The following is a 1,153,433-nucleotide window of genomic DNA, read 5'->3' on the forward strand; positions in this document are numbered from 1 at the left end:
AGTGTGCAGTATAGCGCACATAGTGCATGGAGCACTTTTGGGTGCAGCATGGAATGTGATGTTCTAAATCCTACACACCAATATTCTTGGTCCAGGGCTTGATCAACAGACGTCAGTGGAAAGTAAGGCATGGCAAAATGATTGGGATGAAGAGCATATGTTTGTTAATGAGAGTAATACTGAGGATTTGATGGGACCTCTGGCATTTTAGAACACATTCATGCCATCTGTGTAATCACTCCATAAAGCTTGTGACAGCCTTTATAAGGGAAATAGAACAATTGGAGCACATGGAGGTAGGGCTTGACAGCCTGACTTCTGGTACCATGGTCAGAGAGTCATAACCTAATGCTTAGAGCCTCTCGTACGTGCAGCTGTGCCTGTGCTCTTCCTAGCTGTATCAGAGACTGACATGTGCATCCACAGTGCTTGCAGGCTTCCTGGGCCACATTTGTACACTTTCTGACCCACACTTGCAAATGAGGCTTTTGGTGTCAATTGCACATCCTCACCTCATTTGTTTCTCTACTGTCGGTGCCCACATTACTATAAGCTGTCAAGTTGCCATAATGACTGAGTCCTGTTTTTTCAGCTCACTTTCTGGTACCTGTATTCCTAAACCTATAATGTGATACATATAAATATCAGAAAGAAAAACAAAAATATCGATTGTATAACCTAGTCACTTGGAGACTACGAATTACACGTCATTATATGCTGCAGAAGGTACTGCTTCAAACCTCTTTAACGCTCCATTAGGCTTCTTGTCTAGGTGTACATACATAATGTATATGGTTTGCAGTTTACTTCTGTGGAACCATATGCTTTACTATGATATATTCTATCCTATACATTGGTACTGTTATTTTTTTGGAATGACCTAGTCACTCAGGTTAGCTGTTATGCCTGTCTCATGTTTTCCAAAAAAGTCAAACATAAAAATATTTAGAGAGGATTTCAGTTCAATGGCCTGTTGAATTGTCATTCACATTTTGATTCTGCGCACCACAGTATGCAACATAGGACAATGGCTCAGCCCGCCTCAGGCATTGGCTGTCTCGTATTATTAATGGCAGCACTTTTCCTGATCACATGTGGTCAGCAGCCTGAAACCGAGGCTGGTGTGTTTGTGTTCTTTAACAACTCCTTTACTTGTCAAATGTATAAGTGTATTGTACATGTCTGCAAAAAATAAATAAATAATGCTGCGCAAGGCCAAAATGACAAGCTTTTCTTGGACCCCCCTCTCCCTGGTTGGGTAGAAAAGAAACAACTGGAATACAAAGGGCCCCTCACACTACTTGGCTACAGTGCTGTTGTGCCTGTTGAACTACTTGCAGCTGCTAACGTCTCCCTCTCCACATCCAGTCTGTCCCCACTGATACCACCTCTGGGGCTCTGCTTGTGCTGCTGCAAACCCACACGGACATACGTGCCGCCTCGCTCTTCACCTCAGCAAACAGCGGCCCCAGCTCATGAGAGGCATTCTATGCAGTGTGAAAATGTATTTCTGAAAGGATATGGGTGCGCAGCTTCTGGAAAGGAGGGGCCGACATCGGCCCCGCCGCACTTATAGCGGGGCGCACCGGCCCCCACTCGCCCCCGGGTTCCCTGGTGACCCAAAAGTGATGGACTCACTTTCGGGCCACAAAGGGAACAAAGGCCAGGAGGGTTAGATCCGGCTTGGCCTGCAAGGGGTTAAAAGGCCGTGCAACGCGGGAGTCGCCTCTTTGACTCCTGCGCGCCACAGCCTGCCCCTTCCAGCCTCTAGGAGGCTGTAATTAATTTTCCCATCCACCATCCCCTAAAGCAGATGATTGTTATTGTGCGTTATGAAGGTTTTCATAATTTGGTTACAAGTGTTTATGTAGGACAAAGTGTCTGATTAATACGTTTTGTTCCTTAGAACTTTCTCCCGTTTTCAGGTCATCAATCGTCGTATTTATTATTATGCCTTGGTCAGGCGGTAAGGTCATGATTGGTGAGCAGTTAATTTAAGGTCCTTAGGGGGGCGGCGCCATTCTCGAATGGGGTCGCCCAAAGGGAGAGACAAGTGGTCTCTCATAGAACTCCTGGGGTAGGTACAGCCTGTTGGGTACATGGGTGCGGGGGAGACAGTCACGCTTTCTCTAGGCTCTTTGGCCACCACACAGGTGTACAATGACGCCAGTAAACGGCGCAGAGATGCAAGGGCCCCCTTTAATGGAGTTAATGGAGCGTATGTAAATGTAAATGTATTGGCATTTATATAGCGCACTACTTACCCGTAGGGTCCCAAGGCGCTTCGACCGCTGCGAAACCCTTCCTGGCTTCCCTGAGAGATGGTCCCTTAATGGGTATCTCCAGGGTGAGACCAGGCATCCCCGGTGGTCTGGTGGGGCCGTTAGTGAAGATGAGGCAAGCTAATGCCCAGAGTTGCCGAGTGTGATCGCTGATCAGAGTGGGCACCGAGGCGAGAGAATTATCGAGTCCGCTGACCCTGGTCCAGAAACCTGCCGCGCCGGGAATCGAACCCTGGTCCCGGGCCGTCCTCTGCTCTCGGGTCTGCCGCCTCTAACCAGTGAGCCACACTACTTCACTATGGGGTATGGGGTAACTGGGGGACCAAAGTACCCTCACGGTAAGCGGGCCCTCTGCGCATGCGCACTTCGACAGAAGGGCGTGGTTTAATAGGGCGTATGGGGCTAACCGGTGAGGGGATGTGCCCCCACAGTATAAACGGGCCCTCCTGTGCACGCGCACACTCCGACAGGAAGGCGTGGTTAGATAGGGCGTTCGGGGGTAACCGGGGAGGGGATGTGCCCCCACGGTAAACGGGCCCTCCTGCGCACGCGCACACTCTGACAGGAGGGCGTGGTTAAATAGGGCGTTCTGGGATAACCGGGGAGGGGATGTACCCCCACGGTAAACGGGCCATCCTGTGCACTCCTTCAGGAGGCGTGGTTTAGTGATAAGGATCTGACACCAGTTATTGACCTTGCCGTAGGCCCAAATAGGTACGCAGAAAATTAACTATTGTATAATATAAATTGATATGTTAGTTTTGGATAGGAAATACCTTGTACTAGAAATATGTCAAGGTTAGCCATCTGAAAACCTGTATATATCAATTGTAACATTTTCTGCGTAATTTTGTAAATATTGTTTATTTCAATTTTTTGATTTATTTTGTATATTTTAATGCCAATGCCTTTGCCGTGCAAATTAAAAAGCCAAGATGCCTTTGCCGTGCAAATTGAAAAGTCAAGAGTCATGGGGTGACATGTTGAAATGGTCAAATACAACAAAAATTGTAATTCATAGTAAGGCGTTGAAAATGAAATGAAGGAGAGAGCAAATAGTACGCTCGGGCGCACAAAGCAGGCTGCGGCCGACATTAAGAGCTCGGCATAGCTATTCAAAGATGCCTTCGGAACTCCTGTTGCTTAGGCCCCTGGAGGTCATCCATCCTGCGGCTGTACCGCTTACAGACCAGGAGCAGGCCCCTCCCCAGGGTGCGGCCGGGGCGGGAAGCCTCAGCTCAGCTTACTTTACTTTTATCAGCGCTTCAAGAGAAGCAGCATCCTCGCGGAGCTGTGTGTGGAGAACGAAGAGGCCGACCAGCTGTCCTGTTCGCCAGCCTCTGTGAGTACCTGTTGGTTAGGTGGGGTGAGGGACGTTCCGCGAATATTAGAGCAGTTTAGGTGTGGTCCGGGACTTCCAGGGTTTGTTACACAGCGGTTCGCAGGGACGACACACCCCCTCCCATCTTTTCTTCAGACCGTGCTGCGCTCTCGGTGGGCGTCGGGTTTGTGGTGGCGAGTTGACACTGTTTTTTTTAATATCAAACCCCTTCAAAGTTTAGATGGTTGGGTGTACAAGTAACGCACATTACTTTCTACTCTAATTGGAGTCTAACGAATATTACAAAAGTTTAAAAAAAAAAACAGAGGTTGACTTATTGTAATTTAGCAGCTGGTGATAGGCGACTGGGCAGTATGGACATCAAAGTTATGGTTACAGACAACTGGGTAGTTATAACCGTGAGCCGGTACGGAGTCAGGGAGAGACCGCACAAACGGGCTCCGGGGAGTTGTTGGCTGATGAAAAGCGATAGGAGTCGGCAGGCAAAGTACATTTGCTAGAGACGGCGGGGGAGTCCTCTGATGTAGTGAGGTCGGAGTCAATCTCGAGAACAGATTTTGGGAGCAGAGCTCACACTTTACCGGGGACCATGCCCGCGTAGCTAGCTGGTTCAGTCCAAGGTGTTTCTTTTCATTCTGGTTTATGAAGTACGCCTTTTATATCGGGCTCAACAGAGCGTCAAATCCAGATTGCACCCCTGCTTTGTATGAGCTACTCGCGCGTAGAACCTGGAATCTTGAGAGCTCTGTTTGAAACTGAATCATTCCGCGTTTGTGACCCTTATCCTTTTCTGTTCTCTCCTCCCCACAGCTCTCCTCTTCGCAGCTCTCCTCCTCCTCCCTCTGACCAGAAACCATCATGGCGTGTCTCAAGGTGAGTCTCTCGCCGACGCTGCGAGACGTGTTTCAACTCGCTTCCCTCTATACAAACCTGCAGGGCTTCTGTTTCAAACCGTTATTTTCACTAGATTGTTTCCGTTATGTTGTAACGCGAATTTTTTAACCTTACAAAATGGTCGCGCGTATAGACGCACTGACGTGGCTCGTTTTCTTCCAGGTTTTAGAATAACTTTCTTCGTGTTATGAATCAACCCAAGGAGCGAGGACTGGCTCTGATTCCTAGTCATGTGGACTAGTGTTTCCAACTTCCCGTTGTTTTTTGGCAGACTGCGAATATTTATTTTCATGTGGGTTGGGTGTCTTCCTTTTCCGCCTACCACAGTGAAGGTTTTCAGCAGACTTGGGCTGAGCTTTGTCCCGTGATCGCTCTCAAAGTGGCAGAGCGAGTTTCCTCCAGTCTCTGGCGCCTCTGTATTTCTAGGCATCGGTTATTAACGTACTTGGTTAAAAACGAAAACAACCGCATTGCATTAACCGTTGTTGCATTGAGTACGTTTGTTCACCCATGTTCATGACTTTGTTTCTTTAGCGTCATGAACATGTCATAATGTCAGAATATTCTAAAATTCCACCGACACAACAACGGTCTTAAGTGCTTTTAGCAGTTGCGTTAGAACGATTTTTGGAGTAGGGGTGCTGATAGCAATTTTAATCACTGATCAATATGGTTAGTGAAAAATGCACAAGTATAGTAAAGAAGCCACACCCATTCAACATAGAGCGTGGTAAGGGTGTATTGTGTGTCCAGTTGGGCATTGTAGAGCACGCTTTCGCAAAAATGAGTAAGCCATGGTATTGGTGAGGATTGTCATTTTAAAAATGCACTTTTTCCATTGAAATATTTGTACTGACACGAAGTTTTACTGATAAAACCTAAATGGCACACACATTATAATGCGATGAGATCATGTTTTACCAAAGATTTATAATTTGCTCATCATGTAAAGTGTGGTTTTCCTTTGATCCTATTAAATCTTAGTTTTCGTCACACTTCAGAGTTACATTTGTATTTTTCTAACTGCTGATAGGGCTTGAAATATTTGCTACATCATTTACAGGTATTTAATGTTTTTAAAAATACAAACTGCCATCATTTAGCCTTTCTTTTCATTCCCTGCTTCCCAGCAAGATTGTCAGTTTGCCTTACAAAATCCTTTATCTTTACATTCGGAGAAAGAAAAGTAAACTCCACACTGCACGTTAGAAGAACAAGTACAAATTTTCCAAAAAAAAGCCTGACATTTGACAATCTTTGAAAGCGTAGCAAATGTGACCAGATAAAAAACAAAATGTAAAAGCATTTTATTGCTCACTTACTTTCTGAATTCCAGCATGGTTATTTTCGGGCTATTGCATCACCCCTACTTCCAGCGTCTGTGGCTTTTAGTGATAAAACCTACTTTTTAACCTTACATTTTTTAAAGAGGGTGGTATTTAGTGGTTTTGGAGGCTGGTTAGCCCAACCTTCGGACTCATCTCAAACTTCTTTATACTACTCCTTCCAATGCACTATCCTATCTCTCATCCTATACATCTATCAATACATACTTACATCCATCAATACATACTTACATCCACTCTCTCATTTAACCCAAACCCATACCACTACTATGATCGCCAAAATAACCCTTTCTAGTCTTTCTCCTACTCTACCCCTCCTTGCATCTGACACCTCTTTTTACTATACCGATCCCCTAAAACCTTTCTGAACTCTTACCTCTGACTCCTCCCCTCAAACTCCTTTTTACTCATCCAAAAGCCTCCCCCTAAGACCTCTTTTATCCCTCCACTATCCTTTTCAATAAAAATGGGATCTCACTTGCGTGGGTGGGCCAAGTGCCCATGGCAGGGAATGGCCCAAAACGTATAACGTATTGTGGAGACATCAAAATAACCTGGTTTTGTGTGTGTGGGGGGGGGGGGTGGGGGGGAGGGGGGTTGGGGGTGCTTGGGTTGATACCTGGGGTTTTGGCCCCGTATTAGCGGCCATCTAGGGAAACTTACCAAACTCGCATATTTCGGAAAGCGTGACACCCTGGGGAGTTCAGTGAGGTATGGCTTGTGTGGATCACCCAACGTTTTCCTGCCCAGAATACCCTGCAAACCTCAAATTAATATGGCTGACAAAAATCACTTTTTCCACACATTTTTTTGTGGGCTCACTGTGTCTGCACAAATGTCCTACCATCCAGCGTTCCCCTTGGTCTCCCGAGTAAAATTAAACCTCACTTGTGTGGTACTTTGAGTGTGCCCTGGGCTTCTGCGAAACAGCTAACCTGGGCCAATGTTATTTCCCTAAAACTGCATTTAAACAAAACCCAGTTGGCACTCTTTGTCCACATGCCATGAACTGAAGAGTCGACATGGAAAACAGGGATGTGTGCCATGCCTACTACCCTGCAAAAACAACAGTTGAAGGACAGAATGCAGAACCATGTCATACATTCACCCCAGTATAGAGATCTGGGCCTAAATCCATCATTCTTTAGCTCACTCCCCCACCCCAGTTCAGACATGGCTATATGCAAAGCAGCCTTGACCCTGTGCCTCATGTGAACAGTCCAGCCTGAACTGCCAAGCCAGGTCTTCCCTGGACCGGAAACGAGCATCCTAGGACCGGTTTCTGGCTATCAGCCGTCTTCAGCCAGGATAGCTTTACTCCAGTGGAGTGGAGAGCACGGGACAAACATCTGAGCATACCCGTCCCACTCTGGGTGACAAATTCAAAAACAAGAGTTGATGGACAGAATGCAGAACAATATCATACATTCACCCCAGTACAGAGATCTTAGCACTCCGTCCATCATCCCCTTTGGTATCACTATGCCTACTACCCATGCATAGGTCAGCCACCCCTCCAGCTGGGTGCACTATACCAGTGGTGAGGGTACAGGAGCATGAGCCCAGTACCCCTACAGTGTCTACGCCAAATCTTAGACATTGTAAGTGCAGTACTGTTAGAGTATATGGTGTTAAGAGTTTGTCATTACGAACTCCACAGCACCATGAAGGCTTTACTGAAAACGGAGAAGTTTGGCACCAAACTTCTCGGCACATTAAATCCACACTAATGCCAGTGTGGGATTTAATGAAAAATGCACTCGGAGGCCAGCTTAGATATGGCCCCTAAAAAATGACCTACCACTAGTGTCCAGGCTGAGTGGCTGCTTTCTGCTGCCACCACCAGACATGTTTCTGGACCCCTGGGTTGAGAGCCTGCTGCTTTCGGGAATCTGAAACCATGCACATCCTGGGACGAGGTGCCAATCCTCCTGACCCAGGATGGACAGGGTCCACGAAGGGGAAGCTGCAAAGGCTTGCCGCCTTTGTGAGCCACCCCAGGCCTTTGCTGCTTCCAGCAACTGACCCCCACCAGTTCTGACCTAGATTTTGGACGGGAGAATCAACAGAAAAACCAAGTGAGGAAGAAAGGTATGCCCACTTTTGCCAACCCCACCTCTCAGGTGGGGGAGGCCAGGTGAAGTATAACTCACTTCCCGCCATCTTGCAGATGCAGGGGGATGCAGCCAACCAGAGTGAGGCATATGCTCCCCTCCCACTGGAGGATGTCATACTAGAGGGTGTACCCACCCCAAGGAAGGAACCTGTTGGTCCCGACCTTTACTTACCTCTAACAACCCTAAATCTAGTATTTAGGGCAACCCTTAATAGTCTCTCCTTAGAGAAGTATCAACAAGAAGGACTGAAGAAGCTGTGCTGAAACTAAGAGGAGTATGATGCCCACTAACTTGGCCCCAGCCCTACCGACCTGTCCCCACCTCCAATCTGCTCCAGCCAAATCCTAGTGTGTCCTGCAGCCAGCAGCCTGAAGGACCTGCCCTGCCTACTAAGCCAAGAACTTGGTCTCCTGTGAGCATCGGATTTGCTCACCCACAGACTCTGGGCCCCACCCACAACTGCAAGTCTGCACCACTCTGCACCCGACACCCACGGCCGAGTTTGAGTGGTCCAACAACACAAGGTGGTCTCCCCTGCAATCCTGATCTGTGATCTCTGACCTGCCTCAAATCTCCAAGCGGCCTTTCTGGAACACTTGTGCCACCCCTCCACCCCCAACCGTGTCCGTAGCTGGTAAGAAAAGCCTATGCCTAAAGAAACCCCTGCACCCGATGTCCCACGGCATCCCAACTTACCTCTCCATTGGTAATCACCTCCAGAAGATCTTTGTCGCCAAGCCCGCAGTCTTTGTTGCAAATGGAGAATTCCCATTAAAATCAACATGGCACCCAACGCCTAAACAGCACCCTACATCCAGTCGCCCCAGCGCTGCTGTGGATGCTAAGGGAATGCAATTGTCAACCACATGTTTGAAAATTTAGCGTGCTTAAAGGTAGAATGCAACATCCTGGGACATTCTGAAACTGGGTATAAGGTCAGCCACAAGTACCTGTTACCCTAAATTTCTCTTGTGCGCACTTGTGTGTTATCACAGGTGTTTTGCACATAAAATCGTGCGCTCATATGTCCCACACAACATCAATTTCTTTACATATACGTTATAAACTTATTTCACCCAAGTGTTATCACACAGGGCACACCTTGTCCACTGGTGATAAACTGTATATAATGTCCTACTCATCGGAACTCTTTCGAAGAACAAAATGAAAGTGCATTGGAATCCAAATATTTTCCCAACTCCTATCATACGAGAGCTGTATTTAAATTTATTTACCCAACACATGACAGGCCTCCCGAGTATACGGTCTGCATAGGTTCAGTTTAAAAATTGTATATTTATTAATTTATTTTTCAAATTTTTAAAGCGCGCTGTTACCCGGAGGTGTCCTGGCGCTGGGTGATCACTGGTGTGCGTATGCTGAGGAATTGGTGAGTAAAGAGCCACGTCTTGAGGGCTCTCCTGAATGCCAGCAGGTCAGCGATCTGTCTGAGGCTCTGCGGCAGTGCGTTCCAGGCCTTAGCCGCACCCAGAGAAAAGCTCCTGCCCCCCCAGCGAGCTTTCCTGACTCTTGGGACTATCACCAGCCCCTGCTCAGCTGACCTTAGGGATCTTGCAGGCTTGTACCAATGGAAGAGCTGCTTCATACATTGGGGGCCTAGGCCATGCAGTGCCTTGAAGATCACGCAGAGTGCTTTGAAAACTATTCTTTTACGAACTGGTAACCAGTGTAGCTTCACCAGGTCCTGTGCTACCGAGGCAAACTTGGGTGTGCCCGTGATCAGGCTGGCTGCTGCGTTCTGCAGGATCTGGAGTTTATTTAGCAGCCCCTGTTGGGCATTCAGCAGGAGGCTGTTGCAGTAATCCAGTCGGGACATCACCAATCCTGTTACCACTGTCTTCCTATGTTCATCCGCTAGAAACTGCAGAACTTTCTGAATGGTTTTTAGCACATAGTGGGTTGTTGAGGATAGTGCGTTAATTTGTGGTCTGAAGGACACAGAATCGTCCATTAGTACACCCAGGTTTTTAAACTTCGCCATCGGTGACGGGGGGGGGGGGGGGGTCCCCATTTCCTCTGGGCACCATCTTGGGGACCAGAAGTTGTCTTTGGACCCAAATATCAACACTACCGTCTTTGCTGAGTTGAGTTTAAGACAGTTTTGTGCCATCCAATTGCTAACCTCCCGCATGCAGCCTCTGAACCGGTCTGCTGTGCTTTCTGTTTCACCCGGGAGCAGCGACACCACAATCTGCGTGTCGTCTGCATACGATGTAAGGTTAAAACCAAAGGATCGAATCACTGGCGCCAGGGTGGAGACATACACATGAAAGAGTCGGACTCGGGGTGACCCCTAGGGAACACTGCATGGAAGCACAAATGGGTGGGATTCAAAGTCCCCCAGGGCCACCGTCTGAGTCCTGCTGGATAGGAAGGACTGCAAGTTCTTAAGTGCCTTTCCTTGAATTCCACAGGCACCCAACTAGTCCACCAATACTTGTGGTGGACCGCGTTGAAGGCCACGGACAAGTCCAGCAGGATCAGAGCGGCTCTGCCACCTCCATCCATCACTATTCTTATGTCTTCAGCAGACTTGATCAGTGCCGATTCCGTGCTGTGCCCCGCCCGGAATCCGTGCTGAGATGGATCTAGACGTTCTCCTGTCCTCAGGGACGGTGCTCAGCTGCGTGTTTAGTATGCCCTCCATGATTTTGGCTGGGAAGGGGTAATCTGGCGATGGGCCGATAGTTTTTAAGGTCGGTTACATCGAGGTTAGATTTTTTAAGAAGGGGCAAAATGGATGCTCGCTTCCATCGTGAGGGGAATTCCCCGCTATCAAGCATGTTGTTAAACAGGGGGGTAAGTCCTGCAGCAATGGTAGAGGGTGCTAATTTTGCAATTGTGGCTGGGCAAGGGTCATGAGGGGAGCCTGATTTTATCCTTTGTAGTCGGTTTGCTACCTCCTCCTCGCTAATTGGAGTGAACTTAAGTAGTTTTTCCATTTTGCTATCAATCTCTGGGCCTGCGTTGGGGGCAGGAGTCCTGACTAGGTTGTCTAGTGGGTAGAAAATCTTTTCCACCTTTCCCAAAAAGAACTTGGCCAGGTTTTCACATAGTTGGGGGCTAGGGGGTATCTCCACTGGTTTGGAGGCAGCTAGAGATGGCACAGTGAAAAATAGTTCCTTTGGGGAGTTGCTAGCCTCCTTGATCCGTTTCGTGAAGAACGCACGTTTAGCCAATCGAATCATCTCTTTATAAACTCTCAGCTCGGCATTGAGTAATCTTTTGTCCGCCTCCCTGTAGTTTGTCTGCCAGGATCTTCCCAGTTTTTTACAGAGAACTTATGGTCTCTGATCTGAAAACCAGGGGGCAGAAGGTTTTGAGCGCGTGGAATGATACATTTTAGGGGGAGCCAGATGCAATCATGCTGCCTCGAGCCAATTGGTGTAGGCTGAGGCCGCCTCCTCCACATTTCCTGAGGGGGGCGACATAGATGTTCTCAGTATGTCCTCAAGCGCTTCACATTTTATGCTTTTGCATTTCCTGATCTTTCTTGGTGGGATTTTAACTTTGCAGACTTTCGAAGGGGGAGCTAGAGTAATTTTAAAGTGGACTGCGGCGTGGTCAGACCAGAAGACCAGCTGCACTGTTGTGATTTCTAGGTTGGGATGGTTAGAAAAAATACCATCTAGGGTGTGTCCTGCCTTATATGTCGGACCACAGACCCTTTGCTTCAATTCCTCCCCGTGCAGCAGTTCAATCGGATCCTGAGTATCTGAGTCTGAACCGCACTCAAGATGAAAATTAAAATCTCCTAGTAATGTAAAGGACTGAGCGCATACCACTGCTTCGAGTAGACTGCTCAGAGCTGTAAAAAAAGGGGGCTTTAGTCCCCGGGGGCCTATAGAGTAGACAGCCTCTGAGGGTTTGGTGATCAGATAATGTAAAATTAAAAGCAAGTGCTTCGTCTAAGTCAGTTGCTACAGGCTGGAAGGACCCTCTAACTGATTTATGGTAAATAATAACCAGGCCTCCGCCTCTCTTCCTTTCTCTATTTTGCATAAAACAATCATAATCCGGGGGGGGGGGGGGGGGGGGGGGAGGGGTTGGGTGGCTTTAACGATGTCTGGGCCCGAGGCTGCGTCTGTCCAGGATTCTGTAATGAATGCTATCATCACTTTAGAATCCAGTATTAGATCAAATGGGTCAATATATAGCTATGTATCTGTGTAAAAAAGAAAATATTTATTTGTTGTATAAGATTAATTTACATGAACCTACATTGTCATCACCACCTCATACCATATATAAGCTAGCATGGTTTGTAATATCAGCTGTCAGACAAAATTTCAGTCTCCGAAAATAATCACATGATGATGTATAGTTTTCATCTTCTGTAATGAAGCCATAAGAGATTTAGTGAGCTATTTACGTTCACAATATTAGTTTCAAGATATATATTAGATATTTAGAATTCAAGGTCCAAGATATATATTAGATATTTAGAATTCAAGGTCCGTATTGCTAGTTTATTTCATCCCAAGCCAAATCTTTTACTAGTCTCACTTACTACATGGCTTTGTGCGCGACAAAGCAGCTAAATTGAAAAGTGTAATATTGCATGATGTTGAAACAAAAATGCACAGGTGCACCACAAACAATCATTCAAATTAGGACTCGTTTTAGTCTTCACAAAACAATAGCTAGTAAAAGTCAGATCTTCAATTTAAGTTTTTATTCCATTTTATTGTTGTGTGGAAAGAACAATACAGCCGACGCGTTTCGTCCTGCTATAGGACTTCTTCATGGCGAGGATTCCAATGTATATGCGATCTGTCGGGCGGTACCATCAATAAAAAAAGGAACTATATCTCCGAAGTGAATTATATTTCAAGAGACTATCCACGTGTTGAGTACAATAAATCAGAGATGAATATACGCTCTGAGTTGGGGGTCTGTCAATACCCTCTTCTAATGTTGATTGAATTCCGAAAGTTGAACTTGAAGACCATTAATGGCAGTAGTCAGTCTTTGAGTAATCATCAGTCTGACGGAGTAATCATTTATGTGCTGGATATGAAGGCTTATCCTTATTAGGGGACACATATAGTTAAACAGCAGACAAAGATGCCAGAGGTAGCCCAATTGAGTATGAGGGACAGGGTCGCAAAGTGATAAGAGCGATCCTACGGGACCCTAACAGGACGAAACGCGTCTGCTGTATTCGTTCCACACAAGAAAATGAAATAAAAGAACTTAAATTGAAGATCTGACTTTTGCTATCTATTTTGTGAACACTAAAACGAGTCCTACTTTGAATCGTTGTTTATGTGGTGCACCTGTGTATTTTTGTTTCAAATTGTTAAAATTCCTGAGGGAATAGGTACTGTGACAGTGGGGGTCATTCGGTGTGCACACTGACCCCCATAAGAATAGAAGGGGCAAGACTTTTTGGAGCAATATTAGGTTAGGTGCTGGCAGTGAGAAGGCTTCACTGTCCTCCCAATTTTTTTTTTATTGCATGATGTTGCTGGAACTCTACATGCAACTCGTTTGTCACTGTTTGTATTCCTTAATAGCTATTGTAATCAAAGTCCATCAAATAAGTATTGCAGGAACTTTTACATTAAATCTGTGTCATAACTGCAGTCACTAATGTGCAGCTCACACTCAAGTGCACCTAATGGGGGACTACTCGGTTTCGCACATACTAATTTAGCCAAACTCCAGTTTCCTGACCTATATTCTTACCCAGGGGAGAGTAGTCCCACCACTTTGTTGACTCGTCTAGATTGTCTGCGTTCCCAGTGGGTGCCATCTTGTAGTTTCTTATTATACTCAATAAAATTATGTGATTCGCGTGCTGACTAACTTCCTGTTCTCAAACTTTGGCTACCTAATCAATAAAAGAGCATCTATCTTGGAATGTTACGGCTGCGTCACTCATTTAATGCAAAACTAATTTGCATCTCATTATTGCTACAACTAAGGTGTTTATGGTGGCTAAAGAACCCCTAAAAATATAATCCTATATGGTATGAAGTATTCTGTTGGTCTAAGTGCATATGTATACTACTAATATATGATGGTGTATATAAATAGTCCGTACAACCGGTGATATTTAAGACAGACTAAAAGTCCACAAGTTGACAGAACCGAGGGGTGCAGCAAAAGTATAGCTCCAAAAAACAATGTTGAATAACACCTCATTCTATATTATCTTGAACGTAGACTAGTTGGTTGCTTTCAAACAGTAAGAAAGGAAGTGTAAATGATCATTTGTTTAGTAGAAGTGCTCTATCCAACCACGAGGTACTGTAGGTTCACTTCAAGTTTTCTAAAAAAAAAAAATAAATTGGTGGTTTATTCCATAAGGTGAATCAAAAAAACAGACCTACAGATGTTCCCACGTTTGCAGAGAGGAAGGGGAAACTGCAATATCTTAACATGTTCGATTGAAAACAGCAAAATATGTATTGTTTTGCTTGACATTCATAGTGCCCATATTAAATATTGATTAGTGATAGTTTCTGATAAAAATCCAACCTGTCTATTATTCAAATTCAGTACTTTAATACATCACTTCTCCCAATTTATTCACCTAGAAAATAATGCAGCTTATAATCGGACTTATTAATCACAACAACCCCCTCCATGCTTCCCCGATGACTAAAGTGTCATCCTCCTGTAATAGTTTCAATGCCATCTTTTCAGCTCACCCCTAATATTAACCAGAAATCATCCCTCCTTTTCTTTTTTGTGAACTTGTCTGACATCAAATCAAGATCCTTGCATACTTTTTTTTATAAACTGGTCCCATATATTATCTGCAGGGAGATTAGGGGGCCATTTTGATTTTGCTTTAAGCCCAGTTTTTTTGCAGTGGCCAGTATCTATCCCTAGTTTCATGGCAATGTCTCCAACGCGGAGGCTCCTTAATCTTCTGTTAAGGAGAGAATTGTGGTAGTATCGTTATATTGTGTAGATGGGTCACAAAATAGGGGGTGATAACTCCCAGGTGTGTGTTTTTTTTTTTTTTTTTTTTTTTTTCCAGGCATCTCATTGATAACATTTTTTAGTTTCAGTCTACGCAAAGTAGAGAGAGAATGGTGGGGGAGATTTTCAGGAATACAGGGAGTACTATATCTAATATAGCGAGGAATGAACGACTTAAGAGACGGTTAAGGGATTTGAAAAACTCTAAATGAATGAACAATCCAAATGGTGGGATGCTGCCACCCTAAAACAATATATTAAGCACAATATCTAGAGGACCGAGGTCCCAAATATTTTAATACCTATGATGACCCAGAGGAAGATATTCTTTTAAGCAGGGAAATGGAGCTGGTTAACAATCCAGTTAATTTCGATAGAGAATCTCATTTCTAATGCAGAGAGTAAGGTGGCTAAATTACAAGAGATGTGATTTGTAAATTTAAATCCAACAGATGACTCCGCGGGAACCTAAACAAAAAAACGATTAAATTCTCAATAGTGTATTATAGAAACACCAGGATGATATTAAAATACGCATGGCAGAAAACTAAAAAAAGGATGAGCGCGACTACCCGAGAGGAAAAGAGTTCACGTTTGTGAGAAAGTTTGATCATTTAGTTGGTAAGAAACTTACTGGGGAGACTAGTATTCCAACAGATACTAGCAATCGTTCCTCAAGTATACCATCCAGGGACAGAGTATCCCTGACCTGGAGAGGGATAATCGGATATTGGCAAAAGTAGTTTAGTAGAGGAACTCAAACATATAAAAATAAGCAATCTGAATTTGAATACCCGCCCTAGAAACAGACACGGAGAGGGAACAAACATTCGAGACCAATTCAGAGAGAGAACTGGGATGCAAACACTATCCTGGAACTGGAGGTAATAGATGTTTTTTAGAGAGAGAGGAGAACATCGGAGTTGAAAATTGCCCATGTATCGGATAAAATGCTCACGCCTGACATAAAAAAAAAGTACTTATGAAAGGTCTTGGTTTTTGTCCTGCTGTGAATCTAGAATTTGACCTGGCTAAAATTGACATCTAAAAAGTTTGTGTATAGACTGCCGCTCTCCCCAAAAAAGGAAAATATATATATTTCATTTGCCACCCATTATATGCTTATGAAAACTGGGAGTTTTGCGCCCCCCCCCCCCCTTTAATTTATGACTTATCTTTACAAGATGTAATCAATACTACCACACTAAGCTCCTTAACAGCAGAAGATGAAGGAGCCTCCACTGTTAGAGACTTGGTCATGGAACTAGGGATAGATATTCGCCACAGCAAAGAAACTGAGCTTAAACCAAATTCGAAAAGAACCCCTAATCTCCCTGCAGAAAACATGTGACCTGTTTTTAAAATGTATGCAAGGATCTTGATTTGATGTCAAACAAGTACACTAAAAAGAAAAGAGATGATTACTGATTAATATTATGTGAGCTGAAAAGATGACATTGAAACTATTCACTGTGATACGTGTTGGGCTATTTTTGAATCAATATCAAGCTTAATGTAGTAGTGCGCACCCGTTCTTCCCAGCCACCAGTCTGTTTGAAATCCCTGAGCTTGTCAGGGGTGCTTCATGCTCTGACTGTCGCTGTGGAATGTTGGCGCAGAGGCAGCATGATGCTGCATGCTTTGGCCTTTCCCATCTGCAGTTTTATGAGTAAAAATAAATGTAAATCCATATTTGTAAAGCGTGAACTACTCACCCTTACGGGTCGGCGCTGGAGGCCGTTGTGGAAATTCAGTGTGCTATAGCCCAGAGTCACATCGTGCAGAGCTGTGCTGCAGCCAAGGATCGAAAGGTGAACCCTGCGCTCCTTTTGCTAGGCCTGTGGTGCTTGCTATGCCATAGCACCCAGTGTTTTGGGTGGTAATCGTTGAGTCCTGTGCAGAGCCTGAGCGCATCCTGCTTGCCCAATCTTTTCATCAGTCCTATTAGTCGGTCAGTGGGGATTTATTGTTGCCCCATTCTGTCGCTACAGTTTCCATCTTGACCCCTCTATTTGGCATGTACTCTTTATTTTGGGTGTCTGGTTGTCCTTGGATCAAAACATGGTTGGTGGCCTTTAGACAACATTCACGGCCTCTAATGCTTGGGCTATATCATTTGGGGCAGTCTCTGCTTGATTCTTGGTGCTGGGTTTTTGCAACTCTAGCAAAAGTTTGCCAGAGGGGGGGGGTCGAAGGTGTTGTTTCCTGCTCCTGGTGGGGCTACCAGCTAGTTTCCTGGTTTGTCAGTGGCTATAATTTGCCACGGTCTGCTCTTCATGGCCAGATGATTCCACTGGTTCCAGACCTGGAATGTGTTCTTTCAGGATGGGATGGTCTGTCTCCTTGTCCTACAAGTCTTCTTCCAGCACATAGTCTATGCCTTAGAATTTCTTCAACGCTGGGAGAACCAGGGTTTCCCTTGTGGAGGCTACCTTTCCTGTTCTTTCTGTGTGGTGTGGTTTTGGCTCAGGATGGGTGTGGTGCTGGATGTCCACTCTTATTATATTGGTAGGCGGTGTCCCTACAAGGCACAGGAGCCTCATTATGTAATGGAAATAAGTGAAAATTGGACACTTAGTATTGCAATTCCTGGCAAGTAATGGAAACATTCGTGCTTATGTAGTAATTTGAATAAAAGATTAAATAATTTAATGATAGTGGCTCATGAACTGGTCTGTACCAGCGTGAGTGAACAAAATCACCCGCACTCTCCAAGTTATTAAACACAGTTGAAAAAGGCAGACTGAACAATAGCTTTTCTTAAAGCATACGTTTTCTTAATATGTTGGCCAGCAGAGTGCAGCTTGAGCAGAGAGCTGCAGTAGCCACAAATCATGGGTACCAGCTGCGAGAGGAGGGGAGAGCGGCAGCGGTTTGCTTCGGCGTTTTCCGAAGCCATAAACTGTGAGCCGAGAGCCGCAACCACAGCGAACCAGCGGATTAGCGGGTCAGCGGCCTGTGTCAGTGACCCGTGTTGTCGGGCCGAGGTTGCGGCCGAGGTCGTGGGCGTTGGCGCCACTGCTGGCGAGGTGCAGATGTAGAGCTGTAGCTGAAGCTGTGGAGTTGGAGGAAGGGACGAGGAAGTTTGCCTGGGAGTCTGCTTCAGTTGCAGCTGTTAGTACGGCTTCAGGAGTCAGCCCAGGTCCTAGCATCACCAAAACACCGGCGGCGCCCCTCGGAAGGTGCGAGCAGCGTGAGCGCGAGCTAGTAGCTGTGGACCCGAGGAAAAGCGAAGGGAGAGCTACGGGGTGCACTTTAGCCCGCGTCGTTGATTAAATCCAGGTGAACTGTTGTTGGTTTTTATGGAGTGCCCCTGGGGTGCCTGGAATGCCCCCTCTGCGCCGTTCGCTACGGGAGTGCGACTGCGGACTGCTGCGCTGCTTGTATGACCCTCGGCAGCAGTCGGCGGTAGCGGTTCGGCAAGCAGCAGGAGCCTAACCTGACATGACTTGACCTGAGCTGATCTGCCGGATCCTCCCGAGCTACTGAACAGTGATTCTAGGGCAGCTGCTGCAGGAATCCATAGAGTGGAGTAGCGCTTGGACTTGCAGAGGTGGAGGAGTGGGGCGAAGGCGCCACTGGTGAGCTGCTGCTGTGGTGGTCCTTACCTCGACCCCTGACGCGCGAGCAGAGCCAGTAGGGCTACCAAACTGCCGGATATCACTGGCAGAGCACATGTCCGAGGACCCCTCGCTGTTTCACTGCAGTTTTTGCCGCATCACAGCCTCCTGCTTGTTCAACAAGGCAATAGGTAGTGGTTGAATCGTCAAAGCAGCCACAAAAAGCTACCAGATGTCACATCAAACAGGCGGTCCAATCAGACAACCTTACTAGCGAACAAGCGAGTCGCAGACGTAGCGGATGCAGCTGGGCCAGCTTTGTGCAGCCAAGTGGGGAGCGGCGAAAAATTTTCTCTGTGAACGGTGCAGTGCATTTCTTATGCCCCCTCCAAAACCCATCCATCCATCTATCTAAACTCTTTGAAGCCACTCTTCCAACTTTTCTAACTGTCCTGATTAGAGCTGATTGGACCAACTTGGATCGGCGACCTTCAGAGACAGGGCCTGACGCCTGGGGGCTTGAAGACAGTGGAGAGTGGAGTCACCTAGAGATCAGCGCTGTGTGAGTCTGCATTCCTCTCCCTGCCCTTCGCTCTCGCGAGTCCAGCCTTTGAACTAGCTCCTTAGAGCAAAAGTCAGCACAGCCAAGTGCGCCTCTGAACTTATTGGCTTAAAACTACCGGCCAACTTCAGCATGAGGTCAGGCACAAAAAGGATTCAAATCAAGGAAAAGGCCAAGACCAAGCAGAATTGTGCAGCAATCGCCAACAAAAAGGACAACGGGAATGAAGTCGGTGGGAGCTGGGATCTATCCCTAGGAGAAAGCGAACCGGCTAGCGATCAAGCTCTTCAGGCCGTGAATCCTCGCCCCAACCTTCGACAACCAAAAATCACATCAATATTCAACGTTTTGAAAGATCCACTGTCCACTATCTTTTCGTCTAGTGGAAAAATCCTGGGTCTTCAGGACTCACTACTTCCGTTAGCCCCTTGTGAAGTGCAAAAAGACCAATCCCTGGGCCAAGGAAACGGTACTATGAACTGCTCCGCTACAGCAGATGGCCAACCCGTATCATGCTCATCTGTTGGAGGGAAATTAGGTCCGGCAGGTGAAGGCGAGCTTACAGTTATGGCCATCTGTAGCCCACCAGTCCCACGGTTGAGCGACAGGGGGGTCACGTCTGACCCACATTTATCTTCATCTCCTATGTACACAAACTCCCCACCGTCACCAACTACTTTACCTGTACTAGCAGGGCTCGACAAATCTGAAAAATTGTACTAGTCCTGCAGGCCTAGTAACTTGGAAAATCCCCTCGACCCAACTGCAACCTACTTGACCTCTGTCTTTGAAAACAGAGCAAAAGTGACAAGTTAACAAGATTTAAAGGCATCTTTATTGCTTAGTTCCTTTGTGAGCAATAAAAATGCCTTTAAATCTTGTTATCTTGTCACTTTTGCTCCGTTTTCAAAGGCAGAGGACAAAAGTTAGTTTGTTTCCTACTCGCCAGGAAGGGCGAGTAGGAGCTAAAAATAGCTCGTCCTCATCCATTCTCCCTCGCAAATGCGAGCGGGCGAGTGGATTTGTCGAGCCCTGACTAGTAACCGTTCAGAACCCAAAATACGTTTCGCACAACCTGTAGCGGCAAGGACTATTCTCCATGGCAAGAAGCCCTAAGCAGTGACAACCCACACAATCCAAACAACTCGCTGATCACCGACACAAGCTTTCTGGACCAACTGGACCGCTTAAAACATCTAATGCAAAAGGAAGGCACAGCAAAAGGTCAGATCTTCGATGACCATCTGAAGGAAGACTGGGGAAACACACCAAATCTTGGGAGCGACGGCCCCGCCAACCTAACCTACCTGGGCTCACAGGAGTGGGCTGAACTAGTTGCCTCATATATTCCGTCAATACTGGCTAAACCATCCTCGCCCAGAGAGAATCAATTAAAAAAAACGGGAAATAAAAAGGGGCCTCGAACGGGAGGGTGTCTTCACGGATTCAATCACCTTACCGAATTCCTCTGTCGTCAACCCCCAACAAAAGGCCAAGCCAAAAAAGTTCACTACCAAGGTCTCCAGTATCAGACGTGGCAAACACGTGGGACATTTTGCTAAATACCATGCAACGAACTGTAGACACTCTACATTTTCAATCAGACAAAATGGACTTACAACTGACCATACTTGACACCTTGGCTGCCTTTGTTGGGCGAATAGATGAGAAACGTGGCCAATTGAATTCGCTAATCAGCAGAACCCAGCAAGAGGCAAAGCTAGTGTGCAGCTGTGGGCCTATCATCGATAAACGGTCAGCTCTTCCTGAAATAGTATCCTCTCTAATAGAAGGGTTGCCAAAAGGGCACAACGCAAGGTCCCAGCATATCAATCCCAGTGAAACCGCCTTCCTCAGTCCATCAAATGGAGGGCCTACTACAGCCAGTTCTGCTGACAATGGGGCATTGACGCCGCCATCGGGTGATTGGGTGTAGCCAGCGGGCCACCTGACAACATCTTCTTCTCCATCTTCAAAGAGTAACACTCCACCCCTGAACGAGGGCGGCGGCAGCAAAGGAGGAAAGGCCACAAAAGACTGATAACAAAAAGTGGGTAAACTACTGGCACGCTTATAAAGCCAGGGAAAAGTCAGGAGCAGCAAGACCAAGGCCCAAGAACAGGAACTGACGACAGCAGAGAACTTATCTCTACGGTGCACAGAGCCTCCTCGAACGGAGCACACGTAGTAGCTCCCACAGGGGCATCTACACAGGAGGAGGGGTCGGCCCCGCCTGGTAGCGACACTGCAAACCAAAACACGCTGGAAAACCGCGGCAAGGACAATGAAAACTATGCCAACCCCATTAAACCACCTTCAATATTCGGAACAAGTGGGATACAGTCAAAGCAAAGTTTGGCCTTGGCACAAGAAGGGTCTATCGGCACCTACTGCGAAGGACCCCGAGCTCAAGAACAGAGGACAATAGGACTTCCGTGCCCCCAAACTCAGCTATATTCCACCGTAGCAAATGTCCCCACAGCTTCATCTGCTCCTGTTTTCAAGAATCTCTCCTTTGGGGGCACTCTACCAGGGAACTTACCTCAGCCCGACAATAGTGACTTAAGGACCCAAGTCTATACCCACCTGCCAACAGCTCAGTTGAATGATTCAAGTAGGACTTCTACCATTATCCTCTTCACTCCAGAGTACGAATCAACGGGCCATTCGATATTCTGAATAGAGGCAACTTACTACGACTACTAAGCACCATACCAGCGTTAAACAACATATCCTCAGCCGACCTTCTTTCTATAGAATTTATAAAACCTGACAGGCCACACAGCAACGAAGCGACAAAAGCCACATGGATTTCATCCGAAATCGCAAACAAAATCTTAGAAGAGCAAAATCTCCTCAAAGAATGGGGGATTAAATCTGCCCTTTACCACCACATAGGATACCCGCTCCCCCTGCTTGAGAGACCCAAGGTTGGAGTATTTACAACAACTTTGAAAACAAGGTCGGTGCTGAAGGGTGCATTGGGTCGCTCTCCGACAACCAACCAGGCGTCTGGGGTTAAAAATAGCTTAATGATTGCAAACTCTTATAGCTCGGTAGAAGATCGACTCTTCAGAATATGCAACACATCATGCAACTGCCAATGACCAGGAAACCTAACGGAGTCAGGCCTACGCTCAGCCCCCTCACGTTTGGAACTATGCTCGTGGAACCTAAACGGGCTCAACAACAAAGCAGCTGACAGACTTTCTACAATACGTGAAATCATTCTCCTCCAAGAAACATGGCTGGAGGAGCCGGTTCACTTAGAGGGTTATACCGGTCACCATTCCCCAGCCACAAGGAAAAGCAAGTTCGGTCGGTTGGCAGGTGGCCTAGCAACTTGCATCAAAATCTCAACTGTTAGCAATGTGCAGGTATTCACTACCAACACTCCGGCTATAAACACAGTTGGGATTGTATTAAACTTTGGGGGAAACAAAAAAGAGGTCCAGCTGATCAATGTCTACATTAATCCAAAAAACAAGAGGCAAAGCGCTTAACGGACCATCTACATCATGTTATGATCACGCAAACCTCACCCTGTTTAATTCTTTCTGGAGACTTCAATCAACGGATCCTAGGGTCATCCGCCCTCAGGAAATCTCACTTTATGCCCTTCCAGACCTAATTCTTTCAAACCCAACAGGACCACACGCCAGCCACACCATAATCTTTAAACTAATCAAAACCTCTGTCGCTAACACGCCGGAGGTACTACAAGCAGCAAAATTTCAACAAAAATGCTTAAACTATCCTTCAGGCAACCCAGTTGCAGGGTGGAAAAATTTACGGCCGATTTTGAAAATCAATATTAGACTATTGTACGGCATTGTCCATCTGCTGGCTCCAGTGTTCTAAGGAAGATCTCAAGCACCCAGAACAAAAAATCCACAAAAAGGAGATCAATAAATTGTTAAGGCTGCTGAGAAAAAGCCCTGGGGACAGGGCTCATCTTGCAAAGCTTCATAAGCATTGGGCGGACCTCAAAAAACTAAATTGGGCAGTTAAAAGATCCAACGAAGACGACTTCTGGGCGAAACTTCATCACGACTCCAAGGGGAACAGCGCCCAGTTTTGGTCCACAATAAACAATCTTAAATCCGAAGAACAGTGGAATAACGTCTCGTATAACCAAATCTTCTTGGGAATCTTTCTTAGACTCGCACTTCAACCAACAGGTCGCCATAGCAAGCAAGCCCCAGGTTGCCCCAGAGGGCCAACCGCCACAAATAATAACAACTGGGTAGAAGCTGAATTCGGAACCACCGCGGGTCTACTCAAGAATCTAATCTCAAAGGGAAGGAAAGATGGAGCTGCAGGGCCAAACTGCATTCCTCCGGCCCTTTTCAAACTTGAGTAAGAATACTGGGCAGAAACGTTGACCCCCCCCCACCCCCCCCCCCCCCCCCCCACCTCTACTTGTCCGTCAGCCGATCAGGGTGCCTTCCGGCCTCAAGCAGGGGCTCAATCATTTCACCAATTTATAAGGTGGGGGACAGAACACAGCTTAAAAACTACCGGCTGATCGCACTCCAGGACATTGAGGTTAAATATTTTGCGGGGCTCCTACTGACCCAACTGCGGTTTGTTGGCCATTCGCGCAACATCATTCCACCTAGTCAAACGGGATTCTGCAGAGAAACGGGAACAACCTCAAATCTGCTGGCAATTTCGCTGCTTATCGACAAAGCAAGGGTGACCAAACTGGACCTCCACCTTTGCTTTGTGGACTTCAAGGTGGTATTTGACAACGTTAACCGGGGCTACCTTTGGAGAAAACTGGCCTCTTGGGGCATGCCCGCGCCTCTATTAAACCTTCTCATTGAACTGCACACCAACACATGGGTTCAGGTAAAGCTCGGTAACGGCACACACCTTTCCAGGCGTATACTGACCACAAACTGCCTAAAGCAAAGGTGCGTTTTAGCGCCGACTCTTCAACTTATTCACAGCCGACCTACCACCTTCCCTAGAAGCTTGCAACGCGCATGCTCCACGTTTGGGGGGCAAAGCGCTGCCCAGCATATCCTACGCAAACAATGTGGTCCTGGTTAGCCACACGAAAGTAGGTCTTCAAAATCTCATCAACACGCTGCATGGATATGCCGAAGCAAACCTACTAGAAGTAAACATCGATAAGACTAAAGTTCTGTCCATAACTGGGAATAAAAAGCTGCACACTTGGTTCCTTGGAACAAAGGTTGTCGCAAATTGCTCAGAATATAAATATCTTGCAATCTTGGTCGACAAAGGAGGTCGCTTCTCAAAGCAACTAGAGGCAATTAAGAGGAAAGGGATGCTGATAGCTACTACACTTAAACAGCTAAAGTCTAACCTGAACGGTCCCACTGCTCCGCGTGGCGCAAGTCAAAATAGTCATCTATCACATACGGCAGCGAGGCTCTAAGAGGCTCAGATGCGAAATTGCTGGACATAACCATTGCAAGGGCCTATCGACTTCTTTTTAACCTGCCAACTTTCACCTCACAAGCCCAGATCCGGTTACAATTCGGACTGACCTGCCAAATGCTTGCAAGAAGGTCCTACATAAAGTGCTCGCAGAAAATAAAGAACTTACCAGAAAACACGTTGGACCATCAGCTATGGCAAGATTTAAGCAGCTCCTCCAAACTGCTGGAAAACATTTTTAGAGGAATCACTGACTGTCGCAGGTCTGAAAGAACTATGGGAAACTCCATTACCGCATATGCAATTCAAGCATGTTGTAAACAAGTGCATAAAAAGACAATCTCATGTGGAAGACAAAGGTACCTTTTCTCACAGGCAACATGCCTGGATGACTCTGTCCACATACAAATCGCCGGGGTTACAAGCATACTTTGGTCTGGGGTATGGCAGGAAATCCTTCTTAAAACATAGGCTAGGAATCCTACCATCCATTCCACATTTACAACCATGGTTGAGAAGGGACTGTGGGACAAAATACAGGCTGTGCGGTGCAGAGAATGAAGAATTTGAACAGCTATTATGCACCTGCCCGAGGCTGAAACAGGAAAGAGCAGCTCTGTTAAAAACTGCCTAAATCCGTACACGTAGACAAGCAGTTCTTGCTTGTTTCGACCCAGGACTTCCGGCATTAAATGGGAAGTTGGTCAAATTCCTGAAACTTTTGGAACTGAAATAAAAAAAATCATGACCTTGAGACTGACTAGATCAATTGAACACTGGCCAAGACATGACACTATGAATAGGCACCTATATCGTACTGTTTTTAGCACTACTACTTTTTTAACCAAAGTTTTCTTGTTTTGAAATTTTTTTCCTTAAATCTTTTATCTGATATGAGCTATTAATGTATTTTTTTTGTAATGGTTTTAATTAACCTATTACAATAAAATGTAATTACTTACTTACTAATATTTTAAACCAGATTAAGTTATATTAGAACATGAATGCTTAGTGTTCTGTTGATGACTTTGGAGTTAATTTGGGCTAACAACGAACAGTGTAGGTTTCGTGCTCCAACAATCCAATGTCTGTCTTTGTATTTCTAGTTTACCCTCGGTGGGAGAATTGTTCTAAAAGCCCTTCTGTCTTGCACTATACTGGTTGTTAAACACCCTCTCCCTCGTTCTAGGCCATTGCTAGCGCTTCTGCCCCATAACTCTAGTCCAGGGCCTTTAACACCTTAACTGCTGCCCTAATTCCCCAAAAGGACGGTTCTCTGAGGCCTATATTAGACCTCAGAGAATTAAACCTCTAGATTCAATCCGATCACTTCCATATGGTCACTCTCCAACAGGTACTTCCTCTGTTACAACAGGGCAACTTTATTACCACTCGAAGGACGCATACTTCCATATTCCAATACATCCCGCCCATCATATTTACCTCCGGTTTGTAATGGCGGGCAACATTATCAATTCAAGGTACTTCCATTCGGAGTAACTACTGCTCCCAGAGTACTCACCAAATGCCTGGCAGTAGTCGCCGCGCATCTGCGTAGACAACATGTTCACGTTTTCCCATATTTAGACGACTGGCTTATCAAAGCAAGCACTCTCTCAAAGTGCCTACAGCACACTCCAACAACAGTACGCTTACTGCACAACTTCGGATTTACAGTCAATTTGTCAAAATCCCATTTTCAGCCCTCCAATACACAGGCATATCTAGGGGCTACTCTAGATGCACAAACTCTAGTCTATCCCAATCCAAATAGATTTCACAATATTCAGGCTCTCATTCCCAAATTTCAATCCAGTCACTCCTTACCAGCTCGGGTATTCATGCAACTACTAGAAATGATGGCACATTGTTTCATGATAGTTCCTTATGCAAGACTACAAATGCGTCCCCTTCAAGAATGTTTAGCACGTCAGTGGAATACGTCTCTGGGTCTATTGACGGATCTGGTGTTGGACGGCCGTACTCCTCACTCTCTGCAGTGTTGGAATCCACACAACCATACAAAAGGGCGGCCTTTCATCGACCCGATTCCATAGACCGTGCTTACAGCAGACTCATCGCTCACTGGTTGGGGAGCTCATCTCCAAACTCGCACAATTCAAGGATTGTGGAGTCCAAAGGAAAAGCTTTGCCACATAAATCATCTGGAGCGCTTAGCACTATTCTTAGCGCTCAAAGACTTCCAAACTCACCTTCTAGGCAGAGCTGTCCTGATACGCTCAGACAACCTGACAGCTATGTATCATATACAGAAACAGGAAGGAACACACGCTCTCCAACTGTCGCACCTCGAATAAGACATTTGAAAAGTTTTGCCATTCATCACTAGTTCTATCCAAGTGGAACATCTCACAGGAGTGGACAATCTGATTGCAGATCTCCTCAGCAGACAGACCACAAATTCACAAATGGCAACTTCACCCTCAAGTTTTCTTCCCCTTCTTTCAGATCTGGGGCTTTCTAGTCATAGATATGTTCCCCACACACCAAAAGGCAAAATGCACAAACTTCGCCACCAGGTATCCATACATCCGTTTTCGAAGGGAAATGGTTCATGGAGGAACTGGTCAGGGATATTTGCTTACACTTTTCAGCCTCTCCCACTCATTCCGCTAGTGGTTCGGAAGCTCAGGCAAGCATCCCACACACTAATCCTAGTAGCTCGGCAACCTTGGTTCACTGCCCTCTTAGAACTATCAGTAATTCCTCATCAAAAGCTACATCTCACATCCAGTCTCTTCACGCAGAGCCATGGAGGGATGAGACATCCAGATCCTGAACCTCTCAATCTTGCAATCTGGCACCTAAAATCAGAGTTTGGTTGTCTAAAATCTTCCACCACACTATATGAATATTAGTAACGAGGCTAGAAGACCTACTACAAGAGCTTGTTATGCAGCTTGTTATGCAGCAAAATGGAAGTGGTTTGTTATTTATTGTTAAAACAACCATGTCAATCCACCTGATGTTTCTACTAAAAATATCATTTATCTGCTACATTTACAACGTTCAAATTTTGCGTACATGTCTATACTCTTACATATAGCTGCTTATCTTCAAAACAGACAGCACCTATCTCTTTTTTCGGGGTGCCTGCTATTAAAGCTTTATTCGAAGGACTCCACTAGTTATTTCTCCACGACTTCCACAGGCCCCAGCGTGGAATCTTAATATTGTCCTTACCAGGTCCACCCTTTGAGCCTTTACATAAATGTGAAATACAGTTTATCATTTGGAAACTAACCGTCCTCATTTCTATAACATCCCTCAGAAGAGTGGACGAGATTCAGGCACTAACCATAGAAGAACCATGTTTACAAGTTCACCTAAATAAAGTGGTTCTAAGAACTAATCCTAAATTAGTTTCTGCCTTCCACATCAACAGATCTGTTGAGTTGCCTGTTCTTTCCTCAACCAGATTCGGTGGCAGAAAATGCTCTACACATTTTAAATGTAAAAAGAGCATTGATGTACTATTGTTCGTGAATCTAGGACCCTAGTGTAATTTTCCCGATTCATACCCATATATAGGCATAATTCACCTAGTCCTTATATAGGCATAGGAATCATTACCTTATGTAGTCTTAGCCTGTGCAGCCCAAATACGGCATGGCTACTTCCACTAAACTCTGAGAATCCACAATGATTTCGTGGAAAAACCAGCCTTCAGCAGTCGGGGACACCCCCCGCGCTTGAATACGAATTTATCCAAGAACTCCTAGTGATGATATTATGTCCAATCTTAAGTCAAACTCGGCACCTTCAAAGTATAAATAAGCCTACATTTGCCCAGTCAAACACGCGGTGGTTTATGAGCAGATCGACTAACTACTTGCCCGACGCCCTGCTGCTGCAAGTGCCGAAGGAAGCCGACCCTCCAACTGATGCACTGAGAAGATGCTGTCTTTTCTCTTGCTGAGAAATCCAGCTCATGTGTTTCCAGGCTACTCTTGCAGGTTGCTGGGAGATCGACTCCTGAGAGAGAGATACAAGACCTCTATCATTCTAAAACCAAGGTATGGAGCTGATTAGACCCATAGAGAATTCTTAGAACAGATTCTTGGCAGAAAATTACTAGACTTAAGCTACACCACACTTACTCCTCCCTCGTACTAGACTTAGGTTAGGTACACCGGGGTAGGCGTATTTTAGAAGCACCAGTTGAGTACTTTTAGCCTCTATTTTATCACTAAATGTATTTTATACATTTTATGTATTGTATGTTTATGGCTTGGAAACCATATCATGCTCTTACAGTACTATTTTATAATACTATTCCTACTATATGCATTGTACTTCTTAACTAGCATTTCAATTGTAGCAGTGCAGTTCTTATGCTTAAGAAATAGGACTGTTCAATAAATACTTTTATTGAAAACACCTGTCTCACTATTTCTAAGCAACTCTGGTGAAACGAAGCATGCACTTCTGACTGAGTGAAATAGCTGTCTATTGTTGTCTATTGTTTCAGCGACTCTAGAGATAGAAGATTCATTCTGGGGAAACAAAGTTGTCATATTATATGGTTGTCGGAGACTAATCCCTTCTTGTATTTTCGAGGGAGTTTCTAGTGACCTCTGAGCTAGCCGGCACTCACAATGAAGTCTAAACTGGGGGCTTCTATGGCTTTCTCTGGAAATATTCCATAAAAGATATCTGTAAAGCTGCAACATGGTCTAAACTACAGACATTCGCAAAACACTATTGTGTCGGTGTGTTAACCAGACAACAATCTAATGTAGGATAGGCAGTTTTACGTACACTATTTGAAACCACTGCAACAGCTACATGTTATCCACCGCTTTGGGAGATTACTGCTTTATAGTCCATGCATAGCATGTGATCTACAGCTCACATGCACCGAACGGAAAATGCTTCTTACCCGGTATGCATCTGTTCTTGGCATGTAGAGCTGTAGACTCATGCGCCCACCAACCTCCCCGGTTTCCTGTATCTGTTCCAGTACTATCTTACTTTGATCATTACACATGGACATCTATATTCTACTCTTACTTACTCCAATCTCACTCTCTGCGGGAAAACCATCTAACAATGGAGTCAATGCCCATGCACACTATCACCAAAAGGAGGAGTCTCCTACTTTTTTGAACAAATGCAAAGTGCAAATGTCCGGGCCCAATACTAGATGGCGATCTTTGCATAGCATGTGACTCTACAGCTCTACATGCCGAGAACCGATGCATACTGGGTAGGTAGCATTTTTCTTTTTAACCTTTCAGGAACAGGCAGACCTTTGTTAGAAAACCAAAATCTTTTACGCAGTTTTGACATTTTAGTGGGATATAGCCTATTCTATCTATCTCTCTATATATATATATATATATATATATATATATATATATTTTGTACTTTCAACCTCCTTTCAGTTAGTGGTAGAAATTGATGTAAAACCAATAATGGATCCTAAAAAGCTCTACATTTCTGAAAAGTAAACAAAAATCTGAATTCAGCAAGGAGTTATTTATATAGACCCTTCAAGGTTTTCCTACAGAAAGTAACAGCTGTTTTTTTCAACTCATTTGTAATATGTTTTAATTTCAACTATTTGTGTCTGCATTTTCACCTGTAACTTCCAAGTATGGCAGATTTTTACAAGCAATATACTGTTATGTCCCCTGGAGCCTTATGGTTGCAGGTGTATATAGGACTTGTAGATTCACCAAGAATCTGTGCATAGAACCAATAACTGAAAAACCATAGCAAGTTGCAGCTCATTGTGCACCGGGTATATAGCGTAAAATATAAAGAGTGAAAAATGGCTATCAAGCAAAACTATGTATTTCTGAAATGTGAACAAAAAATTGAATTTAGAAGCAGTGGTAATTTGCACAACACCATATATGTGGGTACCTATACCAGCATGTGAAGAGGGCATTTTTGAAAATAATTCTTTTTTTACACAGTCTTATATTTGGAAGGGATAAATACATAGAAAGTCAATTGGCAAAAACACTTGTTCTACTATTGTGTTTCCCTAAGTCTTCCTGTAAAAATGGTACCTCACTTGTGTGGGTAGTTATATAGCTATTGGATAACCCGAAAGACCACTGGACTCTGGTAAAAAGTGGTACAAAAGTTAGTGTCACAGTGGAGAACAGTCAAGCCACATACAAATAAGGAAAGGATCTTTATTATCTAATCATAAATCAGATATCACCATTAAATTGTACCAAAAATGGTTGTGATTTTATTTCACCACAAAACCGGGGTTAATCAAATTATAAGGTACAACTTATTTCATGAGTAAACAACGTTTTGAAAAAACAGTTCACAAAGAGTGGGGGTGGCAATTGCATGGGAGGGATTTGTGATAGTGATGTAAAAGGGGAAGGTAGTGCTCCTATATACATCAGTAATTAATAGTTACAACCTATCCAGCCAGATGACTTTCCAGCACATATTTGACAAATCATAACATGAATTGATGCAGATCTCGAATCTGTCATCCCTGTTAGACAATACAACACAACAGTGTCAACGTTTCAACCCCTATAAAAAAACAGGAAACTTGCTCCTTGAGAGTGGATTCTTCATCAGGACTGAGGTGAGGGTAAATGAGAGGCACCAATAAAAGTCAGCAAGATCACTTCAGGCTGAAGATGTGGAAGTAGGGCCTCAGGCGCTCTCAGAATATTCACTGGTGTTCGTGGGTTAGATTGCAAAAGGGAGGCCAAGGTTAATTAGTAACCTGTGGCTGGAGGCTGTTGGCAATAACTGGTTTGGCAGCTAGTTGTGCACTTGCCACCCCACCCTTTGTGCACCTGTTTTTTCAAAAAATAGTTTAAACGTGAAATAGGTTGTACCTTATAATTTGATTAACTCCGGTTTTGTGATGAAATCAAATCCCAACCATTTTTGGTACAATTTAATGGTGATGTCTCTTTTGTGATTAGATAACGAGGATCCTTTCCTTATTTGTATGTGGTTTGAACGTTCTTCACTTGTGTGGGTAGGCATAGGACCCATGACAAGACATGGCCCAAAGCGCAACGTGGGCACATCAATTTTGCAGTGTGCTTACCTGTGGTTTTTGGACCCTAGCTCAGATGGCACCTAGGTAAACCAGCAAACCTGTACATTTCTGAAAACTAGACACCTAAGGGAATCCAGGAGGGGTGTCTTGTGTGGCTCTCACCAGGTTCTGTTACCAAGAATCCCTTGCACGCAAACTTTGTAAAAACAAAAAAACCTCGCAAAAAACACAATTTTCTCACATTTCTGTGCTGGAAAGTTCTGTAATCTGCATGGATCCATAAACTTACACCCACCCGCTTTTCCCAAAGTCTTCTTTTAAAAATGGTACCTCACTTGTGTGGGTAGGCCTAGTGCCCGAGACAAACGGCCCAAAATGCAACTTGGACACCACATTTTTACAGTGAAAACTGGCCCTTTTTAGGTCTAAGCCTGCGTTGCAGCGCATGCGCTGCTGCAGGCAAAGAGATATTGTGAGGAGGGGATTTCAGTATGGTGTGAAGCCACGCCCCTTTTTCCCATTGGCAGGCCTCTCGAAACTGAAGCCTGCCATTGGAAAAAGCTCCTGTTTAGCAGATTTGTCTGCTCTGGTGGATACCGCCTCTCGAGGACTCCATGACCTGCCTTACGGTAGCACGACAATATTTTTAGAAATATTGCCTTGGCAACCATGAGGCAGGTCAGGGAGTCCTGGAGGGGTGGAATTCAGTATCCTGTTTCCGCCCTGTTTCTTTTTTTGTTTTGTTTCATTTGTGCGGTATTTCCTGGGCGGTGGAGGAGGTAGGGGTGAGGCGGTGCTGGTTAGGTTTGTTGCAGGATGCCTTTAAACATTATGGTGTTCCTAAAAATACGTGGTGCAGCACACCATCTGTGAATGTTTTCCTTGCTGCATATAATGTGCAAAGAAATGCTTTTCCTTTTAACCCAACTCCCCCAATATTTAGTCCGCCGTTGTCAAGGGAAGTGACGTCCCAGAGTATGGCTGACAGTAGTCCGGGTAGAAAGAACTGATCGGGCGCAGGGGCAGCCAGCATTCGACTTAATCCGGGCTGTCTGAGGGCTCCTCAGTGCAAGCGGTGGCTGAGCAGGAGCCCCGGAGCCCGGGCAAGCCATACATCTGGCCATTAAGAGTCCACCGCTACCGGGTGCCGAGTGAGCTATGGGGACAGTGACGCCCGGGGTCTGACCGGGGGGGAGCCGGAGGAGGCGAGAGTTGAAACTAAGAAACAGGAGGCAGGCCATCCGGGAGAAGACCATCAGCTGTTGCTGGGTCCAAAAGGCGGAACCGGGGACTAAAAACCGCATATTCGGGGAGGTGCTAAAAGAATTAACTGTATTCGCAGTGACAAGGAGTCTCTGGACCGGGAGAGATCCAACAGGCCGGGGAGCCGCCCCAGGATCCCCGGGAGTCGAACAGAACGGTAGAGCCATGGAACTTCTGGTCAGGAACAGATACCGACTGGGTCGGAAGATCGGCAGCGGCTCTTTCGGGGACATTTATTTGGGTGAGGAAGTTAGGGCGAATGTAGAAATACAACAGTGGTGATATCGTATTGAAAGGGTACAAATTGGGGAGGTGGAAGCTGGGATTTATAGGCTTGTTGGTTCCGGGCGGTTGAAAAAGTGTGAGAAATACAGAGCTTAGGAGTGTCGGTGACTAAAACATAGAGCCATTGTTTTGGGGAACTTTCAGTGGTTGGTGCCTGCCACGGGGAGCAGAACAGATTGTGCAAGTTTACGTTTCTGTGTTTATGGGGGGAGTACATTGCGTGTACTGAAGGGTGTGGTGGGTATTACAGATCCTGTGAGTTACTTTGAGGGTCACACACCCCTGTATGTTGGGGTTCTGCAAATGTGAAGAGTACAGAGTTTGTACTCCAGGGAGCGTATTTGGGGTGTGGTGAGCAGTACATCTTTTTGGGAGGTTGAGGGGGGTCAGTGACTGGTATAGAGGTTACAATTGATCGTGTTCTTTTAGCGAGAGTCTGAATATGGTGAGGTAGAGTCTTATAGGTTGGGGGCGGAAGGGTTGAGCACCACTCTTCGTTTTAAGGGCCTCGAGCTAAGGAAACGTTGGGTTTTAATTAACAAGCATTTGCAATGCAATAGGTCTCGCATTTGCAAGAGTTTAACCTATTGTCATTGTAAATGACAATGCCTTTTATTTATGTTTTAAAATCTAACACGTAAATAAAAGGCATTGTCATTTACAATACCATTTACATTACCAATAGCTCCAAAACTCGCAGTTGCGAGACCTATTGCTTTGCAAATGCTTGTTTTGCAAAGTACCTAGCTGTAGATTTTGAACCCAAGTTCTGCTGGCACCTAGGTAAACCTAGCAAACTGTATACATTTCTGAAAACTAGACACCCAGGGGAATCCAGGGAGGCATGGCTTGTGTGGAGCCCCCAATGTTTTTCTACCCAGAACCCCTTGCAAACCTCCAATTTAGCGGAGTGGGAAAGTTGTGGATCACTGGGATGACACATATTTCCTCCTAAACAGTGTTCCCCCCGGTCTCCTGATAAAAATGGGACCTCACTTGTGTGGGTGGCCCAAGTACCCTTGACAGGCAAAGGCCAAAAAAGGAATTGTGGAGACTTCAAAATTAACTATCGTAAAACAACCTGGTTTTGCGCGGGGGTCACCTGGGTTTTTGGCCTTGGGCTCGCGGCCATCTAGGGAAACCTACCAAACCCACACATCTTTGAAAACTAGAGGTATGGCTTGCTAGCATCCCCAACGTTTCCCTACCCAGAATCCCCTGCAAACCTCATTTAGCATAAAAAAATAACTTTTTTGTGTGGGATCACCGTGCTGGCAACCAGGTCCTACCACCTAGCCTTCACCTTGGTCTCCCGAGTAAAATGATACTTCACTTGTGTGGCTGTCCATTGCAGACTCTGCTAAAAACTTGTTTTTTTTTCCATTATGATATATTGACGGTGGCGGCAGCATTGAAGAATAGGGAGGGGAGGATAGTTAAGGCAAAGCCATGCGCTGTTTTCTTCAAGTTGGCGACCTTAAAGAGAGCAAGAAAGGCTTTTCTCCATTGAGCTCTTCTTTTAGTGTAGAGTAGGATGTCGTTCTTAATGAGCCCTTAGTTCATTGATAAGTAAGGGTCCGATATAGGGGTTTCCGGATGCGATTTTTAATTAATTGTGTTTGATGCTTTTGGCTACTTTTTTGTGAGGTTAGGAGGGTATGTGATGGAGTAGGTGCATTTGCAGATGCGCTCCATAGTGTAGGTGTCACTAGATAGGCGGTGTATAGGCCTATGGGCAGAGGTCTAAGCAAGTTGGTGTCCTTAAGGGGCCAATTAATCAGGGTTGTGCGAGATACTGACCTTAAAAAGGGGGGATGGGAGACAGGGTAGTGGGGGGGTACTGCCCTAACCGGGAGGCAGGTGTTGAGGCTGAGAGAGAAGCTGCGCTCAGCAAGGAGGGGGTAATGGGGTGTAGTAGATGTAAAATAGTCCCAGAAGGCTATATATTTGACTGGCTAGAGTAGAGCTAGTCAAGTAGTCCCTTTTTTTAATTTCAATTTTCGAGTCTCTGAATGGCAGATCTTTTTCTAAATTACCATATAAAGTCCAGGAAGGCTATATAGTAACTGGCTAGCGAAGATCTAGTAATGTAGTTGTTTTTAGGTCTTAGAATAAGGAGTCTCAGGATGTAGGCCCTTTTCTATTTTAGTTAGAATGAGCTCCGGTTAGCAGCCCTTTTTCTATGTTCAGTTGTTGTGGCCATTTTGAGAGCTTTGTCTAGGATGTAGGGAGTCTCAGAATGAAGTCCTTTCTCTATTTTAGCTTAAATATTCATGTAGTGGCAGTTCATTGACTATGTTTGTTTGCAGTGGCCATTTTGAGAGTTCAATGTAGGATGCAGGGAGGTCTTCGTTCTACTTCCGGTAAAACAGCAAGCCAACTGCGGTCATTATAAAAACCCATATCTGGAGACGAAAGGAAAATTATTCTCCAGGCTTAAGACCAAGCCACAAGATCCCCAGAGAGAAAGCCAATCTGTGAAGTGCAGGGTCCCACGGAAGGCTCAGCAGTCTCTGCCCCCACCCTGAAACCGGCAACTAACCTCCGAAACCGGCAACTAACCTCCGATGCCTGGGGAGGGACGAAGCCAGTCTCTAATGTTGAGCGCAAGGGGGGGAGGGGTTGTCCAGAAATCGCTGTGCTGCACATAGACGGGGAGAAAGGGGGGAGGGGGGTGATCGGGCGCTGCCCCGTACCTTGATGTAGCTGGTGAGAGGGTCCGCAGTGTCAGTCGCTCTTGCTGCGCTCCATCTCACAGGGGAAGAGCAGCCGGAGCCAAAGAATGGTCCGCTCTGGCGTCTGCACCTCCAGGCCGCCCCACATTCAGCACTGATCACTGCACTGCTTCCGAACTCCTCTGCTTCCCTCAGGCAGCATTTCGACCTTCCAAGAGCTTCCAGATGACCTTAGCCAGACTGCGGAGAGGGGGGGGGAGGTGCCGCGCATTCCAGGGCGCTCAGGCTCCACTAAGGCTCCAGCCTAATTGGGAGGCTGTCACTCGACGAGGGATTAATCTCTGCTTGCTGTGTGCCCGACTCGGTGTCCATGTGCACAGTCGTCTTCTCCGCTCTGCAGTCTGCCCAGATATCTTCGGTAAGTCCTCGATCGGATTAGGAAAGTGTTCCAATTAATCTTTAAATGTATATTTAGCTTGTAATTAATGGGGAGGGGGTGTGGGATGGAGCTAAAACCGGGATATTTGGCAGAGAAATCCCGAAGCTAGAGGAGCTCTCCTAGTGAGCACTCTCTCCAACTGTCACACCTGGCTCAAGTCATTAGAAAGTGGTCTATTCACCACTAAATCGATCTCCTAGCCAAACACCTCCCAGGAGTTAACCATCAGATTGCTGACCTTCTCAGCAGACACAGGCAGCAAATCCACGAGTGGGAACTTCACCCAAACTTTCAAAGTTGGGGGTTCCTTCAAATAGATATTTTTGCCACACACAAACTCAAAATGCCCAAGCTTCGTCTCCAGGTATCCACACCTGCTCTCCAAAGGCAATGCACTATGGATGAAGTGGTCAGGGATGATTGCCTGTGCTTTTCTGCCTCTCCCACTCATTCCATCAGTGGTTTGGAAACTCTGGCAAACATCCCCCTCACTAATCCTAGTAGCTCACACATGGGCCCGTCAACCTTGGTCCACGACCCTGTTGGAACTATCACTAGTTACACATCAAAAGCTGCATCTCATATCCAGTTTCCTCACACACAGCATTAGAGAAATCAGACTCTCAGATTCCAAAGAACTCAACCAAGAGATCTGGCTCCTGAAATCATAGTTTCGTTATCCGAGTCTTCCACCAGACTGTTTGAGCATCATTAAAGAGGCCAAAAGGCCTACTACAAGAGCTTGTTATGCAGTTAAATGGAACCGTTTTATCTATTGTGATCATATCAATCCTCTTGATGCTTCCATACAAAATATCATTTATTTGTTACACTTGCAGTGGGCCTCAATAGCTGCATGTCTACAAAATAGGCAACTCTTGTCTCTCTTTAGAGTGCCAGTTATCAAAGCTTTTATGGAAGACTTAAGAGTTATACCACCAAGACTTCCACCTGCCCCAGTGTGGAATCTTCACTTACTCCAGTATTGGAGCTCTCAATTCACATGACTGAATCCTTCCCCGTCGAGACAGGGGTCTTTTTGCCGACTGAATGCGTCCTTTACATGGCACCAGGCAGAGGGATCCTTCGAAGACCAGGTGAAAATCACGCCGGCTATGGTGCAAGCAGTGGCATGGTGGACTAAAAAAAGGAACATCTTGGTGGGTCATTTTCTCACCGAACCAGCTCCATTGGTAATTACCACTGATGCATCTTTGGAAGGATGGGGAGCATTACTTCAGGACCTGCAGATCAGCGGTCTGTGGAAATTGCAAGAACAGCTTCACATCAACTTGCTGGCACTCAGAGCGGTAGGCTTGGCACTACCGGCTTTCCTACCAAGAATTCAGGGAACGTCTGTTCTGGTGAGGGCAGACAACACAACCGTGATGCACTATCTCAACATCCGGGATGTACAAGAGCACTCTCCCTGACGCGGGAAGCACAAAAGATATGGAAATGGGCTGTCCAACACAGAGTATCTCTAAAGGCGGACCATCATTCAGGAGATCAGAACGTCAAAGCGGACACTCAGCAGAATGAAATCCACCTGCCACGAGTGGTAAATCATCCAGGACCTACTGCAAAACATAATCTTCAAATGGAGAGTTCCAACAGTGGATCTGTTTGTAACTGCTCAGAACAAGAAATGCCGGCTCTTTGCAAGTTGGCATCACCAAAGGGTATCTTGGGGGAATGTGTTTTTGATGGCCTGGTCATGAGTCTTGTCCTGTGAAGGTCCCTCTTTATTTTCTGACACTACTGAAAATAGTTCATCTACCACACCATCTGCCCTCCCTGAGGAATTGGAGAAACTTAAGAAAAAATATGTCCGGCTGGAACTAATGACCCTAATGCTTAGACAATACTTAAAAGCAGAAATCATACCCATAGGTTTGATAGTAAGAAACGTCCCTGGCATTTTCACTGATAATCTTAAATATATTAAGGGATTCAGCCATATTGGTACAACCTGTTCTAGACACTGGCTTGTTCTGGGTATAGAGATAGCCACAGAGACACTAAGTACTTTACTAGTGGAGATCGAAGAAATTGAGAAAAAATTAAAGACGACAGTCTAGTCCCTGATTCCAAGAAACTTTTGGACCAAATTCAAAAAACTGTTGATGAGTTTCACAGAATTGAGCAGAATAAAGAAAACGAACAAAGTAAAAAAAGATATCAAGTCTTTTCACATTGAGTCAGCGTATCCATACCTTCAAAAAGATTTCTACCTTGATCGCGCTTACTCCAACCCCCGCAACTCAAGACCCTGGGGCAGATTTAACCAACGCCAAACACTGGTAGGGTTCTCTGATTCCTCTGCTGATTTATCTGAAAACTCAGACTCTAGTGACAACTCTGGTCCATCTAACCGAAACCCTCCCCAGAACAGGAATATTTTTTTAGACAGGGGCCAATCCAACACTCCGGCCAGGGGGAGAGGCAAACGGGTCCCTCGCTGGCACAACCCCCCGGGCGAATGTCAGACGAGACAGAAATTTTACAAATGGTAAAGTCTACAATGTATGACTCCCAATCCATCCCCATATTCAACTTGTCTACGCATAATCTTTCCATTGTAGAATCCTCATTGCTCAGTAAAGGCCTTTCTTTTGTACCGACAATTCGTACTGATTTTCTAGAGCTCCAAACAGAATTACTAAGATTTTATCGAAAGGTACGTTTGGATGCCTTTTTCCAACTGAACCCTTCTCCCTTAGTTGTGCCTAATACCCCTTTTAGACCACCTTCCACCTTTCTTCCTACAGCTGCAATGGTGCCCCCCAGAGGTAATTACCTTTGAGAAATTAGTTACCAATGATCTCAACACTCTAAAAACCAAAAAGAGATTTATTCCTTACAATCTACCATTGGAAGAAAAGAAAGCCATTAACTCTCTAAAAAACCTAGAAAATCTTGTCATCAAGAGTGCAGACAAGGGTGGGGGCATCGTCTTACAAAATAGGGATCAATATACCACCGAAATCCTTAGACAACTAGCCGATACTGACCACTATATGAAACTTCCATCTAACCCTACTAAGGAACTACAAACCACTATTCTCAGTGACCACCGAAGCACTAGATCTAGGGATTATCAGTCAGAAAGAGCACCAATTCCTCAATATTAAATCTCCTCGTATGCCAGTACTGTATACCTTACCAAAAATTCATAAGAATACCACAGCACCACCAGGCCGCCCAATCGTGTCTGGTTGTGGCTCGATCCTTGAGCCTCTAGGGAAATTTGTCAACTACTTTATCAAAGACTTTGTCCCAGATACTCAGTGTTATGTTAAGGATAGCATGGCCATGATCAATTTCATTGAGGATCTACCCTTCAATGCGGGCAACCAGTTACTTTGTACAATGGACGTCGAGTCCTTGTACACAAATATTCCCCAAACGGCTGCCCTTTTGGTCATACGAGATATCCTTGACACCAGACCTAGACCACACCGCATGCCCACTGTCTTTATATTACAACTATTGGAAATCTGTCTAACCAGGAACTTCTTTTCCTTTGACCAGCAATATTTCCAACAGGTTAAAGGAACTTCCATGGGGGCTGTTTTTGCCCCCAACTTGGCAATATTGTTTATGGATCAAATTGAGACCAATTCCATCCTAACAGCCTCCAATCCCTTTTCATCAAATATCTGCGTTTGGAAGCGTATATTGACGATATTTTTCTGATTTGGAATAGTGATGTAGGGAACCTGAACCAATTCATTCACTGGTTTAATAATAACTGTTGTGGGCTTACATTTACCAGCACCATTGAAATTGAGTCCATCCCCTTTCTGGACCTCAATATATACCATCTGGATGGCCACCTCTACACTAGACTACACCGTAAACCCACAGAAAGGAATACTTTGTTAGCCTACAACAGTAATCATCCCAGAGCCCTATGGGATTCACTACCCTACTCCCAATTCCTCCGTATTAGAAGGAATTGCTATGCAAAGGAGGACTACTTCAAAGAAGCTGCTGTCCTGTCATCCAAACTTAAAAATCGAGGGTACCCAAACAGACTAGTCAGAACAGCTGCCAAACGTGCCTGGTACTGTCCCAGGGAAGCACTTCTCTCTCCAAAAGATAAAGATTCCACTAACAGACTGGCTTGCGTAACCACCTTTTCCCCTGCTTCCAATGACCTTAAAAAAAGTATACTAAGACATTGGCCAACCTTGAATGCGGGCTCCTTGCAATTTGAACGTCCCCTGTTCGCATTTAAAAAGAGCTCCAACTTAAAAGATCATCTTGTTCGCGCTGCACTTCCCAGCCCTCCAAATTTAGGCACTATTAATTCTCTATGGACCCAAACTCCACTGGTAGGGCATGTAAAATGTGGCTCATGTAACGTCTGCGAATTCACCATTGAGGGCAAATCCTTTGTGTTTGACAAAGTCACTATTGAATGCAAAAGTTTCACAAACTGCAACAGTAATGATGTTATATACCTAATTCAATGTCCATGTAAACTTGTATACGTGGGCCAAACAAGGCAGAAAGTCAAGACAAGGATTGGCCAACACCGAAGCAGGATCCGATGTAAAACCCCAAATGCTCCTCTGGTGGACCACTTCTGTGCTAAAGGACACTCTGATAAGGATTTCAAATGGACTGTCCTGCGGAGTGTTAAACTACCACCGCGTGGAGGCGATATTGGACTTCTGCTTAACAAAGAACTGAAAATGATCCTCCTTTTTGACAGCATTCATAATGGTTTAAATCGCAATGAGGACTGGACCTCACTGCTATGAACTATTATTCACAGACAATTGGAAGTCCATAGAACTAATATTGCAATGCCCCCTTGCCTACATGACTGTTGACTTAATTTCTATGTAACTGCAGATTATAATGTAGGTTCCTTCCTGAATAATGTAAATAAGACCATGCGCACAATAAGAGAATGTGAATAGCAACCCACTTGCATGCCATATCCCATCCCAATGGATTAAGTTAATTCTCACGCCTCCTTCTATCAGCACCATCACCTTGGTTAAATTAATTTTTTTGCACGTCTTTGCCATCACTCTTCCAATTCTTATGGCAAGCTCCAAGCCATCCCCTGCACGGAGCCGGCGATTAGCCAGTTGCCTTCTCCAAGATGGCGGCCCGATTATGCCATTATCCTGTTCCAAAATGGCTGATACCACTATATCCGCCCTGCCCGCCCATTTCCGGATGCTCCACGGCGCGATCGTGCACCGGGACGTCTTCCGCCGTTCCACTGAGAACGAAGGTAAGCCGTATCCTTGCTTCCCCTAATCTGCACTTAAGGTAAGCCTTGGTTAGTGACGAGCCTTTCCCCGCCATTTCTTTCAGGACTGCATTCACCACAACAGCCCCCCTGACAGGTGACCCACTGGTAAGATCCCTTGCTACTCACGCCTACCGGCACCACCTCCCCCTTAGTTGGGTTAACCGTCCCCTTTCCCTTATCCCCAGGTCGCTTCATTTGGCGCAACCTTGGAGTCCCCTCCGGCCCCGTGTCTCACTATCTGAGATCGCGAACGCGCTTCAATCAGGAAGCGGCCGCAATCCTTGGTAAGTCTCCGTTGGTATAGCCTTATTCCACTCTGACTGCTCAAGGTACCAGAATCTTATCTATGTGCCTTTTCACGTCGGGTCCCTTGAAGACCCACAAATATACCGCGCTCCCAATTGGAGCCTACCCCTCTACCTCCGCATAATTCCAGGTAAGCACTGCAACCGATCCCTTTTGCTGCACCTCGGAATACCTCCGGCCAATTGCCCCCTTGCGCCTCCTCTGGTGGATGTACCTTAATCAATTAAATTATGCCTAACAGATCGCCGCCACCATGATGCACAATCTACCTTCTAATTGAACGGGCCTCCGACCGCATACCTTCAGTTCAGGGTGGTTGGTAAGCCCCGTCTCCATTGTGTTCCTTGGTCCAACCTTAATCCACCTATCCCTATTCTTATACATGGTTGTCCCTACATAGGTCTAACGCCTCAGCCAACTGTGACAGCTAGCTGTGAATCAGCACTCCCCGACCAACCGGACACAGCGCAGCAGACCTGCCGTTCTCGCGCTGATGTAATTAATCCCCCCTCAATTCCTCACCATAATACTCCCTTACCACTCACCTGAATTGCGATACACATGTAACAAGCCTATCACAGAACCACTCCCTTGTCACTCACCTGTTATGCGGTAGACACATGTAATAAACCTACCACGACCTCACAATTTTGTCTCATTCGCATGTAGTGAAAACACTGCGCCGTGGCTGCTCAACACAGGTTGCTTGACACTTCCCTCACAGGAATGATCTAGTAACACCTTAATAGCATGGAATGAGTCCGAACGTAGAATAATTCTAGTGTTACACAGAAGGTTAACTCTTTGTTATATGTTCCCCTTGTCCATGTTTTTACAGGCTTTATTTCAGGCAGACAATGGTTGTCCTGATGATGATCCACTACCTCTGACTGGATCGAAACGCCGTCGACATAATATGTGGGCTTAACACTAGTTCACTATTATGTGCCTTAATTTGTTTTGTTCCCCACATATGTGAAGCAAGTGCATTGTAGAGGTTCTCCTTCTTGCTCCACTTTTTACATGCCTGAAACACCCTATATGTTTGTACTGTTTTAATGTATGTATAGCATTGTGGATACAGGATTGTGTCCCACTGTTTTACTGTTTTCTTCATATTTAATATACTTAACTATTGAATAAATTATAAGTCCGGCTGGACTTTTCTGTGGTCATTATAGTGCACAGTGTTGCCTATAATTATTGTAACCGTCAATTTCTATGTCAAGGACCATTGTCTTCTTTGCAATAGATACCCCAGGTCCTTGCCTACCTAGTGGGTTCCCTTGTTTTTTATACTTGTCATGAGTCTTAGCATACCCCTTTCCTCCGATTCCCCCTCCTGCCACGCGTTCTCATAAAGTTAAAGAAGGAACTGTGCAAGATAATACTGATAGCTCCGTGGTGGCCCAGACAGCACTGGTTCACGGAGTTGCTCCTGCTGTTGCAAGATCATCCAATGCGTCTGCAACCAATACCATCACTCTTGACAATGTCCCGGGGACAAGTGCTTCATCCAGACCCTAAGTCGCTGAGCTTACTGGCCAGGCTCGTGACTACTCCGAATTTCACAACCTAGATATTTCGACAGAATGCAGAGATAGTCCAGAAAATGGCAGAACGGAAAGTACAAACTGAACTTATAGGATGAAATGGAAGAGATTCTGTTTGTTGTGCCAAGAATGTAATATCCATCCTCTAAACTCAGCAGCACATCAAATTATTCCATATATTCAGATGTTAGCATAATCTGGTTTGGCCCATGCTTCTATTAAAGTACATCTGGCGGCGATTTCTCGATCTAGAAGAACTTCCTCAGGTCCATCACTGTGGTCTGAATGAATTATCAAGCAGTTCATGAAAGGGTTGTTTTGGACAGATTCTCCCATAAGACCTCCTCCACCTCTCTGGCAGTTGAACATTGTTCTATCTCAATTGATGAAACAGCCCTTCGAAGCAATTCACAGGGCGGACCTCAAATTCTTATCCTGGAAACTAGCTCTTCTTATTGATCTCACTTAAGCCAGAAGAGTTGAATAAATACAGGCTCTCATGATACATGAACCATTTTTGCAGTTCAAAAAGGACAGGGTTGTCCTCAGGACTAATCCCAAATTCATTCCAAAAAGTGCCAACAGATTTCCATCTAAATTTAACCACTGATCCTGAAGAGGTTTTTCCGTCAACCACTGCTGTAAAAACTCTTCATTCATTAGATGTTCAACGCTGCTTGAAATTCTACTTGCAAAGATCAAGGTCTTTTCCACAAGTCTTCCCAACTATGTTACTTATAGTGCCCTCGGAAAGGGGTTTCCCTTGTCAAAGAGGGGAATTTCCCGATGGATTTAAAGTGCAATACAATATTGTCAACAGGCGGCGGGGAAGCGGTTGAATGCACAGGTTCGTGCTCTTTCTACAAGGGCAGTGTCCACCTCCCCTGCTTTATTTGCAGGAGTACATATCCAGGATATCTGCAGGGCTACTACCTGGAAGAATACTCGTAACTTCACCAGACATTACTGCCTTGATGCACCTGCAGAGAAGGATGTGGCAGTGGAAGAAGCAGTACTGAGTAACCTTTTCCAGTAATGGTGAGCCATCTTTACCATCTCTCCATCCTTTGTTGGTGATATATGCACATTTTGTTGTGGTATGTTATATGCCATTTGTGACGATTTCTCTATATGTATTTATATATAGACACTGCTATTATCAGATTACCTATGTTGCCTAGTTCGAGATCTTAGGTGACTAAAAATGTGCTATGATTTACTGCTCTCTCAGGCATGTGAATCTGTGAAAGCTCCAATACTGGAGTAAGAAAACGAGTTACTTACCTGTAACTGTAGTTCTCCAGTATTGGAAGCTTTCATAGATTCACATGCGACCCACCCTCCTCCCCAGAGAGGCTCACCTAGGATTTAGCGCAAAAGGTGTTCATGGCACAAGTGCACGAAAATCTGAGGGGCAAAAGTTTCTCTCATGAGTGGTCTAGAGGGTGAGGAGCTCTAATTGATTCAGGGACAAGTTTGATCTCTTTTACATAACGATGGTTACGTGTTGCAAAAGGGAAGTGGGCCTAGGCCTCTTTTCAGTTTGCTATACTAAGCATGTGATCTACAGCGCCCATGCCTCGAGCAGATAATGTTACTTTACCCAGCAAGCATATGTCTTGGCATGCAGATCTGTAGATTCACATGCACCTCCCCGGCTACCTATACCTGTTGCAGTTCCCTCTTACTTCATATACATACGCATGGACAGCTCTATTCTACACTTACAAACTCCATTCTCCCCCTCTGCGGGAAAACAATTCAACAAAGGAGTAGATGCCCAAGCGCACTATCACCGAAAGGATGAGTCGCTTACCTCGTGACTGGAAAGACTTTCTCGAAGAAAAACAACTTGCAAACATCTGGACCAAACACTAGATGGCAGCAGTGTGCAAAGCATGTGAATCTACAGCTCTACATGCCATGAACAGATGCTTGCTGGGTAAGTAACATTATCCTTGCTTTACCTTGCCACATACACATCTAATAACGCGACTATGCTTGTGGAAGACCTCCGAGCGGTATCTGAGCAGTGGGGAAAATGGAGCGCTAAGGCGCAAGTGAGGCTTGCAGAGGGTTGCGATCACATCGACCGACTGACCGACTGATCTGAGATCCCCGGTTTGCCGAGCGTATCTCCAGAGCGGCTGCATCCACTCTGAACCGAAGGTGAGCAGTGTCGAACGAGTGCTGAGGAGAGAGGATGTGCGTTGCGGGTTCCTCCGCTGCCTGAGGTCGACTTGAAAGCACTGGGTGGCCGACGAAGAGTCGGGGCTTTCACGGGAGGTGTTGGACGCAGCTTGCTCGGTCAAACTAACGACTGCTGAGGCCAAACCGGAGACCCCCACACATCGGTGGGACAGCTGCTGCTACTGGGTCCACTGCGCCCTATAATGAAACACTGAACACTACGCTGGTGGGGTGGGGGGGAGCGGAAGTACAAAGATGTGGGAAAGTCCCCGAAAATCGAGGCCTAGGCTTTGAGGCCTACTGACGTCTCCATTGCAAAATGGGTGACACCTGCCTCGGGGATTACATACTCATCGAACACCTGGACTTCCCTCCTGGACTATGGAGGTAATAGACTTTACTTTTGCACTCCCCACTGCTTCCCCGAACTTGCGCCACTGTGAGGGCCACACACCAGCAAAACACACAAGATGATGGACGGAATGTTGCACAATGGCAAAACATTCACCCCCAGTGTCAGATCTGGGTTTAATCCATCGTTATTCTGCTCACCAAGCCGCCCCAGTTCAGACATGGCCATATGCAAATCGTTCTTGACCCTGTGCCTCATGGGAACAGTCCAGCCCGAACTGCCAAGCCATGTCTTCCCTGGACCAGAATCCAGCATCCTAGGACCGGTTTCTGGCTATCAGCCGTCTTCAGCCAAGATAGCTTGACTCCAGTGGCCTAGTGAGCACGGGACCCATGTCTGGGCATTACCTCCTAGTCTGTCTTCCTCGCCACAGTAATTACTAATGCGCATTGTTTGTATCCCCCATAAGTGGAAGTACATGCTGTTTCGTGTGGAATAGTGTCAAAATATGGGTGGTGTAGAGTTGTTTGTCTTAGTTTGATGGGTTTTTTTTTCCGTCTCGTATAGTTTTGACTAGTTGTTGCAGATAGTTTTTGATACTGTAATGAGCCATGCAGGTGGGTTGACTGACATGGTAGATAAATTAAGGTGTTTGTGTGTTTCAGTCATTCACAAATCGGCCATTCCACTTGGATGGGATATTTCTTTCTTTGGCAGCAGAGACCTAGGGGGCCTACATTGAAACTGGGACTGTTGGTGATTGTCTCTTCGAGGCACATGACTGACTACTAACAAAGAGAAGTATAAAGTTCCCCGGTAGGACTAGGTAGAAGGCGTGTGTGTGCGTGGTGTAGACAGAAATATCCAAGAGGGAAGAAGGAAGGGTGGAATTTCCCTCTTTGGAACTAGAACCCTCACACACACCCAGCAAGCTAGGTGTCATGCTTCATCATATGGGTCCTGCTCCTCGTCAGACTGGCGCTGCAATGTCTGACGGGCACCCGCGAAGGGGCTCTTTAGCGGAGATCTTTTGTTCCAGCCATATGGTGCATGTGTGTGAGAGGGCAGGTGAATGTTTAGTCATGAAAAAGTGATAGTGAATTAAAAAAGATGGGTTAGTCCACAAAGAACTTTAATGGCGTGGCTAGCTCCCTTGGTTAAAATAGTGGGAGGGGAGATAGACGCCACGAGTATTTGTGGCGAAAATACCTGCAATCCTCTATTTAGGTCGACATGTTTCTTGCTAATCTAGCAATTCCTCAGGAACTCAGTGCTCAGTACTACACAGTGAATTAAAAACTTGTTAATACAACCTTGAATCTTAAGGTCTGTAATGGGGCAGGCCAACTGGTCCTGCCTTGAATGGTGCAACCTAGGGAGAGAAGGAGAACATATAAGGAGGATTGTCAGTGTAGCTCTCCTACAAAACCTAGGTTCATTCTTCTACACACAACAAAGACACACACAAAGATTGGTTAAAAAGGCCCAAAGGAGCCAAATCGAAAGAAGATGGTCAAAACGCTTACCCTAAACATATCCCTATGGTGCCCCGCAGACTGCTCCTGTGGGACCTGCACAGAAGAGTCAGGCACCTAAGAGAAGATGGGGGAAGGGGAAAGGACAATTTGTATCCTCAAACGTGAGTCGGTATCAGGTCGTGGTAAAAACCACTTACAACCGGGCTAATCCAGCCAAGTGCACTTACTGGCGTCTATTGCTCACTCTTTAGAACGATAACAGTTGCAGAATTGGGCAATCTGGGTTGATTCCGGAAGTGCAGCCATTACTATGTTAGTGGTGACTGACTGGGGAAAGCACCGGGCCTCATCAAGCCCCTCGAGTCTCCAGCGTCATCAGGGGCTGAAGGCGCGAGAGTTAGAGGGGAGACTATTCCCAGGCTTATCTGCCAGTGTGTCATACACTAAAAGTAAAGTTACTGGAACCCCGTCTCCCGCATATGCCAATATGCCCCAAGTTAAACGGTCACAGCATATGCAAAGATCCCAGCGTGTAATGGCGTAATTGGCCGTGACTGTCATGGTTTTAAACCAGTAATGATCCGACACGAATCTGGAGACACTTACCCAAGCGGTGTGCGGTCTCTGCCTGCAAACCTACCCCCACGCGTAATCCGTACGGGATCTGGAGCGACTGGTGAAAAAGTCGCGGTAAGTGAAGCGCTCTTGTACCCTGCACCTCTGTAATCCGACAAGTGCAGTGGGGGGCGTGGTCACGCGGTCAGTATCCGCGCATGCCCAAAGGTAGATGCATGAAGCTAGCGCCGGTCTGATTAGGTGGACGGCAAAGACGGTCCCATCCGTCGGCCATGTTGAAGGTGTGGGGTATATGGAAACAAACAGTGGATTATTAGTTAAGCATATGTATTCGTGAAGCTCAAACGGATTAATCTGTCTTCAAAATGGCCAACTTGCTCAGATACATATATCGTGTATCTTTTGCATACTCCTTAAGGTGGTAAGATTCAACGTTGTGAATGGGATGATAGCTCGTCGAAGGGGCGTTGAACTTCAATTGATCGTGCCACAGGTGAGGGAAGGGGGGGGGGAGGGGGGGGGGGGGGGAGAGAAGAGAGAGAGAATGCGAGAGAGAGAATGCGAGAGAGAGAATGAGAGAGAGAGAGAGAGAGAGAGAGAGACTCAATCGATGTACCCATCTCTGTTCAATCCTGAACAGGCCCTGTTTGGTGATTCCAGGATGGCATTCTAGAACCAACCAGCGGATGCGATCAGCTGTGTGTCGTCCCCTTTGTGTGTAGTGTTGGTACAGTTTTGTGTGTCTTAGGGCATCTTATATTGCTTTTGTGTTCTTGAATGCGCAATTTAACTTGTCTCCTCGTCATCCCACTATAGTGTTTATCACAGGGGAAGTGAGTAGGTAAATACATTTGGCGCTGTTGCAATTGGTATGCCTTCGCAGATGCCAGACAAAGGTATTTGATAGTTGGATCTCTTTGGTTACGCTAGTCTGGGGGCACACTGCACAACCCCCGCAAGGAAAATGACCCTCTACTGGCGGAAGATCCCATAATGTACTCTGGTTACTTGTGTTCAGTTTTTTGGGTCTTGTATGGATCAGCGCGTCCTTTGAATTGGAGGTGCGTTTAAACGCAAATCTTGGGCGTGGAAAATTTACTGCTCCAGGACTTCTGAGCTGTAGAGAAATATCCTGATCCGCTGTGTAGAAAAAGGTAGGGCTAGGACCTTTCTCAAGATTTGCCCGGCGCTAACCGCCCTTGTACCATTCAAGTTTACCAAGCAATGAGGCAGGCGCCGGAGACCAGAAGGCAGGAAACAGAAGTTTATTCCGACGGAGCAGAACACATCAGATCAGACAACAAGGTATCATGTCGAGGTGCTCTACCAGCCTCTCGGAGGCCTGGCCTCTTATACACTGGTTTATGGCATGTGACCTTCTTTCGATACAATCAGATCCTTGTGAGGCAAGAAAAAGACATCCCCGCAATCCTAGTGCCAATCCCACCCCCATATACCTTCACAATAGAGTTTCTCAACCTGCTGATAAGAGGGGGGGGGGCCATCACGCAGCTGAGTGTTCCGTCGAGTCTTAGGATGTGTGCGCCTGATCATATCACAGGGGGTGGGGAGGCCTGGATCAATAGAGGGCCCTTTGAAGGAGAGCGACCTCATACAATATAGGGCAGTAAATGATATCTTCCGGCTTAGGCAATGGCCTCGGACCTGTGTGGACAGTCGGACACGGGGTGAGGGGCCATCAATGGAGTGGTATTCATGCCGCGTGGACAATCCAGCGCAGGAGGGAGGTTTGTCAACAGAGGGGCATTCATGGGAGGAGAGGAGGTGTTGGTCAGGCGCTAGCGTGACTCCCAAGGACAGGGTCATGCAGAAGGGTCCTGCTCATAAGGAGGAGGAGGGAGGGGGAGCCGGGGTGCGCAGAGGATGCTTGCTGGGTCAGAGGGACGTGCTGGCGATCGATCGTGGACAGGGAGACCATGATACCTAAAATGGCTGCCATGCACGTAATACATAGGTGACCTAGAATAGCTGCCGTGCATGTAGTACATAGGTGACAAGCTGGCGCAGATGATGTTTAGATCGCAAGTCAAAATTCCACAGTCCTCCCTTTTAACATATCTCGCCAACTTGTCAGTTTGAATTTATCCCCATAAGGCCACGTATTTCTACTTCATAGAGGGGGCTCATGTGCTCATTTCGGAAGTCCAAAGTCTTTGGGCACATACAGTTAGAAACAAGGCCGCACAAGGGTGGCAGACATTGGATACCTAAACAACACCCACATAAGATCACAACAGGTATCAACACAAAGGAAAACAACTTCCAACCCCAATTCTTCAAAGTGTCCCAAAACCAGTTCCCAAGCGACCATCCTTCTTGTTCTTGGTGAACCTCTGAGGAAAGTCTGTGGAGGTGTTCAATGGCTTTGTAGACTGAAGGCGAGTTGTCAGGCACATATGTGCAGCAGCTGGATCCGATGATGCGGCATGCTCCTCCTCGGTCGGCTAGGACCACGTCTAGGACAAGTCTATTTTGGAGGGTCACGAGGCGGACCGCCTGAAGTTCTGCAGTGTTGTTGGCGAGGATACCGGCAGTGATGTTGATCGTTGTTTCTACTGCCTGGGTCAGGTGCCGGATAGCACGGCTGTTTGCCATTGGGCCCCACAGAGGAACAAGTCCCTTTGCTGCATCTAGGAACTGTGCTCCGGTGGAGTCGGCTTGCCCAAGGTCGTCTGCACGCCTCTGCCTGTGATGGTTGGCAGGGGCTACATATGTGGGTGGGAGAACGAAGGCAATGTAACAGGTACCCTTCCAACCCTTCGGGAGCCAGGTGTAAGCCTTGGTGCCACACACAAAGTACATGTTTGGAGAGGCAACAAAGGAAGGAGGGTCAGCTGAGTCCAATGTTCTGGTGGTCTGGCAGGCGCTGTGACCCACCAGCTGCGTTCCATGGCCTTCGAGACACACAAGTCCTGTGACATTGATGACAGACAGAGCCACAGTCAGTGTTGCGGTAGTTTGTTTTTGTAGATGAGAGAAGGTGGTCCTGGCTGGATTGTGGAGCACCTGTACTTCGACTCGTTCTTTGGCTGGAATGTTTTTGATGAAGGTGGCGCCTGTGAGCGCAGGACACAGGGCAGCAGGAGTCTTTCCGGTTCTGTTCAGCCAGAACCCAGAGTAGAAGTGTGACACTGTCCGGCCAGAGGTGGCGTTATCCTTGTGGCTCTCTTGCATGAGGATCAGCCAGGCGAGGCAAGAGCCGTGAACTGAGAAGGGTGAAGGGATGAAGGGAATAGAGTGTCCGGTGGCATGCGGGAGCAACCCGCAGATCCAACAGTTCGTAGCATTGGCAGCAAGGTTGTGTTGGTGCAACAGTTGCACAAAGGAATTGTTCCAGAATTCCCTGCGCCTTTCTCGGAGCTGAGGCGACAGAGAGATCAGGTGATGCTCTTTCAGGGGTGTTGGCTGTGCAGTAGGTAGCAATGTCTCATGAGCCGGTGTGCTTTCCTCCAGGATCCAGAAGGAGGTCATGAGGAGGAGGCAGAAGAGGAAGACAATGAAGAGTGCGATTGTCTTTGATTTGTGCAAGTTGTCAGTCTTTGGATTTCTATACTGGGTATTTCCTGTTGCTTCCATCATCTTCTTATCTGGCGCTTCCATCATCTTCTTATCTGGCGCTTCCATCACCTTCAAGGGAGCTCGGTAGCGGGCAGAACCACAGACTTCGTTTAGCTTCTCTCCCGGCAACCTTTGATTGTTTTTAGGTCACCGTTCTGAGATTTAACTTAGTCCGTGGCCTACTTAGCCGAAACTCCCCCCTTTCGACGCAGGAAATACCCTTCTCTGGACGGCACAGTGGGATCGGAGAATTTTGCAAGTTCGAGTGCCCCAGTATCGGGATAACAGTCCAATATCGGTCGGTCTTTGCTCAGGAGCTCTTCTTGGGTGCTGACGTTTTCTGTCGTGGCCAGGTTTGCAGAGACTTTTCGGCAATGATGCGCATGCAGCCAATGCCTCTTCCCCTCCACTCGGAGCGCCGTTCGGGTGGTGATCAGCACTTGCCAGGGGCCCGTCCACCGAGGTTCCAGACTCTTGGTTCGCTGGAAATTTCGTATCAGCACGAAATCTCCCGGTTGGATGTCATGGCCGGGGCCCCTGGAAGCATCGGGGATAGCCTGCTGCACCTGTTGATGGATGACAGACAACGTTTTAGTTAACTTGCACAAATAATCAGATAGTAGGACGTCCGGGACGTCATGAATGGAGGTCGGTTTGGGAGCAGTCCAGAGATTCATCGGACGCCCAAACTCGACCTCGTAGGGGGTCAAATGGTGCTTGGTGGGAGTGGAGCGCATTGATAACAAGGCCAGTGGGAGGGCATCCGGCCAGTTAAGTCCAGTGGTGGCCACTATTTTTGCCAGTTTCAGCTTCAGGGTGGCATTATGGCGTTCCACTAGACCAGCGGATTGAGGGTGGAAGACCGCATGAAATCGTTGCTTCACCCCCAACCCTTTTAGGATTAATTGGATAACCTCAGCTATGAAATGGGGGCCATTGTCGCTCCATAAAATCCGACAAAGGCCATAGCGAGGGAAGAATTCCTTCAGTAGTACTTTGGCAGTAGTCATGGCAGTGTTGTCACGGGTTGGATAGGCTTCCACCCATTTGCTGAAGGCACACACAATGACTAGTACATACTTCAGGTTTTGGCATCTCTCTAGTTGGATGTAATCCATCTGAAGGACCTCAAAGGGGTGATTGGGGGTCCCGAACCCTCCCCGGGGTACTACAGTCCCTTTCCCGGGGTTGTGTTGCAGACAGATGAGGCACTGCTGAACTAGGCGTCTGGCTGAGTCGGGGATTTTGTCGTTATGCCAGACTTTGGAAATGAGTTCGATCATGGGTGCAGATCCTATGTGTGCGGGGGAGTGAGCCATTGTCAGTATGGGAATCAGATATGAGTCGGGCAGCAACCATTTGTTTGCATCTTTTGTTCGCCAGCAACCCTCTTCGTCCTTCAAACCCACCCTTGCCCATTTAGTCAATTCGTGAAGGGTGCTGGCCGACTGTATGTCTCTGATCATTTCCCTTGTGTCACTCCATTTTTCTGCTTGTGACCTAGTCACATATATGCGTGTCACTGTCCTATTCTCAGCTGTGGTTCGTGCAGTGATGTCGGCTAATGCATTCCCTTGTCCGACTAAGTCTGTCACTCTTTTGTGTGCCTGACATTTGATCACCGCTAATCGTTTGGGGAGGAGAACTGCCTCAATCAGAGCGGACACTAAATCTCCGTGGAGGATTGGGGTGCCGTGGGACGTCAGGAATCCCCTCTCCCTCCACAGGAGCCCAAAATGGTGGACCACCCCGAAGGCATACTGGCTGTCCGTATACACGTTCGCGGTGGTCCCTGCGGCTATGATGCATGCTCGGGTGAGGGCTATCAGCTCCGCTGCCTGGGCAGATCGTTGTGTGATGCAGGCTGTCTCAACTACTGTTTGGGCTGTCGTCACTGCATAGGCAGCTGAAGTGGTGCCATCTGGGAGTTTGATGCATGAGCCGTCTACCCATAGCTCTCCATCGGGGTCAGGAAAAGCAGTGTCTCGGAGGTCAACCCTACTCCTAGTCTGTTCGTCTGTGAGGGTCACACAGTCGTGTATGGGAGGAACGTCGGGGTCGTTTTCAGGCAGGGGTAACAATGTGGCAGGATTCAAAGTCGTGCATCTCTTAAGTGTGATGTGGGGTGCAAGCAGAGTCAGCTCGTACCCTGTCAGTCGTGCGCTAGTCAGGTGTTGGGTCTTTGTCTGGTTCAAAAGGGTGTCAACTGCATGGGGCACTAATACAGTGAGGGAGTTGGAAAGTACGATTCCCTCGCTCTGACGGATGGAGACAGCAGCGGCAGCTACTGCTCGAAGGCAGGCAGGTAAGGCTCTGGCTACAGGATCAAGAGTGGCGGAGAAGTAGGCACAAGGGCGCTGCTTAGGGCCAATCGATTGGGTCAGGACAGACAATGCGCATCCCTCCCTTTCGTGGGTGAAGAGGGAGAAGGGTTTGGAGTAATCCGGCGTTCCGAGGACGGGTGCTGAGCAGAGTGCATCCCGTAATTCCTTAAAGGAGGCTTGACTCTCAGTGGTCCAAGGAAGCGGGGAGGGGACGTCTTTGGTCAGCAGGGCAAGTAATGGTTTCACAATGAGGCTGTAATTAGGCAACCACTGTCTGCAAAAAGAGGTTAGGCCAACCAAAGAGCGGACCTGCTTTTGCGTTTTTGGGATGGGGGTGTCTAGGATAGTTTGGATTCGGTCAGGGGTAAGTTTCCTCCCTTCCTTGGACAGAAGATGGCCTAGGTAAGTTACTTGTGGCTGGCAGAACTGTAGTTTCTTTTTGGAGACTTTATGGCCATTTTCTGCAAGGAAGTGTAGGAGTTGGACGGTGGCTGTCGTTGCCAGCGGGGTGGTGTCGGCCGCCAAAAGGATATCATCGACATATTGGATCAACACCACTCCCTCTGGTAGCTGGAAAGCATCCAGCTGTCTTTTGAGGGCCTGGCTGTAAATGCTGGGACTTTCAGTGTACCCCTGGGGAGCTCTACAGAATCGGTACGAGCGAGATTTTAAAGTGAAGCCGAAAAGATAACGGCTGTCTGGATGGATGGGGATAGAGAAAAATGCGTTTTTAAGGTCGATAACAGAGAAGGTGGTGGCAGTGGACGGGATGAGGGTCAGAATGGTGGTGATATCAGAGACCACAGGATATTGGGGTACAACTACTTTGTTAATCTCTCGTAAGTCGATGATGAAGCGGTACGCTTTCTCATCTCCTTCACCTTGTTTCTTAACAATAGGTAGGATTGGGCTGTTGCAGACGTTGCTAACCACTTCTTCAACCACTCCTGCATCTACCAGAGACTGAATGATCGCTACCAGTGCCTTCTCACCCTCTGGGGATATCCGATATTGCGGGAGTTTCGGGAGCATAGCGTCCTGTCGTACAGTTATGTGGATAGGGTCAATCATCATTCGCCCCACATCAGAGTCATTTTTGGCCCACAGGTACGGAGGCAGGGTGTCAAGCAAGGACATGTCAGCGTCAGTTATGCAGCACATGTGTCGTGGGGGACGGGATCTGGGCATGTCTGGGTTGTCGTACAGGATGACTCGTATTCCATCTGGGGAACACCTAATGGTAGCTCGAAAATGCTTCAGTAAGTCAATGCCCATAATGGCGTCAGGGGAGTTGGAGGAGAGTAGAAATGTCGCGTCAGCAGTGTTGCTTTCTAGGTCAAAGGTAATAGGTACGGACAGGGGGTTAGTGGAGGGCGTCCCATCGAAACCTATCGACGTTATGTGTGAGCCAGACAAGGGTGCCCTTGGAATCAGTCGTTTTGATAACACACTACGTGTCGCCCCAGTGTCTACCAAGAATGGAGACTCTGTACCCAAGACCTTAGCGGTGACATAAGGACCTTGCTGGTCAACACAGAGCTCGACTGGATCCCTCCCTTGCCCCTGGCAGTCCTATGCAAAATCGGGGGCATTTTCACCTTCGGATAGCTGACATTGATTCTGTCGGGGACGGTCAAATGTATTCAGTTTTCCTGATCTGTCATTATTAGTGTCGTTGGAGTTCCCTCGTCCCTGTACTCTATTCCTCGGACCACCTGCCACATCCCTGGAATCCCTATTTCTATTCATCTCTAGCAAAACCGGACACTGAGTTTTCCAATGGCCGAACCCTTTGCAGAAGGCGCATTGGTCATTGCTAATGTCTCTCCGTCCAGTGTGAGATGTCGGGGTGTGATCCTTAGGAGGTAGATCTCTGGGGGCGTTTGATTGGTAGTTCCCCCTTTGATGTTCCCGTCCTAGCGCTATACCCTGTATCTGGGCTATCATTACCCTTTCCTTCAAATCTTTCTTCTTTTTCTCGGACGCCCTATCATTCTCATTCTTTTGGTGCTCGTAATACTGAGCCATCTGAAGGATAGCTGCGGGTTTGGAGGCCCCCCAACTGCTCTCACTTGTCTGTAGTTTTTGGGAGACTTCTTGAGTTAGTCCTTTTACATAATTTTGCACAAACAGGTGCTGTCCGGTTGCGGTGGTCATGTCCTGGCCACTGTAGTCGGAGAACACTGTCTCGAATCGGGAAAAGTATTCTGACACATCTTCCTGGGGTTTCTGTCGACAGGCCGTGACTATCGACCAGTCTACTTTTCTTTCCGGGACCAGTGTTTTTAATTTCTGGACTATTTTATCTGGGAGTTCCAGTATGTCTTTCACTGGTTTGCTCCCCGGTTCTCGCTGTCTATCTAGTTTACCGAGTTGGTCCCAGGTATGTCCAAACAGATCCGTGTGGTCAGCCTTCCGGATTTGCTTCCACACGTCAGCCGGCAGACATAGCCCAAAGAACAAGTCAATATCTGCTAAGGTCATTATTGTCGAACCCAAGGCTGTGCCTAATTCGGTGTAAAATGCTGTCGGGTTCTTTCTTAAGTCGGGCAGGGTTTGCTTGAAGGTTAGGATATCTTGTCGGTCCCATGGTTGGTAAACCCAATTGTACACAACCCTCCCTTTTGCATTTTCATTATTAATATCATCGCTCGTTCCCTGGCCCCGTGGCGGGATCCAGTAAGGAGCCGCTTCTCTGATAGGCATCATAGTATTGGCTACTTCTGCCGAGGTTGTGTCAGGGACCGTAACCTTGGCTTCTGGTTTCTGTTCTGTGAGGTGGCGGAAGACCTCAAGCATTTGCATGAAGAGCTCCGTCGCCTCACGTTCAGTCCCATCTCCAACATCAATTTTCCTATACAGCGTTGTTAATTTAGCGGGACCCTTGCTCTGATACCTATCTTCATACGCGTTCAGGGTGTGGTAGCTGAATCGCAAAATAAAATGCCGTCTGTGGCTTTCGGCATGTGAATTATATATGTTCATTGTGTACTCTTCGCTCTCCCTTCGTTCTACCAAGGTCTTTGCTATTTTGTCGATCCCGTCCCGCTCATCTTTGCTTAATCTATTTAATCTGGCCGATGATTGTTTGCTAGACTCGGGGTCGTCTGATGAGGTTGTTAATGTGGCTGGTGCAAAGGCCGTGAGGGCTGGTGCACTAGCGCTGAGATCGCTTTCGCTCACACTCGGAGCGTGGAAGCTTTGCCGGCAGGGGGCATATGGAGGGGGCATGTAGATGGTTGGGGGACCTAGTAGTAGCTCGTCGTTCGCTCGTTGTTTGGAGGGCAATTCAGGGTAGAGCGCAGAGGGGGTCCTAACAGGACATTGGCCTGTCGACCCTGATTCTTGATTTTGCATAGTTTCCTTTCTTTCTTTTATTTCTTCTTCTAGTTGCTTTGCGGCTAGGTGGGCTGCCTTTCGTAATTCTTTCCCTATTTTTGCTTCTTCTCTTTTCTTTCGCTGTTCCGTTTCTTTGCGCCACATGCCGATACTGTCGAGCATAGTGGGCGTGGTCTTATTCTTCTGGAGCGCTATTTCTAATGTTTTTATTTTATTTTCGTCAAAGGAACCTATCAGTGGCCACTGACTTTCAAGGTTCTTTTTCGTATATTTATGCCATAGTTTAGTGTAAGCTATAGCGACTAGTCCATACTTAGTGAACATGTCCTTATTAGGGGTGCCCTCCAGTGGAGCTGGATGGTTCATCTCTAATAAGCGGTCCGGGCTAAACAGGCTACCAACCAGTGGGGAGAAGACAGGCATGACGGATTACAATGGGGACAAAAGTCTGCACTACCTATCTTATCACGGCGGACAAAGACTAGACAGAATATTTCTATTCTACGTTGTTTGGAGGCCGTGAATACCTCAAAAGAACCAATACCGAATAATCGGCCAATCAAACAATCCAGTGGGGAGAATAAGTGGGCACGAAAAATTATCGCTACCCACTCTTTCTCTACCTGCAAAGAGAGGCCTTGTTCTTCCCTGTTTGCAGACAAAGAATCTCCAGACAATAATCCACGAACGATAGTTCGGGAAACAGTGGGGGAGGAAGATAGGTACGACGGATTACAATGGGGACAAAAAGTCTGCGTTACCTATCCTTCACTGTTTGCAAAGAGAGAGCCTGTTTGCTTTTCCCCATTTGCAGACAGTGAATCTCCAGAGGGTTTCAACAAAGCGTAATACTAGTATTATCCAAAAACAATTTCCTCAATTCGTCGTGTTTACACGACCTTACCCGGACCGCATGGACGGTTTCCTGTCCTCTGGATCCAGCGCCCGATCGTCCTCTCTCCTTCGTGTTGTTCGCGGCACTCCTGATGGTTCCCAGTCAGGACCGTAGATCACTCGAGAGAGGTCTGTTCAGAACTAGTGAAGGTCGGATGATCGGCTGTCAGACGAGGGTCTATCGGACATGAGCTCTTCCCGATCGTTGCAGTCGTTCACTCTGTCATCGGGACCTCTCCCACTGGATCCACGTGTCGCTGATGGGCCCCACGCTTTGGGACGCCAATTTGTAGAGAAAGGTAGGGCTAGGACCTTTCTCAAGATTTGCCCGGCGCTAACCGCCCTTGTACCATTCAAGTTTACCAAGCAATGAGGCAGGCGCCGGAGACCAGAAGGCAGGAAACAGAAGTTTATTCCGACGGAGCAGAACACATCAGATCAGACAACAAGGTATCATGTCGAGGTGCTCTACCAGCCTCTCGGAGGCCTGGCCTCTTATACACTGGTTTATGGCATGTGACCTTCTTTCGATACAATCAGATCCTTGTGAGGCAAGAAAAAGACATCCCCGCAATCCTAGTGCCAATCCCACCCCCATATACCTTCACAATAGAGTTTCTCAACCTGCTGATAAGAGGGGGGGGGGCCATCACGCAGCTGAGTGTTCCGTCGAGTCTTAGGATGTGTGCGCCTGATCATATCACAGGGGGTGGGGAGGCCTGGATCAATAGAGGGCCCTTTGAAGGAGAGCGACCTCATACAATATAGGGCAGTAAATGATATCTTCCGGCTTAGGCAATGGCCTCGGACCTGTGTGGACAGTCGGACACGGGGTGAGGGGCCATCAATGGAGTGGTATTCATGCCGCGTGGACAATCCAGCGCAGGAGGGAGGTTTGTCAACAGAGGGGCATTCATGGGAGGAGAGGAGGTGTTGGTCAGGCGCTAGCGTGACTCCCAAGGACAGGGTCATGCAGAAGGGTCCTGCTCGTAAGGAGGAGGAGGGAGGGGGAGCCGGGGTGCGCAGAGGATGCTTGCTGGGTCAGAGGGACGTGCTGGCGATCGATCGTGGACAGGGAGACCATGATACCTAAAATGGCTGCCATGCACGTAATACATAGGTGACCTAGAATAGCTGCCGTGCATGTAGTACATAGGTGACAAGCTGGCGCAGATGATGTTTAGATCGCAAGTCAAAATTCCACAGTTGCTCCTCCAAGTTTGACAATCCCTCATGGGGCATTGCGAATGGTGGTTTTGGTTCTGGTTCATGTTTTTAACTCCTGTTTGTTCTAGGAGTCAATAGGCTGCACACTTTCAACCATGTTTCGAGCAGGATGCCAAGTTCCCCCGAGCAGCTAAGAGTAGAAACCGGTAGTGGGACACAGTTTCACTTCTAATGGGGAGGAAGGGCTCAAGGGAGAGTGCTATGCCTATTGTGTTGGTGAAAGCAGCATGATAAAAGTGGGCTGACCTGCAGGAAAGTCTTGCGTCTTTTAGCAGGTCGGGACCACTGAGTCAGATGAGGCAGAGTTGTCGTCTTGTCTGGCAGGATGTGTCTATCTCAGCCCTTCCAAGTCACTATCCTGTTTCTTCATTTCTAGAAGTTCGCTATAGATTTTAGCTTCATATTTAACAAAAGCTGCTTCTAGTCCTAGGCTTTCGCAGGAAAACCTATTTTGTCCACAGCACCTAACCATGCAATCATCCACTCACTCACCAGACCGGTCATGCACTTGTGCATGTATTCTTTTAACCATTTCTCATTCCTGCATTCATCTACTCGCCTGTCCAGTAAACCTGCTATTCACCAAGTCGTAAACTAGTAAACTTACACAAAAAAGAACTTCTTGCTTTCACCAGTGCTTTTCTTTCTTATACCCTGGTGCTTAGCTATAGAAAGCTGTGCACCTGATAGTTTGTGGGTGTGAGATCTATGTCTGGCCATCTATGAATGCGACGGCACTCCTTCCTTCGTGAACTGATGTTTATTCACTTGCAAGGTATGTCTCCTTACAGAATTTTGGAGCACCTAATTCCCATTAAAACTAATTTTGAAATGCTGTCAGCTGAGCAGTGCTAGCAGTCAATTTTAACAACTGATAAGAATTGGAAGAAACTTCTTCCAATAATACCAGCGCTTATTTTCCGACATTGCGCAGATTCAGATTCTCCGCCAAATCCAACTGCGGGCATAACCATTAGAGGGCACTTACACGAAGATCTGCAGCAAGTCTTTATTTCCATGGGCCTCCAATGACTCTGCTCAGAAGAGACACATTTCGGCAGGGAGCCTGCCTTTGACAATCTAAAGGTACACCATGTTTGAATTGCCTTTAAATATTACTAAGTGCTAAACAGATTAAATACTACGTTACTAATGCGCGGTGATTAAGTTCCTTTCACACTTCATACGATGCCTGCAGATGAAAAACATGCATATATGTTAAATGCATAATTTTGTCCCATATATTAGGCAACACTGGTAATGTGCAGGCACGATGTTATATATAATTTTTCCCCATTTGGGGTTACTTGGTTGAGTATGCAGTTGGGACTACGTCTTGTGTAGGTTTAGGTAAAGCTATCCTGGCCACAAAGACATATTTACCATTTAGCAGGATTTGTGCGGCACAGTTTCACTTGTATGATTTATGAACGTTCCTTGTCCTGCTTCTGTCCACATTAACGCAGAATTTTGATCTGCTGCTGTAAGGGAATAAAAACGTTGCAGATTTCCGCGGACCCCTGAGTGGACTGTGGCATGCCTGAATTGTAAACTTTTCCATATATATATGTATGTTAAAAACTATTTACGGAAAGCGTCTGGGATTAGTCTAGGATTTTCTCATTCCATTACCCACGGCGGCAGATGTAGTGTAGGAACTGAACTAAGCTCGTGCTAAATTGAATGAAGGATCCCTCATTAGGTCATTTCCAAAGATCTTTACCTTTCCGAAAGTAGACCTATACTTAAAGTGAGGTTTGGAAACTCCTCTTGGTCATGATTGGGTCGCATTGGCTTTCTGTCTTATTCTTGAGATGGTGTCAGCCAGTAGTGTTAAATATTCTGAATGGATGTATTTTACCTTTCTGCTGCATATGTGAGTTGACTTTTTTTCTCAAAATGAAGTGCTTGTGGTTTCCTTGCCCCCCCCCCCCATTCCCCCATCTTTTTCCACTTGCGTTTTTATTGGAGGGTTTGTGACTTTTAACACGGGCTGATTTAACTTTTGGAATCAGTTTTCTAGATTTGGGATGACGAAACATGTTGAAGTTCTGGAGGCCATCATACTTGATTTGATACACCGGTGCTAAAGTCCCCTTTGTTTAAAGTTGTTCGTCTTCAGGTTTTAGGATGTTTGTTTTATAGCAACAACTTCCTACAAAGTCATCTTTTGGCATGCATGCCACATTTATTTCAAATCCTGGCATAGTTTTGCTTTAACCAGGTTCAGAAAACTTTACAGAGTAAACCATCCTGTGAATATTGGCCGGGTTTTACAGTTTGTTACTGTAGGAGAACTATTTTCCAATTGTCGCCACATTTTCTTTAATTAAAACGGCACGAGTTTTAGGAACAAGGTGGGAATTTTTTTTTTTACCTCCAGTTCTTAGCTTTTGTAGCTCCGTAACATTGACATTTAAGTTCAAACTTGATTTCAGAGTAGTTTTTAAATTGTTTCACATTGGACTCCCAGGCACTTCATCATAAAGCACATCCTGACTTCGGTGTCCTAGGCGTTTTACAGTTTGATTTGTCCGGAGGTCCGAGTCATTAGTAATTAGTAATTAGTAATATTTATTTGTATATGATGGTCCGAGTCGCCTGACGTGCGTTGGGGTTGCACGGATCATCTCTAGCCAGTGCACTTGAAAAGGAATTTTCGTTTTACAAAATAAAATGTCTTTCCACTTGTCCACCTATTTTCTTTAACTGAAAAACCTATCAGTTCATGGAATCCACACGCTTTTTTGTGCACTACGTCCAGTCAATGTCTGCTGATAGTCTTCGAGTCATGCTTTATTATTCATTCGGCTCCTAGTTACTGTGCGACATTCACGGAAGCTTAATTATTTACATTTGGGTAACCCTCTGTTCCCACAGCTTTCAATACACGAGCTCGAATTTCGCAGAACAGGTGCACTTGCTGCTCCAAACTCCATCTTCTCTTTCGGTCCTTGACCGCACAGAAGTGGTTTCAGTTTTCTTAGCAGGAGTAGTAGCTCAGAAATAATCCTGGGTATAAGTAGCATAATTTTGCATTATTCTTGCATTGCGAGATTCCCTAAACTTTGCTATGGTTTTAAAAGTGGACGCCAGGGCATATTTCATGCTAAACTACAGCTCCAAATCCCAGTTTTGCACTGAACATAATTTTGGTGTAATTACGCAACAACTAATTCTGTACATTTCGCACCCCTATGCTCCAAGATAAGTTTTAACAGACCTTGAAGGAGGCCGGGCTGTTGCGCCATTCTGCTGCTGTGAGTCAAAGTAAAAAAACACAATCACTTATGCTTCTTTACCACGCGACTCCTAACTATAGTAAACCCGAAAAACATCTTAAATTTCCCTACTGGAACTGTTCTAGGGTTCTACGGGTAAGTGCAGCTGCTTCCTTGTTGTATGAGTTTTTCACGCAGAAATCTTGTGCAAAGGGCTTATTCCCTTCTCACTGACGAACCCTTGACCCGTGGCTTGAATACGAAAGCAACGTGGTGATGCATCTTTTGAGTAGGAGAGTAAAATAAATGAATACATGTTTATTCTGTGATCAATCATGCCGTTAAATACCTTTTATTAGAAAAAGAAACAATCGTGGTATATTGTTAAAATCGTAGAGTAGCATACATACAAGTATGTATAATCTTGAATATTTCCGCCCTCAAGCAAATCCAGTCATGGTTTTATTAAAAGCCATAGGATGAGTAAAAACCCGTTGTCGGTTAATTTATGCTCTCATTTTTAGCTAAGGCCAGATTTGCTTAGTGAAAACACTTAGCTGCACTACCTGTTTGGTATTGTGGTTAACCAAGAAAAAACATGCTTCTCAAGTTAAGCTTTACAAACATGGGGTTGTAACAGTCTGTTCCTCTACAATAAACAATTCTATATATATTCTCTGCTAAAACATGAATTAAAGATTCATGTTTTACATCACGGTCTGCATTTGCCAAGGTAAATTAAAGGATTTTCATCTCTGCCTAAGAACTTGTTCTGAAACTGAAAGTAAACTTGTAGTCAACATTTTCGGTCTAAGCCGATTCAAGGCTTATCTATATATATATATAAAAACGAATGTCTGTCCGTTTGTCCTTTATGCATTACTACACCATTCATCCGATCGCCATAAAACTTTGGGAAGCTGTTGATTACACTCCCGCGAAGGTTTCTGGCATAATTTTTTTTTAAAGATCGGCCCCCCAATCTTTTGAATACTGAGTTTGCAACCACGACTTAGCAATGGTACAAGAGGTCGCGGAAAGTGCCAGATTGGAGGCTCGGCGGGACATAGATCAAGAAGAAGGCAACAGTCTTCCCTTCCCACTGACCCGAGATTCCAGTGTAGTGGCCCCTCCTGTCGGTCCACGTGGCTTGGATTGTGAAAGGAAAGGAGTTTTTCACCAATAATCCTACCCCCCTAGAGCCTGTGGTAAACCCAGCATGCACCACCAACCCAATAGCCTGCCCTATGGAGAGCCATGCAGCGGTGACCCACGAGATGTCTCTTGCAATAATACTACATCAGGAGAATGCCTTCTCATCCACTGATTAACCATTCCTCTCTTGATCCGGTCCTCAAGGCCATTCACATTCCAACTCTGCACCTTTATCCCCAACCCCCCCTGCTAGGTGTCGACATTTAACCAACTTGATGTTTGTCCGACTGTGACCTTGCCCCTTCTATGCTGACATAAAATCCACAGTCAGTACATTCACAACGTTGTCACCTGATTCAAAAATCAAAAAATGTATGAAAATGAAACCAAGACTTAAAACATCCCTGATCTAACACCCACCCACCCTGCACCCTACACAGGCCCATCCCCAACTAGCAGAGTGCCTGTCACCCTAAACAAACAACTTCTAAGCTACTAAATGTAGTTAAGGAGGGGGAAATGGCATCCTGCACCCCCCCCCCCGTCCTCACAGTTCAATAAACACTATTGTCCATCAGAGTACCAAAAACCGATACAGTTCAGTGCTCCCCGGGGAGTTCCTATCAGGCCGCCTGCCGAGTCACGACCCAGTACCTTATTGTCTGTGGAGAGCTCACATGGCGAGGCTTGGACTCATTCCTGTTCTTCCGCCTCTTCCCTCCCATCTCGATCCCGGGACTCAGAGCCGTCGGGTCTTGTCAATCCAGTCGGATACCACGTCTGGGTTATCAAAGAACCATGCCCGACCATCAGCCTCCACCCGCAGACGCGCCAAGAACATCATGGCATATTTATACCCTCTGTCACACAGTTTTTTCTTGACAGAAAGTTGCGGCGCTGCTTCTGTACTAGTTGAGTAAAGTCTTGAAAGAAGGAGAGCGTGGCATTCTCGTAATGGAGGGGTTCTCCTTGATGCGCCGCCTGGAGGATGTCGTCTCTCTCCCTAAAGTTGAACACTCTGGCAATCATGGGGCGTGGGGATGCTCCAGGCCTCGGTCTCACACCCGGGACCCTATGGGCGCGTTCAATAGTGAAGAATTTCCCGATTTTCCCTTGGGCGTGAGATGTTGGAGGATTAACTCTTCCACAAACAGGTCGGGGGCCGGACCTTCAGCTTTCTCAGGCAATCCGAAGATACGGATTTTGTTGCGCCGGGTCCTCCCTTCCTATTAATCAAGCTTGCGCTTTACCTGGACATGGGACGATTTAAGGACACTCACTTCTTGCTGAAGCTGTGCAACATCGTCTACCAAGCTGGCGGTTTTGATGTCCAGTGATTTGGATCAAATTTATTTTATTGGCATCAAGACAAAACAATGCAATGGTAGGACAGTTACAGCTCGTGTTTCTCCTCATGCCCTCCCTCGCTGGACCCAACCTGAGACATCCGGTCTCCAGGGGCAGATGCAATGAGTCATGTATGCTGGTGAAGGCGGCCTCCATCGCTACGATGCACATTAGAACTCCCGTACCCACTCCGCCCCCCACCCCTCCTCTGCCCACCCTAACCCACACTAGCCCTCCTTTTGAACTACCCTCTTCTTCCCCTCCCCCCGGTGTGTTCCGTTATGTTAACTCTAGTGATTCACCTAGGTCTCTTCCGTATTTTCTTTTGTCACCTTGTGGTTTGTGAAACTCGTCCACCAATCTGAGGACTTTAAGGTACTTTGGGCATGTAAGTTCATGGAATTCGTGGGATAGCAGCGCCACCAAAGGCGACCATATCTCCCTGAAGGTGTCAGAGGTTTACGTAAGGAAGGCTTGGATGCGCTCCATCCCCATTATATACCATAGTTTGTGAAGCCATCCCGTGTGTGTGGTTTTTCGCGTGTTGCCCCAGAGTGAGAGGATGTGTTGCGTCGCTGCCCCCATTGCCAGCCCCATTTGTTTCCCCCGGAATGACTTCCGAGCCAATCACAGCACCGAGACCGCCCTCATCGCCGCCACCGATGACATCCGAGCCCTGATGGACAATGGAGAAACAGCGGCCCTCATCCTCCTAGACCTCTCCGCGGCATTCGACACTGTCTGCCACCGCACCCTAGTACAGCGCCTAAGCAACGTCGGAATCCAGGACAAGGCGCTGGAATGGATCATCTCCTTCCTCGACGGAAGAACACAGAGTCCGCCTACCACCGTACAAGTCAGAGGCCTCCGAAGTCATCTGCGGCGTCCCTCAAGGGTCATCTCTGAGCCCCACCCTCTTCAACGTCTACATGAGCCCCCTCGCGGCCATCGTACGCAAACACCTCAGCATAATCTCCTACGCCGACGACACCCAGCTGATCCTCTCCCTGACCAACGACCCCGCCTCCGCCAGAGCCAACCTGCACGAAGGGATGAAAGAGGTAGCCGAGTGGATGACGACCAGCCGCCTGAAACTGAACTCGGACAAGACGGAGGTCCTCATCCTGGGCTCTTCACCCTCCGCCTGGAACGACTCCTGGTGGCCTCCCGCCCTGGGCACCGCACCCAAACCGACAGACCATGCACGCAACCTGGGCTTCATCCTGGACTCCTCCCTCTCCATGACCAGGCAAGTCAACAACGTCTCCTCGGCGTGCTTCAACATCCTACGCATGCTACGAAAGATCTTCTGGTGGATCCCCTCCGAGACCAGGAAGACCGTCACCCAGGCCCTCGTCACCAGCCGAATGGACTACGGCAACGCCCTCTACGCCGGTACCACCGCCAAGCTCCAGAAGAGACTCCAGCGGATCCAGAACGCCTCAGCCAGACTCATCCTCGACATCCCACGAACCAGCCACATCACCGGACATCTGAGAGACCTCCACTGGCTCCCCGTCAACAAAAGAATCACCTTCCGCCTCCTCACCCACGCACACAAAGCCCTACACGACCAGGGCCCGAGCTACCTCAACAGCCGAATCAACTTCTACGCTCCCAATCGCCACCTCCGATCAGCCAACCACGCCCTCGCCGCCGTCCCCCGCATCCGAAGAGCGACTACGGGAGGAAGGTCCTTCTCCTACCTGGCCGCCAAGACCTGGATCTCCCTCCCGACCGACCTGCGCCTGACCCAAGACCACCTCTCCTTCAGGAAGAAGCTGAAGACCTGGCTGTTCGAGCAGTAGCGGCACCCCCCCGCCCCCCCCCCCAGCGCCTTGAGACCCTACGGGTAGTTAGCGTGCGATATAAGTGTCACTGATTGATTGATTGAATGACTTGAGCGGGAGCTCAGTTTGTTAGGCAGGTCCAGTATTGCATATGCGGGGAATCGGTGGATTTCCGTTTCGAAATATAGGTCTATGTCCCGGAGTACCACCTCCCAGTATTCTTGCACTTCCGGACATTCCCAGAGCAGGTGGATCATGGTCCCTGTGTGTCCGCAACCGCTCCAGCACTTGGGGTCCCGGCTGGGGTTACTCTGGTGTAGCCTCTCCGGGGTCAGATGCCAGTAACTGGCCACCTTAACCGTGGATTCCCTACTGGCCACGCTACGAGCCGTATGGTGTGCCGGATAAAAGATGTCCTGCCATTCCCTATCAGAGAGCGCACGGCCCAGTTCCCTCTCCCATCACCTCTGCCCTGCTGACCTAGTCCGTGGCACGGGTGGGGTCAGTAATTTATACAATTCTGTAATTGCCCATTTGTCCTCGGACTTGGTTAGGAGCCACTTCTCAAAGGGCGTGAAGAACCGGCTCACATGTGGGAGTGTCTTTGTGAGTAAGCCAGTGTCGCAGCTGATAGTATTGGAAATTATGTGGGTGATCTCTCGTATCCGTCTCTGATCGCGTCTAGTGTCATAAAGCCCTGCAGGTCAAATAAGTCTCCGGTCGCGCGGCACCTCGTTCGTTGCCACTGGGGGAAGGAGCCTAGGACCAATCCCGGTGGGAACGCTGGGTTGCCTAGTAGGGGTGTCATTGGCGACGGAAAGGACGTGAGATCCATTGCTACCGCCACCGCATCCCACACCTGTAGGAGTGTTATGGTGACTGGGGACTTTCTGATGTATGCCGGTCTGTCCCGGCGTGCCAGAAATGGGATTCTCCAAAGTGGCATTCCCGCCATCGCTCTGTCTGAAACCGCCACCTTTTCTCCGAGACCGGCCTGGACCACTCTAAAAGATATCGCAGCTTGGCTGCTTTAAAGTATCGTTGCAAGTCGGGGACACCCAGCCCTACCTCGGCGTGCACTCGTGTAAGAAGATTGCGCCGCATCCTGGGTCGTTAACCGGCCCAGACGTATTGCTGGATGACTTCCTGAAGTTTTTTAATCATACCTATCTGGGGTGACCAGAATGGTCTGGAACAGATAAAGTACCTTCGGTAGTAAAGACATTTTAACGGCCGCTACTCTGCCCAACCACTAACGCGGTTGTCGCCATCGGAGAGTATCCCCTCTGATTCGCATAAGAAGCTTAGTGTAGTTCAGGTCAACCGTCTGGGCCGCCGTTGGGATCAAGTCGATCCCCAGGTATGAAAGCACCAATTGCTCTGATAGCCCTCCTATCTGGAGCGAGCCCCTGCTGGCCTGGCATGCATTACTTCCTAGAGGGAGGATCACAGACTTTCTGACATTCATTTTGAAGCCCGATACCTTCCCGAACCACTCAGTTTCCTCAAAATGCCGGAATCTAGACCCTAGGATTGTCCACGGCGACTAAGATGTCGTCCGCGTATAAGCTGATGGTTTGTGTTTCGCCCCCGACGGTGATGCCCTTGATATCCTGATTGTCCCGTACCCGTTGGGCGAACGGTTCAATGTAAAGGGCGAATAGCAACGGCAAAAGCGGGCAGCCCTGCCTCGTACCCCGTCTAATATTAAGCGGTTTGGAGCTCGTCCCGTTTACTTTGATCTTTGCCTGGGGTGACGTGTAGCAGCTCGCCACCCAGGCCCTGAATCTCTCCCCTAGACCAAATCTCAACAGTTTCCTGTCTAGGTGGGTCCAATCCACTCTATCAAACGCTTTTTCAGTGTCGACTGATGGAAGGGCAGCGTCCGTAGCATTGTAGTGGGCTTTATCAATCACGTGCATCAGGCGCTTGGTGTTGTCTACGCATTGACGGGAGGGTATGAAACCTGCCTGATCGGGTTCAATTATGCCTGGGAGACATGGCCTCGGTCTCGCTGCCAGGATCCTTGTAAAAAGCTTCAGGTCGATGTTCAGTAGTGAGATTGGCCTATATGCAGCGCACTGAGACGTTTTTTTTTTATTTTTTATTAACTTTGTACTTTATTGCATATCCAAATTGCACACAGCTCTTATCGCCTACAACCCGGAGGCCGGCAGCAATCCACATTGTCACATCACTTCAGTGGAGACGTATCTTACACAGCCTGTGTGCCAACATCCCAGAGGCCTGGCGGCAAATCGGGCAAGGAAGGGTCAACTAGGAAATTGATGCATACAGTGAGGTCATAACAAGCACTTCCCGTTCCTCCATTGTGTGTGTCCGTGAAGGGAGATGTTCCCCCGCCCATGCTGCCGCTTGCCATGTAGTACATCCGGCCTCCCTGGCTGATAGGCTAGAAATAGGGCCGCTACAGAAACAGTTCAAACTACCCAACCCCCAAACTACCTTCCCCACCCCAACAGCCACCCCCCAACCCAACGTGTGCCTGCTGTCCTAGTGTGTGCTACCGTCCTGAGTAATGCCTGTGTCTCGAGGATGCAATCCCTGCAGTCCAATTTTCAACTATTGTCAGAGTTGGGACCGGGCCCCCGAGTCACATCCCCCCCTCCCTCTAAGTATAACTCGTGTCCCCACAAGGAGCCCCTCCCGCTGCGCACCACCAGGCAGCCTGTATCCAGAGCCTGCGCCACACATTCAGGGTGTCCCTAAACACCTGCCGAGTCTCACCCCAGATTGTCCACCTCCCCGTCCAGAGTCTCTACTGCCATTGCGTCCTCCAGGTCAGATCCCGAGTCTGCACCATCTCGAACGTCCTGATAGGCCCTTTACAGACCCCAGAAATTCTTCGGGCGACTCCTGGGAGGAAGTAGTTCGCTATATATCTCCGACTGTGTACAGCAGTATAGTAAGTCCGTCTCCCATCTTTTTTTGGTAGGTAATGGCCCCCTCATCCAACACATCGCTACCATACGTTTGGCAGTTAGTAGGGCTAACTCGGCCAGTCTCTAGTGGTTTGGAGTAACCCAGCAGTGCCATTGCCAGGTCAGGCAGGACTTCTGTCCCTAGAATCTGGCCCAATTCGGAGAAGACCTCCGTCCAGAATCTCTGGATTCCTGGGCAGGACCAGGCCATATGTAGGAAGTCTGCACACGGGAGATGACAGCGTTCGCACTCCGCGGATCCTCTCAGACCATACCGATGCAGTCTCTCCGGGGTGTAATATACACGATGTAAGTACTTGAAGTGAATGAGCCTGTGTCTGCTATTCAAAAATATTTTTTTGGTCCTGTTGCAACAATAACTCCACATCTCGTCAGTGATCTGCGTCTGGAGGTCCACCTGCCAAGCCACTCACCTTGGATTGTAGTCCGCACCTATGTCAGTACCCCAGCTTTTTAAGTCTGGACACCAGTTTACCCGTGGCCGGGTTCTTAATAACATAGGTGAGTTCCGGCACCTCCGGAGGTTCAGCCAGTTCCGGACCAAGCAGTTCCAGCAGGGCACTGCGTACCCTATGGTACTGAAAACTATGAAACAGCGACTTCCCTGATAGTGATTGCAAGACCTGGGGGAGAGTTTTCACAGTGCCGTCAAGGAACAGATCTCCCAGCTTGGAAATACCCAGCTCCAGAAGAGCCTTCACGACTCCTTTCTCTGCCCAAGGGGGTATCCACACGGCCCACTCCACACACATGAGGGGAGAGTATAGTCGAACACCGTCTTGCTTTCTAAGCAATTCGTGCCAGGCATGATTCGTGGCTTTGAAGTCGAGCACCCCAATTCTACGGTCCACCGGGTGACAAATCGTGGCCGGGAGTGGGAACGGCTCCGCAAACAGCCGTTCCAATTTTACGTGCGGTATATCGGGATTACCATGGATCCACGTGTGAAGATGAGACGCCTGGGCTATTCGATAATACTGTTCGAGGTCCGGCGCGCCCAGACCCCCCTGCTCATATGGAAGAGTCAAAATCTGCCACTGGACTCTGGGCTGTTTACCTCCCCACGCCAACCTAATTAAGACTTGCGTGAGGCGTCGGAAGAAGGACTTAGACAGGACCACTGGTATGTTATTAAAAAGAAACCGGAACCGAGGCAGCACCACCATTTTCATAATCTCGATCCGCCCCATCAGCGACAGAGGTAGTCTACACCAGACCTCAACATCATCCACCAGCTTACTGTAAGCTCTACCAAAGTTCTTGCGGACCAATAGCTCAGGGTCAGTGTGCAGACGGATCCCCAGGTATCGTATGGGGTCCGTTGTCCACTGCAGTGGGTATTCCGCAGCAAACGGGACAGTCACTGGCGTCAACGGAAGTGCCACTGATCTGTCCCAGTTCACGCGTAGCCCGGACAATGCCCCAAATCTCACCACCTCCCGCAGTACTGACGCAAGATTGGTTTCCGGTTCCCTGACATATAGCGGGGTGTCATCCGCATATGTGGATATACCGATTTTGTACGCAGGGAAGTTGATCCCTTCGTGTTTGTGGTATTCCCTAATCGCACAAGCCAGGGGTTCCGCCACTAGCGCGTACAGCAGAGGTGACAGAGGGCAACTCTGTCTCGTGCCTCTACTTATGGCAATGGGGTCGGTGACGATGTCACCTAGCTTCAGGCGAGCATAGGGCTTGTAATAGAGTGCACCCAGCATCTGAAGGAAAGGTTCTCCTAGCCCATACTTCCGCAGCACCCTCAGCATGAAGGGCCACTCCAGAGTCGAAGGCCTTCTCCATGTCCAGAAATATTGCGACCGCTTTGTTGTCTTGTTTCACGTGTTGCATAGTGCCCAGGACCGTGTGGAGGTTATATGTCAGGTTTCTTGCGGGAACAAAACCCGCCTGTTCCGGAGCTACCATCTCCGGGACGACCATGGCCAATCTCGCAGCTAGTACTTTCGCGTACAACTTGGCGTCCACATTTAGAAGGGAAAGCGGTCTGTATGAGCCGCATTCCCTGGGGGACTTCCCCGGCTTGGGGATAGTGATAAGGAGGGCTTCTCTCATAGATTTCGACATACTACCCTGTTGACATATTTCATCGGAAAGGGACATCAGATGGGGTACCAGGGTCTCTTTGAAAGCCTTGTAAAAGGCTACCGTGAGTCCATCCGCGCCAGGGCCGCTGCCTGATCTCATACCCTCTAGCGCCTCTAGGATCTCGTCTTGCTGTATTGGCATCATCAAGAATTCCCGTTGGAAATTCTCCAAAAAGGGCATTTTTATATAACTAAGGTAGTCTTCAATCTCCTCCATATGTTCAGATCGGGATCTATAAAGTTTAGAGTAATATTCCTTAAATTCTGCAATGATATCAGCCTCCTCCGTAACCACCTCTCCCGTGGATGTCACTAGTTCCTCCACAACAAGCCTGGGTCTACTACTGCGCATCAATCTGGCCAGCAATGATCCCGGGCGGTCCCTCTCCCCATATACTCGTGCAGTGGCATACTTTCCCATATGTTTAACCTCCCTGTCAGCTTCCTCATTGAAATCCGTGAGCAGTTGTTTAATCTGTTCTTCTGTTTCAATGTCCGATGTGTGCCTGTGGCGCCGCTCTAGGTCAGCCAATTGCGTCTCAAGACTTTTGAGTCTGTGTCTAACGGATTTGAGCACCCCAGAGTGTTTCGCCATAGTCATTCCCCTGATGTAAACCTTAAAGGTGTCCCACACCGTATGAAAGCTGTCCACCGACCCCAAGTTAGTGTCAAAGAATGTCTCGGTCTACCGCAATCTCCCCCCTAAAGGCCTCGTCTAGCATAGAATAGGGCGGGAACCTCCAAGTAAACGGGGGGATTTTCCTAGCGGGAGCAGCGAGGAGCAGAAGCAGTGGAGAGTGGTCCGACAACGTGCGTGGGAGAATAGTGCAATTTTTAACCGAAGTTAGTAGGGTGGAGGACACGAACCAGTAATCTGTTCTCGTATGTATGTTGTAGTAAGCTGAGTAATGTGTGAACCCTCCCCGGGTGCATGTGCCTCCATATGTCTACCATGTCTAACTTGATCAGTTCCGAATGCATAAGGACAGTGGCTGCCGCTGGGCTGCGAGTCGACCCAGCCGACCAACCCAGGTCCGGATGCAGCACAAAGTTAAAATCCCCACCCCATACCATTCTGGAATTAAAATATGTCCTGCAAGTGTCAGCAACGGATGTGTAGAACACGGGGTCATCGTAGTTGGGACCGTAGACATTCACCACAATTAAGTCCTGACCTCTACCTGTGCACCGTGATATGGTGTACTAACCCCCCCGGGTCCACATGCAAAGGTGTTAACATCCAATGCGAGCGGTGGTTCACCCATGTTACCACCCCCCTAGAGTGAGTGGTGAAACCGGCTGCTATACAATTGCCCTCCAGACCTCTCGCAGACAGCATCCTACTAGTAAGTGGGAGGGGTGTTTCTTGCAGGAGAGCCACATCTATACGGTGTCTGTTAAGGTAGCTCATCACTTTCCTAAGCTTGCGATAGTCATTGAGACCCCGTACATTCCAGGTCAACACCCTCAATTGATCGGGACGAGTGTCCCCAGACAAATCCTCATTGTCCGCCATCTAGTTTCAATGCAAGTGGGCAGTGCATTGCAGAATGTCTTGAACCTCCAGTATTTATAGGCAGGACCATAGTTGCAGAAACAAATAGCACAACACCAGGCATTGCAAACCCTTGTAACCGAACCCCCCAATGTTCCCAGGCAACACACCCGCACGTGAACAATTCAGTCACCCCCCCCACCCACAGCCGACCACCCCAACCTGGTCAGACAGGAACCCGAGCCCCCCGCCATCCCCCCTAGAAAAACAAACTCAATCGGACCCTTAACCGGCTCTCTTCAGAGCTCAAGTGCCGAAAGCGCTGGGGCAGACGTTGCCAGCCAAGAGCAGTTATCTACCAGTTCGAGACTGCAATGCTAAAGCGGTCCAACGCCCAGCCCCTGCCGTGCATTCAGTGCCAACATGAGTACCAAGTCCGAGAAATGCACCACTCCGACCCCCCCCTCCCAGTCGCAAGGCCCAGCATACTTCACAGGCCCACCTACAACCCACAGCATAAAACCAGACAAACCTATCCCCCCGGCAAGTGCCAACAGCCCATGTAAGAGAGCAACCCCTGGCATTCCATGACACAGAAAGAAATCAGAAAGATCTCACCCAGCGGGGAATCTTCAGGGTGCTGCCAGGGCCCCATCGCACAGGAGCGGACGCCGCCCGGCATCCACGCTGTTTACCACAAAGACTGAGTCCAAGCAAGCCAAGTGGGGGAATGACCCATTCAGTACAAGGGACTGTCCAATACAAACAGGCATTCAGTGTTCACTCCTGTTCGTCCAGTCGTGATGAGGCGGTGCCATCGTCTTGGTCGCTCCTCGGACTGTTCCTGCGCTCTCTGGACCATTCCTTCAGCGATTTCTGTAGCTCCCTGGGGTCAGTGAAGAAATGTGAGTGCTCTTGCCTGTTCCGGAGCTTCGCAGGGTACATCATGGCATAATCCAACCCAAGGTCTAGCAGTTGCTTTTTGTATGGAGCGAATTGCCTCCGTTCCTCCTGCACTTTTGCGGTGAAGTCGGGATAGAGGGAGATGTCCATTCCTTCATATTGTAGCTTGCCTTTGTCTCTGGCTAATCGTAAAGCATTGTCCCTATCACGATAATTGAGGAGCTTCGCTATTATGGGACGCGGATTTGCACCAGGCTTTGGCTTGGGCCCCAGTGTACGGTGGGCCCTCTCTACAATAAACATAGGGGAGAAAACCTCGTCTCTAAGCAGCTTTTTCAGTAGTGTCTCCACGAAGAGCTCCATCCTGCCAGTTTGCGTGGTCTCCGCTACACCCGTGATGTGTATGTTGGATCTCCGCGATCTCGCCTCCAAATCCTCCGACTTGTCTTGGATCACCTGCAGGAGTCTTCCGAATTGCTTGCGGTCTTTATCCCACTCCGACTGTGCCTCCTCCGCTTCAGTCAGTCGTCTCTCCGCCATGTCGAGGCGTTCAGCATGCTTGTCCACTCGTTCCGACATGCGGTCCATACGGTATGTCAGGGCATCAATTTTAGTACCAATGGACGCTATACTGTCTTGCAGTCCTTTTTCCATCAAGACCAGCATGTCTCGGATATCGGTTCCCATAGATCCGCCAGAGGTAGCGCCCCGCGGGGACACCTCCGTGGCAGGCCCCTCCGTCCCCTTGGTTCGTCGCTGCTCAAAGGAGAGTTTGTGCTGAGTTCTGTCGTTCTTGCCCATGGCGCTCCTGCTGGACATCAAAGCGCAGCGTTTCACGAGCTCCCGAGGCCAGGTGGAGTACGTCAGGAACGTCTCGCAGATTAGGGTGAGTCACAAGCTCCAAGCCCCAGATCCTGGCACCCACGTGTGTGCTCCCAAGTGCGTGGGCAGCCTTTCCTGCGACCCAGTGCGCCGCACACCACAATAGAACCAACTGGCAAACAACTGTGGACTCCTCCAGCCGGCCACGCAGCATCCGATCAGTGATTTTGCCCCACTGCGCCAACCTCCACCTACCAGGGTCTCCAGCCGTCCCAGTGGTAATGGGTATCCAGATAAACCACCGCGCTATACAGCGCAAGTTTCCAAGTGCCCTCTGCCAGGGCGCACCATCACCCTCTACGTCGCCGCCCGTGCAGAGCAGGATCTTCCCACTGCGTTTTTGGGGCACTAGTCACTATGCCAGGGTCCAGCAGCAGGCCTCGGGCAGTGCAGCAAATGGCCGCCACCAAGGCGGGCTTGGCTCCAAAATGGCGTCAATCAGAGAAATACACGCAAAGGTGTCCTCCGTGCAGTCCGTGCTGCGCACTCACCCTGTGTCACCCGTCTCCGCTAGGGCCTCGCAGCTTGGGTCCGATGCAAGTTCAAAAATGCCACCAAGTGTTCACGTAGCCCCCTGGACCGGACAGGCACTCGCCAACAACGTTCTGGTCCGCAGTTGGGGCCGCGTTAGTCCTCCGCAGCCCGATAGCCAGCCGCTATGTCAGTGTTCAGCCCGAACAGCGGGTCTCCCCTCCCCTCCACACCGCTGGGCTCTCCGCAGCTGGTCCAGCAAGCAGTGGCAGGTCCGGACAGGGACCGCCGTTGGGGCAAATCACCTGAAGCCATCCCGGACCCACAGCTCCGCAATCCCTCAAGGCGTCCTGCAGAGGCACGATGCACGGCCAAGCGCCTCACCCAGGACACCGCCTGACTCAGATGGGTGCACTAGTACCCCGGCTCCTGGACGCCCCAAGTCCGCCGTATATGGCGCTCCGCCGGTACCTCCGGCACTGCTCAGGCCGCACGTCAAGCGACGTCGCTCGGACTGCTCCGCAGGCCAGGCCGGGGATGCAGGCCTGGTCCGCTGCCGCCAAATCCACACAGCGAGGGCGACCCCGTATTGCAGTGGTCGGGCGCCGAGATTCCGTCGCAAACACCCGGGGGTAGCTAGGGGGTGAGCCGCAATCAGGAGAGTCTTTTTGGCACTCAGCAGAATAGGTTTACAGGATATTTACGGGGCAAAAAGCGAAGAGCTCCGCGCTCACGCGTCTATCATGGACGCCGGCAAGCTCCGCCCCCCACTGAGAGACGTCTTTACCTGGTTTCGGCAGGACTATTATGCCTGCCTCGCATCTCTTGTGGGATCGAACCCGGTCCCTGGAAGGAGTTGAAAAGTTTCGTCAACACTGGGGCGAGGAGGTGGCAAAAGAATTTATAAAAGCCCGCCGAGTACCCGTCCGGGCCTGGTGCCTTAAGTGGTTTAAGACGTGCGATGGCCGAGATTACCTCCTCTAGACGTATGGGAATGTCCAATGCCTCGACATTTGCGTCATTGAGCGCTGTCACATTAGCTTCGCGTAGATACTCCTTCCCCGCCTCGTCGTCTTGGGCAGGATCAGCATCATATAACCTGGCATAGAATGCCTGGAATGCCTCCGCAATGCGGTCGTCCTCGTAGAGTTCCCTCCCATTTACCTCGCGGATGACAGGGATCTTAGACAGGATCGTTTTCGCTTTGTTTACTGGCCAGTAGGCGTCCCGTCATGTCCAGTGATTTGACCTTCTAGTTGACTTTGGTAAGGTCCACCATTTATTGCACAAGAGATGACTTAATTCCCTCTCGCCGCCATGATATCCGTTAATGTCAGTTCTGTCCCTGGACCCCCAGAATCTCTGCCGCCCCCGCGCGGAGTCTAGTTTCAGATGGGGAGCCCTTTGGCATCGTATAGCGGTCGAGTTTGTTAGCCTGTACCTGTTTCAGCCCCTTTGACACCCTGGTAGAGTGCCGCCGTCCGTTTTAGTCACCATTTTAGGCAGCTCCCACTGCCGGATTTCCGCAATCAAAGAATCCCCCAGCCGACAACCATATATTGCAAACACACAAAAAGTCTGTGTGCACATCTGCTGGGTCCCCGGGGAGCAGCCCCACAAGAATCTAATGAGGATGGGGTGGGGGTCCACGAGTTGAGCTGCAGCCTCCCGGCCCACCTTGATACTTTTTACTCCAGAAGCGGAGATCCTCCAACCAGGGTCCCCTTTGCCCAATCCGCACTCCACTCAGGCCTAGGGAGCTGGCCAGTAGTTGAACCAGGAGTCTCTTTGCGGCAGCGTGGGCCAACTCCAATGTTAATCACTCCACGTAAATAGGCAGCGGGGGGAAAGCTCCTGTCTCAGCGGTCCGCGGCAACAGCAATGTGCAGTGGCCTAGGCTTTGTCAGGGTGTTGAAGTCCCACTGTAGTTCCCTGGTGCACACCCCGGTACCTCCGCTCACAATTTCCCTATATAGTGGCGGTGGTAGCAGGCTCAATCACTTCCCAAGCCAGCCGCTCGTACGGGAGCCCCCGAGGTGCCCCACAGCGCCCTCAGGAGTCCTGAATCAGCCGCTAGAGGGGAGGGGGGGGCGGCGGGGGAGGAGAAGGTTCCTCTTCCCAACATTTTGCCCCCTGTCTTCGTGATGGGCTGCGTCCCGGGCAATTACCGCCATGCCTGCGGTGTATCAAAACAGTCTCTTGGCTCGCCCGGAAGCCTCCACACTATAGCGCGGAGGGGGGGCGAGGGCCTTCTTCCAACGCAGCCCACACCACACACTCCCCAGCCGCTCACCTCTTCTGCCTTCCTCGCGGGCGGACCAACCGGCAACTTCCTGCCCGGGTGCCCGCTGTTAGACTTGTGGGCGGCCTCCAAACGAACTCTGTCCCCAGCTGCAGCCATGAAGCAGGACGCGAGCCCCCCCTCGTCTGGATCTCTAGAACGCAAGGGTCTGAAACATTTCACATCCTGGGACGAGGTGCTAAACCTCCTCCCCCAGTATGGGCAGGGTCCACAAAGGGGAACCTTCAAAGGCTTTCCGCCTTTGTGAACTTCACCAGGCCTTTTACTGCTTCCAGCATCTCTCCCCCCCCCCCCCCCCCCCCCCCCCCCCACCGGTTCCGACTCACACTTTGGGCGGGACAATTGGCAGGAAAACCAAGTGAGGAAGGGTGGTGTGCCCACCCCACCCCTCAGGTGGGGGAGGCGAGGTGAAGCACAACTCATACCCTGCCGTCTTGCAGCTGGGGAGGTAGTACCGAGCCAACCAGAGTTGGGCATATGCCCCCTCCCACTGGAGGGTGGCATAATGGGGGGTGTACCCACCCCAAGGAAGGGACCCATTGGTCTCGACCTTTTCTTACCTGTAACGCCCAAGTCTAGAACTTAGGGGCAATCCTGAACCTTGACTCCTCAGACAATCGATAAGGACCGAGGAACCCGTGCTGAACTAAGAGGATGCCGACTGGCATGGCCCCAGCCCTACTGGCATATCCCTACCTTGAACATGCTCAAGTGAAATCTGTGTGTCCTGCAGCCAGCAACCTTGAGCCCAGAGGACCTCCCCTGCCTTCCAACCCAAAGACTTAGTCTCCTGTGAGCACTGGATTTGCTCACCAACAGTTTCTGGCCCCTCCCAAAACAGTGAGTCTGCACCCAATGCCTACGGCCTGAGTTCAAGTAGCCCAACATCATGAGGAGGTCTCCCCAGTGATCCTGACCTGAGATCCGGTGATCTGACCTACATCGACACTCCAAACTACACTGGCATTCTCTTTCTGGAGGACGGCCATGACCGCAGCTGGTAAGATAACACAAGGCATAAAGACACCCCAGCACCTGAAGTCCCACAGCCTTGGGTGGCCCAACCAATGGTGTCCCAGCATCCCAACTTCCAACCTGTGGTCACCTCCAGAAGATCTTCGTCCTGAGCCTGCATTCTTTATCTGAAAGAAATACGTTAGATTCCTTACCATATCATAACCCCCAGGCTTCAGACTGGATCTGGAAAGTTTTCGTCCGTAGTACCCCTGCGCGTCGGTTGGAGTAGTCTGCGACACCGCGTCAATCGTCGGCGTCGTGATCGCCGGGATGACGTCGTCTGAGTACTTGGTCGCTGCCCTGACGTCAGTTCTTTATTCCGCACCAGCATGCGCAGATCCGGGAAGAGCGCACCCTTAGTGACTTTTTGACTAACTTTTGGCCTTTTTTGGTCCATCTTTTTCGAGTCAATGACTCCTGGTGCTGGTAGGGATGCCCAGTTTCAAGCCGTGTGACTCCTGTCCTGCCCGGCCTTGACATCGAAGGCTAGGCGGTCCCGCAAGCTGCGCGAGATCCGGCGCTCTGCTCGAGGAGGAGGTCGAGGGACTGGTCGCGGATCCGGAGTCATCACCGCTCGTCTGGATCGAAGTCCTCGCACTCAGGTAAGTGGAGGCATGGGAAGAAGTCTAAAACACCATTGTTCTTCAACCTCCCCTCGCCGGTTGTGCGACTCGGCCGAGGGTTCAGGTGGTGCTGCCCACACGGCTTTGGCGCAGCTGCATCCAGCCCCACACCCTCCAGTCCCTGGGCTCAATGCGACTCCGGGGCAGATTCGAGACTTCCTCGTGGCTATGAGGACTCTTTCAGCCGCCAGGCCCTGCCGGCGCGCCTTTGGGCTCCTTGGGTCAGACCGGGGGGGAGGGTCCTAGCCCTGTGTTGCCAGTGGCTTCGGCCTCTGCGCCGCTGGCGACTTCTGTCATGGCGCCGCAGGACCACTTGGGATCCAGGCCTGGATCCCAGTAGACGCCGGCCACTGAGCCACCTCCGTCGCCATCCTCGGGCAATGCCGGCCCTGGTTTTAGCCCCGGCTCGGCGTCGGAACAGCACCGTTCCAGACCAGTGAATTGTTCAGCTATGCCCCGGCTCCGTCATTTCTGCCTGTTTGTCAGGACACGGATATAGGGGAGGACTGGGAGGGGTCTGAGGACCCTCTGGCACAGCAGTGCTAGTTCAGTCAGAACTGGGCAGATAAGCTAGAGGAGGCCAGTGGTGTAGACACTTCACCTGACACTGGCTTTCCCTCTCTTTCTCCTCCTTCTGTGGCTACGGAGAGGAGGGAGCTACTTATGCTATTGTGCTGCGCAAGGCGGCCAAGGCCTTGGGCCTTGAGCTCCCTGTAGCGGCTGTGAGGACTAACCTCACTGAGGTGCTTCAACCGCCAGTAAGTTCTTCGCAGCCTCTGCTGCAGTTCAATGAGGCCCTCACTGACGTTCTGATGGGCAATTGGTCCAAGCCTACCAAAGACCCTCCTGTGGATCGGAACATGGCCCGGTGCCACTGCCCTGCTCCGGACGACCCCTGCTTTCTGTCCACCCATGCTTTCTGTCCACCCACCCCACCCCGAGAGTCTGGTTATACAGGCCTCTATGTTCCAGACCGCCTTCCCGACTGCACCACCGGACCGGGAATTCAAAAGGCTGGAACAGTTTGACAAGAAACTGTTTTCCTCTGTTAGTCTAGGGTTGGGATGCATTAATACCGCATGCCTTTTGGACAGTTACACACACTCTGTGGGATATGGTGGCGGACGTGCTGCCCCAGTGTCCAGAGGAGGCCAGGGCACGGCTCGCTCAAGCTCCTTGCTGAGGTGGCGTGATGCAGCACGGTATTCCATCGGGTTTTGACTTGACACCACAGACTCCCTGGGTAGAGCGATGGTAACAACGGTGGCGATTCGTTGTCACACCTGGCTGAGATCCACGAACTTCTCAGGGGATGTCCGGAGCACTCTCATGGACATGCCCTTTGATGGCCGTCTCCTCCTTGGGCACCCCCGCACGTTCGTCCAGCCACAGGCTGCAGAACCAACCTCAACGCCGTCGCGGAACATGGGGGACAGAGAGCCGGTCAGTCCACACCCTCTCGTGCAGCATCTGCCTCCAAACCTTCCTAGTCCGACTTTTCAGACCTATTCCACACCAGTGGGAGGCAGGGTTCGCCATCACCTGCTCCACTGGCGTACCATCACTTCGGACAGGTGGGTGCAGCAAATCGTCCGAAGGGGCTACTCCCTCCCCTTTGAGGCGACCCCTCTAGCCATGCCACCGCATGTCGGATCACTTCCAACTTCTACGGGAGGAAGTTACGGCCCTCTTGGCCAAGGGGGCCATCAAGCGTGCTCCTGGCCCAGAAGTGGGACGGGGATCTTGGACCTCAGGAGCGTCAACAGCTTCCTCTGGAAGGAGAAGTTAAAGATGCTGACATTAGCTACGGTTTTGGCTGCCCTGGACCCTGGAGACTGGATGGTAGCGTTGGACCTGCAGGACGCTTATTTCCACATTCCCGTCCTGCCGGCCCACCGTCGTTAACTGGGATTCACAGTGGGCCACGAGCACTTTTAGTTTATTGGGCTCCTCTTCGGCCTCACCGGTGCCCCTCGGGTGTTCACGAAAGTGATGGCGGTGGTTGCAGCTCATCTGCGCAGATCAGGGATTCCAGTTTTCCCCTATCTCGACGACTGGTTGTTGAAGGCAGGCTCGCCCCAAGCAGTCGTCTCCCACCTCCAGACGACCACCGACCTCCTGCATTTGCTGGGGTTCCTTATCAACGTGCCAAAGTCACACCTGAGTCCCTCCCAAAAGCTCCTCTTCATCAGAGCGGTTGTGGACTCGGCGCAGTTTCGGGTTTCTCCTGACGAGCTGAGAGTTCGGAATATTCAGCCTCTGATTCTGATCTTTCAGCCTTTATCCCAAGTTTCGGTTCGGTTGATCCTACTGACTCTGGGACTGATGGCCTCCTGCATCCTGTTGGTGCATCACACCAGGTGGCGGATGTGGGCTCTGCAGTGGGACTTGAAGTTCCAGTGGTCATCGCCTAAGGGCAAGTTGTCCGACCATGTCCTGATCTCGGAAGCACTGCAATAAATTTGCAGTGGTGACTCGAGGACCGCGATTGGGTCAGGGGCAGATCCCTCTCCCTTCCCCCACTGGAGCACACAGTGGTGACAGATGCATCCCTCCTGGGATGCTGGGGGGCCACATGGGAGAGGCGGAGATCAGAGGCCTCTGGCGGAGTCTTGGCTCCATATCAACCTTCTGGAGCTGCGGGCGATCCGACTTGCACTGAAAGCATTCCTTCCCTCTGTCCAGGGAAGTGTAGTGCAGGTGTTCACGGACAACACCACTGCCATGTGGTATTGCAACAAACCGGGCGGAGTGGGGTCGTGGACCCTTTGTCGGGCAGCTCTGCGCCTCTGGACATGGCTGGAACATCAGGGCATCTCCTTGGTGGTTCAACACCTGGCAGGTTCTCTGAACTCCAGGGCGGACTAACTCAGCCGTCTGTGCGTGATGGATCACGTGTGGCATCTGAACTCTGATGTGGCGCAAGGTCTCTTTCAGCAGTGAGGAGAGCCTTGGTTAGATCTATTCGCCACCGAAGAGAACTCACAATGTCATCAGTTCTGCGCAATGGAGTTTCCAAGGCGGTGCTCGCTCAGACTTTTTTTGTCCCAAGCGGAAATGCAGTCTGTTATATGCCTTTCCGCCTATACCACTTCTGCCCAGTGTGCTGAAGATCAGGCGCAACCGGGCCCAAGTCATCCTTGTGGCTCCGGATTGGGCACAAAGATACTAGTATCCCAAACTACTCCAGTCTGTCAATCGATCCCCCTCATTCGACTGCCTCTTCAGGAGGACCTTCTGTTGCAGCAGTAGGGGACGGTCCTCCACCCGAACCTGTCCAGCCTTCTCCTCCATGTGTGGAGATTGAGTGGTGGCAGTTAATGCCATTTGACTTGCCTCCTGAAGTCTGTGATGTCATTCTGGCAACCAGGTGTCCCTGCACAACAACTGTATACGCCTGCAGGTGGAACACATTTGGGGCATGGTGTACAGCAAAGGCTGTCGATACCCTTTCCGCTCCTCATTCTGTGGTTCTCCTCCTTTTCCTGGTCCAGCAGGGCTCTGCTCTGGGCACCATCAAGGGATTTCTTTCAGCTGTTTCAGCCTTTTTGAGGCTTCCTGATCAGCCTTCTCTCTAAGTCCCCTGTTGTAAATAGGTTCTTGAAAGGCATTACTCACATGTTTTCTCCTGTTCCTCTAGTAATTCCTCAGTGGGACTTGGATCTGGTATTAACTTATCATGGAGTGGCTCAAAAGGAGCACACATCAAACTGTCCTCTTCGTCGTCTGACTCCCAAAACTACTTTCCTGGTTGCCATCACCTCTGCCAGAAAAGTGAGTGAGTTTCAGGCTCTTTTCTCTAAGCCTCCTTTCCTCTCTGTCCATCGGGACAAAGTTGTTCTGAGGACTCGTCCTTCTTTTCTACCCAAGGTGGTTACTGCCTTTCACATCGGCCAGACTATTAACTTGCCCATCTTTTTTCTGCATCCTTCAAAGGAGGAAGAGAGGCTCCAGCGTCTGGACCTAAAACGTGCGCTTTCTTTTTTACCTGAACCGCACACAACCGTTGTGGGTGGACAACCAACTTTTTGTTGGCTACGAGGGCTCTAAGAAGGGCCAGGCGGTGCACAAAAGGACCATTTCTCGGTGGGTCGTTTTGTGCATCAAGGTCTGTTATTCCTTGGCTAAAAAGGATCCTCCTGAGGAGCTGCATGCCCATTCCATTCGGGCCACGGCGGCTACTACTGACCTGGGACGGGGAGTCCCTTTTCAGGACATTTGGCAGGCAGCTACGTGGGCCTCGCTGCACACGTTTGACAAGCACTACTGCCTCGACAGACCAGTCGGGAGGGTTGGTTTCTTTGGCCGTTCGGTTCTCCAGGACTTCCTGGTGTGATCATGGTTCGCAGAACCACCACCGGTGTTGGTATTGCTGGGGTATCTATTCTAAGATAAGGAATCTAACTAACGTGTTTCTTTCCAATGCACAAGTTACTTGTAAATGTAAATGTAAATGTAGGTGTACTTATAAAGCGCAACCTGTCACCCAAAGGGCATCCTGGCGCTTGCTTAGGGAACCCGTCCTGGTATTCCCCTGTGAGAGGCCCCGGCAGGGTATCCACAAGGTGAAAGCCAGGCATCCCGCCGCGAGGGGCCGTTGTGGAGATTAAGCAAGCTATTGCCCAGAGTCGCAGAGCGTGAACCCGTGAGTCGAGAAGGCACCGGAGCGAGAATTATCGAGACCGTGGAATTTTTAGCCCAAGACCCGCCGAGGCGGGGAATTGAACCCTGGTCCAGGGCCGATCTCCGCTTCCGGGTCTGCCGCCTCTAACCCCTGAGCCACACTTCGGTAACGATATATCTGTAACAAACATTAGTTAGTTAGATTCCTTACCACCCCACCCATCCTCCCCGTTCTGCCAACTGATATCCAGGGTTAAGGTCATCCCTTTCAGGGCCCTAGTTTCATGGCACCAGTGTCTGTTTCTTGCATGGCTCTGCGTTCCTGGCGCGGAAAGATATGTACAGAACTGACGTCTGCGCTCGAGGATGGCGTCGAAGTACTCAGACGTCATCCCGGCAATGCCGACGACTGACGCGGAGCCGCAGACTACGCCTACCGACGCGCAGGGGTACTTCTGACGAAAACTTTCCGGATCCAGTCTGACGCCTGGGAGTTATTCTAAGGTTAGGCATCTAATCAACTAATGTTTCTTACAGATGCATCGTTACTGAAGGTAAGTAACTTGTGCATTGCAACCATAGAATCTCCAGTGGAAACAGGGCACCAGACACCAAAATGGCACCAGCTGCTCCTCCGCTTCTGAGGGTATACTTTGGGTGCGAACTCAAATATTCCTTTGCCCTGAGCCTAAGACCAGGGGCTTTGCTCCCACAACCGTGTGGCCTGCTCGTGAGCAGCCACAAACCGGAGGCCCCGTATCACCTGTTGGATGACATTGGGCCCCAGCACTCTGCACCCGGCCGCCCTAGTGCCGCTGAGGACGCTTTGAGAATGCATCCTTGACCTTGGGGAAACCCTGGTTCTAACCCCAGCATGTACAAAAAGGGTATTATCCTTTGATCAATACTAATAGACCCACACCTTCTTCAAACACACCATTACTCATTCGGTTCTCATCTGCATGAATATCTTAAAAGTTTGGCCCAAACAATAAATCTATGGTGCATAGAAAGTAGAAATTAGTACAAAATGTATTAAAAAATCACTTTTACCAACCTAGGGTTGGGTATATCAACAATACATCCTGTGGTAAAGATAAAAAAATTAACCCCCCTCCCCTGTCTTGGTACTCTAACAGTACTCTAATAGAATAGGATACTCAACAAATAAAAGAAATACACTTCATTAAAGCAGAAAGTGAGACCTGATGAGACAGTATTTGTGATTCAAGTTTGCACATCTATAAGAAGAGAACACCAACAAATCCAACTGGCTCCCTGTTTTTCAATTTAAGTTGGTTTTAAGCTTAGGCCAGTCAGCAACACATAGATTGTGCAGAAGAAAGTGTGTTGACGCGTTTCAGTGGTATATAATCTCAATCTTTTTTCAAGACCAGAGTTTTGCTCTCTTTGGCAGTGCAATTTAATTTCAAAATAACTTGCTGCCACACTAAATTAAACAAAAGGTTGTTTCCAAAAGGGCAGTTCAAATACTCTAGCTCCTTTTTTTATTCGATTAAAACTCGCACCATTCAAACCTTCTGGTTTCGTTATCTTCTCACAATGTATTATCCTTGTCCCTTTTCTTTATAGCGGTTTCCAGTGGCTATCAACGTTCTATTGCCTTTCGACCTCTGTTAAATTTTTTTTAGCTAATGTGTATATCAAATCGGCAGCTCACTCTTAGTTTCTTAGAGTGTATCTTCCCTTTTAGTTATTCGTGGTATGTGCATGTTTATTTCTGGCCCTTCATCAATTGGGCTTATTCCCCTTCTGGTGTGGCGTGTAGTGAAAGTCTTAGTTCAGAATAACCCCAGCATACCAACTCCCACATTCAAGCACTTAACCTGTTAACTGATGACCACATTTTCTCCATAGGAATATATTGACTGTTTTTTCCTTGAAAATTGTTCCAGGTGTGTAGTTGGTTTTGTATGAGAACTCAAAAACTGCAAATAATTGAAAATGTAATTACTCACCATTTCTCTAGGAACTGACCCAGTGTTATATCTAGGCATATCACCCTGAGTATAATGAGTAATCCATGAAGTAAACAAAAGTAGTTGACCAGTAATTTCTGTATTGAAAATATTTACAAACCTGTAACCAAGACATTTTCATTTAACTTGCTTGTATTGCTCAACCTACCTTGAAAAGTACCATTTACAATTACCTGTACTAGGCTTGCTTGGTTCTAGAAAATAAGTATAACTGAATAATAATTTTTATACAAACAAATTGGTCTGAGTTCAGTCTTTGAGTGTGTGACATCATTTGCTGCCTGAGTGTGTACAACAAAAGCTTAACACTACCTTCTGATAAAGCCTTACTGCTCGCACTCACTGCCACAAATAAAGAGAAAGATGTGATCTACTTTTACCTCTGCCTACCTTTGGGGTTCCACTGACTCTGTATATATTATACTAAAATGAGGTATTGTGTGCACAGTCAGCTTCTTAAACCAACCAATGGAGTAAAGGTTCCCAAGGCTAACACTACCTATCTTAGGCATTTTCAAGATGGCTACTGTCTTGGTCACATTAAACATGGGCTTTGAGGTGTGGAGCTGCGAGTGGGGATACATAATTGATTTAGCATCATGTCCTTGCCCTTTGAAATGTGCCTCATGTGTTATATGTAAAACCCACGCAGACCTGTCAAGCAGGTTTTGACAGTGTACCAAGCAAAGCTGATATCCGAGCAATAACATATTATTTCTCAAGTAAATCACTATGATCTTCTAGGTTGAAAGCTAAAATAATTGTGGAGGGCAAATGTTCCTTTGCAAGACTGTCTCTGGTCTTTTGTAGATCCTGTAAAACATTGCAATGTTCATCTACGTCAAAGGCTTGAGCCACGCAGTCTAGACCGTCTAGGTCAGGGACATACATCTTGATACCAAAGAGCATTTCGTACGGGGTCCGCCCACCCAGATACCTTCTAGGGAGAATATTAAGAGCACGCTGCACGCCATTGAGATGGGCCAACAAGTTTCTGCCAGTGCCTAGAACTCCTGCTGTCAAAGATTGCTTTAAGTCACGGTTCATTCGTTCCACTACACTATTACCCTCAGGTCTGTATGGAGACGAAAACTTGACTTGGACCCCCAACAAAATCATAGCATCCTTATACCCCTTAAGAGGCGAAAGCCGGACCCTGATCCGAATGGAAGGTACCACAGGCAAAAATCCCTACAAAGGCATGTAGATCTCTTATGAAAGTCCGTGAATCAGCGCTGCAATTGGGCCAGACCCACACAAAGCGTGTGCATGAATCAACTGCTACTAAGATGTACTTATACGCAGTATCAGAAGTAAAAGGACCGCAGTGATCTAAATAAATGCAACCCAGTGGTTTATTAGATATGCACAACTGTGTCTGAGGCGGATGCGTAGCAGTCGAAGGCTTAATCTGCTGGCAAATGTCACATTGAAGGACATACTCGTGCGTCTGGTTGTACAGTCCCCGCCACCAGAACCATTGTTGTAGCTGAGTTACAGTGGCCGAGACGCCCGCATGCGCAGACGCCACACCTTCATGCGCCGCTGTAATCCATGTAGCCCTGCGATCCAAGTTGGGAATCAAACGTTCCCCAACTTCAGGTATTTTTACATAAGGAACCTTACCGGGACTTAAGTGGTATGTGTACTTCGAAGGGAACCCCGTAGGATATTTACCTTCCTTCTCAGTGGCAGCTACAGACGCCAAGATGCCATCTATTTTACTTTTGGACCGTGTAACTGCTGCAACTAAATATTTTGATACTGCAGATTTTGCCGCTTCATCAGCAAGCTAGTTACCGACAGCGTGAACTCCAACACGCTGATGGCCGAGAGTATGAATCACAAACACAAGTGGCAACTGCTCTTTAAGCTCGGCCACTCAGACCCAGATCATCTTATGTTTTATTGTGCTACCCTTGGAATCACGAAAGTCATTCTGAATCCAAAAGAACAAGTTCTCATTGTAAGACTGGACACAGTAGTAAGAATCACTTACGATAAGTGTTGTCACACTAGGATCAGCGTACTCCAATGCAAGCATCAGAGCACAAAGTTCTGCTAATTGTGCAGTGCAGTCCCCTAGTGTCTGCGTGCGCACGACACTGGACTTGAACTCATCGTTCACCATGGCACCGACCATAATGGCGCATGCGGAAACGTAGGCATGTTTAGAGCCATGCGCAACCTGCGCCGAACCATCATTGTAAATGATGCAATGGAAATCCTCCAAGGGTCGCATTGCTAAAGGAGCCAGATGAACTAATTCATACTGTAAGTACTCCTGCGACCGTAATGAGGCGTCAAAAATAAATGTGTCATCCAGGGACGTCAAGGATGCAGCCCATTGAATCCACCGAGAGTGCAAAGCTTTGGAATTTGGTTCACTGGCTTTCGTGACGCCTCCAAGGCAGGACACAGGGTAACAACCAACATGCGCTTTCCCTGGGACAGGGCACGTTCCTTACAGCCGTCAAAACCTTCTCCACAGTGGAAAAGCGCAATTCAGCCGGAGTGTACAAGTGTGACTTGTAAGCAATAGGCACTGTGTCTCCTTCATTAAAAGTCAGGTACGTGAAACACACCGTCCCAGGGATAATTCTTACCACCAGGTTGGTCTGGTTATCACGAGTCAGTAAGAATTTAGAAGCGAGCAGATCAGCTTGCAAAGACTGCAGAATAGCTGAATGCTCAGGCAGCCAGCATGATTTGGAAAAAGATGGTTGTATCAAAGCATACAAAGGCTTGATACACTGGGCATATTCCGGAATGTATGTTCTTCCGAAATTCAAGAAGCCCAGTAAAGATTGAAGTTTTTTCAGTGTCGTCGGAGCGCGCAACTGTGCGCATTTCTCCAGGAAGTGAGGAGCCGAACCTTTTCCTTCATTGTTGAGCTCGTAGCCCAGAAACACTGTGTACTCTGCAATGTGCAATTTTGCAAAGTTAAATTTGTAACCCAAGTTTGCAAAGGTACAAATAATTCCATTGACTCGACACCGATGCTCCCAAAGTTCGTCATCTGTGAGATATGTCATCCACATACGAACAAGCATCCGGGTCGATTCTCTCCAAAAGAGAGACAATGAGGGCAGTAAAAAACCCAGGACTATTCTTATAGCCCATAGGCAAACGCCGAAATTGTTTTTTGACACCGCCGCAAGTAAAGGAGGTCCATTGGGAACTTAGACCATCCAATCTATGGGCATAAAAACCATTGGAAATGTCAAGCGTGGTTTTAAACCGCTTACGCACAAGACTATTCACTAGGGCAGAGCCGTGAGTATTCTGTACTGCTGTTACGGCAATGCGAGTTTAAATGCCGGTAATCCAATACCAAACGATTCGAACAGTTTGGCTTGTTCACAGTAAAAAGAGGGTTATTCATCGGTGACACACATGTTTCAATTACACCTTGATATTCCAATTGTTCAAGGATAGCCGCGATGGAAGCCTTTGCTTCACGCCGTATGGGATATTGAGGTTGCGGCTGAGACCGTAAAGGAATCTCGTGGCACGGGGACAATTTATCCCAACCACATTGATTGCGGTACACAGCCGGCGCCAGAGCCCACTCCTCTGCAAAATGCAGCGCATCCTCTTTCGAGACTGTGTTTGCGAAACTGGGGAGGATTACCTCCTCCCCTCGCGGAGCTGCGAGAACAAAAGGTGGGTGCCAGTCTGCCTCCGAAAGCAAAATATCATACGTAGACAAAAGTTTTTCCCAAAATACCCCTTTAATGGTTCGCTGTATGTCACCTTCGATCAACAGGACAATTTCAAAAAGTCTATCCGGGGGAGCAACTCTTGTATCCGCCGTTTCGATCACAACATAAGTATCAGTCGTTGTCATCTTCAGTAGTGGATGCAGGGCCTCTCTCACTATGGTAATCTCCGCCGCGCTCTCCAGCAAGGTCAGAGCCCACGTCAGATTCCGAAGCCGCGTTCTCACGATCTGTGGCATATCGATGCGCTGTTAAGACCGCGACTTTCTTCTTTGCAAACTGCGGTCTCTTCGGTTTCGAGCCTTTCTGCACCGGTTTCGGGTGGGGCTGGTCACGTCCTTCTTGGCCACCCCGACCCCTGCCGCCCCCTCCACCACCGGGAGTCGGGCCGATGAGTCCTGAAAGGAACGAGGAGAGCGTTGTTCAGAAGCCTGAAATCGATCAGGAGATTTAAGCAGCGCGCGATCGCGCAAGTCATAAACACGTTCAGATTGCGCAGGTAACGGAGACGCAGGACGAGAAACCTGTGTTTGTTGTTGTTGTTGCTGTTGCTTTCCCTGTTTCTGTTTTTTAGGCCAATTCTGTTTCTTGGACTTGGGCTGAACTTCCGCTTCCGAAGCTTGTCCCTGGGGTTGCTTTTTCTCCTTAACAGAAAAAGGCTTAAGACCCTTACAATTGCGACCCACGGTTTTATAAGCCGCCACAATAATTTTCGCTATCTGTCAGGGTTTCTCAGCCTCAAGAAGCGCCGCCAACGCGTTTGCAACCTGAAAGTTCACTGCATCCCCCTTGACATTAGCAAGGATGAGATCGCAAACCACATCAAAGGTGCCACACAGGCGCATACCCATTCAACCGCAGACTCCAGTCCGTGATCATCTTGAACAAGTTTCAGGACCGTAGGCAGCACTGCCATAGACTGAGTGCCGTAGCACCTCGCATAGACCGCTGCAAAGTCTTTCCCCAGGTCTCAGTCAACGAGTTCAGGGGCCAAATCTTTCGGTAAACTAAGCGTTGGAATCCGGTGTTTTTCACCAGGAGTTGTATTAGGAAATACAGCTTCCAGCTGGTCAAATTTCTCGGCAAGCCAGAAAGGAAAATCATCCTTATCCTGGGGCTTCATGCCCATAACAGCATTGACCATGACGGGACTGAGTTTCAAACCACCCTGTCTGGCCGGAAGCGCCGCACCCCCCGGGGCACCACCCAGAAGATTACGGCCCATGTAATGCACTAAGGCCCTAATCACGGCAATCTCGACTACATGTAGTCTACGAAGTTCAGCCACGTTACAATTGCCGTGTAGAGGATGAGGAGTAAATCCAGCCAAAACAGGCCAACTTGCGCCTGGAATGGACAAAGGACCTAATCTCGGAGCGGTCTAAGAATGGGGTAGGGCGCCACCAAACCAAACTTGATGCTGCCAAACATCAATAGGAACTTCCTGTGCCCTGTACAGAGTATACTCATTAGGTACAGCTGTGGGAGTGTACGTGTGGGACACCAGAATTTGCGTCCACCTCCCGAAATGTCACCCACGAATAAAACAGTTTGTAAGGGTAAGCAGCATCCGCACTCACCACCATGATCACAGCCAAGCCTTCCAAAGGTACATTGTACATCCGCAAATGATCTTGCACCGCAATGCGACTATGCTGCGGAATGTCCACGGCAGCCATGACAGCACAGGAAATACGAAAAACAAAGTAAACTTTGTAGCACAACTGGGTAGTAACTCAAGGAAACTTTTTTAGTTGAGATTAAAGCTTGAAAAGACCTATTTTTAAAATAGGTAGGTTTGTTCCGACACCACAGTTTTCCAGAAACAGTGAAGGGGTTAAGGATTGAATGATATACTACTCGAGTGTCATGATATAAGGCCAACAACGTATGGGCGCCATGTAGCGGGAATTCCGTTCTCCTACAGAACTGTGCATAGAGACCTGGAACCTCGGTACCCAAAATCCCCTTACCGAGCTAGCTACAGTCTCATTGGTCATAACAAACTCCCAATGTTTAGACAAACCAGAACATGAACTTAGATTACCTCAGGTATCGTGGAACACATGAACACTCTTTCGCTATATAATCATTTCAAACCAGAACGTGGAGTAAATGAGGACACATGCATATTTGAAATATTTATTTACTAATGCAGGGTTCTCAAACGCAGTATCTTATATAATACAAGCAAACATATTATAAGCAACAAAGTTATCAGCATAGTTACTAGTCCATAAAAGGCGAATGGTGACAGCATACTAAGATGCTGAAATGAATAGGAATTAACAACACCTAATACTCACTCTCCCTATTTAGCATAGTATATTTATATCTATGAAGGTCTCATTTGGGTTTTAGCAGGGCGGGCCCATACCTCAAAATCTCAGTGGCAGAGGATCACATCATCTTCCACCAGCTCTCTGCATGCGAAGCACCATCAAGTGTTATGTGTGTTTTCAGCAAAGCAATATAAAACCCGCTTAGAGCCAGATTTTGGCGGCAGCATGTGTGTTATGTCTAGGAAGGTGCGAAGATCAGACCTCACAACAACACTGTGTCGAGTTATCCTTGGAGCCTTCAGCACTCACTGTGCAGACAGTGTACCAAGCAAAGCTGATATCAGAGCAATAACATATTATTTCTCAAGTAAATCACGACGCTCTTCTAGGTTGAAAGCTAAAATAAAAATTATGTGTTGTGTGCAAAATGAAGCAAAAGGAAAAATGGCGTTTAAACATTTAATAAGCTCATGCTAACTTAACACAGTATATAGAAACGAAGTAGCTATATGACAGTTTCATTAACAATTTATTGTCCATGATAAAACCCGGATTGCGGACCTGAGTAGAGGGCAAAGGTAGAGGCCCCATTTCATCGGGCCAATGTTGTGGGCCCCAAAGATCTGTATTTTTCCCAAGAATGAGGATTTCCGTTTTTTCCCCACTGAGCTTGAGCAAGTTGGATTGCATCCAAGATGCAATATTACTCAAGCCCAACTGCAGGGTAGAAGGACCAGATATCTTGTCCGTCGATAAAGAAAAAATGATCTGAGTATCATCGGCATAAGAAAAGAGCCACAGCCCTGCTTCTTCTGAAATCCGTGCCAAAGGTTGTACATAGATGTTGAAGAGAAGAGGACTTAAAATTGATTCTTGTGGCACCCCATACGGAGAGGATTAGACCTTTGAAGAGGCCCTAGAAGAAAAAACCTGGAATGTCCGCTTAGATAAAAAAAGAGGACAACCAACCAAGTGCTGATCCAGAAATGCCCAGAGAACGTAAAGACTTAATACGGTATGAGAAACCGTGTCAAATGCGGCACTTGGGTTTAGCAATAGAATGGCCACTGTGTTGCCTGCATCCAAGCGCTGGCGTAACATTTCGGTAACTCCAAGCAGGGTTGCCTTATGCCTCCTAGATGGCGAGCAGGTTTGTTTCAGTAGTCGGGGATGTATTAAATTGCCTTGCAGTTAAGGCACGCTGTTTTAAATTTAACACTGGCGTCTAGGTGTAGCCAGTGGCTTTTAAGGAAAGACTATTAATCCATGATTTTAAATTCTGTCATTCAGGCATTGGTCCCATCTCTTCTTTTTAAGAACCACTTATTAATTGAACTGAGCCACAAAACATATATCCAACTTGCGACTCCCTATGAAGCACAGGATTTCTTGTTACTTAGCATCTTTAAGACTGTTACAGAGTGAGAACTAATTCACAGGTGCCAATCATGGTTTAAAGTCAGAAAATATATCCTCTTTGGCCAAGTCAGACACCTCAATTACAAACACCTCACAGTATGGATATGTGAGGTATCGGAGCATAATCGCAGGGGTTGTCAAGCTCAAGGCATGGGGCTAACCTTACTGCAGTCTTGACTCGTGGCCTTTACTGATGTAGCAACGTAAGAGTAGGCCGTTCCTGAGGGGCGGGAAGGTAAAGGAGGCGAGGTTGGACAACACCCCTATTTTAAAGTAGAGTGTGGGTGTCTCTCAATATGGGAAGTGGGGCCCTCACACTTCCAGTTGGGTGTCATGCGTCATCATATGGCTTGAGCCTTGTCAGGCCAGCGCTGCAATCCCAGATGGGCATCCTATGAGGGCTCTCAGTTAGAGATCTTTTTCCCAAGCAGTATGGGTGAAGTGCGGGTGAGGGGCCTAGTGGTGTAGATGTGAGAAGAGGTGTGGGAGAATAAAATGAGGCGAGATAGTGCTCCAAAATGAGTTTAAACTGTGACCCACTCGTTTCAATTAAAAATAGAGTTGTCACCGCCGATTTATAATCAGGGGTGTCTAGCTATGCGTAGTTGTGGTCAACCTGTTTTTCCCCTTGTGTAAAACACTTGGTAATTCGTCAGGACCTATAGTAATGCACTAGAAACAGTGGTTGGTTATAAAAATGAACCAATCACTAAGTCGACCTATCGATGAGGTACCTTAGTTATTCAGAGTAAGACCGGCCAAATGAGAGTAAAAACAAGGACAGGAACATCAAAACATGAATAAAGTATTCACATACAGTAGTTAAGCCTCCAAAACAAAAGGTCAAGGCATGTCCCATACAAATGCACGAGTGGTTAGTGCAACACAAAGTGTATGGCCAGACCAGCCTAAAAAGCCAAGTTGTGGCAAACATGACCTATAGTAAACATTAACGTGTCATTGGTGGTAAGGAACCACTGTAGAAAATAGCGCAATGAAACTCGCCCAATTCGGGTTTTAGTCGCGCCTCATCGACTAGCAGGCAGAGCAGCGAATGTTACTAAAGAGTTAAAGTCTTGCTAGTTTGAGGAAAAAATGCTGAGTTAAGAAGACACGATGGGTCCGGTAGATAGCATTGAGCCGCCTGCATGGGGTGTCTTACCAAGGCCGAGTGACAAGGGCAGTTCATGCCGGTGGGTGAGGTAAGGTTCTGTTACTTAAAGTTCTCTTGGAAAACAGGTGCAGGGAACCTACCCCTCGCTCTGTCTGGTCAGGAGGAAGGAGGGTAAGTGAAGCCGGCAGGCTTAAGTAACCCGCTTGCAGTCAGCGGAGCGAATCCCCCGGAAGAGCTCAAGTAACGTGAGTGCGCTGGTAAGTGTCAAACAAATGGAAAGGGTGGTGGCCATCTTGGAAGGTGGATATTAACACTACCATCCTGTAAAAATACGCTCAAAGGCGTTAAAATGTTTGTGAATGATTGTAAATACAGTAAAAAGGTAATGACGTGGATGGTAAAAGGGAGTGCAGCCATGTCAGTATGGTTGCCCGTCGGCGGGCTATCCTTACAGGGCAAAGCGAAGAATTATGCCGAATGCAGGGAGATCATACATGTTGACAGGCAGAGTATCTGAAATGTTGATGGATCAGGGGTATTGGGTTACAGTCTCCAGTCGAGATGCCACACAGGAGTTGGATCAAAAAACAAGTCAGGGGACATTATGAGGGGGACTGAATATGTCCAGTGTGGAAATGGCACTGGTACAGGAACAGAGGTTCAACAGGCTACCGAAGACCATGGTATGTAGAGAATACATTGATTTCAAAAGGAATACTTTCTGACGGTGACAGAATACAATGGGAGTACTGAGGAGGAAACTGGGGGTGAAGGAGTCCCTAGTTATTAACCTCACCCCACTGAATATTCTCTGTCACAGTCACAGGACAGTCTAAAAATCCAGCGTTGCTCCTTCCTAAAGAGTCCTTGGTATTAATACTTAAGCGCGGTGCACAACCGTGGGATTTTCTCCACCCCCCTGCTCCCAAGGAGAGGTCTTCTGACACTCCCTTTTCCTGGGACTCTCATGCCTGTGAGCCTTCCTCTCATCTTCTATTTTACCCCCACACAATGGAAAACAGCCAAGCCTTAGCTTTGGGGACGACACGGTGGCAGAAATTCCCCGGACACCATCACTATTAGGAGCAGACAGTGGGGGTGCCTTGGGCACCCAGGCAGGTAACTGGTTGTCACTCACAGCTATGAAAAAAGAGTGTATTAAGATCACCCTTCACTGTGCCATTATGAGTACTTCAGAGCAAACATTGTCCCAAATGGTCTGCTAGTGAGTGACTTCCCCAGGCTGTTCCTAGAGGATGCTACATTCAAAAAGGAGTGGTCCCTGGTATCCTGGAAATGCACCAGGGACTGGTTCATTTTGATGATTAACACCGCCAAACGCCTGGCGGACGCCTTACTCATGAGGATCCGAATCTCGGAGGGAGCTTTAAAGACTAGCATTCAGACCACGGCATACAAAAAACGAACTGACCGAGATGAACAGTGACCTATCTGACCATAAGGAGTATCTTGTGAAACAGAAAATCACAAAATTACAAAAGGACATAGTTTGAGAAAGATCAAGTCTACCCCTACCTCAAGGATGATCACACACCTCGGGGGGGACCTCTCATCTGATGAGTCTGGTCTCTTACAGAAGTGGCTCCTCCAATAGTGGCTCCTGCACAGACAGCTGTTGGAGTGGTGGAATAGACACAACCCACAACTCTCATTCTTCGGTTACGAGGGACCCCGGTTCCATGTCCCCCCAATACTGGACATTCCCAATGTCCCCACATGGACCGCAGCGATTCTATCCTCAACTCCTGGTACTCCCTCCTTTTTTAGACCGAGGCTTGGGCAGAGGAAGAGAGGCGAAGAAGAGGAAACAAGTGGGTACAGTGCAGGTCCCACCCCAATAACCGGTGCAGACCCAGAACCAGACAGGCAAACTAAAGTTAAAGTGAACCTGTCCTCCAGACCTCTCACGACCATAGAAATGAATGTCTTTGCGAAAGGGCATTGGGTTAGTTCCCACTCCCAAGCAGGACAACTTTCGGGAGAACTGTGAACTACACCAGTTTTTCAGAAAGATCTGCTTGAAAGTATTCTTCCAGGGCCGACCAGAACAACCACTGGATGACTCTGGCTTAAAGTTCACCCCCCAGGCCGGTCAAGTCCCCCATGAGATTCTCACTTTGGAACAGGCAGTTCTGAAAGAGGCAGCCAAGGGGGAACAAAAAAACGTTTCTACAATCTCTCTTCAGATGAGACCAAGGCCGTTACCACCCAGGCAAATTATACTATCGCAATCAAACAAGCAGGCAAGGGTGGGGCCATTGTGATCTTATCCACTGACGACTATGACAATGAAAAGGAATGCCTATTGTGAGAAGGTGGCCTGATATGCAGTGCTCACTATTCTAGTGAACACTATGTATCAGTCCAGCAACCCTTATTGATGATTGGTTGTAAGTCAACCTTATAGACCAGCTATCCTAGTAGCATGGATACGAGCAGTCTAAGGCTAAAGGCTCGAGAGGGCGTGTTAAGCCAGCTGTTTACCACACATATACCCCTTGAACACCAAGTGAAAGGACACCACACAAGTGTTATGAAAATAAACAGTTATTTATTAAAGATCACAACAGCCCTGTACTCTTTATGAGGACAGGGTACTAAGCACAAACCAAAACTCTTACAAAAATACTTAAGTTAGCACAGTATACACAAATGCCCGAGGGGCACGGAAAACCATATACTCTGAAAGTGGAATGCGAAATTACTAGCAGGTAAGTACAGTACTAATAGCTTTTGGAATCGCTAGGACTTGACTAGGGAATCGTTAGATTACTTCTAGGAGGCCTAGGGGACTCGGGTGCAGTGTGTGCACTCTCACGCGAGATGCGGACAAAAGTCTATGGTAGCTAGGAATTAGAAAGTTAGTGTTCTCGGGCGAACCCGACCTGGTAGGGAGAAAACGAAAGTAGATTCTGACCCTTGGATAGTGAGGCTATGCTGGGGCACCGAAATGCCGAAGTTACCTAGCCCAGGGGCTGCAGCTGCATAGGTCTGAAAAGACGTCGGGAATCCTCGTAGACGGACCAGGAGCCGGAAGAAAAGATGCTGGCCGGTGACCAGTGAAGAAAGTTCAGTTGGATCCAAGCCTGGATCTCGAAGATAGATGACACCTGAAAGCAGAGGGGACCAAGTTCGGGACTACTAGCCAGTAGTCAGTGGGCACCAGGAGGGCACCGGATGGTAGCCACCTCGACAAGGTGAGTGGGTGACGCTTGAGCTCGAAGATCTCACGGACCAGGAGGCGTTGTCGGCGACCAGGATGGAGGATCGAGCTGTCCCACGAAGATAGAAGCTGTCGGCGTCGCTGGACCCAGGATTGGGCAACAAAGCCTTGGCAAATTCAAGCCCATGCGGTGGACTCAAAATGGCGTCTGGAGTGGACCAGGAGGGTCCGGGGTGCCTCTCTTCAAGAAGGAAGCAAGGGCCAGTCTGGAGCAACCAGACCAGCAGTCGTGAAGTCGTTGGGCGTCGTTCAGAAGGCCACAAGCCAGCCGGCTAGTAGCCAAACAACGCGGTGCACAGCAAACAGCAGAAGGGCCCCACGCAGATCGTGGAGATGCAGGGAGGCTGACCTTGGGTGCTGGAGCTGCGCAGGATCGGGGCTTCTCGGACCCCAAAGCACTCACCAGTGGAGGACACGGTGGGCTTGCAGTAAAGATGTCGTGCAGTCTTGGCGATCGTCGGTCCCTCGGTCTCGTCGCACTCACGGTTCTCAGCTTGGCTGTAGAGGTGAGTAGAGGTCAGAGGTGCCAGGGAAGCCGGGTCTCGTCGAGCTGGGTCGTCGGATTCGTGATGAAGGACTTGCAGCAGACCGCAGTGTTCTTTAGGATGGTGCCCGCTTGATGCAGGGTGACTACTCCTTAGCCACAAGGGAGAATCTTGAAGAAGAAATCGTGAAGTCCTTTCGTAGAAAGTGGTATCTTGATTCCAAAGATGATCTAATTTGAACAGGGGGCCCGCTCCTATCTTTATACTAAAAAAAGGGGGCTGACCCGGTGACTAGGTCCTGCCTATGGGTGGGACCAGGAGGGGGGTGGTTACACCCCTCTCCCCTGCCGGACTTCCCCAGGCCAGGGGCTGGTGTGCCCCTGGAACTGGTTCTGACTGGCCTATGCGTAGTGAGCACCGGGGTGCCACTCAGCAGTCACCTTCCTGAAAAGCCCTGCCTACCCAGGATACACAAAACCATGTCTGGGACGGTGCTAGCACCGCCCCGGACAGGAAACCCTTTGTCCAGGCCTCCCTCGCTGGAAGGACTCCCAGCAGCAGGAGGTCAGACTCGTGTCTGTGGTGGCAGCATCCATTTTGTGGAGCTGAGGCTTCAGTTAACTTTAACCGGGGTTCACAGTTACATACATGTCGTGTCCCTCTAGGAGGGTGGAATGCTAACCCCGTCGCCAGAATTGGCGAGGGGTTAGTATTCCAATTCGTATGACACCTTACTCGACATGTTTTGATAAAGCAATACCAAAGATAGCATTTAACCGCGAGGATTATAATGCACTTAAGAGTATATGGTATGCGATATCATGGAACAGCTATCAGGACTTGGTTCCGCAAGCTGCAGACAGGCTCAGCTCATGCCAGAGCACCATCTCACACGATTCCAAGCACTCTGCCTGCAGGATTGTCAAGGCCTGCCATAGGAGTGACTGATAGGAATCTGTGTGTCCATTTTAGGGTTAGGTATAGGTATACTACACCTACAGCAAAGGGTGATTACACGACTTTGCCCCAGCTGTCATGCAGCCAGTTGTGTCAAATTTAGGAGGCCAGCCAGGGGTGGCATAATGCATGCTGCAGCCCCTGGTAGCCCTGGGTACACCCATGCCCTGAGTTACAGGGTCTGATAGGGTGGCCCAGTACCAATTGGAAATGTACCTAGGGTACATGGAATCCATTTTAAAGAGAGAGCAGTAGGCCTGGGGTCCTGATTGGCGGGATCCCAGGTCGACTATGTCCAAAACCAGCTAAAACACAGGGCAAAAAGTTGGGGGCAACCATAGTCGGGATGTACCTTCCTACACCTATCTCAACTTGCAAACCGTCAGCACTACACCCCCATTGATCAGGACTTAACAGGGGTCTTAACTACACGTATCACCTCCATGGTGCATGCTGCTGGGACTGAGGGATGGACCAGCAAAAAAGAGGCAGACTTCCTGATAAAGAAGGATCCGAAGTTCCCTACTTCTACGTACTCCCCAAGATCCATAAAACTCTAACCCCTCCACCTGGACGTCCAATTGTCTCTGGGATAGATTCATTTCTTGAACCCCTCTCCACGGTTTATGACCACTTTCATCAACTAGTGGCCCAGAAGACACAATCATTTCTGTAGGACACCAGGGATGTCCTTGGCTCATCAACACTGAGACTGACAAAGAAATTGATTTATTAGTGACGCTCTATGTGGAGTCCCTATTCACCAATATCCCTCGGGCGACCTTGGAGGTTGTAGAAGCAGCTCTTCGGTAAGTAGATTAGGGGTCTCCTACACCGATCAGCTTCATAATTGAGTGTGCCACTCTTGCTCTAACTTGCAACTTCTTCCAGTTCAAAAAACAACTCTCACCAAACACAGGGTACATCAATAGGGGGTAGCTTTGTGCCTGGCCTGGCAGCTTATGAGGCAAGGTGCATCTTTTACATCATCAACCCATTCTCTAACAACATACTCCTATGGCGAAGGTACATAGATGACATCCTAGTGACATCCTAGTGTTCTGGAAAGGGGACAAAGTGACATGTAATGAGTTCCGCAGGTGGAGGAATACACTTAACCCATATTTGTGTTTCATGAGTACCATCTCCGACACTCATTCCATTTCTGGACTTGGAAACACCAGCAATTGTATTTACTCTATCACCTGCCAGTGAAACAGCGTTATGTAGGCATGACAACAAGGGCAGTTAAGATCCGGATTATGGAACATCGCAGCAATATCTGGTGCAATAGACTAACAACAAAACTCTGCTAACTGTTTCCTGAGAAGGGACACTCACCAGACAGTTTAAGGTGACTGTGATTGAGGCCCACCCCAACAAGCAAGGATTCTTTAGGAGGGAGCAACGCTGGCTTTTTAAACTGTCCTGTGACCGTGACGGATGCAATTAGAATATTCCGTGGGGTGAGGTTAATAACTAGAGTCCCCTCCATCCCCTGTTTCCTCAGTACTCCCATTGTATTCTGTCACCTTCAGCTGGTATCCCCTTTGACATTAATGTATTCTCTACATACCATGGTCTTAGCACTGATACATGAAGAGGTGTACTATTGGCTACCTATTTCCACACTGGACATGTACAGTCCCCGTTATTATGTCCGCTGACCTGTTTTTTGATTTAACTCCTGTGGCATCTCCACTTTACTCTGTAACCCAATACCCCTGATCCATCAACATTGCAGATACTCTGCCAGTCAACATGTATGATCTTTCTACATCTGTCATAATTCTTCCCTTTGCTACACTCCTTTTTATCGTCAACGTCATTACCTTATTACCTTATTACTGTATTTACAATCCTTCACAAACATTCTAACGCCTTTCAGCGTATTATTCCAGCATGGTTGTGTTAATCGCCACCTTCATAGATGGCCGCCACCCTTTCCATTTGTTTGACACGTACCAGTACGCATGCATACGTTACCTAAGCTCTTCAGGTGAATTGCTCTGCCGGCTGCGGCCAGACAGAGCGACTGTAAGTAACTGAACCCTGTTTAAACCCCCCCCCCCCGGCATTAACTAACCTTGATACTCTACCTTGGTAAGAAGCCCCATGCGGACGGCTCAGTGCTATCTCCAGACCTGTTGTGTGTTCTTTCCTCCCCTTTTCTCCTCAAACTAGCATGACATTAACTCTTTAACGTTCGCTGCTCTACCTGCTAGTCAATGAGGCGTGACAGAAACCCAAATTGGGAGAGTTTGATCGCACCATTTTATACAGTGGATGGTTCCTACTGATGACAAATGTTCATTGGCCAATTAAATGTTTATTGTACGTCAGGTTTGCCACAACTTAGCTTTTTGTCTGTCCGGCCATACACTTTTTGTTTTACACTAGCCACTCGTGTATGTGGCATGCCTTGACCTTTAGTTTTGGAGGCTTAATTACTGTACGTGAACACTTTATTCATGTTTCGATGTTCCTGTCCTTGTTTTTATCTCAGTAGGTTGGTCCTACTCTCTGATTAACTAAGGTACCTCATTGATAGGTGGACTGTGTGATTGGTTCATTTTTATAACCAACCACTGTGTAGATGGCGCATTACTATAGGTCCTGACAAATTGCCAAGTGATTATTTACACATAAGGCGAGAAACAAGTTGACCACATTTACGCATATCTAGACACCCCATATCATTATAATCTGCAGTGACAAGCCTGTTTTTAATTGAGACGAGTGGCCTATCGGAATACTCATTTTGGAGCACCATCTCGCCTAGTTTTATTCTCCCACACATCTTCTTACATCTACACCACTAGGCCCCTCACCCGCACTTTACCCATACGGCTTGGGAAAAAGATCTCCAGCTAAGAGCCCTTCATAGGGTGCCCGTCGGGCATTGCGGCGCCGGGCTGACTAGGAGCAAGCCCTGTGATAAAACATTATACCCAACTGGGTGTGTGAGGGCCCCACTTCCCATATTGGGGTATTCTGGCAATGTTATCCATGAATAGAATTACTTTGTGATAGAGCAGTTTGTCTGGAAAGATTCATGTGCCTCTACCACCTCTGTGTTAGGCCATGTTTTATATGTTTTAGAGTGAGATTGAGAGGGATGTTTATAGCCTCCTCATCGGTTTCATTAAAACCTGTATTAAAAGCTGTTACGACTGGGTCAGCCGCAGCTCCACCGGTTACGGTGTTAGTCTCGTCGTCTGACATGGTTTAATGAAAAATGCAGAGCAAGTTTCAAGGGAACAAAGATAGTGCACAATATTTTTGGAACACTGCATCCTTCAACGTTTAACAAACCAAACCGCTAATACATAGGATTTTCGTCCTACTCTGTGGCGGATATTATCCCTACCCACTCCAGACTTCATATGGAGTATTAGGAGTAGGGTTCTCTGAGAAAAGCACAACTGAGTTACTTCGGTTTCTAGCGTTTAATTGGTGCCTTGCCATACCATTGAGCCATGTAGTGTAGTTCCTATTTCCCTTATAGGCTCTATACATTTGGAATAATATACACTATAGTTTTTGCATAGGACTAAGGTCAGTATGCTCGTATCGAGTATATTAAACTTAATTACTTTATGTGCCAGCTAACTCGGAGGTCACTGAAACGTCTCTTATAAACAAGAAGGGATTAGTTTCTGACAACTGCATAAACATGACAACTTTGTTTCCCTTAGAATTGGAGCATTTCTCAGAATTGTGGAAACAATAGATACGTTTCACTCAGTCAATCGTGCATGCTTCGTTTCTTCAGAGTTACACAGAAATAGATAGACAGGCGTTTTCAATTAAAGGATTTATTGAACAGTCTTATTTCTCATGCAAGAGATATGAGCTGTTACAATCGCAAGACAGTATGCAAAATATAATAAGTACAGAGTGAGCAGTAAGAAGAAATAATACTGCAATAGCATGGTCTTTTAGCTATGACATATATTAATATAAACCTACATAAATAACCCAGGCTAAAACGTGAATACTCCTCTGATGCTTCTAATAGTTTACCCCAATGTACCTAACCTAAATGTAGTACAAGGTAAGAAGTAGGTGCTGTTCTCTATCTATAGTATAGTTTAGCTATCGGTTCTATCTGCTCCATACCTTAGAATGAGAGAGGTTGGAATCTCAATCCCTAACGCCCCGCAAAGGGAATCGGGACACTGGAAGCTGGATTCTCTGCGAGCAGGATGACCGCGACTGGTCAGTGCATCAGTCGGGGACTCTTAATTCCTTCCGAACTTGCCGTTGAGAGCCGTATCGAGCTGTGTAGCCGAGCCGTGATTTGCCATGGTAAGTGAAGGCATATTTACCTTTATATGAATGAACCCCTAAAGAATAATTGTTTAAGGCTTAATAAAAGTTTTTGGAGAAATCAATAATCCAAGCAGGGAATGTCCCACGGCTTAAGGGTCTGGTTTTGAAGAACTCATTGTGAAGTGGGATGGACGGATGTAGGTGAGTATGCCCGTATTTGGATAGCATGGCTGATGTCTAAATAAGGACTGGGATTCTATGCCTAAATAAGGACAATGTGAATTGTGCCTGTAAAAGGGCATGATTCGGAAAACCTATGTACGGGTATCTAAATCGAAACACAACAGTGTGTGACACTTGGAGTTCCACTTTATCAAAAGTAATTTTGAGCAGTGACTAGTGCCTCTCCATGAGTGGTTTGTTACTGCATCCACACAACAATTAAAATACTCTTAAAACAAGCCAGACCTTTTTATTTATTTTAATTTTATTTTACGGAGTTATATATAGCGCAAACTTGACCCGAAGGTATCTGGTATCCGAGTGCTTTACATAGCCACAGTTGCGTTACATGAGGACAGATCTTGGTTTTGCCAGTACTTGTTAGCATTATCCGATCCATGAGCAATAATAATGGTTTTATTATGACTCAATAGAATGGGACATTTTCAGTCTCAAACTAATATTCTATTCACATCCAAATATTCTATCTGTTGAAGGGAAAGTGGCCTAAAGTTCCTCAGTCGATTCTGTTCTCCCCTTAACCATTTTATTTGTCTAACTCAGATACTTTTCTCCCCACATCTAGGCAAATTCTTTATCTTCACATAGCAGTCTTCATTACCATCCTCTTCCCCAATTTTTTTTCGTGCTCTCTTCCTGCATGTACTTGCATTGCCCGTCACCGCTCTCACTTTCTCTACTTTCAATACGATACTTTTTCCCCGTTTGCTTTCAGTATTTTTTTTTTAAAACATATTTTATTGAAGATTGTACACAATATGCAGGTCTCTGCACTCCATAGATAACTACAGGACTTGTAAGCTTTAAGCAATGAAACACAATCCAATTTTAAAAGGAAATGGTTAAGCAACAATTACTGGAGCAGGAAATAGACATTACCCCCCACCCCCTCCCCCCGTTGCATGGTCAACCTTCTTTGTTTTCACTTCTGTACAGCACAACCAAACCCAAGACGGGGAACTGTCTGTAGTGTCTCAGCCTACATCAACCAGGGGATCTTGGTCCACAGGAAGCTCAAGCCATAGGCCCCTATATTCAGCCCACAGTTTCCAAATTTTGAAGTGTTTACGAGGGCAGCCCCAGGCAACAAACACCGGCTCCTCCAGACCCATGCAAAAGTCAAGCCCCCTCTTCCATGCTACGGCCATAGGGGCTCAAGTATCCTTCCAGGCTCTAGCCACATCCCGTTTAGCCAGGGTGAGGCTCAACAACAGCAGATGCCTTTTGTAGATGTTCCCTCCCACCCCTTCCAGTACATGAAGGAGGCCCAGCTGTGGTGTATGGGGGAGTTCCCACCCAAGCACTTCAGAGAGACAGTCCCAGACCCCTTTCCAAAACTTGGCCAACGCAGGACAGCTCCAAACCGTGTGTAGAAACGTCCCAGCCTCCCTCCCGCATCTCAGACAATCCGGAGAGCCTATCGGGCCCGCCTGCCACAGCCGTTGCCTAGTGAAGTACACCCTATGGAGTTAATTAAATTGTATAAGCCGGAGACGCATGGATATAGCTGCACCCCTGGGCCCGGCCAATGCCTCCTGCCAGTCCTCCTCTTCCAGGGTACCTATATCTGCCTCCCAGGAATCCTGTAGCTTCTGCAGCGTGACCAGGGATTGATATATATATGGGATATCTTTTTAGGCCCCAAATCCTCCATATATACCTTTGCTTCTAGGGGACTAAACTCTGGGAGCGACTCCAATCCCACCAAATAGGATGAAAGCACATGCCGGAATTGAAGGTATTTGAAAAACTGGGTTCGGGCATAGCAAATTCCCGGCTTAAATCCTGAAAGGACTTAAGTGTCACCCTCGCCAGTACGTTCCCCAGCGTGGAAATACCAATGCTATCCCACGCCCCAAAGCCCTGAAGCGCAGCCAAGCCAGGAAGTCTACCATTGCGCCAAAGGGGCGTCTCGCCCGTCAGAGTATTCCACCATCCCATACGCCGCAAGGCCTGCCTCCAAATTTGGAACACTGAGTGCCAGATGGTAGGGTCTGCAGTATCCGCGCCGCATGGAGGATAGTATGAAGCGAGTGAGCTCCCATCAACAGATGTTCCAGTGCATACGCCGGGTCCCTCCTATCCACGTACCACCAGTCATAGAAGACAAGGAGATGAGACTCCTGATAGTAGGAGAGGATATCCGATGTTGCCAGGCCCCCACAGTAGGTGGAGAGAGCATGTACGCACTGCAACCCGTACAGCCCCCCTGGCCCAGAGGAACTGTCCCAGTGCCGCATTGACCTGCTGAAACCATGAAGAGGGGATGGGATACGGATGGTTTTGTATCTGATAAAGTAATCTGGGGAGGGGCCACCATTTTAAAGATCGCGGACCTGCCATAAATGGTAAGCGGCATGCGGGACCACGTTTTGATATCTGCTCTGGCTCGCTCCCACACCGGCACAACATTCCGCTCCCACGTGAACGAGGGAACCTCAGTGATGAATACTCCCAGGTATTTAAGGCCCCCAGTCACCACTTGTAACGCAGAGGCCCAGGCTCCTGCCCGCGGTTGACCTCTCGGCTCCCATAAGGTGGATTTGCCCGGGTTCAAATAGAGCCCAGAGGTCTCGCCAAAAATTTGCATGATTTCGAGGATCCACGGCCCTGATCGATTAATGTCTGTTAGGAAAAAGAGGACATCGTCCGCATATAGCGCAATTCTGGCAGAGAGATTTCTGGCAGAGAGATTCTGAGTCCATTCGAATCCACGTAACTGTGAGTCCATGCGGACCTACGCGGCCAGCGGCTCCATGGCCTGGGCAAAAAGATAGGGCAAGAGAGGACACCCCTGTCGGGTGCCCCTCCCAATGTTGAATTTAGCAGAGGTAACCCCTGCCATCCGGACCGAAGCAGTCGGGTCAGTATAGAGCAGCCGCAGATACGACAAAAAGCGGGGACCCAGATTTAGACGGGCGAAAAGGTAGACCCAACTCGGGGAGTCGAATGCCCTGTCCATATCGGCCAACAGGAGCCCTGCAGGCCCTCCGGTGTTGCTGGAACGCCGCCACTGCAACATGCACCCGTGGAATGTTGTGCCTGGTCGCCCTCTGGGGCATAAAACCAGCCTGGTCTGGGTGGACCAGCTCGGTTATATGAGGTAGGAGGCGGACATTGGCCTGGCTAAAGCACTGGCCAACCACCGTTACAGGGGAGTGGTCCGACAATCCGCGGGGAAGAATGCCCACCGCCCCTACTCTATGAATCACCTCACCAGGGACAAACAGATAGTCCAACCTAGAGAAGGACTTGTGAACTGCGGAAATATAGGTGAAGCCGCTCGTACTGCCATGTAAGTGTCCATGTTTCAACCCAATTGAGACCACGTGCCATACCCTGAAGCTTAGTAGCAGGGCCCACCCCTCCCCCGGGGCGCTACCGGTTTATCTGGCCATCCATGACGTCGTTCCAGTCACCTCCTATGATCTGTAAGGTATCTGAAATAGCGGCCCATACACCAAACAGTTTCTCAACTAGGGACCCCTGCAGAGGGGGTGGGGCATAGACACTTCCAAACACTATCGGCTCCTCACCCAACGTGCCCTTAACAATAACATAGTGACCTTGTGTATCTGTCAACTGAGTGGAATGGACGTATGGGACCCTGCGATGTATAATAGCGACCCCCCCCCCCCCCCCCCCCACTAGAGCCTCTCGTAAAGCCAGCATGAAACACCTGATGGTAACTGTACCAATGTAAACAGGGCGCCTTTGTACCCAGCAGGTGCGTTTCTTGGAACAGCAGTACATCTTAACCAGCCCTCTTTGCCTGTCGTCGTAGCGCCCCCCTCTTAATCTTGTCTAGGCAGCCCCGGACATTCCAGCTCATGAAACGGAGAGAGCCCCCGGGCCTATGTGTCCTACCCTTGGTATCTGCTATCAGGGAACATCAAAGGGAACAGTCCCGCTATTGGGCCCAATCTGCACCCATACATTCATATTCCGAACACCCATGCGACCCCTGCCCCCTCCAACAACCTCCCCCCAACCCCATCAACTCCCTTCCCGCCCCACGCCATACCTAAAAGACAAAGTACCTGTCGCGGAATAGTGGCCGCCCGAACCCCAACGGAGACCGGAGGCCGTAGACCCCCCCTACCCCAATGATCCCTTATAAACTCTCCCAAACCTCTCAGTCCCCCGCAACTAACCCACTCCCCTGAGTACCTCCCGCCCAAGGATTCCCCCCCACACCCCACCCTGCATCTCAGTGCCCCTGCATTCCATGTGCATGGTGAAAATCTGCTCCTAGTGAGCTACCCACCAACCTGACTAAAGCAAAATCGAAGAACACAACAAGAGAACTAGATAGATTCTAACAGATAGCTGAGTGTTCAAAGTCGCTGTGGACTATACTCCCAAAAGTATCACCGGCATCAGTTCAAGTTCCATCGGTACGACTGTCCCGGGCTTCCTTCCCTCTCTCCGATGCGCTCTCTGACGCCGAGCGCCGCCGGGACCTGGACCTCCAATTGCCTTTACGACGAGTCCCCTGGGAGGCCTGCGGCTGCGGCCCCCCCTGAGAGGAGTCCGTATCCAACCCCGGGGGCGTGTGAACGCTGAGCGGTACTGTCTCATCAGTCCAGCGGAACACCTCCTCCGGAGTATCAAAAGTAAGTGTGGGACTGGTACACCACCCTCAGGCGGGCCGGAAACATCAGGGCATATGGAAGCTTTAGTTCGCGCAGGCGGGCCTTTGCCGCCGTGAATGATTTCCGATGCCGCTGCACCATGCGCGTATAGTGCGGGAATATCATGATTCAGTGGTTCTCATAAAGCAGCGGTTCCTTTTTCCTTGCAAGTTTAAGGATCGTGTCCCGATCCTGGTAATTCAAAAGTTTAGCAATCACTGGCCGTGGCCTTTCCACCTCCGGCGGTTTCTGCATAAGGGCCTTGTGCGCGCGTTCGATGACAAAAATGCGGGAGAGAGAGTTCGGGGGAGCCAGCCCTCCAGCCGCTGTGACAAGAATCCCTCCATATTGCCCTTTTCACAGCCCTCCGGTAGGCCCACAAAACGCAGGTTGTTCCGCCTAGCGCGCCCTTCCGCATCTTCCACTCTTAAGCGCTAAGCCTTTCTGAATGGATTCCATGCTCGCCACTCTGCACTTCAAAGTTTCAATATCGTCCTCAACTCCCAATATGCTCGTTTCGGCTTCAGTAATGCGGGACACAGCATTCCTCAGATCCTGGCGTAACAAATTCACATCGGACCCCACAGCCCCGAACTTTGCGTCTAGGATATCTCGGATGCCCCGGCACCGCAACTGAGGCCTGTAAATGTATAAATGGGGCCTTGTTTGGGGGCCCCCCTCCTCCACCCGAGTCATATCAACTCGTCGCTCGGAAAACACCCCCAAAGGCCTGGCGTTGATACCTACGCTAGGGTCTCTCTGCTACCACCACAGTCCCGGCTCCCGCCTGATCCGTGCCCTCACAGCAGTGCGAGGCTCCTTCTCCCTTCCGTCAAGCCCCCCGCTCCGGCCAGCAATAGCGTCTCTGGGATGAGGAGCAGGAACCGCCGAGCCTCCCACCGCGGCCCGACCAGACCGTCTAACAGGAACTGGTGAGGGGGAGGCCCTGAATGTCACGGCAGAGTTCCACAATGGCTGCGGCCCGATTTGACCGCCGAGAAGTCAGGCTATTAGTCCGGTCGTCCCACCTGGCTGCGCCGGCTCAACGATTGGCCCCTGGGGACAATGGTCGCGTCCCCGCCACTGCCGCTCTGCGACTGCCTCACCAGGAGGCCCACAGCCCCGCAAAGCGTGCTCCCTTGGACCACCCGAAATAGGCAGAAAGGGTCCAAGGCGACCGGATCGTCACTCTGTAGCCTCCTCACATCCACGGGCCACAGGACCTAAAATATGTCCAGGGGTGGCGCCCCCGTCGCCGCGGCTCGAACAGGCCGCCAAAATAGCTGCCCCCGGCTCCCCGAGCCGGCACACCTCCTTACCCTCTGCCCCGTCGGGCTAGCTGCGGCCAGGAATGATTGCTGCGCAGGCTCACGCTCTGGCTGGTTCCCCGGGGCACACCAAAAGCAAGTTCCAGGGCAGGCCAGGCCGCACCACCTCCTCTCCGCCCAGGGCTGATCACACGGCCGTCAACTGTGGTGACTCCCGGCTGCCCGCTGGTGTGGGAGGGCCAGTCCGTGCCGCTGGAGCGCCGATCGGGCCAAGCTGGAATCAGCGCCACTTGCCTCCTGCCTTCCGCGCTGGGGACGCAACCGCTGCCGGGACCCGCCAAACTTGAGGTCCTTGGCTTCTCAGCCCGACACAGGCCTCACTGCCATAGTCAGGATCTCCGGTCCCCGGTGCACTTCAGAAGCCGGGATTGCACACGGAGCCTGCCACTGGCGTCCGTAACAGGAGCTGATCCTCAGGGACACCGCAGGGTGGGGGTATCGGGATAAGTTTACGGATAAGCTATCGGCGGGACGGAGCTCTTCTAGGCTACGTCCGCCATGTTGGCTCTTGGCCACGCCCCCCTGCTTTCAGTATTTTTAACAGCAGTCTACTTTCTTGACACAAACTTTTGATAGTCACATGGCATCACTGGGCCACGATCCACTGGAGGTCACAGTTTAAGAACCGCTGGTCTAAAGAAATAGAAGATGCTGCTAGTACATATCATGAGTTTCCGATATCTGACCTCTGCAGTGTCTATTTTCCTTGCCTCCTCGTCTCTGAAGTGAGCAAACTGAGCTGGGGAAGGGTCGAGTGCCTTATTTACAGTGAGAGCTGTAGTCAATGGTTTTTCTAGAGGGGAACCAGACGGGGGTCAAGTGGCTCGTGTCCCAGCTGTATTCTGTAGTCCCCCTGCCCCCCCTCCCTGTCCCCCCTGTCCCCCTTGCCGGCTGCATGACCAAAACTGCTGACTGTACCACAAGGCGACCCAGGAAAAAACACTGCAACGAAAAGTAGCTAGACAAGTTATTCTCTACGCCAAGATGCAAAGTAGTGTTGCTCGAAATTTTAACCCCTTTTGGTGCTCATAACTGAATGGTTCCGTCATGAGCAACCGTGCTGTGCTCATGACGGAACCGTTCAATCATGTGCAAAGTCTGCACAGGGTTGTCCTTTTTTGAACTTTTGCATTAGGAGTTTGGGGATGCTCTTCCTCCCACCTCCAGTGCCTTTTTTCAATTAAACGGCGACCACACGCATGGTGCACCGGGTGTGGGGGGGGGGGTGCTGCCCCACTAGGCATGGCTTTGCTCCCCCCCCATACAAAAGTGACAAGCAGTTCTTCTGTGTGATTTCTCCCCCCCCCCCCCCCCCCCCCCAGCACCGTAGGCGCCAGGGTTTTTTGTTTGTTCAGGGGTGGGGGCTGCAAAAAATGGGCATGCCTATACTACCCCCCCCCCCCCCCCCCCCCCTTAAAAAATGCAGATGGCCCAATAGGCCTGTCAATGCTCCCAACCCCGTTAAAAATGCCAGTATTTCTGCCCGCAGCACATGGGAACAGTAGCCTGTGATCTGACCTCGAAAGGGAGGGGTGGGGGAGAGCAGAAAACCCACTAGATACACAGGGGTGGGGGCTGCCCAGAATGGGCATATGAGTAGCCCCACCCACCGGACGGAAAATAGCCTCAGGCTTTCTGCCCCCCTTGGAGGTATATCTGTGCAATAATCTCCCGATCTGCCCCTTCCTCCACGGCACCGGCAAATCCACTGGGCACTGACCTATTTTTCACAATGTGCATAGCTGTGGATTTTGGACCCTAGCTCAGACTGCACTTAAAGAAACCTAGCAAACTTTAACATTTTGTAAAACTAGGCAGTCTGGGGAATCCAGTATGGGATGATTTGTGTGGCTCTCACCAGTTTCTGTTACCCAGAATCCTTGCAAACCTCAAACTTTGGGGAAAAAACGAATTTTCCTTACTTTTCTGTGATGAGAATCTAAGGGGCTCCCACCAACCCAGCGTTCCTCACAAGTCTCCCAATAAAAATGGTACCTCACTTGTGCGGGTAGGCCTAGTGCCCGTGACAGGAAATGGCCCAAAATATACTGTGGAGACCTCCAAATTATCAATTACAAAAAGGCATTGTTTTGCGATGGAGTAACCTGCGTTTTTGATCTCTGGCTTGGCGGCCATCTAGGGAACCTAACCATCCCAGACATTTCTGAAAACTAGACACCTGCGGGAGTCCAGGGAGGTTTGACTTGCGTGGATTCCCCAACATTTTCCTATCCAGAATCCCCTGCAAACCTAATTTAGCTAAAAACATCCCATTTTCCATACATTTCTGCGTGGTATCACCGTGCTGGCAAAAATGTCCTACCAGCCAGCGTTTCCCTTTGTCTCCCGATAAGATACCTCACTTGTGTGGGTGTCCAATGAGAATTGCCTAAACGTTAAAAAATATATATATTTTTCAGAACCAGCGTTCGTCACAAGGTCATTAATCCAGTAAAAACATTGCATGCAACACGATCAGGATAATAGCCTTCCCATCTTTAATTGGTTGTCACGTTTAAAAGGATTGACCTTCTTCCTCAGAGGCTGGATGATTAGGTTTGTGCATGCCACACCTCCCAATATATGCAAATATCCACGCCCTCAGATGGGCAGGTCCTATGGCTCAGTGGGGCATTTTGGGAGATGTGGTTATTTACGTTTTTGATGCTCACACTTCGTTCTGTTCACAAAAATTATAAGCCTACAGATGGGCCTCGTGCGGCAGTGTCCGCATGAGGCCCATCTGTGGGTTTATAATTTTTATGGACAGAACTTAGTGCGAGCCCTCTTGATAACGTAATCTCATACAGTGGGATCAGGGGCAGGCTCTTGCAGATTATACCAGTGAGGTCTAGCAGCGGTACCGTTTCTATGTGTAGGTAAAGCGGAGGGCCATGGAAATGCAATACCTCCTACTTTTTCCATCGCGCTCTGGGTCCTCCACATTGGTAAATACCTTTTCTTTGATGCACCCGAATCTGCTTTGCAATGGCTCACAGAGGAGAGCCCATTGTGGGGGTGGTGCTCTGTTTTTTCTAATTTCTGTCAAATTCTTTCCTGTTTTTTGTCTAAAAGCTTATTACTTCGAAGTCTTTTTACTGTTGAAGTAGGTTCTTACTATTTTTGAGAGTTCAGCATGTTTATTCACCCAAAAATGCCCTCTTTTGGACTCTTGCCGTTCCTGTGGCAAAAAGTCTAAAACAGACTCATCCTGTCTGTATTCTTTGCCTTCTTAATGATCTTACTCCCAAGACTTGTCAGCACTGCCAGTCCTTGTAAAAGCGAACTCTGAAGGACAGGGAGAAGATTCGCCTCTATGGGCTGGCTGAGAGGGGAAAAACCCCCTTCAAGAGGCAGGTCTCTGGTGAAGAAGAGGAAGGAGAGAGCCATATCTTCATCCAGAAGTAAGGTTCCAATCTGCTCTCCATCAGCATCTGGCTCGGTGCCAAAAATACCTCCACCAGTAGCGAAAAAGTAGACTAAAAGACCATAGACTGTGGGCTCTCCTTCAAAAGAACACCGGTCGTCGAAGACTACAGGTACGTTGGATCCTCCGCTGTCAAACCGGCAACTATCTGTGTCGTTCTCTGTTGGTGGGGGCACAACGCGTCGAGAGAAATCTGTCTCCGCCTTCAGTATGGTTTTCGGCGTAGCAACCTGCTCCGCCGTCGCCAGTGGATCGGCGTCTACGCAGGTATCTCGGTTGCCGTCAACCAGGCGGCGTTCAACATCGAAGTCCCTTCTTGTCACCAGGGGCAAGACATTCGATGTCTAAACTAACACCCCCGTTGTAATCGGGTAGACTATGTACAATGTCGAGATATAGACCTGCATCGATGGCAAAGAAGGATTAGTCGTCTAAACCCAATGTGAAATATTCAAGGTGATGTTCGACGGCGGTCTCTATAGACGTCAAGAAGGGCTCCGATCTCCACTCTGTTGGGTTCCATTAGGCGCTCGGCATTGAGAGATCCGAGAGGTCGAGGGACACAATGTCAAAGGGCTTCTCCATCGTTTCCCACTTGTTGGGGTCTCCCAGACGCTCAACATCGAGGGTGAGGCCCAGGTGTTCGACGTCAGAACATTCCACTTCGAGGCACAAAGAAAGGTCGACGTCTAAAAGAAGATCCCTCTCAAAGTTCACCAGTACTGGTGACAGTCTGTCGACGTCTCGGCACTCCAATCGGAACATGGTTCCTCAAGACGCTGCTCAGCCTCCAAAGACGGCATAGGGTCCAATTGTTCCGTTATAAGCTCCCCCCCAAGTGTTCCCAACGTCGAAGCTTTTCTCAGTCTCCAGAGCAACAGACCAGAATCACCAAGAACCTCTCCACGAAGGCAAAAATCACCCTCTGTTCATCTTTCGCCAAGATGGCTTCTTCCCCTCCATTAATGGCAGAAAGAGCCTACCAGCCAAGCACGGTGCCTACGGATTATTCCAGTCCACTGCATAGATCTCCACTAGCACAACTGATGTAGGAGGTGGACAGATCACCTACTACTCATACCAAGGATTGCCGAGACAAATATCCAGAGCATAGACCATCTCATCTTCATCGTAAAAGAAAACCACCATCTTGGTCGTCTTCCTCGACTCACTCTTCAAAATGGGACTACTCTCCTACCCTTACAGATAGCCCTCCCTCAAGAGTGTCCCCTAACAATGACTTTCATTCCTTCCACAATGTCCTTGCTAGAGGGGCGCAGAAGCTGAATATAGATATGTCGGCACCTCAAACTTCTACGTCAGTCATATCTGAGACTCCATCAGCGGTCTGCGACTAGGCCATTACTTCCACTGGTCCTTGGTCTCCTTCAACAAGTATTGGACATTTTTCTCACCCCTTCTTCCATTAAAGCAGCTCCGGTGAGGATCCAGAAATAGTACAAGCCTGCGGAATCTGATTCTTTATTTCTAGAATCTGACCTCTCATTGGTGATCATCACAGCAGCAAAGAAAACTCATGCTGTTGCTTCTTCTTCCTCTGTTCCTCCAGACAAGGAGAGTAGAGCTCAGGATTCTTAAGGGAGAAATGCATGCAGTTCTGCAGCGTCTGCTTTGAAGGTGTCTAGCGCTGCTGCCCTGTTGGGCCGTTACGACAGATCCTTATGGGATTCCTTGGAACGTTTTAAAGAGAAGCTGCCGAAAGAAAATGGAAAAGAATTTGCAGAGATTCTCCTGGAACGGGGCGCTGGTAGCCAGTCAAATGATCAGAACAGCAGCGGATGGGGCTTCTCTGGCTGCACATTTGTATGCACACTGAGGTCTACCTGGCTGCGCCTAACTGCTTTGAAACTGGAAGCAACGTATTTTAAATATTCTGTTTTCCGGCAACTCTTTTTGGGTCACACACTGACTAGGAAATGGCCAGAATGAAAGCAGAGCTAGATACTCTGAAGGCCATAGGTTTGGAGAAGAAAGATTCAGGCATTGCTGCACGCCTTACAACCACAAAAACTGCCAGCAGAGGGTTCAAACCCCTCAATGGTTCCAAAGGCAACAATCCAAGTCACAATATCAAGGCAGTTGTTCCTCTGGAGGACTACATCCGCAGCAATCCTCCACCACATCTGAAACTCCAGGGAAACAATGAGTTTCCACTTCCCCTAGCACCGTTACTTCCTCCCATTGGAGTAAGCATCTCAAATCACATAAGAGGGGCGCAACATAAACAAAGATCATTGGGTGCTAAATATACTGCTCAATGGGTATGCACTACGTTTCCGCACACCTTCAAGAGTCGTTCCTCCAGTAAGATCATGTCCTCACGTCCTGGATTTGCTGCGTCAGGAAGTGTCGATCTGTCTACGAAAACTAGCCATCGAAGAGGTCCCTCCTGTTAAACGGGGAAAAGGAGTCTACTCAAGATATTTCCTTGTCCCGAAGAAAGACCAAGCGCGCACATTCGGGCCTATCCTGGATGTCCAGTCTCTGAACAAGGTCATCCGAAAGAAGTTTCATATTTTGGCGCTCCATCAAATATATCCACATCTACAGAAAGTGGATTGGAGGTGTTCGGTAGATCTCCAAGATGCGTATTTCCACATTCCAATTGCTCCATGTCATTGCAAGTTCCTGTGTTTCAAAGTAGGCGCAAAACATTGCCAGTTCAGAGTCTTACCATTTGGCCTCAAATCTGTGCCACAGGTTTTCACTAAATGCATGGCAGTGGTGGCTCCACCATTACATTGCCAAGGCCTGTTTGTGTATACTTACTTGGACGAATGGTTCATCTCCTCACATGGTGAAGAACAACTATCACACCTGCCTAAATCTTCTACATCACTTGGGCCTTCATGTGAACATGGAGAAATCGATTCATCAGCCCACACAAACTCTCAACTATGTGGGCGCCACTCTGGACTCCGGACTAGCAAAAGTGTTTCTTTCGGAGGAGAGACTGTTATCGATGAGAAACAAATGCAATACCCTTCTTCAAGCAAATCCACCATCAGTGCGGCAAGTGGCATCACTACTGGGGTGGATGGCCTATTGCATTTTTCTCATCCCAAACTCCAGGCTGAGACTGTTAAAGCAGGATCTGGAGGACTAATTAAACCTCTGGGCATTCGGAAGGCCGAATTCTCCTCTCTCAATCAGCGAGGAAGTCCATTGTCTGCTGGACTTCGCCAAAGAATCTCCTAGTGGGAGTTCCCTTCCATCAACTTCTCCTAAAACAATCCCTGAGCATTGATGTAGCTCTTCAGGGATGGGAGGGCGCACCTGGGTCACCTGCAGACTCTGGGCAGATGGTCGAGCAAAGAGCAAACCTATCATATAAACATGTTAGAACTGCGGGCGGTTCATCTATCCCTCAAGGCATTCCATTCATCAATTCAGTCCGAGTAGATACTGATAGAAACTGACAATACAACCAGCATGTATTATTTAGACAAACCAGGTGGAACACCTTCTCGCCCGCTGTCCCTGGAATCTCAAGCGATCTGACACTGGCTCCTGGCCAGGAATCTCTCAATCACAACGGTGCATCTGCCAGGAGAACAGAACGTGCGGGTATACACTCTGTTGGCACTTCGAATAACAAGAAGACTGGGTGCTCAACGAAGAGGTGATGGCAGACCTCTTTCATCAATGGGGTCGTTCTTCCATCGACCTCTTTGCAGAGGATCTAAACAAAGTGCCATGCCTTAGTGTCCAGATTTTACAGGCCAGGGACTAGAGGGAATGCTCTTTTGATAGACTGGTCCGGGACGTTTGCATACGCCTTTTCGCCCCTTCCTCATCTTGAAGGTGGTAACCAAGCTTATCCGATCCAGGATGAAGATGATCCTGATAGCACCGGACTGGTCTTGCCAATAGTGGTATCTGGACATGTTGCAGCTCTCGATCTGTCCGCAAAGGAAGTTTACATGCAGGCCAGACCTTCTAACCAAAATGGGCGGGAAGATTCTGCACCCCAGCCTTCCCTCACTGAGCTGGAGGTCCTGCAGTACGGACACTAGAATCTCCCTCAGGACTGTATGGGCATTTTGAGGGTGTCAAAGAGACTGTCCACAAGGAGTTCTTACTCTTTAAATGGAAGAGATTTTACTTGTTGTGTATGCGTAATGGTTGGAGCCCTACTAGCGGGCAACAGGAGGCAATCTTGCTGTATCTTCTTCATTTAGCCAAATCAGTCTTTGTACACATCTATAAAAGTTCATTTGGTGGCCATTACAGCCTATAGAAAGTCACCTGACCAACATTTCTTTCAGCTTCGGGTGTCAAGGATTTCCTTCAGGGGTTGAAGGTTTTTCCCCCTGTCTGACCTACTTCTCCTTGGGAGTTGAATATAGTCTTGTCCAAGTTGATGGGTCCTCCTATCGAACCCATTCGTAAGGCCATGTTACAGCACCTTAAATGGAAGGTGGCTATTCTGGTAGCTATTACATCCAGGCACTCTGCTCGAAGGATCCGTATACGGGTTTCCATCACAATAAGGTGGTTTTGAGGTCTCCTTTCCTACCAAAAGTGGTGTCTGACTTCCATGTCAACCAGACAATTTCTCTAGCCTCTTTATTTCCCCAATCCTGCTACACCAACTGAAAGGTCTCTTCACTCACTAGCTCTCAAGAGGGTTCTCAAATTCTGTTTGGCGGGAACAAAATCTATTAGAGTCTGACCAATTGTTTATACACTATGGTGCCGTTCAGACAGGTTGTCCAGCCTCAAACGATCCATTTCAAGGTGGATAGTGTCCTGCATTAAACTGGCTTATCAACTAGCAAACAAGCCTCTGTAGGTTTCCCCTAAAGCTCACTCCACTTGGGGAAAAGCGGCTACAATGGCTTTCTTACGCAATGTACCGATGGCTGAGATTTGCAAGGCAGCAACTTGGAAGTCGGTACACACGTTTACTAGACACTATTGTCTGGATTTTGACTCCAGAGTGGATACCAAAGTAGGCCAAGCCTCCTTGAGGAATCTGTTCCAAGGCTAGCTTGATTGAAGTCATGATGTTTCATCAATGTCTGTTATATTTTATGCTTATCGTTTGCCGCATGGTTGTGGTTGCTACTCGATTCATGTCCTTTGACTATTGATGAGGATCCCTTGGAAGAGAAGGATAAGTTACTGAACTGTAATCCTAGTTCTCTTCCAGGGGTATCCTCCTCAGTCATAAGCAAATCCACCCACATCCCCGGGCAAATGATCAAGGTAAATGTAATCTCTTTGTGCTCTGGCCATCGGGTCTCCGCAAAGAACTACTGACTTAATTGTCACCCCTGAGGCATGATGGGAGGCTAGGGGTCATGGCTTCCTTAAAGGTACGGTGCCAGTTCTATTCTATTTTTTCTGTGGGTTAGCTTTTCAGCTTTCTACACTGTTTTCTGCAAAGCCGCCTATGGACTGGAAATGATTTTCATTCCTGTTTGCTTTAATGCACAATACCCGCCCACTGGTAGTGCCGCATACCACGCGAGACCCGCAGGGTCGTTTACTCGTGCTGGATGGCCAATTTGAAGGTCAAATTGTACGTCTGATCTGCGTCTATATGCCAACCGCATCCTTGGCGACGGGGCTTCAAGAACTCTCATAGCTACTTAATAGTCTCCCACAGGGGCTCACAGTAATAGGGGGCGACTTTAATGCCGTCCCTAATCCCAAAATAGACTGCTCTGGTACCCCCATGACTTCTCGTAAGATTGGGGCCAACTGTCTGGTCAACTGGGTAACGACTTTGGGTCTCTGTGATACCTGTAGGCCCTTGACGACTGCAATTCACACATGCCTCCGCCCACCTCACCCATTCCTGGATCGACCTGATTTTCTTACCTGCCCTCGACTGCTTTAAACTGGCCCATATCCAGTTTCTTGCCCGGGGCATCTTGTATCACTTCCCTCTGCTGGTCTACCAATGGGAGTCCTAGGCAAAGCAATAACCTGATTGGTGTATGAATGCTTGGTACCTTCACAACAAACTTTACACGCAGCCTTTGGTCTGAACTTTAATCATTCTTTACGATCAATGAAGGTTCCGTGGCTAAGATAAGCACGCTATGGTCTGCCAGTAAAGCGATGCTAAGCAATTTAGCTAAACGACACATCTGGGGAAAAGAGCGTGACGGTCTGCCTTGATCACCCAGCTTGAGGCCCAGGCTCTCCATTTGGAACAGGCAATTGGCCCACAGGGGGATGTCAATTGTCACTGGGCCTCATCAGGGAAGATATCCAGCTACAGTCTTTCGAGACAGCCAAACACTTATGGCTGGCGGAATATATGGATGGGGGTTAGCCTCCCACCTGCAGGCCAACAGGATCGTCCTGGAGGTACTTCACATCCACGGCCAAGTTCAGCACTTCCTTGCAGAGATAGATAGCTCAGACATTTGCTTCCTACTACCAAACCCTATTTGCCAGAACCGCTTCTGAGGCTTTGGCGGCAGCCTGGGCCTTCCTTGATTAATTCCCACTCCCCAGCCTATCTGCCCTTGACATCCGTGCACTAAACGAACCCCTCACAGTGGAAGAAATTGGAGAGGCACTGTCCAGAATGGCGCCTGGCAAAACACTGGGCCCGACTGCTTTCCAATGGAATAGTATAGCACGTTCCTAGAGACTTTCATCCCATATCTCTTACAGTTCTTTCATGAGGCCGTGCAGGTGGGGGCATTCCCGGCTGAGGTGGATTCTGCTACCATAGTGGTGATACCCAAGATGCAACCCCCATCCACTTAGTGTGTGGACTACCGCCCAGTCTTACTCTTCAACTGGGAAGTTAAAATCTTTGCCATGATTCTGGCGAACCGAATCCAGCACGTTATCACGACCCTGGTGCACCCAGACCAGTGCAGCTTCAGCCCGCTCCTTCGCATGAGTCACTGTAACGGACAACTGCATGTGGACCCTTGACACTGCCTTATTTTTTTCTAGACTTCGAAAAGGCTTTTGATTCGGTGGATTGGGACTTACGCAGTTGTTGCTGATATGAGCCGGTATTGGACCTAAATTCCAGGGCATGGTGAAGGCTCTTTACAACAACCCCACGGCACGGGTTCAGGCAAATGGAGCTCTTTGGTCCCCCTTTCAATGAGGAAGATTGCTCGGACAGGTCTACCCCCTGCCCCCCATCTCTTCACCTTGGCGATAGAGCAGCTGGCTGCACTCATCCGCATGGACCCCCTTCTCTCTGGGTGGAAGTGGTGGATAGGACACTAAGACCGCATCGCGATGTACGCAGACTATGTCCTGCTGTTCTTGGCCCAAGCAGCTGGGAGTGGACCCCAATGTATCAGACTACTCGGGTGGTTCGAGGAGGCGTCCGGCTTACGACTGAACCCACAAAGTCTGACTTGTTTCCATTAGCGTTGTCCAGGGATTGCTTTGATTGGCAGGACCTGAGCCACCTATGTAGACTTGGCTTCAAACGTCTGGGCGTATGGGTCACTCTACTTCCTGAACTCATGTGGACCCTAATCCTCCAGCCTCTGGTTCGAAAAGGCCAAGTCTGATCTTGCAAAGTGGCGCTCCCTCCCCCTTCACCACTTAAGGCCCTATCGCCCTATATAAAATTATTCTGTCACGATTTCCATAGGCTTTTCAAAACCTGCTCCTTCAGTTGCCCTGGACCTGGTTCTCTGCCCCAGATAGGACTGCAACTGCATTCCTGTGGAAAGACTCCAGACCACGTATCCCCCTCATACATTGCCAGCGAGGAACATACGATGGGGGCATGGGTATGCCCAACCTTTACCTTTACTACCTCTCTGCCCAGCTGCTCGTCATCCACGACTGGTTCAACAGGGGTGGTCGGACCCCGCCTACATAGTAGAGCTCACGCTGCAGGTCTTCGCCCAGATTCAGAATATGCTTTATGGTGCGCCAATTCCCCTTTTCACTTCCTATGGTGACCCTGGCAGTATTTCTGGTGGGGAGACCGGCTATGCAGCACGCGCACTGGAAGACCAGATTTAAGCAGCAAACTCCACTTTGGCACGGCACCTGGTTAAAGGAAACCGTGTCCGATTGACTTTTGCTCCTGGGACAGTATTGGCATCACACGGTTGGGGGATATCTGGTCGGGGAGTCGTATACGCTTCTTTCATGAACTACAACCGACATATTGCCCCACACAATCAGTTTTACAAATGCATCCATCTCAGACACGCCCTTTTCACACCCTCCCTTCCATCGATTCCCTGCTGGAATTTAGCCCATTGGAAGCTAAGCTGTTTTTGGGTCACATGAGCAGAGGAGGGGTTTCACAGATCTACCGTACACACATTATTAACTCTCCCGGGACACTAGACCACTGCAGGAATCATTGGTAGTGCTGGATTGGACTTATGGTGGGTGAGGTCTGGAGGGACGCACTAATGGCTCCAATGGCCCTTTCGACCTCTGCCAAGGTGTGCCTCATTCAAATCCATTACCTCCATAGTTTTCATATCACCCACACTGCTTGCATAGGGCTGGCTTTTGGCCCAACTCCACTTGTCCACGATGTGACACTGACTGAGGATTTTTATCTCATGATTTGGGCAAGCAATGTCATACCTACTGGATGGAGGTGCTCCAAGAGCTGTCCGGGGTCTTGGGCTGGGAGATTCCCCTGTCACCCACAATGATTTTGCTTGGGGTATTTGAGGAGATGGGAGGAACAAGGGCGTAGCGGTCCTTCCTGGGGACGGCCTACTGGTGGCTAAGCGTGATATTGCTTCACATTGGTTGGCTGATAAGCCACCCACCCTGGCGAAATGGAAGAGGGGGGTGGATTGGAGCGCTCAACAGGAGCGGATGAGATACAAAGCACCAGAAACATGCCGGGTTTTGGGGAAATTGTTTGGGCAGATTGCCTCACTAGATGTGCCGCATCACCAATGCGTTTCACATTGCTTAGGTAATGTTTACTATGTATCTGAGTTGCCTCGACTGAACACCTGGTTTCTCATCTCTGTATGGTATGTGTCTTATTGTACTTTTTAAAAATCAATACATTTGTTCATAAAAAAAAAATCATGCCACTCGAAGCCATGGAGGACTACACCACTGTCGCACTAAGGATGGGGCCACAGGGGCTTGAAAAGGTGCACACCCACAAGTGGCAGAGCAGCTTTGAAAACTAAAGCATGCAGTTGTTTTACTGGGGCCCACTAGAGGACTGTAGATATGATTTTTATAAACTTAATCATGTAGAACCCACTGAAGGGGAAGAATGGAATTACAACAAACTACAACATTTTGCATGCTTTGGAAACCTACCCACCTGTGAGGCCCAGCGGAGGGCAATGAATTCATTAGCATGCTGCTTTAGTTATGTTTGGAGCGTCTGCAAGATTTCAGCAAGCCTGTGATTAGGGAGCTTGGTGCTGCGAAACCTGTCGGGCACAGAAAGAATCAGGAATTCAAATGCTGGTTTCCCTGTTATTCCAGAATTCAGAATAGTTACTGCTTTCGATTGCGTCTTCGTTTTTTCGACAGCAAGGAAGGCATTCATCATGAATTAGTAGAGCTTGGGCAGAAAGGTAATTTATAGCTCAACATAAGGTCATTCATGATACAATGTTCTTTATCTCCAGTCTACCTCCTTCCCAATTCTGTTATGTAGTGTTTATTAGTTGGGAATGCTTTGAGCACCCTGGCGCGAGTATTTGGTGTTTCAAAACTGGACATTTGATTAAGGAGTAAAGAAATAGTCAAGTCTGAATTAGGAGTTGTGGGCCCCAGACTAATGAGTAGCATTTACTTTCTGGTATTTGTTGATGCAAAAACAGGTGATGGACAGACTGCAGAATGTCATACATTCCCCCCAGTACAGAGATCTGGGTTTAATCCATCGTTGTTTTGCTCACCATGCCATTCCAGTTTGAACCCAACCATATGCAAATCAGTCTTGACCCTTTCCCCCATCGGAACAGTCCAGCTCGAACTGCCAAGCCATGTCCTCCCTAGACTGGAAACAAGCATCCTAGGACCGGTTTCGAGCTTTCAGCCCTCATCAGCCAGGATAGCTTGATTCCAGTGGCATGGAGGGCACGGGACTCCAGTCCGAGCACACCCGTCCAACTCGGGGTGACCAATGCAAAAGCAACAGTTAAAGGACAGAATGTAGAACAATGTCAAACATTCACCCTAGTACTGTTAAGTTCAACACTTCGTCCATCATCCCCTTTGGTGTTGCTTTGTTCGCCCTAAGTTGGCAGGGTATGCCCGGACGTGGGTCTCTTGCTCACTTTGCCACTGGATTCAAATTTGCCTGGCTGATGATGGCTGATTATCCAGAAACCAGTCCCAGGATGCTAGTTTCCGGTCTAGGGAAGACCTGGCTTGGCAGTTCGTGCTGGACTGTTCCCATGAGGTACAGGGTCAGACTGATTTGCATATGGCCAGGTTTGAACTGGGGTGGCGGAGTGAGCTAAAGAATTATGATGGATTAAACCCAGATCAGTTGACTGGGGGCGAGTGCTTGCAATGTTTAACACTCCGCCCATCATCCCCCTTTGGTTTTGCTTTGTTCATGCATCCCATTGGGCCTCCTGCCCCTCCAGCTTCATACGCACATTGTTAAGGGAATGTTGGTGGTTGAATTGGTCTTTGAGAGACATATTTGGGCTTTGGTAAAATGTGTGCCAACACGTTTCAGGGAAGTCTTCTGTAGACCTGTTAGCAAGTATACATTCTCCTTCAGGAGACTATTCTTCCCATTTCCCTAGCAAAACTACATGACTCTGTAGTATATACCTTCACGCAAAAGTGAAATGGGGGAAATATTTTCTGATCTCTATCTCAACCCCTCTAGAGCCTTTGGTACAGCCGGAGGGACATAGAATCCTCTATTTTTCCTCGCCCAATATATTGGCATTTATCCATAAGAGATGGTTTTCCAGGAGCATGTGTAGAGATGGCATCCTCTGTACTTGCCCAAGCCCTTGGATTTACAGACTGTGCAGGTAAGTGACAATACCATGTTAAGCTATAAAGGTACTCTCTTCCATTTGGGCCCCTAACTGGTATATGGGTTCTACAGTCTCCCTTTTTTCCTGCCACACACTAATTGTATCCCTGTCAGAAGAACACAATTTCCCCTTTGCCGTGCCTCCTCAAATCTACTGCATGTTTGAAACTGCCCATCTCCACCACGCTCAATGTGTCCTTACACCAAAAGTGAATTGCATAAACAAGAACAAGCAAGATTAGGAGAGTGTCTTGTTCTCTAGGCTGGAGGGAGCTGTGATTGGCGTACTTTGTGATTTCATTCTGTACCTACATCTCCAGCCCTTTATTAAGGTCCAGTCTGACATGCGATATTAAAGGTCATGTATCCCATTTCTGCGGGATATTAATTTGCTGAAACATCATACCTATCTTCGACTTCAACATTTGTGTAGTTTCAGGTTCATGTATGTCTTTCAATCTAGCGGTATCTTGTTATAATGGATTTAAATTCATCCATTCAGTCTTACCTTGCACGGTCAATCATGGTCTATTGCCCTGGATTCTGTTCTTCTCCCGGTCTGTCTCCACAGGTTATGAAGTCAGTTTATCTCCAGTCATCATATTTCCAGCGGTGTATTTGGTGTCCTTGTCCATAGAATTAAAGTGTGAGGTGCTTAAAATCTCACCCTTTCCATTTCCATTATTTTCTCCAGCCTCCCCCAAGTCTGCAATACTACTGGAATAATATTTGATCATCCTCAGGGCAACTGGGCACCACCCGCTCCTGCCTTTCTCCTCTTAACGAGAGTTGCGAAGTGCCCAAACATTTTGGTCTGCAATGATTTTCAGGCACGCAGGATATGGCGCCATATATTTTAGTCCTTTGCTTTTGTACAGCCAACATGAAGTCTTGGAAGATGAGAACTGAGGGCCTGATTCACAAATTGCCTCCGCTCTCATGGCTGAGGTCCCGCAGTTAGGGTGAAAATTTCCAGTAAGATTTCTCATTGCGGAGATTCTACCAAGAGTGTAGAGACTCCCTCACAACTGCGGGGCCTCTTCAGAGGCCCTTTTGTAAATCAGTTTCTGAGTTCTTTCACTTTTTTTCCTCCCAAACAAACTTTGGCATTTCCAGAGTAAAACATGTACACTGAGGGTCTGGCAGTATATATTCAATCAGGAAAATTAATACCCATGACGATAAGTTGGGGGAAAGTTCATACCATGTCCCCTCCAATGTGCTTAATGTATTTCTACTGACCTCTTTTACACCTTCCTCCAGTAGATCAGCACCCCCATCTCCCCCCTTTGTCCTGTACGTCTTGTCATGGCATTGTAACGTTTAGTTGCTCCGGGTCACTTATCTATGTTAACGCTTATGTTTTCTCAAAGTTTTTATGGGTTTGTCAAGGGAAATTAAGTGTGTCTAGTGTGTGTTCTAGTGGTCTCTTGTGACTCAAGATGGAGTTTTCATACGTTTGGCCCTTTTTTTCTTGGTCTGGAGATTGACACCCTGTCACTAAAATTGTAAAGTCTAGTAATTGGCAACTGTAGGAAAGCAGGATCTGCTTTTATGGTTACCCCCACTTGTTGCCATGTTACGCTGTTTCTGACTAGTCTGACTGGGATCCTGCTAATCCGAACACCAGGCTGTTCTTTCTCCCCTCAATTGGTTTTGGTGAGGACTTTGGTACATCCCAGATTGGCTAATCGTGCACCCTTATAAGTAAGTCTGTAGTATATGGTACTGACTGGTGTGGAATTTATTAAAATATCTACTTGTCCATGGGGCATATTTCTTCATAAATCTACTTGTCATGTAACGAAATCCACCTGTCCTTTTGATGCCATGTAGTCTGGTGACAGATTATGGCAGCAATCTCATTGCATAAAAACTCTTGTGTAGCCTCTATGCCAGGGCTCATACCATAGTGGTGTTTGAATATTTATGCCAGGGCTCATACCATAGTGGTGTTTGAATATTCCTTTATGTTGCCACGTTTTGGCAGATCTACATACTGGGACTGAAGGTAGTGGTAAGCAATAGTTCCAGGGTTGGAATGCCCTTTTGAGTCTGTGCAAATCTACTAACTTGCATGTTTTAAGAGTCTTCAACAACTGTTTTCCAATCTTTTCTATACTGAAAAATGTTGGAAATTTACTCTTGATAATGGCAGACGTAAACCTTCTTCCAGAGTCGGGGAAAAGTGGTTGGAGGGAAAATGAACTTGCAAAGACACAGGGTTTCGCATGAGCAAATCTGCATATGCAGATTTGCTCATGCTAAAATGCAGTTCACTAATATTTTCAAGGAGTACAATTTCTTGCCCTACTTCTGTAAATTCTTGTGAATTCACGAAAGCCATATAGCTGCACTTAATGCAAGGACATTTACCAAGGGTGCACTTTTCTCTTCCCTTCCCGTGAGTGACCGCATTCTGCTCTTTCACAAGAGGCGTATCGGCACACAAAGTAGTTTTGTTCAGTGCCAATAACTAATGTGGCAGTGTGTGCTTTATTGAGACCAAAAACAATCTTTGCTTTAGCCAATGTTTGTTATAATGGTGAAGGCCCGGCAGCTCTCACATCAATAAGCTTTTACAAAAACCATGCCAAAACAAGTCACGCATTGCCAAAACTAAAAAGCTGACCACCAATTCAGACCTATTGGCTTTGCCAAAGCTTGTTTATTTTTGTTTCCCATAGTCCTATTGAAACTGGTTACACTGATTTTTACAATATGAATATTTTAGGGAAATACTAGCATGCATCAACACATTTGATGCTGCAATGAAATGCTACCTGTAATTTTACGATAGTTTAGCAAAATGTTTTATTACCTTTCATTTTTTTAGGAACGTTTTATATTGAAAGCAAAGGATCATTATTCTTGCTTTCAAGCTTCTGCAGATATTTGCATCTAATCAGAGCATTATGCATAGCCTCATATTTGTAAACTTTGAAACCGTGTGTACATATTTTATATTGGCCCTCCTGTCATTAGTGCAGTCAGAATTTACATTTACTTGGAGTGCTCACCCTAATAATAAAGGCTTTAAATTAATGAACCATGAATACACATTTAAACGGCATTAACATATGCAGTTGTCAAGGCTTGTTGGTGCTCCTGACAGACACCGCCGCCCCCCCCCCCCCTCCTCAATTCCTGACATCCAACGTGGGACAGCTTGTGAACTGCTCATAGTCTTCCACAGGGTCTCCTGGTCCACACAGCTGCAGCTCCAATGTCCCCGCCAACTCTCCTGAAACACCAGACACTTTCACCTTCGCCAGCAGCGGCACCTTCCTGAAGTTCTTCATTGAGTTCGGTGGTTTCCAACACCACTTCACACTTGTGCGCCCGATTTTCCTGGTGTAGGTATCCTGGTTCCTAGGGTATCCTGACGTGGGGTGGCCCTCTAACCTTCTGTCTTCCACAAGGTGTCTTCAAAGAGTCCTGGGAAGGGTCCTTTTGTAAAATTGCAACTGCGACTTATCCATTGACTTAAACTGAGCCCGCGGCCGTGTTCCCACTCTGCAGATGGCCTCCGCGGGGTTATTGGTTACTTACCTCTAACTTCTGCATCTTCTTGGTATAGTCTTGACTTGAGTCGTGGTTCCCATACCTCTATTTTAGTATATGGTTTGGTTTCTCCCTGGCGACAATGGGTATTGGGGGTTCTTACATGATTTCTATGCAAAGTATTGTGTACATCTCTAGGTAGGAGATATGTGTAGGTGTTAGTGAGTGTCTTATAATAAACACCTATTTTTATAAATACCCTGTGTGGTCCTTTTTCCCCTATTCTAAATCCGTAAGATTATGTTCTGGTAAAAAAGCCAGCTTTACACTCCTTCTGCATTAAGCCTGAAGGCTGTTCACCAGAGCTACCACTTGGATAGCTTTCTAAGGTTGTCTAAGACCACCAAATTCACCACAAGGGTTGTCTGGATTAGTGCAGGGTGCCCATTTACATAAGTGTGCAACATATACTAAGCCAGCCTCCTGCAGCAACCTTGGAGGGGCCCACAGCCTTGGGGGTTGCGGAGCAGGGACTATTTGGAGTTTGTCTTGGGGGACGCAGACATCATGTGAGCCTCCTGCACTGAAGGTTTGAACAGGTCTTTAGGTTTGAGAATGTAGCATATCCTTTTTCTCACAAACCATTGCGTGTCCCCTTCTTTAGTCCACTGTGGTATCTCCATCAGCCTTAGATTTTTCTTCCTTGATCGAACCTCTGCTTTCTCCTGTCGGCACACGTTTGTTGACTTTTGGCTTGCAGTTTATTATTTGCTGAGCGCATTTTTTAACCTCTGCAGTTTTGGTCCTAGTGTTTCCTACCTGTGCACTTTTTTCTTCTCTACAGTTCGAGCTTGGGAGATTAATTTCAATATCCAGAGTCTACTTGAGCAGCGGTTATTAACCTTTTGACTTGTGAGGGCACTTGTATCATTACTGACATCCGGCAACCCCCCCCCACTGAGTCATTATTATAAGCCGGGAACATTTGCTTTGCCCGTCAAGTCAAGTCAAGTCATAGGATTTGTATAGCGCACTACATACCCAGAGGGTTTCAAGGCGCTTAGGAAGGGGAGGAGGATTACTTGTCAAATATCCACGTTTTAAGTTGCTTTCTGAACGCTAGGTGGTTCTGGGTAAGGCGAAGGTAAGCGGGGAGTGAGTTCCATGTTTTAGCAGCCAGGTATGAAAAGGATCTGCCTCCCATGGTGGTCTTGTTGATGCGAGGTACAGTGGCGAGGGCTTGGTTGGAAGAACGTAGTTGGCGGGAGGGGGTGTAGAAGGACAGTCGTGAGTTGAGGCAGTCTGGTCCGATGTCGTAGAGTGATTTGTGTGCGTGGGTAAGCAGTCGGAAAGTGATCCTCTTATTGACGGGTAGCCAGTGGAGGTCTTTAAGGTGACCAGAGATGTGTTCGTTGCGTGGGAGGTCTAATATGAGCCTGGCTGAGGCGTTTTGGATTCGTTGGAGTTTCTTCTGGAGTTTTGCGGTAGTACCCGCGTAGAGGGTGTTTCCGTAGTCCAGTCGGCTCGTGACCAGAGCGTGGGTGACTGTTTTCCTTGTATCGGAGGGGATCCAGCGAAATGTTTTTCTGAGCATGCGAAGAATGTTGAAACAGGAAGAGGATACGGCGCTGACTTGTCTGTTCATTGAGAGTGAAGAATCCAGGATGACGCCTAGGTTCCGTGCGTGGTCTGTCGGGATGGGTGCTTTTCCGAGGGCTTCCGGCCACCAGGAGTCGTCCCATGCAGAGGGGGATGTACCTAAGATGAGGACTTCTGTTTTGTCTGAGTTCAGTTTCAGACGGCTTTGTTTCATCCATTCGGCAACTTCTTTCATTCCTTCGTGTAGGTTAGTTTTGGCGGTGCTGGGGTCATTGGTGAGAGAGAGGATCAGTCGAGTGTCGTCCGCGTAAGAGATGATGTTGAGGTTGTGTTGGCGTGCGATGGCCGCGAGGGGGCTCATGTATACGTTGAAGAGGGTGGGACTGAGTGAGGATCCTTGTGGTACGCCGCAGATGACTTCAGAGGCCTCGGACTTGAATGGAGGAAGGCGGACTCTCTGGGTTCTTCCGGTGAGGAACGAGGTGATCCATTCAAGTGCTTTTCCTTGGATTCCGATGTTATAGAGGCGTTGTAGGAGGGTGCTGTGGCAGACTGTGTCAAAGGCTGCGGAGAGGTCGAGGAGGATGAGGGCGACTGTGTCTCCATTGTCTAGTAGCGTTCGAATGTCGTCTGTTGCTGCGATGAGGGCGGTCTCAGTGCTGTGTTTTGCTCGGAAGCCAGATTGTGAGGGGTCGAGGGATTTGTTGGCTTCGAGGAAGGTTGCGAGCTGGTTGTTGACAGCTTTCTCGATGACTTTGGCCGGGAATGGGAGAAGCGAGATGGGGCGGTAATTTTTGAGTTCGGTGGGGTCCGCTGTTGGTTTTTTCAGAAGGGCGGTGAGTTCAGCGTGTTTCCAGTCTTCCGGGAAGGTGGCGGAGTTGAAGGAGCAGTTGATGACGTCTCTGAGGTGCGGAGCTATGACGGAGTCTGCTTTGTTGAAGATGTGGTGAGGGCATGGGTCTGTGGGGGGATCCTGAGTGGATTGAATTCATCAGGCGGATGGTGTCCTCAGTGGAGATTGGGTTCCAGTCGTTGAGAATGTTCACGGGGGGAAGATGATCAGCAAATGGTAGGGTGGGTTGATTTCCGGGTTGGTTGTCAAAGCTGTTGTGGATGTCTGCAATCTTGTTGTGGAAAAATGATGCTAGGGAGTCGCAGAGGGTTTGAGAGGGGGTGATGTCGTTGGAGTTGGCCGAGGGATTGGAAAATTCCTTGACGATGTTGAAAAGTTCCTTGCTGTTGTGGGCGTTGTTGTCAAGTCGATCCTTGAATGCTGTTTTCTTGGCTTTTCGGATCAGTTGGTGGTGAGTGCGGGTGGCGTTTTTGAAGGCGTCCTTGGTGCTGGTGGTTGGGTCTTTTTTCCAGGCCTTTTCAAGGGAGCGTCAGAGTTTCTTGGACTTCTTGAGATCATCGTTGAACCATGAGGCCTTCTTGCTGCCAGGTTTGCTTTGCCGTTTTTTCAGTGGTGCTAAGGTGTCGGCGGTGTTGGATAACCATAGGGTGAGGTTAGCGGCGGCTTCGTTGGCGTTAGAGGGGGCTGGGGAGTTTTGAAGGAGCGATGCGGAGATTTGGTCCGTGGTGATTTTGTTCCAGTTTCTTTGCAGGGTAGGTTGGAGGTGGATGTTGTGTTTTGGTTTGTTGTAGGTGAAGTGAACGCAGCTGTGGTCAGTCCAGAGGAGGTCCGTGGTGTGGCCGAAGGAGACATGATTGCTGGATGTGAAGATGGGGTCGAGTGTGTGACCTGCGATGTGGGTGGGGGAAGTGACTAGTTGTTTAAGTCCGAGGTTGGCGAGGTTGTCCACGAGGGTGGCGGTGTTGCGGTCGTTGATATTTTCAAGGTGAAAGTTGAGGTCTCCCAGAAGGATGTATTCTTTGGAGGGGAGCGCGTGTGGAGTGATGAAGTCCGTGATGTCTTCACTGAATTTTGCGCGGGGTCCTGGTGGTCTGTAGAGGAGAGTGCCTCGGAGTGTGGTTTTGGGGTCGATGTGGATCTGGAAGTGAAGGTGTTCGGAGTTGGCGAGGTTGGCGTCAGAGCTGGTTGAGATGCGGATGGATTTCTTATGGACGATAGCGATTCCTCCTCCTGTGTGGCTGGTACGGTCTTTGCGAGTGATCTTATAGTCTTCAGGGATGGCAATGGTGATGTCTGGTGCGGAGGAAGCGTTCATCCATGTTTCCGTAAGGAAGGCGATGTCCGGAGAAATGGTGTCTAGTAGATTCCATAGGTCAATGGCGAGCCTGTGGACCAATCGGGTGTTGAGAAGGATGCATTGTAAGTGGTTGGGGTCGGGAGTCTGATGTGTGGTTGTAGCGGAGATGTTGTCGGTGCCACTGAATTTGCAGGAGTAGCATGAGAAAGGTCCATGGGTGCGTCCAGGAGTTTTCTGCAGTGACCTCTCCCTCTGCTGTCTTTTTTACCAGTTAGTTATATCTCGCTGTCAGCTTCCCACCGAGACATCACGTATTGTCAACATTTCTCTCTGATCCAAGGCCTTCTTCTCTTTGATCGATTGTTTTGTCTTTGCTCCTTTCTCTGGCTTTCCTATTCTGCTGCCCCCTTACTTTGTTAAGCTGATGTTCCACAGCTGTTCCCTGTGTCTTCCATGACCTTTTGGGAAGGAGAAAATGGGTCCTTTGTCAACAATCAGTGGCCACTTGGATGTGTCTATATACTTGGAGCGTTTTGTAGCATCCTGCTCACTAAAGTAAAAAGATGGTAAAGCCTTGAGTGTAGTAAGCCCCAGGAGTGGGGAAACAGGTCTTGGACGTCTGACCGGTATACTGAAAGGAGATTAGGCATTAAGTGTAGAGTCTCTGGATGGTGAGGTCGTCCAAGTGCCTGGGAGAAGAGGAATCTTTAAAGATTTTATTAATTTGCAATGATCCTGTTCCAATTTGAGGTGAATAGGCGAGGCATCTCATAGAGTTCCCTTGATTAAGAAGGGTTCGATTTCTACGTCGTTTCTATCCGAATTTGTATTGTAGGAGCCATTTTTGGCAGATCTGAGAATCGGGTGGAACAAAGATTGGCAGTGTATTTAGGAGTAAGTTTATTTATAGCCTTGTGGACAAGACCAAGAGATTTGTATTACCAGAGAGAGTGTGTGTACATACTAGCAATTGGGACCCTGAAGGAAGAAAACTGTGTCACCTTTTCATAGTAAATGAAAGCAGGGATTATCAACCAGCTGCAGATGTGTAGTTGTCAAGGTAGGGATGTAGGCGTGGACGTGAATGCTGATATGAGATGGATCAAATTAACAAACACGACCATTTTTGTGAGTAAACATGTCTTAATTTAAAAATGTGAAGCATTTTCACCTAAGCCTGAAGTAAGACACACCTACTGTAAGAAAAAGCTTTGTGATGTTAGCATTATGAACCATCAACTAGATAATTTATGTTCTTTCGTTTGAAAGAAGTTGATCCGGAGACGTTCTTTCCTCTGTTACACACCTCAAACTGTAGTGAGCTTTTCACTTCAGAGCATTTGAATACATAGTTTCCTAAATTCAATTACTTCCTAAATTACAGTATGAACTTGAAACAAACTGGTTTGTATTTGTTTAGCATACAAGCTTTTGATGATCGAACATAGATTGGATAATTTGTACCAGTTTTCCTCAAGAACACACTCCAGCACAGATACAATTTGCACCAAGTGCTTCCTCTTTTTACATCCAACGTACAAGTGGGAGCTAAAAATGACAGGTCTTGAAAGCAATATCTGACGTGTTTTCCGTGCCTTCTTACCTGTAAAGCACAGCTTTCAGAGGCAATGAGTACAGGGCTGTATTACCTCAAGTATATTTTGTACCCTGCGCGAGAGTGCGGTGCACTCCAGGACAGTGTGCCCGATTGCAGACAGAAATTCACTCTCCCAGCACAGATGTGAACACTGGCAGTTTGGAGAGAGTGCAGCATCGAAATGGAAAGAGGTGGGTTGAAACCACCATCCAACGTTTCATTGCAGAGGGTGCCTGTAACATTGTAGAATGTGCTGGGCACTCGGACCAGCATGGAAGGTCTATAAGTGGGAGGAGAATGGGAGGCGGAACAGGAGGAGTTAAGGGTCAGGAGTTAGTTCGGAGCAGGGAAGTAAAGAGATAAGCTGCATGCAAATACAGTTCTGCACCACATATGCGTGTCGGTGTCGTCCATTCATCCAAGGCGACGCTACATCTGACGACGAAGGTTGGCGTGGACCGTGACTACCTTCCTTGTGATCTGCTGAGCACTCTGCTGCCTCGGTGCTGCGGTGCCGTCCCGGGCACCGGGAGCTCACTCCGGTTGCTTTGTACCCCTGCTGTGTCTGCGGTCTGCTCTGCTGCCTCGGAGCTGTGGGCTGGGCTGTGACCCGGGAGCCCACTCTGGTCACGTGTGCCCCTGCGTTGCACTCTCGCTGACGCGACCCGGGAGCCCACCCAGGTCCTGTGTACCTGTGCCGTTCACTGCATCACCGGGAGCCCACTCCGGTCGTGCAGGATCAGGGCTGTGAATGCCCGTGCTGCTGCCTGGGAGTCTCCTCGGTACATAGGGTCTTGTCCTAGACCCGGGGACTGCATTAATTTCACCCAGAGGTACCAGTGCTTGCCTGTTTACTTCGCTGCCAATATCGCATGATTGTAGACCGTATTCTCGCGAGGTGCGAGATTTCACAGGCGGCCATCTTGGAGTCGGGCGCCTCATCCAATCCCTGCAGCTCTCCGGCCGAAGCATATTCACAGAATACCTGTTCGCCCTATTGAAGAACTGTAACTTTTGTTTTCTTTTATTGGTTAATCTATGTGCATAGATGCCTATGAGGTGTTTTCTTCAAGTTGCTTAAGAAGGGGGGAGGTGTAACATTGTAAGATGTGCTGGGCGCTAGGACCAGCACAGAAGGTCTAGAAGGGAGAGGAGAATGGGAGGCGGAACAGGGAGTTCAGGGTCAGGAGTTAGTTCAGAGCAGGGAAGTAAAGAGATCCGCTGCATGCAAATACAGCTCCTCACCACATATGCATGTCTGTGTCGTCCATTCTTCCAAGGCGACACTACAGGGCCATCAGCACTTGTAGAAGCAGGCAGTGATTCCCTCAGGTGGATGGTGGGTGTGATTGTCCTCCTCTGCAGAGGATATCTGTGTTTGGTCCCTGGGACTTCTTCGCCCTCGTAAGGACCCTCTTGCGATGAGGGGGTTTTACTGACTGTACACAACTTCTTATGTGTTTAACAATCCGTAAACCATATGACTCCTTGTTTGCACCTGTGCATGCAGCCGTATTGAGGCGCATAGATGTTCAAATTTACGCCGTGCCAATTTGCATACAGTCCTTGTCTTCTATGATTTATCTCTATTTGATTTTTGCTGCATTTGCTATTTTTGATAATGGTACACTTTCTTTAACTGTGTAAGCTAATATGTAATCGCAATCCTTAATAGGGCGCCAAAGGCACTGTGCAGGATGCCCCTGACTTCAATGACAACGAAGATGCAGAAACCCTTCGCCAAGCCATGAAGGGGCTGGGTGAGTGTGTGTGTGTTTGTGTGTGTGATGATGCACAGTAAATGCATGCATTGCTTTTTTGTCCACTTAATCTATTTCAGTTTATTTGCAAGGTGCAGTAGAATATTAATCGACCAAAATATGCAAGGTCTTTCCTCTATATGTGTCCCAAAATGTATGCTGTTTGATAGGTGACCATTTTCACACTAGCATGTGGGCCTAAATGACCTAAAAGCTTTTAATTATTATAAGATGGTGAAGGAGCTGGGTTCTGTACTGGTGTTTAGACTTTTTTTGCAAGCTAAACTATTTCTCTTCCTGGGGATCCTCATCGATAGTAATAAACACTGAATATTCACGCCCATGCGCCTGGACCCCGGAATCTATGAAAAAAAAATAATATATGAAAACATGTTCGAGGCATGTGAGCTGTAGATCCCATGCTTTGCATACTCTGCCATCTAGTGTTTGGTCCAGATGGTTGCAAGTTTTTGTTCGAAGAAGTCTTTCCAGCTACGAGGTAGGTGACTCCTCCTTTTGGCGATAGTGCACATGTGCATCCACTCCATTGTGAGATTGTTTTTATCTGCCATTGTTTTTGGATGAGTATTGCTGCGCTCCGCTTCGAAAATCGATCCTCTGGTTCCCCCTCTGTGCGTACTTCTCTCTACCTCTACGGTATTGTTTTTGAACAAGCTTTCTCCTTACGCGATTCGTATTTCAAGACTTAAACATTTTCTACCGGAAGATCTGCGGGCGACCTTCCGGCGTAACTGCAGCTGTTCGGCTCCTCGTTGATGGAACAGACTCAATTTAAATTCTGTCCCCTGTGCCACACGAAATATTCATGTACGGAATCTCATACGGTGTGTAATTTGTGTTTGTCCCTCGAGCACAGATAGCAAGACTGCGACGCATGCCAATCCTTCAGATGAAAGAACTCCGGGATCGTCTGGCTCGAAGTCGAGAGATGCAGCGGTTGGATGTCACACCGGAACGAAGAGGTATCTGCGGCAGATGAACAGCTGGATTTAGACTTACAGATGGACCTCGGACGAGGATGTGCCGCAGGGACAAAGGTACGTGAGTACCGAAGACACCTTCTCTCCGCTCACACCCCCTCTCCACCGTCTCTAAAAAAATCTAAGGCTTTGGTACCACCTCTGCCTCAAGGCCAAGTTTCTCACGCTCTGCCTCCTGGCACGGTACCGAAACACTCTGTGCTGAGCCGGACGGCTTTTCAGAGTCGACCAAAGCCCACTTCCGAGCTGAAATCTTCAAACTCTAAATCCAAGATTGGTTCCGAACCTTTAACCCCAAAACCCAAAAAACAACCCTCAAACTCGAAACACTCGAAAGGACATTCCAGCTCGACTCAGAAAACTGTGGTGCCGAAAACCAAAATCTTGTCTACAACATAACCGGATCCAAACATTGACACTGTATCACCTAAATTGGATCCCAAACAGATACAACTGTGTATTCGCTCTGAGACCAGTCGTATCCATCCTAAACCACCATCTTAAGTTCAAGCTTTCTGTTGAGGGCAACCCATGCAAAATTATGTTGAAGAAAAAAATTGTTGACACTAGTCCTTTCCATACACTTCCACCTCTTCCTCCTCCCTCTCCACCACAGCTTGATCCATTATATATTATACCTAATCAGTCTCATCCACCTCAATGTGCCACAGGTGACGATGAGGATGCACAATTACCATATCCTACACAACTGATCCTCCACAGGCTACAGACTCAGATTTTTATCATGCCAAGTCTCCACCTGATGCCAAACTGTTATACAACAGCTTATTTCTAGAGCCGCAAAATACCATGGGGTTGAGCTACATAAAGAGTTCTTGGAGGAAGATTTTCTATTTGACACTCTAAGATCACATAAATCCATTGAGACGCTGCCTACGCTCAAGGTTATGTTAATTTTGTTACATGCAACAATGTCTCAAAGGGCTGTCAGTAGGAGGACAATAAAAATAGTACAATTAGTTACTGAAGGATAAATCCAGAAGGGGGATATGTTAAGGTATACAGTAGATATTTTTAAAGATCCTGTCCATGCCAGAATCCTTACTCCTGTGGAAGATAAAAAATATAAATCTATCCACAGATCCTATTTTTATTAAGGGTCAATTACCACTTAGCTCTCTTTCTAGCATTTCATACTACTAAAGAGTCCATTCTCAAGCATCTGGGGATGCCCGTCTCCCATATAAAGAATTGAATCCTATCAATGCTTCTGGCAAGAATGTAGCTAATCAATGGCTTATTGCTAACACGCAGGGCTAATTGGCAAGATACGATAGAGCCCACTTGAACGAAGTGGAACATTACTTCAATTTCTCCCAGAAGAGCATAAGGCAAAGGCTCAGGATTTAGTCCAAGAAGGCAAACTAATTTTTAATGCCTCTATCAGATGCGATCTAGATGCAGCTGACACTGCAGCTAGGGAGGTAAATACTGGCATCTTACTACAACGACATGCATGGTTACGGATATCCGGATTCAAACTTGAAGTCCAACAAGCCATCCTGAATATACCTTTTTATAAAAAACCTCTTTTTGGCCCTGAAGTCGATCTAGCGCTCCAAAAAATGAAAAAGGACATAAATGTAGCAAAATCGATGGAAGCACTTCAATCTCCCTCAAATAGAGGTTCCTTTTGGTGCCCTTTTTATAGGGGAAGGTCCAAGTCTGCAGGCACTGACCAGAACACTTCCTCCTACAAAGGCAATTCACGATCACCTTTTAAAAGATGATTTTTCAGAGGAGGTTATACAGGAAATAGTCCCAGGGGCAGAGGTAAAAATACCACACCTCTCACTTCCCCTTCCTCAAACAGTGACTTCCCAATTCCTTCCTCTGACTATTCTGCACCTGTCAGAGAGACTTCAAGACTTTCTCCCCATTTGGAAATCAATAACAATTGACAAACAGGTGCTTGGAATTATCCAACATGGTTATTGCCTGAAGCTTATCAGCAATCCTCCAAACATTCCTCCTCGATCTCACAAAATGTCACCAGAACTTGCTCCAACAAGAAGTGCAATCTTTATTACTCAAACGGGCTGTAGAACCAGTCCCAATATCAAGGGTCAGATTTATTCCCTTCGCTCTCATTCTCAAAAAGGATGGGTCCTTGAGACCTATTTTAGATTTCAGAGTTAAACAAATACATATTTTCAGAGCAATTTCATAAGGTAACTCTCCAACAAGTACTTTTCCTCTCACTGCAGGGTGACTTTGTTTACTCCAGATCGAAAAGACACCTACTTTCACATTTCAATTTATCAAGCTCATCGAAAATACCTCAGGTTTTTGATAGCAGGCAAATATTACCAGTTCAAGGTACTTCTATTTGGCGTCACCACAGCCCCCAGAGTGCTAACCAAATGTCTTGCAGTGATAGCCGCTCATCTCAGAAGACCATGTATACATTATTTTCCCCTTACCTGGACGCCTGGCTTATCAAAGCAGGCACTAACCAGAAATGTATATTACCACTCAAAGAACAGTACACCTACTTCATCAGTTGGGTTTCACAATAAATGCACACAAATGTCACCTGTGTCCGGCACAAGTGCAGTCGTATCTGTGAGCTTCACTTAAACTCTCAAAGCTCTATCCACTCCCAATGTAGCCAGGATTCACAATATTCAGGCCACAATATGACAATTCCAACCCAATCAATCATTCCCAGCCAGAGTCTTCATGCAACTGCTGGGAATGATGGCATACTACATTGCAATCGCACCTCATGCAGGGCTTCACATGCGTCCTCATCCAGAATGTCTAGTGCGTCGGTGTAATCAGTTTATTAACCGATCTAGTGTTGGTAGATAGCCCCACCCATCGCTCTCAGCAGTGGTGGAACCCTCAAAACTTAGCAAAAGGGCAGCCTTTCATAGACAGGATTCCACAGACCATAGGGGCAGCAGAAGCATCGTTGACAGGTTGAGTTGCCTATCTTCAACATTACACAGTACAGGGGCTGTGGTCATACAATCACAAACGTCGCCACATCAACTACATGGAACTTCTAGCAGTGTTCCTAGCACTCCAAGCTTTGCTCACCCAACTTCTTGGTAACACTCTTAGTTCGTTCGGACAACATGACCGCAGTGTACTACCTACAGAAACGGGTAGGGACACACTTCAGCTGTTGCACCTTGTTCAAAGCATTTGAAATTGGGAGATTCACCACAAAATTGATCTTCTAGCAGAACACCTTCCAGGTGTAGACAATCAGATTGCAGACCTGCTCAGCAGACGCAGGCAGCAAGTACACAAGTTGGAACTTCATCCCCAAGTTCTACTTCCCTACTTTAAAAAATGGGGGTTTCCACGGTTGAATCTGTTTGCCGCAGTACACAACGCAAAATGCCTAAACTTTGCGCCCAGGTTCCCGCGCACAGCATCCAAAGGCAATGCACTATGAAGGAATTGGTCAGGGATATTTGCTCATGCTTATCAGCCTCTCCCACTAATTTCCTTACTGGTTTGGAAGCTCAGACAAACGTCTCTCACTAATCTTTGTAGCCCCCACATGGGCTTGTCAACCTTGGTACACCACCCGGTTATAATTCTCGGTGGTGCCACATTAAACTACATCTCACACCATGTATCCTCACTCAAAGCCATAGAGAAATCAGAAAATATGAAAATGACTATTAGATATAGATTCCTTACCTTCGAATTATCCCCAGGTGTGAGACTGGATCCAGAGAATTTTTTCGTAGCCATATCCCTGTGCGTTGGTCGACTCCGCGTTCGTCGGTGTCGTGATCGCTGGGAGGACATCGCTATAATCTACTTAGATGCTGCCCCTGCGTGCTGACGTCAGTTCTTTCTTTTATACCAGCCAGCGAAGATCTGGAGAGAGCAGTACCTCTAGTCACTTTTTTGCAAACTATTTTCCGACTTTTGTCGACTTCTTATCAAGTGGCTTTTACTCCTGGCGCACAGGGATGTCACATCAGTGGACCAACTTCAAGCCTTGTGGCTCCTGCCTCAAGCTGATGTCGGTAACGGACCCACATCTCGTGTGCCTCTGGTGTCTGGAGCGCAACCACGACGCAAAGTCATGCTCCTACTCTCGGGCCATGGCCCGAAGTCTTTGGGAGCGGTCCCGAAAGCTTCTGGAGAGCCGGCAGTCAGCTCCACGACACTCATGGTCCCGAACGAGTGGTAGTAATGAATCCGTGACCGTAGTCTGTCTTCGAGGAAGTCTAAGCACAAAAAGAAGTCTAAGCAGTCTTCTTCGCCTTCTCCACATCGGTCGAACGACTGCATGTGGATGGTAGTAGTCCTCCAGCTCCACCTGCAGAGCCTGTTTGGTAGGCTCCGGGCTTCCCTCCCTTCATGGGAGCCGGAGCGACCCCTGCCTGACTCCGCCAGCACGCCTTTGTGCCCCTCGGACTCGGCTGGGGGTTATAGGCCTTCGAAGCCGGCGACTTTTGCCCCAGCACCATAAGGCGCCCAGGGATCCAGGCCTAGATCCGGATCTGCGCTGGTCAATCGCATTATCCCTCCCCAAGCGCTGAATCCATGTACGACACCTCCAACGCCGTTTGTGTCCCCGGCCAGCATAGAGCTCGGTCTACCCCTCGACATAGACACGGAGCCGGACTGGCGGCAACCTACGCTGGTACCGGTGCCGGCTGGTACTTTTGTACCAATGTTCTATCTTGGCGTTCCTTATCGCCCTAAGTGGCAGCCAAAAAAGGGCCAGGCGGATTTGGAGGTGTCTGTTGTCACTCTAGAAGACCAGTGGGAAGAACCGGACTGGAGAGATGAACTGGGTGACTCCAATGGTCTGGATACTTCCTCAGACCTTGGCATCCTACCGTGGTTGCAGAGGAGGGATCCTCTTACGCAGTGGCCTTGAGCTTCCACCGGTGGCGGTCACGACCAACCTCCCAACATAGGTGCTTTAACCGTGAGTGGCCTCTACGGTGTCCCTGCTGCCGTTCAATGTTGCCCTCACGAACATCCTTCTGGGCACGTGGTCCAAGCCCAGGATAGGCTGACTCCACTTTGCACTCCCAACAGCCTACATCTGAGAACTTGGTAGTCCAAGCCTCAATGTCCAAAGGCGTGTTCCCTACTGCTCCACCAGATAGGGATTCCAAGAAGCTGGACCATCTTGGTAAGAAAATGTTTTCTTTCGCCAGCTTAGGGCTGCGGTCTGCCAACACTGCATGTCTCTTTGGCCGTTACACCCGCTCTGTTAAGGATGCGGTTGCAGAGGTGCTGCCAGTGTGTCCGGACGAGGCCCAGGCCCCACACCCTATGCTGTTTCGGAGGGGAGCGATTCAGCAAATGTTACCATACGTTGTGGGCTGGACACCGATGACTTTCTAGGCAGAATGATTTCAACATCTGTAGCCCTGAGACGCTACGCCTGGCTGAGGTTCACTGGCTTTTCAGATGATGTGCAATCAACCTTTTTGGACATGCCCTTTGATGGCCGTCGCCTGTGCGGCGACAAGGCAGGCAGCACACTCGAGCGCTTTAAGGTTTCTAGAGCTACGGCCAGATCCTTGAGCCTCACTACCTCCTTCCGTCCTGCGCAGTCTGCTTTTCACCTCTTTCGTGGCTACGGAAGGGGTGCCCCACCACGATCCGCCCAGAGCCACAGGCCTGCGCAAGCTGCCCGGTCTCTGAGCTGCCGGGGACATGGGTACCAACGCTGTGGGTCTGGGGGGGCCAAGACCAGGCCAGTCCACTAGCGCCCCCTCTGCAGCAGCCTCCAAACCTTCCTAGTCTGACCTTTCAGGCCCACCGGTTGCCAGTGGGCGGCAGGTTCCGCCATTGCCTCCCCCACTGCCACATCACGTCGGACAGGTGGGTTTTGCAGATAGTCCGAAGGGGCTACTCCCGCCCCTTCGAGACTACCCCTCCATCCATTCCACCTCCATTCCATTGCATGTTGTAGAATCACTTGGCCCTTCTCAGTCCGGAATGAACAGCTCTCTTGGCCAAGGGAGCTATCGAGCGAGTCCCTCCCCCAGAAGTAAGTCATGGTTGTTACTCCCACTACTCTCTGGTTCCCAAGAAGGACAAAGGCCTGCATCCTATCTTAGATCTCGGGGACGTCAACCGCTTCCTCCGGAAGGAGAAGTTCAAGATATTCAATTTGGCTCAGGTTCCGACTCCCCTCGACCCTGGAGATTAAATGGTAGCATTGGACTTACAGGACGCCTATTTCCACATCCCCGTCCTGCTAGCTCAAAGGCGTTGCCTACCGTTTACTGTAAGCCACTACCACTTTATGTTCGAGGCATATGGGCTGCAGATGGTACATTATGAATAGATCGCCATCTGGTGTTGGGCTCGGATGATTGCACTTTGTTTTTCTCTTGGAGAGTCTTTTGTATCTTGGTGACTCCTCCTCTGGTTGGTAGTGCGCATGGGCATCGGCTCCATCCTTAGATTGTTTTTTTTCCGCCATCGGGTTCGGATGAGGATTGAGACGCTCCAGATCGACTTCAAAAAGAAGTGACCTATCGGCGCGTATTCCCTTTCCAATTTGACGGTATTGTTATCGAACGCGTTTCATTTCCATTCCGGCGCGTTTCGACTTCAACATCGAAGAAAAAACTTTGATCTACGTCGACGAACAGGAGGCCTTTCTCGACGCAGTCAAGCCCGGAGTCCATGGAAAGGACTCCATTCAAGAAATGTCCAACGTGTGGTGCTAAGTTCCCACACAAGGACCTACACGAGGTGTGCAACCTCTGCCTATCGCCTGAACACTAATCCAGGGACTGGGAAGCCTGCGCAGCATTCTCCTCCAAGTCGACGATTCGAAATCGTCGAGCTCGAAGACACGAGGTTTCCAGAATGCAGCCGGAGCTGTTCGGAGACTAGCAACTTCAGGAAGAAGAGGATCATGAGGATCAGTCGGGGTCGGAAGGGGACGAGTCGGATGTCGAAGAACTCGACGTGCAACAAACCGTGAGTGACGACGTCCCCTTACCAAAAAACAGACCCCGTGTGGTAACGACCCCGCCTTCGAGCCCGGTCAAACCGCAGAAAAAAGTTTCCGACGCCCCGCCTTCGGGCCCGGCAACGAAACCGAAACTGAAACCGAAACACTCGGCCTCCCACCATGTCAGATCCGAGAAACGGTCGACATCGACTTCGACACCGAAGCTTCATGCAAGGGAAAGCTCGGCATCGAAACATTCCATGTCGAAACAGAAACATGATTCGACGTCGAAGACTCACTCGACACCGAGGAAGTCGGAATCGAGTAAACACTTGGTGCCGAAAACACCGAACATTGACGATCGAAAACATAAGCACCTTTCGGAACCAAGGCCTTCGGTACCGATTCAGGAGCAGCAGACAGATCCCAAACAAAAGATTTTGTTTATCGATCCGCAAACTGGCAAAGTAGTGACGAACAAGAGAAAGAATGAACAGATAGAAGACCAATCTCTTCCTTCAAAAAAGAGAACACTGGGGACAAATACAACTCCTCCTGCTTCTCCTCGACCTAAAGTCACACCCTCTTCTCCTATTCCTCACACTATGCCAAATTTTCCTGCACCTTCCACATCAAGACCATCTACACCTCAGTCTGATGTAGACAGTGATCCAGGGGAGGGAGAACCTCAAGGGGATGATGAAACCATCCCAGATGAGGATGACCCATGGGAAAATTATAACGTAGGGTCAGATGAGGACAACGACCCAGAGTTATATCCCTCAAAGCCTTCACCACCTGATGATAACACAGGGTTTGTACAGCTCATTAATAGGGCAGCAAAATATCATAAAGTAGATATACATACAGAACCTCAAATAGAGGACTTCCTATTAGAGACGCTACCTAATGCACAAAGAACATCAGGTACTCTTCCTATGCTGAAGGGTCTTCTCAGTCACACAGAAGAAATATTCAAAGACCCAGTGAGGGCTAGGGTGTTAAACCCAAGAATTGATAAAAAATATAAGGCGGCTCCAAAGGATCCAATATTTATCAAAGGGCAGGTACCTCTGGACTCGCTTGTAGTTTCAAACGCTCGTAAAAGAGCGAACTCATTATCTACAGGAGAGGCTCCTCCACCTGATAAAGAGTCAAAATTAATAGATGCATCAGGCAAGAGAGTAGCATCACAAGCGACAAATAGCTGGCGTATAGCCAATACACAGGCACTACTTGCACGTTATGACAGGGCACATTATGATGAATTAGAAAAACTCATCACACATCTCCCCAAAGAACATCAGAAAAAGGCAGATCAGTTAATACAGGAAGGAAAAATAATAACTAATACTTCCATTAAGTGCGCCCTAGACGCAGCAGACACTGCAGCAAGATCCATCAACACCAGTGTCATGTTAAGGAGACATGCATGGCTTAGAATCTCAGGATTCAAACAGGAAGTACAAACGTCCTTATTGAACCAACCCTTTGATCAAAAGACACTTTTTGGTTCAAGCACAGATGAGACCTTAGAAAAAATGAAAAAAGATACAGAAACGGCTAAGTCAATGGGAGCATTGCAACAGCCAACACAGAGGTTCCTTTCGTAGATCCACCTATAGAGGAGGCTCAAAAAATACAGGAACAAATCAGCAATCCACCTCTTTGACACCTACATCACCCAAAGGTAATTCAAGAGGTAGTTACAGGGGTAACAACAACAAGGGTAGAGGCCGTGGAAATAATAACAACCGCAACGCCTCAACCCCAAAACAGTGACTTCATAGAACTTCCCCCAGACCACATAACACCGGTCGGGGGACTTCTATCACAGTTCCTACCTGTCTGGGAAGACATCACATCAGACAAGTGGGTGAGACAGATTATCCAACATGGTTATTGCCTAGAACTCACAGCTACCCCACCAAACATCCCCCCCAAACAGCGTCCAATGAGTCAAGATCGGACATTGTTAAAGGAATAAGTACTAGCACTGCTACAAAAGCATGCAATAGAGAAGGTTCCAAAACATCAACAAGGGACAGGAGTATACTCTCTATACTTCCTAATCCCCCAAAAAGACGGGTCCCTAAGACCAATCTTGGACCGCAGACCTCTCAATGCATACATAAATTCGGAACATTTCCACATGGTCACGCTCCAACAGGTACTCTCTTTACTGAAGAAAGGGGACTTTCTTTCTACACTGGATCTAAAAGACGCTTACTTTCATATCCCAATTCACAAAGCCCACAGAAAATACCTAAGGTTTGTAGTGGAAGGACAACATTATCAATTCAAAGTCCTTCCGTTCGGGGTCACAACGGCACCAAGAGTGTTCACAAAATGCCTAGCTGTGGTGGCAGCACACCTAAGAAGACAACAAATACATGTCTTCCCCTACTTGGACGATTGGTTAATAAAGGCCAAGTCACAAGAAGAATGTCTTCACAACACACAGAAGACATTTCAATTGCTGCACCACCTAGGGTTTACTGTGAACTACAAAAAATCACACCTGCAACCAAACAAGATTCAGCAATACCTGGGGGCTACTATAGACACAGAAAAAGCAATAGCATACCCCAATCCGATCAGGATACAAACAATGGTCGGGTTAATACAAAGATTTCAACCACAACACTCACTACCAGCACGAGTGTTTATGCAACTGTTAGGCATGATGTCCTCCTGCATACTGCTAATACCACATGCCAGACTACAAATGCGTCCACTACAGGAGTGTCTAGCGACACAGTGGAATCGGGCTCAAGGTCAGATTACAGATCTGGTGTTGGTAGACGACCGTACGCATCGCTCTCTGAAGTGGTGGAACACAACAAACATTTCCAAAGGACGGTCGTTCCTAGAACCGATTCCACAAGTGATAATAACAGCGGACGCATCGCTCTCCGGATGGGGAGCGCATATGGACAAATACACAGTGCAGGGGAAGTGGAGTGTGCAGCAAAAGAAACTGCACATCAACTACCTGGAACTATTAGCGGTATTTCTAGCACTAAAAGCTTTCCAAATGCAAATAACAAACAAGGCAGTCCTGATCAGAACAGACAACATGACTGCAATGTATTATATTCAAAAACAGGGGGGGGGGGACACACTCTCTCCAACTATCCAAACTAGCACAGGACATTTGGAGATGGGCCATTCCTCAAAAGATCTATCTGTTAGCAGAACACCTACCAGGAGTTCAAAATCAGATAGCAGACATCCTAAGCAGACCGTCAGAACAAGTACACGAATGGGAGCTGCACGACCAAATACTGCAGCCATTCTTACAGAGATGGGGGCAATCGGAGCTAGATCTGTTTGCCAATCATCAGAACGCAAAATGCCAAAACTTCGCATCCAGGTACCCACACCAACGGTCCCAGGGCAATGCACTATGGATAAATTGGTCCAACAGATTTGCTTACGCTTTCCCCCCCTCTCCCACTAATTCAGTTAGTGGTTCGGAAACTGCATCAGCACTCAATGACAATGATACTAGTGGCACCCACGTGGGCAAGACAGCCGTGGTTCACCACGCTACTACAACTCTCACAGGTGCCACATCAAAAGCTAAGATTATTACCCATGCATCTTACACAGAACCATGGAGAAATAATGCACCCAGATCCCAAACAATTGAACCTAGCGATCTGGCTCCTGAGGTCCTAGAGTTTGGATATTTAGATTTACCACCAGAATGTATGGAAATCATTAAACAAGCAAGATGTCCTACCACCAGAGCATGCTATGCAGCAAAGTGGAAGAGGTTTGCTATACACTGTAACAGTAAGCACATCAACCCTCTGGACGCATCCACTAAACGGATCATTTGCTATTTACTACACTTGCAGCAATGTAAATTAGCATACACCTCTATCAGAGTTCATCTTGCAGCTATAGCGGCGTACCTACAAAACAGGCAACATCTTTCCCTGTTTAAAGTACCAGCAATTAAAGCTTTCATGGAGGGACTCAAAAGAGTCATTCCACCAAGACGACCACCTTCCCCAGTCTGGAATCTCATCATAGTACTTACCAGACTAATGGGGCCACCCTTTGAACCTATGCATAGGTGTGAAATACAATTCCTCACATGGAAGGTGGCCTTCCTCATAGCGATTACGTCACTTAGAGTAAGTGAGTTGCAGGCTTTTACGATTCAAGAACCATTCATGCAGTTACACCAAAATAAAGTGGTTCTTAGAACAAACCCAAAATTCCTACCAAAGGTAATTTCTGCATTCCACATCAATCAGTCAGTGGAATTACCGGTTTTCTTTCCAAAACCACAAACCGTAGCGGAAAGGGCCCTACATACATTGGATGTCAGAAGGGCAATATTGTACTATATAGAAAGAACACAAACTTTCAGAAAGACAAAACAGCTATTTGTTGCGTTTTCTCCTACACATAAGGGCAATCCCATCTCTAAAGCGGGCATTGCCAGATGGATTGTAAAATGTATTCAAATATGCTACTTAAAAGCAAAGAACATTAACTGTTCCTCCTAGAGCTCACTCTACACGTAAACTAGGAGCATCTATGGCATTTTTGGGAAACATTCCACTAGATGACATATGCAAAGCAGCTACCTGGGTTACACCGCACACCTTCACAAAGCACTATTGTGTAGATGTGCACACAACACAACAAGCTAGAGTGGGACAAGCTGTATTAAAGACTTTATTTCAGACAGTTGCAACAGACACGGGCAAAGACCGCTAGGGAGAGAACTGCTGTATAGTCTATTCATAATGTACCATCTGCAGCCCATATGCCTCGAACGGAATATGCTACTTACCAGTATGCATCTGTTCTTGGCATAGAGGGCTGCAGAGTGGTACATGCCCTCCCAGCCTCCCCGGAAACCTGTGTCTGTTCCAACACTATCTTATTTAGATACACTTACATGGGCATTCCTATCTGTATTCCATCATACTACTCCATCTAACCCTACTATGGCAAAACGATCTAAGGATGGAGCCGATGCCCATGCGCACTACCAACCAGAGGAGGAGTCACCAAGATACAAAAGACTCTCCAAGAGAAAAACAAAGTGCAATCATCCGAGCCCTACACCAGATGGCGATCTATTCATAATGTACCACTCTGCAGCCCTCTATGCCAAGAACAGATGCATACTGGTAAGCAGCATATTCCTTACCATGCTCCCCTTTGGCCTTACCAGCGCCCCTCGGGTGTTCAAGTGATAGGTGGTTGCAATTCATCTGCACAGATCAGGGGTTCCAGCCTTTCCCTATCTCGATGACTGGCTGTTGAAGGCAGGCTCGCCCCAGGCTGTTTTCTCCCACCTCCAGACTACGGTGGACCTCCTTCATTCGCTGGGGTTCAGTCAACGTGCCGAAGTCGCACTGAGTTCCCTCTTAGAAGCTCCTTTTCATTGGAGCAGTTCTGGATACCATGCAGTTTGGGGCTTATCCTCCTGAGCAGTGAGTCCGGGATATTCCTATGTGTCAGTCTCTATCCCGGGTTTTAGTGAGAATGACCCTGAGGCTATTGGGTCTCATGGCCTTCTGCATCTGCTGGATCATGCCAGGGGACTTATGTGGGCTCTGCAGTGGGACCTGAAGTTCCAGTGGGCACAACATCAGGGGAATCTCTCCGATTGAGTTCAGCTCTGAGTGAACTCTAAGTGCAGTGGTGGCCAACAAATCTGGATTGGGTCAACAGCAGATCCCTCTCCCTTCCCCAACCAGAAGTCAGTGGTGACAGGTGTCACTTCTCGGAATGGGCGGACGCATGGGAGGGGCGGACGCATGGGAGAGGCAGAGATCAGAGGCCTCTGGTCTCTACCAGAGTCCGAGCTCCACATCCACCTTCTGGAGCTTTGGGTGATTCGTCTTGCACTAAAAGCATTCCCCTCATCTGTCATGGTTAGAGTAATGCAGGTTTTCAGACAACACCACTGCCATGTGGTACTGCAACAAACCAGGCTGGGTGGGGTCGTGGACCCTATGTCAAGAGGCTCTTCGCCACTGGACATGGTTGGAACATCAGGGCATATCCCTGGTGGTTTAACACCTGGCAGGCTCCCTGAATGCCAGGGTGCACAAACGCAGCCGTCGTTGCATCTTCTCTCTGAGGTGGTGCAAGGTCTCTTTGAGCAGAGGGGAGAGACTTGGTTAGATCTGTTTGCCACTGAGGAGAACGTGCAATGTCCGCAATTCTGCACGTTGGAATTTCCAAGGAGGCACTCGCTCGGTGACGCTTTTCGTCGCGAGTGGAGTTGCGGGCTTCTATACCCTTTTATGTCTATACCACTTCTGCCTAGAGTGCTGAAGATCAAGCACGACCAGGCCCACGTTATTCTTGTGGCTCCTTCTTTCTTTGGCCTCGCAGGGCTCCCCTCTGGGCACACTTAAAGGCTATCTTTTGGCCATTTCAGCCATCCTTCACCTTCCTGATCAGCCTTCTCCTTTCAAGTCCCCTATTTTAAATAGATTTCTTAAGTGCATTACTCTCCTATTTCCACCTGTTCCGTTCGTAATGCCCCAGTGGGACTTGAATCTGGTCTTAACTTACCTTATGTGTGTGCCTTTCTGATTGCCATCACCTCTGCTCGCAGGGTGAGTGAGCTTCAGGCTCTTTCTTCTAAGCCTTCCTTCCTTGCTGTTCATCTGGACCAGGTTGTCCTCCGAAATCAACCTTGTTTTCTTCCCACAATGGTTACTTCTTTCCACATAGGACAGACCATCACATTGCCCACCTTCTTCCTGCCCCCGCATCCTTCCACGGAGGAGGAAAGGCTCTACCGTCTGGATACAAAGCATGCGTTATCCTTTTTATTTTGACCACACAAAAAACATTCTGGGTGCACGATCAACTCTTTTTGGCTATGTGGGTGGCAAGAGAGGTCGGGCCGTGTAAAAACAGACCATCTCTAGATGGTCCGTTATTCACATCAAGATCTGCTATGCCTTGGCGAAAAAGGAGCCTCCATTAGGACTGCAAATTTCTCCATGTCGACAGCAGCTACTACTGCTTTGGGACGTGGAGTTCCCCTTTCATGCCATCTGTCAGGCAGCTACGTGGGCATCTTTACACACTTTCACTAAATTACATTGCCTGGATTCTCAAGTCCAGAGAGACTGCTTCTTTGGTCGTTCAGTTGTTCAGGACTTTCTGGTGTGAACTAAGTTCACAGACCCACCTCCGGTGTTGGTATTGCTGGGGTATCTATTCTAATGTAAGTCATCTATAACCAATAGTCTTTCAGATGAACAAGTTACTTATCCACGGAAACAATATATCTGTAAGAGATGTATATTAGTTATAAATTTCTTACTACCCCACTTATCTTCCACGTTCTGCGAACTGACTTCTAGGTAAGGAACTCTCTTTCAGGGCCTTAGTTTTGTGCACCAGTGGTCTGTGTTTTGCATGGCTCTGTGCTTCTGGCCTTCAATGTAGTTTAAAAGAACTGACATCAGCGCTCGGCGGCGGCGTCTAAGTAGATGGGGCTATGTCATCCAGGGGATCATTACGCAGATGACTAACGCGGAGTCGACTGGTGCCGCCTACTGAAGCACAGGGGTACTGCTATGAAAAAGTTCTTTGAGCCGGTCTGACGCCTTGGGATGATTCTAAGGTAAGGAATCTAACTCGTATGTCTCTTACGTATATATTTTTGCAGAAGGTAAGTAACTTGTTTTCCAAATCCCACAAAAATCAATCTAGCGGTTTGGTTCCTGAAGTCAGTTTGAGAACATTCATACAGTTTGGTGGTTTGTTGTCTATTGAAACATCAATCCACTTGATGCTTTTGTATAGAACATCATGTGATCTGTTGCATTTACAGCAAGGTGGATTATTTTACACATCCATTCATTTACATCTTGCAGTGGTAGCTGCATACTTGCAAAATAGACAACACTTATCTCTATTCAGAGTACCAGTGATTAAAGCCTTCATGGAGGTATAAAAAGGGTAATACCACCAAGAATTCTCCTTGCTTTCGATTGGAATTTGAACATAGTCCTTTCAAGGCTTATGGGTCCAACATTTAAGCTAATGCACTGTCAGTTACATGGAAAGTTACTTTCCGCATAGTGATAACCTCATTAAGGAGAGTTGGTGAATTTCAGGCATTAACTATACAAGAGCCTTTCTTTCAACATCACAAAGATAGTGGTCTTTCTTACCAATCCTATATTTCCCCCTAAAGTAGTTTCTGCTTTTCATATCAATCAGTTGAGTTACCGGTGTACTTTCCACAACCCGATTCAGTAGGGGAAATACTTTTACATACACTTGATGTTAGGTGTGCTATACTTTATTACATAGACAGAACCAAATTTATCTCAACAAAAGCAACTATTTGTTGCTTTTTCTCCACCTCACAAGGGCAATCCTATATCTAAATCGGGTATTACAAGATGGATTGTAAAATGTATCCAAACATGTTATGTTAAAGGAAAATGAAGTTTGTCAGTACCCCCTAAAGCGCATTCTACTCGCAAAATAGGAGCTACTATGACCTTCTTGGGAAATATTTCCATAGCTGATATTTGTAAGGCAGCACCATGGTCTACACCGCACATATGCACCAAACCCTATTGTGTAGATGTGTTAGCAAGACAACAAGCAAATGTAAGCCAAGCAGTACTTAAAACACTGTTTCAAACAACTACAGGTTATCCACCGCTTTGGGAGTTTACTGCTGTATAGTCTATGCAAAGCATGTGATCTACAGCTCACATGCCTCGAGCGGATATTGTTACTTACCCAGTAAGCATCTGTTCTACGAATTTAGAGCTATAGATTCACATGCGCCCACCCATCTTTCCGGTCTCCTGTAGTTGTTGTAGTTAATTTTTTTTAAATTTCTTTTTATTAAACAAAAACAAATAAAATACATAAAATTCTCACGTGAATGCATTCGGTTGCAACTCTTAAGTCAATGCGGCCCAATACAGAATCAAATACACAACAATCAGTACAAGGGTCTAGTGTATTCCTGTGCATCCAGGTCTAAACCTGATGTGGGCGGCTCACAGATTTCCCCACGGTGGCTGTTCCACGCCCCCCAAATCGTACCCCACCTTTGCGGGCAACCCCTAGCCACATACACTGACCCCTCTCTGAACATACACCAATCAAGGTCTTCTGCCCATTTACTGATTCGGGGTGGCTGGCTGGCTCCCAAAAGTTGAGTGATATTACATTTGGCCACCATATATGTTCGCGTGACCCTCTGCTTCTGGTATACATTTAGATCGAATGGTTCCCATGCATTCATCCAACATCTCCGGGCTTCTGGCCGCATCGACACACCCAACACTTCCCTCAGCTCATCATGAATCTTTGCCCAGTATGCCTGTATCGCATCACAATGCCAGAGGGTATGCATCAAGGTGCCAGCTGCTCCGCGCACTCTCCTACAAACTCCACTCCAAGCACGGCCCATTTGTACCAGACTGAGCCCCTTTATGTAGGATCTATGCAATGTCTTTAGCTGCACCAATCTGAGCCGCATCTGGATATCGACTACCTTGGGGGAAGACACCGCCTCCACCCAATCCTCGTCATCAAGTTCTAGCCCATCCGCACTCCACTGAGCTCTAATCCTCACCAATGGGTTCTCGGAGTTGTTGACCAGTTTCCGATATATCAATTAAATGGTTTTCTCCGGAATATGCCCATCCAGTCCACGGTCCTCAAGAGCGGATGCCTCCGGGAGTTCCGTGCCTTTGGGGACATGAGTGCTGAGGGCGTGTCTCACCTGCAGATATCGGAAGTATTCATTCTGGTGTACACTATACCACTCTACAAGGGACTCCAACGTATGCACCGAGTCTCCCCCCCCACCAAATTGTTGTATCCGTGTAATTCCAATAAGGTCCCATCTATCTAATCCCTTGGTCTTCCACAGACTGCCCAACCTCTCAGAATTCAATATAGGGGTGGCTAGTGTCAACTTGCCCTCCCACCGAGACTTTTTCCCGAGGCGTTATTGGCCGCGTGCCACACCTGTGTCACATGTGCAGTCGGACCAGTCAAAGGAAATCTCCCAGGCCTAGAGTACAGAGCTCTATCAATCATCCCACTGGGGGCTTGACCCCGGTCCATGGCTTAGCCCGGGTCTCCTGGAAGTCCATAGACCATGTGATTCACTGCGGCCAGTTGCGAGGCCCAATAGTACTTCTGCAAATCTGGAAGTCCGATACCCTCCATCATACCACGGGAGAGTTAATTTATTTAAAGCAATGCGGGCCCTCCATCCCAGAGGAGCTGCCTTTGGAGAGCTTCTATATCTTTGGAGTATGCGGCCGGCACCGGGTCCATCGAATTCTGTAAAGCATACAAAAACCGGGACAGCGCCAACATCTTGAAGAGATCGGCTCTTCCAAGCAAAGGGAGGGGAAGGGTCTTCCAGCGCTCCACATCTTTCCTACACCTACTTAGCGGAGCAGCTAGGTTACTGTCATACTGCAGCTTTGGGTCAAGCGTCATGTATATGCCCAGATACTTAAATCCTGTTGTCTCAACACGAACAGGGAACGACTGCCCGATCGCCGGTGGATCGCCCACCACTACAAACTGCACCGATTTGGCCCAGTTAATGGCCAATCCAGAGTATCTGCTCAAAATAGCCAGCACATCCAGGAAGTTCTGGAAGGACTCCTTGGGGCTAGTGAGATAAAGCAGCATGTCCTCAGCATATAGCGAAATCTTATCTTCCCAGTCAGGAGTCCACCGCAAACCCCGGATCGACCTATCCCATCTAACCAATGCTGCCAATGGGTCCATCGCAAGTGCAAAGAGCAGCAGAGACAGTTGGCATCCCTGTCTGGTGCCTCTCCCCAAAGCAAAGTCGCAGGACTTGCAATTGTTGATGACCACTCTAGCCAGGGGTTTTGCGTATAACAGGCGCACCCAACTGATAAATTCACTTCCAAAGCCCAGCTTCACCAACACTGCAAATAAATACTGCCACTCCACTCTATCAAAGGCCATTGTGGCATCCAGGGAGACTAGCACACTCTGTTCATGGATTTTCGGGGCCCCTCGGAGGACTCCGTGTAGCCTGCGCAAATTTAGCGCCGTATTGCGGCGTGGCATGAACCCGGATTGATCCGGGTGAATCAAAGACGTAATCACCTTGACCAGTCTGGTAGCTAAAAGTTTCGCCAATGTTTTGGGCTCTGCGTTGAGTAATGATATGGGCCTACAGGAGGAGCACAGTGTCCTAGGCTTGCCTGCTTTATGAATAACCACTATGTTCGCCACACGCTGATCATAGGTAAGTTCCCCACTCTCCCTACTCTCCATAAACATGGCGCGAATATGAGGGGCTAGTTTATTCGCGTTTAACTTGTATAATTCAATAGGTATCCCATTGCTTTACCCGAATTTATCTGCCTGATCGCTTGAGCAACTTAGTCATCTGTCAGTGCGGAATCAAGATAGCTCTTGTCCTCCTCTGACGGACGAGGCATGACTATATCCCTAATCGTCTCACTATTCTCCACTTCCGTGTAGTCACTGCCGGCAGCATAGACCTTTTGATTATTCAGTATTCAGAGAACTCGTCTGCCACAGCCTGCGGAGCCTTGATCCTGCGCGACTCCGGCCCTTCCAATTCCGGTACCAGCCTGGACGCTCGCTCCCCGTGCTCAAGCTAAGCAATGAATTTGCCGGCTTTATCACCATGTTCGTATATTCGGCTCTTAGTATTGTGGTGGGTCACTGCTCTATTCCTGACTAATGCTCTATATTCCTCCTCTCGGAGACGCAGCAGATGGAGGTTCGCCGGCGTATGTGCCTTGGCTATCTTCAATGTGCATAGCTTCTGCCTCTTTCTGAGCTACCTCCGCCTGGCCTCTGCTTCTTCCCTGACACTAAGGATAACACTTCTCCTCTTGTTTCAGTCTTGTACGCTTCCCATAGGGTTTGGGCGGAGTCTACCGAGCCCTTGTTCTCCATGAAATAACGATCTGACATCCGGAGGACTTCTCTCTTAATGGCAGGGTCTTTTAACTGCCAGGCACCAATGGCAGCCACTCTGCCAACTCTTGGCAATTCTAGAGTGAGATTCAGCCACAGCAGGGAGTGGTCAGAAATGTCCTTTCCGTGATAGCGTACCTCATGGATCATAGGCGCCATCGCCGCTGGAAGCAGCACATAGTCCAGCCTAGACAGACTGCCATGGGCTGCCGAGACATGGGTGTAGTGTGTAGATGTCGATTATGTACTCTCCAACTGTCCACCAACCTCAGAGCGTCCAAAAATTCAGATCGCCATCTCTGCGTATGCCTAAGCGCACTGGGTGGGCTACGATCCATCTCACCATCCAACACAGAGTTAAAATCGCCACCCAAAACTAGATCCCCCAAGAGGTAATGAGAGTAAGATGGTGCTCAAATCTTAATAGGTCTCCGTCTGGAGGCAGGGCGGCACATAGACAAAAGAGTGACCGTCCGGCCCCCTACCTGCCCCGAGACACCTGCGTATCTGCCCCTCTGATCAATCCAGGTGGCCCTCACAGAACAAGGGAAGGAATTCTTAACCAGGATCCCGACTCCCCTGGAGCCAGTTGTAAATCCAGCGTGTACCACTAATTTATACCCTCCCTTATGGAGGGCTAAGCATCTGTTGCAGACCAGTGCGTCTCCTGCATTAGTATCACGTCTGGGGAATGCCGCCTAATGAGCTGTCTAACCATCCCTCTCTTGATCATGTCACCCAGGCCATTCACGTTCCAACTCAGCACTTTCATCCCTGACCCTCTGTTATTCTGCATCACCGTACCATGCAAAACCCGCATCGCTACATTTTTATCACCTGAAACTAAAAAACTAAAAGAAAAACAAAAAATAAACCACAATCCCACCACAACACATACAACACATACAACACACCTCCCCTTAGCACTCCTGCTCACAGCATTTGCCAACCCCGAACTCGCCGTGTGCCTGTCGCCCGATACTCTAACCCACTATCCAAATATAGATCTGAGGAGGAGTACAGCGCTTCCCTTCCCACCCCCAGAACAGTTACACCGGTATCGAGTCTCTATCTAGGAAAGCGTGCGCGCGAAAATGTCTCGTATACGCCCCCCCCCCCGGCAAGATCCCACACCACTGACAATAGCATTACTCATCATTCCTGTTCCTGTGGGACCCCTCCATCTTCGTCTCTTCGTCTGAGCTCCACCCATGAAAGGCCATCAACCCAGTCCGAGGCAATTTCGGGATTGTCAATGAACCAGACCTTCCCCTGAGCCTCGACTCGCAGCTTGGCAGGAAACATCAAGGCATGCTTAAATCCTTTATCTCTGAGCCGCTGCTTGACTCCAAGGAAGTTTTATCGCTGTTTCTGGACCCTCTGGGTGAAGTCTAGAAAGAAATTGAGGGTGGATTTTTCGTACCTCAAAGGGCCCCCCGACCTAGAGGCTTGCAGGATAGTGTCTCTATCTCTCAAGTTAAGGACCCTCTCAATCATTGGTCAAGGAGGGGCCCCTGGACGCGGCCTCCCTCCCGGTATTCTGTGCGCCCGTTCTATAGTGAAGAAGTTTCCCAGCCCCTTGGGTTTCAAATGATTGAGTATAATATCCTCCACAAATAGGTCAGGGGCCTGACCCTCAGCCTTCTCTGGGACACCTGTAATACGCACATTGTTCCTCCGGGCCCTCTCTTCATACTAGTCCAACCAGCGGCCCGCAATCTCGCTAGAGGCTCTGAGGTTCCGAACCTCCTGCAACTGCGCCACATCGTCCATCAGACTCGCCGTTTTGATATCTAACGACTTCACTTTCTCACTCGTTTTGGTGAGGTCGGCCCGGATCAGATTGACCTCTATGGTCACTGTGTCCAATTTGTGGTCGAGTGACTCCATCTTTTATCCGAGAGATGTTTTAACCCAGTCTATGGCTGCCATCACGTAGTGCAGCGTGAGCACAGATGCAGGACCGGAGGCCTCTGAACCTCTGTCCTGCGTTCGTCCAGACTCCGTAGGCGAGCCCCTGGGCTGCGTATACCGATCCAACTTGTTGGTTTGTACATAACGGGCCTCCCTGGTATACTTGGTTTGCTGCTTCTCCACCTCCGGCTTAGTCGCCATCGTGATACTGGGTTCAGGGCCGGTCATTCGGTCTTTCAAACTTGCTACAGGGGTGACGCAGACAGCCGGCAGCTCTCTCAACCTCCATCAAGGCCAACCGTTGTCATCCACCGCCAACATCGCAGCAAGAGGACTGGAGGACAGCTAGACCAACGTCAACGTTTTCGCCCGCTTACTGGCTCTCCGACACTCCCTCTGCACAATAATCGGCTCTCAGAGCATTTCGCCACACCCACCTCTCCGATCGCAATCCCTGTCAGTACACAGTTGTGCGAGCCCACCGGGACTGTGCCTCAACCAGCACCAATCTCCCTGCGCAACACGAAGCTGTCCTACTCCTCAGCAATATGGTCTGGACAAAGACGATGGCCATGCCCCCCAGAGTCCTCTTGGTTCGTGGGCACTCTCTCCACGGACAATTCTATTACGACCGTCTCTCAGTCTTTAAGGCTAGGGTACTTCCAACATTGCGTTTCCCCCTTCCAAGTCTCTGCCATCGCAGCTTTCACCTTTGTTGCGGGGACTGAAGAGCTCTCCTGGGCTCTGGCTGCTACGTACTTGGAGCAGATCTATGGGACCAGTACTGGCCCAGTCTCAAATTTCCACTTGGTTGCAGGGCTCAGCCACTCCGCCAATCATGCTGATGCGCCACATCAGAGTCCACCCAACAAATAAAGAAGGGGGGTCCCCGCCACTCAGAGCCAGCACCTAGCTGTAGCGCCGCCAACCAGTAGCACTCTGGCCAGACTCTCGACCCGTCAATCCAGGGGTCCCACACCATGGCCAGCCGTCTTTCTCCCTGCGAACTGCAGGGTGTGTCCGTTCACCTCGATCTGGATTCTCACCTCCCCTCATTGGTGACCTGTGAGGAAAGTGGGAGCCACATCGGGGCCGATTGTGACTTGCGGCAGAAGTGGGGCTGGACCGGCGACTTCCGGTTAACGGCACCGCTGTTGACAAACTTCAGCCGGGGTCAAATCCAACTCGAGACCCCGGCTTCCACACGACTAAGGCCACGAACTTGCTGACACTGTAGCTCAGCGGTATTGCGGCAGATTCGGCTGCGGAATGCTGCAATCGGCTCTGCTTCTCCTCAGCATCAGAATTCCGGGATACCGGTTCAGGATATCCCCGGTGGCGGCGGGGGTTTCGGGAGCCCCGAGCTCACGCGGCCATCTTCGTTGCACGTGAAGCTCCTCCCCAGTTGTTGTAGTTCTTAAATCACATTCATACGCATGGACCGCTCCATTCTACACATGCTAACTCAATACTCACCCTCTGCGGGAAAACAATCTAACAATGGAGTAGAAGCCCATGTGCACGGTCACTGAAAGGAGTCGCCGCCTACCTCCTGACTGGAAAGAATTCTTCGAACAAACTTGCAACCATCCTGACCCAACACTACATGGCAGGAGTATGCAAAGCATGCAACTCTACAGCTCTACACGCCAAGTACAGATGGTTACTGGTAAGTAACATTATCCACATACAGCTCTATATAAATACATATATAATTTTATCATATATCAATGCAGCCTCCTATGGGAAACAGCTAATCAATGCACTGAAAACTGCTTTTGCAACTATAGAATGTAGAATAAAACCAGGAGGGCAACCATCACTTGAACTCTATGTAATTAGTAGGAGAAACTGTAGGAAAGTGGCTCTGTATATACTGGACCAAAGTAAGGTACAGTGTGCACAGAGTCCACAGTCTCCAGAGGTATGGCAGAAGTTAAAGTTGGATATAACCTTACTCTCTAAAGTGGTAGCTTGGGCAAGCAGTAAGGCAGTATCCGAGGACAGTGTAAAGCATTTGTTGTACACACTCAGTCAGCAAATTCGTTATTCAGCTGATTATAAATGAGAATTTTAAAGTTTCAAAACTACACACTTAGAAGAATTTCCAAGTGAAACCAGTCAATTTTAACCTATGGAAGAAAAATGAGTGATCGGCTTTTATGTAAGTACTAGACTGGTAAAGTTAAGGCATAGACTCTGGTGTCTCCCAGGGTCGAATAGGTACAGTTGTTACACCCTCAGAGGCACAGGGGCAGACAGATGCATAGAGAGTAGGCCCAATGCAATACTATGGAGGGTAGGGGGCCTTCGGTTGGTGGCTGCAAGCCAGCAGGCCACACGGCTGTGGGAGCGGAGCTCCTGGTCACTTACACAGGACAAGTGGGGAAGTAAAGAAGAGTAGTTGTTGCACTTCCAGCGGCACTCGGGCGGCTGGGTGCAGGGTGCTTTTGAGCCGTCGGGCGCTCGGTGTTAATTAATGGGAAAGTGACCAAAGGCTGCTGACTTTGAGAGGTAAGTTAGGATTTGGCAAAGAGGTAGGTACCCCAAATGAAGGCACAGGGTGCCGGGTGCAGGGGTGTCTTTTGGTGTCGGGAAATCTTACCCTCAGCTGGTCGCGGTTGAAGAAGTCCCTGGTTCTCAGGCTGCAGGCGTCTTCTGGCTCGTCTGAGGGTCTTTAGGCACTGGACTCGGGTCATAGTCGCCGGGGGGGGGGGTGGGAAGTCCTCGTGGTCTTGCATCATTCAGGCTCAGGCCGGGCTCGGTGAGTGCAGAGTGGGCCTTGATTTGCGGTTCCTGGCTGGCATCAGGGGTATTGCTGTTTTGAGCAGAACCACTGCTCGTGGGAGTCCCAGTCTATTTAGAGGTTCAAGTCGGGCACGTCCTCCGGGGCTTTCGAGGTTGCTGTCCGCAGGAGACGCAGAGTTTCGCCGTAGCAGGTTCAAGGATCAACAGGCTTTTAGGGTTCTGGGGTAAAGTCAGTTGGTGTTGTCCTTGTTAGCAGCTGTACGGCAGGTCTTCTTGTTTCTTCTTCTTCTTCTTGTTGCAATCTGAATCTGAGGCAGGAAGGTTCAGGGTGCCCCTAAATACTAAATGGTGGGACGTTACAGGTAGGACAAGGGCAGGGACAAATGGGTTCTTCTCCTGGGGTGAGTACACCCCCTAGCCTGTTCTTCTCCTGTGGGAGGGGGCCAGGAGCCTGTCTCTAATTGAGCAGGTTTCCCCTTCCTCAAGATGGCCAGAGCCTGGAGTTGTGCTTCACCTCGCCTCTCCCACCTGAGGGTTGGAGTTGGCATAGGATAGCACACCCCCTTTCCTCACTTAAGGTTTCCCGCCAGAGTGGGGGTCAGAACCAGTGGGGGCCAGTTGCTGAGTACAGCAAGTGGCCTTGAGAAGCTCACAAGGCTGCAGGCCTTTGAAGCTTCCTCAGCCTATCCTGGGGGAGGAGGCTTGGCACTTCGTTCCAGGATGTGCATTGTTTCAGGCCCCGAGAGCAGCAGGCTCTCGACCCAGGGGTCCAGAAACATGTCTGTCGGTGACAGCCTCGGTAGCCACGCAGTCAGGACACTGGGAGTTGGTTAGTTTCAGGGGGCTTTTTACATTAATTCCCACACTGGCATCAGTGCGGGTTTAATGTGCTGAGAAGTTTTATATCAAACTTCTCCGTTTTCAGTGAAGACATCATTGTGCAGTGGAGTTCGTAATGACAATCTCCCAGCACCATATACTATTAATTGGAGCACTGCAATTACAGTTCCCAGGAATGGCCCTGGGTAGTGTAGGGGCACAGAGTTCATGCACCTGTTCCCACACCACTGGCATAGGGCACCCTGCTAGAGGGCTGACTGATGGATTTCAGGGCAGTGATCTTGTGGGCATGGCACACAGGGTTGTGTGCCATGTCGACTATTTGTTTAGTTCTGTGCCTAGTCACTTAGCCTGCAAAGGCAGTGTGTGGATGTCAGGGTGCAGGACCCCTAAGGGTGGTACAATAAGTGCTGCAGCCCTTAGGGGTCTTCTCTGGCCACCATGCCCTGGGTACCTAGGATACCATTTACCAGGGGCTGACAGGTGGCCAGGGATGCCAATTGGGTTTTAGTTTCACCAGTTTTTGGGAAGGAACACAGGCCCGGGACACCGGATTGGCAGGAGCCCAGGGCACACACAGTCAAAGCACATCAGCAATTCAGCAAAAAGTGGGGGCATGGCGAGGCTTGCCGATCAGAGATGGCATCGCAGCTTAGGCGAGCTCTGACCGCCCCACTAAATATCTGACGATTATCCTGCCCCTACCCAGATTTCAGGTGCCCCCATCCTGAGCACGGGTTCCGGGACCGAGTGGCGGCGCTCTGGTGTCTTCTGCGGAGCTCAGAGGGCCCGAGACGCTGTGCTGTGCGGAGTGCCCCGTTGAGGCTTAGACCAGGGGAACGTAGTTTCTTGTCCCCAGGCTCGGACACACTGACGGTGGCTTGGGGCCACAGAGAACGGCTGGCGACCGCTACATTCTACATGGCTCCTACACGTCCTGGTAGGGCGCCGGGACAGGTGCTGGCGGCGGAGACCTGGTAGAGGAGAGAAGCCGTCGGGGGCAGCAGCTGGGATCCATCGGGAGGTCTGAAAACGGGCGGTGAGACCGGCGCCTGGAGTTTCGTGCCCCCGTTAGGGGTGTGCAGCGGCCATCGAGGTGCGACGCCCTTGCAGCTGAGGGACCCTATTTGGAGCTGGGGCGAGCGGCCGCTGGACTGCCCTGCTAGAGAGCGACCGCCATAGCGGGAGGGGAGGTCCCCCCCCCCCTCCCCCACACACTTATTCCGATTGGGATAGCCGTGCACTGGGGCTGTGGCGGCCGCACAGACTCGGGGGGGGGGGGGGGGGCAGGTCTCCCCCCGGCGAGCGCGCTGAGGGGTGTCCTGCGAGACCGGAGGCTGCCGGAGGTCATAGGGCGGGGCAGCAGTTGCATACATTCCTCCCCCGGATCGCTCTGGGGCGTTACGGTTGCATACCCCCCCCCCCCCCCCCCATATGACTCTGGGGCCATCCAAAGGACCCTGTCGGACATCAAGGAGGCCGGGGGCCGTGTGCCGGGGAAGTGGACCCCCCCCCCCCCTGCTTTTTTCTTCATCGGAGTTCCAGCCCACGGGGTTTGGACGGCCGGGGCTTCTGCTGAGCGGTGGCTGATGCTCTGCAATTGGCTTCTCTGTTGGGCCCCGGAGTTAACAGCGACATTCTCAACTACAGTGAGAGAAGGCTCGTGGCTTGGGGGGTCCAGATTCGGAAGCCGATAGCCTTATTGCTCGACCGACCATGACCAGGGGTGGAGGGGGCAGTGGCCCCAGCAAAGCAGGGCCCATTAGATAAATACACGGGTTCGAGTGGGGGAGCCGAAGCAGCTGGTGGCCAGAACGCTCAAGGACCTGACAACGCGGTACTGATGGCGGCGATCACCCAGTCGCGAGACATGCTAGACGCAAAAATTGGAGCAGTGGGCGCCGATGTCACTCTTGCGCCAGGACCTAAAACACAGTGGTGCGCATCACGGAGGCCGAGACACGGATTTCGGGGGTAGAGGACGACATGGCGACATTCAAGCACAAGATGTCGGACATAGAAGGTATCCAGAAGGGGCTTGCCCTTAGAGTGGAGGACGCGGAAGGATGGGCCCGACGCAGCAACCTCAGGTTCGTTGGATTCCTGGAAGGCTGTGAGAAGGGCAACATGGAGCACTTCCTCACTATATGGCTAGAAAGTTGGCTTCTCCCCAAACCCAGAGTCCCTGTCGCGCTGCTTCGTGATAGAACGGACCCACCGAGCCCTGGTTCAGAAGCAGCTTGTTGGAGCCCACCCCAGACCGGTGATTGCCAAACTGCTTAATTACCACGATATGGACACTATCCTGAAGGAGGCGAGGGCGAAAGACTCTGACATGTGAGAACTAGAAAATCTTGATTTTCCCGGACTATACCAGGCTGGGGCAGCAACAGAGGCAATCCTTTATGGCGGCTACGGCACGGCTGTGCGCTCTTCACCTTCCCTACGCCCTACTCTACCCGGCCCTCCTGCGGGTGGTGTTTCAGTCCCCGACGCACTTCTTCGAAACTCCGGAGGAAATTTTTCTACTACTAGGCTGTATGGCATGGAGCGGGGCTTGGACTGGGTTGACACTTGGGGGCACCTACATGCCCGTGCCCGGGAGTATACGTATCTCTCAGTGGTTCATGGGTCCTTCTCTCGCTTAGACTGCGTTTCTCCCCAGTGCATCGCTGCCTAGGGTGAAATCGGCGGCCATTCTGCCCCGAGGGTTGTCTGATCATTCCCCAGTAGCGGTAGATGTCGTGTTGGATAAGGGAAGGCAGCCATTCCGGTGGTGCCTCTCCACGTGGCATCTCCAGCCCGAAGACTATAAGAAACACATGAGGGAAGCTATCACCCACTACTGGGCGGATCACGTGGGCACAGTGGCTAATGTAGTGGTGCTCTGGGAAACTATGAAACCGACGTTGCGCGGAATCGACATTGCGTGGTGTGCGGCGGCCCGTCGGCAGCGTAAAGATGACCTCGTGAGGGCAGCAGTGCGAGTTGAGGCCCTGGAGGCCCGTTGTAATAGGGCGGAGGAGACTGGTGGGCTAGGGCAGCTGCGACTGGCACAGCAATCATATGCGTCCCTGCTATTGGATGAGGCTCGACAGGTATGGCTGGCGACGCGTAGTAGGGTATACCAGTGGGGTGATAAGTCGAGCACTATTCTCCATAGACTTTGCCAGAACGCGTTGCAGGCACCGGTATTACCCAGACTCACGGATGAGGCTGGGTGTCACGATTACAGAACCGTATGAGTTGGCGAGTAGCTTTGCAGAGTACTATGTGTAGGAGAGTATGTCTGCAATCCTATGGTCACCCCAGATTTTTGCTTTTTGCTTCACTGGTTTACGACTTTCCCTGGCTGTGGGCCTGCTAATCCGACCCACAGCCTAGCTGTTGTCTCTCTAAATTGACATCCGTGTACGTTAGGTGCATTTACCAATTGGTGTTTGGTCACTCTTGTAAGTCCTTGTACAGTGTACCATAGGTACCCAGGGCATAAGTGAACCCAAGGCCTACCAGGGGCTGCAGCATGTATTATGCCACCCCTGGCTGGCCATCCAAATCTGACACAACTGGCTGATCAATCAGCTGGGGCAAGGTGGTGTAATCACCTTTTTCTATAGATATAGTATACCTATATCTAACCTAAAATGGACACATACTCCTATAAGTCACTCCTATGGCAGGCCTTAACAATCCTGGAGGCAGAGTGCTTGGAATTATGTGAGATAGTGTTTTGGCATGAGTTGAGCCTGTCTGCAGCTTTCGGAACAAAGTACTTTAGCTGTTTCCATGATAACGCTATACCATATACTCTTAATTGCATTATAACCTCGCGGTTATTGCTAACTTTGGCACAGCCTTATCAAAACATGTCGAGTAAGGTGTCCTACGAATTGGAATACTAACCCCTCGCCAATTCTGGCAACGGGGTTAGCATTCCACCCTTCTAGAGGGACACGACATGTATGTAACTGTGAACCCCGGTTAAAGTTAACTCGAGCCTCAGCATCACAAAATGGATGCTGCCACCACAGACACAAGTCTGATCTCCTGCTGCTGGGAGTCCTTCCAGCGAGGGAGGCTTGGACAAAGGGTTTCCTGCCTTGGGAGGTGCTAGCACCACCCCAGACAGGATTTTGTGTATTAGATAGGACAGGCCTGAAAGGAATGAGACATGCCTGGGGCACACAAGGTGCCCTGTGCATATACCGGTTCAAACCAGTTGCTGGGGCACTCCAGCCCCAGCTCTGGCGTGAAACTGGACAAAGGATAGGGGGTGTAACCACCACCCCTTCCTGGTCCCACCCATAGGAGGGACCTAGTCCTAGTACAGCCCCCTTTAGGAGAATAAAGGTAGGAGCTTGTCCCATTCCAAATTAGATTAATCCTGATTTGAAACTCTACAAGAAGAAACTCTGGACTTCGACGTTCTGCTCCACAGAAGACTGAAGAAATCTCCCTTGTGGCCAAGGAGTGACCACCCTGCACCAGCAGGCACCATCAACCGTTCCATCGGTTCACTTTGTCGTCTTCCCGAGTGGATCCAGACTTCAGAGCCCGACGAGACCCGGACTCCCAGACCTCTACCTACATCTGCAGCACAGCTGAGATCCGTGGGTGCGACGAGACACGTGGGACCGGCCATCTTGGAGAAACTGCACTTTGTTTCCAGCATGACTTCAGAGGCATCCTCGAGAAAGTGCTTTGGGGATTGAGAAGCCCCAGCCCCGAGCAGCTCCTGCACAGAAGATCATCCCTCCAGCATCCATGAGATCTGCGTGGGGCCCTTTTGCTTGATTGCTGCTCAATGCGTTGTCTGGTCACTTGCCGGCTGGCTAGTGGCCTCCTAGACGACGAACCAAGAAATCCACACCACTGGTCTGGTTGCTCCAGACTGGCCCCTGCTTCCCTGCAAAAGAGAAGCATCCCGGACCCTCCTGATCCGCACCAGACGCCATCTTCACTCACCGCATGGGTTGCCTTTGCCAAGGCCTGTTGACTCCGAATCCGGATCAGACACCGCCGACAGCGAGAGCCTGCGTGGGACAGCTTGTGCCTCCATCTGGTCGTCCAAGACACCTCCTGGTCCACGTGGCTGCAGAGTCAAGCGTCCACTTCACCTGATCGCGACGACAGCATCTGGTTCCTTCCTGGTTCCACTCCAGTCACTGGCTAGTGACTGTGAACATTGTCCCCTCTGCTTTCAGGTCTTCATCTTCCTCGATCCACCCTTGGGTCGCTCCGGGCATCGTCCTTCTGGCCGCCTGCAGCATCTTTTCTTCCAGGCTCCATAGACTTCAATGCGGAAACCCGACACACTTTGACACCTATGCTCCCGCATCCCGAGGGTGAGGTAACAAGAGCATTTCGGGGATCAAGGGTAGATTGGCTCTCCTGGTGTCCAGATTTCCAGTCGTTTTAGTCCTAGCTAGTCGGAACTGTCTAATACTTATCTTTTCGTAATTTGTACTGTCCGTTGACTTTGTTACGCATCTCGCGTGTGAGTTCACACTCGGCACACGCGTCCCGTGGGCCTCTTATTACTTACCTCAGGTCAGGATTGTGTAGTCCCAGCGATCCTACATCCTCTGGACAGCTTCATTCCGTCTACTGATTTCCTTATACCATTTACTTAGTATATGGTTTGTCGTGCCCCTAGGGCATCATTGTAATTTGTACAACTTAACATATTTTTCCTAAGAGTCTTGTCATGTGCTTAGACCCCTTTTCTCATAAAGAGTTCAGAGGTGTATGTTGGTTAATAAATATCTTGTTTATTTTCAGAACTACCTGTGTGGTGTCCTTTCATTTGGTATTCAAGGGGTTATGTTGTAAAACAGCTGGCTTCACATGCCAAAAGAGTTTAGCCTAAGACTGCTTTGTCCATGCTACCATTAGGATAGCTGGTCTATAAGGTTGACTTACAACCAATCACCATAAGGGTTGTTTGGACTGATACAAGGTGATCACTAGAATTAGTGAGCATCATATATCAGGCCAACTTCTCGCACTATGTTACACAATATGCTCCACGGGAGTGTCTTCCGGCGGACGCAATAGATACGTTTATAGCAGATTTACCGCCGCGGGCAGTATCGGACGAGACACGTGACTGTCTTTAACTCCCCTTAACTGCGGATGAGCTGGGTGAGGCTCTGGGTCTGCTTAATACAGGGAAGGCGCCGGGACCTGATGGATTCCCCTGCAAATTTTATCCTTGATGCCGAAACTAACAAAGACTGCTTCCGATCCTTCTAAGTCCACGAAACAGGCTTTGGCTCCAAAGACACCATCTCCGGTGCTGAAATCTACGCCAAAGGACTCCACATCGGCTCCTAAGGCTAAAGACCAGCAACAAACCGGTTTGAAACCGAAAAAAACGGCGCTGAGGGCTGTCCCTCAAGAAGAGGAGCTTTTCCAACCAGATGCTTTACAAAAAAGGATCTACATTCACCCAGAAACAGGACATGTTTCCACTAAACCACACAGGAAGATGAAGTCCTATACAGCACCTACACCTCCAGTGCCTGTCAGGATGGACTCTGCCACATCTCCTATGCACCCTTCTTCTCATGCATCTCCTTCCCCCTGCTCTTCCTTTAAACATTTCACCTCAATTCTCCTAATTCTCCACAACTTACACCTCCCTCAGGTTGATGATGATGATTAGTACAGCATAGGGGGAGGGAGAGACCCACATGACCCTTTCTCTACCCAACAGGTTCACCACACTGGGAGTATCCAAACCCACAGGACGTACCAGATATTCCTGACCCACATATATATCCATCTAAACCTTCTCCTCCAGAAGACAATATTGGGTTTGGACACTTAATTATTAGGGCTGCCATCTATTACAATGTCACCATGCATTCAAATGAGGCAGAGGAAGATTTTTTACTAGACACTTTTGAACACTCCCAAAAATCTGTGCAAATACTGCCAATGATTAAAGGAGTCATTAAACATGTACCTGAAGTGTTTAAAGATCCTGTAAGAGCTTGAATTATAAACCCAAGGATAGAGAAAGCACAGAGCAGCTCCTGGGGATCCTGCCTACATTAGAGGACAGCTACCCTCAGACTCGCTAGTAGTTTTAAACGCTAAGGAAAGAGCATATTCCCAGTGAAGCTCCACCTCCTGATAAAGAATCAAAGATGATAGATGCTTCGGGAAAAAGAATAGCTGCCCAAGCTAGCAATACAAGGCGTATAGCTAATACATAGGCCTTCCTCGCAAGATACGACGGGGCTCGCTATGATCAGCTAGAGAAGTTCTTTCAACATTTACCTGACCAATATAAGGCACAAGCAGATAACCGCATACAAGAGTAAGCTTGTATCAAATGCCTCCTTTAAATGCGCACTAGATGTAGCAGACACTGCATCCAGAGCAATAAACACCAGTGTCCTCCTTAGACGTTACGAGTTTCAGGATTTAAGCAAGAGGGGCAAACTACTATCTTAAATCAACCATTCAACCAACAACAATTGTTTGGTCCAGAGGTAGACACAGCACTTGAAAAAATAAAAAGACACTGACACAGCCAAGTCTATGGGAGCTCTGCAGTCCACCCAAGCAAGAGGCTCCTTTCGTCGCTCCTTTTACAGAGGAGGCTCCAAACAAGCTGGAGCAGACAATTCAGATTCCTTTAAAACAAATACAAACATCCTCTAATAAAGGATATTTTAGAGGAGGCTACCGAGGCAACAACAACAAGGGAAGAGGTCGAGGAAATAACAATTAAACCTCTCCCAACACAAAACAGTGACTTCCTTCTACTCTCCCAACAGCATTCCACTCCTGTAGGGGGCAGACTAACACAATTCCTACCTGTCTGGAATTCCATCACAAAAGACAAGTGGGTAAGACAAATTATTCAGTATGGTTACTGCATAGAGCTTACAGCTACCCCTCCACATATACCACCCAGACAGCATCCAATGTCCACAGAACATGTAACGCTGCTCCAAGAGGTTCTCTCATTGCTGCAAAAAGATGCACTAGAGCTAGTTACGTTAATACATCAAGGAACAGGGGTTTACTCGCTCTATTTTCTAATACCCCAAAAGGATGGAACACGAAGACCAATTCTAGACCTAATGCCTCTCAATCTGTATATACTCTCAGATCATTTTCACATGATCACTTTACAACAAGTGTTCCCATTGTTGCAACAAGGCGATTTCCTAACCACATTAAGACCTCAAGGACACCTACTTGCACATTCCCGTACATCCATCTCACAGGAAGTATCTCAGATTTGTACTAGAAGGACACTATCAGTTCAAAGTCCTTCCATTCGGGGGTCACAACTGCACCACAAGTGTTTACAAAGTGCCAAGCAGTAGTAGCAGCACATCTCAGAAGACAACATATCCATGTCTTTCCATACTTGAACGATTGGCTCATAAAAGCCGTGTCTTTCAATCAGTGTGTCCAACACACATCTCAAACGATTCAAACACTGCAAAACTTGGGGTTTACAATCAGTTACACAAAGTCAAATCTGCAGCCGTCTCATGTACATCAATACCTAGGGGCTACCATAAACACTAATACAGCTCTAGCTTATCCCAGTCCAGCCAGGATACAAAGTATTTAAGCCTGAGTTACAAGGTTTCAAAACCAACACTCTCTCCCAGCCAGAGTGTTCATGCAATTAATAGGCATCTTGCATTTTTATTGTACCATATGCAAGACTGCAAATACGCCCATTGCAGGAATGTCTAGCACATCAGTGGAATCGGGCACAAGGACAACTAACAGACCTGGTGTTGGTGGACAGCCGCACACCACTCTCTGCAGTGGTGGAACACCAAAAACTTCTCCAAAGGGCGGCCGTTCCCCGAGCCAGTTCCACAGATAGTACTGACAACGGATGGATCCCTGACAGGATGGGGAGCACATCTGCTCCACCACACAACTCTGGGAAGATGGGCCGCTCAACAAAAGGTGCTTCACATCAATCACCTGGAGTTGCTGGCAATTTTCCTAGCACTAAAGTCCTTCCAAGTGCACATACGGAACAAAGCTGTCTTAATCCGGACGGACAACATGACGGCCATGTACTACATACAAAAACAAGGAGACGCACATTCCATGCAGCTGTCTCAGCTTGCACAAAACATTTGGAGATGGGCCATTCCACAAAAGATATGTCTGCTTGCAGAACACCTTCCAGGAATTCACAATCCGATAGCCGATCTGTCAAGTCGACAGTCATAACAGATTCACGAATGGGAACTGCATCTGCAGGTTCTTCAACCATTCTTTCACAAGTGGGGTCCTCCAGATATAGACCTGTTAGCCACACATGAAAAAGCAAAATGCCCAACCTTCGCCGCCAGGTTTCCACACCCGTTGTTCAAGGGCAATACGATATGGTTGAACTGGTCAGGCAGATTTGCGTATGCTTTCCCCCAATCCCACTAATACCACTAATGGTACGCAAGCTCAGACAACAGTCTCTCAAACTCACCCTGGTAGCTCCCACATGGGCACGCCAACCGTGGTTCACCACACTGCTAACACTTTCTCTAGTTCCACACCAAAAACGGTCTGACACCATCCATGCTAACGCAGAACCATGGAGACATCAGGCATCCAGATCTAAGTCAACTGAATCATCCGCACCCTCACTACAGACATTAGTCTCATTCGAGACGACCACAGGAAAGTAGCCGACAAGGTGAAGGAGGGAGAGCAGTCCTTAGTCGATCTACAACCCACTGTTCGCGCACAGCAGAAATCACTCCGGACCGTCCAGGGTCGCCTGGCAATGGTGGAGGAGTGAATGGATGACTTGGACGGGTTCTAGCGGTGCTGCAACATAAGCGTGCTAGACCTTCCAGAGGGCGTTGAAGTGACGCACCCACTTACATACATAGAGGCTTGGGTCAAATCTTTCACCCCAACTGTGGACAGAACTCCTTTCTTTTCCATAAAATGGGTGCACTGAGTCCCGGCCCGTAGGCTGCCACCAGGAGCCACACCTTGTCAGAAGCTTGCTAAATTCCTGCATTTCCAGGACCGCGACGCAGTGCTCCGGGTCACCAGGAGCACAAACCCCCTACAGGTGGAAAACAAGCATATTCTGATCTTCCTTGATAATGCATGGGCGGTACAGAAACCAAGATCTACATTCCGGAGGTGAAAGTAGACTCTGGGCGAGCAATATTCAATACTCCCTGCTGTTCCCAGCCCACCTAAAGGTCATCCATGCTGGTGCTTCCCACTTCTTCAACGCCGATGATGCGTGCGAATGGGCAGACCACAACTGCACACAGGGCTCCCCAGAAGAGGCCGCACGGGAGTGGAAACAAAAAGCACCACGCAACAGGACACGCAGCCCGCGACAAACGCAGAGAGGAAGACCGCTTACGGAGCGCCATGCCATAGAATCACCGGACCTGGAGCTAATCATGTAGTAGCGGCGCAAAGCCTTGCAAGCCTTAACGGATCTAGGGTCCACCCCGCCCGAGGAAGACCTAGACAGTGCCCCCCACCTGTTCTCTTCGGAAGGTGAAGACGACAGTAAAGCGACTCGATCAAAGACTCACTCTGTCTCCTTACCCCAGCTCACTCCACAAACAGCCAACAACATGTACTCATCCCAGACGTGGATTGTAGGTTAGGTTTTCAGGGGGCATCTCAAAGATTCCCTCTGGTGCATTTTACATTAAATCTCACACTGGCATCAGTGCAGGTTTAATGTGCTGAGAACCTTGGTACCATACTTATCAGTCTTCAGTGTAGTTATTATGGTGCTGTGGAGTTCGTGATGACAACCTCCCAGCACCATATACTCTTATTGGCATCAGTGCACTTACGGTGCCCAGGAATGGCCCTGGGTACTGTAGGGGCACAGGGCTCATGCACCTGTGCCCACACCTCTGGCATAGGGCACCCAGCTAGAGGGGTGACTGAAGTTTACCAGGGCAGTGGGTTCTGTGGGCATGGCACACAGGGATGTGTGCCATGTCAGCTCTTTGTTTAATTCTATACTTACACACTGAGCCTGCAAAGGCAGTGTGTGGGTGTCGGGGTACAGGGCCCCTGAGGGTGGCACAAGAAGTGCTGCAGCCCTCAGGGGTCTTCTCTGGTCACCATGCCATGGGGACCTAGGGTACCATTTACTGGGGTCTGGCAGGTGGCCAGAGATGCCAATTGGGTTTAGTTCCAACAGTTTTAGGGAAGGAACACAGGCCCTGGGTACCTGGTTGGCAGCAGCCCAGGGCACACTCAGTCAAAGCACATCAGCAGTTGAGAAAAAAGTGGAGGCATTCCAATGCAAGAAAGATGGCACTTTCTCACATTAGATGTGCAAACTAAACAACAAGCTACTGTGGGCCAGGTTGTACTTAAAACACTGTTTCAGACTACTGCAACAGATACAGGTGGTCGCCGCTAACAGTAGGTACTGCTATATACTCTATGCACAGTCTGTAATCTGCAGCTCATACGTATAGAACGGAAAATGCTACTTGCCAGTATGCATCGGTTCTTGACATGTAGAGCTGCAGAGTTACACATGCCCACCCTCCTCCCCAGCTACATTTATCTGTTCCAGTATTATCTTAATTAGATACTTACATGAGCATCCTTCCTTTTTCTTACAAATCTCTATCATTTCCCTGCTGGCAAAAAACAATCTAAGGATGGGGCCGATGCCCATGCGCACTATGGTCCAAAGGAGGAGTCTCCTATCCCGTGACTTCCAAAGACTATTCAGGACAAAAACAAACTGCAAACATACGGGCCTAACACTAGGTGGCGATCTATGCAGTGTGCAGCTCTCCAGCTCTACATGCCAATAACAGATGCATACTGGTAAGTAGCATTTTCCTTCATCCGCACCATCACCTGCTCCAGCGCTTTCTCCACATCCTGTGGTGCAAAGTCAACATCCACCCCTTACTATGTCTCAAGTGCCTGTGCAGCAGCTGCCATCTACAGATGAAGACGAAGGACAACAAGAAGGGGAAATTCTAGATATAAAATCTCATCCAGAAAAATGGGATGATGACGTTAAACCCTAAACCAGCGTCTCCATCTCCGCCTCAAGTAGACTGTACTCCAGAGGATATTGGAGGATTTCATAATCTCCTGAGTGAGCAGCCAGACGTTACGACCTTCCAATGCCTTCTCACCAACAAGACTGTTTCCTTTACGATTTCAAGGAACCTTTTAAAAAATCAGTCCGGTCTATGCCCATTATCAATTTGATATTTGGGATCAGGGCATTAAGATAATGAAAAATTCAGCCACAGTTCCTCCAGTCTTACCAAGGGTTGACAAGAAATATAACGTCCCTGATGACGCGCCTGCCTGTCTCATAGGTCACCCCAGACCTGATTCAGTGATTGCTCAGGCGACTCAACGCAGGTCAAAGAATCCATCAGTTCCACTATCTTCACCTCCAGATAGGGTGGTTAGGAGGCTAGGCAACATCGGCAAACGTTTTTTTACCATGTTGGTGGTATCCGTTAAAGCATCCAATTCCTTAACCCTGCTGGGGGCGGTACAACAGACAGCTGTGGTCCGACATCGCTCCTTACCTCTACAATCATCTGCAAGACTTCAAGGAGGATGAGAGAAAAGCTTTCTGGAGGGGGAGCGCTCCGTTTCGGAGATAATTGATTGCACAATGGACATCTCTTCCACTGGTTTCTGTCAGTTGGCTAGAGCCGCAGTTCTAAGGTGCCAGGATGGCTGAAGGCTACAACATTCACGCCTGAAGTCCAGACCAAAATTCTAGATATGCCTTATGATGGACAAGAACTATTTGGTAAAGCAGATTGAAGCCCTTCAGGGAAACAAAATAACACTGACACGGCCAAAGCTTTGTGTACCTTCCAGTACAAAAGAACCCCTTTTCGTGGTGCACGGGGTAAAAGCCAGACCTCCTACAGAGGAGATTACCAGCAATATAGGTATCATTCCTATAACTCCTCTAGGCAGCAATACAGAACGCAGTTCGCTTAGAGCCCACAGCCTGCAACTGCCTACAATACATCTTCTTTTCGAGGTAAGACGGGACAACAATAGGAGTAGAGGAGTAGCCAGATGTCAATGACCTCTCACTGCCGGTGCAATTTCTTCACCTCCCCCCCCCCCCCCCCCCCCCCCCCCCCAAAGTAGGAGGTAAAATCTCCCATTATCTCTAAAACTGGAAGCAAATCACAACGGCTCGCTGGGTCTTACAACTAGTACAATTCAGCCATTCCCTAGAATTTATACAGCCACCCCCGCCAACACCTCCTCAACCTCTGGCTCACAAGCATTTGCGTCTGTTACAGTTGGAAATAACATCGATGATCCGAAAAGGAGCCACAGCAAATGTTCATTTTCATCTAAGGGGACAAGGTTTCTATTCCCGTTTATTTAACCCCTTCCATGCTCATGACGAGCTCAGCTCGTCATGAGGCACAGTTGAACTGTGCTGATGACGAGCGGAGCTCGTCATGAACAATGGATCTCAATAATATTCAGCACAGGGGAAAAATAACCACAGCAGCGATGTGGTTAAAGTGTGTAAAAAAAAATAAAAAAAAGTGGATGCCAATTTAAGAGTTACAAAATCTAAACAAATTCCTCAAACAATCCTTCCGCATGGTCACCATTCCGGAGGCCTTGCAGCTTCTAAGTAGGAACGACTACATGGTATCCCCAGATCTTCAAGACTCCTAGTTCCATAGACCCATATACAAAAAGCAGAAAAAATGTATCAGGTTCGCTGTATCCGGCAAGTATTATCAATTCTGAGTGTTATCCTTCGGACTCAAGTTTGCCCCTCTCATTCTCACGAAGTGCCTAGCACCAGTAGCGGCGTATCTCCAACATCACCAGGTTTTCCCGTATCAACAACTGGCTCGTCAAAGCTCCTTCTTTCAAATCCGCAAAGAAGTCTTCCGAAGCCGGTCTCTGGCTTTTCATCAAATTGGGTTTCACACTAAACCCAGAGAAATCAGTCCTAGAGCCTTCTCGACTACTTGCGTTCCTGGGAGCTATCCTAGATACGGTTCTGAAAAGAGCCTATCTAACAGCGAAAAGACCACAAAAGCTTCTGATGTTAGCAAGCCGCATACAAAGAAGTAAGTCCCTTTGGGTGCGCCTGTACAAATCTCTGCTGGGCATGATGTCTTCTTGTATCCTTTGATACCCCACTGCCTTCTACAAATGCATGCTCTTCAGGAAGCTTTAACCACTCAATGGGTTCAGATAAACTGAACCTTCGACATAATTCAAGTGACCCCACAAATTGTCACCTTGCTATCTTGGTGGACTCTTCCTCACCCTCTGCCTCAGGGGTTACCTTTCCTCCCACATGCCTCTCCTCTGGTGGCAACCGATGCTTCTCAGGAAGGTTGGAGAAGGGGGTGCCCTTCCTTCAGGAACTTCAGCTCAGTGGCAAGTAGCAACCTTCTCAGCGGAATCTACACCTATATCTCTTGGAACTAAGAGTAATCTTTCTAGTCCTTTAGGCTGTCCTTCCCAGGATACCAAATTATCTGGTGCTTGTCAGAACAGAGAATACTACAACAAAGCTCTATCGAAACAAATGAGGAAATCCATCGCTCTCCCAAGAATCTCAACGGAATTGGAAGTGGGCAATTCAACACGGAATTTTGAGTGGCCTACGTTCCAAGGAAGTACAATACAACAACGGATTCACTAAGCAGAGTGCCTGCCATGAATGGGAGTTGAACCGAGATACTCTTAACACTATAGTCTCCCAGTGGAGTGAACAGACTATAGACCGGTTTGCCACAAACGTCCACGCCAAATGCCACCGCAACAGTAATTTCTGTGGACTGCTTTTTCAATAGCATGGTATGGCATATTTGCCTATGATTTTCCGCCAATTCCTTTCTTTCCATTGTTCTAAAAAAGATTAAAACAGAACCTTGCAGACTAATTCTAATAGTTCCAGGGTGTAAAGATCACACCGGCCATGGTTCAAGCAGTAGCGTGGTTGACACAACCACAAAATGTCTGTCGGCCTTACCTTCCTTACCGAACCAGCTCTGCTGGTTATTACCACTGATGCACCCTGGAAGGTTGGGGAGCTTTTCTTCAAGACCTCTAGGTCAATGGTCGTTGGAAGTTAAAGGAACATCAACTTCACATCAATCTACTAGAGCTCAGGGCAATGGTATTAGCATTGCTGGCTTTTCTGCCGAGAATACAAGGATCAGCTGTACTAATCTGGACAGACCACACAACAGCAATGCATTATCTCAACAAACAGGGTGGTACGAGATTGCTCTCCCTGTCTCAGGAAGCCCACAAAATATGGAATGGGCCGTTCAAAAGGGGATATCCATCAAAGCGGGACATCTTTCGGGAGATCAGAATGTCAAGGCGGACACTCTGAGCAGGCTCAAACCAACCTGCCGCGAGTGGGAGATCAATCAGAAAATTCTAGAATAGTTCTTCAGGTGGGGAAAACCAACAGTGGATCTCTTTGCGACAGCTCACAAAAATAAATGGTTCTTCGCAAGCTGGCTTTACCAACTGGGTCTTGCGGGAATGCGTTTTTGATGGCATGGTCAGGCGCCTACTCCTTTCCTCCAATTCCCCTTCTGCCTCGCATTCTGATGATCAAGAGCGAACCATGCAGAATGATCCTCATAGTCCCATGGTGGCCCAGACAACACTGGTTCACAGAGCTTCTTCTGCTGTTGGAGGCTCAACAAATTCACCTTTAACCAGTACCTTTGCTCTTTTAACGATGTCCCAGGGACAAGTATTTCATCCAGGTCCGAAATCACTATGTTTAGCGCCTTGGCTCCTGAAGACTGAATTTCAGCCTTTAAATATTTCATCAGAATGCAGAGATATATTGTCGAAGTCCAGAGCAGAGAGTACAAACTAAACATACAGGATGAAATGGAAAAGGTTCTGTCTATGGGGCGTTCTCCCCCCCCCCCCCCCCCCCCCACTACCCCCTCCCCCCTCCCCCCTCCCCCCACCCGATAGCGAGTGTCAATACAATCTACATATGTTTTGAGACCGTATTTGCGGTAGGAAAAAACTCATAGTTTACCACCTACATCAAGTAGGTGGTAAGCCACTCTCAAATATATGGGGACCCCTTACCCTTTTTGAGTGTTTTCTTTTCCTTATTTTTGAGCAGGCAATGGTCCAGGGACCGCTGCCTGCCCTTAAAAAAAACTGAATAGTTTCCTTTTTTTTTTAAATGCATCCCGTTATCTATTAAGGAAAACGGGCTGCACACAGTGGAGAAGTGTGGCTCAATTATTAGAGCGGCAGACCATGATGCAGAGGTCTAGCCCGGGACCAGGGTTCAATTCCCCGCCTCGGCGGGTCTTGGGCTCAAAATTCCACGGACCTTATAATTCTTGCCTCTGTGCCTATTCCAATCATGGAGTCCCACTCTGCAACTCTGGGCAATAGCTTGCTTAATCTCCACAACGGCCCCCACAACGCTAAGGATCCCTGGCCTCCACCTTGGGGGTGCCCAGGAGTGGACGCCTCACAGGGAAAGCCAGGATGGGTTCCACAGCGGTATTCGTACAAGCGCCTTGAGACCCTTGCGGGTGAGTAGTGCGCTATACAAGTATCAATTTACAATTTACATTTAAAAAAATAAAAAAAAATAAAAAAAACGGCTTGATATAAAACACCTTCCCAGACATGGTCTACTGACCCCAGCAGGCCATCCTCCCTGGGAGTGCTAGCCATTCCCAATGGGGTCGCAAATTGCGCTTGCCTCCTGAATATTGATGAGGCATCCAATTTGCGACCCCATTGGTAGCTGCAAATATTAAAGCAACAAAAAGAGATATGCAGTTCCTAAGGAGGGGAAGAGTGACTAATGCGAAGGACTGGCTGATATACAATAGCCCAAAACGAGGAAGGGGAATGCCTCCTTTCGGATATAATGCCCTCACGCGCCCAGCCCGCTAGGTGTCATGCTTCATCATCGGGCGTGCTCCTCGTCGGGACGGCGGTGCTATTCCTGACGGGCACCCTCAGTGGGAGCTCTTTGGTGGAGATCTTTTAGCCTTGCCGTTTGGTGAGTGCGTGTGAGGGGTCCTAATAGGTGAAAGTGTAGTGAATGAACTTGTGAAAGGTGAAAACCGGGGAAGGTGGTCAGGGCCACTACTTTATTAATCCTGCCTCCTACCCTGGTTAAAAGAGTGATGGCAACTAACCTACTGTAATGTGCTGGGTAGTTGCATTTGTATGGTCTACATGTTTCTTGCCTAACGGTCCCAAGGAGTGGGATCCAGCGTCAATTCTTCAGGACCAAGAGAAAATAAAAACAAGGTGTTTTGAACTACACTGGTAACTGGTTGTCTGGTGTATTACGCTAAATATAACCAGTTGTGAGGTACCAAGAGCGGTCAACGTCCCTCGGTGCTGGAATAAATCTAAAGGTATATCACTATTGGCAGCATTGGTGAGCAGGCAACAAAAGCACGTTGAAGTAACGTGTTGTGTCAGTACTTCGCGCCTAGTAGGCGGAGGACCTATCCCGTGTTGACTCCGCATCACCCACCTGTGAGCAGTGTATCTTCGAGAGCCCACTGTCTCCATTGGTTAACAATGAGGTCCCTGTGTGAACTTTCTAATGAATTTGAGAACTCGCCTGCCCCACATATCAATAGTTTTCCGCCTTATATGCTTGGACTAATGGCAGTGGCGTCTCTGGGCCTCTGCCTCCGAGATGAATTCTCTGTCCTAAGCTGGACGTTCTCGCTGGTGAGCAAAGGGATGTTTCTTGTTTACTTTTTACTGCCCACCCCTTACTTTTCACTCTGTGGCTCCTCCCTCCCTTTTTTCTTTTCTCCTTCTTTTAGTTCGCATTGCCTACCCAATCGGCCAGCAGATGTAGATGGGAGTATGTTATTTTTGTATATAAATTTCAATATAACAGAGTTGAACAAAAACTACATCTATTCGTCATTTAGTTGTCCATTGTGCTAAAATTTTAATTCGTGGTCAAAATGGAAAAAAAGTTTCCCAGTTATTGTACCTGCTTGTGCCATACCAAATACTGTGTTCATGGTTGCCCTCTGGCCTGTAGCGGTTCCTGGGGGCAGCCGTGTTTGATAGGCAGGGGTTAAAAAAACTTAAATAAAAATAACTTAACCTTACCAGCAGCCGCCTCTCCTCTGTCCTTCTTGCCATGACGCAAGAAACTGGAAGCACACAGACTTGCAAGACTCCATTAGCCAATCACCACGCTGCTGATCAGCGTAAAGATTGGTCTGTGCGCCGTTGTTTGGCGCTCAGACAGGAACTGGGTTCCTCTGCATATTTTCCACCCAGGCTGTGCAATACTGCCCGTGAAGGACCTGCAAAGTGCGCATGACTGCTTGACTGGCCCAAGATGACCGGTTAAACCGTCATGCACACTTAGAGTGCCTACCACTTCTTCCCTGCTCTGTGGGCAGCCCAGTCCCACCCACACCTACAGAGCTACTATTGAAAAATAAAATGATTATAACATGGTGTTATTATCATTTTATTTTTCTTGTGGGGTGACACTCCTTAGCGGAGGAGGAGCTGCAGCTGATTTTGGCTCCTTATTTTGAAATGTGAAGTAATAGCAAACTAAGAGTTTCTAATGTTGCTGCATAGTATGAAGTGCTGCTCTCCCTCTTAAGTTCTTTAATATATATTCTAGGGACAGACGAAGACACCATTCTCAAGCTTCTCATTTCCCGGAGCAATAAGCAACGCCAGCAGATAGCTCTGGCCTATAAAACTCAATTTGGCAGGGTAAGACTGAAATCCATTATTTTCAAATATTGGTACTTAATGGGCCTTGGTTAGAGTTGTAATTCTTTGTTTATCTTGTCTGATTGCATATGTAAACTTTGAGTGGAACATAATTTTGTTACGGCTGTGTACATTTGTGTCTTGTTGCATACATGTACATCAGCAGAAAAATCCAAGACTGATCAAGTCTGGCGTTTCTCTACTTTAACCCCTTCCATGCTAATGACAAGGTCAGCTCGTCATGGGTGTTACCTTCGCTGTGCGTTTGACGAGCTGACCTTGTCATGAACAATGGAAAATGTCCATTTCCAGCGCACAGCGGGAAAACCCCATAGCAGCCAAGGTGTTAATCTCTATATTAAATAGCCTGAGCATTCTGGCCCCACACGAATAGCTGTGGGTAAAAGTGCACTGGGATGAACGGTTGCTGCCCCTTGTGCATCTCCTCTTGATGATTTTACTTTCCTGGTCAAAGTTTTGCAGGTCTGTAATGAGGGATGTTGTGCTGTTGCCCTAGTATTGGAACTTTCATAGATTCCCATGCTTTGTATCATTCCCCGTCGTCGGAATGGGAGTCTCTGTAATAAAAATACCATAGTAGTAGGTACAAAAGAGAAAGGAAAGGCCTAGGCCTCATTCCCTTTTGTAGCATATCAGCCTCTTTTTGTAAAAGAGACCAAACTTTAGGCATCAGCCAATCAGAAGAGCCTCACCCCTGGAACCTTCCTGAAGGAACCTCCGAGCCTCAGATTTTCTACCACACGTTGGGAGTCTCCATTGAGCTCTGCTCTAATTTCAACTCTTTCTAGTAGATTTCTACAGTTATTTCTTCAGGAATTTCTTCAGGTTACTTCAGAAAACTCCTTTTCTTCAGGATGTCTGAGGTTGAGAAAAAGAAAGCCCTTCTCAAGCCCTGTTCCACCTGTGGAAAGAAAAGGCTGCGGAGGACAAACACAAGGATTTCATTTACTGCCTTTATCCAGATCACAAGGCAGAGGACTGCAAGATTTGCTGCACTCTCTCCACCAAGACCTTGAGAGATCGTGCTGGAAGACTGCTTACATGGCTACAGAGGCAGAAGGAAAGGAAACATGGAGTTTCCAGTGATGAATAGGAATCTTCTTCATTTGCTTCCTCAAAAAGGTCCGTGAAAAGGGGTAGAGATTCCCCATCTTCCTCTGTTGGGCGCCCCTCGAAGGCTTCAAAAAAGACCCCCAGAGAGTCTGATGGCCAGGGTTCAGGAAGTTCCCCCCACCACAGTGGGAAAGATAAGGCAGAACTGGTTTCGCCTCCTAAGGGTGAGAAGACAGACCCAGCCTTCAAAAAACCCTCCTCACATTCTTTAGAGAAGAGTTCCAGGTCCTCTACGACGAAGACATCGTCGACGGTGGCTCCGTCGACGACGAAAATGAAGCCCAAAATCAAATTGGGCTCGTCGGCGGGAGGGTCGTCGACGAAAGCGTCGTCGTCGTCGTCTAAGAAGGGGTCGTCGACGGCAGCGTCGACGGAGAGTGTGCCAACGACATCGTCGACGAAGACGTCGACGAAGAAACAATCATCGTTGACGGCAGTGACGACGACTACGTCGACGGCGGTATCGACGACGGTGATGTCGTCGACGAGTGCTTCGACGACGACAGTATCTACATCGTCGACGGTGGCGTCGACGACGACATCTGTGATTCCAATATCGTCGACTAGGATTTCTCCGGCGTCGACGGAACCACCGACGATACTGGCTACGGAGAGACAAGTGACTGTTTCTTTGACGAGAATCACGCCTGAGATGACATCCCCGAGAAGGGTGACCTCTTTACCGCCAACTATGTTGTTGGACCAGGAAGACTCTGAGGGAGACGGACAGGATGCTTTTGAATATGCCAATAGCCCATCTCCGCTTCTAATCAAGAGTCAAGACACAGATTCAGAAGGGGCATATGACCAAGGGGAGGGTGAATATCATCAAATTGCCCACTCTAGGAGCTATGAGCCACAAGACATGGTTTCAGTTCCTACAACATTCCTGCATGACCTTCACAAGATGCTGCAGGACTATAAGTCAAGAGCAGAAAGACCAACACCACGTAGGTCTGCTCCTTCGACACCAGTGAGGAACCAATCATCTGTAGTCCCTCCGGTGCTTCCGATACAAACGCCACCTCGACCTCAGCGGCCAGTGCCTCAGGCTACGTCAGAGCCAGCCGATGATCCAGATGGGGATAATGATGATGATGTTTCATCCGATGGTAATCAGGACTCGGATCATGACGGGGATGAATATGACTACGTCATCCCAGACCAAGCTTCGCCTCATCAAGACTTAGGAGAATCACCTCCTGCTGACGGCAGTTTTCACCAGCTGATGGAACGTGCAGCTGGGAGATTTAAACTGGTAATGCCCGCTCAAACCACAGACTGTTTCTTATACGATTGTAAAGAAACTCACCGCAAAACAACACGGTTGATTCCCATTGTGGAGCATTTGTGGGAGGAAGGTTTGAAAGCTATGAAAAACCCAGCGACAGTGGTCCCTGTGCTACCGCGTCTGGATAAAAAGTATAAGGCACCAGATGATGGATCCGCAGCGCTAACGGGCCATCCAAAACCTGACTCTATCATCTCACAGGCAGCACAGGGGAAGTCACGGAACCCTTCTGCTCCCTTAACGGCCCCTCCTGACAAGGATGGACGACGACTTGACAACACGGGCAAGCGGTTTTCTTCGATAGCTAGCCTGCTGGTTCGTGCCGCCAATGCTTTGGCGATATTAGGACGATCTGATCGCCAGTTATGGTGCGATATAGCTCCATATCTAGAACAGCTTCCACCCGAGTCAGTGGCGGAAGCAAAGAAAACTTTGCAAGAGGGTGAGGCGGTCTCTATGGAAATTATAGACTGTGCAATGGACATTGCATCAACGTCCTTTCGGGCATTGGCAGGAGCGGCAGTGTTAAGACGCCAAGGGTGGCTAAAGGCAACTTGGTTTAGACCGGAGATTCAGAACAAGGTCCTTGATCTGCCCTTCGATGGCGAGGCCCTCTTCGGGAAATTGATCGATGATACTCTTCAGGAGATCAAAAAAGACACAGAACCGGCCAGGTCGCTAGGAACCCTCCAGTATCGCAAAACTCCTTTCAGAGGTGCGAGAGGCAGAGGAAGTGGTTATAGAGGCTCATACCAACCACAGCAGCAACGCTAATCTTCGAACAGCTCAGGATACCAACAAAACCGCCAGTCATACCAGCAAAGACAGGGCCAGTCTTCGGGCTACTCAAGACCTTACAACAAGGGCAAGCAGGCTGCCCGTGGACGGGACACGTCCAAGCGCCAATAGCGGCTTCCTGGCTCTGCCTACTGTTCCCTCCTCCAAGAGATCATCAGTTGGAGGCAGGGTGTCAAAATTCCTTCAGAACTGGTCCCAAATTACATCGGACCGTTGGGTGCTCAACATCATAAGACTAGGACATACTTTGGAATTTATGGAAGTCCCTCCACCCAGGCCCCCGGCAGCCATTCCATCGAAACATCTGCGTCTCCTAAGGCTTGAAGTACAACAAATGCTCCGCAAAGGAGCGATAGAGCCGGTCCCCTCCAAACAACGGGGCCAAGGTTTCTATTCCAGGTTCTTCCTGGTGAGAAAGACGCTGGAAAAATGGCGCCCCATCCTGGACCTCAGGGAGCTAAATGCCTATCTCGTCTCCCTATCCTTCCGGATGGTATCCCTACAGGACATATTGAAGATGATCAGCGTGGGGGATTTCATGGCCACGCTCTATCTGGAGGACGCGTACTTCCATGTCCCGATTAACCCAGCACACAGAAGGTTCCTACGCTTCACAGTAGCCAAGAGCCATTTTCAGTTCAGAGTTTTGCCATTCGGTCTTCGCTCTGCCCCAAGGATTTTCACGAAGGTGCTGGCACCGGTGGCAGCATTTCTGCGAAAGAACCACTTCCAGGTTTTCCCTTATCTGGACGATTGGTTACTGAAAGCCCCGTCCAGGAGGTTAGCACAGGACGCGGTGCAGGCTTGCACCAATCTGTTCCAGAATCTGGGGCTAACTTTGAACAGAGAAAAATCCACGATGATTCCCTCAAGAAGAGCACGGTTCCTGGGAGCAGTATTAGATTCGAGGCTCTCGAGGGCATTTCCTACTCAAGAGAGGATTGTGAAACTTCAACGGTTGGCAGGAAACCTTCGGGGAAGAAGGTGTCTTTCTGTACGCAGCTACAAGTCGCTGCTAGGAGTGATGTCATCATGTATTCCCTTAATTCCACACTGCAGACTGCGGATGCGTCCCTTGCAGGAACAACTGGACCTCCAATGGAAACAAGTGCACGGCTCTTTCGAGGACCAGGTGATTGTCACTCGAGAGATGAGAGAAGCAGTGATTTGGTGGTCGCATCAAGACAATTTATGCCAAGGTCTATCCTTTGCAAGCGTACCATCGCCTCAGATACTGACGACGGATGCGTCATTGGAGGGATGGGGAGCAGTGATGCAGGATCTGCAAGTCGGCGGCCATTGGTCTCCTCGCGAACGAAAACTGCATATCAATCTGTTGGAGCTGAGAGCGATCAGGCTAGCACTTCAGGCCTTTCTTTTGCGACTCCAGGGTTTACAAGTGCTCATTAGGACGGACAACACCACGGCTATGCATTATGTGAACAAAGAAGGAGGAACGAGATCACTCCTCCGGTCGCGAGAAGCTCAGCAGATATGGGAATGGTCCATTCTTCAGAGAATTTCGCTAAAGGCGGAACACTTACCAGGAGTGCTGAACGAAGGCGCCGACAGACTGAGCAGGTTATCCTCCGTCAGTCACGAGTGGGAACTAAAACAGCATGTTCTGTATCTGCTTTTTCAGACATGGGGCACACCGGAGGTGGACCTATTTGCAACGCCGACCAACAAAAAATGCCGATCATACGCCAGCAGGTTCCACCATCAAGGCTCATTGGGCATTGCCCTGTCGATAGCCTGGACGGGGAGGTTTCTTTATGCGTTTCCACCAATTCCCCTGATTCCACGCCTCATCAGGAAGATGAAGACTGAACCATGCAAACTCATCCTAATAGCTCCGGCATGGCCGAGACAATTTTGGTATACAGAACTACATCTGCTTTCGCTAGTTCCTCCATTACTACTGGAGGAGGTTCTGGATCTTCTGACCATGTCCAGGGGACAGGTTTGGCATCCAGACCAAAGATCATTGCACCTGACTGCATGGCTCCTGACCAGCGAGAATTCATGAATGTCCCTCTTTCCAAGGAGATCAAGGACATCCTTTCCCAGGCAAGAGCACCTTCAACGAACAAGACATACAGATTGAAATGGAAAAAATGTATTTGGTGTAAAAAGGAAAAGGTTGATCCTTTTACTTCGAAACCTCATCAAATCCTGCCTTATCTACTCTCGCTAGCAAAGTCTAATCTGACCCATTTCACGATCAAGGTCCATTTGGCAGCAATTTCAAGGTTCAGGAGATCTGGCTCTGGTCCTTCATTGTGGTCCTCGAGGATTGTCAAGCAATTCCTCAAAGGCCTGTTCAGGGTCTACCCACCAGTGAGACCCCCTCCTCCAACTTGGCATTTAAACTTGGTCCTAGCTCAACTGATGAAGCAACCATTTGAGCCGATTCACCACTCAGACTTGAAATACTTGTCATGGAAATTGGCTCTACTCTTAGCCCTGGGCTAGGCGAGTGGGGGAGTTTCAGGCCCTTACTATCCAAGAGCCGTTTTTACAATTCAAAAAGAACACGGTCATCTTGCGGACAAATCCAAGATTCATTCCTAAAGTTCCTACAGACTTTCACTTAAATGAATCCAGTAATTCTGAAGTCATTTTTTCCAAACCCAGTCAATCCAGCGAAGAAAACATTGCACACTCTGGATTTACAACGATGTCTAAAATTCTACTTGGACCGTACCAAGGAATTTAGAAAGACTTCGCAATTGTTCATTGCCTTTGGTGGTCCGAGCAAAGGTCTCCCTCTGTCCAAACAGGGGATCTCAAGATGGATTTAGAGTGCTATTCTGCATTGCCGCAAGATAGCAGGAAAACCTCTGGTGGGCATGATCCGTGCTCACTCAACGAGATCAGTGGCATCTTCAACAGCCCTCTTCGCAGGGGTACATATAAAGGACATCTGTAGGGCTGCTACCTGGAGCAGCGTGCACACGTTCACTAAGCATTACTGCTTAGAGTCATTGCAGCAGGATGAGGCGGCGGTGGGCCAGGCTGTCCTGAGGAACCTCTTCAAGTGATTGGTGAGCTTTCCTTTCTATCCTGCCTTCCATTGGTAACACATTTTGTACTTTCATTTCTAATGCTATAAGGTACTTATTTGCAAAATGTGTTTATGGTATTTACTGCTTGCTATTCTGATACAAAGCATGGGAATCTATGATGAAAGTTCCAATACTGGTGCAAGAAAACAAGTTACTTACCTGTAACTTTTGGTTCCCCAGTATTGGTAACTTTCATAGATTCCCATGCGCCCACCCACCTCCCCGGGGAAAGCTCGGCCTTCAGCAAGTATGGTGTCTAGTACACAACGGGTACGCAAATCTGAGGCTCTGAGGTACCTTCAGAAAGGTTCCAGGGGTGAGGCTCTTCTGATTGGCTGATGCCTACAGTTCGGTCTCTTTTACAAAAAGAGGCTGATATGCTACAAAAGGGAATGAGGCCTAGGCCTTTCCTTTCTCTTTTGTACCTACTACTATGGTATTTATATTACCGAGACTCCCATTCCGACGACGGGGAATGATACAAAGCATGGGAATCTATGAAAGTTACCAATACTGGGGAACTAAAGTTACAGGTAAGTAACTTGTTTTCTTCTGTCTTCAAGAACACCCCATGCTTTAGGAAAATCTTCCAACAGATGGCAAAGGGCTGATCAGGACACCTGGCATCCGGAGCAAAAATGAACACATCATTTTGAAACACTAACACCCCTTTGAGTAGATTACTCTCTTGAACACCAAGGCCACAGAGGCAGAACCAAGCTGCCTGCAATGGCATTGAAAAGTTCTCAGGGGTGAAATGAATGCAGCCAAGGGCCTTTAATCAGGATGAAGATCTACCTGGTGATATGCGCTGGCCAAAGGAAGTTTTGTAAATAACTTTGCTCCCCTGATGCTAACAAACAAGTCATTTATCTTGGGTAAGTGATGAGTCAACCCAAATGTACTTGTTAAATGACCTACGGTCCATACATATGTGGAGTTGACCACACCTCTTGAGGGCAACCACCTAGGGAGATGGCCATAAAGAAGATTCAGTTGGCTCAATTAATGCCTCTCAGACAAGCTCTTTAACTCTTTCTCCACATCCCCTCACACTAAAGGGAACCCTCTGAGTTTGTGCTTAATATGGACCGTGCCATCCTTTACTTTGATTAGCTGTTTAAAACTACAAATCTTGCCTAAATTGTCACTAAATGCAGATGGAAATTCCTTCTTTGACCAGCCCTTTCACAGTCAACCACCAAGATTTGTTCTCTGCTCTTGGAAGCATTCCGAATAAACCTTGGTGAAACCAACCCAAGATGTTGAGGCCCTCGACCGCTGCATATACCTTGCCCCTGATTTTCCTCCCCTTGAACTCCATTACATTAGCCAAATAACCTATCCTTTCAATCCTGCGGCTTTCGCAGGCGACAGAACGATCAGGAGGAAATAAAGATCTCTCACCCCATGTCTGTGTAAACAGCAGCTTTGGTATCTTGGTGATCCTAGCTCCAGAATCCACCAACAACTTGAGGACTTTACCATCCTCACATACTTCTGCTATTTATTCCACACAACCTGCAGGGTCACCCACAAAAGGTTAATTGTTGATACCTGCACCACTTTGAGCGCACACTGTGTTGTATAGCATTTTAGGACCCTAGTGTAATTTTCCCAAATCATGCTCTTCTATAGGTATAAATCACCATATCCTTATATAGGCATAGTAATCATAACCCTATTTAGACATAGCCATGCCGTATTTGGACTGCATGAGCTACTTACACTAGTTCTGAAAATCCACAACGATTTCTTGGAAAACTCTGCTTCAGCAGCTAGGGACTTCCCCTTGCTTGAATATGGATTTATCCAAGAACTCATGGAGTTTTCAAAGAACTAAGACTCTTTGACGTTATTATGTCCACCTTTACGTCAAACTCTGCACCTTCAAGGTATAAATATGCCCACACTTGCCCAAGCAAACACGCAGTGGTTTGGAGCAGTTCGACTATCTACTTGCCCGACTCATCCTGCTACAGCAAGTGCCGAAGGAAGCCGACCCTCCAGCAGACGCACTGAGAGAGAGGCTGTCTTTTCTCTTGACGAGAAATCCAGCTCCAGTGTTTACAAGCTACCCTTGCGGGTTGTTGGGAAATCGAGCCCCGAGACTGACCTACTTCATTCTAAACCAAGGTATGGAGTTGATTAGACCCCAAGAGAAATCTTGGATGGATTCTTGGCAAAGAAAACTAAATTTATGCTACACCTCACTTACTTCTTCCCTTGTACTAGACTTAGGTTAGGTACATCAGGGTAGGCGAATTTTATACGCACTAGTTGAGTATTTTTTAGCCTTTGTTAGTTATGTATGTATGTATTTATCTATGGTCTAAGAACCATACAATGCTTTTATAGTATTTTATAATACTCTTCTTACTGTACGCATTATACTTTGCAACCAGTAACACGATTGTGGCAGTTAATTTCTTCTGCTTGAGAACGATGACTTCAATAAATACTTTTATTAAAAACCCAGTCTCTATTTCTCTGCACCTCTGGTGAGACTAAGCATGCACAAATGACTGAGTAAAAAATCTATCTATTGTTTCAACGACTCTAAAGATCAGTTTTATCTTGAGGAAGCAAAGTTTTCATGTTTATGCGGTTGTTAGAAACAAAATCCCTTCTTGTGAACTCGAGGGTTTCTAGTGACCTGAGCTAGCTGGCACTCACAATTAAGTTTAATATATTCGATAGCGACCTAGTAGACATAAGTCCTACGTCACATCTATAGGATATATTATTACAATCCGCAGAGCCTTTTGGGAATATAGGAACTACACTACATGGCGCCCAACATTTGGTAAGGCACTAATTTAACACTAGATATTACAGTAACTCAGTCGTGCTTTTCACAGAGACCCCTTTTTCCCGTAAAATACTCCAATAGATGTCTGGAGTGGGTTAAAGGATACAATGTCCGCCAGAACGGAGTAGGGCAAAAAATCCTATGTATTAGTTTTTGGTTTATTAAATGTTGAAGGATACAGTGTTCCAAAAATATTGTGCACTGTATCTTGGTTTCCTTGAAACTTGCTCTGCAAGACTTTCAACAAAATGTCGGAAACCGACGACGAGACCGGTGGACCCGCAGGAAATAATACCAGACCGATTTAGACTTTACAGGTCTCCAACAAGATGACCTGGATGCTATAATCATCCCGGAAGACGTAAGGAAAACAATGGCTATAAAGCTCATAGAAAATGGCCTGTCACCGAGAGGTGGTAGGGTTATATTTGTCATAGAGGCACATGAATATTGGCCGACAGAGGTATTCTATTCATGGATTATCTTTCCACAAGCAAATTTAACACATGTGTTCCACTTCTATAAAATAGAGGAACATCCAACAGAATACGCTCCTTTCGAGGACATTGAAATTCCGCTAACTTACCAAGAGCATCAGCTCTGGTTTAAAGTCTCCCTACAACCTCAAAATCACATTACCAGGCTCAGTCCACTAGGTAGACCAGGAGCAACATGGCCGGTATTAGCCAGCTATACACCACATCCTGCCATAGAACAAATGAAAGGTCAAGAACTGTTAGCTCAGCTAAAACAATTAATTAAAATACAAAGACAATTGGTTCATTATGTCATGCGGACTCTAACCGTCCAACCGACTATCTGAATTCCACAACATGCCCTTCATCAAGGGAACACAAACAAAATTGCACCACAGACCATACATAAATTACCCACAAAAATGGAACAAATTCCATTCTAGTTAGCTCAAAAAATTGCTCGGATAGAGGCAGTATTTCCTGATAGTACACCTCATGAGAGAACCAGGATTCTAACAATCTGTTTACCAATGGGATCGCACCACACCTGGAGGACTGTGACACTTGGGGTACAGTCTTTGCTGCAATCTATACAAAAACACATGGTGTTCAGTCTATGGTGGTAATCCTCAAACCGATTCAAAATGAATACGGTGCAGAGTTTGCTTTAAATCTCGGTATGAAGTTACTGAAAGATTTCAAGCGGGTCTCACCTATAATATTAGCAAATATTAAAGGTGAAGCAGCATCGGTGTCAGTCTGCCAAAAACTAAAAGAACTTGATGTAATTGAGCAACCGTATGAACTGGCCAGAATAATAGAAAAATCCTATGAAGAACTAGGAAGAGATAGTTTGGGAGGGAAACCAGTAAAGCCCGAACTAACAGAAAATCCTGAAACTTTTTATTAAAAACACTCACTGCTCCTAAAAAGAAATGGGAAAATACTAGACAGACACTTCCTAAGGAGAAGCATTCTCAATCAAGAGGAAGGTATCCTCAAATGGAGCCCTCTGAAAAGAGGTATAACCTCCGAAACAGGGACAATTTGAGAAAACCTGATATATATCAAGATACTTATACATGTGCCTCTCGTACCTTTCAGACTTCCTCGCAGAAATCCGAAAGAAGAGGACGATCAGAACACAAGGAAGAACGAGTGAAGTCCAAAGACGATCAACACGTTCCAAAAAATAAAACTCAATTCAGCAAAAAGAAGGTAGCAAGTCTTAAAATCAGACATGCCGAGGATCTTGAGGACACAACTCAAGAACTGGGAGTGGACTGAGACCATGCTGGACAGCGCAGCAGAAGTTACCATAGCTCGCAAGATCCTGAAGGATCATGTGGAGACAGTGGACCTGAATGAATACATTCAGGTTGAAACTGCAGATACCAGGGTTAGTGTACCACATAAGTTATATGAAGTAACACTCCGAATAGAGGGGGACATAACTAGGAAAATAAAAGCACTCTTTTGGGAAAAACTATCTAAGGGTTATGACATTTTTCCGGCTGAAAGACTGGCCACCTGCATTTGTCAGGGAGTGGCCACATGGTGAAGAGATTATGCCAGCCTTCTCAAATCATATTCCTATTCATAAAAAATACACCAATGCTAGAAAATGGACTGTGGCCCAGGCTCCAGCATTATATAAAAATCATGTGGGATGGGATGAGTATTCTCCTCACTATAAGATCCAGTTAAAATGAACCAACTGCTCAGAAGCAGTATCCGGTTAAACAAGAATCTAAAAAACATGTCATGGAGATCCTAGATCAACATGAATACCAAGGGGAGATTGAAACATGCACCTCATCCATGAACAATCCTTTGTTTCCCGTCTCCAAACCAGACAATACATATCGTCTAGTTTTGGACTGCAGACATTTAAATTCTTGTTGCAAAACCTTTGCAGGTCAAAATGTACACAGTGCAGCACTGATGAATACCATTGTGCGCAAAAATGTATAAAACCACATTAGATATTTCGAGCGGTTTCATCTGTCAAAATATCGCAGCTGAAAGCAGGTACTTCAGCGCTTTTTCAATTATGGGGACAAGGTGTCACTTCTGTCGTCTCCCACAGGGATTCAAGAACAGTCTTGGGTTATTTTCAGCGAGAATAAGTTACTGCAAACATGTGATGAGGCATTATCTTATGTTGATGACCTCTATCTTACTGATGATGACTTGGACAGGCACTTGACCAGGGTGAACACCATAATTCTTGGATTCGCCTCTGAAGACTACGAATTCAACTTTAAAAAAATCAAGAATTGCCCACCTCAATTTCCTATTCTTGGGATACAAATCTTCAAGTGAAGGCAAAAGCCTGGCAGCAAACTTTTTAGAAAAATGTTCGCTGCTTAAACCTCAAAATGCTGAGAAACATAGTCCGTTCTAGGTTTCCTGAATTTCGGAAGAACTTATATTCTAAATTATGTACAAAGGATTAAACCCCTCTACGAATTAATCAAACCTCATTTCAAACAAACTAATTGGACTCGGACACACAGATTTTGCTTTCAGTGCAAACAGACATGTTAGCAACAACACATTTACAGACGCGCGTAAACAAACGCAACCTTGTAATCCTAATCAGCCCAGGGAGATGTGTATTCACGTACCTAACCTTTAATGAAGGTGAAAAGGTACCAATAGCTTACAAATCACACTTGTACACACAAGCTGAAATGAAATTCACTTCAACAGAAAAAATTCTGACAGCTGTTCAAACTGCAGTAGCAAAAGAGAGCCCTCCCACAGGGTAAACTCATAAGTCGTTACTCCTGTACCTGCCTTAGAGGCAGTGACAAAGGCAAGCATTCCAAATGCAAAAGCTCTACATCCAAGATTGATACAATGGGTTAATTCTCTTGCTTCAACAGACGTTGAATACGTTTTTGACCCCTACTTGAAAGCTCAAGAATTTCTCCAATACAGAGAAGAATGTCCTCTGCCCACTGAGATTCTGCCTCCAGAACATTACGGATGTATAATTTATACAGACGATCAGCACAGCACGCCATTGGGGGTAAACAAGCTTATAGTGCTGCCTGCGCGATTGTTAAAGGTTGCTGGCGCGATGGTAAATTCAGACCTATGGTCACAAACTCAAATCTCTCAGACTATATAGCTCAGCGAGCTGAACTCCAAGTTTTCAAGATGGCGCTTGAAAATAATTATCGCAAATTCCCCACACTCCTAGTGTTAAATTCATATTACTGCGTTCAATCTTACATGAATATTTGCAGAACTGGGTTCAAAATGGTTTTAAAGACTCAAAAGGTGGCACGATCAAGCATAAAATGCTTTGGGAACAAGTAGTTCTTTTACAGAAATAACTAGAAAAGACTTGCGTGATCCATGCACTGAGTTATCAGCGTGATGGCCTTCACGCTGAAGGGAATTCATTGGCTGATGAAGCAGCAAAGGCGGCTGTGCAAACTGCTTCCGTAGCTGCAATCACTTGTTCAAAAACAAAAATAGATGGCGAAACAATGCTAGCTGTCAATGCCACAAGCAAAGGCAGCGGAGCCACCTTACCTCTAAACTATCCACTCGAATATTCATACATAATTGATGCCTACTCCGTTCATTTTGCTTGAATCCATGGAGTGGGGGATTGGGTAATCCCAAACCGGAATCGGAGAGGTGCTTTGATTCAAGAAGCACATAAGGGAGAGGGTCTGATACATCAAGGCATCTCTAAATCTCAACTAGAATTACAAGAGATGTACTGGTGGCCAGGGATGAGCGACCACATTTACGAATTTGAAATTAATTGTGAATGTGTGCTACAGGGATCCCAGCTTGGAGCGCCACCAGATTCCTGAATATAGTGTAGCCAGCTCAGTACAGAAACCATTGTTAGATAGCATTAGACTATACACGCTCAGACGTCCCTATGGACAAAAGCAGTCCCACAAGTAGTAGGACCAGATTCATTTGGATGTGGCCTCAGCGCTCAGCTGACGCCAGAACTGTTATAAAAGATTTGCGAGTCTTTATCGGCACATACGCAATCTGCACGCTACATTTTGACCAGGGTCCTGCTTTTAGCTCTCGGGCTTACAAGGAGGCCATGTCCAGCTTGGGCGTTGCATTGCGGTACTCAAGTATATTCTATCCTGACGGAAATTCGGTTGTGAAAGAAAAAAAGTGACATGGCAATCTATAATAGCAAGGGTATTCGGTTCGGGGGACGGGTGGATCAAACATCTAATAAATGTCCAACGTAGTCTTAATAACTTGCCAAGAAATTCTCTGGGTGGAATCACTCCATATGAAATCCTTTTTGGTACTAGGATGATGGTCGAAGACCTTGATTGTCATAATTTAGTGGTAGAACAAAAACCATTTGATATCAAATACCGTTTGGCTGTTTTGCAGGACTTAAATGAAACGAGAAGTCTAAGCAACACAATACAAAAGCCAACGACCACTGAAGAAAAACCACCTGTTCCAGCAAGACCTGTCTGGATTCCAAAGATTGGGGATCTGGTCAGAGAGAAAATAGCGGATAAGAAGGAATTTGGGCTTTCTTACAGAAAACAGTACCTGTACTAGCAGTCCACGGATCGAGAACAGTGTTACTGCCGCCCTTTGATGGAAGAAAGGAGAACCGGTTCATATCGGTTGACCTGGTAAAACCACACCGTATGGCCGATAATAAGTAATAGGCCCAGTGGACTCCAAAGATGTAGCAGACGACCAAATCTTGCTACCATCCAAGAGGTTCTAATTGAAAGACTCCTCACCGTTGAAGAATTTGCAGTGAGAAAAGGACTATGCAACAAAGCCATGGAACTTTTGCCTCTTGAAACCCAAATAACAGTTTGTCAAACTCCCGTCTGCAATGATGTAGCATCTGACTATACAAACATGTCAGTCAGATTAGCGTTAATCGATTTTTAGTTTAAAAACCATAAAAGCACAACAATACATACATAAATATCTCAACATTTCATTACAAGGTTAATATCAATTATTAAAACAGGATTAAATCAATGTGACGAGTCAACTAATCAATGTTCGTGCATATTCAAAACTAATTAGAGGCTAGAGGGTTAAAGGCACAGGGTACACAGGATCCCCTTCTCCAGGAGTTATAGTTCATTGTCATTTGTCTTGGAAACGGAGTATGTTGGAAGCTCGGATAAAAATCATACAAGTCCCAAATGCAAATGGGGCCATCTCCTTCTTTGGGCTGGCAAGATCGTAGGTAGGGGACAATGTTCCTTTTCCTAAATTTGATTAAAATCAGGTCCCCCGAGATGTCTTTGGGCAACGTACCTAGCCACCCCACCCCCTGACACTCCGGATTCCACCATCTAGGTCAGGTGGCAAAGGTCTGTTGTGCTTTAGCCAGAAAATGACCTTATTAAGCGGGTCCTGGTGTGTTTCGAGTTTGCCCTGGCTAAGTGCAGGAACCCCAGGGAGGACAGTCACATATGGGGCGGCTTCGGGAGGTAGATTTATGCGGTGCCTTCTTTCTAGAGTGACCCTGGACGCTGTATGAGGTACGAACGCGGGATTAAAAATTTAACATTAGGGCCAGTTGGAATAGGTGTAGTAAAAGGCAAATCTAGAGTTTGTACTTTCCTGCGTGCAATGGGTTTTGGCTTTTCGTGGTAGATGGGAAGATTAGGGCAAATAGGTATAGCAGTTTTATTGGTTGGTAGAGGGTGCCTTTGAAGTGTTTTTTCAATGCTGGTCAGCCTGTCCCCTAAATCATTGATTTTTGTAACCAGAGGTGATATTGCAGATATTAATAATTGCTCAAACTGAGCCAGTAAGGTCAATTGGAGGGGTGATACAGGGTCGTCTATTCTATACACAGCCTTATCCGACAATAATGTAATTGGGTTAGAGGGGGATGGTGTAGGGCTGCAGCACGATTTATGAGCGTTAGGTTGGTTCTCATTGTCTTTTTCCTCATCGTCCTTCCGTTTACAATTTAGACCCTGGGGCAGTGCAGTGTGTTTACTTGAGGTTGGTCTTTATTGGAAGGTAGAGGTACAGGTACATTCTGTGGAGTGGCGTTTAGATAGTCCACGTCTCTACCCATTATAGGGGGGGTTGATGCGTCCGGGACATACCTGGTGCCACACAGGGCATTCAGCTCCTCCCAGATGGACATGGTTAATAGAAAATAAAAAAACTCCTAAAGCAACAATAGGCAGTACAGTGCGAGATAAATTAGAAATTAAAGCGTCTCTATACCTCCTCTTTGGAAAGAGTCAAGTGGGGTGGCCCGTCCCGTCCTCCTCTGGCCTTTGAGGCCCGGGCAGAGGGCCCGCCCTTTGCCCGGGCTTAGCCCGGCGCCCTCCCGCGCGCGTCCCGCGGGGCGGGAGGTGCTCCGCGTTCTTGAGGCGCCTCCAGGCGCAGCGGGAGCGTCACGAGTGCGCCAGGTCCCGGGGCTGCTGGGTAATGGAGTTCCTGATGCCCGATTTGGCCAGGAGCGTCCCTGGTTCAGCGTCGCGTTTGCCGTTTCCCTCGCGGCTGGATGAGTGAAGGGTTCACTTGGCCGTTCCCCTCACGGCTCCCCACCACTGCAGGTAGAATTAGAAAATGCCCCCAGGCACGCTCGGTGCTCCGCGTTCTTGAGGCGCCTCCAGGCGCAGCGGGAGCGTCACGAGCGCGCCAGGTCCCGGGGCTGCTGGGTAATGGAGTTCCTGATGCCCGATTTGGCCAGGAGCGTCCCTGGTTCAGCGTCGTGTTTGCCGTTTCCCTCACGGCTGGATGAGTGAAGGGTTCACTTGGCCGTTCCCCTCACGGCTCCCCACCACTGCAGGTAGAATTGGAAAGATGCATTGATGTAGCATCTGACTATACAAACATGTCAAGGAAACTAGCAGCTCCAGCAATTTCAAATAATCCGGATGCAATACCAACAATTGATTGAACTGCCTCTGGCTATTGCATCAACTTCGATACCTTTTCTGAGGATCCAAGTGAGTCTGAAACAACGCCAACAAACAAAACTTTCAAGGAACAAGTAACAGACTTTTTATCAGCCGCTTGCAAATATATATCTGATTTCACCACGGGTTGAATTTTGGATTGTGGTAGGTGTACTTTTTCTCCTACTATGGCTCATTCTTGTTTTAAGTTTGGGAAAACTGATAGATGGAAAATATGGTAAAATGCAAGTAAGAACATCAACTTGCTTCTGAAACCACACATCATCTCATCGTGAACAAAGAGACCTGTCATCAGTAAACATCACAGCCGTTCCTCTACCTGGTGGTATAGCATGGGATAGAACGGATTATGACATTTATGGCCCTGTCGAGCTACTGAAGATTCCACACCAATTTAAGGTTTCCTTGAGTGATTTTGTTCACATTTTCTGATGATTGGGACTTTGAAACTGTTAATAACATGATGGCAGACTTAGAAATGTCAGCAACATTTGCAAAACGTGAATACTTAGATGGTTCATCAAATTATGAAGAAATGTATTTTTAATCACTTTGGTCATTATTTGCACAAATCTGCAAACCCTAGAAATGTTTTAACTTATAAACAATGGGAACATTGCCCAATGCCACCAAAGGGTAGCTGAAACATTTTATGAAAAATGTCCATACTTTACAGGTTTTAATGTCATAAATCCAGAAACTTTTTACTTAAAATGTTAATAAGACAGGCATGAAAAGTATGTTCACTAATACTAAGCAAATTTATTCTACGGCCTTTTATGCTCAATTGTCCACTTTAGGTTTTGACTTTTGGAAAGACAACATTGAGACAAACTGTCTGGGCACAAAAGACTGGCAGGTACACGGTTTAGAAGCATTATTCAGAGCCTGCATCATCCTAGAACAAATAATATTCTTAAATGAAACTGTTCAACAGACATCTTGTCTTGGCCTGGCTAAGATAAAAGATTTAAACAAACCAGCAATACCTAAGCCCCCCCTGATGGTAATAGAACTACAGATGAGGAGGTAGACGTAAATTATTTTTTACAACAAAACTAATCCTGATTGGAAAAAATGGTTAATCTGGCCCACAGACACAAATAACTGTCAAGATAGATTCCTGAACAAGACACAGTGATTTAAAGTAACTAGGCCAGATCTAAGATATGTCCAGAGACAACATCCAGGGATAATAACTTAGTGTAGAAAAACTGTGCCTTGAGTTGCTACAAAAATCTGCACTTCCAGATATAAAACATTTCACTTTACTTAAAGTTGGCATTGACTTGAGAGAATTCTTACTTGGACCTTGCAAACGTCGTCATAAACATTTCATATAAGCCGCTATTTACGCTGCTTACAATGAAGCTTGGAAAGTCACGCAAATGGAAACTGCAGAACGAATATGAGAAATTGTTCGTATTAATTTAGCGAAAGCTCTCTGTAGTTGACAATGGGCTCACAACTTTGTCATCCAGAATTTATTCTTTGGACAGCATTGTATCCTCTGCCATAGACATAATGGAACAGAACTTGCTAATGTTACAACATGGCCAGTCTCAATTGTGTTCTATAATGCTGCTAGGCTGGACGTTACAAAACCTTCGTTCAGGCTATGTGCCTTGGCGTCTAATCAACACCATGTCATTGTTTACTGGATTTAACCTTACAGATAAACAAATCTCTTTGGCACAGAGGGGAGAAGACTATACAGTGCTGAGCATTGAAAAACTAGTAAGATTATCGTTAACCGTTTCTGAGAAACCAGCCGTTGAATGGATAATACAGGGCACCATCACGATACCAGTGACAATTTTTCCAGTTTCAGTGTTGCTTAAAACACATACCAGCAGGCCTGTATGAAAGGTTGGATAAAGAATACATAAAGTCGACCTGGGATTTGCCATACACACAAATGTTGGAGTGGGGAAAAGGAGGTATTTCTTAGTGGTAAAAATTGCAAAACCACATTGAGCGGTATACTTCTATGCCAAGAGATTAATTTACATGGACCCTGTGATGGTTCTTCAAACAACTTATGCCACCTGCAGGGTTCCCCGGCAACAGTGATCGATCCAATTTTTAGGCAGCTTTCCAGTGGGAACTACATAATGCTGAATGATCACGGCTGTTGTGGAATGATCTCGTTAGTGTGTCAGCCAGGGTCACTTGTATGCAAGTATTGTTTCCGAAAACTAAGACAGACAGGGAGTCTCCACTATGGCCTTCACTGAACATCTCTTCTATACGAATTGATACTTTAAGCAGAATGAAAGCCATTCTTTTACAAAAAACTGTGCCACAGACCTCGTCCAGAGACGTATGATCTGCAAGTTGCAAGGTCCTCTGCGGAGATACATGCCTTATCAACACACTGCCCCATACATTTCACAGAAATGTTAGGTCGCATCTTAAACATGTCTGATACCAGTGGTCTTATACATGTATTTAGACTATTTTATTGGGTCTTTGATCACCCTTTGAAGCAGTCCTAGGCATTTTTCCTAACTTTGTTCACTCTGTGTCGGCGGCCTGCCTCTCATCTTGGGACTCGTAGTAGGGATACTATTTTTATTCCTCCTGCTCCGTTATGGCAAGTCTGGTCACCAGCGATACCCAGATTACCATGGAGAACGCTCTTCTGGCAATGCAGTATCATGGACGCATAACACAGATTCTTGGCTTGACTCGTTTGAGCGATCTGAATACCTCGTGGTTTCTGTCATTCAGACCAATCTAGCAAGATTGCATCTTACCTGTTATACGATGCCTGCTTTGTGGAGAGGAATGGTTGTTGGATATTTTAACACTTCCATCCGCACTGCCAATCGATGTTGACGCTTTGCTGGGTCCGGTCATGCATTGTGTTGCCCCCAACGGCTACCAATCCGGACGACGGCATTCATTGAGATCTCACCGGCAATTCCAGCTGAGGGTGAGATACGCAGACCAACAGGCACACAGGTACCGTGTACTGCGAACATTGCTAACGCTGCTGACATGGATGGCGATGCTTATCTGTGTACGATTGATCTACTTAATGAAGTGGTTCAACTTTCATATACTGTAGTTGACTATTTTTTTGCCAGCCTAGACAATTTAATGTTTTGTCCTGACACCGAGCATAACTTTTGAAGTTGGCACACAGCGTTCTTTCAAATCTGAAATTTAACCTTCGTTTTTTCAAAACAAAAACTTCTAACTTTGGAACTCTATTTTTCTACAATTTGACTTTAAGAATAGTTCTACTTTAAGCAGATTGATTTGTGCCAACAAGATTTTTTTGAATACTTCCTAGAAACAATATTGACCTTATCAAGAAACCAAAACAGTTTATATATTCTGCTATGGGATGGTCTAGACCTTTGTTCCTGTATTTAGAGCAATTTCATAAATGTAATTTTTGATTCATTCAGTTAGCAATACTAATATACTACGTAATTTTTTTTGTTTTAGTTTATTTATATCATTTTGCAAACCGTAATAATAGTACAGATTCATACAGCGTGATGTAAAATCATTAAGTAGCATACATACTGGATTCGAGAAACAATCTATATCAAGTAATAAGTCCATCTTAGACAGTTGATTCCACTTAATCCCCATCTCTGAGGCCGCATTTCGACATTGAAGAGGGTGTCCCAGGAGGCAGGTCAGTAGGAGCACAAAGGTAGCAACAGATAGCAAAGCATTAATCTGATCGACCGTGTACGTTTCTCCCCCCCCCCCCCCCCCCCCAATTACACAACACAGCAATATAGCAATTATAAAATAAATCTGCAGTTTTCAGGTACAGGAACCTTGTCATAATTGTGGATATGGACTATAAGTTCAGGGCGGTTCATTTTAGATCTTCAGTCCCCATTGCGTTGCAGGCTCAGCAGTCTCCCCCTTCCCTATATAGCAAATAATTTTGCAAGGGCCACCAAATATCCTTCGGCCTAGAGGCCAGCTGTACCAACTCTGCATATCAGAAGCTTGCTCCTGGCAATAGACAATATCACGTATTCACTCTTTAAATTTCTCTCGCGTCCCCATCGGCAAGCCACTCTAGGTTTCGCCAATAATAGAGCAATATCCAAAAACCTTCTACTTTGTTTGGGTATATGTGCTGCATATCCCAGTAACATCATCACGGGGTCCCTTTCCATTACCTCATGTATCTGCGTCCAGAACTCCCAAATCGCCGAAAACTCCCACACCAGATGTATGAAGCCTGCCCTTTCTCTCTGACACCTTTCGCATCTATCATTATCCGAGAGATGAGATCAAAACTTTATGGCGGGTATGTAATACACATGTTTCAAAAATTTGTAATGTATTACCTTAAATCTACAGCTAGAGGACACATTTTCTGTAACACTACAATAGTACCTCCATTGATCATCCGATATATCTTGGCCCAAGTCTTCCGTCCAGTGGGTACGAGCTGAGCTACTTACCCCGAACATCATTGCCCGTACTGTGCGGTACTTGCCTGATACTAGGTGTTTCCAATCAGGGGAGCTAAGAATGAAATGCAGGGGATCAAAAGTATCCGGCTCACGTGGAAAGGTTGAAAGTAACGTCCTCATTCCCTGTCGCAATCTTACATATAAAAAAATTCTCCAATGGTGTGGGTTGGGTATCCTGGAAGAACTGTTCCAGTGTTCGAAACCTTCCATCACGAAACATATCCCTCCATGTTGTGACCCCCAACCCCTTACACATAGCGCGAAAGCCCGTTTCCTGTAGGAGTACCACTTCTGGGTGGTACGTAAGCAGAAGTCGTGGTGAATATAGGAGACTATCTCCCAACCGTCGTTCTATACGCCTCCAAGCGTAAACCGTGCAAGTAACTGTTGTAAAAGGCGTCTCCACAGTATTATGAGGCCCAAGTATAATGCCAATAAGGGGGATAGGTCGAGCCACCCAGTCTTCGACCGCTATCTGGGGCATGAATGGCGTAGGCGCCATACAGTGATGAGCGTAGTGAGCTTGTGCACGAAGATAATAAATCTCAAGATCAGGGACATCAAAGCCCCCCTTATCATATGGCTGCACAAGGACTGACCATTTAAGTCGAAGCTGTTTTCCACCTCACTCTAATCTCATCAACTCAGTGCGTAACGTCTTGAAGAAAAAGGCACCAGGGTAATATGGAATATTAAGAAATACATTTAAAAATTGGGAAGCACTACCATCTTCACAAGAGATGATTTTCCTGCCAGCGACAGCGGCAAAGATATCCACCGGGTAACCTTAGTCGCCAGTTTCGTTATTGCTACGCCATAATTCATTCTGAGTGTTTCCTCCCTATCCCTGGATATCTGTATACCTAAGTGTTCGAGGCATGTAGGCTGCTGAATTCATATCTGTGCATAGATCGCCGCCTAGTGTTGGGTCCGGATGATTGCACATTGTTGTCCTGGAAGTATCAAGAGATAGGTGGCTCCTCCCCTGGACTACAGTGCCAGTGCGCATGGGCATCGACTCCATCCCCAGATTGTTTTTTTCCGCCATTGGGTTCGGATGTGTTCGGTTCCCTCTGTTGGAATCGATAGTACTTTGATTGAGACCAAAAGGTCTTTAGGACTTGCGTCGGTATTGTCTTTCGTTCGGGTTCGTAACTTCCTCGGCTCCGAACCAACATTGTTCTTCCGCGTGCTTTCGGCGCGGAAGGGCCTACTCTACGCTCCCACCTCTTCGACCATCATGGAACGAAGTCCATTCAAACGATGCCCGGTGTGTGCCTCTAAGTACCCGCATATCGATGTACACCCGGTGTGCAACAAGTGCTTGTCTCCGGACCACGACGAGGCCAAATGTATGGCCTGTTCCAGGTTCCGGTCCAAAAAGACACTCCAGCTCCGCCGAGCTGCGCGCCTGGAGGCCCAGCAATCTGCACCACCCCCTACGGACATCTTTGATGCTGGGGATGTCGGGGACTAAGATATCCAGAAGATCACGGAATCTAACCCCGCGTCGGTGGTCGAGGACGGCTACGACGCAGAGGCCGAGGATTTCGATGAAGTTGTCGAGGAGGTAGGGGACGACGGGGCCCTTGCCACCGTAGAGGATAGCTCGGACGAGGAGCTTCCTCAGACTGGCTCCGGGGCCATCCAACATCATGAGGCCCAGGTCGAGGGGTCGCCTTCGGGCCTTACCCGAGACCTTGATGTACGTTCCACGGCTCCGCCTTCAGGCCCGGCCACGGACATTGATTCCGAATCACTCCCGGTACCTCAGAAACCGAAAGTGAAACCTACGGTCTCGACGCTGGAGATATCGAAACCAAAAGTGCGGATCGCGCTGGTCGGGTCGAAGACTTCGGAGGCCTCTGCGCCGAAGAAATCGAAGATGGCCGTCGAGCCGAAGAGCCACGCCAAAATGGCCGACCCGAAGGCTACTGCATCGAAGCCGAAGGTTAAGGGGACCGACGCAGCCGCATCGGCGCCGAAGACGGTCGACGCCAGCAAGGGTCGACTCGATCACAAAAAACCGGTCGACGACCCTAAGAAGTCCACTCTCGATCCGAAGAAGCGGCAGGACGACTCAGTCACTCTCTGCCTCGCTTCCACTCGACAAGACCAAGGGGGCAACGCCAAGTGTGTCGACTCCGAAGGGCGCATCGTCGGTCGCCGCTCCAAAACCAGCCGCAAAGGACTCTCTCGAGCCGGCCCGTCCCTCCGCCTCGTTCACAAAGAAGGCTACGGAGTCCCTGCAACGAGTTAGGGAGGGGGCCGCAGCAGTCGAGCCGAAGGACCCTGTGCCGCCCAAGCCTCTGGAGAAACCAGCGAAGGCTCCTACGCCGATATTTTTCACCTTGCCACCTAAGACGGCGCCGAAGGCTTTCGCAGCTAGACCGGGGGCCGGAGTGCCCGAGAAGGTGTCTTCGACGCCGAAGCAGTCGTTGGTGGTCCCGGGCCTACGTCAACAACTGGCAGAGGAGCGTCAGGAACTTTTTATCGACGCTGACACGGGCAGACTCTCCCTCCTAAAGAGAAAGATCACCCCTGACCCACAATTGGAGTCGTACAAGATTCCACTCAAAAGGAAGATGGACTCTGCTGGTACCTCTGCCTTGATGGAGCCCAGTTCGCCACAGGCTCACGAACTCTCACCCACTCATTCCAATGTAGAGGCAGGTGAAGGCGACGACGAGGATGAGTACAGCTATCCCGTCTACACAGACCCAGAGGATGTGACTGAACCATGGTCTGCAGGTGGCGATCCTGGGGACCCGCATTCAGGACAGGAGCCTCAGCTTTCCTCAGCCAAAACTTCCCCCACAGAGGACTCTGGCTGCTGCCCTCTCGATGAGGGCATTGAAAGCCGCAATCACAGCGTCGAGCTCCATGCTGACCCAGTGGACGTCGACTTCCTCTTTGACACCTTCTCGGTCTCTGAAAAGACTGTAAAGACTCTGCCATTGCTCAAGGGTGTGTTAAAGCATGCGGCTGAGGTGTTCAAAGAGCCCACCCGGGCGAGGGTCATCAACCCAAGAATCGACAAGAAGTACAAGGCGGCGCCCACTGATCCGACTTATATTAAGGAACAGTTGCCTCTGGATTCCCTGGTTGTCTCCAATGCCCGCAAAAGAGCCAACTCACAGACTACGGGTGATGCTCCTCCCCCAGACAGGGAATCAAAAGTCTTTGAGGCTTCAGGGAAGAGGGTGGCGGCGCAGGCAGCCAATATGTGGCGCATATCCAATACGCAGGCGCTACTAGCGCGTTATGACAGGGCACACTATGATACTCTAGAGACCCTTTTACAGCACTTACCCGATCAATATAAGGAAGCGGCTGAAATGTTGATACAAGAAGGTGAGCTAATCTCCAATGCTTCCATTAAGTGCGCTCTGGACGTGGCTGACAACGCCGCACGCGCAATTAACACTAGCGTTATGCTTCGTAGACATGCATGGCTGAGGATATCTGGGTTCAAGCCGGACATTCAAACTACCATCTTGAACCAGACGGTCAACCCAGATCACCTGTTTGGCCCTGAGGTTGAAACCACCCATGAGAAGATGAAAAAGGACACCGACACTGCAAAATCTATGGGTGCCTTGCAGTCCCAGCAGTTTCGGGGTGGGTCCTTTCATCGCTCCAATACTAGAGGCACCTCAGGGGGTCAACTTTCACAGTCAACGCCATTCTACAAAAGCAACACCCAAACTTCTTATACCAACAAAGGTCGGGGTGGATACCGTGGCAACAACGCCAAGGGCAGAGGACGTGGCAACAACAGCTCCAGGTCCTCCGCCGCCAACAAACAGTGACGCCTTGTCACTGCCCCCTGACCACGCAACACCGGTCGGGGGGAGACTCCAGCAGTTCCTGCCCATGTGGAAGTCCATCACCATGGACAGCTGGGTCAGGACACTTATCCAATACGGTTATTGTCTGGAGCTCACATCCACTCCACCCAACATACCCCCAAGACACCGTCCTATGTCCGGCGAGCACTTGCACTTATTGCAGCAGGAAGTCACAGTCATGCTGCAAAAAAGGGCAATAGAGCTCGTGCCCTTGCAGGAAAGAGGTGCAGGAGTTTACTCCCTGTACTTTCTTATTCCAAAGAAGGACGGATCCCTCAGGCCCATCCTAGATCTCAGGCCCCTCAACTTTTACATCCTATCAGAGCATTTCCACATGCTCACACTGCAGCAGGTTCTCCCACTGCTTCAACAGGGGGACTACCTGGCAACTCTGGACCTGAAGGATGCGTACTTCCACATTCCACTACATCCTTCACACAGAAAATACCTCAGGTTCACCATCCAAAACCAACACTACCAGTTCAAGGTTTTGCCTTTTGGGGTCACCACGGCACCCAGGGTTTTCACAAAGTGCCTAGCGACGGTGGCGGCGCATCTGAGACGTCAAAACATCCACGTCTACCCCTATCTGGACGACTGGCTCATTCAGGCGAAGTCGGCCCAGCAGTGCGCCGACCACGTGTCCCAAACCATTCACCTTCTGCACGATCTGGGGTTCTCACTGAATTACCCAAAGTCCCATCTCCAGCCCGCCCACATACGGCAGTATCTGGGTGCGACCATAAACACTCTGGCGGCCACGGCACAGCCGAATTCAGTGAGAATCGACAGCATTCAATCGCTGATCCAAAAATTCTGACCTCAACACTCGCTTCCAGCAAGAGTGTTCATGCAGTTGATAGGCATGATGGCCTCCTGCATCTCCATTGTCCCGCACACGAGACTACATATGGGTCCGCTTCAGGAGTGCTTGGCACGTCAGTGGACTCAGGCTCACAACCAGTTGAAAGACCTAGTGTTGGTAAGCGGTCGGGCATACAACTCTCTGCATTGGTGGAATCCACGAAACCTTTGCAAGGGCCGACCGTTTCAGGAGCCTGTGCTACAGATTATCCTGACGACGGACGCTTCTCTCCAGGGATGGGGAGCGCATGTACTCCAATACACTGTGCAGGGACTATGGACGCAGCAACAGGGGAAGATGCACATCAATGTTCTGGAACTGATGGCAATCTTCATGGCACTAAAGGCCTTCAAAGTACATCTATGCAACAAGGTCGTGTTGATTCGGACGGACAACATGACGGCGATGTACTACATTCAAAAGCAGGGAGGCGCACACTCTCCGCAGCTGTCTCATCTGGCTCAGAGCATGTGGAAGTGGGCCATTCAGAGGAACATCTTCCTCATGGCAGAGCATCTCCCGGGCAAGGACAATCAGATGGCGGACCTGCTCAGCAGGCACAGCCACCAGATGCACGAGTGGGAGATACACCCATCAGTACTCCAACCGTACTTCCAAAGGTGGGGTCATCCAGAGATAGACCTGTTCGCCACAAAGGAGAACGCAAAATGCCAAACCTTCGACGCCAGGTTCCCACACCCTCTGTCGCAGGGCAATGCGATATGGATGAACTAGTCAGGCAAATTTGCGTACGCTTTTCCCCCAGCACCTCTGATTCCGCTGGTGACACGCAAACTCAGGCAGGACTCGATGACTCTCATCCTGGTTGCTCCAACATGGGCTCGCCAACCATGGTACACCACGCTTCTGGAATTGTCCGTGGTACCGCATCAAAGGCTACATCTCAAACCCAGCCTTCTGACGCAGAGCCATGGCGACATTCAGCACCCAGATCCGCAACAGCTCAACCTGGCTCCTGAAGTCCTAGAGTTTGGCTACCTCAACCTACCTCCCAATTGCATGGACATCATTCGGGAGGCGAGAAAGCCCACTACTAGAGCCTGCTACGTGGCAAAATGGAAGCGGTTTGTCATCTATTGTGCGAACCACAACATTGATCCGCTGGATGCTTCTATTCAGAACATCATCTGTTACCTGTTCCATCTGTACAAGTGTAATCTTGCCTATACTTCCATTCGCATTCACCTGTCTGCAATGGCCGCGTATCTCCAAAATAGACAGCACCTTTCACTTTTCAAGGTACCTGCCATCAAAGCATTTCTGGAAGGACTCAGTCATTCCGCCACGGACTCCACCAGCTCCTAAGTGGAACCTCAATGTGGTTCTTACCAGACTGATGGGTCCTCCCTTTGAGCCACTGCATTCCTGCGAGATTCAGTTCTTGACATGGAAAGTGGCTTTCCTCGTAGCAATTACATCGCTACGGAGGGTTAGTGAACTGCAAGCCCTCACAATCCAAGAGCCTTTTTTCCAAATTCATTTCAACAGGGTGGTGCTCCGCATTAACCCTAAGTTTCTGCCCAAGGTTGTGTCTCAGTTCCACATCTACCAAACAATCGAATTATCTGTTTTCTTTTAAAATCCTGAGTCACTGGCGGAGCGGATGCTCCACACCCTTGACGTTAAACGGGTCCTAATGTATTACATTGATAGGACCAAGGATTTTAGAAAAACTAAGCAGCTTTTTGTCGCCTTTGCGCCACATCACAAAGGTAACCCTATTTCCAAGGCTGGTATTGCTAGGTGGATCGTTAAATGTATCCAGATCTGCTATGCAAAGGCAAAACGCACTCTTACCATTCCACCAAGAGCCCACTCCACCAGAAAGTTGGGGGCCTCTATGGCTTTCCTTGGAAACATTCCCTTAGGACATATGTAGAGCAGCCACATGGTCTACCACACACATTTACCAAGCATTACTGTGTAGATGTGCACTCCAAACAGCAGGCAGCTGTAGGGCAGGCTGTTCTCAAGACACTTTTCCAAACTGCTGCAGCTGGCACGGGCGGCCGCCGCTAATGGAGGGACTGGTATGTATTCTATGCACAGATATGAATTCAGCAGCCCACATGCCTCGAACTGAATATGCTACTTACTAGTATGCATCTGTTCTTGGCTTGTAGGGCTGCTGACATTCATATCGCCCGCCCTCCTCCCCGGCGCCTGTAGCAGCTGCAGTATTCACATATATACTCATAGCATGGTCATCATTCACTGAGTTTCAATCCATCTTGGCCACAATGGCTAAAAACAATCTGGGGATGGAGGCGATGCCCATGCGCACTGTAGTCCAGGGGAGGAGCCACCTATCTCGTGATACTTCGAAGACTCTTCCAGGACAACAATGTGCAATCATCCGGACCCAACACTAGGCGGCGATCTATGCACAGATATGAATGTCAGCAGCCCTACATGCCAAGAACAGATGCATACTAGTAAGTAGCATATTCAATCTAAGATCAGTCACACCATTATATAGGATAGTTTAAGGAAAATTTAGAGACAGCAGGCGTAAGCGGGAAAAACTGATTTTCCCCAATTAATGTTAACACATGAGAGCTGTCCTAACACCAAAAATTCCCTCAGGAGAAGATTAAGATTTTGCTCAGGGTCCTTAACATATAACGTAACGTCATCAGCTTAGAGCGATATCAAAATTTGTCTCTGAAAAACATTGAAATGCTCTATCTCGATCAACCTGACCTAATCTGGACGCTAATGGTTCAATCGTTATTGCAAAAAGCAATGGGATAGCAGGCATCCCTGACGTGTACCCCTTGATATATCTATGGCCGAGGACATATGTCCGTTGATTAATACCTTGGCAGTCGGTCGACAGTACAACAATTTGATCCTAGATACAAACATCGGCGGGAAGCCCATTTGCTGCAACACTTTAAACAAATAACTCCACTCCACAGAGTCAAATGCCTTAGAGGCATCTAAAAAAACACCTGCAACCGGGAAGTCTGGCGCCAACGTCTGTATCAAGGAGAACAATGTGCGTAAATTGTGAGTGGTGGCCCTGCCCTGGACAAATCCAGATTGATCAGGAAGGACTATCTTATCCATAAGTAACGTTAGGCGGGCATTCAGGACCTTTGCCAATATTGTGGTGTCGCAGTTAGAGACAAGGGCCTGTATTAATCGGGCTTCCTGGGAGGTTTATCAGGCTTTAACAAAGATGTAATGACCACTTCCCGCATCGAGGGGGGTAGAACCCCAATTTCCAAGGATTCCTCAAATACTTCTCGCAGGCAACCCATCCAATCCAGGTGCCTTCCCATTCTTCAGTGACATAATGGCCTCCCTGATCTCATAAATTTCTAATGGAGCACTTCGGAATTGTCTATGAACATCACTTAGCCAACATATTGCCACATCCCCTAAGAATCCATCTAGTTCCACTTCGTCTGTTCTCTGTGTAGTGTACAAAGCAGTGTAGCGTGCCTTGAATGTGTCTAGGATGCCATCCGTATCATGTCGGAGCGTTCCCCCCCCCCCCCCCCCCCCCCCCCCCCTGTGTTTCTATCTCCAAGACCGTGTTATTGAATCGCTGGCATCGGGTGATCCCCGCCAAAGCTTTCCCCGGGCGCTTCCCTTCTCCATACCTACGCGCCACCCAGTGTCGCCCTCTAAATTTGCCTTCCCTTGCAGCTTCTCCCTCCTATGCAGATAATTTAACCCTAAACTCCCTTTGCACCGTCCCATTCTCTCCCTCCACCATTTTGTCTTCTAGGCGCTTCATATCCTATTCCAGAGTCTTTAATGTATTTTGAACATCTCTCAGCACCCCAAAGCTTTTGGTTATGCAGTATCCACGTATTGTGACCTTGAAGGCCTCCCATATATTCTCTACACTATCCACAGATCCTTCATTCCTTATAAAGAAATCTTTTATTTCCTCCTCCAATTCCGTCCTGAACACTAGCAAGGCTTTTGGCTGCATCCTCCACGTCGGTCTCAGCCTATCACCACCAGGTATGGTGATAGTGATACTCACTGGGCAATGGTCTGAATAGGTTCTAGGGAGATGTGCAGCCTGCCTAAGACCCATGCCTAATCCTCTAGACAATAAACAATAGTCTATCCGTGCCCACGTCCCCCGTGAGTTACAGTGCGTCCCTTCCTTCATCCCCGGGTGTAGTCTCCGCCATCCATCCACCAAGTTCCCATCGTCCATTATGCCAGCTATCCTCTCCCGCGACTTATTATGATATAGCATTGTACCATCCGCCCTATCTAGTGCAGGGGCCAAGACAACATTAAAATCACCCCCCCATATGACAAGCATAGATCCTATGTTTACTATTTGTCCCCATAAGGTGACAAAAAAAATCAGGAGTATCCGTATTGGGAGCATAGCAGTTTGCGAATGTCATCGTGTCCCTACCCAGCCTCCCCCATAAAATAACATAGCATCCCTGAAGGTCCAATATGGAACCCACCAGCGCAAAAGGAACTTGTTTTTTGATTGATGGCAGTCCCCCTCGCATATGAGTAAGAAGAGCATGCCCGAACGGACGCCCATTTAGTGTCAAATGTGTTATGGGACTGTAGATGTATATGTTTCTCCTGCAGCATTGCTACCTGAGCCTGCTGTCTGTTCAAATACGCCAGTACTTGCCTACATTTCAGTGCATCATTTAAACCCCTGACATTCCAGGACAAAATCCTCAGGTCTGTGTAATTACCCTCCCCCATCATGCTGTCTGCAACCCCTATATCGATAATACAGCCTCTTGGTATGATCCATCACATATCGAATCCGTACATTCAATACCTTCACTACATAATAACCTATATTGACATCAACATTACAACCATCCATCCCCATCCTCCCCCCACCCACTGAAGCATCCCAATCATGCCAGCAACCCTCATTCCCCCCCCCCCCCCCAAACATTAATGAAAGGCCACTTAGTGGGAGCACAGCCATGTGGGGGAAACCCTCCAGGTGGCTCACGTGTTCCTCACCCCATTCAAGGAGACTGTTGGCATCCCTGCTGTCTCCTTTTAGGCAGCAAGGGTGTCCGGTTTGTCTCTTCCACAGTGTCCTGCTCAGCAACAGATCAGTTAGTTATCCACAGCAGGCACGGAACAATACATGGAGATACAGCGTCAGTCCCCTCGGTGCTACAGACGTTCTCTCTTAGTACATCAATCCAGCATTTTGAGGTACAGGGGGTATGTCATTCAACATCCGAGAGATGTGCTTCACAGGTGTCATGTTGCTCCGAAGCCTCTTCCTTCCGCCTTTTACATTTCTTTGGGAAATCTTCCACTTGTTGCGGTTTTGTATAGATTGTTTGTGTACCTTTGATATGTAATCCACAGGTTGCCCGAGAACAATAGGGCATAGTCCACTTCCGCTTGTCTAAATTTATGCTTCACTGCATTAAACCTGCGTCTTTCTTCCTGCACAAGAGGTGTGAAGTGAGGATAGATGGTAAAGGCCACTCCATCATAATGTAGTTGACGTTTCTCCCTGGCCACTCTCAGTACCGCATCCCTATCCCTATAGTTTAGGAGACATGCTATGATGGTCTAGGTGTGCTACCGGGCGCAGGCCTTAGGCCAAGGGATCTGTGTGCCCGTTCAACAACTAATTGTGGGGATAATGCATCCCTGCCAAGCACCACTGCCAGCATCTTCTCAACATATCCCTCCAACCTGCCAGTATTTGTACTCTCCACAACACCCAAAATTTGAATGTTATTTCTTCGGCTGCAGGCTTCTAAGTCCTCATTTTTAGCATTGATTATTTTCATCAGTTTGTCCATTTGGGATACTGCAGTTTAGTTGTGCAGTGACATCCTCCGTGTCCGAAATCCTTTGCTCCGCTTCTTTCAGACGCATGTCATGCCCTTCCAACTTGTGAGCAATGGCATCCATATGCGTGGTGAGGGTATCCATCTTGTCCGCCATTGTCGCGAACCCCTGGCGCATCTCAGAGAAGAGTGTGCACATGTGGCTGGACATGTCAGCATCCATCTCGGTTGGGGATTCTCCTACATTCTGTTCTGGTTCCGTAGGAGGTGGGCGCCCAGTCTTTTTAGTTTCAAATGTGAGCTGCGGTTGGCCCGCATCTGTCCTTCCCAACTTGCAGAGGTCACCTGCGACACCCTTTCTTATAGACCTTTTAGGCAATACCACCTGTTGCAGCAGCAACTGCAGCCACCTTCCTTTACAGTGTGCCCCAAGGCAATCACAACACACAGCTTCCAGTACTATTAATCACTGCGCCAGAGCAAACACCATGCCAGTGCAGGTGCTTAGTTCACTTTATGAATCCCGCAGCCAAGTAGTATCTATCTTCCTCAGTATCCAGTCATCTTTCCCTGAGCGCAGGGGTGTTACAGGCAGGGCACCTCCTCCAGTATCTTTGGCTTGACCATCCAGCAGTTGTTCACATGGAGATATCCGGTCTCAATACGTTACATTAAGTGTACCAGCGCTTGGCGCTATAGCCCTTTACGGGTGTCTCCGAAATTACTCCTAGAATTACTCCTCTGTAGGCTATGCACACTACTCCCAGGCCGTTACTAGTAGATCGATCATTACATCAGTGAGTACTACGCTTCCAGTTCACAGCACTGTCCTGCACCACCTTTCACTGCGCCCTGCCAATACTGATTTTTCACCAGGTAGTATAGATTGTTTTAGGTCTTTAGCCCTCCACCGCTATCACAGCTGCCGTCCCACTGCAGCCAGCAATATAGTGACGCTGCAGTATAGGCCTCTCCTGCCGCCCTTCAGCGCGCTGCAATTTTGTGTCCAACTGCGCTGTACATTATCTCATCCTAACCAAGTCCTCTTCATCTATTCTGAGGATGCCGCATTGGACAGGGCTGCCCTCCGATCACAGCCTGTGCCTCCGCCCGCCAGCCCGCAGTCAGCACACTCACTTGGTTTGTCCTCCCGGCGCCGATCAGAAGTCAGTCCCACTGCGCGGCCCAAGCATCTCGTGGCCGTCACGGCGCTCGCGTCAGTGCTCAGTCCCAGGAACCGTTCCAGGGCACAGCCGGGATCGCACCGCTCTATCTGTGGTGGCGGCCGGCAGTCAGAAGCCGCCTCGCTGCAGTCCGCGATGTCTACAGCGCCAGCACCACTACCGCTCCAGGAATCCGCTGCTGGTGTTTTAATGTCGCTGCTATGCAGGGTCACAGGATAAATGAAGAATAAAAGATGCCGGACGACGGGAGCCTCACAGAAGTGCGGCCATTCCGTACGTGCGGCACCTAGCGCCCCCAACATGCTACATGATTGAAATGAAATCAGTGCTTTTAAAATGCGTTCAGTATAAATGCGAAGTTATTCATGTACAACCATTTCAAATGCATTTTATGTATTTTTGGGTGGGATTGTGAACACATGCTTTAGATATGTTTTAGTACTGAGAGTTAGTAATGTTGAACATAGGACCCTAGTGTAATTTTCCCGATTCATGTCCTTCTATAGGTATAAATCACCCTATCCTTATATAGGCATAGAAATCATAACCATATTTAGACATAGCTCATGCAGTCCAAATACAGCATGGCTACTTCCACTAGTTCCGAAAATCCACAACGATTTCTTTGAAAACTCGGCTTCAGCAGCTAGGGACTTCTCCGTGCTTGAAAATTGATTTGTCCAAGAATTCAGAGTTTTCAAAGAACTAAGACTCTTTGATGACATAATTATGTCCACCTTTACGTCACTCTGCACCTTCAAGGTATAAATATGCCCACACTTGCCCAAGCAAACACACGGTGGTTTGGAGCAGTTTGACTATCTACTTGCCCGACGCATCGTGCTACAGAAAGTGCCGAAGGAAGCCGACCCTCCAGCAGGCGCACTGAGAGAGACGCTGTCTTTTCTCCTGCCGAGAAATCCAGCTCCAGTGTTTCCAAGCAACCCTTGCGGGTTGTTGGGAAATCGAGTCTTGAGACTGACCTCCTTCATTCTAAAGCAAGGTACAGAGCTGATTAGACCCTAAGAGAAATCTTGGATAGATTCTTGGCAAAGAATACTAAATTTAGGCTACACCTCACTTACTTCTTCCCTCGCACTAGACTTAGGTTAGGTACATCAGGGTAGGCTTATTTTAGAAGCACCAGTTGAGTAATTTTTAGCCTTAGTTATTTATGTATGTATTTATCTATGGTCTAGGAACCATAGAATGCTTTTACAGTATTTTATAATACTCTTCTTCCTGTACGCATTATACTTTGCAACCAGTATCACGATTGTAACAGTTAATTACTTCTGCTTGAGAAAGAGGACTGTTCAATAAATACTTTTATTGAAAACGCCTGTCTCTATTTCCCTGCGCCTCTGGTGAAAGGAAGCATGCACGAATGACTAAGTAAAATATCTATCTATTGTTTCCATGACTCTGAAGATAAGTTTTATCTTGGGGAAACAAAGTTGTCATGTTTATGCGGTTGTCAGAAACGAAATCCCTTCTTGTGAACTCGAGAGTTTCTAGTGACTTCTGAGCTAGCTGGCACTCCACAATTAAGTTTAATATATTCGATAGCGACCTAGTAGACTTAAGTCCTACGTTACACCTATAGGATATATTTTTCCAATGCACAGAGCCTATTGGGAATAAAGGAACTACACTACAACTGTTTTTTCCCAACTGCGGAAGCCATATCCGGATCACTCTTCTGATTCCAACACACAAACAAGTGTTTTGAAAGACCTCTTTTTTTGGCAAAATGGCCTACTTTTTGCAATAGTTGCACATTACATTGACCACTGGACATTTGTCCCATTTGGAGTATTACTACAACGGAAACACAAAATTCTGTTGCTTGAGCTAGTATTTTCTAATTTGGTGGATTTGGATGCCCCGGCAAGAACATTAGATCCCATCTTGTGACGTTTCTTATCACCCCGGCCACATTCACACGCTGAAGTGGCTTGTCGTCCAATTCCTTCAGTAAGACCGGAGATATCTCAATGCTCTTAGTGACTTTGATAGTCTTTACCATAGCCAACAATTTCTGGCTAATCTGCTTGCCCCTTCAGTGACAAACTGGTCTCTGATCAATTGAGCTTTGAAACCTTTGAATATACAGTCAGATGCCCACCGGCCTAACACCGCTATGTACAGAATGAAAAAATCTGTCTCAAACTTTCTCTAAAAAAAAAATGTATGTCTCAGACCATAAGACTAGGTTGTTTATTAAATCTGTGTTTAAGCTTTAACCAAGTGTCTCTTTACTCCTCCACATGATCTACTTTCTGCTGAGGTAATATGGTAAATATTTGTAAATGTACACCCCTCGAACCCCAATGAATGAAGGAGTAAACCTTTTTTTCTTTTCTGCACCAAACCTCCAGGCTCCTATAACCCCTCGGTAGGTTTCGAAAACATCGAACCATATTTCCCACATGACCGGAGGTTCAGCTGGGGTGTTCAAGAAGGCAGGAGGGAGTACAGCTTGCATAGTACACACATTACTCCAAATTTCTATACTGTTTGTACTTTAAACAGAGAGGAGACTAAAGATGAGCACATTATTGGTGGAATAACAGTGAAAGATGTTCAGGATAAGATACTAGAGTAATATGCAGTACTTAACCAACAGAATGGCACAGGAAGAGCAACTGTAAATGGAGTGCAATATATTGAAGTAGTAAGGGAACTAAACTACCACATTTGGTGTGCACCCTAAACCATAGGGTGTGTATCATTTATACACAATTGTCAAATAGGTGTGCGCATCACAGTAAGCACAGTAACAAAAAAACCAGAAAATGTGGCATACATCACCAGCCGTGACTTATTTCTTACTGTCAATGTGCCTAATATTGAAATTTGTGTCCGCATAGCTGTGGTTATTGAGGCATCGACTCCATTGTTTAATTGTTTTTTCCCGCCATCTGGTTCAGACGTGAATTGCTGCTCTCCTGTTCGATACAGTTTCTCAGGTTCCCCTCAGTGCGCAATCCACTACCCTCTACGATCTTGTTTCTCAATAGCGTTTCCCATTCTCTGCGGATCATATCAGTTTAAAGTCTTTGATTGCAATATTCGTGGAGGGCAGTTTGGCCTAACCGCGTTTGGTCCTCTCGCAGTCGATGGAACGGACTCCATTTGTATTCTGTTCAGTGTGACATGCGAAGTTCCCACACACGACTTGCACAACGTGTGCCACTTGTGTCTATCCCCGGGACGCAATGAGTAGGACTGCCTCGTGTGCCGATCTTTTCGATCCAACACACTCCATGACGTCTGACTCTACGTCACGAAATGCATCAACAAAGCGGCTCCGCACCAGATATCTTTGGAAAAGATTACGACTGTGAAGAATCCAATGCACAAGAATACGAGGAAGAGGAGGAACACATTTCCATGTTGTAAGAAAGTGGCTCTGTATATACTGCACCAAAGTAAGGTACAGAGTCCAGCAGTCCCCAGAGGTTTGGCAGAGGTTAAAGTTAGATGGAACCTTTCTCTCTAAAATGGTAGCTTGGTCGAGCAGTATGGCAGTATCAGAGGACAGTGTAAAGCATTTGTTGTACACACTCAGTCAGCGGAGAAGTGTGGCTTAATGGTTAGAGCGGCAGACCCTGATGTAGAGGTCTGGCCCGGGACCAGGGTTCAATTCCCCGCCTCGGCAGGTCTTGGGCTCAAAATTCCACGGACCTGATAATTCTCACCCCCGTGCCTATTCCAACCATGGAATCCCACTCTGCAACTCTGGGCAATAGCTTGCTTAATCTCCACAACGGCCCCCACAACGCTAAGGATGCCTGGCCTCCACCTTGGGGGTGCCCAGGAGTGGACACTTCACAGGGAAAGCCAGGATGGGTTCCACAGCGGTATTCGTACAAGCGCCTTGAGACCCTTGCGGGTGAGTAGTGCGCTATACAAGTATCAATTTACAAATGGTCTCACACACTCGAACTGAACTCTAGGCCAATTGCTTTGTATAAAAAAATATACTTGTTATTTTAGAACCACAGGTTGGCATAAAAATACCTTCTCACATTAGAAGCTGTTGCTGAATACTTTCAGTAAACAATAGGATTTGAATGTAGTAAGCTACAAGGGTTGCAATAGGCAACACAAAGTTAACACAATTATAACATTGAGCTCAATGTGAATTTTAAGCAAACGGCAACATCTGTTACTTTACAAACTTTTTTCTTTCTCTAGGCTGGATCCTGGATTCAGCCCTGGTGCATCTCCTGAAAACAGTTGAAGGAAATCGTTTTTATTATACAGGCGATTTTTAAGGAATATTTGTATGTTGCAAAAATCGACACTTAGAAGAATTTCTGGTTAAAAACCAGGCAATGTTATCCTATGGAGGAAAATCAAGTTATCTGAAAATCAGTATCACTTTTTCTGGTCAGTGCTGGGTACTAAGATCCAGCACTGGGATCTCTCCTGGTAACAGGTGAGTAATTTCATTTTTGTTAATTGGATGATTTTTAGTAAATATTTCAAAGTTTCATAACTCGACACTTGGAAGAATTTCCAAGTGAAAACCAGTCACTGTTACCCTATGGAGAAAATGGAAGTTATCGACTTTCAGGTAAGTACTCGACTGGCAGAGTTAAGGTCCTGGGTTAAGACTCTGGCCTTCCAGGTTCAGGTTGATACTGTAGTTACACCCTCAGCGGCACAGGGGCAGCCGGGTGCAGAGAGAGTAGGCCCAATGTTATCCTATGGCGGGTAGGGGGCCTTCGGTTGGTGGCTGCTAGCAGGCAGGCCACACGGCTGTGTGAGCGGAGCTCGTGGTCACTTGCTCAGGGCAAGTGGGGAAGTCTAACAGAACAGATGGTGCACTCCCAGCAACCCTGGGTACAGGGTCTTTGGCCTGTCGGGCCCCCAATGGATTTCAGTGGGAAAGCTGCTTGACGAACAAAGGCTGCAAGCTCGGGACGGTGATTCTTCAGGTGCGACCACCACTTCAAGGGGTAAGTTGGGGAGCTGTAGGTTGGGTAGACACCCAGGATTTGGGCACAGGGGGCCGTGGGGTGATGGTTACAGGGGTGTCTTCAGGCGTCGGGTAATCTTACCCTCTGCTGGTTGCGGTTGGGGGTCCCTGATGTTTTGGCTGCAGGTGTCTTCGGGAGAGCCGACAGGAGTCCTTGGGTGCTGGATTCTTGGTGAGTCGCCAGGGGGACATCCTTGTGGTCTATGTTCACTTTGCACAGGCCGTGCTCGGCGTGGGCAGAGTGTGCTGGATTCGCGGTTCTTGGTTGGCACCAGGAGCTGCAGATGTTTGAGCAGAACCACTGCTCGTGGGTGTTCCAGTCTTTAATTGAGCAAGTCAGTCAGGTCCTCCGAGGTCCTTTCGAGGTTGCTGACCATGGGAGACGCCGGGGTTTAGCAGGAGCAGGTTCGAGGAGTGACTGGCCGGTAGGGCTGGGGCCAAGTCAGAGTTGGTGTGGTCCTCTTGTTAGCAGCTGCACGGCAGGTCCTCTTCTTTTAGTTTTGGAATCTGGATCTGAGGAAGGAAGGTTCAGGGTGCGCCTAAATAATAAATTTAGGGGCTTAACAGGTAGATAAAGGCCAGGGACCAATGGGTCCCTTCCCTATGGCGGGTACACCCCCTATTCTTCCCCTCTCCAGTGAGGGGGGCAGGAGTCTGTCCCTGGTTGGCTGCCCCCCCCCATCCTCAATATGGCGGGGACTCGAGGTTGTGCTTCACCTCTCCTCCCCCACCCAAGGGGTGGAGTTTGCAGAGGTGGGCACACCTTTCTCCCTCACTTTGTTTTTCCCGCTGGTTCTCCCGCCCAAAGTGGGGGGGTAGAACCAGTGGGGACCAGTTTCTGAGTACAGAAAGTGGTCTGGAGAGGCTCACAAAGGTGGTATGCCTTTGAATCTTCTCCTTCGTGAACCTTGCCCATCCTGGGGGAGGAGGCTTGCACCTCCTCCCATGAAGTGCATTGTTTCAGGCCCCGAGAGAGGCTAGCTCTCGACCCAGGGGTCCAGAAACATGTCTGGGGGTGGCAGCCTTGGCAGCCACTCAGTCAGGTCACTGGGAGTTGGTCGAGTTTCAGGGGCATCTCTAAGATGCCCTCTGTCATGCAGTTTACATTAAATCCCACACTGGCATCAGTGTGGGATTTAATACCAAACTTCAGTGTAGCCATTATGGTGCTGTGGAGTTCATAATGACAACCTCCCAGCACCATATACTCGTAATGGCAGCACTGCACTTACAGTGCCCGGGAATGGACCTGGGTACGGTAGGGGTACAGGGCTTATGCACCTGTACCCTCACCACTGGCATAAGGCACCCAGCTAGAGGGGTGACTGATGTATGCCAGGGCAGTGTTTTGGGGGCATGACACACAAGCATGTGCGCCATGTTGACTCTTTGTTTTGTTCTGCACCAAGACACCCAGCCTGCCAAGGCAGCGTGTGTGTCAGGGCACAGGGTCTCTAAGGGTGGCACAATAGGTGCTGCAGACCTTAGGGGCCTTCTCTGGTCACAATGCTTGCTTAGTCTCCACAAAGGCCCCCTGATACACAAGGGATGCCTGGTTTCACCATGGGATGCCCAGGAGTGGACACCCCACAAGGAAAAGCCAGGAGGGGTTCCCTTGTGGTAGGAGTACAAGCGCCGGGATGCCTCCGGGTCACTGTTCGCGCTATACAAATACGCCACATTTACATTTACATTTACATTTACATGCCCTGGGTACCTTCGGTACAATTTACCAGGGGCTGACATGTGGCCAGAGATGCCAATTGGGTTTAGGCTTCAATGCAGTTTTAGGGAAGGAACACCGGTCCTAGGTACCTGATGGGCAGTAGCTCAGGGCACACTCAGTCAAAGTACATCAGCAATTCAGCAACACGTGGGGGCATACCATGCAAGAAAGATAGCACTTTCTCACCCTGGCGTATTGCAAACACAAGAGCTCTCTTCGCACACTTTGACAGAGCTCATTATGACAAGCTGGAAAAATTATTCCAATGTTTGCCAGACTAACATAAGAACAAGGCCAACAACTTAATTCAAGAAGGAAATTAATGTTCGAGGCATGTGGGCTGCTGAATTCATATCTGTGCATAGATCGCCGCCTAGTGTTGGGTCCGTATGATTGCACATTGTTGTCCTGGAAGAGTCTTCGAAGTATCACGAGATAGGTGGCTCCTCCCCTGGACTACAGTGCGCATGGGCATCGCCTCCATCCCCAGATTGTTTTTTTCCGCCATTGGGTTCGGATGTGTTTCGGTTCCCTCTGTCGGAACCGATAGTAGTTTTACTTTTCTACTTGAGACCAAAAGGTCTTTAGGCTGGGCGTCGGTATTGTTCAGTTCGGGTTATCTTATTCTCAGCTCCGAACACTCTCTGCCCCTCCGCGTGCTCTCGGCGTGGACGGGCCTACTCGGCGCTCCGAGTTCCTGAACATGGAACGGACTCCGTTCAAGAGGTGCCCGGTGTGCACCTCCAAGTATTCGCACCTCGACGTGCACCCTGTGTGCAACAAGTGCTTATCACCGAACCATGACGAGGCCAGGTGTATGGCCTGCTCAAAGTTCCGGTGCAAGAAGACCCTGAAGCATCGTCGGGCCGCTCGGCTCCAGGCCCAGTTGTCGGCGCCCCCTGCGCCCCCGCCGGACAACATCTTTGAAGCATTTGAAGACATCGAGAATGTCTTTCAAGTTTCGGACTCTAGCCCTGCGTCGGAGGGAGAGGACTACGACGCGGAGGATGAACGAGTTTGACGAAGCCGGCGACGAGGTAGGGGACGACGATAGGGCCATTGCCACCGTGGGGGATAGCTCGGAGGAAGAGCACCCCCAGACTGCCTCAGGGGATACTCCCCAACTTACGGCCCAGGTCGAGGGATCGCCTTCGGGCCTTACCCAAGACCTTGCTTATAGTCCAACTGCCCCGCCTCTCGGCCCGGCCGCGGACATTTCTGAGGAGCCACTCCCGTTGAAGAAAACGAAAGTGAAGCCATCGGGATCTACACCATCGGTTTCGAAACCGAAAGTGAAAGCTCCAATGGTGGGGCAGAAGGCTCCAGAGGCGTCAACAACTAAAAAAGTCAAAATGGCCGACTTGAAAGGCCACGCCAAAATGGCCGACCCCAAGACCTCGGGGTCGACGCCGAAGACGAAGGTGGCCGACGCGGCTGCGTCGGCGCCAAAGACGGTCGAGGTCGACGACCCAAAGAAGGCTCCAAAGAAGCACCAAAGCGATTCCAAGGCTCCGGCTGTGCCGGCTCCGACCGTCGGGGCCAAAGATGGCAAGGTGTCGACTCTGAAGACGCTGCCCCCGGCAGACTCGACTCCCGACTCAGGGAAATCGCTTGAGACAGCCAAGCCCTCTCCGGCCTTAACGAAGAAGGTCATTGAATCCCTCCAACGGATTCGAAACGCTGAGGTTCCCGAACCGGAGGGAGTGAAGCCGAAGCCCGCATCGAAGCCGGCGAAGGCGCAAACGCCTATTCGCTACACCCTGCCGCCGAAGTCGGCGCCGAAGGCCTTCGCTCCGAAGCAAGGGGCGGACGTGCCCTTGAAGGAGACGTCGACGTCCAAAGCAGCGTTGGTGGTGTCGAAGCTTCGGCTCCAGCCACTCGCGGTGGAAGAGCGCCGAGAGGTCATCATCGACGCCAATACTGGGAAATTGTCCCTCCTCAAACGGAAAATCACCACGGAGCCAGTGCTAGAACATTTTCGGATTCCTCTTAAGAACAAGAAGGACTCGACGGGCGCTTCGGCCCCTATGGAGCCTTCGTCTCCCAGACATGTTGAACGTTCTCCAACGCGTTCTAACGCGGAGGAAGGTGACGATGAAGAGGAGGTTGAGTACAACTATCCGGCGTACTCGGATCCGGAGGAGGAACATGAACCCTGGTCGGCCGGAGCCGACCCAGATGACCTGCAATCCGGTCAGGAACCGCAGCTCTTTGCGGCAAAGACCTCACCGACGGAGGACTCTGCAGCCTTCAACGCCTTGATTGAGAGGGCTGCAGCTAACCATGATGTCGAGCTCCACTCAGATCCTGTGGATGTAGACTTTTTGTTTGACACCTTCTCAGTGGCCGAGAAGTCGGTCAAGACATTGCCAATGCTCAAAGGAGTGCTAAAGCACGCGCCGGAGGTCTTCAAGGAGCCCACTCGGGCGCGTGTCATTAATCCTCGAATTGATAAAAAGTATAAGGCAGCGCCCTCGGATCCAACATACATCAAGGGACACTTGCCACTGGACTCTTTGGTTGTATCCAATGCTCGGAAGAGGGCAAATTCACAGACGACTGGTGACGCTCCTCCCCCAGACAAAGAGTCAAAAATATTCGAGGCCTCAGGGAAAATGATTGCTGCACAGGCAGCTAACATCTGGCGTATTTCGAACACGCAGGCCCTACTTGCACGCTACGATAGGGCTCATTATGACACCCTAGAGGCACTGTTGCAGCACTTACCTGACCAGTACAAGGAGGCTGGGGAGATGTTAATTCAGGAGGGCAAGCTGATCACTAACGCTTCCATCAAATGTGCGCTAGATGTTGCTGACACTGCCTCCAGGGCAATCCAACACTAGTGTGTTGCTGAGGAGACATGCATGGCTTCGCATATCAGGCTTTAAACCAGATATCCAAACGACCATACTCAACCAAACAGTTAATCCTGACCACCTGTTTGGCCCTGAGGTGGATGCGACACGGGAAAAAAGACACAGACACTGCTAAATCTATGGGGGCCCTCCAATCTCAGCAGTTTCGGGGTGGTTCCTTTCGCCGCTCCAATTCCAGAGGCACCTCCAGGGGGTCAAGCATCGCAATCCACCCAGTATTATAAAGGCAATACCCAGACCTCATACACAAACAAGGGTAGAGGTGGCTACAGAGGCAACAATGTCAAAGGCAGGGGACGTGGAAACAATAGCTCCAGGTCCGCCGCCGCCAACAAGCAGTGACGTCTTGTCACTGCCCCCGACCACTCAACACCGGTCGGGGGGAGACTCCAGCAGTTCCTGCCCGCGTGGAAATCCATCACCACGGACAGGTGGGTGAGATCTCTTATCCAGTACGGTTACTGTCTGGAACTTACTTCCACTCCACCAAACATTCCTCCAAGAAGCCGTCCTATGTCCGGCGAGCACTTGCACTTGTTGCAGCAGGAGGTCACAGTCATGCTGCAAAAAGGGGCAATCGAGCTCGTTCCACTGCAAGAAAGGGGAACAGGGGTTTACTCCCTGTATTTTTTGATCCCCAAAAAGGACGGATCCCTCAGGCACATCCTGGACCTCAGGCCCCTCAACTGGTATATTCTCTCGGAGCACTTCCATATGCTCACGTTACAGCAGGTTCTCCCTCTGCTTCAACAGGGACTTCCTGGCCACACTGGACCTAAAGGATGCATACTTTCATATCCCCCTGCATCCTTCCCACAGGAAGTATCTCAGATTCACAATCCTAGACCAGCACTACCAGTTCAGGGTTCTGCCGTTCGGGGTCACCACAGCGCCAAGAGTCTTTACGAAGTGCCTGGCGACTGTGGCGGCGCATCTGCGACGCCAGAACGTCCACGTATATCCTTATCTGGACGACTGGCTCATTCAGGCAAGGACAGAACAGCAGTGCGCGGACCACGTGTCCCGCACTATTCATCTCCTGCACGATCTGGGATTCTCGCTGAACTAACCAAAATCTCATCTCCAGCCCGCCCATGTACGGCAGTATCTGGGCGCGACGATAGACACGCTGGCAGCCACTGCGCAGCCAAATTCAGTGAGAATCGCCAGCATCCGGACTCTGATCCAACGATTCAGACCTCAGCACTCGCTTCCAGCGAAGGTGTTCATGCAGTTGATAGGCATGATGGCCTCCTGCATCTCGATCGTCCCGCACGCGAGACTACATATGCGTCCGCTTCAGGAGTGCTTGGCACGTCAGTGGACTCAGGCTCATGGGCAACTGACAGACCTAGTGTTGGTGAGCGGTCGGGCGTACAACTCTCTGCATTGGTGGAATCCACTAAACCTTTGCAAGGGCCGACCGTTCCAGGAGCCTGTGCCACAGATTATCCTGACGACGGACGCGTCTCTCCAGGGATGGGGAGCGCATGTACTCCATTACACGGTGCAGGGACTATGGACACTACAGCAGAGGAAGATGCACATCAACGTTCTGGAACTGATGGCAATCTTCATGGCCTTAAAGGCATTCAAAGTACATCTGTGCAACAAGGTCGTGTTGATCCGGACGGACAACATGACGGCCATGTACTACATCCAGAAGCAGGGAGGCACACACTCTCCGCAGCTGTCTCATCTGGCTCAGAGCATGTGGAAGTGGGCCATTCAGAGGAACATCTTCCTCATGGCGGAGCATCTCCCAGGCAAAGACAACCAGATGGCGGACCTGCTCAGCAGGCACAGCCATCAGATGCACGAGTGGGAGATACACCCATCAGTACTCCAACCGTACTTCCAAAGGTGGGGTCATCCAGAGATAGACCTGTTCGCCACAAAGGAGAACGCAAAATGCCAAAGCTTCGCCGCCAGGTTCCCACACCCGCAATCACAGGGCAATGCGATGTGGATGAACTGGTCAGGCAGATTTGCGTACGCTTTTCCCCCAGCACCTCTGATACCGCTGGTGGCACGCAAACTCAGGCAGCACTCGATGACTCTCATCCTGGTTGCTCCAACGTGGGCTCGCCAACCATGGTACACCACGTTTCTGGAACTCTCCGTGGTACCGCATCAAAGGCTTCATCTCACCCCCAGCCTTCTGACGCAGAGCCATGGCGACATTCAGCACCCAGATCCGCAACAGCTCAACCTGGCGATCTGGCCCCTGAAGTCCTAGAGTTTGGCTACCTCAATCTTCCCCCCGATTGTTTGGACATCATTCGGGAGGCAAGGAAGCCCACTACTCGAGCTTGTTACGCAGCTAAGTGGAAGCGTTTTGTCATGTACTGTGTAAACCACAATATTGACCCACTGGACGCTTCCATTCAAAACATTATTTGCTACCTGTTCCACCTGTACCAATGCAATTTGGCGTACTCTTCCATCCGCATTCATTTGTCTGCGATGGCAGCATACCTTCAGAATAGGCAACACCTGTCCCTTTTTAAGGTCCCTGCTATCAAGGCTTTTCTGGAAGGACTCAAAAGGGTCATTCCACCGCGGACACCACCAGCTCCAGAATGGAACCTCAATGTGGTTCTTACAAGGCTGATGGGTCCTCCCTTTGAGCCACTGCACTCTTGTGAGCTTCAGTTTCTAACTTGGAAGGTTGCTTTCTTAGTAGCAATTACATCGCTACGGAGGGTAAGCGAGTTGCAGGCGCTCACCATCCAAGAACCTTTCTTCCAAGTACACGCTAACAGGGTGGTGCTCCGCACTAACCCTAAATTCTTACCCAAGGTTGTATCTCAATTCCACATGAACCAAACAATTGAGTTGCCAGTATTCTTTCAAAACCCAGAGTCACTGGCGGAGCGGATGCTCCACACCCTTGATGTTAAAAGAGCCTTGATGTACTACGTCGACAAGACTAAATATTTTCGTAAGACCAAGCAACTCTTCGTTGCTTTTGCCTCACACCACAAGGGAAATGCTATCTCCAAAGCTGGGATCGCTAGGTGGATAGTGAAATGCATTCAGATCTGTTACGCTAAAGCTAAACGCACTCTCACAATTCCACCAAGAGCCCACTCCACCAGAAAGATGGGGGCCTCTATGGCTTTCCTAGGTAACATTCCCTTAGAAGATATTTGTAGAGCAGCTACATGGTCTACCACACATACTTTCACTAAGCATTACTGTGTAGATGTGCACTCTAAACAGCAGGCAGCTGTTGGCCAGGCTGTTCTCAAGACGCTTTTTCAAACGGCTGCAGCTGGCACGGGCGACCGCCGCTAATGGAGGGACTGCTATGTATTCTATGCACAGATATGAATTCAGCAGCCCACATGCCTCGAACTGCAAATGCTACTTACCAGTATGCATCTGTTCTTGGCATGTAGGGCTGCTGACATTCATATCGCCTGCCCTCCTCCCCGGCACCTGTAGCAGCTGCAGTATATTTTCTTTACACATATTTTCATACTCTTAGCATAGGGCATCACTTACATATGTCACTCCATCTCTGCCAATGGCTAAAAACAATCTGGGGATGGAGGCGATGCCCATGCGCACTGTAGTCCAGGGGAGGAGCCACCTATCTCGTGATACTTCGAAGACTCTTCCAGGACAACAATGTGCAATCATCCGGACCCAACACTAGGCGGCGATCTATGCACAGATATGAATGTCAGCAGCCCTACATGCCAAGAACAGATGCATACTGGTAAGTAGCATTTGCATTCCAACACATCCATTAGATGCGCTTTAGGCGCAGCTGATACCACAGCTCACACAGTCAATATTAGCATCCTTTTGTGAAGACACGCTTGGCTCAGAATTTCTGGGTTTAAATCCAAAGTCCAAGCCTCCGTCTTATATCTACCCTTCGATTAGGAGCACCTCTTCGGCCCGCCTGTAGATATTTCTTTAGACAAGATGAAGGATACAGAGGTTTCAAAATCCATGGTGGCTTTGCAGCTCCCTTCTAATCGGGGCTCCTTTTCCCGCTCCTTTTACAGGGAGAGGGGGGGGGGGGGGGGGGCTCAAAAAATGTCTCTTCAGAAAATACCACCTCCTCTTATAAGGGCAATAATCAGTCCCCCTCTTCCAGAGATTACTTAAGAGGAGGATTTAGAGGTAATAATGGTAAGGGTACTTCCCCTGCGAATAACAAACAGTGACTTCCTTCTTACACCCCGAACATTTCTCTCCCGTCAGGGGACGTCTCTCTCAATTTCTACCTGTCTGGAATACAATAACTTCAGACAAATTGGTTCTACAGATTATCCAACATGGTTATTACCTGGAGCTTACCCACAATCCCCCAAACATTCCTCCAAAATTGCACAAAATATCACAAGAGCATTTAACCCTTCTCAAACAATAAGTTCTCTCTATTGCAGAAAGGGGCTATAGAGGCAGTCCCATTGCTGTACCAACCAAGGGGCCTGCGTATACTCTATACTTTCTCATACCTAAAAAGGACCGCTCTGCAGCCTATTCTGGACTTCCGAGCACCGTTCCCTCTAGGGCGTGCGCGCACCGCTCCTGACCTCAGTGCGCACCACCTCGCGTGGAGCGCGCACACAGTCAGGACGTCGTGCCGCCGGCCACGTTGAAAGAAGCGAGCGGCGCGAATGCGGCGAGCGGTCGTGAGGAGTGCAAGTAAGGAGGAGGGGGAGGGCTTGTGGGGCTTGCGGCTATGTGGGGCTCCGATTAACAGCAATACTTAAACAAAAGGCGAGAGTCTGCCCCGCGCTTTACTAACAAAAGCGTAGACCGTTTCCAAACACAGCGTGTGCTAAAGTACACGCTGTGTTTTGATACTGTCTACGCTTTTGTTAAGAAAGCGTGGGATAGACTCTGGCCTTTTGTATAAGTATTGCTGTTATTTGGAGCCCCAGAAGGCAGAAGGGCACAAAAAAGATGGGGAAAACGAGTGAAACCGAGGGCCGAAGGGCAGAAAAAAAGGGGAAAACCATTGAAACAGGGCAGAAGGTCACAAAAAACGAGGGGAAAACGAGTGGAACAGCGGGCAGAACGGGCCAGTTTAACCAAATCATGTCATGGCATGCTTTTCCAATTTGCAAACTGCCCTTGAGACTCTTATTGCGGCCTGTATGTGTGAAAATGCACCATCTTTTCATTTTGTAAAGTAAACGTTTTTAGTGCCATTTGGCGCCGCAAACGCGCGCTGTTTTTGGTGCCTGGCGCACATAGCCATGGTTGCAGCGCACAGAGACCCTCCACTGCCGCACACAGAGGAAAAAAAATTAGAGGGAACATTGCTTCCGAGACTTAAATCTGTATATCCAATCAGACCATTTTCACATGGTAACACTCCAACAAGTCCTCCCATTCCTTCAGCAAGGCGACTTTGTCTACTCTAGACTTTAAGGACGTATACTTCATATTCCAATACATCTCTCACATCCCAAATACCTCCGTTTTGTGGTAGTGGGACAACATTATCACTTGAGAGTGCTTACTTTGGGAGTCCCCTCCGCGGCCAGAGTTTTCACCAAATGCATCGCAGTAGTCTCAGTTCCCCACGCGAAGACTACACATTCACGTCTTCCCATACTTGGACGACTGGCTCATCGACACCAGTTCACAAGCAAACTGTCTACAACACACTTACAAAACCGTACAGCTGCCCCACAGTCTCTGATCACAGTAACTCTCTCCAAATCCCATCTCCAACCCTCCAACATGCAAACCTACTTGGGAGCCACTCTCAATACACAAAAAGCTCGAGCCTATCTCAATCCAGCCAGCATATGCAACATTCTGGCTCTAATTTCCCAATTCCAACCCCACCACACATTGCCAGCTCGGGTAGTCATGCAACTACTGGGAATGATGGCATCTTGCATCTTAATAGTTCCCTATGCAAGGTTTAAATGAGTCCCCTTCATGAATGTTTAGCACCTCAGTGGAATCCGTCTCCGGGTCAGTTATTCGATCTAGTGTTGGTGGACGGCCGCGCTCATCGCTCTCTGCAGTGGTGGAATCTACAAAACCCTTCCAGAGATGGTGGCCCTTAATCGACCCAGTTCCACAGACCGTTTTAACAGCAGACACATAGCTCAGTGGTGGGGAGCTCCTCTCCAAACTCACGCAATTCAGGGCACATGGAATCGGCAGCAAAAGCAGAATCACACAATTCATCTAGAACTGCTGGCAGTATTTCTAGCGCTCAAAGCCTTTAAAGTTCACCTTGAGGGGAAAAGATGTCCTGATACATACAGACAACTTGACAGCCATGTAATATATACAGAAACAAGGAGGGACACACACACTCCAATTATTATACCTTGCACAGGGCATTTGAAGGTGGGCCATACGTCACAGAATTGATCTCCTCGCACCTTCTGGGACTAGACCATCAAATCGCATACCTGCTCAGCAGGCAGAGACAACAGATTCACAAGTGGGAACCCCACCCGCAAGTTCTCCTCCCATTCTTTCAAATGTGGGGCTTCCCAGACATAGATCTGTTTGCCACACACAAATTTAAAATGCCCAAGCTTCGCCTCCAGGTATCCACACCCATTATCCAAGGGCAATGCACTATCGATGAACTGGTCGGGATATTAGACTAAACTTTTCTGCCTCTCCCTCTCATTCCACTAGTGGTGCAGAAGCTCAGACAAATGTCCCTCACACTAATCCTAGTAGCTCCCACATGGACCCGTCAACCTTGGTTCACCACCCTGTTGGAGCTCTAAGCAGTTTCTCATCAAAAAGTACATCTCCCATCCAGTCTCCTTACACGCAGCCGCCCAGAGATAATGCATCCAGATCCCACACATCTCAACCTTGTGATCTGGCACCTGAAGTGATAGTTTGGCTACCACAATCTTCAACCAGAATGTATGAACCTTATTAAAGAGGCTAGACAACCTACTACATAAGCTTGCTATGCAGCAAAATGGGAGTGTTTTGTTATTTACTATAATAACCACATCAACCCACTTGATGCTTTAGTTCAAAATATAATTTTTTTACAGCCTTTACGTTTAAATCTAGCGTACACATCTATACGCTTACTGCATGTTGTAATAGCTGCATACCTTCAGAATAGGCAACACCTGCGTCTTTTCACAGTGCCTGTTATTAAGGCCTTTATGGAATGACTCGACTTCCATCTGCCGTAGTGTGGAATCTTAATATTATTTTCATCAGATTAATGGGTCCACCCTTCGAGCCATTGCATAAATGTGAACTGCAATTTTCACTTGGAAAGTTGCTTTCGTCATTGCGATCACATCGCTGAGTAGTGGTTGAGCTTCAGGCACTAACCATAGAAGAACCTTTTTAACAAGTACACCAAAACAAAGTGGTTCTTCATAATAATCCTAAATTTCTACCCAAAGTAATTTCTGCCTTCCACATCAACCAATCTGTTGAGTTGTCTTTATTCTTTACTCCACCAGATTCTGTGGCAGAACGTGCTTTACACACCTTAGATGTAAACGAGCATCACTCTTGCATAGAAAGGACAAAACCTTTCCATAAAACTAAACCACTTTGTTGCATTTTTCCACCGCACAATGGCAATCCCATTTCTAAATCGGGTATTGCTCGGTGGATACTCAAATGTATCCAAACATGCTAATGCAAAAGCAGAAAGGACTCCCGGGTATCTTTACCTGTTGCTGCAATATCTTATATGGGTATATACACATGGACATCTCTATTCTACTCTTACTAACTCCATTCTCACCATCTGCGGACAACAATCTTACAATGGAGTTGATGCCCATGCGCACTATCACCGAAAGGATTAGTAGCCTACTTTGTGACTTGAAGAGACTTCTTCGAAGACAAAACAAAGTGCAAACATCTGGACCAAACACTAGATGTCAGGCTTATACAAAGCATGTGAATCTACAGATCTACATGCCAAGTACAGATGCATACTGGGTAAGCAGCAATTTCCAATGCTAACACCGACCCTGGGCAACTGTCCAGTCCGAAACATCGAGGAGACTCCGTAGGCAGCCAGAATGGACACGCGAAAATGGGCCCAGCTGTGTGGTCAGTTCACCACAAAACCTGTAGGAAAGGTGCCGGATGCAGAGGTTTTCACAGGTAAGATTTCCTTGCAGCTTACTACACGTCTGTGCAGGGCCACAAACGTCCATTCCACCAGTGAAAAAGTACAGAGCAACTGTAAACTTTCCAACATGTACAGTCTCAAAACAGCTGAACAAAGTGCTAGAGTTCCTAAGATACTGATTGGGCTAGCAGAATGTTCAGCTTACCTACTACAATACATGCCCTACAGTACAAAGCATATGCAGCACTACTACATTATATGGGAGAGTACTACAGCTATGAACCCACCTTCAGGCTCTAACCTGAAGCTGCTTCCCCTCGGAAGGCAAAGTGCTCTCGTACCAGAAACCCTTATTAATTTCAAAGTGCCACAATCTCCTTTTCCTTCATAATTTACACTAAGAGAAGGTGGAACCTTGCTATTTAAGTATTTCAGCATTGAATCACTGTCCAGAAGCTGTCTGGCAAAGTTAATTCTGCTGTGGTAGGAGGAATATTATGCCCTGATGCAAGGAACACATTTTGTATGGCTACTCTGGTCACCCTTCTCCCGTCCTTTCATCACATGACTGACCTCGAGATAAAAACGTAATATAGTTTTTAGGAAATGCTTTTATAGTAATTGACTTATTGAATAGCCAGCAATCCGAATTAGCACTTCAGCGTTCTGATCAATATTGTACTCGCCCCGTTTTCTCCATTTTCAAATGTTTCAAACCTTTGTTGAATCCTCACCCACTCTTCTCTTGCTATCGCTTGAAGAGCGGAAGGCCATTAATGAGCAAGTGAAAACGCATCGCAACATTCTCATTCAAGGAGCATCTGTGTTGGACATTGCAATCCATTTGAAAATGTATTGCACAGTGAATATTAGTACTAATATTATAAACCATCAGGTGCAACAAAAGTGGCCCTTTTTGTTTCTCATTGCAAATGCGAAGTTGTCCCGTCATACCGTTTCTTTGTTATGTGTAATCTTATTTTATTTGATATAATTAAAGCTGAAACTCAAGGTTGCTTAATTCTAATGTTTGCACAGCGTCGCACAAATTTGCCAAAATGTGACAGGACACCTCCTGATGTAGAGGCTCTGTTTAAAATAACCTCAAATATTTAGTTGTGTGCTGTTTTTATTGTTTTATTTTTTATTAAATGCGGAGTGCAGTTGTTTGCAGATTGACCTTCCTGCTGCCTGTCTAGAAACGACATCACTATTTTAAACACAGACTAAAGATTTTTTTTCTCATGTGGCAGGATCTTATTGAAGACTTGAAATCTGAACTTTCTGGTAAATTTGAAACCCTTCTTGTAGCCCTGATGGTGCCAGCACATATCTACGATGCCTGTGAATTGAGGAATGCAATCAAGGTAAATTTTGTGAATGCAATTAGAGGAAGTCAAATGATTCCATGTGCATGATCACAAATGACTGTGGCGAGAATATAGTTATGCTTCCAGTGATACAGGGGTTGACTTTTGGGTCTCTCCTGAGAAGGCGCATGTACTGTCACTTACAAAACATTTTGTTTACTTAGATGGGCCTTGGAGCCCGCTCCTTGCTTACCATTGATTGACTTCGTCCTCATTCTCACTAATTTTCTTTTCCCTCAGTCTGTGTTTCTTTGCCCCACCCTCCTTTCTCTCTGTCCGTGGTGCTGTGCCCCACCCTCCCTTCCCTCTGTCTGTTCTGCTGTGCCCCACCCTCCTTTCCTTCCATTCCCTACCCTCCCTTACCTCATCTGTGGTTCTTTGCCCCACCCTCCCTTCGCTCCGTCTACGTTGCTGTGCTCCACCCTCCCTCCCTCCCCTCCGTCTGTGGTGCTGTGCCCCATCCTCGCTTCCCTCTTGTCTGTGGTGCCCTCCCCCGTCCCAGTCTGTGGTGCTGTGCCCCGCCTTCCCCCGTCCCTGTCTGTAGTGCTGTGGCCTTTGCAATGTATGTTTATGCCACAAAATGTGCTATCTGAAAGAAACACGTTAGTGTTAGATTCCTTACCTTAGAATATCCCCAGGCGTCAGTCTGGATCCGGAAACTTTTGCGTAGCAGTACCCCTGCGCGTCGGTAGGCGTCGTCTGCAGGCGTCCCCTGCGGCTCCGCGTCCGTCGTCGGCGTCGTGCGCCGGGATGACGTCGCTGGAGTATATAGACGCCGCCTCCGCGCGCTGACGTCAGTTCTTCTTTTTTCCGCGCCAGTGGACGCAGATCTGAAGAGCAGTACTCCGGTCTTTGACCGAGTTTTTCTATTGTTATTTACACTATTGTGCCTGTTAGGATGCCCGGGTTCAAGCACTGTGATGACTGTGAGCGCACGATGTCGGTCACGGATCACCACCGCCTCTGTCTCCGGTGTCTGGGCCCCGACCACGACGTGGACTCCTGCGTCGACTGCCGGGCCCTCACCAACAAGGCTAGGCGGGAGCGGTCCCGCAAGCTGCTGGAGCTCCGGGTGTCGGCCCCACGTCGGGACCGGGAGCGGTCCCGGTCCGGCCGGAGGTCGAGAGAGCGTTCGAGGGAGCGGTCGCGGAGCCGCGCCGAGCGTTCCGGAAGTCGACACCACTCGTCGGGCTCGTCCGGTAAGAAGCACAAGAAGTCGGGGCGTCGTCATCGTGCCCCCGACTCCCCCGCGATGCGGCCGGGGGCTCGGGTGACCCCAACCCCGCGGCTCCGCGAGAGTCGCCGGCGCGGCCTGCCTCATACCCTCCGGTCCCTGGGCACGGCGCGACGCCTGAGGAGATAGAGGCGTTCCTCATGGCCATGAGGGCGCTCGGTTCTCCGACGGGGCCTACGGTGCCTTCGGGCCCAGTGCTACCGTCTGGGGGCCCTGGCGGTTCGGGTGTCCCTGCCTCGGCGCCGCCGACGGCTCCGGCCCCGGCGCCGCAAGGGCCTTCGGGTTCGACGCCGGCTGACCTTCCGGCCTCTCCGGCGCCGTTACCATCGGGGTTACCCCCGGCGCCGTCCCCGCGCGGCGCAGGTTCTCCTGGGCCGGCTCCGGCCAGCAGCGGGGTTCCGACGCCGGCTCCGGGCGGCGCCGTCCCCTTACCTTCACCGACGCCGGACGCGGAGCCGGACGGGCGTCGCTCGACGCCGGTCCCGGCGCCGATGGGGCCCATGAACCCCGAGGAGCCGGTCTACATCGTTGACTCCGAATACGGAGAAGATGAAGAGTTCGGTGAAGGTTGGGAGGGGTCCGAGGACCCTCTGTCACGCGAGTGCCAGTATGACCCGGACTGGACAGGTGACTTGGGGGATGCCAGTGGTCTGGACGACTCTCCTAACCCTGGTTTGATCTCTCCTCCTTCTGTGGCATCGGTGGAGGGAGCTGCATATTCTGTGGTGCTGATGAGGGCTGCCAAGGCCTTACACCTTGAGCTCCCCGTCGCGGCCGTGAGGCCTAACATCCTCACCGAGGTCTTCAAACCGCATTCATGCCCACAGGAGCCACTGCTGCTGTTTAATGAGGCCTTGTCAGACGTTCTGTTGGGCACGTGGTCCAGGACCGCTTCAGGTGCCTGTTGATCGGAACGTGGCCAGGCGCCACCGTCCTTGTCCGGACGACCCCAAGTTCCTGTCTACCCACCCCACTCCTGAGAGTCTGGTGATCCAGGCCTCGACCTCCCAGTCCGCATTCCCGTCGGCCCCGCCCGACCGGGAATCCAAGAGGTATGACCAATTTGGCAAGAAGGTCTTCTCGTCCATTAGTTTGGGCCTGCGGTCTTGCAACACTGCTTGCCTCTTGGGCCGCTACACCCACTCTGTGTGGGATACGGTCGCGGAACTGCTGCCAGAATGCCCCATGGAGGTGCGGGCAAAACTCGGTCAGGCTGTGGCTGAGGGCCGAGATGCAGCGAAATATTCGATACGGTGTGGTCTTGATACGACCGACTCGCTGGGAAGAGCTATGTCAACGACGGTGGCGATTCGTCGCCACGCCTGGCTGAGATCCGCCAATTTTTCGGCAGATGTCCAGAATACCTTGATGGACATGCCGTTCGATGGCTGTCACCTGTTCGGTGACAAGGCGGACCACGCGCTGGAACGCTTCAAGGACTCCAGGGTCACGGCCAAGTCCTTGGGTCTCTCGACCCAGCGTCAGCAACCGGGTTCGTTTCGTCCCTTTCGTGGCCAAGGAAGGGGCGCCCCCACACGTGCTGCCAGCCACGCGCCGCAACAATCCTTTCAACGCGGTGGCGGCCGTGGAAACCGCCGTGGTGGCGGTCGGGGACAACGGCGGGGTCAGACCACACCTTCCCCAGCAGCATCTACCCCAAAATCCTCCTAGTCCGTGCTTTCGGCCCCATGTGACGCCAGTGGGTGGCAGGGTTCGCCATCACCACGCTCACTGGCGCACGATCACTTCGGACAGGTGGGTGCTGCAAATCGTCCGAAGGGGCTACTCCCTCCCCTTCGAGACCTCTCCTCCAGCCATGCCACCGCAGAACCACCGTGTGTCGGGGGACCACTTGACACTTCTGCAGGAGGAAGTTACGGCCCTCTTGGCCAAGGGGGCCATCGAGCGCGTTCCTGGGCCAGAAGTAGGGCGTGGTTGTTATTCCCACTACTTTCTGGTGCCCAAGAAGGACAAGGGGGGCCTACGTCCTATCTTGGATCTAAGGAACGTCAACGGCTTCCTCCGGAAGGAGAAGTTCAAGATGTTGACGTTAGCTCAGGTCTTGGCTGCTCTAGACCCACAAGACTGGATGGTAGCGTTGGACTTGCAGGACGCCTATTTTCACATCCCCGTCCTGCCGGCCCACCGGCGTTACCTGCGGTTCACGGTAGGCCTGGAGCACTTTCAGTTTATCGTGCTTTCCTTCGGCCTTACCAGCGCCCCACGGGTGTTCACAAAGGTGATGGCGGTGGTCGCAGCCCATCTGCGCAGGTTGGGGGTTTCAGTCTTCCCCTACCTAGACGACTGGTTGTTGAAGGCGGGCTCGCCCCAGACAGTCGTCCACCACCTTCAGATGACGGCAGACCTCTTGCACGACCTGGGGTTCTCCATCAATGTGCCGAAATCACACCTGTGTCCCTCTCAAAAGCTCCTTTTCATCGGAGCGGTTCTGGACTCGGCGCAGTTTCGGGTTTATCCTCCGGAACGGCGGGTTCGGGATATTCAGGCTTTGATTCCCATCTTTCAGCCGCTATCACGGGTTTCGGTCAGGTTGACGCTGCGGCTGCTGGGACTGATGGCTTCCTGCATCCTTCTGGTGCATCACGCCCGGTGGCGGATGCGGGCTCTGCAGTGGGACCTGAAGTTTCAGTGGGCCCAGCATCAGGGCAACTTGTCCGACCACGTCTTGATCTCGGAGGGCACTGCGAGAGAACTGCAGTGGTGGCTTACGGACCGCGATTGGGTCAGGGGCAAGTCCCTCTCCCTTCCCCAACCGGAGCACGTTGTCGTGACAGACGCGTCCCTCCAGGGCTGGGGTGGCCACTTGGGAGAGGCAGAGATCAGAGGCATCTGGTCTCCGGCGGAGTCCCGGCTCCATATCAATCTGTTGGAGCTGCGGGCGATTCGTCTGGCACTGAAGGCATTCCTCCCCTTTGTCAACGGGAGTGTAGTGCAGGTGTTCACCGACAACACCACCGCCATGTGGTACTGCAACAAACAGGGCGGAGTGGGGTCGTGGACCCTTTGCCAGGAGGCTCTGCGCCTCTGGCTATGGCTGGAACGTCAGGGCGTGACTCTGACGGTTCAACACGTGGCAGGTTCTCTGAACGCCAGGGCGGACGAACTCAGCCGTCGGTGCTCGATGGATCACGAATGGCGTCTGAACTCGGACGTGGCGCAAGGCATCTTTCTGCGATGGGGAGAGCCTTGGTTAGATCTATTCGCCACCGAAGAGAACGCGCAATGTCATCAGTTCTGCGCGTTGGAGTTTCCAAGACGGCACTCGCACGGCGACGCCTTTCGGCGCGAGTGGTTGCGGTCTGTTATACGCCTTTCCGCCTATACCACTTCTGCTTAGAGTGCTGAAGATCAGGCGCGACCGGGCCCAAGTTATCCTTGTGGCTCCGGACTGGGCTCGAAGATACTGGTATCCCGAGCTACTCAGCATGTCAGTCGGTCCCCCGATCCGCCTGCCCCTTCAGGAGGACCTTCTGTCGCAGCAGCAGGGGACGGTCCTCCACCCGAACCTGTCCAGTCTCCACCTCCATGCTTGGAGATTGAGCGGCGGCAGTTGAGGCCATTTGACTTGCCTCCTGAAGTCTGTGATGTTATTCTGGCAGCCAGGCGTCCCTCCACTAAGTCGGTATACGCCTGTCGGTGGAACAGATTTGTGGCATGGTGCACAGCAAAGGCTGTGGATCCTCTTTCTGCCCCTCTTTCGGAGGTTCTTCTGTTTCTTCTTTCTCTTGCCCAGCAGGGCTCTGCTCTGGGCACTATCAAGGGCTACCTTTCTGCCCTTTCAGCCTTTTTGAGGCTTCCTGATCAGCCTTCTTTGTTCAAATCCCCGATTGTAGTTCGATTCTTGAAAGGCATCACTCACATGTTTCCACCTGTTCCGTTTGTGATGCCTCAGTGGGATTTGAACCTGGTTCTAACTTTTCTGATGTGTGCTCCCTTTGAGCCCCTTCATTCTTGCCCTCTCCGTCTCCTGACTTTAAAGACGGCTTTCCTGGTTGCCATCACCTCTGCCAGGAGAGTGAGTGAGCTCCAGGCTCTTTCTGTCCAACCTCCTTTCCTGTCCATTCATCCTGACAAGGTGGTTCTGAGGACTAGACCTTCTTTCCTGCCCAAGGTTGTTTCGGCCTTTCACATCGGGCAGTCCATCACCCTCCCTTCCTTCTTCCCGCCTCCGCATCCTTCAAAGGATGAAGAGCGGCTCCATCGTCTGGACCCAAAACGTGCGCTTTCATTTTACATGGATCGCACACGGCAGTTCCGGGTGGATGACCAACTGTTTGTTGGCTACGTGGGTGCGAAGAAGGGACGGGCGGTCTGTAAACGGACCATCTCTCGATGGGTCGTTCTCTGCATCAAAGCGTGCTACTCTTTGGCTCGGAAGGAGCCTCCTGTTGGGCTGAGGGCCCATTCCACTCGGGCCACGGCGGCTACCACTGCCCTGGGCCGGGGAGTCCCCTTGCAGGACATTTGCCAAGCGGCTACGTGGGCCTCGCTGCACACCTTTGCGAGGCACTACTGCCTGGACAGTCAAGTCCGGAGGGATGGCTTCTTTGGCCGTTCTGTCCTCCAGGACTTTCTGGTGTAGTTTTGTATTGGTTCGCAGACCCACCACCGGGGTTGGTATTGCTGGGGTATGTATTCTAAGGTAAGGAATCTAACACGAACGTGTTTCTTTCAGATGAACAAGTTACTTACCTTCGGTAACGATATATCTGTAAGAAACATTAGTTAGTGTTAGATTCCTTACCGAACCCACCCATCCTCCCCGTTCTGCGAACTGATACCTAGGGTTAAGGACATCCCTTTCAGGGCCCTAGTTGTTACATGGCACCAGTGTTGGTTCTCTCATGGCTCTGCGTCTCCTGGCGCGGAAAAGCTGTGTACAAAGAACTGACGTCAGCGCGCGGAGGCGGCGTCTATATACTCCAGCGACGTCATCACGGCGCACGACGCCGACGACGGACGCGGAGCCGCAGGGGACGCCTGCAGACGACGCCTACCGACGCGCAGGGGTACTGCTACGCAAAAGTTTCCGGATCCAGACTGACGCCTGGGGATATTCTAAGGTAAGGAATCTAACACTAACTAATGTTTCTTACAGATATATCGTTACCGAAGGTAAGTAACTTGTTCGTATTGCTTACTGCTTGCTACTCTGATACAAAAGCATGGGAATCTATGAATGTTCCAATACTGGGGCAAGAAAATAAGTTACTTACCTGTAACTTTGGTTCCCCAGTATTGGTAACTTTCATAGATTCCCATGCGCCCAACCTCCTCGCCAAGGAAAGCTCAGCCTCCAGCGGATATGGTTACTGTTGCACAACGACAGCAAAAATCTGAGGCTCTGAGGTTCCTTCAGGAGGGATCTAAGGGGTGAGGCTCTTTTGATTGGCTGATGATTAGTTTGGCCTTTTACAAAAAGAGGCTGATATGCTACAAAAGGGAATGAGGCCTAGGCCTTTTCTTTCTTTTTTGTACCTACTGCTAAGTTATTTTTGGTTACCGAGACTCCCATTCCGACGATGGGGAATGATACAAAAGCATGGGAATCTATGAAAGTTACCTGTAACTTTGGTTCCCCAGTATTGGTAAGTAACTTGTTTTCTATCCCTCAACGGTCTCTCTTCATGGAAGCGCAGGAACCAAAGGCAGCTTGTCTGTTACATGCAGTCACTGTTAACTTCAGCGCTGAGTCATGGGCCCCACTGGAAAAGTGTATAGCACAAACACTGCTGTTGAAAAGTATTGAAGCCAGTACGGGGCACTGTACTATAAATAGTTCCTGGGATGCTCATCCTTGTTCCCAGTCAATTGTGCCAGAGCGTGATTTTTAAACTGGGAAACTGCTGGAGCAGGTCAATCGTCATGTGACCAAAGCGCTTATATGGTCTGACAGGGCACCAAGAACTATTCTGACACCTGATCTTTCCATCCATGCTTTTGGTGAACGCGGAAAAGATGGCACAAGGATATGTTTTATTTCTTTGAGGGGTGTTGGTATGTGTTCTTCACCAACTACTTTGTTCTGTAGGCCAATTTTAATTAAACCACCTAGTGACTTGTGCTTTTGAGCGCGTAGTTTGCTAGATACGGAGCTTCGAATGCACAGCATACACGGGGCACTTGCGTCGGATTTTTTCATTTTTTCAGTATTTGCTCTTTCATAGATTCAAATGATTGAATCATCCCCATTGTCACAGTGATAGTCCCACATACAAAAGCAGTAGATAACACTACTATAGGCTACCATGCAATGAAGAGGCACTGCAATAGCCTATACACTTTCTTTTGTAAAAAAAGAACCAAACTTAAGCAACAGCCAATCAGGCGATGGCACGCTCTAGAAAAATCCCAAGAGATTAGGTTCCTCAGATTTTCTACTGCATGTTTTGTGAAAGGGAGTCTCCTGAGCTCTGCTCATTTTTCTCTTATCTAGTTTTCTATCCACGTATGTCGGAATCTTCAACGAAAGGTCTCCTTAGGTTGTGTGGATCATGTGGTAAGAAAAGGCTGCATGCTGAGGATCCACATAAGAGCTGCATCGACTGCCTTTACCCTCAACATAAGGTAAAAGACTGCAAAATCTGTTGACCCGTCTCTTCAAAACCCTCAAGGATAGAGAGGGTAGATTATTGATTTGGTTACTGAAACTTAAATCTGACCTCGTCTCTGTGAATGAGGAGAGCTCTAGCTCACAGGCTTCTAAGGAAACACCTAAAAGGATAGATCTCTTGAATCTCCTGAGGTTTTGAAGAAGACTTCAAGAAGGTCTTGTCAGGAAGAGGCAGGCACCTCACAAAAAGAAAGCTTCCATTTCCTACTGAGGAAAAAAGCCATAAGCAGGAAAAACTTTTCTATTCATTCACTGTGAACATGTGACTCTAAAAAAAATTGTGCCACCGACTGAGTTAACTTCTGGATCACCGTTGAAGCAAAAATCCCCTTCTAAACTAGTTTCTCCTACCTAGTCATTGAAAAGATCTACTCCCTCTATGACAGACCTGACGATGGTCCTGTCGACACTTCAGTGACCATTGCTACACCGCTGACTACCTAATAGTCGACAGCAACCTCGACTAGGACTACAACCTTTTCGTCTGCGTCCTTGTTGATGACAGTGGTTTCGTCTACGATGCCAAGGGCGACTTCATCCTGTCATGTCCTCATCTATGAAGCAGACTCTGCTGCCATAGCCCAAGCTGACGCAATATCCAACGCTTGGTCGTAAGCGCCCACCTACCAGCTTACACCTATCAATCCATCGACTACCATAGTCGAGGCAATTTTTGCAAAATCCAGCAATAGTATCACCTTTAACTCATACAACCTCTTTAGAGGAATCTGATTGTGATGGGTTGTTTGGACGTGCTGATAGTCCTCAATTGCACGTAGACTATCAGGAGGAAGATGATGACTAATATGAGGGATACTACCAACACTAATATCACCGTCTTCATTCTAAAAATCAGTGCTCGAGGCATAGGAGCTGCAGATCACACACTGCATAGATCACCATCTGGTGTTGGGCCCGGATGTTTGAACTTTGTTGTTGTCCTGGAAAAGTCTTTGGAAGTCACAAGATGGGTGACTCCTCCTTTGGACCATAGTGCGCATAGGCATCGACTCCATCTTCAGATTTTTTTTTCTGCTTCGGGCTCGGATGTGTTTGCCGCTCTCCAACTCTGTATCGTTACCGATCCTACTTTCGACACACAATCCTTTACCCTTTCTACTATATTGTTTTGATCGCGATCCCACATCGTTGCGCATCTCAAAAACTTTGAAGTTGTCGATTCCGGTCGTCTGCGAAGGCCTTCGAGCCTACCTGGGCCTATACATCTGGATCATGGAAAGGACTTCATTTAAAAAGTGTTCTCAATGTGGGGTGAAATTCCCACACACAGATCTGCATGAGTTCTGTAACCTCTGCCTCTCACCGGAGCACGAGGACAGAGACTGTTCAGCTTGTGGCTCTTTCCACTCCAAGAAGACCATTTGAGATCGTCTAGCTCGATGAAAAATTACTCGCTCGTCAACCTCCATTCCTGATGACATCTTCCAGGAGTAACGCGGAAGTTGTTAGTGTTGCTTAGGCGTGAGCACTGCCGCGCATAAAAGCAGCGTTAAGGAATTCATATAGGTCTTGTCTAGTCGGCACATGATGGAAATTAGTTACTGTAACTGAGGCGATAAAGATGACGTCCTACCCTCCGAAGTAAATCGGAGTCGCCTTTTTCAATATAAAGAAGCACATATGAAGGGCCACTACCTAATATAGGTGTTTAATCGCTACTACTGACATATAACCGAGAACTTTACAATTGAATTGGTGCAGCACACTTTGTGTGTTAATGCTTAAGCCCTAGTCCTGATAAGGCCCAGAAATTAAGGGGCTGAAACACGTCGACAACCGTTTCAATGGACACCCTTTGAATTTGGATTTGGTGACAAATAATAATCAGCAGTACAAAGTAGAAGGATCATAATTACTGATTCCTTTAATACTGCAGTAATAAGGTGTACCTGTATTTTTGAGGAATGCTCTCTAGATAATGATATAGAGCATCCATACGAGCAAGAGGGGCTATTGTGAAACTATATGTGACTGTTGAAATTTTCCTTTTTTTTTTTACTCTGTAGATGTTTTTGTAAATGGTTTGTGTGATATATAAATAATATAACTAATATATATATATATATATATATCAACAAGCATCTCCCTCAAAGAGATAGTTGAGTCGCACACAGACTTGCCTTCAATGCTTTTATTGCGCGCAGAAACAAACTGGGCACGGCATCTGCACCAACATGTTTCGTTTCCACTAGAAACTTCTTCCCAGGTGTGCCCGCTCCATAAACCAATCGCTCGTGTCTCACAGGTGAGCTTTGCAATGTTTTTTCATTTGCCTCCTTCCGAAGGTTCCGCCCCAATTATGGAAGTCACTTTTACAATTGCCTTCTGGGACCTGTGGTTTACAAACGACTGTCACATTTTTATGTTTTTAAAGCCTCCAGTGGGTAATGTCTTTCTCCCGTTAAGGTCACATACCATTTTCTTCTGCTTTGTATCGCTGCAAGTATCCTCGGTATCTAACAATTTTGAGTGTTGATTTAAGGGCCAGATACCGGAGTCCAGTCACCGAGAGCACCGCAATCCCCTAAAATCCGCTACCACGGTTCCAACAGGATGGTTCAAAGCGGGGATGCCTGGCGCTTCTTTTCCGGCTGTGCGTGTTTCTCCTCGGCAGAACCAAGCCGACCAATATTTCAACATACATACATACATATATATATAATATATGGTCATGTGATCAAGGCTCCGTTGAGCCGAAACGTCTGTGACTCTTTCTGCCAAAATAAAGCTGTAAAGTACCTCGAGGTCCGTGTCCGGTGTCTGCTTGCTGGCTGTGCGAGCTGGGCGAGCTTGTGGAAAAACGGAGTGCAGGATATATATGTTCGAGGCATGTGGGCTGCTGAATTCATATCTGTGCATAGATCGCCACCTAGTGTTGGGTCCGGATGATTGCACATGGTTGTCCTGGAAGAGTCTTCGAAGTATCACGAGATAGGTGGCTCCTCCCCTGGACTACAGTGCGCATGGGCATCGCCTCCATCCCCAGATTGTTTTTTTCCGCCATTGGGTTCGGATGTGTTTCGGTTCCCTCTGTCGGAACCGACAGTTGTTCAACTTCTACTCTAGACCAAAAGGTCTTTAGGCTGGGCGTCGGTATAGTGCGTACGGGTTTCTTTCTGACTCTCAGCTCCGATCTCTTGCTGCCCTTCCACGTGCCTTCGGCGCGGACGGGCCTACACTACACCTCTTGCTATGGAGCGGACTCCATTTAAAAAGTGTCCGCTGTGTCACTCCAAATATTCACACCTCGACGTGCACCCTGTGTGCAATACCTGCTTGTCACCGGATCACCGCGAGGACACCTGCATGGCGTGTTCGAAATTCCGGAGCAAGAAGACTTTAAAGATTCGCCGGGCCAATTCGCTCCAAGCTCAGTTATCGGCTTCGGCGCCCCCACCAGATGACATTTTCCAGGAATCTGTTGAGGGAGAAGACGACGCGCGAGACTCGGACTCTGGTCCCGCGTGCGAGGAGGAGACCTACGACGCGGGTGATGAGGACTTTTATGAAGTCTCCGACGAGGTAGGGGACGACGATCAGGCTTGTGCCACAATGGGAGATAGCTCGGAGGAGGAGCATCCCCAACCAGACTCAGGGGTTATTCCCCTTCATACGGCCCAGGTCGAGGGATCGCCTTCGGGCCTTACCCAAGATCTAACTATTAGTCCTACGTCCCCGCCTCCGGGCCCGGTCACGGACATTTCTGATCCATCACTTAAGTTTAAGAAACCGAAAGTGAAGCCAACTGGTCACGCACCATCGGATGCGAAACCGAAACCGAAAGTTGCGCTGGTGAAGAAGGTTCTGGAGGCGTCAACTTCAAAGAAAACCAAAATGGCCGGCCTGAAGGCCTCTGGGTCGGCGCCGAAGGCAAAGTCCTCTGACGCGGATGCGTCGGCGCCGAAAGGGGTTGTGGACCCGAAGACGGCTCCGAAGAAGCGTCAGGGCGACGACGCAAATAGGCATGGGGCGCCGGCACCGAAGAAAGTGCCCGCAGTCGATGTGGATCTCGACGATGAGGAATCGCTCGAGCCGGTCCAGCCCTCTCCAGCCTTCACAAAGAAGGTGGCGGAATCCTTGCAGCGGATTCGAAAAGCCAGTGTGATTCCCGCTCAGGACACTGTAGCGCCTAAGCTCACGCCTAAGCCTACTACGGGCCACACGCCTATCCGTTTCACCCTACCACCCAAGTCGGCGCCGAAGGCCTTCGCGCCGAAGCTGGGCGAACCCTCTAAGGAGCCATTAACACCGAAAGCTGCCTTGGCGGTGCCAAAGCCTCGACTCCAGCCGCTTGCGGTAGAGGAACGTCGTGAGGTATTCATCGACGCCAACACCGGAAAACTGACGCTCCTCAAGAGGAAGATCACAACGGAGCCGGCGTTGGAACCCTTTAAGATCCCTCTTAAAAACAAGAAGGACTCTGCAGGATCTTCGGCTATGGTGGAACCTGTGTCCCCCCAGGCCCTGGGGCACTCGCCGACGCATTCAGTCGCAGCCGATGCGGACGAGGAAGATGCCGAGTACAACTATCCGGCGTACTCGGATCCGGAGGAGGAGCATGCACCTTGGGCCACCGGAGCCGACACCGAGGACCCACAGTCGGGTCAGGACCCTCAACTTTTCGCCGCCAAAACGTCCCCGACAGAAGACTCGGCGGCCTTCAATGCTCTGATGGAGAGAGCTGCGGCCAACCACGACGTCGAGCTACACTCAGACCCCGTGGATGTGGACTTCTTGTTCGACACCTTCTCGGTGGCTGAGAAGTCGGTCAAGACGCTGCCGATGCTTAAGGGGGTGCTTAAACATGCCGCAGAGGTTTTCAAGGAGCCCACACGGGCGCGTGTGGTCAACCCTCGAATCGACAGGAAGTATAAGGCAGCTCCCACAGATCCTACATATATCAAGGGACACTTGCCATTGGACTCCTTGGTTGTTTCCAACGCTCGGAAGAGGGCGAACTCTCAAACGACTGGTGACGCTCCTCCCCCAGATAAAGAGTCAAAAATCTTTGAAGCCTCAGGCAAACGGATTGCTGCACAGGCAGCTAACATCTGGAGAATATCTAACACCCAAGCCCTGCTTGCACGTTATGATAGGGCCCATTATGACACATTAGAGGCCATCCTACAACACTTGCCTGACCAATACAAGGAGGCAGGAGAGATGCTTATTCAGGAGGGTAAACTCATTACTAATGCATCCATCAAATGTGCACTGGATGTGGCAGACACAGCCTCCAGAGCTATCAATACAAGTGTGTTACTTAGACGCCATGCCTGGCTTCGAATTTCGGGGTTCAAACCCGATATCCAAACTACTATACTGAATCAAACAGTAAATCCTGACCATCTGTTTGGCCCTGAGGTGGATGCCTCCCTGGAAAAAATGAAAAAAGATACGGAAACTGCCAAGTCAATGGGGGCTTTACAAAGTCGGCAGTTTCGGAGTGGCTCCTTTCGCTGCTCAAATTCAAAAGGCACCTCAAGGGGACAGGCATCCCAGTCCACACAATATTACAAGAGTACCACCCAAGCCTCGTATAACAACAAAGGTAGAGGTGGTTACAGAGGCAATAATATCAAAGGCAGGGGACGTGGAAACAATGGCTCCAGGTCCACCACCACCAACAAGCAGTGACGTCTTGTCACTGCCCCCCGACCACACAACACCGGTCGGGGGGAGACTCCAGCAGTTCCTGCCAGCGTGGGAGTCCATCACCACGGACAGGTGGGTGAGGTCTCTTATCCAGTACGGGTACTGTCTAGAGCTTACGTCCATTCCACCGGACATGCCGCCAAGAAGCCGTCCTATGTCCGGCGAGCACTTGACCTTGTTGCAGCAAGAAGTTCTAGTCATGCTGCAAAAAGGGGCGATAGAGCTCGTTCCGTTGCAAGAGCGGGGAACAGGGGTTTACTCCCTGTATTTTCTGATTCCCGAGAAGGACGGATCCCTCAGGCCAATCTTGGACCTCAGGCCCCTAAACTGGTACATACTCTCGGAGCACTTCCATATGCTCACGTTGCAGCAAGTGCTTCCCCTACTTCAGCAGGGGGATTTCCTGGCTACGCTGGATCTGAAAGATGCCTATTTTCATATCCCCCTACATCCTTCCCACAGGAAGTATCTCAGATTCACGATCTTAGACCAGCATTACCAGTTCAAGGTCCTGCCGTTCGGGGTTACCACGGCACCAAGGGTATTTACAAAGTGCCTAGCGACTGTGGCGGCGCATCTCCGTCGCCAGCACGTCCACGTCTTTCCTTACCTGGACGACTGGCTCATTCAGGCAAGGACGGAACGTCAGTGCGTAGACCATGTGTCACGCACCATTCATCTCCTGCACGATCTGGGATTCTCTCTGAACTACCCCAAGTCCCATCTCCAGCCCGCCCACTTGCGACAGTATCTGGGCGCGACAATCAACACTCTGGCAGCCACTGCGCAGCCAAATTCAGTGAGAATCGCCAGTATCCAGGCGCTGATCCAACGATTCAGACCCCAGCACTCGCTTCCAGCGAAGGTGTTCATGCAGTTGATAGGCATGATGGCCTCCTGCATCTCCATTGTCCCGCACGCGAGACTACATATGCGTCCGCTTCAGGAGTGCCTTGCACGTCAGTGGACTCAGGCTCATGGGCAACTGACAGACCTAGTGTTGGTGAGTGGTCGGGCATACAACTCTCTGCATTGGTGGAATCCACAAAACCTTTGCAAGGGCCGACCATTCCAAGAGCCTGTCCCACAGATTATCCTGACAACGGACGCCTCTCTCCAGGGATGGGGAGCGCATGTACTCCATTACACTGTGCAGGGACTATGGACACTACAGCAGAGGAAGATGCACATCAATGTGTTGGAACTGATGGCAATCTTCATGGCCTTAAAGGCGTTCAAAGTACATCTGTGCAACAAAGTCGTGTTGATCCGGACTGACAACATGACAGCCATGTACTACATTCAGAAGCAGGGAGGCACACACTCCACAGCTGTCTCATCTGGCTCAAAGCATGTGGAAGTGGGCCATTCAGAGGAACATCTTCCTCATGGCAGAGCATCTCCCGGGCAAGGACAATCAAATGGCGGACCTGCTCAGCGGGCACAGCCATCAGATGCACGAGTGGGAGATACATCCATCAGTACTCCAACCGTACTTCCAAAGGTGGGGTCATCCAGAGATAGACCTATTCGCCACAAAGGAGAACGCAAAATGCCAAAGCTTCGCCGCCAGGTTCCCACACCCGCAATCACAGGGCAATGCGATGTGGATGAACTGGTCAGGCAGATTTGCGTACGCTTTTCCCCCAGCACCTCTGATACCGCTGGTGGCACGCAAGCTCAGGCAGCACTCGATGACGCTCATCCTGGTTGCTCCGACGTGGGCTCGCCAACCATGGTACACCACGTTTCTGGAACTCTCCGTGGTACCGCATCAAAGGCTTCATCTCACTCCCAGCCTTCTGACGCAGAGCCATGGCGACATTCAGCACCCAGATCCGCAACAGCTCAACCTGGCGATCTGGCTCCTGAAGTCCTAGAGTTTGGCTACCTCAATCTTCCTCCCAATTGCATGGACATCATTCGGGAGGCAAGGAAGCCCACTACTAGAGCTTGCTATGCGGCTAAATGGAAGAGGTTTGTCATCTACTGTGCTAACCACGATATTGACCCACTAGATGCTTCCATTCAAAACATCATCTGTTACCTTTTTCACCTGTATCGATGCAATCTAGCGTACTCTTCCATCCGCATTCACCTGTCTGCTATAGCAGCATACCTCCAGAATAGGCAGCACCTGTCACTCTTTAAGGTCCCTGCTATCAAGGCATTTCTGGAAGGACTCAAGAGGGTCATTCCGCCACGGACCCCACCAGCTCCTGAATGGAACCTCAATGTGGTTCTTACGAGGCTGATGGGTCCTCCCTTTGAGCCACTGCACTCTTGTGAGCTTCAGTTTCTAACTTGGAAGGTTGCGTTCTTAGTAGCAATTACATCGCTACGGAGGGTTAGCGAACTGCAGGCGCTCACCATCCAAGAACCTTTCTTCCAAGTACATGCTAACAGGGTGGTGCTCCGCACTAACCCTAAATTCCTACCCAAAGTGGTATCACAATTCCACATAAATCAAACAATTGAATTGCCGGTGTTTTTCCAAAACCCAGAGACGCTGGCGGAGCGCATGCTCCACACCCTTGATGTGAAAAGGGCTTTAATGTACTATGTAGACAGGACGAAAGATTTCCGCAAAACCAAACCACTTTTTGTTGCTTTTGCCACACACCACAAGGGAAACGCTATCTCTAAAGCGGGGATTGCTAGATGGATAGTAAAGTGCATTCAGATCTGTTACGCTAAAGCTAAGCGCACTCTCACTATCCCACCAAGGGCCCACTCCACCAGGAAGTTAGGGGCCTCTATGGCTTTCCTAGGTAACATTCCCTTAGAAGATATCTGTAGAGCAGCCACATGGTCTACCACACATACTTTCACTAAGCACTACTGTGTAGACGTGCATTCCAAACAGCAGGCAGCTGTTGGTCAGGCTGTTCTAAAAACGCTTTTTCAGACTGCTGCAGCTGGCACGGGCGGCCGCCGATAATGGAGGGACTGCTATGTATTCTATGCACAGATATGAATTCAGCAGCCCACATGCCTCGAACTGCAAATGCTACTTACCAGTATGCATCTGTTCTTGGCATGTAGGGCTGCTGACATTCATATCGCCCACCCTCCTCCCCGGCGCCTGTAGCAGCTGCAGTATTCATTTATATATACACATATGCTCATAGCATGGTCATCACTCACATTCTTCACTCCATCTCTGCCAATGGCTAAAAAGAATCTGGGGATGGAGGCGATGCCCATGCGCACTGTAGTCCAGGGGAGGAGCCACCTATCTCGTGATACTTCGAAGACTCTTCCAGGACAACAATGTGCAATCATCCGGACCCAACACTAGGTGGCGATCTATGCACAGATATGAATGTCAGCAGCCCTACATGCCAAGAACAGATGCATACTGGTAAGTAGCATTTGCAATATATTACGTTAATAAATATATAACAAAAAATTCTTTGGAATAAATAAAACACAACTTAAAAAGAGACCTACATATCCGTTAAATATAATTGATTTGTTGAGGTAAGGTAATGGGTGGTAAATGACAAACAAATTGTAAAGATTTAATCTAGATAAAGTTCTTAGGTTGGATGGGTAATTCATACACCTGTCCTGAACAATCATTGAAAATAATTGGTCCCATAACGTCACTTTTTGTGTTGATATATATTTTTCCCAGAGGCTTTTTGGGTTACAGAGGGAATACCCCTTATTATAGTAAGACATCTTCCAGGAGGGTGTCAATGTCCCTGAAAAAAGTACATCAAAGGCCTCTGCATTTCTCCCGAAAACAATGACTCCGGCATCGAAGACATCACTCCTCGACAGCGGGTTGTAAGTACGAACGTCGACCCTGACCCCACTCACCCAAAAAGGCTCCGGCCACACCTTCACCTTCGGGCCTAGGTGCACACCGAGAAAAAGCTCCTCACGCCTCGCCTTTGGGCCCGGCCAAGAAGCACTCAACAAAGTCTTCAGGCCACTCTGGCTCGAGTTAGCCTGCCTTCGGTGCTGAAACCCCTGCACCAAAGAAAAAACCACCAAGTACAGCCTCAGCGTCTACACACTCTGCACCCAAGCCCACCGGCACCAATCTTTCGGCTCCAAAGTAACCATCAGAGCCCGCACCCAAGCCTGTCAGCACCAACCTTTCCACTCCGAAAAAATCATCGGAACTGACCAAAAAGCTGTTGCCGAAAAATTCAGGCACTCCATATACAGTGCCGAAAAAACATTTGGAGCCAAACAGGTTCCACAGGCTTTACCAGATACCTCAAAAGCTCACGGGTGCAAGCCTTAGGAGCACAAAAACGCTCCGGAGTTGGTTCCACGTAAACATTCAGAACCAGAAAAATCGGCACCTAAAGACCTTCCTCCCACAAGAGCTTTTTAAACCGGATCCTACTCAAAAAACGCTCCAAAAAGGTCCGAAGACTGGTCTACTGACTCTCAGTTCTAAAAAGAGACAACTGGACTCACCTGCACCAGCTCCACCTCCTAAAAAGAGGGACATTGCGACATCCCCTCTCAGAATCCCTTCTCCACAACCTCCTCCACCACAACACTCTCCTACACCATCTCATCCATCAACAGATGATGGTGAAAGTTATGATGACACGGGGGGTGCACTCAATGAGCCACTAGGGGATGCTAGTCTGCTTCTTACTCCAGACCCATGGGGCGATTACAATACACCAGACGTCCCTAATGTGCACAGGAAGAAGTCTATCCTTCTAGACCTTCCCTTCCTGAGGATACCATGGGCTTCAACCAGCTAGTCCACAGAGCTGCACAATACCATAGGGTTAACTTACACACAGACCCAGTGGATGAGAATTTCCTGATGGATACTTCGAATATCTAACAAAAGACCACCTCCATCCTTCCCATGCTAAACGGGGTTATTAAACATCCACCTGAAGTGTTTAAAGACCCAGTTAGAGCTAGAGTCATCAACCCAAGTATAGAGGAATAAAATATAAGCCCGCCCCAACAAACACAACATACTCAAACTTTAACCTCTTACTGGCCTTTCTACCAACAGCAGCAATTCCACGCGCAACCATAGGCTGCCTTCTCAAGACAACCTAGGCGAAAGCAACAAGTTCAGCCCAGAGATTCGGGCCAGAAACAGTGACTACGCTTCGCTGCCTGCCGCTCTTCCCTAGTCTTTTTCACTGAAGAAAACCCCTCTCTCACTACCTACATCAATTGCAAAAATTATCAGACCAATGGGTCCTGGATATAATAAAGTGTGGCCACACCCTAGAGTTTACCACAACGCCACCTAATCATCCGCCTCAGAAATCAACACCACCCCATCTACAAATGATCAAGGAGGCTTTACTAATGCTTCACAAAGGAGCAAAAGAATGTGTTCCACGCTCTCAGAGAAGAAAAGGTTTCTACTCTTCTTTTCTTTCCTGATAAAAATGAAGACATTGGGGGAATGGCGTCCCATTCTAGACCTCAGGAAACTTAACAAATACCTGCTGAAGAAATCCTTTTGCATGGTTACTCTCCAGGAGATATTCAGCTTCTGAACCATTCGCATTTTTTAGCAAGCGTGGATTTAGAAGACGCTTATTCCCACATCCCTCTCCACCTCAAAGATCGAAAATGTCTACGTTTCTCTGTGGCAGGCGCGCATTATCAATTAGAGGTGCTTCCCTTAGGCCTTCGTTCAGTTTCACAGGTTTACAACAAGTGCCTTGCCCCCGTGGCAGCATTCTTGCAGTTGAAAGCCTTACAGATCTTCCCTTACCTTGACGATTGGTGATAGAAAGCCCCTTCTTTGTTAAGCTTCTTAAGACCTCTTTCTGCTTACAGCTCTTCCACTCTCTAGGGCTGGCGGCCAATCTTCGAAAATCCATTCTAGCTCCTTCTCATTGGTTAACAATTCTTGGAGCAACACTGTACACTCTCCTAAACAAGGCATTCTTATCAACAGAGACTGAATGCCATCCTATCTCTGGCTCACTGTCTCTGCAAAAGAAAGTGCGGTTCTGTCCGTCTCCTCAAATCCTCTCTGGATGTCTTCCGCCATTCTCATTGTATCTCACGCTAGTCTGATGAGACCATTTCTAGAGCAGTTGGCCACTCATTGGCTTAAAATAACAGGATCATTTGACGCCATAATTGGTGGCAATCTTCCAGCAATCTCTCTTAGGGACTGTCATTCCTTTCTCCTTTCCCAGAGGTCGTTCTGACCACAGATGCATCTTTGGAAGGCTGAGGAGCGCATCTGCAAGACCTCCAAATAAGCAGCAAATGGAGTCTCTTCCCCCCCACACACAAAAAAAGGCATATCAATTTTTGGCAACTACGGGCAATTTTTCTAGCCCTTAAGCCATTCCTCCCAGGTATAAGAGCATCCTCAGTACTTATACGCATGGGCAGCACAACCTGCATGCATTATCTAAACAAGCAGGGAAGAACAAGATCTCCGATCCTATCCTGGGAAGCTGAATGGATATGGGAATGGACACTATAGCATCAAATAACTGTCACTACCACCGCTTCCACCGCATGGGTCTCGGTCGGAGATACCTCCTGTTCCTCCGCAAAGGTCGGCGTCACTACCTCCTCTTCCTACACCACCTAAGGGACTCCTAGACCAAGGCCCCAGGATGGACCACGGAAGACACCCCCACGGAAACCTGCGTAGCATCCACGTACCGGGAGGTCACGCTCTCGCTCCAGGAGGAAGGAGCGATCGCGCAGCAGGTCGTCCACGTGGTCGAGACACCGCCATAGGAGGCACAGATCTCTCTCTCGCACGAGGTCCTCCGAGACCAGGGACTACTCTCCGACTTTGTCGGGATCGCCGGACACAAGGGTGTCTCCGGTTGATGACCTGGTGGCGTTTCATGATGTCCTACTGAGAGGCGCTGCCAAATTGGGCATATCCTTGACGGTGCCTACGCCTAAGACATCAGTCATTTTCGAGACACTGCACCAGAAACACCTGTCTCGTCCACTACTACCGGGCCTGGAGGAACCGGCCATGGACCTTTTCCTCACCCTTGCGGTGACGAAGGCGGCCCCATCGAGATTGCAGAAAAATACCGGGCTCCTGACTCGGACCCGGCTTTTCTGAGGATGGAACCTCCTCCGGATTCTGTGATTGTGACGGCGGCCCGCAAACAGCATGCCACCTACCCGTCATCCACAGTCCCCCCAGACAGTCGAGATGGATGGATTCAACTGGGAGGAAAGTATGTGGAACATCGGCGACCTCTATGAAGGCTGTGAGTGCCACAGCTTTGTTGGGACGCTACGACCGTGCCCTCTGGGACTCCCTTGAACAGTTTGCAGAACACTTGCCTCGCGAAAAGCGGGAACATTTCCAGGAAGTGCTAAACGAAGGGATGCTGGTAGGCAATCAAATTATCAGCGCTGCAGCAGATTCATCCCTCTTGGCGGCACATGGCTTTTGCCATGGGATTAACCAGCGACGACACGCCTGGCTCCGCCTAACGTCACTGAAACCAGATGCGCAGCAAAGGGTGGCCAATCTTCCATTCTCTGGCGGAACCCTATTTGGGAAACATGCGGATGACGAAATGGCCCGCATGAAGGCGGAGGCCGAAACACTCACGGCTGTGGGTCTAGAGAAGCCCAAAGAAGCGAAGAAATCGTACCGCTCGTTCCAACGGCTGTTCGGTGGGCAGGGCAGAGGACGTGGCCAAGCTTTGGGACAGTTGCAGCAACAACAGTTCCGTAAGCCGTTCCAGAAACGCCCGAAGAACAGAGGAGGCCAACAGTTTGCACCAGCGACCAAAGGCCCGGCCAGGTCTAGGCCCTGAGAGCTTACTTCCCCCGGATCTGTTAAGCACTCCGGTAGGGGGAAGCATTCAATTTTTTCTGGCAGAGTGGAGAAAAATTACTCGGGACAAGTGGGTGCCGAATATTGTTTGCAATGGATACAGTCTTCGGTTCACCAGCCCGCCTCCTGCAATTCCACCGGTCAGCTCGCAGTGTCAGCTGCGCGAGCTCCAGGCAGAGGCAGATATCCTGTTAAGGAAATCAATCAATCAATCAATCAATCAATCAACGCATTCATATAGCGCACTACTTACCCAGAGGGTCTCAAGGCGCTGGGGGAGGGGGTGGGGGGGATCTGCTACTGCTCGAACAACCAGGTCTTGAGTTGCTTCCTGAAGGCGAGGTGGTCCTGGGTCAGGCGGAGGTGGGTGGGGAGGGAGTTCTATGTCTTGGCGACGAGGTAGGAGAAGGACCGTCCCCCTGTGGTGGCTCTACGGATGCGGGGGATGGCAGCGAGGGCGTGGCTGGTGGAACGAAGCTGGCGTTTGGGAGCGTAGAAGTTGAGGCGGCTGTTGCGGTATCCTGGGCCTTGGCTGTGTAGGGCTTTGTGTGCGTGGGTGAGGAGACGGAAGGTGATTCTCTTGTTGACCGTAAGCCAATGCAGATCTCTCAGGTGTCCGGAGATGTGGCTGCGACGGGGGATGTCCAGGATGAGTCGTGCTGAGGCGTTCTGGATCCGCTGGAGTCTCTTCTGGAGTTTGGCGGTGGTTCCGGCGTAGAGGGTGTTGCCGTAGTCCAGTCGGCTGGTGACGAGGGCCTGGGTGACCGTCTTCCTGGTCTCGGTGGGGATCCACCGGAAGATCTTACGTAGCATGCGCAGGATGTTGAAGCACGACGAGGAGACGGCGTTGACTTGTCTGGTCATGGAGAGGGAGGAGTCCAGGATGAAGCCCAGGTTGCGTGCGTGGTCTGTTGGTTTGGGTGCGCTGCCTAGGGCGGGGGGCCACCAGGTGTCGTCCCAAGCGGCGGGTGAGGATCTCAGGATGAGGACTTCCGTCTTATCTGAGTTCAGTTTCAGGCGGCTGTTCTTCATCCATTCGGCTACCTCTTTCATCCCTTCGTGAAGATTGGCTCTGGCTGGGTCGTTGGTAAGGGAGAGGATCAGCTGTGTGTCGTCGGCGTAGGAGATGATGTTGAGGTTGTGCTGGCGTGCAATGTCTGCGAGGGGGCTCATGTAGATGTTGAAGAAGGTTGGACTGAGCGAGGAGCCTTGAGGGAAGCCGCAGATGACTTCGGTGGCTTCAGATCTGAACGGAGGGAGGCGGACTCTGTGTCCTTCCGGCGAGGAAGGAGATGATCCACTCCAGTGCCTTCTCCTGGACTCCGACGTTGCTGAGGCGTTGTACTAGGGTACGATGGCAGACAGTGTCGAAGGCCGCGGAGAGGTCCAGGAGGATGAGGGCCGCTGTTTCTCCGTTGTCGAGCAGCGCTCTGATGTCATCGGTGACTGCGATCAGGGCGGTCTCGGTGCTGTGGTTGGCCCGGAAGCCAGACTGCGAGGGGTCGAGGGATCCGTTCGTCTCGAGGAAGGCGGCCAGCTGCTTGTTGATGGTCTTCTCGATGACTTTTGCAGGAAACTGGAGCAGCGAGATGGGGCGGTAGTTCTTGAGGTCGGTGGGGTCGGCTGATGGCTTCTTTAGTAGAGCGCTGAGTTCGGCGTGCTTCCAGCTCTCCGGGAAGGTAGCGGTGTCGAAGGAGGTGTTGATGATGTCCCGCAGGTGGGGTGCGATGATAGCGTCGGCCTTGTTGAAGACGTGGTGAGGGCAGGGGTCGGTCGGCGATCCGGAGTGGATGGAGTTCATCGTGAGGACGGTGTCTTTGGTGCTGATCGGAGTCCAGGCGCGAAGGGTGGTTGTGGGGGGCGGTGATTCGGTCGTGGTGTTCGTCGGTTGAGTGCTGAAGCTGTTGTGTATGTCCGCGATCTTGTTGTGGAAGTAGGAGGCGAGGGAGTTGCAGAGGTCTTGCGAAGGGGTGATGTCGTTGTTTCCAGCGTTGGGGTTGGAGAGCTCTTTCATGATGTTGAAGAGTTCCTTGCTGTTGTGTGCGTTGGGCGTAGGGCGATAGAAGACGTACCTCTGTCTCAGAGAGGAAGAGGTCTGTACTCCCGGTTCTTCCTGGTTCGCAAGAAAGACAAGAACGAGTTCAGGCCCATTCTGGACTTGCGACAGGCAAACAGATGGATTTGCAGGGAAAAGTCTGTCCCGACTCCGGTCCAATGCATACAGTACTTGGGAGCCTCCATCAATACGCTGTCAGCAAGCGTGTCTCCTTCGGAAGAGCGACGATTATCACTCATTCGGAAAGCTCAGGCTCTAATGACCACTCCATCTACAACAGTGAGGACGGTGTCTTCTCTACTGGGGTCGATGGCCTCTTGTATCTTCCTGACGCCACACGCATGGCTGCACATGAGACCGCTGCAGGAGTGCTTGGAAGACCAGTGGGATCAGAGGAAAGGATCTTGGGACGACAAGATATGACGGTTTCTGCATGCTCTTCAGTCTCTGAAGTGGTGGTGTTCAGCGGAAAATCTCCTCAGAGGGGTTTCCTTCCACAAGGACATTCCCACGCAGACTGTCGTGACGGATGCTTCTCTCCATGGGTGGGGAGCGCACTCCGGAAACCTGCAGATTCAAGGAACGTGGTCCCCGATGGAGGCCACGTATCACATCAATTTCCTGGAACTCAAAGCTGTTCACTTGGCACTGAAGGCCTTTCTTCCGTCCTTTCAGACCAACTCTCTGCTTGTACAGACTGACAATACCACCACGATGTATTGCCTCAACAAGCAGGGGGGCTCGATCACGCAATCTTGTCGCAGGAGGTGCAGGCGATCTAGCACTGGCTTCTGGCCAGAAGACTGACGATAACGGCTACCCATCTGCCAGGTGTGCAGAATGTTCAGGCGGACGCACTGAGCAGACTGATTCTGGAAAACCACGAATGGGTCATAAACGACTAAGTACTAGGAGAAGTCTTCGCAAGGTGGGGGACTCCAGATGTAGATCTGTTCTCCACCCCCGAAAACAGCAAATGCTGAGACCTCGCCTCCAGGTACTACCAGCAGGGGACGCTGGGGAATGAGTTATAGATCATCTGGTCGAACAGCTTTCTGTACGCTTTTCCACCCATTCCCCTGATTCCGGCGGTGCTCATCAAGCTGGCCCGGTCCAGGGCTCGGATGATACTCATTGCCCCGGAATGGCCCAGACAGTGGTGGTTCACGGACCTGCTTCACCGGTCTCTCCTTCCTCACATTCGGCTGCCGTGCAGGCCGGACCTTCTCACCAAGTTCGGGGGCACCCCAATCTCTCGTCTTTGAGTTTGGTGGCATGGCTCCTGAGATATTGCAATATGGCCATCTAAATCTACCCGAGGATTGCATGGACATACTGAAGGAGTCTAAGAGACCTTCCTCTCGGACCTCCTATGCTTACAAGTGGAAGAGGTTCTGTATCTGGTGCCAGTCTAAAAACTATCACCCGACGACGTGCAAGGAAGACGTCATCCTTCCTTACCTTCTACATTTGGCGCAGTTTGGCCTTAATGTTCATTCCATTAAGGTTCATCTTGCTGCATTGACTGCCTACAGGAAATGCCCTTCACAGACTTCCTTCTTCCAGATCTGTGTGATCAAAGACTTTTTGGGAGGTTTGAAGAAAGTTTTCCCTCCTGTCAGGCTTCCTTCGCCTTCATGGGAATTGAATGTGGTGCGGTCCAGATTAATGAAGGAGCCTTTTGAACCTATTCATAAGGCTTCGTTGCAGCACCTGTCCTGGAAGGCGGCGTTCCTCGTGGCCATTACATCGGCCCACAGGTTGAGGGAAATTCAGGCGTTGTGTTGCCAAGAACCTTGTACTGTATTTCATGCTGCTAAGGTTGTTATGCGTACTCGCCCTAAATTTCTTCCCAAGGTTATTTCTGATTTTCATGTCAACCAGACCATAACGTTGCCTATGTTTTTTCAGAATCCTTCATCTCCAGTGGAAAGGTCCTTTCATTCCTTGGATGTTAGGAGGGTGTTGCCATTTTATCTGGATAAAACCAAAGATATTCGTAGGTCAGACCAATTATTTGTCAATTATGGATCGGTCAGGACAGGTCTTGCTACCTCTAAGCAGTCCATCTTTAGGTGGATTGTGTCCTGCATACAGTTGTGTTACCAAAAAGCTAATAAGACCTTGGGGGGGTAAACCTAAGGCTCATTCCACCAGGGGAAAAGCTGCCACGACAGCTTTACTCCGTAATGTTCCGATTGCAGAGATCTGCAAGGCGGCCACTTGGAAGTTGGTGTGAGAAGTTGGCCTGATATGTAGTGCTCACTATTCTATTGATCACTGTGTATCATTCCAAACAACCCTTATTGATGATTGGTTGTAAGTCAACCGTTAGACCAGCTATCCTAGTAGCATGGAAAAGAGCAGTCTTTAGGCTAAACTCTAGAGGGCGTGTTAAGCCAGCTGTTATACCATCACATATGCCCCTTGAACACCAAGTGAAAGGACACCACACAAGTTATGAAAATAAAGTATATTTATTTAGAACACAACAGCCCTGGACTCTTTATGAGGACAGGGCGCTAAGCACAATACAAAGCTCTTGAGAAAATACTGAAAGTCGCACAATTTACACAAATGTCCGAGGGCCACGAAAAACCATATACTCTAAAAGTGGAATGCGAAATTACTAGCAGGTAAGTACTACTCTAATAGGCTTTAGGATCGCTAGGACTTGACTACTGAACCTTCAGATTACTAGCAGGGGGCCTAGGGAGATCGGGTGCAGAGGGTGCACTCTCACGCGGGATGCGGAACAAAGTCTATGGATGCTAGATTTCGTAAAGTTAGTGTTATCGGACGAATCCGACTAGGTAGAGCTGAAACGAAAAAGGATCTGGACCTTTGGATAGTTAAGCTATGCTGGAGCACCGAAATGCTCAGGTTACCTAGCCCAGGGGCTGCGGATGCATAGGTCTGGAAAGACGTCGGGAATCCTTGTTGCAGTCTATGGAGCCTGAAAGAAGTTGCTGGCAGGCGACCAGTGATGAAGTTCGAAGTGATCCAAACCTGGATCGAAGATTGAAGACACCTGTAAGCAGAGGGGACCAAGTTCTGAATCACTAGTCAGTGATTAGATGGGCACCAGGATGGCACCGGACGAAGTCACCTCGACCAGGTGAGTGGGCGATGCTGGGCTCTGCAGTCTCACGGACCAGGAGGCGTTGTCGGCGACCAGGATGGAGGTGCGAGCTGTCCCACGATGGTATCTGCTGTCGACGTCGCTGGACCCAGGATTGGGGCAACAAGTCTTGGCAAATGCAAGCCCACGCGGTGGACTTAAAATGGCGTCTGGAATGGACCAGGAGGGGCCGGGGTGCTCCTCTGTTGGAGGGGCGCAAGGGCCAGTCTGGAGCAACCAGACCAGCGGTGTTGTCGTCGTGGTGCGTCGTCAAGAGGGCTTCAAGCCAGCAGGCAAGTGGCCGGACAACGCGGTGAGCAGCAAAGAGCAGAAGGGCCCCACGCAGATCTCGTGGATGCTGGGAGGCTGAACTTCGGTGCTGGAGCTGCTCAGGGTTGGGGCTTCTCACACCCCAAAGCACTCACTCGAGGATCCCTCGGCGGTCGTGCTGGGCAAGCCTCGTGCAGTCCTGAAGATGGCCGGTCCCTCGGTCTCGTCACACCCATGAATCTCAGCTGGGGTGATGATGCAGGTAGAGGTCAGAGGTGCCAGGGAAGCCGGTTCTCGTCGAGCTGGGCAGTCTTGATCCGGAGGAGAGACTTACAGCAGACCGGGATGCTTGGATGGTGCCTGCGGGTGCAGGGTGGCTACTCCTTAGCCACAAGGGAGAGTCTTCTGAAAGGTTCAAGAGTTCTTTCGTGGAAAGTCATCAAGATTCGGAATTATCGAATCCCACCTTTATACTAAAGAAAGGGCTGGTACGGGACTAGGTCCTGCCCATGGGTGGGACCAGGAAGGGGGGTGGTTACACCCCTCTCCCATGCCGGACTTTCCCCAGCTCAGGGGCTGGTGTGCCCCTGGAACCGGTTTAGACTGGCAGATGCATAGTGAGCACCGTGGTGCCACTTGCAGTCACCTTCCTATTCAGCCCTGCCTACCTAGGATACACAAAACCCTGTCTGGGTCGGTGCTAGCACCGCCCCTGACAGGAAACCCTTTGTCCAAGCTCTCCTCGCTGGAAGGACTCCCAGCAGCAGGAGGTCAGACTTGTGTCTGTGGTGGCCGCATCCATTTTGTGATGCTGAGGCTCGAGTTAACTTTAACCGGGGTTCACAGTTACATACATGTCGTGTCCCTCTAGAAGGGTGGAATGCTAACCCCGTTGCCAGAATTGGCGAGGGGTTAGTATTCCAATTCGTATGACACCTTACTCGACATGTTTTGATCAAGCGATACCAAAGATAGCAAATAACCGCGAGGATTATAATGCATTTAAGAGTATATGGTACGCCTTATCATAGAACAGCTATTAGGACTTTTTTCCGCAAGCTGCAGACGGGCTCAGCTCATGCCAGAGCACCATCTCACATAATTCCAAGCACTCTGCCTTCAGGATTGTTAAGGCCTGCCATAGGAGTGACTGATAGGAATACATGTGTCCATTTTAGGGTTAGATATAGGTATACTATATCTAAAGCAAAGGGTGATTACACCACCTTGCCCCAGCTGTCGTGCAGCCAGTTGTGTCAGATTTAGATGGCCAGCCAGGGGTGGCATAATACATGCTGCAGCCCCTGGTAGGCCCTGGGTACACCTATGCCCTGGGTACCTAAGGTACACTGTACAGGGACTGATAAGGTGACTCAGTATCCAATTAGATATGTACCTAAGGTACATGGAATCCATTTTACAGAGAGAGCAGTAGGCCTGGGGCCCTGAATAGCAGGGTCCCAGGTCAACTAAGTCGGAAAACCAGCAAAACACCAGGCAAAAAGTTGGGGGTAACCATAGTCAGGTATCCACCCTCCTACAGTCGGTTCATACCTTTGCTAAGCATTACTGTCTGGACACTGATGCCAGGGCAGATGCTCCGGTTGGGCAGGCTTCGCTGCGGAATAGTTTTTCACAATAGTGGTGTTAATTTCTTCTCTCCACCGCCGCTTTGGTGTGGGGATGGGCTTGCCATTCTATTCACTAGATTATGACTATACACAGAAATCCCCTACTACAGAAGGAGTAGTTTCTGTCCTGTAACTCCAGTTCTGTAGTAGGGGTATCTCTGTTATAGTCATAAGCGCCTGCCCTCCTCCCCGGTGGAGATAATTATTCATGCAAGGAATGCTGCAGGTCTGGTGTGCTACGCTTTCAAAAAGAACTGAAAGTAAAAGGGACCGGCTGTGCATTCTGGGATACTGGGAGAAAGTTCTGGAAAGTTCTCTTAAAGGCACAGTATCCTATTTAAGCCACATAATGGCAGCCTATGGGGCTTGTCTGTCCATGCCTTTCTCTCTATAATTCCAGAGTCTTTTACTGGTAGAACTAAGTTTCTCTATGGTAGAAACTGGGCAGGCTGTGTTGTGTGTGGTGTTTGGTGGAACTTCTAGTTGAAGTACTGGACAGTTTAGCCTGTGATTACAGTTTCTGCATGATTTGACAACTTAAGAGAATATTTTTGATTGCCGGGGTCCACGCACATGGGCGGGACTATTCACTAGATTATGACTATAACAGATACCCCTACTACAGAACTGGAGTTACAGGACAGAAACTACTCCTTACTGCCTATATCCCAGGCATGATGTGAGAGACTGTAAGATTTGTTGCGCCTTCTCTAACAAAACCCTCAAGGACAGAGGAAAGATTGCTATTGTGGCTCCAAACCACAAAACAACAATCTTGTTCTTCTGATGAGGAAGATGTGGCTTCAACATCCCACAAGATGGCAGACACAGGGTTTTGGAAATGTGTGGTAGGGAGTGGTGCCTGCAACAGGTGTACATGAGTTCGGTTATCGTGGGGTGGTGCCAACATGAGGTTAACCCTGAACCCCCTGTGTTAAAGACCAGAGGTCCTATGGATTGCTACAGGTCTGTGCACACGTCTTAATTTAGTTGTCTAGTGTACTCTGTCATACATTCACACACAAGAGAATTTAATTTACAAAACTTATATTTAATATCACAATCAACATCGTTGTTTTGTGTATTTCCTCTTTCTCTTCCAGGGGATCCTCATCAATAGTCATAAGCATTAGAATATTCCTGCCCATGCGCGGGACCCCGGAAACACTATTATATGTGCCCCACATATATATACACATATATATAAATAATATATATATAAAAACAAGCAATAGCAGCCAAATCACATTAGAGCTGAAATATGCTGTGAAGAATTTCCACCATACATATATAGTAAGCATTAGAAACATGAGAAACAACACCAAAGATTGTTTAAAAATTGTTTTAATGCTCAGAAAGAAGTAGAAATTCTCATAACTCACTGGAAGCATAAGAAGCTCCCAGGCTGCATTGCAAACACACAGTCTAAAAAGACTGAAAAGCTAACCTGTAGCTGAATAGCAAAAAACTGACACTGTGCCTTTAAGGCACTCCTGACCCCCTGTATCCCATCATGCCCCAGGGGTGACAGTTAGGTCAGTTGTTCTTTCCGGCTCCTTCAGTGAAGGACCCTGGTTACACAGCTCCACTATTTTTCTGGTTTTTGACAGAAAAATACTTCTTTTTTGTCAACTTTTGCTCTTACTTCGACGTCTTACATCTAGTCAAGTAAGATACTGCTTGTTTTCAGCAGTTTGGTGAGCATTTTCCTCTGAGAATGCCTTCACTCTTTGATAAATGCCCTTCTTGTGGCAACAAGAAGGCAAAATCAGACAGCCACGACGTCTGTATCCTTTGCCTACCTGAAGATCATGATCCAGGCACCTGTCCACATTGTGAGAACCTGTCAGGAAGAACTCTCAAGGACAGGGAAAGATTTCGAATTTATGGCCTGGCTCACAGAGCTTCAAGAGGGAGATCTCCAGTGAAGAAGGGCTCCAAGAAGACTCATACATCTTCAAGAAAGAAGTCTTCATACCCTTCAACTTCAGCGTCGAGCTCGGCGCTGAGAAAAGAACCACAGGTGGAGTTTTCCTCTTCGAAACTACCGTCGACGGCGGGTTCGCCGTTGAGAAGACCAGGTACGCCGACTACGTCGAAAGAACCAGCTCCGTCGTCGAAATCCCCTCCGCCGCCGTCAACCGGTCGGCGTCGAGATCCATTACCCCTCCGCCGTCGTCAACCAGGCGACGAACTGCGTCTCGGGAGGTCACTTCGCCGTCGTCAACCAGGCGACGACCGGCGTCTAGGTGTGACCCCTCCGCTGTCGTCCAAGAAGCGGCAATCTGCGTCGAGGACCAAGACCCCTCAGCCGTCGACAGTAGCTCGTCGATCGGCGTCGAGGACGCAGTCCCAGTCAGTGCAGCATCAGCGCTCGGCGTCGAGGGTGCCCAATACCCCTCCGCCGTCGTCGCACAGGCATTCGACGTCGAGGCAGAGATCTGTCGACGGCCGACCATCGCCGTTCGACGTCGAGGCAGAAAGCTCCGTCGACGACAGGACGAGGTCGTTCGACATCGAGAGAAAAGCTTCCGTCGGCGACAGGACATCGTCGGTCGACGTCGAGGCAGAGGTCTTCGTCGGCGGCCGGACACCGCCGCTCGACGTCGAAGCAGAGGGCTCCGTCGACGGCTACTCATCGCCGCTCGACGTTGAGACGACAGAACCTCTCATGGACATTCGGGGTCGAGATTGTTTGATCCTCCGACTCCCCAAAGGCGTTCGACGGCGAGAATAGAACACTCGACGTCGAGACATTCAGATACGATCATGGTGACGGAATCTGCTTCTCACCATTCATCTTATCGGTCCTCTGGCTCCTCAACTGAGCATTCAAGGTCCAGAAGCCCTAGACACAGAACTCCTGAGCGTCGTCCAGATCCATCGACAGGGCGCATCAGGCTGTCACCTAGATGGTACAGATCCTTGGACCATTGGCGACATGCTGGGCCTACCAAGCGTATGCAGGAATATGCCAGCCCAGACCACAGGTCTCCTCTCCAAGACCTGGTGGAGGAGATGGACAAGCGTAGCCCTCCCAGGCGCACATCCCCTGTGAAACTACCCACCAAAGCGCCAAGAAGATCCCGTTCTCCTAGAGGGGAACCTAGAATGGAAGGTCGGAAAAGGTCTCGATCTCCTCGGGGCAGATCTCCCGTGAGATCGCCAGCCAGATCTCCCAGGACATCCCGATCTCCTAGAAAGGAACATCGGACAAGAGATCGGATCAGATCTCGTTCCCCTAGACGGGAGGAGCATTCAAGGAGGTCACGGGAGCGAAGACTCAGTGCTCACCGAAGACATAGACGTACTCCGTCTACTTCTTCAACCTCTTCTACCAGATCGTCCAAGAGGGACTACTCCCCGACTTTGACGGACAGTCCAACGTCCAGGTCCTCCCCAGTGGATGATATTGGCACGTATCTGGATGTACTGCAAAGAGGTGCGCTTAAACTGAACATCGAGATGTCTGTCCCTCAAGTAACGACGACAGTCATTTTTGAAACCTTACACAAGAAGGCCATCTCTAGACCTCTGCTGCCTTTAGTTCCGGGGATTATGGACCCTGTCAAGGAGGTTTTCCTAACCCCAGCAGCAATCAGAGCAGTCCCGGTCCGCATTCAAAAGAAGTACAAACCGGCGGCCTCCGGTGTTTGTGAAATCTGACCCTCCAGCAGACTCTGTCATTGTGGCGGCGGCGAGGAAGACACATGCGGTTGCTGGTTCCTCTTCAATCCCGCCGGATAAGGACCGCAAAACTCAAGACTCCTGGGGTCGAAAGGTTTGCAACTCTGCTGCTTCCACTCTTAAGGTCGCTAGTGCAGCTGCGCTTCTGGGTCGGTATGACAGGGCCTTATGGGACTCGCTGGAAAGATTTAAAGCCAAGCTACCAAAAGAGGACCAGCAGGACTTTGAAGAAACTGTTACGGAGGGGTGTCTGGTGGCGAACCAGATGAGCACGGCCGCGGATGGGGCGGTGCTTTCGGCTCACTCCTATTCCCATGGAGTTTGTGCCAGAAGATCGGCCTGGTTGCACCTTACAGGTCTGAAACCGGATGCTCAGCATCGGATTCTGAATCTTCCCTTTTCGGGGTCCGCTCTCTTCGGCGAACATGCGGACGAAGAGATGACCCGAATGAAGACTGAGCTGGACACGGTGAAGGCAGTGGGCTTGGAGAAGAAAAAGGAATTCAAGTGCCGCTTCAAGACCAACAGGGGGAGAGGGGCTCAACAGAGGGTTCAAACCCCTCAGTGGTCCCAAACCAAAACTCAAGGAAAACCCCAGTTTCGTGACAAGCCCAGCAGAGGTACAGGAGGTCACCAACAGTCCTCCAACACCACGAGAGGAGGAAAGGCCTGAACAGTGGCTTCCTCTGACGCCGTTGCCCACTCCAGTGAGGGGGGGGGGGGGAAGTGCTTCACAACATCTGGCAGAGTGGGCCAGCATCACAAGAGATCAGTGGGTGCTGAATATACTGCGCAAAGGATACAGGATACGTTTTCGTGCTCTTCCAAAGAGCGTCCCTCCGAAGAGCTCTTGCCCTCACCAACTAAGCTTGCTCCGACGAGAGGTAAAAATCCTGTTGCAAAAAAGAGCGATAGAAAAAGTTCCTCTCGCTGTAAGAGGAAAAGGAGTTTACTCCAGATATTTCCTTGTCCCCAAAAAAGATCAGGAGGACAAGTTCAGACCAATACTCGACCTACGACTCCTAAACAAGGTTATCATCAAGGAAAAGTTCTGCATGTTAGCGCTTCACCAGATATGTCCTCATCTACAAGCCGGAGATTGGATGTGTTCGGTGGATCTGCAAGATGCGTACTTTCACATCCCGATTGCGCAACAACATCGCAAGTACCTAAGGTTTGTTGTGGGAAACAAACACTACCAGTACAAGGTGTTACCCTTCGGTCTCAAGTCCGCACCACGAGTCTTCACCAAATGCATGGCAGTGGTGGCGGCTTTTCTTCACAAGAAGGGTCTCTTCATTTACCCATACCTGGACGACTGGCTCCTAAAGGGTCCATCTCCGGTACGGGTAACGCAAGATCTGCAACTGTGCCTGCACCAACTTCACAGGCTCGGCCTCCATGTGAACCTGGAGAAGTCAGTCCAGCGGCCTACGCAATCCATCCACTACCTAGGCTCCGTTCTGGACACCAGCGTGGGAAAAGCGTTTCCTTCGGAGGAGAGACTTTCTTCCATGAAACAGAAATGTGGGATTCTGCTAGAGTCTCTGCTTCCAACAGCACGACAAGTAGCATCTCTACTGGGTTCCATGGCGTCCTGCATCTTTCTCATCCCAAACGCCAGGCTGAGAATGCGTCCTCTACAACAGGCTCTGGAGGATCAGTGGGACCAAGCGACAGGACGTTGGGAGGAGCGAATCCATCTCTCCCAGGCGACGAGTCCATCAGATGGTGGACTCGGAGAAACAATGTGATGGTGGGAGTGCCGTTTCACCAACCCATTCCGTCCCAATCTATAGTTACAGATGCCTCCCTGCAAGGCTGGGGAGCACACATGGGTCCGCTTCAGATTCAAGGCCAGTGGTCTGCGCAGGAGCAGACATACCACATCAACATGCTGGAACTCAGAGCGGTATTCCTGGCTCTCAAAGCTTTCCTGCCAGCGATCAACTCCAGCTCAGTCCTGGTTCAGACGGACAATACGACAACCATGTTCTATCTGAACAAACAAGGAGGCACAAAATCTCGCCCACTGTCTCGAGAGGCTCAGGCAATATGGCATTGGCTTCTCGCTCGAGGTCTCACAGTAGTGGCGGTGCACCTTCCGGGCGAGCTGAACGTCAAGGCAGACGCACTCAGCAGGCACTTCGAAGATCAGCCAGACTGGGTGCTAAGCGACTAAGTAGTAGAGCTTTTTCGTTGCTGGGGGCGTCCATCCATAGACTTGTTTGCAGACGACAAACACCAAATGCCGCGCCTTCGCGTCCAGGTTCCACAGGCCAGGGACGCAGGGGAACGCTCTGCTGTTGGATTGGGCAGGGATGTTCGCATACGCGTTTCCTCCCCTGGCACTGATTCCGAGAGTGGTTTCCAAGCTCCTCAGGACGAACATGGTAATGATCCTGATTGCTCCAGACTGGCCTCAGCAGTGGTGGTATCCGGACCTTCTACATCTGTCTGTGTGTCCACACAAACGACTCCCTTGCAGGCCGGAACTGTTGAGCAAAATGAATGGGAGTATAATGCATCCCAACCTCCCATCATTGAACCTAACAGCATGGCTCCTGAGGTCCTGCAATACGGACATTTGAACCTGCCTCCCGAATGCATGATCATTTTAAAGGAGGCTAAGAGACCGTCTGTAGGAAGGTACATCCTGACTATGGTTGCCCCCAACTTTTTGCCCTGTGTTTTAGCTGGTTTTGGACATAGTCGACCTGGGACCCTGCCAATCAGGACCCCAGGCCTACTGCTCTCTCTCTAAATTACCTCATGTACCCTAGGTGCATCTACCAATTGGTACTGGGCCACCTTATCAGACCCTGTAACTCAGGGCATAGGTGTACCCAGGGCTGCCAGGGGCTGCAGCATGTATTATGCCACCCCTGGCTGGCCTCCTACATTTGACACAACTGGCTGCATGACAGCTGGGGCAAAGTCGTGTAATCACCCTTTGCTGTAGGTGTAGTATACCTATACCTAACCCTAAAATGGACACACAGATTCCTATCAGTCACTCCTATGGCAGGCCTTGACAATCCTGAAGGCAGAGTGCTTGGAATCGTGTGAGATGGTGCTCTGGCATGAGCTGAGCCTGTCTGCAGCTTGCGGAATCAAGTCCTAATAGCTGTTCCATGATATCGCATACCATATACTCTTAAGTGCATTATAATCCTCGCGGTTAAATGCTATCTTTGGTATTGCTTTATCAAAACATGTCGAGTAAGGTGTCATACGAATTGGAATACTAACCCCTCGCCAATTCTGGCGACGGGGTTAGCATTCCACCCTTCTAGAGGGACACGACATGTATGTAACTGTGAACCCCGGTTAAAGTTAACTGAAGCCTCAGCTCCACAAAATGGATGCTGCCACCACAGACACGAGTCTGACCCCCTGCAGCTGGGAGTCCTCCCAGTGAGGGGAGCCTGGACAAAGGGTTTCCTGTCAGGGGCGGTGCTAGCACCGTCCCAGACATGGTTTTGTGTATCCTGGGTAGGCAGGGCTTTACAGGAAGGTGACTGCTGAGTGGCACCCCGGTGCTCACTACGCATAGGCCGGTCTGAACCAGTTCCAGGGGCACACCAGCCCCTGGCCTGGGGAAGTCCGGCATGGCTGAGGGGTGTAACCACCCCCCACCTAGTCCCACCCATAGGCAGGACCTAGTCACCGGGTCAGCCCCCTTTTTTAGTATAAAGATGGGAGCGGGCCCCCTGTTAAAATTAGATCATCTTTGGAATCAAGATACCACTTTCTTCGAAAGGACTTCACGATTTCTTCTTCAAGATTCTCCCTTGTGGCTAAGGAGTAGTCACCCTGCATCCGCAGGCACCATCCTAAAGAACACTGCGGTCTGCTGCAAGTCCTTCATCACGAATCCGACGACCCAGCTCGACGAGACCCGGCTTCCCTGGCACCTCTGACCTCTACTCACCTCTACAGCCCAGCTGAGAACCGTGAGTGCGACGAGACCTCAAGGGACCGACGATCGCCAAGACTGCACGACATCTTTACTGCAAGCCCACCGTGTCCTCCACTGGTGAGTGCTTTGGGGTCCGAGAAGCCCCGACCCTGCGCAGCTCCAGCACCCAAGATCAGCCCCCCTGCATCTCCACGATCTGCGTGGGGCCCTTCTGCTGTTTGCTGTGCACCGCGTTGTTTGGCTACTAGCCGGCTGGCTTGTGGCCCTCTGAACGACGCCCAACGACTTCACGACTGCTGGTCTGGTTGCTCCAGGCTGGCCTTTGCTTCCTTCTTCAAGAGAGGCACCCCGGACCCTCCTGGTCCACTCCAGACGCCATTTTAGGTCCACCGCGTGGGCTTGAATTTGCCAAGGCTTTGTTGCCCAATCCTGGGTCCAGCGACGCCGACAGCTTCCATCTTCGTGGGACAGCTCGATCCTCCATCCTGGTCGCCGACAACGCCTCCTGGTCCGTGAGATCTTCGAGTCAAGCGTCACCCACTCACCTAGTCGAGGTGGCTACCATCCGGTGCCCTCCTGGTGCCCACTGACTACTGGCTAGTAGTCTCGAACTTGGTCCCCTCTGCTTTCAGGTGTCATCTATCTTCAAGATCCAGGCTTGGATCCGACTGAACTTTCTTCACTGGTCACCGGCCAGCATCTTTTCTTCCGGCTCCTGGTCCGTCTACGAGGATTCCCGACGTCTTTTCAGACCTATGCAGCTGCAGCCCCTGGGCTAGGTAACTTCGGCATTTCGGTGCCCCAGCATAGCCTCACTATCCAAGGGTCAGAATCTACTTTCGTTTTCTCCCTACCAGGTCGGGTTCGCCCGAGAACACTAACTTTCTATTTCCTAGCTACCATAGACTTTTGTCCCGCATCTCGCGTGAGAGTGCACACACTGCACCCGAGTCCCCTAGGCCTCCTAGACGTAATCTAACGATTCCCTAGTCAAGTCCTAGCGATTCCAAAAGCTATTAGTATTGTACTTACCTGCTAGGAATTTCGCATTCCACTTTCAGAGTATATGGTTTTCCGTGCCCCTCGGGCATTTGTATATACTGTGCTAACTTAAGTATTTTTGTAAGAGTTTTGGTTTGTGCTTAGTACCCTGTCCTCATAAAGAGTACAGGGCTGTTGTGATCTTTAAATAAATAACTGTTTATTTTCATAACACTTGTGTGGTGTCCTTTCACTTGGTATTCAAGGGGTATATGTGTGGTAAACAGCTGGCTTAACGCGCCCTCTCGAGTCTTTAGCCTTAGACTGCTCGTATCCACGCTACTAGGATAGCTGGTCTATAAGGTTGACTTACAACCAATCATCAATAAGGGTTGCTGGACTGATACATAGTGTTCACTAGAATAGTGAGCACTGCATATCAGGCCACCTTCTCACATTGGTGAGCAGCGGTTGGGATTTGAGCTTGCTGTTGTTTTACCACACGTATCCTAAGAATATCTTGTTGAAAGATCACATAAGTACTGTTAGGTACATATAACTAAAGCTTAGAATACTCTGAGTTCTACTGAACCAGCTGTTGTAGCTCCTCAAGGCTTAGCACACCTTGGCTGCAACTCTAGCAAGGGATCAGTAGGTAACACATAGTGTAGGTAGGTGCATCACTTACACCACACTAGAATCAGCATGTCAGACAAAGGAGGAAACTCTGAGTATCCCCTTGTGTCAGTGGACCCTCCACAGGTCCTTACTTCAAAATATGCTGCTCTTAGCTTCCATGAGATGAGACAAGTGTGTACTCTCAGGAAACTAAAACAGGGGTCTAACCCCACCACTTCCTTTCTGATTGGTCTCTTAGAGGCTTATGATGCCAGTAGGGCTGGTAACCCAGACCCTTCTAATCCAGATGGAAGTTTGCCCTCCTTACAGGGTCCCTTTGATATCCATCCCCTCCATGAGGCAGATGATGCTGAGGAGGAGGATGAGTTGTCAGGGGATGAGGCAGATAAGGGACAGCTAGAGGTCAGTAGACTAAGCAGGTCCAACTTAAGCAGACATGAGCTTGGTACTAGGGGACCCCTGGGCCCACTCTCAGGTCAGCTTAACATTGGGAATGGACGAGTTAGGTCTCTATCAAGAGGCTCTAACAGATCCTTTCGAACCAATGGCTCTCTCAACTCTTCTCACAGAGGGATGTCTTCCCCTAAGAGGAGAGTGTATGAAGCTGAAGAAAGGGCAGTCAAACTGAGGATTGAAAGGGAAGAACTTGCCCTGGCCAAAGAGAGACTTGCCCTTGCTAGAGAGCAAGAATTATGTGGGCTAGTTCCCACTGGTGGCAGCAATAAACCTAGCAATAGGGAAAGGAGTTTTGATACAAAGCACCTGAATAAGATAGTGCCCCCCTTTAAAGAAGGGGATGACATCCACAAATGGATTACTGCTTTGGAGAGAGCCTGCACTGTGCAGGGTGTTCCCCAAAGTAAGTGGGCAGCTATCTTGTGGCTCTCCTTTGATGGTAAAGGTAGAGATAAGCTCCTCACCACAAGGGTGGAGGATGCTAACAATTACCAAGTCTTGAAAAATGTACTGGTTGATGGGTTTGGTTTAACCACTGAACAATACAGGATGCTGTTCAGAGACACCCAGAAAACTCAGTCTCAAGATTGGACTGACTTTGTTGATTGTGCCACTAAGGCTTTTGAAGGCTGGCTACTGGGTAGTAAGGTTACTGATTTTAAAGGATTGTATAATCTAATTATGAGGGAGCAAATCTTAAATAATTGTCAGAACCAGTTATTACATCAGCACCTGGTAGACTCTGATCTGACCTCTCCACAGGAATTGGGTAAGAGGGCAGACAAATGGGTCAGAACCAGGGTTAGGCCTAAAAACCAGGGTGGTGACCAGAAAAAGGAATCAACCAAGCCTCAAGAGAAGGGTGGGGATAAATCCTCAGAGAAGACTTCCCAAGGGCCCCAAAACTCCAACAAGGGTGGTGGGTCCCAGAACACTCCTTCAGAACAAAAGAAACCTTACTGCCATACCTGTAAACAGGTGGGTCATTACAAAAGTGATGTCAGTTGCCCTAAAAATGGTAATAAGGGAAACGTACCCCCAGGTAATACTCCTAAACCTCCTGTTACCACTAGTGGTAATCCCCCAGGTGGTGGGAGTGCCCCCAAGAATGTGGTGGGCATTACTTTGGGCAATCAGGAGGACTATGGCCTAGCCAGGTTCCCTGACCACACTCTTGTCTGTGAGACTGGCATGGGGTTTGCCAACTTCACTACTGGACCCCACATCTTGGGAAAGTATAGACAAGAAGTTTTAGTGAATGGTCAGAAAGTTGAGGCATTCAGAGACACAGGAGCCAGCCTCACCATGGTGAGTGACCATCTGGTCCCCTCTGCTCAACTGGCCCCTGGTTTTACTTATCAGGTGACAGACATTCATGGAATGAAGAGAAGGCATCCCATGGCAGTAGTCAAGCTCAGTTGGGGTAATGTCACAGGGCCCATGAGAGTGGCAGTGACAGATAACCTACCTGTAGATTGCTTACTGGGGAATGACCTGGAACTCTCAGCATGGGCTGAGGTGGAACAAGAAACTCATTCCAGAATGATAGGCCTATCCAGACAGGTTAGTGGGGCAGTAATAGCTACAGCCCCAGTCCAAGCACCATTCCTCCCTGAAAAGGTTGGAAGGGCAGTGGTAGCCACTGCCCAGGCTCAGACAGACTTTCCAGAACAGGATAGGAGGGCTGTGACAGTCACAGCCCAAACACAAACTGAGTGCCCTCCTAAAAAGGTTGGCAAGGCTGAAATGGTCTCAGCCTCTACTCAAACAGATAGTGAGGTTGTGAAGCCTGAAACAATGGATCACTCCACTCAAACAGAGAGCATTGAGGAGGAAGAAAAGTCTTCCCCCTCCCAGACACTAGGTGAGAGCCAGCCTCCTCAGGGAACTGACTCTACCCCTGTTGAAGGAACTGCCCCAGAGGTAGTCAGGCCTAGCCTGGCAGAGCCCCTGATGGCAGTGGAACCTTCCCAGGTGGGACCCAGTCTGGAGCAGGTAACCTGCACCTCTCTACCCTGCCTCAGTCAGCCCAGGGCTGAAGAGATCAGGGAGGCCAGTGGTGGACCCAAAAGGGCCCCCTGTCCAAAAGAACCCCTTAATCAACAGATTAGGATCACTGAAGCTGGTAAACCTAGCCAAGTGAAAATAGAACAGACTCCTGAGGGATCCCCCTTAAAAGTAGTTAGGGAACTCCCACAGCTGGACACTGTTGGGCACAGCCAAACATGGGGCCTAAAAACCCCAGACCTGACCTGTCCCTCCAGTAAGCCAAACAGAGGGACCCAGCCTCCAGCGTTAGGTAGCCAGAGGCTGACCCTGAGAGCTCAGTGCATCTCAGCTAAAGAAAGAAAGGCACACATGATGAATGGTGATTGGAGGAAGTTGAGCCCAAAGGTAGAGGAGCCTCACTTCAGTACTCCATCCCCACATCAGCCTTCTTCTTTCCCAAGACACACCAGAGACAGAGATTCCCTATGGTGGAGACCCTCAGATACCCTTAGGGTGAGGGGTTGCCTAGTGGACCATGACACAGGGGGAAACCAAGCCAGAGCTGGTCCTTCCTTATATGGCCACTTAGGTAATAGAGGCTTACCTGGACAAGGATAGCCTTATCTCCTTTCGTTTGGGGGGGGGTTGTGTAGGAAGGTACATCCTGACTATGGTTGCCCCCAACTTTTTGCCCTGTGTTTTAGCTGGTTTTGGACATAGTCGACCTGGGACCCTGCCAATCAGGACCCCAGGCCTACTGCTCTCTCTCTAAATTACCTCATGTACCCTAGGTGCATCTACCAATTGGTACTGGGCCACCTTATCAGACCCTGTAACTCAGGGCATAGGTGTACCCAGGGCTGCCAGGGGCTGCAGCATGTATTATGCCACCCCTGGCTGGCCTCCTACATTTGACACAACTGGCTGCATGACAGCTGGGGCAAAGTCGTGTAATCACCCTTTGCTGTAGGTGTAGTATACCTATACCTAACCCTAAAATGGACACACAGATTCCTATCAGTCACTCCTATGGCAGGCCTTGACAATCCTGAAGGCAGAGTGCTTGGAATCGTGTGAGATGGTGCTCTGGCATGAGCTGAGCCTGTCTGCAGCTTGCGGAATCAAGTCCTAATAGCTGTTCCATGATATCGCATACCATATACTCTTAAGTGCATTATAATCCTCGCGGTTAAATGCTATCTTTGGTATTGCTTTATCAAAACATGTCGAGTAAGGTGTCATACGAATTGGAATACTAACCCCTCGCCAATTCTGGCGACGGGGTTAGCATTCCACCCTTCTAGAGGGACACGACATGTATGTAACTGTGAACCCCGGTTAAAGTTAACTGAAGCCTCAGCTCCACAAAATGGATGCTGCCACCACAGACACGAGTCTGACCCCCTGCAGCTGGGAGTCCTCCCAGTGAGGGGAGCCTGGACAAAGGGTTTCCTGTCAGGGGCGGTGCTAGCACCGTCCCAGACATGGTTTTGTGTATCCTGGGTAGGCAGGGCTTTACAGGAAGGTGACTGCTGAGTGGCACCCCGGTGCTCACTACGCATAGGCCGGTCTGAACCAGTTCCAGGGGCACACCAGCCCCTGGCCTGGGGAAGTCCGGCATGGCTGAGGGGTGTAACCACCCCCCACCTAGTCCCACCCATAGGCAGGACCTAGTCACCGGGTCAGCCCCCTTTTTTAGTATAAAGATGGGAGCGGGCCCCCTGTTAAAATTAGATCATCTTTGGAATCAAGATACCACTTTCTTCGAAAGGACTTCACGATTTCTTCTTCAAGATTCTCCCTTGTGGCTAAGGAGTAGTCACCCTGCATCCGCAGGCACCATCCTAAAGAACACTGCGGTCTGCTGCAAGTCCTTCATCACGAATCCGACGACCCAGCTCGACGAGACCCGGCTTCCCTGGCACCTCTGACCTCTACTCACCTCTACAGCCCAGCTGAGAACCGTGAGTGCGACGAGACCTCAAGGGACCGACGATCGCCAAGACTGCACGACATCTTTACTGCAAGCCCACCGTGTCCTCCACTGGTGAGTGCTTTGGGGTCCGAGAAGCCCCGACCCTGCGCAGCTCCAGCACCCAAGATCAGCCCCCCTGCATCTCCACGATCTGCGTGGGGCCCTTCTGCTGTTTGCTGTGCACCGCGTTGTTTGGCTACTAGCCGGCTGGCTTGTGGCCCTCTGAACGACGCCCAACGACTTCACGACTGCTGGTCTGGTTGCTCCAGGCTGGCCTTTGCTTCCTTCTTCAAGAGAGGCACCCCGGACCCTCCTGGTCCACTCCAGACGCCATTTTAGGTCCACCGCGTGGGCTTGAATTTGCCAAGGCTTTGTTGCCCAATCCTGGGTCCAGCGACGCCGACAGCTTCCATCTTCGTGGGACAGCTCGATCCTCCATCCTGGTCGCCGACAACGCCTCCTGGTCCGTGAGATCTTCGAGTCAAGCGTCACCCACTCACCTAGTCGAGGTGGCTACCATCCGGTGCCCTCCTGGTGCCCACTGACTACTGGCTAGTAGTCTCGAACTTGGTCCCCTCTGCTTTCAGGTGTCATCTATCTTCAAGATCCAGGCTTGGATCCGACTGAACTTTCTTCACTGGTCACCGGCCAGCATCTTTTCTTCCGGCTCCTGGTCCGTCTACGAGGATTCCCGACGTCTTTTCAGACCTATGCAGCTGCAGCCCCTGGGCTAGGTAACTTCGGCATTTCGGTGCCCCAGCATAGCCTCACTATCCAAGGGTCAGAATCTACTTTCGTTTTCTCCCTACCAGGTCGGGTTCGCCCGAGAACACTAACTTTCTATTTCCTAGCTACCATAGACTTTTGTCCCGCATCTCGCGTGAGAGTGCACACACTGCACCCGAGTCCCCTAGGCCTCCTAGACGTAATCTAACGATTCCCTAGTCAAGTCCTAGCGATTCCAAAAGCTATTAGTATTGTACTTACCTGCTAGGAATTTCGCATTCCACTTTCAGAGTATATGGTTTTCCGTGCCCCTCGGGCATTTGTATATACTGTGCTAACTTAAGTATTTTTGTAAGAGTTTTGGTTTGTGCTTAGTACCCTGTCCTCATAAAGAGTACAGGGCTGTTGTGATCTTTAAATAAATAACTGTTTATTTTCATAACACTTGTGTGGTGTCCTTTCACTTGGTATTCAAGGGGTATATGTGTGGTAAACAGCTGGCTTAACGCGCCCTCTCGAGTCTTTAGCCTTAGACTGCTCGTATCCACGCTACTAGGATAGCTGGTCTATAAGGTTGACTTACAACCAATCATCAATAAGGGTTGCTGGACTGATACATAGTGTTCACTAGAATAGTGAGCACTGCATATCAGGCCACCTTCTCACACCGTCCACGAGAGCATCCTATGCCTTCAAGTGGAAACGGTTTTACTTGTGGTGTAGAGATCATCATTTGGATCCGACTAAGGGGCAGGAGGACGTCATCTTACCATACCTCCTTTCCCTCGCAACTGCTGGTTTAAAGTACGCTTCCATTAGAGTGCATTTGTCAGCTATTGTGGCTTACAGAAAGTCACCTGATCAGGTGTCTTTCTTTCAGGTTCCAGTGGTCCAGGATTTCCTCCAGGGATTGAAGAAAGTGTATCCCCCTGTGCGAAATACTTCTCCTCCGTGGGAATTAAACCTAGTTCTATCAAGGTTAATGTCTCCTCCTTTCGAGCCCATCCACAAAGCTTCCTTACAACATCTCTCTTGGAAGGCAGCTTTTTTGGTGGCGATTACCTCTGCGTGCAGAGTAAGAGAGATACAAGCGCTCTGTGCGAAGGAACCTTATACTGTATTCCACCATAACAGAGTAGTCCTAAGGGCTCACCCATCTTTCTTGCCTAAGGTCATCTCTGATTTTCATATAAATCAGTCTAGTTCCCTCCCTTCCTTTTTTCCAAATCCTACGACCCCGGCCGAGCGGTCACTTCACTCCTTAGATCTTAAAAGAGTGCTTAAGTTTTATATGGAAAAGACTAAAGGGATTAGGAAAACGGACCAACTGTTTGTGAAATATGGCTCAATGAGAACTGGCTTTCCAGCAGCAAAGAGGTCCATTTCCAGATGGATTGTCTCTTGCATTAAGTTGGCCTATCAACTAGCAGGCAAACCTTTGTTGATGTCTCCAAAAGCGCATTCCACTAGAGGGAAGGCGGCTACAGTGGCTTTCTTGCTTGACGTTCCCATGTCGGAAATATGCAAGGCTGCAACCTGAAAATCAGTGCATACCTTTACGAGGCATTACTGCCTCGAATCTGATTCCAGGACCGATACTCAAGTAGGGCAAGCCTCCTTGAGGAATCTGTTTGGGTAGTCTGTAGTCTACTCAGGCTTATTGATGAGATTTCTGTCTTATCATTCCTTTGCCCGCAGGGATGAGGAGAGGCTCGCTATTCTATTCTAATGCTTATGACTATTGATGAGGATCCCCTGGAAGAGAAGGATTAGTTACTTACCTGTAATCCTACTTCTCTTCCAGGGGTATCCTCATCAAAGTCATAAGCAACCCTCCCGCCTCCCCGGGCAAAGGATACTCTTTAATAAGGAGATATTGTTAACCTATTTGTTATTGGGTTTGTTTTTCAGTCTCCGAAAAGAACAACTGACCTAACTGTCACCCCTGGGGCATGATGGGATACAGGGGGTCATGAGTGCCTTAAAGGCACAGTGTCAGTTTTTTGCTATTCAGCTACAGGTTAGCTTTTCAGTCTTTTTAGACTGTGTGTTTGCAATGCAGCCTGGGAGCTTCTTATGCTTCCAATGAGTTATGAGAATTTCTACTGCTTTCTGAGCATTAAAACAATTTCCAAACAATCTTTGGTGTTGTTTTTCATGTTTCTAATGCTTACTATATATGTATGGTGGAAATTCTTCACAGCATATTTCAGCTCTAATGTGATTTGGCTGCTATTGCTTGTTTTTTTATATATATATATATATATATATATATATATATTATTTATATATATGTGTGTATATATACGTGGGGCACATATAATATAGTGTTTCCGGGGTCCCGCGCATGGGCGGGAATATTCTAATGCTTATGACTTTGATGAGGATACCCCTGGAAGAGAACTAGGATTACAGGTAAGTAACTAATCCTTATTCCTGAACGATTGCCCAGCCAACACATGTTTCGTCTGGGGAAGTACTCCGAGACTTCATTTGGGCTGAAAATATATGCAATGGGACAATGGCGGAGTCAACATGACTCGACCAACATCCTATGAAATTGTTGACTGCGACCAGTGTACGGAAGTGTGCACCTTGAGTGACAAATTACTTTGTGACATGGGAAAAGCTGCCACTTACTTTTTTCAACCTTATTAAGAAACTTTGCTCTTATCTTCAACTGGATTCTGTACTACTCTGGACTGTCTTCAAATACATTCTGTAGAGAATGTCTGGAAAGGAGAAGGGTTTATTTAGAGCCTGTGCTCCTGTTCCAAGAAGAGGCTCTACACTGATGACCCTCTTACTGACTGCATTTACTGTCTATACCCGGATCACCAGGCTAAAGACTGTAAGGTATGTCACACTTTCTCTAGTAAGACTGAGAGATCGTTATATGGCTTCAAAAACTTAGACAGAAAGGAGGTTATCTCCAGTGCCTCCTGAAGAAACCTGCATTGTCGACTGGATCATCGACAAACCTTCGTCAACGTAGAAGATCTAAGTAAAGCCAATATCAGACCCCATCATTACCTATTGCAGTGTCCTCTTTCGACCATGTCATCGTCGACTGTGGTGTTGACGCCATTTACATCGAGGACGGCATTGACGACCGCAACAGTGACAACGATAATGTCTACGACGGGATCGTCGTCGACGGTGACAATGACTGGGTCGTCGACTGGAACATCGATGACAGTGTCTGTCTGACTGATAGCTTTCTACACCTGGTGTCGACGACGGCATCAATGACAGTGGTGTCGACAACGATCTCGTCGACTGGCTTGTTGACGAGGGAAATTCCAGAAAAACTGAAAATTGTCAGAAAAAGGAGGATTACACCAGAGATCACCTCCCCAAGCAAGATTACTCCTCTGGTGCCATAACACCTACTAGAGGAGCAGGATTCAGAGGAAGAGGACGACGACCGACCATTTGGATACGCCAGTAGTCCCTCACAACTACATATGAAATGTCAGGATGAGGACTATGAGGAAGGATATGGAGAGTACCCGTATCCTCCGCAGCAACACTATCACCAAGGGTACCAGGAGGGGATGGTTGCCATGCCATCAACCATGATGCTGGATCTGCAGTATGCTGGCAGACTATAAAAGGAGGTTTCCGCCGACACCAGCTTCTCAGGAAATCCCTGTCTCGCATCCACATTCCATCCCTTCACCGCCAGTTAGAAACAGGGATTCACTACAAGAGGTTAGGCCTATAACTACTCACACTGCACACCACCAGGATCCTGTCACCATGAATGATGACCAGGAAGAGGGAGAAATTACAGATCCCAACAAGGAATGGGATGATTACTTGATTCCATGTCCGGTATCTCCCTCACTAGTACCTTTTGATTCTCCGCCGGTGGATATCGGCGGATTCCATAATTTAATGGAAGAAGCTGCGAAGAGGTTCCAGCTTCCAATGGCTACAACAAACTGAATGCTTCCTATACAATTTCAAGGAGCCATACCAAGTCAGTCCGGGCTATCCCAATTGTTAGCCTTGTGTGGGAAGGTTTAAAAGTGATGAAGACACCGGCGACAATTATACCTGTGCTCGCTAGATTGGAGAAAAAATATAAAGCTCTTTTAGACGCGCCAGCATGTTTGTGCCATCCAAAATCTGATTCTGTGATTTCGCAAGTGGCGCAGCAAAAATCTAAGAATCCATCTGTGCCTATATCGGCACCTCCTGACAAAGAGGGGAGATGCTTAGACAACGCAGGAAAGAGGTTCTCATCTATGTCTGCTCGCTTAGTTAAAGCAGCAAATGCCCTTGCCATTCTGGGCAGATACCACAGGCATATGTTGTGCGATATGGCACCATACATGGACCTCATCCCAGAGTACAACAGACAGGAGGCAAAAAAGATACTTCAGGAAGAAGAAAGAGTTTCGACTGAAGTAATTGACTGTGCGATGGATTTCGCAACCACAGCCTTCCAATCGCTTGGAGGAGCGGCGGTGCTAAGGCGTCAGGGGTGGTTAAGAGCAACTGCCTTTGGACCAGAGGTCCAAAATAAGATCTTGATCTCCCTTTCGATGGGGAAGATTTATTTGGGAAACAAGTGGATGAGACACTTCCAAGGTATCAAGAAAAATAGATACTGCAAAGGCCCTAGGTACACTACAATACCATAAAGTGCCCTTTCGGAGTGCCAGGTGGGAGGCCAGTCATCCTACAGAGTGTGTTACCAACAAGGAAGATACCCCTCTTATTCCTTATCACAACCATTCCGTCAACAATATGGTCAGAAACCATCAGGGAGCTATACAAAGCCTGCTCTTAGAGGACGAGGAGGTCGTCCAGGGAAGGACAATGGTAGAAGCAATGACCACCTCTGGAATCCAGCTACTTATATTCCTTCCCCTCCACAAGTTCCCCTGGGTGAAGAATTGCTTCCCATCTGCATCATTGGCAGAAAATAACGACGGACAGATGTGTCCTCAATGTAATGCAATTCGGGCATACTCTAAATTCCTTCAATTTCCCCCTTGGAATCAACCTGTAGGTCAAGGGATCAAACATCTTTCACAAAGGCGTTTGGGGATTCGGACAATGCTCTGAGAGGGAGCAATAGAACCGGTGCCGATCTCCCAAAGAGGAAAGGGATTTTATTCCCGTTGCTTCCCTGGTCTGGAAGAATGCTCTTCAATGGCGTCCTATTCTAGACCTGAGATCTCTGAATAGTTATCTCAAGAAGCTGTCTTTCCGGATGGTGACCCTACAAGACATTTTTCTGCTCTTAAACCCATATGACCACCCTAGATTTACAAGATGCATATTTTCACATCCCCATTCATCCATCCCACAGAAGGTATCTTCGGTTTGCAGTAGCCGGAGACCATTAGCATTTCAAAGTGCTACCAGTTGGCCTCAAATCCGCCTGGAAATTTTGTCAAAGTGAATGGCGCAGTGGCAGCTTTTCTCAGGAAGTGGAAACACCAGGTATTTCCATACCTGGATAACTGGTTGGTAAAAGCTCCATCAAAACTTCAACCCAGGCATCGACCAAGGCATGCATACAGTTGTTTGCAGAACTGGGACTGACTTTGAATATGGAAAAATCATCCCTTCATCCTTCAAGGAAGATCACGTTCCTAGGAGCGATTCAAAACACCAGTAAACAAGGCATTTCCCTCCATAGAGAGGCAACTGGGTCTCAGGTCTCTTGCCAAGAATTTCACAAGAAAAAAGTACCTTTATGTAGTCAAGTACAAGTTGCTGCTGGGGACAAGGTCCTCTTGCATACCTCTCATTCCTTTTTTGGCGACTAAAAAGGCTCTATTACAGGAAGAACTGGATCGGCAATTGCACCAGGCAGAGGGATCCTTCGAAGATAAGGAAGATCACGCCGACTATGGTGCAAGCAGTAGCATGGTGGACCCACAAAAGGAACCTCTCGGTGGGTCTTTCCTGACTGCACCGGCTCCATTGTGAATTGCCACTGAAGCGTCTCTGGTCGGTGAAAATCGCAGGAACAGCTGCTTCACATCAACCTGCTGGAGCTCAAAGTGGTAGGCTGGCATTGCTGGCTTTCCTACCAAGAATTCAGGGAGCGTCGGTTCTGTTAAGAACAGACAACACAACTGTGATGCACTATCTCAACAAGCAGGGAGGTACAAGATCTCTCCCTCTCGCAGGAGGAACAAAAGATATGGAAGTGCGCTGTCCAACATGGAGTATCTCTAAAAGCAGAACATCTTTCAGGGGACCAGAACGTCAAAGTGGACACACAGCAGACTGAAATCGACCTGCCACGAGTGGATGATCAACCAGGACATATTACAAAGCATCTTCTTCAAATGGGGAGTTCCAACAGTGGATCTGTTTGCAACAGCTCAGAACAAAAAATGCTGGTTCTTCGCAAGTTGGCATCACCAAAGGGGATCTTGGGGGAATGCGTTTTTGATGGCATGGTCAGGTGTCTTTGCCTACGCCTTTCCTCTGATTCCCCTTCTGCCACGCATTCTTACAAAGATGAAGAATGCACCTTGCAAAGTAATACTGATCACTCTGTAGTGGCCCAGGCAACACTGGTTCACACAGTTGCTCCTAGTGTCTGGAGGATCATCCGATTAGTCTGCAACCAATACCATCACTCTTGACAATGTCCCAGGAACAAGTGCTTCTTCCAGACCCGAAATCACTGCGCTTAACGGCATGGCTCCTGAATATTGCAAATTTCACAACCAAGATATTTCCGCAGAGCTATTCTAGCAAATGGCAGAACTGAAAGTACAAACAGAACATATAGGATGAAATGGAAGAGATTCTGTTTGTGGTGCCAAGAAAGTAATATCCATCCTCTAAACTCAGCAGCACATCAAAATATTTCATATATTCTGATGTTGGCAAAATCTGGTTTGGCCCATGGTTCTATTAACACCTTGGGTGCTATGGGTTTTCCCCTTCTGTGCTGTTACTCCAGCATTCCCATTATACATGACGAGCTCAGCTCGTCATAAGCACACGACCAGTGTGCTGCATGACGAGCTGAGCTCGTCATGAGCATGGAAGGGGTTAAAGTACATCTGGCGGCAATTTCACAATATAGAAGAACTTACTCGGGTCCATTATTGTGGTCTGAAAGAATTATCAAGCAGTTTATGAAAGGATTGTTTCAGACTTTTCCTCCCATAAGACCTCCACCTCTCTGGCAGTTGAAGATTGTTCTATCTCAATTGATGAAACAGCCCTTCGAACCAATTCACAGAGCAGACCTAAAAATCTTATCCTGGAAACTTGCTCTTCTTAGAGCTCTTACTTAAAAGAGTTGAAGAAATACAGGATCTCTCGATACAAGAACCGATTTTGCAGTTCAAGGTGGGCAGGGTTGTCCTCGGACTAATTCCAAAAGTGCCACCAGATTTCCATCTAAATGAACCACTGATCCGTAAGAGGTTTTTCCCACAACCGTCAACCGCAGCGTAAAAAGCTAATCATTCATTAGATGCTCAACGCTGCCTGAAGTTCTGCTTGCAAAGAACAAGGCCTTTCCGCCAGTCTTCCTAACTATTTGTTGCTTATAGTGCCCCCACGAAGGGGTTTCCCTTGTCAAAGAGGGGAATTAATGCATTTTAAGTGCAATACAGTATTGTCATCGGGCCGCGGGGAAGCAGTTGAATGCACTTGTTCACGCCCATTCTACAAGAGCAGTGTCCACCTCCACTGCTTTATTTGCGGGAGTACCTATCCAGGATATCAGCAGGGCTGCTACCTGGAAGAGTACTCAAACCTTCACCAGGCATTACTTGCTTGATGCACCTGTAGAAAAGGATGTGGCAGTGGGACAAGTAGTACTGAGGAACCTTTCCCAGTAACGATGAGCCCTCTTTACCATCCAGTCTTCCTTTTTGGTGAGAGTTGCACATTTTATTGTGGTATGTTGTGTTATATGCAATTTGTGAAGATTTCTCTGTATGTATTTATATATAGACACGGGTATTATCCAATTACATATGTTGCCTAGTTCGAGATCCTAGGTAGCAAAAAATGTACTATGATTTACTTTTCGCTATTCTGATTCAGGCATGTGAATCTATGAAGGCTCCAACACTGGAGTAAGAAAACAAGTTACTTACCTGTAACCGTAGTTCTCTAGTATTGGAAGCTTTCATTGATTCACATGCGACCCACCCTCCTCCCCAGAGAGTCTTTCATTATTCCTCGAGGTTTATAGTTTTGCAGCGTGAATCTTTCTGGATTCACTATGCTGTGCATCTTCCGCGGTCTTGTGGTTGGGTCCGGATTCGTAGTCTTTTCTTTGTTTTTTTTGTTTTTTTTGTAGCCCTTGTGGGCGTCGGCGTCACACCTCCTCGGGCGCATTTCCGGTGACGTCGGCATGCTTCCTGCGGAAGCTCCCACTCTTGGGCGCCATCTTCAGATTCTTTTTTCCTCGGTCGGGTCTGGATTGTTCCCGTTTGGGCTCCAGACATTTTTGGAGAAAGTACTGAAAAGAGTGGAAGTTGGAGAAGATATTGGAAGAAGACCAGAGAAGACTTCGCAGAACACTGACGAAGAGGAGAGCAGGTGAAAACCTCGAACTTCGCCGATCGTCGACGTCCACGCGCTCAGTGAGGCCTGAACGCACGAGGATAGACAACACGCCGTTCAAGTTCTGCCCGAACTGCAGACACAAGTACGCACAAAAAGACCAGCACCCGGTTTGCAACCTCTGCCTACCGGTAGAACACAGAAGCGAGGACTGCAACGCCTGCGCAGTCTTCGCCCAGAAGACCCTCCGAGTGAGGAAGAGACAGAGGGTAGCACACGCCGCCCTCGGAGGAAAATCCCCGACACCATCGCTGTACGAGCTGGGGATGTCCTCAGAGGAGGAGGACAACGCTGCCGCAGAAGACGACGGCTACACGGTCGTTGAGACCGATTACAAGAAGACACCTGATAAGGTAGGAGACTCGACGTCCCATAAGAACACCAGAGACCCTGAGTCTCGAAAGCTCGAGGCCAAGAGCCCGAAGGCGCCGACGCAGCGACATCTGCCGTCCGCGACCACAAGCAGGCCTGGCAGATCCTCAGAGAAGGAGTCCCTGGCGCCGAAGGCTGTTGACCAGCAGAAAGCGTCAAAGATCGTCGCCGAAAAGGACCGATCGACGTCGAGGGAGAATGACCCTAAAGCCTCGGCAACGTCCAAGGACCCGAAATCCAGTTCGACGTCCAAGCCGTTGACGTCGAAGATCTCGACGCCGAGCCAGGCGCCGAAGAGAGGAGCCGAACGTTCCGAAGCCGAGAACGCGGCCGAGGTAGAAAAGAAAAGACGCCGGCTGGAAGCCGAGATGGCGAGCCTCTTGCAGCGAAGGAAGGAGGTTGCCGCCGAGATGAGTGCGTTCACGATTCCACACAAGACCAAGCACGACGTGCTATATCTGGTCGAGGAGGAAGAGGAACATGTCGACGACCATGTGCCTAGCGACGAGATGGTCGACGACCGGGAAGCTGAAGAGAATCCCTACGAGGATTACAGCTACGAGGGCGAAGAGAGCAGTAGAGTGGACGACGAGTCGGTCACCTCTGATCCACGCGAGGAGGACTACCTAGACGTCGACACTGAGAGCCCGGAGGAGGCGGTCGACTCGTACCCCTCGAGACCCTCGCTGCCCGACGACATCGGGGCATACAACTCGGCGATACAATCTGCCGCGACTGCATTCAAGTTGAAACTCGACGAGGAAAAGCAGAAAGCAGACTTCCTGCTAGAGACTTTGCTCCCAACGCAAACAAGAAGCCAGTTCCTCCCAATGCTCGAGAGCGTCTTGGCGCAGGGAAAGGAAGCGTTCAAGGAGCCCGCTACATGCAAGGCAGTAACTCCCAGAACAGAAAAAAAATACAAGCACTCCTCGAAGGACCCGGCCTACATTCGAGGCGAGGTCTCCGCTGACTCAATTATCACGGCCACAGCTAGGAAGAGGGCGAGCGTATCTACTACCTCGGGCCCACCGCCGGATAAGGAGAGCAAGAGGATGAATCTGGTGGGGAGAAGGATCGAGCGAAATGCCGCGACCCACTGGCGCATGGCTAATTCCAACGCCCTGCTAAACAGGCACGTGTACCAAATCATGGAGGGACTGGGGCACTTGGTGAAGGACCTACCCCAAGAGGCCAGGCAGAAGGCCGAAAAATTGGTGGAAGAAGGGAAGAACGCGGCAAATTCGTGCCTTAAGACGGCCCTGGACAGAGCAGACACCGCCAGCAGGCTAATGATGATGGGTGTCACGGAGAGGAGACACGCCTGGCTCAGGATCTCAGGGTTCAAACCAGAGGTGCAACACAGTATCCTGAACACACCGTTCAACGGCGAAACACTATTCGGAGCAACGGTTGACGACAAACTATGCCAACTCAAAAAGGATAACGAGACTGCAAGATCCATGGGGGCTTTGCAGTTCAGAGGCAACAGAAGAGGCACCCCGGCACGGAGGCCCGGCGGAAGAGGTGGAAACCAGACAGGTACATCGCACCAGGCCTTCCAGCAGACACACCAGGCAGACTCGCAGGCTCAGCAAGGTCACCAGAAGCAGTCCTGGCAATACCAACCAAGGGGTCAGTTCTTTCGAGGGGGAAATGGACGTGGCCAGAATAGAAGAGGGGGCCAGCAGCCCACCTCGAAGTGACTTCACACTCCCCCGGGTGCCCGACCACAGAAAAGATCCCAGGGGGCACCGCGTACAAAGGGGTCTGGACAGTCTATTGACCTACGACCACATGACACCAGTGGGAGGAAGATTAAAGTTCTATCTCCAGGAATGGAGAGAAATAACATCAGACAAATGGATCCTAAACATCATTCAATTCGGATACTGCTTGGAGTTGGAGAAAAAACCAACAAACAGAAAACCAAGGGGGAAGCCACCAGCAAAAGAACAGCTGGCGAGATTTCAGGAAGAAGTGCAAGAACTTCTACAAAAAAAGGCCATAGAAAGAGTTCCCTTCAGGGAGAGGAACAAGGGAATATACTCAACGTACTTCCTAGTACCAAAGGTCGACGACAAAATGAGACCCATCCTAGACCTGAGGTTCCTCAACAAATTCATAAAAACACAAAAGTTCAAAATGACCTCCTTGCAGGAGGTGCTGCCGCAGTTGCAGGTCGGAGACTTCATGGTCACAATAGACCTCAAGGACGCCTACTTACACATACCGATGAACGACAAACACAAGCATATGCTCAGGTTCGCTATCGGAGAAGGCCACTACCAGTTCACAACGCTGGCCTTCGGACTAAAATCAGCACCGAGGGTATTCACAAAGTGCCTCGCCGCAGTCGCAGCGCACTTACGAAGACAGGGGATACACGTATACCCTTACCTCGACGACTGGCTAGTAAAAGCAAGCTCGTACCACAAGTGCAAGCAGCATGCGCATACAGTGACGAGAACACTCATACACTTGGGGTTCTCCGTGCATTGGAAGAAATCATCAATGGAGCCGGAGCAAGTGAAGATCTTCCTGGGGGCACAGATCAACACCGTACAGGGCAAAGTGTTCCCCAGCGAAAAGAGAGCAAGGGCACTGGTCAAGGAAACTCGCCTATACCGGAAGGGGCAAGCTCGGACAGTGAGGACTGCGAGCAAGATCATGGGAATGATGGCATCATGCATCCACCTAGTGCCGAATGTGCGGCTCCACATGAGACCCATGCAAGAATGGCTGCAGGAACAATGGTCACAGGCTTCGGGCAGTTGGGAGGATCTTGTGGTAGTGACGCACGCAGTGCAGAAGGAGATGGCATGGTGGACCCTGGAGAAAATAACAAGGGGGCAGCCACTTACACTCCCAACTCAGACAGTGACCATCACCACGGACGCATCCCTGAAGGGATGGGGCGCTCACATGGAGGAACTCAAAGTGAGGGGCCTGTGGACGCCAGCAGATGCAACAAAACACATAAATTACCTAGAATTAAAGACCATCTTCCTTGCACTGAAAGCCTTCCAGACAAGACTGTACAGGCAGAGGGTGTTGCTACAGACAGACAACACCACGGCGATGTTCTACATCAACAAACAGGGTGGAACACAGCTTTCGACGCTGGCACAGGAGATATGGAGGTGGGCCATCCCTCTCCAGATAGACCTGATAGCCATACACCTACCAGGCAAGGAGAACATTCAAGCAGACTGGCTGAGCAGACAGACCTCGGCATCCCACGAGTGGGAGCTCAATGCTCAGGAGACGAGGAGGCTGTTCAACAGGTGGGGGACACCATCAGTGGACCTGTTTGCAACACGCCAGAATGCGAAATGCCGAAACTTCGCATCCAGACAACACGAAGAAGGGTCCCTTGGGAATGCCCTATGGATAGATTGGTCCGGGAAATTTGCATACGCTTTTCCCCCGATACCGCTGATTCACAGAGTGCTGAGCAAGTGCAGGGCGAGCACCATGACCCTGATACTAGTCGCGCCGCAGTGGGCGAGGCAGACTTGGTACTCGCAGATCATGGAGATGGCGCAGTGTGCACCCCACAGATTCAGCAGGAGAAAGGACCTGCTCTCCGTGCAGAACGGAGAGGTGCTGCACCCAGAACCAGAGAGCATGAGCCTAGTAGCATGGCTCCTGAGGACATCGAATTTGCACACTTAAAACTGCCAGAGAGCACCCTCAGGGTTCTTCGGGAGGCACGAAGGCCCAGCACAAGGAGGTGCTATGTCGCAAAGTGGAAAAGGTTCACGATGTGGTGCAGGAGGGAGAGACTTCACAATAAAATGAAGAGGGACTCCACGGTACTGAAGTACCTGACACACTTGCTGGACAAAAAGCTCAGCTCGTCCTCCTTGAGAGTTCACCTGGCGGCTATAGTGGCATACACAAGGGGTGAGATGGGCAGAAGCTTCTTCACATCACAAGTGGTAAAGAGGTTCCTCGAAGGAGCAAAAAGAATTGCACCACCCAAGCGGGTGCCACCACCGGCATGGAACTTAAACGTGGTCCTGACGGAACTCATGAAGGAGCCCTTCGAGCCACTTCACAAGGCCTCTTTGAAGATGCTAACTATGAAAACTGCTTTCCTGGTTGCAATTACATCCTTACGCAGAGTGAGCGAACTGCAAGCGTTGACGCTACAGGAGCCCTACTTACAAATACACAATGACAGGGTGGTGATGAGGACCGACCCACATTTCATGCCGAAGGTGGTGTCCAGGTTCCACATGAACCAGTCCATTCAGATACCGAGTTTTTTCCAAAAACCAACCACTAGCGCAGAGCGAGCTCTGCATACCCTGGACGCCAGAAGGGCGGTCATGCATTACATCGAAAGGACAAAAGGACACAGGAAAACGAAACAGTTCTTTGTGTCGTTCGCCAACAGTCACATGGGCAAAGCAGTCACTAAGAACACTATTGCGCGATGGATCGCGCAAACAATCCAACTCTGCCACAAAAGGGCAGGAGAAGAACTGGCAGAGGGGGCACGCGCCCACTCCACTAGGAAGAAGGGGGCTACAATAGCCTTCCTGGCCAATACACCCATACAAGACATATGCCTGGCGGCAACATGGGCTTCGGTGCACACATTCACGAAGCACTATTGCGTGGATGTTCAGATGAACAAGGAAGCACAAGTCGGACAAAGGGTGCTCCAGCATATATTCAGAAACCAGAGCTCATCTTCCACCCAGCCACCACGGAAGTGAGAAACCGCTACGAAATCTATGCACAGCATAGTGAATCCAGAAAGATTCACGCTGCAAAACGAATAGTTTCTTACCTGTCGGTGTAGTTTTGCAGCTTGAAGATCTTTCTGGATTCACTAGCGAACCCACCCACCTCCGCCAGAAAGATGAGGCTGGAGAGAGAGGAGGTGGTCAAAAAAAAAAAAAAAAAAGGGTGATAGGAGGAGAAGTAACTGAATATAAGGACATGTGGTAAAAATGATCACCTTGAATAGAATATTGCCATTGCTTCGGAAAAGAAGGAAACACGGAAAAAAGAATCCGAAGATGGCGCCCAAGAGTGGGAGCTTCCGCAGGAAGCATGCCAACGTCACCGGAAATGCGCCCGAGGAGGTGTGACGCCGACGCCCACAAGGGCTACAAAAAAAAAAAAAAAAGAAGACTACGAATCCGGACCCACCCACAAGACCGCGGAAGATGCACAGCATAGTGAATCCAGAAAGATCTTCAAGCTGCAAAACTACACCGACAGGTAAACTATTCGTTTCACACTTGTGCATTAAAATCTGAGGAACCTAGCCTCTCTTGGTATTCTAGAGGGTGCTGTCGACTGATTGGCTATTGCTTAAGTTTGGTTCTCTTTTTCAAAAGAAAGTGTATAGGCTATTGCAGTGACACTTCATTTCATCGTAGCCTATAGTATTTTTATCTACTGCTGTTGTATGTGTACCTTGGGACACCCACTGCGACGACTGTGATTCAAGCATTTGAATCTATTAGTTACCAATACTAGAGAACCGTAGTTACAGGTAATTAACTCATTTTCTTCTGCTCCGACCAACGATTGTTGCAAATACAAACGAGTATACATATTACATACTTGGTTTTTGTTGTTCAAATTAAAGCTTTATCTGAAGTACCAGAGCTGGACGTGTAATCTTGAAGATATGCTTTAAAGGTGCACTTTTGAGTAAACAAGACAAAAGACATTGCTATATTTACTTTTTAATTACAATTGTCATAGAGTACAGTTGTGAAGCAGAATACTGTGTCCGTATACTTCACGGTATTGAAGGAAAGCGCTTTGGCCATCTAAGCAAACGCTATAAGGTAAAAAACAAATTGAAACCCCCATGAACAGAATGCTCACAATGGTGTTAATCGGAGGTACAAGAACGTACTAATGCAGTGAATACTGTCGCCAACGTCAGTGCAGCGGCTGGTAGCGACGTCCATTTATTCTGTTCGGAGAAAAGAAAGCCCAGTCTTACAATTCAAAACACAAGCTCTGAAACACACACAGAAATTAGTTTACATGGAAAGTGATGAGGAGCTTAATGTTTCATGATGTTTGGTGAAGTGCCAGGCGCTTGGGGTTGGCATCTACAGTGCAATGAGCTTTGATGCGTTCACCCCTCCCCCAAAGAACGCAAGGAATTCCCAGGAGCAAAATGCCATCTTTGCTCCTCGGAAAAAAAACATATGCCCGTGTAATATGGCCAAAATGTGACTTTTGAAGTACTTATATGGGCTGGGATGATTACAAAGTTGTGATCCACACTTTGACCCCGAGGACTTGATCCCTCATATTGTCATCATATAGTTCTCACCGTAAATGACGACCGGCTCAGACACAGCGCCACCTGCTGGGATTTTCAAAATTGATCATACCAACATGTTTGTTTTGCACCATTTACAATAACTTTGTTCTGTTATTCTTTGGAAATTCCCCAAATTATGTTGTACGTTCTCCAGTATTGTATATGTATAGAATCACATGCTTGAATCTTACCAGTCATGGTGTGAGTCCCATGGCAAGAGTAAAATATTAGTATGAAAATCTAACCATGAAAAGCCCATAGAGACTCCTATATTTTTGTAACCTATAGCCATTGTTATAAAACATCCAATCTCCAGCCAATCTTTGCTCAAACTATAGATTCTCCTTCCCCTGCAGGGCCACCATACCCTCGGATTTCTTACCACACGTTGTGTGCTAGGGAGTCTCCCTGAGCTCTGCTCAGTCAGTGTTTCTTCTACTGCCCTTTTGAACTCCAGTTAAAGATTTATCTAGGTGTTCTTCTCTCATCAGAGGCTCCTGTCAGGAGTGTGAGTACTCTATTTTGTTCATACAGTTTTATGTTAATCATGTCAGTCTATAAAAGGGTTGTTAAGGCACAGTCTTCGACCGCCCAGGGTCTATCCCGGTCGACGAGAGTTTAACCGACAACGCTTTGGCAGGTTACCTCGCCATCGACGGCTGACATTTCGAAAGTTGTTACGTCCACAATCCCATCCTTATTCTTGCCGAAGATACAGTCGAAAATACTTTCAACTACCTCGTCGACAAGGGTCAAGATTGGTCTGCTTCTAAAACCAGTGCCTTCACAGATGCTAGAGTTTTCTTAGGTTTCTCCTCTGCACCCTACCCACCTTCTAGACTTTCAAGAGTCCGACGATGAAGGATAGTTTGGTGCTGCCTACAGCCCTTTGCAACTCGGGGTTTAGTGCCAGGACTAAGAGGATGAAGAGATAATGGAGGATCCAGCTTTTTATATGCAAAGAAATTACTCCTACTCTGATGGGGAACATCTAGATTCTCATCGTATGGACGCTTTCCAGGAACACTATCCATATGAAGAGCAGGAAGAGCACACTCTGGCACCCTTCATTAATTTTCAAATTTCATTAGTATCCGACTAATGCTCAATGATTATTATAAAAGATTTCAAGAATCAAATTCTGCTCCTCCTCCGCCTCCCGCACAGGACGCCACCACTCCAGCACTGCGGGTGCTAACTCCTCTGCAGAAGAGCAGCGTAATTCCACTCCTGCTCAGGTTCAGACGCAAAGTCAAGATGATGATGACTAGCAGTTGGAGGAAGGGGAATTGCGTTTTTTTTTCAGAACAAAATTTTATTGTGTTGTTGAAAGATTGCAAGAAAAGCACAGCGCTCCGGTCACCGGAGAAGCTGTGAGCATTAGAGTAATATTCATATATAGGCAATTCAAGCAGCAGTTTGAAATAAGGTAACATTCCTATGTCCACCCCTCCCCCCTCCCTTCCACTCACCCTCCCCGGATCCCCCCCCCCACCCCCTGCACAGCGTCTAGTTAGTCTACAAACAAAAAGCATGTTAAACATTCTGTGTGTACCCCTCATCACCCGGGATCAGTGCCCAATTGTCTTGCTTCAGCTTCATCTTGCACTGGCGGTTCCAGCCACAGTCCTCTATAGTCCGCCCATCTCTTCCATATCTTATAATGCTTCCGAGGGCAGCCCCTGGCCTCAAAGATTGGGCGCTCCAGTCCTATATAAAAATCTAATCCCCTTTTCCACATTCCCACCAGGGAGGCCCTGGGGTCTTTCCAGGCTCGAGCTACATCCCTCTTGGCCACTGTAAGGCCCAAAAGCAGCAAATGTAGTTTGTAGATGTTTCCCCCTAATTGTTCCAGGACATAGAGAAGACCCAGCTGTGGCGAGCGGGGGAGCTCCCAGCCCAACACCTCAGACAGGCAGTCCCACACTCCCGACCAAAACCTCCTCAGCCAGTCACACGACCACACCGTATGTACAAAAGTACCAATCTCTCGACCACACCTCAAGCAATCAGGTGACTCAATCAAGCCAGCCTTCCACAGCCGTTCCCTAGTAAAATAGGCTCTATGCAGATATTTGAACTGAATGAATCGCAGGCGTACCGCAATGGCCGCTCCTCTTGGAGCCTGAAGCGCTTCTCTCCAGTCTTCCTTCTCTAGTGTACCTACGTCTCCCTCCCATTTAGTCCGCAGTTTGTCTAGGGGAAGAGGAGCAATGCGTAACCAACGTTTGGTAGATATTAGATATTTTTTTACTTTCCAATTCCCCCATAAACACCTTAGCTTCCAATGGGCTGAATTCGGGCAATGAGTCCAGGCCATTCAGGGTGGGTGTAATAGCGTGGCGGAACTGCAAGTACCTAAAAAACTGGGTTCGGGGCATGTTGTATTCCTCCCGTAACTCGTGGAACAATTTGAGGCTCATGCCCTTCATAACATGGCCTAAGGCTGATCTACCAATTGCGTCCCAGCCACGGAGCCCCTGCAGGGACGCCACCGCGCCGGCAATTGCCCATTCTGCCACAATGGAGTTTCCCTCGTCAGTCTGTTCCACCACCCCATACGGTGTAGTGCTCCGCGCCATATGTGAAACACTACTTGAGTAACCACTGGAGCCTCTTTCTCCTAGTCGCTGAGTAAAGTATAGTATTTAGCGTGTCAGGGTCCATTAGGTGTCTCTCCAGAGCATAGGTCGGGTCGCCCCGGTCCCCATACCACCATTCATTCAGTAACAATAGGTGAGAAGCTTGATAATAGGACAGAATGTCTGACGTTGCCAGGCCACCACAATACGTGGAGAGGAATCATGTGCGGAGTGCTACTCTCGCCGGCCCCCCCCAGCCCAAAAAATTGGCTTAGCGCTGAATCCACCTGTTTGAACCACTGCGGTGAAACAGGATACGGGTGATTTTGCAGTTGGTATAATAGACGCGGGAAGGCCACCATTTTAAATATGGCCGAGCGGCCGTACACGTTCAGGGGCATGCGGGACCATGTCATGTCCGATCGAGCTCGATCCCATACAGGCACAATGTTGCACGTCGTCCAGGAGACCCCACGCAAGTCTGTCAGGAATACACCCAGGTATTTAAGGCCTCCAGTCGCTTCCTGCAATGCCGTTGCCCAGGACCCCAGGCCTCCGCGCTCTCCCAGCACCCACAACCCAGACTTTCGTAAGTTCAAATGAAGGCCCGACACCTCCCGAATATTCGCATAATGTCAAGAACCCGCGGCCCAGATCTATTCAGGTCTGTGAGGAAAAATAGGACGTCATCAGCATAGAATGCGATTCTATCAGAAGGTCCCGCCTCCCACTCAGTGCCTCGCCTTTGTGCATCCACCCGTACCCACACCGCTAACGGCTCCATAGCCAGGGCAAATAAATATGGCGATAGGGGGCATCCCTGTCTGGTGCCCCGACCTATAGAGAAGGGATCGCACACTGCCCCAGCCACTCTCACCGATGCCGTCAGATCCGTGTAGAGCAGCTGCAAATACGATAGGAAGTGGGACTTGAGATTCAGGCGGGACAGAATTGCGCGGGGGTAGACCCAACTTAACGAGTCAAAGGCCCTATCTATGTCGGCCAATAGAAGTGCCGCCGGGCTCCCTGCCGCCCGGGCCGCCTCCACTGCCACCTGTGCGCGCCTAATATTGTCTTGTTGCTCTGTGGGGCATAAACCCGGCCTGATCTGGGTGGACAAGGTCAGTAATATATGGGAGGAGGCGATTGGCCAGCGCCTTCGCCAGTATTTTCGCTTCGATATTCAATAGCGATATTGGTCTATAAGACTCGTGTTGTTCAGGGGGCCTCCCTGGCTTACAGAAGACCACTATTTCGGCGTGTCACCAGTCCGTCAGGAGTCTGCCACACTCTCTGGCCGTCTCCAGTGCCCTTTCATAGTATGTCCCTAGTTGGAGGTGAAATTTCTTTAAAAATTCACATGGGAACCCATTAGGTCCGGGGGCTTTACCAACATTTAGTTCTCAGAGGGCTGTGCCTAGCTCTTCAGCCGAACGAGGGAGCTTGAGACGAGCATGCCCCTCATCCAAGATCGTTCGTGGCGGGAGGTCAGCAAGGAATTTGTTGATGTCTTCTGCCGGGAGGGACTCCCGGGGGGCATATTTGGCCGCATAGTACTGTGCAAAGCTGGCTTCTAGATCTGCCGGGGCCGTCATGGACGCCCCTACCCCATCTCGAAGACCCGGTAGGGACTGTGCATGGAAAGTGCTCTGGCAAAGCCTGTATAGCATAGTGCTGGATTTATCGCCCCACTGGTAAATTCTACTGAGTCGCCAGCCACAGCTGTCGAGCCTCATCTAATAGCAGGGAGGCATATGACTGCTGCGTCAGTAGCAACTGTCCAACATCTTCAGCATCCCCTCCGGTGTGACATCTTTCTTCCAGGTCTCGGACCCGACTCGCCGCTTTCACTATTTCTTCCCCACGTGTCTTACTGGCAGCTGCACACCAGGCAATGTCCACCCCGCGGAGCGTGGGCTTCAGAGCCTCCCAGAGGGTCATGTCGTCAGTATCAGACCTGTCATTATCGCTCCAGTAGTGAGCAATTGCCTCCCTCATGTGAGTCTGATAACTATCCTGTTGCAAATGCCATGTGGAAAGGTGCCACCTGAATGGCTACCGTCTTCTATCGAGAAGTAAGTATCGTTGTCGGGGAGTGATCAGACAGGCCGCGTGGCAATATGGAAGTGGAGTCCACCCTCCCAACCCAGGTGTGGGGAACAAACAAATAATCTATCCTGGAGAAGGACTTATGTACTGCCGAAATGTAAGTGTATTCACGGCTTTGGGTATGTTGGTGTCGCCATGCATCAACCCATCCCATCCCTCTCACCATGCCACTCAATTTAGTGGGTGTGTCCGCTGGCAGATCTCCCCCCAGCCTGTGATGATCCATCCGTCCATTCATTACATCATTCCAGTCACCGCCCACCACTGCCAACCACTGCCATAACATCTGGTATCTCGGCCCATACACCAAACAACTTTTCTACAAGGGCTCCTTGCAGTGGAGGTGGGGCATACACACTCCCGAAGACTACCGGCTCAGTGCCTATCCTGCCCTGGACAAACACATACCTGCCTTGCGCATCAACCCATTGAGTCTCATGAACATAGGACAACCTGCAGTGCACTAAGACCAGCTACTCCTCTGGATCCCCTCACAAAACCAGCATGAAATACCTGCTGATATCCGTAACGCTGTAAGCTAAGGGTCTTGGTGCCCAGGAGGTGAGTCTCCTGCAACAGTAATACATCTGCCTTTTCTTTCTTCCCTAGCCGCAGGATTGCACCTCTCTTTATTCTATCCAGCATCTCCCGTACATTCCAGCTCACAACACGCATCGATGCCCTCTGAAGGCCTGTCTCGGGGGTGTCAACTGCCATCTATGGGTAGAAAGAGCAATGGTCCGGGTGTCCGAGACCACACACACACACACATCATGCTTCAATAGGACCTGAGTGAACACTGTACAGATGAAAGCAACCCCCCCTCCCATCCCCCCTCAACTCACACCCAGCTACCCATCTCCACCCAGCTAGCCCCCCTGCCCCCCTGCCCCCCTGCCCCAAACCGCCCCTACAACTCCCCCCACCACCCCCTCCCCATACCTCAGAAACATTGAAGTACCTGTCGCGGTATAGATAATCTCCGGCCCCCAATGGATCCCCATAAACTACCCACTTAGTCCCAACTTGCCCCCCTCTTAACAAACTCCTCTAAACTGAGGGGTTATGACCGCCCTCCCTTTGCCATCCCCCAACCCACGTCCCGTAGCTATACAATTACTTGTTCGTCAAAAGTCTCAGGTGATGAATCCCAAGAGTTTTCTTCGCCCAACAGGTGAGCGCGACCCTCCAGCCACTCCCTAGGTCCCATGCCCGGAATCTGCCGAGTGACATAGGGACTCATGCTTCCGGATTCCGGAGTGTCAGTAGCTTTGGTTGCCTCCGCCGCCCTATCGTTGGGAGGAGGGTGGTTCTTAGAACGCGACCTCCAGTTGCTCCTGCTCCGCGATCGCCGGGTGGGGGTCCTCGGGGGTCCCGCCGTGGAGGATGAGTCAGAGTCACGGCCCAGAGGGGTATGTACTCTGATCCGGACTGTCTCGTCCGTCCAGGGGAAGACTTCTTCCGAAGTATTAAAGAATTGGGTCCGGGAATGGAAAACCACACGCAGGCGGGCCGGGTAGAGCAAGGCATATTGGATATTGAGGCCTCTCAACCGCGCCTTAGCTGCAGTAAAGGACTGTCGTTGTTGCTGCACTAGTCTAGTGTAGTCCGGGAATATTAGGATTTTGTGGTTTTCAAATAGGGGCTCCTTCATTCGCGCCTGTCGCAGGATAGTGTCTCGATCATGGTAATTGAGCAGCTTGGCTATCACCGGTCGTGGACGAGCCCCCACCGGCGGCTTTTGGACCAGTGCTCGGTGCGCTCCCTCAATTATAAAACAGCGCGAAAGGGACTCCGGAGGGAGCCACCCCTCTAACCATTGGGTCAGAAAGGCCTCCATGTCGCCCTTCTCACAGCCCTCCGGAAATCCCACAAACCGCAGGTTGTTTCGCCGAGCACGCCCTTACGCATCCTCAGCTCGCAGTGAAAGGCCCTTTTGAATCCCTTCCATGTTGGCTACTTTCTTCTTTAGGGTCGCCACGTCCTCCTCCACCCCAGTGATTCTGGTCTCCGTCTCAGTAATGCGGGCCACGGCTTTTCGCAAATCCTGGCGTAGCAAAGTAACATCCGTCCCAACTGCCCCAATTTTTGCATCCAGCGTGTCTCTAGATTGCGTTATAGCCGCCATGAGGGCTACATTGTCCGGTCCCGGCGCTTGATGGCCCCTCGAGGCCCCGGCTCCCCAGTCGGCCCTGTAAACTTGTCAATCGTTAATTGTTTCGAGGTACCGCCACTGTTGCCACCCCTCGTCATGGTGACCTACGGATATGGGCACAGAGTCCAGGTTACTGTGGGGGTGTAGGACAGCCGCACTCGCCTCCTCGGATGTGGATCTGTGTCAGTCTTCCCCGGGCATTGGGGAGGCTATCGTCCACTCCTAGGCCAATTTGGGTGACCGCCCGTATTATCTCGTCTCCTCACGCCAGCTTCCAATGCCAGAGATATAGAGGTCCCACCTCCATTCAGGAGCCACTCCGGGGGCACGACAACTGCTCCACCGAGGACCCCCCCCCCCTGCGAGCCCGGAGGCCTCTTTTGCGCGGTTAATCACAGGGTCCGCGTGGGGCGGCCTGCCTCCGCCTCTGCTCACCTCTGCGCCACCGGCAGCCCGTCGCCGCTCAGGGTCCTGTCCTTAACACCCGGGCCTCCCCTGCGGTCCGATCTGACCGCCGAGTAGGGGGTATGCCGTGGCGCGCTGCATGTGGTGCGTAATTATAATCAGACCTCAGCCGAGCCTGCCAAGAGACACCAGCCTCTTCAATGAATAGCGCAGCCACTGCCGTCAAAGACCCCTTGGAGGGCGGGGGGGGGGGGGGGGGGTGAAGGAGAAACTCCCCTCAGCGCTTGCAGCCCAACAGTCCCCCGCGGTCCGATACGACCGCCGAGTGGGGTCAGCTCAGCCTCCCCCGCGCTCTTTCTGTTTCCAGCTCACCCAGCCTCCAATGGTTCGATGCTGCAGCGATGTTACAGGTTGCGCTGTCCCCTCTGTGCCCCACAGTGTGATCGCCCCGGGCCACTGCTCACCGGAAGTGCGATCCAACCCACTGCTTCTCTCCGGCCCCGGCTTCACTGCACTTCCGCCCGGGTTCACCCAGACTCGAGGTCCCGGCTTCTGCGTTCGAGGGAGGCCTCGCCACCTCGGGGCCCGGATCGCCGTTGTTTAGGCGTCGATGCTGCTCAGGTCGCCGTCGGGGCTTTACAGTCGCCTCCGATAGCTGGGCACCCCTTTTCGGACGTCTCTGGGTCGGGAAGACGCAGGATAATCGACGGATATGTCGCCAGCGGGACGGAGCTCGCTTAGGCTACGTCCGTCATGCTTGCCGCCTTGGCCAAACCCCCCGGGAATTGCATTTTGACCTGGATATCCAGGATAAGTGGGATGATTATGCGATTCCCACTCCACCTTCCCCTACTCCTCCCTCAGCTGACTCTCCCCCCGCTGATATCGGCGGATTTGATCTGCTTGAATGCGCCTCCAGGGGTTTTGATCTTCCCATGCCTGTCAAACCGACTGAATGTTTTCTTTAGGACTTTAAACCCACTACACAACGCTCTTCTTGTTACATCCCTATTTTGGATTCCTTGTGGCAAGAAGGCTTGAAATTCATTAAAACACCAGCTTATATCCCTGCTGTAGTACCGAAGTAGGATAAAAAACACAAGGCACTCGAAGATTCTCCCACATGCTTAATCTGGCATCCCAGGCTTGATTCGGTCTTCATGCAGGCTGCTCAAAGGAGGTCAAAGAACCTTTCCTCTCCGTGCTCCGCTCCCCTCACAAGGGGGTACGTCGTTTAGACAATATTGGCAAATAGTTATCTGCTTTTGTCAGCCACGGCCATCAGAGCATCCAACGCTTTAGCTATTCTGGGGAGGTATGACAGCCAGATATGGTCCGACAACTCTACTTTCTTGGTATTCCTTCCAGAAGATAAGAAGGAAGAACTGGAGTTGCTGTTGGAAGGAGAAAAGTCTTCCTCTGAAATTATCGACGAGGTCATGGACATTTCATCAACATCCTTCTGGCAGATGTCAGCTGTGTTTTTGAGACTGCAAGGGTGGCTGAAGGCCATTGCTTTTCTTCCAGAAGTTCAAGCAAAAATTCTGGGTATGCCATTCGATGGCAAGTTACTTTTTGGAAAGCATGTGTAGAGGCTTTGAGAAAGTGCCATTTTTTTGCCTTGGTATGCCCCCACTTTTTTTCTGAACTGCTTGATTACTTTGACTGAGTGTGCCCTGGGTCCCTTCCATCCAGGTACCCAGGGCCTGTGTTCCTTCCCTACAAAGAAAAGCTATGCTGAAACAAAACACCCAATTGGCATCTCTGGCCACCTGTGAGCCCCTAGTAAATGGTACCCTAGGTACCCGGGGCATGGTGACCAGAGAAGACCTCTGAGGGCTGCAGCACTTATTGTGCTACCCTCAGGGACCCTGTTACCTTGGCACCCACACACTGCCTTTGCAGGCTGCGTGGCTAAGTACTGATCTAAAGCACGAGTTGATGTGGCACACATCCCTATGTGCCATGCCCACAGAACCCACTGCCCTGGCATACTTCAGTCACCCCTCTAGCTGGGTGCCCTATGCCCTATGCCAGAGGTGAGGGCCCAGGTGCATGAGCCCTGTGCCCCTACAGTACCCAGGGCCATTCCTGGCACTGTAATTGCAGTGTTGCCATTTAAGAGTATATGGTGCTGGGATGTTGTCATTTACGAACTCCACAGCACCATAATGGCTTCACTGCAGACTGACAAGTTTGGTACCAAACTTATCAGCACATTAAACCTGCACTGATGCCAGTGTGGGATTTCATGTAAAATGCACAAGAGGGCATCTTAGAGATGCACGAGAGGGCATCTTGGAGATGCCCTCCAAAAACCCGAACCAACAATCCACATCTGGGCTGAGTGGCTTCAGAGGCTGCCACACAGCAGACATGTTGCTGGACCCCTGGGTGGAGAGCCCCCTGCTCTCCTGGGTCTGCAACAAAGCACATCCTGTGCGAGGTGCTATGTCTCCTCCCCGAGGATGGACAGGGGGAAGCTTCAAAGGCATACCGCCTCTGAGAGCTTCTCCAGACCATTTGCTGTACCCAGCAACCAGCCCCCCACCAGGCCTACCCCCACTCTGGCGGGACTGGCAGGAAAAACCTACGTCAGGAAGGGGGGTGTGACAACTCCACCCCTCAGGTGGAGGTGGCGAAGTGAAGCATGACCCCGGACCCCGGCCATCTTGTAGCTGGGGAGTCCTGCCCAATCCGAGCTAGGCTCCTGCCCCCCTCCCACAGGAGAGGAGCAGGCTAGGAGGTGTACTCACCCCAGGACAGGGACCCATTGGCCCCTGCCCTTGCCCTACCTGTAACGCCCCTAAATTTTGTATTTAGGGGCTCCCTGAAGCTTCCTTCCTTAGCTCCCGATACCAACAAGAAGAAAGAAGATCAAGAAGACCCGCCGCGCAGCTGCTAACAGGACAACAACTGACTTTGCCCCAGCCCCTCCGGCCTGTTGATCCTGGAACCTGCTCCATCATAATCCTGGTGACCTCCGCGGACAGCAACCTTGGGACCCCCGGAGGACCTGCCTGCCTTGACCCTCTCGAAGATTGGGACTCCCATCAGCAGAGGCTCTGCTGCAACAACCCACCTGGTGTCCACCAGGAAGCTCCGGACCAGCCCACTCTGCACCAGCCGAGGCCGGGCCAACCCGAACCAAGACCACGAGGACGTCCCCCCGGAGACTGGGACCCAAAGTCCAGAGACCAAAGACCCTCCTCGACGAATCAGCCGACTCCTGGATACTCAGAACCAGGGGCCATCCCTACAGCGACCAGCCGAGGGTAAGCTTTTCCGACCCCCTGCACCCAGCGCCCCGCGGCCCCCTGAGCCTCTCTTTGGGGTACCTACCTGTGCTCCAAGATCCCAACTTACCTCTCGAAGTGCTGGTCGCCCCCGGAGAGTCACCGTCCCTGAGCCTGCAGCCTTTGTTCCTTTGTCAAGATGCTCATTGGATAACCCTGAGCGCCCGATGGCTCAAAAGTACCCTGCACCCAGCCACCCGAGTGCCGCTGGCTGTGACCTCTCTGTCCTAATCTGCTTCCCCCCCCCTTGCCCTAAGCAAGTGACCAGGAGCCCAGTCCCCACAGCCGCCAGCCGCCCCAACTGAAGGCCTCCTGACTCTCATTGATTAACATTGGGCCTAACTACCTCTGCACCCGGCCACCCCTGTGCCGCTGAGGGTGTACTAACTGTACCTACCTGATCCTGAGGGACCCCATAGTCTGTGCCCAGAACCTTACCTTTACCAACCAAGTACTCACCTGGAGGCCGGTAATTCACTTACCTGCCATTGGATAACATTGAGCCATTTTGACTCGAAAATTTTCCAAGTGTGAAGTTTTGAAAACTGAAAATATTCCTATAAAATCAGCCAAAGTCCGAATTCGAAAATACTCACCTGTGATCAGGAGAGAAGCCAGTACTATGAAATGAAATGAAAAATTACATTTATAAAGCGCACAGACTACCCATAGGCCTCGCAGTGCTTTTAACTGAAATCCAAGGCATCCGGCTAGGAAGATTAACAGGCGTTGCTGAAAAAGTGGGTCTTAAGAAGCTTCCTAAATGCCATCCAGTTGTTGTTTTCTCTGCGGGTAAGCGGAAGAGAATTCTATATTCTCGCAGCATTGTGCGAGAATGAGCGGCCGCCCCAGCGAGCCCTGTTTATCTTGGTCGTGGTGGCTAATTGCAGTGACCTTGAGCGCAAAGCTCTGAGGGGAAGGTAGAGGGTGGCTAAAGGATGTATTATGGCTGGACCAGTTCTGCGAATTGCTTTTTGAACAAGACACATCGCCTTAAATTGTACCCTTGCTGCCACAAGGAGCCAATGTAACTTTTTTTAAGGCATTTTTGGCCGACTGCCAGCGAGGAATTTGAAAAAGCAGCCGGGCTGCACAGTTTTGGGTGACCTGGAGTTTGTTGATCACTGCCACCAAGGCTCCCAGATAGAGAGCATTACCATAGTCCAGGCGTGAGAGTATCGGGGCCTGGACCATGACTCTCCTCGCCTGGAAGGGGAGCAGGGGGAGAACCTTCCGGAGCATTCTCATCAGCCCAAAACAGATGGATGCGGTTTTGGTGGCCTGACCGGTGAAATCAAGTGATTTATCGAGCCAAACTCCCAGGCTTTTTATCTGATTTGGGGAGAGGAGGGGGGCCTAAACATGTGGGCCAGAAAGAGGCCAGACTGGTAGGTGGAGAGTTGCCCAGTAACATGACTTCAGTCTTCTTTCCATTCAGTCTGAGGCAGGAGGATTTCATCCACTTGGCCACTGCTTCTAAAAATAAGCTCAGCGTGCTAGACGATCCCTCAGAGTGATCTAATGAGACCACCAACTGAGTGCCGTCTGCGTAGGTGACAATACGGACGCCAAATGGGTGAACTATCTCTGCTAGGGGCCTCATGTAGATGTTAAAAAGTGTGGGGCTCAGGGCAGAGCCCGGAGGGACCCCACACTTGAATGGCTGTTTGGTGGACCAGAAAGAGGCCAGACTGGTAGGAGAGGAGAGTCATGGTCCAGGCCCTGATACTCTCACGCCTTGTACCTTTCAGCCCAGTACTTAACCGCCAAAGTACTTCCTAGTGGGTTTACTAGTAACCTGTATTTTTCTCCATAGGAACCTATTGTCTGTTATCTATGAAATTCCTTCTAAGTGTCTACTTTTGAAAACTGCATATATTCTTCAGAAATCGTACGAAATACTGAAACGCTGTACCCACCTGTTTTAAGTTAAGCCCCCAATGCTGGCCCCAGGAGACTAGTGCTGGGTTACAAAAGGAACGCGAGCTTACTTTATCTGAAAGAGTCACTTTAGTGATAGATTCCTTACCGTAGAATATCCTCAGGCGTCAGATCGGATCCGGAAATTTTTAGAGTAGCAGTACCCATGCGTGTCGGTAGGCGTCGTCCGCGGCTCCGCGTCCGTCGTCGGCGTTGTGGGCGCCGTGATGACTTAGTCTGATTACTTAGACGCCGCCTCCGCGTGCTGACGCCAGTTCTTCTTTTTTCCACGCCAGCTAGCGCAGATCTGGAAAAAGTTGTACCCAAGTCACTTTTTGACTAACCTTTTGAGATCCTTTTTGATCCATTTTTCGAAATCTATCTACTCCGACGGTGCCGGTAGGGATGCCCGGGTTCAAGCCCTGCGCCGACTGCAACCGACTGATGTCTGTTACCGACCCCCCATCACAGGTGCCTGCACTGTTTGGGCCTGGACCACGACGGCAAGTCCTGCTCCAACTGCCAGGCCCTGACGTCTAAGGCTAGACTGGAGCGGTACCGTAAGCGACTCGAGCTTCGGCAGTCTGCCACCACAGTTCCGGGAGTTGTCATCTGTCTTCGGGCTCGAAGTCCTCGGGTAAGAGGCCCAAGAAGTCGAAGAGGCACCATCGCTCTTCTGACTGACCCTGAGGCTCGCACGACGAGGCCAGGGGTTCGGGCGACACCGCCCACGCGGCTCTGCTGGAGCCGCAGGTGTCGCAGCCTGCTCCACACCCGCCGGTCCATGTGCAGGACACGACGCCGGGGGATATTGCAGACTCTCTCATGGCCATGAGGTCGCTCGCTCCTCTGGGTTCCGCGGCGCCTTGGAGCCAAGTGGCTCCTACTGGGTCCCCACGCGGGCTGGGTGCTTCGGCGCCGTCGGGTGCTTCGGCGCCGGGGCCGTTGGCGACTTCGGTCCCGACGCCGCAGGGTCCCACTGGGTCAGGGTCTGGATCCGGGTCGCCGCCGGTCGACCGCACGACCTCGCCAGTGTCGGCCCCACAGGTGTCTCCCCCGGTGCCGTCCCAGGACGACGTCTTCCCTGGTCCTGCCCTCGATTCGGGTCCGGCGCCGGTGTGGCGTCGCTCTCCACGTCGCTGGGAGATTTTTATTTCTATGACCCGGCCCCATCTTTTGAGCCCGAGTACCAGTCCGTGGGTGATGAGGAAGATTGGGAGGGGTCTGAGGACCCTCTGGCACGTGAGTGTCAGTCTTCTGCGGATTGGACAGGAGAGCTAGGGGAGGCCAGTGGCCTGGACACTTCGCACGACACTGGTTTTGTCTCCCATCCTAGCGTGGCTACGGAGGAGGGCTGCTTATAGCGTGGTGCTGATGAGGGCGGCCAAGGCCCTGGGCCTTGAGCTCTCCATCGCAGCCGTGAGGACTAACCTCCTCACTGAGGTCCTTAAACCGCAGTCCAGCTCGGCCGAGCCTCTGCCGTTTAATGAGGCCTTGTCAGATGTTCTTTTGGGCACTTGGTCCAGGCCCGCCACAGGGCAGCCTGTGGATAGGAACATGGCCAGATGCCACTGCCCAGCCCTGGGTGACACTTGCTTTTGGTCTACCCACCCCACCCCTCAGAGCCTGGTGATCCAGGCCTCCAATTCCCAGACAGCATTCCCATTGGCTCCCCATGACCTGGAATCCAAGAGGTACGAGAATTTACGGAAGAAGGTATTCTCCTCCCTGAGTTTGGGATTGCGGTTAGTTAATACCGCATGCCTCTTGGGCCGCTACACCCACTCTCTGTGGGACACGGTCGCGGCCGTGCTGCCAGAATGCCCTTTGGAGGAACGGGCTAAACTTGGCCAGGCCCTTGTGGAGGGCCGAGATGCTGCATGGTATTCCATCCGCTGTGGGCTGGACACTACCAACTCTCTAGGCAGAGCGATGGCAACGACTGTGGCGATGTGTCGTCACGTCTGGATGAGGTCCGCCATTTTCTCGGCCGATGTCAAAAACACACTTATGGACGTACCGTTCGATGGCCGTCGCCTCTTTGGCGACACGGCAGACCATGCGCTTGAGAGCTTTAAGGACTTCAGGGCAACGGCCAAGTCCTTGGGCCTCTCGGCCCGCGCCAGCAAACGGCTGCCTTTCGTCCCTTTGTGGCCAAGGAGGGGGCGCCACCACACGTCCTGCCAGCCACGTGCCGCAGACTACCATCCAGCGCGGTGGCGGACGTGGAAACCGCTGTGGCGGTGGTCGGGGTCAATGGCAATGCCAGTCCACACCTACCCCTGCAGCATCCGCCTCTAAACCCTCCTAGTCCGTGCTTTCAGCCCATGTGACGCCAGTGGGGGGCCATCACCACCACCTGCGCACTGTCACATCGGACAGGTGGATGCTGCAAATCGTCCAAAGAGGCTACTCCCTTCCCTTCGAGGCGTCCCCTCCAGCCATGCCACCGGGTGTCGGATCACTTGATACTTTTACAGAAGGAAGTTACGGCCCTCTTGGCCAAGGGGGCCATTGAGCGCGTTCCTGGGCCAGAAGTCGTGTGTGGTTGTTACTCCCACTACTTTCTGGTACCCAAGAAGGGCAAAGGGGGCCTATGCCCTATCTTAGACCTACGGAACGTCAAAGGCTTCCTCCGGAAGGAGAAGTTCAAGATGCTGACATTATCTCAGGTCTTAGCTACCCTGGAGACTGGATGGTAGCGTTGGACTTGCAGGACGCTTATTTTCCCATCCCCGTCCTGCCGGCCCACTGGCGTTACCTGCGGTTCACGGTAGGCCACGAGCACTTTCAGTTTACCGTGCTCCCCTTCGGCCTTACCAGCGCCGCACGGGTGTTCACGAAAGTGAAGGCGGTGGTCGCAGCTCACCTGCGCAGGTTAGGGGTTTCAGTCCTCCCCTACCTCGACGACTGGTTGTTGAAAGCGGGCTCGCCCCAGACAGTCGTTAGCCACCTCCAGACTACGGCCGACCTGCTGGGGTTCTCCATCAATGTGCCGAAGTCACACCTGTGTCCCTCTCAGAAGCTCCTATTCATCTGAGCTGTTCTAGACTCTGCGTAGTTTCGGGTTTATCCTCCCTAACTGCGGGTTCAGGATATTCAGACTCTGATTCTGATCTTTCGGCCTTTATCCCGAGTCTCGGTCAGGGTGATGCTGCGGCTTCTGGGGCTGATGGCCTCCTGCATCCTTCTGGTGCATCACGCTGTAGGAAGGTGGATACCGGACTATGGTTGCCCCCAACTTTTTGGCTGGCGCGTGATAGTGCACACTCTGCACCCGATCTCCCTAGGCCTCCTGCTAGTTATCTGAAGGTTCAGTAGTCAAGTCCTAGCGATCCCAAAGCCTATTAGCGTAGTACTTACCTGCTAGTAATTTCGCATTCCACTTTTAGAGTATATGGTTTTTCGTGCCCCTCGGGCATTTGTGTAAATTGTGCGATTTGAGTATTTTCCTAAGAGCTTTGTATTGTGCTTAGCACCCTGTCCTCATAAAGAGTCCAGGGCTGTTGTGTTCTAATTAAATATACTTTATTTTCATAACAACTTGTGTGGTGTCCTTTCCCTTGGTGTTCAAGGGGTATATGTGATGGTATAACAGCTTGCTTAACACGCCCTCTAGAGTTTAGCCTAAAGACTGCTCTTGTCCATGCTACTAGGATAGCTGGTCTACAGGTTGACTTACAACCAATCATCAATAAGGGTTGTTTGGACTGATACATAGTGATCACTAGAATAGTGAGCACTGCATATCAGGCCAACTTCTCACACACGCCAGGTGGCGGATGCGGGCTCTGCAGTGGGACCTGAAGTTTCAGTGGGCCCAGCATCAGGCCAACTTGTCCGACCAGGTCTTGATCTCGGAGGGCACTGCAAGACAGTTGCAGTGGTGGCTCCCGGACTGCGAATGGGTCAGCGGCAGATCCCTCTCCCTACCCCAACCGGAGCACGTGGTTGTGACGGACGCGTCCCTCCAGGGCTGGGGGGGCCACATGGGAGAGGCGGAGATCAGAGGCCTCTGGTCTCCGGCGGAGTCCCAGCTCCACATCAACCTTCTGGAGCTGCGGGCGATCCGGCTTCACTGAAGGCATTCCTCCCCTCTGTCCGGGGGAGTGTAGTGCAGGTGTTCACGGACAACACCACCGCCATGTGGTACTGCAACAAACAGGGCGGGTGGGGTCGTGGATCCTATGCCAGGAGGCTCTGCGCCTCTGGCAATGGCTGGAACATCAGGGCGTGACCCTGGTGGTTCAACACCTGGCAGCCCAGGGTGGATGAACTCCGACATCTGTGCATGATGGATCACGAATGGCGTCTGAACATGGACGTGGCGCAAGGCCTATTTCAGCAGTGGGAAGAGCCTTGGTTAGATCTATTCACCACAGAAGAGAACGCGTAATGTCATCAGTTGTGCGCTTTTGAATTTCCAAGGCGGCACTCGCTCGGAGACGCTTTTCGTCGCGAGTGGAGTTGCGGTCTTTTGTACTCCTTTCCGTCTATACCACTTCTGCCCAGAGTGCTAAAGATCAGGCGCGACCGGGCCCAGGTTATCCTTGTGGCTCCGGACTGGGCACGAAGATATTGGTATCTTGAGCTACTCGGCATGTCTGTCGATCCCCCGATTCGTCTGCCTCTTCAGGGGGACCTTCTTTCGCAGCAACAGGGGACGGTCCTCCACCCGAACCTGTCCAGTCCCCACCTACAAGCTTGGAGATTGGGCAGCAGCAGTTGAGGCCATTTGACTTGCCTCCTGAAGTCTGTCATTCTGGCAGCCAGGCGTCCCTCCACGAAATTGGTATACGCCTGCAGGTGGAACAAATTTGTGGCATGTGTAGGAAGGTGGATATCTGACTATGGTTACCCCCGACTTTTTGCCTAGTGTTTTGCTGGTTTTTTACATAGTTGGCCTGGGAACCTGCCATCCAGGACCCCAGGCTTCCTGCTCTGTTAAAATGGACTCCATGTACCTTAGGTACAGATCTAATTGGTATTGGGTCACTCTTGTGAGTCCTTGTACAGTGTACCATAGGTACCCAGGGCATAAGTGCACCCAAGGCCTACCAGGGGCTGCAGCATGTATTATGCCACCCCTGACTGGCCATCAAAAACTGACACAACTGGCTGGTAACACAGCTGGGGCAAGGTGGTGTAATCACCCTTTGCTTTAGATAAAGTATACCTATATCTAACCCTAAAATGGACACATATACTCCTATAAGTCACTCCTATGGCAGGCCTTAACAATCCTGGAGGCAGAGTGCTTGGAATTATGTGAGATAGTGCTCTGGCATGAGCTGAGCCTGTCTGCAGCTTTCGGAAACCAAGTACTTTAGCTGTCTCCATGATAACGCTATACCATATACTCTTAAGTGCATTATAACCTCGCGGTTATTGCTAACTTTGGCATAGCATTATCAAAACATGTCGAGTAAGGTGTCATACGAATTGGAATGCTACCACCTTGCCAGTTCTGGCGACGGGGGTAGCATTCCACCCTTTTAGAGTGACACGACATGTATGTAACTGTGAACCCCGGTTAAAGTTAACTCAAGCCTCCGCATTACAAAATGGATGCTGCCACCACAGACACAAGTCTGACCTCCTGCTGCTGGGAATCCTTCCAGCGAGGGAGGCTTGGACAAAGGGTTTCCTGCCTTGGGAGGTGCTAGCACCACCTAAGACAGGATTTTGTGTATTACGTAGGACAGGCCTGAAAGGAATGAGACATGCCTGGGGCACACAAGGTGCCCTGTGCATACACCGGTTCAAACCAGTTGCTGGGGTACTCCAGCCCCAGCTCTGGCGCAAGACCGGACAAAGGATAGGGGGTGTAACCACCCCCCTTCCTGGTCTCACCCATAGGAGGGACCTAGTCATAGTACAGCCCCCTTTAGGAGAATAAAGGTAGGAGCAGGTCCCATTCCAAATTAGATTATCCTGATTTGAAACTCTACAAAGCAGAAACTCTGGACTTCGACGTTCTGCTCCACAGAAGACTGAAGAAATCTCCCTTGTGGCCAAGGAGTGACCACCCTGCATCTGCAGGCACCATCAAGCGTCCTAGCGGTTCACTTTGTCGTCTTCCCGAGTGGATCCAGACTTCAGAGCCCGACGAGACCCGGATTCCCAGACCTCTCCGACCTCTACCTACTTCTGCAGCACAGCTGAGATCCGTGGGTGCAACGAGACACGTGGGACCGGCCATCTTGGAGAAAGTGCACTTCGCTTCCAGCACGACTTCAGAGGCATCCTCTACGAAGTGCTTTGGGGATTGAGAAGCCCCAGCCCCGAGCAGCTCCTGCACAGAAGATCAGCCCTCCAGCATCCACGAGATCTGCGTGGGGCCCTTTTGCTTGATTGCTGCTCGACGCATTGTCTGGTCACTTGCCGGCTGACTAGTGGCCTCCCAGACGACGATCCTTGAAATCCACACCACTGGTCTGGTTGCTCCAGACTGCCCCCTGCTTCCCTGCAAAGGAGAAGCACCCCGGACCCTCCTGGTCCGCACCAGACGCCTTTTCCACTCGCCGCGTGTGTTGCCTTTGCCAAGGCCTGTTGACACCGAATCCAGATCCAACACCGCTGACAGCGAGTGCCTGCGTGGGCCAGCTCGTGCCTCATCCTGGTCGTCGAAGACACCACCTGGTTCACGTGGCTGCAGAGTCAAGCGTCTACTCTTCACCTGATCGCGACAACATCCTCTGGCTCCTTCCTGTCCCACTCCAGTCACTGGCTAGTGAATGTGAACATTGTCACCTCTGCTTTCAGGTCTTCATCTTCCCTGATCCACCCTTGGATCACTCCGGACATCTTCCTTCTGGCCGCCTGCAGCATCTTTTCTTCTAGGCTCCATAGACTTCAACGCGGAAACCCGACACACTTTGACACCTATGCACCTGCAGCCTGTGGGTGAGGTAACAAGAGCATTTCGGTGCTCAAGGTTAGATTGACTCTCCTAGTGTCCAGATTTCCAGTCGTTTTAGTCCTAGCTAGTCGGAACTGTCTAATACTTACCTTTTCGTAATTTGTACTGTCAATTGACTACGTTATACATCTCGTGTGTGAGTTCACTCTGCACCCGCGTCCCGTGGGCCTCCTATTACTTACCTCAGGTCAGGATAGTGTAGTCCCAGCAATCCTACAGCCTCTGGACAGCTCCATTCCTATCGATTTCCTTATACCATTTACTTAGTATATGGTTTGTCGTGCCCCTAGGGCACCATTGTAATTTGTGCAACTTATCGTATTGTTCTTAAGTCTTGTCATGTGCTTAGCCCTCTGACCTCATAAAGAGTTCAGAGGTGTTTGTTAGTTAATAAATATCTTGTTTATTTTCATAACTACCTGTGTGGTGTCCTTTCATTTGGTATTCAAGGGGTTATGTGTGGTAAAACAGCTGGCTTCACATCCCAAGAGTTTAGCCTAAGACTGCTTTGTCCATGCTACCATTAGGATAGCTGGTCTATAAGGTTGACTTACAACCAATCACCATCAGGGTTGTTTGGACTGATACAAGGTGATCACTAGAATTAGTGAGCATCCTATATCAGGCCAACTTCTCACAGCATGGTACATCAAAGGCTGTGGATCAACTCTCTGCCCTCCTTTCTGAGGTTCTCCTCTTCCTCCTTTCTCTTGCCCAGCAGGGCTCTGCTCTGGGCACTTTCAAGGGCTACCTTTCTGCCCTTTCCGCCTTCTTAAGGCTACCTGATCAACCGTCTTTGTTCAAATCCCCCATTGTAAATAGGTTTTTGAAGGGCATCAAACACATGTTCCCTCCTGTTCCATTTATGATGCCCCAGTGGGACTTGAACCTTGTACTAACTTACCTGATGTGCGCTCCCTTTGAGCTACTTCATAACTGTCCTCTCCGCCCTCTTACTCTGAAGACTGCTTTCCTGGTTGCCATCACCTCTGCCAGGAGAGTGAGTGAGCTCCAGGCTCTTTCTTCCAAACCTCCATTCCTTTTTGTCCATCCGGACAAGGTTGTGTTGTGGACAACACCCTCTTTCCTGCCCAAGGTAGTCACAGCCTTCCACATCGGTCAGTCCATCACCTTGCCAACCTTCTTTCCGCCTCCGCATCCCTTGAAAGAGGAAGAGCGGCTCCACCTTCTGGACCAAAACGTGCGCTCTCATTCTACTTGGATCGCACACGCCAGTTCCGGGTGGATGACCAACTCTTTGTTGGTTACGCGAGCGCTAAGAAGGGACGGGCGGTGCACAAACGGACCATCTCTCGGTGGATCGTGTTGTGTATCCAGGCATGCTACTGCTTGGCTAAAAAGGAACCCCCTGTTGTGCTGAGGGCCCATTCCACTTGGGCCGCGGCGACTACTACTGCCCTGGGCCGGAGAGTTCCCTTGCAGGACATTTGTCAGGCAGGTATGTGGGCCTCGCTGCACACGTTCGCTAGACACTACTGCCTGGACAGCCCGGAGGAATGGCTTCTTTTGCCGTTCCATCCTCCAGGACTTTCTGGTGTGATTATTGGTTTGCAGACCCACCACCGGGGTTGGTTTTGCTGGGGTATCTATTCTAATGTAAGGAATCTATCACAAACGTGCCTCTTTCTGATGCACAAGTTACTACTTGTGTAACGATATATCTGTAAGAGACATTAGTTAGTGATAGATTCCTTACCGACCCACCCATCCTCCCCGTTCTGCGAACCGTTATCTAGGTTTAAGGTCATCCCCTTCAGGGCCCTAGTTTCATGGCACCAGTGTTGGTTTTTATGATGGCTCTGCGCTTCTGGCGCGGAAAAGCTGTGTATAAGAACTGACGTCTGCACGCGGAGGCGGCGTTTAAGTACTCCGACGTCATCACGGCGCAGACAACGGACGCGTGCTGCGGACGACGCCTACCGATGCGCATGGGTACTGCTACGCAAAAATTTTCCAAATCCAGTCTGACGCCTGGGGATATTCTAAGGTAAGGAATCTATCACTAACTAATGTCTCTTACAGATATATCGTTACACAAGTAGTAACTTGAGCATCTGTAACCTGAATTTCCTCCCATTGGATAACATTGTCAGAATCATCTTGAAAAGTTTTAAGTGTGAACTTTTAAAATCGCTTTATATTCAGGAAAATCCAACACAGTAACTAAAACGTTTTCGCTAATCTGGTTTGTTTAGACCCCAGGACTGATTTAAGACCTGGAACTACCAAAGTAATTCCTAAAGTAATCAACTTTACTTTCCTATGAAAAACCCATTGAGCTCAATGCTAGTGTGTTTCAGAACTGTATTGCTTATCAGCTATCCTGTAATTGTTTGGTGTACAAACTTATTGCTCCTCTGCAAAGTATTTACGTGGGAGTACTCGTATCTCGAAGTATATTTTTATAACAGTCGGTTCTAAAAATAAAACCACTATATCTGAGGATAAAATAACAATTAGCCTGGAGTTCAGTTCTTGAGTGTGAAAACCCTTTTGCGGACTAGTGGGTACAACAAATGCTTTACACTGTCCTCTGGTACTTCCTTACTGCTCGTCCAGGCTACCACTTTGGAGAGTAAGGTCAGTTCTGACTTTAACCTCTGTTAATCCTTTGGGGTTTGTGGACTCTATACACACTGTACTGCCCTATTGTCCAGTATAGAGCCACCTTCTCACACTTTGCAATCGATAAAGGATACAGACACAGCCAAATACTTGGCAAATCTTGAGCAAAAGAGATTTTCTTCTTTCTGGTGCAGAGGCAGGGGTCAATATCTCTTCCCCAGCTTCAACAGCGTTTTCAACTCTATCATCAAGGTTTTCGCTCTCAGTACTCGTCTCAGCCCTTTCGGCAACCTCTTCATCAACCTATTCTAGACCAGCAGAACGTCAATGCCAACCTTCAGGAGGAAGAGCTAACAACTCTAACAGACAAAGAGATCCCTCAGGCCCCTGCTACTGCAGTCCCACTTCAGTTCGGCACCACTTACTCCAAATTCTTCGATCAATAGAAGCATATATCTTCTGACAAGTGACTGTTAGACGTATTTCTCCCCGGTCACACCGTAGAATTTGTTCAACGTCCTTCCAACATGCCACCACGAAGGAAGTTTCCTCGCCACCTCCAGGTACTCAGAGCTCCAAGCAAGCTATGGAAGAGGTACCCCGATCAACTCAATCGGGGGTTCTATTCCTACTTTTTTATAAAAAAGGTGGGTGTAAAAACCTGGCTCTATATATACTGCACCAAAGTGAGGTACAGTGTGTATAGAGTCCAAGGGTATCTAGAGGTTTGGCAGAGGCTAAAGTTGGATAGAACCATACGCTCTAAAGTGGTAGCTTGGTCGAGCAGCAAGGCAGTTTCAGAGGACAGTGTAAAGCATTTGATTAACCTTGTGCGTAGTAGGCGTAGTGGGGCTACGCGAAGTTACGTGAAGTGGGCGAGAAACTACGCCCACCTACACACTTCGCGTAGCCCCACTACGCGCCACCCGCCTCTCTAAATACTTAAATTACCTTTTGAAAATGAGTTAAAAACCACTTACCTTGTACGCTGCGTCCACGGGGCTCCCTCTCGTAATCGCGCCGCCGTCTTGGATACTAATGCGCATGCGTGGCCCCATGCATGCGCATTTCTCGCGGCGCAGATCCAGAAACTGAAGTAGATGGAGGCACAAGGGGCAACGAGGCAAAAGAAATGGTGCCACCGTCGACTGTCGTCGATGGTATCGTTGACGGTGCTGAAATGGCCGTCGAAGATGACTTTGATGAATCCAGCTTCAACGGTAGGCTCGTAGACTAAGCCGTCGTCAACGGTGCCTTCATTGACGGTGCTGTCGTCGACTGAACTTTTTTAGTTGACATAACCGCCGACTAATTCGTCGACGCAGTAGTCACTCCTGTAGACTGAGGTCTCGTCGACGCTGGTTTACTCGACGGAGTCTTTGTCGACAGTGTCTTCATTGACTTCTTGATGGATTTCGTCGACGGTGATGGTTTCTTCGTCGACGAGGTGATAGGAATCGTCAACGAGTCAGTCTGAAAAGCCAAAGAAAATAGTTGATGTAGAGGCAGTCGACGAGCTAAAAGCTGACGTCGTCGTCAGTGTCGTCGTCGACTATGTATAGACTGCAGATCTCGTCTGAACGCTCGTAGACGCTCCAGTCGACGACTAAGCATGTTTAGGTGTGAAAACATGCTGAGAGGCAGCAGAAGACGCCTGAGAGCCAGGTCTCGTGGGCGCAGCCGTAGTAGGTGCTGAAGTGGACACCACAGAGGCGAAAGGTAGGGCCAGTTTCTTCTTTTTAAGAAAAGGAGAAGGCATATCCTGCACACTACCACGCTTAGAGGCTGAAGATGAGTCTAGATTGAAAACTCTCAGCATCAGACAGAACAGAATCCTTGTCTTTAAGACGTTGGCGCCAAAGGAGGAGACAACCCTCTCTGTCCTTCAGAGTCTCATTTGAAAATGTTCTACAAAACTTGCAGCTGCCAACTTCATGCTCAGGATAGAGACAATAAATACATTTCTTGTGGGGGTTGATTTATTGTGCACATGGTTTGGAAAATATGACAAACACACCATTGAGGTTTTTTAACTGATGAGTCTTGTTGTTGTTTTTAAAGTAAAGAAACTGTTGCATAGAACTAATGTAGAGGGCTAAAACCTATATTTGCATTTACAGACGCCTCTGAAGAAGGGAATGCACTTCCCGAAATGCATTAGGCTGTTACAATAAACGTCGTGGTTTGAGAAACCTACTTTGGACTCCTGTGCTTTTGTGAAAAACCAGAGTCAAGATGAAGATTGAATAAAATGAATTAAGCAAAAGTTAAGAGTGGATTAAACTAAATAGTTAAACAAAGAAGAATAAATGAGAGTCAAGAATGAAACTGATTCATTGGATTCAATCCAAGTCAGGGCTGTGCAGCCTGGTGGAATCAGTAAAAGGGTTCCTTCGTGGATTTGGTCTTTAAAAGACGCAATTTCCCACAAGAAGAGCAAGGTCGGAATAAAGACTTCTTACTTGACATGTTGAAAGTTCTGGAAACCACAAGCAGTAGAGAAAAAACTGAGCAGAGCTCAGGGAGACTCCCTTCACACGACGTGCAGTAGAAAATCTGAGGGCTTGAGCTTCTGAGGAGAAGGTTCTAGAGGGTGCTGGCGCCGGATTGGCTGTAGTTTGGACTAACATAATAACAGTGATGTTACTAGTGTTTTCTTTCTCTACCATGCATTCCTATGGAGGAATTGTTTTAGAGGTTCAGTTGTGTATTTACTTCTAGTTTTTCTTATGTTATGTTCTCACATTTATATATATATTTTAGCATTTATTGCTATTTTATGTACCTTGGGACTCCCACTTCGACGACTGGGAATATTAAAGCTTGTGAATCTATGAAAGACACCAATACTGGAGAACCACCTGCTTACAGGTAAGTAACAATTGTTCTTCTTTTTATATAACTCTATTAGTACAAGTGGTCTTGATGATCAGTATAAATATAGAAGTAGTATCTTAACAGTGTTACATGTTAAGGAGCGCGTACAAAAATACAGATGGTAAAGTAGAAGAGCACAAGGTGGCAACAATGTACATCACATTAGGGGGTCAGCGGCTCTTCAAGGGAGGGGATCAGGGGGTTCACATAAGCAGCCACCAAATTCATTCCACTTCAACCAGATTGCAATCTATTTCCGAGGGCAACCCTGAGCAACCTAGGCCGTCTTCTCCTGCAGCATGCACCAGTCAATGTCCTTTTTCCATGTACCAAGCTTAGGGGTGGTACTGCTCCCCATAGGCGAGCTATGTTGCGTTTCGCTTTCATGAGGCCGAGTGTCGCCCATATCTTCCCTTTTGCTGTCGGATTAGTGGGCTTTCAGATGTTTAAGAGGCATCGCTTGATTTCGAGCTGCAGCTCCACCCCCCAGACATCTCGCATACAGTTGTGCACTTGCTTCCAGTCGGTCTGTATCAGGGGACATTCCCATAGTATGTGGATGAACGTCCCCACTTCCCCGCAGTGCCGTCTACAGAGCCCTCCCTCATTCCTGCCCATTAGTACCAGTCTGGTACCGGAGATGTAGCTGCGATGTAGGATTTTCAATATTATCCGCCTCACTTTAGCTGATATTGCCACCTCCTTAGGGAGAATAGCGCTTCCTTCCATTCCTCATCTTCTATCTCTAGACAGTCATTCTCCCATTTCCGCCTGAGTTCAAGTAGGGGGTCAGAGGTGTGGTGTATGTGTTTTTTGTAAAAAAGGTACGATTTTTAAAGAATATTATTGCATTTCAAAAGTTGACACTTAAAAACTTTTTCACATAGAATCACCAATGTTACCTGGTAAATGAATTTCCTCCCATAGGATAAGTTAGGTTATCACTACTTTTTCTTACTCAGTGCTGGATCCTGGATTCAACGTTGGAACATTTCCTGAAACCAGTTGAGAAAATGTGTTTTGGTTATTCGGCTGATATTTAAGGAAAATTTGTAGTTTTCAAAAGTCGACACTTTAAAACTTTTTTGGAGAAAGTGTCAATGTTATTGTACAAAGAAAAATTAGTTATCGGTTTCAAGGTAATTGATCAGTCTTTTGAGTTGGGGCTGTGGGGTTAGACTCTGGGGTCTCACAGGGTCAGTGATGCTCTGTTACATCCTTAGCGGCACTCGGGCGGCGGGTGCAGAGTGTTGAGACCCAAGGATGGGTGGGGGGGGCTCTGGTTGGTGGCAGCTGGCAAGCAGGCCACAGGGTTGCAGGAGCAAAGCTCCTGGGGATAAGCTCAGGGCAGGTTGGGGACCAAGTTAGCACAAAAAGTTCACCCTCCGTGGCGCTAGGGCAGCCGGGTGCATGGTGCTGTTTTGAGGTCGGGTGCTCTGTTGATTTCAATGGAGATTCTCCGGGGCAAAGAAACTCTGCAGGCTCAGGGAAGAGGACCTTCCTGGAGCAACCAACACTTCAAGTGGTAAGTAGGGATGTAGAGGGTGGGTTAGGCACCGCTGGGTTGGGCACACAAGGCAGTGGGTCGTCTGGTGCAGGGGTGCTTTGGGACGTCGGATTTTCTTACCTGCTCTGGTCGCCTGTAGGGGAGTCCTGGATTGAAGCCGCAGGTGTAATCTGGAGGCTTGAGGCAGGTCAGGGGTCGGCGGATCTCGGGTCAGGATCGGCGTGAGGAACTCCTCGTGGTTTGTTCACTCACACACGGGCCGGGCTTGGCGGGTGCAGAGTTTGCTGAATTCGCTGTTTCTAGGTGGCACCAGAAGCTGCAGTTTAAACACGTCTGGTGTTCACGGAAGTAACGGCTTGGAAAGTGAATGAAGGCAGGTCCTCGGGTGTTTTTGAGGTTGCTGGCTGCTGGACATGCCAGGGTTTCGCAGGATCCGGTTCGAGGGGAGACGAGCCTGTAGGGCTTGGGCCAAGTCAGTGGGCGTTGTCCTCTTGTTAGCTCTGCACAGCTTCTCGTCCTTTACTTGTGGTTGCTGGATCTGAGGAAGGACATTTAGGGGCATTACAGGTAGGTAAAGGCCGGGGACCAATGGGTCCCTTCCCTGGGGTGGGTACACCCCTCTGTTCTGACACTCTCCAGTGGGAGGGGGGAAGGAGCCTGCCCCTGGTTGGCTGGGTCCCCCATCCTCAAGATGGTGACTCTAGGTTGTGCTTCACCTCTCCTCCCCCACCTTAGGGGTGGAGTTTGCAGAGGTGGGCACACCTTTCTTCTCTCCCAGGGGATCCTCATCAATAGTCATAAGCCAAGAGATTCTGAGTAGCAGAATCTGGTGAAAGCCAGACAAGTCACCCCTTCCTTGATTCCCCTGGGTGTCTAGTTATCAAAAATGTATAGGTTTTCTAGATTTCCCAACGTGCTGTCAGAGGTAGGGTTCGAAATCTATAGCTAGGCACTTTGCTAAAAAAGGTTGTTTTCACTGTAATAATGTGGTATGTCCACGTTGCGTTTTGAGCAGTTTCCTGTTGCGGGCACTTGACCTACCCACACAAGTGAGGTAGCATTTTTATCGTGAGACTTGGGGAAATACAGAATTGTAGAGCAACTGTTATTATCTAGTGACTTTCGATGCATTTCTGCCTTACAAATGTAAGACAATCTGTAAAAGTCACTTTGAATAATGTCCTATAATTCACATGCTAGTAAGGGTACCCACAATTTCGGAGATGTGCAAATAGCTACTGTTTCTAAACTATTTTTTTTCCCCCATTTCAAAAATATAGATGTCTTTAAAACCGATTTTTCACTGTTCATATTTTTCCAAATGAATTGCTATATACACAGTACACAATAAAAGACCATTGCAAGACGTTTCTCAGTTATTGGCTCTGTGTTAGTCAGGTTCGTGGTGAACCTACAAATCCTATATATCCCCAGAGCCAGAAGGGTCCAGCGGATGTAACAGTATATTGCTTAAAAAAAAATGTTGTACTTGGAAGTTACTAATTTTCAATTTGACCTATTTTCAACTGTTAGTTTCTATAAAGAACCAAGAAGGATCTACTCAAATGACCCCTTGCTGATTTCATAATTTTGCCTAATTTCCTGAAATATACAGCTTTCCAGGATCCATAATTGCTTTCATACCCATTTCGTCCTTTAACTGGAAGGAGGTTGGAGAGCACAAAAAATAGCAGAAATAGGCTATGTCCCAGTATAATGCAACAACTCTAAACATTATTGGCTTTCTGACGAGTCTGTCTGTCCCAGAAAGCTGGGAAGATGGCGATTTCAGCACCACAAACCCTTTGATTCCATTTGCAGGGGGAAAAACAGAGGCTTTCGTATGCTGCATTTTTTTTCCCATTCCCCATCCTCCTCCCCCCAAAATATGTAGCTGTACTTAGGCTAATTTCTGGGTCCCCTCCAGGCAAATACAAACACCATTGGTACCTTTTAAAATCCCCATGAAGTTGGAAGAAAAGAACACAAATTTGCATGGATACCTTACTTGGTCAAATAGTTACAGGGGCCTAGGCACGAACTAAAAAAAAGTCATAGCATGGTAGGGGAATGGCCTAGCAGCGAAGGGGTGAACTTATTTGAATGAAGCCTTTATTTTTAAAGTAAAGGCAGGGTGATCGCAGGTAAATTAGGACAGAAGTCTGCATATGGAACACACATCAAAAAATGTGCGCCCTGCCCCTTCCTTTAAGACCTCCAGGCTCCTATCGGCCCCACAGGTTACAGTTAGGTCAGTTCTTTATTCCGGCTCCTTCTGTGAGGATCCTAGAGCATTGAGCTAGTCAGTTAATTTCTCTCACTAACTGGCTTTTCTGAAGTGAAATTTCTTTACTTTACTCAATGTTTTTTAGTACAAGTGATACTATTGCATAATTCTTGACTTTCCAGCAATTTTTTGTCAAATGCCAGCCTTTTATATGGCCTATATATAAGTGCCCTTCCTTTGGGAAGAAAACGACAAACTCTGATATGCACTCGGTCTGCATTGTGTGTTGACCATCATCACACAGACCGAACACGTGCTACTACTGCCAGCAGTTTTCAAGAAGAAGTCTTCGCGTAAGGGAGAAAATCACGCTACATAAAATGCAGAGTGGAAAGGGGTCTATAAGTGGCCTGGAAGAATATCCCTCTAAAGAGACCTCCTCTCAAGTAAGTTCAGAGCACAAGAAAAAGGGGGAAAAGAAGACATTGGTCAGATTCACTATCAAGAGAAATATCGACATTGACAGAACTTATCGCCGTCGGTCGACTCCAGGCATGGCAAGTAAGATTCAGAATGTTGGTGTTACACAAAATCATTCTACACCTCCATCATTGATGTGCTCCAAAGACCTTCAGGATGCTTAATTTCACATCCCAATTGCTCCAAAGCACCATAAGCTTTTACGATTAAGAATAGTTGGGCCACTTCCAGTCCAAAGTCCTGCCTTTTGGACTCAAATCGGCTCCTCCTACTTTTTTAAAATGCATGGCAATGGAAGCGGCTTTCCAGCGAAAACGAAAAATCTTTGTCTATCGTTAGCTAGACAACTGGCTGCTTGAGAGTGCCTCTCCTAGTCTCCTGAAGGAAAATCTGCAATACTGCATTCAACTCTTAAATTAGTTGGGTCTGGGCGTAAACCTCAAGTAGATCCTCAATCCAACTCAAAGGATACACTACTTGGGCACTACCCTAGATACTGCAAACGCAATAGAGTGTCCTTCAGAGGAGAGACTATCATCAATTCTTCACAAATGTTGTGCTCTCCTATGAACACCTCATCCCACGGTCAAATAGGTATCCTCTTTGCTGGGCTCGATGGCACCCTGCATATTCATTGTTCCAAATGCCAGTCTACAGATAAAACCGTTGCAACAAGCACTAGAGGTCCAACGATCTCAAGTCTCCAACCGCTGTGAGGAAACCATAACTCTTTCACACGCAGTCCAAGACACAATAAGATGGTGGATGAAACATCCTCATTTGATGAAACGAGTTCCCTCCCGCCGGGAACTCTCCAATCAAACATGTGTCCCAGATGCATCTCTTCAGAGCTGGGGTGCTCACATTGGTCCTCTTCAGGTTCAGGGGATGTGGTCCGAAAAGGAGAAAACCTACCACATCAACATGTTTGAACTAAGAGCTGTACATCTGGCACTCAAGGCGTTCTTTCCCTCCATGAAGTCACGTTCCCTGTTTGTTCAGATGGGCAATACCACAACAATGTACTACCTGAACAAACAGGGAGGGTCCAAACCCCTGTCTCTGGGTGCTCAAGCGATTTGGAAATGGCTACTGGCAAGGAACTTGTCCAGATCAGCAGTTCACCTCCCAGGCACCCACAATGGGCAAGCGGACGACCTAAGCCGCAACTTTGTTGAATCGCATGACTTGGTGCTAAGACTGGGTAACACATGTCAGATGTGGCAAAAGCAAAATGCTGCGCCTTCGCGTCCAGGTAATCTCAACCAGGTTCCAGAGGGAATGCACTTTACTCTACGCTTTTCCACCAGTCCCTCTCATACCACTGGTGATCAATACACTCTACAGACCCAGGATAGAGATGATTCTGATTACCCCAAAGTAGCCTCGCCAGTGGTGGTACCTGGATCTTCTACATCTTTTCAAGATGCCACACAGGAGGTTGCCATGCCATCGTGATCTGTTGACCAAGTTCGGAGGGAAGGTTTTTCACCGAACCTTCCATCACTGAGATTGACAGCATGTTCCTCTGATACGGTCAACTAGGCCTCTCGCAGTGCTGTATGCATATTTTAAAGGAAGCGAGAAGGCCTTCTAGGAGGAAATCATACGCTTTCAAATGGAAGCGTTTTTATCTGTGGTGTACAGCTAACTGACCTAATCCTATCTTGGGCCACGAACAGGTTGTTCTATCATATCTTTTGTACCTGGCTAAAGCAGGTGTTCCAGGCATATGAGCTGCAGATCTCACACTGAGCATTAGATCGCCATCTGGTGTTGGGCTCGGATGATTGCATGTTGTTGTCGTCTTGGAAGAAGTCTTTGTAGTAACAAGATAGGTGACTCCTCCCTTGGCCGATAGTGTGCATGGGCATCGGCTCCATCCTTAGTTCGGATACAACTTTTCTACTCCGGTTCGAAACCTACTTTCGAAGTAGTTCGAGCCAAAGTTACTTAAACTCTTCTAAACAACTTTCGACATACAGAACAATTGACTCGAGTTCATCAGCTCGATTCCGGTCGTTGACGCGGGCCGTTGGGTCTATCCACGCCGTGAGGCCTACAGCTCATGGAAAGGACGCAGTCAAAAAAATGCCCCAAATGTGGAGCAAAATTTCCGCACTGTGACCATCACAAGGTCTGTAACCTGTGCTTATCACCTGAACACGACGAGTCCAGCTGTAAAGCCTGTGCTTCCTTTCGATCCAAGAAAACCATTCGAGATCGAAGGGCCCGCCGACACATCATGCAGAGATCAGCTCCGGAACCAGAGGACATCTTCGAGGGTCCAGATGTTCCTGAAGAAGATTCCGAAGATCTCCAAATCGTATCTGGGGCAGATGACTCCAATGACTCCATACCTTCAGGTCAACGCGGAGTACTACTGCCCCTGCCCCAATCCCAGCACCAAAATCTAAGGCAAAGGTCAACGCTCCGCATCCAGGGCCCAGTCGAGACCAAAAAACGACTTCAGAAGCCCTGCCTTCGAGCCAGACTCCGCAGAAAATGCAAAAGCCTTCAGGTAGCTCAGGACCGAGCAAACCGCCTGTGCCGATACCACCAGCTCCCTCTGCACCGAAACCGATAGAAGTCGCGGTTCTGAAAACTGCTCCGAAACAGTCCACTTTGAGAGACAGACCTGCTCCGAACACTGTAAAGCCGGTTTTCGTTGCTTCCAAGCCCACGAAACCAGCTTCGGCTTCAAAATCAAGGTCTATTGAGCCAAAACAGACGCCAAAGGACTTTACAACTCCTTAGGCTAAGGACAAAGAAATGAGGCAACCACGCTCGGAACCGAAAAAATCTGCACCGAAAGCAGTTCCTGAAGAGCTTTTTCACCCTGATCCTACACAGAAAAAGCTATATATTGACCCAAAAACAGGACATGCCTCTACTGACAGGAAGAGTAAGTTGGATACAGCACCTCCACCTTCAGTGCCTGTAAAAAAGGACTGTGCAACATCACTTATACGCCCTTCTTCTATACATCCCTCTATTCCACCTGTTCTTCCTTCACCTTCTCAATTTTTCACCACAACATACACCTTCTCATAGCACCGATGATGATGACATTATAGGGAGAGGAGATGACCCTTTTATATACCCAACAGATCCACCTGACGGAGTATCCAATCCCACCAGATGTCGCAGCAGATGTGCCGGATATCCCTGATCCATACACATATCCATCCAAACCATCACCTCCAGAAGATAATATTGGGTTTGGACTCTTAATCAATAGAGCTCCCATCCATCATGGGGTCACAATGCACTCAGATGAAGCAGAGGAAGATTTCCTACTAGACACTTTTGAGCAATCCCAAAAGTCAGTTCAGATATTACCTATGATCAAAGGGGTTTTTAAGCATGCACCAGAAGTGTTTAAAGATCCTATGCGTGCTAGGATCATAAACCCCAGGATATAAATGAAATATAGGCCTGCTCCTGGAGCTCCTGCCTACATTAAGGGACAACTTCCTTTGGATTCCCTTGTTGTTTCAAACGCACGGAAAAGAGCAAACTCCCAAACCTCAATTATGATCAGCTAGAAACACTTTTACAGCATCTACCTGACCAAAATAAGGCGCAGGCTAATGACCTTATCCAAGAAGGAAAAATAATTTCGAATGTTTCTATCAAGTGCGCACTTGACGCAGCAGACACTGCTTCTAGAGCAATAAACACTAGTGTCCTCCTTAGACGCCATGCATGGCTACGCATCTCGGGATTTAAACAAGAGGTGCAAACCATCATATTAAATAAGCCCTTTAACCAACAGCAACTCTTTGGCCCAGCGGTAGACACAGCACTTGAAAAAATGAAAAAGGACACTGATACTGCCAAATCAATGGGAGCTTTGCAGTCACCACAAACAAGAGGCTCCTTTTGTCGCTCCTTCTATAGCTGAGGCTCCAAACAAGTTGTAACAGACAATTCAGCATCCTTTAAAAGCAATACATACACATCCTCCAATAGGGGATATTTTACAGGAGGCTACAGAGGCAATAACCACAACGGTAGAGGTCGAGGCAATAACAATCAAACCTCTCCCACCACAAAACAGCGACTTCCTTCCGCTCTCCCAACAGCATTCCACTCCTGTAGGGGGAGACTAACAGTTCCCACCTGTATGGAATTCCATCACCACAGATAAGTGGGTGAGACAGATTATCCAGTATGGCTACTGCCTAGAACTTACAGCTACCCCTGCACATATACCACCCAGACAGCGTCCAATGTCTACAGAACATCTTGCGCTGCTCAAACCCTGGTTCTATCATTGCTTCAAAAGGACGCAATAGAAATAGTCCCATTACAACATCAAGGAACAGGGGTTTACTTGCTGTACTTCCTAATACCCAAGAATGACGGGACACTAAGGCCAATTCTAGACCTCTGGCCCCTCAATTGGTATATACACTCAGATCATTTTCATATGATCACTTTACAAGTGCTCCCATTGTTGCAACAAGGTGATGTCCTTACTACACTAGATCTCAAGGACGCCTACTTCCACATTCCCATACATCCTTTTCACAGGAAGTATCTAAGGTTTGTACTAGAAGGAAAACACTATCAGTTCAAAGGCCTTCCATTCGGGGTCACAGCTGCACCAAGAGTGTTTACAAAGGGCCTAGCAGTAGTAGCAGCATATCTCGGGAGTCAACACTTCCATACCTTGACGATTGGCTCATAGAAGCCAAGTTATTCAACCAGTGTGTCCAACACACCTCAGACAATTCAAACATTGAACAACTTGGGGTTTACAATCAACTACACCAAGTCGCATCTCCAGCCCTCTCATGTACATCAATACCTAAGGGCTACAATAGACACGTCTACAGCTCTAGCCTATCCCAGTCCAGCCAGGATACAGAGCATTCAAGCCTTAATCACAAGGTTTCAAGACCAACACTCTACCAGCCAGAGTGATCATGCAACTAATAGGCATGATAGCATCTTGCATGTTTATTGTACCATATGCAACACTGCAAATGTGCCTATTGCAGGATGGTCTAGCACATCAGTGGAAGCAAGCTCAATCACAACTTAGAGACCTGGTGTTGGTGGACAGCCACACACATCTCTCTCTGCAGTGGTGGAACACCAAGAACTTATCCAGAGGGCAGCAGTTCCTCGACCCTGTTCCACAGATAGTACTTATAACAGACGCATCCTTGACAGGATGGGGAGCCCATCTCTTGCATCATACAACTCAGGGAAGATGGACCACTAAACAAAAAGTGTTCCACATCAATCACCTGGAGCTGCTAGCAATATTCCTAGCACTGAAGTCCTTTCAGGTACATGTACAGAACAAAGCTGTCTTGATCTAAACCGAAACCGTGACAGCCATGTACTACATTTAAAAACAAGGAGGCACACATTCTCTACAACTCTCCCAGCTAGCAAATAACTTTTGGAGGTGGGCCATTCCACAAAACCTATATCTGCTAGCAGAACGCCTTCCAAGGGTTTAGAATCAGATTGCAGATCTGTTAAGTCGGCAGACACAACAGATTCACGAATGGGAACTACATCCGCAAGTTCTTCTACCATTCTTTCACAAGTGGGGTCACCCAGACATAGATCTGTTCGCCACACATGAAAACGTAAAATGCCTAATCTTCGCCGCCAGGTTTCCACTCCCGCTGTCCAAGGACAATGCGATATGGATGAACTGGTCAGGCAGATTTGCGTATGCTTTTCCACCACTCCCACTATTACGTGCCGGGACACTCTTGAGTATCCGTGCGCGCTACAAGTGGACTTAACATAACATAACACATACCACTAGTAATGTGCAAGCTAAGACAACAGTCTCTCAAAATGATCGTAATGTCTCCCACATGGGCACGCCAACCGTGGTTCACCACGCTGCTAGAATTCTCTCTAGTTCCACACCAAAGACTGTGTCTGACACCATCCATGCTAACGCAGAACCATGGAGACATAAGACATCCAGTAAAAAGCCAATGGAATCTGGCGATCTGGCTCCTGAAGTCTTAGTTTTGTTACCTTAACATGCCACCAGACTGTATGAATATCATTAAAGAAGCCACAAGACCGACTACTAGAGCTTGTTATGCAGCAAAATGGCAAATCTTTTCCATTTACTGCACCAATAATAAAATTGATCCCCTGGATGCTTCCATCCAGAATATCTGCTACCTTCTACACTTACAAAGATGTAATCTAGCATACTAGTCTATATGGCTACACCTTGCAGCCATTGCTGCGTACCTACAAAATAGACCACATCTGTCATTATTTACAGTACCTGCAATTAAAGCATTTATGAAAGGATTAAAAAATCATTCCTCCTAGGTTACCACCCTCACCAGTGTGGAACCTGAACATTGTTCTTACCAAACTCATGGGACCCCCTTTTGAACCTTTACACAAATGTGAACTGCAATTCCTCACATGGAAAATTGCTTTCCTTATTGCTGTTACCTCCTTAGGAGAGTGAGTGAGATTCAAGCTTTCACTATACAAGAACCATTTTTACAATTACACCATAACAAAGTGGTCCTAAGAACAAATCCCAAATTCCTTCCTAAAGTCATTACTCCATTTTATCTAAACCAATCAGTAGAGTTGCCAGTGTTTCTTCAAACCCCTGACTCAGTAGCAGAAAGAACTCTACACACCCTAGACGTAAGAGCCCTTCTCTATTACATTGACAGGACTGAATCCTTTCGCACAACAAAACAATTGTTTGTAGCTTACTCGCCACCACATAAAGTCAACCCCATCTCTAAAGCTGGGATTGCAAGGTGGATTGTAAAATTCAAATATATTATCAAAAAGCAAAACTTACATTAACAATAAAGCGCACTCCACACACAAAGTATGAGCTTCTATGGCTTTCTTAGGGAACATTTCCCTAGAAGACATCTGCAAAGCAGCAACATGATCTACAACACACACCTTCACTAAACACTATTATGTTGATGTGCAAGCCAAGCAGCAAGCTGCAGTAGGCCAAACTACTGCAGCAGATAATGGTGACCACTGCTAAGGGAGACACTGCTGTATAATCGATGCTCAGTGTGAGATCTGCAGCTCATTTGCCTCGAACGGAAAATGCTACTTACCAGTATGCATCTGCTCTTGGCATGTAGAGCTGCAGAGTCTCACACGCCCACCCACCTCCCCGGGACCTGTATCTGTTCCAGTTCTATCTTACTTAGATATACGCACATAGACTTTCTTTCTTTCTACTAACTCCATCATTTTCCATCATGGCGAAAAACAATCTAAGGATGGTGTTTATGTCCATGCGCACTATCAGCCAAGGGAGGAGTCACCTATCTTGTGACTACAAAGTCTTCTTCCAAGACGACAACAACATGCAATCATCCGAGCCCAACACCAGGTGGCGATCTAATGCTAAGTGTGAGACTCTACATGCCAAGAACAGATGCATACTGGTAAGTAGCTCTGCTCAGTTTCTTCAGCTTTTACTTCTTTTGGGATCAACCGGGATCATCCTTCATTTCTCTGACCCTATTAAGGCAGTAATATGGCAGATAGGCAGACAACTAGGTAATAAGAGCACGAAATATGTCTAACCTTTTCCTCAATAACTCCCACGTTCTGAGAGATGAGGCTATTATTGGGACAACAGAGACTATCCTCTGCCAATTCTGATGAGGATAACTAGGATTCCTTCACCTCATAGAGGTCAAAGGGATAAGTCGCGCCAGGAGCCTCCAGAGGGCGCGCATAACTCCATAAAGACTCATCTCCAGTCTTTATAAGGCATTTCTCACAGAAAGAGGCAATTGGAAAAAACTTCCTCAGAGGCTGATCCTACAACTCATCAGGGAAATCCTATTAACTTGACATTAGGAGTCTAAAAACTCCATGTCTACTAATACTGCCTCACCAATATTGACCTCATTTACGATGGTCTTGTCTACAATGGCCCTCCATGACGGTTGTAGACAATGGTAGTCTATGATGGCCTCATCTACGACGGTCGTCGACGACTGCCTCCTCTACGACGGTCGTCGACGACTGCCTCCTCTACGACGGTCGTCGACGACTGCCTCCTCTACGACGGTCGTCGACGACTGCCTCCTCTACGACGGTCGTCGACGACTGCCTCCTCTACGACGGTCGTCGACGACTGCCTCCTCTACGACGGTCGTCGACGACTGCCTCCTCTAAGACGGTCGTCGACGACTGCCTCCTCTAAGACGGTCGTCGACGACTGCCTCCTCTACGACGGTCGTCGACGACTGCCTCCTCTACGACGGTCGTCGACGACTGCCTCCTCTACGACGGTCGTCGACGACTGCCTCCTCTACGACGGTCGTCGACGACTGCCTCCTCTACGACGGTCGTCGACGACTGCCTCCTCTACGACTGTCGTCGACGACGGCCTCCTCTACGACGGTCGTCGACGACGGCCTCCTCTACGACGGTCGTCGACGACGGCCTCATCCACGACGGCCTCATCTAAGACTGTCGTCGAAGACTGTCTCATCTATGATGGTCTCTTTTACAATGGCAGTGCCTAGGACGGCCTCAGCTCGACAACCTAATCTATTATGGTCATCTACAACGGCCATCTATGACCATGGCCTCCTCTGTATGGTCTCATGTACGAATGGCCTCAACTACATATGGCCCCATCTATGAATGGCCTCATCCACGGATGACCATCTTACTATTCCCTCATCTATGATTGCCTCAACTACGGATGGCATCACCTATGATTGTCTCATCTATGATGGTATTGTCTATGACTGTCGTCTGACAGCCTCATCATCCACGAATGGCCTCATCCACGGATGGCCATCATAGAACTGCCTCATCTATGATTCCCTCATCTACGGATGGCCTCACCTATGATTGCCTCTTCTATGATACCCTCATCTACCGATGGCCTCATCTATGATTCCCTCATCTATGATTCCCTCATCTATGATTCCCTCATCTACGATTCCCTCATCTACGGATGGCATTGTCTATATCTGTCATCTGCAACAGCCTCATCTATGATGGTTGTTCATAACGGTTATCTATGACGACGTTCCCGTTGGCAATAACCTAGCCTACATAACCATTTCTACAACAGCAAAGTCTACGATGAGATAGTCTACGGTGGCCTCCTCTATGGCAGCATCCTGTACATAATTCAATGAAGCGGGCAGCAGCTCGATTTCAACTGCCAGTTACAGTCGAACGGACAGAATATTTCCTTCATGATTTCAAGGAAGAATCCAGGAAGATAACGAGAGTGGTACCTATAATAGACAATGTCTATTCTAGCAGTGCTTCCGTGCATAAAAAAGAAATACTGCGCACCTGCTAACAGCCCATCCTGTCTGATAGGCCACCCTTCAGCCAGATTCAGTAATTTCACAGGCCGCCCAACAACAATCTTAAAATCCAGCAATGCCTATCACCACACCGCCTAACAAGGAAGGACGTCGTCTGGACCTTATAGGCAAAAACCAAACTAAATAAATTCTCTACGTTGGCAGCGGCCTCTATTAGAGCTGCCAATCTTTCAGCCATAATCGGCTGTTATGACCGTCAAATGTGGTCAGACATGGCGAGTTTCATTGACCTCGTTCCTGAGGACCGAAGGCAGGAAGGAACGTGCCGCATCGGAAGCTGTAGATTGCGCCTTGCACACCGTGAACACCAATTCTGTCAGCTAGCAGGAGCTGCAGTGCTTGGATGTCAGGGATGTCTTTAAACCAATACTTTCTGACCTGCGAGGCAGACCAAGATGCTAGACATGGCCTAATGATGGAGAGTTTTTAGTTTGGTAAACATATTGATGAAGCCCGCTGAGCTATAAAAACTGACACAGATACTGCACGATCATTAGGCACCCTTCAATACGGGTGCAGATCTTTCAGAGGAGCGAAAGGACGTGGTTTTTCATCAAGAGGAGGATACCAAAACCAACAGAGTAAGCAGTATCGATCCCAGTACAGCCTTAGAGTCAGACATCATACCGTCAATAGTATACAACTAGTATCTCCCGTCAGGGTGGTCGAAAGAGATCGCAGTATCAAGGCAGAGACACTAACCGGAAGCAGTGATCTCCGCAGGGCGCCAGCCATTTTACCTTCCTTACCCGTGGGCCCGAAGATTTCAGTTTATGTTCACAAGTGGCCGGAAATGACATCAGACCAATGGGTTCTAGACCTAGTAACCAATGGCCACACCCTGGAATTCATCAAACAGCCATGTCCTACTCCGCCCAGGGTTCCCCGTTTCCCCTCGTCTTCACAAGATTTTGAGTTGTTTAAACGAAGGCGAATTTATGGCTTCTCTGGATATGGATGATGCGTATTTCCGCATACCTATCCACCCCAAAAAGTGAAAATATCTTCGCTTTCAAGTGGCTGGCGCCCATTATAAGTTCAAAGTGCTCCCGTTTGGGCTCTAATCGGCACCAAGATCCTTCACGAAGTGCTTGGCACCAGTGGCAGCAGCATTGAGATCTTGAGCAATGCAAGTATTCCCTTATCCAAACGATTAGCTGCTCAAAGGTCCTTCAGAACAAGAAAGTCAAGATTGCCACAGCAGAATGTACCCATCTCTTTTCTCTGGGGCTGGTTCTCAATGACAGCAAATCAGTTAGGTTCTCTCCAAGTCACGTTTTTTCTTGGAGCAAGGTGAGACACGGTCCAGTGCAACACATTCTGGTCACACGGCCGCCAGCTAAGTCTTCAAAAATTGGCAAGGTTAATTTCAAAAAGGTCAGTCTCAGTCCGAATGTTTGCTTCGTTCCTGAGGATGTGCTCTTAAGCGATACATCTCATACCCTTGGCACGGCTCAAAATGAGACCTCTTCAGGAGGAACTGCAACTTTAATGGCAACAAGCCATGGGTTCGTTGGACGATACCATCAAGGTCACGCTGCGCATGATAAATTCTCTGCATTAATGGTTGCAGACAGAGAATCTAACCCAGGGCCTCCATGGAAGGATGGGGAGGTCATCTGCAGGTTTTGCAGATTCAAGGAAGATGGTCTCGAAGACAAAAACAGCAGATCAATAGGCTGGAGCTCTGCACCATTTTTCTGTCTCTCCAAGCATTCCTCCCGAGGATTGCGGGTTCCTCTGTGCTAGTCCGGACCGACAATACCATCAGCATGTATTATATAAAAAAAAACAAGCGGGAACGAAGTCGGCTACTCTCTTGCAAAAGGATCAAGAATTATGGGAAGGGGGTCGCATTCCACAAGATGCCCTGAGAGACAAACACGTCAGGGGTCTCCACAATACCCTGGCAGGCACGCTGAGCAGGTCTCAGTCGGACTGTCACGAGTGGAAGCTGTAAACGGAACAGGCTAAGCCAGTTTTCATGCTTGGTTCTATTTGCAACGAGAGAGAACAAGGAATGCCGATATTACGCCAGCAGGTTCCCTCAACCGGGATCAAGAGGGATGCAATGGTCAGTGATTTGTGCGTATGCTTTTCCCCCCAATACCATTGATTCCGAGGTGCTCCACAAGATAAAGCTGGAAGGTTGCCATCTTATTCAGATTGCACCCCGTTGGCCAAGATAATATTGGTTCCAGGAACTTCTACTATTGTCTCAAGACAAGCCCATTCGCCTGCTGCCGACTCCTACGATGTTGTCAAGGGATGGAGGCCAAGTGGTTTATCCGGACCCATAGTTTTACACTTGCACGCTTGGCTCCTCATTTCTTACAGTTCAAAGACCTTAACATTTCACAGGACTGTCGTGAAATATTGGCCAAATCTCGTGCCCAAAGCACAATCCAGCCTTATCGCTTCAAATGGAAATGAGTTTGCTGTTGGTGTGAGGCGAATACTATTCACTCAATTCAAGCTCCTGCAGAAAAAGTTCTCCATTAACTGCTTTCTCTACCCAGGTTTGGGCTTACTTTTTCATCTGTCAAAGTACATCTTGCTGCTCTTTCCAGATTCAGGAAATGCTCAATTTCCTTTTCTCTGCTCTTCTTCACTTGTCAAACAATTTATGAAAGGACTTTTCCGAGCCTTCCCTCCAGTGCGAGCACCCCCTCCAGAGTGGGAACTCAACACAGTGCTAGCGCAGTTAATGAACCGTCCACTTGAGCCGATACATAGAGCTGATCTCATATTCCTCACTTTGAAGGTTGCCCATTTCCTGGCTCTTAACTCAGAAAAAAGGGTTAGTGAGATCCAAGCTTTCACTCTAAAGGAACCCTTTTTACATTTTGCCTGGGTCTACGTCACCCTTTGAAAAAATCCCAGGTTCATTCTGAGGGTACCAACACAATTTCACTTGAACGAACCGGTAAGATTAAAAACATTCTGTTGGAGGCATATGAGCTGCAGATTGCACACTATGCATAGATTGCCACCTAGTGTTGGGCCCGGATGTTTGCAGTTTGTTTTGTAGAAAAGTCTTTGGAAGTCACGGGATAGGTGACTCCTCCTTTGGATGATACTGCGCATGGTCATCGGCTCCATCCACAGATTTTTTTTTTCTGCCACCGAGCTCTGATGTGTTTCCAGCGCTCCGTGTTGAAACCAAATTATTTCGGCGCGCAATCCTCACCAACTTTCAGAAAATAAGTTCCGAACGCTTCTCCACGCGACGGTACTCTTCAACGTCGAATACTTCGATTCCTGTCATTGTGAGAAGTTGGCCTGATATATGATGCTCAGTAGTTCTAGTGATCACCTTGTATCAGTCCAAACAAACCTTATGTTGATTGGTTGTAAGTCAACCTTATAGACCAGCTATCCTAATGGTAGCATGGCCAAAGCAGTCTTAGGCTAAACTCTTTTGGCATGTGAAGCCAGCTGTTTTACCACATATAACCCCTTGAATACCAAATGAAAGGACACCACACAGGTAGTTATGAAAATAAACAAGATATTTATTAACTAACAAATACCTCTGAACTCTTTGAGATCAGAGGGCTAAGCACATGACAAGACTCTTAAGAAAAATACGTTAAGTTGCATAAGTTACAATGTTGCCCTAGGGGTGCAACAAAGCATATACTAAACAAATGGTATAAGGAAGTCGATAGAAGGAATGGAGCTGTCCAGAGGCTGTAGGATCGTTGGGACTACACTACCCTAACTTTAGGTCAGTAATAGGAGGCCCACGGAACGCGTGTGCAGAGTGTGAACTCCCACACGAGATGCGTAACAACGCCTATGGACAGTACGGTTCAAGAAAAAGGTGAGTACGGACAATCCTGACTAGTTAAGACTAAAACGACTGTGAATCTGGACACTAGGAGAGTCAATCTACCCTTGAGCACCGAAATGCTCTCGTTACCTCACCCACGGGCTGCGGGTGCATAGGTGCGAAGTCGTGTCTAGTTTCTGCTTTGAAGTCTATGGAGCCTGAAAGAAAAGATGCGGCAGGCGACCAGGAGGAAGATGTCCGGTGTGATCCAAGGGTGGATCAGGAATGCTGAAGACCTGGAAGCAGAGGGGACAATGTTCAAAGTCAATAGCCAGTGACTGGAGTGGAACCAGATGCTGTTGTCGCGATCAGGTGAAGAGTGGACGCTTGACTCTGCCGCCACGTGGACCAGGAGGTGTCTTCGACCAGGATGGAGGCACGAGCTGTTCCACGCAGGCTCTCGCTGTTGGCGGTGTTGGTTCCGGATTCGGCGTCAACAGGCCTTGGCAAAGGCAACCCACGCGGTGAGTGGAGAAGGCGTCTGGTGTGGACCAGGAGGGTCTGGGGAAGCAAGGGCCAGTCTGGAGCAACCAGACCACCTGTGTTTGTCGTGGATCGTCGTCTAGGAGGCCACTAGCCAGTTGGCAAGTGACCAGACAACGCGTCGAGCAGCAAAAAGGCAGAAGGGCCCCACGCAGATCTCGTGGATGCGGGAGGGCTGGTCTTCGGTGCAGGAGCTGCTCGGGGCTGAGGCTTCTCAATCCCCTAAGCACTTCGTCGAGGTTACCTCAGAAGTCGTGCTGGAAGCAAAGTGCAGTTTCTCCAAGATGGCCGGTCCCACATGTCTCGTCGCACCCACGGATCTCAGCTGTGCTGCAGATGTGAGTTGAGGTCGGAGAGGTCTGGGAATCCGGGTCTCGTCTGGCTCTGTAGTCTGGATCCTCGAGGGAAGACGACCAAGTGAAGCCGCTGGACGCTTGATGGTGCCTGCTGGTGCAGGGTGGACACTCCTTGCCCACAAGGGAGATTTCTTCAGTCTTCTGTAGCAGAATGTCTAAGTACAGAGTTTCTTCTTGTAAAGTTTTCAAGTCAGGATTAATCTAATCTGGAATGGGACCAGCTCCTACCTTTATTCTCCTAAAGGGGGCTGTACTATGACTAGGTCCCTCCTATGGGTGGGACCAGGGAGGGGGGTGGTTACACCCCCTATCCTTTGTCTGGTTTCGCGCCAGGGCTGGGCCTGGAGTGCCCCAGCAACTGGTTTGAACTGGTGTATTCACAGGGCATCTTGTGTGCCCCAGGCATGTCTCATTCCTTTCAGGCCTGTCCTACCTAATACACAAAATCCTGTCTGGGGTGGTGCTAGCACCTCCTAAGGCAGGAAACCCTTTGTCCAAGCCTCCCTCGCTGGAGCAGGAGGTCAGACTTGTGTCCGTGGTGGCAGCATCCATTTTGTGATGCGGAGGCTCGAGTTAACTTTAACCGGGGTTCACAGTTACATACATGTCGTGTCCCTCTAGAAGGGTGGAATGCTCCCCCGTCGCCTGAACTGGCGAGGGGGTAGTATTCCAATTCGTATGACACCTCACTCGACGTGTTTTGATAATGCTCTGCCAAAGTTAGCAATAACCTCGAGGTTATAATGCACTTAAAAGTATATGGTATCGCGTTATTATAGAAACAGCTATAGGACTTGGTTCCGAAAGCTGTAGACAGGATAAGCTCATGCCAGAGCACTATCTCACATAATTCCAAGCACTCTGCCTCCAGGATTGTTAAGGCCTGCCATAGGAGTGACTTATAGGAGTATAATGTGTCCATTTTAGGGTTAGATATAGGTATACTATATCTAAAGTAAAGGGTGATTACACCACCTTGCCCCAGCTGTGTTAGCAGCCAGTTGTGTCAGTTTTGGATGGCCAGCCAGGGGTGGCATAATACATGCTGCAGCCCCTGGTAGGCCCTGGGTGCACCTATGCCCTGGGTACTTAAGGTACACTGTACAGGGGCTGATAAGGTGACTCGGTATCCAATTAGATATGTACCTAAGGTACATGGAGTTCATTTTAACAGAGAGCAGGAAGCCTGGGGTCCTGGTTAGCAGGATCCCAGGCCAACTAAGTTGAAAACCAGCTAAACACTAGGCAAAAAGTTGGGGGTAACTATGGTCAGATATCCACCTTCCTACAGTCGTCGACTACCTTCGGGCCGAACTAGGCCTCAACTCCAACTCATGGAAAGGACGTCCTTCAAAAAGTGTCCTCAATGTGGGTCGAAGTTTCCCCACACCGACCTTCACGAGGTGTGTAACCTCTGCCTTTCTCTGGAGCACGAGGCAAAGGACTGCTCAGCTTGTGCCTCTTTCCTCTCCAAAAAGACTATCCGGGACAGAAGAGCGAGGAGAACAATGGCTCGATCTTCAACCTCCATTCCGGACGACATCTTTGAGGAAGGCGTCAACGTCCCAGAACAACAAGACCTAGACAGTGGTTCCGAACATGAAGAAGATTCGGATGTCGAGGACATCACTCCAGCGCAACGGGTCGTAAGTAAGACAGTCGACCCCGACCCTTCCTTGACACCCCCAAAGAAGGCCCAGGTTACACCCTCACCCTCGGGTGCACACACTCCTGCTATGCCCCACCTTCGGGCCCGGCAAAGAAGCCAATTAAGCCTTCAGGCGACTCTGGCTCGAGTCAGCCTTCGCAGTTTGCCGGTGCCAACTTACCGGCACTGAAAAAGACATCGATACCTGCTACGCTGACGGTCAAACCATCGGTGCTGAAACCCACAACTCCTTCAGCACCGAAACCCAGGTCGGAACCAAGCAAAGCTTCGGATTCAGAAAAACCGCCGGAACCGAAAAAAGCGTCTGATCCGAAGAAACAACCGGATCCGAAAACACTTGAACCGAAAAGACATTTGGAACCAAAAACATTTGGAGCCAACAAAACATTCGGAGCCGGGAGACTCCTGCTTCCCCAACAAAGGACATTGTCAAAAAACCAAAGCAAGCTGCTTCGGTACCGAAACATTCTCCAGCACCAAAAGATCGGCTTCCGGCAGAAGACTTATACTATCCAGACCCTGCCCAAAAGACTCTGGCTCGAGACCCAGTAACTGGACAGTTGATTTTGGCCCCAAAGAAGCGACTTCTGGACAAACGGCTCCAGCTACGCATGCAAAGAGGAAGGACATGGCTACCTGGCCTTCAAGACCGCCTTCCCATTCTCCTCCACCTATGCCATCACCTCAAACTCCCATACCACAGCATTCCCCAGCATCCTCTCATAGGGATGATAGTTATGATGATATGGGGGTTAACCTGCCCAATACAGCCACACCTACAGGATCACCTGACCCATGGGATGATTACACCATTCCAGATGTCCCAAATTTATACCCCTCCGGGCCTTCCTCACCAGAAGACACTATAGGGTTTAACGATTTGATACCCAGGGCTGCACAATATCACGGGGTAGACATACATACAGACCCTGTAGACTAAGACTTTCTGATGGATACCTTTGATAATGCACAAAGGTCTACATACATCTTACCAATGCTCAAAGGAGTAATTAAACACGCTTCTGAAGTCTTCAAAGATCCAGTCAGAACTAGAATCATTAATCCTCGTATAGAGAAGAAATATAAAGCCGCCCCTCCAGACCCAGCATACATTAAGGGGCCAGTACTGCTAGGCTCACTTGTAGTTTCCAAAGCACGCAGGAGAGCAAACTCGCAAACATAAGGTGATGCTGCCCCACCAGACAAAGAGTCTAAGTTACTGGACTCATCAGGGAAGATAACTGCGTCTCAAGCAGCAAACGTGGCTTATCGCCAACACACAGGCATTGCTAGCCAGGGTAAGAATGGCTGCCGGTTATTGCAGGACTATACTTCCACTTGTATTTTGAACTTTTTGTATCGCACAGATTGCTACCTCATATATGAAAGAATGTCTGCCTTTTATTGCAGTATTTTACTTATACCTGTACTTTGATCATTTGTAAATGCACAGATTGCTACCTCATATACGTTGGTTGATAACTAATGCCTAATTTTGCAGTATTATACTTATACCTGTATTTTGAACATTTGTAATGCACAGACTGCTACCTCATATACGTTGGTTGAGAACTAGTGTCACTTTTGATTGAATGTGGGATTTACGTACGTTATTGTCTACATCTACATCTACTTTGCACCTTGGTAATTTATAACTTATTACTGTGTAACCTACTGTACGCATTTGTTTTATGCACATGTGTACCACTATAGTGCATTAGTGCACTCTCCCATTGTACCCTACCCCTATATACTATCCGTATTATGCCTACTCTTACACCTTGTACCTTACAGTGTAACCTACTGTACGCATTTGTTTTATGCACATTTGTACCACTATAGTGCATTAGTGCACTCTCCCATTGTACCCTACCCCTATATACTATCAGTATTATGCCTACTCTTACACCTTGTACCTTACAATTTACCGTATGTATTTGCCCTACTGCTCACTCTTATATCCTGGTTACGCTGGTTGATTACTACTGCCACTTGGGTAATTTATAACTTATCACTGTGTAACCTACTGTATGCACCTGTTTTTCTGCACACTTGTTTTTCTGCACACTGGTACCATTATAGTACACTAGAGCATCCTCCCATACCCACCTAATCCTTCAACGCAACATGGACCCTATCGGCAAACACACATACAAAATCAACTACCCACCATCACTCACCAAAAAAGCCGCCAAACGCTTTAAACACAACTTCCTTAGGTCACACTCGGAAACGCCCTTTGCTGACACCTACTTCTCACCGGTCAATGGATCCCTGAACACCGATATCATCTTCCACACCACACGCAGAGCTCAATGGAGAAAAGCGTTCTTCACCCTACTCACCGTCTCCTCCACCAGAAAATCCGCTCACAGCCTAATTCTCTCTATCACACCATCCCAAGCCTTGCCACCATCACTATTTATAATAACGGGTTTGTCCTATCACAATCCACAGACAGGAACCTGGAACTGCTAGACAACATGTTCCCCCACCTTCAAAGAACACCTCTCCAATTCACGGGCAAACACTCATATCTCCCCCAGTCCCACCAACCTTGACCTCACAGCTACATACTCTTCAATCAGGGACACACCAACCACCCCTGACCTCCCATCCCCTACCCACAACCCCACTATCCCAATTCAGCACTCAATCAGAGACACAGATCGCTCCCCCTCATACACTGCTCTTTCCCCCGCCCCCTCTACCATTTTGCGGACCTCCACACATACCTTCACTCTCCTATCACAACTACAGCGGGCAGTAACACACCGCTGACAGCACAGCTCCCACCCATAACACACCTAACTTAGCCCAGCACCAGAATAACACGCACTCCGACAATTCCCCCCCTTATCCCCCCCCATCCTCAGTCCTCATTACCCTCTAACCAACGTCGCAGAACATACCCCCTCTCTTAATTTAACTCCACCTTCCCTCAACAGGACCATCTCCAATCCCACTTCCCCTCCTACTCTCAGCCCCCATTACCCTCCCTACACCCCCACCACGGCTACCAGTCTCCCAGCCTACACCTTGACCCACCCGCCCACCACCAATGCCATCAACCATAACGCCAACTTCCTCCCTACCTCATCCACACCCCTCCCGTCCAAAACCTCTCGCCTCCCTAACCCCATCCCGCACACCAACACAACGCAGACCTGCTCGAACACCAGCCCTCCCTCCCACCTGCACACGAATTCCCTGGTCAACCATTCACCCCTGACTGCCACTCCCACCCCCACCACCTACCCTACGATGGAATACGTCACGGCCACCCTCACTCAGATCAAAGAAGACATTCACGCCATCAAAGAACTACTCTCCACACACCCCATACACCCCCCACCCACCTCCACCCCCCCTCTCCCAACTTGTCCCCTACTCCGCCGGCGGACTCCCACCCTCATCACGCCCCACACCTGGCGTCAATCCCTGCTCATAGGCGCAACTGCCCTTGTCCCCCGCATCGCCCCTGCAAACCCTCACACACCTACACCCCCGCCAAACATGTCCCCCACCCCTCCGACCAACTCTCGCACTCAGCTATCCCCCAATCTGACCTCAATCCCAGCTCTTAATCGCAACAACCGTCCTCGCCGCACCCACAACTCTTCTTCTGACCTCGACACACTCACCCTTCTCCGCTCCTATGACCCAGCCCCCCAAATTCACACAAGCACCCCACACCGCAACATTCCCACGATACACCCAAATCCCCTTAGACCACCCACACTAAACAGCAGATTCTCCATCCCCAATAAGCTAAGAAAAGTCCCTCTCTCGCTAGAACCAGCTAACTCCCTCTACACACCCCGTCTCAAATGCATTCTTCTCAACTGCAGATCGGCCACGAAACATTCCGCAGCCATTGCTGACCTCCTATCGCGGGACCTTGACCTAATCATCCTGACTGAAACGTGGCTAACTGAATCTTCGACACCCATAATGGACATTCTGGTTCCTCCCAACTACCACATTATCAGGCTCGACAGAACAGGCCAAATAGGTGGTGGAATCGCATGCATCTACAGGGACAACCTCTCTGTTCAGAAAGTCAATTCCTCATCCCTACCATCCCCAACATCCTGGGAATACATCTGCCTTGACATTATTAGTGAGGGCAAACCGATATGCTCTCTTCACAGCATCTACCACCCACCCAGGGACAACCTCACCTTTTCCCAACAAATCATGGATATGATCTCAACCAATTCCGGACGGCAGCTCACCCAAATATACCTTGGGGACTTCAACCTCCACTGGAATGACCGCAACGACGCGGTGGTAAATAGTCTTAAAAATTTCCTCGATGCCCTTAACCTCACGCAAATTTGCAACAGCCCGACACACGAGAAAGGTTCTACCCTCGACCTGATCATCTCCAAAGAGGACTCTATCCAACTCGAATCCATCCAACCCTGTGACTGGTCAGATCATCATATTATCACATTCTTTATCAATGAAAAAGTTAAAGTTAACCCGGCTCAACTCTCCAAGCCCAAAGTCTGGAACAATAGACTCGAAAAAGCTCAACCCAGGCTCTTTGCCCCCTAACAGTTGCAATCTCCTACTCCCACCTACAGGCGCCAAGGGCGTCCAAACTCTGACTGACCACTATGTCAACGCTATGACCTCTATAATTAATGAGGCTGCACCTATGCAGCTAAAGAGTCTCCACTAAAATCTCCAAACCATGGTACAACACGAGTCTCAACGAGGATAGAAGAGACATGCGAATGGCAGAACGGACCTGGAGATCAGCTCCCTCCGCAATGCACCTAAAAGATATGAAGAAAAAGAGAAACTCCTACTTCAGGAAAATAAAACGCTCAAAACTGGACTTCTTCAGCCTCCAACTCGACCAAGCAAAAAATCGCCTAAAAAAACTGTTTGAGCTAATCAAGTCACAATCCAAGGAGCAACCACAACCACTCAACACTGGGCGTGAGGCACCCTCCTGTGAAGACTTTGCTGCTTTCTTTACCCAAAAAACTGACAAAATAAAAAGTGATCTCCTCACTGACGCAAGCCTCTACTCCAAACCCCAATGCCTAGCACCCACTGAACCAAAAAACAATGCTACATGGTCAACCTTTGGCACATACTCGGAAGAAGAAATTGGCAAATTACTCAGCACCCTGAAACCATCCAATCACCTCACGGACCCCCTCCCTGCCTTCGCAGTAAAAGACTTTACCCCTTTGCTTCTCCCTCTCTGGACTAAAATCATCAACAGCTCTCTCCAACAAGGAAGCATACCTGACTCCCTCAAAATTGGTCAGGTCGCACCTCTACTAAAGAAACCAACAGCCGACCCCTCTGATCTCAACAATTACCGTCCCATCACCAATATCCCCACTCTCGCCAAACTGCTGGAAAAATGCGCAAAACTACAATTGACTAAACACATTGAGCAATTCGATCTCCTCAACCCTCACCAGTCAGGCTTCCGAGCAGGACACAGCACAGAAACTGCTATGACTCACATAATTGATGACGCACTTCAAATGCTAGACCAAAACGACACCTGCCTCCTCATCCTTCTTGATCTCTCCTCAGCATTCGACACCGTTAAACATGAGAATCTACTAGAACTACTAAACACAAGAATGGGCCTATCTGGAACTGTCCTCAAGTGGTTCACTTCCTTTCTTCACAACAGGTCGCAGAAATTCAAGAGCAACAACCTGATGTCCTCGCCAATACCTGTAACGCTAGGCGTCCCCCAAGGATCCTCTCTATCCCCAACTTTGTTCAACCTAGTCATGGAACCTCTCACCACCTTGCTACAAGCATCCAATGTACACTTCCACATGTACGCCGATGACACCCAACTTTACCTCAAATTACAATCACCCAATGACATCCTGCTCCTGAACTCAACAATCAGATACACCCAATCCTGGCTTGCCGACAATCACCTCAAACTCAATGCCCTGAAAACAGAGTTCCTTCTGATCTCACCTCCAGCGAAGATATCCACCACTCAACATTGGCTTAAACTCCTAACCGCACTCAATGTCCAACCCACCATCGTGGACTCAGCAAAATCTTTAGGCATAACACTCGACACCAATCTCAGCATGCAGCAACATATCAGCAAGGCAACAAAGGGAGCGAACTTCCAGATCAATACTCTGAGGAAACTTAAACCCTACCTCCCAGCCAAAGACTTCCAAACTGCAGTACAAGCACTAGTCATCCCACGAATTGAATTGCAGCACCGCCCTCTGCGGACTCCCCCTAACTACAACCGCACCACTAAAAGCGTCTCTAAATGCTGCAGCGAGACTCATCACTGGGTCAAAAAAGCACTCCCACATTACTCCTGACTTGAAATCCCTGAATTGGCTGCCTTTTGAAGCCAGAATACATCTGAAAATCGCCTGCATGACACACAAAGCGGTACACCTAAACTCACCTGTCTACCTTGCTCAGAAACTGACAATCTCTGGGGGAATTAGAAACACGAGAGGCACAAACAATCTTCTGCTGAAACCTCGAAGATTCCGGAAGGGAAAAACATACAAGCGCTCCTTCTCGGGAATGGCGCCTAGAATTTGGAACTTACTCCCTCCCGAAACCAGGCTTATCTCCTCCACTACACTCTTTAAAAAAGAAGTAAAAGCTATCCTCATGGCTAAATACACTTGAACTACTTTCTCGAACCCTATTAACACCCTGCACCGAGCTGAACTACATGTTTGACCCCTTTACTTATTTGTTTGAGTTGTCTTATTATTCACATGATTGGCTTTGCATTCATTTATTTGTACTATTTGTACTGTGTGATATATTGATTCACTTGTCTGACTATGTTCCCTCATGTACCTTTCTATGTAAAGCGCTCTGATATCTGCAAAGATCTTGTTCGCGCTATATAAAACTTTTAAAAAAAATAAATAAATAAATGAATAAATGATAGAGCACATTATGACTAACTAGAGTCAATGTGAGACCTCCCTGATAAGTACAAAGATAGAGCACACAAACTTATCCAAGAGGGTAAAAACATTACAAATACCTCCATCAGATGTGCCCTTGACGCAGCAGATACTGCGTCTAGAGCAGTTAACACCAGCGTCTTACTAAGCAGACACGCCTGGCTATGTATATCAGGATTCAAAACTGAGGTACAAAGTGCCATTCTTAATAAACACTTCAATGAGCAACATCTATCTGGACCCAATGTGGATGTATCGCTCGAAAAAAGATAGACCCCGCCAAATCTATGGGAGCCCTGCAGTTGCAGGCGTTCATTTCGTTGATCATCCTATAGAGGTGCCACCAAAGGATATTCCTCAGACACAGTCTCTGCCTCATACAAAGCTCCCACACAATACACTTTTGGCAAGGGCTACCAAAGGCATGGGTACAGGGATAACAATAACAAGGGCAGAGGTAAAAATAACAATTCCCGCTCTGCCTCCACCCCTGCCAGATGACTCCCTTTCCCTTCCCCCTCCCCCGCCCCACTCCACTCCTGTCGGGGGAAGACTCCAACGATACCTGCCAACCTGGGAAAACATCACATCAGACAGGTGGTTTTTTTTTTTTTTAAATTTAAGTCCTCATTACGCAACATTTAAAAGTCTGGAGTTTTCGGGGATCTTTCTCGACAATCGTGGCACCCATGAGAAAGGAAACCCCTTACGTCCACATACTTATAGGGAGGAGGCATGGTTGTTCATAGTGGGTTGAGCTAGCCATATTTGCTACTCTTACAAGCCTTTCTCATCATTGTTGCGATAGCGTAATCATTGGACCGTAAACAGGAGGTAATCTGGAAAGCCTGGAGTGTTGCCTTCAAGTTTCAAATAGACATAATATATACCACACCCTTTAGTTCATTGCTTATGGTATTCTTCCCACAGGTCCCAGAATCTATATTTTTTAGAGGCATACCTCTTATTTTTATCTAAATTAAACACTTTCAAAATTGAGGCCAACCATTCATTATGAGTAGGGGGAACCGGAGTTATCCATTTTACACAGATCTCCCTCCTTGCCAAGAGAATCAGAATGAAAAGTAACTTCTCTTGGGCTTTAGTAAAAGGCCTTCCCACATTTGTTCTTGAGATCCCAAAAATAACTAAGTCCATACTTACAGAGAGTTGTCTTCCAAATACCCCTTCTAAGGTAATACCCACTTCATTCCAAAAGGCATCCAAGCTGGGACAACGCCAAAACATATGTAAATCATCAGCCCTCTGTAGACCGCACTTTGGGCAGTTCTTCACTGTGGCCCCGTTAAATTTGGATAATCTTTTCGGAGTCCAGTAGGCTCTGTGTACAGTGAGCAAATGGTTTCTTTTAAGAGCAGCATATGTTACAATTGACCAGCACATGTTCATAGATACTTGCCATATGTTACTTGTATCCAGCGTCGGCAGATCTTTTCCCCAGATATCTTCTGGAATTCGGAATTCTTCCTTGCCGGCCGAGATTAGGGCCCAGTACCAGTAGGAAGTTTCTTTCAAAAATGATTTAGACGTCCGCATCTTTGTCTCCAGGGTAGTATTACCTTTTCTAGTTTCTTTGAGAGACTTACTCCAACTCAACAGTTGGTAGTATTTGAACTTAGAGTGAAGTTCATGCGGTGAGATAGTATATCCCAGTCAAGCAAATTATTCTGGAACAGGAGTTGACCCCATTCCGTTATTCCTGCTGTTCTTAGTGATGTTGCTAAACTATCCTTGAGGCAGTCTGGTGTAGTGTGAGAATCCCAGATCGGGGCCTTTTCACTATAAAAGGGGATATCCAACGTGGATCTGATACAGTACCATACTCTTGCGGCAGATTTCAGGACCTTTAGTTTAATTTTTTTTAAAGAACTTAGGATGGCCAAATTTGTATAGAAAGTGACTGGTATTGTTTGTTAATGCACATAAGAATAGTGGGTAATTTTCATATGGACCCAGCAATACCCTACTACTTTTAAATTGGAAGGCTCTGCAATATTCTAATAGATCTGGGCTTGCTATTCCTCCTTGCTCTTTTGATCTTCTTAATTTACGCCATGCAATTCTTGGTTTTTTTGATGACCATATGAAACTGGATAAGTCTCCCTGGATCTTTTTTATCTTATCTCTATTGAACTCAAGCGGGATAGCATTAAAAATGAAGGTGAATTTTGGTAGAATTGCCATTTTTATGATGTTCGATTTCCCCAGGAATGTTAAGGGCAGAGCTCTCCAGACATTCAATAATTTTTTTACTTCAATCTCTACCCTATGTAGATTTATTTGAGTAATTTTATCAATCTCCTTTACCAGATCGATACCCAGGTATCTTATTTTATCTTTATTAAAGGGGGATATGAAGTTTTCATTCCAGCTTATGGTTTCAGTTTTTGATTGATTTATCTGATAACCAGATATCTTCCCAAAGTTTAACAAGGTCTCTTCTGTTGTTTTAAGAGCCTCTTCTAGGTTTGAGGTAAAGATCATAAGATCGTCCGCATATAATGCAACTTTCTTGTGCCACCCTTGGTAAGAGAATGGGGAGATTGTGGGGAGATTCCTAAGATGTTCTGCGATTGGCTCAATATAAAAATTAAAGAGTAGGGGAGAGAGGGGACAACCCTGACGTGTACCTCTACCTATCAGAATGTTGTTAGTTAGGTGGCCGTTAATTAGTATTTTAGCTCTGGGCGAGTTAAAAATATTGCCTACTAGAATGTTGTTAGTTAGGTGGCCGTTAATTAGTATTTTAGCTCTGGGCTAGTTATAAATATTGCCTACTAGAATGTTGTTAGTTAGGTGGCCGTTAATTAGTATTTTAGCTCTGGGCGAGTTATAAATATTGCCTACTAGAATGTTGTTAGTTAGGTGGCCGTTAATTAGTATTTTAGCTCTGGGCGAGTTATAAATATTGCCTACTAGAATGTTGTTAGTTAGGTGGCAGTTAATTAGTATTTTAGCTCTGGGCGAGTTATAAATATTGCCTACTACAGACAGGTGGGTTTTACAAATTATTCAATCCGGTTACTGTCTGGAACTAAAATCTACCCCTCCAAACATACCACCCAAGCTGCGTCCAATGTCACAGGAACGTTTAACATTGCTCAGACAAGAGGTAATATCCCTCCTGCAGAAAAATGCAATAGAAATACTTCCAGAGCACCAGAAAAACAAATGAGTATACTCACTGTATTTCCTAATACCAAAGAAGGAAGGATCTCTAAGACCCATCCTAGACCTCAGACCTCTAAACGTTTACATTCAGTCGGACCATTTCCATATGGTCACACTTCAACAGGTCCTTCCACTACTGGTACTGTACGACTTCCTTGCCACTTTAGAACTCAAGGACGCGTACTTGCATATTCCCATCCACGCAGCGCACAGAAAATATCTCCGATTCGTGCTAGACGGGCAGCACTACCAGTTCAAAGTGCTCTCATTCGGAGTCACAACAGGGCCAAAGGTGTTTACCAAATGCCTAGCAGTAGTAGCGATTCAGAAAAGGAGGTGGTGATGAACAGAGTGTCTGAATTAGGCAGACCACTCTTACCCAGTCCAAAGATCAGGGTTTGATCCATCACCGTTATTTAGCTCACTGCACCATCCCAGCTCAGAACCTGGCTATATGCAAATCAGTCTGTCCCTGGCCCAGTGCATCATGGAACAGGGCAGACTAAACTACCAAGCCAATTCTGCACCAGAAAGGAGACAAGCTTCCGGGGACCGGTTTCTGACATTTCTGCCGTCGTTGGCCCGGCTTGCTTGAATCCTGATGGTGCAGTGAGCAAGGGATTCATGTCGGAGTATACCCTGCCACACCTATAGTCAGTGCTTAATTTGTAAAATATGAAGTTCAGGTGCTCAAATGTTTGTCGGAGCTCACACCTACTTTTCTCTGGCTCCACCCACTTACTATATTAGCTCCACCCACATTTTCAACTGGTACTGCTAAAAGTCAGAGGTAATATATATCTGGCTGATCCGAATTTCAGCAAGGGAGCCTTCCTCATAGTAAGGTTTTGATAGGAGGTTCCCTTGCCCTGTGAGCATTTTGAAACAGATTAACTCAAAAGTGCATTTAAAGCACAATTTTGGAATAAATTAGCTAAAGTCACTAAAAATTAAAAACATTGCTCAAAGTTTTTGAACAACCACGGACGTGTAACGCCCTGTTTGGGAGCATTATGTAGCAGAGTACCCAGTTTCTTACATTAAATTTAGTTTAATAGTGCCTCTCATACCAGTTTAAGGTGTCAGGGCACTTTGCATCATTCACACATTGCATAAATACAATCCTACGTGTGTAACTCAGTAGAGTGGGAATGAGGACTACAAGGTATAGGAGTCACAGGTCATCCATGATTGTCATTGTAGGCAATATACTTTAGGAGTTCAAAGTATGGAAAAGCGCAAATGCAGAATTCAAAACATAACAGCATTGTTAGGGGTTCTCTTCAATAAGAATTAATTTCTACCCACATTAGACCCTTTTTGCAACATTAGGATAATGAAAGATTAGCCTAAAACACATATAGCTCTAATATATAACTTGCGGTTTGCATGTATCTCTTTGATGACAGACAGACTAGTTAATAGCTTGCTGTTCTATGATAGGATTTTAACTTACAAACTGCAAGTAACAAAATGATCTCTCCGACAGAAGCAGTAACACACTGATCTATTTTACATTATATGCACTTTTTGATCTGCATGGTAAACGTTATTTGCAGCAGGTATAAAACCCTGTACTACCTTTCAAGCAGTCACACCTGCAGCTCCCCCTAGACAAAGCTCCTGCCACTCTCTAGGTAGACGATTAATCACCAGAGTTATCTTGACATTTAATTTATGCCTGAATATTACTAGAGCCCAGGAACTCGGCATCAGCTGCTTTTAAAACAAGAATATACTGGCAAACTGCCCACCCCCATAGTGTTACATGAAAGAATTAACACCTTGGCTGCTAGGTGTTTTCCCCTCCTGCGCTGACTTTTTTGATTATTATGGTTTTATGACGAGCTCAGCTCGTCATGAGCACAGCTCAACCGTGCCTCATGACGAGCTGAGCTCGTCATGAGCATCGAAAGGGTTAAACAGATCTTCGCTGAAGGCTCTGTTACAACACCTCACCCCATCGTACCTTTGTCTCATCCCTTCTACCCCCAGTTCACCACTGCACCACCCTTCACATTCACAAAGTGTATGCTGCTGCCTCGATTCTCTTTTATGTACATCCACTTCCTTCTACCTCAATTACATATCGGCCTCATACCTCTATCTCATTCTCCCTCTCATCTCTGCCTCATTTTTCTTCCTCTCATCTCAGCCTCAATCACCCCCGATCTCGACTCTGCCTCAATCTCCCTCTCACCTCCTGCCCATTCTATCTCCTCACACTTCTGCCCCATCACTGCTCAGCTGTCCAACTCCCTCAGGAAGAATCACATGCACGTTATTTCCCCGGCCCTCACCTCTGCTCTGCCCTCATAAAGCACCCACCCCAGTGTGTACTTGGTTTGTGTGTCTCACGCGGTATACATTTCTTCAGAAAACCGGGAAACCCCCAGCCCTCTGCAAATATTAACATAATCGAGTGGCACCTCCAAAATTAAACTTGTTCGTCTATCATTTGGCCTTTCCAAGCTAGGTACTACCGCCATCATTGCGCATGGGCATTGGAAGGCAAAGAGGGTGCACCCTTAAAACCCATAGGACAGGACATTACAATTATAGAAGGACTATCACCAAATTAAGAAACTCCTATCGGAGCTTCTACTTTATCGTGTGAATGGCTGCAATTGAGCAGCATGAACTGACCGTCGTTATAACTCATCGGTGGGGTGTGGTGGTTTCAAAGCAGTGAATGTGCGCGCATTACAAATTTGAAATAATGTGCGCATGCTGCTTGCCACGCACAGCCCCAACCCCCACAGATTTAATGAGCGTGCCCTCACTGCCCTGAAACGAAACCGAATCCTGTGTAGTACTGATCTGCCATCTCTGTCCAGGCAGTCCAACCCTGCCGCAACTGCGCAACAAATAGCCACTACTGCCTGCCCACTGCAGTGCCCTGCTCGGCGTGCTTCAACATCCTACGCATGCTACGGAAGATCTTCTGGTGGATCCCCACCGAGACCAGGAAGACCGTCACCCAGGCCCTCGTCACCAGCCGACTGGACTACGGCAACGCCCTCTACGCCGGTACCACCGCCAAGCTCCAGAGGAGACTCCAGCGGATCCAGAACGCCTCAGCCAGACTCATCCTCGACATCCCACGAACCAGCCACATCTCCGGACATCTGAGAGACCTTCACTGGCTCCCCGTCAACAAAAGAATCACCTTCCGCCTCCTCACCCACGCACACAAAGCCCTACACGACCAAGGCCCGAGCTACCTCAACAGCCGAGTCAACTTCTACGCTCCCAAACGCCACCTCCGATCAGCCAACCACGCCCTCGCCGCCGTCCCCCGCATCCGAAGAGCGACTACAGGAGGAAGGTCCTTCTCCTACCTGGCCGCCAAGACCTGGAACTCCCTCCCTCCCTCCCGACCTGCGCCTGACCCAAGACCACCTCTCCTTCAGGAAGAAGCTGAAGACCTGGCTGTTCGAGCAGTAGCGGCACGCCCCCCCCCCCCCCCCCCCCCCCCGGCACCCCCCCAGCGCCTTGAGACCCTACGGGTATGTAGCGCGCTTTATAAGTGTCACTGATTGATTGATTGATTGAACATGATCGTTGATGTCGATCAAACCAGGCGGGGATCAAAAACAACCAGCGACGTGACCGTAGGCCTCAACTGCGCAACGTCATTATATTTTTATGGCCGCCGGCCTACTACTATGCCGCCTATCCTAACCATTCAGTCACCTCACCAGAGTCAACAATTGAATTATGATAAAAAAAAATTAAAAACAGTGATCCTGCGCCTGTGGCCCCCAGGCACTGCCCTGCCTCACCTGCCTGCGCAGCTTGATCATGATGATTGATTAGGCCGCCGCCGGTAACCGGCCTACCCCCAGGCCATCTAGTCTTAAAAACCTGACAGCAATCACAGTGTGTCAGTCACCACCTCCGTACCGGTGCCTGGCTGCGGCCTGCCAGCCAGGCCCTGCCTCGCTTGCCTTGCCCTCACCTGCTGAGCACCAACTCCTGCTACTATTTTGAAATGATGAATGTGAGTTGAAAGGCGGGCGGCGTGCGTTGCTTGAGTACACCACACTGACTGGATGGATACTCGATGGCTGCGCTCACGCTGCTGGTGAGGAGGTGTGGGTATGCTGGGGTGGGCAGCGAAAATGCGCTTGCATTAAATGCAACAGCAAAACTAACTAGTGTCCCGCCCACACTGGGGCCCTGGCGGCCTGTCCATGGCCTGAAACTGACTGGAAGTCTTGAAGAGACAGTAAGGTAGGACTCGTGGTTCGGTCGGAGGAGGAGGAAATTATTGAGAATCGAAGTGGGACTGTCACTGGACTAGAGTCAGTGTCAGTCACACTCACGTCACTGAGTGACGTCACGTCACCCAGTGACGTCACGTCACCCGGTAGTAAGTACTGTTAGTAAACAACGAGTCAGTCAACAACCCCCTTATGGCACCACAGCAGTAGCGTGCCAGTGCACGAGTCACAACTTTAATTTCTAAGGCAGGAGACTTTCATTTCTATGGCAGGACAGGTGCACTTAATGCCGCGGCTGCGGGGACTATAGACCCGGCCCTCATAATTAGGTGCCGGTGCTAAGCACCGGCAAGCTCCAGCTCAAATTAAGCCCTGCCTATAGTGGCCAAAAACGATTCAGAAAAGGGGGTGGTGATGAACAGTGTGTCTGAATTAAGCAGACCACTCTTACCCAGTCCAAAGATCAAGGCTTGATCCATCACCATAGCAGTAGTAGCAGCACACTTAAGAAGGCAGCACATTCATGTCTTCCCATATCTGGACGACTGGCTCAAAAAGCCAGCTCATACAGCCAGTTGGTACAACACACTCACGCTACCATTCAACTGCTTCACGACTTGGTATTCACAATAAATCACACCAAGTCGCAACTACAACCCTCACACATGCAACAGTATCTTGGCGCTACAATAAACACCCAACTAACACTAGCGTATCCCTCTCCAGCAAGGATAACCAGCGTACAAACTCTTCTAACAAAATTCAAGCCACGACACTCACTACCAGCTAGAGTGTTCATGCAGCTCCTAGTAATGATGGAATCTTGCATATTTGTAGTTCCTCACGCAAGATTGCAAATGAGTCCATTTCAAGAGTGCCTAGCACGCCAATGGAACCAGGCTCAAGGTCAACTAACAGACCTAGTGTTGGTAGACGGTCGGACTCCTCGTTCTCTGCAATGGTGGAACACCAAAAACCTTTCCAAAGGGCGACCGTTTCTAGAGCCAGTTCCTCAAGTAGTCTTAACAGCGGACTCCTCGCTCTCCGGCTGGGGAGCCCACCTCCTGCATCACACCATGCAAGGCAGGTGGACACCGCAACAAAAGCTTCTCCACATCAACCTCCTAGAGTTACTAGCTGTGTTTCTAGTCCTAAAAGCTTTTCACTCAAGTGTCAGGCAAAGCTGTCTTAGTCCGCACAGACAATGACAGCCATGTACTACATAAACAAGCGAGGGGTGGGGGGGGACACACTCTCCATATCTGCTGTGCTAACAGAGAGCTGCAGAGATGGGATGATATGGAGATGGGCTATACCCCTAAATATCTTCCTATTAGCCCAACACATCCCAGGAGTACAAAACACTATGGCAGATCTGCTAAGTCGACAAACACAGCAACTCCACGAGTGGGAACTTCATCCACAAGTTCTTCAGCCGTTCTTTCAAAAATGGGGACAACCTCAAAAAGACCTCTTTACCACCAACGAAAACGCAAAATTCCCAAACTTTGCCGCCAGATACCCACACCCATTGTCCAGAGGCAATGCGATATGGATGAACTGGTCAAAACTATTTGTGTACGCTTTTCCTCCTCTCCCACTACTTCCATTACTGGTACGCAAGCTACAGCAACATTTCCTAATGCTCACTCTGATCGCTCCGACTTGAGCCAGACAACCATGGTACCCCACGCTGTTACAAATGTCTGTAGTACCACACCAAAAACTAAACTTATCTCCACGCCTATTAACACAGAACCATGGAGAGATCAGACACCCGGACCCAGCTCAGCTCAACCTAGCGATCTGGCTCGGTTACCTCCACCTTCCCCCAGAATGTATGAACGTTATCAAGGTAGCTAGACGCCCCACTACTAGAGCATGTTATGCTGCTAAGTGGAAAAGGTTTGTCATATACTGCAGAAACAACCAAATTAATCCTTTAGATGTGTCTATTCAACATATCGGATATTTATTACACCTTCAAAAGTGTAATTTAGCCTACATGTCTATTAGGTTACACCTTGCAGCCATTGCGGCAAACTTGCAAAATAGGCAACATCTATCTCTTTAGAGAACCAGCTATTAAAGCTTTCATGGAAGGACTCAAAAGAATAATTCCTCCCAGACCACCTGCACCAGTGTGGCATTTAAATGTGGTTCTCACAAGGTTAATGGGACCTCCCTTTGAACCATTACATAAATGTGAATTGCAATTTCTAACCTGGAAAGTAGCTTACCTAGTATCCATTACTTCCCTCAGGAGGGTTAGTGAACTACAAGCATTTATCATTCAAGAACCCTTTCTACAAATGCGTCATAACGAAGTGGTTCTTCGTACTAATCCAAAATTCATGTCACCAATTCATCTAAATCAATCTGTTGAGCTGCCCATATTTTTCTCGCAGCCTCAAACAGTGGCAGAAAGAGCTAGACACTTTAGATGTCAGAAGAGCATTACTATACTACATTGAAAGGACACAAGCTTTTCGTTAGACAAAACAACTTTTTGTGTCTTTCTTACCGCCACATAAAGGCAATCCCGTATCAAAATCAGGGACCCTTGCAGGAGTTTATTCGCACTCACCCTTGGGCACTGCTGTTGCTTCCTGCTTGCTGCTGCTGGGTGCTGGGCTCCTGACGCCGTTGGTGATCCCCGTTGACGGCGCCTCCTACCACCTTGGCTGCCGCGGGGAGGAACTACGGTTCCCAGCATCCCTAGCGGCCGGATACCACCACCACTTCCTGTCCCGCGCACCAGGAGGTGCTCAAAATCGCGGAGCTCCCTCGGTGGAGCGGGGACCCTTGCAGGAGTTTGTTCGCACTCACCCTTGGGCACTGCTGTTGCTTCCTGCTTGCTGCTGCTGGGTGCTGGGCTCCTGATGCCGTTGGTGATCCCTGTCGACGGCGCCTCCTACCACCTTGGCTGCCGCGGGGAGGAACTACGGTTCCCAGCATCCCTAGCGGCCGGATACCACCACCACTTCCTGTCCCGCGCACCAGGAGGTGCTCAAAATCGCGGAGCTCCCTCGGTGGAGCGGGGACCCTTGCAGGAGTTTGTTCGCACTCACCCTTGGGCACTGCTGTTGCTTCCTGCTTGCTGCTGCTGGGTGCTGGGCTCCTGACGCCGTTGGTGATCCCCGTTGACGGCGCCTCCTACCACCTTGGCTGCCGCGGGGAGGAACTACGGTTCCCAGCATCCCTAGCGGCCGGATACCACCACCACTTCCTGTCCCGCGCACCAGGAGGTGCTCAAAATCGCGGAGCTCCCTCGGTGGAGCGGGGACCCTTGCAGGAGTTTGTTCGCACTCACCCTTGGGCACTGCTGTTGCTTCCTGCTTGCTGCTGCTGGGTGCTGGGCTCCTGACGCCGTTGGTGATCCCCGTTGACGGTGCCTCCTACCACCTTGGCTGCCGCGGGGAGGAACTACGGTTCCCAGCATCCCTAGCGGCCGGATACCACCACCACTTCCTGTCCCGCGCACCAGGAGGTGCTCAAAATCGCGGAACTCCCTCCGCGTCGCGGACGCGCGCGGACGGCGCCGGGCGGAGCCCGGGCAGAGGGCGGGCCGTCTGTGGCCGTCCTGGGCAGGAGGAGGCAGGGCAGGGCCACCCCCCTTACATCCACCGTACAGGTCCCAGTTCGTGGTGCCTCACTGTGGGGCCGGAACCCAGCATGTCAACACGTTCCGGTAAGGCCTTGAGGGGTGGCGGTGAAAGTACCCCTGGGGGCACTATGTTTGGCTCTATGGACAAGTTCCTTACTAGGGTGGCGGCTGTCATCGACAATGAACTCGCCATATCAGAACGGCGCCTTTCTCTAGACTTTCCTCCTTCCAAAAGCACATCTCCAGCAACAGTGTTGTCCTCACAAAACTCTACTTCCCTTGCACGCTTGCCTGGGGACCTACTTGGGGATTCTTACATTGCACCACTAGAGGGTGGTACAGATGGGGCAGAAAGCTCGCAGACTGGTAATCACTCCACCAGCCCTTGTGCCGTGCTTATAGAGCCCTGCACCGAGTCTTCCATAGCATGTCCACCTGGCAACCAGTCCCAACACTGCCCTGATGCTCCTGCTCTCGACCCACAACCTCCGCCTAAGACTCGTTCTACTCAGGGGCTCAACAAAAGGAAGGGGAAAAGGGCAATTAACATTCGAAAGGGCTGTCCACCCCCGCTTACTAAGCACGCCAGGTGCCCGCCCCAGAGGGGTCTTTCTTCCCCGGGCGCCGTAGGACCTGTATCTTCAGGGATTCCCATTACCGCTCCAATTGCAGCTGACACAGTACTACCTTCCTTGCTGGTCCCATCAGCGCCTGACCTAGCCAATGTGGGTCCCTCTCTGGAGTCGATCGAGAAGCTGGTCAGGTCTCTTTTGGTACCACTTACTGACCAAGTTAAGAGGTTGGGGGATAGGCTCGACTGCTTTGAACAGGCAACCAGGGATAATTTCTTTTCCCTCAAAACCCTGTTCAAACTTCAGCCAAAGCTCAGTGAGAATAAGACAGACAGGATAGATAAGAACACTAGGATAGAGGTTCCAGAGAGACCCCCTCCAGGAGAGCAGCTGCCGCGGCCGCCCAAGCGACCAGTCTCTGGGAATACTGTCTCGGTTGCCCCTCAGGATGGCCCTAGGCAGACCAGGCCGAATGTCTCCACCCATGCTGCCCAAGTGCATGCTATCCCTCCCCCAGTAGTAACAACCTTGGCACCTACTCAAGGCCTAAGGCAACATCAGAAGGGAGGAACGGGCCCAACTTCGCAAACTGGGGCCGCTTCACCTGTTACAACTGGTGGCATAGCATCAACCCTTAAGGCTATACCCATTCCTGTCCCACCCACAAACCCTCCTCCCTCAAGCTTTCCTCAGAATATCAGACGACAGTGTCCCCCAGTTAACCTCCCCCCTGAGTGCCAGCCGTATGTTGTTATCCTCACCAAAGTCCCCCCTATCGGGAGTACCCAGCAGGAAAACCATCAGGCACTTAAGAATAAGGTCATCCACTGGCTGAGAGCCAACAGGCCCTTGCCTTCGGGAGTGGATGGTATAATTCTTGGTGTACGCAGGGTGGGATGGATTGGAAACGGGAAAAAATCTCTCGAAGGGGATTGCGTGGTGATAAATTTCCAAGATGTTAGGGTTGCCCATCTGATTTGCTCCCAAGGACAATCCAAGGTTGGAACGGGTATCGACGTAGTCGACCTAACATTCTTTTACCCCCGGTCCATTACGAACTCTTCCTCCTTTCACCTTGGGCAACCCACCCACATCAGCAGTTCTGGGGGCCAATTTCCTGTGGAGAATACCGTTCACGGCCACTCTCCCCCGGGAGTTTTCCCACAGCAGCTATTCTTAGCTCCAGTGATACCAAACTGGGGTTCCTGGGGTTGCTGACTCTGGGATGTTTCCGGGGAGGTCCCTGTGGCTCCGAGCCCTGCTGTTGAGCCAATACCTTACCTTAAAACAAATAGCCCCTCGTCCTCATCGCAAATTCAGGCTACAGCCGAGTTTGTAGAAGAGCAAGGGGAGACCGGGGCATCTTTTAACTTACTGGCTAGCCTCCCTGGTGTGGGTGTTTTGGACATACCGCTCCCTGTTGAGGATTGTCGCATTACGGCTGTGACGGACCCCCCGATTAGGGTTTTCAGCTGGAATGTGGCGGGCCTCGAGAGGAAGCTAGCGCTGCCGGACTGGAACGAGCTTGTGGAGCAATACTCCATATGCCTGTTCCAGGAAACCTGGAGTCGGGTGCCCCTACACAAGGCGGGATATTCCACCCACTTTTTGCCGGCAGTACATAGTGCAACTGGTAGGGGCCGCCCTTCGGGTGGCCTACTCATCTGGGTGGCCTCAAAACTTAATTGCAGGGTGGTGGAGCGGGACACTAATTGCCCGGATCTCCTTAATATATTGCTGAGAAATTCCCAGGGCCGAGTCATCTTAAACATTTTTAACATCTACGCCCGAGGCACAAAGGGGGGTAGAGAATCCCCAGTAATAGCCTGTCTGGAAGCTCAGCTCCGCTTATCTTCTCATAGGTCCTGTACCCTGTTGGCGGGTGACCTGAACTGCACTTTTGAGCCTCTGGACCTAGAAATCCTAACAGACCAAGAGGAATATGATAGTGGGTGGGGGATTCCGCCCCTCGAGCTTAGTCCTATTAAAAAGTGGACAGAAGTGGCCCTTCAGATCAACTCACTAGCTATGGAGTTTGGTCTCAGGGCTGCTAATGGCAGGACAAGGTCCGACAAAGCAGGGGCCCACACCTACAACAGGCCAGGGCACATGTCACGGATCGACTATTTTCTCCTTGACATACACCTGTGGAGCATGGTGGAGGACATGGTGATTGTACCATCGGTTGAGAGTGACCACAATCTCCTGTCCCTCACCTTGTCCTACAGGTGTCTTAATATCACTGCGAGTAGATTTTCTAGTAACCCCGCCCCGGACCTGGCAGTGGTTACAAACTGTGGACGACGGCTAAAATGGGCGAAGTTGGCACTTTCAGAGGAGAAAACTTCTGCCATTAGGCAGCTCCTTGCCTCAGCCCTAGTCAATCTCGACCCCCAAGAGGAAGGGCTGATGGAGGTGGCACCTAGGTACTGTGTCATAACTAAGGCTATTAGTGACCTCTTTGTAATCCCAGCTAATTCGAGCAGAAGGAAACCAGGCTCACGATCGGGACAGGGCTGGTACAATCAGAAGTGTAGGGAGGCGAAGTCACTTCTCATTGAGGCAGTCAAGTCCAAACTACCGTCCAAGGCTAGGGAGGCAAGAAGATACTATGCACTCTGCCAAAAAAATGCTAGGATGGAGTGGGAGGATAATTTCTGGCAGGACCTCCTGGCTGCCAGTCGTGGGAAAGATGCCAAAGGTTTTTGGGACTTGGTGGGCAAAAGGAACCGTCCTGACGATACCCGGAGGACCTGTACCATCAATGCCCAGACTTGGTTCTCTCACTTCCAAAAACTCTACTCTGCTGTTGAAGGCCCACTTAACGATTCTTTTAACCTCCCACCCTTTACCCTAGTTCGTGACCTGGAACTTTTTTCTGTTTTGGATGTAACAAAGCAGATCAAAACCCTGGTTCCATTGAAAGCAGCTGGTCCGGATGGCTTACCAGGCGATATCCTCCGCGCTTATCCGGAAGAATGGGGGGTACTAATCACTGCACTCCTCAACGCAATCATTGGGGGAGGCCCTGTGCCAGACTCCTGGAGAGGTGCGGAGGTGGTCCCCATCTATAAAAAGGGCAGTCGGGATCTACCCGGGAATTATAGGCCTATAAGCCTACTAGACTCAAGCCAGAAATTGGCGCGGAAAGCCATCTTGGGGAGGATCTCCCAATGGGTGGACGATAATCACATCCTGTCCGATATGCAAGCCGGGTTCCGTTCAGGTACAGGAACTATCGAACAGGTCTTCAGGCTCTTGTTATTATACTGGAAGGTGGTGGTGCTGGGCAAAGGCAGTCTTTATTTGGCCTTAATTGACCTTAAGACTGCCTTTGACCTGGTACCTAGGGAGGAACTCTGGAGGGTCCTTTACGGTTTAGGGATGCCCCCGTATATATTAAACCTCCTTATCAACCTGCACACCAACACCTATGCCCAGGTTAGATGGGGGTTGAATGGGGAAAAGACCGACAAGATCAGGGTCGAGAGGGGAGTAAGGCAGGGCTGCGTTCTGGCCCCTACCTTATTCTCCCTCTACATTAACGGGGTGGTAGATCACCTACTGGGCGAACCAGCAGACGCTCCCACTCTGGGAGGAGTAAAAATTCCAACCTTGCTGTTCGCCGACGACACCCTCCTCATCTCTAAAACCCCCCAAGGTCTCCAGACACTGCTGAACCGCTTTCAGGACTTCTGTACCACTAAGGGCCTTGTCATCAACGTAGATAAGACTAAGTACCTAGTTATACATCCACCTCACAAACTTGGCCGCCCTCCCATCCTGAACTCCATACCTCTAGAAAGAGTGGCAGAATTTGATTATCTGGGAATCCGACTGAACGATGTGATGAGCTGGACCGCCCACATTGACAAAATGACATTGGCCCACAAAAGGGTGGGGGGCGCTCTTCTTAAGGAGTTTAACAACTCTTCAAAACATTGTGTTGCCCCTCTACTTGAGATATACAAAGCACGTGCGGTCCCTGCGTCACTCTATGGAGCGGAACTGTGGGGTTCGGGCAAAGTTGACTCACTGAGCAAGGCTGAAAATAAATTCATCAAGGATCTCCTTGCCATTCCATCGAGTAGCCAGACCATCCCAGTGCTCATGGACACTGGCTGCAAAGCCATAAGGGACCAGGCTCGGCTTCGACCCCTTTTGCTTTGGGCACGTTTGTGGAGGGTCCCGGAGCTAAAATCCTATGCCAATGGTCTGGCAGAGGTGATGCACTCTGACGGTTGGCGTAGCATCAAATGGCTGAAGGATATAAAACACCTTTTAGGGGACCTAGGCCTGGACTCATGCTGGCATAGCCACTCCGCTCCTCCGAAGGAGACTTTAAAAAAACTTTTCTGGGAGTGGGTTTGTATGAAGCGCTTGAGAAGCCAGCAGCACTGCAAAACCACCGCAGCTTTTCTGCTGTTAAAAGACGCTGTCATGTATGAGCCGTACATGGACATTATATCAGTGGCTATGGATAGGTCCTTGTACATTAAATTTCGGTTAGGAACCCTACCCTTGGCCGACTTTTGCTCGAGGTGGAATAAATCCCAGCCTATATCATGCTTCTGTGCTCTTTGTCACGACAAGCCAGAGACGGTGCCTCATTTTCTTTTTGAATGCCCGGACTACGGTCGCCCCAGATCACGTTGGCTCGGTCCCATCTGCAGAGAACTGGGTACTCGTCAGCACTCCGTTGCACTCCGGATTCTCTTAACTAACACAGCCCCTCCCATTGTCTGTGCTGTTGCTAAGTTTTTAAAATGGGCTTGGTTGATTAGAACTAGAAGACTGTCCATATCAATTTAATTCTCTTTTTATCTAATTTATGCTGATCTAATGTGTTTTATTCTTATACTAAATGTACAGTCTTACTTTTTTCGACATGCTGTTTTTATCTTTTGTACTGCTTTTATGATATGTGCATATCGAAATAAAGCATCAATCAATCAAAATCAGGGATCGCTATGTGGATTGTTAAATGTATACAAATATGTTATCAAAAAGACAAGCCTACATTAACAATCCCTCCAAAAGCCCATTCTACCAGGAAGATAGGGGCTTCAATGGCATTCTTAGGGAACATTCCCCTAGATATATGCAAAGCAGCTACATGGTCTACACCGCACGCATTCACAAAGCACTACTGTGTAGATATGCAAACTAAACAACAAGCCACTGTGGGCCAGGCTGTACTAAAAACTGTTTCAAACAACCAACAGATACTGGTGGTCGCCGCTAGATGTGGGAACTGCTATGTAATCTATGCATAGTGTGCAATCTGCAGCTCATATGCCTCGAACGGAAAATGCTACTTACCAGTATGCATCTGTTCTTAGCATGTAGAGCTGCAGAGTTGCACACGCCCACCCGCCTCCCCAGCTACCTTGATCTGTTCCCGTATTATCTCAATTAGATACATATCCCATGGACATCACCATCTCTTATACAGCTCCATCACTTCCCTAATGGTGAAAAACAATCTGGGAACGGAGCCGATGACCATGCGCAATATCATCCAAAGGAGGAGTCACCTATCCCGTGACTTCCAAAGACTTTTCTACAAAACAAACTGCAAACATCCGGGCCCAACATTAGGTAGCAATCTATGCATAGTTTGCAACTCTGCAGCTCTACATGCCAAGAACAGATGCATACTGGTAAGTAGCATTTTCCTTCTGCATAATACCCACTCCCCTGGAACTAGAGGTGCAGCCTGCATGTGCTACCATCGAATATCCCCACCTATGCATTGCTTTACATGAGTTACCAACAAGGTGTGTTTCCTGGAGTAAAACTATGTCCGGCGCCTGCTGCTTAATATATTGCAACACAACACTCCTCTTGATCTTGTCCCCCAGCCAGTTAACATTCCAACTTAAGATTTTGAGTTCCCTATTGTACTGCATTCCCATCCTAAGCTGGATAGCGCCCCGATAACTGGTTCACATGTACAGATTGTACTGTCGAGAAAACACAACAAAACAATACTAAAAAAAATAACATTCCCTCCCAACAACCCCTCACCCTGCTCCCCTGTACTACAGGCTTTGAACTGCCCAATTATTTAAATGCAGAGTGCATGTCGCCCAACTATTCTACTGAAAAAAAAGCAAAACGTACACGAGTGAAGGCTTTAGTACCGCCTCGGCAGCCGGGACCCCCCACCTACCACTACAGATTGTCAATGCAGGACCTGTCCGATATTCAGGTCGCCAGATGGGAGAACGTCAGGATGTCTGTGTAAAGTTCTATGGCAACTTGGGCCGGGAGCAATGGCTCAAAGTTCTACAACGGCTGAAGAAAGGCGCTGTGAAGCAGTGAAGGCCCTGTTTTCAAAATGGCATCGTTGGGTTGACTGGTCGGTAGAGTCCCGGTCTGGCGAGGGTTTGAGGCTGTCCAGCCATTCAGATGCCACCTCTGGTAAGTGAAAGAAGTGGGTTTTACCATAAATTTCAACTCGCAGGCACGCTGGGAAGAGCATGGCGTACTTGAGACCTCTTTCTCTTAATCGTCGCTTTACATCAAGGAAGGAGCGTCGCCGCATCTCCACTGCACAGTTAAAGTCTGAAGAAGGTTATCTCGGAGCTATCCACTTGGATTGGAGGAGCCACCCTTGCCGCCTGGAGGATAGTATCTGTCATTGAGCAGCCGGGCCAGAATTGCCCGAGGGGGGGGGGGGGGTTGGCAGGCAGGCAGGCTTTGGGCGACCCCCAGGCACTCTATGGGCCCTCTCCCCCACAAACAGTTTAGAAAGGCATTGGGTTGTAGCCTCGTCTTGATCGGCTCCTCAATAAATAAGTCTGCAGCTGGCCCTTCTGATTTCTCTGGCACGCCAAGAATGCGGATGTTGCGTCAGACGTCCTTCATAGTCATCCAGCTTGTCTTCTGTGGATTTGCGAAACGATTGAAGCTCTCTGATGTCCGTTTGGAGTTGCGAGGTGTCCTCCACAAGGCTGGCAGTGGTGATCTCCAATTGTTTGACCTTCAGATCTGATCAACGTCACCTCCGAGGAAAGAGTGTTAACAGAAGTGCGGACGCCCATGATAGCTGCCATTAAGTCCTTCATCGTTGGTTCGGTGGGGTCCTGCTCCGCTCCACTTTGCGCTTTGTCCCCGGTCCCCTTCTTCTCGACTAGGTCAGTCTTCGGACAGGCAAATCGATCAAGTCTACTTTGTTGAGACGCTCTGGCTCCCTTGGTGCCGGACATGGCAAGACTTCGGTAGTGCCTTGGAGAGGGTCCTCTGATGAAATGCTAGGTGGAACTTATCCTTAACAGGGTCCTTCTAAGGTCGGCAGAGTGGTGCGGGCCTGTCTCGCATCAAGGCGTAGTGCGGTGATGTAAGTAAGTTGTAGCAGGCTATGTGTTGGGAGTGGCAATTTGGTGTTTGCAAAGATAAGATGTACCAGGGGCGTCTCTGCCTGAAGGTACCGTGAAACTCCACGCAAGCCAAGCTGGGCGTGGAGCGCGACCCAATCACAGTCCACCCTCTTGTCACTCGGAGTCTTCACCGCTCTGGTCCAGAACTAAATCAGCAATTTTTCCCTCCAGACCTCGTATGTCAAACTCTTGGGCCACTGGCGTGCCAAGGAACAACGGGGGAGCAGGTTGGTATACCGATTGTGACCCAAGGCAGTTTACTACACCAAGGCTAAAACAGGGAGACCACTCCTCGTGCACCCGCTGACCACAGCAATGGCACTCGGCAAAGGCACACGCACTCGCCACCAGGCCCAGAGGGTGTCACTGTCAATGTCAGATCAAGAAGGGCACAGATATTTATTGGCTGCTCTAGCCGCAGGCCCGCACAGTCTCTATGTAGTGTAGCAGGCTCCTGATGTATCGAGTAGGGCTTCGTGGGTCCCCCCACTATTAGCTCCACCATGGCGCATATGCAGGTAACCTTGCGCTCAGCCCCCAGAATCACAGCCACTTCCAGCTCCTATTTACAGGTGTGCAAGGGGAAGATGGGGTCAGTCATGTGCAGGCTCCACTCTGCCCGGTCCAGTGTCCGCGCGGACAACCAGTCACACCTTAATATGCTGGCACTGCGCCGCCACAAACTTGTCCCGCTGCCCCAAGCAGCAACCAGGTCACAGATGGTCCGCGGGGACCTCTCATTCACCTCCAGCAGCCAGCCCGCGCCCCAGCACCGGCGCGTGTGTAAGACGGCTACCACAGTCATGGTCTCTTAGGCGTCGCTGCGCTCCAGCCCTCGTTCCGCTGGTAGGGGGGCTTGGGGGTGCTCACTGTTGACTCCGGAGCTCCGAGAGGTTGTCGGACAGGCCGTGGGGCCTTGCATGCATCTGCTGCAGCCGGCCCGGGCCCAAGCTCATTAATGCAGGATGCAGCGGTATCCCAGCCCCGTCCACTCGGAGGCTTTTGTACCTTCAGCCGGTGCTCCGATGCAGATCCCCCTAGTCACGGGGATCATGGTCGACTTCAGAGCTCTGTGGGTTCCGGACTCTGTACTCCCCGGGGTGGGGGAGCTGTCACCCCAGCCACCGCGCCTCCCCAGCCGGTCACTCAGTAATTTAGGCCCCGGTTCCACAGGCCCAGAGACTCCTCTCGATACAGCTCCTGTCCACTGCCACCGATTTACTTCAGGGATGTCTTGTTAAGCACTGCTTATTCTCCCAATTGTGATTCCGCTTCTTCTGTCCAGATTATAGTGTTGGATTGGTGTGGTAGGACTGGAGGGTTACTGAGCAGCCTTAAATTGCTGCCATGATGGTTTGCCGCTAAGCCCCGCTGTTATTATTAATCTAATTGATGTACAATCATTTGTACTATTTGCTCTTTAATGACCTAATGGGATTGTGCCTAATAAATATTTCTGAACATGAACTACTGAAAGAAATAGTGTGCTCGTTATAATTTCCCCAAGTCACCACAGTAGCTATTAAATAACTAGAAACACAGGCGACTTTCCGATACCAGGGTTTTCTGGTAAGGAAGCCAATTGATGAGGGCATAATTATTGCACATCAAGTAGGTATTGCAAAGTAAATTGAGCACGTTCTTCCTTTTACTATTTTTTTAGATTATCTTCGTCACTCAATACACATTGAGTACACCCTGTCCTCTTTATTCTTACTGTTTTAATCTACAGGTTTCTAATATACATTCAATCTCGCTATACGCGAGCTTCGGTATTGCGTCAAGTGAACCAGAAGTTTCGTCAAGTGAACCAGAAGTTTCTGTTAAGTGTTAAGTTGAAATGTATTAAAACCACAAGGTCTGTGTCAAAAACTCTGAAAGGCTGCCTGTCTAATCCGGTCACTGGTGCTGGGCTGAATGCCCAACCGGCTGCTGCTGGAGAGGTGGCGGCGGATCAGAAGCTCACTGGAAGTCACCAATGACCCTGAGCTATGTCCGCTTCCAGGGTCATTCAGCTCTCTGATCACTTCCTCAGCTCCGCATCGCAACATTCTTTCAAGCAAGAGCCCAGAGTGATCGAAGCCCAGAACTGCCCTGTTTGTCACACGTTTCTCTGCTCGCCAGTCACTTGCGTATTGCCCACGCTCATTCAGTACAGACATTCTAGTAACAAGCATTTGCAATGCAATAGGTCTCGCATTTGCGAGAATTTAAGCTATTAGCATTGTAAATGGAAATGCCTTTTATTTAAGATTTAAAAATCAACACCCAAATAAAAGGCATTGTCATTTACAATGCTAATAGCTTAAACTCTCGCAAATGCAAGACCTATTGCATTGCAAATGCTTGTTAACTTTGCATCTTTCCAAGATGGTGGTTTGAACATATTTTTCACTAACAAGACAAAATGCTACTAACATTTATTATACTTCGAAGTTGTTCTGTAGTCAGCAGTTTTAGTTCCATGGACATACTAGAATGCAATGTCCTTGCAACAATGTCCTTGTTTTCTTTTGTGCTTGTGGGAGACAACGGTTTTCCCCGACTAAGTAAAGCTATTTTTGTGCTTCTCATGCAGAACGCGATTCAGCTGGCGTTTTTATTTAATTAGTGCCTGCTTTAAATTCAGGCAAGGGGCACTTCACACGGGAGGTATCATGGATGCTGCATAGGGCTGTGAATGAGATGCAGCTCTGTAGACTCTGGCATATATTTTAAGAAGGAAAATGGCTGCTCTGGCAGAGCTGTAGGCCTGCACGCCAAGACAGAGTGCATTCGTTAATGCATTGAGGTTAGCTTCTTGAGACATTACACCAAGGTATGGGGTTAGACCATTCCAACTGGGTCCGGTAGAAGTGTACTCCCACCATGCTTTCACTAGTGTAGCGGTATTATTGATAGGAATAATATTAGGCTTAATCAACCTACTAATATGTGCGTCGTGACCTGTCTTGTGGTGATGCTGCCTTGTTAGACGAGGAGAGGTGCACTATATGCTACCCTCTGAGTGGTAGAGGGCTACTGCCTTTGGCTGGAGTTAAGTGACACAAGCACAGTGTTGGCAGCATATCTGTTTTGTTTTTAAGTTACCAACAGTATGAACAGATCTCTTTACCTGTGCCACTGGAATGGTAACCATCAGACCACTCGTATAAAATACTGTGGCTATATTAACTCTCCCTCGGCCTGCAAAGATTTTGTTCAGCACCGGACAGCTCACATTACTTGTCTGCGTGCTGTGAGGTGGGCATGCCTGTGGATGGTACATAGCATGGGGGCCTTTGGATTCTATTTTGGAAAAGCAGGTCCTGTAGAGGTTAGTGGAGGTGAGGACCGCAACCCCCTTACAAGAGATGTGGATTTCTAACACTCCTGAGGGCTGGGGTGGGAACACTCACTGGAGGAACGGGTAGCAGACCTCCTCTGTGCCCATGAAGGGTCTCATTGATTTCAGGAAGTGTTACTGGTCAGTTGGGGCTTGGTGCTTGTCAGGGAGATGGGGAGACTGATAAGGATGTCACTGTGGATGTGGGAATCGTGTTGAAGAGAAAGGTTCAAAGCTTTGAAACTTTGAGACATTGTAGTAGAGGCTGACAGCCAGGTATGATCCCAGATTACTTCCTTGGCCTATGTTGTGGAGCTTTTCCCGCTGGAGCAGACTGTCCCTTTGACAAAGTACAGGGCAGAGGTGAGAGCTCTTTCAAGTATCTGGCACCCAGAGTCCACATTTCAAGGACTCTAAATCGTGTGGGTCTAGACTTAGTCTTTAAGAACGTGAGCCTGAAAACCACATTTTGTTCAACTGCACTCACGGTTCATAAAGAGATAGATGGTTGCCAAGACTTCGGCTGCTGCAGCTATGACTGGAGACCAAGGTCTGTCAATCTCTGAGCTGGGTGAAAGGCCATCACCCAGGAAGATGGGACTGCCATCTTTTTGCATGCGAAGACTCCAAAGTTGTAAATATGCTACTCTTAAAATACCTTTTGTGAATAGCAAACGATTGTGAACTGTTACAAAAGTATACATTTACCTTTGTGAATCAGGCTGTAAGTGGATTGGTTTTCCTGAGGGTTTGTTGAGTTGATTGTGTATACTAAAAATTATTTTCAATTAAGGTTGCTGAGCTGTGGTTCTCTCATATATTATATCACTCCTTTTTAGGGACTCGGGACACATGAACATGTAATAATTGAAATTATGGCCTCAAGAACTGCTGCAGAGGTGAAACACATCAAAGAGACATATAAAAAAGGTATGTTTTTAAACTCATGTCAACAAAAGATTCTCTGCTGTGAATAAACCCAATGCGTACACGGTTCTTGTGGGAAACAAACATTTTGACTCGTCGAGAGTCAATCATGGGATTGGTAAAGTGCAACTATTCACCGCCCTGAGGAGGCACAACTCATGGATGTTCACTCTGATTCGTCCAAGAGCCAGGTCTTGAGGTCCTTCATGAACTTGGAGAGTGCTGGTGTTTGTCGGGGGTGGAGAGGGAGGGTGTTCCATGCCCTGGCTGCGAGGAAGGAGAAGAAACATCCTCCTGTTCTTGTTTTCTTCATGCCAACGCCGTAGCAAGGGAGAGCTTGGTTGAGCGGAAGGGATCTTTGGGGTGGGGGAAACCAGAGGCAGTGGTTCGGGTAGGCAGGTCCGGTGTTGTGGAGGGCATGGTGGGCATGGGTGAGGAGCTTGAAGGTGATTCTCTTCTTGACAGGGAGCTAATGTAGGGTTTGTAGGTGTTGGATGATGTGGTAGTAGCGAGGTAGGTCTAGGACTAGTCTGGCGGAGGCGTTCAGGATGTTCTGGAGTTTGTGGTGAGGTTCTTGTTTATCCCGGCGTAGGATGCGTTACCGTAGTCCAGTCTGCTGCTGATGAGAATGTGGGTGACTGTTTTCCTGTGCTAGTGAGGAATCCAGTGGAAGGTCTTTTGTAGGATATGGAGGGTGTGGAAAGAGGCGGAGGAGACTGCGTTGATTTGGCGGTTCATTTTGAGTTCAGAGTCCAGGATGTTTCTGAGGATGCAGACGTGGTCCGTGGGGGAGGGGCTGGGGGGGGGGGGGTTCCCGAGGGCAAAGGGTCACCCCTTCCAGGCATTGGGGTGCGTGCCCATAAGTACTTCAGTTATGTCCGTGTAGAGTTGTAGGCAGCTGTTCATCCACCTGCCGACAGCTTCCATTCCTTCTTTGAAGTTGTTTGGAGATGTTGGGTTTGTTGGATAGTGAGTGGATGAGTTGCATGTCATCTGCGTAGGATACAATGTTGACTCCGAGGGATCTGACGATAGGTGCAAGTGGGCCATGTGGATGTTGAACAGGGTGGGACTGATGGGAAGATCCTTGGGGAATTCCGTAGATGGTCGGTGTGGGATCTGAGAGGAAGAGTGGGTGTCTGAACTGCTGCGTTCTGCCCGATAGAAATGAGTGGATCCAGTTGAGGGCCTTATGCCGGATTCCTGCATAGTGTAGTCTCCGTGCTAGGGTGAGGTACAGTATCGGAGGATGCAGAGAGGTCCAGGAGGAGGAGGGCTACAATCTCTCCTCTGTCGAGGAGGGAGTTGATGTAGTCTGTCATGGTGAGGAGGGCGGTTTCGGTGCTGTGGTTTTTCCTGAAGCAGGATTGGGAGGTATTGAGGAGGTTTCCTTCAATGAAGACTAGCTGGCTGTTGACTTTCGCCAGGTACAGGAGTAAGGACATAGGTCTGAAAGTTTTGGAGGTCGGTCTGGTCCGCCAAGGATTTTTCAGGAGAGGTTTGATCTCAGCAGGTTTCCAGTCGTCAAAGGAGGCGGTTTCGAAGGAGCAGTTGATGATTCGTTGAAGCTCTGGCGATTATGTCGGCGTCTCAGTGGTAGATGAGAGCAGGGGTCTATGGGAAACCCCGGAGTGGACTGACTGTATGGTCTTCAGGGTGTGATTAATGTAAAGGGTGGTCCAGCTGTCTAGTGTAGGCTGTGTGGTGTTAGAGATGGTGGGAGTGGGTTCTGCGTGTAGGCTGTCGTCTAAGTTGTCATAGATGGTCCTGATTTTGTGGTGGAAGAAGGCTCTGAGTCTGTCGCAGAGGTCCTGGGAGGGGGGGTGTTGGTGTTCTCACTGTTGGGTTTGGTGAACTCGGATGCCAAAAAATCTCCATACTGATGTGTGCCAGGGCGGAGATTCTGTCCTGGAGTGCTTTCATCCTTGTGTATCTGATGAGCTTGTGGTCCGCAGCGGTTGCTGCTTTTAAGTTGTCAAGGTCTGCTGTGGTTTTGGAGTTCTTCCATATCTTTTTGAGGCAGCTGCAGGTTTGTCTTGATTCATGGAGTTCGACGGAGGACTAGCTGGCTGTCATGACTTGGGGGGGTTGGTAGTTTTCTTGAGGGGGGTGATGGTGTTTGCATAGTTCGCGAGCCAATTGTGCATGGTTCGGGCGGTGGCGGTTGAGTCGTCCTTGGTGCTAAGACCGTAGCTGCTGAGGGAGACTGTGTTCTGGTTGTCGGGAATCCTATTCCAATTCCTGCACTGGAACTTGTGTGGACGTTTGCGGGTGATGTTGGTTTTGAAGGTGAAGTGGATGCAACGATGGTCCGTCAATGGGGGTTTTGAGGTGTGGCTGGAGATGGAGTTTCCTGCTGTGAAGATGGGTTCGAGGGTGTGTCCTGCTGAGTGCGTGGCTTCTGGTATGATCTGTGTTGAGGAGGTTGTCCAGGAGGGAGGGGTAGTTGGGGACTTGAAGGTTGTTTTTTAAACATTTTTTTTTTTACATACTTTATTGGCATTCGGTATCATTTCGGACAATCCTATATCTTAGTACCAACATGTTCTAACTTTAGTTGTTAATAGCCTTCCCCATATCCACTTCTGCATTCCCCTTAGGCTCGGAGTCAAGTGTCCTTGCCCATTCTCGGTTATGCTGGGAGAATGGTGTTGGCCTCATGTTTCCCCTACCCCCCCACCTAATCAAAAAAACAAAAACAGGCAACTAGGTCACCCCCCTCCATGCACTGCTGTCTCCCCATTGCACCCCTGGAGCTCAGAAGATTACCCCCCTCTTATCGGACCGCATGTGGTCGCCCTACGCGGATGCTCACTGCCCTGCAGCTACTTTTTTCTATTAGGTCATGGTATCTGTTCCTCCCTGCCCGCGATCCCCAGAGCCTTTCCATCCTCCTCTCGATCACTAGTGATCTTGCTGTAAGAGTCTCTCAGGAGTAGAAGCTGCAGATACCTGACCGTCTCGCTGTATGTCTCCCACAATTGCTTCCCAAGCCCTGGCTCTCTCCTCCTTGCCTATCCCTCGTCTCGCAATTCTCATGATGACCCTGCTCTCGCATCCCGCCCATATCACGCGCTCCCGTTTCCATCTCTGCACACTGGGGCCCCTATGGTCTTTACAGTTACTGGAGATTTCCTGCTTTGCTAGGTTGAAGGCAAGGTCCTGGCATACTATCACGGACGTGGTAGTATGGCTCAGATTTATAGACTACCTTTTCCTCCTCTGGAAAGGTCCCAAGCAAAAACTAATCAAATACATTGACGCTCTGAACAAAAATAAAGTAGGACTCAAATTTACCTACAGCATCCAAAAAAAAGAAATAGACTTTTTGGACACCACGGTCTATATAAAAAACAAACTTGAGACAACAGTCTTTAGAAAAAAGACTTCTACAAACAGTGTCTTGTACGGCACCAGCTTTCACCCCACCCCACCTCACTGAAGCGAAGTATTCCATATGGAGAGTTCCTGCGCATGAGACTGAATTGTTCTGAGGACGAAGAGATGGAAAACAAATTTAAAGAAACAAAAGATCGATTCACTGCCCGTAGATACAAACACTCAGACATTGCTCATGGTGAACTAAGAGCAAGAACCAAAACGAGAACTGAAACACTAATACCCAAAAACAAAGAATCAAAAGCGGATAATGACAAACCACGAATGATTCTCACGTACTCCAGAGAGCTTTAAGATAAGACAGATCTTGACGAAATATTGGAGTGTGCTGAAAAAAGATATTGAAATTGGATCTCTAATAGGAGAAAGACCGTTGATAGTCTTTCATAAAGCACCATCAATACAGGACACCTTGGTTAACAGTCACTTCCGGATGATCAAACCTGTGTCATGGCTGGAAAAACGACAGCATGGATTTGCAAAATGTCAAACATGCAAGGCGTGCAAAATTGGTCAAAATCTCAAAAGCCTAAAAGACTCCAAAGGACGTAAGTTTGAAATCAAAGAAAAAATAACGTGCGAGTCACAATTTGTCGTATACCAACTCCAGTGTTTTTGTGGTAAATATATTGGCTCAACCACTTGCCCCCTCAAAAAAAGAATTCTGGAACATACACGATCAATCACAAACAATGACTACAGCTATGCGATTGCAAAACACCTAAAAACGCATCCTGGCAAAACCTAGAAGGATGTTACATACGCAGGCATAGCCATGGTAAATGAAAATGAACACGGTGGTGACCGAATTACCAAACTGCGACGTCTCGAATCTAAATTAATAATCAGATTTAAAACCAGAACCCCGATGAGACTGAATGGGGACGACGAGATGTATGTGCATCTGTGATAAATCTAATGCACAATGGACATGAAAGCGTTGAAAAATGTACTTAATGCTGAAGAAACTGTCAATTTATTTGATAAGTAATGGTTGAAAAAGTTGGGACTCTAAGACGTTTTTAAATGGTATATCAGACATATATGTGATTTAAGTAAATCCGCGGGTGCCGCTCGTTGTGCCTTTGTGGATTCCCTTTAGTCTCTGCCAGTACCTGACTCAAGAGGACTCTGTGGAACTCTCCTTGGCTGCCGCTTCTGAGCGCTACTCAAGGGGGGTGTAATCTGAGATCTGCAAACACCGAGGGACTGCGAGGTCCAGCAGGCTTTTCCACACACAGCTGCTGCCTCTTCCCTCGGTGTTCACGCCCCCCGCCAGCCCCAATATAATCACCTCATCATTCCGCGCGCGCGGGCTGGCGCCGGGCTAAGCCTGGGCAAAGGGCGGGCCCTCTGTGGCCCTCCGAGGCCTGTGGAGTCTGGACTGGGCCAGTACCCTTGGTTTTGCCAAGCCATCCTTTTGCGTAGTTACTGTGGCCTGCTACCACTGTGTTTTACCTGTTCCTACTGCATTTGCTTGTATTTTGAAAACGGGTCTTTTGGGTTGAGCTTTGTTAGTTAGGCCCAAACCTTTACTATAGGAATGTGTACCCGTGAAACACGTAGTAAGACCGGGGCCGGTGCTTCAAAATTGACGGGCACTTTAGATAACTTTATTGTGTGCACTAATTCATTAATTGATGAAGGTATCGCCCTTATGGAAAGAAGGGTGTCTATGGACCTCGCACATGCGAGAAGGTCTTCCTTAGATATTATAGCCTCTGCACGCACGCCGCTTTAAACTTTTTCAACCCCTGAACCAAATCAAATTGTCTCATCCCCTATAACCCACTCCACCAATAGTAGCCAGCCTGTCCCATTGGATTTCCCTGTCCTGATACCCCCTCCTTTAGCCCTTCCGATCCCCTCTGTGATCCCCCAGCCAGCTACTGACCGCCAGGAAGAGATACCCAATCTTAGGGGCATAAGGGAGGGTGCTATCCCCAAATGTCCTAAACCATCTAGTAAGGAAAGTAGTGATTGCATAGAGGTTGTCGATGGGGTGGGGGGTCCTATAGAAATCGCCAGCAACACCAGTGGCAATATGGAGGGAAGGGCTAGTATGGTCAACCCGGGTAACAGTGTAGTGAGAGTAGAGGCGACCCATGTACACCATCCCCCCCGATGGGTCTTCCTGACAATTCAGTCTCTAACACCAGCCATGCGAGTCTCCTTGAGTCAAGCAGCCTGGATGAAACCACAGAGGAATTGAAAGATAGAAATGGCTTATTCATGAGTTCCCTATCCAATCTTATTAAATCTTTACTCACGCCCTTGGAGAATAGATTGCAGGGGATTGAACAGCAGCTCCAGGTCATACACCTGGAGCTAAAAACCCACTCAAAAGCCCCTGCTCAAAAAGCTTTGGGTACTTCAGTACCGTCTAATACTAAACCACCGGTACCCTCTAAACAGCCAGTAGGGAAAAATGTGACAACCAAATCACTTCCACCTAAAACCCCCACTCTGAAGATCACTAATAACTGTGCAGCCAAATTGTCGTCCAATGCCCCTAGTAAATCCCAGACTTCTGATGGACCCCCCATCCTGGCACTTAAATCACCAACACCCCCACTTGTGAAATCTAAGGTACGCCGCAATATTAGTTTACCACCTGACGCCTGCCCCTATGTAATAGTGTTAACAAGCGTCCCTGAGCTTGTCCCTACAACAACTGAATCTTTTTGGGCTCTCAAAAATAAAGTCTGCCATTGGTTAGACCAAAACCATCCACTACCACCAAATATCCACAGTAATTTACTTATGGTAGAGGGAGCCCCCTGGGTAGGCGAGAATAAAAAAATATTCAAGGGGACTGTGTTGTGACATTTGAGGACTCTTGTTCGGTGGAACATATAATTGCAGGGCCCCCATGTAACACTAACTCCTCAGTTTCAGCCAAACCTCTATCCTATTTCTATATGCTTTCAGACTATCGTAGTAATAGGTGGAGCTGGTTGAGAGCTTCTAGCCACACGGGAAGAGGACTAAGAGGGGAGCCTTGGCTGGACGATAACCTAAATCAGTGGGACGGTAGTAACACCGGAGGGTGGACTCCAGTGCACCCTACAAAGGGTAGACGTTTTTATGGCATCAACCAGCATAACGGGGCATGGTCTGGGCAACATTATAATACTAGACAGTGGAATGTTGGCGACAATGGAGGGTGGAGCACAGTCCCGAGAAGAATTGGTAGGCCCCTGTATGGGGCAAACCACTTTAATGGGACATGGTCAGGACAACAGCATAACCCTCCTCCTATACCTTGTTTTAATCGTTATAGTGGGTTGGAAGCAGTGGACTGACTCCCAGTTTCTTCACTGGGGAAAGTAGCTCCGAGGGAAGTGCTAGATCCTCCAGGGGTTGATGTATGTATGTATGTATGTATATATGTGTATATGTGTAGAGAGGGCCAAGTATACCTGGAAACCTGTAGCCCTAGTCTTAGTAAAGAGGAAGATGGCCCTTTACTCTCAACTACACTGGGAAAAGAAGTATTGAGGGAAATGATAGACCCTTTGGGGGGTTGAAGTTGGTAGTGTTAGGGAGGGCCAGGAACACCTGGAATCCTGCGGCCCTAGTTTTATCGAAGAGGAAGCCGGTCCCACACATTTAATTACTGTACCGACTGTAGCCGATACTCCCATTAATATCCTTTCCTGGAACATAGCAGGGCTTAGGAAAAACCTTGCAGCTCCAGAATGGAACGATTTCATTGATCCCTTCCATATCTGCATGTTTCAGGAAACCTGGTGTCTGTCACCGCAATACAAAAATGGGTACTCTACCTATTATGTTCCGGCAGTCTCCTCCGGGAAAGGTCGCCCGTCTGGTGGCCTCCTCATATGGGTGAAAGTAAATCTAAATTATGTGGTCACTATGCACAGTGTCCCTTCAAATGGCATCTTGCATATCTCCCTGAAAAGCCCCCATGGGGGTAAAATACATTTTTTTTGTATCTATACAAGAGGGGCACAGGGTTGCCAAATTTCACAAACAATCAAGCTGTTGGAATCTAAGTTATCAGAATTGCCACCTGGATCAAAAATCCTGGTGGGGGGCGATATTAACTGCACATTCGAACCCCTGGATGATGAGGACATATTGGGTTGGAGCTCGGAGGACTGGAGACATTCTATACCCCCTCTAGTTCTGGCTTCCATTAAGAAATGGTACCCCAGAGCAATCCAGCTGAATGCTCTGGCTATGGACCATAACCTACGAGCTCTTAATGGGAGGACCATTTCTGATCGCAATGGGGCGATGACCTATAACAGGTTAGACTCCCCATCGCAAATTGATTACATTTTTTTAGACTTCTAATCCTGGGCCAACCTTGTAGATATGGAGGTTAAGCAGTCCTCAGACAGTGATCATAACCCTTTGTGTATGGGAATCTATTGGGCCAATGGGTTAAGTGAGAGTGCAGGACCGAAGCTGATCACTAAGGAGGTCTTTCCTTCTAACTGCAACAGGAAACTAAGATGGGATGTGGTTAAGTGTGAAGAGGGGAAACTTAACCATATCAGGGAACTAGTTATTGCGGAAACTTCCTGTCTTGTAGCGGTGGATTTGGCAAATTCAAATTTTTCGGGGCCGACATCACTAGCTCAATACCAGAACTTTGTAGTTAAAATAGGAAAGCATTTCCTTAAAAACTCCAAAGGGAAGCCATCGGCCGATCCTCGAACCCTGAAGACTAACCTTTGGTACACAGCAAACTGCAGGAAAAAGAGGAAGGCTATTGCCCTAGCTATAAAATTGAAAGACCCTAGAGCAGTGAGACTGGCCAGGAGGGATTATCGCAAAACTATATCCTTAGCTAAAAAGAATTGGGAAGAGGACCATTGGCAGCAGCTTAAGATCGCGGCTTGTGAAAAGAATTCAGTCACCTTTTGGAAATTAATTAATATTTTAGACCGTAGAGGAGTTGATCCCATTTTAAATCACATAAGTGAACAGCAATGGCATGCCCATTTTTTAAAACTATATTGTGATGATGCTCAAGCTCATCCAATACCATTATCTTCGTGCCACCTAAGAATAGCTTCACCTACTGAGGCGATTCAATTTACTGCGCGAGAGGTCCGAGATGCTATTTCCAAAATCCTTCCAGGTAAAGCAGCCAGTCCAGATGGCTTGCCTGGAGATTTGTTATCCTATGACACCTCAATATGGGCAGACTTCATAGCATGCCTAATGAATTTAATCCAGCTAAGCCACCCGTCCCGGAATCATGGAAAGGGGCGGAGGTGATCACGATTTGTAAAGGAATTAGAGAGGACCCTGCCAACTACAGACCAATTAGTTTAATTGATACAATTCAAAAGGTAGTTGGCAGGGTCATTATAAGCAGAGTTGAGACATGGCTTATGGATGAAGGTGTATTAACACACTTCCAGGCTGGGTTTAGGCAGAATGTCGGAGCAATGGACCAGGTGTTTCGGTTTTGTGCGGTTTATTGGAAGTCGGTATCTATTAATAAGGGCAGCCTTTATCTGGCTTTCATAGATCTCAAAACCGCATTTGATGTTATTCCACGTACTAAACTATGGGAGATATTGTCCATGGGGTTTCCCAGCTATTTGCTGCAACTTGTCATCAAGCTCCATGAACACTATTTTGCAAGGATACGGTGGGGGAGTCGGGGGCAACTGACAAGGAGGGTACCAGTCAACAGAGGGGTGCGGCAGGGATGCGTGATGGCCCCAACGTTGTTCTCCCTCTTTATAAATGGGGTGGTGGACCATTTAAGGGAGGACCCTGCGGACGCGCCTGTCCTTGCCGGAGAGAAGACTCCCACACTCCTCTTTGCGGACGATACCCTCCTGATGTCCAAGACCCCGAAGGGCCTGCAAAAATTGCATGACCGTTTCTCCCTCTACTGTAAAGAGCGTGGTCTATCAATAAACACCGCGAAAACAAAGTTAATGGTTTTATCTGCAAAAAGAAAGGTTAGAAAGGTACATATCTCACTGTTCGGGTCACCTCTGGAGGTGGTGAATGAATTGGACTACCTGGGGGTTAGGTTATCCAATAATATGTCCTGGGACTCTCACATATCCAAAATGGTACTTAATCTCAAAAGAGTCTCTGGAGCGATACTAAAGAACCAGCGCCTCTCCATTAGCAGACCGGTTGCTCCAGCCTTGGCAGTCTAAGAGGGGAAGGCTGTAGCCTCGGCAGTCTACGGTTCTGAACTATGGGGTACCGAAAACACCAAGGCCCTGGCATCTGCAAAGAATAAGTTTATTAGAGATTTGGTATTACTCCCAGTGTCAACCCCTTTGATACCATTATTTTTTGACATGGACAAAAAATCAATCAATGGATGATAAAGTCCATCTTAGGCCGCTGTTATTTTGGGTGCGCCTTAGGACTCAAGACTTAATAGAATATGCCCGAGTGCTGGACGAATTAATCTCCCTTAATGTCAATAATAAGATAAAGTGGCTTCACCTTAAGTTGTTGGTAACTTCTATAGGTTTGGGAGAGACTTGGGCCTCGCAATGTCCACCTCCTAAACAAATTGTCAAAAAGTTATATTGGGATTGGGTTGAGTCCAAGGTCCATGTCCACCCCAAATTGGGATCCTGAAGGTCAAATTCCTTGATCACACACCATCTTGTAAGTTGGAACCCTTTTTGGACTTTATCCAGCTACCCAGAGACAGGACCTTGTTTTTGAAGTTGAGATATGGTACTCTGCACCTTAAGAAATGTATGGAAGGATGGAAAAGCATGGGGGGTATGACTTAAATTGCCCAGGCTGTAGTTGCCCGGAGGAAACCCTGGGTCACTTCTTATTCGCATGCACAGCTTATAAGCATGGGCAGTAAAGCTAGGTGTCCCTATGCCAACTCGTCAAAGCAAGTCCTCTGTGATTTTTCAGACTACACCAAAGAGCAGCAGCTAAACCTCTGCTCCCCTTGGTACCAGGCCTTATGGAGCAAGTGATGGACATTTTTCTCACGTCAGCGAGTGTTAAGACCATTCCAGCGAGCATCTTAAAGTACCGTTCACCAGAGGATGATCCGCTCTTCCTCAGAGCTGACCCTCCCCCGGATTTAGTCATAATTGCTGCAGCAAAGACGACCCATGCAGTTGCATCCTCCTCCACTGTCCCACCAGACAAGGAGAGTAAGATTCAGGAATTCTGGAGAAGGAAAGTTTGTGGCACTTCAGCCTCCATGTTGAATGTCTACAACGCAGCGGCGCTCCTGGGCCGCTACGACAAATCTTTGTGGAACTAACTACAGGGATTGACTGAAAAGTTGCTGCAGAAGACCGCAAGGATTTTGAAGAAATCCTAACAGAGGGCAGTCTGGTATCTAACCAGGTCATCAGTGCTGCGGGGTATGGAGCAACCCTTTTGGCACTTGCTTATGCTCATGGGGTATGCGCAAGAAGAACATTTTGACTAAGACTTACATCGCTCACGCCAGAAGCGCAGTCACGCATTCTCAATCTTTCCTTCTCCGGTTCCTCTTTGTTTGGGGCATCACACAGTTGAAGAGATGGCACGGATGAAAATAGAACTGGACACGCTGAAGGCTGTGGGCCTTAAAAAGAAAAAGGAATTCTGTAAGAGATTCTGCCCTTACAATTGCCAATCCTCTCAACAGAGGGTTCAAACCCCTCATTGGCAGAAATATCTGAATCAGCAAGGCTAGCAAAGATCGCAGTATTGGGGCAGACGTCCCTCCAGAGGAGGTGGAAACTAGCGTCAATGCAACAACTCCGCCAAGACGCGGTCAAATCATTAAGTACTCACTTCCCCCGTCGCCGTTCACCATTCCAGTTCGGGGCGATGTATCGCAAATCGTGTCTAAGAGTGGGGAGCTATCACAAAGGATCGGTGGGTGCTAGCTACGATGCACACTGGGTACTCTCTACGTTTTTAACAATGCCCCCCCCTCAATCCCTCCAGTTCCACCATGGTGTCACCGGTTAAAACTCTTGCAGAAAGAGGTTACCATTCTTCTCCGAAAGTTAGCCATCGAAAGGGTGCCAGTATCTCAAAGAGGGAAAGGGGTTTACTCAAAATACTTCTTGGTAAAGAAAAAGCGCCAAAATGCAGAGTACAGACCCATTCTGGACTTGCGGACATTCAACCTATCCATCAAAAAGGAGAAGTTTTGCATGTTGGCTCTCCATCAAATATATTCACATCTCAGACCGGGGGACTGGATGTGTTCGCTGGATCTGCAAGATGCCTACTTTCACGTCCTGATCAATCCGCATCAGACAATACCTGTGATTCCTGGTGGGATCCGCTCATTACCAGTTCAAAGTTCCACTCTTTGGGTTGAAGTCAGTCCCAAAGTGTTCACGAAGTGCATGGCGGTGGTGGCAGCCGCACTGCGCCGCAGGTGCGTCTTCGTGTACCCCTAATTGAGCGACTGGCTGTTGAAAGGCCCTTCCTCAGACAGTGTGAGGAGTCATTTCTTGAGCTGTGCCGCCGGCTGGGCCTGCATGTGAATTTCACCAAGTCAACGTCACAGCCAACGCAGAAAATAAATTTCTTAGGAGCTCTGCTAGACTCCATGGTAGGGAAAGTGTTTCCTTCGGAGGAGAGACCGTGTTCCCTCATACAGAAATGCCAGCTGGTTCTGCACAACAAAAAACTGCCTGTGCGTCAGATTGCCTCCTGCTAGGGTCGATGGCATCCTGCTTCTTCCTGGTTCCCAATGCCAGACTGCAAATGCGTCCTCTTCAGCAGGATCTAGTGGAAAAGTAGGACCAGCAGACAGCTCCCTGGGAAGAAAAAATACGTCTATCAAATGCGGCACGAGCGTCCATACCTTGGTGGATGAGAAAACGAAATATGCAAGTTGGAATTACCTTCCATCAATCCCCGCCTGCTCAGGCACTGATCACGGATGCCTCGCTGCAGGGTTGGGGGGGCCCACATGGGACCTCTCCAGACTCCAGGACTGTGGTCTCCAAGAGCGATCTTACCGCATCAACATGTTGGAGCTGAGAGCAGTTCACCTAGCCCTCAAGGCTTTCCTACCTTCGATTCAGGCAACCTCTGTACTGGTACATATGGACAACACTACCACCATGTACTAACTGAACAAACTGGGGAACTCACTCACACTTTCCCTGGAGGCTCAAACACTCTGGCATTGGCTCCTGGATTGGAATCTGTCAGTCATAGCAGTCCACCTGCCGGGAGAACAGAACGTGAGAGCGGATGCGCTCAGCCGTCACTTCGAAGACGGAGTAGACTGGGTTCTCAACGACAAGGTCTTCAAAGACCTGTTCCAGTCAAGGGGTCATCCCACCATCGAGCTCTTCGCGGACGACTAAAATACCAAATGCTCAGACTTCGCCTCACGGTTTTACCTACCAGGATCGAAAGAGAAAGCCCTTTTGATAGACTGGCCCGGGGCATTTGTGTACGCCTTTCCACCCCTTCCGCTGATCTCTAAGCTGGTGACCAAGCTGTCCCATTCGTGCACGAGGATGATACTAATTGCTCTGGACTGGCAGTGACAATGGTGGGACCCGGACCTTCTGCCCCTATCAGAGTGCCCTCAAAAGAAGCTGCTGTGCAGACCGGACCTGCTGTCCAAGATGAATGGGAAGATTCATCACTCCAACCTTCCCTCACTTAACTTGGCAGGATGTCTCCTGAGGTCCCCTAGTATGGCCACCTAGGACTACATGTCCATCTTGAAGGAAGCGAGGAGACTGTCCACTAGGCATTCGTATGTATGCAAGTGGAAACTGTTTTACATGTGGTGTATGCAAAACAATTGTGATTTAACTAAGGGTCAGGAAAAAGTCATCCTTCCTTACCTACTTTATCTGGCGAAAAAGCAGAGTTGAAGTTTCTTCCCTTAAGGTGCATTTAGCAGCTATAACTGCATATAGACGTTCACCTTCTCAACATTCCTTTTTCCAGTTACAGGCTGTTAAGGTTTTTTGCAGGGTTTAAAGAAGGCCTACCCTCCGGTCCGGCCACCTTCACCACCCTGGGAGCTAAACCTGGTGCTATCAAAATTGATGGGTCCTCCTTTTGAGTCCATACACAAAGCAACCTTACAGCATCTTTCTTGGAAGGTGGCTTTCTTGGTAGCGATCACGTCAGCTCACAGAGGGGGCGAAATACAGGTTCTGTGCTCTAAAGAACCTTCTACAGTCTTCCATCTTAACAGGGTTATGTTGAGGACGCACCCCTCTTTCCTTCCAAAGGTGGTGTTAGATTTTCATGTGAATCAGACCATCTCTCTACCCACCTTTTTCCCTATCCCTCCACTCCAGCTGATAAAGCTTTGCATTCTCTGGACCTGAAAAGGGTTTTTAAATTCTATCTGGAATGGTCCAGATCTGTAAGAAAATCTGATCAACTGTTTGTTAACTACGGGTCGATCAGAACTCTTTTGGCAGCGCCAAACCGTTCAATCTCCAGATGGATAGATTAATGAATCAAGCTTGCTTATCAATTAGTGCAGAAGCCCTTGGGTTTACTCCAAACGTGCATTCTACCAGAGGAAAAGCGGCTACCACTGCTTTTCTTCAAAATCTGTAAGGCGGCAACTTGGAGGTCCGTTCCATACATTTACGAGGCACTACTGTCTGGAGTCTGACACCAGAGCAGACGCCCAAGTAGGCCAGGCCTCCTTGCGGAATCTGTTCATCTGATTTCGGCTGTTATTTTTTGTTTGGTCATTGTATTCTCATTGACCTGCTGGTGGTTGATGGGCTTGCTATTATATTCAGTGCTTATGACTATTGATGAGGATCCCCTGGAAGAGAAGGAGAAGTTACTTACCTGTAATCCTAGTTCTCTTCCAGGGGTATCCTCATCAAAGTCATAAGCAACCCACACGCCTCCCCAGGTAAGTGAGGTGTTTCTAAAGTGTTTAAGGATATGTTTGTGCCCTGACCTTCAGGGTTATGCAAAGAACAACTGACCTAACTGTCACCCCTGAGGCATGATGGGAAGCTTGGGGGTCATGGCTGCCTTAAAGGCATGGTGCCAGTTTTTGTTGAAAATGCTTTCATTTTCTATGCTATTGGTTTGCAATGCCACCTGTAGGCTAACAATGTCTACTTTATTTGCAGTTTTACTCTTTGAATACTTTGCTCATTTAAAGAGTTAAAGTGCTACTAACCCTCTTGTGTTTTTATATATTTGCAAATATTCTTTGTGTAATTACTTTGTTTAGCTTCCTACTGGAAGCTGTATTGGTATGAGAAAAAATTATATATGTATATGCATATATGTAGAGCTGTATTTAGGTGATTTCCATATATAATTTTTATATTATTTCCGGGGCCCCGCACATGGGCGGGAATATTCAGTACTTATGACTTTGATGTGGATACCCCTGGAAGAGAACTAGGATTACAGGTAAGTAACGAACTTATCCTTATCGAAACCCTTTCAACGTGCAATCCCACTTAACTAACGGTATTGTCTCGATCGTGTGCCTTCGCGCACTCAAAAACTTTCGATTAAACTTGGACGCCTGAGAAGCTCGACGTGGGCTGTTGGGCCTACCTGCGCCGATAAAGACGGATAGAGATGGACGTTGATGGAACGGACTCCATTTAAGAAATGTCCACAGTGTAGTGCTATGTTTCCACACTCTTACCTCTATCCTGTTTGCAATCTGTGCCTCTCTCCAGAACATCGAGAGGACGATTGCGAAGCTTGTCTCTCATTAAAGTCGAAAAAGACCATGTGGGATCGTCAAGCTAGACACAGCGAGGCACAGGTTCCTTTCCGGACATTTTGCATCCAGGTCCTGATAACCTTCCGGAGCCGGAACAAGAAGAGATTCCGGACTCCGAAGTAGACTTCTTCGACGCCGAAGATGACATCACCCCGGCTCAATGGGACGTGAGTACTGAGACCCCAGCCATGACCAAGCCCATACCTCAAGTAAAACCTTCTTCTTCGGGCTCAAGTTCACACCAAACAAAAACTTTTAACGCCCCTCTCCCGGGCCTGGCACCGAACGACAAAGAAAGGCTGTCCAGCTAGAGCCAACCATCCGGTACTGAAAAAAACACCTTCGTCACCGAAACGCAGTTTGAGTTGCCACGCCCTCTTCCACCGGCACCGGGAAAACATTAGGCACCAAAATCTACAAAAGATCCCTCTACACCGAAGCAATCCGATAAAACATCTGGACTGAAGCGGCCGGATAAAACCTCGGCCCCAAAGCACTCAGACAACTTTTGCACCGAAACCCACAGCAATGACTTTGACTCCGAAAACTTCAGAGGCAAGACTATTAAAGGACAAGACATCGAAAGCTTCGGAATCCGGGAAGGACGCTGTACTGGACAATGTCCCAAAACATCTAAAAACAGTTTCCAAAGAGAAAGCCAAGCAAACCTATCGATCCCGAAGAGCTTTTCTTTCCCGATCCAAAACAGACCACTATATTTAATCACCCAAAGACTGGTCACATCGTCACCAAGCCACCAACAAAGAGGAAACCAGAGAAACATTTGCCGCAAGCTCCAGTTCCTCCAAAGATGTATATAGCTACGAAAACATCTGAAAGAGGCACGCTAGTGATAGATTCCTTACCCTAGAATATCCCCAGGCGTCAGACTGGATCCGGAAATTTTTGCATAGCAATACCCTCTGCGTCCGTCGGCGTCGTTAGTGCCGGAATGACGTCGTCGGAGTACTTAGACGCCACCCATGCGCGCTGACGTCAGTTCTTCTTTTTTCCGCGCCAGCTAGCGCAGATCTGGAGAAGCTCTACCCCTAGTCATTTTTTTTTTTTACTAAACTTTTGATCTTTTTAATCATTCTTTCTCTTAGAGTCTTCGACTCTATCGGTGCCGCTAGGGATGCCCGGGTTCAAACCCTGCTCGAAGTGCGACCGACTGATGTCGGTCACGGACCACCATCGCCGGTGCCTGAAGTGCCTAGGCCTCGATCACGACTACCACACCTGCTCCGACTGCCGGGCCCTGACGTCGAAGGCTAGGCGGGAGTGGTCCCGCAACCGGCTCGAGCTCCGGCAGTCGGCCCCGTGCCACTCCAGGTCCTGGTCCCAGTTCGGAGTCATCACAGCTCCGGGAGTGGACACCGGTCGTCAGGTTCAAAGTCCTCAGGTAAGAGGCATGAGAGGTCGGAGAGACGTCATCGTTCCTCCGACCAACCCCGACGCTCGCACAATGCAGCCGGGGGCTCGGGCGACACCGCCCACCCGGCTCAGCGGGAGTCGCAAGCGTCGCCGCCTGCCCCACACCTTCGGGTCCCTGTGCACGGCGCGACGCCGGAGGAGATAGAGCGGTACCTCATGGCCATGAGGTCCCTCCCTCCTCAGTCGGGTTCCGTGGCGCCTTCGGGCCCAACGGTCCCGTCTGGAGGCCCTAGCGGGTCGGGTGCTCCGGCCCTGACGCCGCCGGGTGCTTTACTGGATCCGCTTCCGGGTCGTCGCCGGTTGACCTCACGACCTAGCCGGCCCCACGGGCGTCGCCCGCTGTGGACGATGACCCTAATGTTCCCTACGGTCCGACTCTGGCGCCGCTTCCGACAGCCTATGGAGATTTTTATTTCCACGAGGAGGCCCGTCTACTAATCCTGTTTTACAGGTAATGGGTGACGAGGAATATTGGAAGGGGTCTGAGGACCCTCTGGCCCTGGAGTGCCAGTCTCAACAGGACTGGACATATGAGCTTGGGGAGGCCAGTGGTCTTGACACGTCGCCAGACACTGGATTTACCTCGCCTCCGACTGTGGCTTCGGAGGAGTGGTCTACATATAGTGTAGTGTTGACAAAGGCATCCAAGGCCTTACACCTTGAGCTCCCCGTCGCCGCCGTGAGGACTAACCACCTAACTGAGGTCCTCAAACCGCAGTCAAGCTCCAGCAAGCCTCTGCTGCCGTTCAATGAGGCCTTATGAGACGTTCTTGTGGGCACTTGGTCCAAGCCTGCCACAGGCCCGCCTGTGGATAGGAACATGGCCAGACGCGACCGCCCGGCCCCGGGCAACCCATGCTTTTTGTCTACCCATCCCACCCCCGAGAGCCTGGTCATCCAGGCCTCCAATTACCAGACTGCATTCCCGTCTGCCCCGCCCGACCAGGAATCCAAGAGATACGAACAGTTCGGGAAGAAGGTGTTCTCGTCTGTGAGCTTAGGGCTGCGGTCTGTAAATACCGCCTGTCTCTTGGGCCGCTACACCCACACTCTGGGACACGGTTGCGGAGGTGCTGCCACAATGCCCGGAGGAGTTCCGGGCTAAACTCGCCCAAACCCTTGCGGAGGGCCGAGATGCAGCGCATTATTCCATCCGGTGTGGGCTGGGTACAACTGACTCACTGGGCAGGGCAATGGCAACGACGGTGGCGGTTCAACGCCACGCCTGGTTGAGGTCCATACGTGCTGCCAGCCACGCGCCGCAAAATGTTCAACAGCGCGGTGGCGGCCGTGGAAACCGCTGTGGCTGCGGTCGGGGACAACGGCGAGGCCAGTCCACACCTCCCTCCACAGCACCCGCCTCAAAACCTTCCTACTCAGAGTTTTCAGGCCCATGTGACGCCTGTGGGAGGCAGGGTTCTCCCACTAGGAGGCAGGGTTCTCCCACTAGGAGGCAGGGTTCTCCCACTGGCGCACTATCATGTCAGACAGGTGGGTGCTGCAGATCGTCCGAAGGGGCTACTCCCTCCATCTTCGAGGCGACCCCTCCATCCATGCCACCGCAATGCCACCGCGTGTCGGGGGATCACTTGCAACTTCTGCAAGAGGAAGTCACGGCTCTCTTGGCCAAGGGGGCCATTGAGTGCGTTCCTGGGCCAGAAGTAGGGTGTGGATGTTACTCCCACTACTTTCTGGTACCCAAGAAGGGCAAAGGGGGCCTACGCCCTATCTTGGACCTACGTAACGTCAACGGCTTCCTCCGGAAGGAAAAGTTCAAGATGCTGACTTTGGCTCAAGTCCTAGCTGGCCTGGACCCGGAAGACTGGCTGGTAGCCTTGGACTTGCAGGACGCTTATTTTCACATCCCTGTCCTGCCGGCCCACCGGCGTTACCTGCGGTTCACGGTAGGCCAAGAGCACTTTCAGTTTACCGTGCTCCCTTTCGGCCTTACCAGCGCCCCACGGGTGTTCACGAAGGTGATGGCGGTGGTTGTAGCTCATCTGCGCAGGTTAGGAGTGTCAGTCTTCCTCTACCTAGACGACTGGTTGTTGAAGGTGGGCTCGCCCCAGACAGTCGTCAGCCACCTCTAGACTACGGCCGACCTTCTGCGTTTGCTGGGGTTCTTCATCAATGTGCCGAAGTCGCACCTGTGTCTCTCTCAGAAGCTCCTCTTCATCGGAGCGGTTCTCGACACGGCGCAGTTTCGGGTTTACCCTCCCGAACTGCGGGTTTGGGATATACAGGCTCTGATTCCCATCTTTTAGCCGTTTCCCGAGTCTCGGTCAGGTTGACGCTGCGGCTTCTGGGGCTGATGGCTTCCTGCATCCGATGGCTTCCTGCATCCTTCTGGTGCATCACCCCAGGTGGCGGATGCGGGCTCTGCAGTGCCACCTGAAGTTTCAGTGGGCCCAGTATCAGGGCAACCTGTCCAATCATGTCTTGATCTCGGAGGGCACTGGAAGACAACTGTAGTGGTGGCTCACGGACCGCGACTGGGTCAGTGGCAGATCCCTCGCCCTACCCCACCCGGAGCACGTGGTTGTGACGGACGCGTCCCTCCAGGGCTGGGGAGGCCACATGGGAGAGGCGGAGTTCAGAGGCCTCTGGTCTCTGGCGGAGTCCCGGCTCTATATCAACCTTTTGGAGCTGCGGGCGATTCGTCTAGCACTGAAAGCATTCCTCACCTCTGTTCGAGGGAGTGTAGTGCAGGTGTTCACGGACAACCGCACCGCCATGTGGTACTGCAACAAAGAAGGCGGGGTGGGGTCGTGGACCCTATGCCAGGAGGCTCTGCGCCTCTGACAGTGGCTGGAACATCAGGGCGTGACCATGGTGGTTCAACACCTGGCAGGCTCTCTGAATGCCAGGGCGGACTAACTCAGCCGTCGGTGCATGATGGATCACGAATTGCGTCTGAACTCTGACGTGGCGCAAGGCCTCTCCCTACAATGGGGAGAGCCTTGGTTAGATCTATTCGCCACAGAAGAGAACGCGCAATGTCATCAGTTCTGCGCGTTGGAATTTCCAAGGCGGTACTCGCTCGGCGACGCTTTTCGTCGCGAGTGGAGTTGCGGTCTATTGTACGCCTTTCAGCCTATACCACTTCTGCCCAGAGTGCTGAAGCGGATCAGGCACGACCGGGCCCAGGTTATCCTGGTGGCTCCAGACTGGGCACAAAGATACTGGTATCCCGAGCTACTCAGCATGTCAGTCGATCCCCCGATTCGTCTGCCTCTTCGGGAGGACCTTGTCGCAGCAGCAGGGGACTGTCCTGCAACCGAACCTGGCCAGTCTCCACCTACAAGCTTGGAGATTGCATTTGAGGCCATTTGACTTGACTCTCGAAGTCTGTGATATCATTCTGGCAGCCAGGCGTCCCTCTACAAAGTCGGTATACACCTGCAGGTGGAACAGATTTGTGGCATGGTGCACAGCAAAGGCTGTGGACCCGCTCTCTGCACCCCTTTCTGAAGTTCTACTCTTCCTTCTTTTCCTTGCCCAGCAGGGCTCTGCTCTGGGCACTCTTAAGGGTACCTTTTCTGCTCTTTCCGCCTTCTTACGGCTACCTGATCAGCCTTCCTTATTCAAGTCCCCCATTGTAAATAGATTTCTGAAGGGCATCACACACATGTTCCCTCCTGTTCCCTTCGTGATGCCCCAGTGGGACTTGAATCTTGTACTCTCTTATCTAATGTGTGCTCCCTTTGAGCCGCTCCATAACTGTCCTCTCCGTCTTCTTACCCTGAAAACTGCTTTCCTGGTTGCCATCACCGCTGCCAGGAGAGTGAGTGAGCTCCAGGCTCTTTCTTCTACTCCACCTTTCCTCTCTGTTCATCCGGAAAAGGTTGTGTTGCGGACAAGACCTTCCTTTCTGCCCAAGGTTGTCACGGCCTTCCACATCGGGCAGTCCATTACCTTGCCAACCTTATTTCCGCCTCCGCATCCCTCGAAAGAGGAAGAGAGGCTCCACCGTCTGGACCCAAAACGTGCGCTCTCTTATTACCTAAATCGCACACGCCAGTTCCGGGTGGATGACCAACTCTTTGTTGGTTACGTGGCCACGAAGAAGGGAAAGGCGGTACACATGAGGACCATTTCGCGGTGGATCATCTTGTGTATTCAGGCATGTTACTCCATGGCCAAAAAGGAGCCCCCTGCTGGATTGCGGGCTCATTCCACTCGAGCCACTGCAACAACTGCCTTGGGCGGCGGAGACCCCTTACAGGACATTTGCCAGGCAGCTACGTGGGCCTCGCTGCACACGTTCGCAAGACACTACTGCCTGGACAGTCCAGTCCGGAGGGATGGATTATTTGGCCGTTCCGTCTCCAGGACTTTCTGGTGTGATTATTGGTTTGCAGACCCACCACCGGGGTTGGTATTGCTAGGGTATCTATTCTAAGGTAAGGAATCCATCATTAACGTGCCTCTTTCAGATGTACAAGTTACTACTTGTGTAACGATATATCTGTAAGAGACATTAGTGAGTGATAGATTCCTTACCGACCCACCCATCCTCCCAGTTCTGCGAACCGATATCTAGGGTTAAGGTTATCCCCTTTCAGGGCCCTAGTTTCATGGCACCAGTGTTGGTTCTATAATGGCTCTGCGTATCTGGCACGGAAAAGCTGTGTATCAGAACTGACGTCAGCGCGCATGGGCGGCGTCTAAGTACTCAGACGACGTCATTCCGGCACAGACGACGGACGCGGAGCCGCAGACGACTCCTACCTACGCGCAGGGGTATTGCTACGCAAACATTTACGGATCCGGTCTGACGCCTGGGGATATTCTAAGGTAAGGAATCTATCACTTACTAATGTCTCTTACAGATATATCATTACACAAGTAGTAACTTTTGCTTCACCACCACCTCCGGGTTAACCCTAATTTAATCATTTCGCCACCACACTCCACAATCTGAGGATAGTGACATTTCACATGGGGATGGGCAACTGGAGGAAGACTTAATGCTATTAGATCCTGATGATTCACCACAGGAACCAGACCCATGGCATGATTGTAATACTGATTGTGTTCAAACCAATGATCCAGATGTCTACCCCTCAAAACCATCTCCACCAGATGACAATTTGGGTTTTGCCCAGCTAATCTATAGGACAGTGTAAGAGTGGCTCTATATACACGCTGTACCTTACTTTGGTCCAGTATATAAAGTCCCCAGTCTCCAGAGGTATGGCAGAGGTTAAATTTAGATATAACCTTACTCTCTAGTGGTAGCTTGGTTGAGCAGTAAGGCAGTATCAGAGGACAGTGTAAAGCATTTGTTGTACAGTCAGCAAATAGTCTCACACACACAAGAACTGAACTCTAGGCCAATGGTTTTATATCAAAAGATATAGTTGTTTTATTTTAGAACCATCAGGTATCAAATTATACTCTTCCCAATAGGAGTGACTTTAGGTAATTACTTTGCAAATAGGCAGTAGACTTTGTAAGTACAGTAGCTACAGTGGTTGCATTAGGCAACACAATTTCAAACACAATTTAACATTGAGCTCAATGGGTTTTTCTAGATAAATGCAATGGAATTCTTTATGGTTTACTTTTCTAACCAATGGACTGGATCCTAGATTCAGTCCTGGGACATGAGCTTTAATTAAAAGCGTTTTGGTTACAGTAGTAATTTCTAAGGAATATAATTGTATTTTAAAAGTTGACAAACCTTTTCAGCTGAAATTGCCAATGTTCTCCTATGGAAGGAAATTAAAGATGCAGGTAAAGTGGGTTCTCGTTACTTTTGTAATCCAGTACTGGACTCCTAGGTCCAGCACTGGGTCCTTTATCTAAAACAGGTAAGTAATTATGATTTGGTAGTTGGTACGATTTTTAAAGAATATTTGTAGTTTCCAAAAATCGACAGAAAAAATTTCACAGAAAAACAATCAATGGTTTCCTATGGAAGAAAATTCAGATTACTGGTAAGTACGGGGTAAAATTTACTTTTCAGAGTTTGTGCTCGGCTAGAAGGTGTAGCACAGAGGTCTCTCCTGATCACAGGTGAGTAAATCGGAATTCGTTGTTTGGCTGATTTTAGTTGAATATTTTAAAGTTCCAAAACTCCACACTTGGAGTTTCTGAGTGAAACCAATCAATGTTAGCCTATGGAAAAAGTGAGTTATCGGCTTTTAGGTAAATACTCGACTGGCAAAGTTAAGGTTCTGGACATAGACTCAGGGGTCTCCCAGGGTCAGGTAGGTACAGTTGGTACACCCTCAGCAGCTCAGGGGCAGCCGGCTGCAGAGGTAGTTAGGCCCAATGTTATCCAATGAGAGGCAGGGGGCCTTCGGTTGGTGGCTGCTGGCTAGCAGGCCTTGTGGCTGTGGGAGCTAGGCTCCTGGTAACTTGCTCAGGTACATGAGGAAGGAGGATAGGACAGTTTGCACTGCCGGGGAAACTCTGGACGCTGGGTGCAGGGTGCTTTTGATCCGTCGGGCGTTCAATGTTATTCATTGGAGATCTTGAAAAGGGAACAAAGGCTGCAGGCTCTGGGATGATAGATCTTCTGGAGCGACCAACACTTCTAGGGGTAAGTTGGGATCTTGGAGGGTCGGTAGACACCCCAGAGGTGGGCACAGGAGGCCGGGGGCGTCCTCAGGGTCTTTGTATACTTGGGCACAGGCCCAGCTCGGCGGGTGCAGAGTGGGCTGGATTTGCGTTTCCTGGCTGGCACCAGGGGTATTGCTGTTGAAGCAGAGCCACTGCTCGTGGGAGTCCTAGTCTCTTAAGAGGGTCAAGGCAGGCAGACCCTCCGGGGTTCTCGAGGCTGCTGTCCGCAGGAGATGCCAGGATTTAGCAGGAGCAGGTTCAAGGATCAACAGGCCTGTAGGGCTGGGGCCAAGTCAGTTGGTGTTGTCCTCTTGTTAGCAGCTGTACAGCAGGTCTTCTTGGTCTTCTTTCTTGTTTTGAAATCTGGATCTGAGGAAGGAAGGTTCAGGGTGCCCCTAAATACTACATTTAGGGGTGTTACCCCAGGATGGGGACCTATTGGTCCCTGCCCTTCCCCTACTTGTGAGTACACCCCTTATCCTGCTCCTCTCCTGTGGGAGGGGGGCAGAGCCTATCTCTAATTGGGCAGGGCTCCCCATCTTCAAGATGGCCGGAGCCCAGAGTGGTGCTTAACCTCACCTCTTCCACCTGAAGGGTGGAGTTGACACAGGCTGGCACACCCCCTTTCCTCATGTAGGGTTTCCCGACAGTCTTCTGCCAGAGTGGGGGGGGGGTCAGAACGGGTGGGGGCCAAATGCGGAGTACAGCAAATGGTCTGGAGAAGCTCACAAAGGTGGTGCGCCTTTGAAGCTTCCCCCTGCACATCCTGGGGGAGGAGGCCTAGCACCTCGCCCAGGATGTGAATTGTTGGAGGCCCAGGAGAGCGGGGGCTCTCCACCCAGGCGTCCAGCAACATGTCTGCTGTGTGGCAGCCGAGGCATCCTCTGACCCGATGTGGATTGTAGGTTAGGTTTCAGGGGGCATCTCGAAGATGCCCTCTGTAGTGCATTTTACATTAAATCCCACACTGGCATTAGTGTGGGTTTAATGTGCTGAGAAGTTTCATATCCAACTTGTCAGTCTTCAGTGTAGCAGTTAAGGTGCTGTGGAGTTCGTGATGACAACCTCCCAGCACCCTATACTGTTAATGGCATCACTACACTTAGTGCCCACGAATGGCCCTGGGTACTGTAGGGTCACATGGCTCATGCACCTGTGCCCACACCACTGGCATTGGAGGCTAGAGGGGGTGACTGATGGATGCCAGGGCAGTGGGTTTGTGGGCATGGCACACAGGGAGGTGTCACATGTCGACAATTTGTTTAGGTCTGCACCAGGACACTGTCTGCCGAGGCAGAGTGTGGGTGTCAGGTTGCAGGATCCCTAAGGGTGGCACACTAAGTGCTGCAACCCTAAGGGGTCTTGTCTGTTCACAAGGCCCTGGGTACCATTTTCCAGGGGCTGACATGTGGCCAGAGATGCCAAGTTGGTTTCAGCTTCAACACAATTTTTAGGAAGGCAACACAGGCCCTGGGCACCTGATTAGCAAGAGCCCAGGGCACACTCAGTCAAAGCACATCAGCAATTCATCAAAAAGTGGGGGCATACTATGCAAGAAAGATTATACTGTCTCACAGGCAGCTACATACTGTGAGAAGGTGGCCTGATATGCAGTGGTCACTATTCTAGTGAACACTATGTATCAGTCCAGCAACCCTTATTGATGATTGGTTGTAAGTCAACCTTATAGACCAGCTATCCTAGTAGCATGGATACGAGCAGTCTAAGGCTAAAGACTCGAGAGGGCGTGTTAAGCCAGCTGTTTACCACACATATACCCCTTGAACACCAAGTGAAAGGACACCACACAAGTGTTATGAAAATAAACAGTTATTTATTAAAGATCACAACAGCCCTGTACTCTTTATGAGGACAGGGTACTAAGCACAAACCAAAACTCTTACAAAAATACTTAAGTTAGCACAGTATATACAAATGCCCGAGGGGCACGGAAAACCATATACTCTGAAAGTGGAATGCGAAATTCCTAGCAGGTAAGTACAGTACTAATAGCTTTTGGAATCGCTAGGACTTGACTAGGGAATCGTTAGATTACTTCTAGGAGGCCTAGGGGACTCGGGTGCAGTGTGTGCACTCTCACGCGAGATGCGGACAAAAGTCTATGGTAGCTAGGAATTAGAAAGTTAGTGTTCTCGGGCGAACCCGACCTGGTAGGGAGAAAACGAAAGTAGATTCTGACCCTTGGATAGTGAGGCTATGCTGGGGCACCGAAATGCCGAAGTTACCTAGCCCAGGGGCTGCAGCTGCATAGGTCTGAAAAGACGTCGGGAATCCTCGTAGACGGACCAGGAGCCGGAAGAAAAGATGCTGGCCGGTGACCAGTGAAGAAAGTTCAGTTGGATCCAAGCCTGGATCTCGAAGATAGATGACACCTGAAAGCAGAGGGGACCAAGTTCGAGACTACTAGCCAGTAGTCCGTGGGCACCAGGAGGGCACCGGATGGTAGCCACCTCGACAAGGTGAGTGGGTGACGCTTGAGCTCGAAGATCTCACGGACCAGGAGGCGTTGTCGGCGACTAGGATGGAGGATCGAGCTGTCCCACGGAGATAGAAGCTGTCGGCGTCGCTGGACCCAGGATTGGGCAACAAAGCCTTGGCAAATTCAAGCCCACGCGGTGGACCTAAAATGGCGTCTGGAGTGGACCAGGAGGGTCCGGGGTGCCTCTCTTCAAGAAGGAAGCAAGGGCCAGTCTGGAGCAACCAGACCAGCAGCAGAGATGTCGTCGGGCGTCGTTCAGAAGGCCACAAGCCAGCCGGCTAGTAGCCAAACAACGCGGTGCACAGCAAACAGCAGAAGGGCCCCACGCAGATCGTGGAGATGCAGGGAGGCTGACCTTGGGTGCTGGAGCTGCGCAGGGTCGGGGCTTCTCGGACCCCAAAGCACTCACCAGTGGAGGACACGGTGGGCTTGCAGTAAAGATGTCGTGCAGTCTTGGCGATCGTCGGTCCCTCGAGGTCTCGTCGCACTCACGGTTCTCAGCTTGGCTGTAGAGGTGAGTAGAGGTCAGAGGTGCCAGGGAAGCCGGGTCTCGTCGAGCTGGGTCGTCGGATTCGTGATGAAGGACTTGCAGCAGACCGCAGTGTTCTTCAGGATGGTGCCCGCTTGATGCAGGGTGACTACTCCTTAGCCACAAGGGAGAATCTTGAAGAAGAAATCGTGAAGTCCTTTCGAAGAAAGTGGTATCTTGATTCCAAAGATGATCTAATTTGAACAGGGGGCCCGCTCCTATCTTTATAGTAAAAAAGGGGGCTGACCCGGTGACTAGGTCCTGCCTATGGGTGGGACCAGGAGGGGGGTGGTTACACCCCTATCCCCTGCCGGACTTCCCCAGGCCAGGGGCTGGTGTGCCCCTGGAACTGGTTCTGACTGGCCTATGCGTAGTGAGCACCGGGGTGCCACTCAGCAGTCACCTTCCTGAAAAGCCCTGCCTACCCAGGATACACAAAACCATGTCTGGGACGGTGCTAGCACCGCCCCGGACAGGAAACCCTTTGTCCAGGCCTCCCTCGCTGGAAGGACTCCCAGCAGCAGGAGGTCAGACTCGTGTCTGTGGTGGCAGCATCCATTTTGTGGAGCTGAGGCTTCAGTTAACTTTAACCGGGGTTCACAGTTACATACATGTCGTGTCCCTCTAGAAGGGTGGAATGCTAACCCCGTCGCCAGAATTGGCGAGGGGTTAGTATTCCAATTCGTATGACACCTTACTCGACATGTTTTGATAAAGCAATACCAAAGATAGCATTTAACCGCGAGGATTATAATGCACGTAAGAGTATATGGTATGCGATATCATGGAACAGCTATTAGGACTTGATTCCGCAAGCTGCAGACAGGCTCAGCTCATGCCAGAGCACCATCTCACACGATTCCAAGCACTCTGCCTTCAGGATTGTCAAGGCCTGCCATAGGAGTGACTGATAGGAATCTGTGTGTCCATTTTAGGGTTAGGTATAGGTATACTACACCTACAGCAAAGGGTGATTACACGACTTTGCCCCAGCTGTCATGCAGCCAGTTGTGTCAAATTTAGGAGGCCAGCCAGGGGTGGCATAATACATGCTGCAGCCCCTGGCAGCCCTGGGTACACCTATGCCCTGAGTTACAGGGTCTGATAAGGTGGCCCAGTACCAATTGGTAGATGCACCTAGGGTACATGAGGTAATTTAGAAAGAGAACAGCCAGGCTGTGGGTCTGATTGGCAGGCCCACAGCCATAGAAAGTCGTAAACCAGTGAAACAAAAGCGAAAAATCTGGGTGATCATAGGATTGCAGACCCTACTCTCCTACACATACCACAAGGTTAAACTTTATTCAGACCCTGTAGAAGATTTTTTTATTGGAGACTTGCTCAACCACAAAAATCTACTCATGTCTTACCCATGTTACAAGGCCTTCTTAGACACGCTCCTGAGGTGTTCAAAGACCGTGTTAGAGCTAGGGTTCTTAACCCCACAGAGTAGATAAAAAAATACAAAGCAGCTCCCTCTGACCCTATATACATCAAGGGCCAAATTCCCTTAGATTCACTAGTGGTTGCCAATGCATGCAAAAGGGCAAACTTCCAAAGGTCAGGTGACACACCACCTCCTGACAAAGAATCTACATTTTTAGACTCTTCAAGTAAACTTATGGCGTCCCAAGCTTCAAATTCATGGAGAATAGCAAACACACAAGCCCTTCTAGCAAGATACGAAAGGGCCCACTATGATGAGCTAGAAAAGCTCATTCAACATCTACCTCAGGAGTATTAGTACAAAGCCAATGACCTTAAGCGCTGCGAGGCCCCAGGGCGGTTATGCGCTATACAAATGCAATTTTTCATTTCATTTATACAAGAAGGGAAATTCATAATCCATACTTGCGTCAAGCACACATTTGATGGCAGACACCACGTCACGTGCTACGAAGAAATGCCTGGCTCAGGGTATCTGGGTTTAAACAAGGTGCAAAATACCATTTGAAAATCAACCATTTGATCAAGAGCCCTTCTTTGGTCCTGTATTCGATGCATCTTTAGTAAAGATTAAGAAAGACACGGAGACCGCAAAGTCTATGGGAGCCTTACAGTCACCATCTACCAGAGGCTCCTTTCGTTGCTCCTTTTATAGAGCAGGTTCCAAATCAAATACATCAGAACACATGTCCTCATCCTATAAAAGTCCTAACCAGGGCTCCTTTTCTAGGGGATATAATAGGGGAGGCTACAGAGGTAACAACAATAAGGGTAGAGGCATAGGTAGTAACACCCGCAACTCCCATAATAACAAACAGTGTCTTGCCTACGCCACTCCCCCCCCCCCCCCCCCCGATCATCCCACTCCTATTGGGGGGGCGCCTCTCTCAGTTCCTACCTTTCTGGAATTCCATCACAACAGACAAGTAGGTAAAACGGATTATCCAGTATGGTTATGTTCGAGGCATGTGGGCTGCTGAATTCATATCTGTGCATAGATCGCCGCCTAGTGTTGGGTCCGGATGATTGCACATTGTTGCCCTGGAAGAGTCTTCGAAGTATCACGAGATAGGTGGCTCCTCCCCTGGACTACAGTGCGCATGGGCATCGACTCCATCCCCAGATTGTTTTTTTCTGCCATTGGGTTCGGATGTGTTTCGGTTCCCTCTGTCGGGATCGATATTTGTTTAACTTACTTTGCTTGAGACCAAACGGTCTTTAGGACTCGCGTCGGTATTGTCTATCGTTCGGGTTCGTTTGTTTCTCGACTCCGACCCAACTCTGCCCTTCCGCGTGCTTTTGGCGCAGACGGGCCTTCACGACGCTCCAATCTACTTTCATCATGTAACGAAGTCCATTTAAGAGGTGCCCGGTGTGTGCCTCGAAGTACCCACATATCGACGTGCACCCAGTGTGCAATAAGTGCTTGTCGCCGGACCACGACGAGGCCAAGTGTATGGCCTGCTCAAAGTTCCGGTCGAAAAAGACACTCCAGCTCCGCCGAGCTGCAAGACTGCAGGCCCAGCGATCGGCACCCCCTCCGACGGACATCTTCGACACGGAGGATGTCGGCGACGACACTATCCAGGATATCACAGAATCTAACCCGGCGTCTGAGGTCGAGGAACACTACGACGCGGAAGACTAGGATTTTGAGGAAGTCGTTGAGGAGGTAGGGGACGAATACGGGGCCATTGCCACCGTAGAGGATAGCTCGGAAGAGGAGCTTCCTCACACTGACTCCGGGGCCAGCCACCATTCTAAGGCCCAGGCCGAGGATCGCCTTCGGGCCTTACCCAAAGCCTTGATTCCCGTCCCACGGCTCCGCCTTCCGGCCCGGCCACGGACATTGATACGGCACCACTCACGGTACAGAAACCGAAAGTGAAACCATCGGTCTCGACGCCAAACGTATCGAAACCGAAAGCGCAAGTCGCACTGGTCGGGTCAAAGACTTCGGAGGCCTCGGCGCCGAAGAAATCCAAGATGGCCGTCGAGCTCAAGAGCCACGCCTAAATGGCCGACCCGAAGACTACGGTGTCGAAGCCGAAGGTAAAAACGGCTGACGCGGCTGCGTCGGCGCCGAAGTTGGTCGACGCACTTAAGAGTCGCATCGATACCAAGAAGGTCGACTACCATAAGAAGGCCATGAAGAAGCGGCAAAGTCCCAACCCAAAGACCCAAAGTCTCTCACTGCCCCGCTTCCACTCGATAAGGCCAAGGGGGCAGCTGCATCGGCTCCGAAGACTGCGTCATTGGTCGCCGTCCCAAAACCAGCTTCAGAAGACTCTCTTGAGCCGGTGCGTCCCTCCGCCTCGTTCACTTTAAAGGTCACAGAGTCCCTTCAGCGTATTAGGGAGGGGGCCGCAGCAGTCGAGCCGAAGGACACTGTGCCGCCCAAGCCTCTCCAAAAACCGGTGAAGACGCCAACGTCGATTCTGTTCACGTTGCCGCCAACGACGGCGCCGAAGGCTTTCACAGCAAAACCTGGGGCCGGAGTGCCCTTGAAGTTATCTTCGACGCTGAAGGCATCGTTGGTGGTTCCAAGCCCGCGCCACCAACCGCTGGCAGAAGAGCGTCGAGAAGTGATCGACGCCAACACAGGCAAGCTCTCTCTCCTTAAAAGGAAGATCACCCCATAACCAGCATTGGAGCATTTCCAAATCCCACTTAAGAAAAAGATGGACTCTGCTGGTACCTCTGCCCCTATGGAGCCTGCATCACCACAAGGCCATGAACTTTCACCCACTCATTCTAATGTTGAGGAGGGTGATGGAAACGACGAGGATGAGTATTCCTATTCAGTCTACTCAGACCCAGAGGATGTGACTGAGCCTTGGTCTGCTGGTGGCGACCTAGGGACCCGCATTCAGGACAGGAGCCTCAGCTTTTTTCAGCAAAGACTTCCCCAACAGAGGACTCTGCAGCTTTCAATGCTCTAATTGAAAGGGCGGCAGCCAATCATGACGTCGATCTCCATGCTGACCCAGTAGACGTCGATTTTCTTTTTGACACCTTTTCAGTCGCTGTAAAAACTTTGCCAATGCTAAAAGGGGTGTTGAAACATGCGCCTGAAGTTTTCAAGGAGCCCACCCGAGCAAGAGTCATCAACCCACGTATCGACAAGAAGTATAAAGCAGTGCCCACTGATCCAACGTACATCAAAGGACAGTTGCCACTGGACTCTTTAGTTGTCTCCAATGCACGCAAAAGAGCCAACTCTCAAACTACGGGTGATGCTCCTCCCCCAGACAAGGAATCAAAAGAATTTGAGGCTTCGGGGAAACGTGTTGCTGCGCAGGCAGCCAACATATGGCGCATATCCAACACACAGGCGCTACTTGCGCGTTACGACAGGGCACACTACGACACTCTAGAGACCCTTCTACAGCACTTACCAGATCAATATAAGGAAGCAGCAGAAATGTTGATACAGGAGGGGAAGCTTATCACCAATGCTTCAATTAAGTGCGCTCTGGATGTTGCTGACACCGCCTCAAGAGCAATAAACACTAGCGTTCTACTGCGTAGACATGCATGGCTCAGAATATCCGGTTTCAAACCAGACATTCAAACTACCATCTTGAACCAAACTGTCAACCCAGACCACCTGTTTGGCCCAGAAGTTGATACCACCCTCGAGAAAATGAAGGACACCGACACTGCGAAGTCTATGGTTGCGTTGCAGTCCCAGCAGTTTCGGGGTGGTTCCTTTCGTCGCTCCAATAATAGAGGCACCTCGAGTGGTCAACTGTCAGTCGACGCAATTCTATAAGAGTAACACCCAACCATCCTATACCAACAAAGGTCGGGGTGGATACCGTGGCAACAACGTCAAAGGCAGAGGACGTGGTAATAACAGCTCCAGGTCCTCCACCGCCAACAAACAGTGACGCCTTGTCACTGCCCCCCGACCACGCAACACCGGTTGGGGGGAGACTCCAGCAGTTCCTGCCCGTGTGGAAGTCCATCACCACGGACAAGTGGGTCAGATCTCTTACCCAATATGGTTATTGTCTGGAGCTCACGTCCACTCCACCCAACATACCCCCAAAGAGCCGTCCTATGTCCGGCGAGCACTTGCACTTGTTGCAGCAGGAAGTTAACGTCATGCTGCAAAAAGGAGCAATAGAGCTCGTGCCCCCGCAGGAAAGAGGTACAGGAGTTTACTCCCTGTACTGTCTGATTCCAAAAAAGGACGGATCCCTCAGGCCCATCCTAGACCTCAGACCTCTCAACTTTTACATTCTGTCAGAACATTTCCATATGCTCACGCTGCAGCAGGTTCTCCCACTGCTTCGGCAAGGGGACTTCCTAGCAACTCTGGACCTCAAGGATGCGTACTTTCACATTCCACTGCATCCTTCACACAGAAAGTACCTCAGGTTCACCATTCAAAACCAGCACTACCAGTTCAAGGATTTGCCTTTTGGGGTCACCACAGCGCCCAGGGTCTTCACGAAGTGCCTAGCGACTGTGGCGGCGCATCTGAGACGTCAAAGCATCCACGTCTACCCCTATCTGGACGACTGGCTCATTCAAGCAAAGTCGACCCAGCAGTGCGCCGACCACGTGTCCCACACCATTCACCTTCTGCACGATCTGGGGTTCTCACTGAATTATCCAAAATCACATCTCCAGCCCGCCCACATACGGCAGTATCTGGGTGCGACCATAAACACTCTGGCGGCCACTGCGCAGCCGAATTCAGTGAGAGTCAACAGCATTCAGTCGCTGATCCAAAGATTCAGACCTCAACACTCGCTTCCAGCAAGAGTGTTCATGCAGGTGATAGGCATGATGGCCTCCTGCATCTCCATAGTCCCACACGCGAGACTACATATGCGTCCGCTTCAGGAGTGCTTAGCACGTCAGTGGACTCAGGCTCACGGGCAATTGAAAGACCTAGTGTTGGTGAGCGGTCGGGCATACAACTCTCTGCATTGGTGGAATCCACGAAACCTTTGCAAGGGCCGACCGTTTCAAGAGCCTGTGCCGCAGATCATCCTGACAACGGACGCTTCTCTCCAGGGATGGGGAGCGCATGTACTCGAATACACGGTGCAGGGACTATGGACACTACAGCAAAGGAAGATGCACATCAATGTACTGGAACTGATGGCGATCTTCATGGCCTTAAAGGCATTCAAAGTACATCTGTGCAACAAGGTCGTGTTGATCCGGACGGACAACATGACGTCCATGTACTACATTCAGAAACAGGGGGGCACTCACTCTCTCCGCAGCTGTCTCATCTGGCTCAGAGCATGTGGAAGTGGGCCATTCAAAGGAACATTTTCCTCATGGCAGAACATCTCCCAGGCAAGGACAATCAGATGGCGGACCTGCTCAGCAGGCACAGCCACCAAATGCACGAGTGGGAGATACATCCATCAGTACTCCAACTGTACTTCCAAAGGTGGGGTCATCCAGAGATCGACCTGTTCGCCACAAGGGAGAACGCAAAATGCCAAAGCTTCGCCACCAGGTTCCCACACCCTCAATCGCAGGGCAATGCGATATGGATGAACTGGTCAGGCAGATTTGCGTACGCTTTTCCCCCAGCACCTCTGATACCGCTGGTGGCGCGCAAGCTCAGGCAGCACTCGATGACTCTCATCCTAGTTGCTCCAACGTGGGCTCGCCAACTATGGTACACCACGTTTCTGGAACTTTCCGTGGTACCGCATCAAAGGCTTCATCTCACACCCAGCCTTCTGACGCAGAGCCATGGCGACATTCAGCACCCAGATCCGCAACAGCTCAACCTGGCGATCTGGCTCCTGAAGTCCTAGAGTTTGGCTACCTTAACCTTCCTCCCAATTGCATGGACATCATTCGGGAGGCGAGAAAGCCCACTACTAGAGCATGTTACGCGGCAAAATGTAAACGGTTTGTCATCTATTGCGCAAACCACAACATTGATCCACTAGATGCTTCTATTCTGAACATCATCTGTTACCTGTTCCATCTATACAAGTGTAATCTGGCCTATACTTCCATTCGCATTCAACTGTCTGCGATGGCCGCATACCTCCAAAATAGACAGCACCTTTCACTTTTCAAAGTGCCTGCCATCAAGGCATTTCTGGAAGGCCTCAAAAGAGTCATTCCGCCACGGACTCCACCAGCTCCGGAATGGAACCTCAATGTGGTTCTTACAAGACTGATGGGTCCTCCCTTTGAGCCACTACATTCTTGCGAACTTCAGTTCTTGACATGGAAAGTGGCTTTCCTGGTAGCAATTACATCGCTACGGAGGGTTAGTGAGCTACAGGCCCTCACAATCCAAGAGCCTTTCTTCCAAGTTCATTCAAACAGGGTAGTGCTCTGCACTAACCCTAAATTTCTACCCAAGGTTGTGTCTCAGTTCCACATCAACCAAACCATTGAGTTGCCGGTGTTCTTTCAAAATCCAGAGTCACTGGCGGAGCAGATGCTCCACACCCTTGACGTTAAACGGGCCCTAATGTATTACATTGATAGGACCAAGGATTTTAGAAAGAATAAGCAGCTGTTTGTTGCCTTTGCGCCACATCACAAAGGTAACCCTATTTCCAAGGCTGGTATTGCTAGGTGGATCGTGAAATGTATTGAAATCTGCTATGGAAAGGCAAAACGCACTCTTACAATTCCACCAAGAGCCCACTCCACCAGAAAGTTGGGGGCCTCTGTGGCTTTCTTTGGAAACATTCCCTTAGAGGACATATGTAGAGCAGCCACATGGTCTACCACACATACATTTACTAAGCATTACTGTGTAGACGTGCACTCCAAACAGCAGACAGCTGTAGGGCAGGCTGTTCTCAAGACACTTTTCCATACTGCTGCAGCTGGCACGGGCGGCCGCCGCTAATGGAGGGACTGCTATGTATTCTATGCACAGATATAAATTCAGCAGCCCACATGCCTCGAACTGCAAATGCTACTTACCAGTATGCATCTGTTCTTGGCATGTAGGGCTGCTGACATTCATATCGCCCGCCCTCCTCCCCGGCGCCTGTAGCAGCTGCAGTGTTCACATATCATTTCATGGCATGGTCATCATTCACTGAGTTTCACTCCATCTTGGCCACAATGGCTAAAAACAATCTGGGGACTGAGTCGATGCCCATGCGCACTGTAGTCCAGGGTAGGAGCCACCTATCTCGTGATACTTCGAAGACTCTTCCAGGACAACAATGTGCAATCATCCGGACCCAACACTAGGCGGTGATCTATGCACATATATGAATGTCAGCAGCCCTACATGCCAAGAACAGATGCATACTGGTAAGTAGCATTTGCATTATTTATTTCAAAGTTTTATATAGCGCGAACAAGATCTTTGCAGATATCAGAGCGCTTTACAGGACATGGGGTGATAGCATAATAGTAGGTAATAGTTGAGGTAGTTGGGTACGATATGCATAGTTACATAGGTAGGTCAAAATACAAGAGGTAGGTCATAGTTGAGGTAGTGTAGGTACAAGGTGCAAAGTCAAACAGGTACGCCAATAATATGAAAGTACATAAAGAGGGAGCATATACTTGTTTAAGCGTGCTTAAACTACTTTTGTAAATAGCATAGACGTAGGCATAGTTGAGGTAGGAGAGTACAGGGTGCATAGTCACGCAGGAGAATCAGTAAAATAACAGTAGGTAATATTTGAGGTGGTGTAGGTAGAGTGTGCAAAGTCAGATAGGTACTTCAATAATATAAAATAAGATAAACAGAGAGGGAACGTATACAATCAAGTGAGTCGATAATACCAGTAATACAAATCGGCCAAGGGGTCAGGAAGGTAGTACAACGCGGAGTCCTGGAAGTACAGAATAGTAGTTCATGTGTATTTAGCCATGAGGATCGCTTTTACTTCTTTCTTAAAAAGTTAGTTGGAGGAGATGAGCATGGTTTCAGGAGGGAGTGAGTTCCAGATCCTGGGCGCCATTCCTGAGAAGGAGCGTTTATAGGTTTTTACCTTCCGAAATCTTCGAGGCTTCAGCAGAAGATTGTTTGTGCTTCTAGTAGTTCTAGAGCCGCCCGAAATTGTCAGCTTTTGAGAGAGGTAGGCGGGTGAGTTCATGTGTATAGCCTTGTGTGTCATGCAGGCGATTTTCAGATGAATTCTGGCTTCAAAAGGTAGCCAGTTCAGGGATTAAAAGTCAAGGGAGATATGTGAGTGTTTTTTTGAGCCAGTGATGACTCTCGCTGCAGCGTTAAGGGACGCTCTTAGGGGTGCCGTTGTGGTAATGGGGAGCCCACAGAGGGCGATGCTGCCGTATTCTATGTGCTGGATGACTATAGATTGTACTGCAGTTTGAAAGTCTTTGGTTGGCAGGAAGGGTTTGAGCTTTCTCAAGGTATTGATTTGGAAGTTCGCTCCTTTGGTTGCCTTGCTGATGTGCTGCTGCATGTTAATATTGGAGTCAAGTGTTATGCCTAAAGATTTTGCTGAGTCAACGATGATAGGTTGTACATTGAGAGCAGTTAGGTGCTTGAGCCAAGTTTGAGCGGTAGAGATTTTTGCGGGCGGTGAGATCAGGAGGAACTCAGTCTTCATCGCATTGAGTTTGAGGTGATTCTCTGCATGCCAGGATTGGGTGTTTCTGATCGTGGAGTTCAGAAGCAAGATGTCCTTGGGGGATTGTATTTTGAGATAAAGTTGGGTGTCGTCGGCATACATGTGGAAGTGAACATTGGATGCTTGTAGCAGAGTAGTGAGAGGTTCCATGACTAAGTTGAACAGTAGGGGAGAGGGAGGAACCTTGAGGGACGCCTAACGATACAGGTACCGCGGAGGACATCGGGTTGTTCCTTTTGAATCGCTGAGACCGGTTGTGTAAAAAGGAAGTGAACCACTTGAGAACAGTCCCAGATATACCCATTCTAGTGTTTAATAGTTCGAGTAGGTTCTCATGTTTAACTGTGTCGAATGCTGAAGAGAGATCAAGAAGGATGAGGAGGCAGGTATCATTTTGGTCTAGGATTTGGAGGGCGTCGTCAACTATGTGAGTCATAGCAGTTTCGGTACTGTGCCCTGCTCGGAAGCCTGCTTGATGAGTGTTGAGGAGATCAATATTATTTATGTGATTAGTCAATTGTAGCTGTACACATTTTTCCAACAGTTTAGCGAGCGTGGGAATATTTGTAATAGGACGGTAATTGTTTAGATCAGTGGGATCTGCTGTTGTTTTTTTTAGTAATGGTGTGACTTGTCCGACTTTGAGGGCGTTAGGGATGGATTCCTGTTGAAGAGAGCTATTGATGATCTTAGTCCAAAGTGGGAGGAGCGACGGGGTAAAGACTTGTAAAGCATTAGCAGGAAGGGGGTCAGAGAGGTGATTGGATGGTTTCAGGGTGCAGAGCAATCTGCCAATTTCTTCTTCGGAGTAGGTGCCAAAGGATGACCATGTAGCATTGTTCTTTGGTTCAGACGGTGCTGTGTGTTGGGGGTTGGAGTAAAGGATAGCGTCATTGAGGAGATCACTTCTTATGTTGTCAGTTTTTTGGTTAAAGAAAGCAAAGTATTCACAGGAAGGTGTAGCGCCCATGGTGCGGAGTGTCTGGGGTTGTTCTTTGGATTGTGTTCTGATTAGCTCAAACAGTTTTCTTGGGCGGTTTTTTGCTTGGGCGAGCTGAAGGCTGAAGAAGTCTCTTTAAACGTTTTATTTTCCTGAAGTAGGCGTTTCTCTGTTTTTTCAAAGTTTTTAGGTGCAGTGCAGAGGGGGCTGATCTCCAGGTGCGCTCTGCCATTCGCATGGCCCGTCTATCTTCATTGAGGCGCCCGTCATACCATGGGTTGGAGATCTTGGACGCAACTCTTTTCAGTTGCATGGGTGCAGCCTCATTGATTATCGTGGTCATAGCATTGAGATGGTGGTCAGTCAGGAGTTGAAAGTCCGTAGCGCCGGAAGGGGGAACTAGGAGATTGCAGCTGTTAGGCGGTAAGGAGTTTGGGTTGAGTTTCTTCATGTCTCTTTTCCAAACTTTGGGCTTGGAGGGTTGAGCTGGGTTAAGTTTAACTTTTTCATTGATGAAGGAGACAATATGATGATCTGACCAGTCACAAGGTTGGATTGACTCAAGTTGAATAGAGTCCTCTTTGGAAATGATGAGGTCAAGGATAGAGCCTTTCTCATGGGTCGGGCTATTGCATATTTGGGTGAGATCAAGGGCGTCGAGGAAATTTTTGAGGCTATTCACCACTGAGTCACAGCGATCATTCCAGTGGAGATTGTAGTCGCGTGTTTTGCCGTCCTGAGTTGGTTGAGATTAAGTCCATGAGTTGTTGTGAGAAGGAGAGCTTGTCCCCAGGTGGGTGGTATATGATGTGTAGTGAGCATACCGATTTGCTTTCGCTGATGACATCAAGGCAGAGGTATTCACAAGAGGTAAGAGAGGGTACGGACGCTTTAATATCCAAGAGGTTGCGTCTATAAATGCAAGCAATTCCACCGCCTGTCTTTTTGGACCTGTCAAGTCTACTGATCCTGTAGTTGGGGGGGGGGGGGGGGGGACTAGAATGTCCATGATAGGTGTAGAAGAATCAGACAACCATGTTTCAGTCAGAATGGCTAGATCCGGTTCCAGAGACATGATGAGATCGGCGACCCCCGCGGAATGCCTTTGGGCCCATCTGCAATTGAGAAGTATGCATTTGAGTCTGGGGGCGCAGAGGGTGGAGGAAGGTTTTATAGTGAGGGGTACATTTGTGAGGTTGTTGGGGACGGAGCCTCTGGTGTTATGGGTATGGTGCCTGAGGGGGTTAGAGAGAATCGTTGGAATGGACTGGTGGTTGGAGGCTAGGCGATTTTGGGGAGCCGAGACGTAAGAGTGGAGAAGGGTGTGTATGTCATGGTCTGAGAGCGTATTGGTAGTGCGTCTGGGGCGATTGATGGTATTGCGGGAGGGGATAGAGGTCCGGAGTGGGGCGTGTTGTGTGGTAAGGCGAGTAGGAAGTGAGGGGAGAGTGTTAGGTGTGAGCCTGGTGGTGGTGGAGGGGGGGTGTCTGGGCCTGGTGGTGGTGGAGGAGGGGTGTCTGAGGTGTGTAGTTCTTCATTCATTTGGAGGAGGGTGGACATAATCATATCCAGCCTGGTGTTTGGTACGGAGTTGGGGAAGGGTACTGGCGGTGAACAGGAGTATAGGTTACTGGAGGAGGGGGGGAGACTGGGTGGAGAGGCGGTGCTGGGGAAGGGGTTGGAAAAGTTAGAGAGAGGGTTGGTGTTAGGGGGGGTGTTGGCGTTATTGGGCAGGGCAACAGTGCTAAGAGGGGAAGGGTAAGTGGGGGAGGTGTGGAGGCTGGGGGTTGTGGGGGTGGAGGTGGGATAGTGGGGAGTGAGAATGGGGGGTGAGAGGTTGAGGGAGGGGTGAAGGTTAAGCGTGGCTGGAGGGCCAAGTGTGGGGGGGGAGATAGGAGGAGAGAGTCATGTTGTGTGGGGTGCAGTTGGGGGAGGAGGGGTGTTCTGAGAAGATTGGTGTGCGTGGCGGGACGGGAGTGCAAAGTGTAGGGGGGATATGGGAAGAGCGCGAATCATGTCACGTTGGGTGCAGTTAGGGGAGGGGGGGTGTTCTGAGAGGCTAGTCGGAGGTGGGATTGGCGGTATATGTGGGGGAGCGGACGAGGCTGTGGCAGTGTGTGGGACGCACGAGGAGGTGGGTTCGGCTTCTAAGGTTGGAGGGTGTGAGGTGTCTGTAGATGGAGGGTGATAGTGTAGATTAATGGGTGGAGGGAGGGGGTGAGTGTTAGTGTTAGGAGGTGCTGATGAGTCCAGGGAGTTGGGAGTGAAGGCTGGCGGGCATGGGCTCTGAGGTTAAGAGAAGTATTCTTTGAAGGTGGGGAACAGGATGTCAAATAGGTCTAGGTTTCGGTCTGTGGATTGAATTAAGATGGTGCCGTTGTTGTAGATGGTGATGGTTGCTCTAGCAGGATAGCGTTGTGATGGTGTGATTGAGAGTGTTACACCATAGGCAGTTTTCCTAGTGGTCGAGACGGTGAGTAGGTTAAGGAGTGCTTTTCTCCATTGTGCTCTGCGTGTAGTGTATAGGATGATATCTGTGCTCTTCGTTCCATTGTTGAGGGAGAAGTAGGAGTCTACAAAGGGGGTTTCAGGGTGGGACTTCAAGAAGTTGTGCTTAAACTTTTTTGCGTTTTCTTTTGGTGAGCCCAGTGGGGTAATTTATTTTATAAGTGTGTTTACCCAAAGGTTCCATGTTGGAAGTAGGGGGTGGGTGTAGTGCTGTGCTGTGGGGATAAGATAAACTAGTAACAATAGTGTCAGCAGAGTGGAAGACTAGCTAGTCTAAGATGGCCTCCAAGAAGGAGAAGGGGAGACTAGAATGGAAGTCCTCTGTCTGTTGTAGTTAGTTAGTTTCCCTTTCTAATCTGAGGCAGGTCGAGTTAATCCAGCTGCTAAGAGGGGCGGAGAAAGTCTTATCTGTTATTGGAGAACCCTGGCCGAGATGTTGCGCAGCCTCGTGGAAATCTGGTTGCCATGAAGGTGATGAATTGCTCCAGGTTTATGGCCACGGCCATTTTGGGCAGTAGAGAGGACAAGAATGCAATGAGAGTCAGCAGTTACTGTTTGAAGGTGCATACCTTTTATTCTCAGCAGTATCTGTGCAGCAGGCAGGCACCCCCACGCCGCAATTCAGGCACTCCAGAGCTGAATCTGGTCGATAACCAACACGATGTACCAGCCCTATAGTGACGAGCCAGACTATAGTTCTGTGAAGCAGGCAGGCAGGCACCCCCACGCCGCAGTTCAGGCACTCCAAAGCTGAATCATGGACATAAAGTTGCCGAGGGGATCCACACCACGTGACCTGTCTTTTTAGATAAGAGCCCTTTCCTTCCCGTGCATTTAATGTTAAAGCTGTAAGCCAAAATGATAGAATGAGGCTTGCTGGTGGCTGTACCCCACGCCTGGCAGACGATGTCACATACGGCATAGAAAAACTCCTGACCACTAGGAGAGGACGCGCGCTGTAGAACCTGCCATATCTAATGCTGCAGCTATTCTCAGCAAAGTAACATTTATGACTTCATCAATGCGTCGATAGCCGCTTACCGCATAGGGTTTACACAGCCGAGCGTACACGGTAAAAAGCACTCCTCGCGGGGTCATTGGAGGTTGTTTCCCAGCTTCAAAGGTTTGCGTTCCACTGCGGCGGCCATTTTTTTATATTGCGTGGTTCGGTGGAACGCACGCCGTGTCTGCTGTTCTTCTTTGTTAGTCAAATATCCGGCGCTTGTCACCAACTACTGGCATCCGCTTGCTCTCCAAGGCTTCGGATCGCCGACCCTCCGAAGGCTCGAGGCTCGTCTGGCGCAGGAGCCCATCAACAGATCCACAGCTCCGATGCAGGGGTGGGGGGGGTGGGGAGGGGTGAGCTTCAGATAGCTCCACAACCCACTGTTTGCACGAGACTCGTCGGGGGCAAGAGCCCTTCACGTGATCACAATCCGGTGCCAGAGGAGCTTCAGAGCGCCGACCCTCTGCAGGCTCGGGACATCCGATTCCAATGTTCAGCAGACGTCCGTTGAGAGTGGAGATGTCTCCAGCTGACCCAGGCTGAGACGGGTGGCTCCAACCTTCCACCGGACAAAATATGAAGAAATAAAAGATGCTGGTTGCAATCCTGTTACTCTCACGAATTCGGTTCCACGGAGCAGTGGGCGCTGACAGGGATAAATCCAACAAGAGGGATCCCAGGCACCAGGAGCTCTTGGCAGGCTCCTGCTCCGGTGGCCATCTTGGTTATTGCCTGGAACTAGGGAGGCCATCTGTTGATTTGCCTTCTGTGCTAAACTCTTTAATTCTTCTAGTTATGACTATCTGCCGCAAAATCAGGGGATCCATGGCCCAACTTGGATTCCCTTGGAGCTGGCATTCCAGTTCCTCCAGCTCCAACCGGTCCCCTCTCTTCCTATGAGCAATGAGATTCTGTGCCTTATCTCAGAGCAGTTTTAAAAGCCTCCCGTAGTACTGCAGTGGAGGTGACAGTTTTCGTTTTTAGTGAAACACAGTTGGTAGTGTACCCACAGGCCCCTTGCCATCACCCGATCCCTTGGATCTTGTGCATTTAATTTCCACTCTGTGGTGTTCCGACCTCTGATTCGTCCCAGATGGGCCAGGAGTGCTGAATGTTACAATATGCCCCCGCACCAGGTACTCAGCCTGAGTAACCAGTAACCTCCCCCACTTCGTCCTTCATTACAAAGTCTTATTCAAGTCTTGAGTAGACCCTGTGGGTGTCCGAGAAGTAGGAATAAGCCCTATCCAAGGGGTGCCAGTCCGGTTGCCTGCTGAGGTGTCGTTTAGGGGCTCAGTCTAGCATCTGCTTCATAACATCGTTAACCCCCCCCCCCCCAAACACGTAGAGCACTGAGGTAGACTCCAAAAGACTTCCTGTTATCTTAGTTAACAATGCCACCTGTAGCCTGGGTGGGGCATATACACTGAACTCAAACTCTTGATCGCTTAGAGGTGTGGCAAGCACTTTAAAACTAATGGCCAATAAGGCATCTACTTAACTCAATGTGGTTATATCAAACATTCCATTTTTTGTGAATTGTAGCTGTTGATTTTTCCACGGCATAGATTTGCTCACCATGTTGAATATGTTTTAAGTTGCTTTTTTTAGAGGCAGTGGTAAGGTATTCGCATGCTGAACTGCATGTTCGAAGCATGTGGGCTGCTGAATTCGTATCTTAGCATAGATCGCCGCCTAGTGTTGGGTGCGGATGATTGCACTTTGTAGCTTGGAAGAGTCTTCGAGTATCAAGATAGGTGACTCCTCCCCTGGACTACAGTGCGCATGGGCATCCTCCCCATCCTCAGATTGTTTTTTTCCGCCATTGGGTTTAGATGTTATTCCTCTACTCCAACTTCGGAACGGAAACGAAACTACTTTCGAAGGCCAAAAGGCCTTCTACCTCAACGGTATTGTTCTCGTTCGGTACTTCTTGACTCGATCTAACTTTCCATCTCGATCCGGTCGTTGACCTTTTCGACGCCACGTGGGACTTCTGTCGATGGAAAGGAGCCCGTTCAAAAGGTGCCCACAATGCCACTCCAAATTCCCACATACTGACAAACATACAGTATGCAACAAGTGCGTATCACCAGAGCACAACAAAAAGAATTGCCCAGCGTGTGCCCCATTCCGTTCAAAAAAGACTATTCGAAATCGACGGGCCGCTAGGACACCAGAACCGGAGGACATCTTCGATGATGAACATGACCTCCCGGAAGCGGCGGACTCTGATCTAGAAATCGTCACCGTTGAGGACCAGTCGGACTCTGATGACCAGATCACGCCGGGGCAAAAAGTGAGTACCCAGCCCCCAACCCACCTTAAACCGAAAGAGAAGGCTCCGGTCGAAGCATCGCCTAAAGGCCTTAGCCGAGATCAACAAACCCCTTCAGAGACCCCGCCTTCCGGCTCGTCTTTGAAGCCCAAACACACGCCTTCTATTAGCCCAGGAACGAGTAAGACTTCCCAAAAAGGTTGTCGAACAGAAGAAGGTAGTCAATCCGAAGGTCGTCAAAACCAAAGAAAAGTATCGAACCAAAGAAGGCCGTCCAACCCAAAAAGATTATAGAGCCGAAACCTCTCGAGCCGAAGAAAGGCCTCGAACCAAAGAGGGTTGTCGATCCAAAAAGAACACTCGACCTGAAGAAGGCCGTCAAGCCTAAAAAAAGTGTCGATCTCCAAAAACAAGATCACACTAAAAAGCTTGTCGACCCGAAAAAAGCCGTCGACTCGACCAAGAACATAGTCGAAAAAGGTAATCGAGCATAAAAAACACGCCCAAACATCCAAAAGAATCGAACCGAAGACTCCGGTCGATCCGAAACAGGTCGTTTAATCAAAGAAGGTCGCTGAACCGAAAGACAATAAAACCAACAAAGGACGTCGACGGAAACAAAGTCATCGAACCGAAACAGGTCACCGACCTGAAAACGGCAGTTGAGCCGAAAAAAGCTCCACAACCAAAGGCCCTCGAACCAAAGACTCACAAACAGGTGACTAAGCCAAAAACGTCTGCACCAAAGCCACAGTCAGTTGTGGAAGAACTCTTCCATCCTGATCCAGTGAGTGAGGAACAACCTAATCTGTACATAGACCCTGAAACAGAACACGTTACAGTTTATCACCGGAAAAAGAGACCATTGGACACGGACACTCCATCCCCTGTTCCTCCAAAGAGAAAAGACTTCGGGATATCTCCCTCAAGGCCTTTTACTCCTCCTCCTTTCTTTCCTAACATGCCTTTTGTGCCTTACTCTCCTACACATTCAGATTATAATGAGGGAGATAACATGGTAGAAGATCCTCCGGATAATTTTGGAAAACCAGAGGATCCTGATGCACAGGATAGCACGTAGGGTGACCAGCACGATCCATATGACACACAACCCATCCCTGATACCTCCCCATACCCTACAAAGCCGTCGCTTACTGACGACCCATTGTTTTTAACCAACTGCTAGATAGGGAAGCAAAATACCACAATGTTCGAGTCATGTGGGCTGCTGAATTAATATCTGTGCATAGATCGCCGCCTAGTGTTGGGTCCGGATGATTGCACATTGTTTCCTGGAAGAGTCTTCGAAGTATCACAAGATAGATGGCTCCTCCCCTGGACTACAGTGTGCATGGGCATCGACTCCATCCTCAGACTTTTTTTTTCTTCCATTGGGTTCGGCTGTATATTGGTTCACTCTAGTCAGAATCGATATAAAACTTTCTTAAGGCCAAAAGGCCTTTAGGTTTTCGTCGGTATAGTCTTTCGTTCGGTGCCAGATTCTTCCAGCTCCGTTCCGAGCCGGATTTTCAGAGAGCCGCGTGCTTTCGACACTGAAGGCCCAGTCGACGCCAGAGACCTTATCGACGGACCATCATGGAACAAAGTCCCTTCAAGAGATGTCCTGTGAACAACTCAAAGTATCCCCACATCGACGTCCACCCGGTGTGCAACAAGTGTCTGTCGCCGGATCATGATGAAGCCAACTGCATGGCTTGTTCAAAGTTTTCGATCCAAGAAGACTCTTCTGCATCGTCGCGCTGCGCGCCAGGAGGCCCAGCAGACTGCACCGGCGCCTGTGGACATATTCGATGCCGGGGATGATGGAGCTGACCGGGAAGTTAGTGAGGACCGGTCTAATCCCGCGTCTGAGGTCGACTCCAACTACGACGAGGATGTTGAAATGCTCGACGCGGAAGAAGTAGTCGACGAGGTAGGAGACGACGGGCCCTTTGGGGCCATGGAAGATAGCTCGAGCGAGGAGCTAACTCAAACTGACATTGGGGCCAAAACGCTTCAGAAGGCTCAGGTCGAGGGATCGCCATTAGGCCTTACCCAAGATCTTCCAAAGAGTTCTACAGCCCCGCCTTCGGGCTCGGCTACGGACATTGCTAAGGAGCCGCACCCTGCGAAATCGAAACCGAAAGTAAAAACAACGGTCTCGACGCAAGTGAAAGCACTGGTGCCCCCATTGAAACCAAAAGTGCGTATTGCTTTGGTCGGCTCAAAGCCCTCGGACCTGTCGGCACCGACTAAGCAGAAGGGCGTTATCGACCCGAAGAAACAACTCAAGGGCGTCAAGACGAAGTCTGGCACGCCGAAGGCAAAGGTCAAGGCAGTAGTGCCGAACAAATCGGCGCCGAAGACTGTCGACACCAGCAAAGGGCTCAGTGATCTGAAGGTTCTCGATTCCGCGTCGACAAGACAAGGCCAAAATCCACATAACATAACATAACATACCAAGGCCAAGACTACCCACGAGTCCACGTCTAGTGGTGCCTCGAAGGATTCCGTCGAGTCGACGCAGCCGTCCGCTGCATTCTCCAAGCAAGTGGCAGACTCCCTAAAGCGCATCAAGGACAAGGCCTCGAGTGTCTGGCCTAAAGATCCTCCACCTTCGAAGCCTGTTGATAAACCTCAGAATGTGTCGACGACCATCCACTTCACGTTGCCGCCGAAAGTGGCGCCGAAGGCCTTCGCCCCTAGAATGGCCACCAACGTGCCAGAGAAGCTGTCCTCGGTGCCGAAGTCGACAACAGTGGTCCTGCCTTAAAGCATCGACAATCCTCATTGGATGAGCAACAGGTACAATTTATCGATGCCGAAACAGGCAGACTTTCCCTTCATAAGCGGAAAATCGCCCCGGAACAGCCGATGGAGTTCCTTAAAATTCCTCTAAAGAAGAAAAAGGATTCCACTTCGACCCCTGTTCTTGTGGAACCGGTTTCTCCACATGGCCATGATGTCTCACCCAGTTATTCAGATGTGGACACTGGGGAAGGTGATGATGATGAATACAGCTATCCTGTATACACTGAGCCAGATGATACCAACGAACACTGGGCAGCTGCTGCTGACATAGGTGATCCTCACTCTACCCCAGACACTCAGATGTATGCTGTAAAAACGTCGCCTACAGAGGATTCGGCTGCGTTTAATGCCCTCATTGCAAGGGCGGCGAAGAATCAGGACGTCCTGCTCCATGCTGACCCCATTGAAGTGGAATATCTTTTTGACACCTTTTCCGTCTCAGAGAGGACTGTCAAGACTCTGCCTATGTTGAAGGGTGTCTTGAAGCATGCTGGGGAAATCTTTAAGGAGCCTACGAGAGCCAGGGTGATAAACCCCAGAATTGAAAAGAAGTATAAACCGGCGCCTGGTGACCCTATTTACATCAATGGACAGTTGCCGATGGACTCTCAGGTTTCTAATGCCCGGAAGAGGGCTAATTCACAAACAACGGGCGATGCTCCTCCCCCAGATAAGGAATCTAAGGTGTTTGAGGCATCAGGGAAAAGGGTGGCAGCTCAAGCGGCCAATATCTGGCGCATTTCAAACACACAGGCACTTCTAGCCAGGTATGACAGGGCACATTATGACACACTGGAGACCCTGTTACACCACCTGCCAGATGAATACAAAGAGGCAGCTGCGATGCTCATCCAACAGGGGAAGCTCATATCAAATGCTTCTATTAAATGTGCACTGGACGCGGCAGACACCGTGGCCAGAGCTATTAACACTAGTGTTATGCTGAGACGACATGCCTGGCTCAGAATCTCCGGGTTCAAGCCAGAGATACAGACCACCATTCTCAATCAGACAGTAAACCCTGATCATCTATTTGGCCCAGAGGTGGACACCACCTTGGAGAAAATCAAAAAGGACACAAACTGCTAAGTCCATGGGGGCTCTACAGTTCCAGCAGTTCCGGGGGTGGTTCTTTTCGTCGCTCAAGCACTAGAGGTGTTTCCAGAGACCAGCTCTCCCAAACCACACAGTACTATGAAGGCGGCATGCAGACCACATACACCAAACAGAGTCGAGGTGGATATTGTGGAAACAGCGCCAAAGGCAGAGGTCGTGGAAACAACCACTCCAGATCCTCCGCCACTAACAAACAGTGACACCTTGTCACTGCCCCTCGACCACGCAACACCTGTCGGGGGGAGACTTCAACAGTTCCTGCCAGTCTGGAAGTCCATCACCACAGAAAGGTGGGTCACACAGCTTATATAGTACGGTTATTGTCTGGAGTTAATATCCACTCCACCCAACATACCCCCAAGGCACCGTCCTATGTCCGCCGAGCATTTGCACTTATTGCAGCAGGAGGTCCTCGTCATGCTGCAAAAAGTGGCAATAGAGCTCGTGCCTATGAAAGAAAGAGGCACAGGAGTTTACTCACTGTACTTCTTAATACCAAAAAAGGACAGGTCCCTCAGACCCATACTGGACCTCATACCCCTCAATCAGTACATTCTATCGGAGCACTTTCACATGCTGACCCTACAGCAAGTCCTACTGTTGCTCAGTCAGGGGGATTTTCTCGCAACTTTAGAACTGAAGGATGCGTATTTTCACATTCCGCTGCACCCGTCACACAGAAAATACCTCCGGTTCACCATCCAAAACCAACATTACCAGTTCAAGGTTCTACCTTTCGGGGTCACCACGGCACCCAGGGTGTTAACGAAGTGCCTGACGTCGGTGGCGGCACACCTGAGGAGACAAAGCATTCACGTCTACCCTTATCTGGACGACTGGCTCATCCAGGCAAAGTCAGCCCAGCAGTGTGCCGCCCACATGTCCCACACCATTCACCTTCTTCACGATCTGGGATCCACACCATTCACCTTCTTCACGATCTGGGATTCTCACTAAATTACCCAAAGTCCCACCTGCAACCTGCCCACATACGGCAGTATCTGGGTGCGACGATAAACACTCTGGCAGCCACAGCACAGCCAAATTCAGTGAGGGTCAGCAGCATTCAATCACTTATACAAAAATTCAGACCTCAACACTCGCTTCCAGCGCGAGTGTTCATGCAGTTGATAGGCATGATGGCCTGTTGATAGGCATGATGGCCTCCTGTATCTCCATAGTCCCGCATGCGAGACTACATATGCGTCCGCTTCAGGAGTGCTTAGCACGTCAGTGGACTCAGGCTCAGGGACAGTTGAAAGACCTAGTGTTGGTGACCGGTCGTGCATACAACTCTCTGCATTGGCGGAATCCACAAAACCTTTGCAAGCGACGACCGTTCCAAGAGCCTGTGCCACAGATCATTCTGACGACGGACGCTTCTCTCCAGGGTTGGGGAGCTCATATACTTGACTACACTGTGCAGGGACTATGGACACCACAGTAAAGGAAAATGCACATCAATGTTCTAGAACTGATGGCTATCTTCATGGCAATGAAAGCCTTTAAAGTACATCTGTGCAACAAGGTCGTGTTGATCCGGACGGACAACATGACTGCCATGTACTACATTCAGAAACGGGGAGGGACACACTCCACAGTTGTCCCATCTGGCTCTGAGCATGTGGAAGTGGGCCATTCAGAGAAACATCTTCCTCATGGCAGAACACCTCCCAGGCAAGGACAATCAGATGGCGGACCTGCTCAGCAGGTACAGCCACCAAATGCACGAGTGGGAGATACATCCATCAGTACTCCACCCGTACTTCTTAAGGTGGGGTCATCCAGAGATAGACCTGTTTGCCACAAAGGAAAACGCAAATGCTCAAACTTTGCCGCCAGGTTCCAACAGTCGCAAGGCAATGCGATATGGATGAACTGGTCAGGCAAATTTGCGTACGCTTTTCCCCCAGCACCTCTAATACCGCTGGTGGCACGCAAGCTGAAGCAGCACTCGATGACTCTCATCCTGGTTGCTCCAACGTGGGCTCGCCAACCATGGTACACCACGTTTGTGGAACTGTCTGTGGTACCGCATCAAAGGCTGTGCCTCACACCCAGGCTTTTGACGCAGAGCCATGGCGACATTCAGCATCCAGATCCGCAACAGCTCGACCTGGCGATCTGGCACCTGAGGTCTTAGTTTGGCAACGTCAACTTACCTCCTGACTGTATGGACATAATCCGGGAGGCAAGAAAGCCCACCACCAGAGCATGCTATGCAGCAAAATGGAAGCGGTTTGTCATTTATTGTGCAGACCACAACATTAACCCGCTGGATGCATCTATTCAAAACCTCATTTGTTCTCTCTTACATCTGTACAAATGTGATCTGGCCTATGCTTCCATTCGTATACATCTATCCGCAAAGGCTGCTTATCTCCAAAACAGACAGCACCTCTCACTTTTCAGGGTGCCTGCCATTAAAGCCTTTCTGGAAGGACTCAAACGAGTCATTCCTCCGCGGACGCCACCAGCTCCCGAGTGGAACCTCAATGTGGTCCTCACCAGGCTGAAGGGTCCTCCTTTCGAACCACTGCATTCCTGCGAGATTCAGTTCTTGACATGGAAAGTGGCTTTCCTTACAGCGATTACGTCGCTACGACGAGTTAGTGAACTCCAGGCACTAACTATCCAAGAGCAATTTATTCAGATTCATTCCAACAGGGTGGTGCTTCGCACTAACCCTGAATTCCTTCCTAAGGTAGTTTCTCAGTTCCATATCAACCAGACTATAGAACTACCTGTGTTCTTCCAAAATCCAGAGTCACTTGCGGAGAGAATGCTCCACACACTTGACGTCAAGAGAGCCCTAATGTACTACATTGATAGGACCAAAGATTTTCGGAAGACTAAACAACTATTCGTTGCCTTTGCGCCACAACACAAAGGTAACCCCATTTCCAAGGCTGGTATAGCCAGGTGGATCGTTAAATGTATTCAGATCTGCTATCAGAAAGCCAAGCTCACTCTCAGCATTCCACCGCGGGCCCACTCCACCCGAACGTTGGGGGCCTCCATGGCTTTCCTTGGAAATATTCCTTTGGAAGACATATGTAGAGCAGCCACATGGTCTACTACACGCACATTTACAAAACATTACTGTGTTGATGTGCACTCCGAACAGCAGGCAGCTGTAGGGCAGGCTGTTCTAAAAACACTTTCCCAAACTGCTGCAGCTGGCACGGGCGGCCGCCGTTAATGGAGAGACTGCTATGTATTCTATGCACAGATATGAATTCAGCAGCCCACATGCCTCAAACGAATATGCTACTTACCAGTATGCATCTGTTCTTGGCATGGTCATTATTCACATAGTTTCACTCCATCTTGGCCACAATGGCTAAAAACAATCTGAGGATGGAGTCGATGCCCATTCGCACTGTAGTCCAGGGGAGGAGCCACCTATCTCGTGATACGTCGAAGACTCTTCCAGGACAACAATGTGCGATCATCCGGACCCAACACTAGGCGACGATCTATGCACAGATATGAATGTCAGCAGCCCTACATGCCAAGAACAGATGCATACTGGTAAGTAGCATATTCGGTAGACATGCATACTGATCCAATATAAGAAGTTTTTCTATTTGACACCTTTCCTACTTCTGAAAAAAGTGTAAAAACACTTCCTATGTTAACCCCTCTGATGCGGCGCAAATATCCCTCCCCAGTGCTGCGCTGTCCATTGGAACTAGTGCTGAATGGACGTCCAATGGTCGTGCGCAGCACTGGGGAGGTAGTGCACGTGACGACCGTTGGACGCTCGCAGCACTGAAGGGGTTAAAAGGGGTACTAAAACACGTGCCAGACCTATTCAAGGACCCAGCCAGAGCGCATGTACTCAATCCCAGAATCGAGAAAAAGTATGTCTCCCACTACAGACCCTACTTGTATTAAATCCCAGTTGCCCTTAAACTCGCTAGTAGTAGCAAAAGCTCGAAAGAGAGCTAATTCACAAACAGGAGATGATCCCCCTCCTGACAAGGAGTCTAAAATTCTAGAAGCCTCAGGCAAAAGAGTAGCCTCACAGGCTGCAAATTCCTGGAGGATTGCAAACACACGAGCTCTATTAGCACCCTATGATCAAGCATATTACGACCAACTTGAAGGTTTACTGCAACACCTGCCAGAACCTATTAAAGCTCAAGCTAACGACCTCATACAGGATGGCAAATTTATAACTACTGCTTCCATTAAATGTGCGCTTGACGCAGCTGATACATCAGCCAGGTCCATTAATACTAGCGTTTTACTACGCAGGCATGCGTGGCTACGCATCTCTGGTTTTAAGAACGAGATGCCATCCACCATCCTTAACCAACCAGTTAACCAAGATTTCCTGTTTGGCCCGGCAGTAGATACCATTCTGGACAAAATGAAAAAAGATACTAAAGCTGCTAAGTCTATGGGCGCACTTCAGTTTCAACAACACAGAAGTTCCTTTTGTCGCTCCTCCTACAGGGGCTCAGGAAGAGGCAACACATCACAAACTTCCTCTACTTTCAAAAGTAACACACAGAGCTCCTTTAATAAAGGCTCCAACAGAGGGGGTTATGGGGGCAACAATAACAAGGACAGGGGACGTAGGGGCAATAACACCAGAGCCTCCACTGCCACCAAACTGTGACTTCATCACACTCCCTCCAGACCACCCAACACCGGTCGGAGGCAGAATAGCACAATTCCTACCAGTCTGGAATAGCATTACCACAGACAGGTGGGTGAGACAAATTATCCAGTATGGTTACTGCCTGGAACTCACTTCTACTCCACCCAAATACCACCCAAGCACCGTCCTATGTCCAAAGAACATATCATGCTGCTACAACAAGAGGTCACGTCCATGCTACAAAAGGGAGCCATAGAGCTAGTCCCTTTTCAACACCAAGGAACAGGAGTATACTCTCTATACTTCCTAATTCCCAAAAAAGATGGTTCCCTCAGACCCATACTAGACCTCAGACCGTTTAATCAATACATACATATGATTACTCTAAAACAGGTACTCCCGTTACTCCAGCAAGGTGACCTCAAAGATGCATATTTTCACATACCTATACATCCAGCTCACAGAAAATACCTCCGGTTCACAATAGAAGGTCAACATTATCAATTCAAAGTTCTCCCCTTCGGGATAACTACAGCCCCAGGAGTTTTGACAATGTCTTGCGGTAGTAGCAGCCCACCTCAGAAGGCAACACATACACTTGTTTCTATAGTTAGACGATAGGCTCATAAAAACCAACTCATACGCGCAGTGTGCAAGCCATACGTCTCAGACACTCCAGCTGCTGCACAGTCTGGGTTTTTCCATAAATTACCCAAAATCACATCTACAGCCCTCCCACATACAGCAATATCTGGGAGCAACAATAGATACCTCAGTAGCAAAGGCATATCCAAATCCAGCCAGGTAAGCCAACATGCAGACTCTCATTCAAAAGTTTTAGCCACAACACTCTGCCAGCTCGAGTGTTCATGCAGCTCATAGGCATGATGGCCTCCTGCATATTCATTGTCCCTCATGCCCGACTTCAAATGCGCCCATTGCAAGAATGCCTAGCACGGCAGTGGAACCAAGCTCAAGGACAACTAAAAGACCTAGTGTTGGTAGACAGTTGCGCTTACAGCTCTCTGCAGTGGTGGAACCCACAAAACCTTTCTAAAGGGCGACTGTTCCAAGAACCGGTTCCACAAGTAGTACTAACAGCGGACGCTGACAGGTTGGGGAGCCCACCTACTTCAATACCCAGTCCAAGGGCTCTGGACAATCGAACAGAAAACACTGCATATCAACCACTTAGAGTTGTTAGCAGTATTTAGGGCACTAAAAGCATTCCAGAAATACTGGTACAACAAGGCGGTGTTGATCCGGACGGACAACATGACAGCCATGTACTACATCCAGAGCCAAGGAGGAACACTCTCCACAGCTGTCTCACCTAGCACAGAGTATATGGAGGTGGGCAATTCCCAAAAACATTTTTCTCCTAGCACAACACCTGCCAGGGAAAGACCATCAAATAGCAGTTCTGTTAAGCAGACACAGCCAACGGCTACACGAATGGGAGATTCACCCTCAAGTTCTCCAACCATTCTTCCAAGAATGGGGGCATCCAGAGATAGATCGGTTTGCCACAAAAGAAAACTCAAAATGCCAGTCCTTTGCCGCCAGGTTCCCACATCCGTTGTCACAGGGCAATGCGATATGGATGAACTGGTCAGGCAGATTTGCGTACGCTTTTCCACCAGCCCCACTGATGGCACGTAAACTACGCCAACAGTCACTCTCAATGATCCTGGTTGCTCCCACATGGGCAAGACAGCCATGGTACACAACGTTCCTGGAACTCTCATTAGTTCCCCATCAAAGACTGCGCCTCTCGCCACGTCTTTTAACTCAGAATCATGGAGAAATGAGGCATCCAGATCCCAATCAGATGAACCTATAGTGATCTGGCTCCTGAAGTCTTAGAGTGTGGATACCTTAACCTACCTCCTGATTGCATGAACATTATCAAGGAGGCAAGGCGCCCAACTATTAGAGCGTGCTATGCAGCTAAATGGAAAAGGTTTGTAATTTATTGCAATAACCAAATCAATCAATTGGATGCTTCCATCCAAAACATTATCTGTTACCTCTTGCATCTTCAAAGATGCAATCTGGCATACTCTTCCATAAGGCTACATCTTGCTGCTATAGCAGCATACCTCCAAAACAGACAACCCATTTCCCTGTTCAGAGTACCACCAATCAAAGCTTTTATTGAAGGACTTAAAAGGATAATCCCTCCAAAGCACCCACCTTCACCAGTCTGGAACTTAAATGTAGTACTTACCAGACTTAAGGGACCTCCTTTCGAACCATTCCATTCATGTGAATTACAATTTCTAACATGGAAGGTGGCGTTTTTGATCACCATTACCTCCCTCAGGCGAATGAGTGAGCTACAGGCACTAAGCATTCGAGAACCTTTCATGCAAATACATAGTAATAAGGTAGTACTGCGTACTAACGTAAGTTCATGCCAAGTCATATCCACTTTTCACATCAATCAATCCGTAGAATTGCCAGTTTGCTTCCAAAACCCGCAGTCAGGAGCTGAAAGAGCCCTACACACACTAGATGTAAGGAGAGCTCTGCTATATTATGTTGACAGGACTAAATCATTCAGAAAGACAAAGCAACTGTTTGTTGCTTTTTCCCCACAACATAAAGGTAATACCATTTCAAAATCAGGAATAGCCAGATGGATAGTTAAATGCATTCAGATTTGCTATCAAAAAGCTAAGCGCACTGTGAGAAGGTGGCCTGATATGCAGTGGTCACTATTCTAGTGCCCACCATGTATCAGTCCAGCAACCCTTATTGATGATTGGTTGTAAGTCAACCTTATAGACCAGCTATCCTAGTAGCATGGATACGAGCAGTCTAAGGCTAAAGACTCGAGAGGGCGTGTTAAGCCAGCTGTTATACCACACATATACCCCTTGAATACCCAGTGAAAGGACACCACACAAGTGTTATGAAAATAAACAGTTATTTATTAAAGATCACAACAGCCCTGTACTCTTTATGAGGACAGGGTACTAAGCACAAACCAAAACTCTTACAAAAATACTTAAGTTAGCACAGTATATACAAATGCCCGAGGGGCACGGAAAACCATATACTCTAAAAGTGGAATGTGAAGTTCCTAGCAGGTAAGTACAGTACTAATAGCTTTTGGAATCGCTAGGACTTGACTAGGGAATCGTTAGATTACGACTAGGAGGCCTAGGGGACTCGGGTGCAGTGTGTGCACTCTCACGCGAGATGCGGACAAAAGTCTATGGTAGCTAGGAAATAGAAAGTTAGTGTTCTCGGGTGAACCCGACCTGGTAGGGAGAAAACGAAGATAGATTCTGACCCTTGGATAGTGAGGCTATGCTGGGGCACCGAAATGCCGAAGTTACCTAGCCCAGGGGCTGCAGCTGCATAGGTCTGAAAAGACGTCGGGAATCCTCGTAGACGGACCAGGAGCCGGAAGAAAAGGTGCTGGCCGGTGACCAGTGAAGAAAGTTCAGTTGGATCCAAGCCTGGATCTCGAAGATAGATGACACCTGAAAGCAGAGGGGACCAAGTTCGAGACTACTAGCCAGTAGTCAGTGGGCACCAGGAGGGCACCGGATGGTAGCCACCTCGACAAGGTGAGTGGGTGACGCTGGAGCTCGAAGATCTCACGGACCAGGAGGCGTTGTCGGCGACCAGGATGGAGGATCGAGCTGTCCCACGAAGATAGAAGCTGTCGGCGTCGCTGGACCCAGGATTGGGCAACAAAGCCTTGGCAAATTCAAGCCCACGCGGTGGACCTAAAATGGCGTCTGGAGTGGACCAGGAGGGTCCGGGGTGCCTCTCTTGAAAAAGGAAGCAAGGGCCAGCCTGGAGCAACCAGACCAGCAGAAGAGTTGTCGTCGGGCGTCGTTCAGAAGGCCACAAGCCAGCCGGCTAGTAGCCAAACAACGCGGTGCACAGCAAACAGCAGAAGGGCCCCACGCCGATCGTGGAGATGCAGGGGGGCTGACCTTCGGTGCTGGAGCTGCGCAGGGTCGGGGCTTCTCGGACCCCAAAGCACTCACCAGTGGAGGACACGGTGGGCTTGCAGTAAAGATGTCGTGCAGTCTTGGCGATCGTCGGTCCCTTGAGGTCTCGTCGCACTCACGGTTCTCAGCTTGGCTGTAGAGGTGAGTAGAGGTCAGAGGTGCCAGGGAAGCCGGGTCTCGTCGAGCTGGGTCGTCGGATTCGTGATGAAGGACTTGCAGCAGACCGCAGTGTTCTTTAGGATGGTGCCTGCGGATGCAGGGTGACTACTCCTTAGCCACAAGGGAGAATCTTGAAGAAGAAATCGTGAAGTCCTTTCGAAGAAAGTGGTATCTTGATTCCAAAGATGATCTAATTTGAACAGGGGGCCCGCTCCTATCTTTATACTAAAAAAGGGGGCTGACCCGGTGACTAGGTCCTGCCTATGGGTGGGACCAGGAGGGGGGTGGTTACACCCCTCTCCCCTGCCGGACTTCCCCAGGCCAGGGGCTGGTGTGCCCCTGGAACTGGTTCTGACTGGCCTATGCGTAGTGAGCACCGGGGTGCCACTCAGCAGTCACCTTCCTGAAAAGCCCTGCCTACCCAGGATACACAAAACCATGTCTGGGACGGTGCTAGCACCGCCCCGGACAGGAAACCCTTTGTCCAGGCCTCCCTCGCTGGAAGGACTCCCAGCAGCAGGAGGTCAGACTCGTGTCTGTGGTGGCAGCATCCATTTTGTGGAGCTGAGGCTTCAGTTAACTTTAACCGGGGTTCACAGTTACCTACATGTCGTGTCCCTCTAGAAGGGTGGAATGCTAACCCCGTCGCCAGAATTGGCGAGGGGTTAGTATTCCAATTCGTATGACACCTTACTCGACATGTTTTGATAAAGCAATACCAAAGTTAGCATTTAACCGCGAGGATTATAATGCACTTAAGAGTATATGGTATGCGTTATCATGGAACAGCTATTGGGACTTGATTCCGCAAGCTGCAGACAGGCTCAGCTCATGCCAGAGCACCATCTCACACGATTCCAAGCACTCTGCCTTCAGGATTGTCAAGGCCTGCCATAGGAGTGACTGATAGGAATCTGTGTGTCCATTTTAGGGCTAGGTATAGGTATACTACACCTACAGCAAAGGGTGATTACACGACTTTGCCCCAGCTGTCATGCAGCCAGTTGTGTCAAATTTAGGAGGCCAGCCAGGGGTGGCATAATACATGCTGCAGCCCCTGGCAGCCCTGGGTACACCTATGCCCTGAGTTACAGGGTCTGATAAGGTGGCCCAGTACCAATTGGTAGATGCACCTAGGGTACATGAGGTAATTTAGAAAGAGAACAGCCAGGCTGTGGGTCTGATTGGCAGGCCCACAGCCAGAGAAAGTCGTAAACCAGTGAAACAAAAGCAAAAAATCTGGGTGATCATAGGATTGCAGACCCTACTCTCCTACATGACCCCCCCCAAACTTTGGGACAATAAGCTAACCTTGACCAGGTGAGTCTTCTTGTTCTAAGTGGAAATATCTGGAGAGCCCATCGGCATTGCCATGATCAGTACCAGGTCTATGTTCCACTGTAAAGTCCATCCCCTGTAGGGAAATGGACCACCTAAGCAGTTTGGGGTTTTCACCCTTCATCTGATTTAGCCACAAGAGGGGCTTATGGTCGGTCTGAATCTTGAAGTGAGTGCCAAACAAGTATGGCCTCAGCTTCTTCAGGGCCCAAACCACAGCAAAGGCCTCCCTCTCAATAGCTGACCAATTCTTCTCTCTGGGGGTCAGCCTTCTGCTTATAAAAGCAATGGGCTGATCCTGACCATCAAAATTCAGTTGAGAAAGAACAGCTCCCACACCCAATTCAGAAGCATCTGTTTGGACAATGAATGGTTTGGAGTAGTCTGGACTCTTAAGGATAGGTGCTGTGCACATGGCCTGCTTTAGGTCATCGAATGCTTTTTGACAGCCTGCTGTCCACTGAACCTTTTTTGGCATTTTCTTACTTGTCAGTTCATTTAATGGTGTCACAATGGAACCATAGTTCCTGACAAACTTTCTGTAGTATCCAGTCAGGCCCAAGAAAGCTCGAACCTGAGTCTGGGTGGTTGGAGGAGCCCAGTCCCTGATTGACTGTATTTTGCTCTCCAGTGGCTGAACCTGGCCTCCACCTACAAGGTGGCCCAGGTATACAACCTGTGTCTGCCCTATCTGGCACTTGGTGGCCTTGATAGTGAGGCCTGCTGCTTGCAGAGCCTCTAACACTTTCCTCAGGTGGACCAGGTGATCCTCCCAGGTGGAGCTAAAGACAGCAATATCATCTAGATATGCTGCACAGAAGTCATCCAGCCCAGTAAGGACTTGATTCACCAACCTTTGGAAGGTGGCAGGTGCATTTTTCAGACCAAAGGGCATTACCACAAATTGATAATGCCCACCAGGGGTTGAAAATGCTGTCTTGGGCTTGGCATCCTCAGCTAACCTGATTTGCCAATACCCAGCTGTTAAGTCAAATGTACTTAAGTAGTTGGCAGAAGCCAATCTATCTATAAGTTCATCTGCCCTTGGTATTGGGTGGGCATCAGTCTTAGTGACTGCATTGAGACCCCTGTAGTCTACGCAAAACCTCATCTCTCTCTTACCATCTTGGGTGTGAGGCTTTGGCACTAGAACTACTGGACTAGCCCAGGGGCTATCTGAGGGTTCAATGACTCCCAACTCCAACATTTTCTGCACTTCAGTTTTTATGCAGTCTCTAACATGATCAGGCTGCCTGTAGATTTTACTCTTGACAGGTAGGCTGTCACCAGTGTCAACCTCATGGGTGCACCAATTGGTCTGACTGGGTGTCAGAGAGAACATACGTCTGAAAGACTGAAGAACCTGTTTACAGTCTTTCTGCTGATGTTCAGAGAGGCTGCCACAAAAGACAACACCATCTACTGACCCATCATCAGGATTCTGAGTGAGCAGGTCTGGGAGAGGGTCACTCTCCTCCTCCTGTCCCTCATCTATGGCCATGAGCAAGCTCATGTCCTTCCTGTCGACATATGCTTTGAGCCTGTTGACATGGAGTACCCTGTGGGGACTCCTGGGAGTTCCAAGGTCCACCAGGTAGGTGACCTCTCCCTTTTGCTCAAGAATTGTGTGGGGCCCAGACCATTTGTCTTTGAGTGCTGCTGGGGCCACTGGCTCCAACACCCACACCTTCTGTCCAGGCTGGTAGACAGTCAGGACAGCCTTTTGGTCATGCCAAGCTTTTTGAAGTTCTTGACTGGCCTTAAGGTTTTCAGATGCCTTCTCCATATACTCAGCCATCCTGGAGCGGAGACCAAGTACATAGTCCATTATGTTGGTTGCAGGCTTTTTGAGAGGTCTCTCCCATCCTTCCTTCACCAAACACAAGGGGCCTCTCACAGGATGCCCATACAAAAGTTCAAAAGGGCTGTAGCCAACCCCCTTTTGTGGGACCTCTCTGTAAGCAAACAGAAGGCAGGGCATCAGGACATCCCATCTACGCCTGAGTGTTTCAGGTAGTCCATGAATCATCCCTTTTAGGGTCCTGTTGAACCTTTCAACAAGCCCATTGCATTGTGGGTGATAGGGTGTAGTGAATTTGTAATTGACACCACACTCCTTCCACATAGCAGTTAAGTAGCTTGACATGAAGTTTGCACCTCTGTCAGAGACAACCTCCTTAGGGAAGCCCACTCTGGAGAACACTCCAACTAGGGCCCTTGCCACCACAGGTGCTGTGGTGGTCCTAAGTGGAATAGCTTCAGGATACCTGGTGGCATGATCCACTACCACCAGTATAAACTTGTGCCCTGATGCTGTCTGGGGTTCCATTGGACCAACAATGTCAATCCCCACTCTTTCAAAGGGCACCCCCACCACAGGCATTGGTATAAGGGGGGCCTTTGTTGTGCCACCTGACTTACCACTGGCTTGGCAAGTGACACAGGAGCGACAAAACTCCTTGGTATCCTCATTCATGTGAGGCCAGTGAAAGTGTGAGACAAGTCTGTCCCAAGTCTTTGTCTGGCCTAAGTGACCTGCTAAGGGAATCTCATGGGCCAAGGTAAGTAGGAAACCTCTCTGAGACAAGGGTACAACCAGCCTCCTGGTCATGCCAGGCTTGGGGTCTCTTGACTCAGTGTACAGGAGTCCATCTTCCCAGTATACCTTGTGGGTACCTGTGGCGTTCCCAGCAGCCTCAGCAGCAGCCTGCTGTCTGAGGGGTTCAAGAGAAGGGCAGTCTAACTGGTCCTTCCCCAGGTCTTCCCTTGAGGGTCCCCCTGAGCCCAAGAATTCAACTTGATCAAGTTCAAACTCCCTAGGCTCAGTTTCCCTCAATTCCTGTAGGTCAGCCTCCTCTGAGACTTGATCCACAACCTGGGGCAAGGGGGAAGGCACAGCCTTAACCCTACTGCTCTTTTTCTTGGAAGGTGTCTGGTCCATTGTTCCAGGATCCAGCACCTGTTCAGTGGGGCATTTTCTGGCCTGTGACCTGGTCACAGCAAACACATGTGCTGGCAAGCCTAACATTTCCAGATGAGTCCTCTGCTCCACTTCTGACCATTGTGATGACTCCAAATCATTGCCCAACAAACAATCCACTGGGAGGTCTGAACTAACTACAACCTTCTTTTGGCCAGTTACCCCTCCCCAGGAGAAAGCTACAATTGCCATACTGTGATTGGTAGTGACATTGCTTGCATTGGTCACCAGGAATTCTGTACCTGGCATGATCTGTCCAGGGTCCACAAAGCTAGGTGTCACCATTGTGACACTGGCACAAGTGTCCCTATAGGCCTGAGCCATTTTTCCATTGATAAAAGGTGTCTGTCTGTATTTGCCCAAAGTATTGGGACTGATGTCAGGGGACATATCCATATCCCCTGTACTGACAAGGACAGCCTGAGTAAGGGTGCCAACTAAGTTGTCACTCCCCTCAGAACCCAGGGTTAACCCTACTAAACCCTTGGGAGGTGCACTACCACTGCTGGCTGTACTAGGGGGCACAGGTGCCTTAGGGGCTGCAGTGGCAGGAGTCTGCCCTCCTCCTTTCTTGGTGCACTCACTAAACCAGTGAGTTTTACTTTTGCAGTATTGGCACCACCTTTTAGATTGGCCTTCTTTCTTCTTTTGGGGAGCCTGACCCCCACCCTCTTTGGGTTGTTGGGGACCTGTCGAAGACTTCTGGTCATTTTGTTCCCCTTTAGAATCCTTACCCTTCTGGTCTGCTTTCTTCTGACCACCTTGATTCTGGCCCTGGTTCTGTTTAACTCTTGTTCTAACCCATCTGTCTGCCTTCTTTCCCAATTCTTGGGGAGAGGTCAGATCTGAGTCAACAAGATGCTGATGCAACAACTGGTTCTGACAATTGTTTAAAATTTGTTCTCTCATCATCAAATTGTACAATCCTTTATAATCAGTAACCTTACTGCCCAGCAACCAGCCCTCAAAAGCCTTAGTGGCACAATCTACAAAGTCAGCCCAATCTTGAGACTGAGTTTTCTGGGTATCCCTGAACAGCACCCTGTACTGCTCAGTGGTTAGGCCAAACCCTTCAACCAGTGCATTCTTCAAGACTTGGTAATCATTAGCATCCTCTACCCTTGTGGTGAGGAGCTTGTCTCTTCCTTTACCCTCAAAGGAGAGCCACAAGATAGCTGCCCACTGACTTGGGGGAACACCTTGCACAGTGCAGGCCCTCTCCAAAGCAGTAATCCATTTGTGGATGTCATCCCCTTGTTTAAAGGGGGGCACTATCTTACCAAGGTGTTTTGTATCAAAACTCCTTTCCCTATTGCTAGGTACAATGCTGCCACCAGTGGGGACTGCCCCACTCAATTGTTGCTCTCTAGCAAAGGCAAGCCTTTCTTTGGCCAGGGCAAGTTCTTCCCTTTCAATCCTCAGATTGGCTGCCTTTTCCTTTGCCTCATACACTCTCCTCTGGGGAGATGTCATTCCCCTTTGAGAGGAACGTTGAGAGCCATTGGTATGAAGGGATCTGTTAGAGCCTCTAGATAGAGACCTAACTCGTCCATTCCCAATGTTAAGCTGACCTGAGAGTGGCCCCAGGGCTCCCCTAGAGTCCCTCTCATGCCTGCTTAAGTTGGTCCGGGTTAGTCTAACGACTTCTACCTGTCCCTTGTCTGCCTCATCCCCAGACACCAAGTCATCATCCTCATCATCAGCATCATCTGCTTCCTGAAGGGGATGGTCCTGGCTATCAAAGGGACCTCGTAAGGAGGGCATGTTGCCTTCTGAAGTAGAAGGGTCTGGGTTACCAGCCCTTCTTGCATCATGAGTCTCTAAGAGACCAATCAGAAAAGCAGTTGTGGGGTTAGACCCCTGCTTAATCTTCCTAGAGGTACATACTTGTCGTAACTCCTGGAAGCTAAGCACAGCATATCTTGAAGGTATGACCTGTGGAGGGTCAACTGACACAAGGGGAGACTCAGTGTTTCTTCCTTTGTCTGACATGCTGATTCTAGTGTGGTGTAAGTGATGCACCTACCTACACTATGTGTTACCTACTGATCCCTTGCTAGAGTTGCAGCCAAGGTGTGCTAAGCCTTGAGGAGCTACAACAGCTGGTTCAGTAGAACTCAGAGTATTCTAAGCTTTAGTTATATGTACCTAACAGTACTTATGTGATCTTTCAACAAGATATTCTTAGGATACGTGTGGTAAAACAACAGCAAGCTCAAATCCCAACCGCTGCTCACCAATGTGAGAAGGTGGCCTGATATGCAGTGGTCACTATTCTAGTGCCCACTATGTATCAGTCCAGCAACCCTTATTGATGATTGGTTGTAAGTCAACCTTATAGACCAGCTATCCTAGTAGCATGGATACGAGCAGTCTAAGGCTAAAGACTCGAGAGGGCGTGTTAAGCCAGCTGTTATACCACACATATACCCCTTGAATACCCAGTGAAAGGACACCACACAAGTGTTATGAAAATAAACAGTTATTTATTAAAGATCACAACAGCCCTGTACTCTTTATGAGGACAGGGTACTAAGCACAAACCAAAACTCTTACAAAAATACTTAAGTTAGCACAGTATATACAAATGCCCGAGGGGCACGGAAAACCATATACTCTAAAAGTGGAATGTGAAGTTCCTAGCAGGTAAGTACAGTACTAATAGCTTTTGGAATCGCTAGGACTTGACTAGGGAATCGTTAGATTACGACTAGGAGGCCTAGGGGACTCGGGTGCAGTGTGTGCACTCTCACGCGAGATGCGGACAAAAGTCTATGGTAGCTAGGAAATAGAAAGTTAGTGTTCTCGGGTGAACCCGACCTGGTAGGGAGAAAACGAAGATAGATTCTGACCCTTGGATAGTGAGGCTATGCTGGGGCACCGAAATGCCGAAGTTACCTAGCCCAGGGGCTGCAGCTGCATAGGTCTGAAAAGACGTCGGGAATCCTCGTAGACGGACCAGGAGCCGGAAGAAAAGGTGCTGGCCGGTGACCAGTGAAGAAAGTTCAGTTGGATCCAAGCCTGGATCTCGAAGATAGATGACACCTGAAAGCAGAGGGGACCAAGTTCGAGACTACTAGCCAGTAGTCAGTGGGCACCAGGAGGGCACCGGATGGTAGCCACCTCGACAAGGTGAGTGGGTGACGCTGGAGCTCGAAGATCTCACGGACCAGGAGGCGTTGTCGGCGACCAGGATGGAGGATCGAGCTGTCCCACGAAGATAGAAGCTGTCGGCGTCGCTGGACCCAGGATTGGGCAACAAAGCCTTGGCAAATTCAAGCCCACGCGGTGGACCTAAAATGGCGTCTGGAGTGGACCAGGAGGGTCCGGGGTGCCTCTCTTGAAAAAGGAAGCAAGGGCCAGCCTGGAGCAACCAGACCAGCAGAAGAGTTGTCGTCGGGCGTCGTTCAGAAGGCCACAAGCCAGCCGGCTAGTAGCCAAACAACGCGGTGCACAGCAAACAGCAGAAGGGCCCCACGCCGATCGTGGAGATGCAGGGGGGCTGACCTTCGGTGCTGGAGCTGCGCAGGGTCGGGGCTTCTCGGACCCCAAAGCACTCACCAGTGGAGGACACGGTGGGCTTGCAGTAAAGATGTCGTGCAGTCTTGGCGATCGTCGGTCCCTTGAGGTCTCGTCGCACTCACGGTTCTCAGCTTGGCTGTAGAGGTGAGTAGAGGTCAGAGGTGCCAGGGAAGCCGGGTCTCGTCGAGCTGGGTCGTCGGATTCGTGATGAAGGACTTGCAGCAGACCGCAGTGTTCTTTAGGATGGTGCCTGCGGATGCAGGGTGACTACTCCTTAGCCACAAGGGAGAATCTTGAAGAAGAAATCGTGAAGTCCTTTCGAAGAAAGTGGTATCTTGATTCCAAAGATGATCTAATTTGAACAGGGGGCCCGCTCCTATCTTTATACTAAAAAAGGGGGCTGACCCGGTGACTAGGTCCTGCCTATGGGTGGGACCAGGAGGGGGGTGGTTACACCCCTCTCCCCTGCCGGACTTCCCCAGGCCAGGGGCTGGTGTGCCCCTGGAACTGGTTCTGACTGGCCTATGCGTAGTGAGCACCGGGGTGCCACTCAGCAGTCACCTTCCTGAAAAGCCCTGCCTACCCAGGATACACAAAACCATGTCTGGGACGGTGCTAGCACCGCCCCGGACAGGAAACCCTTTGTCCAGGCCTCCCTCGCTGGAAGGACTCCCAGCAGCAGGAGGTCAGACTCGTGTCTGTGGTGGCAGCATCCATTTTGTGGAGCTGAGGCTTCAGTTAACTTTAACCGGGGTTCACAGTTACCTACATGTCGTGTCCCTCTAGAAGGGTGGAATGCTAACCCCGTCGCCAGAATTGGCGAGGGGTTAGTATTCCAATTCGTATGACACCTTACTCGACATGTTTTGATAAAGCAATACCAAAGTTAGCATTTAACCGCGAGGATTATAATGCACTTAAGAGTATATGGTATGCGTTATCATGGAACAGCTATTGGGACTTGATTCCGCAAGCTGCAGACAGGCTCAGCTCATGCCAGAGCACCATCTCACACGATTCCAAGCACTCTGCCTTCAGGATTGTCAAGGCCTGCCATAGGAGTGACTGATAGGAATCTGTGTGTCCATTTTAGGGCTAGGTATAGGTATACTACACCTACAGCAAAGGGTGATTACACGACTTTGCCCCAGCTGTCATGCAGCCAGTTGTGTCAAATTTAGGAGGCCAGCCAGGGGTGGCATAATACATGCTGCAGCCCCTGGCAGCCCTGGGTACACCTATGCCCTGAGTTACAGGGTCTGATAAGGTGGCCCAGTACCAATTGGTAGATGCACCTAGGGTACATGAGGTAATTTAGAAAGAGAACAGCCAGGCTGTGGGTCTGATTGGCAGGCCCACAGCCAGAGAAAGTCGTAAACCAGTGAAACAAAAGCAAAAAATCTGGGTGATCATAGGATTGCAGACCCTACTCTCCTACACGCACTTTAACAGTTCCCCCCCCAAGAGCACACAACGTGCAAAATGGGGGCATCCATGGCTTTCCTAGGAAACATTCCTCTAGAAGACATATGTAAAGCAGCTACATGGTCTACCATACACACTTTCACTAAACGCTACTGTGTAGATGTGCAAAAAAAGCAGCAAGCTGCTGTAGGCCAAGCTGTCCTTAACTCTTTTTCAAACTGCTGCAGCTGGGGCAGGTGACTAACGCTAGAGGAGATACTGCTATACAGTCTATGCTAAGATATGAATTCAGCAGCCCACATGCCTCGAACGGAAAATGCTACTTACCAGTATGCATCTGTTCTTGGCATGTAGGGCTGCTGACATTCATATTGCCCACCCTCCTCCCCGGTGCCTGTCGCAGCTGCAGTAATATTTGGCTTGGCCATCTCTTACTTTACTATACTCCATCTTTGCCACAATGGCGAAAAACAATCTGAGGATGGAGAGGATGCCCATGCGAACTGTAGTCCAGGGGATGAGTCACCCATCTCGTGATACTCGAAGACTTGTCCAAGACCACAAAGTGCAATCATCCAGACCCAACACTAGGCGGCTATCTATGCTAAGATATGCTCTCCAAACCACTGGAGTCAAGCTATCCTGGCTGAAGTCGGCTGATAGCCAGAAACCGGTCCTAGGATGCTTGATTCCGGTCCAGGAAAGACATGGCTTGGCAGTTTGGGCTGGACTGTTCCCATGAGGCACAGGGTCAAGGCTGATTTGCATATAGCCATGTCTGAACTGGGGTGGTGTGGAGTGCAAAAGAACGATGGATTTAGGCCCAGATCTCTGTAATGGGGTGAATGTATGACATTGTTCTGCATTCTGTCCATCAATTGTTGTTTTTGAAGATATGAAGGTCAGCATCCCTACATGCCAAGAACAGATGCATACTGGTAAGTAGCATTTTCCTTTCTGCTCTCTAATTACATTACAGCCTGCAGGTTTTTTTTCTGCTCAAATGCAATTGTTTGATAAATGAAAGTGGCAGGTTGTTTGTTATTATGTTAGTGGTAAGTGAATGAAAGTACTAATCAAAAGCATCATAAAACTCAAATGTGTTCTCTTATTTGTTGTAGAATATGACTCTGACCTGGAAAAGGACATTGTTGGTGATACGTCGGGCAACTTTGAAAGGCTGTTGGTTTCCCTTGTTCAGGTAATCTTATGTTGCATCCTACCTATCAGCTGTGATAATCATAGTCTATCAAAAGAAAATGCATAATTGAAGTGGCTTTGTACTTGAAAATGGCCCTATTAACATTGTTGGAGCTATCCATACTTCCATACTAATATTATAAGGAGAGAGCCCAAAACTTTGAGGGGAGTAATCTCAGTAACCCCAGCACCAATCACAACACCCAATACAGCGTTGGAAAGGGCAGTTGCAGCAGAAGGACATAGGCTATGCGGACAGCAACCATATACATTTAAAAGCTAAAAGAACCGTGCCAGCAAAGTAGTCCCTTGTGGGCGTGTCTGCTTTCTGCTGTGGGTGTGTGCTGAGTGTAGGAAGGTACATCCTGACTATGGTTGCCCCCAACTTTTTGCCCTGTGTTTTAGCTGGTTTTGGACATAGTCGACCTGGGACCCTGCCAATCAGGACCCCAGGCCTACTGCTCTCTCTTTAAAATGGATTCCATGTACCCTAGGTACATTTCCAATTGGTACTGGGCCACCTTATCAGACCCTGTAACTCAGGGCATAGGTGTACCCAGGGCTGCCAGGGGCTGCAGCATGTATTATGCCACCCCTGGCTGGCCTCCTAAATTTGACACAACTGGCTGCATGACAGCTGGGGCAAAGTCGTGTAATCACCCTTTGCTGTAGGTGTAGTATACCTATACCTAACCCTAAAATGGACACACAGATTCCTATCAGTCACTCCTATGGCAGGCCTTGACAATCCTGAAGGCAGAGTGCTTGGAATCGTGTGAGATGGTGCTCTGGCATGAGCTGAGCCTGTCTGCAGCTTGCGGAACCAAGTCCTAATAGCTGTTCCATGATATCGCATACCATATACTCTTAAGTGCATTATAATCCTCGCGGTTAAATGCTAACTTTGGTATTGCTTTATCAAAACATGTCGAGTAAGGTGTCATACGAATTGGAATACTAACCCCTCGCCAATTCTGGCGACGGGGTTAGCATTCCACCCTTCTAGAGGGACACGACATGTATGTAACTGTGAACCCCGGTTAAAGTTAACTGAAGCCTCAGCTCCACAAAATGGATGCTGCCACCACAGACACGAGTCTGACCTCCTGCTGCTGGGAGTCCTTCCAGCGAGGGAGGCCTGGACAAAGGGTTTCCTGTCCGGGGCGGTGCTAGCACCGTCCCAGACATGGTTTTGTGTATCCTGGGTAGGCAGGGCTTTTCAGGAAGGTGACTGCTGAGTGGCACCCCGGTGCTCACTACGCATAGGCCAGTCAGAACCAGTTCCAGGGGCACACCAGCCCCTGGCCTGGGGAAGTCCGGCAGGGGAGAGGGGTGTAACCACCCCCCCTCCTGGTCCCACCCATAGGCAGGACCTAGTCACCGGGTCAGCCCCCTTTTTTAGTATAAAGATGGGAGCGGGCCCCCTGTTAAAATTAGATCATCTTTGGAATCAAGATACCACTTTCTTCGAAAGGACTTCACGATTTCTTCTTCAAGATTCTCCCTTGTGGCTAAGGAGTAGTCACCCTGCATCCGCAGGCACCATCCTAAAGAACACTGCGGTCTGCTGCAAGTCCTTCATCACGAATCCGACGACCCAGCTCGACGAGACCCGGCTTCCCTGGCACCTCTGACCTCTACTCACCTCTACAGCCCAGCTGAGAACCGTGAGTGCGACGAGACCTCAAGGGACCGACGATCGCCAAGACTGCACGACATCTTTACTGCAAGCCCACCGTGTCCTCCACTGGTGAGTGCTTTGGGGTCCGAGAAGCCCCGACCCTGCGCAGCTCCAGCACCCAAGATCAGCCCCCCTGCATCTCCACGATCTGCGTGGGGCCCTTCTGCTGTTTGCTGTGCACCGCGTTGTTTGGCTACTAGCCGGCTGGCTTGTGGCCCTCTGAACGACGTCCAACGACTTCACGACTGCTGGTCTGGTTGCTCCAGGCTGGCCTTTGCTTCCTTCTTCAAGAGAGGCACCCCGGACCCTCCTGGTCCACTCCAGACGCCATTTTAGGTCCACCGCGTGGGCTTGAATTTGCCAAGGCTTTGTTGCCCAATCCTGGGTCCAGCGACGCCGACAGCTTCTATCTTCGTGGGACAGCTCGATCCTCCATCCTGGTCGCCGACAACGCCTCCTGGTCCGTGAGATCTTCGAGTCAAGCGTCACCCACTCACCTAGTCGAGGTGGCTACCATCCGGTGCCCTCCTGGTGCCCACTGACTACTGGCTAGTAGTCTCGAACTTGGTCCCCTCTGCTTTCAGGTGTCATCTATCTTCAAGATCCAGGCTTGGATCCGACTGAACTTTCTTCACTGGTCACCGGCCAGCATCTTTTCTTCCGGCTCCTGGTCCGTCTACGAGGATTCCCGACGTCTTTTCAGACCTATGCAGCTGCAGCCCCTGGGCTAGGTAACTTCGGCATTTCGGTGCCCCAGCATAGCCTCACTATCCAAGGGTCAGAATCTACTTTCGTTTTCTCCCTACCAGGTCGGGTTCGCCCGAGAACACTAACTTTCTAATTCCTAGCTACCATAGACTTTTGTCCCGCATCTCGCGTGAGAGTGCACACACTGCACCCGAGTCCCCTAGGCCTCCTAGACATAATCTAACGATTCCCTAGTCAAGTCCTAGCGATTCCAAAAGCTATTAGTACTGTACTTACCTGCTAGGAATTTCGCATTCCACTTTCAGAGTATATGGTTTTCCGTGCCCCTCGGGCATTTGTATATACTGTGCTAACTTAAGTATTTTTGTAAGAGTTTTGGTTTGTGCTTAGTACCCTGTCCTCATAAAGAGTACAGGGCTGTTGTGATCTTTAAATAAATAACTGTTTATTTTCATAACACTTGTGTGGTGTCCTTTCACTTGGTATTCAAGGGGTAAATGTGTGGTAAACAGCTGGCTTAACGCGCCCTCTCGAGTCTTTAGCCTTAGACTGCTCGTATCCACGCTACTAGGATAGCTGGTCTATAAGGTTGACTTACAACCAATCATCAATAAGGGTTGCTGGACTGATACATAGTGTTCACTAGAATAGTGAGCACTGCATATCAGGCCACCTTCTCACATTGGTGAGCAGCGGTTGGGATTTGAGCTTGCTGTTGTTTTACCACACGTATCCTAAGAATATCTTGTTGAAAGATCACATAAGTACTGTTAGGTACATATAACTAAAGCTTAGAATACTCTGAGTTCTACTGAACCAGCTGTTGTAGCTCCTCAAGGCTTAGCACACCTTGGCTGCAACTCTTAGCAAGGGATCAGTAGGTAAACACATAGTGTAGGTAGGTGCATCACTTACACCACACTAGAAGCAGCATGTCAGACAAAGGAGGAAACTCTGAGTATCCCCTTGTGTCAGTGGACCCTCCACAGGTCCCTTCTAAATATGCTGCTCTTAGCTTCCATGAGATGAGACAAGTGTGTACTCTCAGGAAACTAAAACAGGGGTCTAACCCCACCACTTCCTTTCTGATTGGTCTCCTAGAGGCTTATGATGCCAGTAGGGCTGGTAACCCAGACCCTTCTAATCCAGATGGAAGTTTGCCCTCCTTACAGGGTCCCTTTGATATCCATCCCCTCCTTGAGGCAGATGTTGCTGAGGATGAGGATGAGTTATCAGGGGATGAGGCAGATAAGGGACAGGTAGAAGTCAGCAGACTAAGCAGGTCCAACTTAAGCAGACATGAGCTTGGTACTGGGGGACCCCTGGGCCCACTCTCAGGTCAGCTTAACATTGGGAATGGACGAGTTAGGTCTCTATCAAGAGGCTCTAGCAGATCCTTTCGAACCAATGGCTCTCTCAACTCTTCTCACAGAGGAATGTCTTCCCCTAAGAGGAGAGTGTATGAAGCTGAAGAAAGGGCAGTCAAACTAAGGATTGAAAGGGAAGAACTTGCCCTGGCCAAAGAGAGACTTGCCTTTGCTAGAGAGCAACAATTGAGTGGGACAGTTCCCACTGGTGGCAGCAATAAACCTAGCAATAGGGAAAGGAGTTTTGATACAAAGCACCTGAATAAGATAGTGCCCCCCTTTAAAGAAGGGGATGACATCCACAAATGGATTACTGCTTTGGAGAGAGCCTGCACTGTGCAGGGTGTTCCCCAAAGTCAGTGGGCAGCTATCTTGTGGCTCTCCTTTGATGGTAAAGGTAGAGATAAGCTCCTCACCACAAGGGTGGAGGATGCTAACAATTACCAAGTCTTGAAGAATGTACTGGTTGATGGGTTTGGTTTAACCACTGAACAATACAGGATGCTGTTCAGAGACACCCAGAAAACTCAGTCTCAAGATTGGACTGACTTTGTTGATTGTGCCACTAAGGCTTTTGAAGGCTGGCTACTGGGTAGTAAGGTTACTGATTTTAAAGGATTGTATAATCTAATTATGAGGGAGCAAATCTTAAATAATTGTCAGAACCAGCTATTACATCAGCACCTGGTAGACTCTGAGTTGACCTCTCCACAGGAATTGGGTAAGAGGGCAGACAAATGGGTCAGAACCAGGGTTAGGCCTAAAAACCAGGGTGGTGACCAGAAAAAGGAATCAACCAAGCCTCAAGAGAAGGGTGGGGATAAATCCACAGAGAAGACTTCCCAAGGGCCCCAAAACTCCAACAAGGGTGGTGGGTCCCAGAACACTCCTTCTGAACAAAAGAAACCTTATTGCCATACCTGTAAACAGGTGGGCCATTACAAAAGTGATGCCAGTTGCCCTAAAAATGGTAATAAGGGAAATACACCCCCAGGTAATACTCCTAAACCTCCTGTTACCACTAGTGGTAATCCCCCAGGTGGTGGGAGTGCCCCCAAGAATGTGGTGGGCATTACTCTGGGCCAACAGGAGGACTATGGCTTAGCCAGGTTCCCTGACCACACTCTTGTCTGTGAGACTGGCATGGGGTTTGCCAACTTCACTACTGGACCCCACGTTTTGGGCAAGTATAGACAAGAAGTTTTAGTGAATGGTCAGAAAGTTGAGGCATTCAGAGACACAGGGGCCAGCCTCACCATGGTGAGTGACCATCTGGTCCCCTCTGCTCAACTGACCCCTGGTTTTACTTATCAGGTGACAGACATTCATGGAATGAAAAGAAGGCATCCCATGGCAGTAGTCAAGCTCAGCTGGGGTAATGTCACAGGGCCCATGAGAGTGGCAGTGACAGATAACCTACCTGTAGATTGCTTACTGGGGAATGACCTGGAACTCTCAGCATGGGCTGAGGTGGAACAAGAAACTCATTCCAGAATGATAGGCCTATCCAGACAGGTTAGTGGGGCAGTAATAGCTACAGCCCCAGTCCAAGCACCATTCCTCCCTGAAAAGGTTGGAAGGGCAGTGGTAGCCACTGCCCAGGCTCAGACAGACTTTTCAGAACAGGATAGGAGGGCTGTGACAGTCACAGCCCAAACACAGACTGAGTGCCCTCCTGAAAAGGTTGGCAAGGTTGAAATGGTCTCAGCCTCTACTCAGACAGATAGTGAGGTTGTGAAGCCTGAAACAATGGATCACTCCACTCAAACAGAGAGCATTGAGGAGGAAGAAGAGTCTTCCCCCTCCCAGACACTAGGTGAGAGCCAGCCTCCTCAGGGAACTGACTCTACCCCTGTTGAAGGAACTGCCCCAGAGGTAGTCAGGCCTAGCCTGGCAGAACCCCTGATGGCAGTGGACCCTTCCCAGGTGGGACCCAGTCTGGAGCAGGTAACCTGCACCTCTCTACCCTGCCTCAGTCAGCCCAGGGCTGAAGAGACCAGGGAGGCCAGTGGTGGACCCCAAAGGGCCCCCTGTCCAAAAGAACCCCCTAATCAGCAGATTAGGATCACTGAAGCTGGTAAACCTAGCCAAGTGAAAATAGAACAGACTCCTGAGGGATCCCCCTTAAAAGTAGTTAGGGAACTCCCACAGCTGGACACTGTTGGGCACAGCCAAACATGGGGCCTAAAAACCCCAGACCTGACCTGTCCCTCCAGTAAGCCAAACAGAGGGACTCAGCCTCCAGCTTTAGGTAGCCAGAGGCTGACCCTGAGAGCTCAGTGCATCTCAGCTAAAGAAAGAAAGGCACACATGATGAATGGTGATTGGAGGAAGTTGAGCCCAAAGGTAGAGGAGCCTCACTTCAGTACTCCATCCCAGCATCAGCCTTCTTCTTTCCCAAGACACACCAGAGACAGAGATTCCCTATGGTGGAGACCCTCAGATACCCTTAGGGTGAGGGGTTGCCTAGTGGACCATGACACAGGGGGAAACCAAGCCAGAGCTGGTCCTTCCTTATATGGCCACTTAGGTAATAGAGGCTTACCTGGACAAGGATAGCCTTATCTCCTTTCGTTTGGGGGGGGGTTGTGTAGGAAGGTACATCCTGACTATGGTTGCCCCCAACTTTTTGCCCTGTGTTTTAGCTGGTTTTGGACATAGTCGACCTGGGACCCTGCCAATCAGGACCCCAGGCCTACTGCTCTCTCTTTAAAATGGATTCCATGTACCCTAGGTACATTTCCAATTGGTACTGGGCCACCTTATCAGACCCTGTAACTCAGGGCATAGGTGTACCCAGGGCTGCCAGGGGCTGCAGCATGTATTATGCCACCCCTGGCTGGCCTCCTAAATTTGACACAACTGGCTGCATGACAGCTGGGGCAAAGTCGTGTAATCACCCTTTGCTGTAGGTGTAGTATACCTATACCTAACCCTAAAATGGACACACAGATTCCTATCAGTCACTCCTATGGCAGGCCTTGACAATCCTGAAGGCAGAGTGCTTGGAATCGTGTGAGATGGTGCTCTGGCATGAGCTGAGCCTGTCTGCAGCTTGCGGAACCAAGTCCTAATAGCTGTTCCATGATATCGCATACCATATACTCTTAAGTGCATTATAATCCTCGCGGTTAAATGCTAACTTTGGTATTGCTTTATCAAAACATGTCGAGTAAGGTGTCATACGAATTGGAATACTAACCCCTCGCCAATTCTGGCGACGGGGTTAGCATTCCACCCTTCTAGAGGGACACGACATGTATGTAACTGTGAACCCCGGTTAAAGTTAACTGAAGCCTCAGCTCCACAAAATGGATGCTGCCACCACAGACACGAGTCTGACCTCCTGCTGCTGGGAGTCCTTCCAGCGAGGGAGGCCTGGACAAAGGGTTTCCTGTCCGGGGCGGTGCTAGCACCGTCCCAGACATGGTTTTGTGTATCCTGGGTAGGCAGGGCTTTTCAGGAAGGTGACTGCTGAGTGGCACCCCGGTGCTCACTACGCATAGGCCAGTCAGAACCAGTTCCAGGGGCACACCAGCCCCTGGCCTGGGGAAGTCCGGCAGGGGAGAGGGGTGTAACCACCCCCCTCCTGGTCCCACCCATAGGCAGGACCTAGTCACCGGGTCAGCCCCCTTTTTTAGTATAAAGATGGGAGCGGGCCCCCTGTTAAAATTAGATCATCTTTGGAATCAAGATACCACTTTCTTCGAAAGGACTTCACGATTTCTTCTTCAAGATTCTCCCTTGTGGCTAAGGAGTAGTCACCCTGCATCCGCAGGCACCATCCTAAAGAACACTGCGGTCTGCTGCAAGTCCTTCATCACGAATCCGACGACCCAGCTCGACGAGACCCGGCTTCCCTGGCACCTCTGACCTCTACTCACCTCTACAGCCCAGCTGAGAACCGTGAGTGCGACGAGACCTCAAGGGACCGACGATCGCCAAGACTGCACGACATCTTTACTGCAAGCCCACCGTGTCCTCCACTGGTGAGTGCTTTGGGGTCCGAGAAGCCCCGACCCTGCGCAGCTCCAGCACCCAAGATCAGCCCCCCTGCATCTCCACGATCTGCGTGGGGCCCTTCTGCTGTTTGCTGTGCACCGCGTTGTTTGGCTACTAGCCGGCTGGCTTGTGGCCCTCTGAACGACGTCCAACGACTTCACGACTGCTGGTCTGGTTGCTCCAGGCTGGCCTTTGCTTCCTTCTTCAAGAGAGGCACCCCGGACCCTCCTGGTCCACTCCAGACGCCATTTTAGGTCCACCGCGTGGGCTTGAATTTGCCAAGGCTTTGTTGCCCAATCCTGGGTCCAGCGACGCCGACAGCTTCTATCTTCGTGGGACAGCTCGATCCTCCATCCTGGTCGCCGACAACGCCTCCTGGTCCGTGAGATCTTCGAGTCAAGCGTCACCCACTCACCTAGTCGAGGTGGCTACCATCCGGTGCCCTCCTGGTGCCCACTGACTACTGGCTAGTAGTCTCGAACTTGGTCCCCTCTGCTTTCAGGTGTCATCTATCTTCAAGATCCAGGCTTGGATCCGACTGAACTTTCTTCACTGGTCACCGGCCAGCATCTTTTCTTCCGGCTCCTGGTCCGTCTACGAGGATTCCCGACGTCTTTTCAGACCTATGCAGCTGCAGCCCCTGGGCTAGGTAACTTCGGCATTTCGGTGCCCCAGCATAGCCTCACTATCCAAGGGTCAGAATCTACTTTCGTTTTCTCCCTACCAGGTCGGGTTCGCCCGAGAACACTAACTTTCTAATTCCTAGCTACCATAGACTTTTGTCCCGCATCTCGCGTGAGAGTGCACACACTGCACCCGAGTCCCCTAGGCCTCCTAGACATAATCTAACGATTCCCTAGTCAAGTCCTAGCGATTCCAAAAGCTATTAGTACTGTACTTACCTGCTAGGAATTTCGCATTCCACTTTCAGAGTATATGGTTTTCCGTGCCCCTCGGGCATTTGTATATACTGTGCTAACTTAAGTATTTTTGTAAGAGTTTTGGTTTGTGCTTAGTACCCTGTCCTCATAAAGAGTACAGGGCTGTTGTGATCTTTAAATAAATAACTGTTTATTTTCATAACACTTGTGTGGTGTCCTTTCACTTGGTATTCAAGGGGTAAATGTGTGGTAAACAGCTGGCTTAACGCGCCCTCTCGAGTCTTTAGCCTTAGACTGCTCGTATCCACGCTACTAGGATAGCTGGTCTATAAGGTTGACTTACAACCAATCATCAATAAGGGTTGCTGGACTGATACATAGTGTTCACTAGAATAGTGAGCACTGCATATCAGGCCACCTTCCCACACTGAGGGCGTGGCAAACGCTGGGGGCGTGTGGTACGTTCCGCCCTTCATGCAATGTGAGTCGTACATACAAGCGCCAATTACGCAGTGTGAGAAGGTGGCCTGATATGCAGTGCTCACTATTCTAGTGAACACTATGTATCAGTCCAGCAACCCTTATTGATGATAGGTTGTAAGTCAACCTTATAGACCAGCTATCCTAGTAGCGTGGATACGAGCAGTCTAAGGCTAAAGACTCGAGAGGGCGTGTTAAGCCAGCTGTTATACCACACATATACCCCTTGAACACCAAGTGAAAGGACACCACACAAGTGTTATGAAAATAAACAGTGTTTTTATTAGAATCACAACAGCCCTGTACTCTTTATGAGGACAGGGTACTAAGCACAAACCAAAACTCTTACAAAAATACTTAAGTTAGCACAGTATATACAAATGCCCGAGGGGCACGGAAAACCATATACTCTGAAAGTGGAATGCGAAATTACTAGCAGGTAAGTACAGTACTAATAGCCTTTGGAATCGCTAGGACTTGACTATAGAATCGTTAGATTACTTCTAGGAGACCCAGGGGACTCGGGTGCAGTGTGTGCACTCTCACGCGAGATGCGGGACAAAGTCTATGGTAGCTAAGAATTGCAAAGTTAGTGTTCTCGGGCGAACCCGACCTGGTAGGAGGAAAACGAAAGTGGATTCTGACCCTTGGATAGTGAGGCTATGCTGGGGCACCGAAATGCCGAAGTTACCTAGTCCAGGGGCTGCAGCTGCATAGGACTCCAAAGACGTCGGGAATCCTCGTTGCCGGACCAGGAGCCTGGAAGAAAGAAGTTGCTGGCAGGCGACCAGTGAAGAAAGTTCGGTGGATCCAAGCCAGGATCGATGGAAGATGACACCTGAAAGCAGAGGGGACCAAGTTCGTGACTACTAGCCAGTAGTCAGTGGGCACCAGGAGGGCACCGGATGGTAGCCACCTCGACAAGGTGAGTGGGTGACGCTGTGCTCGGAGATCTCACGGACCAGGAGGCGTTGTCGGCGACCAGGATGGAGGAGTGAGCTGTCCCACGAAGTTAGAAGCTGTCGGCGTCGCTGGACCCAGGATTGGGCAACAAAGCCTTGGCAAATTCAAGCCCACGCGGTGGACCTAAAATGGCGTCTGGAGTGGACCGGGAGGGTCCGGGGTGCCTCTCTTGAAGAAGGAAGCAAGGGCCAGTCTGGAGCAACCAGACCAGCAGCAGTGATGTCGTCGGGCGTCGTTCAGAAGGCCACAAGCCAGCCGGCTAGTAGCCAAACAACGCGGTGCACAGCAAACAGCAGAAGGGCCCCACGCAAATCGTGGAGATGCAGGGAGGCTGACCTTGGGTGCTGGAGCTGCGCAGGGTTGGGGCTTCTCGGACCCCAAAGCACTCACCCGTGGAGGACACGGTGGGCTTGTTGTAAGATGTCGTGCACTCTTGGCGATCGTCGGTCCCTCGAGGTCTCGTCGCACTCACGGTTCTCAGCTTTGCTGTAGAGGTGAGTAGAGGTCAGAGGTGCCAGGGAAGCCGGGTCTCGTCGAGCTGGGTCGTCGGATTCGTGAAGAAGGACTTGCAGCAGACCGCAGTGTTCTTAGGATGGTGCCTGCGGATGCAGGGTGACTACTCCTTAGCCACAAGGGAGAATCTTGATGAAGAAATCTTGAAGTCCTTTCGCAGAATGTCGTGTCTTGATTCCAAAGATGATCTAATTTGAACAGGGGGCCCGCTCCTATCTTTATACTAAAAAAGGGGGCTGACCCGGTGACTAGGTCCTGCCTATGGGTGGGACTAGGAGGGGGGTGGTTACACCCCTCTGCCATGCCGGACTTCCCCAGGCCAGGGGCTGGTGTGCCCCTGGAACTGGTTCAGACTGGCCTATGCGTAGTGAGCACCGGGGTGCCACTCAGCAGTCACCTTCCTGAAAAGCCCTGCCTACCCAGGATACACAAAACCATGTCTGGGACGGTGCTAGCACCGCCCCTGACAGGAAACCCTTTGTCCAGCCTCCCCTCGCTGGAAGGACTCCCAGCTGCAGGGGGTCAGACTCGTGTCTGTGGTGGCAGCATCCATTTTGTGGAGCTGAGGCTTCAGTTAACTTTAACCGGGGTTCACAGTTACATACATGTCGTGTCCCTCTAGAAGGGTGGAATGCTAACCCAGTCGCCAGAATTGGCGAGGGGTTAGTATTCCAATTCGCATGACACCTTACTCGACATGTTTTGATAAAGCAATACCAAAGTTAGCATTTAACCGCGAGGATTATAATGCACTTAAGAGTATATGGTATGCGATATCATGGAACAGCTATTAGGACTTGGTTCCGCAAGCTGCAGACAGGCTCAGCTCATGCCAGAGCACCATCTCACACGATTACAAGCACTCTGCCTTCAGGATTGTCAAGGCCTGCCATAGGAGTGACTGATAGGAATCTGTGTGTCCATTTTAGGGTTAGGTATAGGTATACTACACCTACAGCAAAGGGTGATTACACGACTTTGCCCCAGCTGTCATGCAGCCAGTTGTGTCAAATTTAGGAGGCCAGCCAGGGGTGGCATAATACATGCTGCAGCCCCTGGCAGCCCTGGGTACACCTATGCCCTGAGTTACAGGGTCTGATAGGGTGGCCCAGTACCAATTGGAAATGCACCTAGGGTACATGGAATCCATTTTAAAGAGAGAGCAGTAGGCCTGGGGTCCTGATTGGCAGGGTCCCAGGTCGACTATGTCCAAAACCAGCTAAAACACAGGGCAAAAAGTTGGGGGCAACCATAGTCGGGATGTACCTTCCTACACGCAGCATCAAGGGGCACGCTGGGGGTGTGACACGCTGGGGGCGTGACAAACGCTGTGGGCATGATTATGGTTTGCAGGGGTATTTAAAGGCACCAGGGTGGGAATCGTTTTTAGGGTGTGAAAGGTAATAAAATAATAAATAAAAATAATATAAGTAATGCAATTTAAAAGAATAAGTGTGTGTGTGTGTGTGTGTGTGTGTGTGTGTGTGTGTGTGTGTGTGTGTGTGTGTGTGTGTGCACTCTCACGCGGGACAAAGTCTATGGATGCTAGATTTCGTAAAGTTAGTGTTATCGGACGAATCCGACTAGGTAGAACTGAAACGAAAAAGGATCTGGACACTTAGCTAGTTAAGCTATGCTGGAGCACCGAAATGCTCAGGTTACCTAGCCCAGGGGCTGCGGCTGCATGGGGCTGAAAAGACGTCGGGAATCCTCATTGCAGTCTATGGAGCCTGAAAGAAGTTGCTGGCAGGCGACCAGTGATGAAGTTCGATGTTATCCAAGCCTGGATCGGTGATGAAGGATACCTGTAAGCAGAGGGGACCAAGTTCTGAATCACTAGCCAGTGATTAGATGGGCACCAGGATGGCACCGGACGAAGTCACCTCGACCAGGTGAGTGGGCGACGCTGGGCTCTGCAGTCTCTCTGACCAGGAGGCGTTGGCGGCGGCCAGGATGGAGGTGCGAGCTGACCCACGATGGTATCTGCTGTCGACGTCGCTGGACCCAGGATTGGGGCAACAAGTCTTGGCAAATGCAAGCCCACGCGGTGGACTCAAAATGGCGTCTGGAGTGGACCAGGAGGGTCCGGGGTGCTCCTCTGTTGAAGGGGAGCAAGGGCCAGTCTGGAGCAACCAGACCAGCGATGAAAGTGTTATCGTTCGTCGTCAAGAGGGCTACAAGCCAGCAGTTAAGTGGCCGGACAACGCGGTGAGCAGCAAAGACCAGAAGGGCCCCACGCAGATCTCGTGGATGCTGGGAGGCTGGACTTCGGTGCTGGAGCTGCTCAGGGTTAGGGCTTCTCAAACCCCAAAGCACTCACTCGAGGATCCCTCGGCGGTCGTGGTGGATAAGCGTCGTGCAGTTCTGAAGATGGCCGGTCCCTCGAGGTCTCGTCACACCCACGGATCTCATCTGGGCTGATGATTAGGTAGAGGTCAGAGGTGCCAGGGAAGCCGGGTCTCGTCGTGCTGGTCAGTCGGATTCCGGAGGAAGGACGTGCAGCAAACCGCAGTGTTCTTAGTTGGTGCCCGCAGTTGCAGGGTGACTACTCCTTAGTCACAAGGGAGAAGTCTTAGGAAGAAGTCTTGAGCGCCTTTCGTAGAAAGTAGTTTCAGGATTCAAAGATGATTTAATTTGGAAGGGTCCCCGCTCCCACCTTTATTCTAAAGAAAGGGGCTGGTACGGGACCAAGTCCTGCCCATGGGTGGGACCAGGAAGGGGGGTTGTTACACCCCTCTCCAATGCCGGACTTTCCACAGCTCAGGGGCTGGTGTGCCCCTGGAACTGGTTCAAACTGGCAGATGCACAGTGAGCACCGGGGTGCCACTTGCAGTCACCTTCCTATTCAGCCCTGCCTACCTAGGATACACAAAACCCTGTCTGGGATGGTGCTAGCACCGTCCCTGACAGGAAACCCTTTGTCCAAGCTGCCCTCGCTGGAAGGACTCCCAGCTGCAGGGGGTCAGACTTGTGTCTGTGGTGGCAGCATCCATTTTGTGATGCTGAGGCTCGAGTTAACTTTAACCGGGGTTCACAGTTACATACGTGTTGTGTCCCTCTAGAAGGGTGGAATGCTAACCCCGTCGCCAGAATTGGCGAGGGGTTAGTATTCCAATTCATATGGCACCTTACTCGACATGTTTTGATAAAGCGATACCAAAGATAGCAAATAACCGCGAGGATTATAATGCATTTAAGAGTATATGGTACGCGTTATCATAGAAAGCTATTAGGACTTGGTTCCGCAAGCTGCAGACGGGCTCAGCTCATGCCAGAGCACCATCTCACATAATTCCAAGCACTCTGCCTTCAGGATTGTTAAGGCCTGCCATAGGAGTGACTGATAGGAATACATGTGTCCATTTTAGGGTTAGATATAGGTATACTATATCTACAGCAAAGGGTGATTTCACCACCTTGCCCCAGCTGTCGTGCAGCCAGTTGTGTCAGATTTAGATGGCCAGCCAGGGGTGGCATAATACATGCTGCAGCCCCTGGTAGGCCCTGGGTACACCTATGCCCTGAGTTACAGGGTCTGATAAGGTGGCCCAGTACCAATTGGTAAATGCACCTAAGGTACACGTGTTAATTTAGTGAGAGAACAGCTAGGCTGTGGGTCTGATTAGCAGGCCCACAGCCAGAGAAGTTGTAAACCAGTGAAGCAAAAAGCAAAAATCTGGGGTGATCATAGGATTGCAGACCCTACTCTCCTACAACACTTGCCCAGGCCGTTGGGCCCCTTGGCTGCTCCTGGTTTGTCAAATTCTCCCTGCTGCAGGTAGTGCTAGTAGGAGTCTGAGGACTCAGTCAAATGTGGAGCTGGGCAATCAAGCTCTTGTGCACTCTGACTGTTATCCATAGACTATGGGACCTAGTTGCACTTCACCCAATTTATAAAAATAAAAAAATCCCTTGGAAAAGGGCACTGGTCAGGTTGGGCCCTCCACAGGGAAACAAACAAAAAGATTGAGCAGTTTCCTCACTGTCTATTCCTATGTAAAGTGATGTGCGGGCACCTTAGAAATAATAACAAATATATATGACACACACACACACACACACACACCCCTTAAGCAATGCAATAATAAATAACTGCAAGCCCATCCTCTGCCTGCAGGCAAATGAGAAGGAATGATCCAACAAACAATCATAATTTACCAGTGTTGGAACAGGTTCCTCAAGGAGTCCTGGCATACTTGGGTGCCTGCTCTGGTATCTGAATCAAGACAATAGTGTCTTGTAAATGTATGTATAGATCTCAAAGTAGCTGCTTTACAGATCTCAGAAATCAGTACATTATTAAGTAAATTAGTCGTAGCCGCTTTACCTCTAGCGTTATGAACCTTGGCAGTAGCCCAGAGTGGCTATTGGTTTACCATGCAGCCTGTAGGCTAACAATGCCTGCTCTTTTGCATTTTCCGTGAGTTTTACTCATTAAAAAGAGTTCAAGCAATTCTTGCCCTTTTGTGGTATATGTAGGAGAGTAGGGTCTGCAATCCTATGATCACCCAGATTTTTTGCTTTTGTTTCACTGGTTTACGACTTTCTCTGGCTGTGGGCCTGCCAATCAGACCCACAGCCTGGCTGTTCTCTTTCTAAATTACAACATGTACCCTAGGTGCATTTACCAATTGGTACTGGGCCACCTTATCAGACCCTGTAACTCAGGGCATAGGTGTACCCAGGGCTGCCAGGGGCTGCAGCATGTATTATGCCACCCCTGGCTGGCCTCCTAAATTTGACACAACTGGCTGCATGACAGCTGGGGCAAAGTCGTGTAATCACCCTTTGCTGTAGGTGTAGTATACCTATACCTAACCCTAAAATGGACACACAGATTCCTATCAGTCACTCCTATGGCAGGCCTTGACAATCCTGAAGGCAGAGTGCTTGGAATCGTGTGAGATGGTGCTCTGGCATGAGCTGAGCCTGTCTGCAGCTTGCGGAACCAAGTCCTAATAGCTGTTCCATGATATCGCATACCATATACTCTTAAGTGCATTATAATCCTCGCGGTTAAATGCTTACTTTGGTATTGCTTTATCAAAACATGTCGAGTAAGGTGTCATACGAATTGGAATACTAACCCCTCGCGAATTCTGGCGACGGGGTTAGCATTCCACCCTTCTAGAGGGACACGACATGTATGTAACTGTGAACCCCGGTTAAAGTTAACTGAAGCCCCAGCTCCACAAAATGGATGCTGCCACCACAGACACGAGTCTGACCTCCTGCTGCTGGGAGTCCTTCCAGCGAGGGAGGCTTGGACAAAGGGTTTCCTGTCCGGGGCGGTGCTAGCACCATCCCAGACATGGTTTTGTGTATCCTGGATAGGCAGGGCTTTTCAGGAAGGTGACTGCTGAGTGGCACCCCGGTGCTCACTACGCATAGGCCGGTCAGAACCAGTTCCAGGGGCACACCAGCCCCTGGCCTGGGGAAAGTCCGGCATGGCAGAGGGGTGTAACCACCCCCCTCCTAGTCCCACCCATAGGCAGGACCTAGTCACCGGGTCAGCCCCCTTTTTTAGTATAAAGATAGGAGCGGGCCCCCTGTTCAAATTAGATCATCTTTGGAATCAAGACACGACTTTCTTCGAAAGGACTTCAAGATTTCTTCATCAAGATTCTCCCTTGTGGCTAAGGAGTAGTCACCCTGCATCCGCAGGCACCATCCTAAAGAAACACTGCGGTCTGCTGCAAGTCCTTCTTCACGAATCCGACGACACAGCTCGACGAGACCCGGCTTCCCTGGCACCTCTGACCTCTACTCACCTCTACAGCCAAGCTGAGAACCGTGAGTGCGACGAGACCTCGAGGGACCGACGATCGCCAAGACTGCACGACATCTTTACAACAAGCCCACCGTGTCCTCCATGGGTGAGTGCTTTGGGGTCCGAGAAGCCCCAACCCTGCGCAGCTCCAGCACCTAAGGTCAGCCTCCCTGCATCTCCACGATCTGCGTGGGGCCCTTCTGCTGTTTGCTGTGCACCGCGTTGTTTGGCTACTAGCCGGCTGGCTTGTGGCCTTCTGAACGACGCCCGACGACATCACTGCTGCTGGTCTGGTTGCTCCAGACTGGCCCTTGCTTCCTTCTTCAAGAGAGGCACCCCGGACCCTCCTGGTCCACTCCAGACGCCATTTTAGGTCCACCGCGTGGGCTTGAATTTGCCAAGGCTTTGTTGCCCAATCCTGGGTCCAGCGACGCCGACAGCTTCTATCTTCGTGGGACAGCTCGATCCTCCATCCTGGTCGCCGACAACGCCTCCTGGTCCGTGAGATCTTCGAGCACAGCGTCACCCACTCACCTAGTCGAGGTGGCTACCATCCGGTGCCCTCCTGGTGCCCACTGACTACTGGCTAGTAGTCTCGAACTTGGTCCCCTCTGCTTTCAGGTGTCATCTTCCATCGATCCAGGCTTGGATCCACCGAACTTTCTTCACTTGTCGCCTGCCAGCAACTTCTTTCTTCCAGGCTCCTGGTCCTTCAACGAGGATTCCCGACGTCTTTTGAGTCCTATGCAGCTGCAGCCCCTGGGCTAGGTAACTTCGGCATTTCGGTGCCCCAGCATAGCCTCACTATCCAAGGGTCAGAATCTACTTTCGTTTTCCTCCTACCAGGTCGGGTTCGCCCGAGAACACTAACTTTGCAATTCCTAGCTACCATAGACTTTGTCCCGCATCACGCGTGAGAGTGCACACTCTGCACCTGGGTCTCCTAGAAGTAATCTAACGATTCTATAGTCAAGTCCTAGCGATTCCAAAGGCTATTAGTACTGTACTTACCTGCTAGTAATTTCGCATTCCACTTTTCAAGTATATGGTTTTCCGTGCCCCTCGGGCATTTGTATATACTGTGCTAACTTAAGTATTTTTGTAAGAGTTTTTGTTTGTGCTTAGTACCCTGTCCTCATAAAGAGTACAGGGCTGTTGTGATTCTTAATAAATAACTGTTTATTTTCATAACACTTGTGTGGTGTCCTTTCACTGGGTGTTCAAGGGGTATATGTGTGGTAAACAGCTGGCTTAACACGCCCTCTCGAGTCTTTAGCCTTAGACTGCTCGTATCCACGCTACTAGGATAGCTGGTCTATAAGGTTGACTTACAACCAATCATCAATAAGGGTTGCTGGACTGATACATAGTGTTCACTAGAATAGTGAGCACTGCATATCAGGCCACCTTCTCACAGTATATATATTCATTATGTGTTTACAAAAGCTGTTATCTATTATTGCATTGTTTATCCTCCTATATGGGGGATGCATTGGTATGAGAAAGAAAAATGATGTGTGTCTATGTAGGTGTGTGGGTCTATGTAGGTGTGTGGGTCTATGTAGGTGTGTGGGTCTATGTAGGTGTGTGGGTCTATGTAGGTGTGTGGGTCTATGTAGGTGTGTGGGTCTATGTAGGTGTGTGGGTCTATGTAGGTGTGTGGGTCTATGTAGGTGTGTGGGTCTATGTAGGTGTGTGGGTCTATGTAGGTGTGTGGGTCTATGTAGGTGTGTGGGTCTATGTAGGTGTGTGGGTCTATGTAGGTGTGAGGGTCTATGTAGGTGTGTGGGTCTATGTAGGTGTGTGGGTCTATGTAGGTGTGTGGGTCTATGTAGGTGTGTGGGTCTATGTAGGTGTGTGGGTCTATGTAGGTGTGTGGGTCTATGTAGGTGTGTGGGTCTATGTAGGTGTGTGGGTCTATGTAGGTGTGTGGGTCTATGTAGGTGTGTGGGTCTATGTAGGTGTGTGGGTCTATGTAGGTGTGTGGGTCTATGTAGGTGTGTGGGTCTATGTAGGTGTGTGGGTCTATGTAGGTGTGTGGGTCTATGTAGGTGTGTGGGTCTATGTAGGTGTGTGGGTCTATGTATGTGTGCGTGTCTATGTATGTGTCTATGTATGGGTCTATGTATGGGTGTGTGTCTATGTAGGTGTGTGTGTGTGTATATGTATGTATATGGTCAATGGAGCCACACACCTTGCATGGGACACCCTGGATGGGATCTTCTCTAATAACCCCTTACTCGCCATCACAAATGTACTCCCTCTCACATGGACTGACCACCTTGCAGTACTTTTTAAACTCACTATTCCGCATCGTTCTGGCAACAAATCATCTAACAAACATGTTGAAGCTAGAGCATGGAAAAACATAGTAGGGGAGGATTTTCATAGTTTCCTTTCAACTAGATCTCCTTTTCACCAACATTGAGTTAACTACTATAAAGGAAATCCTCCCCCTGCCCTGGTCGGACCACTCCATGTTATCCTTCTCATTTAAGCTCCCTGGTAAATGCCTGAAGCAGAGACTCACCCCCTTTACCACCAACAGAACCTGGAGACTAATTAATGACTCCAACTTTCAAGACCACTTTCTCGAGATAGACGTCACCTTGCGGGATGACTCTCCCATTTGCAGTAATGTCACTCTTCTAGACACCGGAATTCGCCAAACGCTGGATAAAATAGCCCCTATGCGGGAATCAAAGAAAAAAACAACTGCTAGGGAAAAATGGTACACCCCCCTCCTCAAGGGCCTTAAAAAGGAATGCCAAAAGGACGAACACCGATGGAGACAAACAAAAGACCCAGAAACCAGAGCAATCTGTCACTAAACGAAAACAGTACATATCAGCAATCCGAGACGCGAAAAAAGCATACTTCACCCAGCGAATTAATGATAGCAACAATTCCGCTAAAGAATTGTTCAAAATAGTGAAGGAACTCAACAATCCGTCCAGCGCCTCACAAACCCTCACCCCTTCAACCGAGGCCTGTGAGCGCATCAGCACCTTTTTTGCTGAAAAAATTGACAAAATGTATTCTACTTTCGCCCCCCCCCCCCCCCCCCCCCAACATCCCTACCTTACCAGATAACCCCAACAAGCATCCTCCAACACCGGATAAATGCAATGCCCAACCAGATGCCGGCAACTCTCCGCGTCTAACTAGTTTTCAACCATTTACCGATGATGAAGTACTATCGGCATTGAAGACAATCAAATCTGGCTCCCCCGCGGATCCGTGCCCCCATTTTGTGTTCTCCAAAATTGCACCAAAGCTCTGCCCTTTTATCACCAAACTTTTTAATCAATCACTCACCACCGCGGCCTTTCTGGAAGCCTGGAAACACGCATCCGTGAGCCCCCTCCTGAAAAAAGCCGGGTCCGATATCTCCAATCCGGAGAATTACAGGCCAATTTCCCAGCTCCCCTACCTTTCCAAGGCTTTGGATAAACTGGTTAACACACAATTATCCCGATACCTGGAAGACAATTCACTCCTGGACCCCTCCCAGACCGGCTTCAGAGCCAACAATAGCACCGAAGCAACGTTGCTGGCAGTGTCGGACAGTGTCAGATGCATCACAGATCAAGGGGGATCTGTGGCTCTGATACTGCTTGACCTGTCAGCGGCGTTTGATACGGTAGCACACAATTGCTTGCTAAACACCCTCCTGAGCAAAGGAGTGCAATCCACAGCTCTGAGCTGGATTAAATCATTCCTTAGCAAGCGCACCCAAGCAGTGCACATGGGCCAGTACCACTCAAAACCCTATCCCACCAGCTGTGGGGTCCCACAAGGGGCCTCGCTGAGCCCCACTCTCTTTAATGTCTATGTGTTCGAGGCATGTGGGCTGCTGAATTCATATCTGTGCATAGATCGCCACCTAGTGTTGGGTCCGGATGATTGCATATTGTTGTCCTGGAAGAGTCTTCGAAGTATCACGAGATAGGTGGCTCCTCCCCTGGACTACAGTGCGCATGGGCATCGCCTCCATCCCCAGATTGTTTTTTTCCGCCATTGGGTTCGGATGTGTTTCGGTTCCCTCTGTCGGAACCGACAGTTGTTCAACTTCTACTCGAGACCAAAAGGTCTTTAGGCTGGGCGTCGGTATAGTTGCGTACGGGTTTCTTTCAGACTCTCAGCTCCGATCTCTTGCTGCCCTTCCACGTGCCTTCGGCGCGGACGGGCCTACACTACACCTCTTGCTATGGAGCGGACTCCATTTAAAAAGTGTCCGCTGTGTCACTACAAATATTCACACCTCGACGTGCACCCTGTGTGCAATACCTGCTTGTCACCGGATCACCGCGAGGACACCTGCATGGCGTGTTCGAAATTCCGGAGCAAGAAGACTTTAAAGATTCGCCGGGCCAATCGGCTCCAAGCTCAGTTATCGGCTTCGGCGCCCCCACCAGATGACATTTTCCAGGAATCTGTCGAGGGAGAAGACGACGCGCGAGACTCGGACTCTGGTCCCGCGTGCGAGGAGGAGACCTACGACGCGGGTGATGAGGACTTTTATGAAGTCTCCGACGAGGTAGGGGACGACGATCAGGCTTGTGCCACAATGGGAGATAGCTCGGAGGAGGAGCATCCCCAACCAGACTCAGGGGTTATTCCCCTTCATACGGCCCAGGTCGAGGGATCGCCTTCGGGCCTTACCCAAGATCTAACTATTAGTCCTACGTCCCCGCCTCTGGGCCCGGTCACGGACATTTCTGATCCATCACTTAAGTTTAAGAAACCGAAAGTGAAGCCAACTGGTCACGCACCATCGGATGCGAAACCGAAACCGAAAGTTGCGCTGGTGAAGAAGGTTCTGGAGGCGTCAACTTCAAAGAAAACCAAAATGGCCGACCTGAAGAGTCGCGCCAAAATGGCCGACCCGAAGGCCTCTGGGTCGGCGCCGAAGGCAAAGTCCTCCGACGCGGATGCGTCGGCGCCGAAAGGGGTTGTGGACCCGAAGACGGCTCCGAAGAAGCGTCAGGGCGACGACGCAAATAGGCATGGGGCGCCGGCACCGAAGAAAGTGCCCGCAGTCGATGTGGATCTCGACGATGAGGAATCGCTCGAGCCGGTCCAGCCCTCTCCAGCCTTCACAAAGAAGGTGGCGGAATCCTTGCAGCGGATTCGAAAAGCCAGTGTGATTCCCGCTCAGGACACTGTAGCGCCTAAGCTCACGCCTAAGCCTACTACGGGCCACACGCCTATCCGTTTCACCCTACCACCCAAGTCGGCGCCGAAGGCCTTCGCGCCGAAGCTGGGCGAACCCTCTAAGGAGCCATTAACACCGAAAGCTGCCTTGGCGGTGCCAAAGCCTCGACTCCAGCCGCTTGCGGTAGAGGAACGTCGTGAGGTATTCATCGACGCCAACACCGGAAAACTGACGCTCCTCAAGAGGAAGATCACAACGGAGCCGGCGTTGGAACCCTTTAAGATCACTCTTAAAAACAAGAAGGACTCTGCAGGATCTTCGGCTATGGTGGAACCTGTGTCCCCCCAGGCCCTGGGGCACTCGCCGACGCATTCAGTCGCAGCCGATGCGGACGAGGAAGATGCCGAGTACAACTATCCGGCGTACTCGGATCCGGAGGAGGAGCATGCACCTTGGGCCACCGGAGCCGACACCGAGGACCCACAGTCGGGTCAGGACCCTCAACTTTTCGCCGCCAAAACGTCCCCGACAGAAGACTCGGCGGCCTTCAATGCTCTGATAGAGAGAGCTGCGGCCAACCACGACGTCGAGCTACACTCAGACCCCGTGGATGTGGACTTCTTGTTCGACACCTTCTCGGTGGCTGAGAAGTCGGTCAAGACGCTGCCGATGCTTAAGGGGGTGCTTAAACATGCCGCAGAGGTTTTCAAGGAGCCCACACGGGCGCGTGTGGTCAACCCTCGAATCGACAGGAAGTATAAGGCAGCTCCCACAGATCCTACATATATCAAGGGACACTTGCCATTGGACTCCTTGGTTGTTTCCAACGCTCGGAAGAGGGCGAACTCTCAAACGACTGGTGACGCTCCTCCCCCAGATAAAGAGTCAAAAATCTTTGAAGCCTCAGGCAAACGGATTGCTGCACAGGCAGCTAACATCTGGAGAATATCTAACACCCAAGCCCTGCTTGCACGTTATGATAGGGCCCATTATGACACATTAGAGGCCATCCTACAACACTTGCCTGACCAATACAAGGAGGCAGGAGAGATGCTTATTCAGGAGGGTAAACTCATTACTAATGCATCCATCAAATGTGCACTGGATGTGGCAGACACAGCCTCCAGAGCTATCAATACAAGTGTGTTACTTAGACGCCATGCCTGGCTTCGAATTTCGGGGTTCAAACCCGATATCCAAACTACTATACTGAATCAAACAGTAAATCCTGACCATCTGTTTGGCCCTGAGGTGGATGCCTCCCTGGAAAAAATGAAAAAAGATACGGAAACTGCCAAGTCAATGGGGGCTTTACAAAGTCGGCAGTTTCGGAGTGGCTCCTTTCGCCGCTCAAATTCAAAAGGCACCTCAAGGGGACAGGCATCCCAGTCCACACAATATTACAAGAGTACCACCCAAGCCTCGTATAACAACAAAGGTAGAGGTGGTTACAGAGGCAATAATATCAAAGGCAGGGGACGTGGAAACAATGGCTCCAGGTCCACCACCACCAACAAGCAGTGACGTCTTGTCACTGCCCCCCGACCACACAACACCGGTCGGGGGGAGACTCCAGCAGTTCCTGCCAGCGTGGGAGTCCATCACCACGGACAGGTGGGTGAGGTCTCTTATCCAGTACGGGTACTGTCTAGAGCTTACGTCCATTCCACCGGACATGCCGCCAAGAAGCCGTCCTATGTCCGGCGAGCACTTGACCTTGTTGCAGCAAGAAGTTCTAGTCATGCTGCAAAAAGGGGCGATAGAGCTCGTTCCGTTGCAAGAGCGGGGAACAGGGGTTTACTCCCTGTATTTTCTGATTCCCAAGAAGGACGGATCCCTCAGGCCAATCTTGGACCTCAGGCCCCTAAACTGGTACATACTCTCGGAGCACTTCCATATGCTCACGTTGCAGCAAGTGCTTCCCCTACTTCAGCAGGGGGATTTCCTGGCTACGCTGGATCTGAAAGATGCCTATTTTCATATCCCCCTACATCCTTCCCACAGGAAGTATCTCAGATTCACGATCTTAGACCAGCATTACCAGTTCAAGGTCCTGCCGTTCGGGGTTACCACGGCACCAAGGGTATTTACAAAGTGCCTAGCGACTGTGGCGGCGCATCTCCGTCGCCAGCACGTCCACGTCTTTCCTTACCTGGACGACTGGCTCATTCAGGCAAGGACGGAACGTCAGTGCGTAGACCATGTGTCACGCACCATTCATCTCCTGCACGATCTGGGATTCTCTCTGAACTACCCCAAGTCCCATCTCCAGCCCGCCCACGTGCGACAGTATCTGGGCGCGACAATCAACACTCTGGCAGCCACTGCGCAGCCAAATTCAGTGAGAATCGCCATTATCCAGGCGCTGATCCAACGATTCAGACCCCAGCACTCGCTTCCAGCGAAGGTGTTCATGCAGTTGATAGGCATGATGGCCTCCTGCATCTCCATTGTCCCGCACGCGAGACTACATATGCGTCCGCTTCAGGAGTGCCTTGCACGTCAGTGGACTCAGGCTCATGGGCAACTGACAGACCTAGTGTTGGTGAGTGGTCGGGCATACAACTCTCTGCATTGGTGGAATCCACAAAACCTTTGCAAGGGCCGACCATTCCAAGAGCCTGTCCCACAGATTATCCTGACAACGGACGCCTCTCTCCAGGGATGGGGAGCGCATGTACTCCATTACACTGTGCAGGGACTATGGACACTACAGCAGAGGAAGATGCACATCAATGTGTTGGAACTGATGGCAATCTTCATGGCCTTAAAGGCGTTCAAAGTACATCTGTGCAACAAAGTCGTGTTGATCCGGACGGACAACATGACAGCCATGTACTACATTCAGAAGCAGGGAGGCACACACTCTCCACAGCTGTCTCATCTGGCTCAAAGCATGTGGAAGTGGGCCATTCAGAGGAACATCTTCCTCATGGCAGAGCATCTCCCGGGCAAGGACAATCAAATGGCGGACCTGCTCAGCAGGCACAGCCATCAGATGCACGAGTGGGAGATACATCCATCAGTACTCCAACCGTACTTCCAAAGGTGGGGTCATCCAGAGATAGACCTATTCGCCACAAAGGAGAACGCAAAATGCCAAAGCTTCGCCGCCAGGTTCCCACACCCGCAATCACAGGGCAATGCGATGTGGATGAACTGGTCAGGCAGATTTGCGTACGCTTTTCCCCCAGCACCTCTGATACCGCTGGTGGCACGCAAGCTCAGGCAGCACTCGATGACGCTCATCCTGGTTGCTCCGACGTGGGCTCGCCAACCATGGTACACCACGTTTCTGGAACTCTCCGTGGTACCGCATCAAAGGCTTCATCTCACTCCCAGCCTTCTGACGCAGAGCCATGGCGACATTCAGCACCCAGATCCGCAACAGCTCAACCTGGCGATCTGGCTCCTGAAGTCCTAGAGTTTGGCTACCTCAATCTTCCTCCCGATTGCATGGACATCATTCGGGAGGCAAGGAAGCCCACTACTAGAGCTTGCTATGCGGCTAAATGGAAGAGGTTTGTCATCTACTGTGCTAACCACGATATTGACCCACTAGATGCTTCCATTCAAAACATCATCTGTTACCTTTTTCACCTGTATCGATGCAATCTAGCGTACTCTTCCATCCGCATTCACCTGTCTGCTATAGCAGCATACCTCCAGAATAGGCAGCACCTGTCACTCTTTAAGGTCCCTGCTATCAAGGCATTTCTGGAAGGACTCAAGAGGGTCATTCCGCCACGGACCCCACCAGCTCCTGAATGGAACCTCAATGTGGTTCTTACGAGGCTGATGGGTCCTCCCTTTGAGCCACTGCACTCTTGTGAGCTTCAGTTTCTAACTTGGAAGGTTGCGTTCTTAGTAGCAATTACATCGCTACGGAGGGTTAGCGAACTGCAGGCGCTCACCATCCAAGAACCTTTCTTCCAAGTACATGCTAACAGGGTGGTGCTCCGCACTAACCCTAAATTCCTACCCAAAGTGGTATCACAATTCCACATAAATCAAACAATTGAATTGCCGGTGTTTTTCCAAAACCCAGAGACGCTGGCGGAGCGCATGCTCCACACCCTTGATGTGAAAAGGGCTTTAATGTACTATGTAGACAGGACGAAAGATTTCCGCAAAACCAAACAACTTTTTGTTGCTTTTGCCACACACCACAAGGGAAACGCTATCTCCAAAGCGGGGATTGCTAGATGGATAGTAAAGTGCATTCAGATCTGTTACGCTAAAGCTAAGCGCACTCTCACTATCCCACCAAGGGCCCACTCCACCAGGAAGTTAGGGGCCTCTATGGCTTTCCTAGGTAACATTCCCTTAGAAGATATCTGTAGAGCAGCCACATGGTCTACCACACATACTTTCACTAAGCACTACTGTGTAGACGTGCATTCCAAACAGCAGGCAGCTGTTGGTCAGGCTGTTCTAAAAACGCTTTTTCAGACTGCTGCAGCTGGCACAGGCGGCCACCGATAATGGAGGGACTGCTATGTATTCTATGCACAGATATGAATTCAGCAGCCCACATGCCTCGAACTGCAAATGCTACTTACCAGTATGCATCTGTTCTTGGCATGTAGGGCTGCTGACATTCATATCGCCCACCCTCCTCCCCGGCGCCTGTAGCAGCTGCAGTATTCATTTATATATACACATATGCTCATAGCATGGTCATCACTCACATTCTTCACTCCATCTCTGCCAATGGCTAAAAACAATCTGGGGATGGAGGCGATGCCCATGCGCACTGTAGTCCAGGGGAGGAGCCACCTATCTCGTGATACTTCGAAGACTCTTCCAGGACAACAATGTGCAATCATCCGGACCCAACACTAGGTGGCGATCTATGCACAGATATGAATGTCAGCAGCCCTACATGCCAAGAACAGATGCATACTGGTAAGTAGCATTTGCATTCATCTCTGGCTGACATTGGAAGAAAGTGGGGCATCGGCATATGTTCTTATGCCGACGACACACAGCTGATGGTGACAATGGGTGAAGAGGCGGAGACAACAAAAAAAACTACATAGTTGTCTCTCCGAAATGGCGGATTGGATGCGAATCCACTGCTTAAAATTAAATGCCAGCAAATCGGAGCTCCTACTATTCGGAGGAGCCAAACTCACATGGAATGCCACATGGTGGCCACCATCATTGGGGTCAGCCCCCACCCCAAAACTGCATGCCAGAAATCTGGGTATCATTATGGATGACGCACTATCCATGAAGGACCACATTCGATCACTTTGGGGCAAAGGCTTCGCAATTTTTAAACTCCTGGCAAAAATCTTTCCCTGGATACCTCTGGACTGCCGACGTACAGTCACCCAGGCCCTACTGGTCAGCCGCCTGGATTATGGCAATGCCCTGTTCGAAGGGATGAACGAACTGTTCTCCCGACTACAGGTCCTACAAAACCAGGCAGCTAAACTGGTTTACAATAAAGGCAAGCGAGACTCAGCATCCGCATGCCTCAGGAAACTCCACTGGCTACCAATGCGCCAGAGGGCTACCTTCAAAATACTCTGCCACGCGCACAGAGCTCTTAATAAAACTAACCCCCCACTATCCTCAAAGGGAAAATCGAATTCTACACCCCCAACAGGAATTTAAGATCGAACCAATTGGCTCTGGCTAAACCCAAGCGCATTTACAAGGCAAGGACCGGCGGACGCGCCTTCTCATATCTGGCCGCCAAAAGGTGGAATGAGTTACCTGTAGAACTCAGACACACCACAAACTACCCTCAATTCAGAAAAAAACTAAAAACTCACCTGTTCCCTAAAAAATAACTCTCAGCACAGTCCTCAGCAGTCTCTTCTGTTTACAGCGCCGTGATATCCCCTGGGATGAGTGTCGCGCTTTATAAATACCAGAAATAAATAAATAACCACAAACACCCCTACTCCGATGGATCTGGATCAGGCCACCAAAGCCTATTTTAATTGGCTAGAAGAAGCAGGGAAGCAGCTAGCCCCATAAAAACAGTACGCCATCATAGAACGCATCCCTCTGCGCTCTGGTACTCGAAGGAGCGCAAAGACCAGAAACTCATATGTAAACAGTTTGAAAGAAATTGGAGGAAGGGATACAATGACAAAGATAAAAAAGAATACAAAATAAGTCCAGCAAAATATAAACAGTTGTTGCAAAACACGAAACAAATATACTACACAGACAAAATATGAGGCAAAAAACTCTCCAAAAACACTTTTCAAAACCGTGAATGACCTGGCTCATCCCATAGCCCCAGCCATTCCGGCAAGCCAAGATTTATGCAATAGAATAGCTAGATGTTATTTTGACAAGGTCAACATTATTTTTTCAACATTCTCAGACTTACCTGAGGAAATCTCAGCTAAGCCTGTTGCCAGCTCTTGCATAACCCCAAACATAAATGCCAAACCTGAACTCACCTTCTTCAGTCCTCTGTCGGAAGGGGACACATACAAATTGTTGGTTAAAACTAAATCTGGCTCCCCCATGACCCCTGTCTGATAGAAGTTTTAAAACTAGCTGGTCACACAGTGGCGTGTAAACTCACTTCCATCTTTAACCTTATGTACAGCGAAGGATACTTTCCTAGGGAATGGAAGCGGGCTTCTATTCTGCCGCTGCTGAAAAAACCCAATCTGAACCCCGAAGACCCAAACAATTTTAGGCCCATATCCAGGCTCCCCCTTCCAGCCAATTTAATAGAAAAGGACATGAATAACCAAATAAACCCTTGACCCCACCCAATATGGATTCAGAGAAGGCTACAGCACCGAGACTGCCCTTAATAAGCCCAAGGAGGAAATTAAAGCTATTCTGGATCATGGAGGTAGGGCAGCCCTCATTATGTTGGATTTATCGGCCGCATTTGATACGGTACATCATGCATTAATGATTGACCGATTAGCGGAGATAGGAATAAAAGGCACTGCCTTAAAACTCTTAAAATTCTTTCTTTCGGAAAGAAGTCAAACTGGACAAATTTGAGGCAGAGGTTTTCTCATTGCCATGTGGAGTCCCGCAAGGATCTTCACTGAGCCCGACGCTGTTTAATGTGTACCTCTCCTCCCTCGCGCCACTTATTGAATCCTACGGCTTCAGCTTGACATCTTACGCCGATGATACTCCAATCGTAGTTTCCATTCAACCAGAAAGACTGCAAGACACGGAAGCCAAATTTCATGACTGCATGTATGCAACAAGTAACTGGATGGCACAAAACTGTTTGAATTTAAACTCCAGTAAGACTGAGGTAATATTATTTGGGAACAACTCAGTTTTTTGGACACCCAACTGTTGGCCGAATTCACTAGGACAATTGCCAGTCCCAAAAAGGAAAGTGAAGAACCTAGGCATTTGGTTAGACGGCACACTCAGTTTTAAGGACCAAGTTAACTCAGTGGCATCCTCGACTGCGTTAACCCTTAGAGGTTGTAAAATAATTATGCCGCTAATTCCCAAAGAAGCACAACAAACAGTAGTTACAGTAGTCCAGTTTAGACATCCCTAGTGCTGTAACAGCCTATACCTTAAGTTACAGGAAGGCCTAATGAATAAGCTGCAGATCCTGCAGAATAGAGCCGCAAGACTTCTTTCAGGAACACCTAAACATGCATCAATTATTGGTGCAATTAAAGGCCTACACTGGCTGCCTATAAGGAAGCACACCAAATTCAAGGCCATGTGTCTAGTCTTTAAAGCATTGCATGGTACAGGACCAAAATTCCTGAAACACTTTGTGAGAAGTTGGCCTGATATGCAGTGCTCACTATTCTAGTGATCACTATGTATCAGTCCAAAGAACCCTTATTGATCATTGGTTGTAAGTCAACCTTATAGACCAGCTATCCTAGTAGCATGGACAAGAGCAGTCTTTAGGCTAAACTCTAGAGGGCATGTTAAGCCAGCCGTTATACCATCACATATACCCCTTGAACACCAAGTGAAAGGACACCACACAAGTTGTTATGAAAATAAAGTATATTTATTTAGAACACAACAGCCCGGGACTCTTTATGAGGATAGGGCGCTAAGCACAATACAAAGCTCTTAAAGAAATACTGAAAGTCGCACAATTTACGCAAATGCCAGAGGGGCACGGAAAACCATATACTACAAAAGTGGAATGCGAAATTACTAGCAGGTGAGTACTACTCCGACTTTGGAATCGCTAGGCCTTCAATGCTGAACCCTTAGATTAGAAGCAGGAGGTCTAGGAACGCCGTGTGCAGAGTGGGAACTCTCACGCGTAATGCGGGACAAAGTCTATGGATACTAGTAAATGCAAATGTTAGTGTTCTCGGGCGAACCCGACTAGGTAGGTCAAAAAGGAAAGTGGATCTAGACACTTAGAGAGTTGGTCTACACTGGAGCACCGGGGTACTCAGTTTACCTAGCCGAGGGCTGCGGCTGCATAGGGTTCAAGTGTCGTCGGGAATCCTCGTTGACGAACCAGGAGCCTGAAGTGGAAGTTGCTGGCAGGCGACCAGTGACGATCTTCCGGGCTGATCCAAGGACTGGATCAGCTGAAGAAGAGTACCTGTAAGCAGAGGGGACCAAGTTCTGAATCACTAGCCAGTGATTAGGAGGGCACCAGGATGGCACCGGACGAGGTCACTCAGCCAGGCGAAGAGGTGACACTGGAGTCTGCTGCTGCACGGACCAGGGGCGCTGATGTCGACCAGGCTGGAGGTCTGCGAGCTGTCCCACGTCGGTTGTCTGCTGCTGGCGATGCTGGATCCGGTGAAGGAGGCAACAAGCCTTGGCTATGGCAAGCCCACGTGGCGACACAAAATGGCGTCTTGGGCGGACCAGGAGGGTCCGAGGAAGGTCTCCTTCAGGAGGAGCCTAGGGCCAGTCTAGAGGAGCTAGACCAGCGGTGAAGAAAACGTAGGACATCGTCGAGCGGGCCACTAGCCAACGGGCAAGTGACGGACAATGTGGCAAGCGACATAGAAGCAAAAGGGCCCCACGCAGATCTGGTGGATGCTGGGGGGGCTGGTCTTCGGTGCTCATGCTGCTTAGGGTTGGGGGCTTCTCTCACCCCAATGCACCCACTCGAGGGTCCCTCGGCGGTCGTGCTGGGTCAGTATCGTGCTGGTTCTGATGGTCGCCTGGTCCACTGGTCTCGTCGCACCCACGGTTCTCAGCTGTGCTGTAGAGGCAGGTAGAGGTCAGAGAGGGCAGGGAGTCCGGGTCTCGTCGTGCTGGTCAGTCTGGTTCCGGAGGAAGGACGTCTTAGCAAACCGCAGACACTTAGTTGGTGCCTGCTGCTGCAGGGTGACTACTCCTTAGTCACAAGGGAGAAATCTTAGGAAGAAGTCTTGAGTTCCTTTCGTAGAAAGAAGTTTCAGGATTCAAAGATGATCTAATTTGGAAGGGTCCCCGCTCCCACCTTTATTCTAAAGAAAGGGGCTGGTACGGGACTAGGTCCTGCCCATGGGTGGGACCAGGAAGGGGGGTGGTTACACCCCTCTCCCATGCCGGACTTTCCCCAGCTCAGGGGCTGGTGTGCCCCTGGAACTGGTTCAAACTGGCAGATGCACAGTGAGCACCGGGGTGCCACTTGCAGTCACCTTCCTATTAAGCCCTGCCTACCTAGGATACACAAAACCCTGTCTGGGATGGTGCTAGCACCGCCCCTTACAGGAAACCCTTTGTCCAAGCTCCCCTCGCTGGAAGGACTCCCAGCTGCAGGGGGTCAGACTTGTGTCTGTGGTGGCAGCATCCATTTTGTGATGCTGAGGCTAGAGTTAACTTTAACCGGGGTTCACAGTTACATCCATGTCGTGTCCCTCTAGAAGGGTGGAATGCTAACCCCGTCGCCAGAATTGGCGAGGGGTTAGTATTCCAATTCGTATGACACCTTACTCGACATGTTTTGATAAAGCGATACCAGAGTTGGCAAATAACCGCGAGGATTGTAATGCACTTAAGAGTATATGGTACGCGTTATCATAGAACAGCTATTAGGACTTGGTTCCGCAAGCTGCAGACGGGCTCAGCTCATGCCAGATCACCATCTCACATAATTCCAAGCACTCTCCCTTCAGGATTGTTAAGGCCTGCCATAGGAGTGACTGATAGGAATACATGTGTCTATTTTAGGGTTAGATATAGGTATACTATATCTTAAGCAAAGGGTGATTACACCACCTTGCCCCAGCTGTCGTGCAGCCAGTTGTGTCAGATTTAGATGGCCAGCCAGGGGTGGCATAATACATGCTGCAGCCCCTGGTAGGCCCTGGGTACGCCTATGCCCTGAGTAACAGGGTCTGATATGGTGGCCCAGTACCAATTGGTAAATGCACCTAGGGTACATGTTGTAATTTGGTGAGAGAACAGCTAGGCTGTGGGTCTGATTAGCAGGCCCACAGCCAGGGAAGTCGTAAACCAGTGAAGCAAAAAGCAAAAATCTGGTGTGATCATAGGATTGCAGACCCTACTCTCCTACACACTTCAAATGGTATATACCCAAAAGAACTCTCCGCTCATCCGAGGCTAAACTGGTGGTCACTCATCGGATAAAGAAGGCCAATTGGGGAGGCAGAAGCTTTGTCGCTAATGCAGCCATGGCCTGGAACTCCCTTCCCCCGCAACTAAGACACCAGACCACTTTGATGGCCTTTAGAAAGGCCCTGAAAACTTGGCTCTTTACAAATTAGGCGGTATCCTAGTATACAGATTTCTCTCCCAGCATTTATCAGTAGGTACTTCACCCCAGGGCCAGGACACCTCTTTTGGTAACAGCAGTGCTTTACAAATGCAAATAACATAACATATATATGTGTGTGTGTGTGTGTGTGTATATGTATGTATGAGTGTCTATGTATATGTGTGTATGTGTGTGTGTGTACGTATATATATTCACTGAAAAAAACCATAAGTTATAGACCATATATAGTTAGGAATTAGCATTTGCAAAACCTTATTTTACTCACACAACCATTGAAATTCGCATATATAGTTAGTTGCACTAACTATATATCGCGCACCCACAATCCACTGCTGATGATGTCACATATTACATCATTCATGACATGGTCAGTGACATCACTGTTGACAACTCAAATGACATCACTGACAACATCACTGATGACATCATTCATGTGATAATACGATGAACCTCTTCAGACTCTAATATAACCTTAGATACACTCAGTGTAAACAGACACTCACAGATTGTCACTCATCCATGGAGTTACTCATAGACCTAGTCAGTCATGCAAAGAATCACACACCTCCATTTCCTCAACTATACAGTTATACACACCTTACTTATTCAAACATATTCTAACACATATTTACTCTCTTATACAATCACTGATACAAGTTTTCAATGATCCATGCAGCCACTCACACATTCACTGGCTCTTATACACAGTAATTTTATATGTCAACTCTCACATGTACTGTTTTACATATGTACTTACTTAGACATGTAGCACTGAGATCATTCACTCACCAATACTCATGCACACAGTCAACCACCCATACAGCTGTTTCCACATGCAGTTTTGAACCCATACATCTAGTGAATCAACTGTTCACAAATCTATGCACAGTCACACACCTCCCAGCCACCCACACCCACACACTCACTCTCCCATACAAATACTTGGGCAACCAATCAATAACCCGTATAGTTACTCATATAGCTACTGATCAACACATGCAGCAGTTTCCAGAACAACAGATATAATGATGAACAAATTAAGACAGTTTAATCACTAACCCATGCACTCAGTGAGACACATTTAATCACTCTCTCATAGTCAGTCATGCACCTACTAAATCCTTCATCTAGACACTTATACATCCACTTATTCTTCAATATGTGAGACATATTTTAACTTTACAGAAAAATACAGTCACTGGATGATGTCATCAGTGATGTCACTGACCATGTCATGAATGATGTAATATGTGACATCAGCAGTGGATTGCGGGTGCGCGATATATAGTTAGTGCAGCTAACTATATATGCGAATTTCAATGGTTTTGTGTGAGTAAAGTAAGGTTTTGTAAATGCTAATTCCTAACTATATATGGTCTATAACCTATGGTTTTTTCTGTGAATTTTCAAGGTTTTGTAAATGCTAATTCCTAACTATATATGGTCTATAACCTATGGTTTTTTCAGTGAATTTCCAAGGTTTTGTAAATGCTAATTCCTAACAATATATGGTCTATAACCTATGGTTTTTTCAGTGAATTTCCAAGGTTTTGTAAATGCTAATTCCTAACTATATATGGTCTATAACCTATGGTTTTTTCAGTGAATTTTCAAGGTTTTGTAAATGCTAATTCCTAACTATATATGGTCTATAACCTATGGTTTTTTCAGTGAATTTTCAAGGTTTTGTAAATGCTAATTCCTAACTATATATGGTCTATAACCTATGGTTTTTTCAGTGAATATATATATATGTATATGTATGTATGTGTGTATGTATGTATGTGTGTATGTATGTATGTGTGTGTATATGTATGTATATATATATATATATATATATATATATATGTGTGTATATATATATATATGTGTGTATATATATATATATGTGTGTATATATATATATATGTGTGTATATATATATATGTGTGTATATATATATATGTATATATATATATATATATATATATATTCTATCAAAACAACTTTGCCACCAAAGAAGTTACTCGAGCCCAGGTCCTTTCAGCGTGCAATTTATTTAATACACAGTGTCAAACACCCGACCCGTGATCAAGGTGCGGCTGCACCGAAACGCGTCGGGTGTTGTTTGACACTCTGTGTATTAAATAAATTGCACGCTGAAAGGACCTGGGCTCGAGTAACTTCTTTGGTGGCAAAGTTGTTTTGATAGAATTTGCGAGGGTCGCTTCCTCACTCGAGCCCGCCGCCGTGTGAGGCTGGGAGATTGGCGAACATTTGCTGGCGTGTGTATATATATATATATATATATCATTTCTATGGCAAAATGAAACCCCTCATTTTGTTCCTTTTCAAATTAAATGTATTAAGTGTTACCACTTTATTCCAATCAAGAAAGATGACTTCAGGTGTGCCATACTTTTGTCATAAGTAAGACTGTTAGCGTTCTAGTTGTTCTTAAGAACACTCTGGGACATTCTGTCATTGGGCTATAGTTGGGCTACATCTGGCTGATGTTTGGGCTACATTTGTTTTTTTTTGTCTCTGGTGGCCATCTTTGGGCTACATTGGGCTACATTTGGGCTCTAATAGCCCAATGTAGCCCAATATATATTTTTCAAAGTTAATTTTCGTAAAAACCACTGGAGCATATATCTTGAGACATAGCAAAGGCACATCGGGCTACCAGTCCCTACAATTTTGCCAAGTTTTGTGGAAATCCATTCAGCCGTTCGAGCTAAAAGTGAGTCCAACCGCCCTATGGAAAACTCAATGTTAAAAACACGTTTTGGGACCCCCTTTTTTCTCGGCCCCCGCGTGACGAAACCCCCCCAAACAGTACAAGCAGTCTAAGGCTAAAGACTCGAGAGGGCGTGTTAAGCCAGCTGTTATACCACACATATACCCCTTGAACACCCAGTGAAAGGACACCACACAAGTGTTATGAAAATAAACAGTTATTTATTAAGTATCACAACAGCCCTGTACTCTTTGAGGACAGGGTACTAAGCACAAACCAAAACTCTTACAAAACTACTTGTTAGCACAGTATATACAAATGCCCGAGGGGCACGGAAAACCATATACTCTGAAAGTGGAATGTGAAATTACTAGCAGGTAAGTACAGTACTAATAGCTTTTGGAATCGCTAGGACTGGACTAGGGAATCGTTAGATTACTTCTAGGAGGCCTAGGGGACTCGGGTGCAGTGTGTGCACTCTCACGCGAGATGCGGACAAAAGTCTATGGTAGCTAGAAATTGCAAAGTTAGTGTTCTCGGGCGAACCCGACCTGGTAGGGAGAAAACGACAGTGGATCCTGACCCTTAGATAGTGAGGCTATGCTGGGGCACCGAAATGCCGAAGTTACCTAGCCCAGGGGCTGCAGCTGCATAGGTCTGAAAAGACGTCGGGAATCCTCGTAGACGGACCAGGAGCCTGGAAGAAAGAAGTTGCTGGCAGGCGACCAGTGAAGAAAGTTCGGTGGATCCAAGCCTGGATCGATGGAAGATGATACCTGAAAGCAGAGGGGACCAAGTTCGAGACTACTAGCCAGTAGTCAGTGGGCACCAGGAGAGCACCGGATGGTAGCCACCTGGACTAGGTGAGTGGGTGACGCTGTACTCGAAGAGCTCACGGACCAGGAGGCGTTGTCGGCGACCAGGATGGAGGATCGAGCTGTCCCACGAAGATAGAAGCTGTCGGCGTCGCTGGACCCAGGATTGGGCAACAAAGCCTTGGCAAATTCAAGCCCACGCGGTGGACCTAAAGTGGCGTCTGGAGTGGACCAGGAGGGTCCGGGGTGCCTCTCTTTAAGAAGGAAGCAAGGGCCAGCCTGGAGCAACCAGACCAGTAGCAGTGATGTCGTCTGGCGTCGTTCAGAAGGCCACAAGCCAGCCGGCTAGTAGCCAAACAACGCGGTGCACAGCAAACAGCAGAAGGGCCCCACGCAGATCGTGGAGATGCAGGGAGGCTGACCTTGGGTGCTGGAGCTGCGCAGGGTCGGGGCTTCTCGGACCCCAAAGCACTCACCAGTGGAGGACACGGTGGGCTTGCAGTAAAGATGTCGTGCAGTCTTGGCGATCGCCGGTCCCTCGAGGTCTCGTCGCACTCACGGTTCTCAGCTTTGCTGTAGAGGTGAGTAGAGGTCAGAGGTGCCAGGGAAGCCGGGTCTCGTCGAGCTGGGTCGTCGGATTCGTGAAGAAGGACTTGCAGCAGACCGCAGTGTTTCTTAGGATGGTGCCCGCTTGATGCAGGGTGACTACTCCTTAGCCACAAGGGAGAATCTTGATGAAGAAATCGTGAAGTCCTTTCGAAGAAAGTCGTATCTTGATTCCAAAGATGATCTAATTTGAACAGGGGGCCCGCTCCCATTTTTATACTAAAAAAGGGGGCTGACCCGGTGACTAGGTCCTGCCTATGGGTGGGACTAGGAGGGGGGTGGTTACACCCCTCTCCCCTGCCGGACTTCCCCAGGCCAGGGGCTGGTGTGCCCCTGGAACTGGTTCTGACTGGCCTATGCGTAGTGAGCACCGGGGTGCCACTCAGCAGTCACCTTCCTGAAAAGCCCTGCCTACCCAGGATACACAAAACCATGTCTGGGACGGTGCTAGCACCGCCCCTGACAGGAAACCCTTTGTCCAGGCTCCCCTCGCTGGAAGGACTCCCAGCTGCAGGGGGTCAGACTCGTGTCTGTGGTGGCAGCATCCATTTTGTGGAGCTGAGGCTTCAGTTAACTTTAACCGGGGTTCACAGTTACATACATGTCGTGTCCCTCTAGAAGGGTGGAATGCTAACCCCGTCGCCAGAATTGGCGAGGGGTTAGTATTCCAATTCGTATGACACCTTACTCAACATGTTTTGATAAAGCAATACCAAAGATAGCATTTAACCGCGAGGATTAAAATGCACTTAAAAGTATATGGTATGCGATATCATGGAACAGCTATTAGGACTTGGTTCCGCAAGCTGCAGACAGGCTCAGCTCATGCCAGAGCACCATCTCACATGATTCCAAACACTCTGCCTTCAGGATTGTCAAGGCCTGCCATAGGAGTGACTGATAGGAATCTGTGTGTCCATTTTAGGGTTAGGTATAGGTATACTACACCTACAGCAAAGGGTGATTACACGACTTTGCCCCAGCTGTCATGCAGCCAGTTGTGTCAAATTTAGGAGGCCAGCCAGGGGTGGCATAATACATGCTGCAGCCCCTGGCAGCCCTGGGTACACCTATGCCCTGAGTTACAGGGTCTGATAAGGTGGCCCAGTACCAATTGGTAAATGCACCTAGGGTACATGTCGTAATTTAGAGAGAGAACAGCCAGGCTGTGGGTCTGATTGGCAGGCCCACAGCCAGAGAAAGTCGTAAACCAGTGAAACAAAAGCAAAAAATCTGGGTGATCATAGGATTGCAGACCCTACTCTCCTACAATATATATATGAATTTCTCCTTGCTTCTACGAAAGGACGACAAGCCACACCAGCCAGGTGCGATTCGATATTTAATTCGGGCACAGACGCATTTCGAGCTCACGGGCTCTTGGTCACATCTATCTATATCTATATATATATATATATATTTTTTTTTTAGGTCTCGCATGCGCTGCTTAGGTAAAAAGACTTTGTGTAATCGCTTTGGCTTTTCAGCCAAAAACGTGCACACGTTCCATTGGCTTCAATGGCAACAGGTGCACATGTGGTGATTCACTTGCGGGAGCGCGCAACGCCATATGGTAGCACTTATTGCTACTGGCGCTGCTCGATCTCGCAAGTGAAATGCTTTCACTCGCCCCCTCCTCTCGAACCTACCTCTGCTGCCTCCTTATAGCGCGAGGAACGCGCTTATTCTAATTCTCAGTGTCATGCGTGTCCATTCCTTTCACCTCCCCAACCTCTCCTGGTCCTTGTTGCTGGTTGCAAAGCTGAGATTTCAAGCCCCTGTTTTATAAACCATGGGAGACTGTTTTTGCGCATTTCCTAATCTCGGATGCAGAGCAGAAGTGGTGAACGTGGTGGGCCGGCTGCCTGAGGGAACACTTGGACACAAGAGCCTGAATGGAGCCTGCGACTCCTGATGTTTCTTTCACAGCTCGAGTCTGCTCAAGGCCGAGCATCTGGAAGTGTTTTCTTCTGACTGCGGGTTTCATCAGTGGGACGAAGCCACCCTGTGTGGCGGGCGACCTGCTACTGCCAGCCATCCCAGAATGCCCCAATGTGGAGTGACTGGCCGACAGTGCAGCATCCGCCCGGCCTTCTATTCCACAGCCAAACTAAACCGGTCTGAATGTTGTCACTCGGTCGTCCTCGTGGTTTAGATGAGTATGTATTTATGAAGATTTTTTTATAGCACCTAAATGTCCCTTTTCGGTACCTTGATCTGTCTGGATGCACACACACCCTATGTATAATATAGAGCCTCTTGGCTTTAAGAAGGCTTTTTGTTTGGAATGCTTGAGTAAATATAGGATTGCAGGTGACAAAAGTGTGCTTTATTGCATCTTACAAGGTGTAAAACAGTCCCTCCTGCGTTGCAATGGCGGCCCTGACTAGGAGCCGCCGGAGAGATAGAAGCAGTGCGGTCTGGGGGAGGTTTAATAATGAGATTCTCAGCTCAGCCAGTCTCACAGGTTCAGTGAGACTGGCTAAAACGGTGTGTGATTCCCCACTCTGAAGGCTTCAGTGAAACATGAAAAGAAAACAAGAATTAAAACAAAGATACTTAACAGATTCAAGCGCAGAATGCTTTTTAGCACAGAAAGGCTTAAGGGGGCGACCCATTTCTGAACTATTTATACAGTCCGAAATGGGAGGGACACCTCCAGCCGGCAGTGGCGGATCCGGCTAATCCAAAAATATACTCCAGTTATTTATTTTTACATTTTTATTTTCATTGGTTGTTAAAGCACGGGCATTGACATACCTAAAACGTTAACGGGATGAGTCGAGAAAACCTACAAAGCCAAAGTCCCAAAACTTCGGCTCCATCGCAAAGCTGGGCAAGGGTACAAAAAGGGATTGGACACTCTGCTTTAAAGAGCACCTAAACTCCACCTCTGGATTAACACCAGACTTGGAGCGAAACGGTCTATAGAATGGGACTTCTGGACAAGGCACTGAATTATTTACTTTTCCTAAATGAGAAACAATTGTCAATGCAGATCCTCGCACTAGCTTTTAACATGAGTCACTTTTGTAGTACTGCGGATTCTCATCCGTACTATGGAACAGCCGAAGGGGTCCTGGCTTATCTAATGTAAACAAAAAACAGACTGTGTGAACAGGAAGGGTATGCATTTACTCCATCACTTCCTGTAATCTTAAGGTTCAGTCCTACCAAATGTTGTCTTCAACCTGAGTAAGGTGTTCATGGTCCATCACTATCTACCAATAGGCTCACAACACCAAGCTTAACTAGTGAGTATAATCGGCCATTGAACACTACTCTCCAAAATGGAAACAAATGGTCAAACTGAGAAACTGGATGCTCACCAACATTCAGAATTTGAACCTGCACAATCTAAACACCCATCTGCTGACAACTAAAAAGTGAACTGCAAAGACGTTGGCACATCCCTGCATACCCCTCAAACTTTTATACAAATATTTATTCTTCCGTCCAAACGTTTTGCCCAAGCTGTGCAATCTCCAAAATCAATTAGCGGTCCTTAACTTCCAAATGTTTTCTCCCATTACTACACCATATGATTTTCCAAGTGATCGTTCTAATTACAATAGTGACCTGCTACCAAGCCCAAGCAGATGAACACCATCATTAAAGTATGCATTGATACCAGGCAGTAGAACACCCAAGTAAACTTGCACCATCCCCATTCTAAAGAAGATATACATGGACCACTACCACTCTCTTCCACCCTCCCTCCCCCCGTCATCCCACACTTCAAGTTCTTATCCATCACATCAGACCTGTGATAAACTTGTCCTGTCTACCTAGCAACAATCTGAAGAGAGATGGGCAGGGGTCCAGGCCCCAATCACAAAAGCATATCATTATCAGGTCTCTCACTCTACACTTCTAACATGATGATGCTACTGCCACCCTACTCAGTCAGACCACTATAACAAGAGATACCTCTCTTTACAACAAAACAAATACACTGGCTAGACCGTGGAGTAAATATTTCCAATAAGACATAGTAAATACACCTAACTACACCAACCTCCTCTCACATATTCCACAACTCGCAACCAGGCTTTAGCACCTTAATCTTGCCCAGTCTAAAACTCCAAAACGATCAAAAAGCCATCCAGAATAAAGTCCTACACCTTTACTAAACCGCTCATACAACCCATACTCCTAACGCTAAAAGATTAACCGCTACAGACCGTTCGATCACAAATGTATGTACAGTTTCTAACCAATACCCGGGTCTGGTTCAGAATAAAATCCGCCCACAGAGGAGAAAAAGACAGTGACAGAAAAGGGATGTTTTTCCCCACTGGTCGACCAATTATGGGAACATGATCTTCTTACAGATCCCTGTCTGAAGGGAGGATAATCTTACATCACCATTGGTCACACCTAACCATAGGCTGTTCACTCTATTAACACAGCAGAGGGTGCTATTTTACAGACAATACATACTCTATACAGCGGGCTGATACCCACTGGCCTGTGGTGGAAGAAGTTCTAATAGACATGCAAGAAGTTCTAATAGACATGCAGTGTGTCCCTTCCAGAGCTTATCACTTTCCTGTTTGCTCTGGATATATACGGAGGGTACCAATTACACACATAAGAGTTTCAGTGGTTGCTACAGAGTTTTCTATCTTCACCTGTGGATGTCACAGAAGCAGGACCCCTGTCGCACTGCACGCTTCCACCAGGCACACACACCACCGGCCCTCAGTGCACGCTTCCACCAGGCACACACACCACCAGCGGTCCGTGCACGCTTCCACCAGGCACACACACCACCAGCCATCAGTGCATGCTTCCACCAGGCGCACACACCACCAGCCGTCCGTGCAGCAGGCAGGCTCTTCTCAGAGTTTCATGGTATATATGTGTTCGATGCCTGCAAGGGAGTGGGTCGAGTTTCCTTCAACCATGTGGAGTATGCAGGTGCAGTGCATTAACTCCTGTGTGAGTGAGTCGTGCTGCCTGGGTCTCATTCACTCCACACTTGTAAAATGCGCCTGCACCAGGCTTTTTCTCATTTGCAAAGTTCGGTACAGATAGGCAGCCCCCACATCCCTGGGAATGGCTACTTCCTACAACCAGAATGGAAACCGCATTCAGAGCAATGAAAACAAGTTCATTTGATGCAAAGAACTGTTAACAAAAACAATGTCCAGCTATTGTAGATCTGGCAACTTAAACAAAACAGCAACCAAAAATAAACTAGCATTGGCATAGCCAATAGGTCTCGCTTTCTGGACTCTATAAGTATTTAGTTATGCAGCAGAATATCCTTGGTGCAACAACACCAACTGTTACATGGTTAAACACTTATAAGGTCCCAAATGCGAGACCTATTGGCTATGCCAATGGTTGTTTATTATTTTGGGGTCCCCACACATGGGCAGAAATATTCAGTGCTCATGACTTTGAGGATTCCCCTTTCATAGATTCACATGCTTGAATCATTCCCGTTGTCGAAGTGCGAGTCCCACGGTACATAAAATAGCAATATATCCATAGCATAGCTAAAGGATTCATAGGACGTATTGTAACAGAAATCAGTAGGAAAAAACCTGTCTCTTTAATAACTCGTCCAAGTCATTAGATATAGTCCAAGCTCCAGCCAATCAGACGATAGCACCCTCTAGAACCTTCTCCCCAGAGGCTCAGAACTGCAGATTTTCTACTGCACGTCGTGTGAAGGAGTCTCCTTGAGCTCTGCTCAGTACTTTTTCTTCAGGAATTCTTCAGAATATCTTCACTACAATGCTTACTACAAAGAGATCACTTTTCAAACACTGAGTCTTGTGGGAAACTGCGACTTTATTCTGAGGACCCACATAAAAACTGTATCTACTGCCTCCACCCTGACCATCAGGTGAGAGATTGTAAAATATGCAGGACTTTTCCTCAAAAGACCTTAAGCGACAGAGGGACGTCCTCTGGCTGCAGAAGCTCAAGACCAAGGATTATCCACTGTCAGATGTTGAGTGACTGAGAGACTGTTGCCTCAAAGAAAAGGGCTGGTGAGGCGGAGATGACCTCTCCTAGGGCTAAGGTGTTGAAGAAACACCACACTTCACCACACTTCTAAGCGTGAAGACCAGCCTTCCTCATCAAAAGGGGCTCCTGCTCTTCCTAAGGGTCCGTCTCCACCCTCTACGCCTCAGAGATCTAAGACTCAAGCGTCTAAATCTCTGCCTGAGAGACTTTTGCCTCAGAAAATTGGCATCTCGTCGACTAGCTCGTCGTCTTTTCATCCGTCGACTAAGTCCTCCGTCGTCACACCTACTCTTCGCCTCAACCTGCAATGGTGATGTCATAGGCGTCTTCTTTGTTGATTCTTGTGTCGGTGACTGTGAGGTCTCATTCATCTACAGCCTCCATCTGTTCGTCATTTACGAAAAAGAAATATTTGTCGACAGACACCTTCGTCGACGAGACGGTCAACGCGCTCCAAGGATCAGCCTCGTTCGTCCACGGTTGCCTCGTCGACGGCACTGAAACCTTCGCAGACAGAGCTTCAACTATGTCTCATCGACGGCTGCAGTTTTGTCAGCGGAATCTTTGGTTTCACCTCCAGGTTTGATGCCTCTAGTCCCTTTGAAGCCTTCAGCAGCTCTTTAGCCACCTTCGGAACCGAAGAATGTTCCCTTGTTTCAGCGTAGACAATCTTCCATGGACCTTTTATTACCACTTCAAGCATCTCCTAATCTTCCAGTGGAACTCTTTTATTATGGGGCGGATGAGGAGGATGATGGGTTTCGGGCTGCTCGTCGTCCTTCGGAGCTTCTCATCAAATGCCAGGATATAGAGTATGACCAAGAGTATGACTGTTACTCCGAGCCTAATATTCAACCACAGCCGGAAAATCCGACTGCAAAAATGCCTGTCACTCATTTCTAATTTGCAACATATGCTTGAGGACTACTACCGCCGTTTTCCTCCTTCAGAGCCAACTTCATTGGTCCCTCAAACACTTATTTCTCCTCCTTCAATCATTGAGCCACCTCCTCCAGTTTCCCCGGTGGCATCAAGAACTCACAACATGGAGGACACACATACCACTGACTAAGACAAAGTGGAGTTAGATAATAGACCCCTATTTACTGAGTAGGACAGTTATCAGATCCAGACTCCGTCGCCTACCACTCCAACTTCTGTTGACTCTCCACCTGTTGATATAGGTGGCTTTCATGTTCTCATGGACAGAGCGGCCAAGAGATTCCTTCTCCCTATGGTCACCAAGGATGAGGACTGTTTCCTATATGATTTCAAAGATCAACCACAGAAACCGGTACGGGCTATACCAATGATTGATTTCATCTGGCAGGAGGGTTTGAAGGTCATGAAGACCTGTGCCTCAATTCCTGCAGTCCTGCCACGCCTTGATAAGAAATACAAGGCCCTGGACAATTCACCAGCCTTTCTTATTGGTCAACCGAAGCCGGACTCTGTTATTTCTCAGGAGGCACAACGTTGTGCCAGGAATCCTTCGTCTCCTTTGTCTGTTCCTCCTGATCGAGGGGGCAGACTCTTTGACTCCATTGAGAAGAAATATTCCACCATGGCTGCAACTACTGTCCAGGCGGCTAATTCTATTGCTATCCTAGGCAGCTATGACAGGCAAATGTGGTCGGACATTTCCCCCTTTATCGACATGTTGCATGAGGCATCTAAAGTGGAAGCGTTCAAGATTCTCCAAGAGGGTGAGCACATCTCTGCCAAGATCATTGACTGTGCAATGGACGTCCCGATCCTACCCAGACACAGGAAATTCCTACGCTTCAGAGTGGCTGGCAGAGACTTTCAATTTAAGGTACTTGCCATTGGCCTCCGGTCTGCCCCTGAGTGTTCAAGTCTGGGCACCGGTGGCAGCACACCTCAGTCAAGCTGGTTTCCAAATTGTACAGGAATGCCTTTTTTGATGAACTTGACAAATATGTATGCTTACGCTTTTCCCCGAATCCTCTAGTCCCAAGCGTGCTTCGGAAAATGCAGAGAACCCCATCTCATTCTTCTCATAGCTCCCAAATGACCTTGCCAGATTTGGTTTACAGAGCTGCTCCTTCTGTCGGAGTGCGATCCAGTTGTGCTTAGTCCACTTCCGGATCTTCTTACTATCAACCAAGGACAGGTCTGCCATCTGGATCCAACATCTCTGATGTTGGCAGCCTGGCGCCTTACCACAATGAATTTGCCAATTTAGTTATCCCTTCGGACTGCAGGGAAGTCCTTGCTAATGCCAGAGCACCCTCCACTATCAAAACCTACAAACTTGAGTGGAAACGGTTTTGTCTTTGGTGTGAAGCTTTAAATGTTCACCCGCCCATTCTATGCTAGAGCAACTTTTACCCTTTTTCTTACAATTAGTGAAGTCTGGACTCTCTTTCTACCTTTTAAGGTTTTTATGGCCTCAATTTCCAGATATCGGCAGGATGGTTCCAACTCTGTATTCTTCAAGAATACAACAATTTTTCAAATTCTTATTTTGAATGTTCCCTCCAATTTGACGTCCACATCCCCCTTGGCATCTGAACATTCTGTTGGCACAACTCATGAAGTCACTGTTTGAGCCCATTCATAAGGTTGATCTCAAATTCATCTCTTGGAAGACATAATTGTTGCTTTTAGCTCTTACTTCTGCTTGACGAGTCAAGGACATATAGGCATTTACTATTAAACTGCCTTTTCTTCAGTTCACCAAGGACTGTGTGGTGCTTAAATGAGCCGGTCATCTTAAAGACTTTTTTTCCTAGTCCACAGTCGCCGGCGGGAAAGACTTTACACTCTTTAGATGTGAAAAGGTGTTTAAAATGTTATTTACAAAAAACAGCCAGTGTCTGTAAAACTGATCAACTTTTTATAGCCTAAAGGAGGATGCGTAAAGGACATCCAGTGACTAAACAGACTATTCCAAGTTGGATATCTAGTACAATTTCCTTTTGCCATCAGCAAGCAGGCAAGACACTTCAAACAACGGTCAAAGCAGACACACCTTTACCAAGCACTGTCTGGAAGCTGCGGACAATGCTGACGGTGTTGGGACAAGCAGTGCTATGTAATCTTTTTAAGTAAGGTGAGCCTCTGTTTACTTACCACCTCCTGCGCAGAATGTATAGATATATATATCAAAGACAAAATCCCAAGTGCAGTTGCGCACACGCAGGGACACACTCAGGATATAGCTGGTGCCAAGAATACTTTAATTTGTTTTGAAGGGTGCTGCCTTGGAGTTCTGGACTTTTTGGTTCCGTCCAGAGGTGTCAGGGATAACACCCGAAGACCCCGGAGTTCTACCTGTCTCGGTGCACAAATAAACAGAAACACGGGCTTCTCGATGGTGGCGTCAAAGACCAAAGGTTTATTACTGCAGGGACACAGAAGTCACAGAAACTACACACGGGCAGAATCTAGGAGCCTGTTCAATTTGTACAAAGAGGGTTGCTCCTTATATACTAAATATTAGGCTTCAGGCAAATTCTTTACATGATAGTACATTCCTAAACCTTTGCGTCCTAAACAATAAATATTTGGCGTTGCACTGAATCGTCAACAATATCTGATGTCAAAACATTACGAACGAGGGCTTCCCACTGTTCCATCATAATCCCATGTCAACTTTTCATTCAAGAGCCGGACCGCCTCATCGTAAATTTCGTTACCTCCCCCTAATAAAGGCCCAGAAGGAAAGGAGCAGAGCCAGGTGTAGAAGATAGAAAAGCAGGATAAGAGATGTTTGTGGGTCGTAAATGGGCAAGGCTACCAGCTTCGGCCGCCTAATCATGATCAGGCCAACGAACACGAGAACCAGTATAGCAGGACTGGCCTCAGGCAGAGGAGGCAGCTTCTGTCGAGTCATGCAGCCATGGCGTGTTCTGTCCTAAGGTGCACGTATCACTAGAGAGGTGAATCGTCGGCTAAAGCCTACGTGTCCTTAATCGAAATGAAGTAGTCAGAGGTCATTGCGTGTCCATTGTCTATGTGAGGGCAAGAAATACAAAATGGCTGCCATAATCTAAGATGGATGCCATGGGTGGATCAGAAATGTGTTTGTAACAGGAGTACTCTTGCTCGTAGCATAGCGAAAACACCAGGTTATGCTAAATGGATCATTTGCGGTTCACGGATACCAAAATTATGTATTTACGACAATGTTGAAAACACGTGTTCAAATCGTCACGGAACCTCAGCCTATATATACATATATTGATTACGATTGATTTATGTTTGCTGTGAGAAAGTGCCATCTTTCTTGCATGATATGCCCCCACATTTTGCTGACTTGCTCATGTGCTATGACTGAGTGTGCCCTGGGCTCCTGCCAATCAGGTGCCCAGGGCCTGCGTTCCTTCCCTAAAAACTGTATTGAAGCTAAAACCCAATTGGTCTCTCTGGCCACATGTCAGCCCCTGTTAAATGGTACCTTGGGTACCCAGAGCATTGTGACCAGAGAAAACCCCTAAGGGCTGCAGCACTTACTGTGCCACCCTTGGGGGCCCTGCACCCTGACACCCACACACTGCCTTGGCAGTCTGAGTGTTCTGGTATCTAAAGAAAGAGGTGCCCCCAACTATTTATCCTAAATCGGGGTAAGTCAAGCAATTTATAAAATATATTTAGGAAAAAAAATTACATATGGACCTAGACACATTAACATATAACACCAACAATGTATATATACTGTGGTGGTAAATGAACCAACCGGAATTTGGAGGACAAAATTCACAAATAATTGCCAGATATATATTTTTGTATATTTATTAACAGATTTAGATGTATAGAAGATATTGTTTTTATACTTGATGACTGATATTTACTCAATGTCACTCCAACGATGCATATGATCACAAAATCAAAAATAAATACAAAAAATGCCTATTGATACAACACATTATTATAAAGCAAAAACAATAAACAATGATTTCATGGCTCGACAGATAAGTGAGTGTTCTGGTACAGAACTAAACAAAGTCGACATGGCACACATCCCTGTGTGCCATGCCCACCAACCCACTGCTTTGGCATACATCAGTCATCCCTCTAGCTGGGTGCACTATGCCAGTGGTGTGGGCACAGGTGCAAGAGCCCTGTGCCCCAACAGTACCAAGGGCCATTCCTGGGCACTGAAAGTGTAGTGATGCCATTAAGAGTATATGGTGCTTAGAGGGTGTCATTACGAACTCCACAGCACCATAATTGCAACATTGAAGACTGACAAGTTTGATATCAAACTTCTCAGCACATTCAACCCACACTGATGCCAGTGTGAGATTTAATGTTCGAGGCATGTGGGCTGCTGAATTCATATCTGTGCATAGATCGCCGCCTAGTGTTGGGTCCGGATGATAGCACATTGTTGTCCTGGAAGAGTCTTCGAAGTATCACGAGGTAGGTGGCTCCTCCCCTGGACTACAGTGCGCATGGGCATCGACTCCATCCCCAGATTGTTTTTTTCCGCCATTGGGTTCGGATGTGTTTCGGTTCCCTCTGTCGGAATCGATAATTGTTTAACTTTCTTTACTTGAGACCAAAAGGTCTTTAGGACTCGCGTCGGTATTGTCTATCGTTCGGGTTTGTTTGTTCATCGGCTCCGAACCATTGCTACCCTTCCGCGTGCTTTCGGCGCGGACGGGCCTACACGACGCTCCAGACTACTTCATCATGGAACGAAGTCCATTTAAGAGGTGCCCGGTGTGTGCCTCAAAGTACCCGCATATCGACGTGCACCCAGTGTGCAATAAATGCTTGTCACCGGACCACGATGAGGCCAAGTGTATGGCCTGCTCCAAGTTCCGGTCGAAGAAGACTCTCAAGCTCCGCCGGGCCGCAAGACTGCAGGCCCAGAGTTCGGCACCCCCTCCAGCGAACATCTTCGAGGAGGATGTAGACGACGCCACCATCAGAATATCTCAGACTCTAACCCGGCGTCGGAGGTCGAAGAGAACTACCACGCGGAATACGAGGAGTTCGAGGAAGTCGTCGAGGAGGTAGTGGACGACGACGGGGCCATTGCCACCGTAGAGGATAGCTCGGAGGAGGAGCTTCCTCACACTGACTCTGGGGCCAGCTCACATTCGAAGGCCCAGGCCGAGGGATCGCCTTCGGGCCTTACCCAAAGCCTTGATTCCCGTCCCACGGCTCCGCCTTCCGGCCCGGCCACGGACATTGGTACGGCACCACTCCCAGTGCAGAAACCGAAAGTGAAACCATCGGTGTCGACGCCACCCGTATCGAAACCGAAAGCGCAAGTCGCACTGGTCGGGTCGAAGGCTTCGGAGGCCTCGGCGCCGAAGAAACCCAAGATGGCCGTCTAGCTCAAGAGCCACGCCAAACTGGCCGATCCGAAGGCTACGGTGTCGAAGCCGAAGGCAAAGACGCCCGACGCGGCTGCGTCGGCGCCGTAGTTGGTCGACGCTCTGAAGAGTCGCATCGACACCAAGAAGGTCGACGACCATAAGAAGGCCCCAAAGAAGCGGCAGGACAACCCCAAGTCTCTAACTGCACCGCTTCCACTTGACAAGGCAAAGGGGGGAGCTGCGTCGGCTCCGAAGACTGCGTCCTTGGTTGCCGACCCAAACCCGGCTTCGGAAGACTCTCTCGAGCCGGTCCGTCCCTCCGCCTCGTTCACCAAGAAGGTCACGGAGTCCCTCAGGCGTATTCGGGAGGGGGCCGCGGCGGTCGTGCCAAAGGACACTGTGCCGCCCAAGCCTCTACAGAAACCGGCGAAGGCGCAAACGCCGATTCTCTTCACGTTGCCGCCGAAGACGGCGCCGAAGGCTTTCACTGCGAAACCTGGGGCTGGAGTGCCCTTGAAGTTACCTTCGACGCCAAAGGCATCGTTGGTGGTTCCAAGCCCGCGACACCAACCACTGGCGGAGGAGGAGGTGGTCATCGACGCCAACACAGGCAAGCTCTCCTTAAACGGAAGATCACCCCGAAGCCAGCTTTGGAACATTTCCACATCCCACTTAAAAAGAAGTTGGACTCTGCGGGTGCATCTGCCCCTATGGAGCCTGCATCTCCACAAAGTCAGGAGCTCTCACCCACGCATTCTAATGTTGAGGAGGGCGATGGAAACGATGAGGATGAGTATGCTTATCCAGTTTACTCAGACCCAGAGGATGTGACTGAGCCATGGTCTGCCGGGGGCGACCCTGGGGACCCTCATTCGGGACAGGAGCCGCAACTTTTCGCAGCAAAGACTTCCCCAACAGAAGACTCTGCGGCCTTCAACGCTCTAATTGAAAGAGCTGCAGCCAATCATGACGTCGATCTCCATGCAGACCCAGTTGACGTCGATTTTCTTTTTGACACCTGAAAAAACTGTTAAGACATTGCCAATGCTCAAAGGGGTGTTAAAACATGCGCCAGAGGTTTTCAAGGAGCCCACCCGGGCAAGAGTCATTAATCCTCGTATTGACAAGAAGTACAAAGCAGCGCCCACTGATCCAACATATATCAAAGGACTGTTGCCACTGGACTCTTTAGTTGTCTCCAATGCACGCAAAAGAGCCAACTCACAGACTACGGGTGATGCTCCTCCCCCAGACAAGGAATCAAAAGTATTTGAGGCTTCGGGGAAACGTATTGCTGCGCAGGCAGCCAATATGTGGCGCATATCCAACACGCAGGCGCTACTTGCACGCTACGACAGGGCACACTACGACACTCTAGAGACCCTTCTACAGCACTTGCCAGATCAGTATAAGAAGGCAGCTGAAATGTTGATTCAGGAGGGGAAGCTTATCACCAATGCTTCAATTAAGTGCGCTCTGGATGTGGCTGATACCGCCTCAAGAGCAATAAACACTAGCGTTCTACTGCGTAGACATGCATGGCTCAGAATATCAGGTTTTAAACCAGACATTCAAACTACCATCCTAAACCAAACTGTCAATCCAGACCACCTGTTTGGCCCAGAAGTGGATGCCACCCTCGAAAAAATGAAAAAAGACACTGACACTGCTAAATCTATGGGTGCCCTGCAGTCCCAGCAGTTTCGGGGTGGTTCCTTTCGCCGCTCCAATAACAGAGGCACCTCAAGGGGTCAAGCGTCCCAATCCACGCAATTCTATAAGAGTATCACCCAATCCTCATATACCAACAAGGGTCGGGGTGGATACTGTGGCAACAACGTCAAAGGCAGAGGACGTGGAAATAACAGCTCCAGGTCCTCCACCGCCAGCAAACAGTGACGCCTCGTCACTGCCCCCCGACCACGCAACACCGGTCGGGGGGGGGCCTCCAGCAGTTCCTGCCCGTGTGGAAGTCCATCACCACAGACAGGTGGGTCAGATCTCTTATCCAATATGGGTATTGTCTGGAGCTCACATCCACTCCAATCAACATACCCCCACAAAGCCGTCCTATGTCCGGCGAGCACTTGCACTTGTTGCAGCAGGAGGTAAACGTCATGCTGCAAAAAGGAGCAATAGAGCTCGTTCACCTGCAGTGATCCCGCCATAGTCCCACACGCGAGACTACATATGCGTCCGCTTCAGGAGTGCTTAGCACGTCAGTGGACTCAGGCTCACGGGCAATTGAAAGACCTAGTGTTGGTGAGCGGTCGGGCATACAACTCTCTGCATTGGTGGAATCCACAAAACCTTTGCAAGGGCCGACCGTTTCAAGAGCCTGTGCCGCAGATCATCCTGACAACGGACGCTTCTCTCCAGGGATGGGGAGCGCATGTACTCCAATACACAGTGCAGGGACTATGGACACTACAGCAGAGGAAGATGCACATCAATGTCCTAGAACTGATGGCGATCTTCATGGCCTTAAAGGCATTCAAAGTACATCTGTGCAACAAGGTCGTGTTGATCCGGACGGACAACATGACGGCCATGTACTACATTCAGAAACAAGGGGGAACACACTCTCCGCAGCTGTCTCATCTGGCTCAGAGCATGTGGAAGTGGGCCATTCAGAGGAACATCTTCCTCATGGCAGAACACCTCCCAGGCAAAGACAATCAGATGGCGGACCTGCTCAGCAGGCACAGCCACCAAATGCACGAGTGGGAGATACACCCATCAGTACTCCAGCCGTACTTCCAAAGATGGGGTCATCCAGAGATAGACCTGTTCGCCACAAGGGAGAACGCAAAATGCCAAAGCTTCGCCGCCAGGTTACCGCAACCCGCAATCGCAGGGCAATGCGATATGGATGAACTGGTCAGGCAGATTTGCGTACGCTTTTCCCCCAGCACCCCTGATACCGCTGGTGGCGCGCAAGCTCAGGCAGCACTCGATGACTCTCATCCTAGTTGCTCCAACGTGGGCTCGCCAACCATGGTACACCACGTTTCTGGAACTTTCCGTGGTACCGCATCAAAGGCTTCATCTCACACCCAGCCTTCTGACGCAGAGACATTCAGCACCCAGATCCGCAACAGCTCAACCTGGCGATCTGGCTCCTGAGGTCCTAGAGTTTGGCTACCTTAACCTTCCTCCCAATTGCATGGACATCATTCGGGAGGCAAGAAAGCCCACTACTAGAGCATGTTATGCGGCCAAATGGAAGCGGTTTGTCATTTATTGCGCAAACCACAACATTAATCCACTAGATGCTTCCATTCAGAACATCTGTTACCTGTTCCATCTGTACCAGTGTAATTTGGCATATACTTCCATCCGCATTCACCTGTCTGCGATGGCCGCATACCTTCAGAATAGACAGCACCTTTCACTTTTCAAAGTGCCTGCTATCAAAGCTTTTCTGGAAGGACTCAAAAGAGTCATTACACCACGGACTCCACCAGCTCCAGAATGGAACCTCAATGTGGTTCTTACAAGACTGATGGGTCCTCCCTTTGAGCCACTACATTCTTGCGAACTTCAGTTCTTGACTTGGAAAGTGGCTTTCTTAGTAGCAATTACATCACTACGGAGGGTTAGTGAACTGCAGGCCCTCACAATCCAAGAGCCTTTCTTCCAGGTTCATGCTAACAGGGTAGTGCTCCGCACTAACCCTAAATTTCTACCCAAGGTTGTGTCTCAGTTCCACATAAACCAGACAATTGAGTTGGCGGTGTTTTTTCAAAATCCTGAGTCACTGGCGGAGCGGATGCTCCACACCCTTGACGTTAAACTGGCCCTAATGTATTACATTGATAGGACCAAGGATTTTAGAAAGACTAAGCAGCTTTTCGTTGCCTTTGCGCCACACTACAAAGGTAACGCTATTTCCAAGGCTGGTATTGCTAGGTGGATCGTGAAATGTATTCAGATTTGCTATGCAAAGGCAAAACGCACTCTTACAATTCCACCAAGAGCCCACTCCACCAGAAAGTTGGGGGCCTCTATTTTATTTATTTTATTTTTGCGATTTCTAAAGCGCCTGGTGACCCGTAGGCATCCCCGCGCTGTAAATCTGTAGAGACCAAAAGAGGGGGAGAGGGAGAGAATTATTTGGGAAACAGGAGGGTTTTGAGTTTCTTACGGAACATAGTATGAGAGGGTTCCAGACGTAGACTGCGAGGGAGTGAGTTCCATGCTGTGGAGGCTTTGACCGAAAAGCGACGACCACCGGTGCGAGCCTTCCTGAATTTAGGTACCGTGGCAAGATGTTCGGCGTCAGAGCGAAGGGGTCTGGAGGCTTTGTATAGAGTAACCATGTTTCTTAGCGTGGCTGGGCCAACTCCATTGATAAGCTTGTGGGTGGTGCACAGGGCCTTGAACTCTACTCTCTGGCGGACAGGGAGCCAGTGTAGGGCTTTGAGGGCAGGCTTGGCTGAAACTCTAGGGGGGAGGTTCATATTGAGCCTGGCCGCCGCATTTTGGGTGCGTTGGAGTTTGGCCAAGGTGTACTCAGGAGCCCCAAGATAGATGGCGTTGCTGTAATCGAGCCGGGCTAAGACAAGTCCCTGGACCAGTAATTTCCTGGAAGGGAGGGGGAGAAGAGGTAGGATCTTGCGTACCGATCGCAGGAGACCGAAGCAGGTGCCTGCTGTTTTGGCCGCCTGCGTCTTCATGGTTAGGTCAGGTTCCAGCCATACTCCTAGTGTTTTAATCTCAATTTTAGGAGAGGGGATTTCGCCAAAGGTGTCAGGCCAAGATGTTGGTGGAATGGACGTCCATTTGTTGCCCAGGAGCATGATCTCGGTCTTTGCACCGTTCAGCTTCAAGGCCGAATCTATGGCCTTCCTTGGAAACATTCCCTTAGAGGACATATGTAGAGCAGCCACATGGTCTACCACACATACATTTACTAAACATTACTGTGTAGACGTGCACTCTAAACAGCAGGCAGCTGTAGGACAGGCTGTTCTCAAGTCACTTTTCCAAACTGCTGCAGCTGGCACGGGCGGCCGCCGCTAATGGAGGGACTGCTATGTATTCTATGCACAGATATGAATTCAGCAGCCCACATGCCTCGAACTGCAAATGCTACTTACCAGTATACATCTGTTCTTGGCATGTAGGGCTGCTGACATTCATATCGCCCGCCCTCCTCCCCGGCGCCTGTAGCAGCTGCAGTGTTTACATATCATTTCATGGCATGGTCATCATTCACTGAGTTCACTCCATCTCGGCCACAATGGCTAAAAAACAATCTGGGGATGGAGTCTATGCCCATGCGCACTGTAGTCCAGGGGAGGAGCCACCTATCTCGTGATACTTCGAAGACTCTTCCAGGACAACAATGTGCAATCATCCGGACCCAACACTAGGCGGCGATCTATGCACAGATATGAATGTCAGCAGCCCTACATGCCAAGAACAGATGCATACTGGTAAGTAGCATTTGCATTACAATCCACTACAGAGGGCATCTTAGAGATGCCCCCTGAAACCTAACCTACAATCCACGTCTTGTCTGAGAGGCTGCCTAGTCTGCCACACAACAGACCAGTTGCTGGACCCCTGGGTGGAGAGCCCCTGCTCTTCTGGGCCTGCAACAATGCACATCCTGGGCGAGGTGCTAGGCCTCCTCGCCCAGGATGGGCAGGGGGAAGCTTCAAAGGCATACCACCTTTGTGAGCTTCTCCAGACCACTTGCTGTACTCAGCAACTGGCCCCCACCGGTTCTGACCCCCACTCTGGCAGAAGACTGTCGGGGAAACCCTACTTGAGGAACGGGGGTGTTCCAGCTTGTGCCAACTCCACCCCTCAGGTGGGAGAGGCGAGGTGAAGCACAACTCCGGCCATCTTGAGGATGGGGAGCCCTGCCCAATTAGAGAGGGGGCTCCTGCCCCCCCTCCCACACGATGGGAGCAGAATACGGGGTGCACTTACCCCAGGACAGGGACGTATTAGTCCCTGCCCTTCTACCTGTAACGCCCCTAAACGTAGTATTTAGGTGCACCCTGAACCTTCCTTCCTAACATCCCGATTTCGAGACAAGAAAGACTACCAAGAAGTCCTGCCGTGCAGCTGCTAAGAGGACGACAACAACTGACTTGGCCCTGACTGGAACGGCAGAGGCCTGAACGACCGGATCTGCAGGAGCGACTGGTGGAGGCTAAGGAGGTAGTGGCGACTGAGACTGAACGGTTTGCGGTGCTATGATTATAAGTTGTACAACATTAAGGTGGATGAGGAACGAGATAAAGTGGGTACACTCCTTGCCAAGCTTGCCGATCCGGAGCCCAGGGGGTGTCCGATCACGAGTATAAGAGCAGAGGGGGGGGATGTAGTCTACTCTCAGTCAGCAGTCCTGGCGTGCTTTCAGTCCTATTACAAGGGACTATATGAATGCCACCTGGAGGCGTAGGGTTCTGAGATAGGAGACTACTTGGCCTTGATCCCACTACCGGTGCTGGACAGCGGGGAGGCAAAGGAACTGGGAGGTCCCATAACGCTAGCAGAGATTAGAGTGGCTATGAAACAGATGGCTCGAATTAAAACCCCAGGGGTGGACGGCTTACCGATAGAATTCTATGCCAAATTTGTTGACACCCTAGCACCAAAACTATTGGTGGTGTACTCGGAGGCAAAGCAATTGGGATGCCTACCTGAGTCAATGAGGGAGGCGCTAGTAGTACCACTGTTGAAGCCAGGCAGAGATGCGTTGAATGTGACATCCTTCCGACCCTTGTCTATGCTGACGGTGGATTATAAGATCTTGAGTTGCATCCTGGCCACCAGGTTACTGCAGCACATGACCACACTAGTGCATAGAGCCCAAGCGGGATTTATCCCGACTAGGAACACTTCGATGAATATACGACGTCTGGTCCGAATTTTGGATGGTGCCGGGGCCTCGGCTCTTGACTCCGTGGTGTTAGCAGTCGATGTCGAAAAAGCTTTTGATAGCCTAGAGTGGGAGTATCTAGATGAGGTGTTGCTGAAATTCGGAGTCGGGGAAGGATTCCGGAGATGGACAAATGTGCTTTACACGTCGGCAAGGGCAAGGGTGCGCCTGGGGCCGATTGTATCTTCGGCCTACCCTGTTTGTAGAGGGACAAGACAGGGCTGTTCACTGTCCCCCCTACTGTTCGCATTGGCGATGGAGCCGCTGGCGGCACAGGCAAGGTCAGGCACCATGTACAGTGGGATCGCGCAAGGATCAGAGTCGCATTATATATCATTATACGCTGATGATCTGCTATTGTACCTAGCGGACGCTGGACGATCCCTAGAGGGAGCAGTGGATATGCTAGCTAGATTCGGTCGGCTGTCAGGCCTTAGGGTGAATTGGACCAAGACCTGTATATTCCCATTGCGGGCGGGCACGCCCTGTCCTCCACTAGCGAGGGAGGTAGTATGGAAACCCTCCGGCTTCACCTACTTGGGGGTGCGCATTTACCATGAGGCTGTGGACCTCTTGGAGGGGAACGTAGGGCGTTGCATTCGCGCACGGAAGGGCTGCATGGATTTTTGGACCTCCCTTCCTCTGTCGGTGTTGGGCCGAGTAGCATTGTTGAAGATGGTGGCGCTTCCGCAGCTGCTTTATTATTTCCGAACACTGCCGGTGTGGATCCCACAGCGGGTCTTTAAGGAACTGAAGATGCTGGTGACTGGCTTCCTTTGGGGCCATGGCTGGGCGTAGGGTGGCGTTGGATACCCTGACTAGACCCAAGCTTGATGGGGGATGGCAGTCCCCGACTTTGAACTATACTACCTGGCGGCGCAACTGCAGATATTAATGCAGAATATTGCTAGAGAATTCAGGGGTCCTGAATGCGACCGTGGAACTGGTATCCAAAAGTGTATCCTATCATATATAATCGTGCAACAGAAATTGGACTCAAGAGATCTTACGGTGGAGGAAAGGGCGCTTAAATTGTGTTGGCACAGGAGTCTGAAAAGAGCGAAAAGAGACCGGCCATATGCACTGGAGATACCGCTGTGGATGCTGACCGCGGTGCCGCATGGGGGCGATTGGTCCCAGCTGTTGGAATGGGAGGAGCTGGGTTTACAGATGGTGGGGGATTCTGTACATTGATGGGGTGTTGGTTCCCTATCAGACGTTACAGGGGCAGTTTGGCTTGCCAGTTGTGTCAGATTTAGATGGCCAGCCAGGGGTGGCATATTACATGCTGCAGCCCCTGGTAGGCCCTGGGTACACCTATGCCCTGAGTTAAAGGGTCTGATAAGGTGGCCCAGGACCAATTGGTAAATGCACCTAAGGTACACGTGTCAATTTAGTGAGAGAACAGCAAGGCTGTGGGTCTGATTAGCAGGCCCACAGCCAGAGAAGTCGTAAACCAGTGACGCAAAAAGCAAAAATCTGGGGTGATCATAGGATTGCAGACCCTACTCTCCTACAATCTCCACAGAAAAGGCTCGTATTTTGCTGCATATGGCGGTGCTATTTTTTTCGGTGCAGTACTCCTCAGCTGAGCCCAATTGTTAGTTTATCCTCCATTAATCCTCCCTTGACGAAAGGACACAGAGTGCACTCCCAAAAGGCTTTCCAAAAGGTATTTATTATTCTTTAAAAATCACAAAGAATACGGGTTAAACCACATTCCTAAACCAACGCGTTTTGGTCTCATGAGACCTTGGTCATAGTTGGATTAAGATAGTTTCAAGACATACTTATTTTTTTAACAGTCACATTGTGAGAAGTTGGCCTGATACAAAGTGCTCACTAGAATAGTGAACATTATATATCAGTCCAAACAACCCTTATTGATGATTGGTTGTAAGTCAACCTTATAGACCAGCTATCCTAGTAGCATGGATACGAGCAGTCTTCGGGCTAAACTCTAGTGGGCGTGTTAAGCCAGCTGTTATACCATCACATATACCCCTTGAACACCAAGTGAAAGGACACCACACAAGTGTTATGAAAATAAACAGTGCATTTATTTAGATCACAACAGCCCTGTACTCTTTGAGGACAGGGTACTAAGCACGCAACAAAACTCTTACGAAAATACTTTAAGTTGCACAATTTACACAAATGCCCGAGGGGCACGGAAAACCATATACTACAAAAGTGGAATGCGAAATTACTAGCAGGTAAGTACTGGACTAATAGGCTTTGGAATCGCTGATGTGCTTTGAACGCTGCCCCCCCTCCCCTCTTTTCTCTTAGTAGTACTCTCTCTTTGCAGATAGTGAACGGTAGTTAACGCAGGCCTTTGGCAGGGCCCCAGGCCAACTAAGTCGGAAAACCAGCAAAACACCAGGCAAAAAGTTGGGGGCAACCATAGTCAGTTATCCACCTTCCTACACACATGACTTCCTGCCAAACCTTTTTTTTTTGTATAACCAATAAAACCTAACAAGGCACTTTGCATTCTGGTCTCTGTAGTTTTCAGTTTGAAAAGCAAACATTGAAAACACAAAAAAAAGTTTAACAAATAAGAATGTCGTGAAACTATCGTAATCCAACTGTGACCAAGGTCTCATGGAGACCGAAACGCGTTGGTTTAGGACTGTGGTTAACCTGTACTCTTTGTGATTTTGAAAGAATAAAAAATATCTTTTGGAAAGCCTTTTGGGCGTGCACTCAGTGTATCCTTTCGTCAAGGGAGGATTATTGGATGATGTGTGTGTCTGTGTCTGTGTGTGTGTCTGTGTATATATATATATATATATATTCACAGAAAAAACCATAGGTTATAGTGGATATATAGTTAGGAATTTGCATTTACAAAACCTTGAAAATTCAATGAAAAAACCATTGGTTTTAGGCCATATATAGTTAGGGATTTGCATTTACAAAACCTTATTTTACTCGCATAAAACCATTGAAATTCCATATATAGTTATAAGCGCTAACTATATATCGCGCACCCGCAATCCACTGCTGATGATGTCACATATTACATCATTCATGACATGGTTAGTGACATCACTGATGACATCACTGATGACATCTCAAATGACATCACTGATGACAACATCCAGTGACTGTATGTTTCTGTAAAGTTAAAATATGGTTTACATATTGAAGAATGAGTGGATATATAAGTGTCTGGATGAAGGATTTACTAGGTGCATGACTGACTGATTGAGTGAGTGATTAAATGTGTCTCACTGAGTGCATGGGTTAGTGACTAAACTGTTTTAATTTGTGCATCATTATATCTGTTGTTCTACAAACTGCTGCATATGTTGATCAGTAGCTATATGAGTAACTGTATGGGTTATTGATTGGTTGTCCAAGTATTTGTATGGGAAACTGAGTGTGTGTGTGTATGGGTGGCTGGGAGGTGTGTGACTCTGTACATAGATGTGTGAGTAGTTGATTCACTATATGTATAGATTCAAAAGTGCATGTGCAAACAGCTGTATGGGCGGTTGACTGTGCATGAGTGTATTAGTGAGTGAATGGATATCTCAGTGCTACATGTCAAATTAAGTACATATGTAAAACACAGTACATGTGAGAGTTGACATCTATAAATAACTGTGCATAAGAGCCAGTAAATGTGTGAGTGGCTGTATGGATCATTGTGAACATGTATCAGAGATTGTATAAGAGAGTAAAGTAAATATGTGTTAGTATATGTTTGAATAAGTAAGGTGTGTATAACTGTATAGTTGAGAAAATGGAGGTGTGATTGATTTTTGGAATAACTGACTAGGTGTGTGAGTAACTCCATGGATGAGTGACAGTCTGTGACTGTCTGTTTACACTGATTGTATCTAAGGTTATATTAGAGTCTGAAGAGGTTCATGGTATTATCACATGAATGATATCATCAGTGATGTTATCAGTCATGTCAAATGAGATGTCATCAGTGATGTCATCAGTGATGTCATCAGTGATGTCATCAGTGATGTCATTTGAGATGTCATCAGTGATGTCATCAGTGATGTCACTAACCATGTCATGAATGATGTAATATGTGACATCATCAGCAGTGGATTGCGGGTGCGCGATATATAGTTAGCGCTTATAACTATATATGGAATTTCAATGGTTTTATGCGAGTAAAATAAGGTTTTGTAAATGCAAATCCCTAACTATATATGGCCTAAAACCAATGGTTTTTTCATTGAATTTTCAAGGTTTTGTAAATGCAAATTCCTAACTATATATCCACTATAATCTATGGTTTTTTCTGTGAATTTCATTGGTTTTTTAATAGCAAATATGAAAAGCTTTAAAATGTCAAGTACGTGATAGATAAAAACATTTTCGTATTTATGCACGCTGATGTGCTTTGAACGCTGCCCCCCCCTCCCCTCTTTTCTCTTAGTAGTACTCTCTCTTTGCAGATAGTGAACGGTAGTTAACGCAGGCCTTTGCCCCCGTTGTAATCCGTCGTGCCTGCTTGTCTCTCCATTTGATTGATTATTATCCAAGCATTTACTGTTTTACAATTGATTCTCTTTGGTTCATTCTCTATTTACAAACAAGCACAAAGTCGCAATACTCTGTTTAGTCTTTGCAGATCGGGAAAAATCGTGTAAAAAAATAAAAGTAATCGAGCAAAATCAGTACGCCACTAATTGGATCTTTTTTTGACCTCGCTAAAATAGAAATATTATAAACAACCCTTCATGAGAAATACGAAAATAGTGAGATGAACTGAGCTCCACACCATGAGGGCTGCAAGACAGCTCGGCTCCATCACCCATCCCGCACAAAATAATGACAAACCCTATGCAAATATTAAAAATATAGACAACACACCAGCAAAGAAACAGGGTAAAACATTTTATTAAAAAACTATTTACATAACGTTGGTTTATAAGATGTCAGTAGTGGACCGATGTGTGAATAGGTCGAAAGCAGCACAAGGCTCCAAGATCCGGATGGCAAGCTCCTGGATGTTGGGTGCCATAGTTCAGAGTTCTGAGTTTAAGCCTTTTTCAATGCATGTGCTTTGTTGTTTCCCCTCCATCAAAAACAAAAGAAATATATAAAACTGTGCAAAAATACAAAAAAAACTAAAAATTTTTACAAAAGCAGTGCTTGTAAGACTGTCTGAAGCTTATTTCCACCTACTGCAGCTTCACTATTCTCAAAGTAAGTGAGGGTCGTTTGTGGACCTGACTGCATTTGAAAACAATGTTATATGGTACCTCCCTAAACCGCTTGACGGAGGCCCCCGAGGGACGGTGTGATGGCACGGACTCGGAGAAGACGCTTGGCTCCGACACCCTCCCCAGGTCTTATAGCACTGGTATAGCCTGAGATCGCCCCCGACATAGGCGGCCGGCTCCCGGGGTCCGGCGGAACTTTTTGCCTTTTGATGACTCTTCAATTCTGGACCTTGTCCCACAATCCGTTTGACCTGAAGACAAGCTGTAGTGGGGCGCCCCTTTACCGTTTCAGTTGCCATTCCGCCCGCTTTTGCTACACTGTGCCTCTTCCGCCATTCAGCTGTTTACCGCCCGCTCTTGCGACTACAGCGTCTCGCTCATCATGTAGTTGAGTTGCTCCCGCTCTTGCGGTGCAGCGATAGGCGGCTGCCACAGGACTCTCAAAATGGCGGCCGGCTCTTCGGTTTTGGGCCTGGTCCACTGAAATGGCCCTGGGACACCTTTGAACTCGGATGCTTGTCTGCTAGGGCTTGGGTCCCATTCTCGAAAGCGTCCCCTCAGCCGTGAAGATTCTACAAAAGTCTTGGGGGCCTCCGACTCCCGCAGGCTTCTGGTGGGGAGCGGCTGCCATGTCTGCTCGTGGAATGGCCACGACGGAGCTACGAGATGGAAGTGCTCTCATGCTGACGCCAGCTTTAGTCTGAAACATCCAGAAACACTGTAGACTACCAATTCGATCAGTTCCGGTAGCGCCCCAACATGACCCGGAAGAGAAGAACTTGCCCTCCCCTCTTTGACTGATGGTTCTTGTTGCCTGTCCCCTCTGTTGTCATTTAACAGAACTTTTTGGACTACTGAAAGGGGTTGTGTTCCGAACGCTGGTTGGTGGAGACATTTTGACTATATTCTTGACCTACGTTGTCGCGTAATGCGTTATGACACGCCGCGTTAGCGCACCCGGAAGTGATCCGAGGCGCGGCGCGCAGCGCGTAACGTAAGCATAACAGGTCATGTGACTTGTTAATAAAACTTTTCATTGGTTCATTTTACTTTTGTTATTTTAATGATGAAAAGCTTGGTCATATGACCTAAAAATTACGCTTTTTATTGTTTTCGAACATTATTTTTTTAAAACATATGTTATAATATTCCAGGCTAATGTACTTTCCCGGAAAATGTACAACTGTCCTGCAAGTAAAATATATTCCTTTTTCGAGAAAAAGGGCGTTTCTTCGTTCCATGACGGAGCCGTTGAGTAAAAGATACTCGGCCTGCTGTCTTAGTCGCCGATACGCCTGATTATCAGATTCTTATCGATCACTTTATGTTGCAGGAGTGGAAAACACAACTGCCCTTGACCATTTATCTTTACTGCGTTCCTACATATTATACCTTTTATCCGTCATGTAATTGGACTGCTTTATTTCACTTGCCTTTTACTGATTCGAAAACAGTGACTAAAAGTAAAAACTTTACCAATGTAAATACTACTACCGTGTTTTGTTTTAAAAACCTTTATTGTGAAAATGTCAGTATACAAATACGGGCCTATAACCACGTGGGCCGGCCACGGAGCAAACTGAAATCGTATATGAGGAGGAGACATTTACACTGTAGAGGAACGTAACGAGCGGGCCATTAGGTTGCAAGAACTAAGGTGTCTAACAGTTGCGGAATCGGTGGACGTACATTTTGTAATTAAAATAAGACAGGGCCACTTACAATAACATTTTCTAGATATACATTTGCGGGCAAGGAGTTACGAGTCCCATTTATACCGGCGCCATTTTGGGCGAGTCCGGGCAGGTCCAAGATATAGTCAAAATGTCTCCACCAACCATCGGCCAGACCAGAACCCCTTTCGGCCCTTTATGCTACAAGATGGTGTCTTCCATTCAGAAAATATTGTTGGCAGCATTTTGAAAGGAAACCGAAACAACCGTTCTCCTAGTGAGTTTCACATTGTTACATTTAGGAAGAATGTTGAAGAGTAGTATGTGGAAAATCTGAAGCCATTTTTCTACAAACTCTCAATCAGACTTGGATGGAAAAAAAATCCTGAAGAATGTACAAACTGAAAACCAATTTTTGTCTGTATAGCATCAACAGCAACGCTTGAGTCAGCTTTGTGTCAAGCCGCCATTTTCATTCAATCAATAGCGTCCCCCTGCACACATTCAGGGACCTGGTCGTGTCTTCAGATGAAACGGATTGTAGGAAAAGAAGCAGAAAGGAAAAGGCAAAAAGTTCCGCCGGACCTCGGGAGCCGGCCGCCTATGTCATGTGCGACCTTTGGCCACACCAGGGCAATAGTGAAGCTGCAGCAGGTGCAAATAAGCTTCAGACAGTCTTACAAGCACTGCTCAGAACTCTCAACTATGGCACTCAACATCCAGGACTTGCCATTCGGATCTTGGCGCCTTGTGCTGGTTCCGACCTATTCACACATCGGTCCACTACTGACATCACCTCATAAGCCAACGGGGCACCCCACGCCGACTTTCGGCGCAGCATTGTAGGATGGCCACACCAGTGCGGCAACTTGCTGGACACCACCTCGGTGCCATCCGGATCTCGGCGCGTTCGAGTCACTGTACCGCAAGAGTGACCGCAACTCAGCTGGACACGCCGTCTTTCGGCGCAGCATTGTAGGATGGCCACACCAGTGCGGCAATTTGCTGGACACCACCTCGGTGCCATCCGGATCTCGGCGCGTTCGAGTCACTGTACCGCAAGAGTGACCGCAACTCAGCTGGACACGCCGTCTTTCGGCGCAGCATTGTAGGATGGCCACACCAGTGCGGCAATTTGCTGGACACCACCTCGGTGCCATCCGGATCTCGACGCGTTGTGCTGCCTTCGGCCTATTGGCACATCGGTCCGCTACTGACGCCGCCTCACGTGCCAACGGATTTTCTACGCTTTTTGTAGCCCTATGCCGCAGAACAGGTCATGTGACTTGTTTATAAAACTTTTCATTGGTTCATTTTACTTTTGGTTTCCTAAAGATGGAAGGCTTGGTCATATGACCTAAAAATAACACTTTTCATTGGTTTAGAACATTTTTTTTTCCCAAACGATGAAAGCCCCACCTTGTTTCTGGATCATTCAGACTGAAGCTGGCGTCAGCATGAGAGCACCACCATCTCGTGGCTCCGTCGTGGTCATTCCGCGAGCAATCATGGCAGCCGCTCCCCACCGGAAGCCTGCGGGAGTCGGGGGCCCCCAAGACTTTTGTAGAATCTTCACGGCTGAGGGGACGCTTTTCGAGAATGGAGCCCAAGCCCTAGCAGGCAAGCGTCCGAGTTCCAAGGTGTCCCAGGGCCATTTCAGTGGACCAGGCCCAAAACCGAAGAGCCGTCCGCCATTTTAAGAGTCATGTGGCAGCCGCCTATCGCTGCACTGCAAGAGTGGGAGCAACTCAACAACATGGTGAGCGAGACGCTGTAGCCGCAAGAGCGGGCGCAACTCAGCTGGATGGCCGCCACCTGGGGAGGCCCGTTCACGCCGCCTCCCCCACGCCCCCCCCCCGGGCCGCCGCACGCCAATTTTCGGAGCAGAATTGTAGGATACCAAAACCAGTGCGGCAGTTTACTGGACATCACCTGGGTGCCATCAACATCTCAGCGCGTTCTGCTGCCTTGGGACTATTCGCACAACAGACCGCTACTGACGAGGCCTCCCCCCGCACCACCCGGGACGCCCCACGCCAATTTTCGGAGCAGCATTGTAGGATCCCAAAACCAGTGCGGCACCCAGGCGACATCACCTGGGTGCCGTCCAGAACTCTGCACGTTGTGCTGCCTTGGGACTATTCGCACAAAAGACAGCTTCTGACCATTGTTGCTTTTTTGGGTGAAAAATGTTTAAATGTTTTTACAGTTTTTGTTCCGTTCATTATAGTTAAATGTTAATAAAGTTTTAAAATCTAACTTTGTTGGAGTGCTATATATGTTTAAAAAATCGGGTGAATGGGGCCTTGAATCTGGTTATTGTCATGTGTGGGCTTTGCAAGTGTACTGCTACAAGATCGGACATTTCAAACTCAAATGCACGTTCTTTTTCTTACCTTTCCGAAGCATGGAGCGCAATAGCAGGCAGAGAAAGGGTGATGCACGTGTTGAACACTGCCTGGCCTGGCAAGTTGCTGGCAGTGCCCCCCCGCCCGCTCCTGAAAGAGGGCACACACACACCGCCGCCCCGAGTACTTCACAAATCTTTAAAAGACCATGCGCTTGTTTATGAGGCTTAAATGGTTTATCACCCCTTCTAGAACCCCTGCATCGACCCTCTGACGTTTCCTGGAAAAATTAGCACGTAACACAATACCAAGCCCTGTCAGCTGAAACCCCCGAGAAATCATGGGGCATATTATCAAGGGGGTTTATTTCCGCTTTTTGGGCTTTAAAAGCCCAAAAAAAAAGAGATAAAATTATCTCCCTATTACCAAGCTGTCGCTAACACCAGTTAGTGACAGCTAAAAGGAGATAGCGACCATCTTGGGCCCCGCTTTGCATATCAGTGATATTTATCACTAATGACATGCAAAGTGGGCGTGCCAAGATTTTAGCGACTGGAAACAGTCCCTAACCATCGCTTTCTCCTATTACCAACTTTTGGAGATATTCGCGCTAAGCGCGAATATCTCCAAAACCTAACACCTGCCCTAAGCAGTTTTAGCCATGTTATCCAATGGGAAGTGGATAACATGGCTAAGAGCATTTGCTGGATAATGCATGAATATCGCTGACTTTTCAACGATATTCATGCATTGCGGCCGTTTTTTATCGCATTTGCGATAAACCTTGCTAATAGCAAGGTTTATGTGCGATAAAATTCGCCGATGTGCGGCGATAATTTTTGTCTCTAAACAAGTTAGAGACAAAAATTATCGCTAGTTGTTGGTAATATGCCCCCGGGTTTTTGCTTGCAGGAATCGGGAGGCGGGAGACTAGCACTGAAATCAGTAGTCTCACGCCTGAATCGGGAGGGTTGTCATGTCTGGATACTCTACAGCTGGGGCCATAAACTACATCCGCAGGGCTAGGTGATAGCCTAGGTCCGGCCTGGACAATCGGACACAGAGGAAGAGGAGTGTCGGAGGGTGCGGTAGTGAATAGGGTGAAAGGGAGGTGTCGGGCGGGGGCACAGGGTGTGATTCTCAGAGAAGAGCAGCGCAGATGGGGGGGAAGTATATGGCCCATGCATGAGAGAAAGAGCGTGGGTGACCAGTGCGTGGGGGAGATGCTTGCGAGGGTGGGGAGCCATGCTGAGGATCGGCGGCGTGCAGAGAGTGGCCCTGGTCAAGGCATCTAAAATGGCTGCCGTGCACGACAAAATTGTGGCATTGGACAAAAACGCAAGATGGCGCAGACAATGTTTATCAATAAGGATTCATTTATAACAAAATATTTACTCGCAGTGACAAAATGGTGGTCAACACTTCCTGATTTCCATCGAATCGAACGTTAACACACGTCACGCAGCAAAAAAAAAAAAAAAAAAGCTCACGCACAGAGCAGTTTTTAGCCATGTTATCCAATGGAAGGTGGATAACATGGCTAAGAGCATTTGCTGGATAATGCATGAATATCGCTGACTTTTCAGCGATATTCATGCATTGTGGCCGATGTGCGGCGATAATTTTTGTCTCTAAACAATTAAAACGAAGCACAAAATGGCGAATTCTCGTTTCGCTACCAGTTTGCGACCCAGTTCGCGGCCCGTGAAGCGCTTCTACCGTGAAAAATCATTTTTTTTTTATTTTCCCCACGGGACCCTTTAATAACCCCAACAACATTCCTAGGGGGTCAAGAGGGGTATACCTTGCCCCCTTTCAATAAATTCCCCCTTCGTTTTTCACCTTCTTCTCTCTCGATCCTACCGAGAGATAAGATGGCGGCCGCTCCGGACTGTTTAGAATGTTGACAGACACCGGAGAGCCAATCAGCTTTCTGCGCGCAAAGTTCCGTTTCGCGAAAAGTAAGCGGACCGGATCGCTGCCCGGAGCGCTGTTACAGATATATATCTTGTTTTGAACGTTAATTTCTCAAAAACTACTGGAGCACATATATTGAGACCTAGCAAAGGCACATCGGGCTAACAGTCCCTACAATTTTGCCAAGTTTCGTGCAAATCCATTCAGCCGTTCGAGCTAAAAGTGAGTCCAACCGCCCTATGGAAAAATGAATGGGAAAAACGCGTTTTGGGACCCCCCTTTTTTCTCGGCCCCCCCTTGACGAAACCCCACCAAATTTTCAGGGGCTGCTCAGAAACAAAATGTGCCATTTTCCTGAAAATTTCAGCCGATTCCGTCCACAAACGCCAAAGTTATTAGACATAGAATTTTCAAAAATCCCATAGGGAAAAAATCCTAACTATATATACCTACTGGCGAACGCCAGTAGGTAATGTATGTATATGTGTATATTTGTGTGTGTGTGTGTGTGTATATATGTATGTTTTCATATATAATTGTTTTCCGGGGTCCCAGTGTATGGGCGGGAATATTCAAGTGCTTATGACTTTGAGGATACACCTGGAAGAGAACTAGGATTACAGGTAAGTAACTTATCTATACCTGTACTTATTTTATGAAAAAATGTGTATTTGAGCCACGTAACACTGCCAACATTTTTCTGCTCTAGGAATTTATGGAGAGAAATGACAAATTGCAGTACAAGTGCTTATTTTTTGACATGTGGATGTTTTAAAAAATGAATTTCATAGAAGCATAATCTCAAAGTCCAATCCATATAATTAGTGCTTCTTTTTGTAGGCAAACAGAGACCCTGTAGGAAAGGTTGATGAAGGACAAGTAGAAAAAGATGCAAAGGTGAGTTGAAACTATTTACCTGTTTGGGCCACTTACTATTGAGTATAACATTTTAGAACCGAAAACCTTGTTTCTGATGGATATTTCTAACTGCAGATTCCTCACCTTTAGAATAATCCCTAGGTGGCAGGCTGGATCTGAAAATGTTAGCAATGCTCACGTATGCTGCTAGGTGGCGCTGTGTAGCTCTTCGTCCTGTCCCAGAAGTGACAGTACAGCCCCATTTAAGTGACACCCAGTGTACTGATGTCAATTCCCTTCTTTCAGTGCTTTTATACACTAATTTGTGGCTACGCTTCCTTTTTTCGGTTGAATTTCTTTCTTTTAACTTTTTTAATGGTGCAAGGTAACTGTGTCCCCACCAAATTCTACAGGGTTTAAACTGTGTTGACTGTTGGATGCAGATGTTGGTGGTGGCCTCCCTAGTGCCCTTTCACAACTCCAAAATGTGACAAATGAGCTCTCATACATCCAAAGGCGATCAGAGTCTATAAAGCAAAGCTGTATTTCACAGAAAACCGAAAGAAGTCTCTGACCTTGCATAGCTCCGTCTGGGAAGCAAACACATTCTCACTCTTGAAGCTGATTCTGTGACCGGTCTTTTTCTCAGTAAAGGTCTTCTGATAAGTCAAAATCAAGGCAGCATATGAAGTCAGTTGGACTCTACCCCATCCTGCCACTCAGTTGAAAGACCAGTCAGGATTGTATAACGGTGCCAGCCAACATCTCTCCCAAGACCCTTGGTTGCTGAGCTGATTCCTCAATTGATCCATTGATTGATAGATATCGATCGATCCATCCATCGGAACACTCCATACAGTAAGAGCTGGATAATGCTACAAAAACCCTCTTTTCACTTATACACATTCAGAAAAGCAGAGAAGTAAAACAAAGTGCATATGAACTGCTTTAATGTACAGCAGAAACCATAATCCTGCAAAGAGGAATTAGAGCATTGCCAGCTCACAGGCTGCATTGCAGAAAAACTTAGCGTAGAAAGCTGAAAAGCGAACTCATAGAAACACATAGGAAAAATCTGGCACTGTGCCTTTAAGGCAGTTATGACCCCTAGCTTCCCATCATGCCTCAGGGGTGATGGGTCAGTTCTTTCTGGCTCCTTCTTTCAGGACCCTGGTTACTTCAGCTCTGTTTTTCTGATTTCTGACAGATAAAATCTCCTGTTTTTTGTTAAAACCTACTTACTTCAACGTCTTTTGGCTTTTAAAGTAGGTTTCTATTTTTTTGAGAGTTAAGCATTTTTTTTTCAATCCGGAAAGGCTGTCGCTCTTTGACTCTTGCCCTTCCTGTGGCAAGAAGGCTAGATCAGACTCCCATTCTTTTTGTAGTCTTTGCCTTTGAGGATCATGATCCTAAGACTTGCCAGCATTGTCTGTCCCTGTCCAGGCGTACACCGAAAGAGAGGATTTGCCTTTATGGGCTGGCTGAGAAGGGAAAAGCCCCTTCTAGAGGCAGGTCTTCAGTGAAGAAGACAAAGGAGAGAGCTAGATCATCATCTAGGAGTAAGGTGCCAGTCTGCTCTCCTTCAGCATATGGATCAACGCTGAAAATACCTTCACCCACAGCAAAAATATCTACAAGAAGACCATTGACTGCGGGATCACCGTCGAGACTTCAGGTACGTCACATCCTCCGCCGTTGTCAACCCTGCAACGATCAGCGTCGAGGAGTCTTTCTCCTTTGGTGCGGACTCGCACACCATCAAGAGTTGAATCTCCGTCACCGCCGTCAGTACGGCGTTCGACGTCGAGACATGCCTCGCCGTCGCCAGTGGAATGACGATCGGCGTCAAAACAGGTGTCTGTTGACGTCAACCTGGCGGAGGTCAGCATCGAGACAAGCCTCGTCGTCCCCAAGGTGCACGACATTCAACATCAAGAACAACATCTCCGGGACCACACAGCGTTCAACGTTGAATCCCAAATCTCCAGCGTCTATGAAGGATTCATCGTCGAGACCCAAAGTGACGTATTCAAGACCACGTTCAACGTCTAGGTGGCGGTCTCCGTCGAGAAGAAGCATGATGTCGAGAAGGGGTTCTCCTTCAATTCACACACCCTTGGGTTCTCCTATACGCTCTGCGTTGAGGGAGAGGTCAGTGAGGTCTATGGCTTCAACGTCAGAACATTCAACTTTGAAGTACAAAGAGGTCGAGGGGAGGATCCCTTTCGAGACATTCACCGGTTCCTGTAACAGTCATACGTCGAGACACCATTGATGTTGCATTGTTCCTCCAGACGACGTTCAGCCTCCAAAGACCCCATGGAGTTATCGGCTTCAGTTACGAGCTCTCCTACAGTAATTTCAATGAGAAACTTTTTCTCCATCTCTGGAGGCACGAAAATCTCCTAGGCCAACCTCTCCATGAAGACCGAGGTCGTCTTCAGTTAATCTGTCATATAGATGGCTTCTTCCCCTCAGCCACTGGCAGAAAGATCCTTCTGGCCAGGCTCAACGGGCTATGGCCGATTCCAGTCCACTGCATAGATCCACATTGGAACAACTGGTGCAGGAAGTGGACAGATCACCTGTTGCTCGGACCAGGGATCGCCAAGAAAAATCTCTGGAGCTTAGACCAGCTCCTGCTCATCAGAAAAGAACAATAACACCGTCTTGGTCTTACTCTTCAAAAAGGGACTATTCACTTACCCTCACGGATACCCTTACTTGCCCTCCTTCTAGAGTGTCTCCTATTGATGACATCAATACATATCAGGATGTCCTCGCTAGAGGAGCGCAGAAGCTGCACATAGATATGCTAGCACCTCAAGCTTCTACCTCGATCATCTTTGAGACAATCAATCAAGACATTTGTATAGCGCGCTACTCGCCTGTAAATGTCTAAGTGCTGGGGGGGGTTATTGCTTGAATAGCCAGGTCTTGAGTAGCCTCCTGAAGGTTAGTATGTCTTCGGTCTGCTGTATGAGGATGGGGAGGGTGTTCCAGGACTTGGCTGCGAGGGAGAACGATTTGCTGCCTGTGGTTGCTCTTCCGATGCGGGGACGAGGGAGCGGAGTTGGCGATTCAGGGTGTAGAAGGTGAGTCGTCTGAAGTATGTTGGTCCGGTGTTGTTGAGTGCCTTGTCGGTGAGGAGCTTGAAGGTGATCCTCTTGTTGACGGGATTCCAGTGCAGGTCTCTCGGGTGGGGTTTAATGTGGCTGTGGCGAGGGGTGTCTAATCAGGCGTGCAGAGGCGTTCTGTATGCTTGGCAGTCGTTTCAGCAGTTTGGCCGTGGCTCCTGTGTAGAGGTTGTTTCCGTAGTCCAGCCTGCTGCTGACGAGGGCCTGTGTGATCGTTCTTCTGTCGGTGGGGATCCACCTGTAGATCTTTCGGAGCATGCGGAGGGTGTTGAAACAGGAGGATGAGATGGCGTTGACCTGCTTGGTCATGGAGAGTGAGTAGAGGATGAATCAAGGGTTGCGTGCGTGGTCATTGTGTGAGAGTGTTGCTCCCAGGGCAGTCGGCCACCAGGTCTGTGTCTAGATCTTTACTCCCACTGATTCCTGGTCTTCTACAACCAGTAATGGATGTTTTTCTCACCCCATCCTCGATTTAAAGCAGCCTCAGCGAGGATTCAGAAGAAATACAAACCAGCGAAAACAGATCCTTTATTTTTAAAATCAGATCCTCCACCGTTCTCGGTAATCATCGCAGCAGCAAAGAAAACTCATGCTGTCACTTCTTTATCCTCTGTCCCTCCAGACAAGGAGAGCAGGGCTCCGTATTCTTGGGGTAGAAAGGTATACGGATCCGCAGCATCCTCCTTGAAAGTATCTAGCGCTGCAGCCCTGTTGCCTTTATGACAGATCTTTATGGGACTCTTTGTAGCGTTTAAAAGGAAAAACTGCAGAAAGAGGATGTAGGAAGGTGGATACCTGACTATGGTTACCCCCAACTTTTTGCCTGGTGTTTTGCTGGTTTTTCGACTTAATTGACCTGGGACCCTGCTATTCAGGGCCCCAGGCCTACTGCTCTCTCTGTAAAATGGATTCTATGTACCTTAGGTACATACCAATTGGTACTGGGCCACCTTATCAGTCCCTGTACCCAGGGCATAGGTGTACCCAGGGCCTACCAGGGGCTGCAGCATGTATTATGCCACCCCTGGCTGGCCATCTAAATCTGACACAACTGGCTGCACGACAGCTGGGGCAAGGTGGTGTAATCACCCTTTGCTTTAGATGTAGTATACCTATATCTAACCCTAAAATGGACACATGTATTCCTATCAGTCACTCCTATGGCAGGCCTTAACAATCCTGAAGGCAGAGTGCTTGGAATTATGTGAGATGGTGCTCTGGCATGAGCTAAGCCCGTCTGCAGCTTGCGGAACCAAGTCCTAATAGCTGTTCTATGGTAACGCGTACCATATACTCTTAAGTGCATTGTAATCCTCGCGGTTATTTGCTATCTTTGGTATGGCTTTATCAAAACATGTCGAGTAAGGTGTCATACGAATTGGAATTCTAACCCCTCGCCAATTCTGGCGACGGGGTTAGCATTCCACCCTTCTAGAGGACACAACATGTATGTAACTGTGAACCCCGGTTAAAGTTAACTGAAGCCTCAGCTCCACAAAATGGATGCTGCCACCACAGACACAAGTCTGACCTCCTGCTGCTGGGAGTCCTTCCAGCGAGGAGAGCTTGGACAAAGGGTTTCCTGTCAGGGGCGGTGCTAGCACCATCTCAGACAGGGTTTTGTGTATCCTAGGTAGGCAGGGCTGAATAGGAAGGTGACTGCAAGTGGCACCCCGGTGCTCACTATGCATCTACCGGCTTGAACCAGTTCCAGGGGCACACCAGCCCCTGAGCTGGGGAAAGTCCGGAGAGGGGTGTAACCACCCCCCTTCCTGGTCCCACCCATGGGCAGGACCTAGTCGCGTGCCAGCCCCTTTCTTTAGAATAAAGGTAGGAGCGGGGACCCTTCTGTAGGAAGGTACATCCTGACTATGGTTGCCCCCAACTTTTTGCCCTGTGTTTTAGCTGGTTTTTGACATAGTCGACCTGGGGCCCTGCCAATCAGGACCCCAGGCCTACTGCTCTCTCTGTAAAATGGACAACATGTACCCTAGGTGCATTTACCAATTGGTACTGGGCCACCTTATCAGACCCTGTAACTCAGGGCATAGGTGTACCCAGGGCTGCCAGGGGCTGCAGCATGTATTATGCCACCCCTGGCTGGCCTCCTAAATTTGACACAACTGGCTGCATGACAGCTGGGGCAAAGTCGTGTAATCACCCTTTGCTGTAGGTGTAGTATACCTATACCTAACCCTAAAATGGACACACAGATTCCTATCAGTCACTCCTATGGCAGGCCTTGACAATCCTGAAGGCAGAGTGCTTGGAATCGTGTGAGATGGTGCTCTGGCATGAGCTGAGCCTGTCTGCAGCTTGCGGAACCAAGTCCTAATAGCTGTTCCATGATATCGCATACCATATACTCTTAAGTGCATTATAATCCTCGCGGTTAAATGCTATCTTTGGTATTGCTTTATCAAAACATGTCGAGTAAGGTGTCATACGAATTGGAATACTAACTGTAGGAAGGTACATCCTGACTATGGTTGCCCCCAACTTTTTGCCCTGTGTTTTAGCTGGTTTTGGACATAGTCGACCTGGGACCCTGCCAATCAGGACCCCAGGCCTACTGCTCTCTCTTTAAAATGGATTCCATGTACCCTAGGTACATTTCCAATTGTTACTGGGCCACCTTATCAGACCCTGTAACTCAGGGCATAGGTGTACCCAGGGCTGCCAGGGGCTGCAGCATGTATTATGCCACCCCTGGCTGGCCTCCTAAATTTGACACAACTGGCTGCATGACAGCTGGGGCAAAGTCGTGTAATCACCCTTTGCTGTAGGTGTAGTATACCTATACCTAACCCTAAAATGGACACACAGATTCCTATCAGTCACTCCTATGGCAGGCCTTAACAATCCTGAAGGCAGAGTGCTTGGAATCGTGTGAGATGGTGCTCTGGCATGAGCTGAGCCTGTCTGCAGCTTGCGGAACCAAGTCCTAATAGCTGTTCCATGATATCGCATACCATATACTCTTAAGTGCATTATAATCCTCGCGGTTAAATGCTATCTTTGGTATTGCTTTATCAAAACATGTCGAGTAAGGTGTCATACGAATTGGAATACTAACCCCTCGCCAATTCTGGCGACGGGGTTAGCATTCCACCCTTCTAGAGGGACACAACATGTATGTAACTGTGAACCCCGGTTAAAGTTAAGCAAAGCCTCAGCTCCACAAAATGGATGCTGCCACCACAGACACGAGTCTGACCCCCTGCAGCTGGGAGTCCTCCCAGTGAGGGGAGCCTGGACAAAGGGTTCCCTGTCAGGGGCGGTGCTAGCACTGTCCCAGACATGGTTTTGTGTATCCTGGGTAGGCAGGGCTTTTCAGGAAGGTGACTGCTGAGTGGCACCCCGGTGCTCACTACGCATAGGCCAGTCAGAACCAGTTCCAGGGGCACACCAGCCCCTGGCCTGGGGAAGTCCGGCAGGGGAGAGGGGTGTAACCACCCCCCTCCTAGTCCCACCCATAGGCAGGACCTAGTCACCGGGTCAGCCCCCTTTTTTAGTATAAAGATGGGAGCGGGCCCCCTGTTCAAATTAGATCATCTTTGGAATCAAGACACGACTTTCTGCGAAAGGACTTCAAGATTTCTTCATCCAGATTCTCCCTTGTGGCTAAGGAGTAGTCACCCTGCATCCGCAGGCACCATCCTAGAGAACACTGCGGTCTGCTGCAAGTCCTTCATCACGAATCCGACGACCCAGCTCGACGAGACCCGGCTTCCCTGGCACCTCTGACCTCTACTCACCTCTACAGCCAAGCTGAGAACCGTGAGTGCGACGAGACCTCGAGGGACCGACGATCGCCAAGACTGCACGACATCTTTACTGCAAGCCCACCGTGTCCTCCACGGGTGAGTGCTTTGGGGTCCGAGAAGCCCCGACCCTGCCCAGCTCCAGCACCCAAGGTCAGCCTCCCTGCATCTCCACGATCTGCGTGGGGCCCTTCTGCTGTTTGCTGTGCACCGCGTTGTTTGGCTACTAGCCGGCTGGCTTGTGGCCTTCTGAACGACGCCCGACGACATCACTGCTGCTGGTCTGGTTGCTCCAGACTGGCCCTTGCTTCCTTCTTGAAGAGAGGCACCCCGGACCCTCCTGGTCCACTCCAGACACCATTTTAGGTCCACCGCGTGGGCTTGAATTTGCCAAGGCTTTGTTGCCCAATCCTGGGTCCAGCGACGCCGACAGCTTCTATCTTCGTGGGACAGCTCGCTCCTCCATCCTGGTCGCCGACAACGCCTCTTGGTCCGTGAGATCTGCGAGCACAGCGTCACCCACTCACCTAGTCGAGGTGGCTACCATCCGGTGCCCTCCTGGTGCCCACTGACTACTGGCTAGTAGTCACGAACTTGGTCCCCTCTGCTTTCAGGTGTCATCTTCCATCGATCCAGGCTTGGATCCACCGAACTTTCTTCACTGGTCGCCTGCCAGCAACTTCTTTCTTCCAGGCTCCTGGTCCGGCAACGAGGATTCCCGACGTCTTTTCAGACCTATGCAGCTGCAGCCCCTGGGCTAGGTAACTTCGGCATTTCGGTGCCCCAGCATAGCCTCACTATCCAAGGGTCAGAATCTACTTTCGTTTTCCTCCTACCAGGTCGGGTTCGCCCGAGAACACTAACTTTGCAATTTCTAGCTACCATAGACTTTGTCCCGCATCTCGCGTGAGAGTGCACACACTGCACCCGAGTCCCCTGGGTCTCCTAGAAGTAATCTAACGATTCTATAGTCAAGTCCTAGCGATTCCAAAGGCTATTAGTACTGTACTTACCTGCTAGTAATTTCGCATTCCACTTTTCAAGTATATGGTTTTCCGTGCCCCTCGGGCATTTGTGTATACTGTGCTAACTTAAGTATTTTTGTAAGAGTTTTGGTTTGTGCTTAGTACCCTGTCCTCATAAAGAGTACAGGGCTGTTGTGATTCTTAATAAATAACTGTTTATTTTCATAACACTTGTGTGGTGTCCTTTCACTGGGTGTTCAAGGGGTATATGTGTGGTAAACAGCTGGCTTAACACGCCCTCTCGAGTCTTTAGCCTTAGACTGCTCGTATCCACGCTACTAGGATAGCTGGTCTATAAGGTTGACTTACAACCAATCATCAATAAGGGTTGCTGGACTGATACATAGTGTTCACTAGAATAGTGAGCACTGCATATCAGGCCACCTTCTCACACCTTCCAAATTAGATCATCTTTAAATCCTGAAACTACTTTCCACGAAAGGAACTCAAGACTTCTTCTCAAGATTTCTCCCTTGTGACTAAGAAGTAGTCACCCTGCATCAGCAGGCACCAACTAAGTATCTTGCAGTTTGCTGCACGTCCTTCCTCTGGAACCAGACCGACCAGCACGACGAGACCCGGACTCCCTGCCCTCTCTGACCTCTACCTATTCTACAGCACAGCTGAGAACCGTGGGTGCGACGAGACCAGAGGAACCGGTGACCATCAGAACCAGCACGACACTGATCCAGCACGACCGCCGAGGGACCCTCGAGTGGGTGCACTGGGGTAAGAGAAGCCCCAACCCCCAGCAGCACGAGCACCGAAGCCCAGCCCCCCAGCATCCACCAGATCTGCGTGGGGCCCTTTTGCTTCTGTGTTGCTTGCCACGTTGTCCGGTAACTTGCCCGTTGGCTAGTGACCCTCCAGACAACGTCCTACGTTTGTTTCACCGCTGGTCTAGCTCCTCTAGACTGGCCCTTGTCTCCTCTTGAAGGGGAACTTCCTCGGACCCTCCTGGTCCACTCCAGACGCCATTTTGTGTCGCCACGTGGGCTTGCCGTAGCCAAGGCTTGTTGCCTCCTTCAACGGATCCAGCATCGCCAGCAGCAGACATCCGATGTGGGACAGCTCGCAGACCTCCAGCCTGGTTGACATCAGCGCCCTGGTCCGTGCAGCAGCAGAATCCAGTGTCACCTCTTCACCTGGCTGAGTGACCTCGTCCGGTGCCATCCTGGTGCCCACCTAATCACTGGCAAGTGATTCAGCACTCGGTCCCCTCTGCTTACAGGTACCCTTCTTCACTGATCCGTCCTTGGATCAGTCCGGAACATCTTCACTGGTCGCCTGCCAGCAACTTCCACTTCAGGCTCCTGGTTCTTCAACGAGGATTCCCGACGACACTTGAACCCTATGCAGCCGCAGCCCCTGGGCTAGGTAAACAGAGTACCACGGTGCTCCAGCGTAGAACCACTCTCTAAGTGTCTAGATCCACTTTCGTTTTTGACCTACCTAGTCTGGTTCGCCCGATAACACTAACTTTGCATTTGCTAGTATCCATAGACTTTGTCCCGCAGTGCGTGTGAGAGTTTCCACTCTGCACACGGCGCCCCTAGGCCTCCTGCTTCTAATCTAAGGGTTCAGCATTGTAGGCCTAGTGATTCTAAAGTCCTTGAACTGTTACTTACCTGCTAGTGATTCGCATTCCACTTCCATAGTATATGTTTTTTCGTGCCCCTCGGGCATTTGTGTAAATTGAGTGACTTTCAGTATTTCTTATAGAGTTTTGTATTGTGCTTAGCACCCTGTCCTCATAAAGAGTCTAGGGTTGTTGTGTTATAAATAAATATCCTTTTATTTTCATAACAACTTGTGTGGTGTCCTTTCACTTGGTGTTCAAGGGGTATATGTGATGGTATAACAGCTGGCTTAACACGCCCTCTTGAGTTTAGCCTAAAGACTGCTCTTGTCCATGCTACTAGGATAGCTGGTCTATAAGGTTGACTTGCAACCAATCATCAATAAGGGTCGTTTGGACTGATACATAGTGATCACTAGAATAGTGAGCACTGCATATCAGGCCAACTTCTCACAGAGGACCGCCAGGATTTTGCGGAGATTCTTCAGGAAGGGGCGTTGGTTTCTAATTAGGTGATTAGTACTGCAGCAGATGGGGCTTAACTAACTGCTCATTTGTATGCACATGGAATTTGTGCATGGAGATCTTCATGGCTACGCTTAACAGCTTTAACGCCGGAGTCTCCGCATCTAATTCTAAATCTCCCATTTTCCGGAACCTCTTTGGTTCCCACACTGATGAGGCAATGGCCAGGATGAAGGCTGAGTTGGACACGCTGAAGGAGATAGGCCTGGAAAAGAAAGAAATCAGGCGTAGATACAGGCCCTCACAATCGCAAGAACTACCATCAGAGGGTTCAAACCCCTCAATGGCAGAAGTGACAAAACCAGCAGTCCAGGTCTCCGTTCCAAGGGCGTAGAGCCTTCAAAGACAGGAGGTCAACATCAACAATCCTCCAGCACAGCCAAGACTTCAGGGAAGCAATGATTTTCTGCTTCCTCTAGCGCCATTGCCCACTCCAGTGGGAGGAAGAATCTCGAATCATGTGGCAGAGGAGCGAAAAATCACCAAGGATCAGTGGGTGCTAAATATACTGAACAATGGATATGCACTTTTTTTCAGTGCACCCCCAAAGAAATTTTCTCCAGTAAAATCACACCTGCACCAACTAAAATTACTACGTTAGGTATCTATCCTCCTCCAAAAGTTGGCCATAGAAGTTCATCCTGCTCAAAGAGGAAAAGGAGTCTTATTGGAGGTACTTTCTGGCGCCAAAGAAAGACCAGGCGCACAAATGCAGACCTGACCTGGGTCTTCAATCTCTGAACAAGAGCATTCGGAAGGAGAAGTTTTGCATGTTGGCACTACATCAAATATATCCGCACCTGCTGAAAGGGGATTGGATGTTTTTGATAGACCTCCAAGATGCGTACTTCCACATCCCGATTGCTCCACATCATTGCAAGTTCCTGAGATTCATTGCGGGAGCAAAGCATTACCAGTTTAGAGTCTTCCTGTTCGGCTTAAAATCTGCGCCAAGGGTATTCACAAAGTGCATGGCAGTGGTAGACGCAGCTTTACATCGGCAAGGCCTGTTTGTAGATCTGTATCCGGACGACTGGCGGTTGAAGGGTTCATCCCCACAGATGAAGGAACACTATCAAATTTGCCTATATCTACTTCACTGCTTAGGCCTTCATGTGAACATGGAAAAATCTGTCCAACAGTCGACCCAAACTCTCCATTATCTGGGCGCTACCATAGACTCCGGCGCAGGGAAAGTGTTTCCTTCGGAGGATCGACTGTTATCAAGGAATCAGAAATGCAACACTCTGCTCCAGGCACATCAACCATCAGAACAAGTGGCATCTCTTCTATGGTCGATGGCCTCTTGTATGTTTCTCATCCCCAACTCCAGACTGAGAATGAGACCGCTGCAGCAGGATCTGGAAGACCAATGGAACCAATCCTCAGGACATAAGGAGGATCGGATCCTCCTTTCCCACGCTGCATCCATGATCTGGTGGACTCAACCGAAATATCTACTAGTCGAGTTTCTTGCCATCAACCTCTCCCAAAACAATCCCTGATCACGGACACATCTCTTCAGGGATTGGGGCCGCACTTGGGTTGTCTTCAAACTCAGGGCAGATGGTCGAGCAAGGAGCAGACCTACCACATAAAGATGTTAGAGCTGCGGGCAGTTTATCTAGCCCTCAAGGCATTCCATCCATCGAGTCAGTCAATACTGATTCAAATGGACAATACAACCACCTTGTATTACTTGAACAAACAAGGTGGAACACATTCTCTCCCGCTGTCACTGGAATCACAAGAAATCTGGCACTGGCTTCTGGCCAAGAATCTTTCGATCACAGCTGTGCATCTGCCAGGAGACCAGAGCGTGCAGGCAGGTGCTCTGACGACACTTCGAAGAGCAAGAAGACTGGGTGCTCAACGACAAGGCAGTGGCAGACATCTTCCATCAATGGGGTCATCATCCATCGACCTCTTTGCAGACTAATCAAAAAATTCCACACCTACGTGTCCAGATTTTACAGACCAGGAACGAGAGGGAGTGCTCTTTTGATAGACTGGTCTGGAACATTTGTGTACGCCTTTCCGCCCCTTCCTCTCATCCGAAGGTGGGTGACCAAGCTCATTCGATCCAGGATGAAGATGATCCTGATAGCACGGACTGGTCTCGCTAGTGGTGGTATCCGGATCTGTTACAACGCTTAATATGTCCACACTGGAGGCTTCAGTGCAGACCGGACCTTCTGACCAAAATGGGCCGGAAGATTATGCACCCAAGCTTTCCCTCGCTGAGTTTAGCAGCCTGGATCCTGAGGTCCTGCAATACGGACACTTTGTGACTACAAGGACTTCTTCCAAGACAACAACCAGGTGGAAGTATCAGAGCCCAACACCAGATGGCGATCTAATGCATAGTGTGAGAATCTGCAGCTCTACATGCCAAGAACAGATGCATACTGGTAAGTAGCATTTTCCTTTCTAGTAGCTATTACGTCAGCACACAGAGTAAGTGAAATCCAGGTGCTCTGCTCAAAGGGACCGTTCACGGTTTTCCATCACAATAGGGTGGTTCTAAGGATTCACCCTTCTTTCCTACCAAAAGTGCTGTTTGACTTCCATATTAACCAGACAATTTCGCTTCCCTCTTTTTTCCGAACCCTACTACACCAGCAGAAAGGGCTCTTCACTCACTAGACCTCAAGAGGGTTCTCAAATTCTATTTGGAGGGAACAAAATCCACTAGAAAGTCTGACCAGTTGTTTTTAAACAATGGTGTAGTCAGGACCGGTTTTCCATCCTCCAAACGATCCATCTCGAGGTGGATAGCGTCCTGTATTAAATTGGCTTATCAATTGGTGAACAAGCCACTACTGTTTTCCCCTAAGGCTCACTCCACTAGGGGAAAAGCAGCTACGATAGCTTTCTTGCATAATGTACTGATGGCAGAGATTTGCAAGGCAGCAACTTGGGAATCGGTGCACACGTTACTAGGCACTGCTGTCTTGATTCTGACTCCAGGGCAGATTCCCAAAATAGGCTAAGCCTCCTTGAGGTATTTGATCCAATGCTAACTTTCTTGGAGTCATGATACTTTTTCAATGTCTGTTTTGGTTTGATGCTTATAGTTTGCCCACAGGATGAGGGGATGGGCTTGCTAGTCTACTCATGTGCTTATGACTATTGATGAGGATCTCCTGTAAGAGAAGGATACTTTACTTACCTGTAATCCTGAGTATCCAGTATTGGGATATGTTTCAGAGTCACATGCCTGAATCATTCCCCATCGTCACCGTGGAGTCCCACGGTACATAAATACCAAAGTACCTTTCCATAGGATATTATGGTAGCAACCATATACTCCATAGCCTATTAGTCTCCTTTTACAACAAGCTTTTGCATAGGCAATAGGTCTCACCTTTAGGGCTTTATAAGTGTTTAACCATGCAACAGTTGATGTTGTTGCACCAAGTATATTGTGCTGCATAACTAAACTGATACGGTCCTAAAAGCGAGACCTATTGGCTATGCCAATGCTCGTTATTTAGAGTCGTATTTACTATCACGTCCCGTTCTTTGCAGACTCTTAAAACGACAATAAATGCAACAATACATGACCGGAATGTTTCTCTTGGAAAGGTGGCAGCCTTAGGTGGAGGTCTACTTTGAAAGTGCAAAGCTGGGTCTCTCCCCTTCATTTTTCTGTTCTTTCTCCTGTGAGAATTCACAAACAGGGCGAGTTTAAAAAAAGGCAGCCGACAGTCTTAGTTTCCCCCTTTCAACCCCTGCGCTAGGGTTAAGTGTTAGAGTGCGGGAAGGTGTTTGCTACGGATGTTGGCGGGGTTCAGATGAGGGAATAGGGGCTCCGCAGTTTTGGGAGGAGGAAGTTCATGCAGAGACGGGGTGTTATCCTGCCCTCCCTTTTCTCTGGAGAAGGCCTCCTCCCAGGGGGAGGCGAGTAAACTGCGAAGAGGGTCATTGTAGAGGAGTGGGGGTTTATTCTTTGGGCGAATGCATTCCACGCTCTCTCCATAATGGACCACTCACTGACCCCGAGGATATTTTCTGACCCGTATCAGGCCTGAATACACAGCTCTGCTTGGGCACCTCCGTTCTCTCACTGATACATCACCCCGTACCGTTCCAGTACTGAGACTCTCATAAATCTCTCCAATGCCCCCCAGTTCTGAGCGGCCCATTCCGGATATTGCAGTAACGGGGCTTGCGCACACCTCTGCCAGGGCACTGCATTCCTGACCCACAGAAGCCGCTATTCCTGGACTGTGACAGTTAAGAACCACGCAGCATGAGCTCAATGGCTGTAGGGGGCAGAGGGGACGGAGTTAAATACATTTATTTTATTGGTCACAGGTTTTTCATAGCAATCAGATAGGTAGAGGGGTCGGAGGTAAGTAACCTTGACAATGTAAAAGCCTGCCTACGGGCGGATTACAGGGTTCTATTGCCTAGCAACGGTGTTGGGGGCAAATAAAGGAACCAGGCCCTTGAGCACATTTGTATACGAAAACACTGCGATAATCGGAGTGATTGGGTCTTTCGCGCCTGTGGGCGCCAGAGCCACAGTACCTGATGTACTATAGATAGTTACTCTCCATGTGTATAAGAATGTAATATATGTTCATCAGATTTTCTTGGATTGCCTTGGACCATATCTCAGCTCAGCTGTCAAAGCCCATATCTCAAGTTTGTGTCCTGAGAACGATTGATTTAGGGTAAAAAAAAATGTCACTGAGGGAGTAATTCCAAGGCACTGAATTGGTTTTTTTCTTTGCAGATTATTTCGCACAGCACGTCAGACAAGCTGCAAAGCGAATCAATGCCGCTTCAGGGATAGTAATCGCTATATAAATACAATGGTATTTTCTTTTCAAGGGTATTGAGCTTTTCTGCGAGGCAGTTGCTACTCGGTTGTAAATCCACGTTTGTCTTAGTGCATGCCCTGTTTTTGATTTTCACAATTTGGTCAGAGCCGCACTGGTCTGGGGCTGCGTTCAGACCAGGATTGACCTTGCTTGAATTGGATATCTTTTTACCCCTTCGACGCTGATGACGAGCTCGTCATGAAGTACACCTCTCGTACGCTCATGACGAGCTGAGCTCGTCATGAACCGCGGGATTTTCGAATCTTCAGCGCACAGCGGGAAAATGCGCCGCACCAATGGTGTTCTGGTGTGTATATGCTACATGTTTACAGCAACGAACGTAATGCCGACCCCTTAAATGTATTTATTCACCTATACAGCCAAACACAGAGCAACATGTGTTCATACACTCGCAAACGTTGGGTAGCTGAGGTTGCTGTGTTTCCTCTTTTATTCCAATGTTTAATACATAAATGACAAAGTACTTAGTATTCGAACCATATCTTCAATAATAAACAGGATGGTTGCGTTATAAGCTCATTTAAATTTTTGAAATATTGAATTTACAAACATTTTTGATAAATATGAGCGCAAGTTACTTTTTCGGACGCTGAATTGTCTACACCTTGACAATTGCATTGTAAACATTTTGCAACCATTCCATAGTTTTATGGCGGTTCGAAGTCCAATTGTAAAATAGTTTATAATCTCATATTACCACATTGAATGTATTCAAATAAGATGTTATTTTTATGTTTCTCAGATCGCTTCGAATATTTTCGTTCAGTTCACTATTTTCCTCTGAGAAGGAACCCCGAAAATATGTACTCTAAACACCTCAGCGCCTTGTCAGTGGTAGTAGGCGCTATAAATACCCCTGCGAAGATTTTATCCCACGGAGCACAACACTAGCCCGGCTCGGGTTCCGATGTATTTTAACTGTCCTAAAGGATGCCAGGAGACATAATCACCTGAATCTAAATACCAGCAATCCGAACCTGCTGGAAGTGAATTGACGCTGGAGTTGAGGTTGTGAAAAGTTACCAAAATGTCGGCTGATCTTTGGATTGTGCATTAAAGGGGGAGTGTGTGTAAGCGGTGGGCTGGGCAGCGTGAAATGAGCGATGCCTCACACGAACAGGCTCTTGTTTCAGGCATTGAAAGACCTTGAGTGCAAAACGGAAAATGACGAATGCTTTAATTCTGTGATTAATATAATTGAATCTCTGGATTAAAAAGAAAGAAAAAAGCCTTTCCTTAGTTCTCTGTGATGAATCAATCCTTTAATACTAAAGAAAAAGTGACAATCGATTCCTCAATGTCATATATACATTTTTTCTCCGAGGTTGCCACTGCAATTACCGTTTTGCACAAACATCGCGCCAAAAAACACTGGTGCGATTGCAGCTTGGGACACTAGAGGGGAGCCAAGGCATTGCTCTGGTTGATGTCTGGAATGTGGGAGGGGTGTTCTGTGCAGCGAGGCGTTACCGCGCTCTAGTAAATAAAACGAGCAGCCCATTTGTTTTCAATGATTGCGCCCGAGTCTGGGCACGATAATTGAAAACAGATGTGGCCATGCACTTTACTGCAAGCCTTAGGCTGTGGACGTTTACATCGGCTGGGAAAGGCGGGACATGTGCCGCCTTTACCCACTTATGTCCTGTCTTTTGAGAAAGACGCATGCAAAAGCCAATGGAATGTCTAGACTTCGAGCAGAGCTTGCTCTCTCGTGCGCTAAGTGTTGGTCAGCTCCAAGAGGTCGTTTTCCTAATGCAGCGCTGCTATAGGCTCCACTTAAAAAGGTCCAAACTGAAAACTTAGCCAACCAGCACCCTCTAGAAACTTCCCAAGAGGCTGAGTCCCTCAGATTTTTACTGCACTTTGTTGTGTAGGGGAGTCTCCCTGAGCTCTGCTAAGTTTTCTTCAGTTTCTCAGATAAGTCTTTTAGATTTCTCAAAGAAGAATGTCTGATAAAATAGGATTATTTAGAGCCTGTAAATCCCGTGTGAAGAGGAGTGCATGTGGACGATGCGCACAAAGATTGTCTTTATTGTCTCTATCCCAGCCATGAGACAAAACAGTGCAAGAATTGCCACACCTTCTCAACCAAGACCTTGAGGGATAGAGAAGGAAAACTTCTAATATGGCTAAAAAAAGAAGCAGTCTGCTTCTTATGTGTATAGAGACACGTCCTCTGTCACTCAAGAGGCGCAGGTTGCCTGAAGGTCAGCCTGAAGAGAGAAGGAAACCTTCTAAAGTCTCTCGTGGCCAAGGAATCTCTTAAAAACGAGAAATAGCCCAAGATCTCCTCAGATTAGATCCCCTCGGACTCCAGGAGCGTCCAAGGCAAAACCAGAATCTTCTAGCCATTCCAAGGGTAAAACTAGCCACAAGTAGTCTTTGGGGTCAAGTTCAGTCGACGCCTGTTTCTACTTGGACTACTGTTACTCTCTCGTCGAAATAGTCGACGGCGTTGACCACATCGACAAGCACAAAAGGTCCCATACCGTTAACGCTCCCTTTTATTGTTGACGACTACACCGTAGATGAGAGCAATGACCTCCTCTTCGACTAGCTTGTCAACGAATCTGTCGTCGACGACGACCTCGACGATGACACCACAGTCGACGTTGGGACAGCCGACGACAAAACCATTGCCAACTTCAGATGTTCCAACGATGGCAATCCCACCGGCTGTGACAGTACTGTCGAATATCACTGGTTTACCCCCAACGATGGCCCCGTAGACTATGAGAATTTCTTTGACACCAACTTCGAAAAATACAGTTTGTTATGCAGGTCCGTCCGTCCCGGTTCCAGCGAACTGCGCCACCTCAATTCAGGACACAATAGTGTCTCCGCTTCCTCCTAGCCATCTTTTGGATGTTGAGGATTCAGATGAGGACAAAGGACGGTTTCGAGCCGCACGTATTCCTTCTGAACTAAACGTTTAATATCAGGAAGGGGATGAAAATAATAATGATGAGGAGCAGTATTACCAGAATTATCCGTCCCCTCCGGTTTAGTACCAACAATATTTTGAACAGCCTAGGCAGTAGCCTGTGCAATTTCCTCTAGCGTTAATTTTAGACCTTCAGAATATGTTTGGAAGACTCTAAGAGAAGGGTTCCTCCTCAGGAGGATGTTTTTGTACGTCCTCCACCTCCGCAGGTAGCTCCACAAGCACTGCTGCCTCCACCTCCTGTCACTCCTGGGATGGCACCATGCCCCATGACTCCTCTTCCTCCCAGGGAAGACCCAACTACATCTGAGGAGCAGGAAAGAGAGATGCCAGACTCCATCAGCTGATGAGTGGGATACATTGCGCCAAGGCCTTCCCCACCGCCTCATCCTTCGGACTCTCCTCCGGAGGATATTGGAGGATTCCACAATATTATGGATAGAGCTGCTTGTAGGTTTCATCTTCCAACAATTGTCCATCAGTTGGACAGTTTCCTTTATGATTTTAAGAACCAGGCAAGAAAGACTGTCATATCAATACTTCTCATTGATCAGATTTGGCAAGAAGGAATCCAGGTCATGAAGGCACCAGCTTCCGTGGTTCCCATGCTGCCAAGGTTGGATAAAAAATATAGAGCACCAGAGGGCTCTCCTGCGTGTCTTACAAGTCACCCGAAACCGGACTCTGTGATCTCTCAGGCGGCTCAGACGATCAAAAAAATCAATCTACGACTATCATTTCTCCACCAGACAAGAATGGTCGACGCCTTGATTCAATTTGAAAAATCTCATCAATGGCGGCAGTCTGCTAGGGCAGCTGATGCTTTGGCCATTAATAGACAAATGTAGTCCGACATCAGTTCACTTAAGGCGGTCATCCCGGAAGATAGCAAGGAGGAGTTTCTTAAAATACTCTCGGAAGGAGAAAGAGCAGCTTCAGAAATAATCAACCTTGCTATGGACATTGCCACATCTGGTTTCAGACAATTAGCCGGCGCTGCCGTTTTTAAAGCATCAAGTGTGGTTAAAGGCAACAAATTTACGCCCGGAAGTTCAGACCAAGATCTTGCATATGGTCTATGATGGCAACAGCCAATTCGGCAGCCATATTGATGAGGCGCTTACCACCATTAAGAAAGATACTGACACTAAGGTGCTTGGAACCCTGCAGTACCGCAAGGTGCACTTTCGAGGAGCTCGAGGTAAGGGCTTCTCCAATAATATGGGGACTTACCAACATTCCCAGTCCTATCAGACTTATCATTCGCAAGAACGTCGGTCATATCAACAGCAATCCTACCGCCAAGCGAATACTCTTGGTTTCTCCAGGCAAGGCTCCAAACGAAAGCCAGGATCCCAAGGCTGTGACACTGGCCACAGGCAGTGATTACAACAGGGTGCCAGCTGCTTTTCCTTTCCCCCTGAATGGTGCAACAATCTCTGAGGATTTCGACCAGTGGCGAGACATCACTTCAGACAAGTGGGTCCTGGATATCATCACTTATGGCCACACATTGAATTCCTCCAAAAACCACCCAATAACCCTCCCAGAAGATCGCACCCCCTCACCTTCACTTACTAAAAGCACGTGCCATGCTTCAGAAAGGGGTAATAGAAAAGGTCCCTTTTCCCAAAAGAGAAAAGCCTTTTACTCTCGCTTCTTTCTAATTCGCAAAAAGTCGGGAGAGTGGAGGCCTATCCTAGACCTCAGATAATTGAACACATTTCTAACGAGTTAAACAATCAGAATGGTTACTCTTTCAGACATCCTACGACGCCTCAACAATGGCGATTTCATAACTTCATAACTTCATTTGATCGCGAGGATGCATACTTCCATGTCTCTATTCATCCGAGACACCGGAAATTCCTGAAGTTCACAGTGGCTGGTACCCACTATCAAATCTGAATCCTTCCATGTGGCCTCAAATCGGCCCCATGGATGTTCACAACATTCCTTGCTGCAGTGGCAGCAGCCTTGAGAAGCAAAGGTCATCAGGTATTCCCTTACCTCGACTACTAGCTGCCCAAGACACCATCTTCTCGTCTAGTGGAGATTGCAATAAATGATTCCCTCTCTTTTTCACAAACTGGGTCTGTCAGTTTTTAAAAATCTTAAATTTTCTCAAACCGTACAATTCTGGGGGCCAAGCTGGACACCATCCAGAACAAAGCTTTCCTTTCCGAGGAAAGGAAATGAAGGTTACGAGCATTAGCTCTCAAGCTGTACAGAAAGTGTGTTTCTTTGAGAGTTCAAATCTCTACTGGGAATGCTCTCTTCCGCAATAGATCTTGTGCCACTAACTTGATTGCACATAAGACCTCTTCAAGAGGAATTGCAAAGTCAATGGATTCAGACATCCAGTTCCTTCGACGTAATCAACATTACTTCTTGGATGAAGGAGGCCTTAAGGTGGTGGACTCTGACTACACATCTGTCCCAGACCAGTCTTTTCTTCCAGTCATCCCATTACGTAGTAACATATGCTTCTATGTAAGGCTGGGGAGGACCTACAGGTGGCAAGGTAAGGGGTCCTTGGCTCAGTGGCAGATGCACATACAGACTGGAACTAAAAGCCATTTTCCTATCTCTTCGGGCTTTCCTTCCTTGAAATAAAGGATAGACAGTGTTGATCCAGACGGACAACACCACAAGCATGTGTGTGTGTATATATATATATATATATATATATATGTTTTATGTTATGTTATGTTATTAAGTCACTTATAAAGCGCGCTAACACTGATTAGTTTCTTGGCGCTAAAATTGACAGTAACACAACCTAAGGTGGAGGAGGAGGTGGATTAAAAAGCTTGTCTAAAGAGCCAGGTCTTCAGAGCTTTCCGAAAAGGTAGAAGGTCTTGGCAAGATCGGATCTCCAGGGGAAAGGTGTTCCATAGACAGGGGGCAAGGGTGGCAAATCTACGACCACCAGAGCGTTTGAGTTTAAAGGGGGGGGTCTGGAGCAGGGCTAGATGGAGTGAGCGGAGGTTACGGGAGGGGACGTGTCTGGTGATCAGTTGATTGATAAATTTAGGGCTTTTGCCATGTAATGACTTGAAGACCATACAGCCTGCTTTAAAATAGCAGCGTTGTATGACTGGAAGCCAATGCAGCTTGATGAGAAGAGGGGTCGCAGCCTGCCATCTAGGTTGCTTTAGAATCAGCCTAGCAGCGTAGTTCTGCACCATCTGGAGGCGCTTAAGTAAATAGTTGGGGAGACCTAGGTAAATGGCATTTGCGTAATCCAGGTGGGACAGGACAGTGGCGATCACGACCTGGGTAATCACTTCAAGCGTTAATAAACGCCTGACCTTCCTGATTTTTTTTAGTTGGTAGAAGCATTTGGAGACCACTTGTCCCACTTGTGTTTTTAGTGAAAGATCACTGTCCACAATGACTCCGAGCGTTTTAGCCAAAGGTGATGGTTGTGGAGCTTGACCCAGGTCTGCAGGCCAATAGTGAGGGCCCCAGTACTTAGCACAATCCCCGGTCAGTACTAGTTCAGTTTTACCTGGATTTAATTTCAATTGATTTTGATCCATCCAGGAGTTAATAAACCTCATGGTTGACTGGAAATGACTCATAGATTCTACGGAGTTATCAATGGTGAAGAGTAGCTGCAGGTCATCTGCGTAGTTAAAAACTCTCACCTGTTTGTCCCTCAAGGTTTGTATAAGGGGGAGTATGTATATGTTAAAAAGGTGAGGTGACAGGGAGGAGCACTGTGGCACTCCACATGGGATGGCTTGTTTAACACTGTGTATATATATATATATATAACACTGTCACAGGAAGCACAGCAGTTGTGGAACTGGCTGACGCTCCACCAAATTTCCCTGACCGCAGAACATGTCCCGGGTCTCTCGAATACCTTGGCGGATACCTTTAGCAGAACGAGCGACAGCTGTCACGAATGGGAGCTGGAACAAGCACAGTTGGACCAGATAATTGCAATGTTGGGGAAGCCAGCGCTGGACCTATTTGTGACCCAGATCAATTCCAAATGCTGATTCTTTGCAAGCAGAATCCTTCCCAAACTCTCGGGGGAATTCTCTTTTGATGTGCTGGTCGGGAATCTATGCATTTGCTTTTCCTCCCCATTCCTCTGATACTCAGGGTCCTCACAAAGATGAAATGGGAGCTTAGCCGCATTGTACTGATCGCCCTAGGTGGCCCAGACAGCACTGGTACACAGAACTCCTGTCAGAATCGCAGCCCATCCGTCTGGTGCCGACACCAACGCTGTTGACAAGGAACAAGGGTCAAGTGCGTCACCTGGAGCCAGCTTCTCTGCAACTTCATGCTTGGCTCCGCAGTTCTTTGAATTTAGAGATTTGAGCATATCGCAAGACTACAAAGACATTTTAAAATCTAGAGCTGAAAGCACCAATAAGACTTACAGGCTTAAGTGGAAACGCTTCTGTGTATGGTGGAAACATACGGAGATAGATCCATTTCTCTCTGCTCCAGAAGAGATCCTGCTTTATTTGCTTTCACTACAAAAATCTGGTCTTGCACACTCGTCAGTCAGAGTTAACCTGGCTGCTACATCTAGATACAGGCCACCTTTATGGTCATCAAGAGTCGTAAAGCGATTTCTGAAGGGACTATTTAGAGCTTTCCTGCCCATCAAAGATCCACCTCCGGAATGGCAGCTTAATGTGGTATTGTCTCAGTTGCTAAAACAGCCATTCGAGCCCCTTCAAAAGGCAGAATTGAAGTACTTGACCTGGAATGTCACCCTTCTTCTAGAACTTACTTTGAACCGAAGAATTAGTGAGATACCGGCCTTCACCATATCCCATCCGTGTTTGTGCTTCACTGATAAAATGGTCATTCTGAGGACGAACCCCAAGTTCATCCCTAAAGTCCCTACACCATTCCTTTTGAATGAGCCAGTCATTCTGAGGACATTCTTCCCTAACCCCTCCATGCCTGCAGAAAGAGCACTACACACTCTAGACCTCAAGAGAGGTCTTAAATTTTATTTGCAAAGAACTAAAGACCTAAGGAAATCTAATCCGCTATTCATAGCTTTTGATCAAAGCTGTCAAGGCACTGCAGTCTCTAAAGCTACTATAGCCAGATGGATAGCGAGCGCAGTTCAATTTAGTCATGACAAGGCTGGCAAGCCATTATCAAGGACTGTGAGAGCGCACTCCACCAGAGCAGTTTCAGCATCAACTGCTCTGTTTGCTGGAGTGCCGCTTAAAAAAATGTGCAGAGCTGCTACGTGGCAGACTACCCACACTTTTGCGCAGCATTACTGCCTAGTCATTGCAACGTGCTGACGCATCTGTGGGTCAGGCAGTGTTAAGCAACCTATTTTCTTAAGGTAAGCCTCTTTCAGGAGAGGTTTGATTGCTTGATGAATTGGATGCAGTCTGTCTCTTGTATCCATAATTGTTTTTACTACTTTGCATGTTAATACTGCAAGTATTCTATGAACTGTTTCATGTTCAAATCTTTGAACTTTGAATTAGTATTTGATGCAAGATTATAGCACTACCCACCGTCGACAAAGGTGCTTTTCTATGACAAACATACATATGGCTATATTTTACGCATAAGGAACTGCTTACTATTCTGATTCAGGCATGTGAATCTATGAAAGATACTCCAATACTGGATAAGAAACAAGTTACTTACCTGTAACTACAGTTATCCAGTATTGGTTTCGTTCATAGATTCACTTGCAACCCACCCTCCACCCCGGAGAGGCACCTCTAGGTTACAGTACTGACTACACTCATGCTGGAAAATCTAAAGTACTCAGCCGCTTTGAGAAGGATCTAGAGATTTGTGATTGCCTAAGTTTTCAGTTTGGTCCTTTTCGTAAAAGGAGACTAATAGGCTATGGAGTATATGGTTGCTACCATAATTACCTTTTGAAAGGTACTATTTACTACTTAATACTTCATTTATGTACTGTGGGACTCCCACTACGGGGAATGATTCAGGCATGTGAATTTATGAAAGATACCAATACTGGATAACTATAGGTTTGAGGCATATGAGCTGCAGAATTCATACTTTTGCATAGATCGCCATCTGGTGTTGGGCTCGGATGCTTGCACTTTGTTGTTGTCTTGGAAGAAGTCTTTGTAGTCCCGAGATAGGCGACCTCCTCCCTTGGACGATAGTGCACATGGGCCTCTACTCCATCCTTAGATTGTTTTTTTTTTCCCGCTGTAACTTCAGCGCTCCGGTTTGGTACCGTGTTTGCAGATCTCTTCGACACGCAAATCATCCCAAATCTATGGTATTGTTTTGTTCGCGTGCCTCGACAAATCAAAATTCCCCAGTTGCGGTCATCGACGAGGGCCACTGGGCCTATCAACGCCATTCAGGCCTACGGCTAATGGAAATAGCATTCCACCCTTTTAGAGGGACGCGACATGGATATAACTGTGAACCCCGGTTAAAGGTAACTGTAGCCTTAGCATCACAAAATGGATGCTGCCACCAGACACAAGTCTGACCTCCTGCTGCTGGGAGTCCTTCCAGCGAGGAAGGCCTGGACAAAGGGTTTCCTGCCTTGAGAGGTGCTAGCACCACCCCAGACAGGATTTTCTGTATTAGGTAGGACAGGCCTGAAAGGAATGAGACTTGCCTGGGGCACACAAGGTGCCCTGTGCATTCACCGGTTCAAACCAGTTGCTGGGGCACTCCAGCCCCAGCTCTGGCACGAAACCGGGCAAAGGATAGGGGGTGTAACCACCCCCTTCATGGTCCCACCCATAGGAGGGACCTAATGATAGTACAGCCCCCTTTAGGAGAATAAAGATAGGAGCTGGTCCCATTCCACATTAGATTAATCCTGATTTGAAACTCCACAAGAAGAAACTCTGGACTTCGACGTTCTGCTCCACAGAAGACTGACGAAATCTCCCTTGTGGCCAAGGAGTGATCACCCTGCACAAGCAGGCACCATCAAACATTCCAGCGGTTCACTTTGTTGTCTTCCCTGGTGGATCCAGACTTCAGAGCCCGACGAGACCTAGACTTCCAGACCTCTCCGACCTCTACCTACATCTCCATCACAGCTGAGATTCGTGGGTGCGACGAGACACGTGGGACCGGCCATCTTGGAGAAACTGCACTTCGCTTCCAGCACGACTTCAGAGGCATCCTCGACGAAGTGCTTTGGGGATTGAGAAGCCCCAGCCCCGAGCAGCTCCTGCACAGAAGATCAGCCCTCCAGCATCCACGAGATCTGCGTGGGGCCCTTTAGCTTGATTGCTGCTCGACGCGTTGTCTGGTCACTTGCCGGCTGGCTAGTGGCCTCCTGTAGACGACGATCCTTGAAATCCACACCGCTGGTCTGGTTGCTCCAAACTGGCCCCTGCTTCCCTGCAAAGGAGAAGCACCCCGGACCCCTGGTCCGCACCAGACGCCTTTTCCACTCGCCGCGTAGGTTGCCTTTGCCAAGGCCTGTTGATGCTGAATCCGGAACCAACACCGCCGACAGCGAGAGCCTGCGTGGGACAGCTCGTGCCTCCATCCTGGTCGTCCAAGACACCTCCTGGTCCACGTGGCTGCAGAGTCGAGCGTCCACTCTTCACCTGATCGCGACAACAGCATCTGGTTCCTTCCTGGTTCCACTCCAGTCACTGGCTAGTGACTTTGAACATTGTCTCCTCTGCTTTCAGGTCTTCAGCATTCCTGATCCACCCTTGGATCACACCGGACATCTTCCTCCTGGTCGCCTGCCGCATCTTTTTCAGGCTCCATAGACTTCAACGCAGAAACCCAACACGACTTCGCTCCTATGCACCCGCAGCCCGTGGGTGAGGTAACCAGAGCATTTCGGTGCTCAAAGGTAGATTGACTCTCCTAGTGTCCAGATTTCCAGTTGTTCTATTCCTAGCTAGTCGGAACTGTCTAATACTTACCTTTTCGTAATTTGTACTGTCCATTGACTTGATTACGCATCTCGCGTGTGAGTTCACACTCTGCACACGCATCCCGTGGACCTCCTGCTACTTACCTAAGGTTAGGGTAGTTTAGTCCCAGCGAACCTACAGCCTCTGGAAAGCTCCATTCCTTCTATCGATTTCCTTATACCACTTATTTAGTATATGGTTTGACGTGCCCCTAGGGCACCATTGTAATTTGTGCAACTTAAATGTATTTTTCCTAAGAGTCTTGTCATGTGCTTAGCCCTCTGATCTCATAAAGAGTTCAGAGGTGTTTGTTATTAATAAATATATTGTTTATTTTTATAACAACCTGTGTGGTGTCCTTTCACTTGGTATTCAAGGGGTTATATGTGGTAAAACAGCTGGCTTCACATGCCAAAAGAGTTTAGCCTAAGACTGCTTTGGCCATGCTACCATTAGGATAGCTGGTCTATAAGATTGACTCGCAACCAATCACCATAAGGGTTGTTAGGACTGATACAAGGTGATCACTAGAACTAGTGAGCATCATAAATCAGGCCAACTTCTCACACATATCACGCTGTCGCTAAAAAGACCTCAGCGCCAAGTACTTCGACACCAAAAAACCGAAAGGCGTCGGAACCGATGACACCTCAAACCTTTTGGATCTGATAAAGATTTCGGACTCGAGGCCGAAGGGCATAAACCCCTTCAAAGTCTCCAGACAAACCTAAACCACGTCCAGAATCGAAAAAATCTGTGCCGAAAGCACACACCAACAAGGAGGAACTGTTTCTACCAGATCTCATCGATCCAAAACAGAAAACTCTGCATGTGGTCCCTAAAACAGGCCATATTATCAGTACCCCCTCGAACAAAAGGAAATTAGACACCCCACACATTTCTGAGGTGCCTGTGAAGAAAAAAGACCAACTTCACTATTTAGACCCTCTTCTCCTGTTCTTCCTACTGAGCCTTTCTCTCCTCCAGAGTCTACTTCCTCCATACTCTTCACCACCAACACCACAGGATGATGACCTAGAGGGTGGAAATAATGACTCCCTTCAATGATCCTGTTGATGACACTGACATACCACATGACACATGGGATTACTACAGTTACCCTGTAGATCCTCCTGAGGCATACCTAACCAGACCATCTCCCCCAGATGACAACATTGGCTTTAGTAAGCTCATTGATAGGGCTGCCCAATATCATGGCGTGCAAATGCATTCAGACCCCACAGAAGACTACCTAGTAGACACTTTTGCACTGTCACAATGGACAGTACAAACATTACCCATGCTTAAAGATGTCATTAAACATGCTCCAGACATCTTCAAAGACCCCGTCAGGACCAGGATTCTCAATCCTCGGATTGATAAAAAATATAAACCCGCCCCTAATGATTCCACCTACATTAAATGTCAACTCCCCTTAGATTCCCTGGTAGTGACCAATGCTAGGAAGTGGGCCTACTCCCAAACCTCCAGTGATGCCCTACCTACAGACAAAGAATCGAAACTGCTAGACGCTTCAGGCGAACGAGTTGCCTCCCAAGCAGCTAACCACTGGAGGATAGCTAATGCACAAGCATTATTTGCCAGATACTATAGGGCTCACTACGACAAGCTTGAGGGCCTAATGAAGCATTTGCCTGACCAATACAGGGCCAAAGCCAATGATTTGATTCAGGAGGATAAGTTAATAACAAAAACGTATCTATTAAATGGGCCCTCGATGCGCAGACACTGCATCTAGATCAATCAACACTAGTGTGTTACTGCAAAGACCTTCATGGTTGAGCATTTCTAGCTTCAAACAAGAAGTGCAAACTACTATCCTTAATCAGCCGTTCAATCAGGAACAAATTTTTGGCCCAGCTGTAGAAAATGAAAAAAAACACGACTGCAAAATCTATGGGTGCATTACAGTCTCTGTCTACACAAGGCGCCTTTCGTCGCTCCTATTATAGGGGTGCATCCAAAAACCTCAGAACAGATACTGCTTCCTCCTCCTACAAAAGTCCCACACAAACATCCCCTAACAAGGGATATATTACAGAGGTGGGTACAGGGCAAATAACGACAAAGGAAGAGGCCGAGGTAACAATACTCATACCTCCACCACTAACTGTGACTTCCCACCAGACCATTCCACTCCAGTCGGAGGGGGACTCTCACAGTTACTACTTGTCTGAAATTCCATCACCACAGACAAGTGGGTAACACAAATTATCCAGTATGGTTACTGCCTGGAACTTACTGCAACTCCCGCCCCTCCCCTGATGGCTTCTTGCATTTTCATAGTACCTCACGCAAGACCTCTGATGCGACCTTTACAAGAATGCTTAGCCTGTCAGTGGAATCAGGCTCAAGATCAACTTACATATCTGGTATTTGACAGCTGCACACATCGCTCTGCAGTGGTCAACACACAAAACCTTTCCAGAGGGTGGCCGTTCTAGAGCCAATTCCCCAGATAGCGCTAATAGTGGACGCATCACTCGCCGGCTGGGTGGCCCATCTCTTAAACCATACAATTCAGGGCAAGTGGACCCCTCAACAAAAACTGCTCCACATCAATCACTTAGAATTACTAGCAATATTTCTAGCGTTAAAGCGCATCTTCTCAACAAAACTGTCCTAGTCCGCACAGACAATATGACAGCAATGTATTACATACAAAAGCAAGGAGGAACACACTTTTGTTGCAGCTGTCTCAGCTAGCACAAAGTATATGGAGATGGGACATCCCACAAAATGTATATCTTCTGGCAGAACATCTTCCAGGAGTGCACAATCAGATTGCGGATCTGCTCAGTCGTCACACAGCAGATCCACAAATGGGAACTTCATCCCCATGTTCTTCAACCATTTTTCCACGTTGTGCCAGACATAGATCTGTTCGCCACACACACACAAACACAAAATACCCAACCTTCGCCGCCAGGTTTCCACACCCGTTGTCCAAAGGAAGTGCGATATGGTTCAACCGGTCAGGCTCATTTGCATATGCTTTTCTGCCACTCCCACTCATTCTACTAGTAGTACGCAAGCTCAAGCCACAGTGTCTCAATTATCCTAGTTGCTCCCACATGGGCACGGCAGCCATGATTCACAACACTCCTCGAACTCTCAGTAGTTCCACACCAAAAATTACATCTCTTCCCCAACACTGCTAACGCAGAACCATGGAGAGATAAGGCACCCAGATCTGACTCTTGAAGTCCTAGAGTTTGGTTACCTTAACCTCCCACAGGACTGTATCAACATTATCAAGAAGCCAGACGCCCTACTACCAGCTATGCAGCCAAATGGAAACGTTTAGTTATTTACTGCAATCGCAACAACATTGACCCGCTAGATGCTTCAATTCAGAACGTCATTTGCTATTTGCTGCATCTACAAAGATGTAATCTAGTTTACTCATCCATAAGATTAAATCTGGCTGCACTTGCCGTCTACCTACAAAACAGACAAGATTTGTCATTTTTTATCAAAGCTTTTATGGAAGACCGTAAAAAGATAATTCCTCCCACACTGCCACCCTCTCCAGTGTGGAATCTAAACATAGTACTTACTAGGCTCATAGGTTCTCCATTTGAACCTTTACACAAATGCGAACTGTAATTCCTTACATGGAAAGTTTCTTTCCTTGTCACAGTCACCTCTTTCAGGAGAGTAAGTGAGATCCAGGCTTTAACCATACAAGAACCATTTTTACAAATAAATCGTAACAAGGTGGTTGTTCGAACTAATCAAAAATTATTTCCTAAAGTAATCTCTGCTTTTCATCTTAATCAATCTGTAGAGTTACCAGTGTTCTTTCAAAACACAGATTCTGTAGCAGAGACCTCTTCACACACTACTTTATTGCATTGACAGGACTGTGGGCCAGATGTAGGTTGCCCAAAACCGGTCGGTAACGGCCGAAATTACCGAATTTCGGCGGTTACCGACCCTTATTGGGCATTTGGGATGTAGGTGGTTACATTTCAGTTTTGGTAATTTACCGAATCGGTAATTTAAGGAATTGGTAAATTAACGAATCTGAAATGTAGGGAGCACTCAAATGAGTGCATTGCGCAGTTAAGGATTCGGTATTTACCACCAAATAAAGGTTGGTGGTAAATTTCGAAAACCTTAAAAATAAAAAAGCAATTTTGTGCTTTTTTTATTGTGCCATGTGGCAGACATACATGCCCTTAGGGCATGTATGTGTGCCACATGTGCACCCATGCACTATTCAGGGGTGCAACAGGGTGTCAATGTGACACCCTGCCACCCTTTCATGTGTTCCCCCTATTACTGGAGAAGCGTGGCTCAGTGGTTAGAGGCGGCAGACCCGAAAGCTGAGATCGACCATGGACCAGGGTTCGATTCCCCGCCTCGGCGGGTCTCGGGCTCAAAATTCCATGGACTCGACAATTCTCGCTCTGGTGCCTACTCAACTCACGGGGTCACACTCTGCGACTCTGGGCAATAGCTTGCTTAATCTCCACTACGGCCCCTCGCGGCGGGATGCCTAGCTTTCACCTTGTGGACACCCTGCCGTGGTTTCTCACAGGGGAATGCCAGGACGGGTTCCCTAAGCAAGCGCCGGGACGCTTACGGGCAGCTGTGCGCTTTACAAGTCCAGCACATTTACATTTACATTACCGATTCGGTATTTACCAAATCGGTAATATTGAATGGCTTCCTATTCATTCCTATGGGCCTCCAGGCCCATAGGAATGAATAGGAATTATCGAATATGTAAATACCGATTCTTAATTACCGAATCTTACCGATTCAGTAATTTTTACCAAAAATTTATCTACATCCTATTTATCTATTCTTAAATACCGAATCGGTAAAATTCGGTATTTAAGAATAGGTAAATTGGGATTACCTACATCTGGCCCTAAACCTTTTAGAAAGACAAACTAACTGTTTGTAGTCTTCTCTCCACTGCATAAAGGAAACCCCATCTCTAAATCTGGAATTGCCAGGTGACTAGTTAAATGCATTCAAATATGCTACCAAAAAGCAAAAATCATATTAGAAATTCACCCTAGGGCACACTCGGCACGCAAACTAGGAGCATCCATGGCATTCTTAGGGAACATTCCCCTAGAAGAAATGTATATGGTCGCTACTACACACAGTCATTAAACACTATTGTGTAGATGTGCAGGCAAAGCAACATGCTTCTATAGGCCAAGCTGTTTTTGGAAGACCTTTATTGATAGAAAATCGCAAAAATTCAGAGTTCCTTCTCCTGGATTCACTATTTATCAAATCTTTAATTAGTCATGGGATCTTCCCTAGAGAAGCAAGGGGGTTTGTAGTGTTACAGTAGTTACCAAATTTACACTTCAATGAAAATGGTGCCCACAGGTATCAGCAAAAACATGAAACAATAGTGTTGTTGTATAAAAATATTGATCAATTTATTTAAAAAACATAATGCAAACAATTTATAATAAGTCACAACATGTACACAATTACAAATTTATTCTAGGTTTTTACAAACGCAAAAAACATTCATCATTTTAAAAAGATTATTATTAAAACATCATACTGTCAATTATACAATGGTTTTTGTTAAAAATTACTGGGACATGGGAACGAAAAAGTGTCGACGCGGCGTTTCGGTGCCTCTTTATTTTGCACCTTCTTCAAGGACTCGTTCACGATTCAGTTATTCTACTCTGAAAACATACAGTGATACATTGTTAGGCCCATATTTTCGTACATTTGCACATAGATATTTAATAACATTTCTAGACTTAGCTAATATTTGGTAACTATGAACATCAATACAAGCGCCCTGCGGTTTCTTAGCATTCATTTTGTTAACAGAATGCCAGGGATGGAATACATCCCTTGTGTTATGGGGGGTCTAATTGTTGTTATTTAGACACCTAGTGTTCTACTCCTTACAGGTTCTCACTTTCAGGGTAGATATATCGCCTTAGTGGGTTCTTTGATTTTTTTAAATTTCAAACTGAACCCTTTAACTTACCCAGGTGCGAACATCCTGGTGATCTTTCTTGTATTTCAGATTGAACACGTTTCTTCTTGTGCTCGCTGTCTTTCCTTTTCCTTATCACTTATTTCTAAGGAAAATTGTATCGTAGGTCATGATCGGTAACTGTGCTTGTTTTTTACTTTAACTGTTGTTTTTGCACTATAATGAACTTATTCCCAAAATGTCTTTTACCTTATGCAAGTGTCTTTGGTTGAGCGTCACTTGTTTTGGTAAAGATTGGGGACACGCTTCAGTCCTGTTAAGAGGATGTGTTCTGGTTATACCACTGGTTATCTAGTGTATTTGCTCTAACATTCAACATATTTTTGCAACTAAAACAGCATGTTACTGGCTGTCTAGAGGCTCTATTTAGTCTAAATTTAACGTGACATTTCTTACCGGTCCGCTTTACTCTTGGTCTTTTGAGAGTGATGGAGGACGCCTCTGGGAGCTACCTTCTGATAATTTCATCCACCATTAACTCTGTGAAATACATTTTGTTATATTTATTACTCTAGTGCCCTAACTTCTGTCACTCAATTCTACTTAGCAGGGGAAATGTATTACCTGTATGGTTAGAATGAATACATCTTAAGTTTATTTCTTTCTCCTTATAGCTTCTTCTTTGTGGGGCTTTTTTATCACATTAGCGGTCCACTCTATCAGGGAGAATCAGAAAATACTCACATTTAGTCAAGCATTGTCTTGCTATATTCTACTCTTAAGTTAACTGTAACTGTTATAAATTATTTTAGCTTAGTTCAACTCTTAGGGAGTAGCCATGTTAGTAGTCAGAGGGGTCCTTTCTCACTTGCTCACCTGTCAAGGATAGCTGAACTGCACGGCGTCCTCCACCTTCCTGGGCTCGTTTGGAATGAATGATTGCTGTTCTAAACCCTGATTTTTATACTACATCTTATTGGGTAATTACTTGCACCTGTGGTTAATCATTCCATCTGTTGCGTTCGATGGATGTTTTTGGTTGGGCACACCGGTCACCATCTTGTATTGCCTTTTTTAGTTAATATACTTGTTACTGTTCCTTGTGATTGTGGGTCTCTCTATTTTTTTTAAGTATCTATGAATGGGTTTCTTCTTGTCTTATATCAATTCCGTGTATTTACGGCATTAGACCATTTAAAACGGAGCGTTCTTGCGGACTTTTTTGAATTGTCTCTATTCGGTGTTAATTTTTATATAATATTCGTGTATTTTTGCTTTTGATAGTACCAGCGTATTTTTGTTTTTTTGTTGTACCAGTGCTCACTTTTTTACTCAAAACACCTCTAATGCGCTCACGTTCTCTAGGGAAGATCCCATGACTAATTAAAGATTTGATAAATAGTGAATCCAGGAGAAGGAACTCTGAATTTTTGCTATTGTTGACCCAATCCTTTTCCTGATAAAAGGGTAGCTCCCAGACAACCTATTTTGTTGATAGAAAATCGCACATACAGTCCAGCAAGAAGCCCGAGGGCTCGCAGATACAGTACATTGCAACAGAGAAAGGCGCAGAGGATATGGTACAGAGATACTGAGGTCTAATTTTTAAAGGTTTTTTCTGAAGGATAGACAGAAGCAGGATATCACAGAACAACGAGTTGGTTCCGGCCTCGTAGGAGCAGGATAGACCAATACAAAATGTAATAAAATGCCAGAATCGCTGCTTACCACACATGTAGAAACGTCTAAACCCAGAAAAGAAAGAAAAAGAAAAAGAATAGAAGGCCCATAGAACCAAAAAGAATAAAACAAAAAAAAAACCCCGCCCTGCACCCCTGCAGCTGGCTACGGCCTAACCCCCCCTAGCAGTGTGCCTGTCGCCCTGTAAAAGGAGTCCCGAAATATAGAGAGTAAGAAAAGAGTCCTAATCTATAACTCTCAGTAAATAAAGAAAGGCGGGGAGGAGCCCACCACTCGTCCCCCGGCTACACCATCCCACAAGTTCAATAACAACACAAAGTAGAAAGCCCGGCGATATTAAGCAGTACAATCAGAGTAAATTGGAGGTACAGAATCGACACACAGCGCAGTCAAAGGCAGCAACACACCACCCACATGCCCAGGTCAGCAACAGGAAACCACCAAACCATAAGAATAAATGTTCACCCCTGGCCCGTTCTCTCTCTTCTACCACTGCGAACCATGGAAACCCAGATAGCCCAGGGAAGACGTGTAAGATAGTCCAAACGGGGAACATTGACTTGAGCACTCAACCATGTTGTGTATACACAGGGCCAATGTTATCATGCTGGGCCAAAAGTACACCACACTTGTGGCACAGAGCGAGACCGATCCAGGGAAAAAAGTCTCAATGTCCGGCCCCTTCTGGAGCGATCTCCGGGTAGAGGGAGACACGGTGCAGGGAGAGAACTCCTGTCGTGATTGCAGTCCGTGGTGTGCACTTCGGCCCGGGCAATAACCATCAGCAGCAAGAGTTACCCCGGGACCTGGGGTCACTGAGCCGTCACCGCTACGCAAAGCCGCCATCTTGTCGCAGTCAGACGTGGAACAAAGAACACAGCTACAGTCCGGCGAGGCAGCCATTTTCAAGCATCCAGGAGCACTTAGTATAGCGTCCACCTTGCGGATCAGGGTTCGTGCAGAGTGCAACACATCGTGATGAAGGGAGTCAATAGCCGCCAATAGGTCTCCATAGCCCCGAACAGTTCCACGCTCCCTTCCGATCGAGTCCCCTTGCACCACACGTCCACGATCACTCCATGACACAGGCTCCCCAAGGCTGCCCTCCATTATGCGCTTTGCGATCACCAATGGAAACCCCTCGAGTAATGCAGGGCTGCTGACAATGGGCCTCAGGTTTACACCTCAAGGAAGGGCGTTAAACAGGTCCGAAGAGTGGCCGTAGGCATTGTCCCTTAAACAAGCCGCCCGCTCGATATTGAAGGGGTAGAAAATTCGGGAGCCTCCCGCTGCTAGCGGGGCTGTGTTCAAGCATTCCTCCGCAGTCGCAGTGTTGGTTTCTGCACTCGTGCAATCCCCCCGGATAACCCGCCAGGCACATCCAACTCAGTACCTGCAGTCCAGTGGGGCGCGCGTTCCAGATTCGGCCGCGTCTAATGGGAGTGGTCCAACCGGTTCCAAACAGCTGCTGACGCCCGGTGTTTTTCACCCGGCAGCCGGCCCCAGCGTCCACTCGAGGCCCCGGTCTCTGGTCCGCTGCGGGCCGCAAACTTCAGTCGGACATTACACCCGCTTGCAAGGGATCGCAAGCCTCAGGATTTCTCCACGGGCCGCCTGAGCACATCGGCTTCCGCAATGTGCCTTCTAAAAACAGGATCGCCGGCAGGATAGACACAAAGGAGATGGTCTCCGGAGCCAAGGGACTACACGTCCGATCCGGTCGCCATCTTGGCTCCCCCCCCCCCCCCCCCCCCCCAGCTGTTCTTAAGACACTTTTCAGAACGACTGCAACAGATACAGGTGACCACCGCTAAGGGAGACACTTCTGTACAGTCTATGGAAAGTATGAATTCTGCAGCTCATATGCCTCGAACAGAAAATGCTACTTACCAGTATGCATCTGTTCTTGGCATGTTGAGCTGCAGAATATCAAATGCCCACCTACCTCCCTGGGACCTGTATCTGTTCCAGTGTTATCTTGTTTAAATACATTCACATTTACATCTTTTCTGTTTCCTACAAACTCCATTTCCCATCATGGCGAAAAACAATCTCAAGGATGGAGTTGATGCCCATGCGCATTATCGTCCAAGGGAGGAGTCTCCTATCTTGTGACTACAACAACTTCTTCCAAGACAACAAAAAAGTGCAAGCATCTGAGCCCAACACCAGATGGCAATCTATGCAAAAGTATGATATTCTGCCACTCTATATGCCAAGAACAGATGCATAATAGTAAGTAGCATTTTCCTTACAGGTAAGTAACTTGTTTCTTCTCTTCCAGGGCTATCGACATCATAAGCATCCCCCCCCCCCACCTCCCTAGGCAGATGATCAAGGTAAATGTCAATTGTTTGTGCCCTGGCAACTGGCCCGTCACCCCTGAGGCATGATGGGAAGCTAAGGGTCGTGGCTCCCTTAAAGGCACAGTGCTAGTTTTTTCCTATGTTTATCTATGAGTTAGCTTTTCAGCTTTCTACAGTAAGTTTTTCTGCAATGCAGCCTGTGAGCTGGCAATGCTTTAATTCTCTTTTTGCAGGATTATGGTTTCTGCTGTACTTTAAAGCAGCTCAAATGCACTTTGTATCTGAAAGAAACAGGTTAGTGTTAGATTCCTTACCTTAGAATATCCCCAGGCGTCAGACTGGATCCGGAAAGTTTTGCGTAGCAGTACCCCTGCGCTTCGGTAGGCGTCGTCTGCAGTCCGTCGTCATGGTCGCTGGGATGATGTCTTCGGAGTACTTAGACGCCGCCCTCACGCGCTGATGTCAGTTCTTTTTTCCGCGCCTGCAAGCGCAGATCCGGGAAGAACTGTACCTCTTATCAATTTCTGACTAAACTTTTTGATCTCTTTTGGACCCTTCTCGAGCCGATAACGCGACTTGCGGTGCCGATAGGGATGCCCGGGTTCAAACCCTGTGACGATTGTCACCGCTTGATGTCGGTGACTGAGCTCCACCGTCTGTGCCTTTACTGTCTCGGGGCTGACCACGATGACAAGTCGTGCCCTGACTGCCGAGCCCTGACCTCAAAGGCTAGGCGGGAGCGGTCCCGTAAGCGCCTCGAGCTCGAGCAGTCGGCCCGCGCCGCTTGAGTTCCAGGAGCAGGTCGAGGGACCAGTTGCGGGGCTACAGTCATCGCTCTACGAGTCAATACCGCTCATCAGGCACCAAGTCCTCGGGTAAGTCGAGGCACAAGAAGGCGAAGAAGTGACATCGCTCTTCTGACTTCCCTGACGCTCGCGTGACGCGGCTGGGGGTTTGGGAGACACCGCACACGCGGCTCTACCGGAGCCGCAAGCGCCGCTTCCATCTCCACACCCGCCGTTCCCTGGGCTGCACGCGACACCAGAGGAAATCAGTGCCTTCCTCGCGGCCATGAGGTCGCGCTTCCCTCCGTCGGAACCCGCTGAGGCGCCTTCGGGTCCGTCTGGTAGCCCAAACTGGCCGGTGGCTTCGGTGCCGTCGACTACTCCGGTCTCGACACCACAGGGCTCCTCTGGATCCAGGCCTCGATCCGTGACGACGCTGGTCGACTTTACGACCCCTCCGCTGTTGCAGTCACCAAGGGTGTCTCCTCCGACGCCGTCCCCGGTCTGGATCAGGCATTGGACCGGCACCGTGAGTCCTTCACAGACGACCCGGCTCCATTTACTCCTGACTATCAGGAGATGGATGACGAGGGGCACTGGGAGGGGTCTGAGGACCCTCAGACACTGCAGGGCCATTTGAGCCAGGACTGGGCAGATGAGCTGGGGGGGGGGGGGAGGCTAGTGGTCTGCACACTTCGCCCAACACTGGATTTGTCTTGCCTCCTACCGTGGCTACGGAGGAGGGGGCTGCTTACAGAGTGGTGTTTACTAGGGCAGCCAAGGCCTTGGCTCTTGAGCTCCTGGTTGCGGCCGTGAGGACTAACCTCCTCACTGAGGTGCTCAAACCGCAGGCAAGCTCCTTCGGAGCCCCTACTGCTGTTTAACGAAGCCCTCACTGACGTTCTGGTGGGCACCTGGTCCAAGCCCTCTACAGGCCTCCCTGTAGATTGGAACGCGGCCCGACGCCACCGCCCGGCTCCGGGCAACCCCAGGTTCCTGTCCGTTCACCCCACCCCCGAGAGCCTGGTGATCCAGACCTCTACCTCCCAGACCGCATTCCAGACCCCTCCCCCGGATCGGGAATCCAAAAGGTACGATCAGTTTGGGAAGAAACTGTTCTCCTTACTGAGTTTGGGGTTGCGGTCTGTCAACAACGCCTGCCTTTTGGGCCATTACACCCACTCTCTGTGGGATACGGTTGTGGAAGTGCTGCCGCAGTGCCCGGTGGAGGTCCAGGCAAAGCTTGCCCTAGCAGAGGGACGGGATGCAGCAAGCTATTCGATTCGGTGTGGACTTGATACCACGGACTCCCTGGGCAAGGCGATTGCGACGACGGTGGCGGTTCGCCGCCACGCCTGGCTGAGGTCCACCAACTTTTCTGGGGATGTCCTAGCCACCCTTATGGACATGCCCTTTGATGGCTGTCCCTTCTTTGGTGAAAAGGCGGACAGTGTGCTGGAGCTTTTCAAGGACTCCAGGGCTACGGCCAAGTCCTTGGACCTTGGCCAACACCAGTAAACCTCCCCCTTTCGTGGCCAAGGAAGGGGCGCCCCCACACGTCCAGCTAGCCACAAGACCAACCTCAACGCGGTCGCAGAAACCGCTGTGGCGGTGCTGGGGGACACCGGCAAGATCAGTCCACACCATTTCCTGCAGCATATGCCTCAAAATCCTCCTAGTCCGAATTTTCAGGCCCAATCGATGCCAGTGGGGGGCAGGGTTCGCCATCACCTCCTTCACTGGTGCTCCATCCCATTGGACAGGTGGGTACTGCAAATCGTCCGAAGGTGCTACTCCCTCACCTTCGAGGTGACCCCTCCAGCCATGCCACGGCAGTACCCCCGCATTTTTGAGGGATCACTTGCAACTTCTACAGAAGGAAGTTACGGCCCTCTTGGCCAAGGGAGCCGTCGAGCATGTTCCTGGGCTAGAAGTAGGACGTGGTTGCTATTCCCACTACTTTCTGGTACCCAAGAAGGGCAAAGGAGGCCTACGCCTTATCTTGGACCTACGGAGCGGTAACGGCTTCCTCCGGAAGGAGAAGTTTAAGATGCTGACTTTGGCTCAGGTCCTAGCTGCCCTGGACCCAGAAGACTGGATGGTAGCGTTGGCCTTGCAGGACGCATATTTCCACATCCCCGTCCTGCCAGCCCACCGGCATTACCTGCGGTTCACGGTAGGCCACAAGCACTTTCAGTTTACCATGCTCCCCTTCGGCCTAACCAGCTCCCCACGAAAGTGATGGCGGTGGTCGCAGCTCATCTTCGCAGAGTAGGGGTTTCAGTCTTCCCCCTATCTCGACGATTGGTTGTTGAAGGTGGGCTCGCCCCAGTCTTCTCCCATCTCCAGACTATGACCGACCTCCGGCACGTTGATGGAGAACCCAAGCGAGTGCAGAAGTCACACCTGTGCCCCTCTCAGAAGCTCTTTTTCATTAGAGCGGTTCTGGACTCAGCGCAGTTTCGGGTTTATCCCCCCCGAACAGCGGGTTCGGGATATTCCGGCTCTGATTCTGATCTTTCGGCCTTTATCCCGAGTTTCGGTCAGGTTGACGCTGCGGCTCCTGGGCTTATGGCTTCCTGCATCCTTCTGGTGCATCACGCCAGGTGGCGGATGCGGGCTCTGCAGTGGGACCTGAAGTTTCAGTGGGCACAGCACCAGGGCAACTTGTCGGACAGCGTCCGGATCTCTGAGGGCACTGCAAGACAGTTACAGTGGTGACTCACAAACCCCGATTGGGTCAGCGGCAGATCTCTCTCCCTACCCCAACTGGAGCACTTAGTGGTGACGGATGCGTCCTTCCTGGGATGGGGGGGGCCACATGGGAGAGAGGGAGATCAGAGACACCTCGTCTCCGGCGGAGTCCCGGCTCTTTACTTCTGCCTTAAGGAGCTGCGGGCGATCTGGCTTGCACTGAAGGCATTCCTTCCCTCGGTCTGAAGTGTAGTGCAGGTGTTCACGGGCAACACCACCACCATGTGGTACTACAACAAACAAGGCGGGGGGGAGGGGGTCATGGACCCTTTGTCAGGAGGCTTTGCGCCTCTGGACATGGATGAAACACCAGGGCGTCACCCTGGTGGTTCAACACCTGGCAGGTTCCCTGAACGCCAGGGTGGATAACCTCAGCCGCTGGTGCATGATGGATCACGAATGGCGTCTGAACTCTGACGTGACGCAAGACCTCTTTCAGCAGTGGGGAAAGCCTTGGTTAGATCTATTCGCCACCGAAGAACGCGCAATGTCATCTGTTCTGCACGTTGCAAATTCCAAGGCGGCATTCGCTCCGAGACGCTTTTTGTCGCAAGTGGAGCTGTGGTCTGTTGTACTCCTTTCTGCTATACGACTTCAGCACTCTGGGCAGAAGATCAGGCGTGACCGGGCCCAAGTCATCCTTGTGGCTCTGGACTGGGCATGAAGGTACTGGTATCACGAGCTACTCAGCATGTCAGTCGATAACCCCATTCGTCTGCCTCTTCAGGAGGACCTTCTGTCGCAGCAGCAGGGGACGGTCCTCCACCTGAACCTGTCCAGCCTCCACCTCCATGCGTGGAGATTGAGCGGCGGCAGTTGAGGCCATTTGACTTGCCTCCTGAAGTCTGTGATGTGATTCTGGCAGTCAGGCGTCCCTCCACAAAATCGGTATACGCCTGCAGGTAGAACAAATTTGTGGCATGGTGCACAGCAAAGGCTGTGGATCCTCTCTGCCCCCCTTTCAGAGGTTATCCTCATCCTACTTTCTCTTGCCCAGCAGGGCTCTGCTCTGGGCATTCTTAAGGGCTACATCTCTGCCATTTCTGCCGTTTTGAGGATTCCTGATCAGCCTTCTCTTTTCAAGTCACCTGTTGTAAATAGATTCTTGTAAGGCATCATGCACAGGTTTCCTCCTGTTCCTTTTGTGATGCCTCAGTGGGACTTGAACCTTGTTCTAACCTATTTGATGTGCGCTCCTTTCGAGCCACTTCACAATTGCCCTCTACATCTTTGGACTCTTAAGACTGCATTCCTGGGTGCCTTCACCTCTGCCAGGAGAGTGAGTGAGCTCCAGGCTCTTTCTTCTAAGCCTCCTTTTCTTTCTGTCCATTCGGGAGTAGAGAGATAGGCCGCCGGAGGTTCTTGGTCTCTTGGGTCTGTCTTAGGTTTTTTGAGTAGGGCGTTGATCTCTGCCTGTTTCCAGATCTCTGGGAAGGTCACGGTCTCAAGGGGGAAATTGATGACGTTGCTCAGGTGGGGTGTGATGGAGCTGCTTGCTCTGTTGAAGGCGTGGTGCGGGAATGGGTCCGACGGTGATCTGGAGTGGATTGTGCGCATGGTCTTGATGGTGTCATCGATGCTCACACTGGCCCAGGCTAGCAGGGGGACGTGGTCGATGGTGTGCGGAGGGTCTGTTGTGTTGATGTCTGTTGGGGTTGTCTGGGTGTTGAAGCTGTTGTGGATGTCTGCTACCTTGCGGTGGAAGAAGGTGGCGAGGGAGTCGCACAGGGCTTGCGACGGCCGGATGTCTGTGTTGGAGCTGGGGTTGGAGAGTTCCTTCACGATGTTGAAGAGCTCCTTGCTATAGTGTGCATTGTTGTTGAGGGGGTCTTTGAAGGAGGTCCTCTTGGCCGCCCTGATGAGGTGGTGGTGGTTGCGGATGGCGTCCTTATGTGCTACGAGGCTGTCTGAGTTTCTTCTCTAGTTTCCAGCACGCTTGCTTGGAGGCTAGGAGTTCTGGGGTGAACCAGCTGGCCCTCTTGCTGGTTTCTCTGTGGTGGGGTTTCTTCAGCGGGGCGAGGGTGTTGACGCGGTCCTCGATCCAGCGTCTGAGGCTTACTTGTGCTCTCTGACTAGAACATGTATTATAGGTATGTACTTTATTTCTGTCTTTATATTCTGATGGTCTAATGGTAATTTGAACAAATGGTTGGTCAAATTACATGTGCTCGAATTACATGTGCTTGAATAGTAATAATTGTGTTTTACACGGTCATTTCAGTTTAAGGACCCGATTGCACCCCTTCTGCACTTAATTGCACATTATAAGATGGCCGCCGTGGTTTCCGAGCCTAGCCCTCCATTAGTCTTATTAGATCGCATGGCCTTGATCACGTGACCGCCCAGCTTCGTTAATTGAAGCTTCCTGTAGATTCACGTTTCACCCGAGTAACGGCTCTACGCGGCACCAGAACCCCATTGTGGAACTGACCAGCATATATCCCCGGTAAGATCTGTTCCTTGTACTGGCTAACTGAAGAGTCTCCATACGTGGTTACACAGTACCGACTCTTTCTCCTTCCTTTTGTTTTGTTTTATAGGGGTTACTATCACATCCCCCGTATGAAACTGAACTGCTTCTGTGGTAAGGAAGGCATGTTTTGTTTTCCGAAGCGCCACTGCGTTACCCTTTGGAACCTACTCACTATGTAATTTCCTTTACAGGTCTTCCTTTGCTATCCCGTAATTTTTGTTCAATCCTCCGAGATTATAACACCTCATACCATTGATGTAAGCCGAATTATCGGCTGAATACGATATATAATATAAAGCTATTTTAAAAGTTCACACTTAGAAACTGAAAAACTGACAATGTTGTCCAATGGGAGAAAATTCAGGTTGCAGTTAAAGTACCATCTTGTTACTTTTGTAATCCAGTAATGCGCTCCTAGGTCCAGCACTTGGGTTTCAACTTAAAACAGGTTAAGTAATTATGTTTCAGTATTCGGTATGATTTTTAAAGAATATTTCAAGTTTTCAAAAGTAGACAGAAGAAATTTCACAGAAAAGCACACAATGGATTCCCGAAAATTCAAGTTACTAGTAAAACCAACTAGAATTACTTTTGCGGTTCAGTACTGGGCTACAAGATGCAGTACTGGCTTCTCTCCTGATCACAGGTGAGTACTTCGGTTGATTTTATGGGAATATTTTAAGTTTTTCAAACTTCACACTTAGAAGATTTTTCGAGTCAAACAAGTCAATGTTATCCAATGGCAGGTAAGGGAGTTACCGGTTTCCAGGTGAGTACTCGACTGGGAAAGTTAGGGTTCTGAGCATAGACTCATGGGTCCCTCTGGGTCAGGTAGGTACAGTCGTTTCACCCTCAGCGGTACAGGGGCGGCCGGGTGCAGAGGTAGTTAGGCCCAATGTTATCCAATGAGGGGCCTGGGGCCTCCGGTTGGTGGCTGCTGGATAGCAGGCCACGCGGTTGTGGGAGCTGGGCTCCCGGTCACTCTCTGGGGCAAATGGGGAAGTAGGATAGAACACAGGGTGCACGTCCAGAGGCACTCGGGCGGCTGGGTGCAGGGTGCTTTTGAGCCCTCGGGCGCTCAATGTTATTCAATGCAGAAAGTAAAAAGGTAACAAAGGCTGCAGACTCGGACGGTGATTCTTGAGGTGCGACCACCACTTCGAGGATAAGTTGGGATGTTGGAGAAGAGGTAGGTACCCCAAAGGCAGGCACAGGGGGCTGCAGGGAGCCTAGTGCAGGGGTGTCTTTTGGTGTCTATAATCTTACCGTCTGCTGGTCGCGGTTGGTGCGGTCCCTGGTTCTGAGGTTGCAAGTGTCAGCTGGTTCGTCAAGGAGGGGCTTTGGGCACTGGACTTCGGGTCCCAGTCGCTGGGGGGGGGCGTCCTTGTGGTCTGTCTGCAGGAGTCGCCAGGATTAAGCAGGAGCAGGTTCCAGGATCGACAGGCCGGTAGGGCTGGGGCCAAGTCAGTGGGTGTCGTCCTGTTAGCAGCTGCACAGCGGATCTTCTTCTTCTCCTTGATCTTCTTTCTTCTTTTCTTATCGGGATCTGAGGAAGGAAGGTTCAGGTTCCCCCTAAATACAAAATTTAGGGGTGTTACAGGTAGGGCAAGGGCAGGGACCAATAGGTCCCTGTCCTGGGGTGGGTACACCCCTTAGCCTGCTCCTCTCCTGTGGGAGGGGGCAGGAGCCTAGCTGTCAATGGGCAGGGCTCCTCATCGTCAAGATGGCTGTAGCCCGGGGTCGTGCTTCACCTTGGTTCTCCCTCCTGAGGGGTGGGGTTGGCACAGGCTGGCACACCCCCTTCCTGACGTAGTGTTGGGGTTGGAACTGGTGGGGCCAGTTGCTGAGTACAGCAAATGGTCTGGAGAAGCTCACAGACGCGGCATGTCTTTAAAGCTTCCCCCTGCCCATATTGGGGGAGGAGACCTAGCATGTTGCCCAGGATGTGCATTGTTGCAGGCCCAGGAGATCGGGGGGCTCTCCACCCAGGGGTCCAGCAACATGTCTGCTGTGTGGCAGCCTCTCAGACCAGACGTGGATTGTAGGTTAGGTTTTCAGGGGGCATCTCTAAGATGCCCTCTGGTGCATTTTACATTAAATCCCACACTGGCTTCAGTGCGGGTTTAATGTGCTAAGAAGTTTGGTACGGGGGCAGCGAGGGGAACAGAAGGCAAAACCGGGCAGAGACATTGGGGCAACGAGGGTTAGAAAAGGAAAGACCGGGCAGTGAGAGCACGGGGACAGCGACGGGAACAGAGGGAAGAAAAAGGAGCACTGACCACGTACAGGCACTGGGGGAAGACCGACAACAGCAGTCACAGACACAACAATGAAAATACAGGCAATACAATAAAAGCAATAAAGCGGAGGATGAACAAACCTACCTACGGCCTACCACTGGCCATCAGGGATGAGGCAGAGGTGGTAGCCTGCGAGTGGTGGAAGGTCTCGAACTTCCTCCGCAGCGGCAGCTGGCCGAGGGAGACCCAGACGGTGCTGTGCAGAGGTGGAGGGACCTACCTAGTGGGGTCAAGGGTCGCTCTGACAGCAAAAAGATATTGGTACAGTCGCCAATGAACATTACACATTAATTTTTTGGAACTGAAAGCGATATTCCTGGCCCTGAAATATTTCCTCTCAAATATATCAGGGGCTTAAGTATTAATTTGGGCAGACAACACAGCAAGCATGCACTACTTAAACAAACAAGGCGAAACAAAATCCACTACACTATCCCTACAGGCCTAGCAAATTTGGGATTGGGCTATTCAATACCAAATAACATGGACAGTGGAACATGTTCCAGGAGTGGCCAACATCCTGGAGGATTCCTTGAGCAGGCCAATTACAGCCAGCCACGAGTAGGAACTCCACCAACCAATGCTGAATCACATTTTTCGGTTGTTGGGTAAACCGAGGATGGACCTATTTGAGACCAGTCTGAACAGCAAATGCCAATTCTTTGCCAGCTGGCTACCCCAACAAGAATTGTACGGGAATGTGTTTTCGATAAATTGGTCAAAGATTTATGCTTGCGCTTTTCCTCCAAAGCCTTTCATCCCAAGGGTGCTTCGGAAGATAAGGAAAGAACCCTGCCAAATTCTAGTGATAGCGCCCAGGTGGCCTCGCCAGTTCTGGTTCACAGAGCATCTGTTTCGATCATAGTGCAAACCCAGTTTACACCCATTACAGAATTTGTGACAACAAATTGCGGCCAGGTCTGCCATTCGGACCCAACATCTCTACCTTTAGCAGCCTGGCTCCTGAACACTAAATTCGCAGACCTAATTATACCTGCTGACTGTCGAAGTCCTGGTTAATGCTAGAGCACCTTCCACTATCAAGACTTACAAACTCAAGTGAAAGAGATTCTGCCATTGGTGTGCATTCTCAGATGTATACCCTGTTCAGTATTCACCGGATCAGCTATCTTTTTGTATGCAGCTGGCTAAATCTGGCCTTTCTCATTCTTCTATTCAAGTTTTCCTTGCTGTGATTTCCAGATTTCGGCGGCATATTGCATCTCAAACGCTTTGGTCATCAAGTGATAAAACAATTTCTTAGAGGATTGTTTAGAATGTTACCTCCACTTAGACGTCCACCTTGGCATCTCAATATTGTACTAGCGCAACTCATGAAGGCTCCCTTTAAGCCTATTCCTAGGGCTTTCCTAAATTCATTACTTGGAAAACATTTCTTCTGCTGGTGCTTACCAAAGCTATAAGAGTAAGCGACATACATGCTTTCAATACTAGTCATCCTTTCCTCCATTTTACTAAAGACTGTTATACTTTAGACAAATCCTACCTTTAGCCCCAAAGTTCCATTGGATTTTCACTTAAACGAACCAGTCCTACTGAAAACTTTCTTTCCAAATCTAGTGTCGCCAGCGGAAAGATCTTTACATTCCCTAGATATTAAAAGATGTATAAAATTCTCCTTGCAGAAAACAGCCACAATACGCAAGGCTGATCAGCTTTTTGTGACTTATGGAAAAATCAGGAAGGGGTATCCAGTCACTAAACAGAGTAGAACACGTTGGATATCTTCTGCGATCCAGTTTTGCCATCAACAAGCAGGCAAACCTCTACCTTAATCAGTGAATGCTCACTCTACCAGAGCAGTTTATTCTTCAACGACTCTTTGCCGGTGTGCCTGTGTTTATGGGTATATAAGGAAATTATATAAGAATTCTTCATACAGTTGTAGAGGTGCAGGATTTTGTACATTCTGTACTGCATGTCTTTTTATGAACATACATACCTATGAAGCAACTACTATCTATTTGGATTCAAACATGTGAATCTATGAAAGATACCCCAATACTAGAGAAGAAAATAAGTTGCCTGTAAACTGTGGTTCTCCAGTATTGGTATCTTCCATAGTCCCATGCGACCCAACCTCCTCCCCATAGAGGCTCCCCTGGTTATATAATAGGTTCATTCTACACTTGTGCTTGAAAATCTGAGATCCTGGAGCCTCTGTGGCGAGGGTTCTAGATGGTCCTGTCGCCTGATTGGTTGGAGTTTTGACCATATCTAATGACTAGGACGAGATATTAAAGTGAATGTTTTTCTCGTTTAACTTTAATGTTAGAGTAATTACTTACTGCTTTTTATGTACAATGGGACTCCCCTTCGACGGGTAATGATTCAAGCATTTGAATCTATGAAAGATGCCAATAATGGAAGGACTAAAAAGTAATACCACCAAGAGCTCCACATGCACCAGTTTGGAACTTAAAGCAAGGCCAATGGGTCCACCTTTTGAACCAATGCATAAGTGTCAACTACAGTTTCTCTCATGGAAAGTTGCTTTTCTAAGGAGAGTTAATGAGTTGGTGAACTCCAGGCACTAACTATACAAGAGCCTGTCTTTCAACTTAACAAAGTGGTTCTTCCAACCAATCCCAAATTTCTTCCTGAAGTGATTTCTGCTTTTCACATCAATCAGTTGAGTTACCAGTGTTCTTTCCTCAACCTGATTCTGTATCAGAACTGACCCTACACGCACTAAGTGTTAGAAAAGCGGTACTATATTATGTAGAAAGAACAAAATATTTTCGTAAGACAAAATCGCTGTTTGTTGCTTTTTCGCCACCAAACAATGGCATTCCAATATCTAAATCGGGCATTGCAAGATGGATCGTGAAATGTATCCAAACATGTTATGTGAAAGTGAAAAGAACCTTGACAATACCCCCAGAGGGCATTCCACCCACAAAATAGGGGCTACTATGGCCGTCTTAGGGAATATTCCCCTAGCTGACCTCTAAGTTAGCAACATGGTCTACACCGCACATATTCAACAAACACTATTAAGTAGATATGTTAGTGAGGCAACAAGCTACTGTAGTCCAGGCAGTACTTAAAACACTTCTTCAAGCAGCTACCGGTTAGCCACCGCTTTAGGAGTTTACTGCTGTGTAGTCTATGCAAAGCATGTGATCTACAGCTCACATGCCTCGAACGGATAATGTTACTTACCCAGTAAGCATCTGTTATTGGCAAGTATAGCTGTAGATTCACATGCGCTCACCCGCCTCCCCGGGTACCTATAACTGTTGCAGTTTTCTTACTTTATATACATACGCATGGACATCTCTATTTTACCTTTAGTAACTCCTTTCTCACCCTCTGCGGGATAAGTCTCACAATGGAGTTGATGCCCATGCGACCTATCACCGAAAGAAGTCACCTCCCTCGTGACTAGAAAGACTTCTTCGAAGAAAAACAACTTGCTAACATCCGGACCCAACACTAAATGGCAGGAGTATGCAAAGCATGTAAATGGACAGCTCTACATGCCAAGCGCAGATGCTTACTGGGTAAGTAACACTATCCTTCTGGACTCCTTGGGTGGGAGCCTTTGCTCTCCTTTGTAACTTGACCCCCAGCCTCTCCTGCTATCAGGAGCAGGCCCCCTTCCTGTCTCACCCACTTTAAAGCTGGATGACAGGCGGGGCGAAATTAGCCCAGAATGTGTGCCCACCTCTGCCAACCCCACCCCTCAGGAAGGGGAGGCGAAATGAAGCCCACACTTTAATGACTGGCAGACACTTTCCAATAAGGGTTAGGGATTGTGCCAACTCCCCCCACATGTGTAGGCATCCTTGGGTCAGTAGCCCATTGGCTACTGACCTAGAGGCTCGTACAATGTCTCCTAAATACAGTATTTAGGGGGGCAACCCTGAACCAAGAAGACATATTCCCGCAACCTATGAAGGACAAAAGAATATGCCCAGCCAAATAGACTGCATAGAAGAACTGACTTGGCCCCAGCCCTACCATCCCGTCTGCAGTTTCCAGAGATCCTGCTCCAAATGTCACCTATTCCTGCAGCCAGGGACCACCAGAACACCTGGGAGAACTGACTGTCTCCACAAGACCGTATCTCCTGTGAGCAGTGTAGGATGCTGGCTCTGTATATATTATACCAAAATGAGTTATAATGTGCACAGAGTCCAGTGGAACCCCAAGGGTAGGCAGAGGTAAAGGGTAGATAGCACCTTGTTCTCTATTTGTGGTAGTGTGAGAGAGCAGTAAGGCTTTATAAGAGGGTAGTTATAAGAGGGTAGTGTTAAGTATTTGTTGTACACTCAATCAGCAAATTATCACACACTCAGACTGACTTCAGACCAATTTGATTTGTATAAAAATACAATGTTAAAGGTTTGTAAATGCTTCCAATGTATTGGAAATGTGTTTGATTACTTTGAAATACTTTGCAAAATAATTTCTGGATAACTTTTTCTACTCCGTGTGATACAGCTAGATATCACACTGGCACATCTCCAAGAGAAAAGGTAAGTAAGCAATTTTACTTGAATACAAAAACCAACTCCGAATTTAGAAATTTTTTCAAGGAAAAACAGTCAAGTGTATTCCTATGGACAGAATTTAAGTTATCGGTTAACAGATAAGTACTTTGTTGTGGGAGTTGGTATTCTGAGGTTAGAACCAGGGTTCCCCCCCAAGGTCAAGGATGCACTCTCAAAACACCCTCAGCTGCACTGGGGCGGCTGGAAGCAGATTGCTGATGCCCAATGTTATCCAATGGGGGATAGGGGGCCTCCGGTTGCTGGCTGCTCACCAGCAGGTCACAAGGTTGTGGGAGCAAAGCTCCTGGTGTTAGGCTCAGAGCAAAGGGAGGATCTGGTTTAGCACACAAAGGGCACATGCAGTGGCGCTGGGGCGGCTTGGTGTGGGGTCCTGTTTTGGCTTTGGGTGCCTTGTTTTCAATTGGGATTGTCAGTTTTGTTTTATAGCTGCAGGCTCAGTACACAAAGACTTCTGGGAGAAACCAACAGATGGGCAGTTTAGTTGAAGGGCTTGGGAAGCAAGTGCACCTCGGGTTCTCTACTCCAGGGCGGCTGTATGCAGGAGTGTCTTTTATCGGGCCACCCTCTGTTGGGGTGGAATCTCCGTACAGAGGTTGCAGGTGACGTCGGGGAGGGTTAACTCATGGTGTACTCTAACTCTGGAGTGCTTTGGGGACCTCGTTTGGACTGGTGGGCCACTCTGACTCGGGCTGTAGGCGTCGGGTGCAGTGGTGGTTCCAGGCGTCTGGTATCTTTGTCCTCAGCAGGCTATGAGTCTTTCTTGGCTCTTTATTTTTAACAGCGCTGCTGTTCACAGGAGATCTGATCTTTGCTGAAGGCAGTCAGTCCTCCTAGGGATTCTGGAGGTCGCTGGGTGCAGGACAAGGTGACTTTTGGCACAGTATCTATGGATACTGCTGACAGGCCGGTAGAGCTGGGTCCAAGTCAGTTCTTCTCTGCAGTCTCCCCTGCTGGCGTCTTCTTTTTGTCCTTCTTTGTAGGTAGCGAGACTGTCTTCTTGGTCTAGGGCTGCCCCCTAAATTCTGTATTTAGGGGGTGTTTTAGGGGCATCAGGGTCAGTAGCCAATGGGCTACTGACCTTAGGGTGACTACACCCTTGGTGTGCTCACCCCATATGGGTAAGTGGGCACAAACCCTAATCCTGATTGGAGAGTGCTAGCCATCTGCAAGGTAAGCACTGAAGTGGGCTTCACCTGGCCTCCCCACCTCAGGGTGAGGTTGGCAGAGGTAGGCACACCTTCTGGGCTGTGCTAATTTCTCCCGCCTGTCTTCCTGCCGAAAAGGAGGGGAGACAGGAATGGGGCCTACTCCTGATAGCAGTAGAGGCTGGGGGTCGCATTACAAAGGCAGCAAGGCCTTTGAAGCTTCCCTGCCACAGTTGGCTCTTCCTGGCCTGGCGGAGGTGTCCACCTGCGCCCTGGAAAGGCTTTGTTTCTGGGCTCAGGAAGCGAAGGCTGCCATCCCTTAGTTTCAGAAAAGGGTCTTGTGGTGGCAGGCCTGTATGTACCAGTCAGGAACGCATCAGAGGCCAGGCTGTTTTTCAGGGGGCATCTCGAAGATGCCCTCTGAGTGCATTTTTCATTAAATCCCACACTGGTATCAGTGTTAGTTTAAAGTGCTGAGAAGTTCGATACCAAACTACCCGGTTTTCAGTTAAGCCACTATGGTTCTGTGGAGTTTGTAATGACAAACTCTCAGCACCATGTACTCTTAATGGCATTACTGCACTTACAATGTCTTAAGACCTAGACACTGTAGGGGTACAGGGCCCGTGCACCTGTACCCTCACAACTGATATAGTGCACCCTGCTAGAGTGGTGGCTGACCTATGCCAGGGCAGTAGGTTGAAAGCATGGCACACAGGTATGTGTGCCATGTCGACTCTTCACTTTATGTACCAAAACATGCAGTCTGTAATGGCAGTGTGTGTATAAAGGTACAGGAACTTTAAGGGTGGCACACTAAGTGCTGCTACTCTTAGAGGCCTTCCCTGGCCATAGTCCCCTTGGTACCTTTTTAAAGAGACTGACATGTGGCCAGAGAGGTGTCAATTGGGGGTACAAGGTACTGTTTTTGGGAAAGAACACAGGCCCTGGGAACCTGATTGGCAGGTACCTAGGGCCCATCAAGTCAAATAGAATGAGTGGTCTGGCAAAAGGTGGAGGGGCGGGGTTACTGCAACAGAAACCCAGCTTCCTAAAAACAGCAGCTTTGTTCAATAGAAACAGCCAAGAAAGACTCTGAGCCTGCTGATGACTAGAAAACCAAATGCGTAGAACCACCATTGCACCTGAGGCCTTTGACCCTAGTCAGAGTGGCCCACTGATCTGAGCGATGTCCCCCAGTGCTCTAGAGTCCACCGTGGGTTGACACCTCCAGGACTCCCCTATGTCGCCTGCAGTCTCTGCACGGAGACCCCCCACCACAAGTGGCCCGGTAAGGTGAAATCCAACTTCAAGAATCAGCCTGGGCAGAGTTACTCTGGGAAGTGTAAAAGAAACTATGCTACACGGAGCGCCGCAAGCAGCAGAATGCGTTAGATAAATGCAGTTTGCTGTGATTTTCTGTGCCAGGTGCTTGTCCACACTGCAACCATCGCGAACGGCACCATGCACAGCGCAAGCAGGCGCTGCTTCCTTTCTGCTACTAGAGTAGATTTTTACTAGAGCAGCAGCTTTCTCAACGCAAGTTGATGGTTTCTCAACGCAAGTTGCGAGCATATGCGACCAACTTGCAATGAGCAATCTGACTGCCCGCGTTGAGAAATCACGCCGTGAGGTTGTTTTTCCATGCTTGCTCTCACCAACTTGATGATGACGATTGTGAATGAGGAAAGATCTTGCCGGAGTTTGATTTTCCGTCCTCGCCAACCTGGCGTTGGCGAACGCGAGTGAGGGGGGAAAAACTCTGCTACGCAGAGTTTTTCGGAACTCCACGATCTCTGCGTAACGTTGAGTGCGTAAACCTCCACTCCAGAGTTCATCCAGACTTACAAATGACACCCCTGCGCCCTGGAGAAGAGAACCTGTGGTGCACCTACATCCCTAGCCCTCAGACTTACCTGTCCATCTGTTGATTCAGATTGGAAGACTTCCTAGAGGGAGCCTGCAACCAAAATCTGTAACTCCATTTGAAAACAGCAGGACACCCAAGGCTAAATCTGCTCTCTGCACCCAGCCGCCCCTGTGCCGCTGCGGGTGCAACTGGTCTTCTAAATCAGATCCCACCTTGCCCCGAGCCGAAGTCCAGGAGCTTTGCTCACACAGTCTTGTGGCCTGCTACTGAACATCCACCAACCGGAGGGCCCCTAAACCCCCATTGGATAACATTGGGCCTCAGCACTCTGCACCCGGCCGCCCAATTGCAGCTGAGGGTGTTTTGAGAGAGCATCCACGACCCTGGGGGAACCCTGGTTCTCTTCCAGGGAATCCTCAAGAATAGTCATAAACACTGAATATTCCTGCCCATGCGCGGGAACCCATAATCTATAAAAAAAAATGATATATGAAAACATATACAGCTCTATATATACATATATTATTTTTTCAGATATCAATGCAGCCTCCTATAAGAAACAGCCTATCAATGCAATGATAACTGCTTTTGCAACCATAGAATGTAGAAAACTTTCTTTAATGAGTAGAAGAAGCTCAATCTGCAAAACTGCAGGCATTGTTAGCCAATAGGCTGCATTGAAAATCCAATAGCATAGAAATGAAATCAATTGCCAACACAAAAAACTGGCACCGTGCCTTTAAGGCAGCCATGACCCGCAGCTTCCCATCATGCCTCAGGGGTGACAGTTAGGTCAGTTATTCTTTCCTTCCGCTCCTGCAGTCAAGAACTTGGTTACTCATCTCCATATTTTTTTTTACTTTTCTCTAAAAATTTGCTTTTTTGCCTATAACTCCTTTTATTTTGACATCTAACATCTGTTGCAGTAGGGAATTCCCTTTTTTATTGCAGTTTGTTAACTTTTTTCAGTCAAAAGGATGTAGTCTGTTTGATCCTTGCCCTTCCTGTGGCAAAAAGAAGGCCAAGACAGATTCTTATTCTGTGTGTATCCTCTGTGTCCCCCAGTCTCATTCTCCTGAGACTTTCCGACACTGTCAGAATTTGTCAAGACACACTCCAGTAAAGAGGATCAGTCTTTATGGCCTCTCTGAATAGAAAAATAGACTACCTCCAGAGGCATATCTCCTGCGAGACACAAGAAGAGGCCCAGATTGACTTCCAGAATTAAAGTTCTGGTCTGTTCTTCGGCGTCTGGCTCGATGTCGAACATGCCTCCAGCGACGTAGAAATTACCTTAGACAGCCCCTCCACCGCCGACATCACCATCGAGCACATCGATAATTGTCAAACTTCGAAACCTAGAGGTACGTCTTGGCATACGCCATAGTTGAGTCCTTGGCTGTCGTCAACCCGGCGATGATAGGCATTAAGGAGTCCATCTCCGTTGGTGCTACTTCATCACCCAATGTAGAGATATAGCTCTGTTATCGCCGTTGTTACGGTGTTCGACGTCGAAGCGTAGTCCTAAGTTACCTTCAACTAGGCGGCGGTCAAGGCCTAAGTCATCTGACATCCAGAAGGTGTTTAAGGTCCAAGCATGGTCCTCCTTTGCCGTCAACAGGGCAGCGGTCAACGTTGAGGCCTTGATCTGTGACAACAGCATCCAATGGAGGTTTGACATCAAGAAGACTCTCCTTCACTGCACAACGTCAAGGCTTCAGTCTCCTTTGGGTAATCCACCCCGATGTCGAAGCACAAGTCGCCGTCGGCAGGGCATCGGTCGATGTCGAAGCAGAAATTTCTTCCGATGTCAGGAACCCACCTCCTTAGTGGTCTCAGAGGCAGTATCCCTGGATCAAAGCGCACTACAAAGGGCGTTGACCTTTCCTGGGGTAGAAGTGTAGCTCAACAATCTTATTCCACCACCAAGAATGTTACCAAGCAATGAGCATTCCCTTCCTCTATCGCCGTTACCCACTCTGGTGGGAGAAAATATAGACGATCACGTTCAAGAGTGGTGCAGCATTACAAATGATCAATGGGTGCTGAGTATACTGCAAAATGGATATGCTTGGTTTCTGTTTTTCAACGCAATCTATTCCTCCAGTAAAATCCAGCGATCATCACCTGTCGCTATTACAACAGGTGTCCACTCTTTTATAGAAATCTGCCATAGAAGTTCCTCCCTCTCAGCAAGGAAAGGGGGTTTACTTCAGATACATCCTGGTACAAAGAAAGGCCAAAAAGCAGGATTTAGACCTATACTGGATCTTCGCATCCTCATCAAAGCCATCTGAAAGGAAATATTTTGTAAGCTAGCGCTCCATCAAATATGCCCTCATCTCCATCAAGGGGACTGGACGTGCTCGATAGACCTTCAAAATGCATACTTACATGTTGCAACTGCTTAATGACACCGGAGGTTCCTGCGCTTCATGGTAGGCTCCAAGCACTATCGGTACAAGGTCCTGCCATTTGGCCTAAAGTCGGCACTCCGAGTGTTCACAAGTACATGGCGGTAGTGGCCGCTGATCTACGTCGCCAAGGTCTATTTATCCGCATCTCGACAATTGGCTCCTAAAGAGTTCATCTCCTCAGACTGTTAGAGACCACTATTGAATCTGTCTGAATCTATTCTAGCAGTTGGGCCTTCAGGTGAATCTGGAGAAATCGGCCCATCCAAAGGATACATAACCTAGGTGCCACTCTAGACTAAAGTGCAGGGTGAGTGCTTCCTACAGAGGAGAAACTTTTATCATTCACTGTAAAGCAATCTTCTTTTACAAGTTCATCAGCCCTCAGTTCAGCAGGTGGCTTCACTCCTGGGATCGATGGCATCTTGCAATTTCCTAGTCCCCAATGCCAGGCTGAGGATGAGGCCCCTGCAGCAGGATCTTGAAGACAAATGGGATCAGAAAATGGCTCGATGGGATGACCGGATTCTATTTTCCCAGTGTGCGAGATAATCCATCCCATGGTGGACTCGCCGACAAAATCTCCTGCTAGGAGTGCCCTTCCACCATCCTCTTCAGACTCCATCTTTGATCAGAGACACTTCCCTGGTCTTCTTCAGACTCTGGGCCAGTGGTCGAGCAAGAAACGCACATATCACATAAACATTTTGGAGCTACAGACAGTGCATCTAGCTCTCAAAGTCTTCTACCCTTCCATACAGACCAAGTCCATTTTGGTCCAAATGGACAACACGACCACTATGTACGATCTAAGCAAGCAGGGAGGAACCAGCTCTCTCCCTCTGTCCCTGGAAGCTCAGGCGATCTGGCATTGGCTCCTAGCCAGGCAACTCTCAATCACAGCCTTTCATGTGCCAGGGAAACAAAACTCAAATGGACACTAAGTCGTCACTTCGACGATAAACAAAATTGTGTTCTGCACAATGAAGTAGTGGCAGACATTTTTCAGTAATGGGGTTAACCAACAATCGATCTCTTTGTGGATGATACAAACAAAAAATGCCACGCCTTCACGTCAAGGTTTTAATGACCAGGGTCGATTGTTCATGTGCTAGTGTTGTGGTGTTCCAAGGACGAGTCTGGCTGCAGCGTTCTGGGTGGTTTGGAGTTTGTGTAGCGTAGTTTTGTTGATTCTGCCGTATAGGCCGTAGTCCAGTCTGCTGGTGATGAGCCCTTGGGTGACAGTCCTCTTGCAATCGGGGGGAATCCATTTGAACGTCGTGCAGAGGATGCACAGGCAGTTGAAACTGGTGGAAGCGACAGCCTTGATCTGGTGGTTCATGGAGGGGGAGGAGTCTAGTTTATGCTGCGGTTTTGTGCGTGGTCTGTAAGGGTGGTTTGCTTCCAGAGGGTGGAGGGCCACCAGGTGTTGTCCCAGGCTGAGGTGCAGGCTCAGAAGCAGAGGATGATGACCTTGGTTTTCTCTGAGTTGAGCTTCAAGCAACTGCCTTTCATCCAGGCTGCAATGTCCTTCATGGAAGCAGAGTCTAGGTGTCTTCAGGGTTCTTCGTGAGCGGAAGGATGAGCTGGATGTCAGGGGCATAGGATACTATGCTGAGCCCATGTTGTCTGACGATTGCGGCGAGGCTGGCCATGTTGATGTTGAAGAGCGTTGGGCTGAGCGATGATCCTTGGGGTACTCCGCAGTTTATGTCAATCTGTTCAGAGTTCGTGGAGCTGGGAGGGTCTTTGAGGAGGGTGCTGTTGAGGTGTTACTCTATGACCATGCTCCAGTTTCTTCATGGTGGGTGCGGGGCGGGCTTGGGTGCGGTGGTGGTGGTGAAGGTGAAAATGGACGCAGTTGTGGTCCGTCCAGTGGGGCGGGGTGGTGTGGCTGAATCGGATGTTCGTTCCTCCTGCAAAGATTGGGTCTAGGGTGTGTTCAGCTCTGTGTGGTCGTGTTGACAAGCTGCTTCAGTCCGAGGTTGGCGAGGTTATCGAGAAGAGTGGTGGAGTCGGGGTCGTTGTGGTTGTTGAGGTGGAAGTTAAGGTCTCAGAGTAGAATGTAGTCCGTGGAGGTGATGGCGAGGGGTGCGACTTGAAAAGGATCTTAAACTTACCCCAGTATTGGAACTTTCATAGATTCCCATGCTTTGTATCATTCCCCGTCGTCGGAATGGGAGTCTCGGTAACAAAAATACCATAGCTGTAGGTACAAAAGACAATGGAAAAAGGCCTAGGCCTCATTACCTTTTGTAGCATATCACCCTCTTTGTGTAAAAGAGACCAAACTTTTGGCCTCAGCCAATCAGAAGTGCCTCACCACTTAGAACCTTCCTGAAGGAACCTCAGAGCCTCAGATTTTCTACCGCACGTTGTGCTAGGGAGTCTCCATTGAGCTTTGCTCAACTTCTACTCTTCTACAGGATTTCATCAGGTTTTTTCAACCGTTTTTCTTCAGGATCTTTAGGATTCTTCTCAGGATTGTTGCTGCCTGACAGTATGTCGGATATTGAGAAGAAAAAAGCGCTTTTCAAGCCTTGTTCCTCCTGTGGCAAGAAAAGGCTGTTTGTGGAGGATAAGCATGAGGACTGCATCTACTGCCTCTATCCTGACCACCAGGTAGCTAAATGTGCAATCTGTCGCTCCTTTTCTGCCAAAACCCTCCGGGACCGTGAGGATAGGCTCCTGACATGGCTGCAAAGGCTTAAATCGAGGAAGGAGACTGTCTCCAGTGACAGTGAAGATGCTGGATCGATGGCTTCTACTAGAAGGTCAGTGAAAAGGGGTAGGGGTTCCCCTTCTTCTGTAAGTCGATCTTCTAAGGCCTCAAAAAAGACCCCCAGTGAGTCTGAGAGCCAAGGTCCCAGCAAATCTCCTCACGGAAGTGTAAAGGAGAGGGATGGACCTTCTACGCAGTCTACTGGCGCGAAGACTTCCACAGCCTTCAAAACGCCTCAAAGCCAGTCTTCTGAGAGGACTTCTAGGTCCTCGACGACGAAGACGTCGACAGCGGGAGTCCCGTCGACTAAATCATCTAAGGCTCCGTCTACTGGAGGTTCGTCGACGACGAGACCGTCGACGGCGGAGAAGGCGCCGACGACGAAGGTACCGGCTTCACAAGTGTCGACGAAGGAGCCGTCGACGAAGGAGCCGTCGACGAGAGCCCCGTTGACGCCCAAGATCCAGTCGACGACGAAGGACCCGTCGACGACGAAGGCCCCGTCGACGACGAAGGCCCCGTCGACGACGAAGGCCCCGTCGACGACGAAGGCCCCGTCGACGACTAAGGCCCCGTCGACGAAAGCCTCGTCGACGACGATACCAACGAGGGCGGTGACGACAGTGTCGACGACGAGAGTCCCGTCGACGACAATGACGACGGTGTCGTCGACGACGGTCTCGTCGACGAGGGCGTCGACGACGACTACGATGACTATGACGACGGCTGGTGTGTCCACAGTCTCGTCGACGACAAAGTCCACGACGCCTATCTCGACGGCGTATGTACAACCGTCGACGACGGAACCCACGATCTTGGCCACAGAAAAGCGTATCACCATGTTCGAGGCATGTGGGCTGCTAAATTCATATCTTAGCATTAGATCGCCGCCTAGTGTTGGGTCCGGATGATCGCACATTGTTGTCCTGGAAGAGTCTTCGAAGTATCCTGAGATAGGTGGCTCCTCCCCTGGACTACAGTGCGCATGGGCATCGGCTCCATCCCCAGATTGTTTTTTTCCGCCATTGGGTTCGGATGCGGTCTCGACGTCTCTCTGTCGGAACCGAGAAAACATAACTTTATTCGGCCAAAAGGCCTTGTATTTATTACGTCGGTATTGTTTGCGTGCGGTCTCGAGTTCTTCCGTCTCTCGGAGCCGGAATCAGCGGAGTTTTGCTCTTCGGACATCGAGGCCTTCTCATCGCGACTCGACAGCAACTTTTCCAGCATGGAGCGGAGTCCGTTTAAGCTCTGTCCGCTCTGTGGGGCAAAATACCCACATATAGATGTGCACCCGGTCTGTAACAAATGCCTTTCGCCAGACCATAACGAAGAAAACTGCAGGGCCTGTGCAAGTTTCAGGTCCAAGAAGACACTCAAGATTCGGCGCGCGGTGCGCCTTGAGGCCCACCAAACGGCCCCGGAACCGGACGACATCTTCGAGCAAGAAGAAGAGGACCGGAGCCATCATCTTCAAATCTCCCCGCCCGAGACGGAGGTCGAGGCGGATCCGGAAGACGACGACGGAGTCGTGGATCAAGGCCTTGAAAACGTCGACGAGGTAGGGGACGTCGATGAGGTTTATGGGGCCGCGGAAGATAGCTCAGGGGATGAGCTATGCCCCGAAGTTTACGGACATACAGAACGGGTCACGGGATCGCCTGTCGGCCTTACCCAAGACCCCGTCGCGCAAGCCACGGCCCCGCCTTTAGGCCCGGCCACGGACATACTTGCTGCACAGACGGTACCGAAACTGAAACCTACGGTATCGACTACACCTAAAATGGCCGAACCGAAAACGAAACTGAAACTTAAGGACTCCAGCGTCCCTAAGATGGCGGCCGTACCACCAAAAACAAATAAAAACGCTGCTTCATCGACTCCCTCGACCTCCGGTCCACAGAGATCGAAGAAATCTGTCGATTCCACAGTGTCGAAATCGGTGCCAGAGGGGGGATCCTCTAAAAAGGGCGGAACGCACAGGTCAACCGCTGCGACGCCGGCAAAGCCCGCCAAAGACAGCGGCACGGCTCCGACTCCAACTGGGACGTTGGTCGGACGCGTGGTAGACACGGAGCCGTCTAAGTCACACGGATCGAAGGCTGGCACATCTGCGCATCGATCCAGGGCCTCTGGGTCGGCGGACGCAGCATCATCGTCCAAGACTCAGAAGAGCCAGCAGAACGTCGGATCCGAAGGCAAGATCAAGGATTCCTCGTCGGTGCCAAAGGCCACTGTGAATGAAACGTCCCTCGTCGCTTCTTCACTACAAAGAATTAGGGAGAAAGCCACTGCTTCGTCGGCGCCGACGCCATCGCCACAGAAGGCGATAGACGTTCCGGTCAAATCTGCCAGTAAACTCCTCTTCCTTCTGCCGCCAAAAGAGGCGCCGAAGGCCTTCTCAACAAAATCGACACCAAAGAAGTCGGATTCTTCAACGGCAGGGGCACTTTCAGGTCGAGTACTCGACTCAGAAGAGGATTCAGAGTGTTTTATCGACGCTAATACAGGCAAATTGACCCTTTACAAAAGGAAGATAACTTCACAGCCGGTGGACTCCTATGTCATCCCCCTGAAGAAGAAAAAGTATCCACAGGACGCCTCAGGCCTAATGGAACCTATCCAGTCCCCTCTAAGGGGGAGCCCAACTCCGTCTCCAGACCCCTCTGACGGTGAGGGATATGGTGAAGATGACCAATACACTTTCCCAGTCAATGAACCAGATGCACAGCCGGATTCATATGATGACTTTGGTGACCAAGACACCCATAATGTGGGACAAGACCCACAGCCTTTCAGTACACGTGCATCCCCAACAGAGGATTCTGCAGGTTTCCATGCACTCATTGAAAGGGCAGCTGCTAATCATGATGTGGACATGCATGCTGACCCTGTTGAAGAGGATTTTCTATTTGACACTTTTTCAGTTTCTGAAAGAACTGTAAAAACACTGCCTATGCTCAAAGGGGTCCTCAAGCATGCGGCGGACATCTTTAAAGAGCCTACCAGGGCGAGGGTGGTCAATCCACGTATTGAAAAAAAGTACAGACCAGCACCTGCAGACCCTGCATACATTCGGGGACAGTTGCCGCTTGACTCCCTGGTGGTCGCAAATGCCCGAAAGAGGGCCAACTCCCAAACAACGGGTGAAGCTCCTCCCCCGGATAAAGAGTCCAAGGTGCTAGAGGCAGGAGGCAAAAGGGTAGCTGCGCAGGCTGCCAATTTCTGGCGTATTGCAAATACACAGGCACTATTGGCACGTTATGATAGGTCGCATTACGACACCCTAGAGCAAATTGTGCAACACCTGCCTCCACAGTTTCAAGAGGGCACCAAAATGATTATACAGGAAGGACAACTGATCTCCAACGCAGCCATAAAGTGTGCACTTGATGCCGCGGACACAGCCGCTAGGACCATTAACACTAGCGTCATGCTGAGACGACAGGCGTGGCTCCGCATATCGGGGTTTAAACCTGACATTCAGACAACCATACTTAATCAACCAGTCAATCCTGATAGACTGTTTGGTCCAGATGTTGACACCACCCTGGAAAAAAATTAAAAAAGACACCGAAACTGCCAAATCTATGGGGGCCCTTCAATCACAACAGTTTCGTGGCAATACTTTTCGTCGCTCAGGTGCACGTGGAGTCACCAGAGGACAAATGGGTCAGCAGTCACAATTCTCTAGAGGTGGAGCACAATCCTCGTACCCCAAACAGAACAAGGGGGGCTACAGAGGAAACAGCACCAGAGGACGCGGCAGAGGGAACAACAACTCACGCTCCTCTACCCCAAGCAAACAGTGACTCTGTCACTGCCCCCCGACCACTTAACACCTGTCGGGGGGAGACTACAGCAGTTCCTGCCCGTCTGGTTCAACATCACCACAGACAGGTGGGTGCGACAACTTGTCCAAAACGGTTATTGTCTAGAGTTAAAATCCACTCCACCCAACATTCCACCAAGGCAAAGGCCTATGTCCGCAGAGCACTTGCACTTATTGCAGCAGGAAGTGGTGGTGATGCTGCAAAAAGGAGCGATCGAGCTCGTGCCAGTGGGGGAGGAAGGCACGGGGGTATATTCCCTGTACTTCCTTATTCCAAAGAAGGACGGATCTCTCAGACCAATTCTAGATCTCCGTCCCCTCAACCTGTATATACTGTCAGAACATTTCCATATGCTTACACTGCAACAGATTCTTCCCTTGTTAAGCCAAGGGGACTTCTTAGCAACCTTAGACCTCAAGGATGCTTATTTCCACATTCCACTACACCCGTCCCACAGAAAATACCTCAGGTTCACAATCCAAGGCAGGCATTATCAGTTCAAGGTCCTACCCTTCGGAGTCACCACGGCCCCAAGGGTGTTTACCAAGTGCCTGGCGACAGTGGCAGCGCACCTCAGGAGGCAGAACATCCATGTCTACCCCTACCTGGACGACTGGCTCGTTCAAGCCAAGTCGGAACAACAGTGCGCCGCAGACATGTCGACTACCATTCACCTCCTTCACGACTTGGGTTTCTCGTTGAATTACCCAAAGTCGCATCTTCAGCCGGCACATGTCCGGCAGTTTCTAGGTGCGACAATCAATACCCTGACGGCCACAGCTCAACCAAACCAAGTCAGGATAGAGAGCATGCAGTCTCTAATCCAAAGGTTCAGACCACAACACTCACTTCCAGCGAGAGTGTTCATGCAGTTGATAGGCATGATGGCCTCCTGCATCTTCATAGTCCCTCACGCACGGTTGCATATGCGCCCGCTCCAGGAGTGCTTAGCAAATCAATAACACAGGCTCCGGGACAATTAACAGAACTAGTGTTGGTTACCAGTCGGGCATACGACTCTCTGCATTGGTGGACTCCACACAACCTTTGCAAGGGCCGACTGTTCCAGGAGCCAGTGCCACAGATTATCCTAACAACGGACGCATCTCTCCAGGGATGGGGAGCTCATCTGCTCAATTTCACAGTGCAGGGACTATGGACGACGCAGCAACAGAAGATGCACATCAACTATCTAGAACTGATGGCGATCTTCATGGCGCTCAAGTCCTTCATTGTACATCTGTGCAACAAAGTGGTGTTAGTCCGGAAGGACAACATGACCGCGATGTACTACATCCAGAAGCAGGGAGGCACCCACTCACCGCAGCTGTCTCATCTGGCTCAGAGCATGTGGAAGTGGGCCATTCAGAGGAACATCTTCCTCATGGCAGAGCACCTCCCAGGGAAGGACAATCAGATGGCGGATCTGCTCAGCAGATACAGCCATCAAATGCACGAGTGGGAGATACATCCATCAGTACTCCAGCCGTACTTCCAAAGGTGGGGTCATCCAGAGATAGACCTGTTCGCCACAAGGGAGAACGCAAAATGCCAAAGCTTCGCCGCCAGGTTCCCACACCCGCAATCGCAGGGCAATGCGATATGGATGAACTGGTCAGGCAAATTTGCGTACGCTTTTCCGCCGACACCTCTGATACCACTGGTGGCGAAAAAACTAAGGCAGCACTCGATGACACTCATCCTAGTTGCTCCAACGTGGGCGCGCCAGGCCTGGTACACCACGTTCCTCGAACTCTCAGTGGTACCGCATCAAAGACTGCGCCTCACGCCCAGGCTTTTGACGCAGAACCATGGAGAAATTCAGCATCCAGATCCGCAACAGCTCAACCTGGCGATCTGGCTCCTGAAGTCTTAGAGTTTGGATACCTCAACCTACCTCCTGAATGCATGGACATCATCAAGGAGGCAAGGAAGCCAACAACCAGAGCATGCTATGCGGCAAAATGGAAGCGTTTTGTCATTTACTGCACGACCAATGACATCAACCCGCTAGATGCATCTATCCCTAACATCATTTGCTATCTGTTGCATCTTTACAAGTGCAAGCTAGCGTTCACTTCGATTCGGATACATCTATCCGCCATCGCAGCTTACCTTCAGAATAGGCAGCATCTCTCTCTCTTCAGAGTGCCTGCCATTAAAGCTTTCCTTGAAGGTCTGAAACGAGTCATTCCCCCAAGAACACCGCCAGCTCCGGTGTGGAACCTCAATGTGGTCCTCACCAGACTGATGGGACCACCATTTGAGCCACTGCACTCGTGTGAACTACAATTCCTAATGTGGAAAGTAGCTTTCCTGATTGCTATTACGTCACTGAGGCGTGTTAGTGAGCTACAAGCGCTCACAATACAAGAGCCGTTCATTCAAATTCATCCAAATAGGGTAGTGCTACGTACTAACCCCAAATTCCTTCCAAAGGTGGTGTCACAGTTTCATCTCAACCAAACTATAGACTTGCCGGCATTCTTCCAAAACCCACAAACGGTGGCGGAAAGAATGCTCCATACGTTAGACGTACGGAGGGCGTTGATGTACTACATAGACAGGACACAACACTTTAGGAAAACAAAACAGCTTTTTGTTGCCTTCTCACCACAACACAAAGGCAACCCGATTTCCAAAGCAGGAATAGCCAGATGGATTGTTAAGTGCATCCAAATTTGTTATCACAAGGCCAAGCGCACTTTAACAATACCCCCAAGGGCGCACTCCACACGCAAATTGGGGGCATCCATGGCTTTCCTAGGGAACATTCCTTTAGAGGACATTTGCAGAGCAGCCACGTGGGTTACACCACATACCTTTACAAAACACTACTGTGTTGACGTGCATTCCAAGCAGCAAGCTGCTGTAGGACAGGCTTGTGAGAAGGTGGCCTGATATGCAGTGCTCACTATTCTAGTGAACACTATGTATCAGTCCAGCAACCCTTATTGATGATTGGTTGTAAGTCAACCTTATAGACCAGCTATCCTAGTAGCGTGGATACGAGCAGTCTAAGGCTAAAGACTCGAGAGGGCGCGTTAAGCCAGCTGTTTACCACACATATACCCCTTGAATACCAAGTGAAAGGACACCACACAAGTGTTATGAAAATAAACAGTTATTTATTTAAAGATCACAACAGCCCTGTACTCTTTATGAGGACAGGGTACTAAGCACAAACCAAAACTCTTACAAAAATACTTAAGTTAGCACAGTATATACAAATGCCCGAGGGGCACGGAAAACCATATACTCTGAAAGTGGAATGCGAAATTCCTAGCAGGTAAGTACAGTACTAATAGCTTTTGGAATCGCTAGGACTTGACTAGGGAATCGTTAGATTATGTCTAGGAGGCCTAGGGGACTCGGGTGCAGTGTGTGCACTCTCACGCGAGATGCGGGACAAAAGTCTATGGTAGCTAGGAATTAGAAAGTTAGTGTTCTCGGGCGAACCCGACCTGGTAGGGAGAAGACGAAAGTAGATTCTGACCCTTGGATAGTGAGGCTATGCTGGGGCACCGAAATGCCGAAGTTACCTAGCCCAGGGGCTGCAGCTGCATAGGTCTGAAAAGACGTCGGGAATCCTCGTAGACGGACCAGGAGCCGGAAGAAAAGATGCTGGCCGGTGACCAGTGAAGAAAGTTCAGTCGGATCCAAGCCTGGATCTTGAAGATAGATGACACCTGAAAGCAGAGGGGACCAAGTTCGAGACTACTAGCCAGTAGTCAGTGGGCACCAGGAGGGCACCGGATGGTAGCCACCTCGACTAGGTGAGTGGGTGACGCTTGACTCGAAGATCTCACGGACCAGGAGGCGTTGTCGGCGACCAGGATGGAGGATCGAGCTGTCCCACGAAGATAGAAGCTGTCGGCGTCGCTGGACCCAGGATTGGGCAACAAAGCCTTGGCAAATTCAAGCCCACGCGGTGGACCTAAAATGGCGTCTGGGGTGGACCAGGAGGGTCCGGGGTGCCTCTCTTGAAGAAGGAAGCAAAGGCCAGCCTGGAGCAACCAGACCAGCAGTCGTGAAGTCGTTGGGCGTCGTTCAGAGGGCCACAAGCCAGCCGGCTAGTAGCCAAACAACGCGGTGCACAGCAAACAGCAGAAGGGCCCCACGCAGATCGTGGAGATGCAGGGGGGGCTGATCTTGGGTGCTGGAGCTGCGCAGGGTCGGGGCTTCTCGGACCCCAAAGCACTCACCAGTGGAGGACACGGTGGGCTTGCAGTAAAGATGTCGTGCAGTCTTGGCGATCGTCGGTCCCTTGAGGTCTCGTCGCACTCACGGTTCTCAGCTGGGCTGTAGAGGTGAGTAGAGGTCAGAGGTGCCAGGGAAGCCGGGTCTCGTCGAGCTGGGTCGTCGGATTCGTGATGAAGGACTTGCAGCAGACCGCAGTGTTCTTTAGGATGGTGCCTGCGGATGCAGGGTGACTACTCCTTAGCCACAAGGGAGAATCTTGAAGAAGAAATCGTGAAGTCCTTTCGAAGAAAGTGGTGTCTTGATTCCAAAGATGATCTAATTTTTAACAGGGGGCCCGCTCCCATCTTTATACTAAAAAAGGGGGCTGACCCGGTGACTAGGTCCTGCCTATGGGTGGGACTAGGTGGGGGGTGGTTACACCCCTCAGCCATGCCGGACTTCCCCAGGCCAGGGGCTGGTGTGCCCCTGGAACTGGTTCAGACCGGCCTATGCGTAGTGAGCACCGGGGTGCCACTCAGCAGTCACCTTCCTGTAAAGCCCTGCCTACCCAGGATACACAAAACCATGTCTGGGACGGTGCTAGCACCGCCCCTGACAGGAAACCCTTTGTCCAGGCTCCCCTCACTGGAAGGACTCCCAGCTGCAGGGGGTCAGACTCGTGTCTGTGGTGGCAGCATCCATGTTGTGGAGCTGAGGCTTCAGTTAACTTTAACCGGGGTTCACAGTTACATACATGTCGTGTCCCTCTAGAAGGGTGGAATGCTAACCCCGTCGCCAGAATTGGCGAGGGGTTAGTATCCCAATTCGTATGACACCTTACTCGACATGTTTTGATAAAGCAATACCAAAGTTAGCATTTAACCGCGAGGATTATAATGCACTTAAGAGTATATGGTACGCGATATCATGGAACAGCTATTAGGACTTGATTCCGCAAGCTGCAGACAGGCTCAGCTCATGCCAGAGCACCATCTCACACGATTCCAAGCACTCTGCCTTCAGGATTGTCAAGGCCTGCCATAGGAGTGACTGATAGGAATCTGTGTGTCCATTTTAGGGTTAGGTATAGGTATACTACACCTACAGCAAAGGGTGATTACACGACTTTGCCCCAGCTGTCATGCAGCCAGTTGTGTCAAATTTAAGAGGCCAGCCAGGGGTGGCATAATACATGCTGCAGCCCCTGGCAGCCCTGGGTACACCCATGCCCTGAGTTACAGGGTCTGATAGGGTGGCCCAGTACCAATTGGAAATGTACCTAGGGTACATGGAATCCATTTTAAAGAGAGAGCAGTAGGCCTGGGGTCCTGATTGGCAGGGTCCCAGGTCGACTATGTCCAAAACCAGCTAAAACACAGGGCAAAAAGTTGGGGGCAACCATAGTCAGGATGTACCTTCCTACACAACCCCCCCCCAAACGAAAGGAGATAAGGCTATCCTTGTCCAGGTAAGCCTCTATTACCTAAGTGGCCATATAAGGAAGTACCAGCTCTGGCTTGGTTTCCCCCTGTGTCATGGTCCACTAGGCAACCCCTCACCCTAAGGGTATCTGAGGGTCTCCACCATAGGGAATCTCTGTCTCTGGTGTGTCTTGGGAAAGAAGAAGGCTGATGCTGGGATGGAGTACTGAAGTGAGGCTCCTCTACCTTTGGGCTCAACTTCCTCCAATCACCATCCATCATGTGTGCCTTTCTTTCTTTAGCTGAGATGCACTGAGCTCTCAGGGTCAGCCTCTGGCTACCTAAAGCTGGAGGCTGAGTCCCTCTGTTTGGCTTACTGGAGGGACAGGTCAGGTCTGGGGTTTTTAGCCCCCATGTTTGGCTGTGCCCAACAGTGTCCAGCTGTGGGAGTTCCCTAACTACTTTTAAGGGGGATCCCTCAGGAGTCTGCTCTATTTTCACTTGGCTAGGTTTACCAGCTTCAGTGATCCTAATCTGCTGATTAAGGGGTTCTTTTGGACAGGGGGCCCTTTGGGGTCCACCACTGACCTCCCTGGTCTCTTCAGCCCTGGGCTGACTGAGGCAGGGTAGAGAGGTGCAGGTTACCTGCTCCAGACTGGGTCCCACCTGGGAAGGGTCCACTGCCATCAGGGGCTCTGCCAGGCTAGGCCTGACTACCTCTGGGGCAGTTCCTTCAACAGGGGTAGAGTCAGTTCCCTGAGGAGGCTGGCTCTCACCTAGTGTCTGGGAGGGGGAAGACTCTTCTTCCTCCTCAATGCTCTCTGTTTGAGTGGAGTGATCCATTGTTTCAGGCTTCACAACCTCACTATCTGTCTGAGTAGAGGCTGAGACCATCTCAACCTTGCCAACCTTTTCAGGAGGGCACTCAGTCTGTGTTTGGGCTGTGACTGTCACAGCCCTCCTATCCTGTTCTGAAAAGTCTGTCTGAGCCTGGGCAGTGGCTACCACTGCCCTTCCAACCTTTTCAGGGAGGAATGGTGCTTGGACTGGGGCTGTAGCTATTACTGCCCCACTAACCTGTCTGGATAGGCCTATCATTCTGGAATGAGTTTCTTGTTCCACCTCAGCCCATGCTGAGAGTTCCAGGTCATTCCCCAGTAAGCAATCTACAGGTAGGTTATCTGTCACTGCCACTCTCATGGGCCCTGTGACATTACCCCAACTGAGCTTGACTACTGCCATGGGATGCCTTCTCTTCACTCCATGAATGTCTGTCACCTGATAAGTAAAACCAGGGGTCAGTTGAGCAGAGGGGACCAGATGGTCACTCACCATGGTGAGGCTGGCCCCTGTGTCTCTGAATGCCTCAACTTTCTGACCATTCAATAAAACTTCTTGTCTATACTTCCCCAGAATGTGGGGTCCAGTAGTGAAGTTGGCAAACCCCATGCCAGTCTCACAGACAAGAGTGTGGTCAGGGAACCTGGCTAGGCCATAGTCCTCCTGATTGCCCAAAGTAATGCCCACCACATTCTTGGGGGCGCTCCCACCACCTGGGGGATTACCACTAGTGGTAACAGGAGGTTTAGGAGTATTACCTGGGGGTACATTTCCCTTATTGCCATTTTTAGGGCAACTGGCATCACTTTTGTAATGGCCCACCTGTTTACAGGTATGACAATAAGGTTTCTTTTGCTCTGAAGGAGTGTTCTGGGACCCACCACCCTTGTTGGAGTTTTGGGGCCCTTGGGAAGTCTTCTCTGTGGATTTATCCCCACCCTTCTCTTGAGGCTTGGTTGATTCCTTTTTCTGGTCACCACCCTGGTTTTTAGGCCTAACCCTGGTTCTGACCCATTTGTCTGCCCTCTTACCCAATTCCTGTGGAGAGGTCAACTCAGAGTCTACCAGGTGCTGATGTAATAGCTGGTTCTGACAATTACTTAAGATTTGCTCCCTCATAATTAGATTATACAATCCTTTAAAATCAGTAACCTTACTACCCAGTAGCCAGCCTTCAAAAGCCTTAGTGGCACAATCAACAAAGTCAGTCCAATCTTGAGACTGAGTTTTCTGGGTGTCTCTGAACAGCATCCTGTATTGTTCAGTGGTTAAACCAAACCCATCAACCAGTACATTCTTCAAGACTTGGTAATTGTTAGCATCCTCCACCCTTGTGGTGAGGAGCTTATCTCTACCTTTACCATCAAAGGAGAGCCACAAGATAGCTGCCCACTGACTTTGGGGAACACCCTGCACAGTGCAGGCTCTCTCCAAAGCAGTAATCCATTTGTGGATGTCATCCCCTTCTTTAAAGGGGGGCACTATCTTATTCAGGTGCTTTTTATCAAAACTCCTTTCCCTATTGCTAGGATTATTGCTGCCACCAGTGGGCTGTAGCCCACATAATTCTTGCTCTCTAGCAAGGGCAAGTCTCTCTTTGGCCAGGGCAAGTTCTTCCCTTTCAATCCTCAGTTTGACTGCCCTTTCTTCAGCTTCATACACTCTCCTCTTAGGGGAAGACATTCCTCTGTGAGAAGAGTTGAGAGAGCCATTGGTTCGAAAGGATCTGCTAGAGCCTCTTGATAGAGACCTAACTCGTCCATTCCCAATGTTAGGCTGACCTGAGAGTGGGCCCAGGGGTCCCCCAGTACCAAGCTCATGTCTGCTTAAGTTGGACCTGCTTAGTCTACTGACTTCTAGCTGTCCCTTCTCTGCCTCATCCCCAGACAACTCATCCTCCTCCTCAGCATCATCTGCCTCATGGAGGGGATGGATATCAAAGGGACCCTGTAAGGAGGGCAAACTTCCATCTGGATTAGAAGGGTCTGGGTTACCAGCCCTACTGGCATCATAAGCCTCTAAGAGACCAATCAGAAAGGAAGTGGTGGGGTTAGACCCCTGTTTTAGTTTCCTGAGAGTACACACTTGTCTCATCTCATGGAAGCTAAGAGCAGTATATTTTGAAGGGATGACCTGTGGAGGGTCAACTGACACAAGGGGAGACTCAGTGTTTCCTCCTGTGACCGACATACTGCTTCTAGTGTGGTGTAAGTGATGCACCTACCTACACTATGTGTTACCTACTGGTCCCTTGCTAGAGTTGCAGCCAAGGTGTGCTAAGCCTTGAGGAGCTACAACAGCTGGTTCAGTAGAACTCAGAGTATTCTAAGCTTTAGTTATATGTACCTAACAGTACTTATGTGATCTTTCAACAAGATATTCTTAGGATACGTGTGGTAAAACAACAGCAAGCTCAAATCCCAACCGCTGCTCACCAATGTGAGAAGGTGGCCTGATATGCAGTGCTCACTATTCTAGTGAACACTATGTATCAGTCCAGCAACCCTTATTGATGATTGGTTGTAAGTCAACCTTATAGACCAGCTATCCTAGTAGCGTGGATACGAGCAGTCTAAGGCTAAAGACTCGAGAGGGCGCGTTAAGCCAGCTGTTTACCACACATATACCCCTTGAATACCAAGTGAAAGGACACCACACAAGTGTTATGAAAATAAACAGTTATTTATTTAAAGATCACAACAGCCCTGTACTCTTTATGAGGACAGGGTACTAAGCACAAACCAAAACTCTTACAAAAATACTTAAGTTAGCACAGTATATACAAATGCCCGAGGGGCACGGAAAACCATATACTCTGAAAGTGGAATGCGAAATTCCTAGCAGGTAAGTACAGTACTAATAGCTTTTGGAATCGCTAGGACTTGACTAGGGAATCGTTAGATTATGTCTAGGAGGCCTAGGGGACTCGGGTGCAGTGTGTGCACTCTCACGCGAGATGCGGGACAAAAGTCTATGGTAGCTAGGAATTAGAAAGTTAGTGTTCTCGGGCGAACCCGACCTGGTAGGGAGAAGACGAAAGTAGATTCTGACCCTTGGATAGTGAGGCTATGCTGGGGCACCGAAATGCCGAAGTTACCTAGCCCAGGGGCTGCAGCTGCATAGGTCTGAAAAGACGTCGGGAATCCTCGTAGACGGACCAGGAGCCGGAAGAAAAGATGCTGGCCGGTGACCAGTGAAGAAAGTTCAGTCGGATCCAAGCCTGGATCTTGAAGATAGATGACACCTGAAAGCAGAGGGGACCAAGTTCGAGACTACTAGCCAGTAGTCAGTGGGCACCAGGAGGGCACCGGATGGTAGCCACCTCGACTAGGTGAGTGGGTGACGCTTGACTCGAAGATCTCACGGACCAGGAGGCGTTGTCGGCGACCAGGATGGAGGATCGAGCTGTCCCACGAAGATAGAAGCTGTCGGCGTCGCTGGACCCAGGATTGGGCAACAAAGCCTTGGCAAATTCAAGCCCACGCGGTGGACCTAAAATGGCGTCTGGGGTGGACCAGGAGGGTCCGGGGTGCCTCTCTTGAAGAAGGAAGCAAAGGCCAGCCTGGAGCAACCAGACCAGCAGTCGTGAAGTCGTTGGGCGTCGTTCAGAGGGCCACAAGCCAGCCGGCTAGTAGCCAAACAACGCGGTGCACAGCAAACAGCAGAAGGGCCCCACGCAGATCGTGGAGATGCAGGGGGGGCTGATCTTGGGTGCTGGAGCTGCGCAGGGTCGGGGCTTCTCGGACCCCAAAGCACTCACCAGTGGAGGACACGGTGGGCTTGCAGTAAAGATGTCGTGCAGTCTTGGCGATCGTCGGTCCCTTGAGGTCTCGTCGCACTCACGGTTCTCAGCTGGGCTGTAGAGGTGAGTAGAGGTCAGAGGTGCCAGGGAAGCCGGGTCTCGTCGAGCTGGGTCGTCGGATTCGTGATGAAGGACTTGCAGCAGACCGCAGTGTTCTTTAGGATGGTGCCTGCGGATGCAGGGTGACTACTCCTTAGCCACAAGGGAGAATCTTGAAGAAGAAATCGTGAAGTCCTTTCGAAGAAAGTGGTGTCTTGATTCCAAAGATGATCTAATTTTTAACAGGGGGCCCGCTCCCATCTTTATACTAAAAAAGGGGGCTGACCCGGTGACTAGGTCCTGCCTATGGGTGGGACTAGGTGGGGGGTGGTTACACCCCTCAGCCATGCCGGACTTCCCCAGGCCAGGGGCTGGTGTGCCCCTGGAACTGGTTCAGACCGGCCTATGCGTAGTGAGCACCGGGGTGCCACTCAGCAGTCACCTTCCTGTAAAGCCCTGCCTACCCAGGATACACAAAACCATGTCTGGGACGGTGCTAGCACCGCCCCTGACAGGAAACCCTTTGTCCAGGCTCCCCTCACTGGAAGGACTCCCAGCTGCAGGGGGTCAGACTCGTGTCTGTGGTGGCAGCATCCATGTTGTGGAGCTGAGGCTTCAGTTAACTTTAACCGGGGTTCACAGTTACATACATGTCGTGTCCCTCTAGAAGGGTGGAATGCTAACCCCGTCGCCAGAATTGGCGAGGGGTTAGTATCCCAATTCGTATGACACCTTACTCGACATGTTTTGATAAAGCAATACCAAAGTTAGCATTTAACCGCGAGGATTATAATGCACTTAAGAGTATATGGTACGCGATATCATGGAACAGCTATTAGGACTTGATTCCGCAAGCTGCAGACAGGCTCAGCTCATGCCAGAGCACCATCTCACACGATTCCAAGCACTCTGCCTTCAGGATTGTCAAGGCCTGCCATAGGAGTGACTGATAGGAATCTGTGTGTCCATTTTAGGGTTAGGTATAGGTATACTACACCTACAGCAAAGGGTGATTACACGACTTTGCCCCAGCTGTCATGCAGCCAGTTGTGTCAAATTTAAGAGGCCAGCCAGGGGTGGCATAATACATGCTGCAGCCCCTGGCAGCCCTGGGTACACCCATGCCCTGAGTTACAGGGTCTGATAGGGTGGCCCAGTACCAATTGGAAATGTACCTAGGGTACATGGAATCCATTTTAAAGAGAGAGCAGTAGGCCTGGGGTCCTGATTGGCAGGGTCCCAGGTCGACTATGTCCAAAACCAGCTAAAACACAGGGCAAAAAGTTGGGGGCAACCATAGTCAGGATGTACCTTCCTACAAGGCTGTTCTCAAAACACTTTTTCAGGTTTCTGCAGCTGGCACGGGCAACCGCCGCTGATGGAGGGACTGCTATATATTCTATGCTAAGATATGAATTTAGCAGCCCACATGCCTCGAACTGAATATGCTACTTACCAGTATGCATCTGTTCTTGGCATGTAGGGCTGCTAACATTCATATCGCCCACCCTCCTCCCCGGTGCCTGTCGCAGCTGCAGATATACTATTGTATTCAATCATTAGCATGGACATCACTTACACTTTGCACTCCATCTTCTGCCACAATGGCGAAAAACAATCTGGGGATGGAGCCGATGCCCATGCGCACTGTAGTCCAGGGGAGGAGCCACCTATCTCAGGATACTTCGAAGACTCTTCCAGGACAACAATGTGCGATCATCCGGACCCAACACTAGGCGGCGATCTAATGCTAAGATATGAATGTTAGCAGCCCTACATGCCAAGAACAGATGCATACTGGTAAGTAGCATATTCATTCTGTGACGCGGATCACACCTGAGATGACTTCTCCAAGGGCAGTGTCCCCTCTGCTACCAACAATGCTCTTGCAAGAGGGTCAATCAGAGGAAGATGACCAAGATGCATATAGTTATGCCAATAGTCCTTCGCAACTATTTGTCAAATGCCAGGACACCGACTCAGAGGGCGAATACACCCACGAGGAACATGATCATGGTCAACGTCAACAACAGCACTCTGACCAGGGAATGGTTTCAGTGCCAACATCTTTCCTACAGGATCTACATAGGATGCTACAGGACTATAAGTCTAAGGCCAGTAGACCTTTGCCAAATACGTCAACACCTGCTACGCCTTCCACGACTCAGGCGTCATTGGTGCCTCCTACGCTCTCGGCTCCAACCTCTCCACAGCCTCAAACGGCCGTCCCTCAGGATTCCTTTGGGGTACCAAGATCACATGATGTTGATGAATCCTCGGATGAGGATCAACATTCGGATCACGTCTCTATTCCCGACACGGAATATGATGAGTACATTATTGACAATCCCGCATCGCCAAATCCGGACCCGGCGGACTCCCCGCCAGTGGATATTGGAGGTTTCCATCAGCTAATGGAGAGGGCGGCGGCAAGATTTAAGTTAGCAATGCCTAAAGTCACCACGGATTGCTTCTTATATGACTTTAAAGAACCTTTCCAGAAAAATGCCAGGTCTATTCCGATTGTGGATCATTTATGGAAAGAGGGCCTAAAGACCATGACACACCCGGCGACGGTGGTGCCGGTGCTACCGCGTCTGGAAAAGAAATATAGGGCAACCGATGATGCCCCAGCGGCCTTGACAGGTCATCCGAAACCAGACTCTGTAATCTCGCAGGCAGCGCAGAGGAAATCGCGCAATCCTTCAGCACCGCTGACAACTCCTCCGGACAAGGAAGGACGGAGGTTAGATAATGTGGGGAAAAGATTCTCAGCGATGGCGAGTTTGCTGGTGCGAGCAGCTAATGCCTTAGCCATCCTGGGTAGGTACGACCGTCAACTCTGGTGCGATGTCTCCCCGTACCTTGACCAGCTACCTCCTGAATCTATGTCGGAGGCAAAGAAGGTTTTGAAAGAGGGAGAAGCGACGTCGATGGAGATAATCGATTGTGCAATGGACATTGCGACTACGGCATTTCGTTCACTAGCTGGAGCGGCAGTGCTCCGTCGCCAAGGGTGGCTTAAAGCTACTTGGTTCCGACCAGAGGTCCAGAACAAAGTGTTGGATCTTCCCTTTGATGGTGAGGCTCTATTCGGCAAACTTATTGACGACACCCTGCAAGATATTAAAAAAGACACAGAGACCGCTAGGTCTTTAGGAACACTTCAGTACAGGAAGTCCCCCTTCAAGGGAGCCAGAGGCAGGGGTGGTACGTATAGAGGATCCTTCCAACAACAACGGTATTCCACCACAGGATCCGGTTCCCAACAGCACCGCCAATCTTACCAACAGCGGCAAGGCCAGTCTACCAACTACTCCAGGCCTTACAGTAAAGGAAAGCAGGGTGCGCGAGGACGAGATTCGTCCAAGCGCCAATAGCGGCCTCCTGGCTCTTCCTACTGGACCCTCCTCCAGGAAATCATCAGTTGGAGGCAGGGTCAACAAATACCTTCACAACTGGTCCCTAATAACATCGGACCGTTGGGTGCTCAACATCATTCGGAAAGGGCATACCTTAGAGTTCACTCAAGTTCCGCCACCCAAGCCCCCGGCAGCCACTCCTTCAAAACACCAGCGTCTCCTTCGGCTCGAGGTTCAACAAATGCTCCGAAAAGGGGCGATAGAGCCAGTTCCATCGAACCAAAGAAACCAGGGATTTTATTCCAGGTTCTTCCTGGTGAGGAAAACGCTCGACAAGTGGCGTCCCATTTTAGACCTCAGGGGGCTAAACACCTATCTCATCTCTCTGTCCTTCAGGATGGTGTCCCTCCAGGACATCTTGAAACTAATCAACCCGGGAGATTACATGGCCACACTCGATCTCGAAGATGCCTATTTTCATGTTCCGATTCACCCAGCGCACAGAAGGTTTCTGCGATTCACAGTAGCCAAGAGCCATTACCAATTCAGGGTTTTACCCTTTGGACTCCGTTCAGCCCCAAGGATATTCACGAAAGTGCTAGCTCCAGTAGCGGCTTTCCTGCGGAGGCACAAGTTTCAAGTCTTCCCCTATTTGGACGACTGGCTGCTGAAGGCTCCGTCCAGAGAGGCAGCGCTACAGGCGGTTCAAGCGTGTACCAATTTATTCCGAAACCTGGGTCTCACTCTAAACGACGAGAAATCTTGCCAGATCCCGTCCAGAAGAGCCCGGTTTCTGGGAGCCATCTTGGACTCAAAGCTTTCACGAGCTTTTCCTACTCTGGAAAGGAGGCACAAGTTACAGACGATGGCCCAAGACTTACAAACAAAAAAGTCTCTTTCAGTTCGCCGCTACAAGTCTCTGCTGGGAGTAATATCGTCGTGCATTCCACTGATTCCCCATTGCAGACTGAGGATGCGTCCCTTGCAGGAACAACTGGACAATCAATGGCGGCAAGTCCACGGTTCCTTCGACGACACAGTGGCGATCACTCCGGAAATGAAGAATGCGGCCCTATGGTGGACAGACCTAGACAACTTGTCCCAAGGCCTATCCTTCGCAAGCGACCCGTCTCCACAAGTGATAACGACGGATGCGTCGTTGGAAGGCTGGGGAGCAGTGCTGCAGGACCTTCATGTCAGTGGGCATTGGTCACCCCAGGAGAAATGCCTCCACATCAACCTGTTAGAACTCAGGGCGATACGTCTGGCTCTGCAATCGTTTCTTCCTCTCCTGGAGGGTTCACAAGTGCTTATCAGGACGGACAACACCACGGCCATGCACTATGTGAACAAGGAAGGAGGGACCAGATCGCGCCCATTGTCACAGGAAGCCCAGCAGATTTGGGAATGGGCTATCCGACACGACATGTCTCTGATGGCGGAACACTTGCCAGGCGTCCTCAACGAAAACGCCGACAAACTGAGCAGGTCATCCTCGGTCACCCACGAATGGGAGTTGAATCAGGACATTTTGGAACAAATCTTCAGCCGGTGGGGAAGACCGGACATCGACCTGTTTGCCACCCCGACCAACAACAAATGCCGGTCTTACGCAAGCAGGCTTCCCCATCCAAATTCTCTGGGAAATGCCCTTTTGATACCCTGGTCGAAGACATTTGTCTACGCTTTTCCTCCCATTCCTCTAATACCACGACTAATCAAGAAATTCAAGATGGAACCGTGCAGGATGATCCTGATAGCCCCGGCTTGGCCGAGGCAGTTCTGGTTCACGGAGCTCCATCTGCTGTCGATCGCTCCTCCTTTACCTCTCCAAATTCTGCCGGACCTTCTCACGATGTCCGAAGGACAGATTCTACATCCAGACCCTCAGTCGTTACACCTGACTGCATGGCTCCTGAGCAGCGAGAATTTATGAACTTGCCATTGTCTAAGGAAGTTAGGGAGGTTTTGTCCCAAGCAAGGGCCCCTTCCACTAACAAAACTTACCGCCTTAAGTGGAAAAGATTCTGTTGTTGGTGTCGACAGCAACACATTGATCCATTCAATTCCAAACCTCATCAGGTCCTCCCATACCTACTGTCCTTGGCCAAGTCTGGTCTGGCCCACTCATCAATTAAAGTCCATTTGGCTGCTTTGTCACGATTCAGGAGGACGGAATCTGGACCTTCATTATGGTCTTCAAGGATAATCAAACAGTTTCTTAAAGGTCTGTTCAGGGTCCATCCACCGGTGAGACCACCTCCACCAACGTGGCATTTGAATCTGGTCCTTTCTCAACTCATGAAGGGCCCATTCGAACCAGTCCATCGTTCTGACATCAAATACCTTTCGTGGAAATTGGCTCTTCTCCTCGCTCTCACGTCGGCTCGGCGTGTAGGGGAGTTACAGGCCTTGACCATTCAGGAACCTTTCCTTCAATTCAAAAGGAACGCTGTCATCATGAGGACTAACCCTAGGTTCATGCCAAAGGTCCCCTCGGACTTCCATTTGAATGAACCGGTCATTCTGAAAACGTTTTTTCCTCAGCCTTCCACACCGGCGGAAAAAGCCTTGCATTCACTGGATGTACAGCGATGCTTGAAGTTTTACTTACAGCGTACTAAGGATTTTCGAAAATCTACCCAACTGTTTGTAGCCTTCGGGGGACCAAGTAAAGGCCTTCCACTCTCCAAACAGGGTGTTTCAAGGTGGATCACAAGTGCTATATTACATTGTCACAGGGCTGCTGGTAAGCCTCTGACTGGAAAGATACGAGCGCATTCCACAAGATCTGTGGCTTCCTCCACAGCACTCTTCGCAGGGGTGCAAATTAAGGACATCTGCAGAGCTGCAACCTGGAGCAGCGTCCACACTTTTACCAAGCACTACTGCTTGGAATCTCTGCAGCAGGAGGATGCAGCAGTTGGACAGGCTGTCCTGAGGAACCTCTTCCACTAATGGTGAGCTTTCCTATCTTCCCACCTTCCATTTTTTCACATTTTGTATCTAATGTCATGTTGTCTACTGCTATTATTTACGATGCAAAATGTGATTATCTTGCTACTGCTTACTACTCTGATACAAAGCATGGGAATCTATGAAAGTTCCAATACTGGGGTAAGAAAACAAGTTACTTACCTGTAACTTTAGTTCCCCAGTATTGGTAACTTTCATAGATTCCCATGCGCCCACCCACCTCCCCGGGGAAAGCTCAGCCTACAGCACAGATGGTGTCTCAGTACACAACGGCTACGAAAATCTGAGGCTCTGAGGTTCCTTCAGGAAGGTTCTAAGTGGTGAGGCACTTCTGATTGGCTGAGGCCAAAAGTTTGGTCTCTTTTACACAAAGAGGGTGATATGCTACAAAAGGTAATGAGGCCTAGGCCTTTTTCCATTGTCTTTTGTACCTACAGCTATGGTATTTTTGTTACCGAGACTCCCATTCCGACGACGGGGAATGATACAAAGCATGGGAATCTATGAAAGTTACCAATACTGGGGAACTAAAGTTACAGGTAAGTAACTTGTTTTCTTCTACTTAGACAAGTCTAAAGCTATTAGGAAATCTGATCTACTGTTTGTGAACTATGGTTTCATCGGAACATGTTTCCCAGCCTTTAAGAGTTCCATCTCCAGATGAATAGTGTCATGTATCAAACTGTCTAATCATTTAGCAAATATACCACTGTTCAAGGCATGTGAGCTGTAGATCACATGCTGTGCATAACCATAGCCCGCCATCTAGTGTTGGGCCCAGATGTTTGAATTTCGTTTTTAGGTCTCGCCTAGACGAAGCAAAAGCTTTTGCATCTAGGGCGAGACAACTTATGCAATCACTTTTGGGGGAATGTAGACAGCAGACTGTCACGACCTTCTCCTGCCGGAGATTGTAGCTCGTGAACGCGCACGTCGCCGTGCCTCATATTCCCATGCAAAGGCTCACGCATGCATGCGCGCATACACACACACACACGCACCCCCCCTTAAACAGACACACGAGCAGACAGACGCACGCGCGTACACACCACCCCCACTCACCCCTCCTCTCCCTCAACACACTCACCTGTTCTGGCGGTGCTCGGCGGCGGTTCTGCCTCTCGGGCGGCAGTAGCGCTTTGCAGGGCTCTCTCACCACATGAGAGCCCCGCCTTCCCCATGCGCCCGGCCGCTCTTCACCCGGGCCTGCCATCTCGGGACCGGGACTCGATCAGAAGCCCTCAGGGCTCCTCGGACAGTGGCTTCCCTCTCGCGCCGCGATGGGGGCGGGACTTCCGGTTGGAGTCGCGCTGCGATTGACCGGCTGCCCAACCGCTTCCGGGTCGTCGCGGGGACTCTACAAACTCCTGTTTTTTTAACCGGGTACAGAAACGTATTAGACAGTGAAGAATCTTCCGTTTTCTTCCTGGGAGATTGGTTTGCGAGAGCTGAGCTGCATACATCCATAGTGAAGGCCACTGGCTCCTTGGGAATGTCACAATAAGACAGAGAAGAACCATCTCAAAGAAGGTTTGTTTTCCTGCTGACAGAGGCTTGAAGCTACCTCAAGAAACTCAGAGAGGCATGTTTCGAGTGAAGATAGTTTAGCTAGGGGCTAGAACAGAGGAAGTGATTAACAATGCAAAGTATATCTGAAACACTGCTGCAGTTCTTTAACATTTTGCTTATTAATTGCTTTCATTGTCACTCTAGTGTCTGTTTTTAGGTCGAAGCCTGCATTGCAGGGCATGGCCCTGCTGCAGGCAAAGACCTATTGTGAACAGGGGGATTTCAGTACTGCGTGAAACCACGCCCCCTTTTTCCATTGGCAGGCCTCTCGAAACGGAGGCCTGCCATTGGAAAAAGCTCCTGTTAAGCAGATTTGTCTGCTCTGGATCCCACCTCTCGAGGACTCCATGACCTGCCTTACGGTAGCTCGACAATATTTTCAGAAATATTGCCTTGGCAACCATGAGGCAGGTCAGGGAGTCATGGAGGGGCGGGAATCAGTATAGTGCTGCAAGTAACAATTATCACAGCATGAGACCCCACTTATCACAGCATGTCAACAGGTGCCCCAGGCTGCTGGAGCACTCAACTATAATTAATGTGCAGTTGAGTGCTCCAGCAGTGAGGGGCGCCTCTCTGCATGCTGTGATAATTGTCACTTTGGGGCCTTATGCTCTATTTGCAGCACTGAACATTTTCAAAGAAGGCGAAGCAGCTACATTCATTGGAGACACTCGCCCTCACCCCCTCACACCTCCTGACCCCTCACACACCTCCTCACCCTCACACCCCCTCACTCTCACACACCCTCACCCTCTCACCCTCACACACCCTCTCACCCTCACACACCCTCTCCCGCTCACCTTCACACCCCCTCACCTTCACACCCCCTCTCACCCTCACCCTCACACCCCCTCTCACCCTCACACCCCCTCTCACCCTCACACCCCCTCTCACCCTCACACCCCCTCACCCTCACACCGCCTCACCCTCACACCGCCTCACCCTCACACCGCCTCACCCTCACACCGCCTCACCCTCACACCGCCTCACCCTCACACCGCCTCACCCTCACACCGCCTCACCCTCACACCGCCTCACCCTCACACCCCCACCCTCACACCCCCTCACCCTCACACCCCCTCACCCTCACACCGCCTCACCCTCACACCCCTCACCCTCACACACTCTAACCCTCACACCCCTCACATACCCTCACTCACCCTCACTCACCCTCACACCCCCTCACCCTCTCACCCTCACTCCCCCCCTCACTCTCACACCCCCTCACTCTCACACCCCCTCACCCTCACACCCCCTCTCACCCTCACACACCCTCACTCACACCCTCACCCTCACACCGCCTCACCCTCACACCCCCTCACCCTCACACCCCCTCACCCTCACACCCCTCATATACCCTCACACACCCTCACTCACCCTCACACCCCCTCACCCTCTCACCCTCACTCACCCTCTCACCCTCACTCACCCTCACCCCCTCACTCTCACACCCCCTCACCCCCCTCACGCTCCTCACCCCCTCACGCTCCTCACCCCCTCACGCTCCTCACCCCCTCACGCTCCTCACCCCCCTCACGCTCCTCACCCTCACACCCCCTCTCACCCCCTCACACCCCCTCTCACCCCCTCTCACTCTCACACACCCTCACTCACTCTCACACCCTCACCCTCACACTGCCTCACCCTCACACCTCCTCACCCTCACACACTCTCATCCTCACACCCCTCACATACCCTCACACCCTCACTCACCCTCACTCACCCTCACACCCTCCCTCACCCTCACACCCCTCACTCTCACACACCCTCACACACCCTCACCCCCGCACCATCACACACCCTCACTCACTCTCACACCCTGCCTCACCCTCACACCCCCTCACCCTCACACACTCTCATCCTCACACCCCTCACATACCCTCACACCCTCACTCACCCTCACTCACCCTCACACCCTCCCTCACCCTCACACCCCTCACTCTCACACACCCTCACACACCCTCACCCCCCTCACCCCCGCACCATCACACACCCTCACTCACTCTCACACCCTCACCCTGCCTCACCCTCACACCCCCTCACCCTAACACACTCTCACCCTCACACCCCTCACATACCCTCACACACCCTCACTCCCCCTCACACCCTCACTCACCCTCAAACCCTCACTCACCCTCAAACCCTCACTCACCCTCACACCCCCTCTCACCCTCACACACCCTCACAACCCCTCACACCCTCACCCTCACCCTCACACCCTTACACCCCCTCACCCTTACACCCCCTCACCCTTACACCCCCTCACCCTTACACCCCCTCACCCTTACACCCCCTCACCCTTACACCCCCTCACCCTCACACCCCCTCACCCTCTCACCCTCTCACCCTCACACCCCCTCACCCTCACACCCTCTCACCCTCACACCCCCTCACCCTCACACCCCCTCACCCTCACACACCATCACCCTCACACACCATCACCCTCACACCCTCACCCACCCTCACCCACCCTCACCCACCCTCACCCACCCTCACCCACCCTCACCCGCATAGCATAACAAAACCTAGCATAGCATAACAAAACCTAGCATAGCATAACAAAACAAACCATAGCATAACATAACAAAGAATAGCAAAACAAAACATAGCATAGTAAAACAAAACATAGCATATCATAACCTAACACAACAAAACAGCAGAACACAAAGCATAGCATAACAAAACATAGCATAACAAAACAGCAAAACACAACAAAATATAGCATAGCGTAAAACAAAACATAGCATAGCATAACAAAACAAAACACAACAAACCATAGCATAGCATAACAAAACAAAGCATAGGATAGCAAAACTAAACGGAGCATAGCATAACATAACACAACAAAACAGCAGAACAAAAAGCATAACATAACAAAACATAGCATAACAAAACAGCAAAACACAACAAAATATAGCATAGCGTAAAACAAAACATAGCATAACATAACACAACAAAACAGCATAACATAACAAAACATATCATAACATAACATAAAACAAAGCATAGCATAACAAAACATAGCAAAACAAAACATAGCAAAACACAACAAAATATAGCATAGCATAACTGTTCGAGGCATGTGGGCTGCTGAATTCATATCTGTGCATAGATCGCCGCCTAGTGTTGGGTCCGGATGATTGCACATTGTTGTCCTGGAAGAGTCTTCGAAGTATCACGAGATAGGTGGCTCCTCCCCTGGACTACAGTGCGCATGGGCATCGCCTCCATCCCCAGATTGTTTTTTTCCGCCATTGGGTTCGGATGTGTTTCGGTTCCCTCTTCGGAACCGATAGTAGTTTACGTTTCTACTTGAGACCAAAAGGTCTATAGGCTGGGCGTCGGTATTGTTTCGTTCGGGTTATCTTATTCTCAGCTCCGAACGCTTCCTGCCCCTCCGCGTGCTCTCGGCGCGGACGGGCCTACTCGACGCTCCAAGTTCCCATCATGGAACGGACTCTGTTTAAGAAGTGCCCGGTGTGCACATCCAAGTATTCACTCCTCGACGTGCACCCTGTGTGCAACAAGTGTTTATCACCGGACCATGACGAGACCAGGTGTATGGCCTGCTCGAAGTTCCGGTGCAAGAAGACCCTAAAGCATCGTCGGGCCGCTCGGCTCCAGGCCCAGTTGGCGGCGCCCCCTGCGACCCTGCCGGACAACATCTTTGAAGGTTTTGAGGTTTCGGACTCTAACCCTGCGTCGGAGGAAGAGAACCACGGCGCGGAGGATGAGGAATTTTATGAAGCCGGCGACGAGGTAGGGGACGACGATGAGGCCATTGCCACCGTGGGGGATAGCTCTGAGGAAGAGCACCCCCACACTGACTCAGGGGTCAATCCCCAACATACGGCCCAGGTCGAGGGATCGCCTTCGGGTCTTACCCAAGACCTTGCTATTAGTCCAACTGCCTCGCCTCTCGGCCCGGCCACGGACATTTCGGATGAGCCGCTCCCGTTGACAAACGAAAGTGAAGCCATCGGGAACCACACAGTCGGTTTCGAAACCGAAAGTGAAAGCTCCACTGGTGGTGCAGAGGGCTCAGGAGGTGTCAACACCTAAGGCAATCAAGATGGCCGACTCGAAGAGCCACGCCAAGATGGCCGACCCCAAGGCCTCGGGGTTGGCGCCGAAGGCAAAGGTGGCCGACGCGGCTGCGTCGGCGCCGAAGATGGTCGGGGTCGACGACCAAAAGAAGGCTCCGAAGAAGCGCCAAGGCGATTCCAAGGCTCCGGCTGTACCGACTCCGACCGTCGGAACCAAGGATGGCACGGTTTCGACTCCGAAGGGGCTGCCCCCGGCAGACTCGGCTCCCGACTCAAAGGGAGCGCACAAGCAAGTCAAGCCCTCTCCGCAATTGGCGAAGAAAGTGGTTGAATCCCTCCAACGGATTCGAAGCGATGAGGTTCCCGAGCCGGAGGGAGTGAAGCCGAAGCCCGCATCGAAGCCGGCGAAGGCGCAGACTCCTATTCGCTACACCCTGCCGCCAAAATCGGCGCCAAAGGCCTTCGCTCCGAAGCAGGGGGCGGACGTGCCCTCGAAAGGGACATCGACATCCAAAACAGCGTTGGGAGTGTCGAAGCCTCGGCTCCAGCCACTCGCGGAGGAAGAGCGCCGAGAAGTCTTCGTCGACGCCAATACGGGGAAATTGTCCCTCCTCAAGAGAAAAATCACCACGGAACCGGTGCTAGAGCATTTTCGGATTCCTCTTAAAAACAAGAAAGACTCGGCGGGTGCTTCAGACCCTATGGAGCCTTCATCTCCCACACATATGGAACGTTCTCCAACGTGTTCTAATGCGGGGGATGGTGAAGATGAGGAGGGGGACGAGTACAACTATCCGGCGTACTCGGATCCGGAGGAGGAACATGGACCTTGGTCTGCCGGAGCCGACCCGGACGACCCGCAATCGGGTCAGGAACCGCAGCTATTTGCGGCAAAGACCTCACCAACGGAGGACTCGGCGGCCTTCAGCGCTCTACTCGAGAGAGAGCTGCGGCTAACCACGACGTCGAGCTGCACTCAGACCCTGTGGATGTGGACTTTTTATTTGACACTTTCTCAGTAGCCGAAAAGTCAGTCAAGACACTGCCAATGCTTAAGGGGGTGCTCAAACACGCAACGGAGGTCTTCAAGGAGCCCACCCGGGCGCGTGTCATCAACCCTCGCATTGACAGGAAATATAAGGCAGCGCCCTCGGATCCAACATACATCAAGGGACACTTGCCTCTGGACTCGTTGGTTGTATCTAACGCTCGGAAGAGGGCGAACTCGCAAACCACTGGTGACGCTCCTCCCCCAGACAAAGAATCCAAAATCTTAGAGGCCTCTGGGAAACGAATTGCTGCACAGGCAGCTAACATTTGGAGAATCTCAAACACACAGGCCCTACTTGCACGCTATGATAGGGCTCATTATGACACCTTAGAATCACTACTGCAACACTTGCCTGACCAGTACAAGGAGGCAGGAGAAATGCTGATTCAGGAAGGAAAGCTCATTACAAACGCATCCATAAAATGTGCGTTAGATGTGGCCGATACAGCCTCCAGGGCAATCAACACCAGTGTGTTGCTTAGACGGCATGCTTGGCTTAGAATTTCAGGGTTCAAGCCCGATATTCAAACAACAATACTGAACCAATCAGTTAATCCTGACCACCTGTTTGGCCCTGAGGTGGATGCGACGCTGGAAAAGATGAAAAAAGATACTGACACTGCCAAGTCTATGGGGGCCCTCCAGTCTCAGCAGTTTCGGAGCGGTTCCTTTCGTCGCTCCACGTCCAGAGGCACCTCAAGGGGTCAGGCATCGCAGTCCACCCAGTATTACAAAAATAACACTCCAACCTCATACAACAACAAGAGTAGAGGTGGCTACAGAGGCAATAACGTCAAGGGCAGGGGACGTGGAAACAGCTCCAGGTCCACCACCGCCAACAAACAGTGACATCTTGTCACTGCCCCCCGACCATACAACACCGGTCGGGGGGAGACTCCAGCAGTTCCTGCCCGCGTGGAAATCCATCACCACGGACAGGTGGGTCAAGTCTCTTATCCAGTACGGTTACTGTCTGGAACTAACTTCCATTCCTCCAAACATACCCCCAAGAAGCCGTCCTATGTCCGGCGAGCACTTGACCTTATTGCAGCAGGAAGTCCTGGTCATGCTGCAAAAAGGGGCAATAGAGCTCGTCCCGTTGCAGGAAAGGGGAACAGGCGTTTACTCCCTGTATTTTCTAATCCCCAAAAAGGACGGATCCCTCAGGCCCATCCTGGACCTCAGGCCCTTCAACTGGTACATTCTCTCGGAGCACTTCCATATGCTCACGTTACAGCAAGTACTCCCTCTGCTTCAGCAGGGGGACTTCCTGGCTACGCTGGATCTGAAGGATGCATATTTTCATATCCCACTGCATCCTTCCCACAGGAAGTATCTCAGATTCACAATCCTAGACCAGCACTACCAGTTCAGGGTTCTGCCGTTCGGGGTCACCACAGCGCCAAGAGTCTTTACCAAGTGCCTGGCGACTGTGGCGGCGCATCTGCGACGCCAAAACGTCCACGTCTATCCTTATCTGGACGACTGGCTCATTCAGGCAAAGACAGAACAGCAGTGCGCAGACCATGTGTCACGCACTATTCATCTCCTGCACGATCTGGGATTCTCGCTGAACTATCCGAAATCTCATCTCCAGCCCGCCCACGTACGGCAGTATCTGGGCGCGACGATAGACACGCTGGCAGCCACTGCGCAGCCAAATTCAGTGAGAATCGCCAGCATCCAAGCTCTGATCCAACGATTCAGACCTCAGCACTCGCTTCCAGCGAAGGTGTTCATGCAGTTGATAGGCATGATGGCCTCCTGCATCTCCATCGTCCCGCACGCGAGACTACATATGCGTCCGCTTCAGGAGTGCTTGGCACGTCAGTGGGCAACTGACAGACCTAGTGTTGGTGAGCGGTCGGGCGTACAACTCTCTGCATTGGTGGAATCCACAAAACCTTTGCAAGGGCCGACCGTTCCAGGAGCCTGTGCCACAGATTATCCTGACGACGGACGCCTCTCTCCAGGGATGGGGAGCGCATGTACTCCAATACACGGTGCAGGGACTATGGACACTACAGCAAAGGAAGATGCACATCAATGTGTTGGAACTGATGGCAGTCTTCATGGCCTTAAAGGCGTTCAAAGTACATCTGTGCAACAAGGTCGTGTTGATCCGGACGGACAACATGACGGCCATGTACTACATCCAGAAACAGGGAGGCACACACTCTCCACAGCTGTCTCATCTGGCTCAGAGCATGTGGAAGTGGGCCATTCAGAGGAACATCTTCCTCATGGCAGAGCATCTCCCGGGCAAGGACAATCAGATGGCGGATCTGCTCAGCAGGCACAGCCATCAAATGCACGAGTGGGAGATACATCCATCAGTACTCCAACCGTACTTCCAAAAGTGGGGTCATCCAGGGATAGACCTGTTCGCCACGCAAGAGAACGCAAAATGCCAAAGCTTCGCCGCCAGGTTCCCACACCCGCAATCACAGGGCAATGCGATGTGGATGAACTGGTCAGGCAGATTTGCGTACGCTTTTCCCCCAGCACCCCTGATACCGCTGGTGGCACGCAAGCTCAGGCAGCACTCAATGACTCTCATCCTGGTTGCTCCAACGTGGGCTCGCCAACCATGGTACACCACGTTTCTGGAACTCTCCGTGGTACCGCATCAGAGGCTTCATCTCACCCCCAGCCTTCCGACGCAGAGCCATGGCGACATTCAGCACCCAGATCCGCAACAGCTCAACCTGGCGATCTGGCTCCTGAAGTCCTAGAGTTTGGCTACCTCAATCTTCCTCCCGATTGCATGGACATCATTCGCGAGGCAAGAAAGCCCACTACTAGAGCTTGTTATGCGGCTAAATGGAAGAGGTTTGTCATCTACTGTGTTAACCATAATATTGACCCGTTAGATGCTTCCATTCAAACCATCATTTGTTACCTGTTCCACCTGTATCAATTCAATTTGGCGTACTCTTCCATCCGCATTCACCTGTCTGCTATGGCAGCATACCTCCAGAATAGGCGACACCTGTCGCTCTTTAAGGTCCCTGCAATCAAGGCCTTTTTGGAAGGACTCAAAAGAGTCATTCCACCAAGGACACCACCAGCTCCAGAATGGAACCTCAATGTGGTTCTTACGAGACTGATGGGTCCTCCCTTCGAGCCACTGCACTCTTCTGAGCTTCAGTTCCTAACTTGGAAGGTTGCGTTCTTAGTAGCAATCACATCGCTACGTAGGGTTAGCGAGCTGCAGGCGCTCACCATCCAAGAACCTTTCTTCCAGGTACACGCTAACAGGGTTGTGCTCCGCACTAACCCTAAATTCTTACCCAAGGTTGTATCTCAATTCCATATAAACCAGACAATTGAGTTGCCAGTGTTTTTCCAGAACCCAGAGACGCTGGCGGAGCGGATGCTCCACACCCTTGACGTTAAGAGAGCCTTGATGTACTATGTAGACAGGACAAAAGATTTTCGCAAAACCAAGCAGCTCTTCGTTGCTTTTGCCACACACCACAAGGGAAACGCTATCTCCAAAGCTGGGATCGCTAGGTGGATAGTGAAATGCATTCAGATCTGTTACGCTAAAGCTAAACGCACTCTCACAATTCCACCAAGAGCCCACTCCACTAGAAAGTTGGGGGCCTCTATGGCTTTCCTAGGTAACATTCCCTTAGAAGATATTTGTAGAGCAGCTACTTGGTCAACCACACATACTTTCACAAAGCATTATTGTGTAGATGTGCACTCTAAACAGCAGGCAGCTGTTGGCCAGGCTGTTCTCAAAACGCTTTTTCAAACGGCTGCAGCTGGCACGGGCGGCCGCCGCTAATGGAGGGACTGCTATGTATTCTATGCACAGATATGAATTCAGCAGCCCACATGCCTCGAACTGCAAATGCTACTTACCAGTATGCATCTGTTCTTGGCATGTAGGGCTGCTGACATTCATATCGCCCGCCCTCCTCCCCGGCGCCTGTAGCAGCTGCAGCATTCATTTACATATAGTTATATGCTCTTAGCATGGGCATCACTCACATACTTCACTCCATCTCTGCCAATGGCTAAAAACAATCTGGGGATGGAGGCGATGCCCATGCGCACTGTAGTCCAGGGGAGGAGCCACCTATCTCGTGATACTTCGAAGACTCTTCCAGGACAACAATGTGCAATCATCCGGACCCAACACTAGGCGGCGATCTATGCACAGATATGAATGTCAGCAGCCCTACATGCCAAGAACAGATGCATACTGGTAAGTAGCATTTGCAAAACACAACAAAACATAGCATACATAACAAAACACAGCATTGCAAAGCATAGCGAAACATAGCATAGCGTAAGAAAACACAACATAGCATAGCATAGCATAGCATAACAAAACAAAGCTTAGCATAACAAAACATAGTATAACAAAGCATAACAAAACATAGCATAACAAAGCATAGCATAGCAAAACAAAGCATAGCATAATAAAACACAACAAAACATAGCATAGCATAACAATTCATAGCAAATCACAACAAAACATAGCATAACAAAGCATGGGATAGCAAAATTAAACATAGCATAGCATACCAAAACAAAACAAAGCATAGGATAGCAAAATAAAACATAGCATAGCATAACAAAACATAGCATAACATAACAAAACATAGCATAACATAACAAAACATAGCATAACAAAACACAACAACACATAGCAGAACAAAACATAGCATAACATAACAAAGCATAGCATAACAAAACAAAGCATAGCATAACAAAACAACAAAACACAACAAAACATAGCATAGCATAACAATACACAACAAAACATAGCATACATAACAAAACATAGCATTGCAAAGCATAGCAAAACCTAGCATAGCATAAAAAAATACAACATAGCATAGCATAACAAAACATAGCATAACAAAGCATAGCATAACAAAGCATAGCATAAAAAAGCATAGCATAACAAAGCATAGCATAACAAAGCAGCATAGCAAAACACAGCATAGCATATTAAAACACAACATAGCATAACACAAAATAGCATAACAAAGCATAGCATATCAAAACACAACAAAGCATAGCATAGCATACCAAAACACAACAAACCATAGCATAGCATAACAAAACAAAGCATAGGATAGCAAAACTAAACGGAGCATAGCATAACAAAACAAAGCATAGGATAGGAAAACAAACATAGCATAGCATAACAAAACATTGCATAACATGACAAAACATAGCATAACAAAACACAACACATAGCATAACAAAACAGCAAAACACAACAAAACATAGCATAGCTTAACAAAACACAACAAAACATAGCACAGCATAATAAAACATATAATAGCATAGCAAAACATAGCATATCAAACACAACATAGCATAGCATACCAAAACATAGCATAGCAAAACAAAGCATAGCATAATAAAACACAACATATAGCATAGCACAACAAAACATAGCATAGCATAACAAAGCATAGCATAGCATAACAAAGCATAGCATAACATAGCATAGCAAAACAAAGCATAGCATAGCAAAACACAACAAAACATAGCATAGCATAACAAAGCATAGCATAGCAAAACACAGCAAAACATAGCATAGCATAACAAAACATAGCATAGCAAAACAAAACACAACAACACATAGCATAACAAAACATAGCAAAACACAACAAAACATAGCTTAGCATAACAAATCATAGCAAAACACAACAAAGCATTGCATAGCATAACAAAACATTGCATAGCATAACAAAACATTGCATAGCATAACAAAACATTGCATAGCATAACAAAACATTGCATAGCATAACAAAACATTGCATAGCATAACAAAACATTGCATAGCATAACAAAACCCAACAACACATAGCATAACAAAACATAGCAAAACACAAACATAGCATAGCTTAACAAAACACAACAAAACAAAACATAGCATAACAAAACAAAACATATCATAGCCTAGCAAAACATAGCATAGCATACCAAACACAGCAAAACATAGCATAGCAAAATATAGCATAGCAAAACAAAGCATAACACACAACCACGCACACACAACCACGCACACACAACCACGCACACACAACCACGCACACACAACCACAAAACCACAAACACAACCGCACACACAACTATCTATTTATCTATCGCCCTCACTCCAATCAATCTATCTATCTATCTCCCTCACTCTATCTGTCTATCGATCTATCACCCTCACTCTGTCTATCTATCTACCGCCCTCACTCTATCTAATCGCCCTCACTCTATCTATCTAATCGCCCTCACTCTATCTAATCGCCCTCACTCTATATATCTATCTATTGCCCTCACTATCTATCTATTGCCCTCACTATCTATCTATCTCCCTCACTCTATCTATCTATCACCTTCACTCTATCCATCGCCCTCACTCTATCTATCGCCCTCACTCTATCTATCGCCCTCACTCTATCTATCTATCTATCTATCTATGTATCTATCTACCTCACTCTATCTATCAATCTATCTATCTTTTGCCCTCACTCTATCTTGCTATCACCCTCACTCTATCTATCAATCTATCTATCTATTGCCCTCACTATCTATCACCCTCATTCTATCTATCTATCTATTGCCCTCACTATCTATCACCCTCATTCTATCTATCAATTGCCCTCACTATCTGTCGCCCTCACTCTATCATTCTAACTATCTATTTATCTAGATACTGATCGCCATCACTCTATCTGTCTAGCTATCTATCGCCCTCCCTCTATCTATCTATTGCCCTCACTCTATCTATCGCCCTCATTCTCTATATCTATCCCACTCACTCTATCTATCGCATCACCACAGCATTACTCAGCACCACCACAGCATCACTAAGGGGCACAACAACATCACTATGCGCTATCACAGGATCATTGAATGCCACAGCATCACTAGTCGCCACCACAACATCACTCAGCGCCACCACAGCATCAATCTGTGCAACCATTCAACAACTGGGTCAAATATGTTCTCTCGATGTTTCAAGCTTTATTACAAATGTCACAAAAAGAGGTTAGTATTTCACTTCTGTTCTTGGATTTTCGTCACAATAAAATACACTGAACATATTCTTCACAAAAGTTATTTACAAAAGTTTAAGCTATTGCCTTTATAAATTACAATAACTTTTATTTAAGTATTAATTATTAAAAAAATTTTAAGCCATTGTTATTTGTAATATCAATACATCCAAGTCACGTGAATACAACACATATTGCATTACAAATGCTATAGGTGTCACAAGTTATAACTATTGGCACTGTAAATGACAAAGCTATTATTTTTGCTATTTTCAAAACCAACACATAAATAAAAAATGTGTCATTTACAATACCAATAGCTCAAACTTTCCTAATGCGAGACCTTATGCATTGCAAATGCTTGTTATAGTTACAGCTATCTGCACTAGATTAAGCCGTTGATTTTAAAAAAGCATTACAAGTCTATATATTGGATTCTTGTATATGTTCACCAATGAAAAAAGAATGTTCAGAACTCACTATCGAATAAATAATCCAATAGTCTCACAGGACAGATTGTTGCCCAGAATGCACCAGTCCATTGTAGTGCACAGGTGTTTTGAGAGTTACAGTCCACCAGGTTCCGTGTCCACCAGGATCCGTGTCCCAAGCCTCAACGTAGTCAGAGGGTCTACGGTATGCAAAAATTGGCCATATTTTGCATAAAAGTGCAAAAAACGCACCACTTGGGCATATAAAATTTTAAAAATCCAAAATTAGGGCCAGAAGTGGTACTCTATGTACTGGAGTGTTGCAGTTTACTTTCCAAAGTACTTATTACTAGATTTCTCTTTATTCCTAGCTATTTGATGGCAATTTTTGAGAAAACGTTTTCTATATTAAGGAGTTCACCCTTGCCTTGAGGAATTATAATTAGGGAATTTTTTGTAAGCTTTAAAATGTTGGAACTTGTGAATAGAACATTTTTCATCTAATGTCAGTTTTTCTAATATTTTGTAACATATTAGTTTGCTCCATTGTAGAGATTTCATTTTATTAATAACAAGCATACCAAGCATTCCAGAAAGAAATACACACATATGCATACACATACATGTCAGACATAACCAAAATATAACATAAGACATAAGCTTGCACCGAAACAAACAACATTTGTGATGGGAGTTTAACACTTCAAAAGGCACTTTCTATGTAAATAGCTGAAATGATACACAAGTAATTCTTCCAAACAATTCGGCAAGCACTGAACACATTTTAATGCTTGGGTTCACAGTCCCAATATAAACCTATTCATGTCTAGTTTCTACTCTGAAGAAGCAAAGGGGAACATACATCTAAACTCCCTTTTCCCTACGGACATGCTACGTCTTGTTTCCACTCCTCCCTTTCACCGACACACATCGATCCTCTTCGTCATTTGACCCGCCCCGTGGCAGTCTCAGAATTTAAACGTTTTTTCCCCTCACGGGGTAGAGCGTGGAATTCGGTTAAAATTACCGACACTCCCAACACCCGTCGCCCCTCTAGTGAAAATGTAAATAAGCCAACCAAGTAACAGTTGCTAGCCATCCGCACCATCCTATATGCAGCCTTTCCACATCCTCTTTATTGGCACTCTGCACAATGACACTTTTGTGTTACTGTCAATTCACCAGTAAAAATAATGAAATATTGCGAAAGCCGACGTCACGATGTTTAATGGAATTGTTTTGGGCACCTGAAATAAAACAGAGTAATGATGTCACTTGTGCAATGGTATGCTGTATGTTTGTCGGCGTGTCCACCTTTACCTTTCCCCACCACATGATGGCTCCAGGGTACTTTGTTAACACCCTAAAACATGCACATACTGTAAAACCTGTCCAGAATGCTTTAATACCTGACGTCAAGATGCATTTAATACTGGGGTGTAATTAAAAATAGTTTAGGCACATGTTAAACACCACGAACGGGTGCCATGGAAATTATGGGCATTCCTAAAACCAATTTGAAGTTACAGTGTTGCCATCAAGATAGATCACTGAAGAGTACTAGGTCTAGAGTCAATGCCCTTGAGTTTTTCCCCTTTGTCTCTTCCGGAACTCCGTTGCATGCAATGGAAATGAAGCAGGGATATAAGTTATCACTCATTCTGACCACCAAATAACCCTATGAAATGATCCCTGACCTAAATGTGTCCCCAAATTAGCTTTCATCAATATGTGATTCCACATTAACTCTGTTAAACATTCAACTTTGAAAAAAACGGCTTTCTCTGCAGTCCTTTAGTTAATCCCACCAAAATGTAAAGGACACCAAAACGTGTACAACCTCATGATCAAAAGAAATGCTTTTAAACTGGGTCTGTCAAATAAGATAGGCATGTTTGTGATTTGGATTTGACTAAGCTTTTTGAGAATACACAAAAAAACTGTGGGTTTGTGTGTGGCATTTGCGAGAGATTAAGCTATTGGCATTGTAAATTACAATGCCATTTATTTATCTGTTTTCACAACCAACACATAAATAAAAATTGTGTCATTTACAATGCCAATAGCTCTAAATTTTGCAAAGGCGAGACCGTTGCATTGTAAATGCTTGTTTATCGAAGAAGTCTTTTACAGCCTCATGGTAAATGACTCCTCCTTTCGGTGATAGTGCGCATGAGCATCAACTCCATTGTTAGATTGTTTTTTTCTGCCATTGGGTTTAGTTGTGTATTGCTGTGCTCTGGTTTGGCACAGTTTCTCGGACCCCTTTGACACACAATCCACTACCCTCGACTGTATTGATACTGATCGCTGCTTCCTATACTTCGCGTATCATCTCTACTCAAAACAATTTTGATCGGAAAGCTTGTGGCGGGCCATCGGGCCAACCCGCGCCGATTGCGCCAGCCATCGATGGAACGGACTCCTTTCAAGTTCTGCCTGGATGTTGTGCTAAGTTTCCACACACCAACTTGCACAATGTGCAACCTTTGTGTGTCCCCAGAACACAACGAGAAAGACTGTGACGCGTGCCGATCGTTTCGATCGACGAAGGCGCTTTGTGACCTTCTGCCTCAACGTCATGAGATGCAACACCAGATCGGCCCGCACTGGACATCTTCGGAGAAGTTTCCTGCACAGAACATCGCGCTCAAGGAGCCGAGGAAGAACAATGTTTCTCCATGTCTGAAGCCGACTCAGACATGGAAGAGAAGGAGCAGGTTACTCCGGGTCAGCATACCTTGAGTAACATACCCTAGTGCCCCACCCGCCACCAGACAAAGAAAAGGGCTCATGTCTCCCCTCTGCCTTCAGGCCGAGGTCTGCACTGATAAAAAGTTTCAGACACCCCTTCCTCGGGCCCAGCTCTAAAACCGAGATAAGCCTTCCGGCTCTTGCTCGAGGCATTTTCATATCGGTGCCGAACTAACACTTTCGGCACCGAAATCAAAACTTTTCCTGGTAACAATTCCTTTGGTACCTAAAAATCCACCTTCCGCTCCGAAAGGCTTGGCGCCGAAACCTTCGAGTAAGGAAAAAGGCACTTGTCTAAAGAACCTCGTCCCAAAGCTCCACCAAAAAGTAGTTATACATCCAGATACAGGACATATCCATACCACCCTTCCTAAAAAACTTACAATTGACCAGCCAGAGGATTACCACATTCCTCTCAAAAGGAAGTGTGGGTGCTAACCCTTCTCCCCCTTACTCCTTCTCCCACGGATCCCAATTTACTTATTACATTACTTACTTATCACCACTTTCACCTGACCCATAGGATGGTGGGGATGGGGAGGCTCAGTATAGGCCACAGGACACTGACCCTTGGGAGGATTATCATACTGACCCCAATACAGATAATGACCCTGATCTTTATCTGCCTAGACCCTCCCCACCTGATAACATTGGATATATTGAGCTTGAGAACAGGGCTGCTCAATAACATAGGGTGGAGCTCATAAACACTAGAAGATGATTTCCTCTTTGAGACCCTTTTCCTCCTCTCAAAGGGATGTTAAAACACACAGATGACTAATTTAAAGATCCTGTGAGGACAAGAATTATTACACCTAAGGTGGATAAAAAATATAAGCCCGTCCCTACTTACCCTGCTTATATTAGGTCAGTTCCCCTTAGACTTGCTTGTGGTTTCCAACACTCACAAGAGAGCTAACTCTCAGACCACAGGTGAGGCTCCTACTTCCGATAAGGAGTCTAAGCTCATTGATTCCTCTGGCAAGAGTGACTTCACAAGCAGCCAATCATGGCGCATTGCCAATGCTCAAGCTTTGCTGGCTCGCTACGATAGGGCTCATTACAATGAGTTGGAAAAACTCCTGCAATTTTTGCCTGATGAAAACAAGGCTAATCTTATACAAGAAGGTAAACTCATCACCAATACATCTATCAAGAGTGCCCTTGACGCAGCAGACTCCGCAGACAGTGCTGTAAACACTAGCGTGCTACTCCGCAGGCATGCTGGTTGAGAATCTCGGGATTCAGGGCTAAGGTGCAAACCTCCATTCTCAACCAACTGTTTGACAAGGAACATCTTTGGCCCAGCGGTTGATATCTCACTGGAGAAAATGAAGAAAGACACAGAGGTCGCCAAGCCCATGGGGGCTTTGCAGTTATCTACAAATAGGGGTTCCTTTCGCCGCTCCTTTTACAGGGGTGGTTCCAAAAATCTGCCCACCAAAAATCCCTCCTCCTCTTACAAGGGCAATAACCAATCTCCCTCATCAAGAGGTTATTTCCGAGGAGGTTTTAGAGGAAACAACGGTAAGGGAAGAGGCCCAGGCAAATCCACCCATACTTCCCCCACAAACAAACAGTGACTTCTTTCCGTTAACCCCCACCCACAATCATTCCACTTCTGTCGGGGGCTCTCTCTCCCAGTTCCTACCTGTCTGGAATTCAATCACCTCAAACAAGTGGATACTACAGATTATCCAGTATGGTTACTGCCTGGAGCTTACAGACATACCTCCAAATATTCCTCCAAGATCACATGCAATGTCACAAGAGCATTTTACCCTTCTAAGGCAAGAGGTTCTCTCTCGGTTGGAAAAACACGCCATAGAACCAGTTCCGTTACAATACCAAGGGACTGGAGTATACTCCATATACTTTTTTAATTCCCAAAAAGGACTGCTTTCTCAGACCTACATAGGCACTCGGAGAACTAAATCTATACATTCAGTCGGACCACTTTCACATGGTCACGCTCCAAATACTTCCACTACTTCAGCAAGGCGACTTTCTCTCCACTCTGGTTCTGGACTTAAATGACAGCTATTTCCACATTCTTATTCACCCTGCTTGCTGCAAATAGCTCAGGTTTGTGGTAGACGGCCAACATTATCAATTCAAGGTCCTCGGCATAACAGCACCCAGGGTTTTCATAAAATGCTTGGCAGTAGTAGCAGATCATCTAAGAAGACAGCACTACCATGTCTTCCCTTACCTAGACGACTGGCTCATAAAAGCCAGCTCACAGCAAAGCTGCCTAGGCCACACTCTAAAAACAGTGCAACTACTTCATGACCTTGGGATCACTGTAAACCTTACCAAGTCTCAACTCCAGCCATCCAACATACAAGTTTATTAGGAGGCACAATAGACCCTCACAAAGCTCTGGTGTGTCCCGACCCAGTCAGAATCCGCAACATGCAGACTCTAATCTCTGTTTCAGCAGCCCCATCACTCATCAGCCCAGTGTTTTTGCAATTGCTTGGAATGATGGTGTCTTGCATATTAATCCTTTTTATGCAGAAGAGTGCATAGCACTTCAGTGGAACTAGGCTCAGGGTCACTTATCAGATCTAGTGTTGGTGGTCGGAAATCCCTTACTCTAGTCAGTCAATCCACTTTATTCGATTAATTAAAATCATAAAAGTTGCTCTAGTCAATTCCACATATGCTCCCCAACTTTTTCCTACCCAACTTACCTTACTCAACATACTGTTCTCAGTCCTGTGTATCATATTGTACCATATATTCCCTATTCTATAAACCATTTTGAACCCTACTTTACATACTCTACCCAACTTACCATATCCACTCTTACCCTAACCACCTTAAACTTTTTAACGTACCTCTGCAAGACTCCCATGTCATGCCTGCCCTTAAGTTGCGTTTTTATGAAAAAGGTGAAAGTTATACTTGTGTTGAATTTAACATTGAAAACGTCATCAAACACTTCACTTCAAATTTTAAATATACTATTGCAATAGCTACATCCTGAAAATTAATAAATCTGCAATTAAATGAACGAGATCTACACAGAATAACAGCCGTGCTATATCTTACAAGCAGCTACCAACGATTACACGACAAATATGCAACTAACAATACATTAAAATTCATGCAACAACTACTCTGCCTCAAAACATACAGAAATTCAACTACAGCTCTTAACTTTAACAGTTCAACCTGAAGAACCGGGTTTTAGAACCCAGCGGCGCCAGTGGCACGCCCAATGTCTTCGGGTTCACCTGTCTTAGAATACAGAGACACAGGATACTTCTCGGTGACGTCAAAGATCAAATTTATTGCTGCAACCAGAAACAGAAGTCTACGAAGCACGACACGGGTGGTTCGTCAGACTGTACAATTTTCGTATTGCGAGACATCGTCTTTTATGCCAAAAATCACATTCCTGACTAGCATCAGTTATTTACGAACTGTCCAACCACAAAGTGACATTTCAGAAGGTATCGCATAACGACAAGCCCACTTTCAGTTGTCCAGCCCACCATCAATTACAAGGAAAACCAACATTCTTGCTCGGACAGGCCGGACAAACCCATAATAAAAAAGACCTCAACCCAACTATAAATAGGCCATAAAAGAAGGAACAGAAACAGATGAGAAGCAAGATAGAAGGGTGTGTGCATGTACCATAAACTCAGCAATGTCCTGCTCTTTGATCTCTATCTTGACCAGCTGCCGAACAAGGAACTGGCTCAACAAGGTTCGCTTCGGGCAATGGAGTCAGTTCGCTCAGGTCATCTAGAAGTCCGCTAAAGGTATACGTGTCCCAAAGACTCGCTCAGCCATAGTCATCGGCCTATGTGAGGGCAACCACATAATGGCTGCCGCACACAAAATGGAACCCGAAGGTTCGGAACTAAATCCCTGAATACACTGTGAATCCATCATTCGAACATGACAAAAACACTCGTACATACCGCACTCGTCATTTGCGGTCTGCTGATACCAAAATCGCCACGATACGACGATCTTTATTGAACGGGTTCAGAATCAGGGAACCTCAAACCGTAGGTTAAATAGTACCAAATGAACAGAAAAAACAACACTATTCTGTGAACAGTGTTGCGCTACTATTTTATTTTACTACATTTGAACGACTTTGCCTGATTGGCATTGTTAAGCAAAATTATTCCAAATTATACTTAGTTTAAAAATATACAATACACAATTTAAGGTAGCATTCAGTTCTCTTTAAAAGTCTGACAGTCCTGTTTTATTTATGTTCTGTACTGCATGTATGCATCTGTTAGGATTCAAATTTATTTTATAACTAATCAAAATGAAAATAAATAAAAAATATTACCGGATAATTGAGAAACAAAATAGCAATATGGCATACAAACTAAATAAAACACCTGTAGACATTAACAATTTGTTCTGAGTTTTTGTACATGTGATGTAAACAACGTTATAAGCTAGCCATCATGGTCTGTTTGTGTTCTTTTCTCAAATTCGACAGGCATTGTTCGATGCAGGTGAAAATAAATGGGGCACAGATGAGGAAATGTTCATCAGTATTTTGGCAACTCGTGGCGTGGGTCACTTGAGGAAAGGTAAGCAGTGTGTGCAACAGGTATGCAAACTCTATTTAGTTTTACTAGGTGGAAGCATGAAGCCTTCGCTTTTTGAATTCTAGCAATTTAATTTTGTTTGCAGTGTTGTGTGATGTGTCTACAAACTGCAAAGTATTTAATCGTATGTGTTACATATGAAATGTAATGTATGCAAACTCTGACCGTAATCCTAAATGTGTGTTAATTAGGCATAGATTTGTGTTTTTTCTTTTTTTAAATAAGAGCAGTTTCACATCCTCTGGTCAGGAATTTACCACCCCACCACTATCATAGTAAAATCACTTCATAAGGTCCATTAATGTCTCAAAGTACTGGGGTTCCAAGTTCCTCTATTTGCCTTTGTCACTCATGCAAAATTATTGCAAGATCTTTAGCTTTTCCTAATTGGTATTATTACTAGAGTTTAGTTGTCGGCATTGCTGAACAGCTACCACACTTCTTGTGTGTGTGTGTATACGTGTGTGTGTGTGTGTGTGTGTGTGTGTGTGTACATGTATATATATGTATATACACTTAAACCAAAGGTTGCAGGAATGTTATAGTTGGAAAATAAATGTTATAGGGACTGTACAGTTAGGCTCAATTTTCACTCTCACACAACCAGTGAATTTCAGCAGTTATAGTTATCTGAACTAGCTATAACTTGCGCCCCCGCAATTAAATTAGTATACTAGGTGCACTACTGGGGAGTAATACTTCTAATCATGTGAGTGACTGTGTATGGGTGGTTGTATGGATGTATACGTGGGTGTGCGAGTAGCAGTGTGGGAGAGTGAAATTCATTGAGGGAGTGAGATGCTGTGTGAGTAGCTTGGCGTGTCAATGGGCATATGAGGTGTATAGGGGCGAGTGGTTCTGTGGATGTAATCAGTGATTCCATCAGTAATGTCATTTGTGATGTCATGAGTGATGTCGCTGACCGGGTCATGAGTGATGTAATGTCTGCGGTCATAAGCAGTGCATTGTAGGGGGGGGGGCGTAAGTTTAACTTTGCTTAGATAACTAGAACTACTGAATTTCAGTTTTTTTTAAAGACTGAAATCTGAACCAACCTAGAACGTCCCGGCTTTGTTTTTTTCAATGAATTTTTAAAGTTTTTTAAATTCTATTTCCTAACTATAACGACCCTGTTTTTTGGGTTTTTTTTGTGTGAATTTCTATGATTTATTTTAATCTTATAGTCACGTTTACAGAGTGAAGTTGAAAAAGGGCGGGCCACCGACCAGCTCTCAGGAAACCTGTGGTGTCTGACTTACTGGGCCCCCCAAGAACCCTCAACATCCAACAGGACGTCCTCCCACAACCAGCAGTGTACCACGAGGTACATTTACAGAGTGGTGGAGAAAGGGGTTGTTGCCTCCGAAGTCCTCTTAACAATCGCACTGTTGGGGACTTACTGGGTGCAACAGGAGGGCTTGTTGGCACCCAAGGACTCTGCAGCCAAGGGGGCTTCATCCCCCAGCCAGTTGTGCGCCTGGTGGGGCGTTTGCAGAATGGTGGTGAAAGTATTCGTCCCCTCGCTCCCCTGTGGGGATTGTGGCTGCTTGACCCCCCCCCCCCTTTTCTGGGCCAGTTTCGACTCCAGGGACCCCATCCCCCAGGGTTTGGCCTCAATTGTGGGTGCCCTGGCCCCACCAAGGGCACCCACTCTGTTGGGGACCACATTAGGACGGAGGCTCAAGGTTCCCCTGGTCTCTGCCAGCCCCTCCTCCTATGACAGCCAGCATTCCTTTTACAGAGAGAGAGCTGCCAACATGCAGCTCCCTCTCTATAAAAAAAATGTGCTCCGCTTTAAGCAAGCAAGCTGAAAGTGAGCACAGTTTGCTATGGTTTGGCGGTAGTGGTAAAGCTTCTGCCAAGCCATAGCAAACCGCTATGATATGGGGTGGGCACCCCGTACATAGCAGGAACTGTCCCTGCTGGGGGTGGCGGTCCCCAGGGCCATGTATGGCTCCAGGAGACTGAGGCCTTTCGACCCCCTTCTTTGTTAGAATTTGCCCTGGGAGGTAGCCGGGGGGGGGCACGTGACCCTCACGCTTTCTTTAATCTTATAGCCACAGGGAGATGGTGTGCCCCGGGGCTGGGCGATTGTTGTCTAAGAGGGCCCCCATTTATAAATAAGCCCTGGGGAAGTGTGGTCCCTGGAGCAGCGGCGAGGCCTTTTGGGCCTCTCCGGCATTTTTTGTAAAAATGCAGACGCCCTCCTTCAAACTTAAGCGCGCAGGAGGCCGTAGGTTTGCGACCCTTGCTTCCTGCTTGTGGAATTCCTTCCCCCTGGAGATCCGGAATTGTCAAGACCTCCTCTCTTTCCGGAAAGCCTTGAAGACCTGGCTCTTCAGACAAGCATTTCAATAACGCAACTCCCCCCTTTGTTCATGTCACTGCTGATCACAGCGGCAAGAAACCAATCGGTGAAAGCGCGCTTTAGAAATATTTTAATAACAATAACAACAATAACAAGGAGGTGGTGGTCACAGGGACATCAAGCCCCAGGATGTGAGGGCCATGCACCCCTTCCTTTAATAAAATGCCCCGGAACCTGACTTACCAGGGGGGCAGATTAGTAAGGAAGCTATTTGCTTTACCCTTTTTTTTCCGCAGGACAGCTACCATATTGTGACAAATGAATTTTAAAAAATGCTTTTAACGCCCTACCTACCGCCATATATGAAGGTGGTCTGGGTATTCCTACCCTGCCCACTTTTCTTTATCGATATTTTTTGAGTGGGACTCTGCTTCAAGCCTAGTCCCAAGATCGCTGTCAACACTTCTTGGTTGAAGTGTTTGCAGCCAATCACATTTCAGTAGGATCCTCGAGTCCACTTCAAGGATCTGTGTCCCTAGATATCTGTATTTTTTAAACTTTAATATCTCTAAAACACCTGTATAAAGCTGGCTCTGTATATGGTATGCTACTAGGTGGTTAAACCGTGGATAGAGTTCAGGAGTCCCCCAAAAGAGTACAAGGCTCAATGTAAACCCCAAAGTGCTCTGCTGGTGGTAGTGTGGACAGCAGCCTTAGGCTAATACAGAAGAGTGTTAGACATTTGTTGCACAAGGTTTACTAATAAACTCACAACTCAAAAAGGAGATTCACAACAATTTTAGCAAAATAAGCTTTGTATTTTTTTAAAGAAAAAGATCTTCGCAATAAGACAAGTACGTTTTAAAATAGAATTACTTTTCACTTTCCAAAGTCGATATTTAGTGCAATGTTTTCCTATGGAGGAAAACAATAAGGCGGCTTTACAATTAAGTAATACCCTCACAGTTCAAGTCTTCAGGAACAAAGGTCAGCAAGAAGCAAGGGTCAGGCGAGTATCAAAACTGCACCCCCAGTGGCACAGGGTTGGCCGGGTGCAGAATTCAAATTTGGATTTTTTACCCAATGCGTTTTAATGGAGACTGCGAGCGCTCAAAGCAACACCGCTTTCAGGAAAGTAAGTTGGTTGCAGGGGCTAAGCTTTAAGGGTTTTGTCGAGCACAGATGGGGCAGCACCAAATGTACACCATCAGCGGCATGGGTGGCCGGGTGCAGGATGCAAATTCAGCATTGGAAGCCCAATGCTGTTCAATGATTATTCTGCTATTGACAAACACGCTGCAGGTGTCACACCAGCTGTAGCAGGAGCAAGACTAATGAGAGCAGAGGTAAGTAGAGATGTAGGGGGTCATAGGAGGACAGTTCAGCTCACCAATGCCCAGGTTCTTTGGGTGCAAGTGTGACTTTTGACTTAGGAGTTTTCTTACCGTCTCAGTAAGGTGAGACTCTGGATTCGTTGTCTGGATCGCTGGGGAGTGGTAGGTAGGGTCAAAGTGCACCTTACCTGTGGTGACCACACCCACAATTGTGCCACCATCCAGTGGGAGGGAGCATAAACCTAGCCCTGAAGGGGAGTCCCCTCATCTTCAAGATGGAGGATACTGAAAAGTGTGCTTAACTTGGCCTCTCCACCGGAGGGCTGGAGTTGGCGAAGGTGGGCACACCTCCTGGTCTTTATTTTTCCTGCCATTTTTCCTCCCCAACGGGGGGTTGTAAACCGGGAGCTGCCATCTGCTAATCGCAGCAGAGTCTGGGGTCGCATTACAAAGGCAGCATGCCTTCCCCTTCGAGCACTGGCCCATCCTGGGGAAGTAGGTGTGACACCTCTGCCCAGGATGTGCATCGTTTCTGGTCCCAGAGAGTACAGGCTCTCCACCCGTGTGTCCAGAAACATGTCTGTGTGGCACGCTGCCAGAAGCCAGTAGGTTCCCACACCCGGGTCAGGAAGTTTTCAGCAGGCACTTCTGAGGTGCCCTCGGAATAAATCTCACACTGGCATCAGTGTTGATTTATTACAAAGAACTATCGGAGAGACATCTAGCCGCAAATTCCTTAACTTTTGCATTTTCCCAAGGCGCCAGTTTGGATCCGGAAATTTTTCAGCAGTACCTCTGCACGCCAGGAGACCGCGTCATACGGCCCTGTGATGATGTAGACTCCGGTCATGGCGTCAGTAAAGCCTTACAAGTCCTCCATCAGCGTCCTCTTTTCCACCCTGTAACACGGATGACCTGCTTCGACACCTTGTTGGTAGAACAGTGCCTTTGTCGAAGGTCTACAGGTTTCAAACCTTGTGGGTCTTGTAGCCGAAACATATGTTGGTGATCGACCCAAATACAATTTTTATGTGGTGTTAAAGCGAGCACCACGACACCGAGGATTGTGACTACTACCGGAAACTACAGCCCTAGTCATTAAAGGAGTGGCATTTGAAGTTGATGGCGGCACGTGTCATGGTGACTCACTCTACGCTTCCCAGCTGAGTGGTCGCTCCCTTTGGCTCCGGTATCGTTGTGTAGCGCTTTTTGCTGGAAACTGTGTGAAATCAATTGCCTGCTGTGCGCTTTGTATGCCGCTTTGTATATTTCATGATTAAGATTGCCAGCGCGACTTTCCTGCTCTTTTAGCGTATTCCCCCAAGCGCCCTCCATTTTGTTGTTGTTGTCCTCATACTTAGCCCGCCCCGCCTCCCAGCTGAGCCGCCCTCCCACAGACTACAACAGCGCTCCGTTACCTGGAAGCGCTGTGACTCACTCTACGCTTCCCAGCTGAGTGGTCGCTCCCTTTGGCTCCGGTATCGTTGTGTAGCGCTTTTTGCTGGAAACTGTGTGAAATCAATTGCCTGCTGTGCGCTTTGTATGCCGCTTTGTATATTTCATGATTAAGATTGCCAGCGCGACTTTCCTGCTCTTTTAGCGTATTCCCCCAAGCGCCCTCCATTTTGTTGTTGTTGTCCTCATACTTAGCCCGCCCCGCCTCCCAGCTGAGCCGCCCTCCCACAGACTACAACAGCGCTCCGTTACCTGGAAGCGCTGTGACTCACTCTACGCTTCCCAGCTGAGTGGTCGCTCCCTTTGGCTCCGGTATCGTTGTGTAGCGCTTTTTGCTGGAAACTGTGTGAAATCAATTGCCTGCTGTGCGCTTTGTATGCCGCTTTGTATATTTCATGATTAAGATTGCCAGCGCGACTTTCCTGCTCTTTTAGCGTATTCCCCCAAGCGCCCTCCATTTTGTTGTTGTTGTCCTCATACTTAGCCCGCCCCGCCTCCCAGCTGAGCCGCCCTCCCACAGACTACAACAGCGCTCCGTTACCTGGAAGCGCTGTGACTCACTCTACGCTTCCCAGCTGAGTGGTCGCTCCCTTTGGCTCCGGTATCGTTGTGTAGCGCTTTTTGCTGGAAACTGTGTGAAATCAATTGCCTGCTGTGCGCTTTGTATGCCGCTTTGTATATTTCATGATTAAGATTGCCAGCGCGACTTTCCTGCTCTTTTAGCGTATTCCCCCAAGCGCCCTCCATTTTGTTGTTGTTGTCCTCCTACTTAGCCCGCCCCGCCTCCCAGCTGAGCCGCCCTCGCCCCTCCCCCTCCACCATCCATATATGACAGTTACTCCCGCGCGCAGCGACCGCGCCCAATCTGCGCCAAAGGTAAGCCCGTCTACGCCCGTCCGCGCCTGGACCGCGCCCAGCGCCAGACCACCTGGCCCTCGCGCTGCCCAGCCCTCCTGCATTACCTACGATGCCACCACCCTCCTAGCCCTTAACCCCGGTCGCGCCCCCAACTGCGTCCAAGCCGCTCCCGGACACACCCATGGACCTTTCTCTTGCTACTCCTGCAAATTCAGCGGCACCGACAACATCACCGCTACGACCACACCACAGACTCCCGACCCCAATCACCTACAATGCATCCTTCTCAACACCTGATCGATCCACAGGCACGCCATTGACCTATGGAATCTACTAGACACCATCTCTCCAGACGTCGCCTTCCTAACAGAAACATGGATGAACGCTTCCTCCGCCCCAGACATCACCATTGCCATCCCTGAAGATTATAAGATCACACGCAAAGACCGTACCGGCCACACAGGAGGAGGAATCGCTATCGTCCATAAAAAATCAATCCGCATCTCAACCAGCTCTGACACCAACCTCGCCAACTCCGAACACCTTCACTTCCAGATCCATATCGACCCCAAGACCACACTCAGAGGCACCCTCCTCTACAGACCACCAGGACCCGCGCAAAATTCAGTGAAGAAATCACGGACTTCATCACTCCACACGCGCTCCCCTCCAAAGACTACATCCTCCTGGGAGACCTCAACTTCCACCTTGAAAAGATCAACAACCGCAACACCACCACCCTCTTGGACAACCTCGCCAACCTCGGACTTAAACAACTGGTCACTTCCCCCACCCACATCGCAGGCCACACACTCGACCCCATCTTCACCTCCAGCAAACATGTCTCCTTCAACCACACTACGGATCTCCTCTGGACTGACCACAGCTGCGTTCACTTCACCTACAACAAGCCAAAACCCACCAACCACCTCCAACCAACTCTGCAAAGAAACTGGAACAAAATCACCATCGACCAGATCTCCTCATCGCTCCTTCTAAACACCCCAGCCCACTCTTCTAACCCAAACGAAGCCGCCGCCAACTTCACCCTTTGGTTATCCAACACCGCCGACACCTTAGCACCACTGAAAAAACGACAAATCAAACTTGGCAGCAAGAAGGCCTCCTGGTTCAACGATGATCTTAAGAAATCCAAGAAACTCTGCTGCTCCCTCAAAGGCCTGGAAAAAAGACCCAACCACTAGCACCAAGGACGCCTTCAAAAACGCCACCCGCACACACCACCAATTAATCCGAAAGGCCAAGAAAACAGCATTCAAGGATCGACTTGACGACAACGCCCACAACAGCAAGGAACTTTTCAACATCGTCAAGGAGTTTGCCAATCCCTCGGCCAACTCCAACGACATCACCCCCTCTCAAACCCTCTGCGACTCCCTAGCCTCATTCTTCCACAACAAAATTGCAGACATCCACAACAGCTTCGACAACCAACCCGGAGACCAACCCACCGAACCATATGCTGAACATTCTCCCCCCTTGAACACCCTTAACGACTGGAACCCAATCTCCACTGAGGACACCATCCGCCTGATGAACTCCATCCACTCAGGATCCCCCACAGACCCATGTCCTCACCACATCTTCAACAAAGCAGACTCCGTCATAGCACCACACCTCCGAGACGTCATCAACTGCTCCTTCAACTCCGCCACCTTCCCGGAAAAATGGAAACACGCTGAACTCACCGCTCTTCTGAAAAAACCCACAGCGGACCCCACCGAACTCGAAAATTACCGCCCCATTTCGCTCCTTCCATTCCCGGCCAAAGTAATCGAGAAAGCTGTCAACAACCAGCTCGCCGCTTTTCTCGAAGCCAACAAATCCCTCGACTCCTCACAGTCTGGCTTCCGAGCAAAACACAGCACTGAGACCGCCCTCATCGCAGCAACAGACGACATTCGAACTCTACTGGACAATGGAGACACAGTCGCCCTCATCCTCCTCGACCTCTCTGCAGCCTTCGACACAGTCTGCCACAGCACCCTTTTACAACGCCTCAGAAATATCGGAATACAAGGAAAAGCACTTGAATGGATCTCCTCGTTCCTCACCGGTAGAACACAGAGAGTCCGCCTTCCACCATTCAAGTCCGAGGCCACTGAAGTCATCTGTGGCGTACCACAAGGATCCTCACTCAGTCCCACCCTCTTCAACGTATACATGAGCACCCTCGCGACCATCGCCCGCCAACACAACCTCAACATCATCTCTTACGCGGATGACACTCAACTGATCCTTTCTCTCACCAATGACCCCAGCACCGCCAAAACTAATCTACACGAAGGAATGAAAGAAGTTGCCGAATGGATGAAACACAGTCGTCTGAAACTGAACTCAGATAAAACAGAAGTACTCATCTTAGGTACTTCCCCCCTCTGCATGGGACGACTCTTGGTGGCCGGAAGCTCTTGGAAAAGCACCCATCCCGACAGACCACGCACGGAACCTAGGCGTTATCCTGGATTCTTCACTCTCAATGAACAGACAAGTCAACGCCGTATCCTCATCCTGCTTCAACATTCTTCGCATGCTCAAAAAAACATTTCGCTGGATCCCCACCGAAACCAGAAAAACAGTCACCCATGCTCTGGTCACGAGCCGACTGGACTACGGAAACACCCTCTACGCAGGCACTACCTCTAAACTCCAGAAGAAACTCCACGAATCCAAAACGCCTCAGCCAGGATCATATTAGACATCCCGCGCAACGAACACATCTCTGGTCACCTGAAAGACCTCCACTGGCTACCCGTCAATAAGAGGATCACTTTCCGACTGCTAACCCACGCACACAAATCACTCTACGACATCGGACCAGAATGCCTCAACTCACGACTGTCCTTCTACACCCCCCCCCGCCAACTACGTTCTTCCAGCCAAGCCCTCGCCACTGTACCTCGCATCAACAAGACCACAATGGGAGGCAGATCTTTCTCATACCTGGCTGCTAAAACATGGAACTCACTCCCCACGTACCTTCGCCTTACCCAGAACCACCTAGCATTCAGAAAGCAACTTAAAACGTGGATATTTGACAAGTAATCCTCCTCCCCTCCCTAAGCGCCTTGAGACCCTCTGGGTATGTAGTGCGCTATATAAATTCTTTAACTTGACTTGACTTGACATGGTCCTCTGAAGCTTCTCTGTCTTCGTCTCGGGGAGAGCATTTTCTGGGTTGATCTAGAAGCCAAAGCCGTTCTGGAGACATCCTTTTTTGGGAAAAGTCAAAAGGTAAGCGGGTGAAGTTTCAACATTCTCGGACTTCACTGTGTGGAGACACCGTTTCCTGTGGCTCCTTCCGTTCGACGGTTGAAGAGGTAGTATGCGACTCCGGACCACGTCTCCCAGTGTTTCCGGGAGCGGGAGTGTTGATGGCTCAGATGAGGTAATATTATAATTACATACAACTCCACTTTGGTGCTCCATCTCCCTCTGGAGTGCCTATAGGTCCTGGTGAGTGGGGCGCTGTCGGAGGGTTTGCCCACGGTCACAGTTGAGCCATTGGAGTAGAGGGGTCGGCGCCAGTTGACATCGGTTGGCACTGCTTTGGCGCAGGTTCACAGTCCTTCCTGGATCTCGACCTACGAAGCCAAACTTCAATCAGCCGGCTCTTACACTGACGCCAGTGGCGTCGAAGTTTCTCCTCCTTCGTGTAGGCATTGTATGACGTCTGATGCGGAGTAGACTATTGAGGCTGAGTGGAATATGCAGGGTTCGAGGCATGTGGGCTGCTAAATTCATATCTTAGCATTAGATCGCCACCTAGTGTTGGGTCCGGATGATCGCACATTGTTGTCCTGGAAGAGTCTTCGAAGTATCCTGAGATGGGTGGCTCCTCCCCTGGACTACAGTGCGCATGGGCATCGGCTCCATCCCCAGATTGTTTTTTTCCGCCATTGGGTTCGGATGCGGTCTCGACGTCTCTCCGTCGGAACCGAAAAAACATCATTTCTAAAGGCCAAAAGGCTTTGGGTTCTTTACGTCGGTATTGTTTGCGTACGGTCTCGATTTCTTCCGTCTCTCGGAGCCGGATTCAGCGGAGTTTTTCCAACTCTTTGGACATCGAGGCCTTCTCATCGCGACTCGACACCAAGTTCCCAACATGGAGCGGAGTCCGTTTAAGCTGTGTCCGCTCTGTGGGTCCAAATACCCACATATAGACGTGCACCCGGTCTGTAATAAATGCCTTTCGCCAGACCATGACGAAGGAAGTTGCAGGGCCTGTGCGAGTTTCAGGTCGAAGAAGACTCTCACGATTCGGCGCGCGGTGCGCCTGGTGGCCAAGCAGACGGCCCCGGAACCAGAAAACCTCTTCGACGACCAAGAAGAGGAGGACCAGAGCCATCATCTTCAAATCTCCCCGCCTGAGACGGAGGTCGAGGCTGATCCGGAATATGACGACGACGGGGTCGTGGATCAAGGCCTTGAATACGTCGACGAGGTAGGGGACGACAATATGGTTTATGGGGCCGCGGAAGATAGCTCAGGGGACGAGCTATGCCCCGAAGTTGACGAACATCAGGAAAGGGTCGCGGGATCGCCTGTCGGCCTTACCCAAGACCCTGTAGCGCAAGCCTCGGCCCCGCCTGCTGGCCCGGCCACGGACATACTTGCTGCGCCGAGGGAATCGAAACCGAAACTGAAAGAAGCGGTCTCGACTACACCTAAAATGGCCGACCCGAAACTGAAAGCGAAAGTTAAGGACTCAATCGTCCCTAAGATGGCGGTCGTTTCAGCAAAGTCGAGTAAACCGGCAGCCTCATCGACTCCGTCGACCTCCGGTCCGCAGAAGTCGAAGAAACACGGCGATTCCACAGGGTCGAAATCGGCGCCGGAGGAGAGATCCTCTAAAAAGGGTGGCACGCACAAGACAAGCGCGCCGGCGCCGGCAAAGCCAGCCAAAGCAAGCGACGCAGCCCCGGCTCCAACAGGAACATCGGCGCATCGCTCCAAGGACTCGAGGTCGGCGCCGTCCATCCCTCCAAAAGACCAACGGAACGTCGCATCCGAAGGCAAGGCCACCTCGTCGGTGCCAAAGACATCGGTCACCGACACATCTCTCGTTGCTCCTTCACTACAAAGGATTAGGGAGAAGGCTTTTTCTTCGTCGGCGCCAACGCCATCGACGCAAAAGGAGGCGGACGTCCCGGTCAAGCCCGCAAGTAAACTCCTCTTCCTTCTACCACCAAAAGTGGCGCCGAAGGCTTTTTCATCGAAATCGACGCCAAAGAAGTCGGAATCTTCTTTGGCAGGGGCATCTTCAGGTCATGTACACGACCAAGAAGAGGATTCGGAGTGCTTCATAGATGCGGACACGGGGAAGTTAACCCTTTACAAAAGGAAAATCACTTCGCAGCCGGTGGAATCCTATGTCATCCCCCTAAAGAAGAAGAAGTACCAACATGACGCCTCAGGCCTCATGGAACCTATCCAGCCTCCTCCAAGAAGAAGCCCAACACCGTCTCCAGACCACTCTGAAAGTGAGGGCTATGCTGAAGATGAACAATATACATTCCCAGTCAATGAACCTGAGGCACAGCCAGATTCATATGATGTTATTGGGGACCAAGGCACCCAAGATATGGGACAAGACCCACAGACTTTCGGTACACGTGCATCCCCTACAGAGGATTCTGCAGGTTTTCATGCACTCATTGAGAGGGCAGCTGCTAACCATGATGTGGACATGCATGCTGACCCAGTGGAGGAAGACTTTCTGTTCGACACTTTTTCGGTTTCGGAAAAAACTGTCAAGACACTGCCCATGCTTAAAGGGGTCCTCAAGCATGCTGCGGACATCTTTAAGGAACCTACCAGGGCAAGGGTGGTCAACCCACGTATTGAAAAAAAGTACAGACCAGCGCCTGCGGACCCTGCGTACATTCGAGGACAGTTACCGCTTGACTCCCTGGTGGTCGCAAACGCAAGAAAAAGGGCCAACTCCCAATCAACGGGTGAAGCTCCTCCCCCGGATAAGGAGTCCAAAGTGCTAGAGGCAGGAGGCAAAAGAGTGGCTGCGCAGGCTGCCAATTTCTGGCGTATTGCAAATACACAGGCACTACTGGCACGTTATGATAGATCACATTACGACACACTAGAGCAGATTGTCGAACACCTGCCTCCACAGTTTCAAGAGGGCACCAAAATGATTATTCGAGAAGGACAACTAATCTCCAACGCGGCCATAAAGTGTGCACTTGATGTCGCGGACACGGCCGCTAGGGCCATTAATACCAGTGTGATGCTCAGAAGACAGGCGTGGCTCCGCATATCGGGGTTCAAACCTGACATTCAAACAACCATACTTAATCAACCAGTCAATCCGGAGAGACTGTTTGGTCCAGATGTTGACACCACCCTGGAAAAAATTAAAAAAGATACTGAAACTGCTAAATCTATGGGGGCCCTGCAATCACAGCAGTTTCGTGGCAATAATTTTCGTCGCTCAGGTGCCCGTGGAATCACCAGAGGACAGATGGGTCACCAATCACAGTTCCCTAGAGGTGGAGCACAATCCTCGTACCCCAAACAAAACAAGAGGGGCTACAGGGGAAACAGCAACAAGGGACGCGGCAAAGGAGGCAACAATTCACGCTCCTCTGCCCCAAGCAGCCAGTGACTCGCTGTCACTGCCCCCCGACCACTTAACACCCGTCGGGGGGAGAATACAGCAGTTCCTGCCCGTCTGGATCAACATCACCACAGACAGGTGGGTGCGACAGCTCATCCAGTACGGTTATTGTCTAGAGTTAAAATCCACTCCACCCAACATTCCGCCAAGGCAAAGACCTATGTCCGCAGAGCACTTGCACTTATTGCAGCAGGAAGTGTTGGTGATGCTGCAAAAAGGGGCAATCGAGCTCGTGCCAGTGGGAGAGGAGGGCACAGGGGTATATTCCCTGTACTTCCTCATTCCAAAGAAGGACGGATCTCTCAGACCAATTCTGGATCTCCGTCCCCTCAATCTGTACATACTGTCAGAGCATTTCCATATGCTTACACTGCAACAGATTCTTCCTATGTTAAACAAAGGAGACTTCTTAGCAACCTTAGATCTCAAGGATGCTTATTTCCACATTCCGCTACATCCGTCCCACAGGAAGTACCTCAGGTTCACTATCCAGGGCACGCATTATCAGTTCAAAGTCCTACCCTTCGGAGTCACAACTGCCCCAAGGGTGTTTACCAAGTGTCTGGCGACAGTAGCAGCGCACCTCAGGAGGCAGAACATCCATGTCTACCCCTACCTCGACGACTGGCTCGTTCAAGCCAGGTCGGAACAGCAGTGCGCCGCGGACATGTCAACTACCATTCACCTCCTTCACGACCTAGGTTTCTCGCTAAATTACCCAAAGTCACACCTTCAGCCGGCACATGTCCGACAGTTTCTGGGTGCGACAATCAATACCCTGACGGCCAAGGCGCAACCAAACCAGGTCAGGATAGACGGCATGCAGTCTTTAATCCACAAGTTCAGACCGGGACACTCACTTCCAGCAAGAGTGTTCATGCAGTTGATAGGCATGATGGCCTCCTGCATCTTCATAGTCCCTCACGCACGGTTGCATATGCGCCCGCTCCAGGAGTGTTTAGCAAATCAGTGGACACAGGCTCAGGGACAATTAACAGACCTAGTGTTGGTTACCAGTCGGGCATACACCTCTCTGCATTGGTGGACTCCACACAACCTTTGCAAGGGCCGACTGTTCCAGGAGCCAGTGCCACAGGTTATCCTGACAACGGACGCATCCCTCCAGGGATGGGGAGCTCATCTGCTCACTTACACGGTGCAGGGGCTATGGACGACGCAGCAACAGAAGATGCACATCAACTATCTAGAACTGATGGCGATCTTCATGGCACTCAAGTCCTTCATTGTACATCTGTGCAACAAGGTGGTGTTAGTCCGGACGGACAACATGACCGCGATGTACTACATCCAAAAACAGGGGGGCACCCACTCGCCACAGCTGTCTCACCTGGCTCAGAGCATGTGGAAGTGGGCCATTCAGAGGAACATCTTCCTCATGGCAGAACACCTCCCAGGGAAGGACAATCAGATGGCGGATCTGCTCAGCAGATACAGCCATCAAATGCACGAGTGGGAGATACATCCATCGGTACTCCAGCCGTACTTCCAAAGGTGGGGTCGTCCAGACATAGATCTGTTCGCCACAAGGGAAAACGCAAAATGCCAAAGCTTCGCCGCCAGGTTCCCACACCCCCAATCGCAGGGCAATGCGATATGGATGAACTGGTCAGGCAAATTTGCTTACGCTTTTCCCCCGACACCTCTGATACCACTGGTGGCGAGAAAACTAAGGCAACACTCGATGACACTCATCCTAGTTGCTCCAACGTGGGCGCGCCAGGCCTGGTACACCACGTTCCTCGAACTCTCAGTGGTGCCGCATCAAAGACTGCGCCTCACGCCCAGACTTCTGACGCAGAACCATGGAGAAATTCAGCATCCAGATCCGCAACAGCTCAACCTAGCGATCTGGCTCCTGAAATCTTAGAGTTTGGATACCTCAACCTACCTCCTGAATGCATGAACATCATCAAGGAGGCGAGGAAGCCCTCAACACGAGCATGCTATGCCGCGAAATGGAAGCGTTTTGTCATTTACTGTGCGGACAATGACATAAACCCGCTAGATGCATCTATCCCTAACATCATTTGCTATCTGTTACACCTTTATAAGTGCAAACTAGCGTTCACTTCTATTCGAATACATCTATCCGCCATCGCAGCTTACCTTCAAAATAGGCAGCATCTCTCGGTCTTCAGGGTGCCTGCCATTAAAGCGTTTCTTGAAGGTCTGAAGCGAGTCATTCCCCCAAGAACACCGCCAGCTCCGGTTTGGAACCTCAATGTGGTCCTCACCAGACTGATGGGACCACCATTTGAGCCACTGCACTCGTGTGAACTGCAATTCCTAACGTGGAAAGTTGCTTTCCTAATTGCTATTACGTCACTAAGGCGTGTTAGTGAGCTGCAAGCACTCACAATACAAGAGCCTTTCATTCAAATTCATCCAAATAGGGTAGTGCTACGTACTAACCCCAAATTCCTTCCAAAGGTGGTGTCACACTTTCATCTCAACCAAACTATCGATTTGCCAGCATTCTTCCAGAACCCACAAACAGTGGCGGAAAGAATGCTCCATACGTTAGACGTACGGAGGGCGTTGATGTACTACATAGACAGGACACAACACTTTAGGAAGACGAAACAACTCTTTGTTGCCTTCTCACCACAACACAAAGGCAACCCGATCTCCAAAGCTGGAATAGCCAGATGGATTGTTAAGTGCATTCAAATCTGCTATCAAAAAGCCAAGCGCACCTTAACAATACCCCCAAAGGCACACTCCACACGCAAGTTGGGGGCATCCATGGCTTTCCTAGGTAACATTCCTCTAGAGGACATTTGCAGAGCAGCCACGTGGATTACACCACATACCTTTACAAAACATTACTGTGTTGATGTACATTCCAAACAGCAAGCGGCTGTAGGACAGGCTGTTCTCAAAACACTTTTTCAGGTTTCTGCAGCTGGCACAGGCAACCGCCGCTAATGGAGGGACTGCTATGTATTCTATGCTAAGATATGAATTTAGCAGCCCACATGCCTCAAACTGAATATGCTACTTACCAGTATGCATCTGTTCTTGGCATGTAGGGCTGCTAACATTCATATCGCCCACCCTCCTCCCCGGTGCCTGTCGCAGCTGCAGATATACCATTGTATTCAATCATTAGCATGGACATCCTTTACACTTTTCACTCCATCCTCTGCCACAATGGCGAAAAACAATCTGGGGATGGAGCCGATGCCCATGCGCACTGTAGTCCAGGGGAGGAGCCACCCATCTCAGGATACTTCGAAGACTCTTCCAGGACAACAATGTGCGATCATCCGGACCCAACACTAGGTGGCGATCTAATGCTAAGATATGAATGTTAGCAGCCCTACATGCCAAGAACAGATGCATACTGGTAAGTAGCATATTCATTTTGATTCCTTCTCATGAAGAGGTTGTGGTACGAAAGCCTGTGTTGGTTGAGTCAGGGACCTTTCATCTCATTTCTGACACTAATGTTCCTCAGATGAAGGGGAGCTGGGTGTCTGCTTTGGGAAAGGCTAGTGGCTTAGATTCTTCACCAGCTTTCTCCCCCTGGCCTGCCTACGGAGGCAAGTTCCTCCTTTGCAGACATATTAAGAAAAGTAGCTACAGTTTTAAACTTGTGTTAAACGTGTCACTTCCTACGGTGCAAAGGTCCACAGACCTTATGATTGAGGTCCTTTTTTCAGGGACCGAGAGGGAAGGAACCTGTTCCGTTTTGGAGACCCTCTTTGATATTTTATTAGGTTCTTGGGCCAAGCCTGAATCGGGTGGCTTCAGTGGACCGTAATATTGCACGTAGACACCTACCTGCGCTTGGGGACCCTGTTTTTCTTCTTACGCTCCCTTCCACCTGTAGCTTGGTTACTCAGGTTGAGACTTCTTACCGAGATGTAGATTCTGTTCCTAAGACTCCACCGGGTAAGGAGTCATGATGCGTGTGATAAACACATCTTTGCTTCGGCAAGCTCAGCTTTGAGATCTATAATACATCTTGCCTGCTGGGGCGATATTGCCATGCTTTATGGGATTTGCTACAGAATGTGGGATTTGCTACAGAATGTGTTATCGCCTCTTCCGGATAACATCCTGTCAGATTGGTGATTTGATTAAAGATGGTCAGCAGGCTGCTAGACTTACCATAAGGTATGATATGGACACTACGGACTCTTGGGCCGTGCTATGGCATCTGCAGTGGCGTTAAGGCGTAAGGCTTGGTTGTCAACTTCGGGTTTCTTGGAGGCTGTCCAGTAGTCTTTGGTCAGCATGCTATTTGATCATGCCCATCTTTTTGGGAGTCAAGCTGATGCAGTGTTAAGACGCTTCCATGAAAGACAGGTCTTCAGAATCCTAGATTTTTGTTGTTTGTTACTAGGATAGCTGGTCTTTATACTTGTGATGCAGGCGATCTCTTTATCAGCGAGTAAACTTTGTTAAGGCATTTTACATGTATGTTGTTGGTTTGAACACTTGGTCTCCTGTGAGTGCAGATGCTTTATTCTCCGTACCATTTTTTCCCTTGTTTTGGCTACCTTTAGTTTAGATAACAGAGAGGTTGTCCCTTGGCCTCTGAGGAGGAGCTTTGTGCTCAAGAGGTTGAGACGTGTCTTCTTGTATAGAAGATTTTCCAACGCAAGCTTCTTTGAGGCAGTTCAGTATGCGAAAATGTGCATGGTTTCGACCTTTTGTTGTCTCTTATAGCGACATATTGGTATGCCAGTGGTAAATCTTGTATATAGGGATGTTCTGGTCTCTACTCGTTAGAGTAATCAGCGCAGTATTTCTCACTATTCATGTGGTGTGCATATTGGATTCATGGCCTGTTGGAAAGTGTCCCCTTTTTTATATGGTTGCCCCCCACTTTTTGCCTGATGTTGATGCTCTTTGACTAAGTTTGCCCTGAGTTCCTGCCAACTAGGTACCAAGGGCTTATGTTCTTTCCCTAAATCTGTACTATTGAGCTCCCAAACTGGCAACTATCTGGCCACATTTAGGTCCGTAGGTACCTCCAGGCGCTGCAGCACTTATTTTGCCACCCTTAGAGGCCCTGTCCCTTTATACCCCCCCCCCCCCCCCCCCCCCCCCCCAATTGCAGGCTGAGTGTTTTGGTGCAGAACAAAGGGAAGAGTCTGCATGGCACACATCCCACAACCATACAGATCGCAGCGTCGATCCGAAACAGCAGCGCCCAGAGGGTCGTTCCTAAACTAAAGGGAACGCTTTGTTATTTGTACAAACACACCTGATGTTAGACTAGGTGATACCTCCGTGGCACGCGTTATCCGCACTATTGTTCAGACTTTTAGCCTGTGCCCAACCGCCCCCCTTGTTGTCACACATCCCTGTGTGCCATTCCTAAAGGCCACTTCCTAGGGCATAGGTCAGTCACCCCTGTAGTTGTGTGCACTATGCCACTGGTGAGGGTACTGGTGCATAAGCCCTGTACCCCTACCGTGTCTTTCTGATAGATACATCTGCTGTGTGGATTCCTCACCTTGTGAATATCTCTTGCGTCAGCAACATTCGGAAATTCTTTTTGTAGCTTTGCGCCGACATGGATCCGGACGTCACAGAGACACGGCACCGCTCGCGACATCTGACGTCACCGACGCCTATAACAGGCCCACGCCGGCGTGATGACATCAGTTCCCTTTTTTCCGCGTCGTCGACGCTAACGGTTTTCAGGGATCGTACTGTAGCTTTACAGTAACTTTGTTACTATTATCCTATTATTGTGTCTATCTTTATATTCTTCGAAATGTCGTAGAAGAAAACTGGGTTTAAGGCTTGCGGCGAATGTGGCAAGACTATGTCTATCACCGATCCTCATGAATGCTGTGTTTTGTGTTTAAGTTCCGACCATGACGTCGAGGACTGTCCTTGCTGCAAGAAGATGACTCCGAAGGCGTTAAGAGAAAGAGAGACGAAACTCCTTGTGGCAAAACTTAAAAATAAGAAAGATAAGAAGTCTTCGAAGTCTCGAACTCGGTCGAGGTCGAGATCGAGGTCGAGGTCTCGTTCGAGGTCGCGCTCGGAGTCGTCTTCTGCTCACGCTTCAAAGTCTTTGAGGAAGAAGCATAAGAAGAGGAGCCATGAGTCACGTCATCACTCCGGAGAGGACTCTAGTTCAAGACCGAAGTCCCAGGTCAAACTTCTGAGTAAGGAAGTGGAGGTTTCGGAGTCTGAACATAACTCTGTTGGTGTGGCTTCACATCTGGATTCACCCAAATCACAGAAGCCGGTCCAATTTCCGGTTCCATCCAATCCTTCTGGTCAGGAGGATGAAGGTGAGGAGCAGGGGGCTGGTGAAGTCGAAGTTCCGATGCCTGCGGGTTCGTTGACCCCGGTTCCTGGACTCGGTGAAGAGGTAGACGTCGTTTCGACTCCACCTCCTCAGGAACGACCCAAAGATCCATATCCTGAATTTCCAGCTCCAGGTCAGGATCCTTCTCAGTTCCTGAACGCCATGTTTGGTGTCTATTCCAGGGCAATGTTCCCATCTGGTGCACCTGTTGTCACACGGGTCCAATGGCCTTCAACTTGGGTATTCCCCAGGCTTACGCCCCTGCGCCCTTCATGCCTTTTATGCCGGGTATACCACCGCATTGGCATTTTCCGACACCACCGGTGTCGACGCCGAAGCGCACGTCGCCGACTCCGTGGACGCCGGTCTCATTGACGCTGATGCCTACGACTCTGAGGCAGGATTCTGCCTGACCTCGTATTGAAAAACCTCGTCCGACTTCGGGTTCGACGCCGGCACCGACCCAGTCTGAGTCGATTCCGAATCAGTTGACGTCTGCTGTGAAGGAAAGATCTCGGAGAAAGGCCCAGAGGCTTCTGGAAGAGGAAAGATATCAATATTCAGATACTGAAGAAGGGGAGTTACAGGATTCTGAGGATCCTTTTGAAGACTTGTGTGAGGCCAGTGGGCTTGAACTGTCGCCTGAGTGGGAATTGGCTTCAGTGTCAAATGTACCATCGAAGGATGTGGTGCCTTATCACACCGTTATTAAAAAAGCAGCGAGTTTATTAAATATTACTCTGCCCACTGCTGATTATAAACCTAATATTTTAACTGAGGTTCTTCATTCACCCTCGTCAGTAATTGAACCTGTGTTACCCTTCAACGAGGCTTTATCTGAGCCCATCTATGAGGTTTGGAAGAAACCTTTATCTGCTCCTGCAGTTTCTAGAACAGTGGCGAGGAGATACAGAGTTGCACCTGAGGACCCTGCGTTTTTATCAATTCATCCCTTGCCTGAGAGTTTGGTGGTGCAGGATGCCTGCTCAAAGAAATCTGCTGGTGCTTTTCCACAGGTTCCTGGGGATAAAGAATCCAGAAAGCAAGAAAGCGAGATCAGAGTGCCTGGAAGGTTTTCTCATCAGCCAGTATGGCGGTAAAGTCAACCAACGCAATGTCTAATGGGAAGGTATATCCATGCCTTGATGGATTCTGTCAAGCAGCTGATTACGAAAATTCCTGAGGATGACCGGAAGGATTTTCAGGAAGTGATATCAGACACTCAAGCAGCTGCGAGACAGGTGATTCAGAGCGGTCTGGACACTGCTGATTCGGTGGCAAGGGTCATGGGCTCCTCCGTGGCCACCAGAAGGGCTGCCTGGCTTAAATAATCGGAGTTCTCTGCGGATGTCCAGTCTGCTTTGTTGGACTTGCCTTTTGATGGCTCAGGATTGTTTGGCAAGAAGGCTCATGCTGCTTTGGAACGTTTTAAGGACAGTAGGGCCACTGCAAAATCTTTGGGTCTTCAGTCCAGAGGTACTACTGGTAGACGCTTCAGAGGGTTTGGAAGATCTACCTTTCGTTCTTACAGACCATCCCAGCAGCAGCCTCAACAGCAGCAGAATACGCTGTACAAGTCATACAGGGGTAGGCAAAGATCCCGCCCTAGAGGTCGTCAATCCTCCTCCTCCTCCTCCTCCTCTCCTTCCCAACCCCCGGCCAACGCAGCAAAGCAGCCCTAGATCCGCCATTCCGGATCATGTGGGCCCAGTGGGAGGTCGGCTTACTCATTTTCTACAAGATTGGGAATTAATAACATCGGATCTTTGGGTTCTCAATCTTGTAGATAATGGGTATGCACTTCCTTTCCAGGAATTCCCAATTACCCTCCTTGCCAGGGTTATTGTTCGTAGGACCACCTGCTTCGCCTGCAGGAAGAAGTCCTGGCTCTGTTCCAAAAAGGTGCGATAGAGGTGGTTCCAGAGCAGGAAAGGGGTCAGGGGTGCTACTCCCGGTATTTCCTGATCCCCCAAGAAAGATGGCAGGGGCAGGGTTCGGCTAATCCTGGATCTCAGGATCTTAAACCTTTACCTGAAACAGGAAAAGTTCAAGATGCTCACTCTTGCGCAGGTTCTTCAAGCGCTGCTGGAAGAAGACTGGATGGTGTCTATCGACTTGCAGGATGCGTATTTTCATATTCCCATCTTGAAGTCGCACAGAAAGTATCTCCGTTTTACGGTTGGGTCACAACACTACCAGTTTGTGGTCCTTCCGTTTGGTCTTACTACTGCGCCTCGAGTCTTCACCAAGGTGATGGCAGTGGTGGCGGCTCATCTCAGGAGATCGGGGATACATGTGTTTCCGTATCTAGACGACTGGCTGATCAAAGCGGAGTCGCCGGAGAAGGTGCCCCATGGTCTGCAAGAGACAACTCAGTTGTTGCATAGGTTGGGTTTTTCGATAAATGTACCCAAGTCTCAACTGGTGCCCTCACAGCGCAACCTGTTCATAGGTGGGGTACTGGACACTACTGTGTGTCGTGCATTCCCTCCCCCTCAAAGGATTCGCGACATACAGGAGATGATTCCTTTGTTTTACAATGGAGCGGTCGTTCCAGTCCTGAAGGTCCTTCACCTGCTCGGTCTGATGGCTTCATGCATTCTGTTGGTCAACCATGCACGCTGGCATATGAGGGCGCTCCAGTGGTGCTTCCGCAGGCAGTGGTATCAGCACAAAGGGGATCTCAGGGAGTCGGTGGAGATCTCCGGAGAAACTGCAGCGGATCTGTCTTGGTGGAGCGTGGAAGGCAATCTGTCTCAAGGGAAGCCTATTCAGATTCCTCCATCGGTTGCCACAGTAATATTGGATGCGTCCACTCTCGGGTGGGGTGCTCATCTTGGGGACCTGGAGGTCAAAGGTCTTTGGTCTCCAGAGGAAAGGTTGCTTCATATCAACCTTCTAGAGTTGCGGGCGATATGTCTGGCGCTCAAGGCCTTCCTCACTTCCCTTCGCGGGCGGTCAGTAAAGGTCCTGACTGACAACACGACCGCGATGTGGTACATCAACAAGCAGGGAGGAGTAGGGTCGCAATGTCTCTGCAGAGAGGCTCTGCGTCTCTGGTCCTGGGTTCAGGACCATCAGATTTGTCTGATGGCAAATCATCTGGCCGGGGTTCAGAACGTTCGTGCAGACAGTCTCAGTCGGCAGTTCTCTGCCGATCACGAGTGGAGGCTCCATCCAGAGGTAGTTCTCGACATCTTTCGGATGTGGGGGACTCCTCGGGTGGACCTGTTCGCCACTCACGAGAATGCTCACTGCCTGTCATTCTGCAGTCTCCAGTATCCGATGCAAGGAGCCTTGGGGGACGCGTTTCAGTTGAGTTGGAGCTCACAACTCCTTTACGCGTTTCCTCCCATACCTTTGATTCCTCGGGTTCTGAGGAAGATTCGCCAAGACCGGGCCCGAGTCATATTGGTTGCCCCGGATTGGCCAAGAGCCTCTCCTCTCACCAGCCACTCCGTCTCCCTCTCAGGGCAGATCTCCTCTCTCAGATGGAGGGGCAGGTTCTACACCCCCACCTCCAGACCTTACACCTTCATGCCTGGAGATTGAACGGGGCAACCTGATTTCTTTTTCTCTCCCTCACGATGTGGTGGATGTCATTTTATCAGCCAGGCGTGACTCCACTAAGTCAATCTATTCTTATAGGTGGTCTTAGTTTGTTGTTTGGTGCAAGGAGAAGTCCATACACCCTTTGAGGGCCCATTTGTCTGATGTTCTCCAGTTTGCCCTTTCTCTGGCACAGCAGGGGCTTGCTGTTGCCACGGTGAAGGGTTATCTGTCAGCGCTGTCGGCGTTTATCTGTTTGCCTGACCAGCCTTCTCTGTTTAAATCTCCTATAGTTTTAAGGTTTTTGAAGGGCCTCATTATTAAGTTTCCTCCTATCCCTTTTATTGTGCCTCAGTGGGATTTGAATTTAGTTTTGACATTTTTAATGGATGCTCCTTTTGAGCCTCTTCACAAATGTCCTATGAGGCTCCTGACTTTAAAAACCGTTTTCCTCGTTGCAATAACCTCGGCAAGGAGGGTTAGTGAGCTTCAAGCTCTTAGTTCCAAGCCCCCTTTCTTGTCCAATCATGCTGATCGAATGGTTCTTAGGACCAGGGCTGCTTTTCTGCCTAAGGTGGTAACTCCTTTCCACCTTGGTCAATCTGTTACCCTCCATACCTTTTATCCTCCCCCACACCCTTCCAAGGAGGAGGAGAGATTACACCGACTTGACCCCAAGAGGGCGGTGTCTTTTTATTTGGACAGGACTAAAGACTGTCGCTTGGATGACCAGCTCTTTATTGGCTTTGCTGGCTGCAAGAAAGGAAGAGCGGTCCATAAGAGGACTTTGTCGAGATGGATCGTCCTCTGCATTAAGATCTGCTACTCTTTGGCCGGTAAGGAACCACCAGAGGGTATAAGAGCTCATTCACTAGAGCTAAGTCTTCGACCTCTGCATTGGCTAGAGGTGTGCCTGTAGAGGATATTTGTAGAGGGGCAACTTGGTCTTCCCTCCACACTTTCGCGAAGCATTACTGCTTGGATTCCGAAGTGAGGAGGGACGGTAATTTTGCGCGTTCTGTTCTTCAGGATTTCTTGGTCTAGAAGAGTGGACACCCTCCTCCGGGAGTGGGGACTGCTGTGGGACTCTATTCACAAGGTGAGGAATCCACACGGCAGATGTATCTATCAGAAGAACAAGTTACTTACCTTAGGTAACGCTTTTTCTGGTAGATACAATATCTGCCTGTGGATTCCTCACTGACCCACCCGCCTCCCCGTTGTCCACTCTTCTATGCCAGAGTTTCTTTAATGTATTATTTTATTGTCAAGGAATTGTTTATTTCAAATGTTTTATTGCATTTGCTTCACACTGTGTGTTACCTTGATTTCTATACTGCGTATACTGTGTTTATGTCTACTGTCATCGGTCCGTCCGTGTGCCTCGAAGGCACGGAAAAAAGGGCGGAACTGATGTCATCACGCCGGCGTGGGCCTGTTATAGGCATCGGTGACGTCAGCGGAGTCGCGAGCGGTGCCGTGCCTCTGTGACGTCCGGATCCACGTCGGCGCGAAGCTACAAAAAGAATTTCCGAATGTTGCTGACGCAAGGGGATATTCACAAGGTGAGGAATCCACAGGCAGATATTGGATCTACCAGAAAAAGCGTTACCGAAGGTAAGTAACTTGTTCATCAGTTCTTAGACATTGTAAGTGCAGTAATCCCATAAAGATGATTTGGTATGGGATTTTGTCATTATGAACTCCACAGCACCATAATTGCTTTAATGAAAACTGCGGAGCTTGATATCAAACTCACTCCAGTATTTGAGCTTTCATAGATTCACATGCCTGAATCATTTCCCGTCGTCGAGATGGGAGTCCCCAGTATATAAAAAAGCAATGCTTAGATAAGTACAACACTGAAAAGAGGCCTAGGCCCATTTTCATTTTGCAACCCGTGACTCTTATGTAAAAGAGGCCAGAATTGGCCCTGAACTAATCAGAACCTCTCACCCCTTGGAACACTCCTGAGAGAACCTTTTGCCCCTCAGATTTTCTACCGCATGTTGTGCTAGGGAGTCTTCTTTGAGCTCTGCTCAAATGTTTTCTTGCTACTTTAGATTAGAAGTTTTTTGCCAATGAGTTTCATCTGCTGATATCATCTTCATTGCGGACTACTATTTAGTTCTACCAGAGAATGTCTGGAAAAGAGAAAAAGGGTTTGTTTAGAGCCTGCGCCACTCCAAGAAGAGGCTCTACACTGATTACCCTCATTCAGACTGCATCTACTGTCTTTATCCGGACCATCAAGCGCAAGACTGTAAGGTATGTCGTGCCTTTTCAAGTAAAACTCTGAGACCATGAACGACGCCTTTTAATATGCCTTCAAAAGCTTACGGCCAGAAAGCAAGTTATCTTTGTTAAGTTATAAATTGTGGGAGGAGCCGGGAGCCGAGCGGACATGGATCGCCTCGGCTCCCGGGTCACGAGCTGCACGAACCCGGCTCTGGGCTGATCTGGCCCTTCTTCGGATCCCCCCTTGTTACTCACATGTGGAGGAGCAATTGGGGCATTTGCTGGGCTGCGGCAGTCGATCCTGGCTTGGCGGACGGGTCCGGTATCCCGAGGAAAAGGAGGAGAGGTGCGGCGGCGCTCAAAATGGCGGGCGGCATCTCGCCGTGGACTCCGCCGTCTGCGGCCGCCGCTGGGAGGTAGGATTGCGACCTGCGCTCCCCCGGCTTGCCCAGTCTCGCACCAATTGTTCGCAGCAGCCGACGGGTCCTGGCTCCGTCTAGCCCCAACTCGGCGGTGTCCCCCAGCGAGGGAATCCTCCCAGCGCCTGCCTGACTTCAAGATGGCGGCCGGCGGCGACCCTCGGATGGCGATCGCCGCTTCTTCTGGCTCGCCCCAACTTCCCCCCAGCCTCTTGCCTCTCCTGCGGCCCTCTTCCTGGCTGTCGGGCCTGTCACCCGTCCCGCTGTTGCTTTGGGGGCCTCTGCCACTTCCATTTTGCCCCGTGGTCCTGCAGCAGGAGCTGGATCTCCTGGATCTCTCACCCCTCCCCCCCTGCAGCATGGCACCAATGGCTCCGGTGCTGAATGGGCTGCTTGTGTCTCCCGGAGGCCACACATCTTCCAGGGCGGCTGTATCCACGCACGGCCCACCAGCTGCCGTGGCAGCGCCTCACGGACAACGCGTGATCGCACCTGCACCTTCGCCACCTTGCGCTCTCTCACGCCCACCGAGCCGGATGGCTGCAGGCTCTCCAGGATGGCGACGTGCCTGCGGCTGGCCTCCGGCGTCATCCCTCACCTGGGCTCCCACCTTCTCTGCTGGACTTCTTGACTTTTGCTCTGTTCTGACCGACACTTTGCTGCTGTTCTCGGACAGTTTCGCTGGGCTCTGGCCCCCTACCATGCCCCTGGCCTTAGCCCTTCTCACTGTGGATGACCCTCAAATGTTTCCTTCTCTCCATGCCCTTGCATCCCTCCCACCCTCCCTTTGTGCTGTGGCTGCATCCACACTCATGGAACTCTGCTTTGTCTTGTGTAGTGACTCTAGTTAATGGTATCTGCTTTAGACCTAGCACCATATACCATGCCTATGTGACTCTTGGAGTTTATCCGGTCATATCCCCTCCCTATGTGTGTAGAGATGACTCTAATCATTAGTGTATGCAGTAGACCTTTGACTGATTGCAATAATGTTAAGCTTTGGTATTCGCTGAAGTCCTTACACCATATACCACCCCTATGCGTCTTCTAGAGTTTGGCCAGTCATATCCCTTCCTATGTGTACGTAATTGACCCTTATCACTAGTGTTTGCAGTGGACCTATGTATTCTCTACCACCCCTATGTGACCCCTAGAATTAGTTGTAAAGGGGCAGCTGAAATTCCAGGAGCCTAGTCCCAACAGCTCGACGACTTCGGAGGGCTGGAAGAGGTCCCCCGCTACACGGTGGAGGAGGGCACTGGACATCGAAGGCTGTCCTATGTAAAGCGCTTTGATAACCTAATCGGTTCAAGATCCTGAAATGTGCAACGTAACTGACTCTATGTAAACTGCTGTGATAACATGTAACGGAACTGGTGCTATGTAAAGCGCTCTGATAACCTAATCGGTTCAAGTTCGCGCTATAGAAAACTCTAAAAATAAAATAAATAAATAAATCTCCAGTGATAGCAATGAGATATCCTCTTCATCTAGGAGGTCTCAAAAGAGGAAGAAATTGTGAGAAGTTGGCCTGATATGTAGTGCTCACTATTCTAGTGATCACTGTGTATCATTCCAAACGACCCTTATTGATCATTGGTTGTAAGTCAACCATTAGACCAGCTATCCTAGTAGCATGGACAAGAGCAGTCTTTAGGCTAAACTCTAGAGGGCGTGTTAAGCCAGCTGTTATACCATCACATATACCCCTTGAACACCAAGTGAAAGGACACCACACAAGTTGTTATGAAAATAAAGTATATTTATTTAGAACACAACAGCCCTGGACTCTTTGAGGACAGGGCGCTAAGCACAATACAAAGCTCTTGAGAAAATACTGAAAGTCGCACAATTTACACAAATGCCCGAGGGACGAAAAACCATATACTCTAAAAGTGGAATGCGAAATTACTAGCAGGTAAGTACTACTCTAATAGGCTTTAGGATCGCTAGGACTTGACTACTGAACCTTCAGATTACTAGCAGGAGGCCTAGGGAGATCGGGTGCAGAGTGTGCACTCTCACGCAGGATGCGGGACAAAGTCTATGGGTGCTAGATTTCGTAAAGTTAGTGTTATCGGACGAATCAGACTAGGTAGAGCTGAAACGAAAAAGGATCTGGACCCTTGGATAGTTAAGCTATGCTGGAGCACCAAAATGCTCAGGTTACCTAGCCCAGGGGCTGCGGATGCATAGGTCTGAAGAGACGTCGGGAATCCTTGTTGCAGTCTATGGAGCCTGAAAAAAGAAGTTGCTGGCAGGCGACCAGTGATGAAGTTCGAAGTGATCCAAGCCTGGATCGAAGATGGAAGACACCTGTAAGCAGAGGAGACCAAGTTCTGAATCACTAGCCAGTGATTAGATGGGCACCAGGATGGCACCGGCTGAAGTCACCTCGACCAGGTGAGTGGGCGACGCTGGGCTCTGCAGTCTCACGGACCAGGAGGCATTGTCGGCGACCAGGATGGAGGTGCGAGCTATCCCACGATGGTATCTGCTGTCGACGTCGCTGGACCCAGGATTGGGGCAACAAATCATGGCAAATGCAAGCCCACGCGGTGGACTCAAAATGGCGTCTGGAGTGGACCAGGAGGGTCCGGGGTGCTCCTCTGTTGGAGGGGAGCAAGAGCCAGTCTGGAGCAACCAGACCAGCGAGGAAAGTATCGTCGTTCGTTGTCAAGAGGGCTACAAGCCAGCAGGCAAGTAGCCGGACAACGCGGTGAGCAGCAGAGAGCAGAAGGGCCCCACGCAGATCTCGTGGATGCTGGGCGGCTGGACTTCGGTGCTGGAGCTGCTCAAGGTTAGGGCTTCTCAAACCCCAAAGCACTCACTCGAGGATCCCTCGGCGGTCGTGCTGGATAAGAGTCGTGCAGTTCTGAAAATGGCCGGTCCCTCGAGGTCTCGTCACACCCACGGATCTCAGCTGAGCTGACGATGTAGGTAGAGGTCAGAGGTGCCAGGGAAGCCGGGTCTCGTCGTGCTGGTTGGTCGGATTCCTGAGGAAGGACGTGCAGCAAACCGCAGTGTTCTTAGTTGGTGCCCGCAGATGCAGGGTGACTACTCCTTAGTCACAAGGGAGAAATCTTAGGAAGAAGTCTTGAGTTCCTTTCGTAGAAAGTAGTTTCAGGATTCAAAGATGATCTAATTTGGAAGGGTCCCCGCTCCCATCTTTATACTAAAGAAAGGGGCTGGTACGGGACTAGGTCCTGCCCATGGGTGGGACCAGGAAGGGGGGTGGTTACACCCCTCTCGCATGCCGGACTTTCCCCAGCTCAGGGGCTGGTGTGCCCCTGGAACCGGTTCAGACTGGCAGATGCATAGTGAGCACCGGGGTGCCACTTGCAGTCACCTTCCGATTCAGCCCTGCCTACCTAGGATACACAAAACCCTGTCTGGGTCGGTGCTAGCACCGCCCCTGACAGGAAACCTTTTGTCCAAGCTCTCCTCGCTGGAAGGACTCCCAGCAGCAGGAGGTCAGACTTGTGACTTGTGTCTGTGGGGGCAGCATCCATTTTGTGATGCTGAGGCTCGAGTTAACTTTAACCGGGGTTCACAGTTACCTACATGTCGTGTCCCTCTAGAAGGGTGGAATGCTAACCCCGTCGCCAGAATTGACGAGAGGTTATTATTCCAATTCGTATGACACCTTACTAGACATGTTTTGATAAAGCGATACCAAAGATAGCAAATAACCGCGAGGATTGTAATGCACTTAAGAGTATATGGTACGCGTTATCATAGAACAGCTATTAGGACTTGGTTCCGCAAGCTGCAGACGGGCTCAGCTCATGCCAGAGCACCATCTCACATAATTCCAAGCACTCTGCCTTCAGGATTGTTAAGGCCTGCCATAGGAGTGACTGATAGGAATACATGTGTCAATTTCAGGGTTAGATATAGGTATGCTATATCTACAGCAAAGGGTGATTACACCACTTTGCCCCAGCTGTCGTGCAGCCAGTTGTGTCAGATTTAGGTGGCCAGCCAGGGGTGGCATAATACCAAATACATGCTGCAGCCCCTGGTAGGCCCTGGGCACACCTAAGCCGTGAGTTACAGGGTCTGATAAGGTGGCCCAGTACCAATTGGTAAATGCACCTACGGTACACGTGTCAATTTAGTGAGAGAACAGCAAGGCTGTGGGTCTGATTAGCAGGCCCACAGCCAGAGAAGTCTTAAACCAGTGAAGCAAAAAGCAAAAATCTGGGGTGATCATAGGATTGCAGACCCTACTCTCCTACATGACACCCCCCCCTCCCACCCCCCCCAAACTTTGGGACAATAAACTAACCTTGACCAGGTGAGTCTTCTTGCTCTAAGTGGAAATACCTGGAGAGCCCATCTGCATTGCCATGATCAGTGCCAGGTCTATGCTCCACTGTAAAATCCATCCCCTGTAGGGAAATGGACCACCTAAGCAGTTTGGGGTTTTCACCCTTCATCTGATTTAGCCACAAGAGGGGCTTATGGTCGGTCTTAATCTTGAAATGAGTTCCAAACAAGTATGGCCTCAGTTTCTTCAGGGCCCAAACCACAGCAAAGGCCTCCCTCTCAATAGCTGACCAATTTTTCTCTCGGGGGGGTCAGCCTTCTGCTTATAAAAGCAATGGGCTGGTCATGACCATCAAAATTCAGTTGAGAAAGAACAGCTCCCACACCCAACTCAGAAGCATCTGTTTGGACAATGAATGGTTTGGAGTAGTCTGGACTCTTTAGGATAGGGGCTGTGCACATGGCCTGCTTTAGGTCATCGAATGCCTTTTGACAGCCTGCTGTCCACTGAACTTTCTTTGGCATCTTTTTACTTGTTAGGTCATTAAGTGGAGTCACAATTGATCCATAATTTCTGACAAATTTCCTGTAATAACCAGTCAGGCCCAAGAAAGCTTGAACCTGAGTCTGGGTGGTTGGGGGAGCCCAATCCTTGATGGATTGTATCTTGCTCTCCAGTGGCTGAACCTGGCCTCCACCTACAAGGTGGCCCAGGTATACAACCTGTGTCTGCCCTATCTGGCACTTTGTGGCCTTGATAGTGAGACCTGCTGCTTGCAGTGCCTCTAACACTTTCCTCAGGTGGACCAGGTGATCCTCCCAGGTGGAACTAAAGACAGCTATATCAAGATATGCTGCACAGAAGTCATCCAGCCCAGTGAGAACTTGATTCACCAGCCTTTGGAAGGTTACAGGTGCATTTTTCAAACGAAAGGGCATTACCACAAACTGATAATGCCCACCAGGGGTAGAAAATGCTGTCTTGGGCTTGGCATCCTCAGCTAACCTGATTTCCAAATACCCAGCTATCAGGTTAAATGTGCTTAAGTAGTTGGCAGAAGCCAATCCATCTATAAGTTAATCTGCCCTTGGTATTGGGTGGGTATCAGTCTTAGTGACTGCATTGAGGCCTCTGTAGTCTACGCAAAATGCCATCTCTTTCTTACCACCCTGGGTGTGAGGCTTTGGCACTAGAACTACTGGACTAGCCCATGGGCTATCTGAGGGCTCAATGACTCCCAGCTCCAACATTTTCTGCACTTCAGATTTGATGCAGTCTCTGACATGATCAGGCTGCCTGTAGATTTTACTCTTAACTGGCAAGCTGTCACCAGTGTCAACCTCATGGGTACACCAATTGGTTTGACTGGGTGTCAAAGAGAACATATGTCTAAAGGATTGAAGAACTTGTTTGCAATCCTTTTGCTGATGTTCAGAGAGGCTGCCACAAAAGACAACACCATCTACTGACCCATCAGGGTTCTGAGAGAGCAGGTCTGGGAGAGGGTCACTCTCCTCCTCCTGTCCCTCATCTGTGGCCATGAGCAAGCTCATGTCCTTCCTGTCGACATATGCCTTGAGCCTATTCACATGGAGCACCCTGAGGGGGCTCCTGGGAGTTCCCAGGTCCACCAGGTAGGTGACCTCTCCCTTTTGCTCAATGATTGTGTGGGGCCCAGACCATTTGTCTTTGAGTGCTGCTGGGGCCACTGGCTCTAATACCCACACCTTCTGTCCAGGCTTGTGCACAGTCAGGACAGCCTTTTGGTCATGCCAAGCTTTTTGGAGTTCTTGGCTAGCCTCAAGGTTTTTGGAAGCCTTTTCCATGTACTCAGCCATCCTGGAGCGGAGACCAAGTACATAGTCCACTATGTTGGTTGCAGGCTGTTTGAGAGGTCTCTCCCATCCTTCCTTCACCAAACACAGGGGTCCTCTTACAGGATGTCCATACAAAAGTTCAAAAGGGCTGTAGCCAACCCCCTTCTGTGGGACTTCTCTATAAGCAAATAAAAGGCAGGGTATCAGGACATCCCATCTACGCCTGAGCTTGTCAGGTAGTCCATGAATCATCCCGTTTAGGGTCCTGTTGAACCTTTCAACAAGCCCATTGCATTGTGGATGATAGGGTGTAGTGAACTTGTAGTTGACACTACATTCCTTCCACATAGCAGTCAGATATCCTGACATGAAGTTTGCACCTCTGTCAGAGACAACCTCCTTAGGGAAGCCCACTCTGGAGAACACTCCAACTAGGGCTCTTGCCACAACAGGAGCTGTAGTGGTCCTAAGGGGAATAGCTTCAGGATACCTGGTGGCATGGTCCACCACCACCAGTATAAACTTGTGCCCTGATGCTGTCTGGGGTTCCATTGGACCAGCAATGTCAATCCCCACTCTTTCAAAGGGCACCCACACCACAGGCATTGGTGTAAGGGGGGCCTTTGTTGTGCCACCTGACTTATCACTGGCTTGGCAAGTGACACAGGAGCGACAAAACTCCTTGGTATCTTCATTCATATGAGGCCAGTGAAAGTGTGAGACAAGTCTGTCCCAAGTCTTGTTCTGGCCTAAGTGTCCTGCAAGGGGAATCTCATGGGCCAAGATAAGAAGGAAACCTCTCTGTGACAAGGGGACGACCAGCCTCCTGGTTGCACCAGGCTTGGGGTCTCTTGCTTCAGAGTATAGGAGTCCATCATCCCAGTATACCTTGTGGGTACCTGTGGCGTTCCCTGCAGCCTCAGCAGCAGCCTGCTGTTTTTGAGGGGTTCAAGAGAAGGGCAGGCTAACTGTGCCTTCCCGAGGTCTTCTCTGAAGGGTCCCCCTGAACCCAGAAACTCACCCTGATCAGGTTCAAGTTCTTTAGGCTCAGTTTCCCTCAGCTCTTTGAGGTCAGCCTCCTCTGAGACTTGATCCACAACCTGGGGCAAGGCAATGCCTTAACCCTACTGCTCTTCTTCTTGGAAGGTGTCTGGTCCATTGTTCCAGGATCCAGCACCTGTTCAGTGGGGCATCTTCTGGCCTGTGACCTAGTCACAGCAAGGACATATGCTGGCACACCTAACATTTCCATGTGAGTCCTCTGCTCCACTTCTGACCATAGTGATGACTCCAAATCATTGCCCAACAAACATTCAACTGGGAGGTCTGAACTAACAACAACCTACTTTTGGCCACTTACCCCTCCCCAGGAGAAAGCCACAATTGCCATACTATGGTGGGTAGTGACATTGCTGGCATTGGTCACTAGGTAGTCTGTACCTAGTATGATCTGTCCAGGGTCCACAAAGTTAGGTGTCACCATTGTGACACTGGCACAAGTGTCCCTATAGGCCTGAGCCATCTTTCCTTTTATAAAAGGTGTCTGCCTGTATTTGCCCAAAGTATTGGGACTTGCATCAGGAGACATATCCTTATCCCCTGTACAGTTAAGGACAGCCTGAGTGAGTGTGCCAACTAAGTTGTTATACCCCTCAGATCCCAAGGTTAACCCAACTAATCCCTTGGGAGGTGCACTACCACTGCTGACTGTACTAGGGGGTGCAGGTGCCTTAGGGGCTGCAGTGGTAGCAGTTTGCCCTCCTTTCTTGGTGCACTCACTAAACCAGTGAGTTTTACTTTTACAGTATTGGCACCACCTTTTAGACTGGCCTTCTTGAGTCTTCTTTTTCTGCTGTGAAGCCTGACCCCCACCCTCTTTGGTTTGTTGGGGACCTGTCGAAGACTTCAGGTCATTTTGTTCACCTTTGTTATTACCCTTCTGGTCTGCTTTCTTCTGACCATCCTGGTTCTGGCCCTGGTTCTGCTTGACCCTTGTTCTGACCCATCTGTCTGCCTTCTTTCCCAATTCTTGGAGAGGTCAGATCTGAGTCAACAAGGTGCTGATGCAACAACTGGTTCTGACAATTGTTTAAAATCTGTTCCCTCATGATCAGATTGTACAATCCTGTATAATCAGTAACCTTACTGCCCAGCAACCAGCCCTCCAAAGCCTTAGTGGCACAATCCACAAAATCAGACCAATCCTGAGACTGAGTTTTCTGGGTATCCCTGAACTGCAACCTGTACTGCTCAGTGGTTAGGCCGAACCCATCAATCAGTGTGTTCTTCAGGATCTGGTAATTGTTAGCACCCTCAGCTCTAGTAGTGAGGAGCTTATCTCTACCTTTGCCTTCAAAGGAGAGCCACAAGACAGCTGCCCACTGACTCTGGGGGACGCACTGGACAGTGCAGGCCCTCTCCAAAGCAGTTATCCATTTGTGGATATCATCCCCTTGTTTAAAGGGGGGCGCTATCTTACTCAGGTGTCTAGTGTCTAAACTTCTGTCCTTTTCTCTAGGTAAAATACTGCCACCAGTGGGATCTACCCCACTCAATTTCTGCTCTCTAGCAAAGGCAAGTCTTTCTTTGGCCAGGGCAAGTTCTTCCCTTTCAATCCTCAGATTGACTTCCCTCATCTTTGCTTCATGCTCTCTTCTCTGAGTGGATGTCATCCCTCTGTGAGAAGAGGTCTGAGAGCCATTGGTTCGAATGGATCTGTTAGAGCCACTGGATAGAGACCTAACTCGTCCATTCCCAATGTTAAGTCTGCCTGAGAGTGGCCCTGGGGGTCCCCCAAATCCATTCTCATGATTACTTAAGTCGGTCCTGGTGAGTCTACTGACTTCTACCTGACCCTTGTCTGCCTCCTCCTCTGATACTTCCTGATCCTCCTCACCTTCACTCACTGTTCCATTGTTTTGGAGGTCAGGGTCCCCAAGGGTTCCCTCTAAGGGGGGCATGTTCCCATCTGGATTAGAAGGATCTGTGTTGGCAGTCCTTCTGGCATCATAAGTCTCTAAGAGACCAATCAGAAATGGGATTGTAGGGTTAGAACCCTGTTTTAGCTTCCTGGAGGTACATATCTGTCATCTCCTGGAAGCTAAGAGCTGCATATCTTGAGACGACCTGTGGAGGGTCAACTGACACAAGGGGGGCCTCTGAGTTCCCTCCTTTGTGCGACATGCTTTTCTAGTGAGGTGTAAGTGGTGCACTTACCTACACTATTTGTTTGCCTACAGATCCCTTGCTAAGAGTTGTAGTCAGGGTGTGCTAGGCCCTGTTGAACTACAACAGCTGGTTCAGTAGAACTCAGAGTATTCGAAGCTAAGTTATATGTACCTTGGTACTTATGTGATCTTTTTCAAATTATATTCTTAGGATACGTGTGGTAAAACAGCAAGCTCAAATCCCAACCGCTGGTCACCAATGTGAGAAGTTGGCCTGATATGTAGTGCTCACTATTCTAGTGATCACTGTGTATCATTCCAAACGACCCTTATTGATGATTGGTTGTAAGTCAACCGTTAGACCAGCTATCCTAGTAGCATACACAAGAGCTTTAGGCTAAACTCTAGAGGGCGTGTTAAGCCAGCTGTTATACCATCACATATACCCCTTGAACACCAAGTGAAAGGACACCACACAAGTTGTTATGAAAATAAAGTATATTTATTTAGAACACAACAGCCCTGGACTCTTTGAGGACAGGGCGCTAAGCACAATACAAAGCTCTTAAGAAAATACTGAAAGTCGCACAATTTAAACAAATGCCTGAGGGGCACGAAAAACCATATACTCTAAAAGTGGAATGCGAAATTACTAGCAGGTAAGTACTACTCTAATAGGCTTTAGGATCGCTAGGACTTGACTACTGAACCTTCAGATTACTAGCAGGAGGCCTAGGGAGATCGGGTGTTAGTGTTATCGGACGAATCCGACTAGGTAGAGCTGAAACAAAAAAGGATCTGGACCCTTAGATAGTTAAGCTATGCTGGAGCACCAAAATGCTCAGGTTACCTAGCCCAGGGGCTGCGGATGCATAGGTCTGAAGAGACGTCGGGAATACTCGTTGCAGTCTATGGAGCCTGAAAGAAGTTGCTGGCAGGCGACCAGTGAAGAGATTCGGATGGATCCAAGCCTGGATCGAAGATGGAAGACACCTGTAAGCAGAGGGCACCAAGTTCTGAATCACTAGCCAGTGATTAGATGGGCACCAGGATGGCACCGGACAAAGTCACCTCGACCAGGTGAGTGGGCGACGCTGGGCTCTGCAGTCTCACGGACCAGGAGGCGTTGTCGGCGACCAGGATGGAGGTGCGAGCTGTCCCACGATGGTATCTGCTGTCGACGTCGCTGGACCCAGGATTGGGGCAACAAGTCTTGGCAAATGCAAGCCCACGCAGTGGACTCAAAATGGCGTCTGGAGTGGATCAGGAGGGTCCGGGGTGCTCCTCTGTGGGAGGGGAGCAAGGGCCAGTCTGGAGCAACCAGACCAGCAGTGTTGTCGTTCGTCGTCGGGAAGGCCACAAGCCAGCAGGCTAGTAGTCAGACAACGCGGTGAGGAGCAAAGAGCAGAAGGGCCCCACGCAGATCTCGTGGAGGCTGGGAGGCTGAACTTCGGTGCTGGAGCTGCTCAGGGTTGGGGCTTCTCACACCCCAAAGCACTCACTCGAGGACCCCTCGGCGGTCGTGCTGGGCAAGCGTCGTGCAGTCTTAAAGATGGCCGGTCCCTCGAGGTCTCGTCGCACCCACGGATCTCAGCTGAGCTGACGATGTGGGTAGAGGTCAGAGGTGCCAGGGAAGCCGGGTCTCGTCGTGCTGGTTAGTTGGATTCCGGAGGAAGGACGTGCAGCAAACCGCAGTGTTCTTGGATGGTGCCTGCGGGTGCAGGGTGACTACTCCTTAGTCACAAGGGAGAAATCTTGAGAAGAAATCGAGAGTTCCTTTCGTAGAAAGTAGTTTCAGGATTCAAAGATCTAATTTGGAAGGGGGCCCGCTCCTATCTTTATACTAGGAAAAGGGGCTGGCACGCGACTAGGTCCTGCCCATGGGTGGGACCAGGAAGGGGGGTGGTTACACCCCTCTCCCATGCCAGACTTTCCCCAGCTCAGGGGCTGGTGTGCCCCTGGAACTGGTTCTAGCCGGCAGATGCATAGTGAGCACCGGGGTGCCACTTGCAGTCACCTTCTTTTAAAGCCCTGCCTTCCCAGGATACACAAACCCTGTCTGGGATGGTGCTAGCACCGCCCCTGACAGGAAACCCTTTGTCCAAGCCTCCCTCGCTGGAAGGACTCCCAGCAGCAGGAGGTCAGACTTGTGTCTGTGGTGGCAGCATCCATTTTGTGATGCTGAGGCTCGAGTTAACTTTAACCGGGGTTCACAGTTACATACATGTCGTGTCCCTCTAGAAGGGTGGAATGCTAACCCAGTCGCCAGAATTGGCGAGGGGTTAGTATTCCAATTCGTATGACCCCTTACTCGACATGTTTTGATAAAGCGATACCAGAGTTGGCATATAACCGCGAGGATTATAATGCACTTAAGAGTATATGGTACGCGTTATCATGGAACAGCTATTAGGACTTGGTTCCGCAAGCTGCAAACGGGCTCAGCTCATGCTAGAGCACCATCTCACATGATTCCAAGCACCGCCTTCAGGATTGTCAAGGCCTGCCATAGGAGTAACTGATAGGAATCTATGTGTCCATTTTAGGGTTAGATATAGGTATACTATATCTAAAGCAAAGGGTGATTACACCACCTTGCCCCAGCTGTCGTGCAGCCAGTTGTCAGATTTAGATGGCCAGCCAGGGGTGGCATAATACATGCTGCAGCCCCTGGGTACACCTATGCCCTGAGTTGCAGGGTCTGATAAGGTGGCCCAGTACCAATTGGATATGTACCTAAGGTACATGGGATCCATTTTAGAGAGAGAGCAGTAGGCCTGGGGCCCTGAATAGCAGGGTCCCAGGTCAACTAAGTCGAAAAACCAGCAAAACACCAGGCAAAAAGTCGGGGGTAACCATAGTCAGGTATCAACCTTCCTACAGACGCAAGCTAGGTTCTGGGATCTAGGCCTTATCACAGCCAAAAGGCTGCTCACCAAACATTGGAAACGGAGAGAACCGCCAATCCCCAAATACTGGTATGCATCCTTTACCAACTGGGCTAGAGCATAAAGCACGGCACTACACCGGGAGGAGATAGCGGGCCTAAGGGAGTTCCCGATAGCACAACTCTGGGACGACATACTGAGTTCCCTCCAGGGGGAGGGCACGGCCAGGGGGCTCACATAGGGACCGCCACAAACAGGAAAACACTGCTGGGGTAGCGGTGGCGAAGATAGGGACGCAGGTTGTATCCCCCCCCCCCCCCCGCCCCCTCACGACACTCGCCCGCTGGAAGTGCCCGAGACGCGGTACTTGAGACCCGTATGAAGCCTGCCTCTCCCCCAGACGCCCTGAGCAACAGCTGCACCACACGTCCGACACGCTGGCTGTGGACACGGGTGGCCACCCACACGAAGAACCACTAATACACGACGGATTGAAATATCCTATCTGCCCCTTCCCGTGACATCGCCCCCGCAAGTACACTCTCCCCCCCCCCCTCTCTGCATTGGTGGAAGCCACAAAACCTTTGCAAGGGACGACCGTTCCAGGAGCCTGTGCCACAGATCATTCTGACGACGGACGCATCTCTCCAGCGATGGGGAACTCATGTACTCCACTACACAGTGCAGGGACTATGGACAACGCAGCAAAAGAAGATGCACATCAACCTTCTAGAACTGATGGCTATCTTCATGGCGATGAAAGCATTCAAAGTACATCTGTGCAAGAAGGTCGTGTTGATCCGGACTGACAACATGACGGCCATGTACTACATTCAGAAGCAGGGAGGTACACACTCTCCACAGTTCTCATCTGGCTCAGAGCATGTGGAAGTGGGCCATTCAAAGGAACATCTTCCTCATGGCGGAACACCTCCCGGGTAAGGACAATCGGATGGCGGACCTGCTCAGCAGGTACAGCCACCAAATGCACGAGTGGGAGATAAATCCATCAGTACTCCACCCGTACTTCCAACGGTGGGGTCATCCAGAGATAGACCTTTTTGCCACAAAGGAAAACGCTAAATGCCAAAGATTTGCCGCCAGGTTTCCACACCCACAGTCGCAGGGCAATGCGATATGGATGAACTGGTCAGGCATATTTGCGTACGCTTTTCCCCCAGCACCTCTAATACCCCTGGTGGCACGCAAACTGAAGCAACACTCGATGACTCTCATCCTGGTTGTTTCAACGTGGGCACGCCAACCATGGTACACCACGTTTCTGGAACTATCCGTGGTACCGCATCAAAGGCTGCGCCTCACACCCAGGCTTTTGACGCAGAGCCATGGCGACATTCAGCATCCAGATCCGCAACAGCTCAACCTGGCGATCTGGCTCCTGAGGTCTTAGAATTTGGCTACCTCAACTTGCCTCCTGACTGTATGGATATCATAAGAGAGGCAAGAAAGCCCACCACCAGAACATGCTATGCGGCGAAATGGAAGTGGTTTTTCATTTATTGTGCAGACCACAACATCAACCCGCTGGACGCATCTACTCACAAAATCATTTGTTATCTGTTACATCTATACAAATGTAATCTGACCTATGCTTCCATTCATATACATTTATCCGCAATAGCTGCTTATCTCCAAAACAGGCAGCATCTCTCCCTTTTCAGAGAGCCTGCCATCAAAGCTTTTCTGGAAGGACTCAAACGAGTCATTCCTCCCCGGACCCCACCAGCTCCTGAATGGAACCTGAATGTGGTCCTTACAAGACTGATGGGTCCACCTTTTGAGCCACTGCATTCATGCGAGATTCAGTTCTCAACATGGAAAGTGGCTTTCCTGATAGCGATTACGTCACTACAACGCGTTAGTGAACTCCAGGCACTAACTATCCAAGAGCCATTCATACAGATTCATTCCAACAGGGTGGTGCTTCGCACTAACCCTAAGTTACTTCCTAAGGTGGTTTCACAGTTCCATATCAACCAGACTATAGAACTGCCGGTGTTCTTCCAAAATCCTGAGTCTGTTGCGGAGAGAATGCTCCACACGCTAGGACCAAAGATTTTCAGAAGACGAAACAACTATTTGTTGCCTTTTCGCCACAACACAAAGGCAATCCCATTTCCAAGGCTGGTATAGCCAGGTGGATCGCTAAGTGTATTCAGATCTGCTATCAGAAAGCCAAGCGCACTCTACCGATCCCCCCCACGGGCCCACTCCACCCGGAAGTTGGGGGCCTCCATGGCTTTCCTTGGAAATATTCCTTTAGAGGACATATGTACAGCAGCCACATGGTCTGCCACACACACATTTACAAAACACTACTGTGTAGATGTGCACTCCAAACAGCAGGCAGCTGTAGGGCAGGCTGTTCTAAAAACACTTTTCCAAACTGCTGCAGCTGGCACAGGCGGCCGCCGCTAATAGAGGGGCTCTATCTCACCTATTTGGCGGCCATTTTGGACTAGTCTCTCTCTTGGGCGGCCATCCTGGACTAATCATTTTCAGCATTATCTGAACATACACTAAGAACTTAGCACTTTAGACTAATCTCAACTACCAAATACTTTGCTCAGCTATGTATCTACACCTTCTGCTGAAAGAATGTCTGCCTATTATTGCAGTACTATACTTCTACCTGTATTTTGAACATTTGTAATACACAGATTGCTACCTCATATATTTTGGTTGCTAACTAATGTCACTTTTGATTTTTGACTTGTGAAAGAATGGCTCCCTATTATTGCAGTATTTTACTTCTACCTGTATTTTGAACTTTTGTAATGCACAGATTGCTACCTCATATATTTTGGTTGCTAACTAATGTCACTTTTGAATTTGATTTTTGATTCAAGTAAATTGTTGTCTGCATCTGTATTCTGTTCCTATATTCTATCAGTAGTATTCTTTCACTTGTATTCTGCACATTTCCGCAACCTGCACCCATTCCCACTTTTCTCTCCTGTTATGCACCGACTGCTACCTCATATATCATATACTTCTACTGCATTCTGTACCTACACCTTCTTGTGAAAGAATGTCTGCCTATTATTGCAGTATTATACTTCTACCTGGATTTAGAACATCTGTAACGCACAGACTGCTACCTCATATATTTTTGGTTGCTAACTAATGTCACTTTTGATTTTTGATTCATGTAAATTTATGAAAATGCATTGCAGGACCGCTTTAATTGTATACATCGCTGCTATTAATTTAAATCTCTCGCATTGCAGGACCGCTTTAATTGCAAACATCGCTGTTATTCATTTATTCCAGTCACATAGCACGATCGTTTTTAATTAGTGTGCCTTATAGCGCTGAACCACCTCGCCTGCTAAGTAGCTGCTTATAATATTGTGCCATCGCTGTGTTGCCTTGATTGACATTTCATTCAGTGTTTCCTGCACACTTTGCATTACTTTAGCTGCTTGCTCCGTCCCGCGCTGCCGGCCATTTTGTTGTTGATATTGTTGTTGTCGTCCTGCTCGATCTCCGCCCCGCTCCCGCCTTCCTAGCCGACCCTCCCTCGCCCCTCCCCTTCCACTATCCACATATGACAGATGCATTAGAGTGCAGCGGTTACGCGCAGCGGTCGCGCCCCATGCGCGCCGAAGGTGCGCCAAAGGTAAGCCCGCCGCGCCTGGACCGTGCCCAGCGCCTGTCCCACTGGTCCCCGCCGCTCCCAACCCTCTAGATTCACTTATGATGCCGCTACTCTCCTCGCCCTCAACCCCGAACGCACACCACAATGCTGCGAAGCCACCCCAGGACGTACCCACGGCCCATTCGCCTGCCTCTCCTGCAAGTTCAACTGCCTCAGGACCCTCACCAAATCCACTTCCTCCACACACAGATCCGACTCAACCACTTAAAGTGCATCCTGTTAACACCCGCTCGGTCCATAGACATGCTACCGAACTCTGGGACCTACTCGACACTGCGTCACCGGACATCGCCTTCCTTACAGAAACATGGATGAACACATCATTAGCACCCGACATCGCCATAGCCATACCAGACGCATACAAGATTATCCGAAAAGACCGCACCAATCAAACAGGAGGAGGCATCGCCATCATCCACAGGAACACCATCCAAATCACTACCAGCTCCGACGACCTTGCAACCGCCGAACATCTCCACTTTCAGATCCACACCGACCCCAGGACCACACTCAGAGGCACCCTCATCTACAGACCTCCAGGTACCCGCACTCGATTCAACGATGACATCACTGACTTCGTCAGCCCACATGCCCTCACCTCCGAGAACTACATCCTTCTAGGAGACTTCCGCTACCACCTAAAAAACAAACAAGACAACAACACCACCACCCTTCTGGACAACATGGCCAATTTCGGACTTAAACAACTTGTTGACACCCCCACCCACTTAGCCGGACATACGCTCGACCCTATCTTCACCTCCAGTAAGCACATCTCCTTTGATCGCACCTCAATTCTCCACTGGACCGACCACAGCTGTGTTCACTTCAGCTACAAAACCATCCTAACCCACAACCGTACACAACCTATTCTTCGGAGAAACTGGAACAAAATCACCTCAGACCAACTCCTCACTTCACTCAGCCAAAACCCTCTCACCCTCTTAATGGACCCAAACCAAGCGGCCACCAACTTCAGGCTATGGATCACCCACAGTGCTAACGAATTAGCACCCCTGAAAAAGCACCAGATGAAATCAGCCAGCAAAAAGTTCAATGACTAACTTAAAAAATCCAAGAAACTATGCCGAACCCTGGAGAAGTTATGGAGAAAAAACCCAACTCCCGATCACATGGCCTCCCTCAAGACAGCCACCCGCAAACACCACCAACTGATTCGTTCCGCCAAAAAATCAGCATTCAAAGATAGTCTCGACAACAGCACCCATAACAGCAAGGAACTCTTCAACATCGTCAAAGAATTCACCAACCCCACCACAGCATCTAACGACATCACGCCCTCCCAAGACCTCTGCGACGCGTTGTCCTCCTTCTACAACAAAATTGTCGACATCCACAACAGCTTCGAGAATACCCCCAGCGATCAACACTCCCCACCGCCCTCAGATGCTACTCCACCAACAAATAACCTCAGCGCCTGGAACCCAATCACCACTGAAGACACCATTCGCCTCATGAAATCAATCCACTCTGGTTCGCCAATAGACCCCTGCCCACACCACATCTTTAACAAAGCTGACTCCATCATCGCACCCCATCTCCGTGATGTCATCAACTGCTCGTTCAACTCTGCCACCTTTCCAGAAAGCTGGAAACACGCCGAACTCAGCGCCCTTCTGAAGAAACCCACAGCAGACCCCTCTGAACTTAAAAAACTACCGTCCCATATCCCTCCTCCCATTCCCGGCCAAAGTTATCGAGAAAGCCGTCAACAGCCAGCTCGCCGCCTTTCTTGAATCCAACAACTCCCTCGATCCTTCTCAATCCGGGTTTTGTGCCAAACACAGCACCGAAACCGCCCTCATTGCAGCGACCGACGACATCCGAGCACTCCTGGACAACGGAGAAACAGTGGCCCTCATCCTGCTCGACCTATCCGCCGCTTTCGACACAGTCTGCCACATCGCCTCAGAAACATCGGTATGCAAGGAAAAGCCTTGAACTGGATCATCTCATTCCTCGCTGGGAGAACTCAGAGTCCGACTCTCCCCATTCACATCTGAGGCCACTGAAGTCATCTGCGGCGTACCACAAGGATCTTCACTCAGTCCCACCCTTTTCAACGTTTACATGAGCCCACTCGCAATCATCGCTCGCCAACACAACCTCAACATCATCTCTTACGCCTACGACACCCAGCTAATCCTTTCTCTCACCAAAGACCCCAACACCGCCCAAACTAATCTTCACCAAGGCATGAAAGAAGTAGCTGAATGGATGAAACATAGCCGCCTAAAACTCAACTCAGACAAAACGGAGGTGTTCATCCTAGGATCTTCCCCGTCAGCTTGGGACGACTCCTGGTGGCCTTCCGCTCTGGGCTCAGCACCCACACCCACTGACTACGCACGCAACCTTGGCTTCATCCTAGACTCCTCTCTCCTGATGTCCAGGCAAGTCAACGCAGTCTCGTCCTCCTGCTTCAACATACTCCGCATTCTAAAAAAGATCTTCCGATGGACCCCCCTTGAAACAAGAAAGACTGTCACCCACGCACTGGTCACAAGTCGACTGGATTATGGTAACACACTATACGCCGGAATCGCAGCAAAATTACAGAATAAACTCCAGCGCATCCAAAACGCGTCAGCGAGACTCATATTAGACATCCCTCGCCAAGATCACATCACCATACATCTAAAAGACCTCCACTGGCTCCCCGTCAACAAAAGAATCACTTTCCGCCTTCTCACCCACGCACACAAAGCATTCTACAACCTAGGACCCGAATGCCTCAACACTCGACTGTCCTTCTACAAACCCACCCGCCAACTGAGATCGTCCAATCAAGCCCTCGCCACAGTCCCGCGCATCCGTAAATCCACCATGGGTGGCAGATCCTTCTCCTTCCTGGCTGCCAAGACCTGGAACTCACTCCCTACCCACCTGCGCCTCAATCACAACCACATCTCCTTCAGAAAAGAACTTAAAACCTGGCTGTTCGACAAATAATGGCCCCCTTCCCCCAGCGCCTTGAGACCCTCTGGGTGAGCAGTGCGCTATATAAATACCCGAACTTGAACTTGAACTAAATTGTTGTTTGCATTTGTATTCTGTTCTTATATTCTATCAGTAGTATACTTTCACTTGTATCTTGCACTACTCTGCACATTTCCGCAACCTGCACCCATTCCCACTTTTCTCTCCTGTTATGCACCGACTGCTACCTCATTTATCATATACTTCTACTGTATTCTGCACTATTCTGCACAGTTCTGCAACCTGCATCCATTATCACTCCTCTCTCCTGTAATGCACCGACTGCTACCTCCTATATTTCTGGTTGCACACTAGTGTCACTTCTGCCCCCTAGGGTCACTTTTGATACATGTAACGTGTTGTCTGCATCTTGTCCCAGTACTATACTTCTATTTGTAGTATTATACTTCACTTTTACGCTTTGTAACTTACTCTATGTATTTGCTCTACTGCACACTCTTATATTTTGGTTATGCTGGTTGATCACTAGTGCCACTTTTGTACTTTGTAACTTACTGTATGTATTTGTTTATCTGCACATGTGTACCACTATAGTGCATTCTCCCATACACACCTAAACCACCATCCCAACATGGATCCTATCTGCAATCACACATATAAAATCAACTACCAACTGACACTCACCAAAAAAGCCGCTAAACGCTTTAAACACAACTTCCTGAGGTCACACCCTGAAACCCCCTTTGCTGGCACCTACTTCTCACCGGTCAACGGATCCCTGAACACCGATATCATCTTCCACACCACACGCAGAGCTCAATGGAGAAAAGCGTTCCTCTCCTTACCCACCATCTCCTCCACCAGGAAATCCGCGCACAGCCTAACTCTCCATCACACCATCCCAACTCTTTACACGCAGAGCCACCATCACTATTTACAATAACGGGATTGTCCTTTCTCAATCCACAGACAGGAACCTGGAACTACTAGACAACTTGTTCCCCACCTTCAAAGAGCACCTCTCCAATAAGCGGACCAACACTCATATCTCCTCCAGTCCCACCAACCATGACCTCACAGCTCCCACCACCCACAACTCTTCTAACCTATTTCAGCGCCAGTTAGCTACTACATACTCCTCAATCAGGGACACACCTACCACCCCTGACCTTTCATCTCCCACCCACAACCCCACTATCCCAGTTCAGCACCAGGCAGTTGCCACACACGCCTCAAACACAGACACAGGTCGCTCTCCCTCATACACCACTCACACCCCCACCCCTTCTACCAACACTCGGACCTCCACACATACCATCAACACTCCTCTCACACCTACAGCTGTCATTAACACTCCTCTCGCCCCTGACCGCACAGCTCCCACCCACAACACACCTAACCTAGTTCAGCACCAGAACGACACGCACATCGACGAATCCCTCTCTATTCCCCCCCATTCTCAGTCCCCATTACCCTCTAACTACGCAGAACACACCTCTCTTAATTTAACTCCCCCCTCCCCACAACAGGACCATCTCCAATCCCATTTCCCCTCCTACTCTCAGCCCCCATTTCCCTTCCAGCACCCCCACCACTATTATCAGTCTCCCAGCCTACACCTTGATCCCCCCGCCTACCATCAATGCCCTCACTCATACCACCAACCTCCTCCCTACCTCATCCACATCCCTCCAGACCAAAACCTCTCTCCTCCCTAACACCATCCCGTACACTAACACAACGCAGCCCTGCTCGAACACCAGCCCACTCTCCCACCTGCACGCAAATTCCCTGGTCAGTCATGCACCTCTGACTGCCACCCCCACCACCTACCCCACGATGGACAACATCATGGCCACCCTCATTCAGATCAAAGACCTACACATCATCAAAGAACTACTCTCCACACACCCCATACACCCCTCACCCACCTCCACCTCCCCTACCAACTTGTCCCCTACCCCTCCTGCTGACTCCCTCACTCAACACGCCCCACACCGGGCGTCAATCCCTGCTCATATTCGCAGCAACAGCCCTCGTCCCCCTCGTCGCCCCTGCAACCCCTCACACAACTACACCTCCCCGCCCAACTTGTCCCCCACCCTTCCGATTAACTCTCTCACTAAACTCTCCCCACACCGAACCTCAATCCCAGCTCGTAATCGCAACAACCGCCCTCGTCGCACCCACAGCCCTACTTCTGACCTCGACACACTCGCCCTTCTCCGCTCCTATGACCCAGCCCCCCAAAACCACACAACCACCTCACACCTCACCATTCCTACGATTCACTCAAATCCCCTTAGATCCCCCACACACTAAACAGCAGATTCTCCATCCCCAATAACCTTAGAAAAGTCCCTCTCTCTCTAGAACCCTCTACCACCCTCAACACACTCCGTCTCAAATGCACTCTCCTCAACTGCAGATCGGCCTCGAAACATTCCGCCGCCATTGCTGATCTCCTCTTATCGCTGGACCTTGACCTAATCATCCTGACTGAAACATGGCTATCTGAATCTTCGTCACCTATAATGGACATTCTGGTTCCTCCCAACTACCACATTATCAGGCTAGACAGATCAGGCAAAATAGGTGGTGGAATCGCATGCATCTACAGGAACAACCTCTCTGTTCTGAAAGTCAATACCACCTCCTTACCATCCCCAACATCCTGGGAATACATCTACCTTGACATTATTAGTGAGGGTGTAGGAGAGTAGGGTCTGCAATCCTATGATCACCCCAGATTTTTGCTTTTTGCTTCACTGGTTTACGACTTCTCTGGCTGTGGGCCTGCTAATCAGACCCACAGCCTTGCTGTTCTCTCACTAAATTAACACGTGCACCTTAGGTGCATTTACCAATTGGTACTGGGCCACCTTATCAGACCCTGTAACTCAGGGCATAGGTGTACCCAGGGCCTACAGCATGTATTATGCCACCCCTGGCTGGCCATCTAAATCTGACACAACTGGCTGCACGACATCTGGGGCAAGGTGGTGTAATCACCCTTTGCTTTAGATATAGTATACCTATATCTAACCCTAAAATGGACACACAGATTCCTATCAGTCACTCCTATGGCAGGCCTTGACAATCCTGAAGGCAGAGTGCTTGGAATCGTGTGAGATGGTGCTCTGGCATGAGCTGAGCCCGTTTGCAGCTTGCGGAACCAAGTCCTAATAGCTGTTCCATGATAACGCATACCATATAATCTGAAGTGCATTATAATCCTCGCGGTTATATGCTATCTTTGGTATCGCTTTATCAAAACATGTCGAGTAGGGTGTCATACGAATTGGAATACTAACCCCTCGCCAATTCTGGCGACGGGGTTAGCATTCCACCCTTCTAGAGGGACACGGCATGTATGTAACTGTGAACCCCGGTTAAAGTTAACTCAAGCCTCAGCATCACAAAATGGATGCTGCCACCACAGACACAAGTCTGACCTCTTGCTGCTGAGAGTCCTTCCAGCGAGGGAGGCTTGGACAAAGGGTTTCCTGTCAGGGGCGGTGCTAGTACCATCCCAGACAGGGTTTTGTGTATCCTGGGTAGGCAGGGCTTTAGAGGAAGGTGACTGCAAGTGGCACCCCGGTGCTCACTATGCATCTGCCGGCTAGAACCAGTTCCAGGGGCACACCAGCCCCTGAGCTGGGGAAAGTTCGGCATGGGAGAGGGGTGTAACCACCCCCCTTCCTGGTCCCACCCATGGGCAGGACCTAGTCGCGTGCCATCCCCTTTTCCTAGTATAAAGATAGGAGCGGGCCCCCTTCCAAATTAGATCATCTTTGAATCCTGAAACTACTTTCTACGAAAGAAACTCTCGACTTCTTCTCAACATTTCTACCTTGTGACTAAGGAGTAGTCACCCTGCACCCTGCAGGCACCATCCAAGAACACTGCGGTTTGCTGCACATCCTTCCTCCGGAATCCGACTGTCCAGCATGACGAGACCCGGCTTCCCTGGCACCTCTGACCTCTACCCACATCGTCAGCTCAGCTGAGATCCGTGGGTGCGACGAGACCTCGAGGGACCGGCCATCTTCAAGACTGCACGACGCTTGCCCAGCACGACCGCCGAGGGATCCTCGAGTGAGTGCTTTGGGGTACGAGAAGCCCCAACCCTGAGCAGCTCCAGCACCGAAGTTCAGCCTCCCAGCCTCCACGAGATCTGCGTGGGGCCCTTCTGCTCTTTGCTGCTCACCGCGTTGTCTGGCTACTAGCCCGCTGGCTTGTGGCCTTCCCGACGACGAACGACGACATCAACACCGCTGGTCTGGTTGCTCCAGACTGGCTCTTGCTCCCCTCCAAAAGAGGAGCACCCCGGACCCTCCTGGTCCACTCCAGACGCCATTTTAAGTCCACCGCGTGGGCTTGCATTTGCCATGACTTGTTGCCCCAATCCTGGGTCCAGCGACGTCGACAGCAGATATCATCGTGGGACAGCTCGCACCTCCATCCTGGTCGCCGACAACGCCTCCTGGTCCATGAGACTGCAGAGCCCAGCGTCGCCCACTCACCTGGTCGAGGTGACTCCATCCGGTGCCATCCTGGTGCCCATCTAATCACTGGCTAGTGATTCAGAACTTGGTCCCCACTGCTTACAGGTGTCTTCCATCTTCGATCCAGGCTTGGATCCATCCGAATCTCTTCACTGGTCGCCTGCCAGCAACTTCTTTTTTCAGGCTCCATAGACTGCAACGAGGATTCCCGACGTCTTTCCAGACCTATGCATCCGCAGCCCCTGGACTAGGTAAACTCAGCATTTCGGTGCTCCAGCATAGCTTTGCTATCCAAGGGTCCAGATCCTTTTTCGTTTCAGCTCTACCTAGTCGGATTCGTCCGATATCACTAACTTTGTAATTTCTAGCAACCATAGACTTTGTTCTGCATCCTGCGTGAGAGTACACACTCTGCATCCAATCTCCCTAGGCCTCCTGCTAGTAATCTGAAGGTTCAGTAGTCAAGTCCTAGCGATCCCAAAGCCTATTAGCGTAGTACTTACCTTCTAGTAATTTCGCATTCCACTTCTGTAGTATATGGTTTTTCGTGCCCCTCGGGCATTTGTGTAAATTGTGCAACTTTGCGTATTTTCCTAAGAGCTTTGTATTGTGCTTAGCGCCCTGTCCTCATAAAGAGTCCAGGGCTGTTGTGTTCTAAATAAATATACTTTATTTTCATAACAACTTGTGTGGTGTCCTTTCACTTGGTGTTCAAGGGGTATAGGTGATGGTATAACAGCTGGCTTAACACGCCCTCTAGAGTCTAGCCTAAAGACTGCTCTTCTCCATGCTACTAGGATAGCTGGTCTATGGTTGACTTACAACCAATCATCAATAAGGGTTGTTTGGACTGATACATAGTGATCACTAGAATAGTGAGCACTGCATATCAGGCCAACTTCTCACAGAGGGCAAACCGATATGCTCTCTCCACAGCATTTACCACCCACCCAGGGACAACCTCACCTTTTCCCAACAAATCATGGATATGATCTCAACCAATTCCGGACGGCAGCTCACCCAAATATACCTTGGTGACTTCAACCTCCACTGGAACGATCGCAATGACGCAGTGGTAAATAGTCTTACAAATTTCCTCGATGCTCTTAACCTCACCCAAATATGCAACAGCCCAACCCACGAGAAAGGCTCTATCCTCGACCTGATCATCTCCAAAGAGGACTCTATCCAACTCGAGTCCATCCAACCCTGTGACTGGTCAGATCATCATATTGTCACATTCTTCATCAATGAAAAAGTCAAAGTTAACCCGGCTCAATTCTCCAAGCCCAAAGTCTGGAAAGAGACATGAAAAAACTCAACCCAGGCTCTTTGCCCCCTAACAGTCGCAATCTCCTACTCCCACCTACAGTCGCTACGGACGTTCAAACCCTGACTGACCACTATCTCAACGCTATGACCTCTATAAAAAATGAGGCTGCGCCTATGCAGCTAAAAAGAGTCTCTAATAAAATCTCCAACCCATGGTATGACCGGAGTCTCAATTAGGATAGACGAGACATGCGAATGGAGATCAGCTCCCTCTGCACTGCACCTAACCGCTCTGAAGAAAAAGAGAAACGCCTACTTCAGGAAAATAAAACGCTCAAAATCAGATTTCTTCAGCTTCCAGCTCGACCAAGCAAAAAAACGCCCGAGAAAACTGTTTGAGCTAATCAGATCACAATCCAAGGACCAACCCCAACCACTCAACACTATGCGTGAAGCATGCTCCTGTGAAGACTTTGCTGCTTTCTTTATCCAAAAAACTGACCACATTAAGAGCGATCTCCTCATTGACGCAAGCCTCTACTCCAAACCCCAGTGCTTAGCACCCGCTGAACCAAAAAAAAATGCTACATGGTCAACCTTTGGCACATACTCGGAAGAAGAAATAGGCAAACTGCTCAGCACCCTGAAACCATCCAATCACCTCACGGACCCCCTTCCTGCTACCGCAGTAAAAGACTTTACCCCTTTGCTTCTCCCTCTCTGGACTAAAATTATCAACAGCTCTCTCCAACCAGGAAGCATACCGGACTCCCTCAAAGTTAGACAAGTCACACCTCTTTTAAAGAAACCTACAGCCGACCCCTCTGTTCTCAACAATTACCGTCCCATTACCAATATTCCCACTCTCGCCAAACTGCTGGAAAAATGCGCACAACTACAATTGACTAAACACATTGAACAATTTGATCTCCTCAACCCTCACCAGTCAGGCTTCCGAGCAGGACACTGTACAGAAACTGCTATGACTCACAAAATTGACGACGCACTTCAAATGCTAGACCAAAACGACACATGCCTCCTCATCCTTCTTGATCTCTCTTCAGCATTCGACACCGTTAAACATGAGAATTTACTAGAACTACTAAACAAAAGAATGGGTCTATCTGGAACTGTCCATGTGGTTTGCTTCCTTTCTTCACAACAGGTCGCAGAAATTCAAGAGCAACAACCTGATGTCCTCGCCAATACCTGTAACGCTAGGCGTCCCCCAAGGATCCTCTCTATCCCCAACTCTGTTCAACCTAGTTATGGAGCCTCTGACCACCCTGCTACAAGCTTCCAATGTACACTTTCACATGTACGCCGATGACACCCAACTTTATCTCAAATTACAATCCCCCAAAGACATCCTGCTCCTGAACTCAACGATCAGAGGCACCCAATCCTGGCTTGCCGATAATCATCTCAAACTCAATGCCTTGAAAACAGAGTTCCTTCTGATCTCACCTCCAGCGAAGATCTCCACCACTCAAACTTGGATTAAACACCTAACCGCACTCAATGTCCAACCCACCATCGTGGACTCAGCAAAATCTTTAGGCATAACACTCGACGCCAATCTCAACATGCAGCAACATATCAGCAAGGCAACAAAGGGAGCGAACTTCCAAATCAATACTCTGAGGAAACTTAAACCCTTCCTCCCAGCCAAAGACTTCCAAACCGCAGTACAAGCACTAGTCATCCCTCTAATAGAATACGGCAGCATCGCCCTCTGCGGACTCTCCCTAACTACAACCGCACCCCTAAGAGCTTCTCTAAACGCTGCAGCGAGACTCATCACTGGCTCAAAAAGCACTCCCATATTACCCCTGACTTGAAATCCCTGAACTGGCTGCCTTTTGAAGCCAGAATACATCTGAAAATTGCCTGCATGACACACAAGGCGGTTCACCTAAACTCACCCGGCTACCTCGCTCAGAAGCTGACAATCTCTGGCGGAGCTAGAAACACCAGAGGCATTAACAATCTTCTGATGAAACCTCGAAGTTTCCGGAAGGAAAAAACATATAAGCGCTCCTTCTCAGGAATGGCGCCTAGGATCTGGAACTCACTCCCTCCCGAAACCAGGCTTATCTCTTCCACTACACTCTTTAAAAATGAAGTAAAAGCTAACCTCCTGGCTAAATACACTTGAACTATTATCTCGAACTCTGTTAATACTCTGCACCGATCTATACTACATGTTTGACCCCTATGATTATTTGTATTAGTTGTCTTATTACTCACATGATTGGCTTTGCAGCCACCTAGTTGTTCTATTTGATCTATTGATTTATCTGTCTGACTATGCTCCCTCATGTACCCATTCTATGTAAAGCGCTCTGATATCTGCAAAGATCTTGTTCGCGCTATGTAAAACTTTCAAAATAAATAAATAAACTGCTATGTATTCTATGCACAGATATGAATTCAGCAGCCCACATGCCTCGAACAGAATATGCTACTTACCAGTATGCATCTGTTCTTGGCATGTAGGGCTGCTGACGTTCATATCGCCCGCCCTCCTCCCCGGCGCCTGTAGCGGCTGCAGCACTTACGAATACTCTTAGCATGGTCATCACTCGGAGTTACACTCCATCTTTGCCACAATGGCTAAAAACAATCTGAGGATGGAGTCGATGCCCTTGCGCACTGTAGTCCAGGGGAGGAGCCACCTATCTCGTGATACTTCGAAGACTCTTCCAGGACAACAATGTGTGATCATCCGGACCCAACACTAGGCGGCGATCTATGCACAGATATGAATGTCAGCAGCCCTACATGCCAAGAACAGATGCATACTGGTAAGTAGCATATTCGTCTCCTAGCAGAACACCTGCCAGGGAAAGACAATCAAGTAGCGGATCTGCTAAGCAGACACAGCCAACTGCTACACGAATGGGAGATTCACCCTCAAGTTCTCCAACCATTCTTCCAAAAATGGGGGCACTCAGAGATAGATCTGTTTGCCACAAATGAACTCAAAATGCCACTACTTTGCCGCCAGGTTCTCACATCTGTTGTCACAGGGCAATGCGATATGGATGAACTGGTCAGGCAGATTTGCGTACGCTTTTCCACCAGCTCCACTGATTCCGCTGGTGGCAAGCAAACTACGTCAGCAGTCACTCACAATGATCCTGGTTGCTCCCACATGGGCAAGCCAGCCATGGTACACAACGATCCTGGAACTTTCAGTAGTTCCCCATCAAAGGCTGCGCCTCTCGCCCCATCTTTTAACTCAGAACCATGGACAAATCAGACACCCAGATCCCAATCAGATGAACCTAGCGATCTGGCTCCTGAGGTCTTAGAGTTCGGATACCTTAACTTACCTCCTGATTGCATGAACATTATCAAGGAGGCAAGACAACCAACTACTAGAGCATGCTATGCAGCTAAATGGAAAAGATTTGTAATTTATTGCAACAATAACCAAATCAATCCATTAGATGCTTCCATCCAAAACATTATCTGTTACCTCTTGCATCTTCAAAGATGCATTCTGATAGATACATCTGCCGTGTGGATTCCTCACCTTGTGAATATCCCCCTTGCGTCAGCAACATTCGGAAATTCTTTTTGTAGGTTCGCGCCGACGCGGACGTCAGACACGGCTCCGCTCGCGACTCCGCTGACGTCAGACGCCTACAATAGGCCCACGCCGGCGTGATGACATCAGTTCCCTTTTTTCCGCGTCGTCGACGCTAACGGTTTTCAGGGATCGTGCTGTAGCTTTTCAGTAACTTTGTTACTATTTTCCTGTTATTTTGTATAACATCATATTCTTCGGGATGTCGTCGAAGAAGACTGGTTTCAAGGCTTGCGGCGAATGTGGCAAGACTATGTCCATCACCGATCCACATGACTGCTGTGTCTGGTGCTTAAGCTCCGACCATGATGTAGAGGACTGTGCTTGCTGCAAGAAGATGACTTCGAAGGCGCTGAGAGAGAGAGGCGAAACTCCTTGTGGCTAAGCTTAAGAGTAAGAAGGAAAAGAAATCTTCGAAGTCTCGAGCTTGTCGTTCGAGGTCTCGGTCTCGGTCTCGATCGAGGTCACGCTCGGAGTCGTCTTCAGCTCATGCGTCGAAGTCTTCGAGGAAGAAGCACAAGAAGAGGAGCCACGAGTCACGTCATCGCTCCGGAAAAGACTCTGGTTCGAGACCGAAGTCCCAGGTTAAGCTCCTGAGTAAGGAGTTGGTGGTTTCGGAGTCGGAGCATGTCTCTGTGGGTGAGGCTTCACAACCAGGTTCGCCCGAATCACAGGAGCAGGTCCATTCTCCAGTTCAATCCAATCCTTCTGGTCAGGAGGATGAAGGTGAGGAGCAGGGGGCTGGTGAAGTCGAAGTTCCGGTGCCTGCGGGTTCGTCGACCCCGGTTCCAGGACTCGTGGAAGAGGTCGACGTCGTCTCGACTCCGCCTCCTCAGGAGCGTCAGAGAGAGTCTTATCCTGAGTTTCCAGCTCCAGGTCAGGATCCATCTCAGTTCCTGAACGCCATGTTTGGTGTCTATTCTAGGGCAATGTTCCCGTCTGGTGCACCTGTTGGTCCCACGGGTCCTATGGCTTTCAACTTGGGTGTTCCCCAAGCTTATGCCCCTGCGCCCTTCATGCCGGCTATACCACCGCATTGGCATTTACCGGCACCTCTGGTGTCGTCGACGCCGAAGCGCTCGACGCCGACTCAGTTGACGCCGGTCACGTCGACGCCGATGCCCACGACTCCGAGGCAAGATTCTGTCCGACCTCGTGCTGAGAAGCCTCGTCCGACGTCTGGTTCGACGCCGGCTCCGGCGCCGTCGGAGTCGATTCCGAACCCGTTGGCTTCGATTGTGAAGGAAAGGTCTCGGAGAAGGGCTCAGAGACTCCTGGAAGAAGATAGGTATCAGTATTCGGATACTGAAGAAGGAGAGTTACGGGATTCTGAGGATCCTTTTGAGTATTTGTGTGAGGCCAGTGGGCTTGAGCTGTCACCTGAATGGGAGTTGGCTTCAGTTTCTAATGTGCCATCAAAGGATGTGGTGCCTTATCACACTGTTATTAAAAAAGCAGCGAGCCTTTTGAACATTACTCTTCCTACTGCTGACTATAAGCCTAACATCTTGACTGAGGTTCTTCATTCTCCCTCGTCAGTGGTTGAGCCTGTGTTGCCCTTCAACGAGGCCTTGACTGAGCCCATCTATGAGGTGTGGAAGAAGCCTTTGTCTGCTCCTGCAGTTTCGAGATCAGTTGCAAGGAGGTACAGAGTGGCACCTGAGGACCCGGCATTTTTATCTATTCATCCCTTGCCTGAGAGTTTGGTGGTGCAGGCTGCTTGCGCTAAAGTCTGCTGGAGCTTTCCCACAGGTTCCTGGGGACAAGGAATCCAGGAAGCAAGATCAGGGTGCCAGGAAGGTCTTCTCATCAGCCAGTATGGCATTAAAATCAACCAATGCAACTTGCCTGATGGGTAGATATATCCATGCCTTGATGGATTCTGTCAAGCAGCTTGTTCCGAAAATCCCTGAAGATGACCGGAAGGATTTTCAGGAGGTGATTTCAGACACTCAGGCGGCTGCTAGACAGGTGATTCAGAGTGGCCTGGACACTGCTGATTCGGTGGCAAGGGTCATGGGATCGTCTGTGGCCACCAGGAGGGCCGCCTGGCTTAAGTCATCAGAGTTCTCTGCGGACGTCCAGTCTGCGTTGTTGGACCTACCTTTTGATGGCTCAGGATTGTTTGGCAAGAAGGCTGATGCTGCCTTGGAACGTTTTAAGGACAGTAGGGCCACTGCAAAGTCCTTGGGTCTTCAGTCCAGAGGAACTACTGGTAAACGCTTCAGGGGGTTCGGAAGATCCTTTCGGTCCTACAGACCTTCCCAGCAACAGCCTCAGCAGCAACAAAATACACTGTACAAGTCGTACAGGGGCAGACAAAGAACCCGCCCTAGAGGTCGTCAATCCTCCTCCTCCTCCTCCTCTCCTTCCCAACCCCCAGCCATTGCAGCAAAACAGCCCTAGATCCGCCATTCCGGATCATGTGGGCCCAGTGGGGGGTCGGGTTACTCATTTCCTACAAGATTGGGAATTAATTACATCGGATCTTTGGGTTCTCAATCTTGTAGGGAATGGGTATGCACTTCCTTTCCGGGAATTCCCTCCCAATTACCCTCCTTGCCAGGGTTTTTGTTCGGAGGACCACCTGCTTCGCCTGCAGGAAGAAGTCCTGGCTCTTTTCAAAAAAGGTGCAATAGAGGTGGTTCCAGAGCAGGAGAGGGGTCAGGGGTGCTACTCCCGGTATTTCCTGATCCGCAAGAAAGATGGCAGGCTTCGACCTATCCTGGATCTCAGGATCTTGAACCTTTACCTGAAACAGGAAAGGTTCAGGATGCTCACTCTTGCGCAGGTTCTTCAAGCGCTGCTGGAAGAAGACTGGATGGTGTCAATTGACTTGCAGGATGCGTATTTTCATATTCCCATCCTGAAGTCGCACAGAAAGTATCTCCGTTTTACGGTGGGGTCACAACACTACCAGTTTGTGGTTCTTCAGTTTGGTCTTACTACTGCTCCTCGAGTCTTCACCAAGACCAAGGTGATGGCGGTGGTGGCAGCTCATCTCAGAAGATCGGGGATACATGTGTTTCCGTATCTAGACGACTGGCTGATCAAAGCGGAGTCGTCGGAGAAGGTGCTCCATCATCTGCAAGTGACAACTCAGTTGTTGCACAGGTTGGGTTTTTCGATAAATGTACCCAAATCTCACCTGGTGCCCTCGCAGCGCAACCTATTCATAGGTGCGGCACTGGACACTACTGTGTGTCGCGCATTCCCTCCCCCTCAAAGGATTCGCGACATTCAGGAGATGATTCCTTTGTTTTTCCCTGGAGCGGTCCTTCGTCTGCTCGGTCTGATGGCTTCATGCATCCTGTTGGTCAACCATGCACGCTGGCACATGAGGGCACTCCAGTGGTGCCTCCGCAGGCAGTGGTATCAGCACAGCGGAGATCTCGGAGTCAGTGAAGATCTCCAGAGAAACTGCAGCGGATCTGTCTTGGTGGAGTGTGGAAGGCAATCTGTCACGAGGAAAGCCTTTTCAGATTCCTCCTTCGGTTGCCACAGTAGTATCTGACGCGTCCACCCTCGGGTGGGGTGCTCATCTGGGGGACCTGGAGGTCAAGGGTCTTTGGTCTCCAGAGGAAAGGTTGCTTCACATCAACCTCCTTGAATTGCGGGCAATTCGTCTGGCGCTCAAGGCCTTCCTCCCTTCCCTTCGCGGTCGGTCGGTCCAAGTCCTAACGGACAACACGACCGCGATGTGGTACATCAACAAACAGGGAGGAGTAGGGTTGCAGTGTCTCTGCAGAGGCTCTGCGTCTCTGGTCCTGGGTTCAGGACCATCAGATTTGTCTGATGGCAAATCATCTGGCCGGAGTTCAGAACGTTCGTGCAGACAGTCTCAGTCGGCAGTTCTCTGCCGATCACGAGTGGAGGCTCCATCCAGAGGTAGTTCACGACATCTTTCGGATGTGGGGGACTCCTCGGGTGGACCTGTTTGCCACTCACAAGAATGCTCACTGCCTGTCATTCTGCAGCCTCCAGTTTCCGATGCAGGGAGCCTTGGGGGGATGCGTTTCAGTTGAGTTGGAGCTCGCAACTCCTTTACGCGTTTCCTCCCATACCCTTGATTCCTCGGGTTCTGAGGAAAGTTCGCCAAGACCGGGCCCAAGTTATATTGATCGCCCCGGATTGGCCAAGAAGGGTGTGGTACTCAGACCTTCTCCACCTCTCCTCTCACCCACCGCTCCGTCTCCCTCACAGGGCAGATCTCCTCTCTCAGTGGGAGGGGCAGGTTCTACACCCCCACCTCCAGACCTTACACCTTCATGCCTGGAGATTGAACGGGGCAACCTGATTTATTTTTCTCTCCCTCACGATGTGGTGGATGTCATTTTGTCAGCCAGGCATGACTCCACTAAGTCCATCTATTCTTATAGATGGTCTAAGTTTGTTATTTGGTGCAGGGAGAAGTCCATAGACCCTTTGAGGGCCCATTTATCTGATGTTCTCCAGTTTGCCCTTTCTCTGGCACAGCAGGGGCTTGCTGTTGCCACAGTGAAGGGTTATCTGTCAGCGCTGTCGGCGTTTATTTGTTTGCCTGACCAGCCTTCTCTGTTTAAGTCTCCTATAGTTTTGAGGTTTTTGAAGGGCCTCGTTAATAAGTTCCCTCCTGTCCCTTTTATTGTGCCTCAGTGGGATTTGAATCTAGTTCTGACATTTTTGATGGGTGCTCCTTTTGAGCCTCTTCATAAATGTACCATGAGGCTCCTAACTTTCAAAACTGTTTTCCTCGTTGCGATAACTTCGGCAAGGAGGGTAAGTGAGCTTCAAGCTCTTAGTTCCAAGCCCCCATTCCTGTCCATTCATGCTGATCGAATGGTTCTAAGGACCAGGGCTGCTTTTCTGCCGAAGGTGGTGTCTTCTTTCCACCTTGGTCAATCCATTACCCTCCCTTCCTTTTATCCTCCCCCTCACCCTTCCAAGGAGGAGGAGGGGTTGCACCGTCTGGACCCCAAGAGGGCGGTGTCTTTTTATTTGGACAGAACTAGAGACTGTCGCATGGACGACCAGCTCTTTATTGGCTTTGCTGGCTGCAAGAAGGGAAGAGCGGTCCCGTTGTCCACTCTTCTTTGCCAGAGTATCTCTGATGGGTTGTTTTATTGTAAAATGTTTTATTGCATTTACTTCACACTGTGTGTGTTACCTTGATTTCTATACTGTGTATATTGTGTACATTACTACTGTCATCGGTCCGTCCGTGTGCCTCGAAGGCACGGAAAAAAGGGCGGAACTGATGTCATCACGCCGGCGTGGGCCTATTGTAGGCGTCTGTGACGTCAGCGGAGTCGCGAGCGGAGCCGTGTCTCTGTGGCGTCCGCGTCCGCGTCCACGTCGGCGCGAAGCTACAAAAAGAATTTCCGAATGTTGCTGACGCAAGGGGGATATTCACAAGGTGAGGAATCCACAGGCAGATATTGTATCTACCAGAAAAAGTGTTACCGAAGGTAAGTAACTTGTTCATCTAGCATACTCTTCTATAAGACTACATCTTGCTGCTATAGCAGCATATCTCCAGAACTGGCAACACCTTTCCCTGTTTAGGGTACCACCAATCAAGGCTTTTATGGAGGGTCTTAAAAGGACAATACCGCCAAAGCACCCTTCTTCACCAGTCTGGAACTTAAATTTAGTGCTTGCCAGACTTATGGGACCTCCTTTCGAACCACTCCACTCATGTGAATTGCAATTTCTAACATGGAAGGTGGCATTCTTGATTGCCATTTCCTCCCTCAGGCGAGTGAGTGAGCTTCAGGCACTAACAATTCAAGAACCCTTCATGCAAATACATGCAAATAGGGTAGTTATTAGGACCAACCCTAAGTTTATGCCAAAAGTCATCTCCACTGTCCATATCAATCAATCAATAGAAATGCCAGTGGTCTTCCAAAACCCACAGTCAGTAGCTGAAAGAGCCCTACACACACTAGATGTAAGGAGAGCTCTGCTATATTATGTTGACAGGACTAAATCATTTCGGAAAACAAAGCAACTGTTTGTTGCTTTTTTCACCACAACATAAAGGTAATCCCATCTCAAAATCAGGAATAGCCAGATGGATAGTTAAATGCATTCAAATATGTTATCAAAAAGCTAAACGCACTCTAACAGTTCCCCCAAGAGCACACTCTACGCATAACATGGGGGCATCCATAGCTTTCCTAGGGAATATTCCCCTTGAGGACATATGTAGGGCAGCTACATGGTCTACCATACACACTTTCACTAAACACTATTGTGTAGACGTGCAATCAAAGCAGCTAGCTGCTGTAGGCCAGGCTGTCCTTAAAACTCTTTTTCAGACTGCTGCAGCTGGTACAGGTGACCACCGCTAGAGGAGATACTGCTATACAGTCTATGCACAAGATATGAATTCAGCAGCCCACATGCCTCGAACGGAATATGCTACTTACCAGTATGCATCTGTTCTTGGCATGTAGGGCTGCTGACATTCATATCGCCCACCCTCCTCCCCGGTGCCTGTTGCAGCTGTAGGATTCTCTTTTGCATGGCCATCTCTTACTTTGCTATACTCCATCTCTGCCACAATGGCGAAAAACAATCTGAGGATGGAGAAGATGCCCATGTGCACTGTAGTCCAGCGGAGGAGCCACCTATCTCGTCATACTTCGAAGACTCTTCCAGGACAACAAGGTGCAATCATCCGGACCCAACACTAGGCGGCGATCTATGCACAAGCAATGAAATGAAATGAAAAGGGGATTTGTATAGCGCGGCTGCTGCCCGAGGGCGTCCAAGCGCTGAATAGAGGGCGTAGTACTCTGAGGGGAATGGGGGTAGTTAGTTTCTAAAGAGGAAAGTTTTTAGCTCTTTGCGGAAGGACGAGAGGATCCGGTAGGATCTTAGGGAGGGGGGAAAGGAGTTCCAGAGTTTGGCGGCATTGAGCGCGAAGGACCTGCCTCCTGCCCTGGACCTTTTGATTCTGGCAACTGCGGCAAGGCATGCATTCGATGATCGAAGTTGTTTGCCGGAGCAGTAGGGGGTAAGAAGAGAGTGGTTGATCTCGGGCCGGCTCTATAAAAGGCTTGATGGGAAATGCAGAAGGCCTTACATTTTATTCTTTCCCTGACAGGGAGCCAGTGGAGTGATCGAATCTCTGCTTTGGCCGATTCTCTGCGAGGAATCTGGAGTAGGGTACGAGCTGCGCAGTTCTGGGTCCGCTGAAGCTTTTGCAATACGTATTCTGGGGCTCCCAAGTAGAGGGCGTTGTTAAAGTCAAGCCGGGACTGCATGAGGCCCTGAATAACAACTTGTTTGACTTCAAGGGGCAGGATCGGTAGGAGTTTTTTCTTAGCATCCGAATCAGCCCGAAGCAGATTGCTGATGTTTTAGTTCCCTGAGTGTTGAGAGTAAGAGATTTATCAAGCCAGACTCCCAGGCTTTTGATGTCCTCCTTCGGGAATGGAGGTGGGCCTAGGCTGGAGGGCCATAACTGGTTGATGGTGGTAGGGGAGGGGGTACCGAGAAGCATTATCTCGGTTTTATCCCCATTCAGTTTTAAAGAGGATGCCGTCATCCACCTTCTTACCTCTTCCATACAGGCAGCCAGGTTGACTTGCGGGTGCCCGCTGTTCTTCTGTGCCAGGGAGACCACGAGCTGAGTGTCGTCCGCATACGAGATGATCTTGATGCCATATTGACGGACGACCCCAGCCAGCGGTCTCATGTACACATTGAACAGCGTGGGGCTTAAGGAGGAGCCCTGAGGTACCCCACAGCTCAGAGGTCTACTGGTGGAGCAGGAGTCACTGTCGAAGACCTGGAAGGTCCTTCCGCTCAGAAAAGATCCTAGCCAGGCAAGAGCATCTCCGGAGTCTCCCAGATCGGACAGTTGTTGCAACAGAGTTTTTTGGCACACCGTGTCAAACGCGGCGCTAAGGTCGAGGAGGACCACTGCCACTAATCCCCCTCTTTCCAAGATCCTTCTAGATTCTTCCATTACGGCTAGAAGAGCTGTTTCCATGCCATGTTTTGGGCGGAATCCTGTTTGGGTGGCATCCAGTAGGTTTTCTTTGAGGAATTTTGTTAGATGGAGATTTACATGTTTCTCCAGAATCTTACTTGCCCAGGGTAACAAGGAGATGGGACGGTAGTTGTTAGGGTCGTTCAGATTGAGATTGGGCTTTTTCAATAGTGCTTTCACCTTAGCCTGTTTCCAGATGGGAGGTACAACTCCCTTTTGCATGGAGCTGTTCAGTAGCTCTGTGAGGGTGGGGAGAATGGCTTGGCTGGCCATGGTCATCGTACGGGGTGGGTGCTGGGTCGGAGGGAGAACCTGATTTTATCTGTTGTACGAGGGATTGAAGTGATTCTAGGTCTAATGGTGGGAGGTTGCTCATAGTTACTCGGTGGGGGAGTTATGTAGTTGTTGAATGCTGGGGCTCATTGATGCTTGGCTCGGGGGCGGAAGTCATGAAGGATGAGTATATTTTGTTGATTTTTTGATGGAAGAAGTCGGCTAGGTTGTTGCAGCGAACCGTAGTGTTAGTAGCTGGGACTGAAGGGGAGGAGATTTTGGAAAGGCTTTTGACGATTTTGTAAATTTCTCTAGGCTTGGATCTAGCGGACATGATTTTCTCTTTATAGTAAGTGGATTGGGCTGTAATAATTCCAAATTTGTACACCCTTATGGCTTCCTTGTATCTGATTTTTATCTGTGGAGGTGTATTCCAGGCGCCATTTTCTTTCAAGCCTTCTGCACTGACGTTTTTGTTCCCTGAGCTCTTCTGAATACCAAGGGGCAGTTTCTCGTGATCTTTTTAACACTGTTTTCCTGATGGGGAGAATAGTCGAGAGAGTCCTCGATCCATTTGTTGAATTCTCCAGTATTCAATCTTTCATAGATTCACATGCTTGTATCTTCCCCGTCGTCATGGTGGGAGTCTCCCGGTAAATAATAATCATAGCAGTAGAAGAAAAAACTGCCTGAAACCATAGAGTAGAGAAACCAGAGGGTAACCTCTCCTCCTCATGTGGCCCAAACTACAGCCAATCAGCAACCAGCCCCAGCCTACACCATTCCCAGCAGAGCCACCATACCTCAGATTTCTAACCGCCTTCGTGTGAGAAGGAGTCTCCCTGAGCTCTGCTCAGTTTTCTCTCTCTTCACTGAATTTTTGACCTTTGTCAGTTGGAATCAGGTACTGTCTTTTCTTGTTAGAATTACTTCAGTCATGATGTCTGAAAGCTCTAAGAAGAGTCTTTTCAGAGCTTGCAGATCCTGTGGCAAGGCCAGACTTTTTTCTGAGGATCCTCACAAGGAATGCTTGTACTGCCTGTACCCCAAGCATATCCCTAAGGAATGCAAGTACTGCCAGAACTTCCCTCCCAAGACTCTGAGGGATAGGGAAGGGCGCCTCCTATTATGGCTTCAGAAAAGGAAGGTTCATGACTCTGAATCTGAAGGAGAAGCCAAGGGACCACCTCTAAGAAGTTAAGAGGGTCCTCTGAGGAAAAGGGAGATGTGAGGCAAAAAGCAGGAAAATCTAAGGAAGGTGAACCTTCTATTTCACTCCCTCCAACTCCTCTCAAACCTTCCTCAGAAAAGAAGGCTCCGTCGTCGCTTCCGTCGACGAAATCTGTTAAAAATCCAGTCAGATCGACGACGAGATCGACGACGGCGGCAAAGACCATTCCGACGACGACGACGTCGACGACGACAGCGACGACCGTTCCGTCGACGACGAGGACCAGTCCGTCGACGACGACAATTTCGACGTCGACAGCTTCGTCGACGACGATGACAACGACGACTCCGTCGACGGTGAGTGTTAAGTCTTCGTCGACGGCAAGATCTTCGTCGACGAGCATCCCGTCGACGATCCCGTCGACGGCGAGTAAGTCTTTGAAGATGTCTTCTCCAATGAAAATAACGTCAACTTACATTTCTGTTAAAAGGATTGCTCCGTCGACGGGGGAGTTGACGAGCAGAAAAGGAGAATTTTCCACTCCAAAGATATCACCTCTGCTGCGACCAGGATGGAGGATCGAGCTATCCCACGAAGATAGAAGCTGTCGGCGTCGCTGGACCCAGGATTGGGCAACAAAGCCTTGGCAAATTCAAGCCCACGCGGTGGACCTAAAATGGCGTCTGGAGTGGACCAGGAGGGTCCGGGGTGCCTCTCTTCAAGAAGGAAGCAAGGGCCAGTCTGGAGCAACCAGACCAGCAGTCGTGAAGTCGTTGGGCGTCGTTCAGAAGGCCACAAGCCAGCCGGCTAGTAGCCAAACAACGCGATGCACAGCAAACAGCAGAAGGGCCCCACGCAGATCGTGGAGATGCAGGGAGGCTGACCTTGGGTGCTGGAGCTGCGCAGGGTCGGGGCTTCTCGGACCCCAAAGCACTCACCAGTGGAGGACACGGTGGGCTTGCAGTAAAGATGTCGTGCAGTCTTGGCGATCTTCGGTTACTCGAGGTCTCGTCGCACTCACGGTTCTCAGCTTTGCTGTAGAGGTGAGTAGAGGTCAGAGGTGCCAGGGAAGCCGGGTCTCGTCGAGCTGGGTCGTCGGATTCGTGATGAAGGACTTGCAGCAGACCGCAGTGTTCTTTAAGATGGTGCCCGCTTGATGCAGGGTGACTACTCCTTAGCCACAAGGGAGAATCTTGAAGAAGAAATCGTGAAGTCCTTTCGAAGAAAGTGGTATCTTGATTCCAAAGATGATCTAATTTGAACAGGGGGCCCGCTCCTATCTTTATACTAAAAAAGGGGGCTGACCCGGTGACTAGGTCCTGCCTATGGGTGGGACCAGGAGGGGGGTGGTTACACCCCTCTCCCCTGCCGGACTTCCCCAGGCCAGGGGCTGGTGTGCCCCTGGAACTGGTTCTGACTGGCCTATGCGTAGTGAGCACCGGGGTGCCACTCAGCAGTCACCTTCCTGAAAAGCCCTGCCTACCCAGGATACACAAAACCATGTCTGGGACGGTGCTAGCACCGCCCCGGACAGGAAACCCTTTGTCCAGGCCTCCCTCGCTGGAAGGACTCCCAGCAGCAGGAGGTCAGACTCGTGTCTGTGGTGGCAGCATCCATTTTGTGGAGCTGAGGCTTCAGTTAACTTTAACCGGGGTTCACAGTTACATACATGTCGTGTCCCTCTAGAAGGGTGGAATGCTAACCCAGTCGCCAGAATTGGCGAGGGGTTAGTATTCCAATTCGTATGACACCTTACTCGACATGTTTTGATAAAGCAATACCAAAGATAGCATTTAACCGCGAGGATTATAATGCACTTAAGAGTATATGGTATGCGATATCATGGAACAGCTATTAGGACTTGGTTCCGCAAGCTGCAGACAGGCTCAGCTCATGCCAGAGCACCATCTCACACGATTCCAAGCACTCTGCCTTCAGGATTGTTAAGGCCTGCCATAGGAGTGACTGATAGGAATCTGTGTGTCCATTTTAGGGTTAGGTATAGGTATACTGCACCTACAGCAAAGGGTGATTACACGACTTTGCCCCAGCTGTCATGCAGCCAGTTGTGTCAAATTTAGGAGGCCAGCCAGGGGTGGCATAATACATGCTGCAGCCCTGGGTACACCTATGCCCTGAGTTACAGGGTCTGATAAGGTGGCCCAGTACCAATTGGTAGATGCACCTAGGGTACATGAGGTAATTTAGAAAGAGAACAGCCAGGCTGTGGGTCTGATTGGCAGGCCCACAGCCAGAGAAAGTCGTAAACCAGTGAAACAAAAGCAAAAAATCTGGGTGATCATAGGATTGCAGACCCTACTCTCCTACATGACCCCCCACCAAACTTTGGGACAATAAGCTAACCTTGACCAGGTGAGTCTTCTTGTTCTAAGTGGAAATATCTGGAGAGCCCATCGGCATTGCCATGATCAGTGCCAGGTCTATGTTCCACTGTAAAGTCCATCCCCTGTAGGGAAATGGACCACCTAAGCAGTTTGGGGTTTTCACCCTTCATCTGATTTAGCCACAAGAGGGGCTTATGGTCGGTCTGAATCTTGAAGTGAGTGCCAAACAAGTATGGCCTCAGCTTCTTCAGGGCCCAAACCACAGCAAAGGCCTCCCTCTCAATAGCTGACCAATTCTTCTCTCTGGGGGTCAGCCTTCTGCTTATAAAAGCAATGGGCTGATCCTGACCATCAAAATTCAGTTGAGAAAGAACAGCTCCCACACCCAACTCAGAAGCATCTGTTTGGACAATGAATGGTTTGGAGTAGTCTGGACTCTTAAGGATAGGTGCTGTGCACATGGCCTGCTTTAGGTCATCGAATGCTTTTTGACAGCCTGCTGTCCACTGAACCTTTTTTGGCATTTTCTTACTTGTCAGTTCATTTAATGGTGTCACAATTGAACCTAGTTCCTGACAAACTTTCTGTAGTATCCAGTCAGGCCCAAGAAAGCTCGAACCTGAGTCTGGGTGGTTGGAGGAGCCCAGTCCCTGATTGACTGTATTTTGCTCTCCAGTGGCTGAACCTGGCCTCCACCTACAAGGTGGCCCAGGTATACAACCTGTGTCTGCCCTATCTGGCACTTGGTGGCCTTGATAGTGAGGCCTGCTGCTTGCAGAGCCTCTAACACTTTCCTCAGGTGGACCAGGTGATCCTCCCAGGTGGAGCTAAAGACAGCAATATCATCTAGATATGCTGCACAGAAGTCATCCAGCCCAGTAAGGACTTGATTCACCAACCTTTGGAAGGTGGCAGGTGCATTTTCCAGACCAAAGGGCATTACCACAAATTGATAATGCCCACCAGGGGTTGAAAATGCTGTCTTGGGCTTGGCATCCTCAGCTAACCTGATTTGCCAATACCCAGCTGTTAAGTCAAATGTACTTAAGTAGTTGGCAGAAGCCAATCTATCTATAAGTTCATCTGCCCTTGGTATTGGGTGGGCATCAGTCTTAGTGACTGCATTGAGACCCCTGTAGTCTACGCAAAACCTCATCTCTCTCTTACCATCTTGGGTGTGAGGCTTTGGCACTAGAACTACTGGACTAGCCCAAGGGCTATCTGAGGGTTCAATGACTCCCAACTCCAACATTTTCTGCACTTCAGTTTTTATGCAGTCTCTAACATGATCAGGCTGCCTGTAGATTTTACTCTTGACTGGCAGGCTGTCACCAGTGTCAACCTCATGGGTGCACCAATTGGTCTGACTGGGTGTCAGAGAGAACATATGTCTGAAAGACTGAAGAACCTGTTTACAGTCTTTCTGCTGATGTTCAGAGAGGCTGCCACAAAAGACAACACCATCTACTGACCCATCATCAGGATTCTGAGTGAGCAGGTCTGGGAGAGGGTCACTCTCTTCCTCCTGTCCCTCATCTATGGCCATGAGCAAGCTCATGTCCTTCCTGTCGACATATGCTTTGAGCCTGTTGACATGGAGTACCCTGTGGGGACTCCTGGGAGTTCCAAGGTCCACCAGGTAGGTGACCTCTCCCTTTTGCTCAAGAATTGTGTGGGGCCCAGACCATTTGTCTTTGAGTGCTGCTGGGGCCACTGGCTCCAACACCCACACCTTCTGTCCAGGCTGGTAAACAGTCAGGACAGCCTTTTGGTCATGCCAAGCTTTTTGAAGTTCTTGACTGGCCTTAAGGTTTTCAGATGCCTTCTCCATATACTCAGCCATCCTGGAGCGGAGACCAAGTACATAGTCCATTATGTTGGTTGCAGGCTTTTTGAGAGGTCTCTCCCATCCTTCCTTCACCAAACACAAGGGGCCTCTCACAGGATGCCCATACAAAAGTTCAAAAGGGCTGTAGCCAACCCCCTTTTGTGGGACCTCTCTGTAAGCAAACAGAAGGCAGGGCATCAGGACATCCCATCTACGCCTGAGTGTTTCAGGTAGTCCATGAATCATCCCTTTTAGGGTCCTGTTGAACCTTTCAACAAGCCCATTGCATTGTGGATGATAGGGTGTAGTGAATTTGTAATTTACACCACACTCCTTCCACATAGCAGTTAAGTAGCTTGACATGAAGTTTGCACCTCTGTCAGAGACAACCTCCTTAGGGAAGCCCACTCTGGAGAACACTCCAACTAGGGCCCTTGCCACCACAGGTGCTGTGGTGGTCCTAAGTGGAATAGCTTCAGGATACCTGGTGGCATGATCCACTACCACCAGTATAAACTTGTGCCCTGATGCTGTCTGGGGTTCCATTGGACCAACAATGTCAATCCCCACTCTTTCAAAGGGCACCCCCACCACAGGCATTGGTATAAGGGGGGCCTTTGTTGTGCCACCTGACTTACCACTGGCTTGGCAAGTGACACAGGAGCGACAAAACTCCTTGGTATCCTCATTCATGTGAGGCCAGTGAAAGTGTGAGACAAGCCTGTCCCAAGTCTTTGTCTGGCCTAAGTGACCTGCTAAGGGAATCTCATGGGCCAAGGTAAGTAGGAAACCTCTCTGAGACAAGGGTACAACCAGCCTCCTGGTCATGCCAGGCTTGGGGTCTCTTGACTCAGTGTACAGGAGTCCATCTTCCCAGTATACCTTGTGGGTACCTGTGGCGTTCCCAGCAGCCTCAGCAGCAGCCTGCTGTCTGAGGGGTTCAAGAGAAGGGCAGTCTAACTGGTCCTTCCCCAGGTCTTCCCTTGAGGGTCCCCCTGAACCCAAGAATTCAACTTGATCAAGTTCAAACTCTCTAGGCTCAGTTTCCCTCAATTCCTGTAGGTCAGCCTCCTCTGAGACTTGATCCACAACCTGGGGCAAGGGGGAAGGCACAGCCTTAACCCTACTGCTCTTTTTCTTGGAAGGTGTCTGGTCCATTGTTCCAGGATCCAGCACCTGTTCAGTGGGGCATTTCCTGGCCTGTGACCTGGTCACAGCAAACACATGTGCTGGCAAGCCTAACATTTCCAGGTGAGTCCTCTGCTCCACTTCTGACCATTGTGATGACTCCAAATCATTGCCCAACAAACAATCCACTGGGAGGTCTGAACTAACTACAACCTTCTTTTGGCCAGTTACCCCTCCCCAGGAGAAAGCTACAATTGCCATACTATGATTGGTAGTGACATTGCTTGCATTGGTCACCAGGAATTCTGTACCTGGCATGATCTGTCCAGGGTCCACAAAGCTAGGTGTCACCATTGTGACACTGGCACAAGTGTCCCTATAGGCCTGAGCCATTTTTCCATTAATGAAAGGTGTCTGTCTGTATTTGCCCAAAGTATTGGGACTTATGTCAGGGGACATATCCATATCCCCTGTACTGACAAGGACAGCCTGAGTAAGGGTGCCAACTAAGTTGTCACTCCCCTCAGAACCCAGGGTTAACCCTACTAAACCCTTGGGAGGTGCACTACCACTGCTGACTGTACTAGGGGGCACAGGTGCCTTAGGGGCTGCAGTGGCAGGAGTCTGCCCTCCTCCTTTCTTGGTGCACTCACTAAACCAGTGAGTTTTACTTTTACAGTATTGGCACCACCTTTTAGATTGGCCTTCTTTCTTCTTTTGGGGAGCCTGACCCCCACCCTCTTTGGGTTGTTGGGGACCTGTCGAAGACTTCTGGTCATTTTGTTCCCCCTTAGAATCTTTACCCTTCTGGTCTGCTTTCTTCTGACCACCTTGATTCTGGCCCTGGTTCTGTTTAACTCTTGTTCTAACCCATCTGTCTGCCTTCTTTCCCAATTCTTGGGGAGAGGTCAGATCTGAGTCAACAAGATGCTGATGCAACAACTGGTTCTGACAATTGTTTAAAATTTGTTCTCTCATCATCAAATTGTACAATCCTTTATAATCAGTAACCTTACTGCCCAGCAACCAGCCCTCAAAAGCCTTAGTGGCACAATCTACAAAGTCAGCCCAATCTTGAGACTGAGTTTTCTGGGTATCCCTGAACAGCACCCTGTACTGCTCAGTGGTTAGGCCAAACCCATCAACCAGTGCATTTTTCAAGACTTGGTAATCATTAGCATCCTCTACCCTTGTGGTGAGGAGCTTGTCTCTTCCTTTACCTTCAAAGGAGAGCCACAAGATAGCTGCCCACTGATTTGGGGGAACACCTTGCACAGTGCAGGCCCTCTCCAAAGCAGTAATCCATTTGTGGATGTCATCCCCTTGCTTAAAGGGGGGCACTATCTTACCAAGGTGTTTTGTATCAAAACTCCTTTCCCTATTGCTAGGTACAATGCTGCCACCAGTGGGGACTGCCCCACTCAACTGTTGCTCTCTAGCAAAGGCAAGCCTTTCTTTGGCCAGGGCAAGTTCTTCCCTTTCAATCCTCAGATTGGCTGCCTTTTCCTTAGCTACATACATTCTCCTCTGGGGAGATGTCATTCCCCTCTGAGAGGAACGTTGAGAGCCATTGGTATGAAGGGATCTGCCAGAGTCTCTGGATAGAGACCTAGCTCGTCCATTCCCAATGTTAAGCTGACCTGAGAGTGGCCCCAGGGCTCCCCTAGAATCCCTCTCATGTCTGCTTAAGTTGGTCCTGGTTAGTCTAACGACTTCTACCTGTCCCTGATCTGCCTCACCCCCAGACACCAAGTCATCATCCTCATCATCAGCATCATCTGCTTCCTGAAGGGTATGGTCCTGGCTCTCAAAGGGTCCCTGTAGGGAGGGCATATTGCCTTCTGAAGTAGAAGGGTCTGGGTTACCAGCCCTCCTTGCATCATAAGTCTCTAAGAGACCAATCAGAAAAGCAGTTGTGGGGTTAGACCCCTGCTTAATCTTCCTAGAGGTACATACTTGTCGTAACTCATGGAAGCTAAGCACAGTATATCTTGAAGGGATGACCTGTGGAGGGTCAACTGACACAAGGGGAGACTCAGAGTTTCCTCCTTTGTCCGACATACTGCTTCTAGTGTGGTGTAAGTGATGCACCTACCTACACTATGTGTTACCTACTGATCCCTTGCTAGAGTTGCAGCCAAGGTGTGCTAAGCCTTGAGGAGCTACAACAGCTGGTTCAGTAGAACTCAGAGTATTCTAAGCTTTAGTTATATGTACCTAACAGTACTTATGTGATCTTTCAACAAGACATTCTTAGGATACGTGTGGTAAAACAGCAAGCTCAAATCCCAACCGCTGCTCACCAATGTGAGAAGGTGGCCTGATATGCAGTGCTCACTATTCTAGTGAACACTATGTATCAGTCCAGCAACCCTTATTGATGATTGGTTGTAAGTCAACCTTATAGACCAGCTATCCTAGTAGCGTGGATACGAGCAGTCTAAGGCTAAAGACTCGAGAGGGCGTGTTAAGCCAGCTGTTTACCACACATATACCCCTTGAATACCAAGTGAAAGGACACCACACAAGTGTTATGAAAATAAACAGTTATTTATTAAAGATCACAACAGCCCTGTACTCTTTATGAGGACAGGGTACTAAGCACAAACCAAAACTCTTACAAAAATACTTAAGTTAGCACAGTATATACAAATGCCCGAGGGGCACGGAAAACCAAAAACTCTGAAAGTGGAATGCGAAATTCCTAGCAGGTAAGTACAGTACTAATAGCTTTTGGAATCGCTAGGACTTGACTAGGGAATCGTTAGATTACTTCTAGGAGGCCTAGGGGACTCGGGTGCAGTGTGTGCACTCTCACGCGAGATGCGGACAAAAGTCTATGGTAGCTAGAAATTGTAAAGTTAGTGTTCTCGGGCGAACCCGACCTGGTAGGGAGAAAACGAAAGTAGATTCTGACCCTTGGATAGTGAGGCTATGCTGGGGCACCGAAATGCCGAAGTTACCTAGCCCAGGGGCTGCAGCTGCATAGGTCTGAAAAGACGTCGGGAATCCTCGTAGACGGACCAGGAGCCGGAAGAAAAGATGCTGGCCGGTGACCAGTGAAGAAAGTTCAGTTGGATCCAAGCCTGGATCTCGAAGGTAGATGACACCTGAAAGCAGAGGGGACCAAGTTCGAGACTACTAGCCAGTAGTCAGTGGGCACCAGGAGGGCACCGGATGGTAGCCACCTCGACAAGGTGAGTGGGTGACGCTTGAGCTCGAAGATCTCACGGACCAGGAGGCGTTGTCGGCGACCAGGATGGAGGATCGAGCTGTCCCACGAAGATAGAAGCTGTCGGCGTCGCTGGACCCAGGATTGGGCAACAAAGCCTTGGCAAATTCAAGCCCACGCGGTGGACCTAAAATGGCGTCTGGAGTGGACCAGGAGGGTCCGGGGTGCCTCTCTTCAAGAAGGAAGCAAGGGCCAGTCTGGAGCAACCAGACCAGCAGTCGTGAAGTCGTTGGGCGTCGTTCAGAAGGCCACAAGCCAGCCGGCTAGTAGCCAAACAACGCGATGCACAGCAAACAGCAGAAGGGCCCCACGCAGATCGTGGAGATGCAGGGAGGCTGACCTTGGGTGCTGGAGCTGCGCAGGGTCGGGGCTTCTCGGACCCCAAAGCACTCACCAGTGGAGGACACGGTGGGCTTGCAGTAAAGATGTCGTGCAGTCTTGGCGATCGTCGGTCCCTCGAGGTCTCGTCGCACTCACGGTTCTCAGCTTTGCTGTAGAGGTGAGTAGAGGTCAGAGGTGCCAGGGAAGCCGGGTCTCGTCGAGCTGGGTCGTCGGATTCGTGATGAAGGACTTGCAGCAGACCGCAGTATTCTTTAGGATGGTGCCCGCTTGATGCAGGGTGACTACTCCTTAGCCACAAGGGAGAATCTTGAAGAAGAAATCGTGAAGTCCTTTCGAAGAAAGTGGTATCTTGATTCCAAAGATGATCTAATTTGAACAGGGGGCCCGCTCCTATCTTTATACTAAAAAAGGGGGCTGACCCGGTGACTAGGTCCTGCCTATGGGTGGGACCAGGAGGGGGGTGGTTACACCCCTCTCCCCTGCCGGACTTCCCCAGGCCAGGGACTGGTGTGCCCCTGGAACTGGTTCTGACTGGCCTATGCGTAGTGAGCACCGGGGTGCCACTCAGCAGTCACCTTCCTGAAAAGCCCTGCCTACCCAGGATACACAAAACCATGTCTGGGACGGTGCTAGCACCGCCCCGGACAGGAAACCCTTTGTCCAGGCCTCCCTCGCTGGAAGGACTCCCAGCAGCAGGAGGTCAGACTCGTGTCTGTGGTGGCAGCATCCATTTTGTGGAGCTGAGGCTTCAGTTAACTTTAACCGGGGTTCACAGTTACATACATGTCGTGTCCCTCTAGAAGGGTGGAATGCTAACCCCGTCGCCAGAATTGGCGAGGGGTTAGTATTCCAATTCGTATGACACGTTACTCGACATGTTTTGATAAAGCAATACCAAAGATAGCATTTAACCGCGAGGATTATAATGCACTTAAGAGTATATGGTATGCGTTATCCAGTATTTGGGTGTCTTTCATAGATTCACATGCCTGAATCATTCCCCGTCGTCGAGACGGGAGCCTCCGGTATATAAAAAAGTAATGTCCTAAGACATACATAAAGAGAATAGGTCTAAGGGTCTAACCTTAGTAACCTATCTAGGTCCTTATGCAGGAAGGACCAAACAGAGCAGGCTCCAGGGTCCCACCTTGGTAGCCTATCTGTGTCCTTTTGTAAAAAAGGACCAAAATAAAAGGAACAACCAATCAGCTACTACCTCCCTCTAGAACCTTCCTGTGAGGAGCCTCAGTCTCTCAGATTTTCTACCGCACGTTGTGCTAGGGAGTCTCCACCTGAGTTCTCCTCAGGAATATCGAATTTTCTTCAAACTTCAGTTTTTTCGACTTTCTTACTATGGCTGATGTCAAGAAGAGAGCACTTTTCCGTCCCTGTGCCTCCTGTGGTAAACTAAGGCTCCATGTGGACGACGAACATGAGGAATGCCTGTATTGCCTCTATCCTCACCACAAGACCATAGACTGCAGGATTTGCCGTAAGTTCTCCGTCAAAACCCAGAAAGACCGGGAAGGGAGACTTCTAATCTGGCTAAACAGGCTTAAAGACAAGCCGGTAAGCGACCTCATTTCCGAAGATGAGAGCATGTCTGGCGCCTCACAGCTTTCCCTGAAGAGGCCTAGGGCTTCCTCGCCTGGCCACTCAGCAACCCCTCCTAAGAAGTCCAAAAAGTCTTCAGAGGGCAAGCCTGCCGTATCTAGCAAGGACCTTCCTGTCCCCAGGAAGCAACCACTGCTTACGGTGACGACGGCGCAATCGGCGACCACCTCATCGCTTAAGACCGTCTCAACATCGACGGTATCGACGACGATGGCGTTGTCGGCGTCCTCCTCGTCGACGACTCTAACTTACTCGTCGTCAGCAGGACGACCGATTTCATCCTCCGCACCGTCGACAAGACCGTCGACGAGGACGTCGACGACGACACCGTCGACGAGGACGTCGACGACAGCACCGTCGACGAAGACGTCGACGACGACACCATCGACGAAAGTCACACCGTCGACGAAGCCGTCGACGAGGGGCACTCCGTAGACGAAGGGCGCTCCGTCGACGACGGCGCCGACGACGAAGCAGTCGACGAAGGAAATACTGCATAAGGCACCGTCGACGAGAGAGTCGTCGACGGATGCACCGTCGACGAAGACCATATCGACGGCTGCTGGTACCTGGAAAGAATCCGAGCTCCTGTCACATGCAATGGACGCTCAGACTTCCCACGTCTCCATTAGAATCACCAAAAGGCAGATCACTCCGGAGATGACCTCGCCTAGTAAGGTCCAACAGCTGACGCCATCCTGCTTCTTACAGGACCAGGAACCGGAGGAGGAGTTTACCCAGGCCACTAGCCCTTCAGACCTGATTGTCAAGTGCCAGAGTACGGACGAAAAGCAGGAGGTTGAGGAATCGACTCCTCCAGTAGTGTCTACCCAAGCCCACACCCAGGTGACCCCAATGGTGTGCTTGCCAGCCTCCTTAGTTGCAGACTTGAGCTTTCTCGTTCAGGACTACAAACAGCGGTTTCCGCAGAAAGCCACCCCTGCTGTTCCACCAACCCCGCAGCCAACTGTGACCGTTCCTGCGCAGGGGACAAGACCCAGGCCCCCTCCACTGGTTCTTCCTAGGACACAGGACCCTGCTCAAGACCCTGTCTCGTCCGAGGAAGAGGACAGGGAACATGAAGAAGGGGAAGTCCGAGATGATGATACGGACGTGGATGCAGACCAGGACTATGTCACTCACTCTCCAGCCTCTCCGGAGCCGCAATCCTCTGAGTCTCCACCTGCAGATATTGGAGGTTTCCATAACCTCATGGAAAGGGCTGCCAAAAGGTTCCATATGTCAATGGAATCTCAGGAAACTGAATGTTTCCTCTATGACTTTAAAGAACCAACTAAGAAAACGACTAGATCGATCCCGATCATCGATTATCTACTGAAACAGGGCAAGCAGCTCATGCAATCTCCAGCTTCCCTGCAGGTAATCGTACCCAGACTGGATAAAAAATACAGAGCTACGTCGTCAGCTCCAGCATGCCTTACGGGTCACCCCAAGGCGGACTCTGTGGTCACCCAGGCGGCCCAGAAGAACTCGCGTAACCCTGCATCACCTTTATCGACACCACCAGATAAAGAAGGCAGGAAGTTGGATGCAGTTGGGAAACTTTTTTCCACTACCTCTGCGACAACGGTGAAGATTGCCAATTCCATCGCCCTTCTTGGGCGTTACAACCGCCAACTCTGGGCGGATATCGCGCCCTACATTGCCGACCTACCAGAAGATATTAAAGCGGAGGCACACTCGCTCCTCCTTGAGGGCCAAACATCGGCTTCAGAACTGATAGACTGCGCCATTGACGTGGCCATGACTGGATTCAGACAGCTGGCAGGCGCCGCTGTCCTACGACGCCAAGGCTGGCTTAAGGCCACCTCTTTCAGACAGGAGGTCGAGACCAAAATCTTAGATATGCCCTATGATGGCGATCATCTGTTCGGCGAGAAGATTGACGAAGCCCTCACTACAATTAAAAAAGACACTGACACAGCCAGAGCCCTAGGCACTCTGCAATCTCGCACTCAGTCCTTTCGTGCCAACAGGGGGAGGGGACAATCCTCCTATAGAGGATCTTATCAAAACAAGTCCTCTTACTCTTACTCACAGGGTAAGACGCAATTTCAACAGCGCCAAAACCAGTCGGTGTGAGAAGGTGGCCTGATATGCAGTGGTCACTATTCTAGTGCCCACTATGTATCAGTCCAGCAACCCTTATTGATGATTGGTTGTAAGTCAACCTTATAGACCAGCTATCCTAGTAGCATGGATACGAGCAGTCTAAGGCTAAAGACTCGAGAGGGCGTGTTAAGCCAGCTGTTATACCACACATATACCCCTTGAATACCCAGTGAAAGGACACCACACAAGTGTTATGAAAATAAACAGTTATTTATTAAAGATCACAACAGCCCTGTACTCTTTATGAGGACAGGGTACTAAGCACAAACCAAAACTCTTACAAAAATACTTAAGTTAGCACAGTATATACAAATGCCCGAGGGGCACGGAAAACCATATACTCTGAAAGTGGAATGCGAAATTCCTAGCAGGTAAGTACAGTACTAATAGCTTTTGGAATCGCTAGGACTTGACTAGGGAATCGTTAGATTATGTCTAGGAGGCCTAGGGGACTCGGGTGCAGTGTGTGCACTCTCACGCGAGATGCGGGACAAAAGTCTATGGTAGCTAGGAATTAGAAAGTTAGTGTTCTCGGGCGAACCCGACCTGGTAGGGAGAAAACGAAAGTAGATTCTGACCCTTGGATAGTGAGGCTATGCTGGGGCACCGAAATGCCGAAGTTACCTAGCCCAGGGGCTGCAGCTGCATAGGTCTGAAAAGACGTCGGGAATCCTCGTAGACGGACCAGGAGCCGGAAGAAAAGATGCTGGCCGGTGACCAGTGAAGAAAGTTCAGTCGGATCCAAGCCTGGATCTTGAAGATAGATGACACCTGAAAGCAGAGGGGACCAAGTTCGAGACTACTAGCCAGTAGTCAGTGGGCACCAGGAGGGCACCGGTTGGTAGCCACCTCGACTAGGTGAGTGGGTGACGCTTGACTCGAAGATCTCACGGACCAGGAGGCGTTGTCGGCGACCAGGATGGAGGATCGAGCTGTCCCACGAAGATAGAAGCTGTCGGCGTCGCTGGACCCAGGATTGGGCAACAAAGCCTTGGCAAATTCAAGCCCACGCGGTGGACCTAAAATGGCGTCTGGAGTGGACCAGGAGGGTCCGGGGTGCCTCTCTTGAACAAGGAAGCAAGGGCCAGCCTGGAGCAACCAGACCAGCAGTCGTGAAGTCGTTGGGCGTCGTTCAGAAGGCCACAAGCCAGCCGGCTAGTAGCCAAACAACGCGGTGCACAGCAAACAGCAGAAGGGCCCCACGCCGATCGTGGAGATGCAGGGGGGCTGATCTTGGGTGCTGGAGCTGCGCAGGGTCGGGGCTTCTCGGACCCCAAAGCACTCACCAGTGGAGGACACGGTGGGCTTGCAGTAAAGATGTCGTGCAGTCTTGGCGATCGTCGGTCCCTTGAGGTCTCGTCGCACTCACGGTTCTCAGCTTGGCTGTAGAGGTGAGTAGAGGTCAGAGGTGCCAGGGAAGCCGGGTCTCGTCGAGCTGGGTCGTCGGATTCGTGATGAAGGACTGGCAGCAGACCGCAGTGTTCTTTAGGATGGTGCCCGCTTGATGCAGGGTGACTACTCCTTAGCCACAAGGGAGAATCTTGAAGAAGAAATCGTGAAGTCCTTTCGAAGAAAGTGGTATCTTGATTCCAAAGATGATCTGATCTTAACAGGGGGCCCGCTCCCATCTTTATACTAAAAAAGGGGGCTGACCCGGTGACTAGGTCCTGCCTATGGGTGGGACTAGGTGGGGGGTGGTTACACCCCTCAGCCATGCCGGACTTCCCCAGGCCAGGGGCTGGTGTGCCCCTGGAACTGGTTCAGACCGGCCTATGCGTAGTGAGCACCGGGGTGCCACTCAGCAGTCACCTTCCTGTAAAGCCCTGCCTACCCAGGATACACAAAACCATGTCTGGGACGGTGCTAGCACCGCCCCTGACAGGAAACCCTTTGTCCAGGCTCCCCTCGCTGGAAGGACTCCCAGCTGTAGGGGGTCAGACTCGTGTCTGTGGTGGCAGCATCCATTTTGTGGAGCTGAGGCTTCAGTTAACTTTAACCGGGGTTCACAGTTACATACATGTCGTGTCCCTCTAGCAGGGTGGAATGCTAACCCCGTCGCCAGAATTGGCGAGGGGTTAGTATTCCAATTCGTATGACACCTTACTCGACATGTTTTGATAGAGCAATACCAAAGTTAGCATTTAACCGCGAGGATTATAATGCACTTAAGAGTATATGGTATGCGATATCATGGAACAGCTATTAGGACTTGGTTCCGCAAGCTGCAGACAGGCTCAGCTCATGCCAGAGCACCATCTCACACGATTCCAAGCACTCTGCCTTCAGGATTGTCAAGGCCTGCCATAGGAGTGACTGATAGGAATCTGTGTGTCCATTTTAGGGTTAGGTATAGGTATACTACACCTACAGCAAAGGGTGATTACACGACTTTGCCCCAGCTGTCATGCAGCCAGTTGTGTCAAATTTAGGAGGCCAGCCAGGGGTGGCATAATACATGCTGCAGCCCCTGGCAGCCCTGGGTACACCTATGCCCTGAGTTACAGGGTCTGATAAGGTGGCCCAGTACCAATTGGAAATGTACCTAGGGTACATGGAATCCATTTTAAAGAGAGAGCAGTAGGCCTGGGGTCCTGATTGGCAGGGTCCCAGGTCGACTATGTCCAAAACCAGCTAAAACACAGGGCAAAAAGTTGGGGGCAACCATAGTCAGGATGTACCTTCCTACACAACCCCCCCCCAAACGAAAGGAGATAAGGCTATCCTTGTCCAGGTACGCCTCTATTACCTAAGTGGCCATATAAGGAAGGACCAGCTCTGGCTTGGTTTCCCCCTGTGTCATGGTCCACTAGGCAACCCCTCACCCTAAGGGTATCTGAGGGTCTCCACCATAGGGAATCTCTGTCTCTGGTGTGTCTTGGGAAAGAAGAAGGCTGATGCTGGGATGGAGTACTGAAGTGAGGCTCCTCTACCTTTGGGCTCAACTTCCTCCAATCACCATTCATCATGTGTGCCTTTCTTTCTTTAGCTGAGATGCACTGAGCTCTCAGGGTCAGCCTCTGGCTACCTAAAGCTGGAGGCTGAGTCCCTCTGTTTGGCTTACTGGAGGGACAGGTCAGGTCTGGGGTTTTTAGGCCCCATGTTTGGCTGTGCCCAACAGTGTCCAGCTGTGGGAGTTCCCTAACTACTTTTAAGGGGGATCCCTCAGGAGTCTGTTCTATTTTCACTTGGCTAGGTTTACCAGCTTCAGTGATCCTAATCTGCTGATTAGGGGGTTCTTTTGGACAGGGGGCCCTTTGGGGTCCACCACTGGCCTCCCTGGTCTCTTCAGCCCTGGGCTGACTGAGGCAGGGTAGAGAGGTGCAGGTTACCTGCTCCAGACTGGGTCCCACCTGGGAAGGGTCCACTGCCATCAGGGGTTCTGCCAGGCTAGGCCTGACTACCTCTGGGGCAGTTCCTTCAACAGGGGTAGAGTCAGTTCCCTGAGGAGGCTGGCTCTCACCTAGTGTCTGGGAGGGGGAAGACTCTTCTTCCTCCTCAATGCTCTCTGTTTGAGTGGAGTGATCCATTGTTTCAGGCTTCACAACCTCACTATCTGTCTGAGTAGAGGCTGAGACCATTTCAACCTTGCCAACCTTTTCAGGAGGGCACTCAGTCTGTGTTTGGGCTGTGACTGTCACAGCCCTCCTATCCTGTTCTGAAAAGTCTGTCTGAGCCTGGGCAGTGGCTACCACTGCCCTTCCAACCTTTTCAGGGAGGAATGGTGCTTGGACTGGGGCTGTAGCTATTACTGCCCCACTAACCTGTCTGGATAGGCCTATCATTCTGGAATGAGTTTCTTGTTCCACCTCAGCCCATGCTGAGAGTTCCAGGTCATTCCCCAGTAAGCAATCTACAGGTAGGTTATCTGTCACTGCCACTCTCATGGGCCCTGTGACATTACCCCAGCTGAGCTTGACTACTGCCATGGGATGCCTTCTTTTCATTCCATGAATGTCTGTCACCTGATAAGTAAAACCAGGGGTCAGTTGAGCAGAGGGGACCAGATGGTCACTCACCATGGTGAGGCTGGCCCCTGTGTCTCTGAATGCCTCAACTTTCTGACCATTCACTAAAACTTCTTGTCTATACTTGCCCAAAACGTGGGGTCCAGTAGTGAAGTTGGCAAACCCCATGCCAGTCTCACAGACAAGAGTGTGGTCAGGGAACCTGGCTAAGCCATAGTCCTCCTGTTGGCCCAGAGTAATGCCCACCACATTCTTGGGGGCACTCCCACCACCTGGGGGATTACCACTAGTGGTAACAGGAGGTTTAGGAGTATTACCTGGGGGTGTATTTCCCTTATTACCATTTTTAGGGCAACTGGCATCACTTTTGTAATGGCCCACCTGTTTACAGGTATGGCAATAAGGTTTCTTTTGTTCAGAAGGAGTGTTCTGGGACCCACCACCCTTGTTGGAGTTTTGGGGCCCTTGGGAAGTCTTCTCTGTGGATTTATCCCCACCCTTCTCTTGAGGCTTGGTTGATTCCTTTTTCTGGTCACCACCCTGGTTTTTAGGCCTAACCCTGGTTCTGACCCATTTGTCTGCCCTCTTACCCAATTCCTGTGGAGAGGTCAACTCAGAGTCTACCAGGTGCTGATGTAATAGCTGGTTCTGACAATTATTTAAGATTTGCTCCCTCATAATTAGATTATACAATCCTTTAAAATCAGTAACCTTACTACCCAGTAGCCAGCCTTCAAAAGCCTTAGTGGCACAATCAACAAAGTCAGTCCAATCTTGAGACTGAGTTTTCTGGGTGTCTCTGAACAGCATCCTGTATTGCTCAGTGGTTAAACCAAACCCATCAACCAGTACATTCTTCAAGACTTGGTAATTGTTAGCATCCTCCACCCTTGTGGTGAGGAGCTTATCTCTACCTTTACCATCAAAGGAGAGCCACAAGATAGCTGCCCACTGACTTTGGGGAACACCCTGCACAGTGCAGGCTCTCTCCAAAGCAGTAATCCATTTGTGGATGTCATCCCCTTGTTTAAAGGGGGGCACTATCTTATTCAGGTGCTTTGTATCAAAACTCCTTTCCCTATTGCTAGGTTTATTGCTGCCACCAGTGGGAACTAGCCCACATAATTCTTGCTCTCTAGCAAGGGCAAGTCTCTCTTTGGCCAGGGCAAGTTCTTCCCTTTCAATCCTCAGTTTGACTGCCCTTTCTTCAGCTTCATACACTCTCCTCTTAGGGGAAGACATTCCTCTGTGAGAAGAGTTGAGAGAGCCATTGGTTCGAAAGGATCTGCTAGAGCCTCTTGATAGAGACCTAACTCGTCCATTCCCAATGTTAAGCTGACCTGAGAGTGGGCCCAGGAGTCCCCCAGTACCAAGCTCATGTCTGCTTAAGTTGGACCTGCTTAGTCTACTGACTTCTAGCTGTCCCTTATCTGCCTCATCCCCAGACAACTCATCCTCCTCCTCAGCATCATCTGCCTCATGGAGGGGATGGATATCAAAGGGACCCTGTAAGGAGGGCATACTTCCTTCTGGATTAGAAGGGTCTGGGTTACCAGCCCTACTGGCATCATAAGCCTCTAAGAGACCAATCAGAAAGGAAGTGGTGGGGTTAGACCCCTGTTTTAGTTTCCTGAGAGTACACACTTGTCTCATCTCATGGAAGCTAAGAGCAGTATATCTTGAAGGGATGACCTGTGGAGGGTCAACTGACACAAGGGGAACCTCAGTGTTTCCTCCTTTGTCCGACATACTGTTTCTAGTGTGGTGTAAGTGATGCACCTACCTACACTATGTGTTTACCTACTGATCCCTTGCTAAGAGTTGCAGCCAAGGTGTGCTAAGCCTTGAGGAGCTACAACAGCTGGTTCAGTAGAACTCAGAGTATTCTAAGCTTTAGTTATGTGTACCTAACAGTACTTATGTGATCTTTCAACAAGATATTCTTAGGATACGTGTGGTAAAACAACAGCAAGCTCAAATCCCAACCGCTGCTCACCAATGTGAGAAGGTGGCCTGATATGCAGTGGTCACTATTCTAGTGCCCACTATGTATCAGTCCAGCAACCCTTATTGATGATTGGTTGTAAGTCAACCTTATAGACCAGCTATCCTAGTAGCATGGATACGAGCAGTCTAAGGCTAAAGACTCGAGAGGGCGTGTTAAGCCAGCTGTTATACCACACATATACCCCTTGAATACCCAGTGAAAGGACACCACACAAGTGTTATGAAAATAAACAGTTATTTATTAAAGATCACAACAGCCCTGTACTCTTTATGAGGACAGGGTACTAAGCACAAACCAAAACTCTTACAAAAATACTTAAGTTAGCACAGTATATACAAATGCCCGAGGGGCACGGAAAACCATATACTCTGAAAGTGGAATGCGAAATTCCTAGCAGGTAAGTACAGTACTAATAGCTTTTGGAATCGCTAGGACTTGACTAGGGAATCGTTAGATTATGTCTAGGAGGCCTAGGGGACTCGGGTGCAGTGTGTGCACTCTCACGCGAGATGCGGGACAAAAGTCTATGGTAGCTAGGAATTAGAAAGTTAGTGTTCTCGGGCGAACCCGACCTGGTAGGGAGAAAACGAAAGTAGATTCTGACCCTTGGATAGTGAGGCTATGCTGGGGCACCGAAATGCCGAAGTTACCTAGCCCAGGGGCTGCAGCTGCATAGGTCTGAAAAGACGTCGGGAATCCTCGTAGACGGACCAGGAGCCGGAAGAAAAGATGCTGGCCGGTGACCAGTGAAGAAAGTTCAGTCGGATCCAAGCCTGGATCTTGAAGATAGATGACACCTGAAAGCAGAGGGGACCAAGTTCGAGACTACTAGCCAGTAGTCAGTGGGCACCAGGAGGGCACCGGTTGGTAGCCACCTCGACTAGGTGAGTGGGTGACGCTTGACTCGAAGATCTCACGGACCAGGAGGCGTTGTCGGCGACCAGGATGGAGGATCGAGCTGTCCCACGAAGATAGAAGCTGTCGGCGTCGCTGGACCCAGGATTGGGCAACAAAGCCTTGGCAAATTCAAGCCCACGCGGTGGACCTAAAATGGCGTCTGGAGTGGACCAGGAGGGTCCGGGGTGCCTCTCTTGAACAAGGAAGCAAGGGCCAGCCTGGAGCAACCAGACCAGCAGTCGTGAAGTCGTTGGGCGTCGTTCAGAAGGCCACAAGCCAGCCGGCTAGTAGCCAAACAACGCGGTGCACAGCAAACAGCAGAAGGGCCCCACGCCGATCGTGGAGATGCAGGGGGGCTGATCTTGGGTGCTGGAGCTGCGCAGGGTCGGGGCTTCTCGGACCCCAAAGCACTCACCAGTGGAGGACACGGTGGGCTTGCAGTAAAGATGTCGTGCAGTCTTGGCGATCGTCGGTCCCTTGAGGTCTCGTCGCACTCACGGTTCTCAGCTTGGCTGTAGAGGTGAGTAGAGGTCAGAGGTGCCAGGGAAGCCGGGTCTCGTCGAGCTGGGTCGTCGGATTCGTGATGAAGGACTGGCAGCAGACCGCAGTGTTCTTTAGGATGGTGCCCGCTTGATGCAGGGTGACTACTCCTTAGCCACAAGGGAGAATCTTGAAGAAGAAATCGTGAAGTCCTTTCGAAGAAAGTGGTATCTTGATTCCAAAGATGATCTGATCTTAACAGGGGGCCCGCTCCCATCTTTATACTAAAAAAGGGGGCTGACCCGGTGACTAGGTCCTGCCTATGGGTGGGACTAGGTGGGGGGTGGTTACACCCCTCAGCCATGCCGGACTTCCCCAGGCCAGGGGCTGGTGTGCCCCTGGAACTGGTTCAGACCGGCCTATGCGTAGTGAGCACCGGGGTGCCACTCAGCAGTCACCTTCCTGTAAAGCCCTGCCTACCCAGGATACACAAAACCATGTCTGGGACGGTGCTAGCACCGCCCCTGACAGGAAACCCTTTGTCCAGGCTCCCCTCGCTGGAAGGACTCCCAGCTGTAGGGGGTCAGACTCGTGTCTGTGGTGGCAGCATCCATTTTGTGGAGCTGAGGCTTCAGTTAACTTTAACCGGGGTTCACAGTTACATACATGTCGTGTCCCTCTAGCAGGGTGGAATGCTAACCCCGTCGCCAGAATTGGCGAGGGGTTAGTATTCCAATTCGTATGACACCTTACTCGACATGTTTTGATAGAGCAATACCAAAGTTAGCATTTAACCGCGAGGATTATAATGCACTTAAGAGTATATGGTATGCGATATCATGGAACAGCTATTAGGACTTGGTTCCGCAAGCTGCAGACAGGCTCAGCTCATGCCAGAGCACCATCTCACACGATTCCAAGCACTCTGCCTTCAGGATTGTCAAGGCCTGCCATAGGAGTGACTGATAGGAATCTGTGTGTCCATTTTAGGGTTAGGTATAGGTATACTACACCTACAGCAAAGGGTGATTACACGACTTTGCCCCAGCTGTCATGCAGCCAGTTGTGTCAAATTTAGGAGGCCAGCCAGGGGTGGCATAATACATGCTGCAGCCCCTGGCAGCCCTGGGTACACCTATGCCCTGAGTTACAGGGTCTGATAAGGTGGCCCAGTACCAATTGGAAATGTACCTAGGGTACATGGAATCCATTTTAAAGAGAGAGCAGTAGGCCTGGGGTCCTGATTGGCAGGGTCCCAGGTCGACTATGTCCAAAACCAGCTAAAACACAGGGCAAAAAGTTGGGGGCAACCATAGTCAGGATGTACCTTCCTACAGTCGGGACGTCAGTCCTCCTTCAACAAATTGTCCTACAGAGGAAAAGGACAGAAGAGACCAGCAGGCAATCGCCAATGACTCTTCCAATTGGCCAGCCCCTCCACCATCGCTTCCCTTGCGACTCGGAGGGAAACTTTCTTTTTACCTTCAAAACTGGCGGCAAATAACGACAGACCGGTGGGTTCTACAACTCCTTCAATTCGGCCACTCTCTAGAATTCCTCTCAAACCCTCCTCGGACACCACCTGTCAAGCGTCCTCACAGACACCTACGGCTGCTTCGGCAAGAACTAACATCCATGCTCCAGAAGGGCGCAATAGAAAAAGTTCCACACGCCCAGATGGGGGAGGGCTTCTATTCCCACTTCTTCCTCATCCACAAGAAGGGGAAGAAATGGCGACCGATCCTCGACTTGAGAGCTCTCAATGTGTTTCTAAAGAAGCAGTCGTTTCGGATGGTCACGCTACAAGAGATCCTGGGACTCCTGGAAAAAGGCGACTACATGACATCACTCGACCTACAGGACGCCTATTACCACATCCCTATTCTCAAGGGACACAGAAAGTTCCTAAGGTTTGCAGTCGCAGGGGTACACTACCAATTCCGCGTCCTCCCCTTCGGCCTCAAATCTGCTCCAAGGATCTTTACGAAATGCCTTTCTCCTGTCGCAGCCTATCTCCGCCAGCAGGGACACCAGGTCTTCCCTTACCTGGACGACTGGCTGGTAAAGGCTCCGTCGAGAGCAGCCGCAGCCGCATCTTCCAGCGCCTGTCTGCATCTTTTCCGCCGCCTCGGCCTGACCCTCAACAGGGAAAAGTCATCCCTGACACCAGCCCGAGTCATCACCTTTCTAGGAGCGACCCTGGACACGGATTGCACGAAGGCCTTTCCATCACAGGAGAGAAAGTCGAAACTCATCTCCTTGGCCAAGTCAGTGGCATCCAAAAAGACTCTGACCGTCCGCCTCTTCAAATCGCTCCTCGGCATGATGTCGTCATGTATCCTACTCATCCCGCACTGCCGCCTAAAAATGCGCCCCCTACAGGAAGAACTGTCAAAACAGTGGACACAAGCGGCGGGATCCTTCGAGGACCGCTTACGAGTCACCCAACCTCTAATCAACAGTCTACAATGGTGGACATCAGACAAACACCTATCGCAAGGGCTTCCGTTCCTGCTTCCGGCGCAACCGCATATCATCACCACGGACGCATCCTTGGAGGGCTGGGGTGCAGTCCTGCAAGAACTGCAGACCAACGGAAAATGGACGCCACAGGAGTCCAAGCTCCACATCAACATTCTAGAGCTACGGGCAGTCTTCCTGGCGCTCCAGTCGTTCCTCCCGCGCATCAGAAACTCCCCAGTGCTAGTCAGGACGGACAACACCACGACTATGCACTACCTGAACAAACAGGGAGGGACGCGCTCGCTCTCTCTCTCTCTCGAGAATCTCAGAGGGTTTGGAACTGGCTTCTACAACATGGCATCACCCTCAAAGCCGAATACGTTCCAGGCAAGGACAACGTCCTGGCGGACCCCCTCAGCAGAGAACAGTCCCTATCCCACGAATGGGAGTTAGACGAGAGTGCATTGAACTACATCTTCACGAAGTGGGGGACACCACAGATAGACCTCTTCGCCACCAGGGAGAACGCCAGATGCCCAAGCTTCGCAAGCAGGCTTCCCCAACCAGGAACACTAGGGAATGCATTTTCAATAGCTTGGCACAAGGTGTTTGCTTACGCCTTTCCGCCATTCCCACTGATACCCAGGGTGATCAGGAAAATGAAATCGGAGCCCTGCACCCTAATCCTCATCGCCCCATCCTGGCCGAGGCAGCACTGGTACACGGAGCTCCATCGTCTATCAGTCCACCCGCCTCTTCGTCTTCACAGTCACCCAACCCTACTCACGATGTCTCACGGGCAGGTTCTCCACCCGAACCTGGGCCCTCTGAAATTGTCAGCCTGGCTCCTGACTACCGTGAGTTCAGCCATCTAAACATTCCACAAGAGTGCAAAGATGTCCTGTCCAACGCCAGAGCTAACAGCACAAAAAAGACTTATACTCTCAAGTGGAAACGCTTCTGCGTCTGGTGCGAAAAGGAAGGTCTACACCCCTTCCGGGTCACTCCCCAACAACTCCTGCCATACCTTCTACACCTGGCGCACTCAGGCCTTGCCCATGCGTCCATCAAGGTCCACTTGGCAGCAATTTCTAGGTTCACTCGAACTTCTAGGGGCCCCTCTCTGTGGGCGGACAGACTCATTAAACAATTTCTGAAAGGCCTCTTTAGGTCCTTCCCTAGACCAAAACCTGTCCCTCCAACGTGGCAGCTCAACATAGTTCTTCACCAGCTGATGAGGCATCCCTTCGAGCCTATCCACAAGTCTGACATCAAATTCCTGTCGTGGAAGACAGCCCTCCTACTTGCACTGACCTCGGCCAGAAGAGTAGGCGAATTGCAGGCCCTTTCCATCCAGGACCCATTCCTTCAATTCAAAGAGGACAGAGTCATCCTGCGTACCAACCCACGATTCATACCCAAAGTCCCTTCGGACTTCCATCTTAATGAGCCCGTGGTTCTTAAATCATTCTTTCCGAACCCATCTAATCCGGCTGAGAGATCACTGCACTCTTTAGACCTTCAGAGATGCCTAAAATTCTATCTTGATAGGACGAGACAATTCAGGAAGTCATCCCAACTCTTTGTCGCATTCAGCAGACCTAGGAAGGGCATGCCCTTAACTAAACAGAGTATATCAAGATGGATCTCCTCAGCCATAACTCTCTGCCACGAGAAGGCAGGGCGACCTCTGGACTCACGGGCCAAAGCCCACTCCACCAGAGCCATGTCTACGTCTGCGGCACTGTTTGCTGGAGTGCCACTCCTGGACATCTGTAGAGCGGCGACCTGGAAGTCCCCGCATACCTTCACCAGGCACTACTGCTTGGACGCTGAGCTGACGAAAGACGCAGCAGTGGGCAGAGCAGTGCTTCGCCATCTATTCCAGTGAGGTGAGCCCTCCTGCTTCCCACCATCCTTGACTGGTATGCACATTTCTTTGTTACTAGATTCTGCATGACATTGTATGCTGTTGTTTTTTCCTACAGTCACAAATGTTCATTTCTTGCAGTAATATACTTTCTGTATCTTCACAGAATGTGCATATTGTATTGCTTGCTACTCTGATTCAGGCATGTGAATCTATGAAAGACACCCAAATACTGGATAAGAAATGCGTTACTTACCTGTAACAGCAGTTATCCAGTATTAGTGTCTTTCATAGATTCACATGCACCCTCCCGCCTCCCCTGGAAGGACTCACCTCTCTATACAGGTTTACACCTATCCAACTTGGTGCGTACGAAAATCTGAGAGACTGAGGCTCCTCACAGGAAGGTTCTAGAGGGAGGTAGTAGCTGATTGGTTGTTCCTTTTATTTTGGTCCTTTTTTACAAAAGGACACAGATAGGCTACCAAGGTGGGACCCTGGAGCCTGCTCTGTTTGGTCCTTCCTGCATAAGGACCTAGATAGGTTACTAAGGTTAGACCCTTAGACCTATTCTCTTTATGTATGTCTTAGGACATTACTTTTTTATATACCGGAGGCTCCCGTCTCGACGACGGGGAATGATTCAGGCATGTGAATCTATGAAAGACACTAATACTGGATAACTGCTGTTACAGGTAAGTAACGCATTTCATATCATGGAACAGCTATTAGGACTTGGTTCCGCAAGCTGCAGACAGGCTCAGCTCATGCCAGAGCACCATCTCACACGATTCCAAGCACTCTGCCTTCAGGATTGTTAAGGCCTGCCATAGGAGTGACTGATAGGAATCTGTGTGTCCATTTTAGGGTTAGGTATAGGTATACTACACCTACAGCAAAGGGTGATTACACGACTTTGCCCCAGCTGTCATGCAGCCAGTTGTGTCAAATTTAGGAGGCCAGCCAGGGGTGGCATAATACATGCTGCAGCCCCTGGCAGCCCTGGGTACACCTATGCCCTGAGTTACAGGGTCTGATAAGGTGGCCCAGTACCAATTGGTAGACGCACCTAGGGTACATGAGGTAATTTAGAAAGAGAACAGCCAGGCTGTGGGTCTGATTGGCAGGCCCACAGCCAGAGAAAGTCGTAAACCAGTGAAACAAAAGCAAAAAATCTGGGTGATCATAGGATTGCAGACCCTACTCTCCTACAGAAGGATCCTTTGGAGCGGCGTACAGTCCTTCGCAGCTCCATATTAAGCATCAGGACACTGATGAGGAAGATCAACAGGAGGACTTTGCCTTTACAGACCGGCCGGTCAGGGGCCAGATGAGATATGAGTCTTTCCACCAGGCCTATCACTATGATGATGATGATGAGGAGGAAGTGGATACGCCTGCGCGAGATGAGGCAATGTCGGTGCCAATCTCTTTAATATCCGACTTAAGGAGTATGATAGACAGCTATTATCGTCGCTTTCCAGAAGATAATGCTCCCGCGGCCTCTGAGAAAAGCTCTCAACCTGTTAAGGAGACGCCTATAACTCAACCACCTCCCCCTCCTCGGAAGGAGGTTCAAAACGTAATTACGATTCGTGATGACCTGAATGAGTCTGATCACGAGGAGGAAGAAGGAGAAATTGCTCAGGATGAGGAAGTGGGAGACGAGTGGAACCAGTATATTGCTCCAACGTCACCGGCGTCACCCTTGCCTCAATCAAGTTCTCCACCAGCGGATATAGCCAGCTTTCATGACCTGATGGAGAAAGCGGCTACAAGGTTCAAGCTTTCTATGCCAGTCAAGGAAAACGATTGTTTCCTTTATGACTTTAAGGAGTCCTCCAGGAAGTCGGTTAGAGCTATTCCTATCATTGAGCATATCTGGGAGGAAGGACTCAAATTGATGAAGAATCCAGCTTCAGTCCCAGCATCCATACCCAGGCTGGACAAGAAGTATCGCGCTGTAGAGAAGGCTCCAGCATGTCTTATTGGACATCCTCGGCCAGACTCGGTGGTGACTCAAGCAGCCCAGAAGCACTCCAAGAACCCGATGGCCGCATGCGTGGCGCCCCCCGATAAGGAGGGCAAGAAGATGGATGGCATAGGAAAACGCTTTGCGGTGATGGCAGCGGCTTCCATCAAAGCTACCAACGCAATGGCTCTGCTGAGCCGGTTCAATAGACAGATGTGGTCGGACATCGCGCCTTTCCTGTCGCACCTTCCGGAGGACAAGAAAGAGGAGGCAACTACCATTCTTCAAGATGGAGCCAGAGCAGCGTCGGAGTCCATAGATGTGGCAATGGACATATCATCTATAGCTTTTCGTCAAATGGCCGGGGCGGTAACCCTGCGGAGGCAGGGATGGCTCAAGGCTACGTCTTTTCGGACGGAAGTCCAGTCTAAGATATTGGATATGCCATTCGATGGAGAAAGCCTCTTTGGAAAACAGATTGATGAGGCGTTACAGGGGATAAAAGCAGATACCGACACTGCTAGATCCTTGGGATCATTGCAACAAGGCCGTTATCAGTCCTTTCGCGGTCGAGGATCCAGAGGACACTTTCAACAACAACGTTCCTCTTATCAATCTAATCGGTACCAACCTTATAACCAGCAGGGCTACCGTCAGTACTCCTCCAACCAGCAATATCGGTCCTCAAACACTTCCTTTCAGCAGCAAGGAAGGAGAAAGTCCGCAGCCAGAGGAAAGCAGGACTCTGGGTGCAGACAGTGATGTTCCGCAGGCGCCTCCATTGCCGCTTCAGATCAACCCGTTCCACTACCTCTCTCAGTTTCTCCCGTATTGGCAGTCCATAACATCGGACAGATGGGTATTGGACATTATTACACAGGGTCACACCCTGGAATTCTCGCAAAAACCTCCAAATCGTCCACCCCTCTGCAGAGTTCATCAACACCTAACGGCTCTCAAAGCAGAGGTCTTATCACTCATTCTGAAAGGAGCGATAGAGGAAGTACCACCAAACCAGCGGGGAACAGGTTTTTATTCGCACTTCTTCCTTATAAGGAAAAAGCAGTCATCAAAATGGAGACAGGTGCTGGACCTCAGAGATCTGAACACATACATAAAAAAGATTTCTTTCCGTATGCTATCCTTGCAGGAAATTCTGCTACTGCTTTGCAAAGGAGACTACATGGTCTCTCTAGACCTGCTGGAAGCATACTTCCACATTCCGATACACAAAAAGCACAAAAAATATCTTCGATTCATGGTGGCGGGGCGCCATTACCAGTTCAGAGTTTTACCTTTCGGACTGAAATCCGCCCCCAGAGTTTTCACAAAATGCATGGCCCCTATAGCGGCGCACTTAAGACAGCAAGGTCTACAGGTGTTCCCATACTTGGACGACTGGTTGGTAAAAGGACCATCGTTCCAAGCAACGCGAAGATCTCTACAAAAGTGCATGGATCTCTTCCAAGGACTAGGTCTTCGGATAAACAAAGAAAAGTCATCCTTTGTCCCGACTTGTGTTCTACAGTTCTTAGGAGCAATCTTGAAGACACAAGAATTGAAGGCTTACCCTTCAGAGGAAAGGATAACGATAATCTTGAATCTGACTGCATCCCTAGCAGCAAAAAAGTTCACTTCCATCAGGATATTCAAATCATTACTGGGAATGATGTCCTCTTGCATTCCGCTGATCCTCAACTGCCGTTTACAAATGAGACCGTTGCAGGAAGCCCTGGACAAGCAATGGGTCCAAGCCCGGGGTTCCTTCGACGAAAAGCTGGTCATAACAAGTCAGATCAAGCGGGCAATGTCATGGTGGGGTATCAGGAGCAACCTAACAAAGGGCCTCACATTCGAACCACAATCACCAAGCTACGTCATGACGTCAGACGCTTCATTGCGAGGTTGGGGGGCTCATCTGCAAGACCTGGAAATTCAAGGCCTTTGGTCTCCTCAAGAGGCGAAACGTCACATCAACCTCTTGGAATTGGAAGCAGTCTTCCTGGGCCTCCAGGCTTTCCTTCCCAGGATCCAAGGTTCATCGGTTTTAGTGCGGACAGACAGCACTACAACAATGTTTTACCTGCGCAAACAGGGTGGAACGAGATCAAAACCCTTGTCGATTCTGGCACAAAGAATCTGGAGATGGCTATTGTGTCAGAAAATAACGCTGCAAGTAGAACATGTTCCGGGAGTGGACAACACAAAAGCGGATCGGTTAAGCAGGTCATCCGACATTTGCCACGAGTGGGAAATCAACCAGATCCAGCTGAATCGGATTTTCAAGGTGTGGGGCAAACCAGGTCTGGACCTGTTTGCGACTCAGAGCAACAAAAAATGCAGTCATTATGCCAGCAGGTTCCCTCAACAGGATTCGAGGGGGAACGCTCTTCACCTCAGATGGACAGGGATGTTTGCCTATGCCTTCCCTCCTTTTCCCTTAATTCCCAGACTACTAAGGAAAATGAGAGCAGAACCTTGCCAGATAATACTGATAGCCCCGGCATGGCCGAGGCAGTTTTGGTATACGGAGCTTCTGCAGTTGTCGGTAGAACCGAGAATACAGCTCCCGATAACCAGAGATCTGATTTCCATGAACAGAGGCCAAGTACTTCATCCGCAACTGACCTCGCTAAGATTGTCTGCTTGGAACCTTTTGAGCACGAATTCCGGTCCCTAGATATCACCCCAGAATGTCGTGAAATACTGCTAAGTTCCGTGGCTATGTCTACCAACAGGACATATGTGGCAAAATGGAAGCGATTCTGTAGTTGGTGCGTGACTAATGCACTGCATCCCTTAACGTCCTCGGCTGAGCAAATCCTTCCGTATTTACTGCATTTAGCCAGATCAGGACTGGCGCACTCATCTATAAAAGTCCATCTAGCTGCAATTTCCAGGTATAGAAGATCACCGGGATGCCCTTCCTTGTGGTCTAACAGGCTAATCAAGGAATTCTTGAAAGGGCTGTTCAGGAAGTTTCCTCCTGTCAAGCATCCTCCACCTTCATGGCAGCTTAACACAGTATTGTCGCAGCTGATGAAAGCTCCCTTCGAGCCCATACACAAATCAGAATTACAATTCTTGTCATGGAAGGTGGCTTTGCTGTTGGCGCTCACGTCAGCCAGAAGAGTGAGCGAGATACAAGCTTTTTCTACTTTGGATCCCTTCATTCAATTCAAGCCGGATAAGGTGATGCTAAGAACCAACCCTAAATTTGTGCCTAAAATACCCTCTTATTTTCATCTGAATGAACCTGTCATCCTTCCTACATATTTTAAGAACCCATCCACGGCGGCTGAAAAAGCTCTGCATACTTTGGATATCGGCAGATGCCTAAAATTTTACATTGAAAAGACAAGCTTTCGCAAATCAAACCAACTGTTTGTTGCTTACTCAGGGGTCAGAAAAGGGCTGGCCCTTTCACGTTCCTCCATATCCAGATGGATTGCTTCCGCTATTTGCTTCTGTCATGAGAAAGCAGGAAGACCTCTCGACAGGAAAGTCCGTGCCCATGATACACGGAAAATGGCGACGTCTTCTGCATTACTAGCAGGAGTACCCCTTCCAGACATATGTAGAGCAGCAACCTGGTCGACTGCTCATACATTCACCAAGCATTACTGTCTGGACACGGAATGGACAGCAGACGCAGCAGTGGGACAGGCAGTCCTGCGACATCTCTTTAAATAAGGTACATGTTTATGATTTGTATTCTGCAAATTTCTTTTTACTGTATAATATGCTTTTCTCTTTACACAAATTATTATAATGACAATGTTTAATTGATCATGCCTTGGTATTGTGAAAAGTTCATTTTAATAGAAGCAATGTATGGCACACAGCCCTGAGATAGGAAAGGGGTCTAGCCTAGAAACGCTCTAACTACAGGAACTGCTATCTAATCTGATACAAGCATGTGAATCTATGAAAGATTGAATACTGGAGAAAGAACTAGTTACTTACCTGTACACTATGGTTCTCCAGTATTATCTTTCATAGATTCACATGCGCCCGCCCGCCTCCCCGTTTCCTTTAGGTAGACCACCTTTTATCTCTGGTTTTCCTGTATAGCTCACTCTTGGGCGGTAGGAAATCTGAGGTATGGTGGCTCTGCTGGGAATGGTGTAGGCTGGGGCTGGTTGCTGATTGGCTGTAGTTTGGGCCACATAATGAGGAGGAGAGGTTACCCTCTGGTTTCTCTACTCTATGGTTTCAGGCAGTTTTTTCTTCTACTGCTATGATTATTATTTACCGGGAGACTCCCACCATGACGACGGGGAAGATACAAGCATGTGAATCTATGAAAGATAATACTGGAGAACCATAGTGTACAGGTAAGTAACTAGTTCTTTCCCCGCTATCAAGTAGGGGGTCCTGGGAGAGCAAGGGTTTCTTGGCAGTCAGTAAGTTCTCCCACTGCTCTAGATGGAGTTTTGACCAGTTTCTCATTTTTCGTGGGGTGGGGGTATGGAGAGTGACTTTGTAGGTGGACCAAGTGAGGGGAATAAGAAAGTGATCAGTCCAGGGGAGGTGTGTGATGGTACCAACCGAGAGGTTGACACAGTTGCTGAAAACAGGGTCGAGCAGATGACCTTTATTGTGAGATGGGGACCTGATAAGTTGCTCCAGTTGGATAGCGGCTAGGCTAGAGACTAGCTCATTAGCAGTGCCGTCAATGCAGTTGTCAAGGTGCATGTTAAAATCGCCAAGTACCGTGAAGTTGGAAGAGGACATGGCAGATTCGGCCGCTTGCTAAGGAAGTTAGGAGTGAAAGCGGTTCAGAGGGCCTGGTGGGCGATACAGGAGTTTCCCTGTTAGGCTGTCGTTTGGGGTGAATTTAAGGCTGAAAGACATGCTTTCACAATCTGGGATGGGGTCCGGCGTACAGGGACACTGATATACGGATTTGTATATGACTGCAAGACCTCCTCCTTTTCCCCGAGTGCGGTCCCTGCGAGCGATCTGGTAGCCAAGGGGGAGTGCTTGGATTATGTCTGGATCGCATTCTGGGGTTAACCAGGTCTCGGTTAGTAAGACGGCGTCAGGATTTCGCTCGTCAATTAACAGGGAGATTTCTGCGCTATGCTTAGGCAGGGATCTGCAGTTTAGGAGGAGTAGGGTGAAGCTTTGCTGTTCCGGTTTGTGCCGGGTGAGGTTGAGCCTAGTGTCAGTGTTGGCAGGAGATGGGAAGGTCCAGGGGGTGGTGGCGACGAAGGCAGTAAGCCTCTGTGGGGGGTTTAAGTTTGAGGAGGGCGGTGGTGCTATATTGAGTCTTAATAGGGGGACCAAGGGGGGTGGCCCCTGGCCCCTGACTGGTGCAGACGGGCTTGCCTTTGGCGCTCCTTCGGCGCGCTGGCTGCACGTGTCCTGGGGAGGCACATGTTTTATGTGATGGGAAGGGCGTGGCCTCACTGGCGTGGCCTGTGGGCTTCAAGCGCAATGGCGGCAAAGAATCTCCAACCCGCTGCAGCGTTAAGATCGGCTGCGCGGGATTTATGAAGTCGGTAATGGGGGGGAGAGTGCTCAGGGGAAGTGTACCAAGATAAAAACACAGTCTAAGGTTTAAATGCAATTTTTCAAATAGAGCGTGCTCCCGGCTTCTGCTTCAGGAGTATGTTGCCTCTAAATCTAGATCTCTAAATCAAGATATGAATGTAAGCAGCCCTACATCCAAAGAACAAATGCATACTGGTAAGTAGCATATTTCTTTCCTCCATAGGATAACATTGACTGGTTTTTGGGAAAAGTTTTTAAGTGTCGAGTTTGAAAAGCTAAAGAAATTCCTTAAAATTGCACCATTAAACCAAAACGCTTTTACTTACTTGGTTACAGGAAATGTCCCAGTGTAGTATCCGGGTATACTGCACTGTGTAAAAAAAAAAGTAATCCAAAAGTATCTTACCTGGTGTTTGAATGAAAATCCCATTCAAGTCTATGTACTATATTTACAAAGCATTGCATTTCTCTGAAACAAATGTGTAAGTCAAATCAAAGTACATTTACAATTGCAATGCAAACTGTTACAATCTGTGCCTTTACTGCAAAGCACTTATTGCTTACCTTTGCCAGGCTTGCTTGGTTCTAGGAAATAAAATAAAGAACATTTTTATACAAAGACAATTGGTCTGAAGTTCAGTCTTTGAGTGTGTGAATTAATTTGCTGACTGTGTACAACAAATGCTTAACACTGTCCTTTGATACTGCCTTACTGTTCGACCACACAACCACAAATAGTGAGGTGCTATCTAACTTTACCTCTGCCTACCTTTGGGGTTCCACTGGACTCTGTGCACACTATACCTCACTTTGGTATAGTATACACAGAGCCAGCTTCCTACAAGCTTGCAAATTGAAAATATACAGAAGAACTGGAAGATACGCTCATTACAAATGCCTCCAGTTGTAAAAGGAAGTGAACCACGAACAGTACTTGACACCAAAGTTGGAATCTCAATCATGTGTTGTGCACATCAAAGTGACAATGTGGAAAGAAAGCAGGCTGGCCGGCTTCTTTAGTCTGCAGAGGTCTTATCATGTGCTATAACCCTCTCCACAGGAAATGGGCCCTAAACACTGAATCTTCCAAAATGGCCATATGTTAAAGTGACGCTGGCACTTTAATGTACGTTTTCTACTTTGAACTCTTCCACCTCTGCCCAGAAAAGAAATGTTTTAATTTAAAACTGATTTGTCTAATGCGGTTTATTCACTTTACTTTTCAATATGAAATTGTTGTTGCATACAATATTAAAATCTGTATATTTTCCTAAAAAGCAGGGCATAAATGTAATTTTAAGGTCATTAAGAATAATGGCATATTTGGAATTAATTTGAGTGCCTGTGTCAACCAGGGAGGCCTTGAGGACAAATGGCAGTCCTTTCAGAACCTTCACCAAAACACAACAAGCTAATGATGTGAATGTATTTTTGATGAGTGCTTGAGTTTGTTTTGTGGTTGGAGATAACCGACAAATCTAGTCGGGCGCAAATGCAATTTCAAAGCGTTAGTCCATTTGTAGTCAGATTGTTTGCCTTAAACAATGCACATTATGCCTTGTGACAGTTTGTCATTCATAAATGTCAACAAATAGCGGTGTCAAGAAATGTATTGTTTGCATTAAGAGATAAATTGTGTGCAACTACTGATTACAAATTATGCAGCCGTCCTTATGTAAAGTCTGTGTGCAGACACAAATTTAAAGCTTGTCCAGTTTTAAAAGCAACCATATTTTTCGTATTTACAGTGGCAGTGAGCTGTACTTTAAGCAGGACTTCCCGTGTCACTGCCATAGCCCCAAGACGGTAGCATGGAAACGTTTACTTTTACTAAAAAGCCCCATAGTTTTCACCTTTTACAGTGGCAGTAAGTTGCATGCCAAGCAGGGTTTGCCATTCCACTAATACTGCCCCAGCACTTAGTGTTTTCAACCCACTATCCCACATAGTTAAGTACATTCAAAGCCACATAATTGCTGAACACATAATTCCACTACACACCACACATTTCCATGCTATGCAAATCCACATCTAACAATTCCAACCTAACCTACAGAATTCCACTCCACACACATTCCACTCCATAACACATGGGTAAAATGCAGTCATTTACAAAGTCAGTAGCTAAAGTCTCACAATAACGAGACCTATTGGCATCGCACAAAATATAATCAAATTTGCAACATGGCAAACAATCCAACACAATATAATACTGCCCTACACCATGCCACATATTTCCACTCCGCTACAATTCACCCCTCTTAATTCCACACACCATCCAATTCAGTGCCACCCAATTCTACACCACACAACCTAATTACACTCACTTAATACCACTCGTCACCGCATAGTTACACTCCACTCAAAACAACTTAAATCCAACCCACATAAATGCTCACTGCCACATACCAGCAATCCACATAAATGCTCTCCACGCCATGACACAGAATTCCAATTAGCATCATTTCACTAACTCCTTCGACGCTCATGACGAGCTCAGCTCGTCATGATGTACACCTCCATACACTCATGACGAGCTGAGCTCGTCATGAACAATGGGAATTATCAAAGATCAGCACAGGAGGAAAATAACACTAGCATCGATGGTGATAAACGTAGCACAGTTCCAGGCCACACATTTCCAATACCCGCAACATAATTCCACAGCAAACCTATTTCAAGTACACAGCACAATTTCATAACACTCCACAGATTTCCACATCATGCCACAAAATTTAACAGCACATCACATAATTCAAATCTACACCATGCCACTGTACAATACATTCATTCCACACACTAAACTCCACAGCACACAATCTCACTCTACATAATTCCAGTCCACTTAATACCATTTAATTACTATCCATAAAATTCCACAGTACACCATGCCACATAGTTCTACAACAAAAATCCACACCACATAATAAATACCACAACTAACTAATGCAATACAACCTTCCTAATATCACTTCATACATACACTCCATAACACATAGGGAAAAAAACATTGCCATTTACAATACCAAATAGCTCTAACTCAAACAAATGCGAGACCTAATGCATTTCCAATGCTTGTTTATTTTGTGAGTGCGATAGATTGAGCCTCTGATATAACTTGATTTATATTTTATTATTTTCAGTGTTTGATAAATACATGACAATATCTGGATATCAAATTGAAGAAAGCATTAAGAGTGAGACCGGTGGAGATTTTGAGAAGCTGCTGCTTGCCGTTGGTAAGATGTGCCAAAGAGTTTTTAAAAAAGTTTGGAAGGGAAGACCGTGTCTCACGTTTCTGTTGAAAGCGTAGCTCTTCTGATAATACTAATTCTTTTGCAGTCACTGGAATTGCTGCTCTGGTGGTCCTCTTTGGTTAGTGCTTCATGATCCGCTGAGGGTTGGCCGCTGCAATTTAAATTAGCAACATCTGTTTTGCTTACACTTAAGTACATTATTATGCCCCAGGATTTGTAAGTACTTCTTGCAGCCTTTTGCTCTGGTCATCAAAGGTCAAGAGTTTTGCAAAACATTGTTTGAGGCATGTGTGCTGTAGATGCACATGGTTTGCATGCTATTCCCATCTAGTGTTAGGTCCGGATGTTTGGAAGTTGTCTTTCTTCGAAGAAGTCTTTCCAGTCACGAGGTAAGGTGACTCCTCCTTTCGGTGATAGTGCGCATGGGCATCAACTCCATTGTTAGTTTTTTTCCGCCTTAAAGTTCGGACGTGTATTGCAGCGCTCCGGTTCGAAATTGTTCTTCGGATTCCCCTCGTGTGCAATATACTCTATCTACCCTCTGCAGTATTGTTTCCGTGCGTGTTTCCTTGTTGTCTGCGTATCGAATCATTTGACAAATTCTCCATTTTCGATCAAAAACCTCGTGGGGGGGGCACCTGGCCTAGCCCATTCCTCCAGCCTTCTGCTCATGGAACTGACTGCATTCCAGTCCTGTCCTCGGTGCCACACCAAATACCCTTGCACTGACCTACATCAAGTTTGTAACTTGTGCCTCTCTCCGGAGCACAAGGAGGAAGACTGCGACGCTTGTAAATAGTTTTGGTCCAAGAAGAGACTACGCGATCATCCAGGTAGACCACGGGAGATGCAACGTCAAAACATCTAACACACTCCAATATCTTAGGGGGCAAGAGGCTATCGCAGCGTCTGCTGCAGAATAAGGGCTGTGAGTACCAAAGACCCCTTGCCCCCCTAAATCCTCTACCAAAACACATAAGGCTACGGCACGAGACGGTGTTTCAGACGCCTCGGCTCAGCACCGAAACAAACAGTCAAGCCTTCTGGCTTGGAGTCAACTGAAGTAACCTTTGGGTCCGAAACCATTAGGATCCAAGGGAAAATCTGGTTCAAAGCTGAACCACTCCGCTCCGAACAAAACCATGCTTCGGAGCCGAAACCCTTTGCTCAAAAACAAAAACACGGTTTGGAACCGAATCCTTCTAATACCAAAGAAAAATCCATTTCGACGCCGAAATCTAAAGACCGTGTCTCGGAGCATCCGGAACCAATTTTAGACATTCTTAAGGCCAAATTGGATACTAAGCAAAAGAAGTATTATAATAATTCGAATAATGGACATATTACTGCTAAAACACAAACCTCCTTCAGAGGACACTGCCAATAAAATTCCTCTAAAGGAGGACCCCGCTACCAGCCCTGTTCCTCCTGCCCCCACAACCCGCAGTTAATAATTGAAGATCCCTTACATAGAACACCTCCAGGATCTCCACATACAGATCCAGATAGGGATCATGGATATGATTCTCATTTGCCTGTAGACCCTTGGAATGATGAAACCATTGACCCTCCAGTAGATAATGATCAAGTCATATACCCTGCAAAGCCATCACCACCAGACGATAATATGGCTAACCACTAGCAGAGTATCACTGGGTAGGATTTCATAAAGAGACATTGGAAGAGGACTTTTTATTTGAAACACTAGAGTTCAGACACCGGTCAAGTCAAGCACTCCCTATACTTAAAGGCATGATGAGGCATGTAGATAATACCTTTTTTAAAGACCCTGTCCAAACTAGTGTTTATCTTAGAGTAGTTAAAAAAATATAAACTATCACCATCAGATCCTTTATTTTTCAAAGGACAGTTACCTCGACTCCCTTGTAGTGTCCAATGTTCGCAAAAGAGCTAATTCACAAACCTCTGGGGATGTACCTCCCGCAGACAAGCAATCTAAACTGATCGATTCCTCAGGAAAACGAGTAGCTGTTCAAACCGCTAACCACTGGCACATCGCAAACCCACATGGGCTACAAAGAAGATGTGATAGGCCACCCTGCGATGAGATGGAGCAACTGCTCTAATATCTCCCAGATTAACACAAAACTAAGGCACAGCAGTTAATTGAAGAATGGAAACACATCTCTAACTCCTCAATCAGATGTGCTTTAGATGCAGGATCTCAGGTTTAAGACTAAAGTTCAACAGTCCATTTTAAGCACCCCCTTTGACAAGGAGCACCTGTTTGGTCCTGTAGTCAAGCAGTCCTTTGAGGAAACTAAGGACACCAAAGTGGCAAAATCCATGGGAGCGCACCAGTGCTCATCCAATAGTGTGGCTCCTTTCGCCGCTTTATAGAGCAGAGTCCAAAACAGCATCCTCAGTCCCAAATGCTTCCTCTTAAAAAGGCAACAATCAATCCTTTCCCTTAAGAGGTTTCTATAGAGGAGGATATAGAGGAAACCATTCCAAAGGTATGGGGTAAAGGTGCCAAACCGTGTAATTCCAATTCCCATAACAAATAGTGACTTGCCCCCGCCTCCCCCTCCCTTACCCCCGATAACTTAACACCTGTTGGGGGAAGACTTCAACAGTTTCTCCCCATTTGGCAATCTTTAACAGACCAGTGGGTGCTTGAACTTATCCAACATGGTTATTACCTGGAGCTCACCACCAATCCACCAAACATTCCACGTTGCGTTTACCTACTACCTACAGTTACTCAAACAAGAGGTGCAATCTCTTAGAAAAGGGAGCCATAGAACCAATTAAAGTAATGGTTCCTCCGCTAAGGCTGAGGAGCATCACCCCACTGCCAAGAGCAGCAAAGAAAGGAAAAAGTTTATGATAACGGAATGTTGTTTTATTCTCCCACTGCAGAAGTGCGTGAGAGGGCCGTCAAGAGCTGCAGGGAAGGAGTGGAAGAACACTCCTGTGTGCAGTGTCTGTTATGTCGGCTCTCTCGGGCCGCCCAAACCATTTATTCACACTCTCCTGTTCACCATGCTACAGCCTACATGGAGAGCATGCCAACCAATACAGCCCCTGGCTGTATTGGCGTGTCACGGAACTCGGACCAATCAATTCTCCATTGGAGCGTTGTGATTGGCTATGAGGTGGGAGGCTGGCTGCCTTGTTCCTGTTCCGTCCTGGAGTCAGACACAGGCAGTAGGAGAGAAGGAATGGGACCCAACAGCAAGGTAAATTTTGTTTTTTGTTTTTTAAGCAGCCCGCGCGCCGCACCGCCCACCCCCCAGATGTAGAGTTGGTAGACAACAAAATTCTACCTCTAGATGCTACTGTTCAGAACATGGTTTGTTACCTTCTGCGCCTACAGCAATGTGAGCTAGCTTACACATCAATTCGGTAGCACTTTGCAGCAGTAGCTGCGGATTTGCAAAACAGACAGCATTTGTGTATGTTCAAATGTCCGATAGAGACTACTAGCCGCAGATTGTTTCACGTAGAATTATCCCCAGGTGTGAGACTGGATCCAGAACTTTTTGCCACAGAATTCCTGGGCGCCGGGGGCGGGGCGTCTTCATGCGACTCCGCCCAGGCGTCGTCCGCCTACGTGATGTCAGCGAGGTCACGTAAGCCCCACCCGGCATCCCTATGTCAGTTTTTTCTTTTTCCGCGTGCAATGCGGATCCAGTATTTGCTACGGACCTGTTTAGGGTCCTTTTTTTAGGTCGAGCGTAGCGAAGACACCTCTTGTATACTTTAGTATACTAAATATGTGGACACGAGTCTGACGCACGCATTTTCCTCTCGGATTTGGCCTCGTGAGCGCGCTTTTGCTGCTCGCTGTTTGCTGTGAATGTGTGCGAGCGCGACTCTGCCATGCGTCTTGGAAACCGAAACCTAAGAGCCGCGCGACGTGAGCTGTCTACGGTAGAAGCTCACGCGCACGGCTCTTAGGTTTCGTTTTGACTTGTCATATTTGCAGTCCTAGGTTTTAGCATTGCAGCTGGAAAAGGGAAATCGATTCTAATGTGTTTGAAAAACATCATTGACCTAACATATAGGACTCAGGAGTCTTCACACAAACTGCGCTTTCGAGCACGAGATTTGCGGATTGTCTCTCGCAGGGTAAAGGCTGCAATCCATGGTAACACAGGACCTTGTCCTATAGTAAGTACGTGGCATGCGAAGGGTTATATTTCAGTCATCATCGCGTGCAAGCAGACAAGGTTAAGCGAAAGAGACATAGTTAATTAAAAAACGGCCCTATAAAGAATGTTTTTCGCTGAATGGACAATTTAGGCATAACGCGGGAATTTCCCGCGTTATGCCTAAATTCCCGCCGGGAAACATGTCTTGCAGAGTTCAAGCCGAGACCAAGTGTTACGAAGCACGATGAATACTGATCACCACACTCCGGCCTTCCTGCAACTTCTTCGATTTATCTGTTGGCAAGCAATTTTCCCGGTACTCTAAATAATCTCGGAGAAACAAGCTGCTGTTCGGGGTGGACATTAAATGACTCCGGTGAGATTAAAAATCCGTACAACGCCAATATGCCACCGTAATATATGCGGCAGGTTCGAATTTTCAATATACCAAGAAAATGGCCAGGTGAGCAATTGGTCACGGTGGGATTGATAACTAGCGAGCTGCGAGGGACGGTCTTTGCAGGATGAAAATAACAGCGGCCCCTGACCCTTGATAGTAAGACCGGGCGAAATGATAATTTGAGGTAAAGGAAAATTGTGCCCTGCGGGGCGCCGTACCTGAGAGCAGGGGCCCCATGTTGCTGTTCATGAGCGTGGCATTTACTCTTCCATTGGATGCGTAAACATGACACCGCTTTCAGGCAGGTGTAAGTTTGGAGCTTTGTTTAAATGTCTCAAACTTTTCAAACCTTGGTTGTGTGCTGCTCTGTACAGCACACATAGAAAGTGAGAACAAGTGTAAGTATGTCAAAGCATGGCATTTCAGCAATGGAAGGGTGTGCTTTCATCAAAAACCCTTCCTAGGATCGTGCAGACATTCTCGCAATATGGTGCAAAGGGGTGTGTGTGGTGCTAAGTTGCCTGATAGAGCACCAGCATAGGGGAAGAGAACAGCAGCGACATATCTTAATATCTATGGCAGTGCCTTGCTATTCTTCTAGGGCTGCAGAGGACATTTCCTTCCTGTTCTGCGATGCACTTATAAATTAGTAAAACCTCCTTTTAGTGTTTATAATTATTCCAAATGTTTTACATCTAAGGAAGGTGCCACATTTTTGATGTTTAATCGCCTCTTAGTGAGACAGTTGCAGAGGAGTTGATTTATTTCCTTTTTAGCACAACTCGGTGCAGCAACCAAAGTTGGTCCGGGGGACAAAGCAGCACAGTCATATTTATTAACAAGCATTTTTTGCAGTTTGTACCCAAAAGTTGACGTTCAGTGAGTGACATAATTTTCTGGCTAGCAAGCATTACTTTTATGTTTCTTCCCAGTGTGTCAAACTCTTTTTTTGACCCAAATGCACAGCGTCAGGCATGCACAAGCTTCAAGCATTCACAAACATCCGACATCCACAAGATTCAGACATCCTCAAGCGTCGGGCATCAGACATGCACAAACATCAGACATCAGACATGCACAAACATCAGACATCCACAAGCATCAGGCATCAGACATCCACAAGTATCAGGCATCAGACATCCACAAGTGTCAAGCATTCACAAGCATCAGACATCCACAAGCGTCAGACATCCACAAGCGTCAGACATCCACAAGCGTCAGACAGACATCCGCAAGCGTAAGACAGACATCCGCAAGCGTCAGACAGACATCCACAAGCGTCAGACATCCACAAGCGTCAGACATCCACAAGCGTCAGACATCCACAAGCGTCAGACATCCACAAGCGTCAGACATCCACAAGCGTCAGACATCCACAAGCGTCAGACATCCACAAGCGTCAGACATCCACAAGCGTCAGACATCCACAAGCGTCAGACATCCACAAGCGTCAGACATCCACAAGCGTCAGACATCCACAAGCAACAGACATCCACAAGCAACAGACATCCACAAGCAACAGACATCCACAAGCAACAGACATCCACAAGCAACAGACATCCACAAGCAACAGACGTCCACAAGCAACAGACGTCCACAAGCGTCCGACGTCTACAAGCGTCCGACGTCTACAAGCGTCCGACGTCTACAAGCGTCCGACGTCTACAAGCGTCCGACGTCTACAAGCGTCCGACGTCTACAAGCGTCCGACGTCTACAAGCGTCCGACGTCTACAAGCGTCCGACGTCTACAAGCGTCCGACGTCTACAAGCGTCCGACGTCTACAAGCGTCCGACGTCTACAAGCGTCCGACAGACATCCGTAAGCATCAGACAGACATCCGCAAGCGTCAGACAGACATCCGCAAGCGTCAGACAGACATCCGCAAGCGTCAGACAGACATCCGCAAGCGTCAGACAGACATCCGCAAGCGTCAGACAGACATCCGCAAGCGTCAGACAGACATCCGCAAGCGTCAGACAGACATCCGCAAGCGTCAGGCAACCAGATGCATCAGACACCCGGAAGCAACAGACACCCGGAAGCAACCAGATGCATCAGACACCCGGAAGCATCAGACACCCGCAAACATCCAGATGCATCAGACACCCGGAAGCATCAGACACCCGCAAACATCCAGATGCATCAGACACCCGCAAGCAACAGACACCCGCAAGCAACAGACACCCGCAAGCAACAGACACCCGCAAGCAACAGACACCCGCAAGCAACAGACACCCGCAAGCATCCAGATGCATCAGACGTCAACAAACATCCAGAAGTCCACAAGCATCAGGTTCAAATATGTCCTCTCTATGTTTCAAGCTTTATTACAAATGTCACAAAAAGATGTTAATATTTCACTTCTGATTTTCGTCACAATAAAGTACACTGAACATAATGTTTACAAAAGTTGTTTACAAAAGTTTAAGCTATTGCCATTATAAATAACAATAACTTTTAAGTATTATTTTAAAAAATTAAAAGCCATTGTTATTTGTAATATCAATACATCCAAGTCACGTAAATACAACACATATTGCTTTACAAATGCTATCGGTGTCACATTTGCAAAAGTTAAAACTATTGGCATTGCAAATGACAAAGCTATTAATTTCGCTATTTTCAAAACCAACACATAAATAAAAAATGGGTCATTTACAATACCAATAGCTCAAACTTTCCTAATGCGAGACCTATTGCATTGCAAATGCTTGTTTCTTTATCATTGTCTCTTCTTTTGGTGGAACAGTGTGCGAATGCCTTCGGGCTTCGCGACTTGTATGTTGTCTGGGCGTCTTATGTCGGCGACGGACCCTTACCTCATTTGTATGTGGTGTTTAGGGGAGGATCACGGCACCACTGATTGTGAGGCGTGCCAACAGTTGAGCGGCGGATGAAACTTCTCTCAACGCATCTCTCAAGGTATGCTTAATCCCCTCGATCTTCCTCTGCAGACGGCTTCAGATACGGCCGTGGTCATCGTCCTCGCCCTTTTCCGATGTCACGAGCATCGCTCCCTGGTGGTTAAGTGTCGCAGTTTGTCCCCGGGGGCTGGTGTTTGGCGGGTGATGCGGCCTGTGTGTCATCCTATCCACCATTTCCCGGTGATGGGGCCTCGAGAGTCCAGATGGAGACATACGTGATGGCTTTGCAGGCCTTCTGGCATCTCCTCCTCCTCTTTCCCCTCCTGGGGCCTCAGCGGATCCCTTGCCTTGCGAGGGGCCCTCCGCGGCGGCGGCTCCGGCACCGACTGGTTCAGATCCAGGCTTGGAGGATGTGGTGCTGTTGTAGTGCGGCCCCTCGGGGGTCCTTCCTTCAGACCACTGTGCCTCTGCCTCGCTGCAAACTCCTTCAGGAGTCCCTGTGGTGTGGCGGGAGGTCGCTGGGGCTCGGGTCATATCCCCGAGTCCCATTTGGACCTCTGGGCAGGCGAAAGCCTCGTCCATGGCTTAGCTGATGCCACCACTGCGCCAGCGCCTGCTCCTCAGAGCGGCGCCGCAGGGGTCGGTGACGTCTCCTCATCCCGCTCTAGGTGTAGGCTGGGTGGGGACCCCTCGTACCCCTCCGGGCCCCTCTCGTCCCTCCCTGCAGGAGGCTGCTTCATCAGACTGAGTTGGAGGTTGAATTATCCCTGGCGCCACCGCATGGGCCGCCGGGCCACCTCCGACACCTTCTGGGCCAAGGCTGGCGGAGGGTTTTGTGTCGATCCCCCGGTCCCTCTTGTTCCTCCACGCAGGAGGCTGCCTCCGCGGAGGTAGATTCGGCGTTGTTCTGGCGCCGCCACTCCGGCTCGACTCTGGTCCCCGGCGTGATATGACTTGTAGGAGTCCTCTCCGGTATCTCCCTCGGCGCCGGATGGTGCTGGCGTCCTGCCTCAGGCGGCAGACTCTACAGCTCCACACGGGGTCGTGCCAGAGAAGTCTTCGGACGCTCCCTTTTCTCCGGAGGTTGGCCGCTTATTGGTGTCGTCCTCCCCGGAGACTGGCTACCACGTGGTGTCTTTGTCACTGGCGTGTCGCCAAAGGGTGGCTCCCGGCCATTTCTGAGGCTGAGGTGGTGTTCGGAGGAGCAGCAGGTTCCCCATTCTTCAGCTCTTTAGGACTTCCATGTCTGGCCCTTGCCTATCCTGCCTGGCTTCTTGGAAGGCCGTCTTAGTTTACAGCCGTCACCCACGGAGGAGTTGCTTTCTCCATCTCTGGGCCCTACAGAGGCAGGTGCGGCCTTCGCTCACACTGTGTCCACGGTGGTGGGCATTCTGCTCATGGGTGACCAGATTGCTCATTTTCCGGAGGACCATCTCTTGGAGGTTCTCCACCAGGGCTCTTGATGGCTCCGCCATCCAAAGTTTCTTGGCAGGGCTCCGTCCTCCTCCGCCTTATCCTCCTCCTTCCCCTCCTCAGTGACTGCTGAGTTGAGCTGGTTCTGGACCTTCTTGGGCTGGTTGCCCTTGCTGTAGATTGTTTTCAGGCCATTGAGTCCTCCTTGCTGGGGCTTTGGCCTAGTTGGTTCTCTTCCAGGGGATACTCATTAATAGTCATAAGCACTGAATTATCTCCGCCCATGAGCGGGGACCCGGAACACATAAACAATATACATATATATGTGTAAATATAACCAAAAGTACAAAGTACTAAGTAATTATACACATATACATGTATAATAACATAATATGCAGCCTAACCTTAACACATAGGCTAATCAAACCACAACCTTACACGTTCTGAAGCATGAAAATATGCTGTATATAAATGCAATAAACAGGCATGAGCCTAAAATGCATTTCATAGCCATGAAAAACCTTTTATTTTCATCAAAGAACCTGTAGTAAACAGTTATTAGCCTAAAAGGGCTGCATATGAAAAAATGTCTGTGTACAGAAAATCAGACTGGCACCCTGCCTTTAAGGCCCCAGAGAATCTGCACACTTTGCCTTTAAGGCTTCCAGGAGAACTCTGTTCCCATCATGCCCCACAGGTGACAGTTAGGTCAGTTCTTTTTTCCGGCTTGTTCTGTGAGGAACCTGGAACTTGAGCTCTGCTCTTTTGAAGTATTTTCTGTCAGAAATTGGTTTTTCTTGCCTTTTCTTGACAAGATATATATTTGGTGGTGGGTTGTTACCCTTTCCTGACTAAGCTTTGGTGTTTTTTAGTCAGAATGCCACCTTTATTTTACAAATGTCCTTCCTGTGGGAAGAAGATGTCGAAAACTGACCCACACTCTGTTTGTGTGGTGTGTCTTCCAGCTTCTCATAAGGTGGAAGAATGTTATCACTGCCTCAATCTTTCAAATAGAACTTTAAAGGAAAGAGAGAAAATGAGGTTGCTGGGCCTTCTGGAGAGAGAAAACCGTGGTGAGAAGAGTTTTAAAGGCCTATTATCATCTGCCAGGCCTTCTTCTCAGCCCAAACGTCGAAGATCAGCGTCTCCTGAAGGTAGAACTAAGAAGCATCGACTCCAGGGAGCGTCACCGTCAAAAAAGGTGGGCTCTACGTCGAGAAGATCACCGTCGACGTCGAAGAGAGCTCCATCGACGTCGAGGACATCGCCGGTGAGGCAGTCGCCGTCGAAATCCTTGTCGACGTCGAGGCAATTGGTGTCGATTGCAGTGAGGACGACGTCGGGAGTGCAACGCTCGACGTCGAAGGATCGTATGAGGTCGACGTCGAGGGACAGGAGATGTCCGACGTCGAAGGATCGTGTGTCGACGTCGAAGGAAAAAGGTTCGCCGTCGAAGGAAAAAGGTTCGACGTCGAAGGATAAATCAACGTCGAAGGATAAAGGGTCGACGTCGAGAGGGAGACATACGTCGTCGAGGAAAAGATCGACGTCGAGAGAGATGACGTCGAGGGATTCGACGTCGAGACCTAAAAAGAGAAGGTCAAGGTCTCCATCGCGACGTAAGTCGACGTTGAAGCATGCTTCGGGCTCGAAGCATGGAGTGTCTAGGTCTCCCCCACCTGTGCATAGGTCGGAGTCGAGACTATCAAGACCAGCCTCTCGGACCTCAATTAGGTCTTTGTCGAGGTCAGAAATAAGTCCCGAACCTGGAGTGGAAGGTTCCCCGCATGATCGACAAGACAACGGATCTGCAGCGGGGCAAGGGATAGTGCACCAGGACTCTTCTGTGGTGGCTCATTCGGGCTCGTCCTCAGGGCAGGTGCCAGATGACAGACAGTTGGTGCCCAGACAGCGGACCCCGTCTGGTTCATTGGTCTCTGAACACAGTGCAGCGTCGAGAGCTTCGAAGTCCTCCGCAGAGCTGAATATTGTGCAGGTGTCACCTGAAGCTTCACCTGAGCATACAGAGCGGCCTATTAACTTGTCACCGAGGTGGTTGGAAAGTTTAAGGTACTGGAAGATGCGTCCGATAATGGGGGAGAGAACTCCAGTCCCTCGGACGGAACTGCATAGAAGATCACGCTCAAGATCCTTAGTGAGAGAGAAATCTCGTTCAAGGGAGCGTAGGAGACAACGATCGGCAACTCCTCAAAGAAGACGTAGAACTCCTACTCCATCTTCTACATCATCTTCGTCCTCGACAAGATCTTCGTATAAGGACTATTCTCCGACTATATCTTCTACTCCTCCTTCCAGGGTGTCTCCAGTAGACGATCTAGGCACATTTAATGATGTGTTATGTCGTGGAGCGAGTAAATTCAGCATCAAAATGGCAGTTCCCCAGATAGCAACCTCAGTCATCTTTGAAACCTTACATCACAAGACGACTGGCAGGCCTCTCCTACCGTTAGTGCCCGGATTGATTGAACCAGCAATGAGGACATTTCTAACTCCGGCCACGGTGGGCTCAGGTCCTTCTAGGATTGCGAAAAAATACAAGGCTCCAGAGGAAGACCCAATGTTTTTGCGGTCTGACCCACCACCAGACTCCCTGATTGTAGCGGCAGTCAGAAAGGCGCATTCGGCAGCATCTACCTCTTCTGCTCCACCTGAAAAGGACAGTAAGAGTATGGATTCCCTGGGGCGAAGGATGTGCAATACCTCAGGATCGGTCATGCGAGTGGCCAGTGCGTCTGCTCTATTGGGCCGCTATGACCGTCTGCTCTGGGACTCAGTGGCTCGTTTTGCAGATAAACTCCCTAAAGAGGATCAGAAGGACTTCCTGGAAATAGTGGAGGAAGGTGGTTTGGTGGCTAACCAGAGCATTAGCGCGGCGGCTGATGCTGCGGACTTGTCGGCTCATGGCTATGCACACGGTGTTTGCGCAAGACGTACAGCCTGGCTTCGCCTTACGGGACTGAAGCCGGAGGCACAGAGGAAAATGGTCAATTTACCTTTTAATGGATCAACTCTGTTTGGATCCCATGCAGATGACGAGATGTCTAAGATGAAGGTGGAGTTGGACACCCTTAAGGCTGTAGGCCTTGAGAAGAAAAAAGAATTTAAACGTCGGGGTACTTTTCGTCCCTATGACAAGAGATCTTTTCAGCAAAGGAGTCGACAAACGAATTGGTCTTCGCAAAATCAAGGCCAAAGTCAACAAAGATCGCAATTCCAGCAGAGGCGGCCTGGACGAGGCAGAGGCAATGGAAATAGGCAGCAGTCATCAGCTGCCAAGCAGCCTCAGAAACAATGAACGGATGCTTCCTCTACAACCGTGTCCCACTCCGGTTGGAGGAAGTATTGTGCGTTATCTGGACGAGTGGAAACAGATCACGAAGGACAGATGGGTGTTGGATGTCGTTCAGAACGGGTACCTTTTGAGGTTCAAGAAGGCACCCAGTGGCATGCGCCCTCTAAAGATGGTGCAGTGGAATATAAAGCGCTTGCAACAGGAGGAGAGTGTTCTCCTGAAGAAGGCCATAGAACCAGTCCCTTTCCAGCAGAGAGGTAAAGGCCTGTACTCTCGATTCTTTCTTGTGCAGAAAAAAGGTCCAGTCACAGAGTTCAGACCCATTCTGGATTTGAGGCGACTGAACAAATTCATTCGGAAGGAGAGATTCCGAATGCTGGCTCTTCACCAGATCTTCCCTCAATTACACCAAGGGGATTGGATGTGCTCCATCGATCTAAAGGACGCGTATTTTCATATTCAGGTATCCAGAAAACATCGCAAATTTCTCAGGTTTCAAGTGGCGGCTCGTCATTATCAGTACGCAGTGCTCCCTTTTGGCCTGAGATCAGCCCCCAGAACATTTTCAAAATGTATGGCTGTAGTGGCGGCTTGTCTTCGGAAGAGTCGGATATTCATATATCCGTACTTAGACGAATGGCTTCTGAAGAGTTCATCCCCATCGCTTCTAGAAGAACATCTTTCGATTTGTCTTCAGCTCATGTACAAATTGGGTCTGCAAGTCAACTACAAGAAGTCGATAATGAATCCCACCCAGAAAATCCACTACCTGGGTGCTCAGCTGGATACAGAAGTAGAAAACGTGTGTCCTTCGGAGGAGAGGTGGTCATCCATCAGAGCGAAGTGTCTGCTTCTCCTTCAAACTGCACGTCCGACAGTTCGGCAAGTGTCCTCTCTCCTAGGCTCAATGGCATTGTGCATTTTCATCGTGCCAAACGCACGTTTGCAGATGCGTCCTCTACAACAGTGTCTGGAAGATCAATGGCAACAGAGGACGGGATGCTGGGAGGACCGGATTTATCTCCAACAGTCTGCAAAAGATTCCATCCGGTGGTGGATGAAGAAGGTACACGTGATGAAGGGAGTCCCTTTTCATCAGGACCCACCAAAGCAGACTCTGATAACAGATGCTTCTCTCCAAGGCTGGGGAGCGCATATGGGCCCTCTGCAGGTACAAGGGCAATGGTCAGACTTCGAGAAAGGATATCACATCAATCTTCTCGAGCTCAGAGCGGTCCATCTTGCTCTCAAGTCCCTGGCGCCATCGCTACAGACTCGGTCCCTCCTGGTACAAACGGACAATACAACTACAATGTATTACTTAAACAAACAGGGGGGTACCAGATCCAGGACTCTTTCCATAGAAGCCCAGACCATCTGGCATTGGTTACTGGCGCGAGACCTGTCCATAACAGCAATTCACCTGCCGGGGAGTCTCAACACACAGGCGGACGACCTCAGCAGAGACTTCGTCGAAGCGCACGACTGGGTTCTCAACGAAGACGTCGCGCACAGCATTTTCCAGGATTGGGGAACACCAGACATAGATCTGTTCGCAGACGCGGCAAACGCAAAATGCCCCGTCTTCGCGTCCAGGTTCTACCAGAAAGGATCCCAAGGGAATGCCCTTTTGATAGATTGGTATCAAAATTTGCTGTACGCCTTCCCACCGACACCGTTGATACCAGCAGTGATCAATCGGCTGTACAAGACTCACTCCAGAATGATACTGATTTGCCCAGAGTGGCCACGCCAGTGGTGGTTCCCAGATCTCCTCCAGTTGTCAATAACACCGCACAGGAGATTGCCGTGTCGCCCGGATCTTCTGTCCAAGCAGAAGGGGCAAGTGTTTCATCCCAATCTGCCCTCCCTGCGCTTGGCAGCATGGCTCCTGAAATCATCCAGTACGGGCACTTACGGCTGAATCCGGAGTGTATGAACATCCTTAAGGAGGCAAAGCGGCCTTCTACGAGACAATCCTACGGATTTAAGTGGAAACGCTTTTACCTTTGGTGTCAGAGTAAGGGTCTGGACCCTATTCATGGTCAAGAGCAGGTGGTCTTGCCTTATCTTCTTTACCTTGCTGAATCTGGTTTGCAGCTTAATTCCATCAAAGTCCATCTTGCTGCAATAACTGCGTATAGAAAATCGCCAACACAGATATCTTTCTTTCGAATGCCTGTGGTGAAGGATTTTCTAGAGGGATTAAGAAAGGTTTATCCTCCAGTCAGGTCTCCGTCTCCACCTTGGGAGCTTAATGTGGTATTGACTAAATTAATGGGTCCCCCATTTGAGCCGATACATAAAGCTTCTTTGCAACACCTGACGTGGAAAGTAGCGTTCCTGGTGGCCATCACTTCTGCTCGTAGAGTGAGCGAAATCCAGGCTTTGTGTTGCAATGAACCATACACAGTTTTTCATGGAAACAGAGTGGTGCTCAGGACTCATCCTGCTTTCCTACCCAAGGTGGTGTCGGATTTTCATATTAACCAATCCATAACATTGCCTACTTTCTTTCCGAACCCTTCAAGTCCGGCAGAACGGACTTTGCATTCATTAGATCTAAAAAGGGTTTTGAAATTTTACTTAGATAAGACTAAGTCTTCGAGACAGACGGACCGTCTGTTTGTGAACTATGGTCCTACAAATACTGGTTTGGCAGCGTCCAAGAGATCCATTTCTAGGTGGATAGTGTCATGCATCTTACTGGCTTATCAGCTAGCCCACAAGTCTTTACCAGGTAGACCTAGGGCTCATTCTACGAGGGGAAAAGCTTCTACCACAGCTCTCCTTAGAAATGTGGCTATGTCAGAGATATGTAAAGCAGCTACTTGGCGTTCAGTGCATACGTTTACACGCCATTACTGTTTAGATTCTGATGCTCAGACTGATGCACAAGTGGGACAAGCATCACTCAGAAATTTGTTTGCTAATACTAGTTGAACACTGTGATTTTAAAGTATGACTATGCTTTTATCTGTTCGCCCGCTTCTGTGGGTATGAGCTTGCTACTCTATTCAGTGCTTATGACTATTAATGAGTATCCCCTGGAAGAGAAGGATTAGTTACTTACCTGTAATCCTAGTTCTCTTCCAGGGGTATACTCATTAAAGTCATAAGCACCCTCCCGCCTCCCCGGGCGAGCAGTAGCATTACGGTTTAAAGTTTTCAATATGTTTAAGTGCAGATTCCTGCTAAAGTTTACTGTACCGTACAAAAGAACTGACCTAACTGTCACCTGTGGGGCATGATGGGAACAGAGTTCTCCTGGAAGCCTTAAAGGCAAAGTGTGCAGATTCTCTGGGGCCTTAAAGGCAGGGTGCCAGTCTGATTTTCTGTACAGACATTTTTTCATATGCAGCCCTTTTAGGCTAATAACTGTTTACTACAGGTTCTTTGATGAAAATAAAAGGTTTTTCATGGCTATGAAATGCATTTTAGGCTCATGCCTGTTTATTGCATTTATATACAGCATATTTTCATGCTTCAGAACGTGTAAGGTTGTGGTTTGATTAGCCTATGTGTTAAGGTTAGGCTGCATATTATGTTATTATACATGTATATGTGTATAATTACTTAGTACTTTGTACTTTTGGTTATATTTACACATATATATGTATATTGTTTATGTGTTCCGGGTCCCCGCTCATGGGCGGAGATAATTCAGTGCTTATGACTTTAATGAGTATACCCCTGGAAGAGAACTAGGATTACAGGTAAGTAACTAATCCTTCCTGGACGGCCCCTTGTTGACTGTGCATTTTTGCTGGAGTTGTTACACAGACTTGGCCCTGAGATTAGGCCTACTGTTTTTCTTTCGGCTGCTTGTCAAGCCTTCCGTTGGGGTGTTTTTCCCTGGGACTCCTTTTTTGTTTTTTCCTCTGCTGCGTAAGTTCCCCCAAAGAGGGTTCCCATGTCTTGGAACTTAACGTACCCTATGTGGGGTAGTGGTAGCTGTTCTATACTGAGCTCTGCTGGGGAGTTCTGGTCGCCTTCAGAGGCCTGTTATCTATGGCATTTCTGTATGTTGCTATTGCTTCTTGAGGTCGTGTGCGCGGCCCGTTGTAGTGGTGTGACCAGCATTTCCCCTCCTTCCTTGGCCTGAGAGCTGGAATGCTTCTGTGTTCTTCTTGCTTCTGGCGGCATATGGCTGTCGGTGCTGTTCTGGCTGGCCTGTTGCCTTCCCTCTGGATGGGCTCACCTTCTTTTCCTTGTTTGCTTGGGCCCTTGTGGGCGTGGGAGTAGGGACGACCGTGACACCAAGTAGTGGGGTTAAAGAGGGCTTTATTTTTGTAACCCGGGCAGGCTTAGACATCAACGTCTTTCTGTTCCTAAGAGTCAGTCTCTCACGGGCGAACACGCTGGGGTCCGTGGCGATGGTCTGCTTTTTCCTTTCCTCGGTCGTGGAAGGGGTTGTGGAGGGTAGGTCTCCCCAGGATCTCCGGTAGCAGGTGTGCTCGCCGTTGCCTCAGGTTCCGGTGCATGCAAGGAAACCAACAGAAAGGGAGCCGTTAGGGTTCAGTCCTCAATGAGGTTGCACCAGGGAGTCCGGGGTATGTGAGGGAAACCCAGTGTATCGTGCTTCTTTTATCTACAGTGCTCGGCGTGCGTGTGAGGTGGGGAAGACTAGGAAGGAGTAGGGTGGGAACGGGAGAGCGGAGGGGAAGGAGCACAACACAGGGTAGGCACAAACAGGGTCTATATACACAATCTACACGCTTTCGCTTCGCCTCCCCAGCCAAGCCGCCCAACGCCGCCGTACCTGTGACAGCCACACTCCTCCCTCGGGAGCGTGGCACGGCGGTCCACAGGGTCGTTGGCCTCCTGGCTTCTCTCCGCCTTCCGTCTCTCCCTCTCCTCCGTGATGTTCCTCCGGGTTGTTTTTCTCCACGCTCTTCTCCTTGTAGTCGCCGTCCCCCGTTCCTCTCTCTTCCGCCTGTCTCTCCTCCTCCTCCGGGGTGCTCGCACACCCGACAAACAGGACTTCCCTGCTTTTCTCCAATCCCGTCGCTCCGACGTCACTCGGGGAAGGGCTCTCCTTATCCTCAGAGTACGCCCAGTTAAAGGAGCCGCTGCTGTAGTAGTCTTCCGTATTGCTCCGTTCTTCGTCCCACCGACCTGACTTGAAAGAAGGAGTCGATGGGTGGTCAGTAGTGTGAGGGTTCCACCAGTCATGTGAGGCAGAAGCCCCCACCTCTTTACAGCCCTCTAGGCTTCTTGTTTCGCCTGTCCTGGCATTGGATGGAAGCGATGTTGCCTTTGAGATGGAGTGGGGTGCTTTGGCCTCTCTGGCCTTGCCCTTCGTTCCTCTGTTGTGAGTGTACGGGCCTCTTCCCTCTTCCTCTGACATCCCTCATGGGGTCGCTGGTGTTCGGCTTGTGGGGGCTCCTCTTGCCTGGGAGGGACTGGGTTACTTGCCCGGTCCATAGGCCTTATCTGTGAGACCCTCTGTCCTGTCATAGCTGGTGGGGCCCTTTCGCAGACCCTCCTTGCCCGTGGGTACTGCTAGGGTATCTATTCTACGTGAAGGAATCTGCGGCTAGTAATCTCTATCAGATGTACAAGTTACTTATCTTCAGTAACGATGTATCTGGTTGAGACGATTCTAGCCGCAGATTCCTTCATGGCACGCCCTTCCTCACTGTTCTGCGTGGACCCTTCGGTTGGTCTTTGCTACTTGTCTCCCGGGGGGGGGGGGGGGGGGGGGTGGGGGGGCTATGTCTCCTGCGAGTGCCTTCTTGCTCTTGACGGGTGGTTCTGTCTTGTTGCTTTTCATTCCTCCTCTTTTGGTTCTTGGAGGATAGGGTTACAGTGCTCCTGTACACCGCTGCCCTGGCTGCTCCAGGTTTAGGGCGGTTGATCTTCAAATATCTGCCTCCCCTCCCTTCCTCTTTTCCTCTTGCTGTTGGGGGTCCTGGCCCCTCTGCTAAGCTCTGAGTTGTGGTCATCTGGTCATGCCTTGCCCTTGTTCCTTGGGGTGTGGTTGCACTCCATGCCGGGGTGGCTGGTAGTTGGTGGTTCCTGTCAGTTTTGGGACTGGCTCCCCTCCTTGTTTCTGCATAGGGGTTGTAGCCCTGCTACATGTCATGACCTTTTGCACATGTTCCTTGTATATGGGGGTGGATAGTTGTTCAGGGCTCTGCTCTGCTCTTCTTCTGTCTCCGCCTTTAGACACTGCAGTGTTGCACTGTTCCTTATGGTGTCTGCCTCTTTTTCTACTCTTTTGCACACTGTTCCCATGCTCCCACAGTTTGTTTGGTGGCTCCGCGTTGTGGTGCTGAAAAGTTCTCTGAAGAAAACTGACGTAGGTGCGCCGGGGGGGGGGGGGCGCTTATGTAACCTCGCCGACGCCTGGGCGGAGTCACGTGATGCCGCCCCGCCCCCAGCACGCAGGGATGCTGTGGCAAAAAGTTTGTGGATCCAGTCTCGCGCCTGGGGATAATTCTATGTGAAGGAATCTGCGGCTAGAATAGTCTCTACCAGATACATCGTTACCGAAGGTAATTAACTCTTACTTCTCGTCATTTAAGCCTTTATAAATGCGATGATTGATTGATGGTAGGCTTAAAGAGTTATACCCACATGAATTTCTACAGCACCAGTATGGAATCTTAATGTTGTAATTGCAAGACTTATGGGTCCACCCTTTGAACCTCTACACAAGTGTCCTTTACAGTTTCTCTCCTGGAAGGTCGCATTCCTCATTGCAATAACTTCATTAAGGAGCGTTGGTGAGCTACAGGCAATAAAACAGTAGAAGAACCCTTCTTTCTCCAGTATTGGGGTGTCTTTCATAGATTCACATGCCTGAATCATTCCCAGTCGTCTGAGCGAGAGTCCCACGGTGCTTAAACAACCTTGGTAATAACAAACCAGAAGGTGAAGTAGCCCAAGGCTATAGTGTACAAAACTTCCACACATGACTATCCTAGTCATTTTGTATAGACCAAACTGCAGCCAATCAGGCGACAGCACCCACCAGAATGTTCTCCTCAGAGGCTCAGGCTCTCAGATTTTCTACCGCACGTCGTGTGAAGGGAGTCTCCCTGAGATTTGCTCAGTTTCTTCTTACTTTGGTTGGTTTTTTACCTTCTAAAGATGTCTACTTCTAAATCCCTTTTTAGGACTTGCTATTCTTGTGGAAAGCTAAGGCTGTTTAAGGAGAATCCTCACAAGAAATGCATATATTGTATGTATCCAGATCATGAGGTGAAGGAGTGTAAAATCTGTAGAACCTTTCCTCCGAATGAATGAATGAATGAAATGGAGATTTGTATTGCGCAAACTTAACCCAATGGGCATCAAGGCGCAGAGAACAAACAAACGTGCAGTCTCAGAGTACTGAATGCATGGCCACTAATAGGCCTGAGAGAAGAGCCAGGTCTTTAGAAGTTTGCGGAAAATCACCAGTGAGGGTTGACCAGATAGTTCAGGAGGGAGAGAGTTCCATAACTTGGGAGCCAAGGTGGAGAAAGCTCTTCCTCCCTACCTCGCCCTCATAAATCTGGGAACCGAAAGCAGATTTTTAGAAGCCGAGTGAAGGGTTCTCCTGGGCGTATAGGAGCTAACAAGAGACCTGATACCTTCGGAACCCAGTCCAAAGACTGCCCTGTGGGCCATGCAAAGGAGTTTGAAGGAAGTCCTGGAATGAATTGGGAGACAGTGGAGATCCTTCCTAGCCTGAGTTACAGACGCAAGCCTTCGAAGGTTTAGGACCATCCTGGCTGCGGCATTTTGAACCATCTGAAGGCGATGGACAGACTTTTTATTTATGCCGCTATAGAGCGCATTGCAATAATCAAGCCTGGAGGAAACAAGGGCAACTGTTGCCTGTTTACGAGCATCAGGGGACAGATATGGGGCAATCTTTCTCAGAGTCCTAATGATGGCACAACATGTGGACACCGTTCTATTGACCTGGGGGTCGAAGGAGAGAGCTGAATCTATCAAAACACCAAGATTCCTGGCGGAGTGGGTCGGGTGAGGGCAGTCCCCCAAGGAGGGCGGCCACCAATCAACAGGCCAAATATCCTGATTTCCTCCAAAAATCAGGACCTCCGTCTTTTTTTCCCGTTCAGTCTTAGAAAGTTCCGTACCATCCATTGCGATACTGCCTCCATACATGCTCTAAATTTGAAGGCTGAGTCGTTGACCGACTGAGTGATGGAAACCATGATCTGGGTGTTGTCGGCATACGACAGTCTCGAATCCAAAAGATCTAACTACTTTAGCAAGTGGAGTTACATAGATGTTAAATAGAAGCGGGCTTAATGAAGAGCCCTGCGGTACCCCACATTGCACTGACTGGGAGGGCGAAAGAAAGTAGCCCAGCTTTACTCTCTGCTTCCTTTGGTGAAGAAAGGAAGCAAGTAAACTAAGGGCGGTGCCGCCTGCCCCAATCCCCTCAAGCCTGGAAAACAAGAATCGAAGGGGACAGGGTGTCAAAGGCTGCCGTGAGGTCGAGCAGCACCAGTAGAGTAGTTTGGCCCCTGTGGACCTTCGAGCGGATGTTGTTGATCACAACCGTCAGGGCAGACTCCGTACTGTGAGCAGCACGAAACCCATGTTGAGAGAGGTCTAGCAACTTTGAGCTCTCCAGAAAAGTGGCCAGATGTCAATTAAGATGGGCCTCAAGTATCTTGGCCGGAGCTGGGAGAAGTGAAATGGGCCGGAAATTTTTCAAAACTCTCGGATCTAATGAAGCCTTGAGCAGTGGCTTGACAACTGCTGTTTTCCAAGATAAGGGGAAAATCCCCTCAGTGATGGCCAAGTTCATGACCTCTAGAAGAGGAGGGAGAGCCACCTCTCTACAGACCTTCAAGGTTTTTAAAGGGCAGGGATCCAAGGGCGAGCATGACTTGGTAGCATCAAGGAGGCGATTTAATTCTTCTAGGGTCAAAAGAGGGAAGCCGGCAAAACTCTGTTTGGAGCAGAGTTCGGAAACCTTATCCGGCGAGGGAAATGAAGGAAGGAGGAAGTGAGAATGCGCAGTTAGTATCCAGCTCCCAATTAAGAATTTCAAAGGAATTATGAATTTCGGCAATTTTTGAGTGAAAGAAGCTCGCTATGTTGTCGCAGAGCTCCTGTGTCTCGACTATGGGGTCAGCTGTTTTGGGTAACGCAAAGTATCAATGATTTTAAAAAGGTCTCTAGAGGATTTTAAAGAGGCAGTAATGTTGGTATAGTAGATCTTTTTTTCGTCCGCTATTGCCCTCTTGTATTCCCTCAGCAATAATTTGTGTTGGATTTTTCCAGAAGTCAGGATGAGCATGCCAAAACCTCTCCTTTTGTCTGCACTTCTGCCGTAAAAGCCTTAGACGAACAGAGTACCAGGGCAACAAGGGGCTCTTTCTGGTGGAATAGTGTTGCTTGGGCGGAGCTAGGGTGTCTCTCGCGTTAGATAAGGCGTTACAGAACTAGAGCAGCCGTATTGGGGTCAGACAGAGAGAGGGAACTAAAAGAATCCATGAATGGCGCAAGAGTCACATTGTTAATCTCTCTGTAATTTCTTCTAGTTTCCCATATTTTCCTATTGGATTGGTTGGGGGCACCGCCGATGGTTTGACCAAGACAAAGGAATAGGTAATCCAGTCTGGCATCGTTTGAAAAGACCACATCAAGTGTGTGGCCTGCTAGATGTGTGGGGCCCTCAACTAGTTGGATCAAGCCGCAAGCGGTCAGGCCTTCTACTAAAGACACTGTGTCTCTAGCTTCTGCGGCCTCTAGATGAAAATTGAAGTCACCAAGGAGGGTTAGGTTGGGCCTGTTGATAAAGGGCTCTAAAAGTTTAAGCAAGTCTTGGGAAAAGGTAGCTCTAGGTCCAGGGGGCCTATAGCAAAGAATGGCAGAGAAGGAGGCTGTAGGGGCAAAATTTATCGAAGTACATAGCCTCGAAATTGTCAGAGGAAGAAGAAAGGGGGTCAGTGCGACAAGTAAAGGAATCTCTAAATAAAATTCCCAGCCCACCTCCCCTACGACCAGTTCTGTCCATCCTGGCCAGGGCATAGCCCTCCGGGATGGCATCGACCAGGTCTGGGCCTGAGGAATCCGATCCCCAGGATTCGGTTATAAAAACCCAGGGGGGTTTCCTCTGCGAAACAGTCACTAAAGGCCACGTTATTTTTGACTAATGACCTGGCATTAATGAGAAACCCTTCCTCCTTTGTGGGATATTCTATGGACTTAGCTGCTCCAGGAGTGGCCCGGTTTTTTATAAGGTGCCAAGTCTGAGGAGGTCATAGAACGCTAAAGCAGCAGCGTTTGGTAGAGAGATCGGGAAATAGTGTGATGACAGAACTTGGATGGAGGCCTAACAGAAAGCAAGGTAGAAAAAGTATACAACTCACGGTCAGCCTGAAGGGAGAAGCGGGCCCAGCCTGTCTGGCCCGTGGCGCGATCTCTGCGCGGACGGGCGCAGACGGGCTTAACTTTGTCGCAACTTCGGCGCGAGTATGCTGTGCGCGGAGAAAGCCATCCGTACTAAATAGGGTGGAGCCTGCGTGTGGATACCCGCGTGACCCTGAAGAGCCAATCAATGCGGGACCCCCAAATGTATTGCCTAAAGCTGTAATAGAGGTAAGGGCTGCGGGGAGAAGTGCACAAAGACACACTGAAGGTGAATTTAAAATAAAATCACACAATATTGCAGCAAGGCTAAGCAACATCTCAATCATGCGCTACAGAGCGATACTACACAAGCGACGGTGGCGAATATTAAAAGAGTTCCAGTAACTTTTTTTAAAACGGGATATCACAAGCATCGTAATCATGCACGCGAACCTGAGACACACACAGGCGAAATTCCAGCCACCCGGACTAAATAGGGTGGAGCCTGCATGCGGATACCCGCGTGACCCTGAAGAGCCAATCAATGCAGGACCACCAAACGTATTGCCTGCGCCCTCCACATCAATCGGGAGATCCTGTGGTGGAATGGGGCGCTGGCACTGAAGCTGTAATAGCGGTAAGGGCTGCGGGGAAAAGTGCACAAAGACACTGAAGGTGAATTTAAAATAAAATCATACCGTATTACAGCAGGGCTAAGCAACATCTCAATCATGCGCTACAGAGCGATACTACACAGGCAATGGTGGCGAATATTAAGAGTTCCGGTAACTTTTAAAACCAGGATATCACAAGCATTGTAATCATGCACGCGAACCTGAGAAAACCCTCAGGGACAGAGAGGGTTGTCTTCTCATGTGGCTCCAGAAGATAAAGGACCAGGATAACCCTGTTTCTGAGGTAGGGAGTGTAGGAGAGTAGGGTCTGCAATCCTATGATCACCCCAGATTTTTGCTTTTTGCTTCACTGGTTTATGACTTCTCTGGCTGTGGGCCTGCTAATCAGACCCACAGCCTTGCTGTTCTCTCACTAAATTGACACGTGTACCTTAGGTGCATTTACCAATTGGTACTGGGCCACCTTATCAGACCCTGTAACTCAGGGCATAGGTGTACTCAGGGCCTACCAGGGGCTGCAGCATGTATTATGCCACCCCTGGCTGGCCACCTAAATCTGACACAACTGGCTGCACGACAGCTGGGGCAAAGTGGTGTAACCACCCTTTGCTGTAGATATAGTATACCTATATCTAACCCTAAAATAGACAAATGTATTCCTATCAGTCACTCCTATGGCAGGCCTTAACAATCCTGAAGGCAGAGTGCTTGGAATTATGTGAGATGGTGCTCTGGCATGAGCTGAGCCCGTCTGCAGCTTGCGGAACCAAGTCCTAATAGCTGTTCTATGATAACGCATACCATATACTCTTAAGTGCATTATAATCCTCGCGGTTATTTGCTATCTTTGGTATCGCTTTATCAAAACATGTCGAGTAAGGTGTCATACGAATTGGAATACTAACCCCTCGCCAATTCTGGCGACGGGGTTAGCATTCCACCATTCTAGAGGGACACGACATGTATGTAACTGTGAACCCCGGTTAAAGTTAACTCGAGCCTCAGCATCACAAAATGGATGCTGCCACCACAGACACAAGTCTGACCCCCTGCAGCTGGGAGTCCTTCCAGCGAGGGGAGCTTGGACAAAGGGTTTCCTGTCAGGGGCGGTGCTAGTACCATCCCAGACAGGGTTTTGTGTATCCTTGGTAGGCAGGGCTGAATAGGAAGGTGACTGCAAGTGTCACCCCGGTGCTCACTATGCATCTGCCAGTTTAAACTGGTTCCAGGGGCACACCAGCCCCTGAGCTGGGGAACGTCTGGCATGGGAAAGGGGTGTAACCACCCCCCTTCCTGGTCCCACCCATGGGCAGGACCTAGTCCCGTACCAGCCCCTTTCTTTGGTATAAAGGTGGGAGCGGGGACCCCTTCCAAATTAGATAATTCCGAATCTTGATGACTTTCCACGAAAGAACTCTTGAACCTTTCAGAAGACTCTCCCTTGTGGCTAAGGAGTAGCCACCCTGCACCCGCAGGCACCATCCAAGCATCGCGGTTTGCTGTAAGTCAAGACTGCCCAGCTCGACGAGAACCGGCTTCCCTGGCACCTCTGACCTCTACCTGCATCATCAGCCCAGCTGAGATTCGTGGGTGTGACGAGACCTCGAGGGACCGGCCATCTTCAGGACTGCACGACGCTTGCCCAGCACGACCGCCGAGGGATCCTCGAGTGAGTGCTTTGGGGTGTGAGAAGCCCTAACCCTGAGCAGCTCCAGCACCGAAGTCCAGCCCCCCAGCATCCACGAGATCTGCGTGGGGCCCTTCTGCTCTTTGCTGCTCACCGCGTTGTCCGGCTACTTGCCTGCTGGCTTGTGGCCTTCCTGACGACGAACGACAACATTTTCAACGCTGGTCTGGTTGCTCCAGACTGGCCCTGGCTCCCCTCCAACAGAGGAGCACCCCGACCCTGCTGGTCCACTCCAGACGCCATTTTAAGTCCACCGCGTGGGCTTGCATTTGCCAAGACTTGTTGCCCCAATCCTGGGTCCAGCGACGTCGACAGATACCATCGTAGGACAGCTCGCACCTCCATCCTGGTCGCCGACAACGCCTCCTGGTCCGTGAGACTGCAGAGCCCAGCGTCGCCCACTCACCTGGTCGAGGTGACTTCATCCGGTGCCATCCTGGTGCCCATCTAATCACTGGCTAGTGATTCAGAACTTGGTCCCCTCTGCTTACAGGTGTCTTCCATCTTCGATCCAGGCTTGGATCACTTCGAACATCAACACTGGTCGCCTGCCAGCAACTTCTTTCAGGCTCCATAGACTGCAACGAGGATTCCTGACGTCTTTTCAGACCTATGCATCCGCAGCCCCTGGGCTAGGTAAACTCAACATTTCGGTGCTCCTGCACAGCCTCATTATCCAAAGGTCCAGATCCTTTTTCGTTTCAGCTCTACCTAGTCGGATTCGTCCGATAACACTAACTTTACGAAATCTAGTAACCATAGACTTTGTCCCGCATCCCGCGTGAGAGTGCACACCCTGCACCCGATCTCCCTAGGCCTCCTGCTAGTAATCTGAAGGTTCAGTAGTCAAGTCCTAGCGATCCTAAAGCCTATTAGAGTAGTACTTACCTGCTAGTAATTTCGCATTCCACTTCCATAGTATATGGTTTTTCGTGCCCCTCGGGCATTTGTGTAAATTGTGCGACTTTCAGTATTTTCCTAAGAGCTTTGTATTGTGCTTAGCGCCCTGTCCTCATAAAGAGTCCAGGGCTGTTGTGTTCTAAATAAATATACTTTATTTTCATAACAACTTGTGTGGTGTCCTTTCACTTGGTGTTTAAGGGGTATATGTGATGGTGTAACAGCTGGCTTAACACGCCCTCTAGAGTTTAGCCTAAAGACTGCTCTTGTCCAGGCTACTGGGATAGCTGGTCTGACTTACAACCAATCATCAATAAGGGTCGTTTGGAATGATACACAGTGATCACTAGAATAGCGAGCACTACATATCAGGCCAACTTCTCACAGGGAGCATAGCCTCGGGGTCTTGTATATCCTCTAGGAAGCTGAGGTTGAGTTAGCTTCTCCTGGGGTGAAGGTGTTGAAGAGAGCCCAATCCTCTCAGGATTCTGGTGTGCCATCTACTTCAAAAAAGGCTTCTCCACCTGTTAAATCTGGTCCTGGTACGCCCTCAAGGAAAACGGGAAAATCGACATCTTCCAAAACAGCTTCTCGTAAAATTTTACCTCAGACTACACCTTTGGCCACTTCAGCGTCAAATACAGCTTCACCGTCGCCTTCTCTTCATGTTGTCACCAACATCTACGGTGGCTTTCTCCTCACCAAAACCAGCTATGGTGATGTCTACAGCCTCTTCACCGTCGGCGTTGGTTCATGTCCAAGTTCGACCCATCTCGTCCACGAAGATAGTACCATCGATCGTCGACGCCCCTCGGTCGACTAGGATCCTGAAGGTACCGTCGACGAGTACTCCGTCGTCGACTCAAGCGGCGGCCAACCTCTTGCCGTCGACGAAGATAGTCCTACCGTCGACGACATCCTCGTCGACGAACTTACTGTCGACGAAGAAAATACCCCCGTCGACTACCTCCTCGTCAACGAAAAAGGCGCTTCCGTCTACTACGTCATCGTTGTCGAAGAAGACACCTCCGTCGACGAAAGCATAGGTGACGTTCTTGCTCCACAGTTGGATACAGGTTTTTCACCGTCGACGGTGGCACTGTCGACACCCCCACTATCAACCTGTACGGAAATGCAAGTATGGTCAGCCAAGCCATCCACAATATCTTTGCCTTCACAGTCTACCACAGCTTCAATTTTAGAAAGGCGTAGTTCATCTTTAACAGCTCGATCTCCACTAAAATTGCCGGAAAAGTTACTAGATTCTGAAGAAGAGGAATCCTATGAAAATGACACTTTCCGTGCACCTAGAAGCCCATCTGAGCTGCTCATAAAATTTCAGGATGAGGAGCAGGAAGAGGAGGAACAATTCCTTGAGCCTTCTGGTCGAGCTCCTGTGTCTGCACCTACCATGCAAATGCCGCTGGACGTGTTGCATTATCTCCAATCTGAAAGACACGTTAGTGATAGATTCCTTACCTTGGAATATCCCCAGGTGCCAGACTGGATCCGGTAATTTTTGCGTAGGAATACCCCTGCGCGTCGTCCGCGGCTCCGCCACAGTTGTCGGCGTCGTTAGCGCTGGAATGACGTCGTCTGAGTACTTAGACGTCGCCCATGCGCGCTGACGTCAGTTCTTCTTTTTTCCGCGCCAGCTAGCGCAGATCCGGAGAAGCTCTACCCCTAGTCATTTTTTGACTAAACTTTTTGATCATTTCTTTACTAGAGTCTTCGACTCTATCGGTGCCGGTAGGGATGCCCGGGTTTAAACCCTGCTCGAAGTGCAACCGACTGATGTCTGTTACCAACCCCCATCGCCGGTGCCTGAAGTGTTTAGGCCTCGACCACGACGACCGCACCTGCTCCGACTGCCGGGCCCAGACGTCTAAAGCTAGGCGGGAGCGGTCCCGCAAGCAACTCGAGCTCCGGCAGTCGGCCCGCGCCGTTCCAGGTCCCACGGGAGGTCGAGGGACCGGTCCGGGGTCTGAGTCATCGCAGCTCCGGGAGTGGATATCGGTCGTCAGGATCCAAGTCCTCAGGTAAGAGGCATGAGAGGTCGGAGAGACTTCATCGTTCCTCCGACCAACCCAGACGCTCGCACGATGCGGCTGGGGTTTCGGGTGACACCACCCACGTCGCTCCAACGGAGTCGCAAGCGTCACTGCCTGCCCCACACCTTCGGGTCCCTGGGCACGGCGCGTCGCCGGAGGAGATAGAGCTGTACCTCATGGCCAAGATGTCCCTCCCTCCTCAGCCGGGTTCCGTGGCGCCTCCTGGCGAAACGGTCCCGCCGTCGGGTGCTTCGGCCCCGGCGCCGCCGCAACTTCGGTCCCAGCGCCTCAGGACCTCACCGGATCCGCTTCCGGGTCGTCGGCGGTCGACCTCACCGGCGCCGGCCCCATGGGTGCCCCCCCCCCCCCCCCCCCCCCCCCCCCCTGCGCCCGCTGTGGATGCCGTCCCTAATCTTCCCTTCGGTCCGACTCTGGCGCCGGAACGGCGCCGCTGGGCGCCGCTTCCGACTGCCTTTGGAGATTTTTATTTCCATGAGGAGGCCCAGTCTGTTGCCCCTGTTTTACAGGAGACGGGTGACGAGGGTGAATGGGAGGGGTCTGAAGACCCTCTGGCATTGGAGTGCCTGTCTCAAGAGGACTGGACATATGAGCTTGGGGAGGCCAGTGGTATTGACATTTCTCCAGGCACTGGATTTGTCTCCCCTCCCACCGTGGCTACGGAGGAGGGGTCTACTTAGTGTAGTGTTGACGAGGGCGGCCAAGGCCTTAAACCTTGAGCTCCCCGTCGTGGCCGTGAGGACTAACCTCCTCACTGAGGTCCTCAAACCGCAGACAAGCTCCAGTGAGCCCCTGCTGCCGTTCAATGAGGCCTTGTGTGACGTTCTTGTGGGCACTTCTGCAAGAGGAAGTCACGGCCCTCTTGGCCAAGGGGGCCATTGAGCGTGTTCCTGGGCCAGAAGTAGATTGTGGTTGTTACTCCCACGACTTTCTGGTACCCAAGAAGGGCAAAGGGGGCCTACGCCCTATCTTGGACCTACGGAATGTCAATGGCTTCCTCCGGAAGGAGAAGTTCAAGATGCTGACTTTAACTCAGGGCTTAGCTGCCCTGGACCCTGGAGACTGGCTGGTAGCGTGGACTTGCAGGACGCCTATTTTCAGATCCCCGTCCTGCCGGCCCACCGGCGTTACCTGCGGTTCACGGTAGGCCATGAGCACTTTCAGTTTACCGTGCTCCCCTTCGGCCTTACCAGCGCACCACGGGTGTTCACGAAGGTGATGGCGGTGGTCGCAGTTAATCTGCGCAGGTTAGGGGTGTCAATCTTCCCCTACCTCGACGACTGGTTGTTGAAGGCGGGCTTTTAGACAGTCGTCGACCACCTCCAGACTACGGCCGACCTCCTGCACTTACTGGGGTTCTCCATCAACGTGCCGAAGTCGCACCTGTGTCCCTCTCAGAAGCTCCACTTCATCGGAGTTGTTCTGGACTCGGCACAGTTTCGGGTTTATCCTCCCGAACAGCGGGTTCGGGATATTCAGGCTCTGATTCCGATCTTTCAGCCTTTATCCTGAGTCTCGGTCAGGTTGACGCTGCGGCTTCTGGGGCTGATGGCCTCCTGCATCCTTCTGGTACATCACGCCCGGTGGCGGATGCAGGCTTTGTAGTGGGTCCTGAAGTTTCAGTGGCCCAGCATCAGGGCAACTTGTCTGATCATGTCTTTATCTTGCAGTGGTGGCTCACGGACCGCGATTGGGTCAGTGGCAGATCTCTCTCCCTACCCCACCCGGAGCACGTGGTTGTGACGGACGCGTCCCTCCAGGGCTGGGGAGGCCACATGGGAGAGGCGGAGATCAGAGGCCTCTGGTCTCCGGCGGAGTCCCGGCACCATATCCACCTTTTGGAGCTGTGGGCGATTCGTCTAGCACTGAAGGCATTCCTCCCCTCTGTCCAGTGGAGTGTAGTGCAGGTGTTCACGGACTACACCACCGCCATGTTGTACTGCAACGAACAGGGCGGGTGATGGACCCTATGCCAGGAGGCTCTCCGCCTGTGGCAGTGGCTGGAACGTCAGGGCGTGACCCTGGTGGTTAAACACCTGGCAGGTTCTCTGAACGTCGGTGCGGACAAACTCAGCCATCGGTGCATGATGGATCACGAATGGCGTATGAACTCGTAAGTGGCGCAAGGCCTCTTTCAGCAGTGGGGAGAGTCTTGGTTATATCTATTCGCCACAGAAGACAACGCGCAATGTCATTAGTTATGCGCGTTGGAATTTCCAAGGCGGCATTCACTCGGAGACGCTTTTCGTCGCGAGTGGAGCTGTGGTCTATTGTACGCCTTTCTGCCTATACCACTTCTGCCCAGAGTGCTGAAGATCAGGCGCGACCGGGCCCAGGTTATTCGTCTGCTTCTTCGGGAGGACCTTCTGTCGCAGCAGCAGGGGACGGTTCTGCACCCGAACCTGTCCAGTCTTCACCCACAAGCTTGGAGATTGAGCGGCGGCAGTTGAGGCCATTTGACTTGCCTCCCGAAGTCTGTGATGTCATTCTGGCAGCCAGGCGTCCCTCCACAAAGTCGGTATATGCGTGCAGGTGCAACAGATTTGTGTCATGGTGCACAGCAAAGGCTGTGGACCCACTCTCTGCACCCCTTTCTGAGGTTCCCCTCTTTCTTCTTTCTCTTGCCCAGCAGGGCTCTGGGCACTATCAAGGGGTACCTTTCTTCCCTTTCCGCCTTTTTTACGGCTACCTTATCAGCCTTCCTTGTACAAGTCCCCCATTGTAAATAGGTTTTTGAATGGCATCACACACGTTCCCTCCTGTTCCCTTCGTGATGCCCCAGTGGGACTTGAATCTTGTACTTATCTAATGTGTGATCCCTTTGAGCCGCTCTATAACTGTCCTCTCCGTCATCTTACTTTGAAGACTGCTTTCCTGGTGGCCATCACCTCTGCCAGGGGAGTGAGTGAGTGAGTGAGCTCCAGGCTCTTTCTTCTACACCTCCTTTCCTCTCTGTCCCTCTGGACAAGTTTGTGTTGCGGACGAGACCCTCTTTCCTGCCCAAGGTTGTCACGGCCTTCCACATCGGGCAGTCCATTACCTTGCCCACCTTCTTTCCGCTCCGCAACCCTCGAAAGAGGACGAGAGGCGCCACCGTCTGGACCCAAAACGTGCGCTCTTTTTCTCTGGATCGCACACGCCAGTTCCGGGTGGATGACCAACTCTTAGTTGGTTACGTGGGCGCTAAGAAGGGAAAGGTGGTGCACAAGCGGACCATCTCGCGGTGGATCATCTTGTGTATTCAGGCATGTTACTCCTTCGCCAAAAAGGAGCCCCCTGTTGGATTGCGGGCTCATTCTACTCTGGCCACGGCGACTACAACTACCCTGGGCCGAGGAGTGCCCTTGCAGGACATTTGCCAGGCAGCGACGTGGGCCTCGCTGCACACGTTTGCAAGACACTACTGCCTGAACAGCCAAGTCCGGAGGGATGGCTTCTTTGGCCGTTCCGTCCTCCAGGACTTTCTGGTGTGATTATTGGTTCGCAGACCTACCACCGGGGTTGGTATTGCTGGGGTATCTATTCTAAGGTAAGGAATATATCACTAACGTGTCTCTTTCAGATGCACAAGTTACTATTTATCTGTAATAGACATTAGTTAGTGATAGATTCCTTACCGACCCACCCATCCTCCCCGTTCTGTGAACCGATATCTTGGGTTAAGGTCATCCCCTTTCAGGGCCCTAGTTTCATGGCACCAGTGTTGGTTCTATCATGGCTCTGCGTATCTGGCGCGGAAAAGCTGTGTATCAGAACTGACGTCAGCGCGCATGGGCGGCGTCTAAGTACTCCGTCATTCCGGCGCTAACGACGCCGGACACGGAGCCGCGGACGACGCCTACCGACGCGCAGGGGTATTGCTACGCAAAAATTTCCGGATCCAGTCTGACGCCTGGGGATATTCTAAGGTAAGGAATCCTAACACTAACTAATGTCTCTTACAGATATATCGTTACACAAGTAGTAACTTGTGAGTGTCTCCTGGCTCTTGATGGGTGGTTCCGTCTTGTTGCTGTTCATTCCTCCTTTTTGGTACTTCGGAGGATGGGGTTACGGTGTTCCTGTACACCAGTGCTCGGGCTGCTCCAGGTTGGGGCGGTTGGCCTTCCGATCTCTGCCTCCCCTCACTTCCCTCCCTCTTGCTGACTTCCCTCCCTCTTGCTGCTGGGGGTCCTGGCCTCTCTGCTAACCTCTGAGTTGGGGACTGCTGGGCAGGCCTTGCCCTTGTTCCTTGAGGGGTGGTTGCGCTCTATGCCGGGGTCGCTTGGAGGTTGATTGTTCCTGTCCATTTTGGGACTGGCTCCCCACCTTGTTTCTGCATAGGGGTTTTAGACCTGCTTCACGTGTCATGACCCTTTGCGCATGTTCCTTGTACACGGGGGACGGGAGGGGTGGTTGTCGAAGTACTAGCAGGGTGGTTAGTCAGGGCTCTGCTCTGTTCTTCTTCTGTCCCTTTGGACACTGCAGTGTTGCACTGTTCCTTATGGTGTCTTCCTCTTTTCTACTCTTTTGCACACTGTCCCCATGCTCCCACAGTTTTTGTCTGGTGGCTCCGCGTTGTGGTGCGGTAAAGTTCTTCGAAGAAAACTGACGTAGGCACGGCGGGGCTTATGTGACCTCTCTGCCGTCTCGTACGCGGACGACGCCTGGACGAATGCTGTGGCAAAATGTTTCCGGACCAGTCTCACGCCTGGGGAGAATTCTACGTGAAGGAATCTGCGGCTAGATTAATCTCTACCAGATGCATAGTTAGCGAAGGTAAGTAATTCATACATCTGGAAGAGTGGAGATCCATAAAAAACAAGTGGGTGCTGAGTATTGTTCAAAATGGATACTTGCTATGGTTCAAAGCCCCACCTCCATCAATTCCTCCCCAAAGCCAATCCAATCATCATCTCTTACTGTTGCAGCAAGAGGTGGACAGTCTTACAAAAAAAAAAACGCCATAGAGAAGGTTCCGAAGCGCCAGCAAGGTCAAGGAATTTATTCTCGTTACTTCCTGGTCGAGAAAAGGGGCACGTCAAAAAATAGACTGATTCTAGACCCAAGACTCTTGAAGATGTTCATCGGCAAGGAGCAATTACGGATGTTGATCCTACACCCGATCTTCCCGCTGCTACATCAGGGAGACTAGATGTGCGCTATAGACTTACAAGACTCATCCTGCAACATTCCAGTGTCCAGCAGACATCGCAAATTCCTCCGTTTCCAAGTACGCCGTCAACACTTTCAACACTTTCAATTTTGAGTTCTTCCTTTTAGGCTCAAGTCAGCTCCCCAAACGTTCTCAAAGTGTATGGCGGTGGTGGCAGCTTATCTTCGGAAGCTCAAGATCTTCATTTACCCCTATCTGGACAATTGCCTCCTGAAGAGTACCACCCCATCGTTACTTCAGATTCATCTCAACTACTGTCTTCAGCTGTTACACACATGAGAAGTTGGCCTGATATATAATGTTCACTATTCTAGTGAGCACTTTGTATCAGTCCAAACAACCCTTATTGATGATTGGTTGTAAGTCAACTTTATAGACCAGCTATCCTAGTAGCATGGATACGAGCAGTCTTCGGGCTAAACTCTAGAGGGCGTGTTAAGGCAGCTGTTATACCATCACATATACCCCTTGAACACCAAGTGAAAGGACACCACACAAGTGTTATGAAAATAAACAGTGTATTTATTTAGATCACAACAGCCCTGTACTCTTTATGAGGACAGGGTACTAAGCACACAACAAAACTCTTACGAAAATACTTTAAGTTGCACAATTTACACAAATGCCAGAGGGGCACGAAAAACCATATACTCTAAAAGTGGAAGGCGAAATTACTAGCAGGTAAGTACTAATCTCATAGGGTTTGGAATCGCTAGTACTGGGCTACTGAACCTTCAGATTACTAGCAGGAGGCCTAGGGGACTCGGGTGCAGAGTGTGCACTCTCACGCGGGATGCGGGACAAAGTCTATGGATACTAGTAAATGCAAAAGTTAGTGTTCTCGGGCGAACCCGACTAGGTAGGTCAAAAACAAAAGTGGATCTAGGCACTTAGAGAGTTGTTCTACGCTGGAGCACCGGGGTACTCGGCTTACCTAGCCCAGGGGCTGCGGCTGCATAGGGTTCAAGTGGCGTCGGAAACCCTCGTTGACGAACCAGGAGCCTGAAAGAAGTTGCTGGCAGGCGACCAGTGAAGAGATTCGGATGGATCCAAGCCTGGATCGGAGATGGAAGACACCTGTAAGCAGAGGGGACCAAGTTCTGAATCACTAGCCAGTGATTAGATGGGCACCAGGATGGCACCGGATGGAGTCACCTCGACCAGGTGAGTGGGCGACGCTGGGCTCTGCAGTCTCACGGACCAGGAGGCGTTGTCGGCGACCAGGATGGAGGTGCGAGCTGTCCCACGATGGTATCTGCTGTCGACGTCGCTGGACCCAGGATTGGGGCAACAAGTCTTGGCAAATGCAAGCCCACGCGGTGGACTCAAAATGGCGTCTGGAGTGGACCAGGAGGGTCCGGGGTGCTCCTCTTTTGGAGGGGAGCAAGGGCCAGTCTGGAGCAACCAGACCAGCGGTGTTGATGTCGTCGTTCATCGTTGGGAAGGCCACAAGCCAGCGGGCTAGTAGCCAGACAACGCGGTGAGCAGCAAAGAGCAGAAGGGCCCCACGCAGATCTGGAGGATGCTGGAGGGCTGAACTTCGGTGCTGGAGCTGCTCAGGGTTGGGGCATCTCAGACCCCAAAGCACTCACTCGAGGATCCCTCGGCGGTCGTGCTGGGCAAGAGTTGTGCAGTCTTGAAGATGGCCGGTCCCTCGGTCTCGTCACACCCACGGATCTCAGCTGAGCTGACTATGTGGGTAGAGGTCAGTGGTGCCAGGGAAGCCGGGTCTCGTCATGCTGGTCAGTCGGATTCCGGAGGAAGGACGTGCAGCAAACCGCAGTGTTCTTGGATGGTGCCTGCGGGTGCAGGGTGACTACTTCTTATTCACAAGGGAGAAATCTTGAGAAGAAGTCGAGGGTTCCTTTCGTAGAAAGTAGTTTTAGGATTCAAAGATCTAATTTGGAAGGGGGCCCGCTCCTATCTTTATACTAGGAAAAGGGGCTGGCACGCGACTAGGTCCTGCCCATGGGTGGGACCAGGAAGGGGGGTGGTTACACCCCTCTCCCATGTCGGACTTTCCCCAGCTCAGGGGCTGGTGTGCCCCTGGAACTGGTTCTAGCCGGCAGATGCATAGTGAGCACCGGGGTGCCACTTGCAGTCACCTTCCTATAAAGCCCTGCCTACCCAGGATACGCAAAACCCTGTCTGGGATGGTGCTAGTACCGCCCCTGACAGGAAACCCTTTGTCCAAGCCTCCTTCGCTGGAAGGACTCCCAGCAGCAGGAGGTCAGACTTGTGTCTGTGGTGGCAGCATCCATTTTGTGATGCTGAGGCTTGAGTTAACTTTAACCGGGGTTCACAGTTACATACATGTCGTGTCCCTCTAGAAGGGTGGAATGCTAACCCCGTCGCCAGAATTGGCGAGGGGTTAGTATTCCAATTCGTATGACACCTTACTCGACATGTTTTGATAAAGCGATACCAGAGTTGGCATATAACTGCGAGGATTATAATGCACTTCAGATTATATGGTATGCGTTATCATGGAACAGCTATTAGGACTTGGTTCCGCAAGCTGCAGACAGGCTCAGCTCATGCCAGAGCACCATCTCACACGATTCCAAGCACTCTGCCTTCAGGATTGTCAAGGCCTGCCATAGGAGTGACTGATAGGAATCTGTGTGTCCATTTTAGGGTTAGATATAGGTATACTATATCTAAAGCAAAGGGTGATTACACCACCTTGCCCCAGCTGTTGTGCAGCCAGTTGTGTCAGATTTAGATGGCCAGCCAGGGGTGGCATAATACATGCTGCAGCCCCTGGTAGGCCCTGGGTACACCTATGCCCTGAGTTACAGGGTCTGATAAGGTGACCCAGTACCAATTGGTAAATGCACCTAAGGTACACGTGTCAATTTAGTGAGAGAACAGCAAGGCTGTGGGTCTGATTAGCAGGCCCACAGCCAGAGAAGTCGTAAACCAGTGAAGCAAAAAGCAAAAATCTGGGGTGATCATAGGATTGCAGACCCTACTCTCCTACACAGGTCAACTTCAAAAAGTCGGGCCTCTCTGGATACTGTGAAGGCAAGATTGTGTCCTTTTGAGGAGAGATTGTCATCGATCAAGAGCAAAGGTCGCGATCTCCTCCGTTCTAGTCATCCCACAGTCAGACCGGTCTCGTCTCTGTTGGGCTCCATGGCCTCTTGCGTGTTCATCGTTCCCAATGCGAGACTGAACATGCGTCCTCTGCAGCAGTCTCTGGAAGACCAGTGGATGCAAGTTTCAGGTCGCTAGGAAGACCCTGTGACTCTGACTCAGTCTGCCAAGGACTCAATCAGATGGTGGATGAAAATGTCGCAGCTGTTGAAAGGGGTTCCTTTTCATCAGGACATTCCCTCCCAGACCGTAGTCAGACGCCTCGCTGCGAGGCTGGGGTGCACACATGGGGTCTCTTCAAGTGCAAGGTCTCTAGTCGAAGACGGAAACAGGATATCACATCAACTTCCTCGAACTAAGAGCCGTTCACCTGGCTCTCAAGTCTTTGTACCCCTCTCTTCAGTCCAAGTCCCTCTTGGTTCAGACGGACAACACCACAACAATGTTTTATCTGAACAAGCTGGAGGGCACCAGGTCGAGAACTCTCTCTGGAGGCACAGACTATTTGGAAATGGCGTCTGGCAAGAGGGCTCAACATCGTGGCCATTCATCTTCCAGGTATCATGTTGCCCAAGCAGAATCACTCAGCAGGGCCTTCGTAGAAGTGCACGACTGGGTGCTAAATGCTGAAGTCACTCAAGACCTCTTTCGACAATGGGAAGTGCCAGATATTGAACTCTTCGCTGAGGCAGCCAGCACCAAATGCCCCGTCTTTGCGTCCAGGTTTCCCCAACCAGGGTCACGAGGGAATGCCCTTTTGATAAACTGGTCTCAGACTTTACTGTACACTTTTCCATCGCTTCCTCTGATCCCGGCAGCAATCAACAAATTTTACAGGTCTAACACAGCCCCGGAGTGGCCGTGCCAGTGGTGTGCCACCGCAGGCTGCTTTGCTGTCCGGATCTGCTGTCCAAGAACATGCGGAGAGTGGTTCATCCCAATCTCTCCTCCCTCAGATGGACAGCATGGCTCCTGAGGTCATTCAGTATGGACATCTAGACTTACCAGCGTACTGTTTGTCGATCTTGCAAGAAGCCAAGAGACCTTCCACCAGAAAATCCTATGCTTGCAAGTGGAAGCGGTATTACCTGTGGTGCAGGGACAATGCTCATGATCCGGTCAAGAGCAGGTACTGTTGCCATACCTACTACATTTGACTAAGTCTGGCTTGCAGTTCACTTGGATTAAGGTGCATCCGGAAGCTATCACTGCATATAGGAATTCTGCTCAAACCTTTTTTCAAAATGCCATTGGTGAAAGATGTCCTTGAAGGGCTTAAAAAGGTCCCCCCCCCCCGTGAGATCCCCTTCTCCTCCTTGGGAGCTCTACATAATTCTTACAAGGCTGATGGGTGCTCCCTTTGAGCCCATTCACAAAGCCTCTCTGCAGCATTTATCATGGAAAACTGCCTTTTTAGTCGACATTGTAGGAAGGTACATCCTGACTATGGTTGCCCCCAACTTTTTGCCCTGTGTTTTAGCTGGTTTTGGACATAGTCGACCTGGGACCCTGCCAATCAGGACCCCAGGCCTACTGCTCTCTCTTTAAAATGGATTCCATGTACCCTAGGTACATTTCCAATTGGTACTGGGCCACCCTATCAGACCCTGTAACTCAGGGCATGGGTGTACCCAGGGCTGCCAGGGGCTGCAGCATGTATTATGCTGGCTGGCCTCCTAAATTTGACACAACTGGCTGCATGACAGCAGTGGAAAAGTCGTGTAATCACCCTTTGCTGTAGGTGTAGTATACCTATACCTAACCCTAAAATGGACACACAGATTCCTATCAGTCACTCCTATGGCAGGCCTTGACAATCCTGAAGGCAGAGTGCTTGGAATCGTGTGAGGTGGTGCTCTGGCATGAGCTGAGCCTGTCTGCAGCTTGCGGAACCAAGTCCTAATAGCTGTTCCATGATATCGCATACCATATACTCTTAAGTGCATTATAATCCTCGCGGTTAAATGCTAACTTTGGTATTGCTTTATCAAAACATGTCGAGTAAGGTGTCATACGAATTGGAATACTAACCCCTCGCCAATTCTGGCGACGGGGTTAGCATTCCACCCTTCTAGAGGGACACGACATGTATGTAACTGTGAACCCCGGTTAAAGTTAACTGAAGCCTCAGCTCCACAAAATGGATGCTGCCACCACAGACACGAGTCTGACCCCCTGCAGCTGGGAGTCCTCCCAGTGAGGGGAGCCTGGACAAAGGGTTCCCTGTCAGGGGCGGTGCTAGCACTGTCCCAGACATGGTTTTGTGTATCCTGGGTAGGCAGGGCTTTTCAGGAAGGTGACTGCTGAGTGGCACCCCGGTGCTCACTACGCATAGGCCAGTCAGAACCAGTTCCAGGGGCACACCAGCCCCTGGCCTGGGGAAGTCCGGCAGGGGAGAGGGGTGTAACCACCCCCCTCCTGGTCCCACCCATAGGCAGGACCTAGTCACCAGGTCAGCCCCCTTTTTTAGTATAAAGATAGGAGCGGGCCCCCTGTTCAAATTAGATCATCTTTGGAATCAAGATACGACTTTCTTCGAAAGGACTTCACAATTTCTTCATCAAGATTCTCCCTTGTGGCTAAGGAGTAGTCACCCTGCATCAAGCGGGCCCCATCCTAAAGAACACTGCGGTCTGCTGCAAGTCCTTCATCACGAATCCGACGACCCAGCTCGACGAGACCCGGCTTCCCTGGCACCTCTGACCTCTACTCACCTCTACAGCAAAGCTGAGAACCGTGAGTGCGACGAGACCTCGAGGGACCGACGATCGCCAAGACTGCACGACATCTTTACTGCAAGCCCACCGTGTCCTCCACTGGTGAGTGCTTTGGGGTCCGAGAAGCCCCGACCCTGCGCAGCTCCAGCACCCAAGGTCAGCCTCCCTGCATCTCCACGATCTGCGTGGGGCCCTTCTGCTGTTTGCTGTGCACCGCGTTGTTTGGCTACTAGCCGGCTGGCTTGTGGCCTTCTGAACGACGCCCGACGACTTCACGACTGCTGGTCTGGTTGCTCCAGACTGGCCCTTGCTTCCTTCTTGAAGAGAGGCACCCCGGACCCTCCTGGTCCACTCCAGACGCCATTTTGAGTCCACCGCGTGGGCTTGAATTTGCCAAGGCTTTGTTGCCCAATCCTGGGTCCAGCGACGCCGACAGCTTCTATCTTCGTGGGACAGCTCGATACTCCATCCTGGTCGCTGACAACGCCTCCTGGTCCGTGAGATCTTCGAGCTCAAGCGTCACCCACTCACCTTGTCGAGGTGGCTACCATCCGGTGCCCTCCTGGTGCCCACTGACTACTGGCTAGTAGTCTCGAACTTGGTCCCCTCTGCTTTCAGGTGTCATCTATCTTCGAGATCCAGGCTTGGATCCAACTGAACTTTCTTCACTGGTCACCGGCCAGCATCTTTTCTTCCGGCTCCTGGTCCGTCTACGAGGATTCCCGACGTCTTTTCAGACCTATGCAGCTGCAGCCCCTGGGCTAGGTAACTTCGGCATTTCGGTGCCCCAGCATAGCCTCACTATCCAAGGGTCAGAATCTACTTTCGTTTTCTCCCTACCAGGTCGGGTTCGCCCGAGAACACTAACTTTTCAATTTCTAGCTACCATAGACTTTTGTCCGCATCTCGCGTGAGAGTGCACACACTGCACCCGAGTCCCCTAGGCCTCCTAGAAGTAATCTAACGATTCCCTAGTCAAGTCCTAGCGATTCCAAAAGCTATTAGTACTGTACTTACCTGCTAGGAATTTCGCATTCCACTTTCAGAGTATATGGTTTTCCGTGCCCCTCGGGCATTTGTATATACTGTGCTAACTTAAGTATTTTTGTAAGAGTTTTGGTTTGTGCTTAGTACCCTGTCCTCATAAAGAGTACAGGGCTGTTGTGATCTTTAATAAATAACTGTTTATTTTCATAACACTTGTGTGGTGTCCTTTCACTTGGTGTTCAAGGGGTATATGTGTGGTAAACAGCTGGCTTAACACGCCCTCTCGAGTCTTTAGCCTTAGACTGCTCGTATCCATGCTACTAGGATAGCTGGTCTATAAGGTTGACTTACAACCAATCATCAATAAGGGTTGCTGGACTGATACATAGTGTTCACTAGAATAGTGAGCACTGCATATCAGGCCACCTTCTCACAGACATCACTTCTGCTCGGAGAGTTAGTGAGATCCAGGCTTTGTGTTGAAGAGAGCCTTATACTGTCTTCCATGCTAACAGGGTGGGTTTAGGAACTCATCCCAGTTTCCTGCCAAAGGTGGTTTCAGATTTCCACATCAACCAGGCTATCACATTTCTTACCTTTTTTCCCAATCCCTCTACGCCTCCAGAGAGGTCCCTCAATTCTTTGGACCTCAAGAGGATTTTGAAAGTCTACCTTGTCAAAACTAAGTCCTTGAGACACACGGACCGGTTGTCATAAATACCGGTTCAGCAGCCTCTAGATGGTTTCTTGCATATCCTTGGCCTACCAACTAGCTAATAGGGTTCTTCAGGGCAAACCCAAAGCACATTCTACCAGAGGGAAGGCTTCTACTACGGCCCTTCTGAGAAATGTGCCTATGTCAGAAATGTGCAAAGCAGCTACTTGGCGTTCAGTACATACTTTCACCCGCCTTTACAGCTTGGACTCTGAAACTCAGGCGGATTCCCAAGTAGGACAAGCCTCTCTGAGAAATTTGTTTGCTTAATGTCATGTTAAGATGCTGTGTCACGTGTTTTTTCTATACAATTTTCTCATCTGCGAGGTAGTGTGTATGGGCTTGCTACTCTATTTAGTGCTTAAGACTATTGATGAGTATCCCCTGGAAGAGAAGGATTAGTTACTTACCTGTTATCCTAGTTCTCTTCCAGGGGTTACTCATCAAAGTCATAAGCAACCCTCCTTCCTCCCCGGACGAGCATTTCAAGTATATTTGGTAGTGATTGCATCTGTTAATCAGGTTGCTACAAGTTAGTACACCGTAAAAAAAGAACTGACCGGTCACCTGTGGTGCGTGATGGGAGCAGAGGGGCTCCTGGAGGTCTTAAAGGCACAGTGTCGAAGTTCTTTGAAGCCTTAAAGGCAAGGTGCCAGGTTTTTTACTGTGATGTTCATTCATCTATGCAGACTTTAGGCCAAATGCCTTCTATTACCTGCTTTTCTGTATGAAATTAAAGGTTTTCTTGTGACACCTTTTCAGTGTATGTTCTGTATTACAACATTTGTGTAATACTACTTTTTATGCAAGAAAAAAACTATGTAATTTAGCATGTTGCCCTATAGGAAATATGTTAGGCTGCATATTTATGGTTATTATATACATGTATATACGTATGTTGTGGTAGTGCTAGGCACTTTTGGTCACGCATACACATATATGTATATTTCTATATGCTCCGGGATCCCGCACATGGGCGGGGATTATTCAGTGCTTATGACTTCGATGAGTATACCCCTGGAAGAGAACTAGGATTACAGGTAAGTAACTAATCCTTACCTGTAAACTGTGGTTCTCCAGTATTGGTCTCTTTCATAGATTCACGTGACCCACCCTCCTCCCCATAGAGGCTCCCTCTTTTATTTTACACTTCTACTACACCTGTGCTGGAGACTCTGCGGAGAGGGTTCTAGTGGGTGCTGTTGCCTGATTGGCTGGAGTTTGGACCATATCTAATGACTAGGACGAGATATTAAAGTGAATGGTTTTTCTCTTAAAAACTTTAATGTTTGAGTAATTACTTACTTGTTTTTTATGTTCAGTGCGACTCACACATTGGGGAATGAATCCAGCATGTGAATCTATAAAAGATACCAATACTTGAGAACCACAGTTTACAGGTAAGTAATTTATTTTCTTTGTTCATGATCCTGCACTTGAATACTATGCTCCATGCCATTTGAGTGCTATGCACACTTTAAATAGCTGTGACATAATGGTGAAGGGCATTTAAAGTGTGCCACCAATAATCTCAGGGTCATAGGCTTAACCGCAGCTCAGATGGAGTCCTGCTCTAACCTATGGTCAGAATGAAAAAATCGAAGACCTTTACTTTTAAGAACATCTTGTTAATCTGCGTTTCCTACAGCTAATCATTCTTGTTTGTGTACTCCTAAGCTGCATCCGACTCATTTACTTTCTCTCTAAAAAAGTAAACTACTATAACCCACTCATTTGCTGAACATTTCTTTTCATATTGTTTTTTAATTTTTAGTGAAGTGTATCCGAAGTATTCAAGGCTACCTTGCTGGAGTTCTGTACAATGCTATGAAGGTAATTTCCTTGTTTATATATATGAGAGGGTGTGTTATACAAGGTGAAAACCTTTTTATGTGAGAGTGGAACGTTATTTTTTTTCTTGATCTCCCAGTGCAGTTCTTCCCGCAAATATTTAATGATATGTCTTCAACATCTTTACTGAAAATTAGTTAAATTACTTGTACATTCTAATGTTTTGCTGTGCATATTGGTTTTATTTATTCAGGGAGCGGGCACAGATGATCAGACGTTGATTAGGGTCATGGTTTCTCGCAGTGAAATTGACCTCTTTAACATCCGTCAAGTGTTCCGGAAGCATTATGGAAAGTCTCTGCACGCTATGATAGAGGTACTACGTCTTCCTTTGCCATACACTTCTGCAGTTTTGTTAATTTCCAGATGTTTTTAATCAAAGTATCAACCTTCATAGGCTTCTCAAAGTTCAAATTCTCTAATTGCCCATTAATGGCTTAGTCAAATTGAGCTAATATATTTCGACTTGAAATGTTAGATAACTTGGACTGTCAAAGTGAACATTTAAAATAGTGTAAAGCAATGTTATGAGCGAAGTTACATAAATAACAATTGAGTTGTCCGGGAACGACACAAGCCAAGGTTGGTAAGAAACTGCAGAGTTTGAAGAAAGAGACAGGGTTGGAAAAGGACAGATATGATACCTGTTTTAAAACTTGGCTGGTTATTAAAATGGCCATTGCTCACTGGTTTTCTTACAATGTAGCAGTCTTTTAGCATGTCAGTCAGGAAGGCAATCTGCTTTGGAGAGAAAAGCACCCCCTCCCCCCTTCATGGTGATTGGCTTAGGTTTGGCATGATCATCTGTGGCATCTCTCACTTTGTCAAAGCATGAAGCACTGTCATTGGCTGACTGACTACTGGTGCTCAAAGGGACCGTGATTTTATACAGAAACTCGGGCAGTGGTTCTCCAGTATTGGATCTTTCATAGATTCACATGCTTGAATCATCCCCGTCAGTGGGAGTCCCACAGTATACATATAAAAGCAGTTGATTCAACTACAATAGGCTACAATGCAATGAAGTTACTGCAATAGCCTGTCCATTTATTTTGTAAAAAAAAAAAAGACCCAAACATAAGCAGCCAATTAGGCGACAGTACCCTCTAGAACAATCCCAAGAGAGGCTAGGGTCCTCAGATTTTCTACCACATGTTGTGTCAAAGGGAGTCTCCCTGAGCTCTGCTCAGTTTTCTCTTCAGTTTTCCAGATTTCTACTTCAAATGTCGGATTCTTCAAAGAAAGGTCTCTTCAGGTCATGTGGAGTATGCAGTAAGAAGAGACTGCATGCTCAAGATCCCCCTAAAAACTGTATCTACTGTCTTTACCCTCAACATAACGAAAAAGACTGAAAGATTTGTAGGACTTTTTCAACCAAAACCCTTAAGGACAGAGAAGGCTTTGGCTTTGGCTTCAGAGACTGAAAAATAAATCTGACGTTGTGTGAGGATGAGGAGAGCTCTGATTCACAGGCTTCTTCAAAAAGAGAGAAAGATCTCTTAAATGTCCTGAAGTTTCCAAGAAAACAGCTTGTAAACAGTCTCGCCAGGAAGATGCAAGCACCTCACTAAAAGGGAAGCATTAATTTACTCCAGTATTGGAAATTTCATAGATTCACATGCCTGAATCATTCCCCGTAGTCGAGACGGGAGTCTCCGGTATATAAAAAAGCAGTGCTTAGTAGTGTAGCAAACTGAAAAGAGGCCGAGGCCCATTTCCCTTTTGCAACCCATAGCCTTTGTTATGTAAAAAAGGCCCACACTTTTCCCTGAACCAATCAGAGCTCCTCACTCTCTAGAACACCCTTCTGCCCCTCAGATTTTTCTACTGCACGTTGTGCTAGGGAGTCTCCTTTGCGCTCTGCTCAAACTCTTTACTTCTACAGTATTTTGACTTGGATTTTTAGGTTTCTACATCAACCATGTCTGAGAAAGAGAAAAAAGGATTATTTAGAGCTTGTTCAACCTGCTCCAAGAAGAGGTTGTTTACAGATGACCCTCACAAGGACTGCATCTACTGTCTCTATCCAGATCATAAGGCAGCAGATTGTAAGGTATGTCGTACCTTTTCAAATAAGACATTGAGGGATCGTGAGGGAAGGCTACTGATCTGGCTTCAGAAAGTCAAAGCCAGGAAGGAAATCCTCTCAAGTGAGAGTGAGGAGGAATCTGTGGCGTCTAAGATCTCAGAAGAGAAGTAGATCTCCTCAGACACATTCCTCAGGGGAAAGACCTGAGAAGGCCCCAAAAAAGACCTTCAGGGCGCAGTCCCTCAAAATCCCCTTCAGTCTCATCTAAGGGGAAGAAGGGATCTGCTGGTGAGGTGAAAGTAGCAAAAGCCACCTCGGATCCACCAGTCACCTCAGAAGATCAAGATTACCATCAAACGATCTTCTTCTGAGGAGAAATCAACTCGGTCGACGGGACCGTTGACTAGAAAAGGACCATCGATGACAAACACCTCCGTCGTCGACGAAAAAGGATAAGGCTGGTGAGAAAACAGTGTTGACTATTTCCCGAGGACTGTGTCGACGACGACGGCAGTGTCGACTGCAGCGTCGACGAGGACGACTACGTCGACGAGGACAGCGTCGACTGTCACTACAACGTCGACGGTAGCGTCGACGACAATGACTTGGTCGACGGCGATGGGGAATCTCGTCGACTGGCTCGTCGACGAGGGATGAAACACCAGAAAAAAGGTTGGTGCCTTGGAAAAAACCTATTACACCGGAGGTTACATCTCCAAGCAAGGTCTCTCCATTGCTACCGTCTCTCTTACTGGAAGAGGAAGATGCGGAGGAAGATTCGGAGTATGGTATTGCCAGTAGCCCTCCGCAATTACAGGTCAAGTACCAGGAAGTTGATTCGGAGGAAGAATATGGGGGTTATCAAGAGCAACCCCAGGAACACCGATATCGGCAACAGCATGGAGAAGACATGACCAGTGTGCCATCCTCTTTGTTGAGGGATCTCCAAGGAATGTTGGAGGATTATAGAAGAAGATACCCACCAACTCCAGTCGCTCCACAGGCCGTAGAGGCGGCTCCACGTCCACGCTCGGTTCCAGGGATTCCGATTCGTAGGAGGGAGATTGTGCCGGAACCTACTGTTAGGTCCCCACCACCAACACACCACGATACCTCGGATGAAGAACAGGAAGATGGTGAAATTGCGGACACGATTTTTGAATGGCATGACTATATCGCCCCATCACCTGCACCTCCTCCGCAGAGTCCAGTGTATTCTCCACCGGAGGACATTGGTGGATTTCATAATTTGATGGAGAGCCACTAAGAGGTTTGCACTGACCATGACAGAAGAAAAAACAGAATGTTTTCTATATGACTTTAAAGATTCGTATCGGAGTTTTGTACGATCTTTGCCTATAGTGTCTCATATCTGGAAGGAAGAATTGAAGGTCATGGAGCCGCCTATGACGGTAACACCAGTTCTGGCCAGACTGGATAAAAAGTATAAAGCACCGGTCAATGCTCCCTCTTGCCTTGTGGGTCATCCCAAACCGGATTCAGTTATCACGCATGCGCACAACAGAAATTCAGGAACCCATCTGCTCCGATTGCAACACCTCCAGACAAAGAGGGCAGAAGGTTGGATAACGCAGGGAAGCGTTTTTCTTTTATGTCTACTCTGCTGGTAAGAGCCGCTAATGCCCTGGCTATATTGGGGAGGTATGACAGGCAGATGTGGTGCGACCTGTCTCCATATGTTAATCTGGTGCCAGATCCAGAGAAGCAGGAGGCAAAGAAAATTCTCATGGAAGGAGAGAGGACTTCGGCTGAAGTCATAGACTGCGCTATGGATATAGCGACCACAGCATTTAGATCCTTGGGAGGAGCGGCGGTCCTGCGCAGGCAAGGTTGGCTGCGAGCAACAGCATTTAGGCCGGAGGTGCAGAACAAAATATTAGACCTCCCTTTCAATGGAGAAGAATTATTTGGAAAACATAGATGACACGCTGGAAAGTATCAAGAAGGATACTGATACAGCAAAGTCTCTCGGAACTCTGCAGTACAGGAAAACCCCTTTTCGTGGCTCCAGGGGTAGAGGACCGTCCTCGTATAGAGGTGGATACCAACAGAGGAGATATTAGTCTTATCAGTCCTCATCACAGCCGTACCGTCAGCAATATAACCAGCGTCAGTCAGGAGGATACACAAAATCCACTCCTAGAGGACGTCGTGGCCGAGGAAAAGACAACACCCGTAGGCAATGACAACCTCCATCTTCCGGTTCTGTCAGATGCTCCCCTGGGTGGAAAGATTGCTCACTATCTTCACAATTGGCGGAAAATAACAACGGACCAGTGGGTCCTCAAAATAGTTCAATTCGGTCACACCCTAGAATTTATTCAGACACCCCCTTGTACGCCACCGATGCACAAGAGAGCCAATCATCTGCATTAACTCCGGCAGGAGATTCGGACAATGCTCCGAAAGGGCGCAATAGAACCGGTACCGAAATCCCAGGAAAACAAGGGGTTTAACTCCTGGTTTTTTTCTTATCAAGAAAAGCAAGCTCAAGGGCCGTCCCATCCTGGATCTCAGATCCTTAAACACCTATCTCAAACAATCTTTCAGGATGGTATCTCTACAGGACATACTTCCGTTGTTAAACCCAGGGGATCATATGACCACATTGGACCTACAAGACGCGTATTTCCACGTGCCGATACATCCTGCACACAGGCAGTACCTTCGGTTCTGGGTAGCCGGAAGACATTACCAATTCAAAGTACTGCCATTCGGCTTGAAGTCTGCGCCAAGGGTTTTCACGAAATGCCTGGCTCCAGTGGCGGCTGTGTTGAGGAAACAAAGACATCAAATATTTCCTTACCTCGACGACTGGTTAATCAAAGCAACATCAAAGACACAAGCCAGAGCGTCAACGCAAGCTTGCATAGACTTATTCGCCGATTTAGGATTTACTTTAAACGAGGGAAAGTCGAACCTCCACCCAGCAAGAGTGATCACATTTCTGGGAGCAATATTGGACACAGAATACAACAAAGCGTTTCCTTCCGAGGAAAGACAACTGAGGATTGTGTCCCTTTTCCAAGACTTGGGGAAAAAGAAAGTCTTTCAGTCCGCAAGTACAAATCCTTGCTGGGCATAATGTCCTCTTGTATTCCACTGGTACCTTGCTGCAGGCTAAGGATGAAACCATGGCAGGGCGTGGCCACGGCGGCAACCGAAATGGCCGCTCTGCCGTGAAGCTCCTCCGGGCGGGCGCCCAAACTGGACCTTAAGGAATGTAGTCCACATCCCTGCCATCCCTGAATGCATCGTTCAGCCGCCTGATGGTCCGGAGCAGCCTTGGAGACGTTCCTGGGCAGCGGGGACGGCTGTTTGCGGCGGCCGCGACGGAGGGGATCTGAGGCCTCCGGAGCCCGGCGCCATCTTCCCCGCAACACTTGAGAGCCGGGTGAGTGCGCTTCGGCGGACGGCGGCCGCGTCGTCTCTCCTCTGATCCCCTGCCTCCGGCGCTTTCGCGCGCTGCTTCCCCCTGGCTGCTCGGCCCGTCTTGCCCCTGGTTCCGGGCTCACGGGTGTGGCTGCTATTTCGGCCTGCTCAGGGGTGGGGCCGGGGACTGGATTTGGGTCCCGGGCCGGGTTAGAGAGGAGTGCTGCGGGCGCGTCCGGTGGGGAGGGGGGTGCGAGCTTGCTGTTCTGACCGGGGGCGCTCCCTGATGACGTGCGGCAACTCAGCCGTACTCCTGCACACCGCGCAACCCTCCGTCGCCGCCGCGAGGCTGCTGATGCTGCTGGCGCCTGGGATAGGGGGCCTACCACTGCTTCTCGTGGCGCCATTTTGAGCTCCCCGGCTGCCTGCACCCCTGCTGCCTTGACTGCGGCTTGGGCCTTCGATTGCTGTCCTGTCCACGAGGCCGGTCACTGGGGGCCGTCCTGCTTCTGCCATTGGTCCCTGCTCACCTCCGCTGTCGCAGAGACTGCGGCTGCCTGCATCCCTGCTACCTTGTCTGCGGCTTGGGCCTTCGATTGCTGTCCTGTCCACGAGGCCGGTCACTGGGGGCCGTCCTGCTTCTGCCATTGATCCCCGCTCACCTCTGCTGTCGCAGAGACTGCGGCTGCCTGCATCCCTGATACCTTGACTGCGGCTTGGGCCTTCGATTGCTGTCCTGTCCACGAGGCCGGTCACTGGGGGCCGTCCTGCTTCTGCCATCGGTCCCCGCTCACCTCCGCTGTCGCAGAGACTGCGGCTGCCTGCATCCCTGCTACCTTGCTGCGGCTTGGGCCTTCGATTGCTGTCCTGTCCACGAGGCCGGTCACTGGGGGCCGTCCTGCTTCTGCCATTGATCCCCGCTCACCTCCGCTGTCGCAGAGACTGCGGCCACGCCACACATCCCCCACGATGGGGAAGAAGGACCTAGCCCAAAAGACCCTCAATTTCGAAAAGGCTCCCCCTGCCGCTGATCCCCCTCCGGGTGCTTCTGCTGGAGCCCAGGCGACACAGCCTGCTGGTGATGCGGCATCCATGATGGCCACTATCATGGGGGAGATGCGGGCTGGCTTCAAAGCCCTGGACACTAGATTTGATAGCTTGGAGCAGAAGCTGTCCGCCATCAATTCAACCGTACAAGCCCACGATAGGTGTCTGGACTTGGCGGAGTCTAGAATATCCGACATTGACGACGACTCCTCCAAAACCCGAAAGAGACTCGAGAGGGTGGAGAAACTTCTAAAGGAAGTCGCCATTAAAAACGAGGATTTAGAAGCGCGTGGCAGGCGCAATAACATCAGAATCCTTGGCGTGGCGGAGACGACTGCCACTGGCCGGTTTGACACCTTTGTGGAAAATCTCCTCATCGAACTGTTTGGCAAAGATACGTTCACGGCAGGTTTTGTGGTGGAGAGGGCACATAGGTCCTTGGGGCCTAAGCCGCGCTCGGGACAGTTGCCCCGACCCATCATCGCAAGGATTATGAACTTTAGAGACCGTGATGCCGCGCTTCGGGCGGCGCGAGAAATGGGTGAGGTACGATGGCAAGGGAGCAAGCTGTCCTTCTTCCTGGACTATACAGTCATGGTGCAAGAGGCCCGGAGAAAGTACACCAGCGTCAAGGCGGCTCTCCGAAACCTGGGCCTGAAATACAATATGCTCTACCCTGCCCGACTGAAAGTAGACCTCAATGGCCGGTTTCGCATTTTTGACTCTCCAGCGGAGGTTCAAGACGTCTGTAGTGCTTATAAGTCTGGGACTGGATCGGCCTTCGGCTCTAGGCCCACTTCTCCCCCGCAGTCAGACACGCAGGTCAGCGCTGACCTGTTCACAGTCGCTGGACAGGGTTGATTGCTCACTCCACTTTGGCCTTGGATCTTTTCTTTGTTGCGGGAGTGACTAATGTTCCTTCATACTTCTCCGTTATGACATTCTCCATGTTCAGTTGGATTGTCCGCCCGGGGGCTAGCGTTGCCTACCCCCCTAGCGCGGGCTAATATGTTTCGTTGCGTATTCTGGGGGTTTCTAGCTTGTGTAATGCTACCATTTACGCCAGTGTTTCCTACATTGCACTTGCTGTTTTGCCTTTCAGATTTGCAAATGGGGGGGTTCTGCCACTCACGGGGTGTTGGGAGGCTGGGTGGCGGGGGGGGTGGGGTTGTTTGTTTTTTTTGTGTTGTTTTCTTATACTTTATATTGATCGCGAGACACATGGCACTGGTTTGTTCACGGGTCGCTTCTTGCCCACGATTTTCGACTTAACTTCATGGCCCGAGTAGGATTGCAGACTGGCCCTTCTATTCTAAAGTTGATGACCTGGAATGTCCGGGGCCTGAACTCTACCCGGAAACGGAAACAGGTTTTACAGTATGCAGCAAGACATAATGTTGATATTTTAATACTGCAGGAAACACACATGGTTCATTCAGACACACCCTCCTTTGCACGGAGCTGGGGCGCAAACAGTGTTTTCATGCTTCAGTAGGTATGCTCGGGGGGTGGCGGTCTTGATTCACAAACGCTTACCCTTTGTCCTGACTGACAGTAAGGTGGACGGGGAGGGGCGATATGTGATTTTACATGGGCTGCTGTTTGGGTACAAGGTTTCCATTGTGGGGGTTTATGGCCCTAATGTCGATTCCCCAGCCTGCCTTGCGGACCTACACATGTCTCTAGTACACGCAGATATTGATCTTCTGGCATTGGGGGGCGACTTTAACTTGTTGATGAACCCAGACAGGGACAGCACGTCCCCCTCCCCTGACCGCAAACCCCTATCCCGCGCTGCGATGGCGGATCTATGTTCCCACTTTACACTGCAGGACATTGAGGCTACCCGTCACTCTACCTCCCCGTCCTTCACGCACCACTCTGGCTTCCACAACACGAGCACCAGGATTGACTACTGGCTTTTATCCCCTGGCTTGGCGGGTTGGGTTACTGATTTACATACGCTGCCACGCACCATATCTGACCATTCTCCGGTGGTTCTGGCTCTTGCGATCCCCAGGTTGGGTGGTTATGAGAGGCAGTGGAGATTCCCTGGGCGCGCACTGACGGACCCAGTTTTCACAGAGGAGATCCGCTCGGCGATTGAGGACTATTTTGACCTCAACACCGGCTCTGTGACGCCGTGGGCCACACTATGGGAGGGATTCAAAGCAACAATCAGGGGGGTTTGCATCACCAAGCATGTAGGGGCGCTGCGTGAAATACGGTCCACCCTGTCCCGCATTGAGACTGACCTATCGGCCATTGAATCTCGGATCCTGACTGACCCCTCCCCAGCCAATGACGCTAAACGCATCGAGCTCCTGTTAGAGTTCAGAGACACGGCGGACAGGGAACTAAAATACGTAGGCAAGTACCATTCGGCCCGACAATACGGCGAGGGGGACAGACCGGGACGGTTATTGGCGCAATTGCTGCGCCCCCCCCCGGCAGGCGGCGTACATCACACAGATTGTGGCTGCAGATGGCACATCTCACTTCACCACTCCTGACATTTGTAACACTTTCTTGTCTTACTACAAGCAGCTCTACAAGTCCGCCCTAACGGTGGAAACTCGCGATCCAGGTCCATACATCAACGAGATAGCCATGGTGTTCTTGGAAAAGTACATGCAAGACTTCCTGGCGCACCCTATTACTCCCAAACTGATCGCAGAGGCAATAGACTCGCTGAAGGGTTCCTCGGCGCCAGGCCTGGACGGTTTCACAGCAGATTTTGATCAAACATACAAAGAGTTGTTGGTCCCTATCCTGGTCGAGGTGTACGCGGAGGCCCTGGAGTCCGGTGTTCTCCCCCCTACGCTCCGTGAGGCAGTTATTGTCTTGCTACCCAAACCTGGCCGAGACCAAACGGTCTGCGGTTCCTATCGCCCGCTATCACTCCTAAACCTAGACTATAAAATCCTAGCCAAGGTGCTCGCTATGCGGCTTGCGCTGCTAGTGAATTCTATCATTTCACCGGTTCAATCCGGCTCGTGCCCCAAAGGTCGACTTCCCTGAATCTACGCACAGTCTTCTCGGTCCTACATAGAATTGACCCGACCGTCCCAGCGGCGGCGGTCTTTCTGGACACCGAGAAGGCGTTCGACACCTTGGAGTGGCCCTTTTTTCTAGATGTGACTCGTAGGATGGGCATGCCGGCTATGTTTGTGGCGACCGTTGAACTGCTGTACACGGCTCCCACGGCGCGTCTTCGCCTCAATGGAACTATTACCGACAGATTCACTCTGTCTAGAGGAACACGTCAGGGATGCCCCTTATCCCCCTTACTTTTTATTTTGGCTATGGATCCTCTGGTCCGTCACTTTCAGGAGAAACACTTGCACAGGGGACTCCAGTTCCGCACGGGGCCTCTGCTTGTCTCGCTCTACGCGGATGACATGGTTCTGTACATCCGCACCCCAGAAACCAACCTGCAGCCTCTGCTGTCGGAGATTGTACGTTTTGGTGATTACTCTGGCCTCAGGGTTAATTGGCACAAATCGCAACTGTTCCCCCTTACCCTTGCCACTTCGAGGTGGCCTTGCGTCTTCCCATTGGAATGGTGCGAGGACTCCGTTAAATACCTAGGAATTCACATCCACATGGACACCGTGGCTATCATTCGCATGAACTATGGACGCGCCCTCGATTTCTTGGAAGATAACATGGATAGGTGGCTCCGCCTTCCCTTGTCAATGGCTGGTCGCATTGCCATAGTGAAAATGGTGGTACTTCCCCGGTTCTTATATTTATTCAACAACATCCCCATCCCTCTCACTCGGGTTTTTTTCACGCAACTACGCACGGCCCTGTTGAGATTGGTTTGGGGTGGGAAGCGCCCACGTCTGGCCTGGAGCGCGCTGACACTGCCATATGAAAGGGGGGGCTTTGGGGTCCCGGACTTCTACCTCTACTACCTGGTTGCCCAGTGCTCGTATGCCCATTCCTGGTTCCATCCGGACGCCAGGATTCAACACTTGAAACCTGAGGCGGACGCTGCACTCCCTATATCCCTGGACAATGTGCTCCCTAAGGGCCTTCCTCGCGATCCGCATGACATACTTCCTCTTACCACTACGGCTTGGGCCTGGGACAAACTTAGACGCTTACTGCGTGTTGACACTCTGTACTCACAGGCCCTCCCACTGCCCAACCCTCATTGGCTCCCCATAACTGGCGAAACATTGATCTGTCGTACACTAGCTAAATACCAATTGACTACGATCGGTGACTTGTTCCCCGACGGCCACGCGCTTTCCGTTTCCGAGGACCCTCGCTTCTCGGAGCGCACTTTCATGGACACCTTTGTGCTGGCTAGACTCAAGGCATTGTTGCGTGCCACGTTCCACACCTTCCCGTTGCCACCGGACGACACTCTCGCACTCACTTCCATTATCCAGAACACTTCAGGGGCCCACGTGGTATCCAAACTTTACAAATTATGCTTATCCTCACTCCCTTCGTCGGATGAGACGGTTCGTGCCGCTTGGGAAAAGGATCTGGGCACCCAGATCTCTGACGATCAATGGGACGCATGTTGCGCCACGACAAGAGAGGTGTCGATGAATAACAGACACAAACTCATTCATTTCAAATTCCTTCGCCGACTGTACCACACCCCAGCGATGGCCCACAGAATCGACCCTGCGCGCCCCCACACCTGTTCCAAGTGCAACGCCCCACAGGCGGACTTCGCCCATCTCTCCTGGACATGCCCCAAGCTCCACGCCGTTTGGGTTGCTATACATGATACACTGGGTACGATTATAGGCATTCCACTGGCCGTCTTACCTGAGATTGCCCTGATGGGATACATGTCCAACTTTCCCCGAAAGATACGCAAATTGGCATCGATCTGCTTCCTTCTGGCCAAGAGAGAGGTTGCACTGCACTGGTGCTCGAGACGGGCTCCCACAGTTGCCGCTTGGCTGCGAAGTGTGGCTTATTGCAATGTCAATAGTGTGGAATATTCTGGCCAACTCCCGGCAACCTCCCGCCCCACCGACATCTGGGACCCGTATCGCCAATACATTGCGGGGAGGGCGAGGGAAGCCACAGCTCAGTCCCTACACCCCAATTTACCTACTGGGGTGGGCTAGGCCTCAGGTACCCCACGCGGCACTCCATTAGTTAGAGCTTCTGCCACGACACGCCGCTCTCCTGTGACATGGGGATGGACCGTCCCGCTTGCTCGCTGCTTTACCCTACTCTTGGTCCCTCAGGTATTGTTGGCGATCTATGGCCTTCTGTTTTTACTCCTGTTCCTCCCGGGTGGGGTGCTTAGATGTTTGCTGTTATAGAAGTGCGGTTATAGTCTGCGATGCCTCCTATTGTGATACGGAACGGACTGATGTGCTGGTCTCGCAAGCTGTTACTTCTGTATGATGCAATTTTCTTTCCTTTTTTGAGTTTTTTGGACTATTGTTTATGCTTGCTTTGAATTTCAGTTGCTTATCAGAAAATTCTACTATTGTGACATTGGTTATGCTCCATGATGCGACCTAACTGTTTATTTTCCTAGCGTCACTTTGTTACCGGAACTGATTGGACTCTGCCTACTTGACGCTATGATCAAAATCTGTAAGCTGTATTACTGTGGTTTGCGTCAATTTGCTTTAATAAAATGTTTAAAAAAAAAAAAAGGATGAAACCATGGCAGGAACAGATCGATCTTGTGAGAAGTTGGCCTGATATTCAGTGTTCACTATTCTAGTGATCACTATGTATCAGTCCAAATAACCCTTATGGTGATTGGTTGTAAGTCAACCTTATAGACCAGCTATCCTAGTAGCATGGATACGAGCAGTCTTCGGGCTAAACTCTAGAGGGCGTGTTAAGCCAGCTGTTATACCATCACATATACCCCTTGAACACCAAGTGAAAGGACACCACACAAGTGTTATGAAAATAAACAGTGTATTTATTTAGATCACAACAGCCCTGTACTCTTTATGAGGACAGGCTACTAAGCACACAACAAAACTCTTACGAAAATACTTTAAGTTGCACAATTTACCCAAATGCCCGAGGGGCACGGAAAACCATATACTATGGAAGTGGAATGCGAAATTACTAGCAGGTAAATACTGGACTAATAGGCTTTGGAATTGCTAGGACTACGTTACTGAACCTTCAGATTACTAGTAGGAGGCCTAGGGGACTCGGGTGCAGAGTGTGCACTATCACGCGGGCTGCGGGACAAAGTCTATGGGAGCTAGTAAAAGCAAAGTTAGTGTTCTCGGGCGAACCCGATAAGGTAGGTTGAAAACGAAAGTGGATCTGGACCCTTGGATAGTGAGGCTATGCTGGGGCACCGAAATGCCGAAGTTACCTAGCCCAGGGGCTGCGGCTGCATAGGTCTGAAAAGACGTCGGAAACCTTCGTTGACGAACCAGGAGCCTGAAAAAAGGAGTTGCTGGCAGGCGACCAGTGAAGATTGTTCGATGGATTCAAGCCTGGATCGAAGATGGAAGACACCTGTAAGCAGAGGGGACCAAGTCCTGAATCACTAGCCAGTGATCAGATGGGCACCAGGATGGCACCGGATGGAGTCACCTCGACCAGGTGAGTGGGCGACGCTGGGCTCTGCAGTCTCACGGACCAGGAGGCGTTGTCGGCGACCAGGATGGAGGTGCGAGCTGTCCCACGATGGTTGATGCTGTCGACGTCGCTGGACCCAGGATTGGGGCAACAAGTCTTGGCAAATTCAAGCCCACACGGTGGACATAAAATGGCGTCTGGAGTGGACCAGGAGGGTCCGGGGTGCTCCTCTTTTGGAAGGGAGCAAGGGCCAGTCTGGAGCAACCAGACTAGCAGTGGTGATGTCGTCGGTCGTCGTCGGGAAGGCCACAAGCCAGCGGGCTAGTGCCAGACAACGCGGTGAGCAGCCAAAAAGCAGAAGGGCCCCACGCAGATCTCGTGGATGCTGGGGGGGCTGGACTTTGAGTCTGGAGCTGCTCAGGGTCGGAGCTTCTCGGACCCCAAAGCACTCACCAGAGGATCCCTCGGCGGTCGTGCTGGAAAGAAGTCGTGCAGTTCTGATGATGGCCGGTCCCTCGAGGTCTCGTCGCACCTACGGTTCTCAGCTTAGCTGTAGAGGTAGGTAGAGGTCAGAGGTGCCAGGGAAGCCGGGTCTCGTCGAGCTGTTCAGTCGGATTCCGGAGGAAGGACGTGCAGCAAACCGCAGAGTTCTTGATGGTGCCTGCGGGTGCAGGGTGACTACTCAGCCACAAGGGAGAAATCTTGAGAAGAAGTTGAGAGTTCCTTTCGTAGAAAGTAGTTTCTTGATTCAAAGATGATCTAATTTGGAAGGGTCCCCACTCCTGCCTTTATCCTAAACAAAGGGGTGGGTACGCGACTAGGTCCTGCCCTAGGGGTGGGACCAGGACCCTCTCCCATGCCGGACTTTCCCCAGGCCAGTGGCTGGTGTGCCCCTGGAACTGGTTCTAGCCGGCAGATGCGTAGTGAGCACCGGGGTGCCACTTGCAGTCACCTTCCTGTAAAGCCCTGCCTACCCAGGATACACAAAACCCTGTCTGGGATGGTGCTAGCACCGCCCCTGACAGGAAACCCTTTGTCCAAGCTCCCCTCGCTGGAAGGACTCCCAGCTGCAGGGGGTCAGACTTGTGTCTGTGGTGGCAGCATCCATTTTGTGAGGCTGAGGCTTGAGTTAACTTTAACTGGGGTTCAGTTACATACATGTCGTGTCCCTCTAGAAGGGTGGAATGCTAACCCCGTCGCCAGAATTGGCGAGGGGTTAGCATTCCAATTCGTATGACACCTTACTCGACATGTTTTGATAAAGCGATACCAAAGATAGCATATAACCGCAAGGATTATAATGCACTTAAGAGTATATGGTACGCGTTATCATGGAACAGCTATTAAGACTTGGTTACGCAAGCTGCAAACGGGCTCAGCTCATGCCAGAGCACCATCTCACACGATTCAAAGCACTCTGCCTTCAGGATTGTCAAGGCCTGCCATAGGAGTGACTGATAGGAATCTGTGTGTCCATTTTAGGGTTAGATATAGGTATACTATATCTAAAGCAAAGGGTGATTACACCACCTTGCCCCAGCTGTCGTGCAGCCAGTTGTGTCAGATTTAGATGGCCAGCCAGGGGTGGCATAATACATGCTGCAGCCCCTGGTAGGCCCTGGGTACACCTATGCCCTGAGTTACAGGGTCTGATAAGGTGGCCCAGTACCAATTGGAAATGTACCTAAGGTACATGGAATCCATTTTAGAGAGAGCAGTAGGCCTGGGGTCCTGATTGGCAGGGCCCCAGGCCAACTAAGTCGGAAAACCAGCAAAACACCAGGCAAAAAGTTGGGGGCAACCATAGTCAGGTACCCACCTTCCTACAGATCTCCAATGGCGTCAGGCGGAGGGATCCTTCGACGATATAATAAAGGTGACACCAGTGATGCGGCAGGCAGCAGAGTGGTGGACGCAAAAGGCAAATGTGTCTCAAGGACTGTCGTTTCTAGCAAGTGCAGCTCCGCTAGTGGTAACGACGGATGCATCATTCGAAGGATGGGGAGCTTTCCTTCAGGACCTTCAGGTCAGCGGCCGTTGGGAAGCAGAGGAGCAGCAATTACATATAAATCTGCTGGAGCTCAGGGCGATCCGCTTGGCATTACTGGCTTTTCTGCCAAGGATAAAAGGTGCACCGGTGTTAGTAAGACAACACCACGGCGATGCATTATGTAAACAAGCAAGGGGGAACAAGATCTCTCTCCCTGACTCAGGAAGCTCATGAGATTTGGGAATGCGCTATTCAGCAGGAAATATCATTGACAGCAGAACACCTCCCGGGGGATCAAAACATCAAAGCGGATACTCTCAGCAGGCTAAAATCGTCCTGCCACGAATGGGAGCTGAACCTGGAAATCCTGGACAGCGTCTTTCGGAGATGGGGAACGCCGTTGGTGGACCTCTTCGCTACAAGGGAAAACAGAAAATGCCAGTATTTCGCAAGCTGGCTTCCCCAGAGGGGATCTTGGGGGAATGCGTTTTCCATGGCATGGTCCGGCATCTTTGCCTACGGTTTTCCTCCAATTCCTCTTCTCCCCCGCGTAGTGGTGAAGATTAAGAAAGAGCCGTGCAGACTGATCCTAGTAGCCCCGTGGTGGCCCAGACAACACTGGTTCACGGAACTGCTGCTACTGTCGGAGGACCATCCAATTTGGTTGAGCATGATTCCATCGCTTCTGACAAGGTCCAAGGGGCAGGTGCGCCATTCGGACCCGAAATCCTTGCGATTAGCAGCCTTTCTCCTGAACACTGTGAGTTTAGCCATCTGAACATCTCACAGGAATGTAAGGACATCATGTCCAAGGCCAGAGCAGAGAATACCAACAGAACCTACAGGATGAAATGGAAGAGGTTCTGTCTGTGGTGTAAGGCATTATGTTCATCCTCTTACTGCTGCGCCTCATCAGATTATACCGTACTTTCTGCTGTTAGCAAAGTCAGGATTAGCACATGACTCCATCAAGGTGCATTTGGCTGCGTTATCCCGCTACAGGAGGTCATAGTCAGGCCCATTTTTATGGTCCACATGGATTATCAAACAATTGATCAGTCTTTCCACCAGTAAAACCTCCACCACCGTTATGGAATCTGAATATTGTACTCTTTCAATTGATGAAGCCACCATTTGAACCGATACACAGGGCAGACCTGAAGTTCTTGTCCTGGAAAGTAGTCTCATTGCATTGCATTGACTTCAGCCAGAAGAGTGGGTGAACTACAGGCGCTCACGATTCAGAAGCCTTTCTTGCAATTTCAAGAGGATAAGATGATTCTCAGGACAAACACGAAGTTCATTCCAAAGGTGCCAACTGATTTTCATTTGAACGAACCATTCGTGCTGAAGCGTTTCTTTCCGCATCCATCAACAGCGGCAGAAAGAGGATTACACTCTCTGGACGTTCAGAGATGTATGAAATTTTACTTTAAAGAAACTAAGGCATTTCGCAGGTCTTCCCAGTTATTTGTCGCCTTCAGCGCACCCAGGAATGGTTTCCCGCTTTCAAAGAGGGGAATTGCCAGATGGATTTCCGGTGCAATTGTCTACTGTCATCAAGCTGCTGGAAAGCCTTTGAATGCACGAGTCCGTTCCATTCCACGAGGGCAGCGTCCACATCCACTGCATTATTTGGAGGAGTGCCAATCCAGGATATCTGCAGGGCAGCAACCTGGGCATCTACGCACACCTTCACCAGGCACTACTGCTTGGAGGCAGACGCAGAATCGGATGCGGCGGTGGGAGAGGCGGTACTGCGGAATATCATCCAGTAACGGTGAGCCTTTCTTGCATCCCTCCATCCATAAGTTCTCTTGTTTACAAAGTCACATTTTATATAAGTATGTATATTTGTATATGAGATTATGCTTCATTTTCTAATGGTATTGCATGATTATAGAATGTATCAGGAAAATGTGCTTTGTTTTTTCACTGCTCGCTATTCTGATTCAGGCATGTGAATCTATGAAAGTTCCAATACTGGAGTAAGAAAACAAATCTGAAAGACACGCTAGTGATAGATTCCTTACCTTAGAATATCCCCAGGCGTCAGACTGGATCCGGAAAGTTTTGCGTAGCAGTACCCTTGCGCGTCGGCAGGCGTCGTCTGCGGCTCCGCGTCCGTCGTAGGCGTCGTGGGCGCCGTGATGACGTCGTCGGAGTACTTAGACGCCGCCTTCTTTTTTCCGCGCCAGCCAGCGCAGATCTGGAAAGAGCAGTTCCCTAGTCACTTTTTGACTAACCTTTTTGTGATCTTTTGATCCCTTTTCGAAGTCTTCACGACTCCGACGGTGCCGTTAGGGATGCCCGGCTTCAAGCATTGCGACGAGTGCGACCGTACCATGTCGGTTACAGATCCCCACCACTTGTGCCTGATGTGTTTGGGCGTCGACCATGACGACGAGGCCTGCTCCGACTGTCGGGCCCTGTCGAGGAAGGCCAGGCGGGAGCGGTCCCGCAGGCGACTTGAGATCCGCCAGTCGGCCCCGCGCCGTGTGAGGTCCCGGTCCCGGTCCCACGGGAGGTTGAGGGACAGGTCGCGGGGACGGAGCCGTCACAGCTCCGGGACTCCTCTGGGTCCAAGTCGTCAGGTAAGAAACACAAGAAGTTGAAGAGACATCATCGCTCTTCCGACTCGCCACGACGCTCGCGCGATGCGGCCGGGGGTTCGGGTGACAGCGCCCACGCGGCTCCTCGGGAGTCGCGGGCGCCGCGTTCGGCTCCATACCCCCCGGTCCCTGGGCTGAACGCGACGCCGGAGGAGATTGAGCGTTTCCTCATGGCCATGAGGTCCCTTTCTTAAACGGGTTCCACGGCGCCTTCGGGCCCAGCGAACCCGTCTGGGGGCCCTAGTGGGTCGCCTCGACGGCGCCTTCGGGCTCGGCGCCACAGGGCTCCAGGATCCCGACACCGCCGGTGCCCTCGGGCCCGGCGCAGCGGTCCCGACGTCGTCGGCGCCTTCGGGCTCGAAGCCGCAGGGCGCCGCTGGGCCCTCCTCGGGCGACGGATCGTCACCGGTGGACCTTACGACCCCCCCGGCGTCGGTCCCTATGGTGTCCCCTCCGGCGTCGGCCCCGGCCGGCGCCGTCCCCGATGCCGCCTCTCACTCTGTTCCGACGTCGGGAAGACGCCTGTCGGCGCCGATCGCGACGCCGTTTGGGGACTTTCAGTTCTTTGAACCGTCCTCATTCGCTCATGACCCTGAGTCTCAGGAGATGGGGGACGAGGAGGATTGGGAGGGGTCTGAAGACCCTCTGACAAGGGAATGTCAGTCTAACATGGACTGGGCAGGAGATCTTGGGGAGGCCAGTGGCCTGGACACCTCTCCAGACACTGGATTCGTCTCCTCTTACCGTGGCTTCGGAGGAGGGAGCGACTTATAGTGTGGTGCTGATGAGGGCTCCCAAGGCCTTGGGCCTTGAGCTCCCAGTCGCGGCCTTGAGGACTAACCTCCTCACTGAGGTCCTTAAGCCGCAGTCCTGCTCCGCGGAGCCTCTGCTGCCGTTTAATGAGGCCTTGACGGACGTTCTTTAGGGCACTTGGTCCAGGCCCGCTACAGGTTCGCCTGTAGATAGGAACGTGGCCAGACGCCCCCGCCCGGCTCCGGGCGACCCCAGTTTCCTGTCCACTCACCCCACCCCCGAGAGTCTGGTTATCCAGGCCTCTATCTCCCAGACCGCATTCCCGACGGCTTCCCCCGATCGGGAATCCAAGAGGTACGAGGCCTATGGCAAGAAGGTTTTCTCGTCCCTTAGCTGTGGACTGCGGTCTTCCAACACCGCATGCCTCTTGGGCCGTTACACCCACTCTCTGTGGGAAACGGTAGCGGAGGTGCTCCCAGAGTGCCCGTTGGAGGTACGGGCCAAACTCGGCCAAGCCCTAGTGGAGGGCCGGGATGCAGCGAAATATTCTATCAGGTGCGGACTGGATACGACTGACTGGCTGGGTAGAGCGATGGCTACTACGGTGGCGATACGGCGCCATGCCTGGCTGAGATCCGCCAACTTCTCGGCAGACGTCCAGAATACCCTCATGGACATGCCGTTTGATGGCCGCCGCCTCTTTGGCGACAAGGCAGACCATGCGCTTGAGCGCTTTAAGGACTCCAGGGCTACGGCCAAGTCCTTGGGCCTCTCGGCCCCGCGCCAGCAAATGGGTGCCTTTCGCTCCTTTCGTGGCCAAGGAAGGGGCGTCCCCACTCGTGCCGCCAGCCACTCGCCGCAAACTGTCGTCCAGCGTGGCGGCAGCCGTGGTAACCGCCGTGGAGGCGGTCGGGGAACCAAGCGGAGCCAGTCCACACCTGCCCCCGCAGCATCCGCCTCAAAACCCTCCTAGTCCGTGCTTTTCGGCCCATGTGACGCCAGTGGGAGGCAGGGTCCGCCATCACCTTTCCTACTGGCGCACCGTCACTTCGGACAGGTGGGTGCTGCAGATCGTCCGAAGGGGCTACTCCCTCCCCTTCGAGACGACCCCTCAAGCCATGCCACCGCAACACCACCGTGTATCGGGGGATCATTTGCGGCTCCTGCAGGAGGAAGTTTCGGCCCTCTTGGCCAAGGGGGCCATCGAGCACGTTCCTGGGCCAGAAGTAGGTCGTGGTTGCTACTCCCACTACTTTCTGGTACCCAAGAAGGGCAAAGGGGGCCTACGCCCTATCTTGGATCTGAGGAACGTCAACGGCTTCCTCCGGAAGGAGAAGTTCAAAATGCTGACACTGGCTCAGGTCTTAGCTGCCCTAGACCCAGGAGACTGGATGGTAGCGTTGGACTTGCAGGACGCATACTTCCACATCCCCGTCCTGCCGGCCCACCGGCGTTACCTGCGGTTCACGGTAGGCCACGAGCACTTTCAATTTACCGTGCTCCCCTTCGGCCTTACCAGCGCCCCACGGGTGTTCACGAAGGTGATGGCGGTGGTCGCAGCTCATCTGCGCAGGTTAGCGGTGTCAGTCTTCCCCTACCTCGACGACTGGTTGTTGAAGGCGGGCTCGCCCCAGACAGTCGTCAGCCACCTCCAGACTACGGCGGATCTCCTGCACCTGCTGGGATTTTCCATCAATGTGCCGAAGTCACACCTGTGCCCCTCTCAGAAGCTCCTTTTCATTGGAGCGGTTCTCGACTCGGCGCAGTTTCGGGTTTACCCGCCCGAACAGCGGGTCCGGGATATTCAGGCTCTGATTCCGGTCTTCCAGCCGTTATCCCGGGTTTCGGTCAGGTTGACGCTGCGGCTTCTGGGGCTGATGGCCTCCTGCATCCTTCTGGTGCATCACGCACGGTGGCGGATGCGGGCTCTGCAGTGGGACCTGAAGTTTCAGTGGGCCCCGCACCGGGGCAACCTGTCCGACCATGTCCTGATCTCGGAGGGCACTGCGAGACAGCTGCAGTGGTGGCTCACGGACCGCGATTGGGTCAACGGCAGATCCCTCTCCCTTCCCCAACCGGAGCACGTAGTTGTGACGGACGCGTCCCTCCAGGGCTGAGGAGGCCACTTGGGAGAGGCGGAGATCAGAGGATTCTGGTCTCCGGCGGAGTCCTGGCTCCATATCAACCTTTTGGAGCTGCGGGCGATTCGTCTGGCACTGAAAGCATTCCTCCTGTCTGTCCGAGGGAGTGCAGTGCAGGTGTTCACCGACAACACCACCGCCATGTGGTACTGCAACAAACAAGGCGGAGTGGGGTCGTGGACCCTTTGCCAGGAGGCTCTGCGTCTCTGGCAATGGCTGGAACATCAGGGCGTGACTCTGGTGGTTCAACACCTGGCCGGTTCTCTGAACGCCAGGGCGGACGAACTCAGCCGTCGGTGCTCGATGGATCACGAATGGCGTCTGAACTCTGACGTGGCGCAAGGCCTCTTTCTGCAATGGGGAGAGCCTTGGTTAGATCTATTCGCCACCGAAGAGAACGCGCAATGTCATCAGTTCTGCGTGTTGGAATTTCCAAGGCGGCACTCGCTCAGAGACACTTTTCGTCGCGAGTGGAGCTGCGGTCTGTTGTACGCCTTTCCGCCTATACCTCTTCTGCCCAGAGTGCTGAAGATCAAGCGCGACCGGGCACAAGTCATCCTTGTGGCTCCGGACTGGGCTCGAAGGTACTGGTATCCTGAGCTACTCAGCATGTCAGTCGATTCCCCCCCCCCGATTCGTCTGCCTCTTCAGGAGGACCTTCTGTCGCAGCAGCAGGGGACGGTCCTCCACCCGAACCTGTCCAGTCTCCACCTCCATGCTTGGAGATTGAGCGGCGACAGTTGAGGCCATTTGACTTGCCTCCTGAAGTTTGCAACATCATTCTGGCAGCCAGGCGTCCCTCCACAAAAACGGTATACGCCTGCAGGTGGAACAGATTTGTGGCATGGTGCACAGCAAAGGCTGTGAATCCCCTCAATGCCCCTCTCTCTGAGGTTCTTCTCTTCCTTCTTTCTCTTGCCCAGCAGGGCTCTGCTCTGGGCACTATCAAGGGCTATCTTTCAGCTCTTTCAGCCTTTCTGAGGCTGCCTGACCAACCTGCTTTGTTCAAGTCCCCTATTGTAAACAGATTTCTGAAAGGCATCACTCATACCTTTCCTCCTGTTCCTTTCGTGATGCCTCAGTGGGACTTGAACCTGGTTCTAACCTTTCTGATGTGCGCTCCCTTTGAGCCACTTCATAACTGTCCACTTCGCCTTCTTTCTTTGAAGACTGCCTTCCTGGTAGCCATCACCTCTGCCAGGAGAGTGAGTGAGCTCCAGGCCCTCTCTTGCAAGCCTCCTTTCCTGTCAGTCCATCCGGACAAGGTTGTTTTGAGTGTGAGAAGGTGGCCTGATATGCAGTGCTCACTATTCTAGTGAACACTATGTATCAGTCCAGCAACCCTTATTGATGATTGGTTGTAAGTCAACCTTATAGACCAGCTATCCTAGTAGCGTGGATACGAGCAGTCTAAGGCTAAAGACTCGAGAGGGCGCGTTAAGCCAGCTGTTTACCACACATATACCCCTTGAATACCAAGTGAAAGGACACCACACAAGTGTTATGAAAATAAACAGTTATTTATTTAAAGATCACAACAGCCCTGTACTCTTTATGAGGACAGGGTACTAAGCACAAACCAAAACTCTTACAAAAATACTTAAGTTAGCACAGTATATACAAATGCCCGAGGGGCACGGAAAACCATATACTCTGAAAGTGGAATGCGAAATTCCTAGCAGGTAAGTACAGTACTAATAGCTTTTGGAATCGCTAGGACTTGACTAGGGAATCGTTAGATTACTTCTAGGAGGCCTAGGGGACTCGGGTGCAGTGTGTGCACTCTCACGCGAGATGCGGGACAAAAGTCTATGGTAGCTAGGAATTAGAAAGTTAGTGTTCTCGGGCGAACCCGACCTGGTAGGGAGAAAACGAAAGTAGATTCTGACCCTTGGATAGTGAGGCTATGCTGGGGCACCGAAATGCCGAAGTTACCTAGCCCAGGGGCTGCAGCTGCATAGGTCTGAAAAGACGTCGGGAATCCTCGTAGACGGACCAGGAGCCGGAAGAAAAGATGCTGGCCGGTGACCAGTGAAGAAAGTTCAGTCGGATCCAAGCCTGGATCTTGAAGATAGATGACACCTGAAAGCAGAGGGGACCAAGTTCGAGACTACTAGCCAGTAGTCAGTGGGCACCAGGAGGGCACCGGATGGTAGCCACCTCGACTAGGTGAGTGGGTGACGCTTGACTCGAAGATCTCACGGACCAGGAGGCGTTGTCGGCGACCAGGATGGAGGATCGAGCTGTCCCACGAAGATAGAAGCTGTCGGCGTCGCTGGACCCAGGATTGGGCAACAAAGCCTTGGCAAATTCAAGCCCACGCGGTGGACCTAAAATGGCGTCTGGAGTGGACCAGGAGGGTCCGGGGTGCCTCTCTTGAAGAAGGAAGCAAGGGCCAGCCTGGAGCAACCAGACCAGCAGAAGAGTTGTCGTCGGGCGTCGTTCAGAAGGCCACAAGCCAGCCGGCTAGTAGCCAAACAACGCGGTGCACAGCAAACAGCAGAAGGGCCCCACGCCGATCGTGGAGATGCAGGGAGGCTGATCTTGGGTGCTGGAGCTGCGCAGGGTTGGGGCTTCTCGGACCCCAAAGCACTCACCAGTGGAAGACTCGGTGGGCTTGCAATAAAGATGTCGTGCAGTCTTGGCGATCGTCGGTCCCTTGAGGTCTCGTCGCACTCACGGTTCTCAGCTTTGCTGTAGAGGTGAGTAGAGGTCAGAGGTGCCAGGGAAGCCGGGTCTCGTCGTGCTGGGTCGTCGGATTCGTGATGAAGGACTTGCAGCAGGCCGCAGTGTTCTTTAGGATGGTGCCTGCGGATGCAGGGTGACTACTCCTTAGCCACAAGGGAGAATCTTGAAGAAGAAATCGTGAAGTCCTTTCGAAGAAAGTGGTATCTTGATTCCAAAGATGATCTAATTTTAACAGGGGGCCCGCTCCCATCTTTATACTAAAAAAGGGGGCTGACCCGGTGACTAGGTCCTGCCTATGGGTGGGACTAGGTGGGGGGTGGTTACACCCCTCAGCCATGCCGGACTTCCCCAGGCCAGGGGCTGGTGTGCCCCTGGAACTGGTTCAGACCGGCCTATGCGTAGTGAGCACCGGGGTGCCACTCAGCAGTCACCTTCCTGTAAAGCCCTGCCTACCCAGGATACACAAAACCATGTCTGGGACGGTGCTAGCACCGCCCCTGACAGGAAACCCTTTGTCCAGGCTCCCCTCACTGGAAGGACTCCCAGCTGCAGGGGGTCAGACTCGTGTCTGTGGTGGCAGCATCCATTTTGTGGGGCTGAGGCTTCAGTTAACTTTAACCGGGGTTCACAGTTACATACATGTCGTGTCCCTCTAGAAGGGTGGAATGCTAACCCCGTCGCCAGAATTGGCGAGGGGTTAGTATTCCAATTCGTATGACACCTTACTCGACATGTTTTGATAAAGCAATACCAAAGATAGCATTTAACCGCGAGGATTATAATGCACTTAAGAGTATATGGTATGCGATATCATGGAACAGCTATTAGGACTTGATTCCGCAAGCTGCAGACAGGCTCAGCTCGTGCCAGAGCACCATCTCACACGATTCCCAGCACTCTGCCTTCAGGATTGTCAAGGCCTGCCATAGGAGTGACTGATAGGAATCTGTGTGTCCATTTTAGGGTTAGGTATAGGTATACTACACCTACAGCAAAGGGTGATTACACGACTTTGCCCCAGCTGTCATGCAGCCAGTTGTGTCAAATTTAGGAGGCCAGCCAGGGGTGGCATAATACATGCTGCAGCCCCTGGCAGCCCTGGGTACACCTATGCCCTGAGTTACAGGGTCTGATAAGGTGGCCCAGTACCAATTGGTAGATGCACCTAGGGTACATGAGGTAATTTAGAAAGAGAACAGCCAGGCTGTGGGTCTGATTGGCAGGCCCACAGCCAGAGAAAGTCGTAAACCAGTGAAACAAAAGCAAAAAATCTGGGTGATCATAGGATTGCAGACCCTACTCTCCTACATGACCCCCCCCCAAACTTTGGGACAATAGGCTAACCTTGACCAGGTGAGTCTTCTTGTTCTAAGTGGAAATATCTGGAGAGCCCATCGGCATTGCCATGATCAGTACCAGGTCTATGTTCCACTGTAAAGTCCATCCCCTGTAGGGAAATGGACCACCTAAGCAGTTTGGGGTTTTCACCCTTCATCTGATTTAGCCACAAGAGGGGCTTATGGTCGGTCTGAATTTTGAAGTGAGTGCCAAACAAGTATGGCCTCAGCTTCTTCAGGGCCCAAACCACAGCAAAGGCCTCCCTCTCAACAGCTGACCAATTCTTCTCTCTGGGGGTCAGCCTTCTGCTTATAAAAGCAATGGGCTGATCCTGACCATCAAAATTCAGTTGAGAAAGAACAGCTCCCACACCCAACTCAGAAGCATCTGTTTGGACAATGAATGGTTTGGAGTAGTCTGGACTCTTAAGGATAGGTGCTGTGCACATGGCCTGCTTTAGGTCATCGAATGCTTTTTGACAGCCTGCTGTCCACTGAACCTTTTTTGGCATTTTCTTACTTGTCAGTTCATTTAATGGTGTCACAATGGAACCATAGTTCCTGACAAATTTTCGGTAGTATCCAGTCAGGCCCAAGAAAGCTCGAACCTGAGTCTGGGTGGTTGGAGGAGCCCAGTCCCTGATTGACTGTATTTTGCTCTCCAGTGGCTGAACCTGGCCTCCACCTACAAGGTGGCCCAGGTATACAACCTGTGTCTGCCCTATCTGGCACTTGGTGGCCTTGATAGTGAGGCCTGCTGCTTGCAGAGCCTCTAACACTTTCCTCAGGTGGACCAGGTGATCCTCCCAGGTGGAGCTAAAGACAGCAATATCATCTAGATATGCTGCACAGAAGTCATCCAGCCCAGTAAGGACTTGATTCACCAACCTTTGGAAGGTGGCAGGTGCATTTTTCAGACCAAAGGGCATTACCACAAATTGATAATGCCCACCAGGGGTTGAAAATGCTGTTTTGGGTTTGGCATCCTCAGCTAACCTGATTTGCCAATACCCAGCTGTTAAGTCAAATGTACTTAAGTAGTTGGCAGAAGCCAATCTATCTATAAGTTCATCTGCCCTTGGTATTGGATGGGCATCAGTCTTAGTGACTGCATTGAGACCCCTGTAGTCTACGCAAAACCTCATCTCTCTCTTACCATCTTGGGTGTGAGGCTTTGGCACTAGAACTACTGGACTAGCCCAAGGGCTATCTGAGGGTTCAATGACTCCCAACTCCAACATTTTCTGCACTTCAGTTTTTATGCAGTCTCTAACATGATCAGGCTGCCTGTAGATTTTACTCTTGACTGGCAGGCTGTCACCAGTGTCAACCTCATGGGTACACCAATTGGTCTGACTGGGTGTCAGAGAGAACATATGTCTGAAAGACTGAAGAACCTGTTTACAGTCTTTCTGCTGATGTTCAGAGAGGCTGCCACAAAAGACAACACCATCTACTGACCCATCATCAGGATTCTGAGTGAGCAGGTCTGGGAGAGGGTCACTCTCTTCCTCCTGTCCCTCATCTATGGCCATGAGCAAGCTCATGTCCTTCCTGTCGACATATGCTTTGAGCCTGTTGACATGGAGTACCCTGTGGGGACTCCTGGGAGTTCCAAGGTCTACCAGGTAGGTGACCTCTCCCTTTTGCTCAAGAATTGTGTGGGGCCCAGACCATTTGTCTTTGAGTGCTGCTGGGGCCACTGGCTCCAGCACCCACACCTTCTGTCCAGGCTGATAAACAGTCAGGACAGCCTTTTGGTCATGCCAAGCTTTTTGAAGTTCTTGACTGGCCTTAAGGTTTTCTGATGCCTTCTCCATATACTCAGCCATCCTGGAGCGGAGACCAAGTACATAGTCCATTATGTTGGTTGCAGGCTTTTTGAGAGGTCTCTCCCATCCTTCCTTCACCAAACACAAGGGGCCTCTCACAGGATGCCCATACAAAAGTTCAAAAGGGCTGTAGCCAACCCCCTTTTGTGGGACCTCTCTGTAAGCAAACAGAAGGCAGGGCATCAGGACATCCCATCTACGCCTGAGTGTTTCAGGTAGTCCATGAATCATCCCTTTTAGGGTCCTGTTGAACCTTTCAACAAGCCCATTGCATTGTGGGTGATAGGGTGTAGTGAATTTGTAATTGACACCACACTCCTTCCACATAGCAGTTAAATAGCTTGACATGAAGTTTGCACCTCTGTCAGAGACAACCTCCTTAGGGAAGCCCACTCTGGAGAACACTCCAACTAGGGCCCTTGCCACCACAGGGGCTGTGGTGGTCCTAAGTGGAATAGCTTCAGGATACCTGGTGGCATGATCCACTACCACCAGTATAAACTTGTGCCCTGATGCTGTCTGGGGTTCCATTGGACCAACAATGTCAATCCCCACTCTTTCAAAGGGCACCCCCACCACAGGCATTGGTATAAGGGGGGCCTTTGTTGTGCCACCTGACTTACCACTGGCTTGGCAAGTGACACAGGAGCGACAAAACTCCTTGGTATCCTCATTCATGTGAGGCCAGTGAAAGTGTGAGACAAGCCTGTCCCAAGTCTTTGTCTGGCCTAAGTGTCCTGCTAAGGGAATCTCATGGGCCAAGGTAAGTAGGAAACCTCTCTGAGACAAGGGTACAACCAGCCTCCTGGTCATGCCAGGCTTGGGGTCTCTTGACTCAGTGTACAGGAGTCCATCTTCCCAGTATACCTTGTGGGTACCTGTGGCGTTCCCAGCAGCCTCAGCAGCAGCCTGCTGTCTGAGGGGTTCAAGAGAAGGGCAGCCTAACTGGTCCTTCCCCAGGTCTTCCCTTGAGGGTCCCCCTGAACCCAAGAATTCAACTTGATCAAGTTCAAACTCTCTAGGCTCAGTTTCCCTCAATTCCTGCAGGTCAGCCTCCTCTGAGACTTGATCCACAACCTGGGGCAAGGGGGAAGGCACAGCCTTAACCCTACTGCTCTTTTTCTTGGAAGGTGTCTGGTCCATTGTTCCAGGATCCAGCACCTGTTCAGTGGGGCATCTTCTGGCCTGTGACCTAGTCACAGCAAACACATGTGCTGGCAAACCTAACATTTCCAGATGAGTCCTCTGCTCCACTTCTGACCATTGTGATGACTCCAAATCATTGCCCAACAAACAATCCACTGGGAGGTCTGAACTAACTACAACCTTCTTTTGGCCAGTTACCCCTCCCCAGGAGAAAGCTACAATTGCCATACTATGATTGGTAGTGACATTGCTTGCATTGGTCACCAGGAATTCTGTACCTGGCATGATCTGTCCAGGGTCCACAAAGCTAGGTGTCACCATTGTGACACTGGCACAAGTGTCCCTATAGGCCTGAGCCATTTTTCCATTAATAAAAGGTGTCTGTCTGTATTTGCCCAAAGTATTGGGACTTATGTCAGGGGACATATCCATATCCCCTGTACTGACAAGGACAGCCTGAGTGAGGGTGCCAACTAAGTTGTCACTCCCCTCAGAACCCAGGGTTAACCCTACTAAACCCTTGGGAGGTGCACTACCACTGCTGGCTGTACTAGGGGGCACAGGTGCCTTAGGGGCTGCAGTGGCAGGAGTCTGCCCTCCTCCTTTCTTGGTGCACTCACTAAACCAGTGAGTTTTACTTTTGCAGTATTGGCACCACCTTTTAGATTGGCCTTCTTTCTTCTTTTGGGGAGCCTGACCCCCACCCTCTTTGGGTTGTTGGGGACCTGTCGAAGACTTCTGGTCATTTTGTTCCCCTTTCGAATCCTTACCCTTCTGGTCTGCTTTCTTCTGACCACCTTGATTCTGGCCCTGGTTCTGTTTAACTCTTGTTCTAACCCATCTGTCTGCCTTCTTTCCCAATTCTTGGGGAGAGGTCAGATCTGAGTCAACAAGATGCTGATGCAACAACTGGTTCTGACAATTGTTTAAAATTTGCTCTCTCATCATCAAATTGTACAATCCTTTATAATCAGTAACCTTACTGCCCAGCAACCAGCCCTCAAAAGCCTTAGTGGCACAATCTACAAAGTCAGCCCAATCTTGAGACTGAGTTTTCTGGGTATCCCTGAACAGCACCCTGTACTGCTCAGTGGTTAGGCCAAACCCATCAACCAGTGCATTTTTCAAGACTTGGTAATCATTAGCATCCTCCACCCTTGTGGTGAGGAGCTTGTCTCTTCCTTTACCCTCAAAGGAGAGCCACAAGATAGCTGCCCACTGACTTGGGGGAACACCTTGCACAGTGCAGGCCCTCTCCAAAGCAGTAATCCATTTGTGGATGTCATCCCCTTGTTTAAAGGGGGGCACTATCTTACCAAGGTGTTTTGTATCAAAACTCCTTTCCCTATTGCTAGGTACAATGCTGCCACCAGTGGGGACTGTCCCACTCAATTGTTGCTCTCTAGCAAAGGCAAGCCTCTCTTTGGCCAGGGCAAGTTCTTCCCTTTCAATCCTCAGATTGGCTGCCTTTTCCTTAGCTTCATACATTCTCCTCTGGGGAGATGTCATTCCCCTTTGAGAGGAACGTTGAGAGCCATTGGTATGAAGGGATCTGATAGAGCCTCTTGATAGAGATCTATCTCGTCCATTCCCAATGTTAAGCTGACCTGAGAGTGGCCCCAAGGGTCCCCTAGTGCCCATCTCATGTCTGCTTAAGTTGGACCTGGTTAGTCTGCTGACTTCTACCTGTTCCTTTTCTGCCTCATCCCCTGATACCAAATCATCATCCTCATCATCAGCATCATCTGCTTCCTGAAGAGGATGGTCCTGGGCATCAAAGGGACCCTGTAAGGAGGGCATGTTGCCATCTGAATTAGAAGGGTCTGGGTTACCAGCCCTCCTTGCATCATGAGTCTCTAAGAGACCAATCAGAAAGGCAGTTGTGGGGTTAGACCCCTGCTTAATCTTCCTAGAGGTACACACTTGTCGTAACTCATGGAAGCTAAGCACAGTATATCTTGAAGGGATGACCTGTGGAGGGTCAACTGACACAAGGGGAACCTCAGTGTTTCCTCCTTTGTCCGACATACTGTTTCTAGTGTGGTGTAAGTGATGCACCTACCTACACTATGTGTTTACCTACTGATCCCTTGCTAAGAGTTGCAGCCAAGGTGTGCTAAGCCTTGAGGAGCTACAACAGCTGGTTCAGTAGAACTCAGAGTATTCTAAGCTTTAGTTATGTGTACCTAACAGTACTTATGTGATCTTTCAACAAGATATTCTTAGGATACGTGTGGTAAAACAACAGCAAGCTCAAATCCCAACCGCTGCTCACCAATGTGAGAAGGTGGCCTGATATGCAGTGCTCACTATTCTAGTGAACACTATGTATCAGTCCAGCAACCCTTATTGATGATTGGTTGTAAGTCAACCTTATAGACCAGCTATCCTAGTAGCGTGGATACGAGCAGTCTAAGGCTAAAGACTCGAGAGGGCGCGTTAAGCCAGCTGTTTACCACACATATACCCCTTGAATACCAAGTGAAAGGACACCACACAAGTGTTATGAAAATAAACAGTTATTTATTTAAAGATCACAACAGCCCTGTACTCTTTATGAGGACAGGGTACTAAGCACAAACCAAAACTCTTACAAAAATACTTAAGTTAGCACAGTATATACAAATGCCCGAGGGGCACGGAAAACCATATACTCTGAAAGTGGAATGCGAAATTCCTAGCAGGTAAGTACAGTACTAATAGCTTTTGGAATCGCTAGGACTTGACTAGGGAATCGTTAGATTACTTCTAGGAGGCCTAGGGGACTCGGGTGCAGTGTGTGCACTCTCACGCGAGATGCGGGACAAAAGTCTATGGTAGCTAGGAATTAGAAAGTTAGTGTTCTCGGGCGAACCCGACCTGGTAGGGAGAAAACGAAAGTAGATTCTGACCCTTGGATAGTGAGGCTATGCTGGGGCACCGAAATGCCGAAGTTACCTAGCCCAGGGGCTGCAGCTGCATAGGTCTGAAAAGACGTCGGGAATCCTCGTAGACGGACCAGGAGCCGGAAGAAAAGATGCTGGCCGGTGACCAGTGAAGAAAGTTCAGTCGGATCCAAGCCTGGATCTTGAAGATAGATGACACCTGAAAGCAGAGGGGACCAAGTTCGAGACTACTAGCCAGTAGTCAGTGGGCACCAGGAGGGCACCGGATGGTAGCCACCTCGACTAGGTGAGTGGGTGACGCTTGACTCGAAGATCTCACGGACCAGGAGGCGTTGTCGGCGACCAGGATGGAGGATCGAGCTGTCCCACGAAGATAGAAGCTGTCGGCGTCGCTGGACCCAGGATTGGGCAACAAAGCCTTGGCAAATTCAAGCCCACGCGGTGGACCTAAAATGGCGTCTGGAGTGGACCAGGAGGGTCCGGGGTGCCTCTCTTGAAGAAGGAAGCAAGGGCCAGCCTGGAGCAACCAGACCAGCAGAAGAGTTGTCGTCGGGCGTCGTTCAGAAGGCCACAAGCCAGCCGGCTAGTAGCCAAACAACGCGGTGCACAGCAAACAGCAGAAGGGCCCCACGCCGATCGTGGAGATGCAGGGAGGCTGATCTTGGGTGCTGGAGCTGCGCAGGGTTGGGGCTTCTCGGACCCCAAAGCACTCACCAGTGGAAGACTCGGTGGGCTTGCAATAAAGATGTCGTGCAGTCTTGGCGATCGTCGGTCCCTTGAGGTCTCGTCGCACTCACGGTTCTCAGCTTTGCTGTAGAGGTGAGTAGAGGTCAGAGGTGCCAGGGAAGCCGGGTCTCGTCGTGCTGGGTCGTCGGATTCGTGATGAAGGACTTGCAGCAGGCCGCAGTGTTCTTTAGGATGGTGCCTGCGGATGCAGGGTGACTACTCCTTAGCCACAAGGGAGAATCTTGAAGAAGAAATCGTGAAGTCCTTTCGAAGAAAGTGGTATCTTGATTCCAAAGATGATCTAATTTTAACAGGGGGCCCGCTCCCATCTTTATACTAAAAAAGGGGGCTGACCCGGTGACTAGGTCCTGCCTATGGGTGGGACTAGGTGGGGGGTGGTTACACCCCTCAGCCATGCCGGACTTCCCCAGGCCAGGGGCTGGTGTGCCCCTGGAACTGGTTCAGACCGGCCTATGCGTAGTGAGCACCGGGGTGCCACTCAGCAGTCACCTTCCTGTAAAGCCCTGCCTACCCAGGATACACAAAACCATGTCTGGGACGGTGCTAGCACCGCCCCTGACAGGAAACCCTTTGTCCAGGCTCCCCTCACTGGAAGGACTCCCAGCTGCAGGGGGTCAGACTCGTGTCTGTGGTGGCAGCATCCATTTTGTGGGGCTGAGGCTTCAGTTAACTTTAACCGGGGTTCACAGTTACATACATGTCGTGTCCCTCTAGAAGGGTGGAATGCTAACCCCGTCGCCAGAATTGGCGAGGGGTTAGTATTCCAATTCGTATGACACCTTACTCGACATGTTTTGATAAAGCAATACCAAAGATAGCATTTAACCGCGAGGATTATAATGCACTTAAGAGTATATGGTATGCGATATCATGGAACAGCTATTAGGACTTGATTCCGCAAGCTGCAGACAGGCTCAGCTCGTGCCAGAGCACCATCTCACACGATTCCCAGCACTCTGCCTTCAGGATTGTCAAGGCCTGCCATAGGAGTGACTGATAGGAATCTGTGTGTCCATTTTAGGGTTAGGTATAGGTATACTACACCTACAGCAAAGGGTGATTACACGACTTTGCCCCAGCTGTCATGCAGCCAGTTGTGTCAAATTTAGGAGGCCAGCCAGGGGTGGCATAATACATGCTGCAGCCCCTGGCAGCCCTGGGTACACCTATGCCCTGAGTTACAGGGTCTGATAAGGTGGCCCAGTACCAATTGGTAGATGCACCTAGGGTACATGAGGTAATTTAGAAAGAGAACAGCCAGGCTGTGGGTCTGATTGGCAGGCCCACAGCCAGAGAAAGTCGTAAACCAGTGAAACAAAAGCAAAAAATCTGGGTGATCATAGGATTGCAGACCCTACTCTCCTACATTGAGGACTAGGCCCTCCTTCTTGCCAAAGGTGGTCACGGCCTTCCACATTGGGCAGTCCATCACATTGCCCACCTTCTTTCCGCCTCCGCACCCCTCGAGAGAGGAGGAGAGGCTCCACCGTCTATACCCAAAACGTGCGCTCTCATTCTATTTGGATCGCACACGCCAGTTCCGGGTGGATGATCAACTCTTTGTTGGGTACGCGGGCGCTAAGAAAGGGAAAGCGGTGCACAAGAGAACCCTCTCTCGATGGATTATCATGTGCATCCAGGCGTGTTACTCCTTGGCTAAGAAGGAACCGCCTGTTGGGCTGCGGGCTCATTCCACTCGAGCCACGGCCACTACAACTGCCTTGGGCCGAGGTGTGCCCTTGCAGGACATTTGCCAGGCAGCTACGTGGGCCTCGTTGCACACGTTTGCTAGGCACTACTGCCCGGACAGTCAAGTCCGGAGAGACGGCTACTTTGGCCGCTCCGTTCTCCAGGACTTTCTGGTGTAAATATTGGTTCGCAGACCCACCACCACGGGGATGGTATTGCTGGGGTATCTATTCTAAGGTAAGGAATCTATCACTAACATGTCTCTTTCAGATGCACAAGTTACTACTTGTGTAACGATATATCTGTAAGAGACATTAGTTAGTGATAGATTCCTTACCGACTCACCCATCCTCCCCGTTCTGCGAACCGATATCTAGGGTTAAGGTCATCCCCTTTCAGGGCCCTAGTTTCTTGGCACCAGTGTCGGTTTTTTGTCATGGCTCTGCGCTTCTGGCGCGGAAAAGCTGTGGCTAAGAACTGACGTCAGCACGCGGAGGCGGCGTCTAAGTACTCCGACGTCATCACGGCGCCCACGACGCCTACGACGGACGCGGAGCCGCAGACGACGCCTGCCGACGCGCAAGGGTACTGCTACGCAAAACTTTCCGGATCCAGTCTGACGCCTGGGGATATTCTAAGGTAAGGAATCTATCACTAACTAATGTCTCTTACAGATATATCGTTACAGTTTCAGTTTTTAACGTCTTTATTTCGAATTTTCTTCATAAAAGACATGCATAATAATACAAAACATAGAACAGAAATATGAAAATTTTAAACAGACCAGGAAAAAGTTGTTTAAAAAACTCAATTAAATGTACATAAGAAGACGTCTATAAAAAAGGTTAAAACGTGTATATATAGAAAAACAATTCATTAATACTGCCCAAATGTGGTAGATAGGCTATAGCAGACTGTATTAATTTTTCAGCTTGAAGTGCTACGAACATACCTAGTTCTAATTAACCAGGCTCACCCAAGGAATTTTGCCAGCCCTATGGATAACCATTCGGCTGTGTTAAATCTCAGGATGATCAGTGCTTCTCTGCTCGCCCGGGTGTTTAGTCTATTACATATTGGCTTCAACCACTTGTGGCGTGGTTCGTGATAAGCAGTACATACAAATAGAAAATGACCTATTGATTCTTTGCATTCAGAACAACAGGGACAAGATGTGGACTCAGACTTCTGCAGACCACTAGTAAAATCCCTTAGTGGCAAAGTACCTATACGAAACTGATGGTAAAGTTTCCTGTCTAAACTTTTTAGGATAATATCTCAATAGGTCTCTGTATGTGGAACTACTTTATGAATCAAAAACAAGCCTGTCAGGTTAGGTTTCTCCGAAAGCACAACGTGTTCTTCTTTAACCATGGACCAGAAGAGAAGTTTAAAATCTTTCTTTGGTGGAAAGGTATGAGAACCCGGCTCAGACCAAAGCAAAGGAAGGCCCATTCTAGTAAGAGTATTCTTAATAGACTTAAACCAGGGTATTTGCCCTGCCCCCTGTTGTGCTCTTAGATCCTGTATCTCCTGGGCAAACATGGCAAGTTCCGGGGTAGACCATATGCGTCTCCATAACGCCACCATCCTATATTGGGCTTGATGTTTAATAGATTAAAAGCCCATATCCATCATGAGTGGTAGTGCTGGCGTTGATGGAGGGAGACTGACTAAATTGCGGAAGAATTTGTTCTGAATCCTATCAAGGACAGCCAAATCCACACTCCCCCATATGTCGGATATATCGTTACACAAGTAGTAACTTGTGCGTTACTTACCTGTAACTTTAGTTCTCCAGTATTGGAATCTTTCATAGATTCACGTGCACCCTACCCTGAGAGGCTCACCTCGGATTTAGCACAAGAAGTGTTTTATTGCACAAGTGTGCGAAAAATCTGAGGGGCAGAAGGTTCTCTCAGGAGTTTTCTAGAGGGTGAGGAGCTCTGATTGGTTCAGGAAAAAGTTTAGGCCTTTTTTACCTAACAAAGGCTATGGGTTGCAAAAGGGAAATGGGCCTAGGCCTCTTTTCAGTTTGCTAAACTACTAAGCACTGCTTTTTTATATACCGGAGACTCCCGTCTCGACTACGGGGAATGATTCAGACATGTGAATCTATGAAATATTCCAGTACTGGAGAACTAAAGTTACAGGTAAGTAACTTGTTTTTTTCCTACTCAGGAGAAAAGCAATAAACATATAAAACAATCTTCAGAACCATCCATGAAGATTACAGTCTCTAGAAAGCTTATATCGTCGATGGCTCTCATCTGTGTTCAGTCCGCACAAAAATCACCTTGTGGACATGTTTCACCTACCTCGTTGTCAAAGACCTTGTCGTAATCTACATTGTCGACAGATACGACTACACTATCGACAGCCCCGCCGCCAACGCGGTGAGCGACGACGAAGACTTCAACACCACCAACCACCTTCTCGTCCACGGTGACTCGAACACAGACTACCTTCTCGTCGGTGTGAGAAGTTGGCCTGATACAAGGTGATCACTAGAACTAGTAAGCATCATATATCAGTCCAAACAACCCTTATGGTGATTGGTTGTAAGTCAACCTTATAGGCCAGCTATCCTAATGGTAGCATGGACAAAGCAGTCTTAGGCTAAACTCTTGTGGCATGTGAAGCCAGCTGTTTTACCACATATAACCCCTTGAATACCAAGTTAAAGGACACCACACAGGTTGTTATGAACATAAACAAGTATTTAATAACTAGCATACACCTCTGAACTCTTTATGAGATCAGAGTGCTAAGCACATGACAATCTCTTAGGAAAAATACGTTTAAGTTGCACAAGTTACAATGGTACCCTAGGGGCAGGACAAACCATATACTAAGTAAGTGGAATGTGAAAGTCGATAAAAGGAATGGAGCCGTCCAGAGGCTGTAGGATCGCTGGGACCACACCACACTATACTAACTCTAGGTAGGTAATAGGAGGCCTACGGAACGCGTGTGCAGAGTGTGAACTCGCACGCGAGATGCGTAATAGTGTCTATGGACAGTACAGTTCAAGAAAAAGGTGAGTACGGACAATCCTGACTAGGTAGAACTAAAACAACTGTGGAACTGGACACTAGGAGAGTCCAGCTACCCTTGAGCACCGAAATGCTCGTGTTACCTCACCCACAGGCTGCGGGTGCATAGGTGCCAAGTCTTGTCGGGTTCCGGCGTTGAAGTCTATGGAGCCTGGAAGAAAAGATGCTGCAGGCGATCAGGAGGAAGATGTCCGGTGTGATCCAAGGGTGGATCAGTGAAGAGAAGAACCTGAAAGCAGAGGGGACAATGTTCAAAGTCACTAGCCAGTGACTGGAGTGGAAACGGGTGTCGTCGTCGCGATCAGGTGAGGGTGGACGCTTGTGTCTGCAGCCACGTGGACCAGGTGGTGTCTTCGACAACCAGGATGGAGACATGAGCTGTCCCACGCAGGCTCTCGCTGTCAGCGGTGTTGGCTTCGGATTCGGAGTCAAAAGGCCTTGGCAAAGGCAACCCACACGGTGAGTCGAAACGGCGTCTGGAGTGGACCAGGAGGGTCCGGGGTGCTCCTCTCTTGGAAGGGAGCAAGGGCCAGTCTGGAGCAACCAGACCAGCAGTGAAGATTTCAAGGTTCGTCGTCTAGGAGGTCACTAGCCAGCCGGCAAGTGACCAGACAACGCGTCGAGCAGCAAACAGGCAGAAGGGCCCCACGCAGATCTCGTGGATGCTGAAGGGCTGGTCTTCGGTGCAGGAGCTGCTCGGGGCTTCTCAGTCCCCAAAGCTCTTGGACGAGGATACCTCAGAAGTCATGCTGGAGCGAAGTGCTGCTTCTTTCAAGATTGCCGGTCCCACGTGTCTCGTCGCACCCACGGATCTCAGCTGAGCTGCAGATGTAGGTAGAGGTCGGAGAGGTCTGGGAATCCGGGTCTCGTCGGGCTCTGTAGTCTGGATCCTCGAGGGAAGGCGACAAAGGGAAGCCGCTGGACGCTGATGGTGCCTGCTTGCGCAGGGTGGGCCCTCCTTGCCCACAAGGGAGATTTCTTCAGTCTTCGAACGTCGAAGTCCAGAGTTTCTTCTTGTAAAGTTGTTAAGGATAATCTAATTTGGAATGGGACCAGCTCCTACCTTTATCCGGCTAAAGGGGGCTGTACTACGACTAGGTCCCTTCTCTGGGTGGGACCAGATAGGGGGGTGGTTACACCCCCTATCCTTTGTCCGGTCTTGCGCCAGAGCTGGGGCTGGAGAGCCCCAGGAACTGGTTTAGACCGGAGTATGCACATGGACACCTTGTGTGCCGCAGGCATGTCTCATTCCTTTCAGCCCTGTACTACCTAATACACAAAATCCTGTCTGGGGTGGTGCTAGCACCTCCCAAGGCAGGAAACCCTTTGTCCAAGCCTCCCTCGCTGGAAGGACTCCCAGCAGCAGGAGATCAGACTTGTGTCTGTGGTGGCAGCATACATTTTGTGATGCTGAGGCTCGAGTTAACTTTAACCGGGGTTCACAGTTACATACATGTCGTGTCCCTCTAGAAGGGTGGAATGCTACCCCCGTCGCCAGAATTGGCGAGGGGGTAGTATTCCAATTTGTATGACACCTTACTCGACATGTTTTGATAATGTTATACCAAAGTTGGCAATAACCTTGAGGATTATAATGCACTTAAAAGTATATGTTAAGCGTTATCATGGAAACAGCTAAAGGACTTGGTTCCGAAAGCTGCAGACAGGCTCAGCTCATGCTAGAGCACCATCTCACTTAATTCCAAGCACTCTGCCTTCAGGATTGATTAGGCCTGCCATAGGAGTGACTGATAGGAGGATATGTGTCCATGTTAGGGTTAGATATAGGGATACTATATCTAAAGCAAAGGGTGATTACACCTGTGAGAAGGTGGCCTGATATGCAGTGGTCACTATTCTAGTGAACACTATGTATCAGTCCAGCAACCCTTATTGATGATTGGTTGTAAGTCAACCTTATAGACCAGCTATCCTAGTAGCATGGATACGAGCAGTCTAAGGCTAAAGACTCGAGAGGGCGTGTTAAGCCAGCTGTTTACCACACATATACCCCTTGAACACCAAGTGAAAGGACACCACACAAGTGTTATGAAAATAAACAGTTATTTATTAAAGTTCACAACAGCCCTGTACTCTTTATGAGGACAGGGTACTAAGCACAAACAAAAACTCTTACAAAAATACTTGTTAGCACAGTATATACAAATGCCCGAGGGGCACGGAAAACCATATACTCTGAAAGTGGAATGTGAAATTCCTAGCAGGTAAGTACAGTACTAATAGCTTTTGGAATCGCTAGGACTTGACTAGGGAATCGTTAGATTACTTCTAGGAGGCCTAGGGGACTCGGGTGCAGTGTGTGCACTCTCACGCGAGATGCGGACAAAAGTCTATGGTAGCTAGGAATTAGAAAGTTAGTGTTCTCGGGCGAACCCGACCTGGTAGGGAGAAAACGAAAGTAGATTCTGACCCTTGGATAGTGAGGCTATGCTGGGGCACCGAAATGCCGAAGTTACCTAGCCCAGGGGCTGCAGCTGCATAGGTCTGAAAAGACGTCGGGAATCCTCGTAGACGGACCAGGAGCCGGAAGAAAAGTTGCTGGCCGGTGACCAGTGGAGAAAGTTCAGTTGGATCCAAGCCTGGATCTCGAAGATAGATGACACCTGAAAGCAGAGGGGACCAAGTTCGAGACTACTAGCCAGTAGTCAGTGGGCACCAGGAGGGCACCGGATGGTAGCCACCTCGACAAGGTGAGTGGGTGACACTTGAGCTCGAAGATCTCACGGACCAGGAGGCGTTGTCGGCGACCAGGATGGAGGATCGAGCTGTCCCACGAAGATAGAAGCTGTCGGCGTCGCTGGACCCAGGATTGGGCAACAAAGCCTTGGCAAATTCAAGCCCACGCGGTGGACTCAAAATGGCGTCTGGAGTGGACCAGGAGGGTCTGGGGTGCCTCTCTTCAAGAAGGAAGCAAGGGCCAGTCTGGAGCAACCAGACCAGCAGTCGTGAAGTCGTCGGGCGTCGTTCAGAAGGCCACAAGCCAGCCGGCTAGTAGCCAAACAACGCGGTGCACAGCAAACAGCAGAAGGGCCCCACGCAGATCGTGGAGATGCAGGGAGGCTGACCTTGGGTGCTGGAGCTGCGCAGGGTCAGGGCTTCTCGGACCCCAAAGCACTCACCAGTGAAGGACACGGTGGGCTTGCAGTAAAGATGTCGTGCAGTCTTGGCGATCGTCGGTCCCTCGAGGTCTCGTCGCACTCACGGTTCTCAGCTTTGCTGTAGAGGTGAGTAGAGGTCAGAGGTGCCAGGGAAGCCGGGTCTCGTCGAGCTGGGTCGTCGGATTCGTGATGAAGGACTTGCAGCAGACCGCAGTGTTCTTTAGGATGGTGCCCGCTTGATGCAGGGTGACTACTCCTTAGCCACAAGGGAGAATCTTGAAGAAGAAATCGTGAAGTCCTTTCGAAGAAAGTGGTATCTTGATTCCAAAGATGATCTAATTTGAACAGGGGGCCCGCTCCTATCTTTATACTAAAAAAAGGGGCTGACCCGGTGACTAGGTCCTGCCTATGGGTGGGACCAGGAGGGGGGTGGTTACACCCCTCTCCCCTGCCGGACTTCCCCAGGCCAGGGGCTGGTGTGCCCCTGGAACTGGTTCTGACTGGCCTATGCGTAGTGAGCACCGGGGTGCCACTCAGCAGTCACCTTCCTGAAAAGCCCTGCCTACCCAGGATACACAAAACCATGTCTGGGACGGTGCTAGCACCGCCCCTGACAGGAAACCCTTTGTCCAGGCTCCCCTCGCTGGAAGGACTCCCAGCTGCAGGGGGTCAGACTCGTGTCTGTGGTGGCAGCATCCATTTTGTGGAGCTGAGGCTTCAGTTAACTTTAACCGGGGTTCACAGTTACATACATGTCGTGTCCCTCTAGAAGGGTGGAATGCTAACCCCGTCGCCAGAATTGGCGAGGGGTTAGTATTCCAATTCGTATGACACCTTACTCGACATGTTTTGATAAAGCAATACCAAAGATAGCATTTAACCGCGAGGATTATAATGCACTTAAGAGTATATGGTATGCGATATCATGGAACAGCTATTAGGACTTGGTTCCGCAAGCTGCAGACAGGCTCAGCTCATGCCAGAGCACCATCTCACACGATTCCAAGCACTCTGCCTTCAGGATTGTTAAGGCCTGCCATAGGAGTGACTGATAGGAATCTGTGTGTCCATTTTAGGGTTAGGTATAGGTATACTACACCTACAGCAAAGGGTGATTACATGACTTTGCCCCAGCTGTCATGCAGCCAGTTGTGTCAAATTTAGGAGGCCAGCCAGGGGTGGCATAATACATGCTGCAGCCCCTGGCAGCCCTGGGTACACCCATGTCCTGAGTTACAGGGTCTGATAGGGTGGCCCAGTACCAATTGGAAATGTACCTAGGGTACATGGAATCCATTTTAAAGAGAGAGCAGTAGGCCTGGGGTCCTGATTGGCAGGGTCCCAGGTCGACTATGTCCAAAACCAGCTAAAACACAGGGCAAAAAGTTGGGGGCAACCATAGTCAGGATGTACCTTCCTACAACACCACCTTGCCCCAGCTGATTAATCAGCCAGTTGTCCGATTTGGATGGCCAGCCAGGGGTGGCATAATACATGCTGCAGCCCCTGGTAGACCCTGAGTGCACCTATGCCCTGGGTACCTAAGGTACACTGTACAGGGACTGATAAGGTGACTCAGTATCCAATTAGATATGTTCCTAGAGTACATGGAATCCATTTTACAGAGAGCAGTGGGCCTGAGGCCCTGAATAGCAGGGCCCCAGGTCAACTAAGTCGAAAAACCAGCAAAACACCAGGCAAAAAGTTGGGGGCAACCATAGTCAGATATCCACCTTCCTACATATAACCCCCCCCCCCCCCCCCCCAAAGAATGGAGATAAGGCTATCCTTGACCAGGTAAGCCTATATTGCCTGAGTGGCCATATGAGGTGGTATATGCACTGGCATGGTTACCCCCTATCTCATGGTCCACTAAGCAATCCCTCACCCTAAGGGTATCTGAGGGTCTCCACCATAGGGAATCTCTACCTGTGGTGTGTTTTGGCAAAGTAAAAGGCTGGTGTTGGGATGAAGTATTGAAGTGAGACTCCACTAATGTTGGGCTCAACTTCCTCCAATCACTATCCACCATATATGCCTTTCTTTCCAGGACTGAGTTGCAGTGTGCTCTCAGGGTCAACCTCTGGCTACCTAAAACTGGAGGCTGGGTCCCTCTGTTTGGCTTACTGGAGGGACAGGTCAGGTTTGGGGCCCTTAGGTCCCAGGTTTGGCTGTGCCCAACAGTGTCCATCTGTGGGAGGTCCCTAATTAAGTTTAAGGGGGATCCCTCAGGAGTCTGTTTTATTTTCACTTGGCTAGGTCTGCTAGCTTCAGTGCCTTTAATCTGCTGATTGGGGAATTTTTTTGGACAGGGGGCCCTTTATGGTCCACCACTGGTCTCCCTGACCTCTACAGCCCTGGGCTGACTGAGGCAGGGTAGAGAGGGGCAGGTTACCTGCTCCAGACTGGGTCCCACCTTGGAAGGGTCCACTGTCATCAGAGGTTCTGCCAGGCAGGGCCTGACTACTTCTGGGGCAGTTTCTTCACAAGGGGTCAGATCAGTTCCCTGAGGAGGCTGATCCTTTTCTAAAGTCTGGTGGGAGGGAGATTTCTCTTCCTCCTCAATGCGCTCTGTCTGAGTGGAGTGATCTATAGTTTCAGGCTTCACAACACTATTATCTGTCTGAGTTTGAGCTGTGGCCATTGTAGGAGAGTAGGGTCTGCAATCCTATGATCACCCAGATTTTTTGCTTTTGTTTCACTGGTTTACGACTTTCTCTGGCTGTGGGCCTGCTAATCAGACCCTCAGCCTAGCTGTTCTCTCACCAAATTACAACATGTACTCTAGGTGCATTTACCAATTGGTACTGGGCCACCTTATCAGACCCTGTAACTCAGGGCATAGGTGTACCCAGGGCCTACCAGGGGCTGCAGCATGTATTATGCCACCCCTGGCTGGCCATCTAAATCTGACACAACTGGCTGCACGACAGCTGGGGCAAGGTGGTGTAATCACCCTTTGCTTTAGATATAGTATACCTATATCTAACCCTAAAATGGACACCCGTATTCCTATCAGTCACTCCTATGGCAGGCCTTGACAATCCTGAAGGCAGAGTGCTTGGAATCGTGTGAGATGGTGCTCTGGCATGAGCTGAGCCCGTTTGCAGCTTGCGGAACCAAGTCCTAATAGCTGTTCCATGATAACGCATACCATATACTCTTAAGTGCATTATAATCCTCGTGGTTAAATGCTATCTTTGGTATCGCTTTATCAAAACATGTCGAGTAAGGTGTCATACGAATTGGACTACTAACCCCTCGCCAATTCTGGCGACGGGGTTAGCATTCCACCCTTCTAGAGGGACACGACATGTATGTAACTGTGAACCCCGGTTAAAGTTAACTCAAGCCTCAGCATCACAAAATGGATGCTGCCACCACAGACACAAGTCTGACCCCCTGCAGCTGGGAGTCCTTCCAGCGAGGGGAGCTTGGACAAAGGGTTTCCTGTCAGGGGCGTTGCTAGCACCATCCCAGACAGGGTTTTGTGTATCCTGGGTAGGCAGGGCTTTACAGGAAGGTGACTGCAAGTGGCACCCCGGTGCTCACTACGCATCTGCCGGCTAGAACCAGTTCCAGGGGCACACCAGCCCCTGAGCTGGGGAAAGTCCGGCATGGGAGAGGGGTGTAACCACCCCCTTCCTGGTCCCACCCCTAGGGCAGGACCTAGTCGCGTACCCACCCCTTTCTTTAGGATAAAGGCAGGAGCGGGGACCCTTCCAAATTGGATCATCTTTGAATCAAGAAACTACTTTCTGCGAAAGGAACTCTCAACTCTTCTCAAGATTTCTCCCTTGTGACTAAGGAGTAGTCACCCTGCATCCGAAGGCACCATCTAAAGAACACTGCGGTTTGCTGCACGTCCTTCCTCCGGAATCCGACCGACCAACACGACGAGACCCGGCTTCCCTGGCACCTCTGACCTCTACCTACCTCTACAGCTAAGCTGAGAACCGTAGGTGCGACGAGACCTCGAGGGACCAGCCATCATCAGAACTGCACGACTTCTATCCAGCACGACCGCCGAGGGATCCTCTGGTGAGTGCTTTGGGGTCCGAGAAGCCCCGACCCTGAGCAGCTCCAGTACCGAAGACCAGCCCCCCAGCATCCACGAGATCTGCGTGGGGCCCTTCTGCTTTTTGGCTGCTCACCGCGTTGTCTGGCTACTAGCCCGCTGGCTTGTGGCCTTCCCGACGACGACCAACAAAATCACCACTGCTAGTCTGGTTGCTCCAGACTGGCCCTTGCTCCCTTCCAAAAGAGGAGCACCCCGGGCTCTCCTGGTCCACTCCAGACGCCATTTTAGGTCCACGGCGTGGGCTTGAATTTGCCAAGACTTGTTGCCGCAATCCTGGGTCCAGCGACATCGACAGCATCAACCATCGTGGGACAGCTCGCACCTCCATCCTGGTCGCCGACAACGCCTCCTGGTCCGTGAGACTGCAGAGCCCAGCGTCGCCCACTCACCTGGTCGAGGTGACTCCATCCGGTGCCATCCTGGTGCCCATCTGATCACTGGCTAGTGATTCAGGACTTGGTCCCCTCTGCTTACAGGTGTCTTCCATCTTCGATCCAGGCTTGGATCCATCGAACAATCTTCACTGGTCGCCTGCCAGCAACTTCTTCTTTCAGGCTCCTGGTTCGTCAACGAGGGTTTCTGACGACACTTGAACCCTATGCAGCCGCAGCCCCTGGGCTAGGTAACTTCGGCATTTCGGTGCCCCAGCATAGCCTCACTATCCAAGGGTCCAGATCCACTCTCGTTTTCAACCTACCTTATCGGGTTCGCCCAAGAACACTAACTTTGCTTTTACTAGCCTCCATAGACTTTGTCCCGCATCACGCGTGAGAGTGCACACTCTGCACCCGAGTCCCCTAGGCCTCCTACTAGTAATCCGAAGGTTCAGTAACGTAGTCCTAGCGATTCCAAAGCCTATTAGTCCAGTACTTACCTGCTAGTAATTTCGCATTCCACTTCCATAGTATATGGTTTTCCGTGCCCCTCGGGCATTTGTGTAAATTGTGCAACTTAAAGTATTTTCGTAAGAGTTTTGTTGTGTGCTTAGTACCCTGTCCTCATAAAGAGTACAGGGCTGTTGTGATCTAAATAAATACACTGTTTATTTTCATAACACTTGTGTGGTGTCCTTTCACTTGGTGTTCAAGGGGTATATGTGATGGTATAACAGCTGGCTTAACACGCCCTCTAGAGTTTTGCCCGAAGACTGCTCTTGTCCATGCTACTAGGATAGCTGGTCTATCGGTTGACTTACAACCAATCATCAATAAGGGTTGTTTGGACTGATACATAGTGATCACTAGAATAGTGAGCACTGCATATCAGGCCAACTTCTCACAGCCATCACAACTCCACCAACATTTTCAGGAAGGGACTCAGTTTGGGTATGGGCTGTTACCATCACAGCCTTGCCAACCTGTTCAAGGAAGGAATCTTTCTGAGATTGGGCTGTGACTGGCACAGCCCTCCTGACCTGTTCAGGGAGGACATCTTGGACTGGGGCTGTGGCTATCACTGCCCCACTAACCTTACCATGGAGGTTTACCATTTTAAAATGGATTTCTTGCTCTACCTCAGCCCAGGCTGAGATCTCTAAATCATTCCCCAGTAGGCAATCTACAGGCAAGTTTGGTGACACTGCCACTCTCTTGGGATCAGTGACACCTCCCCAGCTGAGATTGGCCACTGCCATGGGATGATCGCTCTGCACTCCATCAATGTTGGTCACCTGGTATGTGGCTCCAGGTATAAGTTGCCTTGAGGGGACTAGGCTCTCAGTCACCATGGTGATGCTAGCCCCTGTGTCTCTATAGGCCTCAACTTTTAGACCATTGATGAGGGGCTCCTGTCTGTACTTGTCCAAAGTGTTGGGACAAGCTGTGAAGTTGGCAAACCCCATGCCAGTCTCACAGACAAGAGTGTCTAAGTCAGGGGACCTGGTTAGGCCAGAGTCCCCAGGCACTCCCAAAGAAAATGCACCCAGATTCTTGGGGGCACTCCCACCACCTGGGGGATTACTACCAATAGTAACAGGAGGCTTGGAAGTGTAACTTGGGGGTATGTTCTCCTTATTGTTGTTCGCCCTTGGGCAACTGCTGTCAGTTTTCCAATGGCCTACCTGTTAGCAGGTATGACAATAAGGTTTCTTCTGGGTATTGGAAGGATTCTGGGACCCACCCTTTTCAGAGGATGTTTGGGGCCCTGTGGTTTGATCTGTAGATATATTCCCACCCTTCTCTTGAGGATTGGTTGATTCCTTCTTTTGGTCACCACCTTGGTGTAGGAGAGTAGGGTCTGCAATCCTATGATCACCCCAGATTTTTTGCTTTTTGCTTCACTGGTTTACGACTTCTCTGGCTGTGGGCCTGCTAATCAGACCCACAGCCTTGCTGTTCTCTCACTAAATTGACACGTGTACCTTAGGTGCATTTACCAATTGGTACTGGGCCACCTTATCAGCCCCTGTAACTCAGGGCATAGGTGTACCCAGGGCCTACCAGGGGCTGCAGCATGTATTATGCCACCCCTGGCTGGCCATCTAAATCTGACACAACTGGCTGCACGACAGCTGGGGCAAGGTGGTGTAATCACCCTTTGCTTTAGATATAGTATACCTATATCTAACCCTAAAATGGACACACAGATTCCTATCAGTCACTCCTATGGCAGGCCTTGACAATCCTGAAGGCAGAGTGCTTGGAATCGTGTGAGATGGTGCTCTGGCATGAGCTGAGCCCGTTTGCAGCTTGCGGAACCAAGTCCTAATAGCTGTTCCATGATAAAGCATACCATATACTCTTAAGTGCATTATAATCCTCGCGGTTATATTTTATGTTTGGTATCGCTTTATCAAAACATGTCGAGTAAGGTGTCATACGAATTGGAATACTAACCCCTCGCCAATTCTGGCGACGGGGTTAGCATTCCACCCTTCTAGAGGGACACAACATGTATGTAACTGTGATCCCGGTTAAAGTTAACTCAAGCCTCAGCATCACAAAATGGATGCTGCCACCGCAGACACAAGTCTGACCCCCTGCAGCTGGGAGTCCTTCCAGCGAGGGGAGCTTGGACAAAGGGTTTCCTGTCGGGGGCGGTGCTAGCACCATCCCAGACAGGGTTTTGTGTATCCTGGGTAGGCAGGGCTTTACAGGAAGGTGACTGCAAGTGGCACCCCGGTGCTCACTACGCATAGGCCGGCTAGAACCAGTTCCAGGGGCACACCAGCCCCTGACCTGGGGAAAGTCCGGCATGGGAGAGGGGTGTAACCACCCCCCTTCCTGGTCCCACCCCATGGGCGGGACCTAGTCGCATACCGACCCCTTTCTTTAGGATGAAGGCAGGAGCGATGACCCTTCCAAATTAGATCATCTTTGAATCAAGAAACTACTTTCTACGAAAGGAACTCTCGACTTCTTCTCAAGATTTCTCCCTTGTGACTAAGAAGTAGTCACCCTGCACCCGCAGGCACCATCTAAGAACACTGCGGTCCTTCCTCCGGAATCCGACCGACCAGCACGACGAGACCCGGCTTCCCTGGCACCTCTGACCTCTACCTACCTCTACAGCTAAGCTGAGAACCGTAGGTGCGACGAGACCTCGAGGGACCGGCCATCATCAGAACTGCACGACTTCTATCCAGCACGACCGCCGAGGGATCCTCGTGTGAGTGCTTTGGGGTCTGAGAAGCCCCAACCCTGAGCAGCTCCAGCACCGAAGTCCAGCCCTCCAGCATCCACCAGATCTGCGTAGGGCCCTTCTGCTTTTTGCTGCTCACTGCGTTGTCTGGCTACTAGCCCGCTGGCTTGTGGCCTTCCCAACGATGACCGACGACAACAACACTGCTGGTCTGGTTGCTCCAGACTGGCTCTTGCTCCCTTCCAAAAGAGGAGCACCCCGGACCCTCCTGGTCCACTCCAGACGCCATTTTGAGTCCACCGCGTGGGCATGAATTTGCCAAGACTTGTTTCCCCAATCCTGGGTCCAGCGACGTCGACCGCAGCATCCACGTGGGACAGCTCGCACCTCCATCCTGGTCGCCGACAACGCCTCCTGGTCCGTGAGACTGCAGAGCCCAGCGTCGCCCACTCACCTGGTCGAGGTGACTTCAGCCGGTGCCATCCTGGTGCCCATCTAATCACTGGCTAGTGATTCAGAACTTGGTCCCCTCTGCTTACAGGTGTCTTCCATCTTCGATCCAGGCTTGGATCCACCGAACAATCTTCACTGGTCGCCTGCCAGCAACTTCTTCTTTCAGGCTCCATAGACTGCAACGAGGATTCCCGACGTCTTTCCAGACCTATGCAGCCGCAGCCCCTGGGCTAGGTAACTTCGGCATTTCGGTGCCCCAGCATAGCCTCATTATCCAAGTGTCCAGATCCTTTTTCGTTTTCAGCCTAACTAGTCGGGTTCGCCCGAGAACACTAACTTTGCTTTTTCTAGCATCCATAGACTTTGTCCCGCATCCAGTGTGAGAGTGCACACTCTGCACCCGAGTCCCCTAGGCCTCCTACTAGTAATCTGAAGGTTCAGTAACGTAGTCCTAGCGATTCCAAAGCCTATTAGTCCAGTACTTACATGCTAGTAATTTCGCATTCCACTTTTGAAGTACATGGTTTTCCGTGCCCCTCTGGCACTTGTGTAAATTGTGCAACTTTGAGTATTTTCGTAAGAGTTTTGTTGTGTGCTTAGTACCCTGTCCTCATAAAGAGTACAGGGCTGTTGTGATCTAAATAAATACACTGTTTATTTTCATAACACTTGTGTGGTGTCCTTTCACTTGGTGTTCAAGGGGTATATGTGATGGTATAACAGCTGGCTTAACACGCCCTCTAGAGTTTAGCCCGAAGACTTCTCGTATCCATGCTACTAGGATAGCTGGTCTATAAGGTTGACTTACAACCAATCATCAATAAGGGTTGTTTGGACTGATACAAAGTGCTCACTAGAATAGTGAACATTATATATCAGGCCATCTTCTCACACTTGGTTCTTAGGCCTAATCCTGGTTCTGACCCATTTGTCTGCCCTCTTACCCAATTCTTGTGGAGAGGTCTGATCAGAGTCTACCGGGTGCTGGTGTAATAACTGGTTCTGACAATTATTTAAGACTTGCTCTCTCATAATTAGATTATACAATCCTGTGTAATCAGTAACCTTACTTCCCAGTAGCCAGCCTTCCAAAGCCTTAGTGGCACAATCAACAAAGTCAGTCCAATCCTGAGACTGAGTTTTCTGGGTGTCTCTGAACATCAACCTGTACTGTTCAGTTGTTAAGCCAAACCCATCAATCAGTGTATTCTTCAGGACTTGGTAATTGTTAGCATCCTCAGCTGTAGTAGTGAGGAGCTTCTCTACCTTTACCTTCAAATGAGAGCCACAATATAGCTGCCCACTGACTCTGGGGGATGCACTGGACAGTGCAGTCCCTCTCCAGAGCAGTCATCCATTTGTGGATGTCATCCCCTTGCTTAAAGGGGGGCACTATTTTACTCGGGTGTCTAGTATCAAAACTCCTGTCTTTATCTCTAGGGATAATGCTGCCACCAGTGGGGTCTGCCCCACTCAATTTCTGCTCTCTGGCAAAGGCAAGTCTTTCTTTGGCAAGGGCAAGTTCTTCCCTCTCAATCCTCAGATTGACTTCCCTCATCTTAGCTTCATGCTCTCTTCTCTGAGGGGATGTCATCCCTCTCTGAGAAGATGCCTGAGACATGGGTGTGAATAGATCTGTTAGAGCCTCTGGAGTGAGACCTAGCTCGTCTATTCCCAAGGTTAAGCCTGCCTGAGGATGGGCCTGGGGCTCCCCCAGTTCCATTCTCATGTATGCTGAAGTTGGCCCTGGTAAGTCTGATGACTCCTCCCTGACCATGGTTTACCTCCATCAGATGAATCTCCATCTCCCTCCACTTCTTCAGTTTCAGGGAGATTGGAGTCCTCCTCTACTGGGTGTATGCTTCCCTCTGTAGGGTCAGATGGGCCTGGATTAGAAGCCCTTCTGGCATCAAATGTCTCTAAGAGACCTATCAGGAAAGGACGTGTAGGGTTTGAACCCTGTTATAGCTTCCTGGAGGTACACAATTGTCTCATCTCATGGAAGCTAAGGGCTGCATATCTTGACATGACCTGTGGAGGGTCAATATCACCAAGGGGAGCCACTGTGTTCTCTCCTGTGATAGACATGCTTTTCTAGTGAGGTGTAAGTGGTGCACTTACCTACACTATGGGTTTTCCTACTGATCCCTTGCTAAGAGTTGTAGTCAGGGTGTGCTACTCCCTTTCTACTACAACAGCTGGTTCAGTATAACTCAGAGTATTTCTAAGCTTGTTATATGTACCTATGGTACCGTATGTGATATTTCAAATGATACCTCAAGATTTTATTTGGTAAAAACAACAGCAAGCTCAAATCCCAACCGCTGCACACCAATGTGAGAAGTTGGTCTGATTTATGATGCTCACTAGTTCTAGTGATCACCTTGTATCAGTCCAAACAACCCTTATGGTGATTGGTTGTAAGTCCACCTTATAGACCAGCTATCCTAATGGTAGCATGGACAAAGCAGTCTTAGGCTAAACTCTTGTGGCATGTGAAGCCAGCTGTTTTACCACATATAACCACTTGAATACCAAGTGAAAGGACATCACACAGGTTATGAAAATAAACAAGTATTTATTAACTAACATACACCTCTGAACTCTTTATGAGATCAGAGGGCTAAGCACATGACCATCTCTTAGGAAAAATACGTTAAAGTTGCACAAGTTACAATGGTACCCTAGGGGCACGACAAACCATATACTAAGTGGAATGTGAAAGTCGATAAAAGGAATGGAGCTGTCCAGAGGCTGTAGGATCGCTGGGACCACACTATACTAACTGGTAGGAAATAGGAGGCCCACGGAACGCGTGTGCAGAGTGTGAACTCACACGCGAGATGCGTAACAGTGTCTATGGACAGTACAGTTCAAGAAAAAGGTGAGTACGGACAATCCTGACTAGGTAGAACTAAAACAACTGTGGAACTGGACACTAGGATAGTCCAGCTACCCTTGAGCACCGAAATGCTCATGTTACCTCACCCACAGGCTGCAGGTGCATAGGTGCCAAGTCGTGTCGGGTTCCTGCGTTGAAGTCTATAGAGCCTGGAAGAAAAGATGCTGCAGGCGATCAGGAGGAAGATGGCCGGTGTGATCCAAGGGTGGATCAGTGAAGAGAAGAACCTGAAAGCATAGGGGACAAAGTTCAAAGTCACTAGCCAGTGACTGGAGTGGAACCAGGTGTCGTCGTCACGATCAGGTGAGGGTGGACGCTTGTGTCTGCAGCCACGTGGACCAGGTGGTGTCTTCGACGACCAGGATGGAGGCACGAGCTGTCCCACGCAGGCTCTCGCTGTCGGCGGTGTTGGCTTCGGATTCGGAGTCAACAGGCCTTGGCAAAGGCAACCCACGCGGTGAGTGGGAACGGCGTCTGGAGTGGACCAGGAGGGTCCGGGGTGCTCTTCTCGTGGAAGGGAGCAAGGGCCAGTCTGGAGCAACCACACCAGCAGTGAAGATTTCAAGGTCCGTCGTCTAGGAGGTCCCGAGCCAGCCGGCAAGTGACCAGACAACGCGTCGAGCAGCAAACAGGCAGAAGGGCCTCACGCAGATCTCGTGGATGCTGAAGGGCTGGTCTTCGGTGCAGGAGCTGCTCGGGGCTTCTCAGTCCCCAAAGCACTTGGACGAGGATACCTCAGAAGTCATGCTGGAGCGAAGTGCTGCTTCTTTCAAGATGGCTGGTCCCACGTGTCTCGTCGCACCCACGGATCTCAGCTGAGCTGCAGATGTAGGTAGAAGTCGGAGAGGTCTGGGAATCCGGGTCTCATCGGGCTCTGAAGTCTGGATCCTCGAGGGAAGATGACAAAGGGAAGCCGCTGGACGCTGATGGTGCCTGCTTGCGCAGGGTGGGCACTCCTTGCCCACAAGGGAGATTTCTTCAGTCTTCTGTGCAGCAGAACGTCGAAGTCCAGAGTTTCTTCTTGTAAAGTTGTTCAGGATAATCTAATTTGGAATGGGACCAGCTCCTACCTTTATCCGGCTAAAGTGGGATGTACTACGACTAGGTCCCTCCTCTGGGTGGGACCAGGAAGGAATGGCCCTGGGTACTGTAGGGGCAAAGGGCTCATGCACCTGTGCCCACACCTCTGGCATAGGGCACCCAGCTAGAGGGGTGACTGATGTATGCCAGGGCAATGAGTTTGTGGGCATGGCACACAACCCTTTGTCTAGTTATGTACTTAGACACTCAGCCTGCAAAGGCAGTGTGTGGGTGCCAGGGTACAGGGCCCCTAAGGGTGGCACAATAAGTGCTGCAGCCCTTCGGGTTCTTCTCTGGTCACCTTGCCCTGGGTACCTAGGGTACCATTTACTAGGGGCTGACAGGTGGCCAGAGATGCCTATTGGGTTTTAGTTTCAACACGGTTTTAGGGAAGGAACACAGGCCCTGGGTGCCTGGTTGGCAGGAGCCCAGGGCACACTCAAAGTACATCCGCAGTCAGAAAAAATTGGGGGCACACCAATCCAAGAAAGATGGCACTTTCTCACAGAAAGGCACGTTTTCTGTTGTGGCTTCAGAAGAAGGCCACTTCAGATTCAGACTCAGAGGAGGAATCCACTAGCCAGTCTTCCAAGAAGAGGAAGTCTTCTGCTTCAGAGGAATCAGTGGATCCTAAAAAGCAAAAAACAAGTGGAAAAGAAACATCTTCATCTTCTCTCCCTCAAACTCCTCTGATGAAACCCTCAGTGTCAAGGGTATTGTCTTAAGCTCAGTCGACGAAATCCATGGTGTCTCCAGCGCTGGTTTCTGTGAAGACGTCGATGACACTGTCGACGACAATCTTGATGACCACAGCGTCGACGGCAGTGACCAAGACTACGCCATCGACAAAAGGTTCTTCGACTACTCCATCTACGGGAAGAGCATCATCCTAGTCAACTATCCCAGCGACGACGACTACCTCTTAGACGACCACCTAGTCGACTACAGTTCCGTCGACCATTCGAATCTCGACGAAGGGAGCATCGATACGGGAGCTCCCTCGACGATGGCTTTTAAATCACCGAAGTCAAAGACTTTAATATGTATATGATCTTTTCAACCATCGACAGGCTCGTTGACGGTCAGGAAATCCACTGAATATACGGCGTGTACAAAAATTTCTCCCCTTCCTCCATCAAATCTGCTAGATCTACAGGAATCTAATGATGAAGAATCTACAGGTGTGGCTTACAGCCCCTCTCAGCTGCAGATTAAGAGTCAGGAGACTGATGAGGAAGAGTTCCAGGAGGTTCAAGAAGTTTACTCCTTTATACAGTATTTGGGTGTCTTTCATAGATTCACATGCCTGAATCATTCCCCGTCGTCGAGACGGGAGCCTTCGGTATATAAAAAAGTAATGTCCTAAGACATGCATAAAGAGAATAGGTCTAAGGGTCTCACCTTAGTAACCTATCTAGGTCCTTATGCAGGAAGGACCAAATAGAGTAGGCTCCAGGGTCCCACCTTGGTAGCCTATCTATGTCCTTTTGTAAAAAAGGACCAAAGTAAAAGGAACAACCAATCAGCTACTACCTCCCTCTAGAACCTTCCTGTGAGGAGCCTCAGTCTCTCAGATTTTCTACCGCACGTTGTGCTAGGGAGTCTCCACCTGAGTTCTCCTCAGGAATATTGGATTTTCATCTAACTTTACAGTTTTTTCGACTTTCTTGCTATGGCTGATAGCAAGAAGAGAGCACTTTTTCGACCCTGTGCCTCCTGTGGCAAACTGAGGCTTCACGTGGACGACGAACATGAGACATGCCTTTACTGTCTCTATCCTCACCACCAGTCCGTAGACTGCAGGATTTGCCGTAAATTCTCCCACAAGACCCAGAAAGACCGGGAAGGGAGACTTCTAATTTGGCTAAACAGGCTTAAGGACAAACCGGAAGGCGACCTGATTTCTGAAGGTGAGAGCATGTCTGGCGCCTCACAGTTTTCCCTGAAGAGGCCTAGGGCTTCCTCGCCTGGCCCCTCGGACACCCCTCCTAAGAAGTCCAAGAGGTCTTCAGAGGGCAAGCCTACCGTGTCTAGCAAGGACCTTCCTGTCCCCAGGAAGCAACCACTGCTTACTATGACGACGGCGCAATCGGCGACCACCTCATTGCTAAAAACCGTCTCTACATCGACGACAGTATCGACGACGATGGCATCGTCGGCGTCCTCCTCGTCGACGACACTAATTCACTCATCGTCGACAGGAAGACCGCTTTCATCCTCCGCTCCGTCGTTGACTAGGAGCACACCGTCGATGACACGTCCGTCGACGAGGACGTCGACGAAGACACCGTCGACGAGGACGTCGACGACGACACCGTCGACGGTCACACCGTCGACGAAGCCGTCGACGAAGGGCACTCCGTCGACGACAGCGCCGACGACGAAGCAGTCGACAGCGGAAAAGCTAACAAAGGCACCGTCAACGAGGGCGTCGTCGACGGACCCACCGTCGACGAAGACCAAAATTCAACCACTGACGGAGAGCTCCTTAATGAAGTCATCGTCACAGTTATCGACGGCGACTAGTGCCTGGAAGGAGTCTGAGCTACTATCACATGCGATGGACGCCCAAACATCCCATGTTACCATCAAAATCTCCAAAATACCGATTACAACGGAGATGACATCGCCTAGTAAGGTCCAGAAGCTGACGCCATCCTGCTTCTTACAGGACCAAGAACTGGAGGAGGAAATGTTTACCCAGGCCACTAGCCCCTCAGACCTGATTGTCAAGTGCCAAAGTACGGACGAAGAGCAGGAGGTTGAAGAACCTGTTCCTCCAGTTGTATCTACCCAAGTTCACACTCAGGTGACCCCACTGGTGTGCTTGCCAGCCTCCTTAGTTTCAGACTTGCGCTTCCTCATTCAGGACTACAAAGAGCGGTTTCCACAAAAAGCCACTCCTGTTGTTCCGCCATCTCCGCAGCCAGCTGTGCCCGTTCCTGCGCAGGTGCCAAGACATAAGCCCCCTCCACTGGTTCTTCCTAGGACACAGGACCCAGCACAAGACCCCATCTCGTCCGAGGATGAGGGAAGGGAACATGAAGAAGGGGAGGTCCGAGACGACGATACGGACGTGGATGCAGACCAAGACTACGTCACTCACTCTCCAGCCTCTCCGGAGCCACAATCCTCTGAGTCCCCGCCAGCAGATATTGGAGGTTTCCATAACCTCATGGAAAGGGCAGCCAAAAGGTTCCATATGTCCATGGAAACTCAGGAAACTGACTGTTTCCTTTATGATTTTAAGGAACCAATGAAGAAAACTACAAGATCGATCCCGATCATTGATTATCTACTAAAACAGGGCAAACAGCTCATGCAGTCTCCAGCTTCCCTGCAGGTAGTTGTACCCAGACTGGACAAAAAATATAGAGCTGCGTCGTCGGCTCCAGCATGCCTTACGGGTCACCCCAAGGCGTACTCTGTGGTCACCCAGGTGGCGCAGAAGAACTCGCGCAACCCTGCATCACCTTTATCAACACCACCAGATAAAGAAGGCAGGAAGTTGGATGCAGTTGGGAAACGTTTTTCCACTACCTCTGCGACGACGGTGAAGATCGCCAATTCCATTGCCCTTCTCGGACGTTACAGCCGTCAACTCTGGGCGGACATCGCGCCCTACCTTGCTGACCTTCCAGAAGATCTAAAAGCGGAAGCACACTCGCTCCTCCTTGAGGGCCAAACTTCGGCTTCAGAACTGATCGACTGTGCCATTGACGTGGCCATGACTGGCTTCAGACAGCTGGCAGGCGCCGCTGTCCTAAGACGCCAAGGCTGGCTTAAGGCCACCTCTTTCAGGCAGGAGGTCCAAACCAAAATTCTTGATATGCCTTATGATGGCGATCATCTTTTCGGCGAGAAGATTGACGAAGCCCTCACCGCAATCAAGAAGGACACCGACACAGCCAGAGCCCTAGGCACTCTGCAATCTCTCAATCAGTCCTTTCGTACCAACAGGGGAAGAGGACAATCCTCCTATAGAGGCTCTTATCAAAATAAGTCCTCTTACTCATACTCACAGGGCAAGACGCAGTTTCAACAGCGCCAAAACCAGTCGGGACGTCAGTCCTCCTTCAACAAATCGTCCTACAGAAGAAAGGGACAGAAGAGACCCGCAGGCAATCGCCAATGACTCTACCAATTGGCCAGCCCCTCCACCATCAAATTCTTTGCGACTTGGAGGAAAACTTTCTTTTTACCTTCAAAATTGGCGGCAAATAACAACGGACCGTTGGTTCTACAACTTCTCCAATTCGGCCACTCTGGAATTCCTTTCAAATCCCTCAGACACCTACGGCTGCTTCTCCAAGAACTAGCTTCCATGCTTCAGAAGGGCGCAATAGAAAAAGTCCCACACGCCCAGAAGGGGGAGGGATTCTATTCCCACTTCTTCCTAATCCACAAAAAGGGGAAGAAATGGCGACCGATCCTCGACTTGAGAGCTCTCAATGTGTTTTTAAAGAAACAGTCGTTCCGGATGGTCGCGCTGTGAGAAGGTGGCCTGATATGCAGTGGTCACTATTCTAGTGCCCACTATGTATCAGTCCAGCAACCCTTATTGATGATTGGTTGTAAGTCAACCTTATAGACCAGCTATCCTAGTAGCATGGATACGAGCAGTCTAAGGCTAAAGACTCGAGAGGGCGTGTTAAGCCAGCTGTTATACCACACATATACCCCTTGAATACCCAGTGAAAGGACACCACACAAGTGTTATGAAAATAAACAGTTATTTATTAAAGATCACAACAGCCCTGTACTCTTTATGAGGACAGGGTACTAAGCACAAACCAAAACTCTTACAAAAATACTTAAGTTAGCACAGTATATACAAATGCCCGAGGGGCACGGAAAACCATATACTCTAAAAGTGGAATGTGAAGTTCCTAGCAGGTAAGTACAGTACTAATAGCTTTTGGAATCGCTAGGACTTGACTAGGGAATCGTTAGATTACGACTAGGAGGCCTAGGGGACTCGGGTGCAGTGTGTGCACTCTCACGCGAGATGCGGACAAAAGTCTATGGTAGCTAGGAAATAGAAAGTTAGTGTTCTCGGGTGAACCCGACCTGGTAGGGAGAAAACGAAGATAGATTCTGACCCTTGGATAGTGAGGCTATGCTGGGGCACCGAAATGCCGAAGTTACCTAGCCCAGGGGCTGCAGCTGCATAGGTCTGAAAAGACGTCGGGAATCCTCGTAGACGGACCAGGAGCCGGAAGAAAAGGTGCTGGCCGGTGACCAGTGAAGAAAGTTCAGTTGGATCCAAGCCTGGATCTCGAAGATAGATGACACCTGAAAGCAGAGGGGACCAAGTTCGAGACTACTAGCCAGTAGTCAGTGGGCACCAGGAGGGCACCGGATGGTAGCCACCTCGACAAGGTGAGTGGGTGACGCTGTAGCTCGAAGATCTCACGGACCAGGAGGCGTTGTCGGCGACCAGGATGGAGGATCGAGCTGTCCCACGAAGATAGAAGCTGTCGGCGTCGCTGGACCCAGGATTGGGCAACAAAGCCTTGGCAAATTCAAGCCCACGCGGTGGACCTAAAATGGCGTCTGGAGTGGACCAGGAGGGTCCGGGGTGCCTCTCTTGAAAAAGGAAGCAAGGGCCAGCCTGGAGCAACCAGACCAGCAGAAGAGTTGTCGTCGGGCGTCGTTCAGAAGGCCACAAGCCAGCCGGCTAGTAGCCAAACAACGCGGTGCACAGCAAACAGCAGAAGGGCCCCACGCCGATCGTGGAGATGCAGGGGGGCTGACCTTCGGTGCTGGAGCTGCGCAGGGTCGGGGCTTCTCGGACCCCAAAGCACTCACCAGTGGAGGACACGGTGGGCTTGCAGTAAAGATGTCGTGCAGTCTTGGCGATCGTCGGTCCCTTGAGGTCTCGTCGCACTCACGGTTCTCAGCTTGGCTGTAGAGGTGAGTAGAGGTCAGAGGTGCCAGGGAAGCCGGGTCTCGTCGAGCTGGGTCGTCGGATTCGTGATGAAGGACTTGCAGCAGACCGCAGTGTTCTTTAGGATGGTGCCTGCGGATGCAGGGTGACTACTCCTTAGCCACAAGGGAGAATCTTGAAGAAGAAATCGTGAAGTCCTTTCGAAGAAAGTGGTATCTTGATTCCAAAGATGATCTAATTTGAACAGGGGGCCCGCTCCTATCTTTATACTAAAAAAGGGGGCTGACCCGGTGACTAGGTCCTGCCTATGGGTGGGACCAGGAGGGGGGTGGTTACACCCCTCTCCCCTGCCGGACTTCCCCAGGCCAGGGGCTGGTGTGCCCCTGGAACTGGTTCTGACTGGCCTATGCGTAGTGAGCACCGGGGTGCCACTCAGCAGTCACCTTCCTGAAAAGCCCTGCCTACCCAGGATACACAAAACCATGTCTGGGACGGTGCTAGCACCGCCCCGGACAGGAAACCCTTTGTCCAGGCCTCCCTCGCTGGAAGGACTCCCAGCAGCAGGAGGTCAGACTCGTGTCTGTGGTGGCAGCATCCATTTTGTGGAGCTGAGGCTTCAGTTAACTTTAACCGGGGTTCACAGTTACCTACATGTCGTGTCCCTCTAGAAGGGTGGAATGCTAACCCCGTCGCCAGAATTGGCGAGGGGTTAGTATTCCAATTCGTATGACACCTTACTCGACATGTTTTGATAAAGCAATACCAAAGTTAGCATTTAACCGCGAGGATTATAATGCACTTAAGAGTATATGGTATGCGTTATCATGGAACAGCTATTGGGACTTGATTCCGCAAGCTGCAGACAGGCTCAGCTCATGCCAGAGCACCATCTCACACGATTCCAAGCACTCTGCCTTCAGGATTGTCAAGGCCTGCCATAGGAGTGACTGATAGGAATCTGTGTGTCCATTTTAGGGCTAGGTATAGGTATACTACACCTACAGCAAAGGGTGATTACACGACTTTGCCCCAGCTGTCAAGCAGCCAGTTGTGTCAAATTTAGGAGGCCAGCCAGGGGTGGCATAATACATGCTGCAGCCCCTGGCAGCCCTGGGTACACCTATGCCCTGAGTTACAGGGTCTGATAAGGTGGCCCAGTACCAATTGGTAGATGCACCTAGGGTACATGAGGTAATTTAGAAAGAGAACAGCCAGGCTGTGGGTCTGATTGGCAGGCCCACAGCCAGAGAAAGTCGTAAACCAGTGAAACAAAAGCAAAAAATCTGGGTGATCATAGGATTGCAGACCCTACTCTCCTACATGACCCCCCCCCAAACTTTGGGACAATAAGCTAACCTTGACCAGGTGAGTCTTCTTGTTCTAAGTGGAAATATCTGGAGAGCCCATCGGCATTGCCATGATCAGTACCAGGTCTATGTTCCACTGTAAAGTCCATCCCCTGTAGGGAAATGGACCACCTAAGCAGTTTGGGGTTTTCACCCTTCATCTGATTTAGCCACAAGAGGGGCTTATGGTCGGTCTGAATCTTGAAGTGAGTGCCAAACAAGTATGGCCTCAGCTTCTTCAGGGCCCAAACCACAGCAAAGGCCTCCCTCTCAATAGCTGACCAATTCTTCTCTCTGGGGGTCAGCCTTCTGCTTATAAAAGCAATGGGCTGATCCTGACCATCAAAATTCAGTTGAGAAAGAACAGCTCCCACACCCAATTCAGAAGCATCTGTTTGGACAATGAATGGTTTGGAGTAGTCTGGACTCTTAAGGATAGGTGCTGTGCACATGGCCTGCTTTAGGTCATCGAATGCTTTTTGACAGCCTGCTGTCCACTGAACCTTTTTTGGCATTTTCTTACTTGTCAGTTCATTTAATGGTGTCACAATGGAACCATAGTTCCTGACAAACTTTCTGTAGTATCCAGTCAGGCCCAAGAAAGCTCGAACCTGAGTCTGGGTGGTTGGAGGAGCCCAGTCCCTGATTGACTGTATTTTGCTCTCCAGTGGCTGAACCTGGCCTCCACCTACAAGGTGGCCCAGGTATACAACCGGTGTCTGCCCTATCTGGCACTTGGTGGCCTTGATAGTGAGGCCTGCTGCTTGCAGAGCCTCTAACACTTTCCTCAGGTGGACCAGGTGATCCTCCCAGGTGGAGCTAAAGACAGCAATATCATCTAGATATGCTGCACAGAAGTCATCCAGCCCAGTAAGGACTTGATTCACCAACCTTTGGAAGGTGGCAGGTGCATTTTTCAGACCAAAGGGCATTACCACAAATTGATAATGCCCACCAGGGGTTGAAAATGCTGTCTTGGGCTTGGCATCCTCAGCTAACCTGATTTGCCAATACCCAGCTGTTAAGTCAAATGTACTTAAGTAGTTGGCAGAAGCCAATCTATCTATAAGTTCATCTGCCCTTGGTATTGGGTGGGCATCAGTCTTAGTGACTGCATTGAGACCCCTGTAGTCTACGCAAAACCTCATCTCTCTCTTACCATCTTGGGTGTGAGGCTTTGGCACTAGAACTACTGGACTAGCCCAGGGGCTATCTGAGGGTTCAATGACTCCCAACTCCAACATTTTCTGCACTTCAGTTTTTATGCAGTCTCTAACATGATCAGGCTGCCTGTAGATTTTACTCTTGACAGGTAGGCTGTCACCAGTGTCAACCTCATGGGTGCACCAATTGGTCTGACTGGGTGTCAGAGAGAACATACGTCTGAAAGACTGAAGAACCTGTTTACAGTCTTTCTGCTGATGTTCAGAGAGGCTGCCACAAAAGACAACACCATCTACTGACCCATCATCAGGATTCTGAGTGAGCAGGTCTGGGAGAGGGTCACTCTCCTCCTCCTGTCCCTCATCTATGGCCATGAGCAAGCTCATGTCCTTCCTGTCGACATATGCTTTGAGCCTGTTGACATGGAGTACCCTGTGGGGACTCCTGGGAGTTCCAAGGTCCACCAGGTAGGTGACCTCTCCCTTTTGCTCAAGAATTGTGTGGGGCCCAGACCATTTGTCTTTGAGTGCTGCTGGGGCCACTGGCTCCAACACCCACACCTTCTGTCCAGGCTGGTAGACAGTCAGGACAGCCTTTTGGTCATGCCAAGCTTTTTGAAGTTCTTGACTGGCCTTAAGGTTTTCAGATGCCTTCTCCATATACTCAGCCATCCTGGAGCGGAGACCAAGTACATAGTCCATTATGTTGGTTGCAGGCTTTTTGAGAGGTCTCTCCCATCCTTCCTTCACCAAACACAAGGGGCCTCTCACAGGATGCCCATACAAAAGTTCAAAAGGGCTGTAGCCAACCCCCTTTTGTGGGACCTCTCTGTAAGCAAACAGAAGGCAGGGCATCAGGACATCCCATCTACGCCTGAGTGTTTCAGGTAGTCCATGAATCATCCCTTTTAGGGTCCTGTTGAACCTTTCAACAAGCCCATTGCATTGTGGGTGATAGGGTGTAGTGAATTTGTAATTGACACCACACTCCTTCCACATAGCAGTTAAGTAGCTTGACATGAAGTTTGCACCTCTGTCAGAGACAACCTCCTTAGGGAAGCCCACTCTGGAGAACACTCCAACTAGGGCCCTTGCCACCACAGGTGCTGTGGTGGTCCTAAGTGGAATAGCTTCAGGATACCTGGTGGCATGATCCACTACCACCAGTATAAACTTGTGCCCTGATGCTGTCTGGGGTTCCATTGGACCAACAATGTCAATCCCCACTCTTTCAAAGGGCACCCCCACCACAGGCATTGGTATAAGGGGGGCCTTTGTTGTGCCACCTGACTTACCACTGGCTTGGCAAGTGACACAGGAGCGACAAAACTCCTTGGTATCCTCATTCATGTGAGGCCAGTGAAAGTGGGAGACAAGTCTGTCCCAAGTCTTTGTCTGGCCTAAGTGACCTGCTAAGGGAATCTCATGGGCCAAGGTAAGTAGGAAACCTCTCTGAGACAAGGGTACAACCAGCCTCCTGGTCATGCCAGGCTTGGGGTCTCTTGACTCAGTGTACAGGAGTCCATCTTCCCAGTATACCTTGTGGGTACCTGTGGCGTTCCCAGCAGCCTCAGCAGCAGCCTGCTGTCTGAGGGGTTCAAGAGAAGGGCAGTCTAACTGGTCCTTCCCCAGGTCTTCCCTTGAGGGTCCCCCTGAGCCCAAGAATTCAACTTGATCAAGTTCAAACTCCCTAGGCTCAGTTTCCCTCAATTCCTGTAGGTCAGCCTCCTCTGAGACTTGATCCACAACCTGGGGCAAGGGGGAAGGCACAGCCTTAACCCTACTGCTCTTTTTCTTGGAAGGTGTCTGGTCCATTGTTCCAGGATCCAGCACCTGTTCAGTGGGGCATTTTCTGGCCTGTGACCTGGTCACAGCAAACACATGTGCTGGCAAGCCTAACATTTCCAGATGAGTCCTCTGCTCCACTTCTGACCATTGTGATGACTCCAAATCATTGCCCAACAAACAATCCACTGGGAGGTCTGAACTAACTACAACCTTCTTTTGGCCAGTTACCCCTCCCCAGGAGAAAGCTACAATTGCCATACTGTGATTGGTAGTGACATTGCTTGCATTGGTCACCAGGAATTCTGTACCTGGCATGATCTGTCCAGGGTCCACAAAGCTAGGTGTCACCATTGTGACACTGGCACAAGTGTCCCTATAGGCCTGAGCCATTTTTCCATTGATAAAAGGTGTCTGTCTGTATTTGCCCAAAGTATTGGGACTGATGTCAGGGGACATATCCATATCCCCTGTACTGACAAGGACAGCCTGAGTAAGGGTGCCAACTAAGTTGTCACTCCCCTCAGAACCCAGGGTTAACCCTACTAAACCCTTGGGAGGTGCACTACCACTGCTGGCTGTACTAGGGGGCACAGGTGCCTTAGGGGCTGCAGTGGCAGGAGTCTGCCCTCCTCCTTTCTTGGTGCACTCACTAAACCAGTGAGTTTTACTTTTGCAGTATTGGCACCACCTTTTAGATTGGCCTTCTTTCTTCTTTTGGGGAGCCTGACCCCCACCCTCTTTGGGTTGTTGGGGACCTGTCGAAGACTTCTGGTCATTTTGTTCCCCTTTAGAATCCTTACCCTTCTGGTCTGCTTTCTTCTGACCACCTTGATTCTGGCCCTGGTTCTGTTTAACTCTTGTTCTAACCCATCTGTCTGCCTTCTTTCCCAATTCTTGGGGAGAGGTCAGATCTGAGTCAACAAGATGCTGATGCAACAACTGGTTCTGACAATTGTTTAAAATTTGTTCTCTCATCATCAAATTGTACAATCCTTTATAATCAGTAACCTTACTGCCCAGCAACCAGCCCTCAAAAGCCTTAGTGGCACAATCTACAAAGTCAGCCCAATCTTGAGACTGAGTTTTCTGGGTATCCCTGAACAGCACCCTGTACTGCTCAGTGGTTAGGCCAAACCCTTCAACCAGTGCATTCTTCAAGACTTGGTAATCATTAGCATCCTCTACCCTTGTGGTGAGGAGCTTGTCTCTTCCTTTACCCTCAAAGGAGAGCCACAAGATAGCTGCCCACTGACTTGGGGGAACACCTTGCACAGTGCAGGCCCTCTCCAAAGCAGTAATCCATTTGTGGATGTCATCCCCTTGTTTAAAGGGGGGCACTATCTTACCAAGGTGTTTTGTATCAAAACTCCTTTCCCTATTGCTAGGTACAATGCTGCCACCAGTGGGGACTGCCCCACTCAATTGTTGCTCTCTAGCAAAGGCAAGCCTTTCTTTGGCCAGGGCAAGTTCTTCCCTTTCAATCCTCAGATTGGCTGCCTTTTCCTTTGCCTCATACACTCTCCTCTGGGGAGATGTCATTCCCCTTTGAGAGGAACGTTGAGAGCCATTGGTATGAAGGGATCTGTTAGAGCCTCTAGATAGAGACCTAACTCGTCCATTCCCAATGTTAAGCTGACCTGAGAGTGGCCCCAGGGCTCCCCTAGAGTCCCTCTCATGCCTGCTTAAGTTGGTCCGGGTTAGTCTAACGACTTCTACCTGTCCCTTGTCTGCCTCATCCCCAGACACCAAGTCATCATCCTCATCATCAGCATCATCTGCTTCCTGAAGGGGATGGTCCTGGCTATCAAAGGGACCTCGTAAGGAGGGCATGTTGCCTTCTGAAGTAGAAGGGTCTGGGTTACCAGCCCTTCTTGCATCATGAGTCTCTAAGAGACCAATCAGAAAAGCAGTTGTGGGGTTAGACCCCTGCTTAATCTTCCTAGAGGTACATACTTGTCGTAACTCCTGGAAGCTAAGCACAGCATATCTTGAAGGTATGACCTGTGGAGGGTCAACTGACACAAGGGGAGACTCAGTGTTTCCTCCTTTGTCTGACATGCTGATTCTAGTGTGGTGTAAGTGATGCACCTACCTACACTATGTGTTACCTACTGATCCCTTGCTAGAGTTGCAGCCAAGGTGTGCTAAGCCTTGAGGAGCTACAACAGCTGGTTCAGTAGAACTCAGAGTATTCTAAGCTTTAGTTATATGTACCTAACAGTACTTATGTGATCTTTCAACAAGATATTCTTAGGATACGTGTGGTAAAACAACAGCAAGCTCAAATCCCAACCGCTGCTCACCAATGTGAGAAGGTGGCCTGATATGCAGTGGTCACTATTCTAGTGCCCACTATGTATCAGTCCAGCAACCCTTATTGATGATTGGTTGTAAGTCAACCTTATAGACCAGCTATCCTAGTAGCATGGATACGAGCAGTCTAAGGCTAAAGACTCGAGAGGGCGTGTTAAGCCAGCTGTTATACCACACATATACCCCTTGAATACCCAGTGAAAGGACACCACACAAGTGTTATGAAAATAAACAGTTATTTATTAAAGATCACAACAGCCCTGTACTCTTTATGAGGACAGGGTACTAAGCACAAACCAAAACTCTTACAAAAATACTTAAGTTAGCACAGTATATACAAATGCCCGAGGGGCACGGAAAACCATATACTCTAAAAGTGGAATGTGAAGTTCCTAGCAGGTAAGTACAGTACTAATAGCTTTTGGAATCGCTAGGACTTGACTAGGGAATCGTTAGATTACGACTAGGAGGCCTAGGGGACTCGGGTGCAGTGTGTGCACTCTCACGCGAGATGCGGACAAAAGTCTATGGTAGCTAGGAAATAGAAAGTTAGTGTTCTCGGGTGAACCCGACCTGGTAGGGAGAAAACGAAGATAGATTCTGACCCTTGGATAGTGAGGCTATGCTGGGGCACCGAAATGCCGAAGTTACCTAGCCCAGGGGCTGCAGCTGCATAGGTCTGAAAAGACGTCGGGAATCCTCGTAGACGGACCAGGAGCCGGAAGAAAAGGTGCTGGCCGGTGACCAGTGAAGAAAGTTCAGTTGGATCCAAGCCTGGATCTCGAAGATAGATGACACCTGAAAGCAGAGGGGACCAAGTTCGAGACTACTAGCCAGTAGTCAGTGGGCACCAGGAGGGCACCGGATGGTAGCCACCTCGACAAGGTGAGTGGGTGACGCTGTAGCTCGAAGATCTCACGGACCAGGAGGCGTTGTCGGCGACCAGGATGGAGGATCGAGCTGTCCCACGAAGATAGAAGCTGTCGGCGTCGCTGGACCCAGGATTGGGCAACAAAGCCTTGGCAAATTCAAGCCCACGCGGTGGACCTAAAATGGCGTCTGGAGTGGACCAGGAGGGTCCGGGGTGCCTCTCTTGAAAAAGGAAGCAAGGGCCAGCCTGGAGCAACCAGACCAGCAGAAGAGTTGTCGTCGGGCGTCGTTCAGAAGGCCACAAGCCAGCCGGCTAGTAGCCAAACAACGCGGTGCACAGCAAACAGCAGAAGGGCCCCACGCCGATCGTGGAGATGCAGGGGGGCTGACCTTCGGTGCTGGAGCTGCGCAGGGTCGGGGCTTCTCGGACCCCAAAGCACTCACCAGTGGAGGACACGGTGGGCTTGCAGTAAAGATGTCGTGCAGTCTTGGCGATCGTCGGTCCCTTGAGGTCTCGTCGCACTCACGGTTCTCAGCTTGGCTGTAGAGGTGAGTAGAGGTCAGAGGTGCCAGGGAAGCCGGGTCTCGTCGAGCTGGGTCGTCGGATTCGTGATGAAGGACTTGCAGCAGACCGCAGTGTTCTTTAGGATGGTGCCTGCGGATGCAGGGTGACTACTCCTTAGCCACAAGGGAGAATCTTGAAGAAGAAATCGTGAAGTCCTTTCGAAGAAAGTGGTATCTTGATTCCAAAGATGATCTAATTTGAACAGGGGGCCCGCTCCTATCTTTATACTAAAAAAGGGGGCTGACCCGGTGACTAGGTCCTGCCTATGGGTGGGACCAGGAGGGGGGTGGTTACACCCCTCTCCCCTGCCGGACTTCCCCAGGCCAGGGGCTGGTGTGCCCCTGGAACTGGTTCTGACTGGCCTATGCGTAGTGAGCACCGGGGTGCCACTCAGCAGTCACCTTCCTGAAAAGCCCTGCCTACCCAGGATACACAAAACCATGTCTGGGACGGTGCTAGCACCGCCCCGGACAGGAAACCCTTTGTCCAGGCCTCCCTCGCTGGAAGGACTCCCAGCAGCAGGAGGTCAGACTCGTGTCTGTGGTGGCAGCATCCATTTTGTGGAGCTGAGGCTTCAGTTAACTTTAACCGGGGTTCACAGTTACCTACATGTCGTGTCCCTCTAGAAGGGTGGAATGCTAACCCCGTCGCCAGAATTGGCGAGGGGTTAGTATTCCAATTCGTATGACACCTTACTCGACATGTTTTGATAAAGCAATACCAAAGTTAGCATTTAACCGCGAGGATTATAATGCACTTAAGAGTATATGGTATGCGTTATCATGGAACAGCTATTGGGACTTGATTCCGCAAGCTGCAGACAGGCTCAGCTCATGCCAGAGCACCATCTCACACGATTCCAAGCACTCTGCCTTCAGGATTGTCAAGGCCTGCCATAGGAGTGACTGATAGGAATCTGTGTGTCCATTTTAGGGCTAGGTATAGGTATACTACACCTACAGCAAAGGGTGATTACACGACTTTGCCCCAGCTGTCAAGCAGCCAGTTGTGTCAAATTTAGGAGGCCAGCCAGGGGTGGCATAATACATGCTGCAGCCCCTGGCAGCCCTGGGTACACCTATGCCCTGAGTTACAGGGTCTGATAAGGTGGCCCAGTACCAATTGGTAGATGCACCTAGGGTACATGAGGTAATTTAGAAAGAGAACAGCCAGGCTGTGGGTCTGATTGGCAGGCCCACAGCCAGAGAAAGTCGTAAACCAGTGAAACAAAAGCAAAAAATCTGGGTGATCATAGGATTGCAGACCCTACTCTCCTACACGCGCTACAAGAGATCCTGGGACTTCTGGAAAAAGGCGACTATATGACATCACTAGACCTACAGGACGCCTATTACCACATCCCTATCCTCAAGGGACACAGGAAGTTCCTAAGGTTTGCAGTCGCAGGGGTACACTACCAATTCCGCGTCCTCCCCTTCGGCCTCAAATCTGCTCCACGGATCTTTACGAAATGCCTTTCTCCTGTCGCAGCCTTTCTTCGCCAGCAGGGACACCAGGTTTTCCCTTACCTGGACGACTGGCTGGTAAAGGCTCCGTCGAGAGAAGCCGCAGCCGCATCTTCCAGCGCCTGTCTGCATCTTTTCCGCCGCCTAGGCTTGACCCTCAACAAGGAAAAGTAATCTCTAACACCAACCCAAGTCATCACTTTTCTTGGAGCGACCCTGGACACGGAATGCACAAAAGCCTTTCCATCACAGGAGAGAAAATCGAAACTCATCTCCTTGGCCAGGTCAGTGGCATCCAAAAAGACTCTGACCGTCCGTATCTTCAAGTCGCTCCTCGGCATGATGTCGTCTTGCATCCTGCTCATCCCGCACTGCCGCCTAAAAATGCGCCCCCTGCAGGAAGAACTGTCAAAACAGTGGACACAAGCTGCGGGATCCTTCGAGGACCGCATACGAGTCACCCAACCTATGATCAACAATCTACAATGGTGGAGATCAGCCAAACACCTGTCGCATGGGCTGCCGTTCCTGCTTCCGGCGCAACCACATATCATCACCACGGACGCATCCTTGGAGGGCTGGGGTGCAGTCCTGCAAGAACTACAGACCAACGGAAAATGGACGCCACAGGAATCCAAACTCCACATCAACATTCTGGAGCTATGGGCAGTCTTCCTGGCGCTCCAATCGTTCCTCCCGCGCATCCGAAACTCCCCAGTGCTAGTCAGGACGGACAACACCACGACGATGCACTACCTGAACAAACAGGGAGGGACGCGCTCTCTCTCGAATCTCAGAGTTTGGAACTGGCTTCTACAACATGGCATCACACTCAAAGCCGAATACGTTCCGGGCAAAGACAACGTCCTGGCGGACGCCCTGAGCAGAGAACAATCCCTATCCCACGAATGGGAGTTAGACGCGGGTGCAATGGACTACATCTTCGCGAAGTGGGGAACGCCACAGATAGACCTCTTCGCCACCAGGGAGAACGCCAAATGCCCAAGCTTCGCAAGCAGGCTTCCCCAACCAGGAACACTAGGGAATGCAATTTCCATAGCTTGGCAGAACGTGTTTGCTTACGCCTTTCCGCCATTCCCACTGATACCCAGGGTAATCAGGAAAATGAAATCGGAGCCCTGCACCCTGATCCTCATCGCCCCATCCTGGCCGAGGCAGCACTGGTACACGGAGCTCCATCGTCTATCGGTCCATCCACCTCTTCGCCTACACAGTCACCCGACCCTGCTCACGATGTCTCACGGGCAGGTTCTCCACCCGAACCTGGGCCCTCTGAAATTGTCAGCCTGGCTCCTGAATACCGCGAGTTCAGTCATCTGAACATACCGCAAGAGTGCAAAGATGTCCTGGCCAACGCTAGAGCTGACAGCACAAAAAAGACTTATACTCTCAAATGGAAACGCTTCTGCGTCTGGTGTGAGAAGGAAGGTCTACATCCTTTCCATGTCACCCCACAACAACTCCTGCCATACCTCCTACACCTGGCGCACTCAGGACTTGCCCATGCGTCCATCAAGGTCCACCTGGCAGCAATTTCTAGGTTCACTCGAACTTCTAGGGGCCCTTCCCTGTGGGCGGACAGGCTCATCAAACAATTCCTAAAGGGCCTTTTTAGGTCCTTCCCTAGGCCAAAACCTGTCCCTCCAACATGGCAACTCAACGTAGTTCTTCACCAGTTGATGAAGCATCCCTTTGAGCCTATCCACAAATCGGATATCAAATTCCTGTCGTGGAAGACAGCCCTCCTACTGGCGCTAACCTCGGCCAGAAGGGTAGGCTAATTGCAAGCCCTCTCCATCCAGGACCCTTTCCTACAATTCAAAGAGGACAGAGTCATCCTGCGTACCAACCCACGATTCATACCCAAAGTCCCATCGGACTTCCATTTAAATGAGCCTGTGGTTCTTAAATCGTTCTTTCCGAACCCATCTACTTCGGCTGAGAAATCATTGCACTCTTTAGACCTTCAGAGATGCCTCAAATTCTATCTAGACAGAACCAGACAATTCAGGAAGTCATCCCAACTCTTTGTCGCATTCAGCAGACCTAGGAAGGGCATGCCCCTAACAAAACAAAGTATATCAAGATGGATCTCTTCAGCTATAACTCTCTGCCACGAGAAGGCAGGGCGACCTCTGGACTCACGGGCCAAAGCCCACTCCACCAGAGCCATGTCTACATCTGCGGCACTGTTTGCTGGAGTGCCACTCCTGGACATCTGTAGAGCGGCGACCTGGAAGTCCCCGCATACCTTCACCAGGCACTACTGCTTGGATGCTGAGCTGACGAAAGACGCAGCAGTGGGCAGAGCGGTGCTTCGCCACCTATTCCAGTGAGGTGAGCCCTCCTACTTCCCACCATCCTGGACTGGTATGCACATTTCTTTACTACTAGATTATGCATAACATTGTATGCTGTTGTTTTTACAGTCACAAATGTTCCTTATTTGCAGGCGTATATTTTCTGTATCATCACAGAATGTGCATATTGTATTGCTTGCTACTCTGATTCAGGCATGTGAATCTATGAAAGACACCCAAATACTGGATAAGAAATGCGTTACTTACCTGTAACTGCAGTTATCCAGTATTAGTGTCTTTCATAGATTTACTTGCACCCTCCCGCCTCCCCTGGAAGGACTCACCTCTCTCTAACAGATTTACACCTAACCAACTTGGTGCGTACGAAAATCTGAGAGACTGAGGCTCCTCACAGGAAGGTTCTAGAGGGAGGTAGTAGCTGATTGGTTGTTCCTTTTACTTTGGTCCTTTTTTACAAAAGGACATAGATAGGCTACCAAGGTGGGACCCTGGAGCCTACTCTATTTGGTCCTTCCTGCATAAGGACCTAGATAGGTTACTAAGGTGAGACCCTTAGACCTATTCTCTTTATGTATGTCTTAGGACATTACTTTTTTATATACCGGAGGCTCCCGTCTCGACGACGGGGAATGATTCAGGCATGTGAATCTATGAAAGACACTAATACTGGATAACTGCAGTTACAGGTAAGTAACGCATTTCTTAAAGGTCGTCCAGTAGCAGATATGAGTAATTCCAATAATCATATGACTGAGGAGGAAGAACTGCATACTGAGGAGAGGTAAGAATCTATCTCAATGCCTATCTCTCTGGTGACTGGCTTACGTCACATAATCGACTATTATCGCCGTTTTCCCAAAGCTAATGCTCCTGCTGCAAATACTTCAGACGCAAGTGTCGGTAGTTCAGCCTACACCTAAGGTGCAGAAATTGCAATCTCCTCCAATTGTCACAATACAGGATGAGTTCGCAGAGCGTGATAAAGAAGACCAGCCGGAAGGAGAACTTCAAGATACTCCGGTGGGTGTTGAATGGGATGAATATATTTTGCCTACAACTCAATCTCCTTCACCAGCAAAATCTCCTCCGCAGGACATAGGAGGATTCCATGATATTATGGAAAAAGCAGCAGAAAGATTTGAGCTTCTGCTGCCGGTACAGGAAACAGTTTCCTATATGATTTCAAGGAGTACTCTAGGAAGTCCATAAGATCAATCCCAATCATTCAACATATCTGGGACGAATGATTGAAGATACTGAAAACACCAGCCTCGGTGGCGGCTTTTGTACCTAGGATTGAATAGAACTATTGTGCGCCGGAATCTTCTCCTGCATGTTTGATTGGGCACCCGTGGCCAGAATCAGTGGTGATGCAGCAGCTCAGAGACAATCAAAGAAAGCTGTCTTGACATCTGTAGCTCCCCCTGACAAAGAAGGAAAACGAATGGACGGCGCAGGGAAGCTTTTTTCAGTAATGGCCGCGTCTTCCATTAAAGCTGCAAATGCTTTGGCTCTAATTAGTTGATAGAACAGACACATGTGGACTGATATAGTGCCACTGTAGGCTCACCTCCGGGATGATAAAAAAGAAGCAACGGCTGTCTTAACGGACGGGGCTAGGGTGGCCTCCGAATCCATCAATATTGCTATGGACATTTCTTTGGTGGCCTTTCAACAAATGCTGGGAGCGGTGGCTCTCAGAAGGCAAGGATGGCTGAAACCCATTTCCTTTAGACCGGAGGTACAGGCAAAAATTGTAGACATGCCTTTCGATGGAGAGAATCTCTTCGGTAAACATATTGATGATGCTCTCCAAGGAATCAAGACAGACACGGACACAGCGCGGGCGCTGGAATCTCTTCAACAGGGCAGATTCCAGTCCTTTCATAAGAGAAGGTGCGGAGGCCATTACAACCAAAGGTCTTCGTACCAGTCCAACAGGTACCAGCCTTACAGTCCGCAAGGATATCTACAGTATTCCAGTAACCAGCAATATCGTTCTTCAAACCCCTCTTACCACAAACAATCCAGGGGATAGAAAGCTGCGAGGAAAAAAGCGCAGCAATCCAATAGACAGTGAATTCATCAAGGCGCCCGCCACTTGGTCAGACATCGGCAACAACCATTATCTCTCTTTTCACAACAGTAGCTGTCGATAACAGACAGATGGGTACTGGATGTAATTCATCAAGGCCATACCCTGGAATTCTTACAGAAGCCCCCAAATCAACCTCCTGTTTACAGACAGCAACAACATCTCTCAGCTCGCAAAGCAGAAGTTTTGTCTCTGATAGATAAAGGGGCAATAGAGGAAGTTCGCGAGGGAAAGGCTTTCACTCACATTTCTTTATGAAAAAACTTCAGTGAGAGTATACAAGTCCTTGTTGGGGGTGATGTCTTCCTGTATCCCATTGTTTCCAAATTACCGACTGCACGGGAGACCTTTACAGGAACTCCTAGACAAAACAATGGAAACAATCCCAGGGATCCTTCGAAGATAGGATCACCATTTCACCTCGGATTCGAGAAGCCCTGTCATGGTGGAAGATCAGAAGACATTTAACAAAAGCCCTGATATTTGAACCTCAACGACCCGGTGTAGGAAGGTACATTCTGACTATGGTTGCCCCCAACTTTTTGCCCTGTGTTTTAGCTGGTTTTTGACATAGTCAACCTGGGACCCTGCCAATCAGGACCCCAGGCCTACTGCTCTCTTTAAAATGGATCCCATGTACCCTAGGTGCATTTCCAATTGGTACTGGGCCACCCTATCAGACCCTGTAACTCAGGGCATGGGTGTGCCAGGGGCTGCAGCATGTATTATGCCACCCCTGGCTGGCCTCCTAAATTTGACACAACTGGCTGCCTGACAGCTGGGGCAAAGTCGTGTAATCACCCTTTGCTGTAGATATAGTATACCTATATCTAACCCTAAAATGGACACACAGATTCCTATCAGTCACTCCTATGGCAAGCCTTAACAATCCTGAAGGCAGAGTGCTTGGAATCGTGTGAGATGGTGCTCTGGCATGAGCTGAGCCTGTCTGCAGCTTGCGGAACCAAGTCCTAATAGCTGTTCCATGATATCGCATACCATATACTCTTAAGTGCATTATAATCCTCGCGGTTAAATGCTATCTTTGGTGCTTTATCAAAACATGTCGAGTAAGGTGTCATACAAATTGGAATACTAACCCCTCGCCAATTCTGGCGACGGGGTTAGCATTTCACCCTTCTAGAGGGACACGACATGTATGTAACTGTGAACCCCGGTTAAAGTTAAGCAAAGCCTCAGCTCCACAAAATGGATGCTGCCACCACAGACACGAGTCTGACCCCCTGTAGCTGGGAGTCCTTCCAGCGAGGGGAGCCTGGACAAAGGGTTTCCTGTCAGGGGCGGTGCTAGCACCGTCCCAGACATAGTTTTGTGTATCCTGGGTAGGCAGGGCTTTTTAGGAAGGTGACTGCTGAGTGGCACCCCGGTGCTCACTACGCATAGGCCGGTCAGAACCAGTTCCAGGGGCACACCAGCCCCTGGCCTGGGGAAAGTCCGGCATGGCAGAGGGGTGTAACCACCCCCCTCCTAGTCCCACCCATAGGCAGGACATAGTCACCGGGTCAGCCCCCTTTTTTAGTATAAAGATGGGAGCGGGTCCCCTGTTCAAATTAGATCATCTTTGGAATCAAGACACGACTTTCTGCGAAAGGCATCAAGATTTCCTTCTTCAAGATTCTCCCTTGTGGCTAAGGAGTAGTCACCCTGCGTCAAGCGGGCACCATCCTAAGAACACTGCGGTCTGCTGCAAGTCCTTCACGAATCCGACGACCCAGCTCGACGAGACCCGGCTTCCCTGGCACCTCTGACCTCTACTCACCTCTACAGCAAAGCTGAGAACCGTGAGTGCGACGAGACCTCGAGGGACCGACGATCGCCAAGACTGCACGACTTCTTTGCAACAAGCCCACCGTGTGCTCCACTGGTGAGTGCTTTGGGGTCCGAGAAGCCCCAACCCTGAGCAGCTCCAGCACCGAAGATCAGCCCTCCAGCATCTCCACGATCTGCGTGGGGCCCTTCTGCTTTTGCGTGCTCACCGCGCTGTGTGGCTACTAGCCGGCTGGCTTGTGGCCTTCTACACGACGCCCGACGACATCACTGCTGCTGGTCTGGTTGCTCCAGACTGGCCCTTGCTTCCTTCTTCAAGAGAGGCACCCCGGACCCTCCTGGTCCACTCCAGACGCCATTTTGAGTCCACCGCGTGGGCTTGAATTTGCCAAGGCTTTGTTGCCCAATCCTGGGTCCAGCGACGCCGACAGCTTCAATCTTCGTGGGACAGCTCTTTCCTCCATCCTGGTCGCCAACAACGCCTCCTGGTCCGTGAGATCTACGAGCACAGCGTCACCCACTCACCTAGTCGAGGTGGCTACCATCCGGTGCCCTCCTGGTGCCCACTGACTACTGGCTAGTACTCTCGAACTTGGTCCCCTCTGCTTTCAGGTGTCATCTTCCTTCGATCCAGGCTTGGATCCATCGAACTTTCTTCACTGGTCGCCTGCCAGCAACTTCTTTCTTCCAGGCTCCTGGTCCGTCTACGAGGATTCCCGACGTCTTTTGAGACCTATGCAGCTGCAGCCCCTGGGCTAGGTAACTTTGGCATTTCGGTGCCCCAGCATAGCCTCACTATCCAAGGGTCAGAATCCACTTTCGTTTTCCTCCTACCAGGTCGGGTTCGCCCGAGAACACTAACTTTGTCTTTACTAGCTACCATAGACTTTGTCCCGCATCACGCGTGAGAGTGCAAACTCTGCACCCGAGTCCCCTGGGTCTCCTAGAAGTAATCTGAAGATTCTATAGTCAAGATCTAGCGATTCCAAAGCCTATTAGTACTGTACTTACCTGCTAGTAATTTCGCATTCCACTTTCAGAGTATATGGTTTTCCGTGCCCCTCGGGCATTTGTATATACTGTGCTAACTTAAGTATTTTCGTAAGAGTTTTGTGTTGTGCTTAGTACCCTGTCCTCATAAAGAGTACAGGGCTGTTGTGATTTATAATAAATATCTTGTTTATTTTCATAACATTTGTGTGGTGTCCTTTCACTGGGTATTCAAGGGGCATATGAGTGGTAAACAGCTGGCTTAACACGCCCTCTCGAGTCTTTAGCCTTAGACTGCTCGTATCCATGCTACTAGGATAGCTGGTCTATAAGGTTGACTTACAACCAATCATCAATAAGGGTTGCTGGACTGATACATAGTGTTCACTAGAATAGTGAGCACTGCATATCAGGCCACCTTCTCACACCCGGTTACATAATGAGGTCAGAGGCCTCACTTTAAGGCTGGGGGGCACATCTCCAAGACCTCGAAATACAAGGTCATTGGTCAGAACAAGAAGCTCAACTACATATCAACATGTTGGAACTGAAAGCAATATTCCTGGGTTTACAAGCTATCCTCCCCAGGATACCCAATTCTACAGTAATTTTCAGGACAGACCGTACAACGTCAATGTTCTACCTCTTAGAACAAGACCAAAGCTACTATCTGCACAGGCACAAGAGATTTGGAGATGGCTATTACTTCACAACATCTCTCTTCAAGTGCAACACATTCCAGGGATAAGCAACACAAGGGCAGATACCATAAGCGGATCAGCCAGTGTTTCTCACGAATGGGAGGTAGCTCAAAATCAATTCCTAAGAGTGTTTTGTCGGTGGGGCACACCAACGTTAGATCTGTTTGCGAATCGGCACAACTCAAAATGCAAACACTTCGCAAGCAGGTTCCCACAGGTGGGATCATGGGGCAATGCGCTGCATCTGCGTTGGACGGGAATGTTTACATATGCATTCCCTCCATTCCCTCTGATATCAAGAGTACTTCGGAAAATGAGGTCGGAACCATGCCACTTAATTCTAATAACCCCAGCTTGGCCAAGGCAAGCTTGGTTCTCGGAGCTTCTTCAAATATCAATAGCCCCCAGAATTCAGTTTACGATAGCGCAGGATCTGATCTCCATGAACAACGGACAAATTCTCCACCCAAATTTGACATCGCTGAATTTATCAGCCTGGAACCTCACAAACATGAATTCCGATCCTTAAACCTCTCTGGAGTGCCGGGATATACATTCTCAATCTCGTACAATCTCAACAAACAAGACCTATACAGCGAAATGGAAGATATTTTTACCAGTGGTGTGCATCTCAGGCTCTACATCCTTTCACTGCCTCCACGGAACAAATCCTCCCATATCTTTTGCTTTTGTTCAAAGCCGGTCTCTCTCATGCGTCCTTAAAGGTACACTTGGCAGCAATTTCAAGATATAGGAGAGTCCCTAATCAACCTTCGCTTTTGGTCACAAAGAATAATAAAAGAATTTCTCTAAGGACATTTTAATGTTTCCCTCGATTCAGCATCCTCTGGTACCAGGGCACCTCAATACGGTTCTAACCCAGCACATGAAACCACCGTTTGAACCGGTGCATAAAGCGGACGTACAGTTCATATCTTGGAAGACCGCTTTGCTGTTGGCTCTTACGTCAGCTAGGAGAGTCTGCGAGTCTCAAACCTTTTCGATTGCAGAACCATTTCTTCAGTTTCGGCAGGACAAAGTAAGACTGAGAACGAATCCAAAGTTCCTTCTTAAAGTTCCTACTATCTTTCATTTCAATGAACCTGTAGTGTTGCCTACATTTTTGGGAAATCCTACTACAGAAGCGGAGAGAGCCCTATACTCTCTAGCCATTAAACGATGTTTGAAGTTCTACATTGACAAAACAAAGTCGTTTAGGAAAACAAAGCAGCTGTTTGTTGCCTTTTCTGGGCAGAGGAGAGGCATAGCTTTATCTAGATCAAGTATCTCAAGATGGATAACATCGGCCATTCTTAAATGTCACGAAAAAGCTGGAAAACCTCTACGCTCCAGAGTGCACGCTCATTCCACTAGAAAGATGGCAACTTTAGCGGCTCTGTTTGCAGGCGTGTCACTTCTGTAGAGCAGCAACATGGAAAAGCGTACATACCTTCACTAGACACTATTGTCTAGATACTGCATGGAAAGACGATGCCGCACTGGGACAAGCAGTTCTTTAACATTTATTTCAATAAGGTATTTTTCAAACTATATTAACAAAGTATAGATATACTTATATGTTCGAGGCATGTGGGCTGCTGAATTCATATCTGTGCATAGATCGCCGCCTAGTGTTGGGTCCGGATGATTGCACATTGTTGTCCTGGAAGAGTCTTTGAAGCATCACGAGATAGGGGGCTCCTCCCCTGGACTACAGTGCGCATGGGCATCCTCTCCATCCTTAGATTGTTTTTTTCCGCCATTGGGTTCGGATGTGATTTCCAACTTGGAGTTCGGAATCGATAAAAATTTTTTCGAAAAGGCCAAAAGGCTTCAGGGTCGTCGGTATTGTTATGCGATCGGTGCAGACAACTTTATTTCTGTTCTACTCAGAACGTCGAAACGGGCCGCGTGGCCTTTTCGACACAAAGGAACCGATCGTAGATGAACGAAGTCCATTCAAAAGATGCCCCAACTGTAACTCGGAATTCCCACACATAAACACCCTGTGTGTAACAAGTGTTTATCTCCAGAACACAATGAAGTTGACTGCTTAGCTTGTGCGCAGTTTCTATCAAAGAAGACACTTCGGATTCGAAGAGCAGCAAGGCAGACGATGCAGAAGCCAGCGCCTGACCCGGAAAACATCTTTGAAGACGACGAAGAGGTCGTCAAAGTTGAGTACTCAAACCAGCAGTCGGAGCAGGGGTCGGAACATGACTCCAATTACTACATAGACGAACAAGACGACATCGTCTAGGTAGGGGACGACGATCCAGGCATCGGAGCCTTCGAGGACGACTCCGGTGAGTACGGAGCCCAGTACATTTACTGATACGCTTCCAGAGGCTCAGGTCGAGGCATCGCCGGAAGGCCTTAGCCAAGATCCTAACATCGATTCTAAAGCCCCGCAATTCAGCCCGGCTAAGAATATAAGACAAGAGCCATCAGTGCACCATTACCATTCCTTGCTAATATCGAAACCGAAAGTAAAGGAAGCAAAACAGAAACCGAAACTGATGGACTTTACAGTCTTCGGACCGAAAGGTGAGGATCCATCGGCGCCGACCAAACACAAAATGGGTCGCATATGAGGGTTGTCGAGCCGAGAGCCAGTACACCCAGGGACATGCCTAAGGCTAAAGGCCGTCGAACCGACGAGACCGATGTCGACACCAGGCAACACAAAGGACTCCAGCAGAAGATGGTTGTCGAACTGAAACAGAAAGCCGACAAGCCAAAGACTGTGCAAACAAAGACACTCGAGCCGAAGGCAAGGATCGAAGCGTAGGGGTTGGTCGAGCCGAGGCAGCAAAACATCGCTCCGAAGCAGCAAGCTCCGAAGACGGCACAAGGCCAAAAAGTGGTTATCGAACAAACGAGAACAGTCGGGTCGATAACAATTACGGCACCGAAGAAATTCATACAGCCTAAAAAGACTGTTGATGCACAAAAGTCCCTCGGACCGATAAACTTTGGACTTCCAACGCACATGCAGCAAAAAGCGGTCGAACCAACAACGGAAATCGAACCGACACAAACAAGAAAGGCGATAACGTGGAGAAGAGCTCAAGCACATGAAGAGCAAGAGCCCTCCAGAGAAGAAAATTCAAAACTGTATGTTGACCCCGACACTGGCAGTTACCCTATTAAAAAGGAAAATCAGACCAGACACTTACGCTGAGACCTATAAAATACCACTAAAAAGAAGAGACTCTTCTACATCTCCAACTCTTTGAGCCTATCAGACCTTATGTGCAAGAGACTTATACATATTCTCCCACACGCACAGATGAGGATGTGGAATATGAGGATAGTGAACTGTACAATTATCCTGTGGACAATGACCAGGACAACCAAAATAAACCATGGTCTGACCCTGTACATCCTGTAGACTCTCAGCCCATTCAAGACAATACTGCATACCCTGTTAAAACTTCGCCTACAGAGGACACAGCTGCTTTCAATGCATTAATAGAAAGAGCAGCATACAACCACCACGTGGTAGTGCATGCAGACCCCATTGAGGAAGACTTCCTCTTTGACACTTTCAACACTTCTGAAAGATCAGTCAAAACATTGCCAATGTTAAAGGGGGTGCTTAAACACGCAGGGGACATATTTAAGGAAACAACCAGGGCACGAGGCATTAACCCCAGAATAGAGAAGAAATATAGGCCAGCACCAGTGGACCCTACATACATTAAGGGACAGCTGCCTTTAGACTCTTTGGTAGTATCCAATGCACGTGAACGTGCTAATTCCCAGACTACTGGCGAAGCTCCACCTCCAGACAAGGAGTCTAAAATTCTGGAGGCTTCAGGCAAAAGGGTAGCTGCTCAAGCAGCTAACATATGGAGAATTTCAAACACACAAGCCCTGTTAGCCAGGTATGACATTGCCCACTACGACACACTAGAGCATATTCTCCAGCAGAGTTCCTAATACAAGAGGGAAAGCTAATATCTAACGCCTCCATCAAGTGTGCTCTAGATGCGGCAGACACAGCAGCCAGGGCTATCAATACCAGTGTCCTGCTTAGACGACCTGCGTGGCTCCGCATATCTGGGTTTAAAAATGAGGTTCAGAGCACTTTACTCAATCAACCGGTGAACCCTGATTATTTGTTTGACCCTAATGTGGACACAATATTAGACAAAATGAAGGATACCGAGACTGCCAAGTGAGCCTTGCAGTCACAACAATACAGAGGCGGCTCCTTTCGTCGCTCCGGCAAGAGAGGAGCTGCAAGAGGAGGCTCAACACAGCAAACCTCATACAACAAGGGGAACACGCAAAACACCTGCAACAAAAGCAGTACAGGTGGATATCGCGGCAATAACAGCAAGGGTAGAGGACGAGGAAATAACACCACCAGATCCTCTACCAATACCAAGCTGTGACTTCTTGTCACTACCCCCAGACCATGTAACACCGGTCGGGGGAAGATTACAGCAGTTCCTGCAAGTCTGGGAAAATAAACTTCAGACAGGTGGGTGAGGCAAATTATCCAGCATGGCTATTGCCTAGAATTAACCTCCACACCACCCAACATACCTCCAAGACACCGTCCTATGTCTGCAGAACACTTACACTTATTGCAGCAAGAAGTCATCAGCATGCTACAAAAAGGGGCCATAGAACTAGTACCCTTAGAACACCAGGGTACAGGGGTGTACTCACTATACTTCCTAATCCCCAAGAAGGACGATTCTCTCGGGCCAATTTTGGACCTCAGGCCCCTAAACCAATACATTTTATCAGAGCACCAAAACATTTTATCAGTATTTCCACATGCTCACTCTACAGCAGGTATTACCACTGTTGCGTCTAGGAGACTTCCTCGCAACACTAGACCTCAAAGACGCATATTTCCATATACCAGTACACTCAGCACACAGGAAATCTCAGGTTTACAATACAAAATCAGCACTACCAATTCATTCCTTTTGGGGTGACAACAGCCCCAAGAGTATTTACCAAGTGCCTAGCGACAGTAGCTGCACATCTGAGAAGACAGCATATTCATGTCTATCCATATCTGGACGACTGGCTAATACAAGCACAGTCAGACCAGCAATGTGCCAGCCATATGTCAAGCACTATTCACCTCCTGCACAGTTTAGGTTTCTTGCTGAACTACCCAAAGTCCCATCTTCAGCCTGCCCACGTACAACAGTAACTGGGAGTGACTATACTCTGGCAGGGAAAGCACAGCCAAATTCTGTCAGAATAAACAGCATTCAGACGCTAATCCAAAGATTCAGGCCCCAACACTCGCTCCCAGCCCGAGTGTTTATGCAACGAATAGGCATGATGGCCTCATGCGTGAGGGACTATGAAAATGCAAGACTACACATGCGTCCGCTGCAGGAGTGCCTAGCACGTCATTGGAACCAGGCTCAAGGACAATTAAACTACCTAGTGTTGGTGACCAGTCGTGCATACAACTCTCTGCATTGGTGGAATCCACAAAACCTTTGCAAGGGACGACTGTTCCAAGAGCCTGTACCACAAATAGTCTTGACGACGGACGCATCCCTGATAGGGTGGGGAGCCCATGTCCTCCACCACACAGTGCAGGGCTTATGGACCATGCAACAGAAGAAAATGCACTTCAACCTACTGGAGCTGATGGCAATTTTTATGGCAATGGAAGCTTTCAAAGTACATCTGTGCAACAAGACCATGTTGATCCGGACGGACAACATGACTGCGATGTACTACATACAGAAACAGGGAGGAACACTCTCCACAGATGTTACATCTAGCTCAGAGCATGTGGAAGTGGGCCATTCAAAGAAACATTTTTCTCATGGAGGAACACCTCCCAGGCAAGAACAATCAAATAGCGGATCTGCTCAGCAGACACAGCCAACAGGTGCACGAGTGGGAGATTCATCCCACAGTGCTTCAACGATACTTCCAACAGTGGGGACAACCAGAGATAGACCTGTTCGCCACAAAACAAAACACAAAATGCCGGTACTTCGCCGCAAGGTTCCCACACCCGCAGTCTCAGGGCAATGCGATATGGATGAATTGGTCAGGCAAATTTGCCTACATTTTTCCACCAGCACAGTTGATACCGCTAGTGGCACGCAAACTGCGCCAGCACTCCATGACGCTAATCCTGGGTGCTCCAACATGGGCGTGTCAACTGTGGTACACCACGTTCCTAGAACTTTCCGTGGTGCCTCATCAAAGACTAAAACTAACACCCAGTCTCTTAACGAAGAGCCATGGAGACATTCAGCACCCTGATCCGCAGCAGCTGAACCTTGCAATCTGGCTCCTGAAGTCATGGAGTTTGGCTACCTAAACGTACCTCCTGACTGCATGAACATTATCAAAGAGGCAAGAAGACCTACCACAAGAGCATGCTATGCGGCAAAGTGGAAACGATTTGTCATTTATTGTAACAACAATGACATAAACCCACTAGACGCATCAACTCAAAATATCATATGCTATCTTTTGCACCTGCACCGCGGCAATCTAGCTTATACATCCATAAGGATACACTTAGCTGCCATAGCAGCTTACCTTCAGAACAGGCAACACCTTTCGCTATTCAGAGTGCCTGCAATTAAAGCATTCATGGAGGGGCTCAAACGAGTGATCCCCCCCCCCCCCCAAGACACCCACCATCACCTGTCTGGAACCTAAATGTTTTAACCAGACTAATGGGACCACCTTTTGAACCTTTACACTCGTCTGAAATACAATTTTTGACATGGAAGGTGGCTTTTCTCGTAGCGATTACTTCACTTAGAAGAGTTAGCGAGCTGCAAGCCCTAACTATTCAAGAGCCATTCTTCCAAATTCACACAAATAGGGTCGTGCTTAGGACAAACCCTAAATTCATGCCAAAAGTGGTATCCCACTTCCACATCAATCAAACAATAGAACTACCAGTGTTCTTCCCAAATCCACAGTCAGTACCTGAAAGGGCTCTACACACACTAGATGTTAAGAGGGCTCTCCTATATTACATAGACGGGACAAAAGATTTCAGAAAGACAAAACAGTTGTTTGTTGCTTTTTCACCACAACACAAAGGCAACCCCATTTCTAAATCTGGGTTAGCCAGATGGATAGTTACGTGCATTCAAATATGTTATCTTAAGGCAAAGCGCACTTAAACAGTTCCCCCAAGAGCACATTCTACACGCAAAATGGGGGCATCCATTGCTTTCCTAGGAAACATTCCTCTAGAGGAAATATGTAAAGCAGCCACATGGACTACCATACATACTTTCACAAAACACTATGTGTAGATGTACATTCCAAACAGCAAGCTGCTGTAGGACAGGCTGTTCTAAAAACTCTTTCAGACTGCTGCAGCTGGCACAGGTAGCCACCGCTAAGGGAGAGACGGCTATACATTCTATGCACAGATATGAATTCAGCAGCCCACACGCCTCGAACGGAATATGCTACTTACCAGTATGCATCTGTTCTTGGCATGTAGGGCTGCTGACACTCATATCGCCCACCATCCTCCCCGGTGCCTGTCGCAGCTGTAGCATTCATTCTAACTCACTTTCTTGCGTGGACATCTCTTACTGTACAACACTCCATCTCTGCCACAATGGCGAAAAACAATCTAAGGATGGAGAGGATGCCCATGCGCACTGTAGTCCAGTGGAGGAGCCACCTATCTCGTGATACTTCGAAGACTCTTCCAGGACAACAATGTGCAATCATCTGGACCCAACACTAGGCGGCGATCTATGCACAGATATGAATGTCAGCAGCCCTACATGCCAAGAACAGATGGATACTGGTAAGTAGCATATTCCATATTCAAGTTATGCACTATATTAGTCCGCTTCTGTAAAAACTATCTTTCCATATATATTGCTAGCAGGGATTGTTTATTAATACTTAATGGCGTCCAGGGTTTCATATATCCCAATGTTTCGGAGCAGAGCCCAGAGATTTTAGGGTTCTATCCTGGAAACGCAAATGGGTATGTGTACTGCTCTCTACTCCGATACAAGCATGTGGATCTATGAAAGATTCAATACTTTAGAAAAAACTAGTTACGTGTACACTATGGTTCTCCAGTATTCTTTCATAGATTCGGCCTGCCTCCCCATTTATCAGGTAGAACATTTTACCTCTGGATATATCCTTGTCTCTCACTTGGGGCTGGAAATCTGAGGTAGGATAGTTCCTCTAGGGAGTGTGATGTCAGGGCTGGCGGCAGATTGACTGATTTTCAGACCAAACAATAATGAGGTCTGGTTAACAAATAATGTGATTCCCTATGGGACTTTCTATGCAGTTTTTCTCTGATACTGCTGTGGTCATTCTGTTACCTTGAGACTCCCACCATGACATGACAACGGGGTAGATACAAGCATGTGACTATGAAAGATAATACTGGAGAACCATAGTGTACAGGTAAGTTTTTTTTTCTCCAGAATCCTGCAATAGTCTCATCTTTACCACCTTCAACTTAGGAGTCTGATGATGATGGGATGTTTTGCCCTGCTAAAAGCCCCTCTCAGCTTCATGTGAAATATCAAGATGAAGATGACTATGAAGAAAAAGCAAGAAGAAAAACCTCCACATGCAAAAATTCTGTATATCGCGCCTGTTAGTGAGCCTTTAGTTAACCTTCCTGTGGCTTTGGTTCAGTACGTTCAAGACTTGTTGCATAACTAAAGCACTCGTTTTCCTTCAGCTGCTCCTCCACCTGCTCCTTTGTCACTAGCTTCTCCTCCACGTAGGTCTGAGCCCTATAATACAGTAAGTACAGTAGTGTATATAGATAAGACAGTTGTAGCTTGGGCTTTTGGTTTCTTCTTTAATGTAACAGGAGTCTTCTACTCCCTTAAGCCAACACGTTTTGTCGTTATTGGATATGACCCCACGACTTGTTCAGGGCTTATGACTTCTTCCAACCAAGTATCTTAAAGAGGTTTTGTGAGAAAGTGCCATCTTTATTGCCTTAGTATGCCCCCCACGTTTTTCTGAACTGTTGATGTGCTTTGACTGAGTGTGCCCTGGGTTCCTGCCAACCAGGTACCCAGGGCCTGTGTTCCTTCCCTAAAACTGTGCTGAAACTAAAAACCCAATTGGCATCTCTGGCCACCTGTCAGCCCCTAGTAAATGGTACCCTAGGTACCCAGGGCATGGTGACCAGGGAAGACACCTGAGGGCTGCAGCACTTATTGTGCCACCCTCAGGGGCCATGTACCCTGGCACCTGTGAGGAGGTGGCCTGATATGCAGTGGTCACTATTCTAGTGCCCACTATGTATCAGTCCAGCAACCCTTATTGATGATTGGTTGTAAGTCAACCTTATAGACCAGCTATCCTAGTAGCATGGATACGAGCAGTCTAAGGCTAAAGACTCGAGAGGGCGTGTTAAGCCAGCTGTTTACCACACATATACCCCTTGAATACCCAGTGAAAGGACACCACACAAGTGTTATGAAAATAAACAGTTATTTATTTAAAGATCACAACAGCCCTGTACTCTTTATGAGGACAGGGTACTAAGCACAAACCAAAACTCTTACAAAAATACTTAAGTTAGCACAGTATATACAAATGCCCGAGGGGCACGGAAAACCATATACTCTGAAAGTGGAATGCGAAATTCCTAGCAGGTAAGTACAGTACTAATAGCTTTTGGAATCGCTAGGACTTGACTAGGGAATCGTTAGATTACTTCTAGGAGGCCTAGGGGACTCGGGTGCAGTGTGTGCACTCTCACGCGAGATGCGGGACAAAAGTCTATGGTAGCTAGGAAATAGAAAGTTAGTGTTCTCGGGCGAACCCGACCTGGTAGGGAGAAAACGAAAGTAGATTCTGACCCTTGGATAGTGAGGCTATGCTGGGGCACCGAAATGCCGAAGTTACCTAGCCCAGGGGCTGCAGCTGCATAGGTCTGAAAAGACGTCGGGAATCCTCGTAGACGGACCAGGAGCCGGAAGAAAAGATGCTGGCCGGTGACCAGTGAAGAAAGTTCAGTTGGATCCAAGCCTGGATCTCGAAGATAGATGACACCTGAAAGCAGAGGGGACCAAGTTCGAGACTACTAGCCAGTAGTCAGTGGGCACCAGGAGGGCACCGGATGGTAGCCACCTCGACAAGGTGAGTGGGTGACGCTTGACTCGAAGATCTCACGGACCAGGAGGCGTTGTCGGCGACCAGGATGGAGGATCGAGCTGTCCCACGAAGATAGAAGCTGTCGGCGTCGCTGGACCCAGGATTGGGCAACAAAGCCTTGGCAAATTCAAGCCCACGCGGTGGACCTAAAATGGCGTCTGGAGTGGACCAGGAGGGTCCGGGGTGCCTCTCTTGAACAAGGAAGCAAGGGCCAGCCTGGAGCAACCAGACCAGCAGAAGAGTTGTCGTCGGGCGTCGTTCAGAAGGCCACAAGCCAGCCGGCTAGTAGCCAAACAACGCGGTGCACAGCAAACAGCAGAAGGGCCCCACGCCGATCGTGGAGATGCAGGGAGGCTGATCTTGGGTGCTGGAGCTGCGCAGGGTTGGGGCTTCTCGGACCCCAAAGCACTCACCAGTGGAAGACTCGGTGGGCTTGCAATAAAGATGTCGTGCAATCTTGGCGATCGTCGGTCCCTTGAGGTCTCGTCGCACTCACGGTTCTCAGCTTTGCTGTAGAGGTGAGTAGAGGTCAGAGGTGCCAGGGAAGCCGGGTCTCGTCGTGCTGGGTCGTCGGATTCGTGATGAAGGACTTGCAGCAGACCGCAGTGTTCTTTAGGATGGTGCCTGCGGATGCAGGGTGACTACTCCTTAGCCACAAGGGAGAATCTTGAAGAAGAAATCGTGAAGTCCTTTCGAAGAAAGTGGTATCTTGATTCCAAAGATGATCTAATTTTAACAGGGGGCCCGCTCCCATCTTTATACTAAAAAAGGGGGCTGACCCGGTGACTAGGTCCTGCCTATGGGTGGGACTAGGTGGGGGGTGGTTACACCCCTCAGCCCTGCCGGACTTCCCCAGGCCAGGGGCTGGTGTGCCCCTGGAACTGGTTCAGACCGGCCTATGCGTAGTGAGCACCGGGGTGCCACTCAGCAGTCACCTTCCTGTAAAGCCCTGCCTACCCAGGATACACAAAACCATGTCTGGGACGGTGCTAGCACCGCCCCTGACAGGAAACCCTTTGTCCAGGCTCCCCTCACTGGAAGGACTCCCAGCTGCAGGGGGTCAGACTCGTGTCTGTGGTGGCAGCATCCATTTTGTGGAGCTGAGGCTTCAGTTAACTTTAACCGGGGTTCACAGTTACATACATGTCGTGTCCCTCTAGAAGGGTGGAATGCTAACCCCGTCGCCAGAATTGGCGAGGGGTTAGTATTCCAATTCGTATGACACCTTACTCGACATGTTTTGATAAAGCAATACCAAAGATAGCATTTAACCGCGAGGATTATAATGCACTTAAGAGTATATGGTATGCGATATCATGGAACAGCTATTAGGACTTGATTCCGCAAGCTGCAGACAGGCTCAGCTCATGCCAGAGCACCATCTCACACGATTCCAAGCACTCTGCCTTCAGGATTGTCACGGCCTGCCATAGGAGTGACTGATAGGAATCTGTGTGTCCATTTTAGGGTTAGGTATAGGTATACTACACCTACAGCAAAGGGTGATTACACGACTTTGCCCCAGCTGTCATGCAGCCAGTTGTGTCAAATTTAGGAGGCCAGCCAGGGGTGGCACAATACGTGCTGCAGCCCCTGGCAGCCCTGGGTACACCTATGCCCTGAGTTACAGGGTCTGATAAGGTGGCCCAGTACCAATTGGTAGATGCACCTAGGGTACATGAGGTAATTTAGAAAGAGAACAGCCAGGCTGTGGGTCTGATTGGCAGGCCCACAGCCAGAGAAAGTCGTAAACCAGTGAAACAAAAGCAAAAAATCTGGGTGATCATAGGATTGCAGACCCTACTCTCCTACATGACCCCCCCCCAAACTTTGGGACAATAAGCTAACCTTGACCAGGTGAGTCTTCTTGTTCTAAGTGGAAATATCTGGAGAGCCCATCGGCATTGCCATGATCAGTACCAGGTCTATGTTCCACTGTAAAGTCCATCCCCTGTAGGGAAATGGACCACCTAAGCAGTTTGGGGTTTTCACCCTTCATCTGATTTAGCCACAAGAGGGGCTTATGGTCGGTCTGAATCTTGAAGTGAGTGCCAAACAAGTATGGCCTCAGCTTCTTCAGGGCCCAAACCACAGCAAAGGCCTCCCTCTCAATAGCTGACCAATTCTTCTCTCTGGGGGTCAGCCTTCTGCTTATAAAAGCAATGGGCTGATCCTGACCATCAAAATTCAGTTGAGAAAGAACAGCTCCCACACCCAACTCAGAAGCATCTGTTTGGACAATGAATGGTTTTGAGTAGTCTGGACTCTTAAGGATAGGTGCTGTGCACATGGCCTGCTTTAGGTCATCGAATGCTTTTTGACAGCCTGCTGTCCACTGAACCTTTTTTGGCATTTTCTTACTTGTCAGTTCATTTAATGGTGTCACAATGGAACCATAGTTCCTGACAAACTTTCTGTAGTATCCAGTCAGGCCCAAGAAAGCTCGAACCTGAGTCTGGGTGGTTGGAGGAGCCCAGTCCCTGATTGACTGTATTTTGCTCTCCAGTGGCTGAACCTGGCCCCCACCTACAAGGTGGCCCAGGTATACAACCTGTGTCTGCCCTATCTGGCACTTGGTGGCCTTGATAGTGAGGCCTGCTGCTTGCAGAGCCTCTAACACTTTCCTCAGGTGGACCAGGTGATCCTCCCAGGTGGAGCTAAAGACAGCAATATCATCTAGATATGCTGCACAGAAGCCATCCAGCCCAGTAAGGACTTGATTCACCAACCTTTGGAAGGTGGCAGGTGCATTTTTCAGACCAAAGGGCATTACCACAAATTGATAATGCCCACCAGGGGTTGAAAATGCTGTTTTGGGTTTGGCATCCTCAGCTAACCTGATTTGCCAATACCCAGCTGTTAAGTCAAATGTACTTAAGTAGTTGGCAGAAGCCAATCTATCTATAAGTTCATCTGCCCTTGGTATTGGATGGGCATCAGTCTTAGTGACTGCATTGAGACCCCTGTAGTCTACGCAAAACCTCATCTCTCTCTTACCATCTTGGGTGTGAGGCTTTGGCACTAGAACTACTGGACTAGCCCAAGGGCTATCTGAGGGTTCAATGACTCCCAATTCCAACATTTTCTGCACTTCAGTTTTTATGCAGTCTCTAACATGATCAGGCTGCCTGTAGATTTTACTCTTGACTGGCAGGCTGTCACCAGTGTCAACCTCATGGGTACACCAATTGGTCTGACTGGGTGTCAGAGAGAACATATGTCTGAAAGACTGAAGAACCTGTTTACAGTCTTTCTGCTGATGTTCAGAGAGGCTGCCACAAAAGACAACACCATCTACTGACCCATCATCAGGATTCTGAGTGAGCAGGTCGGGGAGAGGGTCACTCTCTTCCTCCTGTCCCTCATCTATGGCCATGAGCAAGCTCATGTCCTTCCTGTCGACATATGCTTTGAGCCTGTTGACATGGAGTACCCTGTGGGGACTCCTGGGAGTTCCAAGGTCCACCAGGTAGGTGACCTCTCCCTTTTGCTCAAGAATTGTGTGGGGCCCAGACCATTTGTCTTTGAGTGCTGCTGGGGCCACTGGCTCCAACACCCACACTTTCTGTCCAGGCTGATAAACAGTCAGGACAGCCTTTTGGTCATGCCAAGCTTTTTGAAGTTCTTGACTGGCCTTAAGGTTTTCTGATGCCTTCTCCATATACTCAGCCATCCTGGAGCGGAGACCAAGTACATAGTCCATTATGTTGGTTGCAGGCTTTTTGAGAGGTCTCTCCCATCCTTCCTTCACCAAACACAAGGGGCCTCTCACAGGATGCCCATACAAAAGTTCAAAAGGGCTGTAGCCAACCCCCTTTTGTGGGACCTCTCTGTAAGCAAACAGAAGGCAGGGCATCAGGACATCCCATCTACGCCTGAGTGTTTCAGGTAGTCCATGAATCATCCCTTTTAGGGTCCTGTTGAACCTTTCAACAAGCCCATTGCATTGTGGGTGATAGGGTGTAGTGAATTTGTAATTGACACCACACTCCTTCCACATAGCAGTTAAATAGCTTGACATGAAGTTTGCACCTCTGTCAGAGACAACCTCCTTAGGGAAGCCCACTCTGGAGAACACTCCAACTAGGGCCCTTGCCACCACAGGGGCTGTGGTGGTCCTAAGTGGAATAGCTTCAGGATACCTGGTGGCATGATCCACTACCACCAGTATAAACTTGTGCCCTGATGCTGTCTGGGGTTCCATTGGACCAACAATGTCAATCCCCACTCTTTCAAAGGGCACCCCCACCACAGGCATTGGTATAAGGGGGGCCTTTGTTGTGCCACCTGACTTACCACTGGCTTGGCAAGTGACACAGGAGCGACAAAACTCCTTGGTATCCTCATTCATGTGAGGCCAGTGAAAGTGTGAGACAAGCCTGTCCCAAGTCTTTGTCTGGCCTAAGTGTCCTGCTAAGGGAATCTCATGGGCCAAGGTAAGTAGAAAACCTCTCTGAGACAAGGGTACAACCAGCCTCCTGGTCATGCCAGGCTTGGGGTCTCTTGACTCAGTGTACAGGAGTCCATCTTCCCAGTATACCTTGTGGGTACCTGTGGCGTTCCCAGCAGCCTCAGCAGCAGCCTGCTGTCTGAGGGGTTCAAGAGAAGGGCAGCCTAACTGGTCCTTCCCCAGGTCTTCCCTTGAGGGTCCCCCTGAACCCAAGAATTCAACTTGATCAAGTTCAAACTCTCTAGGCTCAGTTTCCCTCAATTCCTGCAGGTCAGCCTCCTCTGAGACTTGATCCACAACCTGGGGCAAGGGGGAAGGCACAGCCTTAACCCTACTGCTCTTTTTCTTGGAAGGTGTCTGGTCCATTGTTCCAGGATCCAGCACCTGTTCAGTGGGGCATCTTCTGGCCTGTGACCTAGTCACAGCAAACACATGTGCTGGCAAACCTAACATTTCCAGATGAGTCCTCTGCTCCACTTCTGACCATTGTGATGACTCCAAATCATTGCCCAACAAACAATCCACTGGGAGGTCTGAACTAACTACAACCTTCTTTTGGCCAGTTACCCCTCCCCAGGAGAAAGCTACAATTGCCATACTATGATTGGTAGTGACATTGCTTGCATTGGTCACCAGGAATTCTGTACCTGGCATGATCTGTCCAGGGTCCACAAAGCTAGGTGTCACCATTGTGACACTGGCACAAGTGTCCCTATAGGCCTGAGCCATTTTTCCATTAATAAAAGGTGTCTGTCTGTATTTGCCCAAAGTATTGGGACTTATGTCAGGGGACATATCCACATCCCCTGTACAAACAAGGACAGCCTGAGTGAGTGTACCAACTAAGTTGTCACACCCCTCAGAACCCAGGGTTAACCCTACTAAACCCTTGGGAGGTGCACTACCACTGCTGGCTGTACTAGGGGGCACAGGTGCCTTAGGGGCTGCAGTGGCAGGAGTCTGCCCTCCTCCTTTCTTGGTGCACTCACTAAACCAGTGAGTTTTACTTTTGCAGTATTGGCACCACCTTTTAGATTGGCCTTCTTTCTTCTTTTGGGGAGCCTGACCCCCACCCTCTTTGGGTTGTTGGGGACCTGTCGAAGACTTCTGGTCATTTTGTTCCCCCTTAGAATCTTTACCCTTCTGGTCTGCTTTCTTCTGACCACCTTGATTCTGGCCCTGGTTCTGTTTAACTCTTGTTCTAACCCATCTGTCTGCCTTCTTTCCCAATTCTTGGGGAGAGGTCAGATCTGAGTCAACAAGATGCTGATGCAACAACTGGTTCTGACAATTGTTTAAAATTTGCTCTCTCATCATCAAATTGTACAATCCTTTATAATCAGTAACCTTACTGCCCAGCAACCAGCCCTCAAAAGCCTTAGTGGCACAATCTACAAAGTCAGCCCAATCTTGAGACTGAGTTTTCTGGGTATCCCTGAACAGCACCCTGTACTGCTCAGTGGTTAGGCCAAACCCATCAACCAGTGCATTTTTCAAGACTTGGTAATCATTAGCATCCTCTACCCTTGTGGTGAGGAGCTTGTCTCTTCCTTTACCCTCAAAGGAGAGCCACAAGATAGCTGCCCACTGACTTGGGGGAACACCTTGCACAGTGCAGGCCCTCTCCAAAGCAGTAATCCATTTGTGGATGTCATCCCCTTGTTTAAAGGGGGGCACTATCTTACCAAGGTGTTTTGTATCAAAACTCCTTTCCCTATTGCTAGGTACAATGCTGCCACCAGTGGGGACTGCCCCACTCAATTGTTGCTCTCTAGCAAAGGCAAGCCTTTCTTTGGCCAGGGCAAGTTCTTCCCTTTCAATCCTCAGATTGGCTGCCTTTTCCTTAGCTTCATACATTCTCCTCTGGGGAGATGTCATTCCCCTTTGAGAGGAACGTTGAGAGCCATTGGTATGAAGGGATCTGATAGAGCCTCTTGATAGAGATCTATCTCGTCCATTCCCAATGTTAAGCTGACCTGAGAGTGGCCCCAAGGGTCCCCTAGTGCCCATCTCATGTCTGCTTAAGTTGGACCTGGTTAGTCTGTTGACTTCTACCTGTTCCTTTTCTGCCTCATCCCCTGATACCAAATCATCATCCTCATCATCAGCATCATCTGCTTCCTGAAGAGGATGGTCCTGGGCATCAAAGGGACCCTGTAAGGAGGGCATGTTGCCATCTGAATTAGAAGGGTCTGGGTTACCAGCCCTCCTTGCATCATGAGTCTCTAAGAGACCAATCAGAAAGGCAGTTGTGGGGTTAGACCCCTGCTTAATCTTCCTAGAGGTACACACTTGTCGTAACTCATGGAAGCTAAGCGCAGTATATCTTGAAGGGATGACCTGTGGAGGGTCAACTGACACAAGGGGAACCTCAGTGTTTCCTCCTTTGTCCGACATACTGTTTCTAGTGTGGTGTAAGTGATGCACCTACCTACACTATGTGTTTACCTACTGATCCCTTGCTAAGAGTTGCAGCCAAGGTGTGCTAAGCCTTGAGGAGCTACAACAGCTGGTTCAGTAGAACTCAGAGTATTCTAAGCTTTAGTTATATGTACCTAACAGTACTTATGTGATCTTTCAACAAGATATTCTTAGGATACGTGTGGTAAAACAACAGCAAGCTCAAATCCCAACCGCTGCTCACCAATGTGAGGAGGTGGCCTGATATGCAGTGGTCACTATTCTAGTGCCCACTATGTATCAGTCCAGCAACCCTTATTGATGATTGGTTGTAAGTCAACCTTATAGACCAGCTATCCTAGTAGCATGGATACGAGCAGTCTAAGGCTAAAGACTCGAGAGGGCGTGTTAAGCCAGCTGTTTACCACACATATACCCCTTGAATACCCAGTGAAAGGACACCACACAAGTGTTATGAAAATAAACAGTTATTTATTTAAAGATCACAACAGCCCTGTACTCTTTATGAGGACAGGGTACTAAGCACAAACCAAAACTCTTACAAAAATACTTAAGTTAGCACAGTATATACAAATGCCCGAGGGGCACGGAAAACCATATACTCTGAAAGTGGAATGCGAAATTCCTAGCAGGTAAGTACAGTACTAATAGCTTTTGGAATCGCTAGGACTTGACTAGGGAATCGTTAGATTACTTCTAGGAGGCCTAGGGGACTCGGGTGCAGTGTGTGCACTCTCACGCGAGATGCGGGACAAAAGTCTATGGTAGCTAGGAAATAGAAAGTTAGTGTTCTCGGGCGAACCCGACCTGGTAGGGAGAAAACGAAAGTAGATTCTGACCCTTGGATAGTGAGGCTATGCTGGGGCACCGAAATGCCGAAGTTACCTAGCCCAGGGGCTGCAGCTGCATAGGTCTGAAAAGACGTCGGGAATCCTCGTAGACGGACCAGGAGCCGGAAGAAAAGATGCTGGCCGGTGACCAGTGAAGAAAGTTCAGTTGGATCCAAGCCTGGATCTCGAAGATAGATGACACCTGAAAGCAGAGGGGACCAAGTTCGAGACTACTAGCCAGTAGTCAGTGGGCACCAGGAGGGCACCGGATGGTAGCCACCTCGACAAGGTGAGTGGGTGACGCTTGACTCGAAGATCTCACGGACCAGGAGGCGTTGTCGGCGACCAGGATGGAGGATCGAGCTGTCCCACGAAGATAGAAGCTGTCGGCGTCGCTGGACCCAGGATTGGGCAACAAAGCCTTGGCAAATTCAAGCCCACGCGGTGGACCTAAAATGGCGTCTGGAGTGGACCAGGAGGGTCCGGGGTGCCTCTCTTGAACAAGGAAGCAAGGGCCAGCCTGGAGCAACCAGACCAGCAGAAGAGTTGTCGTCGGGCGTCGTTCAGAAGGCCACAAGCCAGCCGGCTAGTAGCCAAACAACGCGGTGCACAGCAAACAGCAGAAGGGCCCCACGCCGATCGTGGAGATGCAGGGAGGCTGATCTTGGGTGCTGGAGCTGCGCAGGGTTGGGGCTTCTCGGACCCCAAAGCACTCACCAGTGGAAGACTCGGTGGGCTTGCAATAAAGATGTCGTGCAATCTTGGCGATCGTCGGTCCCTTGAGGTCTCGTCGCACTCACGGTTCTCAGCTTTGCTGTAGAGGTGAGTAGAGGTCAGAGGTGCCAGGGAAGCCGGGTCTCGTCGTGCTGGGTCGTCGGATTCGTGATGAAGGACTTGCAGCAGACCGCAGTGTTCTTTAGGATGGTGCCTGCGGATGCAGGGTGACTACTCCTTAGCCACAAGGGAGAATCTTGAAGAAGAAATCGTGAAGTCCTTTCGAAGAAAGTGGTATCTTGATTCCAAAGATGATCTAATTTTAACAGGGGGCCCGCTCCCATCTTTATACTAAAAAAGGGGGCTGACCCGGTGACTAGGTCCTGCCTATGGGTGGGACTAGGTGGGGGGTGGTTACACCCCTCAGCCCTGCCGGACTTCCCCAGGCCAGGGGCTGGTGTGCCCCTGGAACTGGTTCAGACCGGCCTATGCGTAGTGAGCACCGGGGTGCCACTCAGCAGTCACCTTCCTGTAAAGCCCTGCCTACCCAGGATACACAAAACCATGTCTGGGACGGTGCTAGCACCGCCCCTGACAGGAAACCCTTTGTCCAGGCTCCCCTCACTGGAAGGACTCCCAGCTGCAGGGGGTCAGACTCGTGTCTGTGGTGGCAGCATCCATTTTGTGGAGCTGAGGCTTCAGTTAACTTTAACCGGGGTTCACAGTTACATACATGTCGTGTCCCTCTAGAAGGGTGGAATGCTAACCCCGTCGCCAGAATTGGCGAGGGGTTAGTATTCCAATTCGTATGACACCTTACTCGACATGTTTTGATAAAGCAATACCAAAGATAGCATTTAACCGCGAGGATTATAATGCACTTAAGAGTATATGGTATGCGATATCATGGAACAGCTATTAGGACTTGATTCCGCAAGCTGCAGACAGGCTCAGCTCATGCCAGAGCACCATCTCACACGATTCCAAGCACTCTGCCTTCAGGATTGTCACGGCCTGCCATAGGAGTGACTGATAGGAATCTGTGTGTCCATTTTAGGGTTAGGTATAGGTATACTACACCTACAGCAAAGGGTGATTACACGACTTTGCCCCAGCTGTCATGCAGCCAGTTGTGTCAAATTTAGGAGGCCAGCCAGGGGTGGCACAATACGTGCTGCAGCCCCTGGCAGCCCTGGGTACACCTATGCCCTGAGTTACAGGGTCTGATAAGGTGGCCCAGTACCAATTGGTAGATGCACCTAGGGTACATGAGGTAATTTAGAAAGAGAACAGCCAGGCTGTGGGTCTGATTGGCAGGCCCACAGCCAGAGAAAGTCGTAAACCAGTGAAACAAAAGCAAAAAATCTGGGTGATCATAGGATTGCAGACCCTACTCTCCTACAGCACCCACACACTGCCTTTGCAGGCTGAGTGCCTAAGTACAGAACTAAACCAAGAGTCGACATGGCACACATCCCTGAGTGCCATGACCACAAAACCACTGCCCTAGCATACTTCAGTCACCCCTCTAGCTGGGTGCCCTATGCCAGAGGTGTGGGCACAGGTGCATGAGCCCTGTGCTCCTACAGTACCCAGGACCATTCCTGGGCACTGTAAGTGCAGTGATGCCATTAAGAGTATATGGTGCTGGGAGGTTGTCATTACGAACTCCACAGCACCATAATGGCTACACTGAAGGCTGACAAGTTTGGTACAAGCTTCTTAGCAAATTAAACCTGCACTGATGCCAGTGTGAGATTTAATGTAAAATGCACCAGAGGGCATCTTCGAGACGCCCTCTGAAATCCTAATCTACAATCCATATCTGAAAGAAACAGGTTAGTATTAGATTCCTTACCTTAGAATATCCCCAGGCGTCAGTCTGGATCCGGAAACTTTTGCGTAGCAGTACCCCTGCGCGTCGGTATGCGTCGTCTGCAGGCGTCCCCTGCGGCTCCGCGTCCGTCGTTGGCGTCCTGCGCCGTGATGTCGCTGGAGTATATAGACGCCGCCTCCGCGCGCTGACGTCAGTTCTTCTTTTCTCCGCGCCAGTTAGCGCAGATCCGAGAAGTGCAGTACTCCGGTCTTTTGACCAAAGTTTTTTGATCTTTGATTCTTCTTACGGTGCCGGTAGGTTGCCTGGTTTTAAGAACTGTGATGACTGCAACCGCACGATGTCGGTCACGGACCATCAGCTACTCGAGCTGCGGGTGTCAGCCCCGCGTCGAGAGAGGTCCCGGTCCGGCCGGAGGTCTAGGGAGCAGTCGCGGAGCCGTCACGAACGCTCCGGGAGTAGTCACCATTCCTCTGGTTCCTCGGGTAGGAAACACAAGAAGTCAGGGCGTCGTCATCGTACCCCCGACTCTCGCGTGATGCGGCCGGGGGTTCGGGTGGCCCCACCCCCGCGGCTCCGCGTGAGCTGCCGGCGCGGCCTGCTCCATACCCTACGGTCCCTGGGCAAGGCGCGACGCCCGAGGAGATAGTGGAGTTCCTCATGGCCATGAGGAAACTGTCTCCGACGGGGCCTACTGCGCCTTCGGGCCCTGTGCCCCCGTCCGAGGGCCCTAGCGGGTCGGGTGCTCCTGCCTCGACGCCACCGGTTGCTCCGGCCCAGGCGCCGCAGGGGCCTTCAGGATCGACGCCGGCTGGCCAGCCGACCTCTCCGGTGCCGATTCCATCGGGGTTGCCCCCGACACCGTCCCCGCGCGGCGCCGGTTCTCCGGCGCCGCCCCCATACCCTCTCCGACTCCGGACACGGAGTCGGACCTGCGTCGCCAGACGCAGAGTCCGACGCCGATGGGGCCTGTGAACCCCGGGGAGCCGGTCTACTGTGTTGATCCCGAATATGATGAGGATGTAGATTACGGAGAGGATTGGGAGGGGTCTGAGGCCCCTCTGACACATGAGTGTCAGTACAATGTGGACTGGACGGGTGACTTGGGTGACGCCAGTGGTCTAGATGACTCCCCTAACCCTGGCTTTGTCTCGCCTCCTACCGTGGCTTCGGAGGAGGGGGCTGCTTATTCAGTGGGCTACCAAGGCCTTACACCTTGAGCTCCCCGTCGCGGCCGTGAGGACTAACATCCTCACTGAGGTCCTCAAACCGCAGTCATGCCCACAGGAGCCACTGCTGCCGTTCAAAGAGGCCTTGACTGACGTTCTTTTGGGCACGTGGTCCAGGCCCGCTTCAGGTTCGCCTGTTGATAGGAACGTGGCCAGACGCCACCGTCCGTGTACGGATGACCCCAAGTTCCTGTCCACCCATCCCACCCCTGAGAGTCTGGTGATCCAGGCCTCGACTTCCCAGGCCGCATTGCCGTCGGCCCCAACCGACAGGGAATCCAAGAGGTACGACCAGTATGGAAAGAAGGTCTTCTCGTCCCTGAGTCTGGGACTGCGGTCTTGCAACACCGCGTGCCTCTTGGGCCGCTACACCCACTCTCTGCGGGATACGGTCGCAGACTTGCTGCCGGAATGCTTACCGGAGGTATGGGCAAAACTCGGCAAAGCTATGATTGAAGGCCGAGACGCAGCGAGATACTCCATCAGGTGTGGTCTTGATACGACCGACTCGCTGGGCAGAGCGATGTCCACGACGGTGGCGATTCGTCACCACGCCTGGCTGAGATCCGCCAACTTTTCGGCAGATGTCCAGAATGCCTTGATGGACATGCCGTTTGATGGCAGCCGCCTGTTTGGCGACAAAGCGGACCACGCGCTGGAGCGCTTCAAGGACTCCAGGGTCACGGGCAAGTCCTTGGGTCTCTCGACCCAGCGCCAGCAAACGGGTTCGTTTCGCTCCTTTCGTGGCCAAGGAAGGGGCGGTCCCACACTGCTGCCAGCCACGCGCTGCAACAAACTTATCAACGCGGTGACGGCCGTGGAAACCGCCGTGGGGGCGGTCGGGGACAACGGCGAGGTCAGACCACACCTCCCCCCGCAGCATCCGCCTCAAAATCCTCCTAGTCCGTGCTTTCAGGCCCATGTGACGCCGGTGGGTGTCAGGGTTCGCCATCACCACTCCCGCTGGCGCGCAATCACATCGGACAGGTGGGTGCTGCAGCTCGTCCGAAGGGGCTACTCCCTCCCCTTCGAGACCAATCCTCCAGCCATGCCACCGCAGAACCACAGTGTGTCGGGGGACCACTTGACACTTTTGCAGGAGGAAGTTACAGCCCTCTGGCCAAGGGGGCCATCGAGCACGTTCCTGGGCCAGAAGTAGGGCGTGGTTGCTATTCCCACTACTTTCTGGTACCCAAGAAGGGCAAAGGGGGCCTACGTCCTATCTTGGATCTACGGAACGTCAACGGCTTCCTCCGGAAGGAGAAGTTCAAGATGTCGACTTTGGCTCAGGTTTTGGCTGCTCTAGACCTGCAAGACTGGATGGTAGCGTTGGACTTGCAGGATGCGTATTTTCACATCCCCGTCCTGCCGGCCCACCGGCGTTATCTGCGGTTCACGGTAGGCCACGAGCACTTTCAGTTTATCTTGCTCCCCTTCGGCCTTACCAGCGCCCCGCGGCTGTTCACAAAGGTGATGGCGGTGGTCGCAGCCCATCAGCGCAGGTTAGGGGTTTCAGTCTTCCCCTACCTAGACGACTGGTTGTTGAAGGCGGGCTCGCCCCAGACAGTCGTCTACCACCTTCAGATGACGGCAGACCTCCTGCACGAGCTGGGGTTTTCCATCAATGTGCCGAAATCACACCTGTGTCCCTCTCAAAAGCCCAGTGGCGGATGCGGGCTCTGCAGTGGAACCTGAAGTTTCAGTGGGCCCAGCATCAGGGCATCTTGTCCGACCATGTCTTGATCTCGGAGGGCACTGCGAGACAACTGCAGTGGTGGCTTACGGACCGCGATTGGGTCAGAGGCAGATCCCTCTCCCTTCCCCAACCGGAGCACGTTGTGACGGACGCGTCCCTCCAGGGCTGGGGAGGCCACTTGGGAGAGGCAGAGATCAGAGGCATCTGGTCTCCGGCGAAGTCCCGGCTCCATATAAACCTGTTGGAGCTACGGGCGATTCGTCTAGCACTGAAGGCGTTCCTCCCCTTAGTCAGTGGGAGTGTAGTGCAGGTGTTCACGGACAACACCACCTCCATGTGGTACTGCAACAAACAGGGCGGGGTGGGGTCGTGGACCCTTTGCCAAGAGGCTCTGCGCCTCTGGCAATGGCTGGAACATCAGGGCGTGACTCTGATGGTTCAACACCTGGCAGGTTCTCTGAACGCCAGGGCGGACGAACTCGGCCGTCGGGGCTCGATGGATCACGAATGGCGTCTGAACTCGGACGTGGTGCAAGGCCTCTTTCTGCAATGGGGAGAGCCTTGGTTAGATCTATTCGCCACAGAAGAGAACGCGCAATGTCATCAGTTCTGCTCGTTGGAGTTTCCAAGACGGCACTCGCACGGCGACGCCTTTCGGCGCGAGTGGAGTTGCGGTCTGTTGTACGCCTTTCCGCCTATACCACTTCTGCCCAGAGTGCTGAAGAAGATCAGGCGCGACCGGGCCCAAGTCATCCTTGTGGCTCCGGACTGGGCTCGAAGGTACTGGTATCCCGAGCTACTCAGCATGTAAGTCGGTCCCCCGATCCGCCTGCCCCTTCAGGAGGACCTTCTGTAGCAGCAGCAGGGGACGGTCCTCCACCCGAACCTGTCCAGCCTCCACCTCCATGCGTGGAGATTGAGCGGCGACAGTTGAGGCCATTTGACTTGCCTCCTGAAGTCTGTGATGTGATTCTGGCAGCCAGGCGTCCCTCCACTAAGTCGGTATACGCCTGCCGGTGGAACAGATTTGTGGCATGGTGCACAGCAAAGGCTGTGGACCCTCTTTCTGCCCCTCTTTCCGAGGTTCTCCTCTTTCTTCTCTCTTGCCCAGCAGGGCTCTGCTCTGGGCACTATCAAGGGCTACCTTTCGGCCTTTCTGAGGCTGCCTGATCAACCTTCTTTGTTCAAGTCCCCTATTGTAACAAGATTCTTGAAGGGCATCACACACATGTATCCACCTGTTCCGTTTGTGATGCCTCAGTGGGGCTTGAACCTGGTTCTAACCTTCTTGATGTGTGCTCCCTTTGAGCCACTTCATTCCTGTCCTCTCCATCTCCTGACTTTAAAGACGGCCTTCCTGGTTGCCATCACCTCTGCCAGGAGAGTGAGTGAGCTCCAGGCTCTTTCTGTCAAACCTCCTTTCATGTCCATTCATCCAGACAAGGTGGTTCTGAGAACTAGACCTTCTTTCCTGCCCAAAGTAGTCTCTGATTTTCACATCAGGCAGTCCATCACCTTACCCTCCTTCTTCCCGCCTCCGCATCCTTCAAAGGATGAAGAGCGGCTCCATCGTCTGGACCCAAAACGTGCGCTTTCATTTTATATGGATCGCACACGCCAGTTCCGGGTGGATGACCAACTGTTTGTTGGCTACGTGGGTGTGAAGAAGGGACGGGCGGTGCATAAACGGACCATCTCTCGGTGGGTCGTTCTGTGCATCAAAGCGTGCTACTCTTTTGCTCGGAAGGAGCCTCCTACGTGGGCCTCGCTGCACACATTTGCGAGGCACTACTGCCTGGACAGTCAAGTATGGAGGGATGGCTTCTTTGGCCGTTCTGTCCTCCAGGACTTTCTGGTGTACGCTTGTATTGGTTCGCAGACCCACCACCGGGGTTGGTATTGCTGGGGTATCTATTCTAAGGTAAGGAATCTAATACTAACCTGTTTCTTTCAGATGAACAAGTTACTTACCTTCGGTAACGATATATCTGTAAGAAACAGTAGTTCGTATTAGATTCCTTACCGCCCCACCCATCCTCCCCGTTCTGCGAACTGATACATAGGGTTAAGGACATCCCTTTCAGGGCCCTAGTTTCAAATGGCACCAGTGTTGGTTCTTACATGGCTCTGCGTGTTCTGGCGCGGAAAAGCTGTGTACAAAGAACTGACGTCAGCGCGCGGAGGCTGCGTCTATATACTCCAGCGACGTCATCACGGCGCACGCCGCCAACGACTGACGCGGAGCCGCAGGGGACGCCTGCAGACGACGCCTACCAATGCGCAGGGGTACTGCTACGCAAAAGTTTCCGGATCCAGACTGACGCCTGGGGATATTCTAAGGTAAGGAATCTAATACAAACTACTGTTTCTTACAGATATATCGTTACCGAAGGTAAGTAACTTGTTCGTCTGGGTTGAGTGGCTGCAGAGGCTGCCACACAGCAGACATGTTGCTAGACCCCTGGTTGGAGAGCCCCCGCTCTCCTGGGCCTGCAACAATGCACATCCTGGGCTTGGTGCTAGGTCTCCTCCCCCAGGATGGGCAGGAGGAAGCTTCAAAGGCATGCCTCCTCTGTGAGCTTCTCCAGACCATTTGCTGTACCCAGGAACTGGCCTCCACCAGTTCTAACCCCCACTCTGGCCGGAAGACTGGCGGGAAAACCTATGTCAGGAAGGGGGGTGTGCCAGCCTGTGCCAACCCCACCCCTCAGCTGGGGGAGACTAGGTGAAGCACGACCCTGGTCCCCGGCCATCTTGTAGATGGGGAGCCCTGCCCAATCCCAGCTAGGCTCCTGCCCCCCTCCCACAGGAGAGGAGCAGACCAGGGGGTGTACTCGACCCAGGAAAGGGATCCATTGGCCCCAGTCTTTGCCCTACCTGTAACTCCCCTAAATTCAGTATTTAGGGGCTGCCTGAACCTTTCTTCCTTAGATCCCGATACGAAAAGAAGGAAGATCAAGAAGACCTGCCGTGCAGCTGCTAACAGGATGACAACTGATTTGGCCCCAGCCCTACCGGCCTGTCGATTCTGGAACCTGCTCCTGCCTAATCTCCGCGACTCCTGCGGACAGCAACCTTGGGACACCTGGAGGACCTGACTGCCTTGACCCTCTTAAAGACTGGGACTCCCATCAGCAGAGGCTCTGCTGCAACAACCCACCTGGTGCCAACCAGCAATCTCCGGCCCAGTCCACTCTGCACCCGCCGAGCCCGGGCCGGGAACCAAACCAAGACCCTGAGGACATCCCCCTGGCAACTGAGACCCGAAGTCCAGTGCCCAAAGACCCTCCTCGACGAACCAGCAGACGCCTGCAGACTCAGTACGAGGGTCCACCCCAACTGCGACCAGCCGAGGGTAAGCTTTTCCGACACCCAAAGGCACCCCTGCACCCGGCGCCCTACAGCCCCCTGTGCCTCCCTTTGGAGTACCTACCTGTATTCCAAGATCCCAACTTACCTCTGGAAGTGCTGGTCGCCCTGGAGAGTCTCCGTCCCCGAGCCTGCAGCCTTTGTTACTTTTTGACCTTTCCCATTGGATAACATTGAGCACCCGACGGCGGCTCAAGAGCACTCTGCATCCAGCCGCCCAAGTGCCATTGGCTGTGCCACCTTTGTCCTATCCTACTCCTCCCCCCCCACCCCCCCTTTACCTTGAGCAAGTGACCAAGAGCCCAGCTCCCATAGCCAGCAGCCACCAACCGAAGGCCCCCTTTCCCTCATTGGATATAATTGGGCCTACCTGTGCACCTGGCCGGCCCTGCGCTGCTAGAACGGAACCGACTGTACTTACCTGACCCTGGGGGACCCCTGAGTCTATACCCGGAACCTTAACTTCACCAGCCAAGTACTCACCGGTAACTGGCTTCCCTGCCATTGGATAACATTGACCCATTTTGACTCTAAAATGTTTTAAATGTGTAGTTTTGAAAACTGCAAATATTTATATAAAATCAGCTGAAGTCCGAATTCCGAAGTACTCACCTGCAAATAGGCGAGAAGCCAGTACTGTACCTTGTAGCCCAGTACTGAACCGCAAAAGTAATTCTTACCGGGTTTTAGTAATCTGTATTTTCTCCTTAGGAACCCATTGTCTGCTTTTCTATGAAATTTCTTGTAAGTGCCTACTTTTGAATACTTGAAATTCTTTAAAAACCATACGAAATGCTGAAACGCAATTACCTACCTGTTTTACGTTCAGACCCCAGTGCTGGCCCTAGAAGCCCAGTACTGGATTACAAAAGTAACTCGATCATACTTTACCTGCAACCTGAATTTTCTCCCATTGAATAACATTGCCAGATTGTCATTGAAAAGTTTCAAAGTGTGAACTTTTAAAACCGCTTTATATTCATGAAAATTCACCACAGTAACTAAAACGGTTTCACTAATCTGGTTTCAGCTTAGACCCCAGGACTGAATCTCGGATCTAGTCCTGGAACTACTAAAGTAATCAGTACGGTAATCAACTGTACTTTTATGGTAACAATCCATTGAGCTCAATGCTAAAGTGTGTCTAGACTTGAGTTGCCTTCAGCAACTCCTGTACCTATTGTGTTCACCAACTTTATTGCTTCTTTGCAAAGTAATTACATGAAAGTTCTCATATCTAGCAAATATATTTTTATGCCTGTTGGTTCTAAAAATAAAACAACTGTATCTTTGTATATAAAAACCATTGGCCCGGAGTCCAGTCTTTGAGTGTGTGAAATCCTTTGCTGACTGAGTGTGTACAACAATGCTTTGCACTGCCCTCTGGTACTGCCTTACTGCTCGACCAAGCTACCACTTTTGAGAGTAAGGTCAGTCCGGACTTTAACCTCTGTTATACCTTTGGGGTTTGTGGACTCAATACACACTGTACTTCATTTTTTTTTATTTGTTTATTAAACAAGGCATCCAAATGAGGGCATAGTACAGAGGAAAAACCCTTCCAACATAATATTACATCATATCAAAGAAAGCCGGGTTGGGGGGGGGGGGGGATTTGGGAGAGACAGAAGCAAAACACTTATCCATTTGAGGGACACAGGAATATCAAAAACAGAGTCCACAGGTGGTACACATATCTCCCCTCTGTATTGATTCCACGACCTCCACACAGATGCCCATTTACGAGGTCGGCCTCTCGCCTGGTAAACAGTCTTTTCACAGAACATACATCAGTCCATGCTCTCTTTCCATCCCTCCAGCATGGGCTGCCTCTCGGATCCCCACTGTTGAGCTATATTTCGTTTCGCTATCATTGCCCCCAGGGTTGCCCACCTGGTTTGCGCCGTATTGAGATCCGTGGGCTCCCAGATATTAAGGAGGCATCTTCTTGCCTCCGGCAACACTGTCACCCCCAGGACCTCTCGCATAACGTCGTGGATCTTACTCCAATACTCTACCATGTAATGACATTCCCAGAGGATATGGAGGAACGTACCCACCTGACCACACCCTCGCTTGCACAGACCTTCTTCAGATAGCCCCATCCTAACTAGACGGGGACCTGTGACGTATACCCTGTGTAATATTTTCAACTGAACAAGTCTTAACCGTGCTGGGATCGCGAATTCCTTCGGAGAGGACAGAGCCGATTGCCAGTCCTCCTCTAATTCAATACCATCCCGCGTCCATTTATCTATCCGTTCTACCAGGAGGTCTGCTCTATGATTAATCAGTTTCTTATAAATCAGAGAAATAGTCCTCTCTGGCAAGTGACCATCCAAGATAAGATTCTATCCTCTAGGGGTGAGGCCTTGGGTATGTCTGCATCTGCCAGCAGCGTCGTTTTCAGCGCATGTCTAACTTGCGCATAATGGAAATACTCCATTCTATTCAACTCAAATTCGGTTTGCAATTCCTCAAACGTCTTAATCCTTCCCTTGACCCAAATGTCACCAATATGTGCAATCCCTATCAAGTCCCACTTATCGAAACCCTTCGAGTTCCAAAGCTTGCCTAGTTTATCCGAGCCGAACAGTGGGGTAGCCAGAGTAAATCGATCTCTCCATCCCAAAGAGCTAGTAGCGTCATGCCATATCTGTACCGCATGCTTAGTTGGTCCCGTCAAACGCCCCCCGCTGACTTGGTGTATAATGCTCTTTTATTTAATTGCCTCCAGGGAGAAGCCACCAATCCATCGCATATCCAGGGTCCTCGACCGGCCCATATGTACCTTGGTTTATGGCTGCCAACTGAGAAGCCCAATAGTATCTCTTGATGTCGAGCAGGGCTATACCACCATCCTACCACGGAAGAGTCAGTTTAGCTAAAGCAATACGGGGTCTGCCCTCCCATAACAGACTACCCTGCACCCCCACCACCTCTCGAAAATAACTAGCCGGCACTGTATGAAGGTGGATACCTGACTATGGTTGCCCCCAACTTTTTGCCTGGTGTGTTGCTCGTTTTCCGACTTAGTTGGCCTGGGACCCTGCCAATCAGGACCCCAGGCCTACTGCTCTCTCTGTAAAATGGATTCCATGTACCTTAGGTGCATTTACCAATTGGTACTGGGCTACCTTATCAGACCCTGTAACTCAGGGCATAGGTGTACCCAGGGCCTACCAGGGGCTGCAGCATGTATTATGCCACCCTTGGCTGACCATCTAAATCTGACTCAACTGGCTGCACAACAGCTGGGGCAAGGTGGTGTAATCACCCTTTGCTTTAGATATAGTATACCTATATCTAACCCTAAAATGGACACCCAGATTCCTATCAGTCACTCCTATGGCAGGCCTTGACAATCCTGAAGGCAGAGTGCTTGGAATCGTGTGAGATGGTGCTCTGGCATGAGCTGAGCCCGTTTGCAGCTTGAGGAACCAAGTCCTAATAGCTGTTCCATGATAACGCGTACCATATACTCTTAAGTGCATTATAATCCTCGCGGTTATATGCTATCTTTGGTATCGCGTTATCAAAACATGTTGAGTAAGGTGTCATACGAATTGGAATACTAACCCCTCGCCAATTCTGGCGACGGGGTTAGCATTCCACCCTTCTGAGGGACACGACATGTATGTAACTGTGAACCCCGGTTAAAGTTAACTCAAGCCTCAGCATCACAAAATGGATGCTGCCACCACAGACACAAGTCTGACCCCCTGCAGCTGGGAGTCCTTCCAGCGAGGGGAGCTTGGACAAAGGGTTTCCTGTCAGGGGCGGTGCTAGCACCATCCCAGACAGGGTTTTGTGTATCCTGGGTAGGCAGGGCTTTAGAGGAAGGTGACTGCAAGTGGCACCCCGGTGCTCACTATGCCTCTGCCGGCTAGAACCAGTTAATGGGGCACACCAGCCCCTGAGCTGGGGAAAGTCCGGCATGGGAGAGGGGTGTAACCACCCCCCTTCCTGGTCCCACCCATGGGCAGGATCTAGTCGCGTGCCAGCCCCTTTTCCTAGTATAAAGATAGGAGCGGGCCCCCTTCCAAATTAGATCATCTTTGAATCCTGAAACTACTTTCTACGAAAGGAACTCTCGACTTCTTCTCAAGATTTCTCCCTTGTGGCTAAGGAGTAGTCACCCTGCACCCGCAGGCACCATCCAAGAACACTGCGGTTTGCTGCATGTCCTTCCTCCGGAATCCGACTGACCAGCACGACGAGACCCGGCTTCCCTGGCACCTCTGACCTCTACCCACATCGTCAGCTCAGCTGAGACCCGTGGGTGCGACGAGACCTCGAGGGACCGGCCATCTTCAAGACTGCACGACGGTTGCCCAGCACGACCGCCGAGGGATCCTCGAGTGAGTGCTTTGGGGTTTGAGAAGCCCTAACCCTGAGCAGCTCCAGCACCGAAGTCCAGCCTCCCAGCATCCACGAGATCTGCGTGGGGCCCTTCTGCTCTTTCCTGCTCACCGCGTTGTCCGGCCACTTGCCTGCTGGCTTGTAGCCCTCCTGACGACGCACCACGACGGCAACACCGCTGGTCTGGTTGCTCCAGACTGGCCCTTGCTCCCCTCCAACAGAGGAGCACCCCGGACCCTCCTGGTCCACTCCAGACGCCATTTTAAGTCCACCGCGTGGGCTTACATTTGCCAAGAGTTGTTGCCCCAATCCTGGGTCCAGCGACGTCGACAGCAGATACCATCGTGGGACAGCTCGCACCTCCATCCTGGTCGCCGACAACGCCTCCTGGTCCGAGAGACTGCAGAGCCCAGCGTCGCCCACTCACCTGGTCGAGGTGACTTCGTCCGGTGCCATCCTGGTGCCAATCTAATCACTGGCTAGTGATTCAGGACGTGGTCCCCTCTGCTTACAGGTATCCTCCATCATCGATCCAGGCTTGGATCACATCGAACTTAATCACTGGTCGCCTGCCAGCAACTTCTTCTTTCAGGCTCCATAGACTGCAACGTGGATTCCCGACGTCTTTTCAGACCTATGCAGCCGCAGCCCCTGGGCTAGGTAACCTCAGCATTTCGGTGCTCCAGCATAGCTTAACTATCCATGTGTCCAGATCCTTTTTCGTTTCAGCTCTATCTAGTCGGATTTGTCCGATAACACTAACTTTACGAAATCTAGCATCCATAGACTTTGTCCCGCATCCCGCGTGAGAGTGCACACTCTGCACCCGATCTCCCTAGGCCTCCTGCTCGTAATCTGAAGGTTCAGTAGTCCAGTCCTAGCGATCCTAAAGCCTATTAGAGTAGTACTTACCTGCTAGTAATTTCGCATTCCACTTTTAGAGTATATGGTTTTTCGTGCCCCTCGGGCATTTGTGTAAATTGTGCGACTTTCAGAAATTCTTTAAGAGCTTTGTATTGTGCTTAGCGCCCTGTCCTCATAAAGAGTCCAGGGCTGTTGTGTTCTAAATAAATATACGTTTATTTTCATAACCACTTGTGTGGTGTCCTTTCACTTGGTGTTCAAGGGGTGTATGTGATGGTATAACAGCTGGCTTAACACGCCCTCTAGAGTTTAGCCTAAAGACTGCTCTTGTCCATCCTACTAGGATAGCTGGTCTAAAGGTTGACTTACAACCAATCATCAATAAGGGTCGTTTGGAATGATACACAGTGATCACTAGAATAGTGAGCACTACATATCAGGCCAACTTCTCACAGTAATCAATTGCATTTTTATAGGAAACCCATTGAGCTCAACGTTAAATTGTGTTCAGAATTGTGTTGCCTATTGCAACCCCAGTAACTATTGTACTTACCAAGTCTATTGCCTCTCTGCAAAGTAATTACCAAAGTCACTCATATTGAGAAAAGTATATTTTAATACCTGTTGGTTCTAAAATAAAACAACTATCTTTTGATATAAAAACAATTGGCCTAGAGTTCAGTTCTTGAGTGTGTGGAACCTTTTGCTGACTGAGTGTGAACAACAAATGCTTTACACTGTCCTCCGATACTGCCTTACTGCTCGACCAAGCTACCACTTTAGAGAGTAAGGTCCGGTCTGACTTCAACCTGTTGTACCTCTGGAGATTGGGGACATTATACACACTGTACCTTACTTTGGTCCAGTATATATGGAGCCACTTTCTTACACTCTGCTCGTCGGTAGATGTCCTCTAGGGCTCCTCGTCCGCTGTCGCCGCAGTGTTCGCCGGATGACGTAGTCGGAATACTTGGACGCCGCTGATTGTGTGTTTGTTGGTAAGGAACAATTATCCAGTTTGATTATGTAAACTTTTTTTTTATTTAATTAGAACTATAAGTCATTTTGTATATAGCAACCGAGAAACTTTTTAAATGATTGTTTATGGATTGTGTTTTTATCTATTTGTATGTCATTTTTATATTCTAAAATTTTTTATTGATAGTATCTCTGAAATATATGGAATTTCTATGCTTTTATGAGTCCATCTCGAATAAAGCTAAATTGACTTGACTTAGATGCCGCCCTAGCGCGCTGACGTCAGTTATTATTCTTTCCGCGCCAGCAAGCGCAGATCCGGGAAGAGCTACTACCTTTAGTCACTTTTTGACTCATTTTTTGGTCTTTTTGACTATCTTTTCCAAGTTGACTTCGACTCCTGGTGCCGGTAGGGATGCCCGTTTTAAGCCGTGTGACGCCGGTCACCGACTGATGTTGGTAACCACCCCCACTGCTGATGTCTCTACTGTCTAGGGGCCGACCACGACAAGTCGTGCCCAGACTGTCGGGCCTTGACCTCAAAGGCTAGGCGGGAGCGGTCCCGTAAGCTTCGAGATCTGACAGTCTTCTACACGCAGGTCGAGGTCCCGCTCGAGGAGGAAGTAGAGGGACCGGTCGTGGAGCCGTAACCTCCACCGCTCGTAGGGTTCCAAGTCCTCGCATTTTGGTAAGTTCAGGCATGGGAAGAAGTCGAAGAGGCGACATAGCTCTTCTGACTCCCCTCCTGTGACTCGGCCGAGGGTTTGGGTGGCACCCCCCACGGGACTCGGCCGTGGGTTTGAGTGGCACCCCCCACGGGACTCGGCCGAGGGTTTGGGTGGCACCCCCCACGCGGCTAGGCCGAGGGTTTGGGTGGCACCCCCCACGCGGCTCGGCTGAAGCAGTCGCATCCAGCTCCACAACCTCAGTTCCCTGAGCTCAATGCGATGCCAGGCGAGATCCGAGACTTCCTCATGGCCATGAGAATTCTTTCCGTCCTCAAGACCTGCTGGCACGCCTTTGGGCCTCTTGGGTCATACTGTGGGTCCTAGCGTGCTATCGGGGACTTCGGTCCCGGCGCCGCTGGATCCCGGCCGACGCCAGTCAACTTCACGACTCCTCCGCTGGCACAGACCCCTATGGTGCCACTCCCGACGCCGTCCTCGGACGACGACGTCCCCGGTTTCAGTCCGGGTCCGGCGCCGCTTTGCGCCGCATCTGGCGTTGGTGATTGAGCAATTCATCTGTGACCCAGCTCCGTCCTTTATGCATGTTTATCAGGACACGGATGAGGAGGGAGGACTGGGAGGGGTCTGAGAAACCTCTTGCACGACCGTGCTAGTTAAGTCAGGACTGGGCAGATGAGCTGGGGGAGGCTAGTGGTCTTAACACATCGCCTGACACTGGTTTAATCTCTCCTGCCTCCGCGGCTACGGAGGAGGGTGCTACATATGGTGTGGGGTTCCGCAAGGCAGCTAAGGCCTTGGATCTGGAGCTCCCTGCTGCGGCTGTGATGCCTAATCTCCTCACCAAGGTGCTTCAACCGCCAGTAAGCTCTTCGAAGCCTATGCTGCCGTTCAATGAGGCCCTCACTGATGTTCTGATGGCCACTTGGTCCAATCCCTCCACAGTGCCCCCTGTTGATCAGAATGTGGCCCGTCGCCAACTCCTGGCTCCGGGCGACACCTGCTTTCTGTCCGTACACCCCACACGAGAGTCTGGTGATCCAGGCCTCTACGTCACAGACTGCTTTCCCGACCGCTCCCCCGGATCGGGAATCCAAAAAGCTTGATCAGTTTGTGAAGAAACTGTTCTCTTCAGTTAGCTTGGGTTTGTGGTCCATTAATAATGCATGCCTTTTTGGGGAGTCACACCCACTCTCTGTGGGATACTATGGTGGACGTGCTGCCTCAGTGTCCGGAGGAGGCACAGACACGGCTCACCTAGGCTCTTGCTGAGGGGCGGGACGCAGCACAGTATTCCATCCATTGGACATGATACCACTGACTCGCTAGGCAGATCGATTTCCACGACTGTGACGATCCGTCGCCACACCTGGCTGAGGTCCGCTAATTCTTCGGGGGATGTCTAGAACACTATCATGGACATGCCCTTCGATGGCTGACGCCTTTTTGGCGACAACGCAGACCGTGCGCTTGAGCGTTTCAAGGACTCCAGGGCTACGGCCAAGTCCTTGGGCCTGTTGGGTCAGCGCCAGTAGACTTCCGTTTTTTGTCCCTTTCGTGGCCAAGGAAGGGGCGCCTCCACACGTTCATCCAGCCACTGGCTGCGGAACCAACCTCAACGTGGTCGCGGTAACTGCTGTGGCAGTGCAGGGGGTCAGAGGCCCGGTCAGTCCACATCCACTCCCACAGCATCCGCCTCAAAGCCTTCCTAGTCCAAGCTTTCAGGCCCATTTGTCGCCAGTGGGGGGCAGGGTCCGCCATCACCTCCCTCACTGGCGCACCATCATGTCGGACAAGTGGGTGCTGCAAATCGTCCGAAAGGGGTTACTCCCTCGCCTTCGAGGCTACCCCTCCGGCCATGCCACTGCAGTACCACCGCATGTCGGGGGGAATCACTTGCAACTTCTGCAGGAGGAGGTTACGGCCCTCATGGCCAAGGGGGCTGTCCAGCGCGTTCCTGGGCCAGAAGTAGGACGTGGTTGCTATTCCCCCTACTTTCTGGTACCCAAGAAGGGCAAAGGAGGCCTACGTCCTATCTTGGAACTACGGCGCGTCAACAGCTTCCTCCGGAAGGAGAAGTTCAAGATGCTGACTTTGGCTCAGGTCCTAGCTGCCCTGGACCCAGAAGACTGGATGGTAGCGTTGGACTTGCAGGACGCGTATTTCCACATCCCCGTCCAGCTGGCCCACCGGCGTTACCTGTGATTCACAGTAGGCCACAAGCACTTTCAGTTTACCGTGCTCCCCTTCGGCCTTACCAGCGCCCCAGGGATGTTCACGAAAGTGGCGGTGGTCGCATCTCATCTGCGCAGATTAGGGTTTTCAGACTTCCCCTATCTCGACGATTGGTTGTTGAAGGCAGGCTCGCCCCAAACAGTCATCCCCCACCTCCAGACCACAACCGTCCTCCTGCACTCGCTGGGATTCTCCATCAACGTACCGAAGTCACACCTGTGCTCCTCTCAGAAGCTCCTTTTCATTGGAGCGGTTCTGGACTCAGCGCAGTTTCGGGTTTGTCCCCCCCGAACATCGGGTTCGGAATATTCAGGTTCTGATTCCGATCTTTCAGCCTTTATCCCAAGTGTCGGTTAAGTTGATGCTGCGGCTCTTGGGGCTGTTGGCCTCCTGCATCCTTCTGGTGCATCATGCCAGGTGGCGGATGTGGGCTCTGCAGTGGGACCTGAAGTTTCAGTGGGCACAGCATCAGGGCAACCTGTCCGACCACGTCCTGATCTCGGAGGGCTCTGCGAGTCACTCACGAACCGCGATTGGGTTAGCGGCAGATCTCTCCCCCCTACCCCAACTGGAGCACGTAGTGATGACGGATGCGTCTCTCCTGGGATGGAGCGGAGTCCCAGCTCCTTATCAACCTTCTGGAGCTGCGGGCGATCTGACTTGCACTTGAAGGCATGCCTTCCCTCTGTACGGGGAAGTGTAGTGCAGGTGTTCACAGACCACACCACCGCCATGTGGTACTGCAACAAACAGGGAAGGGTTGGGGTCGTGGAACCTTTGCCAGGAGGCTCTGCGCCTCTAGCAGAAGGCTGGAACACCAGGGTGTCAACCTGGTGGTTCAACACCTGTCAGGTTCTCTGAACGCCAGGGCGGACGAACTCCGCCGCTGGTGCATGATGGATCACGAAAGGCGTCTGAACTCGGACGTGGCACAAGGTCTCTTTCAAAAGTGGGGAGAGCCTTGGTTAGATCTATTCGCCACCGAAGAGAACGCACAATGTCATCAGTTCTGCACGTTGGAATTTCCAAGGCGGCACTCGCTCGGCGACGCTGTTGTACGCCTTTCCGCCTATACCACTTCTGCCCAAAGTGCTGAAGAAGATCAAGCACGACCGGGCCCAAGTCATCCTTGTGGCTCCAGACTGGGCACGAAGCTACTGATATTCTGAGCTACTCAGCATGTCAGTCGATTTCCCCCCCCCCCCCCCCCCCCCCCCCCCGATTCGTCTGCCTCCTCAGGAGGACCTTCTGCCGCAGCAGCAGGGTACGGTCCTCCACCCGAACCTGTCCAGTCTCCACCTACATGTTTGGAGATTGAGCAGCGTTGGCGGTTATGTTGAAACATTGAAGAGTGCATGTTTCTATGTCACAGAAATGTTGAATAGATAAGTATTATTTTAAATGAAAAAGCCAATGCAATTTTGGCAATGTAGCCTATTTGGTGGTTTAAGCTCAATTTATGTGTAGGTATATAATATATTTGTGTATGGTTTACGGTATTGCTTACTATATTTGGGTTAAATTGACATTAATATAAATGTATTTTTGTATAATGCTCTGGAAATTCTGCGCGAGGGTCGGCTATTCAATGCTTATGACTTTTAGTATACCCCAGGAAGAAAACTAGGATTACGGGTAAGTAAATTATCTGACATTTTTGTGTCAATTGACACATCAGCGAGGGGCAAACCATTAGTTTAGGGATGCTTGGCTAGCCCCTTTCTGTAAATCAGGTTATATACTACTTCACACACGAGAATGCTCCCCATGGCCCTACTCCTACCCCCCAACCATCTCTTCTGTAGGCAATACCCTTCCATGGGATGAGTAAAGCTTAGCTTGGTAGACTTGAGATGAAAAGATTGAGGACCCCTCCTCTAGTTTGGGGTTTCACCCTACTCACCCCCACTTCCCTAACACCCTTTTCCCTAACTGCGGGGAATATACCATGAGGGCCAGACCTCGTGGACTAGAGGTTAGAAAGGCCCACTTAGAGCCCAGGATATCAAATAGGAAAGGTCCATCCAACCAGAGAGCTTGAAACCCTCCCCCATCAACACATATACATCTACACCCACCCACACCTACCTTCAGCCGCTGTTCTTCCCTTGTGGGCAGATAGTGTAGATATTTCTCCATCTTCCACTCACATTAGGGGAGTCTTCACTAGGCAATAGGGCTGTGCAAAAGGGCTATGGTCTGAATAGAGATTCAGACAAAAGAAGAAATTATGGTAATCTTGTCTCAGGGCCAGGACGATACACAGGCTGATTATGAGGAAGCCAAAGCATGCACAATATAAAGCCTTCCCAAAATATGTTGGATCCTATCCTTCCAGGCTTTAATCACTAGATAATTTAGCTGGATCACAGGTGGTTGTAAAAAAGCAGCATACACTTAGGAAGTGCAGCTAGAGAGCGAACAATATTTTTTACTGGCAATTTTAAAACCTCTGCCACAGAGAAGTCTGCTTTACAGCAAAAATCTGTTCTAGTCCACATGCTGTGCATGTTTTTTGCCAACAAATGAGGTTCTCTTTCCAGCTGTCACTAGGTCGGCTAAATGTTTTTAATAGCAGATTAAACTCTTTGAATGGTCCACTTTCAGAGTCTTGCAAAGTACTTTTGTCCCCTTTTTATTTATTTTAGAGGAAAAGCAATATTGCTTCATTTTGGTTATTTTTTCAGACCCCTAAAAATTACATTGTGAAAACTGCATGTAAATATACAATTCTTGGCACAGTCTGTCCTCCATCTGGTGTGGAGGAGTTATTCTGTTTTATGTTGTGAATTAGACTGCTGTACAGTACCATAGTCTACATTTTGATCAACACTTAGTTGGTCACAATCTGCCTCACACATCCCTTTCCAGCTGCTAGACCAGATTAATTACTGCCACATCATATATATTACTGCAGTGTTTGCCCTATACCTTTCTAAAGTCAAGTCCTAATAAAGTCAAGTTATGCAAATGGCAGCAGAAGCAGCTAGTCGACTGACGTAGATAAAGTGTTCTAGTCTGTGCTGGTTCATGTCCTGCAAGCAAAGTAGGTGTCTTCAGCGGGTTGTTCATGTATGTTTAAATTATTTCAGTTTTTAACAGACTTTCATACCTTTAGTTTTTGTGTTTTAAAGTAGTTTTATTTTTTAACATCTGCAATAGCCAAAGCAAATACAATTGTTTTTGTAAATTTTTTATTTGTATGCACCATACTTGTACTGACAAAAGTTGCAGAGTACATAATAGTGCCACTGCAAATAAACTTAGTATATACAATCTATACAAAAAAATGGAATAGGAAGGCTGGCAGTCCTCATCTCTGGCCTACTAACTAAGTTGTATGGGTTATTGCTCTGAAGCACAAATTAACTCACACATGCCCCAAATATTTTTTAGATCTAGGGATTTTTTGGGAAGTCTCCCTTACACAATGTTTGACTCAATTACATTGGCGTAACCCCTTGTCTCTCGTTGAATTATATTGGTTAATCGTGTATTTGTACAAACATTTAAAAGATGTTATCTAACAGCTTTTCTTTTTAATTTTTTTCAGAGTGATACCTCTGGTGACTACAGGAACGCGCTACTGCAGATTTGTGGTGGAATAGATGATTAATGTGCTCTTAAATACAAAAGAAGTACATTCTAAACTGCCACTAAATGTTTTGAGCACTTCTTTTAAACAGCTTATATCTGCAAGTTACTTAGTCATTTATTAATATACTTCTTGCCTACTTTCATATCCTGTTAAAAAAACTAGCTACACTAGTGATTACTCTTTCTTCCTTTAACTTAGCCAAATCTAAGTAGGACAGACTTGCCACAGCACATGCTAGAATTTAATTACTCTGTTTTCATAACATTCACCATTTGCGCATATATTTTCCTTTGTAATAGTGAAACTTATGCCTGTGAAGCTCAAGCATAGCTACTGTTGTGATCCTGTTACAGAACTTCCTCAAGTGGCTCACAATAATTACATCATGTTATTTTAAAATGCTTGAGAGTGAAAAGTTTGATGTTTTTGCTGGGTTGAGGATACTTACTTTGTAACGTCTTCTTTTGTTCTCTGCATTTAAAGCACTTGACAACTTCTAAACCCTGCTGAAATATGAATTGTATCATGGTGCTACTACAGTGAGTCTACTAAACATTCCAATGGGTATATCTAAATAAAAGCCTTCCTGCACTCTTGCATTTCTTTTTTTAAATTTGAGTTCTGGGTTAGTACACTGTACTTGAAACATTTGTCTGCTTTGATTGCTGCAGTGATCTTTCCTTATGCGTAAGACCACCTTCTTTCTTCTACCGAGCCGTGTGTCCCAGAACATTGAAGGGAGCTGAGTTTGTGTTGGAGCTACTGGATTTCCATTGACTGCTGTTGAGGCTGGTCATTCCTATTTAGAAACATTAAAGCTTTTTTACTCTGTTCTCTCTTAATTTTCACCGCTGTTACATGCTAAAATGTGGTGATGAGACTTCAAAACGTAGCTTAAAACTGAGCTGAGTGGGACAGCAGACAGTATAACAGTGGAGTTCAAAATGACTGGGTGCATACAGACTAGATGCCATTAACTTGAAAGTAAAGGTCAGACGTTCCAAGACAAATGCAAGGAAAAACTATGTTTCAGGCATGTATGCTATAGGTACATATGCTTTGCATACTCCCATTTAGTGTTGGGTCCGGATGTTTTCAAGTTGTTTTTCTTCAAAGATGTCTTTACCAGTCCCGAGGTAAGGGACCCCTCCTTTCGGTGATAATGTGCATGGACATCGACTCCATTGTTAATTGTTTGCTTTCCACCATCTGGTTCGGACATTGTTTGCGGCGCTCCAGTTCCAAACAGTCCTTTGGGTTCCCCATGGTGCGCAATCCACTGTTCCCTCAACTCTATTGTCCTTGTACGATTTTCACTATTCTCTGTGTATTGAATAGCTTGGAAACTCCATCTTCTGTCGAAGACCTTGTGGATGGCCTTCAGGCCTAGCCCCGTCAGTTGACTTCTACTCCGTTCCATACTAGCCAGCCTCTTTTTCAATTCTGTCCTCTATGCCACACCAGATACCTGCGCACCGTCCTGCATAAAGTCTGCAACTTATACCTCTCACCGGAGCACAAAGAGGATTGAGACTTTTGTCGATCATTCCGATTGAAAAAGACTTTGCGGTATCGTCTGGCTTGACGAAGAGACATGCAGCGACAAAACTTTAAACACACTCTTTGGGGAAGTTTTCAAACAAGAAGAGCAGAAAGCATCGGCGGAGGAAGCGGAGGACACCTTCTCTGACCCAAAATCTGATTCTGAGCTGTAAATAAAGTTGGAGTCAGAAGATGTTCCACTGGGACAGGGTGCTGTGAGTAACAAAGCCCCTTTGTCCCTCAAACTGTCTTGGATTAAGCGAAAGGCTTCAGGACCACCACTGCCTCTTGCGGCACTAAGCCGATGTTTGATGCCCCCACCCTATGGCCCAGCACCAAAACAGTTGGTCAAGGCTGCCGGCTCGGGACAGAATCAAGAACAGCCATCTTCATAATTAAAACCTCCGGCTCCAAAAGACAAATAAGAAAAGTCTGGTTCGGTACCAAAATCAAGATACCCTTCTAAAGCCTCCGGAACATATCCTGGGCATTATAAAAGAGAAACTGGACCCTAAGCAAACACACAACTCTATTAATCCACATCCTGGAAAATATTGGTTTAGGAGTTACACCTTCCAAAAAGAAAGTTAGCTCGGAGGACAATGGCTACAAAATTCCTCTAAAAAAGCACATGGCTACATCCTCAATCCCCTCCACTATCTTCGCCACTACCACCATTGCTAGCCTCAGGTCCTTTACACAACACCTCCGGGTTCTCCACATATACAGCCTGATATCGGGGATGAGGATGATAATAGACCACTACCAACAGACGTACAGGATGACTGAATATCGATCAACCCATAGATAATGATTCTGCAAAACCATCACTTCCTGATGACAATGTAGCATATCAAGAGTTGATTTCTAGGGCAGCATCTTACTATGGTGTTCTATTGTACAAAATCTTTAGAAGAAGACTTTTTGTATGCGAAACTAGTTTCTAGACATAAAAGAAGTGGAAGTTTGCCTATGTTAAAAGGCATGATGAGAGATGCTGATGACATTTTTAAAGACCCTGTAGATGCCCATATATTAACACCTAGGGTTGACAAGAAATATTAACCTCCACGTCTGATCCCATTTTTATTAAGGGACAGTTACCTTTAGATTCGTTAGTAGTATCTAATACTTGTAAAAGAGCAAATTCACAGACTTCAGCAGATGCACCTCCCCCAGACAAGGAGTCTAAATTATTAGATGCATCAGGTAAGAGTAGCTGCTCAAGCTGCTAACCAATTGCCCACACTTAAGGCCTATTACCCAGATATGATAGGGCCCACTGGGACGAAATGGAAGACCTAGTCCAACACCTCCCGGAGAGCATATGAAAGAAAAAAGCATAACTTAGTGAAGGAAGGTAAACTTATATCTAATTCTTCCATTAAATGTGCTTTACATGCTGCTGCCCTGCAGCAAGGGGAATTAACCCCAGCATTCTCCTTAGACGACATGCATGGCTTAGTATTTCAGGATATAACCAGAAGTTCAGCAGTCTATCCTCAGTACTCCTTTTGGACCTCCAGTAGATGAAGAAAGACCTAGCATTAGCAAAGTTTATGGGAGCTCTTCAGACCCCATCTAACTGAGGCTCCTTTCGGCATTCATTTTATAGAGGGGGGGTCCACAGGTAATTCCTCAGACTGAATGCCTCTTCGTATACATCCAACACACAAACCTCTCCATCTTTAGGTTTCTATAGAGGAGGGTACATAGGAAACCATTTCTAGGGTAAAGGAGCGCCAACAGGTAACTCCCCTTCTCCAAATAAGCAGTGACTCCTTTTCCCCGACCATTTTACACCTGTCCGGGAAAGACTTAAACAATTTCTCTCCATTTGGCAATCCATAACATCAGACAATGAGGTACTGGACATTATCCAATATGGTTGCCTGGAGCTTACCAGCAGTCCTCCCAATATTCCATCTCACACAAGCTCTCGTCATAACACCTACAGGTCCTCAAACAGGAGATACAAGCTCTTTTAACAAAGTGAGCTATAAAACCAGTTACATTACGACACCAAGGGTCAGGAGTTTACTCACTGTACTTCTTAATCCCCAAAAAGAACGGGTCCCTAAGACCAATGTTGGACCTAAGAATGTTAAACCTGTACATACTGTCAGAACATATCCATATGGTTACGCTTCAGCAAGTGCTTCCACTTCTACATCAAGGCGACTTTGTACAAACTAGACTTGAAGGACGCATACTTCCACATTCCAGTTTACCCAGCACATCACAAATATCCCAGATTTGTGATACATGAATGGGAACCTCACACCTAGGTTCTACTTCCAAAAATGGGGATTCCCACAAATAGATTTGTTTGCCACAGTAGACAACTCACAATCCCCACACTTCGCATCCAGGTTCCCACACCCTCTATCCAAATGCAATGCCCTATCTATGAATTGGTCTGAGAGATTTGCTTACACTTTCCGACTCTCCCTCTACTTCAGTTTCTGGTTAGGAAGCTCAGGCAAACATCACTCACACTGATTTTTAGTGGCTCCCACATGGGCCCGTCAACCATGGTTCACCATACTCTCGGAACGATCAGTGGTTCCACATCAAAAGCTGCACCTAAATTCCAGCCTTCTCACTCAGCACCATGGCGAAATCAGACACCCAAAGGAGGTATCTATTTGGCTCCTGAAGTCATGGTTTGAATACTTAAATTTGCCACCAGATTGTATTCCAAATGTTAGAGGCAAGAAAGCCTACCACCAGGGCATGTTATGCGGCTAAATAGAAAAGATTTGTTGTATATTGTAACAATATTATTGATCCACTAGATGCAGCTATACAAAATATTATTTGTTACCTTTTGCATTTAGAGCATGCTGGCTTAGCCTATACATCCATTTCATTACTGTTGGAAAACGAGGCAGCATCTGTGAGGTCTGCACAAATAACATGACACATTTGTCCTTCACAGGGAACCAAACACCCTAGGGCAGCGCCTGGCTCTCAGAGGGTAGCGTTGCAGAGCAGTCTGAGGCTTACTCAAGGGAGGTGGTGTGGGCCAGTATCGCCATTTGCAGGTGTGCCAAAAATAACACTCAATAATTGATTGTCCAGTCTGTACTTTGCTTTATAAAAGTAAGAGTACATTTATTAAACACACACACCACTCAATACTATACACCAATTTACAAATATACATAAGCTGTTGGAATTACTTTGTGACATTGCATAACATCTCCACCCCTCACGCAGGGGGGTGGTGGGGTCTAGTACCACCAGTCCCACGTATGCACATCATCTTGCCCCCAATGCAGTGAATTGGCCTTAACCTGGAGCGAGGGCCCTGCGCACTGGCATCACCCCAGCGGCGACCCCCCTCCATAACCTCAACAAGCATTAAACAGGCTACACCTGCCTTGGTGACACATGACCCTGACTGAGCATCCCCTACTGACCATACAGTATGCACCTCTTCACCTTAAGGGCTAACAGTCTGGGGTCTTCACATAAGGATATCACGGAATGTCTAGCCTCTTAAATCCACCTTGGCTTGTGACATCACTTTGCACCAGCACTTCACATTAACCAAGTGAAATTCAGTCCCCCATTCAAGAAATAACCAGTAATAATCGCAGTTCAGTGCAATTACACCTCTTCACCTCCAGGGGATGCCTTTCTAGACATCCTCCAACCCCGCTCTTCACTCTTTGATGCAATTGTCAAAACACCTCAGCTGAAGAACAAAAGTTCCAGCCCAGAAGGTGTTAACTGCCAGTTGAGCCCTGGAGGGGTTGATTCCTTAGAATCCCCAAGACACTTGGGGTGGGACTTTTCTCGTGCTGGTGGGAGACTGCGCTTCTCCTGCAGCTCCCCCAGCACCTTTGCACCTGTATTGGGGTGACCCCGTTCTTCTGGGGCCACCACGAGCCAAGAAAATGCTGTATTGCCCTTGCAGGCCGGTCCTGGCCTGCAAGGCATTATGGGCTGCACCGCATATTAGATGAGCGGCTCTCCCGCTGCTCCGGGGAGAGCAGCGCTGGCTCTTCGCCGCTTCCTGGGCCCTCGGTGGGGGGTCCGGTCCCACACGGACCCCCAGGTAAGTCCTTCGGCTCGGGGAGCCCACCCCCGGCCGATCTGCAGATTATCTGGGGCCCGGTTCCACCCTGGGCCCCGACACCTCCTTTGCGTCTTCTTGGGGGCCCGGTCCCACCCGGGACCCCAGCGGCCTTCCTTGCTACCCCTGGCTGCCCCCGCCGGCTCCCGGCGCGGCCCGCACCCTTGTATGCGACCGCGGGAGCCGGCCCTTCAGTTCTCGTCTGCCCTCGCCGGTGGGCAGACACGGAGACCAGCGCGGCTCCCGCTGACCTCGGAGGAGTGCTGCGGCACTCTCCCTCCTTCTTCCTGACATCGGGGCCGGGGGATGGGGTCCCGGGCCCCTCCTCTCCTCCTCTTGGCGGGGGGGGGGGGGCGCAATGGCATTCTCCGCCCCTGCCTCCTCACACGGGGCCCGGAGTTGGGCTCCCGGGTCCCCAGCGCAGGTTTTGGCAGAGGCCAGGGTGGGCTCCTGCCACCCCGCGGGGGCATCTTCACGGGGTGCGCGACGGCGCACCCCGGCTTTACTTCTTTGCGGGGGCAGCCCCCGGGACCTGACCCACCCCGGGGCATGATTGCGACCGGCGGTGGAGCCCCACGCGCTTCGTCGTCGGTCCAAGGCAGGGTCAAAGGTCACCTACATTCTCTGGGGCATATCTTGGCCCCCTGGAGTCCGATTGGCCCCATTTTCGCGTCTTCTCGCTCCTGGTGGCGCCCCCCAGCCACTGGGAGCACTCTCCTTCACCCTCCGGGTCTCCAAGAGGGTGCATTCTGCAGGGAGCGGTCTTCACTGGCTCCCTGCACCTCTCTTCTCCATGCGCAGAGGCTTCTTCTTCTGCACACCTTTCCTGGGCTCTTCACCTGGCGCGGTTAGAGGCCTGGGGGCAGTCAGGGGTGTCCTCCTTCCAACTGCTCATTGCTCCAGGCTCCAGCACCTTTCGCCTCCGCAGACCACACCCCAGAGAGAGCTTCTCTTCCTGTGTAAGTACTTTTTAAAAGTTGAGTAGGGGGCTGGCAGGAAGTCTCTGGGTGTCCTATCAAACAGCGACACATCACTTCCCTGCCCCTGCTCCTGCTCCCTCCTCCTTGTCCAGCCCCTGGGTTGTTCAAACATGGCGTCGTCCTGTGTCTCTGGCCACATGGCCTCTGAAACCCAACTCCTTCCCCCCTCACTGCCTTCACATGAGGCAACCTGGTGCCTGGCACCCAGCGACAGCAGTTGATGGATTGGCTTTTAGCTCCACCTATCTTTTCTCCTTGGAGGGAAGATCCTCGCTCTGGGAGGAAAGGTCATTAATCTAACCTACCATGGCCGGTCCCCAGCCAGGGATTCAGAGAAATACGACATTTCTGGACGACCCAAAAGCAGTACAAATATGACTTTGGACTTAGCAGAATACTCATTTTCACATCTGCTACACTGTACATTAGTGCGTGTCTGGAATCTGTAGGCTTTGTGGAAGTAATTTTAGCCATGGGCCTCACATCCCCATAGGGAAAAAATAAAGTAAAACACAGTAATACACACTGACTTTCCCAGGCATGTTCCTTTCCCGTGTATAAAGCCTATTCCATGTCACCACCCAATTCTGCATAAGCCAGCCATGTCATTCACTCTGTAGCTGCTCCTGGACTGCGCACGCTAGGAATCTCCCCTGTGCAGCCCCTACACGTGTGCAAACGCATGTACACCTGTGTCTGCATGTAACCAGCACGGTGCCCCATACTCCAGCTGCTGCGCAGCGGCCTAGTCAAGCCAGGGGGACACCAGTAGAATCTCCATGCAGTCTGCTTCATTATGAGTTCACTGTTGGTAAGTCCCAGATTAGGAGGCTCCCCCACAGTAAAAGCTCAACAATTAGGTGCTCAAAAAGCGAAAAATCCGGGCGGCCCATAGTGTCAGAACCACCTTCTAACAATTACACCTTGCAGCAGTAGGTGCATATTTGCAAAACAGACAACAGTCGTCTTTGTTCAAGGTTCCAGTAATTAAAGCCTTTATGGAAGGCCTTAATAGAGTAATACCACCTAGGATACCACCTGCACCATTTTGAAATAACTTTGTTCCCAAGACTCACGGGTTCACCTTTTGAGCCATTACACAATTGTCCATTACAGTTTCTTTCGTGGAAAGTTGCCTTTCTGATTATCACCTCATTAACGAGAGTTGGTGAGCTACAGGCATTAACTTTAGAAGAACCCTCCTTTCAACTTCATAAAATAAGTAGTTCTTTGTATAAACCTGCTTTTGGTATTAACCAATCAGTTGATTACATGTGTTCTTTCCTCAACCTGATTCGGTGACACAAAGTGCTCTTCCCACACATTCAGTAGAGCGCTATTATACCATATTGAAAGGACAAAGGCTTTTCGTAAAAGAAAGCAACTGTTTGTTGCATTTGCTACACTTCACAAAGGCAATCCTATCTCTAAACCTGGTATTTCTAGATGTTGAATGTATTCAAATTTGCTATGTTAAAGCAAAAAGAACTTTATCTGAAAGAGACACGTTAGTGATAGATTCCTTACCTTAGAATATCCCCAGGCGTCAGACTGGATCCGGAAATTTTTGCGTAGCAATACCCTTGCGTGTCGGTAGGCGTCGTCCGCGTCCGTCGTCTGCGTCGTTCGCGCCGGAATGACGTAGTCGGAGTACTTAGACGCCGCCCATTCGCCGGTAGGGATGCCCAGATTCAAGCCCTGCTCGAAGTGCGACCGACTGATGTCGGTTACCGACACCAATCGGCGGTGCCTGAAGTGTTTAGGCCTCGACCACGACGACCGCACCTGCTCCGACTGCCGGGTCCTGGCGTCTAAAGCTAGGCGGGAGCGGTCCCGCAAGCGACTCGAGCTCCGGCAGTCGGTCCCGCGCCTTTCCGGTCCCGGTCCAACGGGAGGTCGAGGGTCCGGTCGCGGGGTCTGAGTCATCGCAGCTCCGGGAGTGGACATCAGTCGTCAGGATCCAAGTACTCCGGTAAAAGGCATGAGAGGTCGGAGAGACGTCATTGTTCCTCCGACCCACCCCGACGCTCGCACGATGCAGCCGGGGGTTCGGGTGACACCACACACGCGGCTCCAACGGAGTCGCAAGCATCGCCGCCTGCCCCACACCTTCGGGTCCCTGGGCACGGCGCGTCGCCGGAGATCGAGCGGTACCTCATGGCCATGAGGTCCCTCCGTCTTCAGTCTGGTTCCGTGGCGCCTCCAACGGTCCCGGCTGGAGGCCCTAGCGGGTCGGGTGCTTCGGCCCCAACGCCGTCGGGTGCTTCGGCCCGACACCGCCGGCGACTTCGGACCCGGCGCCGCAGGACCTCACCGGATCCGGGTCGTCGCCGGTCGACCTCACGAGCTCGCCGGCGGGTGTCGACCCCGGCGCCCACTGTGGACGCCGTCCCCAATCTTCCCTTCGGTTCGACTCTGGCGCCGGAACGGCGCAGCTTCCGACGGCCTTAGGAGATTTTTATTTCCATGAGGAGGCCCCGTCTGTTGCCCCTGTTTTACAGGATACTGGTGACGAGGGTGACTGGGAGAGGTCTGAAGACCCTCTGGCATTGGAGTGCCAGTCTCAAGAGGACTGGACATATGAGCTTGGGGAGGCCAGTGGTATTGACACTTCGCCAGACACTGGATTTGTCTCCCCTCCCACCGTGGCTACGGAGGAGGGGGCTGCTTAAGGTGTGATGTTGATGAGGGTGGCCAAGGCCTTAAACCTTGAGCTCCCCATCGCGGCCGTGCAGACTAACCTCACTGAGGTACTCAAACCGCAGACCAGCTCCAGTGAGCCTCTACTGCCGTTCAATGAGGCCTTGTGAGACGTTCTTGTGGGCACTTGGTCCAAGCCTGCCACGGGTCTGCCTGTGGATAGGAACGTGGCCAGACGCTGCTGCCGGCCCCGGGCGACCCTTGCTTTTGTCCACCCATCCTACCCCCGAGAGCCTGGTTATCCAGGCCTCCACTTCCCAGACCGAATTCCCGACGGCTCTGCCCGATCAGGAATCCAAGAGATATGAACAATTCGGGAAGAAAGTGTTCTCGTCCCTGAGTTTGGGGCTGCGGTCTGTCAATACCGCGTGTCTTTTGGGCCGCTACACCCACGCCTTGTAGGACACGGTCGCAGACGTGCTGCCACAATGTCCGGAAGAGGTCCGGGCTAAACTCGCCCAAGCCCTTGTGGAGGGCTGAGATGCAGCGCGATATTCCATCTGGTGTGGGCTGGATACCACGGACTCACTGGGCAGGGCGATGGCAATGACAGTGGCGGTTCGACGCCACGCCTGGTTGAGGTCTGCCAACTTTTCGCCCGATGTCCAGGCCACACTTCTGAACATGTCGTTTGATGGCCGTCGCCTCTTTGGCGACAAGGCAGACCATGCGCTGGAGAGTCTTAAGGACTCCAGGGCTACGGCCAAGTCCTTGGGCCTCTCGGCCACACGCCAGCAATCGGGTGCCTTTTGTGGCCACGGAAGGGGCGCCCCTACACGTGCTGCCAGCCACGCACCGCAGAATGTTCAACAGGGCGGTGGTGGCTTTGGTAACCGCTGTGGCGGCGGTCGGGGACAACAGCGAGGCCAGTCCACACCTCCCTCTGCCGCACCTGCCTCAAAACCTTCCTAGTCTGAGTTTTCAGGCCCATGTGACGCCAGTGGGAGGCAGGGTTCTCCCACTGGTGCACTATCATGTCAGACAGGTGGGTGCTGCAGATAGCCGAAGGGGCTACTCCCTCCCCTTCGAGGCGACCCCTCCAGCCATGCCACCGCAATTCCACCGTGTGTCGGGGGATCACTTGCAACTTCTGCAAGAGGAAGTCACGGCCCTCTCAGCCAAGGGGGCCATCGAGCGTGTTCCTGGGCCAGAAGTAGGGTGTGGTTGTTATTCCCACTACTTTCTGGTACCCAAGAAGGGCAAAGGGGGGGGGGGGGCCTACGCCCTATCTTGGACCTACGGAACGTCAGCGGCTTCCTCCGGAAGGAGAAGTTCAAGATGCTGACTTTGGCTCAGGTCTTAGCTGCCCTGGACCCTGGAGACTGGCTGGTAGCGTTGGACTTGCAGGACGCTTATTTTCACATCCGTGTCCTGCCGGCCCACCGGCGTTACCTGCGGTTCATGGTAGGCCACGAGCACTTTCAGTTTACAGTGCTCCTCTTCGGCCTTACCAGCGCCCCACGGGTGTTCACGAAGGTGATGGCGGTGGTTGCAGCTCATCCGTGCAGGTTAGGGGTGTCAGTCTTCCCCTACCTTGACGACTGGTTGTTGAAGGCGGGCTCGCCCCAGACAGTCGTCGGCCACCTCCAGACTACGGCCGACCTCCTGCACTTGCTGGGGTTTTCCATCAACGTGCCGAAGTCGCACCTGTGTCCCTCTCAGAAGCTCCTCTTCATCTGAGCGGTTCTAGGCTCAGCAGTTTCGGGTTTATCCTCCTGAACAGCGGGTTCGGGATATTCAGGCTCTGATTCCGATCTTTCAGCCTTTCAGCCTTTATCCCGAGTCTCGGTCAGGTTGACGCTGCAGCTTCTGGGGCTGATGGCCTCCTGCATCCTTCTGGTGCATCACGCCCGGTGGCGGATGCGGGCTCTGCAGTGGGACCTGAAGTTTCAGTGGGCCCAGCATCAGGGCAACTTGTCCGATCATGTCTTGATCTCGGAGGGCACTGCAAGACAGTTGCAGTGGTGGCTCACGGACCGCGATTGGGTCAGTGGCAGATCCCTCTCCCTACCCCACCCTGAGCACGTGGTGGTGACGGACGCGTCCCTTCAGGGCTGGGGAGGCCACATGGGAGAGGCGGAGATACAAGGCCTCTGGTCTCCGGTTGAGTCCCAGCTCCATATAAACCTTTTGGAGCAGCTGGCACTAGCACTAGTGGCATTCTCCCCTCTGTCCGGGGGAGTGTAGTGCAGGTGTTCACGGACAACACCACCGCCATGTGGTACTGCAACAAACAGGGCGGGGTGGGGTCATGGACCCTATGCCAGGAGGCTCTCCGCCTCTGGCAGTGGCTGGAACGTCAGGGCGTGACCCTGGTGGTTCAACACCTGGCAGGTTCTCTGAATGCCAGGGCGGACGAACTCAGCCGTCGGTCATGATGGATCACGAATTGCGTCTGAACTCGGACGTGGCGCAAGGTCTCTTTCTGCAGTGGGGAGAGCCTTGGTTAGGTCTATTCGCCAGTGAAGAGAATGCGCAATGTCATCAGTTCTGCGTGTTGGAATTTCCAAGACGGCACTTGCTCAGCGCTGCTTTTCGTTGCGAGTGGAGCTGCGGTCTGTGGTACGCCTTACCTCCTAAACCACTTCTGCCCAGAGTGCTGAAGAAGATTCGGTGTGACCAGGCCCAAGTAATTCTTGTGGCTCCGGATTAGGCACGAAGATACTGGTATCCCGAGCTACTGAGCATGGCGATCAATCCCCCGATCCAACTGCCTCTTCAGGAGGATCTTCTGTTGCAGCAGCTGGGGACGGTCCTTCACTTGAACCTGTCCAGCCTCCACCTCCATGCGTGGAGGTTGAGCGCTGACAGTTGATAGCTTTCGGTCTTCTTCCCGAAGTCAGTGATGTCATTTTGGCAGCTATCACCTCTGCAAGAAGAGTGAGTGAGCTCCAGGCTCTTTCTTCTAAACCTCCTTTCCTTACTTTTCATCTGGACAAGGTGGTTCTGAGGACCCGTCCTTCTTTCTTGTCAAAGGTCGCCACGCCCTTCCACATCGGGCAGACCATCACTTTGCCCACCTTCTTTCCGCCTCCGCATCCTTCCAGAGAGGAAGTGCGGCTCCACCGCCTGTACCCAAAACGTGCGCTCTCCTTCTACCTGAGCCGCAAACAACAGTTCCGGGTGGATGACCAGCTGTTTGTTGGCTATGTGGCGCCAAAAGGGGTCGTGCCATGCATAAACGACCATCTCTCGTGAGTCGTTCTCTGCATCGAGGCCTGTTTCCCGGTGGCTAAGGAGCCTCCTGTGGGACTGCTTACCCATTCCACCAGGACAGCGGCAGCCACTACTGCCTTGGGACGTGGCGTTCCCTTGCAGGACATTTGTCAGGCAGCTACGTAGACCTTGCTGCACAAGTTTACCAAGCATTACTGCCTTGACAGTCAAGTCCGGAGAGAAGGCTTCTTTGGCTGTTCTGTTCTCTGACTTTCTGGTGTAATCTTTCTCGCAGACCCACCACCGGGGTTGGTATTGCTGGGGTACCTATTCTAAGGTAAGGAATCGATCACTAGCGTGTCTCTTTCAGATGCACAAGTTACCACTTGTGTAATGATAAATCTGTAAGAGACATTAGTTAGTGATTGATTTCTTACAGCCCCACCCTATCTCCTGGTTCTGTGAACTGATTACTAGGGTTAAGGACATCCCTTTCAGGGCTTTAGTTTTCAATGCACCAGTGGTCCGTATCTTACATGGCTCTGTGTTCTTGGCGCGGAAAGTTTAAGTAGTCTCTGTGGTGTCATCTCTTCTCATACGACACCAGCAACGGACGCGGAGACGCACGACGCCATCAACTGACGCGCAAAGGTACTGCTAAGCAAAACTTTCCGGATCAAGTCTGACTCCTTGGGATATTCTAAGGTGAGGAATGTATCACGAACTAATGTCTCTTAGAGAGATATCGTTACACAAGTAGTAACTTATGCTTTAACCCCTTCGCTGCGGCGGGAATTCCGCCGCAGCGCTAAGGGGGTGGGGCGGCCGAGCGGCGCTTGCATGCTCGTGACGGAGCCGCCCCGTCACGAGCCGCGGTTGAGCTGTGCTCGTGACGGAGCGGTTCCGTCACGAACGCGCCCGCTCAATGTAACGCTCAGCGCAGGCGCGAAATTCGCGCCACGCAGGTGCACCGAGCGGGCCATGGCGGAACCGCTCCGTCATGAGCACAGCTCAACCGAGGCTAATGGCGGAGCTGTTCCGTCATGAGCATAGAACGGGTTAAGGACCTGTCCTTCTTTCTTGCCAAAGGTTGTCACGCCCTTCCACATCGGGCAGCCCATCACTTTGTTCACCTTCTGCCCGCCTCCGCATACTTAGAAAGAGGGAGAGGCTCCACCGTCTGGACCTAAAACGTGCTCTCTCGTTCTATCTGAAACGCACACAACCGTTCCAGGTGGATGACCAGGTCTTTGTTGGTTAGGTTGGCAGCAAAAAAGGTCGGGCCATGCACAAACGAACCATCTCTCTGTGGGTTGTTCTGCGCATAAAAGCATGTTACTCGTTGGTTAAGAAGGAGCCTCCTGTGGAGCTGCGTGCCAATTCTATCAGGGCTAAGGCAGCCACTACTGCCTTGGAACGCGGCGTTCTGTTGTTCGCTGACCATCCACTGGGGTTGGTATTGCTGGGGTATCTATTATAAGGTAAGGAATCTATCACACTCCAGTGGTCAGTGTCTTGCATGGCTCTGTGTTCCTTACGTGGAATGTTGTGTACAGAACTGACGTCAGCGTGCATGGGTGGCGCCGAAGTAGTCTCCATGACGTCATCTCAGCGCTTTCGACACCAGCGACGGACGTGGAGCCGCGCGACGCCACCTACCGACGTGCAGGGGTACTGCTGATAACTTTCCGGATCCAGCCTGATGCCTGGCGATATTCTTGGGTAAGGAATCTATCACAAACTAATGTCTCTTACAGATATATCTTTACACAAGTAGTAACTTGTGCGTTGAAGTCCATGCGCACTGTCACTGAAAGGAGGAGTCACCTTACCTTGTGACTGGAAAGACTACTTTGAAGAAAAACTTGCAAAAATTCACACCCAACACTAGATTGCAGGAGTATGCAAAGCATGTGAATCTGCAGCTCTACCTGCCAAAAACAGAGGTTTACCGGTTAAGTAAAATAATACTTTAGAAAGTGTGAAAACTCACAACAAACAATGCAGTATGTAGAGAAACGGAAAAAACAATGTTGAAAAAAAAAATTAAGAGCAACTTGCAGTGAAAAAGCATGTAAGGCTTGGCAGGGACACAGCTCTGCAGTATCTCAAACTGAAAACACTCCTGCCATGTTTGATATGAAAGAATATGCCCTTGCACTCTAAAGATTTGGTGGGTTTAAAAGAATAAAGTGCTGGCTGATGTACAAAGGTGCAAGGAAATCAAGCCGTGAACTCGTACCTCTGGAAGAAGAAGAAACTGGAGAGGTAACACCTCAGACGAAAACAACATAAAGGGCAGTGGCACAGAAAAGGATTAAGATGAGAAACTATAAAATTGTTGCACTGGCAAGATAACGACTAACGAGCACACAAGAAAAAACAGCATTGTCAAAGCCAATAGACCTTGCCTACGTGAGCTATTGGTTTTGTCAGTGTATGGCTGTTGTGCAGTGTGGCTAAAAGTTTAATTAAAAAAAAGCTATGACTGGGCCGGCGATTTTTATTTTTTTAATAGTTGCTGGCAGGAGAGATGGTGTGACGAGAGGCATCATTGGGCTTTGGGGGGCTGTGACTAGTGTCCATGTCATGGCACTTTTTTATTTTTAATGGGAGGTGGGGCAGTCTGTATTGACAGCAAATGGATTGTGGATGGGTGGTTGAGGTGAGCAACAACTGACTGAGGGGAAGGCAACACAGGCTATGGAGAAAGTGGGTGGGCGCAAGCAACACTGTCAGCAACAGAAGGGGTGAGAGTAGTTGGGCAAGCAACATGGACAACTGGATTAGGGCGGTTAGCTGGGAGGCAAGCAAAACTGAAATAAACAATGTGGGATGGCCACAGGAAAGTGGACATGAACGAAGGTGGGAAACGTGCACTAGTGAGCCAGCTGAAAAAGGTGCTTTGTAGTAGAGTTCTTAAACAAAAAGAAAAGAGTAACCCCTACAGAACTAAGAAGTGGAAGGGCACAAGTAGTGTGTCCATGCCCCAGGGGAGGGACAAACACAAAGGGGAAGTAAGCCTATGGCAGCTGACTAATGAGAAGCAAGCACATGAGTGACTGTGGTAAGCATTGGTTGGTCTCTAAGCCCACTGATAGAATTTTTTTTATTGAAGACTGCATTTGCAGTTCAGGCGATACCTAAAAACACATGAGGCGTCAAACTGATTTAGAAGGCACTATGGAGTGGTTAACAATATATAGCAGATAAGCATCTGTACCCTATCCGCTTAATCACGGTGGCAATTCGGCTGCGGTGCAGCGGTTTAGCACAGTGGGCGGGGCCACGACGGCCAACGGACTTGCGCAGGACTACGAAGGTAGTGCCCGCGACGGACGTTGTCCGTCAGAAGCAGCGAAGGGGCTATACATCCTGGGCACAATTGTATTCGGAACTCTCATAACCTTAGTGCAGCCATCCTAACATAATGTATAACGAAAAATTTGTAAGCAAAGACAAAGTGATTACTACAGGTTTCCGATTGGCCAGCTGGTTTAGTTATTGTTGGGATACTAAATAAGTATTTTACATAATATACCAGGAAAAGGAAAAACATTTACTTAACATCACATTGAGCAATGTAGTATGTGACTACAACCCACTCCGTATTAACACATTAAGAGACGTTATTATTTAATGTCTTGCTTTCAGTGTGAAGACTGGGCAACTACCAATGCTTTAGAAAGAGTGGGAAATAATTTTTTTAAACTAGGGGCTTAGGATGGATACAGTTTCATACTAGGGAGAAACCAATTGTATAGAAGGTTAAATGTGATTCTCCAGTATTAGGGGTGTCTTTCATAGATTCACATGCCTGAATCATTCCCCGTCGTCGGAGTGGGAGTCCCACGGTACATAAAAAAGCAGTAATATGCCATTTGTACATAGCAAATAACAGTATACCCAACCAGGAAGTAAAGTAGCCCCAGCTACAGTGTAAAAAACTTCCACATTAGTGACTATCCAAGTCATTATGTATAGACCAAACTGCAGCCAATCAGTCCACAGCTCCCACCAGAATGCTCTCCCCAGAGACCCAGGCTCTCAGATTGTTTACTGCATGTCGTGTGATAGGAAGTCTCTGTAGGAAGGTACCTCCTGACTATGGTTGCCCCCAACTTTTTGCCCTGTGTTTTAGCTGGTTTTGGACATAGTCGACCTGGGACCCTGCCAATCAGGACCCCAGGCCTACTGCTCTCTCTGTAAAATGGATTCCATGTACCCTAGGTGCATTTCCAATTGGTACTGGGCCACCCTATCAGACCCTGTAACTCAGGGCATGGGTGTACCCAGGGCTGCCAGGGGATGCAGCATGTATTATGCCACCCCTGGCTGGCCTCCTAAATTTGACACAACTGGCTGCATGACAGCTGGGGCAAAGTCGTGTAATCACCCTTTGCTGTAGGTGTAGTATACCTATACCTAACCCTAAAATGGACACACAGATTCCTATCAGTCACTCCTATGGCAGGCCTTGACAATCCTGAAGGCAGAGTGCTTGGAATCGTGTGAGATGGTGCTCTGGCATGAGCTGAGCCTGTCTGCAGCTTGCGGAACCAAGTCCTGATAGCTGTTCCATGATATCGCATACCATATACTCTTAAGTGCATTATAATCCTCGCGGTTAAATGCTATCTTTGGTATTGCTTTATCAAAACATGTCGAGTAAGGTGTCATACGAATTGGAATACTAACCCCTCGCCAAATCTGGCGACGGGGTTAGCATTCCACCCTTCTAGAGGGACACGACATGTATGTAACTGTGAACCCCGGTTAAAGTTAACTGAAGCCTCAGCTCCACAAAATGGATGCTGCCACCACAGACACGAGTCTGACCCCCTACAGCTGGGAGTCCTTCCAGCGAGGGGAGCCTGGACAAAGGGTTTCCTGTCAGGGGCGGTGCTAGCACCGTCCCAGACATGGTTTTGTGTATCCTGGGTAGGCAGGGCTTTTCAGGAAGGTGACTGCTGAGTGGCACCCCGGTGCTCACTACGCATAGGCCGGTCAGAACCAGTTCCAGGGGCACACCAGCCCCTGGCCTGGGGAAAGTCCGGCATGGCAGAGGGGTGTAACCACCCCCCTCCTAGTCCCACCCATAGGCAGGACCTAGTCACCGGGTCAGCCCCCTTTTTTAGTATAAAGATGGGAGCGGGCCCCCTGTTCAGATTAGATCATCTTTGGAATCAAGACACGACTTTCTTCGAAAGGACATCAAGATTTCTTCTTCAAGATTCTCCCTTGTGGCTAAGGAGTAGTCACCCTGCATCAAGCGGGCACCATCCTAAGAACACTGCGGTCTGCTGCAAGTCCTTCACGAATCCGACGACCCAGCTCGACAAGACCCGGCTTCCCTGGCACCTCTGACCTCTACTCACCTCTACAGCCAAGCTGAGAACCGTGAGTGCGACGAGACCTCGAGGGACCGACAATCGCCAAGACTGCACGACTTCTTTGTAACAAGCCCACCGAGTCTTCCACTGGTGAGTGCTTTGGGGTCCGAGAAGCCCCAACCCTGCGCAGCTCCAGCACCCAAGATCAGCCTCCCTGCATCTCCACGATCTGCGTGGGGCCCTTCTGCTGTTTGCTGTGCACCGCGTTGTTTGGCTACTAGCCGGCTGGCTTGTGGCCTTCTGAACGACGCCCGACGACATCACTGCTGCTGGTCTGGTTGCTCCAGACTGGCCCTTGCTTCCTTCTTCAAGAGAGGCACCCCGGACCCTCCTGGTCCACTCCAGACGCCATTTTAGGTCCACCGCGTGGGCTTGAATTTGCCAAGGCTTTGTTGCCCAATCCTGGGTCCAGCGACGCCGACAGCTTCTATCTTCGTGGGACAGCTCGCTCCTCCATCCTGGTCGCCGACAACGCCTCCTGGTCCGTGAGATCTCCGAGCACAGCGTCACCCACTCACCTTGTCGAGGTGGCTACCATCCGGTGCCCTCCTGGTGCCCACTGACTACTGGCTAGTAGTCACGAACTTGGTCCCCTCTGCTTTCAGGTGTCATCTTCTATCGATCCAGGCTTGGATCCACCGAACTTTCTTCACTGGTCGCCTGCCAGCAACTTCTTTCTTCCAGGCTCCTGGTCCGGCAACGAGGATTCCCGACGTCTTTTCAGACCTATGCAGCTGCAGCCCCTGGGCTAGGTAACTTCGGCATTTCGGTGCCCCAGCATAGCCTCACTATCCAAGGGTCAGAATCCACTTTCGTTTTCCTCCTACCAGGTCGGGTTCGCCCGAGAACACTAACTTTGCAATTCCTAGCTACCATAGACTTTGTCCCGCATCACGCGTGAGAGTGCACACTCTGCACCCGAGTCCCCTGGGTCTCCTAGAAGTAATCTAACGATTCTATAGTCAAGTCCTAGCGATTCCAAAGGCTATTAGTACTGTACTTACCTGCTAGGAATTTCGCATTCCACTTTCAGAGTATATGGTTTTCCGTGCCCCTCGGGCATTTGTGTATACTGTGCTAACTTAAGTATTTTTGTAAGAGTTTTGGTTTGTGCTTAGTACCCTGTCCTCATAAAGAGTACAGGGCTGTTGTGATTCTTAATAAATATCTTGTTTATTTTCATAACACTTGTGTGGTGTCCTTTCACTTGGTATTCAAGGGGTATATGTGTGGTAAACAGCTGGCTTAACACGCCCTCTCGAGTCTTTAGCCTTAGACTGCTCGTATCCACGCTACTAGGATAGCTGGTCTATAAGGTTGACTTACAACCAATCATCACTAAGGGTTGCTGGACTGATACATAGTGTTCACTAGAATAGTGAGCACTGCATATCAGGCCACCTTCTCACAGTCTCTCTGAGCTCTGCTCAGTTTTTCTCTACTTTTGAAAGATTTCACTTTCTAACATGGCTAAATCAAAGTCCCTGTTCAGGGCCTGTTAATCCTGCGGAAAAGCAAGGCTGTTTAAGGAGGATCCGCATACTCGCTGCATCTACTGCTTGTACCCTGATCATCAGGCTAAGGAGTGCAAGATTTGTCGCACCTTTCCTCCAAAGACCCTCAGGGACAGAGAGGGTCGTCTGCTGCTGTGGATACAGCGGATTAAAGATAAGGATAACCCATTCTCTGAGGTAGGAAGTTTGGCCTCAGGGTCTTCTATGGGATCTAGAAAGAGGATGGCTGAGAGTAAGGTGACTACTCCTAAGGCTAAGGTGGCAAGACAGGCCCAGCTCACTGAAGACGCTGGTAAGCCTTCTACCTCAAAAATGACAAAATCCTCTGAGAAATCTGTGAGGCCAACAGAATCTAAAAAGACTGCGTCTTTATTGTCACCTCAGAGGCCTGTGACCAAGGCAGCAACTACTCTGCCATTTTCCTGTCAGGCAGCCACTGTAGTGACTTCTACTATGACTTTTTCCTCACCAAAACCTTCTATGGTGATGTCCTCAGCGTCCTCTCCAACTTTTGTACATGTCCAGGTTCGTCCCATCTCGTCGACGAAAATAGTCACACCTCTCGTCGACGACCCTCTGTCGACGAAGCTAATACCAGCGTCGACGAAAAGCTTGCCGTCGACGACAGCCTTACCGTCGACGAAGACCTTGCCGTCGACGACATCATCGTCGACGAAGCTGCCGTTGACGATCCCATCGTTGACGAAGAAGACCCCGTCGACGGCCCCGTCGACGAAGTCATCGTCGACAGCCTCGTCGACGAAGAAAATAGTCCCGTCGACTGCCCCGTCGACGAAGAAAGTAGTCCCGTCAACGGTTCCCTCGTCGACGACTAAGTCCATCTCGTCGACTAAGACTAAACAGCCACAGTCATCGACGGAACAATTATCGGCGACGAGTGCAAAGCCACAAGAAACAGAATTAACAATGGCACAAGAGAATCCAACAACACCAAAGCTGTCATCTTGCCCAGATCTTCAAGTTTGGTCAGCAAGGAGCAATGTGATACCGCTGCCGTCTCCAGCCACCACTGCGGCACTATTACAAAAGCGTTCATCACAGTCTGCATCTATGTCGCCACTAAAAATGCCAGACAGACTCTTGGATTCTGAGGATGAGGAATCTGGTGAGTTATTTCAAGCAGCTACGAGCCCATCTCACTTGCTTATACAAATAAAGGATCAGGAGGAAGAGGAGCAAGTCATACAACCGCCTAGGTCGGAGACTGAACCAACACCAGGGATGCAAATGCCAATGGAACTTTTCCAAAATTTGCAGTATATGTTGAGCGATTATTATCGCCGTTTTCCGCCCTCAGAGACAGGCGAATCACAAATCTCTTCTCCACGGCCTCGAGTAACCCCGACTCCAATGGCTACAATGACAGAAGAAGCGGAGCATGCCCGACCTTCAACACCGGTGTCCTACCACCAAACGGAGGATGAGAATACTGATGAGGAAGCTCATGACGAAGGTGAATTAGATAAAACGGACTCGTCGGAGTATGAAGATTATCAAGCTGACTAAGCATGGGCGAATTTTGCGAATCTCGCGTTTGCGGATTTGCGAATTCGCAAAATCCGCGAATTCTCGCGAATTTGCGGATTTTTTTTTGTGTTCGCGCGGGTTTCTGCCAGTTCGCGAGGGTTTTGTACAATTTCGCAAACGCGAACTTACCTGTCGGGTCGCAAGTTTTGCGAACTTGTTGTTTCTACGTGTCCAGCCTGTTTGGGACACTCTTCTTCATCACTGCCACTCTGTCACCACTGCCACTCTCTGACTACTCATGCCACCCTCTGGCCCACCCATGCCACCCTCTGTTTCATCACAGCACCCTCTGGTTGTCCAGTCAGTGTACATTATTGTGGCAAAGCAAAGCACACCTTCCCTGCCTCAAGTGACCTGAATTAATTTGGGGCTGATTAATGTGTCACAGAATATTTTTTTAGCTGGCACCTGCTTCCTTAGTGCTTCCTGATTAGTGATCTTTTGCACTTGCTAAGTGCTTTCATTGTTGCAAAATTAGTTACAACACCTGCCCTGCCCCAACTGACAATAATGAATTAGGGGCTGATTAATGGATTTGAACTTCCAGCCTGGCTCCTGCTTGTCTGCCTTAGCTGTAATTCAGGACCTTTGTGTAACTATTCTGAGGGTCAGAGCAGGGTCACATAATAGTTGCAAGTAGGCAACTGAACTCTGGAGGGGCCTCTCAGGAAGCACTACAGGAAATGGCTACTAATGATGAGCTTGAACTTTTGAACCTGGTAAGTAGTTTCAGTTTTGCTAAGATCTTATTTCTGCAATTTAGCGCTTATTCGCGGGGTGCGAAGTTGAACTGGGAAGCCGCGAACTCACGCGAACAGTGCGAGCAAGCCATAAAATCCGCTGCTCGCGGATTTGCGGATTTTGCGGGAGATTCGCGAATCTCGCGGATTGCGAATTTACCGAAAATCCGCAAAATCCGCGAACGAAACGGATTTTCCGCCCATACTTAAAGCTGACACACCTTCTCCAGATGAACAACCAAAAGCTGAGATTTCTCATTACCATGGAGGCTAAACAGGACGAATGTTTCCTATACGACTTTAAGAGTTTGTCTCGGAGGCAAAGTTGGTCTATTCCTATTATAGACTTTATTTGGAAAGAAGGTCTAAAGATCATGGCCACACCAAATTCTTTACCTGCGGTTTTACCACGAGTGGACAAAAAGTACAGGGCACCAACTTCTTCACCTGCTTGCCTGATCGGCCAGGCCAAGACGGAGTCAGTCATTGCGCAAGCAGCTCAAAAGAGAGGAAAGAACCCGTCATCTCAGATCTCCACTCCTACGGACAGAGGTGGGAGGCGACTCGATACCATTGGGAAAAAGGTATCGACTATTGCAGCGACCACAGTTAGGGCTGCTAATTCGCTGGCAATTTTTGGCAGGTATGATAGGCAGATGTGGTCAGACATATCGCCATACATTCAAAAACTGCCTGAACCGGACCGGACCGAAGCCACAAAAATTCTGCAGGAAGGGGAGTGTGCTTCGTCGGAAATCATTGATGCTGCAGTGGACGTAGCAGCTACAGGATTCAGGCAGTTGGCAGGAGCTGCAGTCCTTAGAAGAGAGGGATGGTTGAAATCTACATCCTTTAGGCAGGAGGTGCAAGCCAAGGTGCTGAATATGGCTTATGATGGCGAGTACCTATTCGGCTCGCATGTGGATGAGGCTTTGCAAGCCATCAAGAAGGATACAGAAACTGCACGATCGTTGGGTACTCTGCAGTACCGGAAATCTTCCTTTCGTGGTGCTAGAGGAAGAGGTAACTTCACAAATAGAGGAGGATATTACCAACAACGATCATATACGAACAACCAAAATAACCAGAGGTACCAGCCATATAAGCAACAACCTTATGGCCAAAGAAGAAATAATTATTCACAGCCCGAGGGAAAACAACATATCGGGGCAGAGACAACACTAACAAAAAGTGAGGAACACATCCTGCCACCACTTTGTCCCAGCCAGAAACAAATTGGAGGAAGAATATCCCTACATTGCTCAAAATGGTCAAAAATTACCACAGACAGATGGGTCCTGGATGTGGTTTCCAAGGGCCACATATTGGAGTTTGTAAAAACCCCTCCAAATTCACCCCCAAAAGGACCGCCCCCAGCACATCTCAAAGAGCTCTTCATCCAAATAAATACAATGATTCGAAAGGGGGCAATCGAGAGAGTACCTCAACATCAGAGAGGAAAAGGTTTTTACTCTCGTTTTTTCTTGATACGCAAAAAAACAGGGGAATGGCGCCCCATCCTCGATTTGCGTGCCCTCAACAAATACATAAAAAAATTAACGTTCAGAATGTTGTCACTCCAAGAGATCCTCCAGTTTCTGGCAGAAGGGGACCACATGGCAACACTCGACCTTCAGGATGCATACTTCCACGTACCCATTTTCCCCAGGCACAGGAAGTTCCTAAGGTTCAGAGTGGCTGGCAGGGATTTCCAATTCAAGGTGCTTCCTTTTGGACTACGTTCAGCCCCGAGGGTATTCACAAAGATGTTGGCACCTGTAGCGGCCCACTTACGATTACAGGGTATTCAGATATACCCATATCTGGACGACTGCCTTATCAAGGCCAATTCCTACGCCACAACAAGCAAACATGTCCAGAAATGCCTTTGCCTGCTTCAAAGCCTGGGTTTCTCAGTGAACTTCGAGAAATCAGATCTGGTACCATCACAAAGGAAGTCTTTCCTAGGAGCAACGCTGGATTCCAAGCTCGCTCAGGTCTTCATTTCAAGCGAAAGACAAGAGAAGATTCAAAAGATGGCGACTGCACTCCTCAGAAAAGAGTGCGTTTCTGTTCGAAAATTCAAATCTTTCCTAGGGATGATCTCATCGTGCATCCCTCTCACTCCAAACTGTCGTCTGAGAATGAGACCCTTGCAAGAGGAATTCAGTCACCAATGGGTGCAGGTATCAGGTTCCTTCGAGGATATCATCACCTTAACGCCTCAAATGAAGAATGCAATCCTGTGGTGGAGTCAGGAACACAACCTGCAGGTGGGCTGTGCTTTCCTCGCAGAAGTCCCCAGATTCATCGTAACCACGGATGCCTCGCTAGAAGGTTGGGGCGCTCACCTTCAAAGGATGACAATCCGTGGCAAATGGGACAGACAGCAAAAGAAATGGCACATCAATTTATTGGAATTAAGGGCCATTTTCCTCGCCATGAAATCTTTTCAAGCGATACTGGAAGACTCGACAGTGTTGATTCGAACAGACAACACAACGAGCATGCATTACCTGAACAAGCAGGGGGGCACAAGATCAGCCTGGTTGTCCCAGCAGGCTCAAGAGATCTGGAATTGGGCTCTGGATCACAACATCAACTTGTCAGCGGTGCATGTTCCAGGAGTAGCCAATGTGCTAGCAGATTCCCTGAGCAGATCCAAGAGCAGCACTCACGAGTGGGAACTGCATCAACCAGCGCTGGATCAGATCTTCCAGAGATGGGGTCACCCCGATCTAGATCTTTTCGCAATATATCGGAACAAGAAATGTACACACTTTGCGAGCTGGATTTCCCACAGAGAATCTTGCGGAGATGCTCTGTCAATGAATTGGGAGCGGATATTTGCCTACGCCTTCCCGCCAATTCCATTAATTCCCAAGGTCATCAAGAAAATGAGAAGACAACCGTGTCGAATAATTTTGATTGCTCCACGGTGGCTACGCCAATATTGGTTCACACAGCTTCTTCTCTCAGAACGAGAACCAGTCCAGCTGCCTCAAATTCCAAATCTTCTGACAATTCAAGAAGGCAGGGTATATCATCCGGACCCTCATTCTCTGAAATTATCGGCTTGGCTCCTCAACACCATGAGTTTGCACACTTGAACATTCCACAAGACTGTCAAGAAGTCCTAGCCAATGCTAGAGCGCCTTCAACAAACAAAACTTACACGCTTAAATGGAAACGGTTTGTGCTTGGTGCCAAACTATGAATCTGCATCCCATGTATGCTGAACCGGAAAAGATCTTACCCTTCTTTTTGCAGTTGGCTAAATCAGGGTTGGCGCACTCAACACTTAAAGTGTTTCTAGCGGCTATATCCCGATACCGTCAGGATGGTACGAATTCTCTATATTCATCAAGAATAATCCAGCAATTCTTTAAGGGTTTATTTCGTATGTTTCCACCAATACGTCGGCCACCTCCATCCTGGCATTTGAATATAGTACTAGCTCAGCTCATGCGCCATCCCTTTGAGCCGATCCATAAAGTTGATCTGAAGTTCATCACTTGGAAGGTCGCATTACTACTGGCATTAACATCAGCCAGAAGGGTTAGTGGCATGCAGGCGTTCACGTCTAAACCACCTTTCTTGCAATTCACAAATGACTGTGATACTGCGCACCAACCCGAAGTACATGCCCAAGGTACCATCGGATTTTCATTTGAATGAGCCAGTGATACTTAAGACATTCTTTCTGAATCCGCAGTCGCCAGATGAGTGGACTTTACACTCGTTAGATATCAGGAGATGTCTTAAGTTTTATCTTTCAAGGACAGCTGCCATCAGGAAGACGGATCAGCTATTTGTAGCGCATGGCAGACTGAGACAAGGCTGTGCAGTGACAAAACAGACTATCGCTAGGTGGGTCTCATCAACGATAGGGCTCTGCCATCAACAAGCAGGTAAACCCTTACAGACCTTGCCTAGAGCGCATTCTACGAGAGCAGTCTCTTCTTCAACTGCTTTGTTTGCTGGTGTGCCTCTCCTGCAGATCTGCAGAGCTTCAACATGGTCCAGCAGGCACACATTCACGAGGCATTACTGTCTGGATTTTCAAGTGATACCGATGCCTCGGTGGGAAGAGCAGTCCTGCGTAATCTTTTTCAATAAGGTGAGCCTCTGATGATCTCTCCCACCTCCTCTTGCTCTTTTGACGCTTTAATATGTTATTGCATTACATTATGTTCATGCATGAAAATTGTGTAGCTTGGCGTCCAAGAGCGATGTATTGTATTACTGCTAACTACTCTGATTCAGGCATGTGAATCTATGAAAGACACCCCTAATACTGGAGAAGAACAATAGCTACTCACCTGTAATCTGTGGTTCTCCAGTATTGGTGTCTTTCATAGATTCACATGCACCCACCCACCTCCCCTCAGAGTCTCACTCAGGCTATGGATATATATATATATATATATATATATATATATATATATATATATATATATATACTCGGGTACACTCCGGTGCTACAAAATCTGAGAGCGGGTACACTCCGGTGCTACAAAATCTGAGAGCCTGGGTCTCTGGGGAGAGCATTCTGGTGGGAGCTGTGGCCTGATTGGCTGCAGTTTGGTCTATACATAATGACTTGGATAGTCACTAATGTGGAAGTTTTTTACACTGTAGCTGGGGCTACTTTACTTCCTGGTTGGGTATACTGTTATTTGCTATGTACAAATGGCATATTACTGCTTTTTTATGTACCGTGGGACTCCCACTCCGACGACGGAGAATGATTCAGGCATGTGAATCTATGAAAGACACCAATACTGGAGAACCACAGATTACAGGTAAGTAACTATTGTTCTTTCATTTTTTTGCAAGATGTATGTAATATGAGAAGTGTTGCAGGGTACTGCAGAGGTTTGAATGAAACTGAAAAGGAAACTCGTTAGTCACAGAATGCATAATTTCTGCATGAGGCTATACCAATCAATGAACGTCATCAGTTTGTAACTACAGTGGAAATTAGTGTATACATTTGGTGAAAGTTAAGAGCAACTTATCTGCGATCATCTGGTTGTGCAATTAAATGCTAAAAAGACATAAGCAAGAATTTGGCCCAGCAGAAATTCTTACACACAAAAGCAATAACTTGTGAATTGATGCACTGTATGAATTTAATTTGCAAAATATGAAGATTTTTTTTTACATAAAGCTCAAACTACAAGTCAATGTGATATTGGGGAAGAATGAACTTATATTGGGCAATACATGGAAATGTTATGTGTAAGAGTACAATGTACAAATAGACATGTTTTGCAGTTGACCTAAAATGTGATAGCCTTGGATGTTGTGGAGTCCGACAGATGTCGCTGCCTCAACTTTGATAGACTGTATGCTGCTTTAATTGTGCCGCATCCATTAAGCCACCCTTATTCTGACACTTGAGTAGTAAGATCGGCTGACGTATGGTGCGTGGTATATCCTTTGTGGTCGCGCTATTCCAATATGGCACCTACATCTACACCTATAACACAGACCCATCCCCTTGCTCTCTGGAAGAGATCATATCCTAAATAAAATGTTGATATAAAGTTGGAGATAAGTTTGCCCAGCCAATAGGTGGATAAATGGTATGATCACCTTCAGAATTCCAGTTCATAGGAGACCTCCCAAGACTCTGGTTTGTCTTCTTCTCAAACCCTTGCAGCGGAGGAAAACACCTCCTTTGCCATGGTCTTGTGTAGGGTAGCAGAGGTTCTTGATCTTTAGCTTCCTACCCAGGAAGAAAAAAAAAATTCTTGTCTGAGGTATTTCAGCTTGGCCACCCGTGTTCTGAAACCAGTCTGCTTTTAATGAGGCTCTAACAGACATGCTTTTGGGCACCTGGGCTAAGCTATGTTTGACGAAGCACTTACCGTCCTCTAAGCTGATGTCGAAAGCGTTGACGGAAAAGCCACCGTTAAGCGAAGTCGCAATAGTTGGCGGAGAAACTGGGACCGTTAATGAAAGCCCACTCGTCGACTACTGTTCCTTTGCCGTGAAAATCACGATCAACGACCAAATCCCCCTCAGTCAAGTTTTTCGTTTAAGGAGACTACTGCTACACACATAGGAAAAGAGAGAACTTCAGAACATACTTTCCCAGTAAAATTACACCACTTTTATCCACTCATCTGGAGGAGGGAGATTCCGAAGAGGAAGGCCTGTTTAGAGACGCATATAGTCCGTCTGACTTGCATGTTAAATGTCAGCCGATGATGAAAAGCATGAGCAACAATACTAATGTCAGGTCTATTATGCACAACCTGAACCATGCCATCAGCCGAATCAAGAAGAGGTGGTGAAAATGCCATCTGCATTACTCCCAGGTCTGCAATTTATGCTAGAAGATTACTGCCTGCGCTTCCCACCTTCAGTGACTGTTACTAAATCTCCACCTCCACCTGTGGGGTCACCGGTCCAAGTGGCTACACCTACAATACTTTCAGTTCCAAATACTCCAGTCTATTCCTCTCCAAGGACCGATCTCTATGTATGAAGAGAGGGAGGAAGGAGAACTACCACGGAATGGGATAAACATGATGTCTTGACCTGCCTCCCCGACACCTCCTCTTGTAGATTCCCCGCCAGAGGACATATGTGGATTTCACAATCTGCTATAGAGTGCAGCGAAAAGATTTGCTCTATCAATGCCTGACTTTTTCTTGTTTGATTTTAAAGAACCATTTCATAAATCGGTCAGGGCTATACTCAAAATTGACTACATCTGGGAAGAAGGAATTAAGATTATGAAAAACCCGGCATCTATACTGGTGGTACTTCCATACTGTGACAAAAAATACAAAACCACAGATGATGCGACAGCATGTCTCACAGGGCACCCAAAACCGGATTCTGTTGTCATGCAAGCTGCTCAATGCCGCTCAAAAAACTCCTGCAGCACCCTTTTGTGCTCCTCCTGCTAAGGACAAATGCAAAAAGAACAATTAATGGACAAAATGCAGAACAATACCATACATTCACCCCAGTAGAGATCTGGGCCTAAATCCATCGTTTCTTTGCTCACCAGGCTATTCCAGTTTGGACCCAGCTATATGCAAATCAGTCCTGACCCTGCACCCAAAGTGGGAACACAGTTCAGCCCGAACTGCCAGGCCAGGTCCTCCCTGGACTGGAAACAATCATCCTAGGACCGGTTTCGGGCCTAGATTCCAAAGGCAAATTGTTTTCTGCAATGTCTGCACTGACATTCACAGGCGATCTTCGAGCACTATGATGTACTGATGTGGTCGAACATTGCTCCCTACTTGGACCAACTGCCGGAAGATGCCAAGGATGTAGCAAGAAAGACCTTGCATGAAGGGGAGAGAGCATCCAATGAGATCATAGATTCGGCCATGGACGTTGCTATCACAGGATTCTGGCAGTTACAGGGGTAGCAGTTCTTGGAATACAAGGATGGCTCAAAGCTACCTCCTTCCGCCTAGAAGTTCAAAATAGGATCTTGGATCCCCCACATGGTGGAGAAGCTCTTTTTGGAAGTCGTGGAAGAGGCCCTAAAAACCACCAAGGCGGACACTAATACCGCCAAGTCTTTGGGGATGCTGCAGTTCGGGAAAACTCCTTTTCGTGGATCCCAAGAAAGAGTGTAGCCTTCCTACAGGGGATGGGGAATTGTATCAGCAGTACCGATACCCTTCTTATTCCTGGAATACTCAGTTTTACCATTCCCAATCCCAGCACAGACAATCACCTCAGACATCTTATGTCAGATCAAGTAGGGGGAAAACACCACAGGCTGGTAAAAATACTAACCATCGACAATATTTTACAGGCTCCGGCTCCAAGTCCTCTACCTCCACAATCTCCTCAATCTTTTCAGTCTCTACCTTGGAGGCAACGTTTCCAACTGCCTCCACCATTGGCGAACCATTACCACAGATCGGTGGGTTCTATGTCTGATACAATTTGGACGCACGCTAAAGTTTATCCAAAAAACAATAACACCACCCTACAACGCTCCCTCCAGAGGAATCCCAAGGCTCTGCAATAAGAGGTCAAAGGAGTGATGGAAAAGGTCCCACTCTCCAACAGAGGCAAAGGTTTTTTCTCCTGTTTCTTTTTGATCAGAAAAAAGTTAAGGCAGTGGTGGCCAATGTTAAACTACGGAAACCTTAACATCTACTTGAGACATTTTTTTGGGGGATGGCCACATTGCAGGGTGTACTATAGCTACTAAGGCCACATTGCAGGAGGTACTAAAGCTCCTAAACTAGTACGATTTTATGACCACCCTTGACCTCCAAGAAGTCAATTTTCACATATCCAGTCACCCAAGACACAGGGAAAACCTGAGGTTTATGGTTGCCGGACGCCACTACCAATTCAGGGTGTTCCCTTTCGGTCTCAAGTTCGCAGCCAAAATTTTTACAAAGTGCTTTGCTTTGGTTGCAGCATTTCTTAGACCGCACCAACATCAAGTCTTTCCATATCTGGATGACCGGCTGATCAAGGTACCCTTCAAGACAGCAGCATGAGTGCCCACGAGGGCCTGCACGACTCTTCTGCCGGTTGGGTCTTCTACTCAACCTACAGAAATCCAGGAAGAACCCATCCCAAACAATTGTCTTTCTATGAGCCAAGTTAGACACAGTATGCTTAAAGGCGTATCCTGTTGAACTACAACAGCGGATTCTCATTCTAACAAATTACATCAAAAGAAATGTCCAAGTCCGACTTTACAAATCGCTCTTGAGAATCAGGTCATCATGCATACCGCTAATCCCTTCTGTCGCCTCAAAATGCATCCTATTCAGGAGGAGCTGGACAAGCAGTGGGTACAATCCTTTGGCTCCTTCGACATCATCAAAGTAAGTCACGCATGCGGAAAACCTTAGAATGGTTGGAAACCAAGTCATCTGTCAATAGGGCTACTCCTACAGCAAATACTAGCACCATTGGTAATTACTTCCAATGCGTCCCTGGAGAGATGAGCTTTCCTCGAAGAGTTCCACTTGAGTGGCATCAGACTCTAAATCAATCCCACATAACTTTGCTGAAACTGAAAGCGATACATCTGGCCCTCCAAGCTTTTCTTCCCTGAATACAACAATCAATAGTGCTCGTCCATATGGACAATAACACAAGGATGCACTATGTAAACAAGCAGGGCAGCACAAGATTTTGTCTGCTTTCCAGGGAAGCACAGGAGATGTGGGAATGGGCTATAACTCACAAAATCTGCCACTGAGCGGGACACGTTCTGAGGAAACAAAGTACTGTTGCAAACACCCTCAGCAGGCGCACAACATCATGCCATGAGTGAGAACTACACTAGCAGACATACACAAGATCTTCCTTTGCTGGGGCAGACCAGATTTTGTTATATTCGCAACTCCCTAGTACCACAAATGCCGGTACTATGCAAGTTGGCATCCCCAAGTGGGGTCATGGGGGAATGAATTTCGAATTGCATGGTCCGACATCTTTGCTTATGCTTTTCCTCCTATTCCTTTCCTCCCAAGAGTTTTCTGGAAATGAAAGTCAAACCCTGCAAGCTGATTCTCATTGCTCCAGCCTGGCCATGTCAACACTGGCCAGGCTGAACTGCTTCTCCTAACCCATGTTCCGCCCATCTGACTTCAAGTCCTTCCCAATCTTCTGACCATGAGCCAAGGGCCAAACCTAAACCTGGAACTCAGGCACCTCCACTTATCGGCACGGCTCATGGGTTTCAACAATTGAACGTTCCCAGGGAGTGTAGAGAAATCTTAGCCATGGCCAACGGTACATACAAAACTTACCACTTTCATTGGGAACGTTTGTGCATCTGGTGCCATCAAGGAGGGGTACTTCCACTTTTCTCCTCTCCAGAGCAAGTCTTACCATACCTTTTGCATCTGGCGCGGTCAGGCTTAGTGCATAGTTGGATACAGGTTCACTTAGCAGTCACTGTTCTTTCACAATTAATTAAACCTCCATTCTAACCAATTCACTAAGTGGAGATCACGTTCCTGTCATGGAAGCTGCTAGCTGAGGTCAAGGCAAGGAGTAAAGCCTGAGTTAGCAAAATTCAGGCTTTCGTTCTACAGGAACCATTTTTGCAATTCAGAACTGATAGAGTTCTCCACACAAATCTAAAATTCATACCCACGGTCCCTTCTGACTTCCACCTTAATGAGCCTGTATTACTAAAAACTTTCTTCCCAAATCCTTCGACAGCAGCAGAGAGTGCTCTTCACACGCTAGATGTGAAGCGTTGCCTTAGGTCTGTATGAAAAACCTGGCATTGTCTGCATTTTGTCGGTGTTCTGTCCATCATTTCTTTGCTGTAACACTTTACCTGCAAAAGACGCAAGGGGGCCATAGCAGGTGAATTTACCACGCCGTGAAGGGAACGGCTCCACTGACCTGCCTCTCCTTCTCACGCCGTGAGGGCAACGGCACTTCCAGCTTCCACCTCACGCCGTGAGGGAAATTGCTTCAGGGTGATAACGCCAGACCCACCAGCAGCAGGCAAACCACAACTCCCAGCAGCAGTCTGGTGCAGCAGCAGCAGTGATGCCACTGACGCGCCCAGAGGCGCATTAAGAGCAGGGAGCAGCGACAGCGCTCAGGGGCCACAGCAGGGGAATTTACCATGCCGTGGGGGGAACTGCTCCATCTCCTTCTCCCGCCGTGAGGACAACGGCACTTCCAGCTTCCACCTCGCGCCGGCCAAGGACAATCACGAAGACTGGACAATTTACTAAAGGTACTGTTATTCGAACCAATAATTGCTTGGCTACTATTGTCCCAAATACCTCCTGTGGGGCTAGGAGGGAGCGCTCATTAGGCTGGGTCTACCCCTCATTCATTACTTACCTGTAAAAATGAGCCACACCGGTAAAACGCAAAAACCCGCTGCACCTCGTCCCAATACCAGGCAGCAGACGGCAACACCACAACCTCTTCCTAGCCTAACAGCTATTGATAAGATTTAGCAAAAAACTATCTGTGTTGTGGTAACTGCAATAGAAAATACAGAGAGAAGACGGGGAGGAGTGGGGTTGTGGTGTCTCTGCAGAGAGGCTCTGCGACTCTGGTGCTGGGTTCAGGACCATAAGAGTTGTCTGATGGCAAATCACCTGGCCGGAGTTCTGAACGTACGTGCAGATAGACTCAGTCGGCGGTTCTCGGCCGATCACGAGTGGAGGCTCCATCCAGAGGCAGTTCACTACATCTTTCGGATGTGGGGAACTCCTCGGGTGGATCTGTTCGCCACTCACGAGAATGCTCACTGCCCGTCATTCTGCAGTCTTCAGTTTCCGATGCAAGGAGCCTTGGGGGACGCGTTTCAGTTGAGTTGGGGCTCTCAACTCCTTTACGCATTTCCTCCCATACCTTTGATTCCTCGGGTTCTGAGGAAGATTCGCCAGGACTGGGCCCAAGTCCTATTCATCGCCCCAGATTGGCCAAGAAGGGTGTGGTACACGGATCTTCTCCACCTCTCCTCTCACCCGCCGCTCCGTCTCCCTTTCAGGGCAGACCTCCTCTCTCAGATGGAGGGGCAGGTTCTACACCCCCACCTCCAGACATTACACCTTCATGCCTGGAGATTGAACGGGCAACTTGAATTCCTTTTTCCTTCCCTCACGATGTGGTGGATGTCATTCTTTCTGCCAGGCGTGACTCCACTAAGCCCATCTATTCTTATAGGTGGTCTAAATTTGTCTCTTGGTGTAGGGAGAGGGCTGTTGACCCTTTGAAGAATCAATTGTCAGACATTTTACAGTTTGCTCTTTCTCTGGCGCAGCAAGGTTTTGCTGTTGCCACAGTCAAGGGTTATCTTAATGCGTTATCGGCATTTCTCTGTTTGCCGGGTCAGCCCTCTCTTTTTAAGTCTCCTGTGGTTTTAAGATTTTTGAAGGGTCTTACTAATAAGTTCCCTCCTACTCCTTTTATTGTTCCTCATAGGGATTTGAATCTTGTTTTAACATATTTGATGGGTTGTCCCTTCGAACCCTTGCACAAGTGTCCCATGAGGCTTTTATCTTTTAAAACGGTCTTCTTGGTTGCAATTACCTCGGCAAGGAGGGTAAGTGAGCTTCAAGCTCTTAGTTCCAAGCCCCCATTCTTGACTATGCATGCTGAAAGAATGGTACTCAGGACCAGGGCTGCTTTTCTCCCTAAGATGGTAACTCCCTTCCATCTAGGACAATCCATTACCCTTCCTACCTTCTATCCTCCCCCTCCCAAGGAGGAGGAGAGGCTTTATCGCTTGGACCCTAAGAGAGCAGTCAGTTTCTATCTCGATAGGACTAAAGACTATTGTATGGATGATCAGCTCTTCGTGGGTTTTGCTGGCTGCAAAAAGGGCAGAGCGGTGCACAAGCGCACACTTTCCAGATGGATAATCCTGTGCATCAAGATTTGCTATCTCTGGCGGGTAAGGACCCTCCTGAGGGTATCCGAGTTCATTCAACTAGAGCAAAGTCTGCAACATCCGCTTTGTCTAGAGGTGTTCCTGTTGAGGACATTTACAGAGCCGCGACTTGGGCCTCCCTCCACACTTTCGCGAAGCACTACTGCTTAAATACCGAGGTGAGGAGGGTCGGCTACTTTGTGCGCTCTGTTCTCCAAGATTCTCTGGTACAGCAGAGTGGACACCCTCCTCCGGGAGTGGGGACTGCTGTGGGACTCTATTCAGAAGGTGAAGAATCCACTGGCAGATGTATCTATCAGAAGAACAAGTTACTTACCTTCGGTAACGCTTTTTCTGGTAGATACAGTATCTGCCTGTGGATTCCTCACTGACCCACCCGCCTCCCCGTTGTCCGCTCTGCTATACCTGTATTTATGTATTCATATGCATGTTTATGATTGTATTTATATTTGGTTTTCAAAGCTTAGCTACAAACAGTATGTGTGCAGTTTTAGGATTATATGTACTGTGTACAGTGTATATGTATATATATTCTGTCATTGGTTCGTCCAGGTGCCTCGAAGGCACGGAAAAAAGGGCGGAACTGATGTCATCACGCCGACGTAGGCTTAATAAGAAGTCGGTGACGTCAGATGGAGTCGCGCGCGATGCCGTGCTCCTATGACGTCGTCCACGCCGGCGTGCTACAAAGAATTTTCCGAACGTTGCTGACGCAGGGGGATATTCACAAGGTGAGGAATCCACAGGCAGATACTGTATCTACCAGAAAAAGCGTTACCGAAGGTAAGTAACTTGTTCTTCTCCAGAATTGGAAGCTTTCATAAATTCATGTCTGACCCACCCTGTGACGCTCAATACTTTATTGCTAGCACTAGTGTTCGAAAATCTGAGGTACTGAGTTTCTCTCAGGAGTGTTCTAGAGGGAGATTCAATCGGATTGGTTATGGCAAAACCTAGAGCTCTGATAGTACACTAAACTAGGAGGCCCAGGCCTTTTCTCTAGTCTACCTATCATGGTACACTATATTAAAGGTTTCGGAATTCCCATCATGACAACTGGGAATGATTCAAGCATGTGAATCTATGAAAACCTCCAATACTGGAGAACTACAGTTACAGGTAAGTAACTCATTTCTTAAAACCAATTATGGGCTGATTATTATTCACTTTGTAGAGCAATAGGCACCAGTTAGGCCCTTTGCAGGTACACTTGGATATGGTTCATGGGATTTTTGGGAGATGTTCAGACCAGTCTTTGGGAAATGCCATACAACTATGCCGTGCGGTCTGGAACTACCTTAGTAACCCATTGTGCTTGTAATTCTAATCTTTCGATGTTGAAAGCTGAGGCTATTTGCCTCCCTCTAGGTGAGCTCAGGGAAAGGTCAAGGGATTAGGGAGGCCTAGCAGAGTAAAGGCTGGGAAGCGAGGGATATCAATATTGAAGGTCTCATTTATGTAATTGAGAATCATTTACCAGTATCTAACCAACTTGGGGCAGTGCCAGAGTAGATGTATCAAGGAGCCTTTCTGTACCCTCTCCAGCAGGATGCCGAGCGTTCTTTATTCCAGTTATGTAGTTGAGCTGGTGTTGGATAATAGTCTGATGCTATGTTATATGCTGCCTCTGTGTCCAAGCCTCTGCATCCCGGAGCGCATTCCATTTCGCACCCCCAGATAGAGAATCCAAGAAGCTGGACCGGCTTGGCAAGAAGCTGTTTTCATCTGCCAGCTTAGGGCTGTGGTTGGGGAACACTGCATGCCTCTTGGGCATTAATCCCACTCTGTGTGGGACACTGTTGCGCAAGTGCTGTCCAACTGTCCGGAGGAGGCCCAGACAGTACTCGCCCAGGCTATTACAGCTGGGAGGGACGCAGCTAAGTTCACTAACAGTTGTGGGCTTGATATTGCTTACTTACTAGGCAGGGCGATTTCCACGCCGGTGGCACTTCGGTGACACGCCTGGCTGAGAACTGGCTTCTTGGTGGCTGTCCAGAACACTTTGAGGAACATGCCTTTTGATGGCTTTCACCTTTTTGGCAACAAAGCAGATAGTGCATTGGAGCGCTTTAAGGACTCGCAGGTTATGGCCAAGTCCTTGGCCCTCTCGGCCACTATGCCTCCTCTGCCTTCTGCTTATCGCTCATTTCGTGGCCGCCGAAGGGATGCCCCAATACGTTCATTTCAGAGTCACAGGCTGGCGCAGCAACAACCTCAGCGCGGATGTGGGAACCACCAAAGCTGTTCTGGGGGCCAGCGGGTGGGTCAGTCTACCTCCACCCCTGCAGCATCTACTTCAAAGCCTTCCTAGTCTGACCTTTCAGGCCAATCCAACATCAGTGGCCTTACGAATATGCCTTCTCTCACCAACTGGCACAACATCACTTCGGACAAGTGGGTGCTGCAAACAGTCCAAAGGGGCTTCTCCCTCCCCTTCGAGACTATCCCTCCAGTCATGCCACCTCAATACCACCACATGTCTGGGGTCCATATTGCACTTCAGCAGGAAGTTACGGCCCTCTTGGCCAAGGGGTTCATCATCATCAAGCACATACTGGGCCAGAAGTTTGGTTATGGTTGTTACTTCCCACTACTTTCTGGTCCCCAAAAAGGACAAAGGCCTGCATCCTATCTTGGAACTCGGATGTCAACGGCTTCCTTCGGAGGGAGAAGTTCAAGAGGTTGACTCTAGCTAAGGTCTTGTCTGCTCTCGACCCTGGAGACTGGATGGTAGCGTTGGAATTGCAGGATGCTTATTTCCACATCACCGTCCTGCCAGCCCACCGGCGTTACCTGCAGTTCCCGGTAGGCCACGAGCATTTTCAGTTTACCTAGCTCCCTTTCGGCCTTACCAGCGCTCCTCGGGTGTTCATTAAAGTGATGGCGGTGGTCGCTGCTCATCTGCCCAGATCAGGGGTTCCAGTCTTCCGTTCTCTTGATGACTGGTTGTTGAAGGCTGGCTCGCCCCAGGCAGTTGTCTCCCACCTCCAGACTACGGCCGACCTCCTGCATTTGCTGTGATTTTCCATCAACATACCGAAGTCGCACATGATTCCTTTGCAGAAGCTCCCCTTCATCGGAGCAGTTCTGGACTCGGTGCAGTTTCCGGTTTATCCTACCGAGCAGCGAGTCGGGGATATTCAGGCTATGATTTCGATCTTTCAGCCTCTATCCCTGGTGTCGGTCAGGATAACCTTTCGGTTACTGAGCCTGATGGCCTCCTGCATCCTGCCAGTGGATCATGCCAGATGGCATATGCAGGCTCTACAGTGGCACTTGGAGTTCCAGTGGGCACAGCATCAGGGCAACGTGTCCGATTACGTCCAGATCTTGGAGGGCACTGCATGACAATTGCAGTCGTGGCTCACAAATCGCGATTGGGTCAATGACAGATCCCTCTCCATTCCCCAAGTCGAGCACACAGTTGTGACGGACGTTTCCCTTCTGGGATGGGGCAGCCACACATGAGGCGGAGATCAGAAGCCTCTAGTCTCCGGCGGAGTCCCGACTCAATATCAACCTTCTGGAGCTTTGGGGGGGGGGGGGGGGGGCATGGTCACGGAGGCGACCAAGATGGACGCCTCTGGTTGAAGCTCCGCCGGTCGGGCGCGCTTCCCTCCGTTTTGCCCGATGTAGGGGCGTTTGGACTTTGCCAGACACTGCCTACCTGTGCCCGGGGATAAGCTGCATCCATCGTCTGGGCCGCTGAAAGGACATGATGCGCTCAGTGGGAGCTCCGGCGTCTGCAGAGCCCGGGCCGACACTGTGGCCTGAACCGTTAGTTTGCTACGCTGCCGGGGGTGTTTGGAACCCGCGCCCGCTGCTGCCTTGGGGTTGGACCTATTTCTCTGGTTCTGTTTTCGGCCCCCCTTCCGCTGCCCGCTCCCTGGCTGCCACCCTCTCTGGTCTGTTCACTGTGCCTGGGGCGGGCCTCGGGCTTCCGCGGCCTGGTGCACTCCCCAGAGCCGGGGCCTCGATTTCTGGGGCCGGCGGGTCGGAGGCGGGACTGCGGTTGGGCTGGGCAGCGAGTTGGAGGCTGGTGTTTTGGACTGCGCTGGGGCGGCTAGGGCTGTTTGGGCTACCCCGTTCACCACCCAGGGGTTACCAGCTTCCTTTGGTGAATGGGGGCCCGCGCTGGGGGTCTCCCCGTGATGTTTGGGGCCCGTTCCGGCTGTGGGTCTCCCTAGGGGCGCCTGCTGCGGTGGAGCCTGACTTGGGTCCCGGACTGCCTCCTCTCCGCTCCCTGCTCCAGCCAGTTTTCCTGGGCACATGTCCCTGCCTGCGATTGGAACACCTTTGCCTGTGACTGGCCATTGACGGTGTCCTGCTCCTTTATGTCTGTACTGGGACAGGTCCCTGCCTGGTACTCCTTCTGTGGCTTTGTTTTGGTGCCCGCACCTGAACGTTGTCTTTATTCCTTGTCCTGTCAACCATCTCCTGTCCGTCGCCTACTGATTTGGACTGCCACTCATCGCCGGCTATAACTGGGCTGCCTCGCTTGGGCGTTTGGTGGCCACTGCGGATCTCCTTTTGGTTCCCACTCTGTTTCTTCCCACCCACGTGGGTCAACTGCCGGAACCATCTGGTTCACCTGCTCTCACCTCGAAGTCTGCGCTGGGATGCATTTATTGCTGGTTCCTGTGTTTTCCACCCACCACTTTCTGCGACAATGGTGAAAAAGGACCCCAAGCAGTCCAAGCTCCAGTTTGATAAAACCTCGGGCGCTGCGGTGGAATCCCCGGCTGATCAACCCACGGAGATCCCGCTTCCCCAAGATGCGGAAGGTTCGTCCCCCCTGGTTGCGGCCATGTTGGCGGAGATGAGAGCGGGGTTTTAAACCCTGGAGGGCCGGTTCGACGATCTGGATACCAAGCTGGCGGGAATTAATACGAAAATCCAGGCTGATGACCGTAGATTGGATGTGGTGGAGTCCAGGGTCTCGGACGTAGAGGACGGAGCCTACTCCTCCTTAAAACGGCTGGAACGGGTGGAGAAGATCCTCAGGGACGTCGCCATTAAGAAAGAGGATTTGGAGGCCAGGAGTCGCCGCAACAATATTCGCATTTTTGGCATTCCGGAAAAAACATCCACTGGCCGCATGGACACGTTTGTGGAACTACTCTGACATCTTTGGCAGGGAATCCTTCACCCAGGGCTTTGTGGTCGAACGTGCTCACAGATCGTTGGGCCCACGTCCCACACCTGGTCTACCTCCTAGGCCATCGCCAGACTCATGAATTTTCGAGACCGCGACACTGCCCTATGCGCGGCTCGTGACCTGGGAGATGTCCAGTGGCAAGGGAGCAGACTCGTTTTTCCCGGATTTTACCATCATGGTACAGGAGGCTAGGCGCAAATTCCAGGGGGTTAAGGCGACAGCTGTAGCCGGGATCAAAGTTAACAAAGCGGTGATATCAGGCACAACAGGAATTTGTGGAACAACGATCTTATTCACCTCGCAAAGATCGATCACAAACCTATATACAGGAGGCTGTGAAGAATCAGTCCTCTTCAGAACAGGCAAAACTGGACTATTGCATACATTACCTCTCGTTTCCTCAATCACACCCTTTTCAATCAGATCGTAAATGATCGCCAAAAGTGCTCGCTCACCATCACTCGAGATACGATACTGTGGAATACGCGGTAACTTAGCATTCGCCTTTAGTGTCACAACATATGGCGGAATCTCCAAGAGGCCTACATCATTCGGACCAGTAGCCCAAAGCAAATCAGGGAGGGAAGACAATTCAGGTGGTAGTCGATCTTTGGATATATACATCGGAGAGATCACTCTCTCGCCCAATGTAAGATGTACTCCTGACTGAGAACAATACAGCGTCGCATACAATCTCTTTAACAAGTCCAATCCCAACAAATTCTCACCACAACCTGTAGTCAAAATGAGGGGTGCTTCAAATCTACGAGGTCCAACAGAAAGAGACTGTGAGAAGTTGGCCTGATATGTAGTGCTCACTATTCTAGTGATCACTGTGTATCATTCCAAACAACCCTTATTGATGATTGGTTGTAAGTCAACCGTTAGACCAGCTATCCTAGTAGCATGGACAAGAGCAGTCTTTAGGCTAAACTCAAGAGGGCGTGTTAAGCCAGCTGTTATACCATCACATATACCCCTTGAACACCAAGTGAAAGGACACCACACAAGTTGTTATGAAAATAAAGTATATTTATTTAGAACACAACAGCCCTGGACTCTTTATGAGGACAGGGCGCTAAGCACAATACAAAGCTCTTAAGAAAATACGCAAAGTCGCACAATTTACACAAATGCCAGAGGGGCACGAAAAACCATATACTCTAAAAGTGGAATGCGAAATTACTAGCAGGTAAGTACTACTCTAATAGGCTTTAGGATCGCTAGGACTTGACTACTGAACCTTCAGATTACTAGCAGGAGGCCTAGGGAGATCGGGTGCAGAGTGTGCACTCTCACGCAGGATGCGGGACAAAGTCTATGGATGCTAGATTTCGTAAAGTTAGTGTTATCGGACGAATCCGACTAGGTAGAGCTGAAACGAAAAAGGATCTGGACCTTTGGATAGCAATGCTATGCTGGAGCACCGAAATGCTGAGTTTACCTAGCCCAGGGGCTGCGGATGCATAGGTCTGGAAAGACGTCAGGAATCCTCGTTGCAGTCTATGGAGCCTGAAAGAAGAAGTTTCTGGCAGGCGACCAGTGTTGAAGTTCGAAGTGATCCAAGCCTGGATCGAAGATGGAAGACACCTGTACGCAGAGGGGACCAAGTTCTGAATCACTAGCCAGTGATTAGATGGGCACCAGGATGGCACCGGATGGAGTCACCTCGACCAGGTGAGTGGGCGACGCTGGGCTCTGCAGTCTCTCGGACCAGGAGGCGTTGTCGGCGACCAGGATGGAGGTGCGAGCTGTCCCACGATGGTATCTGCTGTCGACGTCGCTGGACCCAGGATTGGGGCAACAAGTCTTGGCAAATGCAAGCCCACGCGGTGGACTTAAAATGGCGTCTGGAGTGGACCAGGAGGGTCCGGGGTGCTCCTCTGTTGGAGGGGAGCAAGGGCCAGTGTGGAGCAACCAGACCAGCGTTGTTGATGTCGATCGTCGTCGGGAAGGCCACAACCCAGCAGGCTAGTAGCCAGACAACGCGGTGAGCAGCAAAGAGCAGAAGGGCCCCACGCAGATCTCGTGGAGGCTGGGAGGCTGAACTTCGGTACTGGAGCTGCTCAGGGTTGGGGCTTCTCACACCCCAAAGCACTCACTCGAGGATCCCTCGGCGGTCGTGCTGGGCAAGCGTCGTGCAGTCCTGAAGATGGCCGGTCCTTCGAGGTCTCGTCACACCCACGAATCTCAGCTGGGCTGATGATGCAGGTAGAGGTCAGAGGTGCCAGGGAAGCCGGTTCTCGTCGAGCTGGGCAGTCTTGATCCGGAGGAGAGACTTACAGCAAACCGCGATGCTTGGATGGTGCCTGCGGGTGCAGGGTGGCTACTACTTAGCCACAAGGGAGAGTCTTCTGAAAGGTTCAAGAGTTCTTTCATGGAAAGTCATCAAGATTCGGAATTATCTAATTTGGAAGGGGTCCCAGCTCCCACCTTTATACTACAGAAAGGGGCTGGTACGGGACTAGGTCCTGCCCATGGGTGGGACCCGGAAGGGGGGTGGTTACACCCCTCTCCCATGCCGGACTTTCCCCAGCTCAGGGGCTGGTGTGCCCCTGGAACCGGTTCAAACTGGCAGATGCATAGTGAGCACCGGGGTGCCACTTGCAGTCACCTTCCTATTCAGCCCTGCCTAACTAGGATACACAAAACCCTGTCTGGGTCGGTGCTAGCACCGCCCCTGACAGGAAACCCTTTGTCCAAGCTCTCCTCGCTGGAAGGACTCCCAGCAGCAGGAGGTCAGACTTGTGTCTGTGGTGGCAGCATCCATTTTGTGATGCTGAGGCTCGAGTTAACTTTAACCGGGGTTCACAGTTACATACATGTCGTGCCCCTCTAGAAGGGTGGAATGCTAACCCGGTCGCCAGAATTGGCGAGGGGTTAGTATTCCAATTCGTATGACACCTTACTCGACATGTTTTGATAAAGCGATACCAAAGATAGCAAATAACCGCGAGGATTATGATGCACTTAAGAGTATATGGTACGTGTTATCATAGAACAGCTATTAGGACTTGGTTCCGCAAGCTGCAGACGGGCTCAGCTCATGCCAGAGCACCATCTCACATGATTCCATGCACTCTGCCTTCAGGATTGTTAAGGCCTGCCATAGGAGTGACCGATAGGAATCTATGTGTCCATTTTAGGGTTAGATATAGGTATACTATATCTACAGCAAAGGATGACTACACCACTTTGCCCCAGCTGTCGTGCAGCCAGTTGTGTTAGATTTAGATGGCCAGCCAGGGGTGGCATAATACATGCTGCTGCCCCTGGTAGGCCCTGGGTACACCTATGCCCTGAGTTACAGGGTCTGATAAGGTGGCCCAGTACCAATTGGTTATGTACCTAAGGTACATGGAATCCATTTTACAGAGAGAGCAGTAGGCCTGGGGCCCTGAATAGCAGGGTCCCAGGTCAACTAAGTCGAAAAACCAGCAAAACACCAGGCAAAAAGTTGGGGGTAACCATAGTCGGGTATCCACCTTCCTACAGAGACAACTGAGTAGAAATTGGATTCGTAACCCGGGAGCCTGAAAAACCTACAGAAATATTCTTTAAGCCAGACAAAGGTGCGCCAGGGAGTTTAGAGTGCATGATAGAACTCTTCGCAGCACCAGTATCCAACAGAAAAGGCTCTGACACACCTGATGCAATCACTTCAAGCTAATTTAATTTCTTTCTGTTTGGCTTCTTTTCGCCATATGCGGAAAGAGTCAAACATTGCCGGCCGGGCTATCTTTTTGAACAGTTTAACTTCAAGATTATCTAAAATCTCCGTTTCAAAGCTACCATAACTGGGCCACTGTAGGACACCGTCTTTTCTCGTGTATTTAACCCAGATGTCATTATATCCGATGGGGCCCACACCATGTTTTACATAGAGCTCATAGGTCGGGGTTCCAATCGGAGGAACCGGACACGAATCCTCCAACCGGGAATCCCTAGAACAACCACAACCAAATAACTTTCAAAGTCTGCTAAGACCAGGCATTTTCGCTCACTAGTCTAGCTTCAAACTTCAAGAGAAATCTCAAACGATAGCCTTGTGAATACACGAGTCCCTTGGCTTTGGGGCCTGCAGGTACCAAATCAAAGCGATCCTCGAAGGGATACCAAAACAAACTAAGGACTGGGAGACGCTCCACTCATACTTAACTGAAATGTCGATGGCGTCACCAGAAGACCTGTCTATCGTCTCGCTCTACAAATAGTCTATGGCTCCAAGACAGTCAGGGCAGCAGTCCTTCGTAGCCGTCGGAAAGCGGGGAACCTCGCTGCAAAGACTTTCGGACCACGACGACATACAGGGGTCGATGAAGTGGCAGGCCTTCCTCCAGAATTTCCACACGAAGCTCTCCACGATCTTCAGGCTAGGACCGGTACCGCTGAAGTCGCCCCACGTTGGGCGCCAACTGAAGAACCGGGTTTTAGAACCCAGCAGCGCCAGGGAAAACGCTCTTAAGTCTTCGGATTCCCCTGCCTTGGCAAACAGAGACACGGGACACTTCTAGATGACGTCAAAGACCAAAGTTTATTGGCTGCAACCAGGAACAGAGGTCTACGAGGCACAACACGGGTGGTTCGCTAGAGACTGCACAATTTCAATGAGCGGAGCATGGACTTTTATGCCAAAAATCAAATTCCAAAGTAGCATCGATTACATACAAACTAACCAATGACAGTATGACATTTCAAAAGTAGCGCATGACGACAATCCCATTTTCCGTTGTCCAGCCCACCAGAAATGACCAAGCACATTCCAATATCCTGTTTGATCAGGACGGACAAACCCATCATAAAATCTCAAATCCGTGATTATGTCGTAAAGGAAGGAGCAGAAACAGATGAGAGCAAGATAGAAAGGTGGGTGCAGTGTACTGTAAACTCAGCAATGTCCTGCTCTTTGATCTTTATCTGACCAGCTGCTTAACAAGGAACTGGCTCAGCGAAGTCCGCCTCGGGCAAAGGAGTCAGTTCGGCCAAGTCATTCAGAAGTCAGCTAAGGTGTACGTGTCCCAAGGACTCGATCGGCCGTAGTCATCGGCCTATGTGAGGGCAACCACACAAAATGGCTGCCGTCCACAAAATGGAACCCGAGGGTTCAAACAAAATCCCTGAATACGTAGTGTTCTCATTGATCGATTAAGACGAAAACACTCGTACACACCGTACTCATGATTTGCGGTCCGCTGACACCAAAATCGTCTATTTCCGACTACCTTCATTGAACTGGTTCGGAACCACCGAACCACAGACCCTCAAACTACGGAACTACAGCATCTGTAATTAGGAAATGGTCTATATGGGCATAGTATTTATAGGCAGCTGAGTAGCATGTATAATCCCTAGTGGTGGGATACTCTTGCCTCCATACGTCATTAATTGAGCAGTTTGCAAGCCATTTCAGCCTGGTAGGCGAGTTTGTGTGGTGCTTTGGGTGGAACGGTCTAAATCGGTCTTCATTACAAGATTGAAGTCTCCCTCTATCACTACCGCTCGATCAGGAGAGGTAAGGACCTGTTTAAGGAAGTTGATAAGGAAGCTTTCTTGATGTTGATTTGGTGCATATAGAGAGGCCACTGTGAACTGCATATGTCCCCACTGAAGTCGAATTCCCAGCGCCCTTCCTCTAATTTCAGCTACTGTGGCAGTGCACTTTCCATGGACCTTCTAGGCAAGGAGTATAGCAAACCCATTCCTTTCAGTTGTATCTGAAGTCCACTACTGTCTGGGAAACCGGGGTGATCGCATTCGGTGAATGTCCCTAGCTAACATGGGTCTCTTGCAGCATGCAGATGTCCCCACCCGACAGCTCCAGGAGGGACTGGATCGCCTTGTGCTTTACTGAACTGTTGAGGCCTCGCACATTAAGACTCCATATACAAATGTGTTGTCATATGTCTACAGGAGGCCGTGCTCCAGCTAGCTTGTTAAGCCTATGTCTTCGTATAGAGGTAGTGAGGAAGTGTTCCAGTATGCATGGCCCTTTGCACTTACTACCCACGTGATAAAACAATTGGTGTGGAGAAGAGAGAAATGAAAGACAGAAAGATACCCATAAGTGAGATAAAAGATACAACCACAAAAAAAATCAGGTGACCAAAGTACATCAATTCGAGAGAATCAGGGTGGGTTGTGGCACGGGTAGAATGTCTGTTTCAACGAGTAGTCTCTTGTTGGGTCGCTGAGATATCCAAAGAGCGAGCGGGGGGACGTCTCCTGTATCTTCGGTCCTCCTGCTCCTCCGCCACCGCCGCTAGATCCTCAGGGGCAGGCCTCTTGGAGGCATCTGATTTGGTAAAGGGCTCTCTTGTATAGAAAGATAATGTGGAATAGATAACCCCATGCGTATGATATGTTGGCTTTCCTTAAATGTTCTGTAACAGGATGGAAGTCTTTGTGTTTTTGCAAGTTGATCCATGAAAGACCTTGATAGAATATTGGAAAGTGACCTTTAAACTGGACTGGGTGCCCTTATCAAGCTTTTTTAAGGATGTCCTCCTTGATTTGAAAGTCGTGCACGTGCACCAGTATATCGGTTTGTTGTCCCTTCCCTGATCGTTCAGGCCCTACCCTATAGACCTGGTCTAGCTTCAGGTTGGACTCTTCTCTGTGGCCCAGGATATGGTGGAAAAGTTCCATGACACATTCATGCAGGTTGAAACCTTCTGTTTTTGATGGTACACCCCAAATTCTTATATTATTTCCCCTGGAGTGGTTCTCGGAGTCCTCATTGTGGGCCTGAACATCTAGATGTTTCTCTTTGGGCCTGAGGATTCCCTGCTGTAGCCATGTGATTTCCCCTTCTCGACTGGATTTCCTGTCTTCCAGTTCGGCCACTTTTTCACCCACGTCATTCATGTCTCGTCTCTTCTCTGGTATTTCTGTTGCTATTTCTGTTTTCATCACCTGCAAGTCTGCATGCAAAGAGGTGTGAGAAAGTGCCCTCTTTCTGCATGGTTGACCCCACTTTTTGCTGAATTGCTGATGTGCTTTGACTGAGTGTGCCCTGGGCTCCTGATAATCAGGTACCCAGGGCCTATGTTCTTTCCCTAAAACTGCATTGAAGCCTAAACCCAATTGTCATCTCTGGCCACAGGTCAGCCCCTGGTAAATGGTACCACAGTTACCCAGGGCACTGTGACCAGAGAAGGGCTATAAGGGCTGCAGTACGTATTGTGCCACCCTTAGAGTTCTGTACTCTGACACACTCACACACACTGTGTTTGCAGGCTGCGTGTCTTGGTGCAGAACAAAGTGAAGAGTCGACATGGCACACATCCCTGTGTGTCATGCGTACACACCACTGCCCTGGCATAGATCAGTCACCCCTCTAGCTGGGTGCCCTATACCAGTGGTAAGGGTACAGGGGCATGAGCCCTGTACCCCTTGTGAGAAGTTGGCCCGATATGCAGTGCTCACTATTCTAGTGATCACTATGCATCAGTCCAAACGAACCTTATGGTGATTGGTTGTAAGTCAACCTTAGACCAGCTATCCTAGTAGCGTGGATACGAGCAGTCTTTGGGCTAAACTCTAGAGGGCGTGTTAAGCCAGCTGTTATACCATCACATACCCCTTGAACACCAAGTGAAAGGACACCACACAAGTGTTATGAAAATAAACAGTGTATTTATTTAAAGTCACAACAGCCCTGTACTCTTTATGAGGCCAGGGTACTAAGCACACAGCAAAACTCTTAGGAAAATACTTCAAGTGCACAATCTATACAAATGCCCGAGGGCACGGAAAGGTTAGTGTTCTCGGGCGAACCCGATAAGGTAAGTCGGAAGCGACAGTGACTCTGGACCCTTAGATAATGAGGCTATGCGGGCACCGAAATGCCGAAGTTACCTAGCCCAGGGGCTGTGGCTGCATAAGTCTTTACAGACGTCGGGAGTCCTCGCTGACGAACCAGGAGCCGGAAGGAAGGAGTTGCTGGCCGGCGACCAGTGAAGATAGTTCGTAGAGATCCAAGCCTTGATCAGAGATGGATGACACCTGAAAGCAGAGGGGACCAAGTTCGTAACTACTAGCCAGTAGTCAGAGGGTACCAGGAGGGCACCGGATGATAGTCACCTCGACTAGGTGGGTGGGCGACGCTAGGCTCTGCAGTCTCACGGACCAGGAGGCGTTGTCGGCGACCAGGATGGAGGTGCGAGCTGTCCCACGAAGGTTGATGCTGTCGGCGTCGCTGGGCCCAGGATTGGGGCAACAAGCCTTGGCAAATTCAGGGCCACGTGGTGGACCTAAAATGGCGTCTTGAGTGGACCAGGAGGGTCCGGGGTGCTCCTCTCTTAGAAGGGAGCAAAGGCCAGTCTGGAGCAACCAGACCAGCAGCGTTGTTGTCGGGCGTCGCCGAGAAGGCCACAAGCCAGCGGGCTAGTAGCCAGACAACGTGATGAGCAGCAAAAAGCAGAAGGGCCCCACGCAGATCGTGGAGATGCTGGGAGGCTGAACTTCGGTGCTGGAGCTGCTCAGGGTCGGGGCTTCTCGGACCCCAAAGCACTCACCAGAGGATCCCTCGGTGGTCGTGCTGGTTTTAGAAATCGTGCAGGTTCTGATGATGGCCGGTCCCTCGAGGTCTCGTCGCACCCACGGATCTCAGCTGAGCTGACGATGTGGGTAGAGGTCAGAGGTGCCAGGGAAGCCGGTTCTCGTCGAGCTGGGCAGTCGGATTCCTGAGGAAGGACGTGCAGCAAACCGCAGAGTTCTTAGATGGTGCCTGCGGACGCAGGGTGACTACTCCTTAGCCACAAGGGAGAAATCTTGAGAAGAAGTCTTGATTTCCTTTCGTAGAAAGTAGTTTCAGGATTCAAAGATGATCTAATCTGGAAGGGTCCCCGCTCCTGCCTTTATCCTAAAGAAAGGGGTGGGTACGCAACTAGGTCCTGCCCTAGGGGTGGGACCAGGAAGGGGGGTGGTTACACCCATCTCCCATGCCGGACTTTCCCCAGGTCAGGGGCTGGTGTGCCCCTGGAACTGGTTCTAGCCGGCAGATGCGTAGTGAGCACCGGGGTGCCACTCCGCAGTCACCTTCCTGTAAAGCCCTGCCTACCCAGGATACACAAAACCCTGTCTGGGATGGTGCGAGCACCGCCCCGGACAGGAAACCCTTTGTCCAAGCTCTCCTCGCTGGAAGGACTCCCAGCAGCAGGAGGTCAGACTCGTGTCTGTGGTGGCAGCATCCATTTTGTGGAGCTGAGGTTTCAGTGAACTTTAACCGGGGTTCACAGTTACGTACATGTCGTGTCCCTCTAGAAGGGTGGAATGCTAACCCCGTCGCCAGCATTGGTGAGGGGTCAGTATCCCGATTCGTATGACACCTTACTCGACATGTCTTGATAACGCGGTACCGAAGTTATCAATATGGTACGCGTTATCATGGAACAGTCATTGGGTCTTGGTTCCGCAAGCTGCAACCAGGCTCGGCTCGTGCCAGAGCCCAATTCACACGATTCCACGCACTCTGCTTTCAGGATTGTCAAGGCCTGCCATAGGAGTGGCTGATAGGAATTCGGGTGTCCATTTGAGGGTTAGATATAGGTATACTATATCTAAAGCAAAGGGCGAGTACGCCACGTTGCCCCAGCTGTCGTGCAGCCAGTTGTGTCAGATTTAGATGGCCATCCAGGGGTGGCATAATACATTCTTCAGCTCCTGGTAGGCCCTGGGTACACCGATGCCCTGAGTTACAGGGTCTGATAAGGTGGCCCAGCACCAATTGGAAATGTACCTAAGGTACATGGAATCCATTTTAGAGAGAGAGCAGTAGGCCTGGGGTCCTGATTGGCATGGCCCCAAGTCAACTAAGTCGGAAAACCAGTAAAACACCAGGCAAAAAGTCGGGGGTAACCATAGTCTGGTATCTACCTTCCTACACCCCTACAGTGTCTAAGTCCATTCTTAGACATTGTAAGTGCAGTGCTGCCATTAAGAGTATATGGTGCTAGGAGTTTGTCGTTACAAACTCCACAGCACCATAATGGTTACACTGAAAACTGAGACGTTTGGTATCAAACTTCCCAGCACATTAAACCCACAATGATGCTAGTGTGGGATTTAATAACACATACAGAGGGCATCTTAGAGATGCCCCCTAGAAACTAACCTACCACTAGTGTATAGGCTGAGTGGCTGCTTTTAGCTGCCACCATGAGACATGTTTCTGGACCCCTGGGTTGAGATCCTGCTGCTCTCTGGGGCCTGAAACAATGCACATCCTGGGACGAGGTGCCAAGCCTCCTCCCCCAGGACGGGCAGGGTTCACTAAGGGGAAGCTTCAAAGGCTTGCTGCCTTAGTGAGCTTCCCAGGCCATTTGCTGCTCTCAGCAACTGGTCCCCACTTTGGGTGGGAGAACCGGTGGGAAAAACAAGTGCGGAAGAGAGGTGTGCACACCTCCACCAACCCCACCCCTCAGGTGGGGGAGGCGAGGTGAAGCACAACTCAGTCCATGCCATCTTAAAGATGGAGGGACACAGCCAACCAGGGACAGGCTCATGCCCCCCGCCCACAGGAGACTGGCATTATAGGGGGTGTACCCACCCCAGGGAAGGGAGCCACTGGTCCCTGCCTTTTACCTACCTATAACACCCCTATATCTAGTATTTAGGGCCACCCCTGAACCTTGCTTCCTCAGACAAGAAGAAACTATAAGGACCGAACAGCTGTGCAGCAGCTAACAAGAGAAAGATGCCCACTGACTTGGCCCCAGCCCTACCGGCCTGTCTCCCCCTCGAACGTGCTCCTGCGAAATCCCGGTGTGTCCTGCTGCCAGCAACCTCAACTCCAGTGGACCTGCCTGCCTTCAACTACAAAGAGTGTCTCCCCTGAACACCAGATGTGTTCACCTGCAACTTCTGGCTCCGGATAGACATCGCAAATCCGCCCAACTCTGCACCCTCCATCCATGGCCCGAGCTAGAGTGGACAAACATCACAAGTAGGTCCCCCCAGTGATCCTGACCCCAGATCCAGCAACACCTGAGCTGCCTCAAGCCTCCAGCTAATGCCTGCAGCCTAAATCCTGAAGGTTCCCAGCCCCCCTCATCCCCCCCCACTGCGACCAGGAGCTGGTAAGAAGATCCGACCCCAAAAGGCACCTCGTCACCAGACGCCTCATGGCCTTGTTTTCCCAAACAGACTGTGCCTAACCAGCCCCTAACTTCCCAACTTACCTCTCGAACTGGTGGTTGCACCCTGAAGACCTTCGTCCCCAAGCCTGCAGTGCCTATGCAAACTAGAGGTTTCTCATTGAAAACAGGGCGCCCGACGTCGAAACAGCACTCTGCACCCGGCCGCCCTAGTGCCGCTGACGGTGCGGCTTTTTAAAAAAAAAAATCTTTTTATTGAATTTTATACTATATGCATCATAAATACAAGGAAAAAACAAAACAAACCAGTACACTACAGCATTCATCATCCAAAGCGATAAAAATTATAAAAGCACATATACTTTGCATAGGTACAAATGTTACAGCAAAGGGACAAGAGGACATATTCAAGCTATACCCCTAAATAATAGAATTGGCATTTAAATAGCTCGTTAAGTATTTCCAATAGTCTTTAGGTCTGAAGCGGGCAGGTATTTCCTATTCATATGTACGGAGCGTGTCTTGGCAGTGGGACATGTCACTGAGCCATTGCTAAGCCTTCGGGGCCATCTTGCTTTCCCAGCACATGGAGACACAACGTTTGGCGAGCAGCAATGCTACCACGCAAAACTTATGTTTCATAGCTCGGACACCTGCTAAGAGCCCCAAGAGACAGACACGGATACTGCAATCAATGTCGATCCCTACCATTTCTGTCAATATTGAGGTGACCTATTCCCAATATGAACGTATCTTCAAGCATTGCCATGCTAGGTGAATAAAATCCGCTTGATCGAGCCCACACCGTTTACAACTCGCTTCTGATCGAAGCCCATATCAGTAAAGTTTCACAGGTGTATAATACGCTTGATGCAAATATTTAAAATGCACCATTCGCAAATTGCAGTTAGCTGTTAACATTTGAATCAAAGTGCATGCGATCTGCCAGTCTACTTCCATCAGTGGGTCGTCCAATATAGTGTTCCATCTTTCCATGGCTTTGTGAGTGTTGCAGTTTATTTCGTTTGCGCTATGGTGTATAAACGGGATACTAAATGCGTGGTGTTTGGGGAAGTACACTATAAGTTGTACGGTGTCGAGTTGCAATGGTTCATCCGGATAGTGTGGATATAATTTTTTGAGCGCCTCTTGCAGCCTGTAATAGGTGAAGCGGAACATCAGCGTCTGATTTTGTATGTATAATAAATCCTGCATTGCTTTGAGTCTCCCATTAAGGTAGAAGTCTCCTAGTGTGTCCAGCGCTACCTGTCGCAACAAGCCCATGCCCACCTCCTCACTAGTAACAGATAATGCAGGGTGGAAATGCAATGGCTGGGCTGGTGCATAGAGTGGTAGCTTGTTTGCTATCTGGCATAAATGCTGCCATGCAGCATTGGTAGCATCAATGGTGTTTATATCTTTAGCATGTAAGGGTGGTCGCCTATGCGTAATAATTTCGGTTAACGGTATGGGTTGAGCATCCCACTGTTTTATAGCTGTGTGCGTCATGTATGGAATCATGTGGTACATGTATGTGGCATATTGTGCCTGTGCACAGAGGCAGTATAGAAGAAAGTCCGGCACGCAGAGTCCTTCCTTGGAGTATGGTAAAGTCAAAGTACGTAATTCAATAAGCGCCTGCTTGCCTGCCCATATCAGCTTGACCACTACTGAGGATATTAGTTTGAAAACCTCTCTTGGGGGGGAATTGGGATGTTGTTGAATAGGTAAAGAAGTTTGGGGAGTATAACCATCTAACAATTGCTATGCTATATCTGCAAGGGATAATGGCAGTTGTATCCAGCGGTTCACTTTATCTTCTATTGAGGACAGCACCCTTCCATAATTAGATCTGTGGTACCATACACCAAGATATCTGATGGGATCTTTTTGCCATTCAAGGGGAAATTCAGTGACGTGAGGTAATGTGGTGTCAGTTAGGGGAATAATAGAGGATTTGTCCCAGTTAATTTGAAGCCCAGAGTGTCCTCCGAATTTAATATACTCGCGTAGTAATGGTGCAAGATGTTTCCCAGGGTCTCGGACATACAATAACATATTATCCACGTAAAGCGAAATGTGCAGGGGTCTACTCGGCAATTGCAACACAGATGGGTGTTGTTGCTATCTTACCTTGCAGGCAAGGGGTTCGAGGGCAAGGGCAAATAATAAGGGGGACAAAGGGCATCCCTGCCTCGTTCCACGTTCTAGATCGATTGCGTCAGAGACGTATCCATTGACACGAACTCGAGCCACTGGGTGTGTGTATAAGAGCTTAACCCACTGGATAAATATCGGAGGAAAGTGCATCCTATTGAGTACCGTGATGATGTAGGACCACTCAATGGAATCAAAAGCCTTAGCGGCATCTAACATGACCGCCACAGCTTTGGTTCTCGGTACCAGATAGTGGGAGAGAGCGAACAACGTACGGGTATTATGCGTAGTGGCTGTTGACTGTATAAAACCAGACTGGTCTGGAATGACCAGGTTTGTCATAAGAGATTGCAGTCTTGTAGCGAGTATCTTAGCCAAAATCTTCGAGTCCACATTTATTAGTGATAAAGGTCGATATGAATCATATATCTCGGGAACTTTTTCTGGTTTTAAGAGTGCTATCACCACTGCTTCCCGCAGAGTTGGGGGAGTATACTTTTTTCAAAGGTGTCCCCAAACATCTCAACTAGTCGGGGTGCTAACAGGTCAGTGTATGTTTTGTAAAATTCGCATGTGAACCCATCTGGGCCGGGGGCTTTTCCGTTCGGCCATGATTTGATTATCTCGGAGACTTCCTCTACAGTTGTTGGGAGCGATAAATAGTCCCTCTGCGTGTCCGAAAACCAAGCAATGGCCACATCTTCAAGATATTTAAATATGTTGACAGATGACGCTGTGATTTGTACAGTGTGCCATACGTTTTTACAAAGCCTTGCAAGATATCCATCGGTTCTGCACAGATGGAGCCTGTCTCGTCCCGAATCTGCAATACCGCTTGGGACCTGCTTCCCTTGCAAATTCTATTGGCTAGCACCCTACCTGGCCTGCCTCCTTGACCAAACGCTCTAGCTTTGGGATGTTTGTGGATGTATTTAATCTCATCTTCAGCAAAAGATTGGTATTCATTGAGCGCCGTTCGTATTTCCCCCAATATGGCTGGATCTTGGATTCGTTCGTAGTGACTCTAGCGATTTTAGCCGTGTCTCACATCGTGTCAATTGTGCCCGGATATCATTTAAGATCCCCACTGTGGTGCTTATGCAGATCCCTCACAATGTGGCTTTGAAAGCCTACCATAACAGGCATGGGTCATCTGTGGATTGTTTGTTCAACTGAAAATAATCCTTAATCGCAGTGGTTATAGTATCGGATTATACTGAATCCGTGAGGGCAGTGGCATTAAACCTCCAACTATATGGTGGTGGCGTGTAATGCTGTATTTAAAGGGACAATATGATTGGGATTTTGATCTGACAGAGTTTTAGGCATATGTTTAATGCCTGTGATCCATAATAGAGTTGCTTCGAAGCCTAGCCAATAATCAATGCGGGACCAGCTGTTATGCGCTGCTGATGTATGTGTTGCTTCACTAACCCCTGGATTTCGCACCCTCCATATGTCATGTAATTGCAAGTCAGCCATAATATCAAGTAGCTTAGCCCTTGCTTTCCTGTGTGGCTCAACCAACATCCCGGATCTATCCAGCTCATCATTCGGAGCCAGATTCAGGTCTCCACCCAACATCAATGTATGACCTGTCTCCCCATGCAAGTGTTGCCATATTTCGTGGTAGAAGTCAGGTGCATCAGTGTTTGGCCCATATGTGTTAATAATCGTTAATCGTTGTCCGCACAGTACGCCTGCAATGATGAGATAGCGTCCCTGGCTGTCAGATATAGTGCTCTCAATTGTAAAGTTTGCGCCCTTCTTTACCAGTATTGATACCTCCCTGGAGTATGAGGAGTATGTGGAATTATGAGTGGTTTCTGCCCACCTCCGGCCAATATGTGTATGAGTATGTGGGGCTATGTGAGTTTCTTGCAATAATGCAATGTTGATATACCATCCATCCATGCATGTGAATAGTTGTTTGATTTTCTTCGGATTAGTAAATCTGCGTATGTTCCATGTAAGCAAATTGATAGACAGTCTACCCGGTGTACTGGCAGTCATGTGCGACATAAGCAGTTAGTAATAAATCTACAGAAACAGTGGATTAGATGTCCTCCTATAAGGCAGAACCAGTAACGTGTACATACATATATTGCAAAACAAATAAGATTTTCAGCTCGGATTTCAGCAATGCATCTCAAGTGCTGTGGCCCATTAACAAAAACATGTCCCCAACCCCTCCTCCCTGCACCCACATCAGCAGCCCAATCCTGCCGAAGCCATTCCCCCCTCCCTAAACTTCCAAAAACTCATAAAGCGTGTGGGGAGTTCCCATGTAGGGGTCCGCCTAGGGTACACAACACCATCCAAATTAATGGATGTGGACAGATCATAATTTAGTCGTAGGCAGGAATTTCACATCTCATATAATAATAGTATGAACAGAATTGTAGATAATGTAACATTACAACCAGTCATTGTATAGGGCGAGATTCTTCAGAATGAATTACATGACTTATTCGTAGTCATCCCTACGCCCACCATCTGCAAGATGCTAACAAAGCCCGCAGGAAAACTGAGTTTGTATTACTACCACAGTTATGATGAGTATCATGTGGAACCTGCAGGCTTTCTATTTCATAAAATGCCAGTATAATGGTCGGACATCGCGCCCTGAATATGCCACAGCATGCCTCTCCCTTATAGACCATTCCAATGGAGCAGAAGCAAGTCACCAGTCTTCTATAGAATAAACAGTGACCAAGCATCAGGACAGAAGCACGCTAGGGCAACTCCTTCCGTAGCATCAAGCATAGTGTCTCTAATCACTTTGAGGATGGGGTCTGGGTCACATGTAGTCTTCCCTGTGCTATTAGTAGCCTTGCGGTGCACATGCCAGCTCGCACAGCTCCACCCACACCACCCTCTCAACCATCAGTACCATATATCAAATATTCTAGAACATGCTCCGTATGCGCCGTGTCCATTGGCGTTCTCTGTTTTAACCTTGTACAGTACAGTCCAACGTCCAAAAAGCATGTCTTGCCGCGCAAGTAGACTTACCGCTGAGAGAGTAGACCAGGCCAAGCAGCGGCGAGCCGACAAATGGTGTCCTGTCTAGAGTTTGCAATACAGCGTTCATACTTGCTGGTACTGTTGGTGTATGTGGGCTTGCATCGTTTATTGCTCAGTCCGATTCTTGTGCCTGGTCTGCTTGCCTCTTCTCCTTTCGTTGACTTGCAATCTTCTTTATGAAATTGTGAGCTGCCTTCGGTGAGGTTAGGATTGTTGGTTTGCCATCCCATGTGACCTTCAAACGTGCTGGATACAGCATTGCATATTCCACCTGCATGCCTTTCAGTTTCGTCTTGACATTTGCAAACTCTTTACGCGCTTGTTACACCGCCATTGTATAGTCAGGATAGAACTCCAGCTGGTTACCTTGGTAGTTCACTTGTTTTTTCCCCTCGCCATCACAATCCCGATAATTCAATATTCGGGCCACTATGGGTCTAGGTGGTGCTCCCGATGGTGGACAAGGTGCCAGCGATCTATGGGCCCTTTCAACTATAAAAAGTGGGGAGAGGTGATCCGCTCCAAATATTGCTCGACAGAGTTCCTCCACATATGTCTCCATACGGCCCGTATTTGTTGACTCAGGAACACCCGCTATTCGGACATTAATTTGGCGCGATCACACCTCCAAATCCTCAGCTTTGCCTCTGAGTACTTCCAGCACTTTTTCCATCCCGCTGCATTTAGAGGTGCTAGTGCGCGCTTCGTCTTCCACTGCCGATAATCAATTCTCAGCCTCGTCCAGCCGTTCTCCTTGTCGATCCAATTTCATCGCCATGTTGTACACGCGGCATGTGAGGTGATCAAGTTTACCGTTTATATCTTGAAGGCTAGTTTGGATTGCTTTCAGAATGGATTCCATGCCGTTTTCTGGAGGGTTGTCCGTTTCCGCTTCAGCATCTGATTGAGCCATGGGGTCTCGCACCGACCTCCGCGATTCGAAAGTACTTCGGGTGCTGTTCATCAGGTTTCCCCATCTTATGTGGCGGCGTTGCAGTGGGCTCACGATATTGCGGTTTCAGCACTGAAGCAATGTCACCTTATTCAATACGGTATTGCCAGCGTTAGTAGCAGGTGGTAGTCCTTGCTGCGTTTCCTCAACCGTATGGGAGGACCCTCTTCACCATTAAGGTGGGGCCAGGCAGTGGGTAGTGCAGTGCGCGAAAGTGGGCCCTTGGTGGCGTTCCTCACTTGATAAATCGGGGTGGGAACCAGAAGTCTTTTATAATGATGACGGTGGTGTCTGCGATCCTTGATATACAAATGGTGAGTTGGTGGTGGTGGTTTGGTATAAGGCTGCGTAGGAGGATCGTTTACGTCGCAGATCGTGCTGCCATCTGGTCACTTCAATGGAGTGCCTATCTGTGTAGAGGCTACATCGATGCGCTCATTCCAGATCATAGCGCGTCATGGTGTACTTAGATTCGCTGGGCCTGAGCATTAGGTTTCGGTGCGCATTCAAAATATTCATAAAAAGGCCGCTAACAGTTTCCGCAGTCGCCACAATTAGATTGATTCCATCTCACTCAGGCGCGTTTCAGCATACCAGACGCAGTGTAGCCAGCGCTTCAATCCCATCCAGCGCTGCACAAATATCGGGGAGGCAAATGTTCAATTCACGCGCAGTTGCACCGTGGCAATAGTGGGGTGATAGGGCTAAGGCCCTGTAGGCCATGGAGACAGTGGGTAGGGCACCGTAAGAGACTCTGCGCCAACAACAATGCAGCACAGCACCGTTCAGCGCTCTCAGGCACTTACCAACTGCAGGTGCTTTCATTGGTGGCACTCTGCGTATGAGAAGCCGACAGCTTACATACGGGGGAACAGCGAGAGTCCCATTTCAGTCCTGAATACCGGATCGAGTAACGGGCGCCCCCATTTTGACTGGGCTCTCGTATCACCGCCTCACGCTCAGGCCAGTGTCTAAAAATTGCCAGAGCTCATTGCAGACACTTTAGCGTTCTCTGTTATTGGCAGGAGGGTCCTCCGAGTCAGGGTCTTCTGCAGCCGGCTGTTGTGTTGAGGTCTGCAGGTGTGGACTTCAGCATTTCCTTGAGTTGGTGGCCGCTATCTTGCCGAGCTACATCCGCGGCACTCAGGAGACCCGGCGAGCTTTTTATTTGCCAACCTATGGTATGTTTACTGTCCGCTGCACTCCTTAGCTGCCTGGCGCCTTCCAATTCCCAATTCTGTTATTAGATTTAATCAGGCTGTCGTTTTTGCGGGGAAAATATGCAGGACATGGATCTTTCCGGAGGCTCTGCCGTATTTGCCAGCCATCCAGCAGTGCGCCCTTTAGCGTCCCCGCTGACGGTGCACCTTTGGTGCTACTTTGTTTCCCTATTTGCCCTGAGCTAAAGTCCAGGGGCTGTGCTCCCACAACCAAGTGGCCTGCTTGCCAGCAGCCATCAACCAGAGGCCCCCATCCCCCATTGGATAACATTGGGCCTCAGCACTCCGCACCCGGCTGCCCTAGTGCTGCTGAGGGTGTAACTAGAGTGCATCCTTGACCCTGGGGGACCCCTAAGTCTACCCCCAGAACCTCAACTCCCACTACCAAATACTTACATCACAACAGATAACACTATTTTCCTCCATAGGATAACATAGTTAAGTGTGGAGTTTGAGAAACTAAAGAAATTCTTTAAAGTTGCATTATCGAACTAAAACAAATTTACCTGTTTTCTGGAAATGTCCCAGAGTAGTATTTAGGTATACTACTCTGTGTAAGCCAAATAATCTCAAAAGTTACTTACCTGCTATTTTACTAATAAGCCTATTCAAATCTATGTACTGCACTTACTAAGTATTGTATTTCTCTGCATCCATACTGTAAATCAAACCAAAGTGCATATACAATTATCCTTCAAACTGTATTTCAATTGCATTACTACTGTAAAGTACTTATTGCTTACCTGTGCCCGGTTTGCTTGGCTCCAGAAAATAAAATAACTAAAAGAATATTTTTATGCAAAAACAATTGGTCTTTGAGTGTGTGTGAATTCATTTGCTGACTGTGTACAACAAATAATTAACACTGTCCTCAGATACTGCTTCACTGCTCGAACACACTACCACAAACAGAGTGAGGTTCTATCTAACTTTACCTCTGCCTACCTTTGGGTATCTACTAGACTCTGTGCACACTATACCTCACTTTAGTATAGTATATACAGAGCCAGCTTTCTACAAGAGGTGAATAATGACTTAGTTATCAGACCCTCCTCTTCCTCCGGGTCCGGTTTGGCATCTGCCCCTACATTTGCGTTTATTTCCTTGGCGCTGCTGCTTCCTGGCTTGCCAAACATTTCTTTGAGGGAGCGCTCTTTCTTTGTTCTGTTCCCTGACATGCTGTCACGATTTAGTGACTCGAAGGGCAATGTCCGACCGGTTCCCCTTCACCTGGTGTGACTGGGAGGCTCCTCTCGCTTTTCTAGTCCGATAACTGCACCGCGGTTCCCTTGTTCCTAGCTTTGAGGTTTGTTGAGAAAGGTTGCACATTGTATGAGCTTTCCTCGGCCTGGCAACACAGGATCCTGGTAGTGTTTCTAGCTCTGTGGCCTGTGAGGTGCTGACATCCTATGGGGGTTCTTTTATTCGGCCCCTAGCTCCCTATTCGCAGTTCACGTGTAGGCGATCGCTCCCGCGCCTAAGGGTTTTCGTCCGCCCCCACTTGAACACCAATGTAGGGTTCCATTCTTTTAAAGTGGCGGAGGTAGCTGTGGAGGAGGGATAGAGGGGAAGAATTCGGCTGCAAAGGTTAATAAAGGTTAATAAAAGGTTGCTTATCTGTGAGGGCCTAGCAATGGTCGTCCGGGCCTCTCATGAAGGTATGAAGGGTGAGGAGGCCTCCGGTTCTGCCCTAGGCCCTATTGCGCTTTTGCCACCTGTGTATAGACTTCACCTTTACTGTGCCCCAGGAAACAGTGGAGCAAGATAGGAAGCTCGGTTGCTGCTCTCACCTCAGTGCTTTTCCTCAATGATTTGATCTCTTTGTAGGCCGCCCTTGTGTCTTGAGCCCCCTGGGCGTCGCTCACGACAAAAGAAGGTCGGGCTGGTCCGCTGCTCTGTTCAGTTTTCCCTTGCCGCTTATGCGGCTCACCTCCTCCCGTCAAGCCCCCAAGCCAGCAGAGGTGGTGACCACCCCGTGCTCCGGTTCCAAATGTTGAGTATTTAGATGGGGCCCACCCTCTGCCCCGGGGCATGTCGTGGGCCACAGCAGCAAACTGGATCGCCCGCTCCGCTTGACAGTCCCAGAGCTCCATGGCCAGAATTCTGCTCAATGCAGGCCGATCTGTGGCTCTGCCCAACTCTCCCCCGCCACTGTTGCTCAAGCAGCTCTCCTCACTCCGCTTAGTGCCAACATCGGCACATACCCCAGCCCTCACACAACAATGACTGAATAACAGACCCAGAAAAACTAAAGGAAATGATGGACGGAGCGTTGACAATGCAAGCACTCACCCCCAGTCAACTGATCTGGGTTTAATCCATCACCGTTCTTTAGCCCACTCTGCCAACCCAGTTCACACATGGCCATATGCAAATCAGTCCCTTGCTCACTTTGCCACTGGATTCAAGCAAGTCCGGCTGAAGACGGCTGTAATGCCAGAAACCGGTCCTGGGAAGCTTGATTCCGGTCAAGGGAAGACTTGGCTTGGCAGTTCGGGCTGGACTGATCCCATGAGGCACAGGGTCAGACTGATTTGCATATGGCCATGTCTGAACTGGGGTGGCGTAGTGAGCTAAAGAACGGTGATGGATTAAACCCAGATCAGTTGACTGGGGGTGAGTGTTTGTATTGTCAACGCTCCGTCCATCATCCCCTTTGGTTTTTCTGAATAACAGACACAACACAATTGTTTGGTGGAGAAAGTTGCTGCAGGTTTATTTGCTTAACAATATGCCAACATGTTGGGTTATCTTACGGGCGATCTGGGGGCAGGCAGCCCCTCGCCACCTGGCCACCTGATAAGCTATAAAACCCCAGTGGTATTAACCGCGGGGTGTTGTCTATAGGGGGACGGGATAGCGCCTCCCACCGGTGGACCTCCAGTCCACCCCTTACTCATGCCCCTCCCCGCTACGGGGGGTGGAGAGTTGCAGGCAACCCCCGGTTGCTCAGGTCCACAACCGCCCGTAGGACTAACTGGGCGCCGTCGCTCCTCCAGGATCCCACGCGAGCACCTCCCTGGGGATAATTGGCTTTAGCACCCTTACTGTCCTCCTGTATAGGGTACCTTTTGGTACCTTACAGCCATTGGATCACCCTGTAACTCCGCCTGCAACACAAAGAAAATAGTATTAAATGAAGCCCCCCCCCAGCTGCCAGACAGTGGTGGGGTGAAAGCAGGAGGAGGGTGACCGTCCTCAGCGACGTCCAGGACCAAAGAGGGAGCAAAGATGGCGGCAAAGGTCACTATACCCCCCCCCCATACCCCCCTCCCCTACAGGAAGTGATGTCACCCAGGGACCCCACAGGTCCCCAACACTAGACTGCTAGCTGGGTCTGTGCCATCGTGTGGCCATCCCAAGCGAGGACCTCCCTGGGGATAATTGGCTTAGTCACTCTTACTGTGCTCCTATAGAGGGTACCCTTCTGTACCTTACAGCCTTTGGATCGCCCTGTAACTCCGCCATGGCTCTGGGTGTGGACCCAGTCGCCCCAGGGCTCCCCCACCTTATACTAACCTTTCACTTACAGCCTGCTGCTACCAATGCTTCACCTAAGTCCAGCAGAAATAGGTCCATACCTACTTTGGACAGGTGAATCCTGTCAACCTCAAAGCACCCAGTGCATTTCGCATGCAGCAACCCATGCCTGACAAAACTAAAACCTCCTTGCTCCGTGAATTTACGCATCGCACTGTTTACCCGCCTGCGCGAGGTCTCCATGGATCCCCTGACCTCGCACCCTGCCAAAACAACCTAGGCGTAATTTCGGACCACCGTAGCTCACAGGACCCCAGCATGTTGCTCAATTCGCACAAAGTGCCCCTCATCTCCTGGAGCCGGTCACTACGTCCCAGAGGAACCAGGTGATCACCTACCAGTACATCAGGTGGCGAGTCCCCCCCCGCCCAGTCTCTGAAGAATTTTCCGCTTCAAGCTATTCCAACGCATGTCGGGTGTCCCCAGCCAAATTATCCTCGTTGACGTGAACCCGTGTTTCCAATTTCTGCTATCAGCCCACTGAGATACCCTCTGGATTCCAGAATGTCCCATCACCCAGACCGTTTTACCTGGTAAATAAAGATGCAGAAGTTTGATACACTGTTTATTACCAACAACAAAACTTAATTCTTCAAACCACATCATCATCACAATTACACCGACTCATGTCGCACAATATTTAATACTTCAAGCTCCAGGACCATTGTTTATTCCATAACTCTTATGAACGTATATATTTCCTGTAACAATTTGCCTCCCAACGCCCCACTTGTTTGATGTGTTCCACTGGCAAGCCTGCCTGGAACGTCGTGGTTGCTGCCCCTATTCTAAATGAATGGCTGCAAAAACGCTTGCCCTGGACCTTATTGCCTGAGAGTTCTAAACACACGTCCATTATGCGCTGCACTTGATATTTGGTCAAGGGTGTACCGTCTGCGTGTATAAGAGGGTAACCCTCACTAGAGAGGCGCAGCGCCAGGTACCTCACGACTAGGCGCGCTGGACAATACTTGGCGATCTCCAGTTTGTTCAACACTACCAGGCCCAGGGCCGACTTCTGACCTCTTAACCCTTACTTGAACATGCCTGAGCTACAAACCCACATCTAACAGGCCTGCCAACCGCGTGACCATAAAATTGCAGTCCCAATGGTAACTGCATCTACCAAGGAAAATGTGCCTAACTGAACCAGCTGGTAGCATGCAATCCTTATGCTCAGGGGACATGAAGAAAACTTATGAGTAATGTACCTGCACCCTCTTAACTATGACTTCAAAATGTAATCTGGTAGTTGTCCGTATAGTGCTCAATCCCCTCCCATTCAGCACTATAGGGCAAACTGCACCCTCTTGGGAAAGGCAACTCCCGCCCCAGCTGACACAAAGCGCCTATTTGCGTGTAGACCAAACTTCTGTTTTCACTGACGGTATCCCAGATTCTGCTGAAACTTAGCTTGCTTTACTGCTGAGTGCGCGTTGCGCAATCGCATATATGTCCGTGCCTATTCCGTTTCTGGCCGCAAAGTATGAAGATATTACCAGCCCCAATCCCGGGCGAAATAAACAAAAGCTTTACTGCTACCAATGTGACAGTTGCTGGTGTTAATGATGATCCAATATAGCACCAATGCTGTACTATAGCCTTGGTTAGATCAAACAGGGGGTGATTATGTGAAAGGATATAGGTCCCACTACCGCCACACCCCACATGTGACTCAGCCCAGGTTTACTTTGCCATAACCCCTCCTAAGTCCTTATAGATCCCCATAAACAACGTACAGTGGCCAGGTGGCAGGCACCCCTACGGGACCTGCCAGACCCATTTACTCACCAACTCTTTGCTGCCTGGCAGCACTCCCTGCTGCAGGTGTCTTGTTGCACTCCCTACTCGCCCCTCTTGCCCGTAAAGATTGACATTGCCGCAGATGCGTGGTTACCTCTCATCGGGGTCGGTAGAACGTAGAACATGTGTCCTGAATGACAATATATGTGATGTTGTGCAGGAGTAGAGGATTCCGTACCTAGTAGTAGCTGTGCATAAGACGTGTGCCAGTATTCAAAACTGCGACATACAGATTATGCACGGCATGTGCTAGTATTCAAAACTATGACCTAATGATTATGCACGGTGCTTAGCAGCACAACTTGGCCCAGCTCATCAACTTTACAAACCTAGGAAGCAAACCTTAGGTGGTACCCCCAGATCCTTGCTGTGCACGCCTTAGCCCAAGGAGCTCTATTCCTACCGGAGCATATGTCCAAACACAACTGACACCTCGGCATTCCTCTTCCGTATGACGATCTGTGTTTCATGTTTGGTGGCTTACTGCGAAGTGTCCCAGATCATGCACTGCTATAACCAAACAACTTATCTACTTTCTCTGACCGTAAGTTAAAGGATAATGAAATCACCAAACCCAATGTAACCAAAATTGCAAGCTGAACTGATCAGGAGACATTCAACCTCTATCCTTGTAGCGCAGCAAACTTGGCAATCGAAATTACAGAACTCACAAGCCTCTATATAACTCTAACTCGAAGTGTGACAAAACAGTCATTCCAGGCCCCCAAGGCTAACAGGATGGCTTGGGTAGAACGCAATAGTCAACATTGACTTGACCTACTCGGTGCCTGTAGTGGTCCTCTCTCCAAGCCAGATCGTGCCACCTCATGGCAGTGATGTAAGCAAGGCCTACTAGTGCAAGGGGTTCGCCCTTCTCTGCACAGAGTCCTCAGACCATAGGAAGAAATTGGCACAGAACTGGAAAATACAAAAGCATAGTTTATTAAACCTTTAAAGGTGGTACTATAGTCCACACAACACCCTTCAATATTGTATAGAGTAGCACACCGAACTAAAGCACATGGCCCCTTTTATACACAATGAAGGGGCTCAAAAGAAGGCGGTACAAAATACAAGAGCAGTTTTATGTACATATAAGGGCATATTGGAAGGCACAATCGATGAGTGGGTGGAGTTAACAGTTTTCAGAAACTAGTAAACACATTCCTATCTGGAACTAATTAGTAACAGCTGCAGACCCTACTGGGCATGCCTGGGCATGCTGAAAGCGGGGGATGCTAAATATAGCCTGTTGCCAGGCAGACTTCAGGTGCAGTTAACAAGGAGGTAGGATAAAGCACATGATGAGCCCATGGCAAAGTGTGGCATACAAAATGGTTGCTACGAATACAAAGTGGAGTCGGTTCATTTGCTACAATAATGGTCAAATACAGCATGTCTTCTGATAATGCTTAACCTAATCGCAGTTGATTTACAACAGACAACCCTTTTAGCATTAGCTGAAGACATTCGACTTCCTAGGATAAGCTAGATACTCATCCCTAATCAATGACCATCATATCAGCTGTCTCCTTGTTCGAATCATTCTGCATTTTGACTTCTGCAACATTTCCTTTGGTCGGTATGCAAGCAGTAATACACATAGAACATATCATCGGACTACACTGGATACATACACAACATGTGAAGACTATTGCAATTATTATACACAGAGCAGTCAGTACTTTCCAGCCCCAAGCAGAAATTAGAGTCCAGAACCATCCTGCAAGAGTCCACGTACCATTCTCTGTATAGAGGTCTGCAGCGATCTTATGAAGTTTATTGATCGCTTTATACTCTGATGGCATATGATCTGGGATGAACACACACCAACTACTACCTATAATGCGACATGCACCACCTCTATTGGCTAACATAACATCTAGAACCATTCGGTTCTGTAAAGCAACAATTCTAGCAATTTGTAATTCTTCAGTGAGGTTTCCTAGGGCTACAGCTGCTTGATCTGCAACAGCTTCTACAACTCTAGTTATTCATTGCACTTTTCTACTATTTAATGCAGCACCCACAAAGAACAATCCTAAATTAAAATCTACATATTGTTGCAGGCTAGTATCTGTTTGATCTACATTATCAGTATTCAAGGTCCTCTTATAACGATTTAGAGTAATATTATTGAATAATTTAAGATCTCGATGATTCAATGGAGGTGCCAAAAACACAGGGAGCAACAAAAATGACACATAGCAAACAGCTGTCCACCCAGCTGGCAATCGATAATATCCACGATTCCCACACATAAAGTAGGTGTTATGGGAAGCTAAAAAGGTACTGTTATTCAAACCATCTATATTCAAAACAGTAATACAGTCGCCGATCCCAACAGGAATATGTCCAATGCTCTGTACACATAATTCTGCTTGTGCTTGGATGACATAAATAACAAAATGTTCACTTTCAGCAAAGTCTCTTGTGTTGGTGAAGATATATGTCATTGAAATATTGTCCTGTCGATATTTCTCCCAATCCCATTTAGTTCCATTCGCTTGGGGATACCCATCTTTGTCTTGATGGCACTCTTTATTCAATCGGAAAAGCAGTCTGCCCACTGTAGGCTTCCTAGTTGCAAAAAGCAGGGTATACCAGGCTCGACAGGAGCCATTATGCGAGAAAGGAAGAGGTATAAACGGTGTACCTCCTTTCTTTTGATGTGCAGGCATCATCCCACAAATCCAACAGTTTGTAGCATTTGTAGCAATGTGGGTATGATGAGCATCTGAATAAAAGTGTTATTAAGATAGGATTGTCAGTGTTTCAATTCTTGATATGGGAGCGTAAAGAAATAATGCTCCTCAGGTGCCGGTGTAGTAACAACAAACCACTCACGAGCGGGAATTGTCTCCTCATCAGACCATGTTATTGTTGCCACGATCACCAAGACGACAATAAACCCTACAGCACAAAAAAATCTATTTCTTTTCCATTTTAGCAAAGCACAAAACAATTGTTCCTGAAACTAAAGTAGTTGTCAGAGCTCTTACTCCTGGGCAGCCGTTGATTTCTTCACCATGGGCCAAGACGGGTGTCACTTCTCTAATGCAGGGCTGATCCCCCCCCCGCCCTTGCCACATCGGCTCACCGTTTCACTAACCCAGGGAATGCTCAGACAACTTTCACAAGCACTGCAGACTTTTTTCTCCATCTCAAATTATATCTCGTTGCTCCAGGGATTGTCCGGTCCGGGAAGAACTCCTCAGATCCGTCGGGTGTCACAGGACAGCCTTTCTCCGCAGTCAGAACCTCTCGATGGTCGATCAACACAGCTGGCTCCACCAAGGTAGGAAGTACTCGCTGACAATGGGTGCTGTGGATCCAATTTTTCCGGTTCGTGACTCGAACTGCTGTAATTGTGGTGCCACCTCGGCTCTAAACTGCTCGACCTCTCGAAGACCGAGATCATTACATGGTCACCAGGTCGGAGTTCATGGCCTTCAACTGTAGATCCGTCAGGAAGTGCTTCTCGAACCTGTTGATGAATAGAAACCAAGTTATCAGTTTACTGTGCCAAATAGTCATTCATTAAGACACAAGGTACATCATACACAGAACTTGGTTTAGGAATTCCCCAGATGCTCATAGGCCTACCAAACAGGATCTCATAAGGTGTGAGACCTGTCAGAGAATGAGGCACTGATCTAATAGACAACAATGCCAGTGTCAACGCATCTGGCCAAGTCAGAGTGGTAGAAGCCTGTATCTTAGCTAATTTCAGCCTCAGAGTAGCATTGTATCTTTCCACCAATCCTGCTGATTATGGGTGGAACACTGCATGAAACTTCTGTTTAATCCCTAATCCTTTCAGGACATACTTGATAACATCCCCTATAAAATGAGGTCAGTTATCACTCCACAAAAATCTACAAACACCATAACGAGGGAAAAATTCCTTCAAAAGTACATTTTCCGTAGTAATTGCAGTATTGTCCTTTGTAGGGTACGCCTCAATCCATTTACTGAAGGCACATACCACCACTAGGACATACTTCAGATTATTGCAGCGTTCAAGCTAAATATAATCCATCTGCAAAACTTCAAAAGGTGCAGTTGGTGTAGCAAACCCTCCTGCTGGAGTTCATGTCCCTTTTCCAGGATTGAATTGCAGACAAATCATGCAAGATTGTACTACTCTCTAAGCTGTGCTAGCAATTTCTGGATGCTCCCAAACTTGTGTAAGCAATTTCACTATTGCTGAAGCTCCAACATGTGCTAGCCCATGTGCCATCTGAACCATAGGTTGTACAAAAGCTATAGGCAACTTCCATCTATCCATCTGTTTGTTTCGCCAAAAACCTTCATCATCCAACTCTCCATCCTTGGACCATTGCTCCCATTCTTTGTCAGAAGCGGTCCTTTGTATCTCTAATACTTCTTTCCTATCATCGTGCCACCGCTCAGCTTGTGAGTTCACTACATACATTGAAGTAGTGTCAGGTTGCATTGCAGTCTCACGTGCCACTCTATCTACAAAAGCATTTCCTTGTCCCACCATATCAATCACTTTCTTGTGCGCACTACATTTCACTCTAGCTATTTTCTTTGGATATGTTAATGCAGTCAAAAGATTATGCACTAGTTCTCCGTGCATTATCTGCATCCCGTGTGATGTCAGAAAACCTCTTTCCTTCCAGAGCAGGCCAAAATCATCCGCTACTCCAAAAGCATAGCGGCTACCTGTATAAATGTTCACACCCAAACCTGTACTAAGCTCACATGCTCGTGTCAAAGCTATTAGTTCTGCTGCTTGAGCTGACTTCTGTGGTATGCGAGCTGTCTCCACTATTGTGTGAAGCGTGGTAATTACATATGCGGCTGAAGTGGTACCATCCGGTAACTTCAGACAAGACCTGTCAACCCACAATTCTCCATCCACATCTGGAAGAGGCATATCCTGCAAATCAATACGACCCTTTGTCTGTTCCTCAGTCAGGAAAATACAATCATGTGTTTCTTGCGCCTCAGGCTGAGTCGCCGAAAATGGCAATGTGGCTGGGTTTAGTGTTTCACATCTCTTCAGTGTAATATGAGGAGCTAACAGCGTCAGCTCATATCCTGTGAGACGAGCACTAGTTAAATGCTGCGTCTTTATTTGGTTCAAAAGGACATCAACAGCATAGGGTACCAGCACCAACAGTTTGTGATAAGACTATTCCTTCACTCTGGCGTATTGACACAGCTGTTGCTGCAACCGAGCGAAAACATCCAGGCAATGCTCGAGCCACAGGATCAAGTACTGCTGAAAAATATGCACAAGGGCGTTGCTTATCACTGTGTGTCTGTACTAAGACTGGCAATGCACATCCATCTCTCTTGTGTACATACAATTTAAAGGACTTCGTGTAATCTGGAGTACCTAACACTGGTGCTGAACAAAGGCCGGTCGTAACTGTCGAAAAGCATTCTCACATTCATCTGTCCATGGAAGTGGTATTGGAGTGTCTTTTGTCAAAAGTGCTAACAAAGGCTTAACAATGTATGAAAATCCCAAAATCCATTGCCTACAAAAGGAAGTAAGACCTAAGAATGCTCGAACTTCTTTCTGCGTAGAAGGTACTGGTGTGTCTAGAATTGCCTGAATGCGATCTGATGTTAGTGCACGCCTCCTCCTTAGACAAAAGGTGACCTAAGTAGGTTACCTTTGGTCTAGAATACTGCAATTTATTTTTCAATACTTTGTGATGATGTGAAGCAAGGAAAGAAAGCAATGACAAGGTGCATTTTTCACATTGTTCAGGGGTATCGGCTGCCAACAAGATATCATCGACATACAGTATGAGCGCCACACCTTCGGGCAGAACAAAAGAATCAAGTTGTCTTTTTAATGCTTGACTGTAAATACTAGGACTCTCAGTATAGCCTTGAGGAACTCTACAAAATCTATACGATCGATTATTCAAAGTGAAACCGAACAGATATCGGCTATCAGGTTGAATAGGGATCGAAAAGAAAGCGTTCTTCAAATCTATAACAGAGAACGTGGTTGCAGTAGGTGGAACTAAAGTAAGAAGTGTTGTGATGTCAGAAACCACTGGGTATTGTGGCACCACTATCTTATTCACCTCCCGTAGGTCAATTATAAATTGATAAATCCTAGTATCAGTGTCTTTCTTCAAAACTGGGAGAATCGGACTGTTACATACATTAAATGGTACTTCTTCAACAACACAGTAGTTTCACCACCACTCTATCTCCATAGATATATATTGGGGATACGGAGTGATGGGTGGATGTCTGGTAGATTAAGTTTATTTGTAACTGTGAGCAGTGCACAAAAAATGAGTGTGATAAAAATTATAAGTGTAAGATTGGATGGTGCATACAATTATTACTTTATTCTGGAGTCATGCACCTCCAAAGTTAAAAACAATAGTGCAAAAAAGTCAGGTGGTTCAAACAAATACCTTCTGACTGGGCTATCTGGTCGACATGTTTCTGCGGTTACTGGTCAGTTATACCATCCGCTTCCTCAGGACCCATAAACTTAATTGCTACTGCTAAACTAGTGATATGTGAAAAACAGGACATTTGTGAACGAAAAAAAGTGTCACCTGTACACTTCCATTTTTCTCCTGTGAGTGTCCGTTTATGACACAGCCAGCGAATCCACATGAAATGAAAACACAAACAATCATAGCACTTATGTTAGTTCAGGCTATACAAACATTATTGTTCAAATTATTATAATACTGCATCTGGGTCAAATGACCCTAGTGTGTATAACATTGTCAGCGTAATCAATGTCTCACCTTAATTTTTAAGGGAAATGGCCTCACCTCACCTGGCAAACAGCTCAGGAAAATGAAGCACCGCTCTATAGTGCAGAGAAACATATACAAAAGTCAGTGTTAAAAGCCAGTGCCTGGCAGGTACAGAGTCACCACCTATAGGATGCCTGACAGCACCTAGTAGGGGTCAGTTGTCTTATCATTATTCACAAATATGGCATATTTTTAATCATTCGGAATAGATCGCCATGAGGTGTCTATCGTTACCACCTATAGGATGCCATGCAGCTGTTTGCCAGGTGAGGTGAGGCCATTTCCCTTAAAAATTAAGGTGAGACATTGATTACGCTGACAATGTTATACACACTAGGGTCATTTGACCCAGATGCAGTATTATAATAATTTGAACAATAATGTTTGTATAGCCTGAACTAACATAAGTGCTATGATTGTTTGTGTTTTCATTTCATGTGGATTCGCTGGCTGTGTCATAAACGGACACTCACAGGAGAAAAATGGAAGTGTACAGGTGACACTTTTTTTCGTTCACAAATGTCCTGTTTTTCACATATCACTAGTTTAGCAGTAGCAATTAAGTTTATGGGTCCTGAGGAAGCGGATGGTATAACAACTGACCAGTAACCGCAGAAACATGTCGACCAGATAGCCCAGTCAGAAGGTATTTGTTTGAACCACCTGACTTTTTTGCACTATTGTTTTTAACTTTGGAGGTGCATGACTCCAGAATAAAGTAATAATTGTATGCACCATCCAATCTTACACTTATAATTTTTATCACACTCATTTTTTGTGCACTGCTCACAGTTACAAATAAACTTAATCTTCCAGACATCCACCCATCACTCCGTATCCCCAATATATATCTATGGAGATAGAGTGGTGGTGAAACTACTGTGGAGTAGACCAAATGATGTACTGGGTGCCCTAAATCGCGTAACTGATGGACATTTTTCACAGTGGTTAACTGTCCAGTCTGTCTTCTATCGTCATAATAGTAGCAGACACATAGCCAGCAACACTTAGCATGCTTTGAGCTCACTTTTAGACCCACAGTTATTTGTTGTTCTTAAATACTTGTGTGGGGGGTATAACTGTGCTCAGGTCTCAAAACACTTCCCTTGAACCCTAGAATAATTGCTTGTTGATTGTACTTCTTCAACAACCCCAATAAGATCTTGTACAATTCGTGTGAGTGCTTCCTCACCCTCCTGTGAAATTCTATATTGAGGCAAATGTGGTAACACAGCTCCCTCCTTTACACTAATATGCACCGGGGGAATAACCATCTGTCCCACATCAGTATCTGAAGTAGCCCACAAAGTTTCAGGTAGAGAAGCTAATGCAGTATCTTCTTTAACAAGACAAACTCTTTCCGTCGCTGGGTAATTATCATTCAAAATCACACGTACTCCTTCAGGGGAACATCTTATTGTGGCTCTGAAATACTTGAGCATATCAAGACCCACAATATTATCTGGTGTATTTGGGGAAAGCAAAAACGGGCATGGAGCAGCAAATTTATCAACATGGAATGCAAGTGGTTGTGATAATGGGCTAAGGGAGGGTGTTCCATCAAACCCTATCGATTTGATCGTCAAGCCAGACAGGGGAGCCCTCGGAACCAATTGTTTAGACAGAGCGCTACGAGTAGCTCCTGTATCAACCAGAAACTGATCAGTAGAACCCAAAACATGTGCTGTAACATAAGGACCCCTCTGATCTACTGGAACTTCAACTGATTCCTTACCCCATCCTACGCAATCCTATGCATAAGCAGAATCATGTAAATCAGACTGCACATAATCAGACATCTGGTATTGGTTGCGCCTATCCAAAGTATTGAACCCATTTTGTACCAGCACATTAGAATCAAACCTAGCGTGATCGTTCGTGTTGCCTCTGGGTTCTGAATAACCCGCACGATTTCTCATTGGTCCTCGACCACGGACATAACGTTGTGAGCGCAACAATGGACACTCATCGGCCCAATGGCCAAATTTCCTACAATACGCGCATTGATCAACAGCCAAATTCGAACGAGTGTAGGATGAACCACAAAATCCTCGTCCGCCTCTATCGTTACCTCTAGGAGGCGAACCATAAACCTGAGATAACATAACCTTTGTTTTCAATTCCTTAGACTTTTTATCCTCACTACCCTTCGCTTCTAATTCCTGACGCTCATAATATTGAGCTATCGTCAGGAGGGATGCCGGAGACGAGGTAGTCCAAGAGCTTTCACTAGCTTTTAAACGGCTAGCTACTCGTGGTAAAAGATTTGTAACATACTTATCTACAAACAAAAGTCGGCCCGTATCGTCCGTTAGCGACTGGCCACTAATCATGAAATGCTTCCTCAAAACGCGTAAAGAAATCTGAAACTGATTCATCTGTCTTTTGCTTACACGATGCTAAAATAGTCCAATCAATCTTTTTAGGGGAAATAATAGTTTTTAACTTAGTTAATATTGCAGCAGGGAGATCTAAAATTAACTGACATGGCTTTTTCGCTGGTTCCCTATCCTCATCTTCCCTCTCTATCTCCTTCCATAATGCCCCATACACTGCGCAATCATCACCTTTACGCAGAGATCTCCACATATCAGGCGGTAATATTAGCCTGAAGAATAAATCGATATCAGCTAATGTCAAGGTACAAAAATTGATGGCTCCCTCAACTTCCTCATAGTAAGCAACTGGATTTTTTCGCAGGTCAGGCAATGCAGCTTTAAGTGTTATGACATCTGCCCTATTCCAGGGAGTATATACCCAAATATAAATAAAATAACCTTTAGCATCTACAGAAAACTTATCACTTGTACCCGCTCCTTAGGGGGAACGTATAAAGGCACGGCCTCTCGCATAGGCTTTGCATGCACTATTGCGGTCTTATCTGTTCCAAAGATTGATGATTGTTTCCCGCCGAGCGAATCAGTCTGTGCATCTGTTTTCCGTTTCTCCTCTCGCATACGAAGCGCCTCAGTTCGTAGTTTGAACAACCGTCTTATCGTATCAGCCACCTGGGGGAGAGTAAGAAGCCCATTACGTATTTGCTTACAATCGGCTGCTACATCAGGTTCTAAAACACCAGAAACTGTCCGAAACATGTCAACATCTTCTTCAGCAAAGTTCACAGTAAAATATAATCGCTCTTTGTCCTGCCACTCCTATAAACTATCTAAGATATTAGAAACAGTAACAGAATCACGAAGTGCTTGACGAGCAGTCTTTCTAAGTTCTGCCGCACGTTCAGCCGACAGCATAGAGCAAGTATCTGGTTCCTTTCGATCTGCCCTGGAATCGTCGTCTTCTTCTGATGGAGCGGACGGAACGGCATACGGAGGCGGAGGGCGATCTAGCAATGAAAAATCATCTGGTGGTTTATTAAGGACAGGATAAAGAGGTTGCCGAACAGCATATTGGCCAGATATCTGTAATCTGTGCTCCTGCTCCTGTTCTCTTCCAATTCTTTCACCTCTTTCTTCCTTAATTCTTGCGCTTTTTCATACACATTCTTCCGTTGCTCTTTTTCAGTCAGCGCTTGCTCACGTTTCTCAAGCTCACGTACTTCTTTCACCCACATTCGCACACATTCAAACATGTCTTGTCTGGATTTCCACTCGAACATACATTGTTCCACATACTCAATCTTTTGCATATCAAATGACCCATACATTGGCCAACGTAACTCAGGATCTTTTCGCGTGTATTTCTTCCATAATGTGCTGTACATTATAGAAGAAAGACCATATTTTAAATACATATCTCTATTAGGCGTCCCCTCTGGGGAGCCGCCTGCGATTCCTCAAGTCTTAACCCGTTATTTCCACAAAAGCAGCACATCCTACGAAGTGCGCTAAAAACAGGCATGCCAAAAATAGTGCAAAATATACAGTATTATAATCAAAGTAGCACTTAAAGTATCTGTAATACGTTGTGCCGTTCAAATCAAAATCCCAATTTTAGAGAAAATTCTCCTCATTACCTGCCTATATGTGTTGCAACGCATATATTTCACTCACACATACACATCATGACTAGTCCTACCAAACCAAAATTGCCAAAGCAAGCATATCCTAAAACTGCCTTGCCAATCTCAGGCTTCCAAAACCCACAGCAAGTACCGTACAATGGTTCTTACCAATCACAGGGCGTCCAGATTCCAACTGCCAAGTTCTAAATTCGACCAAACGGCCACTGCACGGCAAGCCAACAGAAGAGATCTCAGTCGAGGACCGGCACCACCTGGATGGTCAGATCGGAAAGAAAGGAAAAAACGCCTTGGATGCCAAGACTCTGGTCTCCTCTGGCATGCGATCGCGTCTGCAGCGAGATTCCAATCCTTCGTCACGACCACTCCTTCGGGCATCCGAGTCGCCGATGAGCCCCACGTGTCGGGCGCCAATTGATGTAAGCAAGCCTTAGCAACGCCTACTAGTGCAAGAGGTTCGCCCTTCTCTGCACAAGAGTCCTCAGACCATAGGAAGAAATTGGCAAAGAAACTGGAAAATACAAAAGCATAGTTTATTAAACCTTTAAAGGTGGTACTACAGTCCACACAACAACCTTCAGTATTGTATAGAGTAGCACACCGAACTAAAGCACATGGCCCCATTTATACACAATGAAGGGGCTCAAAAGAAGGCGGTACAAAATACACGAGCAGTTTTATGTACATATAAGGGCATATTGGAAGGCACAATCGATGAGTGGGCGGAGTTAACAGTTTTCAGAAACTAGTAAACACATTCCTATTTGGAACTAATTAGGAACAGCTGCAGACCCTACTGGGCATGCCTGGGCATGCTGAAAGCGGGGGATGCTAAATATAGCCTGTTGCCAGGCAGACTTCAGGCGCAGTTAACAAGGAGGTAGGACAAAACACATGATGAGCACATGGCAATGTGTGGCATACAAAATGTCTGCTACGAATATAAAATGGAGTCGGTTCATTTGCTACGATAATGGTCAAATACAGCATGTCTTCTGCTAATGCTTAACCTAATCCCAGTTGATTTACAACAGCAGGCTGTCAGAGGCGCCGGTGGTGACAATTAAATGACGGTGCCTATTGCCGCAGAAAACCACCCATTCCGATTTCAGGTAAACTTGCTTCAGATGATCGCAGTGGTGCATCAAAGCCGCACTTATAGAAGACCAGACTTGACTTTCTCACCTTGTGGGTTTAAACAAGGTACAAAATTGACAAGTGCGTACCCTGTGATTAACTAGATTGAGCGCAAAATGTAACCCCTATTAAATGGTTACCCTTGCGTAAAAACCCCTATGCCCCATGCTTATTGGTCATGAGCAAGAAAAGCTTCCTTATGTGCGGGGCTTGCTTAATACTTTCCAGTAAGCAAAATATTATTGATGCCTTACCAATACTTGTATAAAGATATCTCCCAGGACTGACACCAGGCGGCCCCTTACACTGTGCCATACCTACTCCTGCCGTGCTGCTAAACCTGTTGTAATCCTAACTACTGACCCTGACACTTGTGCAACAAGCCAATACAGCACCATAGTTGACTTTCCCACATTGAGGAATGAAACATGCCGAGTCGGGGCATGGATGCCCGTGTAACTGGAAGGTGTGATTCACTATGCTTCTATTGGCAGAGGTAACATTAATTGAGTCCCTCCCCCTGCAGTATACAAAACCAATAGAAATTGCTTAGAATGACTGTGGATAACTGAATGAGAAGTCATCCTTGTAACTTCCCATGTAGTTCCATTCCAGGTGCATGGGACCAAGACATCCACCTACGTGAAAAGCTTGTGATTTTTACCGACCCACAAGTTGCCCAACAATCTATCAATAACTGATCTATGTATCATGAATGAAAAAAGGATCTTCCACTTTTTCGCAGTCCCACTGCCCCAAACTCAGGCCCTTACAGCGAAAGGGAGAGCCCACCTCATAGGAAATAAAGAAATGAGAACTCAGTGAAAGGGGGTGGTGGAACAGCGTGGCTGTGCCATCTGGCGGCACAGCACCCGATGGCCCTCTGTCAGAGCATAATTTGAAAAGGAATAAATGTCTGAGCCCTTGTGATGAGGCTACCGCAATTTGCACCCCACATTGCCGCTGTAAGTGCTGCCCGTGTCAGAGGGTACCTGTCTACTAACTGTCACACTGCTACCAGTGTGCCAATTCTAACTGGTCGAACACCCTCCCCCCCATTACACTATGTTTTTTAGAATACAAGGACCAGAAACCTTAGCGCATACACACAACCTTGAACCCCACCCCCTAATCCTTTTATGTTTCCTGCTCGACACTCGAGTGAGTTTAAACGGAGCAATAGGCGACGGTTGACAAATCGGCTAGCGATAAACATTTGGCTACCGGTAAGCGGCATTCGGCGTAACTGCAGCGTGAAAAATATACTTTGGTTAACACGTTATACTCTGGTATTTATACAAAAACATGTTCGTAGCGGGTTTGCTAAATTTAATATTACCGCATTCGAGCAAGCGACTAACGGTCTTTGATTCGAACAATCCCAACCATAGAGCCGTAGTTTTTTAACACTTGTGCTGAGCATTTTCTTCATGTTTGTTTTCATGTTTAAATACCGCGCTAGAGCCTCGACAAGAGATATGTGTGTGTTGCCTTTTAACCATCAATGTAACAGTTAAAATGAAATTATGTTTTTTTGTTCACGTGGGATGTAGCCTATCACCTAAATAGTAAGGGTGTGAAAAGTAGAGCAATTTTGAGAATGCGCTTTATACTTTATATTGTTTCTATGTCATGCAAGTAGCTAGGTATAGCATTGTACGGATGGCGATAGTAAGTAGTACTAATGATTTAAACTTTGTTTCGCAGATCCCTTGACAAAGGCGCTTCCACGCCGAAATGCATTGGGAGGCTATCTAATGTCAATAATATAAAGAAAGTCAAGTTGTTGACATATTGTGAAAATTGGATTGATGTGAATTAGCATTATGAAATATGGAAAATACCATGGATTACAATGAAAATGAAACTATAGAAATCAACTATGGATTTGTTGACTCACTAAATTATTGCTGGAGATCCAGCCTATACTTGTGCCCAGGGAGACAAGTTGAACAAAGACTTGCTTTATTTCTCGTTGTTGGAGATGTTGCCACACAGGTTCAAAAGGGGGGTTGGGGCAATCCCATGTTGTTAAGGGGGGGTTTGGGGCAATCCCATGTGGTTAGTATTTTGCAGGAGTCATGTGCGGACCAAGCAAAGTAAGAGTATCATCATCGACCAAGCTGCGTCACGGGGACTCTGTGGTGTTTCAACAGAAATTGGCACAGTTGCCTAAAGGTAAGGCGGGTGGTGGTCTATGTGGTAACAGGGGGAGAGTCTCCCCGTTAAGCGTACTCTATCTATTGGTATTGGGGATGGGGATGTTAGTGAGCAAGTTGCTCTTAAAACGCTGCCAGTGCCGAAAGCTGATGTGAATGCTAAGTCTGGAGGGGACGCCACCGCCGTTCAGAATGGGCGGACAGGGGACGCTACTACACCTATGGTTCAAGACGAAGGGGACAAGAACATGCACAAAAAATTGCCCTATACAGGAATCGGTTCAGTCTTTGGGGGGTGGGGGAGGCACAGGAGTGGGATCTGCAGCGGATTTCTCTACTGGGGTGTAAGGCGCAGTGCGCAATGACAATATTTTATGGCACTTTTACGATGGTGGAATTGATGGAAAATGGCCCAGTGGCAGTGGAGTTTATGCTGGGCATGCAGTTGAACTGCTTATGGATGTTTATGATGATGATCTGGAGGAGGGTGCTTTAAGAGATGTGGAAGTTCCACTTGTGACAGTCATGACTCGGAGGGGAGTTTTGGGGCAATCTGGTTCGCTTAGTCTTTTGCAGGAGTCAAGTGCGGACCAAGCAAAAGATCTTGTTTCATCGTTCTCTTCGACCAGCAAGCCGCGACAAGGGGACCCTACAGTGTTTCGAAAGAACTTGTTCCACAAGGGGAGAGTCTCCCAGTTAAGTGTACTAGATCTATTGGTATTGGGGATGGGAATGTTGGGGAGCAAGTTGCTATTAAACCGCTGCCTGTGCGGCAAGCGGATGTGAATGATAAGTCTCGAGGGGACGATGCCGCTGTTTCAAATGGGCAGACAGGGGACTCTGATCAACACAAGGCCCAGGAGGAAGAGGACACGAGCTTAAATAAGACATTGCCTTATTCAGGTATTGGTATGCCTCTGGGTTCTCAATTGTCAGTCAAAACAAAATCCAGGATTTGGAATCATGAAGTTGTTGATGTGTCACCTGACAGTACTGTAAGTATAAACATGAGTGTTCACAATGTGGGGGCAGGTACCCTCTCACACACTGCTTCCTGGGACAGTGTTTTGGAGGTCAAGGGAGTGGACGAGAGGGGCAGAGGCCAGTCCTTTCAGTTTGGCCCAAAGGGCTACTACTCCTTTTAAGGTGACGGTCTTGGACTAGTGGTTGCAGGATTATCCGGACTCTGATGCAGCAAAGCGCTTGTTTTCTGATAGATACATCTGCCGTGTGGATTCCTCACCTTGTGAATATCCCCCTTGCGCCAGCAACATTCAGAAATTCTTTTTCGTAGCCTCGCGCCGACGTGGATAGGACGTCACAGAGACACGGCTCCGCAAGCGACTCCGCTGACGTCACAGACGCCTATAATAGGCCCACGCCGGCGTGATGACATCAGTTCCCTTTTTTCCGCGTCGTCGACGCTAACGGTTATCGGGAATCTCTGTAGCCTATTGGTACTTTGTTGCCGTTTTGTTACTTAATTCTGCTTCTCTGTATCCTGTCTCTTCGACGATGTCATCCAAGAAGACCGGCTTCAAGCCCTGCAGGGAGTGCAGTAAAATGATGTCCATTACCGACCCCCATGAGGACTGCATCTGGTGCTTAAGTTCCGACCATGATGTGGAGGATTGTTCTTCGTGTCGGAAGATGAATCCTAAGGCCCTGAGGGAGAGAGAAGCCAAACTTCTGGTTGCGAAGGTGAAAGCTGGAAAGGAGAAGTCGTCGAGGTCTCGTTCTCGAAGGGCGAGGTCGAAGTCCAGGGCGAGGTCGAGATCTGCTTCTCGAGAGAGGTCGTCTTCGAAGTCGGCGTCGGATCATGTTTCGAAGTCGAAGAAGAAGCACAAGAAGAGGAGACATGAGTCCCGACGTCGCTCTGGTAAGGAGTCGAGGTCGAGGTCACCGAAGAAGGTACGTTCGAAGGTGGTTACCCTCGAAGTCTCCGAGCATGAAGGTGAGGCCTCGCCTTCTGAGTCGCGTGGGCGTTCCCCATCTCCGGCTCCGAATGCTTCACCGGTTCCGAATCCGTCTCCGGCGCCGTCCCCGGCCCGAGAAGAGGAAGAGGCCCGGGAGGATGTTGATTCTGCGCCTGTTGATGAGCCGAGTTCAATCCCTCCTCAGGACCGGCCTGATGGTTTTCAGCCGCCCTTTCCTGCTCCAGGCCAGGACCCTTCAGCGTTTCTTAACGCAATGTATGGTGTCTTCTCAAGGGCGTGGTACCCCTCTGGTGCATCTTCGGGTCCCATGGGTCCTTTGGCTTTCAGCCTGGGAGTTCCTCACTCCTATCCTCCGGCTCCGTTTATGCCTTACATGCCGACTCCGACGCCGCATTGGCAATTCCCGGCTCCGCCGAAGTCGTCGACGCCGATTCCGGCGTCACCTGCTCCTGTTCATCCTTGTGGGCATTATTCTGTGCCGTCGGATTCGATACCGGCTCCGGTCCTGAATCCGTCGAAGCCGCTGGTGGATCCGGCTGCGAGGCGTGTAAAGGAGAGGTCGAGAAGAGAAGCACAACGCCTTCTGGAGGAGCAGAGTTATATGGGCTCTCAGTCTGACGTTGAAGAAGGTGAACTAGAGGAGAGCTGTTTTGAGGAATTGGCGGATTCTGGGACCCTTGATTTCTCTCCAGAGTGGGAGTTGCCCTCAGGCTCAGGTGCTCCCTCAAAGGATATCCAGCCTTACCATCTGGTTATGAGAAAAGCTGCTGAGCTTCTTCAATTGACTCTGCCTACAGTGGAGTTCAAGTCTAATCTCCTCACAGAAGTCTTGCATTCTCCAAATTCTGTGGTTGAGCCTTTACTTCCATTCAATGATGCCTTGACTGATCCTATTATGGAAGTTTGGAAGAAACCTTTGTCTGCTCCTGCGGTATCAAAGAGTGTTGCGAGGAGGTACAGGGCTGCCCCTGAGGACCCGGCTTTTCTGTCTTCACATCCTTCGCTGGAGAGCCTGGTCATTCAGGCTGCCTGTTCAAAGAAGAGTCTTAGTGCCTTTCCGCAGGTTCCTTGTGAGAAGGAGACAAAGAAACAGGACCAGGTGGCAAAAAAGACCTTTTCTTCGGCTAGTATGGCCTTAAAGTCAACTAATGCCACATGCCTAATGGGGAGGTATGTTCATGCCCTGATGGACTCCTTGCGTATCCTGGCTCCTAAAATTCCTGACGCAAACCGAAAAGGATTTTGAGGAGGTGATTAATGACACTCAGGCGGCTGCCCGCCAGGTAATTCAAAGTGGTCTGGACACTGCTGACTCTGTGGCTCGTATTATGGGCTCCGCTGTTGCAACAAGGAGATCTGCCTGGTTGAAGTCATCGGACTTTTTGGCTGATGTTCAGGCGACTCTGCTTGATCTCCCCTTTGATGGTTCAGGTCTCTTTGGGAAAAAGGGGGATACTGCTCTTGAGCGGTTCAAGGATTGCAGGGCAACAGCGAAGTCCTTGGGCCTCCAGATCAGGGGCGCTTCTTCCGGCAGAAGGTTCAGGGGCTTTGGTCGCTCCTTTCGGAATTTCCGGCAAGGCCAACAGCAGCAGCAGCAGCAGCAGCAGCAAAATTCAATGTACAGATCGTACAGGGGAAAACAAAGAGCGCGTCCTCGTGGGCGTCAGCCCTCCTCTTCCTCCACCTCTTCCAACCCCCCTGCCGCAGAAAAGCAGCCCTAGATCCGCTATTCAGGATCATGTGGGTCCGGTTGGGGGTCGGCTTACCCATTTTCTACAGGATTGGGAATCGGTTACGTCAGATCTTTGGGTTCTCAATCTTGTAGAAAATGGGTATGCCCTTCCCTTTCGGGAATTCCCCCCTGTTTACCCTCATTGTCAAGGTTTTTGCTCCCAGGAACATCTGTCTCTTCTTCAGGAGGAGGTTCTAACTCTGTTACGAAAGGGTGCGATAGAGGTGGTCCCAGAGCAGGAAAGGGGTCAGGGATGCTACTCCCGGTATTTCCTGATCCCCAAGAAGGATGGCAGGCTTCGTCCTATCCTGGACCTCAGGATCTTGAATCTCTATCTGAAGCAGTAGAAATTCAAGATGCTCACCCTTGTTCAGGTTCTTCAAGCGTTGATGGAAGGAGACTGGATGGTGTCGCTCGACTTGCAGGATGCGTATTTCCACATCCCAATCCTGAAGTCGCACAGGAAGTATCTCCGTTTCACGGTTGGGTCGCAGCACTACCAGTTTGCGGTCCTTCCGTTTGGTCTTACTACTGCGCCTCGAGTCTTCCCCAAGGTGATGGCGGTGGTGGCAGCTCATCTCAGGAGATCGGGGATACCTGTGTTTCCGTATCTAGACGACTGGCTGATCAAAGCGGAGTCGTCGGAGAAGGTGCTCCATCATCTGCAGGAGACAACTCAGTTGTTGTTCAGGTTGGGTTTTTCGATAAATGTACCCAAGTCTCACCTGGTGCCCTCCCAGCGCAACCTGTTCATAGGTGCCGTACTGGACACTACTGTTTGTCGTGCATTCCCTCCTCCTCAAAGGATTCGCGACATACAGGAGATGATTCCTTTGTTTTACCCTGGAGCGGTCGTTCCAGTCCTGAAGGTCCTTCGCCTGCTCGGTCTGATGGCTTCTTGCATTCTCCTGGTCAACCATGCACGCTGGCACATGAGGGCACTCCAGTGGTGTCTCCGCAGGCAGTGATATCAGCACAACGGAGATCGCGGGGAGTCGGTGAAGATCTCCGGAGAAACTGCAGCGGATCTGTCTTGGTGGAGCGTGGAAGGCAACCTGTCGCAAGGGAAGCCTTTCCATCTACCTCCATCGGTGGCCACGGTGATTACGGATGCATCCACTCTAGGGTGGGGTGCTCATCTGGGGGATCTGGAGGTCAAGGGTCTTTGGTCTCCAGAGGAAAGGTTGCTTCACATCAACCTTCTAGAGTTGCGGGCGATACGTTTGGCGCTCAAGGCCTTCCTCCCTTCCCTTCGCGGTCAGTCGATCCAAGTCCTGACGGACAACACAACCGCGATGTGGTACATCAACAAGCAGGGAGGAGTGGGGTCGCAGTGTCTCTGCAGAGAGGCTCTGCGTCTCTGGTCCTGGGTTCAGGACCACCAGATTTGTCTGATGGCAAATCATCTGGCCGGAGTTCTGAACGTACGTGCGGACAGTCTCAGCCGGCAGTTCTCTGCCGACCACGAGTGGAGGCTTCACCCGGAGGTGGTTCGTCACGTCTTTCGGACGTGGGGGACTCCTCGGGTGGACCTGTTTGCCACTCGCGAGAATGCTCACTGCCCGTCTTTCTGCAGTCTCCAGTATCCGATGCAAGGAGCCTTGGGGGACGCGTTTCAGTTGAGTTGGGGAAATCAACTCCTTTACGCGTTTCCTCCCATACCCTGGATTCCTCGGGTTCTGAGGAAAATTCGCCAAGACCGGGGCCCAAGTTATATTGGTCGCCCCGGATTGGCCAAGAAGGGTGTGGTATACAGATCTACTCCACCTCTCCTCTCACCCGCCGCTCCGTCTCCCTCTCAGGGCAGACCTCCTCTCTCAGATGGAGGGGCAGGTTCTACACCCCCACCTCCAGACATTGCACCTTCATGCCTGGAGATTGAACGGGGCAACCTGATTTCCTATTCTCTCACACCTGATGTGGTGGATGTCATTTTGTCTGCTAGACGTGACTCCACTAAGACTGTCTATTCTTATAGATGGTCTAGGTTTGTTGTTTGGTGTGGTGAGAATGATATTGACCCGTTGAGAGCCCATTTATCAGATGTGCTCCGGTTTGCTCTCTCTTTGGCCCAACAGGGGCTGGCAGTTGCCACTGTTAAGGGCTATCTTTCGGCACTGTCAGCTTTTATTTGTTTGCCTGATCAGCCCTCTCTTTTTAAGTCGCCTGTTGTCTTGAGATTTTTGAAGGGTCTTGTAAATAAGTTTTCTCCTACCCCTTTTATTGTACCTCAGTGGGACTTGAATCTTGTTTTGACTTTTTTGATGGGCTCTCCCTTTGAGCCTCTTCATAAATGTCCTATGGGGCTTTTAACCTTTAAGGCAGTTTTCCTAGTTGCAATTACCTCGGCAAGGAGGGTGAGTGAGCTTCAAGCTCTTAGTTCCAAGCCCCCGTTCCTGACCATACATGCTGATCGGATGGTTCTAAGGACCAGGGCTGCTTTTCTTCCTAAGGTGGTGACTCCTTTCCACCTTGGTCAATCCATTACCCTCCCTACCTTTTATCCTCCCCCACACCCTTCCAAGGAGGAGGAGAGGTTGCACCGTCTGGACCCTAAGAGGGCGGTGTCTTTTTATTTGGACAGAACTAGAGACTGTCGCTTGGACGATCAACTCTTCATTGGCTTTGCTGGCTGCAAGAAGGGAAGAGCGGTCCATAAAAGGACTTTATCGAGATGGATCGTTCTGTGTATAAAGATCTGCTACTCTTTGGCCGGTAAGGAGCCTCCGGAGGGTATTAGAGCTCATTCCACTAGAGCTAAGTCATCTACCTCTGCTTTAGCTAGAGGTGTTCCTGTGGAGGACATTTGTAGGGCGGCAACCTGGTCTTCCCTCCATACTTTCGCGAAGCATTACTGCTTGGATACAGAAGTCAGGAGGGAGGGCCACTTTGCTCGCTCTGTCCTTCAGGATTTCCTGGTTTAGAAGAGTGGACACCCTCCCCCGGGAGTGGGGACTGCTGTGGGACTCTGTTCACAAGGTGAGGAATCCACACGACAGATGTATCTATCAGAAGAACAAGTTACTTACCTTCGGTAACGCTTTTTCTGGTAGATACTATATCTGCCTGTGGATTCCTCACTGACCCACCCGCCTCCCCGTTGTACACTCTTCTATGCCAGAGTTATTGTACTGTAATGTATATTTATTTTGTTGTCAAGGAAATGTTTCATTTGCTTTCCTGCATTTGCTTTACACTGTGTGTTTTGCCTTGACTAGTGTATACTGTGTATGCTTTGTATATATCTACTGTCATTGGTCCGTCCGTGTGCCTCGATGGCACGGAAAAAAGGCGGAACTGATGTCATCACGCCGGCGTGGGCCTATTATAGGCGTCGGTGACGTCAGCGGAGTCGCGAGCGGAGCCGTGTCTCTGTGACGTCCTATCCACGTCGGCGCGAGGCTACGAAAAAGAATTTCCGAATGTTGCTGGCGCAAGGGGAATATTCACAAGGTGAGGAATCCACAGGCAGATATAGTATCTACCAGAAAAAGCGTTACTGAAGGTAAGTAACTTGTTCATTGGGCTTCAAGGTCGGTTTCACGATTGGTTACAGGGGACCTGGCAGGGTAGGTGGTCGGATAATTTGCAGTCCGTGTAAGAGAGTCCCCAGGTTGTGGGAATCAATTGGAAGATGAACTTGCTGTGGGCAGGATTTGTTAGTTGTTTTACACTAAACTGTACGGGATCTCTTTTATGGGTAGCTCAGGTGGGGGAGGGATTCGGTGGGGTTTTTTTTTGTTGGTCAAAAAGGTTTTGATAGGTTTGGGAGAGCTACAGGCTGGATCTAAGAGGCTGTGGCAGCCTGTCACTTTTGATTTGTTTCAGCAAATGTTGTCACAGTTGCCTTCTTGCTGTTCAGATGAATTTGAGGCTGTCCAATTTAGGTTGTGTTTTGTATGATTATTTTTGGGGTACTTTGGGCTTCGGAACCCTTGGGTCTGCAACACAGGTCTGGCATGTCTGGCACTGAGGTTTTTGTGGAAGGGGATAGATTGCGCCTTTGTCTACGAGTCTCTAACGCGGATTCCGTTGGGTAGGGGAGGAGTGGTTTGGTTCTGGTTGCCCGGTTTGGGAATGGGAGTTTTTCGTAGATTCTTCTGCTTTTCTGTCGGTAGTTCTTTTTGCCATGTGGATGGCACCCAATTTCTGTTGCCCAGTTATTGGCCATTTTTAAAGAAGGTGCTTTTGAGGTTGGGGCAGGATCCTTTACATTTTGGCACCCATTCTTTTAGGATTGGGGCGGCGACTGAGTCTGCCCGATTGGGGTGGAATTGGTCTCAGATACGCAGAATTGGGAGATGGAGGTCGAGATGCCGCATTTAATATGTTAGAAAGTAGTGCATCTTCTTATTGTTACTATCTGTTCTTTCCCCCTAGGTCCTTTGCACTGGAGGGTCAGAGTTACAGGAGGGTTTGGATTGTTGGTCAATCCTTCTTGAACTGGGCCCCAGTCTCTGCACAACGCCATAATTTGTGGGAGCTCTCTTGGTCTCAGCAGTTACCACATGAAGTGTATTGGCATGGTAAAAGGGGAATGTGTTGGGGGGGATTGTTTCATTTTTGACTTCTCTCTGTGTGGGAGGGGGGTCCACCAGTCTTGCTAGTAATTCACCTGGGTGAAAATTATCTGTTTTCTCTATCTGGTCTGACTTTGATAAGAATGATGACGATGGATCTGGAAGTCATCAAGGACGCCTGGGCGAGCACCATGGTGATCTGGACAGAATGCTTGCCATGTCTACGCTGGAATGGAGCTCTGAATCGCAGTTATGGACAGAGCGAGGAGGAAACTGCACCAATCTATGCAACTGTTTTTTTAAGGGCATAATATTTTCAGTTTGGCGCATCCTCATTTACAAGTTTCTGAGCGTCATTTGTTTCGTGAGGATGGGGTTTCACCTTGCCCAGTTGGATCAGTCCTTTTATTTCTTAGACTTACGTGCTTTGATTGCCAAATGTTTTGGGATGTTCAGTTGCGGTGTACTCAGTTATGTTTAATTTGCTTTCTAGGTGGGGCAGGAAAACTCTAAAGGTTTTTCTGGATGGCGGGTTTTTAGTGGGGGGTGGGCAGCCTGGAGCGGGTTGGTCCATCCTCAAAGGGCAGGTAAAGGAAAGGAGGGGGTAGTACAAGAGTTAGTTGCCTTTGGTTGGTTAGGTTTTACTTGGTGGGGTTTTACTCCTTAGTAAGGTTGCTCAGTGAGCTGAAAGTTTTGGGTTTAATAAATAAATTGAATATGTTGCAAGATGTTTTTGGTTTCACACCTGTCTTAATAAAGTGGCCTTTCTTGCTTACTAAGAAGATGTGGACAGTGAATTCTTGCACGAGGGGGGACCCAGGGAGAGCCGTGCGCGAGCCGGTCTCTCTCTGGGCAGGTTCGCGCAGAGAGAGGGCCACAGGTGGGGAATAATTAGAGTAGGGACAGAAGTGTTAAATAGGGCTAGCGCAGCGCAGTGTTGTGCTGTTTTGCCGCCCTAGCTGCCTGCCTCGCTGCTCCCTGCCCCTCCGCCGTGTTTTCGTAATATATTGTGATTCTGCTGTTTTTTTCATTGCCTTCTGTTTTATCTTTGCTGTTGTCCCCCTGTGCGCGTTTATATTGCCTTTGTATAAATAATTTTATTGTTGTCCCCCTGTGCCTTGCCCCCTTTTGTTTTGTGTCCTCCCCGCTCCCGCCTCCCAGCTGCTCCTCCCCCCCACTTAGCCATAAATGGCGAACGCGCAGCGGGCGCGCCGATTGTGCGCCGAAGGCTTGCCAAAGGCAAGCCCGTCTGCGCCCGTCCGCGCCTGGACCGCGCCCAGTGCCAGGACCCCTGGTCCCCACCGCTGCAAGACGACCCGACAGACCTACGACGCCGCAGCCCTCAACGCACTCAATGCCGGCCGGAACCCCACCTGCTGCCGGGCCGCCCGAGACACATTCACGGACCCTTCACCTGCACAACCTGCAAGTTCACCTGCCTCCAAACCTGCACCGCGCCCGCCAAGCCAAACTCCAGCAGCGACCTCAAGTGCATCCTGCTCAACACCCGCTCCGTCCACAGACACGCCGTGGAACTCTGGAACCTCCTCGACACAACATCACCAGACATCGCCTTCCTCACTGAAAAAAGGATGAACGCCTCCTCAGGCCCTGACATCGCCATCGCCATCCCGAATGGATACAAGATCATCAGGAGGGACCGCGTCAACGAGACCGGAGGAGGCATCGCTATTGTCCACAAGAACACCATCTGCATCACGACCGACGCCGACGACACCCTCGCCACCGCCGAACAGCTCCACTTCCAGATTCACACCGACCCAAACACGACCCTCAGAGGCACCCTCATCTACAGACCCCCGGGACCATGCACGCAATTCAGCGAAGACATCACGGACTTCATCAGCCCACACGCCCTCCCCTTCGCCGACTACATCCTCAACTTCCACCTGGAGAACAACAAAGACCGCAACACTGTCACCCTGCTGGACAACCTCCCCAACCTCGGACTCAAGAAACTGGTCAACACCCCCACCCACTACGCCGGCCACACTCTTGATCCCGTCTTCTCATCCAGCAAGCACATCAGCTTCAGCCACTCCACCGGACTCCACTGGACCGACCACAGCTGCGTCCACTTCAGCTTCAGAAAAACCACAACCCACCACCACCTGCAACAGGTTCCTCACAGGAGCTGGAGCAAGATCACCGCCGACCAGCTCACCACATCCCTCAGCCAGAACCCACCTGCCAGCACATCGGACCCCAACGAAGTAGCCCGCAACTTCACGCAGTGGCTGACCGCCTGCGCCGACGACCTCGCACCACTGAAGAACCCTCCCAGCAGACCCAGAAGCAAGAAAGCCCCCTGGTTCACCGACTAACTCAAGGACTCCAAGAAGACCTGCCGCACCCTCGAGAAAGCCTGGCTCCTTGACCATACCACTGGCAAAATGACCGCCCTCAAACACGCCACCCGCAAGCACCACCAGCTAATCCGCACCACCAAGAAGAAATCACTGAAGGAGCGACTGGACAACAACGCCCACGACAGCAAGGAACTCTTCAGCATCGTCAAAGAGTTCTCCAACCCTAGCACTGGCAACAACGACATCGCCCCTTCACAAGATCTCTGCGACTCCCTCGCCTCGTTCTTCCACCGCAAGATCGCCGACATCCACAACAGTTTCGGCGCACCATCCACGCACCCACCGAACCAACGCACCCCACCGCCACCCTCCGCACCTGGACCACGGTGACCACCGAAGACACAGCCCGCATGATGAACACCATCCACTCCGGTTCTCCAACCGACCCCTGCCCCCACCACGTCTTCAACAAGGCCGACTCCACCATCGCACCCCAACTCAGGGACGTCATCAACACTGCCACCTTCCCAGAGAGCTGGAAGCATGCCGAGCTCAGCGCCCTACGGAAGAAACCAACAGCGGACCCCACCGACCTCAAAAACTTCCGCCCCATCTCGCTCCTCCCTTTTCCTGCCAAAGTCATTGAGAAGATCGCCAACAGACAGTTTGCCGCCTTCCTCGAGACGAACGGATCCCTTGACACCTCGCAGTCCGGTTTCAGAGCCAACCACAATACCGAGACCGCCCTCATCGCAGCCACCGACGACATCCGAGCCCTGCTCGACAAGGGGGAAACAGCGGCACTCATCCTCCTGGACCTCTCCGCAGCATTTGACAAGGTCTGCCACCGCACCCTAGTCCAACGCCTCAGCAACACCGGCATCCAAGAGAAGGCACTGAAGTGGATCATCTCGTTCCTCACCGGTAGAACACAGAGAGTTCGCCTCCCCCCGTTTCGATCCGAGGCCACCGAAGTCATCTGCGGCGTCCCGCAAGGATCATCACTCAGCCCCACCCTCTTCAACGTCTACATGAGACCTCTCGCTGCCCTCGCACGCCAACACAACCTCAACCTCATCTCCTACGCCGACGACACCCAGCTGATCCTCTCCCTCACCAGAGACCCCGACACCGCCAGAACCAGCCTCCACGAAGGGATGAAAGACGTCGCCGAGTGGATGAAGAACAGCGGCCTGAAACTGAACTCAGACAAGACGGAAGTCCTCATCCTGGGACCATCACCCTCCGCCTGGGACGACTCCTGGTGGCCCCCAGCCCTGGGCATCGCCCCCAAGCCAACAGACCAGGCACGCAACCTGGGCTTCATCCTGGACTCCTCCCTCTCGATGACCAGACAAGTCAACGCCGTCTCCTCATTATGCTTTCACACCCTTCGCATTCTTCGCAAGATCTTCCGATGGATCCCGACCGAAACCAGGAAGACTGTCACCCAGGCCCTCGTCACCAGCCGACTGGACTACGGAAACACCCTCTACGCCGGAACCACAGCCAAGCTACAGAAAAGACTCCAACGCATCCAGAACGCCTCCGCCCGACGCAGCCACATCTCCGGCCACCTGAGGGACCTGCACTGGCTCCCCGTCAACAAGAGGATCACGTTCAGGCTCCTCACCCACGCACACAAGTCTCTCCACGACCTGGGCCCCAAGTACCTCAACGACCGCCTGACCTTCTACACGCCCACCCGCCAGCTACGGTCTACCAGCCTCACCCTTGGCACCGTACCACGCATCCGAAGAGCCACCGCCGGAGGCAGATCCTTCTCCTACCTGGCGGCCAAGACATGGAACTCCTTCCCCATCCACCTTCGGCTGACCCAGGACCACCTCGCCTTCAGGAGATAACGCAAGACCTGGCTGTTCGAGCTCTTCAAGCCCTGCAGGGAGTGCAGTAAAATGATGTCCATTACCGACCCCCATGAGGACTGCATCTGGTGCTTAAGTTCCGACCATGATGTGGAGGATTGTTCTTCGTGTCGGAAGATGAATCCTAAGGCCCTGAGGGAGAGAGAAGCCAAACTTCTGGTTGCGAAGGTGAAAGCTGGAAAGGAGAAGTCGTCGAGGTCTCGTTCTCGAAGGGCGAGGTCGAAGTCCAGGGCGAGGTCGAGATCTGCTTCTCGAGAGAGGTCGTCTTCGAAGTCGGCGTCGGATCATGTTTCGAAGTCGAAGAAGAAGCACAAGAAGAGGAGACATGAGTCCCGACGTCGCTCTGGTAAGGAGTCGAGGTCGAGGTCACCGAAGAAGGTACGTTCGAAGGTGGTTACCCTCGAAGTCTCCGAGCATGAAGGTGAGGCCTCGCCTTCTGAGTCGCGTGGGCGTTCCCCATCTCCGGCTCCGAATGCTTCACCGGTTCCGAATCCGTCTCCGGCGCCGTCCCCGGCCCGAGAAGAGGAAGAGGCCCGGGAGGATGTTGATTCTGCGCCTGTTGATGAGCCGAGTTCAATCCCTCCTCAGGACCGGCCTGATGGTTTTCAGCCGCCCTATCCTGCTCCAGGCCAGGACCCTTCAGCGTTTCTTAACGCAATGTATGGTGTCTTCTCAAGGGCGTGGTACCCCTCTGGTGCACCTTCGGGTCCCATGGGTCCTTTGGCTTTCAGCCTGGGAGTTCCTCACTCCTATCCTCCGGCTCCGTTTATGCCTTACATGCCGGCTCCGACGCCGCATTGGCAATTCCCGGCTCCGCCGAAGTCGTCGACGCCGATTCCGGCGTCACCTGCTCCTGTTCATCCTTGTGGGCATTATTCTGTGCCGTCGGATTCGATACCGGCTCCGGTCCCGAATCCGTCGAAGCCGCTGGTGGATCCGGCTGCGAGGCGTGTAAAGGAGAGGTCGAGAAGAGAAGCACAACGCCTTCTGGAGGAGCAGAGTTATATGGGCTCTCAGTCTGACGTTGAAGAAGGTGAACTAGAGGAGAGCTGTTTTGAGGAATTGGCGGATTCTGGGACCCTTGATTTCTCTCCAGAGTGGGAGTTGCCCTCAGGCTCAGGTGCTCCCTCAAAGGATATCCAGCCTTACCATCTGGTTATGAGAAAAGCTGCTGAGCTTCTTCAATTGACTCTGCCTACAGTGGAGTTCAAGTCTAATCTCCTCACAGAAGTCTTGCATTCTCCAAATTCTGTGGTTGAGCCTTTACTTCCATTCAATGATGCCTTGACTGATCCTATTATGGAAGTTTGGAAGAAACCTTTGTCTGCTCCTGCGGTATCAAAGAGTGTTGCGAGGAGGTACAGGGCTGCCCCTGAGGACCCGGCTTTTCTGTCTTCACATCCTTCACCGGAGAGCCTGGTCATTCAGGCTGCCTGTTCAAAGAAGAGTCTTAGTGCCTTTCCGCAGGTTCCTTGTGAGAAGGAGACAAAGAAACAGGACCAGGTGGCAAAAAAGACCTTTTCTTCGGCTAGTATGGCCTTAAAGTCAACTAATGCCACATGCCTAATGGGGAGGTATGTTCATGCCCTGATGGACTCCTTACGTATCCTGGCTCCTAAAATTCCTGACGCAAACCGAAAAGGATTTTGAGGAGGTGATTAATGACACTCAGGCGGCTGCCCGCCAGGTAATTCAAAGTGGTCTGGACACTGCTGACTCTGTGGCTCGTATTATGGGCTCCGCTGTTGCAACAAGGAGATCTGCCTGGTTGAAGTCATCGGACTTTTTGGCTGATGTTCAGGCGACTCTGCTTGATCTCCCCTTTGATGGTTCAGGTCTCTTTGGGAAAAAGGCGGATACTGCTCTTGAGCGGTTCAAGGATTGCAGGGCAACAGCGAAGTCCTTGGGCCTCCAGATCAGGGGCGCTTCTTCCGGCAGAAGGTTCAGGGGCTTTGGTCGCTCCTTTCGGAATTTCCGGCAAGGCCAGCAGCAGCAGCAGCAGCAGCAGCAGCAGCAGCAGCAGCAGCAGCAGCAGCAGCAGCAGCAGCAAAATTCAATGTACAGATCGTACAGGGGAAAACAAAGAGCGCGTCCTCGTGGGCGTCAGCCCTCCTCTTCCTCCACCTCTTCCAACCCCCCTGCCGCAGAAAAGCAGCCCTAGATCCGCTATTCAGGATCATGTGGGTCCGGTTGGGGGTCGGCTTACCCATTTTCTACAGGATTGGGAATCGGTTACGTCAGATCTTTGGGTTCTCAATCTTGTAGAAAATGGGTATGCCCTTCCCTTTCGGGAATTCCCCCCTGTTTACCCTCCTTGTCAAGGTTTTTGCTCCCAGGAACATCTGTCTCTTCTTCAGGAGGAGGTTCTAACTCTGTTACGAAAGGGTGCGATAGAGGTGGTCCCAGAGCAGGAAAGGGGTCAGGGATGCTACTCCCGGTATTTCCTGATCCCCAAGAAGGATGGCAGGCTTCGTCCTATCCTGGACCTCAGGATCTTGAATCTCTATCTGAAGCAGTAGAAATTCAAGATGCTCACCCTTGTTCAGGTTCTTCAAGCGTTGATGGAAGGAGACTGGATGGTGTCGCTCGACTTGCAGGATGCGTATTTCCACATCCCAATCCTGAAGTCGCACAGGAAGTATCTCCGTTTCACGGTTGGGTCGCAGCACTACCAGTTTGCGGTCCTTCCGTTTGGTCTTACTACTGCGCCTCGAGTCTTCCCCAAGGTGATGGCGGTGGTGGCAGCTCATCTCAGGAGATCGGGGATACCTGTGTTTCCGTATCTAGACGACTGGCTGATCAAAGCGGAGTCGTCGGAGAAGGTGCTCCATCATCTGCAGGAGACAACTCAGTTGTTGTTCAGGTTGGGTTTTTCGATAAATGTACCCAAGTCTCACCTGGTGCCCTCCCAGCGCAACCTGTTCATAGGTGCCGTACTGGACACTACTGTTTGTCGTGCATTCCCTCCTCCTCAAAGGATTCGCGACATACAGGAGATGATTCCTTTGTTTTACCCTGGAGCGGTCGTTCCAGTCCTGAAGGTCCTTCGCCTGCTCGGTCTGATGGCTTCTTGCATTCTCCTGGTCAACCATGCACGCTGGCACATGAGGGCACTCCAGTGGTGTCTCCGCAGGCAGTGATATCAGCACAACGGAGATCTCGGGGAGTCGGTGAAGATCTCCGGAGAAACTGCAGCGGATCTGTCTTGGTGGAGCGTGGAAGGCAACCTGTCGCAAGGGAAGCCTTTCCATCTACCTCCATCGGTGGCCACGGTGATTACGGATGCATCCACTCTAGGGTGGGGTGCTCATCTGGGGGATCTGGAGGTCAAGGGTCTTTGGTCTCCAGAGGAAAGGTTGCTTCACATCAACCTTCTAGAGTTGCGGGCGATACGTTTGGCGCTCAAGGCCTTCCTCCCTTCCCTTCGCGGTCAGTCGATCCAAGTCCTGACGGACAACACGACCGCGATGTGGTACATCAACAAGCAGGGAGGAGTGGGGTCGCAGTGTCTCAGCAGAGAGGCTCTGCGTCTCTGGTCCTGGGTTCAGGACCACCAGATTTGTCTGATGGCAAATCATCTGGCCGGAGTTCTGAACGTACGTGCGGACAGTCTCAGCCGGCAGTTCTCTGCCGACCACGAGTGGAGGCTTCACCCGGAGGTGGTTCGTCACGTCTTTCGGACGTGGGGGACTCCTCGGGTGGACCTGTTTGCCACTCGCGAGAATGCTCACTGCCCGTCTTTCTGCAGTCTCCAGTATCCGATGCAAGGAGCCTTGGGGGACGTGTTTCAGTTGAGTTGGGGAAATCAACTCCTTTACGCGTTTCCTCCCATACCCTTGATTCCTCGGGTTCTGAGGAAAATTCGCCAAGACCGGGGCCCAAGTTATATTGGTCGCCCCGGATTGGCCAAGAAGGGTGTGGTATACAGATCTACTCCACCTCTCCTCTCACCCGCCGCTCCGTCTCCCTCTCAGGGCAGACCTCCTCTCTCAGATGGAGGGGCAGGTTCTACACCCCCACCTTCAGACATTGCACCTTCATGCCTGGAGATTGAACGGGGCAACCTGATTTCCTATTCTCTCACACCTGATGTGGTGGATGTCATTTTGTCTGCTAGACGTGACTCCACTAAGACTGTCTATTCTTATAGATGGTCTAGGTTTGTTGTTTGGTGTGGTGAGAATGATATTGACCCGTTGAGAGCCCATTTATCAGATGTGCTCCGGTTTGCTCTCTCTTTGGCCCAACAGGGGCTGGCAGTTGCCACTGTTAAGGGCTATCTTTCGGCACTGTCAGCTTTTATTTGTTTGCCTGATCAGCCCTCTCTTTTTAAGTCGCCTGTTGTCTTGAGATTTTTGAAGGGTCTTGTAAATAAGTTTCCTCCTACCCCTTTTATTGTACCTCAGTGGGACTTGAATCTTGTTTTGACTTTTTTGATGGGCTCTCCCTTTGAGCCTCTTCATAAATGTCCTATGGGGCTTTTAACCTTTAAGGCAGTTTTCCTAGTTGCAATTACCTCGGCAAGGAGGGTGAGTGAGCTTCAAGCTCTTAGTTCCAAGCCCCCGTTCCTGACCATACATGCTGATCGGATGGTTCTAAGGACCAGGGCTGCTTTTCTTCCTAAGGTGGTGACTCCTTTCCACCTTGGTCAATCCATTACCCTCCCTACCTTTTATCCTCCCCCACACCCTTCCAAGGAGGAGGAGAGGTTGCACCGTCTGGACCCTAAGAGGGCGGTGTCTTTTTATTTGGACAGAACTAGAGACTGTCGCTTGGACGAACAACTCTTCATTGGCTTTGCTGGCTGCAAGAAGGGAAGAGCAGTCCATAAAAGGACTTTATCGAGATGGATCGTTCTGTGTATAAAGATCTGCTACTCTTTGGCCGGTAAGGAGCCTCCGGAGGGTATTAGAGCTCATTCCACTAGAGCTAAGTCATCTACCTCTGCTTTAGTTAGAGGTGTTCCTGTGGAGGACATTTGTAGGGCGGCAACCTGGTCTTCCCTCCATACTTTCGCGAAGCATTACTGCTTGGATACAGAAGTCAGGAGGGAGGGCCACTTTGCTCGCTCTGTCCTTCAGGATTTCCTCGTTTAGAAGAGTGGACACCCTCCTCCGGGAGTGGGGACTGCTGTGGGACTCTATTCACAAGGTGAGGAATCCACACGGCAGATGTATCTATCAGAAGAACAAGTTACTTACCTTCGGTAACGCTTTTTCTGGTAGATACTATATCTGCCTGTGGATTCCTCACTGACCCACCCGCCTCCCCGTTGTCCACTCTTCTATGCCAGAGTTATTGTACTGTAATGTATATTTATTTTGTTGTCAAGGAAATGTTTCATTTGCTTTCCTGCATTTGCTTTACACTGTGTGTTTTGCCTTGACTATTGTATACTGTGTATGCTTTGTATATATCTACTGTCATTGGTCCGTCCGTGTGCCTCGATGGCACGGAAAAAAGGCGGAACTGATGTCATCACGCCGGCGTGGGCCTATTATAGGCGTCGGTGACGTCAGCGGAGTCGCGAGCGGAGCCGTGTCTCTGTGACGTCCTATCCACGTCGGCGCGAGGCTACGAAAAAGAATTTCCGAATGTTGCTGGCGCAAGGGGAATATTCACAAGGTGAGGAATCCACAGGCAGATATAGTATCTATCAGAAAAAGCGTTACTGAAGGTAAGTAACTTGTTCATTGGGCTTCAAGGTCGGTTTCACGATTGGTTACAGGGGACCTGGCAGGGTAGGTGGTCGGATAACTTGCAGTCCGTGTAAGAGAGTCCCCAGGTTGTGGGAATCAATTGGAAGATGAACTTGCTGTGGGCAGGATTTGTTAGTTGTTTTACACTAAACTGTACGGGATCTCTTTTATGGGTAGCTCAGGTGGGGGAGGGATTCGGTGGGGTTTTTTTTTGTTGGTCAAAAAGGTTTTGATAGGTTTGGGAGAGCTACAGGCTGGATCTAAGAGGCTGTGGCAGCCTGTCACTTTTGATTTGTTTCAGCAAATGTTGTCACAGTTGCCTTCTTGCTGTTCAGATGAATTTGAGGCTGTCCAATTTAGGTTGTGTTTTGTATGATTATTTTTGGGGTACTTTGGGCTTCGGAACCCTTGGGTCTGCAACACAGGTCTGGCATGTCTGGCACTGAGGTTTTTGTGGAAGGGGATAGATTGCGCCTTTGTCTACGAGTCTCTAACGCGGATTCCGTTGGGTAGGGGAGGAGTGGTTTGGTTCTGGTTGCCCGGTTTGGGAATGGGAGTTTTTCGTGGATTCTTCTGCTTTTCTGTCGGTAGTTCTTTTTGCCATGTGGATGGCACCCAATTTCTGTTGCCCAGTTATTGGCCATTTTTAAAGAAGGTGCTTTTGAGGTTGGGGCAGGATCCTTTACATTTTGGCACCCATTCTTTTAGGATTGGGGCGGCGACTGAGTCTGCCCGATTGGGGTGGAATTGGTCTCAGATACGCAGAATTGGGAGATGGAGGTCGAGATGCCGCATTTAATATGTTAGAAAGTAGTGCATCTTCTTATTGTTACTATCTGTTCTTTCCCCCTAGGTCCTTTGCACTGGAGGGTCAGAGTTACAGGAGGGTTTGGATTGTTGGTCACTCCTTCTTGAACTGGGCCCCAGTCTCTGCACAACGCCATAATTTGTGGGAGCTCTCTTGGTCTCAGCAGTTACCACATGAAGTGTATTGGCATGGTAAAAGGGGAATGTGTTGGGGGGGATTGTTTCATTTTTGACTTCTCTCTGTGTGGGAGGGGGGTCCACCAGTCTTGCTAGTAATTCACCTGGGTGAAAATTATCTGTTTTCTCTATCTGGTCTGACTTTGATAAGAATGATGACGATGGATCTGGAAGTCATCAAGGACGCCTGGGCGAGCACCATGGTGATCTGGACAGAATGCTTGCCATGTCTACGCTGGAATGGAGCTCTGAATCGCAGTTATGGACAGAGCGAGGAGGAAACTGCACCAATCTATGCAACTGTTTTTTTAAGGGCATAATATTTTCAGTTTGGCGCATCCTCATTTACAAGTTTCTGAGCGTCATTTGTTTCGTGAGGATGGGGTTTCACCTTGCCCAGTTGGATCAGTCCTTTTATTTCTTAGACTTACGTGCTTTGATTGCCAAATGTTTTGGGATGTTCAGTTGCGGTGTACTCAGTTATGTTTAATTTGCTTTCTAGGTGGGGCAGGAAAACTCTAAAGGTTTTTCTGGATGGCGGGTTTTTAGTGGGGGGTGGGCAGCCTGGAGCGGGTTGGTCCATCCTCAAAGGGCAGGTAAAGGAAAGGAGGGGGTAGTACAAGAGTTAGTTGCCTTTGGTTGGTTAGGTTTTACTTGGTGGGGTTTTACTCCTTAGTAAGGTTGCTCAGTGAGCTGAAAGTTTTGGGTTTAATAAATAAATTGAATATGTTGCAAGATGTTTTTGGTTTCACACCTGTCTTAATAAAGTGGCCTTTCTTGCTTACTAAGAAGATGTGGACAGTGAATTCTTGCACGAGGGGGGACCCAGGGAGAGCCGTGCGCGAGCCGGTCTCTCTCTGGGCAGGTTCGCGCAGAGAGAGGGCCACAGGTGGGGAATAATTAGAGTAGGGACAGAAGTGTTAAATAGGGCTAGCGCAGCGTTGTGCTGTTTTGCCGCCCTAGCTGCCTGCCTCGCTGCTCCCTGCCCCTCCGCCGTGTTTTCGTAATATATTGTGATTCTGCTGTTTTTTTCATTGCCTTCTGTTTTATCTTTGCTGTTGTCCCCCTGTGCGCGTTTATATTGCCTTTGTATAAATAATTTTATTGTTGTCCCCCTGTGCCTTGCCCCCTTTTGTTTTGTGTCCTCCCCGCTCCCGCCTCCCAGCTGCTCCTCCCTCCCACTTAGCCATAAATGGCGAACGCGCAGCGGGCGCGCCGATTGTGCGCCGAAGGCTTGCCAAAGGCAAGCCCGTCTGCGCCCGACCGCGCCTGGACCGCGCCCAGTGCCAGGACCCCTGGTCCCCACCGCTGCAAGACGACCCGACAGACCTACGACGCCGCAGCCCTCAACGCACTCAATGCCGGCCGGAACCCCACCTGCTGCCGGGCCGCCCCGAGACACATTCACGGACCCTTCACCTGCACAACCTGCAAGTTCACCTGCCTCCAAACCTGCACCGCGCCCGCCAAGCCAAACTCCAGCAGCGACCTCAAGTGCATCCTGCTCAACACCCGCTCCGTCCACAGACACGCCGTGGAACTCTGGAACCTCCTCGACACAACATCACCAGACATCGCCTTCCTCACTGAAAAAAGGATGAACGCCTCCTCAGCCCCTGACATCGCCATCGCCATCCCGAATGGATACAAGATCATCAGGAGGGACCGCGTCAACGAGACCGGAGGAGGCATCGCTATCGTCCACAAGAACACCATCTGCATCACGACCGACGCCGACGACACCCTCGCCACCGCCGAACAGCTCCACTTCCAGATTCACACCGACCCAAAGACGACCCTCAGAGGCACCCTCATCTACAGACCCCCGGGACCATGCACGCAATTCAGCGAAGACATCACGGACTTCATCAGCCCACACGCCCTCCCCTTCGCCGACTACATCCTCAACTTTCTCCTGGAGAACAACAAAGACCGCAACACTGTCACCCTGCTGGACAACCTCGCCAACCTCGGACTCAAGAAACTGGTCAACACCCCACCCACTACGCCGGCCACACTCTTGATCCCGTCTTCTCATCCAGCAAGCACATCAGCTTCAGCCACTCCACCGGACTCCACTGGACCAACCACAGCTGCGTCCACTTCAGCTTCAGAAAAACCACAACCCACCACCACCTGCAACAGGTTCCTCACAGGAGCTGGAGCAAGATCACCGCCGACCAGCTCACCACATCCCTCAGCCAGAACCCACCTGCCAGCACATCGGACCCCAACGAAGTAGCCCGCAACTTCACGCAGTGGCTGACCGCCTGCACCGACGACCTCGCACCACTGAAGAACCCTCCCAGCAGACCCAGAAGCAGGAAAGCCCCCTGGTTCACCGACTAACTCAAGGACTCCAAGAAGACCTGCCGCACCCTCGAGAAAGCCTGGCTCCTTGACCATACCACTGGCAAAATGACCTCCCTCAAACACGCCACCCGCAAGCACCACCAGCTAATCCGCACCACCAAGAAGAAATCACTGAAGGAGCGACTGGACAACAACGCCCACGACAGCAAGGAACTCTTCAGCATCGTCAAAGAGTTCTCCAACCCTAGCACTGGCAACAACGACATCGCCCCTTCACAAGATCTCTGCGACTCCCTCGCCTCGTTCTTCCACCGCAAGATCGCTGACATCCACAACAGTTTCGGCGCACCATCCACGCACCCACCGAACCAACGCACCCCACCGCCACCCTCCGCACCTGGACCACGGTGACCACCGAAGACACAGCCCGCATGATGAACACCATCCACTCCGGTTCTCCAACCGATCCTGCCCCCACCACGTCTTCAACAAGGCCGACTCCACCATCGCACCCCAACTCAGGGACGTCATCAACACTGCCACCTTCCCAGAGAGCTGGAAGCATGCCGAGCTCAGCGCCCTACGGAAGAAACCAACAGCGGACCCCACCGACCTCAAAAACTTCCGCCCCATCTCGCTCCTCCCTTTTCCTGCCAAAGTCATTGAGAAGATCGCCAACAGACAGTTTGCCACCTTCCTCGAGACGAACGGATCCCTTGACACCTCGCAGTCCGGTTTCAGAGCCAACCACAATACCGAGACCGCCCTCATCGCAGCCACCAACGACATCCGAGCCCTGCTCGACAAGGGGGAAACAGCGGCACTCATCCTCCTGGACCTCTCCGCAGCATTTGACAAGGTCTGCCACCGCACCCTAGTCCAACGCCTCAGCAACACCGGCATCCAAGAGAAGGCACTGAAGTGGATCATCTCGTTCCTCACCGGTAGAACACGGAGAGTTCGCCTCCCCCCGTTTCGATCCGAGGCCACCGAAGTCATCTGCGGCGTCCCGCAAGGATCATCACTCAGCCCCACCCTCTTCAACGTCTACATGAGACCTCTCGCTGCCCTCGCACGCCAACACAACCTCAACATCATCTCCTACGCCGACGACACCCAGCTGATCCTCTCCCTCACCAGAGACCCCGACACCGCCAGAACCAGCCTCCACGAAGGGATGAAAGACGTCGCCGAGTGGATGAAGAACAGCGGCCTGAAACTGAACTCAGGCAAGACGGAAGTCCTCATCCTGGGACCATCACCCTCCGCCTGGGACGACTCCTGGTGGCCCCCAGCCCTGGGCATCGCCCCCAAGCCAACAGACCAGGCACGCAACCTGGGCTTCATCCTGGACTCCTCCCTCTCGATGACCAGACAAGTCAACGCCGTCTCCTCATTATGCTTTCACACCCTTCGCATTCTTCGCAAGATCTTCCGATGGATCCCGACCGAAACCAGGAAGACTGTCACCCAGGCCCTCGTCACCAGCCGACTGGGCTACGGAAACACCCTCTACGCCGGAACCACAGCCAAGCTACAGAAAAGACTCCAACGCATCCAGAACGCCTCCGCCCGACGCAGCCACATCTCCGGCCACCTGAGGGACCTGCACTGGCTCCCCGTCAACAAGAGGATCACGTTCAGGCTCCTCACCCACGCACACAAGTCTCTCCACGACCTGGGCCCCAAGTAGCTCAACGACCGCCTGACCTTCTACACGCCCACCCGCCAGCTATGGTCTACCAGCCTCACCCTTGGCACCGTACCACGCATCCGAAGAGCCACCGCCGGAGGCAGATCCTTCTCCTACCTGGCGGCCAAGACATGGAACTACTTCCCCATCCACCTTCGGCTGACCCAGGACCACCTCGCCTTCAGGAGATAACGCAAGACCTGGCTGTTCGAGCAGTAGCGGACCCCTTCCCCCAAGCGCCTTGAGACCCTTCCGGATGAGTAGCGCGCTATACAAGTATTATGATTGATTGATTGATTGAGCAAAGGGCGTTTTTTCCAGCAGGCGGCGGTGTTTGTTTTGCCCCACCCACCCTTCCCTCTTTTTCCCTTTAAGCCTTTCTTCTTATCAGTGCTTTAGGTGCTGATTTTGTTTTGTAGGTTTGCCACGCTAAGACAGGTTGCTATTTTTCTTTTTGTAGGCGGGTTTTTAGTGGGGAGTGGGCAGCCTGGAGCGGGTTGGTCCATCCTCAAAGGGCAGGTAAAGAAAAGGAGGTGGTAGTACAAGAGTTAGTTGCTTTTGGTTGGTTAGGTTTTACTTGGTGGGGTTTTACTCCTTAGTAAGGTTGCTCAGTGAGCTGAAAGTTTTGGATTTAATAAATAAATAAATGGAATATGTTGTAAGATGTTTTTAGTTTCACACCTGTCTTAATAAAGTGGCCTTTCTTGCTTACTAAGAAGTTGTGGACAGTGAATTCTTGCGCGATAAACACCATGCTTACAATACATGCGAAGTCAGGGCCGAATTGCCCAGTGAGCGTGGCACCGATGCCTTGTGTTTATTTATTCTGCATGTTTATATAGCGCAAATTTGCCCGCAAGTATGGAGCGCTTTATGAACACCGACTACATTGCACCTTCAAGTACAGGAGGGCAAGTGATTTGCCCAGAATCACCGGATGTGAACGGGACCCCAAGGCACGAACCCTGGTTCCCGCACCAAAGTCAGCAGCGTGAACTCAAACCGAAAGTAATGAGCACATTCATGAGCACCGTTTTTACCTAGACATTCAAGCACGGTAGCGTGATTTGCCCAGAATCATCGGAAGTGAACGCGACCCCAAGGTATGAACCCTGTTAAAAGCACGAAAGTAGTCAACGCGAACTCAACCCGGAATTATGAAGCGCTTACATGAGCATAGTCACATCAGGGCCACCAGAACCCCAGCCCCACAATGCCCAAACCCGCAAATAACACACAGACACAAGTGTTAGGTTTGGGAAAATTTGCTGCAGGTTTATTACATACAACATATGTAATGATGGTGGGTTAACTTACGGGCGATCCTAGGGCAGGCCGCATTCTCGCCACCTGCCCGCCTGTTGAGCCAAACAGCACAGTGGCGAACCACCCAACTGCTGCACAATTACCATAATTATACTGACACGCCCATTGCGGGGTGTGACTTGGCAAACCCCCGGTTGCACAGGCCCACAACCGCCCGAAGGACTACTGGGGCGCCGACACGAATTCCTGCACCTCCCATGAGGTTTACACGTTAGGCTCTGGCACCCTTATGTGCCCGCTGAAGTACAGTGTTTGCACCTCTTTTCTTCCGGATCGCCCAGTAACTCCGCCTGCAACGATAAAGGAACACATTAAAGCTCCCCAAGAGCCCCCCCTCAATTAGACACACTGGGTTCGAGGAAGGGTGGGAAAAGAGTGTCCTGACGAAACCGAGCGACGCCGTCCGGAGCGGCAAAGAGGCCCTCCAGCAGGGGCAGAGGAGTAAAGTACCCCTGGAGGCTCCTCCCAGCCGCCCCGGACGCGCGTCATAGTCCTGCCTCCTCCAACCGGGGAAGACTGCCCGGGAGAGGAGATGCTTGTCATACAGGGGCGGGGCAGCCCCCTGTGACTAGGAGCCCGCCCTCTTTAGGGCCACTGCGTGGCCTCGGGCAAGCGCATAGTCACATCAGGGCCACCAGAACCCCCGCCCCACAATGCCCAAACCCGCAAATAACACACAGACACAAGTGTTAGGTTTGGGAAAATTTGCTGCAGGTTTATTACATACAACATATGTAATGATGGTGGGTTAACTTACGGGCGATCCTAGGGCAGGCCGCATTCTCGCCACCTGCCCGCCTGTTGAGCCAAACAGCACAGTGGCGAACCACCCAACTGCTGCACAATTACCATAATTATACTGACACGCCCATTGCGGGCGTGACTTGGCAAACCCCCGGTTGCACAGGCCCACAACCGCCCGAAGGACTACTGGGGCGCCGACACGAATTCCTGCACCTCCCATGAGGTTTACAGGTTAGGCTCTGGCACCCTTATGTGCCCGCTGAAGTACAGTGTTTGCACCTCTTTTCTTCCGGATCGCCCAGTAACTCCGCCACAGCCCGTGCGGTGGTACCCGCTGCCGCACGGGCCCCCCACCATTGCTACTACACTTTACCTGCCACCTTTGCTCAGAAGTGCTTCCTCAGATCGAGGAGGGAACAGGTCTAAGCCCACAGGCGAGATGAACACCATCTGCCTCGAATAACCCCTGACGTACGACACTAGCTCTGCAGAGCTTCTCATCAGTCCATAGACAGGACCAAATGACAGGGGACGCTTTTCAACTCAAAAAGACCCTAGCTCCTGACATGAACAGTACATGCCTGAAGGAACCAAGGCCCCTCTGCATCTAATCTATGGGCCCCTAACTGCTAAACGCCCTCTGTATCATAAATAGGCGTGCCAGCACATGCCACTGGAACTCAACCACACAACCTTACAAAAACATCAGAAGACAACACCCAGGTGAAGTCACAGCTACTGCTGCAACGCCGTCCTCTGCATCCTTATCGAGAAGGTGTGCTTACGTCGCACGCTTGTGCTGCTGTACACTAAAGAGCACAGGGGCATTGGCTGCAATGCTACATAAATACTATGTGACTTGGGCGAAGTCCCACCCTATGCTAAAGCCAGGATTTACAAGTGTTACAGCAGGCATCGCCTGCCCTCTTTTGTTTTAGTCTGGGAGCAGATTAGGCCATGCTACCACTACGATAGCTTGTCTGTAGGTTGACTTACGACCACCACCAAGGGTTTGCTGACTGAGACCAAGTGCCCTTTTAGGATCCAGACCTGCATAAGACACGCTGCAGAAACCAATGTCCCTCCGACACTAATCAGCCTACACCCCCGGACTGAGACCCACTACACTCCTTCACACCAAGCATCCGCAGACTACACCCGGTGATGTACGAGTTCTGCAGAAGCGCAGTTCTCGAAATTCAACTGTAAACTTGAGCTTTGTTTACATTTGTGCAAGGTCATACCCCTGAAAAGAGCCCAAACGAAGAGGGGACCCCCAGCTGCTATCGCTCCCTAAACAAAACAAAGGAGAACCAGCGCCTGACACTGAGACACCACACACCTGCACACAAAGCCACAGCAGACTACACCCAGATATGTATAACTTCTGCCGGAGTGTAGTTCAACAACTTCAACTGAGAACTGAGCTTTGAGAACGCTTGTGCAACTGTACGCAAACAAGTACAGAGGGACAATTCCGTGTGTAATGCATAATTAGTATGACTTGCGGGTGGACTTACATTTTATAAACAAGAATGAAAGGTAAACCGCTGGTGACGCATGCCCCATAGTAGCCAGTAGGCTGCATAGACCCTGCTACCATGACTAGCTAGTCTATAAAGTTGACTTACGACCCCCGCCAAAGGGATTAATAAGCAGAACCCAGGCACACCCGGAATTGGCGATATCCAACCTCAGGCCAACTTCTCTCCTTGGGAAGAATTGAATTTGAATTTAAAATATTTATTAAGCGCAACATTCACTAGCAGTTTCTTGGCGCTGTGGAGGGCAGGGTAACAATGGGGAAGAGTGACTACCATACCAGACGACTGGTGGACCTGAAGAAAAGTGAGAGCATATCACAAAGGAAAGGCCTGTTTGAAAAGAAAAGTTTTGAGGTCTTTCCGAAAAGGAAGGTAGTGTGTTGCCAGTCTTGAAGAGAGCAAAGGAATCTGAAGGTTACTCAGGTGCAACACGAAGCTGTTCAAACGCAAACCAGGGGGGCCCCAACCACCCTAACCCTGCTCGAAAGCTGTGTGTCCAATCCTGATAGGAGTCCAACGTGCAAAGCCACCACCCATAATTGTGAAACGAACAATAGGGGTGATGGAATGATGGAATACCTGATAGACATCCTGAGTTTCCATAACAGCTGTTAGTGACTTCATGAGCAATTCTATAATGAGTCTTCAAGGGGCCCAATCCTAAGTATTATTGGCAGTCGTGGCTCAGGCTGTGGTTGCACAGTTGCCCCACTAGTACGAGAAAAGAGTGTAACACTACAGGCTGAAAAAACCTTACCAGCTACTGAAAGGCAGCAGGAGCTCCCGACCTGATGGCTCAGAGGATAGGCTGACTGCCAGGTACAGAGCCTTGGATTCACAGACAGACAACAGCAGTATTATGGAAGAACAAAAAGACTATTGTCATGTTACATATCTTCACATGGTGAGTTAACAGCAGTGCAGGTCCCAGGAATGTTCATAAACAAGACTAACTATGCCTCTTGGAAAGGCCCCAGGAGATCGATATGCGGGGGGGATATATGAACCTATTAGCCTAGGGCTAGACCTCGAATTAGCAAACTATCCTAATTTTGGCACATCCTAGCCGGACTACCCACCAGTCATACCTGCCGTGACAGTACAGTAAGATAAAACCCTAAAGTGAGGCCCCCCCCATTGAGCGCCACAGGAGTAAGCACCGCAGCAAATCTGCCATAAGTATGAGATAGGTGCCAATATAAAATACCACACCGCCATTAAAGAGTCACAACGTGGATCGGGGCCCCCCCTAGCACACTTAAACGTGTAATTCTATGGGGTGCCTGCTCTACGCTATTGGAACAGACCCCAAAAGACACTAAACCTGAAAAGTGACTTAGAATTCACACCTTTGGCGCACTGACTACACGCTGTTGTGGTCTACGAACATCTGTTCTGACAGTCACACTATCTTGTTTTTAGATAATGATGGATAGAGTCCAGAAGCGCAGAATGGCCTTACATAGTGCGCAAGAGCAGACGGCCACCCACATACCTGTACACTGAGCGCACAACTGCGCGCCTCACCTGGGCCGAGCAGTCATACATCAGTCTGCTGTGCACACACGAACCCTGGCTCGGCACCGCTCCTGCTGGCGACAGGCGCTAAATACAGCACGCTGCGCACACCAGATACTGTGTCTGTTCCATGCAACTGCTCTGCATGAGATGTGCACTAGCAATCGGTTGTGTATACAAATTGTCCACACTATGCAGTAGCATTGGCTTGGCTGGTGTATTGCATATGTCCTAGGGCTGGCAGCTCGGTCACCTGTGCATACGGATCACCTCGAGCCCAGCTGACTTACTGTTTGTCTGGAAGAACTCAATTCTCTAGTATGGGCATGCAGATACACGAGTCACCTCATACAGTTCTAGCTTGCTGCATGCCCGATGTCACACCTCTTGCGCAGGGGCACCCGGGCAGAGTATACTAGCTGAAGGCCTAGGGTACCGCACATATGCAGGCACCCACGATATGCACCTGCTGAGAACAAGCCGCCTACATGAACAGAGTGCGGGGGCAGAAAGCGCACTGGAGTTGCTACAAGTCCTCCCACACTGTACCAATCGCCTCCTACAGCACTGAAATAATTGTATACTGCATTACTGTAGTTAAGCGCATCTTGACTGCTGGGAGGCAAGGCCCTATACACCTGTCGACGCAGCAGGGGAAAAAGATCCCAGGAAGGTTTCCCGGTCACAGGTAGAGAAGGGAGGCTGACCAATAAGGAGACAGAAACAAATAGTAAGCCCGCAAGGGCCTCCATGGCAACTGCAGCCAAACAGCAGGGCGGTGGAATCAGCCCGACGACCTTGCTCCTGTCTCGAGTCTTTCTAGCGCACGTTGAAGTCTTAAATACAGACCCGCCCCAGCCTAAACCGGGGCCGCCCTATTGGCAATGACCGGAGCTACCGGGAATCAGTAGGGCAAATAGGCATGCTGACACACCGTGCTCTGAAAAGTTATTTTTACATCCGGTCCTAAACATGCTGATCGCATACAGTCTACAGCGGACGGAAGAAATATACCTTCGTTATCATGGCCCTTTAGACGCGAACTCGGGTCACCCAGACCAAAGTCAACCAAAGTCCCTACAAATCTGGGCCATAAGCCAGCATCACTTAACAGTACACCCTTCCCTACGCATAAACGCAACTTACTGTATAATTGTCACCACAAGGATGCTCCTGTCCTAATGCGCCTCGTGTACCACATACCTGCTGAGATCAAAGGGGGCAATCTGTGACGCAGGACGCACAGAATACGGATCAGCCCAAGGACCAGAACGTGCGAGCGTAGATGCCCAACCATTGCCACGCCACAAGCCTCGAGGTACTATGGCCTAATGATACTCCGAACCATAATTTAACAGGACGCTAATAAGCAACTAGCGCACGTGATCGGCTTACCCTATTCACTGAGATATGCAAGGCCACGTAAATGAATCAAACCCTCGATCGAGCCTAAGGATACCACGCCCCCATGATGCTATACACATATTGGAGTCCCTCGAATGTCCCTCGAGATACTATTGTCCCAAGGTACTATATACTGTTTTCACTACGAACACCATTAACACCACTGCGCACGGATTAGGCTAAGTCCTCGCACTGCAAAGCAATACCAAGTGTAAATATGGAGAAGTCACTCGATTGGGCCTCGAGGTAATATGGCCCAATACTGCTATGCCCATTATGATATGGACTCAAGCAACAAATTCTCGCATGCCATAGACTTACCAATCTCGCAGCAATACGCAATGTCACATGTTGAAAATGCACAAGGCACTCGATTGTGCCTAAGGATACTATGGCCCCTTGATACTACACCCCCATTGTAAATACGAACGCCGCGACACAATCGCCCGTGGAGAAGGCTTACCCATTGCGCTAAAATTCACTACAACGCACAATGCACTGCAACGCATTAATTAGGATAAGTCACACGATAGGGCCTCGAAGTACTATGGCCCCATAATACTGTACTCCAATGGTAAATACAGTCACAAACCACGAATTTACGCACGTAAACAGCTGAGCCCTCGCGCTCAAATATCTAAAGCCAGGTGCAAAATCGAATCAGTCACACAATTGGGCCTCGATGTACTATGGCCCAATGATACTATACCTCCTTGTAAATACGAACGCCATTAACTAACTGCGCACAGAATCTGCTTACCCATCGCGCTGAAAATGCCATGCAACGCGGTAAAATTGAGGATGTAACACAAATGGGCCGCGAGGCCTATAACCCAATGATACTATGCTCACATTGTAAATACGGTCTCAAACCACACATTTACGCGCGTAATGGGCGAAACCCTCGCGCCCAAATATTAATGCCACATGTGCGATAGAATCAGTCCCACAATCAACAAATCTGCGCACGTAAGGTTTATCCATCGCACTGAAGTATGCAATGCCACACTTTAAAATGAACAAGGCACTCAATTGAGAGTCGGCATACCAAGGCCCAATGATAACAACACCCCTTTGATAATATGGGCCCCATCGACACCATTCCGCACAGAAAGGCATATCCCTCCTGCTGCAAATGCCATGAAACCTGAAAGAACAGAATAAAACACCTCCTTTTGTGGCCAGAGAGCGATTGCATAAATGTACTCCTAATCTCATGCCCGTAAGCAAATAAAGGCTGTAACAAGAGGCTCACGTGCTGAAACCACCCACCGTGCACGCTATGGGGGCACGAGCTGAAATGAAATTAATTATGAATATTGTAGGTGCTATTAACACTATGGTCGTCCCTTTCGCGGCGCTGGCATAAAGCATTGGGGGTACACTGCTCTAAGACGTAGAAACGGCTTCCGCATGTACTCTGCACCCCACTCACCCAGTCGTGCTTACCAAACTTCCACTTCAATCTCCGCACAACGCCACCTAAAGTAGCACACTTGGTGCACCCACCTTTGGGCTGGTTTTGGGCTTCGCGTAATTGGGGTGGCTGGTTGTTATTCACCCAGCCCTTTTAGTTGCACAGGCCACCAATTTGGGCAGAGTGGCATGGTGACCGGTGCGCGGTATTGGAATTTTTTGGCCGTTAATTAGGTTAGATGTGCGGTAATGGAAGATGATGACCGATGCAAGGGTAAGTAAAGCATGTGCCTGCTGGCTGATACAGCACAGATGGACTTAATAATACTGAGCGCACTTTGGCAGCACGCCCACGAGATGCGTAGCTGAAGAAGTCACAGCCGCAGTGATCGCATGCTCGGAAAGACTGAAGGTGAGCAGACAGGGCCACTTGGTCACAAGGAGAGGAGCCCCCAGTGCAGTGCCTTGCTCATGTAGTGGAGGAGCACACAGCGTAATTCAGAGCTGGAATGCGTGATCTCCCGGAGGTGCGGGGCAAGTGACAGGCAAACCACAGGCAGCAACTAGGATACATGAAAACATGCATCAATGGCCAGCCGGTTACGATATTTTAAATGGCCGACCGATATACATATCCCTACCAACAACCGAGCAATACGGTAAACGGAACGTTTTTTGTTGTATGATAGCAAGGGCGCAAGCGATATGCTTGGTAACCTCTCAATCCACATCTCCTAACAACCCAAAGCGATGCACGAAAGGTACTAGACAGACGAAGATGGGATTACCACACATTAACGAAACGCGGCATACAATGGGGGGGGCGCACGGAAACAAAGCGTCGTGGGCCAGTATCTAGGGACAATCGGACGCCATCTCACGGTCCCTGCCCGGCCTGAAGGCGAGGACGGCAAACGTCCAACTCAAGGCCCGGGCCGAGACAATGGAATGCGCCCAGCCCATGTGCTGACATCTTGTACCCAAACATTCGCTATTCGCTCACAGACGGAACCCCCATTGCTAGAGCTTTTCCCTCCTGTGGGCCCAACTGAGGACCCCTCGAGCCGCCCGGCTCACAAGGATACGGGGCATGGAAGGAGGGGGAGGGGCATCACCCCCGATAGCCGGCCCGGCGCACAAGGCTACAGGGCATGGAAGGAGGGGGAGGGGCATCACCCCCCCCCCCCCATGGCCGACCGATCAGCCCGGCTCCAATGATAAGGGGCATAGGAGGCAGGAATATCACCCCGGATGGCCGGCAAAGCCGCCCGGCTCACAATGATAAGGGGTATGGGAGGAGGTAGGGCAATATAACCCCGGATGGCCGGCCAGGCCGCCCGGCTCAAATTGATAAGGGGCATGGGAGGAGGGGGAGGAATATCACCCCCGATGGCCGGCCCAACGGCCTCGTGAGCTACCCGATCTCGCCCGCACCCGAAGGGAGAGTGCGGTAGGGGAGAGATCTCGACGCAACCCCCCCTCCACAGCGGCCCGACCCTAAACAGGCCGCCTAGCCATGACTCAAACCTCCGAAGGGAGGGAGTAGGCGGAGGGGGGGTAAGGCCCATAGGCCACACTCACCGCGAGTAAAAGAGTGTCCTGACGAGACCGAGCGACGGCGTCCAGAGCGGCAAAGAGGCCCTCCAGCAGGGGCAGAGGAGTAAAGTACCCCTGGAGGCTCCTCCCAGCCGCCCCGGACGCGCGTCATAGTCCTGCCTCCTCCAACCGGGGAAGACTGCCCGGGAGAGGAGATACTTGTCATACAGGGGCGGGGCAGCCCCCTTTGACTAGGAGCCCGCCCTCTTTATGGCAACTGCGTGGCCTCGGGCAAGCGCACAGTTTATACATTACACATTCAGGCACGTGGGAGTTACCTGCTTTGCTCAGAATCGCTGAAGTGAACAAGACTCTTAGGCTCGTACGCTGGTTCCAGCACCAAAGTCGGCAGCGCGAACTCGGCCCAGAAGTATGGAGCGCTTACATGAGCAGTTATTTCATTACCCGTTCAAGGCACATGCAAGCTAAGTGATTTGTCCCAAATCACTGTATGTGAACGCGACCCCGAGGCTTGACCCTCTTAGTCGGGCCTCTTGCGTGGGCCCGGGGCAGCCCTGCAGACTACTGAGCAACAATCACAGGCAGGCGAGAGTCCTAAAAAGTAACCGACGTCACAAGTGATGGAAAATGCAGATCTACTGTGGACAAGAGTGATTACCGCTATTCGCGAGCAGGGAGGAGTGAGCGAAACAGCGGGACTGGGCAGGAAGAAATTACTACAAAGGTGCTGAGAGGTAATGTGGGTGTTGAAAGTGTAGCAATACCTCTCATTCTCGGAGTTCTGATTTCCCTCTAGCACCCACCGTAAATACAGTATTACCCTGAAGAAATTAATGCAAACACGGCGAGAAACCCATTGTATGGCGGCTACACTTCTGGGTGAAAATTACTTTATGGCATGTATTTAAACCGTTTACACGAGGATGCCCACCAGCATGTCTGCCCCAGTCCCTCGGCACCAGTTCACTGGGGCGTTCGGCTCTGCCCTGCATATGCAAATTGTGTGGCCGCAGCCACCCACGCTTCCGCCAGCCCGCCTGCACCCGGCGGTACCTAACTCAGTACACACGACAGGCTCGCAGGTCACCCCAGGCAGCGCTTCCGTTGGGCAGGTGGGCCAGCTTCTAAGCCCGATATGACTAAATGTGCCCCTCCTCCCTGACCGAGACACATGCCCCTGCGGGGGGAACCATACCGGGAGCGCTGCCCCCTCCCCCACAACTCTCAGAACGCACGCAGTGCCAGGTAAGAGCTCCTGTGGCATTGCGAGCTCGCCTGCTGTGCTCCGCACAACTAACCTCGTGGAAGCCCGGCACTCCCACTTCGGCCAGGGGGACCAGGAACGGGCAGCGCTACCTGTGGGAAGCCACCCCTCGCCTAGAGGGGGTGGCCAGGCCGAAAGCAGGATGACAGCAGCCCAAAGGTGGGAGGGGGCAACACTCAGTGCCCCCCCACCCCGACAGAAGCACGGTCTGACCGGGTAACTGTTATACCCCATTACCCCAGTGATCAGTGACCCCCGCGACAGCCGGCCACAGCAGGCGAAGGCCCTCGCAATGGCTCATGCTAAGAGGCAGCGGAGGGGGGGGCGTCCCCCTCCCGGGCACCCGAGGGCAGAAGCCCAACTGAGCCGGGAGTACAGCCTCGACAAATGGGCTTTCCACAGCCAGAGTAAAACACTCGCTGTGCAAACCTCCCGTGCCTCTCCCCCCATGAGAGGTAGGCGAAGGCGGGTAGTGGGTTCCGGGCCCAGAAGGAGGCCTGCTGGCTGAGATTATAAACTAATTGCCCACTCCCCGGTCACCGTGCGACCACTACCAGGGGAGGGGTACCACTACCCTTTTCACCCCGGGAGCTGCCCCCCCCCTCCCAAGGCGGACCTCACCATGGCATGGGCAGTGCACAGCCGCCCAGTATCGGGGGAGGGAGGAACAGCACTCACCGCAATTATGCGCTGATCCCGGGACACGTCCAAAATGGTGCCAGGCTAGCAAGAAAAACAGTGTCGGGCAGCTCAGCCAGGCAGGAGGAGGGCAACCATCCTCAGCGACGTCCAGGACCGAGGGCGCTAAGATTGCGGCAAAGGTAATTATACCTCCCCCGCCGAAGTGATGTCACCCGGGGACCCCACAGGTCCCCAACACTAGACTGCTAGCTGGGTCTGTGCCATCGTGTGGCACTAAGGGTGGCCGACTTCTTTGGTGGCCCCCTTCGGTGGCCCGGGGCAGCCTGGCAATGCACATGTATCAGTGGAGGGGGGATTTACTCCTCCCTGTTTCAGTGAAAGACCTGGGTCCCCTGCTGGAGCTGTAGTCTTCACTGCTATGCGGCCAATGTTGGATGGGGCTACCTTTGGCCCCGGGACGTGCCGCAGGCCTCAGTCATGATCCTGGAGTCAGCCACTCTGCCAGGGAGTCCCCGAGCTCCACGGGCAGGAATCAACTTGATCTCTGCAGGCTCCTGTTTGTGCCCCCTGTTCTACACCTTCGGAGGGCACTGAAAGGAGCCAGCGGGCTCATGTATATGCTTTTGTTGGCGGCTGCTCGTATCGATCAGAAAACAAGTCCTAGTCACCCGCCATCTTGGTCATGCCCCTCTATTTATGTATTTTAAAGAGAGGATAAAGATGAAGCGGTATCCCTTCTGCTTCAGTCCCCAACCCCTGCCAAACATCTGCTGACGCCAGTTTCCCCCACCAGACGCAGAGGAGGAAAGAGGTAAGTGCTCTCTTCAGCTCTGGTTTGTCATTTCCTGGTACCTCATAAGTTTCAGGAAGGCATAGTTGGAAAGGGGGAGAGTCTTCCCTTTCAAAGCATGCTTCCTGAAAGGGTTTCCTTGTTGTGGATTGTGGTTGCACTGTGATCCACAACCAAGAAAGTCACCAGACCTCAAGGAATAGGCGTGTTTGGGGAGGTGGGGTGTCGGCCCTATTGTTAAATGGGCCAACCTCCTTTGGGCCTACATTTATTTGTGAAATGTGTGTTTGGGGGTGGGATTGGCCCTTGTGGTGGACAGGCCGATGATCCCCATGGGGCCTAAAATAGAGAAAACAAAAGTGTTTTTTTTTCTCCTGGCGAGTGCAATTGCGCCCCATGGGGAAATAAAGAAAAAAATAAGAAAGAAATCGTCATGGAGGATTGGCTCTCGTGGCATACGGGCGATCCTCTTCAGCCCCAAATTTAAAATAACATTTGACTGATTCTGCCCTGGGGGAAACCTCATAAAAAGAATGTAGTTCGGGGTTTGGCCCTCCTAGGATATGGGTCGACCTCCTTTTGGGTCATATACATTTTTTTTTTTTTAAGTGCTTTTTCCCCTGGGGGATCAATTGGGCACACATTCACATAGAAACCCCTACAACTGAAGCTTTCCTTTGTGCACAGGTCTGCTTCTTGTGACAATTCACAGTGCTATCACTCACAGTAAAGTTAGGCAACCTTTACTTATGTTGTTGACTAACTTCACTGTGCATGATAACACTGTGAACTTTCACAAGAAGCACGCCTATGCTCACAGTAAGACTTCTGTTATAGGCGCTACTATATGAATGTGTGCTTTTTGCAATGGGAATAAATCAGTCGTATATTTGCACAGACAAATGATCTCTTGAAATAAGCTGGTAAATTCAACTGATCAAGAGCTATCATAGGTAAACCCTGAAGCATTACTGGTTTGCCTCTAGATATTTGTCTATAGATCAGATCATCCTCTGACTAGGAGCATCCTCTAGCCTCCCACAACTGTTTCTCATGTTGTGGAGCAGCCTCCTGCACCTCTCGAAGATGTAAATGTGCTCTCAGCATAATGAGGCGTGACATTCTCTACGGAAGAGTTAGATTCAGGTTCATATGGTGAGGCACTAAAACAGGGACGGGTTTTGAAACCAATGTCACAGGTGAGGCTGTGCGCCTTCCCTCATCTTTAGCTGCCCATTTTGCTAGTGCATGAACCTGAGACACAAAATCCTGTCCATTTATATCTGCTGCACATTTCACATCTGCCCCTGACTGTGGTAACACAAGTGCCTCTATTAAAGCCTCTAGGAGAATCCAATCCATATTAGAACTTGCGTCAGACTCTATGAAAACCTCTCCTGCTCCACCTCAATGCTGGAATGTACAGTGGTAGTCACATAGGCTGAATCTGAATAAATTGTGATGACTTTTCCTGCTCCTTGCTTGAGAGAGACTATCAATTCTAAAGCTTGTGCAGAATAGTGTGGTTACAGGGTTAACTGCTCTAATATATGAAGAATTGTGCTTTGACAACTGCTGCACCTGTCTCACTCCTGTATCCTGATTAATTGTAGAACCATCAACAAAATAGACAATACTTCCTTGTATGCGGGCCTCTGTTGCTTGACTAGATTGTTTAAGAAGGTAGGTTGCACAGTCATGCGCATCATCCTCCGTCTAATGTGGGATGAGCAAAGAATGTTGCAGGATTTACCGTATGACATTTCACAACCTTCAAAAACAGTAGTGACAGTATAACCTCATATCCTGACACTGTGTGTAGTCAAAGTAGTCTTAGCCTTCTGAATGATAGTAAACCCTGCATGCTGTGCCTAGAGCGTCAAAGGTGCCTAGAGCGTCAAAGGTGCCCCAATGACAATGGGGGTGCTCTTCTGCACTGCAAGGGATACAGTGGCAAGAGCTTGCTCGTAAGGATAAGGTCCTCTCATTACTGAATCCAGCAGCCCACTAAAATATTTAATGGGTTTGTTTACTAGAGGATATTTGTTCTTAAGGACAGCTGTCAGCACTTGACCACTGCAATGATCAGAGATAAAACTCCTTGGTATAATCAGGAGTTCCCAAAACTGGAGCATGTTATCTCAGCCTTCAGCTGCAGAAAAGTTTCCCTCATCTCCGATGTCCACTTTATCTTGTAATTCCTGTCTTTTGCTTGTTTGTTAGTGTGAGAAGTTGGCCTGATATATGATGCTCACTAATTCTAGTGATCACCTTGTATCCGTCCAAACAACCCTTATGGTGATTGGTTGTAAGTCAACCTTATAACCAATGGACAAAGCAGTCTTAGGCTAACCTCTTTTGGCATGTGAAGCCAGCTGTTTTACCACATATAACCCCTTGAATACCAAATGAACGGACACCACACAGGTAGTTATGAAAATAAACAAGATATTTATTAACTAACATACACCTCTGAACACTTTATGAGATCAGAGGGCTAAGCACATGACAAGACTCTTGAGAAAAATACGTTAAGTTGCACAAATTACAATGGTGCCCTAGAGGCACGACAAATCATATACTAAGTAAATGGTATAAGGAAATCGATAGAAGGAATGGAGCTGTCCAGAGGCTGTAGGATTGCTGGGACTACACTATGCAAACCTGAGGTAAGTAATAGGAGGCCCACGGGACGCGTGTGCAGAGTGTGAACTCACACGCGAGATGCGTAACAAAGTCAATGGACAGTACAAATTACGAAAAGGTAAGTATTAGACAGTTCCTACTAGCTAGGACTAAAACGACTGGAAATCTGGACACTAGGAGAGTCAATCTACCCTTGAGCACCGAAATGCTCTTGTTACCTCACCCACGGGCTGTGGGTGCATAGGTGTCAAAGTGTGTTGGGTTTCCGCGTTGAAGTCTATGGAGCCTGGAAGAAAAGGTGCTGCAGGCGGCCAGAAGGAAGATGTCCGGAGTGATCCAAGGGTGGATCAAGGAAGATGAAGACTTGAAAGCAGAGGGAACCAATGTTCACAGTCACTAGCCAGTCGCGATCAGGTGAAGCTTGGACGCTTGACTCTGCAGCCAAGTGGACCAGGTGGTGTCTTGGACGACCAGGACGGAGGCACGAGCTGTCCCACGCAGGCTCTCGCTGTCGGCGGTGCTTGATCCGGATGCGGCGTCAACAGGCCTTGGCAAAGGCAACCCACGCGGTGAGTGGCAAAGGCGTCTGGTGTGGACCAGGAGGGTCCGGTGTGCTTCTCCTTTGCAGCGAAGCAGGGGCCAGTCTGGAGCAACCAGACTGGCGGTGTGGATCCTTTGTCCAGTTTCGCGCCAGAGCTGGGGCTGGAGTGCCTCAGCAACTGGTTTGAACCGGTGTATGCGCAGGGCACCTTGTGTGCCCCAGGCATGTCTCATTCCTTTCATGCCTGTCCTACCTAATACACAAAATCCTGTCTGGGGTGGTGCTAGCACCCCCCAAGGCAGGAAACCCTTTGTCCAAGCCTCCCTCGATGGAAGGACTCCCAGCAGCAGGAGGTCAGACTTGTGTCTGTGGTGGCAGCATCCATTTTGTGATGCTGAGGCTCGAGTTAACTTTAACAGAGTTAACTTTAACCGGGGTTCACAGTTAAATACATGTTGTGTCCCTCTAGAAGGGTGGAATTCTACCCCCGTCACCAGAACTGGCGAGGGGGTAGTATTCCAATTCGTATGACACATTACTCGACATGTTTTGATAATGCTATGCCAAACTTAGCAATAACTGCAATTGGTAAATGCACCTAAAGTACATGGATGTCAATTTAGAGAGAGAACAGCTAGGCTGTGGGTCTGATTAGCAGGCCCACAGCCAGGGAAAGTCATAAACCAGTGCAGCAAAACGCAAAAATCTGTGGTGACCATAGGATTGCAGACCCTACTCTCCTACAGTTAGAAGTCAGCAAAGGTGCTATTAAGGTACTGTAGTCAACAACCCATTGTCTCCCATAATTATTTCTTTAACGATTTGTGGCATTCTCGTTTGATGAATAGATGCTGCTCTCACAAGGTCTTACTTGTCAATCTTAAGCTGACCTTAATTGCCCTAAATAATGTACTTCCGTTCAACAGTACTGGGCTTTGTGGGAGAGCGGTGTGTTCTTGCACCAAAGTTCACCCTGTACATGACTGATGTAGTGGACATATTGCTGAATTGTAGAAAGGACTCTCCTGCTTTGAAAAACAGGAAGTTCTCTATTCTTTTGTTCTCAGACAACTCTCTCCTTATATTTGAAACACCTATGGGGCTCAAACTCCTAATCGACAAGTTCTTAGTATTTTGCACGTCGAAATGTTTGGAGTTCAATGAAAAAAGAAAAAGACAAAATATACAGGGGCGGTGGGTGAGATTTGAAAGTGGTAGGGCGCAAAGTGATTTACATACAGCACGCGAGCGCAGCGATCGTGCCCGAACTCCAAAAGGGGGGTTTGAGGGGGTTACCCCCCCAAGAAAATTTTGAAAAAAAAGAAGAAAAATCATGCATTTTCAAGCAAATTTGAGAAAGCAGGAAGGTTAATAAAGCAATTGTGAAAGGGAAGTTATTACATTAATAGATGGCATAACATAGGTAGCTGCTTATTCAGTATAACCACAGAGCTTCATACATTCAGTCCTATTATGCTCAGGTGTTGAATTCAGACTATAAGACTTTCATGGAAATCTCAGCTCTAAGAGTAGAAGAAGTTGCACAGACTAACTCCCATGTAAAAAAATATAGTATCAGTTTGCTTACCTTTAACACTGGTGTTTGCTGGGTGGTAGCCTGGGTGAAAGAGCAGCAAAGGAGGTTGTGGTCCTCTTCTTGTTTGCTGAGAACTGGCCCCAAAATGCGATAATGTTTCAGGTTGTCAGGTGCTGAAAATGAAAAGATAATTTATTTTTGAAACAGTAGGGTAATCAAACAAAGACTGTGGGGAAAAAACATAACGCTCCAATTTTGTCCTTGGAGTTTGATCCAGCTCTTAGATGACAGTTAATAGCTCGCTGTTGTATGTTAGGATTTTTACTTTGAAACTGCAAGTAACAAAAGGATCTCTCTGACAAAAGCAGTCACTCACTGACCTATTTACATCATTTGCTCCAACCGGGGTTCAATAAATTCTTCCTGAGGATGTTTGGCAGCCAGAAATCTATGCTAATTTTATTTTTGAAACCCACTACATACATAGACTCTCTTTTATGTTTGTAGATAAAGTAGTACAAGACACCAGCACAATGTCATCAGCAAGTGTTTCATTTCTGATAGATACATCTGCCGTGTGGATTCCTCACCTTGTGAATATCCCCCTTGCGTCAGCAACGTTCGGAAATTTTCTTCGTAGCACGCCGACGTGGGCGACGTCACAGGAGCACGGCATCGCGCGCGACTCCTTCTGACGTCACCGACCCCATATCAGGCCCACGCCGGCGTGATGACGTCAGTTCCCTTTTTTCCGCGTCTCCGACGCTAACGGTTTTCGGGATCTTCTGCGATACCTAGTATCTTTCTGTTAAATAATTGTCACTGTTTCTCTCTTACGACTTGGTTCTTCTCCGGAGATGTCGTCGAGGAAAACAGGCTTTAAGCCATGTAGGTCTTGTGCCCGCATGATGTCCATCACTGACCCACATAAGGATTGTTTGTGGTGTCTTGGTTCGAGTCACGACGTCAAGAACTGCGATTCCTGTTTTAAAATGAATCCAAAGGCGCTTCGAGAGCGTGAAGCTAAATTACTTTTGGCGAAAGTGAAACAGGATTCTGGACGATATTCGAGATCGACGTCACGAAGATCGAAGTCAAAGCAAAGGTCTCTGTCGAAGTCGGGATCGGCGTCGAGATCCAGAGCGGGTTCGAGGTCTGGAGAGGAGTCGAGATCTAAAGCGAAGTCAAAATCCAGAGAAAGATCTAGGTCTAGATCTAAGTCGGCTTCCGGTCACGCTTCGAGCTCCTCGAGGAGAAAGCATAAGAGGAGGAAGCACAGTTCGAAACATCATTCGGAGAAGGAATCCTCTGACTCGAAGAGGAGGTCTCACAAGCATCGTAAAGACTTTCTCTCCTTCGCCTGCTTTATCAAAAGAAGGTTCTCCGGCTCCGGAGCCGGAGCCGGTATCCTCGGAGCATGAAGAGGAAGAAGAGGTGACTCCTCAAGAACCGGCTTCAGCGGAGACTCCTGTGAACCCAGAAGGTCAGGGTGAGGATGTGTCGGGGCGGCCTCCATTGGAACATCCGGTAGGTCCGTACCCTTCCTTTCCTGGTCCTGGACAGGATCCCTCGCATTTTCTCAATGCGATGTTTGGAGTATATTCTAGGGCAATGTACCCCACTGGAGCGCCTGTTGGTCCCATGGGTCCATTATTGTACAATCTGGGTATTCCTCGTACGCCCCAGCTCCATTTATGCCTTTCATGCCGGCGCCTCTTTCACAATGGATCGGTACGGTTACCGAGGTCTTCGACTCCGCATGCAGCTTCGCCGACTCCGGATCGACCTCGCAGTCGAGATCGAGGTACCACACCTGTTCATGACTCTCGTCCTGCTGCTCCGGCTCCTCGATCGACGTCGGAACCGGCTCCGTCGGAGTCGTTACCGGATCCGTCGACTTCGATTCGTTTGGAGTTGTCAAGGCGAAGAGCTCAGCGTCTTCTCGAACAAAAAGATGATGAAAGTTCTGATGTGGAAGAAGGCGAGCTTCCTGATCATGATGATGATTTCGATGAGCTTCGGGATGCTAGTGGTCTGGAACTCTCTCCCGAGTGGGGTCTGCCTTCGACTTCTGATGCTCCATCAAGGGACGTGGCACCCTATCACGTGGTTATTAGGAAGGCTGCTGACCTTCTTAGCTTAAAGCTGCCCACAGTGGAGTACAAGCCCAACATCCTCACTGAAGTCTTGCATTCTCCTTCTTCGATTGTTGAGCCTACACTGCCATTTACTGATGCCTTGACGGATCCAATTAAGGAGATTTGGAAGAGGCCGTTGTCTGCTCCTGCAGTTTCAAGGGTGATTGCAAGGCGCTATAGGGTGGCTCCTGATGACCCTGCATTTCTTTCTACGCATCCATCTCCGGAAAGTCTTGTGGTTCAGGCGGCTTGCTCTAATAGGGCTGCAGGCTCTTTCCCTCAAGTGCCAGCTGACAAAGAGTCTAAGAAATTAGATCAGTCTGCGAAGAAGACTTTCTCTTCTGGGAGCATGGCTCTTAAGTCATCAAATGCTACTTGCCTTTTAGGTAGATATGTGCATGCGCTAATGGACTCAGTGAAGCAATTGTCATCAAAACTTCCTGAGGAGGATAAGAAGAACTTTAATGAAGTGGTCTCTGACACTCAGGCTGCGGCCCGCATGGTCATTCAAAGCGGCATGGACACTGTGGATTCTGTTGCTAGAATTATGGGCTCATCCATTGCGACCAGGAGAGCCGCATGGTTAAAGTCTTCTGATTTCTCAGCGGATGTGCAGTCTACATTGCTGGACTTACCCTTTGAAGGAACTGGCCTTTTTGGTAAGAAGGCTGATGTGGCCTTGGAGAGGTTTAAGGGCAGCCGTGCCACTGCAAGATCTTTGGGTCTGCAGATGAGAGGGTCGACGACTAGAAAATTCAAGGGATTTGGTAAATCTTCTTTTCGTCCCTTCAAGCAGGGCCAACAACAACAACAGCAGCAGCAGCAGAACCCTCTATATAGGTCCTATAGAGGTAGACAGAGGGGTCGTGGACGTGGACGTCAGGTCTCCTCTTCCTCCACTTCCTCCAATAATGCCCAACCCCCACCCCCATCAGCAAAGCAGCCCTAGATCCTCCATTCTGGATCATGTAGGGCCAGTAGGGGGTCGGCTTACTCACTTTCTACGAGATTGGGAATCGGTTACATCAGATCTTTGGGTTCTCAATCTCGTAGAGAATGGGTATGCACTTCCTTTTCAGGAGTTCCCTCCCAATTACCCTCCTTGCCAAGGTTATGGTTCGGAGGACCACCTGCTTCTCCTGCAGGAGGAAGTCCTGGCACTGTTTCGAAAGGGTGCAATAGAGGTGGTTCCAGAGCAGGAGAGGGGTCAAGGGTGTTACTCCCGGTATTTCTTGATTCCCAAGAAGGATGGCAGGCTTCGGCCGATCCTGGATCTCAGGATTTTGAACCTCTATCTCAAACAGGAGAAGTTCAAAATGCTCACCCTTGCTCAGGTTCTTCTGGCGCTGATGGAAGAAGACTGGATGGTGTCGATCGACTTGCAGGATGCGTATTTTCACATCCCAATCCTGAAGTCGCACAGGAAGTATCTCCGTTTTACGGTGGGATCGCAGCACTACCAGTTTGCGGTCCTCCCGTTTGGACTTACTACTGCGCCTCGAGTTTTCACCAAGGTGATGGCAGTGGTGGCTGCGCATCTCAGAAGGTCAGGGATTCCTGTATTCCCTTATCTAGACGACTGGCTGATCAAAGCAGAGTTGCCGGAGATGGTGCTCCATCATCTGCAGGAGACAACTCAGTTGTTACACAGGTTGGGTTTTTCGATAAACGTACCCAAATCTCACCTGGTGCCCTCCCAGCGCAACCTGTTCATAGGTGCGGTACTGGACACTTCTGTATGTCGTGCATTCCCTCCACCTCAAAGGATTCACGACATTCAGGAAATGATTCCTTTATTCTACAATGGAGCGGTTGTTCCAGTCCTGAAGGTCCTTTGCCTGCTCGGTCTGATGGCTTCTTGCATTCTGTTGGTCAGTCATGCACGCTGGTACATGAGGGCGCTCCAGTGGTGCCTCCGCAGGCAGTGGTATCAGCACAACGGAGATCTCAGGGAGTCAGTGAAGATCTCCAGGGAAGCTGCAGCGGATCTGTCTTGGTGGGGCGTGGAAGGCAATCTGTCGCAAGGAAAGCCTTTTCAACTGCCTCCATCAGTGGCCACAGTGATAACGGATGCATCCACTCTCGGGTGGGGTGCTCATCTGGGAGACCTGGAGGTCAAAGGTCTTTGGTCTCCGGAAGAAAGGTTGTTTCACATCAACCTTCTGGAATTGAGGGCGATACGTTTGGCGCTCAAGGCCTTCCTCCCTTCCCTTCGCGGTCGTTCGGTTCAGGTCCTAACGGACAACACGACTGCGATGTGGTACGTCAACAAGCAGGGAGGAGTAGGGTCGCAGTGTCTCTGCAGAGAGGCTCTGCGTCTCTGGTCCTGGGTTCAGGACCATCAGATTTGTCTGGTGGCAAATCATCTGGCCGTAGTTCTGAACGTGCGTGCAGACAGTCTCAGTCGGCAGTTCTCTGCCGACCACGAGTGGAGGCTTCACCCGGAGGTTGTTCACGACATCTTTCAGATGTGGGGGACTCCTCGGGTGGATCTATTTGCCACTCGCGAGAATGCTCACTGCCTTTCATTCTGCAGTCTCCAGTATCCGATGCAAGGAGCATTGGGGGACGCGTTTCAGTTGGGTTGGGGAGATCAACTCCTTTACGCGTTTCCTCCCATACCTTTGATTCCTCGGGTTCTGAGGAAGATTCGTCAAGACCGGGCCCAAGTCACATTGGTTGCTCCGGATTGGCCAAGAAGGGTGTGGTATTCGGACCTACTCCACCTCTCCTCTCACCCGCCGCTCCGTCTCCCTCACAGGGCAGACCTCCTCTCTCAGATGGAGGGGCAGGTTCTACACCCCCACCTCCAGACATTACACCTTCATGCCTGGAGATTGAACGGGGCAACTTGAGTTCTTTTTCTCTCCCTCACGAGGTGGTGGATGTCATTCTCTCTGCCAGGCGTGACACAACTAAGTCCATTTACTCCTATAGGGGGTCAAAATTTGTTTCTTGGTGCAGGGAGAGGGATATTGACCCTTTGAAGGCTCATTTGTCTAATATTTTACAATTTGCCCTTTATCTGGCACAGCAAAGTTTGGCTGTGGCCACGGTCAAGGGTTATCTTTCGGCCTTATCGGCGTTTCTTTGTTTGCCGGATCAGCCTTCTCTCTTTAAATCTCCGGTGGTTTTGAGATTCTTGAGGGGTCACATGAATATGTTTCCTCCTACTCCTTTTATTGTTCCTCATTGGGATTTGAATCTTGTGCTGACCTTTTTAATGGGTTCTCCGTTCGAACCCTTGCACAAGTGTCCATTGAGGCTTCTCTCTTTTTTAAAACTATCTTCCTTGTTGCAATCACCTCGGCAAGGAGGGTAAGTGAGCTTCAAGCTCTAAGTTCCAAACCCCCATTCCTGACCATTCATGCTGAAAGGATGGTTCTTAGGACCAGGGCTGCTTTTCTGCCTAAGGTGGTGACTCCTTTCCATTTTGGGCAGTCCATTACCCTTCCTACCTTCTATCCTCCCCCTCACCCGTCTAAGGAGGAAGAGAGGCTGCATCGCCTGGACCCTAAGAGGGCGGTGTCTTTCTATCTGGACAGGACTAAGGACTTCCGGATGGACGACCAGCTGTTTGTTGGCTTTTCTGGCTGCAAGAAGGGCAGAGCGGTGCACAAGCGCACTCTTTCCAGGTGGATAATCCTGTGCATCAAGATCTGCTACTCTCTTGCGGGTAAGGACCCTCCTGAGGGTATTAGAGCTCATTCAACTAGAGCAAAGTCTGCAACATCTGCTTTGTCTAGGGGTGTACCTGTTGAGGATATTTGCAGGGCCGCGACTTGGGCCTCCCTCCACACTTTCGCGAAGCATTACTGCTTGGATACCGAGGTGAGGAGGGATGGCCACTTCGCGCGCTCTGTCCTCCAAGACTTCCTGGTGTAGCAGAGTGGACACCCTCCTCCGGGAGTGGGGACTGCTGTGGGAATCTATTCACAAGGTGAGGAATCCACACGGCAGATGTATCTATCAGAAGAACAAGTTACTTACCTTCGGTAACGCTTTTTCTGGTAGATACTATATCTGCCTGTGGATTCCTCACTGACCCACCCGCCTCCCCGTTGTCCACTCTGCTATACCTGGTCTTTCTGTATATATGGCTTATACTATTGTATTGATTTAGTTCTATATGTACTGTGTACATTGTATATTTGCATGTTTGCTATCGTTGGTCCGTCCGTGTGCCTCGAAGGCACGGAAAAAAGGGCGGAACTGACGTCATCACGCCGGCGTGGGCCTGATATGGGGTCGGTGACGTCAGAAGGAGTCGCGTGCGATGCCGTGCTCCTGTGACGTCGCCCACGTCGGCGTGTTACGAAGAAAATTTCCGAACGTTGCTGACGCAAGGGGGATATTCACAAGGTGAGGAATCCACAGGCAGATATAGTATCTACCAGAAAAAGCGTTACCGAAGGTAAGTAACTTGTTCGTTAGGGTTAAGGGCTATGCACAGAAGTCTGAGTTATTTCCACAGACTGTAGGATTCGATCACGTAAATTAAGAAATTATGTGGACATTTTTCCAGGTAGACATTTTCAGGGCATACTTTTTAAAAATATTCAAAAAACAGACTAGCGTACAGAACTTTCCTGTTGTGCAAGTCATGTGCAAAATGTTCATAGCTTGGTACTGGCTCATGTCCCTTTGATTCTGGTGCTTGGAGTTGTTCATTTTTAAGTAAAGTCAGAATTAACAGGCACCAGCATTCTAAGTGCTCTGTACTACAAAACCAGGCCCAATGTCCCACATCAGATATGAGACAACTTAGTCTTTGTGCGGGTGGGTAGATGTGTGGATTGTATTCAGCTGCTGACTTTGCTGAGAGAGGTCATCTGCCAGGGTGAACTGTCGGTTGTCAGTCCCCCATGTTAAGTTGTCAGTGACTTTCACATTTTACAAGAGAAATATATGTACAGCACCACCAAAAGGCACCGTTTGTGTCAATTAAGGTAACTAACTCCATTTCAAAGAAACTATGCTTAAGCTCATTTGTATTAAATGAGCATCATTTATTTGCTCTTGCAATTGTTGCATATGAGTCATGAGTGTAGCAGGAGTGTAGTGTACACAGCGTCTATCCCACAGTTCTAGCGCACAGAGGTTCTGCTCCACATAGCGTCTGCACCAGGGCCTTCAGGCGCACACAATCAGTTCCTGTGGTGTTAATGGTGCACATAGTGTCAGCCACCGTGATTTTAGTTTATATAGCGTCAGCCATCAGGGATCTTGGCTTATTCAGTGTCAGCCACCGGGATCTTAGTCCATGCAGTGTCAGCCACCGTAACCCTAGTTCATACAGTGTCTGCCACCAGGGTTTCGGTACACACAGTGTCACCCACCAGGACTGAGTGCACAAAGTGTATACCACCAGAGAGGTCCAGTAACAACAACAATGCCCGGCTGTTCGGGGAAAGCCAACCATGTTGAAATGGGTTGCGCAGTCTGAAGCAGGTTGTTGACCCCCAGCTTGCTGGGAAAGGCGCAGCTAGGGGTGCAGGCACGTGCACACTTCATGAGACATCGGTTCTTGCCATTATCCGAGGGGACATTGTGAATATGAAATGGCTGCACTGCATGAAATAGATGTCCAGCAAATTTCCTCTGGCCCAGAAGAGCCAGGCGCTTGCATCAGTGGTCAGTCGTCCTGCTCACATAAGATACTCCATGGAAATAGGGAATTGATGGCTTTGACACAACGATTGATGGCTTTGACACGCTGATGGCTTTGACACGTTCTGTTTGGAAGAAAAGGGGGCATGATGGATTTAAGAACTGCATATCAAGATTTTGGCGAATTCATTTTATGATTGTTCATTTTAGCTAATTTATATAATGTCAATTACATTGATGATTTTTCAATTATTATCATTGTTTCCATTCCTGTTATTGCTGTAAAACATTCATAACGATTTTAAGTAATTGTATATATTAAATTCAGTACAATTTAAAATCAATTCAGTAAGATAGCCAAGTGCATTTGCTGTACAAGCCTCATGGTGGGTGAACTCGGATACGCTCATAGCTGTCCACTCAATAGAGCCTTCCTTAGGACAGGTCTCAGTCACACGAAGAGACTTCTCTCACCCACAAGGCAGGGACATATTCCTGCAACATATGAACTATGATCGGCTGTGCCCACAGTACGAGACATGTCAGAGAGGGAGCCCCACCCCCTACCTTACTGGAAACTTACACGGCGCACACGTCCCCGAATGGCCAATCACTGAATGGCTTGACATGCTGAAGTCACAGTGATTGGCCATGATTGATAAAGTGCTGAGCCTTGTCCTTCGGCGTGGTGGACTAGCCAATCCTGGCGCTGCATAAGTGCCAGGATTGGCTAGGGGGGCACACAGCCTCCTCGCCCTGGCACCTTTCGAATGACGGGGCCCGGCTAAAGCTGCACCCCCTGGCCCCTTACTGTCCCTTCAGCCTGTATAATGGGAACTGCTGCAAGCTGACACGCATGCTCGGGCTAGTCTCAGCCCGAAATTCCTCATGTGCAGTGGCTGGATCATGCAGACTCTCTGACTGCAGTGTCACTCAAGCTTCAGACCGCAAGCCCCACCCCCTGCGCACTCCCTATTCCATCGGGTGTGTCCCGCAAGCGGATTGCAGCGGCGCTTTATTTAATTTATCAGTGCTCTCAGTGTGTCACGCAGCTCAGGTGCGTCCACCAAGCTTAGTGGGGCTACGCCCCTACGCCCCAATGGACGCACCGTGGCTGAAAATATATGGTGTTTGGGAAGTGAACTGTCAAAAATTCCATTATTCATGTTGGTGGTAAAGAGGGTTTGACTATCTAAGTGTCAAATTATTGGAGAACTTTAAATGGGTAGGACAACTTACCAAGAACGCATTACAAATTGAGCACCAATCTAATGCTATTATTAGATTGTATAAGCAAGGAAGCTCACATTCTGTTTCACTGACCCTAGAGGTATACTGTGCCACAGCACAGGGTGCTGCAGTCTATGGTGCTGAGATTTGGGGGTGTACCAATGTGCACTCACTATCCATTACTGAAAACACATTTGTGAAGAAGCTAGTTTCTGTTCTCTTATCCCATTATATTTGACCTTGGATTGAAAAGAATTACTGATTTGGCAGCAGTCAAACCTTTAGTGTATTGGGTTCATCTTTGGTCTACACCTGAACTAAGTGACTACAGAGACTCCCTTATAGATCTGCTAAATGTTACCGGCGCAAAGCAAGTACCCTGGATTAAACATGTTTTTGATTGGTCTAAAAGGTTTGGTGTGCAAAGGTTATGGGATGTGCCAGATACCCTCCGCAAGGCTGATCTCAATTGCTCGAAAACCTGAACTTGGGCATATATTCAGGAAGGTTATATGACTAATGGGTCAAATGGACCCTTGACCAACTTAAGCACATAAGGGAAGTAAGAACTAAGTTCAAATCCCACAGAAATTACAAATGGAATAGGAGGAAAGAGATGACTAATGCCCTTAAGAAAGCGATGTACAACAGGGGACTTAAAAAGAGAAGACTGATCAGGAAGCCTAAGAAAAGCTGAAATGGCAGAGAAGTAGCTCTTAAGAGTGCCCAGAGCAGAGCCCTGCTGGGTCAAAGAAAGAAGGAACAAGAGAACCTCAGAAAGGGGATCCACAGCCTTTGATGCGCACCATGCCACAAATTTGTTCCATCTACAGGCGTATACAATCTTAGAGGAGGGACGCCTGGCTGCCAAGATAACATCATAGACCTCATGAGGCAGGTCAAACTATGTCAATTGCTGCCGCTCAATCTCCACGCAAGGAGGGGGAGGCTGGACAGGTTCTGGTGGAGAACCGTCCCCTGCTGCTGTGACAGAAGACCCTCTCAAAGACATTCTGATTGGAGGATCGATGACCATGTGTAGCAGCTCGGGATACCAGACTCTTGGTGCCCAATCTGGAGCCACAAGAATGACTTGGGCCTGGTTGCGCTTGATCTTGTTCAGCACTATGAGCAGAAGTTGCATAGGCAGAAAAGTGTTTAGAAGACCGCAACTCCATTCACAATGAAAAGCGTTGCCTAGCGAGTGCCGCCTTGGAAATTCCAATGCGCAGATTTGCTGACATTACGCGTTCTTTTCGGTGGCAAATAGATCTAACCAAGGCTCTCCCCACTGTTGAAAGAGACATTGCACCACCTCCGAGGGAAGACGCCATTCATGAGCCATCATGCACCTGCAGCTGAGTTTGTCTGCCCTGGCGTTCAGTGAACCTGCCACGTGTTGAACCCCTAGGAGCTATGCCCTGATGATCCAGCCATGCCCAGAGGCGAAGGGCCTCTTGACATAGGGTCTTCTTTTTATAAAATTGTTGTAAATACTGATTCTCTTTTTTAATGCCCTTTTAATCTATTTTTAATATATTTATGATCTTAAATAGATTTTTTAATTAATACAAGGAATAGCAAGTGGACAGAACTGGATGGAAGATCTAATGTGAAATGCCCCCATTTCCCCCGAAATACCTCTCAGGCATGAAAATGTTTATTTGTTCTCTTAATCTTTTTTAAAAACTTCTGTTGTATTTAATATGTTTGTGTTTCCTGACATGATGGCGAAATAAAGACCAATTGAATTGAAAAATTGAATTGACATAGGGCAGAGCTCTTCAATCTGTGGGGCGCGCCCCCTCCGTCTCAGGGGGGGGGCGCGCACTCCACATTAAAATCTCACCTTTGTCCTCTAACAAACGGCAGAGTGGAGCTGCAGGGGCCCTAAGAAGGGGTGAAAGCTATCAAAGCCTCATTAACAAGAAAAAGGTATTTTAAAGACCTGTGAAATACTCAGGCTGTGTGCGCGCTGGGAAGCTGTCTCATCAGGCTGCCACACACTGGGTTTGGGGGGGGGGCTATCCTGGTTAATTCTTACAGCTAAAATGCTTTAACTGCAGTGGAAGGCAAGGAGCCCCCTTTGCTAAAACTGAAAGCACGATTTCATAGCAGAGGAGACTCCTTGCCACACGCTGCAGATGAAATAAATGTCTGTTACTTGCTTTCAGTTTTAGCAGGGAAGGCTTCCTGCCTCTCACTGGAGCTGAAGCATTTCAGCTCTCGAAATTTAAGCCCTGGAGCACGACTTGGGGTCCTGGTCGCGCTCCAAGCAGAACAGGCACATGTTGTGCGGATCCATCACCAACATCAGCTGGCTACAAGAGCTGCAATCCTTGAAACCGGGCACCCCTGACGAGCACCAGGAGTCGAAGACTCAAAATCGACAAAAAGTTGGCAAAAAGTGATTGGAGGTACTGCTCTCTCCGGATATGTGCTGGCTGGCGCAGAAGAAAAAAAACTAATGTCAGCGCGCAATGGTGGCATCTAAGTAGCTGCTGCGACAACGACTAACGCAGAGCCGACCAACGCCACCTTTCAACACGCAGGGATATTGCTGATGAAAAAAATTATTCTCCGGATCCAGTCTGACGCCTGGGAGTTATCTAAGGTAAAGAATCTATAACTGTTTCTTTCAGATAGATCAAGTACTGGAGTATGAAAATAAGTTACTTACTTGTAACTGTAGTTCTCCAGTATTGGAGTCTTTCATAGATTCACATGTGACCCACCCTCCTCACCTGAGAGGTTCAACTTTGGATTTTTTGCAGTTGTATCTTGGCACATGTGCTGTGAAACTCTGAGGGTCTACGGTTCTCTCAGGAGTGTACTAGAGGGTGAGAGGTACTGATTGGTTCAGGATTGACTTTTGGTCTTTTTTACGAAAAAATTGAGATAGGTTACAAAACTGAAATGGGCTTAGTCCTGGTTTCTGCTTTGTATTTGCTTTGCATTGCTATTTTGATGTACCGGGGACTCCCATCTCAATCACTGGGAATGATTCAACCATGTGAATCTATGACAGATTCCAATACTGGAGAACTACATGTAAGTAACTTATTTCCCTCACAATGTTGTAAAATACCACTACATTTCCTCTTGTTGCTTCCCATCCCTGACCTACTTCTAGAGCCCACTTTTCTTTCATTTTACTTTGAAACTGAGCATGGTCCTCATTTGACTGCTTTGATTGAGCCATGAGAAACCTAATATCTGGCCTGTCTGGATACATTTTACTCACCTATTCCCAAACTACGATCTGCACTAAGTTAACTGGAGATCCACCATATCTAGACTCACTGAGGGTAACATTTATCACTCCAGCCTTTTTAAAAATTGTCTGTTCTCACTCCTTTAAGAGAGCTAAGCAAACTGTTAGACGCCTACTGCCGAGATGAACCTACAGTTTGCTTTTTAAAATGTATCCATTTCCCTGCTCCCTCAATGAGAGGTGGTAACAGTTTCTTGACATTTGTGTGCCCCAGAAACATTCCTATCTGTGTCACCTGATACACAGGACTTGCAGAATATTTGGATTGTGCTTTCTGGCATATTTTTGCCACATACAAAAGTTTCTGCATGTAGGGTAAATCCCAGTCTTGATTTCCGTCACTTTAAAGAATGGAATCCTCACCACTTGCCAGATTATGTGAATCAAAGGACCCTTATTCATGGCTCTGGACTCATATGTGGAGCTAACCCTTCAGTCCATTGTGCCAAATTAACACTGTACCAACTACTCTCTCCTTCAGCAACTATCTCACTAGGGCTGAGATCCGTGCTGTGCAAAATGGATTAAACACTCATCTGCTGCATTGGTCTGTCAATCCTTAAATAGCGAGAATTCAAAAAAGGGGGGAGGTAGAGGAAAAGATTAGCCAGGTTCGCCCTCCACAGCATTAAGTATACAAAAAAGATCTGAAACGTTCAGATCCAGAGAACCTGACTATCTACTGAGACATGACACCTTTCGGTCTGTTTCAGGAACAGGGAAAGAATTTTTTTTCTTTATAGTCCCCTCACTCACCGGAGTTTCTTCACGGTGACATGCTTCATCATAGGGGCTTCCCAACCCGCTGCGGGTTGAGGCGTGCTACAACTATCGATATTACGTAGGAGCACTTTTTTGTGAAGACTATGTGTCGTGTAATGTGAGAAAGAGGGGGAAAAAGTGAAGTGGAGTGAAAAGTTAAAAATATCCTACTAGTGAGCTAAACTAACTTTATTCAGGCTCCTAGTGGATACATTAAAAATGGGGTGGTTTACTAGGTGAGCCGGTTCTATTATGAAACACAGTGCCCTAGTAAAAAGTCAACTAGTTTCGAGCTGTACCCCACAGCTCTTCTTCAGGACTACAACAGGGTCCAGCCCTGTGAGTGCCACTCCAAAACAAACGTGAAAAGTATGCCTATATTAATATATGAATATACATACTCTTTTTCTGCAAATCATTGGCATATCTGAAAAGAAAAACACTTCAAATGTTATATGTACAATTTTCATATACTAATCGATGTTTAAAAAATAATTAGATGTCTTTATCTTTTACATATTAAAGTAATGTCTAGTGACCTTCATAGTGAGAATATATTGATAGCATCTTCACCCGTTTCACACACACACTCCAAAACCGAGTGATCCCCTCATATGAAGGAACACCCTTAGTGAATTGCCTGTGACTATACATTGATTTAAACAGCACAACTGTTACCTGGTCTGTAGGTCCAACACTAAACATGACGGACAAAACAAACGAAGGTGGAGAAATAAAAAACATACTTTTTGTGAAGTTTAACTGAACCTCATGGTCAATCGCGGGAAAGTTATTTGTCCCCGTAAACACCTAAATAATGGAATAATCAGAAATTGGTATAGGTCTTAAATACCTAGATATCGGTACAGCACGCGCTTCAAAAAACGCGTGGAACTTCACTTTTTCCCCCTCTTTCTCACATTACACGACACATAGTCTTCACAAAAAAGTGCTCCTACGTAATATCGATAGTTGTAGCACGCCTCAACCCGCAGCGGGTTGGGAAGCCCCTATGATGAAGCATGTCACCGTGAGGAAACTCCGGTGAGTGAGGGGACTATAAAGAAAAAAATTTCTTTCCCTGTTCCTGAAACAGACCGAAAGGTGTCATGTCTCAGTAGATAGTCAGGTTCTCTGGATCTGAACGTTTCAGATCTTTTTTGTATACTTAATGCTGTGGAGGGCGAACCTGGCTAATCTTTTCCTCTACCTCCCCCCTTTTTTGAATTCTATAATTCTCGGCGTGAAGCTGTGGGAGTTTATCTTTCTTTAATAGTAGCACAATTGCTGGCGTGGTGTGGGGACAATGGCAGAAATCACGGGCCTAACTTTTTCGGAGGAAGAAATTGAAAGAGTCATGGCATCAATGGGTGAATTTACAGACAATACACATAGGGACTCAGAGGGCTTCAACCAGGTTTGGGATGAACTAACGGAACTCAAGAGGAACCAAGTAAAAACTTTGATACATGGTGTAATGATGGCACAGTATCTGAGGGCAAACACAGCACACAGGGGATTAATAGTAAGGAACGAACCTTTCATTTTCCAGCAGGACAAGCAATTTAAAACTGACTGGTCGCTAATTTCTTGGCACTGCACCAGAGATTGGCTTGTTTTGATAATAAAAACTGCTGCAAGATTAGGTGAGGAGATGAAAGTGGAGGCCATAAAAATTGAGGTACAGCTGAAAACCTTCCAGGACGTAACTGACCTTAAAAAACGTTTGGAAGAATTGAATAAACAAATGGCAGACTTTGAAATAAGTCTAAAGGACACAAAAACCATTAAATTCAAAAAAGATCTAAAGAACTTTTCACGGGAAAAAGTGTATCCATATACTAAAGACGATTATGTCCCTCCTAACAGAAATCCAGGCTACAACACGGATTCAGACAATTCTGATACAGGATCAGATAATTCCAACAACAGCGATAATTATGGCCGAAACAAAACTAGACGCCCTAGAGGAGGTTACTTTAGGAATAGAGGCGGCTATAACCCGAACTGGCCAGGATACTTTGGCCCTTCACCTTATGGCCCTCCGCCACCACCCCACCATTTCTTTGATGGACCACCGGGCTTCCCTCCACAGTATCCCCATCAAGCACAGAATTTTTGGGAAAACACACAAAGACAAGAACAACAACAGCAGCCTTTTTTATCGAGAGGCAGGGGTCAACAAAGAGGAAAGACAAGAAAAAACCAACAAGTCCAATGGGCCCAACCAATAGAAACATCCCGGAGTCACACCAGGAGCATGGGACCAGTAGATCAACCAACAACGAGCAAACCACCAGCTTAGTAGTAAATCTAACTGACATCGACATCACAGATATCCAAAGAAAGGTTTTGGAGAAAGGACTAGGTTTTGTCCCAACTCCTACCATGGACAAGTTCCTCCTAGCCCGAGAGATGAATGACTTCATAAGGAAGATAAAACTACAGGTTTTCTTTGAAAACAAACCCTTAACTAACCAACCTACCACTGACACCGGTCTACATAAAAAGTCTACTTTCACTCCCCCAAGTGCTAACCTCCCAGTGGAGGTCTTAGCATTTGAAAAAGCGGTAATGAAGGACATTGCTGAAATTGACCCAAAAACCATCAAAGTTTTCCACAATCTGAGCAAAGCAGAAAATGAAGCGCTGAAGAAATTATCATCCACAAAGGAGATCACAATAAAACCAGCTGACAAGGGGGGTGCGATAGTGCTGCAGAACACTACCACCTACAGGCAAGTCTGTCTCGGTCTTTTGTCTGATCAAAGGAACTATGTGAAAATCACTGAAGACCCTACCAACCGTCTCAGAAGGGAGATAGAGTATCTAACAGAAGAGGCTACCGCCAATAATTGGCTAACGAAAAAAGAGGCGGATTTCTTGGAAACCAAAAATCCAATAGTTCCCTACTTTTATACGACACCAAAAATTCACAAATCCATAACACACCCTCCTGGCAGACCGATAGTATCGGGCATAGGATCAATATTGGAACCTCTATCTAAGTATGCCGATGCTTTCCTAAGACCACTGATTCAATCCACTGAAACCTATTTACAAGACACCAAATCGGTTCTCACAGTACTAAAAGACCTACAATTTGACCCCACTAAGAACATTCTGATTGGATTAGACGTGGAAAGTCTTTATACAAGCTTACCCCACGCCGACACCCTACAGATATTGGAGGATGTTTTATTTGAACAAGAATGGGAGTATCAAACACCTCGCCATGTAGTCCTGGAATGGTGCCGCTTGGCTTTAACAGAATTTTTTTTTCGTTTTGAAGATACCCTCTTCCGGCAGTCCCATGGCACCAGCATGGGAAGTACATTTGCGCCGAGCGTAGCAGGGTTGTACGTTCACCACCTGGAAAAATGGAAAATCCTTAATGATTCGAACCCTCACAGACAACATGTGAGTCTTTGGAAAAGGTATATGGATGATGTCCTTCTCATCTGGGAAGGTACGGAGATAGAGGCACAAGATTTATTGATTTGGTTAAACCAACAGGATCCTTTTTGCAAGTTTACACACACTATGAGCAGGTCACAATTGGTGTTTTTGGATTTAAATATCATGGCTAATGGATTGTCCCTCAGTACTACCACGCATTTCAAACCAACTGCAAGAAATTGTCTTTTAGTTTTTGATAGTTTCCATCCGAGACACTTAAAAGAGAACTTACCTTTTGGTCAGTTTTTAAGACTGAGACGAAATTGCAGTTCCATGGAAGCTTTTAACCAACAAGCCAATGACCTCACGGAAAAATTACTAGACAGACAATACCCAGTACATCTGGTGAGAAAAGCAAAAAAACGAGCTGCCAATAATAACAGGGAGGCATTATTGGAACCAAAAACCATCAAAGATAACTCTGAAAAAAGACCAGTTTGCATCACCACCTACAACATTGCCTCCAACATGGTAACAAATATCATCAGAAAACACTGGCGCACCCTCAACTGTGGTAGTCTGAATATACCAAAACCTATGTTCAGTCACAAAAGAAGCAAAAACTTGAAAGACTATCTAGTCCATACTCGCCCAAAAGTGGAAAATAGGAACCCAAAACAAAGAACCATCAGCACAGTGCCCACAGGACATTACCCATGTGGAGACTGTAGTGTCTGTCATTTGACAAATGTCACGAAGAGAATAACATTCAATAATAAATAATTTGTACTGTTATATGGCATTTTAAATAATTTGTACTGCTATATGGCGTTTTATATTTTTGTAAAGATTTTAATTAATCATATACAAATAAATATATTACTTACTTACAATAATAACATGACCTGGGAATTATAAGACTTCACCAATTGCAACACTTCTGGTGTAGTGTATATGATCACCTGTAATTGCAAATTACACTATATTGGCATGACAACCAGAAAAGTCAGCACCAGGATAGTCAAACATAGAAGTAATATCAGACGGAAGAAGATCACGACCAAAATAATATCCCATTTTATCGAATGTAATCACACTCCTAATGATATGAAGTGGGTAATCCTTGAAAGACTGTATGGACAAGACAACTTGGAACATCGCCTCCTGGAAAAAGAACAACGATGGGTGTACAAGTTGAAAACTGACACTCATGGATTAAATGATACCATTCCGTGGGGCCTTCTGGCGAAATAATGATAAACAATGTAAAGAATCTGTGTTGACTAACATTATAATGCCTCCCTCACGAAAGATCATGTTTTGCAGGTCTTGATATGAACGAGCGAAAAAATGAGTTCTCAGAAATAACCGTAAGTCCCTTTACATATTGTCTGTATTTATTATCAGTTTGATCAGTTTTACAAAAATCTCACATGCATTTGAGTTATCTACCTATCCCGAGTATTCAAAGATGGCCCCCGCTCGGTTCCAATACGAGCGGCCATCTTCGAATAACAAACGCGGTCTAGCTTCCTACCCGGAAGCAAGACCAGGATCAGGGAAGCTTAATATACACTCTTCCAGAACGAGACAGCGTCCGCCGGTCTCAAGGGAAGCCCAGTAGGTTTACCGCAACAACAGAGCCTCGTAACAAGTAAGATCTGTCCTAGACAATGAAATAGTACAGCCATGAGTTCCACGCGTTTTTTGAAGCGCGTGCTGTACCGATATCTAGGTATTTAAGACCTATACCAATTACTGATTATTCCATTATTTAGGTGTTTACGGGGACAAATAACTTTCCCGCGATTGACCATGAGGTTCAGTTAAACCTCACAAAAAGTATGTTTTTTATTTCTCCACCTTCGTTTGTTTTGTCCATCATGTTTTGTGTTGGACCTACAGACCAGGTCACAGTTGTGCTGTTTAAATCAATGTATAGTCACAGGCAATTCACTAAGGGTGTTCCTTCATATGAGGGGATCACTCGGTTTTGGAGTGTGTGTGTGAAACGGGTGAAGGTGCTATCAATATATTCTCACTATGAAGGTCACTAGACATTACTTTAATATGTAAAAGATAAAGACATCTAATTATTTTTTAAACATCGATTAGTATATGAAAATTGTACATATAACATTTGAAGTGTTTTTCTTTTCAGATATGCCAATGATTTGCAGAAAAAGAGTATGTATATTCATATATTAATATAGGCATACTTTTCACGTTTGTTTTGGAGTGGCACTCACAGGGCTGGACCCTGTTGTAGTCCTGAAGAAGAGCTGTGGGGTACAGCTCGAAACTAGTTGACTTTTTACTAGGGCACTGTGTTTCATAATAGAACCGGCTCACCTAGTAAACCACCCCATTTTTAATGTATCCACTAGGAGCCTGAATAAAGTTAGTTTAGCTCACTAGTAGGATATTTTTAACTTTTCACTCCACTTCACTTTTTCCCCCTCTTTCTCACATTACACGACACATAGTCTTCACAAAAAAGTGCTCCTACGTAATATCGATAGTTGTAGCACGCCTCAACCCGCAGCGGGTTGGGAAGCCCCTATGATGAAGCATGTCACCGTGAGGAAACTCCGGTGAGTGAGGGGACTATCAAGAAAATTTTTTCTTTCCCTGTTCCTGAAACAGACCGAAAGGTGTCATGTCTCAGTAGATAGTCAGGTTCTCTGGATCTGAACGTTTCAGATCTTTTTTGTAATCCTTAAATAGCCTCACAAGAGCCCATTCTGGGTCTGGCTGGCCATGTGTTTCCTGAAACAGCAACCGCTCAAGCTCGGTTGCACTGGGTTTTCCCAACTTTAGAGAATGTATCCTGCTCTCCTTTGCTAGTATCAATACAATTAGGCACTCCACTTGCAGTCTATGTATGATAAAAATCGATAAGGGGCCTTTCATGAGTGCAATATCATAGGTGGAGTGCGTAGCCTTTGGGGATCTAAGTATTTCATAGATTATCTACATGCCAATTTATGGTCTCTATTCTATTTTGCATCCTCCCAAAACGTCCCTGAGTTTGTCCTGAAAGACTATCACAATATCCTTTTCTGTTTACTTCTCTTACATCTTTCCCATCCTCACTTTGCGACAACCATTCCTGAACCCTTTCTGGTGAAACTATTATGATCCCTTACTCCTTATGCATTGGTGGTAGATAATCTTCAATGCCATCTCTTTCTTAGGATACTGGCCATCGTGCCATACTAGCAGCCCTATCCACATTCCACATAGTCACTCCATCTAGCATTATCTGCATCTCTTTCCTGAGGGGTAGGCATTAGTTCCCTAATTACCTTTCCTGTTGTCTCTTTTCTGTTACAACTGTGATGTGGATGATGAAACGTGACGGATTGTCGCGGTCTCCTGGAATCTGCTTTTCACCTCTATCCTCCTGGGAAGAAGCTGAATCTTAATACCACGTGAACTGCGCTACAAGTTGACCTGAAAACGGAGCCACCCACCCGTACTTGCGGCCTGGGATTGTCTGTGTGTCTTGGCTTTGACATTTGTGGGGCAACATTAGGGAGTCCTGTTGGGGATTGTGAAGGGGTCTAAACTTCTGGGTTCTCATATCCCACTGTGGCTTCCTGTATCTGCTTCATTTTATATATATATATATATTTTTTTTTCCAATCCTGGCTTGGCTTCGAAAAGAACAGGCACCGACTCCGTGAATGAAGATCAAAGGTTTTTATTCACCAATATAAACGATCAGACGCGTTTCGGCGGACAAGTTCGCCTTGTTCACTACATTTGATATATATATATATATCCCAAGACTGCAACTCCTACTACTTCCACGGCGGCGAAGAAGGAGAAATGGACCACTTCAAAAGGCAAGATGTATTTATTTAACCTTCACATCCAGTACAGCTACGGCAGATGACGCGTTTCGGGCTTGAGAGCTCTTGATCACATAGACACTGTCTGAATTTTCGTCATTTTAAATGCTGCTAGATATCCCGCCCATGTCACATGGTATAAACATGTGCAATCAAACTAGAAGGCAGAATTACGGTATTTATAAGTTGCATGCCTTACATTCCCATTATTATATACAATGCATTTAAACAATAAATATATATAATAGAATAAAAAAAGTCTACCATAAAATGCAATATATTTACAAAATTCCTGCTAAAGTGCGTTAATTTTGGTATATACATTTTTCCACAATTCATCTTCAACTGAATAGTGTAAATACCAAAAGAGTCATAAATGACTCTTAACATGCATCAAACAAATTAACTGTTGGAATTATATCCGGTTAAATCCGAGAATGCTGCAGATTATTGCAGTTTTTAGGTAGATGTAATGATCTGCTAGATTTCAATTTCTGAGTAAATAGATTTTGGGTTTTTTCAGGATGTACAAAGCAATGTATAGCAGCAAAAAAGATATGTTCAAAACAGTGCTAATAAGATCTCTAAATTTTAGAGAATTATAAAGTGCTTGAGTATGAGACAATATGAAAATATAAATATTGATAAAACAATATGAAATTCATACTTTGTCAATGTTAAATTAAAAAAATTCAATCATACTGAAACATAAGGCAATAGTGTGTTTTTTTCTTTTTGATAAAAAAAGGTCAAATTAGCATAGCTTTGATATCAAGCTGACGAGGAATTAAAATGGGACTTGCAGCGAATGCATTTAATATATCTAACATTAAAACAGAATTACATTTTTTATTTTTTTGTGTTATTGTTGTGCCTAATTGAGTGAAAAACCAGATCCAAAAAATTGCTAAAACAATGAAACGAAATGACAATGTGCAAATCTCTTTAAACGAATGGCCATCAAAGAAACGTAATGAAGAACTTAACAAGTCCCAGTGTTCAACTCTTGAAAAGCCCTCTTGTATATTCCCCTCATAACTCAAAATACCAACTGCATAGAAAAGTATACAATGTTAAACACACAATGAAAACAAGGAATTAAAAAAACATTGTTTGTTGTTTAAAAATAGAACAATGTATTACAAATCAATAGGATAGATGTTAGATAACAGTATAGTAGTTACACGAATACCTATTTTAACAGTTCCCTTTTCCAGATCCTTTATAACTCAAAAATCTCAAACAAAGAAAAAACAAAGAATAAAAGAGCTCAGGATGAGACAAACCTACACTAATATATCATATAATGTGGAAGAGGGGTTGCGACCTGAATTAAAAAAAAGATCTATTTTTCAATACACGTATGAAATATCTGATCATTGCACCTGTTAAAATAGTCATCGTGTTTAGGATCATTGAGAGAGAAGGTTTTCTCCACGAGCTAGAGCCCATCAGAATTTTGGGTATCACGCTTAAGTGCTGCCACTTATTAAAAATATGGATATCTTGTGACCTTTGGGTCTCTAAGAGCTTTTCACTCTGGGATCAATCTTGATGAGGAAGGGGATGTATGCTGTAGTCAGAGCAACTGCACCAGGTATGTGTCTGCAGGCATACATGGCTGGTTGTAGACCACGCAGGTTTTGATCCAGCTGGCTCTCAAGTTAAAGCAACGGGGTCAATGAAGCATACAATGATAAACAGATGGTGCAAGGAGGAAATTGTTTTACCTACTCGCAAAGTATCCACCGGCCACTTTGCACTTGAAAATCCAGTTTCTTGAGGAAGCCCTACTCAGGGCTCTTTCCACATGACTGGACTGCTTGGGCTGGCCAGGTGCTTTCATGCATTCACTGTCAGCAGTAGGGACAGCCAGGAGAGCACCAGCAGGGATTTGGGCTTGCTCCTGTGTAAGAGGAAACCTAGCAGTTAGCACTGTGTTCTGAAAGTGGTGAATAGAAACAAGTTAATCTTCTTAAATAGGAGGGTAGGTGTAGTGCCAAAAGTTTGGCATGAAAGTGGAGCATGAGATTCAGCTTTAAAAAATGTTAATATTACATTATGAGGTTATAAGTATTGTGTTATATGGGAATCTAGGACCCTAGTGAAATTATCCAGATTCATGCCCATATATAGGTATAATTCACCCAATCCTTATATAGGCATAAGGAACCATTACCTTATTTAGTCTTAGCCTGTGCAGCCCAAATAGGGCATGCTACTCCCACTAAACTCTGAGAATCCCCAACGATTTCTTGGAAAAACCAGCCTTCAGCAGTCAGGTACTTCCCTTTGCTTAAATACTAATTTATCCAAGAACTCCTGGAGTTTTCAAGGAACTGAGACTCTAGTGACGATATTATGTCCAATATTATGTCAAACTCTGCACCTTCAAAGTATAAATATGCCTAAATTTGCCCAGTCAAGCACACAGTGGTTTAGGAGCAGATCGACTAACTACTTGCCCGACGCCCTGCTTCTGCAAGTTCCGAAGGAAGCCGGCCCTCCAACTGACGCACTGAGAAGACGCTGTCTTTTCACTTACTGAGAAATCCAGCTCCGGTGTTTCCAGGCTACCCTTGCGGGGTGCTGGGAGATCGAGTCCTGAGAGAGAGATACAAGACAGCTATCATTCTAAAACCAAGGTACAGAGCTGATTAGACCCTTAGAGAATTCTTGGAACAGATTCTTGGCAGAAAATTACTAAACTTAATCTACACCACACTTACTCCTCCCTCGTACTAGACTTAGGTTAGGTACACCGGGATAGGCGTATTTTAGAAGCACCAGTTGAGTACTTTTAGCCATTATTTTATCACTGTAGGTATTTTATGCAATTTATGTATTCTATGTTTATGGCTTAGAAACCATATCAGGCTTTTACAGTACTATTTTATAATACTATTCGTATTATATGCCTTGTACTTCTTAACTAGCATTTCAATTGTAGCAACGCATTTCTTATGGTTAAGAAATAAGACTGTTCAATAAATACTTTTATTGAAAATGCCCGTCTCTCTATTTCTAAGCAACTCTGGTGAAACGAAGCATGCGCAAATGACTGAGTGAAATAGCTGTCTATTGTATCTGGGACTCTAGAGATATGTTTCATTCTGGGGAAACAAAGTTGTCATGTTATATGGTTGTCAGAGACTAATCCCTTCTTGTTTATTCGAGAAAGTTTCTAGTGACCTCTGAGCTAGCTGGCACTCACAATTAAGTCTAATATATACGATAGAGACCTAGTCGACTTCAGTCCTACGTCGAAACTATAGTAAATGTTATTCCAATGCGTAGAGTCTATTGGGAATATAGGAACTACACTACATGGCGCCCAACGTTTGGTAAGGCGATAATTTAACGCTAGATACTAGAGTAACTCAGTTGTTCTTTTCACACAGACCCCTTTCTCCCATAAAAAAACCTCCAAAAGACGTCTGGAGTGGGCGAAAGGATAATATCCGCCAATGCTGAGTAGGACGAAAAATCCTATGTATTCGTTTTTGGTTTATTCAACGTTGAAGGATACAGTGTTCAAAATACTGTACACCTAATCTTTGTTTCCTTGAAACTTTTTCCGCAAACTCTCAGCCCGACTAAAATGTCGGATAGTGATACCGAAATATAGAGCTGCACCAGCAGCTCAAGCGGCTTTAGATGACGCTGCTATCCTAAAAAATGACACGGATGCCATACTGCTCCCGGTAAATGTAAGGAAAAGTGTAACTTACAGACTCATAAATAATGGAGTATCATCAAAAGGTGGCAGGGTAATCTTTGTCATAGAGGCACATGAATATCGGCAGACAGAGGTATTCTATTCATGGATTCAGTTTCCAGCAGCTAATGCGGGAACACGTGAGTTCCACTACTACAAAGCAGAGGAACCTCCAGCGGAATACGTTCCTTTCGAGGACGTTGAAATTCCATTAACTTACCAAGAGCATCAGCTCTGGTTTAAAGGCGCCCTAAAACATCAAAATCACATTACCAGGCTCGGTCCACTGGGTAGACCAGGAGCAACATGGCCGGTACTAGCCAGCTATACACCTCATCCAGACATTGAAAGAATGTCAGATGCAGAATTGTTAACTCAGCTAAAACTGGTAATTAAAATACATAGACAATTGTTTCAATATGTCATGAGGACATTAACAGTCCGACCAGCTGTAAGAATTCCACAGCACACCTCGCACCAGGGGAACACAAATAAAATTACACCACAGACTATACAGTCAGTCATTGGTGAACTACCAGCAAAACGAAAACAAATTCCGTTCTGGTCAGCACAAAAATTTACTCCAATAGAGGCAGTATTTCCTGATAGTACGCCTCATGAGAAACACAGGATTCTGACAATCTGTTTACCAATGGGGATTGCACCACTTGTAGAGGATTGTGACACTTGGGGCACAGTCTTTGCTTCTATCTACACAAAACACATGGTGTTCCGTCCATGGCGGTGATACCAGACGTTCTAAGACCGATTCAAAATGAATACGGTCCAGAACCGGCCTTAAATCTAGGTATGAAATTACTGAAGGATTTCAAACCGGTCTCGGCTATACTATTAGCCAACATTAGAGGAGAAGCAGCATCAGTGGCAATCCACCAGAAATTAAAAGAAACAGAAATAACTGAGCAACCGTATGAGCTTGCCAGAATCATTGAAAAATCCTATGAAGAACTAGGTAGAGATAGTTTGGGCGGGAAACCACTAAAACCACAACTAACAGAAAATCCTGAAAAAGTTTTTATTAAAAATAATCTCAGTACTCCTAAAAAGAAGTGGGAAAACAGTAAACAGACACTTCCTAAAGAGAAGCGTTCTCCATCCAGAGGAAGGTCTCCCCAAAGGAGAGTTAAGTCTCCTGAACAGGGATGTAGGTCTCCCCAACGGGAGCCCTCTGAAAAGAGGTATAACCTTAGAAATAGGGATACTTTAAGAAAACCTGACAGATATCAAGATAATGACATGCGTCCCTCTCAATCTTTTCAGACTTCCTCACAGAAATCAGAAAGAAGAGGATGGTCAAAACACAAGGAAGAACGCGTCAAGTCCAAAGACAAAGAACCCGTTCACCAAAGTAAAAAAGCTCAATTTACTGAAAAGAAGGTAGCAAGCATAAAGATCAGACATGCTGAGGATTCTGAGGACACAACTCAAGAACGGGGAGTGGGTCCAGACAATGCTCGACAGCACAGCAGAAGTAACCATAGTTCGCAGGATCCTGATGGATCATCTGGAGACAGTGGACTTGAATGAATGCATTCAAGTTGAAACTGCCGACACCAGGGTTAGTGTACCCCACAAGTTATATGAAGTAACACTCCGGATGGAGGGGGACATAACTAGAAAAATAAGAGCACTCTTTTGGGAGAAGCTCTCTAAGGGCTATGACATTCTTCTAGCTGAACAAGACTGGCCACCTGCAGTTGTTAGGGAGTGCCCACACGGCAAAGAGATAATTATGCCAGCCTTCTCAAATCACATTCCAATTCATAACAAATATACATATGCCAGGAAATGGGCAGTAGCTCGAGCCCCAGCATTATATAAGAATCATGTAGGATGGGATGAAGATTCTCCTTACCACAAAATCTAGTTAAAAAGTCAACCTACTGCACAAAGGCAGTACCCAGTAAAGCAAGAAGCTAAAAAGACAAGTCAGGGATATATTAAATCAACTTGAATACCAAGGGGTGATTGAAACATGCACCTCCTCAATGAACAATCCTTTGATTCCTGACTCCAAACCAGACAATTCATATCGTCTAGTTTTGGATTACAGACATTTAAACTCCTGTTGTAAACCTTTTGCAGTACAAAATACATACAGTGCGCACTGATGAATAACACGCAAAAAATATAAAACTACATTAGATATTTCAAATGGGTTTTCTGACAAAACATTGCATCGGAAAGCAGGCATTTGATCGCTTTCTCAATCTTGGGGACACAGCGACAATTCTGCCGTCTTCCACAGGGATTCAAGAATAGTCCAGGGTTATTTTCAGCCGGAGTAACAAAGTTACTACGAATGTATGATGATGAGGCATTATCTTATGTCAATGACATCTATCTTACAGATGACGATTTGGATAGGCACTTGAAAAGAGTAAACACCATAATACTTGGGTTTGCTTCAGAAGGGTACAAATTCAATTTTAAGAAATCACGAATTGCCCACCTCAACATCCTATTCTTAGGATACGAGTTATCAAGTGAAGGCAAAAGCTTGGCAGTAAACTTTCTTGAGAAATGTGCGCTGCTCCAACCTCCAAAAACACTGAAAAACGTAGTCAATTCTAGGTTTCCTGAATTTTGGAAGAACTTACGTTCTGAGCTACGCAGAAAGGGTTAAACCTCTCTATGAACTAATCAAACCTGATTTTAAATCAACAAATTGGACTCAAAACCATACAGAAATTTTGCTCAGTACAAACAGACATGTTAGCAAAAAGAAAATTACAGACACGCGAAAACGTGCGCAATCTTGTGATCCGAATCATCCCAGGGAGATGCGGATTTACATACCTTACCTTTAATGAAGGTGAAAAGGTACCAATAGCATACAAATACACTTGTACACACAAGGTGAAATGAAATTCACTTCAACAGAAAAAATTCTGACAGCGGTTCAAACAACATAGCAAAAGAGAGAGCTCTAGCGCAGGGTAAACGCATAATGATCGTTACGCCTGTACCTGCCTTAGAGGCAGTGACAAAAGTGAGCATTCTAAATGCAAAAGCTTTACATCGAAGATGGATACAATGGGTCAACTCTCTTGCTGCAACAGACGTTGAATACGTTTTCAACCTCTACTTGAAGACACAAGAATTCCTATAATACGAATACGAATGTCCACTGCCGACCGGAATTCTGCCTCTAGAACATTACGGATGTATAATATATACAGACGGATCAGCACAGCCCGCAATAGGGGGTAAACAAGCCTATAGTGCTGCGTGCGCGATAGTTAAAGGTCGCTGGCGCGATGGTAAATTCCGACCTATGGTCACAAAAACTCAATCACTCGGAGACTGTAGAGCTCAGCGAACTGAACTACAGGTTTTCAAGATGGTGCTTGAAAATACTGATCGCAAATTCCCCACACTAATAGTGTGTGATTCGTATTACTGCGTACAATCTTACAATGAGTGTCTACAGAACTGAGTTCAAAATTTTTCAAAGACGCAAAAGGTGGCACAATCAAGCATAAAATGCTCTGGGAACAAGTAGTTCTTTTGCAAAAAGAACTACAAAATACTCACGTGATTCATACACTGAGTCATCAGCGTGATGGCGTTCACATTGAAGGGAATTCATTGGCTGATGAAGCCGCGAAGGCAGCTGTGCAAACGGCTTCCGTAGCTGCGATCAGCCGGTCAAAAACAAAAATGGCAGCGAAATATTGCAAGCTGTCACTGCTTCAATCAAAGACAGTGGTGAGACACTCCCAAAAGGCTTTCCAGTAAAGTGTACATATATAACTGATACGAATAATGTTCCTTTTGCTCGAATCCCTGGAGTGGGGGACAGAGCAATTCCAAACATGGAACACTGGTTAGGACTAATCTTAGCAGCACATAAAGGGCTCTCCTCTGCACACGCAGGAGTTTCCGCCACAGTATCTTTATTAAAACAGAGATATTGGTGGCCACGCATGAGGAAACAAACTCGAAACTATGTTCTAGAATGTGAAATCTGCCAAAAGATTAAAGTTTCTACAGTGAAGCGACCTGCACAGACGCCCCTTCTGATTTCAGGTAAACCACTAGCATGCATTTACCTGGACCACTGTGGTCCCTTAACAAGGGATGGTAACTCTAAATATATCATGGTTGCAGTGGATTCCTGCAAAAGATTTATTTGGATGTGGCCCCAGCGCTCGGCTGACGCCAGAACTGTTATAAAGGATTTGCGAGTCTTTTTCGGCACATACGCAATTGGCACGCTACATTCTGACCAGGGTCCTGCGTTTAACTCTCGAGCTTACAAGGAGGCCATGGATAGCTTGGGCGTTGCATTGCGGTATTCTAGTCCCTTCCATCCTGAGGGTAATGCGGCAGTGAAAATAAAAAAACGTGACATAAAGAAATCCATAACAGCTAAGGTATTGGGTTCGGGTGATGGGTGGGTCACACATCAGTGTCCAACGTAGTCTTAATAATCTGCCAAGAAATTCTCTGGATGGAGACACTCCGCATGAACTAATGTTTGGTACTAGAATGATATTCAAAGACCTCGATTGTCAGACTTAAGTGGTGGAACAAAAACCCTTTGATGTCAAAGATCGTTTGACTGTTTTACAGGACTTAAATAAAACAAGAAGTAGTCTGAGTAATACAATACAGAAGCAAACGACCACTGAAGAAAAACCACCTGTCCCAGCAAGGCCTGTCTGGATTCCAAAGATTTGGGATCTGGTCAGGGAAAAAATAGTGGTAAAGAAGGAATCTGGGCCTTCTTACAGAAAAGCCGTACCTGTCTTGGCAATCCAAGGAACAAGATCAGTAGTACTACCGCCCCTTGCTGGTAAAAGGGAGAACAGAGTTGTATCCATTGACCTGGTCAAACCACAACATGTGGCCAATAATAAGTAGTAGGCCCAGTGGACTCCCGAGAAGTAGCAGACGACCAAACCTTGCTACAATCCAAGAGGTTCAAACTGAAAGACTTATCACCTTTGAAAAACCTGCAGTGGGAAAAGAAGGACTATGGGGCACATGCATCAATGAAAATTGCAATCGCAAAGGGTGCGGATTGAGGAAATATAAATTTTTGGTCAAGTTATGTTCCCTATCGTGTACCCCACCGTCTCCATGTACGAGTTTAAAGTGCATGTAAGTTCCCTCCTGTGCCAGCTATGAAGACGCAAATACATTTGCGTCCAACGTTAACATGTCCTCTTTCAGACCCACCCTGAATGGGTTGAATAGTCCGTTCCTAAGTATGCCATGCCAACGTCTTTTTGTGGTGTACTTTACACGTTTTCAGCTCTGGCAAAGTAGGCCCTGAATTTCTGCCATCGAGCCTTTTTTCTGCCTTCTGACTCTGAAAGCCCAGGCTGCCCAGGCTGCCCCCGTACCTGTGAACTCTGCCTTACTTCCAGCGCGGCCCACCGCGCTCAGCTCAGCCTGCTGCCTGCCAAGACTGACTACAACCTTCGAGTTATCTGTTCCGCTCCTCGAAAATACATTCCTGCCTACTAGTTTCAGTAAACATCCCCCAGCTGCAGAGCCGAAGGGCCGTCCTGTCTCCGTGCAAGTAATTCATAGCCTCTGTTACCATGCTCCCATGGAAGGTCCATGCCCCCACGCTTCTCATGCAGACACTCAGGCGCTTATACACGCACTTACAGTCAGTATAGAATAGCTTCTGCCCCAGAGACCTTTCCGCCCAGATAGCTCAGTTCCTAAACATCAGATATCAGATATGATAGAAGCACAAGTTGATCTGACATGCCAGACTTCTGTCTCTTTCCGCCAGTGTAAATGTCAAGCCCCCTGCACCCTCCAGTTTCACGCCAATCATACGTCATGCAGCTGCGCGCGCATCCAAGCCTCCGATTTCTGCTGACATTGCAACATTCCTGTTTAGTGCCACCTACTTGTGACGTTTCTAGAACACACCTCCGGTTACGCCTAGTCCACGCCTTCTGATTACGTACTAGTAACACGTGGATGCTGTTATCTTGTCTTCTCTCAGCTGTTACGCCTACTATATTGCTTTTTATGATGTAAATTAAGTATATAAGCTATGTATTGTCAATAAAATATGGCTCTATCCCTTCCTGAACCCTTTGTGGTTGCAGGAACCCGATATCCAGTTCCGGAACGATTCCTTTTTAAGGAATAAAACCCCTAAGAACTCTAACACCACGGACTCTGTTTTCTTTCTTTCCGATTGAGTTATTATTGATTAAGTACTTACCTGCATAGAAATTAAGATGGTAAATTAAATATTTACGACAGGATCGCAAAATACGGCCGTTTGCGAATGCAATTTCATTATTTGGGATGTATCACAATTTTTGTATTGTTCACAATTTAAGAAATCGCAAAACTGCGATTTCTTAAATTGCGATTTCATTTAAGGAATCTCAAATTGAGATTCCTTAAATGCAAAAAAAAATAGCGAATTCGCACTTAGGGGGCGCAAATTACCATGAGGTTGGCCCTCATGGTATTTTGTGAAAACTTTGAAAAATGCACTTTTGTGCATTTTTCAAAGTTTCATGTTGTGCACACACATGCCCTTAGGGCATGTGTGTGCACAACATATGTGCACAGATTGATTTCAGGGGTGCAACAGGGTGTCCTTTGGACACCCCTGCACCCTTGAAATCGCATTCTCAATTTGCGATTCGCAAATTGCAAATCGCAAATTGAGAATGTCTTCCCATTCGTTCCTATGGGCCTCTAGTGTCAATAGAACAAGATACTGTACCCTGCCTTTTGATATATGGGCCCTAGCAGGAGGGTCCCAAACTGATCATAGAAGGGGTGATTAGCCTGGGAGTTGGAACAGCGCACTACAACCACAAGGTCAAACCAGAAAGACTCAACAGAGCATATTCAGGATATATTATTTTATTTTCTTTAAATATGTTTTTTTCATTTTTTAGAATAGAGATATCAAAAGACATAAAAATAGAGCAGTGCTTACAAGCTTCATAATGCGTAAGAAACATCACAAAAACACATAGATTAATAGAGAACAATAAGAAAAGTCAAGAAATTAATCACATTCAACCTGCCCAGTAACAACCATACTTCAGACACATTATCTTTTATACATACTCTCACTCTAACCTATATTCAATCATACAACTTTCATTCTTTCATTCATTCTTAGTTCCTGGCGTGAGCAACACATAGATGACCAATATGTTGTAAAGATCGGGATGTTCCTCCAGGCAGATGACTATTAATACGGGTCCTGATGTATTTAGGACAAAAAACCGTATTCCTGGAAGTGCAAGCTGACGCGCGTTTCGGTGACCGGCCAATGAGGCCACACCTTCGTCAGGGCTAAAGGTAGTACACTGGGCAAGACACAAATATAAAATCTATATGGTCTTGGATTTATTCCATCAAATCATGGCGCAGAAAGGTTCAGTAATCAAGTGACGGGCTTTGAGACATGTTTTGAATTCTCCCAAAGTAGAGTATTGTTTGATAGGCGTTTTCCCACGGATATGAAATTAGAGGCTGGTAGCGTTCAAGGACGTTTGGCAAGTTCAGTCTTCCAATAACAGAGAAACCGATGTGCTCTCCTGTGTTACGATGTCCGCTACCGGGTGCGACTGGTGACTTGAGGATCTTTAAAATAGGCGGTCATCATTTAAATTGGTTCAGACGGCTTCTTCATTTGGTCTGTTGCTAAGGGCGACAATTCGGGGATCCTTGAATATGTAGATCGTTTCCCTCTGATGGGGTTCCGTCGACCACGTCTGCCGACCAAATACGGGAGACAGGATTCCTGTCTCCCGTATTTGGTGACAGGATTCCTGTCTCCCGTATTTGGTCGGCAGACGTGGTCAACGGAACCCCATCAGAGGGAAACGATCTACATATTCAAGGATCCCCGAATTGTCGCCCTTAGCAACAGACCAAATGAAGAAGCCGTCTGAACCAATTTAAATGATGACCGCCTATTTTAAAGATCCTCAAGTCACCAGTCGCACCCGGTAGCGGACATCGTAACACAGGAGAGCACATCGGTTTCTCTGTTATTGGAAGACTGAACTTGCCAAACGTCCTTGAACGCTACCAGCCTCTAATTTCATATCCGTGGGAAAACGCCTATCAAACAATACTCTACTTTGGGAGAATTCAAAACATGTCTCAAAGCCCGTCACTTGATTACTGAACCTTTCTGCGCCATGATTTGATGGAATAAATCCAAGACCATATAGATTTTATATTTGTGTCTTGCCCAGTGTACTACCTTTAGCCCTGACGAAGGTGTGGCCTCATTGGCCGGTCACCGAAACGCGCGTCAGCTTGCACTTCCAGGAATACGTTTTTTTGTCCTAAATACATCAGGACCCGTATTAATAGTCATCTGCCTGGAGGAACATCCCGATCTTTACAACATATTGGTCATCTATGTGTTGCTCACGCCAGGAACTAAGAATGAATGAAAGAATGAAAGTTGTATGATTGAATATAGGTTAGAGTGAGAGTATGTATAAAAGATAATGTGTCTGAAGTATGGTTGTTACTGGGCAGGTTGAATGTGATTAATTTCTTGACTTTTCTTATTGTTCTCTATTAATCTATTTGTTTTTGTGATGTTTCTTACGCATTATGAAGCTTGTAAGCACTGCTCTATTTTTATATGTCTTTTGATATCTCTATTCTAAAAAATGAAAAAAACATATTTAAAGAAAATAAAATAATATATCCTGAATATGCTCTGTTGAGTCTTTCTGGTTTGACCTTGTGGTTGTAGTGCGCTGTTCCAACTCCCAGGCTAATCACCCCTTCTATGATCAGTTTGGGACCCTCCTGCTAGGGCCCATATATCAAAAGGCAGGGTACAGTCTCTTGTTCTATTGACAGTTGTTTTTTCCCCCCTTGAACCTGCCTATATCAATTAGTTACCCGTGGGGAACCCCCTTCTATTGCCTATGGGCCTCTAGGCCCAAAGGATTGAATGGGGAGCTATTCCTTAATTGCGATTCACAATTTGTGAGTCGCAATTAAGGGATTTTAAGAAATCGCAATTTATTTAGCAATTTCTTCATGCATAGCCATTTGCGATTCCTTATTAGCGATTCCTTATTTTTCGCTAATAAGGAATCACAGATGGCTATGTTGAGGCATGTGGGCCTATGTAACAAAGCCATGGAACTCATGCCTCTTGAGACCCAGATTTAGAGATGTCAGCTAAATTTTCTGAACATGGATACTTACAAGGTTCATCAGATTATGAACAAATGTATTGTTTTAATCATTATGGTCACCATTATTTGCATAAATCTGCAAGCCCTAGGAATGTTTTTATATATAAACAATGGGAACATTGTCCAACGCCACCAAAGGGTAGCTTAAAAACATTTCTTGAAAAGTTTCCATACTTCACAGGGTCTAATGTTCTAAATCCAGAACATTTATTTTAAATATATAAATAAGACAGGAATGAAAACAATGTTGACCAATACTAAACAAATTTATTCTGCAAAGTTTTATGCTCAGCTGTCTACATTAGGTTTTAACTTCTTTAAAGACACCATCGAGACAAAAACTGTCTGGGGCACGAAAGACTGGCAGGTACAAGGTTTAGAAGCCTTGTTCAGAGCTTGCATTATACCAGAACAAATAGTGTTTTTAAATGACACTGTTCAACAGACTTCTTGTCTTAGCTAAGATAAAAGATTAAAATAAACCGTCTATATCTAAACCCACATCTGACAGTGATAATACTACAGAAAAGGAGGTAGACGTACTCTATATTTTAAAACAAAACAGAACTAATCCTAATTGGAAAAAGTGGTTATTCTGGCCCACAGACACTAATAACTGTCATGATAGATTCTTGAACAAATCACAGGGGTTCAAAATGAACAGGCCAGATCCAAGATACTCCCAGAGACAACATCCAGGGATAGTAACAGAATACAGTGTCGGAAAACTATGTCTTGAGTGGCTACAGAAATCTACACTTCCGGAAATCAAACAACACTTATCTTTACTTAAAGAAGGCAATTATTTGCGAGATTTCTTAATGGGGCCTCGCAAACCACAGCAAAAACGTTTCATATGCGCCGGTATATACGCTGAGTACAACAAAGTTTGGAAAATAATGCAAATGGAAACTGCAGAAAGAATACGAGAAATAGATTGTATTAATTTGGAGAAAGCACTCTCTGTAGTGGACAATGGGTTAACAACGCTGTCCTCCAGAATATATTCTTTGGACAGCATTGTATCCTCAGCAATTGACATAATAGAGCAGGACTTGCTAATGTTACAACATGGCCAGTCTCAATTACGTTCTATAATGCAGTTAGGCTGGACGTTGCAAAATCTTCGTTCAGGCTACGTGCCATGGCGTCTAATCAACACAACGCCATTGTTTTCTGTATTTAACCTTACAGATAAAAAAATCTCTTTGTCACAAAAAGGAGCAGACTATACGGTGCTGAGCATTGAAAAACTGGAAAGATTACCATTAACAGTTTCTGAGAAACCTGTCATTGAATGGATAATTCATGGCACCATTATGATACCAGTGACGTCTTTCCTGTTTCAGTATTGTCTGGAGCATATACCAGCGGGCCTGTATGAAAGGTTAGGTAAAGAATACATTAAGTCGACCTGGGTTTTACCATACACACACACAGATGTTGTAATAGGGGACATGAAGTATCCCTTAGTGGTAATAATTGTAAAAACTCACTGAGTGGTACACTTTTGTGCCAGGGTATTAATTTTCATGTAGCCTGCGACGGTTCTGCAAATTATCTCTAATGCCACCTACACGGGTCCCCCTCCACAGCAATAGTACCGATTTTCAGGCAGCTATCCAATGGCAGCTACGTTATGCTGAATGATCACAGCTGTTGTGGCATGTTGCCAGGAAAAAGTTATCTGATAACTGTGTCATCCACGGTCACTTGTTGAATGCAAGTATTGTATCCAAAAAGGGAGACGGCTTTATGGCCTTCACTGAATATCTCTTCTATACGAATTGATACTTTAAGCAGAATGAAAGCCATTCTTTTACAAAAAAATGTGCCACTGACCTCGTCTAGAGAAACGTATGATCTGCAAGTAGCAAGGTCTTCTGCAGAGATACATGCATTATTATCAACAAACTGCCCAGTACATTTCTCAGAAATGTTAAGTCAAATCTTAAACATGACTGATACCAGCGGCATCGCAAATGTATTTAAGACGATTTTTTCGGGACTGTTAACACCATTCGAAGCAGTCCTCGGCATTTTTCCAAATTTCGTGCACTCTGTGTTCAGCGGCCTGCCTCTCATCTTGGGACTAGTAGCAGGTATTCTATTTTTAATCCTTCTGCTCGATATGGCAAGTCCGGCCACCAGCAACACCCAGACCACCATGGAACAATGCCCCCTTGCCATAAGGTATCGTGAGAGGATTTCACAGATTCTTGGCTTGGCTCATTTAAGAGATCTGATCACAACATGGTTTCTTTCGTTCAGACCAATCTGACAAGATTGCATCTTACCTGTACTTCGATGCCTGCTTTCCGAACAGGAATGCGTGTTGGACATTTGTCTCACACTTCCATCAGTACTGCCATCGGATGTTGACGCTTTGCTAGGTCCTGTAACTGCTGATGCATCGTGTTGCCCCCGACGGCTGCCTATTCTGATGACGGCATTCATTGAGGTCTCACCGGCAAGTCTAACTGAGGGTGAGATATGAAAACTACAGGCACACAGGTACCATCTACTACGGACATTGCTAATTCATCAAACGCTGACGGCGATGATCCACACTTCTGAATTTTTGATCTGCTAACTGGAGTGGTTCCACTTTCACCTACTACGGCAGACGGTTTCTTTGCCAGCCTAGATGATCTGATGTTTTCTCCTGACACTCCTGAGAATAACTTTTAATTTAAGTGGCATATAGTCATGACACACATTCCACCATATCTTTTATCATTTGCCAGAGAGATTCCCTGTTTTGAATTAAGGTTCCCCCAACCTTAGGTATGTCATGGTGTTGTGACATTACCCTAAACTTACCCCCACCCTATCTTACCATGTTGTGATTGTAGAACTAACAACCCCCCAAATAACAGATTCTGTGAATCACAAACCAAACCAATATCAAACATATGCACTCATCACTGTGATGCAGCTACTGGCCTCTGCAGATCTGTCCATTTGTTAATGTCTCACTTTAGGCAGTCTCTACTGAGTGAGGACTTTCTAGTGACGCCCAGGGTCAATATGCCCCAAAGTCTGTCCCATTCTTACAAGACCCTGCTGTCCAACCGGACAACCATTACCCCAAGTGTTCTGACGTCATGGATATCACAGAGGCATCTGGTCATCTTCTGTTTAATGCTCAGTTTCAGTTTGAACAGAGCCACTGCACTCCATCCCCGCCCAGAAGTGAGGGATCTCCACCTGTTGTTGCTGAGAACATCAGTGCATTTTGTATCTCCTTGACGGTCTTTTCCTGATCTGCCTTCATTTGTTCCTTGGTGGGGAAGGATGTGTTGGTTTTATCCTTTATTGTTTCTTTGCCTTGGTGGTGCCGGTTTCCATTCTCCATCACTTCCCATTCCAGGTTGTGGGCCCGACCAGAGACCCAGATGTTTGAGCCATGACCAGGAATCTTGTGTGGTTAAGAGGAACATAGTCTTCCCTTCGTGTTCCACTCTCATGTTTGCCGGGTATTAAAGTGAGTACTTGAGTTCCAGCTGTCACAGCACATTTTTACAGGTATTAATGCTCCACTTTGCCACTGGACTAGGTTTGTATAGTCCGGATACAGACTTACTTCAATCAATCAAGATTTATAAAGTGCACCTAATCACCCAATACAGTATCCAGGGCCTTGCAGGCCCAGAAGGCTTGTTCGAATAGCCTGCTCTTGACGGCCGTTCAGAATTCCTGAACGGAGGTTATAGTCCAGAAGTGTGTGGAGAGGCTGTTCCAGGTGTTTGCTGCGATCAGGGATAAGAAGTGCCCTCCACGTCTGCTTAGATGCGAGGAGTATGGGCAAGTGAAATGGAGGCATAGCATAGTTTTCTCGATGGTTGGTGGAAGTTCAGGCAGTGGTTAATGTAGGCAGGTCCTTAGTTATGTAGATCCTTGTGTGAGTGGCTCAGCAGCTTTGATTGACATCTCACCTGTACAGGGAGCCAGTGGAGTTTCCAGAGGTGGGGTGTGATGTGAGTTCATTAGGAAAGGCCGAGGATGAGTCTGGCTGCGGAGTTCTGTATGGTCTGATGCCTCTGTAGAAGGTGTGTGGCGATTCCTACATAGAGGGCATTGCTGTATTTCAGTCAGCTGGTCATGAGGGCTTGTCACGGTGCATCTCGTGTGTAGGGGTATCCACTTGAAGATCTTACGTAGCATGCACAGAGTGAGAAAGCAGGTAGAGGCGATGCTAGTGATCTGTGAGTTCATGGTGAAGTTGTTCATGATGATTCTGAGGTTTCTGGCATGGTTAGAGGGAGCGAGTGTTGGTCCTAAGTCTGATGGCCAACAGGAGTTGCTCCATGTGTTGCTGCTGTTGCCAAAGATCAGTACTTCTGTCTTGTCTGTGTTTAGATGCAGGCAGTTATTTTTCATCCAGTCAGCGACATTTGCGGAAGCTGGTTCTGGTGAGGTAATCGGTGAGTGAAAGGATGTGTTGGCTGTCATCTGCATATAGAAATTATGTTTAGACCATGGGATCTGACAATGTTGGCCAGCGGGATCATATATGCGTTGAAGAGCGTGGGGTTGGGGGATGAACCCTGTGGGAAACTGCAGGTGATCTCCTTGGGTTCAGAGGTGAAGGTTTGGGACATGGATCCTCAGGGTTCTTCCAGTGAGTTAGGTAGTGATCCATCACAGTGCATCCCCTTAGATACCGATGTTGTGGAGTCTTTTGATCAATGTGTGGTGGGATATGGTGTTAAAGGCTGCTGAGAGGTCGAGGAGGATTAAAGCTGCTGTTTATCCTCGGTCGAGGAGGGTTCAGATGTTGTTGGTGGCTGTGATCAGATTAGTGTTGGTGCTGTAATTGCTGCGGAAGCTGGATTGGGAGGCATTGAGTAGCTGGTACTGCTTCAGGTGTCATGAATTGATAGTTGAAGATCTTTTCCAATATCTTCGCTGGAATTGGGAGCCGGGAGATTGCTCAGTAGATATTGAGTTAGCAGGGGTTGGAGGAGGATTTTTTGAGTAGTGATCTGACTTTGGCGTGTTTCCAGGCGTCAGGAAATGTTGTGGTGGTGATAGTGTTAAGTAGGGTAGTGAGTTCCTGGCTGATTCTTCGGTTGTAACACACACAGAGGAGTAGAGCGTGGTGGTCAAAGTTGGTGGCATGTGCCTAGGGTGAAAATACAGCCTTCACTCACAAGAGTTTGACATGCTTCATCATTGGGCTTGCTTCATGAACCCCTGAGCAGACCAAAGCCTGGGGTGGAGCAAAAGGGAGGGGAAGACAATACAAATGTAAAAGATACAAATATTTCGTGCCAATGTATATTGGGATCACCGAAAGTGCTGTGAAAGTTAAAACTAGCTTGGAGGTGTCACTGCTCAAAATATATTCTTGGACCCCCCAGCCAGGTCTAAAAACGTAAAGGATGGTGGTGACAGGAAATAATTAAGAGTTCCTTCACCCCTCCTTACTGCCAAATCGTCAACATGTTTCTGCCGTGTTCGTGGTGTCTACTGTGATGGGCCACACCAGCATTCCTAAGGACCTTCCCGATCCCACTAGCGTTTTCACCTCAATACTAGGATTAGGTACCCCTGGGAACCTGTTGTTTCCACCGGGAGGGTAACCCTACGTAGCATACACTTGATGTTCTGTAGGGGATAATACAAGGATAGAATATAGTTATTCATGCTTGACTGACTGCCATGGGTTCATACTCTGACTCACGGAGTACTGTCTCATAGCTCGCATGCACCAACATGTGCTTCATGACTGACCATAATCGGTCCTACACACAGTATACATGTCCATAATAGGACATATCATCCATTTGTTGGGTAATTCACCTCTAAATATATGCAGGTGATCGTACATCGCTGGACACAAGTCTACCTTATTTTAGCTATGCTAATTCACACTCTTATTTTAAAGCAACAATGGTCCTTAAACAGAACTGTAAGAACATACAGGTAAAATATAGTCTACAATAATCACTATATTCGTTAGTGTCCAGCCGGACACATTTAATCAATGAAACAGATTTTCGAAAAAATGGGCAAAATGTTACGAACAAACAATACAGTGGGATACAATCCTGCATCCAGTTTACATGAAAGAACAAACAATACAATGGGACACAATCCTGTATCCACTAAACACAAAAATCACATAAAGGAAGAGGTTAAATACAAACAAAAGAATTTCTTTCCGCAAAGGTTCGGCGGGAGCTCAAGGTAAATGGGAACATATAGAAAAGCTATGCGGGATCGTTAACACACTTAATAGGACACAATAGTCGACTGTGTGCAACTATACATATGGTCGACGGCGTTTCGATCCCTAAAGACGTGTAGTGGGATCATCATCAGGACTTGTTGCAATTCACATGCCTGAATTGTATTTTACTGCCTGTTAGGAGAAAGTGGGGGGGGGGATAGAAAAGGCAGAAATAAACAAAGGGTTCGAGAGAGAGTGTACAGCTAGTGGTACATTGGCGACCAAGCAATACTGTGAGGAGTGCCATGCATGGATGCATAACATGACGTGAGGCCTAGTGAAGAGATTTGTGAACGTTGTACGACGAGACTAAGCCGGACGGTGGCTAGATAAAGACTAGAAAGTGAGTGGTGAAGTGTAGAGCATTTCATTTGAAATAGCCATGCTTGTGTCCTATAGCGCATAATATTTCATTTGGAGCAGGCAAAGTTCAATAGAAGCTGGCTGCAGATGCCCAGTGAGTGGTGAAGTGTTGAGCATCTCATTGGAGTAACCAGGCATGTGTCCTATAGCACACAATATTTCATTTGGGGCAGGCAAGATTCAGTAGAAGCTGGCTGCAGGTACCGCGTCTAAGTGGCACGTCTCCCCAGTGCGTAGAGTGCCCAGATAGTGAACTAATGACCTTTTGTAGCCGGGTCTGGGTGAGCTTACATTCCACTACTGAGGGCTTGATAGAAACCAGGTGACAGGGCAGTGGAGTTGGGCGAGACGGGTGTCAAGTCAACCGGGTATGTTGTGATGTGTCGCGGTCAAGGGTGAAAAAAACGCTCTTAAGATTCACAAACCTCTGTATGGGCAGTGTACAGTTGCAGTATGGCAGTGAACTTGGTTTGGTCTAGAGGGTCTAGGAGCACACCTAGGGAAACAGAAGAGTCTGTGAAGTACGTGACGTAATGCTGGCAAAGGGAATTAAACCTTGTGGTGTATATGTACCTTGGTATGAGCTGGGGCAACCAGCGTGTGGACGGGGTCACATGCGAGGACGCTGGACCGGCGAAAATAAATGTAGAATCATTAACACACCTGGAAAGAAATTTAAGAAAACTGTAGACTGGCGTGGAGCTTACAGAAGGAAGTAGGATAAAAACGCCTGGCAGAATGCTGATTACCTTAATTAAGGAGTGTTCAGTCGGCGTGTGGAGGGAATAGTTGGGATGAACGCTGCATACGGGTCAGTACCTACGGGGGAGGGAAGGGATTGGTTAAGGTCCGTAACATGCGAGCAAGGGTGTAACTCGAAGGAAACTGGGACGGAAGAGATTAACGCTTACCATGCAGGAATGCTCAATGGCTTCCGAGAGCTGCCGGCCCTGTTTGTGCGTGCAGCTATGTGAAGCGTGGGGGTGTGGCCTCTATTTTAACTGCTAGTAAGAGCGCAGCGTAATGGACGGCGGCCATGTTACGTGAGTGTACAGAGCGGAGTTAGTTTAGAAAGAAACAAGGAAGAGTGCAGAGAGAGCGACTCTCCTGTAAACTGCGTTTCAGAACAAAATTTACAACAACAGTATTAACTGTATTTAAGGTTGCACAATTGTTGAACATAAGGAAAAAGAAAGATAATTAAAACATAAGGAATATACTTGAACATAAAATGATGTACATTGGATTAACACCTATTAAGGGAAAGAAATATTGTGAGAAAGGTACTAGGGCGTGTATTGCAATTTAGTCATAATAACATGAGACAATAATGGGAATAGACAAGCATGCTCTTGATACTTTCCATTAAAAGAACATTAAAATCAAGAACAAGCACAGCATATTTGAGGATCTGATCCTATTTGGAGGGAAAAGCAGAAAAGCATAGCAAGAGGAACAATAAGTTCAGAGTAGAGAAGTTCAGTCTTCTGCGCGGTTAAGTCCCGTTCTGATGCTGTCAAAGCGAATAATCATTTTTAATTCTTCTCTGTTTAGCAGGAGAGACATATTGCCGCCTCGCAGGGGCCGTTCAATGCACTTAGAACTGTTCATTTTAGGTCATCCTCAGTGTGGCCAGACTGTACACAATGTTCTACAAGCGGTGCGTTTGGTGTTTTGCACTGGACTCTGCTCCTGTGCTGGCCAATCCTGGTCTTTACCTTCTGCGTTGTCTGGCCGATGTACACTAGGCGGCAAGGGCACTGAATCAGACATATCACATTACATGTTTTACAGTTAGTGAATGTGCGGAAATCAACGGTTACATTGTTACTAGTGAAGGATTTGCCTTCTATGCTGAATTCGCATACATTGCACACACCACATTTGGAGTGCCCTACTATAAGGAATTCAAGGTAGTGGCCGGAGCGGGATGAGGTAGTGCGGCTCTCACTAAGTGGTCTTTAAGGGTGGAGCTCTTTTGGAATGAGAAAAGAGGACGTTCAATATTCAAGGACCCTCCATTCAGAATTGGCCAATGTTTTAATATGGACTTCCTCACAGCGTTTAAAAAAGGGACAAAATGTGGTTAAGCATGCAATGTTGTGGCCTGGTCTCTGTTTTTTGGTCCTAGTAGGACCTCTCTGGGGAAATGCCAGGCTCTTTCTAGTGCATTTCGCACCAATTACTTCGGGTAGCCACGGTCTCTGAGCTTGGTGGAAAGGGTAGCTGACTCTTGAAAGTAGTGCACTTTAGTAGAGCAATTCCGTCTAATTCTAAGAAATTGAGAATATGGCAATGAATCCCTGAGAGCTCGCGGATGGTTACTGCTGTAGCTAAGGAGGGTATTTCTCTTAGTGCATTTGTGGAAAAGTTTAGTGAGCAAAATGCCTTCAGAGTGGTAGATGGTTAAATCTAAGAATGCTACTGATGATTTGTCAGTCTTGAGGGTGAAGGTGAGTCCTGAGCAGTTGCTATTCAGCCAGTGTAGAACCTGGCGAAGTGTCTGTGTTGTTTTGCCAAATCAGAAATATATAGTGGATATATCTGCGCCTTTATGTAATTTCAGGGGAAAATGGATTGGCAGGGGAGAGAATGATATTCATTTCTAGGTGGTCCATAAAGAGTATAGCCAGATTAGGGGCGAAAACTGCCTCCATGGAAGTGCCCCTGACCGGTTGGTAAAACTGATTTTCGAACATGAAGAAATTCCTGGTAAGGCATAGCTCCAACAGTTGGAGGATAAAGATACTGGGCACAGGGTGAGGGCGAGGTCTTGACTCAAGCACACCTTGAATGACAAGCAGGGCTTCTATCTGGGGGATATTTGTATACAGCGATTCTACATCCATAGTGCAGAGTAGATCGATGTCTTCAGTGAATAGGTGATGTTCAATTAAATTGATCATAGCCATGCTATCTCTCACATAGCAGGCTGTAGATGGAACAAAATCTTTTATAAAGATATCGACATACTGCCCCAAAGGTTCTAAAATAGAGCCACAGCCCGAGACAATAGGTCTTCTGGGAGGGCTGGTCAGAATCTTGTGTACTTTAGGGAGTGTGTAAATCACTGGAGTTCTCGGGGATTTGACATTGAGAAAAAGGAATTCTTTCTTGTTAAGGAAACCAGTGTCGAGGGCTTCAGTAGTAAGTCTGTTGATTAGCCCCTGTAGTTCTTTAGTGGGATTTGTTGGTAATTTCAAATAGTGATCGGTGTTGGGGAGTTGTCTGATGATCTCGGTACTATATGTGTCCCTCTCTTGAAGGACAATTCCACCACCTTTTTCTGCACTCTTAATTATCAGTGACTCATTGGATTTGAGGGTTTTAATGGCTTTTTTTCTCATCCACAGTCAAATTATAAGGTATAAACCTTTTAGTTTCTTTGAGAGTGGTTAAGTCTTTAATCATCATTTTCTCAAAAGTAGTCACTTCAGAAGGTATCATCCCTGATGTCGGTGAGAATGTGGAGAGTGGGCGGAAGGGGGTATTGGCAGAATTGGCCAGTGAAGGGTTGAGTTGGAAATAGGCTCTTAAGCGTATATTCCAAAAGAATCTTAATAATTCAGTGTGTAATTCGAGATAATTTGGAGGGATTGCTCTGCTTCAGACAAGATATGGTTAGAAAGGTTAAAGATGGGAATAATGTTGGCCTCTGGTTTTTCAATAAAGTTTTCTCCTACCATTGATAACATTTCTTGAGGGTCTGCCGCTCTCCTAACTGGTTGTACCAGCGTTGAGTGCGCTTCCCGCGCTCCCCTTTTGGGGTACCTGTTAGGCCTCTGCCTAAAAAATTACTGCCTGTGTCAGTGCCACGGGCGGACGTGCTTGGCTCCAGCACGGTGTCCGAACTCTCAGACGAGTCCGCTGAGGTGTCTGAAAACCCTACAAGATTTTGGTGCCTGTTAAAACGGCCCCAGGGTCTAGTTTTCAGAGGATTGGTGTATGTTCTATTTGTATAAAAATCCTTCTGAAGGTATGGATATGTGTTTTCAATGTTGTATGATTTTATATCCTTCTTGACTTTGTTAGATTTTTTATTCTGTTCAATTCGGTGAAAGTCCTCAATGGTTTTTTGGATTTGCTCTAATAGTTTCTAACTCTGTGATAGGGTTGGACTCCAGGAGTAGCTTCTCAATGTTGGAGATTCCTTCAGCTAGGGTTACTAAGGTCTCAGTTGCTATGTCAATGCCGAGAACTAACCAATGTCGTGAGCAAGTTGTACTGATGTGGCTAAAGTTATGGACGTATTTGGGGTTATCAGTAAATATCCCCGGTATGTTGCGTACTTGCAGTCCAACGGGAATTATACCTGCCTTAAGTTATTCCCTGAGCATCAGAGTCATGAGCTGCAGTCTAACTTGTTTCTTTTTTAGTTTTTCTAATTGTCCTGGGAGTGTGTTGTTTTTGTTACTGGAGGTTCCAGGTGAATATGAAAAAAGAGAAGGGCCTTCACAAATTTTCTTATTCGTCAGAGTACATAGGTGCAAGGTCACACATAGTTGATTAAACTAACTGTATGTAGGAAAAGTTAGGGAGAGAAAGGTGTGTAAAAGGTGCAAGACCCACTGTGAAACAGAGGGTAATGGGAGCAAATTCCCTTGCAATCCAGTGATTGCGCTGATTCTAGTTAGTAAGGGTACAAGGGAACCCAATAGGTGGCTAAGGACCTTGGGTAGTAGTTTTTAAAGTAACAATGGTCCTTAAACAGAACTGTAAGAACATACAGGTAAAATATAGTCTACAATAAGCACTATATTCGTTAGTTTCCAGCCGGACACTTTTAGTCAATGAATCAGATTTTCGAAAAAATGGGCAAAATGTTACGGACAAACAATACAGTGGGATACAATCCTGCATCAAGTTTACATGAAAGAACAATCAATACAATGGGACACAATCCTGTATCCGATGAAGATCAACAAAAGAAGCAGCAGCGGACCCTACAACGCCGCACCTAAAATCCAGTTCCAAGATAAGTCCTCTTTAACACTTTGTGCTGCCAACCCCAACGTCAGCTGCTTTTTGACGTTGCTGTGCTTTCCAGATCAATTAGATAGTTTGTTCAATGTTTTATGGGGGCGCACCAAATAGAAGTCCAAAAACAGTTTCGTTCAAGTATGTAGAAAAGTTCTTTATTTATTTTTGTCCATTCTTAAAATACAGATCACCAGATATTATATACCTTTTTGTATAATATCTGGTGATCTGTATTTTAAGAATGGACAAAAATAAATAAAGAACTTTTCTACATACTTGAACACAACTGTTTTTGGACTTCTATTTGGTGCGCCCCCATAAAACATTGAACAAACAATCCTGTATCCACTAAACACAAAAATCAATCACATAAAGGAAGAGGTTAAATACAAACAATAGAATTTCTTCAGGCAAAGGTTCGGCGGGAGCCCAAGGTCAATGGGAACATAAAGAAAAGCTATCCGCGATAGTTAACACACTTAATTGGACACAATAGTTGACTGTGTGCAACTATACATATGGTCGACTGCGTTTCGATCCCTAAAGACGTGTAGTGGGATCATCATTAGGACTTCTTGCAATTCACATGACTGAATTGTATTTTACTGCCTGTTAGGAGAAAGGGGGTGGAATAGAAAAGGCAGAAATAAGGAAAAGGTTCGATAGAGAGTGTACAGCTAGTGGTACATTGGCGACCAAGCAATACTGTGAGAAGTGCCATGCATGGACGCATAACATGACGTGAGGTCTAGTGAAGAGACCAGTGAACGTTGTACGACGAGAATAACTCGGAAGTTGGCTAGATAAAGAACGAGAAAGTGAGTGGTGAAGTGTAGAGCATTTCATTTGAAATAGCCATGCTTGTGTCCTATAGCGCATAATATTTCATTTGGAGCAGGCAAAGTTCAGTAGAAACTGGCTGCAGATGCCCCGTGAGTGGTGAAGTGTTGAGCATCTCATTGGAGTAATCAGGCACGTGTCCTATAGCACACAATATTTAATTTGGGGCGGCTTAATCTCTTCGTACAACGTTCACTGGTGCACTTACAATGTCTCAAAATTGGTTTAGATACCGTGCACCTGTACCCTCAACACTGGTATAGTGCACCTAGCTTCAGGGGTGGCTGACCTATGCCAGGGCAGTGTGTTGTAGGCATTGCACACAGGGATGTGTGCCATGTTGACTCTTCACTTTGTTCTGCACCAAAACACACAGCCTGCAATGACCGTGCATGTGTGTAAAGGTACAGGGCCTCTAAGAGTGGCACAATCAGTGCTGTAGCCCTTAGAGGTCTTCCCTATCCACAGTGCCCTTGGCACCTACGGTACCATTTACAAGGGACTGACATGTGGCCAAAGAGTACCAATTGGGTTTTGTTTTTAATACAGTTTAGGGAAAGAACATAGCTCCTGGGTACCTGTTTGGCAGGAACCCAGGGCACACTCAAAGTACCTCAGCTGTTTATGCAAAATAAGGGCACTTTCTTACAGATTCCCAAACACTGTTTCTTCTAGGGGGCATCACTTTTGTCCACTTCAACTGGTGGATACTTCACTGTCTTTTGTTACTTGTGGTTCTATGCCCATGGTAAACATTCTCATATCACTCTTTCCACATCTTTGTCTAATCCTGGCCACAAATACTCTGACCTCACCCTGCGCTTGGTTGCACTCATGCTAACATGACTTTCGTGTGGGAATCTCACCGTATGATTTCTCAATACATCCAGAACGATCAGCAACTCACCCCTGATAAGTATCTCACAAGTGACTGATTATTCTGTATTTACATTCCTGAATGACTCTGCCTTATCAGAATCTTTACCTTTGGCTGGCCATGCCTTCATCATATACTCCTTCACTTCTTGGTAAGTGGTCCACTCTTTGATTGCCTGTGCCCACTCCTCATGAGGTATTCGACCCTCAGTGGGGGTCTCCATTTTGCCACCAGCCACTCCTCCTTTCCTTCAGTCACTCCATCCTTACTCTTCATAGGTAACCGCCAAACAATCATCACCAACATTTTTCTTTCCTGGCACGTGTGCCATTTTGAAAGTGTATTCCATGAATCTCCACACCCACTTAGTAATCCTAGATGCAACCTGGCCCGCAACTTTTTTGGTAAACACATTCACTATAAGTAGAAAATCTCTGCAAATCGCAAAGCCCATTCCCCACACAAACTTCCAAAAAGGACATACACGCCACCAACACCCCAAACCTTCTCTTTCAATCTTGGATTAGGACAATTCTTCATCCTCAAAGGTGTTTAAGCATATGTAAAAATGTTTCTTCCTTTCCATCCCTATGTTGCATCAAAACAGCACTCAAGCCTACAATACTTGCATCAGTGCAAATTATACATCTGTCCTTGTGTCAAATGGTTTCAAAGCTGGGCTAACGCAATGCATATTTTTATCTACTCCAACTCCTTCTGACAATCCTCATTCCAATCAAATTTTGAAAAAGTGTGTTTTCTCATTTATACTGTCTGTTCTGCAAACATGGGAACTAAATGGTATTGGTACTCTTCGAGCCCTAAAAATTACCTCAACTGGTATTTGTTCTGTGGAGTTGATGGTTTCTCAATAGCTTCAATGTGGGTGCCACTCTTTGCTGTTCCAACCAATGGCCTAAGTATTCTATACCTTCCACTCCAATTTTACATTAGTCATGCTTGATAGTTAATCAACATCCCTGCAAAATTCTCAACACTCTGTCATGCTTATCTTTCCCAAGCACCAATATATCATCTTGAAAATAAGGCACATTATCTTCTTTCTTAAACAGTTGGTGCATGGCCACCTGAAATACTGCTGCTGTGGATGCTAAACAAAATTGCATGTGCTTAAACCAGTATGCTCACTCAGTCGTGATAAAAGAAGCGAGTGGCTTCAACTTTGGATGCAATGAGATCTGGTGATACACTGATTACAGATCCAGAGTAGAGAAGAACTTAGTACCTTTGATTGTTATCAACATAGAACTAATGTTAGGAAGGGGATTCCGATCTATTCAGAAACATTTGATTAGATCAAACAGATCCACAAGTCTCTATTACTCTTCTTAGCTAAAACGTCTGTGGCCAACAACTCTGAAATTTCAATTTCTTTGATAACATCCTCTTGACATAACCTCAGCAATTCCTTCCACAAAGGCACTCTCAACACCAAAGGTACTCCACGGTGCTTATGTGCTTTGGGTCACGCACCATCTTGTAAAATGATTTTGTGTGCATACCCTGTCAATAGCCTTGTTTCTTTTGGAAGACTCCCAGAAATTCATTCTCCCACTTTCTCACCAACCACATTTACTTTGGGTAGTGCTCTCAATGCTTTGTCCGGGTGATTAGGATCCAATCTGATCTTTAGTTCTCTCTGCTGTGGCCAACCCAGCAAGTTCGACCCGTACTGGGCAACATATACCCTGGATAATGTTTTCACACCTTGAAACTCTAGTGTACCCATCCAATAGCCCACCAAGTCTATGGGTTTGTTCCCATATGCCATAGTTTGATGTCTGGAGGATATAATTCCCTTCCAGGGAAATGTTCCTACCCATTTTTCTCCAACTAATGTGTAGCATGCACCTGAGTCAGCTATCATTTGCACTTCCACTCCATCAATGTTGACACCACAAAAAGGATGATCTCTCTCCCCAGTCTCTCTAACCTCACTTACTTCCAACAGGAACTCCCCCTGCAATTCTCTCTTATCATCCAGAACATTAACACTTTTCTTGTCTAATGATGCATTGGCCAGAAGCATCCCTTTCCCCTTAAAAACGTTAGCGAAATTTCCTTCCCTTTTTGTGGGTGGCTGCTGTCTTTTTTGGTCTCTTACAGGCCCTAGGCCTGGGAAAGGACTTGAATCTATTGCTCGAACAGTTCGATTGTGGGGGGCCTTCCTGCACTGTCAGTTTCAAGCCTATCTCATGCTCCCACCGGGTCTTCGCAAAAGTATGTCTTTCCATCCAGCACTACACGAAGTTTAACCAGGAACATAAGGTAATATTGCAAACCTTCATGCAGGTCTTTCTTGACTTCTAGGAAGGAGGCCCTACTCCACTGCACCTCTGGGGTATAATCTGGGAAAATAGACACTTTGCTGTTATTAATCTCAAAGGGATCATCTACGCGTACCTTTCTGTAGCAGGGTATCCCTGCCCCTGAAGTGCAGGAGCCGCACCACCATAAGACGCGGAAGGCGCCCCTGAGTGACGATCAGGTGGGGACTCTATGAACTCTCTCCAATGTATAAATGGTAGAAAGACCCTCTGGGGCTACCTTTGTGTAGAGCCAGTGTTCTAAGAATGTCAGCAGGTCTGCGCCCTCCGTCCCTTCTGGCAGCCCAATAATATGGACGTTGTTCCTGCGGTTGCGTCCTTTGGTGTCCTCTACCCTGCATTCCATTATTTGCACTGGTCTGTGATTTCCTCCACAGTCTTATTCAACGTTTCTTGTGCTGTTTGTAGCGCTGCAATGGAGGTTTCCGTTTCTCCCACTTTCTCCGCTAGCTTCCGGTGTTCGGCCCATAGTGGCCCCAGGCCCACAGAAATCATGCTAATGTCCTGATGGAGGGTGGATTTTGTATTGGCCATGGCCTCCAGGATCTTACCCAGCTGCTGCTGAATCGGGTCCGAGTCCACCGGGATTCCCAATTGCTGGACAGGGGCAAACTTGTCATGGTCCGCCATTGGACCTGTCACTCGAGCCCGAGGCTTATCCATTGTTGGGTCCCCTAGGGAATGGGGGACTAGTCTATGGCTAGTATATGCTGAGGCAGAAGGCCAGCGGATGACTGCACGGTCTCTATGTGTCCTGCTCTATCCCCAAAGTTTCATCTGAGCCCCTGGAGTTGATTTTCTCCACTCCAACTCCCAGTGGTTGTGTCGTCTCCGGGGGGCACTCACCATCCACTCAGCCCCCAAGGAATAACAGCAAGAAGGCAAAACAAGACTGTGGGTTCAGGAGCTCATATGTCCGCAAGCATCAAGAGGCCGGTCTCATCTGCTAGTGGTAGCAAAGTCAATGTGGTGATGGCGCTCTTGCACCAAGCCGGTGTAGGCCAAGGTGTCTGCTGGTAGTCTCAGTGGTGCTCTAGGGTATCCCTGCATTTGCCAGAGTCTGGCCCCTCCTCGCCGATCAAGGCTGTTGGCAGCATGGGCATAGCAAAGGGGAATTGTGTTATCCCCAGGTCTTCCAGTGATGTAGGTCTCACAAGTTAATCAATGTGGCCCCACATGTCCTCGAGCACCATCCCCTGTAGCAGCCCATGCTCTTCCTGGATTCAGTAAGTGCTGCGTGGATTCCCAGGAGGTGGGGGCAGGCCCATTCAGGCCAAAGAGTTAAGTGGATGTAAGCGCATTTTGGTCCCATCACCTGCTCAGCCCCCCCAGTGTTTGTCAGGCAGACAGATGCTCCTTCTTCCCAGGGGGTATAGAATGGGTCTCTCTTACCCACTGGGGCAGCGCTTACCTGTAGTATCTGGAGCTTGCCACTGCATGTGTTTCTCTGGACAGGCTCAAGTCTGACTCCGGCAGGGCTCCAAGTGCAGTAGCTGCCACCCCAGTCCAGGATCCTAAAACACCTGACAGGTGGGTGTAAGTGTGCTCCCCAGTAGTCAGTCCTGGTCTGCTCAGGCTTTCCTGGGTCCAGCAGGAAGGCTGCAGCTCGGGCCTCTGGGCCCTAGAGCCGCTATCTTTGCTCCAGGCCCGTTAAGTAGCAGTTCTTCTCTGCCGTCCCCTTTCGCTTGCTGCCATGTGCACCAGTTTGTTCTCTCCAGCGGTCCAGGTTCCTTCCTGGTTCAGGGCCCCACGCCTGGTGCACAATTACCACTGGCTGGACTGCGTGAGATTAGGATTAAGATTGGGCCGGTGCGGAGCAACAGGCTCAGGCGTCTGCTATTATTGGCCTGCAAGCCACGCCCCCCTGCTTGAACACCATTCATCTTCGTCATATCACCTGTTGCCATTTGCTTCACCCCTTCTTCCTTGTTTTCTTCTTGTTTCACTATATCAAAAGCTTTTTGGAAAGTTAATTCTTCATTGTTTAACAACCTCTCTTGAACCTATTTGCCTTTCAACTTTTATACTATCTAGTCTCTTAACATCTCATCCAGAAATCCCTTGTAGTTGAAAGTTGATGCCAACATCCTAAGTGCTGCTACAAATTTGTTTACTGAGTATCCCGGAAGTTGTGTCCTTTTCAAAAATGTATACCGCTCTACAGCTTAATTTTTCTGAGGTTCTGAAATTCTGATCTAATTTCAACAATGCTATCTCAAAGTTATACCCTTCTGAATCTTCATCACCTTCCTCCGGTAACTAGGGCAAATGTTAAAAAATATTTCTCCCTTCTGCAGCCAAAAAATGTTTGAGCATGGCCAACTTTTGTGATGCAGTGAATTCATCACCTTGCTTGGCTTCTACATAAATTTGAAAACCTTCCTTCCAATCATGCCAAATTACATTAGGTTTCCCAGGTGAGTGCAGAAATTACAATGGTGCCATCATGGGCGTCCGCAGGGGGGGGGGGACAGGAGGTGTGCTCCCCCCCCTACCTGGAGCGCACCCCCCCCTGCAGACGCCCATGCTTGGTGTCTGTCAGTCACTGCCTTAGGTTGCTGCTCATCTTTTTATTCACTCTCAGGTGTGCATTGATGGTAGATTTATATATTTATAGTGTTCTGGCATGTGGTGCTTGCATCAGAATTGCCTTTTGTTAAAGATGTAAGTTATACTTCCAGGTTTCAGCGGCAGTCGTCTGTCTCTGTCGTTTGTTGTGTTCATGACACCGCTGGTTTCTCAGGTGGCTGCTGTTTGTTCGCGATGGGTCTGGTTCTTGATTCTAGTGGAAGTCTGTTTTATTATTGCATCAGTTATATATGAGTATTTGAGTGGAAACCCCTTAGGTAATGTTTTACCACTGGCTTTGCTTGAAGCATTGACAGCCAGCATTATTTTGCCGTCTATTTTCGTTTTTGAACGAGTGATTGCAGCCGCGGAAGCTGTTTGCACAGCTGCCTTCGCGGCTTCATCAGCCAAGGAATTCCCTGCAACATGAACGCCATCACGTTGATGACTCAGCGTATGTATCACATGAGTGTTTTGTAGCCCACGTTGTAACTGAACTACTTGTTCCCAAAGCATTTTATGCTTGATTGTGCCAACTTTTGCATCTTTGTAGCCGTTTTGAATCCAGTTCTGCAAGTATTCATTGTAAGATTGAACACAATAATACGAATTGCATACTGAGTGTGGGGAATTCACGGTCCGTTTTCTCAAGCGCCATCATGAATTCTTGTTGTTGAGCTCGCTGAGCTGTACAATCGCCTAGAGATTGCGTTTTAGTGACCATTGGTCGGAATTTGCCATCTCGCCAACGACCTTTAACGATCAAGCATGCGGCACTATAGGCTTGTATACCCCCCGTAGCGGGATGAGCTGATCCGTCAGTATAAATTATACATTTATACTGCTGTAGAGACAGAATTTCAATAGGCAGAGGACAGTCTTGTTCGTATTGTAGAAATGCTTGTGTTTTTTAAAGAAGGATCAAAAACGTATTCAACATCTGTTGCAACAAGAGAATTAACCCATTGTATCCATTTTGGATGTAAAGCTTTAGCATTTGGAATGCTCGCTTTTGTCACTGCCTCTAAAGCAGGTACTGGTTTAACGACCATAATGCACTTACCCTGTGCGAGGGCTCTACCTTTTGCTACCGCAGTTTGAACAGCTGTCAAATTTTTTCTCTAGACTTGAATTTCATTTCTGCCAGTGTGTACAAATGTGATTTGTACGCCATTGATACTTTTTCACCTTTGTTAAAAGGTAAGTATGTGAATCTGCATTGTCCTGGAATGATTCGAATCACTAAGTTGAGTAAGTTTACGCATGTTTGCAAATGTTTTGTTGCCAACATATCTGTTTGCAATGAACGCATAATTTCTGTGTGTTGTTGTGTCCGATTAACTATTTTAAAGTCAGGTTTAATTAATTCATAGAGAGGTTTAACCCTTTCTGCGTAATTTAGAATGTAATTTCTTCCGAAGTTCAGGAAACCTAGAATTGACTACGTTTTTCAGAGTTTTTGGAGGTTGGCGCAGCGCACACTTTTCTAAAAGGTTGGCTGCCAGGCTTTTGCCTTCACTTGATAATTCATCTCCTAGGAAAAGGACGTTGAGGTGGGCAATTCTCGATTTCTTAAAATGTAATTTGTACCCCTCAGAGACGATGCCCAATATAATGGTGTTCACCCGATTCAAGTGTCTGTCCAAGCCATTGTCTGTTAGATAGATGTCTTCTACATATGACAATGCTTCAACATTATACGTTTGTAGTAACTCTGTTACCATCGCTGAAAACAACCCAGGACTATTCTTGAATTCCTGAGGGAGACGACAGAAGTGACGCTGTGTCCCCATTATTGAGAAAACGGTCACATTCCTACTTTCTGGAGCAATATTTTGACAGAAGAAACCGTTAGAAATGTCTAATGTTATATATTTTTTATGCACAATAATATCCATTAATGCCGTATTGTGTGCATTTTCCACAGCAAATGTTTTGCAACAAGAGTTTAAATTTCTGTAATCCAAAACTAAACAATATGTATTGTCTGGTTTGGAGACAGGAAACAAACGATTGTTTGACGAGGTGCATTTTTCAATCACCCCCTGGTATTCAAGTTGATCTAAGATCTCCCTTACCTGTTTTTTAGCTTCTTGCTTAACTGGATTCTGTCTTTGTGCAGTTGGTTGATTTTTTTTACTATATTTTATTGTGAGGAGAATCCTCATCCCATCCTGCATGATTTTTGTATAATGCCAGAGCCTGGGCAACTGCCCATTTCCTGGCATAAGTATATTTTACATGAATTGGAATGTGGTTGGAGAAGGCTGGCATAATGATGTCCTCGCCTTGCGGGCACTCCATGACAATTTCTGGTGGCCAGTCTTGTTCAGCTAGAAGAATGTCATAACCCTTAGAAAGTCGCTCCCAAAAGAGTGCTCTCACTTTTCTTGTTATGTCTCCCTCCATCCGGAGTGTTACTTCGTATAACTTATGTGGAGAACTAACCCTGGTATCTGCAGTTTCAACTTGAATAAATTCATTCAAGTCCACTGTCTCCAAATGATCCTTCAGGTTCTGGCGAGCCATGGTGACTTCTGCTTCTCTGTCCAACAGTGTCTGAGCCCATTCTCCGTTCTTCAGTTGTTTCCTCAGGATCCCCTGCTTGTCTGATTTTTAGACCTGCTGCCTTCGTCTTGGTGAATTGAGGTTTCTTGCTTTTCTGAATGTGTTGATCGCCTTTGGACTTCACTCGTTCTTCCTTGATTTCTGACTGTCCTCTTCTTTCGGATTTCTGTGACGAAGTCGGAAAGGTACGAGAGGAAAGTCTATCAGTATCTTGATATCTATCAGGTTTTCTCAATTTATCCCTTTTCCTGAGGTTATACCTCCTTTCAGAGGGCTCCTTTTGAGGAGACCTACCTCTGGAATGAGAACGCTTCTCTTTAGAAGTTTGTTTGGTGTTTTCCCACTTCTTTTTTGGAAGGAGTAGGAGTGTTTTTAGTAAAGACCTTTAACTGTATAATTCTATTAAGTTTTGTATGTTACTAAGAAATTTTTCGTCCGACATTGCTTCGATGCCAGGGTCAGGTATGTAGCCAGCTAAGGCTGACCATGTTGCTCCTGGTCTACCTAGTTGACCAAGCCTGGTAATGTGATTTAAATGTTTTAGTGCGCCTTTAAACCAGAGCTCATGCTCCTGGTATGTGAGTACAATTTCAATATCCTCGGAAGGAATGTATTCCTCTGGTGGTTCATCTTTACTGGATTTGCTTCAGGGAAGATTATCCATGAATAGAATACCTCTGTCTGGTGATATTCATGTGCCTCTATCATAAAAACTGCCCTACCACCTCTCGATGCTTGGACATGCTTTGTAAGTTTTATAGTGATGGCTTTCCTTAAATTTAGTGGTATAAGTATAGCATCCTCGTCTGTTTCTTGGAAACTTGTATAGTCTAGAGTTTGTACGGCGTCATCGCCTGTAGCTCAATTTGTCCTGGGATAGTTATCCCTGTTTAGGGACATTTTGTTGACAGAAAGTTTGCAGAGCAAGTTTCAGGTAAACAAAGATAAGGTGCACAATATTTTGGAACACAGTATCCTTCAACGTTGAACAAATCAAAAAGCAAATGCATAGGATTTTCGTCCTACTCAGCTATGGCGGATATTATCCCTTTACCCACTCCAGACGTCTATTGGAATATTATGGAAAAAAGGGGGTCTCTGAGAAAAGCAAGACTGAGTTACTCCAGTATCTAGCGTTAAATTAGTGCCTTACCAAACGCTGGGCGCCATGTAGTGTAGTTCCTATATTCCCAATAGGCTCTGCGCATTGGAATAATATACACTATAGATTTGACATAGGACTGAGGTCAGTATGTCTCTATTGAGTATACTAAAAGTAATTGTGAGTGCCAGCTAGCTCAGAAGTCACTAGAAACTTTCTCGAATTCACAAGAAGGGATTAGTTTCTGACAATCGCATAAAAATGACAACTTTGTTTCCCCAAGAATAAAAACGTATCTTCAGAGTCGTGGAAACAAAATATTTTTACTAAGTCAATTGTGCATGGCTTGATTCTACAGAGTTTTAGAGAAAACAGAGAGATGGGTGTTTCAATAAAAGGGGTTTATTGAACAGTCTTCTTTCTCATGCAAGAGAGGTGAACTGCTACAATCGTTTGACAGAATGCAAAGTATAATGCGTACAGCGTAAACACTAATAGAAAATAATACTCTAATGGCATTGTCTGGTGCTATGACATATAAAAATACATACATAAATAACACAGGTTAAAATACTCAACTGGTGCTTCTAAAATATGCCTACCCCAATGTACCTAACCTAAGTTCTAGTACAAGGGAAGAAGTAAGTTTGGTCTTTAGCATGGGTTTAGTTTTGCCAAAAATTGCCACAGGTTTCTCTAGGTTCTAATAAGCTCCATACCTTAGAATGAGAGAGGTTGATATCTCTTGATTTCCCAACACCCCACAAGGGAAGTCAGAAACCCTGGAGCTTGATTTCTCGGCAGAAGAAGACAGCTTCTGATTAGTGCATCAGCTGGAGAGTTGGCTTCCTTCGGCACTTGCTGTAGCGAGCTGCATCGTGCAAGTTGGTAGTCGAACTGCACCGAACATCACCGTGCTTTGCCATAGTAAACGAAAGTATATTTATACCTTGAAGGTGTTTTAGGAATGCCAGCTTTGACGTAAAGTCGGGCAAATGAACGTCATGAATAAACCCATAAGGAATAGATGTTCATGTATAATAACTGAGTTCTTGGAGAAATCAATATTTAAGCAAGGGGAAGTCCCTAACGGCTTAAGAGTCTGGTTTTCCAAGAAATCGTTGTGACGTGGATGAACGGATGGAAGTGGCAATGCCTGTATTTGGGCTGCATGGGCTATGCCTAAATAAGGACTGAATTTCTATGCCTATATAAGGGCAACGTGAATTGTACCTAGATAAGTGCATGAAATGGGAAATCCAATCTGAATCTAAAATCGAACACTAAAGCGCCCTTCGACTTCTTTGTTGTGCTCAGAAGTGTGCATTTCTTCATTTTACAACACCATGCTCCCCGCGGAGCGTCTGCCTCTTACTCTGGTGTTGTTTTTGGCCTCAGGCTGCTCCCCGTCGCTTCTAACCTCTCTGAGAGCCAGTGCCCCCTTTGACCCTCTACCTGCCGCCCACCCCGCCTCTTCTCCCAGTTCACACCTTGGTGCTTTCACACTTAATGTCACCTCCAGCTCGCATTTTCAGAGAGGGCCTCGGACTCCCTATCACCGACATAAGGAGGAAGAGAGAGGGGGACAATGGAAGACTTGGTGGGGTCGGGGAGACGTATATGGTGAGGGGTGAGAGTGAACAAAGGGGGGGAGAGAAAGAGAGAGAGAAGCAGGGGGGAAAAATGGACAGAGAAGTGGGGAGGAAGGAAGATGAGAGAACAAGTGAGAGAGTTGGAGTGCGGGACCTGGGTAAGGGAGAGCACCTTCAGAACAGTGAGACCTGTGTCCTAACTCTGCCAGTGAAGACAGCGGGTCCAAAGGAGAAAGAACCAGGCCAGACAGAGTAGGTACAGGCAGTGTGCACCGAGGGTGTCTCAGTTGGTCCGGAAGACGGACAGGGCAGGCAGAACAGCTCCAGAGATGGGTGAGCAGAACCGGACCAGCAGATCCTCCTGAGCAGGAAGACTGCGCGATACACAATCAGAATATAGTGTTCAACTTTTTGGGTGCCAGGGGGTAACTTTAGGGTTCAGGGTGGGTGTGGTTTTAGGGTGCCAGGGAGTAATTTTAAGGTTCAAGGTGGGTTAGGGATTGGGGTGCCAGGGGATAATTTTAGGGTTCAGGGTGGGTATGGCTTTTGGGGTACCAGGGGGGTCATTTTAGGGTTCAGGGCGGGTAGGGCTTTTGGGGTGCCAGGGGGGGAGATTTTAGGGTTCAGGCCGGGTATGGGTTTTGGGGTGGCAGGGGGATAATTTTAGGGGTCAGGGCGGGTATGTGTGCCAGGAGGGCAATTTTAAGTTTCAGGGTGGGTGGGTTTTTGGGGTGCAGGGGTAATTTTAAAGTTATGGGAGTATGGGTTTTTGGGTTCTAGGGGGTAATTTGAGGGTTCAGGGTGGGTATGGGTTTTGGGGTGCCAGGGGCATAATTCAAGGGTTCAGGGCGGTTATGAGTTTTGGGGGGGTAGGGGTAATTTTAGGGTTCAGGGTGGGTATGGGTTTTGGGGTGTTAGGGTGTAATTGTAGGGACATGGGCGGGTATGGATTTTGGGGTGCCACAAAAGGAGATGGCTGTGGCACAACAACCCTATGGTGTATGAGATCATATGCGGCCTGCTTCCTGCCCCCCATGGCTCCTCCCACGCCCCAGTGTTTCTTGTGCCCCACCTGGCACACATCATGCCGGAGGATTGCGATGATGTTAACATTTTGCCCCCCCCCCCCCCCCCCCAACCCCCTGGAAAAATTTCTGTGGATGCCCATGGGTGCCATTAAACCTTCCATTATAACCAAGAGTACCAATGCACCCTCAGTCTGCACTTGTAAGGAGACACTTTCTGACAATATAGCTATATGGAGGAACGAGAACTAAAGAAAAGCTATGCGCATCGCTGTAAGTGAATGCACCCAGGACGTTTTTCTCAAGTCACAAACATTGTTTTTTATATTTTTCCTTTACGCTCTATTTATTTTTCAAAACATTGCTTCTAGAACTGTTCCTGCAAATGAATATACATGCTGTGCCAGTCCCCGAAATTCTGTTTTTGTATACAAGCGGCAATTCTATGTCAGGACCGGAGGCTCCTTTTATGCTTGTTTCTCATTTCTTTACTGAAGAAATCTCAGCAGCCAATCAAATAACAATAAAAGAAAAAACACTACAATACCCATGAACACACACTTGGTATCACATGACAACCATAAAGAATCCCCTATAAAAGGTCCATAAGAGAATACCATATCCTCTTTCTTTTGTGCTCCGCAGCCAGTTAAGTGCTTTACATTTGTATTTACATTGTTTCCTGCTTTGATTGTAGCACGTTTGCTGTCGCATTCTTATTTGCTCTGTTTAATAATTGCCTCTTTGTTCGCTGTGTGGCACTTCCCGCGCATTGCGCTTATTTAATTTTCTAGTTTCTGGATAATCACCGCTTTTGTTTTCTTTTACTGGGAGTGTTTGCCACCTCCCCAGTTCGGGCGCTTTGCTACTGCGCTTGTTCATTGCGGAGTGGGAGTGCGGGTCTAGAGGACACGAGTACTGACATCGCATAGTCCTCTTTCTAGTGCAATCAGGCAGTCGTTACCGCTAATGCTCGGTGGCCATTTCTCTGCATTTTACCGGCGTTACTCATTTCAATTTAGCGCGGGAGCAACGCTGTTTATGCTCTTTGCCCACTGGCTTGTCGCAGCCCCAATTTTATGTCCAATCATTACATCTTACTAGTTTGGGCTGGATAATTGTGCATAGGCATTGCCTAGAGTGGTTCTTGGAAAGCCCTCCCTCTACACTTAATTTGTATTGTTCAAAGTTACTTTGTACCAGTATTGTTGGCTTGCCTAGGGATTTTTCCACTCCCCCTTATTTTCCCTTCTGGCAATGCACATGGTTACAGTGTTGACACTTCTTCCTGTGGGCATTATTGACACTTTATTGTGTTATTATTGCTGAATATTATGATGAGGAAGGTTACTACTATGATGAAGGGGCCTCTGGGTCCATGGAGCAAGAGTTGGTTGAAGCACTTGATGTGGGTGTCCAACACTCTGTAAATAAGGCGTTGGTTAGTGCTATTGAGCCCATGAAACGTCATCTGTCTTTGTATGCTTTGCAACAGGGCTGGCGGCCTAATTCTTCTGGTCATTCTTCCTCTAACGCTGAAAAGGTTGCGAATCCTCATAAATCTGACTTTGCTAAGTTAGCCAAGGCTCTCTCTTATGACCATTCCTATGGCCATTCTTCCAAAGATATTCCAGTTTCACATTCTCGTCAGAATGACGATGGGGACACTTCCTCTGGCACGTCTTCGGACCAGGAAGCTTCTCCTACTCCTGCTAAGAGGTCTCGTAAGGAGCATTTTGTTGATGCACCTACACATCCTCATCTCCTTACCTTTGATCCAACTGAAATTGTGCACCCTAATTCGTCTTCTTGGCTCCCTTCCGCAGAGGTAGCGGATTATGTACTGTCCTATATTCGCCAACCTTTTGGCAAAGATGTGAGAACGCACTTGCGTTCTGAATGTCCTCAGCCAGATTTGGCTGATAATTTGGCGGAAACATCCAAAGTAGATCCTTCCATGCTGACTTATCTTATGAAGTACGCAAAATACCCCAAAAAGGGGATTGATAGAGCATGGCGTTCTTGTCAGGGCAAGTTGTTAGACTTGCTTGGTCCCCCACCAAAATTTTGGAACTGGGTTTTCGGGCTAAAGAGTCCGTCTCCGCCATTGACCCAGATGATTTGATTGGGTGGGCTCAGAGAGCATTTGTCAATTGGGTAACGCAAATTGTGCCATGTCTTGTGAACGCAGGAGATCTATTCTCTTGAAGTTGGACCCGAAGTTGGCGGAATTGTCCTCTTCTGAATCTGGGCCGTTCGCTCCGGGTTTGCTGTTTAGTCAGCCTTTTCTTAAAGAACTGCCCAAATTTGTTGACACTTTCAGTGGTCTTGTTAAAGCTCAGTACTCCCTTAGATAGGCTTTTAGCCCGGTATTTGGAAGGGCCGGATGATATAGGGGTCGATCGTCCGGCCATGGTTTTAACCAGGGCACCCAGAGTGACTCTCAGTTCCATCGTGTAGGTTATCAGGACTCTGGATATAACAACACCTCCTTCTTCTATCCCACTCGCAGAGCATGCAACAAGTTCAGGAAGGGACGTTATGGTGGAAATCAAAAAGGACAACAGGATTCTTCAGCATTTGGTGAGGTTGATCGCAGTTCCAGACGTTTTGTTGGGGGCAGAATCCAATTTTTTCTCCCCAGTTGGCAACAGATCTTGAGCGATGCATAGATTTTAGACACTCTAAAGGGTTACAAGATAGAGTTCTTCAGTTCCCCCATTCAGACTCTGCCTCCATCGCCCCTCGTTTTTTTCCCTTCAGGATCAGACTGTAATTTCCACTGGAATAGATTCTCTTCTGAAAAAAAGGGCCGTAATTCGGACCACCCGTCATCCTCAGGGCTTCGCCAGCAACATCTTTATGGTTCAAAAGAAAGGGGGTGGGTCCAGACTAGTGCTCAACCTCAAGGTCTTTAATGGCTGGGTTGTTTATCGGCACTTCAAGATGGAGGGCATCCATCTTCTTCGAGACCTTAAGGAAGGGGACTGGATGGCCGGTCTAGATCTGAAGGATGCGTATCTGTCAGTTCCCATTTACGGTCCTCATAGTCGATTTCTGCAATTCCAATGGCAGGGAGACTGCTTCGAGTACAAGGTTCTCCCTTTCGACGTCTCGTCAGCACCTTGGTGCTTCAAGAAACTTCTGAGGCTTGTCGGGGTCTCTGAGAGCCCGGGGTGTTCGCCTAATAATTTATTTGGACTAAGCATGAGCGAATTTTGCGGATCTCGCGTTCGCGAATTTTGCGGATTTGCGGATTCGCAATCCGCAAAATCCGCGAATTCCCGCGAATTTGCGGATTTTTTTTTTTTTTGTGTTCGCCCGTGTTTCTGCCAGTTCGCGAGGGTTTTGTACACTTTCGCAAATTGCGAACTTACCTGTCGGGTCGCAAGTTTCGCGAACTCTTTGTTTCTACGTGTCCAGCCTGTTTGGGACACTCTTCTTCATCACTGCCACTCTCTGTCACCACTGCCACTCTCTGACTACTCATGCCACCCTCTGGCCCACCCATGCCACCCTCTGTTTCATCACCACACCCTCTGGTTGTCCAGTGTACATTATTTTCGGCAAAGCAAAGCACACCTTCCCTGCCTCAAGTGACCTGAATTAATTTGGGGCTGATTCATGTGTCACAGAATATTTTTTTAGCTGGCACCTGCTTCCTTAGTGCGCCCTGATTAGTGATCTTTTGCACTTGCTAAGTGCTTTCATTGTTGCAAAATTAGTTACAACACCTGCCCTGCCCCAACTGACAATAATGAATTAGGGGCTGATTAATGGATTTTAACTTCCAGCCTGGCTCCTGCTTGTCTCCCTTAGCTGTAATTCAGGACCTTTGTGGCATATGTGTAACTATTCTGAGGTTCAGAGCAGGGTCACATACTAGTTTCAACTGGCAACTGAACTCTGGAGGGGCCCCTCAGGAAGCACTCCAGGAAATGGCTACTAATGATGAGCCTGAACTTTTGAACCTGGTAAGTAGTTACTTTCAGTTTTGCTAAGATCGTATTTCTGCAATTTTGCACTTATTCGCGGGGCGCGAACTCACGCGAACAGTGCGAGCAGTGCGAGCAAAATCCGCTGCTCGCGGATTTGCGGATTTTGCGGGAAATTCGCAAATCTCGCGGATTGCGGATTTCCCGAAAATCCGCAAAATCCGCGAGCGGAACGGATTTTCCGCCCACGCCTAATTTGGACGACATTCTCATCATGGCTTGTTGCCCTCATCTGTTAATGACTCATTTGGAGTGGTCAATCGATCTTTTACAGTCTCTCAGAATTCTAGGGAATTCACAGAAGTCAGGTTTCATCCCTTCTCAATCGATAGAGTTCATTGGTTTTCTGATCAATTCCCTCAGTTACCAACTCCTCTTACCCAATCAGAAGATCAGATCTATCAAGCGGGAATTGAGATTGATTTTGCACAAACAGATTGTATCATTGAGATCTGTAGCCCGGATAGTCGGCCTGCTTGCTTCCTCAATACAAGTGATATTCCCGGGTCCTCTCCACTACCGGACACTTCAGCGACTCAAAATCCACCATCTCCGGGAAGGCCTCAAATATTCAGATCAGATTGCTCTTTCGGAGGAGGCGAGGTGGGAGATGTTGTGGTGGTTAGAACACATAGAGTCTTGGAATGGTCGAGCCCTGTACGGAGTGTCTCCGGAAGTGGTGATAGAGTCCGATGCCAGTCCGTGGGGATGGGGAGCCCGTTGCGGTCAGGTAACTACAGGGGGCTGGTGGTCTCAGGAGGAATTGTCTCTCCATATCAAGGGTCCATTGCGATTCGTTGTCTTTCACCTCACAAGATGAATTGTTGCATTCTTCTCCGCATGGACAATGTGTCAGTGGTACGGTATACTAACAAATTGGAGGGGATGAAGTCCAAGATTCTAGCAGAAATCGCCAGGGATTTCTGGCACTTTTTTCTTCAGGGGAAAATCATGGTGATTGTGGAGTATCTAACGGGGTGCAACAATCTGATTGCCAATTGGAATTCTCATCTCAGAGATTTCAGCGATTGGAGGCTTCATCCTCATTTATTCAGGTCTCTAAATCGGCTTTGCGGTCCGTGCCAGATTGATCTATTTGCCTCTCGACTCAACAGGCAACTTCCAATGTTTTTCAGTTGGCGTCTGGATCCGGAAGCTCTGGCCACGGACACATTTCTGCAGGACTGGCCATCACATCTGTTAGGCCTTTCCCCATTTTGTGATGATTCCCAGGGTCCTAGCACACACACAGCATTATCAGTCAGAATTGATTCTGATCACTCCTCTTTGGAGGGCTCAGGCTTGGTTCCCAGTTCTTCTGGAGATGCTTTGTGCAGTGCCGCTCCTTCTTCCCCAGCGCTGGAATCTGTTGCTGGACCCTCTCAACAACCCGCATCCATTAATAGAATCAGGACAACTCCTTCTAGTTGCCTGGCGGGTTTTGGCGATTGCTGGAAAATTCCAGGCCTTTCGTGACCCGCTACTAGATTTATCAGCGAAGTTTGGTCTCCCAACACACACAAACATTATTCCACAGCATGGAAACAATGGTGTAATTGGTGCACTCAACAAGAGTTGGATCCCGCTGCAGCGGATTTCTCTTTGATTGTGAATTTTCTTGCATCCATGGCTTCTTCCGGTCTTGCCTATAGAACGGTTAATAATTTTCGATCTGCCATTTCTGCAGGCCATATAACAGCCAATGACAAACCTGCTGGTGAGCATCCCTTAGTCTGCAAGCTACTCAGGGGTATCAGGTTGGTAAAACCTCCTTGCCCTAAATACTTTGAATTATGGGATGTATTTACTGTTTTACGATTCTTGGAGGCTTGGCCCTTCAATAAATATCTGTCATGCAAACAACTTTTTGCAAAATTAACTATGTATTATGTTTGGTTTCTTGTAACCACGTTTCTGATATCCGTGCACTGGATCTTGCAAGTCGTAGATTTTCACCAGAAGGCGTCACTTTTGCTCTCTCCAGACGCACCAAATGTAATCCTGCTTCTATTCATTATCCGAGTTTTTCTAATAATCCTAAACTTTGTGTGGTTCAATGTGTTAAGGATTATGAGGTAAGTACTACTGAATTTCGACAGGATATGAGGGGTAAGTTGTTGATTGCTCTGCAAAAACCTTTTCGCCCCGTGACCCGGCTACATTATCAAGATGGGTGAGATGGCTCATGGGTGAGGCAGGAACAGATGTTACAAAATTTGGTGCACATTCAGCTCGAGTAGCTATGGCTTCCAAGGCTTTTTCAATGGGGGTTAGTTTACTAGACATTATGATTGCTGCTGATTGGTCATCTGATTCTACGTTTAAAACCTTTTATTATAAACCGATTGTGTATATAATATCTGTATGGTGGCACAGCTTTAAACAAGCATAATCAGAGCCTCCCGTCCTGACATAGAATTCAAAAGTTGCGAACACATACGTGACAAGAATTTTCAATTCTATTAAGGACACGGAGGCGAGGATTATCCAATTCTGTATTACATATGGTTGTTTACATTATCTACCTTAACTGTATATATACATATATCTCTCCTGCTGGCGGTCGCCAGTAGGTAGTTATTGTTAGGACCTAGTTTCCACAGGAAATCTGCAACATTCTATTTGGAATAACTTTGGCGCCGGATGAGGAATCTTCGCAAAATTCTTCAAGAAGATGGGGCGGTTCGCTCGGCTCCTTCCCTGAAAGTTTCAGAGTGATTGGTGAAGTGGGGGCTGAGAAAAAAGGGGGGTCCCAAAACATGTTTCCCCCATGCAATTTTCCGTAGGGACCTTTAAATGAGGCTACGGCCGAACTGCTGAACTGAATTACACCAAATTTGGCAAAAAGGTAGAGTTTGGTTCACAGATTACAGTTTTTGGCGTACATTCGTGCAGTAGTTTCTGAGAAAATCAAAAGTAAAATCAAAGATATATCTATAGACGAAGTACCATACGCGTACTGACCGAGGATAGTATGCGTAACATTACGAGCAAGAGCTGCATGCTAATTGGCTGTTGACTGTCTGTCAACACTCCAAACCAGGAAGTGTTGGCAGCCATCTTGTGCCTCAGTAGAACTGAGGCACAAGAAAACAGATAAAATGGGAAAACTGCGAAAAGGGAACAGGGTAGAAACACCCTGACCCCCTAGGCCTGCTTAGGGGGCTTTTTTTTTAGCCTCGGGTGGGGGGGGGGGGAGGGCAAATACCTGGGGCAATTGATTGTTTCTAAAGGGTGGCACAGAGGGGCCCCGTAGCCCCGGGGACCGCCACCCTGTTTCATTAGACTCCCCAGGGTGTCTAGTTTTCACAAATGTGTGGGTTTGGTAGTTTTCCCTATATAGCGGTGAGCCCAGGGCCAAAACCACAGTTGCCCCCCCCCAAAACTAGGTAGTTTTGTTATAGGTAATTTTGAAGTCTCCACAGTACAATTTTGGCCATTTCCTGTTGCAGCCACTATGCCTACCCACACAAGTGATGTGCCATTGTTATCGAGAGACCTGGGGGAACACTGGGTGTGAGGAAATTTGTAGATCCACACAGATTGCAGAACTTTCCCACACAGAAATGTGAGAAAAACTTGCTCTCTTCAGCTAAGTTTGAGGTTTGCAGGGGACTCAGGGTAGGAAAATATTGGGAAACCCATGAAAGCCATACCTCGCTGGCACCCCCCTGGGTATCTAGTTTTCAGAAATGTGTGGGTTTGGTAGGTTTCCCTAGATGGCCGCCGAGCCCGGGTCTAAAAACTCATGGGACCCCCTTGCTAAACCAGGTTGTTTTGCGATAGGTAATTTTTATGTTTTCTCAATAAGTTTTTGGCCCTTGCCTGTCACGGCTACTTGACCCACCCCCGCGAGTGAGGTACCATTTTTATCGGGAGACCTAGGGGAACACTGGGTGGGAGGCATCATTCTATTGCCAATGTGAAACTGAACAAAAACTATATAAATCCATACAGACCAGGCAGTACACTATTAGACTCACAGTTGTCTCAAAAACTCTTGAGTGTGATACAATCTGAAACATGTGGGCACACACAGCCCAAGATTAGAAGGACAATCGGCACAGTGCATACAACTCTCCTTCCGCATACCTCTTCGCAAGCAGACTCTACATCTCTTAAAGGGATTGTGTTTTTTGGGGCGTGGGAGGAATTAAATTAGGAAAGTGGCGATCTTTCAATCTAGCCACATGCTCCACTACTGCAACTCTACGAACACTTGCCTCTTCCACTACAACAAGGCTGTCTATCACAGACTCCTAGAACTGAACAAAAGTCATCTTTGACGCAAGAGAACACTCCTTTAACATAAAACCATTAAAAGATGCTAAATTGAAGAGATGGATGGCCAACTTCTTATACCAAATGTAAGCCTTACGAACAGCAGTGTAAGGTTCCAATCTCTGTTCTACTCTATTGACACCACCCATGTGCTTATTGTAGTCTACAATGCACACAGGTTTATGCACTTCAGCAACCTGACCCCAAACAGTCAACGGTGAAATACTCTAATCATGAATGGTAGCATGTACACATCCCTCCTGTCCACAAGTTTCACAGCTAGCAGTTCCTCACTACGCAAGGCACCGCACTGTCCCCACTACAGCTTTTTGCAAACAAGCTCTTTTGGGTAACCTTTACGGTTAGAGCGGGTTGTGCCACAAGCAAAAGTGTCCACTTAGAACAATTCCTTAAACAATTGCACAGCAGTGTAGTAGTTATCAAGGTACAAATGGTGACATCTATTAAACAGTCCTCTAGCAAGATCCCACGCAATTTTTTCTGACACTCCAAAAGTGGACGGACAACCAGGGGGGTCAATAGTGGAATCCCTACCAGTGTACACTCAGAAATTAGACATATCCTGTCCTCTCAGACAACATATACATCTTAATTCCATAATGTGCTATCTTGCTAGGAATGTACTGCCTAAAAACCAAACAGCCCTTGAACAGGACCAAAGACTCCTCAACAGCTATTTCTTTACCTGGAGTATAGATCTCTGAAAATTGATCTACAGAGTGATCAAGAGCAAACTGAATCTTAAAAATATGGTCACAGTCAGGGTAATCTTGTGGCAACACAAAAGCATTATCAACAAAATGCAGCATCCAAAGCAAAAGTAAATACCAATCACAACTCATAATTGCAGGAAATGTGGCGATTGCCATCAAGGGACTGGTAGACCAATATGAAGCCAGGGACGGCTTCCTTATCAAGCCCGTCATAAAAGTAAAACCCAAAAACTTCTGCATCTCATCTAGATTTGTGGGAGTCCACCTGGTAGCTCTAGAGCGGGTCTGGCACTGTTGTCCTTCAAAAACTGTTCCTCATATAATTTAGTCTGCTGAACAATCTCAGCCGAAAATACATCATCGATGAACAACTGAAAAAACTGCATCACCACTAAAGGCAGGCAATACTGGCTGCACCATGTTTAGATCAACCCAGAGTCCAGCACTTTCAGTAGGAAGCCTTGCAGCCTCAGGCTGCAATCCTGATGTCTCTTGCTGCACCATCAGCACATCAGTGTCCTCCTCTAAAACAGGCACTTTATCCGCTCCGACAGTAGCTTCATCTGCACTGAGAGTAGCTTCATCATCAGATGATTCTTCGTGGGCAGAAAACTCACTGCCAGAATCTTGCACTCCTTCCTCTCCCTCAGATGCACTGTCAGTCTCATAATCCTGCTCAGATGAAGATTCAAAAAGCATACCAACCACCTGCTGAGCAGTAATTATATGGTGAGCCATAATCCTTACTAATAAAGGTAACCTGTCAAACAAGTCAACAACAACAAACACTTTGTAAAATAAGTCATAAACAAAATGAGTCTTTATCACAAAGAACTATATACTCCAAAACTATAACACTCACTTGGCAGAAGCAGCTATACTCACCACCACCTACTCTGCACATACACAGTAAGGAGCAACAATGTATCACTAAAAAAGAAAAGAAAATTACACATAAGACAATGCAAAACACATTGCAAAGAATTTCATGCTCAAAACACTAACTAAATATGCTGCCATTATGGCACCGCTTACAAAAAAAATATCACACAATAACAATAATACTCATTTGGAGTAATACAACAAAAATATTTTTCTTGCCAAAAAAATGCAGCTATGCAAAACTGCAGAACAACCACTGCCAAAATTACAAGCAGGAATCAAAAGCTTTGCACTAGAATAAAAAGGAGAAAAAAACATTATAATCACATATGCAAATAATACACCAGTCCACACACATTCAACCAGCCAAGCTAAGGGGTAGGTGGGCCTAAGAGTACAAATTAAATATTAACCCCCATAAAAGAGGAGCAACCCTTGACCTTAAGGCTACTCCCTAACACAAAAATTAAAAAAAACAACTGGTGTCTAGTGGCTTCTGCCACCCTTGGGGGCCGATGGGCCTAAAAACATGGTACACTCTGCCTCCCAAACATCAAAAAAATCCTTTGTGTCTCAGTGGCCAAACAAAAAAAGAAATTAGCCTATCTGCCCCTTAGGGGGGCAGAAACGGCAAACGTAATGCTCGCCAAAGGAGAGTGACCCTTGCCCAAGGGGCCACTCTCCACAAACCAATCCCTGGTGGTCTAGTGGGCCCGATTATTTAGGAAAAAAGGCAATATCTGCACACCGGGGGGCCAGACACAGCCAAAAAGATTGCCCTAAAAGGGGAGCACCCTTGCCTAAGGGGGTACTCCCCACAAATAAATCCCTGGCGTCCAAGTGGCCAAACAAAAAAATAAAAAAAAACAGCCAATTTCCCACCCAGTGGGTGCATAAACTTCCAAATTAATGCTCCCCAAAGGAGAGCTACCCTTGCCCAAGGGGCCACTCCCCACAAACAAATCCCTGGTGGTCTAGTGGGCACGATTTTGTAAAAACATAGTGAGATTCCCTCCCCCCCCCACCCCCTTCATGGGGGCAAACAGACAAAAACATTGCCTCCAAAGGCGAGCGACCCTTGCCCAAGGGGTCACTCCCCACAAATTAATCCCTGGTGGTTCAGTGGGCCAATTGAAAAAAAAGTATAATCTGAGACAGAGCCAAAAAACATTGCCCCCAAAAGGGGAGCGACCCTTGCCTAAGGGGCTGCTCCCTCCAATCATTTTTTTAATTTCAAAATAAAAAAAAAAGAAATCCCTGGTGTCTAGAGGGCGTTCCTGCTGCTCGATGGCTTATCCTGCCTTCCCTGGTGGGGGCAACTTAACTTAAAGAGCGGCCCATGGGGGGAGCGCCAGCGCTTCCCCCGTGGGGGGATGCTAGAATGGCTGGGAGTCGTCCGATGCACACTCTCACAGTGACGTCTGACAGCTCCCGGATGTCGGACACATGCAAAGTGTTAATAAAAGTTTTATAAAAATAGCTGGAAAATGAATTTCCCGGACAGCTGAGGTAAAGGAACCAGGTGTGCGACTAGGTGTGAATGTGTAAGCCTGTGAATGTGTAAACGTGTGTGAGTGAAAGCTGAAGGTCAAAGTGCATGTAAAGTCACTTCCACTACCGTGGCATTTTGGTGAATGGACGTTCAATGCCTAACGTACAATTTTTTTTCTCCATTTGGCAATCATCCTAATTTCGCTATTAGTTTAAAAAAAAAATTACAATCTTTTCATTGTTTGTTATAAACTCCCAGCGTGCCCAGAAACATTATGCAATCCTCTCTAGACCCTACAACTAGGGCTCCCGGTTTAATGGTATTTATTTTTTTGTCATTTCCGTCTGTATTTATCCATATTTATTTTTTGTCAACTTTATCTGTATTTATCCATATTTATCATGGGTTTTGTGAAAAAAGTAAAACAGAAACTGGTATGTTTCCACATTTATTTAACCAATAAATATGTAGTCTTGTTTGAATGCCTGCCAGGTTTCATTGCTGTGAGCACCCACAGAAGATAAATAAACGCACTTATATGAAAATATGCACATTTCAACTTTGTGCATATCTACTGTGTTTAATACGCCTCGTCACTAAAATTCCTTTTATTTTTAGCCCCTTACCTATCAATCCACACAGTATTGGCCTGGCAGTCATGACAAAGTGCATTTAGAATCACTCAAAAAGCACCTACTTTCCGTTTTTATCCATATTTAAAAGTAAATACAAAGAAAATAAATGGTTTTTATCTGTAAAAACCAGTAAAAATTGAAAAACAGGGAGCCTTAATTACAACTTGACTGTAAACGTAAAGGTGGGCCTTCCCACACGACAAAGAGATCAAGGGGCATGGGTATTTCTAAAGCATATTTTCTCAGGTGCCTAGTTGATTCTCCAGGTTAGACAATTTGGATTCGCCTGCGGGAACCAAGAATCTTTTTAAACGGTGTGTAATAGAATATTTACAGAGTATAATACAGTGTATGCATTCCTTTACAGGCGTGGTCATTTTAAAGAATGCTTACATCTGCTCCTGAACGACTTTTTTTGCATTTAAAGAAACACGTCCCCATCCTCTAGCTGTAAGAGGAATGTAAGATACACAGTGGAGTCCCTTCTTGCTCTTCCACAACAATGCATCCATCTACTCAGAAAAAGATCTTTGTTTACTTTGCAGATTACATAGCTAATCTTTAAGTTGCAAAGATTTAAAATAGGCCTCTCTAAATTGAAATCAGTTTGTAATTCCTCAAATAATTTTATTGTACCTTCCCTACACCAGTCTCCAGTGGTTGCCACCCTCTTTCTCGACAGATTGCATCCTTCGGCCAATTCTGTGGAAATTCCAGGGTATCCCCGAGTGGGGTCCGTTCATGAAGTTCGAGGATCTGAAACACTCTTAAAATCATCTAATTTATTCAAGCAATCTAATCCTCACTTCCTTGAAACATTTTGGGTGGCCACACATGAAGAAGTCCAGTCATTCCACATTGTGCATCCATATTTAAAGCTCAGAGGGAATAGATTTTGGGGCACATTTCATCAGCATCTAATTAGTCTTGTGAACTTTTAAAAAATGAGTCGTTCCTTTTTTTTCTCTACTGTGGCTAATAAAAATAAACAACATTGCTCCATCAGCTGGACTTCGGAAGGATCGCTCAATTTTTTTTCATAAGAAAATCCAAACAATACATAGTACATTTACAGGGAAAGGCCCACTCACTAGTTCTATAGTTTTGAGCTATGTTCTTCGACTTTCTTTATCAACTTTTGATCCCATATATCTCTGGAGGATTCGGCCAAGGAATTAGCCAAATGTAAATCAGGTTTCCCTCTTACCCATGTCCCTCTCACATTTTAAAGCTGGCATCTGCTGCAATTAATCCAGTACTGAATGCAATCCTGAATAATTCTCTCAAGACCACTACAGTCCCTAGGATGTGGAAAGTAACTTAAGCCTTACTTCTTCCCCTTTTAAAGAAACCAAAAGTTGATCTTACCATTTTAAGCAATTTTAGACCGGTCTCCCTCCTGGCAGCTGCTTTTAGCCCGAGTCTTCCCTGTTAGAAATCACTGAGGTTGTTAAATACAATCTAAATCAGGCTATCTCTGCTATTGTGGTTTTACTCTATCTTTCTTCTGCAATTGATACAGTGTATCATCTGATATAAGTAGATAGATTACAAAAAAATTGGGATCCAAGGACAAGCTTTGGCCTGGCTGAAACTTTCCTGGAGAACAGGACACAGGCGGGCTCTCCCGCCATTCACATCTACTACAAAAACTTTGTTATGGTGTCCCACAGGGCTCCACGTTAAACCATATTTAACATATACTTGGAGCCTTTGGACAGTCTTATTGAATACTGGGGCATAAAAGTTATTTCATATGCTGACAACTGCTACATTACTTACCGGTAATCCTCATTACTCCTGGTCCCGTTGTCCTCGGCCCATTCATTACTAATGGAGATTACTATCTCCTGACAGAAAATAAAAACAAGAGGAATGCTGGGATATACCTACTGCCCCTCCCCCCGGGAGTATAAAGGTAGTACCTACCCAGCAGACCTCCTGTACTAACAAGCCCAGACAGGAAGGCCGGCCGCCCGGGAGGGAGGGAGGGGCGTATGAATGGGCCGAGGACAACGGGACCAGGAGTAATGAGGATTACCGGTAAGTAATGTAGCATTACCCCCAGGTCCCTTATGTCCTCGGCCCATTCATTACTAATGGAGAAATACCAAAGCAGTAAAAAGCCGGCCTTCCCAACCCAACAGAAGCCAACCCAGGAAACCACACCAAGGCAGCAACCGCAGAAGGAAAAAGGAAGAACCGGGGAAACCCCAGGCAGAGCCCCCGACAAGAGGGACCCCTACCAGACCAGCAGACACCCAACAAGAGCAAGGGCGCACAGCCAGACGACCAGACCGGCCACCACAGAGGCCAACCAGCCCACCGCAGAAACACCCGACAGCCAACCAGCGACAGGGTGAACACAGACACCCAAGACACCACAGGCAAGGGGACAACAGCAGAAGAGAGGCCAAACGAAGAGAAAGGCCATGAACCACCAGGCCAAAAAGCCAGAAACGGGCAGGAGAAGACAACCCACGCCAGAACCGGCAGGAGACAAGTGGACTAGAGGAACCAAAGGCCCAACCAAGAAGAACAGCGGAAGCCCACCAGAACCCGACCCGAAAGGCAAGACCGAGCCCAAGGCCAGGGAAAGAGAGAAACCCCAGACACCAGGGAACGAAGAGCAAACCCGAGGAAGCCAAGCCACCAGGTCCCGCAAGACGAGGACACAAGGCAAAGGGAACCCGCACCTCCAGGAAACCCGAGCAGGAACAACCAACAAGGGCAACCAACCGGGACAAGAGACCCGGAAAAAGAGGAAAGGGAACCGAAGGAACCCCAGGAACCCCAAAACAGAACTCCAGCCAAAGCGGAGGAAACGGGAGCAGGAAACAACAGCCCGAAGAAGGCAAACCTGAACACCAAAGCAGGAGAGCAACCGGACGGGCCAAGGACCCGGAGGACCCAAGACAACAGCAAGGGAACCACGAAGGACACAACAACCACAGCCAAGCCAAGCCAAACCAAAAAAAAGGCCAGGCACAAAGACCCCAAACAGCCCAAGCAAAGGGCCGGGGCAGAAACCCAGAGGCCAGAGAGACAGAGGCAAAACCACCCCAGAGGACCTCACAGAAGCAACCGCAGCCAGGGAGGAAAGCCCAAGCAAACCACAACCCACAGCCCGGCAAGACCCAAGGCAGGGCCAGCACAGGGGACGAACCCCGCACGGCTAAAGCCGCAACCAGGGATACAGGCAGGAAGCTCAAGCCGAAGCCAAAGCAACCCGCAGAACCAACCCAAACAAGGGAAGGACAAAGAGGGCAAGACCCCAACAGAGCACAGGCCCGAGAGCCAACAGCCCCGCCGAAGCCCCAACAAACCCCAGAAGAGGCAAGAAGGGCAAACAAGAAGGCAACAGTGTGACGGCCAGAAACAAGAACCAGACCGGAACACACCACAACCATAAGCAACCGAAACCCCACGATGCAGGGACCAGACACCCCACAGGCAAACAGGGCACCCGCAAAGAAGCGCCAAGCCACCCATGAAACTCCCAGAAGACACTCCACCCGGCAGTCCAGGACCGCAGAAAGAGCACAACCAGGCAACCCAGAGCAGGACGCACAAACAGAAGGCAGACCAGCTCAGAACAGGAGCCAACAGGGAGGAAGCCCAAGGCAACAGGCCACCACAGAAAGCCACGGCCGAAAGCCAAGCAGAAGCAAACGCAGGCCACAGCAACCAGCGCAGCGCGCCTCCCACACGGCCAAGCAACGGGGAGACGCGCAGAGCGACCCCAAAGAAACGGGGAGACGGTGCCCCCGCCCAAAAGGGCCGAGAACCCGGAACACCGGCCAGGAGGAAGCCACGCCACCCAGCAAGCCCGGCAGGCCGGGAGGCAGACCCAGCAGACATCCAGTGAGATAAGAATCCACAGGCCCAGGAGAGGCAACAACAACGGCCACCCCGCACCACCACCAAAACCAGAAGAGGCAGTGGAGAAACCCACAGGAAGAAGCCAATCGCACCCCACCGCTCCAGGCGGCCAGGCAGAAAAACCACCAGGCCAGACCAAGCAACCGAGCAGACAGCGGAGCGCGGGGACTACACACCAACCCCGAGACAAGGAGGCAGGACAGGACCCCGCAGCCGCCAGGAGACCCCAGGCAGCCAATACAGCCGATACAGGAGGGGATGCCAGGAAACAGCCAGCAAAGGGAAGGCCACAGCACCAGAAGGACCAAGCAGGCCCCCACAACGCACCACGCCCGACAACAGGAGCAGGCCGGGAGGAGCAGAACCGCCGCACCCAAGGCAGCCAAAAAGCCACCCAAGCAGAGGCAGAGGGGAGAGAGCACCCCAAAGAACCAACGGCACCCACGAGAGGAACCAGGCGCAGCCAAGGCAAAGGAGGGACAGGACCAGGAACCCGGAAGGGCAGGATCCCTAAGCAGGGCAGAGGCCACAACAGCCAGCCAGCAGAGGAGGCAAGACCACCGAGGAAGAACAGGACGGCAGACCAACCTGAACGAGGGGAGCCACAGGACCCACCGTGCAGCGGCCCAAGAAGCAGGAACAACGACCCAGCACCAGACGGGGCAGAGAGCCGGATCAGAAGGCAACCCACACAGGCCGCCGAAAAGAAGACACCGGCACCAGAGCACCAGAGGGCAAGGCTCAAACCAGCAGGCAGGGAAACCCCAACCACACAGGGAACCCACGAGCAAGCAAAGGCAGGAGCAGTAAAAAGAACCAGCCACCACAGAGGCGACCGGAACCCAAGCCAGAAACAGAAAGGGCAAACACCCCCAGAGTGCCAAGAGCAGGGGAACCCTCGAAGAAGAGAACCAAGGGAACAGACCCACGGAACGACCACCACCGGAGAACCGGGGTCAGCCGAAGGGAGCGCGGACCCCCGAAACAGCAGCAGCAGGAAATCCCAAAAGGGAAGGAAGCACAGAGCCCACAATCAAGCCCCGACACCAAACAGAGGCTCAAACCGCCAGAGCGGAGGCCGACCAAACGCCGCACAGGGGACCGGAGGACCTTCAGAGGGCAAAGCGCCAACCAACACAGCGAAAGGAAGCGCCAGCCAAGGCAACCCAGGAGGCGGACGAGCAGCAACACGGCAGTGAGGAGCCCACGACAAGGAGAAAGGCACCCACACCCAGCCGCAGCGGAACAGGCCGCAGGGACAACAAGGAAAGCACCCCGCACAGCCACTCACACAGACCCCCGCACAACAAGTGCACAGGAAGGTCAAGGAAACCCCACACCCAGAAGGGAAGAGGATCACAGAGCCACCAGACCCATAACAAAACAGGGGCCAAAGAACAGGCCACGGCAGGCAGCAGCGCACACACCCCAGAAACCGAGACCCAACGCCCAGCGCCCCACCAAGAAGCGCGGCGAGTCGAAGGGCAGAGCGGCAGGGACAGAGCAGCCCCACCACAGAGGAGCCCCCCCCCCCCCAAGATGAGAGCAAGGGACAGCATCGGCCCAGCAGCCACGCAACAGACGCAGCAAACGCGCTCCCAACAGTGCATAACCACAAAAGGGAGGCAGTACAAAGCAAACAACTGTACAGCGTGCACCCTGGACAGAAAGCCACAGGCCAACATCACACCGACGTCGGGAGCAGAGAGTGGCAACACACAGGAAACCCCGCCAACACGACAAACTCCAGAGGATGGGCAAATCCAGCACAAGGACAACAGCAAAGTACAGGATGGGGGTCCAGGGTACGAATCCCCGCCTCGGCAGGTCTTGGGCTCGAATTCCCACGGACCTGACAACCTCCTATGGCAGGGTACTGCAGCCGGAGACCGAGCACCACGCACCCCGGCAGGCCACAGCGGCAGCCTCGCTCCTTCACACCAAATACACAATGGTCCTGGAAGCAAAAGCGGAAAAGCCGGCAGCCTGTGCAGGAACGCTACAGGCACAGGCACCACAAGCAAACAGCCGAGAAAAACGCTGCATCACCAGGCAGGAGACAGCATCGGCAGGCAGGAGACATCCGAGGCAAGTTGCACAGGCACCCCAAGAAAAACGCCCGAAAAACGCCGCATCACCAGGCAGGACACAGCATCGGCAGGCATGAGGCACCCGAGGCATCCTGCATAGGCACCCCTCTCTACTCCTGAGAAACGCCTCCACCACAGGCTGGACACCGCAGTGGCCGCCACGAGACATCCGAGGCAGGAGAGCAAAACCTGCAGGGAGAGAGACACAAAGCCAGCAGCGCAGCACATCATAAAACAGAGCAAACGGCTAGACACGCTGCAGCCGTCTGACAAGCCCCGGCTGCAGCGGTGAACAGGAAACCACACTCGGACAGTGGGAGCAAAAGAACACCGCAAAGCGGGACTCACCCGGAGCGGGGGCCCGAGCAGCTCCAGAAAGGCCCCCACACCAACAGCCGGATCCGGGAAAGAAACACCAGCGCAGCGCGTCTCCCACCCGGCCAGGCACGGGGAGACGCGCTCAGCGACCCGGAAGGAACCGGGAGGCGGCGCACCAGCCGCAAAGGGCCGGAAACCCGGAAGAACGGCTGCAAGGAAGTCAATCCCCCCCAGCAAGCCCGGCAGGCCGGGGGGGGAGACACAACAGGAACCACACCCCTGCCCGAGAAGCCAGGCAGCCGGGCAGGAGGATCCAGACGAGCACAGCACGCCACTCAAGCCCAGCAGGAGCCGGTGCAGCCTCGATCAGCAATCACAGCATCCATCAGTCATTCTGTCGAAGACAGAAAAAAAGAACAGGAGGTCTGCTGGGTAGGTACTACCTTTATACTCCCGGGGGGAGGGGCAGTAGGTATATCCCAGCATTCCTCTTGTTTTTATTTTCTGTCAGGAGATAGTAATCTCCATTAGTAATGAATGGGCCGAGGACATAAGGGACCTGGGGGTAATGGGGCTTTGCTGCCCTCTAGTGCCTCTAGTGCCAAAGGAAAACGAAAACGCAGAGAGCCGGTCCAGGTTTTCCTGTCCCCGAGATGCTGAGAGACGAGAGCAGTCGTTCACGCCCACCTTTACTTTTCACTTATCGCTTTTCTGGGCATTTTATCCAGCCCAGATAAACCCCGTCAAGGCCGCTGCGAACTTTGTGTTGCGGTGCCAGCAGCCAGCACTGAACCGACCCACCGCCGTGTTTTGCTTGAGCCCCGCAGCAGTAGCCTGTGCCCGTTGTCAAGCCGGGACAACCTGCTGACCGCCTGCCGGGCTTCTGGAGAGTTTCACCTCGTGGCACCCGCACCCGCAGCACCCAAGCCCTGATCTTTGGACTGGGTAAGAGTGGTCTGCTTAATTCAGACACTCTGTTCATCACCACCCCCTTTTCTGAATCATCCCAAAAGGATAACGAGCAGCAGTGGGAGCAAAGGGAGGCAACTGTTCCTGGCAGGCTATAGTTGCACCCGGAGCTGCAACTGCAGCGGAAGCCACGGACGGACATCACTGAGACGGAGCAGACAGAGCAGGGCAGTGAGGAGGAACAGTAGAGGGGCGGGGCGGTAGTTGGGCTCAGAAAAACAAAGTTACTGTTACTGTAAAAGTCTGTGGCCCCACCCCCCTCCCTTGTGGCTTCGCCCTGGTTTCTGTTGGCTTGCTCTCTCCTTGCATTGTAAGCGCTCCAGGCATTCTTTTTTCTTTAAACCATTTAGAGGCCATCGTGTCCCTAAAGCACCCAGGCTAGCACCCAGGCTAGCTAATTGAGAAATTGGTAAGTACTCAAGCGATCAAGAAATCAAGAAATTAAACAACTAAGCATCTTGGACATAGAATTTCGTCCTATCCAGCTACAAAGTTCTTTTTTTCTTCAAACCGTCAAATCTTCATCTGTAACTCTGACCACTGCAGGACACAGTTGCAGTTCTGGTGAAGTTGCCTTCTACCCCCGCAGACCTCCAGCAGACCTCCACTAACCTCCACCAGCTCTCCATCAGCCTCCACCAGTCTGAGACAGATTGAGGCTGGACTAAGGACTAAAAAGAACAAGGAATAAGACTGGACTTGAAACACAAGACAGACTCCTCACTAGAGCCCATACATCTGGGGGAATGAGATCAGGGCGGTCCGCGGGGTGCTCAAATCGTCAACCAAAGCTGGAAACGTCAGCAGCAACTTGAGTAACACAGTCAAACAGAAAAGGAAGCGGAAATCTCTAGAATCCATAGAGGGAGAACCTCAGGACAAGAACAGACTGGCAATGCAGGCAATGAAGCCAGAACGCACCATAATTGAAATAACAACAGACACAAGTGGGCTCAGGAATGCAACGGCAGAGTCTAAACCCCCCCCAAAAGCGTCTTTTTCAGACTAAAATCGACACCAAATTTTGCTTTAAAAAAAATGCAGGTGATACCCTGCTCTCACACCCCGCTGCACCTGCGGGACTTCAAACACCACTCCTCCCCTGCCCTGATGATAAAGTGACGGTAGAAAGGATTGAAGGACCTACAGCCCAAATAGGAAGGGGGGACAAAACAGTGTAATGCTCATACGGTCCAGCACCTGTTGTAAGCAGGTCTCTCAAAACGCCAGAGACGTCCCCGGGGGCAAAGTCAAATGAGTGGCACCCAGAGTCCACATCAGAGTCAACACCAATTTCGCCCCAAAACAGGGGGGGGGCCTACGTCAGAGTACAACGTAAGTGGAAAATTGGCAACTGGCACTCCCAGAAGTACTGCTGTCCGCCCGGTCAGTCCTGCATGTACCCATAACATCCCTGCGTCTACTTTGCCTAGACCCCTCATTCGGCATAAAAACGACGGAGGCAACTGCATAGCACTGGAGCCATTGACCATTCTCGACCTAGGAAATACAATCTTCCGGCTGGGATCAAAGATCGATCCCCTTGAGGACAACTTGAAAAGGAGCACAAGAAGAACACAGGCTAAAGGGGGACTAACACCCGAAAATCTGAAAGATAAGCTGGTCTTAGAAGACAAAATATGCCTTGCTCCTAAAAGAACCAGAAGAGCCACACCAACAGTCATACTTAGATAAGGATGAATGGGAAGCTCTCCTGTCAGCTTACCGGGGGACACACTCCAAAGCAAATTATCAGGATCAACAGGAAACTCAAAAATATACGTATGCAAGCTACCCATTTGCACAACCAGTGAAATTAGAGCATACCAGGGGAAAATGCAAAATATGGGTACAGGAAACAAAACCTGCAGTGAGGCTGGCAGCCCTAAGGAGGAGGGACAAGAAACAGCCCGAGGGGACCCATGGGCAAGCCTGCTCAAAACAGTGCAGCTCCTGGTTGAGGCCTTGCAATTCCAGACTGGCAAAATGGATATACAATTACCTTACTGAATACCCTGGCAGTATATGTGGTATCGATCAATGGCAGACTGGGAAATCTAAACAAAATGTTGGAAAGCTCTCAGGACCATACCCCAGATAAACAACGAACTTGTGGATGCAGCCCAATTGTGGATAAGCTGGCAACCCTGCCAGCGATGGTGACGGACCTATGTGCACAACCGAAAAAGGGAACAAACAACGAAATCAATCACCCTCTAAATGGACAATTGTTGCCTGAGCATGGCGAAGACGAAATAATTCATCTGCATGGGCCAGTGAATGTGGAGGAAAAATCAACCCCCAACAGAACAAGTAGAGTAGAACCTCAACAGCGACAATAGAAAGCAAATAGCATTGCCATTCATCCATTGCCATATGGCAGACCAAACAGAACAAGCAGAGGCAGCTAAAGGTGAAGTGAAACTAAAAACAAAATTAAGACGTGCACAAGAAAGGAAAGGCCGGAACAAGAAACAAAATCTCTCCAGGTTGGGATTTCAACGACTCTTTGGAACAGCATCGGAGCAAGAAGGGACTCTGCTAGTGCCAAGTGGGACCATGCAACAGAATATCTTTTCACTAGAAGGTATTAACAGCACCACAAACATGCCTAATTGCGCTCAACCTCTACCAAGCAGAAAGCGAGAAATCAGTGCTCCTGAGGATGCGCACGAGGACGCACATGAGACGGCGGGAGTTGACCCTCACCAATTGAGTCGATTGGGAAATCCCACCGTAAACCACGCTCAATCAAGAAAAGTCGGAGAAAAAGGGTCTACAATAAGAACTTCAGAGACCTTTCAGGATCCCAGACACCGCGACATCCCTGGCGTCTCAACCACAATTGGAAATGTAAAACAGGGGAATCATGACACTCCTCCCAGCGAACACGCAGCTAAAAGGGATGTAGAGCTAACACAAAATAATCAGCCCTCGCACCTAGGCATTTCGACATCTCAAATAACAAATAGGAAAACTATGACAACTCAAATAGAAAACCAACCCAGACCCGGCCCAAAATGGCAAGGAAGCCTAGGCCACACAGCAGCAATTCAAACAGAACTGAAATGCTCACAAAACGAGCCTACCCGGCCATCCCCTGAAAGCCACAACGATATTCACAACTGAGTAGGGGTGAACTAAACAAATGTAATATGTTTTAAACCCAAATACAGTTCTAAAGGAAGTCACGATATATTGAACGAGGCAACATACTGTGGCTACTATCTCATAAACCCTCACTGGCAGACATAACAACAAGTGATCTGGAGTTCATTGAGTTTATAAATTGCGGGGACCCAAAAAAAGGTGAAAAAACAAGAGCAACATGGGTCACTCCGACAACAGCACACAAAATACTCAAAGAAAGTGACATCCTAAAGTCCTGGGGGATAACTATCACCCCATATTTCAAGCCAGGATATCCTGATCTCCTAATTCCTGAACCCCAAAGGGCGCCAGATACGGCCGCTGGCAGACCAATCATATCAGTGCTGAGAGGAGCCATAGGTCATTGTAACAGCAACAAAATGAACAAACCTCGGGAAGAAGACACAAGATGGTTCGCGAGAACCATAAACAACATAAGAGACTGACAATGCGCTAGTCCACAAAACACAGCTAACACATTAGGGACAGTGTGGCTCTGCTCCTGGAATGTCAACTGGCTTGCCAACAAATTAGCAGACATGGATTTTGTCACCTATGTCAGGGCCTTTGACACAGTGGTACTACAAGAAATATGGATGACCGACCCACCTCTGCTCCAAGGATTTCTGCGCTTCTTCACAAATGCCATCAAGGGAACAAAATATGGGCATCTCAAAGGAGGTTTGGTCACATATGTCGCAAATGAAGTTGCCCACTCTGCACGCATTCTTGATTCCACAACACAATCAACCTTAGCAGTTACTATTTTCTTCTCAACGCCTACACTAAACAAAAGGGACTCTAATATTATGTTGTTAAATGCGTATATCCAACCGAAAAATAAAATCAAACAAGCTAAGGAAATGTGCAATGTTGTAAGTGAGGGACCCACAATTGATCTTATCTTAACTGGGGACCTAAACCACAATTTGATGGGATCCCCTGAAAATGAAGAAGTGTTAACCCAAAATGCAGTCTGGAACATCCTGCAGCAAGGAAAACATCATGCGGGCAAACAAACTAAAACTAAGCAAATGATCTTAGAGGTTCTGGAACATCTCAATTTAAGGGCACTAAATGGAAGATCACCGAAAGACAACCTTCCCGTGACTACAAATAGTTCAACAAAAACAAGCTTGATATTGAACTATACTTTTGCCTCCCTAAGTCTTTATCATCAAATTGCATCGTTCCAGCTGGGTAACAAAGGAGACAGTGATCATCGGCCGCAAGAAACAGAATTGAGAGCAGTTACTCCAACATTCGTACACTGCCGGGAACCTCAAGGAATAATTACCACCATAAACCTAAGAAGAATCAAATTTAAGATAGCCGCAGGAAACGAGATGCTTGAAATTGCAAAACCACATCATACCACAAGACTGGAGAAAGTGAAGTGGAGAAATGGAGAAACTTCTTATCAGCAATGGAGGAATATGCGACCAATATCAAACCACCTAACCTCCATAGATTCAGTGGCATCATACCAATATCGCGTACCGCAAAGCAAGATATCAAGCTTGCAAAAAAAAGGATCCAAAAATTAATGACACCTGCGACACAAGCCCAACGACTCACCATACTTATACGAACTAAGGGTAGCCCTCAAAAAATTAAAAAGGGAAGCAAATAGAGTGATAGAGGAGGATTTGTGGGTCAAATTACATGCCGATGCTAAACATAAGAACAGCACTAGATTCTGGGGTACCATAAACCATTTCATTTACCACAATCATGATGGCGTTTCCACAAACATCACAGAGGAAGCCTGGGCACAATACCTCAGATCTCAGTTTCAACAAGGCACCGAATATAGCAAGAAGCACATAGCCTGCCAAAACAAACTCGATCTTCAATCAAATCTCAGGGCCTGTGTTGAAACTGATCCTGCCGATTTTGGGAAAAGAGAACAAGATCGACCAAATAAAGAGTATCAAAAGGCTCAAATTGATGCCATCAAAAGACAGATAAGAAAAGGGAGGAAAGAAGGTGCTCCCGGACTAAATGTAATCCCGCCAGTGCTTTACAAGCAGGAGGCAACATTCTGGGCAGAAGCACTGGACCCACTCTTTGGAGAAATCAGATCGCTGAATATCATGCCCAGCTCATGGAAAGGCTAAATTATTTCCCCAATCCATATATCAGGCAACAGATGAAACCTCAAAATTATCGTTTAGTGGCTCTTCTGGACATCGAAGCAAAATGTTTCGCAGGCTTGATATTGGAGGACCAGCAGGCCTGGGTGAAAGAAAAATCAGCAATTCTCCTCCAGCAGACAGGTTTCACAAAATCAGTGGGGACAACAACTAATATATTAAGCCATATGACAAGGCAAGTTTCCCAACTTTACCTGTAGACAATTATCTGTGTGCAGGTTTATGATCAAGTTGACTAGGGGGTGAGGAAGTTCCCAATGATGTAATTTGGACCACAGTCTTATGCGATTGACAAGATCATTGTTATACCTCTGCTTTATTGACTACAAGGCTACATTTGATCATGTCAATCGCATAAGACTGTGGTCCAAATTACATCATTGGGAACTTCCTCAGCCCCTAGTCAACTTGATCATAAACCTGCACACAGATAATTGTCTACAGGTAAAGTTGGGAAACGGGACTTTCCTGCCAAAATGCATCCCCACGGAAAATGGTCTGAAACAGGACTGCATTTTGGCACCCACTCTCTTCAATCTGTATACAGCCGATCTAGTTAAATTACTAACTACTTGCAACTCACACGCCCCGAAATTAGGAGACAAGGCCCTTCCCTGTATTCTTTACGCTGATGACAATATCCTGATTAGCAAAACTAAAGTAGGGCTGCAACATCTCCTAAATACAACTCGGGATTTCTCACAAGCAAATGATCTCACAATCAATTTGGACAAAACGAGAACGATGATAATCGGTAAAAAAGGCAACAAACTGCTACCTGGCTTTGGAGGGAGACCAGAATATAAGGAACAACAGAATACAAATACCTTGGTGTGAAGCTGGACTCAGGGGGACAATTCCTGGCGCAGAGGAATAGCATAAGGCAAAAAGGCTTCATAATAGCAACGTCCCTAAAAATGCTAAACTCCAAATTATCTGGCCCTTCTATCCTGCCACTCGCAGACGTGGTTCGTTCAAAAGTTTTACCATCAATTACCTATGGCAGCGAGGCACAGAAAGGCAAGGACGCTGGAATACTCAACGACACTGTAACTACTGCATACAGGGTTATCTTTGGGCTCCCAAAATACACCTCACCTGCTCAAATCAGACTCGAGTTTGGTGTCTCGATGCAAACAATTGCCAGACAAGGGGCTTTCATCATTGCATGGGTTAAAGTGCAAAAAACTCCTTGGGGAACGTTAAACGATCAGCTGTGGAAAGAGCTACAAACGCACACCACATTACCAGCTGCGAAATATCTGCATTGCAGCCTATTTAAATTAGGGCTAAATCAACTTTGGGGAAACATCGACAACCACCGTAATTTAAAAAAAAACAGGGTGGAAGACGGTGAAACTACTGTCATGGTTGGAGGACAAGGCCGCACTTTCACAGAGGGCTCATGGATGGATGACTCTGAATACATACTTGAAGATAGGAATGCAAGCCTACTTTAATTTGGGATATGATAAAAAAGTAAAAATTGCACTTTTAAAATACAGATTCGGCCTGCTTCCTTGTATCCAGCACGTTCCATCATGGCTACGGAAAAAAACAGGTCTTGTGTGCCGATTATGCGGAAAAGCTCAGGAAAATCTGCTGCATCTACTATGCTCTTGTAAAGAACTTCTTAATCCCTTCGACGCTCATGACGAGCTCAGCTCGTCATGAGGTACACCTCTCGTACACTCATGACGAGATGAGCTCGTCATGAACCGCGGGTTTTTGCAATCTTCAGCACACCGCGGAAATCTGCACCGCACGCAAGGTGTTAAAGAGAGAAAGAACTTGTTGAAACAACCATTTAACCAACGAGGAATTCGAACAAGGAGGCAAGCCCTGATTACATGCTTTGCACCTAGCGATCCGCAATTGAACTGCAGAGCAGTTACATTTTTGAGACTGTGCGAAAGCAAACCGCCAGAAATAGAAACATATGGAAATCCGCCAGAAATTACAAGTTAAGATTAAGACGGCCCTGCTTTGACATTTTTAATTGTTATTCCTGAGGACAAAAGAAACCAATTTTTTTTATGCTGCTAAAGCCCAAAACCAGCAAATTTATTAAACATGGTTTTAAGATTTTTAAAGTATTCTGAAGGTACAAGTTTTATGCATGTATGTGACAGTTATATGTTTGTATTGCAATGGTTTTAATTAACTATGCAAATAAAGATTTACTTACTATATGCAAACGATATCTAACTTCTTATGTAGTTTCAGGGGAATAACTAGGAGGCTTTGACTTCTTGTAAACACTGCTTGAGAGTGTAGCTGAGTGAATAGACAATAATTGTATTGAATTAAACTCAAAACAGAAACCCTTTCTTTTGAGCTAAACCCTCAAAAGAACCACGCTGTGGGTGGCGAGGGGAGAATGGCCACCCCCCTACATCTGCTTCTTCAATAAGAAATTTGGGTATGAAAATTGAGGCCAATCTTTCATTTAATCCCCAAATCTAGAATGTTTTCATCCTTTGTTTTGCTGAACTAAAGGCTTCTCTTGCACTGGCTGCCAGTATCTAATTGCCTTTAATTTAAAGTGCTAACCATGTCCTATAGAGCTTTTCCGAAGGCATAGGAGAGCTTTACACGAGCACCATTTACATTACACAAGGACATATCTATTCATTTTTGTCTTTCAGGAACACAGAGATTAAGGGATTCACCCATGATCACTAGATCTTGAGTCAAGACTCGAACCTGGTTCCCCGATCCAAAGTTGGCAGCCCCTATGACCATACAGAGCAATCCAGAGCTAGTCCCCTGAATGCAAAAACATATGTCATGGACTGAAACATTATTTAATCAGACAAAACACCCAAGAGCCTTCTTGTCCATACTTCCTTCCAAAAAGTTCTCAATTAGGCTTTTCTTGAAAGTACAGCCCAGCAAAAATAAACCGCTTTGTATTTCTCATTTCAGTCATTCCTTTCAAAATAAACGATCTCAGTTGCTCTAGCAGAACCTGAACAGTTTTTGGCAGCAAGAATGGTTGCTACTCCACCTCCACTTAAAGACTGGTCAGCAGCTCAAACTCCTGGTGCAGTCATCCGAATGGTGCTGGGCTCACCATGTTGTGTAGCACTCCAGTTTCCATCCTTATCATGATTTTTATCTACTCAACTTCTTCTGGTTTAGTTGATTTTCCCTATCCCGCATTTCATCAACTACTTGCAGTCGTGAAGAATGGAAAGGGTCACCCCGTCCTACGAAAAGAAGCCAAAAAATAAAAGTGAGGCAAATGCCCATAGTAGCCAACCACAAGGCATGTGGCTTCACAGAACCAGACTCTCCAGCTGCTACTGCAGTCACCTGCGACATGAACAACTATCTTGAAATAGTCCTCATGATGTATTCACGCACTTTCACCTTGGTCATAGAACTACATCTGTCAACCTCCACAAATGTGAAGCGCACGGTCTTCTCTGCAAAAATGCTATTTGTAAAGAACCCAAAAATGCACAATAGACTACATTTGTTTAAAGATAGAAACGAAAACGATACATCAGAATGTAAGCATGGAAGGCCATCACTATTACATTACCTACTTTAATTTATTATTTTTATCCCTTGAAGTGGATAGCTCTGACTAACTGCAGAGTCTCCTTGTGGCATAGTATAGAGAAAATTAATCTATATTTAATATTAAATATGAAAGAAAACTGATTTTATATATTTTTTTAAGTGTAGAGCATAATATAAAAATTTCACAGCAGTTTTACATTTATTTTTTAAATACACCTTTATTGAATGGGAATATAATAAAAACATTTCGGAAGTTTATTAAAAAATAAATTCCCACCTAAAGAAAATAATGTGTATTGCATATTCATAATTAGTAAAACTGATTTACATAATTCATTACAATGAATTTAGTTAAATTTTAATAATTGTTTCCTTAAATTTTAAATTAAGATTTTAAAATATTTTGAGTTAAATAATAAATGTACTTATTTTTTTATATTAACTTCTATTTATTGATATTTTTCACTTTTTGAAATAATATAATTTTGTTTAACATTATTTCATGTGGGGTTTTATTTTATTAGTTTAACGACATTTCAATGCATGCATTTACAACACATGTGTTTACCAAGCATCCTTTACTATGCAATGCCTTTACCAAGCGCGCCTTTACAATGCAATGGATGTATATCTAAAACACCCTTACACACCTATCCCCTATTCATCCCCGAAACCCTAAAACACGCTTACACACTATACCCCTACACACCCATAAACAGCAAAAAAAACCTTACCAACCAATACCCTTACCCATCTTTAAACTAAATTGTGTGTGTATGTATATTTTTTTTCACCAAGTTGATGTAAATGGACACTGTAGCCTCTTTTCCCTACCATAAACAAGTCTACGTCCAAAACGCGTTGGCGAGGATACACTAGCCACATTAAATCTTTGTAAGCATCCTTGAGTGTCTGAGTGTTCCCTAACAGTGGGGGCATATGACTTTGATATATATATATATATATATATATATATATATATATATATATATATATATATATATATATATATATATATATATACTTTTACAATGGCTCATTGACATCTAAGGAATCAAGGGCACTCTGGTGCAGGAAAGATTATATTATTAAACTTGCTGTGGCACAGACATATACTCCAACGCGTTTCGGTGATTCCACGCACCTTGGTCACGACACTGACCATGTTACACAATACTTCTATTTAACAATAAGGTATACACATGATAGAAGGACAACTGACTATACAAGTGTTTGGCCACCATCTTGGATTGACTAGCATTGCTTGCTCTAATTCCTAGGCAATCGTTTTTCCCTTATTATGCGCTATTCTCTCGGGCCAGCTTTCGACCAGTTATGTTATAAAGTCCAAGTGAGCTTGGCATCACTAGGTAAGCTGCCATATCACAATGTCTTGGCCCTTACTATTACAACAAAATATCCAAGTATTTGGCCGCCATCTTGGGGTGGCTAACAGTACTTACATCAACTGGTAATTCATAAATTCGCACACATATGCTCAGGTTTCATATATTGTAAATTCAAATTCATAAGTAACAACCAAATCTCTCTTACGTCACTAAGTCAAACTATAATTCTTAGGCAATCCACTTTCATTTATTATGCGCTGATCCTCGGGCCATCTTTCAACCAGTTATTACTATTACAGTCAAGTGGACTTGGCATCAGAGTCTGAGGCCAAATTATCATACCAGCTTGGCCCTTACTAGTGCTTTCAGCGACTATAATGTTAGAAAGCATTCTATGACAGCGCACGGCGAAGCACTGTAACTGTGCAACACTGGTGATTTGGCACCTTGAGGTGAACTCGCCGAAACTAGAGAGTGTGTGTTAGTTTATATATATATACACAGTAGTACAGTGGAGTGGAAATAATCCTTTCGCCTCAGAATCCAGCCACTCTAGCTGTCTCTGACATTCCTATTGTGGAGGACATGTGGGAACTGCAAAATGAAAATGAGGACACCATTAGTCCCAGGCCAGAGTACTGAGGTACTGAATCCCACACTAAAAGAAGGGGACCATGCTCCATTTCGTCCATGGTCCAGATTTATTCCACAAACACCTAGAGATAATGTGGATATGTTTTCAGAAATCATTAAGGATTTAAGAGAGCTATACTTGAAAGAAGGAAGCCCCAGGAATCAAAGAAAAATACAAGAATATAAGATATTCCGGACAGTAAATAAAATCAAAAAGGACAGTAATCCCATGTATTTGTATTGAATTGTTTTATAAGAAAACAGCTAAAAACTTAAGTAAGAAAAATTAAACATGCACTGTAGAATATTAGCAGATTATAGTACTAGCACTTTGAACAGATTTTAGCACTTGCACTTTATAAAAAAGAGGAACATTTTTAGTAAAAAAGAATGGGATGGTAGTACCAGAATGTATTAGAATTGTTTAATTATGAAACTGAATTATAGCAGGCAAGAAAGTTTTTCATAATTTGCATGAAACACACTTTAAGTAAAAAGGTCCAATAAGAAATTATGTACAGAATACATGAGTGTTGGAAAAGGTTGCAGCATATTACGAATGGCCGATAAGGGAGGGAATATTGTGCTTTGGGGGCAAGATCTATATGAGAAAGAAACTCTACTTCAACTAAAAAATATGGAGTACTACAAGCGGATTAGCATAGAAGAATATGAACATGTCCAAGAGAAATTCAGTGAGATATTGAGCCATTGGAAGGAACAAGAGATCCAGACTTGGGACGAGTATAATTTTTTTAAACAGAAACAACCGGTTCTCCCTGTTTTATATGATTCCGAAAGTGCACAAGGACTTGAGCAATCCACCAGGGAGACCAATAATACCTGCTCAATAGAGTATATTAAAAAAAACATCGAAGTATATGGATTTTTATTTAAACCCGCTAGTGAGAACACTTCCGTCATATCTAAGGGACTTATTTTTTATATGGAAGTTTTGTATAGCGCGACAGCTCCTTCAGCAAAGAGGCATTCCGGCGCTTGTAGCCATGTCAACAGAGTGCAGAAGCTACACAGGGAGGGAATTCCATAGTTTAGCAGCAAGGTACCGAAAGGACTGACCCTCAGCTCTAAGGCGCTTCACCCAGGGGACCGTAGCCAGAAAATGCTCGGCCAAGCGCAGCTGGCGTGTGGGTACATAGGGGATCAGCAGATTAGACAAAATCTCCGGAGAGGACCATTTTAGAATTTTGAAGGTCAGACAGAGTGCCTTAAATTGAATCCTTTGAGGCACAGGCAGCCAGTGCAGGCGCTGCAAAGCGCCCGTCGCAGAGCACGTTCTAGGGAGCCGCAGAAGCACTTGGGCAGCTGCGTTCTGGACCCTTAAAAGGCGTGTAACCTCCGCCTTGTTGGCTCCCAGTAGAAGTGAATTAGCGTGGTCCAACCTTGACAGACTAGTTGCTTGGACTATCAGCTGGCAGGTGGGAGGGTCAAAGAAGCCTAGCATAGGTCGCAGACCCCGGAGGAGACCGAAGCAGGTGCCAGCGATCTTCTTGGTACGCTCTTGGAAATCCAGCTTAGAGTCAAACCAGACCCTAAGTTTGTTGCAGCCGACTTAGGTGTGGGGGCACTGCCCATAGAATCCGGCCACCAATGTTTGCTCCAGAGTCCCTTGACTTTCACCACCAGCAGCCCCTCTGACTTGTTCGCATTGAGTTGCAGGCAATTGGTGGTCATCCACTTTGCGACCGCTGCAAGGCCAGCCTGAAAATGCGCGGCACCCCGAGTATGGTCTTCAGAGAGGGACACCACCAGCTGCGTATCATCGGTGTACGAAATCATGGTCACACCATTGTCCCTTGCTACCGCCGTCAGTGGTTGAACATAGAGGTTAAACAGGACCGGACTTAATGCCGAGCTCTGAGGAACCCCCTGCTTGATGGCATGAGAGAGGAAAGGGGGGGCCGCAACCTGAAATGATCTGTCAGATAGAAAAGAACAGAACCACTCCAGGGCCGGACCTACCACCCCCACCTCCTCCAAGCGGCGCAAGAGGATCATATGGGAGACCGTGTCGAACGCTGCGCTGAGGTCGAGCAGGATGAGAGCCGCAGTCAGTCCCTCATCCTGGATGGTCCGTAGATGGTCACTCACTGCTACAAGTGTGGTCTCAGTGCTATGGCCGGGGCGGAACCAGTTCTTGGAGCGATCTAAGGCGCCAATGTGGCTCAGGTGGCCAGAAAGAATGTTGTTAGCGTGGGCTTCAGTAATTTTTGCGACCCAGGGTAGCAGGGATATGGGCCGAACGTTTTCCGGTTTAGTTGGGTCTAGAGTGGGTTTTTTCAGCAAGGGGACCACACTCACTGTTTTTTCCAAGGCGTGGGCACTACTGCCGTGGAAAAAGAAGAATTTATGATCTGACATACAAGTGTCAATAAAACAGATAGAGCATCTCTGAATTGGGCAGGCTTCAAGGGATCAGTAGGGGAACCAGATTTGACCCTCTTACTTAAAGTAAGGAATTTGTTGTGGGAGATAGGGGGGATAGCTGCTAGGATAGTGGTGGGCCGAAGGATAGCAGTGGTAGCAGAGTCCGTAGGAACAGTGGCAAAGGATTTATAAATAATTTCAACTTTTTGAGCAAAGAAAGTGGCTAGGTCCTCGCATTGTTGTTCAGACGTGATTCACGCAGTAGAGGGATCTTTCTTGGTTTTAAAATCATGGAGTATTTTAAAGATACTTTTGACAGGATTGTTGCTGGCCTCAATCTCATTGGTGAGAAAGGACGAACGAGCCTGATGTATGGCCTTGTGATAGCATTTAATCGCATCCTGATATAGCTTTTTTGCCCCAGGGTCGTAGGCCCTTCTCCATGCCCGTTCTAGCTTTTTACAGAAGCAGCCAAGGAGTCATCAAACCAGGGATTAGACTTAGAACAACAACCCTTAGACCATTTGGCTGGAATCAAAGAGTCTAGAGCATGGAGTATGCAGTCACAGAATGTATTATAAGCTTGCTCAGGGTCAGTGCCTAAAACAGGGCGGGAGGATGTCAGGGTGGAACACATATCTTTTATATTAAGTTTATGCCAGCAGAGTCTGAAAGTAGCCATGAGATTAGTTCTGGATATGACCGTTGAGAGGGGGACGAAGAAAGTAACTAAGAAGTGATCAGTCCAACACATCGGGCTAGGTGTCTCAACCAAAAGAGAAGGAATGTTGGAAAAGACCGGATCAAGTAAATGCCAGGATGAGTGGGTGGGGCCCACTACCAACTGTTTTTATTGGCAAGCAGCGAAATCAGCAAGCAAGCTGCTGATTTCGGGGTCATTGGGGTGGTCAAAATAAAGATTAAGGTCCCCAATAAGGTAAAAGTTTGACGCCTTTAGCGCCAGTGAGCCAACGGCATCGATGATAGCTGCCTTGAAATCGGAGATGGCTCCTGGGGGGCGATAAACTAGTAGGCCAGAGATGGAGGAGTGTGCATTAAAGGAGATAGCAAAGCAAGCGCATTCGCACCCAGCCACCTCCTCCTTAACGAAAGTGCAGCTCTAACAAGTTTTAAAAATCACTGCTATACCCTGCCTCTGGACTACCTATTAAGGGTTAAGATGCTAAACCCCAGGGGAAGAGCGAGACCAGGTTCAGCCACTGAGGCATTAGTCAACCAAGTTTAGGTGATAAAAAGCACATCAGGCGACTCGTCCTCAATGAGGTCATATACCTCCATATAGTGTTTTACCAAAGAACGGACATTTAGATGTAGTATTTTCATGGTAGGTCTGAGAGAGTTGGTGGACGCTGGGGAGCGAACACTATAGGTATCTAAAGAGAGAGTACCCCACTATCTCCAGGGAACAGGGTACAGTGACAATCAGTCAAAGAGAAATCCCTGGGTACACACTCACATATGGTTCTCCTATACTTTCATACTCATCAGTCTGAATGTACAGACAGATGAGTATGAAAGTATAGGAGAACCATATGTGAGTGTGTACCCATGGATTTCTCTTTGACTGAGCGAACACTATAGCCACATTTTGGAGAGCAAAAGGGACCTTCCTCTACAACCCCCTGATGCAAACCACATGATCCGCTGCGCAGACCAATGGACATCTGCCTTGCCACTCTACGGACATCTGGAATCTTCTTACAGACTCCAATATATCATGTCTATTTCTAACTGAGACTTGGTTGGGGGCAGGCTCTGAACCGGATATTGCCTGCGCCCTTCCCTCCAATTATACCATTCTAAGGAAAGACAGAATTGGGGGCAGAGGAGGAGGAGTGGCCCTGATAGTGGATAAGGCCTTGGGGTGTTCCTCTTTCCCTGTGGAGAATATCACAGGATGTGAAGCTTTAGGCTTTACACTTAGTCTATCTGCCTCGCAAACTTGCACAGGGATTCTCGTCTATAGACCACCTGGGCCCATTGACTCCTTTTTCGAGGACCTGCAGGTGGCTCTTTCCGTACCCTGCATGCGATCAGCGCACTGTATGCTGCTGGGTGACAAATTTGCATATGGACTCGATAGCAGACGCTGAAGCGTCCAAACTGCGGGATATCACTGCACTGCTGGGGTTAGCCCCTTTCATTGACAGTCCTACCCATGTGAAAGGCCACACGTTAGACTTAATTTTCTCGACGGTGCCGATTGAGCTGTCCCCGCCGCTCCCAGTCCTTTGGTCAGACCACTTTCTAATAAACTTCGCTATTGCACAGGAGTCGAGGACTGGACATAGAACACAGAAGGATGTGACTCGACAGTCCTGAGCGTTTCATTTAGTGACAGCAGATATGCTATCTGATGCTCTTCGTCAATACCCTTGTAATCTTACAGGGAACTTAGATGCTGATCTGACTTTGGTTCAGAATTGGTTGCAAACTAGATTCGAGGAGCTAGCTCCAGTGAAGTTAGCTAGATCAGCCCCTTGCCATGACTCCGCTCCTTGGTTTACCTCCACACTACGAAAAATGCGCCAAGACTGTAAAAAGGCGGAAAGAGTTTGGCGTCGCAAATACGACCCAGTGGAGAAGACTAAGTACCGTGATGCCATAAAACTGTACCACAAACATATTTCTGAAGCTAAAAAGGTATATCTTGAGCACAGAATAGATCAGACAGATAACACGAGTAGGGAACTCTTTAGAATTGTTAGAGTTTGTTGATCCTGCCGCAGGTGCCCTCTCACACTCTCATACTGAAGAGTGGATTAGGCAGCTTGCTGACTTTTTTGTCACAAAAATTAAAACTATTCAAGACTCTTTTCCCCCCGTAGATTCTTCCATGGATGCCGATGCCTCAGGTTTCAAATGGAGGCTGGCACCATCCTTAGAGGCAGAGCATGGGCCCACACTATCGGTCTTTCCCCAGATGTCCTGTGCAACATCGCTCGAGTTATTGTCCCGGCTGCAATCTGGCTCACCCCTGGATGCATGTACAGCAAAGTGCTTGGGCAAGGTGGCATCGGCAGTAAACAGCTTGCTGAATCCCCTGCTGAATCCCCTGCTCAATCTGTCTTTGAGCTCCAGAGAGAGAGAGTGGTACCTCGGGAATGGAAACACGCACTCATTCTGCCGCTGATCAAAAAACCTCTGTTAGACCCCTTGCTGCTGGCTAACTATAGACCGATCTCCCTCCTCCCTGCTCTGGCGAAGGTGGTTGAGAAGCATGTACAGCATACCCTTACCACCTTTATTGAGAATAACAACATTCTCCATGACTCTCAATCCGGTTTCCGTGCTAACTATAGCACGGAGACAGCCCTCGTGGAGGTGACCGATGCCATCAGGGAGACGCTCGATCTGGGGGGAAAGGCTATGTTGGTCATGCTGGACCTGTCGGCGGCTTTCGACACCGTCCCACACGCAGGTCTCCTTGCTAGACTCAGGGAGATAGGACTGCGGGGGACGGTGTTGGATTGGTTTCAATCCTTTCTATCCGACCGTCGACAGGTGATCTGGGCTCCACCGTTCTCCGCTGAAATGCCATCGCTAGAGGTTGGGGTTCCTCAAGGGTCCATTCTGAGCCCCACCATCTTTAACATCTATATGGTCCCTCTAGCGTTGGTAGCGGAGGCTTATGGGGCCCGGGTCATCTCATACGCTGATGACACCCAGCTCCTGTTTACTTGCAGGAAGGGAGAGGTTTTTGACGGCAACAGGATTAAAGACTGTCTGAGTGCAGTCTTTGCGTGGTTTCAGCGGCACAGCCTGAAATGCAACTCGGATAAGTCTGAGTTGCTTTTCTTTGGCTGTGCCCCTGATCCTGGCTGGAAGTCGTGGTGGCCCCAGGACATGTTCCCTCCTGAGAAGTCATCCTCCCAAGTGAAAAATCTGGGAGTTGTGTTTGATGACAACCTCTCTTTCCGACCCCATATTATGGGGCTTTCAGGGAAATGCTTCGGCATCCTTAAGATGCTTAGGAAATTTCTTCCACTGCTCTCCCAGCAATATCGTAAGACTGCAGTCCAGGCGCTTGTGGGGTCTCGGCTAGACTACGCGAATGCGCTTTTTGCAGGTCTGCCCAAGTACTTTCTGGCCAGGCTGCAAATTGTTCAAAACTCGGCAGCCAGAGCCATATTTGGGCTGCCAAGGAGAGCCAGTGCCTCATTGCTTCTTTCTAGGTTGCATTGGCTACCTATTTCTAGTAGAATTAGGTTTAAAATTCTCACGCTGGCTTTCAAAGCCCTCCACTCTGTTGGTCCTAAATACATCAGAAAGCGTACCGCTTTCTATGTGCCACGGAGGATGCTGCGGTCAGCCGATTTGGCTAAAATGGAGGTGCCTGCTGTCAAACGAGTCCGGATGGCAGCTCGCTTTTGGAATGAGCTCCCTCTTTCCCTCCGCAAAGCTAATAGCCTCTTGGCTTTCAGGAAGGAGCTGAAGACCACGCTCTTCTCCATGTAATCACTGTGACTGTAGCGCTTCTGCCTTTGTGTTTCTGGATTCTTCAGGCCTCTTTGTCAAAGCGCCGGGACACCCCCTGGGGTAGCCTTGCGCTCTAAAAGTACGGCTTTAACATAACATAACATAACATAACATAACATCAAGTGCTCCCTGGTGTAACTCAGCACCCCTGACTGGGAACCACCAGCGTGTCTGGCGGCATCCAGGCGGGGACGGGCGCAGACGGGCTTGCCTTTGGCGCTCCCGCGCCATGGAAGGGTTATATAGGAAGTCTTAAAACCGGGAGAGGAAAAGACTAGCCCGCCTCCCTTACAAGATGGCGACCGTGGGATTGCAAACCGGAAGTGAACAAAGACCCCACAGGCCGGGCCAGAGCAGTGCTCCCTCCACAACAATCAGCCCGCTAATGACTGCGGTGGACCGGGGAGGTACAAAGGCTGCTTCACCCAACTACACAGCAGGTAAGTGAACACACTAAAAAATTAATAGAGTTCGTGCCACATCAATGGTTGTTAATAAAATTGTGCAGCAGGCCTAACAAGTAATAAAATTGTTTTTTTAAAAAAATTATTAGCAATAAGACACACACTAGCAGCACGCAAAGCATAGGGCGCGCTGTTCGCTTCTGCCGTCAACTGCAGGCTTACTGTGCGAGCTCCGGTGCCTTTGACAGCCTATGTAGGAAGTCTTGAAACCGGGAGAGGAAAAGACTAGCCCGCCTCCCTTACAAGATGGCGGCCGTGGGATGGCAAACCGGAAGTGAACAAAGACCCCACAGGCCGGGCCAGAGCAGTGCTCCCTCCACAACAATCAGCCCGCTAATGGCTGCGGTGGACCGGGGAGGTGCAAAGGCTGCTTCACCCAACTACACATCATCCAATTTTCTGAAAAAGATATATGACATTAAATGGGAGGAAGACATTGTGTTGGTGACAATGGATATAACTACCTTGTACACCAGCATCAGACACAAGGACGGACTAAGAGCTAAAGAACACTTGCTGCAAATGAGACCCATGAGATTTGTCAATCATAATCGGATGATTTTTGAAATGATGGAGTGGTGCCTGACCACAAATATTTTTTTATTTGGAAAGAATTTGTTCCAGCAGGAGCAAGGAACGGCCATGGCCACATGCTTCACCCCCAGTTATACCAATTTACATCTGGGCTGGTGGGAGGAGCAGGTGCTCGGGCCATTCCTTGGAACATTGGACAGAGAAAATATTACTTTGGTCTAGATTTATAGATGATATTTATGTGTTGTGGCGGGCACGGAGGCAGAGGTAGACCAATTTATCGGGGGAACTGAACAACAATGAAATCAATTTAAAATGTGTGGGTCTAAGGAGCAAACATACAGTTGAGTTTTTGGATATCAGGGTAAGTGTGGATGGGGCTAAACTTGAGAGTACAGTTTTTAGAAAGCCTACTGCAGGAAATACTATTCTACACGCGAGGAGTGTCCACCCACGGACCCTAATCAGGAGTATCCCCTTTGGCGAGTTCTCAAGAGCCAGAAGAGCATGTAGTACTCTTCAAGAGTATGACACAATTGAACAGGACATGAAACAAAGATTTATAGAGAGGGGTTATTTTGTAAAATGTTTGGAAACAGCATCGAAGAAAGCTAAAGGCCTGAATAGGGAAGCAGTGCTGTTCCAACCCTCTAGAACAACATTGAAAAAAAGAATGAGGAACTTGTACAGTACATGTAGATTTATTACAACATACAATGTAAGGCATGAAGAGGTTAGAAGGGTTTTAAACAAGCACTGGCACTTTATTGTGGAAGATCCTATCCTGGGGCAGAAAGTGAGGAAGAGACCACAAATCACCTATAGAACATCGAAATCCCTGAGAAACTATCTGGACAGTAGTGTATTTGAAGGCACAAGCCCACAGCAAAGTTGACTTAGACAAACAAAAGGATTTTTTAAATGAATGAAGTGCAAGGCATGTCAGCATAGGGAGAACCTCTCATCTCTATTAACTGTTTTTTGTAAATATTGTTTTGTAGTTTACATTTTAAAATACCCATGCAGAGTATGTAGGTAGTACGACCCTACCAGTTAATACAAGAATTCTACAGCATAGGAGAGCTAACAAGGATAGGAGTTATCCCATAGCTAGGCACTACGAGAAAGTACATCAAATTGATCCTATGTCCTTGGTGCATAGCTGCCTAGCACAAGTGCCCAAGAAGGAGAGGTGGGGACAGAGCGAGCATTGAGGAAACTAGAAACCTTTTATATCATTGTACTAGATGCTACAGAACCGAATGGTTTTAATCTTGACGAGGAATTATATACATGCCTATACGAAAATGAAATTTGGAAAGACCCCACATAGCACACATACACACCCAGAGCCACACAATAACACCCAGAGCCAGCCACACACACCCAGAGCCAGCCACACACACACACCCAGAGCCAGCCACACACACACACCCCCAGAGCCAGCCACACACACACACCCCCAGAGCCACACACACACCCACCCAGAGCCACACACACCCCCAGAGCCACACCCCCCCCCCCCCCAGAGTCACACACACACACACACCCACCCACCCAGAGCCACACACACACACACAGAGACACCCCCCCAGAGCCACACACACACCCAGAACCACACACACACAGAGCCACACACACACAGAGACACAGAGACACACACACAGAGCCACACACACACACCCAGAGCAACACACACACACACACCCAGAGCCACACAAACACACCCTGAGCCACACACACACCTTGAGCCACACACACACCTTGAGCCACACACACACACACACACACACACACACACATCCAGAGCCACACACACACCCACACCCAGAGCCACACACACACCCACAGCCACACACACACCCACACCCAGAGCCACACACACACACCCACCCAGAGCGGTATAGGGCGGGAACGGGATAAAAAAAGTATTAAAATATGCCGCTTACCTGCTAGCAACTCAAGGAAAGTGAAATGTGGAAAGTGACACAACTACTCCCAGTAGGCTTAGTGTTAGCTCAAAAGCAGGCCAAAGTATTGATCATGGGTAATTTGACAGCTATATATTCAAAGTGCAATTTTACTCACGCAAACGTTACTGCCAAACCGATCTTTTGGCTGACCTCAGCCAAGATATTTCAGCAGACTAGAAAAAACAAATACAACTACAAAAGTATAAACATGCAAATTAATGCAAACGAATCAAGAAAAAATCAGCTGGTCACATTTACACAAGCGCATGTCCACACCGAGATCTGTACATTAGTCTGTAACATATTGTTTCATCTCTATCCTCTACGTGCGTTATTACAAGTAGAGAGCACCACACACATCCATGCTCTGTAAACAGCATTCATCCTCTGAATGAAGCACATAAATTAGAGCAGTCGACAACCATAGATGCATAGATTCCATAGGCAGGCCAAATACCAAATTATGTTAAACAAGCATAGCCTTCCCAGGACTCTTCTGGCATCCACTGGGCACACTAAAGTCACAGCAAGCAAAATAAATAACATTAGGTAAAAACAAGTGATCTGAAAACTATTGGCAGATAATAGGGATTAAAATACATGAAGAGCAGCTGCTGACAAGTATATGGCAAGGCAACGCCTTCTACGTTTACTTCATTAACCAGCGCTCAAAATTAAATGAATAATAAATAGGCACTGTTCTGTTCTTAGAAGACCAGATGTCGAATCACACTGGAAAGAACTCTGGGAGGTGTGTAACATACAGGACTACATCCGATATCAGTGTGCTGGTCATCTTCGAGTGCAACAGCAGCGCTTTCATCCACATTGAGCATGAAACTATCTGGTGTATTTCAATGGAAAACCTACACTTTTTGAAGAAAACATTATCCACGATTAAAATGATTTCCTTTGGGGAAAAAAACATTCCCACAACTTTTGCAAAATAGAGAGAAGACATTTTTACAAGCCATTTACAGAATTACTCAAACCTAATTTTGGACTAGTGGGTTATGTATGCAAACGATGTAACAAGTTACTGAATAACCACAATGTTATGTTTGGGGGGGTTTTACGATATTTCCAATGGTGACCGTGTTCCTCCATGGAAGCGTCAATGTTCCCACACCTGATCCTAAAACTTACAATGGAGTAAAACCTGCCATGATATTGGATTTTAACCCTTCAAAAGAGCAATTTCCAATCATGAAGACAGACATGCCGAGAGTCATCAACACTGTAAAACTACACAGTAAAGAGTGCAGAAGAGCTAAACAATGACCCTCTCAAGTGCACTATCAACCATCAGCAGAGGAGGTCAGCCAGATGGAGCGGCCTTCACAGATGTCACTGCGTTTTTTTACGCATAAGTGAGGCAAGGTGCACAAAAAATGTGCGAAGTGGGCTTTCTGTCCTTAACTTATAGGCACGCTTGCTTTCCTAAACCTTAAATATATTACCATCCACAGCCACGTCCCACAACATACACTAAATGCCACTCGCAGAGGAAAAGAAGCTGTCATTCTTTACCTCAGTAGCTGCTGGGTTAGCATTCAATAAGCAGCCTACACGCGCAATGCTGACGGAGAAACTGAAAACTAGCAAAATCACAAACCTTAAAAATATAGAATAGCGAAAGATTTCACAGTTGTAAGGACATTTTCCATCTCTTCAGCAGCAATTCAGAGACCAACAAATTATTCCACAAGAAATCAAGGCAGAAGTTGAATATGTTGAACTTCCTGTTTCTCCCTATCAAATGCCAATATAAATTGTTTACAAATAAATAAAGCAAGGCAGAAGTACAGGTGATAAAATTTCTTCCTAAGCAGTCACTTACATTAACCCCGCTTGGGAGATTGAAAGGCGCGCTGTATTTTGCGTTAAAGCCTGAAGTGCAAGCGCACGGTCACCGCATGGTCAGGGCCGGCAGTCGCCATCTAGGGAGACCGAAAAGAACGGTTTACCTATTTCCCTCGCACAGCTGATGAAGTGCGCGTGGCCTCCAGTTTCAGCAGCTGGGGGCTTTCCGGGCCCGTTTCATCACTTCCTTCTCCGCGCTGAAATTCTTGCAGCTTTCCGTAAGGTCGTCCCGTGCCTGCATTCTGCAGCTGGCGCACTACAGGGCTCCCCGCCCCGCCCCGCGCGCAGGCTTGGGTCTCTGCATGCTGTGCTGCAGCAGTGCAGAGGGCGACGCAGGAACCCCGCCACATCTGAACACTCCGGCGAACCACAAAAATAGAACAGGTTTCCAGTCAAGAAGAGAACCGGTGTAGCCGAGAGGATTCAGGAAGTGCCAAGAATCCCTTAAACCGAGCACATGACTTCATGAATGAACACGCTTGTGCCTGCCTCAAGGCGTCCAGCAAGCAGGCATGCAAAGGGCAACTCGCTGGGAATAGTTAACGAGTATATTATTTCAGAGAAGGGCAGGCAAACGAGAACCCCGTGATTAATGAATGAAAACACTGACAGGGGGAGGGGGGGCGGGAACGGGATAAGCAACGAGACACGCAAACACGTAAAAAAAACAAAGAGACGACATGAGACGGGGTAAACGTACAAAGGGAAAAGAAAATTTCAAACAAAATGCAGGTTACCTGATCGCAAATATAAACTCCTTCCTGGCAACTTCAATTTCGCAGCCCACTCCTGGGAAATACTTTTGGTAACTGACCAAAACAAGGCGACCAAAAAAATAAAAATAAATAGTAACCGCCCACCACCGCAATGACGTTGTCAAAGGGGCAGGATGAGAAAAAAATCGCCGGAACGCCCACGAATCGCCTCGGTGAATGACGGGCAGATCTCTCTTCCAATGGATAGCCTCCATTTATGGAGCTAGCCAATGGAAGAGAGAGGCGGAACTAAGGCCATACTGTTCTAACATAAGATTTCGCCTGCCGGAAACGCTGCTGCGCAGCTGTTCGCCAGGCGAAACCTAAAGACTAGCTGACATAAAGGAAAGAGAGATGCATAGAGAGAAGGATGTATCGAAGGAGAGTGCGCAGGCAAAGCCCGGCTTGGGGTAAAAGCTAGACGTTAGCACGCATTAAAACTGCTTACACCCCTCCCCCCACTCAATACCCACCCAGTGCAAAAGAGTATTGTGGCCCCCAACGTTTTCTATTTTTTTACTCCGAGTCCGGGCCTTCAAAAGCCTTTTGGCACCTCATTAATTTTGAGCGATGCAGTTGTTTAGTTTAATCATCGCTATATTTCCCTCGTTAAGACCAAATGTGTTGGAATCTATCCATGCTTTATGAAAACGATTGTTTGAAAAGTCTATGTCTCGTTTCCAGAAGATGACAATGGAAGTTGAGTCTCTTCAGTGGAAGTTTAAAAGCACGTTACTTATTAAAATTGTTAGGTGGTTATGCGTAGGTTCCAAATACATATTGAAAATAAAAGCGGACGGAGAAGGCCCCTCTGGTCTCTCTAATTCTCGTGGTGCCTTATATTCTCCGTTTATCTCAGACTTCCTGCTTAAAAGATTGCATTGAAACCGTGGAAACGTTTCTCTGCAGTAGTATCCAAACAAAACGGAGCTCTGATGCCCTCTTGTGGCTATCTTCATTCCACACAGTTCTACTAAACATTGTATTGTGTTCTTTCAAACATTTGTAAATATAAGCGGTAGAATTTTAAATTAAATAATAAGCCATTTAGGAAAATATTTATTTTCATCATCATTTTTTTTCAATTCAAAAAGATGAATTTTTTTAAAGTTGTGGAAGGATGTTATTCTTTGGCCTACATCAGGAGAAAAACAGATAACATCCAAAGCAACATTTAACTCTTCCGGAAAATCTTAAATCGAGTTTTTTTAAAACATTATTTTCGAATATGAAATTACCAAAATTAAAGAATCACTGTGGTGTGAGTGAATGTATCATTTCTTACCAAATCAAAACACAGAAATATTATATGTCATATTGCCTAAACATCTAAGCACCACCCTACTACATGAATAATTATTCTACCCATTCCATGCTAATACATCCGGAGATGGTAAAATAAACTTGATACACCAACAACAGCAAATTATTATGAATGAATAGGGTACAGTGAACTAAAAGAAGGACCTTCAAATGTAGTTAAAGTTTGTGACTGAGCTAGGGAAAGTTAATCGAAAACAGCATGAACAACAACAATGGAAATAAAATGACATAGACTCTACTTGCGTGTGTGCTGCAGAGATAATAAACAGCAAGATGTACAAGGGAAAGGACAAGAGTGACAAGATTGGCCTCCACCTTGATCGATATGGGTGCTAGGCCCAAACTGAGGTCTACTTGACAAAGGTCAGTAAAACACACTTCTACACAATATTGGAAAATTGTTGCAAATGTAACAGTACTATATCAGTGTGTGCATGTATAATAACGTATGAATCTACTTTCTGCACATTGTTAATCATGTTAAACAAACGAAACCACTGAAATTCTTCAATTATAGTTACCTGACGTAACTAGAACTCGTGCCCTGAAGTGACTATAACTTGCACTCTCCCCATACTGTGATGGTATCAATGAGATCATTAAACATATCATGAGTGATTTAATATGTGAAGGTACAAGCATTCTATGACTCGGGGAGAGGGCCCCATGACTCCCTCCCTCCAAAAAATAACATTCACCACGAGGGACGGGGGCCCTAGAGCCTTCAAATGCCCAGGGGAGTGGGGCTGCACGCCCTCGTCCCATGAAAATTACATTGACCCCGAGGGGTGGCTCAGGAAGGCGGGCCATATAACCCCTCCGCTTAAGCATGACATCAGCCTCGCAGCACCTTACAATATCACCAACATTCTGAATCCGCTCATCTCAAAAGCCTGCCATTTCTACAACAAAGGTGGGGGGCCCCATATAAAGGAGCTGCTCTACTGCTAAACACTTGGGAACTATCCAGAGTTCTCTGCTTCCTTTATTGCATAATTAATGCAGCACTCTAAACCTGAAAGAGTATTTGTAAGACAGTGCCCTCTTATGGGATGGTTGTCCCCACTTTTTGCTAAACTGCTGATGTGCTTTGACTGAGTGTGCCCTGGGTTCCTGCCAAACAGGTACCCAGGGCCTATGTTCTTTACCTAAACTGCATTGAAGACAACACCCAATTGGCACTCTTTGGCCATAGGTCAGTCCCTTGTAAATGGTACCACAGGTACCAAGGGCACAGTGGCAAGGGACGGCCAGTAAGGGCTGCAGTACTTATTGTGCCACTCTTAGTGGCCCTGTACCTTTACACACACAATGCCTTTGCAGGCTGCGTGCTTTGGTGCAGAACAAAGAGAAGAGTCAACATGCCACACATACCTGTGTGCCATGCCTACAACCCACTGCCCTGGCATAGGTCAGCCACCCCTCTAGCTGGGTGCACTATACCAGTGGTGAGGGTACAGGTGCATGAGCCCTGTACCCCTACTGTGTCTAAGTCAATTCTTAGACATTGTAAGTGCAGTAATGCCATTAAGAGTATATGGTGCTGGGAGTTTGTCATTACGAACTCCAGAGTACCATAATGGTTTTACTGAAAACTGGGAAGTTTGGTATCAAACTTCTCATCCCATTAAACCCACACTGATACCAGTGTGGGATTTAATTAAAATTTCACCCTGAAGGCATCATAGAGATGCCCCTGAAAAGCTACCTAACAGTAGTGTCCAAGCTGAGTGGCTGCTCGCCAGCTGCCAACACCAGACATATTTCTGGACCCCTGGGACGAGAGCAAACTGTTCTCAGGTGTCAGAAACAATGCATATCCTGGGACAAGGTGCCACGCATGCTCCCCTAGGATAGGCTGGATCCACGAAGGGGAAGCTTCAAAAGCTTGCCACCTTTATGAGCTTCCACAGTCCTTTTGCTGCTTCCAGAAACTGGCCCCCACCGGTTCTGACCCTCACTTTGGGTGGGAGAACCAGTAGGAAAACCAAGTGAGGAAGGGAGGTGTGCCTACCTTTGCCAACCCCACCCCTCAGGTGGGGGAGGCGAGGCGAAGCACAACACTTAGTCATTGCCATCTTGCGGATGGGGGGGGGCCTAGCCAACCAGAGTGAGGCATATGCCCCCCTCCCACTGTAGGCTGGCATAATAGAGGGTGTACCCACCCCACCCCTACCTGTAACACCCCTAAATTTAGTATTTAGGGACCACCTTGAACCATGCCTCCTTGGACAAGAACCAACCAAGTAGTAAAGAAGAAGGATCGAAGAGCTGTGCTGAAGCTAAGATGAGGAGGACGCCCACTGACTTGGCCCCAGCCCTACCAGCCTGTCCTCATCTCGAACCTGCAGAAGCGAAATCCCGGTGAGTCCTGCAGCCAGCAACCTCAAGAACCTCGAGAACCTACCCTGCCTTCCACAGTAAAGGCTCTGTCTCCCGTAAGCACCGGATTTGCTCACCCACAAACTCTGGCACCGGCCAAATCTGCGAGTCTGCAGCCGACTCCCAAAGCGCGAGTTCAATTGGCCCAACACCACAAGGAGGTCTCCCCGGCGATTCTGACCTAAGATCTGGTAATCTCTGACCTGCTTCGGGACCGCGACCGGAGCTGTTAAGAAAAAAAGACGCCTAAAGACACCCCTGCACCCGATGTCCCACAGCTGTGGGTGGCCCAATGATGGTGTCCCGGCATCCCCAGGTATCCCAACTCCAGAAGACCTTTGTGGCAGAGCCTGCAGTCTTTGTTGAAACCAGAGAATCCCTATTGAAATCAACAGGGCACCCGAGGCCAAGACGTCAAAACAGCACCCTGCACCCAACTGCCCCAGTGCCGCTGCAGGTGTACTTTGGGTGCTAACTCAGATCCCCCTTTGTCCTGAGCCTAACACCAGGAGCTTTGCTCCCACAACCCTTTGGCCTGCATATGAGCAGCCACCAACAGGAGGCCCCCTATCCTCCATTGGATAACATTGGTCCTCAGCACTCTGCACCAGGCCACCCTAGTGCCAGGGACGGGTGTTTTGAGAGTGCATCCTTGACCCTGGGGAAACCCTTGTTCTAACCCCAGAAACTCAACCCCAAAGACCGAGTACTTACCTGTTAACCAATAACTTAATTTCTCTCCCTAGGAATACATTGACTTTTTCCTTAAACATTGTTTTAGGTGTGAAAAACTACAATTTTATAAAACTGATTTTACTTACCTTTTCTCTAGGAAGCGTGATATCTAAGCACATCACACCGAGTAGAAATAGTGAGTTAAAAATAATCTAAAAAGTAATTGAAAAGTAATCTGAAAAGTCATTTCAACATTTTGACTTACCTGTATTTCAACCAATTGCATTTGAACTTGCATTCATTTGTAAACCACTGCATACGATTTTGCCAAGTATTTTTTTTCCTTACCTGTGCCAGACTTGGCTTGGTTCTAGAAATAAAATAACTTATTCATATTTTTATACAATCAAAATTGGTCTTAGTTCAGTCTTTGAGTGTGTGACATTTTTTTGCCTGAGTGTGTAGAAATGCTTAACACAACCCTCTGATAAAGCCTTACTTCTCACCCACACTACCACAAATAGAAAGTAAGGTGCTATCTACTTTTACCTCTGCCTACCTTTGAAGTTCCACTGGACTCTGTGCACACTATACCTCATTTTGGTATAGTATATTCAGAGCCAGCTTCCTACAGTATTGTCTTGACTTATACTGGGCACTCCCCTGTGTCTGGACAAAGATATACCTCTTTAATATGAGCAAAAGGTTTTTTTTTTTCATGATGCTGTTCTAATTCAATCCCTATAAATGTTGCTAATTTAAAGGCATTTGAGGTGGCAGATTCATAGTGTTAATGGTTTTGTAGGGTGCTACATATAACAGAGTTTCTTTCCATCTACAACTCAGGAGTTTCCTTTTTGCAAATCTATCTATCTATCTATCTATCTATCTATCTATCTATCTATCTATCTATCTATCATCATGGTATTTTCTGTATTTCTCGACATGTCAGGCGTGCAAACACCGCCATAATTTTTTAGCACAACCCAGAGAGCCTCATCTTGAGTGGGATATTCCTGTTCATAGTTTACCATTCTAGATAATTCACTATTTAAGAAGGTGTGTTTGTTAAGGTCAGAGTTGGATTTCAAAGATTGAAGAAACATAAGGAAGGTATTTGGAGCTGAGAAAGGGGAGTTCATCAGCGGTGGCTCCTCCCCTAAGGCGGAGGAGCATCGCTCCACTGCTTCTAAGCAGTGCAAAAATGGAAAAGTGAAATGATGATAAAAAATGTTATCATTTTATTTTTCTGTATTTGCTCGGTTAGTGTAATTTTAGGTGTGGCGGTACTAATCTGTCCAGGGCAGTGTGCGGAGTGGTTGGTACGCTTTCTAAGTGTGCAGGACGGTGTGACCAGCTGTCTTGGTCCAGCCAAACCGCCATGCGCACTTAGGATGTTCTCCACCCGGCTGTATAGCAAGGCTGGGTGGAGAACATGCACAGGTTCCCAGTCCCTGTCAGCGCACCAAACCGTGGAGCTCAGACCAATCACAACATTGCTGTCATGCAGGTGACAGCAGTGTCGTGATTGGCTAGGGGATTTTGGGAGCCTGTGTGCTTCCGAGACTCGGAGTCAGGAAGAGACAGAGGACGGGGTGGCGTCCTAATACAGATAAGTAAACTTCTTTTTTTTAATCCCCCGAACCCACCACCCAATTCTATACCGGGCACCACTGGAGTTCATTATGGGTTGGCCTTACCAGGACATACTGGGTATGCAATTAAACCCTAGGGCCAACCTTCCTGTGTGTATGATTTGTATGAGTGCCACTTTGTAAAAAAGATATTCATCATTAGAGGAACATATTCATGCATGAGTCAGGGAAAGTTAAATCGTTCAGGCACAAAATTGTGATTCAGCAAGATGTTGAAGCAGGGAGACAGAAACTGAGAAATGCCCTGCTGACCTGAAGGGGAAAAAGTAAGGACATTGTACAAGGTTCATGTTCAAATGATACCACAGAGGCAGCTGAATAGTCAGATTGACTTTTGCCCACAGTTATATCATTGACGAGTTTGTGGAGACTTGAGGCTATGTGTGGACCTAGAGTGATGCAAGTTGGATAGATAATGTTGTCCTTCAATACTTGCAGGAATTATTATCAGTCATTGCAGGACCAGCCATATTTTCTACTATATACTTAACAAATGCATAACATCAGGTTGAACTAGTCAAGGGCACCAGGAGCTTTACGGCTTTCATTACTCTGGGAGGAGCATACCAAAACAAGAGGATGTGTTTTTGGTAATGCATGTGCCTCAGTAGTTTTCTATAGACTCATGTGTAGTAGCCTAAAAGAGGTAAAAAGATATGAAGAAAGATGACACAATCTTGAGGAAGGCATTGTCAGTCCTGCAAGAATTTGCTTTTACTGTGAAATGTGAAAAACCTACATTTAGACAAGAAGTTGAGTACTGTGACCACAAGATAGCCAAACAAGGAACAATACCTAAGAAAGACCATAGTAAAATCATTATTACAACACCTATACTTTCCACAAATGAACAGTTATTGCCATTCTTTGGTCTTAGAACTATCTGCAAGTTTCATTGAGAACTCTTTAAGTAAAGGTAAACCACTATGAAGGTTACTTTAGAAAAGTGCCAAATAGATACAATCCAGTGCTTTGGGAGGCTCAAACAAGAGTTTGTCAAGGTCCTATGTTTAATGCCACTCTATATTGGAAAAATATGTCAAATGCGCAGTAGTTGCTGATGTGAGTGGATATGGTGTGGAAGCCATGTGGTTCAAAGGGACATAGTGGAAGAATGGATTGTGTTGTATCGGTCCCCATGCTTTGCGTCTGTCAGAAAGGAATAGTTCAGAAATTGTCTGTAAACAAGCTTGTTAAGCAGAACATTTCAGTAAATATTTATAAAGAACAAAATTCTTACTTAGAACAGATCAAAAGCTTTTAGTTAATTTGTTGGCACCAGGAGAAAGCAGATTGATGACAGCAAGATTAACCGGACTGACACCAAAAGTACAGGCTTATTATTATGTCGAAGAATTTATCCCAGAGAAACTGAATGTGCAAGGTGATGACCTTGTCAGTGAAGTGCTTTACTTCTCGCATAGCCCTGATGAAGTAGATGCTGCCCCTAACCCTTGCTGGTCAGAGTTCGAGGCCCACCTCCACCCATAGGCAGCCGCCTGCGCCTCATCCCTGGTGGTCCATTGGGGAGCTTCTCTGCTCTGCCACTGCTCTGCGATCTGTCTTTCTGCCTTCTGATCTTTTTCCTTTTTTCTTCTCTTTTTCGTTTCTCTTCTACTTTTCTCTTTTTTCAAGTTTTTTGCTTCTGATCTATTGCCTCTTTTTTGCTCCTTTTTCCCCATGCCCCTGCTCACCCGCAGCCCTGCTTCCTTCCAGCACCATTTCCCACTTTACTGCCTCCTAGCTGTTCAGCCCTCCCCCTCACACTACTTATGGTGGCACTGGCACGCCAAAGGCAAGCCCGTCTGTGCCTGGACTGCGCCCAGCGCCACAGACCCTGGTTCTTAACCATCCTTCATTACGACGCCAGCACCCTTCACGCCCTCAACACCGGATGCCCCACTGCCTGTCGCCAGGGATCGTCGAACGACACCCAGGGCCATTTTAGCCGCCAGCACTGCATCTGCACCTTCGACTGCAGCCGCACTCCAGCCCCCCCATCGCAAGACCGCCAGATAATGGCCCAGCCATCACAACTGCATCCTGCTCAACACACGCTCCCCCCACAAACACGCCTTAGAGATCTGGGACCTGCTCGATGCCATCAACCCCAACAATGCTTTCCTCACGGAAACCTGGATGACCTGCACGTCAGCCCTGCACATCGCCACTACCATCCCTAACTGCTAAAAAATCATTCATAAGGACCGCATGAACAAACCGGGGAGGCATCACCATCATACATAAAAGGACTCTCCGCCTCACCACCCACGCGGATGACCAGTCAACCAACATGGATCACCTCCACATCCACTTTCAGGTCCAGTCCAACCCGAACACCACCCTCTGCAGCACCCTCATCTACACACCCCCTGGACCCTGCCCACCATTCAGTTATTCCATCATCTACTTCATCGCACTCCACACTCTTGCCTCCACACACTACATCCTCCTTGGTGACCTCAACTTCCACCTGAACAACTCCAACAACAAAAACACCTCATCTCTGCTGGAGAACCTCACCACCATCTGACTCAAACAACGAGTCACTTCCCCAACCCACCCACTTAGCCAGACAGATGCTTGACCCCATCTTCTCCGCCAGAGACAACATCACCTTCAGCCAAACCACTGAGCTCCAATAGACCAACCACTGCCGCATCCACTTCTCTTTAATCAAACCCACCATACAGCACCGCGCACACCAATACCCTCACCAACGTTGGGACAAGGTCTACGAAGAACAGCTCACCACCTGCCTTGGCAAAACCCCCCCACTGACATCCACAGACACCAACACCTCTGTTCGCCGCCTATGCCGATGGATCTCCACCTGTGCTGACACCCTGGCTCCCCCGAAGTAAGCCTCAGTAAGCGACACTCCAAGAAAGTCCACTGATTCTCTCCGGCCCTTTACGAATCCAGGTGTAACTGTAGACAGCTTGAGAAGAGATGGAGGAGCAACAAAACCCCAGAAGACCACTCAGCCCTCAAAACCACCATCACTGCACACCACCACCTCATCAGAACATCAAAGAAAAAGTGGCCCTACAACAAAGGATCAATGCCAGCACACTTAACAGTAAAAACCCTCTTCACCATGGTCAAAGAGTTTGCCAGACCCAGCTCAGAGACAGCAGACATCCTTCCCTCCCAAAACCTCTGCAACAACCTAGGCACCTTCTTCCACCACATGATTAAGGAGCTGTACAACAGCTTCGATACCCAGGACCCTCCCACGGCACCCAGCAACACAGAGCCCCAGCAGACCACCCTCGGTCCTCAGCTGGACTCCCCTCACTGCGTACAACACCTTTGAGATCATGAAGAGCATCCACTCCAGAGCACCCTTGAATCCCTGCTCACATCACATATTTAACAGAGCCGGCACCAACATTGCCCCCAAACTCTTCCACACCATCAACTGCTTCATCACTTCCGCCACCTTCTGGGAAGACTGGAAACACACAGATCAACCCCTTGTTGAGTAAACCCTCTGCCGACCTGACAGATGTGAAGAACTTCAGACCCATCTCTCTTCTCCCCTTCCTAGCCATCAACTCCAAACTCTCTGAGTTCATTGAAGAGAATCACATCTTGGACCTCTCCCAATCTGGCTTCCAAAGCACCCACAGCACAGAGATTGCCCTCGTCGCCGCCACAGATGACGTCCGCACCCTCCTCAATGAAGGGAAACAGCAGCCCTCATCCTCCTGTACCTCTTGGCCTTCTTTGATACTGTCTCTCGCCGCAACCTATGTGCAAGACTCCACAACACCGTCATCCATGACAGAGCCCTAGAATGGATCCGCTCCTTCCTCATCGGCCAACACAGGCACAGACTACCACCATTCCTCTTTGAACCCACAGAGATCATCTGTGGTGTGCCTCAGGGCTCCTTCATGAGCCCCACTCACCAACATCTACATCACCCCGCTCGATGCCATGCCCGGGAACTACGGAGTCCACATGATCTCCTGTGCCGACAACACAGCTGATTCTGTCCCTCACCAACGAACCCATAGTCGCCAAGACCAACTGCCACGATGGGATAAAGGTTGTCGCCACCTGGATGAAGAACTGATGCCTCTTGCTCTACTCAGAGAAGACCAAAGTCCTCTTTTTGGGTTCCATCCCCTTAGCCTGGGATGGCTCCTGGTGGCCCACAGCACTTGGAACCCACCCACAGAATACGCACAAAACCTCGGTATCATGCTGGAGTCCTAGATCACCATGAACCGCCAGATCAATGTCTTCTCATCATCCTGCTGCCACATGCTATGCCTGTTCCAAAAGATCTTCAAATGGATCCCCACTGAGTCCAGAAAGATGGTCACCCAAGCACTCACTCACCAGCAGCAGAATTGACAATAGCAATGCACGCTACGTGGGCATCACCCAGAAACTCCTCAATAAACTGCTAAATATTCAAAACACCTCCGCCAGACTCTTACTCAACATACCCCACAGCAGGCACATCACCAGCCACCCCAGAGACTGCCACTGGCTCCCAGTCAACAAAAGAATCACCTTCAAACTACCCACTCATGCCTATAAAGCTATACATGATGCGGCACCTGTGCACCTTAACCACCGCCTCTATTTCCAGGCACCCACGAGAGACCTTTGGTTCGTCCAACTGGCCCTGGCTACCATCCCACATAGCTGCAAGACCATGGCTGGTGGAAGATCCTTCTCCTACCTCACAGCAAAGACCTGAAAAACCCTTCCTTTCTACCTCAGGTAAACACCATCACTGCCTCAATTCAGGAAGGACGTTATGACCTGGTTCTTTGACTGACCCACAGCCCCTCTGGGGGACCCATTGTCCCCCCCCCCCGCCCCAGTGCCTTGGGACCCTGACTGGTGAGTAGTGGTACTTTACAAGTAACCTCATTGATTGATTGATGGGTGTCCTATATAGATTGCCTTCACAGCTGTATAAAGAATGTTGCATAGTGAAGTGGTCACTATATATAAGGTTGTAGAAAGTATAGGGATATTTAGTTACAGTTGGTCTCATGAAATTAATTTGAATGGAGATTGTTATGCATGTGGGATAGTCTGGGATGAGTTCATGTTGAAAGATGGTGTAGAGATTAGGGGAGACAAATTGTGCCACCGGTGAGCTTATGTGAGAAAATTATTGAACTAGTCCATGAAAGGCATTGTAGCATGCTAGGTAGAGGGAGATGAGAGAATATTTTTGGTGGCTAGATAGACACTAAAATGCATAAAGGGTAAGAGATTGTTTATTTTGCAGAAAGAGTGATAGGATAGCAAAGGCGTTTAGTATGCCGCCATGTGCTTTGGACTTGCCAAACGGTCAGTGGAAAAAGTGGTGTTCTAGATGGGTCCTTTTTTCACTACTTGAAATAAAATCTTACAATTTTGTTATGATTCTTTAGTATCAAAAGTGGCTGGAGGTATGAATGATATGAAGCATGAATAGGAATGTAGTCAATCATTTTTTGGAAGATGTGTTGTACCAGGAAGGCTTTCCAGAAGACAGAATGTCTGATAATGGTATCCAACTTATGACAAAATGCAGGAGTATCTAAGGTTAACCTGGGATTAAGAATTCCCATATGGCTTTGTACAACCCAGAGGCTAATGAGTAGATTGAACTATTTAATAAAGGGGTCATGTAGTCTATACACTTGGTGTGAGAGAATACATTTCTTGCATGGTTACCCCCCCATGTTTGCTGAATTTGTTTGCTGGATTTTACACTCTGGAAACTGGGGCACTGCTGTCCAGTGCCCAGGATACGTACTGTGACCCATAAAACATGTAGAAATTGGCGAATCCATGACTTATTTAACTTTTCTATACGTTTATGGTGCAGAAATACAGCACCTGGCATGAAAAGTTAAATTTCACCTGTGGGTTCACACTTATTGTGCCATCCACCAGTGTGAAACAGAAAACATAGTTTCAGGCCTATCATTGTAACTTCACTGTTGTAGTGTTCAACCTGTAAACCTGCAGACTTGTAGAGCGCGATTGCTGCCCGGAGGCGTCCAAGCGCTAGGGTAACCAGAACCTACCGAAGAGCAGATGAGGAGGAAGCTAGGGATTAGTGGGGGGAATTAAACAGGAAAGTCTTTAATTGTTTACGAAACACAGTGAGGTTGGGATTGGCTCTGAGATGTAGTGGCAGAGTGTTCCAGGTTCTGGACGCATTGTAGGCGAACGTCCTTCCGCCTGACCTGGATCTTTTTATTCTTGGCGCCACTGCTAAAAAGGTCTGGCTGGCGCGAAGGCTTCGGTTGGGAATGTAGTGAGTAACTAGGTCACGTGAAATGCTGGGGCCTGTGTCCCAGAATGCTTGGTGGGCTATGCACATAGCTTTAAAAAGGACTCCCTGCCGAATCGGTAGCCAGTGAAGGCTGACCAGACCGGCCCTCACTGATTGTCTCCGAGGGATCTTGAGCAGTAAGCGCGCTGCGCAGTTCTGCACTATCTGCAGTCTGCGCAGAGTGTAATCCGGGGCGCCTAGATAGAGCACATTGTTGAAATCGAGGCGTGAGTGTATGAAGCCTTGTATGGCCACCTGTTTGGCTTCCAGGGGGAGGAGGGGGAAGATTTTATTTAGCATCCTCATGATGCCAAAACAGGTGGCTGATAGTTTTGTGGCTTGAGCGTTTAAGGACAGAGATCTGTCTAGCTACACTCCGAGCTATGCTCTCGCAACTACAATAAGGTGTCACAGAAAAAGTACAATGACCAAAATGAATCAATGAACAGAAGCAGATTCTCTCGTATGTTTCTTGTCACAGCAAGGTGATGGTTTATTGCATCCAGACTTGAGGATTGTCACAGTTAGCCGACACGTGTTTCGTCGTGCACAGTTGAGTCAACACGACTCTTCAGGGCTGGTGGTACAAAAATAATGTATGCATATTCAGTTGTGCGTCATATCACTGTGGAAATATGATTCCCTGATCCCTAAGCCCAAGGCAGTTTCACAGGCTGGTAGATCCACCACCACCAGTTCTGTCAATTCCAGCACCACTTCACTGAGCTCTACTGGACTCAGCGATATTGAGAATGAAATTCTAGCCAATACTGAGCCCAACAATTCAACCTTTTTTTAGAAATGGAACGTGTGAGGAAGGGCAACATGATACAGCCACCAAAGGTTGCTGTAGACCCAAACCCCACCGGGGCAAACGTAGGAACAAGCGAAGATTACCGCAGGAAACTGAGGTCAGGGACACAGAGGAACTAGCTACACTAGTTGACACGGTACAAGTCATTAATCTTTCCTCATTCCCCTTGACACCGGAGATGGTCTCCTTACTCAGTAGAGGCCTGAACTTTAATCCCTATGCCACCGGTGACATGTGCCAAACCAAGATTGATATCTTTAAGTTTATACGCAATCTTAAACTTAAGAAACATTTTGCTGGATCACAAGACACACAGAGACAACCTAGACACACTCCTAATGTTTTTGATGATATATCTTTGACCATTAAAGATGTGCAAACCACACACTTGCTTCTTTCTTTAACAGACAGGGAAGACAGTCCTCTTGAAATGGAAAGGCTACTTGAGGAGCTTGATGTAGAGACTGATTACAGTATGGCGAGTGGTTTGAAAAGTAAATCCAAATGGACACCCACATTATAAGGGGGTAATGTGATTGACAATTTTCACAAACATGTTCTTGAAGATCTGAATAGAATTAATACCAAGAACTTAAACACCAAATTTAAGTATAAGGACAACCTGACTAAAGGGGAACGGTTAGCACTTTCCACTTTAAGCAATAATCCCAACATCATCATCAGGGAGGCAGACAAAGGGGGTAATGTGGTGGTTATGGATCTGACTGACTATAACAACGAGATCCATAGCCAACTTAATGATGACGCTTGTTATGAGTTACTTAATCATAACCCCATGGGTCCACTAACACTTCTACTTAATGGACTCCTACTTAACTGGAAACAATCTGGTCTTCTGGATGACAATGAGTACCTGTACCTCAAAGTCTTCAGACCCACGTACCCTTGGTTGTACACTTTACCCAAAGTTCACAAGAATCTACCATTTCCACCGGGTAGACCGATAGTATCGGGGATAGGGGGCCCACTGAAAGAATCGCAGAGTATGTGGATCTTTTCTTGGGACCTCTAGTCAAGAACCTTCCTTCTTACATACAAGACTCCAAACATATACTGAATATCATGTTGGACATGGAATGGCAACAAGACACCATATTAGTAACAATGGATGTGGTGTCTCTCTACACCAGCATTAATCCCGAACTAGGCATCTCAGCCATTACCAAACTGCTATCCAACAGACCGGCTTCACTTTGGGCACACACCAACATGCTACTACACATGATGAAAATCATCTTAGAGAACAACTTCTTTATTTTCGATCGAAAGTGGTATCGACAAAAAAAGGGGGTAGCTATGGGCTCCAAATTTTCACCATCCTTCGCTAATCTCTTTATGGGGGCTTTGGAGGCTGATTTAATTTGGGGCACCAAAGGAACACAATACGTCGACTCCATAGTCTTTTGGGGTCGATACATTGACGATTGTTTTCTCTTATGGTCAGGATCTGAGGAACTTCTTCTCTCTTTTTTTGATTATTTGAACACCAACACGTGGGAAATAAGTTTCACTATGCGACACAGCCTTACCAACATGGAATTCTTAGATTTTGAATGTTATGTGAAGGACAACCAACTACATTCCAAATTGTTCAGGAAACCAACTTCCTGCAACTCTATACTTCACGCCTCTAGCTTTCACCCTGAACACCAGTTACGTTCTATCCCATATGGAGAATTCCTAAGAGCTAGACGTAACTGTAGCGAATCCAGTGAGTTTGACAATTGCATCTCTAATATATGAGAGAGATTTCGCAAGAGAGGGTACTCTAACACATCCCTCAAGAAAGCAGAACTAAGGACCAGAATCATCCCGAGACCAGATTGTTTAAAGACACGTACAGAGGTAGAGTCCTCTGGCCAACAAATCAGACTCATAACAGAATTCAATGCACTCAACCACACCACCAAAAAAAGTTTTAACAAACACTGGAAACTCTTAACAGATGATCCTGTGCTCAAGGAATTTCTTCCAAACAGACCTTCCATCACGTACAGAAGGGGCTTTACTCTGAGAAACAAATTGAGCCCCACAGTTCCCCCAAATACTACAGCTCGTGATTGGCTGTCCACACAAGGCCTTGGATTCCACAAGTGTGGTTTCTGTTCCATGTGCATTTGGGGGAAACATGGCACCACAACTTTCAAGGGTCCGGAAGGGACAGTATACAAAATCAAACATAACATTACTTGCCTGACCAAATTCGTAGTGTACATAACTGAATGCCAATGCGGCAAGATATATGTAGGCAGCACGATCAGGGCTCTGAAAGAAAGGATCTCGGAACACATGAGAGCTATTCAGAAAAGAGATCCAAGATACCCAGTAGCCCTACACATAGCAGAGTGTCAACCTCTGGAGGATGACATCAAAGTACGTGTCTTTGGGATTGACATGATTCCCCTCAATATTAGAGGGGGTAACCGTGAATTGACACTCAGACGTAGAGAAGCCACATGGATCATGCGGTTACAGAGCGTGGAACATGGGCTCAACTACGATCCTGAGCTTCAATACTTTCTGAGTGACTAAAAAGTTACCCTTTGGGATCCTCTATTTGTAAACATTTACAGCATTGTTGCTTTTAAGTATGAGCCAGTGACACACACAACAAACATAGACACTGCTAGAGACACTCATAACTTTTGGAAGAGAATGATGCCACCGATTGCATGTACCATGTATCATAGAATTCTAGATGTACTGTATAAATTAATGTATGACCTGTACTGTGGTCCGTCACATGTAACCAATTACACCGCTTGTCAAGTTTTATTGAAATGAATTTCTGTCAAGTACATTATGAGTGAACTCGCGAATGAATGGTGATAATGGTGCACCTTCACCCTTGTAGCAGCTATGTCATCTAATCGCTCTCTTTATACCACACCACGTCTATGAGCACCGGGCTACACCAGCTGATGGCATTTACTTTTTACGTATCACTTAATCTAAAGGACACTGCAAAATCAGAGCATACTAGATTTTGAACAGAGATTGACAAAACAGCTTGACAGTCGCTATTCCTCTACTTACAGCCGCGAGAATTTACTATTCTCCTAATAATAATTGGACTAATATCGCCCACATATCCTGCTTCGGTACACATCATATGCCCTTTCAATCATTTGGGGCACTGTTGTACACATATACCTGTCTATAAGAGAGTAAGACCTTAATAAAGAGCTTTTCCTTAAACAGTTCCCCTCTCAAACATGGCGTCCATGTTTTAACAGTAAGTAATTAGACATCTTTTATGTCTACTACTCCTATATGACGACTCCTCCCCCCAGGTCACGTGTCCGTACACGAGAGACGACGACCGGGAACTAACAGAGGAGGGATACCACACTGCGGGTAAGTTGTTGGGCTTTCCCCACAACAACCATTTTCACCTTCTGTAATTAACCTTAGTAGCACAAACAACCAGGCTCACGCGTGTCTAAAGCGTGCGCATACGATCTTTTCATTTTCACAGCATACCGCTAAAGAGTAAACAAACCCGTTTTCTGAAGCAACTCTACATATGGATCCCCTCCCGGCTACTGCCTGATACGCACCCGTATTCAGGTACCGCTTTACTTCTAACCTATCCTTTTTCATCTCTTGTCATCACCATCATTATTACTGATGATATTTGAACACCACGTGATACGGCAATTCAAGCCTGATAACTTTTGTATCACTTGCTTTTCTCTTTACCAGAGTGCTAATACTTCGAAGATTTTTACCTACCTAATAAGGCGGATTTTAGCGGCAAGAAGTATTTCTTGCACGTGACTCTATTGGATGCACCATTCCTACTCAGTCACAAATCTGACGCTTAATGACATAGTGGTAAGGACCCCTTCCACTCCTTCCACTCTGTCTCCTTTCAACCTTACCACTCCGATTTATTGGCGAGACAAACTGATGTCCTCGGACATCCCCCATTTTATGCCTTCCTGATGAGTCTTTTTCCTTTCTTCCTCTAGTCTCTCTCTAAACTACCCACATAGAACACGACTACGAGGTCCAGACTAGTCTCAACCCATATGTTTGGAGTTGAGTTTTAAGGTAATTATTTTACAGTTTAGAGAGAGTTTGTTTGCCTTTAACTTACTTCGGACACCACCCAATTTTGACGCTAAACCACACTTAAATGCCCCCGTTTAAACTTATCACCAAATATTTTACACTTCACTTCAGATTGCTTGTCTTTGGACACTCCATCACCTCACTCACCTTCGTTTTGCAGGACTTCTGTGTGCGTGCGAACAATGATCACACACTTAGACGTTATATCACCAAACTTCACCACCTTTGCACTACCACTCAAGGTCAACCACTCACATCCTTGTAGTGGCACACTTCCTAGATCTCGAGCGTCATCACCAAACACATCCACCATGTGCGAATGGATACGCACGTCACTACTGCATGTTGGATGCACTTCTGTCACCATATGCATATGTCACAGTGATATGACGCACAACTGAATATGCATACATTATTTTTGTACCACCAGCCCTGAAGAGTCGTGTTGACTCAACTGTGCACGACGAAACACGTGTCGGCTAACTGTGACAATCCTCAAGTCTGGATGCAATAAACCATCACCTTGCTGTGACAAGAAACATACGAGAGAATCTGCTTCTGTTCATTGATTCACATTGGTCATTGTACTTTTTCTGTGACACCTTATTGTAGTTGCGAGAGCATAGCTTTGTAATGTTGTCTAGTCTTTGACTTTCTCAGACGGTTAAGAGTGTTTTCCGCCTGCTCTTTACGCACTACACATCAACCATTTGATACAACACACTGTAACGTAGAAATTGAGGCAGTGCGCCCTTGATATCTGAATTTTCTAAAAACCCCAATTCAGTTCACTTCAAATTATATCAGATTGGGTGCCTCCACGTTACCACTGTTTACTTCTAGATCTAACTCATTTTCCTTACTTGTCCATCACATCATGGACAGAGACAAAGCAGCGGCAGATCTCTTTGACAATCTGGCCAAAGGCATGCCCACACACCAGGCATCGGCCACGGCAGGTCCTGCACGTATAGAGGGCTTAAGAGACAAATTCATCAAATTAGAGAAACTCAAGAAACAAGAAAACTCCCGTTGGTGGGATGGAGCAACCCTAAAACACTATCTAAGACTAAAACTAGTTCCTAGAGGACTAAGGTCCCACATCTTCCCGACCTATGATGATCTCGACCGAGATCTCATGATCAAATGGGAAGACTCACTGAACCAGAATTCCATTACACTCATGGATATTCTTATTGAGAGTGCTGACCGTAAAACCGCCAAACTACAAACAGAAATCTCTATTGTAGAACAGGAGATTAAAGACCTAAATAAACCCGAGGCCACTGTGAAGAACTACACCCTACTGGATGAGATTCTTCTTAAACATCAAGCGGAAATCAAAAACAGAAAGGCACGTCAGATTAAAAGGGACGAGGCAGACTATAAAAACGGTAGAATTTATACTTTTGACCGGAAATATGATTCCCAGATCCCTAAGCCAAAGGCAGTTTCACAGGCTGGTAGATCCACCACCACCAGTTCTGTCAATTCCAGCACCACTTCACTGAGCTCTACTGGACTCAGCGATATTGAGAATGAAAATCTAGCCAATACTGAGCCCAACAATTCAACCTTTTTTTTAGAAATGGAACGTGTGAGGAAGGGCAACAGGATACAGCCACCAAAGGTCGCTGTAGACCCAAACCCCACCGGGGCAAACGTAGGAACCAGCGAAGATTACCGCAGGAAACTGAGGTCAGGGACACAGAGGAACTAGCTACACTAGTTGACACGGTACAAGTCATTAATCTTTCCTCATTCCCCTTGACACCGGAGATGGTCTCCTTACTCAGTAGAGGCCTGAACTTTAATCCCTATGCCACCGGTGACATGTGCCAAACCAAGATTGATATCTTTAAGTTTATACGCAATCTTAAACTTAAGAAACATTTTGCTGGATCACAAGACACACAGAGACAACCTAGACACACTCCTAATGTTTTTGATGATATATCTTTGACCATTAAAGATGTGCAAACCACACACTTGCTTCTTTCTTTAACAGACAGGGAAGACAGTCCTCTTGAAATGGAAAGGCTACTTGAGGAGCTTGATGTAGAGACTGATTACAGTATGGCGAGTGGTTTGAAAAGTAAATCCAAATGGACACCCACATTATAAGGGGGTAATGTGATTGACAATTTTCACAAACATGTTCTTGAAGATCTGAATAGAATTAATACCAAGAACTTAAACACCAAATTTAAGTATAAGGACAACCTGACTAAAGGGGAACGGTTAGCACTTTCCACTTTAAGCAATAATCCCAACATCATCATCAGGGAGGCAGACAAAGGGGGTAATGTGGTGGTTATGGATCTGACTGACTATAACAACGAGATCCATAGCCAACTTAATGATGACGCTTGTTATGAGTTACTTAATCATAACCCCATGGGTCCACTAACACTTCTACTTAATGGACTCCTACTTAACTGGAAACAATCTGGTCTTCTGGATGACAATGAGTACCTGTACCTCAAAGTCTTCAGACCCACGTACCCTTGGTTGTACACTTTACCCAAAGTTCTCAAGAATCTACCATTTCCACCGGGTAGACCGATAGTATCGGGGATAGGGGGTCCCACTGAAAGAATCGCAGAGTATGTGGATCTTTTCTTGGGACCTCTAGTCAAGAACCTTCCTTCTTACATACAAGACTCCAAACATATACTGAATATCATGTTGGACATGGAATGGCAACAAGACACCATATTAGTAACAATGGATGTGGTGTCTCTCTACACCAGCATTAATCCCGAACTAGGCATCTCAGCCATTACCAAACTGCTATCCAACAGACCGGCTTCACTTTGGGCACACACCAACATGCTACTACACATGATGAAAATCATCTTAGAGAACAACTTCTTTATTTTCGATCGAAAGTGGTATCGACAAAAAAAGGGGGTAGCTATGGGCTCCAAATTTTCACCATCCTTCGCTAATCTCTTTATGGGGGCTTTGGAGGCTGATTTAATTTGGGGCACCAAAGGAACACAATACGTCGACTCCATAGTCTTTTGGGGTCGATACATTGACGATTGTTTTCTCTTATGGTCAGGATCTGAGGAACTTCTTCTCTCTTTTTTTGATTATTTGAACACCAACACGTGGGAAATAAGTTTCACTATGCGACACAGCCTTACCAACATGGAATTCTTAGATTTTGAATGTTATGTGAAGGACAACCAACTACATTCCAAATTGTTCAGGAAACCAACTTCCTGCAACTCTATACTTCACGCCTCTAGCTTTCACCCTGAACACCAGTTACGTTCTATCCCATATGGAGAATTCCTAAGAGCTAGACGTAACTGTAGCGAATCCAGTGAGTTTGACAATTGCATCTCTAATATATGAGAGAGATTTCGCAAGAGAGGGTACTCTAACACATCCCTCAAGAAAGCAGAACTAAGGACCAGAATCATCCCGAGACCAGATTGTTTAAAGACACGTACAGAGGTAGAGTCCTCTGGCCAACAAATCAGACTCATAACAGAATTCAATGCACTCAACCACACCACCAAAAAAAGTTTTAACAAACACTGGAAACTCTTAACAGATGATCCTGTGCTCAAGGAATTTCTTCCAAACAGACCTTCCATCACGTACAGAAGGGGCTTTACTCTGAGAAACAAATTGAGCCCCACAGTTCCCCCAAATACTACAGCTCGTGATTGGCTGTCCACACGAGGCCTTGGATTCCACAAGTGTGGTTTCTGTTCCATGTGCATTTGGGGGAAACATGGCACCACAACTTTCAAGGGTCCGGAAGGGACAGTATACAAAATCAAACATAACATTACTTGCCTGACCAAATTCGTAGTGTACATAATTGAATGCCAATGCGGCAAGATATATGTAGGCAGCACGATCAGGGCTCTGAAAGAAAGGATCTCGGAACACATGAGAGCTATTCAGAAAAGAGATCCAAGATACCCAGTAGCCCTACACATAGCAGAGTGTCAACCTCTGGAGGATGACATCAAAGTACGTGTCTTTGGGATTGACATGATTCCCCTCAATATTAGAGGGGGTAACCGTGAATTGACACTCAGACGTAGAGAAGCCACATGGATCATGCGGTTACAGAGCGTGGAACATGGGCTCAACTACGATCCTGAGCTTCAATACTTTCTGAGTGACTAAAAAGTTACCCTTTGGGATCCTCTATTTGTAAACATTTACAGCATTGTTGCTTTTAAGTATGAGCCAGTGACACACACAACAAACATAGACACTGCTAGAGACACTCATAACTTTTGGAAGAGAATGATGCCACCGATTGCATGTACCATGTATCATAGAATTCTAGATGTACTGTATAAATTAATGTATGACCTGTACTGTGGTCCGTCACATGTAACCAATTACACCGCTTGTCAAGTTTTATTGAAATGAATTTCTGTCAAGTACATTATGAGTGAACTCGCGAATGAATGGTGATAATGGTGCACCTTCACCCTTGTAGCAGCTATGTCATCTAATCGCTCTCTTTATACCACACCACGTCTATGAGCACCGGGCTACACCAGCTGATGGCATTTACTTTTTACGTATCACTTAATCTAAAGGACACTGCAAAATCAGAGCATACTAGATTTTGAACAGAGATTGACAAAACAGCTTGACAGTCGCTATTCCTCTACTTACAGCCGCGAGAATTTACTATTCTCCTAATAATAATTGGACTAATATCGCCCACATATCCTGCTTCGGTACACATCATATGCCCTTTCAATCATTTGGGGCACTGTTGTACACATATACCCGTCTATAAGAGAGTAAGACCTTAATAAAGAACTTTTCCTTAAACAGTTCCCCACTCAAACATGGCGTCCATGTTTTAACAGTAAGTAATTAGACATCTTTTATGTCTACTACCCCTATATGACGACTCCTCCCCCCAGGTCACGTGTCCGTACACGAGAGACGACGACCGGGAACTAACAGAGGAGGGATACCACACTGCGGGTAAGTTGTTGGGCTTTCCCCACAACAACCATTTTCACCTTCTGTAATTAACCTTAGTAGCACAAACAACCAGGCTCACGCGTGTCTAAAGCGTGCGCATACGATCTTTTCATTTTCATAGCATACCGCTAAAGAGAAAACAAACCCGTTTTCTGAAGCAACTCTACATATGGATCCCCTCCCGGCTACTGCCTGATACGCACCCGTATTCAGGTACCGCTTTACTTCTAACCTATCCTTTTTCATCTCTTGTCATCACCATCATTATTACTGATGATATTTGAACACCACGTGATACGGCAATTCAAGCCTGATAACTTTTGTATCACTTGCTTTTCTCTTTACCAGAGTGCTAATACTTCGAAGATTTTTACTTACCTAATAAGGCGGATTTTAGCGGCAAGAAGTATTTCTTGCACGTGACTCTATTGGATGCACCATTCCTACTCAGTCACAAATCTGACGCTTAATGACATAGTGGTAAGGACCCCTTCCACTCCTTCCACTCTGTCTCCTTTCAACCTTACCACTCCGATTTATTGGCGAGACAAACTGATGTCCTCGGACATCCCCCATTTTATGCCTTCCTGATGAGTCTTTTTCCTTTCTTCCTCTAGTCTCTCTCTAAACTACCCACATAGAACACGACTACGAGGTCCAGACTAGTCTCAACCCATATGTTTGGAGTTGAGTTTTAAGGTAATTATTTTACAGTTTAGAGAGAGTTTGTTTGCCTTTAACTTACTTCGGACACCACCCAATTTTGACGCTAAACCACACTTAAATGCCCCCGTTTAAACTTATCACCAAATATTTTACACTTCACTTCACTTTAGATTGCTTGTCTTTGGACGCTCCATCACCTCACTCACCTTCGTTTTGCAGGACTTCTGTGTGCGTGCGAACAATGATCACACACTTAGACGTTATATCACCAAACTTCACCACCTTTGCACTACCACTCAAGGTCAACCACTCACATCCTTGTAGTGGCACACTTCCTAGATCTCGAGCGTCATCACCAAACACATCCACCATGTGCGAATGGATACGCACGTCACTACTGCATGTTGGATGCACTTCTGTCACCATATGCAGTATGTTACAGTGATATGACGCACAACTGAATATGCATACATTATTTTTGTACCACCAGCCCTGAAGAGTCGTGTTGACTCAACTGTGCACGACGAAACACGTGTCGGCTAACTGTGACAATCCTCAAGTCTGGATGCAATAAACCATCACCTTGCTGTGACAAGAAACATACGAGAGAATCTGCTTCTGTTCATTGATTCACATTGGTCATTGTACTTTTTCTGTGACACCTTATTGTAGTTGCGAGAGCATAGCTTTGTAATGTTGTCTAGTCTTTGACTTTCTCAGACGGTTAAGAGTGTTTTCCGCCTGCTCTTTACGCACTACACATCAACCATTTGATACAACACACTGTAACGTAGAAATTGAGGCAGTGCGCTCTTGATATCTGAATTTTCTAAAAACCCCAATTCAGTTCACTTCAAATTATATCAGATTGGGTGCCTCCAAGTTACCACTGTTTACTTCTAGATCTAACTAATTTTCCTTACTTGTCCATCACATCATGGACAGAGACAAAGCAGCGGCAGATCTCTTTGACAATCTGGCCAAAGGCATGCCCACACACCAGGCATCGGCCACGGCAGGTCCTGCACGTATAGAGGGCTTAAGAGACAAATTCATCAAATTAGAGAAACTCAAGAAACAAGAAAACTCCCGTTGGTGGGATGGAGCAACCCTAAAACACTATCTAAGACTAAAACTAGTTCCTAGAGGACTAAGGTTCCACATCTTCCCGACCTATGATGATCTCGACCGAGATCTCATGATCAAATGGGAAGACTCACTGAACCAGAATTCCATTACACTCATGGATATTCTCATTGAGAGTGCTGACCGTAAAACCGCCAAACTACAAACAGAAATCTCTATTGTAGAACAGGAGATTAAAGACCTAAATAAACCCGAGGCCACTGTGAAGAACTACACCCTACTGGATGAGATTCTTCTTAAACATCAAGCGGAAATCAAAAACAGAAAGGCACGTCAGATTAAAAGGGACGAGGCAGACTATAAAAACGGTAGAATTTATACTTTTGACCGGAAATATGATTCCCTGATCCCTAAGACCAGGGCAGTTTCACAGGCTGGTAGATCCACCACCACCAGTTCTGTCAATTCCAGCACCACTTCACTGAGCTCTACTGGACTCAGCGATATTGAGAATGAAATTCTAGCCAATACTTAGCCCAACAATTCAACCTTTTTTTTAGAAATGGAACGTGTGAGGAAGGGCAACAGGATACAGCCACCAAAGGTCGCTGTAGACCCAAACCCCACCGGGGCAAACGTAGGAACAAGCGAAGATTACCGCAGGAAACTGAGGTCAGGGACACAGAGGAACTAGCTACACTAGTTGACACGGTACAAGTCATTAATCTTTCCTCATTCCCCTTGACACCGGAGATGGTCTCCTTACTCAGTAGAGGCCTGAACTTTAATCCCTATGCCACCGGTGACATGTGCCAAACCAAGATTGATATCTTTAAGTTTATACGCAATCTTAAACTTAAGAAACATTTTGCTGGATCACAAGACACACAGAGACAACCTAGACACACTCCTAATGTTTTTGATGATATATCTTTGACCATTAAAGATGTGCAAACCACACACTTGCTTCTTTCTTTAACAGACAGGGAAGACAGTCCTCTTGAAATGGAAAGGCTACTTGAGGAGCTTGATGTAGAGACTGATTACAGTATGGCGAGTGGTTTGAAAAGTAAATCCAAATGGACACCCACATTATCAGGGGGTAATGTGATTGACAATTTTCACAAACATGTTCTTGAAGATCTGAATAGAATTAATACCAAGAACTTAAACACCAAATTTAAGTATAAGGACAACCTGACTAAAGGGGAACGGTTAGCACTTTCCACTTTAAGCAATAATCCCAACATCATCATCAGGGAGGCAGACAAAGGGGGTAATGTGGTGGTTATGGATCTGACTGACTATAACAACGAGATCCATAGCCAACTTAATGATGACGCTTGTTATGAGTTACTTAATCATAACCCCATGGGTCCACTAACACTTCTACTTAATGGACTCCTACTTAACTGGAAACAATCTGGTCTTCTGGATGACAATGAGTACCTGTACCTCAAAGTCTTCAGACCCACGTACCCTTGGTTGTACACTTTACCCAAAGTTCACAAGAATCTACCATTTCCACCGGGTAGACCGATAGTATTGGGGATAGGGGGTCCCACTGAAAGAATCGCAGAGTATGTGGATCTTTTCTTGGGACCTCTAGTCAAGAACCTTCCTTCTTACATACAAGACTCCAAACATATACTGAATATCATGTTGGACATGGAATGGCAACAAGACACCATATTAGTAACAATGGATGTGGTGTCTCTCTACACCAGCATTAATCCCGAACTAGGCATCTCAGCCATTACCAAACTGCTATCCAACAGACCGGCTTCACTTTGGGCACACACCAACATGCTACTACACATGATGAAAATCATCTTAGAGAACAACTTCTTTATTTTCGATCGAAAGTGGTATCGACAAAAAAAGGGGGTAGCTATGGGCTCCAAATTTTCACCATCCTTCGCTAATCTCTTTATGGGGGCTTTGGAGGCTGATTTAATTTGGGGCACCAAAGGAACACAATACGTCGACTCCATAGTCTTTTGGGGTCGATACATTGACGAATGTTTTCTCTTATGGTCAGGATCTGAGGAACTTCTTCTCTCTTTTTTTGATTATTTGAACACCAACACGTGGGAAATAAGTTTCACTATGCGACACAGCCTTACCAACATGGAATTCTTAGATTTTGAATTTTATGTGAAGGACAACCAACTACATTCCAAATTGTTCAGGAAACCAACTTCCTGCAACTCTATACTTCACGCCTCTAGCTTTCACCCTGAACAGCAGTTACGTTCTATCCCATATGGAGAATTCCTAAGAGCTAGACGTAACTGTAGCGAATCCAGTGAGTTTGACAATTGCATCTCTAATATGAGAGATAGATTTCGCAAGAGAGGGTACTCTAACACATCCCTCAAGAAAGCAGAACTAAGGACCAGAATCATCCCGAGACCAGATTGTTTAAAGACACGTACAGAGGTAGAGTCCTCTGGCCAACAAATCAGACTCATAACAGAATTCAATGCACTCAACCACACCACCCAAAAAAGTTTTAACAAACACTGGAAACTCTTAACAGATGATCCTGTGCTCAAGGAATTTCTTCCAAACAGACCTTCCATCACGTACAGAAGGGGCTTTACTCTGAGAAACAAATTGAGCCCCACAGTTCCCCCGAATACTACAGCTCGTGATTGGCTGTCCACACGAGGCCTTGGATTCCACAAGTGTGGTTTCTGTTCCATGTGCATTTGGGGGAAACATGGCACCACAACTTTCAAGGGTCCGGAAGGGACAGTATACAAAATCAAACATAACATTACTTGCCTGACCAAATTCGTAGTGTACATAATTGAATGCCAATGCGGCAAGATATATGTAGGCAGCACGATCAGGGCTCTGAAAGAAAGGATCTCGGAACACATGAGAGCTATTCAGAAAAGAGATCCAAGATACCCAGTAGCCCTACACATAGCAGAGTGTCAACCTCTGGAGGATGACATCAAAGTACATGTCTTTGGGATTGACATGATTCCCCTCAATATTAGAGGGGGTAACCGTGAATTGACACTCAGACGTAGAGAAGCCACATGGATCATGCGGTTACAGAGCGTGGAACATGGGCTCAACTACGATCCTGAGCTTCAATACTTTCTGAGTGACTAAAAAGTTTCCCTTTGGGATCCTCTATTTGTAAACATTTACAGCATTGTTGCTTTTAAGTATGAGCCAGTGACACACACAACAAACATAGACACTGCTAGAGACGCTCATAACTTTTGGAAGAGAATGATGCCACCGATTGCATGTACCATGTATCATAGAATTCTAGATGTACTGTATAAATTAATGTATGACCTGTACTGTGGTCCGTCACATGTAACCAATTACACCGCTTGTCAAGTTTTATAGAAATGAATTTCTGTCAAGTACATTATGAGTGAACTCACGAATGAATGGTGATAATGGTGCACCTTCACCCTTGTAGCAGCTATGTCATCTAATCGCTCTCTTTATACCACACCACGTCTATGAGCACCGGGCTACACCAGCTGATGGCATTTACTTTTTACGTATCACTTAATCTAAAGGACACTGCAAAATCAGAGCATACTAGATTTTGAACAGAGATTGACAAAACAGCTTGACAGTCGCTATTCCTCTACTTACAGCCGCGAGAATTTACTATTCTCCTAATAATAATTGGACTAATATCGCCCACATATCCTGCTTCGGTACACATCATATGCCCTTTCAATCATTTGGGGCACTGTTGTACACATATACCCGTCTATAAGAGAGTAAGACCTTAATAAAGAACTTTTCCTTAAACAGTTCCCCTCTCAAACATGGCGTCCATGTTTTAACAGTAAGTAATTAGACATCTTTTATGTCTACTACTCCTATATGACGACTCCTCCCCCCAGGTCACGTGTCCGTACACGAGAGACGACGACCGGGAACTAACAGAGGAGGGATACCACACTGCGGGTAAGTTGTTGGGCTTTCCCCACAACAACCATTTTCACCTTCTGTAATTAACCTTAGTAGCACAAACAACCAGGCTCACGCGTGTCTAAAGCGTGCGCATACGATCTTTTCATTTTCACAGCATACCGCTAAAGAGAAAACAAACCCGTTTTCTGAAGCAACTCTACATATGGATCCCCTCCCGGCTACTGCCTGATACGCACCCGTATTCAGGTACCGCTTTACTTCTAACCTATCCTTTTTCATCTCTTGTCATCACCATCATTATTACTGATGATATTTGAACACCACGTGATACGGCAATTCAAGCCTGATAACTTTTGTATCACTTGCTTTTCTCTTTACCAGAGTGCTAATACTTCGAAGATTTTTACCTACCTAATAAGGCGGATTTTAGCGGCAAGAAGTATTTCTTGCACGTGACTCTATTGGATGCACCATTCCTACTCAGTCACAAATCTGACGCTTAATGACATAGTGGTAAGGACCCCTTCCACTCTGTCTCCTTTCAACCTTACCACTCCGATTTATTGGCGAGACAAACTGATGTCCTCGGACATCCCCCATTTTATGCCTTCCTGATGAGTCTTTTTCCTTTCTTCCTCTAGTCTCTCTCTAAACTACCCACATAGAACGCGAATACGAGGTCCAGACTAGTCTCAACCCATATGTTTGGAGTTGAGTTTTAAGGTAATTATTTTACCGTTTAGAGAGAGTTTGCTTGCCTTTAACTTACTTCGGACACCACCCAATTTTGACGCTAAACCACACTTAAATGCTCCCGTTTAAACTTATCACCAAATATTTTACACTTCACTTCACTTTAGATTGCTTGTCTTTGGACGCTCCATCACCTCACTCACCTTCGTTTTGCAGGACTTCTGTGTGCGTGCAAACAATGATCACACACTTAGACGTTATATCACCAAACTTCACCACCTTTGCACTACCACTCAAGGTCAACCACTCACATCCTTGTAGTGGCACACTTCCTAGATCTCGAGCGTCATCACCAAACACATCCACCATGTGCGAATGGATACGCACGTCACTACTGCATGTAGGATGCACTTCTGTCACCAGATGCAGTATGTCACAGTGATATGACGCACAACTGAATATGCATACATTATTTTTGTACCACCAGCCCTGAAGAGTCGTGTTGACTCAACTGTGCACGACGAAACACGTGTCGGCTAACTGTGACAATCCTCAAGTCTTGACTTTCTCAGACGGTTACGGGTGTTTTCCGCCTGCTCTTTACGCACTACACATCAACCATTTGATACAACACACTGTAACATAGAAATTAAGGCAGTGCGCCCTTGATATCTAAATTTTCTAAAAACCCCAATTCAGTTAGCCACACTCCGAGGCTCTTAATGTTGTTCTTGGGGGCTGGGGGGGGCGCCCAGACAAGGAGGCCACAAGGAGGGGGGAGGCCAAGATCTGGGGGGCCTAAGAGCATCAGCTCTGTTTTATCCCCATTCAACTTGAGGGGTGATGAAGACATCCAGGTCTTCACCTCCTCTAGGCATTCTCTAAGCCCACCTGACGCAGGCCGGGTAGTCTCCTGCGCCAGTGAGACCACCAGCTGCGTGTCGTCCGCATAGGAGATGATCTTAACTCCGAATGGGCGGACGACATCAGCCAGTGGCCTCATATACAGGTTGAAGAGTGCGGGGCTCAGAGAGGAGCCCTGAGGAACTCCACACTTTAGAGGTCTGCTAGAGGAGACGGACTCACCCTCAAAGACCCTGAAGGATCTGTTCTCCAGAAAGGATTTAAACCATGTCCAGGCTTTGTCCTTGATCCCGGCGCAGGACAAACGGTCCAGTAGGGTGTCATGACTGACCGTGCCAAATGCCGTGCTTAGATCAAGGAGGATCACTGCCACTGATCCTCCTTGATCCAGGATTTTTCTAGCTCCCTCGGTGACCATGAGGAGAGCGGTCTCGGTCCCGTGTTTTGGTCTGAAGCCCGTCTGGGTGGGATCTAGTACGTGATGTTTTTCCAGGAAGTTCACTAGCTGTTGATTAATATATTTTTCTAAGACCTTACTCACCCATGGGAGCAGGGAGATGGGGCGATAGTTGGCCAAGTCAGAGGGGTCTAAATTGTTTTTTTTAAGCAGCGACCTGACCATGGCCTGTTTTCAGACGGTCGGTACAGTGCTGGAGGTGATGGATGCGTTTAGTACATCCCTAATAATAGGCAGGGTGATCTGAGAGGCAGCCATTATTATGTCTGGTGGAGCAGGATCATTCGGCGATCCGGACTTAACACTGCGCGCTAGTGGTTCAAGGGTGGTAAGGTCTAGTAGGGGAAAGTGGGACATGGTGTGTTGAGATAGAGAGTTGGATTGGGTAGATGAGTTGATTTTTTTGGGGGGGGAAGGCTGAATAGATAGTGTTTACTTTCTGATAAAAGAATTCAGCGACATCATTGCAATGAGTGACGGATTTCTCGACCTGCAATGCAGGAGGGGGGTTCGTTAACTTTTTAACGATCTGGAAGATCTCCTTAGGTTTGGACTTGGCCTGTAGAATTTTTTCGGCGAAATAGGTGGACTGGGCTGCTTTTATTTGAACTTTGTAGTCGCCGATAGATTCTAGGTAGCGAGTTTTATTGTCTGCTGAGTCATCTAAACGCCAGCGTCTTTCCGACCTTCTACATAGGCGTTTCTTGTCCCTGAGAGCCTGCGTGTACCAAGGGGCAGTTTTTTGGGAACGCTTCAGCATAGTCTTGCTCATTGGGAGAGTATCGTCAAGAGGCGCGACCAGGCTCGCCTGAGCCTTGAGGTAGGGGCGGGTGACGGTGGTTTGAACGAAGTCCAGCTGATGGGGACCAAAAGGTGGTCTGTCCAGGGCAGAGGGATTGGTGAGCCGACTAAGAGGTTGGGGCAGTTGCTGAAGACCGGGTCCAGCAAGTGGCCTTTGGCGTGAGTGGGGGAGGTGACACGTTGGGTGAGTTGCAGGGCCGCTAGATCGTCTGTCAGGGTGGCGGCTGTGTGGTCAGAGAGGGAGTTGAAGTCGAAGTGGAAATTGAGATCACCTAGCAAGGTGAAGTTAGAGGTGGTACTAACTCTATCGGCCACACTGGATGGTAATATTTCATGGAACTGCTTGGGGGGCCGGGGGGCGGTAGATAAGAGTACCAGAGAAGCAACTGTTGGGTGAGAGTTCGATATTAAAGCCAAGACTCTCACAGTCCGGGATGGTTTCAAAGGTGAATCGGCAGTGATATTGTTCCTTGTAGATAATAGCCAGGCCTCCTCCTCTCCCTTTAGGTCGGTCTTGCCGTGTGATTTGGAAGCCAGACGGTAGAGCATCTACTACCGCGGGATCGGAGTCGGAGGTGAGCCAGGTTTCCGTCAGGAACAGTATATCAGGAGTGTATTCCTCTAACAAAAGTGCCATTTCAGCGCTGTGCTTAGGCAGGGAGCGGCAATTTAGTAGGAACATGCGAAAGTCGTGTGTGGGCTCGAGGCTAGGTTTGTGTTTGAGGGGGAGGCGGCAAGTGGGGCAGGTTTGCGGCAGATCCTTGGCTGGATAAATATGCCGGGTGCAGACACTGGCAGAGGGCCTTAGTCCATAGAGGGTTTCTATGTTGTAGCATCTGTGCTGTAGTGGCTGAGATGCAGGGGGGGTGGCCCAGGGCCCGGACTCGGCACGGACAAGCGCAGACAAGCTTGCCTTATGCGCGCCTTTGGCGCGCAATCGTCGCGCCCGCTGCGCTCGTCCGCTGCGCTTCCGGAACATGCACATATTTGTAGGGAGGGAGCAATGCAAGAGGCGTGGCCTCAAAGTGGGCGTGTCCCAGTCAGGGAGAGGGGAATGAAGTTGGCTGGAAAACGGTGATTTTGCCCTTACCAGTGCTCGTTTTTCAGCAGGAAAGGGTGCCTGCACACTGCAGTGATGTGACAGGGAAGGTGAGTGATTTTAAAAGCAAAGTGAAATTTTTCAGTTTTAAAACAAAGTTATGCTCAGTTTTCCTTGCTACTCCCGGCTGTGCCTCAGGAGGGTTCAAAAGTTATCTAAGGCGCTAGTAGTCAGTGCTTCTTTTATAACTTTGAAGAGGGGGGGCGTGGCCTCAAAGTGGGCGTGTCCCAGTCAGGGAGAGGGGAATGAAGTTGGCGGGAAAACGGCAATTTTGCCCTTACCAGTGCTCGTTTTTCAGCAGGAAAGGGTGCCTGCACACTGCAGTGATGTGACAGGGAAGGTGAGTGATTTTAAAAGCAAAGTTAAATTTTTCAGTTTTAAAACAAAGTTATGCTCAGTTTTCGTTGCTACTCCCGGCTGTGCCTCAGGAGGGTTCAAAAGTTATCTAAGGCGCTAGTAGTCAGTGCTTCTTTTATAACTTTGAAGAGGGGGCGTGGCCTCAAAGTGGGCGTGTCCCAGTCAGGGAGAGGGGAATGAAGTTGGCGGGAAAATGGCGATTTTGCCCTTACCAGTGCTCGTTTTTCAGCAGGAAAGGGTGCCTGCACACTGCAGTGATGTGACAGGGAAGGTGAGTGATTTTAAAAGCAAAGTGAAATTTTTCAGTTTTAAAACAAAGTTATGCTCAGTTTTCCTTGCTACTCCCGGCTGTGCCTAAGGAGGGTTCAAAAGTTATCTGAAGTGCGACCATTCAAATAACCATTTTTAATACGTAAAAACCTCTATTTGAAATATTAGTAATGTAAAGTGGCTACTTTAGACCGCCTGACATTACTTATGTTCTTACGTTCTCAAGTTGCCTTCTCTCCCTGAACACAATGACATTTGATACACATTTATTTGTGTGCACACACAGGATAATATTCTTCAAACTCATCTTTGCTTACACTATCACTTTATAGGCACATTATAAAGCCAGTTGAACATTCTGTACAAGGGCTAAGTTAATCACGCAAAATGATGACACTTACCCACAGGTAATGGGCAGTTATAGCACCCTACAGGGATTTGGCAGATTTAAACACCCTAGACATGATAGCTTAGCATGTGCGAGGTAGGAGTACAATATATTACAGTTCTTGTATTCAAGCATATATCTCTGTAATAAGCAAAATGGTTGAACTGTTTATCTTCTTCACCATTCTATTAATGTTAATCACATTATTCTGTATCCTTCTTTTGTTACTGCAGCACAAGTATTTTACTCAACAATCACAATGCTTCAATAAATATTGAAAAGCGTTACTGTGTATTTCTTTGGGTATTGCATTGTTAACTAATTAAAAGGGTTCAAGATCTATTATCACTACTTTCTTGGGGAGCCAGGGTTGTCATGTTCTGAGGTTGCACATCCATTTGTTACCATGTAAGGTTAGGGCTGCAGATGGTGCACTGTGAACTAGCAGGACTTAGGCCAACCTATTCAGACGGTGTGTGTGGAATACGTCTCACACAGTTCTGATGGTTATATTGACAAACTCACAGCTTTACTTGGATAAATATAAGCTCTACGACAGACAGACGTCACCCCTATGTAAGCCTTGTAACCCACAAGTTATGGTGCATGGTATTTAAAAGTGGAGCTTGTAGAAAATTGATGTTACCATGTTCCTACAATGACAAGGTCCTTAAAGCTATTTTCACTGTGGCAGGTGTGGCTGTCCTATGTAGAAAACCAGAGTGGGGAATAAAATAATGACTCAAGAAAAGAACAGCTGTACATATAATTAAACCACTATTTTTAAAAGCTATAAACATACAATTCAATGGTGAAGTTGGATTTTTAATAACTATTAAGGAAAAGTAACTTTTAAAAAGTTACTCTTTCCCTACCTGGACTTTCAGGGGGCTAATTTGACCTAGCCCTCAATCTACTCCAAGCCAGTGCTCAGCCTTGAATGAGGAGTGAAATTCCTCCAGGAGAAAACATTAGGTTAATGTGAATGGTCAGAGATGACTCTTCGGAGCTCAATTGATTATACAGGGTGGGGGCTGTGCTCTGCCTATTGACACCCCAATCATGTCATTGCAGGGAAAGCCTGTGTAACCCTAACAGAACCTGTGAAAAAACAAACAAGTGTTCTGCAAGCATACCAACTTCACACAACACATTTTTATAGTCATGGATTTTTCACAGTCTGAAAGAATGTAACAAACATTTGTTCTTCAAAGAAATTTGTCCAGTGACAATGCAGATGTTTCAGTTTTGTATTTTTGAAGCAAAGTTTTACAAGAGACTGATCATCATGCTGTATTCAAATGAACATCAATAACACAGGGGGTACCCGATAAACCGAAAGTCATCTGGGTTAAAACACTAAATAAACAAACGATGCCTATGGTAATGTTTATCAATATTTATTAAGTAGGACAGATATCATTAATTATCTATCCTCAGAGTATATATACTCAATGAACTCAATCAATCTCGATTTATGATTTTACACTCATTCACCTAATTACCATCCCAAAAATGAAATAAATCAGAAAAAAACAGACAAAAGGAGGTTTGCATAATTACTTTAGTAAACCATATCTTTTTTTGAAAATCAATTCTCTTTTTTTCAATCTTGTTTTCACACATATATACACATTTAACATGTATGTTTATACATATCTACAATATCTACATACATAAAAACACTAACAAATAACCGTGAAACTATATCATGAACCTATTATGATGGTTCTTCTGCCCAATGATTTAGGGAAAGGAAATTATGGCAATTGATAACAAAACCTTATTCCTGCTATCCCGGTCACCACATTCAACTATGAAGGAGCTTTTTGAAGGAAAAGCCTTTTATCCTTCCTTTATGATTTTGGCTCCTTTCCAATGTTTTTTACATCTTCCACGTTCTATGGTGATGCCTGTGCAACAAAAAGTCGACGCGTTTCAGCCTATCGTAAATTCAGGCCTCTTCAGGACTTTGGGCAACAACAAAACTCTCCTGCATACATCTCGCATAAGAAATATTATATATTCCTCTGTTCCTCCATATTCCTCCACGCCTGCAGATTGAATTGCGGGACTTCATTATTTTACAAATAAACAACAGCACAAAAATTCTTCGATAACCGCAGATTTAATCGATACCTCACTTCCAGCCACGATGTCGCTGTAAAGTTCAGCAGCGAACCGCAACAAAGGCCACGGCGCGGCTTGTGTAAACAACGCACTTGCAGTCACGTATCTCTTGGTTTTCAGCCCTCAAATCGCATATGAGTCAAATGAACAGTCGCTCCAAGTGACTGGGCAGTGAAGAGTGAAAATCAGTGAGCCATAACCAAAGAATTGAAAAAAGTACAAAAATAAATAAGTAATTGCAATTTGTAAATATAGCCCGTACTCATGGCTATCAAGATTGAAACAATTAAAAACACAGGGGCAGATTTATGATGCCCTTGCGCCTCTTTGCGCCGCAATTGCGTCACTTTATTTGACGCAACGGCGGCGAAAACAATACGCCCTATTTACAACGTGACGCATCTAGGAGATGCGTCACGTTGTAAAGCCCTGCACCATAAGGAGGCGTTCCTGCGCAGGGGAGGGCGTTCCTGCGGAGGAACGCCTCCTGAAAGTGGCTGAGTGAAATCTATAAGATTTCACTCAGTCACTTTCAGGCCAATGCTGCGTCAAAACCCTGCGCCTGCTTGAAGCAGGCGTAGGTCTTGACGCAGCATTGTGAAGATGGGGCACCCCCGAGCCTTGCTGGAGCTGGGTCGCGCTTGCGACGCAACTCCAGCAATGCGCCACCATTATAAATGCGGCGCACCATGGGTGGCGGAGCTGTGGCGCACTGTGGCGCACATTAATTGGCGCATCCCTGGGGATGCGCCAGTTAACATAAATCTGCCCCATAATGTTGAGAACATTAGAGTGTGGGTGTCCAGCAATAACTGATATGGGTAGGTGCATGTGAAGTTGACATTTTGACCCCTAATTAGCAAATCCTCTGGGGCCTTTATCAGGACAGACATATGGTAGTCACGTAGCCCGACAAATCAAGGGGCAAGTTCATGTCAAAGATTATCACACTAATATTTCTTTCTGATCCAAAATGTTCAAGGGAATGTCACTGCGTACTCAGAATGCCATCTGTGACAAACAACGCATCTCGTCCGCCTTACAGCCAAACAACCTGTGCGTAAACTCATGCACAAGTAAGGGTTCTCAGAAAGGATGCATTGACAAAAATATTTCAGTCTACAGGAATATAGTTCATTATTATTGGATGCCATGTTGACTTTGGCACCACAACATTTTACATGGTTTTATATAATTTACACAGAGTCATTCTTACAATTTTGAAAATGCATGCAAATAAACCCCATTCTCAAAAATTGCCATTAATGATCACACAGTTCATGCAGTTCTCTCCAACACATTTCTATTGCATTGATCAATACCCCATTAGAGTGAGAAATATTAGGCACACATTTTCCAGTAAATGCTTTGGAAAAGACATTCACCATGCATCATTTGTATGTGGTCTGCCTCAAGGTAGCATGACGTTGGGTCATGGAGATAAGATAAAACCAGGTCAGCAACCACTTTTAGAAAGGGGATAGAAGAGAGGCAGAGAGGAGGGGACCATGGCAGGGCACAGTAGTTGGGAGAAATCAGAATCCTCAGGAGAGTTTACAGGTGGTCACTCCTGATGAGATTCCCATTTATAATCCATACAGCCATTGGCTCTCCAAACCATCAGAGAAATCAGTGTTATGCAAAAGGCTCTGTTTTCTGCCCTCTGCATTGAAGCATCCTTTTTGCGTTAAGGGAGAGGTTTTATAATATTTTGAGAAAGATTGGACTTCAGTTTTGTTTCTCATAATCGGAAGATTATCCTGACAATAGTGCATCAAGATTTAAAAACAAATCCACTTTTTGCCCCCGCATTGTAGACATGCCCCAGTAAATTATTATTTTTGTGGAAATGGTCCTTCATGAGAAGGCCAACTCCACACTAAGGGGAGACAGTTTAAAAATCATTTATCCCCAATGAATTGAAAGATTTTCAGAATCTTTACAGAAACAAATCCATTATAGTCAAACCTGCTGACAAGGGGCTAGGGCTTGTTTGATGGTTTGTGACTCATATGACGAGGAAGTTATGAGGCAACTGACCAACCCAGACCACTATCATAGCCTTTTTTCCAATCGCACCTCGGAAGTCAGCATATATGCACGAGTCAATGGCTGCTGAGATATTTCATGCATAAACCAGAAGGAATACAATAGTTTTTTTTATAAAAAGGACCTAAAGATCCCAGTGATATATGTACTACCCGAAATTCACAAAGATCTTATTAGCCCTCCTCAAAGGCCAATTAGATTGGAACCAGTTTCAAGGTATATTGCCTGCTTTCTGACGCCTTTTGTACCCACCGCCAAGGCATATATACGGACACTATGAATTTCCTTACCAAGTTTGAGGGGATGCACTTTAACACCACCAAAGAATTTTTAGTCACTATGCCTGTAGAATCCCTGTTTACTAACAAACTACAGGATGAGGACATAACACTCATTAGGGGCCCTCTTGATAACAGCACCCTGCAACATGATGTCCCAGCATTTGTTTAAAGGAATTAGCCACCTTTATGCTTGAAGAAAAACTACTTTATTTTCAAAAGGGAGCTTTTTTTGCAAGCATGTGAAGGGAATGTGTTGGACCTTGCCCTTTTTGCAGGGTCATCCCTGAACCTTTTGCCTTCCTCCTAGCCTTTTCTGACATGGTGTTGGTGGTTCTAGGACTCTGGGCACTTTAGCACTGCTGCCCAGTGTAAATTGCATGTGCTTTCCGTGTTAAACATGGTAAGATTGATCTACACCTGTTTGGCATATTTAATTTACCTGTCAGTCTCTTGTAAAGTGGTATCTCAGATACGCAGGGCCAGTAAATTAAATGCTACTTGTTGGCTTGCAGCGCTGATTGCGCCACCCACCAAAGTAGCCTTTCAAACCTGTCTCAGGCCTCTGCCATTGCAGGGCCTGTGGGCATAGTGTTACTGCCGCTGTGATGTGACACCTAAAGTGGGTGCCATGTCTCCTCCTTTTACTGCATGTCAGTCACCTGTAAGGTAGACCCTAGCTAGCCCTATGGGCAGGGCGCATTGTAGGTAAAAGGTAGGACATGTACCTTAAGTGTGTGACATGTCCTGATAGTGACAAACGGCCATTTTTATGGTTTCTCACTCCTGTGAGGCTGCCCTCCCATAGGAATGCATTGGGGATTCCCTGATAAGTGTTTTAGTGGTTATTCCTGATATGAGAAGAGCAGCGTGCTCAGGTTTGGTATGGTTGGAATAGTAATAATAAATGCTGCACAATGATGTGCGCAGATTTTTTATCACTATTTTGGAAATGCCACTTTTACAAGTTGGCGTTTCTGTATGCTATGTATCTGCCTACCTGATGTGTATTGCATGTCTGGCTTTGGAGTGACAGGGGCTGGTGAGGTGTGTGTGGCTCCAGGGAAGGCAGGGTAAGGCAATGCTAGGCTGAATAGGGGATCTACATTTGGAGTAGTGGGAGGAGTAGTCCCCTGACCCTGAATAGGTATGTGCCTGCTGGCTCCACCCCCCTGTGGTGGTCTGAGGACCGAGCCCCCATCTGACAAAGGAAGGTGTGAGCACTGTACACAGAGTGCTTCAAGACCCCCCAGAACCAGTTGAGACAGGTTCCCCCAAGCCTTGTGCCGGGGAAGAACAAAGAAGAAATGTACTATAAGTACTGGGGCTGTGACCCCATAAAGTGTTGTTTTCCTTGTGACTTGGGGGGGACTTGCTGCTGCTGGGGCCCAGGAGGAACCATCAAGAGGGACTGTCTCCCTGCTGGAGGGCCCTGTGAGCTGGAATACCTGGGCCCAGCCTTGTGCTCCTAAAACTGTGTGAGCGCTACATATCTCTCCCAGGACGGGGAGAGTGCAGGGGCTTTGCAGAGCTGAGCTGCGATCAATTCAGACGGAATCCCGATGTGGGGATTCCCCGGCATTGCTAAAGGAAAGTGGGAGCCTACCCCACGTTTGCAACCATTTGTACAGCGGGAGCCCACCCCGCATTTGTAGGTATTTTAAAGACGGGAGCCTACCCCACGTCTTGCAGTTTAGAAAAGGGCAGCCGCACCATGAGTGGCGACTCGGAAGCCAGGCAAGCTGCCTGGTTGTGGGTGGGACCTAGCTGGCGGCCGGACGTCTTGGCTGAGTCAGGCGGAAGGTGGGAGGAGCCCAGCTGGCACCGCGGAGAAGAGAGACACAGCCTGCAAGGCACCTAGTTGGTGCCATTGCCCCCACAAGAGACCGGGGAAGTGAGGAGAGGCCCCCCTGGGAACAGGGGCCCAACGCGGCACATTGTCCTTGTGTGGTTTCTTTTGTGGTGTGCCTAGTGTGTTGCTACTGTGTGTGTGTTGCACAAATGCTTTACAAATTGCCTCTGGGATAAACCTGACTGCTCGTGCCAAGCTACCAAGGGGTGAGCAGGGGTTATCTTCGGTGTGTAACTCTCAGAGTGGTGGTTTCTGCCTGGCTTAGATGCAAGCCCTAGCCAACCAGAAATCCAATTTTTAACAGACTGGCTATGGGATGTACCTTTGCCCCAAAAATGTCTGATGTGTTTATGACACAGTTTGAGGAGAAATGGATAAATGGAGACACTAACCTATTCAAGACTAAAATTTAAAATATGGTAGGCATATTTGCCAATTGAACATTGTTCACCAGTGAACGAACCATGAATCAGCTGAAATTCACAATGGCAAATGAGTGCCACCAACTGAATTCTAGATTAAGGTTGAAGACTGATTTTTGTCAATGAGTGTTTATTCCAACCCCACTGAAAGGAGCACTTTATTACATTTCATAAGAGTTCACCCCAGGTCTTCGAAAGAAAATATACCATTTGGCCAGTTTCTGTGCATCCACAGAAACTGAACCAACAAAGAAGAATACTTTCAGAACTGCAATATTCTTTGCAATAAGTTGTTGGGAAGAGTTTACCAAAGAAAACCTGTGTGGTCGTATTAAAGAGGGCATGGTACACATCTAGTGAAGCATTCCTGATTTTTAAAAAAAAGATCAGACCATACCTCTGACATACAATCCCAGTGCCAATAGGATAAAGAAAATCATTAGGTCTTGTTCGAAAATACTGTCCAGACTAACCACCTGCAACCCTTGTTCTCTTTAGAAAAGGGGCAAAAACCTTAAACAATATCTTGTCAAAGCAGCTAGAAAACAGAGGATGGATTTACCCAATTTACCCAATCTCCCACCCAATCAAGGCCATTATAGATGTGGTGGGCCCACTGCTTGTCAGAGCTTTCAATTAATGGGATCACTATCCCCACACAAAGTTTACTAACTCTAATATGAAAAAGGCTATCTTTAGAATTTCTTGTCCATGTGACAAGTTCCAATTTCGGACAGACGAGTCAACCTGTGCAAACTCGCATCCCACAGCATAGATCAAGGATACACTGTCAGACAGAGGGTGTGGTATCAGCTGGTGGGAGGGCTGTTTCTAAGGGAAACACTTTATTGAGAATGGAGAGCAGGTACATTAAAAAGTTCTGCACAGTCCCTGATGGCCTCAATTAAAATGATGAAATACGGGCTGTCATTGGATTGTAACATCTATATGCTTTATGTTTGTGTTACTGGCTGACAGGACCGTCTTTAGTGCTGGTGGCGGCAGGTGCAGCAGTTTCTTTGGTGCCCCTGCAGTGAACCCCCTGGCCCACGGATTCCCTCACTACCACTCTCCAGCAATGCCCCTCATCTCTCCCACATACATTTAATTTGTTTCATAGCACTACTCATGCCAATGTAGTGTGTCAGAGCAATTTACATCACACTCACATTATAAGAGACAATGAATCAAAAGCTATAACTCACACTGGCAAGAATAAGAGGGTGAAACAAATGAATGAGTATTCTCTGTATACCAGCAGTGCTCTTATTGGCGTGTGCCTATCAATGAGGATCACATGAAGTTTCTCTGGGTTATTCAGAAGGCCTTGCATTAGCAGAACAGGATTATGTCACATGGCTTCAAAGCAGCCCTAGGAGTATTTCCAAATACCTGCAAACTTTCAGAAGCTGAAAATCGTCGATTACTACTACTACTACTACTTACTACCTAAACCTTGAAGACTACCTTAGAATGACATTTTCCAGAGAGTTGGCTGCATCTGATGTAATCCAAATTTTTTAAACCCTCCTCAAACTTAAGTTCATGGTGAACTTCCCAAAAGTGTTTCAGATCGCCCCAAGCAGGATTAATATCATACAGACCAGTGAGGACAAAAACATGACACCGTCACAAGTCACCAAGAAGATCGTCAACAAACAACTGCGCCGCTTCCTCGAAGAGAGCAACACCCTGGACCGATCCAAATCTGGATTCCGCAGCAAAAAAAAATATATAAATAATCATATGCATGTAAATCAGTCTATATGAAGTATTACCTAAGACAATGAGGGTTACAAGGCGTTGGAATCACATGTCATTCATACTAATAGGCAGTATATTTTAAGAGTGTTTGGTATAGAGAAGCCAAAACTCAGGATTTAAAATGTATCACAGTAGTTGGTATTAAATTTAATAATAAGAATGCATTTCTACCCAAACAACCCCTTTTTTAGCAACATTAGGATAACAGAAGACTTGTGAAAAGCACCATCTTCTAACCTATATCATACCATCTGCATGCAGCTCTTTCGATGTCATTGTACTATATTAGGTTTGTAACTTGTGAACTGCAATTAAAACAAGGATTGGCATAGCCAATAGGTCTCGCCTTTGGTACCTTATAAGTGTTAAGTCATGCAACAGTTGATGTTGTTGCACCAAGCATATTGTGCTGCATAACTAAACACTTATAAGGTCCCAAAGGCGAGACCTATTGGCCATGCCAATGCTTGTTTGTTTACTGATCCAAGAAACTATACTTCACTTGCATTGGTAAATAAAAAAGTATTTTTTTTAGCATGAAAGTGCAAAATACAAAAAAAGACCCCAGAAGGAGAGGGAAAAGTGTGACGGTGGGTGGAGGATGGGAAAAGCAGCACACATGGTAGAGAGCACCACCAGGTGAGGTGAGTTGGTACAGTGGCGGCTGTCATGTACCGAGTGTGGAGGGCGGGGGTGTAGGAGAGTAGGGTCTGCAATCCTATGATCACCCCAGATTTTTGCTTTTTGCTTCACTGGTTTACGACTTTCCCTGGCTGTGGGCCTGCTAATAAGACCCACAGCCTAGCTGCTCTCTCTCTAAATTTGACAAACATGTACCTTAGGTGCATTTACCAATTGGTACTGGGCCACCTTATCAGTCCCTGTAAGTATACCTTAGGTATCCAGGGCATAGGTGTACCCAGGGCCTACCAGGGGCTGCAGCATGTATTATGCCACCCCTGGCTGGCCATCCAAATATGACACAACTGGCTGCACGACAGCTGGGGCAAGGTGGTGTAATCACCCTTTGCTGTAGATATAGTATTCCTATATCTAACCCTAAAATGGACACATATATTCCTATCAGTCACTCCTATGGCAGGCCTTATCAATCCTGAAGGCAGAGTGCTTGGAATTATGTGAGATGGTGCTCTGGCATAAGCTGAGCCCGTTTGCAGCTTGCGGAACCAAGTCCTAATAGCTGTTCCATGATAACGTGTACCATATACTCTTAAGTGCCTTATAATCCTCGCGGTTATTTGCCAACTTTGGTATCGCTTTATCAAAACATGTCGAGTAAGGTGTCATACGAATTGGAATACTAACCCCTCGCCAATTCTGGCGACGGGGTTATCATTCCACCCTTCTAGAGGGACACGACATGTATGTAACTGTGAACCCCGGTTAAAGCTTAACACAGCCTCTGCTCCACAAAATGAATGCTGCCACCACAGACACGAGTCTGACCTCCTGCTGCTGGGAGTTCTTCCAGCGAGGAGAGCTCGGACAAAGGGTTTCCTGTCAGGGGGCGGTGCTAGCACCATCCCAGACAGGGTTTTGTGTATCCCAGGTAGGCAGGGCTGAGAGGAAGGTGACTGCAAGTGGCAACCCGGTGCTCACTGTGCATATGCCGGCTCAAACCAGTTCCAGGGGCACCCCAGCCCCTGAGCTGGGGAGAGACTGGACAAAGGAGAGGGGTGTAACCACCCCCCTCCTGGTCCCACCCATGGGCAGGACCTAGTCGCGTGCCAGCCCCTTTTCTTAGCATAAAGGTAGGAGCAGGCCCCCTTCCCAAATTAGATAATTCTGAATCTTGACTACTTTCCACGAAAGGAACTCTTGACTACTTCTGAAGACTCTCCCTTGTGGCTAAGGAGTAGCCACCCTGCACCAGCGGGTACCATCTAAGCGCTTGCGATTTGCTGTAAGTCCATCCTCCAGATCAAGACTGCCCAGCTCGACGAGACCCAGATTCCCTGGCTTCTCTGACCTCTACCTGCATCATCAGCCCAGCTGAGATTCGTGGGTGTGACGAGACCTGAAGGGACCGGCCATCTTCAAAACTGCACGACGCTTATCCAGCACGACCGCCGAGGGATCCTCGAGTGAGTGCTTTGGGGTTTGAGAAGCCCTAACCCTGAGCAGCTCCAGCACCGAAGTCCAGTTCCCCAGCATCCACGAGATCTGCGTGGGGCCCTTCTGCTCTTTGCTGCTCACCGCGTTGTCCGGTCACTTGCCTGCTGGCTAGTGGCCCTCCTGACGACGAACCACGACGATTACATCACTGGTCTGGTTGCTCCAGACTGGCCCTTGCTCCCTTCCAAGAGAGGAGCACCCCGGACCCTCCTGGTCCACTCCAGACGCCATCTTGACTCCACCGCGTGGGCTTGACTTTGCCAAGGTTTGTTGCCCCAATCCTGGGTCCAGCATCGCCGACAGCAGACACCTTCGTGGGACAGCTCGCACCCCCATCTTGGTCGCCGACAACGCCTCCTGGTCAGAGGGACAGCAGAGTCCAGCGTCGCCCACTCACCTGGTCGAGGTGACTTCATCCGGTGCCATCCTGGTGCCCACCTAATCACTGGCTAGTGTTTAAGAACTGAGTCCCCTCTGCCTTCAGGTCGTCTCCATCATCGATCCAGGCTTGGATCCCTCCGAATATCTTCACTGGTCGCCTGCCAGCAACTTCTTCTTTCAGGCTCCATAGACCTCAACGAGGATTCCCGACGTCTTTTGAACCCTATGCAGCCGCAGCCCCAGGGCTAGGTAACCTGAGCATTTCGGTGCTCCAACATAGGTTCACTATCCAAGTGTCCAGATCCCTTGTCGTTTTCAATCTATCTAGTCGGATTCGTCCGATAACTGTAACTTTACAAATACTAGCATCCATAGGCTTTGTCCTGCATCCCGCGTGAGAGTGCACACTCTGCACCCGATCTCCCTAGGCCTCCTGCTCCTAACCTTAGGGTTTAGTAGTGTAGTCCTAGCGATCCTGAAGCCTCTGGATCTTGTTACTTACCTGCTAGTATTTCGCATTCCACTTTTAGTGTATATGGTTTTTCGTGCCCCTCTGGCATTTGTGTAAATTGTGCAACTTAAAGTATTTTCTTAAGAGTTTTGTATTGTGCTTAGCTCCCTGACTCATAAAGAGTTCAGGGTAGACTTGTTATAAATAAATATCCTTTTATTTTCATAACAACTTGTGTGGTGTCCTTTCACTTGGTGTTCAAGGGGTATATGTGATGGTATAACAGCTGGCTTAACACGCTCTCTGGAGTTTAGCCTAAAGACTGCTCTTGTCCATGCTACTAGGATAGCTGGTCTATAAGGTTGACTTACAACCAATCATCAATAAGGGTCGTTTGGAATGATACACAGTGATCACTAGAATAGTGAGCACTATATATCAGGCCAACTTCTCACAGGGGGCACAACAACAAAAAATAATAAAAGAAACATACCTTGTTCCTTTCCTCTCAGTGAAACGTCTTCCTCCCTCCGGTGTCTTTTGGAAGCCCCGGAAGCAGGAAACTACACTACCCAATCCCGGTGCTGATTTCACAGCATGAAAGCAGCAACAGGATTGGATAGAGTCGACTCTCCCAGCGCTCCTGAGAGCACTGGAGGCCTGCGAGTTCTCTCACCCAGCTGTCTAAGACTGCTGGGTTAGAGGACTTTAAAATGCACGTGCCTGGCTGGCCAGCCCAAGACGACCAGCCAAAGATACATGCGTATTTGAAAGCGCATAGCTCTCTGCTGCAGTCACTTGGCAGCGCTGGCTTTGCCCTGTCCTTACACTTAGTTCAGGACTGATGGCTGAACGATAAAACGGTAATAAATTAACTTTATTACCATTTTATTTTTTCGCTCTGGGGCTTATGGGGTGATGCTGCTCCGCCCAAGTGGAGGAACCTCCCTGAGTTGGTATTTGCCAGTGGAGAGACATAAGGGGGAAAGAGCTGGAAAACACACACACTGAGCAGTGGGAAGATACAAGTCAGACAATCAAAAGGTTGGTAAGAGACTATGCTCCAGGAGAGCTACAAACACAAGAAGAGGAAGGCAAGCAATTGAATAAGTAGCAAGCAAATAAGAGTGACTCTAAAATCAACCAATGGCTGGCTATAAACCTACCGTAAATTCACTTTAGGTCTTTTGCTGTCTGGAAGGCGAGACCTAAAAGTAACACGCATTGGTAAAACAACAGTAATAAATAATGAGCTGTTTTCATCAGTCATCTCCGGGAAAAGGAAAGAGATCCCTGACAGATGACACAGGAGTGGAAAGATGTAATGCAGAGGCCAGACCTGATGACTCGAGAGCTGGGGGTCTCAGTTTGAGTCTAGGCGGCTCTGCAACATCCTGTGATTCTATGCAAATAATTTACCGGTAATATATTGTTATATAAATATGCTGCATGAGTAAAAGGCAAAACTTTATGAAAATATAGTTCCACCAAAGCGGATGTTAACCGTATTTTGGTTGCGGGAAACTGATGAGAGAAATAGACGAGGAACTATCATTGGTAAATGCAGGAAAATATGCTACAGCCAATAGAAATGGACGAAAGGTAAGTGGCACCCACAGGAACCAATGAGAAGCCAGGAAAGAGAGGAGGTGGAAAGTAAATTCCCTTTAAGTTTATTTAAAAAAACAGTAGGTTTCTGAAGCACAGTGCAAGTGCTGTGCAGGCGATACCTAAAAGCGCACTATTGATCAGTCAAATATTCAGCAGATAGCAGAGTTTTTGCAGTAGACTACTGGAATTTTCTGTAATCTACCGCCTATTTTGGTAGAGTTGATTACTCTGGTAGATTTTATATGGCATTGAGTATCTCAGTGTGTTTAATTTCTCATGTAGGAATTGCTTCTGAAAAGAGTGCAGGAATATTAAGCAGGGAAACGACAGGGTAATAATTTCAAGCTGGGATCAAAAGGAGTAAGATTTCAAGCTTCACCAATCTGCACTGGCATTTGCTGCCAGTGAAGAACGATTGTGTGTCAAAAATGTCTTTCAAAGACAGATCCTCTTGGGAAAATGTAACAAAGTATAAGAGAACGATTTGTCCGCACTAGACTACAGGAATGGGACTTGGTAGTAGGGAGAAAGTTGAAACATAACAAGCGTCTTCTTCCACATGAGGGACAGCTAGCAACCGTTAACAGGGACAATAAATTAGTAACAAAACTGTGGCGAAAAAAAAGAAGCCATGGTGTGTGAAAGAGAGTGTGAGATAAGCGTGACATCATTTTGACACTGGTTTGGTTTCCATTGGGGAATAAAGTCCTTGCTTCAAGCCCTTGCTACTGAAAGCACATGAGGGGGATTACAGAAGGTGGGGGCCGCATTGGCATGGAGAGACGAGGCTGCGAGAAAGAATGTCGCCGGCAAAGGGCAGTGAGAATCTGAAGTCCTTTGAGCGACCAACTAATCATCAAAAAGCGCTTGTGAAAGGTTGCAGTGAACTTTCAAAAACCTGGCAAACGTCTAAGGGAGCCTCCACTAAACTCTTTTCAGGTTTTGCTTTCCTGTGCTTTTCGAAATATAGTTAGGAAATGTTAGATCTTGCAGCAGTGTATTTATTAAGAGACCGTTTGTTTCAGAAAATGTACTGATGATTGAAGGGTCGTGCAAAACGGATGCATAATGGTGAAAATACAAAACATGGACAAAATGCAGCCTTTCACTAAGTTTACAACAAGCGCACGGCAAAAACACTTAATTACTCAATGGAGAAAAGACAGATGGCGGCTGCGCGTGTGCACGCGCAAGTGAATGCAAGCTTGAGGCCAGCTAAAGCCTCTGGTAGCACTCTGAAAACCCCCTTACTAAAGTCCAACAAGCAGCACATGCGCTGTTCTAGGCTCGACCTCAAAAGGATTTCTGTGACAAAAGCAGTAACTCTGTGCTATCCACATAAAATACAGTTCTGTGATCTGCATGGTTCACACTCTTTGCAGCAGGGATATTAACCCTCAGCTCTACTTCATGGCAGGCCAAAACTGCCACAAGACAAAACTCTGATCCCTCTCCAGCAGGAACCTGAATCGCCAGAGATAGCTTGGCATTTTTATTGTTCCCTGAAAACCGCTGGACACACAAGGAACTCTTTAGCAGGTGCTTTTAAACCCATAAGTCATGTCTAAACACAGCCCGCCACCCCCCTCTGAGTTCAGTGCCAGGTGCTGCTGCACCTGTCGCACTTTCCTAAAGCCGCCCCTGCTGGCTGATGCTCTCCATTTTCAAAATCCACCCCTGCATTCCTTATGAGAGGGGCAGCATACCTTTTTATGTTTGGAGCAACATACTGTATATAAATTATTGTATATGGTGGACAAGCAATGATGTATAGTGGGTTGCAGCCAGTATTTTTTACAGCCCTCCATATTAACTTTGCAACTGGTATTTTTGCACCAGATCCCGGGCCGCGGAAGGCGAAGCGGGACGATTGGCCGCTTCAGGGCTATCTACGGCCCCCCAATTTGGGGGCGAGCTTTCAACCGGCAAGGGGGGATAGGAAGGGGCCCGAGGCCCGATACCTGCATAATTACCCCTCGTGGAAGACTGAGGTGAAATCGTGTATCCTGGACGCCGAGTCAAGACGCCCCTTACAGCTGCAGGATCGCCAGTCGCAAGGAGTGGAGTTCGACGAACTGGCCTTCCCGCTTCGCCTCCGTGTTGTTCCCAGGAGCTGTGGATTGAGTGGTGCCTCAGCCTGCAGGGTGCCTGATGGATTGGCGTGAAAACAGCTGGAACCGGTTGAGGCCAAGGCCGGAATACAACGCTTGTTCCCCCTAGAGCCGGCAAGCTTTACGGCCGTGTCCCCCCAGCAGCATTGTCAGATTGCTGGTGCAGCCAGGCCCCATCAGCTGAACAGAGTCCGGAGGCTACTCCTGGAAGTACAGGGTGGAGCCAGGACAATCGATCAGCCTTAAAAGGGCAGGAGCCCTAAGGCTGCACCTAAACAGACCGGGAGAAAGGAGAGACAACCACGCCTTTAACCCACTCAAGGGTGAAGGCGATCAGATACATCCTTAAGATGCTCTAATTTGGGAGCCACACCTACCAAACCACCACTTGGCAAACTTAGTACAGACAAGGAAGCCAAGCTGGCCTGTGAGTTTGTTCAAAACCATGGGATTAATCTAAAAAACAACAGAAAGGTAAACCTTGTGGAGGATCTACACTCCAGAGTCCTCTGAGAGAAGGTAAGATTTGTGAGATCACACTAAAATCTAGACTCCAGACAGGTATCAGGCTCCTGACACACATTATCCTTGTTCCTTTCAGGAATCATCTGACTAGCAGTACGACAGAGGAGGGCGATCTGAACGCAGACAAGAAGAGTATGTGAAACCAAAAAGGGAGACACCATGCTCGTCTGACATGAAGATAAAGGAGGAGGATAGACCTCATCAATATAGAGCCCCATTTCAGCAAAAGAAAGTTGTGGTTTTACCCACTAAATATGCCACAGACGTTGAGAACCCTCCTTTTGAAAAGGAGTTGGGCAGTGGCTCTTGTAGACAGCTTGACAAAAGTCACCATGGTGCACCGGAATCTCCAGGAGTTTCAGGTAGCGAGAGAAACTGATACCTTAGTTGCAGTTGAAAACATGGATAGACGCAAAGCCCCTCTAGATATATTGTATCATTTAGATATTCAAGTAGAAGGTGAAATACAATGCACCATTAAAGCTATATTCTGGAAAAATGTGACTTTGTCTTAGGACATCCTGTTGGTGGAGGACGATTGGCCTCCACCATTTGTATGTACATCCCCCAAGGATGTTATACTTCCTTCTTTTTCTGCTCTTGTCCCTGAATAAGTCAAACAAGCTTATGGGCAGAGTGGGCTCTTGCACTGGCCCTTGCACTCTATCCCAAGCATGTCGGCTGGGATAAGAAATCTCCTTATCATGTTATATCCTTATGGTCCAGCCCACAAGTGCAACCACAATATTCCATTTAACAGGATGCTAAATCACTCATTAAGGTAATACTTTCCCAATTAGAGTACTAGGGAGTTATTGACTTCTAGGGCATATTTACATGGAAGTGGTGGAGTGTGGAGCTGCCTCAAATTTTTCTGTGCCACACTCTGTCATTTCCAAAATGCAGGCCTACACCGTATTTTTAACAATGCAGCACACCCTGTGATTTCCCTAGCTCTGGTGCTAAAAATAAGTGGCTAGCGCCAACATATACACCTTTGCACCATAGTTCTAGGGTGCCTGTGTCGCAGGTAATGATTGTTTATGTGCTGGATTTTGTACCTTCCTGCACATAAATAATCAATAATGTTGATTTATTTCTTCTACGTGTGCTGCATTCTGCAGTACATATAGTAGTAGCAAATCGTAATTATTTAATGATTATTTATGTGCAGGAAGAAACACCTCCCTGCACATAAGCAATCATTAATGGTGTTTTCTCTTTCTATGTGTGCTGCAGAAAGCATTACACAAAGAAAAAGCAAAAACAAGGAGAAATAAAAGTATTTATCCTCATTGCGCCATTCTAACGCCTGTTATTGCATGTCGTAAATTGTTACACTACCTCAGATTTTCACATTCTTGTAAATCTGGGGCAGCGTCAAAAAGCAACGGGGTTTACGATGGAATGCCCATAGCAATACCCATTGCTCGCCGCTCCTGTAGACAACTCCAGGAAAGGGTACCATATTTTCAAAGCAGTGTTAAGCCACAAAAAGTGGCTTAGTGACACTTTGCTATTATGTAGCAGGGAATTGCGCCACAGTAACAATGGTAAACGTGACCTTCCTGTGCCGCAATCCTCTTGTAAATATGCCCCCTTGTGTCTCTCAAATGAAATGGAAAACACGCCAAGTATGGCACTGATTAAAAATGTAGTCCATAGAAAAAGGAGAAATACGTTGGATATTTCCAATGGTTTATTCAACCACAATCTAGCTCCTGAAAGCCGAGATTGAACCACTTTTAGAGCATTTGGTTTTCAAATGTAATATGGACGACTCCCAATGGGTAATAAGAATAGCCCAGGTCTATTTACTGCATGTATTGTATAGATTATTCAAGTGATTCACCCTGATGCACTGTCCTATGTAGATTATATCTACTTAGCAGCTGATGAATTAAATCCCTACCCGGCCAGAATAGATTGTATAATATTGGGATTTGCTGAACTTGGCTTTAGCTTTTCTGAGTGTCCTTTTTCTAAGGCTATGAACTTAAGAATGAGGGGAAGCGCCTTGCCCCTCAGTTTTTGAGGAAATGCAACCTCTAAACACACTGAAAAAATTGCAGTCCCTCCCAGGATTTTTGAATTTTGGCAGAGCACACATATCAGATAATGCACAACGCATTAAACCACTTTATGATTTAATAAGTCCTGATTTTTCCACTACATATTGGACATCAGAACACACAGATACACTCAAATCAATACAATCAGATGTGCTTGAAACACATCACTTACATACACCTGTCAATACCACAAACCTGGTCATTTTTATTTTACCTGGTGCAATTGGATTTACTTATATCACTTTTAATGAAGGTCAAACAGTGCAGATTGCATTTAAATCACATTTATATTCCAATGTGGAAATTCATTTTGTTTCCACTGAGAAAATAGTGACTGCAGTCAGATGGCCATCCTTAAAGAACAACCACTTGCACAAGGGAAATGCATTATTGTCAGTACTCCTGTGCCGGCTTTAGAGGCTGACACAAAAGCTAGCGTTCCAAACGTTAAAGCTCTCCATCCTAGATGGATACAGTGTGCTCCATCCTTAATAGCTGTTGATGAAGACTTTGTCTTTAACCCCTCTTTACAGACACAATCATTTCTACAGTATGAGCATGTTCATCGCATGCTCTTTTCTGTTTTACCTCTTGATCAGTATAAATACACTATTTATACCGATGGTTCAGCTCAACCTGCTATAGGTTCTAAGCAGCAATACTCTGAGGCAAGTGATATTGCTATTAGTGTTCTGAAGGACGGCAAATTCAAACCCCAAACAACTTGCACAAAGTCATTGGGTGACTGCACTGCATAGTTGGCTGAACGGAAGGCTTTCCTTCTTACACTTGAACATATGGATCCAGGATTCCACACACTCATAGTGTGTGATTTGTTTTACTGCGTAGAGTGCTTTAATGATAATCTACATTAGTGGCAACAAAATGGATTCAAAGATTCTAAAGGTAACACAATAAGGCATAAGACACTTTGGGTTAAGGTGGCAGATCTCAAAGGCAGGTTGCACGGACTCTTGTAATACATACATTGAGTCATCAGCATGTGGAATTACACACTATAGGGAATTCCCTGGTTGATGAAGCAGCCAAATCTGCAGTCGCCATAGCTACAGTTGTTGCAATTACTCATTCTAAAACTAGAATACATAGTGATATCTTGATTGCTGTTAATTCAAATAAAGACGGCACCCCTTTACCTAAGAGCTTTCCTCATAAATATTTTTATCACCTGAATGAATAAAATATCCCTTTTGTAACAATTCCAGGGATTGGTGATCATTTGATTCCCAAAAAAGACCACAGACTTGCTTTAGGGATAGCGGCACACAAAGGTGTTGCTTCGGCACATAATGGTATAGAGGCAACTATTTCGCTGCTGCAACAGCATTATTGGTGGCATGGCTTATATAAACAGGCCAAGAAAAGTCCTGGCCTGTGACATTTTTTCAACAACTTAAATCTTCCACAGTGTCCCACCCATCGCAGACATTCCTGTTAAACTCCAACAAGCCTTTTGGCTGCATTTATTTAGATCATTGTCGTACACTGATTTTGGACAAGGCGTTCACATTTATTTTGGTTGCAGTTGATTATTGCTCTAGGTTTCTCTGGGATTGGCCACAGCATTCAAATGACACTCAAACTGTTATTAAAGAAACGTAAAAGTCTTTATCGGGACACATGCATGCAGTACATTCCCATCAGACCAGGGCCTGGCTTTCGCATCAAAAGCGTACCAGGATTACATATTATCCCTGGTTGTACAGGTGCATTATTCTTCTACATAGAGCCCTAAGGGCAATTCTGTTGTGGAAAGAATGAACCACGACTTAAAACAGTCCTTGAGAGCCAGAGTATTGGTACCGGGCGTACTTGGATCCATCTCCTCTACAGGGTTTCAAATAGGTCTAAATAACCTCCCTAAAAGATCTCTGGGTGAACGGACCAGGTATGAAGTACTTTATGCCATCAAGATGTATGTTTCAGACCTTGACGGTCCAGACATTGTGGCGGCTGCTGGGACCTTTGATGTAGATAATTGTTGTGCTGTCTTGCAGGATCTACAAAATTTATGTAATGCCCAATCAAGAGAATATTCGAACATGCCTCCCTCTTCGATAGCTGACGTGAAACCTGAGCTTTCCGTCTAGATTCTATAAATCAGGGATCCTCGTTTGAGAAAAAGTGGCGATTAAAAAGGAATTCAGGCCATCATACCGAGCACCGGTGCCTGTCCTTGGCGTCCAAGGCACAAAGACTGTTATCCTACCACCACTTCCTAGTTCCAAAGACAAATGCTTTGTCTCCATTGAACATGGCAAACTACACCATGTGGCCGATTCTAACTAGTAAGCCATGGGCTGTCCATGCTACTACCGAGCAGTGGTGTCCGGCACGGATCAAGGGGGAGGCAGAGTAAGGGGGACGTAAAAAAAACCTACGTGATTGCCATGTCGCTCCTCCCTCTCTCCTCTGCGTCGGGCCGGAAAAGGAAGCAGCCAGGTTCCCTAAGTCAATCAAATGCTGCAATGCAGTGTTGTGATTGGTCTCAGCATTGTGGTTCGACGCTCAGACAGGCAGTAGGAGACTGGCCCCAGACGACCGGCCAAACATTCATGCACACTTACAGTGTGCCATCACTCCTCCCCTGCTCCTTTGTGATCAAAGCAGCCGCACTCGCTAAGCTGTTGCAGCGAGAAAAAAGAAAATGATAATAACCTTGAGTTGTTATTTTATATTTCCTTTATTTCACTGCTGCAAAGAAGTGGGGCAGCACTTCTCCGCCTTAACTGAGGAGCTGCCACTGCTACACCGGATGTTCCTCTGAAGCTAGTGAGCACCACCAAAGCTGTTACTCCACTGGCTGAGTGGGGTGTGGGGGAGAATGCGTCCATAACCGGAAACACAACGAAGGTGAGCATTGTTCTGACTACGAGTTCTTCTTCAGCTGATGTCGTTTATACTGTTCCACTGTTGGTGAATCTACATCTTTTGGATTTTTCAAGTCCTGTTACAGAACCAGAGCCTCCTGCTTTTCAACTAAGTGCTTCTGGATATTATATGTATCATGATGATTTTTCCTCAGACAGTTCTTCTGTTTTAAACACTCCTGCAGCACGGATCTGTGTTTTAATTTTATGGTTGAAACGCACTCATCTAGTTACACCTTGGACATATGTTTGGACCACACTTTCCTTGGTTTTTCTTTTCCTGTGGATTGGATAGGCTAACATAGTGAAAACGATAATGGGCTATATGAGAAACACACAACAATGCCCTGCCAAAATTAGATATAGTTACTGCCCATGCTGTGTCCAAGAAAATGTTAACATGTGCTCTGCCCCTCTATACAATAACCACATTTTCATGGCAGGTTTCTCAAGAAGGTCAACTATACTCGCCGGCTGCCATCAGCGCTGCCTGAAATCTCATCCTGTGATGAGGCGATACAGTCTCAGCCATGAAAAAGCCTACATGTCTAAGAATTGTTCTTTCCACATACACCACTCTAGAAGCAAAATGCTGGTGCCCTAGCAGTACACGCATCTCTCAAAGCTCCGGTTCTTAGGCCTCAGTGCTCTTCAACCAATGCATTGATCAACTCCACGATCTCCCCGGGGCAACCGTGCCTTCATCTGCTCAAACTCAAGCTTTAAACCCCAAACCATAAATTTTGACATTAGTCCCTTCTTTTTACTGTTGCAAAAGAAAGTGATAACTCCTACCTCAGCTCTTGAAACCCCTCTAATCCCATGCAGCAGCTTTCTTTGCCTTTCTTCTGTGTAAAGAAACTATCCAAGTAGACAACAAGTGATTCTGAACCTGACCCCCCCAAAAAAAGAAAAATCACAGCAAAGGGTAACTAAGCTTTTAAGAAAATGTGCAAGTCAGAACATCCTGTCTGTAATGATTTTTTTTAAATTAGATAAATGTATCAAGCTGCATGCATAATAAACAAAAACCATTGAGATGCACTGATATAAGGCGAGAGGATAACTTACTGTCACGTTACTCCATCTCCGCCTCTATCCATATTGCCTCACTGCGCGCCAACGTCTTTAAAGACACAGCAAAAAAGTTGAGCCCAGTGAAGCAAACGGTTTAAACTCTTCAATAATGTATTAATATTGAACATGACGCATGATACTTTGGCATCATTCCGTTCAATGAATCACCATAACAACATAGATGTATTCTACCCTTTGTTAATAAGTGATACATGCTCTACCTAGCAGCATATATTTATTTGCAAATCATCTATTAACTTAGAAAGAGGATGCAACCTTTGGGGGTGGGGAGGAGGATTCGCTATGGGAAGGGCAAAGGGCAGGATTTGTGATATGGTTTTATGACAAGTTAACTAAACTCAAATCAATGCAAAGGGCTCGCTGTGTCTATTTGTTGGAATATTTTCTTTTGAGGTATGGCTAATATTAGAATAGCTTCCATAAACATATGCGGGCTTAATGATCCGATTAAATGGCGTCGGGTAAGGGAAGATCTGCGATTCTTGCGGGCAGATGTTCTCTGCCTTCAAGAAACGCATATCGAAGCCAGTCGCCATCAATTGTTGGAATTTGAGGGGTTTCAGCTAATATCTTGGACAAACTTGTGGCTAAGACTAAAGGAGTTGCTATTTTAGCAAGACGGGGGAAGGTAAATATATCCCGCTCTTCCGCTGATAGGTTGGGCCGCTGGGTAATTGTGCATGGCAACTTTCAGGGCAAAAATATTACACTTTGTGCCATATATGGTCCAGTACTTGACGACCCAGAAATATATAAATGGCTGAGTTTGGAATTGGTTGGGTGGCCATCCCCGTTTATAATCTGCGGGGATTTAAATATTAATATAGAGTGTGGATTTATGAACCAATCAGGGACTACATATACCGGGAGAAAACCAAAGGTCTATAGGGCTTTACGTCATTTGATCGAATTACATGGGCTAATGGATGCCTGGGCTTTTGTTAATCAGGATGACCCAGGATTTACCTTTTTTGCTGCACCCCAAAAAATCTGTTCCAGGCTGGATTATTTTTTTATTTCACCTGTTCTTACTCAAGGCTCCAGCATTATAAGATTTCCGCACGTAATGTCGGATCATAATCCGCTTTTGCTAGAGGTGAACACACAATTGTGTAAGATTAAAACTGATGCTTGGACGTTTAATCGTGGGCTGCTTAGTGAGAGGGAGTATCAGGATTCCATTCCCCCCTGGATCATAAGGTTTTTAGATGAAAATATAGGTAGCACAGGCCTTCAGAACCTCTGGGATACCCTAAAGGCGGGGATAAGGGGTGAAACAACACGGTATGGATGGGAAGCCCAAAGGAAGGAAAAGTTAAACTTACAGGGATTACATACAGAATTGGAAGATGCAGAGCTGAACTTGTCTCATTTGATACGGATAGGAGGGGATAGCGATGCAGCCCAAACACAGATTGTTATAGCTAACTCATCTATAACAGAACTCTCACAGGCTAAAGCAGCTAGTAAATTTATTGCCTGGAGATCCAAAATGTTCGAGAATAGTGAAAGAGCAGGGCATATGCTCGCCGCAAGAATCAGGGAAAGAGAGACTGCTTCACACATTCAGGATCCGGAAGTTGGTCTTGTGTCTGATGAGAGGGCCATTGCTCTTGCCTTTCAGAAGTTCTATCAAAAACTGTACAGTGAAGACAGTTGTGATAATGATGTACTCCAGGCTGAAATTCGGGATTACCTGAAAGGGATTGGGGTGGATACGTTATCCTCAGAAGAACAAGACTTATTAGATGCTGAAATCAGCATTGAGGAGTTCTGGCAGGCCATAGACTCTCTCCCGAGGGACTAAGCGGTTGGCCCAGATCTTCTGTCGGGTGAATTCTATAAGGTATTCCAGCCTCAGCTCACCCCCTTTATGTTAGAACTGTTTCATAGAGTTCAGGATGGGGAGGCCCCCCCTGAGTCTTGGCGAAGAGCCCGAATTATAACTTTCTTAAAAAAAGATAAAAGTCCATCCGATATGGGTTCATATCACCCAATCACGCTTATTAATAGCGATATTAAAATATATTCCAAGTTCTTTTCAAAAAGGATCTCGGGGTGATTAAGAAACTTGTTTCTGTTCAACAACACGGCTTTGTGCCTGGGCGCGAAACAATAGATCATATTCGCTGCACAATCGCGCTGTTTGATTTTACTAAGGTTTTAGGTGACCCTATGGCCTTAATTCTGCTAGATGCGGAAAAGGCCTTTGATATGGTCTCCTGGCCTTTTTTGTGGGCCGTATTGAGGCACTATGGTCTTGGGGAAAGAACCATAAGAGAGATTCAGAGCATGTATAAGCAACCAACGGCTCAAATCTCTGTTATGGGGATTCAGACGGGTACAATTAATATTTTAAGAGGCACACGGCAGGGCTGCCCCTGTTCCCCTTTATTGTTTGCAATTTATATAGACCTCCTAATTAGAAAATTTCTTTTGAATGATATGATCCGGCCGGTGAGATCCAGGGGTGGGGATACTAAAATATTGGGGTATGCGGATGATCTCGCAATCTTGACAGACTCTCCTCAGCTTGCATTGCCAGAAGTTCAAGATTTGACTTCACAGTTCGGTAAGCTATCAGGTTATCATTTGAATGATTCCAAGACCCAAATTATTTGTAATGACAAAATCTCGCTGCTTGACTCTCGGGTCATTGATAAGGCAAAATATCTAGGAATAGTGATAAGCTGTATCTCAGAGCAAAGTGTGGAGATTAACTTTAAACCATTGTTATGTAAGATGGAAAAGGATTTAAGTAAGATTAATAACCTCCAGCTAACACTAATGGGTTGATGTAACGTCGTTAAAATGATTTTTTACCTAAGATTTTGTACCTTTTTAGAGCTATTCCTGTATTATTTGAACAAGTTTGGTTTAAAAAATGAGAACTTATAATTTCTTGGTTTATCTGGGCTGGTAAACGACCTAGACAAGCTCTTAAATTCATGACGCTACCCAGAGAGAGGGGGGTTGGTCTGTACCAAACTTCGAGCTCTATTATTGGGCAATCACGCTGAGGCATATTACTGTATTACTAGATTGTGTGGATTTAGAGGATTGTGAGATATAAATTTATAGTTTAATTTATGGGGAAGAGGTGAAGGGGTTATTATTCAGACATATAGATTTTACCTACTTTAAACGCGTGAGGTTTAAGGTTTTAGTAGCAGCCTTTAAAGTTTGGACACCCGTGCGGAAACTATATAATATAGGAAGAATACATTTCTATACACCGGTAATAAGAAATACTCTTTTGCCAGCAATTTTCGCAGATGGGTATTTTAGAGAATGGACTGCACATGGAGTCACTATGTTAGGGGATTTGGTCTCAGATAAGGGGGTACGGACCTTTGAATACATGAAGCAGAAATTTGGTATTAGTAATCAGCATTTTTGTAAGTACTTTCAGATTTGTGATTTCTTTTTTAGGAAAACTGCTAGTTGGACCTCCATTCCATTAGTTGAGGCTATTAGGGGGGTATTCCACTATATCTATGATTTATAAAATGGTAAATGAAAAGAAGAACGAAGATCTACCTAAACATTTCAGCCGCTGACAGATTGGATTACATGCTGGGCAGGAGGTATGCAAAGATTCATTATGCTTTGGCCATACTGCTACTATATCTGCTAACCTTCAGGTCCAATGTTTTAAAACTTGGTTTAATTTGTATATAACCCCACATCGTATACAACAATGGGGTGGGATTAGGGGAGTTAACTGTCCTAGGTGTGGGGAGTATGCTGTTGATAGTATCCATATGTTTTCTTCCTGCCCAAGCTTGACTCCATTGTTAAACAAAGTAGAACAACGGTTGGAGCAAGTGTTTGGATATATGATTCAACTATCACCTCAGGCTGGTGTTATACAGGGGGTAGTGGATTTGAATATGACGATATCCGAGCGGAAGTTATTCTATATTGCAACGGCCTTGTTGAGATTATGTTTAGCAACAGTCTGGTTGGATCCTGCTCCCACGACAGAACATGAATGGTTTTGGAAATTTCTAAATGTTGGGAAGTGGGAGCTTTTGGTTTTCAAGCGGAGAGGCCCAAGGGCTCATAGAGAGGGAGAATTAGTATGGGAGCCCGTTATTAATTGGTTGGATCGTGTAAATCAATGATTTTTTAGTAGGATGAAAGCCCGGATGAATTGTATATACTGTACATATTGTACATAGCGTGATATAATGTGATTAACTTGTCTTATTAATGGTTTTCCGTTTATGCCTATCTTCTTCCTCCCGTAGCGATCCCTGGGGGGTGGGACAGGGGGGGTTTGGGGGTATATGTGGGGGGGGGAATTAAAAAAAGTGAGTAATGACATTGATTAAATGTTTTTGTAGTATTTTTTTCTGTTTTCTGTCTGGATGTTGACTCTGATGTCATGTTACTCTCTAATAAATATCTTTGAAAAAAAAAAAAGAAGGAGGATGCAACCATTTGTCTGCCTGAGGAAAATTCTGTAGAGAATTGTTGTTAGGGTTCAAAACGTTGATGTGCTTACTGTTTTGGCTATTTTATACACTTTGAGACTGAACATGTGGTGTAATCTGCCAAATACTACAATCACAGAACAGTTTTTCTTCTTTCCTTTTCCCTTTAAAGAATTGTTTGTTGCGGTGTACGCAGTTTTCTGTTCACCATACCCTTGCATTGCAGCTTTACATGGAGCACCTACCACAGTTTAATGTATGTCTCGATAATTCAGATGCAATGTGTAACATTTTACACATGTATATGTTTAGAATTGCATATGTTGTGTACTTTTGGAATTTGATGTGTGTAAGAAGTAGTCTCTGAATCCTCAGTTTGTGATGAAGGTAGATTTATTGTTGTTTGAAGCCAAGTACAAAGTAAGTAAACAAGCAGTAGCCCTCCAAACTAGCTTCCACTAGCTTTTCTAAGCAACTCCTTTTGAAGAGCAAGATTCCAAGTACACAACGATGATGACACTATAACATTCGAAGACATGCAATAGATGCTAGTAGGACCTGGGAAATGCCACACGCCTCCCTTTCTACGTGCAAAAAAAAATAAGAATGAAAAAAAATAATGACCTATACATATTTAATATTGGAAAACAAGCTTTGATTAGAGTTGTTGCACCTGGGATCCTTGGCATGGTTTCCCCTCCTAACTTTTGCCTTCTGAGCTCCTCTTTTGCTACTTAGGTTTTGGCTGGCTATAGAATTCTAGGCACTTTACCACTGCTAACCAGTGCTATAGTGCATATTCTCTGTACTTAAAACATGGTAGCATTGGTTTATCCACAATTGGCATTTTTAATTTACTTACAAGTCCCAAGTAGAGTGCACTATATGTGCCCCGGGCCTGTAAATTAAATGCTACTAGTGGGCCTGCAGCACTGATTGTGCCACCCACACAGAAGTCCTTTATAATTCGCTCAGACCTTTCACTGCAGAGCTTGTGTGTCCAGTTTAAAACTGCCATTCCGACCTGGCAAGTTAATCTACTTACGACAATTCTGTAAGGGTGAGGGATGCACACATCCGACTTTCTCTCCTTAATTAGTGTTAGCGTGCAGATTGGTAATGTGGCATGCCCAAATGCCACCAGGTACGACCATGATAAATACAAATGGGACACATTCATGCCCCAGCCAAATGCACAGCTTAGTGCCGTCCTTGCGACATTCAAAACTCTGTCAGTTTACTCCAAATCTTCATTATCTCCTCTTTTACAAGTTTCCTCAGTCTCTTGCTTAAGAATCCACATGTGGAATGTATGCCTATTTTCAATTTTCTTATATTTACTCAGTGTCCATCCGGACCTCTTGAATAAATACGATTAATGCCGGGCTCGTCTCAAGCGGTGTTTAATTCATAAAAACCCAATGCATTTCGGGCGACGCAGCGCCCTTCTTCGGGGGTCACTAAAAGCAACAATAAAACATGTGCCAATTAATCATCCATTATCCAATGTGCATTTAAAAAAGACAAATGAACAACTTCACGCAGGTTTTAATCAAAGTGTTAATTAAGTATCCTATTACCACCTCTACATCATAGTTCCTAACACTCCTGGTTCAATCTTACAGGTTGTGATGCACTAGGTACATCAATCTTACCCCCCACATGTCACTCCGTTATCCAAAACCGTCTCATCCCTCTTTTTTATGCCACCCCTATTCATCTATAAACATTCAATTCCCCGCTTGTATGTAAAGTCATGCAAAACCTCCAACCCATGATTCTAACAAAACATTTGTTAAACATAATCACAGAAAAATGCTCAAACTGTCTCAAATTTGCACGTTCTTATGGTGCGCACTATCGCTACCTTTGCTACTTTTGACCTTTAAACGCTATGCTCCCTGTGCGTTCGTATTCCCAGTCTAAACAAGTGATTCTATCTAAATATCACATTTCCAAAGATTCCACGAATTCACATACCTGCCGCCTGAGTGAAAAAAGCCTCTCCTCTGAACCAACTGATACAGCGTGACGTTAATCTATATCACCTGCCTCCTTATCAACCAGCTAACCCGCCCTCCTCAGTCTCTATTGGTCCGATATCCCCTTGTTTTAGATTGGTCATGAAATAACTCTGACCTCCTTTCTGTGTACTTAACTCCACCACGATAAACTCCATACCCCATGATGCAATATCATTGTATCCCTGCTTAATCCGTTTCCTTTCTACTTTGCACATCGTCTCACAATTATAAAACATAACGCTTATAAGTCCATAAAAATGGTTCTTCTTTGACGCTCTATGTTTTAAAAGTTCGAGAAGAGCCCTGATGTTTCACCAATCACGTGGGTTCTTTAATCCATTTTCTCCTTTTCTTCATGCTTTGTCCTAGATGGGTGCAGTCCCTGGGCGGTCATAGTTAGGACAATTCTATAAGGGTGAGGTATGCACAGCTGATTTTCTAACATTACATCCGACTCTCTCTCTTTAATTAGTGTTAGCATGCAGATTGGTAATGTGGCATTCCCAAATGCCACCAGGTACGACCCTGGTAAATACAAATGGGACACATTCATGCCCCAGCCAATTGCACAGCTTAGTGCCGTCCTTGTGACATTCAAAACTCTGACAGTTTACTCCAAATCTTCATTTTTTAAACTTATTCATTCTCTCCTCTTTTGCAAGTTTCCTCAGTCTCTTGCTTAAGAATCCACATGTGGAATGTATGCTTATTTTCAATTTTCTTATATTTACTCTGTGCCCATCTGGACCTCTTGAATAAATACGATTAATACCGGGCTCATCTCAAGTGGTGTTTAATTCATAAAACCCCAATGCATTTCGGTCAACGCAGCGCCCTTCTTCGGGGGTCACTAAAAGCAACAATAAAACATGTGCCAATTAATCATCCATTATCCAATGTGCATTTAAAAAAGACAAATGAACAACTTCTCGCAGGTTTTTATCAAAGTGTTAATTATGTATCCTATTACCACCTCTACATCATGGTTCCTAACACTCCTGGTTCAATCTTACAGGTTGTGATGGACTAGGTACATCAATCTTACCCCCCACTTTGTTCCAACCTTGAAGGTCAGCAGTATATATTCATGTCACTCCGTTATCCAAAACCGTCTCATCCCGTTTTTTTATTCCACCCCTATTCATCTATAAACATTCAATTCTCCGCTTGTATGTAAAGTCATGCAAAACCTCCAACCCATGATTCTAACAAAACATTTGTTAAACATAATCACAGAAAAATGCTCAAACTGTCTCAAATTTGCACGTTCTTATGGTTCGCTGATACCCTGCTGTTCAGCATAGAGGTGTATGATTCAGTAATGAGGTATTTCCGGGTGGTAGTGGTCAGCATTGTATGTAGTGCGTGCAAGGTTGGAAGTTCATTCAGAAATATTAGGAATATTACTCTAACAGCAGCGTGGAGTCGGTCATATAAAAGATCAGTATTGGGGTACTGGGTTTGTGGGTTATTTCCTCTAGTGTTATAAATGTCCTTCCCGGATACATGTCCTTCATACAGCCAGATTCATCAAACCAGAATCGGCTCGCAAAGGGCCAGATTCTGAGAATCTGGCCCTTTGCGAGCGCTATTTTTGCATTTGGGATGCATCATCCCAAATGCAAAAATCGCAAATGTAGAAATCGCTAAATTGCGATTCATTGCATTTAAGGAATCTCAATTTGAGATTCCTTAAATGCAATTCATGAACCATTTTAAAATTGCGAAATCGCAATCTGGGGCCGCTATTTACCGCAAAGTCTAACTACGTGGTAAATAGCACAAACTTTAGTGCATTCATTCATTTAGGCCCATAGGAATGAATGGGAAAGCCATTCCTTATTTGCGATTAGCGAATCGCAAATAAGGAAGCTGTAGAAATCGCTAAAATTATTGCGATTACTACATGCATCCCGTTTTGTGAGTCTTTAATAGCGAATCCTTAAAATTCGCTATTAAGGACTCGCAAAACAGGACTTTGATGAATCTGGGGGTATGTCTTTAGTTTCACCGTACTAAAAAGCTCAAGTGCTTTTGGTTCATGCGTTGCCAATATAACTGGATGGTAGAGCAGAGGAAGTTCTGGCGAGTATAAAGGCTCTTTGTTAGCTCATGCACCTGGTTGTTGCCTGGTCACTGTGGTGCAATATATTGTAGTAAATTCCGACTTAGCAATAGGATTCCTTTTATGCAGTAGAATGGCATTTAAGAGGATCGGGCAAGCATACTCTCTTTCTACGGCTATATGCGGGATAACGGCGTGCTGAAGATATTTATTTATTTATGTTATGTGCAAAGTTTTATATAGCGCTGGCTAGACCCGTAGGTATCAGAGCGCTTTTACATGAGGATCACTTCAGTTACAGATTCCAAAATCACTTCACTTACTGATTCCAAGTATAGACATAAGAGAAAGATAGAGGGAAGGTAACATAACGGAGAGGCGAGGAAAACAATGTCAGATGTCCGGCTGGGTAGGTGACGGCCGAGGGGGTGAACCAGGGCCAAACTCCTCTATAGCTGCATAGGACAACTTCACTGTGCATCGGCCAGGGTTGTTCGGACTCCGGGGTGAGAACAGACAGACAAAAAACATGCTATTACACAATAACATAAGTTCATTTTTGCGTTACGTAGCACAGACTAAACATCTTATGTGGACTGAAAGGTAGAGGGGGGAAAGGTAAACAGGGGAAGAAGGAATGCAGACAGCGTCAGGCAGACCTGAGGGGGAAGGGACTTCAGGGGTAACAAGCAGTCAAAGTAAAAAATAGACAAGACCGTGAAGCATCGTTAAGAACAATGTCCGATGTCCGGCTGGGTAGGTGACAGCCGAGGGGGTGAAACCTATCCAGACACCACTATAGCTGCATAGGACAGCTCCACCGGGCATCGGCCAAGGTTGTTCGGACTTCGCGGTGAGAACAGACAGTAGAACAACATGAGATTACACGATAATATAAGTTATTTTTGAGCTACATAGCAAAGACTGAAATGTCTTTTGTGGAATGGAAGGTAGAGGGGGAAAGGTAAACAGGGGAAAAGGAATGCAGATAGCGTCAGGCAGACCAAGATACCAGTAGTGTGCAAAATGTGCCTGTACGCATTAATAGTAGAGCTCCAGATCTGGAGTGCCAAAGCCGCTCTGCGCATATGGTAAAGTAAGCACCTCCCATTTTATCCTGGGTTGTTTCCTAGCCCACGCTAGTTTTATCAGGTGTGTTTTAAGCATTTTAAAGAGCTGTTGTGGTAGAATAATGGAGATGTTGACAAAGAGGTAAAGAAACTTGGTAATATTACCATTTTCATGATGGCTATTGTATCTACCATAGTGAGAGGCAATTGGGACCATCTTTGTACCTGATATTCAAGATGTGATATGACTGTGCAATAGTTTTAAGAGCCAAGTTGTGGTTTTTATGTATCAAGGCGCCCAGATATTTTACCGGGTCCTCGCTCCATTGTAGGGTAGTTCTGTTTTGCATAGCTTGGTGGGCGGGAGTTAGTGGACAGGTTATTGACTTATTCCAGTTTCTACTCAAGCCTGAGTGTTGCCCAAATCATATATATCCTTCTATTATTGGTGCTAAATAAGTGCCTGGGTCTTTCATATATAGGACATACATCGATATGCCCAGCGAACTAAGTGTAAATTGGAGAGCTAAGGCAGAGTACTATTGGACACATGCTAATGGATGCAGTAGGAAAACAATTAGCAATGGGTAGAGGGGGCAGCCTCTATGTATGTGTATGCAGCTGAGGTGGTCCCATCCACTTGTACTTGGGTGGCTGGATCAATATGCAACAATCTGATCAATTGCGTAAAATGTTTGGGCTTTCCCATTTGGTGCAGGACTGTGAACTTGCAGTCCAATTCCATAAAATCAAATGCTTTGGCATCATCTAATAGAACCACCATCACATTTAAGTTGGGGTTGAACTGATGAAATAAAGCAAAGATTGAACGCAGGTTACATATTGTGGATCGTGTTGGCATAAATCCAGACTAATCTAGCAGCACTAGGCTAGGGAGGAGGGGTCGTAGGTGATTGTTTTTTATTTGAGCTAGAATGTTTACCTTTCTGTTTATAAGGGATAATAGTTGATATGCCTCACAGTGTTTGGGACTTTGCCAGGCTTTAAGAAGGCAATAATAAGTGCTTCCTTATGTGTGGGTAGTAATATGTGTTTGTTGTAAGCTGCCTCATCTAATGCATGTATGTGCGGTTCAAGCATAAAGGCAAATTCTTTATAAAATGTGCTCGTTAGGCCATCTATCCCAGAGGCCTTGCATTTGGAAGCATAGCTATAGCTTCTTTGATTTCATCTGTTGTGAGGGACTGTGATAGGTATTCCCGTTGACCATTCGATAAGTTCAGGCTGGCCACGATAAAGGATGGGCGGGATGCAGGAACCAGGTCAGTCCTACTGAAAAAGTGACATTCTCGAAATCCAAAGAGAGTTCCATTCACAGTTTTGAAGGTTGCGAGGAGCATGGAGAGCATCGCGGATGGTCTTTGCTGTAGCACACAGAGAAGGCCTGTCATAGAGGAGGGTCCCTGCTGTACCGTGAAGATCCGGTCGGGCATTGTGAATGGTCGCTGCTAGAGCTTCACGTTGGCAGTCACTGAAAGCTTTCATTGCTATAGCATGAAGGGCAGAGCTCATGTTGTTGCTGTCGCAGCCGTTTGCTTTAGCATGAAGAGTCTGGTTCATCGAAGCTTTCCTTTGGCAAAAAATGTGGGCAGCAGAGTCCTGGCACAAAGGGGCCTGTTAGTGGTCACAAAGAGCCCAAAATGTCAGGAGTTCCCCTTTCTTCTCAGTAGTAGCACAACTGATGACAGTCAAGGGTCCAGAACCTAGGGAGGCACCTCTTGGCGATCAGAGTCTCACTCCAGCAGACACCATCAGGGCTCAGGCAGGTCACGTTGCAGGTCCAGTGAGACAGGTCAGCTAGGTAGTTGAGGCAAGCATCTAAAGCTTGTTTTGCCCCTGTAGCAAGGTTCAGCCAACTGAACCTTGAGGTTACTCTGGGTAGCCAGGGATAAAGGTAAGCAGGTCAGCCTTCCTTCTCAGACAGCAAGGCAGTCCTCTAGCAGCAGGGCAGTCCTCTGGTAGCAGGACAGTCCTTCTTCTGTAACTTCCACAGGTCCAGGAGTGTTCTGAAAAGTGGGTCAGGAGGCACAGCGTTTATACTTGCTGCCCGCCTTTGTGTGTGGGCACAACACCATGTCCCACCCCCACATTTGGTTCTGGAAAGTTCTTCCCTTTCCGTATAAAGGCTACAATAAGTCTTGGATGACAAAAATCTGGAGTCAGGATCTTTTTTGTGTGCTTGAGGCAAGCTGTTGGAAGCATAAGTGGAACAAGGCACTGCTTCGTCCCTAAGCCATCCTGATAAAATGGCCCATCCTGTCCACAGCTAAGCCCCTTTTGTTCCACTATTTGACAGGAAAACACAAATCTCAATAGCAGAGCAACTCACAGTCATCTGCCTCAGTACAATGGTGGAAGACACAAATGGTTAGGACTAGAAAATGGAAACTTTATACAATTAGAATTTTCAGAATTGGGTCTTAAGATCCGACTGTACTATTAAAGAGGATTTTAAATTACAATACATTCAAGTGCAAACACCATATCTCTACCTGATTCCAATTCAAAGGCCCTGGGTACACATGCTACCAAATACTAGGGATTTACAAGTAAATTCAATGCTCTAATCAGGTGTAAGCTAATTGCTGTAGGGAGGCAGAACAATCACTTCAGCACGGGTGACCAATAAGAAAGTGCAGAATCCGAAAAGCCAACAAAAACAGTTTTAGCAAAAGAAGGAAGGGACGGCTTCATGTTTGGAGTGACCTTGCTATAGGGCCAGATCCAAAACCTTCTCTTGCCACCCACCCAGACCTCTGCCAAGACACCAGGTACCTAAAGGCACTCCAGCCCTACCTCCTAGTGCATGTATTCTGAGGATCTAAGCTGCCCCTCTAGTAATATTCTTCACCCTTCCTTCTCTTACAATCATGTAGACCCTGCTCCAAAATTCGTTTACATGCCAACCTAGATTCTCACTACCTTCCAGTGTCTCTGACTGACATATGTAACCAAAACTGCCAAGCAAAAAACTTAATGGAACCTCCCCTTCCTCTGCGCACCATAACTTGACCAGCCTGAACCTCACACGCACCTAAAAGCTTAATCTCCTTGTTTTAAGTAATTCAGGTAAACCACGAGCCTGACGTACCCGGGATGAGACAGAGGCAACCTTCTTTCTTCTGGGCACTTATCGGGAGTATGTCCAGTTGTATGTATAGAGCAAGAATTAAGAAGTTCCAAACAATGTTGCATGCACATTTCGCTCTGTGTCATGACTTGGACCGCCATTTATTGAAGCCCTGAGGGATGGGGCAAACCTGAATGGTCAGGACTACTAAGGCCTATTTAAATGATTAATTTATGTAAGAATCAAGGTGTTTATTGAAGTAGGCTGAAGCTCACTAAGAGGGAAAGGAAAGATTCTAGCTAAATTAACACACAATGGTCAGAAGTGCACTGACCCGGGTTTTCAATGCTATTGTGTTTCAATGCTGAGGAACCCTTACATCCATTATTAAAGAGGTATTTGCATTATCATGACTGCTTGCCGTACACAGTATATGCTTGAAATTATCTTGTGCGATTCACAGATCCTTTTCTGTTATGCTAATCCGTGCTTTCTATGTATTGCCAAAAATACTTCCCTGGGCAATCTGGAGAGAGAGTTAGAAACTGTCTTCATAATTTTTAGGTTGAATGTTGAAAAATAGTTGATTGCCACTGGCTTAAATGGTCTAAACCAATGGATGAAAAGTAGACAAACCCCTCGTAAAGCTAGCATTTGAATATAGCACAGCACTGACCTGCTGGTACTTAATATGGAGATCAGTGATTTGGTTGAGGAAATGTAGTAGCAGAATTAGGTTAGCAGTGGCATTGCAATGTGAAGCACTGGTCAGCTTTGAGGTTAAGAGAGAGTGCAAGGCCTTGACTAAGTATTGTAAACAGCTCCTGCGAGATGAAATGGTGCTCCTAATGGAAGGTATGCTTCTCTTGTAAGTAGGGCTGGGCAATTGTCTTTTTAATCCACGTAATGGGGGATGCGAATTCAGGTGGAAAATTAGAACATCTGCTCGATTCGGATCCACCTCCCACCACTGCAAAAATCAATAGGAAGTGGGGAGGGGATAGCGGTTTTCTATCTTGTAACTACCATTGTCTTGCTGCTATTCCAAAGGCAGGACAGCGATAATCACAGGATAAAATCCCTGAGTGATTTTAGCCAGTGGAGGCCTTTTAAAATGTAGCCTCAGGGGAAGCATATGTTGCAGGCTCCTGTCCCAATAGCAACAGCTACTAATTAAAACGGAGTAGGAAGAAGAAATGATTTAACGCCTGATAAGAGTTTGGTGAGTGCGGCCCTCCGCTACAAATGTGCGCCCTGCCAACTAATGGTTTGCACGCTGTATTTTAAGTCGGGTGCCCCATAATATACAAACAGGGACCCCCCACACTTTTTGGATTCCTAATTCAGACTAAGGACAGGGGGGAAAAGCAACAAAAGGCAATCAACAAAAAGGTCCTACCTGCCTAAAATTATTTTCTCATAGGATTAAATCAGACTGAAATAGATCCAGATCGCACTCTATATTTTGCTTAGCATATTTTTTATGATTTATTTTTTATATTCTTTGCAACAGTTTATTGCAAACCACTTTATACAATTCTTACATATGTTTAATTACATTTCCACATTAACAATCCCATTTAGCATAACTTTCATCTGTTATTGAGCTGTATATATTTGTTTTCCTCATTTCAGTTCAGTTCAGTAAGCTTTAATCGATTATAAAAAACAATCATAAAAGCACAGAAGCATTTAAGACAAGTACAGTACATTATATGAAATAGCAGCAATCTGGACAACAAATATTAAAATAGCATACTCTTTCTAGCAGCAATTGATTTTAGGATGTAAGTTGCAGTAAAGAAAGAGATATCCGACTCGTGAAATAAAAACAGGAAATTCCAAATGAGAAGATGAGTGCATAGTGCTCTGTTTTGTGACTCCGTCACATGGAAATGGGACCGTGGCATACTTTTTAATACATGGGAATGCCACCAGATGGTGTACAATACCTAGTCTCATTCTGGTGAGTACAAACCGGTGTGATGTTCTAGTAACCGTGGTTAGATATTGTTGAAAACCAACGGTATCCACATGAAAAGTATAAAACTTAAAGGTTGTTAACTGCCCACTTGTGCGTTTGCGGTCAGAAGCTTTCTTCCTCAAATAGGTGTGTTTGATTTCACTCTTCGATATATCGGTAGCACTACTAGGATCTTCCATAATATTTATGTTGAGTATGTCCTTAAATGTTGATACTACATATTTGAGCCATGGGATCTGTAAGCATTTGTTCAGGCGGAGGCAGTCATTAATAATGCTTCTGTTAAAAATGGTTTCATCCTTCACCCATATAAATCTCCAGACCATCAAGGGTCTTAGCCCAATTAAATCTGTCAGATATTCCGTCCCCACTTCATTATGTATGAGGTTGGTAGAGGCCGACATAGGTAAACTGAGTAACTTTTATAAAAACCTATTTTCCTGCATTTGTAGATCTACATGGTGACAGTAGCCCCAGACCCCAGCTCCGTAGAGCGCTATTGACACGCATCTAGATTGATATATATGTAGCATGTCACGGATACGGCGATCCCCAAGTTTGGCCGCAAATTTAAAAACCCCGAATGCGCTTTTGGCCATTTTAGCCCGAACATTGGTTACCTCCTGTGTCCACATTCCGCTACCGGTAAAAGTTACACCCAGGTAGCAGAACTTCTCTACTAGTGAGATTTTTTGGTGCTCTAAATAAAAGGATTTTGTTTTTCCTGCTCTATTGCCACAGATCATAGCATAGGTTTTAGTTTTATTGATCTGCAGCTTTCTGCCCTTGATAAAATCTGAGAACTTATCCATAAGTCTCTGGAGGCCTAAAGGTGTCCTAGAGAGAAGTACTGCGTCGTCCGCGTATAGCAGTACCGGTACTTCAAGGCCCTCCACCTGTGGTGCGTCACATTTAACCATTTTAAGTTCAGCATCAATGGCATTAATAAAAAGGGTAAAGAGAAGAGGCGCAAGAACACAGCCTTGTCTAATGCCTAGGTTGACCTTAAATTTAGCGGTGCATTCTCCGGCTTGTCCATAGCGCACACGAGCAGATAATTTAGTATATAGTCTAGCCAAAAAGAAAATAATTGGCTCTGGAGCACCTAGACCTAATAAAATCGGCCATAGTAGGCCGTGGTCTCATTTAAAAACACATTAATTTCAAAAACCAGCCAACCCCATTTCTCCCCCCTACTTCAAACTCTTCTCTGACATCCCATTCTTACCACATACCACACACTCATCGCAACAGTCTGGAAAAATAACATCCTCCATACACAGTGGCGGCTCCTCCACTAAGGTGGAGGAGCGTCGCTCCACTACTTTCAGCAGTGTAAATAAAGAAAAAATGAAATGATAATAACTCGTTATTATCATTTTATTTGTTCCTGCTGTGGCATCTTTGTGGGTTGGGTGGGACTGCTCTGCCCTCAGAGCAGGGGGGGGGAGTGGTGGGCACTCTGTAAGTGCGGAATTACTTTTTGGCCAGACCTCCTAGGCTGGCCAAACAGTCATGCCCACTTTGCGTGTACTCCACCCAGGCTGCATCACAGCCTGGTTGGAGAACATGCCAAAGGTCCTATTCCCATTCGCGCTCAGACCAATCGCACCACTGCATTGCAACATTGTGATTGGTCAGTGGAGCCTGGGTGCTTCCTGTTATGACCGAGTGGAGGAACGACATAGAGAAGAAAATAATATGTGCTTCATTAATTTTATGGCCACAATGCGTCGGGGCTTCCTGTTGGTGCTGTGACTACCGGGATGAGTTTTGCCCATTGTGGTGTTGCAGCATCTTGGTGATTTGATCACCTGTTCCCTGGCATGATATGTTTAATTTTATGGACAGATGCAGCCATCTTGAAATTTCGCTTAGTTTCATGCCTGCCCATCATATATTTTAAGGGATCTTTAGAACCTTATGCCAACCCATGCAAGTAAATACAAGGTTGGACTGTTGTTTTTAATAGAATCCCTGGACGCTCAATTGATTTCCAGTCCTGATGATGACCGTGTAATTCTACAGAGGTCGAAACGCCGTCGACGCATTGTGGCCATAAAATTAATGAAGGACACTTTATTTTGTTCTATGTTGTTCCTTCAATGTGCCGTGTATTTTTTGTCTGCCACCTGTCTGGTTTGTAATATGTTGTTTTTAATAGAATCCCTGGATGCTCAATTGATTTCCAGTCCTGATGAGGACTGTGTAATTATACAGAGGTCGAAACGCCGTCGACGCATTGTAGCCATAAAATTAATGAAGGACACATTATTTTGTTCTATGTTGTTCCTTCAATGTGCCATGTATTTTTTGTCTGCCACCTGTCTGGTTTGTAATATACACTGTTTTTGTACCAGCACATTGTATTGAGCATCACTGTCTCAACTGTTTTAATATTTCTAAAAAGTAATACGTTTGATATCTTTTTTCAGACAGTATCATTGTATATAGGTCTCTTTACACCTTTCTTCTTTTTCTTTATTTCTCCTTGTTATTCAGTCATTTATTGTTCTTTTTATGTTTTGTAATTTTTTGTGAATATTGCAATTTGATGTTAATTGCTTCCTGGACCTTTGCTAGTCCAAACCACAACACATACACCCAAGAGAAAACATGCTAGGTAAAGTGCCAACACAGATTTTGTTAGCAAATTAGACATGCAGAGGATGTGCAAATCCAGACATTTTTAAATAAGGCAGTGTGGCTCAAACTACCAGAGTCCACATACTTCGGTCTAAAAGGGCCTGATTGAAAAAGTCCTATATGTATTTTAACAAGCATAAAAGAAAGAAAGATAACCAATAGTCCCATAGGTAAACGATTGAAAGAAGGTTTAATAGGCACAAGCAAACACTGGGATTTAATCCTATGTGGAAATAATTTTAGGCTGGTAGGTCTTTTTTCTGTTGATTGCCTTTTGAGTCAGGTGTACCATTAAGATTCCGCAGGTGCAGTCAGTGGCGGCACTGCCATAGGAAACATGACATGATGATCCTCATATTTCAGGTACTATTACCGATCTACCATTAGCATATCTTTACAGTCCTGCTTTCTTAGGCCCTATACTGATACACTTTATCATTCTTTCAGATGCCCTGCATTGCTAGGTCCTGAAGAGACCCCTTATTGTTGGCGGGGTCGAGATGTCGTCGACAAACCCAAAGCAAACAATTCACCAGCCTCTATTACTGTATTAGAAGGCTGTGACCATTTGATACTAATGTGATGTCGACTTTGTAACTTTAGAAACCACCTTTTTCTGTCACAAAAAGTCCCACACTGTTATGTAGGTTCCATGTTCACTGGGGACACTAAACACCTTATTTCTGAATGAATTGTGTATATAAGCATTTGAATTTACAAGTGTCCCGCAGTAAATGATCTTATCTCCATCTTACATCCACCTTACCCCTGTCCAGTGTGCTTATGATTATTGTTTATTAATTACAAAATTGTCAACAGACCATTGTTTCTGTTTATATACTACTAGCAGCCCGCCCCGGCGTTGCGCGGGGAAGAAGGGGGCTGGGGGCAGCATTTTATGCTTCTGTGCACTCCCACCCGGGCCCCCCTCCCGCCCCGACATTGCCCAGACCGCCTCCCTCCCGCCACCTGCCTCGCCACTCCCGCCCGCCCCGACATTGCCTAGACCGCCTCCCGCCTCCCGCCCGCCTCCCGCCCGCCTCCCGCCAGCCTCCCGCCTCGCCTTTGCCTTACCTGAGCCGCCCTCTCCGGACTTCACCGCCACTCCTCGCCGCTCGTCACCGCTCCTCCCCGCCTGTCGTCATCACGCACGTCTAGGTCGCGGTCAGCGCTACGCCACGGCCGGCGCTAGTTTTAGGGGACTACTTTGTTTTTAAATTAAATTTTTTTAATTTACGTTTTATTTTTATTTTATGTCACCTATGTCCATCTACACACCCTGAGGATTCCAACAATGTATTGAGTGTGTGGATTGGCGCTGTGGTTCCCGAGTTTACCTTGCCAAAAGGTTTCTGTTCTCTCTTTATAATAGTAGTATAGATAGATGTACCCTGGTTCCATGTGAGTAGGGTGTCCCGTGTTTCCTGTACATGAATGATGATTCGCATGACAGGAAAACTCTGGCAGTCCCAAACTGAAAAAATTAAGAAATTACCCCCATACCCTTGGAGACATACTCACAGGGTCATTGTTTTTTTTGTGTTTCAAAAACAAACTCACGCTTTGGCAAATTAATTTTCAAAAACAAAATGTTTTTGTTGAGTGGCAATCTAAAAGATGGTGGCCTCTCAACAAACATTTAGTGCCCTCCAGATGTGCCACCATGACTGTACCTCCATGAAAGACACAGATATCTTAGCGGTACTGGTGGAGAGCTCAAAAGCTAAAAATTTGATGTGGGTAGTCTGGCCAGTGTGGCAGAGGTAATGACCTCTGCCACCCTGACAGTCATCAGACTCTCTGCCATACTATAATTCAGGCCATAGGCTTCTTGTCATTTTCAAAATGTAATGCAAAGTTCTCTGACAACGCCCTCTCTGTCTTGAAATGTACCTGTGGAGTACATTCTGACTCAGGTTTTATTCCACGGGTCAACCTTTTAAAAGGGCAAATTTCTGCCTTTTTTAATTCACACCAATTTTTCTACCGTTCATTGGCCTATTAAGGAAAGGCCCACACTCACAAATACTTATTTATGTAGGGTTTTATTAGATGAATTCTTCTACACAATTAAAAAAAAACATTCTTCAAACAGGTGGAATTGGAACCAAGATCCTGGAAGCACATTCTTAAAATAAAAAGGCTGCTGTCTAGCAACCATTGCTTTTCTGAATATTCTAATTTTCCAAGAATTGCAATGGGGTGAGTCAAACGTGAGTTGGTGTTACAGAAAGGCAGAATGACATTTTCAGCTCTCTTATTTGAAAATGTCGACAATTAAAAATGCCATTTAAGGAACAATGCAAACGCTTTATCTTGTGCTTCAGAGACTGATACTGACAAAAAGGCAGTTCAGGAGGTGCAGGAAGCAATACAAAGTTTACTGGTCTGCAGAACTAAAACAGGAGGTAGTCTTTCAGTGTTCAAAATCATACACTGCTGCATACTTAAAAAGTCTTAAGAAAACAACTGTCACTGTTCGCTCATAATGTGCTAAATATTTAATATTACAAAAAGAAAAATGAATCGTGTTTGGCAGTATTACCTGGTATTCCAATCCAATGGGTCGATGTTATTTTCATTCTCTTAACCATTTTTCGATTAAGTAAAATCTATTGTTAAAAGAAGCAAAACAGTTCAACAAACTGATATTTAGGGGCATATTTACAATGAAATGATGGAGTGTGGATCTGCTGCAAATTTTGCAGTGCCATAGTCCGCCATTTCCAAAACACAGGGATAACCCGTATTTACAATATGGTGAACCCCACTGTTTTCCCTAGTGCTGGTGCTAAAAATAGCTGCCTTGCGCCAATGCAGATACCCTTGCGCCATAATGCAAGGGTGTCTGAGTTGTAGGGAATTATTGTTTACGTGCAGGAAGGTGTCCCTTCCTGCACATAAACTATCAATAATGGTGATTTGTTACTTCAATGTGTGCAGCATTCTGCAGCGCACATAGAAGAAACAAATCACCATTATTTAATGATTCTTTATCGGCAGAAAGGGACATATTCCTGCAAATAAACCATTGTTAATGCCATTTTGCTCTTTAGAATAAGCACAAATGAGGAGAAATAAAAGCATTTATCCTCAAGCCCCCATTCTTACGTTTGCTTTTGCATGGTGTTAGTTTTTGGTGCTGCTTCGAAATGACACCTTCTTGTAAATCTGGGGCAGCGTAAAAAAGCGATGGGTGGTGCAGTGCATTGTCCACTGCAACACCCATTGCGCTCCTCTTTCACACAGATACCTGCATGAAAGGGTTGTATATTTTCAAAGCATCATTAGGCCACAAAAAGTGGCTTTTTGCCACTTTGTAAATATGGTGTCAGTCAAAGTGATGTTCCAGTGGCGCAATCTCCTTGTAAATATGCCTCATTCAGGCACATGCATCAATGTTGGCTTTTGCGATTCCTTAATTGTGATTTTTAAGGAATCGCAATTAAGGAATCGCAAAAGCCTATGCATGTAGAAATCGCATAAAAAATAGCGATTTCTAAACATTCCTTAATTGCGACTTGTAAATTGCGAATACCAATTAAGGAATACCTCCCCATTCATTCCTATGGGCCTCGAGTCCCAGAGGAATGAATGGGAAGACATTTTCAATTTGCAATTCTCAATTAGAGAATCTCAAATTGAAAATGCAATTTCAAGGGTGCCAGGGTGTCAAAAGGACACCCTGTTGCACCCCTGAAATTAATCTATGCACATATGTTGCGCACACACATGCCCTAAGTGCATTTTTCAAAGTTTTTTGCAAATTACCATGAAGTTCAACTTTATGGTAATTTGCTTCCCCTATTAGCGAAATCGCTTATTTTTTTACTTTAATGCATTGCATTTAATGAATCGCAAAATGTGATTCCTTAAATGCAATCGCAATTTGAGAACTCACAATTAATGGCGAATTCTCAAATTGCGAGGGCCTTGACCCTTGATGCATTGCAAAAGCTAATTTTGCGATCACAAACGGCCGATTTTTGCGAATCGCACCGTTTGCGATCGCAAAAGGCTTTGATGCATATGACTGTTAGTTTCGTAAGTATTGCTTTAAATTATTATAAATTGCATTTATAGTGCTTCATACCCCATTGTGTAGCACACAATGGTATTATCGAATGGACAGTACACTACATCACTGGGAATACATGTTTGGAAGTATGCAGGATTTGTTATTGAGAACCTCTGTGGGAAAAGTTGTAATGTCATATGTGAGTGACCAGAGAGGTGTTCTTGTCTTGGGGTGCAGCATCCAGAAGAGCGATGGAGAACGAAGCAAGGGAGATAGGATTTTCCTTGCATTTTCCAATTCATTTATCAAGCTGACTATAGAAACCAGGTTGATTACTGTGAGGCAACTTGCATATCTGGTAAAGAAGTATCAGGCACATATGGAGAGAAAATGGACAAGATGAGAGACCGGGCTCTTCCAGGATGGTCTTTGTTATATGAAAATGAGAATTAAATAATGTATTGAGGACAACATTGTGGCCTGGACCACCGAGGATGGACTATATTAGCGTCCTACATGGTGCTAGCTACATTTGGCAGATGTATTCAACAGACTAAGAGGAACCCATAGCAAGATAACGTATTATTCATATATGCCTCATACAACAGTAAAAAAGAGCACAAAATGGGATTCTGCACAACAACTAAAAACATTACAATCCAAATAAAATAAGTAATTATTAGCACAAATAGAAAAGACAACGTAAAATAAAAACTAAAAACATCTAAGGATGTAGATAGGTTACCAGCATAGATAACAATTTAACAGCAGAAAATATACTTGGAATGAGTGTGTGCATAGATGGCTAGAAGAATGAGTGAGTTCAATTAGGTAGCATTTCTCACAGAGCTGCAAGGGGGAAAGACAGCCGGAAAGAGGTGCAGGGTCCGTTTTTTAGCATGATGTGGCCTATCACAGAGCTTTCATACACAGAGGCCCTTATTATGATGTCGGGACCGGCTGACATCGGGTCAGCAGTCCTGATCGCAGCATTACAATGCGACTGCCCCTGATGCGGTTGCATACTCCCATTTGTCTATGGGAACTTGTGCTGTGACCGTAAACCGCCCATAGCCCAAGCTCCCATAGACAAATGAGAGGATCAGGTCATTCCTGCACTGTGTGGCATGCACCTCAGGGTTCCTGCCACTCGGTGCCGGGATGACAGGGTGGCACCATAGGTGCCACCTTGGCCCGGAACCGGAGGCCGCAGGGTGAAGGGGGCCCTGTTTGGGGTACCCAATCTGACTTTCCAACAGGCTTTCCCTGTCGGAAAGCAAGACATGGAAAGCCTGTCGGAAACCGTCATCGTAGTCCGTACGGCAGAAGCGCAGTCCATAGGGATTACGAGCAGGCCTCCGACTCCAGCCGGAATGACTGGCTGGTTTCACTTTCGACTGAAAACTGAAACCTGCGATGGGACCCGGAAAGTCTCCGACCATGGGTCGGAGGCTTTCCAGGTCTCATCGTACTGGGGCCCAGAGTCTTTGATGTCTTGGGTAGCATATTAAGAAAAAGGGAGCACAATCGTAAGGCTAGATACCATTGAGTTATAAGAATGCTACGCAAGAGACATATTTCATGAACTTACCAATGTCCAATACAAATGTAGCTATAGTGAGCTCTCACACAAATTAGAAACTGGCAAAGAACCCCAAGACTCTGATAAGTGTTGAAGTGGAACAAGGGCACAATCAGAACTGCAAACAAACACATAACAATTCGATAACTAGAGGGCCAGTGGGAACCAAGAGGGGAGCAAAATTGCAAAGCAATATGCTGGAAGCCGGATGTCCAACTAAACGGCAAGTGGGCAATCCATACAATTGCCAAAATTATTGCCAGACACCTTCCTATAGGACTGAGGGGTTTAAATACTTGTGAAGGCTCGGTCAACCCAGAAGTGAACATCCAATCCGGCAGTGAGTCTCCACAAGTCGCTTATTGGTCCAGACTGTCCTCTCCAACCTTTACTGCCCAGTCCTCCAAGGTCTCCAATTTCTTTCTCCGTATATGCGTGTGGATTGGCAATAGTGCATGATTTTTACCCTGAGTCTCAACAATGGGATAATATGCATGGATGGACGAGTGCGTGCATGGATAAATAGCTAGACAAATGGATGAATGCATGCATGGATACATTAGGTAAGGGAAGTCTATGGAATGCAAAAGTCAAAGTGACAGGGGCCATGAAACATAGAGCAGATGGCAAGTAAGGCATGATGAAGTACGCATGGAGGAGACCACACATACCAGTAAGAAAACAAGTATAAGCACCCGGATAGTCAACAATTGATACACCCGGCGTTCCCTTTGTGACTCTGAGCATTAACACTACACCCCCTTTCTGCACAGCTGCAAAGATAATGCAAAGAACAAAAGTAAAATGGTGCTCCGATTGGCTTTGCTTGCTTTCAGTTTTTCCATCAGTACTGGGGTATTATAAAATATTAGAGTGTACATCGCACTTCATAATTTATTTATTTTTGCAAAGTAAAAACACTTTGAAGTGCAATGCACAAACTACTGAATTACTCTGCAGGATTGTAACAAATACCTTTGTAGCTGCCCCATCATGGTAGGTTCCGCAGTTCACTGATGCTCTGACCCGTTTCTCCACCAGAGTGATAGAGTAAATTACTCCATCGTCCTGACAGAGGCGCCACCCTCCAAATGTAGAAATGTCAGCTTGCCCAGCAGACATTTCTAGCGTTGACAGGAATCGCCATATTTAAGAATTGCAAGTTTGATGGGCGGCTTCGTCAATATGATGGAGGCATCCGGCAAACTTACAATGTTTTTCTTATTTTCAAAAAGAAAATCCTGCTTCTCTCCTCGCCGTGGGAATTTCCTTCCATGGAGAGGGGGGCATTGACCATTTTTCAATGTCCCTTACCACCAGGTTGTTGATGACAGTAATGGCATTGAAAATTGGTTGTATGTTCGCCCATCTAATTACGTGGTTGAATATATAGAAAAACCTCTGAATGCCCTTGCTCCATTTGGCCGTCTGAGGGATTTGATCACTGCAGAGATCAAGCAATCTTTGTCATCCTCAAACCTATGTTGGCCTGAGTCTAAATAGAGTGGGTAGATCATAATGTTGGTGGGGAGGAACATTTAATTCATGCTCCAAGTCTCAGTTGCTAGTTAACCCTGATAAAGCAGGAAAGGAAGGGATAGGTATGCCTCCATGCTCCTAGTAATGCCTTTATATGGAAGGTGTAGCATCACTTTGAGATGATGCCAGTAACCAACCTGCACCTCTGTCTGTCTGTATACCAGTTGCAAAGTTTGTTTCACTTTCTCTGCAGCAGGCATGTGCAGGACCTTTCTCTGACCTGGTTCCTGGAGAAGCAAACAAATTCCAGTCAGACAAGCATATGAGAATATTATTACATGTTTAAAGGTTATCCAGAGGGGTAGGTAATGAAAGATCCATAGTAACTCTGCAAGTAGGGTGCATTCATACTGACACTTTGTGTGCTGATAACAGCCAAATTGTCCAGGCGAAACTCCAAGGAGTAATGAAGAATTATGAAGGGAATTGTGTGATGTATTCATGATTCCCCACTAATACCTCTATTCTGAGGGTACTCTCAGAGTACACCTTGTAATGCAGAATAATTGTCCTCCTCCTTAGAAATGTCTCAGTTTTTATTAATTCCAGGGAGGAGTATCGGGCGACTGATGCCAGGTCTGATACTGGGTGATACAAAAGGGGATGATGGACGGAGCATAGAGCAAATCAAACACTCGCCCCCAGTCAACTGATCTGGGTTTAATCCATCATTATTCTTTAGCTCACTCCACCACCACAGTTCAGGAATGGCCATATGCAAATCAGTCTGACCCTCTGTCTCATGGGAACAGTCCAGCCCGAACCGCCAAGCCATGTCTTCCCTGGACCGGAAACAAGCATCCTGGGACTGGATTCTGGCTTTTCAGCCATCATCAGCCAGGCTAACTTGAATCCAGTGTCAAAGTGAGCAAGGGACCCACCTCTGAAAGTGAGGGAAGTATATAAGTGGGATGAAAAGAGAGACAGAGAGGGAAACAAAAGAGATTGTGATCTTTGTCATAGTGTCCTAGCAGACCTGGTACTCTGCAGTAACCAAGCCACACTTGGAGAGTAGTTGTGCACATTTTTATTCTACTGCGTGTAAGTCAGAACTCAACTTTGTAAGATTGTCTTCACTCATCCCTCCAACGCTTATGTCACAGGCCTTCAGAGTACAGTGGGAACCAAAAGAGTTCCAGAGTTTCAATAGTTACAAGACAGTAAATTTACTAGTCAAAGATAGGGGTAAATACTGAGTGGAATGATCTAAGAGGGTGTTCAGACAGAATATCGAGTTGGAAATATCGTGACTCAGAAATATCAATAGCAAGAATATCGTGGTCAAGAATATTGAATTTAAAATATGAAATATCCTCTTTTATAAATAAGGCCTCAATATTGTTTGTAAAAATATAGTTGTTTAAAATATTTATTTTGTAATTTAGTTTTATGTATTTTAGTTTATATTTTAAATGTATGTGATGTATGTTTTTTTGTGTTAGTATTGTTTATGTTTTTTTAATATATGTGTTAATTTTAGTAGTTATCAATTCTATTTTAATAACATTTTGCATTTTTAAGTTCTGTAGCGGGTTGCGGGTTTATAGGGGACTAGGGTGGGAAGTATTTTAATTATAATAAATTAATGATTATTTTTTTCTTTATTTAATCTAAATTTTATAGTGTTAACTGTGTGAAGTATTTTTTAGGTGGGGGTTTGTGGGGGCTTATGTGGTAATGCGTGGGAAGAAATTTATTTTTAATTAATTCATAATTTGTTCTTAATATTATTTAATTGATTGAAAATTGATCATGGAAATTGTGTAATACATTTTTGTTGTGGGGTTTACTTAAATTTAGGTGTGTGTTATGGGGTTTATAGGGGTGAAGTGTGGGAAGTAATTAATGAATACTTGGTTTTTACATTAATGTTAATGAATTAATTGATATTTGATTAGGGTAGTTTTTATATTTTTTATGTGTGGGTTTTACTTTTTAGGGGTAAAGGATGGAGAGTAAATTAATTTTACTTGCTTTTCAATTCGTTTTTATATACTATTAGTTTTTTAATTGAAAATAAGTTTTAATTTTGTAATTAATTTTTTTACAGTTTAATTTTAGCAGTGGTTTGTGGGCATTATATGAGTAAAGTGTGGGAAGTTTATACATTTTTATGAGTTTTAATTTGTTTTTTAATTAATAATATTTCGTTAATTGGTAATTAATTATGTTAATTATGTAAATATATTTTTTTAAATAAAATGTAGATGTCGGTTGTGAATTGTGTGGTGGTATAGGGTAGGAAACTATAAAAGTAAATTTATGTAATTATTAATGCTTTTGATTCTAAATAATTTCTAATTAAAAATATTGTAGGACATTTATTTTCTATTTTATTTAATATAATATTTGTGATATGCATTTAACATTATAATATGTTTTTTACATTTCTAATATTAAACATATTTGTATTTTATTTTTTTTATATCAATTTTATTGAAATTTTAAAATACAAATTCATAGTGTTGTCACAATCAAACAGAGTATCATACTGTTCATGCATGTGTTCAGCGTCAAAGATTGGCGAATCAAATAGCTGGGTAAATTCATACATAGGGTTAACCCGGAAGACAAACAAGCTGTAACCACTCAAGAGCTCAGGTTGACCCACTTGCCCCATATCCTTTGAAAAAGCTCAGGGCAGCCCCAGGCTTCGAAAAGGGGCTCCTCCTGAGTCCCACACCAGTTCACCCCTCGCCTCCACCTCCGTACAGTGGGAGGCTTAGCCTAGGACCAAAGGACCGCTATGTTTGATTCGCCACTGCCACCGCTGTCCCAAGGAAACGCTTGTCAGCCCAAGAGCCGACCAGGGAGATCAAACACACCTAAAATCAGGCGCACGGGGTCTTGGGGAACGGTCCACCCCAGGGTCTGTGAGAGCTCCAATTCCACACCAGCCCAGAATGAAGCAAGGGTAGGGCACTGCCACACCATATGTTAAAATTCCGTGGGGCATGGTTGCAACGCCTGCAGTCTGGGAAGGGGGTTGTTGAGCTTTATGTAGGTGCTCCGTGGTGAGATAAGCCCAGTGCAAGTAGTAAAGTTGAACTAAGCATTGCTTCGACGAGGTAGTCAGGGTCTTAGAGGCCATAAGGGCATCCCTCCAATCAGCCAACCCTCCCAACGGGCTCGCAGCGCATCCAAGGTCACAGGGGTGTTGTTCACAAGGGAGCAATATATCCGGGAGATCCCACCCCAACCCAGATTCCCCATCATCACCTCGACCTCTAGGGGGCTAAACTCGGGAAGGGAGGAGGGAGAGGGTAGGTGCACCCCCAGGACGTGCCAGAGCTGCAGGTATTTGTAGAACTGGGAGGGGTGGAGAGAATAGCACTGTTGCAGGTCTGCAAAGGTTCTGATATGGTTCCCCACCCAAACGTCCCCAAGAAGCGAGATCCCTATGCAGACCCATCGGTGGAAATCCCGGAGGGATGAGGTCTCCTGCACCCATGTGCCATGCCACAGGGGGATCTGCCTAGTAAGCGTCCGATCCCACCTATTGTGGCACAAGGCGGTGCGCCAAGCCAGAAGGACCGACCGAGTGATGGGGGCAGTTCGCGCGGCATGGTGGACCCATACAAATAAGCCTAGAGTCTCGGAAAGTCTATCATCTGAAGTTCCACTTGATACGCCGGGTCGGACCAGCCACCTGTGAATCAGTTGTGAACCACAATAAGTTTCGCAGCACGGTAGTAGAGATGAAGGTTAGTGACTCCCATACCTACGTCATATGGAGGTATGCGGCAGTATGCCAAGGGCATCCGTGATCTCCCACCCCCCCACAAAAAGCAGGTAAGAACACCATCAAACTCTTGAAACCAGGTCGCCGGTAGGTGACAGGAGATGTCCTGCAGAATGTACAAGAAACGGGGAGGGACCATCATCTTGAAAAGGGCACTTCTGCCAAGGGGGTTAAGGGGAAGAGCCCGTCATTTCTTCAGGTCCGCCCTAGCCTTGGTGATCAGAGGTGTGATATTCAGGGTCCACTTAGGCTCTGGAAGCAGGCAACCCAAATCCCCAGGTACTTGAAGGATTGTCTGCGCAAGGGGATAGTTGTCTGCCAGTCGCAGTAGGTGGAGACGAACCAGGATGGACTTCGCCGGGTGGAGCCGAAGGCCCGAGGTTCATTCAAAAGAGCAGAGAACCTCCAAACAGCGTGGGCCAGAGGTCTCAGGGTACACCAGAAAAAGGAGCAAATCGTCCGCAAATAGGGCGATCTTGTCCACCCGCAGTGGGTCACACATCCAGCCTCAGATGTTGGGGCCTTGACGGATAAGGGAGGCCAGGGTCTTCATCGTTAGCACAAATAGGATTGGTGAAAGCGGACAACCCTGGCGAGTTCCCCTTTGGATAAGGAAAGCCTCCAATAGCACCCTGTTAACCAGTACCCATGCTTTAGGGCAGGAGTAGACTAAGTCCGGAGTAATGGGGAGATCCATAGTCTCTGAAACCGTTTGGGGTAGACGCTGCAAGTGGGTCCCAGTCACCCCCAGCAGTGCAGCCAGCGAGGCCTCGGGGGGGGTGTGCCATGCAGAGAGTGGCATAGTACGTTGCGAAGGCCTCGGCGATAGCTCACAAGGTTCAGTGGTGGGTCCCGTTTCCATCCCGGATCTTAAGAATGATGCGGGCAGCCTTGGGGTAAGAAATTAGGTTATGAAAAAAATTGCCATTTTTTTCTTCCCATCCATATATCCGAGCCACCGAAGAGCTCCATAACATTTTGGCGGATCTCCAGAGAGACCTGGCAGATCTCCTCCAGCAGTAGCACAAGCTGCCGAGTGGACTCTTCATCCCCAGTCAACCGCTGAGCCAACTCCAGCTGGGCAGTCTGGGCCTCTAACTCTGCAAGGCGGGGGACCTGAGCACTGCGCTTTGCATGGACCAAGCCCCTAGCCACCCCCCCTGATGGCCTTAACAGCCTCCCACAGAGTGGGAGACCAACCCCGTGTTGAGCTCAAAGTAGCTCGTCAGTTCCTGGCAAACTGAGTCAACAAAGTCTTTGTCTTGTAAAAACCAGGCATTCATTCTCCAAGTTGTGCGGACACCATCAGGGGCATTCCCAAGTCGGAGGGAGACAGGGGAATGATCCAATATGCCCCAGGGCAGAATAGCGGCCCGAACCCCAATGAGCAATCAGGGGCAGACATCAAAAGCAAGTCAATATAAGAGTGGGTGTGGTGGGCTGCAGAAGTGTGAGTGTACTGCTGTCTCCGAGGATTTCACACCCTCCACACATTGCAGAGACCCAGGACGGAGGACCAATCAGAAACACGCTTAGCAGAGGTAAGGCAGGCGCAGAGGGAGCACCTGTCGAATGATGGGAGGGATGCATGATGGCATTAAAGTCTACTCCAATGACCGTCAGGCCCTGGGGAAGATCAGAGAGCAGGAGCGTGAGTCGCCGAAGCACGTCGGGCATGGCAGCAGGGGTAACACAGAGGGACACCAGATTAAGAGGGTGACTCTCAATTTTGCCACTCAGGGCCACATAGCGGCCTTGCACGTCGTTCTCAAACCGGGACACACTAAAGGGGAGACCCCTACGGAGCAATATGGCCAACCCGAGCGCCCCGAGCAAAAAAATAACAAACCATCTGGAGACAATGGTCTACCTCCCCTCCCCTCCCTCTCCCCAACACCCCCCACCCTACACTTCAAGTTCAAGTTCAGTGATTTATATAGCGCACTACTCACCCGGAGGGTCTCAAGGCGCTTGGGGAGGGGGGGTTCATTTTTTGTCGAATAGCCAAGTTTTAAGTTCTTTTCTGAAGGAGATGTGGTTCTGTGTAAGGCGGAGGTGAGTGGGGAGTGAGTTCCAGGTCTTGGCCGCCAGGAAGGAGAAGGATCTGCCACCCATGGTGGATTTTCGGATACGCGGGACTGCGGCGAGGGCTTGATTGGAGGATCTTAGTTGGCGGGTGGGTGTGTAGAAGGACAGTCGGGTGTTGAGGCATTTGGGTTCTAGTTTGTAGAGTGCCTTGTGTGCGCGGGTGAGGAGACGGAACGTAATTCTCTTGTTGACGGGAAGCCAGTGGAGGTCTTTTAGGTGTCCGGTAATGTGATCTTGGCGAGGGATGTCCAAAATGAGTCTCGCTGATGCGTTTTGGATGCGTTGGAGTATTTTCTGTAATTTGGCTGTGATTCCGGCGTATAGTGTGTTTCCATAGTCCAGTCGACTCGTGACCAGTGCGTGGGTGACAGTCTTTCTTGTCTCGGGGGGATCCAGCTGAAGATTTTTTTGAGAATACGAAGTACGTTGAAGCGGGAGGATGAGACTGCGTTGACTTGTCTGGACATTGAGAGTGAGGAGTCTAGGATGAAGCCAAGGTTACGTGTGTGGTCTGTGGGTATGGGTGCTGTGCCCAGAGCTGAAGGCCACCAAGAGTCGTCCCAGGCGGAGGGGGAAGATCCTAGGATGAGCACCTCCGTTTTGTCTGAGTTGAGTTTTAGGCGGCTGTGTTTCATCCATTCGGCTACTTCTTTCATGCCTTCGTGAAGATTGATTTTGGTGGTGTTCGGGTCTTTGGTGAGGGAAAGGATTAACTGGGTGTCGTCGGCGTAGGAGATGATGTTAAGGTTGTGTTGGCGCGTGATGGAAGCGAGTGGGCTCATGTAGACGTTGAAGAGGGTAGGACTGAGTGATGATCCTTGTGGTACGCCACAGAGGACTTCAGTGGCCTCTGAGTTGAATGGGGGGAGTCGGACTCTTTGAGTTCTCCCGGCGAGGAATGAGATGATCCAGTCCAAGGCTTTTCCTTGTATTCCGAAGTTGCTGAGGCGTTGTATAAGGGTGCTGTGACAGACTGTGCCGAAAGCGGCAGAGAGGTCGAGTAGAATGAGGGCCACTGTTTCTCAGTTGTCCAGTAGTGTTCGGATGTCATCTGTCGCTGCGATGAGGGCGGTTTCAGTGCTGATTTTGGCTCAAAATCCAGACTGAGAGGGATCGAGGGAGTTGTTGGATTCAAGGAAGGTGGCGAGCTAGCTGTTGACGGCTTTCTCAATGACTTTGGCAGGGAATGGGAGGAGGGATATGGGTCGGTAGTTTTTAAGTTCAGAGGGGTCTGCTGTGGGTTTCTTCAGGAGGGCGCTGAGTTCGGCGTGTTTCCAGCTTTCTGTGAAGGTGGCAGAGTTGAATGAGCAGTTGATGACATCACGGAGATGGGGTGCGATGATGGAGTCTGCTTTGTTGAAAATGTGGTGGGGGCAGGGGTCGGTTGGTGAGCCAGAGTGGATTGAGTTCATTATGCGGATGGTGTCTTCAGTGGTGATTGTGTTCCAGGCACTGAGGTTGTTAGTTGGCGGTGTAGGTTCTGAGGGGGGTGGGGAGGAATGTTCGCGGGGAGTGTTCTCGAAGCTGTTGTGAATGTCGGCAATTTTGTTGTAGAAGAAGGAGGATAACGCATCGCAAAGGTCTTGGGAGGGAG

At 48.6% G+C, this 1,153,433-nt stretch overlaps 1 protein-coding gene across 2 annotated transcripts; it reads left to right on the forward strand.

Annotated features, from left to right (window-relative positions):
• Positions 1–3,427: 3,427 nt before the first annotated feature.
• On the forward strand, positions 3,428–850,209 carry ANXA5 (annexin A5). Of its 2 annotated transcripts, none has more exons than XM_086962217.1 (13): positions 3,428–3,624; positions 4,435–4,497; positions 134,761–134,845; positions 178,914–179,008; positions 230,582–230,695; positions 363,596–363,686; positions 429,605–429,684; positions 497,186–497,242; positions 595,701–595,794; positions 693,440–693,535; positions 735,729–735,787; positions 735,999–736,121; positions 849,574–850,209. In XM_086962217.1, the coding sequence occupies exons 2-13, from the start codon at positions 4,483–4,485 to the stop codon at positions 849,634–849,636; spliced, it is 972 nt and encodes a 323-aa protein (XP_086818343.1). In that variant the 5' UTR covers positions 3,428–3,624; positions 4,435–4,482; the 3' UTR covers positions 849,637–850,209. The 2 variants fall into 2 exon arrangements, with proteins under 2 accessions (XP_086818343.1, XP_086818344.1); XM_086962218.1 differs by having other exon boundaries at positions 3,522–3,624; positions 4,450–4,497.
• The last annotated feature ends 303,224 nt before the right edge of the window (positions 850,210–1,153,433 follow it).

This window comes from Lissotriton vulgaris, chromosome 3_1 (genome assembly GCF_964263255.1).
Source record: "Lissotriton vulgaris chromosome 3_1, aLisVul1.2, whole genome shotgun sequence".
NCBI classification, from domain to species: domain Eukaryota; kingdom Metazoa; phylum Chordata; class Amphibia; order Caudata; family Salamandridae; genus Lissotriton; species Lissotriton vulgaris.

Excerpts from the sequence above, each read along its gene's own strand:
- ANXA5 (XM_086962217.1), top strand. Across the intron at positions 429,685-497,185 it reads TGTTGGTTTCCCTTGTTCAG|GCAAACAGAGACCCTGTAGG; the intron begins GTAATCTTATGT and ends TTCTTTTTGTAG. Across the intron at positions 735,788-735,998 it reads TTCTGTACAATGCTATGAAG|GGAGCGGGCACAGATGATCA; the intron begins GTAATTTCCTTG and ends TTATTTATTCAG.